Source organism: Scyliorhinus torazame, chromosome 14, assembly GCF_047496885.1.
Source record: "Scyliorhinus torazame isolate Kashiwa2021f chromosome 14, sScyTor2.1, whole genome shotgun sequence".
NCBI classification, from domain to species: Eukaryota; Metazoa; Chordata; class Chondrichthyes; order Carcharhiniformes; family Scyliorhinidae; genus Scyliorhinus; species Scyliorhinus torazame.
Window position 1 is genome coordinate 77,383,299 of NC_092720.1, and position 1,007,988 is coordinate 78,391,286.

Sequence of the window (1,007,988 nt, forward strand, 5' to 3'; positions counted from 1 at the left end):
TTACAAGTTTGGGAGAGTATTATTTGATAAAGTTTTCCAGGAAAAAATGCAGAACTTTGGACAGATGGAGCCTCCATACTTTCCGACTCCGGAAGGCTTCACCTTCGTCGAACAGGTTCCACTGGAGGAGCGTGTACGAGGGCCAAAGGGACCCAAAACCATTTCCTCCATTTTTGTCAGCAGCAAACAAGGTAAGAGAAAATGGTGGGTCGCACAGGTCGACCGGCGTGGGTCACAAAGGTCGGCCGGTGTGGGTCGCGAGGGTTGGCCGGGTTGGGTCCCAAAGGTTGGCCGGTTGGTAAAATGGGTCCCCGGAAAAAAAGTTTGAAGAACACTGATCTAGACCCACGCCCCGACCCTATCCCCGTAACCCAGTAACCCACCTAACCTTTTGGACACCAAGGGCAATTTAGCATGGCCAATCCACCTAACCTGCACATCTTTAGACTAGGAGGAAACTGAAGCACCCGGAGGAAACCCATGCAGATACGGGGACAAAATGGAAAATCCACACAGTCACCCGAGGCCAGAATTGTACCTGGGTCCCTGGCGCTGTGAGGCAGCAGTGCTAACGACTGTGTCACCAATGTGTAAATCCTGAAATCCTCGCCCTTGTTTCCCATATATTTCCACCCGCTTTTGACGTAGAATTATAACGGAATATGTCCATCATTTCATAATTTCATTCCTGATGGATGAGGCTCTCAGCTGGGAGCGCAGGGTGAAAAGCCAAACTGGTTTATATCAGACTGAAAATAAAGCTGCTACTTTGGCACACAAAACAAACATCCCAGCCCAGGACTACTGGGAACTGCCAGTCTGGGTCTTGGAGCTACATTTAGGTCCCGTTAATGAGCCCCATCTCTGCCCACTCACCACGGGAACTCGTATTCTACGAAGCCCACGGGGAGATGAACCAGCGATCCCTCTTGATCCTCGTGAGGGTTATCGCACTCTTCCCCCCTCAAGTCTGAATCATCCCCCTCACTCCCATGGCAATAAGGCCTCTTTCATCATTTGGCAAAAGGCCTTGAGTTGATGGCAGATGGAGTCAGATCAGGGAGCGTGAAGCGGACTGGGGATTGGCGCTCCAGTGTTGAGTGCCGAAGGGCCACAGACAGAGGCTCACTTTCGGTGCTGACCTCCACAGGAGGATCAATCTCCTCAGTCTCCATTTCAGACTCCAAATCTTCAGCGTTGGGGGGGATTGACTCTCGGGTCCCCCCATAGGCTGAAAGCTCTTGCCGGAGATCGTCGCAACAGGCATCAAGGATGTTGTCTCTGCTGAAATCGTCTCCACTGGAGTTCCCTGCTTCTCAGGTGGTTCAGGCATTTTTTTCACGGCCTTCCCTTGAACTTTCACTTTGTAAGAAACTGGACCGGTCTTTTCCCGCGTGACTTCTGGGATCCACTGGGAGTTATCTCCAAAGTTCCGCACAAAGATGGCACCTGCTGTTCTGAGGTCCTTTCGGGTATTCTGGTGTCGCAGTTCCTTCTTTGGGGCTCCTGCTTTGATTCCACCTTACCCCCCCAAGTTGGGAAACAGCAGGCTGACCCTGGTGCACAGTCGTCTTTCGATTAACAATTCCACTGGTGCGACTCATGTGGTCGTGTGCAGCACGGTTCCATAATCAAAGAACCAGGAAATTTCGTATCCAGGGAAACAGCAGGCTGTTTCTTCATTCTGGTTTTGAATGTTTGACTGACCATTTGGTCAGGCCATTAGATGATAAACGGTATGAAGTCATTCATATGTGCTTGAAGTCAATCAACTTCATGAAGGCTGATATTCTCCACTGGTAAGGGGGTACCATTATCCGAAACAAGGAACACTGGTATGCCGTGGGGACAGCAACCTTACCACAATTTTTTGACTGTTGCACGAGAAGTCATGGAGGGCATACAATGTACTTCTAACCATCTTGAGCTGTGCAATGACCATAATAAGGAACATCGATCCCAAGAGCAGGTCGGCGAATCCCACGTTCCCCCACTATCCTGGTCGTTCCCATGGGCGCAAAGAGGTCGAAGGTGGGAGCTTCTGTTTTGTTTTGTTTTTGTTTTGTTTTGTTTATTGTCACATGTACCGAGGTACAGTGAAAAGTATTTTTCTCTGAGCAGCTCAACAGATCATTAAGTACATGAAAAGAAAATATAAGAAAATACATTATAGGGCATTCTGGTTCTCCAAGCACAGGGAGCTCTGCTTTACCAGATTCTCAATGTCTGCATCAAGTGGGGGCCACCAGATGTAGCTCCTCATGATACCCCGGGGCATCCATTGTGTAATTGAGTCAGGATTGGGTTCCGACCTGGGCGGAGAACGACTACTCCGGCTTCCCACAAGATGATGCCATCTTCTACACTCAGCTCTTCTTGCATAGTGAGGAAGGGCTTCATATCACCATAGGATGTCCTCAAATTCCGCCACTGAAGATCATATAGTGGAATTTTACAAGTGTGGGGTCCTTCTGGGTCCTCACTTGAATCGGTTTCCCAGCTACTGGCAAGGTATCCAAGAAGTTAAAGGTCATGATGATTTCTTCCACTGCCGGCAGAGGGGCCAAGCTTGTGGCCAGTGGGAAGTGACTTAAGGCATCTGCGTTGAAAATGTGTGTTCCTTGGTGGTGCTCAAGAGAGCATTCATAGGCCATTAACAATAAACCCAACTTTAGATCCAAGCCGAGGTGATGGGGGCATTTACTTTATCCTCTTTGTAAAGGCCCAGCAGGGGATTAATATCTGTTACGATTGTGACAAATTGGCCGTAAACATATGGGTGAAATTCCATCCAACAGCCCATCCTTCCTTTTTTGGATCTCTATGCTATAGGTGTCTCTGTTCCATCATCGCAGTGATAGGAAAGGATGCCCCTAGTCCATTTGGAGAAGCATCACATGTTAACACCAGTTCTCCCTTGGGGTCGTAATGAGCCAGGGTATTTGAATATAGTAACTGCTGCTTCACCTTTGCGAAGGCTTCATCCTGTGGCGCCTGCCAGAACCACTTCTGATGTTTTTTTCACATATGTGCAGAGGTGACAATAAAGTGGGCAAGTTTGGCATAAATTTTCCATACTAGTTTACGAGGGATCAGAAGTTTTTTAATTCTGTCATATTTTGCAGGGTCAGTGCTTCTCTGATGGCCTATTTTATCATTTTGATCAGTACCCCATGCCATGCGTAGAAGTTCTCTATGCCAAACTGGCAGGGGTAAACCTTCACCAAACTAGATAGGCGCTATGCCTAGCTCCAGCTAGCATTGGATGAGTCATTCAGGAAGTACGTGACAATCAACACCCATATAAGGGTTTATATGAATATACCCACCTGCCCTTTGGAATCTCGTTGGCATGCGCCATTTTTCAACATGTGATGGAGAACATTGTCCAAAGGCTACCTAAGGTGGCAGTATACTTAGACAACGTACTAATCACAGGAGTGATGGAAAAGGAGAAACTAAAGGAAGAGGATTTGAGATGATTTCTTGAAGCAGGTGTCCATCTCAAATGGGAAAAATGGGTTCCGGGCAGGCAAAGTGAACTACTTAGGGTACCAAGATGATAAAATGGCCTTGGTATCTCGCTGGCCTAGGGACAAGATGGTCAGTTCCCCGATGATGGAGACGGCAGCTTCCTAATCCACCTCCATTTCGAAGGAATGGCTGTGGACCAAGTGTAATCTTTATCAGGGCCAACTTAGGGGTAATGATGCAGTTTAGTTACATTGTTTCTTTCTCTATGGCCTGAAAGACTTACAAGGCCCGAGCTGGAGGTGGCTTTGACTTCTGGCCTGGGTGGCACAATTACTGCTGATTCTGGCAGTCTTGTCTGAATCGTGTTCTTTGGCCACTCTTACAGCAGCCGTGCGGCTGACACTTGTAGTCCTCCGGGGAGTCCTCCCTGGTGCTTCTAAGGTTATCCGGCCGTCTTTTGAGATGCCAGAATTTCTGGCTGAATGTTGAGTTGCTGGTGGGTGAGGCAGGTGGGAGCCTTCACTGGGAATGCTGGCTTTTCTGTATGAGGGTTGTACCCTTCCCCATCTGCCGGAGAACACAACTGTCCATCATCCCTTGGAGTTCTTGGGACCCTTTACCAGCATCCTCCAAGGATATTGCTAATTCCATAGCTTACAGAGTTCTAGGGTGGGTTCTGCCATATATTTTTTGATATCGTGACATTATTGATCCCACACATTAGCTGGTCGGGTCGCATCTTGGTCATTGTTTAAATTCATTTTCGGGATGTGGGCGTCGCTGCTTAGGTCAGCATTTATTGCCCAACCCTAGTTGCTCTTCAGGTGAGTTGCCTTCTTGAACCACTCCAATTCTTGAGGTGTAGGTACACCCACTGTGCTGTTAGGGAGGGAGTTCCAGGATGTTGCCCCAGCGACAGTGAAGGAATGGCAATATATTTCCAAGTCAGGGTAGTGAATGACTTGGAGGGGAATCTCCAGGCAGTGGGTTCCCAGGTATCTGCTGCTCTTGTTCTTCTAGATTGTAATGGTCGTGGGTTTGGAAGGTGTTGTTTAAGGAACCTTGGTGAGTTGCTGCAATGCATCTTGTAGATGGTACACACAGCTGCCACTGTTCGTGGTGGAGGGTTTGAATGTTTGTGAAAGAGTGGGGCAATCAAGCGGGCTACTTTGACCTGGACGGTGTCAAACTTGAGTATTGTTGGAGCTGCACTCATCCAGGCAAGTGGAGAGTATTTCATTACACTCCTGACTGGTGCCTTGTAAATGGTGGACAGGCTTTGGGTCAGCAGGTGAGTTACTTGCCAGAGGATTCCTAGCCTTTGACCTGCCCTGGTAGCCACAGTATTTATATGGCTAGTCCAGTTCAGTTTCTGATCAATGGTAACCTCGAGGATGTTGATTCTGGGGGATTCAACGATGGTAAGGCCATTGAATGTCAAGGGGCGGTGGTTAGATTCTCTCTTGTAGGGGATGGCCATTGCCTGGCACTTGTGTGGCATGAATGTATCTTGCCACTTGTCAGCCCAAGCCTGGATATTGTCCAGGTCTTACTGCATTTGAACATGGACTGCTTTATTATCTGAGGAGTTGCGAATGGTGCTGAACATTGTCCAGTCATCAGCAAACATTCCCATTTCTGACCTTATGATGGAAAGGAGGTTGTTGATGAAGCAGCTGAAGATGGTTGGGCCTAGGACACTACCCTGAGGAACTCCTGCAATGATGTCCTGGAGTTGAGATGATTGACTTCCAACCACCACAACCATCTTCCTTTGTGCCAGGTATGACTCCAACCAGCGGAGAGTTTCCCCACTGATTCCCATTGACTCCAGTTGAGCAGGTTATTGCTGAGTAAGTGCCACTTGATAGCACTGTTGATTACTCCTTCCTTCACTTTGCTAATTATTATAACCTGCCTACTTACCATTGGCTGGGGACTAATGACTATCCCACAATCCTATGGGAGTATGAGGTTCCCCAATGAGGGGGGCGGAGAAACCACTAGTAAACTCCTAGTATAAATAAAGCTGGCCAGTTCAGGAACCAGCAGGAAGGAATATGTAGCAAGGGAAGTTACTGCCACTGTTATGTATATATGTTATAGTAAATAAATGTTATTACTTTGTATCCTTAAAACTCGTGCTGGATTCTTCGTGGCCCTTACAAAACTGGTGACGAAGGTTAAAGTGAATAGCTGCCTACACTGCTGAAGCCACCTCCCTGGATTTTTGTTGGATACAGGTTGGAAGTTGTTTTCTATGATACCATGCGTCTGTACGGACGTTTGGATGTTTTTGATGCTGCGCTGGAAAGCTGGAACCAGTACACACAACGGATGCGTTACTATTTCCGGGCAAACAATATCACCGAAAACGAGCGCCAGGTGGTCATATTGCTCACCGCCTGCGGCCCGCATACGTTTGGGGTAATTAGAAGCCTTACGTACCCAGCTGCGCCGGACACCAAAACGTTTGATGAACTTATGAATATAGTGGGGCAACATTTTAACCCAACCCCGTCCACGATAGTCCAGCGTTACTGGTTTAATACCGCTGAGAGGACCCCTGGAGAATCCCTTGCCGATTTTCTATCCAGGCTACGCAGGATTGTGGAGTACTGTGACTATGGTGAGACCTTGTCAGAAATGTTACGTGACCGTTTGGTTTGCGGTATTAACAATGCGGCCACCCAGAGAAAGTTGTTAGCGGAACCAACATTGACTTTTCAACAGGCCATTCAAATAGTATTGTCCCACGAGAGCGTAGAGCGAGGAGTACAGGAGCTCCAGGGAATGGAAGTGCATGCCTTGGGGCGCAACCCCTTCCGTCCGAAAACGTCCCCCCCGCACTCCTGCGGTACCTTGGGCGAGGCAACTTCCAGAACGACGCCAGTGGCCGTCGGACATTCCTCCCCGAAGGGAGCCTTCTCCAGAGCCAATGGATGAGGAGCCATGTCCGTGTCAGACTTGTAGGCACCGACCCCATCGCGGACGGCGGACCTGGGGGCGCCAGAGGCGCCGTCGTTCCGACCGAAACTGGGACCAGCCCAGGGGCCGTAACTGGGACCAGCCCAGAGGCCGTACCTTCCATGTGGATGAACCTGCGGCGACTACTCCTGAGGACATGGAGACGGAGGACGACTGCCTGCAGCTGCATTGTGTGGCAGCTCCCTGTGTGGCCCCCATTAAGGTGACAGTACGGGTCAATGGCCACCCGCTTGAGATGGAGTTGGATACTGGCGCAGCGGTCTCCGTGATCGCCCAGAGGACATTCGACCGCATCAAGCAGGGTATACAGACCCTTACATTAACCGACTCACAGGCCAAGTTGGCCACCTACACGGGGGAACCACTGGACATTGCAGGAACTACAATGACGCCTGTTGTCTATTAATGCCAGGAGGGGCGTTTCCCACTTATCGTGGTGCGCGGCCATGGGCCCAGCCTGTTGGGTCGGGACTGGTTGCGCCATTTGCGGTTGCAATGGCAGCACATCCTCCAAACAGTTTCTGAAGGGTTGACTGAGGTGCTAGGACCATACCCAGATGTATTCCAGCCTGGTTTGGGGAGAATAAAAGGGGCCGTAGCCCGTATCCAAGTTGAACCAGGAGCCACGCCACGCTATTTCCGGGCACGCCCAGTGCCTTACGCCTTGCTCGAAGGTAGAAGGGGAGCTCACTCGTTTGGAGAGTTTGGGTATTATCAGGCCCGTCCGTTTTGCTGACTGGGCAGCACCAATTGTACCTGTAATGAAGCCAGATGCCACAGTTCGCTTGTGTGGCGACTATAAACTTACAGTGAATACGGTTTCCCGACTCGACAGATATCCAATGCTTCGCATAGAGGATCTCTACGCGAAACTTGCAGGTGGACTCTCGTTCACAAAATTAGATATGAGTCACACCTACCTGCAGTTGGAGCTGGACCCTGCCTCCCGACCATACGTAACGATTAATACACACCGCCTGTATGAATATACACGGTTGTCCTTTGGAGTATCCTCTGCCTGCGCAATTTTTCAACTTGTTATGGAGGGCATTCTAAGAGGTTTACCACGTGTGGCTGTCTACCTAGATGACGTTTTGATTACAGAGATGTCGGAGCAGGAACATTTGGAAAATCTGGAGGCTGTCCTTGGACGCCTTTTGGAGGCTGGAGTCCGTTTACGTCGCACAAAGTGCGTATTTCAGGCAAAGGAAGTAGTCTACCTAGGTTATCGGGTGGACCGCGAAGGTCTGCACCCCGTCGCAGAGCAGGTGCGTGCAATTCAACCTGCCCCTGCCCCGACTGACACTTCGCATCTTCGTTCTTTTCTCGGTCTCGTAAACTATTACGGGAAGTTCCTCCCCAATCTGGCAACTACGCTGGCCCCTTTGCACCTTCTGCTAAAGAAAAATCACACCTGGGTTTGGGGTCAGCCGCAAGAAACCGCTTTCCGGCGGGTAAAGCAACAATTGTCGTCGTCTGGGTTACTAACCCACTATGATCCTGGAAAGCCTTTGCTCGTCACATGTGATGCATCCCCGTATGGTATTGGGGCCGTCCTGTCCCACAAGATGGAGAACGGGGCCGAGCGACCGATAGCTTTCGCCTCCCGCACATTGACTGCAGCGGAGAAAAAGTATGCGCAGATCAAGAAGGAGGGCCTGGCAGTGGTTTTTGCGGTGAAACGCTTCCACCAGTACGTGTACGGCCACCATTTCACTATCGTGACTGATCATAAGCCCCTGCTGGGACTTTTCAGAGAGGATAAGCCAATACCGCCCATTGCTTCTGCACGGATCCAGCGCTGGGCTTTGTTGCTTGCTGCATACAAGTATTCTCTGGAGCACAAACCAGGTACGCAGATAGCAAATGCCGACGCACTGAGCCGATTGCCTTTGTCGACCGGCCCCCTGTCGACCCCCGCGACCGGTGAGGTGGTTGCAACCCTAGATTTTATGGACACCTTGCCTGTCACGGCATCACAGATCCGTGAGTGGACCCAGACGGAGCCAGTCCTGTCAAAGGTTCGGCACATAGTCCTGTATGGTGGGCAGCATAGACAGCTCCCAGGCGAGTTGCGGGCATTTTCCTCCAAGCTGTCAGAATTCAGCGTGGAAGACGGCATCCTCTTGTGGGGGACGCGTGTGATTGTCCCGGAAAAAGGCCAGGAGCTGATACTAACAGACTTGCACAATGGGCATCCGGGCGTGACCAAGATGAAAATGTTGGCCCGGAGTTATGTCTGGTGGCCAGGCCTCGACACCGACATTGAGAAGGTGGCCCAAAACTGCTCCATTTGCCAGGAGCATCAGAAGCTTCCGCCGGCCACGCCCCTACATCACTGCGAATGGCCAGGGCGGCCTTGGGCACGCTTGCATGCAGATTTCGCAGACCCTTTTCAATGATCCATGTTCCTTCTACTAATTGACGCTCAGTCCAAATGACTAGAGGTGCATAAGATGCAGGGGACAACGTCCTGCGCAACAACTGAAAAGATGCGTTTATCGTTTAGTACGCATGGCCTCCCCAAGGTGCTGGTCACGGATAACGGCACTCCATTCACGAGTGAGGAGTTTGCGAGGTTCACGAAGATGAAGGGCATCTGCCATATCCGCACTGCCCCTTACCACCCGGCTTCAAATGGGTTGGCAGAGGGCGCAGGGCAGACATTCAAAAGAGGCCTAAAGAAGCAGTCTTCCGGATCAATGGACACGAGACTGGCTCGCTTTTTGTTTACGTACAGGACCACCCCCCATGCAGTGACTGGGGTTTCCCGGACATTGGCGCAAAAGTACGCCGTACACAAGAACGGCAGGGACAGGGATTTTCTCGGCATCGGCCGATTCGGCAGTTTGCGCCCGGTGACCCAGTGTTCGTTCGGAATTTTGCTGGTGGTGCCCAATGGGTTCCTGGTGTAATCTTTTGCCAAACGGGCCCTATATCTTACCAAGTGCAAGCCCAGGGTCGTCTCCAGCGAAAACATGTAGACCACGTTCGGTCCAGAAGACTATCCCCTCAAAAGATTCCCCGCCCCCGGAGCTCATTTCTACAGCCGCAGAGACAAGGGAAGGTAGTCTTCACAATCTTCTCCTGGTGCCTCACTCGAAGCCTGCGCAGGTCGTTACGGGACCGAATGGAGATAGAGACGCTGACATGACGGAGGCAGCAGACTCTGACTCCAAGATGGAGGCACAGGATGCATTCGAGGGGGAATCCTCGGGTCCACGGGCCGTGGATGTACAACCGTTGCGCCGTTCAACATGGAAGCGCCGGTCTCCATCTCGTTACACGCCGCCTGATCCAGCGCCGCGTTCAAATGGTGTCCGGCCTGCGGCCAAACGAGTCCGACGCCCTCGTTCGCCAGGGTCTTCGGTGGATTCCTTGGACTTTGCGGGGGAGCGATGTTATAACTTGCCTACTTACCATTGGCTGGGGACTAATGACTATCCCACAATCCTGTGGGAGTATGAGCTTCCCCAATGAGGGGGGCGGAGAAACCACTAGTAAACCCCTAGTATAAATAAAGCTGGCCAGTTCAGGAACCAGCAGGAAGGAGTATGTAGCAAGGGAAGTTACTGCTACTGTTATGTATATATGTTATAGTAAATAAATGTTATTACTTTGTATCCTTCAAACTCGTGCTGGATTCTTCGTGGCCCTTACAAAACTAATGATGGAGAGTAGACTGATAGGGTGGTAATTGGCTCGGTTGGTTTTGCCTATTTCTTGAGTACAGGACACACCTGGGCAATTTTCCACATTGCCAGGTAGATGCCAGTGTTGTAGCTGTCTTGGAACAGCTTGGCCAGGGGTGCGGCAAATTCTGGAATACACATCTTCAGTACTATTGCTGGGATATTGTCAGGGCCCATAGCCTTTGCAGTATCCAGTACCTTCAGCCGTTTATTGAAATCACATGGAGTGAATCGTATTGGCTGAAGACTGACATCTGTGATTCTGGGGACCTCCGGAGGAGACCGAGATGGATCATACACTTGGCACTTCTGGCTGAAGATTGCTGCGAAATCCTCAGCCTTGTCTTTTGCATATCTGTGCTGGGCTCCTCCATCATTGAGGATGGGGCAATTTGTGGAGCCTCCTCCAGTGAGTTGTTTAATTGTCCACCACCATTCACGGCTGGATGTGACAGGACTGCAGAGCTTAGATCTGATGTGTTTGTTGTGGAATCGCTCCGCTCTGTCTATTACTTGCTGCTTATGCTGTTTAGAAGTAGTCCTGTGTTGTAGCTTCACCAGGTCGACTTGTCATTTTTAGGTATGCCTGATGTTGCTCCTGGCATGCTCTCCTACACCCTTCATTGAACCAAGGTTGATCCCCTGGCTTGGTGTTAATGTTGGAGTGGGGGATATGCAGATTGTGGTTGAATACAATTGCTGCTGCTGATGGCCCACAGTGCCTCATGGATGCCCAGTCTTGAGTTGGTAGATCTTTTCGAAGTCTATCCCATTTAGCACGGTAGTAGTGCCACACAACATGATGGAGGGTATCCTTAAAGTGAAGACGGAACTGTGAGGTGGTCACTTCTATCGATACTGTAATGGACAGATGCATCTGCAGCAGGCAGTTTGGTGAGGATGAGGTCAAGTATGTTGTTCCCTCACCTGACCACCTGCTGCAGTCCCAGACCAGCAGATATGTCCTTTAGGACCCAGCCAGCTTGGTCTGTGGTGGTACTACCGAGCCACTCTTGGAGATGGACACTGAAGTCCCACATCCAGAGCATGTTCTGTGCCTTCGACACCCTCAGTACTTCATCCAAGTGGTTTTCAACATGGAGGAGTGCTGATTCGGCAGCTGATGGTGGCAGTACATGGTAATCAGCAAGAGGTTTCCTTGCCCATGTTTAACCTGAAGCCAAGAGACTTCATGGGGCCCAGAGTCAATGTTGAGGACTCCTAGGACAACTGACTATATATTACTGTGCCGCCACCTCTACTGGGTCTGTCCTGCCGATGAAACAGGGCATACCCAGGAATGGTGGGCGAGATTCTCTACTCCCGCGCTGAAGTGGGCGCGCCGTCGTGAATGACAATGGGCTAGGATCGGGGCCACGTCATCTACACGCACCAGGCCTTGTCGCCCGCGTAAAGGCGGCGCCGCATAGATGACATGGCTGGCGCCGCATAACTGGCATCATCCGCGCATGCGTGGTTGCCGTCCTCTCTAAGTCCGCCCTGCAAGAAGATGGCGGACGGATCTTGCGGGGCCGCGGAAGGAAGGAGGTCCTCCTTCAGAGAGGACGGCCCGACGATCGGTGGGCACCGATCGCGGGCCACCCCACATTTGAGGTACCCCCCCGGTGCAGGGCCCCCCCGCAGGCCGCCCCCCCCCCAGCGTTTGCGCGCTGTTCCCGACGGCAGCGACCAGGTGTGGACGGCGCCGGGGGGAACCCGCCGTTTTGGCCTGGCCGCTCGGCCCATTGGGCCTGAGAATAGCGGGGGTGCCGGAGAATCGCCATTTTGGGTGTCTCCCGCGATTCTCCGGCCTGCGACCCGCGAACTCGACTGGGCCGTCCCCACCGCTTGGGAGAATCGCGGGAGGGCGTCGGACCGGCGTCCCGGGAAACTTTGGCGGCCCAGGCGATTCTCCCAACCGGCGGGGGAGTGGAGAATCTCGCCCGGTGATAATGGTGTCTGGGACATTGTCTGTAAGGTATGATTCTGTGAGTATGACTCGATCAGGCTGTTGCTTAACTAGTCTGAGATGGGCCAGGATGATCAGGATACGCCAAACTCATAATATTTGGCCAGCTTTCTTAATCGAGCCAGGAATTCTTTCATGGGTTCTCCAAACCGCATTGAATTGGTAACACTGGAGGATTACGGGTGGCTTTGGCTCGTAATGGTTCTTTACTCGATTCACAAGCTCGTTGAAAGTTTTACTGTTGGGAGCTGCCACAAAAGTTAATAATGCTGAATGTCAGAGCCCCGCATGCTATCAAAAGGGTTACTTTATGTCTGTCATCACCTGCTGTGCCATTGATGTGAAAGAAATAGCACAGGCGTCCTCCATGTCCAACATCATATGGCTTGAGATTCCCAAACGAGGGTATTTCCCGTTTTTTCTGTTTGTCTTGTTTCCTACTGGAGTTATCATCGGGGATTTCGGAAAGTCTGTGCAGAATCTCGTGTTTCATCCTCGTCGCCAATGTAATATTTCTGGGAGGCACGGAGTGAAAGGCCAAACTGGTTTATTATAAACTGAAACTAAAGCAGCTATCGGGAACTGTCGGTCTGGGTCTGGGAACTACATTTAAATGGTCCCGCTACTGAGCCCCAGTTGGGTGAGCCTCCGCCCACTCACCACAGGAACCCTTATTCTATGAAGCCCACGGGGAGTTCAATCAGCAATCCCCCATTGTCCATGTGAGAGTTATCGCAGTTGGGAATAAGCGTGAGGTCTTATCGGTTAGAATATCTGAAGCAAGGGACTTCCGGTGGCGGCCATGGTGTGCGTGGTCACACATTTGGTAGCTACCCTCGTGGCGGTGTTTTTGGACTTTTTCCCCGGCTAACGGTGGATGTGTTGAGGAAAAAGGTGCAGGAGTGGTGGAAGGAGAGCCTGTCCCACCGGTAGATGGATTCGTGGACCAGGAGGGGTTTTAAAAGGAAGGGGCAGTTGCGAGAAGTTGTACCAGCGACACAGATGAAGATGGAGGAGGGTAAGGGTCCGGCCCTAACATCTCAGTGGTCGATGGAGCAGCCAGTGGACTTCTTCAACGAGAAGTTCACCCAGCAGAGGAAGGAGACTTTGGCAAGGACGGTAGGCCGCATTAAGGCAGGATTTGACTGCATGGAGATGAGGCTGGAGGCTCAGAGCCAGGTGATCCAGAAAGTGGAGGAGACGGTGGGGGAGCATGAGGAGCAGCTTACTTCAGGGGTGGCCGAGTTGGAGGTGATGCGCGATACTCAGATGATTTGGAGAACCGGTCTCGGAGGCAGAATCTGAGGATCGTGGGGCTGCCAGGGGGCAGCGAGGAAGCAGACGCTGGCTCATACTTTGCTCGGATGTTTGAGATGTTGCTGGGTGAGGGGACCTTTGAACAGTCCTTGGAGGTGGACCGGGGACACAGTGCGCTGGTGAGGAATCCGCAGGGTAACGAGCCGAAGAGGGCGATAGTGGTGTGGCTGCAACAGTTTTTGGATAAGGAGTGGATCCTGAGGTGGGCCAGGCAGACAAGGTGATGTACTTGGGAGGGCAGTGAACTTTGTGTGTACCAGGATTGGGTGCTGAGCTGGCCAGGAAGAGAGCGGGGTTCAATAAGGTGAAGGCTGCCCTCTTTAATAAGGGGGTGAAGTTTGGAATGCTGTACCTGGCTTGCCTCTGTTGCTCTTTTTAGCCTTTGTTTATTAGCTCTGATTACGTCACCTTTGCTCATGAGTCGCCAGGTATCTTTCTGATACCGCCACGTGGTTCAAGTTCAAGTTATGATTAATAAGTCAGCGCACCGCTTAGTAAGATTGAAATCAACGGTCATTTATTATATACAACAAGTAATGTTTACACAATAATCCTACTATCTATATAATAAACCTATCACTACTGGCCAATACTTAACTTTAGGAAGAGCCCACCAGGTCAGGGAAACGAAAGGCTTATCCAATCGGATCTGGCCCGCGGGATTCAAAAGGCTGCTACAGGTCGGTGGCTAGGTGTCTCTATCAGATAGCGATCGCTGGATTCAAACTTACACTTGCCGGTTGCTGTTCTTCCAAAGGTCTCGAGCAGGCGAAGAGGAGAGAGAGAGAGAGGTCTGAACTTGGACCCTCACTTTTATAGGGCCCAGGGGCTTCCCGCCTCCCGGGGCAGCCCTTGACCCTGAGTCCCAAGTGATTGGATCTGGCCCCAATCTCTGGGGTCGATGTGTCTAATGGTGAGGCGATTCCTCGATCGGGGGGTGTTCGCTCACCTGTCTTTGTTTCGGCCACTGCAGGCGCCGACAGGTCTGGCCTGGTATTCAATTGCTAATATGTTGCAATTGTTCCCGGGGATAGCCGATTTAACTGTGGATGTCTGAATAGATGGGCTGCAAACAGTCCTGAATGCAACTGCAAATACCTGGGTTGATGGGCTGTTGATAGCCCTGAGTATCGATCTGGGCTAACTTCCCAGAGCCAAATATGCAATACTGTCTGCAGCTGCCTGCTTGTGTCTTCTTAGCTGCTTTTCCCAGCAGTCTTTCGGGTTAGCCATTTTAAACTGGGTTTTGGCCAGATTAATCGGAACGCAGCCATTTTACGTGGCTACAAATCCAGCACTTGATCTGTAACATTATAGGTAGCAGATGAGGAACATACCAGCCATGATAGGATGGCGGAACAGACTCGATGGGCCGAATGGCCTATTTCTGCTCCTGTATCTTATGAACTTATGAACGTATTCTTAGTGCTTCTTCAGCAATGCATGTAGTGATGCGAGAGTGGTCACCAGATTAGGAATAAATTACCCATAATAGTTTACAAGACCTAGGAATGACCACAACTCTGTCGGGTTTCAGGAGTGGGGCCTTGTCTTATTACTCACAACTTCATCCTTGGCACCCCCTGGAGTTCCTGGACTCCCTTCTCTGTGCTCTCCCATGAGAGGGAGATCTCAACGTGCTGGTACTGCCATTGAATGTCAAGGGGCAATGATTGGATCCACTCTTGTTGGAGATGGCCGTTGTCTGGAACTTGTGTGGCATGAATGTTACTGTCCACTTTTCAGCCCAAGTGTGAATATTGTACAGGCCTTGATGTTGATGGACATGGACTATATCTGTATCTGAGGAACAACGAATGATATGAACATTGTGCAATCATCAGCGAACATCTCCATTTCTGGAGGTGGCAGTGGCGCAGTTGTATTGTCGCTGGACTAGTAACCCAGAGACCTCAGGGCAACATCTGGGGACCTGGGTTCAAATCCCACCATGGCAGAGGGTGACATTTGAATTCAATAAAAGTCAGGAATTAAAAGTCTAATGGTGACCATGAAACAATTGTCTTAAAAATCCATCTGATTCACAAGTGTCCTTTAGGAAAGGAAATCTGCCATCCTTACCTGACATGGCTGACATGTGACGCCAGACCCACACCAATGTGGTTGACTCTCAAATGCCCTCTGAAATTGAGGGCAGTTAGAGACAGACAATAATTGCTGGCCCAGTCAGTGTCGCTCACGTCCCGTAATATTAATTCTTTTGAAAAAGTTATTACGGAGGGAAGTTACTGGATGCAGAAGTTGAAGATGGTTCAGCCAAGGACACTCCCCTGAGGAGCTCACACTGTGATGTTACAGGACTGAGATTATTGTTCTCGAACAACCACAACCATCTTCCTTTGTGCCAGGTATGACTCCAACCAGCAGAGATTTTCTCCTGATTCCCATTGACTCCAGTTTTTCAACTGATGCCACCTTTGGTCAAACGCTGCCTTGATGTCAAGTGCAGTCACTCTCACCTCACCTCTGGAGTTCAACTCTTTTGTGCATGTTTGTACAAAGGTTGTAACGAAGAGCCAAGTGATCCTGAACGACCAAAATCTGAGCATCAGTGAGCAGGTTATTGCTGAGTAAGACAACGCTTTCCTTTACTTTGCTGATGATCGAGAGTAAACTGATCGACTGGTAGCTGGCCGAATCAGATTTGTCCCAGGATATACCAAAGCAATTTTCCACATTGCTGGGTAGATGCCAGTGTTATAAACTGTTCTGGAACAGTTTGGCTTGGGGTGCGGCTGGTTCTGGAGCACAAGTCTTCAGTACACTTGCCAGAATATTATCAGGGCCCATTGCGTTTGCCGTATCCAGTGCCTTCAGCCATTTCTTGGTATCACGTGGAATGAACAAATCGGCTGAAGACTGACATTTGTGATGCGGGTGTTATGGGCCAGGGTTTAGAGAACCCCAAAGTGTATCATGGAGTGCACCTGACCCACAGCTTTTTCTAGATTGTGGTATGGGGAGCACACGGCCCACTCTACAGGTGTGGTACAGCAGAAATGGAAAAGTATTTTTTAAAGCAAAACAATGTTTATTCTATGAACTCAAGTTAACCTTTTTAAAACATACATTGAACATCTTAGCAACCATTAATTCAAATACAACCCCCAAAGAATACAACACTAAGTTAACTTTTAAGCTTTCCTTTTTAACATCCATACGACTTAAAAACAAAACCTTTATCAGAAGCACATCAGGTTAAAGCCACTGCTGAAAACATTTATAATTCTGAATTGACCAAATGATCAAGAGATAGTCTTTTGATGGCAGAGAGAACAGCAGTGCACCTGCTTGGTCTGGCTTCAGCTCCATCACTGAAAACGAAACTAAAGCACACCCTGCAGCCTGCTCAGAAACGAAAGTATAAAGCTGACAGACAGCCCAGCTCCACCCACTCTCTTGGGCAGGGTGCTGTTTCCAAGAGCCGGTGCAGACTCGATGGGCCGAATGGCCTCCTTATGCACTGTAAATTCTATGATAATCACTGCAGTAGTAAACACCCATTTCTTAAAGGTATTCTCACAACAGATATTTATATACACACCCATTTATAAACACCCATTTCTTAAAGGTACTCTCACATGGCACTGGGGACCTCAGGAAGAGGCTGAAATGAAACATCCACTCGGCATTTCTGGCTGAAGGTGGCTGCAAATACTTTAGCTTTGCTTTTTGCACTGACATACAGGACTCCCCATTATTGAGGATGGGGATATTTGTTGAGTCTCCTCCGCCTGTCGGTTGCTTAATTATCCACCACCATTCATGACTGGATGTGGCAGGACTGCAGAACTAAGGTCTAATCAGTTGGTTGTGGGATTGTTCCGTGCTATATATATCACATGATGTTTGGTATGCAGATAATCAATCCTGTGCTGTAGCTTCACCAGGTTGATACGTCATTTTTAGGTTTGCCTGGTGCTGCTCCAGTAAGTGGATCCAAAGTGTTAAAATTGAGCAATGGGTGTTGGTGAGAGGTTTGATTGTCAACTTTGGGAATATTTTATGTTGGGGCTGGGTGGGGTGGATACACAGTGGGTTTAAAATGTGTAAGATGGTTACATTTCCTCAAGTGAAACATGTCTGAATCAATTTATCCCAGCATCCCCAACAGAGGCTGCTGGTATCCTCACTGCGTCAGCCCTTCCTCTCCCATCTTCCTTCTGTAGGTGTCGGGCACTTATGACCTTCCTCCACCTGGCCTCGCTGCTGCACAGTCTTGTGAAAGACACACCAGACTACTATCATTCTGGAAACTGTGTCCAATGAAATGCTGGCCCTCAGATCTGCCCATGTACCTGAATTACATCTTTAGAATCGTGACTACTTGCGCCCATGTTCGCTGCAAGAGCAAATGGCGATGCGAGTGCAAAATCCCGAGAGGGTCCGGAAACGAGATTCGCACCGGAAACTTTGCACACGTGTGGTGATTATTCAGTGATTGCTGATCATCTGCATATTGATGGAGTGTATTTTATTCACAAGGATATCAGTTTTCTTCAGTACCTGTCTCAGTAAGAGGCTTTATTTAACTGATCAGAAATGGCATCTTACAGTGCTTGCCTCATAGCAGAGTCACATGATGAAGGCAAGCCAGATTGTAGTAATACTGAGTCAGCCAACCCCAGGACCACCACATGTGAGGCACCTACCATGCCCAGCACACCACGGTATGTATGATCATCATTGAGATGGTGGTGTGGTATTATCATAAATGTAAGCCATGATGTGGAGATGCCGGCGTTGGACTGGGGTGAACACAGTAAGACGTCTTACAACACCAGGTTAAAGTCCAACAGGCTTGTTTCGATGTCACTAGCTTTCGGAGCACTGCTCCTTCCTCAGGTGAGGAAGGAGCAGTGCTCCGAAAGCTAGTGACATCGAAACAAACCAGTTGGACTTTAACCTGGTGTTGTAAGACTTCTTGCCATAAATGCAAGAACTGCAAGGGTTAATGAAATGTCTAGAATAGCCACTGGAGGGAGCTACAGCAACAAGTATATAAAGCCTTGTGGTGGTGGTGCGGGGGGCGCGGGGAGAGTGGGCAGGAGTTCGCTCGAGACAGTCAGAAGTAAAGATAGTGTGAGTAAGAGCAGATCATAGTTTATAACAATGTATCGATTAGTTGTAGATTATATGCTAATAATCAATAATAATAATCACAAGTAGGCTTACATTAACACTGCAATGAAGTTACTGTGAAAAGCCCCGAGTCACCACATTCTGGCGCCTGTTCGGGTACACTGAGGGAGAATTCAGAATGTCCAAATTACCAAATTACAGCACGCCTTTCAGGACTTGTGGGAGGAAACAGGAGCACCCGGAGGAAACCCACACAGACACGGGGAGAACGTGCAGACTCCACACAGACAGTGTCCCAAGCTGGGAATCAAACCTGGGACCCTGGAGCTGTGAAGCAACAGTGCTACTCAATGTGCTACCGTGCTGCCCCTGCGAATTCTTTAGGTGAATCCAAATTAGTAGTGTTAATAAATTTATAGCTTTGTTGGAGTTCAAGCGATTTTGTGGTCTACGTGAACACTATGCCTACCATCCCGAATTTAGCACCACAAAGAACACCACAGGCAGTAGTTGTCCCTTCCTGGATCAAGACCACAATGCGAGTACCATGCAGAGCCCTGGAGTAAGGCCCATAAAAACTCTTCTTTTTCCTTCATCCTCATGTTTCTGCCTAACCCACACCCAAAGTCACCCCCAATGCTGGTCTCTGATGGCAGAGTACAGACCAGCCGGACCCTCACAGCACCCAGTGTGAATAGCCCAGTCTGAACCCCCACAGCATCCAGTGTGAACAGCCCACTTTAAGCCCCACAACATCCAGTGTGGACAGCCTAGTCTGAGCTTCACAGCATCCAGTGTGAACAAGGCAGTCTGAGCCCCACAGCATCCAGTGTGGAGAACCCAGTCTGAGCCCCACAGCATCCAATGTGGACAACCCAGTCTGAGCATCGCAGCATCCAGTGTGAACAAGCCAGTCTGATCCCCACAGCATCCAGTGTGGAGAACCCAGTCTGAGCCCCACAGCATACAGCGTGGACAACCCAGTCTGAGCATCGCAGCATCCAGTGTGAACAGCTCAGTCTGAGGTTCGCAGCATCCAGTGTGAACAGCTCATCCTGAACCCCACAGCATCCAGTGTGAACAACCCAGTCTGAGCCCCACAGCATCCAGTGTGAACAGCCCAGTCTGAGCATCACAGCATCCAATGTGAACAGCCCAGTCTGATCCCCACAGCATCCAGTGTGGACAACCCAGTCTGAGCGCCACAGCACCAGTGTGGAACCCAGTCTGAGCCTCACAGCATCCAGTGTGAACAGCCCAGTCTGAGCATCACAGCATCCAGTGTGGACAACACAGTCTGAGCATTACAGCATCCAGTGTGGACAACTCAGTCTGAGCGCCACAGCACCAGTGTGGAACCCAGTCTGAGCTTCACAGCATCCAGTGTGGACAACCCAGTCTGAACCACACAGCATCCAGTGTGAACGGCCCAGTCTGAGCATCGCAGCATCGAGTGTGAACAGCCCAGTCTGAGCATCACAGCATCCCATGTGGACAACCCAGTCTGAGCGCCACAGCACCCAGTGTGGGACCCAGTCTGAGCCCCACAGCATCCAGTGTGGACAACCCTCTCTGAGCTTCACAGCATCCAGTGTGAACAGCCCAGTCTGAGCATCACAGCATCCAGTGTGGACAACCCAGTCTGAGCTTAGCAGCATCAAGTGTGGACAACCCAGTCTGAGCCCCGCAGCATCCAGTGTGGACAACCCAGTCTGAACTTCGCAGCATCCAGTGTGGACAACCCAGTCTGAGCTACACAGCATCCAGTGTGGACAGCCCAGTCTGAGACCCACTGCATCCAGTGTGGACAGCCCAGTCTGAGACCCACTGCATCCAGTGTGGACAACCCAGTCTGAGCTTCACATCATCCAGTGTGGAGAACCCAGTCTGAATCCCACGGCATTCAGTGTGGACAAACCAGCCTGAGCTCCAGTGCATCCAGTGTGGACATCCCAGTCTGAGTTTCACATCATCCAGTGTGGACAACCCAGTCTGAACCCCACAGAGTCCAGTGTGGACAACCCAGTCTGAGCAACACAGCATCCAGTGTGAACAGCCCAGTCTGAGCATCGCAGCATCCAGTGTGAACAGCCCAGTCTGAGCATCACAGCATCCAATGTGGACAACCCAGTCTGAGCGCCACAGCACCCAGTGTGGAACCCAGTCTGAGCCCCACAGCATCCAGTGTGGACAACCCTCTCTGAGCTTCACAGCATCCAGTGTGAACAGCCCACTCTGAGCATCACAGCATCCAGTGTGGACAACCCAGTCTGAGCCCTACAGCATCCAGTGTGAACGACGCAGTCTGAGCATTACAGCATCCAGTGTGATCAGCCCAGTCTGAGATTCACAGCATCCAGTGTGGACAACACAGTCTGAGCATTACAGCATCCAGTGTGGACAACCCAGTCTGAGCGCCAAAGCACCAGTGTGGAACCCAGTCTGAGCCCCACAGCATCCAGTGTGGACAACCCAGTCTGAGCTTCACAGCATCCAGTGTGGACAACCCAGTCTGAACCACACAGCATCCAGTGTGAACGGCCCAGTCTGAGCATCGCAGCATCGAGTGTGAACAGCCCAGTCTGAGCATCACTGCATCCCATGTGGACAACCCTCTCTGAGCTTCACAGCATCCAGTGTGAACAGCCCAGTCTGAGCATCACAGCATCCAGTGTGGACAACCCAGTCTGAGCTTAGCAGCATCAAGTGTGGACAACCCAGTCTGAGCCCCACAGCATCCAGCGTGGACAACCCAGTCTGAACTTCGCAGCATCCAGTGTGGACAACCCAGTCTGAGCCCGACTACATCCAGTGTGGACAACCCAGTCTGAGCTTCACATCATCCAGTGTGGACAACCCAGTCTGAGCTTCACAGCATCCAGTGTGGACAACCCAGTCTGAACCACACAGCATCCAGTGTGAACGGCCCAGTCTGAGCATCGCAGCATCGAGTGTGATCAGCCCAGTCTGAGATTCACAGCATCCAGTGTTGACAACACAGTCTGAGCATTACAGCATCCAGTGTGGACAACCCAGTCTGAGCGCCAAAGCACCAGTGTGGAACCCAGTCTGAGCCCCACAGCATCCAGTGTGGACAACCCAGTCTGAGCTTCACAGCATCCAGTGTGGACAACCCAGTCTGAACCACACAGCATCCAGTGTGAACGGCCCAGTCTGAGCATCGCAGCATCGAGTGTGAACAGCACAGTCTGAGCTTCACAGCATCCCATGTGGACAACCCAGTCTGAGCCCCACAGCATCCAGTGTGGACAACCCTCTCTGAGCTTCACAGCATCCAGTGTGAACAGCCCAGTCTGAGCATCACAGCATCCAGTGTGGACAACCCAGTCTGAACTTCGCAGCATCCAGTGTGGACAACCCAGTCTGAACTTCGCAGCATCCAGTGTGGACAACCCAGTCTGAGCTACACAGCATCCAGTGTGGACAACCCAGTCTGAGCCCCACAGCATCCAGTGTAGACAACCCAGTCTGAGCCCCACAGCATCCAGCGTGGACAACCCAGTCTGAACTTCGCAGCATCCAGTGTGGACAACCCAGTCTGAGCCCGGCTACATCCAGTGTGGACAACCCAGTCTGAGCTTCACATCATCCAGTGTGGACAACCCAGTCTGAACTCCGCAGCATCCAGTGTGGACAACCCAGCCTGAACCCCGCAGCATCCAGTGTGAACAGCCCAATCTGAGCCCTACAGCATCCAGTGTGAACGACGCAGTCTGAGCATTACAGCATCCAGTGTGATCAGCCCAGTCTGAGATTCACAGCATCCAGTGTGGACAACCCAGTCTGAGCGCCAAAGCACCAGTGTGGAACCCAGTCTGAGCCCCACAGCATCCAGTGTGGACAACCCAGTCTGAGCTTCACAGCATCCAGTGTGGACAACCCAGTCTGAACCACACAGCATCCAGTGTGAACGGCCCAGTCTGAGCATCGCAGCATCGAGTGTGAACAGCCCAGTCTGAGCATCACAGCATCCAGTGTGGACAACCCAGTCTGAGCTTAGCAGCATCAAGTGTGGACAACCCAGTCTGAGCCCCACAGCATCCAGCGTGGACAACCCAGTCTGAACTTCGCAGCATCCAGTGTGGACAACCCAGTCTGAGCCCGACTACATCCAGTGTGGACAACCCAGTCTGAGCCCCACAGCATCCAGCGTGGACAACCCAGTCTGAGCTTCACATCATCCAGTGTTGACAACCCAGTCTGAACCCCGCAGCATCCAGTGTGGACAACCCAGTCTGAACCCCGCAGCATCCAGTGTGAACAGCCCAATCTGAGCCCTACAGCATCCAGTGTGAACGACGCAGTCTGAGCATTACAGCATCCAGTGTGATCAGCCCAGTCTGAGATTCACAGCATCCAGTGTGGACAACCCAGTCTGAACCACACAGCATCCAGTGTGAACGGCCCAGTCTGAGCATCGCAGCATCGAGTGTGAACAGCCCAGTCTGAGCATCACAGCATCCAGTGTGGACAACCCAGTCTGAGCGCCAAAGCACCAGTGTGGAACCCAGTCTGAGCCCCACAGCATCCAGTGTGAACAGCCCAGTCTGAGCATCACAGCATCCAGTGTGGACAACCCAGTCTGAGCTTAGCAGCATCAAGTGTGGACAACCCAGTCTGAGCCCCACAGCATCCAGTGTGGACAACCCAGTCTGAACTTCGCAGCATCCAGTGTGGACAACCCAGTCTGAGCTACACAGCATCCAGTGTGGACAACCCAGTCTGAGCCCCACAGCATCCAGTGTGGACAGCCCAGTCTGAGCCCCACTGCATCCAGTGTGGACAACCCAGTCTGAGCTTCACATCATCCAGTGTGGAGAACCCAGTCTGAATCCCACGGCATTCAGTGTGGACAACCCAGCCTGAGCCCCAGTGCATCCAGTGTGGACATCCCAGTCTGAGCTTCACATCATCCAGTGTGGACAACCCAGTCTGATCCCCACAGCATCCAGTGTGGACAACCCAGTCTGAGCAACACAGCATCCAGTGTGAACGGCGCAGTCTGAGCCCCACAGCATCCAGTGTGAACAGCGCAGTCTGAGCTCCGCAGCATCCAGTGGGAACAGCCAAGTCTGAGCCCTACAGCATCCAGTGTGAACAGCCCAGTCTGAGCCCCACAGAGTCCAGTCTGGACAGCCTAGTCTGAGCATCACAGCATCCAGTGTGAACAGCGCAGTCTGAGCTCTGCAGCATCCAGTGTGAACAACCCAGTCTGAGCCCCACAGCATCCAGTGTGGACAGCCTAGTCTGAGCGTCACAGCATCCAGTGTGAACAGCACAGTCTGAGGTTCGCAGCATCCAGTGTGAACAGCCCAGTCTGAGCCCTACAGCATCCAGTGTGGACAACCCAGTCTGAGCCTCACAGCATCCAGTGTGGACAACCCAGCCTGAGCCCCACAGCATCCAGCGTGAACAACCCAATCTGAGCATCACCGCATCCAGTGAGAACAGCCCAGTCTGAGCCCCACAGCATCCAGTGTGGACAGCCCAGTCTGAGCCCCACTGCATCCAGTGTGGACAACCCAGTCTGAGCTTCACAGCATCCAGTGAGAACAGCCCAGTCTGAGCCCCACAGCATCCAGTGTGGACAGCCCAGTCTGAGCCCCACTGCATCCAGTATGGACAACCCAGTCTGAACCCCAAAGCATGCAGTGTGGACAACCCACTCTGAGCTTCACAACATTCAGTGTGGACAACCCAGTCGGAACCCCAAAGCATGCAGTGTGGACAACCCACTCTGAGCTTCACAACATGCAGTGTGGACAACCCACTCTGAGCATCACAGCACCCAATGTGGTCAACCCAGTCTGAGCTTCGCAGCATCCAGTGTGGACAACCCAGTCTGAGCCCCGCAGCATCCAGTGTGGAACCCAGTCTTAGCCCCACAGCATCCAGTGTGGACAACCCTCTCTGAGCTTCACAGCATCCAGTGTGAACAGCCCAGTCTGAGCATCACAGCATCCAGTGTGGACAACCCAGTCTGAGCTTAGCAGCATCAAGTGTGGACAACACAGTCTGAGCCCCACAGCATCCAGTTTGGACAACCCAGTCTGAACTTCGCAGCATCCAGTGTGGACAACCCAGTCTGAGCCCGACTACATCCAGTGTGGACAACCCAGTCTGAGCTTCACATCATCCAGTGTGGACAACCCAGTCTGAACCCCGCAGCATCCAGTGTGGACAACCCAGTCTGAACCCCGCAGCATCCAGTGTGAACAGCCCAATCTGAGCCCTACAGCATCCAGTGTGAACGACGCAGTCTGAGCATTACAGCATCCAGTGTGATCAGCCCAGTCTGAGATTCACAGCATCCAGTGTGGATAACACAGTCTGAGCATTACAGCATCCAGTGTGGACAACCCAGTCTGAGCGCCAAAGCTCCAGTGTAGAACCCAGTCTGAGCCCCACAACATCCAGTGTGGAGAACCCAGTCTGAGCTTCACAGCATCCAGTGTGGACAACCCAGTCTGAACCACACAGCATCCAGTGTGAACGGCCCAGTCTGAGCATCGCAGCATCGAGTGTGAACAGCCCAGTCTGAGCATCACAGCATCCCATGTGGACAACCCAGTCTGAGCCCCACAGCATCCAGTGTGGACAACCCTCTCTGAGCTTCACAGCATCCAGTGTGAACAGCCCAGTCTGAGCATCACAGCATCCAGTGTGGACAACCCAGTCTGAGCTTCGCAGCATCCAGTGTGGACAACCCAGTCTGAGCTACACAGCATCCAGTGTGGACAACCCAGTCTGAGCCCCACAGCATCCAGTGTGGACAGCCCAGTCTGAGCCCCACTGCATCCAGTGTGGACAACCCAGTCTGAGCTTCACATCATCCAGTGTGGAGAACCCAGTCTGAATCCCACGGCATTCAGTGTGGACAACCCAGCCTGAGCCCCACTGCATCCAGTGTGGACATCCCAGTCTGAGCTTCACATCATCCAGTGTGGACAACCCAGTCTGAACCCCACAGCATCCAGTGTGGACAACCCAGTCTGAGCAACACAGCATCCAGTGTGAACAGCCCAGTCTGAGCCCCACAGAGTCCAGTGTGAACGGCGCAGTCTGAGCCCCACAGCATCCAGTGTGAACAGCGCAGTCTGAGCTCCGCAGCATCCAGTGGGAACAGCCCAGTCTGAGCCCTACAGCATCCAGTGTGAACAGCCCAGTCTGAGCCCCACAGAGTCCAGTCTGGACAGCCTAGTCTGAGCATCACAGCATCCAGTGTGAACAGCGCAGTCTGAGCTCTGCAGCATCCAGTGTGAACAGCCCAGTCTGAGCTTCGCAGCATCCAGTGTGAACAACCCAGTCTGAGCCCCACAGCATCCAGTGTGGACAACCCAGTCTGAGCCTCACAGCATCCAGTGTGGACAGCCCAGTCTGAGCCCCACAGCATCCAGCGTGAACAACCCAATCTGAGCCCCACTGCATCCAGTGTGGACAACCCAGTCTGAGCCCCACTGCATCCAGTGTGGACAACCCAGTCTGAGCTTCACAGCATCCAGTATGGACAACCCAGTCTGATCCCCACAGCATGCAGTGTGGACAACCCACTCTGAGCTTCACAACATTCAGTGTGGACAACCCAGTCTGAACGCCACAGCATGCAGTGTGGACAACCCACTGTGAGCATCACAGCACCCAGTGTGGTCAACCCAGTCTGAGCTTCGCAGCATCCAGTGTTGTCAACCCAGTCTGAGCCCCGCAGCATCCAGTGTGGACAACCGAGTCTGAACTTCGCAGCATCCAGTGTGGACAGCCCAGTTTGAGCTACGCAGCATCCAGTGTGGACAATCCAGTCTGAACTTCGCAGCATCCAGTGTGGACAACCCACTCTGAGCTTCACCGCATCCAGTGTGGACAACCCAGTCTGAACTTCGCAGAATCCAGTGTGGACAACCCAGTCTGAGCCCCGCAGCATCCACTGTGGACAACCCAGTCTGAACTTCGCAGCATCCAGTGTGGACAACCCAGTCTGAACCCCACAGCATCTAGTGTGGACAACCCACTCCGAGCTTCACAGCATCCAGTGAGGACAACCCAGTCTGAACCCCACAGCATCCAGTGTGGACAACCTAATCTGAGCATCACAGCATCCAGTGTGGACAACCCAGTCTGAGCTTCACAGCATCCAGTGTGGACAACCCAGTCTGAGCCCCACAGCATCCAGTGTGGACAACCCAGTCTGAACTTCGCAGCATCCAGTGTGGACATCCCAGTCTGAGCAATACAGCATCCAGTGTGGACAACCCAGTTTGAACCCCACAGCCTCCAGTGTGGACAGCCCAGTCTGAGCCCCACTACATCCAGTGTGGACAACCCAGTCTGAGCATCACAGCATCCAGTGTGAACAGCCCAATCTGAGCATCACAGCATCCAATGTGGACAGCCCAGCCTGAGCATCACAGCATCCAGTGTGGACAACCCAGTCTGAGCATCACAGCATCCAGTGTGAACGACGCAGTCTGAGCATCACAGCATCCAGTGTGGACAACCCAGTCTGAGCTTCGCAGCATCAAGTGTGGACAACCCAGTCTGAGCATCACAGCATCCAGTGTGAACGACGCAGTCTGAGCCCCACAGCATCCAGTGTGGACAACCCAGTCTCAGCCCCACAGCATTCAGTGTGGACAACCCAGTCTGAGCTTCACAGCATCCAGTGTGAACAGCTCAGCCTGAACCCCACAGTATCCAGTGTGAACAGCTCAGCCTGAACCTCACAGCATCCAGTGTGGACAACCCAGTCTGAGCCCCACAGCATCCAGTGTGGACAACCCAGTCTGAGCATCACAGCATCCAGTCTGGACAACCCAGTCTGAGCATCACAGCATCCAGTGTGAACAGCTCAGCCTGAACCCCACAGCATCCCGTGTGGACAACCCAGTCTGAGCGTCACAGCATCCAGTGTGGACATCCCAGTCTGAGCATCACAGCATCCAGTGTGGACAACCCAGTCTGAGCATCACACCATCAAGTGTGAACAGCCCAGTCTGAGCATCACAGCATCCAGTGTGAACAGCCCAGTCTGAGCTTTGCAGCATCCAGTGTGAACAGCTCAGCCTGAACCCCACAGCATCCAGTGTGGACAGCCCAGTCTGAGCCCCACAGCATCCAATGTGTACAACCCTGTCTGAGCCCCACCAACATCATAGTTTTGACAGCGGTGATGAGTCAGAATAGCAGTGTTGTAGGTGAGATTTCAATGTTGTCAATACCTTGTCAGGTGAGAGTGCCTTTAAGAATTGGATGTTTGAGTAATGTACTGTTGTACCCTCAATAACGACGCTTAGAAAGTAAAACGGTAAAGAAGGCTTTAATAAGCTAAGAACTAGCCTGGTGCCGAGACAGGTGCTAACTGAGGTGTCGTCCACAAGGCGACCCCTTATATACGGCTCCCAGGTGGGCGGAGCCCCCCAGGGTTCCAAGTCCGGTGTTAAAGGGGACATCACCTTACATGATGACAAGGGTACAGTATCACAGTAACCGTTCATCACATTCACCCCCTGTTTTTAAAAAAAGTCCGGCGGGGTGAAATGCCATCATAACTCCATTCATCTCGGTGGCCTGATCGTCCTTATCGACCTCCTCAGCTCGGGCGGTGGTGCGGCGGACACGGACATCTTGGTTGAGGGTACGTCCGGAAGCACGGTAGTCGGAGCCTTGGTCCGGGTCGGGGTAGGGGATCGGGGCGCAGGGGGAATAGGTGGAGCCAGGGGTAGCGGTGCCGGCGGATTGTGTAGAGGGGGGGCGCTAGGGGCCGCGCACGGTAGGTGCCCACCAGCCGGAAGTCGGTGCATTGTAGTGGGTGTCGGGTCCTGCAAGGGAGCTGCGTGGGAAGGGGCGTCTATAGTGGGGGAACCAGTGGGTGCCAGATCCTGGAGGGAAACCGTATCTTGCCTGCCGTCGGGGTACTCGAGGTAAGCGTAACTGAGGTTTGCGTGTAGTAATCGGACCTTCTCGACCAGGGGGTCCGTTTAATGGCTCCTCGTGTGCCTCCGGAGGAGAACAGGTCCCGGAGCCGTCAGCCAAGGTAGAAGCGAGACCCCGGAGGTAGACTTCCTGGGGAAGACAAACAACCGGTTGTGAGGGGTCTCATTCGTGGCCGTGCAGAGGAGCGACCTAATGGAGTGTAGGGCGTCGGACAGGACCTCCTGCCAGCGGGTAGTTGGGAGACTTCTCGACCGTAGGGCCAGAAGGACAGCCTTCCAAATTGTCGAATTCCCCCTCTCCACCTGCCCGTTTCCCCGCGGGTTATAACTTGTCGTTCTGCTCGAGGCCATGCCTTTGCTGAGCAGATGCTGATGCAGTTCATCGCTCATGAACGATGTACCCCGGTCGCTGTGGATACAGCGGGGAAACCGAACAGGGTGAAGATGCTGTGCAGTGCCTTTATCATGTCGGGGCAGGGAATGGCAAATGGGAAGCGGGAGAACTCATCGATAACGGTGAGGAAATAGGCATTGCGGTTGGTGGACGGGAGGGGCCCCTTGAAGTCCACGCTCAGTCACTCAAAGGGCCCAGAAGCCTTCACAAGCTGAGCCTTGTCTGGCCGGTAGAAGTGCGGTTTGCACTCCGAGAGTTCGATCCTCCCCCTCAAAATGTTATCGTTCTTTATTTTGCCCCGTTGCGTGTTATCGAACACATAGGCGAGCGACCGTTGGTCGGTGACGAGGGGGAACCTCCTACCGGCTAGGTAATGCCTCCAGTGCTGTACAGCCTTCACAATGGCTTGTGCCTCCTTCTCGACTGCAGAGTGTCGAATCTCGGAGGCGGTGAGGGTTCGGGAGAAGAACGCTACTAATCTGCCTGCCTGGTTGAGGGTAGCAGTCAGGGCGATGTCTGACGCATCGCTCTCTACCTGGAAGGGGATAGTTTTGTCCACCGCGCACATAGTGGCCTTGGTGATATCGGCCTTGATGCGGTTGAAGGCCAATCGAGCCTCAGCCGAGGGGGGAAATATGGTGGTCTATATAAGTGGGCGGGCTGTGTCCGCATATTTGGGGACCCACTGGGCATAATAGGAAAGGAGCCCCAAGCACCGTTTGAGGGCCTTGAGGCAGCAGAGAAGGGGGAATTCCTTTAGGGGGCGCATGCGATCGGGGTCGGGACCTAGGACCCCGTTTTTCACGACATAGCCGAGGACGGCTAGCCGGGTTGTGTGGAAAACGCATTTTTCCTCGTTATAGGTTAGGTTAAGGGCTCGGGCGGTCTGGAGGAACTTTTCGAGGTTTGCGTCATGGTCCTGCTGGTCATGGCCGCAGATGGTAACATTGTCCAAGTACGGGTATGTAGCCCGCAAACCGTACTGGTCCACCATTTGGTCCATCGCCCTTTGAAAGACGGAGACCACATTTGTGATGAGGAAGGGGACCCTGAGGAAGTGGAAGTGCCGGCCGGCTGCTTTGAAGACAGTATAGGGGCGGTCTTTTGGTCGGATGGGGAGCTGGTGGTAGGCGGATTTGAGGTCGACCAAGAAAAATACTCGGTATTGGGCGATCCGATTGACCATTTCTGCTCTGCGAGGAAGCGGGTACGCATCAAGCTGCGTGAAGCGGTTTATGGTCTGGCTGTAATCCACGACCATCCGTTTCTTATCCCTGGACCGTACTACCACCACATGTGCTCTCCAAGGGCTGTTGCTAGCCTCGATGACCCCCTCTCCCAGTAAATGCTGGACCTCTGACTTGAGAAAAGTCATGTCTTGGGCACTGTACCACCGGCTCCTGGTGGCGACGGGCTTACAGTCGGGTGTGAGGTTCGCGAATAGCGAGGGGGGTGCGACTTTCAGTGTCGCAAGGCTGCATACCGTGAGGGGGGCAAGGCTTCAGTGGCTCACTTCCGCCGAACTTCAGTGTCAGGCTTCGATGGCTGCACTGGAAATCCAGTCCGAGCAGCAAAGGTGGGGGAGGATATAAAATTTGAAACGGGTGTATTTGGCGCCCTGGATCGAGAGATCCACGATACAGTACTCCTTGATTTGTACCGAGTGGGACCCGGATGCGAGGGCTATGGTTTGGGATGCGGGATGGGTGTGCAAGGATTAGCGCCTTACCGTTTCTGGATGAATATAGCTCTCCGTGCTCCCGGAGTCGAAGAGGCATGCAGTGTCGCGCCCGTTGACTTGGACCTTCCATCATTGAGTTTTGCAGATGTTTTGGCCGCGTTTGGTCGAGGGTGATTGCTCCCACTCACGGGTAGTCCGTGTCCTCAGCCGAGTCGGACTCGTAAAATGGCCGCCACCGTCGGTTGCATGTGTCGGGTCGAGAAGATGGCCGCCGATAAGTTGACCGCTCCCATGATTCGCACAAGGCGGATGATGCGCCAGAAGGGGGCGTGTCGGTTCAGTGCGCAGCCGCATTGCGAGGCCTGTGGGCCTGAGAGTCTGATTTTCGGGCTGGCTGTTCTTGGTTTTTCTGGCCCCTGGGCCTGGCCAGGCAGACCCTCACAAAATGCCCCTTCTTCCCGCAGTCGCTGCAGATCACGGAGCGGGCTGGGCAGCGTGGCGTGGATGCTGGCCCTGCCTGCAGAAGTAGCACGGTGTGCCCCCAGGATGAGCAGGTTGCCGCGCGGCGCAGGCCCGTAACATGGCTGAGTCTGAGGAACTCCGAGGGGGGCTCACAGAGTTCGCGGGGTACGTACCCAAATTATGTCGGGCCACCTCCAGCGAGGAGGCAAGCGTTACCGTGTCCTGGAGTCTTTTGCCCCGTTTTCGAATAGCCGCTGCCGGATGTAGGTCGAGCAGATGCCGGACACGAACGCGTCTCTGATGTGCAGGTTCATATGGGTTTCTCCTGTCACATCCTGCTGGTCACAGTCCCTGGCAAGCGAGGTGAGTTTTTCAAAGAATTTGTCTTGCGACTCCCCCGAGCACTGCCGGCAGGTAGAGAGCAGATGCCTGGCCTGTACCTCGTTGATGGGTTTGACGAACCGCTTGCAGAGTAACTTGACCGCCTCTTCATAAGGAGTCGCCTTTTCGAGCGTGGCGGAGATTCTGTGACTCACCCGGGCGTGGAGTACATACAGTTTGTGTGGCCCCAGGATGGAGGTCTCTGAGGAATCCAGATAGGCCTCGAAACATCGGAGCCAGTATTTAAAAATTTATTTTGCCTCCGGTGTCCATGCTTCCAGGTTGAGCTTCTCTGGTTTTAGGTCTGCGTCCATCCTGATGTGGTTTAGCTTGTTAAATTGTTGTACCCTCAATGACGACGCTTAGAGAGTAAAACGGTAAAGAAGGCTTTAATAAGCTAAGAACTAGCCTGGTGCCGAGATGGGTGCTAACTGAGGTGCCGCCCGCAAGGCAGCCCCTTATATATGGCTCCCAGGTGAGCGGAGTCGGAGTTGGAGTCCCCCAGGGTTCCAAGCCCGGTCTTAAAGGGGACATCACCTTACATGATGACATGGGTACAGTATTACAGTAACAGTTCATCACATGTATCTTTAAGAAATGCAGTGATGTCAGAGTGTGGGTGGAGCTGGGCTTTAGATCAGCCATTTTGAAGTTTTTTTAGTTTCAGTTTTGGGAGAGAGCAGCTAAAAGGTGCCTGGCTGGTTTGCTGTGAGATGCTTGAAAGGAGAAAGCCAGTTTGAGGAGAAAGCTGGGAGTAGCTGTGTGTTTTGCTGAGAGCTTCAAGAAGAAAACACAGAACTGGTCTGTGGATGTCTGCAAATCCAAAGACTATAAATATATTGAATGTAACCTCATGTCTCTTGTTACAGGTGAAGTCTTTTGGATGTTTGAAGGAACATTTTGAGGGATTATTTAGGGTTGTATTATATTTGGGGTTATCTTTGAAGTAAGGGGTGTTAAGTGATCCAATGTTTATTTAAAAGGTTCAGATGTGTTCATGGAATAAACATTGTTTGTGTTAAAAACCACGTGTCCATAATTGTAATACCACATCTGGGGAACATGCTGTGTGCTTCAAAAGCAACAATCCATTAAAGGGGGAGGTTGGTTGAACTCCATGATCCATTTTGGGGTTCTGAAAACACCTCTTCCATAATAATTGGGGGCTCGTCCGGGATAAAAGTCTATCTATTGCATTGACTTTTGTGAACTTAAAGACAGTGAAGGATTGTTGCTTTTCCCGTGTGGTATTTTAGTTTAAGTGGGGAGAGTGTTGTGAACAATGGCTCCTTCAGAGGCTCAGAAGTTTTTGGGGTGAACACAGTGACACGTGATACCTCACTGACAGAGACTAAAAACAGACCGTTAGGTTTGGCAAAAGCATTGCAGTTAACACTGCCCAGCAAAATACAAAAATGTGAGGAACTGAATGCGGTATCTGCGCATTTATGTTTGCCTGTGATACATTCTGACTCATTAGATATGGCAAAGCTCCAGTTGCAGGTTAAGCAATTTGAACATGAAAAAGAATTAAAGCAACTTGAACATGAAAAAGAATTAAAGCGGTTTGAATATGCAATGAAAGAAAAAGAAAGAGATTGAGATAGAACATAGAACAGTACAGCACAGAACAGGCCCTTCAGCCCTTTATGTTGTGCCGAGCATTGTCCGAAACCAAGATCAAGCTTTCCCACTCCCTGTCATTCTGATGTGCTCCATGTGCCTATCCAATAACCGCTTGAAAGTTCCTAAAGTGTCCGACTCCACTATCACAGCAGGCAGTCCATTCCACTCTCTGAGTAAAGAACCTACCTCGGACATCCCTCTTATATCTCCCACCCTAAATCTTATAGTTATGCCCCCTTGTAACAGCTACATCCACCCGAGGAAATAGTCTCTGAACATCCACTCTATCTATCCCCCTCATTTTCTTATAAACCTCTATTTAAAGTCGCCTCTCATCCTCCTCCGCTCCAAAGAGAAAAGCCCTAGCTCCCTCAACCTTTCCTCATAAGACCTATCCTGCAAACCTGGCAGCTTCCTGGTAAATCTCCTTTGCACCCTTTCCAATGCTTCCACATCCTTCCTATAATGAGGTGACCAGAACTGCACACAATACTCCAAATGTGGTCTCACCAGGGTCATATATAGTTGCAGCATAACCCCGCGACTCTTAAACTCAAGCCCCCTGTTAATAAATGCTATCACAATATAAGCCTCCTTCACGGCTCTATCCACTTGAGTGGCAAACTTCAGAGATCTGTGGACATGAACCCAAGATCTCTCTGTTCCTCCACATTCCTCAGAACCTTGCCGTAAACCTGTAATCCGCATTCAAATTTTTTCTACCAAAATGAATCACCTCACGCTTATCAGGGTTAAACTCCATCTGCCCTTTTTCGGCCGATAGAGAGGAAAAAGAAAAGGAGAGAGAAGAAAGAAACAAAGAAAGAGATGGAGAGGAAAGGGAAAAAGAGAGAGAGTTTGAACTTCGGAAAATGGCTCTGAGACATGAAAATCAGTTAAAATTGGCAGACGCAAAGGGACAGGTACAGTTGGAGGAGATGGATGAGGATAAGGAGACAGAGCGTCATAGTCGAAGATGTGGTGGGGATCTATTTAAATATGCCCAAGCATTGCCAAGGTTTGATGAGAAGGAGGTAGAAGTATTTTTCATTTCATTTGAGAAGGTAGCTAAACAAATGCAATGGCCACAGGACATGTGGGTATTACTGATTCAAACAAAGCTGGTAGGTAGGGCCAGTGAAGTGTTTGCATCACTACCGGAGGAGGTATTTGGAACGTATGAGGAGGTGAAGAACTCCATCTTAAGTGCATATGAGCTAGTGCCTGAAGCTTACAGACAAAGGTTTAGAAACTTAAGGAAAGAATTTGGTCAAACATACATGGAGTTTGAAAGGCTCAAACAGAGTAATTTTGATAGGTGGATAAGGGCTTTGAAAATAGACCAAACGTATGAAGCTCTCAGAGAAATTATACTTTTGGAGGAGTTTAAAATTCAATTCCTGGTGTAGTGAGGACTCATGTGGAAGAACAGAGGGTTAAAACTGCGAGATTAGCAGCAGAAATGGCAGATGATTATGAATTAGTTCATAAATCAAAGATTGGTTTGCGACATCAGTTTCAGCCGGTGAGGGATAGAAACTGGGGACATGAGAAATACTCAAGTGGTAAAGGTAAAGGTGATCTAATGGGAGACAATAAAGAGAGTGTATCTCAGATTAAAAAAGAAATCCAGGAGGGTGGAAAAGAGATGAAGAGTTTCAGATGTTTTCACTGTAATAAACTAGGCCATGTAAAGTCACAGTGTTGGTGGTTGAAGAAAAGCACTGGGAAGGCTGATGTGGTAAAACAGGATAAGACAATGGGATTTGTTAGAGTGATAAAGGAAAGCCTAAGGGAAGCGAAGGAGGTGCAAATGATTGTACAGCCTGTTCAAGAAGTAATTGTTACGAAGGTGCCAGATGTCTTAAAAAAATTTACTTGTGTGGGTAAAGTTTACACATGTGTATCAGGAGGAGCAGGTAAAGAAGTCACAATTTTAAGTGATACAGGGGCTAGTCAATCTTTAATGGTAAGAGATGAGGAATTATGTAGTTTGGGAAGAACGTTGCCAGAAAAGGTTGTGATATGTGGAATTCAGGGTGAGAGGAGTAGCATTCCATTATATAAGGTAAGGTTGGGAAGTCCAGTGAAGAGTGGTGAAGTGGTAGTAGGAGTAATAGATAAACTATCTTGTCCAGGAATACAGTTTATCTTGGGTAATGATATAGCTGGATCGCAAGTGGGAGTGATGCCTACTGTGGTTGATAAGCCAGTGGAAAATCAGACAACTGAAGTGTTGAAGGACAAATATCCTGGGTTTTTTCCGGATTGTGTAGTAACAAGGTCGCAAAGTCACAGGTTAAGACAAGAGGAGAAATAAAAGAGTGAAGATGAAGTTGAAGTTCAATTATCAGAAATGACTTTTGATCAGATGGCTAAAAAAGAACAAGAACAGGTGAAGGATGAGGCAGATATTTTTAGTTCATGAAAATCGGCGGAGTTACAACATAAAGATGTAGAAATAAAACGGATATATCTGAAAGCATATACGGAAGAGGAATCTGAGAGTATACCAGAGTGTTATTATCGTAAATGTGATGGCTTGGTGAGAAAATGGAGACCTGCACGTATGCAGGCGGATGAAAAGTGGGCAGAAGTTCATCAAGTAGTATTGCCGGTAGGGTATAGAAAGGAGGTGTTGGGAGTTGCACATGCGGTACCAGTGGGGATGTCATTTGGGAATAAGGAAAACTCGAGCTAAAATCCAGAAACATTTTATTGGCCTGGACTACTTAAAGATGTAGTTAAATGTTGTCAATCATGTCACACATGTCAAGTGATAGGGAAACCTCAAGCAGTGATAAAACCAGCGCCCTTAATACCCATTCCAGCATTTGAGGCACCTTTTACGAGGGTCCTAATTGATTGTGTAGGACCGCTTCCTAAAACAAAAAGTGGGAATCAATATCTTTTGACTATAATGGAAGTGTCTACTAGGTTCCCAGAGGCCATTTCAGTACGTAATATTACAGCTAAAAGGATTGTGGAGGAGTTACTTAAATTCTTTACTGGATATGGACTACCCACAAAAATTCAATTGGATCAAGGATCGAATTTTACTTCAAAGTTATTCAAAGAAGTTATGGATAGCTTAGAAATAAAACAATTTAAATCAATTGCGTACCATCCAGAATCGCAGGGAGCGTTAGAAAGGTGGCATCAGACATTAAAGACAATGTTGAGGGCGTATTGTCAAGATTATCCAGAGGATTGTGATAAAGGAATTCCATTCGTATTGTTTGCAATTAGGGATTCACCTAATGAGTCTACCAAATTTAGTCCTTTTGAACTAATTTTTGGTCATGAGGTAAGAGGACCACTTAAATTGATTCAGGAAAAATTGGTGGGTGAGAAATCGGAATTTACACTATTGGATCACGTGTCAAATGGAAAATGGAAATCGCTTCTTGTCACAAGTAGGCTTCAAATGAAGTTACTGTGAAAAGCCCCGAGTCGCCACATTCCGACGCCTGTTCGGGGAGGCTGGTACGGGAATTGAACCGTGCTGCTGGCCTGCCTTGGTTTGCTTTAAAAGCCAGCGATTTAGCCCAGTGAGCTAAACCAGCCCCTGGAATGTCAGGGAACGATTAAATCGAGCAGGTGAATTGGCTAGACAACATTTGAAAGTTGCACAAAATGTGATGAAACGGGTCGCGGACAAGAAATCCAAAGTTCGTAGTTTTACCAGTGGGGAGAAAGTTTTAATGTTGTTACCAGTGGTAGGTGAGCCTTTGAAAGCTAGGTTTTGTGGACCGTATCAGATTGAAAGGAAATTAAGTGAGGTGAATTATGTGGTAAAAAACACCAGAGAGAAGGAAGACTCACCGAGTGTGTCATGTGAATATGCTTAAAAGGTACTTTGAAAGGGAAGGAGAGAAAAGGGAGGTTTTAATGATTCTAACTCAAAGTGACGAACCAAATCCAGATGACTGTGAATTTGACATACCTCAAATTAAATTGGAAAATGTGGATGTTCTTAAAAATTGGGATGAATTGTTAAGTTACCTTCCAGAGGAAAAACAAACTGACCTGAAAGAATTATTGATATCACATGGGCAAGTTTGTAGGGATAAATTGGGAAGTACTAACATGATGTAGATGTGGGAAATGCTGTTCCTATCAAACAACATCCATATAGACTTAATCCTTTAAAATTGGCACAGGTTAACAGGGAGATTGAGAGTATGGCATAATTGAAGTGGGGCGCAGTCAATGGAGCTCACCCATAGTGATGGTACCTAAACCAGACGGTACCCAACGGTTGTGTGTGGACTATCGAAAGGTGAATGCAGTTACAAGAACGGACTCTTGCCCTATCCCACGTTTGAAGGATTGCATTGAGAAAGTGGGACACTCTGCTTTTCTTTCCAACTTCCAGACATGGAAAGAACATTTAAAACATCGTATGGAGTTCTTCAATCAACTTCAGGCGGCGGGTTTGGTGATGAACCTAGCCAAAAGTGAATTTGGAGAAGCCCGAATCACTTTCCTTGCGGAGTTTCCGATACCCTCAAGATGAAGCAGAATAATGCGATCTCTTAGCATGAATGAATTTGTGTAAAGGTTTTGTGGCGTGATTACTTCACCAATGGACTTGCTAAAGAAACGTCAAAAATGTCAATGGACAGCGGACCTTCAACAGGCATTTGACTGCCTGAAAGCTGTGGCAACCAATGCTCCTGTATTGGAGAATTTCAAGGGACTCTGTGGTCAGATTGAACTAAAGTATCTGACTTTAAAGAGAAATGCCGAGGAGTAGAAGAATGGATGGATCGTGCAGAGACTTTCTTGTTCAAAGAGACTGTCAATCGGGAAGGTTTTCGGTTGGAGGAAGAAGAACTGGAAAAATGGACTTTATTATTATCCCTGTTTGCGTGTGTTGTTTTATTTGAAACGGAAAAGTATTTTACTGTGTGCATTTCTTAGTAGATGGTGCAAAACTGAAAAATGAAACCATCTTGAAGTTGATGGGTTTTTTTTTCTTGGTGGGAGGTGTCATGTGAGAGTGCCTTTAAGAATTGGATGTTTGAGAAATGTACCTTTAAGAAATGCAGTGATGTCAGAGTGTGGGTGGAGCTGGGCTTTAGATCAGCCATTTTGAAGTTTTTTAAATTTCAGTTTTGGGAGAGGGCAGTTAAAAGGTGCCTGGCGGGTTTGCTGTGAGATGCTTGAAAGGAGAAAGCCAGTTTGAGGAGAAAACTGGGAGTGTCTGTGTGTTTTGCTGAGAGCTGCAAGAAGAAAACACAACTGGTCTGTGGATGTCAGCAAATCCAAAGACTATAAATATATTGAATGTAACCTCGTGTCTGTTTTTACAGGTGAAGTCTTTTGGATGTTTGAAGGGACATTTTGAGGGATTTTTAGGGTTGTATTATTTTCGGGGTTACCTTTGAAGTAAGGGGTGTTAAGTGATCCAATGTTTATTTGAAAGGTTAAGTTGAGTTCATGGAATAAACATTGTTTTGTGTTAAAATCCACATGCCCATAATTGTAATACCACACCTGGGGAATAAGCCGTGTGCTTCAAAAGCAACAATCCATTAAAGGGGGAGGTTGGTTGAACTCCAAGATACATTTTGGGGTTCTAAAAACACCTCTCCCATCACAACCTTGAAGTCATGAGTGAAGTGAAGACAGATAGACGCAGGTCACTTATATCCGATCGTTTATCAGACTGTCTAATTTCCGGTCAGTGAGATACGTGATTAGGAGGGAAAACGTTATTCCCGGGAAATGCGTTTTTAAAGAATGTTCATGACATCTTAATGCATTGAAATAGAGTTTCCCAACAAGGATTATTGGGAATGCCGACCCGCCATGAAAGTGCAGAGCAGAAAATTCCAAATTGATTTCCTGCTGGCAGAAATCAAACTTTTGGCCTCTGAATTTTCGACACTGGGCCGCCATATCTCCCACCATCGGTGGAACCAGAAAATTCCATCCCTAGCCTTTTTGGAGACTTTTTGGCTGAAGAGGAATATTCTATCGGATGGACGATTTTGCACTAATTGGCTCCAACAACACCCAAGAAAACGATACCATCCAGGACAAAGTAGCCCGCTTGATTCGCACCCCATCCACTACCTTCAACATCCACTCCCTCCACCCCGACGCGCACTGACAGCATCAAAAGGTGCATTGCAGGAACTCACCAAGGCTCCTTTGACAACACCTTACTAATCGACGATACCTAATATCTGGAAGAACAAGAGTAGCAAATGCATGAGAACGTCACCATCTGCAAGTTCCCCTCCTTGGGTCCTGACATGGTTGCCTTGGAAATATATCAGCGTTCCTACACTGTCGCTGGGTCAAAATCATGGAACTCCCTCCCTTACGGCACACTAGATCGGGCTAATCCAGTGCAGTAATCTAAGAAGTCAAAAAAATCATATCAGATATACCAAGGTCGGGAACCTTATGTTGATCTGTCATTGCTTCAACTGTAAGCTACATGACCTATGTCTTTCCTTACCCCTAACCTACCAGTTCTTTGAATGATTTCTACAGTCAAGCAACGGAGAATTCATTCCAGATTCCTTGTGCTTTTCCCCACACTCTGAAATACTGCCGCACTTGACAACTATTTCTACCAATTGCAATAGCATGATTCATCTTCCTGTCACCACAAATAATATGGACCCACGACAACACAGAATCGCCGAGCAGAAACTTATAGCCAAGTTCCGCACACATGAGTGCGGCCTCAACCGGGACCTGGGATTCATGTCGCATTACATTCATCCCCCACCATCTGGCCTGCGAAATCCTACCAACTGTCCTGGCTTGAGACAATTCACACCTCTTTAACCTGGGGTTACCCCATCTCTGGATCTGTAAAGATTTAATCACCTGCTAATGCTCGCATTCCTAGCATTGTTTGGCATCTTTGAATTTGTCTATATATGTGTTTCTGGAACAGACCTCTTCATTCACCTGAGGAAGGAGCAGCGCTCCGAAAGCTAGTGACATCGAAACAAACCTGTTGGACTTTAACCTGGTGTTGTAAGACTTCGTACTGTGCTCACCCCAGTCCAACGCTGGCATCTCCACATCACAAATAATATGGGCAGCAGGCTGATCCATGTCAAAGGATGAAAATGATTTTGCCTCTGGCAAAATCCCTTCTACTATTATTTCAAGTCAGGATCACCTTTCACAAGATGTAGAAAACTCACACTGGAGTATGCACACTGCGTCCGCTCGTTCCTTTCAATAAGGTAAGCCAAGGAACCGGAGATGGAGAACCGTAGAATTGCTACAGTGCAGAAGGAGGCCATTTGACCCATCTAGTCTGCACCGGCCCTCTGAGACATTACCCTACGTAGGCCCGCTCCCCCGACCTAATCCCGTAACCCCACCTAACCTGCATACCTTTGGAAACTGAGGGGTAATTTTAACCTGGCCAATCTACCTAACCTGCACATTTTTGGAGTGGGAGAAAACCGGAGCACCTGAAGAAAGCCCACGCAGTCACAGGGAAAGTGTAAACTCCACACAGTCACCCAAGGCCAGAATTGAACCCGGGTCCCTGGTGCTGCGAGCCAGCAGTGGGTTCCACTGTGTCGCTCCCAGAAACCCGAGGCCTGATTCAATGTGAGTATTTGTTCCCAACCTTTCTGCATTAGATGCTCCTCCGCTTACTGCCTCACTTTGTGGAACCAGAACTAAACGTTAAAGTGTTATTTTGACTTTATTGGCTGGTCGCCTCACCTTTTAAGTCTCAAAATTGAGGGTTCAAATTCCAATCCAGCACTTAATCACATAATCAAGACTGGCTTGAGTGCAGTACTGGTAGAGAGTGGTTTGTTGGAGGTACCAACATTTAAATCAAGTCATAAACCAAGACAGATGCCCATTTGTGTGGATGTAAAACATATCTACATATATCTTTTCTCAAGAACTTCCGGTCAATCTGAGGAGGTAACACTATGTAAATCATACAACAAGGTAGCACTGAACAAAGCCATTCAAGTCCATTTTGCCTGTGCCTGCTCTTTGATAGAGCAAAGCAAATTGTACCAGTGTCCTGTTCTTTCTCCATCTTCCTAATCCTCATCTTCTTTGATTCAATATGTACAACACAATTTCAGGCCAAAACTGATCTTGTGGGACTCTGATATTAAATGGGCATGAATGCACCAGAGCTTACATTTGCTGCCATCATAGCAGACATGTCAGTCAAAGTTTCTCTTGAGAGATGCGGTGTTCGGTGATACTATTGTTCCAACATCCTTTGTCTGTAAACCTGGGCCACGGGGTTTCTCCAGACTTATGCCTGCTTTCAGTCCCTTTGTGGCCTGCTGCTTCCTCGCCCTGAGGCTGCATCTACAGGTGGCCAGGAATTTGTTGCTGTACCCATCCATTTACCTGCATATTCCTCCCCTCCCCCCCGGCCCCCACCCCCCCTCACCCCCACTCCCACTCCTAGGTTCTCCCCTTTTCTGGAGGACCCTCCTGAGCAATGTTTGCACCAAATGGATACTGCTGGTCTGACTGGGACACACTACCAGTAGCTGCTACAATGCTGCCCAGCCTGTCATAATCTCCTCAAAGGGCCCTCAACTCCAAATCACTGGTGGCTCTACTCCTTTCAAGAAAGAAAATGTAGCAAAACAAACAGCTACAGCCCGGTTGCTGCCCTTTAAAAGCTGCTGAGCCTCTGGCACCCATGTGTTTATCAAGAATTTTGGAGGAGCCTGTAAATTCGGCCTACATTGGCTCTTTAAATACCTGAATTGGCTCTGAATTGCTCGTTCCGAAATCACAAAAGGTGTCCCATTGTGATTTGTCACACACTGCTTGTAAAATTGTGCCCCAGTGTGGTGAAGTTGGGGGTCCCAACCTGACATCATCCCATGCAATTTTACCTGCCGCCATTGCCATCCGTTTCAGAGCCAGGAAAGAAACAGAGAACAAAATGAGATAAGAGGTTAAGATCTGAATTAACTGAACACAATATTGAATCCAGAGTAATGTAAAGTTTCCAATCGAAAGATGGGGTATTGTTCCTCAAGCCTGCAGTGAGCTTGAGAGGACAGAAAGGTCAGCATGAGAACAAGATGCAGAATTAAAATGCCAGGTGACTGGAAGCTTGGGGTTATGAATGGGGGTGTTTCACAAAATCATCGCTCAATCTGTGTTTGGTGAACCCAGAAGGTCACTGAAATAAATGGCAAAGGGAAGTCTGAAGAATTTAAAGAAAGACCTTTATTCAGTATAATAGTATATACACAGGACCCGGTTACACATCTCAGGGTCCTCAGTCCTCTACAGAAACTGACCTGCTATACTAGTGTTTGTTAACTCACAGTCTAATATGCACAAGAGAACAACTGACCCCAGCTGGATGATCCTATGCAGGTTATAACACCCTTGACACCCAAAGCCCGAAAGCTTGCTCAAAAACAAACATGGAGGAGAGGACAGAAAGAAAATTGAGGAGAACAAAAAAAAAACAGTACACAAACCGCAATGGCCAGACGACAATAAAACAATAAACAGCGTTTCAGGCCGAACAAGGAGCCACAAAAATGGGAGAAAACAGGGTTCACCAGCGTCCGCCCCACCGAACATTACATCCGGCCCAACACACCGACCAACAGCCAAGCTTGGGGATGGTGCGCGCCATAGCTCCTGACCAATCGACCCAAAGCCTTACCGGCACAGCGTAACTTCCAGCCACAGTGGGGTAGGGGGGAATCATCAGACAATAACCAACTCTACACCCCATAAACCCCACAAATGCTTGCCACAGCATCAGTGTACAAAAAATGGAATTAACTGTGCCCACCGAACGCTCAGGGAGCTGTTGCCCCAGAATATATACAGTAGCGATTCATTGAAGCACATCACAAAAAAAAAACACAGGGTCCGCGCACCCCAGCGCCAGACCAGCATTCTCATCCACAACACTGGTCAACATAAAGACAATAGAGTCGGCAACATGCACAGTATCCCAACAGTGTCTGTGGGCACAAAACCTGCAACTGTGTGGCAAACATCAGTACCCATGTAAAATACCGCTGGAGTACATCTCACAGTCCGAACCATCGTGGAACAGTCTTTCAAAATCAATGCTGCACCCACAAACCCAAATGACATTCCAAAAGGGTGGCAGCCAACTCCAGTCAGGACTCCCCAGTAAATCATTCTGCCACAGTAAGTTGGCATCGCAAAAGGACCGCAAATGAAAATGGCAAAAACGTTGCACGGCCATTACCAGTGGTCGCTCCGATGACGTTGCTTCCGATACTGCCTCATACATCAGACCCCGGAACTCTCCCAGCACACGTGCTCCACAAGCCGGCATCAATCCTTTGCCCAACACTTACCTGCCGTTTCAAAACAGGTTCTGAAAACGAGTCTCGCAGCAACGAAAAGTCCGCATCCTTAAAACAAAATTGTTAAGCGGGGAAGTAGGCGGACCGCTCCAATTCCATCCTCGCCGCCAATGTAGTAAAAGCAAAGGGGAGTCCAAAGAGTTCAAAGAAAGGCGTTTATTCAGAATTATTTACACAGGATCCAGCTACAGTCTTCAAGGTCCTCACTCCCTTCTGTCAGCTGCTACCTATTATACTAATGCTGATTCACGCGAACTCCAATTAGCACTGGGGAACAATAATACTGTAGCCACCTGAGTTGGCCAAGTCCCGATTTAAAATGGTGAACGGCAAAGGCTGAAGGGAAATTCAGCCAACACAGGCAGAAACCAGCAGGTGCAGGTTTGCTGTGTATTTAACTCTGCAAAAGCCCAGACAACATCGATACCAGTGACCATCAGCATAATAATGTAGCAGCCATCTACATACTAATGAGCAATCCCCGGGAACAATAGCAACATTTGGGACACACAAAACTAAGCCAGACTCCCCGGCGCCAGCAGGAGCCAACACAAAAGAGGTTAACGAACACCTCAAGACCGCCCATCAATCAGGGAACCACTCCAGTATTGGAGAAATCGAACCAAGCGATTGGAACAAAGTCCAATCACCTAGAACAAGGTACAGGGTCCGCCCAGAAAGGCGGGAAGCCCCTGGGGACTATAAAAGTTAAGCCCCAAGTTCAAATCGTTCTCCTTGACCGGGTCACTCAGCAACGCGAAGCAACCCCTGAGAGTGAATGGTCCAAGTTGCCGCATCCCTGAAGTAAGTCTCAAGTCAACGCTCGCTACGAGATAGGCGCTGCTAGCTACCAGTCCATACCGGCTTTGAATCCCGCATTTTCAGATTCCGAACGAAAGGCCATTTGTTCCCCTGACCTGGTGGGCCAGTCCGAAGTTAAGTATAGGCCTGTTAGTTGTAGAAGTAGCTTAGACGTAGAATTTGTGCATGAGTAGCGATTACTGTGTATAATAAATGTGCTTTGATTTGAATCTTACTAATTGGTCTGTTGAGTTATTGATCATTACTTGAACTTTAACCTCGTGGCGGTATCATAAAGATACCTGGCGACTCGAGAGCAAAGGTTATAAAACAGAGCCAATTGAACCAACCAAAAGTTAGCAACAATACCCAGCTGGATAAGTCCCATGCAGATTATAACAGCTGCATTGTGAGTATTAAGTACACTCAATTGAAAGAAGTACAAGTAAATCACAGCTTCGCTTGGAACCAGTGCTTGGGACCTTGGATGGTGAGAAAGGAGGAGGAAAATGTACAGGCATTTCATCTGCTGGGTTTGCATGCAAAGGTACCGCAAGAATGCGAGTTGGTTGGGGAGGTGATTGAAGAATGGACCAAGGTGCCCCAGAGGGAACTGTCCCTTCAGAATGCTAAGAGAGGAGAGAAGGGGAAGATGTGTTTGGTGGTGGGATCATGTTGGCAGTGGCAGAAATGGCAGTGTTTGATCTTTTGAAAATGAAGGCGGGTGAGATTTAATATAGGTGCACATAACAACCTGTAAAACATAGTCCAGCAAACAGCAATGAGATAAATGACCAGATAAGTGAGTTGTATAATCAGAGCTGGAAGATTTTTCTATTCTTTCAAGGAATATGAGAAACACTGGAAAGGTCAGCATTTGTTACTCATCCCTAACTGCCCTTGAGAAGGTAGTGGTGAGCTACCTTCTTGGGCTATTGCAGGTCATACAGTGTAGATACATCCACAGTGCTGTTAGGAAGGGAGTTCCAGGTGTTTGACCCAAGACATTGGCCCAATCAACATCTGAACCCTTGTGTCCGATGCTGACCAGACAGAAAACTACCCACTTATCTGCATACATCTGTCCAAACATTTGATGGAAGATCTTGCAGAACTCCCTCAGTGCAAAAATCCAGAGAGAGAGAGCAGTGAAGGGACTCTGCAGGGAAGTCATGCGTTATGCTACACTCGCTGCTGTATTCCACTGTTTAACTGTCCCCAAACTTCTCAGTCTGTCAGTGAATGAATGTATTAGTGAATGAATGTATTAGTGAATGAATGTATTAGTGAATGAGTGTATTAGTGAATGAGTGCATTAGTGAATGAGTGCGTAGATGTGAAAGTGAGTAGGTGGGAGAGGTAGATGGGTAGGGTGATAGCTAACTGTGGTGGTAGGTGGGTAGAGTGGTAGCTGAGTTGGTGGGTAGTGAGTTGTGATATAGGGCAGGGGGTTGTCAGGGGTCAAGGGAGGAGTCGGAGAGAAGGTCAGTGTGAGTGATTTGGGGGCCAGTTGTACAGTTGCCCAGGGGTTTTACGAGGCAGCACGGTAGCACAGTGGTTAGCACAGTTGCTTCACAGCTCCAGTGTCCCAGGTTTGATTCTTGGCTTGGGTCACTGTCTGTGCGGAGTCTGCACATTCTCCCCGTGTTGCATTGGTTTCCTCCGGGTACTCCGGGTTTCCTCCCACAGTCCAAAGATATGCAGGTTAGGTCGATTGGCTATGCTAAATTGCCCATAATGTCCAAAGAAAGGTTAGGTGGGGTTACGGGGATAAGGTGGAGGTGTGGGCTTGTGTCGTGTGCTCTTTCCAAGGGCCGGTGCAGACTCGATGGGCCAAATGGCCTCCTTCTGCACTGTAAATTCTATGATTTTTCTGCCTCATATGTAACTATTAGGGTAAGTAAACAGGAAACATCTGAGATCTCTGACTCTAACCAGAATTGGAGACTTCTTTGGAGGGTCCTGGAGAACATGGGAATTGCCATAGGATGTTCAACCTTCCTGGACACTTCCATTAAATAAGTGCATCAAAACCTCTGCAGAATCCTGATGTGCATCTTGGTTATATGCTAGACTCCAATGATCCAGAGATTGGAAGATCGTGGCCAATGAAAAAACGGGATACAGATCCAAGTCAGAATGGTGTGTGGCTTGGAGGGGAACTTGCAGGTTGTAGTGTTCCCATCCATCTGCTGCCCTTGTCCTTCTAGGTGGTAGAAGTGATGGGCTTGGAAGATGCTGTGGAAAAAGCCTTGACAAGTTGCCACAGTGCATCTTGTAGATTGTAGACACACACTATCCATGCCCTTGCTGACTTATGTTAGCTCAAGATCGCAACATCTTTGTGTTACATTTAAATCTCTCCATTTCTGTACAACGCCCGGGGGCGCTGGGCTTACTGCCTCTGTGCTCAGAAGGGGGTGGGGGAAACTGGAGGGGGATTTTCACCCTTGCCTGGGGTGGCCCGCCATAGGGGGGAAGGAGGTACTCCACTGGGGGAGGGGAAGGAGGTGCTGCGCTGGGGGGGCTCTGCCATGCCAACCCCTGGATTGTGTGTACACATTCTGGTCCCTGCCTGTCTGCCCCAATGGCCACCCATAACCCCCACTGACCGTGGAGGTCTCTGGCCATGCGGCTAAAGACTATTGCCAATTGGGAATTGGCAATCATAGTTAAGTGAGTGATTCACACAGCCCAAGGGGATTCCCGTGTGTGGTAGTCACCACTGGCAGTATTGTATGTATTACGGTAAGACACGTATAATAGAGGTACATGGGTAAATCCCTGCCTGCTGGCTCTGCCCAGTAGGCGGCGTATAAATGTGTGTGCTCGCTGGTGATGCAGCTACAGGAGGCACAACATCTTTGCTCAATAAAGCTTCTATAATTCCACTACTCTTGTCTTTATGGGAATTGAAAGTGCATCAATTTATTGAACAAAGATTTTTAAAAGGATGGATCTTCGCATCAAGTCTGATCGACTGCAGCTGAGCCCTCAAGCAGCCAACGCTCTGTCCGCGATTGATCACTGGCTAGCCTGCTTTGACAGCTACCTCCGAACATCCGCTGAGGAACCCTTGGAAGCGCAGAAGCTCCAAGTCCTTTATTCACAGGTGAGCCCTGACATTTTTCCTCTCATCCGGGATGTGCCCACTTACTCCGAAGCGATGGAGCTCTTGATGGGATATTACGTTCAGCCAGTCAACCAACTATATGCCAGGCACCTCCTGTCCAAGAGACAGCAACTCCCTGGTGAGTCTCTCGATGCCCTGCACATCCTGGGGAGGACCTGTGACTGCTAGGCAGTTTCGGCAGTCCAGCACACAGAACATTTAATCCGAGACGCCTTCGTTACGGGCATGAGGTCTGCATACGTCCGCCAGCGCCTACTGGAAGGGGTACGCTTGATCTTGCGGGAACTAGGCAGCTCGCGAACTCGTTAGAAGTGGCTTCCCGTAACGTCCAGTCATACACCCTCGACTGCGCGGCATTGTCGTGGGCCCCACCAGCTGCCGACCCCAGCTCACCGCACGCCTGCGCCGCGCGGCAGCCAGCCAACCCTGGGGGGACCAAGTTCTATTTTTGCGGGCAGAACAAACACCCCCGGCAGCACTGCCCAGCGTGGAGCGCGACCTGCAACGGATATGGAAAGAAGGGACACTTTGTTTCTGTTTGCCAGGCCCGCCGCTGTTTCCATGCCCGACGTTCCTGCACCCCCATGTGCCACCAGGGGCACCGCCATTTTCCTCCTCGCAAGCCACGTGTGGCCTGTGGGCGCCGCCATCTTCTTCTCCGCAGGCCACTTGCGGTCCGTGGCCGCCGCCATCTTTGATACCGCCCGCCATGTGTGCCCCGTGGGCGCCGCCATCTTCGGTGCCATTTTGGACGGCGCGTCAGGACCCCTACTCGTCTGGCCGTTCATCGCCTGCCGCTACCTCCACCACTGCTGACCAGCCCAGGACCTCCCAGCATCTGCCACAGCTCGCCTCGATCACCTTGGATCAGTTTCGGCCCCGCAACCTCGCGACCGCAACAACGACGGTGAAAATCGATGGGCACGAGACGACCTGCCTTTTTGACGCCAGGAGCACAGAGAGCTTCATCCACCCCACGATGGTAAGGCGCTGCTCCCTCGCGGTTCACCCCGTTAACCAGAAAATCTCCCTGGCCTCCGGATCCCATTCCGTGGAAATCCAGGGGTACTGCATCGCGACCCTCACTGTCCAAGGCGTAGAGTTTTTTTAACTTCCGGCTCTACGTCCTCCCCCACGTCAACGCTGCCCTGTTACTCGGCCTGAACTTCCAGTGCCACCTCCAAAGCTTCACCTTAAAATTCGGCGGACCCCTACCCCCTCACCGTATGCGGCCTCATGACCCTTAAGGTCGATCCACCTTCCTTGTTTGCGAACCTCACCCCAGATTGCAAACCCGTCGCCACCAGGAGTAGACGGTACAGTGCCCAGGACAGGACCTTCATCAGGTCGGAGGTCCAACGGCTTCTGCGGGAAGGGGTCATTGAGGCCAGCAACAGCCCCTGGAGAGCTCAAGTGTAGTAGTAAAGACTGAGGAGAAGCACAGGATGGTCATTGACTACAGTCAGACCATCAATCAGTTCACGCAGCTCAACGCGTACCCTCTCCCATGCATATCTGACATGGTCAATCAGATTGCGCAGTATCGGGTCTTTTCCACAGTGGACCTGAAGTCCGCCTTTCACCAGCTCCCCATCCACCCGGAGGACCGCCAATACTCTGCATTCGAAGCAGATGGCCGCCTCTATCACTTCCTTAGGGTTCCCTTCGGCGTCACTAATGGGGTCTCGGCCTTCCAACGTGAGATGGACCGAATGGTTCACCGGTACGGACTACGGGCCACCTTCCCATACTGCGGCCACGATCAGCAGGACCACAACGCTAACCTCCAAAAATTCCTCCAGATCGCCAAACTAACAGCCTCCCCAAACAGGCGCCGGAATGTGGCGACTAGGGGCTTTTCACAGTAACTTCATTTGAAGCCTACTTGTGACAATAAGCGATTTTCATTTTCATTTTCAACTCCTTAACCTCATGTACAATAAGGAGAAATGTGTGTTCCGCACCAACCGCTTAGCCATCCTTGGCTATGTCGTGGAAAATGGAGTTCTAGGGCCCGACCCCGACTGCATGCACCCCCTCATGGAACTCCCCAATCCCCACTGCCCCAAGGCCCTGAAACGATGCCTTGGGTTTTTCTCCTACTATGTGTGGTGAACCACGGTACACCTATATTAGGGGATGTAAGTAAGGACCTGTACTACAGGTTCGCCGGTAGCCCCTGCCTGTTGGCTCCGCCCAGGAGGAGGAGTATAAATATGCGTGTCCTCCATTCAGCTGCCATTTCGCCAGCTGCTGTAGGAGGCCACGCATCTTACTGCAATAAAGCCACAGTTGTACCCAATCTGAGTCTTTGTAAAATTGATCGTGCATCAATTCATTACAGTAAGATTTTCTACAAGATGGACATCCGAATCAAACCAGATCGCCTGCAGCTGGATCCGCAATTGACCGATGCCAGAAAAGACTTTAATCACTGGCTAGCTTGCTTCGAGGCTTACATAAACTCAGCGAACACCCCACCGATGGGGGCTCAGAAGATACAGGTCCTATACTCTAGGTTGAACTCAAGCATGTTTCCGCTGATCCAGGACGCCCCCACCTATGCGGACGCCATGGTACCCCTCAAAGTGAACTACACGCAAAAAGCGAACATGCTCTTCGCCAGGCACGTACTCGCCACTCGCTCTCAACTCCTTGGTGAGTCCAGTGAAGACTTCTGGCGGGCCCTAATCCCACTCGTCCGGGACTGTGACTGTCAGGCCGTTACGGCCACCGAACATTCTAATCTCCTCATGCGCGATGCTTTTGTAACGGGGATTGGGTCGGACCTCATCCGACAAAGACTGCTTGAAGGGGCCACGCTCGACCTAGCGGAGACAAAAAAACTAGCGCTCTCCATAACGGTCGCCTCTCGTAATGTTCAGGCCTACTCCTCCAGCCGCGCAGCCCACCTCTCCTATCCCTCCTGGACCCCGCAAACGGCTACCGCAGCCAATACGCCTGCGCCACGTGCCAATCCGCGCACCCCGGGGGTCCCGATGTTACTTTTGCGGCCAGCAGAAGCACCCTCGCCAATGCTGCTCAGCTCGCACTGCCATTTGCAACGCTTGCAGAAAAAGGGCCACCCACTTCGCCGCAGTGTGCCAGGCCCGCGCAGTTGCCGCTATCGCCCCCTCCCCCCTGACACACGCACAATGAGCGCTGCCATCTTCACCTCCCCGGACCACGTGCAGACGGTACAGCACCCAGGACGAGACCTTCATCAGGTCCGAAGTCCAGCGGCTGCTTCGGGAGGATATCATCGAGGCCAGCAACAGCCCCTGGAGAGCTCAAGTGTAGTAGTAAAGACTGGGGAGAAGCATAGAATGGTCGTGGGCTATAGCCAGACCATCAAGCAGTACACGCTTCTCGACACGTACCCACTCCCGCGCATATCTGGTATGGTCAATCATATTGTACAGTACCGGGTCTTCTCAACGGTAGACCTAAAATCTGCCAACCACCAGCTCCCCATCCGTAAATCCGACCATCCATACACTGCCTTCGAGGCGGACGGTCATCTTTATCACTTTCTTAGGGTTTCCTTTGGCGTCACTAATGGGGTCTCGGTCTTCCAAAGGGAGATGGACCGAATGGTCGACCGTTACGGTTTGCGGACCACGTTTCCGTACCTAGACAATGTCACCATCTGCGGCCATGACCAGCAGGACCACGATGCCAACCTTGCTAAATCCCTCCACACCGCCACTCTCCTCAACCTTACTTATAACAAGAAGTGTGTGTTCAGCATGACCCGCTTAGCCATCCTCGGCTATGTGGTCCAGAACGGAGTTCTGGGGCCCAATCCCGACCGCATGCGCCCCCTCATGGTGCTTCCCCTCCCCCACTACCCCAAGGCCCTCAAATGCTGCCTGGGGTTCTTTTCGTACTACGCTCAGTGGGTCCCAAACTACGCGGACAAGGCTCGCCCACTCATTCAGTCCACCCAGTTTCCCCTTACGGCCGAGGCACAACAGGCCTTCGCCCGTATCAGAGCAGACATAGCCAAGGCCGTGATGCACGCAGTAGACGAGACACTGCCCTTCCAAGTAGAAAGCAATGCATCAGACGTCGCCCTTGCCGCCACTCTCAATCAGGCAGGCAGATCCGTGGCATTCTTTTCCCGCACCCTTCATGCCTCAGAAATTCGGCACTCGTCCGTCAAAAAAGAGGCCCAAGCTATCGTTGAAGCTTTGCGGTCGGTAGCCTTCATGTTCAACAACACAAAGCGGGGCAAGATCAAAAATGATAAAATCTTGCGGTGGAGAATCGAGCTCGCCACCTATAATTATGAGATTTTGTATCGCCCCGGCAAACTCAAGAGCCCCCAGATGCCCAATCCCGAGGTACATGTGCCAGCGCACAAGTAGACCAACTCCGGGCCCTACACGACAGCCGTTGTCACCCGGGGGTCACACGATTGTACCATCTTGTCAAGGCTCGCTATCTGTTGAGGAAGTACGGACAGTCACCAGGGACTGACAGGTCTGCGCGGAGTGCAAGCCGCACTTCTACCGGCCGGACCGTGCGCGTCTGGTGAAGGCCTCCTGCCCATTTGAACGCCTCAGCGTGGATTTCAAAGGGCCCCTCCCCTCCACCAACCGAAACACGTATATCCTCAATATGGTCGATGAGTGCTCCAGGTTCCCCTTAGCCGTCCCATGCCCAGATATGACGTCTGCCACCGTCATCAAGGCCCTCAACACAATCTTCACTCTGTTCGGTTTCCCCGCCTACATCCACAGCGACAGGGGATCCTCATTCATGAGTGATGAGCTGCGCCAGTTCCTGCTTAGCAGGGGTAACGCCTCCAGCAGAACGACCAGCTAGAACCCCCGGAGAAACGGGTAGGTAGAGAGGGAGAACGGGACGGTTTAGAGGGCCGTCCAGCTGGCCCTCCGGTCCAGGAACCTCCCAGCCTCTCCCTGGCAGGCGGTCCTCCCTGATGCACTACACTCCATCCGGTCACTACTGTGCACCGCTACGAATAGCACACCCCATGCACGTCTCTTTACCTTCCCCAGGAAGCCCACATCCGGGGTGTCGCTCCCGACTTGGCTCGCAGCTCGAGGACCGGTCCTGCTCCGAAGGCACGTCCGACTCCACAAGGCGCACCCGTTGGTGGATAGGGTACACTTGCTTCATGCCAACCCCCAGTATGCCATGTGGCATACCCCGACGGCCGCCAAGATACTGTCTCCCTCAGGGACCTAGCACCAGCAGGTTCCACCCATACACACTTCCCCGTCCAGGCGCCATCCTCCCCTTCCCTGGCGCTTCCAACATTAACCCCACCAGGTCCATCCCTCCTTCCCCTGCCCACACAAGAGGATGAAGAGGATTTTGGCACGCTCCCGGAGTCATCCAACATCAGGCCGGCACCGACGTCGCCAGCATCGACATCTCCGCCACCGTTACGTCGCTCCCTGCGGAACGTCAAGGCACCAGACCGGTTGTACCTCTAACTGGCACCGGACGTTCAAGAGGACATTTTTTTTCCTCACTCCATTTTAATAAAACGCTGTACATAATTTTCAATACTGTATATAGATCTACACCTCCCCCGCCGGACTCATTTTTAACAGGGGGTGAATGTGGTGAACCACGATACACCTGTATTAGGGGATGTAAGGTAGGACCTGTACTACAGGTTCGCCGGTAGCCCCTGCCTCCTGGCTCCACCCAGGAGGAGGAGTATAAATATGTGTGTCCTCCATTCAGCTGCCATTTCGCCAGCTGCTGTAGGAGGCCACGCATCTGACTGCAATAAAGCCATAGTTGTACCCAATCTGAGTCTTTGTACAATTGATCGTGCATCACTATGCCCAGTGGATCCCTAATTATGCAGATAAGGCCCGCCCACTCATTCAGTCCACAGTTTTTCCCCTGACGGCTGAGGCCCGCCAGGCCTTCAACTGCATCAAGGCAGACATCGCCAAGGCCACGATGCACGTGGTCGACGAGTCCCTCCCCTTTCAGGTCGAGAGCAATGCATCGGACGTAGCTCTGGCCGCCACCCTCAACCAGGTGGGCAGGCCCGTGGCCTTCTTTTCCCGGACCCTCCATGCTTCTGAAATTCGGCACTCTGTCGAAAAGGAGGCCCAAGCCATTGTGGAAACTGTGCGACACTGGAGGCATTACCTGGCTGGCAGGAGATTCACTCACTGACCAACGGTCGGTTACCTTCATGTTCGATAATGCACAGCGGGGCAAGATCAAAAACGACAAGATCTTGAGGTGGAGGATCGAGCTCTCCACCTATAATTACGAGATTTTGTATCGCCCGGGGAAGCTCAATGAGCCCGCTGATGCCCTATCCCGCGGTACATGTGCCAGCGCACAAGTGGACCGACTCCGGGCTCTCCACTATGACCTCTGCCACCCGGGGGTCACCCGGTTATTCCATTTCATCAAGGCCCGCAACCTGCCCTACTCAATTAAGGAGGTGAGGGCTGTCACCAGAGACTGCCAGGTCTGCGCGGAGTGCAAGCCGCACTTCTACCGGCCAGGTCGAGCGCACCTGGTGAAGGCCTCCCGCCCCTTTGAGCGCCTCAGAATGGACTTCAAAGGGCCCCTCCCCTCCACCGACCGCAACACGTACTTTCTGAACGTGGTCTATGAGTACTCCCGGTTCCTCTTCGCCATCCCATGCCCCGATATGACTTCTGCCACGGTAATTAAAGCCCTCCACAGCATCTTCACACTGTTCGGTTTCCCCACCTACGTCCACAGCGATCGAGGATCCTCTTTTATGAGTGATGAGCTGCGTCAGTTAGAGAATTAGAATTAGAATTAGAACATACAGTACAGAAGGGCCCCCCCCCCGCCCCCGGTTGCCTCATTCATCCCTGCGCCACTCACCCTGCCCGAGCGAACCTCACCGCAGCCCCTGTCCCAGGAGGATCCGTCCTCCCACTGGTTCCACTCAGGGGTGACGAAGATGAGGACACCACGCTCCCGGAGTCACAGGTGCCAAGTCGGCGCCCACAGCACCACCAGGACTGAGGCGATCGCAGAGGAGGGTCAAGGCCCCCGGGTGGCAGAGGTCATAGTGGAGAGCCCGGAGTCGGTCCACTTGTGCGCTGGCACATGTACCGCGGGATAGGGCATCAGAGGGCTCGTTGAGCTTCCCAGGGCGATACAAAATCTCGTAATTATAGGTGGAGAGTTCCTGCTCAGCAAGGGCATCGCCTCGAGCAGGATGACCAGCTATAATCCCCGGGGAAATGGACAGGTGGAGAGGGAGAACGGGACCGCCGTCCTGCTGGCCCTGCAGTCTAAAAATCTCCCGGTCTCCCGCTGGCAGGAGGTCCCCGACGCGCTCCACTCCATCCGATCGCTCCTCTGCACCGCGACTGATGGGACCCCTCATGAACGTCTCTTTGCCTTCCCCAGGAAGTCCACCTCCGGGGTCTCGCTCCCAACATGGCTGACAGTTCCTGGACCCGTCTTCCTTCGCAAGCATGTGCAGACCCATAAGTCGGACCCTTTGGTCGAAAGGGTCCATCTCCTACACGCGAACCCGCAGTACGCCTACGTGGCACACCCCGACGGGCGCCAGGATACAGTCTCCCTTCGGGACCTGGCACCCGCTGGATCCCCACCCGCGGTCCCTGACCTGGCACCGCCCCCCGCCCCCGGTGCCTCATTCATCCCTGCGCCACTCCCCCTCCCCCCCCCCCAAGCGAACCTCACCGTAGCCCCGCCCCAGGAGGATCCGTCCTCCCACTGGTTCCACTCAGGGGTGACGAAGACGAGGACAACACGCTCCTGGAGTCACAGGTGACCAAGTCGGCGCCGACATCACCACCAGGACTGAGGCGATCGCAGAGGAGGGTCAAGGCCCCCGACAGACTGAACTTGTAATTCTTCTTTTTCCACCACCCCCGCCGGACTCTTTTTTTTAACAGGGGGTGAATGTGGTAGTCACCACTAACAGTATTATATGTATTACGGTAAGACACATATAATAGAGGTACATGGGTAAATCCCTGCCTGCTGGTTCCGGTGCTCGCCGGTGCTGCAGCCATTCTGGTGGCAGCTACAGGAGGCACAACATCTTTGCTCAATAAAGCCTCGATTATTCTACTACTCTTGTCTTTGTGGTAATTGATAGTGCATCACCGTGGATGGGCATGACATTTAGTATATGGGATTTATTGCCTAGCGTCCCAATCAGTCAGTGGCGACTGGACGCCGAGCCTCAACACTGCGGGAGGCAACATCACAGATGCAGCAGCCAACATCCGAACACCCAGGGGATGAACCCCAGCCCGGGGGGCATGTCCACGGCCCCTTTAGGGTAGATGAGTGCATCGGGAAGGGGACCAGCTCCTGTCCAGGTAATGTTATGTGAGGGGAGAGGGGTCAGGGTCTGCGGTCCGGTGAGTGGGAGCCTCCACACTGGCCAGGTATGCATGGGAAGGGCATACAGTTTGTGAGGGAGAGGGGAATAAAGGGGGAAATGGAGGCCCTGAGGTGGAAGACATCTGTTTGTCAGTCCAACACCCTCTCCCAATTCCTTACTAATATTGAATGGTATGGACAATATTTTGGACCCCGCGAAACAGTGATGCTGCTGGCAGGGCGGGCGGCTAGGCGCCAGGTACAGCGACAGCAGCAACAGTGTCGACAGAAGCTCGAGGTGGCGGTCCATGTGCAGGACCTTGCCCTACGCTCTGAGAATTTGGTCGCCGATCAGGCTAGGTTGAGACCCAAAGGGGGAGGCCCGTGACAGCCCAGTGTGTACAAGTGTTGATGGTTCTACGAGCAAATGACGGACAGTGCGTGTTGTAGAATACTCCACCTCAACAAGCAGATGTTGCGGCACCTGTGCCATGTCCTCGCAGACTTGGCACCGTGTGGATGAGGACACTCGATCTCCATGGCCATAAAGGTCACCGCAGCCCTGAACATCTACGCCTCGGGATCATTCCAAGGCTCGAGAGGGGACCTGTGCAGCTTCACTCAGGCTACAGTCCACAGGTGCATCCAAAAGGTCACGGATGCCCTGTTTGCCCAGGCAGAAAATTATATAAACTTTGACACAGACCAAGCCCAATATGATGCCGGGCAGTAGGATTCTCTGCCATCGCCAGGATGCTCCAGATCGAGAGGCTGATGGACAGCACGTATATCGCCTTATGCCCATCGGGCCATCTAGGATTGCCCTACGTAAACAGAAAGGGGTTCCACTCCCTGAATATCCAGCTCATGTGCGACCACAACCTTTGGATCATGCACGTATGTGAACGGCTGCGACATTCTGGGGCAGGCAGACATCCCTGGCCTCTTCGAGGACCACCCCAGGCTGGCTGGCTGGCTCTTGGGGGATAAGGGATATCTGCTTAGGACGTGGCCAATGACGACCGTACAGAGGCTAGAGACTGACGCGGAGACCTGATATTGACTGGTGCGTCAGACTGCTCAAAATGCGGTTCCGATCCCACGACCACTCCGGTGGTGCTCTGCACGGAGGATCGCCCACTTCATGGTGGTCTGCTGTGGCATCCACAACCCGGCATAGCAGCGGGGTGATGTGCTGGAGGTCAAAGACGAGGAACATGTGGCCACCTCTGAGGGTGAGGAGGAAGAGCCGGACCAGTATGCGCTGGAGGACGGTCCCAGGGAGGAACTGGAAGACCAGCTGGAGGCTACAGGACAGGCAGTAGCGGTGAGGGTTGGCAAACCCGGAGGGATCGGGAGGCCCCCACACTCGCCTGATTCACTTAGAATGTAGCCTGGTCCGCCAACGTTACCCTAACCCCCATTTCCCACACTCCCAGTGTCTGTGTTACGTCACTCCAGGGTGCTGGAACTATATCAGCACTGTCAGCGGGTCACTGTCAAGAGCAGGGTGTGGGGGGTGATGACAACCAGCAGAGAGCTGAGCGCTGGTGCTTCTCAATCTATGCAATAGTCTGACCCCTGTCTGTCTGCTGAGTATTCGCTGACACCCATCACCTGCACGGGGTGTGCTGGGAGGGGCTGGGGGGGGTGGGGGAGGGGTGTGAGGCAGGGCCCCCATATCGGGGGCGATGGGGCAAGGGTTTGGAAGTCAACCCGCATTGCGGAGGAAAGTGACAGAAGCGCCGTACTGGTTGTGGTGAAGGATTTTTAATTTATCCTACAAATGTCCACCACTGCCCCACTCCCCCAATGCCACTCCACTCTCCCCACCACTCCCTCACCCTTCATCCCCTCCTTCCCAAAGCAATATCTCCCCCCTTACCCACACCTCTTTTCCTCCCCCAGTGGCCTCTCAGTGATCCTCAATGTGCTTGGCCTTCCTTGCTCTGCCGCTGCCTCTCGGTGGTCCCCAAGGATGCACAGCCCCAGGTTCAGGCAGCCAGCTGCTTACCATGTCCCGTGGCCTTAGAGCCCCCAAAGGAAGCCTGCCAGGGGCATCAGGGGGCCCGAGGACCCTGGTGCACTTGGTGGAATGTGGATAGCTGGTGGCCACCATTGCCACTCCATGGGACAGGTCCGGGTTGGGGCCCAGCGCCCCCTCCACCCGGTCGGTGTCCATAGGTCCTGGAATTCACCTCGTGACAGCAGGCCAGCTGCATTGAGCCCCAGCTGCCCCTGCGTCATCTGGGTCTGCCAGCCCTTGTGGCTCCCCAATGCCTGTAGCATGTTGTCGACACACTCGGCAAAGCTCCTCAGTGGGCGACAGGGTCGCACAATGGTTCACACTATTGCTTCACATCTCCAGGGTCCCAGGTTCGAATCCCAGCTTGGGTCACTGTTTGTGCGGAATTTGCACGTTCTCACCGTGTGTGCGTGGGTTTCCTCCGGGTGCTCTGGTTTCCTCCCATAGTCCAAAGATGTGCAGGTAAGGTGGATTAGCCATGATACATTTCCCTCAGTGTCCAAAAAGGGTGGGTGGGGTTGCTGAGTTATGGGGACAGGTTGGGTGTGTGGGTTTCGGTAGGGTGCTCTTTCCAAGGGTCGGTGCAGACTTGATGGGCCGCATGGCCTCCTTCTGCACTGTAAATTCTATGATCCTGCACTGTAGATTTTATTATTCTATGACTGGGACATGCTCTGCAGTGCCTCAGCAATGCCCTCCTGCGACAGGGACAAGCTCCGCAGTGCCTCAGCCATTCCCATCTGAGACTGGGACATGACCCGCAGAACCTCATCATGGTCTGCCTGGTACTGGGACACAACCCCTGCGAGTCGGCAGTATACCGAAGGTCTCAACTATGGCCGTAACCAACTATGTCACGCCTTGGACATCTCCACTCATGCTGCTGACGTTGTGAACCAGACTCCCCACTGCGGTCGCCAGCCTAGTAGTGTTGGCCTCGATGCCACGCATTGCCGGCACCATCTCCTGTGCCCGTAACCTCTGGGACTCCTCCAAACGGTTATGGACCTGCTGGAGTGTAAACCTGTTCCAGAGGCTCAGCATCTGACTGGGACTCAGCTGGGTCCTGCAATCCAACAGACCTCTTACTGCTGTCGCGCCGGCGCGTTCCTGCCTCCACCTGATGTACATCAGCAACTGTGAGGTGTTCACCAGAGTATGCCCCAGAAGCCTAACCACTAACATTGCCCAATGAGGTGCGCATGTGTTGGTGGAGGGTGAGAGTAACAGCTGCCATGCATCTATGGTGGCATCCTCCTCTCACCCGAGGGAAGTGGGGGGGAGGGGGTTGGGTTAACAACCCCAGACGGGCCTACACCATTGGCTGGAGGTCCTGCGGCAGAATGGACATGTGGTCAGTGGGAGGGATGGGTCATTCAGTATGGCAATAACGACTCACGTTGACATCCATCTGTGGGATGCTTGGTAGATCCCCACCGCTGCAGTGTGGCCGACCTCTGCTTTCGTGACCACTCTGTCCTCGGCCATCCCCATGTCCTCCAGGGCCCGTTCCTCAAAGGTGGTAAGGATTCTGATGTCCAGCACCCCGTCGGCAGTCTGGCCCTCTCCCAACGGTTGTGGGACAACTTCTCCTGCGGAGACACAGAGAGGTCATCATTAGCCGCACGTGTGGTTCAGCGTGGCAAAGTGGGGGGAGGTTCCGGGGGTGTGGTTCGGGAGGGTGCTTGGGGTGGGGTGTAAGAAGGTTTCGGAGAGGGGTTTCGGGAGGGGTGGCGTGGGCCAAGGCACAGTACGGTGTTAGGCGGGGGTGGTGCCAGGTACCATTTCGTGGGGGAGTGGTCCGGTGCCAACTCACCCATGCAACCCGATGTAGGTCGGTGTCCTTCTTTGGGTGCCAGTCCTCCTACTGATGTTGCCCAAGCTGACAGCCGCTGAGACTTCCTCCCAGTCAGCAATGGCTGCCCTGTGGCTTACCCTCCAGGACCCCCGGGGGAACAGGACATCCCTCCTGGCCTCGACCGCTTGTAGGAGCCTCCCCAGGTCTGCATCCCGAATCGTGGAGCCGGTCGTCTCAGCGCCATGGCTGCTAGCTGAATGGGGTTGGTTGCGCAAGAGCAGTTTATGTGCTGCGCCACCCTGTTAGTGGGAGGCTGTCAAGTGCGATCCCGGCAAATTGGCTGGCGAGCCTTCATTTGGGGAGTGAAGCCTGTGGGGTCTCTTTAAGCGGAACAATTAACGTTGTATTGCAGTGATTGTCTCGCCGGGCCGAGCAGCTGGAAGCTTGCGGCTGTTCCCGCTCGCTAACCATGCTTAGAAACATTTCGAAAGAATCGCACTCGCCAACTCTGTAATCTACTGCAATTCTATTGGCCTTCCTCAGAACTTTCTATTCTTCTGACTAGCAGCTGTTTTCAACTACTCAGACTCCGTGATCTGGATTATATGCCTCAGCCAATCTGTTTTTCTATTTATCTCTCTTTCCTTTCGATCCTTTTTAAACCCACCTCATCTTTTCTTTGTCGTCTCAGAATCCGAGAGCGCAATTCTCCCATTGGGGGACTAGGCCGCTCCCAGCCCATTTTCTCGGCCCCGGGGGGCTAGGAGCAGCGGCGCATCATTTACGCCGCGTAAAAGCGGCGCCGCGTAAATTACGCAGCTGGCCCCGCGTAAATTACGTCACCCGCGCATGCGCGGTTGTCGTCCTCCCCGCAAGGAGATGTCGGATGGGCCTTGCGGGGCGGCGGAGGAAAGGAGGTCCTCTTTCAGAGAGGCCGACCTGCCGATTGGTGGGTACCGATCACAGGCCAGACCCCTTTTGAAGCCCCCCTCCAGTGCAGGAACCCCCCCCCCCCCCCCCCCCAGCGTTCCCGCGCTGTTCCCACCGGCAGCGATCAGGTGTGGATGGCGCCAGCGGGAACCTGTCGAGTTGGGCAGGCTGCTCGGCCCATCTGGGCTGGAGAATCGCCGCTCGCCATTCACAAACGGCAAGCGGCGATTCTCCCAGCGGCCAGCCGTGATTCTTGCCGCGCTGGTTTGGGGGGGGGGGGGGGGGGGGGAATCGCGTGCGGGTGCCGGGGCGGTGTGGTGGGACTCGCGCGGCGCCCGGGCAATTCTCTCACCCGGCGTGGGGGGGAGGGAGAATTCCGCCCCATGTTTTCTTTACACCTCAGAAGCACCTTGGAATGTTTGTATATGTTAAACATTTCATGAATAAAGAATTATCGTTGAGTTGCATCAAGGGAATTCACCCCTACTGTAATGAGGAATTAAGACCGAATGAAAACCCAATCTAGCATCATGTCCTTCCATCAGCACAAGTAAGCATCCTGTATTAATAAGGTAACCAGTATGTAAACGTTTGCCATAAAGGCTTATAGTTAATGGGTGTAATCTACTGACCACGTTGTGCCCGAAAGGCAGCGCAGCGCAGCTGGTAGATTCCTCTTCTGGGATCGACCCGACTCGCCACGCCTCGCGAGATCTAATGTGATCTCTTGAAACATCGCAATGTGAATCCCGCCCATTGTGGGCAGGATCACTTTTTTGCAAATCTGCATACTGGAGTGAGACAGCTAGATCTAACCCCCCCTCACCTTGAAGATCTCAGGTGAGATAGGGGCACTGCCGGTGCCAAGGTGCCACACTGGCATTTTTGCCATGCTGTGGATTGGACCTGGGGGTGCTCTGCGAGGGTGTAGTGGGAGCCTGAGGACCACCTTATAGGCTGGTTGGGGCTTTGGGGGTCGCAACGGGGAGGGTGGAGAGATCGTGACGCCATTTTCGGAACTCCTCAGTGCAAAAAACGGGACGAAGTGTGGCCTCGTCGGGGCGTATCTACCTGAATGAGCATTCAATAACATGCCGTTTCTCGGCGCAGCAAGCGACAGGAAACACTCGGCTAAACGTGCTCGCTACCAGACTCTGTTCCCATTTGGATAGATTGCACCCAATAACTAACAAGAATTCTTTATGGTGCAAAACTGTATCAAAGAGGGAAGCTTAAAATGATTGTTTTTAGAAATTTTATTTGTACAATAATAAAACTATATACAGATATAAACACTGTAAACTGACAGTATAATACGGTACAGAGTTTTAAACTGCACTGATCATCAGGTTTGGCAGCATCAGCAAAGACATCAACATGTAGGACCACTGGCTACACAGTAACTTTATTTTTGTAAAAACGTTTTAGGTTTTGATGTGCTCTTAAAGAGTCATGTTGATTCTTGGGATTCTGATTTTTTGCATTTCCTATCTGTTGTTTTGATCCAGTGTCAGTCAAGATTCTAGATCAGAAATACAATGGGCCGAACTTCAATCAACTTCAACATAAAGGAAAATCAGTCGAGGTTTAGAACGGATGACGAATCTGACAAGTCTTATTCCCCCCATCAAGGTTGAAAGTTCGATATTGAATAGAATTTCTGTTACATTGTTCCAAGGGGGCATTTTAACCCCACTCCGAAGAACATTCCTGTGTGTTTTTTCCCATTTCTCCAACATCGATCCTCAATAGATTCTCTGAGTAATACTGGCAGTCAGTCCAAAGGTGAATGCCCAAAAGCAAATAAAGTTGAAACTGCCTAAACTAATTCCATGTTTCATAGAATTTACAGTTAACATGTGGGAGAGAGAGAGAGAATTTCATCTTGCCAGTTTGGGAAGAATTCAAATCCAGCTGTGGATGTAAGTGAGCAGGGTTCTCATTGCCCACACTGTACAATTTCTGTAAAATAACAACTCTTAAGATAACAACCATCTGTTATATCTTGGGCTGCTATAATGGATTACTGGTCAACCATTCAGACAAGGAGGTGTGTAGTTTCGATCCATGGTCTAAGCTGGGCTGGTAGTTGGAGTGTTGCAAAATTAACTATTGTTCTTTTTCTGGATAGCTATCCAGTGACTCCTGGAAAATGTGTGTGTGTACACGTGGGGATGACAACCAGGAGGAGACTCAATTGCGATGTATCCCAATATTGCACACACACTGAAACTTGCTGTGTCTGGCCCTACACATGAAAGACTCCCACTTTGGCAAAATACCTAAAGTTTGTGAGAATCTGTTGAACAATGCTTCAACATAAGCCACTATATCCTTGTGAGAGGCAGAAAGAAGGTTGGACAAATATATTATGTTCCAGGTAGAAAATTAAGACATTTTAATGGTATGCCTGGTAACGATTTTAGCGTGGTAAAGCAGAGACTCCAGTCACAAAGTGGCAAGTGACTAATGAAGAATGAGGAACAGACTGGACAAGTTAAAAAATATGACCATATTTATTAATGATATTAAAAAAAAATCTTGAAAGTCATGGTTGTTTAAACACAGTTCATATAGTCACTTGAGGCTATCAAGCCTTTACAAATAAAATGAAATGGTTGCCAAATGGCAGGGAAATATTTAATAAGTACAAATGACAAAATCATTGGATGTGTTATGCCAAATACCTAAAGGCTGCGCATTATACTGTGAACTCTGGCTGTGAAAAGATCCTGAACAAATGATTTTTGTGCACGTTAATAATCAAATATTTTTGGCAAGTGTTCCACAAGAAGAGCCACTCAGTCAAATTATCTAATGCCACTTAATGGCAATATTCAAACACAACTTATCACTGAAAAATGAAAAAGCCAAATTGCCTCAAACAAACAGCACAGGAGAAACAATTTACAAGCGACAATAAAGTGTCAGGGTACTTTTGACGGTCTTATATTTTAATTTTCCTAGTTGTGTCATAATATCTATGTGAAATACACACAACAAACCTCAGTACCGTCTTCTTACAACAATCAAAGCTGCAATATGCCATAGGTTAAGTCTGAATTTACGATAACACATTGTAATTTAAATGCAAAAATAACATTTCCAAATCAACATAAATGATGAAATCATAATATTGCAGGGAAAAGTTTCAAAAGGTGACAGCATTCATTCAGACTAAACCTTCTCGCAAGAGCTTGTGTCATTGTATGATTTCATAAATAGCACGTTCAAACTGAAAGTAAAGGGGATTTCAGCTGGTGCTATACTGCATGCCCTCAACTATGAACATCTTTAAACGTTCTACATACATTTTACGGATAACATCACTGATGGCTGTCAGAGCAGAGGGCTCATCTTCTAATATTTACAAAATATTCTCACACAGTTTGTTTCTTCTCAAGGAACCTCAGAGAAAGCCTTTTATGAACAAAATATTTTTAAAATGTTATTTGCAATAGGGTAATTAGAGTTTCCATGATGCCAGCTATCAAGTAGCTTTTGTATTCCACCTTTTTAATGTTAAACACAATGAAAGCGTATGCTATAAAATTACATCAGTTCCAAGGTAATCAATTTACAGAAGCACACTATATTTTGTTATTTATATATATTATATATATAATATATATTAACTAAACAATATTACAGAGGACAGAAATTACTGCCTCCTAATTTTAAATGAATTTCAGATTATCAAAGCATGTTGTTAGCAAAAGGAAGCTTCTGCAAAAAAATGTCCAAGGTCACCTTTTTTTTGACAATGGATGATAACAATTAAACAATTGCTTTTCATATCACAACCTATTATATGAGTTAATTAACTGTGTTAAGAACCAGAGAAACCATAAAACTCAAAAACTTTCTTTTAATTTTTAACATTGAATCTAATTAGCGAGTGTTATCCCTTCCCTTTACAAATTGTCTCACAAATCCCAAGGGTGTTTGGTGGAGTTTCTTCCAATTGCTTATTTTTTCAGGCTAATCATGAAAAACATTAGTCAGAAAAGCAATTCCAAATCAGTTTTGATTCTTACAGTTATGAGAAAATACTTTCAATGAACAGCAAATATGTATGCAGCACTAAATTATTTAATTTAATTGGTGTATCTGACATTTATATGATTCATGGTGAACCACATAGAGCCTATTACATTCTGATTCTAAGTGTGGAGCAGATGTTCAGGAGAAGTCCTTAAATGACTGAAAGACAAAAATGCTAGCAATTAATATTTGAAAAGGGGCAAAAGATGAATTTTGCTGAAACATGCTTTTAGTTAAATAAAAGAGTTTTAAGGCATGCGCAACAAATCAAACAAATGTTGTAAGCTATTCATATCACAAAAACTAAAAATAATTTGGCAAAAGTACTTCTGGCAACATTAATAAACTCTTAAAAAATGGCAGTGGTGTTACATCCAATCAATGCTACATGGTAACATTATATTGAGCAAGTTGTAACCTCTCAATTCATATAAGTAATCGAAACACAAATGATTAACAATAATAATTTTCTGCCATTTTTCCATATTTCATATGTCAATATTGGTACAAGATGACTGACCTCACCTTCATAGTTCTGAATTATCAGAAAGACAAATGTCCTTCTGACTGCATATGCAGCCTTATAAAATCCTATCAAATTGTCCATTAATAAAACTTATTCTGAAACAACCTTTATTGAAACTTCCATTTATATTGGCATAGGGTCTGGTTCTACATTAGCCTCTGCACAAACTTATAGGGCAAGCATACTCCCATCAACCACTTCAAGAATATCTATAGATAAATTACAGAAATTAAGATTTCCCTTACTGCATGGTCTGTTTGATAAATTGGCACCAAATAAAGCTAGAAAAGGAAGGGATTTGATGAAGATAAATTACAACACTGAAAGTTCCCTTTTCTAGAATTTATGAACGCGAGTGTCCACTTTACAATTATTCTAGCACACATTTATACAAAACTACTTTCTTTGATCTTTTTCATTGAAACTACTAAGAACTTATTGTATTGGATTTGCAACAAACTCTTCCTCAGTTTGTGCCATTCGATGAAGGAAGTATTTTTTTAATAAGAATTTGAGTGGGTTTGCAAAGTATGTTCTTATCACAGCTTATTGAGCAGCACAGTCGCCAAGCAGATAAATAATCATGCGTATCGTGCTAAAAATGTCCTGTTCCCATGTTTGCCAAAATTGTGTTATCGCACTTTGCAAAAAGCTGTTCATGGCAGTAACTGGTTTATTCTTCTGTCTTACTGATAGAGAGCAGTCATATCCTTGTGCATGAATACTCTACCCAGAACCTAATATCATGTACTTCATGTACATTTCATATGTAAATTTGTACAATGGCACTGTTCCAAAAATAAAATAAACAGAATTTGTGTCATCTTATGAATCTGCTCCTTGTGCATTTGTGTAGTCTTCAAAGTTTGTTTGTTAATCCTTCTTCATTTATGTCACACATGACTAATGGTACACCATTGCTTTTGGCACCAAAGTAGAACATAGAGTTCCAAATCTTCAGAGAAAAATACTTTTCCGTTTCCAACAGAATTGTGAAAGATTGCCATCTATGAGAATTTATTTTTAAATTGATCTGATGGATCCAAACTTATATGTCTCTCAGGAATATTCCACCTACCAGTATTGGATATGCTTACCAACAGATTGATTTCTCTTGTTATTTAGTAATGGTCATGCACCATGAACACCAATTTAAATATGATCTTCACTAGCAATCTCACACCTCTTTGATTTCTTGTTTTCTTAAAATCTTTGCCTGGCTATACCCTGGTTGTTGAATGTGAATGAGGGTGAGGATGTGGAAGGGTGTTGTTTTGTCCTCCAGTAAATGTGTTGAATGTATGGAGAGGCTGCATTCCAGGTATGGTATTTGGAATCATTGTAATGGTGTTGGGGGTCATTAAAGGTATGTCATCTGGAGATCGCCTCATTGCTAATGTATAATCCGGAGGAGAGGCTGTCCGCAGAACAACCTCATGTGGATGGAAAGAATCACAATCATGATCAAGATCAGTGTGCTTCATCTGTAGGGACATAATCTCTTCTTCTTGTGCATGGGTCAGGTCATTGGCGGTATTGCGTTGAGGGCTGCATCTTCGATGCACATCATGCCTCCTCTTATCCTTCTTATAATACAATGCTGCAAAGGCAAGGATGTTCAAAAACAGTAAGGAGGCTCCAACAGCAATAGTAACACTTAACTCTGTTGAGTAGTCTCTTTGATCAACCAAGAAAGGACCTGCTGAATGCTTCTGGTCATCCTGCTTGACAGTAGGAAAGACTGATGTCACAGGGCGTTTGGTGGTAACAGACCACTTCTTTGATGGTCTATGCGTAATTTCGGAAGGGACCTTTGTTGTTGTAGAAGTATACTGAGAAATGTCATTCAGACTGTGTAAGTGAGGAACCAACTCCAACCATAAGTTGACTTTATTAGCTCTATAATGCTCTTTAACACGTGGTTTCAGTCCAATGTGAAGATAGAGCTGATCTTTCTGAGAATATCTTGACCAGGCAACCTCTTCGAAACGGTTCGGCTTGGTGTGGATAAATTTAGTATCCTGAGGAACAGGCTGATTTGGGTCACTGTGGGGGATAAATTTGGAATTTATGGATTATGAAGAAATCACAATTTAAAAAAATTAATTATTATTTTCCCTAGGCATTCCATTGTATGTTTAATAACTAAACATTTCTATTTGGACTAGGCAATAAATGCTGCTTAATTTTTTAAAGCAATTATTCTTGTGCCATATATAGTAAAACTAAAATGAATTTTACTCTGCAATACAAACCCTCATTATCTTAAGGTGAATGACACAAATGTTGTCTTTTTTGGAAATTATTTGGCTTACTTTTATTCAATCCACATATGTGAACTTGGTTCAATACTTAAAGGTAGAATTCGACTTTTTATATGTATTTGGAAGGGATCAGATGCAGGACAGTCTAAGATAGGGTTGGAGTTTGTGTATATAAACCTACAGAGCATGGTAAATAATCTTGATTCGTGGCAGGTACAACTGGCCACATGAGAAATCGATTTGGTGAAAAATAGAGAGGTCTGCCTGAAAAAAGGATTGAGAATTTTCCTGGCCACAAGGAATTCATGAAGGATACCGAAGGATTAAAAAGAAGGGTAGGGATGGGGGGCAGTGTCAGGTGTTGATCAAAGATAACATTATAGCACTGGAGAAGGATGATGTACTTAAGGGGCTAAGGACAGAATCTATTTGGTTGGAATTAAGAAACAATCGTGGAGATATGACACTATGGCTTAGATCGCACCTCCCCCACCACCACCACCACCCCTGTTTTCTGTCAGCCCAGGCGGCTTGCTATAGGCCACCAATTGGATCCTCCGGTCCTACTGGAATCAATGGCCACTTGCATTGCTTGTTGGCTGAACCACCAGGGAATCTGCCGTAGGGGGCCGCCTTCGGCGGCACTGGAAGATCCAACCAGGGGAAGGGCAAGAACATTCCGCCCTATGCATATACACGCCGATGCATACTGTAGGCCACCAAATAGTGAAAAGGAGATAGAGGAGAAAATTTGCACACAACATATAAAAAGGTGCAAGAAATGCAGAGTAGTGATAATGGGAACTGCAATTATACTAATTAGGGCAAAATTTTACATTCCCTTCAAGGCGGGTTCTGAGGCCGTGGGTAGCGTAAATTGCATGGATGGGATTCCCCCCGGGACCCCACCCCCATTGACCCAGACATGCAGGCAGGGCCTTGGGCCCAAAACCTGCCCTTCCAACTGTTAAGGCTCTTAAGTGCCATTTAAAGGCCTTTTCCCACACAGCCTCAATTTTTAGGCTGATGAGTGGGAAACAGAAATGAACTTTTCTCCATCTCGGGCAGGAAGGGGATGTTGTGCCTCAATCTGAAGGTCTCTTCAGACTTAGGGCCCTACTCCCCTCAGGGTTCTTGGAGCTTTGATGCCCCCGCCCCCAGCCTACCCCATGACATCAGGATGGCCCCCTTCCTGACCACCCAGGGCATCCCCTACCCTCCTGCTCCCAAGACCCCTAAGACCTGCCTTCGGAAGGGTCCCAGACAGTTCCAGGCAGAACACTACAGTATCTATTCTGGCCACTGAAGCATTGAGCCTGGAAAGGTTGGAGGTCTGTTGGCTAATCAAATTGGCAGACAGCTCTCACAGGCTGGACTTCTTCCCAAGGGCAGGCGGAAGCCCAGCCCACTGCCAATCAATGCTCACGTGAGTGTCAAATGACAGTGGGCCTTCACGAGTCGGTTGCAGTGCAATACCCAATTCTTTTTGTTTCACTTAAGGGGCAATTTAGTGTGGCCAATCCACCTACACTACACATCTTTGGGTGTGGGGGTGAGACCCACGCTGATATGGGGAGAATGTGTAAACTGCATACGGACAGTGACCAAGGTCCTCGGCGCTGTGAGGCAGCAGTGCTAACCACTGCACCACCGTTCTACCCATAGGCTGCAATAGTAATACTTCAAAGAGCAAAGAAGGGGAGCAACTCCTGCAATACGTGTTTCCAGCCCAATAAAGAGGAAGCAGTTTGGATGTTGTTCTGGGGAACAAAGATTTTCTGGAGAATGATGTGAAGCATGTTTCAGTGTCAAGTAATGCAGTTTCAGTGTTAAGAGACATTGCAGTTAGTTGTCTCATTTATGTTAAGTATCCATTAATTGACACTGATATGTAGAGGGGCTTCAGGTGGCCTCTGTCAGGTGGCGTGTTGTTAAGAGTTTTGTGCAGAGGCTGTGGAAGTGAAATAAATGGTGTTTGGTGAAAATGAAAAAGAACTCTAGACTCTTCATTTCACAGCAACTAAAACGTCTAACAATGGTAGCAGAGGATGGTGGCTGTGCAAATGTGAAGGTTTGAAAGATACAACTTTCCCTGATCAAACCAAGGAGTGAGTGAGAAGGAAAAAAAAAGAAAGATACATGGCTGAACCCGGGATAAAGATGGCTGGATATGACTATCCCCCCTTATTTTCTGAAAGGGAATCGTACGACCAATGGAGAAGTGCAGTAGTTATGTGGTCTAAAGTAACTGCTTTGGGAAAGAGAAAACAAGGTATGGCATTGGCTCTTTCTCTACCATATGGCAGTAAAATCCGAAACAAAGTGCTTTCTGAGCTGGAATTAGAAGAGTTAGACACAGAAGAAGGTCTGGAGACTTTATTACATTATATGGATAAGATTTATAAGAAAGATCACTTATTAAGTGCGTATGAAGCATGGTCGGATTATGATAAGTTCCGGAAAATGGAGGATATCTCCATGGAAGACTATATAATGGAAATTGGCAGACTATATAAAAGGCTGCAAAAACACAATCTGGAATTTCCACAGTCTGTGTTGGCCTTTAAATTGCTTGACTGTGCTAGAGTGAGCAACGTGGATAGGCTCCTGGTTTTGACAGGAGTCCAGTTTACTGATAAGGATACCTTATTTGAACAGATGACAAAAGCTTTACAAAAGTTTCTGGGGAAACATTCGATTCCGATGGCTCTGATGACCCAAATAGGTCAGCCTGCAATAAGGCAGAATATGGAAGATACACTAGTAACAGGATGGCGAAATCGTATGGCTACGAACAGGGCTCAAGACTACAGACGGAGACCGAGACAAGGAAATTATGAAGACAGAAACCCAGTTAGAACCTATAATAGGAAGATGAACCCCAGAAATGCATGGGGCATGATAAATCGATGTTTCCCATGTGACTCTCAATACCATTATGCTTTCAACTGTCCAACTCGTTATGATAGAGTGTTTGAAGCGACATATGACACGGAAGAGTCAGAAGAGGAAAAAGATAGTGACCAGAAAGAAGGCATTGTCCTATTGACAAGCAGTTTTATGCTGGTAATGAGCGTGTTGGTTGCAGAATCCTTCAACTGTGCTGTATTGGACAGTGGCTGCACATCTACTGTGTGTGGAATTGACTGGTTAAAATGTTACCTGGACTCTTTGAATGCTGAAAATCATAACAAGGTTAAGGAATTTGAAAGTTCCGCAAGTTTCAGGTTTGGGGATGATAATACTCTGAAGTCGCTGAAAAGAGTGGTGATCCCTTGCAATATTGCCGGAGTGAATCATTTCATTAGCACGGATGTTGTATCAAGTGAGATACCTTTGCTTCTGAGCAGACCATCGTTGAAGAAAGCACACATGAAACTGGATATGGAACAGGATAAGGCAACAGTTTTTGGAAAGACGGTGGACTTACAATTTACACAATCGGGAGACTATTGTATTGCATTGCTGACAAATAATTTTTCAAGTAGAGTGGTTAAGGATGTGTTAATGGCAGTTGAAAATGGGACTTTAGCTGATAAAAAGCTTGTGGTATTAAAACTGCATAGGCAATTTGCACATCCGTCTCCTCGGAGGCTGAAAAATGTATTAAAGGATGCAGGGGTAAGGGATGATGACTATACTAAACTGATAGAACAGGTTAGTGACCGCTGTGAAGTTTGTAGGAAGTACAGAAGGACAGCAGCACGACCGATAGTAACCCTACCTTTGGCCAGGGATTTTAACAACATTGTGGCCATGGACCTTAAGATCTGGGATAAAGCAAATAATATATTTATTTTGCATTTTGTAGATTTAGCAACCAGATTTAGTCAATCAACGATTGTACGAAGTAAAGAAAAGAGTAATTCTGGATCAAATCGTGGAAAAATGGATAGGGACAGGAATGGGTCCACCGGCAAAATCCCTTACGGACAATGGGGGAGAATTTGCTAATGATGAGTTTAGGGATATGTGTGAAAACATGAATATCAGAGTTATGAATACGGCTGCAGAAAGCCCATTTAGTAATGGTGCCTGTGAAAGAAATCATGCTGTCATCGATGACATGCTTCGGAAAATTTTGGAAGATCGACCAAATTGCAGGCTAAATTCAGCTTTAGCATGGGTAGTACATGCAAAGAATTCATTGCAGATGGTTGGGGGCTATAGTCCTTATCAATTTGTGTTTGGTAGAAATCCTAAAATTCCATCCATTTTGGATGACCAGCCTCCAATTAGCTACAATTAGCTCTGTTTTGCTGAACATTTAAATGCATTACCTCAAGAGTATTGAAAGTCAAAGAGATCTAGGAGTACAGGTCCACAGGTCATTGAAAGGGGCAACACAGGTGGAGAAGGTAGTCAAGAAGGCATACGGCATGCTTGCCTTCATTGACCGGGGCATTGAGTATAAGAATTGGCAAGTCATGTTGCAGCTGTATAGAACCTTAGTTAGGCCACACTTGGAGTATAGTGTTCAATTCTGGTCGCCACACTACCAGAAGGATGTGGAGGCTTTAGAGAGGGTGCAGAAGAGAGTTACCAGAATGTTGCCTGGTATGGAGGGCATTAGCTATGAGGAGCGGTTGAATAAACGCGGTTTGTTCTCACTGGAACGAAGGAGGTTGAGGGGAGACCTGATAGAGGTCTACAAAATTATGAGGGGCATAGACAGAGTGGATAGTCAGAGGCTTTTCCCCAGGGTAGAGGGGTCAATTACTAGGGGGCATAGGTTTAAGGTGAGAGGGGCAAGGTTTAGAGTAGATGTACGAGGCAAGTTTTTTACGCAGAGGGTAGTGGGTGCCTGGAACTCGCTACCGGAGGAGGTGGTGGAAGCAGGGACGATAGTGACATTTAAGGGGCATCTTGACAAATACATGAATAGGATGGGAATAGAGGGATACGGACCCAGGAAGTGTAGAAGATTGTAGTTTAGTCGGGCAGCATGGTCGGCATGGGCTTGGAGGGCCGAAGGACCTGTTCCTGTGCTGTACATTTCTTTGTTCTTTGTTTTATTACATAGCAGAAGAAAAGCTTTTTTGGAAGCAGAAGTCTCTGAAAGAATTCGCAGAGCTTTAAGACATAACGTACGGCCATCAGATGCCGTTTTTCAGCAAGGAGGCATGGTATACTATAAGAGAGACAATTCTAATGAATGGAAAGGCCCAGGGAAGATCATAGGCATAGATGGCAAAACAATTATTTTGCAACATGGTAATCAAACTGTTAGGGTCCATTCATCAAGGATAATGGGTACAGATTACAAATTTTCAAATTTAGACAGAGCAGACAGACGTGACGAGGAACCAGAGTCATCTGGTACGCATGTGTTACAGAACTATGAGGACCAATTAACTGATATAGACAGGGTTTCTGTGGAGGAACACAATACTTCTGGTGAATTAAAACAGGCCATTTTTACGAAAGGGCAACTGCCAAAAGTTGGTACAAAAGTGACATACTTGCCTGAAGGGTCTAGTCAATGGAAGGATGCAACTGTTATTAGTAGAGCAGGGAAGGCCACTGGAAAGTATAAACATTGGTTCAATGTACAGCATTCAGGGGACGGAGTCAAGACAATGGATTGGGAAAACGAAGTTAAAAAAATGAAGGTCACAGAAACGCAGTGCCAGTTCAGATAGTACATCGGATAGTGAACAGGTCCGCAGGAAAAGGTCGAGAACTAGTGAAAGGACATCCCACAGCAGAAGGGAAAGATCAAGCAGTAGCAGTACAGAACGAGATACCAGGCGGGAGAGGGGACGTAGTTTGTCAAGATCTCGGAACATGAGTAAGACTACGAATACTAATAGGAGTAGAAGCCCACATGCACGTGAGATTTTGGTGGCTTCAAATAAATTAGATGAAAAAGTTATTAAAGAAGCTAAACAGCAAGAATTGCATAGTTGGAGTGAATTTGGGGTATACACGGAAGTACCGGATAGGGGACAAAGAGCTCTATCCCACAGATGGATTTGCACGGAAAAGGTTCTTCCGGATGGAACTTGTAAGGCAAAGGCCAGGCTCGTGGCAAGGGGATTTGAAGAAAACTTAGATCAGGATTTAAGGGTAGATTCACCTACAGCAGGAAAGGTTATTTTAAAGATCTTCTTGGCTCTATTAGCCACAAAGGCATGGGAATGCAAATCTATAGATATAAAAGCTGCCTTTTTGCAGGGGCATCAGCTCCAGAGAGACATTTTTCTCTGTCCTCCTAAAGAAGCAGCTAACACAGAAGGGGTACTCTGGAAGTTGAACAAATGTGTATATGGATTAAATGATGCATCTAGAGTCTGGTATTCTTCGGTAAGGTCAGTTTTGTTAAAGTTAGGCTGTTGCCAGTTGAAAGCAGATCCTGCAATGTTTTACTGGCACTATAAAGGAAATCTTTCTGGCATTTTTATGATGCATGTCGATGATTTTTTGTGGGGTGGGACTAGTGATTTTGAAGCTATTGTAATCTCTGGTTTGAGGAAAGAATTCATGGTTGGAAGTCAGGCTTCCGGTGCATTTAACTATATTGGACTGGAAATTGGACAGACTGAATTAGGGGCAACTTTACGTCAGCAATCTTATTTGGAAAGCATCACCCCAATAGCAATTAGTCGTGGCCGAGTTTCACAAAAAGACGCAATGGTTTCAAAGATAGAAAAAGAGCCACTACGAAGTTTAATTGGGCAACTGAACTGGTTAGGTAGACAGACTAGGCCGGACGTGAGTTTTGATGTCTTAAGAGTTGAGTACAAAAATGAATGGTCCCAAAGTGGAAGACATAATAAGAGCAAATAAAGCATTGGCCAAACTAAAAATGCAGGAGTGTGTTTTGAAGTTCCCGGTTTTAGGTGACCGTAAGCACTTGAAACTCATAGTTTATAGTGATGCGTCCTACGCAAATTTATGTGATGGGGTTTCAAGCACAGGAGGTTTTATAATTTTTCTTTTGGGGAACAATGGTAAATGTTGCCACTTGTGTGGGAAACAAAGAAAATAAGGATAGTGGTAAAAAGCACTTTGGCTGCTGAGACGTTAAGCCTTGTAGAGGCGGTGGATATGGCTTTTTATATAAGTATGATATTGACAGAAAGTTTGGGATTAGGGGATTTGGGTAATATACCCATTGCCTGTCACATTGACAATAAATCCCTGTGGGAAAATGTGCACTCTACAAAAAGTGTAAATGAAAAGAGGTTACGGATAGACATTGCAAGTTTGAAGCAGATGTTGGACAGCGGGGAAATAACAAAGATTAAATGGGTCGACAGGAGCTATCAACTGTCAGACTGTTTTATGAAAAGAGGGGCGAGTTCACAGAACCTTTTAGATATTGTTAATGAATGGCGCTTGTTTCTGTGACTATTTTTTTTCTTTCTCGTCCAAACAAAAAAAAAGAAAAGGGGGGGGACATCCATGTGTGTTTTTGAGTTTCTTGAAATTTTGTCTTCACCTAATTATTTTTTTTCTGCAAGGAAGGGGAGACTGTTAAGTAATGGGTTAAGAGACATTGCAATTAGTTGTCTCATTTATGTTAAGTATCCATTAATTGACACTGATATGAAAAAGGGCTTCAGGTGGCCTCTGTCAGATGGTGTGTTGTTAAGAGTTTTGTGTAGAGGCTGTGGAAGTGAAATAAATGGTGTTTGGTGAAAAGGAAAAAGAACTCCAGACTCTTCATTTCACAGCAACTAAAACGTCTAACATTCAGTGAGAGTATTTTGAGAATAATGATCAGAAAATCACTGGGTTAGAATATTATGAAAAAAGACCAGGCACAATCAAGCACAAAATGCATAGAGGGCTAACTTTAATGTATTAAAAACAAGGATCTAGAGCAGGTGGATGTGAATCAAAAATTGGTAGGCAAAACAATAATTGAACAAATGGGGGGGGGGACTTTAAAGAGCAGATGGTTTGGGTACAGATTACAGGGGCAAGGAAGGGTATCCACAGCTAGAGCTCCCCAGATGACTAAAGTTTAAAATGAGACAGATAAAGGAGACTTATGAAAATTACAAGGTTCAATAGGGAACAAAACTGAATGTGGAAAATACAAAGATCTAGAAACATGAATAGAAAGAGAATATAGAAACAAATATGTCTTTTGTAATCAAATAAATAGGAAATGAGTAGTCAAAGGAAGCTGATTAGGGACCAAAAATGAGATCATCCTGTGCAGTCAGTGATCATTAGGTTCTAAATAAGTGCTTTACATCTGTCTTTACTAGAAAACAGGATTCTGTAAATGTGGCAGTAAGGAAAGAAGCAATAATGATATTTGACAAAATAAAAATACAGAATGTATTTAAAAAGGTTGAAAACGTCCTCAAACTAAAAAGCCACCTGGTCCTGATGTGATGCATCCTATGTGACTCAGGACAGGGGCAGCACGTTGGCACAGTGGTTAGCACTTGTGACTCAGAGCGCAAGGGACCTGGGTTTAATTCTGGCCTTGGACGACTGTGTGTGTGGAATTTCCACTTTCTCCCCATGTCTGTATGGGTTTCTTTCAGGTATTCCAGATGGTCCAAATATATGCAGGTTAGGTGGATTTTCGATGCTAAAAAATTGCCTCTTAGGAGGAGGCATTGTATTGCTAGTTAAGGAGGAAGTTACTGCGGTAAGGCGAGATTATATCTTGGAGGGGGCATCAAATGAAGCTTGTGGGTAGAGGTCAGGAATAAAAAAGGGGCAGCTACATTGCTAGGTGTTTATTATAGACTCCCAGATAGTCAGCAGGAAATTGAGGAGCAAATATGTGCTCAATTTGCGGAGAGGGGTAAAAATAATAAAAGGGTAATTATATTACGTGGTTTCAACTTTCCCAAAATTATTTGGGATAGCCATCATGGAGGTTTAGATGGAGTAGAGTTCTTAAAATGTATACAGAAGAACCTTTTAGCTGAATATGTGGAGGAGCCAACAAGGGATGGTGCAGTGCTGGACCTAATTCTGGGGAATGAAGCTCAACAGTTGGTTGATGTGTTGGTGGGGAGCATTTTAGTGATAGCGACCACAACATGGTGCAATTTAAATTTGTCATAGACAAAGAAATAGACAAGTTGCAAAAAAACGCTTTGGATTGGTTGAGAGTAGATTTTAACAAAATAAGGTAGTATCTGACCAAGGTAGACTGAAAGAGAAACTTGTGGGGAAACCTACAGAAGAGCAGTGGTGGGCGTTCAAAGATGAAATGGGGAGGGTACAGGCCCAATATGTTCCCTCAAGGGTAAGATGAAGGTGTAACAAACCCAGAGAACCATGGATGACCAGAGACATTTGAGATACAATGAGAAGGAAAAGAGAAGCGTTTAACAAATATAAGGGGAGCAAGTCTGCAGAGGCATTAGTGGAGTACATAAAGTGCAGGATGGAATTTAAGAAGTTAATTAGGAGAGCAAAGAGGGAATATGAGAAAGCTCTGGCTGGCAAAAGTAGGAAAAATCCCAAGATATTCTATAAGAATATCAATGAGAAGAGGATAACCAGGGAAAGGAGAGGGCCCATTAAGGACCAAAAGGGAAATCTGTGGGTGGAGCCAGAGGACAATGGTAGGGTTTTGAACGAATATTTCACATCTGTCTTCACCCAAGAGAACGAGGAGGTAGTTATAGATCTCGGGGAAAGAGATTGTGAGATTCTTGAGCAAATTGTCATCGGAATTGGAGGTATTGGCGGGCTTAAAAATGGACAAATCTCCAGGTCCGGATGAATTGTGTCCCAGGCTGCTGTAAGAGATCAGTACGAAGTCTTACAACACCAGGTTAAAGTCCAACAGGTTTGTTTCAATGTCACTAGCTTTCGGAGCGCTGCTCCTTCCTCAGGTGAATGAAGAGGTATGTTCCAGAAACAGCGTGGTACATTGGCGAGACCATGCAGATGCTGCGACAACGAATGAACGGACATCGCACGACAATCACCAGGCAGGAATGTTCCCTTCCAGTCGGGGAACAAGGGCATTCAGCCTCTGATCTCCGGGTAAGCGTTCTCCAAGGCGGCCTTCAGGACGCGCGACAACGCAGAATCGCTGAGCAGAAACTTATAGCCAAGTTCCGGACACATGCGTGTGACCTCAACCAGGACCTGGGATTCATGTCGCATTACATTCATCCCCCACCATCTGGCCTGCGAAATCCTACCAACTGTCCTGGCTTGACGCAATTCACACCTCTTTAACCTGGGGTTACCCCATCTCTGGATCTGTAAAAATGTAATCACCTGCTAATGCTCGCATTCCAAGCATTGTCTGGCATCTTAGAATTTGTCGATATATATGTTTCTGGAACATACCTCTTCATTCACCTGAGGAAGGAGCAGCGCTCCGAAAGCTAGTGACATCGAAACAAACCTGTTGGACTTTAACCTGGTGTTGTAAGACTTCGTACTGTGCTCACCCCAGTCCAACGCCGGCATATCCACATCATGGCTGTAGGAGATGAGGGAGGAGGTTGCCGGGGCTCTGACCCAAATTTTTAATTCCTCTATGGCCACTGGGGAATTGCCAGAGGACTGGAGAATAGCTAATGTGGTACCACTATTTAATAAAGGTTGTAGAGACAAGCCAAGTATCTACAGACCCGTGAGTCTCACACATCAGTGGTTGGGGAACTACTGGAGAAGATTCTGAAGGAGAGAATCTATCTCCACTTGGAGAGGAAAAGTTTGATCAGGGATAGTCAGCATGGCTTTGTCAGGGGGAGGTCATGCCTAACAAATTTGACTGAATGTTTTGAGCATGTAACCAAGTGTATAGATGAGGGTAGTACAGTTGATGTAGTTTACATAGATTTCAGCAAAGCCTTTGATAAGGTCCCACATGGGAGACCTATTAAGAAAGCAAATGCATGTGGGATACAGGGTGATTTGATAAGGTGGATTCATAATTGGCATAGCAGTCAGAGACAGAGGTGATGATAGACAGCTGCTTTAGTATCTGGAAGCCAGTGACCAATGGAGTACCACAAGGATCTGTGCAGGGTCCCCTATTGTTGTCATTTATATAAATGACATATATGACTCTGTGGAGGGTAGGATCAGTAAGTTTGCGGACGACACAAAGATTAGCCGGGTGGTTAACAGTGATGTTGAGTGTCTGGGATTACAGGAAGATATAGACGGGATGTTCAAATGGGTGGATAAGTGGTTGATGGAATTTAACCCTGAAAAGTGTGGGGTGGTACACTTTGGAAGGAGCAATTTAACAAGGAAGTATTTTATGAAAGGTGTGACATTGGGACGTTCCAAAGAACAAAGGGACCTTGGAGTGTTTGACCATGAATCTCTAAAGGCAGAAGGGCAGGTTAATAGGATGATGAAAAAGGCACGAGACACTCACTTTTATCAATCGGGGCACAGATTACAAAAGCAGAGAAGTCATGATGGAGCTGTACAGAACTTTGGTGAGGCCACAGCTGGAGTACTGTGTGCAATTCTGGCTGCCACATTATAGGAAGGATGAAATTGCACTGGAGGGGGTGCAGAGAAGATTCATCAGAATGTTGCCGAGGTGGAACATTTAAGCTATAAAGAGAGGTTGGATAGACTTGGGTTGTTTCCTCTGGAGCAGAGAAGACTGAGGGGTAACCTGATTGAAATGTCCAAGATTTTGAGGGGCATGAACAGGGTGGATAGGGAACAGTTGTTCCCCGTAGTCGAAGGGTCAGTTACGAGGGACACAAGTTCAAAGTGAGGGCTGGCAGGTTTAGAGGGGATTTGAGGAAAACCTTTTTCCCCCAGAGTGGTGACAGTCTGGAATGCACTGCCTGGGAGGATGGTAGAGGCAGGATGCTTCACATCCTTAAAAAGTACCTGATAGCGCGTAATTCACAAGGGCGAGGATGACCTGACTTTTTGATGGGGTGGAGAATGTTTGTGAATGCTGTGTGTGGGTCGCTGATTGCCCGAAGGCGGATTCTGTTGGGGTGGAGGTCAGCTTCTCCACCCTGTGCCTCGGCATGGTGGGGGGATCTGCTGGAGTTCCGAACACTCGATTAGTAAAGTTCGAGTTGAGGGGGAGGATGGAAGGGTTCTCCAACTCATGGGCCTTGTTCATCATGCATTTTCATGAATTGGACGACATCGAACATTAGGAGGGGGCATTGGAACTTATAAATGAATGATGATTCTTATTCATTGGTGTTTTGTATTCAAAATGTTGGGAGCTGTTTGAGGGTGGGTGGGATGAGGGAATTGTGGGCTAGGGGATTGTCGTTGTATTTGTTGTTATTGTTAATTGTAAATATGATGAAAAGTGAAAAGGAGGAGAATAAAAATATTTATTTTAACAAAGTACCTGGATGAGTACTTGGCACATCATAACATTCAAGGCTATGGGCCAAGTGCTGGCAAGTGGGATTATGTGGGCAGATCAGGGCCTTTTATGTGTCGGTGTAGTCTCGATTGGCCGAAGGGCCTCTTCTGCACTGTAGTATTTTGTGTTTCTGTGATAGTGTCCAAAGATGTGCAGGCTAGGTGGGGTTACGGCGATAGGGCTAGGGAGTGGGCCAGGGAGGGTACACTTTCAGAAGCTCGGCGCAGAACTCGATGGGCCAAATGGCCTCCTGCTGCACTGTAAGGATTCTATGATCAGCATGGAAATTGGTGCAGCTTTTCCAACAATCTTAGGTATGCTAAAATGCCAGAGGACAGGCAGCTCATGTGAGGGGGTTTCAAATGTTACATCCCTATTCAAAAACTGAAAATACGTATACCCTGCAATAGAACAATAGAACATTACAGCGCAGTACAGGCCCTTCGGCCCATCGATGTTGCGCCGACCTGTGAAACCAATCTAAAGCCCATCTACACTATTCCCTTATCATCCATATGTTTTTCCAATGACCATTTAAATGCCCTTAATGTTGGCGAGTCCACTACTGTTGCAGGCAGGTCATTCCACACCCTTACTACTCTGAGTAAAGAACCTACCTCTGACATCTGTCCTATATCTATCTCCCCTCAAATTAAAGCTAGGTCCCCTCATGCTAGCCATCACCATCCGAAGAAAAAGGCTCTCACTGTCCACCCTATCTAATCCTCTGATCATCTTGTATGCCTCTATTAAGTCACCTCTTAACCTTCTTCTCTCGAACGAAAACAGCCTCTAGTCCCTCAGCCTTTCCTCATAAGATCTTCCCTCCATACCAAGCAACATCCTGGTAAATCTCCTCTGTACCCTTTCCAACGCTTCCACATCCTTCCGAGAATGCGGCGACCAGAACTGCACACAATACTCCAAATGCGGCCGCACCAGAGTTTTGTACAGCTGCAACATGACCTCATGGCTCCGAAACTCAATCCCTCTACCAATAAAAGCTAACTCACCGTACGCCTTCTTAACAACCCTATCAACCTGGGTGGCAACTTTCAGGGATCTATGTACATGGACACCGAGATCTCTCTGCTCATCCACACTACCAGGAATCTTACCATTAGCCCAGTACTCTGTATTCCTGTTACTCCTTCCAAAATTAATCACCTCACACTTTTCTGCATTAAATTCCATTTGCCACTTCTCAGCCCAGCTCTGCAGCTTATCTATGTCCCTCTGTTACCTGCAACATCCTTCCGCCACCTCCTTTAGTGTCATCCGCAAATGTACTCACCCATCCTTCTACACCCTCCTGCAGGTCATTTATAAAAATAACAAACAGCAGTGGCCCCAAAACAGATCCTTGTGGTACACCACTAGTAATTGAACTCCAGGGTGAACATTTCCCATCAACCACCACCCTCTGTCTTCTTACAGCTAGCCAATTTCTGATCCAAACCACTAAATCACCCTCAACCTCATGCCACCCTCAATCCCAATTGCAGGTCAAAGCCTAATGTGAGTGCTGGGGAACATTTTGAGACAATAAAATGGCATAAACAACAAGGTGGATACATTCAAGGGGACATAGATAGTCTCGTAAAGTAGGTAATGTGGCAGGTGAAATTTAACAAATAGAAATGTTAAGCCATACATTCCAGTAGGAAGGATGAATAGAAGCAATATGAACTAAATTATATAATTTTAAAATGAATACATTGAGTCCTGGGCGTGTATGCACACAAATCTTTAAAAGTAGCATGACCATTAGTTAAAATTCATGTGGGATGCTTGGTGTTCTTAATAGAGCTGTACAAAAGCTAGGAAATTAGAATAAACCTTTAGAAATCACTGGTTAGATCTTAACTCGGATACTGTGTTCAGTTTTGCTACCACATTTTAGGAAGGATATAAAGGCCTTGGAAAGGGTGTAGAGAAATTTACGAGAATGATATCAGAAACGAGGAACTTCAGTTTCATGGAAAGACTGGTGGAGTTGAGACTATTCTGCTTGGGGCAGAGAAGGTGAAAGGAGATTTCATAAAAGTGTTCTAAAATCATGAATACTTTTGACAGAGTAAAAACGTTTAAAAATATCTCCACTGGTAGAAGGATAAGTAACAAGAGGACACAGATTTAAAGTGATTGGCAAAAGTACCAGAGGCAACATGTGGAAACACTTTTTATTACACAGCAAATTGTTGTGATTTGGAATTCATTACCTGAAACCATGGTAGGAGTAGGTTCAATAATAACATTTGAGAGAAAATTAGATATATACTTGATGGGAAAAAATACAGGGCTATGAGGGAAGAGCAGAGGAGTCGGGCTATTTTGGTAGTCCGATCAAAGAACTGGCTCAAGTACACTGGACTAAATAGCCTGTTTCTGGATTGTATTTTTCCATGATTTGGAATAAATAATAATCACAAGAAATAATAAACTGGGTCTGATAAAAATTCCCACTTCAACTTTGTTGTATTTTTGATAGATTCACATAAAATATTTGCTTATTTAATTTAATTAATTCATGTTCTTATGCTACAATCTGCCAATTACAATTTCAATATGCTGTACATCTTGATCAAATCTAATATAGTTATTGTTTATCATGTTATATTGTAAATTTCTTCTGGAATTGCTGAGAGTGTATTCAACATCTGTGGTGAGAACTTCAATTTGAGAGAAAATACGTTTTATTGAAATATTTATGTACTTGCTTGAACTTACTATTAGCAGGTTATTTTAGTTAAGTAGATCATTTCAGCCGCAGCCAGCAAATGAGATCAGAAATATTTAGCTTAATCCAAATGAAATCAAACTATAACTGCATTGGTCTCCAGCTTTAAAAAATGGCAATGAGGCAAGGGATTGCAAGCTGACAATAGACCAGATTAGGAATACTTCCAGTATAGTAACAACATTTGTGAGTGAGCAATTTTGTTTGTAGACTTGAATTATCATTACCGCCCCTACCTTTACTTACCCTGTTTTTGCAAAGTTAGTCCAGTACGTCATCACAACGGCGCTTAGCATGACATCATTTTTGGAGAAATTACAAGGGAATAGTTCAGTAGCACCTATCATTGGGACCCCAAACACATAAGGGATTTCATCTCCATGAGAAGCATCAGCCCAAGCTGGCATCATGTCACTCTGGCAGTGATGATAAAAGGCATAGAAGAAAGTAGGTGAACCAAAGCCTGAGTGAAGGTCAGCTGTAGCGACTGCTGGCGCCACCCATTGATGGTCAGTAAACAAAGCCAACAACGTTTTCCGCCTTGTTTCTGGATTATGTCGATCTGCCCAATCTGTGTACATGAATTTGATGGTCTCCCTTAGGACATCCTTGCCTTCAGGGTAACCGTATAGGTTATCCACAAAATTAGACACAGCAAAGTCAAAATCGCTGGCTGAAACTCCATCCTCATTGTCCACTATGCTTTCGACAAATTTATATCCCTCACCTTGATTCACTCCCAGCATGATGTCATAGTTAAGGAATTCACCCTGTTCCATTAGAATCTGAGGGTCATCAGGTATAACATCTCCATCAATGACTGGTCCAAAGGCAATATGGTATCTTGCAGGCTGGATGTCTTGTTCAACAAGTTCTTTGTACTGTTTAGTACGTAAGCATTCTATCAAGTCAATGGTATCTATCATGTTGCAGCCAACCTTAGTGGCCAACTGCCTTGCGAACTTTGCTGGCTGATAGCTGACTGCCCAGCTGGACAAAGCGGTGCCACTTTGTGCTATTGCTCTCTGAAAAAGTCCTGTGGACAGATATCATAAAGGGTACTAAGACAGTGATCAAAGCTGATTATAACATGTAATTGTTAGAAAATTATGAGAACTAGTGGTGGCACTTGGTCATCAAAGTGGTTCAAAATTAATATTATGCATAAATAATTCTCAGTAAAACTCTTAAAAAGCAGTTCAGAACTCTACACCATCTAAATTGACTGGAAATAGTCTGAGAAAGTACCTAAAACTTAGGCTCATCGAGAAAACTAACTTTCCTTAGATTATCTATATATTTTGCAATCCTCTCCTCTTTATTTTTCGTCCACCTTTTGGATCATTTAATGCATTAATTTATATTTGATGAACTCTTAACAGCTCTGTAGCTGACTGGCAAATGCACCAACATTTCAATGGTAATGTTACACATACCAGGAACTTGCTAGCAGGAAATCCTTGATACAACACTATTCAAAAATATGCTCTCATTTAATGTATAAGAATCAAATTCAAAATCATTACATATGATTTGTTAAACTTCTTGTTTCACCAGAAAATGCAGCTCCCATTTGTAAATTATAATTTATTTAAAGATATGTCAAATTTCTGTTCTAACAGTTCTGATCAAGTGCCTGCACTAAAGACATTAACATGCCTTTTCTCTTTACAGGTGCTGATGTATTTTCAGCATTTTCAGTTTCTATTTTGGGTTTAGGTAGGATTCTAATGTATCAGTTTATTAAGAACTGATAAGGCCAATCACATACTACAATAAATATCAAGTCCATAACCTAATGTATTGTGGAAAAAGTTATGGGGATGTTCTGTAGGGGTTCTAGAGTATGTAACTATGCTGTTTTTTTGCTATAAATATTAGAAGTTATGAATGGTGATAAAATATTGAAAAGCGAAAAAGACTCAATATATTTGGTCATTAAACAGCTCCAACAACTAATAAAGAACCCAGAGGGAAAAAAATTGGTAAGTCATATGACTAACAGTTAGGATAAATTTAGTATGAAATATAAAATATTTCATTATACTTTGGAGCAATCAATGGTAAAAAGAAATAATATTTCATTTTAGTCTGCAGTTGATTACAAATATATCTTAAAATTCAGGGCTGAGGCAAATTGTCTTAAAGTTGGTTTGTTGATGTATATTCTATAAGAGAACATCTTCTCCCTTAAAGTTTACAGTTTGGTTAAAATAAGTCTCCATAGGATGACAACTGGATAACCCAATTCTACAGGAAAACCTAAACATCAACTCAATGGATTTCCATGAAACTCACTGAAATTCTATTTAACACATAACGTATTTCAAGTGTAAAAACATATTTGTGGATTGAGTTAAAATATGAGGAAAATCCCTTGTACTTTAAAGAATATTACATTTCTTTCCACAAAGATTACGTTAGAAAATACAGAAAACCAAGAGAATCAGTTTGAGTCCTGTGAGCCACCACCAAGTTTAACCACAAGAGAACATTTCAGAATTTCTTGCATTTTTTATGTTTGACTTTCAACCACAAAATAATTTAATTACATTTGCTAGTTTGTTTGCAAAATATTTGAAGTCAAGAGCAAATATAGGATATAAAAAAGTTTCATTCCAGAAAAATATTAAATACTAAACAGCGACCTACACTTTAGGAAAAATAAGTGACAGTAAGGCAACTTCAACTCTTTAATCAAATTATTGCACCATATGAGAATGGTTCTATGCGCCAGCATGACAGATGATAATTGAAGGAAGATGAAGTATTCAAAACTTAAAGTACACACATTGATCAGTATATCAATGAATTCTCTTTGAAATGTTCCAAGTTGGAGTTCAATTCATTAATCAGCTTCACATAAATCATCAATACTTTAAAAAGTGATCATGTCAAATCTGGTCATTTTTGCAACACTGTGCAGGCATAAAATATATTTAAGATCTTTGAAACAGACAGCAAAGATCCTGAGACAAAATAATCTATGTGCTTAATATTTCAAAGTTTCCCTTCAGTATGATTAGTGAAATCCCACGTTATTTGTAAGCCCTGATATAACAGGCTTACATCTCTCTTCTTTTCAGAGTCCCTTCCATAAATAAGGAAATGGGAGGAAAATATCGATGCAATTTTGCCAGATAGTCATTGGTGAAAGACACAAATTTTCATTTGCAGTACTCTTTCAGGAGATGTTCTCCCGATTCAGTTAGTTTTTCAAAAGGAAAAAATAAATAAAGAAATCACACAAGAATGATAGTGGACAAACAGAACATAACTGATAGGCAGGCAATGGTCATGCAAAAGGGTGAATGATAATGGCTGGTGCAAGATGCAGAAAATAAATATGATGGACTAATGGACGACAAAGTTTGCCTTCTACCTAAAATCTAATCTACTCTTTTAGTGATAGGTATGTGGGGTAAACAGATACTCACGCACATAAACATCTGCTTGTGACCTCGATGCTTTGACAATTTTGGATCATGCATGCAAAACATTCAAACGTTTTTCAGATGACAGCAAGCGGCTCATGCATTCTCAAACAAAAGATTTCTGAACCAGGCACAAATTTTTTTCCTTCATTTTATTTGAAATTCTACAAATCCAGTGACATCAATGGTGCCAGAATGAAAGTGCAGTGGCATGACAAAAGGACTTTAATATGTCTGCCCGTCATTAGTAAAATAATTTGGCAGCATATATTTCAAGAAGTGGCTTCATTTTGGCAGACAACCACTTTTGTAAGAAGGGGAAAGAACCAAAAGCGTCAGCGACATTGATGTGCTGGTGTGCTGTTCAGAAGTCCACTAGAATTTGTGTTTTGCTGTTGTTTATAAAGATCAACAGGATAGAGAAAGTGTGTCACTCAAAATGTGAGCATGCACATAAGAGTTGACTCAGTAAAAAAAGCATATAGTACAGCCAAAGAGGTTGCTCTTTTCTGAGTTTTAGTCAACAATTATCTAGAAATATATACATAGCATCACATGATACTAATGGCGGTGACATGCAGACACCAAAATTGTCAAAATTTTCAACCTGCTTAATACCTTTGGTTGAATTGCTCCAACGGTTACCTTCAGAATAATGGGATAAAGTCAACAAATTGACGCAAGAGGCACCAGCGCCTGATCCAAAAACAGTTATTCGTAATGGATCGCCACTGAAGAAAGCTATATTTTCACTAATCCAGCGTAATGCTTGTATTTGATCAAGAAGCCCATAATTTCCTTTAGCAGCTTGGTCACCTGTGCTTAAAAATCCTGTGGCAATAAAAAATAAGGAAAGAAATTTAGTCTAATTAAACATCAGATTAAAAGAAGTAAACATACTGAATATTTCTCAGCTATATTTTAACTATTTGTGTCACAACAGCTACATGATGAGATCTGTTTTCATGGTGTCATGTGAAGTTTGGATTTTCAATAAATCAGTAAATTACAACAATATTTCCAAATAAAGTCAATGGGGAAGAAATGTATCCATATGCAGATCCCGCTGATTCCCCGGAGACCAGACAGTGCCATGAGTTGATACCTATGTAACTCATGTGGCATTCCTCATTGATATCACTGAATAGCAGATCGTGGCCAAAGCACTGCCTGCTCCAGATAATTGACATAAGCTCCACTACATGAACAAATTTCTCCCCCAGAGCTATCAACCTGAGCGACTTTAAAATGGTTCTAATTATTTGTTTTCATACCATAGATAATTTTTCTCATTGATGTTACAGACCTTACCCTCTGTTGGACTCCCACAAATCCCCAGGTTGCTCAGTTCATACCAGTATTATGGGCAAGGACCTACGGTGTGTTTATACTTATTTGATCTAATTGATCGTGTGGTGCTTTTATTATCACTGCTTTTGCACCAAATTATCATTAGCTATATTTCCAATTCCATTATTTATCAGGTTGTAAAATGTGGGGCGTTTTCAGCAGAACAAAATCTGTAGCTACCGTCAAAGAGCTGAAGCCCTTTGGCCCACCACCTCTATTTTCAAACTAAAATAACATGGGCAGAATAATACGGGAGGAGAGGAGATGCTCTCCCCCCAAAAACCAAATCGGTGTGGAGCCACCAAGCTCCATACCAACCCATCACACAGCCATAAAATGCTTCAAGGCCGAGTGGAACATCCAGCCCACATTGGCGAATTGGCCAGCAGATCCTTCAGTTTCGGCAGCTCCAGGAGGTCGCCATTGGCAACAGTTGAGACAGTTGCTGAAGACAGGACCCCAAGGCCTTGTATTCCTGGAGCAGTGCAGGGTCTTGGATAGGGAGGGCTTGGGAAATTTAGGGAGAAGGGCATTGTGGGAGATGGCAGGGTTTTTCAAAGTGCAGGTCATAACCCATGGGTAGGTCATGGACAGGTGTCAGAAGGGTCATGGAGGCAGGATCAAATTACTTCTCGTTGTGTCCATCAGCTGCTAATGCAGTTTCCCAATGGCAGCATTCAAAAGCCTGCAGGGCAATTCCTGCCTAAAATGTCAGTTCAGTCCTCTCCTTAAACAACGGATTACAATAAGGACATATTTGACAATTAAGCACTCTGGCTTATTGCAACAGATTCAGGTTTATCAATATTTCTCCTTTAATTATTTTAAATAAATAATTTCAGTGGACTGTATTGGTTTTGGGGACATTGGAGCTGATGGATGAACATTATAAGGAAGGTCGCGGGTGAATGCAACTTGGGGGAAGTGATTGTGTGTGCACCACTGTAGGTCAGAACAGAACTGTGCTTCATATCTCAAAATCCTCCCCTAATTTGTGCTCAGTATTTCTGCCTGGAAATGTAATAAAGCTGGGCGCTGATGAATGAAGGGTGTTTAAGGTGGTACATGGTTAACCTACCAAATTGTTAAAAGCGTGGGTGGCAACTTCTCTATTGAAGGGAAGGATTGGCAAGATCATAAACATTACAGCTAATCGATTTATCAATTGACAAAGGGAGCGAGTCACCTACTCTCATTAAATGATCAAGGTGAAATTGCACATTGGCTTGGAGGCAAATTTATATGGCACTATCCAAAATTCAGTTCTAATTATAATTGAGCATTGGGCGTGTTTAGAAAGACCTGCAAATGGGATTCAGACTGTTTTGTGACTGTGCACATATTTGTTTTTCACCCTTCCACAGTGTTACATTCTGGTGCTCGTAGACGGAACTAGAGAACGTCTCGTTCGTGACTCGCTGAATGTTTATTGTTAAACAATAACGTGGGTCAAATAACAATTTGAAAACTACTAAAATCTACTAACTACTATATTACTATTAAAAATTATCTAAGAGCTACTACAAATGCGACTATCCACTACGGCGACTATCTCCAGACTCCCCGAGGTAACAATGTCCCGTGGTTTACTGCCACCTGCTGGTTGGAGGTTGTATCTGTTAATATTTACATAACTGCTTATGCATATCGTCACACACAGCACTGACCACAAAATCTGTCAATCCCTTCTGTCCTATTTCATTAAATTTTTGCCCACTTGTGCTGATTTCACATGCCTGTGAGCACGGATGTATTCGATCATACAACTCATCCAGTCAACGTAAATCTCAGCAGTTTCCACACTTGGAATGTGGAAGACGCCATGTCACTGAGAAAGGGGAAATGGGATATCTGAAAAAGGATACGCCTTTCACTTTCTCCTGCCATGAATTTTAGCTTTGAGCTGCATTTCTGTGAGCATTAATTAAAACGACAAAATATTATCTCAGAATGTGTGTTTCATAACACAAAAGTAGAACCCTATAAATACTCAGCCAGCCAGGCAGCATGTTCAATGGTAAAAAGGAAATGGCTGAAAGTTTCAGGTTGATGCCCTTCCATCAAGGCCATCAGGATAGACTGGGTTAGCAAATGAGGCATGGGTCCCAAAGGTTGGCCAGCATGGGCCCCGAAGGCAGGCCAGTTGGCAAAAGTGGGTCCTGGGAAAACAAGTTTGAAAAACACTGGGAGAGAGGATGAGTTTAAGGAATGGAGCAGGTAGGAAGGAAGGGATGTTTCAGCTTAAGGGAAGGCTGCTCTGAGTTTAGCAAAAGGCAGCCCCTGAAGAATGATCTCCCCATTCCTATCAATCCTTTAAACATTTCAGTTTAAAAATAGGGTTTCCAGCACCCGCCCTGCTACCCAAACCTTCTCCCCCATACTATGGGGGTGAGCTTCTCCCACTGTGGGAAACACACACCTACTCCGGACATGTAAAATTTAACTCCATTGGAGTGATTTTGAGCCCTCTCTCTATCCATAAGAAACTTGGCGAAGGCTCAAAATCTGGAGAGAACTGAAAAAGGTGATACCCTCTGGTGTGATTGGTTTTCAGGTATTTGAGGGGATCCCTCTGGGGGAACAGACGTAACCATAGCCTCCCGGGGGTGGCCGGGGGGGTCGAGGGATATGCCCGGGCAATGTACTGCTCCCTGTCATAGGGAGCAGGGACAGGTATTTCTCGGCACTACAAGTGCTGGGAAACGTGCGACAAAACGCGCTCGCAATGGGATTTTGTTACCATTTGTTGAATCGAACCCTATAATTCTTTTTGATCAATATCTTGAGATTGAACTTGGTCAAAAACCGTAGGGTGGAATGGGCTCATAGCAAATCATCAGCCATCTTATACTGCACCATAATGTCTTTTGCACAAGTTTTAATAGGTAGAGAAATTCAGGAATTGTGCAGAACACGCTGTCAATTAGTTATGTTACTCGTGTATGCATCTGAAGAACACCAGATTCATCCCTTACAATCCTGGTGCTCCACTGTTTACGCAAAAATCTGCTCATTCTCTCAAAGAAGAGGCATCATGACTTCTTATTCAGAATGCATTATTGCCAAGACCATAAGGCTTTTAAATTCCAGTTGGGGCACATTTGGCAGGGCCTGTCCCATCAGAGACATGTCCCCACAGTTTTAGCTGAATTTTCACTCTCTGGGGTATTTGAAAGAGGAAGTGGAAGTAGATATAATGGGTACGATTCTCTGGCCGGGTTGCGCTCGAACGAGAGCACAACTCGGCCAGAGAATTCCAGGAGAGGCCTCTTGCGGATTCACCCAAGTCCTGTGAGGCGTCGGATTCAGAACTCCTAGAGAACCGAGTGGAGTGGTGCAGCGACAACAATCTCTCCCTCAATGCCAGCAAAACTAAAGAGCTGGTCATCGGCTTCAGGAAGCAAAGTATTGTACACAACCCTGTCAGCATCAACGGGGCCGAGGTGGAGATGATTAGCAGTTTCAAATTCCTAGGGGTACACATCGCCAAAAATCTGTCCTGGTCCACCCATGTCGACGCTACCACCAAGACAACATAACAGCCCCAATACTTCCTCAGGAAACTAAGGGGATTCAGCATGTCCACATTAACTCTTACCAACTTTTCAGATGCACCATAGAAAGCATCCTAACTGGCTGCATCACAGCCTGGTATGGCAACTGCTCGGCCCAGGACCGCAAGAAACTTCAGCGTCATGAACACAACCCAGTCCATCACACGAACCTGCCTCCCATCCATTGACTCCATCTACACCTCCCGCTGCCTGGGGAAAGCGAGCAGTATAATCAAAGACCCCTCCCACCCGGCTTACTCACTCTTCCAACTTCTTCCATCGGGCAGGAGATACAGAAGTTTGAGAACAGAATCAAAAACAGCTTCTTCCCCACTGTTACCAGACTCCTAAATGACCCTCTTACGGACTGACCTGATTAACAGTACACCCCTGTATGCGTCATCCGATGCATTGTGTGCCTTGTGTTGCCCTATTATGTATTTTCTTTTATTCCCTTTTCTTCCCATGTACTTAATGATCTGTTGAGCTGCTCGCAGAAAAATACATTTGTTTATTGTCACAGTACACGTGACAATAAACAAATCCAATCCACCCAAAAGGGGCGGGACCAAACCTACTGAAGACCTACTCACCCGGGACACACCAGCCTCCACAGGGAGGCTGCAGCCAGGCACTGATCAGTGCTGGTCCACACAAACGTGGACGAGGTGTAATGGCACCCGGGAAATGGCACCCGGCCATTGTAGACTCAGGTGGTCAGTGCAGGGTGGCCCCCTGGCTCTCCCTCTAGATTGTGGGCACCTTGGCACTGCCCAGCTGACACCCTGGCACTGCCACTGCCAAGGTGCCTGGGTGGCACTGCCAAGCTGACACTCTGGCACTGCTACTGGCACTGCCAAGGTGCCTGGGTAGCACTGCCAAGCTGTCTGGAGCACTGCCTCGGTGCCAGTGCAAGAGTCCCCAGGTACCAGGGTGGCATTACCAAGGTGCAGGGCCCAAGGGGGCCATGCCAAAGAAAGAAGGGTGGAGGGGAGTTTGAAGCGGGGGGGGGGGGATGTGCAGGGCAGATAACTGGGAGGTTTGGGGGGGACGGGTGGGGAGTGCTGGAAGGGGGCTGGGGGCCCCATAGCGTGGTGTCCTCACTTGGGTGGTGTGGCGTAGTGTCCATGTGTGTTTGCGTGTGTGTGGGGGGTGATGGGTAGGGGATGTGAGGGACCCACAAGCTGACTCTTCAAAATGACGGTCCGATCTCTGACTTCAGCTCCCCAGCGCGAAAAACAAATCGAAGGGCGTGATTTTTTGTAAAGTTTTCTCAGTACGGTAACGAGTGGAAATTGCTGCGAGCTTCCCGGCCCTCGGCCCAGTGAGGACGGCGACGCCATTCACCGTTAATTGGTCCACTGAATGAGGTGAGACCCCCATTTTGCCTACTGGAGCAGGCCAGTTGCATCGCAAACTGTTTGGCACCTGGCGCGGTTCTCATTGTTGGCCTCTCCCGCTATTCACCGGCCTTGTTTCACTTGAGCGAGAGCGCAACGAGGCCTGTGAATCGCATCCTAAGTGTGGGCTAAACCGGTGAGAAACTGCCCAGGGTCCAAAAAAGTGCCTAAGTGTCATTGAATAGTGGTGGGGAACTCACCGGCAGGACACTCCCTGAAAAACCTGTCACAAATGAACTTAGAAATGTTTTAGGAGAATCGTGGCCATGGGCTGGATTCTCCAGTTTCATCTCCAGCAGGACCTATTGCAAACAAGAAAGGAAAATTTGGCGTTCCATCCAAAACTCCACACACCCTCAGCAGCACCAGAAAATCGCAGCTGCAAATGAGGACAGAAGATTTCGGTCCATAGCTTCTGCCAGTGAAGTTGGAACAGAACTAAGGCTACTTACAGTGGCAGATCTTCGGGTGCAGCAGCAGGACAACTAAGGCAGCCACTAAGCTGGCTTAGGTTATGAAAGGTGCTATAGAAATTCATTTCTTTTTTCCAGTTGAAGAAAATACTTTTTCTGCTCAAGGATTTTTCTCCTGGTGACAAGACCCTGTGTGTGGCCATGATTTAAGCCCACTTGAACAGATCCCATTCAGCCAAAGCTCTGAGGGTCTTTCCATTGACCACTTAATGGTGGGACTGGGGCCTAACAGATGGTTCCTGTGTCCAGTGCTCAAACTGGGCAAATAGCAGCAAAGGCCATGGTTCCCTAAATTTTTTGTGTTTATTCATCATGTAAGTGTGGGAGAATGCATTTTAGAAACAGGGTGAGAATAATGTTGCTTCTGGTTCTGTACATCAGAAATGTGGAATGGGGCTAGGAAGCATTTATACTTTCCAATTTTTGACAGTGAAATTATTAGGAGAGGAAACTTCCCTCTATCCACACCAGATTGAAAATATAAATTTGATACAGACAAAAGTTACTTTTGGCTCCGCATGCTGAATCCAGATGATTAAATCAAGTAAAAATATTTTAAAATGTCCTGAGGAGCAGTGTCATTTTTTCCTGGTCCTAATAAATCCAGTGTAATGTAAAAACATACAGAGAAAAGTAATATTAAGTACAAAAAATGTAACTGCCAAAGGCAATATCTATGTTTTATAAGAATATACACATTATCGAAGAACAATTTACCTACTAATACTGAACGCAATCTTAAAAGAAACAATCATTCTCCAAGGAGACTAATAATTCCTTAAAAATATAGGGTACAAACACCAAACTATTACCAAGAACGAAGTAGTTAAAAAATAGTGGTCTGGATTCTCCGTTTCAGCGGCTAAGTGCCGGCTCGAACGGGCATATCCGCAAAAACAATCGGCGCGAACCCCTCACCGATTCCAGTATCGGTGGGAGGCTAGCGGCGGTGCCGGGTGAAATTCACAGCTCCCGCGCCGAAAACGGCCGGAGAATGGCCAGGTCCCTGACCGCTCATGAGCACGGCTGACGACCTGCAGCGGTCGTGCCGTATAACATGGAGGTAGCCGTGCGCGGACCCGACCTGCCATCTGCGACCCCACAGGCCACCCCCTGGCCACACCCCACCAGTGCCCCCAGCCCTCGTGGAAACCCCCAGTCCAGCAGCACGGATCCTGGCCGAGTGTGGCGGTGCTGGACACGGTCGGTCTCCCGACCATTTAGACCACATGTGTCCCTCGCTGTCAGGAACATTGGCCCATTGGGGATGAAGCATCACGTGGCGCGCAACACGATGGTGCCATTTCCAAGGGGCGGAGCATGGCTGACCGACGTCAAACCAGCGCCGGCCCCGATTCGGGCGTTGGAGTCGATTCTCCGCCCGATTACGATATCGGTGTAGGGCAACAGAGAATCCCGCCCAGTGTGTTTTTTTGGGATCAATATAATATCGTACAAATCAATAATCAGGAATTGTGGTTTCCTGAAAATATTGTGCAGAGAAATAATAATCACTTCAAAATTGCAGGAAAACTGACAATATTCCCTCTGCAAGGAGGCGAAACAATAACTTTTCCTAAATATTTGTATATAGGCGATACATTTAAGTCAGTTCAAGATGGCAAATTGGATGGCATTCCAAAAGTCAAGTATCTAAAATTAAAATCGATACTAACAGCAGTCCTGGGACCTTCTTGCAGAATTCATACCGTCTGAACTGTTGGCTTTATTTGTGAAAAATAACTGAATGTAATACAGGTAATGGGAAGTGCCACATTGGGACTGAACTGAAATGGAATATATAAATCTGTTTGATGTAATTCATACCACAAAATATCCAAAACCTCATTTAAGGCAGTTGCAACATAACATTTACAACAGAATTAATTTCTCTTCTCATCTGAAGATTATTCACTACATCATTCCTTCACCCAAGCTTGTGTTTGTGGCAAAAAAAAAGCAGCGATGGTACTTGAACACAGCTTTAGTCAAAAGACCTGCAAGTACAATTTTCAAATAAATCACTTTAATGATTCTAGTTCATGTCACAGCCAGGAATAAAAATGGACCATTCTGAGAAATCTACATTTTATCTAAATCTGATCTCCGCATAAAAGGCCTACAGGCATGGATATTCCGATGGTGAGACAGATAGTACCACAGACCTAGAACAGTCAAGTCAGATACTCCTAGTAATAGATGATAGCAACACATCTAAATCTTTAGATTTCTGCAAATGAATTTTGTGTCCATTCTCTTTTGTAAGGGGCAGAGAATCAAAAGAAAGAATAATCTCTGAAAATGTCACTTCCTTGGTCCATAAATATCATAACAAGAATTAACTTTATTTACTCTAAAGTATTGCCATCACTCAATATTAAAAAAAACTTACTGTCAAGAATCTATTTGATTGAAACATTTTCATCACTTGCATTCATAAATGTGCTGCTTGGCAATTGATCCACCATTTTCCAATTATAAGTTATATTAATTTAATCTAAATTAGTGTCTGGACTATGAAGATATGAAAAAGCTAAAATGCAGTATAAATGGAATCAGACAGAAAAGTTGAGAGTCAATGGGATGAATTTTCCAGTGGGTGTCAGGAACCCAACATCAGGGGGTCATTTCTTGGTCTCGACCTTGCACATTTTGAACGTGCTCCCACCACGGCCTCGTTTTTTGAGAGTCAGCCAATTATCAAGCTGCCTCCATGTTTGCCATCCAATTAGCAGAGGAGGGCAAGTTCTTGAGGCAGGAATGCAAGCCCTCATGCCCGCAACAAAGCAGGCCACTGTGAGATCACTAAGATTGCTGCTGATGGCCAGGCTGATGGAATGGCAGAGAGGCACTGCATTTGCTATTAACATCTGCGGAGTGGCTGGACAGGAACATGTAACTGGTCATCAGAGCCAGCTGTCGCTGCTATTTAAGAGCTTAATGGCAAGTGTGTGATGTGAGCTGACAGCAACTCTGCCATTTACTGCTGATGAGCTCATTAGCAGTCTTAGGAGGTCTGAGGTTCCTACCTCCTGCTGGAAAGCAGACACAGTGGTAAGGGGGATGGAGTGCACAAGGACATACGCTGCTCATGAAATCTATACTCTTGAAAAACATGGCTTAATTGCTCTTTTTAAGTGTCTTAGGTGGCTACGTGCTGCTCCAATACAGGTAGTTACTGCCACTCGAAGCCCGTATCCAGGAAAAGTGCTTGGGAGGTGGGAAGATGTCATGGAGCCAACGCATCGCACTGCGCAACAAATTTCCACCCCTAGCCCAGTCCTAAACCCATTTTCACAGGGCTAGGAAAATTTAATCAAATTAGTTAATCTAAACATTCATTTCAGGAATTTACCATCTACCTGAAAATAAGGGCAGTAATTAAATAGGTGGTCTGAAACATACTAATAACCTCTGTAAAACACTTTTTTGTAAGCTAAAAACATTTTTAAAATGTATTAGAAACCTAGAGACTGTAAACTCAAAATATCTTATTTCTAAAGAAAGTCAAGCACAATTATAAATTCCTCAAATTAACTAACGATAGAACTGTTCATCTACATTTTCTGTAATTCCATATTGGTGTAGTTCAATTAAGGAATAAATGGCCCGTGAAGTAATTTATATTCATAGATTAGGTGTCAACTGTGAAGAATTACTATTTAAATTATAATGGGCTTCTGGAGAAAAGGCTGATTCTTTAATTGTGGCCTCCTTTCCTTGCCTGATTTTCATGTATAACAAACACTGCTCAAGGATTTTAATCCAACTTGCTATGCTTTATACAGCAACAAATTGCATTTAATAGTGCCTTTAATGGAGCAAGGTGCATAAGCAAGGGCAGCACAGTGGTGCAGTGGTTAGCACTGCTGTCTCACAGCACCTGGGTTCCAGGTTCAATTCCTGCTTGGGTCACTGTCTGTGCGGAGTCTGCACATTCTTCCCGTGTCTGCGTGGGCTTCCTCCGGGTGCTCCAGTTTCCTCCCACAAGTCCCGAAAGACGTGCCGTTAGGTCATTTGGACATTCTGAATTCTCCCTCTGTGTACCCAAACAGGTGCCGGAGCGTGGCGATTAGGGGATTTTCACAGTAACTTCATTGCAGTGTTAATGTAAGCCTACTTGTGACAAAAATAAAGATTTTTTTAAACAAAAAACAAAAAGCTCAGTCGATGAGGTAGGTTTTAAGGAACATTTTAAAGGAGGAGAGTGAAGTGGAGAGAGTTAGGAAAGGAATTCAAGAGCTTGAGGCCCAGGCATTGAAGATATAGCACCAAGGGTTGGGGAAAGGAAATGGGAACGCACAAGAGGCCAGAGTTGGAGGAACACAGAACTGAATTTTGCCACTTAGCAGCTAGTCTTGTTACAGGAGATGACCCCACTTCGGCAGGCAGCGAATCTAGTGTGGCATATTACTGTCACAGCCAATTAAAAGGCTGCTGCCCCCAAGAGCTACTGGTTCATTCAGAGGGCCAGTAGATTAGCAGCATCACCAATGTCAGTAGTCAATGGTGAGATTGCAGCTTCAGGGAGGCGGCATCACACGAGCCAGGCACACTCGAAGAGAGGCTAGTAAGGTTGGGGAAGCTAGGATCTGACAATCAAGCCCTGGTCATTGTGTAGTGAGGGGTGGGCTGTGAAACAATGTTGGTGCTGTTGCCGCAAGTGCAGCCATTGCCTCTGGGAGGGCCCTCCATGAAGCCATAGTATACTCATCAAAAAGGACGCCCCACTGAAATCCGTTGGGATGCCATTTGCTTTCACTCAGCAGTCTCCCAATTCGGCAGTGGGCCCTCCTGACATGGACAAAATGCCCTTGGGGGCAGGAAGTCACCCTTAATTGGCAGAGCCATTGGGCGGAATTCTCCCCCCTCACGCCGGGTGGGAGAATCACCGGGGCACCGCGCATGTCCCGCCACGCCGCCCCGACACCCGCACGCAATTCTCCCACCACCCCCAAACCAGCGCGGCGAGAATCACGGCTGGCCGCTCGGAGAATCGCCGCTTGCCTGTTGCAAATTGGATGGGCGGTGCAGCCTGCCCAATACGACGGGTTCCCGCCGGCGCCATCCACACCTGGTCGCTGCCGGTGGGAACTGCGCGGGAACGCTGGGGGGGGGGGGATTCCTGCACCGGGAGGCGCCTCAAATGGGGTCTGGGCCGCGATCGATGCTCACCGATCGGCGGGCCGGCCTCTCTGAAGGAGGACCTCCTTTCCTCCGCCGCCCCGCAAGATCCATCCGACATCTTCTTGCGGGCCGGTCTTGGGAGGACGGCAACCGCGCATGTGCAGGTTGGCGCCGGCCAACTCGCGCATGCGCGGGTGACGTCATTTACGCGGTGCCGGCTGCGTCATATACGCGGCGCCGCGGCGTACGTAAATGACACGACGCCGCTCCGAGCCCCCTGGGGCGGGAGAATGGGAGCTGGGGGCAGGAGAATGGGGGCTGGGGCGGGAGAATGGGGTCTGGAGAATGGGGGCTGGGGGCGGGAGAACGGGGGCTGGACGTGGGAGAATGGGGGCTGGGAGCGGGCTCCGACGCCGGAGTGAAACACTCCGGTTTTCACTCCGGCGTCGGGACTTGGTCTCCCGTTGGGAGAATTGCGCCCATTATGTTTCCTGCCTATGACAATTTGCCACGGCAGCAGGAAGAAATCTGGCACCGTTATCGTACAATTCACCTTGCCAATTTTGCCAGTTCTCCTGGTTCCCAGACCATCTTCAATGGACTAGTAAGTTATTACAGGGTAGTAAAGCTGAACAAAGTTACAGAGATAAGGAGGTGAATGCAAAATGAGATAATCCCCTCAGCTCTCTTAAATGGCTTGTTTCTAAAGAGTGAAACATTTTTGTAAATTGGGATAACGGTGGACTTTGGTCATAATTTTACAGATTCAATTATCAAATATTCCCTTAGCTACAAACACACCATTGCCTTAATTGACAACATTTTGCTTTGAAACAGAGATAGTTGGCCACTTCATGTTAATTTATGTTCAACTCTGATGTAATGTAGGATATTGATATTTCTATTAATTTTCAGCATTTGTAAAATGTATAGATTTTATTCTTCAACCATAGTTTAAAATTAAGTGTTTCATTTTTGATTCTCTGTTGGACAATTAACGGGCGAGGGGCGAGATTCTCCGGAAAACCTTCTAAGTGTGGTAGTGAAGGTGAATTGCCGCAGGCTTCCCAGCGCTTGGCCCAGCGAGGCCGGCAACGCAATTCGACGTTAATGAGGCCTCGGGGGCTTCTCGCCACAAATGAAGGCTCGCCAGCTGATTCACTGGGACCACGCTCACCAGCCCCCCCGCTAACAAGATCGAGCAGCACTTGAGGTGCACTTGCTTCGCCAACACCAGCCAGCTCGCAATAATTGCGCCGAAGAGCCTGGCCCCAAGATTCGTAGATGCTGACCTGAGTAGGTTGGTAGACACCGTGGAGGCCAGGAGGGATGTCCTGTTCGCCTGAGTCAGCCACAAGGTAGACAGTGCTGTCTGGGTTGAGGTGGCATCAGCTCAGGGAGTGTGACCAGGAGTACTAGTCTCCAGTGCAGGAAGAAGGTCAATGACCTACACCGGCAGCACGTGTGGATGCTCCCCCGCCTCCCCCCCCCCCCCCCCACCAAAGGGAACATCCACCCCCAATTCCCCAGGCGACCCCAACCCTTCGTCCTACCCCATCCCCTTCAACTCCCCCAACCCTCCCTCGACACCCCCCTCCCGCCACTGTGAACCACGTGTGTGGCTAACGATGCCCATCTGTGTCTCGTCAGGAAAAGCTCTCCCATAATTGTCGGGAGAGGGCCCAGACTGCGGCGGGGTGCCAGACTTAAGAATCCTCACCTCCTTTGAGGAGTAGGCCCTGGAGGTGACAGGGGTGGCTGAGGACAGATCGCAGAGGTTGGCGAACGCCGCAGAGGTGAGGAACTACCGGGCTCCACGCAGAGGACCTGTCAAATATGAGTTGTTATTGCCTGACAGACTGTCCATTCTCCTGCAGGTACTCCAGCCGACTGCGGTGGCCCATCCCAGGCAACACCCTCGCCTGAGTCCGAGGAGAACATCTTGGAGGAGAGCTCTGAGGATGCAACTGTTATAGTTGCGACACAGCTATTATTCCCAACCTCCAGCAGTGCAGATACACACACCACGGTGGGACATGTTAGCAGACAGGCTTCTCAGGCGCAATCTTGGGAGCACCACATTACTGATAATGCACATCAGGTGGAGACAGGAACCCCCAGGCGAGACAGCAGTTGGAGGTGTGCTGCATCACAGGATATAGCAGGATCCCAACCTAATGCTGAGCCTGTGACACATAGGAACTCGGAGCTTATTGAGATGATAGGGAGCAGCCAGGACATTCAGAGAGAGAGGTCAGTATCACTCCAGCAGATCCATAGCCGATTGGAGGAGTCCCAGAGGCTATGGGCACAGGAGATGGTGCTAGCAATGCGTGGCACCAAGGCCAACACTGCCAGGGTCGCAAACTCAGTGGAAAGCCTGGTGCACAACGTCAGCACCATGGTGAAGATGTACAAGGTGTCACGTAGTTGATGATGGCCATGGCTGAGGGTCTCGGCAGAATATCCAACTCGCTGGGGAATGTCACCCAGAACGAGGCTGACCTTGATGAGGTTCCGTGGGACATAAGAATAATAATCGCTTGTCACAAGAAGGCTTCAGTGAAGTTACTGTGAAAAAACCCCAGTCGCCACATTCCGGCGCCTGTTCGCAGAGGCCGGTACGGGAATTGAACCCGCGCTGCTGCCTTGTTCTGCATTACAAGCCAGCTGTTTAGCCCACTGTGCAACCAGCCCCTGTTCTCAGATGTGAATGGCTGAGGTGCCACGGAGCTTGTCCCAGTCGCTGGTGGGCATTGCCGAGGCACTGCAGAGCATGTCCCAGTCACTGAGGAGCATCGCCGAAGGTGTTGACACAATGGTACGGACCATGAGGAACCACCAGGGCTGGCAGAGCCAGATGATTCAGGGGCATTTGGGACTTGAACAAACTGCCCCTCCGCCCTAGGGTGAACCCCAGGGCCCTAAACACCAACCGGGAGGAGGGAGTGCCTAGTGCCAACCCGGACCCATCCCACTGAGTGGCGACAGTGGCCACCAGCTCCCCCGAGTTCCACCCCTCTGATGACGCTGCGTATCAAAGTCAGCACACGGGACAGGGCAACACAGCTCTGCATGTGACAAGTAAGCTGTGGCCCTCTGACCTCAGAGCCTCCAGAGGACGCCCGCCAGGGGCATCAAAGGCCACGGGCCGAGGTAAGCAGCTGGCTGCCTCCACCTCAGATGTGCATCCTGGGGAAACACCTAGACATAGTGGTCGAGCTAGGAGGGCCAAGCACATTGAGGATCACTGAGGGCAACTGGGGAGGGGGTGGGTAGGTAGGGGGTGGGAGGGGGGTGGGGTTTGCAGAGGTTGTTGGTGGTGGCACCATTGGTAGTGGGGATTGTATAACACATTAAACACCTTTTTGCACAACCATTATGATGCCTCTGTCACTTTGTTCCACAATGCGAGCTGACCTCCGAACCCTTTGCCCATCTCTCCAGGCATCGCAACCCCCCACCTGCCCGCCCTCACCGTGGCACTCACCCACCATCTGGCCCTGGACATGACCCCGGAGCTGTGTCCATCCCCTGCGGGTTCAGATGTTGGCTGCTGCTTGTATGGTGTTGCCTCCCGCAGTGTATTGGCACAGGCTCCAGACATCAAGGCGTGATTGGGATGCTAGGCAATGACTCCCACATGCTACATGGTCCATCCACCCATGGGGATTCATTTGGGATGTGTGAAGTGCTCACTTAACCATGATTGCCAATTCCCCATCAGCAATAGCCTTCAGCCGCAAGGCCGGAAGCCTCAGCCATCGGTGGGGGTTATAGGTGGTTGTTGGGGTAGAAGGGAAGGGACATGGGTTTCCCCCGGTACAAGTACACACAATCCAGGAATTGATATGGTGGTGCCGCGAGCGGTTGCCCGCAGATTGCCTCCCCCCCAATGATGCCCCATCTTCCTATGATGGCCCACCCCTGCAGAAATTGGGCTTAACTGGTTATAATTGGTTTCTCGCTTTTACACCTTCTGCCTCTTATCTTGAATCTATGTCTCCTGGTTCTAGAATTCTCCACCAAGAGAACTAGTTTTATCTTGTCCGCTCTTCCTCTTTCCCTCATAATTTTGTTCACCTCCATTAAGTTGTTTTGTTATGTTTCCTTTGTAACATAAGCGGCTTCCTTGTGTTGCATTTGTCAAGGAAGGTCGAGACGTGTAAATAACTTCAACTCATTTATTTACACTATGTACACTTTTATAACTTGAGTTCGACACTACTGCTAATCCTATTGTAGCTACCTAAACTGACTGACCAGCTGCTGTCTTCCACGTGGTGGGTGTGATAATGAATCAACCCTGTGCCTCTCCTCACTGACTGTCTCCACTGGCCGAAGGGGGCTGATCATGTGTGTGGTGTCCTTTATGTATGGGTTGGTGTAATGCCCCCCTGTGGTCGTGTAATCTCCGTGTGTATCGTGAATGTCCATTGGTCGAGTGTGTGTGTGTGATGTTTCTGGTGCTCCCTCTAGTGTCTGTCTAGCTTACATGTATTTACAGTGATGCACATCACCACATCCTCCCCTTTTTATATGTTCATATTTTCTGTATACTTTAAGAAAAACTGAACAAAGAACAGGTAGAGAAGGTAAGGTATATACAAGTCATGGGAACGGTGATTAAACAATAAGTCCAAATCATTCATGTGAGTCCATAAACCATCAATCATCATGGTCAAATGTCTCTCTTGGTTATGAACGCCATCAACAGGAACCAAGAAGTGGTCGAAATCTGCGCTGTCCGCTTTGGAGTCTTTTTCTTTTTTTCTTTTTATGTTTGTGATGATGCTGTCGGATGGCATCTTGTAGCTGATAGGTCGTTGACATTGAAGAGGTACCATCAACAGTATCATTCGAGGTCATGGATGTGCCAGATGTTGAAGTCGGATGAGACTGTGCATACTGGTTCTGGCCACATGCTGTGCTGGAAGGGTGATTCTGCTGAGAAGCATTGAAGCATGTTGATTTGGAGACAGAATTGCTGTTCGCATCAATGTCTGGTGATGGTCTGAAACTAGAACCTTGCATCTGATAGGAATATGCTGTCTGGCCAGGCTGTGGTGCAACAAATCCTGGGCAGTAACTAAGGCATCCAGTCTGTAGTGCAGATTGCGCTGGCGGTAGTCCTCCTTCGGTCTTGATTCCATTAGTGGGCAATGCGTAGTGCTGGCCTGTTTGAGAATATGCTGCATAGACTGCTGGCTGCTGCAGGCTTGAATACTGGGTTTGTCCAGCATGAGCTGTCATTGGCCGCACTGTCGGTGTGGAACAAATGTGTGGACATAGCTGGGGTGAAAATTGGTGTATTCCTCTTGGACTATAGCTGCTGCTTGTTATTGCTGAACCCAGTGTGATTGTCACGTGATCCATCTCCTGTCGTTGTGGCATCTGCTGTCACCCTGAGCGTGCCATCACCGAGATTGCGACACTGCCTGTCTGGAGTAAAGTCTGGCTTACGTGAATCAGAGTCGGCGTTTGGTTGCTCCCCATCTGGAGTCTGGTCTGTTTTTTGTTGATGCTCCCCCTCCGGAGTCTTAGCAGGTTCACTGGAGTCAGCTGAGATTTCTTGAAGCTGCACGTCTGGAGTCGGAACATGCAGGAATGCATTGACTAGTGGAGAGGTTCGAGCAATTGAGGGTGGAAGTAGTGTGGTGTCACCGGAGTCACCAGTGGTCTCACAGTGATCGTCGAGTGCCTCTGTACGCACTAGCTGAGGTCTGTCACTTTGCACCTTTTGCATGGGAAGTGGGATGCTGTCGTCACTCGTTTCACATACCGTGGGTAGATCCTCAGTAGCTGCTTGCTGTTCACTAGGGTTGGGTAAATTGTCAGAGTTTTCATCTGGTGGTGCACACAATATGGGTGGACTGTCATTGTCTTGCCGTTGTCCTTCATTTGGGCTTTTCCTCTTTGGAATTTTAAATCTTCCCCCAGACATGACAGAACCTTGTTCATTTCCCTCAATTTCTCCCATATGTAGGGCATCAAATGTTAGATCCAATGTTTCTTTCGTCATTGTACTAGTTTCCAAAGAACAGTCCGTTTCAATTTTCTTCTCAGTTACTTCAGATACATCCTTTTCTAATGTACATGCCTTCATAGTCTCTGGCTCTGATTTTGCTGGGACTGGCACAGTCACAGTCTCTCTTTTACTGTTCTCAATTGCCCACATTCTACTCCCCAGACATAAATGCTTAATCTCTGGAGTTAATGTGGTACAATGGATAATCGGGTCGACCTTATCTGCATCTTCACCATCACTGGAAAGCACAATTGGTTCACTTGAAACTGCTGTGGGTTTTAAGTGCTTTATCTGGCTACTCGATGTCAGTGTCCTCAGGATTCTTGCTCCAATGTTCTGCTCATTTATCAGTGGAGTGTGCAGAGGTTCAATGTGATTAATATTCCCATCAGGGGTTGAAGAGTCATTACTGACTAACTGCTGGTCTCTGAAGTTGGGACTTTGCGGTTTTGTGTTGAAGGGAGACAGTTGTCCCTGCTGTAGATATGATTCAGGTTGTGTTATTTCCATTAAATGAGGATCAATGGCTTGTCCATTTTTTCGATCCGTACTAAAGCAATGGCAATTTTCAGTCTGCTCCTTGCAAGTTAAACATACAAGCAATTTCTTTAGCAAATCCTCAGCATCCTTCTGTGACTGTGCAGCATTCTTAATATCTCTTCGGCTAGAATAATCCTGAAGGTCAGCGCATAATCCTTTTTTCTTCGGGCTTGGAAGAGGCGATTCCTTTGGCTTGTCTTCATTTGGGCTTGAACAGTCATCAGCGCTGTGCCCTACATTGTAGCATGATAGACCGTCATGGTTGTCCTGCTGTGCAGTGGAGTGTGGTAGACTGTTAAAGCCTTCTTGCTGTTTACCTGAGCATGGCAGACTTGCATCGTCTGCCGCTAGTTGGTCAGAGGAGGTTGCTAGACCCTCATGGTCTTGTTCCTGCAAGGATTGCGCATTGGAGTCTTGCGTTGCTTCTATCGTGGAGGCTGTCCACGAGCTCTCTGTGGAGGCTTCTGACACTGGAGTCACTTCTTGTTCATGCACGGACTGCGCTCTGGCGTCTTGCGTTTCTGCAATTGTGGAGTCTGTCCACGAGCTTGCTGTGGAGGCTTGTGACTCTGGAGTCACTTCTTGATCGTGCAAGGACTGCGCTTTGGAGTCTTGCGTTCCTTCTATCATGGAGTCTGTCCACGAGCTCGCTGTGGAGGCTTGTGACTCTGGAGTCACGTCTTGTTCCTGCAAGGACTGCAGTGTGGAGTCTTGCATGTCTTCTTTCGAAGAGTCGGGAACCCTGAGCGGGGCGTGGACCATGCTCTGTGTGGCAGCAGGCCGCTCTCTGTGGGCTTGTACCGCTTTCTGTCTCTTAATTTCAGGCTGCAGCATTATCCTGCATTGGTGAGTTGGGACGTTATATCTGCTGGATTGAAGATCCTCAAATCCGAAAAATGAATCCGCATCTGCGTCGGATTCAATGCAGGGGTCACCAATGTGCAACATGAAAGGTTCGTCCAAGTCGTAGTCGTATAGGACCATGGAGCTGTCATTGGGCTCGCGAGGTCCAGAAAAAAATGTAAAGGTCGGTATCATCGGTTTGTGCGTAGGTAACTGCTTGTTGCAGGGTTCTTCGTAGGTTAAATTCATTTCCTGGTTCAATTTGAGGCATTGTGCTGTCATTCCAGGTGAAGGAAGGTTGTTTTACAGCTTTAAAAGATTTTGTCTTTGATTTGGGACGTTTCGCCTTTAAATTGGTGCGGTCTGGGGCCACTGACGTCATGACGCGCGTGACGTAGCACGTAGGAAGCGATTGTGCATGCGCAGATCGCTGTTCCTTTACCGATGGCCGTTTTCTTGATTGCGCATGCACGGCATCTCGTGCATACGTGAACGAACCTTCCGGTTCTGCGCACTTCTCGCGCAACTGCGCTAGTGTAGTCCCTTTAGCAAGATGGCCGCCGACCTCGACCCAAATCACTCTCTGGTCCAGGCCTCAGCCTCGAGGTGAGTACTGGCGCTTCTCTTACCTTTCCTTGCCGATTGGAGCGTGTTTTCCTCACAGTATTTGCCGAATTTGTCCAGGACTGCCTGGAAGTCGTACCTGTTTTGCCCCTTGGAGAACTTGAATTTTAAAAAGATTTCTTCTGCTCTTGCACCGGCGATGGCGAGGAGAAACTCTACTTTTTCATTATCGGCCAGGTCTTTAAGTTCGGCTGCCACCAGGTAGAATTCAAACGCCTGCCGGAATCGCTGCCAGTTCTCGCGGAGATCGCCGTGGCACCGGAGCGGCTGCGGATCGGGAGCCCGTACATCTTGCCTGGGTATTGCTGGTTGTCACTGTACGCTGAGATATGGCTATCTGGATTTAAGCAGTTCACTACTGGTACCATGTTTTGTTATATTTCCTTTGTAACATAAGCGGCTTCTTTGTGTTGCATTTGTCAAGGAAGGTCGAGACGTGTAAATAACTTCAACTCATTTATTTACACTATGTACACTTTTATAACTTGAGTTCGACACTACTGCTAATCCTATTGTAGCTACCTAAACTGACTAACCAGCTGCTGTCTTCCACGTGGTGGGTGTGATAATGAATCAACCCTGTGCCTCTCCTCACTGACTGTCTCCACTGGCCGAAGGGGGCTGATCATGTGTGTGGTGTCCTTTATGTATGGGTTGGTGTAATGCCCCCCTGTGGTCGTGTAATCTCCTTGTGTATCGTGAATGTCCATTGGTCGAGTGTGTGTGTGATGTTTCTGGTGCTCCCTCTAGTATCTGTCTAGCTTACATGTATTTACAGTGATGCACATCACCACATAAGTCACCCCTCAGCCTTCTTTATTCCAGTGAAAATAATCCCAACCTATCTAATCTCTCCTCATAGCTACACTTTTCTGGCCTAGCAACATTCTTGTAAACCTTCTCTGCACTCTCTCCAGAGCAATTACATCCTTCCTGTAATGTGATGACCATACTGTTCCTTATTCTGCCATTCGCTCTCTCTCGACAATTATTTTGTTTCTTACAACTGTTCCCATCCTGTTTGCCTTTTGTTCCGTGACATCTTTGTTATTAATCTCTCCCGTCCTTTCCCCTGTCCCAGGCCATCAATGTAGTTCTTCCTCCCCCTCCCCCTTTCAATGTCATAAATGACCCATCATATTGCTACCTTCCTACAGTTCTATTCAACTCACAATGTTTCTCTTTCCACAGATACTGCCGCCAGACCTACCGGGTATTTCCAGCACCTTCTGTTTTTGTTTTAGTTTTCCTAGGTCTACAGCAGCTTAAGCAGTGATCCTGAAGTCACTTTTTTATTATTTTGTTCCTGTTCCACCAGAAGGAGCAGAAGTTGGAGCTGAACAAATTTCCCAAGGCCCCAACAGGTCAGTTTCATTGGGTTCTCTGACTGGCATTCACAGCTCACCAATTTTATGCAGAGAAGACCCAAAGCCCAATCCCAGATCAAGCTTCAAGCGTATCACCCATTTCATATCAGTTTCTGGCATTACACTAATTTCTCTCCAACAGTCTTGGTGCAAACAGCAACTCCTGGTCATCAGTACAAATTGGAAAACAGCCACCAAATTTCCATTCTCGTTGTTTGCCACTGGGAACTTAGGATGCAATCAATAAGAATACGTTTCATCTTATATTAACACTGGTTTCATATAATTCCCTATAGAAGTGGTAAAAATAAAAAGTAACAGTATTTCACCAAATTTTGACTATTCTAAAAGCTGCACATTACAAGAAAGATGCTAATGGATAGATCATTGTCTTTGGAGTTTTACAATTACACTGACCAGAATAGACTCAATGGTGAAGAAAATCAGGATAATGGTTCTTATCGAAATGCCATTTACTGCAAAATTGTGGGGTATGAGTGAGAAGACTGGACAGGCTAAGCTTGTATACGCTGGAGTTTAGGGGAGTAAGAGGTGACTTGATTGAAACAAATAAGATCCTGAGGGGACTTGACAAGGTGGATTCGCCTGAAAATCCGGGCGAAAGACGGGACGAACGGCTGAAGCGGAGATGAACGCGAGATGACAACGGCAGCGAAATCCGTCCGGGAGAAGCAAGTGACAACACCAATACCAGATCCATTTGCGTATTGCCCTCTGTAATTGTTTCTCCGGCACCCAAATGTATATGTACTTTCCCAGTTTCCCCGCCCCCCCCACAAACAGATGCCTACTTATGTATTAAATTAATATTGCCAATTGTACAAAGTTGCTGCTGTTGAGCTAGTACATAATACCCTACCAGTTATTTTATTTTATTTGGTTTGTTTGTGTGCTCTTCTCTTCTATATATATATATATATTTTATTCTGTGTACATAACGGTAAATGTACTAGGTTCAAAAACCCAATAAAAAACATTTATTAAAAAAAAACAGATCCAGCATCTCAAACATCTCCTTAGAACAAAAGATATTTCTTCTCAAGCATCATTGGATGCCTTATCTTGCGAAAAAGCTCTTTCTCTAATGGTAATCCAGAAGTGTACATAGCTCATTCTAACTGTGGACTCACCGACATTTTGCATAAATTATCATGACTTGTTTCTCTTCTATTCTAAACTCCAGTTTAGAAAATCCAAAATTCTATTGACTTTTCATTTGAGGCTGAATTTTATGGGGTCCCAACTCTCATGGCAAAAAAGTTGGTGGGAAGCCCAGCCAGGGGAAGAATGGGTGCCCCATTGTCATTTTACTGTCAGTCGGTCGTTAATAGGTGGGACCTCCGTCCCTTGGGAGAGAAAGTCCTATCTCAGAGAGTTGCTGGCCACTCAGATACCTTGCAGCTCGATGGTCCCAGTAGCGTCATGTGGGAGCAATGACCATTGTTAGGATGACAGTTAGTCCCCAATGGAGATCAGTTCTGGAGTAGGACACCAAGTTATAAGTCAGACAGGCAGCCTGTGAAAGGGAAGGATAGCTGGGTTTGAGAGGCCATGGGTGAGGATAAAAGGCGAAGTGTGATCTTGGGGGAGGTGCTTCCCATTGGCATAGGGGACCTGTAAAAGAAAGTTGTCCCCCCTTGCTCGACTCTCGCCCATGTAGCTAAAGCTACTGGACTTCCCATATGGTTATGCAAGTATATTACAAGGTATAGAACCAAGGCAAGTAGATGGATACAAGGTACAAGATATTGAATGGCAGAATGGGCTCAAGGGGTTGAATGGCTTCTCATGTTCTGATATTCCTGTTAATGAAGAATGGTGAAAGAACAGAGTGATTTAGGGTAGACCTCCATCCTATGTGGGTAAAATAGCGTCAGGAGTGGGATGAGGCTCTTAAATAGCTCAAGGGGGTGTGTGCTGTCCGACGCCTCCACCAAACCCGCTACAATTTCATACAGGTTGGGGGCTGGTGAGTAGGCAGCGAGAAAGCCATGTGCCGCCGAAAATCAAACTTGCTAGTGGGGAAATGTAAAATCCACCTGTGGGTTTAGCTACTTTACCTGACATTGTCTAATTCTGCCCCTTCTTCAGCCTATGTTACGCTCCCTCCAAGGCCAAGATATAAGCAGGTGTGATACGCATAACTGAAGATCAGATTTAAATAAGTTCCAGACAGAATTCGATATAACTGTAACAAAATGTCCACCCTTTTCTCCCTTGAGAGGAAGACAACATTTCATTAACGGTTTAAAATACATTTTCATAATGATCCAGTAACTTTCAACGATTCCAGTACTTAGGCCTCTAAATCTCCCCGTTCTTTCACCATTCCTCTTTCAAAGGAATGTCAGAACATGAATAGGACATTCATCCCCTTGATCTTGCTTTCCTATTCAATTAGATATGTACCTTAACTCCATCTACCAGTCTTGGCTCCATTCTCTTCAGCATACTTGCGGGATAAAAATTTACCAATTTTGTTTTTGAAATTTACAATTTGCCCTGGGGGAAGATCGACCGGCAGCACTGCACCCGAAAAGCAGAACGGCACAGCCAGTAGATGCTAGGAGATCCCTCTTCCGAGATCTACCCAACTCCATTTTACAAATCTGCATATTAGAGTGCAGTGAGTTTCACTCTAATATGCTTTCTCGAGATCTAACAAAGGCATGGGATCTAACCCCTCGCCTTGGAGATCTCGGGCAAGTGCCGTTCAGTGCTGGTCTTCACAAATGGGGGCCAGACAGAATGGCACTTGTAGGGGTCTCCCAAAGAATTGAAGGCCCCCAATTGCTTGGCCTTTTTTCATGCAATGGGGAGTGGGTGTGCGAGTATTCCGTGTAGGTGCGGGGGGGGGGGGGGGCGGGGTGAGGACCCCCCTTATAGGTAAGTTGGGCTTTGGGGGGGTCGAGAGATTGTGACGCCATTTCTACAGCCTAAGTGCGGCATCAGCGTGAATTGCCTGCTGAGGCCCCTGATCTACCCGAATGGCTGTTCGATAGGGTGGTGTTTCTTGGCGCTCCGAGCTCCGGAAAACACCCGGCTAATTGCGCGCTATGGGGCTCTATTCCCATTCGGGTTAATTGCTCCCCTAGTCTTAACAGCTTTTTGTGAGAGGGAGTCCCAGATTTACAAAGCCTTTTGTGTGAATAAATTACTCGAGTGCCTTGCTCTAATTTTAAGGTTACTCCCCTTTGTTCTGGACTGCCCCACCAGAGGAGACATTGAGCGTGAACAAACGGCCATTTCGCGCCCCATGTGGCTGGTAGATCCCGGGTGAAGCCTCCTGCGGGCTTCCCAAAAGCCACAATGCCCACAATGCGTCGGGATGAGAAACCCACCCACAATGGGCGTAAGTAGGCCTAACCCGGTATCTACTGGCTTCTTGAGATCTCCTGGGGAGATTTCAGCCCGGCAGCATTCAGTATTGGTCCACACAAATGTGGACCAGTCAAACTGCACCCTGGGGGTCTCCCAGGTCATCAGAGGTTCCTGGGTGACCAGGGATAGCGTGGGTTGGCTCCTTGGCCCTCTCCTGGGAAGCGAGCACCCTGGCACTGCCAGACGTGCACCTTGGTACTGCTACGCTGGCACTGCCAAGGTGCCTATGTGGCACTGCCAGACCTGTAGGAGCACTGCCAAAAGGGTGCGCGGGTGACACTGCCAAAGGTCAGGGCCTGAGGGGGCCCATGCCCATGAAAGGAGGGTGGAGGGAGCTTATGAAGGGTGGGGAATTAGGGTAGGTACGAACGGGTCTTTGGGAGGCTGGGTGGGGATTCTGGAAGGAGGGGGCCTCTAAGGGGTATTGGTAGCCTGAAGAGGGAACACCCCCCAGGAACACCATAGCGGGGTGTCCTCACTTGGGGGGGATGTTGCGGGTGACATTGTCTATGGGTTGGGGGCAAGCTCACTTCGAGATCGGGGCACCCTTTCAAAATGGCGGTCCAATCTCAGAGTTCAGCTCCCCAATGACATAAAATATTCTATGGGTGGGATTTACCAGCAATCCGCCGCCTGTTTTTTGGCAGGGGATGTGCCCCTCCAGTGGGATTTACCAGTCCCGCTGTTGTCAACAAGATTTCCCATTGACAACACCCCTCGTCACTGGGAAACCCGTGCGTCGGCGTGGGACCAGAATTTCTGCCAGTGTGAACAGCTGGTAAATCCCGCCTGAAGTGTGGGCTAAACCGGTGAGAAACTCCCCAGTGACTAAGTGTCATTAGATCGTGGTGTTAAACCTGATGGCATATCTGGCAGGAAAATCCCAGCAAAACACTTCCGTTAAATTGTGCCCATTTTCTGTATCTACCCTATCAAATCCTTTAATCATATTTAACATCTCAATTGGATCACCACTCAATCTTCTATATTCAAGGGAATAAAATCCTCATCTAACTTCATAATTCAACCCTGGTCCATGCCGGTGTATCTCCTTCTAAGGCCAAGATGTCCTTCCTGAGATGTGGTGCCCAGTACTGAACAAAATGCTTCAAATGGCATCTAGACAGAATGTTATACTTCTCCCCTTTGTTCTCCAGGAACTTGAGGTAATGGCCAGAATTCCATTACCTTTTAAATTAATTTTCATAGTGGTCAAGTGGTTAATTTTTGTACTTTGGTACTTTCTGTACTTAATCAACTGTTCCTCGCTATTACTAGCTTCTCACAATTTAGAAAATACTCATTTATCTTTCTTTGATGGATGACATCCTATTTCCTTATAATGAACTCCATCTACCACACTTAACTTCCACTCATTTAATCTGTCAATAACCCTTTGTAACCTTCTGCTCCCATTGGCATACTTACTGAGCTCCCTCGGATCATATCACCAGAACACAGGGATATATGGTTCTCTATTCTTTCATCCAAGTCATTTGTAAATATATTTAAAAGCTGAGGCCCCAGTACATATCTCTGGGGACACCACTATTCAGCCCCCATTATTTTTTTATGCTGCGTTCCCAGCTTCGGTAAGACATTCAGCTTGGAGCTCAGAAAAAATTCAGGGTGGGGGATAGGAAACTACAGACTCATCAAACAAAAAAAGATGTGCTTGTTATGTTAATTGGACATTCTAAATTCTCCCTCAGTGTATCCGAACAAGTGTCGGAGTGTGGCGACTAGGGGATTTTCACAGTAACTTCATTGCAGTGTTAACGTAAGCCTACTAGTGACAATAATAAAGATTATTAGTATTATTATTACCCTCAAAACCCAAAAATGTGCTGGGTAGGTAGATTGGCCACGCTAAATTGCCCCTTAATTGGAAAATTTTTTTTTTAATGGTTTTATTTAATTTTAAACAGTTCTAGTTCTGGATTCTCTCACAAGCGGAAACATCCTTTCCATATCCACCTTCCTGTCAAGACTCCTCAGGATCTGAGATGTATATATATATTTTTTCTTCACCTTTTATTGTCACAAGTATGAAGTTACTGCGAAAAGCCATTAGTCGCCACATTCCGGCACCTGTTCGGGTAAGCTGGTACGGGAATTGAACCCGCGCTGCTGGCCTTGTTCTGCATCACAAACCAGCTATCCAGCCCACTGAGCTAAACCAGCCCCTATTTCAATCAAGTTGCCTTTTACCCTTCTAAACTAAACACTCTTTCTTTTCTTCTTGTGGATACACAAACTCCAGCATTGAAGCAATTGTCAAGCTCGCCACAGACAAAATAGTTTCTATATTTACGTTATTCCAATAAAATTTCGACTTCTGCACTTCTGTTTTCATGTACCCAAGAACTTCTGCCTGGCCATCCACTACAATCTTTTGAGAAAGGGTGAGAACTGCTACAGAGCTCTGAAGAAGAAACACAAATACTTAATCTGACTACTGCAGCCACCAGCTCCAATACCAGCACTGCACATTCCTGAGAGGGCAGCCTTGAGGGGGGATGTGTGTGTGGTGAATCATTGGCACAAGTGGCACGGGGGAAAGGACAATTTGCATGTCAGCTCCTTGGGGGATAAGGTCACCGACGAATTCTGTGGCAAGCACCCGGATAGAAACTTTGATGGGCAGCAGGAGAATGCGATGAGTGTGCACATCGATTTGACTGCTGCACCGGATGGCCTGATTGACAATTTGTTTTCTCCATCGAGGAAAATTGTAGAGTCTGGCTCCAACTTGACACAGGGCTTCACAGAGTGCTTGGAGTCCAACCAGTCCAGTATGAAAGTGGTGGGCAGCTCCGTGACAAGACTTTCAGACGGATTCATGGTGTAGCATCTGATGGCTGCTCTCTCAGCTTTCATTGCATCACAGACAGAAGCCACCCAACACCTCTGTGCTCTGCTGTAATCTCAGAGAGACAACATGACATCCTTGCTTGCTGCCCTGCTGTCTCAGACTGCTGCCATTGTGACTGCGAATACCAATACTCAAAAAGGTATACAGACTCTTAAAACAGTTCAGCGTCTGCCCTCCAACAGATGACTAGGATTTCTGAGGCATTGCCCTGGGGAATGATCGTGACTTTGTAGTGAATAAACCGCTTATGTCTTAGGATGACAAGACTGTTGCTCCCAGCACTGCCATTCTGCCAGTGTCTTTGCTGTTGTCTCATGACCAGCCAACCCAGGCTGCTGCTGCTCATGCCAAGGTGCTGCATTCTGAGATGGGGCCCTCGAGCCCCAGAGCTGCTTGAGGTCATCTTGTGAGGTCATCTGCCACCTTCCTCAGTGAAACTCAGCAGTCTTCCACCAGCCACGTTGCAGCTATTGGGTAGCATTGCATAAGAACACACAGAACTGGCAAAGGCAATCAAAGGGCATATATTAAGGGAAGGCACAAGGGTGAATACTCAGCTCTATAAGTACTATTGAATATGTTGTTGGATAAAATTGATGTGGAATGATGTTTGTGGCTTTTATTTCTGGATCCCCACCTCCACAACATCACTCAATTTTACCTCTGCCTCAGTTTATCTGCTGTGAAAACCTCAGTCATGCCTTTTTGTTACCTTGAGACTTGACTATTCCTGGCTCAACTCCTACATTCTACTCTCAATAAACTTGAGGTTATGTAAAACTCTGCTGACATTGTCTTAACTCTCACTAAGTCCCATTCATCTATTATCCCTGTGCTTGCTGACCTCCAGGATGGAAAAAATCAGTAAAAGCTGGGTAACAAGAATACTGGTCCGAACTGTTTCCCTTCCTATTGGGCTATAATGGCTCCAAGTCAAACAACATCTTGATTTTAAAATTCTCATCCTTGTTTGCAAATCCGTCAATAGCCTTGCCCCTTCCTACCTCTGTTATATCCTACTAATTCACAATCTTCCAAGATATTGGTGCTCTTCTAATTCAGGCCTCCAACTCACCCCTGAGTTTAATTGCTTCACCTTTAGTGGCTGCATCTTCAGGTGTCTCGGCCCGAAGATCTGGAATACCCTTCTTACACCTCTCTACCTCACTTTACTCGTCTAAGACATTCCTTCAAACTTAACCAACCTTTTGGTTATATGACCTCATATCTCCTTATGTTTCTCAGTGTCATATTTGCTTTATAGTACCCCTGTGAAACACATTGGGGTGATTTATTATGTTAAAGGTGCTATATAAATATAACTTATTCCTGACTTTGAGCAAGGAGTCCTCTGATAGTACATAGCAGATGCCGACTGATCAGGGCAAGGTTTAACTATGGCAGGTTTATCAGATGGAGAAGGATACTGCTTGCATTTTAATCTCTTTCCTTCTCACCATGAAAAATGTTTAGCACAATAACTTTTCGAAACAGAGATACTTAACAAATGCCTATCATGCCAATCCGTCAAATAACCTGGTTGTAATTTAAAATAGCAGGCATGAATGTAAAATGACAAACATTACAAGTTATTTTTCTTTCATTCAAGTATTGCTCCCAATGCAAATCTACTTATGAAAAGTCTCTACATTAAATTTAAACCATTGACCCAATCTAAGCAAGCTTTAATAATAATTAATGAAGTTCCAGAACATGATCAGGCTCAGTCCAATCAATGAAGGCAAGGCTCCTGGGGGTGCGGGGAAGAGGAGAGACATTGATGACTGAAATATATATACTTTTAAACTTTTATATTTAATTTACTAATTAATTGACGCAATGTCAATTAGAGAGGTGCAGTGGTCTGACTGTGAGATGTGGCAGGTCCGGGAGGCTTCCAGCAGTTGGATGCACTTAGGAGCATGCAGGTGGCGGAAAGCGTCATAGATAGCAGTTATATAAATGTGGTCACACCCAAGGTACAGGCAGAGAAATGGGTGACCACCAGAAAGGGCAGGCAGTCAGTGCAGGAATCCCCTGTGGTTGTCCCCCTCTCAAACAGGTATACCCCTTTGGATACTGTCGGGGGGGATAGCCTATCAGGGGAAAACAGCAGCAGTCAGAGCAGTGGCACCACGGCTGGCTCTGATGTTCAGAAGGGAGGGTCAAAGCGCAGAAGAGCAATAGTCATAGGGGACTCTATAGTCAGGGGCACAGATAGGCGCTTCTGTGGACGTGAAAGAGACTCCAGGATGGTATGTTGCCTCCCTGGTGCCAGGGTCCAGGATGTCTCCGAACGGGTAGAGGGCATCCTGAAGGGGGAGGGCAAACAGGCAGAGGTCGTTGTACATATTGGTACTAACGACATAGGCAGGAAGGGGCATGAGGTCCTGTAGCAGGAGTTCAGGGAGCTAGGCAGAAAATTAAAAGACAGGGGGTGCGATTCTCCGCTCCCGCGCCGGTTTGGAGAATCGCCTGGCGTGCCATTTTTCCCCGCGACGCCAGTCCGATGTCCTCCCGCGATGCACCCAAGCGGCGGGAACCCATTTTTGGGCCCTGAATCGGTCGAGATCGGGGCCGTTTCGCGCCGTCGTGAACCTCTACAGCGTTCACGACGGCGTGGGCACTTAGTCGCGGGAGAGGAGAATCACGCCCAGGACCTCTAGGGTTGTAATCTCGGGATTACTCCCTGTGCCACGTGCCAGTGAGGCTAGAAATAGGAAGATAGAGCAGCTAAACACGTGGCTAAACAGCTGGTGTAGGAGGGAGGGATTCCGTTATCTGGACCACTGGGAGCTATTCCGGGGCAGGTGTGACCTATATAAGAAGGACGGGTTGCATCTAAACTGGAGAGGCATAAATATCCTGGCCGCGAGATTTGCTAGTGTCACACGGGAGGGTTTCAACTAGTATGGCGGGGGGTGGGCACAGGAGCAATAGGTCAGAAGGTGAGAGCATTGAGGGAGAACTAGGGAATAGGGCCAGTATGGTTCTGAGGCAGAGCAGACATGGAGAAGTTGCTGAACACAGTGGGTCTGGTGGCCTGAAGTGCATATGTTTTAATGCAAAATGTATTACGGGTAAGGCAGATGAACTTAGAGCTTGGATTAGTACTTTGAACTATGATGTTGTTGCTATTACAGAGACCTGGTTTAGGGAAGGGCAGGGTTGGCAGCTAAACGTTCCAGGATTGAGATTTTTCAGGTGGGATAGAGGGGGATGTAAAAGGGGTGGCGGAGTTGCGCGACTGGTTCGGGAGAATATCATAGCTGTACTACGGGAGGACACCTCAGAGGGCAGTGAGGCTATATGGGTAGAGATCAGGAATAAGAAGGGTGCAGTCACAATGTTGGGGGTTTACTACAGGCCTCCCAACAGCCAGCGGGAGATAGAGGAGCAGACAGGTAGACAGATTTTGGAAAAGAGTAAAAACAACAGGGTTGTGGTGATGGGAGACCTCAACTTCCCCAATATTGACTGGGACTCACTTAGTGCCAGGGGCTTAGACGGGGCAGAGTTTGTGAGGAGCATCCAGGAGGGCTTCTTAAAACAATATGTAGACAGTCCAACCAGGGAAGGGGCTGTACTGGTCCTGGTATAGGGGAATGAGCCCGGCCAGGTGGTAGAAGTTTCAGTAGATGAGCATTTCGGGAACAGTGACCACAATTCAGCAAGTTTTAAAGTGCTGGTGGACAAGGATAAGAGTGGTCCTAGGGTGAATGTGCTAAATTGGGGGAAGGCTAATTATAAAAATATTAGGCGGGAATTGAAGAACCTAGATTGGGGGGGGATGATTGAGGGCAAATCAACATCTGACATGTGGGAGGCTTTCAAGTGCCAGTTGAAAGGAATTCAGGACTGGCATGTTCCTGTGAGGAAGAAGGAAAAATACGGCAATTTTCGGGAACCTTGGATAACGAGAGATATTGTAGGCCTCGTCAAAAAGAAAAAGGAGGCATTTGTCAGGGCTAAAAGGCTGGGAACAGACGAAGCCTGTGTGGAATATAAGGAAAGTAGGAAGGAACTTAAGCAAGGAGTCAGGAGGACTAGAAGGGGTCACGAAAAGTCATTGGCAAATAGGGTTAAGGAAAATCCCAAGGCTTTTTACACGTAAATAAAAAGCAAGAGGGTAGCCAGGGAAAGGGTTGGCCCACTGAAGGATAGGCAAGGGAATCTATGTGTGGAGCCAGAGGAAATGGGTGAGGTACTAAATGAATACTTTGCATCAGTATTCACCAAAGAGAAGGAATTGGTGGATGTTGAGCCTGGAGAAGGGTGTGTAGATAGCCTGGGTCACATTGAGATCCAAAAAGACGAGGTGTTTGACGTCTTGAAAAATATTAAGGTAGATAAGTCCCCAGGGCCTGATGGGATCTACCCCAGACTACTGAAGGAGGCTAGAGAGGAAATTGCTGAGGCCTTGACAGAAATCTTTGGATCCTCACTGTCTTCAGGTGATGTCCCAGAGGACTGGAGAATAGCCAATGTATTCCTCTGTTTAAGAAGGGTGTCAAGGATAATCAAACAAACAAAGAACAAAGAAATGTACAGCACAGGAACAGGCCCTTCGGCCCTCCAAGCCCGTGCCGACCATACTGCCCGACTAAACTACAATCTTCTACACTTCCTGGGTCCGTATCCTTCTATTCCCATCCTATTCATATATTTGTCAAGATGCCCCTTAAATGTCCCTATCGTCCCTGCCTCCACTACCTCCTCCGGTAGTGAGTTCCAGGCACCCACTACCCTCTGCGTAAAAAACTTGCCTCGTACATCTACTCTAAACTTTGCCCCTCTCACCTTAAACCTATGCCCCCTAGTAATTGACCCCTCTACCCTGGGGAAAAGCCTCTGACTATCCACTCTGTCTATGCCCCTCATAATTTTGTATACCTCTATCAGGTCGCCCCTCAACCTCCTTCGTTCCAGTGAGAACAAACCGAGTTTATTCAATCGCTCCTCATAGCTTATGCCCTCCATACCAGGCAACATTCTGGTAAATCTCTTCTGCACCCTCTCTAAAGCCTCCACATCCTTCTGGTAGTGTGGCGACCAGAATTGAACACTATACTCCAAGTGTGGCCTAACTAAGGTTCTATACAGCTGCAACATGACTTGCCAATTCTTATACTCAATGCCCCGGCCAATGAAGGCAAGCATGCCGTATGCCTTCTTGACTACCTTCTCCACCTGTGTAGCCCCTTTCAGTGATCTGTGGACCTGTACTCCTAGATCTCTTTGACTTTCAATACTCTTGAGGGTTCTACCATTCACTGTATATTCCCTACCTGCATTAGCCCTTCCAAAATGCATTACCTCACATTTGTCCAGGTTAAACTCCATCTGCCATCTCTCCGCCCAAGTCTCCAGACAATCTAAATCCTGCTGTATCCTCAGACAGTCCTCATCGCTATCCGCAATTCCACCAACCTTTGTGTCGTCTGCAAACTTACTAATCAGACCAGTTACATTTTCCTCCAAATCATTTATATATACTACAAAGAGCAAAGGTCCCAGCACTGATCCCTGTGGAACACCACTGGTCACAGCCCTCCAATTAGAAAAGCATCCCTCCATTGCTACCCTCTGCCTTCTATGGCCTAGCCAGTTCTGTATCCACCTTGCCAGTTCACCCCTGATCCCGTGTGACTTCACCTTTTGTACTAGTCTACCATGAGGGACCTTGTCAAAGGCCTTACTGAAGTCCATATAGACAACATCTACTGCCCTACCTGCATCAATCATCTTAGTGACCTCCTCGAAAAACTCTATCAAGTTAGTGAGACACGACCTCCCCTTCACAAAACCGTGCTGCCTCTCACTAATACGTCCATTTGCTTCCAAATGGGAGTAGATCCTGTCTCGAAGAATTCTCTCCAGTAATTTCCCTACCACTGAAGTAAGGCTCACCGGCCTGTAGTTCCCGGGATTATCCCTGCCACCCTTCTTAAACAGAGGAACAACATTGGCTATTCTCCAGTCCTCCGGGACATCCCCTGAAGACAGCGAGGATCCAAAGATTTCTGTCAAGGCCTCAGCAATTTCCTCTCCAGCCTCCTTCAGTATTCTGGGGTAGATCCCATCCGGCCCTGGGGACTTATCTACCTTAATATTTTTTAAGACACCCAACACCTCGTCTTTTTGGATCACAATGTGACCCAGGCTATCTACACCCCCTTCTCCAGACTCAACATCTACCAATTCCTTCTCTTTGGTGAATACTGATGCAAAGTATTCATTTAGTACCTCGCCCATTTCCTCTGGCTCCACACATAGATTCCCTTGCCTATCCTTCAGTGGGCCAACCCTTTCCCTGGCTACCCTCTTGCTTTTTATGTAAGTGTAAAAAGCCTTGGGATTTTCCTTAACCCTATTTGCCAATGACTTTTCATGACCCCTTCTAGCCCTCCTGACTCCCTGCTTAAGTTCCTTCCTACTTTCCTTATATGCCACACAGGCTTCGTCTGTTCCCAGCCTTTTAGCCCTGACAAATGCCTCCTTTTTCTTTTTGACGAGGCCTACAATATCATTCGTCATCCAAGGTTCCCGAAAATTGCCGTATTTGTCTTTCTTCCTCACAGGAACATGCCTGTCCTGTATTCCTATCAACTGACACTTGAAAGCCTCCCACATGTCAGATGTTGATTTGCCCTCAAACATCCGCCCCCAATCTATGCTCTTCAGTTCCCGCCTAATATTGTTATAATTAGCCTTCCCCCAATTTAGCACATTCATCCTCGGACCACTCTTATCCTTGTCCACCAGTACTTTAAAACTTACTGAATTGTGGTCACTGTTACCGAAATGCTCCCCTACTGAAACATCTACCACCTGGCCGGGCTCATTCCCCAATACCAGGTCCAGTACCGCCTCTTCCCTAGTTGGACTGTTTACATATTGTTTTAAGAAGCCCTCCTGGATGCTCCTTACAAATTCTGCCCCGTCTAAGCCCCTGGCACTAAGTGAGTCCCAGTCAATATTGGGGAAGTTGAAGTCTCCCATCACCACAACCCTGTTGTTTTTACTCTTTTCCAAAATCTGTCTACCTATCTGCTCCTCTATCTCCCGCTGGCTGTTGGGAGGCCTGTAGTATACCCCCAACATTGTGACTGCACCCTTCTTATTCCTGATCTCTACCCATATAGCCTCACTGCCCTCCAGGGAACTACAGGCCGGTGAGCCTTACATCAGTGGTAGGGAAATTACTGGAGAGAATTCTTCGAGACAGGATCTACTCCCATTTGGAAGCAAATGGACGTATTAGTGAGAGGCAGCATGGTTTTGAGAAGGGACGGTCGTGTCTCACTAACTTGATTGAGTTTTTCGAAGCGGTCACAAAGATGATTGACGCAGGTAGGGCAGTGGATGTTCTCTATATGGACTTCAGTAAGGCCTTTGACAAGGTCCCTCATGGTAGACTAGTACAAAAGGTGAAGTCACACGGGATCAGGGGTGAGCTGGCAAGGTAGATACAGAACTGGCTAGGTCATAGAAGGCAGAGAGTAGCAATGGAAGGATGCTTTTCTAATTGGAGGGCTGTGACTAGTGGTGTTCCGCAGGGATCAGTGCTGGGACCTTTGCTGTTTGTAGTATGTATAAATGATTTGGAGGAAAATGTAACTGGTCTGATTAGTAAGTTTGCAGATGACACAAAGGTTGGTGGAATTGCGGATAGCGATGAGGACTGTCAGAGGATACAGCAGGATTTAGATTGTTTGGAGACTTGGGCGGAGAGATGGCAGATGGAGTTTAATCCGGACAAATGTGAGGTAATGCATTTTGGAAGGTCTAATGCAGGTAGGGAATATACAGTGAATGGTAGAACCCTCAAGAGTATTGAAAGTCAGAGAGATCTAGGTGTACAGGTCCACAGGTCACTGAAAGGGGCAACACAGGTGGAGAAGGTAGTCAAGAAGGCATACGGCATGCTTGCCTTCATTGGCCGGGGCATTGAGTATAAGAATTGGCAAGTCATGTTGCAGCTGTATAGAACTTTAGTTAGGCCACACTTGGAGTATAGTGTTCAATTCTGGTCGCCACACTACCACAAGGATGTGGAGGCTTTGGAGAGTGTGCAGAAGAGATTTACCAGAACGTTGCCTGGTATGGAGGGCATTAGCTATGAGGAGCGGTTGAATAAACTCGGTTCTTTCTCACTGCAACGACGGAGGTTGAGGGGCGACCTGATAGAGGTCTACAAAATTATGAGGGGCATAGACAGAGTGGATAGTCAGAGGCTTTTCCTCAGGGTAGAGGGGTAAATTACTAGGGGGTATAGGTTTAAGGTGCGAGGGGCAAGATTTAGAGTAGATGTACGAGGCAAGTTTTTTGCACCGAGGACCCAGGAAGATTGTAGTTTAGTCGGGCAGCATGGTCGGCACAGGCTTGGAGGGCCGAAGGGCCTGTTCCTGTGCTGTACATTTCTTTGTTCTTGTTCTTTGTAACATCCTTACTCCAATTATTATTTTATACGGATGGATTTTGTCATGCAGAAACCCACAGTTAATTAGTAAGAAACAGTAGTCAGCATGATTTTTATGTTGAGGTTGCATGTAAACTAAGCAGATGTAGGTGGAATAGACTGCATATTTCGGACCATTAATTGGTGCAAGCTGCAGCTAATTTGGTTGCTAACCTAAAATTAATCCAACACGGTATTTGGCATATTGAATTCAATACAATTTTCAGGATAAATAATCCAAAAGAACAACCAGTTGCATAAAATTGTTGTCAACTATAACTATATTCAACTATATTCAATTGATTTAAAACAAATCAAAAACAAGGGAAGTGATTTGAGCCCTCCCCATCAACATCATGCTCCCTTCTTCCAGCCCAACAATTTAACTTGTTTTACTGAGCGGGCTCTCAGAATACTTGTCAGAATCGGTTGCAGTTCTTCTATGTTTGTACACTGGGCCCCAGTGTCATCATTGGGGCCTGACTTTTCTCTGAAAAATTGGTCTGAACAGTGAAGCAGTTGTGTCTTTCCCACCAGCTTATTCCAGCGAGAAGGAGGAGGTAGGATCTGAGCAGCCCAAAATGATCAATCTTTTTCATAGTATATGTCTGGCACATATGGGGTTAATGTAGGATTGAGTACAGTGCCGCATACATAATGATGTAAGAAGGTACATTGTCCCAAACCCAGGGGTCAGTGTGGTGTTGAATAAAGATGGGCAAAGACCTAAGCAATGAGATAGCTCCTCAGCTGCACCATTTACTGTACATGTGTAAATAGTTCTAGTTGTTAATAAAGACTTACAGTTAACCTACAGAAGACTTTTTTAAGAGACTATGTTCTGTACACAACACCCTTCCAACATGGTGCCAAGCTGGGGATCAATGCAGCCAACCTCATAAAAATGCTGAAGCAAGCCGAAATGATGGAAACCAAAGAAAATATTTCAACATAAATTCTGACCTGAAAGAAGCCCCTAACAGAAGCTGAAGGCGCAGAGAAACGTGCCAGAAAATAGTCCAGAGAAAAGGGCATGGAAACTGAAAGCAGAGATTTTTACTGCAGCAGCAGACTCTATTGAATCTCCCTTCAAAGTTCAGCTTCAGCGGCATGGGGTGCATGGTGGCACATTCATTAGCACTGCTGTCTCGCAGCGCCAGAGATCTGGGTTCGATTCCGACCTCGCATGACTGTCTGTGTGGTGTTATGGGCCAGGGTTTAGAAAACTCCAAAGTATATCATGGAGTTTACCCTGACCTACAACTTTTAATAGATTTTGGTTATGAGGAGCACAAGGGCCTACTTTCCAGGTCTTATGCAGCAGAGAACTTTTAAACAAAACAATGTTTATTCTATGAATTCAGTTACCACTTTATAAACATACAGTGAACATTTTATCAACTACCAACGCAACTACCCCTCACAGATACGGTACTCTATATGTAACCCTTAATAACTTTCCTAACAACATCCATAAGCCAAATCCCCTTTTTAACACTGCGCGCAGTAGGTATACATTCTTTACACAAGACAGTTATCACTTTTAAATTATCAAGTGATCTGGACACCTTTTAACATACAGAGAGACAAAATGACCCTTCTCTGTCTGAATTCAGCTTTCAACTGCCTAAAACGAAAGTGAAATACAAAGGCACAAACAGCTTCCAGCTGAAAACAAAAGTAAAAAAGAGACACAACCCAGCTCCACCCACACAATGACATCTCTGTAGCAATTTGATAAACACCCATTTCTTAAAGGTACACTCCCATGACGGTGGAGTCTGCACATCTTTCTGTGTCTGAGAGGGTTTCCTCCGGGTGTTCTGGTTTCCTCCCACAGACTAAAAGATGTGCAGATTAGGTGGATTGGCTATGCTAAATTGTCCCTAGGTGGGGTTGTGGAGATTGGGCCTCAGTAGGGTGCTCTTTCAGAGGGTCGGTGCATACTCACTCGATGGACTGAATGGCCTCCCTCTGCACTGCAGGGATTCTATGGGTGCAATCCTCCAGTCACGCCACGCCGGGTAAGCAGCCTGCCGTGGCACAGCATGATCGATGAAAGCCAGGAGACTCCGCTCCCAGGATCTACCCAGCTCGCAACACCTTGTGAGATTCAGTGCAATTTTGCAAGACGTTGCAAGGGGAATTCTGACCACAATGGGCGGGATCACCTTTTAGCAAATCTGCATATTAGAGCGAGGCAGTGAGCCTTACCTGAGGCATTGCAATTCAATCCCTTTGCTTCGGGACCTCGGGCGAGCGCCCACAAATGGGGACCAGATGGAACGGCACTCGTGGGAGTCTCCAAGGTGATCAGAGGCACCTAGCTGCATGCCCTTTGGGAAGAGTGGTGCCTGGCACTGCTGGTGCCACCTGAATATCCTGGCAGTACCAGCCTGGCACCCTAGCAGTGCCACCTGGGTGCCAGATGGGCACTGCCAAGGTGCCCATGTAGCACTGCCAGCTGACAGGGACACTGCCAGGTACCTAGCTGGCATTGTTTTGCGCATGTTTGGTCCGGGGTGCCCGGTGTGGGTGTTGGAAGAGTGCGGGGGGAGGGGATTGCTGGGTGGGCTGAGGGGGGCGACTCTGCTTGGTTGGCTGACTTAATGTCATTCCCGTACTTGGAGAAAATCAAATTCACCATCAGGGGATCAGTGGAAGGGTTTTACGTAAGGTGATGACCATTTATTTTATTTTTTAGGGATCCAGGGACCGTCAGCTGCTGGAGAATTTAGTTTAGTTTAGTTTTAATACATACGTTTTTAATGTGTTTTTTTTAACTTTTAGATTTGCTTGAGCTTTTTTCCATTCTTTTATTGAACAGAGATGGATAAAGACCTAAGCAATGAGATTGCTCCTTGTCTGTAACCTTTACCATATGTGTAAATTGTTCTATCTGTTAATAAGGACTTACAGAGGACTCTGCAAACTTCTTTAAGAGACACCATTCCTGCATTTTAAACTTATTTTTGCTATCCTTGTGGAGCAAATAAGAGCAGGATTGTTCCTCTGAGCACAACATTAAGCTTAGGCCTGCCTTGGATTTCCCCCTGCCGCCTCTCTGATTGCAAACTGCCAAAAGGTCTTCCTCCGACTTGAGTGCTAAAGACCATTTAATTCTATGGATGCTGGCACAGGGCTACTCTTGCTGTCAGTTTTAGACACTCAACTGACTTATGTGATAAGCATATAATTGAGTCGCAGGAGTTCAAAATGTCTGGGTCCCATGCTACCAAGATCAGGACAGATTGTCCTCAGCCCAAATTAAAATCGGGGTTTATGATTCAAACTCTGTTTCTGTCTTCTGAGGTGCATTGGGCGGGATTCTCTCATTCTGCGGCAGAGCGTCCACGTGTTTTACGACGGAGTGAACGGGCCGCTTCCAGGATTAATTCTGGCCCCTACAGGGGGCCAGCAGGGCGCTGGAGTGGTTCACGCCACTCCAGCTGTCGATCCCGGCGTGAACTGGACGGCGCGGGATCTGCACATGCGGGCCAGGCCGCATCGGAGGCCCCACCTGGTCGGAGCCCCCCCCCCCCCCTCACCCCCCGACCCCCCGCAGACCGCCACCTGAGCCTTCCACGCTGAGTTCCCGCCAGCTGAGAGCAGGTGTGGTCGGCATTGGCGGGACTCAGCATTTCCACGATGGCCGCTCGGCCCATCCCAGCCCGAGAATCAGCGGGTTGGCCGCGTAGAGCGGCCCGCGACCAGCGCCGTGCCAACCACGCCGCCGCTGATTCTCCGCAGAGCTTGCCAGCGTCGGGGCAGCCTGGCCCGGTCGCAGGGATTCTCCGGCCCGGCCCACGGCTGAGAGGATCCCGCCCATTGAATCCATCTCGCAATTTTATGCACAGCACATTTTAAAATTGCTAGAAACATTCACATCAACGGATTTACTAGAATAAGAATACCGTCTAACAGTTACACTGATAAACATCTGACATCTGCATCTACTTTTCAATTCTTTACATGTGAAATTTGTCACAAATAGCAATAATGAGGCGTTATTACCGTAATTTTCTTCTGGTTGATTTTTTGCAATTAAACATTTTTAAAAACGTGTCTATGCTACTGCAATGCCGATTAGGTGATTGAACAAGCTTCCTCCTGATTTAATTGGATTTCCCTTAGCTCTGTTTGACCCAGAGGGATCCTTGACTGATAATTCTCCTTCCTTATACACATTCATTCCACATGGGTGACTCTATATAATGGAATTATCTGTTTAAAAAAAAGGATTGTAATGCTTAACCATTGTAGTGCTCCAGGAGCAAGATTATACAACACTTTTGGGACCAGAGTAGCTTTTTTAACAAGTAATTAATACAGTAGAACTTATTTGTAAATACCGCCTCCAGCAATAGGAATTATTCATTTCCTACAGCAAGGATGGAAAGGAAACTTAATAGAAACAATTCGACATTTCAATATAATGCAAGCACTTTCTGGACTTTGGCTATCTCATCTAACACTCATCTTGATCGGTTCTATTCCCAGCGCCGTTTCTTGCTTTCAGGTTTTACATAATGCATGGTCTTTTGAAATGATCGTTTTTTCTAAATCTTGGTACACCCAAGATGTAGTATATATTCATTTTATGAATAAATGCCCACCCCTTAACTGGATGCAGAGGGGTAGAAATTCACTCAGGTGGTGGCTCAAAATGGGCGACACTGCAGTGAAAAACACGGAATATCAGGTGCTGTGTGTAACAGGTAGCTGATCTAATACCACCTTGTTTTGCAACATCTCCCGAGACCATTTTATACCTAAGAATCTCTCATACAAATAACTTGTATTACTTTGTAGGATTTTAGAACCAACATTATTGCATTGAGTATAAATCTTGTCGAGTATTTCCTGTCTGAGTGATGTGGATAGATGTGTCTAATTTCTCATTCTTCCTTTAACTATATGCTGGCGTGATGCTATACAAGTTAAATTGGTGACTGGAGGATATTTAATTCCCTTCTGCTCTTTTAGTTTAGTTTGCATTAAACGACTACAGTTAAACTGGGGGAGGCGATAGCATTGTGGTAATTAGTAATTGAATCTGGAATTTAAAAAAAAGGTAGTCCTGGTAATGGTGACCAAGAAGCCATTGTTGATTGTTATAAAATCCCATTTGGTTCGCGATTGCCCTTTAGGGAAGGAAATCTGCTGTCGTTACCTGGTCTGGCCTGACTCCAGACCTTCAGGCACGTGGTTGATTCTCAACTGCCCTCTGAAATGGCCGAGCAAACCACTCAGTTTTATCAAACCATTACAAAGTGAAAACGGAATGAAACCAGATAGACCACCCAGCATCAACCTAGGCACAAGAAATGATAATGGCAGACACAATCTTGTAAACCCTGCAAAGTCCTCCTTGCTGACATCTGGAAGGTTATGGGAAAATTGGGAGAACTGTCACACAGACCGGTTAAGCAATAGCCTGACATAGTCATAGTCACGGAATTATACCTCACAGACTACATCCAAGACATCATCATCACCATCCCTGGGTATGTTCTGTCTCACCAGTAGCACAGATTCACCAGGGGTGGTGCCACAATGCTATACAGTCAGGGGGGAGTTGCCCTTGGGAGTCCTCCACATTGACTCTGGACCCCATGAAGGCTCATGGCATGAGGTCAAATACAGACAAGGAAATCTCATGCTGATTACCACCTATCAACACTGCCACCACTGCCTCCTCCCTCAACTGACGATTCAATAGTCCACCATGTTGAACACCACTTGGAAGGAGAACCTAGCAAGAGCATGGGTGGGGGACTTCAATGTCCACCATCAAGAGTGGTTCAGTCACACCTCTACTGATTGGCCTGGCCGAGTCCCGGAGGACATAGCTGCTAGACTGCAGCAGGTGATAAGGGAACCAAAAAGCGGGAAAAACCTACTTGACCTCATCCTCGCCAATCTACCTGTTACTGGTGCATTTGTCGATAATGATATTAGTAGGAATTACCACTGCACAGCCTTTTAGGTCATGAAGTCCCATCTTCACATTGAAGATGTCCTCCATTGTTTTACGTGACACTATCACCATACTAAACGGGATGGATTTCAAATAGATCTAGCAACTCAAGGTTAGTAATCCATGAAGTGCTGAAATTGTACTCAACCACAATCTGTAATGTATTGACCTGCATATGTCCCACTTTACCATTACCATCAAGCCAGGGGATGAACACTCTTTAATGAGGAGTGCAAGAAGGCGCGTCAAGTGCAGTATCAGGCATACTTAAAAATTAGGTGCCAACCTGGTGAAGTACAATACAGGAATAATTACTTGTTGAAGAGCGGATGCAGTATGCGATAGACAGAACTATGCAATCCCATAACCAAAGGATCAGTGCTGTCACAGCCAGTCTTGAATGGTTGTGGATAATTACAAACTATATATGGTTGAAGAGGCTCCACAAATATCCCATGCACAATGATAGATGAGCCCAGCACAACAGTGCAAAAGGCAAGGCTGAAGCACTTGCAACCATTTACAATCAGAAGTGACAAATGGGCAACCCATCTCAGCCTCTTCCTATGGTCTCCAGCATCACAGATGCCACCCTTCAATCAACTCGATTCACTCCACTCGATCAGGAAATGGCTGAAGGCACTGGATACTGCAAAGGCTATGGGCCGTGACAATGTTCCAGCAATAGTACTGAAGACATGTTCCAGAACTAGCCACACCCCTAGCCAAGCTGTTCCAGTACACATACAACACTGGCATCCACCCAGCAATATGGAAAATTGCCCAGGTATGTCCTGTATACAAAAACAAGGACAAATCCAACCCGGCCAATTACCACCCAATGAACCCATTCTCAATCATCAGGAACGTGATGGAAGGGGTTGTCGACAGAGCTATCAAGTGGCACTTGTTCAGCAATAGCCTGCTCACTGACGCTCAGTTTGGGTTCGGCCAGGGTAATCAGTTCCTGACCTCATTACAGCCTTGTTGCAAACATGGGCAAAGTAGCTGAACACAAGAGGTGAGGAGAGAATTACTGCTCTTATCATCAAATGTTGCATTAAAGAGCCTTCGCAAAATTGGAGTCAATGGGAATCAGGGGCAAAAGTCCCCATTGGTTGGAGTCATACCAAGCATAGAGGAAGATGGTTGTGATTGTTGGATGTCAATTATCTCATTCGCAGCACATTGCTGCGGAGTTTCTCAAGGGCATATCCTAGGTGCAACCATCTTCAGCTGCTTCATCAATGACATTCCCTCCATCACAGAGTCAGAAGTGGGGATGTTTGCTGGTGACTGCACAATGTTCTGCACTATTCATGACCTCTTAAATACTGAAGCAGTTTGTGTCCACATGAAGCCAAACCTGGACAGCAGGCTTGGGCTGACAAGTGGTGAGCAACATTTGCGTCACATATGTGCCAGACAATGACCAACTTCAACAAGAGAGAATCTAGCCATCTCTACTTTGCCATTCAGTTACATTACCATCGCTGAATCCCCCACTATCATCATCCTGGGGGTCACCATTAACTGGGAACTGACTGGACAAGCCATATAAATACTTTGGCGAAAAGAGCAGGTCAGAAATTGGGAATTCAGCCTGAGTAATTCATCTCCTGGCTCCTCAGAGACTGTGCACCACTTACAAGGCCCAAGCAAGGAGTGTGATGGAATACTGAATGCCTGCAGCTCCAACAACACTTCAGAATCTCGACAGTATCCAAGACAAAGCAGCCCGCTTGATTAGCACCCAGCTACCACCTTAATCATGTGCTCCCTTTAACACCAATGCAGGGTGGCAGCAGTGTGCACCATCTATAAGATGCATTGCAGCAACTCACCAAGGCTCATTCAACAGCATTTTGCAAACCTGTAACCTCTACAAATTAGAAAGACAAGGGCAGTGAGTGCATGGGAAAACTACGACCTTCAAGTTTTTCTCCAAGCCATTCACCATCCTCACTTGGAACTATATTTTCACTGTTGCTGGGTCAAAATCCTGGTACCCCCTCCCCAACAGCACTGTGGCTGTATCCACACCACATAGGCTGCAGCTGTTCAAGAAGGCCACACATCATTAACTTCTCAAGGGCAATTAGGGATGGAAATTAGGCATGGAAATAAATGCTGGCCTCGCCAGTAATGCCCACATCTACTGTAAGAATTGAAAAAATTTGGAACCACTGCAGCTAAGATAAATATCAGATCAGACATTGAAACTTCACAACTCTCTTATATTTTCATAAAATATTAGGAGTGCCAGACATCATTATCTTTTCAAAAATAAATCACAATTACTGAAAATCTTTTCAGGTCAATCTCAATCATTTCATATTTGGAGCAAAACAATGTTCATATGAATAAGTGTATTCCTCGTCTGTACTGGGTGGCAGGATAGCACAGTGGTTAGCACTGTTGCTTCACAGCGGCAGGGACCTGGATTCGATTTCCGACTTGGGTAACTGTGCAGAGTCTGCACATCCTTCCCGTGTCTGCGTGAGTTTCCCCCGGGTGCTCCGTTCCTCCCGCAAGTCCCAAAAGGCGTGCTTGTTAGGTGAGTTGGACATTTTGAATTCTCCCTCTGTGTATCCGAACAGGCGCCGGAGTGTGGCGACTATGGGATTTTCACAGTAACTACATTGCAGTGGGTTTTTTTTTCTCTTTTTTTTATAAATTTAGAGTACCCAATTCATTTTTTCCAATTAAGGGGCAATTTAGGGTGGCCAATCCACCTACCCTGCACATCTTTGGGTTATGGAGGCGAAACTCACGCAAACACGGGGAGAATGTGCAAACTCCACAAGGAAAGTGACCCAGAGCCGGGATTGAACCTCGGACCTCGGCGCCGTGAGGCAACAGGGCTAATCCACTGCGCCACCGTGCTGCCCTTCATTGCAGTGTTAATGTAAGCCTATTTGTGGCACTTATTATTATTCAACATTAATTTATTGGATTCAAACTATTTGAAAAATATCACGCCAGGAATATAAAGAGAAAATGCTGGAAAATCTCAGCAGGTCTGGCAGCATCTGTAGGGAGAGAAAGGAGTCAACGTTGCCAAAGCTTTGACAAAGGGTCATCTGGACTCGAAACATAATCTCTTTTCTCTCCTTACAGATGCTGCCAGACCCGTTGAGAATTTCCTGCATTTTCTCTTTTGGTTTCAGATTCCAGCATCCGCAGTAATGTGCTTTTACGCCAGGAATATATGTGGCCTATATTTCCCCAAACTAGAGATTTATGAACTTAACCAAATAATGTTTGCACTTGTGCCAGCATTATTTCTGCTTTACAATAAACAATCTTCTGAGGCAGGCAATTAGAAATTGACAAAACTAATCCAGATGCATGAGCAAGCACCAAATTGAAGTGGATTTGGTCTGCATATCAATTTTTTTATGGAAAATGCTGCAACAAAAGTCAAGGACAGTTTATGAGTTAAGATATGAATTGTTAACATGTTTCATATTGCACTATAACCGCATATCAGAATTATACCACTGATATAATAATCAAGGTAACGCCAACAGATTTACAATATTTAGCAACTTCATTGTGAATTGGCAGGTAAAAAAATGGCAGAAATCCAACCTAATTCTTTGCAGAATTAGGACAGAAATGTGCAAAAGCTGCATTTGACAGTAACTGATTAATGTTGCAGTTCACATTTTGTGCTCATATGAATCTAAGCTGTTCAAAATCCTAGCCAGGTTCTATCATTGGCATCAATTTCCTTGCAGCATATTAGCAAAACTATGCTCCAGTCACAGGGATGTGCCGATGAATTCAGATAAATAACACCTGACATATAACTTGATATTCACCGTTGTGAAGATAGCAAATCACAATCAAGATGTGCTATGTAAGGTCAACAGTAAACAAGTTAAGGCTCAGGCAGTCTTTCCTCTCAGACAAGATCATATCAATGGTACTCAAATGACTAGGAATTAAGGATCGTTCTACCGGTGGTTGAAACAGCCATCAGTTTCCATTACTGATGTCTTCAGACAAAAACATCCAAAAATTTGTTGAATCTTAATCGTATTTAACAGCACCTAGTTCTGCAAATTAACCCACACGAGCTTCTTGCCATTGTTGACGACTGCAGTGGAAAGCCTGGAGCATGACATCCGTGTCTTGACTGGTGGTGCACAAGGCATGGCTCAGTCAATGACGACCATGGCTGAGAGCATCGCGATCACGTCCCAGTCGCTGAGGGACATGTCCCAGATGCAGGTTGACGTTGCCACGGCACTGCAGAGCATGGCCCAGTCAATGAGGATCATTGCTGATGGAGTAGACACCAGGGTGCAGACAATAGGGAGTTGCCAGGACTGGCTGAGCCAGGTGACTCAGAGTCCGCTCGAGCTCACTCCAGCTGCCTCTCCATCCCATGGAGTCCCCCAGGGTCTAAGGGCACCATCAGGGTGGAGGAAGCACTGGAGGCCAATCCAGGGCCTCCCAACCACAAGATAATGGCAGCAGGCAGAACAGGATGCCACAGTGACGCCTGTGGCACCGATAAGTTGGCCAGAGCACTCCGATTCCAGGCCTTCCAGAGGACGTTTGCCAAGGGCATCAAAGACCACAGAGCATGGAAAGCAGCAAGCTGCCTTCACCTCTGGAGTGCATCATGGGACACATCTAGACGTAGCAGTAGACCACAAAAGATCAACAAGATGGAAGTGCACTGTGTGGGTACGGGGGGGCGTCACTATCTGTAGCTGGGGAAAATGGAAATGTCAATAGTTCATTATTAAAACATGTTACACCTGATGTGAAGCCTCTGCCATTTTAATCTTCACAGCGGGTCTGCCTGCACCCCCACCACCTATTGCCCTTCATTCCCCTGTGCCCCTGGGCACAATGGTCAATGATCAAACACCCCCGATGCATACCCTGTTCATGGGATGGGTGTGAATATGCTGTCAGCAGAAATACAGGAGTCAGACTTGGTAAAAACTGAGGAGCACCAGAGTTACCCTCACAGCGCGTGATCATCACTCTCCTGCCTTGTATATCAATCCGCTAACAGTGCCGACAAAGGCCCATCGCCCTGGGGTGATGTTACACAGACTCTTGGAGGGTGGAATAAGGTGGTTGGTGCGTGTGTGTGCGTGTGTAGGTGGGTGTTTGGGGAGGGTGACGGTTGGAAATGGAGGAGGGGGTGAGGGAAATGCGGGGATTGGGGGAGGGGGAAGGAGGGACATGGGGAGGAGGGAAGGAGGGAAATTGGGAGAGGAGGAATGAAGTAATTGTGGAGATGGGACTGAGGGAATAGAGGTGAGGGTGGAAGTGGGGGGAGAGGGGATTAGGAGGGGAAGGAAGGAATTGGGGTAAGGAGGGATTGTGCGGGATGGTATGGAGTGAGATGACGGACAAAGCCTTGTCCTATGAGAATCTTGTGAGGATGAGGGCCTCCTTGATCCTCTGGACATGCCGGACCCTTGCTGACGTGGTCTTCCATTCTCCGGGTCTTCCCCGGTCTGGTGCTCCATTCCCTCCTGGTCTGCCTCCTCCTTCTCCTCAGGCGAGGTCCCATGACCATCCTCCTCCTCCTCCAACATGCCGCACGCTGCTGTGCCAGGCTGTGGAGGGCACAGCAGACCACCACAAAGCGGGAAACCCTCTGGGGGTGTTCTACAGGGCACCACCAAGTGGTACAGATATCGGAACCATTTTGAGAAGTCCGATGCACCGCTCAATGACAGCACAGATGGCACCTTGGGCCTCATTATATTGGGTCTCTGCCTCTGTCTCCGTCCTCCACAATGGCGTCATTGGTCATCTCAGCAGGTACCCCTTGTCCCTCAAGAGACAATCCGTCACCCTGGGTGGTGCTTGAAGGCACCGGGGATCTCAGAGTCTCCCAGCATGTAGCTGTCATGCATGTTCCCTGCGAAGCGGGCACACATGTGCATGATCGTTAGGCGGTGGTCGCACAAAATCTGAACATTCAGGGAGTGGAACTCCTTCCTGTTAATGAAGGGCACTCCCTGATGTCTGGCTATGCACAAGGCAACATGCATGCCATCAATTACCCCCTGGACCTGGGGAATCCCGGCGATGACAGAAAATTCTGTAGCTCGGGCATCTTGGTGGGCTTGGTCCAAGTTGAAGTTGATGTAGTTGGATACACGGGCATATAGGACATCCGTGACCTCACAGATGCTCTTGTGGACTGTAGCTTGTGAGATGCCACACAAGTTACCTCTCGAGCCCTGGAATGATCTGGTTGCATAAAAGATCAATACTTCAGTGACCGTCAAGGCCACTAGGAGTGGGTGTCCTCCTCCTAAACGGGGTGCAACGTCTGCGAGGATGTGGCACAGGTGCAGCAGTGTCTCTTTGTGGAGGCGGAGTCTCCTGTGGCACATGATATCCGTCATCTCATTAAAAGACCAACGACCTGTACAACTTGGGCCATTGCTGGAATCTTCCTCTGGGTTCATCTTGGGTTTGATGGGCGACTGGATCTCCAGGGTGTGCAGTGGCCTAGACTTGGGGTGCCGCCTCCAGCCTGCGATGACGCTGATGCGCTCTCTGGCGTCTGGCTGCCTGGGCTGTCATCAGTAACGTGAGGGCAGCATCTGTGGCATCGACAACAACAGCAAACTTGGCATCTGAATTGGAGAAGGAGCGAGACCATCAATCCATTAGGAATCCATCCCAGGATCTTCCAATGCCCCAAGCCTTCTACACCCTTACAAGTCCCACTTTCTCTGAGTGCCATCCATTGAGCCAATAGTGCTGGAAAACCTTGCTCTGCATACTCACTCCTGGCCACATCACGAGCCCCTAGAACCCAGACCTCTGCCGGGCGAATTAGGGAGACCGTGCTCAGGTGCCCTCTGCTGATCCACACACTCATCCTTTGGCCGTGGAAAGATCTCCAGTGTTGAAGCCCTGCTCTTTAGTGTTTGATTGTTAGCTGCTGCTTCTATGGTGCTGATGCTCCTGGAGTTGAGCCACAGTGTTCAGGCATCACAGTCTGATTGAAATGCAATGCACTAATCATTCTCTGAGACATGTCACATGTACCCATGAGAAGCCATTTGAGAGTTGAGAATATTTTGTTAAACAGTAACGAGGATTTGAAAAACTACGTAACATTCCACCTATCACACTAGCCATTAAACAAGGAAAAGTCCATATTGGCATCAATACAAAACTATACCAGCTAATTTTCACACAAAAAAGCAAACACACGGTATCACTCCTCGCAGGTTCCTCAACAGAAACGGAGGATAAACCTGAGAATGTGTTATCATGTCCAGACCTTTCTCGTAGAAATGATCCATCCATCAATGTGTTACTTGTTCCACATATCAGAGCAGTTCTCCATCCAGGAGCCGCAGCTGTGTCGGCCCTCACACATGGCCCAATAGTACCGGAACCAAATGCTGGCATCGAGATATTTCACTGGCGCTCAAGGTGCAGTTGAACAATCTTGACTTCCAGTGTGTTTAACCCACGGTGACATTCCAGTTACATGCAGTGATAACCACACCAGCAACAATTTGCAAAATCATTTTTTTAACGGCGTTAGCAGGTGGCCCATTTAAAACAGTGTCACACATCAGGTCCCGTAGTGTCTTGTTGTTTCAAACAAGATTGCCTTCTGGACTCATATGTTCTCCCCGAGCTCGGTGTTCCAGGAGCCCAGATACTTTGGAAAAAATTGTCCTACTTTCCAGCTACAGAAAAGGAAAGAAACAGCAACAGCAGCCTCCAGGCACCTGCAGCCACCAGCAGGAGCAAACACAATCTGTAGCTCTGAAGTGCTCTCACAATTAACAAGGCTAACTTCTCATTTGCAATAGCATTCAGCTGTGTGCTCACAGTCAAAGGAAGTTAAAGAGAGCCTCAACATAGAGGCCAGAACAAGGATCTGTCCTGGAAATGTTTGTTAGGGCAGACTGGCTGCAGCTGCCCCTGTTAAGAGTCTCTAAAATAATTAAAGATGGCTCGAAGCCTCTCAGCTACAAAGCCCCTCAGCCCCACCGGTTCAGGGGCGACCCCTGACCTAGAATAGTTCAAACCCCCACCGACCAACCAAACCCATATTTGGGCATGATCTGGAACATCGGGAGCAGGCTGGTTAAATTGTAAACTGATTCTCGCCTGTCCTGAATCTCGATTTTGGCCTTTCCCGCTATTTATCCGGTGCTCACCCAAATCCATGCTGGGCACAACACGGTGGTTAAATCATGCCACATATTTTAAAAAAATATATACTTATATTAAAGTTTTGTCATTTTATACCCAAAAAATAGAAAAAGTACAAAATAGCCAAACAACAATAAACTCAAAGAACAGAAACACTAATCCAGTAAACCAAGCCCCCCATGCCCCCTTCCCCCCTAACAGATTACAGTGACCAATTGCAACCCACATTTTTGCTAAAATGCACTAAATATACAGGACCTGTTTGTGTGTTTGAGCATGAATTGCTCAATTGCTCACGGCCATTTATTTTCTTGAATTGTAACCCTCACAATTAACATCTGTAATTGAAAACAAACTGTTCCAGGATACAATAATGGGCGGAATTATCCCTTTGAGAGACTATTGGCGCGATTCAACTAATTGGGAACAAAGTTTCATAGCGAGTGCGTTTAGTCACGTATTTCCCAGCACTCGCAACTGTACAGGGATGTCAGCAGGGAAAGCGCGGCCGAGGCCGCACGTAATCCCATTTTGCACATTGAGGTACTCCGCTCGCCAGAGCACCCCAGTGTAGTGAAAGGCCCCCAAAGCGACCCCCACCACCCCCAGCCCGAATGCACTATGGGAGGGTCCCCAGCACCCCCCCACCACCACTCCCAACACCCATGCAGGGCACCCTGGCCTGATGACGTGCGCACGCTAAATATGCCAACTTGGCACCTTTTTAATGGCCATGCCAGCTGTTGGTGCCACCTGGGCACCTTGGCAGTGCCAGGCTGGTACCCAGGTGGCACTGTCAGGGTGCCAGTATGGCATGCCAGAGTGCCAGGGCCACACCCTGCCCAATGGACATGCAGCTTGGGGCCTCCGATCCCTTGGGAGACTCCCACGAGTGACGTTCCATCTGCTCCCGTTTGTGGAGACCAGTGCCAAACTGTACTCGTCCGAGGTCTCCAAGGCAAAGGAGATAAATCCCAAAACCTCAATTACCTCGGGAATCTGCACATTTAAGTGAGACTAGCTGTCTCACTTTAATATGCAGATTTGCCAAAAAGGTACCCTGCCCACAATGGGCAGGATTTACATCGCAACATCTCGTGAGATCTCGCTAGATCTTGCGGGGCGTGGCGAGCTGTGTAGATGCCGGGAGTGAGGTCACCCGGCTTTTCTCAGCCATGCTGTGCCATAGCGAGCTGCTTTTCAGGCGCAGCTTAGCCATTAGATATCACCCAAAGTATTGAAGCATGGATTGAATTGCAGGAATTTTGCGTTCTTTTTGGGGGCGCCATGTCCAGTGCAATTCAGCACATGCTGATGGGCCAGCACTCTGCCCACGGGAAATGAGTGCAATTCTTATTGGTGCCAAAATTGGCACTGAGAGCTTGACAAGCTGGAGCTGCTGATAAGCACTCCACTCCCCACACACTCTCATTCCAGCCAACAAGATGGCACCGAGGAAAGCAGCTCCGAGGACAGCGAATGCAGAGCTCAAACGGATGTTGGATGGAGTGGAAGGGACGTGGGGTACCTTCTTCCCCAGAGTGGGCAGGAGGCTATCACCCGCCGATGTTAACCTGACCTGGGTGGAGGTGGCAGAGACAGCGAGCGCTGTGGGCCTCACCAGGCACATGGGTATACAATGCTGCAAAAAAGTGAACAACCTCCTTAGGTAAGCTGGGGTGAGTCACCACTTCTGCGCCCCTGGCGTCACTCCCATGCCTCACTCCTCACACCGCCTTCCACCCCCCCTAGAGGCCAATCACAACCAATCTGCTGGTATCCCCCTTACATCACACCCTGCATCAAACCCCAACATCTGAATTGTCCTCTTTGGCCAGGTGCCTTGTACAAACAGGTCACCAGTTAAAGATCCCCCATTAGATTGGATTGGATTGGATGTTTATTGTCACGTGTACCGAGGTACAGTGAAAAGTATTTTTCTGCGAGCAGCTCAACAAGAAAAGGGAACAAAAGAAAATACATAATAGGGCAATGCAACATATACAATGTAACTACATAAGCACTGGCATTGGATGAAGCATACATGTAACTCACGTCCAAATGTTTCACAATGTCCATTACGTGTCCCCCAGGGGAATATGGCCAATGACAGCGGGAGCATGAGAATACCAGAGGGGGACGGCCGGACATATGGATCCTGACCGCAGCCAAGCCGAGGGTGTTGGGAGTTAACCGGGGAGGTGAGAGAGAGGGCTACCTCCCAGGCAGAGGTCGGCATGGGACAACGAAGTGAGCCCATAATGTATAGTGATGTCCCTACAGCAAGTGAGTCACTCCTCTCCCCCACACCACTCCTCCTGAGATCTCACCATGTGTCGTGTCCTTTGTCTTGCAAGATTACCTTCAGATGAGGCCGGCCTGTCTGGGGTACCCTGCCCCCAGCCACCAACCCAGCATACCCCGGAGGACCAGAATGGGGATAACACTGACGTTTTGGCAGTACATTCATCTACACCCTCGATCATTCCAGAGACTACCACCTCAGTGGGCCATAGTAGTGCACTTTCTGGTGTGCACGTCACACATGCTGTGGCACATGAGGTGGAGTTAAAACTCACGAGAGCGCAGGCAGTCAGAGGAATTAGCTGTAGTCCAGGCAGGTATTGCACTTCTAGAAAGACCAATCCCACCACTGGTGCAGAAGCAGACGCAGAGCGAGGTTCTACAGGAGGGGGTGTCAGCAACTTTCCAACGCCTGCAGTTGCAGGAGTTCAACTGCCTTCAGGTGCAGGAGATCGGACCGGCAATGCATAGTACCAAGGCCAACTCTGAGAGATGGTGGAAGCATTGGGTGGGAGGGTCACAGCCATGGGTTAAGATGCGCAAGGCTTGCTGGTCGCTGGCTGAGGCTGGGATAGGGGAGCCCAGTCACAGGCAGCCATGTACCAGGTCCACATGGACATTGCTGCGGAGCTCCAGGGCTTGGCCCAGTCACAAACAGTCTTGGCTGAGGGCGTCAACAGCATTGGCCAGGTGGTGGCTGACCTGGGCCAGTCACAAAAGGACGTATCGCACTCGTTGAGGAACGTATTCCAGCCTGTGAAATGCGAGAAATGCAGCATGCCGCCCCTCACGCCTGATGTGCTGTTTGGGGAAACACGTAGAAGGAACTGTAGGCCAAGTAAGTTTAAGAAGTTATACATTAGTTAAGTTGACATGGATGCAGCACATAGGTCAGAGTTAGGGGGTCATCGCACAATGATGTATATAGACACAATAAAACACATTTACATTAAAATTTTGAGCTGCCTCAATCCTCTGTCCGAAGGGTGTGAGGATGTAGAGGGGGTGCCGGATTGAGGCGTGTGGGTGTTGGAGAATGGCACAGTCCCCAGGACAATCTGACATTCCACCTGGGGTCACCCTCATGGAATGGGGCCAGGAGTGTGAGGACGCCAAGTAGGACAGCTTACCCAGTGAGTCACCCGTCATTGCTCACCATCCCACCATCCCCCCCCCCCCCCCACCCCACCAGAGGATATACAGGTCCATGAGATGGAATGGCCAGCAGACATGGAGGGATGATCTGGGCGGATGTTGGAATGTGATCCTGAAGGCAGAAGTCAGACTTTGAGGAGCACCAAAGCTTATCTCACAGCAAGTCGTCATCATCCTCCGTCCCGTGGACAAGACCTGCTGAGATTACCAACCCAGGGCCACACCCTGTTTTGATACTGGTAGGACCCTCGGACGGGGTGGGGTAGCTGGGGTTGGGGGTTGGAGTGAAGGGAGGAGGAACAGGGGAGGATGTGAGTGACTATGGGGGAATATGGTACCTGGTTGCGCAGTGGAGAGAGTCATGGTGTGCCACCAACCGCCTCCATACTTAGAGGATTGTGTGTAGGCAGGACCTACAGATAGGGTTGAGTGAGGGGGGTGGGCGTCTGCTGTACTGTGATGTGGGTTTTGGTTGTGACACACATGTTGTGATAACCTATCCAAGGACAGGATGGATGCCAGCAGGGGCGCAGTGATGAGGCAGGGCTTGGAGACAGTGAGTGGCCCTGCGGAGTGGGCTTGCTGATAGTGTGACTGGTGAGGCCTCTGCCCTGAGATGGGCTGTGCACCAGGGAGGCTGCCAAAGCCACTGTGCATGTATTCTTTGTTTGTGGTGAGCTCTGCTATTGCCCTGCTTCCCTGTAGTGGGGCTGCACTTCTGATGAGTGCACTGAGGAGTGGCAGCACCCAGTGTGCCACTGATTGAGCTTGGCTGCGTACATCCCTAATGGGTCAGCTGGGTTCTGAGGGTTTCCAGAGGGGCGGCCTGGGCGGGCTCCCAAATGAACAGAGACTCTGTGAACATTTCCAGGACAGTGAGCAGTCTGCAGAGTGAGCAGCCAGGGGCCTGCACTTTGTACTGAATGGTTGATTTTAAAACAAATTCTGCAGCAATGGTGGTCAGTGGCCGTCCACCCCGATCCCGAGGGGAACACCCCAAATCCACGGATACGTCAGCAAGTCACTCCCCACTACTCCATCCAGCCCTGGCAGCCACGAATCAGCAAGCGCAGTGGTTTTTAACAATTTTACATACATTTCTTACCTTCTGTCCCCCTCAGCAGCCATGGTGCCCAGTCCCCGTTTGTAAATACCTGTAGTATGCCGTGCCCGCATAACGTCCGCCTGACAGGGGTGGGGCCTTGCGGAAGCATGGAGCATACTGGGTCACGCCGGTAATGATATGTTAACGCATGCAAATTTTGCATGCCGCCTCTGGCCGTGTCGCCATTAACAGCGGGGCCCCGGAGCATGGCTTTCGGTTTGGCGCTGGGCGCAAACCTCGATTTCCGTCGAATGCCGATACTCCGCCCAATCGCAATTTGGATTTCTGGCATCGCGGGGTGGAGAATCCAGGCCAATATGTATTTTTTAATGGCAGATATTAAAATGTCTCAGCTTTGGTATCTATTTATTGTATGATTATGGCATTCTTGTTTAACTCAACTTCCATTTCTCTGCAGCAAACATTGTTTAGTCCTAAAGTACGCTGTTTTGGAATTCATATAGAACACTGATATCCTATTCAGGGTATAAGTACAAAAGTAGTTGTGGACTGAATTACAACAATATAATTGGAAATACACATCTTAGATGGGATTCTCCGTTCCTGAAACTAAGTGTTGATGCCAACGCAGAATTCGTGGACTTTCATGACAGAAAAACTGCCACCACACCTGGACCGATTCCGCCACTATTAAGGGGCCTAACACCGGTGCCTCGTGGAACACAATCGATGAGAAACAGTACGGGATTCGTCGGGTCCGTTATTAACGCTCGGGAATCTGACAAGCTGCCGCACATACATATTATACACCCCACACAGTCATCCAAGCAAACAAGATAGTACTGGTTGTGCTGGAGCGCACCCATACAGCTGATGGGTTGGTGGGGCCAGACGACACCCAGGAGGATGCCTCGCCGGGACAACTACAAGACCTGTGGCACTAAGTTCAAAGTGGGTGTGCGCAGCTGCCTGGGGTCTTGCTGGCTGCAGCAATGGTGTTCCATGCCCGTCCACCCCGACTCCACAACCCATCTCCTGGCCACACCCCACTATTTCCCCTGGACCTGTCAGAAGCCCTCCAGCCAGTGACACAAATGTCAGCACACTATGCCAATGTTGGACACTTTCTGTACCCCCTCTCTCTCGCTCAGCAGCCGCCACGCCAGTGTCATGATTTTTTTTTTTAAATTTAGAGTGCCCAGTTATTTTTTCCCCCTCAATTACAGGGCAATTTAGCGTGGCCAATCCATCTATCCTGCACATCTTTGGGTTGTGGGGGGAAACCCACGCAGACATACGGACAGTGACCCAGAGCCGGGATTCAAACCCGGGTCCTCAGCGTCATAGGCGGCAGTGCTAACCACTGTGCCACATGCCGCCCTCCAGTTTCACGATTTTTTAAAGTACAAGTGAACCATGCCATCGGGAACCCGGCCCATCCAAGGCGGAGTATCGCGGGTGCCCTGGAGAATGCCGGTCATGCCCACTAATGACGTGCAAATGGTGTCTACTGTATGTGCGTTCCGGAACGCATTGACGCCGCTGTCGAGGTGATGGTGAATTGCGATTTGGCGTCAATTCAGGAATTCAAAAAATATTTGCCAGTATTTAATAGAGGCAATGGGGGTTTCTCCCACTGACTGGAGAACCAGTCAGAGCCCAGAATCAACTTTTTTGGGAAGGCCCACCGCCTCAAGTGCCACTCAGGCACTTGTCAGGTCAGTGGTGTGCCTTCCCGTAGTATCAAAGACACTGGGGGCTGAAGTTCCGTCTGCCGAGAACTGCTGGCCAATCAGAGGTTGGCAGCTCTATTGAGTGTCAGTGCCACCGCGATCCCCACCTGAGAGCCAGTATTGTTCTGTCACCTGGGCCACAGGTAAGTCATGGGAGGGGGGCAGTCACGGGGTAGAGGGAAGGGAGGCCAACAAGGTTGGTATTCCCACATGCCTTGATCGGGCACTGAATGCCTTTGAACAAGGAATCCCCTGGGAGCTCAGATGTAAACCCACATGGGCGTTAATTGATCACTCTTGGGCCATAACTGGTGGTGGAGTAGAAATATTATCCATAGACCTTTCTACTATGGACCTAATCTGGCAGGAGGCTGTAAGGTAGCGTGTCCCCACCTGCCAACCTCTCAGCTGATTAAATGACCCCCATCACCAAATTGTCCATGGGGGAGAACATAAATGCTCCCTATTGTTTCTAAAACATTTGGATATTATATGAAAAACTAAAACTGCTTTGCTCAAACTGTATCTTTCCCATAAATGTTAAAATACAGTGATCACCACAGATGGTCCAAGAGTGAAACACTGGAAATCATGTAACACTACTTCAGAGGCTCACTGACTTGGCATCTAAAAATCCAACACCACCTAGACAGAAATAAAAATTTGCACGCTTGCTGGGAAACAGAAATTGCTGCCAAATAATGGTGAGGTAATGTTATTCACCATTATTTATGTGTAAATGGTACAGCAACTTCAGATGCAGGGTAGATGTGCAGTTAAACATGAACATCCAAAGATTGCTCTCTGAGATGCATCACTCTGCCATTAGCTCGACAAAACAGCATCACACTGTAACCTCATCATTGACATGTATTGAATATCAATGGAGGGGTTGCGCTATTTATAATAGATGTGATATAAACCTATCAATGATATAAATCTATCACAGATGTTTAGGACTGGTAATCAATAGCTGAAGTATCCTTGTAACAATATGACAATTGGTACTTACTGCCAATTAACTCTTCTGGCACAGATTATTAACTCTTACAAATGCGGAGTCTTATTACTTCAAGGTTGGCCTTTCCTGGGGCGTTATTTAAAAAATATTAAATTCTAAATTAAAAGTGTTACTTACTTTTTTAAATTTGTCTTTTAATCTTGTCTTTCTTTCCCTCTTAGTTATTTTCCTGTATCTGATTTGAAATTGAGTTTCCCCCCCTTTAATTCAGCCACCCTCTCAGTCCTACCGGTGTTTATTTCTCAATCCTTAAATCTTATTATATAAGGTGATATACAGCTGCTTGCTCTGTTCACCTCAGGTTCCAGGTGCCTTTTCCCTTTCTGCTCTAATATTAACTCAGACTTTCAGTAATGTAGGTGTGGGCAAACACCTTTTTGAGCTAAAATCTACAATGGTAAGCCTAACTAACTGCAGAGTGTGTTAGACACCCTGCTACAGCAGAATCAGACCCCTAATGTTTCTGCATTAATAAAATCTTATTCCATATCTCAAAGTCAATTCCTTGAGTAAATTGATTTTTGTTACATTGATAGTGCAGTTTTCAGTGCTGATATATTATAAAGTAGCATTTCTGCTGCACAAATATGTTTACCCTCCATTGGCTTTATATGATAAGCATGGAAATTATTTTAGTGAAATTACATGATTTAACAGTATTTCACATCATAAAAAAACCTTTGTCTGTAGATAACTTAAAATAAATTGTAGAACGGAAAATGTTATGAAATAAAACTCAGAAGGTAATAAGTTCAATCAAGAAAGAATTGCTCACATTGCATCCAGCACTTGTTAATGCTAAGGAACATTTTGTTATATTTTTTAACTAGTATTGAAGCAGAACGAGAGGTCATAATCTAAGGATAAGAGGTAGCAAATATAAAACAGATTTGAGGAAAAACTACTTCTCCCAAAGGGTTGTGAATCTGTGCAATTCACTTCGCCAGAGTGCGGTGGATGCTTGGACATTGAGTAAATTTAAGGAGGAGTTAGACAGATTTTTCATTGGTAAAGGGTATGGAGAATAGGCAGGACGGTGGAATTAAGGCCAGGATGAGATCAGCCAATAGCGGAGCAGACTCGATGAGCCAAATAGCCTAATTCTGCTCCTTTGTTTTATGAACGTATGAAAAACAAACCAAGTGAACCATTACAACCATGCTGAGCATGAAAATATTAAAAGGCAGCTGCTATCATAACTTAACAGTATGCCTAATTTTAACACTCCTAAATCATACCAGGTAAGACTTTTGCCTTTTGCCTGTTAAAGTTCCGAGTTCAGATCCAAGTTTCGATGGCACTTTAACCTGCCAAGTTCACAATGTAGATTTAAATAATCATCTGTCTGTCTCAGCTCATTGAAAGTGACAACGCTTCAAACGAGAGAAAACATCAGCATTGTAGTTACTTAGTCTTCTGTTTGACCATATCACCGCAGGCTGTTGGAGTGCTGAACAGAACAATTAAAATGGAGTTGAATAAGTGAGTAGAGAGGACTAGATTTTATAAATTAGCATTCCCGGCACAGAATTTCACATGATGTGAATACATATTGGGCATTTGGGTGCTGAGGTCAGCATGTTCCTTATGATTTCCCATCCATTCATTTTAATTTTAGCAGATGGAAAATTGTGCAGGGCACACTGACCTCCATGTTCAAATCCCAATATTTACTGCTGTCACTCAAAACTGTGAACTCCGAGTGCAAATTCATTAATAACTATCAGGAATTGAAGCAGCTGGGAATTAAAGAAGCTTTAGGGAGGAAAATATGAGAGACATCATAAATCTGGCTTGTAATCCAGTGTCACATGTATGGAAATCTTTTTTCTGTCTATATTTCTGATATCACACAATTATTTCTGATTGGAAAGTGAGCAATAGTAGAGAAATGGCCAATATCCTTCCATGGATTCATGTTTCCCAGAAATTAAACTGAAAGTCCTGAAACTCAATTGACTCCCATCTCTTTAGGGCTATTAAATATATCTTAGAATAGAGACTTAGATCAACATACAATAACATTTGCATTGCAGACCATCCAAAATTGCAAAAGGTTTTGAAAGAATCAGATGGTTTTGAAAAAGAAACTGCACTAACCCTGAAATGAAAATAGGAACTTCTTCAAAGGCAGACAGCATGTCAGGCGATGCAAAACGAAAACATTGTTTTGATATTTTTTGCCTTATGATGTGTTGATTTTCTCTTGATGATCAATGCCTTAACACCAAACACCTTGTATTGAACACTGATATAATAATATTTTTGGTGGATCAGAGAGGATTAATATTTGGTGCTTAAGTTCTGTAAGAACTTATTTCATAATGGTTACTTATTTCATTAACAGAATGCCTGCAACATGAGAATCTCTTTGCATGTCATTTATCATTGTCAATTTGTAAAAACTGAATAATAATGAAGTTATTAGGTAATAACACTGCAAAAAATACATTAAAAATTGAACAAACTGCAATATGGTGATCAGCGAGTTCTGTCTCACATTCGATTCATTCCTCATTTGCAAAATCCCAGTGGCGCTTAACTCACCAGTTTGCAAATTGGTCTATCCCACAACCTAATAAATTAGGGAGGCTGTAATAGAACTACGGTTATATTAAGCATAAGAGAGCTGACCAAAATGACCCCAGAGAACATGCCTGCAATCTCCCGAGTTATGGCTTTCTTCTTCCCTCATTTGTTACATTTGGAACATCAATTTTTTTTATCGTCACCGTTTTGTTCTGTACGAACAGTCACTGCATTCTAATGAATTCTTTGTTTTGAGAAATGAGCTTTTACCAATATTTTGCCTTTGGGCTGTAGAATACATTAGATATATGTGAAGTCAGAATTTGAAATTCAGGATCCACCAGGTACATCAACAGCATCAGACTGAATTCATGATCTATATAATATAAAACAGTTTTTTTCTTAAATGTTTGTTTCAAAATGTCCATAAACTAAATTAAGTGAAATTTGGATTTTATCAAATACTATAATAAGCCCAATTAAATATGAAATCCTTTTTAAAGTTAATTATAGTAATGAGGCTGTTATCTAATTGTATATTTTGCAGAAAAATGTCCTCACTGAACAAAGAAGTCTAAAAGACTCTGCCAACATATGAGATGGGGAAAGCGGAAAGTAGATTTTCCTAAATTACGGTGCTTTTTTAACACTAGAAAATCTTACCATGTTATAGTTATGCCTCGATGATGAACAACATCTAGACATGGTAGTTGGCATCGCCTTTGGCTGAAACATTTGATCCAGATAAAAGTGAAAGAATTGTTATTTTGTAAGAACTAGGAGCAGGAGTAGGCCATCTCCCCCCTCGAGGGTGCTGTGCCATTCAATGAGATCATAGCTGATCTTTTTGTGGACTCAGCTCCACTTTACACCCACTCACCATAATCCTTAATTCCTTTACTGTTCAAGCAGCTATTGGATAGGTACATGGATTACAGTAAAATGATATAGTGTAGATTTATTTGTTCTTAAGGGCAGCACGGTAGCATTGTGAATAGCACAAATGCTTCACAGCTCCAGGGTCCCAGGTTCGATTCCGACTTGGGTCACTGTCTGTGCGGAGTCTGCACATCCTCCCCGTGTGTGCGTGGGTTTCCTCCGGGTGCTCCGGTTTCCTCCCACAGTCCAAAGATGTGCGGGTTAGGTGGATTGGCCATGATAAATTGCCCATAGTGTCCAAAATTGCCCTTAGTGTAGGGTGGGGTTACTGGGTTGTGGGGATAGGGTGGAGGTGTAGACCTTGGGTAGCGTGCTCTTTCCAAGAGCCGGTGCAGACTCGATGGGCCGAATGGCCTCCTTCTGCACTGTAAATTCTATGATTCTATGAAAATCGATCTATCATTGCCCTAAAAACATTCAACGAGGTAACCTCAACTGTTTCACTGGGCAGGGAATTCCACAGATTTACAACCCTTTGGGTGAAGAAGATCCTCCTCAACTCAGTCCTAAATCTGCTCTCCCTTAGTCTGAGGCTATGCCCCCCAGTTGGAGTTTCACCCACCAGTGGAAACAACCTCCCTGCTTCTATCTTATCTAGTCCCTGTCATAATATACACATCAGTATATGATGGTGCAGAGACACACACTGACTGACACACTGCAAGACCAATCAACACACACAACACAGCAGTAAGAGCACGGTCACTATAAAGATAGAGGGCACTAGTTTTCCCGCTCATTCGGGATGCAGCCTCTGAGACAGACAGAGCCCGCAGTCAGTAGCACAAACATCCACCATGTGCTAGCAGTATAGGCTGGTCAGGTTATGCATCGGTCTTCAGTCAATCTAACATAGTGTCGACCCACAGTGCAAGTATGTTTAACAATTCTTAGTTAAATAAAATAGAGTTGTACTCTTACAAGTGTTGGTAGCCTGTCTATGTTACTGCTAAGGTGAACACAGTCTCCACAGATCCAGAGTACCCAACACATCATGGTACCAGTATGTGATGTTAGAGTTTAATAGACCTACCTTCAAGTGATCTGCCTTCGACCAGCAATCACCCATCCGGTAGTATGGACAGCGTCCGCCCTCCCCCGCCGCTCCGCAACACCGGCAACCTCGGTGCGAACTGGAAAATCTTTAAACAACGATTCCAGCTATACCTCGAAGCTACAGACCTGGAAGCTGCTTCAGACGTCAGGAAGATTGCTCTCTTCCTTTCCACGGCCGGGGACCACGCCACCCATATCTTCAACTCTCTCACTTTCGCTGAGGGTGAAATCTAAGTTCAAGACAGTCCTGCTCAAATTCGACAGTCACTGTGACATTGAGGTAAATGAAAGTTTTGAGCGCTATGTCTTTCAACAGCATCTGCAGGGTAAGGATGAACCTTTTCAATCTTTCCTTACCCACCTTCGTATCCTCGCGCAGTCCTGCAATTACGGCTCCACCTCCGACTCGATGATCCATGACCAGATTGTTTTCGGTGTGCAATCAGACCCCCTATGCCAGCAGCTCCTCAAGGTTAAACAGCTCACCCTTGCGATAGCCATCGAGACCTGCGTTCTGCATGAACACGCCACTGACCGATACTCGCACATTCAAGCGGCTGAAACGGTCCCCACGAGGCAGAGCGGGTGCAAGCCATTAAACAACTCCAGGGCCTAAGCCTGGATGAGGGCGGCCATTTTGCGCGCTTTTTGCGGGCTCCCGCGCATGCGCGCACTGACCGAGGGGACGGCGAGGCCGAAGACCACACTGCGCAGGCGCGCACTACGTACGACCGCACCGCGCATGTGCGGTGGCGTACCGAACGTTCTGACGTCACGACGTGCGGCAACTGTGGCTCCGCCCACTTAAAGCGGCAATGTCCTGCAAAATCCCGACGCTGTCTCCAATGTGGCAAGCTTGGCCACTATGCAGCCCTATGGAGGTCTGCTCAACTTACTACCTCTCATCGCTCCAAACAGCCACGCAGGGATGTCCAAACCATCCAGTCACCGGTTCCGACTTGATTCCGGACCTTAACACCGAGGACCCTAAAGCACCATTTCGGGTGGGCATCATTACCAAACACAAGATGCACCAGAAGACAAAAGCCAAGTCTCTCCCAATATTCCGCATTGATCCGGATGACGAGTGGTGTGCCACCCTCACGGTCAACCGATCCCGCATCCGATTCCACCTGGACACCGTGCGCTTCAGCCAACCTCATTGTGCGGTCTGACCTCGTAAGCCTCCATGTCAAGCCTACCGTCCTGCCATCTGCCTGCCAGCTTCTGGACTATAATGGTAACGCCATTGCTGCCAGTGGCTCTTGCCAGCTTGAAGTGTCGCACCGGTCATTAAAGGCTAACCTGCCATTTGAAATAGTGGGATCTACTAAAGCCTCCCTGCTTGGTGCTCAGATGTGCAAACTTCTAAACCTTGTCCAAAGGGTTCACTCCCTATCACCCGCTGACGCTTCCGCATCTCAGGACGCTGACTTTCGGACACAGCTGAACGCCATCATCACCCGATACCACAGTGTATTCGAGGGCATGGGCACACTCCCATACACTTATAAAATCTTGTTAAAACCAAATGCCACGACTGTGGTGCACGCACCTCGCATGGTACCAGCACCCCTCTTGGACCGCCTCAAGCAGCAGCTGCAGGACCTCCAGGACCAGGGCATACTTTCGAAAGTTACAGAACTGACTGACTGGGTCAGCTCTATGGTGTGCGTGAAAAAACCATCCAGCGAATTACGCATATGTATTGATCCCAAGGACCTCAACCACAATATTATGAGAGAACACTATCCCATTCCAAAGCGCGAAGAACTCACCTGCGAGATGGCTCGCGCCAAATTTTTCACCAAGCTAGACGCATCCAAGGGGTTCTGGCAGATCCAACTCGACGCATCCAGTCGGAAGCTCTGCACCTTTAACACCCCATTTGGCCGGTATTGCTACAACCGGATGCTGTTTGGCATCATCTCTGCATCGGAAGTGTTCCACAGAATAATGGAGCAGATGATGGAAGGTATCAAAGGGGTTCGCGTATATGTGGACGGCATTATCGTCTGGTCTACCACCCCACAGGAGCACATTGATCGCCTCCAACGCATCTTCCGACGAATCCATGAGCATGGCCTCCGCCTCAACAGGGCCAAATGCTCCTTTGGTCAAACAGAACTTAAATTCCTCAGAGACCACATTTCACAGTTTGGCGTGCAGCCGGATGCTGACAAGGCATCTGCCATTAAGGCCATGAAGACACCGGAGGACAAGAAGGCGGTCCTCCGCTTCCTGGGCATGGTCAATTTCCTGGGGAAATTCATCCCTAACCTCGCCTGCCACACCATGGCTCTCAGGAACCTGGTTAAGAAGACGACTGAGTTCCAATGGTTCCCGGCCCACGAACAAGAATGGCGGGAACTCAGGGCGAAGCTGACCAAGCTGACAAAATGCTGACCGGTGTTGGCATTTTTCGATCCGGCCAAAGAAACAAAGATCTCCACGGATGCCAGTCAGTCCGGCATTGGAGCAGTGCTCCTTCAACGTGACAACGCCTCCTCATGGGCTCCTGTCGCATATGCGTCACGTGCAATGACGCCCACCGAACAGCGCTATGCGCAAATTGAAAAAGAGTGCCTGGGCCTTCTTACCGGAGTCGTCAAATTCCATGACTATGTCTATGGACTCCCAAAGTTCACAGCCGAGACAGACCACAGGCCACTGGTCAATATCATTCAAAAGGACCTTAACGACATGATGCCGCCCCTGCAGCGCATTCCCCTTAAACTCAGGCGGTACGACTTTGAACTCGTCTACACCCTGGGTAAGGAGCTCATCGTCGCCGATGCACTCTCCCGATCTGTCACCACACCCTGCGACCCAGCAGGCTTCGTGTGCCAAATTGATGCTCAGGTGGCATTCGTCGCATCCAATCTGCCCGCCACGGATGAACGACTCATCCACATTCGTTGTGAGTCGGCCAACGATCCCCTGCTCCAACGTGTCATGCGCCACCTGACAGACGGGTTGCTCAAGGGCCAATGCCCTCAATTCTATAACATTAAAGATGACCTGGCAGTGGTAGATGGAATTCTACTAAAGCTGGACAGGATCATCATTCCGCACAGCATGCGGAACCCCGTCCTTGAGCAGCCCCATGAGGGCCACCTGGGAGCGGAGAAATGCCGCCGACGGGCCCGTGAGGCAGTGTACTGGCCTGGAATCAACGAGGACATTGCCAATGCCATTCTTAACTGCCCAACATGCCAGCGTTTCCAGCCTGCTCAGCCAAGGGAGACCTTGCAACCCCATGAGTTGGTCATGTCCCCCTGGACCAAAGTGGGCATCGACCTGTTCCATGCACTTGGCCGGGACTACGTCCTCATAGTGGACTATTTCGCAAACTACCCAGAGGTAGTTAGGCTACATGACCTCACCTCAACTGCGGTTATCCGTGCGTGCAAGGAAACCTTCGCTCGCCATGGCATCCCGATAGCGGTCATGTCCGTCAATGGCCCGTGTTTTGCCAGTCAGGAGTGGTCCAATTTTGCCAAACGCTATAACTTCACACATGTCACGTCCAGTCCCCATTACCCCCAATCCAATGGCAAAGCTGAAAAGGGGGTGCACATTGTCAAACGACTCCTGTGCAATGATGCAGGATCCGATTTTTACCTCGCCCTGCTTGCTTACAGATCAGCTCCATTGTCCACCGGCCTGTCACCGGTTTAATTGTTGATGAATTGCACGCTGCGGACAATGGTGCCGGCCATTCATGTCCCGGACTTGGACAACCTTCCGGTCCTTCGTCGAATGCAGTTGTCTCGGGCCCAACACAAATCGGCATACGACGCCCGTGCCACGGATCTCCCTGCTCTGGCTCCTGATGACGAGGTCCGTGTCCAACTTCCCGATGGTGGTTGGTCCGCCACCGCTGTGGTGCTCACACAAGTGGCCCCCAGGTCATTTTTGGTTCGTCTGCATGACGGCTCTCTTCCTAGCCGAAATAGGTGGGCACTACGACTCCTTCCTCGCTCGCCACCAGATCATCATGTCCTGCCTCAACGAACCCGTCACGGACTATGCAGATCCCCTTTCGCTCTGCCACCCTCTGAGTCTGACACAGTCCTGCCCATTCCAGAACAGGCGGCCCCTGACCCGCACTTGAGGCGGTCAACCAGAATTCGTCGCCCACCTCAGAGACTGAATTTATGAACTGCCTGAATTCATGGACTCTTTGAACCCATGAACTGATTGTTTTGTTACCCTATTTGATTAACTTACTGGTTTGTACATACTGTTGTTCTAGTTATATTTTGTGTTACATACTGTCCATCTGCACTGGACATCTTCCAATGTAAATATCTTAGAGTTTCTATACATAGTCCTGTAAATATGCTCGCATGTGGCACACATAGTTAGGAACATTCGCATACTACATTATTTGTTGCCATGAACACACATTTTTTTTAGAGAAGGGGGGATGTCATAATATACACATCAGCATATGATGGTGCAGAGACACACACTGACTGACACACTGCAAGACCAATCAACACACACAACACAGCAGCCAATTACCAGTTAGGGCACGGTCACTATAAAGACAGAGGGCACTAGTTTTCCCGCTCATTCGGGATGCAGCCTCTGAGACAGACAGAGCCCGCAGTCAATAGCATAAACATCCACCATGTGCTAGCAGTATAGGCTGGTCAGGTTAGGTATAGGTCTTCAGCCAATCTAACATAGTGTCAACCCACAGTGCAAGTATGTTTAACAGCTTAGTTAAATAAAATAGAGTTATACTATTACAAGTGTTGGTAGCCTGTCTATGTTACTGCTAAGGTAAACGCAGTCTCCACAGATCCAGAGTACCCAACACATCAGTCCCTTCATAATTTTACATGTTTTTATAAAATCCTCCCTCATTCATCTAAATTCCAATGAGTATAGTCCCAGTCTACTCAGTCTCTCCTCATAAGCAAATTCTCTCAACTCCGGAATCAACCTAGTGAATCTCCTCTGCACCCCCTCCAGTGCCAGTACATCCTTTTAAAATAAGGAGACCAAAACTGTACACAGCACCCTATAAAGAAAGGGGTCGGGATTTTCTGTTCCCACCCCAAAATTCCCATTTGAAGCTGATGGACTGTTTGCCGGTTTCCCAACTTTCCTGTCGCAGCCGCAAAGGTTCTCTGGGATCGGGAAATCCTGGCCAGGACCTCTAGCCTCCCATTGATGTCAGAATGATGGATATGCTGATGAGAAATTGAATCTTGGTGCATCCATTTTGTGGGCATGGAATATTAAGTGATCATATATTCTAAATCAAATCCAGGTAGACATAGGGTGGGAGCACTGAAATGTAGCCCGGATGGAAAAAGAAGATTGTGCCGCCCAGTGAGGCAAAAAATTGTTAGAGCCTAAGAACAGAAGAAGTAGGTGTAGATGTAGACCATACTGCTCCTTGAGCCTGTTCTGCCATTCAATTTGATCCTGACTGATCTTTGGACTCAAAGGTTTCCTGGCTGCTCCAAATATCCCTTGATTCTCTATGAGACAAAAAATATGTTTATATCAGCCTTAAATATATTCAGTAAAGTGTTACAGTTTAATTCAGTAGGCTGAACAGCTAGTTTGTGAGGCAGAGCAAGGCCAACAGAGCGGGCTTAATTCCCGAACTGGCTGAGAGTATTCATGAAGGCCAACTTTCTCAACCTTGCACTCGTCTGAGGTGTGGTGATCCTCAGGATAAATCACCATCAGTCAGCTCTCCCCTTCAAAGGGGAAAGCAACTTATTGTTATCTGGGACTATGGTGACTACATTCTTACTTACTTCTAGATCTGACTATTTTAATGCATTCCCAGATACACCACACTCCAAAGTAACTGGCACATGCAATTAAAGCAGATTCTAAACACCCACCCAGACATTCATTATATTGTGAGCAAACCAGTCTCCACATCTCACTTTAGCTGTCATTGTTCTTCTATTCTTGAGGTAACACATGTTTCAGCACTTTACAACAAGGCCAATCTGGAACTGTATGTCGACAAAGCTTTTCACCTTGCACTCATCAAGATGAATGCAAGAATGCAAAATTTCAAGGAATCACAATTTATACTAGAGGTGTGCTTATTGGTTGGCAAGCCAAATCTGATTGGCCGATATGTTGTCATAGAGAAAAAAAACAGGTAACTATAGGCTCCCCATGCTTCTGGGCAACTTAAAACAAAAGCTCAATGCTTTAACATATTCCGTTTGTTTGCAGATAACAGGTTCCTACATATGAATGTATGTCATACCAACAAGCATAAATTAGCTCCATTGCAAGCATGAGAGATTGTCTGAAATTGGTTGTCAGTGTAGCTATTATCACACTCAGGATTGGTCAGCAAGTGCTGTTCAATTGTAGAATCACATCTAACAGTAGATGTTTTATCTTGTGTTGGTCAAGTATGCCTATTATAACCATCCAGAACATGTTGTTTGATTCAATCAGCCAATTGTTGGGACGTACAGTCTCTATACCTGGCATCGCACATGCAATGAAATTAATAAACAACTTTGCTCAATTGTGTGCTGGGCAGAAAATCTTTTTGGACTAACAGCAGTATCTAATTAATGGAAAATACCACTGTCCATTAGTCACTTTCTTTTAGATCCTCCATTTCATATCCAGTAATATTTTTCTATCACATAACACGCCACTGCACTTCTTCCGACTCTAGCCAGAGAAAATCTTTTGCTTAATTTCCACTTCCATACTTTCAGCTTCTGCCTCCATTGGCCCCAGAAGCTTGCAATTACTCACTTTCTCAAACTTTTCACTCAATCTTTACACCTTCACTCTGATCCTTTTCCCTATGCTCAAATTGACAGTCCATATATTAGATCATTGGTCCACTGATCTTCATATCCCTGTTATCCAGAGCTTTTCTCAGGACATGGACTGCATATTCACCTATGTAGGTTCATACTTCCACTGGTATCTCGTCTGGTCCTACTGCTTTGCTGTTTTATATTCCTTTCAGTGCTGTTTTGATTTCTTTCAGTTGATGTTCGTGGTCATTCCTTGATTTTTAGCTACCTCTTCTGTCTTTGTTCTTGGGTTTTCTTCAATCATATAAAAGCCAGTTAAAGTATTGATTTCTCTCTTTGATTTCATCCTTTTTCACCCAGGTTACTCCACCTGTATCCTTGATCGGATGTACGTATCCCACATCTTTTGTTAATCTATCATTAGCAGCTGCTATTCTGAAGATTTTTTTAAGTCTATTTCGTAGCAAGACTTTCACCGATTTCTTCCATGGCCAGATATCTGGCTCTCGCAATTCCCTTATTTGCATTCCTTTTTTACTATTGTTTTCTGGGCTGTGACTGTTCTTTGAACCCTGACTGTTTTCATTTCTCTAATATATTTTCTTAAACGTACTTTCTGTGTTTTTATTCCACCGCCAAGTTTCTTTTCAAGCCTTTCGCCTCCCTGATGATCTTTCACACACATCTTGCTAGTTTTCCCAATCAATTCTGCCAACGGACTCCACCAGTTTTCCATCTTGTCTGTCGTATCTTTTCTACTCTTTTTTAAAAATAAATTTAGAGTACCCAATTCATTTTTTCCAATTAAGGGGCAATTTTGCGTGGCCAATCCTGCATAAATTTTGGGTTGTGGGGGAGAAACCCACGCAAACACGGGGAGAATGTGCAAACTCCACACGGACAGTGACCCAGAACCGGGATTGAACCTGGGACCTCGATTCCGTGAGGCAGCAGTGCTAACCACTGCGCCACCGTGCTGCCCTTTTTCTACTTCTCTTAATCTGCTCTCTGAATTCCCTCTTCACTTGCAAATCTTTGAGCTTCCACCATCTGATGTTCTGTTCACCTCTTGTCTACTGTTGTTTTGTTTTCTTTGCAACTCTACCATCAACACTCTATTTTGGGGGGGTCAGTGCCTTGCCTTGGACGTCTTTGCAGTTCTTTGCTTCCTTTGCATGTTCTTTTCCAACCATGATATGCGGCAGATGTGTTTCTCTATCACCGTTAATCACATTTTGGCAAATCTGACCACAAGGCTGTGCTCATGCTCCCGGCTTATAAGCAAAAACTGAAGCGGGAGAATCCGTCAAAGGAAGTTGTGCATTGTTGGTCTGAGGAATCGGATGATCTCCTACGGGACTGCTTAAGAATCAGTGGACTTGTCAGTATTTAAAAACTCTGCGACCAGCCTGAACGAGTACGCCACTACATTAACTGACTTCATTAGTAAGTGTGTAGAAGTGTGCCAAAGAAACAAATCCGCGTGTTTTCCAACTGGAAACCCTGGATGAACAGGGATATCCACTGCTTGCTGAAGTCTAGGTCTGAGTCGTTCAACTCAGGCGACCCTGACCTATACAAGAAAGCCAGATATGATCTAAGGAGATCCATCAAAAATGCCAAAAGACAGTACCGGACCAAGCTCGAGTCCCAGGCTAGCCACACGGACCCCCAAGACCATGGCAAGGTCTGCAAGACATAATGGGCTACAAGATGAAGCCATGTAAAATCACCGGTTCCAATGCACCCCTCCCTGATAAACTCAATGCATTCTATACATGCTTTGAACAAGAGTTCAGCGAGAGCAAGCCCTCCACCCCAGAAGCCTCGGATGAACTTGTATCTGAGATCACCATTGCAGATGTCAGACCAGCCTTCACGAAGGTCAACCCTCGGAAAGCCACCGGCCTGGATGGGCACTCAGGTCTTGTGCGGATCAACTGGCGGGGGTATTCGCAGACATCTTCAACCTCTCTACAACAATCTGAGGTCCCTCTCTGCTTCAAGAAGACGACCACCATCCCTGTACCAAAAAAAAGCCAAGCAGCGTGCCTTAATGACTATTGTCCAGTGGCTCTGACATCCATCATCATGAAGTGCTTCAAAAGGTTAGTCATGGCACGAATCAACTCCAGCCTTCCGGATTGCCTTGATCCACTACAGTTCGCCTACCGCTGCAACAGGTCCTTGTACACCTATGACTGTGTAGCCAAATTCCCTCCAATTCGATTTTCAAATTTGCTGATGACAGCACAGTAGTGGGTCGGATTTCAAACAATGACGAGACAGAGTACAGGAATGAGATAGAGAATCTGGTAAATGGTGCGACGACAATAATCTCTCCCTGAATGTCAACAAAACGAAGGAGATTGTCATAGACTTCAGGAAGCGTAGTGGAGAACATGCCCTTGTCTACATCAATGGGAACGAAGTAGAAAGGGTCGAGAGCTTCAAGTTTTTAGGTGGCTAGATCACCAACAGCCTGTCCTGGTCCCCCCATGCCGACATTGTAGTTAAGAAAGCCCACCAACGACTCTACGTTCTCAGAAGACTAAGGAAATTTGGCATGTCACCTATGACTCTCACCAACTTCTACAGATGCACCATAGAACGCATTCTTTCTGGTTGTATCACAGCTTGGTATGGAGCCTGCTCTGCCCAAGGCTGCAGGAAACTACAAAAGGTCGTGAATGTAGCCCAGTCCATCACGCAAACCAGCCTCCCATCCATTGACTCTGTCTACAATTCCCGCTGCCTCGGAAAGGCAGCCAGCATAATTAAGGACCCCACGTACCCAGGACGTACTCTCTGCCACCTTCTTCCGTCAGGAAAAAGATACCAAAGTTTGAGGTCACGTACCAACCGACTCAAGAACAGCTTCTTCCCTACTGCCATTAGTTTTAAATGGACCTACCTCGTATTAAGTTCATCTTTTCTCTATACTTTGCTATAACTGTAACATTATATTCTGCAGTCTCTCCTTCCTTCCCTATGTACAGGATGCATTGTTTGTACAGTATGCAGGAAACAATACTTTTCACTGTATACTAATACATGTGACAATAATAAATCAAATCAAATCAAAGAATCACAGAATACGACAAATGGAAGAGGCCCTTTGGCCCATCGAGTCTGCATCGAAGCATGAAAGGTCCTGACCTGCCCACCTAATCTCACTTGCCAGCACGTGGCACATAGCCTTGAATATTATAGCTTGCCAAGTACTCATCCAGGTACTTTTTATAATGTAGATTTCAAGGTGGCTTCTGTGTTTTTGGTATCAGGTATTTATTATTACCATTTAGTATGATATGGCAACTCGAGGATCTTGACTCGTTCTTCATTTGCTTCTCCAAAACTGTGTCTGTCATGGTTAACCTTGTATCCTGCTCTTTCTCTCTCCACGTGTCCATTTAGGTCACCTGCTTCAACTGATCTGTCACTGTTTGGTATTGTTTGAATTGTATTGTTCATTTTGTTCCCAGGATTCTTCTTTCTCCTCTCGTCCACACTCACTCTGTGGTGCATAACAACTCACGATGTCCCACATTTCACTCTCAATTTCCAACTAATTCTGCCACTAATTCTGTCCACGGCCAGAATCTTCTCCTTCATTTCCTCAATTAGTACTATTCCAACAGCATTTCCTTTTCCATTCTGTCCATGGTAGTAAAGTTTATATCCACTACCAATGTCCCTTGCTTTGCTGCCCTTCCATTTTGTTTCCTGGAGAACTATGGGCCGGGATTCTCCAATCCCGCGGCCAACTACTGACGCGGCGCCAACCACTCCGGCGTCAATGGTCCTGGATCATCAGGTATGTTCCCCTTCAGAAGGGGCTAGGTCGGCGCCGGAGTGGTCTCTGCAGCTCCAGCCGGCGCAGGTTCGTGCATGAGCGCTACGGCCACTGTGATTCCACGCATGCACGCCACAGCTGGCGTGATTCTGCGCATGTGCGTGGGCTCCCATCACTGTGCCGGCCCCGGGCAATATGGCAGAGTCCTACAGGGCCCCGGCGCGGAGGAACATAGGCCCCCACAGAACCAGCCCGCCCACAGATCGGTAGGCCCCGATCGCGGGCCAGGCCACCGTGGAGGTCCCCTCTGGGGTCGGATCACCTCGCTCCCCCCCACCAGGAGGGCCCCCGCACACAGAACATCCAGGACCCGCCGTGTGGGACCATACGTGATCCACGCCGGCGGGACTGGCCGAGCTCAGCGGCCACTCTGCCTGTCGGGGCCCAGAGATTCGCCGGGGGGGTCCGCTTTCAACGGCGTCCGACTGGCACGGCGGCAATCCCGCAGGCATCCGAGAATCGGCGCCGGAGAATGTGCGAGCTGGCATAGGGATGGCGTGACGCGATTCTTGTGCCCCTCGGGCATTCTCCGACCCGGTGCAGGCAAATGGACCCGCTGCTTCTGCCTGTCAGGCTAACAATATTTACTTGTTTTTTTGAGTTTTGTCATCTTTTCACATCTTCTTCGGACTTTCTTCTTCAGCCAAACTTGTTCCTTGGATGGTAATTCTTGCCATGGCTCAGGCCAGGATCCTGTGCTTCGCTTCAGGAGTACGTTCTGGCATGCACGCGATATCCAATTACAACAACCATCATTTGGATTTCGCAAGTGGCTTTTCAGGCAGATGCCATTAACCCTCCCCATTTGTGTATTTTGTTCATCTGACCTAATATCTCCTTATGTGGCTCGGTGCTACGTTTTGGATTGTAATGCTTCTGTGAAGCATCTTGGGGTATTTTACTACGTTAAAGACACAATATAAATTGTTCTAATTTTTAGCCACAGGAACCAGCAGAATCGCTGCAGATGGATGCTAAACCAGATGTTCAGGTGCCTGGATCAGTTGTTGAGATCTCTACAATATATATCCCAAATAAAACCTCCATTGTGTTCTGTGATATGGCCGTTGTTATGATTTACATAGAACATCAAGTTGTTTAACTAGAAAGATGTTTATTAACAAACATGTGGAAAGATAACTAACAGATTACTATACAGACAAAGGCAACTACATGAATTCTTCGGGGACTACTCGAATTGTGACTATCCTCTCGTATGTCTTACTACCAACTGGCGGGAATCTCAAGTCATGTGATGGATGTCTGACGCCACCAAGTGATTGGAGGTCGCATTGCTAACTATACACAGAACTGTGCAGTGGCATATCACCACAACCTCCTGCATCATTGCAGTGTGTTGTCTAACATTGCCTTCCAGTCAGGGGTGCAATACCGAAGTCTTGATTGGGCAGGGAATATTGATATCTAATGGCAGGAAGAGAGCCATTTCAACATTTTATAACAAAAAATGTGAGGGATAAGTGGTGACTCCACAATCCTGTTCATTCTCCTGACCTCAAAACTTAGAAAGAGCTCAACAGTCGTTGTTACATCCTTCACTGCTTAATTGATTTTGCTTTAGGAAGCATTTAAGTCAATCTCTATATTAATGACATTGTGACAATGCAGATGTATATGCAGATCTGTGGTAGTACCAGGTATTGCGGTACCTAAGAGGTGGATGACCATTGGCTAGACCCAGGAGTCAACCATTGGCTGTTGTACATAGCTCCGCCCTGGGAGGCAGAGTATAAGAACCGGTGCCGTCCCAGCAGCCTTCACTTTCTGTATCGAAGCTGCTGGGGAAGAGTTCTAGCAGATTAAAGCCTTCAGTTATGAATCACTTCGTCTTGAGAGTAATTGATTGCGCATCAAGATCAAAGAATCAAAGTGATCAAAGCACAGGGCTTTTCTTCATGTTGGGGCCCTTGAGTTTTTAGTGACCATTGATTTCTATGTGCATGAGCTTGTGAAGGCCTGCTTGCAGACTGCTGCTTCTGGGGCAATCTGGGTCAGATGGCTTGCCAGCATCATGGTGGCTACTGGTTGAGAGGGTGTTAAGAAAGCATGAGCGGCCAATGCCTGTTGCTGCCAACACAAAATTGGCCCTCATTTGCAGTTGGGGCTCATCATTTTCACTATTCTGAAAGAACGCAAACTGTAGAAAACAAATGACATTTTGAAGTGCCGACCAATTCACTCCACAAATCAGCACAAGACCAGAAACAGCCTTGCCAACATGGAGAAAAAGCAAAGATTTGAACTCAGTCTCTGCATAGGAGCCATGTGAGCTTCCACAAAACTAAGCTAAGAAGTGTGGCAGCAGTGATTCCTGCTGTGGTGACCAAAGTCTCCAGAGTTGACAGCAAGGTGTTGGTGTCATTCGAGGTGAAATTACAGACGCTATCAACCACAGTGCTGACACATTTTGGCAGACCTTCCAAGACCTTATTTGACTGCCACGTGATAGCGAGGCTAGGAATAGGGAGAGAGTGCAGTTGAACACGTGGCTGCAGGAATGGTGTAGGAGGGAGGGCTTCAGGTATTTGGATAATTGGAGCGCATTCTGGGGAAGGTGGGACCTGTGCAAGCAGGACGGGTTGCATCTGAACCAGAGGGGCACCAATATCCTGGGAGGGAGGTTTTCTAGTACTCTTCGGGAGGGTTTAAACTAATTTGGCAGGGGAATGGGAACCGGATTTGTAGTCCAGCAACTAAGGTAGCCGATATTCAGGACGCCAAAGCGTGTAATGAGGCAGTGGGGAAGGGAACACTGACAAAGGAGAGTACTTGCGGGCACGGAGAGGGGTTGAAGTGTGTATACTTCAACGCAAGAAGCATCAGGAATAAGGTGGGTGAACTTAAGGCATGGATCTGTACTTGGGACTACGATGTGGTGGCCATCACGGAAACTTGGATAGAAGAGGGGCAGAAATGGTTGTTGGAGGTCCCTGGTTATAGATGTTTCAATAAGATTAGGGAGGGTGGTAAAAGAGGTGGGGGGGTGGCATTATTAATTAGAGATAGTATAACAGCTGCAGAAAGGCAGTTTGAGGAGTATCAGCCTACTGAGGTAGTATGGGTTGAAGTCAGAAATAGGAAAGGAGCAGTCACCTTGTTAGGAGTTTTCTATAGGCCCCCCAATAGTAGCAGAGATGTGGAGGAACAGATTGGGAAACAGATTTTGGAAAGGTGCAGAAGTCATAGGGTAGTAGTCATGGGCGACTTTAACTTCCCAAATATTGAGTGGAAACTCTTTAGATCAAATAGTTTGGATGGGGTGGTGTTTGTGCAGTGTGTCCAGGAAGCTTTTCTAACGCAGTATGTAGATTGTCCGACCAGAGGAGGGGCAATATTGGATTTAGTACTGGGTAATGAGCCAGGGCAAGTGATAGATTTGTTAGTGGGGGAGCATTTTGGAGATAGTGACCACAATTCTGTGACTTTCACTTTAGTAATGGAGAGGGATAGGTACGTGCAACAGGGCAAGGTTTACAATTGGGGGAAGGGTAAATACGATGTTGTCAGACAAGAATTGAAGTGCATAAGTTGGGAACATAGGCTGGCAGGGAAGGACACAAGTGAAATGTGGAACTTGTTCAAGGAACAGGTGCTACGTGTCCTTGATATGTATGTCCCTGTCAGGCAGGGAAGAGATGGTCGAGTGAGGGAACCATGGTTGACAAGAGAGGTTGAATGTCTTGTTAAGAGGAAAAAGGTGACTTATGTAAGGCTGAGGAAACAAGGTTCAGACAGGGCATTGGAGGGATACAAGATAGCCAGGAGGGAACTGAAGAAAGGGATTAGGAGAGCTAAGAGAGGGCATGAACAATCTTTGGCGGGTAGGATCAAGGAAAACCCCAAGGCCTTTTACACATATGTGAGAAATATGAGAATGACTAGAGCGAGGGTAGGTCCGATCAAGGACAGTAGCGGGAGATTGTGTATTGAGTCTGAAGAGATAGGAGAGGTCTTGAACGAGTACTTTTCTTCTGTATTTACAAATGAGAGGGGCGATATTGTTGGAGAGGACAGTGTGAAACAGATTGGTAAGCTCGAGGAAATACTTGTTAGGAAGGAAGATGTGTTGGGCATTTTGAAAAACTTGAGGATAGACAAGTCCCCCGGGCCTGACGGGATATATCCAAGGATTCTATGGGAAGCAAGAGATGAAATTGCAGAGCCGTTGGCAATGATCTTTTCGTCCTCACTCTCAACAGGGGTGGTACCAGGGGATTGGAGAGTGGCGAATGTCGTGCCCCTGTTCAAAAAAGGGACTCGGGATAACCCTGGGAATTACAGGCCAGTTAGTCTTACTTCGGTGGTAGGCAAAGTAATGGAAAGGGTACTGAAGGATAGGATTTCCGAGCATCTGGAAAGACACTGCTTGATTAGGGATAGTCAGCACGGATTTGTGAGGGGTAGGTCTTGCCTTACAAATCTTATTGAATTCTTTGAGGAGGTGACCAAGCATGTGGATGAAGGTAAAGCAGTGGATGTAGTGTACATGGATTTTAGTAAGGCATTTGATAAAGTTCCCCATGGTAGGCTTATGCAGAAAGTAAGGAGGCATGGGATAGTGGGAAATTTGGCCAGTTGGATAACGAACTGGCTAACCGATAGAAGTCAGAGAGTGGTGGTGGATGGCAAATATTCAGCCTGGATCCCAGTTACCAGTGGCGTACCGCAGGGATCAGTTCTGGGTCCTCTGCTGTTTGTGATTTATATTAATGACTTGGATGAGGGAGTTGAAGGGTGGGTCAGTAAATTTGCAGACGATACGAAGATTGGTGGAGTTGTGAATAGTAAGGAGGGCTGTTGTCGGCTGCAAAGAGACATAGATAGGATGCAGAGCTGGGCTGAGAAGTGGCAGATGGAGTTTAACCCTGAAAAGTGTGAGGTTGTCCATTTTGGAAGGACAAATATGAATGCGGAATACAGGGTTAACGGTAGAGTTCTTGGCAATGTGGAGGAGCAGAGAGATCTTGGGGTCTATGTTCATACATCTTTGAAAGTTGCCACTCAAGTGGATAGAGCTGTGAAGAAGGCCTATGGTGTGCTCGCATTCATTAACAGAGGGATTGAATTTAAGAGCCGTGAGGTGATGATGCAGCTGTACAAAACTTTGGTAAGGCCACATTTGGAGTACTGTGTACAGTTCTGGTCGCCTCATTTTAGGAAGGATGTGGAAGCTTTGGAAAAGGTGCAAAGAAGATTTACCAGGATGTTGCCTGGAATGGAGAGTAGGTCTTACGAGGAAAGGTTGAGGGTGCTAGGCCTTTTCTCATTAGAACGGAGAAGGATGAGGGGCGACTTGATAGAGGTTTATAAGATGATCAGGGGAATAGATAGAGTAGACAGTCAGAGACTTTTTCCCCCGGTGGAACAAACCATTACAAGGGGACATAAATTTAAGGTGAAAGGTGGAAGATATAGGAGGGATATCAGAGGTAGGTTCTTTACCCAGAGAGTAGTGGGGGCATGGAATGCACTGCCTGTGGAAGTAGTTGAGTCGGAAACATTAGCTTCAAGCAGCTATTGGATAGGTACATGGATTACGGTTAAATGATATAGTGTAGATTTATTTGTTCTCAAGGGCAGCACGGTAGCATTGTGGATAGCACAATTGCTTCACATCGCCAGGGTCCCAGGTTCGATTCCGGCTTGGGTCACTGACTGTGCGGAGTCTGCACGTCCTCCCCGTGTCTGCGTGGGTTTCCTCCGGGTGCTCCGGTTTCCTCCCACAATCCAAAGATGTGCGGGTTAGGTGAATTGGCCAATGATAAATTGCCCTTAATGTCCAAATTGCCCTTGGTGTTGGGTGAAGGTGTTGAGTTTGGGTAGGGTGCTCTTTCCAAGAGCCGGTGCAGACTCAAAGGGCCGAATGGCCTCCTTCTGCACTGTAAATTCAATGATAATCTATGATTAATCTAGGACAAAGGTTCGGCACAACATCGTGGGCCGAAGGGCCTGTTCTGTGCTGTATTTTCTATGTTCTATATGTGATTCAACCATCTTTTTTTTTAATGCTTGGGCCATAAAGCCCTCACTTCTATGATGATGATACCTGTCCTCCTCAAGAGACCTGGAAAAAGACCTTGCTCTACGGTGAGTAGTCTCCTAGACTGTCGCTACCACCTGTACCTGCTGCTAATCCTTTCACTGATTGTTTCAGCACTTTCAGATCATTCTGGCTCACCAACTATCCCACAAGGAGTGCCTTTGCCTTTGCTGTGGTGTCGAGGAGGGATGGAGTGAGTGCAAAAGCTTTTGCAGGAGGTTTGTCCTCCTCTGAACATTATTCAGAAGGACCCAGAACAGTGGGACACTTGCAGATGAGAGTCTTGAGAATAGAGCTTAAAGCTGTGAAATTTGCTGCATATTTACTGAGGTAGGGGAAGAGTTAGAGTTATTTGCAGATAACCTGTTGATATCTATTCTAGTAGCCTGAGCATAGTGACAATGCAGTGATCAAATCTTGTGTCCAAATCTGCTTGGGTGAGTGTGATGATGTTGCCGACTCTTCACTGAGTTTTCTTTCATTCCTGCAGATTTTGTGTTGCCTTGTCCTGCAGAAAAGATTTGTTATGAGTGACTGTTGAAAAGGTAAGTGGAGCTGTGCAAGTCTTGTTCATATTGTGCAAGTGTGAAGAGATGGAGAATATTAAGATGGAAATGAAGCAAGATTGATCAAGTGTGAAATTATGATTGCATGTTAAATTATGTGACAGAGAAATAAACAGTTGAGAGTGGTATAGGGTGGGGTGTAAAGAGGGTTAAATTATGCTTTTGACAGAGGTGAAGAAATTAAAAGCTATACTTACACTCGGTGCTCGCGAGGCCATTGAATTTCTTTCTGAGTTAAACTCAAGTCTTGGAATTATGCAAGAATGACAATCTTACTGGCATCATTGTTCTCACTGTACTGTTACCTTCTCTCAGGATTTGAATGCAAACTCTAGGGTAATCATGTGGGAGTGACAGCATCAGTCAGGTGATGATCCACATTCCCTGCATTGTGCACTGGCTCTTTAAGCTATATCTGTCCAGACCAATTTCATTGTGGCCTGATACATACATTTGTGGCTTCACTTTGCCCTCACCTCCTCCACTATGACTTCCACTGAGGCATCTGAAAAGTGTGGGACAGTCCTTTGATTAATCAATCTTGCCAAAAATCCTTCTCGAGTTGTACAGACAAAAAACATAAGTGGGAGGTGTTGCCTCACTTTAAGAGGATATCCGCATGGGTGGGCTACTTATTTTGTGACATGCTTGCAAGGGCAATCTGTCAACTCTATTAAAACAAAGGCAGGCCATTAAAATAGCAGGGACCTCATGTTAAAAATAAGAAGGGGCTGAGGGAAGGGGTGGGGGGGCTTGCGACCTACCTCCACCTCGCCTACATGCCTGATTTGTGACCCAACTAATATGTGCAACTGAACATAGAACATAACAGTGCAGTACAGGCCCTTCGGCCCTCGATGTTGCGGCGACCTGTGAAACCACTCTAAAGCCCATCTACACTATTCCCTTATCGTCCATATGTCTATCCAATGACCATTTGAATGCCCTTAGTGTTGGCGAGTCCACTACTGTTGCAGGCAGGCATTCCACACCCTTACTACTCTCTGAGTAAAGAACCTACCTCTGACATCTGTCTTATATCTATCTCCCCTCAATTTAAAGCTATGTCCCCTCGTGCTAAACATCACCATCCGAGGAAGAAGGCTCTCACTGTCCACCCTATCCAATCCTCTGATCATCTTGTATGCCTCAATATGAATGTAGTGAATTTGAAATTTGATCCACTAACAAGAAAATCAGGCTCTTTTATACTTGTCACATACTTTCCATTCAATAAATTAGTGCAATCACAATGGCTTACATGGTAAAATGCGGTAAGATTGGTAGGTGGTCCTACGGCCTACTGGCAAGGAGTCAACCACATACACATTGGTAAACAAAAAAAAATATGCTTGTGACTTTTCTCTTGGCACTGTGTGTGCATCAGTTTACTCATAGCCATCAAACTATTTAAAATTTAGCTTTGTGATTCCCAAGCACTCTTACAATTTCTCAATATTTGTAAAATATAATCAATGCTAAGGAGCATGGAATGACAATTTTACTTGCATCATTGTCTCACTCTACTGTTACCTGATATCTCAGGATTTGAATGTTTTGGGTAATCATGTGGGACTGACAGCATTAGTCAGGTGATGATCCACGATCCGTATATTATCAAACAATTTAACAACTAAAAATTTAATCATTTCTATGGCATTCTGGTGAAGTCGAACGTGACTGGGACTTATCTGCTTCCAATATATTTTTCCTTAACCTTTCCCAGTCAAGTTATTTTTAATGAGAGTTACTTGTAACTGGGTATTGGTTGAAGAAATATTGAGTAATGTATATGAATTAATAATCATCACCATTGCAAATATAAAAAGTTAAATCATTTAAAAATAATGCTGCTCCTATGCAGTGGCTACGTAAAACCTTCCACAGGATGTTACTGCCACCTGTCCAAAAGGACATTTTGAATACCATACAATTGAGCAATGTTATGTGTGAGGTGTTCGGCGTGCAATTTACTGAAAATGCAAGTGCAGAGGAATATGCTCATCAAAAGTTCAACAAATCTATGGGTTTTACAAGAAGAGGCATAGAGAAGGTGAAGAAAGTAAAACAATTAACTTGTACGAAATTCCTGCAGGTTACAGTTGAAACCACAGAAATAAATACAATGCAGATACACAAGGGTGACGACAAGAGTGGGAAACTATGGGCGCGATTTAACTAAATTGGAACAAAGTCCCATAGCAAGAGCGGTTAGCTGCGTGTTTCCCGGTGCTCGCTGCGCTAAGAAACACAATGTTATCAAATGTCACTTGGGGTAGATACGGGGCCTCGGCGGGAAATGTACGGTTGAGACCGCACATAGCCCCATTTTCTGCACTGAAGAGCTCCGCTTGCCGGAACTTCTCGGTGTAGTGAAAGTTCGGGACTTCATTTTTAAATCAGTGACAATGATCTTTGGTTTAAAATTATTTAACAAAAGATTACTTTGGACAATATTTTGACTCATATTTTTTAAATATGAATTACTAACATGGTGCCTCATCTACTTCGAATACTTGTGGAAAGAATACCAATGGTTTCCCCAATAAGTTTATGTGCATCAATATAAATATTTTTAAAATGATGGTGTGTACCTTTCTGAGCTCCCAATAGAAATTGTATTTTTCACTTCTTAGTCCCAGTGCACAGAATTCACCGAAAGATTACATATTGAAAATGTTGATGCTCCGTATACTAAGTTTTAATCAGATGGTCAAGATATTAATTGCAACAACTGATACTTTGAATATGTGTTTTTGTGGACAAGACTCTCAACTGGAATCATGAAGTTGAATAGCTGCTGCAAAAATATGCTCAGAACAGTTGAATTTCTACATTCGGAGACACATCAGAAAATGTTGGCTTTATATTTATTGAACCTAACAGCGCCGCTCCCGATAGCCCCGGGGAAGTACTCAGGGAGCCTGGTAATAATAGCTTAATTGAGAATTTGGAGGCAGTTTCGCCAACACTTCGGGTTGGGGGCAGGGTCTAGGGAAATGCCGATTCGGGGGAACCACAGATTTGAGCCAGGGAGGTGGGATGGAAATTTTCGGAAATGGGAGGAGAAGGGGATTAAGACACTGAAGGATTTGTTTCTTTGGGGTCAATTTGCAGGATTGAAGGAGCTGGAAGCGAAGTATGGGCTGGAGCAGGGGGAATGTTTAGATACATAGGTTCGAGATTTTGCCAGAAAGGAGATACAGAACTTCCCGGAGGAGCCAGCCTCCACATTGCTGGAGGAGGTGCTGACGACAGGGGGACTGGAGAAGGGGGTAGTGTTAACGGTCTACGGAGCTATTTTGGAGGAGGAGAAGGTGCCGCTGGAAGGGATCAAAGCAAAGTGGGAGGAAGAGTTGGGAGAGGATATGGAGGAGGGGTTCTGGTGTGAGGTGCTCTGGAGAGTGAATGCCTCCACCTCATGTGCGAGATTGGGGCTGATACAGCTGAAGGTGGTACACAGAGCACACCTCACGAGGGTGAGGATGAGCCGATTCTTTGAAGGAGTAGAAGATGTGTGTGAACATTGCAGGGGGGGCCCTGCTAACCACGTTTATATATTTTGGTCCTGTCCAAAGCTAGAGGATTACTGGAAGGAGGTTTTTAGGATAATTTCTAAAGTGGTGCACGTGAAACTGGACCCGGGCCCCCGGGAGGCCATATTCGGGGTGTCGGACCAGCCAGGGTTGGAAACGGGTGCGGAGGCAGATGTTGTAGTCTTCGCCTCGTTGATCGCCCAAAGGCGGATCCTGATGAGTTGGAGGGCAGCCTCTCCACCCTGTGCCCTGGCGTGGCGGGGGAATCTGTTGGAATTCTTGACTCTTGAGAAGGTTAAGTTTGAACTGAGGGGAAGGATGGAGGGGTTCTACAATTCATGGGCATTATTCATTATGCACTTTCAAGAACTGGATAACATCTACCATTAGTTGGGGGGGTGGGTTGGGGGAGGGGGGCGGTGGGTGTTAATGGTGGCCATGGGTGATTCCTGATTCCTTTTTGTCAGTTGCTTATGTGAACATGTGGACGAATGTTTTGGGTTTGGTGGGAGGATGGGATCGTTGTTATCGATATGGAGATTGACATTTTTGTTACTGATTATTGTTTATCACTGATTATTGTTTACTGTTGGTGGGTGTAAATTTGGGAGAAAATGCGAAAAGGAGAATAAAGAAATATATTGAAAATATTTATTGAACCTTTTGATTAACTTTGTGAATCATTTGGCAACTCTGCATTTAAAAGAACCTTACCTGTCTCAATTTTTCATTTATTCCCCCAAAATGACATGCTGCGACATCAATAAGCATGAATTTAAGATACCAAGAAGAATGATTGTAGATGTTCGACCCATTGGTACTTGGCTTTGAGCAGCAGAGCCAGTCATAAAAAAACCACAAAATATATATTTTTTAAAAAGATGTTGGTTATTGATTTTAATGCTCTTACTTGCCCCACAAAAATGAACCCTTACCACAATATCCAACCCTGCCATTTCCCCACTAGATCTTCCTCCCACCACCCCCCCACCCTCACACTGGGGGGCTGTGATGAAGCCATCAGATCTCCCGCCTCTGATCAACAAGCTGCTGTAGAAGCCCCAAAAGCTCACCATGGAATACTAATGAGGCACAAACATGAAAATGGGTCAGGCTGAAGGTTCATCTGCCTGCCTCTGGCCCAATGGATAAGCAACCACAGGGAATTCTACCACAGTGATTTAGTAACAAAACCATTAGCAATGATTTCATGTTAATATTTGTAACATTGAATCAAACTTTTGTACATGTCTGCTATCCTGTAACATGAAGTCTTACAGCATTATTAACGTGAAGCAGTTTGATCAGAGGCATTTTCAGCCAAAGCACTCCTTATGTCACATAATTAGGCAGTACTGTCACTGTCTAAAACAGACCTCCAGTGTGACAGTGACATCATTACACAACCAGCATCCAAATGCTCAGGTCTGTATTTCCCATTCATTTCAATGAAATCTAAGATGGAGCAGTTTTGATTCATTCGTTATGTTGTTGCTCTACTGATTCTGTGGAGAATGCAGAAAGGAGGAACTAGCCCCTGAATGGAATATTAAATCCATTTGCTTTTAAATGACAATAACTAGTAAAGAGATTTTGTAAATTTCAAAATGCTATGGCTTTTCAACAATCCTAACACTTTAAAGACATAGGTGGAAGCTTTAGTCAGGCAGTTATCACCTGCTGCTGGCAAGGTAATTTGAAATCACAGGGTATGGCGATGCATTACCAAGAAGAGCTATAATACCATGTTGAATGATAGGGACTGCGCATGATTCTGCTATAGCTGCAGTTCTATCCGCAGTAATAGGAAAACAGCAATCAAAATGATCTATTGCTCCAACCCTTAAACAGATTTCTGTCTTAAATAAATCACTGAAGTTATTAAGTTAAGAACATTTTCTCGGCAAGAGTGCAAAAATTGATGCACCAGACTACAAATAGAAAAACCAGGAAAAAATTAGACGGCAGTATAAAATGGAACTAGATTATTGCTGGAAATTAATTTGCAGTAGCTTCCTTTAGAATCTTTAATTGATCAGAACAATCTTTATGAGTGAATCCATACATACTTTCACAAGGTACTTTTAAAACATGAGGAATCACAATTAACCATTACTGTCTGTCAAATACATTTTGAGACAAACAATTGCTCAATGAATAAGTACTTTTTAACCTCCCATTTGTTCTTGTTGCCATGTTTTTCTAAAAGCATAGGAACAAGAACAAAGTTTTAACCCAATAAGCTTGTCTCTTTTCATAGAATAGCCACATCTGACTCCTTCATCACCATATCTTTCAATCTCTCCTCGACAGAAATGCATTGAATAGGTTTTTTAAAAATCAATACATACTGTGTCTTTAAATAGTCTTCCTTGCCAATTTATTTCAAAACTCCTTTCCCCTTTGATAAAGCTAGACCGGACTTGACTTCTTCCTGCAAGCTGTTAACTTGCATCTAAAGGTATTTGTGTTGAAATATGTACGCCCTTGGCCACAGTAACCAATTTATCTGGACTAAAATTGTCAATTCCCTTCAGTCTTTAAAATGTCAACTAGACCACCTCAAAGTATCTCTGCTTTTCCAAAGAGAAATGGTTCCAACTTTTTAACCTCCTCATAGCTTAAGTTCCATGCCCATTCAATTGACATAGCAAGTGCAGAGAGTAGAGCTGCAAGGATTACTAGGTATACTGTGTAAAAGATGAGTTTATGAGACTAATTCTCTCGGACTAAAGTCATGGGATTGATTTTTACATGGGTAAACCTTTTGAAGAATTCGCACACATGCTTGACTTGGATCCAGAATAGGCCGTCACATTTAAATAAAGTAAAAATCAACAACACAAAATAATACATATTATTTCTCTCACATTGTATAACATTACAAATTATGTGCATTTGATCCAACCCAATATAAATATATGTCACAACAAATTAACTACAATATTTCACATTGAAATTCTTTGAGACCACTCTGATCACCATCTAAATCACATGGTGGTTTCACATCATCATATGGATCTCCCTGGTCTTCATCATCATCATTGGTAGTACCTGTAACTTCGGCATCACCATCTCACAAGCAAGCTTCTTTGGTACTGTTGCATGTATTTGAAATTCCACATATTACAAAAGATGTTTTGATAAAATGGGATCATTATTCCACTCATCTGTGATGCATTGAAAAAATGTTCCTCGTGACGGTGCATGCATAGTCCACCCTTCGTGAATGCATCTTCACCTTCCAACTTACAATTGTTCTACATCTTTCAGAAATTTAGGATGTTTATTAAACACATATCCAAGGATTGGAAAAAAATTGTTGGATTACCAGGAATAACTGCCTCGTTGGTATTGATTGATCTCACATTCTACGTCATCAACAAAGCTGGCATTCAAACATGTCCCAAACAAGCAAACATTTTCTTTGTTGATCTCAACTTTCCACATTTCTTTGATCCACTTCTTGTAACCACCTTCATCCATCAGCCTTTCTCATAAACATGGCCAACAATGGATTTCAATGATTTCTCTTTGCCGAACATCAGGCTGTGTTCAGGAGAGCAGGCTGGAGTGTGTGGCCCACCCTGGGGACTGGCATGGAGCTGTGGGTCCACATTAGACTCCTGACCTTGGGGGGGGGGGGGGGGGGGGGGGGGCAGGTATTCTATGGGCCATCTTGGTGGCTGCAGTGAATGTGTGCTAAGTGGAGTGCTAAAAATCAGCTCCAGCTGCCAGGTTCTTTAGCGCCATCTCTGGTGACAGTTGTTAGAACACCCACTGGGCTGGGAATTGCTCTGAATTCATGCAGATAGAATGCTGGTCTATTTGCATGTGCCGGTTCTCTTACCGAATAGCGCCCTCAAAGGGAACGCAATTCAGTCCCGGTGTCAACACTTAGTCTCCCACATGGAGAATCCAGCCCCATGCCTTTTCTTAAATTTTGTGCAACACCTGGGCACTGGCTTTACTCCAGATGAAGCCATGTGCTTGGCCTTCCTCTGCTGGAGCATTTATTCTTTAGCATCTTTTCTAGTTTATTGGATATATTTTCCCAGTGAGGGGAGAAGGTGACATAATGGTAATGTCACTTAGCGAATCATTCAAAAGCCTACGCTAATGCCTGGGGACATGGGTTCAAATCCTACCATGGCAGCTACCGGAAGTTAAATTCAATTAAGTAATTCATAGAATTCCTACAGTGCAGAAGGAAGTCCATTGAGTTTATACCAACCATCCAAAAGAGCTCCCTACGTAGGCCCATGCCCCCCCCCCCCCCCTCCCCGTAACCCCACCTAACCTTTGGACTCTATGGGGCAATTTAGCATGGCCAATCCACCTAACCTGCACATCTTTGGCCTGAAAAACATGAAATTGAAATCTAGCCTCAGCAATGGTTGGAAAAACTATCTGGTTCACTAATGTCCTAAAAGGAAATCTGTTGTCATTACCTTGTATGGGATACATGTGACTCCAGACCCACAGCAATGTGGTTGACTCTTAAATGCTTACAAGGATAATTAGGGGTGGCTAACAAATTCTGGCCTTGTTAGCGATGCCCATAACCCATGAAAGAGATTTTTTTAAAATTCAGAAATATTAAACTCAATTGTTAATCTTCTCAGCGAATGCTGCCACATGGTAGCACATTGGTTAGCACTGTTGCTTCACAGTGCCAGGAACCCGGGTTCAATTCCTGGCTTCGATCATTGTCTGTGTAGACATGATGTGGAGATGCCGGCGTTGGACTGGGGTGCGCACAGTAAGAAGTCTTACAACACTAGGTTAAAGTCCAACAGGTTTGTTTCGATATCACTAGCTTTCGGAGCGCTGCTCCTTTCTCACCTGAGGAAGGAGCAGCCCTTCGAAAGCTAGTGATATCGAAACAAACCTGTTGGACTTTAACCTGGTGTTGTAAGACTTCTTACTGTCTGTGTGGAGTCTGCACGTTCTCCCCATGCCTGCATGGATTTCTTCCAGGCGCTCCCACAAGTCCCACAAGTCATACTTGTCAGGTGAATTGGACATTCTGAATTCTCCCTCAGTGTACACGAACAGGTGATTATAGAATTTTCACTGTAACTTCATTGCAGTGTTAATGCATAGCTACTTGTGACACTAATAAAGATTATTATAAATGTCATTTTAAATTGAGCTGCATACCATTAATCTTTCTCCAAGTTATCATGTTATTTTGTGCGGTCTTGTCAATTAGTTCGGAGAGTGTCACTATAATTTGTGGAGGCTAATACGTTGGCCTAAATCTTCTGGTCAGCATATATGCTGAGCGCATGGACGATGCCCGTGAAGATTTGCACAACCCAACTCTTTTATGATTTTTCAGCCACCTCTTCCGATTCCATCTGAAGCATTGTAGGGTCAACACAGTGTGGTAGTCACCACTGTTGTATTATATTGTATATATGGGTATTATGGCAAGGCCCCTGTACTACAGGTACGGGGATAGATCCCTGCCTGTGGGCTCCGCCCAGTAGGCGGAATATAAATGTGTGTGTTCTCCAACCAGCAGCCATTTCGTAAGCTGCTGTAGGAGGCCACACATAAGACCATAAGACATAGGAGTGGAAGTAAGGCCATTCGGCCCATCGAGTCCACTCCACCATTCAATCATGGCTGATTTCAACTCCATTTACCCGCTCTCTCTCCATAGCCCTTAATTTCTCGAGAAATCAAGAATTTATCAACTTCTGTCTTAAAGACACTCAACGTCCCGGCCTCCACCGCCCTCTGTGGCAATGAATTCCACAGACCCACCACTCTCTGGCTGAAGAAATTTCTCCTCATCTCTGTTCTAAAGTGACTCCCTTTTATTCTAAGGCTGTGCCCCCGGATCCTAGTCTCCCCTGCTAATGGAAACAACTTCCCTACATCCACCCTATCTAAGCCATTTATTATCTTGTAAGTTTCTATTAGATCTCCCCTCAACCTCCTAAACTCCAATGGATATAATCCCAGGATCCTCAGACGTTCATCGTATGTTAGGCCTACCATTCCTGGGATCATCCGTGTGAATCTCCGCTGGACCCGCTCCAGTGCCAGTATGTCCTTCCTGAGGTGTGGGGCCCAAAATTGCTCACAGTATTCTGAATGGGGCCTAACTAATGCTTTATAAAGCTTCAGAAGTACATCCCTGCTTTTATATTCCAAGCCTCTTGAGATGAATGACAACATTGCATTTGCTTTCTTAATTATGGACTCAACCTGCAAGTTTACCTTTAGAGAATCCTGGACTAGGACTCCCAAGTCCCTTTGCACTTCAGCATTATGAATTTTGTCACCGTTTAGAAAATTGTCCACGTCTCTATTCTTTTTTCCAAAGTGCAAGACCTCGCACTTGCCCACGTTGAATTTCATCAGCCATTTCTTGGACCACTCTCCTAAACTGTCTAAATCTTTCTGAAGCCTCCCCACCTCCTCCATACTACCTGCCCCTCCACCTATCTTCGTATCATCGGCAAACTTAGCCAGAATGCCCTCAGTCCCGTCATCTAGATCATTAATATATAAAGAGAACAGCTGTGGCACCAACACTGAACCCTGCGGGACACCACTCGTCACCGGTTGCCATTCCGAAAAAGAACCTTTTATCCCAACTCTCTGCCTTCTGCCTGACAGCCAATCGTCAATCCATGTTAGTACCTTGCCTCGAATACCATGGGCCCTTATTTTACTCAGCAGTCTCCCGTGAGGCACCTTATCAAAGGCCTTTTGGAAGTCAAGATAGATAACATCCATTGGCTCTCCTTGGTCTAACCTATTTGTTATCTCTTCAAAGAACTCTAACAGGTTTGTCAGGCATGACCTCCCCTTACTAAATCCATGCTGACTTGTCCTAATCCGACCCTGCACTTCCAAGAATTTAGAAATCTCATCCTTAACAATGGATTCTAGAATCTTGCCAACAACCGAGGTTAGGCTAATTGGCCTATAATTTTCCATCTTTTTCCTTGTTCCCTTCTTGAACAGGGGGGTTACAACAGCGATTTTCCAATCCTCTGGTACTTTCCCTGACTCCAGTGACTGTTGAAACATCATCACCAACGCCTCCACTATTTCTTCAGCTATCTCCTTTAGAACTCTAGGATGTAGTCCATCTGGGCCCGGAGATTTGTCAATTTTTAGACCTCTTAGTTTCTCTAGCACTTTCTCCTTTGTGATGGCTACCATATTCAACTCTGTCCCCTGACTCTCCGGAATTGGTGGGATATTACTCATGTCTTCTACTGTGAAGACTGACGCAAAGTACTTATTCAGTTCCTCGGCTATTTCCTTGTCTCCCATCACAAAATTACCAGCGTCATTTTGGAGCGGCCCAATGTCAACTTTTGCCTCCCGTTTGTTTTTAATGTATTTAAAGAAACTTTGACTATCATTCCTAATGTTACTGGCTAGCCTACCTTCAAATTTAATCCTCTCTTTCCTTATCTCTCTCTTTGTTATCCTCTGTTTGTTTTTGTAGCCTTCCCAATCTTCTGACTTCCCACTACTCTTTGCCACATTATAGGCTTTCTCTTTTGCTCTGATGCATTCCCTAACTTCCTTTGTCAGCCATGGCTGCCTCATCCCCCCTCTGATAACCTTTCTTTTCTTTGGGATGAACCTCTGTACTGTGTCCTCAATTACTCCCAGAAACTCCTGCCATTGCTGTTCTACTGTCTTTCCCACTAGGGTCTGCTCCCAGTCGATTTTCGTCAGTTCCGCTCTATGTAATCTCTATGTAATAAAGCCTTGATTACATTCTACTCTCGTCTCGTCATAATTGATAGTGGATCAATTTATTACACAGAGATTTTTCAGAGATGGACCTCCGCATCTCCTGCAGCTGCATCCTCAAGCAGACAATGCCAAAAAGGACTTCCAACATTGGCTAGCTTGCATTCAGGCATACACATCGGGTCTGCGCCAGACCCAATCTCAGAAGGACAGAAGCTCCAGATTCTGTACACGCGGCTGAGCTCCAACGTTTTTCCCCTCGTCCAGGACTCGCCTACCTACGCAGAGGCCATGGCGCTACTGAAGGAGAATTACGCTCAACAGACCAACAAGATCTACGCCAGGCACCTCCTATCCACACGGCACCAACTTCCCTGTGAGTTTGTAGAAGATTTCTGGCATGCCCTGCTCGCCCTGGTGAGAGACTGCCAGGCCGTTTCGGCCACTGAACATTCGAACCTGCTAATGAGAGACACGTTCATTATGGGCATAGGGTCTCACTACATCCGCCAGCGCCTCTTAGAAGGGGCCATGCTTGACCTCGCGGCGACCAAGAAACTAGCGCTCTCGCTCACGGTCACCTCACGCAATGTACAGGCTTACGCCCCCAACCACACGGCCCCCCCCCCGTGCATCGTGGACCCCGCCAGCGGCCACCCCATCGTGGACCCCATCAGCGACCGCCCTCAGCCAACCCCATGCCTGCGCCGCGCGGCAGCCAACCAACCCCGGGGGACTCAAGTGCTACTTCTACGGACAGACAAAACACCCCCGGCAGCGCTGCCTGACCTGTGGCAAGAAGGGACATTTCGCTGCAGTGTGCCAGGCCCGCTCAATCGGCGTTATTGTCCCAGAACCCCCCACTTGTGGCCAGTGGGCGCTGCCATCTTCCTCTCCTCAGACCACGTGCGTCCCGTGGGCACCGCCATCTTGCTTGCCTCAAAACCAATGGGCACCGCCATCGTGTCTGCCCCAGGACATGTGCGGCCCTTGGGCGCCGCCATCTTACCCGCCTCAGGACCCCTGCCCGTCGGGCACTTCATCAGGCCGCTCATCGCCTGCAACCGCCGCCGACCAGCCACGCGCGTTGCCTCGGTCACAATCGACCAGTCTCGACCGCGCAACCGCTTCGACAAAGGTGAAGGTCGACGGGCACAGGATATCCTGCCTTCTGGACTCCGGGAGCACTGAGAGCTTCATCCACCCCGATACGGTAAGGCGCAGCTCCCTCGCGGTGCACCCCGCTAACCAAAGAATCTCCCTGGCCTCCGGGTTACACTCCGTGGCGATCCGGGGGTACTGCATCACCACCCTCACCGTCCAGGGCGTAGAGTTCAGCGGCTTCCGGCTCTACGTCCTCCCCAACCTCTGCGCTGCCTTGCTACTTGGCCTGGGCTTCCAATGCAACCTCCAGAGCCTAACCCTGAAATTTGGCGGGCCCCTACCACCCCTTACTGTTTGCGGCCTCGCGACCCTTAAGGTCGACCCACCTTCCCTGTTTGCAAACCTCAGCCCGGATTGCAAACCCTCACCACCAGGAGCAGACGGTACAGCGCCATGACAGGACCTTTATCTGGTCTGAGGTCCAGCGGCTGCTGCGGGAAGGTATCATCGAGGCCAGCAACAGCCCCTGGAGAGCCCAAGTGGTAGTGGTGAAAACCGGGGAGAAAAACAGGATGGTCGTTGACTACAGTCAGACCATCAATCGGTACACGCAGCTCGACGCGTACCCCCTCCCACGCATATCTGATATGGTCAATCAGACTGCACAGTACCGCGTCTTCTCGACAGTGGACCTGAAATCTGCCTACCACCAGCTCCCCATCCGTAAGGCGGACCACCTATACACTGCGTTTGAAGCAGACGGCCGCCTTTACCATTTCCTTAGGGTTCCCTTCGGCGTCACCAATGGGGTCTCGGTCTTCCAACGGGAGATGGACCAAATGTTTCACCGGTATGGGCTGCGAGCCACTTTCCCATACCTGGACAACGTCACCATCTGCGGCCACGACCAACAGGACCACGACGCTAACCTTTCCAAATTTCTCCACACTGACACACTCCTCAACCTAACTTACAACAAGGAGAAGTGTGTGTTCAGCACGAACCGATTAGCCATCCTCGGCTATGAGGTTCAGAACGGAGTTCTAGGGCCCGACCCCGATCGCATGCGCCCCCTCAAAGAACTCCCCCTCTCCCACTGCCCCAAAGCCCTCAAACGATGCCTGGGGTTCTTTTCGTATTACGCCCAGTGGGTCCCAAACTATGCAGACAAGGCCCGCCCACTCATTCAATCCACCGCTTTCCCACTGACGGCCGAGGTTCACCAGGCTTCAACCGTATCAAGGCCGGCATCGCCAAGGCCGCGATGCAGGCGGTCGACGAGACGCTCCCCTTCCAAGTCAAGAGCGATGCATCAGACAGGCAGGCCCGTGGCATTCTTTTCCCGCACCCTCCATTCCTCCAAATTTCGGCACTCCTCCGTCGAAAAGGAGGCCCAAGCGAACGTTGAAGCTGTGCGACATTGGAGGCATTACCTGGCCGGCAGGAGATTCACTCTCCTCACTAACCAACAGTCGGTTGCCTTCATGTTTAACACACAGCGGGGTAAGATCAAAAATGATAAAATCTTGAGGTGGAGGATTGAGCTCTCCACCTACAATTACGAGATTTTGTATCGCCCCGGTAAGCTCAACGAGCCCCCCGATGCCCTGTCCCGAGGTACATGTGTCAGCGCACAAGTGGACCAACTCCGGACCCTGCACGACGATCTCTGTCACCCACTTTTACCACTTCATTGAGGCCCGCAATCTGCCCTACTCCATTGAGGAAGTCAGGACTATCACCAGAGATTGCCAGGTCTGCGCGGAGTGTAAACCGCACTTCTACCGGCCAGACAGTGCGTGCCTGGTGAGCGCCTCTCGCCCCTTTGAATGCCTCAGCGTGGACTTCAAAGGGCCCCTCCCATCCACCGACCTCAACAAGTACTTTCTCAGTGTGGTCGACGAGTATTCCCGATTCCCCTTTGCCGTCCCATGGATATGACGTCTGCCACCGTCATCAAAGCCCTCAACACCATCTTCGCTCTGTTCGGTTTCCCCGCCTACGTCCACAGTGACCGGGGATCCTCATTTCTGAGCGAGGAGCTTTGCCAGTACCTGCACAACAGGGGCATTGCCTCGAGCAGGATGACCAGCTACAACCCCCGGGGAAACGGGCAGGTGGAGCGGGAGAATGGGACGGTCTGGAGGGCTGTCCAGCTGGCCCTACGGTCCAGAAATCTCCCGGCCTCCCACTGGCAGGAGGTCCTCCCCGACGCACTTCACTCCATTCGGTCGCTCCTGTGCAGCGCGACTAACGAAACCCCCCATGAATGTCTCTTTGCCTTCCTCAGGAAGTCCACCTCCGGTGTTTCGCTCCCAACATGGCTGGCAGCTTCAGGACCCATTCTCCTCCGCAAGTACGTGCGTCTCCACAAGGCGGAACTTGTTGGTTGAGAGAGTACAGCTACTCTATGCGAACCCGCAGTACGCCTATGTAGCGTACCCTGACGGCCGCCAAGACCCAGTCTCCCTCAGGGATCTGGCACCAGCTGGGTCCCCGCACCCCCCCCCCTCTGCCCCAGCAGCCACCCTCCCCTCCCCCGGTGCACCCCACGGCAGCCCCCGCTCCAGGACAATCCGTCCTCCCCTTGCTCCCACCCGACTGAAGAGGATTCTGACACGCTCCCGGAGTCACCGAAGACCAAGCCGCGCCTGAGTCGCCACCAGCACTGCGGCACTCTCAACGACAGATCAAGGTGCCCGATCGTCTAAATTTGTAACCTTCTCTGTAATTTTAAAACCAATCTGTATGTATATAGTTTTCCACCACCCCCGCTGGACTCATTTTTAACAGGGGGTGAATGTGGTAGTCACCACTGGTGTATTATATTGTATATATGGGTTTTACGGTAAGGCACCTGTAGAAAACCAGGAAAATTTAGAAATATAATTAATTTTAAGCAAGTGAAAGGGAGAGGGGTCAGAAAAAAACCAAAAGTGAACGTGGTAGGGCGGAAGAAATAAAATTACAAAAGTATTAGTGGTGCACACCTAAAGGGAGTAGTAATGGAACAAATAAAGAAACAAAATATGTGTCTCTCTTCTTCGTAGGCAGTGTTATGGACAAGGTAACATGGTTTCCCCCTTTTTTCCACTTCTTGACAAATCACATAATGTGCTTTAAACAAGTGCACCTTATCTGCAACTCTCAAGGGCAGAAACAAGATAGGTTTGCTCGTACTTATTTTTTCAATGAGAAAGAATAAATGTTTATTTTCAACACCTGAAAATGTAACAGTACTGAATCACTCATTCACAGAAGATACACAAACCAGAATAGGCGATTGCTATAGATGTAGCATGCACTGAGGCTTTTAGAAAATTATGCTTGTCTTTCGAAATGGAAAATGGAAATGTTGCGCGCCTAATGATTTCCTTTTGGTTCACTGAAGAAAAATGTTGTTGGAAGATTCTGGCAATGAATTCACTGCTTACTCCTGACAACAGTATGTTTCTGGCTTTGCTCCAGTTGAAAGTGTTGTCAAGCTCCTGTAGCAAAGACCTGGCTTGGTTCTGTAAATAGGCAGGTAAAATGATAACAAAGAGAAAATGCTGGAAAATCTCAGCAGGTCTGGCAGCATCTGTAGGGAGAAAAAAGAGCTAACGTTTTGAGTCCAGATGACCCTTTGTCAAAGCTAAAGACAGAAGAGAAAGTGGGAAATATTTATACTGTGGAGTGAGAATGAAAGATGAGTCATAGCCACAGAAACCCAGGGAAACTGGGTGCTAATAGCCACAGAAACCAAGGGGAAGGAGTGCTAAAGGCAATCCCCAGAGAGAACAAAAGGTGTGAAAAGCCAAACTGCAGAGAAACGAACATCAGAGGGTAATCTCTGACAGTTGTAGATGTGGGGGAGGGGAAGGGGAAGCAATGGGGAGAAAGGGTAAGGAAAGGTGAATAAGATGGGGGGGGGGGGGTAAATATATATAAAGAAAGACAAGAGAGAAAGAAATGGTAAAGGACAATTAAAATGAAATGGGATGAAAACAAATGGGTCGAGGTGGGGTAGAGCTAATCATCTGAAGTTGTTGAATTCGATGTTGAGATTGGAAGGCTGTAGCGTGCCTAATCGGAAGATGAGATGTTGTTCTTCCAGTTAGTGTTGAGCTTCATTGGAACATTGCAGCAGGTGTTAAAATGGCAAGCAACGGGAAGGTCAGGGTCCTGAATGCGCATAGACCGAAAGTGCTCAGCAAAGCGATCACCCAGTCTGCATTCGATCTCTCCGATATAGAGGATACCACGTTGGGAGCAGCGAATGCAATAGACCAAATTGGAAGAGGTGCAAATGAAACGCTGCTTAACCTGGAATGAGTGTTTTGGGCCTGGGATGTTAAGCATGGAAGAGGTAAAAGGGCAGGTGACACACCTTCTGCGGTTAAATGGGAAGGTCCCATGGGTGATGGGAGAGATGTTGGGTGTGGTGGAGGAGTGGACTAGATTATCTCGGAGGGGACGGTCTCTGCAGAATACTGATAGCCTCATTTCTCTGCGTATTAGGGGATTCTAGGCAAGGTTCTCCCTTTGCTGGGTGAGATCTCTTCCCTCTATGGTCTCTTTTTGTCTCCCAGACTGACTGACTCCTTCTGGCCGCTTTCAAGATATCTGTTAATAAATGTTCATCACAAGTTCATTTCAGTATCAGTGTTCCTAATGTTCATACGAATGATCCCTGATAACGTTAGCATTGACATTGGGGTTTGAATCTTCTTCTGATAGATTGGTTTTCCTTCACACCCATTCTGTAGAATTTTATTCTGCAGCCACTAAGTCTGTTTGGTCACCATCTTTCAGTTCCTCGAGACATTTAGATAAAGTAGCTGTTAATTCTGCAGGAGAAATCGGTTACATTTTTAAGGAGTGTGATTTAATGCGCAAAAAAAGTCCCATTCTGTGCACGTGTCGCGGGGTGTTTCTCGGTGCTTGTAGTGCCAAGAACAACCCTCATCGCAAGGGATTCTGCCAATTTCTTTGGGCCTCGATCAGCTCAGCTCGCCAGTGCAGGAAGATGACGTGTAAATTGGGGCACCATTTGTAAACGCCTCCCCGATCCGTTGGCCCCCCCCTCTCCTGCACCATAGCTTCCATGCACCCCCCCCCCCCAACTTACCTCTTCCTCTTAGTCGGTCCCTGGACCTCCCTCACACCCCTCTTAAGAGCAGGGTCTCAGGTCTCTGGCATGGACAATCTGACACCCGGGCACTTTGACACAGCCAGCCTGGCACCCTGGCAGCACCCTGCCAGCCTGGCAGTGCCAAGGTTCCAGTCTGGAAGTGCCAACGGTATCAGTCTGGCAGTGCCAAGGTGCCTGTGTGCCAGCAAGAATACCAGGGTGCCACCCTGCCCACAGGCCGACCAACCAGGGGCCTCGAATGGCCTGGGAGACACACCCCCAGGAGCTGCTAGGCCTGGTCTATGTTTGTGTGTACCAGTGTTAAACGGTGTCCTGGCGAGATATTGCAGGCGAGGTTGTTAGTTCCCGGGCCTTGGGAGAATCCAGCGTAGACACAGTAAAATTAGTCTAATGGCTCACTTAAATACGTTAATCTGGATCTGGCCCAGTGAGGGCAAATTCTAGATCATGAGATCTCGTGAGGCATTCCAAGCATAGTAAATCCCATGAGAAGCCGCTCCCAAGATTTAACTGCCTCGTCGCATCACCGGGTCCAGCGCGTTGAGGCTATTAGATCACGCCCAACGACTTCTCAAAAGAATATCCAAAAGATTGTTTACATTCTAATGTCCTGACCAGACAAGCAGACTACTTCCAACCTTTGGCAGTTTCATGTATAGTTTGATGGGTTCAGAGATGGCTAATAGGTATAGCGTACGATTTGCAGATTCTGCCACACATTGGGTACCTGGTACTTGAAGGATTGAGCAAAAGAGGTGTTTCGAGCTTTGTGCACTTTCTCTGATGTCGCCACTTCACCTTGGCTCCTGAGAAATCTCAACGTATTCAATGCCTTCCTGAATTAACCATCTACATTTTGGTCGAGGACTCCCATTAGTTGGTGGGATCTTTGATCTCTTCAGGGATGATTTGAGGATATCCCAAAAACATTCCTGAAGTTCCCTTAGGAGTCTTCATGAATAATCTATTCATGAGTGATTAATGCCACAATGCTGGATTTATTAGCTTGGAAGAAGGTGCTGCTGTTGGTTCACCTTTCTTGCCCCTGGATTTTTAGGATGTTGCGAAGGCATCGCTGGTGATACTTCTCCAGTGTTTTGAGATACCTGCTGTAGGTTATCCAAATCTCTGATGCATATAGGAGTGTGGGGATCATTGTTGCCGGCAAGCTTTAGTCTTAAGATAGAGCTCCTGATTCTCAAATACACTATTCCTAAAATATGTGCCTGGTGGAGCTCTGAATAGCAGAAAGGTGGGCAAATGGCAGAAAAGTTGCAGGTTGTCAGAGAGTTCTGCCTTTATTTTAGGTTCCCGGCATCTGCAATATTTTGTTTTTGTATTTCTCATACATTTCCAGAACAATTAAAACATATAATTGTTCAAAAAGGTAATTAAGTATAATTTGTGAGTTTCTCGGCAACATACAATTTGCAATGTATTTTTAGAACATTGTTGTAGATAACCAGGAAAGAAATTGCACATTCACATTTTTCCCATGGGTACTGAACAGTTACCAAGGACACGATAATCCCATTTTGTGGTGACATTCATATTTGAGAGCGACAATGTGAGTCCTCCCTTTCTCCTACACTGCAAATCTTGCTGACACTCAAGAAAGTCTAAGCATGAACAGAATTTAAATTCAAATTTCCTGGTCCATAGATGCCTCACAGTGTCTGGAACCCAGGTTTAATTCTGGTCTTGGGTGCCTGTCTGTATGGAGTTTGCATGTTCTCTCCGTTTGCTCTGGGTGCTCTGGTTTCCTTGTACAGTCCAAAGATTTGCAGGTTATGTGGATTGGTCATGCTAAATTGCCCCTTAGTGTCCAAAGATGTGCTGGTTAACTGGGATTTGGGGGTAGGGCGGGGGAGAGGGCCCTAGGTGGGCTGCTCTTTCAGAGGGTCGATGCAATCTTGATGGGTTGAATGGTCTTCTGCAGCTTCAGGGAATCTATAGAGGCCAATGGTCCATAACAAACTGAAGAACTATGCTCTCCTGCATGATTCATTAAACAATGTTCAACCATCTATTTATTTTATTAGGTCAAATATTTAAATTTGTGAAATCAAAATGTTTGATTGTATTTAATACATTTTTTGTGGCTAACTGAAGGAGAACAATATGGTTCAGTAAGTATATTCAATGCAAAGTACTATTTCCTGAATGAACATTACTTGAGAAAAATGTTTTTATAATTTCCCTTACCTGGAGGACAAAATTCAAAATCCACTCTGGCTATAATGGAATTAGAGGTTTGGAATAACACTTTTAGCACGGAAAACATCCCAGTGTGCTTCAGCTTTCAGGTGGACACATCATTCCAATCGTCTACCTCCCATTATAATTAATTGAGACTCTAGTATGTCTTTTTAAAATGTTAATCTGAGTGAAAGTGTCACGTGAGAGAATTGATATTAGGAAATTGGGTCCAAAAATAAGACCCCAATGCAAGCAAATTAGGCATTAAACAGACTGAGGGAAAACAAAGCCTGCCAGCACAGAGTCAGAGGGAGAGGCCCACACCTGGCAAAGTTACATTGTCCCAGTCACACTTAACCTTTGTTACATTGTCCCCGTTAGTGGGAATACACAGGATTCCCCAGATCCATTGTTCTTCAAGACACTCCTGTCTCACCAGCTATTAGCCCATTGCAAAGTCTTATGGCCTCTTTATCCGTCAATGAGAGATTAGTTGCATATCAATAGCATGACTGTTCTTTTGTATAAACGGGAGTGGGCAATCAAACAACCAAGATAACGCAGATGGATTCAAGCCTGGAAAACCCAGTAGGGAACCTTTGTTTGAGGGGCTGGGGGGCAGCTCAGAGACAGAGAGGTAATAATTCTGTTTGAACAGGTACACGGGACAAGACTTTCGAAATCGACTGAGGTCATCAAAGTTTCCACCGAGGTAGGCTTTGGAAAAAGGGTTCAGAACAAATCTCAACCAGTGGAAAAATTGCTTCATAAATGCAAGTATTGCTTTTGTCTGCCTGTTAAAGTGGCATGAGAGCGGCATGTTCTGTTACAGTGTTTTTAGTGGGAACTTAGTGAAGTGTGTTCAGGTTAAGAAACTGTATATAATCTGAAGTTTAAAAGTTTAAATATTGTTTTCATTTCTTTTAATAAAGGTTCTTTATAAAATAACCAAGCCATTTTACATATTATCGCTCTTGGAATGAATTGATCTTTCTGCACCATCTTAAAACTTGAAAAAGTTATGGTCTTGGTCGAGTCTCTTCACCACTGTTGAGAACTGACCAGGCGTCCGTAACACCAGGGATGAAAAAATACGAAATCGCTTTTGCTGACTGATGCACGATCAATGACTACTAAAGCGAGGTTGTAGTCCAACTGAAGGCTTTAATAAGCTAGATGTTTCCCCCAGCAGCTCAGGTACAGAAAGAAGGCTGCTGGGGCGGCACGGGCTCTTATTCCCCGCCTTGCAGGGTGGAGCTACCATACAGCTTGACCAATGGGAAACATACAATATCTACCAATGGTAATCCAGCATTACTAGGTACCGTAATACCTCTACACAGACTACCACATTCACCCCCTGTTAAAAAAGAGTCCGGCGGGGGTGGTGGCTTGGTATTACAACATGGTAGCGTGGGAGAAGTTATGGTTATGGAGGTACCGTAATCCCTCCGTACAGCGTTTTGTTTTATTGTCGTAACTATTTACAATTTCACAATTAACTATATACACTTTAAGATGAAGCAATCAGTCGATCGGGGGCCCTGGTCGTCCTCTGTGATCGTCGGAGCATTGGTGGTGATGCCGGTGGAGCTTGGGCTTGTGTGACTCCGGGAGCGTGGCCTCGATCTCTGTGGCAGCTTCAACACCCCTCGACGGTGCTGGTGGGGAAGCCGATTCACCTGGGAAGGGAGCATCTGCGGGGTGCGTCGGTGGGCGGGGGGGCCTAGACGGGGCCAGCAGAAGAACCGATCCTCCTGGGAATGGAGCAGCTGTAAGGTGCACCGGTGGGAGGGAGGGTGGGACTGGTGGCCGGGGTGTGCGTGGGGATCCGGTGGGTCTCGTAGAGAGACCGTATCTTGTCGGCCGTCGGGGTACGTCACATAGGCGTACTGGGGATTAGCGTGGAGAAGATGGACCCTCTCGACTATCGGGTCCGACTTGTGCGCCCGCAAGTGTTTGCAGGGCAGGATGGGTCCGGGAACTGCAAGCTAGGTCAGGAGCGAGGTCCCAGAGGAGGACTTCCTGGGGAAGACAAGGAGATGTTCGTGAGGTGTTTGGTTGGTCGTGGTACAAAGCAGTGACCGGATGGAGTGGAGGGCATCCGGGAGGACTTCCTGCCAGCGGGAGACTGGGAGATTCCTGGACCGTAGGGCCAGTAGGACGGTCTTCCAGACCATTCCGTTCTCCCTCTTTACCTGTCCGTTACCCCGGGGGTTGTAACTGGTTGTCCTGCTTGAGGCAATGCCCTTGCTGAGCAGGAATTGACGCAGTTCGTCGCTCATAAAGGAGGACACCCTATCACTATGTATGTAAGCGGGGAACCCGAACAGCGTAAAGGTGCTATGGAGGGCCTTGATGACGGTGGTTGCGGTCATGTCGGGGCAGGGGATGGTGAATGGGAACCGGGAGCACTCGTCAATCACATTCAGGAAGTACGTGTTGCGGTCGGTGGAGGGGAGGGGGCCTTTGAAAACAATACTGAGGCGTTCAAAGGGACGGGAAGCCTTTATCAGGTGCACTTTCTCTGGCCTGTAGAAATGCGGTTTGCACTCCGCGCAGATTTGGCAATTCCTGGTGGCTGTCCTGACCTCCTCGATGGAGTAGGGCAGGTTGCGGGTCTTGATAAAGTGGAAGAAGCGAGTGACCCCCGGGTGACAGAGGTCCTCGTGGAGGGCTCGGAGGCGGTCCACTTGTGCATTGGCACAAGTGCCGCGGGACAGGGCATCAGGAGGCTCGTTTAGCTTCCCGGGACAATACAAGATCTCGTAATTATAGGTGGAGAGTTCGATCCTCCACCGCAAGATCTTATCGTTTTTTATCATGCCCCGCTGTGCATTATCGAACATGAATGTGACCGACCATTGGCCAGTGAGGAGAGTGAATCTCCTGCCGGCCAGGTAATGCCTCCAATGTCGCACAGCTTCTACTATGGCCTGGGCCTCCTTTTCAACTGAGGAGTGAGGATTTCGGAAGCATGGAGGGTACGTGAGAAGAAGGCCACGGGTCTACCCGCTTGGTTGAGGGTGGCCGCCAGAGCTACATCGTACGCGTCGCTCTCGACCTGGAAGGGGAGGGACTCATCAATGGCATGCATCGTGGCCTTTGCAAAGTCTGCTTTGATGCGGCTGAAGGCAAGGCGGGCCTCTATCGACAGGGGAAAAACTGTGGATTGGATCAGGGGACGGGCCTTGTCCGCATAGTTGGGGACCCACTGGGCGTAGTAAGAGAAAAACCCTAGGCAGAGCTTCAGGGCCTTGGAGTAGTGAGGGAGGGGAACTCCATAAGGGGTCGCATGCATTCAGGGTCGGGGCCTATAACTTCATTTCGCACTACGTAGCCGAGGATGGCGAGGCGGTCAGTGCTAAACATGCATTTATCATTGTTATATGTAAGGTTAAGGATCTTTGCGGTCTGGAGGAATTTTCGGAGTTTGGTATCGTGGTCCTGCTGGTCATGGCCGCAGATGGTAACATTATCGAGATACGGGAATGTTGCCCGTAAACCGTACCGGTCAACCATTCGGTCCATCTCTCGTTGGAAGACCGAGACCCCGTTAGTGACACTGAAGGGAACCCTTAAGAAGTGGTAGAGCCGCCCAGCTACCTCGAAGGCAGTGTACTTGCGGTCACTAGTGTGGATGGGGAGCTGGTGGTAGGCGGACTTAAGATCCACCGTGGAGAAGACCTTGTAATGCGCGATCCTGTTTACCAGGTCGGATATGCGGGGGAGAGGGTACGCGTCCAGCAGCGTAAACCTGTTGATGGTCTGACTGTAGTTGATGACCATCCTATGCTTCTCCCCGATCTTTACCACCACTACTTGAGCTCTCCAGGGACTGTTGCTAGCTTCAATGACTCCTTCCCTCAGTAGCCGTTGGACCTCTGACCAAATAAAGATCCGATCCTGGGTACTGTACCTGCTGCTCCTGGTGGCGACGGGCTTGCAATCTGGGGTGAGGTTCGCAAACAGGGAAGGCGGATCGACCTTGAGGGTCGCGAGGCTGCAGACAGTAAGAGGGGTATAGGGCCGCCGAATTTTTAAGTTAGACTTTGGAGGTTGCACTGGAAGTCTAACCCGAGGAGTGTGGCCGCGCAGAGGTGGGGAAGGACGTAGAGCCGGTAATTTTAAACTCCCTTCCCTGGACCGTGAGGTTTGCTACACAAAACCCCTTTATCTCTATTGAGTGGGAACCGGAGGCCAGGGAGATTTTTGATTAACGAGGTGGACGGGGAGAGAACAGTGCCTTACCATGTCAGGGTGTATGAAGCTCTCCGTGCTCCCAGAGTTGATTAAGCAGGACGTCTCGTGCCCGTTGATTAGTACCGTTGTTGTAGCATTTGAGAGTGTTCGAGGCCTGGACTGGTCCAGGGTCACCGAGGCTAATCGCGGCAGCAGTTGAATGTTCTCTTCGGGCGGTGTGTGGTCAGCTGAGCTGGGGTCCTGGGAGTCCATCCAAGATGGCGGTGCCCATTGGTCGCACATGGCTGGGGGTGGACAAAATGGCGGCGCCCATCCATCAACCATGGCGTCCGCGGGACAAGATGGCGGCGCCCGGAGGCCGCACGTGGCCCTGGAGGAGGAGGATGGCGGCGTCCGCTGGCCACACGGGGACCGTGGAGAGGATTGTGGTGGTGGTCCGCATTCGCCACCGGAGACCGCAGCGACCGCCCGGGCCTGGCATACCGCCACAAAGTGAATCTTTTTACCACATCCCTTGCAGGACAGCGCTGCCGAGGGTGCTTGGCCTGCCCGCAAAAATAGCAGCGGGGCCCCCCGGGGTTGCCAGGCCGTCTTGCAGCACAAGCTTGTGGGGGGGATGGGTAATGTCTCGGGGTCGGCCGCGGGGGGGTTCCACGCTGCCCAGGGGGCTGCCGCGCGGTCGGGGACGTAAGCGCAGGCGTTTCGGGAGGCCACATCCAGGGAGCCGGCAAGGGCCAGTGCTTCCTTGAGGCCTAGGGTGTCTTTCTCCAGCAATTGCTGGCGGATTTGGGAGGACAGCATACCTGCAACGAAAGCGGCCCGGATCAAAAGTTCTGTGTGGTCGCTTGCCGAAACTTGCGGGCAGCTGCAGTTTCTCCCCAACACCAGGAGCGCACGGTAGAATTTTTCTAGCGATTCCCCAGCGATTTGTCGCCTTGTCGTTAGCAGATGTCGGGCGTAGACCTAGTTTACCGGGCGAATATAATGTCCTTTTAGCAGCTCTATTGCTGCATCAAAGTCGTCCGCGTCTTCGATGAGGGTGTAAATTTCTGGGCTCACCCTCGAGTGCAGGACTTGCAATTTCTGTTCTCCCATGGGTGTGTTTTCGGCCGTTCCGAGATATCTGTTAAAACACGCCAGCTAGTGATTGAAGGTTGCCACTGAGTTTGCCGCATGGGGGCTGAGTTGCAGACACTCCGGCTTGATTCGGAGCTCCATCCTTTTAAATCTAGCTTATTAAATTGATGCACGATCAATGACTACTAAAGCGAGGTTGTAGTCCAACTGAAGGCTTTAATAAGCTAGATGTTTCCCCCAGCAGCTCAGGTCAGAAAGAAGGCTGCTGGGGCAGCAGGGGCTCTTATACCACACCTTGCAGGGCGGAGCTACCATACAGCTTGACCAATGGGAAACATACATTATCTACCAATGGTGTTCCAGCATTACTAGGTACCGTAATACCTCTACACAGACTACCACACTGACCACGTTATTCAGGCCCAATATTCAGTTCTATTTAGTCGGATTGAGTAATGGAAGAGCATATAATGGGCAACCACAGTAATACCACCTGTTTTGCACTCCCGTCACATATCCAATTCATAAAGTCATAGAATGGTACAGCATGCAATGTCACTCAGCTTATCGTGCCTGAGTTGGCTCTTTAAAAGAACTATCCAACTTGACCCACTCGCCTGCTCTTTTCCATTAGCTCTGAAATGTTTTCCCTCTGAATGATTCATCAAATTCCTTTCTGAAGTGTATATTGAACCTGCTGTCATCACCTTTTCAGGCACGTATTCCAGATTATAACAACTCTGTCCATATAAACATTTCTTTTCATCTCACCTCTGGTTCTTTGGTCAAACCCCTTAATAAAGGCAAAGTTCTGTGAATATTGGAAATCTGAACTAAAAACAGAAAATGCTGGAAAAATTCAGCACATCTGGCAACATTTAGAACAAAGAACAATACAGCACAGTGTTATGGGCCAGGGTTTAGAGAATCCCAAAGTGTATCATGGAGTTCACCTGACCCACAACCTTTAATAGATTGTGGTTATGGGGAGCACACGGGCCTACCTTACAGGTGTGGTGCAAAAGTACTTTTAAATTAAAACAATGTTTATTTATGAAACCAGTTAACATTTTATAAACCCACAGTAAACATCTTAACAACTATCAACATTAATCATCCCCACAGATACAATATTCTATAAGTAACCCTTAATCTTTCCTTGCAACATCCATAAGACAAAATACCCTTTTTAACAGAGATCAGGTTTAAATTCTTTACTGAGAGCAGTTATCACTTTGAAATCACCCAAATGATCTGGAGACAGCCCTTAGATTGCAGAGAGATCTTTATACAGCTGCTTGCTTTTCCTGCAGCTATCCAGCTCTCAAAACGAAACTAAAAACCAACAGACACACACCAGCTTTTGTTCAAAGCAAAAGTGAAAGACAGCCAGCCCAGCTCCACCCACACTCTGACATCACTACAGCTGATTGATAAATACCCTTTTTTTTTTTATAAAGGTACAGCCACTACAGCTATTTAATAAACACCCATTTCTTAAAGGTACTCTCACATGAGGAGAGATTGAATAAACTGGGATTATTCTCCCGAGAGAGATGGAGGCTGAGGGGCGACCTGATTGAAGTTTATAAAATTATTAGGGGTATAGATAGAGTGAACAGTTGGAGGCTTTTTCCCAGGGCGGAAATGTCAATTACACGAACAGGGCCTGTTCTATAACCCTTCTTTTCATGCGCCTATCTAAATAAGTCTTAAAGGTCGCGAACGCATCTGACTCAATCACCTCGCTTGGTAGTGCATTTCAGGCCACCACCACCCTCTGTGTAAAAAACGTACCTCGCACATCTCTGCTGAACCTTTCCACCCTCTCCTTGAACTTGTGCTCTCTTGTAATTGCCATTTCCGCCATTGGGAAAATGCCTCCAACTGTTCACCCTATCTATACCCTAATAATTTTATAAACTTCAATCAGGGCGCCCCTCAGCCTCCATCTCTCTCGGGAGAACAATCCCAGTTTATTCAATCTCTCCTCATAGCTAATACCCTCCATATCAAGCAACACCCTGGTAAACCTTTTCTGTACTCTCTCCAAAGCCTTCACGTTCTCCTAGTAGTGCAGTGACCAGAATTGGACACAGTGGCCTAACCAACATTCTGCATAACTGTAACATAATTTTCAAGGTTTTATACTCGATACCCTGTCCTATGAAGTAAGCATGCCATATGCTTCCTTAACCACCATTTCCACCTGTGCTGCCACTTTTAAGGATCTGTGGACCTGCACACCCAGATCTCTCTGTGTCTATGCTCCTGATGGTTCTGCCATTTATTTTATAGCTCCCACCTGAGATGGAACTACCAAAATTCATCACCTCGCATTTGTTCCGGTTAAATTCCATCTGCCATTTCTCTGTCCAATGTTGCAGCCTATCTATATCCTGTTGTATTCTCTGACAATCTTCACCACTATCCGCAACTTCTGCAATCTTAGTGTCATCCGCAAACTTGCCAATCAGACTTGTTATGTTTTCTTCCAAGTCATTTATATATAATACAAAGAGCAGAGGTCCCAGTATTGATGCCTGCGGAACACCACTCATTACAGGCCTCCATTCGGAAAAGTACTCTTCCACTGCTACCCTCTGTCTTCTATGGCTGATGTGTTGGGTGTTCTGGATCACAAACAGGACACCAACACTGGAAGTGGTGCAACTCTGTTTTATTATAAGGTTAACTATATTAACATACTTGAACTGTGGGTAAATGCAATACCAGCTTTAACTGTTGACCCTTGCCTAGTCCTAACCAGGTGTTGCACTCAGCACATGGTGAATGTCTGTGTTGCAGGCTGTGAGCTCTGTGATCCGAGCTGGCTGCTACTAGAATGAGCGGGAACTCTCCTGTCCCCTGTCTTTATAGTGCGTGGTGCTCTCACTGGTGATTGGCTGCGGTGTTGTGTATGTTGATTGGTCCCACTGCATGCCCACTGTGTGTGTATGTCTGCACCATAATATACTGGTGTATATTATGACAATGGCCAAGCCAGTTCTGAGTTCATCTAGTTAGTTCACCCCTGACCCCAGGTGATTTAATCTTTTGCACAAGCCTGCCATGAGGACCTTATCAAATGCTTTACTCAAGTCCATGTAGACAACATCCACAGCCCTTCCCTCGTCAATCATTTTTGTCACCTCCTCAAAAAGTGTAATTAAATTAGTGAGACGTGACCTCCCTCGTTCAAAATCATGCTGTCTGTTGCTAATAAGAGCATTCACTTCCAAATGTGCATAGATCCTATCTCTGAGAATCTTTTCCAACAATTTCACTATCACTGACGTCAAGCTCACTGGCCTATAATTACCCAGATTATCCTTGTAACCCTTCTTAAATAACGGTACAACATTGACTTTCCTCCAATTCTCTGGGATTTTACCAGGTGGTTGGCCTCTGGGCAAGATGGCACACTGGCACTGCTGATGCCCCCGTGCACTTTGGCTCTGCCAGCCTGCCACACTGGCACCACCACCTGGATGCCAGACTGGCATTGCCAAAGTGCCCAGGTTACATTGGTAAGAAAAGTGCCAGGGCTCCAGGCTGGAGGTGCCAAGGTGACATTTTGCTCTCGCTGGGTTCAGCCCTGGGGGTGCCTGCACCAGTGAGGAGGAGTATCGGGGGCTTACGGAGCCCCCCCAACAGGTAGGTTGGGGCTTTGGGGGCCCAGAGTTCACTTTGGAAGATCGAGAAATCAGGGCAGCATTTTTAAATGGAGCGGAGCTCCTCAGTTCAGGAAACGAAGGTAAGTGCAGCCTCAATGAGACCTCCCCACCTAGGCCCGAAAAAATAACAGAGTCTCATTTGATAGCGGGGTCGTTCCCAGCGCTTGAAACCCCCTCGGTAAACCCGCCCACAACATGACTCTGCCTTTCCCCCCGTTAAATTGCAGCCATTGTTCCACCCTTTAATGACAGTGCATTACAAAATACTTGAATTGTTGTTATGGAGATTTAGGGAAAACAGTGATTTCAATACTGTATAATGATGACATAAGACCTCGTGATCACTATCAGCAGTATTGTAAAATTGTTCTCAGAATTCTTTATTTAATGATTAACATCTAACCATTTTACTCAAATATAACCATTGTTTACAACACTTAGGTCCAAAACGCCAGCTGAAGGTCTGACTGTAAGCATCATGCGTCCCGGAATCAAAAAGGATTTAAGTGTCCACTCATCCATTTCCTTGCTTTTGAATAGAAGATATGGAAGCATACAATTGTAAACTAGGGAAGATACTTAACAACCATTTTAATAGTCTGCTCTCAGCTAATTGTAATTCATCACATCACCGACATGCCAAACAGTGTTCTGTGCACATAAAGGAGACGTATATCCTTTATGCTGTATTTTCATTCCCCAGGCAGAGGGAACTTTTTAAAAATGAATGAAATACAGGGAGTTGTGAGAAATCATTGCTTGCAACTCTTCATTTAGTGGTAAAGTAAACTGTTGCAATTCAGAATGAAAATTATTAATCCATTGCTTCGGCTCAATTGATTTTAAATGTTTTAAAGCAACGAGGAGAAAAGAAAATAAGCCTTTGCCTCAAATGAGGACCACTTGAAAACTTATAACATCTAGGCCAATTGAAATTTAAACAGCTGAAACAGTCTTTTGAGACCAGCTGCCAAACAAATCTCAACACAGGAAGGCAAATAATTTCTATGCTTGCGTATGCAAACTCCAGCTCCTAACTATCAACACCAAATTAAGGGGCAGTTGAATTAGCCATAAAACTGCGTTTGTTTCAAAAGAAAAAACGTTTACTGAGGCTAATTTTCACATGTATGCATTTTGGTACCATTTCCTTCTAAATAGAAATATTCCCATTAACACCTTTTGAAAAATAGAATTGCATAATCTAATTTTTTTTAAAAAGATTAACCATTTTAAGTAAAGTTTATACGTCATTTGTCATTGGTTTAAAATGTCTCAGGCAAATATCCCGAACATTTAGACAATATTCACTGAAGAAAAAAGTGGGCTTTTCGTTTGTTTATCCAATATAGCATGTATCATATCAATAGTCAGTATCGTGTTACACTAAAGTTAAAATATGATGCCAGTGTAAAGACAATGCCCTGACATTATATTCATCCACATTTGTCCACTCTATTTTCCTCTTTTCCGACCTGCATATCACAATATGCACTCCTCTAGCATGAAGGACAGGATGCCATTGTTCAGCTTAATTCTTTCAGTGCTGGTTGACTGCAAGTTCTATAGGGCATTTTGTCAATTTAGAACAGTTTACATTGATGGAACGGAATTGAGTTGTTGCTTTCAGCTACAATATTTGTGACTTGTGGGTCAGACTATAATTTGAACGTTTTCACAAAAGTACATGGTGGAAGGATAGGAAGATAAAATGCTTTAAAAAAAAATCTTTTGACAGATGAAAAGAAACTAAATACTGTCCACTGATAAGACATACAAATCCAACCTTTCATCTTTTTGCAGGGGCGGTAGGCCAGGGATAAAAGAATAGCACATTATTCTCAGCTGAAATGCTGTCTGGCCTTGTGGAGATTTGTTAAAGGGACACTGTGACTTTGCTGGAAAGTCATGTCAGATAATTACTCAGTTTAAAAATGCATTCAACCTATTGCAGCAACCACCATGTATGCTATGATTCAATAGAACTGTTCTTATTAATTGTAATTATTCTATTAAAACTGGATAATGGGGAAAGCAGCTTGAAGTAATAATGTACATTATTATATTATTCTAATGTTGCTTGAGTGAACTGGTTAGTACGATAATAGGCTGCATTTAGGGCAGCACGGTAGCATTGTGGATAGCACAATTGCTTCACAGCTCCAGGGTCCCAGGTTCGATTCTGGCTTGGGTCGCTGTCTGTGCGGAGTCTGCACGTCCTCCCCGTGTGTGCGTGGGTTTCCTCCGGGTGCTCCGGTTTCCTCCCACAGTCCAAAGATGTGCAGGTTAGGTGGATTGGCCATGATAAATTGCCCTCAGTGTCCAAAATTGCCCTTAGTGTTGGGTGGGGTTACTGGGTTATGGGGATAGGGTGGAGGTGTTGACTTAGGGTAGGATGCTCTTTCCAAGAGCCGGTGCAGACTCGCTGGGCCGAATGGCCTCCTTCTGCACTGTAAATTCTATGATAATCTATGATTAATCTAGGACAAAGCTTCGGCACAACATCGTGGGCCGAAGGGCCTGTTCTGTGCTGTATTTTTCTATGTTCTATGTTCTATTTTCCTGGGGGAGGGGAGCTTGGAGGGAGAACATGGCTCAACCCTCACCCCAGAAGGAAAGTCAGCTGGAAGCCAACTCCTACCATGCCAGCCTACCCCGCAACCAAAACACACTGCAGACAAGCTAAATTAGTGGAGAGTGGAACTTCTGCCATTCACTGAAGAGGATGTCCCTCATGCTTTAGACATGTCCACCGGGATTTTGAGGTCAGGGAGTAGGTTCTACAGCACTCAGGCAATGCCATGTTTGCCTGGACATGGTGTGGGAACCATTTAGTGAAAATAATTGCCCTCAATTGGCTGACCGCCAGGAAGTGTTGAACAGATGGCCCCAACACACCCTCATGGAAAATGATACTTCGCATCGAGATCGTGGCAGGATCTGGCATGGAGGCTGGTGTGCCTGCCTACTTCCGAACTGAATCCCACACAAATACTTTTTAAAACATGCTCACTTTGGGGGATCACGTAGTGTGAGTGTGGGAGTGGCTGCGTTTTTAAAAGCTCCAGCTCTGTTCATCTTTCAATCTTTGTTTGTAACCTTGTGCACATCTCTTTTTTATGTCTTTTTTTTGTTTGCATGGCTTTTATTATGTGCCAATATTTGTTGGTCACTGTTTTAGCATTTTTAAGTGAAGACAATATGATTTAATCATCATAGAATTTATCATAGAATTTACAGTGCAGAAGGAGGCCATTCGGCCCATCGAGTCTGTACCGGCTCTTGGAAAGAGCACCCTACCCAAGGTCAACACCGCCACCCTATCCCCATAACCCAGTAACCCCACCCAACACTAAGGGAAATTTTGGACACTGAGGGCAATTTAGCATGGCCAATCCACCTAACCTGCACATCTTTGGACTGTGGGGGGAAACCGGAGCACCCGGAGGAAACCCACGCACACACGGGGAGGATGTGCAGACTCCGCACAGACAGTGACCCAAGCCAGAATCGAACCTGGGACCCTGGAGCTGTAAAGCAATTGTGCTATCCACAAGGCTACCGTGCTGCCCTCGTTAATTTGCTGGAGGAGGTAGGAGTGGGGCCTGGTCCTTGGTGGCGCAGCTGTCTTTGAGAGGTTTCCAGCCCTGACGATATGGTGCTAGTGACAGATGATGGCTGCTAGTGATGATGGTGATCCGTCTGATAGTCTTGGCTACTTAACGTCCAGGACGTTAAAGTCCAATTTTAAGAGTTGCGAGGCGTCTTTATGGAGGTGGTGGCAGCGTATGACGAGGTTCTTGTAGCAGCGAGAGAACTGTCTCTGGTGTAGACTCCCGCCTCCACATGGTTGAGTTCCTGTTGCATGGCCTGCCGCCTATCCTAAGGGGTTCGGGTGCGGACGAAGGGGAATTGATGAGGAGCCCGGTTGTGCCTCATGTCTCTGGTGCGGTGGTGCAGAAGTTCCCAGCCGGATTTGAGAACAGGCTGCCATGTTTCGGAAATCTTGATCTGGAGGTCGGGCAGTTCAAATTCGATGAAGCACATTTAATCCTGTCTCTGAGGCCTGGGGTGGGTTGGCCTTCCAACCTCTGGGTCTGAGTGGTCTTGTTCTTGTTGTTGGTCGAAAGGAGGCCGTCCCCCCTTGCTGGAGCCTGGGTAGTTGACCACCTAGGTTTGGTCAAGTCATCAAGTTGGAAGTAATGAGGTTTGTGTTCTAACCATTGGAATCCTTGGACGATCCTCATGAGTGATCTCTGTTTCAGATCTTGCTTTATCCTGGATGTCACCTTCCCCTTTCCTCAGATGCTATCCTGGACTTTATTCCTTGATAACCATGTAATTGTCTGTTAATGTTGTCAATTTATCGGTTTGCAGGGAAGTAAATATTTTGGGTGTGATGTCCAGCATTGTTGGTTATCCTAATTTAATAAGGTTTCATCATGTTAAGCTGAATATTGATTTTGGGATTTGTGCAGTTCCTTGGGGGGTTAGGATGAGCAGGGCTAGACTTGGGGGGAGGATGGAGATTGTGGGTGGTAAGGTTGGGTCCGTCCTCACCACGTCTGAGGAAGGCTCCCCGTGTCAGAGTTTATTTTATCTTCTGGCTCTGCCTTTTCTTCTTCAAGCCCAGGCGGACTGTGTATTATCCTGTTGGACTCGCTTTAGGGAGAAGTTGGTCTTTTCTCCTGATGTGGATCTCCCTCTTTGACTGTTATTGGTATCTGTGAGGGCTGGCTATGGTGGTGATGTGGTGAGCTTGGTTGTCATGGACACTCAGATAAGGCCTACGTTGGCATTTGGGTGGCATAATCTTTTCCTTTGAGTGGCCCTGGTTGTGGGGGGGGAGGGGGGTGGTCCCACAGTTCAGGGCAGCATAGGGGTGGGTGAGCCCTCCAGGAGATCTCATATCCACCAGTATTTTTACTGAACTTTCTGTGGCATGATTATATCAAAATAAAATATGCATAATGTTATCGGGTGCTACATACAGAGATTCTAATTTTCAGATAATTTATTAATATGGCAAGGGGCTTCAAAACAAAAATAAACTCCTTCGGCAATAATGAAATGTTGGCTGGAAGATCATAGCATAGCATTTACAGTGCAGAAGGAGGCCATTCGGCCCATCGGGTCTGCACCGGCTCTTGGAAAGAGCACCCTACCCAAGGTCAACACTTCCACCCTATCCCCATAACCCAGTAACCCCACCCAATACTAAGGGCAATTTTGGATACTAAGGGCAATTTTGGACACTAAGTGCAATTTATCATGGCCAATCCACCTAACCTGCACATCTTTGGACTGTGGGAGGAAACCGGAGCACCCGGAGGAAACCCACGCACACACGGGGAGGATGTGCAGACTCCGCACAGACAGTGACCCAAGCCGGGAATCGAACCTGGGACCCTGGAGCTGTGAAGCAATTGTGCTATCCACAATGCTACTGTGCTGCCCTGTATCAAAAGTTATTTCCCTTTGGTTCAGTTGCATGGTCCCAATGAAGTAGTTTGGTTCATGGAACAGCAATGTATATCAGCCAGAAAGAACGTAATTTACTTTCACATTTTCTTATTTTTAGAGAATGTATAGATCTAACAGGACTGGAGTGTAAGATTGCATGGATGGGATTCCATCCACGATCACCCCCCATTACGACCTGGTCGTAATTATACACCAAGGTGTACAAGGTCTCACAAGGGAAGCTCTCCCTTGCCACAAATAAAGTACTACACAAAAGGCTACTTAATAACGTATGCGCTCACGGTGTTTGGGGGTAATATATTTACATAACTGATAGAAGACAGAGAGTTGGGATAAGAGGAACATTTTCAAGACGGCAATCTGTAACTAGTGGAGTCAGTGCTGGGGTCAGTGCTGGGGCCACAATGCGGATGACACAAAAATAGGTGGGAAGATAAGTGGTGAGGATGACACAAAGAGCATACAGAGGGATACAGACCGGTTAAGTAAGTGGGCAAAACTTGGTAGATGGAATACAATACAGAAAAATGTGAATGTGAAGTTACGCACTTTGGTAGGAAGAATAAAGCAGCTGAATATTATTTAAATGGAGAAAGACTGCAGAAATCTGCAGTACAAAGGGATTTGGGGGTCCTCGTGCATAAATCATAAAAAGCTAGCATGCAAGTTCAGCAGGTAATTGGAAAGGCAAATGGAATGTTGGCCTTTGTTTCAAAGGGAATGGAGTAAAAAAATAGGCAAGTCCTGCTAAAACTATACAAGATACTAGTTAGACCACACCTGGAATACTGTCCTTATTGAAATAAAGATATACGGGCTATGGAGGCAATCCAGAGTAGATTCATTCGGGTGATCCTGGGTTTGGAGGGATATACTTATGATGAGAGGTTGAGTAGATTGGGACTGTACTCATTGGAGTTTACACAAATGAGGGGTGACCTTATTGAAACATAGAGAATTCTCAAGAGGCTTGACAAGGTAGATACTAAGAGTATGTTTCCTCTTGTAGGAGAGTCTAGGATCAGAGGGCATAATCTCAGAGTAAGGGGCCGCAAATTTAAGACCAAGATGAGAAGGAATTTCTTCTCTCAGAAGGTAGTGAACCTGTGGAATTCTTTACTGCAGAAAGCCTTACAGGCTGGGCCGTTAAGTATGTTCAATTCTGAAATAGACATTTTTAATCAGTAAGGGAATCAAGGGGCCCTCCTTCTCCCCGACCATGCCAATTAGCTTTCTTCCAATTTCCGGCACTCAGATCCAGGCAGCTTCCTGCAATGCCTCTTTCGGCGACTGCCGTGCTGTTCCTGGAATGACCTGAAAGCTGCCAGCCAATCAGGTTGGCCTGAAGCTCTCGAAGGTGGGACTTCCTCTAGTGACGGCCGGAAGGCCCGCTTACTGACAATCAATGCTCGTTAGAGCCACCTCCAACTTGAAAATTGTGGTCCACATTGCATCTAGTGTACTATTACAAGCTATTGAAGAGAACAGATTGGAGGTTTTGAATTGTAACTTAAATTTCTATTTTTACTTACTAATCCCAACATGCAATGGCCAAAACAAATTGTCAACATGACTGAAATGGTAGGCTCAAGACCCATACACAACTGGGTCTAGAGTCTCATCTAAATAATCTGGGCAAACTGCAGGTGCCTCTTTTTTCTCCTAGATCAGTTATTTCAAACTTTTTTTTCTAAGACCCATTTTTACCACCTGCCCATCCTTCGGGACCCACACTTCGTTACTTATTGTGGCCAACCTTCACGACCCACGAAGGCCAACCTTCGCGACCAACCATTTGAAATGAAATGAAATGAAAATCGCTTATTGTCACAAGTAGGCTTCAATGAAGTTACTGTGAAAAGCCCCTAGTCGTCACATTCCGGCGCCTGTTCGGGGAGGCTGGTACGGGAATTGAACCGTGCTGCTGGCCTGCCTGGGTCTGCTTTAAAAGCCAGCGATTTAGCCCAGTGAGCTAAACCAGCCCCTTTACCTTGCCTTTAATGTGATAGGTGAACCTGCTTGGTCCTCACAATCTCACTTGCTTTGTTTTTTAATGTTACATTTCTGACAATGACTTCAACTGATGATTTAAGATCTCACTGCATATACATTGAAAAAAATAAAGTAGATTGTCCTCGAACTTGCCAAGCTTATTCTTCAAATTTCTTTGAAGTTTTGAGGGTTTTAAACTTTCATTTGCCAGTGCTTCCCTGCATATAACACACATGAACTTTATATCCGGATTTGCAATGGCACAATTAATAACCCACACCTCAACTAATCACCTTGATGCAGTTTTGTTCCCTTTTTCAGCTTCTTCTTCATGGATTGTTCACCAGAGTCCCTGGGGTTCACACCAACACTGCTAGCAACTGCAAAATGGATGAATCGCTCTTATGCCCAGAACACATTACATCAGTATACGGGGCCGTGTTCCCGATCGCAGGAAGATGTGCTTAATGGCGCAACCGGCTTTTAAAAATACCGCCGCTTCAAGCAGGAAGACTCCAGCGATTAAAAAAAAATCTGCTCCTGGGTCAGCACGCTGACATCAGGAGGAGGCGTTCTGCTCCGCTGGGTTCATGGCCTGCGCATTGCTGAAGGGACACGCATGCGTGGAACAGCCAGTATTCTGAAAGCCAGTCACGGCCAGCACTTTTAAAAGCCGATTGCTCCACTGGGCACTTCTTCCTGCGATCGGGAATGCCGTGCCGATTGGCTCGCCACCCTCCCCCGACCCACCCGCAGATCGCAACCTTGGGTTTGAAAATCACTGCTCTAGATGTAGTACATGTTTTAAAATGAAGTAATTTAGGACTGACAGTCTGGCCAGTTTCTTATGGTTTGTTATAAAAAAACTTAAAAATGTATAAACTCACCTCTTTGGTGGCAGGCAATTTCCTGACTGCACCAATATCAGATGAAGCAAAGTGATTCAGGCCCACTGGTTGTTCTACTTCTCAGGTCACCTATTTTCTGAGATGTCCTAAAACAAATGTTAGGCCACCCATATACATATGCAAAGGGCATAACTGCTGCTTTATCCAACTGCCAGAGACACCGAACAAATTGTTTGACCCAATTTCGGCTTAGACATCTTTCAGACATCCTTGGGAGTCAGGATAGGATGTTGGTCCACAAATTAGTGTTCTTACTTCTATTTTTGTCTTTTTCTTTAAAAAAAAATGAATTGAGAGTACCCAATTCATTTTTTCCAGTTAAGGGCAATTTAGCGTGGCCAATCCACCTAGCCTGCACATCTTTTGAGTTATGGGGCCGAAACCCACACAAACACGGGGAGAGTGTGCAAACTCCACACGGACAGTGACCCAGAGTCGGGATCGAACCTGGGACCTTGGCGCCGTGAGGCAGCAGGGCTAACCCACTGTGCCACCGTGTTGCCTGTGTTCTTATTTCTAAAAATAAATGGAGCTTTATATGTTTAATTGGTTTTGAAACACGGTGGCTGGGATTTTTCAACCCCCAACATGGCGCATTTTCCCACGGTGGAGGCGGTTCGTTATTGCCCACCGGCAAGATCTTCCAGTCCCACCAAAGTCGCCGTCCATTTGCGTTGCTCGTGGCCACGCTGCTAGGGAACTGATGCGGGAAGTGTGTCACCTTCGGCGAGACCAGGAGATCGGGAAAAGTTGGAAAATCCTGCTCGTTAACTTATTTTTGATAATTAATCTCATTTTTAACATTTCTCTGAGGTCCACAGCTCTGGTTATATGGCTTAAAATCAAATATTGAAATGTTTCTTTGCAAACATTTTTGCTGTTTTCAATATTTTCAAAGTAAAATATCATGCTTTGGGGAATGCAGTCAGTGCACTGCCTGATGTGTTACTGAGCTGTTCAGAGCTGAAAAGCTCTGTGGGGGACAGCAGCTTAATGTTACTGGACCAGTAGTTCAGAGGCCTGGCCTAATGTTTAGAGGACATGAGTTGAAATCCCACTATGACAGCTGGAAGAACTTAAATGTAATTAATAAATCTGAAATAAAATGCGAGTCTCCATTACTAGAACGGACTGGATTATCGTAAAAATAAATTACTGGGAATCAGAAATTAAAAACAGAAAATGCGAGGTGACACAATGGTTAGCACTGTTGCCTCACAGTGATAGGGATCCAGGTTCGATTCTGACCCCTGGGTGACTGTCTGTGTAGAGTCTGCACTTTCTCCCTGCGTCTCTCCATAACTATCAAGGCTATGGGCCAAGTGCTGGCAAGTGGGATTGGATGGGATGGTCGGTTTCATGCGTCAGTGCAGATTCAGTGGGCCGAAGGGCCACTTCTGCACTATAGTGTTCTGTGACTCTGTCTGCGTGGGGTTCCTCCGACTGCTCCGGTTTCCTCCCACGGTCCAAAGATGTGCAGGTTAGGTGAATTGGCCATGCTAAATTTTCCCTTTGTGTCCAAACGATGTGCCGCTTAGGTGGATTGGCCATGCTAAAAATTGCCCCTCAGTGTCCAAAGGTTAGGTGGGGTTACGGGAATGGGGCAGGGGAGTGGATCTGGGGAGGGTGATCCTTCAGAGGGTCGGTGCAGACGTGATGGGCTGAATAGCTTCCTTCTGCATTGTAAGGCATCTATGAAATGCTCAGCAGGGTAGGCTGTGGATAGAAACAGGGGTGAATGTTTAGCTGTCTCCCAGTGTATTTGAAGGTGGGGGATGGCGGGGGGTGGGGGGGGGGGGGGGGGGACGTAAAATAAAGCAGCCTACCTACCAGCCAGCCTACCAGCCTCTTGCCCTCTGCTCACTGTCCCTCATATTATGGAGATGGGGGGTGGGTAAGACATCAGGCAGAATGCCCATCAATAGCCCTATTGAGACCCTTAAATGGACAATTAAGGGTCTCATTTCAGCTATGTCTCAACCTAGGGTTTGTAATGGAAAGAGAGGGGGGTAATCCAACATTTAACACAGGTAGAACATGAGAGGGAACAAAATCTGAAAATCTGTTCTGCTGGATTGCTACATCAATTTCTTGATGGGTGTGGGATGGGATTTTGAAGCTTCAGTCCAATGTCGACAAGAGCTTCAATAATATGTTCAAAAGAGATGGCTACTGTTCCAGTTTTGAGGCTCTGGCCTCTAAGTTTGTTGTCTTGTCAGGAGGCCAGTAAGGAATGGAGGGTTTGGATAGCCTACAAATTGAAAGGTAATTGTTTTTTAGGCTTTTAGTGCAGATGTTATCTTTTTTCCCTGATAGCACATAGGTTTTGATTAGTCTTTCCACCAAATGTCATTAATTATGTGGGGCATGATTATCCCAAAACAATTCTAAGTGTGGTAGCAAGCGGGAATTGCCATGGGCTTCCCGGCGTTCGGCGCAGGGAGGCCAGCAATGCTATTCAACATTAATTGCTCCACTTAACGAGGCCCCACGGGCTTTTCACCTCAAATGTAGGCTCGCCAGCTGATTTGCTGGGACTGTGCTTGCCAGCTCCCCTCTAACAAGGCCAAGTAGCATTTAAGCCGCACTTGCGCAGTCAACCCCAGCCAGCTCGCAACAATGGCGCCAAGGAGACCAGCCCCAAGATTCAAGGAAGCTTGACCGGGTAAGGCTCCTAGATGCAGTGGAGGCCAGGAGGAATGTCCTATTCCCCCGAGGGTGAGCCATAGGGCAGTCAGTGCTGCCTGGGACGAGGTGGTGGCAGCTGTGAGCTCAGGGAGTGTGATCAGGAGGACTGGCCTCCAGTGCCGAAAAGAAAAGGTCAACAACCTACATCGTGCAGCAAGAGTGAGTAGACACCAACATCCCCCCCTCAAGGTAGCATCCACGTAAAACTCCCCATGTGACCCCCAATCCTCCCTCCACCCCAACCCTCCCATGATTGTGAACCACGCGTGTGGCTAACGATGCCCTCTGTGTCTCCTCAGGAAAAGCTCTCCCATAATGGTTGGGAGAGGACCCAGACTGGCGGAGGAGTGCGGGACTTAAGAATCCTCACCTCTTTTGAGGAGCTTGCCCAGGAGGTGGCTGGGGTGGATGAGGACAGATTGGTCACCCACGCGGAGGCCGGTGGACGCCATGATGAACCACCAGGTTCCATCCGGGAAACTGTCACACGTGAGTTGTTATTGCCTTACTGGCTCACCCATCCCTCCCACTGACCACATGTCCATTCTCCTCCAGGTCTTCCAGCCTATAGCCATGTCCATCTCGGACAGCACACTCTCCTACCTCCCAGGAGACCACTTCGGAGGGGATCACCTAGGATGCAACTGTTATAGTCATGGTACAGCTGTCATCCCCTCCCTCCACCAGTGCAGATATACGCACCTCATGGGACATGTTAGTGGACAAGCTTCTTGGCCACAATCTGGTAAGCACCACACTGCTGCTGATATACATCAGGTAGAGGCAGGAACCCCCAGGTGAGGCAGCAGTCGGAGGGCTGCTGGATCCCAGGACACAGCTTGGTCCCAGCCTGATGCTGAGCTTGTGGTACAGAGGTACCCGAAGCTGATGGAGGCGATAGGGAGAAGCCGGGACGTTCAGAGGGAGATGTCAGTGTCACTCCAGCAGACCCATAGCTGCTTGAAGGAGTCGTAGAGGCTACGTGCACAGGAGGTGTTGCTGGCAATGCGTGGCACTGAGACCAACACTGCTAGGGTGGCGGCCACGGTGGAAAGCCAGGTGCACAACATCAGCACCATGAGTCAAGGTGACCAAGGTGTCACGTAGTCAGTGACGGCCATGGTTGAGGGTCTCGGCAGAATGTCTGACTCGCTGGGGGATATTATCCAGTGCCAGGCTGACCTTGATGACATTCTGTGGGACATGTCCGCTCTCAGATGGGAATGGCTGTGGCGCTGCAGAGCGTGGCCCAATCACTGAGGAGCGTTGTCCAGCTAGCAGCTTTCACTGCACAGACTGCTCGCAGGTAGGAAGAGGAGGGGGTTACCTCCTTTGTGGAGAGGGCCCCCAGTGCCATTTGGGGGCACTCCACTTACCCAATGAATCAACCCCCCGCAACTGGTAGGATTGGAAGATTGCTGCTGAGAATGGCTGTCAAGTCCCCCTCATCATTTCATATATTGAAGAAAGATTAACAAGGTTTTGAGTGTAAACACAGAAGAAAGAAAACTATTACCAGAAAATTTACACACTAAAGCAAATTATAACTACAGCAGGTGGCTAGCATTCAATAATTGCAGTGGAGTGACTATGGAGCATCTAAAAATAAAAACACCAATGGGAATAAAATTAGCTATGTTTAAACTGCAGTGTACCTTCCGAACATCTCTTTGGAAGCATATTCACAGTGAGATAGAACAAGCAGTGCAGAACTGTTTCTAGAGACTAAACGGCACAAGAGAGGCATCTTTATGTTGACAGGTTACATTGCACTTGAATTCATAAATCCAAAGTGAAGCTAAAATTGAAGGAGAGTCATTAATGCTCACTCAAATGATTTAATTTGAAAACCTAAAGGACTATTCACTTGAGCTTCTTACATCACCCAATCTTTTGCACCAAATCCCCAATTTCTCCACCTCAGAATAATGCAAGTTCATGGGAACAACTCTCCATATAATCAGAGCCCCTGCAAGACGCAGTATTACTCAAAGGGCCACAAATTCTCTTTGTATACTAGAGAACAGTTAGTGGCAGTAGTTGGAGTGCTTGCATTTTGAACTATTAAGAAAATCAAACTCTTTGGGTCTATTTTACAAGTCTCTTGTAATCCAACATTTAACACAGGTAGAACATGAGAGGGAACAAAATCTGAAAATCTGTTCTGCTGGATTGCTACATCAATTTCTTGATGGGTGTGGGATGGGATTTTGAAGCTTCAGTCCAATGTAGACAAGAGCTTCAATAATATGTTCAAAAGAGATGGCTACTGTTCCAGTTTTGAGGCTCTGGCCTCTACGTTTGTTGTCTTGTCAGGAGGCCAGTAAGGAATGGAGGGTTTGGATAGCCTACAAATTGAAAGGTAATTGTTTTTTAGGCTTTTAGTGCAGATGTTATCTTTTTTCCCTGATAGCACATAGGTTTTGATTAGTCTTTCCACCAAATGTCATTAATTATGTGGGGCATGATTATCCCAAAACAATTCTAAGTGTGGTAGCAAGCGGGAATTGCCATGGGCTTCCCGGCGTTCGGCGTAGGGAGGCCAGCAATGCTATTCAACATTAATTGCTCCACTTAACGAGGCCCCACGGGCTTTTCACCTCAAATGTAGGCTCGCCAGCTGATTTGCTGGGACTGTGCTTGCCAGCTCCCCTCTAACAAGGCCAAGTAGCATTTAAGCCGCACTTGCGCAGTCAACCCCAGCCAGCTCGCAACAATGGCGCCAAGGAGACCAGCCCCAAGATTCAAGGAAGCTTGACTGGGTAAGGCTCCTAGATGCAGTGGAGGCCAGGAGGGATGTCCTATTCCCCCGAGAGTGAGCCATAGGGCAGTCAGTGCTGCCTGGGACGAGGTGGCGGCAGCTGTGAGCTCAGGGAGTGTGATCAGGAGGACTGGCCTCCAGTGCCGAAAAGAAAAGGTCAACAACCTACATCGTGCAGCAAGAGTGAGTAGACACCAACATCCCCCCCTCAAGGGAGCATCCACGTAAAACTCCCCATGTGACCCCCAATCCTCCCTCCACCCCAACCCTCCCATGATTGTGAACCACGCGTGTGGCTAACGATGCCTTCTGTGTCTCCTCAGGAAAAGCTCTCCCATAATGGTTGGGAGAGGACCCAGACTGGCGGAGCAGTGCGGGACTTAAGAATCCTCACCTCTTTTGAGGAGCTTGCCCAGGAGGTAACTGGGGTGGATGAGGACAGATTGATCACCCACGCGGAGGCCGGTGGACGCCATGATGAACCACCAGGTTCCATCCGGGAAACTGTCACACGTGAGTTGTCATTGCCTTACTGGCTCACCCATCCCTCCCACTGACCACATGTCCATTCTCCTCCAGGTCTTCCAGCCGATAGCCATGTCCATCTCGGACGGCACACTCTCCTACCTCCCAGGAGACCACTTCGGAGGGGATCACCTAGGCTGCAACTGTTATAGTCATGGTACAGCTGTCATCCCCTCCCTCCACCAGTGCAGATATACGCACCTCATGGGACATGTTAGTGGACAAGCGTCTTGGCCACAATCTGGTAAGCACCACACTGCTGCTGATATACATCAGGTAGAGGCAGGAACCCCCAGGTGAGGCAGCAGTCGGAGGGCTGCTGGATCCCAGGACACAGCTTGGTCCCAGCCTGATGCTGAGCTTGTGGTACAGAGGTACCCGAAGCTGATGGAGGCGATAGGGAGAAGCCGGGACGTTCAGAGGGAGATGTCAGTGTCACTCCAGCAGACCCATAGCTGCTTGAAGGAGTCGTAGAGGCTACGTGCACAGGAAGGAGGTGTTGCTGGCAATGCGTGGCACTGAGACCAACACTGCTAGGGTGGCGGCCATGGTGGAAAGCCAGGTGCACAACATCAGCACCATGAGTCAAGGTGACCAAGGTGTCACGTAGTCAGTGACGGCCATGGTTGAGGGTCTCGGCAGAATGTCCGACTCGCTGGGGGATATTATTCAGTGCCAGGCTGACCTTGATGACATTCTGTGGGACATGTCCGCTCTCAGATGGGAATGGCTGTGGCGCTGCAGAGCATGGCCCAATCACTGAGGAGCATTGTTGAGGCCATCGACACGATGGTGCAGACCATGGGGAACCGACAGGGCTGGCAGAGTCGGATGATACAGGGGCAGCTGGTGCTCGAACCAGTTGTCCCTCCAGGGCCCCATGAACACCGACTGGGAGGCACTAGTTGCCAACCTGGAATGGTCCCATGCAAACACCCATTATGGTGGCTCTGTCACTCTCTTCCGCAATGCAGGTTGATAGCCGATCCCTTGGCCCCTCTCTCCAGGCCTCTCCCCTTCCCCGTGGCATCCACCCACACTTTGGTTGTGGACATGTACCCGGTGCTGTGTCCCATCCCCTGGGTGATTGGATAATGGCTACTGACTATGTGATGTTGCCTCCCGCAGTGTTCAAACACAGTATCCAGGTATCAAGTGATTGGGATTTGGAATGCTATGCAATGACTCCCAAATGCTACATGACCTGCCCACCCACGGGAATCCACTTGGTATGTGTGAAGTGCTCCCTCAACCAATTCCTTATAACCAATTGTCAATTCCTTATAACCAATAGCCTTCAGCCGCACGGTCAGAGGCCTCAGCAGTCGCAGAGGGTATTGGGTGGCTGTTGGGGCAGACAGGCAGGGTCAAGGGTTGCCCCCAGAATAGGTAAACGATCGAGGAGTTGGCATGGTGGTGCCATGAGCAGTTGCTCCCCCCAGCACTTCCCTCCCTCCCTCCTATGGCAGCCCACCTCTGCAGAGGGTTCCCCCACCCCCACCCAAGATTCCGCCACCCCCCATTGAACAATGGGGTGGCAAGCCCAGCACCCCTGGGCTCTTTGCCTGTGACCAAAGATGGCTACTCACCTCCTCGGCTCCCCACAGAACCCCTGCCGCCAGCGTGACCACATGCTGGGGAGGCCGCCGAATGACAGGAGGCAGTTGGATATGGGGAGGCTCCCATTAATTGTATGGAAATGGGGCTTAAGTGGTGATAATTGGTTTCTCGCCACGCTATGGCAGCAGGCCGGTTGCATCGCAAACTGTTTGGCACTTGGCGCTGAAGGCCACAGGGCATGGTAAGCAGCTGGCTGCATCCACCTCAGATGCATCCTGGGGAGACACCTAGAGCTAGCGGTAGTGCTAGAATTGCCAAGCCTATTGAGGATCACTGAGGGCACCAGGGGAGGGGGTTGTTTTTGACCCCTTCCGTTAGTCATCGGCCTCGTTTCGCTTGAGCGAGAGCTTAACGAGGCCGGAGAATTGCGCCCGTGTTCTTTGCCTCTCGCTCCATTTACTCATGTTTTTTATTTTGGGGATCTTCTTAAGTGGTATATTTGGAGGAAAAGACAAGGCCGCAGGTCAAGTTGCCTGTAAGATGTTCCTTGTCCACATAGACAGATCAAAATAACTTGTTTTGGCAGACGTTCAACTTATGGAGGTCCTTATTTTCTCCCAGCTGCTGACTACCCTCAGAGATTTCAGTGAAAGGCCCCAAACTGCTCACAATATTCCAAATGGGGTCTGACCAGAGCCTTACACAGCCTCAGCAGTACATCCCTTCTCTTGTACTCTCACCCTCTCGCCATGAATGCTAACATTAAATTTGCCTTCTCAACTGCCAACTGATCCTGCATGTTAAGCTTAATAGAATCCTGAACTAGGACTCCTAAATCCCTTTGTGTTTCAGATTCCTGAAACCCTTCCCAATTTAGAAAATAGTCTATGCCTCTATTCTTCCTACCAAAGTGCATAACCTCACACTTTTCCACATTGTATTCCATCTGCCACTTCTTTGCCCACTCTCCTAGCCTCTCCAAGTCCTTCTGAATTCTTCCTGCTTCCTCAATACTACCAGTCCCTCTGCATATCCTTGTATCATCTGCAAACTTAGCAAAAATGCCCTCAGTTCCTTCTTCCAGATCATTAATGTACTTCATGAATTGTTGTGGTCCCAACATTGACCCCTGCAGAACGACACTAATCACCTGCTACCATCCTGAAAAATACCCTTTTAACCCCCTCTCTGCCAGTCAGCCAATCCCCTATCCATGTCAGTACCTTGCCAATAATATCATGGGCTTTTATCTTATTTAACAGCCTCCTGTATGGCACCTTGTCAAAGTCCTTCTGGAAATCCAAACAGATCACATCCACTGGCTCTCCTTTGTCTATCGTCCTTGTTGACTCCTCAAAGAATTCTAACAGATTTGTCAGGCACGACCTCCCCTTGTTGAAGCCGTGCTGACTCAGCCCTGTTTCATATGTACTTCCGAGTACTACACAATCTCATCCTTAATAATGGACTCTAAAATCTTACCAACAACCAAAGTCAGCCTAAGCAAACTCCTATTTTTATCGTGGTCCTGCCTTGTACCCCTTTCTTTCCCTTATCCCTTTTTTATCGCATGAGCGTTGTAATATTCTTGTCGGATGGCCTGATTTATATTACAATAAAACTTGTAGCTAAAACTATAAACCATTTATTAACATTAACTGTGGGTAAACTATATACAAAACAACAGATAAATAACAGGAAAGATTAAGCAAAAGCAACCTCTCTCCAGCTTCCTATAGCCAGTCTGAGGATTCACCTGATTCTAACATTCACTTATATACCAGTGAGATTCCTAGTGGTCAGTCAGTGAATTACAACACAACCATGCTATCACCACAAGCGCAAAAATGGCTGGACGCAGTGAAAGCCCTTTTTATACATTTTGTGTGTATGTGTGTGTGTGTGTGTGTGTAAATTAAACCAACCCTCTGATTTTAATCTTATCTCGAGTTTGCTGTGGGATTATTAACAGGTTTGGAACACTCCAAACTGAAGGGTTGGGTAAAGTACATCACCACTTACGAAGGGAAATTCAGGATTCAAAAATACCTTTATGTTTGTGGACGGGTAGCAAGAGGAGAAATCGGGGCTGTTTAAATTTATCCCCTCCTGTCTTTTCTAGCATTCTATTTAAATAAGAACAACTTGAAAGATTGAGACTTTTGTCCTAATTTTCACTTCAAAATATTTCCATTGATTTTTTTGCCCCGTCTTTGTTCTCTTCAATTTGAAATAAACAAAGGTACGTTGTTAACTCACTCAAAACCCATTCACTTTCTCAGTTAACATCAGGCCCAAAATGTCAATATCAGAATAACCTTATACTGTAATGAAACTTCTGACTTTGGTGTTGATTTAGTTTGAAAGTGAGAAATGCATGAAAATGGGCATGCAACATTATCCTATATAACCACAGTGACAAATCAAAGGCTTCAGTAAAATTCTAAATTAGGTCACTTATTTAAGCAAATTTAGTTACCAAGAAACAAGGGGTCTGGAAGAAGACACAAAAAACATAGTCACTTGGAAATGCAATCTTAAATTAGAAGCAAATTTCACACTTAACAACATTTGATTATAAAGTTTGCAGGTTTATTAGTTAGCTTTCAGTTCAGCCATTCTTTCACAAATCAAATGTTTGAAATCTGGTGGTAAGAGGTACATTTATGCAATGATTTCTCAATCACTGTTATTTACTTTTATTTTTGAGCAATACATTTACTTTGGTTGATATGACTTAATACAGATTGAATGATGCTTTCAGCACAAAATACTTTTAATTAAAGTGAATTTTAAAAGTACATCAGGCTTTAATTAATTACAAGCATCTAAGTAATCAAGTACTTTTCCAATATTCTAAAAAGGAAAAATGTATTTCTATAGTACCTTACACAACCACCAGATGCTCCAAAGTCAATTAAGTGCTTTTGAACTATGGTCTATGTAGTTTACATAGACTTCAGTAAGGCTTTTTTGACAGAGTCGTGAATGGGAGAATGGTCAGGAGAGTAAGAGCCCATGGGGTTGAGGGTAATATGGCAAGTTGAATTGAAAATTGGCTTAGTGGCAGGAGACAGAAGGTAAAGGTCTAAGGTTGTTTTTGTGACTGACAGCCTGTGTCCAGTAGTGTTCCGCAGGGATCAGTGTTGGGTCCCTTTCTGTTTGTATACACATTATCTAGACATGGATGTGGGAGACATGATCAGTAAATTTGCAGATGACACAAAAATTGGTGGTGTGGTAAATGGTGACAAGGAAAACCTTAGATTACAGGTTGACATCGACAAGCTGGTCAGATGGGCAGAACTGTGGCAAATGAAATTAAACCCTGAAAAGTATGAGGTAATGCATTTTTGGAGGACTAATAAGGCAAGGGAATGTACAATAGGCCAAAGGGTCTCTTTCCGTGCTGTAAGAACTCTTATGACTCTATGGCTGCTGCCAGGAGAATGGGCATTCACTAAGAGGATGCTCTGGGCATGGTTGCACACCAATTAGTGGTAGCCTTATAGTTAGGCGAAATCTCCACATTAATATTGGCGCTCGCAAAGTCATGTGCATCCAATTGATTGCATCAGTGGGAATCTGACCTTTCTGGCATATTTATGCACTCCTCCCAGTCAGTGAGAAGGTCCCTTCACCTTTTACACAGGAACTCTGTCACATCCCAGATGCAGTAATCCACTGGCATATAGGCGAGTGTCCTCCCAAACTGTGAGACTGCATGTCAGGTTGTAGGAGGTGGAAGAGTTCAATGACCATCGCTGTTGAAAAACAGGTGTAGGTAGGTGGTGTTCCCTAAAGACCCCTGGCAGTTATGGACTTCCAATGAGAGCCCTCCTCCTCTTCTTCACTTTGGAAGCTTCTTTGCCTCTCTGCTTCCTGTGTTCCTTTCCAAATTAGGTTGCAGCCCAAGATGGACTACAAGTATAGCATAATTACTGAAGCAAGCTTCCTCCTGATGTGTCAACCAACTCCTCTGAGCTCCTTCTTAAGATCCAGCACAATTCGCCTGTAAATCCAAAGAGTGTGCAAAATCCTTCACTCGCAAAAGTAAGTCAAAAGTACTTTACCTAGAAGATGGATGATTAGCTCCTGAAATGAAGCTAGTGCAGGTCTGTAGCGCAGTTGAATGTATGTTCAGCTTAGAATGATTGAGAGGGTATTAATAGAACTTGTGCAGCCCAAAAGGGCAAATCATGTGGCTAATCGCTTCATGTGGCTAATGGCTTTATGTCACAATCGGCCCATTCTGCATGATTCCAGGGTCTGCACAATATTAGAACTGGGCTGTCTTTTAATAGCAAGGAGAACAAAGGACAAGCACAAGTATAAATTCAACAATTTTTATTCAACGCACAATTAACCCAAAATATATAATACCAGAAACACCCAAGATTCGGTTATATTACCCACAAAGATGGCAATTGAGACACCTGAGAACGAAGGAAGAAAGCTGCCAGCGAGACCCACTTTAGGGGCTGGATTCTCCATTTATGCCTTTTCCCGCCAGCGGGATTCTCCATTATGCCGGCCGGTCAATGGGGTTTCCCATTGTGGGGCAGCCCCACGCCCTCGGGAAAACTCCCGGGCGCCGGCAAAACGGAGAATCTCGCCCGAGATGTCTCAATTGTTTCTGCCTGGAGTCTTTGCTGCTGATGTGCCCAAGGTGTCTATCTTTATCCTCCCTTCCTTCGTACCCTTTTGCCATTTCCTCTCGCATTCTGCCAATGAGGCCCAATGGTCCAGTTGATGACAGTTTGACAGGGCACCCAAGCCCACCCCAGGTGTCCATTGCTGTGGTGTAGTCTGCACAAAACCTGTTCCCATACTTTTTTATTTTAAAATAAATAAATTAAGGGACAATTTAGCATGTTCAATCCACCTACCTTGCACATCTTTGGGTTGTGGGGGCGAAACCACCGCAAACACGGGGAGAATGTGCAAACACCTGTTCCCATATAAGGTAACAGCAGAAACTCTGGGTGCCCGAGAGTCTGGCTTGATCTGGGCTAATAACAATAGAACAGTGCATATCAATAGGGTGCGACGATCTCCTGATGATTGATTGACAGGTGTGTTCCAGACAAGTTTCTGGCAGTTGGTTTGTGGGTTGTGTCAAGTCGGTCTTTGGTCAAGTCTGAATTCCCTATGGCCTGCCTGAGGTTTGACTGAAGTTTGATTTAACGTGCCCAATTTATTGTTTTAAAATATCCAATTTAATCGGGCTCCAAACTAGGCCCCGTCAGGTTACCACAATATTCGTTCTTCAGATATTTATAAAGATTACAAAATGATTTCTGACTAAACTTCTCCCCTTCCAGTTCACAGGTCAGAAAATAAAACTGAGTAAATATTATCAGTTAAGTCAATGCCATAGGTACCACACAAGAATCAAGCAGTATAGTCCCCTGAACAATTGGAAAGACGAAACCATTTGTAATTGCCAATATTATGGAGAATTCAGAAAACATCATGAATCTTGGATCTCTTGCTGTATTGTACCAGGATCCTGCGGGTCTATTATCCTTGTAATAGTCAATCCTTCATTGTACCTGTTTTCGTCTTATGCATTCAGATGATGGATATTACATTCTTCATACATAAGGATTGTGGAAACAATAACGTCGGTTATTTATTTGAAAATAAAACTATGTATGGATATTATTCACTGGGAGGCTAGGTACATCTAATCTCGACCCTGCTACTTGTTGACTACTTACTATCCATGGGACTAATACATCATATCCAGTGGAGATGGTAATGCTTGACAGCAGTAGGAGGACTTCCAGCGGTGGCATAAGAACAAAGAAAAGTACAGCACAGGCTCTCCAAGCCTGCGCCGACCATGCTGCCAGTCTAAACTAAAATCTTCTACACTTCCGGGGTTCGTATCCCTTTATTCCCATTCTATTCATGTATTTATGATTTATTATGTATTTATTCATGGCATGTAGGGGACGGTCGCACATACGGTAGCTCCCGCCAAGTTCCTTGTTTTTTGCTCTTTTTGTCCAGTTCCCAGGGGAAGTTTGGAGCCAAACCTGATCCGCCTAATTGTATTTGCTGAAAGGATGTTGATATCCACGAGAAAGACTGTTGAAAAGAAGGGTATGAGTGGCAGCCACAGTGCAAAGCTTATTGGGAGTAAAGATGGTGGAGGTGACCTCAGTGGGTGTGGCAGCTCCTATCACAGTGGAAAAGCTGACCCGAATTCAAAAAGCAATTTGGCAAACACTTTGAAAGGCAAGGAAGGGAGGTGATGGAGACCCTCAAACCGTCGATTGACGAGGCGCTCGGCCCGATAAGAGAGAAGTTGGGAAGGACTTCGGATATCTTCAAGTTCGCAACTTTGCGAAACGGATTTTCCCACATTCCCCGTGGCGATGCCAACATCTCTAATGGGGAGGGTTGTTTCACTCACAGGGTCGAAGGTCGGGAGCACTTATGGTATTTATGGATGGATTTTGTCAGAAGATTTATTGTCAGTGGAGCGGGTTTAGGCTAGGTGCAATGAGGAGTTGGGGCCCATATTAGATGATGAGATATGGAGTTGAGGCCTTTTGCAGGGTGAACTCCACGTCCTTGTGCACGAACCTTGGTTCATGGTGGTTTTTAGGGGACAGCTGATCAAGTCCAGAATAAGTGGTTTCTTTGTCGGGGTGAAGAACAGGTGCAATCGCTGTTCAAGAGGTCTGGCTAACCACATGCACAGGTTCTGGTCTTGTCCCAAGCATGTAGGTTTTTGGGTCTCCTTCTTTAGAACCATGTCGGTGATTCTGAAGACTGAGCTGGTGCCCAGTCTTTTCGTGCCACATTTTGGGTGTCAGACTCACTGCAGCTGCAGGCGGGCATGGGGGCTGTGTTCTGGCCTTCGCCTTGCGGAATGCCACGAGGCAAGTACTTCTGAGATGCAGGTCTCCATCTCCACCCATGAACCAAGGTTTGCACACAAGGATGTGGAGTTCACCCTGCAAAGGGACTCACTCCATATCTCATCATCTAATATGGGCCCCAACTCCTCATTGCACCTAGCCTTGGTGTGGCTAGGGAACCTGATGGAATTCCTATATCTCGAGAAAGTCAAGGACACCGTTTGGGGAGCAGTCGATGGGTTTTACTCGAGATGGCAGCCTTTTATTGTTTATTTCAAGAATTGATCACCTTTAGTTGTTAAGGGGGGAGGGGGAGAAAGGGTGGTTAGGGTTTGAGAGGGGATTTTATATGTGTTTGGTCTTTTATGTCTGTAACTGTAACTCTTTTTTGTTATTTTGTACTGTATAAAGTGAAAAATGTGAATAAAAATATATTTTTAGATATTTGACAGCATTAAGATATGCTTCCTTAAAGGTGCATGCACATCATATCAAAATAGAAGGGTGTCATTAACTATGGGGTTTAGCAGGTACCATTGGCATCTCCTCAGTTCTCTGCCTGAGCAGTGCAAGTACCTGAGATTGCCTGAGAACAAATAAATCCTGACTATTCCCCGGGTAGCATAAATTGACATGGAGAATGAGGTGGCTTACATTACTTACAATCTGCTGTCAGAGAATGAAATCCATTCCCAAAGATCAAATTGATAGTTCTTTCACATAGGCTTCATTCCTAGATGGGGGATTTAGCCATTCTGAAATATTGATTGATGTCTCAGCCGAGCGGGTCCTTGGAGAAGATAAACTGAGGTGCTTGCCTGAATTGGAAGTCTGTGGCCTGTCTAATCCACCAGATGACTCCAGCTATGAAATCCAGTTTTACCTTGCTCTCAGATCTCTCAACCCCTCCAACTGAAGTACAGTGAAAAGTATTTTTCTGTGTACGTTCCTCGGCCGCAGAAAAATACTTTTCACTGTACTTCAGTACATGCGACAATAAATCAAATCAAATCAAATCAAATATTTCTAATTTGTTACATTGTTTGTCTGACATCCAATACTGGTTGAAAATAAATTTCCGCCAATTAATTGTAGTCTCCAGCCCCCATCACAAACTCTGTACCCTCGCCATTTATTCCCTCTCTCTCCCTGACAACTGTCTGAACTGTTGAACCAAACTGTTGGCAACCACAACGAGTGTGTTTGGCCCAGAGATGAGCTGCCAAACAGATAACCACTTCACCACCATGATTGCCATCTCTACAATATTACCAGACTTCAAGCCTGCCTCAGTTCTTCTGCTGCTGAAACTCTTCATTCATAGCTTTGTTAATTCTAGTCATCACTCTCTTGGCTGGCCTGCAATCTTCCACCCTCCGTAAACTTTGCTAAAAATACATTTTCATTGAAAGTTTTTCATTACAAACAAAATAATATAAAACAGTTAATTCAGCTTACAATGCAAAAAGAACACATTAAACAATCGAGAACCGCAATTAACTTAACCCCCAACGTTAAATTAAACCCCTTAACAATGGACGGTCACTAACTCTTTGAAAAAGGAAATGAAAGGCTGCCATCTTAGGTAGACCCTTCAACCATCCTCTAATGGCGCACTTGATGTTCTTCAAATGTAATAACAACATGACGTTACTGAACTAAACTGAGGGACTGGCAGAGCAGGTGATCTCCACCCAAGCAGATCTCATCTCTGGGCTATTAATGAGGCAAAGTCGAGGACATCCACCTTCACCCCCACCTGCAGCAACGGCGAGTCTGACACCCAGAAAATGGTCACTAATGGACATGGCTCCAGATCGCATTAAGAACCTCTGACATGCAGCTAAAGGAGACCCAGAAACTCAATAATTGGAGACAAGACCAGAACATATCAGTGTGGTTAGTCAGCCCCTGAGAACAATGGTCTCACCTGTCCTCCACCCCAGAGCAAAAAATGTTCATTCTCACCTTCGCACCACCCTGACCTGCTAAGAGCTTCACTCCACACTTCTTCATAGAATAGGACCTAATTCACCCTCCCACTTCACCTTTACCTCATCCAACAGAGCCAACTCCGCTGATAAATACTCAAAATGCTCCCCCACCAGACCCGGCCGAAGACAAAATCTTCTTCAACAGAGAGGAGGGTGGTGCCAAGAGAAGAGAGAGAAAAGCCTTATGTGAAAAATCGTGAATCTGAAAACATCTAAACAGATTGGAACCAGGGAGTTGAAATTTTTCTGACAACTCTACAAAGCTGGCAAACCCTCCTTCCATGAACAAGAACCCAAACCTCTTCAAACACTTCCCCTCCCATGACCTAAACGTCAAGCCTAAACCTGCTGGTAAAAAGAGGTGGTTACAGCAGATAGGGATCAGCAAAGACATGGAGCTAAATTTCAAATGCTGTCTGAACTGCAAGATCAGATTCGAGACAAATCGTGCCAGGGAGAACGGTAACAATGCTGTTACTAATTCCCTGAAGCTGGAACTCTTACAAGAACTCACCTCGATGTGCCTCCATACGGAGTCCGGGGAACCAAACCACCCCAGTACTTTCTCAATATTGGCTGCCAATAATAAAATAATAAATTGGGTGAAGCTAAACCTCCTGACTGACTTTCTGGAGGAACGGCCGATGGATCCTTTGGGTCTTACCCACCCAAATGAAAGAGGACACTAATTTGTTAATTCCGACAAAGAAGGACTTGGGGAGACACGAACAAAGAAATAAAAATCTTAGGAACACATTCATTTTAATAGTCTGAACTCTGCCCACCAAGGACAGGGGGAGGTTATCCTACCTCTGCAAGTCAGATTTGACCTCATTGATCAGACTAGTATAATTTAATTTATGAGGCGAAGCCCAATCGTGGGCCACCCAGCTACCCAGAAACGAAAGCTATATCTGCAAGGCGAAAAGTTAGCATCCCCAGATGGGGTCCCCTCCCCAGGGAGTTAACCAGGAAATATTCACTCTTATCCAAATTCAACTTATATGTGGAAAAGGAGTCAAAACTCCTAAGTAGCTTTTTATCTCATCCATAATGGATACTGGGTCCGTAATATAAAGAAGATCATCTGCGTACAAGGACACCCTATGCTCTGCTCCTCCCCGATTTACCCCCTCCACTTACTGGAAGACCTCAATGCTATGGCAAGCAGTTCTATTGCTAAAGCAAATAGGAGCAGAATAATGGACATCCCAGCCTCGTGCCCCTATTCAGAAGAAAGCAGCCAGAGTTCAAAGCATTTGTGCGAACACTAGCAGTGAGAGCCCTAAACAGTAAACAAATCAAGGTTATATACTTTTGCCAAATCCAAACCTTCCAAGAATCTCAAAGAAATATCCCCACTGCACCCTATCAAATGCCTTTTCCACATCCAGGGAAACAGTTACCTCCAGCTCAGATACTGAAGAGGGGGGAAGAGGACAACATTTAATAGCCGATGTAAATTGTCCGGCAATTGCTAACCCTTGGCGAAGCCTGTCTGGTCTTCCGAGATCACCTCTGGGAGGTAGAACTCCAACCACGGTGTCAGTAATTTTGAGAGTAACTTATCGTCCGTGATACGACCCACAATCTGTAAGGTCCTTGTCCTTCTTATGGAGCAGTGACATAGAAGTCTGCGCAAGTGTAACAGGAAATGAACCCCGGGACAATGAGTCATTTAACATATCTAGAATTAAAGGGATCAATTGTTCCACAAATTTCCACTAAAATTCAATGGGGAAGCCATCAGAGCCAGGAGCTTCACCCGTCAGCATCAACCCTATACATTTCCGAAGTTTCTCTGGGCTCAACAGGGATTCCAACTCTTCCTCTCCACCACCGGGATGGATAACCTATCCAAAAAAAACGTCATGGCCGAACGCTCCACGAGGGCCTCTGATCAATAGAGATCCCGATAAAATGTTTCAAAAGCCACATTGACCTTAAGCAGTGCGCAAACCTGACTGTCACTCCTCCCTTATCGGCACAATCTCCCAGGATGCTGCCTGCCACCTCAGCCGATGAGCTGAAAGACGACTGGCTTTCTCCCCATGTTCATAAAATACACCCTTGAACGTCGCAGCTGGCCTTACCCGTTGATAGTAATTCGAATTGTGTCTGTAGCTTCTTCACCTTCCATGAACTTGAGCTCATTCAAAAGTTTATACCCAACTCACAACAAGTCCTGTTCACCCATCATTCCTGTGCTCCTCATCTCTTCTGGTTTCAGGTGCGGAAACATCATCATTTTAAAATGTTCATCCTGTTTTCAAATCCCCCCATGACTTTGCCCCACCCCATCGCTGTAAGCTCCTTCAGCCCCACAAAATCTCTGCATTCCTCCAATTCATGATGCCTTCAGATACCTATCCCTAAGCTCTAGAATTTGCTCCCCAAGCCTCTTTCCCTTTTTCTCTTCGTTTAAGGCACTTCCAAAAAAATCTATTGACCAAACCTTTGGTCATATGCTTTAATATTTCCCGTGGCAGATTGGTGTCACATTCTGTGGATAATGGTCCTGTGAAGTGCCTTGGGATGTTGTTAAGATGCTTTATAAATGCAAGTTGTTTTTGCTCTTAATGGTGACAGTGCTTTCTAGTGTTGGCAAGTAGTAGAAAGTAAAGATGGCATGGTGGCACAGTGGTTAGCACTGCTGCCTCACAGCACCAGGCACCCGGGTTTAATTCTAGCTGTGGGTGACGGTGTAGAGTTTGCACTTTCTCCCTCGGTCTGCGTGGGTTTCCTCCGGATGCTCCAGTTTCCTCCCACAGTCCAAAGATGTGCAGATTAGGTGAATTAGCCATGCTAAAATTGCCCCCTAGTGTCTATAAAAAAAAAGGTTAGGTGGAGTTACTGGGTTATGGGGCTAGGGTAAGGGTTTGGGCTTAGGTAGGGTGCTATTTCAGAAGATTGGGCAGACTTGATAGGCCGAATGGCCTCCTTCTCCACTGTAGGGATTCTATGACTGCGAAATCTCAGGGATTACTAAGGCACACAGCTCTGCTTCGAGGATCACAAGCAGAAAATTGTGGTAACGGTTTCCTGGTAGCAGATCTTTCTTGGAAGATTTGTCAGCAGTTTTCCTTCCCAAAATGCTCCTCTGCCCTGCCCAAAAAGTAGACAATTTCAACAAGGAAGAGGCAGAACTTCACGTTGCCCATACAGGTAAATTTCACAGAAATTATTGAGGCACTCTACCAGCCATGAAGATGCAACAGCCCCAATTGGTTTTAAATTGCAGCCTGGTCTGGAGAGAGCTAGCTAAATTGCACCAATCTCCTGAATTTATTGCATCCAATTTATACAGCTGGTCTCCATGTGAACTAGCTTTCAAGTGGCTCCTAATATTATTGCATGTACAGATTGGTGGTAATAATTTGGCCACTGATCGCGTGGGAAGTCCTCCTCATGACATCAGCAACAAGTGACAACGAGATGCCCAACATTTCCACATAAACATATGATGGAGCATGTTGATGTCATTACTTACAGGGAACATACGATCATTGCAGTACTATGTTTACACAGCCAGTTAAACAAGGGGCATACAGGAGAACTTACTGAGGCAGGGTGCTGGAACTTAAGACTAGTAGGTTGTCCTTGATGCTGAGCCTCTTGTACCTTACCTTCACAATAAGGGCTGAATGTTATCCCCCTCCCCTGCCCCCAATTCCCTGGGCAGGATGGCAGAGGGGTAGGATGTTGGAGCATAACGTTGGGTGCAATGCCAAGGGTGCCATTTCCTATAATTTTACCTGCATCAAGGTATGTCCATCTGTGCCATTAAATGGCCAATGAATGTTCACTTAAGGGTCTATTCACACCACCGCTGGTATTTAACACACAATGGGCAGAGGCCGGCACAACTGTGAAGGTCAGCAGCTTTTACTGCTTGGGCTGTGGCAGGCAGGAATGGAAGTACCACTTTTATGGTCTTCATGGATCCAAGGGAGGCTTCCCAAGGTATTCCCCCACCCAGAGTTGCACCAACCAGGCCCTTCCCCCTTAAGCTTCCACCCCAGCCCCACCCCACCCTGCCTGACAACTTTGCCTCAATGATACAATAGCCTCCCACAACACCAACCCCCCACCCCACCTGCCTGGCCTCAGCAATATCAGGCTTGCTTCAGCGATACCAACTTTCTACAGCTCCAGCATTGATCACCATCAGGCCCTGGACACCATGGTTACCACTACCAGTGGTGCTCATGCGGCAAGGAAGCTCCCAGCCATTTGCTCACAGAAATGCATCTTCCTCCCCAGATGGGAACAGCAAAGGCCACTTAATGGCCCTCCAACTGTTAAATAGCTATGCACATGCCAGCTGAGTGACAGCAGTCTTGACCATGACATTTATGCAAGAGGTTATACCCTGCCTACTTACCACTGGCTGGGGACTAATGGCAATCCCACAATCCTTAGGGAATATGAGCTTTCCCAATGAGATGGGCGGAGAAATCATGAGCAGGTCCCTGCATAAATAAAGCTGGCCAGTTTGGAACCAGCTAAGAGAGGAGTGAGCAGCAAGGGAGTTACTGCTGCTGTTGTGTATATATATATATATATATACACACATGTTATTGTAAATAAAGTTCTCTTTCTGTTCGACAAACTCTTGCTGGATTCTTTGTGGTCCTCACAAAACCAGCCTAAAGTAAAATCCTGGCCTAATGTTGTAGATGTTCCACCATTCTCATTTTGCCTCCAATATTGCACAGGTCCTCCTGTTTTTCATCTTTTGAATGTTCGTCATATATTTTTTCACTTGAATAGCTAAAGGAAGCATTTTTCACCCTTTTAAATCTGCTATCTGTGGAGTCTTCTTACAATTAAATTGAAGTAAATTTCACTGAAGAATTGAACACCTTTAATTATTTCACTCCTTTTGGCTAAACAGAATATTTTGCACCTTGCTAAGCAAGCCATTCTGTGGAGTGTACTCCATTCAGTCTGGTATTGATCATTTTCAACACGGAAATAAGTGTGAATGAATTAACCACCATAGAATGAACTGAGCGTTTGCCATCTTGTTAAATTATTCAAAGAAGTGAATGTTATTGAGCAACAGAATTAGATTCAATTAATGAATCTGCTGGGTCATTTATACCATGATGCACGATCAATCACTACTGAAGCGAGATTGTAGTCCAATTGAAGGCTTTAATGAACAAGTAGTTACCCCAGCAGCTCCGGTACAGAATGACTGCTGTGGGTGAAACACAGACTCTTATGCTCCGCCTGCTGGGCGGAACAAGCAGGCAGGTTCTATCACTCATACTACAGTATATATATTTTTAAAAATATATTTATTAAAGTTTTTTAACACAATTTTTCTCCCTTACAAACAATAACCCCCCCCCCCGCCCCCGTAACAAAAAAAACGAGAAATCGCGCAGAGCAAGATATATACATGGCAAAATGATATATTTACACAGCTTTGTACGCTGGCCCTCACCCGTACGTGCCAGTTTCCCCAACCCTTCATGTTATCTCTTGCTCATCCACCCTCCCAGGCAGTCTCCCCCCCCCCCCCCCCCCCCCCACCGCCCCCAAGGTTGCTGCTGCTGCTGACCGACCTTCCTCTAACGCTCTGCGAGATAGTCTAGGAACGGTTGCCACCGCCTGTAGAACCCCTGCGCAGACCCTCTCAAGGCAAACTTAATCCTCTCCAACTTTATGAACCCAGCCATATCATTTATCCAGGCCTCCAGGCTGGGGGGCTTCGCCTCCTTCCACATTAGCAAGATTCTTCGCCGGGCTACTAGGGACGCAAAGGCCAGAATGCCGGCCTCTTTCACCTCCCGGTTCGTCCACTACTCCAAATATTACTAGCCCCCAGCTTGGCTTGACCCGGACTGTCACCACCTGAGATATTGCTCCCGCCACTCCTCTCCAGAACCCCTCCAGTGGCGGGCATGACCAAAACAAATGGACATGGTTCGCCGGGCTCCCTGAGCACCTTCTATCCTCTACCCCAAAGAACCTACTCAACCTCGCCCCCGTCAAGTGCGCTCTGTGGACCACCTTCAATTGTATCAGGCTGAGCCTGGCACACGAGGAGGAGGAATTAACCCTACCTAGGGCATCAGCCCACAGACCATCCTCGATCTCCTCCCCCAGCTCCTCCTCCCATTTACCCTTCAACTCTTCTACCAGCGCTTCCCTCTCTTCTTTCAACTCCTGGTGTATTTCCGACACCTTGCCCTCCCCGTCCCATACACCCGAGATCACTCTATCTTGAACTTCTTGTGCCGGGAGCAACGGGAATTCCCTCACCTGTCGCCTCACAAAAGCCTTCACGTTTTAGCATATATCTAAAGGCATTTCCCGGGGGTAACTCAAACTTCTCCTCCAGTGCCCCTAGGCTCGCGAACGTCCCGTCGATGAACAGGTCCCCCATTCTTCCAATCCCCGCCCGATGCCAGCACTGGAACCCCCCGTCCATCTTCCCCGGGACAAACCGGTGGTTAACCCTGATCGGGGACCACACCGATGCTCCCATTGCAACCCGGTGCCGTCTCCACTGGCCCCAGATCCTTAGCGTTGCCGCCACCACCGGGCCCGTGGTATACTTTGTCGGCGAGAGCGGCAGCGGTGCCGTCACCAATGCCCCCAGGCTCGTTCCTTTACAGGACGCCATCTCCATCCTCTTCCATGCTGCCCCCTCTCCCACATAACCCACTTGCGGATCATCGTCACATTTGCTGCCCAGTAGTAGCTCCCCAGGTTTGGCAGCGCCAACCCTCCTCGGTCCCTACTGCGTTCCAGGAACCCTCTCCTTACTCTTGGGGTCTTATTCGCCCACACAAACCCCATAATACCCCTGCCTACTCTCTTAGAAAAGGCCTTAGTGATCACGATGGGAAGGCACTTAAACACAAACAGAAACCTCGGAAGAACCACCATTTTAACCGACTGCACTCTACCCGCCAGCGAGAGCGGTAACACGTCCCATCTTTTGAAATCCTCCTCCATTTGCTCCATCAACCTCGTCAGATACAGTTTATGGAGGGTCCCCCAACTCCTGGCTATCTGGATCCCCAGATACCGAAAGCTCCCCTCTGCCCTCCTCAGCGGTAGGTCCCCTATCCCTCTTTCTTGGTCCCCCGCCTGTAATACAAAGAGCTCACTCTTCCCTACATTGAGCTTATAGCCCGAAAGCTCCCCAAACTTCCTTAAGAGTCTGCATGACCTCCACCATCCCCTCCATTGGATCCGCCACGTACAGCAACAGGTCATCCGCATATAGCGACACCCGATGCTCTTCTCCCCCTCGGACCATCCCCTTCCATTTATTAGACTCCCTCAATGACATGGCCAATGGTTCGATCGCCAATGCGAACAACAGGGGGAACAGGGGGCACCCCTGCCTCGTCCCTCGGTACAGTCGAAAGTACTCCGACCTCCGCCGGTTCATCACTACACTCGCCATCGGGGCTCTGTAAAGGAGCTTAACCCAATTGATAAACCCTACCCCGAACCCAAACCTACGCAGCACCTTCCAGAGGTACTCCCACTCTACTCGGTCAAAGGCCTTCTCCGCGTCCATAGCTGCCACTATCTCCGCCTCTCCCTCCTCCGATGGCATCATTATCACGTTTAAGAGCCGCCGTACATTGGTGTTTAGTTGCCTGCCCTTTACAAATCCCGTTTGGGCCTCGTGGATTACCCCCGGGACACAGTCCTCGATCCTCGTGGCCAGCACTTTTGCCAGCAACTTTGCATCCACATTGAGGAGCGAGATCGGCCTGTATGATCCACATGGCAGTGGGTCCTTGTCCCGCTTTAGGATCAAAGAAATTGTCGCTTCCGACATTGTCGGGGGCAGGGTCCCCTCCTCTCTTGCCTCATTAAAGGTCCTCACTAGTAGCGGGGCCAACAGGCCTACGTACTTCCTGTAGAACTCCACCGGGAATCCGTCCGGTCCCGGGGCCTTCCCCGCCTGCATGCTCCCCAAACCCTTGCTCAGCTCCTCCAACCCAATTGGTGCCCCCAAACCAGCCACCTCTTGCTCCTCCACCCTCGGGAATCTCAGCTGATCTAGGAATCGTCTCATCCCCTCTTCCCCCACTGGGGGCTGGGATCTGTACAGCTCTTCATAAAAGGCCTTGAATACCTCGTTTATTTTCGTCGCACTCCGAACCGTGGCTCCCCTTCCATCTTTGACTCCCCTTGTTTCCCTCGCTGCCATCCTCTTACGGAGCTGGTGTGCCAGCATTCGACTAGCCTTTTCCCCATATTCGTAGGTCGCCCCCTGCGCCTTCCTCCACTGTGCCTCTGCCTTCCCTGTGGTCAACAGGTCAAACTCCGTCTGGAGCCGTCGTCTTTCCCCAAGTAATCTTTCCTCCGGGGCCTCTGCGTATCTCCTGTCCACTCTCAAAATCTCCCCCACTAACCTCTCCCTTTCCATACCCTCTGTCTTCTCCCTATGAGCCCAAATGGAAATTAGCTCTCCCCTGATCACCGCCTTCAATGCCCCCCATACCACCCCCACCCTCACCTCCCCGTTGTCGTTGGCCTCCAAGTACCTTTCGATACACCCCCTCACCTTCCACACACCACCTCGTCCGCCAGCAGTCCCACATCCAGCCGCCACAACGGGCGTTGGTCCCTCTCCTCTCCCAGCTCCAGTTCCACCCAGTGCGGGGCATGATCCGAAACGGCTATAGCCGAATACTCCGTCCCCTCCACCCTCGGGATGAGCGCCCTACGCAGAACAAAGAAATCTATCCGTGAGTAGGCTTTGTGTACGTGGGAGAAGAAAGAAAATTCCCTGGCCTGCGGCCTTGCAAACCGCCATGGGTCCACTCCCCCCATCTAATCCATAAACCCCCTAAGTACTTTGGCTGCCGCCGGCCTCTTTCCAGTCCTCGATTTGGAGTGGTCCAGTGCTGGATCCAACACTGTATTGAAGTCCCCTCCCATTATCAGGCCTCCTATCTCCAGGTCCGGAATGCGCCCCAACATGCGCTTCATGAATCCTGCATCATCCCAGTTCGGGGGGTATACGTTTACCAACACCACCCACGTCCCTTGCAGCCTACCGCTCACCATTACATATCGCCCTCCATTGTCCGCTGCAAGTGTCTTGGCCTCAAATGACACCCGCTTTCCCACCAATATTGCCACCCCTCTATTCTTCGCGTCCAGTCCCGAGTGGAATACCTGTCCTACCCATCCCTTTCTTAGCCTGACCTGGTCCGCCACCTTCAGGTGTGTCTCTTGGAGCATGGCCACGTCCGCCTTCAGTCCCTTTAGGTGCGCGAACACTCGAGCCCTCTTCACCGGCCCATTCAGGCCCCTCACATTCCATGTTATCAGCCGGATTGGAGGGGCTCTCACCCCCACGCCCCGCCGACTAGCCATCTCCTTTTCTGGGCCAGTCCTCTCACCCACCAGTCCCCCGGGGGGGGACCCCCGTCCTGACCACCTCTTCTGTGTCCCATTCCCTTTCGGCCAGTGCAGCAGCAACCCTTTCCCCCCCCTCCCCCCCCCTTCCCCCCCTCCGCTAGACCCCTGTCTAGCTTTTTTGCTCCCCCCATGTCACTCCCGTACGTCAGCTGACGCCTGCTGACCCCGGCTTTCCCCCGCCGTCCCATTGACCTCCCCGCGTGGGAGTCTCCCAATCCATATGCATTCCTTCGTTCCCCTTCCCGCCTTTCTTCCCGCGCGCGGGAAAACACCCCCCCCCCCCGCTTTCCAAAGCCCGCTCCGCCCCCTCTGGCGCAGCTCCTGTCGCGGCCTTGTCTCTCTCCCCCAGCACATGTAACGTTTCCTGCGCGTGATTGACCCCCTATATACAACAACCATCACACATCAAACCCCAAAACATCCCCCCACCGTCACAAACCCTCAGTTAGAGTCCAACTTTTCGGCTTGTACAAAGGTCCACGCCTCTTCAGGCGTTTCAAAGTAATAGTGTTGGCCCTTGTATGTGACCCACAGTCGCGCTGGCTGCAGCATTCCGAATTTCACTTCTTTTCGGTACAACGCCGCTTTGGCCCGGTTGAAACCCGCTCTCCGCTTTACAACCTCCGTGCTCCAGTCCGGGTATATTCGGATCTCTGCATTGTCCCACTTACTGCTCCGCTCCTTCTTGGCCCATCTCAGGACCCACTTTCTGTCCGTGAACCAGTGGAACCTCACCACCATCGCCCTTGGTGGCTCATTTGCCTGGGGCTTCTTCGCCAGCACCCGATGTGCCCCGTCCAACTCCAGCGGCCTCGAAGGGGCCTTCGTGCCCATCATCGCCTCGAGCATCGTGCTCGCGTATGCCCCGGCATCAGCCCCCTCCACTCCCTCAGGGAGACCCAGGATTCGCAGATTCTTTCTCCTCGACCTGTTCTCCAGGTCTTCGAGTCTTTCCGCCCACCTCTTGTGTAGCGTCTCGTTCTGCTCCACTCTCACCGCCAGGCCCACGAGCTCGTCCTCATTCTGACTGACTCTTTTCTGTACTTCCTGGATCTTAGCGTCGTGGGCCTTCTGGGTGATTCAGAGTCCTTCAATTGCCGAAAGCATAGGTGCCAACATCTCTTTGCGCAGCTCCTCGAAGCAGCGCTTGATGAACTCCTGCAGCTCCCCTTTGTCCCTGGCCGCCGCCATTTTGTTTTCTTTCCCTCGCTTCTCCCGTTGCTCCAGTGCCGCTCCTTTGGCCGTTACACTTCTGGTCCGTTTCATAGAATTTGGAGGGGGACCTCTCTCTTCCCTTCCCCACGGGTTGTGTCAAAAAAAAAAAAAAAAAAACTTCCGTTGGGGCTCCTCTAACGAGCCCGAAAGTCCCTGGTAGCGGGAGCTGCCGAATCGTGCGGCTTAGCTCCGCATAGCCGCAACCAGAAGTCGAGAGGGAATCCTTTTGGCAGTGTTCGCTTCACCAGTCTGCCCCAAAAAGTCTATGGAAACTCCTGAAAAAGGTCTGAGAGTTGGTTCCAGACAGGAGCTGCCGAATGCGCGACCTACTCCTTCATGGCCGCCACCGGAAGCCTCGTCCCTGCTTCTTCAATGGCCTTGGTAGATCTTTTCACAGTTGTTTCCTCTGCTGCTAGAATTCACCTTTGACAGAGTCAAGCCAGATTGCAGCCTTAAGCTTGACCTTCCCCCGCCTGCATGCTGGAAGAGGCTTTTGTCTATTCCTATAGCTCAAGCCAAATCTTTTACTGTTTCTGCCGGGTCTGGTAGCCAAAAGACATAACATTCCTGGGGGACACTGTCAGGGGAATGCTGCAGTCTTTTTCCCACACCAGGAAATATCAAACAAATGCTGTGGGGCCCTGTAAAAGAGCCCAAAAGTCCGTTCCAAGCGGGAGCTACCGAATATGCGACCTAGCTCTGCATAGCTGCACCCGGAAGGCCTCATACTACAGTACAAGGTACATCCCACGTGATACCCCTAATATAGCCTACCACATACCAGTTTCTAAATCAGTTTTGCCAACAGCATTTCCCTCATTGCAACTCATAGTACCCATTGAGGCACTCGTTGCCACATCAACCTACCAGTAAATACTCTTGATCTTTCCAACATTCTGGCTGAACAGTCAGAAGATCATTCTCCACAAGTTGCCCAGGCTACAAAAATGGAACAGATGATTCTCCACACAAATCCATTCAAGAATAAGTGTGGCATTGGGAGATCACAGCATATCAAAGGCATCTTGCTATATATATTGCTGACCAGAGATACCAACTTGCCAACAGGAAGTTTAGGCAATAGTTGCTGGTGTGACAAAAGGACTATACTTCAGAAGGATTTGATTTGCTGTGAAGCACATTGGGACACCCTCAGGTTGTGAATGTGTAGATATGCAAATTATTTTCTCATGGCATGTGAGAGTCTCTTAACTATAATCGGTTTCCCAAATCTCCTGCAACTCCTCATTTGAAAATAGAATAGGGAATCATGACAGGACAAAATCCCACATTATTCAAGCTTGGGCTGATAAGTGGCAAGTAATATTTGAGCCACAGAAATGCCAGGCAATGACCAGCTCCAACAGGAGTGAATATCCCCATGACATTCAACAGCAGCATCATAGCCATTGACATCCTGTCGGGTTACTATTGACTACAAACGTAACTGGATCAGTGACCTAAATAATATAGCTACAAGAGCAGGCCAGATGCTGGGAGTCACATGGCAATAATTTACTCCCTGAATCCCCAAAACCTGCCCACCATGTACAAGAATGTCAGGAGTATGGTAGAATATTCTCCACTTGCCTGGATGAGTGCAGCTCCAACAAATCAAGGCATTCAACACCATCCAGTAGTCTGCTGCATCAGAACTTCATCCACCAGTTAAAGCATTCCCTGCATCATCGACGCATAGCGGCAGCTGCATCTTCAACATGGACTGCAGTAATTCAACAAGTCACCTTCAACAGCACCTTCCAAACCAACAACCTCTACCACCTGGAGGGGTAAGGGCAGCTGACTTATGGTTTCCCTTCAAGCCATAAACCCTCTTGACTTGGCACTATATCACCATTATTCACTGTCACTGGGTCAAGGCCGAATGGCCACCTTCTGCACTGCAAATTCTATGATCCCATGATATCCTGGAACTGGCTTCCTAACAGCACTATGGGTATGCTTACACCAGATGGGCTACAGCTCACCACAATCTTCTCAAGGGCAATTAGGGACAAACAACAAATGCTGATCTTGCCATAGATGTTCACAGTCCATGAAATAATTATTTAAAAAAATATTTCCCATTTGATGGGTTTAGCAGAGACTTCATTTTGGCACCATCGCATCAGTTCAAAGTTTAACTTGCAGGTGACATGTTTACAGGCCACTTCAGATATAGGAAATTGCAATATGACCTGTTCAATTAGATGGAATCAGTTTAATTAGTGTTCTCACAACACCTATGTGTACTGTTATAATCCACATTGAAAAGTGTTCGCTTATTTTCATAATGGACACTAATTCTACATATTGTTCTGATCTCGATCGAATTCGTCATTGGAAACTTCACTCCCAATCATTATAGTAACACTGCTTTTGGCCTTTTAAAGTTAACAAGAAAATAATTTTCAACTGGTAAAGAACTAACTTTGTCATATATAAGTGATAAATAATTGATCTCATACACATATAATCAATAACTATCAAATAATTCAGCAATCATTGTGCAAATTTGATTTCCTTCAACCAGATTTATCTTTAAGATGCCATGTGTATGGTAAAATTATATAATTTACTTTAAGAAATGCAGAGGATTTTTTCACCAACTTGAAGAGTTGTAACTAAGAGCTCCCATGTATTATTTACAGATTATAGAAAATAACCCTCAAGAATATAGAATTCTCCCATTTTGAGACTAGGGCACACAACACACAGGACATGTATTTCACCCAACCGCTGCTCCACCCACTCTGATCACATATTTTTTCTTTTGTCTCCTTACAGGCCAAACTTGCACACAATAAGTACGAGTGAGACCAGACCAGGGGAGGGACAGCAAAGATCATTGGCCTCACGAGGTTTGAGGCTATTGCAAAGTTTGCCAATGAAGACCAGGATCGCTCTTGTGGCAACACAGAGCCAAGACTCTGCAACAAGCTGGTATGGATCTCAGCTCCATCACTTCACTTAATCCTGCAATTCAAAGTAAATGAAATGTACTCTGAATTAGCTTCAGCTTATCCACTGTCATAGAATCATACAATCCCTCAGTGCAGGAGGTGGCCCATTTGGTCCATCAGGTCTGCACCGACCCTCGAAGAGCACTGTACCTCGGCCCAATCCCCCACCCTACAAATCCGTAACCCCACCTAACCATTGGACCAGCATGGCCAATCCATCAAACCTGCACATCTTTGGACTGTGGGAGGAAACCCACGCAGACACAGGGAGAATGTGCAAACTCCACATAGATGGTCACCTGAGGTTGGAATTGAACCTGGTCCCGGGTGCTGTGAGGCAGCAGTGCTAATCACTGTGGCAAAATGCCGTTCCTTTTGTCATTTGCAGGAACCAGCAGACTGCAGCCAGCTAGCCAGCCCAGCAGCTCTCGGAGCCCCGGAAGCACGTTTGAGGTGGCTCGGCATGGAGATAGAGGGCAGAAACTGGTTTGTCCCAGCAAAGTGAGTGTATAGCACATCAGCAGCAGTGCAGCGCTCTCGCAGGTAGGCTTTGCATGTTGCACTCACCTCAAAGTCTCTGGTGAACTGATGGCCATTTTGTGCATGCTAACCTTGATCAATCGGGTTTGACACCGACATGATGTCTCGCTGGCGTGGCACGAGATCTGAAGACCTGATGGGATTCTGGCAGCCAGCTGTTTTAATGAGCATTCAGAAGATGCAAATGGCATTTGTCCCATCTGCCTTTGTGAAGAGCGACCCACCATTTGGGAGAATTACAACTTGATTTTCCGACTTTTTGCCTCTCACCAGATTCTTCACACCCATCTGCCACCAAGCCCGCCTCGGGTAGGTTGGGAACATTTCACCCATAGAGAACAAAGAAAAATTACAGCACAGGAACAGGCCCTTCGGCCCTCCAAGCCTGCGCAGATCCAGATTCTCTTTCTAAAACTGTTGCCTATTTTCTAAGGATCTGTATCCCTCTGCTCCCTGCCCATTCATGTATCTGTTTAGATACATCTTAAATGACGCTATCGCGCCCGCCTGTACCACCTTCACTGGCAATGCGTTCCAGGCACCCACCACCCTCTGCGTAAAGCACTTTCCACGTATATCTCCCTGAAACTTTTCCCCTCTCACCTTGAACTCGTGACCCCTAATAATTGAGTCCCCCACTCTGGGAAAAAGCTTCTTGCTATCCACCCTGTCTATACTCCCATGATTTTGTAGACCTCAATGAGGTCCCCCCTCAACCTCCGTCTTTCTAATGAAAATAATCCAAATCTACTCAACCTCTCTTCATAGCTAGCACCCTCCATACCAGGCAACATCCTGCTGAACCTCCTCTGCACCCTCTCCAAAGCATCCACATCCTTTTGGTAATGTGGCGACCAGAACTGTATGCAGTATTCCAAATGTGGCCGAACCAAAGTCTTATACAACTGTAACATGACCTGCCAACTCTTGCACTCAATACCTCTTCCGATGAAGGAAAGCATGCAGTATGCCTTCTTGACCACTCTATCGACCTGCGCAGCCACCTTCAGGGTACAATGGACCTGAACACCCAGATCTCTCTTTACATCAATTTTCCCCAGGACTTTGTCATTTACCGTATAGTTCGCTCTTGAATTGGATCTTCCAAAATGCATCACCTCGCATTTGCCCGGATTGAACTCCATCTGCCATTTCTCCGCCCAACTCTCCAATCTATCTATATTCTGCTGTATTCTCTGACGGTCCCTATCTGCTACTCCACCAATCTTAGTGTCATCTGCAAACATGCTAATCAGACCAACACATCCCCCCTCCTTATGCCGACTTGTCCTAGAGTAATCAAACATCTATCCCTAACCTCAACACCCATCATGTCCCTCTCCTCGGTGAATACCGATGCAAAGTACTCGTTAAGAATCTCACCCATTTTCTCTGACTCCACGCATAACCTTTCCTCCTTGTCCTTGAGTGGGCAAACCCCTTCTCTAGTTACCCTATTGCTCCTTATATATGAATAAAAGGCTTTGGGATTTTCCTTAACCCTGTTTGCTGAAGATATTTCATGATCCCTTTTAGCCCTCTTGATTCCTCGTTTCAGGTGCTCCTACATTCCCGATATTCTTCCAAAGCTTTGTCTGTCTTCAGTCGCCTAGACCTTATGTATGCTTCCTTTTTCCTCTTAGCTAGTCTCACAATTTCACCTGTCATCCATGGTTCCCTAATCTTGCCATTTCTATCCCTCATTTTCACAGGGACATGTCTGTCCTGCGCTCTAATCAACCTCTCTTTAAAAGCCTCCCACATATCAAATGTGGATTTACCTTCAAACAGCTGCTCCCAATCCACATTCCCCAGCTCCTGCCGATTTCTGGTATAGTTGGCCTTCCCCCAATTTAGCACTCTTCCTTTAGGACCACTCTCGTCTTTGGCCACGAGTATTCTAAAACTTACAGAATTGTGATCACTATTCCCAAAGTAATCCCCGACTGAAACTTCAACCACCTGGCCGGGCTCATTCCCCAACACCAGGTCCAGTATGGCCCCTTCCCGAGTAGGACTATTTACATACTGCTCTAGAAAACCCTCCTGGATGCTCCTTACAAATTCTGCTCCATCTCGACCTCTAACACTAAGTGTATCCCAGTCAATGTTGGGAAAATTTAAATCTGCGATCACCACCACCCTGTTGCTCCTACATCATACCATAATCTGTTTACATATTTGAACCTCTATTCACGCTCGCTTTTGGGAGGTCTGTAGTACAGCCCCAACATTGTTACCGCACCCTTCCTATTTCTGAGCTCTGCCCATATCGCCTCACTGCTAGAGTCCTCCATAATGCCCTCCTTTAGCACAGCTGTGATATCCTCTCTGACCAGTAATGCAACTCCTCCACCCCCTTTACCTCCCTCTTTATCCCGCCTGAAGCATCGATATCCTGGGATATTTAGTTGCCAATCATGTCCTTCCTTGGTGCCTATATGCACCACGACAACTGGCTGTTCACCCTCCCCCTTCAGAATGTTCTGCAGCCTATCTGAGACATCCCTGACCCGTGCACCTGGGAGGCAACATACCATTTGGGAGTCTCGTTTTCGACAACAGAATCGCCTATCTACTCCCCTGACAATTGAATCCCCTATGACTATAGCCCTGCCAGTCTTTTTCCCGCCCTTCTGTACAGCAGAGCTAGCCACGGTGCCTTTAACCTGGCTACTGCTGCCTTCCCCTGGTGAGCCATCTCCCCCAACAGTATCCAAAACGGTATACCTGTTTTGGAGGGAGATGACCGCAGGGGACACCTGCACTGCCTTCCTGCTTTTTCTCTGCCTTTTGGTCACCCATTCCCTTTCTCCCTCCGCAATCCTAATCTGCGTGTGACCAACTCACTGAATGTGCTATCCACGACCTCCTCAGCATCGCGGATGCTCCAAAGTGAGTCCATCCGCAGTTCCAGAGCCGTCATGCGGTCTAACAAGAGTTGCAGCTGGACACACTTCCCGCACGTGAAGGAGTCAGGGACATCAGCCACGTCCCTGAGCTCCCACATTGAGCAAGAGGAACATAACACAGGTCTGAGATCTCCTGCCATTTTTAATCTTAAGCTTAACTTAGTCCAACTATAATATCAAATAATAGACAAATGAAAAAGGAAAAAAAAAGAAAAATTGTTACCAATCACACGATAAAAAGAAATAGAAATAGAAAAACTTTACCTTATCAGCACACCACAGTCTTTTTTTTTGGTTAGAGGAGGAGGGCGGGCGGGAGACACTACACGTGTAGTATCTCGGGTTTAGCTGCATCAGTTCACTCACGTTCCATGAGCGCAATTCAACCGCTCCCATGTAAAAACCTATGTAAATTTCTCTTTACTCTGAAGCACATTTGCTACATTTCAATGACAGAGTGACATTACAAAACATCAAAGTACTGACTGAACATGAAAAGATTGATACGATAAAACTTCTTTCTCTTTCTAAATCAATAGTTTTGAGGTTATATACTATATCTTTTCATATATCAGCATAACCTCAAAAAATCCACAAAGGTGCAAACAGAACAGCTATTCTGCAGCATCTCCAAAAGGTGAACTGATCTGATAGGGACTATGGGATATGGTGGAGCTCGTAATTTAGACTTTTTCTTAATATTCTTGCTTTCTGCAAAACTTACCTTCTACAAGCCAACTCACAAATTGCAAGCTGAAATCTACTTTCATACTCCAAAGCATTGTTTTTAAAAATATTTTTATTTCAGGCATTTTGCATATATACATAGAAATGTTAGAACAAAAACCAATAGATACAAAAACACAAGCCAACCGCTGTAACTGATGACAAGCCTGCAATTCACCCCGCCCCCTCACTTCCCCCCCCCATTATCTCTCCACCACCCCCGAAACAAAGGAAGAACATGAAACCCCTTAACCCCACCCACCCCGTTGACCCCTTAATTCACTTTAAATGGCTTCCATCCCAGGGTGAACCACCCCAAAAGCATTTGGTGCAGCACGGTAGCATTGTGGATAGCACAATTGCTTCACAGCTCCAGGGTCCCAGGTTCGATTCCGGCTTGGGTCACTGTCTGTGCGGAGTCTGCACATCCTCCTCGTGTGTGCGTGGGTTTCCTCTGGGTGCTCCGATTTCCTCCCACAGTCCAAAGATGTGCAGCATGGGAGCGTGAGAGACTCACGTTTGGTATGTTGCCTCCCAGGTGCAAGGGTATGTGATGTCTCGGACCGCGTTTTCCGGGTCCTTAGGGGGAGGGGGAGCAGCCCCAAGTCGTGGTCCACATTGGCACTAACGACATAGGTAGGAAAGAGGACAAGGATGTCAGGCAGGCTTTCAGGGAGCTAGGATGGAAGCTCAGAACTAGAACAAACAGAGTTGTTATCTCTGGGTTGTTGCCCGTGCCACGTGATAGTGAGATGAGGAATAGGGAGAGAGAGCATTTAAAAACGTGGCTACAGGGATGGTGCAGGCGGGAGGGATTCAGATTTCTGGATAACTGGGGCTCTTTCTGGGGAAGGTGGGACCTCTACAGACTGGATGGTCTACATCTGAACCCGAGGGGCACAAATATCCTGGGGGGGAGATTTGTTAGTGCTCTTTGGGGGGGTTTAAACTAATGCAGCAGGGGCATGGGAACCTGGATTGTAGTTTTAGGGTAAGGGAGAATGAGAGTATAGAGGTCAGGAGCACAGATTTGACGTCGCAGGAGGGGGCCAGTGTTCAGGTAGGTGGTTTGAAGTGTGTCTACTTCAATGCCAGGAGTATACGAAACAAGGTAGGGGAACTGGCAGCATGGGTTGGTACCTGGGACTTCGATGTTGTGGCCATTTCGGAGACATGGATAGAGCAGGGACAGGAATGGATGTTGCAGGTTCCGGGGTTTAGGTGTTTTAGTAAGCTCAGAGAAGGAGGCAAAAGAGGGGGAGGTGTGGCGCTGCTAGTCAAGAGCAGTATTACGGTGGCGGAGAGGATGCTAGATGGGGACTCATCTTCCGAGGTAGTATGGGCTGAAGTTAGAAACAGGAAAGGAGAGGTCACCCTGTTGGGAGTTTTTTATAGGCCTCCTAATAGTTCTAGGGATGTAGAGGAAAGGATGGCGAAGATGATTCTGGATAAGAGCGAAAGTAACAGGGTAGTTATTATGGGAGACTTTAACTTTCCAAATATTGACTGGAAAAGATATAGTTCGAGTACAATAGATGGTTCATTTTTTGTACAGTGTGTGCAGGAGGGTTTCCTGAAACAATATGTTGACAGGCCAACAAGAGGCGAGGCCACGTTGGATTTGGTTTTGGGTAATGAACCAGGCAGGGAGGAAGGCGTCGAGCGAGGGAACCGTGGTTTACCAAGGAAGTGGAATCTCTTGTTAAGAGGAAGAAGGAGGCCTATGTGAAGATGAGGTGTGAAGTTTCAGTTGGGGCGATGGACAGTTACAAGGTAGCGAGGGAGGATCTAAAGAGAGAGCTAAGACGAGCAAGGAGGGGACATGAGAAGTATTTGGCAGGAAGGATCAAGGAAAACCCAAAAGCTTTCTATAGGTATGTCAGGAATAAGCGAATGACTAGGGAAAGAGTAGGACCAGTCAAGGACAGGGATGGGAAATTGTGTGTGGAGTCTGAAGAGATAGGTGAGATACTAAATGAATATTTTTCGTCAGTATTCACTCAGGAAAAAGATAATGTTGTGGAGGAGAATGCTGAGCCCCAGGCTAATAGAATAGATGGCATTGAGGTACGTAGGGAAGAGGAGTTGGCAATTCTGGACAGGCTGAAAATAGATAAGTCCCCGGGACCTGATGGGATTTATCCTAGGATTCTCTGGGAGGCCAGGGAAGAGATTGCTGGACCTTTGGCTTTGATTTTTATGTCATCATTGGCTACAGGAATAGTGCCAGAGGACTGGAGGACAGCAAATGTGGTCCCTTTGTTCAAAAAGGGGAGCAGAAAAAACCCCGGCAACTATAGACCGGTGAGCCTCACGTCTGTAGTGGGTAAAGTCTTGGAGGGGATTATAAGAGACAAGATTTATAATCATCTAGATAGGAATAATATGATCAGGGATAGTCAGCATGGCTTTGTGAAGGGTAGGTCATGCCTCACAAACCTTATTGAGTTCTTTGAGAAGGTGACTGAACAGGTAGACGAGGGTAGAGCAGTTGATGTGGTGTATATGGATTTCAGCAAAACGTTTGATAAGGTTCCCCACGGTAGGCTATTGCAAAAAATACGGAGGCTGGGGATTGAGGGTGATTTAGAGATGTGGATCAGTAATTGGCTAGCTGAAAGAAGACAGAGGGTGGTGGTTGATGGGAAATGTTCAGAATGGAGTACAGTCACAAGTGGAGTACCACAAGGATCTGTTCTGGGGCCGTTGCTGTTTGTCATTTTTATCAATGACCTAGAGGAAGGCGCAGAAGGGTGGGTGAGTAAATTTGCAGACGATACTAAAGTCGGTGGTGTTGTCGATAGTGTGGAAGGATGTAGCAGGTTACAGAGGGATATAGATAAGCTGCAGAACTGGGCTGAGAGGTGGCAAATGGAGTTTAATGTAGAGAAGTGTGAGGTGATTCACTTTGGAAGGAATAACAGGAATGCGGAATATTTGGCTAATGGTAAAGTTCTTGAAAGTGTGGATGAGCAGAGGGATCTAGGTGTCCATGTACATAGATCCCTGAAAGTTGCCACCCAGGTTGATAGGGTTGTGAAGAAGGCCTATGGAGTGTTGGCCTTTATTGGTAGAGGGATTGAGTTCCGGAGTCGGGAGGTCATGTTGCAGCTGTACAGAACTCTGGTACGGCCGCATTTGGAGTATTGCGTACAGTTCTGGTCACCGCATTATAGGAAGGACGTGGAGGCTTTGGAGCGGGTGCAGAGGAGATTTACCAGGATGTTGCCTGGTATGGAGGGAAAATCTTATGAGGAAAGGCTGATGGACTTGAGGTTGTTTTCGTTGGAGAGAAGAAGGTTAAGAGGAGACTTAATAGAGGCATACAAAATGATCAGGGGGTTGGATAGGGTGGACAGTGAGAGCCTTCTCCCGCGGATGGAAATGGCTGGCACGAGGGGACATAACTTTAAACTGAGGGGTAATAGATATAGGACAGTGGTCAGATGTAGGTTCTTTACGCAAAGAGTAGTGAGGCCGTGGAATGCCCTACCTGCTACAGTAGTGAACTCGCCAACATTGAGGGCATTTAAAAGTTTATTGGATAAACATATGGATGATAATGGCATAGTGTAGGTTAGATGGCTTTTGTTTCGGCGCAACATCGTGGGCCGAAGGGCCTGTACTGCGCTGTATTGTTCTATGTTCTATGTGCAGGTTAGGTGGATTGGCCATGATAAATTGCCCTTAGTGTCCAAAATTGCCCTTGGTGTTGGGTGGGGTTACTGGGTTATGGGGATAGGGTGGAGGAGTTGACCTTGGGTAGGGTGCTCTTTCCAAGAGCCGGTGCAGACTCGATGGGCTGAATGGCCTCCTCTTGCACTGTAAATTCTATGATAATCTATGATGTTAACATTTTATTTTAAAATATGAATGGGAAGCGTTTTCCTCCACATTTCTATCCAAAATCAGATAGGATGCTACTGGAATATAAGCAAAAATTGGGCATTGAAGTCTACCAGTTCCACAACCCCCCCCCCCTTTCCTGAACTTCATTCCCATATTTCTGCCTCGACCGGAATGGGCATAAACCAACAATTCACCACCCACAATATGTGAATGCCAGCAGGACTGGGGCACAATTTCCTGACTCATTTCTCTCTCACCTGCTCCTCTTATTTCTGCTCCTGAGGCAAAGAATACAAAAGAAATGAAGTTATGCTGAACAGCTATTAATCACTGTTTAATCTCAGCTGAAATATTGTGCCAAATTATAGGCACCATATTTTAGGAGGTTTGAAGCCTAGATGCAGAGATGTACCAGAATGATACCAGGATTGAGCAAGTTGAGTTACGTGCAGACTTGGACAGCTGGGATTGTTATGAGAGCAGAGGAAGTTGCAGGGAGATTCAATCTGAGCGTTTCATTTTATGCTGTGTTTCAATGCAATAAATAAAGTGAAACAGTTTCCACTGACATGTGGCCCTGTAACCAGAGGGCACAGATTTAAGATATTTGACAAAAGAACCAGATGAGAGATGAGAATTAATTTAACACACTGAGTTATTATGGTCTGGATTGCACTGCCTAAAGTGGTGGTGGAATTAACAGAGTAGGACTAATTGTACAGGGTCTTTAAAACCGCCAACATAGGCACAATGTTCTTTCTATGTCATCAGGTTCAAGCATTCTCTAATTCTATGTAATCTCAGGATTGATTGATTGATATTTATTGTCACATGTACCGATGTACAGGGAAAAGTATTTTTCTGCGGCCTAAGGGAATGTACATAGAATGTACACAGTACACAAAAGAATTTGATTTGATTTATTGTCACATGTACCGAAGTAGAGTGAAAAGTATTTTTCTGCAGCCAAGGGTACGTACGCAGTACGTACACAGTAGACAAAAAAATAATCGACAGAGTACATTGACACATGGTACATCAACAAATAATGGTTGGTTACAGTGCGGAACAAGGGCCAAAGCAATACATGAGCAAGAGCAGCATAGGGCGTCGTGAATAATGGATTGTGGTGGTAAGGCCCAAGTTTCGTACATGGAGGTAGTGTGTCTAGTTGAAATCTATTTCCTTCCTTAAACCCCTCTGAAACACTTTCTTTGTCGATGAGAGTCTATAAAAGCTGGAGGTCTCACCCATTTTGGGAACTTTCTGGCACAATAACACCTCTCACTGCCTGCTGGAGTGTTGTGGAAAAGATTCCAATGAAGCATTGCTTCATTCTCCTCTTTGGCATTGACAGATTCTACCTTGGTGGTCAAAAACGCACAAGGGCACAGTCAGAATAGCAAACAAAATCCCAACTCAGAAAAATGGGTTGGGCTCAGGATGAAGTAAGAAGGGTAGGCTGGCTTCTCACCCTCCCCAAAGGGAGCCTTCTCCAGAACTGATGGATGAGGAGCCATGTCAGTGTCAGACTTGTGGATTTTCACAACCAAGGTTCATGTTAGGAAATTTTCCAATTCAGCAAACCTGCCTTGGTTTAGAGCCCCCCAGTCATACACAATTTTTGCTCCGGGGAGGGAGGTGCAGGTTGGAGTCGGAGTAATCAATCCCACAAGGAATTTGTTCTGATAAGTGAATGGTTGATTTTGATTAATTGACATCTTTAATTAGTTATAATGGGTGGGATTCTCTGGCCCCTCCCACTGGCAGGACCTTCCAGTCTCGTCGAAGTCAACAGAAGATTGAACGACTCACCAAACCTGTTGTGGGGAAACCTGCTATGGCAGGGTCGGAAAATCCCGGTCAATAAAATGTCCTTTTTGTGATCTCTTTTGTCAACACCTTAATGTTTATTTGGACAGAATTAAGAGGTGTGAAGTGTTTCAAGCCTATGTTTTTAGTAATTTAGTGGTCAGTCTGGTTAATATTTCTGTCAGATTGTACAAACAGCAGCTTTTTTTTCAAAGAATAATTTGGAATGTGTGCTTTTGTTCCACACTTGCCACTGTGCATAAACAACTATCCATAAATAACATGGTACATATCGGGTGAATTGGCATGGAAGAGACACAAGTTGACATGGAGAGTATGAGGGGCCATGGAGGATGGCTGGGGCATAGGTAAGACCTTTTGAAATTATCTTTCCAAGGGTCCTGACTGCTCTGGGAGTCTATGAGCCATGGAGAAGCTGGCCCGATTCGATGTATATTGCAGAGGATGAGGAGATGCCTAACCCCACAATGGAGACAGCCAGGTTTGGAATGCATGATGTGGGCTTGCTACCTGCAGCATTAACCCGTGTTGATGAAAACTGTTAGTGCTGGCAATAGGTGCGGGAATCCCAAGTTCAGGTCCTGTCCATCACTTTAAAATGACTTTGGAGTCTTCCCAACCCTGCCAAAACCCAGGGCATCCTGTTCAAATTTGATGTTTGTTATAACCTGCCTGCCAACCACTGGCTGGGGACTAATGGCAATCCCACAATCCTTAGGGAGTATGAGCTTCCCCAATGAGGGGGGGGCAAAGAAATCATTAGCAGATTCCCTGCATAAATATAACTGGTCAGTATGGAACCGGCTAGAGAGGAGTGAGCAGCAAGTGAGTTACTGCTGTTGTTGTGTATATGTGTTATTGTAAATAAATGTTATTTCTTTCTATTCTACAACTCGTGCTGGATTCTTCATGGCCCTCACAAAACTGGCGACGAGGGTTAAAGTGGATAGCTGTCTACACTGCTGAAGCCACCTCCCTGGATTTTTATTGGATACAGGTTGGAATTTCTTTTTCTGTTACACCATGCCTCTGTACGGACGTTTGGATGTCTTTGATGCTGCGCTGGAAAGTTGGAACCAGTACGCACAACGGATGCGTTACTATTTCCGGGCAAACAACATTACCATAAACAAGCGGCAGGTGGTCATTTTGCTCACCGCCTGCGGCCTGCATACATTTGGGGTGATTAGAAGCCTTACGTATCCAGCTGCGCTGGACACCAAGACGTTTGATGAACTTGTGACTTTAGTAGGGCAACATTTTAAACCAACCCCATCCACGATAGTCCAGCGTTACCGGTTTAATACCGCTGAGAGGACCCCTGGAGAATACCTTGCAGAGTTTCTGTCCAGGCTACGCAGGATTGCGGAATACTGTGACTATGGTGAGGCCTTGTCAGAAATGTTACGCGACCGTTTGGTTTGCGGTTTAACAATGCGGCCACCCAGAGAAAGTTGTTAGCGGCTTCCGGGTGCGGCTATGCAGAGCTAGGTCGCATATTCGGCAGCTCCCGCTTGGAACGGACTTTTGGGCTCTTTTACAGGGCCCCCACGGCATTTGTTTGACATTTCCCGTTGTGGGAAGAAGGCTGCAGCATTCCCCTGACAGTGTCCCCCAGGAGTGTTGTGTCTTTTGGCTACCAGACCCGGCAGAAACAGTAAAAGATTTGGCTTGAGCGATAGGAATAGACAAAAGCCTCTTCCAGCATGCAGGCGGGGGAAGGACAAGCTTAAGGCTGCAATCTGGCTTGACTCTGTCAAAGGTGAATTCTAGCAGCAGAGGGAACAATTGTGAAAAGATCTACCAGGGCCATTGAAGAAGCAGGGACGAGGCTTCTGGTGACAGCCATGGAGGAGTAGGTCGCGCATTCGGCAGCTCCCGTCTGGAACCGACTCTCAGACCTTTTTCAGGAGTTTCCATAGACTTTTTGGGGCAGACTGGTGAAGCAAACACAGCCAACTTCTATGAAACGGACCAGAAGTGTAACGGCCAAAGGAGCGGCTCTGGAGCAACGGGAGAGGCGAGGGAAAGAAAACAAAATGGCGGCAGCCAGGGACAAAGGGAAGCTGCAGGAGTTCATCAAGCGCTGCTTCGAGGAGCAGCACGAGGAGATGCGCAAAGAGATGTTGGCGCCTATGCTTTCGGCAATTGAAGGACTCGGGATCAGGCAGAAGGCCCACGAAGCTAAGATCCAGGAGGTACAAAAAAGAGTCAGTCAGAACGAGGACGAGCTCGTGGGCCTGGCAGTGAGAGTGGAGCAGAACGAGGCGCTACACAAGAGGTGGGCGGAAAGACTCGAAGACCTGGATAACAGGTCGAGGAGAAAGAATCTGCGAATCCTGGGTCTCCCTGAGGGAGTGGAGGGGGCTGATGCCGGGGCATACGCGAGCACGATGCTCGAGGCGATGATGGGCACGAAGGCCCCTTCGAGGCCGCTGGAGTTGGACGGGGCACATCGGGTGCTGGTGAAGAAGCCCCAAGCAAATGAGCCGCCAAGGGCGATAGTGGTGAGGTTCCACCGGTTCACGGACAGAGAGTGGGTCCTGAGATGGGCCAAGAAGGAGCGGAGCAGTAAGTGGGACAATGCAGAGGTCCGAATATACCCGGACCGGAGCATGGAGGTTGCAAAGCGGAGAGCGGGTTTCAACCGGGCCAAAGCGGCGTTGTACCGGAAAGAAGTGAAATTCGGAATGCTGCAGCCAGCGCGACTGTGGGTCACATACAAGGGCCAACACTATTACTTCGAAACGCCTGAAGAGGCGTGGACCTTTGTACAAGCCGAAAAGTTGGACTCTAACTGAGGGTTTGTGAGGGTGGGGGGGGAGGGAGGCTGACTTACGGGAGTGACATGGGGGGAGCAAAAAAGCTAGACAGGTGTCTAGCGGGGGGGGAGGGGAGGGGGGGGGGGGGAGGGGAAAGGGTTGCTGCTGCACTGGCCGAAAGGGAATGGGACACAGAAGAGGTGGTCGGGACGGGGATCCCCCCTCTGGGGGACTGGAGGGTGAGGAAGGCGTGGACACGGGACTGGCCCAGAAAAGGAGATGGCTAGTCGGCGGGGCGTGGGGGGGGGGGGGGGGGGGGAGCCCCTCCAATCCGGCTGATAACGTGGAATGTGAGGGGCCTTAATGGGCCGGTGAAGAGGGCTCGAGTGTTTGCGCACTTAAAGGGATTGAAGGCGGACGTGGCCATGCTCCAAGAGACACATCTGAACGTGGCGGACCAGGTCAGGTTAAGAAAGGGATGGGTAGGACAGGTATTCCACTCGGGACTGGACGCGAAGAATAGTGGGGTGGCAATATTGGTGGGAAAGCGGGTGTTATTTGAGGCCAAGACTATTGTAGCAGACAATGGAGGGCGATATGCAATGGTGAGCAGTAGGCTGCAAGGGACGTGGGTGGTGTTGGTAAACGTATACGCCCCGAACTGGGATGATGCAGGATTCATGAAGCGCATGTTGGGGCGCATTCCGGACCTGGAGATAGGAGGCCTGATAATGGGAGGGGACTTCAATACAGTGTTGGATCCAGCACTGGACCGCTCCAAATCAAGGACTGGAAAGAGGCCGGCGGCGGCCAAGGTACTTAGGGGGTTTATGGATCAGATGGGGGGAGTGGACCCATGGCGGTTTGCAAGGCCGCAGGCCAGGGAATTTTCTTTCTTCTCCCATGTACACAAAGCCTACTCACGGATAGATTTATTTGTTCTGCGTAGGGCGCTCATCCCGAGGGTGGAGGGGACGGAGTATTCGGCAATAGCTGTTTCGGACCATGCCCTGCACTGGGTGGAACTGGAGCTGGGAGAGGAGAGGGACCAACGCCCGTTGTGGCGGCTGGATGTGGGACTGCTGGCGGACGAGGTGGTGTGTGGGAAGGTGAGGGGGTGTATCGAAAGGTACTTGGAGGCCAACGACAATGGCAGGTGCGGGTGGGGGTGGTATGGGAGGCGTTGAAGGCGGTGATCAGGAGAGAGCTAATCTCCATCAGGGCTCATAGGGAGAAGACAGAGGGCATGGAAAGGGAGAGGTTAGTGGGGGAGATTTTGAGAGTGGACAGGAGATATGCAGAGGCCCCGGAGGAAAGATTACTTATAGATTCATAGATTCATAGAATTTTACAGTGCAGAAGGAGGCCATTCGGCCCATCGAGTCTGCACTGGCTCTTGGAAAGAGCACCCTACCCAAGGTCAACACCTCCACCCTATCCCCATAACCCAGTAACCCCACCCAACATTAAGGGCAATTTTGGACACTAAGGACAACTTATCATGGCCAATCCACCTAACCTTGGGGAAAGACGACGGCTCCAGACGGAGTTTGACCTGTTGACCACAGGGAAGGCGGAGGCACAGTGGAGGAAAGCGCAGGGGGCGACCTACGAGTATGGGGAAAAGGCTAGTCGTATGCTGGCACACCAGCTCCGTAAGAGGATGGCAGCGAGGGAAATAGGGGGAGTCAAAGATGGAAGGGGAGCCACGGTTCGGAGTGCAACAAAAATAAACGAGGTATTCAAGGCGTTTTATGAAGAGCTGTACAGATCCCAGCCCCCAGTGGGGGAAGAGGGGATGAGACGATTCCTAGATCAGCTGAGATTCCCGAGGGTGGAGGAGCAAGAGGTGGCTGGTTTGGGGGCACCAATTGGGTTGGAGGAGTTGAGCAAGGGTTTGGGGAGCATGCAGGCGGGGAAGGCCCCGGGACCGGACGGATTCCCGGTGGAGTTCTACAGGAAGCACGCAGACCTGTTGGCCCCGCTACTGGTGAGGACCTCTAATGAGGCAAGAGAGGAGGGTACTCTGCCCCCGACAATGTCAGAAGCGACAATTTCTTTGATCCTAAAGCGGGACAAGGACCCACTGCCATGTGGATCATACAGGCCGATCTCGCTCCTCAATGTGGATGCAAAGTTGCTGGCAAAAGTGCTGGCCACGAGGATCGAGGACTGTGTCCTGGGGGTAATCCACGAGGACCAGACGGGATTGGTAAAGGGCAGGCAACTAAACACCAATGTGCGGCGGCTCTTAAACGTGATAATGATGCCATCGGAGGAGGGAGAGGCGGAGATAGTGGCAGCTATGGACGCGGAGAAGGCCTTTGACCGAGTAGAGTGGGAGTACCTCTGGAAGGTGCTGCGTAGGTTTCGGTTCGGGGTAGGGTTTATCAATTGGGTTAAGCTCCTTTACAGAGCCCCGATGGCGAGTGAAGTGACGAACCGGCGGAGGTCAGAGTACTTTCGACTGTACCGAGGGACGAGGCAGGGGTGCCCCCTGTCCCCCCTGTTGTTCGCATTGGCGATCGAACCATTGGCCATGTCATTGAGGGAGTCTAATAAATGGAGGGGGGTGGTCCGAGGGGGAGAAGAGCATCGGGTGTCGCTATATGCGGATGACCTGTTGCTGTACGTGGCGGATCCAATGGAGGGGATGGTGGAGGTCATGCAGACTCTAAGGGAGTTTGGGGAGCTTTCGGGCTATAAGCTCAATGTAGGGAAGAGTGAGCTCTTTGTATTACAGGCGGGGGACCAAGAAAGAGGGATAGGGGACCTACCACTGAGGAGGGCGGAGGGGAGCTTTCGGTATCTGGGGATCCAGATAGCCAGGATTTGGGGGACCCTACATAAACTGAATCTGACGAGGTTGGTGGAGCAAATGGAGGAGGATTTCAAAAGATGGGACATGTTACCGCTCTCGCTGGCGGGTAGAGTGCAGTCGGTCAAAATGGTGGTCCTCCCGAGGTTTCTGTTTGTGTTTCAGTGCCTCCCCATCGTGATCACCAAGGCCTTTTTTAAGAGAGTAGGTAGGAGTATAATGGGGTTTGTGTGGGCGAATAGGACCCCGAGGGTAAGGAGAGGGTTCCTGGAACGCAGTAGGGACCGAGGAGGGTTGGCGCTGCCAAACCTGGGGAGCTACTACTGGGCAGCAAATGTGGCGATGATCCGCAAGTGGGTTATGGAGGGAGAGGGGGCGGCATGGAAGAGGATGGAGATGGCGTCCTGTAAAGGAACGAGCCTGGGGGCGTTGGTGACGGCACCGCTGCCGCTCTCGCCGACAAAGTATACCACGAGCCCGGTGGTGGCGGCAACGCTAAGGATCTGGGGCCAGTGGAGACGGCACCGGGGTGCAATGGGAGCATCGATGTGGTCCCCGATCGGGGTAACCACCGGTTTGTCCTGGGGAAGATGGACGGGGGGTTCCAGAGCTGGCATCGGGCGGGGATTAGAAGAATGGGGGACCTGTTCATCGACGGGACGTTTGCTAGCCTAGGGGCACTGGAGGAGAAGTTTGAGTTACCCCCGGGAAATGCCTTTAGATATATGCAGGGGAGGGCTTTTGTGAGGCGACAGGTGAGGGAATTCCCGTTGCTCCCGGCACAAGAAGTTCAAGATAGGGTGATCTCGGGTGTATGGGTCGGGGAGGGCAAGGTGTCGGAAATACACCAGGAGTTGAAAGGAGAGGGAAGCGCTGGTAGAAGAGTTGAAGGGTAAATGGGAGGAGGAGCTGGGGGAGGAGATCGAGGAAGGTCTGTGGGCTGATGCCCTTGGTAGGGTTAATTCCTCCTCCTCGTCTGCCAGGCTCAGCCTGATACAATTGAAGGTGGTCCACAGAGCGCACTTGACGGGGGCGAGGTTGAGTAGGTTCTTTGGGGTAGAGGACAGATGTGGAAGGTGCTCAGGGAGCCCGGCGAACCATGTCCATATGTTTTGGTCATGCCCGGCACTGGAGGGGTTCTGGAGAGGAGTGGCGGGAGCAATATCTCAGGTGGTGAAAGTCCGGGTTAAGCCAAGCTGGGGGCGAGCAATATTTGGAGTAGTGGACGAACCGGGAGTGCAGGAGGCGAAAGAGGCCGGCATTCTGGCCTTTGCGTCCCTAGTAGCCCGGCGAAGGATCTTGCTAATGTGGAAGGAGGCGAAGCCCCCCAGCCTGGAGGCCTGGATAAATGATATGGCTGGGTTCATAAAGTTGGAGAGGATTAAGTTTGCCTTAAGGGGGTCTGTGCAGGGGTTCTACAGGCGGTGGCAACCGTTCCTAGACTATCTCGCGGAGCGTTAGAGGAAGGTCGGTCAGCAGCAGCAGCAACCTTGGGTGGGGGGGGGGGGGGGGGGGGGGGCGGTGGACGTCCTGGGAGGGGGGGGAGGGGGGGGTGGGGGGGGGGGGACTGCCTGGGAGGGTGGATGATAACATTAAGGGTTGGGAAATTGGCGCGTACCGGTGAGGGCCAGTGTACAAAGCTGTGTAAATATATCATTTTGCCATGTATATATCTTGCTCTGCGCGATTTTTCGGGTTTTTTTTGTGACGAGGGGGGAGGGGGTGGGAGAGGGTTATTGTTTGTAAGGGAGAAAAATTGTGTTAAAAAACTTTAATAAATATATTTTTTTTTAAAAAGAGAAAGTTGTTAGCTGAGCCAACATTGACTTTTCTACAGGCCATTCAAATAGCATTGTCCTGAGAGTCCGCAGAACGGGGCGTGCAGGAGCTACAGGGAATAGAGGTGCATGCCTTGGGGTACAACCCCTTCCGTCCAAAAGGATCTCCCCGGACCCCTGCGGTACCTTCGGCGGGGCGGCACCCGGATCGACACCAGTGGCCCCCGGACGTTCCTCCCCAAAGGGAGCCTTCTCCAGAACCGATGGATGAGGAGCCATGTCAGTGTCGGACTTGAGGATGCCGCCCCCGTCGTGGATGCCGGTCCTGGGGGCACCAGAGGCACCGTCATTCCGACAGAAATTGGGGCCAGCCCAGGGCAGTACTTTCCATTTGAATGAACCTGCGGCGACTACTCCCGAGGACATGGAGACGGAGGACGACTGCCTGCAGCTGCATTGTGTGGCAGCTCCCCGTGTGGCCACCATTGTGACAGTACGGGTCAATGGTCACCCGCTTGAGATGGAGTTGGACACTGGCGCAGTGGTCTCTGCAATCGCCCAGAGGACATTCAACCGCATCAAGCAGGGTATACAGACCCTTACATTAACCGACACACAGGCCAGGTTGGCCTACACGGGGGAACCACTGGACATTGCAGGAACTACGATGACCCCTGTTGTTTATGGACGCCAGGAGGGGCTTTTCCCACTTATCGTGGTGCGCGGCCAAGGGCCCAGCCTGTTGGGTCGGGACTGGTTGCGCCACTTGTGGCAGCACATCCTCCAAACAGGTTCTGGAGGGTTAATGGAGGGACTAGGACGATACCCAGATGTATTCCAGCCCGGTTTGGGGAAAATAAAAGGGGCCATAGCCCGTATCCAAGTCGAATCAAGAGTCACGCCGTGCTATTTCTGGGAGCGCCTGGTGCCTTACGCCTTGCTCGAGAAAGTAGAAGGGGAGCTCACTCGTTTGGAGTCCTTGGGTATTATCAGGCCCGTCCGTTTCACTGACTGGGCTGCACCAATTGTACCTGTAATGAAGCCAGATGCCACAGTTCGCTTGTGCGCCGACTATAAACTTACAGTGAATACAGCTTCCCGGCTCGACCGATAACCAATGCCTCGCATAGATCTCTACACAAAGATTGCAGGCGGATTCTCGTTCACGAAATTAGATACGAGTCACGCCTATGTACAGTTGGAGCTGGACCCTGCCTCCCGGCCATATGTAGATATTAATACACACAGGAGTCTGTATGAATATACACGGTTGCGCTCTGGGGTATCCGCTGCCTGCGCTATCTTTCAATGCGTCATGGAGGGCATCTTGAGAGGTTTACCGCGTGTCGCTGTCTACTTAGACAACGTTTTGATTATAGGGAGCAGGAACATTTGGAAAATTTGGAGGCTGTCCTTAGATGCTTTTCAGAAGCTGGAGTCAATTTACGTCGTACAAAGTGCGTCTTTCAAGCGAAGGAAGTAGTCTACCTGGGTTATCGGGTGGACTGCGAAGGTTTTCACCCCGTCGCAGAGAAGGTGCGCGCAATTCAACAGGCCCCCGCCCCGACTGACACTTTGCATCTTCGATCTTTTCTCGGCCTCGTAAACTATTACGGGAAGTTCCTCCCCAATCTGGCAACTATGTTGGCTCCGTTGCACCTTCTGCTAAAGAAGAATCACACCTGGGTTTGGGTTCAGCCGCTAGAAACCGCTTACGGCGGGTAAAACAACAATTGTCATCGTCTGGGTTATGAACCCACTATGATCCTGGGAAGCGTTTGCTCATCACGTGTGGTGCATCCCCGTATGATATTGGGGCCGTCCTGTCCCACAAGATGGAGAACGAGGCCAAGCGGCCGATAGCTTTCGCCTCCCGCACATTGACTGCAGCAGAAAAGAAGTACGCGCAGATCGAGAAGGAGGGCCTGGCGGTGGCTTTTGCGGTGAAACGCTTCCACCAGTAGGTGTATGGCCGCCACTTCACTATCGTGACTGATCATAAGCCTCTGCTGGGACTTTTCCGAGAGGATAAGCCAATACCGCCCATTGCTTCCGCACGGATCCAGCGCTGGGCTTTGTTGCTCGCTGCCTACATTATTATTGCTGGAGCATAAACCAGGGACCCAGGGAGCGAATGTCGATGCACTGAGCCGATTGCCTTTGTCGACTGGCCCCATGTCGACCCCCACGACAGGCGAGGTGGTTGCAACCCTAAATTTTATGGACTCGTTGCCTGTTCCGGCATCACAGATCCGTGAGTAGACCCAGACGGAGCCAGTCCTGTCAAAGGTTCGGCACATAGTCCTGTATGGTGGGCAACATAGACAACTCCCAGGCGAATTGCGGGCATTTTCCTCCAAGCTGTCAGAATCTAGCGTGGAAGACAGTATCCTCTTGTGGGGGACGCTTGTGGTCGTCCCGGAAAAAGGACAGGACCTGATACTACAGGACTTGCACAATGGGCATCCGGGTGTGACCAAAATGAAAATGTTGGCCCGGAGTTATGTCTGGTGGCCAGGCCTCGACACCGACATTGTTAAGGTGGCCCAAAACTGCTCTATTAGCCTGGAGCATCAGAAGCTTCCGCCGGCCGCGTCCATACATCAGTGGGAATGGCCAGGGCAGCCTTGGGCGCGCTTGCATGCGGATTTTGCCGGCCGTTTTCAAAGATCCATGTTCCTTCTATTAATCGATGCCCAGTCTAAATGATTAGAGGTGCATAAAATGGTAGGCACAACGTCCTGTGCAACAATCGAGATGCGTTTGTCTTTCAGTCCGCATGGCCTCCCAGAGGTGCCGGCCATGGACAACGGCACTCCGTTCACAAATTAGGTGTTTGCGAGGTCATGAAGATGAACAGCATATGCCATATCCGCACTGCTCCGTACCACCCGGCTTCCAATGAGTTGACGGAGCGCACAGTGCAGACATTCAAACAGGGCCTAAAGAAGCAGTCTTCCGGGTCTATGGACACGAGACTGGCTCATTTTTTGTTTTCATACAGGATCCCTCTACATGCGGTGACTGGGGTAGCTCTCGCGGAACTCCTAATGGCCGGAGACTTTGCACCTGCCTTAGCATGGTTTCCCCGGACATTGGCGCAAAAGTACGCCGCACTCAAGAACGGCAGGGACATGGCCTTTCTTGGCATCGGCCCGGCGATTTGCGCCCGATGACCCAGTGTTCGTTCAAAATTTTGCTGGTGCTGCCCAGTGGGTCCCTGGCGTTATCTTTCGCCGAACGGGCCCTATCTCTTACCGGGTGCAAGCCCAGGGTCGTCTCCAGCGCAAGCATATAGACCACGTTCAGTATAGAAGACCATTTCTTCCAAAGATTCCCCGCCCCGGAGCTCACTTCTACAGCCACAGAGACCAGACACGGTGGAAAATATTCCTCACAATCTTCCTCTGGTGCCGCATTCAAAGCCTGCGCAGGTCGTTACAGAAACCGCGTGGAGATAGGGACGCCAAGATGACGGAGGCAATGGACTCCAACTCCGAGATAGAGACACAAGACGCCTCAGAGGGGAGTCCTCGGGCCCACAGGCCATGCATGTACAACCGTTACGCCGTTCATCACGGAAGCACCGTTCTCCGTCTCATTACACGCCGCCCGATCCAGCTCCTCGTGCAAATGGTGTCCAGCCTGCGGCAAAACGAGTCTGACGCCCTCCTTCGCCAGTGTCTTCGGTGGATTCCTTGGACTTTGGCAGGGGGAGGGATGTTATAACCTGCCTGCTTACCACTGGCTGGGGACTAATGGCAATCCCACAATCCTGAGGGAGTATGAGCTTCCCCAATGAGGGGGGCGGAGAAATCATTAGCAGATCCCCTGCATAAATATAGCTGGCCAGTATGGAACCAGCTAGAGAGGAGTGAGCAGCAAGGGAGTTACTGATGTTGTTGTATATATATGTATATATATATTATTGTAAATAAATGTTACTTTTTTCTATTCTACAACTCGTGCTGGATTTTTCGTGGCCCTCACAAAAATGTTTAAAACACAACAGTTACCATGAAGTTTTTTGTGACATTCAATGTTATAACCTGCCTGAATACTATTGGCTGAGACTATCGGTGGAAAGGCACCCAACAAGCAGCACAGACCACCGGAAAAGGACATCCCAGTGTAGCGCACAGTTTGAGAGAAAGCAAAAGCAAGAGCGAGAAAACACCCCTCCCCATACAATTCAAAACAGTTCCTTTAAACACCAGCTACAAAGCTAGCATACAGCCACTTCTCCACCCCCCCCCCCCCCCCCCCCCCCCCCAAACCCTCCCCAGTGGTAGCCACACATCAGTGGAAAGGCACCCAAATGAGCAGCCCAGACCACCGGAAAAGGACACACCGATACAGGGCATGGCAGGAGAGGGAGAGAGAGAGGGATCTCCCTTTACAAAAACAAATACAAAGCAACCACAAGAAACCCAACAAACAATTAAACACAACTCAAACACTCAACCCAGTGCACGCTCTCCTCCCTCACCCTCCCCCATCTCCAGCAACAGTTGCACTTTGGTAGAGAGGTGCCTGCAAGCAACTCAATTCACCGGAAAGAGACAGGCAGCGCACGGTTGAGGAGAGAGAGAGAAAACATTCCCCCCCCCTCCCTCTCTCACTAGCAAGAAACAGATTCCCCTCCTGAACCTCAGGGCTTGAGCTACTCCAGTGGAGTGTGAGCTCCCCCAATGAGGAGGGCAGGGCATCTGCATAAATAGGACTGGCCAATTTGGTACCAGCTGGAGTAGGAAGCAATGATGAACTACTGCTGGTGTTTATATATTATTGTAAATAAAGCTCTTTTCTTTTTGACTATAAACTCGCACTGGATTCTTTGTGGCCCTCACAAAACATGACAATTTTGTATTTCAGTAGTTTTAATTATATTGTGAAGGTTGCATTTTTTTTAACTGTTGAAAATGATAAACTCAAGCTTCTTAACTATGTTCACTTCTAATCAAGACAAATGAAGTGTGTAAAAGTTTTGGTTTCAGAGTTTTTATTTCATTTACCAGGAAAAACAAAGACCATTTCAATTCTCTGTCATGTTGCTGCCATCTGCCATTTTCCGCCAGAGGCTGGAAATATTGCAAATAAAATAGCATTCACGAACCTTTATAAATATTGATTAAAAATGGTCACATAGATTTATCTGAGAATTTTTAAAGCTTGCATTATTTTTAGTATTTTTTTCAGTATTCACAAAGTGCTAAAATCTGAGATCTTTCATCTGTAGTGTTTATAGAGTGCATAAAAATACATTTACTGGTCTCCCTGATGGTTTAGTTGGTCAGAAATGGAATAGATGAATCACGCTGGGCAGGAATATCCATGGTTCAATGATTTAACTGATTCCAGTTAAGGCAATGACCTGAATATCCCTGGGCTAGAGAGCAGAAAATCAACCAGGATTCGCACTCTTTACTAGCTAGTGATTGTTTGAAGTACACATACAGGTGTCGAATGAGAATAGGAATGGCTTTAGCTGTCATTTCCCCTGTAGTCAAATAGTCTCAACACAATGAAGTATTCCAAGAGAGTGGGACAGGGTGGGGTATGGACCTCTTTGTATTGGTTGGAGGCTATTCCACCAATCCAGGAAGAACAGGTAGATGTTTTATTATTGGCTTTCTTACAAAGTGGTGATTGAAAGAACAAAATAAAAAGTTTGGGAGGTGCTGAGAAAATAACAGATACAATTTCTAAAACTCATTTATGGGATGTGGGTGTCATTGGCTGGGCCAGTATTTATTATTCCTCCCTAATTGTCCTTGAACTGAGTGGCTTGCCATTTCAGAGGGCTTTTAAGAGTCAACCACATGTGGATCTGGACTCACATGTTGATCTGAACTCACAAGTTGATCTGGACTCACATGTTGATCTGGACTCACATGTAGGCCAAATCAGGTAAGGATGACAGATTTCCTGCCCCAAAGGTCATTAGTGATCTAGATGGGTTTTTACAACAATCAAAGATGGTCTCATGGTCATTATGTGACTTAATTCCAGATTTCTATTTCATTCGAATTTCACCAAATGTGTCAATATGCATGTTGACAATTACATTGTTTAGCTAATTGCCTTATAAAAGATAGGGAATGGTTATTGGCTCAACATCCAAAAGAGTATAAATGGACACAGCTGGAACAGTTGCAGGGGGGATTTTATTTGGAGATTATATCTTTGCTGAGTCGTATGCACAATAAACTTGCTGAAGGTAGAAGACAAGCTGTTGTATTATTTCGCCATAATATATTAACAGTTCGGATCAACAAATGACTTGGTGGATTCAAACTCAGGTCCCCAGAGCAATAACCTGGGACTCTGGATTTCTAGTTCAACGACAATGCTACTATGTCACCACCTCTCCAAGATATTTCCAGTGTGTGTGGGTTGGCAAGTGCTGATCAGGCATCCATAATGACATAGGTATTCGCGAGCACAAATCAACTGCGGTGTTTTCAGTAGCTCCACCATGAATGGGTGGATTTTAATTCCTGTCAGGAAATGCCATAAATTGCAGACAGTAGTTTGATAAAGGCAAGTGGAGTCATAAGAGTAACACAAAGAAGGTGCTTATTCATTCTCTCATCCCACATCATGAATATTTCCCACTTTCTATGTCTTTTAGCTTTGACAAAGGGTCATAGAATCATAGAATTTACAGTGCAGAAGGAGGCCATTCGGCCCATCGAGTCTGCACCGGCTCTTGGAAAGAGCACCCTACCCAAGGTCAACACCTCCACCCGATCCCCATAATCCAGTAGCCCCACCCAACACTAAGGGCAATTTTGGACACTAAGGGCAATTAATCATGGCCAATCCACCTAACCTGCACATCTTTGGACTGTGGGAGGAAACCGGAGCACCCGGAGGAAACCCACGCACACACGGGGAGGATGTGCAGACTCCGCACAGACAGTGACCCAAGCCGTAATCGAACCTGGGACCCTGGAGCTGTGAAGCAATTGTGCTATCCACAAGGCTACCGTGCTGCCCACGGTATTTAGGCTCGACATTTGGACTCGAAATGTTAGCTCTTTTCTCTCTCTACAGATGCTGCCAGACGTGCTGAGATTTTCCAGCATTTTCTCTTTGATGTTTATTTATAATATGGACTATTTACAAAGGGGCCAATTCCCTCACCGGGTCCTCTCACTCTATCATCTGTTCCTATCTGACCGACATTTTATACAACATGGTATTAGCCCCATAATTAGCGGGGGAGCTCATACTCCTCGACTCACAAGGGGAAAATAATCGACACTACCATGTATGACCTGTGCAAGGTAAATACACACCCCTCTCCCCATCCAAAGCCCAAAGACCCCCAGACGACATGATGAAGACAAGGAGCAGATGGAACCGGCGTAGCCCCGCCGGGTGGCGGATGCCGCAGACGCTTTGGCTTCGGCACAATCACTGTCTGGCGGTGGGACCTGATCAACCAGTGTATACCGAGCCAGAGAATGAAGCATGTGACTGGACCGTCTGGGCGGAGAACCCTCTGAATGTGGCCAAACAACGACATCCGAATCAGAGACCCTAGAGTTCTGTGTCTCCATATTGTAATCAGATGACCTGACATCAGGCATCTCGAGAGAAAAAAACGACATAACCGGGTGCACTGGCTTTGGAACAAGAGCAATAAGCAGAACAGGCGTGGTGTTCCATTAAGGAGCGACAGGCTGGATGGGGGTAGATGTTCCCTGAGGAGCCTCTTGAACGGCTGATCACCGGGCATGGAGGTTATCTGTGTGACGCTTCATGAGCTGACCTCGAACACGGACCTGGTGCTAAACGACCCCTGGAAGTCAGCGAGGACATTCACCAAAGTCATGGGCGTGGTACCCCCTCTTCAGGTGTGAAGCGTTGTAGAAGGCAACATCTAATTGGGTATCCATCGAACCTGTGGTTTGTTTCTTCAGGCCCCGCTTCACCGTCTGTATGGCGCGTTCTGCCAATCTATTCGACACATGGGGGAAATGCCATTCATCTTTGTGAAAGCAGCGAACTCCTCACTCGGAAATTAGGCCCCTTTTTGTGTAACGAGGAACTCTGATAATCCGTGGACCGAAAAAGAGGTGCGCAACCATTCAAGGGTTGCAGGTGAGATGATGGACCTCCAGCCACTTCGAGTGTCCATCGACCAAGATGATAAACATGGTGTCTACAAACGGGCCAGTGGAATCCGTGTGAACATGAGCCCAAGGACGTCCTGGCAACTGCCATGGGTGCAGAGGCGCCGCTGCCAGAGGCTTCTGATGGACTTGATAAACAGGGCAGCGCTGAACTACGAGCTCAATGCTCGCGACGATGTCTGACCACCAAATGGAACTCCTGACCAGCATTTTCATCTTGGAGACACCCAGATGTGCAACATGAAGGTCTTTCAGAATTAACAGCTAGCCTTTTGCAGGGATGATGACTCACATGCCCCACAGGACGACACCATCGTCAATGGTCATATCCGATATTTTGGTAGAAAAAGCCTTTAATTCCACCAGACAAAACCAAATGTTGCACCTTAGCCAGCACAGAATCATACTGCGTCAACTCGCAAATGCAAACAGTCACGAGCACAGTGTCCATGAAATTTAGCACTGTCTTATCTTCACAAACCAGGCCAGGAAGTGGCTGATGATCAGAAATTATGAAAAAAAGACGGCCGTAAACGTACTGATGAAAATGTTTGTCTCTGAACATGACCGCCAAACCCTTTTTCTCTATGTTTGCATAGTTACGCTCCGTGGCTATCAACCTTCTAGAGGCAAAAACGATCGGACAGTCATGGACATCACCCATGCGGTGGAAAAAGTCAGCGCCGATGCTGTATAGCGTTGCATCGCACTTGAAAAACAGGGGTTTAGCTATGGCAAAATGAGTCAGTAATCTGGAGTAAAACAATGTCCGCTTCACCAACAGGAAAGCAGCCTTCTGTTCATCGGCCCAAATCAGAGGCCGGCATTTCAGGAGAAGTGTAGAGGGGCCAGGATTATCGCTAAATTCAGAATAAAACGGCCGTAATAATTGGTCAGGCCCAAGAAGGAGCAAGGCTCTTGATACACAATCAATACTCTTGAGTCCACGTGGAGTCATATCGATTCAGCTTTAATCAGATAGAACTGTACCCAGCAGCGAAGTTACAGAAGTGAAGGCTGCTGGGACGGCATTGGTTCTTATACCCCGCCTCTCAGGGCGGGGCTATGTACATTGCCCAATAGTAGACCCCGCGGTCTAGCCAATGGTTATTCCTCTCTCTGGTACCGCAATACCTGGTATTACCACAGCTCTGAAATGTCAGGTAGTGCAGGGGTCATCTTTATCACCTATACTTTGTCGGTGACTGGCTGCAGGCCATCTTGGTCAACCTAGTAACCAAAATACACCACCTCTTTAGCATTGAAAATGCACTTCGCGATATGCGTATGGGGCCGCCATACTCTGAAAATCGCTGCAGCACTGCTTCAAGGTTTTTCAGATGTTCAACCTCCATGGCCCCCATGATCAACACACCTTCGAGATAGATGGCAACGTGCAAGGGACCTTATAATATCCCTGAAACACGGCGCATGCCAAAGAGACGCCGAATGAATGCTGGGTGTACTCCAATGGGCCTTTATGGGTATCGATACTAAACATATTTTATTGAGCCTTGTGTAGTTTAAGCTGTGAATAAGCATTGCTCATATCTAACTTGGTGAATGTAGAACCACATGGCATAGAGATCTTCAATTCGAAGTAGCGAGTATTGTTCCAAACATCAAGCCGTATTGACAGTTAATTTGTAATCGCCACAAAGGCGGACTGTCTTATCTGGTTTCATCACCGGAACCAGCGGCGTCGCCCAGTCAGTGAAATGAACTGACACGGTGGCACTTCTAATTATACTGAGGCTCTCCAATCGCAACAGTTTGCCTTTGACCTTACCAACTATCGCATAAGGGATAGATCGAGCATGAAAAAGACAAGAGGGGCCAGCAGATCTATTTGGATTTTTGCCATGGCCCCCTGAACCTTTCCAAGGTCGGGCCTGAAAACATTGGGCTATTTCCACAGCACCGCGTATAAGCCACCCGTTTCCACCTTGAGGATATTGTGCCAGTCGAGCTGCAAATATTGCAGCCAATGCCGATCTAGCAGGTTGGGGCCGTCCCCCTGCACCACAATGAGGGAAAGGCACAAGGACTGATACCTGTAGACCACTGGGGCGATTGTGGAGTCCACAAACATTCCCCGGTATACGTGGTGAGGCGGGCGGCCGAATCAGCCAATGACAATTAACTCACCCAGTGTTGGATTCAGTAGAACACAAGGTGCTGCACCACCGAGACGACAGCACCTGTATCCAACTCCATTTGAATTAAGTGCCCATTGACCCACACAGATTTGTGAATAGGGACCACTCGTGGCGCAGTCATGCAGTTCAGTTACATTTCTGACTCATCTCCAGCTTCTTCTGGGATATCCAAATTTCGGGCCCTAGCACGGGGTCGACTGCTACCTCATTCAGGGCAGTCAGGGCGCTGTCCATCACGCTTCCGGTGGCCTCGGCGACTCCATGTCCTTCTCACAGGGGGTGGAATCAGCACCTCCTGTATCCGGAGAGGGCATGCACGGCGGTCTAGGGCCTCGAGACCTCGGGCCTACTGTATCGCTCTAGTCGCTGAAAGGTGGTGAGGGGTGTGGCGCTGGATGAGATTTACCTCTATTCCCTGATGTTTCTGCACGCCCCTAGCAGCACACTCCTGTGAAAGAGAAATCCTCAAAGTCTGCTGGAATATTGTATGTCAAGATTGCTTATACCTCAAACCAAGCAGTTACAAAGCATATCCACCAACACAGCCCCATACTCGCAATATTCGGTGATTTTTCGTAAACAAGAAATATACTCGGCAACTGACTCCCCTTCCGACTTTTCTACCGTATTGAATCTGTACTGTTGCACAATGATGGACAGTGTCGCGTTGAAATGATTCCCCACCAGCATGATGAGCTGGTCAAATGCTACCGTATCCAGTGTCACCAGAAATGTGAGGCCCCTAAGTATGCCGAATGTGTGCGCGCTGCAGGTTGTCAACAGGATCACAGTCTAGCGTTCATTTTGTTGGCTCAGAAAATGTATTGCAGGCATTTCATATACTGATTCCAGGACTCAACTATAGGGTCAAAAGCGTCCAATTGACCAAATAAAAGCATAGTGAAGTACTTAACACCATACCTTAGTCCCTTGTGAAGCAAAGTCACAGAGAGATGCCGTAGGCGACAGATTGGCACGTCGACAGTTCCAGTTTATCCTTGTTGCCAGTTAATAAAAGGGGAGTCAGAGGAGTAACACAAAGAAGATGTTGATTCATAATACGGACTATTTACCATGTTGATCCTCACCGGGTCCTCTCTCTCTGTCAGTCTGTTCCTATCTGGCCGATCTTTTATACAACATGGTATCAGCCCATAGTTAGCTGGGGAGCTCATACTCTCGAGCCACACGGGGAAAACAATTGACCCCGCCCCGTGTGTTCCATGTAGGTTTTTACAAGTAGAATAAAGCTGATTGAAGTCTTGAAGTAATCTCAGCCCACATCTACAGTCGAGCATTGCACCAAGGAAAATCTATCTCTATTGAAGTCAATGCAAAAAATATTTCTGAGGTGCAATTTGTTTCAGAGACTGGTAAAATTAAATTGTATTAACTGTAATACTGCAGACCAAAAACTGTGGCATTAGCAGAAAATTTGTCCTGAGCTTGGTGATGGCAAGTGGAAATGTGCTGTGAATCAGAACCTGAGAAGGGTGCCAACAGGGAATAACTAAGCCTCGAAGAACTTTGTTTCAACTGCGGAACTTCCCTCTGGGATTAACAATGTTTGCCTTCATAAAAGTATGTTGACTCTTCTGTATAGTGGGAACTTAAAGAAACATTAGCACTTTCTTGAAAGAACTACTGGATCTTTTTTCTGTGCATCTTTAATACAGTGCACTCTCTGTGAATAAAGCTGTTTGAACTTATGCTCTGGTATGAACCTTCATTTAATGATTAAGTTGTGATTAACTGCTGAAATAAAGACAGGAATTTCCTGGGTCTCACTTACGCAGAAATTATGTTGAAGTATACTCTGGTTCTCACATCAATCTTGCCATTGGAAACTAACATCCAAATTTGCTGAGAATTGCATTCGCAAACATTGGAATGTAAATCCTGGCATAAAACAATCAAAATCAGTCGAAACATGTGAGAATTAAATCCACAACATGGACCATATTCCTTCTTTAAATCCCTTTTTTCGAGATTGATACGAGGAACATTAAAGTTTCAAGCCATCAAAGCATCATTTATTCACATTAAGCACAGCATGTTTAAGGAAATCCAATTAAAAATAGGCTCCTCTTTTTAATGTAACAGCATCATGTCATTAAAAATATTCAAAGATTTAGAAAATACGTGCCAGGTCTTTTTATGGGTATATATAAAAAAGTGATCGTTAGAATGTTTTAACATGATTTAAAAATCAATCTATCCCAGCATTCCTTTCTTTTGGCAATATGTAAAGAAAATGTGACAGAGGAAACTTAATCTTAACTCTATACATAAACAGGTCTGGGGAATGAGATTAGAACACAAGAAATAACACAAGAGTAGAGCATGTGGCCCATCACGTCTGCTCCATCATTCAATACAGCCATAGTTGATCTTGGACTTTAACTCGATTTTCCGACCCACTCATCCTATTCCTCGATTCCCTGGGAGACCAAAAATCTGTCCATCCTACCCTTAAATGTATTCACCAACACCCACAACCCTTTTGGATAGAAAATTCCAAAGATTCATAGCCCTTTGAGTGGAGTGAATTCTCCTCATCTCTATCCTAAATGATCAGCCCCTGATGCTGAGACTGTCCCAAAGTTTTGGATTTCTCAATCAGCAGAAACAATCTTTTAGCATCTACCCTATCAAGCTCCTTCAGAATTTTAATAGAATCATAGAATCTCTATAGCGCAGAAGGAGGCCATTTGGTCCATCGAGTCTATACCGACTCTGAAAGAGCACCCTATCTAGGCCCACTCCCCCACCCTATCCCTGTAGCCCCATAAACCCACCTAACCTTTTGGACACTGCAGGCAATTTAGTATGACCAATCCACCTAACCTGCACATCTTTGGACAGTGAGAGGAAACCAGAGCAGACATGGGGAGAACATACAAACTCAACACAGTCACCCAAGGCTGAAATTGATCCCGGGTCCTTGATGCTGTGCTAACCACTGTGCCACCGTCAATGTTTCCAATGCCTCTCATTTGTCTATACTGCAGAAAATGTAGGCCCAATTTAGCCTAAGCACTTATTGTACTATGAATAAAGCTTGTACCTCAGAGGCAAAGGCTGAAAATATCATAAGCTACAGTTACAGCTAAACATTCAAACTATGTATTGCATAAGCACAGGCTAAGGTTATATAATATAATAGAACCAGGTCCCCTTAAACTCCGGCGCATTCTTGAGGGTCAGGAGCAAGGCAGGCAGACTCAGGGTCTGGAGGCGGATGCTGCTCACTTCTGCTGCTGTCCAACATCAGAGAGGGTTGTCAGATTTAATCCGAGGCTGGGAACCAGGTTGTATTATTTGTAGGTAATTTAATAAAAAATGGAAGACCAAACCAGTGACTGTAATAAGGCTCACTATTAAAAAAAACAGTTGTGCACAAATCACAAGCGTAGTTATTGTTGTCGTGCTAACAACTCTTTGTTGCAGTAGTGTCCATTAAGAAACCCATTAATAATTGCTGAAAAGAATTTCTAAAACAAATCCCCAAATAGTTAATTTGGAACTCGCTGTACCTAAAGTTTTGGGACTAAAATGAAATGCCATAGTTATGCCAAAATTCAGGATCAAAGATTCTACTCTGAGTTAGTCACTGATACATAAATTAAATACTGTATTTGGAAAGTGTTTCTGGTATAAGCTACAACTAAACCATTTTACTGAGAGATTAAAAAGATTCTTTTGGTGAAATTATGCTTTTCAATGGGAAATTCTTGTGAATAGAATATTTCTATTTTTAAAATTAGCGTCATATCAATACATCAAATTAGCTGCAGCATGTGCCAGATGCTCTCTCTGTTCGGGCCCAACATTATGCCTTTACCCTTAACCTCAGTAAAGCTTCCCTAGTGCACTAGTTTAACATTTTACGTTAATCACACCAGCCATCCGACAGCATCTCTGAGTATGACTGCCAAGTTAATGCCAATTAGTACTAAATTATGGATAGTACTATGCTGCGGGCTCACACCTAATTGAACTGGTTTGACAATGCCTTTCTCTGAAGTACCATTGCGAACAGCAGAAAAATGTTCTTTTAACCAACAAGCATACAGTTGATTTGAACCTATGTTTCACAAGTGAAAGGATAGTATTTAAACCCATTAGACTAGATATATTTCCATAAGTACAGCTATCCACCAACTGTCACAGATATCAAGTTCCAGCCTTAGATGAGCCTCAATTCCCTCCAGTCAAACACTGGGGAGACTGAAGCCATCATTTTTGGCTCTGCTATAAACTCTGTACTCTCACCTTACCAATTCGATCCCTCTACTCAGCTATGGCCTCCAGTTGAACCAAGCTGCAACCTTGGTGTTGAATTCAGCTCTAAGTTGAGATTCAACCCATATCCTCGTCATCACAAAGTCCTTTCACCTTCACAATATCACCTACTTCTGCCTTATCTCTAGCCATCTACTGCTGAAAATGTCATCTCTGCTTTTGTCAGCTCCAAATACAACTATTTCAATGTTCTCTTGCTTGACCTCCCATCATCCATTAGGTTCAAACTTCAGCTCATCAAAAAGTGCTGACCACATTCTTTCCCGCACCACCAAAATTTAGTTGTGCTTTAACAGCTTTTAGTCCAAGGATAATATTTTACTCGCAATCTTGTTTTTCTTCATAGTTTATTGAACATTCCTTCTTCAACTTAGCTTTTTAGAGTCAAAAATTAACCAGTGGCTGGAAAGGTTGGTTCTGTGTCCCCTTGGAGGTGGAACCACTAACCACATCCCTGCTAATTTTGGAGGGGAAAGGAGTGGGACTAGGCAGAGAGCTCCTAAACATGAAGTTATTCAATTTTTGACTCCAAAGTGATCAGGATGCTGCGATGAATCCAGCGTGCGTGTTTGCTCAGCAGTGGTACAGGAGCTCCAAACCTGCAACCTCAATCAACATGAAGCTAACAAGCAAACCATGTGCTAACTGTATGAAAATGGCACTAACTAGTGGAACTGGTTACGTCACTGGTACCTTGACAGTGTCAATTTTCCTGCCCATCGCCTATTATAGATGCATCCGGATGCCACTATGTAGATGTTTTTAAAAACATTTCGAGTGTCCAATTATTTTTTTACAATTAAGGGGCAATTTAGCATGGCCAATCCACCTATCCTGCACATCGTTGGGTTGTGGGGGCGAAACCCACGCAAACATGGGGAAAATATGCAAACTCCTTATGTAAATATTTTGACTGTGGGCGGAGGATTGGGGAAGAAAGTCAAGTTCGCAGTTAATTTCTCTGCTGCATTTCTGTTAGCAGAGTGACCTGAAGGATTTTTGGTGTAGATGTAACATATCTTTCTTTCAAATTTTTTTCAGAGCACAATAAACTGTGTTTTCCTTCAATTTCAGCACAAGATGGTTTTGTTTTCCTCTGACACAATCTTGTTTCATAAAGTTTAAATTCTTTGTATGTAGAGCTGTTCTTGCCAACACCCGAATAATACATTTTACGTCTGACGCTAGAATCTCATCAGAAAACTCAAAAGGCAGCCAAATGATCAAGCATGGTCAACATCTGATTCAGTAAAAAACTCTTCATAAATATGCTCGATTAAAATGTAAACAGCAAGCCAAATCCATTATGCATACTTTCTTTTGAAATGCAATTAGTAATGTCGAAACATTGCAGACCACATTCAGAAAAGTTGGTTTATTTTTTAACTTTGCTCATTTATGTTAATACATCTTAGTTGTGTAGCTCCGATGCTTCTGCAAAAAATACATGCAAAAAAAAGAAAAAAATATTAATTCTGTAGGGTGACAACAATACAGCTTCATTGTGTCTTTGGAATTCTTGTAGGGAATGATTTTTTCAAAAAATAATGGGAACTGATTTCAAGTCTCACGGTGTTGGAATGCCAGATATTGTGCAATCCTGTTATTGCATCTGTTTCTGTCTGGCAACATTAGATATCCAGGAACTATTTCTTAAATCTAATTGGGAGGTACTTGCACTGTTGCCATGATGAAAGGAAGGCTCAGGTTTTGTCAACAGTATGCTGTTCCTGACATTGTAACTGGAATTGTGTGCCCCATGCCCTCTTTTCCTTTTTCCCACAAAGTGCTGGTGGTGTGCATGCAAAACACATGTGATTCAGCAGGGGGTGAAGCTTTTCATTGGTGAAATCCATAGTCAGCTGACTGTGAAGCAGATAGGGGTGGGCTACAACAGAACCTCCTGGTTTAACAAGGAGACTGTGCGCCACAACCACAATCTTCCTGACCAACTATATTGCAAGTAACAGAATACTTCAGAGCACAAAGGTGGCATGGGTGTTTATCAAAATTAAATTCCACTTGAAATATTTCGCATTAAATTGTGTATCCATCATCATTAGTTGTTGAGACTAGCTTAGTCAGAGAGCTAAGTGATCAGGCATATGTCTCATAGTTGGCACACACTGATAGTCACAGGGAAGATGGGGACATTTCCTTTAGTGTGGAAGGAACAATATGTTTTTTGTTCACTTTGTTGAATTTTCATATTAATGTCTAATATTGTGCTCCCAATTTGCGGGAGGGCTGAATTCACAGGCTCAGCCAGCCATCCCTTCTATGCATTGCAAATTACATTGTGCAAGATCATCCTCAGCGGGGATAACTGAAGTGTTGTAGATGTACTCAAAGCCCTCTCAGGTGCCAGCTAGCCAACACCCCGAGATGGATCTTTCACAATCTTAACACACCCCAAAGCATTTTCCAGCCAAATAAACTCTTTTGATGTGTAGTTACAGTTGTAGGGAACACAGCAGTCAATTTATACATAGCAAGATCTGACAAATAACAATGAAATAAATGACCAGATCCTTTGTTTTGTGCGTTGCTTGAGGAATAAATCTGGGATAAGATGCCACAAGAATTCTGTTTGTTCTCCTTTGAATAATGCTGTGGAGTCTTCTGCATCTATCTCAGGGCAAGTGGGGGTCTCACAAAAAAAAACTTGCATTTACGTAGAACCTCTCATGATGGCTCTCAGGACTGTAAGTGACCCCCATCCAACTCATAAACTCTATGTTAATTGGTGAAGAGGAAATGTTGTACAGTGGTAAGCACAAGTGTCTAGAACTTGAAAGAAGAGGATATGCCAAGTCTGGAATGTGGTGAAACTGTGCTATTAAAAGGGGAAGTAAACATCAAAATATTGTCAAATTATCATTGAATCTGTAACTGGTGCACCACATGGGATCGTTGCTTGGAGACCAAAATGTTGTTGGAAGAACAAGGAGGTGGCAATGCCAGGTGGTCAAAACTTGATGAGGCTGCCGAGAATGATGAGACTGGTGAGAGATCAACCAGCTTTGATGGATGTTACGCATGCATGGCATCTGTCAACAGGCAACTGGCCAATTACTGTGCCTTGAGGGGTTGGCATCAGCCTAGCTGGAGCCCATCAAGGAGGGACCATGCATATAAGAAACTGTGCTCCAGGGTAATAGTTAGCTAGCTCAGGATGAAGTTGTCTGTTCAACTACTTGTAGACTGAAAGGAGAGAACTGATCATTCAACTCTTAGATAAATCCAAGCAGCCTTGTCCACATGGACGTATGAACATAATCCTTATTAAGTGCAAGATTTTGTAATGCCTGAATAAAAGTGCTGTGTGCAAATGATAATTTGGTAATCTTGACTGGTTGATGATACCCAGAGTAAACCTCCAAACCAGAAGTAGAGAGATATCTGACAGGAAATTACAAAGCACTTATATCAAGTGCTTTTGAAGTGCTGAATAATGAAGTATTTCTGAAGCATGGTCACTGTTCTAATGTAGAAAATGTGACAGACAATTTGCGCACAAGTTCCTCAAATAGCAATGTGATAATAACAAAATCATCTGCTGATCTGCGTTTCTGATGTTGATTTGAGAAATAAATATTCACAAGACATTGGGGAGAAGTTCCCTGTTCTTCTTAAAAATTGTGCCCAATCTTTTATGTTCATTTGATAAGACAGGCAGGCCTGTTTAATCTGAAAATAGCCCCTCCGACAGTGCAGCACTCCCTCAGTACTAAGTGTCAGGTTTTTTTTGTGCTCAAGTCTCTGGATTGGATCTTGAACACATAGAACATAGAATGATACAGTGCAGTACAGGCCCTTCGGCCCACGATGTTGCACCAAAACAAAAGCCATCTCACCTACACTATGCCATTATCATCCATATGCTTATCCAATAAACTTTTAAATGCCCTCAATGTTGGCGAGTTCACTACTGTTGCCGGTAGGGCATTCCACGGCCTCACCACTCTTTGCGTAAAGAACCTACCTCTGGCCTCTGTCCTATATCTATTACCCCTCAGTTTAAAGCTATGTCCCCTCGTGCCAGCCATTTCCATCCGCGGGAGAAGGCTCTCACTGTCCACCCTATCTAACCCCCTGATCATTTTGTATGCCTCTATTAAGTCTCCTCTTAACCTTCTTCTCTTCAACGAAAACAACCTCAAGTCCATCAGCCTTTCCTCATAAGATTTTCCCTCCATACCAGGCAATATCCTGGTAAATCTCCTCTGCACCCACTCCAAAGCCTCCACGTCCTTCCTATAATGCGGTGACCAGAACTGTACGCAATACTCCAAATGCGGCCGTACCAGAGTTTTGTACAGCTGCAACATGACCTCCTGACTCCGGAACTCAATCCCTCTACCAATAAAGGCCAACACTCCATAGGCCTTCTTCACAACCCTATCAACCTGGGTGGCAACTTTCAGGGATCTATGTACATGGACACCTAGATCCCTCTGCTCATCCACACTTCCAAGAACTTTACCATTAGCCAAATATTCCGCATTCCTGTTATTCCTTCCAAAGTGAATCACCTCACACTTCTCTACATTAAACTCCATTTGCCACCTCTCAGCCCAGCTCTGCAGCTTATCTATGTCCCTCTGTAACCTGCTACATCCTTCCTCACTGTCGACAACACCACCGACTTTAGTGTCGTCTGCAAATTTACTCACCCACCCTTCTGCGCCTTCCTCTAGGTCATTGATAAAAATGACAAACAGCAACGGCCCCAGAACAGATCCTTGTGGTACGCCACTTGTAACTGAACTCCATTCTGAACATTTCCCATCAACCACCACCCTCTGTCTTCTTTCAGCTAGCCAATTTCTGATCCACATCTCTAAATCACCCTCAATCCCCAGCCTCCGTATTTTCTGCAATAGCCTACCGTGGGGAACCTTATCAAACGCTTTACTGAAATCGATATACACCACATCAACTGCTCTACCCTCGTCTACCTGTTCAGTCACCTTCTCAAAGAACTCGATAAGGTTTGTGAGGCATGACCTACCCTTTACAAAGCCATGCTGACTATCCCTGATCATATGGGGTGCAGTTGTCCATATTTGAGACTAAGTGCAGTGGAGGGCAGCTCCCCCCCCCCCCCCCCCCACCCCGACCAGAATGGTGGAATCCCATGCCAGATTCTGTGCTTGGAAACTAATTAATTATGCTCAGGGAAGTTCTCCTCCAACGCTTGTGGCAGGCTGATAGCTGATTCATCCACCCGCCCTCAGCTAACCGATTTGAAGGACTCGACGCCATATTTAAATACCAGTCCAGCACACTCATTTCACTCTCTCCAGTCCACCTGTCTTCACCAGACCTTGCAGGATGTCAGCAACTCAGAAGGAAAAGGCTAGCAGCCTCAAGAAAAAGTTTGTTCCTTGATTCAACCACTCCCCTCCCCCCTCCCCCTCTCCCCCCCCCCCCCCCCACTGAGTCCATGCCTCACTTGGACCTTTACCCACCGCATCTGGATTCTTCATCCATCCTCTTAAAGTAAACAATGTGGTATGCCATTGACCCCCTTGTTTGTGAGCTTTTCATGTAGGCTCGTCGTAGGGCAGCTTCGCTCGCCTCGGTCTTCCCTCTGCCTTCCATTCATTTCCTTGCCCCTTGCCTGCCATTGCGAGACTCGCCCTATCCCCAACCCTCCTTGCACATCCCTCCTTCCACATTTCCACCATTGTATTTGTTACGCCACCATCCCCGCATCACCTCCCCCCGCCCCACCCCCCCCCCTTCCCCCTCCCCCCTCCTCACCTCACACTCCATCCCAGGTCGAAAATCAGATCTTTGTTGTGGTGGGTGCGTGTGTCCCACAGCACAGTGCTGTCCAGATAGACAATGAGAGGAAGGAGACCCCTGTACTTCCTAACCCCAGGCTCAGTACTGAACTGAGATGGTGACACAGGAGGGTCCACGGGTCCAGTAGCACAGTGCTCGGCATGGAACTGGAGGACAGGAACCAGTATTCCCTGGCAGAGTCTTGAACAGCACCCCATGATCAGCACAGCACTATGACATAAGTGCACTCACCTCAAAGTGTCTTGTCAACTGAGGACCATCTTGTGCATGCCACTCTTAAGCAATCGGATTTGACGTCTACGTGATTTCCCACTGGCATCATGAAAGATTGGAAGGCCTGACGGGACACCAGCAGGCAGCTTTTTTAATGGACATTCACGAGATATAAATAAATGCAAATGCCATTCATGACATCTGCTAGCAGGATAACTGACCCACCATTATTTGAATTGCAACGTAATTTTATGCCAGCGGGTTTCTGTTTCTTTTGGCTCTCGCCACATTCTCTACATCCACCTGCTAACCTAATTCCACCCATAACCTTCGAACTCAGAGGCAAGAACATTAGGAACGGAGTCACAACTGCACAGTCTAATGGCATTTGCAACAGTGAAGAATTCCTCAAGTGTCAGCCTAGATTATGTGCTCAAGTCAGTGGAGTGGGACTTAAACCCATAACTGACTGACTCAAGAGATGAGAGGCGCACCACCGAACCAATTATGACATTTGGGGGAAATTGTAACCTCACCTGCATGCTGGAAACTCACAAAATCAGGTGGACCATTGGTTTTATATTCAACCGCACTTTGGTCCCCACTGAAGTCAAGAGAGACGAATGTTGGATGGGGACTAAGTCCAACTTTTCATCTGATCCTGTGTTTCTGTCTGGCCAGCTAAATTGAAATTACACACAATATTTTTAAGTTTCTTAAAATACAAGAAAAAATTCACAGCAAAATTTATTGTTCAATTCCATTGCTGCATTTGATATTTTTAAAATCCATCATTCAACCAATTAACTCCATAAATAAAGTCAACTGTAGGCAACTAGTATGTGCTCAGAAAATGTTTTAATCTTATAATTATATATTAATGACTGCACATTTATTTCATTAGTTGGGCACTCCAATATGTGCACAAATATACTTCTGGAGTTTAAACAGCTTATAAAACCCCAAGTAGTCTTATTGTTGTAGAGCTAGTAACACTCTACCTGTTAAGTTTGAAAGAATACCAGATTTATCCCTCCAGGTTCCAGCAATAAGTGAGAATGGCTGGTCCTGATGACCTGCATCCTAAGATCTTAAAATAAATGGCTCCAGATTTAGTGGATTATTCCTGGGATCCTGAAAAGGAACTTGGGGGTTGGGTAACTACAAATTGCAAATGTAACATGCCTATTCAAGAAAGGAGAGAGACAAAATACCTAACTATTGACCAGCTATCCTAACATCTGTCAGTGGGAAAATGCTGGAATCCACAATTAAGGAATTAGTAGTAAAAATTTGAAAAATCGTAATACAATCAAGCATGGTTTTATGAAAGGGAAATCATGTTTTACAAATTTATTTGGGTTCTTTGAACATGTAGGAAGAATAGAACAGCAACGCATTATCTAACAGAATGCTGTTGTACAGAAAGATATGGGAGTCCTCATAATAAAATCCTAAAAATGCAGCATGCAGGTATAGCAAGTTATTAGGAAAGTAAATGGTCAGAAATGTAAGAGCCCATGATATCCAAGGGAAAGTGGCAAGTTGGATCCAAAATTGTCAGGAAGCAAAGTTTACAGCTGATTTTGTGTCTTTGTGGCTGCTTCCAGTGGGGTTTCACAGGCTCAATATGCTTATTGTGGTATATATAATCCATATAGGGATAATGATTAGGAGGTTTGCTGACAATGCAAAAATTGCTGCATGGCTGAGAGTGAGGAGGAAGGTTGTGGATTACTGAAAGATGTTAATGGCCCGAACAAGTAGCAGAAAGTGCCGAATGGAATTCAGTCCAGAGGTGAGATAATGAACTAAGAAGGGTGAACAAGTCATGGGAATAGACAATCTCGGCAGGATGCTAAGAAATGTGGAGGAACTAAAGGAGCGTGGAGTGTATGTCCACAGCTCCTTGAAGGCAGTAAGCCAAGTAGGTAAGGTTAAGAAGGTAAACAGGAATGCCTCCTTTATGAGCCAAGACACAGTGTATAAGAACAGAGAGGTTATGTTAGACGTGTGGAAACTACTGATTAGGCTGCAGCTAGAGTATCACCTGAGGTTCTAGTCACTGTGGTACATGAAGGATGAACTCTCACTAACGAGGAACTTTCATTGACGAGGGTAAAGAGGGGATTTACAAGGATGCTGCCAGGAATTGAAAATATTGGTGATGAGAAAAGATTGAATAGGTTGGGGTATATTTCTTTGGAATAGAAGAGGCTGAGGGGATATTTTATTGGGGTATGTAAAATTACGAGTAGTCAAGATAAACTCAATAGACAGGGTTGATTTTCGTTATCACTTGCAGTATCATTTAGAATGACTTATCTCCCTGTTCCCATACTGTTACCTCTGATGCCCCTCAAGGATCAATCCTTGGTGCCCTGCTGTTTCTCTTTTGCTTGATGCCCTACTATTTCTCATTTGCTTGGTCGCCTTGGTGGCATCATTTGAAAGCACAGCATTAGTTTTCTTACATATGTTGCCAACACTCAGTTCTATCTCACTACCTCTCTCTTGACTCTTCCCTGTTGCGAAATTGTAAGAACATATCCAATTACATGAGGTAGAGGGATTATCTAATCAAATATTGCGAAGACTAAAGGCATTGTTTTCAGTTCCCGATCCAAACTCCATTCCCTTGCCATCAATTCCATCACTCTCCTGGCAACAGTCTAAGATTAAATAAGTCTGGTGCAACCTTATGCGTGACCCTGAAATGAGCTTCCAATCACATACATGTGTAATCACTAAGATCACTTATTTCTTCCTCCGTAACATCACACAACTTTGCCCCCATCTCATTTCATCTTGTGGTGAAACTCTCATTCATTCTTTTATCTCCAGATTTTATTCCAATGCACTGCTGGCTGGTCTCTAACGTTCTACCTCCACGGGCTAGAAGTCATCCAAAACTCTGCTGCCCATGTCTTAACTTGCATCAAATCCAATTCACTTAACACTCCTGTGCTATCTGCCATGCAATGGCTCCCAATCAAGCAACATCTCAATTTTAAAATTTCCATCCTTGTTTTAAAGACCCTCCATGGCTTTGTTCCTTCCCTATTTCACAAAACTCCGAAAGCCCCACAACTTTCCAAAATATCTGCACTCATCTAATTTGGACCTCTGAAGCATTCCCAATATTAATCATTCCTGCTTTGATGTCTGTGCTTTCAGTTACCTAGGCCCTAAGCTCTGAAATTCCTTTCTTATCTCTCTGCCTCGCCTTCTTCCTTAAAGACGCTCCTTAAACCATATATCTTTGATCAGGTTTTCGGTCATCTGACCTAATCTCTCTTTATGTGGCTCAGCCACATTATTTTATAATACTCTTGGAGTGCATTCAGATGTTCTATTCTGTTAAAGGTACTTCATAAACAAGTTGTTGTCATTAGCAGAGAGCTCAATAGTCATGAGGCATAATTTTAGCAGAATGAGTAGAGGGGAGTGAGAAGAAATGTTTTCACCCTCAGGATGCAGAGGTTTGGAACTCACTGCTTGAAAGGGTGATAGAAATAGAAGCCCTCACTGCATTAAAAAAATTACCTAGATATGCATTTGAAGTGCTATTACATGCAAGGCTACAGACCAAGAACTGGAGAATGGGATTAGACAGAATCGTTCTTTTTCTGCTGGTACAAAGGCCGGAATGTTTCCATGCTTCACACCAAAAAGATCTTCTGGTCTGATGTGAACGGAGATTTTTATGGCTTGCCTGGCTGGCTGCAGGAGACTTGTGGCGGGGGAGGGCTGGAAAATTCTGGCTAGGTGGTTGGAATGGTCTCTTTCTGTGCCATATATTTTCTATGTCCCAAAATAGTGTCCTGGAATATTGAGGGCCACAGAATACCGAGGGTGTAACAGAGGGTTAAGTTAATTATGAGTTTTTATTGTTAGGCATGTCACCTAGAAGCTACGTAAATTCCAAAGAGATGTTGGCTTAACCTTCACCTGCCACACTGCTACTCATCCACAATGAGGATGCAAAATTATGGTTAATCTACTATGGTGAATGAATGAGAATTAGGTGCTTTTTATATAATTCCATAGGAAAATGATAGCAAGATTTATCTTCTACAGTTCTGTCCCCTTGCAAGGTATCTAAGCCTCATTCATTCACCACAGCATATTAACCATAATTTGCCCTGTAAGGCAGGCGAGTGCCAGAGATAAAAGATTACTATCAACAGGAAAGTAATGCATTTTACATGTGTGAAGGGACCTTTGCTATGGTAGCAAGCAGTGCATCTTACCCATCAAAAAATCAAGGTCATTACTCAGTTTTTCTATCTATAATTGTCCAGATTTTAATCCTCAAACTTGGCAGTACCTAACCACTATATAAACTGGCCTTTGTGTTTATTTGTTCAATACTAATCCTTTGTTTACTGAGTTTTAATTGACAAATACTGTACAGTACTAATTTAAAGAAAAACTAACAGTTGTTTTGCCATTAAATCACAGAAAGTAAATCAACAAGTATATTTAGTTTTGATATATGCAGTAGCCAGCTACACACCCAATGTCTATAATTCCCTTGCAAGGGGTCCCTGAACCCCTCCACATGCGCACAGGGCATCCCTGGCCCAATTATCACAAAAATGCCAGCTTGCCACCTTGGCATTGCCAGCTTGGAACCCTGCCAGTACCCCTGTCAGCACCACCTGGGTACCTTGGCAGTGCCAGGCTGGCACCATCAGTGTCAGGGTACCACCCTGCCCAAAGAACATGCACCAATCTCCTGGAAGACCCCATGAGTGGCCTACCATCTGGTCCCGTTTGTGGAGACGAGTACTGAATGGCGTTTGCCCGAGGTCTCCAAGGCGAACAAGATAGATCCTAACATGTTGGCTACCTCAGGGAACTGCATATTAGAGTGAGTCTAACTGTCTCTAATATGCAGATTTGCTAAAAAGTGATCATGTCCACAATGGGCTGGCTTCACATTGCGACGCCAGCAGCTAGCCGAGTGGATCCCAGGAGTGGAATCGCCCAGCTATTACCAGCCATGTTGTACCATGGCACATTCTAGTTTATTCCTTACACTCCATGCTTGTATATAGAACTCTTACTTGGGCTATACCCTTTAACCTAGCCTTCAGCACTGATGCTTTATTCACTTGTTTATTATTTCTCTCTTCTCGTTTAACCAGTATACTTCTTGTAGTTTTGCCATTACCTGCAGTTCCAAAAATTGGGTTCCTAATTATTTCTTACTCCCTGCCCTGCTACTTGATTTTACAACTGTTTTAACTTCCTCGGAGGCCTCCTCCTTCTCCCCTCCATTTACTAGTTTAAAGTCCTATTGGTTGAACTTCAGCCCCAGGTTCCTAATCTTCGGTCACCTACTGCGGCAGAGCCGAGGAGGGAGGAGGACATTCTTATAAGCCTGCTCCTGGGCCTGGCCACTAACAGGCCCAGGTAGCAGGTAGTCGTCCAACCCAACTGTCTGTCCCTCTACCCGGCTACAATCGCGGCGGGGTGACCTTGGAGAGGGAGCACGTGGTGTCCACCGGCTTCATCACCCCTGGCAATGACACTTTAGTTTAGTTAATTAAGTTTCCTTTGATATCTTTATGTTACTGTGCCCCACCAGGGGCTGCCACCCCTCTCACGTTTGATTAAATAATTTATTATTCTTTCATTAAAAATAGCATAATGCGAGTCAAGTGGGTCACAGAGGTAGTAATTAGAAGCCAGAGATCTGTAAGGCTGCATCCTGTGAATAAACCTACTATCAAGGAAAATAACTATCTTATTTTGTACTTCCCCACCTGGCTTGGCCATGGTAGCAAAGGTTGGCTGTGAATAGAGGAAACGAAGGCCAGATTTTCTGCTCTCATTCGAATCAGGCGGGATTGGCAATGAGAGTGGAAAGTATCACAAGAAGGCCAAAGCCGAGTTTTACAACAACATAAAAATGGAAAGGGATTGTTCCCTCCTGCCACAAGTGGAGGATGCATTTCCTGCTGGTCAGCATCATGAACCTCATTGTAATAAATTAACATATCATTAGGAAGCACATATGCGTGAATCATACCCCATGTCACGGCAACGTGATGTCAAACTGGCGTGAAGCACATTCGGTCCCAGAAGGCAGGCACTTGCAACGTTTGGGGGAAGAGGGGAGGAGGGTAAAGAGAGGGTCATATCAGGGTAATGCCAGGTGGTGCCAGGTTAATGCTAGAGGTGCCAGCTGGATGCCAGAGTAGTACCTTGGTGAAAATTGTTTCTTGGTTTGCTCGCTGTGCACTGGGGCAGCTTTGAAAAATGGTGCCCACGTTATGGAATCGCTGCGTTGATGGTGAGTCAGAGGTCACTCACCAGCAATATAACAAGGAACCCTTGCCTGTCTTCTTTTTCTTCAAAGTCCCATACTGCATGGCAGAAAAAGCCACTACTGCCATCGGCAGCCTCAATGCCTATTTTCCCGCCTAACATTGGCCTTTGCCGATATTGGAGAAAACCTAGTCCCTAAGAGATTAGTGAAAGAGAAGTGTTTTTGAAACCACCTAAAGAGGTCAGTGATGTAGAAGTGAAGCTGTGAAAATTAAATAAATGTCTTTTGGATTAAGTCATGTGGCAAAGGTATGGTATTTCTCAGTTAGGTATGTCTTGCTGGAAGTAGGTTATATTCAGCTGAAAGCAGACCCAGCAAAGTTCTTCTGGCATCACAAAGAGAAACTTGCCGGTATCTTCATGGTGAAAATTGATGATTTTCTACAGGGAGGTTCTGCAGAATTTTGAGTATTTTTCTGCCGATAAAATAAAAGGGGAATTTAAGATTGAAAGCTATCCTTAGGGGATTTAAATATATAGGGTTAGACATTAATCGGGCTAGGTCAGGAGTAACCTTGAATCAACAATCATCTCGGAATACGATTAACACTTTCTACATAAATTAGGCCATGTCATCACAGAAAGATGACCTTGCATCCATGGAAGAAATAGACCAGTCAAATATTTTGATTGGATAATTAAACTGGTTGTGCACTCAGACAAGACCTGATGCCAATTACGATATAATGGAACTGAGTACTATGATGAAACACGCTACAATTAAGGAGGTTCTGAGGGCAAATAAAACATGTTAAAAATTACATTCGGAGAAATACACTCAAATTTGGTGACCCTAAAGGTAGGAAGTTAGTCCCTTTTAGTGCATTTCCATGAAACCTTCCAGATGGATATTTGCGTACAGCTGGATTTATCATATTCTGAGTAGGAGAAAATGGAAAATGTCCTCTAGCTTGGGAAGCCAATAAAATAAAAAGGGGGATTTTCAAACACTCTCACTGCTAAAATATTATTAGAAGGGAGAGATATAGGATAGTATTTATCCAACATTCTGAATGAAATCATATACAAGGAGCATTCGGAGAAAAGCTTACTCATAGATTGAGGATAACTGTTCCCTTTGACAGCATGCTCCTTCAACAAAGTGTGTCACTGCAAAAATATTGAAAGTTGATCTTGGTAGTATAAAGGAACTGTTGCAAGAAGAGATTTTGATAAATAAAATATGTCAAGTCATCAATTATCAGACAGTTTTAGAAAGAGAAATACTTGCTCCAATACTTGGATGTCCTAAGAAAGGGTCATCTTGAGTTCTGATGGATAATGGAAAGTCAATTTTTTTTCTTTGCTTTGTATGTTATAAAGATTTTTGGTTTGTTGGTATGTTGATTATGTTGTTAAAGATACTAAGGTATTGGGCATTGTATGATCAGAGCTATGGGACTAGTAGTTAGGAGGCAGAGATCTGTAGGATGAATCCTCTGATTAAACCTACTGTCAAGGAAAATAACTATGTTATATTTTGTACATCACATCCAGCTTGGATCTCTTTATGGGAAAAATATGGCAATGAGACAACTCATAGTACCTTGTACAATACCACATGTGCTGCTCATTCAAATGAAATATTCAGACAAGCTTAAAGCTCTTTCATTTTCCAATAGTGCACATGTTCAAGCTACAACCTACAGTGGAAAGCCTCACCATACCTCTTCCACAGGTTTCACACATCAAACTACTGCAGTAGAAACCTGATTCCCAGTTTCATGTTGGCTTCTGGCTGCCATCATTGACCTCCTTTACTTTGGGAAATTCAGTACCGCAGTGACTTTGGGCAGTTGTATCAGTGAGATGGAAGTGCAGCATGTGCTGAACAAGCTAAAAGGCACCTGATTTGTGAGATTGCACTGTCAGCCAGTGAATGACAAGCCACAAGTGTAACAGTTGAGCAAAGAGCTGCCCCCTTCTGCAGCAGTTTTCTGTAGATGTGACTTGTTGCAGATGGCAAAGCTGTCCAACGAGCACCCTTTTGACCCACAAAAAATTGAAACAGTTGCTGTCAGTCATTGCCAGGAAAATATATCAAGATCTCTACGTATGTACTTGAGCCTACTATTCTCCAGCGCCCTTCTGTCATCTTGTACCTCAGTATTTGGGACACTTGAAAACAAATTTATCTTGAAACAAATTGACAACCAAAAATTGTTCTAAAGTACAAAAAAATTAAGCTATAGGCAAAAGTTAACAGTCACTCAATGTGCACTATAAATACTGAAATTAAATCTTAATTATTTGCTATTTTAAGAACTCCTATCCACAGAGTGCTTCCTTTGCTTTCATTTCAAACAGGCATGCCAGAAAATACAGCAAACTCAGCACAACTACCATGTCAGGGAACTAAATGGAACTTAAAATATTTCTGTACAATTCCTGAAGGCCTTAATGATGCTTGCTTGTGTATGTAAACCCTCAGCATAACAAGCACTATACTGCTCTGTGCTTGGATTGCAACAACAGTACTAAAGCAGAGGAGCACCTTATCGGTTCCGTTGCTCCAAATAAGAAGTTGATACCTGAAGTGCGCAGGATATTCTGAAAGAAATTGCCATAAAATGATCAAAAAAGTGGAGAACAAATTTAGAGTTCAAATTATGCTACAACACTGTAAGGACTTCCAAATCCATCAGGTTTACAATATGATCAATTTATACATAGATTATTTTCCTATGCAACATCACAATAAAACACTAGTTTGCTTGAAACTGTCCCTCAGAAAACTTACACTATAATTGTAGCATTGGTATGAAGAATTTTCATCTCAATGATCCAATTGGGATGGGAAACCATCACTTCAGGTTTTCACCCAGACTGTAATTGTCCTGATAATTCCTGGGACTTTCTCAAGATATATTGCTGGGATATGTTGCAGGCACTAACCAAGCACTGCAATATCAATAAGATGTAAAGTTGGGTTCCTGGCATCCCAATTCAGGTTGCTCTTCCTACTTTCATTGAGTGTCCAGCAGTGGCGCCTGAAGAAACAAATTAAGGCGACTACGTCCTCATTCCCCCCCGCCCCCCCCCACAAAACAAAATCAGCAGCAGCTTGAAAGCCCTTGTAATGGCAGTTCAGAGTGAAGCTTTCCAATGTTAGGCAAGGGGAGAGCCTGGGAGTATGCTAGACCATGCAAAAGATCATGGAGAGGAAAATTGTAAGTTCCCTGTTAAAATAGGTATCTGGCCACTAAGGAAAATTAGCTCTGCGTGAATGCACTCTCATTAATAAAATGGCAATAATAAAGAGCAAAAGTGGCTAGCCTCAGGACATAAGGGTCGAAAAAAACTGGTGAGGAGAATTTGAAATTCTTCATTCCCACTCAAATTACTTTCTAGTTGTTGTGAAATGTAATCAAAATGCAGCTTACTAGAATCATCATGTTGTTCCCCATCTTGTTTGTGTCTTTGCAATTAAAATGTAGCTCAATTAAATAATCTTGCAACTTCCCAAGATAGTTATTTAATTGGAAGTTCCCACATACAATCATGCAGAAACCAGGCTTTGTAACAACCTCCCAGTCAAGATTTGCAGCAAGAGCAATTGTTCTCACATCTTACTTTGAACAATAGATCTTTTACTCCTATTCAGCATTCAAACAACCAAGCCATTTCCTGAGTTTCCCAATCTGAATCTGATCCATTTAAAACTTTGCCACAAACAAACCCTGACTATATATAGCGTTATCCAATGAAGGCAAATTTGAATATTATTAGTATGCTGTTCAAATTGCACTTTGTGCAAATCATCAGACAAGCAATAATTCTTTACCCTTGGGAGCTATGTTTCTGTGTTTTTTCCATAGAAAACCATAGTTGGGTACTTTTAATTACTTTAAATCATTCATCCTTCAAAGACTACAACATATGTTTGGCATTATTTTCCTACAATGCCTTGAACTATGATTTATCAATAATTCTTGAGTAGCATTGCTCGACTGGGCGTGAGGGTCATGGAACTTGTGATCATCCTGAGATTACAGCAACATGTTGAAAAATTCATTGACCTTCACACATGTATTTCAATCAACATGGTAAAAATAACATGAAGTGCTTCCAATAGCCTCCAGCTGATTAGCCAGGCTTTCTGATATGAAATATGGTTGAAATATTGTTATGCTCAGTCAAAACAATAGAAAAGCCATTCCTGAATCACATTATTTAATTCTGTTATAAAACTCAGGTACCAATTATATGGAAACAATACATTTTTAAAATAAAGCGCAACATCTTCAAAATAAACAAAGTAGGTGAGTTAGCATTGGAGAAAGACAGGTCAATAATTTGGGGCGAAACTCTTGGGGATAATTTTAACCCCCAAGAATGAATGGTTACATTTTAAAATTTCAAACCCAATCTCAACCCACCACTTTCTGTTTTAATAAAGGTGGGCTATGAGTTACAGAGTCATAGATGTTTACAGTATGGAAACAGGCCCTTCGGCCCAGCTAGTACATGCCGCCCAGTTTCTCTCACTAACCTAGTTCCCACTTGCCCACATTTGGCTCAGGGTGGTAGGTTATCAATTCACTTTCTGGACACTGAAGTCTTTTAAGCAGATTGCATGCTTCATTAAAGCTGCTTTTTTATTTTTAACAAATGTCTGCCTGGTTTCTCAGGGTTCAGGAATCAGGTAAGAACAAGACCAGATCCACGATCTAATTGCATTTACAGCACTGTGGGTCAGCCAGGAACACTCTGAAATCCTTCTCCTCCTCACTCGCCAAGGCTCCAATTAAATATTGAGACTGTTGATTCTTATTAAGATGTTGTGTTGTCTTTCTTCTTCAATACCGACTAACAAAGAACAAAGAACAATACAGCACACGAACAGGCCCTTCAGCCCTCCAGGTCTGTGCCGGTCATGAGACCAACCTTTGTCAAAACCCTCAGCACTTCCATGTGCCCTATCCCTCTATACCCATCCTATCTATGTGTTTGTCAAGATGCTTTTTGAACACCATTAATGTATCGGCTTTCACAACCTCCCCTGGCAACACGTTCCAGGCACTCACCACCCTCTGCGTAAAAGACCTGCCTCGCACATCTACTCTAAACTTTACCCCAAGGACCTTAAGCCTATGCCGCTTGGTGACTGATCCCTCCACCCTGGGAAAGAGTGTCTGTCCATCAACTCTATCCTTGCCCCTCATAATCTTGCAGACCCCTCAACCACCGTCTTTCTAATGAAAACAGTCCGAGTCTATTCAGCCTCTCCACACAGCTAACACCCTCCAGACCAGGCAACATCCTGGTAAACCTCCTCTGCACCCTCTCCAAAGCGTCCACATCCTTCTGGTAGTGTGGCGACCAGAATTGTGCACAATATTCCAAGTACAACCTTACCAAGGTTCTATACAACTGTAGCATGACTTGCCAGTTTTTATACTCGATGCGTTGTCCAATGAAGGCAAGCATTCCATATGCTTTCATGAGTAGCTTGTCCATTTGTGTTGCCACCTTCAAAGATCTGCGGTCATGCACGCCCAGATCTCTCTGACTTTCTATATTCCCAAGAGTTTTGCCATTTACGGTATATTTCCCCTCTATGTTAGACCTACCAAAATGCATTACCTCACATTTGTCCAGATTAAACTCCATTTGCCATTTCTCTGCCCAAGTCTCCAACCTATCTATGTCCTGTTGTATCTTCTGACAATCCTCAACACTATCTGCCACTCCACCAACCTTGGCATCATCCGCGAACTTACTAATCAGACCGGCTACATTTTCCTCCAAATCGTTTATGTACACTACAAACAACAGAGGCCCAACCACAGGTCTCTGTGGAACGCCACTAGCCACAACCTTCCATTCAGAAAAACACCCTTCTACTGCTACCCTTTGCCTTCTGTGGCCGAGCCAGTTCTGTACCCATCTTACCACCTCACCTCTGATGCCTTGTGACTTCACCTTGTGTACCAGTCTGCCACGAGGCATCTTGTCAAAGGGTTTACTGAAGTCCATGTAATCAATATTCACCGCCCTCCCCTCATCAATCATCTTTGTCACCTCAAAAACTCGATCAAGTTAGTGAGGCACGACCTCCCCTTCACAAAACCATGATGTCTATAGCTAATTACTCCATTTGTTTCCAAATGGGTATAAATCCTGTCCCTGAGAATTCTCTCCAATAACGTACCTACTATCTATATGTTGAGCCAGAGGAAATGGGCGGATGTACTAAATGAGTACTTTGTATCAGTGTTCACTAAAGAAAGGGACTTTATGGAAGATAATTCTTGGGTAGTGTGTGTGGACAGTCTGGAACATGTTAACATCAAAAAGGAGGAGGTATTGAGGTATTAAGGAGGTAAAAGATATTAAGGTAGCTAAGTCTCCTGGGCTGGATGGGATTTACCCCAGAATACGAAGGGAAGCAAGGGAGGAAATTGCTGGGACTTGACTGACATCTTTGTATCCTCATTGGCTACAGGTGAGATCCCAGAGGACTGGAGAATAGCAAATGTGATACTGCTGTTTAAGAAAGGTAGCAGGGATAATTCTGGAAACTATAGGCCGGTGAGCCTCATGTCGTAGTTGGTAAATTATTGGAGAGAATTCTCAGGGACAGACTACGAATAATTTAATAAGACCTACCAAAGAACAGCCAACACCCTACATCATGGTGGTAGCAAATGGAACAACTCAAAACCTTGCAGAGACTGCAGAAGAAAATTGAAATGCTGGAAAACTGAAGGAAAAATCAAAGAAGCATTCTGACTGGACGTAAATCTCACAGCACAGAAGGAAATCACGAAATAAAAGTTCCAAAGAAAGGCGTGGAAGCTGAAGGCAGAAATTAAATTCCCCACTTCAGCAGAAGACTCCATTGAATCCCATGGAAGTCCTGTTTCAATGTCCAGAGTGTGTAGTTAGCAGAGCTAGCTGGGGTGAGCTAGAAATTTAAAATTCCGAGACAACAAAAATCCTAAAAAAAGGTTAAATACTGCAGTAGCCAGAAATTGTCATTTGAATCGCAATCCGAAAAACTAAATTCTATTCTGAACATACAGCAACTAAGCTCGCTCCGAACAAAGAATTAAGAAAATAATTTTAAAATTAACCGTGACTGAGTAGACAGCTTTAAAAACTTAACAAAAGTCAGGATTCAATGCTTCCAAGAACCACAAAGATTATGCTAAAGCAGTCGACCTAGGCAGCCATTGCAGAAAAAATTTAAACACTAAGATCGCAAATGCCATTACTGTGAGAGCCTGCCAAAACCTTGAAAGTTTTGAGGGCAGCACGGTGGCACAGTGGTTAGCATTGCTGCCTCACGGTGCCGAGGTCCCAGGTTCGATCCCGGCCCTGAGTCACTGTCCGTGTGGAGTTTGCACATTCTCCCCGTGTTTGTGTGGCTTTCGCCCCCACAACCTAAAAATGTGCATGTAGGTGGATTGACCACGCTAAATTGCCCCTTAATTGGAAAAAAATGAATTGGGTACTCTAAATTTATATTTTAAAAAATTGAAAGTTCGAGAAATCCCTTTGTGAATAAGCACACAGTGGTGCCATCTTAGACTTTTGAAACCTCTGAACCTGCAATTTAAATATTTTAGCCATGGATCAGAAATCTACTCTTCCAGATCAATTTGGACTTATCCAATGCCTAAATCAATCACAAAATTGGGAACTCTGCAGGACAAGATTCCTCAGATACATGTTTGCTTCATGTCTGGATGAAAAGGGACAAGCTAAACAAGTTAGCACACTGCTTTATTTGGTGGCCGATAGCTGACAATATATTTCAACAAGGAATCAACATATCTTCTATGAAATCTGATGAAGTTTTTTGATGCGTATTTTAACCTCAGAAGTAACAAAATCCTTGAAAGAGCTGAATTTAATGACTGTGTCCAGCAGCCAGGGGAACTTGTCTGAGGTGTTGGGTGCTCTGAGGTACAGACGAACCAACACGGTTGCGATTGGTACAACGCAGTTTTATTCCAACTAACTATTTACACATCTGACTTGGTACTCAGCACGTTGTGACTGTGTGAGTGTCTTGCTAATGAGGTCCTGGCCCTGTGCTGTCTCCAGATGGACTGGCCAGGAAGTGTCATGTTTCTTGTCTTATACTGTGTCTGCTCTTGTCTGTGATTGGCTGTCATGTTATGTGTGCTAATTGGTCTGTCTATCATTATGTATGTGTTATGATGTATGTTTGAATATCATGACATCCCCCCTTTTTTACAAGATTATGTGCCGACGTGGTTGTAAATATAAATGTTTCCTGAGTGCAGCTAAAGGTGTGTGTGCATAATATTTACATCATGTACAGGGGGCTTAACTATATACAAGGGGCGATGTCAGGTGTGACATGCTAACGAGGTTGTACCATAACAAAAGAAGAACAATGTTGAAATTTGGACCGATGAAACGAGGCCTGGAACGGTAAAACAGTGACATGTTACAAAACAGTAGTTGCTAAAGTTTGACGTGTAAACAGTCTCATAAGTCCAGTCTAGTAGGCGGGCGACAAATTTGGGTTGACCGCCTCAAGGGTGGGTTGAGAACCACCGGCTGAGGTGCGAGCCTGGCCACGGGCGGCGATAGAAGGGGCATGGTATATGGCAGCTCCACGAAGTCGCTATCAGGAACCAGTGGAGGACACGGCGTCTGTGTAGGGTCCCGTTGCGAGCGTGGAAGTAAGCGAAGGGCTCGGCGATTGCGCCTACGCACGGATCCATCCGGCATGCGTACCAGGAACGAGCGGGGAGTCACGCGTCGGAGAACTTCAGCAGGTGCTGACCAGCCACCGTCTGGTAGGTGGATGTGGACGTTGTCTCCAGGGGCCAGGGAGGGAAGATCAGTTGCCCGTATGTCGTACGATCTCTTCTGGCGATCGCGCTGCAGTTGCATCCTATGCAGTACCGGAGCATGGTCTATTGTTGGTGCCAGGATGGAAGGCACAGTGGTTCTGAGGGCGCGACCCATCAGCAGCTGTGCTGGTGAGAGACCAGTGGCTAGTGGGGCCGAGCGATAGGCCAGCAGGGCGAGGTAGAAATCCGACCCGGCAGCAGCAGCCTTGCAGAGGAGCCGCTTGGCAATGTGAACGCCCTTCTCCGCCTTTCCACTGGACTGGGGATGCAGAGGGCTGGACGTCACGTGTGTGAAGCCATACGAAGCAGCAAAGGACGACCATTCATGGCTGGCAAAACAGGGTCCATTGACCGACATGACAGTCAACGGAATGCCGTGGCGAGCAAAGGTGTCTTTGCAGGCCCTGATGACAGCAGACGACATCAAATCGTGCAGGCGTATGACTTCTGGGTAGTTTTAGAAGTAGTCAACTATGATGACATAGTCCATGCCGAGCGCGTGAAATAGGTCGACACCCACCTTCACCCAGGGGGGCGTCACCAGCTCATGGGGCAGAAGCGTCTCGGGAGGTTGAGCGGCTGAAACCTTTGGCAGGTTGTACAGTTGAGCACCATGTTGGCAATATCGTCACTGATGCCCGGCCAGTATACCGCCTCTCGGGCCCTCCGTCTGCACTTCTCGACCCCCAAGTGGCCTTTGTGTAGTTGATCGAGAACCAGCTGGCGCATGCTGTGTGGAATCACAATCCAGTCCAGCTTCAGAAGGACACCATTAATGATGGCTAGGTCGTCTCGTACATTGTAGAACTGCGGGCACTGCCCTTTGAGCCATCCTCTCGTCATGTGGCGCATCACTCGCTGCAGAAGGGGGTTGGCCGCAGTCTCTCGGCGGATACGGGCCAGACTGGAGTCGTCAGCAGGCAGATTTGCCGCTGTAAAAGCCACCTGTGCCTCGACCTGACATACGAACCCCTCTGCATCTGGCGGCGTGCTCACTGCTCTGGATAGGGCATCCGCCACGATGAGATCCTTCCCTGGAGTGTAGACCAGTTGGAAGTCGTACCTCCTGAGTTTAAGTAGGATGCACTGGAGGCGAGGGGTCATCTCATTCAGGTCCTTGTTTATTATGCTGACCAGGGGGCGGTGGTCAGTTTCGACCGTGAACCGTAGAAGACCATAGACGTAATCGTGGAACTTGTCTAAACCGGTTAGCAAGCCCAGGCATTCTTTTTCGATTTGCGCATAGCGCTGCTCTGTGGGGGCCATGGCTCGCGATGCATAGGCCACTGGGGCCCATGATGCCGTGTCATCCCTCTGCAGGAGCACTGCTCCAATGCCGGATTGGCTGGCATCAGTTGAGATTTTGGTGGCACGAGACGTGTCGAAGAACGCCAATACTGGTGCCGTAGTGAGTTTGCGTTTGAGCTCCTCCCATTCCAGCTGGTGTGTGTGTTGCCACTGGAACTCTGTGGATTTTCTGACGAGGTGGCGCAGAGTCGTCGTGTGGGAGGCAAGGTTGGGAATGAACTTCCCTAGGAAGTTGACCATGCCAAGGAAGCATAGGACAGCCTTCTTGTCGGCCGGCTGCGGCATGGCTGTGATGGCACTCACCTTGTCTGCATCCGGACGGACCACTGACCGGGAGATATGGTCCCCCAGGAACTTCAACTCGGTCTGGCCAAAGGAGCACTTGGCTTGGTTGAGGCGCAGGCCGTTTTCCCGTTTGCGGGCAAAAACGCGTTGGAGACGATGTATGTGCTCCTGCGGTGTGGTGGACCAGATGATGACATCGTCCACATATACGCGTACCCCTTCGATGCCTTCCATTATCTGCTCCATGATTCTATGGAAGACCTCGGATGCCGGGATGATGCTAAATGGCATCCGGTTGTAGCAGAATCTGCCGAAAGGGGTGTTGAAGGTACATAGCTTTCGGCTGGACGGGTCCAGTTGGAGCTGCCAAAATTCTTTAGAAGCATCCAGTTTCGTGAATATCTTCGCCTGGGCCATTTCACTGGTGATCTCCTCCCGTTTGGTTATGGGATAATGTTCCCTCATAATATTATTATTGAGGTCTTTGGGGTCTATACAGATGTTGAGCTCGCCAGAGAGCTTCTTGACACATACCATGGAGCTGACCCATGGCGTGGGCTCCGTGACCCTGGATAGGACCCCTTGGTCCTGGAGATCCTGCAGCTGCTGCTTGAGGCGGTCTTTAAGTGGCGCAGGAACCCTGCGAGGTGCGTGAACGACCGGGATGGCGTCCGGTTTGAGGCAAATTCGGTAGGTGTATGGCAGTGGTCCCATGCCTTCGAATGCCTCCTGGTTGTGGGCGAGGAGTGATTGGAGCTGTGCGTAGAACTCTACATCCGGGAAGTCAGATGTGCCGTCTGGAGAGAGAGAGAGAATTTTTTGTACAAGGTGGAGAGCCTTACATGCCTGTGCGCCCAGCAGGGAGCCCATCGATGAGCCAACTATCTCGAACAAGAGTGTGGCCGTGTGTGTTTTGTGTGTCACCTGGAGCTGGCAGGATCCCATGGCCGGGATAACGTTCCCATTGTAGTCGACCATCTTGCACCGGGATGGCTGGATTGGTGGTCTGACCTTCATGGCATAGAAGGTTGACCATGCTATGAGGTTGGCGGAGGCGCCAGTGTCCAGGCGGAACGTGATCGGCGATCGGTTGACCGTTCGGGTGGCACTCCATTCATCGCCCGGATTGATGGTGTTGACCGCAACCCGGAAGGCGTCTTGGTCATCTGTGTCGTCGGTTTGGATGTCGTGATGTGGAGGCTGAATGGTCCGCACGTTCCTGCGAGGTTGTCGGAGATGTGGAAGATCAACAGGTTGAGCCGCTCGACAGTAGGCAGCGTAGTGGCCCATCTTGCCACAGCGCAGGCATTGTCGGGTTTTTGCAGGACATTGCCCTTTTGAATGTGCAGCTCCACAGTTGCCGCACGTCGTGACGTCATGGCGTTCGTTATGCCACTGCGCATTCGCAGTTCGGTCTTGCATCGGGCGCGTCTGCGCAGCACGTCCCTCAGTGTTGCCATAGGTTTTGGCGCGCACAAACGCGGGAGGCCTCAAAAAGCACGCGAAACGGCCGCCCTCGTCCGGGCCGCGGGCCAGGAGAAACTCGATTGCCTGGATGCGTTCGGCCTCGTGGGCGGCCTGGCTTGCCAATTCGATCGCGTGGGACCCCCCTCCGTGCCGATTCGGTCGCCTGAAATTGGGCATAGCGGCTGGTCGCATTTTCATGCAGGACACAGGCTTCAACTGCAGATGCTACGGTCAGGCCTTTAATTTTTAGAAGCTGCTGGCGTAGGCCACTGGAGGCAACGCCAAAAACGATCTGGTCCCGGATCATGGACTCTGAGGTGGTGTCGTAACCGCAGGACTGTGCGAGTATGCGGAGGTGCATCAGGAAGGACTGAAAGAGCTCATCCTTACCTTGCAGGCGCTGCTGAAAGACATAACTCTCAAAGCTCTCATTGACCTCAACGTTGAAGTGCTTGTCGAGCTTCAGGAGGACCGTGTCATACTTAGATTTGTTCTCGCCTTCCGCGAACACCAAGGAGTTGTATACATCGATGGCGTGCTGACCTGCGGTAGTGAGGAGCATGGCAATCTTTGTTTCGTCCGAGGCACCCTATTTTTCATTGGCTTGCATGAACAGTTCGAATCGCTGCTTGAAGAGCTTCCAATTTATGCCCAGGTTCCCAGCGACTTGCAACGGCTGCGGTTTGTTGCGGGTGTCCATGGCTCAGGATGGCAGATTTGCCGGTAGGTATCGATTCACTCACTGGTACCATGAGGTGTTGGGTGCTCTGAGGTACAGACGAACCAACATGGTTGTGATTGGTACAACGCAGTTTTATTCCAACTAACTATTTACACATCTGACTTGGTACTCAGCACGTTGTGACTGTGTGAGTGTCTTGCTAATGAGGTCCTGGCCCTGTGCTGTCTCCAGATGGACTGGCCAGGAAGTGTTGTTTTTCTTGTCTTATACTGTATCTGCTCTTGTCTGTGATTGGCTGTCGTGTTATGTGTGCTAATTGGTCTGTTGGTCTGTCTATCATTATGTATGTATCATTATGTATGTGTTATGATGTATGTTTGAATATCATGACATTGTCGATTCCTATATTAATGAGCTATACAAAAGGGCTGAAGACTATAAGTATGGTGAATGTATATCTGAGGTAATCAGCTATAGAATAGTTGTAGGAGTGGCAGGCACTCTCAGACATGCTTCAAGCAAGTAAGATCTAACCCTTGAGACAGTGATCCAAATTGTCAGGCAATCTCAAATATGTTTTCAACTCAGATGAATATTAAGGAGAGAAAGCAAACTGTGGTTACTAAGTAAACCCCTCTATGCAGCAAGTGAAACATGACAGAAACAGGGACATTCCTTCCCAAGGGAAGAAAAACTTAACCGACAAGTAGAACGACTATGCCAGTGCTGTGGAGCAAAGCAACTTCAGAGGCAACTTCAGTTCAATGCTTTTAATGCAACTAAATCGAACATTTTAGGAAACTGAACAAAGCGAAAACATCCAAAGTCACAAAGGATCCCAAGAGGATTCACGAGATATAGGCAGCACATCAAGAGAATACACAATCATGCTTCTCGGTGAAATCAAATATCCTCGATTTTCATTCTGGAATGCAGACTTCTCAGTTGATGGCCATCTCAAAAACCTTAAATTGAACACTGGAGCTAGTGTTACAGTCCTATCAGACAAAGAAACGTTGTTGAGATATCTCGATCTACAAACACAGATACACCACTTTTTGAGCCTGGAGGAATCGGACTTCCGGTCAGAGTCAAGATTCTAGAACGAGTAGGATATGGTGGGAAACAAATGGTCGAGCTGTTGTAGGTGTGGGGGTTGCCGACAACAGGGTCATTGTGATTACTTAAGTGAATATAGGGAGACATGCCCCTTTAAAATTAAATTCTAAAACCAGAAGGTTCTGGACCTTAAAGGTCAATCACTGTTGGACAATCAGTTGTCAGCAGTCAACAGTCTGTTGTCACCTTTCTCGGAGAGTGAAATATGTCTCTCCCTTTGGAAGGAATCAACCAGCCAATTCCCACCCGAACCGGGGCACAACACGACCGGTAAATCCCGGGAGAGGCCTCCCCCAGGATTCCCGATGAACTTATGCACTCTGAGGTTCATGACTGTTAGGCCTGGCCAGCCTGTTATCGCACGTCTAAGTGAGTTTAAGAACCCACGTACCACTATAGCAGCAGATCCTAGATTATCCTAGAATTTACAGTGCAGAAGGAGGCCATTCGGCCCATCGAGTCTGCACCGGCTCTTGGAAAGAGCACCCTACCCAAGGTCAACACCTCCACCCTATCCCCATAACCCAGTAACCCCACCCAACACTAAGGGCAATTTTGGACACTAAGGGCAATTTATCATGGCCAATCCACCTAACCTGCACATCTTTGGACTGTGGGAGGAAACCGGAGCACCCGGAGGAAACCCACGCACACATGGGGAGGACGTGCAGACTCTGCACAGGCAGTGACCCAAGCCGGAATCGAACCTGGGACCCTGGAGCTGTGAAGCAATTGTGCTAGCCACGTGCCGCCCACAAATGGGAACCAGGCAGAATGGTAATTGAGGGGGTCTCCCAGGCGATTGGAGGCCCCGGTTGGTCAGCCTCCGACAGGGTGGCACCCTGGCACTGCTGGTGCCACCGGACACTTTGGCACTGCAAATCTGGTACCCTGGTAGTCCCACCTGGGCTCACAGGAGCTGCCACCCAGGCACTGTCAGGGTGCCCAGGTGCCTCTGCCAGGCTGACAGGGGGCACTGCCAGGGTGACAGGCTTGCATTTTGTCCATAAGACATTGGAGCGGAAGTAAGGCCATTCGGCCCATCGAGTCCACTCCACCATTCAATCATGGCTGATTTCAACTCCATTTACCCGCTCTCTCTCCATAGCCCTTAATTCCTCGAGAAATCAAGAATTTATCAACTTCTGTCTTAAAGACACTCAACGTCCCGGCCTCCACCGCCCTCTGTGGCAATGAATTCCACAGACCCACCACTCTCTGGCTGAAGAAATTTCTCCTCATCTCTGTTCTAAAGTGACTCCCTTTTATTCTAAGGCTGTGCCCCCGGGTCCTAGTCTCCCCTGCTAATGGAAACAACTTCCCTACGTCCACCCTATCTAAGCCATTCATTATCTGGTAAGTTTCTATTAGATCTCCCCTCAACCTCCTAAACTCCAATGAATATAATCCCAGGATCCTCAGACGTTCATCATATGTTAGGCCTACCATTCCTGGGATCATCCGTGTGAATCTCCGCTGGACCCGCTCCAGTGCCAGTATGTCCTTCCTGAGGTGTGGGGCCCAAAATTGCTCACAGTCCATGTGAGATCAGGCCCAGGGATGCCCAGTCTGTGTGACGTGGGATGTGGCGGGCTTGATGACCCCGAGAGATTGGGACACTATTCTCTCTTCCTGCATGGAGGAGCTCCGTTCACCGGAGCATCTCAGTGCAGGGAATGATGCAGAGTGTGGCCTTGGGTGTGTGTGGGCGTGGCGGGGGGGGGGGGGGGGGTTATCATCACTTGTGGGTAAAATATTTTAAGTCAAAACCAAGGATAAAAATGGAATGGATAGCCCCACTGCTGAACAGGGGCTTATACAGTTAACTACCCAGAAGTTACCACCCACACCAAAGAAAAGAAAGTAGCCTGACTCAACCATGCTGCTGAGGAAAATACTGGTAGTCACAGGTAGATTTGAGCGAGTATGTTGGTTATGTAAATGAGTTTTTCAAAGATATTTTCTTTAATAATTCTCTTCCAATTTGACAAGTTGTCTCACCAATTTCTAACCTCATGCTCTGGTCACCACTATGGGCATTGCTCAGTATCCACTTGTGCTGGTTTACAGTGAAACCCTGGATTGCTCAATATCATTTACTTCAAATCTCTCCATGGTTTCACTCCTCCCTTTCTCTGTCATCTCCTCTAGCTCCACATCTTCTGAGATACCTATGCTTATTTAATCCCGGCCCCATGAACATTCTTGCTTTAATTGATCCACCATTAGTGGCCGTGCCTACAACTGGCTGGGCCTTCAGCTCTGCAATTCCCTCCAGATGCCTCTCTGCTTCTCTACCTTGCTTTCCTCCTCTACAACACTCCTTAAAACATTCTTTGGCAAGCATTTGGTCATCTGATCTAATATCTCCCTATGCAGCTCAGTAACCATGAAGTACCTTGGGATTTTTATTTTGTCATATAAATATAAGTTGTAATTGTTTTTTGTTGTTATTGAATAACTCTATCCATTAATGATTTGTTGCTCAACTGCTAGGTATTCCTGCTTACATTTATGCATGACTATTAAACATTCAGGTGCCAAATACATAACATATAACTATTAAAAAATGCTTTGTGCATAACCTGTGGTCAGACTTCGTCCTTGGTGATTTAGCAAGTAAGACTTAATTCACTCAATGATCAGCTTGAGGGTGGCCTAAATGAGGATTAGTAAATTAAATCTATTTTGCCCTGAACTGTTCTATATGTAAGACATCATCCAACCTTAAGACCTATTTTGGGACTTAAAACCCCAGACAATACCTTAGTAAGATTTCGGGAATGAAATTACACTTGTCTAGTTTCTCAGTTTATATTTGTCAGAATACCAAAATCCGTTTCTTATACTGATCTACAATATACGCATCAAATCTATGCTGCATTTTTACTGCAGATTTTCAACATTCACAGAATGCCAAAATAAGGGGCGAAATTCTCCGTAATCGGCGCGATGTCCGCCGACTGGCGCCAAAAACAGCGCCAATCAGTCCGACATCGCGCCGCCCCAAAGGTGCAGAATGCTCCGCATCTTGAGCGGCCGAGCCCTAACCTTGAGGGGCTAGGCCCGCGCCGGACTGATTTCCGCCCCACCAGCAAAGGCTTTTGGTGCCCCGCCAGCTGGCGCGGAAATGACATTGCCGGGCGGCGAATGCGCGGGAGCGTCAGCGGCCGCTCACGGCATCCCCACGCATGCACAGTGGAGGGGGTCTCTTCCGCCTCCGCCATAGTGGAGACCGTGGCGAAGGCGGAAGGGAAAGAGTGCCCCCATGGCACAGGCCCGCCCGTGGATCGGTGGGCCCCGATCGCGGGCCAGGCCACCGTGGGGGCCCCAACCCGGAGCCAGATCGCCCCGTGCCCCCCCCCCCCCCCCCCCAGGACCCTGGAGCCCGCCCGCGCCGCCTTGTCCCGCTGGTAAGAGAGGTGGTTTAATCCACTATGTCGGGACAGGCATTCAAGCAGCGTGACTTCGGCCCATCCAGGCCGGAGAATCGCCGGGGGGGGGGACCCGCCAACCGGCGTGGCGTGATTCCCGCCCCCGCCGAATCTCTGGTGCCGGAGCATTCGGCAACCGGCGGGGGAGGGATTCACGCCAGCCCCCGGCGATTCTCCGACCCGGTGGGGGGTCGGAGAATCTCGCCCATGGTTTTTAGTTGGATTCAATGAATGCATTTGTTAACCAATAAATAAAAATCCGCAAATCAGACACCTTTGATTAAAAACTGCCTTGTTCATTCAATTTAATAGATTTCAAATTCCAGTAAATTGCATCAAAATCTGGTGGAAAAACTACAAGTCTACTGGCAGACATACAAAGGTAAATTATACAGATTAACAGCAGGTGAATTTATGAATTGTAGCTTGTAGCAATGTCAGTTTGGTTTAGTCAATAATTCTCGTCTCTAAATCAGAAGATTGTGGATTGAAGCTCCAATCCAGAATCACGTAGCACTTAGCATAGCCAATGGGCTAAATATTCAAAGGAGTGGCAATCATCGTCAGATTATGATTCTGTTCTTATGTTATTTACACAAAGGTAGAATTTCATATTTCTGGCCCAGGCTTCCAAACTGGGCCTCTTCTGATAAACAGAGTGTACTTGTTCTTGGAGCCCTCCTTCTTAGTGCGGGATTGTCAGGGACAGCCAAGCCATATTTTAGAAAGTCTTCATTCATGACCAAACTAAAAAGCTTTGGGCCATTTAAATAGCTTTTCAGTGTGTTAGTGGGTGAGGTAAATGAATAATTGGGTATGGTGACTAGGTGGTTGGGTGCCATGGGGGTAAAGTGGTGGATGATAGGTGGGAGGGTGATAGGTAACAGGGCGGATATAGTAGTAAGGTGGTAGGTAACAGGGTGTATACAGTGATAGTGTGGTGAGTAACAGGTGGATACGTTGAAAAGGGGGTAGGATGGCACGCAGTTGGGGTCAGGTCAAATCGGGCCGGGAACTCAGAGGGTTGGGAGAGTTGGAGGGTCGGTGAGTAGTTAGGTGGAGACAGAAGGTCGGCAGGGTCAGAGATGTCAGGAAGTCGGAGGGTTCAGGGAGAATCGGAGCAGCCCAGTCAGAGGGTCAGTGTTGGGGTCAGTGAGCTGGGGGGGGGGGGGGTTACAGGGGGGAGTCGCTGGGGATGGGGGTGGTGAGAAGCAGGGTGGTGGTGGGGGGGGGGGGGGGGGTAGGAGGTCAGCTGTACAGTTAGCCAGGAAGCAGATGTGACTTTTCTCCTGTCTAATATTTCCTGGGTAACTATACAGGTGATTGAGTCAGATCTGTCCAAAGCCCTCAACTCTAACTCAGAGTTGGAAACCTGGAGGGATCTAGGGAATTGGCCATTGGAAATTGAAACTTCCCACGCAATTCTTGCAGTGTCCTTGCATTAGGAGTTCTAGCAGGGCCCGTAGTGCATCCTCCATGACACATCCGGACTCCAACCATCCGGAGACCAGAAGATCTAGGTCTACATTTTCTGTATAGTACAGAGGAATTGGATGCCTTTGGATAAGACATTAGGTTGTCTTTTCTTGTGGTCCAGGTAGAAAGATCTCCCATCATTATTTGAAGATGGGCAGGGAGAAGTTAAGTTCTCCACATCAAAACGGTGATGATAAAAATGTAGGAACAAACAGACACATTGGCCAGAATCTCCGAGGAGAGCCAATCACAACTGGATTACCACTCTACTCCTTTTTACTTTGTGTGGAACTGCACATTTCCTACTCGCAAACAAATGTGCAGTTTATTGGCTCCGGAGATTCTTCTGTGCAAGGCAGCAAAAGCAATGAAGCTACTCCACCATTTCATGCCATCAGCTGCCATAAAGTGGTCAGGTTTAAAGATTCCAGCCCCATTGAGAAGCCAAGGAGGTAGTACATGACTAAGGTAAGTGGTTAATATTGCAAAGTGGAGGGAGGGGGAGGGTTAGGCTGGGTCATGGGTGGGGATAATTAGGAGTAGAGTATTCTGGGATGGAGAGGTAGTCAGGGACGGGGAGTATTTTCGGGCTAGTTAGGGATCGAGAGTATAATTGGTGGTATGGGAGGGTGGTCGGAGGGTGGGTTTGGTCTGTGGGTAGTCATGGGATTCGAAGGGTATTCGGAAGTCAGGAGAGCAGATGGAGAGTTGTTGGAGGGTGAGGTGTCATCAAGAAGGTGGGAGGGTAGTCGGGGGTTAGTCGAGAAGGTGGGAGGGATTTGGAGGCGTAATTGGGAGTTTATTAGGGGGGGGGGTATGTAGGAGGTGTAGTTGGAGGAGGTCAGCACTATAGTTACCCAGGAGTCAGAAATATTTTTACTTCTTCTAACTTTTTCTGGGTAATTATTCTGATAAGAAACTCAGAATCATCCAAAGTGTCTGATTTCAATCAGGGTCTGGATGATTCCCAGTGCAGGGAAATTTTGAATGTCCCTGGCAATACCCATGCAATGCTTGCATGGGGGCTTCTGGGGGGGGGGGGGGGGGGGGTAACCAGTGCATACTTGGGGTACCTCCTTGGTATGCCCTGGGGGAACAGAAGTTCTGGGCCATTTATTAAAACACATAAAAGACACTTATTTACTTTTTTTTAAATTGCATTTCTACAAAGCCCTAATGATTGTCAATGTTCCTCCCTAATGTGGCTACTCACCGGTTTTATGCACTAACAGAATCTCTTCTGATGGACGGACAGTTCTCAAAGAGCACTTAACTGCTCATCCACCATAAGCGAGACATACGTCTCCAAATTGGCCCAAGTTTGAAAACCTGGTCAGCAAGCCATCTCTTGAGGGCGGCATGGTGGCGCAGTGGTTAGCACTGTTGCCTCATGGCGCCGAGGACTTGGGTTTGATCCTGGCTCCGGGTCACTGACTGTGTGAAGTTTGCACATCTCCCAGTGTCTGCATGGGTCCCATCCCCACAACCCAAAGATATGCAGCGTAGGTGAATTGGCCATATCTTTTTATTAAAACAGTAAAAAATATATACAAGGCGAAAAGGTACAAACACTAATTCTGTGTTGGAGAAACAGGGTACCCTCCCCTCAGTACCAATGTACGGGGAGGGGGAGGTGGAGGTGGGGTGGATACTCTGATTATTAAAACAGTTTACAACACGTTTCTGTCGTGTTATTCACCCTGGGGTAACACGGACTGCAACTGGATGCAGTTGTACTGTAAAGTAGATACAAAACTTAGATGTTAGTTCAATACGTTTTATTGAACCTCTGGAGCAGTGCACACAGCTTGCTGTGGGTTGACACTCTACTAATCTAAGTGTGCTAACTATAACTAACTAGACCACACTAGCTCTGAGCCACGTGTAGAAGGTGCTAACTGATATATACACCCTGACTGTCACTACAGTTGTCACCAGTGGAAAGAGACAGAGTGCTGATGCCTCGTGTATTTTATAGTGGGAAAACCCCCTCTAGTGTTCTGCCTGCTGATTGGTTATGTTCTGTCCTGTGTGTTGATTGGCTGTACTGGGTGTCTGTCACTGCCTGTCTGTATCTCATTATGTGCATGAGTGCATATCATGACATCTCCCCTTTAAAAAAAAAATTTGTCGGTTGCTTAGAGCACATGCGACTGTATGTACATGTATAACTATTTACATTAAATGGCGAGTGAATGAATATGTACATAAATGGTGTCTAGCGTGCAGATACAGAACAATATTTACAAGATAAATGTCTAGAAGTCCAATATTTGGGACTGCCGTTGGATCCTTGTCGACCGTCTGAGAGGTTGAGGTGGGGACGACGGCGCCTTGACAGGCGGGATTGCTGCCAGATTGGTGGCCTCATGGTGCGAAGTACCCGGAGGAGGCATAACAACATCTGGAAAGATTTGGTGGTGGGCAGGCAAGTTTGCATAGTGCCCTTCTGTTGCGCCTGACAATGGAGCCATCAGCCATACGAACCACAAAACGATCTGGGAGCAGCCTGTCGAACAACAACAGCTGGGGCTGACCAGCCTCCATCAGGTAGCTTGATGCGAACAGCATCTTCCGGAGATAGCACAGGCAAATTGTTCGTCAGCTTTTGCCGATTCCTGAGTTGCTGCACATTTTGCAGCACTGGGAGGTGATCCAGGTCTGGTAAGTGTATGGCCGGAACAGTCGTCCGCAGGTCTCTATTCATGAGGAGTTGTGCCGAAGACATACTGATGGACAGAGGGATTGCCTTGTACGCCAACAGCGCAAGGTTGAAATCAGAAGTAGAGTCCGCAGCCTTGCAGAGCAGTTGCTTCACTATATGGACCACTTTCTCGACCTTCCCTTTGGCCTGCGTTTTATTGAACTTCTGGAGCAGTGCACACGGCTTGCTGTGGGTTGACACTCTACTAATCTAAGTGTGCTAACTATAACTAACTAGACCACACTAGCTCTGAGCCACTTGTAGAAGATGCTAACTGATATATACACCCTGACTGTCACTACAGTTGTCACCAGTGGAAAGAGGCAGACTGCTAATGCCTCGTGTGTTTTATAGTGGGAGACCACTTTCTGGTGTTCTGCCTGGTGATTGGTTGTGTTCTGTCCTGTGTGTTGATTGGCTGTACTGGGTGTCTGTCACTGCCTGTATCTCATTATGTGCATGAATGCATATCATGACAGTTTCTACAAAAACAAATGGTACAAGCACTAAACTTTGCGCTGGAGAGACCAGATACCCTTGCCTCTGTAATTGGATACTTTTTAAAAAAAAAAAAGTTTTTAATTTAAAAAAAAAAGAGAATAAAAATCAAACCATCTATTGTGATGATTGTATTACAAATGTGAAATCTGTAAGATTGTTGTTTTGTGACTGTATTTTTAATTTTGGATAAAATGTAGGAATGAAGGACATCATGTGGCAAGTTCTGATTGCAGCCTGACAACAAGCTTGGTGGCTTGGTCGTTAAAGGTTAAAGCGGGCCCAGGTTGTTTTACTGGGAAGAAGCTGTAAGATATTCACATTTGTAAACAATGACCAGAGCAGCTGCGCTAATGGTAGATAGACTTTAGTCTCCCAAGGAGGTGTCAGGAATGTCAGGTTTTACACATGCTTATACTTTAACCTGTCTGTTTAATTCCAAACAGAATGGAGTTGGGGATCTGAAGGATGGCAAATTAGCATTTATACCTGGGCACAAGAGAACTGGGTGTGATTCACATTGCTTTAGCGATGGGATTTGAGAGGGGAAGATTCTATAGTGAGTCATTGTACTATCAGCTTAGAAGTTTTGAAGAAATCCCTGAATCTCACAGAGAGATCAGTCTGCCAGCATCTGAGAGAGAGCAGAGATAGAAGTAGGCAGGCTCTATTGCTCACCATGCAGAGTGTGAAGGGAGTTTATGCTCAGATTGAGAGGACCAAATTTGTGAGGATTTAATACAAGCTGGGGGATCCACTTTGTTTTGGCTAGACAGAGGAATCTCCAGGGCCACCGTCACAGTATAAATTTGTTCAGAGATTAAAAGTTATCTGGCTAGAAAAGGAAAAAGGAAGCAAGGCATCAGGGGCTGAAAATAGATTTGGACTGATTCCTGGAGAATTAAGTATCCTGTTAAGAGCACGACTGATGGTAAATGCTGGGTTATTCCAAATCCCAGAACAGAAACATGAAACAACTGCCCTCAACTGTATTTTGCAATCTGACATGGTGTGACAAAAGACTTGGGGCATGATTTATGAATGAATGAAACATTCTCGCGTCAAGCACATTTCGTGCCAGGCTGGCAGTGCCCAGATGCCATTCGGGGTGCCGGGGTACCACTCTGCCCCAGGGCCTACTACCCAGGGGCTCCTAATTGCCTGGGAGACCCCCACTTCCAAAGTGCCGGTATGCCTTGTCCTCGGTTGTGGAAACCAGTGCTAATCGGCACGCGCTGGGGTCTCTGAGGCGAGGCCGTTAGGTCCGGGCGCACGGTAGATTTGGCATAGGCATTTTCAAATGAGGCTAACTGCTTGTTTGAATATGCAAATCTGGGTCCCGACCTCAAAGGCCTCTCGCAGGATTTACAGGCCTCGTCGTGTCCTGTGTCGGGCTCGGCGAGGCCGATAGATCGCGCTTTTAAAGACCCGAGAAAGATGGCCCAGATGTTTTGAAATAATTTTAAATAAAATGTTTATTACACAATAAAATAAACAACAAAGTCAACTAAAGTACATGTAATTATAACAAGAGCTATACATAGTACACAACCTTCACCCGATGCCAAACACCATTATTTCACTAAATCCAGAGCTCTCTACAAACTATCACAACATCTTACAGGTTTTCAAAAAATATAAACAAAATCAAGTAACACACTGGGGTTTGGCGTTGCTCGTGATACAGGATAAAACAACTGGTTATTCAAGGCAGGCTTTATTCACAGACACGGTTTCTGAAAACAACTATTCCTGTTGTGGCTGTGGCCTCAAAACAGCTACCCTTGGAAAGGTTGAATTGCTTCTGATATACAATTTGTTTACAGTTTGATCTTCCCTTATCTGAACTAACCTCTTCAAAAGTTAAAACTTAATTTTGTGGATCTACTGTTTAGAATGTAAATGCAATGTTCATACCTTGTCTCCTCCTTTGAACGTCTGACACCTTTTTCAAATCCTTTAAGTTCTCTTTCCCATTGTTACCAGCTTGCCTATAAAAACAACTATTTATAGTGTTATTAGGCTTATCTAGTTACATTACCCTATCCAAACCATCTCTGTCTTTAAGGTTCTTCTACTTCAAAAAATATATAACAAGCAGAACACATTCCAATTTATTGGATTTCTCTGATATTTTCATGGCATCACGATTTTTCCTGATAATCTACTTAACTCTACTTACAGAGTTATCATAACTGTGGAAGGGGATTTTCAGTTGTTTCAAAAGTTAAATGGGAAAAACCTTGCTATAGTCTAGAGTTTAAGTTGCTGACAAAACAGTTTTTAAGAAATGTTGTTTTAAGTCTGTCTGTGACAGTAAAAGTTTTAAAACTTGAAATCTTGTCATGTGATCATTCCAGTCAGTTACTGGAAATTCAAAGACCATTCTAAAAGTTGTTGGGCACTCCAGGGATCATAATAGTTGACAAATCCATCAGATCCCAACTTTCAAGGAAAGTTCCAGGCTCAGGTGGGATCCAATAAAACATTTACAAATCTGGGGAACCCCAGTTAACTAGCAAACTCACACAATTATATCACAGAAGTCATTCCTCAGGAGTACAAGGATGCCATGATTATTCACTTGTATCACGGAAAAGGACAAAACTATCTGTGAGACAACCACAGATGAATCCTGCTGCTCATGTTAGCTGGTAAGATGCTAGCAAACGTCTTACTCAACAGACTGGTAAGACACATCGCAGAACATTTTGTGCCAGGAAGTAAAATTGAGTTCAGAGAAGGCACTTGCAACAAAATGTTCACCGTTGGTACGTACAATAGAAATGCTATGAACAACAGACATGAGTCTACTATGCCTGAATTGACCTGATGAAGGTCTTTGACATGATAAACAGAGAGACCTTGTGGAAAATCTTAGCCAAGCTTGGATGTTCTGAATAGCTGTAAATCTGATACCGCAGTTTCATAATGGAGTCATAGTCAGAGTCGCTGACTGTGATGAATATATTAATGCCTTGGACATAATAAGTGATGTGGAGTAGGGGTGTGACATGAACATGCTCTTCAGTATATTATTTGCTGCCATGCTTTTCTGGGGCATTTGATGGAAATATTGATGAACATGCATCCAATTCAGAACAGATGGCAATCTCTTCAACCTGAGATGACTGAAATCCTCAATTAAGGAATTAGAGATGATGGTATGGGAATTGCTGCTTGCTGATGAATGTGCCCTTGTGTCACACTGTGAGAATGGTCTTCAATGGATCATGGACTGATTTTCGAAAGTGGTTGATGATTATGCGCTCACCATTAGCTTAAGCAAGACAGAGATACTCCACCAACAACCATCAAATTCTGACTATACCCCGTCCTCTGTGCCTGCAAGACATGGACTACCTGCACATGACATATTAAGCAGTTGGGCATGCCTTAAAGAAGATGCATTTGGAACTCCATGGGTATCAAATAGGAGGGAAAGTGCCCGATGCTAAGGTACTTTAAAGAGCAGAAATGTCTGGAATTGAAGCACTCATCATCAGAGCTCTGCTCAGATGGAGTGAATGTGTAATACATATGATTAATGTTAAAATCGCTAAGACAGTCATGTATTCACCACTTAAACTTGGACATCGAGAGGTAGGATGAGATTAAGGTTGAAGGACTCCTTGGCAACAAACCTCAGAAATTGTACTGTGTCCACCAGAAAAATGCACAAGAACAAACTGGAAAGCAATCTGTGGTAGTGGCATTGCTTCCATTGAGTAGCAAAGAGAGTCAGCTGAGGGAAAAGGCAAACCAGACAGTTCCCCCAAATAAATTACAGACAATTCATCCTTGCCCACACTGCAGGTCTGCAATCAGTTTCCTTTGCCACATTAGATCGTGATGTGTTGGGTGTTCTGGATCACATACAGGTCACCAACACTTGAAATAGTGCAACACTATTTTATTGAATCATTAACTGTTTAAACATACTTAGACTATGGGTTAATACGATACTAGCTTTAACTAACTCTGCCTTGTCCTAACCAATCGATGCACTCAGCACATGGTGAATGTCTGTGTTGCAGGCTGTGAGCTCTGTCCTTCTAGCTAGCTGCAACTCGAATGAGCGGGAACTCTGATGCTTCCTGTCTTTATAGTCCATGTGCTCTCACTGGTGATTGGCTGCGGTGTTGTGTATGTTGATTGGTCCCACTGTGTGTCCATCAGTGTGTGTCTGCACCATGATATACTGGTATATATTATGACAGATCACACAACAGATGACTCGATACATGCAAGAAACTGCCTACTTCATTAATTAAAGGCAATTGATGATGATGAGTTGTGTCTAATCTACTATGACCTAGCACATGTTTAATCAGGAAAAATAGTAGATATTTTAGCTAGGTTTGTTTTAGGAAGCTGAAACAGATTAAATTGCAGGATGTTCTTGATTTTTTCCAGAGCTGATGGCAGGCTACCTTTATCGAAGTAAGAATTGTATGAATTACTGTTATTGTTTTCGTGTTATTCATTAATTTCAATCGACTCTGATCAGAGATCATTACCAATTCATGAGTTTTAATATTACGCATAGGTAGATAAAAAGCGATACTAGGATGGCAACTTTTGCCAAATTTATTTCACCAATCTACAATACACTGCCCAGTTTCTCTTCATATTGTGAAAGTTTTGGGTCGAAGTTAGCAGGTTCTTAATTATTCTGTATTGGGTCGGGCCAGTTTCTTTTCATAGATTCAAAGTATTAAAAATTCCAGAAATGTATCTTGAATATTCCTTGTTGAGCATTTTGAGATGCATAAGTTAGTGTAATGCTGGGTCTTACAATACATTCCTGGGTCGTACAATACATTGCTAAGGAGAGAGTTTGAAAGATTGAATAGGTGTGATTTGGAAAATGAACGTCAAGAATACAGGGAAAATGAAAATACAATATTACTGAGGTACAAAATAGACCTCAGGCTTCCTTTACATTATTTGAATGAGCATCCACCGCCTGCTTCCACAGGCAGCTTACCTTGTTTGTATGGGTGAAATTTGAGCTGCTCGGTTTATCAGCACCCACCCCAAGGAAAATCTGGAAGGAATGGAGTTCTAACAGGTGTCTTGTGAGAGCACTTCTGCTTCTCCTGGCTCCACAGGAATTTTTAAAAACTTTATCTTTCAGATATCCCAAGGGGAGTAGGCCGGGTGCCTGCTGCACTCACCACAATCAAATTTTGTACTGGGCACGCCAAAAACAACCGTTAAATCCCTCATTTATATGTAGAGTTTGAGTATCCTTTATCCAAAACCCTTGGGGCCAATTACGTTTCGGCTTTCAGATGTTTTTATTTTTTGGATGTGACATAGCTACTGAATATACGGTAGGCCTGGTCTACATAATTTACAATTGACTAAGAGTAGGCTAGCTATAATCTACAAACAATAGGTTGTTTACAAAGCCTCACACACCCTATTTATAATCCATTAATAATTACACCTGTAATATAGACCCTATCAGTTATGTCCGTTAGAACTCGGCCATCTCGGTCAGTAGTGGTGCTACGGAGCGACCCTGGATAATGGACATTGATACACCACCCAGAGTACAGTCTGCACCCTTGCCACCTCCAGTGCTTCCTCCAAGTGATGTTCAAACGGAAGAGTAGAGTTTTATCAGCTGACCTGGATGGTGGTGGTGATTGTGTGGTAATCAGCAGGAGGTTTTCTTGCCTATATTCCACCTGATGGCATGGGACTTCTTGGGGCCCAGAATTGACTTGAAGACTCCCATGGCAACTCCCTCCCAACTGTATGTCACTGTGTCACAACCTCTGCTGAGTATGTCAGTGGAACAGGACATATCCATGGATGGTGATGGCGGGGTCCAGGACATTGTCTGTAAGGCCTGAATCCTTGAGTATGACTACATGAGCCTGTTGTTTGACTAGAGTATGAGACAGCTCTTCCACCTTTGGCACAAGCTCCAGATGTTGGTAAGTAGGACTTTGCAGGGTCAACAGGACTGAGTTTGCCGTTGTTGACTCCTGTGTCTCGGTCAGTGCCAGTTGGTCCATCTGGTTTCATTTTCCTTTTCAAAGCTTCTTAGCAATACAGCAACCCCAGGTCAGTTTTACCACGGAATGAAAAAATAGGCTTAAAATAATAGAACCTTTAGAGGTGGCCACAAGCAGGATTTTGCAACACCCTGATTAACTTTCTACAATAGAACTGAAAAAAATGATCGACTGGGAGAAACTAAAAAATATTGTTGTGCATTGATGATTTGCCATATCCTGCTGCATGGAGGTCAGGCCAACAGTTTGGCTTTTGAACCTAGCTTCCATTTTTGAGATGCGCGCATAGGCTAAAAATGTAGTCAATGCAAATATATATTCTGCAGTTATTTTCTGCTCGAAATTATTTACTGCCAAACATTACTCCCATTCAACTGGCCAAGGCGTTTGTGGATTATTTGGCATACAGCTGATGAAGGGCATCAAATAATACATTACATGTTATTACTCTGCAAATTGCTTTTGACCTGCACTACCCAAACAATTTGAAAAACAGCCATAAAGAATTCAAGCATCATATTCTTTTTCTTTCAGAGTTAAGTAAAAGCTTTGTGCAAGTTTGCTAAAAGTGGATAATTCAAACATGAAAGAATAGTTTTGTGGATGGAATTAAGCAGGACAGAATACATTGTAACCGCCTAAAACAGCTGGAAGTGCAAAAGAAAATAAAAGCTGTAACCACTGGCAAATCTGAGCTGGTTCTAAAACATCTTATCATGAACATCACCAGAATAACACAACCTCAGGATCGCACTTCAGAAGAAGAGCCATAATGGACTCGAAACACTATTGTTCAGGTTTCCGGTCCCACTGGCAGCAGACATCATCAGAGGCGGGGCTGAAAAATCCTGCTGTATCTCTCTCTCCAGGTGCTGCCGGACCTGCTGAGTTTTTCTACCACTTTGTTTTTATTGCACTTCTACTCCCCCATTTAATACCCACAGTTGAAACAAAAATAAAACAATTGCAAAACAAGTGTTAGAACTCCTTCCCAATATCAATTGTCCATCAAGAACATCCAAATGTGTTCATGGAGACGAATAGGAGCAGGAGTTGGCCATTTGGTCTCGTGCCAAAATCCAAAAATTAGCCACTCTCCGAGAGGGTAAATTGCCCCTCATCTCCTCCTCTTAAAGGGAAACTGGTTATTTTGAACCTATGATCCCCCCAATTCTAGATTCCCAAGAGGGAACAACCTTTCAGCATCTACACTGTCAAGCCACCTCGGAATCTTATGCAGTTTCAAGAAGTTAACCTCTAATTCTTCTAAACTCCATTAAGTATAGACCCAACCTGCTCAATCTTTCCCCAGGAGACAATCCCCTTTCATTCCAAAAATCAACCTCAAGAATTTTCTCTGAACTGCTTCCAATGCAAGTATATCTCTAGATATTGCAAAGGGGATCAAAGGATATGCGGGAAGGGGGAAGCGGGATTAGGTTCTTGAGTTGGATGATCAGCCATGATCATAATGAATGGCGGAGCAGGCTCAAAGGGATGATTGCCTCCTCGCGCTCCTATTTTCTTTATCTCTACTTAAATGAGATCAAAGCTGTACACAATTCGCTAGGTGTGGTACCCAAAAATGCTATGTACAGTCATAGCAAGACTTTCCTACTTATATATTCCAGCCATCCCCATTGGAATAAAGCCAACACTCAATGGTCTTTAATCACTTAATGTACCCACATGTACAAAGACATCCAGATCCCTCTGTACCACAGCATTCTGCAATCTCTCTCCATTTAAATAATGTTCTGCTTTTCCATTCTTCCCACCAAAGTGGACAACTTCACATTTTTCCATGTCACAATTTTACCTACTCACTTAACCTACTTGTATTCATTTGCAGACTCTTTGATGTCTCCTCACAACTTGCTTTAATAACTACCTTTGTATCGTCAGCAAATTTGCCTACAATAGTCAATCCCTTCAAACAAGTTATTAATATAGATTGTAAATATATGAAGCCCCAGCACTGATCCCTGTGGCACAAGACTACATTTTGCCAACCTGAAAAAGATCTATTTATCCTGACTCTGTTTCCTGTTAATAAGTCCTCTATCCATGTTAATATATTATCTCCAACACAATGAGTTCTTATTTTGTGTAGTGCCCTTTTAAGTGGCACCTTATTGAATGGCTTTTGCAAATCCAAATACATTATACTCCATTGGCTGACGCCAAAATTGTGAAACGCAATTGGGCAGCAATTTGACGCCAAATCGCAATTCTCCATCACCTCGACAGTGGCATCAATGCGGTCCGGAACACATGTACAGTAAACAACATTTGCATGTCATGAGCAGGCGCGACCTGGTGTTCTCGATTGCCTCCGATGGGCCGAGTTCCTGATGGCATGGTTCACTTGTGCTTTTAAAATCGCAAAACCGGCATCGTGGCTGCTGAGGGAGATAAAGGGAGTACGGAAAGATTCAAACATTGCCATAGTTTACTGACAATTGTGCCACTGACCGGAGGGCTCCTGCCAGGGCCGGGGGAGTAGCAAGGGGTGGTCAGGAGGTGGGCTGAGGGGTCGGGGTGGATGGGCACGGAACAACATTGCTGCAGCCGGCAAGGCAGCCATGCAGCTGCGCATACCGCTAACTGTGAACGTAGGAGGCTACTCCCTTAATAATGGATTCCAGTATCCATCCAATGGCAGATATTAGGCGAACTGGCCTATGATTCCTTGCTTTTTATTTCCCTTTTTTCCTGAATAGAGATGTTACATTTCATAGACTTCCTACAGTGCTGAAGACAGCATTCAACCCATTGCATCTGCACTGACCCTCTGAAAGAAAACCCAATCTAAGCCTACGCTACCACTCTATCCCGGTAACCCAGTAACCCCACCAAACATTTTGGACACTAAGGGGCAATTCAGCCCTTAACCCACACATCTTTGGACTGTGGAAGGAAACCAGAGCACCCTGAGGAAACCCACGCAGACATGGGGAGAACATGCAAACTCCACACAATCATCCGAGGTCAGAAATGAACCCAGGTTCCTGGCGCTGTGAGGCAGCAGTGCTAACCACTGTGCCGCTGTGCCACCCTATTCATGATTTTCCTATCCACTGGGACTTTTCCAAATAAAGGAAATTTTGGAAGATTGCAAGCTATACATCCACTATCTCTGCAACCATTTATTTTAAGATGTGGAGATGCCGGCGTTGGACTGGGGTGAGCACAGTAAGAAGTCTTACAACACCAGGTTAAAGTCCAACAGGTTTGTTTCGATGTCACAGCTTTCGGAGCGCTGCTCCTTCCTCAGGTGAATGGAGAGGTATGTTCCAGAAACATATATCATAGATGTATTTTTATCATAGAATTTACAGTGCAGAAGGAGGCCATTTGGCCCATCGAGTCTGCACCTGCTCTTGGAAAGAGCACCCTACCCAAGGTCAACACCGGCACCCTATCCCCATAACCCAGTAACCCCACCCAACACTAAGGGCAATTTTGGACACTAAGGGCAATTTATCACGGCCAATCCACCTAACCTGCACATCTTTGGACTGTGGGAGGAAACCGGAGCACCCGGAGGAAACCCACGCACACACGGGGAGGATGTGCAGACTCCGCACAGACAGTGACCCAAGCTGGAATCGAACCTTGGACCCTGGAGCTGTGAAGCAATTGTGCTATCCACAAGGCTACCATGCTGCCCCCTATATAGACAGATTCAAAGATGCCAGACAATATCTGTCAATATATATGTTTCTGGAACATACCTCTTCATTCACCTGAGGAAGGAGCAGCGCTCCGAAAGCTAGTGACATCGAAACAAACCTGTTGGACTTTAACCTGGTGTTGTAAGATTTATTTTAAGGCCCTAGAATGCAAGCCATCAGATCTTGAAAGACTTGTCAGCCTTTCATCCCATTAGTTTTCCAAGTAGTTTTTTTTGAATGATAGTAATTGTTTTAAGTTCTTTCTTCTTTTTTGTCCTTGATTTTCTACTATTCTTCAGATTTGCTTTGAATCTTCTACTGTGGAGATGGATACAAAGTCCTTATTCAAAGTTTTTTTACATTTCCTCGATTCCCATCATTAATTCCCAGTCTTATCCAAGAAGTATCTAATGCTTATTTAACTATTTTCTGTTCTGATTTATAAATGTATAGGAGTCTTACTGTCTGTTTTTATATTGTTTGTTATTTTACTCTCATATTCTAACTTTTCCCTCTTTATTTTCAGCCATACTTTGCTTGTTTCTAAAGTTTTCCCAATCGTCTGGATTACCACTAATCTTTGCAGAATTGTAGACCTTTTTCTTTCAATTTGATGCCACCTTTACCTTCCTTAGTTAGCCATGGACGTGTATTCTTCTTCAACCATTTTTCTTTTTCAATGCAATATATCTTTGGTGAGAGTTTAATAACAAATTCCTAAATATCTGCCATTGCTTATCTATCATCTTACTGTATAAGCTATTTTCCCAGTCAGTTGTCACCAATTATATCTTCATAGCTTTGTAATTGCCTTTATTTAAGTTTAAGACTCTAGTTTCAAACCCAAGTTTCTCACATTCAAATTGAATATGAAATTCTATCATGTTATGATCACTATTTTATAAAGGATCCTTTACTATGATATAATTAATTAATCCTGCTCATTACACATTGCCTGGTCTAAAATAACTTGTTCCCTGGTTCGTTCCAGAAAGTATTATTCAAAAACACTGTCCTGAATACACTATGAATTTATGCTCAAGGCCACTTTTGCCAATTTAATTGGTACAAGCTGAAATATTAAAATCACCCATGATTATTGTAGTTCCTTTCTGACAAGTCTTCATTATTTCTTGATGTCTACTTTGTACTACAATGTAGCTACTGTTAAGGAGCCTATAAACGACTCATACTGGATGGAATATGGGGAGCCATCATAATGATTTTTCGAAGGAAAAATATTTTCCAATAAGGATTATTGTCTCTAATCAAGTACAGTACCTTTTTTTGGCCCTTTCGCCACTGCAACATGAGGCTACTGGTCCTTTGATGACCTGTCTCCTCTATTCCGCAGGCTCCTTCATAGCTGCCACCTACTTTTGAAAATTGTGCTCAGCAGTCAGCTCCCACATCTTGGCAGCTGAGCTGCTGATGGGTAATCAGTTGAGGACCAGGTTAAGCCTGGTGTTCCCAAACTTAGAGGAGAGGGTGGCGACAAGCCATAGGAACCAGAAGAGGAACATGATTCATTTAAAAGTGCAAGAGCATTTGAGATAGAGGATCCAGCATTTGTGAAGAATTTCAGTAACAAACCAAATTGGGTTCCAGGAGTTGTTGAGGCCAGAACAGGGGTGGTGTCCTATGAGGTTAAAGTACAGGACAAGATTTTAAAGAAGCATATAGATCACTTGCATGGGCGAGAGCTGTCCCAAGAGCCAGTGATATGACCTGATCCAATTGCGCTGGCACGAAGCGTTGTGGGTTGCCCGAGGAATAAACTGTCAGATCAGCCAGTAACAGATCAGTGTTATTCCCCAGAAAACAGTAGAAACAGGAAGGTGAAACATCAGGACAAGGAGCGAGTCCTTGTAAGATAAGGCCAGCAGTATCTACCACAATAGAGGAATCTCAGTCACTTGAGCTACGCCACTCTATGGGAAAGAAGTCATCACTGGATTGATGGGCTGGTGTAAAAATGGTCATTATCATTACTCTTTTGACAATTGTGTAATTTAATTATTCCAATGTGTGAAAAGGGATTTAAAGGGGGAGGGATGTAGTAGCTAGCCCCTTTAAGGGTCTTTGTCTGAGGGAGTCATGTGGATTGCTAGCCAATCAGGAAGAGTTGGAAATTCACTGGGATGTGTCCCAGCAGTTGGATCCTAGAGCTGAATATGTAAAGACTGTTTTAAGCACTCTGTAAATAGTTGTTTATAATTGTAACTGTTGTGTTTTCGAAGTTAACTGGTGGAGCAAATTCTTGAAGTTATTACAGTAGGGTAGGGAAGGGAACCGAGATTTCAATATTTCTCAACTGTCTGTAACGGTTGTAACCAGGGTGAACAACAATTCCACATTTTCTGGGACTGTTTTATAATTTGGCCTTGCGACTTATATTCCAGGTCAGGTCTTCAAAGGACACACTTTGTCCCAGTCTATGTTCAGAATCGTCTTGTTGATGTATGGGGGTTTGGTCAGGCAGGTGGCTGCATCAGAATCAAGGCAGGTTACCCACCTGTGGATCCCACCTCATTCCTATGAGTCATTATGAAATGGACTGGTGGGAAGTATAGAGAGAGAGAGAGGTTCAGTACAGATTAATTCAGATGGCCTTCAACAACCATAATTTGCAATACATATTGCCCCCTCGTCATTATTTGCGATGGTCCTGTCTTGAGTTGTTGCCATAGCTATTTGTTTGAAAACATTTGATTTCATAACTGGCTGAGTATTCAACCATTTAGAAATTCTCATCAGCATTTGTTGCAGTAATCCTGATGGAGCTTTTCATTTAAAACCAGTTCAGGATTTCTGCAGTAGACGCTAAAAGGATTTGGAATGGTTGAAACTAGGCACCAAAGAGAAAATGTTTGAATAGATTGATGTAATTTCTAAAGGCAAAGTAAAAAGAAATCCCAAAAGTCATCATATTGTCTTATCTTTTTTTCTTCTGTGCCCAGCACCACATGAGGTAATGCATTTCATGCCCTGCTTTACCACCAGCTGTTCTGAGGATAGATGGTAGCCTAGTGGTAATGTCACTGGACTAATAATCCATAGACCCAGGTTAATGTTCTGGGCGCATGGGTTCAAATCCTCATCTTAATATTGGCGACCATGAAACATTCATCAATTTCACTAATGTTCTTCATGTGACTCCAGATCCACATCAATAGGCTTACCTGAAGTGGGGCAGTAAGCCAATCAGTTCCAGTGCAATTAGGGATGGGCAACCAATGCTGGCCTTGCCAGTGATGACCAAATGCTATCAAAGAACAAATTTTAATAATGACATCTGTGTCTTTTTTGTAACAAATTCACTTTTTAGGTGGGCAGGTCACTAGCCTGACTCACAGATCCCTGTCAGGTAAACCATCGAGATGTATTTGGAAATGGGTGGGGGTTGGGGAAGAGATGACAGGGAATGGTCGGCTTTTCACGCCCAACAGACATAGTTACTAAGAATATAAGGAACAGGAACAGAAGTCGACCATCCAGACCTTAAAATATGCTCCATCATTCAACAACATCATGGACGATCTTCTACCTGAACTTCACCTTCGGACCAACCCGATATCTCAATTTCCCAGGTATCCAAAAAGCTATCAATTGCGATCTTGAATATATTCAATAACTTTGTATCCAGTGCTCTCTACAGCAGAAAATTCCAAAAACACATATCACTATGTGTGAAGAAATTCCTCCTTATCTCAGGTTGACAAAGTGGTTAAAAAGGCATATGTTTGTTTTTATAAACAGAAGTGTGAAGTACAAAAGCAAGGAAGTTATGATGAACCTTCATAAAACATGGCTTTAGCTTCAACTGGGGTATTGTGTCCAATTTGGGGCACAATACTTTAGAAAATATGTGAAGGTTTCAGAGAGTATGTAGAAGAGATTTACAAGAATAGTTTCAGGGATAAGGAATTTCAGTTATGTGCATAGACTGGAGCAGAGAAGGGCATAATGCTTAGAGAAGGATTGGCTGAGAGGAGATTTGATAGAGGTGTTCAAAGTCATGACGAGTCTAGATAGAGCAGTTGGAGAAAAGCTGTGCCCAATTGGTAGAACCTGTGGACTTCGATGTAATGCGAATGGCACCAACAGTAACATGAGGAAAAATATGTGTATGCAGTGTGTGATTAAGGCTAGAATTTAATGGCCGTTCATGCCGAACCTCTGGTCCCAAGACGGCGCACCCCTGCCTCAAGATTCCCAGCAACGAGGGGTGCATTCAATGGGAAATCCTGTCGACAAAAGCAGGGCCAGAAGATTCCACTGCCGGGTATGAGAAACTAGAGGCGGGTTGCATAGAAAATCCTATCCTGAGTGTGTGGAGTGCACTGCCCGAGTGTGTGAAGGAGGCAGTTTCAATTGTGTCTTTCAAAAGGGAATTTGATATGCATGAATGGAGAAGAATTGCAGGGCAATGGATAAATAGCAGGGGAGTTGGACTATCTGAGTTGCGATTTCAGAGAGCTGGAATGGACATGAAGAGCAAAATGGTGCCCTGCTGTGCTGCCACCACATTCTGAGTGCAATTTAATCAAGCAATGGGAGTCTTGCCTGTTGGCTGAAGAACTGGCGACAGCCCCATTGCGCTCTTTGAGAAAAGCCCACCATATTAAGTACCAATCAGGCACTTAAGTAACCAATGGTAGGCCTTCCCGGGATCAAGGACCCCAAGAGCTGCCAGCTAATCAGGGGCAGGCAGCTCCTTATTGCAGACAGCTCTTCCAGGTGAGCAATGGTTGCTGCTCGTAGTGTAACCACCAGAGGTCTAGGATCAGTGAGAGACCCAGGCCAAAGATGAATGAGGGCAGGATGTGGGTCATGGGGAGGAGGGCTGTTGTGCTCGACAACAATGACCCAAAACCCTAGGTTTTGTATTTGGAGGCGGCAATGGGCATTAAAGAGACTTTTACATTGTTCAATAGTTCTAAAGTGCCAGCTTGGTAATCTGGTAGCACTAGTCTCTAGTTACGAAGTTGTGGATTTAAGTCACCACAAAAATTCACCAAATAATGTAGGCTGAGAATTATGTGCACAGTGCTGAAAGAGAGCTGCACTGTTACAGCCAGGAAAGAAAACAAAAAAGTCCTCCCTTTTTGTGCAGCTGAATATAAAAGTTTCCCTGATGCAATTTGAAAACAGTTGGGGAATTTTCCTGATGCTGGTGGCAAAAATTTAATTTGCACTCATGCTTGTTGAAATATATTAATTGCTTATTTATTTTGTTCTTTGTTTAGGACCTTGCTGAGCACACGTTGATCGTCATGTTTGCCAAATTAATAACAGTACCTAAACCAGTGTTTCTCAAATCTTTTCACGCTATGACTCCATTTTTAAAGCTTGAAAATTGCCATGAACCCAGAGTGGGTGTGGCATGAAGGGGTGGGGTAGAGCTGTGACAGCAGGTGAGAATTGGTAATGGTATGAGAGAGTGAAGGGGAGGGTGGGGGGGGGGGAAGAGTGAAGGGGACGGGGGGGGGGGGAAGAGTGGGGGTAGAGAGTGGGGGGAGAGTAAAGAGGGAAAAGAGTGATTTGAGAGATTTGCTGGAGCAAATTTTGAGACCAAAGGGGGGAGTTGAGACTTAAGCTTGTGAAGCGGGGAGAGATATGGGAGCACGAAAGGTTTTGGGGGGGGGGGGAGACATTTGTGAGCGCGGAAGAGGGGGGGTAAATGATTTGTAAGGCTGCAAGGGATGAAACTTGAGAGAACAAAGTGGGGGGGAGATTGTGAGAATGAGGTGAGGGGTGTCATGATATGCAAACATGCAGCTAATGAACACATAGAATAGGACACGACCAATGAGCAGTCAGGACACTCAGGTGTGGTATCTCACTATAAAAGGGATGAGACACTCACACCGCGCCTCTTTCCACAGACCAACATCTACAGAGTGAGACAGGGTGTATCCTCAGCATCACACCCCAGCACGTGACTTAGAGCAAGGCTGGTTCAGTTAGGCGGAGTTACTACATTTAGATTAGCAAAGAGTGACCACAGCGGGTGATCACGCTTTGGAAATATTCAACTCCTTTCACTTCGCCGAAGACCAGGACAAGACAAAGTTTTAGACCATCCAAAACAGTTTGCCAGCCACTGTGAGGTGGGCACCAATGAAATCTTAAGAGTGCTACATATTCAAGCAGCGATTGCAAGGTAAAGACGAATCCTTCAACTCATATTTAACTAACCTTAGACTGCTAGCGCAATCCTGCAACTTCGATGACTTCATGATCAGAGACCAAATCGTTTTTGGAGTTCACTCTGATCCTGAGAGAGAGCAGTTACTGAAGATCAAGCATATGACCCTGCCAGTCGCGATTGAAACATGCACAGTGCATGAGCACGCTAAAAATCGCTATTCCCAGTACAAAACGGCAGAAAATGATAAACTAGCCTCCCACGAGGTGGAGAGTGTGCAGGCCATCTCCCAGATGCAGCGCCTCAACATTGACGAAAGTGGCCATTTTGTGCGCTCTTCCCGGGGCCCAACGCATTCACGATGCGAACGGGATAACACCACGACATCCTCCCATGTGGATCTTCAGGCCGGCATCGACGACATCCTCGCCCAGTATCCAGATGTGTTCAACGGGATGGGCACGCTGCCATATCGATACAAGATTCTGCTACGGCCTGATGCCAAGCCAGTGGTCCACGCACCACGATGAGTCCCTGCTCCACTGAGAGAGCGCCTGAAGGCACAGCTCAAGGATCTTCAGCAAAAAGGCATCATATCGAAGATCACCGAACCGACTGACTGGGTCAGCTCGATGGTGTGCGTAAAGAAGCCTTCGGGGGATCTGCGCATCTGCATTGATCCCAAGGATCTCAATAAGAATATCACGCGGGAACACTACCCCATCCCGAAGCGGGAGGAACTCACGAGTGAGATGGCATACGCGTGCTTCTTCACCAAACTGGATGCATCACAGGAAGAGTCCAGCAGAAGGCTCTGCACCTTCAACACACCATTTGGCCGATACTATTACAATCGTATGCCATTTGGCATCATCTCGGCATCGGAGATATTCCATCGCATCATGGAGCAGATGATGGAAGGCATTGAAGAGTTTCTTGTGTATGTGGACGACATCACCATGTGGTCCACGACCCCTGAAGAACATGTGTCCCGTCTGCAGATGGTATTCCGCCATGTACATGCCAACGGCCTAAAGTTAAACAGGTCCAAATGTTGTTTTGGCACATCGATGCTCAAGTTCCTAGACGACCAGATCGCACAGTATGGTGTGCGTCCGGACACAGCCAAAATCAAGGCCATTGAGGCGATGAAGGTCCCTGAGGACAAAAAGGCGGTGCTGTGCTTCCAGGGTATGGTCAATTTTCTGGGCAAGTGCATTCCAAACATAGCCACACACACCACAGCCCTACGCAACCTGGTGAAAGAGTCAACTGCCTTTGAGTGCAAGGCAGCACACCAGGCAGAGTGGCTGGAGCTGAAAGCCAAGCTCACCACTGCACCAGTCCTGGCATTCTTCAACCTGGACCCGGAGACAAAGATATCCACAGATGTTGCTTCAACAAGATGACATCACCCTGGGCACCAGTAGCCTACACATCAAGGGCGATGACGCCAGCTGAAACCAGATATGCTCAGATTGAGAAGGAGTGCTTGGGACTTCTCACCGGCATCCTCAAATTTCATGATTACGTCTACGGCCTGCCGACATTCACTGTTGAGACGGATCATAGGCCGCTGGTTCACATCATCCACAAGGGCCTGAACGACATGATGCCTCGGTTGCAGAGAATCCTGCTTAAACTTAGGAGGTATGACTTCAACTTGGTGTACACACCTGGCAAGGAGATCATCATCGCTGATGCATTGTCCCGCTCCGTCACTTCGTCCAGTGAGCTGCTGGAGATCATCCAGCACATCGAATCGCAGGTGCAGCTGTGTGCTCGCACTCTCCCGGCGACAGATGAGAAGGTAGTTCTCATCCGTGATGAGACAGCCAAGGACCTCCTCTTGCAGTGCGTCATCCACAATTTCACCATGGCTGGCAGAAAGGGCAGTGCCCACAATTTTACAATGCGAAGGACGACCTGACGGTGATTGATGGTATCCTCCTCAAGCTGGACAGGATTGTCATTCCGCTCAGTCTCCAGAGCTTGGTGCTGCGCCAGATTCTTGAGGGACACCTGGGCGTCGACAAGTGCAGGCGCAGAGCCTGGCAAGCTGTCTACTGGCCCGGCATCAGCCAGGACATCACGAACATGGTCCTGAACTGTGCTACCTGTCAGTGGTTCCAGTCAGCGCAGAGCAAGGAGACGCTCCAACAGCATGACATAGTGACCTCTCCGTGGTCCAAGGTTGGCATCGACCTCTTTCATGCGAATGGTCGCGACTATGTATTGATCATCGACTATTTCTCGAATTACCCTGAGGTGCTGAAGCTCCTGTACCTCACCTCTCGGACCGTCATCAAAGCCTGTAAGGAGACATTCTCAAGGCATGGCATCCCAATCACCGTCAAGAGCGACAATGACCGGTGCTTTAACAGTCGAGAATGGTCCACGTTTGCCAGGTTATACAATTTACAGCATGTCACCTCCAGTCCGCAGTATCCGCAGTCCAATGGAAAAGTCGAGAAAGGGGTGCACATTGTGAAACAGCTATTCTGCAAGGCCGCGGACTCTGCTTCCGACATACACCTTGCACTGCTCGCTTACATGGCGACTCCATTGTCCACTGGCATGTCGCCGGCTCAACTCCTGATGAACAGGGACCTGCGGACGACGCTTCCAGCCATATACCTGTCCAACCTGGATCACCTCCCGGTGCTGCAGAAAATGCAGCAGCTCAAAGACCGTCAAAAGCAGGGCTATGATGCCCATGCCACCGATTTGGCCGTGCTATCCCCGGCAGACACTGTCAGGATCCAGATACCGGATGGTGGGTGGTAGACCCCGGCTGTCATTGTTCGACAGGCCGCGCCCCACTCTTATGTTGTGCGTATGGCTGATGGCTCCATCGTGTGAAGGAATCGACGGGCACTGTGCAAAGTTGCCTGCCCTAGTTCAGCAGGGGCTTGGGAACCTGAATTGTAGCTCCAGTATACAGGAGGTTGAGAGTAGTGAGATCATGAGTAAAGTTTCAAAGTTGCAGGAGTGTACCAGCAGGCAGGAAGGTGGTTTAAAGTGTGTCTTCTTCAATGCCTGGAGCATCCGGAATAAGGTGGGTGAACTTGCGGCATGGGTTGGTACCTGAGACTTCGATGTTGTGGCCATTTCTGAGACATGGATAGAGCAGGGACAGGAATGGTTGTTGCAGGTGCTGGGGTTTATATTTCAGTAAGCGCAGGGAAGGTGGTAAAAGAAGGGGAGGGGTGGCATTGTTAGTCAAGGAAGGTATTACGGTGGCAGAAAGGACGTTTGAGGAGGACTTGTCTACTGAGGTAGTATGGGCTGAGGTTAGAAACAGGAAAGGGGAGGTCACTCTGTTAGGGGTTTTCTATAGGCCTCCGAAAAGTTCCAGAGATGTAGAGGAAAGGATTGCAAAGATGATTCTGGATAGGAGCGAAAGCAACAGGGTATTTTTTATGGGGGACTTTAACTTTCCAAATATTGACTGGAAACACTATAGTCCGAGTACTTTAGATGGGTCCGTTTTTGTCCAATGTGTGCAGGAGGGTTTCCTGACACAGTATGTAGATAGGCCAACGAGAGGCGAGGCCATATTGGATTTGGTACTGGGTAATGAACCAGGACAGGTGTTAGATTTGGAGGTAGATGAGCACTTTGGTGATAGTGACCACAATTCGATTACGTTTACTTTCGTGATGGAAAGAGATAGGTATATACTGCAGGGCAAGAGTTATATCTGGGGGAAAGGCAATTATGATGCGATGAGGCAAGACTTAGGATGCATCGGATGGAGAGGAAAACTGCAGGGGATGGGCACAATGGGAATGTGGAGCTTGTTCAAGGAACAGCTACTGCGTGTCCTTGATAAGTCTGTACCTGTCAGGCAGGGAGGAAGTGGTCGAGCAAGGGAACCGTGGTTTACTAAAGCAGTCGAAACACTTGTCAAGAGGAAGAAGAAGGCTTATGTAAAGATGAGACATGAAGGTTCAGTTAGGGCGCTCAAGAGTTACAAGTTAGCTAGGAAGGACCTAAAGAGAGAGCTAAGAAGAGCCAGGAGGGGACATGAGAAGTCTTTGGCAGGTAGGATCAAGGATAACCCTAAAGCTTTCTATAGATATGTCAGGAATAAAAGAACGACTAGGGTAAGAGTAGGGCCAGTCAAGGACAGTAGTGGAACGTTGTGCTTGGAGTCCGAGGAGATAGGAGAGGTGCTAAATGAATATTTTTCGTCAGTATTCACACGGGAAAAAGACAATGTTGTCGAGGAGAATACTGAGATTCAGGCTACTAGACTAGAAGGGCTTGAGGTTCATAAGGAGTAGGTGTTAGCAATTCTGGAAAGTGTGAAAATAGATAAGTCCCCTGGGCCGGATGGGATTTATCCTAGGATTCTCTGGGAAGCTAAGGGGGGGGGGGGGGGGGGGGAGATTGCTGAGCGTTTGGCTTTGATCTTTAAGTCATCTTTGTCTCCGTCCGCACTGCATGAGTTCTGGAGTTCTGGGAGGGTGTGGCAAGAGTGGTCTCAAAGGTGGTAGGGGTCCGGGTCAAACCAAGCTGGGGGTTAGCTATATTTCGGGTTGCAGAAGAACCGGGAGTGCAGGAGGCGCAAGAGGCCGACGTTCTGGCCTTTGCGTCCCTAGTAGCCCGGCAAAGGATTCTACTTATGTGGAAAGAAGCGAAGCCCCCGGGCTTTGTGGCCTGGATAAACGACATGGCAGGGTTCATAAGACTGGAGCGAATAAAGTATGCGTTAAGAGGATCGGCTCAGGGGTTCACCAGGCAGTGGCAACCGTTCCTTGACTATCTCGCGGAACGATAATGGAAAAACAGAAAGGACAGCAGCAGCAACCCGGGGGGGGGGGGGGGGGGGGGGGGGTATTATCCCGTGTTTTTGTTTTTTGCCAGTTGTTGATATTTGCTTTTTGTTTATCTCTTTTTTCATTTGTTGTTAGTTTAATATATTATTTAAATAACGTGAAATGCATATTCCTTTATTAAGTTGTAAAAACGGAAAATCTCTGTTTGAAAAATGTCAATAAAATATATATATTTTTTAAAAAGTCATCTTTGTCTCCAGGAATAGTGCCAGAAGACTGGAGGATAGCAAATGTTGTCCCCTTGTTCAAGAAGGGGAGTAGAGACAACCCCGGTAATTATAGACCAGTGAGCCTTACTTCTGTTGTGGGCAAAATCTTGGAAAGGTTTATAAGAGATAGGATGTATAATCATCTGGAAAGGAATAATTTGATTAGAGATAGTCAACATGGTTTTGTGAAAGGTAGGTCGTGCCTCACAAACCTTATTGAGTTCTTTGAGAAGGTGACCAAACAGGTGGATGAGGGTAAAGCTGTTGATGTGGTGTATATGGATTTCAGTAAAGCATTTGATAAGGTTCCCCACGGTAGGCTATTGCAGAAAATACGGAGGCATGGGATTCAGGGTGATTTAGCAGTTTGGATCAGAAATTGGCTAGCTGGAAGAAGACAAAGGGTGGTGGTTGATGGGAAATGTTCAGACTGGAGTCCAGTTACTAGTGGTGTACCACAAGGATCTGTTTTGGGGCCACTGCTGTTTGTCATTTTTATAAATGACCTGGAGGAGGGCGTAGAAGGATGGGTGAGTAAATTTACAGATGACACCAAAGTCAATGGAATTGTGGACAGTGCAGACGGATGTTACAAGTTACAGAGGGACATAGATAAGCTGCAGCGCTGGGCTGAGAGGTGACAAATGGAGTTTAATGCAGAAAAGTGTGAGGTTTTGGAAGGAATAACAGGAAGACAGAGTACTGGGCTAATGGTAAGATTCTTGGCAGTGTGGATGAGCAGAGAGATCTCGGTGTCCATGTACATAGATCCCTGAAAGTTGCCACCCAGATTGAGAGGGTTGTTAAGAAAGCGTACGGGTGTGTTAGCTTTTATTGGTAGAGGGATTGAGTTTCGGACCCTTGAGGTCATGTTGCAGCTGTACAAAACTCTGGTGCGGCCGCATTTGGAGTACTGCGTGCAATTCTGGTCGCCGCATTATAGGAACGATGTGGAAGCATTGGAAAGGGTGCAGAGGAGATTTACCAGAATGTTGCCTGGTATGGAGGGAAGATCTTATGAGGAAAGGCTGAGGGACTTGAGGCTGTTTTCATTAGAGAGAAGAAGGTTAAGAGGTGACTTAATTGAGGCATACAAGATGATCAGAGGATTGGATAGGGTGGACAGTGAGAGCCTTCTTCCTCGGATGGTGATGTCTAGCACGAGGGGACATAGCTTTAAATTGGGGGGAGATAGATATAAGACAGATGTCAGAGGTAGGTTCTTTACTTAGAGAGTAGTAAGGGCGTGGAATTCCCTGCCTGCAACAGTAGTGGACTCGCCAACACTAATGGCATTCAAATGGTCATTGGATAGACATATGGACGATAAGGGAATAGTGTAGATGGGCTTTATAGTGGTTTCACAGGTCGGCGCAACATCAAGGGCCGAAGGGCCTGTACTGCGCTGTAATGTTCTATGTTCTATACCCGCAATCACTTTCTCCTCCATTTCCATATATTGAATTGCCACCTCCTGATACCTTGCTCCACGAGGCCACCAGTCAGGCTTCCACCCCGCCTGTCAAGACGCCGTCGTCCCGTCCGCCACCTCTCCGGTGGTCAACCAGGATCAGATGCAAGCCTCAGAGACTGGACTTGTGAACATTTGTTTTGCTTGCTCTGTTCTGTTGTCCTCCGTCAGTCACGTTAGACAGACTCATTCACATACGCCAACAAAACATTAAAAAAGGGAGATGTCATGATATGCAAACATGCAGCTAATGAACACATAGAATAGGACACGACCAATGAGCAGTCAGGACACTCAGGGGTGGTATTTCACTATAAAAGGGATGAGGCACTCACACCCCGCCGCCTCTATCCACAGACCGACATCTACAGAGTGAGACAGGGTGTATCGCCAGCATCACACCCCAGCATGTGGCTTAGAACAAGGCTGGTTCAGTTAGACTGAGTTCCTACATTTAGATTAGCAGAGAGTCAAACTCGTTGAGAACTGTGCTAATAGTTCAATAAAAGACATTGAATTCACTTCAAAGTCTGGAGCATCTTTTCCTCAAAACTGCATCAAGTGGCAGCTTGTGTTATTTCAAATTACATAACACAAGGAGGAGATTTTAGAGAGCAAAAGGGGGAGATATGTGAGAGTGAATAGTGAGAACAAAGGCTGACAGGAGAGCAATGGGGAGGGATTTGTGAGAGTGAGTGTGGGGGAGAGTGAGGTAGAGTGTGGTTGGGAAGTGTTTAAACTGCAGGGTTTTCGTTTGAAAACACCAACCATTTCATTGGCTTTTTTGGAGCAAGAGTTTGACCTCAAAGACTGGTCAGTGAAGCCACGTCCGACATTAAACAAACAGAAGGATTTAAAGAGGCTTTGCAGCTGTTAGCATTCAGTCTGAACTACATGCCAGCGATTGCTGCCTCAGCGTTCACGACCCCAAAATCTAATTTCATGCCCCACTGGGGGTCACAACCTACACTTTAGGATGCCCTCGCATATACTTCAAAAGGTATTAATTGTTGTAAAGTGCCACAGGATATCCTGAAGGCATACAATGAGTTATATCAATGTAAGTTCTTCATTCTATTTGTAGAATAATTCTGTATTCACCAATTAAATATAGAATATCCTCAATGGGTTGCTGAATAAATGCTACCTCTCGTCCCACCTCTGTAATTGCCACCATTGCTGGCACCATAACAAAGCATTTCAGTTTCTATAGCGACTACTAATTCAAATGCCATATTTGAGAAATATATCTCTTTCAAGATTGCAATACCATTTCAATATCAAAGCAGAACTTTAACCAGATTCCACTTCTATCCCAAGAATGCTTTAAATTAAGTAATATAGATCACTGACATTTATTTCTCAAATTTCAATGAAAGCATTCATCATTGGAAAATGCACATCATCATTTTTACAGATGTACAAAAAAGGTTCTCCACTTGAAAGCTGAAAAGGTGTTTATAGCCTCAGAGAGACATATTATAGTGAGTAAATATACATCTCACTACCATTGTATCTGTAAATTCTAACTTTTAGATGTAACAGTACTTTGTGTGGAGTTTTAGTAGAAGAGGCAATGCTTTAAACGTTTATAAAAGCAGATAGTAATTACCATATCAACGGCAATCAATGAAGTGAATTTAAAATCATAGCATACAAAACAAAGGCACAAGTAAGTTAACAGATACCAGCAAGCTATTCAAATGCTTAACATACAACTCAATAAGACATCAGAAAGTAGAACATCAAATTTTGATTGAACTTGATTTTATTTCGCCTAATATTTATCTTTTACCATGTTTTAAATGTTGCACTATTTTCCTATGAGCACAAGCAACCCCCACTGTTCATCCAAGTTGTCAACTATCATTTATGAACTTTGGCAGACCATAATCAGCAAACAATTTCTGGTGGGGTTTCAGGGCCATTGAATTTCTGGTGGGGTTTCAGGCCATTGACTTGTAAGATTTTGTTAATATTGGCAGTCCTCAACTTTATGATGAATGGCGATTATAGCATTTGTAACTTGATACCCAATTCCGACATTCTCACATTGGTTTCGATACTACATCAGTGGCGACCTCCCAACTCCACGTAATTTGCAACCTCACATGCCACATCAATTGAGGCCTCATGACACCACATTAATGGTGTCCATATTGTACATGTGCATTAATATACAGATGCTGTTCGGTGCAGGTTTGCCATCAATACTTTGGGCCTTTGTTTTTCCAAACTCTTTCTTAAATATCTTGGCTCATAATAATGGCAGAAAACAATAAATTGGAGAAAGAGATGTTTCTTCACCTCAGAAATGTAGAGCAATTACAATGGAAACACAAATGGAAATAATTAAGAGGTCTGAAAAAGGTACACTGAAATTAGTAGAACTTTGGATATCCCCCAAACAACTATCTTGAGTAGCCTGAAAAACAAGCTCAGAATTCAGGAACATGTTAAAGGTTTGACTCCGACACAATCAACTGTAATAACTGAGCAGCATGCTGGACTTAATGCTCAGGTTCAGAAAGTGTTACTAGCTTGGCTGGAGGACCAAACTCAACGCTGCGCTTCTGCAAGTTTAGATATAATTCAGGAAAAGGCTGTTATAAAGAAGTAACGGGGGTGAGCTCAAATGCTGAGCCATTTAATGCAAGTAGAGGGTGGTATATACGTTTTAATTTGTGTAACCAAGGTCTCAGGTGAGATTCCAGTGCTCCTATGGAGGCAGCTCATGTTTTTCCTGAGACATTGGCTGAAATTATGGAAGAGGGTGTGCATTGTGCTTGGTAAGTTTTTAACGCTGAGCTCTTTTGGAAAAAAAATGCCATTGAGAAGCTATATTGCCAAAGAGGAGAAATCCATACCAGGTTACAAAGCTGCTCAAGGTAGGCTCGTTCTTCTACTCGGTGCCGATGCTGTGGGTGGCTTTAAACTTAAATCTGTGATGAATGGGACTTCCGGTGGCGGCCATGGAGGAGTAGGTCACATGTTTGATAGCTCTGCCTGTAATGGACTTTTGGACCTTTTTCCCCTGTTTATTTTTTGATTTTATGGGATAAATCGGTGAAGAGTGAGACAGTAAGGAGAAATCCCCCTCCGGTGTATGGAGAATTGGACCAGAAGTGGCCGTGTGAGACGACAAAGTCCTATAAGGGAGACGCAAGTAGAGCTGGTAACACAGACAGCATGGCGGGCAGCAGAGCCATGGGGAGACGACACAGTGGTGGACGGAGCAGCTGATGAAGTTTTTCGAGGATTGCTTCGCCAAGTGAAGAAGGACCCCCTGGACCCGATTAAGGCATCGATTGATCAAGTGGTTCAGAATCAGGAAATCCACGGGAGAGTGATCCAGGAGGTGGAACAAAAGTTGTCCGAGCACGAGGAGTATATAACCGCGCTGGAAAACAAGGTGGGGATGATGAACGACCATCAAAAAAGAATGCAGTAGAAGCTGGAGGACCTGGAGAATAGGTCCAGGAGGCAGAATCTCAGAATTGTCGGCCTCCCTGAAGGCAGTGAGGGATCGGATGCAAAGGCCTATGTGACGGATATGTTGGAGAAGTTGATGGGAGCTAAGGCGTTCCCTCGGCCCCTGGAATTGGACAGAGCGCACAGAGCCCTCACGAGGAAGCCCCGGGTGAACGAGCCGCCGAGGGCCGTGGTGGTACGTTTTCACTGTTTCCTGGACAAGGAATACGTTTTGAGGTGGGCCAAAAGAAAAATGGAGCAGCAAGTGGGAGAACTGCGAGTTGCGCATCTATCAGGACCTGGGAGCGGATTTGGCCAAGAGGCGGGTTCAACCGGGCAAAAACGATCCTCTTTAGGTAGGGGGTGAATTTCAGGATGCTGTACCCAGCCTGTCTGTGGGTCACATGAGGAACGGGACTTCTACTTTGAAACGCCAGACGAAGTATGGACCTTTATTAAAGAAATGAAGCTGGAAGCAAATTAAAAGACACTTAAGCCTTGGAGAAGTACTGTGGCGGCGATTTGTGGTGCTGGGTTGTATAAATGTAAGTAGCTCTATGTGAAATAATGGGCTGTGTGGATGGTTAAAGGTACCGTTGTCTTGCAGGGACCTTGTTAGACAGGAGGATGGGCTTTGAATTTGGTTCTGCTTTGAATTTGGTTCTGCTTTTTTGGGAGACTATTTTTCTAAAGTGACTGTTTCTTCACTGTTTTTTCTGATGTTTGTTTACTGGGGAACATGATGCTTTTAAAATGTTTATTCATGTGGGGGGAAGAGAGAGGAGAAAACAATAGGGAGACACACTGCTTGGTGCAAGGGGCGGGAGCTACCGAGTCAGCATGGGTCAGCTGACTCTCGGAAGCGCAGTGGGGGGTTAGCAGGTGTTAAACTGGAGCTTGACTTGGGGGATTGGATTTATAGTGTCGTAGCTGGGGGGTTGGGGGGGGGGAGCTGCTTTGCTGACAGGGGAGGAACTGGTACTAGTGGACAAATGGGAGGTCGGGAACGGCGGCAGCCCGAGTGGGGACTCGAGGAAGCGGAGGGTGCGAGCTCGAGGCTGGCCTAAAAAGGGTGATGGCTAGTCGGGAAGGGGGGGGGGGTTGGAAGCCCCCCCATCCAGGCTGATCACATGGAACATGAGAGGACTGAATGGGCCGGTCAAGAGGGCTCGCGTGTTGAAAAATGTAATGAAAATCGCTTTTTGTCACAAGTAGGCTTCAAATGAAGTTACTGTGAAAAGCCCCTAGTCGCCACATTCCGGCGCCTGTTCGGGGAGACTGGTACGGGAATTGAACCGTGCTGCTGGCCTGCCTTGGTCTGCTTTCAAAGCCAGCGATTTAGCCCAGTGCTAAACAGCCCCTGTTCGCGCATTTGAGGGGACTGAAGACGGACGTGGCAATGCTATAACAGACTCACCTAAAGGTTATAGACCAGACGAAATTGAGGAAGGGATGGGTTTGCCAAGTGTTCCACTCGGGACTGGACTCAAAGACCAGGGGGTTAGCGATCTTGATCAGCAAACAAGTGGCATTCGAGGCAGGGAGAATCATGACAGACAAGGGGGTAGGTACATAATGGTGAGTGGGAAGCTGGAGGGGGTGTGAGTGGTACTTGTGAACATATATGCTCTGAATTGGGATGACGTGGAATTTATGAGGCGGGTGTTAGGTAAGATCCCAGGTTTAGAGTCACATAACCTGATCATGGGAGGGGACTTCAACACAGTCATTGATCCGGAAGCGGACCGGTCAAAATCCAGGACAGGGAGAAGGCCGGCTGCAGCAACGGAATTGAAGGGTTTTATGGAAGAGATGAGGGGAGTAGACCCATGGAGGTTTGCACGGCCGAGGACGAAGGAGTTTTCCTTTTTTTCACATGTCCACAAGGTATACTCTCGCATCAACCTTTTTGTTCTGAGCAGGGTGCTAATACCGAAGGTGGTGGATACTGAGTACTCGGCAATTGCAGTGTCGGACCATTCCCCGCATTGGGTGGATCTACAGGTTAGTGTGGAGAGAGGGCCACGCCCGCTGTGGAGACTGGATGTGGGGTTGCTAGCGGATGAAGCGATCTGTGGGCGGGTTAACAAGTCCATCCAGAACTACCTGGAAACAAATGATACGGGGGAGGTTTCTACAGCGACAGTCTGGGAAGCTTTGAAGGCAGTAGTCAGAGGGGAATTAATCTTGATACGGGCCCATAGAGAAAAGGCGGAATGGGCTGAGAGGGAAAGGTTAGTTGAAGTGACACTCCAGGTGGACAGGAGATACTCGGAGGCCCCGGACGCGGGGCTACTGAGGAAACGGCGGAGGTTACAGGTGGAGTTTGGGCTGTTGACCACAAGGAAAGCAGTGGAACAGTTGAGGAAGGCAAGGGGGGTGATCTATGAGAACGGGAAAAAGGCAAGCAGAATGTTGGCGCACCAGCTCAGGAAAAGAGAGGCGGCCAGGGAGATAGGTAAAGTAAAGAGTAGAGACAGTAATACTGTCCTGGACCCAGCGGGCGTGAACGAGGTGTTTAAGGACTTTTATAGTAAATTATATGAGTCGGAGCCCCCGGCTGGGGTGGAGGGGATGAGACAGTTTCTGGATCAGTTGAGGTTCCCGACGGTGGAGGAGGACCTGGTGGAGGGGCTGGGAGGAAATAATCAAGGGGCTGGAGGGCTTGCAGTCGGGCAAGGCCCCAGGTCCTGACGGCTACCCAGTGGAATTCTATAAGAGAATTTCAGAGATATTGACCCCACTGCTTGTGAGGACATTTACCGAAGCAAGAGAGAAGGGAGTCCTCCCCCCAACAATGTCACAGGCCTCGATTTCATTGATCCTGAAACGGGAGACAGATCCGGAGCAATGCAGGTCATAGATGCCGATTTCTTTACTGAATGTGGATGCCAAATTGCTGGGTAAGATACTGGCCACAAGATAGAGGACTGTGTCCCGGGGGTGATAGGGGAAGACCAGACGGGATTTGTTAAGGGCAGGCAACTCGAGGCCAAATTCGATGGCTTTTAAATGTTATTATGATGCCCTCAGAAGGAGAGGAGGTGGAGGTGGTGGTAGCGATGGATGCGGAGAAGGCTTTTGATCGGGTGGAGTGGAATTACCTGTGGGAGGTGCTGGGAAGGTTTGGGTTTGGTGAGGGTTTTATTGACTGGGTGCGGATACTCTATCAGGCACCAGTAGCGAGTGTGCGTACGAACCGGCTGAGGTCGGGGTATTTTAAACTATGCCGAAGGACGAGGCAAGGGTGCCCCCTCTCCCCGTTACTGTTTGCTCTGGCCATAGAGCCATTGGCCATGGCGTTAAGAGCCTCTAGAAACTGGAAAGGGCTGGTTCGGGTGGGTGGGGGGGGGGTTGGTAGAGCACTGGGTCTTGCTCTACGCAGGTGACCTGCTCTTGTACATTTCGGACCCGTTGGAGGGGATGGGGGAAGTAATGCGAATCTTGGGGGAATTTGGCAATTTTCAGGGTATAAGTTGAACATGGGGAAAAGCGAGATGTTTGCGATCCAGGCAAGAGGACAGGAGAAGAGACTGGGAGAGCTGTCGCTTAGAATGGTAGGGAAGAGCTTTCGGTATCTGGGAATCCAGGTGGCCCGGGAATGGGAGGCACTGCACAAGTTAAACCTATCCCGGTTGGTGGAACAAATGGAAGGGGACTTTAAGAGATGGGACATGCTCCCTCTATCACTGGTGGTGAGGATACAGACCAGGAAAATGACGGTCCTCCCTAGATTTCTGTTTGTCTTTCAGTGCCTCCCCATCTTCATCCCCAAGGCCTTTTCCAAGCGGGTGAATAAAATTATTTTGGGCTGTGTGTGGGCGAGTAAAACCCCGTGAGTGAAGAATGTGTTGCTGGAGCGCAGTCGGAGGGAGGGTGGGTTGGTGCTGTCGAACTTCTGCAATTATTACTGGGCAGCTAATTTAGTCATGATTAGGAAGTGAGTAGCGGGGGAGGGGTCGGCATGTGAGCGGATGGAGGCAGCATCATGTAAAGACACCAGTTTGGGAGCACTGGTAACGGCACCTCTGCCGTTCTCGCTGGCCCGATACTCCACAAGTCCAGTGGTAGTGGCAGCTCTGAGGATCTGGGGGCAATGTAGGAGATATAAGAGTGCAGGGAGCATCGATTTGGACCCCGATTTACAATAACCACAGGTTTGTACTGGGTAGGCTAGGTGGCGGTTCCGGAATTGGCAGAGGGCAGGAATTACTAGGATGGAGGATCTATTTATAGACTGGAGCTTTCCCAGTTTGAAAGCTTTGGAGGCTAAATTTAAATTGCCAGCAGGGAATGGTTTTAGGTATTTGCAAGTGCGAGACTTCCTGAAAAAACAGGTGCCGGCCTTTCCGCTGCTGCTGCCATGGGGGATACAGGATAGAGTAGTTTCCAGTACCTGGGTGGGAGAGGGGAAGGTATTGGATATTTACCAGGAGCTTTCGGAGGCGGAGGAAACCCCAGTGGAGGAGCTTAAGGGCAAGTGGGAGGACGAGCTAGGAGGTGAGATTGAGGCGGGTCTATAGACGGATGCCCTAAGCAGGGTTAATACCTCCTCATCATGCGCCAGGCTTAGCCTGATACAATTGAAGGTCGTCCACTGGGCACTTATGACAGCGGCTAGGATGAGTAAGTTCTTCGGGGTTGAGGATAGGTGTGCGAGGCGCACGGGAAGCCCAGCAAATCATGTCCACATGTTTTGGGCATGCCCGTAGCTTAGAGGGTTTTGGCAGGATTTTGCTAAGGCAATGTCCATGGTACTAAAAATACGTGTGGTGCCGAGTCCGGAGGTAGCGATCTTTGGAGTGTCAGAAGATCCGGGAGTTCAGGGGGTGAGAGAGGCCGAAGTCTTGGCCTTTGCCTCCCTGGTAGACCGGAGATGGAACTTGTTAATGTGGAGGGACTCAAAGCCCCCATGTGTAGAGACCTGGGTTAGTGACATGGCTGGGTTTTTCAGTCTCGAGAAAATAAAGTTCGCCTTAAGAGGGTCAATGTTAGGGTTCACCCGGAGGTGGCAGCCATTCATCGACATTCTCGGGGAAAATTAAAATGTCAGCAGATGCAGTACTCCAAGGGGCAGGTTGGGGGGGGGGGGGGGGGGAGAGAGAGAGAGGGTGGGTTGGATTGTTGTTGTATGGTTGAGGTGTGTGAAGATTGGGCGGGGGGGGGGGGGTTATTTTACCATGTTGATGTCATTGTTTATGTTACTGTTATAAAAACTTTCAAATACCTCAATGAAAATATTACAAAAAAAAGTGATGAATGTAAGAAATTGGTATATAGATATTATATGTATCTGGTGCAGTAATGTTTTTAAAAGCCAGGGTTAGGGTGTGTGTATATCTGCTGCAGTAATTTTAAAAGAAAGATGGACACTGTGGCTGCAAAAGGGTGCAATTAAGATGTCGTAAAAGTTAGATTGTTGTTATTTCAAACAGTGCTTATTTTACAAGGAGAGGTTAATGGGTTTTTGTTATGATTTTTGGGGAGTACATAATTGGACACATTGTCTTTCAACGTAAATAATTATGTCATGGGATTTGAGTGGGAAAAAGATGATGTAGTAAAGGGATCAGTCAGGTCTGTACCAGGTCTCTGGCAGGCAGTTGAGTTAATGTTGCTGAAGGCTGTGAGCTGAACAACAGTTTCTACAGAAGGTTGTTAGAGATTCAGCATTAATGTGACAGTATCTCTCCCTATCTCCAAGCAATCTTTTAAAGGAATTCTTTTTCCAGAGGCTGGCAAGTAATTGTGTGTTTACTAACTTTATTTAAAAGTAGGTTTTGACCTATGATGTATTTTGCTTGATTGGAAATAAAGAAGGTAGCAGTTATGAGTTAAGTGTTTCATTTTATTGTTAAGCATTGTTTAACTGGTAATTATAAGCTATATTTCTGTGCTGTTGAAGGTAGTTTAATACTGTGTTCATAATAAAATTTGGTTTAACATATCATATCCCTGTTTTTGAGTGGAATCACTCCTGGAGCGAAGTATCCTTTCCTTACTGTTTTGCAAATTAATAGCAAGTACTGTGGTTTCTGCCCATTATCCTAGCAACTGCTGCGGTCTGGTCTGTGATCGTAGTATACTTTTGCTTGTGTATCATTCAGAAAATCCCAGGCCTTTCAAGGGATAGTCCAAGGCATTTTTCCCAGTAATAAGGAAATCCAATCGTAAGGCATGGGTCAATAGGAACACCTTTGAGGATTGGTTTGACCACCATTTTGTGCCAAGTGGAAGGGATTATTGCAGCAGAAATAATCTTGCATTTATAGCATTGTTACTCCTCAACAATGCGCCTGATCATCCAACCAACCTTGATCACATTCATCCTGACATCAAAATGGTCTTTCTGCCCCCCAACACCAGCTCACTATTGCCAGCAGGGTTTTATTTGCGTCCTTTAAAGCCTCACCTTAGGCATGCACTTTTCCAAGCCATCAGGGCAACTGAGAAAGAAGGTTGACCAACTCTCAAGGAATTCTGGAAAGGCTTCAACATTTACCATGCAGTTAAGAAAAAAAGTGAGGCATGGAATGAAGTCACACAATCAAATTTACATGGTGTTTTGAGAAAATTGCGTCCTGTGTTTATGTGTGACTTCCGAGGCTTTATGGACACTGTTGGAAGAGGTGACCAGAAATGTCGCCGAAATAGGAGAAGAACTCAACTTATAGATATTTCACCAGAGGATGTTGATGAATTGCTAGCATCACATATTGAAGAATTAACAAATAAGGACCACAGAGGAAGAAGATGCAGCCATTGTTGAAGATATTCCTCCTCGTAAAGTCTTAACAGCACAGATGTTGACTGAGGCATTTCAACATGTGGAAGCTGCCATGTCCCTATTTGAGGAACATGTCCCAAACATTGAACGCAATGCATCAGTGAATAGGGGGATATAAGACACGTATAGCTGCTAAGAAATTTACAAGGAAAATAGAACATATGTCCAAACTTCCTTGAACACTTTCTTTAAGAAATAGAGAAGACTCCAGATAAACCTGAAGCCAAGAATCCCAAGACTTCAGCCAAAATCTCCAACCAAAGTTCAGCCTCACCCATGAACCCAGGAATGAAGACGACAAATTACGGAGGCACGCTAGTTACAGTGGTTAGCACTGCTGCCTCACAGCGCCAGGGACCTGGGTCCAATTCCAGCCTTGGGTGACTGTGTGGAGTTTGCACTTTCTCCCCGTGTCTGCGGGGGTTTCCTCTGGGTGCTCTGGTTTCCTCCCACAATCCAAAGGTTTGCAGGTTAGATAGATTGGCCATGCTAAATTAGCCCTTAGTTTCCAAAAGGCTAGGTGGGGCTACTGGGTTATAATGGGGTCATGGGCCCATGTAGGATGCTCTTTCCAAGGGCCGGTGCAGACCTGTTAGGTTAAATGGCCTCCTTATGCACTGTAGAGATTCTATGACATTTTATGACTGTTCGGTTTTAAAAACTTGTCTGTTTTTTTTTATAATTTTCAGGTAATGTGCAGTGGACAGTACTGCATAGTGTTATATAGTATATAACAGTGCATTTATATGATTTTTCAATAAACGTGTTACTTTTGATATATTATTGTAGTACTCATCTATACTGTACATGCTCAGACTCGTAGGGGTTCAAGATTAAACAGGCAACTAACAGTGATCGACAATCCCCATTATATCCCCACATTAAGCAAGGAACTTGTGAAAAGGTGTGCTAGCATCAACAATCGCCAAAGCGACTTGACAGGGCAAGAGTTGTGTGCATTTAACACCACAGGTTGTCTCGTGAAATGATTTCCAGGCTAATTTCCAACCCCCTAATCACAACACTTGGTGGGAGTTTCCAGCCAATCCCGCCAGCAGGATCTTCCGATCCCACCGATGGTGTTGGCACTCGTTGGGTGTTGGGTTCCCGGCAGTGGAGGGTGTGAAAAACAGGAAACCCTGTTGACGGCAGCAGGACCAGAAGATCCCGCCACCAGCTAATGTCGGGTTGGCTCCGCCGCTGTAGCACATGCTGTGGGGGAGGGAGGGGCTGCAGAAAATACCGCCCACTGTTCCAATGGGGAAATCAATGCTCACTTCTGACGTTTTGACTTGCAACACGGTTATCAGGAACCAATTGTGTCAGAAATCTGAGGAATGCCTGAACGAGTACGTTTTATAGCCCTATGTTGGTTTGAACTAATATTTCTGGATTTTGCCTTGTTCAGTTTCAATTCCTGTCTGCTTAGTGAGACAATTAAACATTTAAAAGAAGCTCGAGAACAGGAAAGCTATTGTGGCTGTGTGGAAACTACTCTTCTTGATAACCTAAAGGCCTTAAAGGTACCAACATTTTGAGGAAACATAAAGCCTTCAAGAGACAAACATATTTTGAACTCAAGCATGGCTTCATTATTTTGAAATTTGTTAAACAAAACCCTGTCTTTCAATTAGATTTAGGTTGCTAATGTCTTGATCTATTAATCATATCTACAGCATACAAAACCCTATATTTCATGAAAACATCTTGATAGGGATTACTCCTAATATTTGCTCTTAATTCCTTTGGTGTCTTTGAGAATAGGTTAGCATGTCTATGTGAATTGTCTACAACAGTTTGTATTGTTGATAACAGGATGTAGCATTGTTTGCACAACTGTATTTAGTATCTAAAATTATGAGTCATTTGTTGACAATGGAATGAAATAAGAGATGGATTTTTGTCTCAGGCTGCAATACTGTAGATACAGTGATGGCATGACACTGAATGGCCCTTATTCTTTCCAATGGAAGGTTAATTTGGACTATTTCCTCATTAGGGATGGGGAACCTTTGGAATGAGGGATACATTTGGAAACTCAGAGCCTTCCCCTGCAGAGTTCCACCAGAGCTTCTGTGGTTTCATTTTCCTATGACACCGTTCAATATTACTTCTGAGACAGAAGAAGAAAGAAACACTCCCTGTGTTGTCAGCACTCAAGGCAGCCTGGGTCTTGAGGGATAATAATCTGCAATGCTGTCTTCACAGTTTTTGTTACGTATATATGACATCTTACTAAATAAATTCTACTCGATTCATTATTACTGGTTATTCATACCTGGTTAGATCAAGCATTACTGAGACCCTACTTTATAAATTAAGCATTCAGAACCTAGATATTCAAAGTCCTTACAACTTACAATCTGTAATACATTAAAGTGTTTGTATTTTCTTCTGAATATTTTATAACATTTTTACTCAACTTGGACGAGAGGCAATAAAATATGCCAGAAAATGTGAGTTTTCACATTGTGGCTTACCACAAGAAAGTAATGACAATCGGAGAAAATGTACATATTTCAGTGCATAGGCCAGCGTTGATCCCCAGCGGGGCGGCAGAAAGGGCATTGCAAGCCAGTGATAGCAGTGAGCCTCAATGGCATCCAGACAGGGAAACAGCCTGGACTCTCAAAGAACAAGTTGTTAACTTATAAAAGTAATGCAAGATATTTTTCTAACTTCCCTCAGTGCATTTGTAATTCTTGATGAAGCAACATCAGGGAGTTGTTTTTTCCATCATGCAGAATTATGATGGTCAGTTAACAATTTCAAGGAATCGAAATATTTTGGAAATAAATGATTTGAGATGTAGATACTGCTAGCTAGGCCAGCATTTTTATTGTCCATCCTGAATTGCCCTTGAGAAAGTGGTGGTGATTCACAGCTGAAGTCCATGTGGTGTAGGTACACTCAGTGCCGTTAAGGAGGAGGTTAAATGATTTTGACCAAGCGACAGCAGAAGAAAAGTGATATAGTTCCAAGTCAGGATGGTGTGTGGCTTGAAGGGTAACTTGCAAGCAACGATGTTTCAATGCATCTGCTGCCCTTGTCCTTCGGGGTGGTAGAGGTCGCAGGTTTGGAAGTGCTGTCAAAAGAGCCTTGGTGAGTTCCTGCAGCGCATCTTGTAGATGTACATATTGCTGCTACTGCGCGTCGATGGTGAAGGGAGTGAATGAAAGAGGGCTGTTTTGTGCTGGATGGTAACGAGCTTCTGGAGTGTTGTGGACGCTGCAGTGTATTATAAGTGTATAACATCACACTCCAACTTTTGCCTGTAGACGATGGACTGGCTTTGGGGGGTGGGGGTGTAGTGATCCGTACATCTGTACATACATCTGCACATACACCAGGGACTGCAGCACAGATGTAACAGCCACAGCACCACTAGAGGGCAGCATCAGAGACGGGTATAAAGGGTCGAGCCCAAGGTAGGATCCGCTTCTTTCAGAAGCACAGGGCAAGGGAGCAGCAGCACACAGAGACAGCTCAGCATAGGCAGCTTACCTTAGCTTCACTGGTCATACCTCTTGACTGTATTATATCTAGTTAAGCTCTGGAAACAGAACAAACCTACTGAATAAAGTATTTGTGTTAACTGGAAGTCTACAATCTTTATTCAGACTTAGAGAATAACATATGGTACCTGGAGTGATTTCAGACAGCTAGCTAGACACCAGCAAGAGAAGAAAAACTTAAACCGGATATTCGACTGTGGAAGACTTCGCAGCAAATGGATCCTCGACGACTAACTGATTCGATGAAACTTGTTGCAACTCCATGGCAGCTGGAAACAGGTAATTTAAGTTATAACTGGAAAATGTTTGAACAGCTATTCCAAATATTTATTACAGCTAATGATTTAAGCAGTGCCTCTGACGCAATTAAAATAGCCCTACTACTCTCAACAGGAGGGCATGAAGCTAGAGAAATCTATAATTGCTTTAATTACTGAGGAGGGGAGGACAAATCCAAATTAGAAGTTGTACTCAAAAAATTTGATGAACACTGTAAGAGTCCGTCTGGCGAGATGCTGGAAAGATTTTACTCCTGTCAGAGAAACGGAGGGCCCATCACTGATTTTATTACAAATCTCAAATTAATACCACAGGGCTGTGATTATGCTGATTTCAGAGACACCGTGATAATGCATCAATTAATTTCTGGACTATCTGATAAACATTGAGGGAAGAACTATCACAAAATAAGCATCTAACTCTAGAAACTGCTATACAAAATGCCTTGCTTATGAACAAAAACAAAATCAATACTGTCAGTCTTTACAAACACAGAATCAGTGTCTAGAAAAGAAAATCAGAAAAAACGGCGCCAAAATTTACCACGAGGCAGAAGCAGGATTGAAGGAGGTTCTTAGCGGCAGCCATCTTGAGAAAGGAGCCGCACATGTGCAGTTGCGAAAAGAGCGCACAGTACAGGAAACTCGGAGTGCGCATGGGCAATCGAGTCGTACGCATGACGTCACGAGCGTCATGGTGTCAGAGGACCAGGACCACGCCTACTTAAAAGGGAAATGCACGAAAATGAACAAAAAGAAATTTAAAGCTCAAAACCCAATTTTCTTGCCTCAAAAGACAGAACACTGCCCGAACTTACACCAGCAGTTGAAAATAACTTTCACAACACCCTGGAACAAGCAGTTAGCACCGCCCTAGAAGATGATATGGTCCTTGTAGACTACGACTCAGACGAAGATTTCATCTTGGGAGATGGCTACCCCAGTACCAAATCCGAACCGCAACTAGAGGTGTACCGTGAAGACCCTGACGATGAGTTCTTCGGATTGGGGAATCTTCAGCCCAGCATATACGACATCCCGACTTGTGAGTGCAGGATTATGCTGCGGCCTAACGCCAAGAAACATAGAGTGGTCCACGCACCACGGAGGGTCCCAGCCTCCACACAAGAAGATGATTTGTTCATTGAACATGAAGGGAACGATCACAACTCCGAAACAAAAAGGAATGATTTGTCTGTCGAACAATACACACAATACTGCTCAGACATGGCTGAGATATTCGGAGATCCTGATCACAGCATCAGCAACACTGTTGAAAAGCTCAATACGACTTTTCTCATGGTAGATGAATCCAATACCATGGTGCCATGGCAGATCATCGCTACATTGGATGACAGCAATACCCAAGACGAAGACAACGCCACACAGAGAGCACAGAACAACTCCGTTGAGCGAGCACAGATCGACTCTACAGCAAGAACACTGCACGACTCCACAGAGAGAGCGGTGACAGACTCAAAAATGGAAGCAAGCAAACACTCCATAGCGAACGCCATGCATGTGCAAGACCATGAAGATCTAGCAAGCTTATTTGAGCCACCAGAAGAAGACACTGAATGTCTACCCACTGTATGTGAGACAAGTGACGAAGAAATCACAATTCCCATACAGGATGTGCAGGATCACAGCGAGACTGACATATCTCAGCTTGTCTGCACAGAAGCACTCAATAATCAGAGGATGGCTACCCATGAGTCCAGAGAGACCACGTCAATAGAAATCTTGAAGATTTTGACTCCAGAAGAGGAGCACAAAGAAATCAATGATGATTCAAATGAACCTGAAATGACTCCAAAAGAGGAGCACCAAGAAATCAATGATAATTCAAGTGAACCAGAAATGACTCTAGAAGAGGAGTACCAAGGAAGCAAAGAAGAGGAATCGAATCCACCACAAATGACTGATGTCACCAACATCAATGCAACATCAGATCATTCTCACAATTCTCAAGAAGATACGCTCAATGTAGCAGATACCACAAAGGACACTGACACCAATAACTGTGACAATGACTAAAATCATCCACATGGCACACTCATTGGGCGCAACAAGAACAAAAAACGCAAGAAGCACAGCAGAAACAGCGGCCAATCTAGAAAACACATCAAATCAAAAGGGGGGGATGTAGTGATCTGTACATACATCTGCACATACACCAGGGACTGCAGCACAGATGTAACAGCCACAGCATCACTAGAGGGCAGCATCAGAGACAGGTATAAAAGGGTCCAGCCCAAGGTAGGATCCGCTTCTTTCAGAAGCACGGGGCTAGTGAGCAGCAGCACACAGAGACAGCTCAGCACAGGCAGCTTACCTTAGCTTCACTGGTCATACCTCTTGACTGTATTATATCTAGTTAAGCTCTGGAAACAGAACAAACCTACTGAATAAAGTATTTGTGTTAACCTCTTTATTCAGACTTAGAGAATAACATAGGGGGGCTGTTCAGGAGCGAGTTACTCTAAGCAGAATTTCCAGCCTCTAACTTGCACTTGTTCAGTTCAGTTTCTGGTCAACCCCCAGGATGTTAATAGCAGAAATTCAGCGATAGTGATGCCATTAAATGTCAAAGGGGGGATGGTTGGATTGTCTCTTGTTGGAGATGGTCATTGCATGACATTTCTGTGGCGTGAATGTTACTTTCCACTTTTCAGTCCAGATCTGTAAGTTGTCCAGCTTTTGCTGCAAATGAACAGAGACTGCTTCAGTATCGGAGTCGAGAATGGCGCTGAGCCTTGGGCAATCATTAGCAAACATCCCCGCTTCTGACCGTATGATGGAGGGAAGGTCATTGATGTAGCAGCTGAAGATGGTTGGGCTGTGGACACGACCCTGAGGAATTCCTGCAGTGCTATCTTGGGACTAAGTTGATTGACTTCCAGCAACCAGAATAATCTTCCTTCGTGCGAGTTATGACTCCAACCAGTGGAGAGTTTTCCCACTGACTTCAATTTTGACAGGGCTCCTTGATGCCACGCTCCTCAAATGCTGTCTTGATATCAAGTGCGACCAATCTCTCCTGTTGATTTCAGCTCTTTTGTCCATGTTTTAGCTAAGGCTGTAATGAGGTCAGGAGGTGAATGCCCTGGTGGAACCAGCAGTGGAGATTAGGGCCGGGATTCTCTCGCGCCCGGAGGAGAGGCGCGAATCCCTCCCCGACGCCAGATGCCCTATTCTCCGGCGCCGTTTTCCGGGCAGTGGCGGGATTTCCGCCATGCCGGTCGGGGGCCGTTGACAGCGGCCCCCCCAGCTATTCTCTGGGCCCCGAAGGACAGTTTTGGCCAGTCCCGCCGGCGTGAATTACTTACCTCACGCATGGCGGGACCTAGCAGGTGAGTGTGCGGGGCGGTCCTCGGTTAGAGCGGCGCCAATCCCTCCGTCGTCCACCTAGCCCCCGAAGGTTCGGAGAATTCCTCGCTTTCGGGGGCTGTTGAAGCCGGAGTGGTTGGCACCGGTTTTCCCTCCAGCGTGGGGACTTAGTCCCCAGAAAGGAGAATCCCATCCTAGGTCTTTGAATTTATTCAAGGCTGAGTTATAAGACCATAAGACATTGGAGCGGAAGTAAGGCCATTCGGCCCATCGAGTCCACTCCACCATTCAATCATGGCTGATTTCAACTCCATTTACCCGCTCTCTCTCCATAGCCCTTAATTCCTCGAGAAATCAAGAATTTATCAACTTCTGTCTTAAAGACATTCAACGTCCCGGCCTCCACCGCCCTCTGTGGCAATGAATTCCACAGACCCACCACTCTCTGGCTGAAGAAATTTCTCCTCATCTCTGTTCTAAAGTGACTCCCTTTTATTCTAAGGCTGTGCCCCCGGGTCCTAGTCTCCCCTGTTAATGGAAACAACTTCCCTACGTCCACCCTATCTAAGCCATTCATTATCTTGTAAGTTTATATTAGAACTGCCCTCAACCTCCTAAACTCCAATGAATATAATCCCAGGATCCTCAGACGTTCATCATATGTTAGGCCTATCATTCCGGGGATCATCCGTGTGAATCTCCGCTGGACCCGCTCCAGTGCCAGTATGTCCTTCCTGAGATGTGGGGCCCAACATTGCTCACAGTATTCTAAATGGGGCCTAACTAATGCTTTATAAAGCTTCAGAAGTACATCCCTGCTTTTATATTCCAAGCCTCTTGAGATGAATGACGACATTGCATTTGCTTTCTTAATTACGGACTCAACCTGCAAGTTTACCTTTAGAGAATCCTGGACTAGGATCCCAAGTCCCTTTGCACTTCAGCATTATGAATTTTGTCACCGTTTAGAAAATAGTCCACGCCTCTATTCTTTTTTCCAAAGTGCAAGACCTCGCACTTGCCCACGTTGAATTTCATCAGCCATTTCTTGGACCACTCTCCTAAACTGTCTAAATCCTTCTGCAGCCTCCCCACCTCTTCCATACTACCTGCCCCTCCACCTATCTTTGTAGCATCGGCAAACTTAGCCAGAATGCCCTCAGTCTCGTCATCTAGATCGTTAATATATAAAGAGAACAGCTGTGGCCCCCAACACTGAACCCTGCGATTTTTGATAGACAAGGAAGTCAGGGGTTATAGGGTGCAAACAGCAAAGTGGAGTTGAGGCCACAACCAGATCAGCTATGATCTTATTGAATGGTGGAGCAAGTTCAAAGGGCCAAATGGCCTACTGCTATATTCCTAACATTGGTCAAGCCTTCAGCTGCTGAGGCCCTAAATGCTGTAATACCCTTCCCAGCCCTCTCTGCCTTTCTTCCTCACTTCCTACTTCAAGATGCTCCTTAAAATTGACCTCTTTAACCAAGATTTTGGTCATCTGTGCTAATATCTCTTCATGTGGCACAGCATCAAGTTTTGTTTGATAAAATTCCTTTTTGGAAAGAGAATGTGAATGTCTTGATCACAGATGTATGTGCAGCATTGTGGATCTGTAGGTGCACTCCTACTCTTCATGAGTGCACAGGAGTGTCAAAACAAAACCTCCTATCAAGTACCATCACTGAGGTAGTCAGACAGCTTTAAAGTACCTTTGGGATGCAGGGCACAGCCTTCCTAAATTTTACATTTTTGCCCAAATTTCTATCACTGCACCAATGTCTAATTTCTATCCCCAGGTTGTTGAAGAGAGAAGTTATTACAACAGGGTTAATTTTCTTCAGTTTCGAGAAAATACATTGCACACATTCATAAAAGGATATGGTAATTTCTGCTCCACAGGCACAGATTCCACAAACATCAGTGTAGTATAATACTATCTAGCTTTGAAAATTCAGCACCATTACAAAATTCTACTCTAAAAAAAATGAAAGGGAGATTGAGGTAATCACACAACCTGTAAAAACCAAGGCGACAATACAATATTGTTTAATTCAGTGTCAGTGGCAAAGCTTGATGAACTCCATAAGCTTCAACATATTTATATACGAAAGGTCAGACTGAGTTTTGGAATAAATAGGATCAGACAGTTACTCTAACTGATATATTCATATAGCTAATTCAGCCAGCTAGCAAAAACAATGAAGCAATGTTTTTTGTTCAAATTTAGAGTACCCAATTCATTGTTTCCAATTAAGGGGCAATTTAGCATGGCCAATCCACCTAGCCTGCACACTTTTGGGTTGTGGGGGCGAAACCCACGCAAATACGGGGAGAATGTGTAAACTCCACACGGACAGTGACCCAGCGCTGGGATCGAATCTGGGACCTCGGCACCATGAGGCAGCAGGGCTAACCCACTGCACCACCGTGCTGCCGACAATGAAGCAATGTTGAGGACAGAGATTAATTCAATAATTCAGGCACAGTGGTTAGCACAGTTGCTTCACAGCTCCAGGGTCCCAGGTTCGATTCCCGACTTGGGTAACTGTCTGTGTGGAGTCTGCACGTTCTCCCCGTGTCTGCGCGGGTTTCCTCCGGGTTCTCTGGTTTCCTCCCACAGTCCAAAGATGTGCAGGTTAGGTGGATTGACCATGCTAAATTGCCCTTAGGTTAAGTGGGGTTACTGGTTTACGGGGATATTTGGAGGTGTGGGCTTAAGTGGGGTGTGTCGTGTTGTTCACCCTGGGGTAACACGGATTGCACACGATGCAATTACCTGATCAAGTATACACCAAATGAAGGCGTTGGATCAATAAAAGATTTACTGAACTCTAGCAACAAAACACACAGCTGCCTGTGGGTTGACTCTCTACTACCCTAAGTAAACTAAAGCTAACTATCTAGACCAGGCTAGCTCTGATCCACGTGTTGGAGGTGTTGAATGATTTGTATACCCTGACTCTCATTATAGCTATCACCAGTGGAAAGAGGCAGAGTGCTGATGCCTCGTGTGTTTTATAGGTGTAAGTCCCCCTCTTCGTGTCCTGTCTTGTGATTGGTTCTGTTCTGTACATTGATTGGCTCACCAGCGTGTCTGTCACTGCCTGCTTTTACCTCATGATGTGCATGGGTGCATATTATAACAGGGTGCTCTTTCCAGGAGCCGGTGCAGATTCGATTGGCCAAATGGCGTTCTGCTCTGCAAATTCTATGATTCTATGAATTCGCTGGTGCAAAACGTTTCAGGGACCAACAATCTGAAACAGATTTTGTCTCAGAGAGGAAATTGGAATGGTGAGGGGTGGTGTGGAAGAAAATCTCCATGATGCCACTCAGCTGAAAGTTTTCACCTCCAGTCCATATTTTAATCTGATTGACAGGTTGTTAATCTTGTATTGGGAAGTAGATATCATACAATTTTCTGTTGGCCTTCAAAAGCTTAATTCATGAGGAAATGCACATCAACACTGAGATTTCACTGTTACATTGCTGGAAGAGGGACCAGAATCATAGGGCAAGCCCCAGGTTTTTAAACTTTCCTGGACGACTGCATGTGGATCAGATGAAGAAGATGGCACTGTTACACAGCACCTGAATGAGCATCCTTAGGGCCATCATCCATAGGGCCTGGATGGAACAAGGCTGACAGTATTAATGCAAACATTAATGCAAGCAGCAACACCTGCTGAACCTAGCTTTAGTATAGGAAAAAAATAATTATCTCATTAGAGCAGCAAGGTTGGGTACAACTCTTCATCCCTCAATTTCTCTCAACAACATCCTCTCCCGACCACTGTCAACAATTCCCTATCCATCATCACTGCCTTCAGCATTCAATCACGAGAGCACGCTGTAATACCTTTCTATTTTTTAAATTTTGGCCACACTCATCCTTTGCTCTTTTCAAACTGCACATTATCATCCTCTTCTCACATACTAGCAACTGCACAGTGACCAACTTCTCCTAGCATGTCTTCCTCACTTCACATTTTGCCACACTTGACTTTACCTTCATCACCTCTCAACCTTTGGCCTACCTTGTTTCTTCTCTAGCTTTTATCACAAGCAGAATATGCACAAGACCTACATGTCCCCACTTGCTTTTTTAAAACCACTTGCTAACTTTCCCTTCACCTTAGGTAACCTGAAGACCTGGAAAGAAACCTTCTCTCAAGTAATTTACAACAGTAACTTCAAACTTTCAATTGTGCAACCTTTAGCCTTCCATTTGCCCGATCTAACCAAATGGGAACAGAGTCCCATAGTGAGGGTGTTTAGCTGCGTGTTCCCTGGTGCTCATCCAATTAGATACAGGGCCTCGGCAGGGAACGTGCATGCCCCATTTTCTGCAGTGAGGAGCTCTGCTCACCAGAACTCAGTGCAGCAAGAGATGACTTCCGATCTCCCAAGTTCCCGACATGACCACCAAAACCCCCCAAGCCCCAACACACTAAAGGGGCCACCCAGGCCCTCTCACACCTGCGCATTGCACCCTTTCCAGGCTGATCACCGCCGCATGCAAAATGCCAGCTTGACACCAGTGTGCCAGACTGGCAGTGCCCATGTTCCCAGGTGGCACTAGCAGTGCCAGGTTGGCACAGGCAGTGCCAGAGTGCCACCCTGCACAGAGGGCAAACACCTGGGAGCCTCCGATTCCTAGGGAGAGCCCTGTGAGTGCCATTCTGTCTGGTCCCCGTTTGTGGAGACCAGCACTGAATAGCACTTGCCCAAGGTCTCCAAGGCGAACGGGGTAGATCCCATGGCTTGGATACCTCAGGGAACTGCCTATTCGAGTGAGACTAGCTGACCCGCTCTAATGTGCAGATTTACCAAAGTGATTCCACCCAGAATGGGTGGGCTTCACATTGTGATGTCTCAAGAGATCGCGTTAGATCTCCCGAGGTGTAGCGAGCTGGGTAGTTCCTCGGAGCAGGGTCTCCCGTCATTTACTGGATACGTTGTGGTGTGGCAACGTTTTTGTTCGGGCATAGTGGAGCCGGTAGATTGCGTCCAATATCTCAATAGCTGTTGATTTGTTCAACAAGTTCTGCACCTCTACCTTTGAAACCTTGTTCCAAACAATACCTTTATTCCCTACCATCCTGGTGATTCCCACTGTTCTGGCAGCCATATTTGGGTCATTAAGACCAAGGGGATGCAGACAGCACGGCACGGTAAAGACCAAGGGAATACACACCAAAACATGTATGCCATGAAACTGGTTTAGCCATCATCACATCTGACTGGACCATAGCAAGCACTATTGCACCTCTCTGTTTCTGTCAAAACCACCCACTGCACCGAAATATCCAACTCTAGCTTGTGTTCCTCCACCCCTAATTATCTCCTTAATCCCTCGCATCTGCTCTTCTATCCTCTTTTATGAAGACACGGGGAATCCGCACCGTGATGTAACAAATAAAACAAAGATTTATTTACGATGTTTAAGGTGCACTGCTCTCGGAAGTACCCAACTGGTTCTGAGCAGGTCATTCCTGTACTTTTCACACAAGCATGCGTGAATTCATGTGATTCAGGTCCATGGTGAACGGAATCAGTTAAATGGAAGTGACTAATCCAACTGTAGTTCACAAAACCTACAGAAATATAGGTCTGTGATGTCAGAACTCTGGCAATGTTATGAACATACGAATGAGCACTAGGTCATTCGGCACCTCAATTCTGCTCCACCATTTGAGAAGATCATGGCTGATCGGATTATGATCGCAACTTTAATTACTGTTTACCACCTATATTATTTGACTCTCTTGTCAATCAAGAATTTATTCAGTTCAGTCTTAACGCAATTCAAAGTCCCAGCATCCACTGCTCTTTGGGGAAGAGAATTCCCTCCGAGAAAAAAAAAAATCCTCATCTTAGTCTTAAACTAAGATGCAGCACGGTATCACAAATGGATAGCACTGTGGCTTCACAGCGCCAGGGTCCCAGGATTAATTACCTGCTGGATCATTGTCTGTGCGGAGTCTGCATGTTCTCCCCATGTCTGCGTAGGTTTCCTCCCGGTGCTCCGGTTTCCTCCCACAGTCCAAAGATGTGCAGTTAGGTGGATTGGCCATAATAAATTGCCCTTAGTGATCAAAAAGGTTAGATGGGGTTATTGGGTTACAAGGGATAGGGTGGAAGTGAGGGCTTAAGTGGGTCAGTGCAGACTCGATGGGCCAAATGGCCTCCTTCTGCACTGTATGTTCTATGTTCTAAATGGGAGAATCCAAGGCTGCACGTCAGCAGCTGTACTAGCCATGGGTGCATATCCCGTATTTCAATGAGAAATCATGCCATTCCTGACTTGAGAAACAAATGCCATTGTCAGACATTACGATACTGGGAATACCATGTCTGGCATATATCTCCTTGCATGCCTTTATGACATTGTTGGATGTGATGTCATTCAGTTTCACTAACTCAGGAAAATTGGAAAAATAGTCAACGACTACAAGATAGTCTTTTTCAAAAAAAGTGAGAAAGATCAGCATAAACCTTGATCCATGGTGATGTTACTAGATCATGTGGTTGCAGTGGTTCTTTGCATTGCTGATTTTGATGGGATTGACATGCTGAACACAACGATATCATGTTCACAATATCATTGTTGATACCAGGCCAATAGATAGACTGTCTGGCACATCTTCTACATTTTTCAATGCCTAGATGACCTTCATGTAATCTCGACAGCATTTCAGAACGCATGCTTTGTGGAATTACAATGCGATCTTGTCTCAGCAGTATACCACCTACAACAGTCAGTTCTGACTGAATGGATTGATATTGCAGACAATTACCTTTGGGCCATCCTTCTTGAAGATGTTTCATAGCTTTCATCAACGTGGTATCTTTGTGTTTCAATGCAAATTTGCTGAAATTTGACATCTGATACAGGTAGTAATTCTTTGAATAGTTGCAAATGTGAATCAACAACATTGTTGGATTCTTCTCGGAGAATGTCAGTGTTGACTGACCTAAATAAAGTATCAGCAATTACTAATTCTTTACCTGGTGTATACTTCAGTGTGAAATCGTATCTTCTCAATTTCATCACTAAACTTTGAAGTCTGGGAGTCATGTCATTTAAGTTTTGTTCTATGATGTGTATTAGTCGACGATGGTCAGTTTCTACTGTGAATTTGGGTAGACCATATACATAGTCGTGGAATATGGAAATCCCCGTGACTAACCTTAGACACTCTTTTTCGATTTGATTGTACCTACACTCAGTGTCAGTCATTGATCTTGACGCAAAGGCAATAGGAACCCAATTATCAAACAGTCTTGTTGCAGTAAAACAGCACCTATGCCATTTTTACTTGCATCAGTTGAAATTTTGGTTGGTTTTGTCGGATCAAAAAATGATAAGCATGGAGCAGGTATCAATTGTTGTTTCAAATCAGTCTATTCCGCAGTATGTTTGTCAGTCCAGATGAATTCTGTGTTCTTTCTTATCAATTGACATAGAGCAGTTGTTCTCACGGATAGATTTGAAATGAACTTTCCTGGAAAGTTGACAAATCCGAGAAAGCGTAAAACAGCATTCTTATCTTTAGGAATTTGCAATGCCTTGATAGCTTTCACTTTGTCTTGATCTGGTTTTATGCCTTCAGCCATTATGTTGTCACCTAGGAATCTTAAAGATGAGGTGGCAAACATGCACTTGGCCTTGTTTAACTTTAAACCATTGTTGTCAATTCTCTGGAAAACCTTCTGAAAATGCTTGATATGCTCTTCAGGCGTTGTTGACCAGACGACTATGTCGTCAACATAAACCCAAACTCCTTCTATGTTCTCGGCTATCTGTTCAGAAGCATATACCAAAAGGCATCCTATTGAAACAGTACCTTCCAAAAGGTGTATTAAAAGTACAAAGAAGTTTACTGGAATCTTCTAATTGCATCTGCCAAAATACTTGAGACGCATCAAGCTTGGTAAATAGTTTAGCATTTGCCATCTCAGCAGTGATATCTTCTTTCTTTGGTTTTGGATAACGCTCTCTCTTGATACTTCTATTGAGATCTTTTGGGTCCATACAGACTCTTATTTCACCTGTAGGTTTTTTTTACACAGTTGAGTTTTGTAGTTTTACACAGACTAGGGAGCTCACCCAGTCAGTAGGTTGAGTAACCTTAGAGATTATTCCTCGAGCTTGAAATGTTGACAATTCAGCTTTCAGTCGATCTTTAAATGGAGCAGGAACACGTCTAGGTGGATGGATCACCAATTTGGCATCCTTTTTCAGTTGGATTTTGTACTGAAAAGGTAACGTGCCCAGACCTTGAAAAACATATAGGTATTGTTGTAAGAGTTGCTGAACATCATCAGTGAGTGCACTTGACTGACAGGTATTCATGAAGATTCTCTGCATGAGTCGGAAATCTCGGCATGCTTGCGCTCCATGTAATGATGAACGAGTATCATTGACAATCTCTAACCTCACTTGTTGTTGAATGTCTCTGTTTGTGACACTTAGGTAGCAGGATCCATGTGAAAAAATGGGGTTGCCATTGTAATCACGCAATGAGCATTCTGGAGGAATTATTTCACAATGACTCTTGATCTTGGACAGGTCCTTGGAATTCAAATGATTTGCCGAGGCGCCGGTATCCAATTTAGAAGTGATTGGAATTGTGTTAATATACACAGGAGTCATCCATTCGTTGCTTACTATGTTGACTTTTTGTTCTTTCGTTGCTTGAAGATTTTTTTCATACTCTTGATGAATAACTTCATTGTTTTAAGATGATCCACGCTTGCTTGTAGATCATGCTTGATGGACAAATCAACTACACCAACGAAGAAAGTATCTTCCAATGAGAAAATATTGTCATAGAACATACAGTGCAGAAGGAGGCCATTCGGCCCATCGAGTCTGCACCAACCCACTTAAGCCCTCGCTTCCACCCTATCCCCGTAACCCAATAACCCCTCCTCACCTTTTTTTGGTCACTAAGGGCAATTTATCATTGCCAATCCACCTAACCTGCACGTCTTTGGACTGTGGGAGGAAACCGGAGCACCCAGAGGAAACCCACGCAGGCACGGGGGGAAACGTGCAGACTCTGCACAGACAGTGACCCAGCAGGGAAACGAATCTGGGACCCTGGCACTGTAAAGCCACAGTGCTAGCCACATGTGCTACCGTGCTGTCTGAAATCTGCTGGAGTGTTGATTTCTTCTGGGTTTTTTTTGTAAACATTTTATTGAGGTATTTATGGTTTTATAACAACAACAGAGGAAACAATGTACATACAAATATAAACATAGTGCAAAAGCCTCCCTCACAGGTCCCACCTTTTCAACACCCTATTCTAAGCTAAACTAAACCCCAAGCCCCCCGCCCCCCTTCTGCTGACAGGTAATTTTCCCCAAAGAAGTCGACGAACAGCTGCCACCTCCAGACGAACCCTAACATTGACCCTCTCAGGGCGAACTTGATTTTCTCCAGACAGAGAAAGCTAGCCATGCCAGTTAGCCAGGTCTCCGACTTCGGGGGCTTTGAGTCCCTCCAATCTAACAATATCTGTCTCCAGGCTACCAGGGAGGCAAAGGCCAGAACGTCTGCCTCTTTCCCCTCCAGGATTCCCGGGTCTTCCAACACTCCGAAAATGGCCACCTCTGGACTCGGTGCCACCCTTGTTTTTAACACCTTGGACATGGCATCCACAAACCCCTGCCAGATCCCCTAAGCTTCAGGTATGCCCAGAATATATGGACATGGTTCGCTGGTCCTCCCGCACACCTTGCGCACCTATCATCTACCCCAAAGAACCTGCTCATCCGGTCCACTTTCATGTGGGCCCGGTGAATGACCTTAAACTGTATCAGACTGAACATGTGGACGCGTTGACTCTACTCAACGCGTCCGCCCAGAGACCGTATTCTATCTCTCCTTCTAACTCCTCTTCCCATTTGTGTTTCAGCTCCTCAGTCTGCCTTTCCTCTGACCCCATGATTTCCTTGTAAATGTCTGAGACCCTCCCATCTCCCACCCACATTCTGGAAACTACCATGTCCTGTATCCCCCTTGGCGGTAGGAGTGGGAAGGTTGAGACCTGCCTGCATAGGACGTCCCGCGCCTGTAGGTACCTAAACTCTCTCCCTCCCATCAATTCAAATTTCTCCTCCAACTCCCTCGGGCTGGGAAAATCCCCTCTATAATCATACCTCCCATCCTCTCGATCCCCGCTCTCTGCCATCTCCATCTAGCCTCCCCGGCAAACCGGTGATTATTGCAGATTGGAGACCAGACCGATGCTCCCTCTGCTCACACAAGTCTCCTCCATTGCCCCCAGACTCTCAGGGCCACTACCACCATGGGGCTGGTGGAGAACCGTGCCGGCGGGAACGGCAGAAGCGCCATTACCAATGCCCCAAACTCGTGCCCTTGCATGATGCCGCCTCTACTAGCTCCCACACCGACCACCCCTCCCCCCTCCCACCACCCACTTCCTAATCATGGCTATATTCGTCGCCCAATAATAATTACTAATGTTCGGCAGCGCCAGCCCACCCTCCCCCCGGCTGCGCTCCAGCATCACCTTTTTTACCCGCGGGGTCTTACCCGCCCATACAAAGCCAGAGATCACCTTGTTGACCCGTTTAAAAAAGGACCGTGGAATTAAGATGGGGAGACACAGAAACACAAACAGGAATCTCGGCATTTTCACTGTCTGTACGCTCCCAGCCAGTGACAACGGGACCACGTCCCACCTTCGGAAATCTTCCTTCATTTGGTCTACTAGTCAGGCCATATTTAACTTGTGTAGCCGTTCCCATTCCCATGCCACCTGGATGCCGAGGTACCAAAAGCTTCCCCCTACCACTCTGAGCGGCAGCTCCCCCAATCGCCTATCCTGCCCCCTTGCCTGGATCGCAAACATCTAATTTTTCCCCATGTTACATTTATAACCCAAAAACCAGCCAAATTCTCCCAGAATCCTCATGATTTCTTGCATCCCTTCTAGTGGGTCCGAAACATATAGGAGCAAGTTGTCTGCGTATAGCGAGACTCTGTGTCACTCACCCCCCCCCACCCCCCCCCCCCGACCAGTCCCTTGAGGCTCTCGACGCAATTGCTGGCGGATCTATGGCCAGCGCAAACAGCAGTGGGGAGAGGGGGCATACCTGCCTCGTTCCCCGGAGCAGCCTAAAATATCCCGATGTTAACCTGTTCGTCCGTATACTCGCCATGGGAGCCTGATACAGCAGCCTGACCCAGTCAATGAAGCCCCGTCCAAATCCAAATCGCCCCAGTACCTTCCCCAGATATTCCCATTCCACCCGATCAAATGCCTTCTCTGCATCCATTGCGACCACTACCTCCACGTCCCTACCCTCTGGGGGCATCATGATCACATTCAACAACCTTCTTACGTTGGCCGGCAACTGCCTACCCTGAAAGGATTCCGTCTGGTCCTCCCCAAGCACATCAGGAACGCAGTCTTCAATCCTAGAGGACAAGATTTTGGCCAACAGTTTGGCATCTACATTTAGTAGGGAGATCGGTCTGTAGGACCTGCATAGCTCCGGGTCCTTATCCCGCTTCAGGATCAATGAGATAGTGTCCTGTGACATCGTCGGGGGAAGCACCCCTCTCTCCCTTGCCTCATTAAATGTCCTCATCAGCAGCGACCCCAGTAACCCAGAGAACTTTTTATAAAACTCCACAGGGTACCCGTCCGGTCCCGAGGCTTTACCCGACTGCATGGCCTTCAGCCCATCTGCTATTGCTTACAACCCGATCGGGGCCCCCAGCCCTTCAACCAACTCTTCATCCACCTTCGGGAACCTCAGCCCCCCTAAGAATTGTCTCATCCCCTCCGACCCAGCTGGTGGTTCCGACTCATACAAGTAAAACTCCTTGAATGCCTTATTAACCCCTGCTGAATCTCCGACCAGGTTCCCATCCCTGTCCCTTACTTTCCCAATCTCCCTGGCTGCCTCTCTTTCTAAGCTGCTGCGCAAGCATTCTGCTGGCATTCTCTCCATATTCATAAATCGCCCCCCTTGCCTTCCTCATCTGCTCCACCACTTTCCCTGTAGTTAACAAGCCAAACTCCGCCTGTAGCCTCCATCGTTCCCTTAAAATCCCTGCCTCTGGGGTCTCTGCATAACTCCTGTCGACCTGTCGTATTTCCCTTATCAGTCGGTCCATTTCTGCTCTGTCTACCTTCTCCCTGTGGGCCCATATCGAGATCAGCTCCCCTCTAACCATTGCCTTCAGCGCCTCCCAGACCATTGCAGCCGAGACTTCCTCTGTGTCATTAACTTCCATATAGTTCTTGATACATTTCCTCAGCTGCCCACACACCTCCTCATCCGCTAAAAGTCCAACATCCAGTCTCCAGTGCGGGCTTTGGCCACACCCCTTGCTCACCTGTAGGTCAACCCAGTGCAGGGCATGATCCAAAATCGTGAGCGCTGAATACTCAGTGTCCACTACACCCGTCAGTAAAGCCCTGTTCAGGATAAAAAAGTCAATCTGGGAGTACACCTTATAAGCATGCGAGTAGGAGAACTCCTTCACTCTCGGCCGCCCAAATCTCTATGGGTCCACCCCCCCCCCCCCCCCACACGTCCCGTCCCGTCCCCCCCATCTGCTCCATAGACCCCTTTAGCTCCTTTGCCATTGCTGGCACCCTACCTGTCTTTGAGCTCGACCGGTCTAGCCCTGGGTCAATGACTGTGTTGAAGTCCCCCCGCCCATGACCAACTTATGCGAATCCAGATCCGGGATCTTTCCCAATATCTTCCTTATGAACTCCACATCATCCCAATTTGGCGCGTACACATTCATGAGCACCATTGGCAGCCTGCCAGTTTCCCACTAACTATAATGTAACGGCCTCCCACATCCGCAACTATTCTTTCCGCCTCGAATGAAACTTGCTTGTTAATCTGGATCGCGACCCCTCTCGTCTTAGAATCCAGCCCCGAGTGGAAAACCTGTCCGACCCATCCCTTCCTTAATCTAATCTGGTCAGTTACTCTAAGGTGCATCTCCTGTAACATTCGTTCGCCTTCAGTCTCCTAAAATGCGCAAACACGTGTGCCTTCTTAACTGGCCCATTTATCCCTCTTACGTTCCATGTGATCAGCCTAGTTGGGGGGATTCTCACCCCCACCCCCCTCCCCGATCAGCCATCACCTTTCTTGGGCCAGTCTCCAGTCCCCACGCATCCGCAGACACGCCCCCAGGCAGCCTCCGCCCCCGACCTCCTTTTTGTCCCACAGCAAAAGTCCCTCCCCGTCAGCAGAACATTCCCCCCCCTCCCGCCACCACAGTAACAGCACAATGCAAACCGCCCCCTTCAGCAAGCATAACATCTGCTCACCCCCCACTGCGCTGCCATGAGCTAGCCCACCCAGCTAGCTTGGGAGCCCCCGTCCATGGCACCAGACATTTTCTCACCTGTTGTCCCCCCCCCGGGCTCGGACACACATATGCAAAAGAAAAACAATCCCAACTCAATTGCCCGAAAGAAACACACAGAAAATCAAAAAGATCCAACATCTAACATTCACCATCCCCCATCAGTGCAAATGCAAACTTTAACTCGCACAGCTCTGCAGCAGACCCCAAATCAATACAGTAGGCAATACAGATAACGTCCAAAAACAAAAAACGTTTTAAACATGAGCACTGCGGCAAAGTTCAAAGACCTCAGTCCGCTACCAGCCCTTTCCTTCTAGCGAAGTCCATCACTTCCTCGGGCGACTCAAAGTAAAAATGCTGCTCCTCATAAGTGACCCAAAGAAAGGCCAGATAGAGCAGTCCAAACCTAACCTTCTTCTTGAAAAGGGTCGACTTTATCTGGTTGAACCCTGCTCATCTGGCTACGTTCGCACTCAGATCCTGGTATAAACACAGGACGCTATTCTCCCATTTACAGCTCCGTGTCTGCCTGGTCCACCGTAAAATACACTCCTTGTCCAGGTACCTGCGGAATCTCACCACCATTGCCCTCGGGGGGGTGCCCCACACACGGCTTCCTCGCGACCGCTCTGTGAGCCCTGTCCACCTTCAAGGGTCGGGAGAATGTCCCGTCCCTCATTAGATTCTTGAACATGCCCGCTATGTATGCCCCTGCGTCCGCACATTCGGACCCCTCCAGGAGACCAACGATTCTCACGTTCTGCCGGCGGGACCTATTCTCTAGGTCCTCCACCTTCTCCTGGGGCCTTTTCTGTTGGTCTCTCAACATCCCCACTCCAACTCCACTGCAGTTTGGTGTTCCTCCTGCTCAGTCAGTGCCTTCTCCACTTTCTGAATCGCCCGAGCCTGAGCATCCAGTCTAAGTTCCAGCCTCGCAATCGATTCCTTAATCAGGTCCAAGCATTCCTGTTTCTGCTTGGCGAAACCTTCCTGTATGAACTGTATTAGCTGCTCCATCGACCACTGGGTCGACAAGCCAAGACCCCGTTTGTCCGTCATGCTTTCTCCTGCTGCAGCCTCAGCCCAAGCCTTCTCTGTTCACCTATTTCTTCCTTTGCGAGCACTTCTGGTCCGCCTCTCCATGCACTGATGGAGGATTCCTCTTCACAATTACATCCACCATCAATTTCCCCAGATTCGATCCCGGCGCTGGGTCACTGTCCGTGTGGAGTTTGCACATTCTCCCCGTATTTGCCGAAAGCTGGACAAATCCCCTTTAAGTGGGCATTACCACATCTGTGACATGTAATTATGTTGTTGTCATGACGTAATTATGACATACATGCGCAGACTTCTTCGTGGAAGTCTTGCATTTTGGTGCGTAGTGCGCATGTGCAGAGCTCGAAAATGCTTGCAGAAGATAGCTTCCGTTCCTTACAGATTTCGGCTTTGCTTGCAACACCATTTTAATTTTCTCTGCCTCGTGGTAGAGATTTGCGCTTTTTTCTTTCGGATAAAATGCTAGATACTGGCTCCTGGTCTGTTCTGCTGAAATACATTTGTCAATCGCGATTTGTAGAGTTAAATCATTTTGACGAGTTAACACTTCTCTGACATTATCATCAAGTATACCATATACTATTTGATCTCTGACAAGTGAATCATATAGATTTTCATAGTTACACGTTTTAGCTAAGGGCTTGCGATCGGTGTTGAAAATTATTCCCAGGTTCACCAGTTTTTTGAATTCGCCGATGAAATTTCAGTCGTTCTAAAATCTAATTTGTCTGCATTTTACAATATTCATCAAACTTCGCTATCATTTGATCAAATTTAGTTTTATTTTCACCAGCACTAAAATTAAATGAGTTGACTATTTTGATTGCTTGCTGCCCTGCCAGGGACAGAAGTAACTTGATTCTTCCAGCTTCTGGTGCTGCAGTTTAATCACTAGCTTCTAGGTAAAGTTTAAATTGTTGCTTGAACAACTTCCAATTTAAATTTAAATCACCAGTGGTCTTTAGATGTCTTGGTGCTTGAATTTGGTCCATTGATAGGTTGTTTGCGTCAAAGTTTTCAAAGTTGCGATGATTGCTATTGTCGAATAGTTGTAAAATATTTTTATTTATATTCACATTTTCTTCAGAATTTATACCCCACCAACAAGCAGTAAACGGTAACAAATACAAAGTCAATCCCCTTATCAACAACAACGATCCCATCCTCCCACCACCCCAAACAACGCCCCACCTGACAATATAAGCATCAAATAAAACAAACCCTCCCATGGTGGGAAAAACAAAGGAAAAAAAAAGAAAAAGAAATCAGGAATCGCCTATGGTCACCATTGACCTATAGAGTCCACCCCACCCCCCTCCCCCTAACATTCAATGCCATCCAATCCCCGAAAGAGTACCGTAAATTACACCCATGAATTGTAACCCCCCCCCCGACACCTCCTCTCCACTTGCTCTTATAAAACCCCTCCCCCCCAACCTCTGTTCCTTCCCACCTCGGCTTTGCACCCCGGCTAGACGCATCGGAACTTGTTCTGCCAGGCTCCGGTGGCCGCAGCCCCTCCCCCACCTCACTCCCGTTCACTGGCCAGCTTAAACCGGCCAGCGTGGAGGCCACAGCCCGGGTCTCTTTCCCCCTTGCCTGATCCCAGGAAAACCAAGAAATCGCCTTTAGCACACAAACCCCACATACACACCCAAGCCCCAAAGAACCATCATTGCAAGTGAAAGTCCCATCTCTCCTCTTGTCCAAAAATATACAACGTTGGCTCATTTAGCACGTACACCAGCACTACGTGAAAAAATACAGTTACATGAGGCTACATCGGTACATGACCATTTCTCAATTCAGCCACAGTCCTTCTGCCTTTGCAAACTCCTCCGCTGCTTCTGCCGTCCCAAAATAAAAGTCCTTGGATTTGTAGGTCACTCTCAACTTAGCTGGTTATACAATGCCACACTGGACCTTACAGATGTACAGTGCCTTCTTCACCCGGCTGAAGGCAGCCCACCTCCTCGCCAGCTCCACCGTGAAGTCCTGATATATGTGTATACCAGCTCCAACCCACTGCATCACCCGCTTCCGCTTTGCCCAGCACAGGACCTTCTCCTTCACGCTGTACCTACGAAAACAGAGAGTCACTACTCTTGGCGGCTCACTCTCCTTGGTACAGGCCTCCACGACCGATGAGTCCGATCCAGTTCATATCGGGAGGGATCATCCCCCTCCCCCAATAGCTTCGCCAACATCGTTGCAAAATACTCAGTCAGCCTCGGGCCTTCCACTCCTTCGGGAAGTCCCACAATCCTCAGATTCCGTCGCCTGGATCTGTTTTCCAAGTCGTCCACTTTGGCTTGCAGATCCTTGTTGATCTCTATCACCTTCCGCATCTCCTTCCCCATTGAGGTAAGTTGATCACTGTGCTGTTATAATGTCTCTTCCACTTCCTTCAGCGCCTCACCTTGCTCCCGCACCTCCGCCACTGCGCTCAATACCGCCGCCCTCACCGGGGCAATCGCCTCCTCCACCAGCACTTTCAATATCGCCCCCATCTCTTTCCTCATCGCCTCCATGTGTTTTGTGAACTGCCTTTCGAGTTCCACGGCCATGACCGTAGTCATTTCTTCAGCCGTGGGCAATGCGGCCTCCCTTGGTGCCCCAGCCTCCACTTTTCTTGCTGACCCCGTGGTGACCTTTCCATTCCCTGACGGACTTTCAGCCGCTTTTTTCACGGCCGTTTTTTAAACTTATTTTTGACATTTCCCTTCACTTGCCTTCTCCCTGCTTTTGCCGCCTCCATTGCCCCTGGGACCGGGCGTTAAACCCTGAAAATGCCGTTCCCAAACGGAAGCCTCCAATGTGTGGCTGCCTCCCGCCCCCCGTTACCAGAAGTCCTCAATAGTCGAATAGTTGAATCCGTTTTTTCTTTTTGCTTCCTACATTTCTATACTAAATCTTTGTTAGTCTTTCTTAAAAGATTTGAAACTCGCTGGTACCATGTACATTTTAAATAATGACTTATCTAAAATATATATAATACTCTGGCATCCACCAGGATGATAAAATGACCAATAGTCTTCTTGTTGGAAGATGAAATATTTAATTAGTAATAAAATAATAAACTGTGAGTCCTTCTATTCAATAAACTAACTATAAAGAAATAAAGTACAATACTGATAACTATATAACTATATACTATTATAACAAACTAGTTCTAACTTCTCTCACTCTAGCTATTCTATGTCTTGCTTGTTCACTGTTCTGGATCATGCTCTCTAACTAACTAAAGAGAGCGAGAATCCGGTTTTTATAGTATCTGACTTTGAGACATCTAGTGTTGAAATAACTGTCCTACATTTGCATACATTGATCGTATATATTGATATCTGAATATGACTACAGTCTTCATTTCCCAACTACAGCCAACCAGATTCAGAAGCAAGCTGGTTGTTGGGTGGGTAGATCTTTGATACCAGGCAGCAGCAAGGAAGTGCAAAATAGGGAGGGAGGAATTAGAAATTCCATTGTAGGCCGGAGAAAGAGGGTGATTGGTGTGAAGGGAGATCATTGGTTAGAGGGAATTGAGGTGGGAGATTTCAGGCTAGTGGGGAATGAAGAGAGATCAAAGACTGGGAGGGGGATCAGTGGGGAAGAGGTATTGGAGGCCTGTGGTGGTGGGGAGAGAGATCAGAAGGAAACAGGGAAGAGAAGATCAGAAGGGTCAGAGATGGAGGGGTCAGATACTCTTGGTGCTTCTCCTGGCTCACGAGCAGAAAGACAATTATCTATTGAATCTAATCCTCGTCCTTCTGTACCAATCAGGTTTCCAGAGGCCTGGAAAACACAACTGGCCAGAGTAAAATGGAGGTTAAAATTTGAAACGCACTTCTCCTGAGCATATCGGATTGCTGTGAATGTCACACAGTGTTAGTGGCAATAATCAGTTACAGAGTGAAATTGATAAGACACTTTGAGGAATGTGACTTGCCATCTGCAAAATGTGTATAAATCTAGAAGAACGAAAATAAAATTTGAAACATATATTCTAATTGCAGTAATCAAGCAAATCTGAAGTCAAGGTTAATTGTAATTAGTGAGAGAAGTCCAGGTACTTGTAAATATCTGTTATCAATCTTTCGGCTTTCCTCATCAAGGGCAGCCAACCTTCCATTGGCATCAGCGTGAAATTAGTGAGACTTTGAGGCTTTGAATGAAAGTCCTGATTTTCCAAAAATTAAATGCCCATTTTCTAAGTATTTTCTTGTCAATGAAAGCAGTAAATGTGACAAAGCGATGATCCTCAGGCTCCAGTTAACACTTCTACTTTGCCACCGATGCTGAATATTCCAGTCCAGATTTGTATGGATGTATTCAAATAAATTGCAAATTTTTGAAATATATCTTTCCATCATGAGCTTTTTAGCAACCTTGAATTTCAGGATTTCCATTGCATCCCTGATGCCAGTGTTACTAATACAGAGGGCAATTTAAAATTGAAAGCTTACTCTCCCGAGTGCAATAGATTGCAGAATGGCTGCAGACATAGTAAAGATATTGGTTCTAATCTTCCCAAATTCCTTAGATTCTGGAAGGGTTCAGGAGATTCAAAAAAAGCAAATACAACATCTTTATTCAAAAAAGGAGAGTGACAGAAAGCAGGAAACTATAGGCCTAACATCTGTCAAAGGGAAATTGCTAGCATTCATTATTAAGGTTGTAGCAGGATATTTAGAAAATCACAATGAGAACAGGCAGAAGTCAGGCAGGTGTCATTTCGTGCTACTTTTCAAAAAGGTAAAGTTGGCGCAATGGCTACCAAGGGGAAGTGAGGAGGTGAATAGCCCTTTCCATTTACCGGGATGGGAGGTCCTCCAGGTGGGTTTGGGTTGCTCATGGGGCTGGAGGGGTCCAGATTGGGCATTGTCCCTAGACTGGGGTGGCGAGGGGCTATGCTTCTGTGAGGCCTTTAAGCCATCTTTAAATATTGTGGAGGCTCAGACGAAGGGCAACCACAACTGCAGCCTGTCTGTCCTACCAAACTCTCCCAGAGCCCTGCTGCAGCTTCTCTCATGAAAGTCAATTTCACCCCCTTTGACTGTGAGCAGCCTCTACCTTCACAGCTGAAGCCAATTTCAAATGAGGGATTAGCCTGGTTAGTTGTGAGAGTACTCCATGCTCTCAGGTGCCTCATCAAAGGAACAGGTTCCATGTCTCAGGATGATTAGTGCACTGCATGTCCAACAACCTTTGATGTCTGAACAGTGTGCCTGCAGTCCAGGAGCATTAGCACCATAGAGGCAGCTGCCAACAATCAAACACTAAAGAGCAGAGCTTCACCACAGAGGATCCTCTCGCGGCCAAAGGGTGTGTCTGGATGAGCAGAGGGCAGCAGGGCACGGAATCCCTAATGTTCCTGGCAGAGGTCTGGGATCTCAAGGTTTGTGATGTGGCTGGGGCAATGTGCAGAGCAAGGTTTGCCAGCACAACTGGCTCGCTGGATGGCACTCAGAGAAGGCAGGACAGTCATGGTAAGGGTGGGAGAGGCTTGGGGAATTTCAGGGTCCCGGGATGGGAGCCCTAACTGATTGTCAGCCTCTCTCTTTCTCCAATTCCTTCCAGATAAAAAAATGCTTGCTGATGTGGATCCCGCAGAGGCCCCCCTCGCTATGCTTGTGGTAGCCGAGGCGGGCATAACCCACAGAAAGCAGCAACGTCAAAGCAGGGGCCACTGCGAACCCTGAAGACCTGGTCACAAATCAGGCTGAGGAGGGGCCGGAAGGGGAAGCCAGCGACTGCCCAAGGTGTACAGGCGTCGTTAGTCCTTCCATGAGCTGACGGACATCACATGATGCAAAGACTGGGTCTCAAGTGGGATAAGTGCAGCACCTGTGCCACATCCTAAGAGACATGGCACCCCATGGAGAAGGAGGACACCCACTGCTAGTGGCCGTGAATATCACTGCAGCCGTAAACCTCTATGCCACTGGGTTATTCTACGGCTCGAGTGAGGACCTGCGTGGCACCTCACAGTCATCCACTCACAGGTTCATCCAGGAGATGACAGATACTCTATATGCCTGGGCATCAGACAATATCACCCTCGACATGGATCAGGCCATCGCTGGGATGCCCAAAGTCCAGGGGGATGATCGATGACCGCATGTCACCCTGCAAGCACCAGGGCATTAGGGAGTGCCCCCTATTAACAGGAAGGCTTTCCACTCCTTCACTGTTCAGATTGCGTGCAACCACTGCCTCAGAATCAAGCACGTATGCCTGCTAACCTGGGAGTGTGCATTGCAGATACATCCTGGGGCACTCGGAGGTCCCTAGTGTCTTCGAGGCCCACCCAGGATGGCAGGCTGACAAGGGATACCCACTGAGGACATGGCAGATGACGCCGGTGCAGAGGCCTGAGAATAAGGCAGAGGTACAATGAGGCCCATGTTGCCACCTGTGCTGTCATTGAGTGATCATTGGGCTGCTGAAAATGAGGTTCCAATGACTGGACCATTTTGGTGGTGTCCTACAGTACACCCCGACAGGGTCTCCCGCTTTGTTGTACAGTCCATAATCTGGCACAGTAGTGTAACATGCTGGAGGAGGAGGAGATACAGAGGAATATGCGGCCTCGACTGAGGAGGAGAAGGCGGAATAGGAGGGGTGGGGGAATGACCCAAAGGCGGAGCCGGAGGATGGACGACAAGTTGCGGCGAGGGTCCGACATGCCAGGCAGACTAGGGAGGTGCTCAAAGTCACCAGATTCTCCTTGGACGAGGCTGTGTCCATCAGTACGACACCGCCTCTCCTCCCCTTCCTCCCCAACCACCCATCATACCATCCCCTCTCCTACCACCTTGTTCCCCCTCCAAGAGTCTGTGTAACATCACTTCAGGGTGAAGGGTCTATGTTGGCACTGTCAGTGGGCCACTCTACAAGGCAGGAGAGTGATGATTACTTGCTGGAGGAATGCTCTGGTGCTCCTCAGGATATTACTCCTATCTTTCTGCTCACAGTGGGTGAGGACTCGAATCTCTGGGACCCCCTCCCGTCTTCTTCTTTTCCCTCTTATTATGGGTTATCCTCTGCGGGGACATTGAGAGCCGCAGGCTCGATGGATGGGGCGATCTATAACAGGTGGCATGGTGTGAACACCTAGGCATGAAGGGCTAGTGCTAGTGAGTGTCAGGGGGGTTCTGAGGAACAAGCTTGAAGATTGGATGTTTGGAGCGTGCGAGGTATGAGCCAGTCGATTGGAGCGGAGGAGAGGGAAGAGCTTGGGTATTTGAAGGGCCGCAGGCAGTACTGATCCCAGGAGAAAGGTGCTAACGTACACTTGCAGCTTATTAGAGGTCATTAATCTTTTGCAACATCTCACGGCGGTCCTCTTGACCATGCTTCCTGCACTCACTGTAGCTGCCATTGCCTCCCAGGCAGAACTGCTGACCCTGCTGCTGGTTCTCCGACCCCCTCGGGGGATCAGGCCTCTCATCGGTGGTATCGAGAAGCCTGGTCAGGTCGGCATCCCCAAAGGGAGGACTAGGTGGGGTGCACTTTCCGAGGGTCGCTGCAGACTCCATGGGCCGAATGGCCTCCTTCTGCAATGTAGGGATTCAATGATTCCAGGGGACACTGGTTTAAGCATAACAGCACGGTAGCATAGTGGTTAGCACAATTGCTTCACAGCGCCAGGGTCCCAGGTTCGATTCCTGTCTTGGGTCACTGTCTGTGCGGAGTCTGCACGTTCTCCCCGTGTGTGCGTGGGTTGTCTCCGGGTGCTCCGGTTTCCTCCCACGGTCCAAAGATGTGCAGGTTAGGTGGATTGGCCATTCGAAATTGCCCTTAGTGTCCAAAATTTCCCTTAGTGTTGGGTGGGGTTACTGGGTTATGGGGATAGTGTGGAGGTGTTGACCTTGGGTAGGGTGCTCTTTCAAAGAGCCAGTGCAGACTCGATGGGCCGAATGGCCTCCTTCTGCACTGTAAATTCGATGAGCTCTCCCTTTTAAGATGAGGACAATTATTTCCTCTCAGAGGGTCATTAGACTGGAATTCCCTTCCTTAGAAAGCAGTAGAGGCTGGATCATTGAACTTATTCAAGGCTGAGTTAGATGGATACTCAATAGACAAAGGAGTCAAGGGTTATGGGAGACAAATAGAAAAGTGGAGTTGAGATCTCAACCAGTTCAACCATGATCTCATCAAATGGTAATGCAGACTTGATGGGCCAAATGGCCTACTCCTGCATCTACGTCCTATGCCGATATCAGAAATAAAGGATTTTGGCGTCAGTTAAATAATCAATTTCATCAAAATGATCAATTTCTTCAGAATTATCAATACTGAACAAAATTTGCAGCAAAATTCAAAATTTTGTTCCTTTCTGTGAAGCACTAATGTTTGAAAATATTTCCTATTCAATTGTCCTGGTGGAAATGAAAGCCTACGGTTGGAAAGGGCAAACAGATTGTCACACATTTCAGGATTTCACTTTATTTTACAGCGGTTAAACAAACTTATGATTCAGGAATGAACCTGTATCAAAAAAAGATTTACTTCTCTGACAGCATGCCTTATGTTGCAGGGACTTAATTTATCGGGGCCCAATTCTCATTATCATTTCAATTCTCTCGGCTCCCTTCCATCTCTGGGGTGGTTGGTTAATTAGCATGACCTGACCCAGGCACTGCAGCATTTTTCCTCTGAAGAGTCTAATAAGCTATTGATTTTCTACCTTCAAAGAAATCAGGTTCATTTTTACCACTCAATCATGATATTAGCTGTCTATTATTTTGAACCTTCTGGACTGACAGAATGTCAGCGCCTCTGCCTGCCTGCATGTGTCAGCAAAGCAACATTTGAGGAGTACAAGTGCAATTGTCAATTTTTTGTTTCCTAGATAGATTACAATTAATTTATTTTTACTGTAACACCTGTAATTCCAATAAATTATTTAACTCAACTGAGGCAACTTTCTATCTGTCATGATATCCACATTAACATATCATGGTGCAATCACACATACACACTGATGGACAGGTAATTGGACCAACCAACACACACAACATCGTAGCCAATCACCAGTGAGAGCACACGCACTATAAAACAGGGAACACCACAGTTCCCGCTCATTCTACCAGGAGATAGCTCAGAGCACAGAGCTCACAGCGTGCCACTCAGACATACACCATGTGCTGAGTGCCTCACTAAGATAGTGCTAGGGCTGGGTCCACAGGTTAGCTGATGAAGTACGAACCACAGCCAGAAATTAATAGTTATTATTGTACAGAATAATAAAACAGAGTTGTACCATCTACATCGTTTGTCAGGTCAACGCACAAGTAGCCTTCACATCAGCCAATCTGCCGGCTACTGATGCACGTCTGGCCCACATTCGCCCCGAGACTGCAACTGACCTCCTTCTACAACGTGTGATGCGCCACATAACGGAAGGGTGGCTCAAGGGGCAGTGCCCACAATTCTACAATGTCCGGGATGACTTGGCCGTCATTGATGGTGTCCTCCTAAAGTTGGACCGGATTGTGATCCCACACAGCATGCACCGGCTTGTCCTCGAACAATTGCACGAAGGACATCTCGGAGTTGAAAAGTGCAGGCGGAGGGCCCGAGAAGCTGTGTGCTGGCCGGGCATCAGCGACGACATCGCTAACATGGTGCTCAACTGCCCCACCTGCCAAAGGTTTCAGCCGGCGCAACCCCGAGACACTTCAGCCCCATGAGTTGGTCACGTCCCCCTGGGTAAAGGTGGGTGTGGACCTCTTTCATGCGCTCGGCAGGGACTACGTCATTATAATTGACTATTTTTCAAATTATCCGGAGGGCATACGCCTGCACAACCTGACATCATCAGCTGTCATCAGAGCATGCAAAGAAACCTTCGCTCGCCAAGGAATTCCGCTCACCGTCATGTCTGACAACGGGCCCTGTTTTGGGAGCCAAAAATGGTCTTCTTTTGCCGCTTATTACGACTTCACACACGTGACATCCAGCCCTTTGCATCCCCAGTCAAATGGCAAGGCGAAAAAGGGCGTCCATATCGTGAAGCGGCTCCTCTGCAAGGCTGCTGATGCCGGATCTGACTTCTGTTTAGCTCTGCTGGCCTATCGCTCGGCCCCACTGTCCACGGGCATCTCGCCAGCCCAGCTGTTGATGGGTCGCACCCTCAGGACCACTGTGCCGTCCATTCATGTTCCTAAACCCGACCATGCTCCAGTACTGCAAAGGATGCGACAGCAGCGTGCTCAGCAGAAGGTGGCACATGACGCTCGGGCAACTGATCTTCCTGCCCTGGCGCCTGGAGACAACGTCCGCATATACCTACCAGAGGGTGGCTGGTAGGCAACCGCCGAGGTTCTCCGCCGCGTGCCTCCCCGCTCGTTCCTGGTTCGCCTGCCTGATGGCTCCATTCGCCGGCGTAATCGGTGGGCCCTTTGGCTGCTTCCCCGCTCGCTGCGTGATCATGTGCCGGTGCCACGCCCTCCTGTTGTCCCTGATGTCGACTTCGTTGAGCTTCCTGCCACTCTGCCAATTCCTCTCTCGCCCGTGGCCAGGCCCATTCCTCAGCCGGTGGATCCTGACCCACCCTTGAGGCAGTCAACCCAAATTCGTCGCCCACTTAATAGACTGGACTTATGAGCCTGTTTGCACATTGGACTCACTGAATTGTTTTGCAACACTGTTAACATGTTTCTTTCTTGTCGTTACAGAATTCTCTTTCGATATTTGCTGATTGCATTTGTTTTGTTTATGGTACAACCTCGTTGCTCTGTTGCACCTGACACCTTCCTATGTGTATAGTTTAGCCTCATGTACATGTTGTAAATATTGCACACACATACTCAGATGCACTCAGTACACACCAATATTTATTACCATGTAGGCACATATCCTTGTGAAAAGGGAGGATGTCATGATATCCACATTAACATATCATGGAGCAATCACACACACACACTGATGGACAGGTAGTTGGACCAACCAACACACACACATTGCAGCCAATCACCAGTGAGAGCACACGCACTATAAAACAGGCAACACCACAGGTTTCCTGCCACAGACCAAGATGTGCAGGTTAGGTGAATTGGCCTGCTAAATTGCCCAAAAGTTAAGTGGGATTACAGGACTAGGAGTGGTGGATTTTGCCTAGATACGGTGCTCTATCAGAGCAATGGCCGGTGCAGACTTGATGGGCCGAATGACCTCCTTCTGTACTGTAGGGATTCTATTCTATGATTCTATGAAGACCAGAAATAAAGGTTAACTCAGATGCTAAAAAGAGTGAGGAAATTAAGGAAATTAATTTCAGTCGAGTAAAAGTTCTGGAGAAACTCAAAGGATCAGAGAGTCATAGCGTTTTTACAGCCCATTTTTCTGATGCTTGCAATTTCTAATCTCCCCCATGATTCTGCTTCCTGATTTTCTCTGATGTCCTTTTGTCAAGTTTCACTATCAGGGCCACCTTTCCTCATTTGTCATTCTGCCTGTATTTTCAAAATATTGTGTACCCTGGAACATTTACTTCCCAACCTTGGTCACCGGGTAACGACTCTGTAATGATGATCAGATCTAAAATATTCATCTCAATCTGTGACACTAGTTCATCCATCTCTTCAAAATAATACATGCCCTGTAATTATTTATTTTCCGACTTTGGTCACCATGTAACTGTGTCTCTGTAATGGCGATTGGATCTCAACCATTTACATCTATTTCTGCGACTAGTTCATTTATCTTAATGCGAATGCTTCACGCATTCAGATCAAGAGCCTTTAATTTTATTTTTTAATTACAATTTCCTGAATGGATCTTACACACAGCCACAATTACTATTAAATTCTCTGTCCCTTCCCGTTCCACTCTGTTTGTCCTTACACGCATTGCTACACTGTTATATTGCCTGAAATGTTCTCTTTGGATTTCAAAAGTTCCCTTCACCCGAACCCTTCCTCCGGTCTCTGTCAGTTTAAAGCCCAATCTGTAGTTCTAGTTACACAAATCATCAGGTTTAACTGGAACCCATCTCAACAGAACAGCTCTCTTTTTCCTGAGTACTGGTGTCAGTGCCCAATATACCGAAAGCACGTCTTCCCACACCACTCTTTGAACTATGTGCTTAATTTTCTAAACTGCGTGACTCTATTCTAATTGGTATGTGGCTCAGGTAGCAATCCAGAGATGATTACCTTTGATTTTCTACATTTTAATTTGGACTTTATCTCTTCAAATGCTCTCAGAAAAATATAATTCCTGTGTTGTTTCCGACGTGGACCAAGGCAATTTGATCCTCCCCTCCCACTCCAAGTTCATCTCCAGCTACGATGAGATGTCTTTAACGCTGGCACAGTGCAGGCAACACAACCCTCGGAGCTCCTAACCAGGTCTGTGAAGAGAAATGTCTATCCCCCTCACTGTTGTCCCCTATGACTATCATGTTCCCTTTCACCATCCTTCCCCACCACTTGAATGGCATTCTGTACCATAAACAGTTTGCTAATCCACCCTGCATTCCTGTCCTCATCCACACAGGTTTCAAACATCTTGTACCTGTTTATAAAGTCAAAGGTTGATGCTATGAGATTCCCATACCTGCCTGACTCACAGTCACACTCTCCTGTTCCTGACCATTGACCAACTCTAAAGTTCTGCCTAGTCGAATGGTTGTGACTGCCGTTCAAACAATGTGTCCAGGTAATCTCCTCGTCCCTGCTGCTCTCCAAAATCTGTAACTCAGACTGCAGTTTAGCAACCTTGAGTTGAATTTGCTCAAGCCACAAATATTTACTGCAGACATGGCTGTCCAGGTCTGCAAAGCATTCTACAGACTCCCACATGCTGCAGTCACAGCACACCATCATCCCTGCCATCTATTGGAGGCTGAAAAGGGGCATAAAAAGATCCACCTGTTTCTCCTTCTGCATTGAATTCCTAAATGGACCTAATTCACAACTTAATACTAGTTCTTTGTCACATTCAGTCTTTCCCCCACACAGTCCTCCTTCCACTCTGCGTTCCCACTCCTTTATAATATACTCATTTATATTATTTATTTTGCACACTGAGATTCAGGTGTTTGCTTTCTAACTACAATGACGCAAAGTGCATTTCCATCAATCTGCCAGCTTCCTTTCTCCTTTTTATTGGGAAGAAACTCTTGCCTACATCTTTGAGGTTGTTTATCTTTTAATCATGTTTCTTATTTTGACATCAATAGTTGTTTTCAGTATTATTGAGAGGAACTCAAAAAGCTTCACAAAGGTTTCATGTAGCTTTTTGAGCTACATCATCTGCAAAGATGTCAATGAAAAAGACATGACAAAAAATATCACATTTCTAAACATAAAATAAAATAGTGCAAATAATGTTGATTCATGTATATTGCAGCTATAAACAGAAGTACATATACTCAGCTTGAGGCCACTTACTCTTGCAATGAGGATGCTGAGTTCTGACTACATTGCCGTGTGTGTGGTTAACTCCTCATTTTCCATTTCCTACTAGATGGGAAATAGTGTTACATGACTTCTCGACACAAAGAACCTCCCGCAGCTCCATAATTAACAGAACTGTCCCTTCTATCTGTATACATGCACCCTCATGTTCAAAATTCTATCCTTCTTTTACTCAGCCTCTTGTTTCACAGAATGGGAATGCAGGTAAATGTAAGATTGGAGTTGACTTAGCAGCCCATTTAGACTATTCTATGAACTGGACCCACTTATTTACCTTCCCAAAATGATCCCTCACAATAAAAGTACTGCCATCTTCACCTGCCCATAAATTCAAGTAAGGCATTTCTCATGGGAACATGGAAACAGGCATCAAGCCACTCAATTAGATCATGGTAGAACAGTATCTCAACTCCAATTGCCACCTTTGTTACTTACCCTTTGTTACATATCCTTTAAAATATAAATATTTAATAAAAAATATGTTCACCTCAGTTTTGAAAATTTAATTTTGAATCAGCACCTATGGCCCTTCGGAGAAACAAATCTGAGATTCTCATGACCTACATCTCTTAGATTTAAGAAAATGTTTTGACTTGTCGTTTTCAATTTCGATGACCACACACATCGCTACCTTGAACTCAACCCGCCACAATTTTTCACACTTCCTTAAATCTGTCGACATCAGTTTGTAACTTCCGGCTTCTAATCATGCAACTTGTTTAAATAGTCTACAGAGCTCTGGGCAGGATTCTCCCAATGGCCCGACGCCGGCGTAAAAAAAATGGCGCGAACCACTCCGGCGTTGGGCCAACCGGAAGTTGCGGAATCCTCTGCACTTCCGGGGGCTAGGCCGGCGGCGGAGGGGTTGGCGCCACGCCAACCGGCGCCGAAGGGCTGGCGCGAGTTAGCGCATGCGCAGACCGGCCGGTGTATTCTTGCGCATGCACAGGGGGGTGTCTTCTCCGCGACGGCCATGGCGGAGCCCTACAGAGGCCGGCGCGGTAGGAAGGAGTGCCCCCATGGCACAGGCCCACCCGCAGATCGGTGGGCCCCAATCGTGGGCCAGGCCGCCGTGCCCCCCCCCACCCCCCCCCCCAGGGCCAGGTCCCCCCGCACCCCCCCAAGGACCGCACCAGCCGGCATACCAGCCAGGTCCCGCTGTGTGGGACCATGTCCATTTCACACAGGTGGGACTGGCCAGAAACCAACGGCTGCTCGGCCCATCGGGGCCCGGAGAATTGCAGGGAGGGCACTGCCAACGGCCCCTGACCTGCATGGCGTGATCCCCGCCCCTGCAGAAAATCGGCGCCGGAGAACACGGCAGCCGGCGTCGGAGCGGGATTTATGCTACCCCCGGGGATTGGTTTCTTGATTCTGGTGTGTATGAACCAGACAAGCAAATCATAAAGATTTGACTAGCAATTAGGAATGAAGGTCTACACAGATAGGATGTGACAAGATTAACAGAAAATGAGCTAAAGGATCCCTAAAATATATAGGCTACATTGGAAGACGTCAGTTCATAATCAGGTTAAACTCCCATATGAACTACAATTCATGTTATTTCATCAATGGCCTCCAAACAGCATCCAAAGACCACTTTGCCAGCAGATGCAAAGAGAAGGGTACGTATTGTGATTTTTCAAACGCAGAGCCAGCAGACAGAATTGTTGAGTTGGTGATCAGATCCACTCCATGCAAGCAATCCAGAAAGTCTACTTGACAAATGCAAAATGTATACCAGCACAAAGTTCTCAAAGGTGGGCATAAAAATGAAGCAATCCTCGGAGGTCGACAAAGTTTACAGGTCCTAATTACAACCCCAATTGCTGATGCACTCATTAAAACACCCAAACTTAGCAAGACTTATATAAGGTGTGGGCTTCTACATGCACCAAGGAAATGCTCAGCTTTTTATCAAGTCTGCAAGGCATGTGACAGATAGGGCCATTGGCTGCAGCAGTGCACTAGAATAAAGGTTGATGCAGCTAATAAAAAAGAGCCATGCATTGGTCAAAACAGATGATACACAACTGGTACCTTCAAGCAATAATAACATGGCCATTCATGATTAACAAACTAGAAAATGACGATGATATGCACAACGAGATGAAGAGCGGTATACACATGTTTCACACCATCAATCTCAAGGAAAACACAGATGCCATCAAACCATTCAAAGTGTTTGCCAAGGTTCAAATTATCTGTCCTCAGAAGATTGATAATTATTCATTATTGGCCAAGGTTTCCACAGGGGCCAGTGACAACATTTGACTGTGAATTCTGAAAGGCATGTATCCACAGAAGTAGAAGGCAATAATGAAGCCTACTACTGAGAAACTTTCAGCGTACAATGGCTCACTAATTCCACGTACCCCATTCTTCAACAATGACTGTCGCACATCACACAATTTACTGGGTGTACCTAGAGAGGCTATTACAGATAATGGTCTGCAATTTATTGGGAAGCCATTCCAGAATAGGCATGAGACATGGAACAGCGATCACACTATGTCTTTTCCTCATTACCCTAGATATAATACTCTAGGTGAATGAAGGATTCAGAAGGTAAAATTCCTTATTCTCAAATGTAGACAAAGCAAGATCTGTACATGGCAATATTCCACCTCAAAGCAACATCTTTAAGTAAAATGATTCCATCACTGGCAGAGTTCATGTTTGGGAAATCACTGTGTACGAATACACTGGGTGCTCAGGGTCAGTGCAAGGTGGCTTCCTGGCCCTTCCATCTAAATTTTAAGCACTGTGGAAGACTTGAAAACAAAGGCAAGAATGTTTTGATTCAGTGCTTAAAAAACTCAGGAGATGGATGAGAACAAGGATGATTAATGTATGGAAGATGATTTAAATTGTCGCATTTTCACATTAATCATCTCCACTTATAATGTGTGTCTTCCAACTTCAACACAATGAAAGACTGCGCAAGAAGGCAATTTTTGTGTACAATACTTGAAATGGTACCTGTCAGAACAAGAAGAATTTAATTACCTCGCGGTTTCTGCTTGATGGGCCCTAAGAAGAAGTTATGCGAAGGGAGAAAGAAATTATTTTCACTTTTCTTCTGAAAGAGAGAAACCACTTTGTAGTTTGCAGCCAGGGCAAGGGATCCAAAACTAAAGGTGAATCTCCTACAGGAAGACCCCCAACTCTACAGTGACATTGTGGCCAATTTCTTCACTTTTCTATTCCTGATGCAATGGCGCCTTGCTAGATTTTCTGATATCATTCCAGCAGGATCTGGAACAGATATATCAAAGCCCTTTGGTGACCTGGACTAGATTTAACTTTTACTTCTGTAATCTTTCAATCTCTCTGAAGGTAGAATAAGATTAGATTAGTCAAAGTTTAGTTTGCAATAGCTCCTTTATTCCACTGTAAAGTGAAATGTAAAGAGAACTAGATGTAATTAGTTACGCAGTTCAATTTAGAAGTGTGCAATAATACTAAATAAAGAACATGCAACGCTACCATTTCCTGGAGTCATCCTAAGTAGAACCAGAATAATTCTTCTGTATTCTGTCCTACTGCCCTGTAGAGAACCTTACTACTTTGTGGTTTCCTGCCTCTTAAATTTTAAAAGTACCTCAATGCCTCACAGATATTTTGGTGCCTGATTTTTAAAGAAAGCCAGAATGTAGATTAGGACAGAGAATAGGGGAAGGTCTTTATTCTGTGAAATGTACTACCAGAGCTAGTCTTTGAAACATTTAAACTGGTTGGATGTGTGCTTGAAGGAAAAGGAAATAAAGGGATGAGACAACAGTTCATGGGGTTAAAATTATTGCCATGTGGAGGATATAGAACAATACGGGCAGGTTGGACTAAGTAGTCTGTTGCTGTGTATTAATGCCCAAGTTCATTGGCTTCATCGGAAGAAGATAAATAGGGCATTTCTCTCCAAATAGGGCTATGTTTCTCACCAAAGAATAGGTGCTAGTTGTACGCAACTCAAAACATTTTGTCCCTCACCATCTTGAATGTTTGTGTGGGTATTATAGCCCACTTATGTTTGATTTTCCAAATCATTTTTCACTACCACTCTGTTCATGCAACAAGCAGGTTCTCTGCCAAAACCTCCCAAGCTTCAATGACTCCTGATTCACATGAAACACTTTTCCTTTGAAACAGCTCCCCTTTGAAATGTGATTCTCTAATGTTATTACTCAGTAAGTTATAACTGCCGCCCTGTTTTATTTCTATGGAAGAAAGCAACAAGGATAGAAGAGAAGAAAGTGAGGACTCCATAAGGCAGGCAGTGTCAAACTCAGGGGCGCGAACCGCAGGTGGGTCGTGGGCGGGTGTCGGGAGGGTCGCGGAGCTGACGTCGCAGCGCTCCCGATTGTGCAAATCTGCGTGCTGTTAAGAACGCCGGCTGCAAGCGGCCTTCAAAATGGCCACGAACATGTAAAGAAAATGCGGCCGCACTGCGCATGCGTGCAGTGCGGCCGTTTTTTTTTTGAACGGTCGCAGCTTTTCGTTTTACAAGTCCGGGGAGGGGGTTTATTCATTTTATTCATTTATTTTATTCATTTAATTTTTATTTTTTTCATTTATTTTATTCATTTTCTTTTTTTACAAGTTCGGGGGGGTTTTATTTGACAAAATTTTACAGGACAAAAATGCAAAACTTTGGACAATTGGAGACTCCATACTTTCCGACACCGGAAGGCTTCACCTTCATCCAACAGGTTCCATTGGAGGAGCGTGTACGAGGGCCATAGGGACCCAAAACCATTTCCTCCATTTTTGTCAGCAGCAAACAAGGTAAGAGAAAATGGTGGGTCGCGCAGGTCGACCGGCGTGGATCGCGAAGGTCGGCCGGCGTGGGTTGTGAAGGTCGGCCGGGTTGGGTCCCGAAGGTTGGCCGGTTGGTAAAAATGGGTCCCCGGAAAAAAAGTTTGAAGAACACTGCCATAAGGGACCACATCCATCCAAGAATACCAGATGAAGCCAGTGAGGGGTTAGGTTAATAACAACAATTCCTTCAGAACATATTAAAATAACATCCTTACAGAAAAGCTGTTACACAATCTTACCAGGAGGACCATAATCACTTGAAATTCTATTATTACCACTGTTATGATCCCCATCAAGACCAATAAGTCTAAAAAGATTAATTTGAACTTCCAGTTAATAGCAAAATGGCTAACATAACACAATCTCACCTTTTAAGATGTTTACTGCATTAAAAATGCAAAAAACATTAGTAACTAAACACTACTTTCATAAGCAACTTACACTTTGAAATACAGAACTGTAAAGAAAATTGTTAGAAGGGACATGTCACATTTTCCTATAAGTAAAGATCCAATTTTCCCAAAATTGGTTCAAAATGATACTTGGCTTCTGAAAGCTTACTCCCAATCTTTTCCTTTTCCAGCCTGGATACTTAACTCCAGAGGCTGTATTAAGAAATGACTGGGCAGCATGGTGGCACAGTGGGTTAGCCCTGCTGCCTCATGGCGCTGAGGTCCCAGGTTCGATCCGGGCTCTGGGTCACCCTTTGTGTGGAGTTTGCACATTCTCCCCGTGTTTCCATGGGTTTCGCCCCCACAACCCAAAAGATGTGCAAGGTAGGTGGATTGGCCACTCTAAATTGCCTCTTAATTGGAAAATAATGAATTGGGTACACTAAATTTATTTTAAAAAAGAAATTATTGGCACAAAGGTCCAAAATGTTGAATCGATCTGGGTAGAAATAAAAAACAAGGGAAAAAACTCCTTGGTCGGAACAATTTACAAGCCTCTGAGCAATACGTACACAAAACGGGGCGTAGTATAAACCAAGAAATAATGAGGGCTTGCGTGAAAGGCACAATGGTAATCATGGGCGATTTTAACATGTATATTGACTATATTAATCACATTGGCAAGGGTAGCCTTGAAGGAGATTTCATAGAGTGTATGAGGGACTGTTTCTTAGAGCAATACGTTATGCAGCAAACTAGGGAGCAGTCCATTTTAGATTTAGCATTATGTAATGAAGAAGGGTTGATAAATAGTTTTGTCATTAAGGTCTTGGAAGGAATGATCACAGCAAGCTAGAATTTCAAACTCAGATTGAGCGAGAGAAGATAGAGTGCCATACTAGAGTTTTAGCACTGGGCAGAGGTAATTATACAGGCTTGAGGAAAGAGTTGGCCTAAGTAGACTGGGTACAAATAATTGAGGGTAGGACAGTTGAGGAACAATGGCAGATGTTCAGAAGTGATTTAAATACCTCACAAGTAAAGTATATTCCTGAGAGGAAGAGCAATTATAAAAGGGAGAAAAATGGCTAAAATAGGAAATCAAAGGAGACATAAAGGCAAAATCTAGGGCATACAATACTGCAAAAACTGGTGGTAAACTGGAGGATTTGGAAAACTTTAAGGATCAGAAAAAGGCACCTAAAAATAAAATCAAAAGAGCTAAGGTGAACTGTCTCCTTTTGCATCCAGGGAACTCTGGATTTGTTTGCCTTCCCTTTCCTTTTTGAGGAAACATACCTTATTTGTACCTGAATCGTCCCTTCTTTTGTCGTTGATCAGCTACCATTTTTCTTGCCAACATTTGACTCCATTTTATTCAGCCCAGATTTTTTGTTATTCCATTGAAGTTAGCTTTCTCTCAGTTAATTTGCCTGACTCTGGACTGTTCCTTCAGTGATCACAGACCACTAAATGGTCTCATACTGACACTTGACCCACTTGGCTCATCTTGTTCCTATGAATCAGGTCTAGCAGTGCCTCCTTCCTCGGTGGATTGAAAACATACTGCTGAAGAACATTTCCCAGGAACATTTTTTCATCTCTCTGCCTTTTAAAATACTACTATCCCAGTCTATATTTGGATAATTAAAGCCCCCAATATAATTCTATAAAGTATAATAAATATAATCAATAATAAAACTCCAATTTTTGTATGTCTGTCATTTCTTCACAAATTTGCTCTTCCACATCTGAGTTGATCACCTTTAGCCTACACTTGAGCAATATAATTGCACCTGGTTTGTTCCAGGGCTCTAGCCAAATAGATTCAGTCCTTGATCTCTCTTGAAACATCGTCTTTCTCCAGCACTGCAATGCTCTCCTTTATCAATATGGCCATTTTTCATCCTTTTCTTCATTTCTAATCTTTCCCAAAACCTTGCATCCAGGGATATTTAACACCCAGTCCTGTCCTCCTTTGAGACAAGTCTATATTATAGGCACATTACATTTCCACATGGCAATCTGTGCCTGTGACTCACCAATCTTACTGACAACATTCCGTGCATTCACATGCATACACAGTAACTCTGATTTTAGACTCCAATACTTTCTCCTTTATCATGGCGCCACCAATTAACTTACTATTCCCTACTCTCATGCTATCTATCTCTCTCAGTGTTCTGTGCACCTTGGTACTCCTCTCTGATATTATATCCGTATTCCCATACCCCTGCTGAGTTTGTTTAAACTGTCTCCAACAGCACTAACAAAACACACTGCAAAGGACTTCAGGGACTATTTGGCTGTGAAATGGGAGTGATATTTTAGGAAAGCCTACAATCCTCCATCCTGAAGCCTTTCATCATGGCAAGATGAATAACATGGGCCTTGTATCCAGGTTAAGATGGTGATTGGTATCCTGGAGACCCCTCAAGTCATTTGTATTGGGGAAGTAAATGAATAGTTCAAAGCAGAACTGTATAGAACCTGACATCCTCATTACCTTTCTGGGACTTTGGAGACCATATCCACTGTTAGCACACAGGATCCTGCCATTGTCCCAAAGTGTAAACACCTTGCACCTTCTTCCCAGTAAAATAATCTTGGCCCACTTTAATCTCCAGCAATCAAATCACCAGAACTGGTCACATGACCCCCTTAATCCAAAATTTAAAGACACAGTTCCAAAATATAAGCTTAAAGACCTCATAATAGTAATCATCATTTTAAGTCCCTTTATATTTTCATTTATTTACACGATCTTCTTAGATTTCCAAAGTTTCCTCTTTCCAGGGATTTACTGACAATAGCCAGAGGTGAATTGGAAATAGACAGCGTAACTCATTAACACACTTATCCTGCTTGAAGGGCAGCAGAAGTCATGAGTTATAGAGCAGGAAGAGATCAGACTCAGAGCGAGCTGATGAATAAAAGGGAACAGAAAGCCCAGTGCCTGAAATTGAGGTAGTCTTTCTTCACAGTCATTGAGGTTAGGGAACCAGGTCTCCGTAGATCAATCTTTAAGCAAAGGATGCTTCCTAAACACTACATGACATGGGGGTCAATAATAGAACTGTCAGGATGTTTCCAACAATTGGTAATGTTATGATTCCAATTGATGTTTCAGTGGATGGAAAGATTCCAGAATGGAACCCTGGCTCAAAAGACTGTAACTTTTATTTTATACATATATATATGTATAAAATGTGGAGAGTAACAGGACTGCTAATTAGTTTTAACAAGAAAAACAACATTTATTAAATATGAAAAGGTGGATTATGATACAACACGCCTTTACTTCCCTCTTAGCTTAACAAATACACACAGATTTAAAGATTAACATGGATTACAATGTATCCTTTAAAGTACAATAGTCTCACTAACACAAAAGTCATTTTTAAGCACACAGGATGATAGTGGTAATACATACTCCTCTCTAAACCCCAAGTGAATGTCTGTGGATTTTCTCCTCAAAATCCTCCTTATGATTCTTCTGCCATGAGCCACCTCATCTCACTGAATTCTGGCTTCCACATGAGTGATTTCAAATTCTGCTTTCAAAAGTCACTTTCAAATCTCCTTTTAAATGATACTTTCCCTCCGCTGCTTCCATCCGGGTTTCACTTTCAGGTTCCTTTTATCTAAAAGGTTTTTACACAAAAGCCGAGGTCCAACCACTGATTTCCACAATTATTTCAGTTAATGTCCCCCAAACTGTAGAAATTTCTGTCAAATCTTAGCACTGCAGGAGGTATCTTTCTGGCCTCTCATGATCCAATGCCTTTTCAACTCTGTCACTTTACTGAACAGTAATCTGTTCTGGTTCCCAGCTTCCTCTGTTCCATTAACTCCAGACTTCTTGGAAACTTCTCTCCATTTCTCTAGTTTCCTTAACTAGCAGGATTTTAGGTTTCTAGCTTAGATTTTCTTAACCATTGCTCTGTAGTATGACTTTTCTTCAAGTCTGAGAGAGATTTAGCCTCTTTAGCCTTCTAAAACCAACTGCTTATCACAGAGCTGTGAGAGCTTCCTTCTCTCTCACTGCCCATCATCAACTGCAATAAAATTAGCTAAGTTAAAACTTAAAAGCTTCTCTAACTTACAAGGACCCAGTTGTTAAGAAACCACTGCTGGTTTATTTACTCTTCATAGCGTAGCCCTCTATAAACACAATAGAATCACAGTTGGGTTTGAAACCAAACCACACACACACAAACACCTTTGTCCAGCACAAATCCAACTATAGGTTTTGCTCTTCCAGGCATAGAAACATTACATTAAACACACTTAAAACTATATATTTTTTCTCATCTTTACCAATACAAATATAAATCCTTTAAAACTACTTTTGCTCTCCTCACAGTAAGTAAAAGAGGCACAACAGTTCCCTGAGTAGGTTGCTAAAGGTAAGTTTTCTGAACTTGTAAAAGTCTATGTAATTCCAGGGCCACCTATGGCACGACCCCGGCAAAGGAGGCAATGATCACAGCTCAAACTGCTGCCATCCCAAGTGCTGCTGCAGCATTCAAGCATACTGTAGTGAGAAGAGAAAATACATGCAACTGACATACGAAAGTGTATTTAAAATATTCTGAGCGTTTGAATCCTGATCAATAAAACAGTGGGAAAATTAATTTAAAAGGCAGTGAAGTAGAAAGGTCTGGGGAATTTTGCAAAATTCACTACAAAATTCCCAAGCATAAATTGGGAGGCAGCTGGCCTACTGTGAGTTTAAACTATTTAAACAATCCACAGAATTACGGTTTGTTGATTTGGATGTGTCTGAACCAGAGAAGCAGGATGAAGATTTGTTCAGCCATTGGAAATAACGGTTCACGCAAGTTCACCACATCCCAGCTCATGGAAGAACAACAAAAAGATTTGGATGACTTTGAAAACCAGTTCAGTGTCAAAATAATTTTTGTATTCATCACCTGTAAGTTATGTCACACTACCAACAGTCCAAGGAATCCATCAATCATTTTATCAATCAATGCAGAGAAAAACGTGCCTATTATAAGTCTGCAGGAGAAGAGCAGCAGAAAGAATCACTAAGTTTGTGATTATATCTACTCCAGTAGACACATTTCAAAAATGCCTGTTGGCAAACCCAAAAGCTACAACATCAATGAGTTACTCAAAGACAGATGAAAACATGTCGCAATTCTTGCAGGTTGACAAAGTTTACAGGTTTTATGTGTAACCCCAACCTTCAACATAGGGACTAGAACAGCCAAACATGGGAAGATATATGGGAGATACAGACTTCAACATGCACAAAGTATTTCCCAATATTTAATGATTTCTGCAAGGCATATGGCAAAAGGGATCACTGGCAGTGGCAATACAGAAGGGCAATGGTTGAAGGAGCTATGAAAAGTTGTGCAGAGTTCAAGCAGACCATAAAGAGACAATTCCTTTGAGGAGTAATGACAACCATACAAGATCCCATTGAAAAAGCATGGGTTAATGGATAAAATGGACAAGACATTATGAGGTGAGATGAGCACACATTCCACACCCTCTATGTCACAAAACACAGATGCAATTACACCGTATTTACACCGTATTTGCTGCAATTCAGATAATCATTCTTCAAAGTTGGTAAATACACATTATTGATAAAAATAGACACAGCGGCATGAACCAGCAATCTACCTCTGAAAACCTTTCAATTTACCCACAGAAATGGGAAAACGTGGGAAAAGCCATTGCCGTGAAACTTTCTGCATATAATGACTCAGTAATTCCGTGTAGGATCTATCATACTAGAGTGTAAATACAACCAGCCATCCGTAGATGTTGCACGTAGCAGAAATCAAAGACCAGTAACTGCAGGGCTGCCGGCATGTCAAAACCTCACATTTTAACCATTCGCCAGATACCATAAGGTAGATCAACATCAGGAGGTGCACCCATTAGTTCAGTTAGTCAGATCTGACATCACAATATACAGAGTGTTTGAAAAGGATTGGCAGTTTTTTGGGAGATGCACCATTGCATCGGAGAGAGGATGTCTCTTGATTGATCCACCATGCAAGTGCAGCATCCACATGTCGGCCAAGTTGAAGATTGAGCTGAGAAAATGGAAATGCTTGGGATCATTTGAAAGAACATATGGATTGGTGCAGCTCAATATTCTGTGCCATCAAGAAGGCGAAGTCACTATGGTTCTGCCTCAATCAGAGATGTTTGAATAAAGCTGTAAAATGCTGTCGACAAAGAATCCCAACCTTTGAAGAGCTCAATCTTAAGTTTGTACGAGCAGAGTTCTTTTCAAAACACACATATTGGTCAGTGCAACTAGCTGAGAAGTCCCAGGAGCTAACTTTGTTTTGTTCCCCTTTCAAATGTTAGATAGGTGAAAATCCATTTGCCAAATTAGGCAGCAGAAGACATTCTGATGATTCATAACAGTTTTATTATGATACCATAAGTTTCTGTATACATTTTCTGTATACTTGAAAGGAAATGATGCAATCTATCATGTCTGCCTCAGATTTGTTCCAAGGAAGTTACCAATACAGACCTGTACAAGATGACCAGCTGTGTAATACTGATACTAGCTTCACTGTCATGATATGCAAACATGCAGCTAATGAACACATAGAATAGGATATGACCAATGAGCAGTCAGGACACTCAAGGGTGGTATCTCACTATAAAAGGGATGAGGCACTCACACCCTGCCTCTTCCATAGAGAGACACAGTGTATCCTCAGCATCACACCCCAGCACGTGGCTTAGAGCAAGGCTGGTTCAGTTAGACTGAGTTACTACATTTAGATTAGCAGAGAGTCGAACTCATTGAGAACTGTGCTAATAGTTCAATAAAACACATTGAACTCACTTCAAAGTCTGGAGCATCTTTTACGCAAAACTGCATCAAGTGGCAGCTTGTGTTATTCCAAATTATAGAACACAACATGATACCAGGAGTCTGTTAAACTAGTTAGTTCAACTCAGCAAGATCCGTGACGCCCAGCGAATGTATACCGGCACAATGGAAAAGATTCCGGCTCCTCACCAGCTCAGGACCTCCGGCAATCTCAGTGCCAACTGGAGGACATTCGAGCAGAAATTTCAGCTTTACGTCGAAGCATCAGACCTCAAGAGTGCGTTTGATGCATGGAAGATAGCTCCTTTCCTCACCACAGCGGGTGATCACGCCTTGGAAATATTCAACTCCTTTCACTTCGCCGAAGACCAGGACAAAACAAAGTTTCAGATCATCCTGGACAAGTTTGACAGCCACTGTGAGGTGGACACCAACAAAATCTTTGAGCGCTACATATTCAAGCAGCGATTGAAGGTAAAGACAAATCCTTCAACACATATTTAACTAACCTTAGACTGCTAGCACAATCCTGAAACTTCGGTGATATCACTGACTCCATGATCAGAGACCAAATCATTTTTGGAGTTCACTCTGATCCTCTGAGAGAGCAGTTACTGAAGATCAAGCATATGACCCTGCCAGTCGCGACTGAAACATGCATAGTGCATGCGCACACTGAAAATCGCTATCCCCAGTACAAAACGGCAGAAAATGATAAACTAGCCTCCCACGAGGCATAGTGTGCAGGCCATCTCCCGGATGCAGCGCCTCAACATTGACAAAAGTGGCCATTCTGCGCGCTGTTCCCACGACCGATGCATGAGCGATGCGAATGGAATAATGAAGCGGCCGAAACCCGCACTGCGCAGATGCAGACGTCTGAGAACCGCACTGCGCATGTGCAACGATGCACGGAGCGTCAGGACGCTGACGTCATGACGTGTTCAAACTGTGGCACCGCCCATTTAAAGAAACACTGCCCTGCAAGAGGCAGACGCTGTTTAAACTGCGGGAAGCCAGGCCACTGTGCAGCTCTGTGCAGATCTGCACCACCAGTCAGGAACCAGCGCTCCCAATTCCGACGACGGCACATTCGGAATGTGCAACAACACCTACAGGATTCTGATCCTGGCAGTGCAACGGATCCACATGATGCAAGGCTGGACAACACCTACCGTGTGGGCATTATTACAACGTGTGAATATGCCACACCAGACTCATCGCAAGTCCAGTCAATCCTAGCTGTGGATTCCGAGGACGAATGGCGAACAGTGATAAAGGTCAACCGCTGCCCCATCCAGTTTAAGCTGGATACAGGTGCCTCTGCCAACCTCCTCTCACAGGCAGACTTCAGACGTATTAAGAAGCCCCCCACGGTCCTTCCATCTGCCTGCAAGCTCCTGGATTACAACGGGAATGCCATCACGGTACTGGGATCCTGCCATCTGCACGTATCCAACCGACACACACAAGCACGGTTACGCTTTGAAACTGTTAAGCCGGATAGGGCATCCCTACTAGGTGCGCACGCCTGCAAGCAGCTGAACCTCATTCATAGTGTTTACACCACGACATCCTCCCATGTAGATCTTCAGGCTGGCATCGACGACATCCTTGCCCAGTATCCAGATGTGTTCAACGGGATGGGCACGCTGCCGTATCGATACAAGATTCTGCTACGACCTGATGCCAAGCCAGTGGTCCACGCACCACAACGTGTCCCTGCTCCACTGAGAGAGCGCCTGAAGACACAGCTCAAGGATCTTCAGCAAAAAGGCATCATATCCAAGGTCACCGAACCGACTGACTGGGTCAGCTCGATGGTGTGCGTAAAGAAGCCTTCGGGGGCCTGCGTATCTGCATTGATCCCAAGGAACTCAATAAGAATATCATGTGGGAACACAACCCCATCCCAAAGCGGGAGGAACTCACGAGTGAGATGGCACACGCATGCTTCTTCAAATTGGATGCATCACAGGGATTTTGGCAAATCCAGCTGGAAGAGTCCAGCAGAAGGCTCTGCACGTTCAACACGCCTTTTGGCAGATACTGCCACAATCGCCTGCCATTTGGTATAATCTCGGCATCGGAGATATTCCATTGCACAATGGAGCAGATGATGGAAGGCATTGAAGGGGTTCGTGTGTATGTGGACGACATCATCATATGGTCCACAACCCCTGAAGAACATGTGTCCCATCTCCAAAAGGTATTCCGCCGTGTACATGCCAACTGCCTAAAGTTAAACAGATCCAAATGTTTTTTTGGCACATCGACGCTCAAGTTCCCAGGTGACCAGATCTCACAGCATGGTGTGCGCCCGGACACAGACAAGATCAAGGCCATCGAGGCGATGAAGGTCCCAGAGGACCTTTGCATCAGTATTCACCAAAGAGAAGAAATTGGTAGATGTTGAGTCTGGAGAAGGGTGTGTAGATAGCCTGGGTCACATTGAGATCCAAAAAGAAGAGGTGTTGGGTGTCTTAAAAAATATTAAGGTAGATAAGTCCCCAGGGCCTGATGGGATCTACCCCAGAATATTGAAGGAGGCTGGAGAGGAAATTGCTGAGGCCTTGACAGAAATCTTTGGATCCTCGCTGTCTTCAGGGGATGTCCCGGAGGACTGGAGAATAGCCAATGTTGTTCCTCTGTTTAAGAAGGGTAGCAAGGATAATCCCGGGAACTACAGGCCGGTGAGCCTTACTTCAGTGGTAGGGAAATTACTGGAGAGAATTCTTCGAGACAGGATCTACTCCCATTTGGAAGCAAATGGACGTATTAGTGAGAGGCAGCACGGTTTTGTGAAGGGGATGTCGTGTCTCACTAACTTGATAGAGTTTTTCGAGGAGATCACTAAGATGATTGATGCAGGTAGGGCAGTGGATGTTGTCTATATGGACTTCAGTAAGGCCTTTGACAAGGTCCCTCATGGTAGACTAGTACAAAAGGTGAAGTCACACTGGATCAGGGGTGAGCTGGCAAGGTGGATACAGAACTGGCTAGGCCATAGAAGGCAGAGAGTAGCAATGGAAGGATGCTTTTCTAATTGGAGGGCTGTGACCAGTGGTGTTCCACAGGGATCAGTGCTGGGACCTTTGCTCTTTGTAGTATATATAAATGATTTGGAGGAAAATGTAACTGGTCTGATTAGTAAGTTTGCAGACGACACAAAGGTTGGTGGAATTGCGGATAGCGATGAGGACTGTCGGAGGATACAGCAGGATTTAGATTGTTTGGGGACTTGGGCGGAGAGATGGCAGATGGAGTTTAAACCGGACAAATGTGAGGTAATGCATTTTGGAAGGTCTAATGCAGGTAGGGAATATACAGTGAATGGTAGAGCCCTCAAGAGTATTGAAAGTCAGAGAGATCTAGGTGTACAGGTCCACAGGTCACTGAAAGGGGCAACACAGGTGGAGAAGGTAGTCAAGAAGCATACGGCATGCTTGCCTTCATTGGCCGGGGCATTGAGTACAAGAATTGGCAAGCCATGTTGCAGCTGTATAGAACCTTAGTTAGGCCACACTTGGAGTATAGTGTTCAATTCTGGTCGCCACACTACCAGAAGGATGTGGAGGCTTTAGAGAGGGTGCAGAAGAGATTTACCAGAATTTTGCCTGGTATGGAGGGCATTAGCTACGAGGAGCGGATGAATAAACTCGGTTTGGTCTCACTGGAACGAAGGAGGTTGAGGGGAGACCTGATAGAGGTCTACAAAATTATGAGGGGCATAGACAGAGTGGATAGTCAGAGGCTTTTCCCCAGGGTAGAGGGGTCAATTACTAGGGGGCATAGGTTTAAGGTGAGAGGGGCAAGGTTTAGAGTAGATGTACGAGGCAAGTTTTTTACGCAGAGGGCAGTGGGTGCCTGGAACGCGCTACCGGAGGAGGTGGTGGAAGCAGGGACGATAGTGACATTTAAGGGGCATCGTGACAAATACATGAATAGGATGGGAATAGAGGGATACGGACCCAGGAAGTGTAGAAGATTGTAGTTTCGTCGGGCAGCATGGTCGGCACGGGCTTGGAGGGCCGAAGGGCCTGTTCCTGTGCTGTACATTTCTTTGTTCTTTGAGGACAAAAAGGCGGTGCTACGCTTCTTGGGTATGGTCAATTTTCTGGGCAAGTTCATTCCAAACATGGCCACACACCAAGGCCCTACGCAGCCTGGTGAAAAAGTCAACTGCCTTTGAGTGGAAGGCGCCACACCAGACAGAGTGGCTGGAGCTCAAAGCCAAGCTCACCACTGCACCAGTCCTGGCATTCTTTGACCCGGACCGGGAGACAAAGATGTCCACAGATGCGAGTCAGGATGGCATCGGTGCGGTGTTGCTTCAACGAGATGACACATCACCCTGGGCACCAGTAGCCTACGCATCAAGGCCGATGACGCCCACTGAAACCAGATATGCACAGATTGAGAAGGAGTGCTTGGGTCTTCTCACCGGCATCCTCAAATTTCATGATTATGTCTCCGGCCTGCCGACATTCACTGTCGAGAAGGATCATAGACCTCTGGTCCACATCATCCACAAGGACCTGAACGACAAGACGCCTCGGTTGCAGAGAATCCTGCTTAAACTCAGGAGGTATGATATCAACTTGGTGTACACACCTGGCAAGGAGCTCATCATCGCTGATGCATTGTCCCACTCTATCACTTCGCCCAGTGAACCGCTGGAGATCATCCAACACATCGAATCGCAGGTGCAGCTGTGTGCTAGCACTCTCCCGGTGACAGATGAGAAGGTAGTTCTCATCCGTGATGAGACAGCCAAAGACCCCCTCTTGCAGCGCCCCATCCACAACCTCACCAATGGCTGGCAGAAAGGGCAGTGCCCACAATTTTACAATGTGAAGGATGACCTGACGGTGTTTGATGGTATCCTCTTCAAGCTGGACAGGATTGTCATTCCGCTCAGTCTCCAGAGCTTGGTGCTGCGCCAGATTCATGAGGAACACCTGTGCGTCGAGATGTGCAGTCGCAGAGCCCGGCAGGCTGCCTACTGGCCCGGCATCAAACAGGACATCACGAACATGGTCCTGAACTGTGCTACCTGTCAGTGGTTCCAGCCAGCGCAGAGCAAGGAGATGTTCCAACAGCATGAAATAGTGACCTCTCCATGGTCCAAGGTTGGCATCGACCTCTTTCATGCGAATGGCCGCGATTACGTATTGATCATCGACTATTTATCAAATTACCCTGAGGTGCTGCAGCTCCCGGACATCACCTCTTGGACCGTCATCAAAGCCTGTAAGGAGACGTTCTCAAGGCATGGAATCCCAATCACCGTCATGAGCGACAATGGCCCGTGCTTTACCAGTCGAGAATGGTCCACGTTTGCCAGGTCATACAATTTCCAGCATGTCACCTCCAGTCCGCACTATCCGCAGTCCAATGGAAAAGTCGAGAAAGGGGTGCACATTGTGAAATAGCTCATCTGCAAGGCCGCGGACTCTGCTTCCGACATACACCATGCACTGCTCGCGCACAGGGCGACTCCATTGTCCACTGGCATGTCGCCGGCTAAACTCCTGATGAACAGGGACCTGCGGACGACGCTTCCAGCCATACAGTTGCCCAACCTGGATCACCTCCCGATGCTGCAAAAGATGCAGCAGCTCAGAGACCGTCAAAAGCATGGCTATGATGCCCATGCCACCGATCTGGCCGTGCTATCCCCGGCAGACACTGTCAGGATCAAGATACCGGATGGTGGGTGGTCTGCCCCGGCTGTCGTTGTTCGACAGGCCGCGCACCCCTCTTATGTTGTACGTATGGCTGATGGCTCCATCGTGCGAAGGAATCGACGGACACTGCGCAAAGTTACCTGCCCGCAACCACTTTCTCCTCCATTTCCATATGTTGAATTGCCACCTCCAGATACCTCGCACCACGAGGCCACCAGTCAGACTTCCATCCCGCCTGTCAAAGCACCGTCGTCCCCTCCGCCACCTCTCCGACGGTCGACCAGGATCAGACGCAAGCCTCAGAGGCTGGACTTGTGAATGTTTGTTTTGTTTGCTCTGTTCTGTTGTCCTCCGTCAGTCACGTTCGACAGACTCATTCACATGTAAATACATTCACATACGCCAACAAAACATTTTTTTAAAAGTGGAGATGTCATGATATGCAAACATGCAGCTAATGAACACATACAATAGGACACGACCAATGAGCAGTCAGGACACTCAGGGGTGGTATCTCACTATAAAAGGGATGAGGCACTCACACCCCACCTCTTTCCACAGGCCAACATCTACAGAGTGACACAGGGTGTATCCTCAGCATCACACTCCAGCATGTGGCTTAGAGCAAGGCTGTTTCAGTTAGACTGAGTTACTACATTTAGCAGAGTCGAACTCATTGAGAACTGTGCTAATAGTTCAATAAAACACATTGAACTCGCTTCAAAGTCTGGAGCATCTTTTACTCAAAACTGCAAAAAGTGGCAGCTTGTGTTATTTCTAATTACATAACACAACATTCACAAGCCCTTAATAAATGAACTTATATTTTTTGGAATTAACCAATCTTTTATGTATGGTTGGTGACTTGATGTTTATCTACTAAGTAAGCACAAGAGGAAGGAAAACATGACAGACCAAGTTGTCCCTGCAGCTGTGGATAGTTTAGAGACATTAAGGTGTCCGTGCCTCATTCCCAATATGTACCAGAGATAAGGTTTGACCCTATCTCCCAGTCTACTGTTAGCAGGAGTTCATGAAAAACACACTCAGAAGACTACCATGGGAAAAGCACCTCACTGAAAAAGAGAAGCTATACGTTTATTAAAAACATCCCTGCTGCCATTCAATATTTTATTTCTCCATCTTTTCAACTGTAGATATATTAGACATACCCTCTTCAGGTATAGTCATATGGAACTATCCTAAAAGTTATACAGGAAATTTAGTGCTATTTAGTAGTAGCGCTGCTTTTCAGCTTTGGGTGCTAAATGTGGGACAAAAGTCCATTATTCACGTACCACCATTTAAACCTTTTATGATCACAATCAGTAACTTCATGATGCAGCATATCCCTCATTCAACCGTTAACATAGAGCCAGGTGATCAACACTGTTCAATGAGGAGTGCAGGAGGGCATGACAGGAGCAGCACCATACATACCTAAAAATAAAGTGCCAACCTGGTAAAGCTATACCAATGGGCTACATGCATGCCAAAAAGCAGAAGTCATATACAATAGGCAGCACAAAGCGATCCCACAATCAATGGATCAGATCAAAGCTCTGATGTCCTGCTATCTCCAGTCATGAATGGTAGTGGGAAATTAAACATCTAGCTGGAGGAAGAGACTCTGCAAACATTCCCATCCTCAATGATGGAGGAATCCAATATGCCACTGCAAACAAAGCACTCACAACCACCGTCAGCCAAAATTGCAGAGTGGATTATCCTTTTTGGCCTCCTGAAGTGCCCTGCATCACAGATGTCAGAGTTCAGTCAATTTGATACATTCTAGATGATATCAAGAAGCGCCTAAAGGCACAGGGTGCAGAAAAAGCTTAGGGTCTGGCTACATAAAATAAAATATTTTTATTGTCACAAGTAGGTTTCCATTAACACTGCAATAAAGTTACTGTGAAAAGCCCTGAGTCACCAGATTCCAGCGCCTATTCGGGTACACTGAGGGAGAGAATTCTGAATTCTGGTACGGGAATTGAACCCACGCTGCTGGCCTTGTTCTGCCTTACAAGCAATCTGTCTAGCCCACTGAGCTAAACCAACCTCTTGCCAAGTTGTTTCAATACAGCTGTAATATCTTTGGAATATACCTGACAATGGATGAAAATTGCCCAGCTGTGTTATATTCATAAAAAGGAAGAAAAGTCCAAACTGACCAATTGCTACCCCATCAATCTATTCATAATCATTAGCCAAATGATGGAAGTTGTCATTCACAGTGTCATCAAATGGCACTTACTCAGCAGTAACTCACTCATTGATGCTTATTTTGGGATCCTCCAGGGCCACGCATTTCCAGGCCTCATTACAACCTTGGTCCAAACATGAACAAAATAACTGAATTCAAGAGGTAAGATGGGAATGACTGCCTTTGACATCCAAGGCAGGATTTGAAGGTGGGGCCTCAACAATAATGGAAGTCAACGGGAATCATGGGGAAAACCTTTGCTGGTTGGAGTCATACCTAGTACAAAGGTTGTTGGAAGCCAATAATTTAATTCCAAGGGCATAACTGCTGGAATTTCTCAGGATAGTATCCTAGGTCCAACCATCTTCAGCAGCTTCATCAATAACCTTCTCTCCCTTTAGGAAGTCAGAGGTGAGGATGTTCATTGATGATTACACAGCTGGTGAATCTTTAGAAATTTCTACTCCTATTTTGTTAGCAGCATGCAACAGGTCTGGATAATTTAAAATGGATAATTTTGTAATAAGCAGGAGAGGGACAGTGACACAAACAGGCCAGGATCTCACAAATAAATATGCTGGAGAAAGCTGCTAAGGAGAATCCACAGCAGGACAAAGCAGCCCATTAAGAAGAAGCTGAAATCAGGAACAAAGCGGGATAAAGATTCTTTAAAGGTATGGCTTTATTAATTGTGTCAATGCAAATAAGGAAGTGAAGCCTATGTGTGCCATATGCAAGAGAGTACTGGCAAATGAAAGTTTAAATCCCTCGAAACTTTAAAGGGTCGGGAAAGTCAGCCAGCATGGGTCCCGAAGGATGGCTGGTTGGTAAAAATAGGTCCCTGGTAAAAAAGTCTGAAAACACTGCTCTAAAGGATATGCAGGAACAGAACGTCATCGGTGGACATGTACATAAGTCATTGAAGATGGCAGGGCCTGTTGGCAGAGCAGTTAAAGCATATACTATCTTAGACTTTATTAATAGGGGCATTGAGATCAAGAGTAATGGGGTTATGTTGAATTTATATAAGACACTACATCCAGTTCTGAGCACCATACTTGAGGAAGGATGTGAAGATATTGGAGGAAGATTCACAAGAATGATTCCAAGGAAAAAGAACTGAAGCTATGAGTATAGATTGGAGAAGTTGGGATTGTTTTCCTTGAAGAAAAGACTGTACTCACCTATTACATAAAAGAACATGTAGAATAATATTGTATAACTTGTTAATCATTCTTAGCCAAAATTGAATCAATAATTTCTAGGCTCTGTTGTCTGAATAAACATTTCATTGAAGGATTAAAAAAAGGAATTTATCATCTTTAACATGCAAACTATTTTTAGCAAGGATCTGGCAAAAGAGAGCCCTGTAAAATTTCTTGACCTTTGCAAGTGCACTGTATGCCAACAGTCCAGATTCCGGTGGCTGGGAAGTCAGTCTTTTATCTCCAGTTCAGGAGGGTTATGTCTCAAAACCCTCAGCAGCCATGACACAGGTTTCACGATTTTTAAAAGCACAAATGACTGCACCGTCGGGTACTCGGCCTATCAGAGGCGGAGAATCACGGAGGCCCCGGAGAATACCGGGTCGGGCCCCCTAATGATATGCAAATGGTGTTTATTGTATGTGTGCTCTGGAATGCATTGACGCTACTGAAGAGGTGGTAACCGGTGCAATTTTGCCATCGGAAGCGATTCTCCGTCCAATCGCGTTTCTCGATTTCCATGTCAGCCAACGGAGAATCCCACCCCATATCTTCAATGGCCTTCGATATACCAGGCCATCAGATGGTGTTGTGGGCTCATGCACAGCACTTGTTAATGCCCAGGTGTCCCTGGCATAAACATTGGAGAATTCTCAGCCTGAGGAACCTATGAATAACAATGTGCTGTTATAGATTAACAGATCATTCATAAGGCTAAAATGATGGTGTTGTTCGAAGTATTGCTTTAAAATGCAATTACTGGGAATGTGTGCAGGCCAGCCACTGACACAATACCCATAAATTTGCATGCGTTCAGCGTCGGAACAAGAGAAACTTGATTGACAAAAAGGCATAGAACTCCACATCCATAACAAAGGAGACATAATTCTCAGCAGGCTTTTCCACAGGGATGTGGGATAAAGCATGAGCTGTGGTCTGGAGTTTGTCCTGAATATATGCTGTGGCAATGTCAAAGCACATAAGGCAAAATGGGAACGCATGGATTCAGAGTGGCATCTTTGCCAGCTCCTTGGTATTGAGAAAGATTACTAATGGTTATAATCCCTCTGCATGAACAACTCTCGTCAACAGATGCCATGGGATGAATATTTCTTTCTACCACCTTATTTAATGATGTAAGGTCGACACAACTACCCAAAGAACCATTAGGTTAAGGTACGGGCACCATGCCAGAACACCAAGACATGGGCTGGGTGACAGGTGATCTTGCCCCCTGATGTATCATGACATTTATCTCCTTCCTGATCTTTTATAAGAGAGGCTGCGGAACCTTCTCTGGGGTAAGTAAGCACATTGGCTCAGGAGTTGGTTTCAAGGTGATGTAATATGCTATTTGTAGCTTCCTCACTGAACAATTTAAGGAATTCTCTCTTGAAAATGTCTGGTCTATCTTGAGTGTACCAGCTCATCGATCAATGGATGGACTCCTGATTCTGGATTATGTAAAGGACATCAGTCATTTGTCTTCGTTTATAACAAAGACAGCTGGCAGTCATACGGCCTGTATGTTCAGTGGAGTGTCCCCTGGGCCATGGAGTCAAGTGGTGGATGGCTAGATGAAACAAGATTTCAGACAAGGCATGTTATCAGGCAGAATGGACACACCCTCCTGTATCCAATTTAAAAGTCAACTTGTAGCCATTAACCACTATTTCAATGGTTAATGCCCTTTGAATTCTGTGACCTCAGCTAAACAAGAGTGGGCGATATGCACAAGGGTTTTCTGGTGCTTTAGAAGTTGTCGGGAGCAACGTGCCTTTAAATTTTTAACCTGGAGCGGAAAGCATCTTATCACAGCAGACTGTTTGAGAATGCCTCCTCCTGTGGCAGGAATGGCATTTTGTGTTAATAGTTGGACAGGCATGTTGATGTGTTCTTTTCCTGCCAAAACAGAAACATCTAACAATGGCCATGAACGAGCCATATGGCTTCCCACGCTGCTTGTTGGCAGACATTCTGGGTGCACTGGCATAACCTCTGTGAACTGACAGCCACAACCATTTTGAAAAGATTCAATACTTGCTGCAAAGTTTTGGGAGACTCTCTCAAACGTTTCCTGGTCTGCATTAGGATTGTATTTCAAACAAAGTTAGGACGGCACTGAGGATTTCTGCACATCCATGGTTTCGTAGTTGACTTGTTGCCGTACTAAAATGACATTGGCTCTGCTTTCGATTGCATACAGTAGAACACTGACCTAATCCTTCCCTGGTTTCTTTCAGTGTCTATGCAGAACAGTATCAGAGATTGAAGCGGCGATTCCTACTTTAGTTTGAAAAACAATCCTGGTACAGACCAGGACAAATTCGAGCAAGTCTCCGAAAATTCTGCAGTAAGTATTGATTCCATTTAAAGTGGTTGTTATCGGCTGCCAGTTCGCAGAGGTTATGACAGGGCACCCAGAGTATCTGCAAAAATCTTGTTCATGGCTTACTCTTTTCTTTTAACCTGTAAAACAGTCATACAGGTTGAAGGCACCAAGGCTGCCTCATTAATGCCTAACGTCTATTTAATACCATATCCAGACAGACCAATAAATGGGTGAACCACATGAACAGACGAAAGCTGGACTACAATGGAAATCGGGGGCTACTCAAGTTGCAAAATCTAGATACAAATAGGTGGAGGTTGTGTGCAACATTTGCTTAGTGCCAGTTGCTTGCCAATTCCATTTCAGTGATGAAGTAAAAACAAACTTCTGGCAATACTAAGCGGGTCAGGAAACACCTACTGAGAGGAAAATAGAACTAACTTTACAGATCAACAACAACCTTCAGAAAGTAATGCTGAATTTGGTTTAGGCCTCAGGCTGGCATGGACTTAGACATAGATACATAGAAGATAGGAGCAGGGGGAGGCCTTTTGGCCCTTCAAGCCTGCTCCGCCAATCATCACAGACATGTTTTTTTTCTGCAAACCAAATTTCACTATCAGCATCTTCCAAGGATGCCCACACTAGAGCAGCCATTTGCTACACTTCACAGACCCTGAAGAATCAAATGCATAGGAGTTAAAATAATGTCCTGGACTCTGCTCACCTGTTGATCAGTGGGATTCCTAAGTTATCATTCAATAGAAGATACTGTTAATACCGCATCTCTGTAGCTTTGAGGCCTTCTTAACCAATGCCTGCCCATTAGCAGAAAGCAACATCGCAGACTGCCCCAGAAGATGCCAATTGTTGCAGCCCACAGTTGGGTACAGTCAGAGCTGGTTAAAATAAAAAGGCCTATCTGCACTAAATTCACGTTGGCATACCTTGCTTAATGCCAGTAAAATCATATCTTCAGAGTATTGGTGCATTATGTTCTTCTACTCACATGTGACTTTGGAATATGTTGTCACCTGACAAACAGTTTTGATAACTGGGCAGATGTTATTGCTTGTCACATGGGAGGTCTCCAACAGATGTTTCAAATGACTATCGGAACATGGGAACATCTTTTATTCAATTAATATTCTCCAGAATAAACCCAAAGAACACCTCTGGTGGCAGATGCATGCTGGATCCCGTAGCTTTCTTGGCATCGCTTGGTTATCAGCGTCCCATCTCGCATAAGACTTAAGGCCCTGCTCCAGCAGTAATCCATATTCAATCCTTGTCCTCACAGCAGGTAAGGGACTCGCCTTAGTCCCAGATGACCGTAGGCTGCTTTCCCCTTTGAGCAGGAGAGCTGACTGGTGGTGGTTTAACCAGAGGATCACCACACCTCAGGTGAGGGGCAAGGTTGAGAAGGTGGGCCTTCATGAATAACCTCACAACACAGCATCGTTGTGAAGCATGTAGGACATCACAATGAAAAGTGACACCTCTGTGGGAAGTATTGGAGGAAGCTATCAGATCTGTCCAAGAATCAGAAATCTTTCTTCAGAATGCTAATGACCTGACTGTATCAGAGTGCTGAGCATGAATTTCTAGTTCCTTGAGCCAAAAATGCAAAAGTTAGCCCTGAAGACCTGTGTTCCAGAACTTGCTGCACCCTCAGCCGAGCTGTTCTAGAATCACCACAACACAGATATCTATTTGGTAATGTGTCAAACTGCCCAAGTACGTCCTATACATAAAAAGCAGGAAATATCCAAACTGGACAATTATGGATCCATCACTCTTCCCTCGATCATCAGTAAAGTGATGGAAGGGCAGCACCATCGAACGGCACTTGCTGAACAATAACCTACTTACTGATGCTCAGTTTTGGATCTGCTAGGCCCACTCAGATCCTGACCCCATTTCACCCTTGGTTTCAACATGAACAACAGAGCTGAACTCTGAGGTGAGAGTGACTATCATTGACATCAAGGCAGTATCTGAGTGGATGCGGCATCAAAGAGTCAGAGGAAAACTGGAGGCAATGGGAATTGGGGGGGAAACTCTCTGCTGGTTGGAGTCATACTTCACACAAGAGAAGATGGTTGTGGTTGATGGATGTCAATTATTTCACTTCCAGGACAGTTCCTCAGGGCAGTGATCTAGGCCCGACCATCTGCAGGAGCTTAATCAACGACCTTCCTTCCATCTTAAGGACAGTAGAAGGGATATTCGGTGGCGCAGTGGTTAGCATTGCTGCCTCACGGCGCTGAGGTCCCGGGTTCGATCCCGGCTCTGATTCATTGTCCTTGCGGAGTTTGCACATTCTCCCCATGTTTGTGTGGGTATCGCCCACATAACCCAAAGATGTGCACTTTAGGTGAATTGGCCATGCTAAATTGCCCCTTAAATTGGAAAAAATGAATTGGGTACTCGAAATTTTTTTTAAAAAGGAGGGATGTTCACTGATGATTGCATAATGTTCAGCACATTTACAACTCCTCATATACTGAGGCAGTGCATGTCCAAATGTAACAAAACTTGGACAAAATCCAGGCTTGGGCTGAAAAGTGTCAAGTAACATTTGCACCAGACAAGTACCAGCCAATAGCTATCTCCAACAAAATAATATCTAACTATTGCCCCTTGACATTCAATGGCATTACCAACGCTGAATCCCTCACCATCAACATTGTGGTGGTTACCATTGGCCAAAAACTCAACTGGACTAAGATAAAAAATTTTGCTGCAAGAGCAGTTCAGAGGCTAGGAATCATGCAACGAGTAACGCATCTCCTGATTCCCCAAAGTCTGTCCACCATTTACAAGGCAAAAGTCAGAAGTGTGATGGAATATTCTCCACTTACTTTGCTGAGTGCAGTTCCAAAAAACACTCAAGAAGCTTGACACCATCAGGACAAAGCAGTCCAATTGATTGGCACCCCATCCACAAACATTCATTTCCCGCACCACCGATGCAGAGTGGCAACAGTATGTGCCATCTACAAGATGTACAGGATCTCATCAAGCCTCCTGAGACAGCTTCCAAATCCACAACCACTCCCATTTCAAAGACGAAGGCAGCAAATAAATAGGAACACTACCACCCAGATGTTCCCCTCTAAGCCACTCACCATTCCGACTTGGAAATATATCGGCGTTTCTTCAATTTGGCTGGGCCAAAATCCTGGAACTACCTTCCTAACAGTGCTGAGGGTATACCTACATCAAACAGACTGCAGTAGTTCAAGGAGGCAGCTCACCATTTTCACATGGGCATTTATGGATGGTTAATAAATGCTGGCCTAGCCAGCGATGCCCCTTCCCATAAATTAATAAAAATAAATTGAATATTTATCGAATGAGAACACTTGAAATTTATGAAACTGGTGTGAAAGAAGTTGCAAGGTGAGGTATAGTCAACAACAGTCAACAAACACTAAAGACTTGCCCTGCTGTATCTCGATATCTGTGAGGAAAGTAATGAATAAATGCAATCTAGCTGCTTAAATAAAATGGACCTCAGATTGACGGATGTTTCTAAATATCCCTGAGAATAGCCTGAAAGGAGCCGGAGGCAAAATAGTTCAGTGCTGAGTGACTTTGATTGAAGCAAGCAAGAGCTGCACTAGCTTGGCAGGTGAATGTGATATAATACTGTCACATCCTCCCTCGAGAAAATAAAGCTCCCTAATGCGTAATTCATTAGAATGCGACATGTATGTTCTCCTCAGCCTAGAAATTCAATTGGGAGAGCAAGGATTTCTCCGAACATATATCTTCTACTTAGTCCCAAGCTGCAACTCAGTTTCCTCTTCTTTCTCCTGACAAAGAGGGATTCCAAGAAATACCCCCACGAAGATCATGACTTGGCGATGCAAATTTCTAACATTTAACAACCTGAATACCAAAAGCCCTTTCATAGCCATTTCATCAGATAGTAATCTTTTTTGTAAAAAAATATATTTATTCAAATTTTCCAACAAATTTTCAACAAACCCCCCTCCCCCCAACAAGAAAAAATAAGCAAAAACACAACAATCAGAAATTATACATTGGATTTCCCCCATATACAATAACCCCCCATATAACATTTAAAAGCACAAAATCAGGAGAAAAAAACACATTCACCCAAACGCCACCCCAAAAGAAACTCCCCCTCCCTCCGGGCTGCTGCTGCTGCTGACCTCCTCCTAACGCTCCACGAGATAGTCTCGGAACGGTTGCCACCGCCCAGAGAACCCTTGCACAGACCCTCGCAAGGCAAACTTTATCCTCTCCAGCTTAATGAACCCTGCCCTGTCATTGATCCAAGCTCCCACACTAGGGGGCTTCGCATCTTTCCATAGTAGCAAAATCCACCGCCGGGCTACCAGGGACGCAAAGGCCAGAATACCGGCCTCTTTCGCCTCCTGCACTCCCGGCTCGTCCGATACCCCAAATAATGGCAATCCCCAGCTCGGCTTGACCCGGGCGTTCACCACCTTGGACATAGTCCTCGCAACACCCCTCCAAAACCCATCCAGCGCCGGGCACGACCAGAACATATGGACGTGATTTGCTGGGCTCCTACATCTGTCCTCCACCCAAAAGAACCTACTCAACCTCGCCCCTGTCATATGCGCTCTGTGAGTAACTTTGAACTGTATTAGGCTGAGCCTGGTGCAAGAGGAGGAAGAATTAACCCTAATCAGGGCATCAGCCCACAGACCCTCACCTATCTCCTCCCCAAGCTCCTCCTCCCACTTGCCCTTTAACTCTTCCTCTGAGGCCTCCTCCTCTTCCTTCAGCTCCTGGTAAATCGCCGAAACCTTGCCTTCTCCAACCCATACACCCGAAATCACCCTGTCCTGAATCCCACGTGCCGGAAGCAGCAAGAATTCCCTCACCTGCCGCCTCACAAATGCCCTCACTTGCATGTACCTGAAAGCATTTCCCGGGGGTAGCCCAAACATCTCCTCCTGCGCCCCTGGGCTCGCAAACGTCCCATCGATGAACAGGTCCCCCATTCTTCTAATCCCTGCCCGATGCCAGCTCCGAAACCCCCCATCCATCCTTCCCGGGACGAACCGATGAATCTCCCGAATCGGTGACCAAACCGAGGCTCCCACCTCGCCCCCGTGTCGCCTCCACTGCCCCCAGATCTTCAGCGTCGCCGCCACCACCGGACTCGTGGTGTACCTTGTCGGTGAGAGCGGCAGCGGGGCCGTCACCAGCGCCCTCAGGCTCGTGCCCACACAGGACGCCATCGCTAGCCTCTTCCACGCCGCCCCCTCTCCCTCCATTACCCACTTATGGATAATCGCCACATTGGCAGCCCAATAATAGCCACACAAATTCGGCACACTCTCTTCACCCTCGGGGTCTTATTCGCCCACACAAATCCCATGATGCTCCTGCTTACCCGTTTGAAAAAGGCCTTAGGGATCAAAATGGGAAGGCACTGGAACACAAAGAGGAACCTCGGGAGGACATTTTGACCGACTGCACCCTACCCGCTAGTGAGAGTGGCAGCATATTTCATCTTATAAAATTCTCCTCCATCTGCTCCCCCAACCGCATCAAATTGAGCTTGTGCAGGGCCCACCAGCTCCTAGCTACTTGGATCCCTTGGTCCCGAAATCTCCTTTCCGCCATCTTCAGCGGTAGCTCGTCTATCCCCCTTCCCTGGTCTCCTGAATGCACCACAAAGAGCTCACTCTTTCCTACGTTGAGTTTATACCCCAAAAAGTCCCCAAACTCTCTAAGGATCCGCATGACCTCCGCCATCCCCTCCACTGGATCCGCAACATACAACAACAGGTCATCGGCATACAACGACACCTGGTGTTCCTCTCCCCCCCGGACTAATCCCCTCTATTTCCTAGATTCCCTCAGTGCCATGGCCAGCGGCTCAATTGCCAGTGCAAGCAACAAGGGGGATAGGGGGCATCCCTGCCTCGTCCCCCGGTACAGCCGAAAGTACTCCGATCTCCGCCGGTTCATAGCCACACTCGCCACCGGGGCTTTATATAGCAGCCTGACCCAACTGATGAACCCCTCCCCGAACCCAAACCTCCGCAACACTTCCCAAAGATACTCTCACTCCACCCGATCAAAGGCCTTCTCCGCGTCCATAGCTACCACTACCTCCGCTTCCCCCTCCACCGAGGGCATCATAATCACATTGAGGAGACTCCGCACATTTGTATTTAGCTGCCTTCCCTTCACAAATCCCTTCTGGTCCTCATGAATCACCCCCGGGACACAGTCCTCAATTCTCGAAGCCAGCACCTTCGCCAGCAACTTAGTGTCAACATTGAGGAGTGGGATTGGTCTATACGACCCACATTGCAATGGATCCCTGTCCCGCTTCAAGATCAAAGAAATCAGCGCCCTGGACATTGTCGGGGGCAAGGTACCCCCTCTTATTAAAAGTCCTCACTAGCAACGGGCCCAGCAGGCCCACGTATTTCCTGTAAAATTCAACCGGGAATTCATCCGGCCCCGGCGCCTTCCCCGCCTGCATGCTCCCCAATAGATAGGAGATTCTGTGGGAATGAAAAACTCGCGGTTGGTGTGTTGCGTCCCAGGTGCCAGGGTGCATGATGTCTCGGATTGTGTTTTCTGGATCCTTAAGAGGGAGGGGGAGTAGCCCCATGTCGTGGTCCACATAGGTACCAACAACATAGGTTGGAAAAGGGATAGGGATGTAAGGCAGGAATTCAGGGAGCTCGGGTGGAAACTTAGATCTAGGACAAACAGTTATTATCTCTGGGTTGTTACCCGTGCCACGTGATAGCGAGATGAGGAATAGGGAGAGAGAGGAGTTGAACACGTGGCTACACGGATGGTGCAGGAGGGAGGGTTTCACATTTCTGGATAATTGGGGATCATTCTGGGGTCGGTGGGACCTCTACAAACAGGATGGTCTACACCTGGACCAGAGGGGTACCAATATCCTGGGGGGGAAATTTGCAAATGCTCTTCGGGAGGGTTTAAACTAGTTCAGCAGGGGCTTGGGAACTTGAATTGTAGCTCCAGTATACAGGAGATTGAGAGTAGTGAGGTCATGAGTAAGGTTTCAAAGTTGCAGGAATGTACCGGCAGGCAGGAAGGTGGTTTAAAGTGTGTCTTCTTCAATGCCAGGAGCATCCGGAATAAGGTGGGTGAACTTGCGGCATGGGTTGGTACCTGAGACTTCGATGTTGTGGCCATTTCGGATACATGGATAGAGCAGGAACAGGAATGGTTGTTGCAGGTGCCGGGGTTTAGATATTTCAGTAAGTGCAGGGAAGGTGGTAAAAGAGGGGGAGGGGTGGCATTGTTAGTCAAGGACAGTATTACGGTGGCAGAAAGGACGTTTGATGAGGACCCGTCTACTGAGGTAGTATGGGCTGAGGTTAGAAACAGGAAAGGAGAGGTCACCCTGTTAGGGGTTTTCTATAGGCCTCCGAAAAGTTCCAGAGATGTAGAGGAAAGGATTGCAAAGATGATTCTGGACAGGAGCGAAAGCAACAGGGTAGTTGTTATGAGGGACTTTAACTTTCCAAATATTAACTGGAAACGCTATAGTTCGAGCACTTTAGATGGGTCCGTTTTTGTCCAATGTGTGCAGGAGGGTTTCCTGACACAGTATGTAGATAGGCCAACGAGAGGCGAGGCCATATTGGATTCGGTACTGGGTAATGAACCAGGACAGGTGTTAGATTTGGTGGTAGGTGAGCACTTTGGTGATAGTGACCACAATTCGATTATGTTTACTTTAATGATGGAAAAGGATAGGTATATACCGCAGGGCAAGAGTTATATCTGGGGGAAAGGCAATTATGATGTGATGAGGCAAGACTTAGGATGCATTGGATGGAGAGGAAAACTGCAGGGGATGGGCACAATGGAAATGTGGAGCTTGTTCAAGGAACAGCTGCTGCATGTCCTTGATAAGTATGTACCTGTCAGGCAGGGAGGAAGTGGTTGCGCAAGGGAACCGTGGTTTACTAAAGCAGTCAAAACACTTGTCAAGAGGAAGAAGGAGGCTTATGTAAAGATGAGACATGAAGGTTCAGTTAGGGCGCTCGAGAGTTACAAGTTAGCTGGGAAGGACCTAAAGAAGGAGCTAAGAAGAGCCAGGAGGGGACATGAGAAGTCTTTGGCAGGTAGGATCAAGGATAACCCTAAAGCTTTCTATATATATGTCAGGAATAAACGAATGACTAGGGTAAGCGTAGGGCCAGTCAAGGACAGTAGTGGGAAGTTGTGCTTGGAGTCCGAGGAGATAGGAGAGGTGCTAAATGAATATTTTCATCAGTATTCACACAGGAAAAAGACAATGTTGTCGAGGAGAATACTGAAATTCGGGCTACTAGACGAGAAGGGCTTGAGGTTCATAAGGAGGAGGTGTTAGCAATTCTGGAAAGTGTGAAAATAGATAAGTCCCCTGGGCCAGATGGGATTTATCCTAGGATTCTCTGGGAAGCGAGGGATGAGATTGCTGAGCCTTTGGCTTTGATCTTTAAGTCATCTTTGTCTACAGGAATAGTGCCAGAAGACTGGAGGATAGCAAATGTTGTCCCCTTGTTCAAGAAGGGGAGTAGAGCAACCCCGGTAACTATAGACCAGTGAGCCATAATTCTGTTGTGGGCAAAATCTTGGAAAGCTTTATAAGAGATAGGATGTATAATCATCTGGAAAGGAATAATTTGATTAGAGATAGTCAACACGGTTTTGTGAAGGGTAGGTCGTGCCTCACAAACCTTATTGAGTTCTTTGAGAAGGTGACCAAACAGGTGGATGAGGGTAAAGCTGTTGACGTGGTGTATATGGATTTCAGTAAAGCGTTTGATAAGGTTCCCCACGGTAGGCTACTGCAGAAAATACGGAGGCATGGGATTCAGGGTGATTTAGCAGTTTGGATCAGAAATTGGCTAACTGGAAGAAGACAAAGGGTGGTGGTTGATGGGAAATGTTCAGACTGGAGTCCAGTTACTAGTGGTGGACCACTAGGATCTGTTTTGGGGCCACTACTGTTTGTCATTTTTATAAATGACCTGGAGGAGGGTGTAGAAGGATGGGTGAGTAAATTTGCAGATGACACTAAAGTAGGTGGAGTTGAGGACAGTGCGGGCGGATGTTACAAGTTACAGAGGGACATAGATAAGCTGCAGCGCTGGGCTGAGAGGTGGCAAATGGAGTTTAATGCAGAAAAATGCAGAGTTTAATTCATTTTTGAAGGAATAACAGGAAGATAGAGTACTGGGCTAATGGTAAGATTCTTGGCAGTGTGGATGAGCAGAGAGATCTCGGTGTCCATGTACATAGATCCCTGAAAGTTGCCACCCAGATTGAGAGGGTTGTTAAGGAGGCGTACGGTGTGTTAGCTTTTATTGGTAGAGGGATTGAGTTGCGGAGCCATGAGGTCATGTTGCAGCTGTACAAAACTCTGGTGCGGCCGCATTTGGAGTATTGCGTGCAATTCTGGTCGCCGCATTATAGGAACGATGTGGAAGCATTGGAAAGGGTGCAGAGGAGATTTACCAGAATGTTGCCTGGTATGGAGGGAAGATCTTCTGAGGAAAGGCTGAGGGACTTGTGGCTGTTTTCGTTAGAGAGAAGGTTAAGAGGTGACTTAATTGAGGCATACAAGATGATCAGAGGATTGGATAGGGTGGACAGTTAGAGCCTTTTTCCTCGGATAGTGATGTCTAGCACGAGGGGGCATAGCTTTAAATTGAGGGGAGATAGATATAGGACAGATGTCAGAGGTAGGTTCTTTACTCAGAGAGTAGTAAGGGCATGGAATGCCCTGCCTGCAACAGTAGTGGACTCGCCAACACTAAGGGCATTCAAATGGTCATTGAATAGACATATGGACGATAAGGGAATAGTGTAGATGGGCTTTAGAGTGGTTTCACAGGTCGGCGCAACATCAAGGGCCGAAGGGCCTGTACTGCGCTGTAATGTTCTATGTTCTAATCCTTTAACCAGCTCCTACAGCCCAATCGGCGACCCCAAACCAGCCACCTCCTCCTCCTCCACCCTCGGGAACCTCAGCTGATCCAGGAATCGTCGCATCCCCTCCTCCCCCGCTGGGGGCTCAGACCTGTACAGATCCCCATAGAAGTCCCTAAATACCTTGTTTATTCTCACCGCACGCCGCACCGTATTCCCCCCTCTATCCTTGACTCCACCAATCTCCCTCGCTGCCTCCCTCTTACGAAGCTGATGTGCCAGCATCCGGCTCGCCTTCTTCCCATACTCATACGGCGCCCCCTGCGCTTTCCTCCACTGTGCCTCTGCTTTCCCCGTGGTCAACAGGTCGAATTCCGTCTGGAGGTTCCGTCGCTCCCTAAGTAGCCCCTCCTCGGGGGCCGCTGCATACCTCCTGTCCACCCTTAAAATCTCCCCCACCAACCTCTCCCTCCCCTCTCTCTTCTCCCTGTGGGCCCTAATGGAGATTAGCTCTCCCCTTACCACTGCCTTCAACGCCTCCCAAACTACCCCCACCTGCACCTCCCCGTTGTCGTTGGCCTCCAAGTATCTTTCAATACACCCCCACACCCGCCCGCACACCCCCTCATCCGCCAACAATCCCACATCGAGGCGCCACGGCGGGCGCTGGTCCCTCTCCTCCCCGAACTCCAGCTCCACCCAATGCGGGGCGTGGTCCGAAATGGCTATGACCGAATATTCCGTTCCCTCCACTTTCGGGATCAGCGCCCTACTCAAAATGAAAAAGTCTATCCGGGAGTAGGCTCTATGGACGTGCGAAAAGAAGGAAAATTCCCTGACCTGCGGTCTGGCAAACCTCCATGGATCCACTCCCCCCATCTGGTCCATAAACCCCCTAAGCACCTTGGCCGCAGTCGGCCTCTTACCCGTCCTGGACCTAGAACGGTCCAGTGCTGGGTCCAGCACCGAGTTGAAGTCCCCCCCCATTATCAAGCTTCCTACCTCCAGATCCGAAATCGGACCTAGCATGCGCTTCATAAATCCGGCATCATCCCAATTCGGGGCATACACGTTAACCAGTACCACCCGCACCCCCTGCAAACTGCCACTCACCATCACATATCGACCTCCATTATCCACTACAATATACAGTGCCTCGAAATACACCCGCTTCCCCATCAGTATTGCAACTCCTTTGTTCTTCGCATCCAGCCCTGAATGAAAGACCTGCGCTACCCATCCCTTTCTCAGCCTAACCTGATCTGCCACCTTCAGATGTGTCTCCTGGAGCATAACCATGTCTGCCTTCGGTCCCTTTAAGTGCGCGAACGCCCGGACCCTCTTGACCGGCCTGTTCAGGCCCCTCACATTCCAAGTTATCAGCCGGATCGGGGGGCTATTCACCAGCCCCCCCGGCCGACTAGCCATCTCCTATTCTAGGCCAGCCACGTGCCCGCACCCTCCAGTCCCCCAGGCGGCGGACTCTGCCGCGACTACCTCTCCTACTTCCAGCTCCCCTTTGGCCAATGCAGCAGCAACCCATTCCCCCCCCCCCCCCACCCCCTGCTAGATCATCATCTAGCCATTTTGCTCCCCCCATGACACTCCCGTAAGTCAGATGACTCCTGCTGACCCCGGCCTCTCCCGCCATTCCATCGATCCCCCAGTGAGAGAATCCCCCACCCCTTGGAAGTCAGGGTGCGCCCCTCTCCAGCACCGCCCTTCCCCCCCCCGGCCCCGCCCCCATCCTTCCCTAACGCGGGAAAAAAGCTCGTGCTTTCCTGAGCCGGCCCCGCCCCCTCTGGCGCAGCACCTTTTTGCGGCCTTCCCCCAACTCCCCATCCCCGGGCCTCCACCCACCCTCTTCCTCCGCGGGGCCCTGCCCCTCCAACACCGACGCCCACACTCTCCCACAGCCCCCACATCAAATCCATTCACCCATCCCCACCCAGCACCAAAACAAAAAGAACATTCCCCAAACGCAGTAAAGACAGTAAACATCCCCCCACAACAAACCCTCAGTTTGAGTCCAACTTTTCAGTCTGGATAAATCAGATAGTAATCTTGGATTAACGGTGAGAACGTTGTCCCTTAGCTGTATAAATAACTTCCAGTGATCAGTCCTGATTCCTTCAGATGCTATCTTAAACATCCACTTGTAATCTTCTGTCATTCGTGGTTGGTGGATGTGCCCAAATCCAGCATTAATGGCTCGGACCAAATTCTGTGGATTTCCCTGGGGGTATCTCCTAACTTTTTGGTACAAAACAAAAATTTAAATTGACCCTCCTGAAACATAATTCGGCAAAGTGGGAGAGATTTTCTGAAATTTGCTGTTGTACATGATTGCAAATGTTTGAATTAATTACTGACCGTTTGGAATGGCTCAGAAGGCAAGTACCACTGTGAGGAGTGTCATCTTACAATTCTTTCCTCCAGGTGACAATTATACAGCTCGATGGTGAGGGGGCCTCAAAATGGCACCATTAAATCTGATATCATTAACAATATTTTAAATAATTTATTTGTTTCTTGTGTCGTAATCAGTTTAATAAGTGTGGGGGTGAGTATTTGTTTTCATCATCAGCATGGTAAACTGGCAGAGTGGCTCACCCACCCAATTCTAGCCATGAAAATCAGAGAGTTTTTATAATGAGCAGGCATTTGGCTCTGTTAGAATATCTTCCAGGCGGTGAAGGCAAAATCTTCTGAATGCTTTTTAAGTGTTTAAAACTAGGAAACATACAATGCACCTAATTCTCACACCAAGAATATCAGTATGTTTTATCGAATCATTCTTTGCAAAGTACTCGGTTTGAGAAAAAGGGGTTTCTTTGAGAATCTCATCAACAATTTTCTTTGAAAAAAGGAGATTGTAAAATTTACTTATATTTCTCCTATTACCCAGCTACAGAAATGTGTCCAACACTTTCACTTCAAGATCAAAATTTAATTTCTTTAATTTTCTTTACTTTTTTTTGTACAGTGGCTTTTTGGAAGGAGATTTTGAGAAATCTGTGCTTTCCCCTCACATTTGTCTGCCCCATGATTGATAAGAACAGCAACATCATCTCCACATTCAAAAATCCCTGAAAATTAAAAGGTCCTGGTATATTGCTATAGGGGTGATTGAAATTTATCTTGTTGATTATCTTAGAACTATCAACTTCTATAAACTATTTTCACTAAAGCTACTAACAGAAGGATTTTCATAATTTTGTGTCCACTTAATCGAGAGTTAAAAAAATTGCAAATAGTAAAACAAAACAAAATGGGTCATGTCCAAAAACAAGTTAGATTTAAGTAGAAATATCTTTATAAGCTTAAGGAAAATAACTCTCACGAGAAGACAGATGAGTATCATCATATGACAAATCCACCAGCATCTCAAAAGGACATTGGAGAAGGCTATAATAGTTAGATGAGGTAATAACAGTTTTAATAGAAAGGCCACTAAGGACCGTATTTGCCCATTGAAGATTTTTCATGGCAGATTTGGCTTGACCCCAAGGCAATAGCAAAGGTTTTAAACAGGACTTTGCATCAGTTGTGTCTTGGGAAGATGGTGCCGAGTTACTAATAATACATTTTGGATTTTGTGCTCAAATTGAAAGTGTCAAAGAAGATGAAGATATAGTTCTGGACCTATTGGCATTCGTCCGAGGATTTTAAAGACATGGGAGCTGTGTTCCGAACCCTGAAAGGTCTTTGCATGCATATTTAACAGTTTGTTGGATTCAAGATTGCTTGCAGACTGGAGTAGAGGCCAATGTAAAACTAATAATTGCAGAAGATAGTGGGCTGAATTTAACATTAAAATTCAGACTGGTTTAAGTTGGGTGATTGGGTGGGGGTGTGGTGGAGTTTAAAGCCTCAGGGATATGTCTCCTTCCATAAACCTTCACTGAAGCAGTCCAGTTCTGGCTTTAACTGAGGCCGTAAGATTAGAAGGTGGCCAACATGATCCAAGGAGGTGAACTGCACCTTAAATATGATAATGAGGGGAGGCACAGTGGTTAGCACTGCTGCCTATGGCACTGAGGACCCGGGTTCGATCCCAGCCCCAGCTCACTGTCTTTGTGGAGTTTGCGCATTCTCCCCTTGTCTGTGTGGGTTTCAGCCCCACAACCCAAAGATGTGCAGGTTAGGTGGATTAGCCACACCAATTTGACCCTCAATTTGAAAAAAAAATAATTGGATGCTCTAAATTTATTAAAAAGCATATATATGATAATGAGGCCATGAATGTTCAGGTTTTAAACTTTAATTGCCATTGAACAGGTTTGCTGAAATTCAAGAGGTTGGTGGATTCAGGAGTAAGGTAAGGTAAAGTAGCCATAGTCCCAGATGACCATCGGCTGCTTTTCCCTTTGAGAGGGAGAGCTGACTGGTGTTGGTTTAATCTGAAGAACACCACCTTCGGCGAGGGGAAAGTTTGAGAAGGCGGAAAGGTTGAGAAGGTGTAAACCGATGATTATCACAGATCAGTGCCCACACCGAGGCACCCTCCAGCCTCCACTGCCCCATACCTTCAAGGCCAACACCACCACTGGGCTCACGGAGTACCTGGCCGGCGAGAACGGCAGAGGTACTGTCAACAACGTCCCTAAGCTTGTTCCCCCACAAGAAGCCGACTCCATCCGTCCCCATGCTGACCCCTTCCCAACACCCATTTTCTGACCACAGCGATGTTAGCCGCCCAGCAGTAATTCATTATATCTGGCAATGGCAACAACCATTCATCCCCTTCTCCTCCTCTCCCCCGGCTCCAAAAAACCTCTCTTGACCCGTGGGGTCTTCCCTGCCACACAAACCCCAAGAGCAACACGTTGACCTTTTTAAAGAATTACGACGGGACAAAGATCGAGAGGTTCAGAAATCTAAACAGCAACCTTGGCAGCACTGTCATCTTCACTGTCAGCACCCGTCCCGCCAAAGATATTGGCAGCATGTCCCACTTCTCTGCCCATTCTGCCTTTTCCTTGCGTGCCCGAATCAAAATAAACTCCCCGAACGACCACCTTGAGCACCTCCCCCAGCTTGGCGGCCGTGATATCCCCCAGGAATCTTGCCAAGCACCCGCCTCATAAACTCCACATCGTCCCAATTTGGGGTATAACCATATACCAGGACCACCAGCATCCCCTCCAGCTTACCATCACGAACCTCCCCCCCACCAAATCTGCCACAATGTTCCCCACCTTGAACGCCACCCGCTTGTTCACCAACACCATCACCCCCCTCGTTTTCAAATCTAATCCTGAGTTGAACACCTGCCCGACCCATCCATTCTTCAGCTTTGTCTGATTCCCCATCTTTAAATGCATATCCTGTAGAAAAGCCAAGTCCGCCTTCAGCCTCCTCAGGTGTACGAACTCATGTGACCATTTGGCCGGCCCATTCAACCCCCTCACGTTCCACGTGACCAGCCTGGTTGGGGAACTCCCACCCTCCTCCCCCAATCAAACATATCCCTTTTTGGGCCAGCCCCCGGCCCTTGTCAAGCGACCTTCCAGGCACACCCTTGGATGTCCACCGTCATCACTCCCTTTCAAGCTGCGCCATACCAACCGCACCCTTGTCGGCATCCCCCCCTACCCCCCCAACAAAACAAGATTAGGTGGAAGTCTTCCTCTTAGTCAGTTCTGTGCCCAGGTCTTGGTAAAGCCACAGCTCGTTCCCCTCCCAGGTGCACTTCCTCATCTGCCTCGCCCACCAAAGAATCTTCTATTTGTCCAAGAAGCGGTATAAACGCACCACCATCGCCCTCAGTGGCTTGCCCGGCTGTGGCCTCATCAATGCCCTATGCGCTCAGTCGACATCCAGAGGCCGATCAAAGGCCCCCTCCCCAGTAGCTTTTCCAACATCTTGGCCACATACGTGCAGGAGTCCACTCCTTCGATGCCTTCGGGCATCCCCACGATCCTCAAGTTTTGCCTTTTGGAACAGTTCTCCAGATCCTCCACCTTCTCTTTCATCCTCTTTTTGGTCTCTTGGCATCACCCCCACCTCAGCCACGAACGGGGCCAGCTGCTCCTCGTGCTCCCCCATCGCCTCCTCCACTTTCTGGATCGCCCGGCCCTGGGACTCCAGCCTCCGCTCCACTCGGTCAACCCCTGCTTTGAGTGGCTCTACCACCTTGGTTAGCTTCTCCAGGGATTTCCTTCTCTGCTGGATGTCCTTCTCATTTAAGAAGTCCACCAGCTGCTCCGTTGACCGCTGTAGCACACAAAGATTCTCCTGCTCCGCCAGTTCCCTTCTCCTAGTTCGTGGACCCATCCACCAGCCACACCTAAGGAGTTACACTTTCTCCTGGCACTCCGACATCTCTTTCCATCTAAATTCAAAATTCCATCCCTCAGGCGGGGAAAGGGCCGAAAAAATCCTCTTTGAGAAGGAGCTACCAAATATGCGACCATTCACTCCATGGCTGCCACCGGAAGTTTCCATTCGGGTTTTGATGGTGGGGTGGGGTGGGGTGGGGGGGGCGGTTTTGGGGGAACTGCCATTTTAATTAATAACTAACATCCTTTTTTGGCTACTAAGATCTTGGAGGACTCGAATGGGAGACATGTGATTATCAGAGATTATCATAGAATTTACAGTGCAGAAGGAGGCCATTCGGCCCATCGAGTCTGCACCGGCTCTTGGAAAGAGCACCCTATCCCAGTAACCCCACCCAACACCAAGGGCAATTTTGGACACTAAGGGCAATTTATCATGGCCAATCCACCTAACCTGCACATCTTTGGACTGTGGGAGGAAACCGGAGCACCCGGAGGAAACCCATGCACACACGGGGAGGATGTGCAGACTCCGCACAGACAGTGACCCAAGCCGGAATCGAACCTGGGACCCTGGAGCTGTGAAGCAATTGTGCTATCCACAATGCTACCATGTTGCCCAGTGGGTCTTTGGCCAGCACCTAACTGGTCCTAGTAAATGTGCATGCTCCAATTGGGATCACATAATTTACAGTGCAGAATAAGGCCATTCAGCCCATCAGGTCTGCACCGGCTCTTGGAACGAGCACCCTACTTAAGCCCACGCCTCCATCCTATCCCCGTAACCCAACCTAACCTTTTGGACACTAAGGGGCAATTTAGCATGGCCAATCCACCTGACCTGCACATCTTTGGCTATGGGAGGAAACCGGAGCACCCGGAAGAAATGTACACACAGATATGGGGAGAAAATGCAAACTCCACACAGGCAGTCACCTGAGGCCAGAATTGAAACCGCTGGAGCTCTGAGGCAGCAGTGCTAACCACTGTGCCATCGTGGATGATATGGCTTTTATTAACAAGCTACTGACTTTGACTCATACCAGCTAATTTGGGGGGTGAGAAACTTACATTGTGTTTTAGACCCTCAGTTGGACCGATTGAGACCAAGTTTCTAATTCTATCACGGGTGGCAAAGACTTTTATGGAGTGGGTGGGGGTAAGATACATGTCGGCTTTTGCATCCCAGTGATAAGGACTTTTCTTTTTTTCCCCCAATGTCCATGAGGGTTATTCTCGGATTATGGTGGGTGAAGAGGGTGTGGTGCTCAGCAATTCTTATCTCAGATCATGCTCCACATTTTGTGGATTTGGTGTTGGCAGACAAAGGATTTTGTGAGCACATATCCTCTGCCATTGTGGAGTACATTATGTTTAATAAGAGTAAGTCTATTGCACCCTCTATGTTGTGGGTGGCCCTTAAGGTGATATTTAGGGGGAGATAATTTCCTACAAGTCACACAAGGAAAGGATTGGGAGGGTGGAACAGAAGAGGCAGTGGATTCCATCCTTGAGGTGGACTGCCAGTATCACCTGTCCCTACACTGGAGTTGCTGACGAGTAGGAAAAGGTTGCATACTTAATTCGAGTTATTCTCAAGGGATAAGTCAGTGAATCAGTTACGATGCTCGAGGGAAACATTCTATAACATGGGGAAAAAGTTTATGAGATTCTTAAGAGGTTTGGTTACGGGCAAAAGTTTATATCTTGGATTTGTCTTTTGTCTAGGGATCCCACCACAAGTGTTCACAAAAATGTCTTGAGTTTGGGTTACTTTCAGTCAAATAGGGGTACGGGGCAGGGTTGTCCATTGTCTCCACTTATGTGGGCTCTGGCATTTGAATCACTGGCCATAACATTAAGATCTTCCACTCTGTGGAGGATGCTAAAGTGGAGGGAGGGGGTATAGAGTATCCTTATTTACAGATGATCTGTTTCTTTATATCACGGACCCAGTCTTCACCATGAATGAAACTTCAGAGTTTCGGCTCCTATTCTCGGGTATAAGTTGAATTTGGATAAGAGCGAATACTTTCCGGTGAATCTCCCATGGATGGGAGACAATCTGTGAATGTTGTCTTTTCGTCTTGCCAGATCTAGCTTTCATTATCTGAGAATCAGGCTAGCCCACGAATAGGCCCCACTTCATAAATTATATTACGCTAGTCTGGTGAATGGAATTAAAAATGACTTGCAGAAGTGGGATCACCACTCCCGTCCTTCGCAGGCAAGGTTCAGACTGTTAAAAAATTAATGTCCTCCCGACATTTTTATTTCTTTTTCAGTGTCTCCCCATTTTTCTCCCCAAATCTTTCTTGGCTAGAGTCAACAAAATTATAGCTTCCTTCATTTCGGCAGGCAAGATCCCAAGGACTCGTTGGACATTTCTACAGAGAAAGATAGAGAGAGACAGAGACAGACAGAGAGAGAGAGAGAGAGAGAGAGAGAGCGAGAGAGATAGTCGGGTGGCTTAACTTTACCCAATTAGCTATTTTATCACTGGGCATTTAATATTGAAAAGGTACTGGGGTGGCTCAAGGATCCAAATTCCATATGGAGACAGATGGACACGAGCTATTCTTGTAGTTCTAGTTTGGGGGCTGTGGTAACTGTCTCGCTTCCCTTTTCCCCTGCAGAATTTACCTAGAGTCCAGTAGCGGTGTCCACTCTAAGGCGATGGAGGCAGTTTAGACATTTTAAGCTTAACTCCATGTCGTTGTTAGCCCCTATTCATGGGATTCTTTGTGCCAGCAGGTTTAGACTTGAAGTTCAGGTCAAGGGGGAAAGAGGATCTGGAGAGGTTTGGGGACCTGTTTGTGGACGGCATGTTTGTTGGTTTTGAGGAGCTGTGGGAAAATTCTAACTTCTGAGCACTAATTTGTTCAGGTATTTCCAGGTTCACAATTTCTTGTTTGAGGAAATCTCTTTATTTCCCTTGGCATCTTCGCCCTCTGAAAGGATCTATCACTGGGTGAGGGGAAGATTTTGGACATTTATGGCCAGATCCTGTTGGCAGAGCAGGCTCTGTTAGATGAGGTGAAGAGAAAGTGAGAGGGGAAGCTGAGTCCAGTTTTGTGAGTGAGGCGCTTCACAGGATCAACTCAACCTCCTCATGTGCTAGGCTCAGTTTAATAATAATAATAATTTTTATTAGTGTCACAAGTAGGCTTACATTAACACTGCAATGAAGTTACTGTGAAAATCCGCTACTCGCCACATTCTGGCACCTGTTCAGGTGCACTGAGGGAGAATTCAGAATGTCCAATTCACCTAACAAGCACATCTTTTGGGACTTGTGGGAGGAAACCGGAACACCTGGAGAAAACCCATGCAGACACGGGAGAGAACGTACAGACTCTGCACAGAGTGTAACCTAAGCTAGGAATCAAATCCGGGCCCCTGGCACTGTGGAGCAACAGTGATAACCACTGTGTTACCGTGATTCAGTTCAAGGTAGTGCACAGGGCTCACCTGACCTTGGTAAGGATGAGTGTTTTTTTCCCTGGGGTGGAAGGTAGGTGTGAACGTTGTTCTCAGGGACCAGCGAATCACATCTATACATTCTGGTCTTGTCCTAAACTTGTTAGCTTCTTGGTTTCCTTCTTTAACACCATGTCAGGGATTCTTGACATCGAGCTGAAGCCTTGTCTGCTGGTGCCCATTTTCACGGTTTCGGACTCGCCGGTGCTGCAGTCAGGTATGAAGGCGGATGTCCTTGCCTTTGCCTCATTGATAACCCGGAGGCGAATTCTGCTGGGGTGGGGATCTCCTACTTTGTCCAGTGCCTCAGCCTGGTTGGGTGACCGAATGGATTATACCTAGAGAAGGTCAATTACACCATTAGAGGGTCAGTAGAAGGGTTCTACTCGAGATGGCAGCCATTCATTTCCTTTTTCAGAGAGCTAGTCACTCACTGTCAGCTGCTGGGGAGGGGCGTTTAGATTTTAGTTATATGTTGAAGGGTTGGATTTAGTGGGGTTGTTAATTATTGATTGTGCTAGTCCTGTGTTGTATCTTTATGTATTTGTTGTTTATTGTGCCATTAGTTTATTATAACGATGTCTTCGTTATTATAAGAGATGTCTTCAATGACAATGTACTTTTTTAAATGTCACCAAGGTGTGGAATTTCTACACTGGTGGATCTTTTCAGGCTGCAACCACCATCACACTGCAGTCTTCCATCTATTGATGCTGCAGGAAAGTCACCCAAGGTGTCTGTGCCATGACAGGGATCATCATTGTCTTTTCTTTCAGCAGAGAGAAGTAAGAGGAGCAAACATATATATTTTTTAATTCATTTTTACGGGATGTGGATTTCACTGGCTAGGCCAGCATTTGTTGCCCATCCCAAAAGCAAATTGCCCTTGAGAAGGTAGTGGTGAGTTGCTTTCTTAAACCGCTGAAGCCCCTGAGATGTAGGTACACTTACTGTGCTATTAGGGAGGGAGTTCCAGGATTTTGACCCAGAAACAGGGAAGGAACAATGAAATATTTCCCAAGTCAGGAAGGTGAGTGACTTGGACGGGAACCTCCAGCTGATGATGTTCCCAGGTATCTGCTGCTCGTCTTTCTAGATGGTAGTGATTGTGGGTTTGGAAGGTGCTGCATAAGTATCCTTTGTGAGTTCCTGCAGTGCACCTTATAGATGGCACACACTCCTGCTACTGTGTGTCGGTTGTGGAAGGAGTGAATGCTTGTGGAAGGGATGCCAATCAAGCAAGCTGCTTGGTCCTGGATGATGTCGAGCTTCTTGAATGTTGTTTGAGCCGTATTTATCAAAGCAAGAAGGAAGTGTTCCATCACACTCTTGATTTGTCCCTTGTAGGACAGGCTTTAGGGAGTCAGGAAGTGAGTTACTCGCCACAGAATTCCTAGCCTCTGACCACGCTCTTGTATCCACAGTACATATATGAGTAACCCCCAGGATGTTGACAGTGGGGATCCAGTGATGGTAATGCCATTGAATGTCAAGGGGCGATCATTTGATTCTCTCTTATTGGAGATGGTCATTGTTTGGCACTTTTAGCATGAATGTTACTTGCCACCGTCTTTGCTAGGATAGTATGCTTCCTGAATTGCAGAGATCCATCAGCTGCACACATGTGGATTTGCAGGCGCTGCATCTCAATGGAGAGTTGTTCTGCAGCAGCAAAGGGTTTCACTCCCTGAACATGCAGTTGGTGTGTGACCACCAGTCCATTGTGCTTTCATCCTATGCAAGTCAGCTGTTCCAACCATCTTGGAGCCACAATGTCAAACCTGAGGGTGTCTGCTCGGCGGCACGGGCTGCATGATGTATATATGGCTCCCCTCTTCCATCCAACCGCATGTAAATAGTTCCTAAAATAAGAGTCAGATTCGAGTTGCACCCAAAAACAAGTGTCGCTAGATCACCATTGCTCCATACTCCCCCACCTTACCATCCTCTGATGTAGACCAACATAGAGTCTTCTCAGAATCATAGAATTTACAGTGCAGAAGGAGGCTATTCGGCCCATCAAGTCTGCACTGCACCTTTGAAAGAGCACCCTACTTAAGCCCACACCATCACCCTATCCCACTAACTCCACGTAACATTTTTTTTTGGACACTAAGGGTAATTTAGCATGACCAATCCACCTAACCTGCACTTCTTTTGACTGTGGGAGGAAACCGGAGCACCCGGAGGAAACCCACGCAGACATGGGGGGAACGTGCAGACTCCGCACTGACTGTGACCCAAGCTGGGAATTGAACCCAGGTCCCTGGCACTCTGGAGCAACATTGCTAACCGCTGTGCTACCGTGCCGCCTCACAAGCGGGAAATAAAAGATACCACAAAAACAACCATTCTGAACCGACCCTATACAAACACTTACAATAATAAATACAATACTTTATCATTCACCCTTGTTTTTTCCCTTAGTGCATGACTTGGGGGTGCCTTGCATGGCCTAGTTCTCCTACGTAGTGCTACCTCAGTCACTGCAGAATGGCTGGTGGGAGTTGTTACATTCACTGTGGGAGACTGCAAATGGCCTTGCAGTACACTGAGCAGCTCCTGGTACAGTGGATCTGACTTTGGATTGTACCATTGGTTTTACAAAAGGGAAATCCTGCTTCACAAAGGAAGAGTTTTTTGAGGTTGTAGTTAGTAGGATAAATAGATAGTAGGATACAGTAGACCTGGATTTCCAAAAGGTATAAAATAAGGTGCCCCACAAAAGGTTAATCAGCAAAGAAGGACCCACGGAGATGGAGGTAACACATTAGCACAGATAGAGGATTGGTTAATGGATAGGAAACAGAGGGCAGAATTCACCCATTTTGAGACTCAGTGCTGTGGTGGGGGTGGAACCTTGGACTGTTTTCCCGCTGCAGTGACTGGCGGGAACATCTTCTTAATTATGCGCCCAGGTGTTTCATGCTGTATTCAGTGGCTGGGCAGACCTGGATAGCGCGTAGTCCGACGTTGTGTCTGGGTGCCATATTGAAAAGGTGCCCAATCACTGACTCACTATTGAGGAAAGAAGGTTAACTTCCTGAAAATGAAGATAGATCTCTCAATTCAGGAGAACTCTGAGACAAGAAGGAAAACCTCCTGAGAATGAAGACGGATCTCCAGAAATATTCTGAGGCTGGAAGAGAGACCCCCTCCAGGACACCGAATCTGGAATGTTCACCTGCAGATGCTCCCCTGATCCACTGCTGTGATGTTCCAGGGTGCCTGGTTGCCAAGACCATCCTGAGCTCGGTTTTCCTTCTGGCATCATGGAGAATCTTGTGTGGGGAATCAGATCTTAATCTGCATTTCAGTAATGAGATACAAATAAGGTTCATGCCGGACTCTGGTCAGCTTTCCGACCTGCCAATGCATGCACCTGTGGAAGATCCCGCTGAAATCTCACGTTGGCCTTCCACCGTATTGTCCTCATACCCACCACTGAACCCGCCAGCGGAGCAGGGGAGAATTCTGTAGAGAGAGTAGGCCTAAATGGGGCTTTTCAAGCAGGCAGTGACTGGTGGAGTTCCACAAGAATCAGTTTTTACAATCTATGTTAATCACTTAGATGAAGAGAGAGAGAGTAATGCATCTAATATGGGCTGCAAAGAGAATCAGACAATTTAGCTGAGTGAACAAAGCATGGGGACAAGGGGAGGAGGGAAGGGCCACACAACTCCTCCCCCCCCACCCCCTAACAATAAAAACTAAAAGCCCCAGCAGAAAGAAGCGGAGCACAATACCCAGGGCAGACGGCAACACTAAGAGGGGAACCTCATGTCAAAACCGTTATAAATAAGGCACAAACTTATTTGTAAATAGCAGATGCACACGAGCTGTAAAAACTGAAAAACACCAATAAAAATATTTTTTTAAGAAAGAGATGGAACATAATATAGGAACTGTGAAGTTATTCACTTTGGTCGGATGAATTAAAAAGCAGAATATTTCTTAAAAGGTAAGACACTTGTAAGTGCTGATGTTCAACGAGACTTGGGTGTGTTGGTACAAGGAACGCTGAAAGTTAGTATGCAGGTGCAGCATGCAATGAGGAAGGTAAATGGCATATTGTCAGGGCAGCACGGTGGCGCAGTGGGTTAGCCCTGTTGCCTCACGGCGCCGAGGTCCCAGGTTCGATCCCGGCTCTGGGTCACTTTCCGTGTGGAGTTTGCACATTCTCCCCGTGTTTGCATGGATTTCGCCCCCACAACCCAAAGATGTACAGGCTAGGTGGATTGGCCACGCTAAATTGCCGCTGAGGTACCCTCAATAATGATGCTTAGAGATTAAACTGTAAATAAGGCTTTATTAGACTAATAACTATACTACAGCTAGAGACGAGAGCTGACTGTTACACAGACCATGAGGCAGGCCTTTATGTATGGCTCCCAGATGGGCGGAGCCAGAGGCGGAGTCCCCAGGGTTCCAATCCCGGTCTTAAAGGGGACATCACCTTACATGATGATAAGGCAGTAACCGTTCATCACATTCAACCCCTGTTTAAAAAGGAGTCCGGCGGGGGTGAAGTGCCATCATAGGTCCATCCGTCTCGGTGGCCGGATCGTCCTCCTCAACCTCCTCAATTCGGGCGGTGGTGCGGCAGGCACGGACGGCCTGGTTGAGGGCACATCCGGGAGCACAGCGGTCGGAGCTTCGGTCCGGGTTGGAGCAGGGGAACTAGGCAGGGTCGGGGGTAGCGAGCCGGCGCCGGCAGGGTGTGTAAAGGGGCGCAAGGTAGGAGCTCACCAATGGGTGGTAGGGCCGGAAGGGGGTGTGTTGTAGGGGGTGACGGGTCCTGCAGGGGCGCGGCGCAGGAAGGGGCGTCTGTGGTGAAGGATCCAGCGGGTGCCAGATCCGGGAGGGAAACCGTATCTTGCCTGCCGTCGGAGTACTCCACATAGGCGTAACTGGGGTTGGCGTGGAGCAGTCGGACCTTTTCAACTAGGGGGTCCGTTTTATGGCTCCTCGTGTGCCTCCGGAGAAGAACAGGTCCCGGAGCCATCAGCCAAGGTGGAAGCGAGACCCCGGAGGTAGACTTCCTGGGGAAGAGAAACAATCGGTCGTGAGGGGTCTCATTTGTGGCCGTGCAGAGGAGTAACCTAATGGAGTGTAGGGCATCGGGTAGGACCTCCTGCCAGCGGGTGGTTGGGAGATTTCTCGACCACAGCCTTCCACACGGTCGCGTTCTCCCTCTCCACCTGCCCGTTTCCCCGTGGGTTATAACTGGTCGTTCTGCTCGAGGCGATGCCTTTGCTGAGCAGATACTGACGCAGTTCATCGCTCATGAACGATGTACCCCGGTCGCTGTGGATATAAGCAGGGAAACCGAAAAGGGTGAAGATGCTGTGCAGTGCCTTAATCACCGTGGCTGAGGTCATGTCAGTGCAGGGAATGGCGAATGGGAAACGGGAGAACTCATCGATCACGGTGAGGAAATAGGCATAATGGCTGGTGGATGGGAGGGGTCCCTTGAAGTCCACGCTCAGTCGCTCAAAGGGGCCCCGAGGCCTTCACGAGCCGAACCTTGTCTGGCCGATAGAAGTGCGGTTTGCACTCCGCACAGACTTGGCAGGTCCTGACCATGGCCTTGACCTCCTTGGTTGAGTAAGGTAAGTTGCGGGACTTGATGAAATGGACGAGCCGGGTAACCCCCGGGTGGCAGAAGTCATTGTGGATGGCTTGCAAGCGGTTCTCCTGCGCGTTGGCGCATGTGCCACGGGACAGGGCATCTGGGGGCTCGTTGAGCTCCCCTGGACGATACTTGATATCGTACGAGTAGGTGGAGAGTTCGATCCTCCACCTCAAAATTTTATCGTTTTTTATTTTGCCCCGTTGCGTGTTATCGAACATATAGGCGACCGACCGTTGGTCGGTGACGAGGGTAAACCTCCTACCGGCGAGGTAGTGTCTCCAGCACCGCACAGCCTCCACAATGGCTTGTGCCTCCTTTTCGGCTGCAGAGTGTCGAACCTCGGAGGCAGTGAGGGTTCGGGAGAAGAACGCTACTGGTATGCCTCCTTGATTGAGGGTAGCAGCCAGGGCGATGTCTGATGCATCGCTCTCTACCTGGAAAGGGATGGTTTCGTCCACCGCGTGCATGGCGGCCTTGATGATGTCAGCCTTGATGCGGTTGAAGGCCAATTGAGCCTCAGCCGAGAGGGGAAAAGTGGTGGTCTTTAGGAGTGGGCGGGCTTTGTCCGCATACTTGGGGACCCACTGGGCGTAATAGGAAAAAGCCCCAAGCACCGTTTGAGGGCCTTGAGGCTGTGGGGGAGAGGGAGTTCCTTAAGGGGCCGCATGCGGTCGGGGTCGGGACCTTGGACCCCGTCTTCCACGACATAGCCGAGGATGGCCAGCCGGGTGGTGTGGAAAACGCATTTGCCCTCGTTATAGGTCAGGTTAACGGCTCGGGCAGTCTGGAGGAACTTTTTGAGGTTGGGTCATGGTCCTGCTGATCATGGCCGCAGATGGTGACATTGTCCAAGTACGGGTATGTAGCCCGCAAACCGTACTGGTCCACCATTTGGTCCATCGCCCTTTGAAAGACGGAGACCCCATTTGTGACACCAAAGGGGACCCTGAGGAAGTGGAAGAGCCGGCCGGCTGCTTCGAAGGCAGTATAGGGGCGGTCTTTTGGTCGGATGGGGAGCTGGTGGTAGGCAGATTTGAGGTCGACCGTGGAAAAGACTCGGTATTGGGCGATCCGATTTACCATTTCCGCGATGCGAGGAAGGGGGTACGCATCAAGCTGCGTGAATCGGTTTATGGTCTGGCTATAATCCACGACCATCCGTTTCTTCTCCCCGGACCGGACTACCACCACTTGCGCTCTCCAAGGGTTGTTGCTAGCCTCGATGACCCCCTCTCCCAGTAAACGCTGGACCTCTGACTTGATAAAAGCCATATGTTGGGCACTGTAGCGCCGGCTCCTGGTGGCGACGGGCTTACAGTCAGGAGTGAGGTTAGCGAATAGCGAGGGGGGTGCGACTTTCAGTGTCGCAAAGCAGCACACCGTGAGGGGGGGCAAGGGTCCGCCGAACTTCAGTGTCAGGCTTCGGTGGCTGCACTGGAAATCCAGTCCGAGCAGCAGGGGGGCACAGAGGTGAGGGAGGATATAAAATTTGAAACGGGTGTATTTGGCACCCTGGATCGAGAGATCCGCAATACAGTACCCCGTGATTTGTACCGAGTGGGACCCAGATGCGAGGGCTATGGTTTGGGATGTGGGGTGGGTGCGTAGGGAGCAGCGCCTTACCGTTTCAGGGTGGATAAAGCTCTCCGTGCTCCCGGAGTCGAAGAGGCATGCAGTGTCGTGCCCGTTGACCTGGACCTGCATCATGGAGTTCTGCAGGTGTTTTGACCGAGTTTGATTGAGGGTGATCGCACCCAGTCGCAGGTAGTCGGAGTCTTCAGCCGAGTCGGACTCGTAAAATGGCCGCTGCTATCGGTCGCACGTGTCGGTTTGAGAAGATGGCCGCCGACCAGATGGCCGCTCCCATGATTCGCACGAGGCTGATGACGCATCAGAAGAGGGTGTGTCGGGTCGGTGCGCAGCAGACTGAGAGCCTGATTTTCGGGCCGGCTGTTCTTTGTTTTTCTGGCCCCTGGGTCTGGCCAGGCAGACCCTCGCAAAGTGCCCTTTCTTCCCGCAGTCACTGCAGATCGCGGAGCGGGCTGGGCAGCGTGGGCGTGGGCCCTGCCCGCAGAAGTAGCATGGTGTGCCCCCATGGTGAGCGGGTCGCCGCGTGGCGCAGGCCTGTAATACGGTTGAGTCTGAGCAAGTCCGGGGGGGGGGCTGGCAGAGTCCGCGGGGTACGTACCCAAGTTATGTCGGGCCACCTCCAGCGAGGAGGCGAGCGTTAGCGTCTCCTGGAGGTCTTTTGCCCCGTTTTCGAGCAGCCGCTGCCGGATGTAGGACGAGAGGAAGGCGGACACGAAAGCATCTCTGATATGCAGGTTCATATGGACTTCCCCTGTCACATCCTGATGGTCACAGTCCCTGGCAAGCGCGGTGAGTTTTTCAACAAACTCGTCGAGCGATTCCCCCGAGCACTGCCGGCAGGTAGAGAGCAGATGCCGGGCGTGCACCTCATTGACGGGTTTGACAAACCGCTTGCGGAGCAACTCAATCGCTTCCTCATAAGTCGTCGCCTTTTCGAGCGTGGTGGAGATTCTGTGACTCACCCGGGCGTGGAGTAGACGCAGCTTGCGTGGCCCTAGGATGGGAATCTCTGCGGAGTCCAGGTAGGCCTCGAAGCACCGCAGCCAGTATTTTAAAATTTCCTTTGCCTCCGGCGTTCGTGCTTCCAGATTGAGCTTCTCTGGTTTTAGGCCTGCATCCATCCTGAATCTAGTTTAGTCTAATAAATTGAGGTACCCTCAATAATGATGCTTAGAGATTAAACTGTAAAGAAGGCTTTATTAGACTAATAACTATACTACAGCTAGAGACGAGAGCTGACTGTTACACAGACCATGAGGCAGGCCTTTATGTATGGCTCCCAGATGGGCGGAGCCAGAGGCGGAGTCCCCAGGGTTCCAATCCCGGTCATAAAGGGGACATCACCTTACATGATGATAAGGCAGTAACCGTTCATCACAGCCGCTTAATTGGAAAAAATGAATTGGGTACGCTAAATTTATTAAAATAAAAAAAATGGCATACTGTCCTTTATTGCAAGGGGATTCAAGTAAAAGAACAAAGAAGTCTTGCTGCAGCTGTACAAGGTTTTGGTGAGACTGCCTCTAGAGTAGTGTGCGTAGTTTTGGTTTCCACATTTAAGAACTTGTACTGAAGGCAGAACAGCAAATGTTCAATAAATTGGTCCCTGCGATAAGAGGGCTGTCCTAGGATGAGAGAATGAGTAAATTGCACTTATATACTCTGGCATTAGAAGAACGGGAAGCGGTCTCAGTAAATGCTGAAGGGACTTGAAAGGGTGGATGCCGAGAGATTGTTTCCGTTGGTCGTGGAATCTAAAACTCAAGGGGTACAGTCTCACGATAAGGGGCTGGTCTTTTAGGACAGAGATGAGGAGAAATTACTTCACTCAAAGAGTTGTGAATCTTTGGAATTCTCTGCCCTTGAGGGTTGTGGATGCTCATTTGTTGAATATATTTAAGACTGAGATAAGACAGATTTTAGGTCTCTCTCTGAATCTAGGGATTATGGAGAACAGGCAGGAAAATTGAGTTGAAGCCCAAGATCAGCCATGATCATATTGAATGGGGGAGCAGGCTCAATGGGCCATACTCATGCTCCTATTTCTTATGTTCTTATGTACCGCATTGGCACTGTTGTGTTATGCTTCTTCGTGTGGCATAACATGCTTCCTCGATGTATGCTTTGACAAAGGAAGGTCCAGACTTTGCAATGAGTTCAATATGTTTATTGAACTATTAACACAGTTCTTAAATGAGTTTGACTCTCCTGCTAATCTAACTGTAGTAACTCAGCCTAACTAAACCAGTCTGCTCTAAGCCACGTTCTGGGTATGATGCTGCTGATCAACCCTGATGTACTCTCTAGATGTCGTTCTGTTGAAACGGGCCGAGTGTGAGTGCCTCGTGCCTTTTATAGTGAGATACCACCCCCGAGTGTCCTGCCTGCTCATTGGTCATGTCCTGTTCTCTGTGTTCATTAGCTGCCTGCCTGTGCGGGTCTGTGTATCCTTATCTGCATGTCGACATATCATGACAGGCACTGGCGCCAGCCTTCTGGGCTGGCTGACTGACTGGTAGGTAACAGCAGGCACTGGAGGAGTGGCATTGGTGAAAGTACGAATTATGTCAACCTGAGACTTGGCACTTTCTCAGAGTAGCACCTCAGCAATCCTAGCAATCTGCTGGAGCACAGATGGCTGGACTTCTGAGAGACCTTGTGTGGTAGTATGCATTAGGGGTCATGTGGGACTGTGAAGCCGTGATGTCATTGGCTGACAGATCCCGGGTCCTGGTTGGCTGTTGATCTCTAGCTCCGCCCTGAAGGCGGAGTATAAGAACCAGGAATTCTCCCCGCTGCTCCAGTCTGTTGCTGAACTGCGGGGAACGAGTCACGCTTAATAAAGCCTCATCGACTTCACCTCTATTCGTCTCTCGAGAGTCTTTGTGCGCTACAATTTATTAATCGTGCTTAAAGGACTATGGAGCTCAGGATCGTCCCGGAATGCCTCAGGATCAGCCCCCACGCAGTGAACTCAGCAGCAGTTTTTAAACACTGGCAGACTTGTTTCGAAGCCTACCTCCGAACGGCCCCCGGCCAGGTCACAGAAGACCAGAAACTACAGGTCCTGCACTCGAGGGTAAGCCCGGAAATTTACCCTCTCATAGAAGACGCAGAGGATGTCCAGACGGCGTTCGCAGCACTAAAGAGCATCTATGTTCGCCCAGTGAACCAGATCTACGCACGCTACCAACTCGCAACGAGACGGCAAAGTCCCAGAGAATCGCTAGACGAATTCTACGCCGCGCTGCTAATTTTGGGACGGGCTTGCAGCTGCCTGCCGGTAAACGCGATTGAACACACGGACATGTTAATTCGCGATGCGTTGGTGGCTGGTATGAACTCTCCCCAAATCCGCCAAAGACTTTTAGAAAAAGAGTCGCTAGGACTCTCAGAGGCACGGGCCCTTGCAGCCTCACTAGATGTGGCCGCGCGAAACGCCCGCGCCTACGGCCCTGACCGCGCGGCAGCCCCTTGGGCTCCGTGGACCCCCGTCGCGACAAACGCCCCCCCCCCACAGGCTTGCGCGGTTCACAAGCCAAGTCGTCCCGGGGGAGTCCGCTGCTATTTCTGCGGCCAGGCGAAACACCCCCGGCAGCGCTGCCCGGCCCGCGCAGCGATTTGCAAGAGCTGCGGGAAAAAGGGCCATTTCGCGGCTGTGTGCCGGTCCCGGGGGGCCGCCGCTGTCCCCGGAGAAGAAGGAGTCCTGCGCGTTCCAAACGCTCCCCAACCCCCCCAGCGCCCCATGTGCGACCCGCAGGCGCCGCCATCTTGGGACCCCCCAGCCCTGCGCGACGCATGGGGGCGGCCATTTTGTCCACGCCCGCCGCCATCTTGTGACCCCCCAGCCATGTGCGATGCATGGGGCGGCCATTTTGTTCACCCCCGCCGCCATCTTGGATGGCAACAATGGACCCCAGCATCGACGGCTCCACGGGGTTCGAGGAAGACGCTGAAGCACTACGACCACATCTGGCCTCAATGACGCTGGACCAAGCACGGCCCCGGATGCTCCAGACGACGACAACAACGGTGGTGATCAACGGACACGAGACACATGCCTGGTCGACTCCGGGAGCACAGAAAGCTTCATCCACCCAGACACGGTAAGACGCTGTTTTTTGACCATCCGTCCCAGTGCGCAAAAGATTTCCCTAGCTGCAGGATCCCACTCCGTACAGATCAAAGGCTTCTGCATAGTGACCTTAACGGTGCAAAGGAGGGAGTTTAAAAACTACAGGCTCTACGTCCTTCCCCAACTCTGCGCGCCCACATTACTGGGATTAGACTTCCAGTGCAATCTGCAGAGCCTAACTTTCCAATTCGGCGGCCCAATACCCCCACTCACTATCTGCGGCCTCGCAACCCTCAAGGTTGAGCCCCCATCCTTGTTTGCAAACCTCGCCCCGGATTGCAAACCCGTCGCCACTAGGAGCAGACGGTACAGCGCCCAGGACCGGACATTTATTCGGTCCGAAGTCCAGCGACTACTGAAGGAAGGCATAATCCAGGCCAGCAATAGTCCCTGGAGAGCACAGGTGGTAGTAGTAAAGACAGGGGAGAAGCAAAGGATGGTCATAGACTATAGCCAGACCATCACCAGGTACACACAGCTAGATGCGTACCCTCTCCCCCGCATATCCAACATGGTCAATCGGATTGCCCAATATAAGGTCTTCTCCACCGTGGACCTCAAGTCCGCCTACCATCAGCTCCCCATCCGCCCAAGTGACCGCAAGTACACAGCCTTCGAGGCAGACGGGCGATTATACCACTTCCTAAGGGTCCCATTTGGCGTCACAAACGGGGTCTCGGTCTTCCAACGGGAGATGGACCGAATGGTTGATCAACACGGGTTGCAGGCCATGTTCCCGTATCTCGACAACGTAACCATCTGCGGCCATGATCAGCAGGACCACGACGCCAATCTCCAAAAATTCCTCCAGACCGCTAAAGCCTTGAACCTCACATACAACAAGGACAAGTGCGTTTTTAGCACAAACCGGCGAGCCATCTTGGGATATGTAGTGCGCAATGGGATAATAGGCCCTGACCCCGAACGTATGCGCCCCCTCATGGAATTTCCCCTCTCTCACTGCTCAAATGCCCTAAAACGCTGCCTGGGGTTCTTTTCATATTACGCCCAGTGGGTCCCCCAGTACGCAGACAAGGCCCGCCCCCTAATACAGACCACAACCTTCCCTCTGTCGACAGAGGCTTGCCAGGCCTTCAGCCGCATCAAAGCGGATATCGCAAAGGCCACGATGCGCGCCATCGACGAGTCCCTCCCCTTCCAGGTCGAGAGCGACGCCTCCGATGTAGCTCTAGCGGCCACACTTAACCAAGCGGGCAGACCAGTGGCCTTTTTCTCCCGAACCCTCCACGCCTCAGAAATCCGCCACTCCTCAGTGGAAAAGGAAGCCCAAGCCATAGTGGAAGCTGTGCGACATTGGAGGCATTACCTGGCCGGCAGGAGATTCACTCTCCTCACTGACCAACGGTCGGTAGCTTTCATGTTCGATAATGCACAGCGGGGCAAAATTTAAAATGACAAGTTCTTAAGGTGGAGGATCGAGCTCTCCACCTTCAACTATGAGATCTTGTACCGTCCCGGAAAGCTGAACGAGCCGTCCGATGCCCTATCCCGCGGCACATGTGCCAACGCACAAATTAACCATCTCCAAACCCTCCACGAGGACCTCTGCCAACCGGGGGTCACTCGGTTCTACCATTTTATAAAGTCCCGCAACCTCCCCTACTCCGTGGAGGAGGTCCGTACAGTCACAAGGAACTGCCACATCTGCGCAGAGTGCAAACCGCATTTTTTCAGGCCGGATAGTGCGCACCTGATCAAGGCTTCCCGTCCCTTTGAACGCCTCAGTCTGGATTTCAAAGGGCCCCTCCCCTCCACCGACCGCAACACATACTTCCTGAACGTGGTGGACGAGTACTCCCGTTTCCCCTTCGCCATCCCCTGCCCTGACATGACAGCGGCCACAGTCATTAAAGCCCTTAGCACCATATTCACACTGTTCGGTTGCCCCGCATACGTCCACAGCAACAGGGGGTCCTCCCTCATGAGTGACCAGCTGCACCAGTTCCTGCTCAGCAAGGGTATAGCCTCGAGCAGGACGACCAGCTACAACCCCCGAGGGAAAGGGCAAGTAGAGAGGGAGAACGGCACGGTCTGGAAGACCGTCCTACTGGCCCTACGGTCCAGGGAACTCCCAGTTTCACGGTGGCAGGAGGTCCTCCCGGACGCCCTCCACTCCATCCGGTCGCTACTGTGTACCACCACTAACCAAACACCTCATGAGCGCCTCCTTGTCTTCCCCAGGAAGTCCTCCTCTGGAACGTCACTGCCGACCTGGCTGGCGGCCCCAGGACCCATCTTGCTCCGGAAACATGTGCGGGCGCACAAGTCGGACCCGTTGGTCGAGAGGGTTCACCTCCTCCACGCGAACCTGCAGTATGCCTACGTGGAGTACCCCGACGGCCGACAGGACACGGTCTCCCTGCGAGATCTGGCGCCCGCCGGCAACACACACACCCCCTCGACACCAATCACCCCCTCCCTGCCACCGGCGCACCCCGCGACAGCCCCCTTCCCGGGAGGATCGGTCCTCCTCCCAGGTCCGACCAGAAGTGAAGCTGAAGCAGAAACCGTAAGGCTCCCGGAGGCGACAACACTGGAACAAGCACCACCACCACCGGGGCTGAGGCGATCGACAAGGACGACCAGACCGCCCGCCCGACTCGTGGCATCGGTGTAACACTGGACTTTAACGAGAATGTTTTTTTTCCTTTTCCCTCTTACGAATACTGTAAATAGTTCAAAACAAAAAAACCCTGTACATAGCCCAGTGTAGGGCACTGTAATGACATGCAAAAGTTTTTTTCCTCCCAGGACCAGCCTTGTAAACCCCTACCACCATGCGAAGCACCACCCCGCCGGGTTCATTTTTAACAAGGGGTGAATGTGGTAGTATGCATTAGGGGTCATGTGGGACTGTGAAGCCGTGATGTAATTGGCTGACAGATCCCGGGTCCTGGTTGGCTGTTGATCTCTAGCTCCGCCCTGAAGGCGGAGTATAAGAACCAGGGATTCTCCCCGCAGCTCCAGTCTGTTGCTGAACTGCGGGGAACGAGTCACGCTTAATAAAGCCTCATCGACTTCACCTCTATTCATCTCTCGGGAGTCTTTGTGCGCTACACCTTGCAAGCCCCTGTGAGTACAAATGGTGGCAATAAGCAGAGAATTCATAATCTTAGTCTGAGTTTCCAGTGCAGCAATCTGACATTGCTTGACTTCAGCCTGTTGTGATATTGGCCAGCACAGGCTGCATTACAGCTAAGTCTGCAAGTGGCTTCATGAAGTTGCCCACCATTTGCACATTGGATGAGAAGAGTCCAAGTTCTGCGAGAAGCCCTGTGCAATGCTAGGTCTGGACTCTCAGTAATGGCAGGTTCTATGGAAAGTCTGTCAAAAATGCAACATGGCTTAGGGGTGGTTAGAATTAGATTTACTTCATTTTTAACCTGATACTAACAAATCAATGAAAGTCAATTAATTTAATATTATTGTCTTAAAAGAGGTCGGTAATATAATTGGTTGATTGATTGAATCATGCATGTTTTGATTATGTAGCTTTAATTGTGCAATCTGGGAGGGATTCTCCACCCCGCCCCGCCGCACCAGCACCCCCGCCGGTAGCGGGGTTCTCCGTTCCGCCATCTGACCAATTGGGTTTACCATTGTGGGCGGCTCCACGCCATCGTGAAATCCCCGGGCGTGGCTGTCCTGCCGGCATAACGAAGAATCTCAACAAAGAACCCAGCCCTTGTTTTTTTAATTTGTTGTGATAGCTTCAGTTGCAAGTTTCATACTGCATGTTTCAGAATAAATGAGCTGTGACCTCTGGATCAAAATAACTCGAACCCATTTTCACCAGTTGAATGAATGGGGGTCCTTACAGTTCTCTGTTTCATCAGCTCAAGGTCCCAATTGGAACAAACCAGATACTGACCGTACAGTGTCTAAGGCAACAGCAGGCGAGAGTGGCTCTGAACAAGTGATCCAACTGTAGGAAAGGGTTAAAAAGCCGGAGTTCACCACCCAACTGCGCAAAAACAAAGAATTCCAGAGGTGGAAATTGCAGACTTAGTAAACAGAGAAGCTCCAGCACATGGCATAGCAAGATCAGGAAGCCATTAGAGCAAAAAAATCCTAAGAGGAGTCAAGCATGTGAACTGCTTCCAGAACTCTGATGGAATGTAAAAGCCAAGTGACTGGTCAAGTTACTGCCTTGATTGTTACTCCTGGCGTTGATGTATGTGTCTATCTGCTCAATTGCCTTTGAAGCGTGTGTCTGAAGGGCCTCCTGGCCCCCGGTGGTGGAGCACCTCTCTCTTCCTTTCAACTTCCTGGACTTAAACCTAGAGCACCGCACTGGAGAATGCCCTCTTTCAGACCCGCTCCGCCATTGTTTACATCCGTTCCTGTTCGAATTCCCAGCCAGTTGAATAAACTCAAAACAAATTGTAACATACTTGTTAACATTGTTCTCTGTCTGTTGGAGGACAGGGTGACTTCTAACAGGAAGGAGCAGCAATGAACCAGCAGGGGACAAGCATGGATAAATGACCTCGCCCCTTTTGAGGAAATGGTACTGGGCATTATTGACACAGCCATGAGTGAGGCCATAAGTTGGATAAGCTGCTGCAGCCAGATGTGCCTTCTTCTCGAGATGTGGAGATGCCGGCGTTGGACTGGGGTGAGCACAGTACGAAGTCTTACAACACCAGGTTAAAGTCCAACAGGTTTGTTTCGATGTCACTAGCTTTCGGAGCGCTGCTCCTTCCTCAGGTGAATGAAGAGGTCTGTTCCAGAAACACATATATAGACAAATTCAAAGATGCCAAACAATGCTTGGAATGCGAGCATTAGCAGGTGATTAAATCTTTACAGATCCAGAGATGGGGGTAACCCCAGGTTAAAGAGGTGTGAATTGTACCAAGCCAGGAGAGGCACAGGCTGGCTTTACGTGCAGCCGAGCTTTAACTGATGTGAGTTTTTGTACAAATGTGCACTCCCTGCCTAGTGTGCAGCCACTTGGCAGTGCAGTTAGCACTGGGCTGCATGTCACTATCATGGAAATGAGCAGACAGCATTAAATTTGTATGCTGCCTGCATTACTTGCAATGGCAAAGGCTTCCTGATTCCTGCATCCAGTAATGGGCCTTACCGAATTTCAGCCCCATCACTTTCTGTACAACAGGGGTGTAACAAAGCTTGTGTGAGAATTTTTACAATGGTTTGTTAATTTTTAATTCCACTTATTAGAGCCTCAGCAACACTTAGATGTATTCTCCATGAAAACCAGCTTTTTAAAAATGTGTTCATGGTATGTCGGCATTTATTTATTGGCTATTCCCAATTACTGTTAATAAGGTGTGGTGAGCAGTCTTCTTATACTGCCTCAGTCGACGTAGTTACACCCACAGTACTATTCGGGAAGGAATTTCAGGATTTTGATATGATGACAATGAAGGAATGGTAATATATTTCCAACTCAAGAAAGTGTTATTTGGAAAGAACTCGGAAACCTACAATATACCTGCATATTTATGCATTCAGCACATTTCAATTATGTATTGCAGTCTGAACATTTATTCAGCACATTCATGATCTCTTCTAAAACTATCCTAATATTACTGTAGTATTATAGTCAGGTGCCCTTGCATCTTGTTCTGGAGTATTCTGCTAGGCACATTAAGCAGGCGAATGCCTGTGGAATTATTTCAGTGCTGATCCTATAAGAGAAGAGAAGCATGTTAGATAAAGAATTTACTTGGAAGCTGATGGATTCGAGAACAAGGGGTAGCACTTCGACCGATGGATGTTCATCACTCAACATTTCCAAAGGTTAAAACCATCATCCAAGAGAAAGGCAAGACAGCAGAGCATCTATGTCAGTTTATGAAAGTTCTAAAAGTGTTGCCGATTTTGGGCACATGACCCCTCATTTTACGTGACATGCAAGTGTAGAGTTGGATGGTTTATTTTGAGTACCAGGTCATTTTAATTTCCAAGAGCACCAGGCCTACCTCCTGCTCAATCTTGCCATCACAAAAGTCAGAATTGTGGCTGGGAGTTGGGCAAGCAAGGTTGGAGACCCAGGTGAAAACTGCTGGCTGTCAGAGTAACTACTGGTGCGTTAGGTGGACAATTACAGAGGGATAGGGCAGATTTTGACCCTAAATTTCCTCACGGGGTCTTAAAAATCACCCCAATCCACAAGGAAACCGTATAAAATTAAATGGAAAGAAAATAAATATTTGTAACAAGCAGCTGATCTGCTATCTGCTGAAATCACAAGGCCCATTCATAATTTCTGCTTCAATCACAAGCCTACATAGCTTCACAATCCTCGCTGTGAAAAAAGGTCCCCCTGCTCTCTGTCCTGAATCTGCACTAAATCTTCTATCTATGCCCCATTCTTCTAAACCTTCAACTACTGGAAAAAATCGGTTTCTATCCATTCATTCCATCATAATTTTAAATAGTATTATCTGTGGTAGTTGGTATTAGAGGTATTACGGTACCCTGTAATGCTGTAAGACCATTGGTGTAGGAGGTACTGTTTTCATTGGTTAAGCCTCCCTGCTGGTTCCGCCCAGTAAGGCGGAGTATAAGAGCCCGTGTCTCCCCAGCAGCTGCCTTCTGTACCTGCGCTGCTGGGGGAAACATCTAGTGTAATAAAGCCTTCAATTGTCTCCAATCTCGCTTCTGGAGTTACTGATCGAACATCATTATCAAATCACAAAGAAAGGAAATATTATATTTATTTCGCGCATTTCACAACTCCAGGATGCATCAAAGCACTTTACAGATAACAGGGCGCGATTCTCCAGAAAGATTTCCAAGTGTTGCCGCGAGCTTCCCGGCATTCGTCCCAGGGAGGCTGGCAATGCTATTTTACATTAATTGGTCCACCTAACGAGGCCCCAAGGGCTTCTCGACGCAAATGAAAGCCCACCAGCTGATTTACCGGCACCGTGCTGGCCAGCCCCCTGCTAACAAGGTCGAGCAGCACTTAAGCAGCACTTGCTCAGCCAACCCCAACCAGCTCGCAACAATGGGGCCCAGGAGACTGGCCCCAAGATTCGGGATGCAGATCTGGGGAGGCTGCTAGGCGCAGTGGAGGCTAGGAGGGATGTCCTGTTCCCCAGAGGGTGAGCCAGAGGGCAGCCAGTGCTACCTGGGACAAGGTTGCGGTGACTGAGCGCCGGGGGTGTGACCAGGGGGACTGGCCTCCAATCCCAGAAAAAAGTTAACGACCTACACCAGAAAGCACGAGTGAGTAGACACCAACGCCCACCCCCTCACCTTTCAGCCCACACGCAAGTATCCACCCCCAACACTCCACGCGACCCCAACCCTCCCGCCATTCCTTCTCTCCCTTCAGATCCTCCAACCCTTTCTTCACGTCCCCCTCCCACCGCTGTGGCCCACACGTGTGGCTAATGATGCCCTTTCTGTGTCTCCTCAGGAAAACTCTCCCATAACCATCAGGAGAGGGCCCAGACTGGCAGTAGTGTGCCACACATAAGGATCCTCACCACCTTAGAGGAACGTCCCCTGGAGGTGAAGGTGGTGGCCGAGGACAGAACGGTCACCAACGTGGAGGCTGGCCAACGTCACAGAGGTGAGGAACCACCGGGCCCCACCTGGAGGATCTGTCAAACGTTGAGTTGTTATTGCTTTACTGACTGATCCAGCCCTCCAACTGACCACATGACCACTCTCCCATAGGTCCTCCAGCTGGCGGCAGCGGCCCATCCCAAGTGGCCCCCTCTCCTGACTCCCAGAGAACACCTCGGAGGAGACCTCTGAGGAAGACATGATTGAGTCATCACAGCTGTCATCCCCACCCTCCACCAGTGCAAAGACACACACCTCTGTGTTGGTGGTCAGGCTTCTGGGGCACAATCTGGTGAGCACCACATAGCTGCTGATGTATATCAGATGGAGGCAGGAACTCCCTGGCGAGACAGCAGTCGGAGGTCTGCTGGATCCCAGGACTAAGCTGGTCCCAGCCTGATGCTGAGCCTGTGGTACAGACTATCCCGGAGCTGTAAGAGATGTTAGGGTCTGGCCAAGACATTCAGAGGGAGATGTCAGCAACACTCCAGCAGGTCCACAGCCACTTGGAGGAGTCCCAGAGGCTATGGGCGCAGGAGATGTTGTCAGCAATGCATGGCACTGAGGCCAACACTGCGAGGGTGGCGACCGTAGTGGAGAGGGGCTTCAGTTTAACATCTCATCCAAATGACAGCAACACCGACAGTGCAGCACACCCTATGCACTGCAAGGAAGTATCAGCATAGATTTTTGTGCTCAAGTCCTGAAATGGGATTTGAACCTGGAATATTTTGATTCAGATTTGAGAGTTATTGTTGTACCTCTCAATTCTTTTTCATCCATCACTGTTACATATTACCAGTTATAACCTGCTCGGATCCTATTGGCTGAGGACAATTGTTTACCCCATGGTTTATTTTAGGGTCCAACCTAAAACAATGTAATAGAGGATATTAACTCAGGGACAAAATAAAAGAGGCCGCTCCTGGTAGGGAGATGGAGACTGCCCAAAAATAACAAAGAATGGAAACTTAAAAACATTAAATCATAATGTGAAAATAGGGGTTGATAATGCAATCCAACCCCTGCGATGTCCACTGGGCACGGAAGGTTACCCCATCGTTCTTGGGGAATATGAGCTCCCCCAATGAGGGAGGGGGCGGGGCAATCACTTATAGTTGCAGCTGTATAAATAGAGCTGGCCAGTGTGGTACTGGCTAGAGAAGGAAGCAGTAGTAAACTACTGCTACTGTATACATATCATTGTAAATAAAGTTACTGTCATGATATACACCAGTACATCATGGTGCAGATACACACACTGATGGACACACAGCAAGACCAATCAACACACACAACAACACAGCCAATCACTAGTTAGAGCACTCTCACTGTAAAGATAGGGGGCATCAGAGTTCCCGCTCATTCGGGATGCAGCCTCCTACAAGGACAGAGCTTACAGCTTACAGCACAGATCTTCACCATGTGCTGAGTGCATAGACTGGTTCGGACAGGCATAGGTCTCTAGTTTAATCTAACATTGTGTTAACCCACAGTGAAAGTATGTTCAACAGTTCCTAACTTAATAAAATAGTGTTGCACTATTTTAAGTGTTGGTGGCCTGTATGTGTTCTTACTTTCTGTTTGACTCTATAAACACGTGCTGGATTCTTTGTGGCCCTCACAGAATTACCTGAATAGGTTTTGCACAATTTTTATCCATTATTTTGTGATTTGCACTGTGACAAAAACAGTTTAAAATCTAGTGTCAGATGTGCCCAATTTTGACACCGTTAGTGTTACAAAATCATGCCAAATGGAGATTTAAATGAACAAATATTCACCTTGACCATTCATCCTGCCAAACAAACTAAACTTCTGGCACTCTCATGCTATAATTTATTTGCAGCTCATTATTTCTAAAAATGGGAATTAACACTGATATATAAGATTTTTAAATATACGCAACTTTAAAAAAACAATGCAGGTGATGTTCATTTGTTAATTTTCACTTCATGTGCTAATAATACCACTTCTTTGATTTTTAATCACTTTGAAATACAATATACCTTCAAATCAAATGCGATACGTGTAAGTGCTGAGGAGATTTATATTCTTCCATTAATCAGGTTATTATCTGCCAAATCCCCTATAGCACTCAGAATGAATCCTTCAATCTATAACACATTTTTTTTACCGAACCTCATTGGGTCACAACTTTCTATTTGACCTTTGAAGATCTGTGGTAGAACTTCATTTTAAGCTTCTAATGATGCGTGAATGGCACAAGATATTAAGGTCACTGCATCCCCGAGTGAAACCTCTCAAAACAATGGCATCTATGGCCAGATATGAAATTAAAATGGAGTAGGCAAAATTCCTCAGGTGTTCTGCTAGTCTCCTACCAAAAGTCTGGTGGAAGACTGGCAGACTGAGTCAGCAAACAGTTATGCAATTGTTTTCCCTTACTGTCAAATGAGTATCTTGGAGAGCATTCAGAATTGGGGACTCTCTGGGGGCTCCTTTCTTATTGGCTCAGTTGGTCTAAATGTCCAGTGGGTATTCTGGCATATGTAGACTGCTGAAGAACCTGAGAGTTTGTTTATTAATTTACACTTTTTCAGGTTCAACTTGGTTGTTCAGGGGGCTGAAGAGAATTTGCCCATGCATGGTGCTTCTGTCATTATTTACAATGATATAAAGGCACTAATTACTCAAAACACAGCAGGAAAACTCAGTTCAGACTGGTTCACAGTTGTAACTGGAATAACTGTCATGCACCTGGGGTCAACTGGAACCAACCAGAAATTTCCTCAGGCAACCAGTTTTGTCAGCTGATTTTAGACTCTGTCCAGTTGTGATTTACTAGTAATAGTTAAACTTGAACTGGGGACTAGCTGAAATCGAGCATTCCTCTTGCTCATGTTCATTCAAGCCACACTGGGGGCGCGATTCTCTGCTCCCACGCCGTTTCAGAGAATCGCCTGGGTCACCAAATTTTCCCGCGACGCCGGTCCGACACCCTCCCATGATTTACGAAAGCAGCCAGATCGGCACAATCGCGTTTTGCGCGGTGCACGGTCCAGTGAATCGCCCGAGACAGCCAAAATGGCGATTCACCGGTACCCCCGCGATTCTCAGTGCCGGATGGGCTGAGCGGCCTGGCCAAAACAGCGGGTTCCCCCCGGCGCCGTCCTCACCTGGTCGCTGCCGGCGGGAACGCTGGGGGGGCGGCCTGCGGGGGGCTCAAATGGGGTCTGGTCCGCTATCGGTGCCCACCGATCGTCGGGTCGGCCTCTCTAAAGGAGGACCTCCTTTCTTCCGCAGCCCCGCAAGATCCATCGGACATCTTGCGGGGCGGACTCGGGGAGGACGGCAACCGCGCATGCGCGGGCGATGCCAGTTATGCGCCGCCGGCCGTGTCATGTATGTGTAAATGACGCGGCGCCGTTCCTAGCCCATTTTCGGGCCCTGAATCGGTCGGGATAGGGGCCGTTTCGCGCTGTCGTGAACCTCGACGGCGTTCACAACGGCGCGAACACTCTGTCTCCATTTCAGAGAATCGCCCCCCGGGACTTGATTTGTCCCCATCTCTGAATTTTTGGGGCAGCAAACAATTACCAGCCTTACATGTAATGGGAATAGGACTGGTTTAACCTGCAATAGTGAACAGGCTGAAAAAAATTAGAATCCATTATATACGTGTTCATTGTTCCATCTTTGTTATGCTGGCTTATGTCCAGTACTGCAATTTTCTGTACGATTTTAAAAATTCATTTATGGGGTGTGGGCATCGCTGGTTAGACCAGCATTTATTGCCCAGCCCTAATTGTAAGATATGGAAGTGTACACCTTTGCTTTACAATTGTCAAAACTATGGCTTTCTACTATCCTCAAAATTTGATACTCAAGTCTTATTTTTATTTAGTGTCCTCCTTTTTCTTTATTAATCTTTTCAGCTCCACAATTAGTGGTGCACAAACAAGCTGTTTAAATTCCTATTAAAATGGTGATTAGACTTTAAAAATTACTTAATTGGCTGCAAACTGCTCTGGGATATCCTGAAGTTGTGAAAGGTAATGGAGTATTATAAGTCTCTTTCATTCATATAACTTTTTTCAACCATTTTTTAATTCATTTAAGGGATGTGGGCTTCGCTGGCTAAGCCAGCATTCATCGCCCATCCCTGAAGAAGGTGGTGTTGAGCTGCCTTCTTGAACCACTGCAATCTATGTGGTATGTAGGTACACCCACATTGCTGATAGGGAGGGAGTTCCAGGATTTTACATGCCAGGATGGTGTGCGGCTTGGAGAGGAACTTCCAGGTTGTGGTGTTCCCATACCCTTAAACTTCTAGAATGTAGTGGTTGTGATTTTGGAAGTTCCTGTCTAAGGAGCCTTGATGCTCTCTTGTTGGAGATGGTAATTGCCTGGCACTTGTGTTGCACGCAAATATTATTTGTCGCTTGTCAGCTCAAGACTGGATATTTCCAGGTCTTGCTGCATTTGGACATGGCCTACTTCAGTATTTGAAAAGTCATCAATGAAAAATTGTGCAATCAGCAGCACTGGCTGTTTAGCACAGGGCTAAATCGCTGGCTTTGAAAGCAGACAAAGGCAGGCCAGCAGCATGGTTCAATTCCCGTAACAGTCTCCCCGAACAGGCGCCGGAATGTGGCGACTAGGGGCTTTTCACAGTAACTTCATTTGAAGCCTACTTGTGACAATAAGCGATTTTCATTTTCATTTCATTTCACTTTTGACCTTAAGATGGAAGAAAGGTCATTAATGAAGCAGCTGAAGGTGGCTGGGCCAAGGACACCACCCTGAGGAACTCATGTGGTGATGTTCTGGAGCTGAGATAACTGACCTCCAAATACCACAATCATCTTCCTTTGTGAAGTACGACTCGGTTTCCCCAGATTGACGCAAAACGGCGCCAGTTTTGCTAGGGTTCCATGGTGCCATGCTCTGTCAAATGCGGCAGTCACTTTCACCTCACGGTTATAGACTTTGACCTTCTGTATAATTATTATAATTCTTTTCCTTTTAAAATGAAGCAAATGGAGAAGCAAAATAAATATCAGGTGTATATTTTGCCTAGAACATAATTTGTGGCATATTGCCATGAGAAATATGGCATTAATTATACTGGCAGATGTGAACACTGGCCAAAAACCTGAAAAATCAATATTATACTTAGAAATGTGTAATATATTCATTTAATTTTTGCTTTCTCACTAGTGAAACAACTAACCTAATAATGGTCAATGTTTACTTGTGCAAAAGAGTGATCTTGTTTTATGGTTTTGTCTCCTGAGAAGACATCAAATGAAATGGTTTTGGCACTTCATTGATCAAATACGCACAAAGATAGAAATAACCTGATATCATACGTTACTGATTTGGACGAACAGCTAGTTGTCACAAGGTAAGTACTTATTTTTACTTCCATTCCATGTCCTCTTTTTCCAGTAAGTGGACCTTGTAGCATTATATTACAGAGAGCAGATGTTCTTCCTGAAGCTGTGAAATTATGTCAGTACATTTCCTACACATGACTGCAACTGTGCTGTATTGCATAGCTAAATGAGATAGAAACTGTCTAACACTGGAAATGGCAGGAAAGGTGGCAAACTGGAACAGTGTGAATTAAAATAACTGGTTTCTGATCATTCTTATAATTCCTGCTTTCTTACTGATTGGTTAATGATTTTCAAAAGAATGCTTCAAACGGAGACATACAAGTGCTGAGTAAAAAAGAAGCAGAGTTAAAATAGCAGTGTACTGTACTGCTGAGTTCCCACTTCAATGTCTGTTCCAAAGACCCTGATTGCTGGGCGTTCCAGGTACCTGCCTGAAACAGGTGACAGTCTCGGTACTGTATACAAATCAGTGTCCCTAGGATCTGCATGCAGTTGTCCCAAGTGATAAAATGGGAAATGCCCCAAAAAGGGAAAATTATTCCTGCAGAGTCCAGAACAATAGGATTGTTTTGGTCTTCACAAAAATAATGCAAGCCACTGTCACTCCTTGTATCCCTCAATTCTCCAGAATCATATCTCATTTCCCCAAACCGAGGTGAGGCCAACCTCTGGGCTACCTAAAACTGCACTGGCCTGTAAGTTAGTGAGTTGGAACCAGATGACTATCCTGGGCATCAGTTCTCTTGTGGCACAGCAATAAGACCCAATCCTGAAAATGGACTGGCCCTCCGCATCAGGTGGCAGAACCATGCATTCTGCCAGCCAGCTGCCGGAGAGTTATAATCTACCCTGTTTCGCCCAGATTTTAAGGTAGTAACAACAGAAAAACTGTCAATGTTTACTGTCATAGCATCTTTGAAATTGACAGCAACTTCTGGAGTCTATACATGCAGTCGAACACGGATATGCAGAAATTGTTGTAATTGATGCTATGTTTCTCTACATGAAGCACTTTTGAAGTTTCCACAGAATGCAATCAATTAGAAATCAGTGAACTGATGAGAACTTTCTCTTTTTAATTTCATCTTCCTGTAATAAAAACCCTTGAAAAAGTTACAGCTTGTTGGATGAGGTGTAACTCGTCTTTTAACAGTTTATATATTAAGTCCTTATTACTGCTGAAAAACCTCGCTGTCCTTAATATTCAATCTTATATTTGTGGAATTTCTCCATTATGTTAAATAATACACATGCTGTTAAAATAATATATATTTTTTAAAAATTGATTATAATTCAGTTTCTACCTTAATCCCATGTTTTGTCCAACTCATTTATTATCTTCTTTGTAAAATTAGTTTAATGCAAAATATAATGCATTTTATTTTCTGGTTTGGCATCTGTGAGAATACTTCAATGCAATTGCCTACTTGATGACAACACTGTTTCTGCATGCCTGGAGAGCCTTCTTGATTAATAAGGGGATCAGGGGTTATGGGGAGAAGGCAGGAGAATGGGGATGAGAAAATATCAGCCATGATTGAATGGCGGAGCAGACTCGATGGGCCAAGTGGCCTAATTCTGCTCCCATGTCTTATGGTCTTATGGACTTGGCGCCAGATTTAAATTAATGTTGGAAAAGGGAAAATCCACACCACAGAAATAGCTAGATCTTCATGGGCAGCCTTTTTCCAAGGTCAGCAGCGAGAAATTTGGGCCGTTCGTTAATTCCATTTACGTGGGAAGCTCCTTTTTATAAAATACCTCAAAATGACAAGGGTCTCTACACACTTACCTATGAGAAAAGACAGGCATCAGGATCAACTGTTTCTAAAGCCTGGAAAAGGGAATAACGAAGTAATTGCACAAATATCAAATTTGGATTTTCCAATTAGAAAGATTTTTCAGTTGAAATTATGAATGTATTACATAAACGGTTAAAAACCTGGTTATACCTCATCCAGCAATGTGTAACTTTTTACCTTACTTCATTAAATTAGACTGAAATTTCTAAAGTATATCCAAATGCCAATAAATCCTTTGACAAGTCAAAGTATTATGTTCATTTCAATTTCGTTGAAAATAACAGTGGTGAAACACCATAGAAGGTGCCAAAATTCCAATAGGCCAATTACTGTGGATTAGCTAAACTGACCCAGCTATATGATATAGCAACACTCTGATCCTGCTTGGTGGAGTGCAAGTAACAAAGGCAGATCGCCTCAGACAGGTCCACATAATTCTGACGAGTAAAAGCCCATCTACTTGGGTAAGAGCAGGATATCCCAAACTCTCCCTTATGCAGGCATTATCTGTGCATTCTGGCAGCCCCCTGCATGCCCTCTAGCTCCCTGGAGAGGGAGAAATGTTATGACTCGGTAACTGCTAGAAAATTATAAAAGGAAGAAGGTTGAAAAAAATGCATACGGTAATTACAAATGAGAAAAATCAAACATGGCACTAAACAAAACGCAACAAGAGCAGGCTCGAAGGGCCATATGGTCTACTCCTGTTCCTATTTCTTACAAGCCAATTTGCATTGCACATCTGAATCTGTTACTTATGCAAGTCAAAGGCAGTAGGTGATCCCAACACAGAACACTGGGGGCTCAGTGCTTTTTTTTCACTGACATAACTCTTCCAATGAATATTCATTGTGCTTGCCTTTTGGAAGTTTAGGTACATCAAGTCTAGAGTCTTTTCACCATCCACTTGGCTCGTCACTTTCTCAATGTCAAGGAAGTTGATCAGGCATAGTTTCTCCATTCTTGTTCCATGCTGATTGATATTTAATAGGTTATCTTGTGTAGATAATCCTCAATTTTACTGGTAAGTGATGTCATAGAATTTACAGTGCAGAAGGAGGCCATTTGGCCCATCGAGTCTGCACCGGCTCTTGGAAAGAGCACCCCACCGAAGGTCAACACCTCCACCCTATCCCCGTAACCCAGTAACCCCACCCAACACTAAGGGCAATTTTGGACACTAAGGGCAATTTAGCATGGCCAATCCACCTAACCTGCACATCTTTGGACTGTGGGAGGAAACCGGACCACCCGGAGGAAACCCACGCACACACGGGGAGGATGTGCAGACTCTGCACAGACAGTGACCCAAGCCGGAATCAAACCTGGGACCCTGGAGCTGTGAAGCAATTGTGCTATCCACAATGCTACCGTGCTGCCCTATTTGATTATTTTACATGGACTGAAAGTAAAAACCAATAGTTACATAGCTGTTTGTACTCGAGTGTTGCCCTGTTTTGAACATCGAAAGCATAGCAGTGTATTTCCTATCTGCAGTACCTCTTCAAAGTCCAACGATACGCAGGTAGATTGCCCCTTAGTGTCCAAAAAAGTTTAGGTGGGGTTACCAGATGGGCAGGGATGTGGGCCTGGGTGGGGTGCTCTTTCAGAGGGTCGGTGCTTACTCAATGGGCCGAATGGCCTCCAGCTATACTGTAGGGATTCTATGAATGTCCAGGGATTCCCTCAATGATTATTGGTACTTCTCAGTCTCGGGGAGTGGGGGTGGGGGGGGGGGGGGGGGGGGGGGTTACAGGCCTGTTGTGCCAGAAAAGGAGGCCAGCTATTCAGCAGTCATTGACTTCAACAGGACCAGAAAATCCCGACAGGGGAGGGACCATAAAATTCCACCTGGCCGATCGGAACACCATGGGATAAATACCTGAAGATGTATCTGTTTTCAGCCTATTTAGCTGGTCTAGCACTTCCATCTTGTGTATATCAATGCTATTAGTTTTACTTGGGTTCTCTCTTTTTGTGTGGGCATCCTGTCTGTGATCTGTTGTGAGTACTTGGACGATAGAAACATTCAGAATACTCTTACCATCTTGCACTCATCCTCAGTCTGAAAACCATTTTCATCCTGCAGGACTTTCACTTTTTCTCAGACAGCCTTATTAATGCAGTGAAAATGCAGTAAAATTATTTAATTCCAGTGTTCAGCCTCTCTTTGTGTGCTTAATAGCCTATTTTTGTCTGAATGATCTGACTTGTTACTGTTAAATTGTTTCAGTTTTTAAGGGAAAACCAATTAGGGATGATTTTAAAAATGAATTGTCATGGCACCACCTTGTCAACTGTGATTCAGTTGTAGCACTCTCGTCTCAAGTGGGTTCAAGTTCCACTCCAGGACTTAAGAACATCAAGACTGACACTCCAGTGCATTAATGAGGGCATGCTGCACTTCTGGCAGTGCCATCTTTCAGATAAGACATCAAACTAAGGTCTTGCCAGATCTCTCAGGTGGTACTATTTTGCAGAATGACCAGGAAATTATTCCCCGTCTCTAGGCCAATATTCCTCCCTCAAACAGCGTCTGCAAAATGGGTTATCTGGCCATTATCACATTTTTAAAAATTCGGTGTTGGGATGTGGGCATCGCTGGCTGAGCCAGTATTTGTTGGCTAATTGCCTTGAACCAAGTGGCTTGCTTGGCCATTTAAAGGGGGGGGGGGGGGGGAATTAAAAGTCAACCATGTTGCCTTGTGGATCTGAGTGACATGTACACCAGACCTGGTTACGATGGCAGATTTCCTACCCTGAAGGGCATTATCAGTTTTTAGGACAGTTGACGATGGTTTCATAGTCATCATTAGACTTTTAATTCCACATATTTTATTGAGTTTAAATTCCACCTGCCATGGTGGGATTCGAACCCGGGTCCCCAGATCAGTTTCTTGGGTGTCTGGATTACTAGTAAAGCAACAACCCCACTACGCCACAGCCCTCCCCATAACTGCTTGTGGAGGTTTGCTGTGCATATATTGGCTGTTCTGTTTCCGATATTACAACAGGGTCTGCACTTCAAAAGTATTTCACTGGTTGTGAAGCCCTTTGGGATATCTTGTGGTTCTGTAAAGCACTATATAAATGCAAGCACTTTTTTCTTTGGAATACAGATAGCACTATATTTCCTTTCCATTACTGTCTGTGATCTGAAACCAACATGTTCTGCAGTTTGAAATTGGGATCTGGATATCATTTTGATCTGCTCTTAACCCTGCGTTGCGATGTGGTGTGAATGCATCATAACAGCTCTTTTTTGGACTTGAAGAAACTATAAAAATTGTATTCCCTACAGTCCAAAGTTTTTGTGGCATTCACCATTCCATGTGGCTTTCCACAGGGCTCTTTTGCCTAGCCTGCTTATAACTTCAGAGAATCACCGTGAAAATCATCAAAAGAATGATGGCCAAATATTCGAACTCCAATGGAAATGCAACACCTCTTATTCACGAGCTGTTGTCACCCTACTGAAATAATTAGAAGGTAAAGGAAATGTAACCATGTTTGGGCGGAAAAAAGTGATATTAAGTCAGGTTTCTTCAAAAGCCAAAGGTTTTGCAAAAGACAATGAGTTAAATGGTGGTCTGGTTGCACTGTGAGAATCCAAATATCATCACCTTTTTCTTCATTTAATCAATTAATTGTGACATATAAGAGTGCGTAGTTCAAACAAATCAGAATGCAACACCTTATTGCAAAAATTCAAAATTATTCTTTGGAACAGGCCAGCTCCCTTAAAATGCACCAGCAACTGCATGCTTCAACAATTATACTTCCCCTTCAAACTTTTGCTTCTCTAATATAAATGAAGGGTTGCTGTGTAAAACCAGCACTTAATTTACAATGCCTGTGTAACTATTTGTTTTTGTCTATAGTGAGCTGCTCATAAAATCTGTGAAGGGTATATTATCTACAGTTTACAATATTCAGAGTTTAAGGCACATCTTTTGCTCCCAACAGACCAGAGGGTCGGATTTCTTTTGCCATTTTGCATTGGGGAATAGTAGCTGCCTTCGATATAAAGGAACAAAGATGATGACTGGAATAAAAGTGTAATGCAAATGACAATGTACTTTCAGAATGTCAGATTTATGCACAAATTCAACCCTTGTCTGGGCATTCTTTTTCATGAGTAAGTCCTGCTGCCCAAGTCATTTCTAATTTTGCATTTGAGTGGCGGTTCATTTTTCGTTTGTGTAAGGAAATTCACGGGTGGAGGAATAGGAGGGAAAGTGTTGTAAGAGAGGCTCAGAGTAAACAGAGGTATCTCACTGATAGTGATTATGGAGATGTCATTGACACCATCTGCTGCATTAGATTCTGCATTAGCAAGCCGCTAGAAAAAGCAGTGTGGAAAACGTGTTGGAAAATAAAAACATGAATCACCAGTTTAGGGTAAAATAGATGTGGGTGGATTCTTCTTTGCCAAATGGAGAATAAATTGAATAACTGAATTGAAAAACTAGAAAACAGAACCAAAATTGATTGTGCCTACATTTATACTTGTTGCTATTGATCTGAAATAGCTTTACAGTGAAGCTAATGTTGCACAAAAACTGGAATCTATCAATAATCCAGGCGACCTTAAATGTGTCTTGGTGATGCAGATTTAACCACTGCAATTCAGTTCAATCATAATGAGTTTGACAGTCTCCTTTAAATAAGTGATTTATGCACAAGGGGTAATATCAGTGGGAATCCAGAGGGCCAGGTAATGCTCTGGGGATAAGAGTTCAAATCTCAACATGGCAGCTGTTGGAATTTTAAATCAATTAATTGCTGGAGAAAAACCTCTGGTTCACTAATATCCTTTAAAGAAGGAAATCTGGCATCCTTATCTGTTCTGGCCGACATGTGACTCCAGACCCAAAGCAATGTGTTTGACTCTTAAACCCCTCTGAAATGGCCTAGCAAGCCACTCAGTTGCATCAAACTGCTCTACAAAGTGTAAAAGGAATAAAACTGAAGAACCAGTCAACACGGACTAAGGCATCAGTAATGAAAATGGCAAATGCAGCCTTGTCGATCCTGCAAAGTCCTCCTTAGTAACAGCTGGAGGCTTATGCCAAAGTTGGGAGGGATGCTCCACAGACTAGTCAAGCAACAGCATGACATAATTGTACTCACAGAATCATAACTTAAAGGCAATGTCCCAGGAACCCTATCACCATCCGTGGGTATGTCCTGACGTACCAACAGAACACATCCACCAAATGTGATGGCAGAGTGATTATATAGTCAGGAGGAAGTTTCCCTGGAGTCCTCGCCATCAGCTCTGGACCCCATGAAGCCTCATGGCATCAGGGCAAACATTGGCAAGGAAACTTCCTGCTAATTACAATCTACCGTTCCCAATCAGCTGATCAAAAGTACTGGTCCATATTGAACACCACTAGGAAGAAGCTGAGGGTGACAAGGGTACAGAATGTATTTTAGGTAGGAGATTTCAATGTCCAGCACTAAGAGTGGCTCTGTTGTATCTCAACTGACCAAGTCCTAAAGGACATAGTTGTTAGACTTGGGTTTCAGCAGGTGGTGAGGGAACCAGTAAGAGGGAAAAGCCGACTTGGCACCAATCTATCTGTTACAGATGCATCTGTCCATCACACTGGGATCACTGCAGTCTTTGTGGAGACAAAATCCCATTTTCACATTCACTCCCTCACGTTGTGTTGCACTGCATGTTAAATGGGATAAATTTTAAACTAATCGAGCCACTCAAACCTGGGTATCCACAAGGCGCTTTGGGCCTTCAACCGCAGCAAAACGATATATATCCACAATGTGTAACCTCAAGTCCCAGCATTTTCCACACTCTACCATTACCACCAAACCAGGGGATCAATTCTGGTTCAATGAATAATGCAGGATGGCATGTCAGCAGCAGCACCAGACATACCTAAAAATGAGGTGTCAACCTGGTGAAGTTACAATTCACAACTATTTGCGTGTTAAACACCATAAGCGTGCAATAGAAAGAGCTAGGTGATCCCACCACCAACGGATCAGATCTAAAGCTCTGTAGTCATGCCACACCCAGTCAGAACGGTGGTGGACAATTAAACAATTCATTGGAGGAGGAGGCTCCACAAGTATTCCCATCCTAAATGAGGAGGGAGCCCAGCACATCAGCAAAAAAAAAATAAGGCTGAAGGATTTGCAACTATCTACAGCCAGGCATGCCACCTGGATGATACATTTCATCCGCTTCCAGAGTTCCCCAATATCACAGATGCTAGTATTCAGCCAATTCGATTCACTCCACGTGGCATAAAGAAATAGCCAAAAGCATTGGATACTGCAAAATCTATGGGCCCTGAAAATATACCAAATAAAGGTACTGAATAGGTGTGCTCCAGAACTTGCCGAGCACCTAGCCAAGCTGTTCCAGTGCAGCTGCAACACTGGCATCTACCCAGCAATGTGGAAAATTGCCCAGGTATGTCCTGTGCCCAAAAAGCAGGACAAACCCAATTAGCTCAATTACCACCCTATCAGTTCATTTGCAATCATCAGTAAAGTGATGGAAAGTGCTATCATAGATTACATAGATTACATAGAACATACAGTGCAGAAGGAGGCCATTCGGCCCATCGAGTCTGCACCGACCCACATTAATCCCTCACTTCCACCCAATAACCCCTCCCAACCCTTATGGACACTACGGGTAATTTAGCATGGCCAATCCACCTAACAAGTGGCACTTAGTCAACAATAACCTGCTCACTGTCGCTCAGTTTGAATTCTGCCAGGGCCACTCAGCTCCTAACCTCATTGCAGTTTTGGTCCAAACATGGACAAAAGAGTTTAACTCCAGAGGTGAGGCGAGAGTGGCTGCCCTTGACATCAAGGCAGCATTTGACGAGTGTGACATCAAGGAGCCCCAAAAAACTGGAGTCAATGGGAACTAGGAGGGAAACTCTTCACTGGTGGGAATCATACCCTCACACAAAGGAAGATGTTTGTGCTTGTTGGAGGTCAATCCTCAGTTCCAGGACATCACAGCAGGATTTCCTCAGGGTAATGTCCTAAGCTCAACCATCTCCAGATGCGCCATCAATGACCATCCTTACATCGTAAGGTCAGAAGTGGGATGTTCGCTGATCACACAATGTTCAGCACCATTCATGACTCTGATGCTGAAGCAGTCCATGTTCAAATGCAGCAAGACCTGGGCAATTTCCAGACTTGGGCTGACAAGTGGCTAGCAACATTTTCACCACGCAAGAGAATTAAACCATCACTTGTTGACATTCAAGCATCGCCTCTTGACATTCAAGGGCATTACCATTGCTGAATCTACCACTATCAATATCCTGGCAGTTACCATTGACCAGAAACTGAACATTCAAGGGCATTACCATTGCTGAATCTACCACTATCAATATCCTGGCAGTTACCATTGGCCAGAAACTGAACTGCAACAGCCATATTCATAAATATTTTGGCTACAAGAGCATGTCAGAGGCTAGGAATCCTGCGATGAGTGACTCACCACTGTGTCCCAAAAGCCTGTCCACCATCTACAAGGCACATGTCAATAGTGTGATGAAATACTCTCCACTTTCCTGGATGAGTGGAGTTTCAACAACACTCAATAAGCTTGACACAAAGCAGCCAGCTTGATTGGCACCCCATTCACCACCTTAAACATTCACTCCTTCCACCACTCATGTAAAATGGTAGCAGTGTGTATAGTCTATAAGATGTATTGCAGCACCTCACAAACCCATGATCTCTACCACCTTGAAAGTCAAGGGCAGCAGATGCATGGGAACAACACAACCTGAAAATTCCTCTCAAGTCATACAGCATCCTGGCTTGGGACAACATCATTATTCCTTCACGTTTAAGATCCTGGAATTCGCTAAAAACTGTGTGGGTGTTCCTGCAGTACATGCACTGCAGTTGTTTAGAAGACAACACACCATCACTGTCTCAAATTCAATTAGGAGTGGGCAATAAATGATGGCCTAGCCAACAATACGCACATCCCATTAATTAATTTTTAAAAAATTAATAGTCGACACAAGCGCCTGGCTTTAGAAACATTTAATATAACATTTCTAGACTCGTAATTCAGTCTGCTGTTTAAACACCAGCCTACAAACATCAACGCGGGATTCCAGGCTGATCAATGGCCTGTGTCAAGTGTAAACCTCTTCGAAGCCTGTTTTTCATGAAGATTCTTGCCAGCACCTGCTGAGCAGACCAAGTCTCTGTATATCAACCTCAACTTGCTGCATTCTAGTCAACTTAATAGAATTCTGCAAGTCCTGCTTCAACTAGCTGAACCTACCTGAACTATAGCTTTTCTTTTTTTTTTTAAATATATTTTATTCAAGATTTTTTGGCCAAACATAACAGTACATAGTGTTTCTTTTAAACAACAATAAAGCAATATAAATAACAGTGGCCAGTTTTAAACAAATAAATAAATAATATATGAACAGAAACAAAAACCAAACTAAATGGCAACTGCCTTGTCAAAAATAAATACTCTCCAAAGATACAATCCAACAGTCCAATATACATGACCTAAAACAAGTGCCTATACATATACAATAACATCCCCGAGAGTCCGTCCGATTCCTCCCCCCCCCCCCCCCCCCCCCCCGGGTTGCTGCTGTTGTCTTCTTCTTTTCCATTCCCTCTATCTTTCTGTGAGGTAGTCGACGAACGGTTGCCACCGCCTGGTGAAACCTTGAGCCGAACCCCTTAGTACGAACTTAATCCGTTCTAACTTTATAAACCCTGCCATGTTGTTTATCCAGGTCTCCACACCCGGGGGTTTGGCTTCCTTCCACATTAACAGTATCCTGCGCCGGCGCAAAGGCCAAAACATCAGCCTCTCTCGCCTCCTGCACTCCCAGCTCTTCTGCAACCCCAAATATAGCCAACCCCCAGCTTGGTTCGACCTGGACCCCCACCACCTTCGAAAGCACCTTTGTCACCCCCACCCAAAACCCCTGTAGTGCCAGGCATGACCAGAACATGTGGGTGTGATTCGCTGGGCTTCTCGAGCATCTCGCACATCTATCCTCTACCCCAAAAAATTTACTGAGCCGTGCTCCAGTCATATGCGCCCTGTGTAACACCTTAAATTGTATCAGGCTTAGCCTGGCACACGAGGACGATGAGTTTACCCTACGTAGGGCATCAGCCCACAGCCCCCCTCAATCTCCTCCCCAAGCTCTTCTTCCCATTTCCCTTTCAGCTCATCTACCATGATCACCCCCTCGTCCCTCATTTCCCTATATATGTCCGACACCTTACCATCCCCCACCCATTGAGATCACTCTGTCCTGCACCTCCTGCGTCGGGAGCTGCGGGAATTCCCTCACCTGTCGCCTCGCAAAAGCCCTCAGTTGCATATACCGAAATGCATTCCCTTGGGGCAACCCATATTTTTCCGTCAGTGTTCCCAGACTCGCAAACGTCCCATCTATGAACAGATCTCTCAATTGTGCTACCCCTGCTCTTTGCCATGCTCCAAATCCCCCATCCATTCTCCCCGGAACAAACCTATGGTTATTTCTTATCGGGGACCGCACCGAGGCTCACGTCTTTCCCCTATGCCGTCTCCACTGCCCCCAAATTTTCAATGTAGCCACCACCACCGGGCTTGTGGTGTATTTCTTCGGTGAGAACGGCAACGGCGCCGTCACCATAGCTTGTAGGCTAGTCCCCCTGCAGGACGCCCTCTCCAATCTCTTCCACGCCGCTCCCTCCTCTTCTCCCATCCACTTACACACCATTGAAATATTGGCGGCCCAGTAGTACTCACTTAGGCTCGGTAGTGCCAGCCCCCCCCTGTCCCTACTATGCTGCAAAAAATCCCCTCCTCACTCTCGGGGTCTTCCCGGCCCACACAAAACTCATAATACTCTTCTCGATTCTTTTGAAAAAAGCCTTCGTGACCACCACCGGGAGGCACTGAAACACAAAAAGGAATCTCGGGAGGACCACCATTTTAACCGCCTGCACCCTACCTGCCAGTGACAGGGACACCATGTCCCATCTCTTAAAGTCCTCCTCCATCTGTTTCACCAACCGCATTAAATTAAGCCTATGTAATGTACCCCAATTCTTGGCTATCTGGATCCCCAAGTACCGAAAGTCCCTTGTCACCTTCCTCAACGGTAAATCCTCTATTTCTCTGCTCTGCTCCCCTGGATGCACCACAAACAACTCACTTTTCCCCATGTTCAATTTATACCCTGAAAAATCCCCAAACTCCCCAAGTATCCGCATTATCTCTGGCATCCCCTCCGCCGGGTCCGCCACATAGAGCAACAAATCATCCGCATACAGAGATACTCGGTGTTCTTCTCCTCCCCTGAGTACTCCCCTCCACTTCCTGTAACCCCTCAATGCTATGGCCAGGGGCTCAATCGCCAGTGCAAACAATAACGGGGACAGAGGACATCCCTGCCTCGTCCCTCTATGGAGCCGAAAATAATCAGACCCCCGTCCATTCGTGACCACGCTCGCCATCGGGGCCCTATACAGCAACTGTACCCATCTGATATACCCTTCTCCAAAGCCAAATCTCCTCAGCACCTCCCACAAATAATCCCACTCCACTCTATCAAATGCTTTCTCGGCATCCATCGCCACCACTATCTCCGCTTCCCCCTCTGGTGGGCGCATCATCATTACCCCTAGCAGCCTCCGTATATTTGTATTCAGCTGTCTCCCCTTCACAAACCCAGTTTGGTCCTCATGAACCACCCCCGGGACACAATCCTCTATCCTCGTTGCCATTACCTTGGCCAGAATCTTAGCGTCCACATTCAGGAGGGAAATAGGCCTATAGGACCCGCATTGCAGCGGGTCTTTTTCCCTCTTTAGGAGGAGCGATATTGTTGCCTCTGACATAGTCGGGGGCAGCTGCCCCCTTTCCCTCGCCTCATTAAAGGTTCCCATCAGTAGGGGGGCCAGCAAGTCCATATATGCCCTATAGAATTCAACTGGGAATCCGTCTGGTCCCGGGGCCTTCCCCGCCTGCATGCTCCCAATCCCTTTCACTACTTCCTCCGTCTCAATCTGTGCTCCCAGTCCCGCCCTCTCCTGCTCCTCCACCTTAGGAAATGCCAGCTGATCCAGAAAGCACATCATTCTCTCCTTCCCATCCGGGGGCTGAGCTTCATATAATCTTTCATAAAATGCCTTGAACACTCCATTCACTCTCTCCGCTCCCCGCTCCATCTCTCCCTCCTCGCCTCTCACCCCCCTATCTCCCTCGCTGCTCCCCTTTTCCTCAGTTGGTGGGCCAGCAACCTGCTCGCCTTCTCCCCATATTCGTACTGTACACCCTGTGCCTTCCTCCATTGTGCCTCTGCATTACCCGTAGTCAACAAGTCAAATTCTACATGTAGCCTTTGCCTTTCCCTGTATAGTCCCTCCTCCGGTGCCTCCGCATATTGCCTGTCCACCCTCAGAAGTTCTTTCAACAACCGCTCCCTTTCCCTACCCTCCTGCTTTCCTTTATGTGCCCTAATAGATATCAGCTCCCCTCTAACCACTGCCTTCAGCGCCTCCCAGACCACTCCCACCTGAACCTCCCCATTATCATTGAGTTCCAAGTACCTTTCAATACATCCCCTCACCCTTAAACACACACCCTCATCTGCCAATAATCCCATGTCCATTCTCCAGGGTGGAGGCTGTTCTTTTTCCTCCCCTATCTCCACGTCGACCCAATGTGGAGCGTGATCCGAAATAGCTATAGCCGTGTACTCCGTCACCCTCACCTTCGGGATCAACGCCCTTCCCAAAACAAAAAAGTCTATTCGCGAATAAACTTTGTGGACATAGGAGAAAAACAAAAACTCCTTACTCCTAGGTCTACCAAATCTCCAGGGGTCTACTCCTCCCATCTGCTCCATAAAGTCCTTCAGCACCCTAGCTGCACCGGCCTCCTTCCGGTCCTGGACCTCGATCTGTCCAGCCCTGGGTCCAGCACTGTATTAAAATCTCCACCCACTACCAACTTCCCCACCTCTAGGTCTGGGATACGTCCTAACATACGCCTCAAAGTTGGCATCATCCCAGTTCGGGGCATATACGTTCACTAAGACCACCGCCTCCCCTTGCAATTTGCCACACACCATCACGTATCTGCCCCCACTATCCGCCACTATGTTCTTTGCCTCAAACATTACCCGCTTCCCCACTAGTATAGCCACCCCCCTGTTTTTTGCGTCTAGCCCCGAATGAAACACCTGCCCCACCCATCCTTTGCGTAGTCTGACCTGGTCTATCAGTTTCAGATGCGTCTCCTGCAGCATAACCACATCTGCCTTAAGTTTCTTTAGGTGTGCGAGTACCCGTGCCCTCTTTATCGGCCCGTTCAGCCCCCTCACATTCCACTTGATCAGCCGGGTTGGGGGGCTCTTTACCCCCCCCCCCTTGTCGACTAGCCATCTCCTTTTTCAATCCAGCTCCTCACCCGGTTCCCACGTAGCCGTATCTCCCCCCAACGGCGCCCTCCCGCCCCGACCACCCCACCCCATACCAGCTCCCCCTTCTCCCCAGCAGCAGCAACCCAGTTAACCCCCCCCCCCACCCTCACCGCTAGATCCCTCACTAGTGTAATTGCACCCCCCATGTTGCTCCCAGAAGTCAGCAAACTCTGGCCGACCTCGGCTTCCCCCCGTGACCTCGGCTCCCACTGTGCGAGGCCCCCTCCTTCCTGCTTCCCTGTTCCCGCCATGATTACCATAGCGCGGGAACAAAGCCCGCGCTTCCCATTTGGCCCGCCCCCAATGGCCGGCGCCCCCAGCTCCTCATCCTCCCTCCCCCCCTCCCCCACGACATGGGGAAGAGAGAAAAGTTACAGGGTCGCAGGATTAACAACTTGGGAAATCATCTCTTCCCCCTTTTCCCCCTCTTCATCCCACATATTCGCCCCACCACTTTGTCCCAAACGTTCTTTTTCTAGCCCGCTTATTCCAGTTTCTCCTCGACAATAAATGTCCACGCCTCTTCTGCCGTTTCAAAGTAGTGGTGTTTCCCTTGATGTGTGACCCACAGTCTTGCCGGCTGCAGCATTCCAAATTTAACCTTCCTTTTGTGCAGCACCGCCTTGGCCCGATTAAAGCTTGCCCTCCTTCTCGCCACCTCCGCACTCCAATCTTGATATACGCGGATCACCGCGTTCTCCCACCTACTGCTCCGAGTTTTCTTTGCCCATCTGAGGACCATCTCTCTGTCCTTATATCGGAGAAATCTCACCACTATGGCTCGAGGAATTTCTCCAGCCCTCGGTCTTCGCGCCATAACTCGATAGGCTCCTTCCACCTCCAACGGGCCCGTCGGAGCCTCCTATCCCATTAACGAGTGCAGCATCGTGCTCACATATGCCCCGACGTCCGCCCCTTCTGCACCTTCGGGAAGACCAAGAATCCTTAAATTCTTCCTCCTCGCATTATTCACCAGCCTTTCCACACACCTTTTGTGTTGTGCCTCGTGCATCTCTGTCTTCACCACCAGGCCCTGTATGTCGTCCTCATTCTCAGCAGCCTTTGCCTTCACGACCCGAAGCTCCTGCCCCTGGGTCTTTTGCTCCTCCTTTAGCCCTTCAATCGCCTGTAATATCGGGGCCAACAGCTCCTTCTTCATCTCCTTTTTAAGTTCTTCCATGCAACGCCGCAGGAACTCTTGTTGGTCAGGGCCCCATATTAAACTGCCTCCTTCCGACGCCATCTTGCTTTGTGCCTGCCTTCCTGGCCGCTGCTCTAGAGGATCCACCGCAATCCGGCCACTTTCCTCTCCTTTTTCCATCCGTGTCCAGGGGGGGATTCCCTTCTGGTTTACCGCAGTGTTTTTAGCCGTTAAAATTGCCGTTGGGGCTCCTATTAAGAGACCAAAAGTCCTTTCCACCGGGAGCTGCCGAAACGTGCGACTTAGCTGGTCATCGCCGCACCCGGAAGTCTCTGGTGTAGATCTGAACTATAGCTTTTCAATGAAGGAACACTCACTGGATTCTGACTTTCTGAATTCTGGCTATGATGCCCATATCTATAGTGCTTTTATTTCTTTTAAGTTATTCATGGTTACGAAAATCCCTCTTTCCTATCTTATTATTACATACTCGCATGTGTAATATGAAATTGCAGCCATTTGTCGGGTTTGAATATGTGAATAAATTGTACTTCTAACTCTAAAGGCAGTTTGATATGAGGCAGATTAAAAATTGACCTCGTACAACAGAGGGTTTTAAAAATAAGAACTCCTCTGCTTGTGGTCAGATGACAAGGAAATAAAGGAGTTTAGTTTTGCCGCCCTCTCCTATGCACAACAATGTACTTAGCTCTCTTTCACTAAGGCAAAAATACATATAACTGATGCACAATCAATTACTCTCGAGACAAGGTGAGTCATAACTAATAGGCTTTACTCAGCTAGAACTGTACCCAGCAGCTTCGATACAGAAAGTGAAGGCTGCTGGGACGGCACTGGTTCTTACACCCTGCCTCTCAGGGCGGAGCAATGTACGTTAGCCAATGGTAGACTCCTAGGTCTAGCCAATGGTCATCCACCACTCAGGTACTGCAATACCTGGTATTACTACAATAACCTTCATCATATTGAGACTTATTGCCTCAGTGTCCACCTCACTGATCTGAGCTCCCCCACCTTTTTAAAATTCTTTTAAAAAAAAATATTTTTCTATTTTTTTTAAAGATACAGCCAACGTGTTGTTGGAAAGATAACTTGGCCTGACAAAGATGAAGGAACAGCAATATTTTTCCAAGTCACGATGGTATTTAACTTGTAGAGGAACTTGCAGGTGATGGTGCTTTCATGCACCTGCTGTTCTTTTAGGCAGTAGAAGGGTTTGCCAAGTGCTGTCAAAGAATTATGTTGTCTGCAGACCATTCTACTGCTGATGAATTGTGGCTATAATGCTGATTACCTATCAACTCAACCCCATCTCTTAACCATCTCATTAATTAACTTCAACATTTTGTGATTCCATTCTCTCCACTATCAGGCTTTTGTCTATTTTTGCAACCTCTTCCATCCCATTGTTCCTGTTCACCCCTTCTGCTCTTTCAAAGCCACTGTACAGAGTGTTCTCCACTTGCTCTACATTGGTTGCACAGTTGTCTCGGTGGAAGTTTTCATTTTGTTGCATTTCTCTCGAGCTTGAAATTTCTCCTGGCCATAAATCCCAGGGGCCTGAGAGGATATAAAACTGATGCATCATCATCTAAAGCACCAGACATTGAGCTGGAACCTGATTCTGTGAGTCTTTCATCACATATAATTTGCCCATTAAATTTCAGTTGGCAGGAGAGGCCATATCTAGGTTATTTCTATTCCTTAAAAATTGGAAAACAATTTCAAAATGCAGAAGTCCATTTTACCAAGAAAGCCCATTTCATCGTACCACAAGTGGGTGCATGTCATCCATACATATTAGATAAAAGTGACAGTTAAGCTTATCCATATGGAATCATCTACCATCATCAACGGTAATGGTACAAAACAAAATTTCGAAGTATTGTTCATTTAACCACAATATATATCTAAAGTGCTGTTACTAGGGCTTTTGAAAGTAGCAGCACCAATCACAAGCCCCACCAGTCAGCTATGAATATTGGTTTTGGAGGGTTAAATATTAGAAACAAACCGAGGATATTTAAATCAATAGCTGAACAGGAATGAAACTTTCATTTGTTTGCATTTAATCATTTAGATTCTTCAGTTGACAGTTCCCCCGGTGTCTACTAATACATTTGAACCTATAGAGTTAATGTAAACCCTATAGGATCAAGTCGTTTAAATTTGTTTTGATATAAAAATATTAAAGACATGAAATGCACTACTTCCATCCTTTCATTACAATTTGATTCCAATTTCAAGCCAATTAAGTTCAGAGTTTTTCTTCATTGCTGTTAATAGGATCCAAATTGCAAATGCCTGAGAATGTTTGGTGCATCAATGGATAGTCACAGTGCCTTCAAAACTGTTGTCATCAAATTATGGAAGGAATGGCTATAATTAAGAGAAAAATGGACTTGCCTTTTGATGTCAATCAGTAACAGTTTAATCTCAAAGTGAATTAATGGATGAAAATCAGCCCGTTCTGAATTATGTTCCACAGGAAAATCAACCATTAACAATAATTTTTATAAATGAATTTGGTGAATTGAATTTTAACTTTACATAATAAAACTGTAATATTTATTTTGGATTGGTTTAGAAATTGGAAACATGTTATTCACTCTGTTGAACTGTTACAGTAATTGTGTACACCTTTTTTACTGTCCCCAACTAATATCTAAACCCAAGCTTTAATATTTTTTTCATTGTAATTGCTGATTGCTCATTAACACCAATCACTTCGGAGACAGTGTGACCTTGTCTGAAAACATTTGTGTAAATTTTTGGTACATAGAGAGTGAATTGTTCTCTTGTTACATTGCTTAATTAATAGTCATGAATAACATTGTCGATTCAACTGTGCTGTTCTGAGACATTGCAAAAACATTTCAGATTTTGGAGGTGACAACTTCTACAAGGCTCTTTCAGGATCTAAGCCCATGCTAATAGTACTAGTCTTCTTGTTAGCATCCACTGCATGTAATACTGTCACAAAAATTATAGCTGATGAATTGTGGCTATACATCACAATTAATTTTAGCAAGAGATAATCCTAATCATTTTAGCATCCATTCAAAACTGTCAGCTGCAGTTGATACAGCATCATTACAAAGCTGCTTCAGCTAATCTCTTTTCTTAGCAACAGTCAGGCTTGACCTTGGTGGTACATACTACAGCAGCAAACCAGTTTTGATACATTTCTTTCCTCAAAATTGGTTGCTAATGCGATTATCTCATATAAAGGGCATGTTGTTGACCAAGGATATTATGTGAAAAATGTAATCCTTATACTGCTCAATCATTTGGTTTGTTTTAGAGTTGATGAGTGTACAGCATCATGTTATACCTTCTGCTCAAATAGTCTTTTGGTCACGGAAAGTGGGATGCCGTGACGAGCAAAGGTCTCCTTGCAGGCACGGATGACCGCCGATGATGTGATGTCGTGCAGGCGTACGACCTCCGGGTAGTTCGAAAAATAGTCTACAATCAGAACATAGTCCCTGCCGAGCGCATGGAACAGGTCAACGCCTACCTTAGACAAAGGGGACATGACCAACTCATGGGGCTGTAGGATCTCACGTGATGGGGCCAGCTGGAACCACTGACAGGTGGGGCAGTTGAGCACTGTGTTGGCGATGTCCTCATTGATGCCGGGCCAGTACACAGCCTCTCGAGCCCTCCGTCGGCACTTCTCCAGGCCAGGATGGCCCTCGTGTAGCTGTTCCAAAACGAGCAGGTGCATGCTGTGCGGGATCACGATGCGGTCCAGCTTCAGGAGGACACCATCGACTACTGCCAGATCGTCTCTGATATTGTAGAACTGATGGCATTGGCCCTTGAGCCACCCGTCCATCATGTGGCGCATGACACGCTGTAGTAGGGGGTCAGCCGCAGTCTCGCGGCAAATGTGGATAAGGTGTTCATCCGTGGCCGGCAGATTGGAGGCCGTGAAGGCCACATGGGCGTCAACCTGGCAGACAAACCCCTCTGGATCACACAGGGTGTTAACTGCCCTGGACAGAGCGTCGGCTATGATCAGATCCTTGCCCGGGGTGTATCGGAGCTGGAAATCATACCGCCGGAGTTTAAGCAGAATGCGCTGGAGGTGAGGGGTCATATCATTCAGGTCTTTTTGTATAATGTTGACCAGCGGGCGATGGTCGGTCTCGACAGCGAATTGGGGGAGGCCGTACATGTAATCATGAAATTTGTTGACACCAGTCAACAGGCCCAGGCACTCCTTTTTGATCTACGCGTAGTGCTATTCCGTGGGGGTCATGGCACGTGACGCATATGCAACGGGGGCCCATGATGAGGCCTCATCGTGTTGCAGGAGCACCGCCCCAATGCCGGATTGGCTGGCATCCGTTGAAATTTTTGTTTCCTTCGTGGGATCAAAAAATGCCAATACCGGAGCCGTGGTCAGCTTGGTCTTAAGCTCCTCCCATTCGCGCTCGTGGACGGGAAGCCATTGGAAGTCTGTCGTCTTCCTGACCAGGTTCCGGAGAGCTGTGGTATGGGAGGCGAGGTTGGGGAGGAACTTCCCCAGGAAGTTGACCATCCCCAAAAATCGGAGGACTGCCTTCTTATCCGCTGGTTTCTGCATGGCCATGATGGCTGCCACCTTGTCCGCATCCGGCCGCACACCCAACCTGGAGATGTGGTCCCCTAGGAACTTTGAGTTCCGTCTGGCCGAAGGAACATTTGGCTCTGCTGAGGCGAAGGCCTTGGTCTGTTATTCGTTTGAAAACGCGCTGGAGGCGACTGATATGCTCCTGCGGAGTGGTGGACCAAATTATGATGTCGTCAACATAGACACGCATATCCTCAATGCCCTCCATCTTTTGCTCCATGATCTGGTGGAATATTTCTGATGCCGATATAATCCCAAACGGCATCCTGTTGTAGCAGTATTTGCCAAACGGGGTATTAAAGGTACATAGCTTTCTGCTGGACCTGTCTATTGAATTTGCCAGAATCCTTTCGAGGCGTCAAGTTTGCTGAAGATGTTGGCCCAAGCCATCTCGCACGTGATCTCCTCGTGCTTGGGGATAGGGTAATGCTCCCTCGTTATGTTGCGATTCAGATCCTTTGGGTCAATGTAGATCCGGAGCTCGCCAGAGGGCTTCTTTATGCACACCATGGAACTGACCCAGTCGGTTGGTTCCGTCACTCTGGAGAGCACTCCTTGGTCCTGGAGGTCCTGCAGCTGCTGCTCGAGGCAGTCCTTGAGGGGTGCTGGGACTCTGCAAGGTGCATGAACCACAGGCGTGGAGTCTTGTTTGAGCAGGATTCTGTAAGTGTATGGAAGCGTGCCCATGCCTTCGAAAATGTCGCGGTGCTGGTCGATGATGGCATTGAGTTGCGCCCTTAAGTCCGCATCGTGGAAGGCAGACGTGTCCTCTGGAGAGAGTGTACTCGTTGAACGAGGTTTAGGAGTTTGCACGCCTGTGCGCCTAGCACAGAGTCCTTCGAGGAGCCCACGATCTCGAAGGGAAGGATGGCTTTTCGCGAGTTGTGCGTCACTTCGAGTTGGCATGAACCGGTAGCAGGAATGACGTTGCCATTGTAGTCCACTAGTTGGCAGGTCGACGGAAGAATGGTTGGTTTAACCCCAAGGGTCTGAAAGGTTGACCACGCTAGGAGATTAACGGAAGCACCAGTGTCCAGGCGGAATCGTATCTGGGATCGGTTGACCGTCAGGGTGGCACAGCACTCGTCGTCTGGATCAATGCTGTGCACCGACAGCGGCTGGTGGTTTTGATTCGGCGACAGCCTGTTCTTTATTATAACAGCGACTCAAAAAGGCTCCCTCGGGTCCTCGGTGTCACTGGTCTGCGGGAAGTCAGAATCGGACTCGGTTTGGGGGTAGGTAACTGCTTGTTGCAGGGTTCATCGGAGGTTTATTTCATTTCCTGGTTCAATTTGAAGCATTGTGCTGTCATTCCAGGTGAAGGAAGATTGTTTTACAGCTTTAAAAGATTTTTTCTTTGATTTGGGACGTTTCCCCTTTAAATGGGCGTGGTCCAGGGCCTCTGACGTCATGACGCGCGTGACATAGCACGTAGGAGGCGTTTGCACATGCGCAGATCGCGGTTCCTTTACTGATGGCCGTTTTTGTGATTGCGCATGCATGGTGTCGCGCAACTGCGCAAGTGCAGTCCCTTTAGAAAGATGGCCGCCGACCAAAATCGTTCTCTGCTCCGTGATTTTGGCTTCGTGGTGAGTACTGGCACTTCTCTTACCTTTTCTTGCTGGTTGGAATGTGTTTCCCACACTGTATTTGCCGAATTTTTCCAGGACTGCCTGGAAGTCGCTCCTGTTTTGCCCCTTGGAGAACTTAAATTTTTTAAAGATTTTTTCTGCTTTGGCACCGGCGATGGTGAGGAGATGCTCAGGATTTTTTCAGGATCGGCCAGGTCTTCTAGTTCGGCTGCCAGCAGGAAGATTTCAAACTTTTGCCGGAATGCCCGCCAGTTTTCACGGAGATCGCCGGGGCACTGGAGCTGCTGCGGAACCCGGATCTCGAACATCTTGCCTGGGTATCGTTCCTGGTTGTTACTGTACGCTGAGGTATGGCTCTCTGAACTGAACCAGTTCACTCCTGGTATCATGACGTGTTGGGTGTTCTGGATCACAAACAGGTCACCAACACTGGAAGTGGTGCAACTCTATTTTATTATAAGGTTAACTATATTAACATACTTGAACTGTGGGTAAATGCAATACCAGCTTTAACTGTTGACCCTTGCCTAGTCCTAACCAGGTGTTGCACTCAGCACATGGTGAGTGTCTGTGTTGCAGGCTGTGAGCTCTGTGCTCCGAGCTGGCTGCTATTAGAATGAGCGGGAACTCTCCTGTCCTCTGTCTTTATAGTGCGTGTGCTCTCTCTGGTGATTGGCTGCGGTGTTGTGTATGTTGATTGGTTTCACTGCATGTCCATCAGTGTGTGTGTGTGTGCCTGCACCATGATATACTGGTGTATATTATGACCAGAAGAGCATTTGAATAGAGATCACTGGGATAAAGGTGGAACAAGGCCATAGAAAGTTTTGTGAACAATGAGGAAAAGTTTGAAATCAACATGCCGTAACACATGACACTGCTAGAGCTTTAGTAGCATGGGGTAATATTGAACTTTGTATGGGCAAGGACATAAATCATGGTGTCTTAGCTGCATTGAAGCTTGCACAGAGTTGATGCCAGAAGTTCAACTAAAAGAGCATCGTCAAAGTCAAATTTTGATGTGATGAAGCAGAAGGAATGAGATAAGAACAATATTGCAGAACTGGACCTACGAATTTGGTATTGGACTACAATGGGGATGAAGACAAGCTGGTAGTCAAACTGAATGCCAAGTTTGCACACTTCTCACTCAGCCGGGAATCATAGCCAGGAAAGCTGATAGGCATTTAGAGGCCTGCAGATCAAAGGCGCTGAGGTTCGAGACGATGGACTCGGTTTTGGCAAAATTTAGTTGACTGCAGTAAATGACTGAGAAACTGGTGCATTTTAAGAGATTATTGAGTTTGCATTGGGTAGAATCCAATTCTAATTTGTGTTTTATAAATGCTGAGGGCGGATTTCTTGTGCCCTGTATGAAGATATGCCTTAAGATTTTATACAGGTTCTAGCATTTTCTCACAAGAAACCAGGAATAACATTTATAAGCTAAAATCTGCATTGTAACATAAACTGGAACATATTCCGCCCCACATCGTTAAGCAATTAATTATCAGTACATTTCATACTGGAATTTATCATTTGTTTTGCAGAATAGACAATGTGAAAGTCTTGTTATGTGAAACGAACTACATCAATTCAATATGGATGAATTGGACTTTTTAAAAGTTCTACCCTGGGGTGGAACCATCGTCAAGAAGTCCAACATTTGTTACCCATCCGTTAAAAACCTTGATAACGTGGTGATGAGCTGCCTTTTTGAACCGCTGCAGGTGCACCCACAGTGTTGTCAGGAAGAGTAACAAAACAGCAGACACAATTTTATTTCCTCTAAAGCCAAGACTTTCACTATAGCACAGTTTGCAACGTCTCCAAAACCAATTCTATCCCCAATTTCTCAGAATAACAGGGCTTATTAGCATTACATTTTAAAATACATTATAAAATGTAACTTTGCCTGGAAAATGTATCAAAATATTCAAGAGAAATATATTTTACTTTCATACATATTATTTGCATGTGAACTGCTCCTTGAATCTCACTTGTACTACAAAAGGAAAATCAAAGCAAAATTACATAGGAGAGCAGAAGTGGAGAAAAATGTCAAAGTAATTGAATTCTCTGAATATGATTCTGATGGGTTTGGTTTGAAGTCCTTTCAGTCAATAAGGTAATAGCAAGTATATTAAATTGTTACTTAATGTGTGTATGTGGAATGTAATATATATAAACACACACATACAACAGTCATCAGCACTGTTGCTTCACAGCGCCAGGGTCCCAGGTTCGATTCCCGGCTTGGGTCATTGTCTGTGCGGAGTCTGCATGTTCTCCCCGTGTTTGCGTGGGTTTCCTCCGGGCGCTCTGGTTTCCTCCCACAAATCCCGAAAGACGTGCTTGTTAGGTAAATTTGACATTCCAAATTCGCCCTCAGTGTACCCGAACAGGCGCCGGAGTGTGGTGACTCGGGGATTTTCACAGTAACTTCATTGTAGTGTTAATGTAATCCTGCTTGTTTTTTTTTTAGAAATATTTTAATTCAAATTTTTACATATTTTCAACAAACACCCCCCCTTACAGAAAAAAGAAAAACAAAGAACACATAAATAAACATCTTACAACTACATCACAAATTCCCCCAAGAAACAAACCCCCCATATTAAGCAATAATAAACACAGTAGAAAACACAAAGTACACCCCCCCCCCACACCCCCGCATCCTCACCCCCCCTCTGGGTTGCTGCTGCTGCTGACCACCTCCTAACGCCCCGCTAGAAAGTCTAGGAACAGTTGCCACCGCCTGAAGAACCCTTGCACAGACCCTCTCAAGGCAAATTTTACACTCTCCAATTTAATGAACCCTGCCATGTCGCTGATCCAGGCTTCCACGCTCGGGGGCCTCCCATCCTTCCACTGTAGCAGAATCCTCCGCCGGGCTACCAGGGATGCAAAGGCCAGAATACTGGCCTTTTTTCACCTCCTGCACTCCAGGCTCGTCCGATACCCCAAATAGTGCTAACCCCCAGCTCGGCATAACCTGGGTGTTCACCACCTTAGACATCGTCCTCGCAATAACCTTCCAGAACCCATCCAGCGCCGGGCACGCCCAGAACATATGGGAATGATTTGCTGGGCTCCCCGAGCACCTCCCACACCTGTCTTCCACCCCAAAGAACATGATCAGCCTCGCCCCTGTCATATGCGCTCTGTGAAGAACCTTAAATTGTATCAAGCTAAGCCTGGCACAAGAGGAGGAAGAATCAACCCGACCCAGGGCGTCTGCCCACGTACCCTCGTCTATCTCCTTCCCAAGCTCCTCCTCCCATTTACCCTTTAGCTCCTCCACTGAGGTCTCCTCCTCCTCCTGCATCTCCTGGTAGATCGCCGAGACCCTGCCCTCTCCAACCCCCCCCCCCCCCCCCGAGAGCACCCTATCCTGGATCCTGAGTGCTGGAAGTAGCGGGAACTCCCTCACCTGCCGTCTTACAAACTTTACCTGCATGTACCTGAATGCATTTCCGGGGGGGAGCCCAAATTTTTCCTCCAGCGCCCCAAGGCTCGCAAACGTCCCAACTTAAAACAGGTCCCCCACCCTTCTAATTCCTGCCCTATGCCAGCTCAGGAACCCTCCATCCATTCTCCCTGGGACGAACCGATGGTTCTCCCGGATCGGGGACCAAACCGAAGCCTCTACCTCACCCCTATGGCGCCTCCACTGCCCCCAAATTTTCAGTCGCCACCACCACCGGACTCGTGGTGTACCTTGTCGGCGGGAGCGGCAGCGGTGCTGTCACCAGTGCTCCCAGACTCGTGCCCACACAGGACGCCATCTCCAGCCTCTTCCACGCCGCCCGCTCCCCCTCCATTACCCACTTGCGTATCATCGCCACATTGGTAGCCCAGTAATACCCACACAGATTAGGTAACGCTAACCCTCCTTTGTCCCTACTCCACTCCAGAAACACCCTTCTCACCCTCGGGGTCTTTTTCGCCCACACGAATCCCATGATGCTCCTACTGACCCTCTTGAAAAAAGGCCTTAGGGATCAGGATGGGAAGGCACTGGAATATAAAAAGGAACCTCGGGAGCACAGTCACCGTCACCTTCACCGACTGCACCCTACCCGCCAAGGAGAGTGGCAGCATATCCCACCTTTTAAACTCCTCCTCCATCTGCTCCACCAGCCTTGTCAAGTTGAGCTTGTGTAGGGCCCCCCAGCTCCTGCCCACCTAGATCCCCAGATACCGAAAACTCCTTTCCCCCCTCTTCAGTGGAAGCTCGTCTATCCCCCTTCCCTGGTCCCCTGGGTGTACCACGAAGAGCTCACTCTTCCCCACGTTGAGCTTATACCCGGAAAAGTCCCCAAACTCCCTGAGGATCCGCATCACCTCCGGAATCCCCCCCACTGAGTCCGCCACATACAGTAACAAGTCATCAGCATACAATGAAACCCAGTGTTCCTCCCCCCGCCGGACCAGTCCCCTCCAGTTCCTGGACTCCCTTAGAGCTATAGCCAAAGGCTCAATTGCCAATGCAAATAGCAAGGGGGGATAGGGGGCACGTCTTGCCTCGTCCCCCGGTACAGCCGAAAGTATTCCGACCTCCTCAGATTCGTGGCCACACTCGCCACAGTGGCTTTGTAAAGTAGCCTAACCCAACAAATGAACCCCTCCCCAAACCCAAACCTCCTCAACACTTCCCAGAGGTACCCCCACTCCACCCTATCGAAGGCCTTCTCCGCGTCTATCGCCGCCACTATCTCCGCCTCCCCCTCCACTGTGGGCATCATGATTACGTTAAGGAGCCTCCGCACATTGGTATTCAGCTGCCTTCCCTTAACAAAACCCGTCTGGTCCTCGTGAATCACGCCCGGGACACAGTCCTCAATTCCGGTAGCCAACACCTTTGCTAACAGCTTCGCGTCCACGTTGAGGAGAGAGATTGGCCGATACGACCCACACTGTAATGGGTCCCTGCCCCGCTTCAAGATCAGCGAGATCAGCGCCCTGGGCATCGTCGGGGGGGCCCTCACCTCATTGAAAGAGCTCATTAATAGAGGGCCCAGCAGGTCCATGTACTTCCGGTAAAATTTCACCGGGAACCCATCTGGTTCCGGTGCCTTCCCCGCGTGCATACCCCCCAGCCCCTTAGTCAGCTCCTCCAGCCCTACCGGTGCCCCAAGCCCAGCCACCTGATCCTCCTCCACCCTCGGGAACCTCAGTCGATCCAAAAATTGACGCATCCCCCCCTCCTCCGTCGGGGGCTCAGACCTATACAGCCCCTCATAAAAGTCTCTAAATACCCCATTTATTCCCACCGCACTCCGCACCGTGTTCCCCCTTCATAGATCATAGAATTTACAATGCAGAAGGAGGCCCTTCGGCCCATCGAGTCTGCACCGGCTCTTGGAAAGAGCACCCTACCCAAGGTCAACATCTCCACCCTATCCCCATAAGCCAGCAACCCCACCCAACACTAAGGGCAATTTTGGACACTAAGGGCAATTTATCATGGCCAATCCACCTAACCTGCACATCTTTGGACTGTGGGAGGAAACCAGAGCACCCGGAGTAAACCCATGCACACACGGGGAGGATGTGCAGACTCCGCACAGACAGCGACCCAAGCCGGTATCGAACCTAGGACCCTGGAGCTGTGAAGCAATTGTGCTATCCACAATACTACTGTGCTGCCCTTTATCCCTAACTCCCCCAATCTCCCTCGCTGCCTCCAGCTTCCGAAGCTGGTGTGCCAACATCCGGCTAGCCTTCTCCCTGTACTCACACACTGCCCCTTGCGCTTTCCTCCACTGCACCTCTGCCTTCTTGGTGGTCAACAGGTCGAACTCGGCCTGGAGGCTTTGTCGCTCCTCGGGGACCTCTGCATACCTCCTATCCACCCTTAAAATCTCCCCCACCAATCTCTCCCTCTCTCTCCTCTCCTTCTTCTCCTTGGGCCCTAGTGGAGATTAGCTCTCCCCTAATCACCGCCTTCAGCGCCTCCCAGACCACCCCCACCTGCACCTCCCCGTTATAGTTAGCCTCTAGATAGCTTTCAATACACCCCCGGATCCGCCCGCTCACCTCCTCATCCGCCAGCAAGCCCACATCCAGGCGCCACAGCGGGCGCTGGTCCCTCTCCTCCCCTAGCTCCAGCTCCATCCAATGCGGGGCATGGTCTGAAATGGCTAAGGCCGAATACTCCGTGCCCTCCACCCTCGGAATTAGTGCCCTGCTCATAACTAAGAAGTCTATCCGGGAGCAGGCTTTATGGACGTGGGAAAAAAAAGAAAATTCCCTGGCCCCCGGCCTGACAAACCTCCATGGGTCCACTCCTCCCATCTGGTCCATGAACCCCCTCAGCAGCTTGGCCGCCGCCGGCCTCTTACCCGTCCTGGATCTGGAGCAGTCCAATGCTGGATCCAGTACCGTGTTGAAGTCCCCCACCCCACCCCCACCCCATTATCAAGCTCCCTGCCTCCAGTTCCGGAATCCGGCCCAACATGCGCCGCATATATCCGGCCCCAATTCGGGGCATATACATTCACCAAGACCACCCGCACACCCTGCAGCTTACCACTCACCATCACATACCTACCTCCATTGTCTGCCACGATGTTCAGCGCCTCAAACGACACCCGCTTCCCCACCAAAATCGCCACCCCTCGATTTTTTACGTCCAACCCAGAGTGGAAAACCTGCCCTACCCACCCCTTTCTCAGCCTAACCTGATCTGCCACCCTCAAATGCGTCTCCTGGAGCATAACCACATCTGCCTTCAGGCCCTTCGGGTGCGCGAACACATGGGCCCTCTTGACTGGCCCGTTCAGGCCTCTCACATTCCAAGTTATCAGCCGGATCAGGGGGCTTCCCGCACCCCCCCCCCCTCCCTCCCTGCCGATTAGCCATCCCCTTTTCTAGGCCAGCAATGTGCCCACGCCTCCCGCACACTCCATTCCCCCCAACGGCAGACCCCCGCCCCGGCTCTCTCTCCGAGCTGCAGTTCATCTTTGGCCAACGCAGCAGCAACCCAGTCCCCCCCCAAGCTAGGTCCCCCCCCACAAGCTAGGTCCCCCCCCCCTAGCTGCGTTGCTCCCCCCATAGCACTCCCGTAAGTCAGCTGACTCCTGCTGACCCCGGCCACTCCCGCCACTCCATCGACCCCCCAGTGTGGTAGTCTCTTAACCCCCCCCCTCCTGTCCATCAGTTGGCGCTCCTGCCCCCTTCCTTCCCTAGCACGGGAAAAAGCCCGTGCATTCCATCAGACCGGCCCCGCCCTCTCTGGCGCATCTCCCTTTTGCGGCCTAATCCCAGCTCCCCCACCTCGGGCCTCCCGTCTCCCCTTCCCCCAACGGGGCCCGTCCTTCCAACCAACGACACCTACACTCTCACAAAACCACCCCTTCGAACCAATTCACCCTACCCCACCCAGCACCCAAGGAAACAATACAGAACAGAACATCCCCCAACACCCCCCGAAGCACAGTAACCCCCCGCAACCTCCCCTCACAACCGACCCTCAGTCAGTGTCCAACATTTCGGCCTGAATAAAGGTCCACGCCTCCTCCGGCGTCTCAAAGTAATGGTGCCGGTCCTTAAACGTGACCCACAGTCGCGCCGGCTGCAGCATCCTGAATTTCACCCCCTTCCGATGCAGAACCGCCTTAGTCCGAATGTACCCGGCCCTCTTCTAGACCACCTCCGCGCTCCAGTCCTGGTATATATGGACCTCTGCATTCTCCCACCTGCTGCTCCGCTCCTTTCTTGCCCATCTTAGGACACACTCCCTGTCCACCAAGCGGTTGAACCGCACCAATACCGCCCACGGCAGTTCGTTAGACTTGGGCCTCCTCGCCAGGACTCGGTGGGCCCCATCCAGCTCCATTGGGCCTCGGGAAGGCACCCGCGCCCATCAACGTGTTCAGCATTGTGACCACGTATGCTCCAGCATCCGACCCCTCCACTCCCTCCGGGAGACCCAGAATCCGCAGATTCTTCCTCCTTGACCGATTCTCCATGTCCTCGAACTTCTCCTGCCATTTCTTATGCAGCGCCTCGTGCGCCTCGACCTTCACCGCCAGACCCAATATCTCGTCCTCATTCTCCGAGGCCTTCTGCCACACCTCCCGGATCGCTCCCCCTTGGGCCTTCTGGGTCTCAACCAGCTTGTCGATCGAAGCCTTCATCGGCTCCAGCAGCTCTGCTTTCAATTCCGTTAAGCAGCGCTTGAGAAACTCCTGCTGCTCTTGCGCACACTGCGCCCACGCTGCCTGGTCTCCACCCGCCGCCATCTTGGCTTTCCTCCCTCGCACTTTTTGCTGCACCAGAATTACTTTTTTCACCGCTCCACTCCTGGTCCAATTCATACAGTGCCGGGGAAATCGTACTGTCACCTTCCCACACTGGGAACCATCAAACAAATTCCGCTGGGGGCCCCCAAAAGTCAATTTCTGGCAGGAGCTGCCGAACTTGCGACTTAGCTCAGCATAGCCGCAACCGGAAGTCCATGTAATCCTACTTGTGTCAATAATAAAGATTTTAATTGCTTGAATTTTGACTTAACTGAAACCTGGAATTACACCTGAATATGCATTTTATTCTCCATTTTAATTGACATAGAGGGCGAGATTCTCCGACCCCTCGCCGGGTTGGAGAATCGCCGGGGGTGGCGCGAATACTGCCCCCGTCGGCCACCGAATTCTCCGGCACCGAAAATTCAGCGGGGGCGGGAATCGCGCCGCGCCGGTCGGCTGGCCCCCCCCCCCACCGATTCTCCAGCCCGCAATGGGCCAAAGTCCCGCTGCTGTCATGCCAGTCGCCAGTCCCGCCGGCGTGAATCAAACCACCTACCTTACCGGCGGGACTGGCGGCACGGGCGGGCTCCGGGGTCCTGGGGGGGGGATCTGGCCCCAGGGGGTGCCCCCACGGTGGCCTGGCCCGCGATCGGGGCCCACCGATTCGCGGGCAGGCCTGTGCCATTGGGGCACTCTTTTCGTTCCACATCGGCCATCGCGGAGGCTATGGCCGAGGCGGAAGTGACCCCCCCCCCCTGCGCATGCGTGGGGATGACGTCAGCAGCCACTGACACTCCCGCGCACGCACGGACTTCTGCCGGCCGGCGGAGTCCCTTCGGCCCCGGCTGGCGTGGCACCAAAGGCCTTTCCCGCCGGCCGGCGGCTCGCCAACCATTCCGGCGCGGCCCTAGCCCCTCAAGATGAGGGCTTGGCCCCTAAAGGTGCGGACCGCACCTTTTGGGGCAGCCCAATGCCGGAGTTGTTCCCGCCACTCCATCCCGCCAGGACCTCCCGCCCCGTCGGGTAGGGGAGAATCCCGGCCAGAATATCAAATTTGACCAATGGTGTAATTATTTCATCAATTACAATTCTAATTACTAGATAATAATCCCCAGTAAAGCACATAAAAACAAACACCAGTCATCTGGTATACAAAATTATGAGGGGCATAGACAGAGTGGATAGTCAGAGGCTTTTCCCCAGGGTAGAGGGGTCAATTACTAGGGGGCATAGGTTTAAGGTGAGAGGGGCAAGGTTTAGAGTAGATGTACGAGGCAAGTTTTTTACGCAGAGGGTAGTGGGTGCCTGGAACTCACTACCGGAGGAGGTAGTGGAGGCAGGGACGATAGGGACATTTAAGGGGCATCTTGACAAATATATGAATAGGATGGGAATAGAAGGATACGGACCCAGGAAGTGTAGAAGATTGTAGTTTAGTCGGGCAGTATGGTCGGCACGGGCTTGGAGGGCCGAAGGGCCTGTTCCTGTGCTGTACATTTCTTTGTTCTTTGTTCTTTGTATCTCATATTACGACAAAACCCAGAACATAAATCATATTGGTAAAGAAGAAAATCGCTATTTTCTTCTTTTAAAAAAAAAGATATTTCACTCCAAACATAAGCAACAACACCACATTCCAACAAAACCAAGTTAACAGTTTGTACATTGTTCTCTTTTTAATCCCTTTCCTCCCCATTCCCAACCCCACCCTGTGCAATGAACATCTCCTGAAATATCTTCATGAGCGGCCACCACCATACCTCGAAGCCCTCTTCTGAACCACTTACGGCAAACTTAATCTTTTCCAACTGGAGAAACCCGTACAGGTCTCCCAGCCAAGCCGCAACCCCCGGTGTGGTATCTGACCTCCAAATCAAAAGAATCCGTCGCGGGGCAATCAGAGAGGCGAAGGCCGCGATATTGGCCCTTTCCCCTCCAGCAGCTCTGGCATCTCCGAAACCCCAAAAATCACCACCTCGGCCCCACTATCCTCAATAACGGTCCCAAACACCGCCTCTCTGAAGCACTCCAACTTCTCGCAACCCCAAAACATGTAAACATGATTCGCCGGCCCCTGCCCACACTTCTCACCAATTTTATCCCCAATATCTCAAAATAACAGGGCTTATTAGCGTTACATTCTAAAATACATTAAAAAATCTAACTTTGCCCCTGGAAAGAACTCACTCATCCAAGCCTGAGTCATGTGTACCCTGTGCACCACTTTAAACTGAATCAAGTTCATTCCAGCACAGGAGGAAGTTGAGTTCACTCGCCGCATCGCCTCACACCAGAGACACCATTCCATCTCCCTCCATTTAAATTTTTAAAAAACATTTTGAAATGTTTTATTTAAAACAAATGTGTAACATTTACAGAGAGAAAAAAGGCCCTATGCAAAGAGCCTTAACAGTGAAAGCGAACAGTGGGAAAGAATAAACATGTTAATAAGGCACTTCCCCTGTCAGCTCTGTTTGCCCATGCCACATGTGTTCAACTAAACTAACGTGGCTCTAACCCCCCCCTCGGGTGCTGCTGCTGTTGGTTTCCTGCGCTGTTCCCTGAGAGTCTGCAAGCGACTTTCTCCCCCGGGGGATCCCTGGTCACCCCCCCCTTGCCCACTTAAGTCTCCTCTGCTCTACTTTTCAGCTGCCCGGCCCCCCACCCCTCCGACCCCCCCTGCCCCCCCCCCCCCCCCCCCAGGCCTGACCTGCCAGGTCAGCCCTGCGCTTGGCCCTAGCCCGCCCCTCCTCCTACTCTCCCTGGTGCCCCCTGACCTATGCTAGCTTCGCTGACCCCTGCCCTTGGCGCCTGTCTGTCTCCCGCCCGAGCGTTCGGGCACTCCCCTCACACACCAAGGACCCACTAACCTGATTGTATCTCCCCGTGCCGTTTCAAGTCCCTTAACTAGCCACTAGCCCATCCTCCTATCAGAGGCCCCGATCTCCTGCCGAAAGGTACCAAGTGCAGGCCCCCCTCTCCCCCACACCCCTCTCGTTGCAATCTCCCAAAAACACCCTAAGCAGTGTTAGTTGAAGTCCAGCTTCATCTTTTAATAAAAGTCCACTCCTTGTCAGAGCAAGTTAGGTTAACAGACCGCCGCCCCCATCTCCCTCCATAACTTCCCCTCCCACTTAAGCCTCTCCACCAGCGCCTTAACCTGTTCTGGGAGCTTCTCCAGCAGCATGTACTCTGGTAGTTGGGGGAAACATTGGGAGCTCCTTACATCAAAGTCCCGCACCTGTCACTACCTAAACTCACTCCCCTCCGTAATCAAACCTCTCCTGCAGTTTATCCAACCTAGCAAATATCCCCTCTGAGAACATATCCCTGACCCGCTTCAACCCCTCCTCCTTCGACCACGTATGCATCCCATCCATCTCTCCTGGCTTAAAACTGTGATTCCCATACAGTCGTGTCAGCACCGATTTCTGACCCAATTTAAAGTGTCTCCTTAACTGATTCAAGATCTTAATAGTCGACTGATGCACAATCAATTACTCTCGAGACAAGGTGAGTCATAACTAATCGGCTTTAATCAGCTAGAACTGTACCCAGCAGCTTCGATACAGAAAGTGAAGGCTGCTGGGATGGCATTGGTTCTTATACTCCGCCTCTCAGGGCGGAGCTATGTACGTTAGCCAATGGTAGACTCCTAGGTCTAGCCAATGGGCATCCACCTCTCGGGTACTGCAATACCTGGTATCACCACATTGACTCCATCACCAGACTCTCCATAAACTTCTTCAGAGCCAGCGGCAACGGGACCGTCACCAGAGCCCTACAGGACTCCACCTCCAACATGATCCACTTCACCCCCCATTCCACCGCTGCTTCACATTCTCCACATTCACTGCCCAATTGTAGTGCATCAGGTTCAGTAGCGCCAACCTGCTTCCCTACCTCTGTCTTTGCCGGGAATCGAACCTGGGACCCGGCGCTATGATGCAACAGTGCTAACCACTGTGCTATTGTGTTGCCCATGCCACTCAAACAACAACAGGTTGTCCACATACAATGATACCAGTGCTCCCTACCCCTCCTCACAATCAGTCATCACTCAGCCAATGCCCGAACGGCCCTTACCAAAGGCTCAAACCCAAAGCAAACTCCCCCAATGCAACCCAAAATACCCCAAACACATCTCGTTCATTCGGACACTAGCCATGGGGGATGCATACAACAATCAAACCCACGCCACAAATTTTGGCCCAAACCTTCCAAGAACTTCAAACAGGTACCTCCACTCTACCTGGTTGAATGCCTTCTCCACGGCTATGGACACAATCACTTCTGGTCCCGTCCCGTCCGCTTAACAGAGTCATAAGTACATTCAGAAACTTCTGATACTAGAGAGCTGCCTCCCCGTTACAAAATTTGTTTAGTCCTCAGAAACCACCTCCAGGATGCACCCCTTTGACAGGACTTTCACATCCCTGTTTAGCAACAAAATGGGCTTGAAAATCTCTATTTTCATGGTCACCACTTTGTAACTGTGCAAAATATGGCATGACACATATGCAAAGGTGTCAGGGCATTTCGTTTGGTATGGCATTAAAGGGACAATTCTACATCCACAGAACAAGGTGGCTATGAAGAAGTGCCGTTGCATTCATGTCCTGTTATTTAAAGATGGCACTTTGCTTTTTCTAGACTTGTTGACATGAGGGATGAAAAAAAACATGTGTTCTTTAGTAAAGGAAGATTGAAATCCCTACATGTTGACCAAATTCTACATCAGCATTTGTTAAATGCATTAATGTTAGATGAGATACTACTGAGTTCAAAGATAATGCTCAGTAAATCTAAATGTTAAAAAACACCAAACAAAAGTAATCAAATACAATAAATTGCACCTGCTGTTTACATTTGTTTCAAAAACCATAAATTGTAAAAACAACACATTTTCTTTTAAGTCAATTCATTTTAATATCCTGCACAATTATTATAGTGGTAGATTCTGACCTTCATAATTCTATGCACTTAACTATAATGAAACACTTTGGGGGGAATTTTCCTCGCCAGCGGCAGAATCTTCTGTTTCTGCCACTATCAATACGATTTTCCATTGAATCTGCCCAGGTGGGTTTGCTGTTGTCACGACCAGAACTTCCTGCTATCGGGAACGGTTGGAAATGAACCACCCCCCCCCCCCCCCACCCTGTTCTCCGCATGGCTTTAAAATTTGGCACCTTAGTTTGATGCAACAAGTGCCATTTTGCCTCCAAAATCATGTCCAGGGTGTGCACACTTAGAGTGCTAGCTGCACCAGGTGCCATTTTGGTGAGGACATTAGATTCTATGCAGAAATATATAAAGCAGGCAGATAGTGGTGTCAATTGGCATATAATGCTGATTTGATGCCACACTGCTATTTTGGAGTTCAACACTCCAGGTACCAGGTATCTGTTCATTTCACACAGCTGAATACAACAAGAATGACGTATCCCATGTGTATTGTTTCAACTGCTTTAGATTAGTTGCTGATTTCTATTGGTGTTTCTTATGATGGTAGAAGTGTTTGTCATTTCCAGAGTTGTTTGAAGCTGTACTTGATTTGCTGTAGGACTTGGTTTAGATTTCAAGGATTCCACATAAACAACCTGCTCTCAGACATGGGCACACCAATATGCATCCTCCTTGGCCTATAGCAGAATAGTGAGAATAAGCAAAGGCAACACAGAGCAAAACACGTTGTTCAAAGAGAGAAGAGGGAGAAGGGAGAGAAGAGCTCTTTCAGGGAGAAATATTCACACCTGAGTCTCAGTAAGGAACTGTGACAGATGTCCCCACTTCACTAATCCTCATTGAAATGTGCCACCTTCTGGAACTAGAACATAGCCATAGAGCAGGGTGAGGACAGTATTGGCATTTGCTGTAAAGGTGCCTGATGATTCTTGCAACATTTCCTTCCATTGTCAAGTAAAGGAGGCCACTGAAGCTTTGTATTCCAAAAGAGCTGTCCACATGTCATTCTCTCTCTTGCCAGAGAGAAAAGGCGAGTAAGCGTGCAGTTTTACTAGTATTGCAGGCTTCCCCATAGCACAGGGTGACATTGATTGCAGGTATATCACTGTGGGTGCTGTATGCCAGCTTTGATATGTACTGCAACCAAAAGGAATTACAGTCTCAGCGTCCAGCAGGTATGCAACTGTAATCTGTGTACCATGATGATTCAATACTCAGTATCCTGGTAGCAGTTTTGTTGCCTTCATTTTGTGGGAGGTAAGGGTCATCCTTTGATGACATGGCTCATGACTTGGTGAGCAACACGCAAACATATAAGCAGCATGCTATTAGAAATGAGAAATCTGCTTTGAATAAAAATATATTCAGCAGTCATCTGGAAATAGATAAAGAAGCAGGTTAGTCTTATAAGTTTTGTCTTACCTAAAATTGCTTAATTTCTCTAGAAACAAAAGCAGTTTTATAATTATTTCTTTTATATTTTTTCTCTATTCGTTCTTGGGATGTAGGCGTCGCAGGCAAGTCCAGCATTTGTTGCCCGTGCCTAATTGCCCTCACATTTTGAGAGTCAACCACATTGCTGTGGATCTGAAGTCGCATGTAGACCAGACCAGGAATGGATGGCAGACTCCTTCCCCAAAGGACATTAGCGAACCAGATGGGTTTTTACAACAATTGGCAATGATTTTATGGTCATCATTAGACTTTTAATTCCAGATTTGTTATTTAATTCAAATTTCACCATCTGCCGTGGTGGGATTTGAAGCTAGGTCTCCAGGGCATTACTCTGGGTCTCAAGATTACTAGTCCAGTGACAATATCGCAACACTACCAGCTCCCCAATTATTCTTAGGTGATGACAGCTGTAGCTAGCCAGAAGAGGGGCCATGGTTAGACAAAACCTCTACAATAGTGAGCGAGCAACTGGATAGATGCTTAAAATAAATAAAGATACTTTCCAGCTGAAATAGGATTTCATGTTAACTTTCCTTAATTATGATGCATGCCAAAATGTGAAAGTTAATTAGAGTGTGGAAGTAGAATGGAAGTTCACTCCATGGTTCAATAGTCTGGTAAAGAATTAGAACAATTAGCTGGATGATAAGCTTGGAAACAGTTTACTGGCAGGGATTATGAAAAGCTCTGGAAATAAATAACTGATCACAGGCAAATATGATCTGAATGTTAGGCCAGAGATACGAACATAAGAATTAAGGGCAGGAGAAGACAACTTGACCCCTCCAGCCTGCTCCTGTTCAAAAAGATCATGGCTGATCAAATTTTAACCTCAACTTCACATTCCTGCTGGCCCCTGACAACCTTTCATCCTGTTCCTCATCAAGAATCTATTTACTTCTACCTATGAACCGCCTTTTGACAAAGAGAATTCCAAAGTCTCTCAGCCCTCAGAGAAAGATTTTCTGCATCTCTGTCTTAAATGAGGCCCCTGATTTAGAATTGAATTGGATTTGTTTATTGTCACGTGTACCGAGGTACATTGAAAAGTATTGTTCTGTGTACAGTCAGACAGATAATTCCATACATGAAAAGAAAATACACAGGCCAAACATAAAGTACACAATGTAAACACATAAACATCGGCACCAGGTGAAGCAAACAAGAGTGTAGTACTACTCAGTCGAGAAGATGCGTGAAGAGATCAGATCAGTCCATAAGATCGTTTAGGAGTCTGGTAACAGCGGGGAAGAAGTTGTTTTTGAATTTGTCAGTTCACGTTCTCAGACTTTTATATCTCCTGCCTGATGGAAGTTGGAAGAGTGAATAAGCCGGGTGGGAGGAGTCTTTGATTATGCTGCCCACTTTCCCAAGACAGCGGGAGGTGTAGACAGTCAATGGATGGGAGCTGGGTTTGTGTGATGGACTGGGCAGTGTTCACGACTCTGAAGTTTCTTGAGGTTTTGGGCCGAGCAGTTGCCATACCAGGCTGTGGTGCAGCCAGATAGGATGCTTTCTATGGTGCATCTGTTAAAGTTGGTAAGAGTCAATGTGGACATGCCGAATTTCTATGGTTTCCTGAGAAAGTATAGGCGCTGTTGTGCTTTCTTGGTTGTAGCGTCAATGTGGTGAACCAGGACGGATTGTTGGTGATGTGTACACTTAGGAATTTGACGCTGTCAACCATCTCCACCTCGGCCCCATTGATGCCGACAGGGGTGTGTACGATACTTTGCTTCCTGAAGTCAATGACCAGCTCTTTAGTTTTGCTGACAATGAGGGAGAGATTGTTGTCGTTACACCACTCGGTTCTTTATCTCCTTCCTGTATTCTGACTCATTGTTGTTTGAGATACGAAGCTGACACCCAAGTGGCCACCCAGGGTGCCAGGCTGGCAGTGCCAGAGTCCTCAGGTCACGAGGCGTTGCGAGCTGGGTAGATCCAGGGAGCAGTGTTTCCCGGCTTCTAATGGCTATGTTGCGTTGCTGCGCGCTGCTTTTCAGGCGCAACATGGCATTTCGATCGCGCTCTTCATGTAGCGGATTGCGATGGGAACCGTACCGGAACAGTCGGCATGATTTACACGGGTTTCCCCCAAAATGACCATTTTTTGAAAGGATTCCACCCTTGGTGTTATGGATTACCAATCAGCAACTCCTACTTTGTACCCCAAAATACTTCTCCTGACTGAAAAATGAAGTGGCTTAATTTGTTACATGGGAACCTTAGTGACATATTTCAATACTTCTTTAAAATTTCCCAAGAAAAGCATGTTTATTTGGACCAAAAGCTTGGTATTATTACATTATTTTACAAAGAATATTGAATAGAGAGGTTCGCATTCCCATACTCAGCCTCTGACACATTAATGTAAGTAATGAAACTAATATTTCTGGGGGCAAATGATTTACACAATGCAAATCAGTTGTCAAGTAGATTTTGTTTTCAGCTGTATGACTGGACAGGCACAGCAGGAAAATTGGGTGAGCAAGCATTTGGCATGATTTCAGCACAGTTGTAGCTGTCCACAATTTGCTGATAAGTCTCATTTTGTGCATGAGACTGTTTATGCATCATTTTGATCAGAGTCCAGAATTCTGCAAAACATTGAAATGAATATTTTTCACAATTTTTGGTCTGTTTGAATTTGTCACAAAAAACATTTTGAAAGGATGCAAGGGAAACTCCATGTGCAACATCGCATTTGATGGTTTAAAAGGCATTGTATGCTTTTTCATTATCTTCTCAAAAATATGATTTTTAGAGCAGTGCTTTTATTACAGAATTTTACAATTTAAAAAAAAACCTAGTGCAGAAGGAGGCCATTCGGCCCATCGAGTCTGCACCGACCCACTTAAACCCTCACTTCCACCTTATCCCCGCAATCCAATAACCCCTCCTAACCTTTTTTGGTCACTAAGGGCAATTTATCATGGCCAATCAACCTAACCTGCACCTCTTTGGACTGTGGGAGGAAACCGGAGCACCCGGAGGAAACCCACACAGGCACGGGGAGAATGTGCAGACTCCGCACAGACAGTGACCCAGCAGGGAATCGAACCTGGGACCCTGGCGCTGTGAAGCCACAGTGCTAATCACTTGTGCTACCGTGCTGCCCAATGTTTATGATAATATTAATAATATAATTAGTCATCTTTTGGGGGGATAATTTTTATACACATATTGCACAAAACTTATTTTTAAACGTCCCCTATATTGTCTGCTATGTTACCGGATCATAGAAAGGGAAGCAACAGATGAAAAGAAAACATACAAAAAAAATCATTCATCCAATATCAACTTTATGGAAGCTCAGGGATTTACAAGATATCAAGTTGCATGATGGGGCCCATTGCAGGTTGCATGAGTAGGTAAAATTAACAATGGTAGAAGCAAGACAATGTAAAATGAAAAGGTATGCTAAGTGTGGCAGTCACCACTAGCAGTATTATATGTATTACGGTAAGACACGTATAATAGAGGTACATGGGTAAATCACTGCCGCTAGCTCCGCCCAGTAGGCGGCTTATAAATGTGTGAGCGCGCCAGTGCTGCAGCCATTCTGGTGGCAGCTACAGGAGGCACAACATCTTTGCTCAATAAAGCCTCGATTATTCCACTCCTCTCATCTTTGTGGTAATTGATAGTGCATCAATTTATTGAGCAAAGATTTTTAAAACGATGGATCTTCGCATCAAGCCTGATCGCCTGCAGCTGAGCCCTCAAGCAGCCAATGCTACATCCGCTTTTGACCACTGGCTAGCCTGCTTCGAAAGCTACCTCCGATAATCTACTGAGGAACACTCGGACGCGCAGAAGCTCCACGTCCTTTATTCACGGGTGAGCCCTGACATTTTTCCTCTCATCCGGGATGCGCCCACTTATTCCTAAGCGATGGAGCTCCTGAAGGGACATGACATTCGGCAAGGAAGTGATCGAGGCGGCCATCTGCTTTGAACGCAATGTATTGGCGGTCCTCCGGGCGGATGGGGAGCTGGTGGTAGGCGGACTTCAGGTCCACTGTGGAAAAGACCCGATACTGCGCAATCTGATTGACCATGTCAGATATGTGTGGGGGGGGGGTACACGTCGAGCTGAGTGTACCGATTGATACAGTCGGTGGAGGGCCCCTCTCCTCCACCAACCGCAACACGTACTTTATGAATGTGGTCGATGAGTACTCCCGGTTCCCTATCGCCATCCCATGCCCCAATATGACTTCTGCCACGGTCATTAAAGCCCTCCACAGCATCTTCACACTGTTCGGTTTCCCCACCTACGTCCACAGTGATCGGGGATCCTCTTTTATGAGTGATGAGCTGCGTCAGTTCCTGCTCAGCAAGTGCATCGCCTCGAGCAGGACGACCAGCTACAACCCCGGGGGAAACGTACAGGTGGAGAGGGAGAATGGGATGGTCTGGAAGGCCGTCCTGCTGGCCCTGCAGCATAAAAATCTCACGGTCTCCCGCTGGCAGGAGGTCCTCCCCGAAGCGCTCCACTCCATCTGATCGCTCCTCTGCACCACGACTAACGAGACCTCTCATGAACGTGTCTTACCGTAATACATATAATACTGCCAGTGGTAACTACCACATTCACCCCGTTAAAAAAAAAAAGTCCGGCGGGGGTGGTGGAAAAAAAAGAATTACAAGTTCAGTCTGTCGGGGGCCTTGACCCTCCTCTGCGATCGCCTCAGTCCTGGTGGTGATGTGGGCGCCGACTTGGTCACCTGAGGAAGTCCACCTCCGGGGTCTCGCTCCCAACATGGCTGACAGTTCCGAGACCCGTCCTCCGCACGAATGTGCGGACCCATAAGTCGGACCCTTTGGTCGAAAGGGTCTACCTCCTACACGTGAACCCGCAGTACGCCTACGTGGCACACCCCGACGGGCGTCAGGACACAGTCTCCCTCCGGGACCTGGCACCCGCTGGATCCCCATCCACGGCCCCCGACCTGACACCGCCCCCCGCCTGCCTCATTCACCCCTGCGCCACTCACCCTCCCCCCAGCGAACCTCAGCCCAGCCCCCACCCCAGAAGGATCCATCCTCCCATTGGTTCCACTCAGGGGTGACGAAGACGAGGACAACACGCTCCCGGAGTCACAGGTGACCAAGTCGGCGCCCACATCACCACCAGGACTGAGGCGATCGCAGAGGAGGGTCAAGGCCCTCGACAGACTGAACTTGTAATTCTTTTTTTCCACCACCCCTGCCGGACTCTTTCTTTTTTTTTTAAACAGGGGGTAAATGTGGCAGTCACCACTGGCAATATTATATGTATTACGGTAAGACACGCATAATAGAGGTACATGGGTAAATCCCTGCCTGCTGGCTCCGCCCAGTAGGCGGCGTATAAATGTGTGTGCTCGCTGGTGCTGCAGCCATTCTGGTGGCAGCTACAGGAAGCACAACATCTTTACTCAATAAAGCCTCGATTATTCCACGACTCTCGCCTTTGTGGTAATTGATTGTGCATCACCAAGGAGATCAGCAGACATCAGGGGCAGGATTCTCCGCCGGTGGGATTCTCCATTTTGCCGACGCCCAGGCGTTTCCCGACGGCGTGAGGCTGCCCCACAATGGCAAACCCCACTGACCGGCCGGCATAATGGAAAATCCCGCCGGCAGGTCGAGGCAATAATGTGGCGCGGCGTGGTGGAAATCCAGCCCCAGAGGTGAATTGCCCAGGTCTTTCATATATGCACTGGCATACCAACCTGGAGCATGTAAAATAGATTCTGCAAGTCCCAGCGACAGCATGGATCCATTGCAGATCTGCTGCAAGGATGCCACCAGAGGGAAGGCACTGGCAGTGACAGAAAAGTTTGCTTTCTCCATCAACTTTTTCTGCCCCACTTGGTAATAATAACTTCATTGAGAATTTGGAGTCAGTTTCGCCAACACTTCGGGTTGGGGGCAGGGTCAAGGGAAATGCCGATTCGGGGGAACCACAGATTTGAGCCAGGGAGGTGGGATGGAAATTTTCGGAAATGGGAGGAGAAGGGGATTAAGACACTGAAAGATTTGTTTCTCAGGGATTGGTTTGCAGGGCTGAAGGAGCTAGAAGCGAAGTATGGGCTGGAGCAAGGGGAAATGTTTAGATACATGCAGGTTCAAGATTTTGCCAGAAAGGAGATACAGAGCTTCCCGGTGGAGCTGGCCTCCACATTGCTTGAGGAGGTGCTGGCGACAGGGGCACTGGAGAAGGGGGTAGTGTCAGCGGTTTAGGGAGCTATTTTGGAAGAGGAGTGGGCACCACTGGAAGGGGTCAAAGCAAAGTGGGAGGAAGTGTTGGGAGAGGATATGGAGGACGGGACTTGCTGGAATTCTTGACTTGAGAAGGTTAAGTTTGAACTGAGGGGAAGGATGGAGGGGTTCTACAATTCATGAGCATTATTCATCATACACTTTCAAGAACTGGATAATTTCAAGAACTGGATAACATCGAACATTAATTGGGGGGGTGGGTGGGAGGGTTGGGGGCGGTATGTGTTGATGGTGACTATGGGTGATTCCTAATTCCTTTTTGTCATTTGTTTATGTGAACATGCGGGCTAATGTTTAGGGTTTGGTGGGAGGATGGGATCGTTGTTATTGATATGAGGATTGACATATTTGTTACTGATTATTGTTTGTTGTTGGTGGGTGTAAATTTGGGAGAAAATGTGACAAAGGAGGAGAATAAAAAATATTTTTTTTAAAAAAAAACTTTTTCTGCCCTACTTTCTGGTAAGTAACCCCACCTGCTGACTTTGGAGAGGATCTCCAAAGTATCATGTCCACTTTATGGAGCAATACCACTCTACCACCATTTTACCAGCCATCAAATGTGGTTTGGGTTTTAAATTCCTCCATCAGTTCGAGTTTCTTGTCCTCACATTTAATTGCCAGCAACTGGGATTTGGGCAATAACTTATATGCTCTAAATTGCTAGAAAGTACAATAGAATCATTCATAATTTTGCAATTAATCCTATACAATCCCTCTTTCATAATGTTTGGACACTGATAAACTGATGCCATGTAAGAATACTCAAAGGCAGGTGGGGTTCAATATGCTGCCAGTGAAAAAAAACCAATTGAGACAGCAATTTTAGATTTGTTTCCAACACATCAGTTGTTGGTAATAATTTACCCCTGCTGTAAAAGCAGCAGCCTGGTATTTTTTTTAATATAAATCGAATTTACAGTGCAGAAGGAGGCCATTTGGCCTATTGAGTCTGCACTGGCTCTTGCAAAGAGTAGCCTACTTAAGCCCACGTCTTTGCCCGATCCCCATAACTCCACATAACCTTATTGGACACTCGGGGCAAATTTAGCGTGGCCAATCCACCTAACCTGCACATCTTTGTGGGAGGAAACCCGAGTACCCGGAGGAACCCCATGCAGACATGGGGATAAAGTGCAAACTCCAAACAGACAGTCACCCCAGGCCAGAATTGAACCACTGTGCCATCGTGTTGCCCTTTTGGAGAAGACAACTTTGGTATTATACAAAACTGATACAGAACTCTTATGATAGTTCCAAATCTTCCAGATGTTTGGGCTGAAAATTTAGCAACAGTGATATGTATATGCTTTACCAGAGCATCACACTGAAGATATAGGGATTTTGAACTCTAACAGAAACAAAGGGCAAGATTTATCGAGCAACCTGCCATGTGTTTTGTGATAGCAAGAGGCAGCCCCACCATTGGCCAGCAGCCGGACTTCTGGTCCTGCCATCATCAGTGGGGTTTCCATTGGATGCCCCTGTTCAGCAAGGGTGAGTCACTCGTGATCCATTGTCCTTCGGGACACTCCTGTCTGACTAGCTATTAAGCCCATTACAGAGTTTTTGTGAGGGCCACGAAGAATCCAGCATGAGTTTTAAGGATACAAAGAAATAACATTAATTTACAATAACATATATATACAACAGCAGCAGCAACTTCACTTGCTGCTCACTCCTTCCTGCTGGTTCCAAACTGGCCAGCATTATTTATACAGGGAGTCTGCTAATGATTTCTCCACCCCCCTCATTGGGGAAGTTCATACTCCCACAGGATTGTGGGATTGTCATTAGTCCCCAGCCAATGGTAAGCAGGCAGGTTATAACATCCCTCCCCCCAAAGTCTAAGGAATCCACCGAAGACCCTGGCGAAGAAGGGCGTCGGACTAGTTTTGCCGCAGGCCGGACACCATTTGCACGAGGCGCTGGAGACGGAGAGCGGCGCTTCCGTGATGAACGGCATAACGGTTGTACATCCACGGCCCGTGGTCCCGAGGATTCCCCCTCTAATGCGTCCTGTGTCTCCATCTCGGAGTCAGAGTCTGCTGCCTCCGTCATCTCGGCATCTCTATCTCCACGCGGCTCTGTAACTACCTGCGCAGGCTTTGAGTGAGGCACCAGAGGAAGTTTTGTAAGGACTACTTTCCATTGTCTCTGGTCTCTGTGGCTGTAGAAATGAGCGCCGGGGGCGGGGAATCTTTGGAAGGGATAGTCTTCTGGACCGAACGTGGTCTACATGTTTGCGCTGGAGACAACCCTGGGCTTGCACCTAGTAAGATAAAGGGCCCATTTGGCTAAAGATTACGGCAGGGACCCACTGGGCACCACCAGCAAAATTCCAAATGAACATTGGGTCACCGGGCGCAAACTGCTGAATCGGCCGATGCCGATAAAAACCATGTCCCTGCCGTTCTTGTGTGCGGCGTACTTCTGAGCCAATGTCCGGGAAAACCATACTAAGGCGGGTGCGAAGTCTTCGGCCCATTAGGAGTTCTGTGGGAGCTACCCCAGTCACCGCATGGCGTGTGATCCTATACGAAAACAAAAAGCGAGCCAGTCTCGTGTCCATTGACCCGGATGACTGCTTCTTTAGGCCTCGGTTGAATGTCTGCACTGCGCGCTCCGCCAACCCATTTGAAGCCGGGTGGTAAGGGGCAGTGCGGATATGGCGGATGCCGTTCATCTTTGTAAACCTAGCAAACTCCTCACTCGTGAATGGAGTGCCATTATCCGTGACCAGCACCTCGGGGAGGCAATGCGTACTAAACGATAAACGCATCTTTGCAATTGTTGCGCAGGACGTTGTGCCCAGCATCTTATGCACCTCTAGCCATTTAGACTGGGCGTCGATTAATAAAAGGAACATGGATCCTAGAAAAGGGTCGGCGAAATCCGCATGCAAGCGCGCCCAAGGCCAACCTGGCCATTCCCAGTGATGTAGGGGCGCGGCCGGCAGAAGCTTCTGATGCTCCTGGCAAATGGAGCAGTTTTGGGCCACCTTCTCAATGTCGGTGTTGAGGCCTGGCCACCAGACATAACTCCGGGCCAACATTTTCATTTTGGTCACACCTCGATGCCCATTGTGCAAGTCTGTTAGTATCAGCTCCTGTCCTTTTTCCATGACAATCACACGCGTCCCCCACAAGAGGATGCCATCTTCCACACTGAATTCTGACAGCTTGGAGGAAAATGCCCGCAACTCGCCTGGGAGCTGTCTATGCTGCCCACCATACAGGACTATGTGCCGAACCTTTGACGGGACTGGCTCCGTCTGGGTCCATTCACGGATCGGTGATGCCATGACAGGCAAGGTGTCCATAAAATTTAGGGTTGCAACCACCTCACCGGTCGTGGGGGTCGACATGGGGCCGGTCGATAAAGGCAATCGGCTCAGTGCGTTGACATTCGCTATCTGCGTTCCTGGTTTGTGCTCCAGAGAATACTTGTGTGGAGCGAGCAACAAAGCCCAGCGCTGGATCCGTGCAGAAGCAATGGGCGGTATTGGCTTATCCTCTCTGAAAAGTCCCAGCAGATGCTTATGATCAGTCATGATAGTGAAGTGGCGGCCATACACGTACTGGTGGAAACGTTTCACCGCAAAGACCACTGCCAGGCCCTCCTTCTCAATTTGCGCATACTTTTTTCCGTTGCAGTCAATGTGCGGGAGGCGAAAGCTATCGGCCGCTCGGCCCCGTTCTCCATCTTGTGGAACAGAATGGCCCTAATACCATACGGGGATGCATCACATGTGACGAGCAAAGGCTTTCCAGGATCATAGTGGGTTAGTAACCCAGATGACGACAATTGTTGTTTTACCTGCCGTGAAGCGGTTCCTTGCGGCTGACCCCAAACCCAGGTGTGATTTTTCTTTAGCAGAAGGTGCAACAGGGCCAGCGTAGTTGCCAGATTAGGGAGGAACTTCCCGGAATAGTTTAAGAGGCCGAGAAAAGAACAAAGTGTCAGCCGGGGCGGGGGCCTGTTGAATCGCGCATACCTTCTCTGCGACGGGGTGCAAACCTTCGCGGTCCACCTGATAACCCAGGTAGACTACTTCCTTCGCCTGAAAGACGCACTTTGTGCGACATAAACGGACTCCAGCCTCCGAAAGGCGTCGAAGGACAGCCTCCAGGTTTTCCAAATGTTCCTGCTCCGACGTCCGTGTGATCAAAACGTCATCCAAGTAGACAGCGACACGTGGTAAACCTCTCAAAATGCCCTCCATAACGCGTTGAAAGATAGCGCAGTCAGAGGATACTCCAAAGGGCAAACGTGTATATTCATACAGGTCCCGGTGTGTATTAATCGTTACCATGGTCGGGAGGTCCAGCTCCAACTGTAGGTAGGCGTGACTCATATCTAATTTTGTGAACGAGAGTCCGCCTGCAAGCTTCACGTAGAGATCCTTTATGCGAGGCATTGGATATCGGTCGAGTCGGGAAGCCGTATTCACTAAGTTTATAGTCGCCGCACAAGAGAACTGTGGTATCTGGCTTCATTACAGGTACAATTGATGCTGCCCAGTCAGCGAAACGAATGGGCCTGATAATACCCAAAGACACCAAACGAGTGAGCTCCCCTTCTACCTTCTCGAGCATGGGGTAAGGCACCGGGCGCGCCCGGAGATAGCGCGGCGTGGCTCCTGGTTCGCCTTGGATACGGGCTACAGCCCCTTTTATTTTCCCCAAACCGGGCTGGAATACATCTGGGTATCGTCCTAGCACCTCAGTCAACCCTCCAGAAACTGTTTGGAGGGTGTGCTGCCACCACAACCGCAAATGGCACAACCAGTCCCGACCCAACAGGCTGGGCCCATGGCCGCGCACCACGATAAGTGGGAAACGCCCCTCCTGGCGTCCATAAACAACAGGGGTCATCGTAGTTCCTGCAATGTCCAATGGTTCCCCCGTGTAGGTGGCCAACCTGGCCTGGGTGTCGGTTAAAGTAAGGGTCTGTATACCCTGCTTGATGCGGTCGAATGTCCTCTGGGCGATCACGGAGACCGCTGCGCCAGTGTCCATCTCCATCTCAAGCGGGTGACCATTGACCCGTACCATCACCTTAATGGGGGCCACACAGGGAGCTGCCACACAATGCAGTTGCAGGCAGTCGTCCTCCATCTCCACGTCCTCGGGAGTAGCCGCCACAGGTTCATCCACATGGAAGGTACGGCCCCTGGGCTGGTCCCAGTTTCAGTCGGAACGACGGCACCTCTGGCGCCCCCAGGACCGGCGTCCGCGACGGGGTCGGCGCCTACAAGTCTGACACGGACATGGCTCCTCATCCATTGGTTCTGGAGAAGGCTCCCTTCGGGGAGGAATGTCCGTCGGCCACTGGCGTCGATCCGGACGTCGTCCCACCCAAGATACCGCAGGAATGCGGGGGGGACATTTTTGGACGGAAGGGGTTGCGCCCTAAGGCATGCACCTCCATTCCCTGTAGCTCCTGCACGCTCTCGCGGGACAATACTATTTGAATGGCCTGTTGAAAAGTCAATGTTGGCTCAGCTAACAACTTTCTCTGGGTGGCCGCATTGTTAATACCGCAAACCAAACAGTCGCATAACATTTCCGACAAGGTCTCACCATAGTCACAGTACTCCGCAATCCTGCGTAGCCTGGATAGAAAGTCGGCAAAGGATTCTCCTGGGGTCCTCTCAGCGGTATTAAAGCGGTAACGTTGGACTATCGTGGACGGGGTTGGGTTAAAATGTTGCCCCACTAAATTCACAAGTTCATCAAACGTTTTGGTGCCCGGCGCAGCTGGGTACATAAGGCCCATAGTCACCCCAAACGTATGCGGGCCGCAGGCGGTGAGCAATATGACCACCTGCCGCTCGATTTCGGTGATATTGTTTGCCCGGAAATAGTAGCGCATCTGTGTGCTTACTGGTTCCAGCTTTCCAGCGCAGCATCAAAAACATCCAAACATCCGTACAGAGGCATGGTGTAATAGAAAACAACTTCCAACCTGTATCCAACAAAAATCCAGGGAGGTGGCTTCAGCAGTGTAGACAGCTGTTCACTTTAACCCTCGTCGCCAGTTTTCTGAGGGCCACTAAAAATCCAGCACGATTTTAAGGATACAAAGAAGTAACATTTATTTACAATAACACATATATACAACAGCAGCAGCAACTTTGCTTGCTGCTCACTCCTTCCTGCTGGTTCCAAACTGGCCAGCTTTATTTATACAGGGAGTCTGCTAATGATTTCTCTGCCCCCCTCATTGGGGAAGCTCATACTCCCACAGGATAGTGGGATTGTCATTAGACCCCAGCCAATGGTAAGCAGGCAGGTTATAACAAGAGTCTGATGGCCTCTTTATCCGTCAATGATAGGTTAGTTGCATATCAATGTTATGACTCTGTTCATTTGTATAAACGGAAGTGGGAAATCACACAGCCAGGATAATGCTGAAAGGTTCAAGCCTGGCAAGCCCGGGAACCCCAGGGGAGAATCTTTGTTTGAGGGGCTGGGCGGAGCTTAGAGAGAGGGAGAGAGAAAGAAAGAATCCTGTTTTCAGACAGTGGGGAGAAGGATTTTAAAAGCCATCAAGAGAGATAATGAAAAGGACTGTCCCAGAGACAGGTTTTCAAAAAGGGTTCGAAAGGAACTTGGCTAACAGCAGAAAGTTGCTTCATAAATACAAGTATCATCTTTGCTTGCCTAAGTAAGTGAAACGAGAGCTCTGTGCTAATTTAAGTGATGTTTAATGGGAACTCCTATGTTAAGGTTAAGAAACTGCCTATATAATCTGTTATTGTTAGGGTTGAAGATTAAATGTTGTTTTCCTTTTGTTTTAATAAAGCTTGTTTATAAAATAATCAAGCCATATTTCTTATAATATCACTCCTTGAATGAATCAATCTTTCCGCACCACCTTAAAAACTGAAAACCGTTATGGTTCTGTCCAGTCTCTTAGCCACTGTTGAGAGATAACTAGGCGTCCATAACACATCTTTGTCCTAAATGGTCTCCCCTATATTCCAACCAGGAAAAATATCCTCCCTGCATCTATTCTGTCCAGCCCTGTTAGAATTTTATATGTTTCAATCAGATTTCTTCTCATCTTTATAAACTCGAGTGAATATAGGTCCAGTAAAACCAATCTCTCCTCAGAGAACAGTCCCATCAAACCACCTGGTATCAGCTTAGTGAGCCCCTGCTGCAATCCTTCTATGGCAAGTACATCTTTTCGTAGAATCCTTGCAGTGCAAAAGGAGGCTACCCAGCCCATCAGGTCTGCAACGGCCCTCTGAAAGAGCATCCTACCTAGGCTCATGCCACCAACATATCCCTGTAACCCAGTAACTCCCACCTATCCTTTTGGAAACTGAGGGACAATTTAGCATTTAGTTCTCCCAACTCACTGGACAATATGGGTAGCACGGAGGCATAGTGGTTCGCACTGTGGCTTCACAGCGCCAGGGTCCCAGGTTCGATTCCCTGCTGGGTCACTGTCTGTGCGGAGTCTGCACGTTCTCCCCGTGTTTGCATGGGTTTCCTCCGGGTCCCTCCCACAGTCCAAAGACGTGCAGGTTAGGTGGATTGGCCATGCTAAATTGCCCTTAATGTCCAAAAAGGTTAGGAGGGGTTGTTGGGTTAGGGATAGGGTGAAGTGAGGGCTAAGGTGGGTCGGAGCAGTGGGCCGAACGGCCTCCTTCTGCATTGTATGTTCTATGTTCTAATAAACGATCGTTCTTTGCCTGAGACTCCTCCGATTATTTTGTGAAAAAGAGAAAAACCACAACACGCCCTTCCCATGTACTTTAATTTTGCCTACTAACATCTTATGAGGGACCTTTTCAAAAGCCTTCTGAAAGTCAAAATAAACCACACCCACTAGTTCTCCCTTATCTATTCAACTAGTTACATTCTCAAAAAGCTCCAATAGATTGTTAAATATAATGTTCCTTTCATAAATGCATGCTGGTTTTGTCCAATCCTGTGAATGCTTTCCAAATGGTCTACTATCATGTCTTTCATAATACTCCAGCATCTTCCCCACTACGAATATCAGGCGAACTGATCCATAATTCTCTTTTTTCTCTCTCCCTGCCCTCCCCCGTTTTAAATAGTGGGGTTACATTTGCCATCTTCCAATTTGAACTGCTCCTGTGTCCACAGAAGTTTGGAAGATGACCACTAATGCATCACATTTTTAAGGCAACTTCCTTTAATACTCTGGGATGTAGTTTAAAAAGCCTGAGTGATTTTTCAGCCTTCAACCCCATGAATTTTCCCAACACCATTTTCTTATTCATACTGATTTCCTTCAATTCTGCCCTCTCACTAAACCCTTGGTTCCCTAACATTTCTGGGAGGTTATTTATGCCCTCTTTTGTGCAGACAGAACCAAGGTATGTGTCCAATTCTTCCATTTCTTTGTTCCCATTATAATTTCCCTGGCTTCTGACTGGAAGGGACAACATACATTGATGTTTGCTAATTTTTTTCTCTTCACATATTTAGAGATGTTTTTATGGTTAGTTTCTATATTCCCTGCAATTTTATTCTCATATTCTATTTCCCCCCTTTTGATCAGATTTTTGTCTTATTTTGCCAAATTCTGAAATGTTCCCAATCCTCAGGCTTGCTGCTTTTTCTGGCAATTTCATGTCTCCTCTTTGGATTTAAATTCTCCTTAATTTATTTTGTAAGCCATGGTTGGACCAGTATTAATTTCACTATAACATTCTAGTTAATATCTCAACATCATCTTAATCAAAATCCAATATATTTGTTAGAAATCCATAAACAGATGGAAAATATTGTTAATACATAACAGAATGGAGTGTATGAAAATTAATTCTTAAAAGCACCAAGCCAAGCTTCTAATGTATGACTATGTAGATCAGGTGAGCTGTGAAAATAATGAAGATGCTAATAATCTTCAATAATCTTGACATTTTGTCTCACTTCTCAGAATTATGAATAATTCATTTATAATATCGCTGATATCATCACTGCAAATTTCTCACATTGCTTCTCATATGTATTCAATGGATTTTAGGATTATTCTGAATACTGGTCCGTATTATGTGCACAACAGAATCAATGTTATTGAATCCGAGTACTCAATGACAGACCTTATTCAGTTGTTTTGCTGAATAAATATTGTTTTCAGGACATCATACTTCCTCGCCAATGACACTCGCATCGCAAAGACCAAAAACAAAAAGCGTCTTAAACTGAAGGTCATATGGTCCTCCTTACCTGGCTCAGAAACATGGAAGTTCAGAGTTTCCTTTAACAATCTACTATGCTAATCCTGTGTGTAAGTTTATTTTACATTTATGAATTTTTAAGAAAAACACTGTACAGCATCAATTTCAGAAAAAAACATGCCTCCACACTGAAGGTCACGGTATTTTTCATGGCATTCCAAAAATAGAAAAGGCTCAAAAACTGCATTTTAATAAGAACATAAGACATAGAAGCAGGAGCAAGCCATTCACCCCCTTGAGTCTGTGCCACCACACAAAAAGGTCATGGCTGATCTGATTATGGCATTAGCTCCACTCTCCTGCCTGTTCAGCATAACCCTCAACTCCCTTCTCGTTTAAAACATTAACTAAGCCTTGAATATATTAATTTGACCCAGTCTCCAATGCTTGCTGGGGTAAAGAATTCCAAAGCTCAACAACTCAGAAGAAAAGAAATGGGATCCCCTCACTTAGAAACCATTCCCCCGAGCTCAAGATTTCCCTATAAAACGGGAAAAATTATCTCAGCATGATCAATGTCTCCTCAGAATCTTATTTGTTTCAGAACAATCACCTATCGTTCTTTGAAACTCCAGTTAGTTGAGGCCCAACCTTCTCAACCTTTCCTCATCAGACAAGCCTTTGAACAAGGGAGATCCCCACTCCACACCCAGGTGCCCTCCACAGGCTGAATACAAGCAAAGGCAGGATGAGGCCCTTAAATGGGCATTAACTGCCTATTTGTGGGCCTCAATTAGCATTATGATGGGAAGACCACCCACGAGCCTTCCCACCATGCACTTAATCGGGCAGAAGTAGAAAGATGGGTCAGACCCAACCAGCACCCACCCACCTTATTAAATGTCACCCCACTTGCAAACTCGCCACCATGGGTGGCATTAAACTCACCCAATGTTACCAAGTAAGCGCTGATGCAGCACTGTTTAAACTTCAGACTGCAACTCATTAACTCTGAACCCAAGTCTTCAAGCTGCAACTTTTTAGTGCAGATGTGGTGGCTATGGATCACACTGCTGTCGATCAGCTCCCATATCAGGGCAGCATGGTAGCACTGTGGTTAGCACAATTGCTTCACAGCTCCAGGGTCCCAGGTTCGATTCCCGGCTTGGGTCACTGTCTGTGTGGAGTCTGCACGTTCTCCCCGTGTGTGTGTGGGTTTACTCTGGGTGCTCAGGTTTCCTCCCACAGTCCAAAGATGTGCGGGTTAGGTGGATTGGCCATGCTAAATTGTCCTTAGTGTCCAAAATTGCCCTTAGTGTTGGGTGGGGTTACTGGGTAATGAGGATAGGGAGGTGGTGTGGGCTTGGGTAGGGTGCTCTTTCTAAGAGCCAGTGCAGACTCGATGGGCCTAATGGCCTCCTTCTGCACTGTAAATTCTATGATATGGTACAGCTGAAACATATTCCTTTCCCTGTCATCTGTATTGTATTTTGTCTAACCTGTTATGGTTTCAATTTGTGAAATAACACTGAACGGTTATTTGCAGGTCCATCATGTATTTTCACTTATTAAGCTACAAGTTTAACATAATACTAATATCTCCCCAGTACTACTTTAAACTACCTTTTGTTAGTTCTCTCCTGGTTGAGAAAAAAAAAGAAACACTAAAAATCATCAATTACGTACCTGTTTATCTTAATGCTTCTGGACTTCAGCTCCAGCTCTCACTCACTCAGACCACTCTACTTGTCTGTAAAAGACCAGAATTGCACCTCTTCTCCCAATATAATGATTTCCCTCTCTCAGCAAATTCCCAGAGTTAATTAAGTATTCAATCTAGCAGTACTCCGCTGAGTTGGACTTCACGCTACTTACTAACAAAAGTATAACTTGTTACGAAATTATAGGGAACTTTGGCAATTTTGTTGGTTTAAAGGTGAATGATGCAAGTCAAAAAGGCACTTTCAGTTAACTTTCAAATTTGTGGTTCCTCAAGATGAGAAAAATCCCAATTTCACATATTTTAGCTTCATCCACAACAATCAACACAAACTATATACTTCCTTCAACAGTTTAAAATAATATTGACTTGGGGCTTTTGGTCAGCAATGAAGCAACAGTGTTCGCCATCGACCATGAGTACAACAGATTCAGCAATGGCTGCCGCATGGATTTCCCTTTTCTCAATATCAGTTTGAAACTTCCATTAAGCTCAGGGGGGATTACCAGGTGTCCAGCGTAAGCAGTTGAAAAACGTGCCAGAGGCCAGCGTGAACCTAATTTGCAGGCCATTAATGGGATGCAGATGAAGGCACGTCCCCCCACAATAGATTCTCCATGATGCTGGTGGGTTCATTAGCGAGTGTGTGGAGAGAGTATGGTGGGAGGACTAGAAATTAGTTCCATGCCGATGTGGATTTACAGTGGGTTCTTCCACTGGTGCCCACCATTGTGAGTTGGAAAATCTGCCAGAGGCTGGTCTGAACCTCATTTAAATCCTGTTAATGGGATGCAGATAAAGGCCTGGCCCTCTCCATGCCAGATTATTTGAAATGTCGGCAGGACACACATTTGGGGCATGCAGACACACCTCAATAATGCCTGGGGTTTGGAATGAAGGCAGCCCACAACCATGGAACACCACAGCAGTGGGTAAGGGGTGCATCTGCAAGTGGACCTTCCAGATTAGCTGTCCTTGAGGAGGTCCATCTTCCAGCCTCAAAGTTCATGGAGACCTAACTTCTTTCTCAGAAAATCCATTTTCATGTTCAGGAGGTCCACTTTGCACTGATGTTTTCAAAATGGGACCTGTACATGACGGCAGACTATGCCTAATCCAGGACTGCCCCAGTAATTATGTACCCTGTAAAACACCTGGGTGCATAATTAATGAGGTTTGGCCAGAGGATTTGGTGTGTTTTCCTGCCAGCCTCTACAGCAGGAAACACTCCACATTCCCACCCCCGCCACAGCACGAGTCTCAAAATGGGAGAATTCTACCCATAGTGTCCAACTGCTCCATGAAACACAGAAAACAGGAGAAAATAATTCACTGGGTCAGGAAAATTTGAATATTACTGGGATGTGTCTAAATTTTCTTGTCAAAAGTACAATGTTGTGGCAATAGAACTGTTTACCCAACAGCAATGGAGTACATTTTAAAAACAAATTGTTAATGGGGTGTGGGTGTCACCGGCAGGGCCTACCCATTCCTCATTTACCTTAAGAGCAGTTAACAATATTTCTATGTGTCCAGAGTCACTAGAATCTTATTTTAAGCCTTTACTAGCCCAGTGACATTACCACTAGGTCACCATCTCTCCACAATTAAATTGAACACAAAGTAAAATACCTGTACCTAGGTTTTACTCTAAAATTTTCCCAAACCCATTCCCATTGTAACATGAACGCGCACAGAAATAATTACACGTGATTACAACGCTGTTCCTTCTACCCCTACAATAAAAGTAAAAACAATAACTGTTTGGGCCTCTTTTAGCCCAAGATCCTCATCTTATTTTCAATAGGCAGGAAACCACAAGAGCTTTTCATTTAGACTACCAGTTAGTTACAGTCAGCACCCAATTACATCAATAAACCACAATGCCATATTTAAATAATAATCCTGACAGCCAGTTTCAAGCAGTGTACTTATTCAGAAAAGCAAGTTAAAATTTAAGATAGTTGGATTGATAGAAGGCATTGGCAGGCTGTTAGCTAATTTTAACTGCCCACCACACCCATTGGTTTTAGCCTTAGGTTCTCTAAACACATTTTGAAACCAATAATCTAAGGCTTGTAATACTTTCCCTCCTCTTGCCTCAGCATTCTTCTCTCGTGTAACAATAGCCTAGACCAGTGGCTATAATTATCTATTTATTTTATGAGCCCAAATTAGTTCTTTATTCTTCTGTGAACATACCTGGTTTGAGCAAATTACCCTCAAATACATAAAATTATCGTTCCAATGAATTTTGTCAGTTACTTTTTTTAATTCAGAAGCTGTTCTGCAGCTATGTGGCGAAGGTGTTACACTTTAATGTTCAATTAAATGCAATTATGTTGAGCATTCAAGTAAGAATGCACAATATATACAAATTGAAAGCCAAAGGGTATTTATTAAGTACCACAGGTAGACAATCCAATCTGTAGTTAAAAAAGAATTTTTACACCAGCATGTAGTAAAATGCATTCCCTTGAATATGGCAAGGTCAATAAACCTATCCACACAATATTTAACATGTTGCTTGTGAAATAATCTTTAGTATTCAAATATTCTGTTTTTTGCAATGAAAGGTTAATGAATACAGTTGAACCATAGCTTTAGAAAAATAATTTTAAAGACTTAAATGTCATTAACAATGACAAACAGCATTCTACTTATGTAGCAGATTCTGTGCTTAAATGTTTATTGCAGAAATGAACTAATTAAATAGACTGTGGCGCAATTTAACTAAATGGGGAAAAAAGTCCCACAGCAAGCATGTTTAGCCGCAGCGCCGGGAAACACAATGCGATCAAAGATCACTCGGGTTAGATACGGGGCCTCGGCAGGGAAAGCACGGCTGAGGACGCACATAGCCCTATTTTCTGCACTGAGGATCTCCGCTCGCCAGAACTCATCAGTCCCCAACATGACCCCCAACAACCCCAAGCCCAAACTCACAATAAGGGGGTCCCAGGCCACACACACCATCCAGTTACCTGGTACCCTGGCAGTGCTCCTGCCAGCTGGCTAGGTGGAACTACCAGGGCACCAGGCTGGCACTGCCAGGGTGCACGGGTGACACCCAGCAGTGCCAGGGTACTACTCTGCCTAAAGGGCATGCACGTGGCTGCCTCTAATCCCCTGGGAGACCCCCACAAGTGGCGTTCGGTCTGGTCCCCATTTGTGGAAACCAGTACTGAGCGGCGCTCACCAAGGTCTCCAAGGCAAAGGGGATAGACCCCAACGTCTTGGGTGCACTGCTTTTCGGGTGTAACATGGCCATTCGATCGCGCCTTGTGTTGCCCTTGTTTCATGTGTGAATATAGATCACAGTGGAGCTTTGTGTTACTACAGCTTCCAACAAAAATGTCATGTTACCTTACAATACTTTTTGTTTTCCATTGAGTCCATATATATCACAACCATTGTTAAATTAAAATAATGCCAAACACAAGACAGTCCTGTTTCAATTATAGTAGTCCCATTTAACCTCGAGTGTTATATTTGTTAACTGAAAACCTTTATCAAAAAGTAACTGTTTTCCTTTAATTTCCCTTAGCTTTTATTTCCTATTTAAAGGAAAAAAATCCCTAACAAACGGATTTAAATTAAATTATATTGAAATCCAACACAAGTTTCAAAATATCGAATGGCTTTATGATGAAGACCTCATGAACCTACTTATGGTAAATTAGTTTGTGATCCTGTGCTCCAACACAATTAAAATGTTCAGGATTGTTTCGTGCCTCAGTCCAAACCAGGAATTCATTCAAAATGTCAGGATCCATATCAGGAATCAAGAAGGACATTTTTCAGCATCCTTGCAACTGAAGATTGGTCAACTGCAGAAAACAATACTGCATAAAGCAGGGGTTTCCAAACTCTGTCGTGACCCGGGAGTGGGTCGCGGACATGTTTCGGGAGAGTCGGGTCACGGTGTTCCCGATCACAGGAGGAACGCCCAGCGGTGGCGACCGGCTTTTTAAAATGCTGGCTGCGATGCACTTTTGAGATTGCCGGCCATCCCGCGCATGAGTGTTGAATCAAGCAGTGCACAGGCCTGGAGCCCAGCAGGGTGGACAGCCTCCTCCGCACATCAGCACTCTGTTCAGGGCCAGTTTTATTTCAGCAAACGATGGAGTCCTCCCACCGGAAACGGTGGCAGAGAACAGGTCGTGCACCATGTAGGTTGACATCATGTGTTCTGGGCACAAGAGAGATTCCTCCATTTTGCAGCTGCCCGCAATGCTGGTGTGAACTCCAGGGCCTCTGGTGAACAACCCATGAAGAAGCTGAAAACAGGAACAAAGCAGCATAAAGATGATTACCTGAGTTATGGGTAATTAATTGTGCCAATGCAAATCAGGATTTAAAGTTCGTGTGTGTTACATGCAGGGAAGCACTGATAAATGAAAACTTAAAACCCTCAAAACTTCAAATTCATTTGAAGACTAAATGTTGCGAGTTTGAGGACAAACCTCTTTTTTTTTTCAACGGATGCAGTGAGATCTTAAATCATCAGCTGAAGTCATTATCAGAAATGTAATATTGAATAACAAAGCAAGTGAGATTGTGAGGACCAAGCAGGTTAGTTAACCTCTCACATTAAAGGTAAGTGAAAATGGTCACAAAGATTCGCCTTCGGCTGGCGTGGGTCCTAAAGGATGGCCAGTTGGTAAAAATGGGCCCCGGGCAAAAAAGTTTGAAAAATACTGGCGTAAAGCATCATGACCATATGGGACAGGCCTGATGGATTATCTGATCTTTTTCAGTCTGATCTTTCCACAATTTTGTATGTACAGCTACTGTTAATTTGCTCTACCCAAGCAGTTAATTTGGCTGAACTGAAATAATAGGTCTACAGCACACTGCTTTCTCATCGAGTAAATTGAGAATTTTTCCTCTTACGTGTGGTGCTTAATTAAGTATTATTCTAAATTTAAAATCCTTCTCAGAGCAATATTTTTCTTTAGGTCACAAGAGAGTAATTGGAGAGTTTAGATACGATTTAAAGCCTCAATAAAATGAAAAATCCAAATTGATTTTCAACAATTTAAAGAAAATTCTCGTTCAAGTACCAGTGAAGTCAGAACGCAAGTTAATTAAGGTAAATAATTAAGAGTTTGTGAAATGATTTTGTCTAATACCCAACATCTTGGATAAATTATATGAAACTTCTATTCATTGAACAACACATTGTGTAGTCCACATCCATAAATCTTTTCACAAATTAGAGATGTGCAAGAGTAAGCATCCCATTCCAAATGCATTTTAAAAAAGCGAACAAATGTTAACATTATAAATAAAGATGAACACTTCTCATTTTCAGAATGCTTTACATCAAAAAAGCAGAAATTTGAACAAAATCAATGTGGGCTAACATTTCTGTTTCTAAAGGTTTGGAACTTGTCACAATGACCGATGGAAAATTGGCCTCAAGCATCTTCCCATGCTTGCTAATGCCCAGAGCAACATTTCCTCATGACAACTATAAAAAGATTCCTATGTATTATCAACATGGCACCTTCTGAGCTCAGTGGTGCATTCAGTTGGAGTACCTCATACTGTTGATACCACTGTGCCAACAATCCTTATGCAACAGTATCTTATTCTACTGTCAGAATACAAGGCCTTCTCTAACCTCTTGAAGGGCTTTATTTAACATCCGCAACAAGTTACAAATTGAATTTGGAAAGGTCCAACGTTTTAAATTTCATACAATATTTAATTAGGATCATGAAGTTTGCATTATTCATATATATTGGGTAATAATTTACTCAAATTGCATACATCTGTTTGCTCACCATCTGGAGCATCCTTGTTATTTGCTAAGAATGCTCTTGCTGAAGGAATGAAAACAGGACATTTTTCAACTCTTTCCATGGACAATTTAATATGATGCAAAAAGACTCCATTGAAAGGGAATAAAAATATGAAGAACTGAAACAATGCGCGATAGCAATAAAGAGATAGCTTCAATCTATTGACTGAACTGGAACTTGTCAACATCTAACCTTATGTTTAGGATTCGCTTATACGTAAGCTTTTTAAAATTATTGTTCTATTTGTGAAGGAGCACATAATAATTCACATTATATCCGAGATTGTGGTACCTCGTTGAATCTTACGTGGAAAAGGTACTGCACCTTTTCGATGATAGTGGTAGGTTCGGATTAAAAAGATTCTTACAGAATTCAATATAAAGAGGTCAGCTAGAAACTTGTAAAATCCTTCTCACATCAATCTGTGACAGGATCAAACTTGGGCTCACTGCCAAATTTCCTTTCTGCAAGTTTTTTTTCAAATAATAAACCCTGAAACCATCAAAGTTCTTTTTTATTATTTCATTCTCTTCTTCAAGCTTCAATATGCTAATACTTTAGCTTTGAAGCCATGCTCTTCCTTAACTGACAAGTTCAATATTGACCTACTGGTACATGAAACAATATTTACCTGACATGTGGTGTAAAGCATATGGAACCAAAGTATATGAAACAGAATTGGGCCCGATTTTCCATTTTTACAACTCAAGCAGTAAATACTATTTATTTCTTATTCTGTATATTAGGTAGCAGCTGTAAATCATTACTAACTTGAGAAAAATCTATAATCACAGAATGTTGTTTTAATTATCAGAAGTGCAGAGACCAACATGGGAAAGCTGCATTGTTTTAGTATTGGGTTAGCATTGTTCTGATAGTGCAAGAGTCTCTCAGAATGGAGGGTTGTTTTCCCAAGCACCATTGCTAGCAATCTGGGATAATAGTATTTCCCTGCTAAAATTAAAACCAGCCTCATATATTTGAGTGACTTTGCAACTGGCCATCACATTTTTTCAAACAATACTATAGTTAAACAAAGATCACCAGGTACAGATGAGCCAATTTACCTTGGTTTGCTTGCCGCATCTATAGAAATCTACATTTCATCCATCACAATCTCTGAACATCTACTGAATGACTCGGATTTTTCCACTTATTACCTACATGAAAAACCATTCGACATATGGCTTGGATCTATATTTGAATCTGGGACAATGGGAGTGATGGAGCTGATTAAACTTAATATTGGTCTAAATTTAGCTTCTCTTTGGTCATCTGCAGAACTGCCAAAACCAAAAATCTTCTGGATTCTTTGTCCAGTTTATTGAGGTTGTGATAGTATCCTCAAGGGCCTGTCGAAAAGACATTTCTCTGATAATGCAATCTGCTGAGGCAGCAGTTAAACATTAGCACTGCGAAATATCATATTTACTCACCTGGGCACATTCAAATTTATCCTCCTTCTTTACAGCTAAATGATCAAACCTCCAGGAAATTATCCAACAGAATTGGCAACCTTATTCCAATAGCTGCTTGAAAATGAACATTAGATGGTACATCTTTTCAATTGGACAGTTGACCAATTCCCTTGCCATCCTGACACAATCCCAATAGGCTATCATGCAAGTTGTATGTTCTCTCTCCAGCAAGCGAATGACAGGACAAAAAGCCGTCAGACAGTGTACGACAATTGGTCCCTAAAGGGGCCAGCACAAGCATTTGTGAAGCTGTCGGACAATACAGAATAAAAAGAGAAAGTACAAAGTAACAGTGTATAAAAGAGCAATTCTGGCCACAGAGACTTCAGCAACAGGAAAATAGATTTTTCCAATGCTACAATCTGAATAGTTTTAGATTTGATTTTTTTTTTAAAGTTAAAGCAAAACCCAAGTAAAGTAGTCCGTTCAATCGCATTTAACCTATCAGCTTCTGTCAGTGTGCAAAGAAAAACACCATACTGATCATCTAAAATTGTGATCTATTCTTAACTAAATGTTTAACATATTTAAAAGAGGAAATAAAAATCAAATAATAATGTAAAAAAACACAAATCTATATGGTTGTCGTTAAACACAATTGGTTCACTATAGTCCTTTTGGGTTAAAAACCTGCAGCTCAATACCATTCAATCTCTTCTTGGATATTTTCTTCGATGCTCCCATAATCTTCTCTAAACTGCTGATTTGCTCATTCCTGATTTGTCCTTTCTCAACACGCCACACATCCATTTAAGTATCCACATATGAATATACAAAATATGAGATTAGTCCATTTGATCCCTCAAGCCTGCTCTGCCATTCAATAAGATCATGGCTAATGTTTGTGTTTCAAGTTCTACATTTCCATCACCCCCCCATATACCTTTGGTTCCCTTGCCCAACAAAAATCTATTTAACCCCATCAATAACCCCACTTCCACCATCTACTAAGGCAGAGAGTTCCAAAGAGATTCAACCCTCAGAAAATAATTCTCCTCATCTCTGTTCTGTAAAACAACCGTTTATTTTTACAACAGTGCCCCCTAGTTCTGGACTTACCCACTAGAAGATAGCATTCCATTATCTTCTTGAATATGTGCTTTACCTGCAGACATTTTGTGGCTCATGCACAAGAACACCTAGATCCCTCTGCAACTCAGAATTCTGCAGTCGCTCTCAGTTCAGGTCATACTTTGTTTTCTTATTCTTCCAGCCAAAGTGAACAACTTCACGTTTTCCTACATTTTACTCTATCTGCCAAATTATTTTCCACTCACTCCATCCCATCTATGTCTGCCTGCAAACCGAACATACTTTCCTACCCCTCTTTGTGCTGTCTGCCAATTTAGCTATGATACCTTCGCTCCCCTCATTAAGTCATTGATGTAAATTATTAAAACATTAACGCCACAGCACGGGCCCCTGCAGGACTCCTCATCCCATCCTGCCAATCAGACAAAGAATAATTTATGCATACACTGTTTTTGGCCAGCCCGCCAATCTTCTATCTATGCTAATGTGCTACCCCCTGCACCATGAGCTTTTATTTTCCACAATAACTTTTAATGTGGCATGTTATCAAATGCCTTCTGGAAATCCAAGTACAGCACGTCTACAGGTTCTGTTTTACCCGCAACACATGTTACTCATTCAAAGAACTGTAATTAATTGGTTAAACAGGATTTCCCTTTCAGAAAACCATGCTGAGTCTTCTCAACTACCTTGAATTTTTCTAAGTGCCCAGATATATTTTCCTTAATGATCAATTCTAACATTTTCTCATCAAGCTATCTGGCCTATAGCTTCCTGTTTTCTGCCTCCCTCCATTCTTGAATAGAGATTATATTTTCTGCTTTCCAGTCTGATGTAACTTTTTCCAGAGTCTAGCAAATTTTGGGAAATTAACACCAAAGCATCTACTACCTCTTAGCCAACTCTTTTACCACCCAAGGACAAACTGCATTTGGATCTGGAGACTTGGCAGCCCACAGCTCCATTTGTTGCTGAGTACCACTTCCCTAGTGATTGTAATTTCACCAAGTTTGTCTCTCCCTTCCATCTCCTGATTTGCAGCTATTATGGAAATGCTTTCATAGCCTCTCTCAAGCAAAATATTTGTCCATTTCATCTGCCATTTCCTTATCATCTACTGTTAGCTGCACATTGTCACTTTACAGAGGACCAACATGCACTTTAATTACTCTTTTCATTTTTAAATGCCTGCTCAAAGAACAAAAACTCTTGCTATCTGTTTTTACACTTGTAGCTAGCTTCCTCTCATACTCTCATTTATTTATCTTGATTAACCTTTACATCATTCTCGGCTCTCCTTATATTGTGACAAATCATCTGACCCACCACTCATTATGTTATGGTACTGGACCAGACCCTAATTTATATTAGGAAACCGAACAAAACCCCAATATTTTTTTCTACTGGTAAAACTGTGAGGAAAGGATACCGTGCCAGGAGTAATTCCACTGACAATTAGGGATGTCTTATATTAAAGCAAACTTTATTACTTCAGGAGTAACCATATTAACATCACAGAAAATAGCTTTACAATTAACAGTTGAACAAGTCTTTAAATAAAAGGAAACATTTTCACTACTGACTTATACCTTCTCTATTTCCAATTCAGCAAGTGGAAAACCACTGGTAAATAAAGTTAGCAAACACAGGGATACTTGCTGCACTCTTGTGCAGAGCTTTCTTGGAAAGTCATGCTTGGAGTGAGCGAGAGCGGGAGAGAGAAAGCAAGAGAGAGAGAGAGAGAGCTAGAGAGAGAGCTAGAGAGAGAGCTAGAGTGAGCGAGAGCAAGAGCGCGGGAGCGAGAGACAGACACTCAGTGGACCCATGACCGGCTTACCAAAGTCTAAACACAATGTCCCAAATTATCTACTCTCCAGGGGATCTCCAGTTATCATAACAAAGTCTGCATATCTTTGTAAGCAAGTAAATGGTAAAAATTCAGCATGACCTCACCTTTTGAAACCTCTGAACTAAAGTTTGAGCAGGCAGAGAGTCTGGATACTGTAACCTAGGATCTTTAATAATATTACTGCAACAGAGATATACATATATATATGTATATAAAATACAATTGTTACAAAAATGTCCTCCTTACATTTGGTCCTTTCCCCAAGGTCTTTAGCTAACCATAGACAGCGGATCCTCCCTTTAGAATTTTTCTTTCTAGTCGCAATATACTTACTGAAACATTCCTCTAAATAAGCATAAAAAGGCTTCAAGAGGCATGCTTAAAAATGAGCTCTCAATCTGGTGAAGCTACAACACAGGATTACTATAGCAACAAGTAATGGACAGAGCTAAGCTACAAACAATGGATCTGATCTAAGCTCTGCAGTCCTGTCACATCCAGCAGTGAATGGTAGTGGACAATTAAACAACTCACTCGAGGAACAGGCTCCACAAATATCTCCATCCTCAATGATGCAGGAGCCCAGCAAATCAGTGCAAAAGCCAAGGCTGATGCATTCACAACAATCTTCAGCCAGAGTGCTGAGTGGGTGATCTCCAGCATCACAGATGTCAGTCTTCATCCAATTTGATTCCATGTGATATTAAGAAACAGCTGAAGGCACTGGATACTTCAACGTTTATGAACCCAGACAATATTCCAGAAAAAGTACTGAAGACGTGTGCTCTTAAACGTGCCGTGTCCAGAGTCAAACTGTTCAAGTACAGCTACAACACTGACATCTACCCAGCAATGTTGAAAATTGCCCAGATATGCCCAATACACATGGAACAGGACAAATCTAACCCATCATCTTACCATCACATCAATCTACTCTCATCGTCAGTAAAATGATAAAAGGGTTAATCCTGGACTCCTGCCCTCTTGGTCCCCTTACCTGCCTCACTCGCAGTTGCAGTCTCCTGTCCCTGACCACTGCCAAAATCAGAAGAGCCTATCCTAATTGGCAGGCAGTAACTAGTGGGGTGCCACAGGGATCGGTGCTGGGACCCCAGCTATTCACAATATATATTAATGATTTGGATGACGGAACAAAATGTAACATCTCAAAGTTTGAAGATGATACCAAGTTGGGTGGGAGGGAGAACTGTGACAAGGATGCAGAGATCCTACAGCATGATCTGGACAGGTTGGGCTAGTGGGCAAATCAATGGCAGATGCAGTATAATTTGGATAAGTGTGAGGTTATTCATTTTGGAAGCAAAAAGAGGAAGGCAGATTATTACCTGAATGGTTGTAAATTGGGAGAGGGGAGTGTGCAGCGGGACCTGGGTGTCCTTGTGCACGTTCTTCCCGTGTCTGCGTGGGTTTCCTCTGGATGCTCCGGTTTCCTCCCACAGCCCAAAGACGGCAGGTTAGGTGGATTGGCGATGCTAAATTGCCCTTCGTGTCCAAAAAGGTTAGGAGGGGTTATTGGTTTACGGGGATAGGGTGGAAGTGAGGGCTTAAGTGGATCGGTGCAGACTCGATGGGCTGAATGGCCTCCTTCTGCACTGTTGGCCTTCATTGTGAGAGATTTACAGTACAGAAGCAGGGATGTGTTGCTGCAATTATACAGGGTCTTGGTGAGGCCACATCTAGAATAGTGTGTGCAGTTTTGGTCTCCTTTTCTGAGGAAGGATGTTCTTGCTCTCGAGGGAGTGCAGCAAAGGTCAACCAGACGGATTCCAGGGATGGCGGGACTGTCATACGAGGAGAGATTGACTAGGTTAGGATTGTTCTCGCTGGAGTTCAGAAGAATGGGCGGGGGGGGAATCTCAGAGACTTATAAAATTCTTACAGGACTAGACAGGGTAGATGTAGGGAACGTGTTCCCAATGGTGGATGTGTCCAGACCAGGAGTTATAGTCTGAGGATTCAGGTAAACCATTTGGACAGAGATGAGGAGACATTTCTTCACCCAAAGAGTGGTGAGCCTGTGGAATTCATTACCACAGGAAGTAGTTGATGCTAAAACATTGAATATTTTCAAGAGGCAGTTAGATATAGCACTTGGGGCGAATGGGATCAAAGACTATAGGGAGAAAGCAGGACTAGGCTATTGAGTTGGATGATCAGCCATGATCGTGATAAATGTGCGGAGTCTGCACGTTCTCCCTGTGTCTGCGTGGGTTTCCTCTGGATGCTCCAATTTCCTCCCACAGTCCAAAGACGTGCAGGTTAGGTGGATTGGCCATGCTAAATTGCTCTTAGTGTCCAAATAGTTAAGAGGGATTATTGGGTTATAGGGATAGGGTGGAAGTGAGGGCTTAAGTGGGTCGGTGCAGACTCGATGGGCTGAATGGCCTCCTTCTGCACGGTATATTCTATGTAACGGTAGAGCAGGCTCGAAGGGCCAAAAGGCCATGTCCTGCTCCTATCTTCAATGTATTTATGTAAGTGGTGTGAATTATCATCTGGTAAAATGTATCCAGCTCCCCCCCTCCCCCCCCCCCCTCCTCCCTCCCTCCCTCACTGATGTGTCACAGAGTTTGCAGCTCAGTGTCCAGCTTAATGACTCCGAGCTGTAAATTAACTGCAGACATGCTTGCCCTGGATCACAATAGTATCGTAAAACTGCAGACATGCTGCACAGACTTGACACATCACCTGTCTGCCATCCTTCATGTGTTTTAATGAATTACTTAATTATATTATTTGCTTATTTATGTTGATTTTTTATATATTTTATTGACTTTACCACCAATTTGTATACCAATTTAAACCTTGGGAATAGAAATACCTGATCCACTTACCTGATACTCACCAAACAGCTAGGTCTTTCCCTGTAGTAGAGCAAGAGGCTGTAGCATAGTGGCATTGTCACTGGATTAGTAATCCGGAGACCCAGCGTAATGATTTGGGGACCCAAGTTCGAATCACACCATGGCAGATGGTGAAATTTAAATTCAATTTTTTAAAACCTGGAATGAAAAGCCTGAAGTTGACCATGAAACCATGTTGTAAAAACCCACCTGGTCCTTTAGGGAAGGAAATGTGCTGCCCTTACCTAGTCTGGCATACATGTGACTTCAGAGCCACAGCAATGTGGTTGACTCTGAAATGGCCGAGCAAGCCACTTAGGGCCATTAGGGTTGGGCAATAAATTCTGGCACAGCCATGACACCCATATGCAATGAATATTAAAACAAAATCCTACACCGTGAGAAAGGTAGAAAAACAAAAGGAACAACACCACCTTCTCCCCACTCACCTAACTCTCAGGTTTGTATTCAGTTTCTTCAGCTGCATCTCATTATCATCTAATCATTGTTTCTTTCTTCTGGACATTGTCCAAGCTTCTGCAGTGTAGAACAGGGCTGGTCTCACAACTCTCATGTAGATTTCTCCCTTCAGTTCCACCTCTTCCAATTACAATGTGTGCTGTCTGTTCCAATGACTGCAACCAAAACTTATGTAAATACACACACACACCAAGAATTCAGGTTTGAGTTTGCTTTTATAATGAAGTGTCATCAATGAGGGAGTAGGAATGAGGAACCATTTCTTTGGGCATATCACACAATTATCTTTGGAAAAATGCAGTTCTCTCCCATTGGGGCCTTCAGTGTTTTCAATTTGTTATCCTTCAGAAAACACTGATAATTTTCCCAAAGTAGGGAGGCAGACTAATCCAGGAGCCAGCACATTCCTCAGTGTTCCTCTGAAAATTATAACCAACGGACAATATTTGTGAAAGTATTGTGATGATTTAATGTGGTTGCTTTTTAAATCCGAATTCGGTGGTTTTCACTCATTGTGAGTTGCAGAACCATCTTTAAAATCAGGCAGCACGGTGGTGCAGTGGTTAGCATTACTGCCTCACAGCGCCAATGTCCCAGGTTCAATCTGGCTCTGGTCACTGTCCGTGTGGAGTTTGCACATTCTCCCTGTGTTTGCGTGGGTTTCGCCCCCACAACCCAAAGATGTGCAGGGTAGATGGATTGGCCACTCTAAATTGCCCCTTAATTGGAAAAAATGATTTGAGTACTCTAAATTTATTTTTAAAAAACAGGCCTGCAATTGTTTTGGAGTTCTGGCAGCTGAATGAGAAAGTTGAAAGTTGTTTTGAATTGAATACGAATGATTTGTTTCTCTGCTGATACAACTGAAGAGCATTTCAACCTTGGACAGAGCAATTTCAGAGCAGCTTGGTGGGGGCCTGGAAGCAGTTTGTCTTCTCATCTTTTTTGGTTGGTGAATAATGCTTGGCTTGGGAGACACAGAAACATAGAAAATAGGAACAGGAGTAAGAAAATAGGAACAGGAGTAGGCCATTCGGCCCCTCGAGCCTGCTCTGCCATTCAATATGATCATGGCTGATTCTTTACCTCAGTGCCATCCTCCCGCTCTCTCCCCATACCTGAGACACCCTTAGGGTCTAAACGTAAAGTCACCTAGTCCCAGATTTGTTTTTAGTTTAGAGTACCCAATTCTTTTTTCCAATTAAGGGGCAATTTAGTGTGTCCAATCCACCTAACTTGTACATCTTTTTTGGGTTGTGGGGGTGAGATCCACACAGGCACGGGAAGAATGTGCAAACTCCACACAGACAGTGACCCGGGGCCGGGATCGAACCCGGGTCCTTGGATTCATGAGGCAGCAGTGCTAACCACTGCGACATGCAGCCCGCCATAATACCAGATTACCATAGGCTGCTTTCCCATTTGAGGAGGAGAGCTGACTGGTGGTGATTTAACCTGAGGATCACCACACCTCAGGCAACGAGCAAGATTGAGAAGGCAGGGCCTTCATGGATAATCTCAGCTGGTACGGGAATTGAACCTCGCTCTGCATCACAAACCAGTTATCTAGCCAGCTGAGCTAAAGAGGCCGCTGGGGTCTAGAAATCTATCGATTCCATTCTTAAATAGATTCAGTGACTTGGGCCTCCACAGTCTTGTGTGGTGGAGAACTCCACAGGTTCACCACACTGAGTGAAGACATTTCTCCTCATCTCAGTTCTAAATGGCCTATTCTGTATCCTGAGACTGTGACCCTTTGTTCTCAAAGTCCCAGCCACAGGGAACATTATCCCTTCATCCAGTCTGTCCAGCCCTGTCAGAATTGTATATGTTTCAACGAGATCCTCTCATTCTTTAAAACTCCAGTGAACGGAGGCTTAGTTGACTCAAATCTTTCCTCGTATGGCAACCACCCATCCCAGGAATTAGTCTAATAAACCTTGCTGCACTCCCTCTCTGGCAAAAATATCCTTTCTTAGGTAAGGAGACCAAAACTGCGCACAATGCTTCAGGTGTGGTCTCAGCAAGGCCCTGCACAGCTGCAGTCAGACACTTTTGCTTCTGCACTCAAATCCTCTTGCAATTAAGTCTAGCATGTGGTAACATGTGGTTACCAGTTCTAGCAGTGAGGTGGCTTCTTCGTGGAGACTGCAGATATCTGCTACTATCTGATGTTACAATCTCAGTCTTTCGAAGAACTGCACTTCTGAGAGGTCAAGTAATCGGAGTCTCTGCACATTTTACTACATGGCTTGTGCTTTCAGTTACACTTCTGCTGCTCCCCCTCTCCTGACCACCTTCAAGTCTCTCCACTAGAGGCTGTTGCTCCTGTTCATGGCCATTTTGTTCCACATATTGGAACCAAGCTAATGCAACCTTGGATCTCCCATCCTGATATGGGGTTTGTCAATACCTCCAAAGTTCATTCGTCACTCAACAAAAACACTCACAGGAGCTGGAGCTTCGGGTGGCAAAGGCTGCTGAAAATGAAGATGAAATTCAGGGCCTGGTGGTGAAGACAGAGACGCACGAGGCGCAGCACAAGAGGTGTGTGGAGAGGTTGGAAGTCTGGAGAATAATTCGAGGAGGAAGAATCTAAGAGTCTTGGGTCTTCCCGAGGGCGCAGAGGGGGCGGACGTCGGGGCATATGTGAGCACGATGCTTTACTCGCTAATGGGATCGGAGGCCCCGACGGGCCCTTTGGAGGTGGAGGGAGCTTATCGAGTTATGGCGCGAAGACCAAGGGCAGGAGAAATACCTCGAGCCATAGTGGTGAGGTTTCACCGCTATAATGACAGAGAGACGGTCCTAAGATGGGCGAAGAAAACTCGGAGCTGCAGGTGGGAGAACGCGGTGATCCGCGTCTACCAGGATTGGAGTGCGGAGGTGGCGAGAAGGGGGGCAAGTTTCAATCGGGCTAAGGCGGTGCTTCACAAAAAGGTGAAATTTGGAATGCTGCAACCGGCGAGACTGTGGGTCACATACCAAGGGAAGCACCACTACTTTGAGATGGCAGAAGAGGCGTGGACATTCATAGTGGGCGAGAAGCTGGAATAGTCTGGCAAGAGAAAGTGCTTCTGGGACAAAGTGGTGGGGTGACTATGTGGGACGAGGAGGGGGGGGGGGGGGGGAGATGATTTTTCAATTGTTAACTCTTTAATCCTGTAAATTTTCTCTCTTCCCCTCGTTTGGGGGGGTGGGGGAGTATGAGGAACTGTGGGCGCCGGTGGGTAGGAAAGCGGGGCTGAGTGGGAAACGCGGGCCTCGTTCCCGCGCTATGGTAATTATGGCGCGAACAGGGACGCAGGAAGGTGGGGGCCTCGCACAGTGAGAGGCCGAGGGCAAACGGGGAAGCCGAGGTCAGCCAGAGTTCGCTGACTTCTGGGAGCAACATGGGGGGTGTAATTACGCTAGAGGGGGATCTAGCGTGGGGGGGGGGGGGGGGAAGCTAACTGGGTTGCTGCTGCTAAGGGGAAAGGGGAGCTGTTATGGGGCGGGGTGGTCGAGGCGGGAGGGCACTGTCGGTGGGATATACGGGTACGTGGGAACCGGGTGAGGAGCTGGGTTAAAAAAGAGGATGGCTAGTCGACAATGGGGGGGGGGTAAAGAGCCCCCCAACCCGGTTGATCACGTGGAACGTGAGAGGGCTGAATGGGCCGATTAAAAGGGCGCGGGTACTCGCACACCTAAAGAAATTAAAGGCAGATGTGGTTATGTTGCAGGAGACGCACCTGAAATTGACAGATCAGGTCAGACTACGTAAAGGATGGGTGGGACAGGTGTTTCATTCGGGTTTGGCTGCAAAGAATAGGGGGGTGGCTATTTTAGTGGGGAAACGGGTACTGGTTGAGGCAAAGAGCATAGTGGCGGACAGTGGGGGTAGATACGTGATGGTGAGTGGCAGACTGCAAGGGGAGGCGGTGGTTCTGGTGAACGTGTACGCCCCGAACTGGGATGATGCAAACTTCATGAGGCGTATGTTGGGGCGTATCCCGGACCTGGAGGCGGGAAAGTTGGTAATGGGGGGAGATTTCAATACAGTGCTTGATCCAGGGCTAGACCGGTCGAGGTCCAGGACCGGGAGGAGGCCGGCAGCGGCCAAGGTGCTTAAGGACTTCATGGAGCAGATGGGAGGAGTAGACCCTTGGAGATTTATCAGACCTAGGAGTAAGGAGTTCTCATTCTTCTCCCATGTTCACAAGGTATATTCACGGATAGACTTTTTTGTCCTGGGAAGGGCACTGATTCCGAAGGTGACAGGGACGGAGTACACGGCCATAGCCATCTCAGACCATGCTCCACACTGGGTAGATCTGGAGGTAGGAGAGGAAAAGGAACAGCACCCACTCTGGAGAATGGATATGGGCCTGTTGGCGGATGAGGGGATATGTCTAAGGGTGAGGGGGTGTATCGAAAGGTACTTGGAGCTTAATGACAATGGAGAGGTTCAGGTGGGAGTGGTCTGGGAGGCATTGAAGGCGGTGGTCAGAGGGGAACTGATATCCATAAGGCACATAAAGGGAAGCAAGAGAGTAAAGAAAGGGAGCGATTGCTGAGAGAACTTCTGAGGGTGGACAGGCAATATGCAGAGGCACCGGAGGAGGGACTGTACAGGGAAAGACAAAGGTTACATGTGGAATTTGACCTGCTGACCACAGGTAAGGCAGAGGCACAGTGGAGGAGGGCACAGGGAGTGCAGTATGCGTATGGAGAGAAGGCGAGTCGGTTACTGGCCCAACAATTGAGGAAGAGGGGAGCGGCAAGGGAGATAGGTGGGGTGAGGGATGAGGAGGGAGAGATGGAACGGGGAGCGGAGAGAGTGAATGGCTCAGCCCCCGGAAGGGAAGGAGGGAATGATGCATTTCCTGGATCAGCTGGAATTCCCGAAGGTGGAGGAGCAGGAGAGGGCGGGACTGGGAGCATCAGATTGATGTGGAGGAGGTGGTAAAGGGGATTGGGAGCATGCAGGCGGGGAAGGCCCCGGGACCGGATGGGTTCCCGGTGGAATTTTATAAGAAATATATAGACCTACTGGCCCCGCTTTTGACGAGAACCTTTAATGAGGCCAGGGAAAGGGGGAAGTTGCCCCCGACTATGTCGGAGGCGACAATATCGTTACTTTTGAAGAAGGATAAAGACCCGCTGCAGTGTGGGTCCTACAGGCCCATTTCCCTTTTGGATGTAGATGCCAAGCTCCTGGCCAAGGTAATGGCGACAAGGATAGAGGATTGTGTCCCGGGGGTGGATCAAACTGGGTTAAGGGGAGACAGCTGAACACGAACATACGGAGGCTGCTAGGGTTGATGATGATGCCCCCACCAGAGGGGGAGGCGGAGATAGTGGTGGCGATGGATGCCGAGAAAGCATTTGACAGGGTCGAGTGGGACTACCTGTGGGAAGTGTTGAGGAGATTTGGTTTCGGTGAAGGGTTCATTGGATGGGTATAGCTGCTATATAGGGCCCCGGTGGCAAGTGTGATCACGAACAGGCAGAGGTCTGACTACTTCCGTCTTTATAGAGGGACGAGGCAGGGGTGTCCCCTGTCTCCGTTACTGTTTGCATTGGTAATTGAGCCCCTGGCCATAGCACTGAGGGGCTCCAGGAAGTGGAGGGGAGTACTCAGGGGAGGAGAAGAACACCGGGTATCATTGTATGCAGATGATTTACTGCTGTATGTTGCGGACCCGGTGGAGGGGATGCCGGAGATAATGCAGACGCTCGGGGAGTTTGGGGAATTCCCGGGGTACAAATTGAACATGGGGAAGAGTGAGTTGTTTGTGGTACATCCGGGGGAGCAGAGCAGGGGAATAGAGGATTTACCGCTGAGGAGGGTAACAAGGGATTTCCGGTACTTGGGGATCCAGATAGCCAGGAGTTGGGGAACCTTACATAGGCTTAATTTAATGCGGTTGGTGGAACAGATGGAGGAGGATTTTCAGAGATGGGACATGGTGCCCCTGTCACTGGTGGGGAGGGTGCAGGCGGTCAAAATGGTAGTCCTCCCGAGATTCCTTTTTGTGTTTCAGTGCCTCCCGGTGGTGGTCACGAAGGCTTTTTTCAAGAAGATCGAGAAAAGCGTTATGAGTTTTGTGTGGGCTGGGAAGACCCAGAGAGTGAGGAGGGGGTTCTTGCAGCGTAGCAGGGAGAGGGGGGGACTGGCACTACCGAGCTTAAGTGAGTACTATTGGGCCGCCAATATTTCAATGGTGTGTAAGTGGATGGGAGAAGGGGAGGGAGCGGCGTGGAAGAGATTGGAGATGGCGTCCTGCAAAGGAACCAGCCTACAAGCACTGGCGACGACGCCGTTGACGTTCTCCCCGAAGAAATACACCACAAGTCCAGTGGTGGTGGCAACACTGAAAATTTGGGGGCAGTGGAGACGGCATAGGGGAATGACGGGAGCCTCGGTGCGGTCCCCGATAAGAAATAATCATAGGTTTGTCCCGGGGAGAATAGATGGGGGATTTGGAGCATGGCAGAGAGCTGGGATTGTGCAACTGAGGGATCTGTTCTTGGACAGGACGTTTGCGAGTCTGGGAGCGCTGACGGAAAAATATGCGTTGCCCCAAGGGAATGAATTTCGATACATGCAACTGAGGGCTTTTGCGAGGCAACAGGCGAGGGAATTCCCGCAGCTCCCGACGCAGGAGATTCAGGATAGAGTGATCTCAGGGACATGGGTGGGGGGATGGTAGGGTGTCAGATATATACAGGAAAATGAGAGACGAGGGGGAGAACATGGTGGATGAGCTGAAGGGAAAATGGGATGAAGAGCTGGGGGAAGAGATTGAAGAGGGGCTGTGGGCAGATGCCCTACGTAGGGTAAACTCTTCGTCCTCGTGCGCCAGGCTTAGCCTGATACAATTTAAGGTTTTGCACAGGGCACATATGACTGGAGCAAGGCTCAGTAAATTTTTCGGGGTAGAGGATAGGTGTGGGAGATGCTCGAGAAGCCCAGCAAACCACACCCACATGTTTTGGTCATGCCCGGCACTGCAGGGGTTCTGGGTGGGGGTGGCGAAGGTGCTTTCAAAGGTAGTGGGGGTCCGGGTCGAGCCAGGCTGGGTGCTGGCTATATTTGAGGTTGCAGAAGAGCCGGGAGTGCAGGAGGCGAGAGAGGCTGATGTTTTGGCCTTTGCGTCCCTAGTAGCCCGGCAAAGGATACTGCTTATGTGGAAGGAAGCCAAGCCTCCGGGCGTGGAGACCTGGATAAACGACATGGCAGGGTTTATAAAACTGGAACGGATAAAGTTTGCACTAAGGGGTTCGGCTCAGGGGTTCACCAGGCGGTGGCAACCGTTCATTAACTACCTCGCAGAACGATAAAGGAAATGGGAAGGTAATAGCAGCAACCCAGGGGAGAGGGTAGGGCTCAGGTGGAACCTCAGGGCTGTTTTTGTAAAGATATCGGTACTTGGTTATGTATGTTGAATTGCTGATTTTATTATTTGGGAGAGCTATTATTTTTGTTATGGCAGTTGCCATTTAGTTTATATATTATTTATTAAAATACGGTCACTGTTATTTATATTGTTTTGCTGTTGTAAAAAGGGGAAAAACCTTTGTACTGTTTTGTATGGCCGAAAAAGTTGAATAAAATATATTTTTTTTAAAAAACAAAAAAAACAAAAACACTCCCATTAAACTCTTTCCCGATGGAGGTAAGAAAGCAATTTGTAACACTCAGTATCTATCAATGTCTGTATCCAAGATTCCTAATTTCCCCAGAAATTGCAGTGTAATCTTTTGGCTTTTCTTTCAATGCTGAGTTTCAAGAAATCCGAGAAACGCATGCACAAGATGTTAAAATTAAATGTTGATTAAAATATTTCAAGAGTCCTAATTTGGAACAAGTAGCTTAGACCACTGACATTTCTGGCAATTTTAATAACCCTATTGAAAGCCACCCCATATGGTCTTTAGTATTTAAAAAAACCCTGTGGTAATCTTAGAGGGCTCAGAGATCTTAATACTCAACAAAACTATTCAAATTAATTAGTAGTCCCATACCACTGGTTTTGATTTTTTTTCCTGGCTAGTGGTCCAAATATTGTCAACTTAGCTATCATCCAATCTGAATGGCAATTGTTTCTTAACCAAGAGCTTCAGCGTATCAACTAAAATATATTTAAATGGTCACCAGGGTAGTAAGAATGTCACTTTCTTTTTTCCTTAAGATGGTTTTAATTGTTTGATGGCTGGTGCTGAACTTTGCACGCAACAATGCAAAAAAGGTGTGCTTTTAATAACTGATTCCATAACAGTGCCAAGAAAGATTCTGGTGGAAATTTTAACTCTACGTTGACAAGCGGAAGACAGTTGGAGTGGGGGCACAGTAACATCACTTGACTACAGGATTAAGATGCCTTACTTTTCTGTTTATGAAGCTTCTGGTTGACTTCGATGGGTGCCTTATAATTTATGCAAATTGGAGTCTGGTTACATTTGTGCTCTGCATAATCTCCATTTAAAATGTAGCACACAGCAACGGTCTTGGTTGCTGAAATCGCAGCAGCTGACCAAAGAGGCCCTTCTAGGTAAACGTTAAACTTTCTTCTGTGTGGCAAGGAGAAGAAGGAACATTAGATGGAATCAAAGATGGAATAGGCCATTTGACCCATCAAGGTTGCTCCATTTTTCAGTAAGTTTATGGCTGATTTTCAATTTGGATTCAACCTTCCTGCACAAATCCAATTCCTTTAGTACTCAAACATCTATTGATCTCTGGTGTGCATATACGCAATGACTAAGTATCCACGGCTCACTGGGATAGATAATCCCAAAGATTCAAACCCTTTGAATGAAGAAATTTCTCCTCATCTCAATCTGAAATAGCCAACCTCTTATTCTGACATTGTGATCCATGTTCTAAATCCCCTATCACAGGGGAAAATAAGTTTCTCAGCAACTCCCCTGTCAAGCACCCAAGATTGTTTTGTGTTCTGATTAGATCACTGTTCATTCTTTTAAATCCCAGGGAATATAAACCTAATTCATTCATTCTTCATATGACAATCCTCTCATTGCAATAATCAGTCTATTCATGTTCATTGTACTCTTTCTTGTTCTAATGTCTTCTCTCAAGTTGTAAGGCCAAAACTACATACAGGACTCCAGGAGTACTCTTTCAGGCCCAGTCATTTGTGAAGCACCCAGAACCTCCATTTCCCTATTTCTGGATTTATTTTGTGCGTTTCTCAGGACATCAAATATAGTATAAGATGTATCAAAAGTAAATGAGGCATATGGTTAGTTGGACAAAAAGAAATTCAGTTGCTCTCTGTGGGTCTTTAAACAACTATAGCTTTGGTGCAGAGCAGTCTAGAATAATGAAATTCACTTTCAATTAAAACCACTTTACTGGCATGTAAATCTATTCTACCAAATTTGTTCTTTCATTTTGGATTACATCACAAGTAAACCACTTTCCTCCATTGGCTACTGCATTACTAGTATAGTATGATCAGGATAGTATGATCGAGACTTTTCAAACGTTGAAGCCGATTAAAAAAGCAATGATGAAATACGACTGAAAATATTGTTTAACCGTTATACTTCATAAACGCTCACATCTGAGTTTTGTTATATCAACACCATGGGCAAATGATTTCAGTCGTTCCAATCATACCATTTCAGATTAATTTATCAAAAGAAGCAGTAATCATAAGTAACAAGTGATATATCAAATATCAATAGTGTATATTTGGATTGCTGGCAGACAAATTACACCCCATCTCACCTGATTATTGGCTGCCATTTGGGATTTTTCAACAGTGATAATAAATAATGCACAGAAGCCTCAATTTTTCTTGCAATTTCTGTTTATTCAGTTATTGTCCTAAAAGATTTATTCCTGGTAATTCTCAATATGAATAAACCAAAGCAAATTAAAATGCTAAAAAGTACTCTTGCGTATGAGCATTGGAAAGGATCAACTAGGTTCCCTAATTGGCAAAAGAGGGTTGTTGTAAATTATCCTTTAAAAAAATCTGCTTCCTTCAGAATCTGTCATTATTCATGGCTGAACTGCACCAAAGCAATAGTTGTCTAGAGACACACAGAGAGCAACTGAAAATAAATTCAACTGGTATTGTGAGCATTGCTCACACAAATTCTCACAATAGGTGTCAGTGGAGGAGGATGTGTGAATTATATAAAAATAGTTAGAATGTCAGGGGAAAGAATCACATACACACATGCAGTCAGTCCTGCAGTGCAAATGGTCCAAATTTAAAACTGTAATCCTATTTTGCAGTGCTAGAAACATTCCTGTTGGTTTTTAAAAATGCAACCTGTGCAAGCACTGTTTAAAAAAAACGACATGGAAGAATGTAACTGCGAGCAGGAAAACTGAATAATTTAGTTTTTTATACAAATGTAAACACATGGGGCGAGATTCTCCGATATTGAGGCCAAGTGTTCGCACCGTCGTGAACGCCGTCGCGTTTCACAACGGCGTGAACAGGGCCCAGGCACGACCTATTCTGGCCCCCACAGGGGGCCAGCACGGTGCTCCAGCCTCCTTAGGTGGCAACAAATGGGCGCCGCGCCAATCCGCACATGCATAGTTGGGGCAGCTCAATCCTGCGCATGCGCAGTTGGGCCGCGCCATCATCCTGCGCATGCACGGGGAACTTCTGACGCGTGCCGGCCCCGACCCAACATGGGGTCAGTGTTCAGGGGCCGGCCGCGCCAGAAAGTAGGCCCGGGGGTGGGGGAGAGAGGCAGGCCCGCCGATCGGTGGGCCAGACTCCATCGGAGCCCCCCCCCCCCCACAGGCAGCCCCCCCAGCTTTCCTGCAGAGTTCCCGCCGGCAGCGACCAGGGGTGAACGGCGCCGGCGGGACTGTCATTTTATTCGCCGGCCGCCATCCGGGCCGGAGAATCGCCGCTCACCGTTTGCGGCGATTCTCCGAGCGGCCTGGAGCGATTCTCGCGCCGCTAGTTTCGGGGGGGCGTGGCGTAACTCGCGCAGCACCCCGGCGATTCTCCCACCCGGCGTGGGGGGGGGGGGGGGCGCGGGAAGAATACCGCCCAAGAAATTTTGAGATGGATTCTAATTTTTGGAAAGATTTCAAAGCGTTAGGGAAATCACCAAGATATGATATATTTTAAAATTGCTTTTTGAACTTAGAAAAAACAACAGCTAGGAATTTGTAGTGGTAATAATGACAATACTGCAAGTGCTCATGATTATTACGTGTAAAACTGACTGGTATTTAGCAGGAAAAGGCAGAAATCTGGAATTTGGGCAGCTAGACTTTCATGGTCAAGGTGCGAATTGGGAGACAGTACTAGTCCGCCGTCACAATTGCAATTCTGTCTCGAGACTGCTGGGAGGTAGGATCTTCCCGGGGCCCAGGCCATGAGTAGAGGAAATGGAGTTGGGTTAAGTCCAGAGCAGGCAGATTAAAAGACTCATCTCCGTTCCCAAAAAAACTCAGCTCAGCACTCCTGATGCAATCAACACCTCATCTATATATGGTTGAACATTCTGATCACTTTAGATCCTCCTCATTCACCCTCACCCCCATCCATTATATCTTATGTATGAACAGAACACATTATAACTGTTATAAACTGTTAAATAGCCCATAAAACTCCCTGAATAACCAGACTTTTCAAAGCAGCTCTGTAAACAGAGGCAGGCACTTGTAAAATGTTGGGTTTCAGACAAGAGCACATACAGTTCTCTGAGTAAATACATAAGAGCTATACATTTACCAATTTTTAATCAGAATAAAATATATTTTTGGCATTCACACCAGCGGATGTTCCAGTCGCACCAACAGTGCATCCCCGCTATGAATTTCCTGGCGGCATTCAATGGGAAACTCCATTGACAATGGCGGGATCAGAGATCCAGCCACTGGCCAATGGAGGGCTGCCATTGTGAGCTTTACGAGCAGTGGGAGAGACTACATCCGGAGTGAGTCACAGCCAGAGTGAATGCAGTTGTTGGGAATTTGAAACGGAATGGGAATTCAGTGCAGAGTGGGAAGAGGTGCTATTTGCTTTTTCTCCTTGCTTGTTACTTTTTAAATCTTCAGTGAGTGATTTTGCCCTGCTGCAGCAGTTGATGCTACAAGGGAAAGGGCTGATTGGTAAGTAATAGGCAAGGTCAGTAATTCTTTACTACTCTTATCACTTATCACGTGGAAATTTAAAAAGAGCGGGAGTTGAGAAGGACATCTCTGGGCAACGGGCTGAATTTGAACAACAATCCAGGAGAGACATCATAGGAAAACGGAAAGTTCATTGGCTGCTTAAGATTAAAAGGTAAAAAGTGAAATATTTTACATATTAGAACGTCTAAAAACCAGCTGTAAATTTTTTAAAACTCAAAAATGAATTAAATAAAATAGAGATGCAAGGCCAGGCAATGTGTTGTATTTGCATGATGTGGGAGCTGGTGGCCCCCATTGTGGTTACTCGTGTACACATCTGTAGCAAGTGTTGGTTGCTTGAGGAACTTCAGCTCAGGATTGGTGAGCTGGAGTCTGAGCTTCAGATGCTGCGACACACCAGGGAGGGGGAAAGTTGCCTGGATGCTATGTTTCAAGAGGCAGTCACACTCCTCAGATTAACTACCTTGAATTCGGCCAGTGGTTAGGGACAGGAGGGTGTGACTATAAGTAAGGTAGATAGATGGACCCAGGAGGTAAGGTTCTAGGAGTCTCAGCCCTTGCGGTGAATTCTGAGTCTCCCCGCCGCGTGTTCCTTGGCGGCCTGTTGTTACCGGCAGCGGGATTCTCCACTGCCTCTGCCGTCCAATGAGAGGACGCCGGGCAACATGTGGGCGGAACTGAGAATACCGCCGGCAGAGAATTCACCTACCTGTCCTTGCCGAACAGGTTCAAGATTCTTGCTCCCTTTGTGGATGAGATTGTGGAAGGATGAGCAAACTGAGGATGGACAGGGAGTCATTCAAGCATGGGGGGTGGAGAAAAGGGGAAGAGAAAAAAAATGTAATCGTAATTGGGGATAGTATAGTTCAGTGCATAGACACTTTTCTCTGTAACCGGGATCGAGAGTCCCGAAGGCTGTGTTACCTAACTTCTGTTTAGATTCGGGATATCTCACCTGGGCTGCAAAAGAACCTGCAGTGGGAAGGTAAAGATCCAATTGGCATGGTCCATGTAGATACCAACAACATAAGCAGAACAGTTCTGCTGAAGGAATATGAGCAGCTAAGGGCTAAACGAATAAAACAGAACCAAAAAGATAATAATCTCTGAATTGTTGCCTGAGCCATGAGCAAATTGGCACAGGGTCAGTGAGATTAAAGAGGTAAATGCGTGGCTCAAAGATTGGTATGGGAGCAATGGGTTTGAATTCATGGGACATTGGCACCAGTACTGGGGAAGGAGGGAGCTGTTCTGATGGGATGGTCTTCACCTGAATCATGCCGGGACCATGGACCTGGTGAATCGCACAACTGGGACTGTAGATAGGGCTTGAAACTAAATAGAGGAAGGATTCAGTTGAATGGAAAATTAGAAAATCAAAGTTAAAGGAGAAGGCAGAATTGCAGGTTACTAATGAGGACTCTAAAGCAGGCATTGTCAAGCCCGTGGGCAGGTGTTGGGAGGGTCGCGGAGACGTCCGTTGCGGCGCTCCAATCATGCAAATCTGCGCGCAACAGCCGCAGTAACCAGCTGTTAATTAGGGCGGCTGCAAGAGGCCTTGAAAATGGCCACGAACATGAAAAAAAAATGGGGCCGCACTGCGCATGCGGGCCAGATCATCGGCACGCATGCGTAAAACTATGCGCATGTGCGGCGATGATCGGGCACGCATGCGCAGAGCGGCCGCTTTTTTTTTTTTTAAACGGTCGCAGATTTTTTTTTTAACAAGTCCGGGGGGGTTTTACTTGATAAAAATTTTACTGGAAAAAAATGCAGAACTTTGGACAGATGGAAACTCCATACTTTCCGACACCGGAAGGCATCACCTTCATCCAACAGGTTCCATTGGAGGAGCGTGTACGAGGGCCAAAGGAACCCAAAACCATTTCCTCCATTTTTGTCAGCAACAAACATACAAGAGAAAATGGTGGGTCGAGCAGGTCAGCCGGCGTAGGCCGCGAAAGTCGGCTGGTGTGGGTCCCAAAGGTCAGCCGGCGTAGGCCGCGAAGGCCAGCCGGCGTGGGTCGTGAAGGTCGATCGGGTTGGGGCCCGAAGGTTGGCCGGTTGGTAAAAATGGGTCCCCGGAAAAAGAGTTTGAAAAACACTGCTCTAAACTCATTAAAGGGTGGGGAGGGGTGGTCTCAGGGGCCTTAGTAAAGTCTCCAGATCAAGCAATGGAACAGAGAGTATGAAAAGTGGTAGTAATCTAAAGGCAGGCACAGTAGATCATAGAATTTACAGCGCTGAAGGAGGTCATTCGGCCATTCGAGTCTGCACCGGATCTTGGAAAGAGCACTCTACCACGCCTCCACCCTATCCCGTAACCCGAATTAACATTTTTATTGGACACGAAGGGCAATTTAACATGGCCAATCCACCTAACCCGCACATCTTTGGAGTGTGGGAGGAAACCGGTGCACCCGGAGGAAACACACGCAGACGCGGGGAGAACATGCAGACTCCACACAGACAGTGACCCAAGCCGGAAATCGAACCTGGGATACTGGAGCTGTGAAGCAACTGTGCTACCATGCTGCCCACTACAGATAAGAGGACAACTATGAGAAGGGGGGCAATCAACAGAGGACTGAGGGTGTTGTTGTACTAAATGCGTGCAGTATACGAAACAAGGTAAACGAGCTTGTAGTGCATATTGGAATGGAATATAGAATTTACAGTGCAGAAGGAGGCCATTCGGCCCATCGAATCTGCACCGACCCACTTAAGCCCTCACTTCCACCCCATCCCCGTAACCCAATAACCCCTCCTAACCATTTTTGGTCAGTAAGGGCAATTTATCCAAGGCCAATCCACCTAACCTGCACATCTTTGGACTGTGGGAGGAAACCGGAACACCCGGAGGAAACCCATGCAAACACGGGGAGAACGTGCAGACTCCACACAGTCGGTGACCCAGCGGGGAATCGAACCTGGGACCCTGTCGCTGTGAAGCCACAGTGCTGAACACTTGTGCTACCGTGCTGCCCTTGGCAGGTACAATGTTGTAGGCATCCAATAAATATCCAAGGATATGTGTTCTATTGAAAGAATAACCAGATGTGCAGAGGGGGCAGGGCTGCCTTCTTAGCAAGAAATTAAATTAAATTGATAGCAAGAAGCAAGGTAGGGTCGGAAGGCTGAAAATCTGCATGGGTAGAGTTGAGGAATCACAAAGGAAAAAAAGACCCTGATGGGAGTTATGTACAGGCTCCCTAGCAGTAGTCAGGATGTGGGGTAGAAAATAAATTGGGAGATAGAAAAAGCAATATTACAATAATTGTGGGGGACTTCAATATGCAGATGGACTGGGTAAATCAGGTTGGTAGTGGTTCCCAAGAAAAGGAATTTGTGGAATGTCTAGGAGATGATTTTTTGGAGCAGCTTGTGGCACAGCCCATCTGGATTTGGTGATGTATAATGAGGCAGACTTGATTCGGGAACTTAAAGTGAAGGAACCCTGAGGGGGCAGTGACCACAATGTGATAGAATTCACCCTGCCATTTGAGGGGGAGAAGCTAGAATCAGATGAAACATTACTACAATTGACTAAGGTAACTATAAAGACATGAGGAAGGCACTGACCAGAGTTGATTGGAAGGGGAGCCTAGCAGGGAAGATGGTGGAACAGCAATGGCAGGAGTCTTGGGAGGTTATTCGGGAGGCACACAGAAATTCATCCCAAGGGGGAATAAACATACTAAGGGATGGACGAGTCAACCATGGAAGAAGACAGAGACTTTTGGCCGGTTAGCCTGATTTCGGTTGTTGCCAAGATTTTAGAGTCCATAATTAAGTCTGAGATTGCAGGGTACTTGGAAGTACATGGTAAAATGGGGCTGGGTCAGCACAGCTTTGTCCAGGGGAGGTCTTGCCGGATAAATCTGTTAGAATTCTTTAAGGTGGTAACAAGGAAGTTAGACAAAGATGTGCAAGCGGACGTGATCTATTTGGACTTCCAGAAGGCCTTTGACAAGGTGCCAAACATGCTGCTAAGTAAGGTGAGCCCATGGTTATGGGGCAAGGTACTGGCATGGTTAGAGGATTGGCTGACTGGCAGAAGGCAGAGAGTGGGGACAAAGGGGTCTTTTTCAGGATGACAGCCAGTCACTAGTGGTGTTCTGAAGAGGTCAGTGTTGCGACCATAACTATTCATGATACACATTAATGATCTGGAAGAAGGAACTGAGGGCATTGTTGCTATGTTTGCAGATGATACAAAGATATATAGAGGGACAGGTAGTATTGAGGAAGCGGGGAGAATGCAGAAGGATTTGGACAGGCTAGGAGAGTGGGCAATGAAGTGGCAGATGAAATACAGTGTGGAAAAGTGTAAAGTTATGCACTTTGGGCGGAAGAATAGAGGCATAGACTATTTTCTAAATGGGGAAATGCTTTGGAAATCTGAAGCACAAAAGGATTTGGGAGTCCCTGTTCAGGATTCTTTTAAGGTTAGCATGCAGATTCAATTGGCAGTTAGGAAAGCAAATGCAATGTTGGCATTCATTTCGAGAAGGCTAGAATACAAGATCAGGAATGTACTTCTGAGTCTGTATGAGGCTCTGGGCAGACTCCATTTGGAATATCGAGCACTGTTTGGGCCCGTATCCAAGGAAGGATGTGTTTCCTTGGGGAGGGTCCAGAGGACGTTCACAGTAATGATCCCAGGAATTAAGGGCTTGTCATAGGAGGAGCAGTTGAGAATTCTGGGTCCGTACTCGATGGAGTTCAGAAGGATGAGGAGGTAATAGCTTTAATAGCTGTAATAAACCTTACTTAAAGCACCTCTTTCCCCTGTGAACCAAATTCCCACAAGAACCTAATTCCTACTCACTTGGTTTATGTCTCACTCATGTTCCCAACCCTGCGTCCATCACGAACCCATGTTTCTGCCACAAATTGGAAAATGTGGTGATCTTTAATGGAGTTTCATGGCAATTCACCAAAACCAAGATAGGATACATCAGAAAGAGAACTAATTTAATGAAGCTACATTGATATTTGTTACTTTCAGGTCTTGCTGTATATGCCCAAAAATGGTACTTGAAAACAAAGTGGCAGATTTAGAGCCCAATAAGATTTTATTCGCTGAAGTTCAGAGGAATGAGGGTGGATCTCATCAAAACCTGTAAAATTCTAACAGGATTAGACAGGGTAGATGCAGCAAGGATATTCCCGATGGTGGAGTCCAGAATTGTGGGTCACAGTCTAATGGAAACTATTTAGGACTGAGGGGAGAAGAAACTTCTTCACCCAGAATGTACTGAGCCTATGGAATTCTCTGCCACAAGAAGCAGTTGAAGCCAAACATTGCATGTTTTCAAGAAGGAGTTGGATATACCTCTTGTGGCTAAAGGGATCAAAGGATATGGGGGTAAAGTGGAAGCAGATTGGACGATCAGCCATGATCATAATGCATGGCAGAGCAAGCCCTATTTTCTATGCTTGTTACTGATGGTCATTGTCTGACACTTCTTTGGCACAAATTTCTCTTGCCACCTAACAGCCAAACCCGAATAGTTTTCAGGTCTTTCTGCACTTGGACACAGATTGCTTCAGTGGAGAGTTTTCTTGCCAATTCCCAATGACTACAGTTTTGCTGGGGGCCCTTGATGCCACACCCATTAAAATGCTGCCTTGAAGTCAAGGGCAGCCACTCTAGCATTTTCCCTTTGACAGACGTTAGGCTAACCGGCCTATAGTTTCTTGATTTCTGTCTCCCTCCTTTCATGAATAGAGATGTTACATTTGCAATTTTCCAAGCTGTTAGGATCATTCCAGAATCTTGGGAATTTTGAAAAATCGCAACCAATGCATCTACTATCTCTGCAGCCATTTCTTTTCAGACCATATGATACAAGCCATCAGGTCCAACACAAGCCATCAGGTCCAACGGTCTTATCAGACTTTAGTTGGAATCGTTTTAGCAGAACCTTTTCCCCAATTGTTATTTTCAGTTCCTCCCCCCCTTTTACCTCTTGATTTTCAACTTTTCTTGGGATGTTCTTTGCGTCTTCTGCAGTGAAGATAGACAGAAAATACATGTTCAATGCTTCTGCCATTTTCTTATTTCCCATTATTAATTCCCTAGTCTCACCTTCGAAGGGACCAATGCTCACTTTAGTTACTTTTTCCTTTTAAATACTTATACGTACTCTTGCTATGTGCTTTTACATTTCGAGCTAGTCTTATCTCGTATGCTCATTTTTCCCTTAGTACTTGTGCGTTATTCTTTCTGGTTTCTAAAACCATCCAAACTTCTGACCTACCACTAACATTCATTATATTGTGTGTTTTTACTTTCAATTTCATATCATTCTCAATATTTTGCGTCAGCCATGTATGGTGCATTCTTCTCATAAGTCTTTATTTTTCAATGTTGCTTTGTAAAAGGATATTGGAATTTCAAGCCGGCCATATTTAACAATAGTTCCAAATACATGTTTCAACTAAACTGACCTCAAAACAACAGCAATGATACTTGATAAGTGACTGTTTACATGTTGCTGTCGGAAACAGTGCTTCGTTGGTAGCTCCCATTTTTTTCTTGGGAATAAAACTAAACTTATTAATAATTAAAGATGTATTTTTTGTATATAACGCCGGATTATAAATGAGACGAATGATTTATAACATTACTATTGTCATAAGAACTAGAAGATTTAAATGCAATGAACAGCAACACAGCACTGAAGACCAGCGTATAAAATGTGAATCACCTTGACTGTGGTAACTCTCAATTCAATATTAAATGCAAATCGCAGTTTAGTAGTACTTGAGTATTGCTGAAAAAGGAAGAGAAATGCTGTTGAATCTTTTCACCTTGAACTCAGCAGGACAGATTCACAATAACCAAAAGTAAAGGGAACAATTTATACTACAGGAGAAGAAAGTGTTGGCTGGTTGACAAGTGGACTCTAGAGGCATTGCCATGGGGAATACATCAGGGATCAGTTAACTGTCAAAACTTTTGTTTAAACTCAAACTAGGCAATTCGGCTCTGATTGATTCATTCCCTAAGCAATGCTTTGACCAATAAATGGCTGTCTCCAAGCTTTTGTTTAGTTGAAAAAGGTGCAGCGCATGGACATATGCCTCCAGTCTGCAAAAAGCAAGGTCTTGCATGAGAATATATGTGGCTCCTTGCACTTGTAAGTGCCTTCTGATCACTGATGGGGCCAGGGGTGCAGGGTCTGCAGTGCCAACCGGGTCCACCGTGTAGTCCGTTGGTTCTGGGGGTACACACCATGCTAACATGTCGGCCCTTTCACCCCGCTGCAGATAATGGATATTGGAATTCAACCAGCAATGGTGGCCTTCCTCCTAGTCGCCGCAGCCCTGGGGGCACGCACTAAGGCTGGACAAGCTGGAGCTGCTCAAGGAGGAGGAAGCTGCAATAGTGGAAATTGCCCCAGAGGAACAGGAGGCAGCCACTGAGGATTGGGAGCCAGCTGCCCAACAGGCCAAGAAGAAAAGACAAGGAGGTGCAAAGGAGGCTTCACATATACCTGCAGCACCTGTTATTCGAGGACCTGCCGGACTGAGCATGCCATCGAAGACTCCGGCTGAGCAGAGGGATATATTTGCCAGATCATGGTGCACCTGGCACTGCGGAGAAATGGGAGAGGACACCTGCACCTGGTGGCCATCAAGGTAACAGTCACCCTGAACATTTACACCATGGGATCCTTCCATGCGCCGAGTGGGGACCTGTCACGGATCTCACAGAGCTCTGTGCCCACGCTGTCATGGAGGCCCTATGTGCCCAGTCAGCACAATATATCCATTACAATGTGGACCGAGCCCACCAGGATTCCTGGGCAGCAGGTTTCGCCGCCATCGGCGAGATATCCTGGGTCCAGGGGGTGATTGGCGGGATGCATGGCGCCCTACGAGCATCTGCAGATGACAGGCTACAACGATGGCCACATATTAACCAAGATCGTGATTAAGCGGTACTTCGGTCTCCTGAAGATGCGGTTCAGGTGCCTGGACCGCACTGAAGGGGCCTTCCAGTATGGCGCTGGGAGGATTGCCTGCAGTGTGGTGGCCTGCTGTATCCTTCACAACATCGCACAGCCGAAAAACAACAAACTGGAGGAGGAGGATAAACCCCGGCTTCGTCTGACGAGGAGGATGTTTGGCAGGGAGAGGACGGACAGGATAAACGGCACCGATTGATGGTGTTCGGACTCCCCAACTTGGGTCTGTGACACACTTTGGGATAAGTCCGGAAGACCGGTAGTTGCAGGCACAGTCCGGGGACACCCCGTAGAGTTCCTTTGGGACACAGGAGGGTCCCGAACCACGTTAAACTTCTCCATGATGTACCAGCGAGATATATGGCCCACTACAGACACCATCACCCTTAGTGGCTTTACAGGGCACCTCCAGCATGGACACATTACAACCCCTGTGGATATCCAGATCGGTAACATTAAAGCTAAGCACTCAGTCGTTTTGGTAGATTTACCCCAGACAGCAGAACACATCTTGGGAATAGATTTTATGAGCTCACACTACCTTTCCTTCGACCCCGCAAATAAATGTGAGAAAAATGGCCAGAGCAGCACGAGCCCCCGCCGCACTCACAGTAGGAGACTACGCACACAGGATTAGCTCAGTGGGAGAGTACTGGTTTGATCCACAAACCATTACCACGGACAAAACAGTTAGAGAAGTCTTGGAGACATAAAGCATCGTTTGCCAAGCGCAAGCACGATTGCGGTAAAATTCCAGGAATGGTCAACATTACAGGTCCCGATCCTAAGCCCCAGAAACAATACGGTTTTCCACAGCAAGCCGAGGGAGAGATAGCTGAAGTAATCCAGAGTTTATTGGGCCAAGGAGTAATTCGGCCTGTAGCCTCAGTGAACAATGCCCCGATTTGACCTGTAAGAAAACCAGATGGTTCATGGCGACTGACCATCGATTACAGGGAATTAAACAAAGTAACTCCGTTTGCAGCCTCCACCGTTGCCACGAGTCCCGAGACCATGTTAAAACAGGGACTTCAGTCAAAACCTTTCACGGTTTTGGACATTAGCAATGGCTTTTGGTCCATTCCATTGGACAAAACGTGCCAGTACAAATGTGCATTCACTTTCCAGGGACAGCAGTACACGTGGACGTGCCTTCCACAACTCCCCATTCATTTTTCACAGACAATTGGTGAAGGGATTAGCAAACTTTTCCCGACCTGAATGCCTCATTCAATATGTGGACGACTTGCTCCTACAGACTGACACCAAGGAAGAGCACATTTCGCTTCTTTCAGAACTATTAGGACTCCTCAAAGAAATTGGATGCAAAATTAAAAGCAAAAAAGCCCAAATTTTCCAGGAAAAGGTCACTTATTTAGGTACGGTCATCACGCATGGTAAGCGTGAGATAGAACAGAAATTGATAGATTCAATTGTAAAATTGCCCTTGCCCCAAAATGATACAGCACTCCGGTCATTCTTAGGACTGGTAGGTTACTGCAGGGACCACAGACGGTTTCGCCACAAAAGTGGCCCCACTTTCCGAGCTCCTTAAAAAACAGGCCCCATGGAAATGGCTTCCACAGCACACAGAGGCCGCAGATGCATTGAAATGCACCCAAAGCACAGCCCCCGCTTTGCAGGCCCCAGATCCACACTCCCCATACGTGATAGAGGTAGCGACCACCTACCGAACCCTTTCAGCCATACTTCGACAGGAAAGGCACGATCGTTTCGGATCCGTAGCCTATGCCTCACAAGTTTTAGATCCCGTAGAGCAGGGATTTTCAGCCTGCGAAAGGCACTTGCTCGCAGATTTTGGGCTGTACAATATTTCTCATACATAACAGGACTCAACCCCGTAACCATTTTGACTGAGTACACCCCGACACAGCTACTATTAGACGGTAGGCTAAAAGGTGGCTCAGTAAGCCAAATTCGCGCAGCGTGCTGGACCCTACTCCTACAAGGACGCGGCATTACGGTAAAGAGGACAAAGACGAACAGGCCCCTTTGGTCCCACATCGGTGCCGAAAAAGACAGGCATCCGACCACAGACGACCCAGCACACAGACAAAGCTCTAAAAATTTATGTAGATGGCTCCTCCACAGTTCTAGATGGAAAAAGGATCACAGGATGTGGAATTTATGTAGAGGACGCGCAGGGACGCGCTTTAGAGGAAATCTCATTAAAGTTGCCTGGACATTTAGGTTCGCAGGCAGCCGAGTTAGCAGCCATCGCTTACATTGTCCAGCACCCAGATTACCCCAGTAGACATATATTCGAACAGTTTGTACATCTGCAACAGCCTGACAGAATTCCTGCCCCTGTGGGAATCTAGAAGATTGATATCCGCCGACGGAAAACCCCTGCCCTCAGCGCCATTACTGAAACACATCCTCCAGGCTGCGAATGGTAGAAAATACTGAATCATAAAAGTTAGAAGCCACCATCGTTCCTCCCCACCCAGTACGTGAAAGCAGATACCCTAGCAAAAACAGGCTCACGACACGGCCACTTTTGGCAAACCCCCCCCCCCCCCCCCCCCCCGGAGAGTGCCCCAGTACACGCGGTTCAGGTCTTCAGGTCTCACAGACCAATATTCAAGATTTAGCCCAGGCACAAAAAGAAGATGACACGCTAAAGGAAATTTTAAAAGGAGACTTCCCAGCTCCCTATGATAAGTTTAAAGACACGTTAACGATTCATGAGGGAATCGTTTTAAAGGATGATATTTATGTGGTCCCCACCCACGATAGGAACCAGATTATTTGCCAATTCCATGACGGACACGGACACGGACACCAAGGGATATAATCTGCCCTTGCCCACCTCAGACACCTCTGCTGGTGGCCCGATTTAAAAACTGACGTAAACCATTACATTGAGAATTGTTTGATTTGAGCCCAGAACAACCTGGACAGATATGCAAAGAACGGTCAGCTAAGACACACTCACCCTGTTAATGGCCCATGGACAAACTTGCAGTTAGACTATATTGGTCCCCTCCCCCCCTACAGAAATGGTTACAAATATGTGTCGACACCTTCACAAAATGGGTAGAAGCATTCCCTTCAAGGACAAACACGGCCAAAGCGACGGCAAAAATTCTAACCGAGCACATTTTTACTAGATGGGGACTCCCCCGTAGTATTGAGTCGGACCAAGGTTCACACTTCACAGGCATAGTCATGGAAAATGTCCTGACGATGTTCGGCATAAAACAGAAGTTTCACATTGCCTATCACCCGCAGTCCAGCACCAGTGTGGAACGCATGAATCGCACCCTAAAGACAACTCTTAGGAAGATGGTGCAGCAGCATAATACGACCTGGGACACAGTGCTCCCATTCGCACTAATATTTATTAGAAACACGGAGTCGAGTTTGACAGGATACACCCCCCATACCATGACCGGACGACCCATGAAGGGTACCGAGTATTTATTTGGATTTGATTTGGCCAGCCCCGCAGTCACCACCTTTACCCACGAAAAAGCGGTCCAAAACATAATGCTCGCTGCAGCTGTTCGACTAGGCGCTAGAAGAAAGCAGAGTAAGGCCTGCTTTGATAAGACAGTACACCCGATAGAGTACACAGTCGGACAGTAAGTCATGATCTCCCTGTACAATCCTAGTTCATTCCTCTCCCCAAATTTGCAGGACCCTACTCAATTTCCGACAAAGTAAGCCCCTCAGTTTATAAGATTACATATCCTAATGGAAAATCAGGATGGTTCCATGTAAACCAGCTTAAGGTTTATGGAACGCAGTGCAGCCACTCACACACCTCTCACTGGCAATGGCAGACAACGAAGACCCGCCCACTGACAACCCAATCCAGCCCTACCCCAGCCGAGACAGCACGTCCACAGACACGACCTTGACTCCGCCCCCAGAGTCCAATTTCACCTTCACACTTGATTTGGCCGCTAGCGACAACGATAGCGACAGCGAAAGCACAACAGATGCCCCTGATACTCCCGACCAATTGAAAAACAGAACAGGCTCCAGTCACTACGGCCCCAGTGACACCGACCATATGTTCGGCCCCTCAGAGACAATTTATTTGCCGTTACCAGAACCAGGCCCACCACCCGACGATAGCGACAACCCCCTTGCCCCTATCGTCCTACAGGACAAGAAACAATGGCACCACGACAATTCTTATCGACTGATAAGAAACAACGAAAAGGATCCCACATCGGCCCACGTCGCTTTGGCACAGAAATTCCAGTCACGATTTTGGCAACCGGGAGATGGTGACGACTCAGAGTCTGACTCCCACCATGCTAACCTCTTTGAGAACCTTTTTGGAATGGAACCTTGAGGTGTCCAGATGAAGAGAGAACGGAACCAATTGAGATTTACGGTGTCTTACTCCCTGATGGAACCTGCCCCCTTTCTTCTTTAGTTTGTTTTTTTAATGTTGAATGTTCCCTATCTTGTATGACTTTGTGTGTTGATCTCATGCAAAATTTCTTGACACAGTTATGACTACTCCTTTGATGCCACATGGTAGTTAAAGGCACAGGTTTGTCGAAAGTCCACAGCAATTCAAGTTCCTACCGTTCTTGTAAGGTCACTCAGGCAGTGGAGTAATGGCATTTATCCCCGCCCTGCCTGAGGACCCCCGATGTATTTGGTCAGCCAAGTTCAGTTAATGGAGCAACGGCACTGGTCACCACCCTGTCATATGATATTCAGGTAAACATCATAGTACATACATACATACTGATGGACAGATCAACGGACCAATCAACACACACAACACGACAGCCAATCACAGGCAAGAGCATACACAGTACAAAACAGGGAACACAACACTTCCTGGGCACTCGAGCAGGAGACGGCTCAGGGCACAGAGCTCATTACAAGCCACTCAGACATCCACCATGTGCTGAGTGCCACTACACAATAGAATTAGGAATAGGTCCACAGAATCAAGGGTCATGATTGAACCTCAGTAAACAGTTTACCAGTGTAAATAGATGTTTGAAATAAAACTGCGTTGTACCATTCGCAACCGTGTTGGTCCGTCTGTGTAGCAGAGTACCCAACACTTCACACCCCACCCGGGGATTCCACCCATTCTTGCCCTACCGCGGCTCATACATACCCCATTCGGAAAATTCTTTTCGAAACTCTTTTGCTCTTCTTTTAAAAATGTGGTTCAAAGAATGAACTTTGCCACAACTTTTGTTTCCTTTCCGGCGACCCTTCGGTTGCTATCCCCCACCTGCTATTTACATGTTAAAACACTTGGTTGAAATGATTTTGCACTGGACGGAGAAATTGTCCGCCCGCTCAGCCCATCAAACACAGGCTGCGAGAGCGAATCATAAAATCATAGAATTTACAGTGCAGAAGGAGGCCATTCAGCCCACTGAGTCTGCACCGGCTCTTTGAAAGAGCACCCTACCCACTGTGACAGAATATTTTTTTCGGATGTCTTGTCTCCCAAATGGTTGTTTTAAAAAAAAAGTGAGTCACATATTGACGATTCTAAATGGGAAATTGACGTGAAGGAGAAACAGACAGACAAACGAGATATTAAACAAGATAATAACAGATATTATGCTTGTACCCCCAGGAAGATCCGGATATACCAGAAGACAGAGGAAGATACAGACAAGGTGAAGACGGACCTGATGATCTGCATCATGATCGTCGTTGAATCAATACAGTTGCGCACATTACCCACCCTTACACCCCTCACCACACAGGCCCTAAACATGACCATGCAACACGATACCCCTAGCCCAGACACTACACCAGACATAGACACAGCCACTGATACCCCCACATGGTGTGACAATATCATAAAGTGGTATTCCCTTTCGTACACAGTAGAAGCCCTATTGATTATAGCTATACTTTGCAGTGTCATCCAGACGATCAGACTTTGGAAATGGCGAAGGAGAGCCTCCCGCCCTCCAGTATATACACTCAGAGCCCCTTTCTCGGACTTCAGCAAACCCCACACTCTTTCTGAACTTTTCCTCCCTAATAAATTCCGCGGTTTGTTTTTTTAATAAAGTTACTTTCTCTGTAAATTGACATTAGTGTTAAGTAGGAATGTGATGCTGCTATTGTTTATTTTGTACTGTAATATAAGTTCTTTGGTTATTAGATAGCAGCACGAGTGTAGTTTAGTTAAGGACAGTTAGAGGTTCTCCTTTTTGTGTATGTTCGAATATTACAGCGCCCCTTAGAATTTTTAGAAATGTGTGTTCTATTAGGGAAAACTTAGGTAAATGTTTCGACCCATAGAACAGAGTAGGGTAGAACCCGTCCTTGATTGAGGGTACCCGGCATATCAGAGAACAGGAGAAGATTCAGTAGTGTGATCCTTCACGCTTCGCGTGAGGATCATGAGGATGGACTGTAGCCATCTGGGATGGCCACTTACAATAAGAAACATGGACGGTCGCAAAGCATAATGGGAAAAATGGACAACGTAAGGTTCAGGCAGGCACAGAGCCTGAAAGTACATTTGTGAGCGAAGAATCCAGACGGTATCGAAACCCCCAACCAATTAGCATTTTGATGGCCCATCTCCGTCAGACAAAAAACTGATACTTGAGCAACCGACACAATCCCAGACATTTCAGCGCCACTCCCTGTACCCAGGAAGCATCAACAACAGGCTCAATGACTGCTTACGACACGCCCGGCCACCAAGGCACCCGCCCCTTTATTGGCTCAAATCAAATACAGCGATCAAGAACTGCCCAATTAATGGGGTCCAAACCGAAGGACCACCCAAAAGAGCGCAAAACTCCCCAAGGATAGAGAGAGAAACCGCCATGCGATCGATCTCTCTCGGACCTGGCACTCCGGCAACGTCTACTTCCAATTGCAGCAAGTTCAAGTTCAATGCCCGCTACCAGACGGATGAGCCCAACTAAGCAGCAGTTACTTCTACAGACCCGATAGATCCAGATTCGAACAACGGCCACTGTTCCTCTTGACCTAAGCCTGAAGTTACGTACACGTTGTCTTAGTTGATAGGTGTAGTTTAACTAGTAGTGTCTATGTTGCATGATTAATTGTGTGTGTAAATAAAGTATCCTTGATTTTGAACTAACTAACTGGTGTTTGGCTCTTTGATTGATACCCGGTTGAACCTTGTGGTGGTAACATTTGACTCTGAGCAATATAATATCGATATCCAAAGAAAGAAGGGCAACCTTATTGATGGCCTTATTTACAGTAGGTAAAAGGAGGCAACACCAATCCTGGAGGCCCACTGCCGTCTCGGCCAGGGTCTGCATGCTCACGGCCATGGAGCACACACAGGGAGTGAACCACCTCCGTCTGGGACTGCACCACATCACCCATTAACTCTGCCACCAACTTATGGGCGTGTATCACATCAGCCAGTGACTGGCACCTCCCTCTGTGCTACATTGGCCAGAGCCTGGGCAATGCCCCCGACGTACTCAGCCATGGCTCGCTGTGATTGGGCCACGCTCAGGAGCGCCGCTGTCCAGGTGGGTCTGGCATATGGCAGCCCTATGCTGAGCCTCGGCCACTGTCTACATAGATTGCCACAGGCCTTGGACATGCTGATCCAAAACTGAAACCCTCGCCTCCAAGGCATCCACCTTGTGAATGCCACATGTATGTTGTTGGCCTGAGTGGAAGCATGATTGGCACCACTTTCTGCTCCTGCATGCAGTTGGACTCCTCCACCTGTGCCTGCAGGTGTTGGATGCTCGCCAACAATCCCTCATGCAGTCCCTGGCTCTGTGACTGCAACTCCATGATCGATGGGACTGGCTGTTCCAGAAGCTCAAAACCCAGCTGGATGGCAACTATTCCCTGCGGTCAGCCCACTCACCAACTGTCCACCCCCTCGGGAATTCCTATCTCGACCTGCTGTATGGAGCATGTGTGTGGTGCACACCAGATAATTTCTCAGGAGCCTCTGCACTAAAGTGCCCAATCGAGGTGGGTGTCTCCGGGATGGTGGAGGGTGTTGGAGACAGCTGAGACTAGAATCCATGCCATCTTAAGACTTGGCCTTCAGAGGGTCCTGGGTCTTGGATCTATGGCTCGCGTCCATGTCAGTGCCCTCGACGCTGGTCGAATGGCAGAAGCTGGCAGCCTCCTTCCCGGGCTAGAGTACAGGGTCCCCCTCCTCTCCTCCATGTCGTCTAGCAGGGTGTCAATCTCGGCATATGTAAAACCGGGTGCCGCTCTCCTCGCTGCCATCTTGTTGGCTGGTATGGTACGTGCGAGGAGTGTAGTGTGTTTATGCAGCTGACGCTCGTCAGCCTCCTGAGTGTCAATCAACCAGTTGCGAACCCGGTGAATCCCACACCTTTTCTCATTGGGATCGATTGTGCGCTGGTGCTAGCCCCTTAACGGTTATTTAATCGGTCCAGGGTCGGTGCCAATTTTGCTGTCGTACAAGTTCACGAATCCTGCCCAGGGTCAACACTTCCAGGGTAATCCACGATAGACTGGGCATTTTCCAGGACCAAAAGTGGCAGCCTTCAGTCCATTCATGAGTTTGTGTAAAACACAAGGAACAATGAAAGCATACCTTGCTGATGAAGCACATGCACATTATGGGATGTTGACTGATTTTCACATGCAATATTAATACCTGGTAGCATTAAGAGGCCTCAAGGGTAACCCAAATATATGTATCTGTAAACCCAATAAAGAGACTGAAATGGTCAGCCTTAACAATACTATATCAACAAAAAGCAACCATTCTTAAAGACAGGTCCAAATTCCTAACCATTGGATCTGCCACTAAACCTGGCTGGACAGCCCTGCTTGTTGGACTTGTATAAAAGTAACAAACTGCTGGGTGATAAACATGATATGGATGCATGGCTCACTGCATCCACATATTTATGAGCTTCCCAAGGCACACAAAGGTGATGTCCCTTTATGCCCTATCTTACCTATGACTGGCTATGCACAACATGAGTTGGCCAAATGGTTGGGCGAATTGTCACAACCAGTTTTGAGCAAGTTATTCACATACACTGTAAATCCTTCACATTTGTGAAGAACATACAAGAATTGCTACTTACAGCAATGCCGCGTGCATATGCTATTGAAAATTGCTAGCCTTTTCACCAATGTACTGCTCAACTAAGCCCAAAACATTTACACGGAATCACTTTGTCATGGCTCCACCATTGTCTGAATCTGCATTTATTGAACTCAGCAACCCGTGTTGTTGAGTTCAGTTTTAAGGAGACCATCTATGGCCAAAAAGATAGCGTTGGCATGGAATCCAGTCAAGGCCCAGCTCTCGCAAGCATCTTTGTCGGTTTCCATGAGAAACGCATCTTTGATGGAATAACTCCTGACCTCCTACACCTTTCATATTTCCGAAACATAAATTATGCATTTGCTATATTTGAATCCACAGCTGCATGTAAGAATTTCCTCACCCTGATTGGGCTCCATTCTGTGCTCAGATTCACCTTTGAAAGGAATAGTCAAATTAACTCCCTTTTCTTGACATGCTAGTTGAGAAATCTGCCAATAGATTCTCTACTACTGGCTACAGCAAACCACCAGTCAATATATGTATTGGGATTCCTACAGTTCCATGTGTCATAAGACTGGCTTTATCATCAACCTTGTAAATAGGGCTCGTGCCATTTGTTCACTGTGCAAACTTGATGCTGAAATAAGACGCATCAAAGCCATTGTGTGGGATAATGGCTACCCGGTGAAGATCATTGCTTGCTTTATATCACGCAAATTCATGGCCTAAGCCCACCACGTTTGGCCAGAAAATTGCCCAGTCTACCTCAGATTACCCTGGAAGGTGTCTCAAAAATGTGAGCAACAAGTTGGCTGCCTCACGCTGCTGCTATGCAGCAGCAACACAAGTGGTATTCATCACGAACAGGATGCTGAGTCAAGCATTGGGCTAGATTCTCCATTTGGGAGACGAAGTGTTGACGCCAGTGTTGACGCCAGTGTTGACAACTGAAAAATCAGGGCGAAATCCTCATCAATTCCGATACTGGTGAGGGGCTAGCACCGAGTGAAACTCCAGAGGATCGCGCCAAAAGCGGCTAGAAAATGGCCGGGTCCCGGGCCATGCATGCTCACGGCTGACGACCTGCACCACTCATGCCATAAAAGATGGCGTTGGCCATGCACGAACCCAACCCGCCAACCGCAACCCCACAGCCCACCCCTTGGCCACCCCCCACCAGTTCTCCCAGTCCTAGCAGAAGCCTTCCTGGGCAGCAGCACGGATTCCGGCCAATGTGGCGGCGCTCAACACTGTCCGCAGCCAGCACGCAGGGTTTCTGCATGCTCGGGACCCACACGTGGCCCACACCTTCGGGAACTCTGCCCATCGGGGGCGGAGCATCACGGGTGGGCCGGCCGATGATGCGTCAACAGCATTGAAACGGCGCACGGCATGATGACACTGGTTTGGCGAGGGTGGAGCATAGCCCCGATTCTGGCATCGGAATCCATTCTCCGCCCGATTGCCTATTAGTATTTCAGCGTCGGGCTATCGAGAGTCCAGCCCATTGTCGATCACACAAATGAGTAATCAGGTATATGAATTTCAGTGCCAGTGTGATGCCAGGTATATGGGCCAAACATCCCAATCACTGGTACATCATACCAAACAGCACATCCTTTTGGCTGTTCACAACAGACTCACTGTACCTGAGAAGCTTGTGGTTGCAAAACTCAAAAACATAATGTCCAATGTTAGGTGTGATTTCACAGTTGGACAGCACTTGCAAAAATATCCTGATAGTGCTAAGAATTACGTTGACAACCAATTTAAGATTATCAGTCGGGCTTGAAGTGTGGCTCACTCAGGTGTGCTAGGAGCTTCATAAATTCACACATGGCCCTGCTCTTTGCAGACAGAACGTGCATGTTCATGCACTGTGCCTTTTTTGATTAAACAAAAGCTTGGGGCTCGCCCTTCCCTGGTCATCCCCCAAGGGAATGCCTTGACCAGAGCTGACTGGCCCAGGTTTGAATTTAAACAAAAGCTTGGCAGTAAAGTATCCCTGGTGTATTCTCCATGGCAACGCCTCTCCATGGCAACACCTCCACCAGAGTCCACTTGCCAACCAGTCTGCACTCCCTTTTCATAGAGTATAAAAATTGTTATTCCCTTTACAACTAATATTCTTCCTAATTTGTCTTGATGAGTGCAAGACAAGAAGCTTCGACAACATGTCTCATTATCAGTAGTAAGTGCAAAACTCATATTTTGTCTATTCTCAGAATGATGGCAATAGAAGACTCTATTTTTTCTGACAATGAAATACGTTGGGTTAACTGAAACATAAAAATTGCTTTCTTTTATCCTTTGTGGTGCATATAGTCTTTTATGCAGTCCTTAATGATGGTATGGTGCTGTTAATAAGAATTCCGATTTTTGTAGTCCTTAAACAATGCCAATACCAAGCAAATTTAGTTGTATTGTGGGTTTTATGAAGATATTTTATAACAAACATTGTTTCACATTATTTGTCTTGATTTATTTAAAGACAAATACAAGTCAACAAACAATGAGATAATGGTTTAACAGCGTTTCCAATGGCAACCAGATGCCCTTCAGTTCCCTCTGCTTTTGTGATTATGCTGAAGCAGCTGTTGGCATTCACAAATTTCCTTTGTTTATCCTTAATCAAAGATTTACATTATTTCATATTAAAGATAAATTGGGAAGAAATTGAAAGCAAGGAGAAAACTTTGATGGAGCAGATGGGACAAGCCACAGTCTTGCTCCTGTGACTCAATATATAACTGTATGCCATTCCTTATATTCAGTACCCATTGTGTTCCATTATGTTTTCCCTGTTCATTCATGGGGTGTAGGTGTTGTTGGGAAGGCCACCATTTATTGCCCTTGAGAATGTAACAGCGTAGGTACCCCCCCAGTGTTGTTAGGCTCCGGGTTTCAGGATTTTGACACTACAACGATGAACAAACAGCAAAATATTTCTAAGTCAGGATGGTGGGTGAAACATAGAGAATAGGAGAAATAGGACATTCAGCCTTTCAGGCTTGTTCTACCATTCATTATGATCATGGCTGATCATCCAACTCAGTAATCTCCACAGCCCCAAGAGCAATATCTAATTCCTCCTTGAAAATATACGATCTTTTGGCCTCATCTACTTCGTTTGGTAGAGAATTCCACAGGCTCACCACTCTCTTGGAGAAGAAATTTCTTCTTAACTGTCCTAAATGGTTTAGCCAATATTCTTAGACTGTGACTCTTGGTTCTGGACTCACTCGCCATCAGGAATATCCTTCCTACACCTAGTCCTGTTAGAATTTTATAGGTTTCTATTAGATTTACCCTCATTCTTCCAAATTCCAGCGAATATACTAGCCAACTCAACCTCTCCCATATCAGTCCCACCATCACAGGAATCAGTCTGGTAAACCTTTGCTGCACTCCCTCCGTTGCAAGAACATCCTTCCTCAGATAAGGAGACTAAAACTGCACACAATTTTCCAAGTGTGCTCTCACAAAGGCCCTACAGAACTGTAGCAAAACATCCCAGCTCTTGTACTCGAACCCTCTCGCTACGAAGGCCAACATACCATTTGCCTTGCCGGCTGCACCTACATGCTTACTTTCAGCGACTGGTGTGCAAGGACACCTTTGTTGAACATTCCCCTCTCCCAATCCATAGCCATTCAGATAATAGTCTGCCTTCCTGTTTTGCTACCAAAATGGATAACCTCACAATAATCCACATTATACTGCATCTGCCATCCATTTGCCTACTCACTCAACTTGCCTAAATCACACTGAAGCATCTTTGCATCCTCTTCACAGCTACCCCTCCCACCCAGCTTTGTGTCATCTGCAAATTTGGAGGTATTACATTACATGCTGACTCTGTCCGATCCTGCCACTGTTTTCCAAGTGTCTGCTATAAAATCTTTGATAATGGATTCTAGAATTTTTCCCACTACCGAGGTTAGACTGACTGGTCTATAATTCACCGTCTTCTCTCTACCTTACTTTTTAAATAGTGGAGTTACATTACCTACCCTCCAATCCATAGGAACTGTTTCAGAGTCTATAGAACCTTGGAAGATGACCACCAATGCAACCATTATTTCTTGGGCCACTTCCTTAAGTAATCTGGGATGTAGATTATCAGGGCCCGAGGATTTCTCGGCCTCCAATCCCAACAATTTCCCCAAGATCATTTCCCTTCCAATACTGATTTCCTTCAGTTCCTCCCTCTCACTAAATCTTGTGTTCCCCAATATTTCTAGCACACTTTGTGTCCTCCTTTGTGAAGACAGAACCAAAAAAGTATTTAGTTGGTCAGCCATTTCTTTCTACTTCATTATTAATTTCCCTGTTTCTAACTGAAAGGGACATTTGCCTTCACCAATCTTTTTCTCTTTACATACCTATAGAAACTTTTTATGTTTTTATGTTTACCGCAAGCTTCCTCTCTCATACTCTATGTTCCCCATCTTAAACAATCCCTCGGTCCTTCTTCGCTAAATTCTGAACTGCTCCCAATCCTCAGGGCTGCTGTTTTTTCGAGCCAATTTGTATGCATCTTCTAAAGATCTAATACCAGCTCTAATTTCTCTTGTAAGCCATGGTTTGGCCACCTTTCTCGATTTACTTTTGCGCCAGATAGAGAATAAACAATTGTTGCAGTTCACTCTTGCATGTTAGCCCTTGCCCATCCACTGTTATTCCTTTAAGTAACTTTCCCCCACTCATAGTATCATAGTTTCCTTTATTCAGATTCAGGACCCTCGTCTCAGAGTCTGCTACATCACTCTGCATCTTGATGAAGAATTCTATGATATTATAGTCGCTCATCACCAAGGGGCCTTGCACAACTAGATTGCCAATTGTTACTTTCTTATTACACAATACCCAGTCATGGATGGCCTATTCTCCAGTTGGTTCCTCAACATATTGGTCCAGAAAACCATCCCATATACGCTCCAGGAATTCCTCCTCTATGATATTCTGACTAATTTGATTTGCCAATCTATATACAGATTTACGTCATCCATACCGAAAGACAATTCTGGCAAATATATGGCTAATCTGAAGGCCAACAATTGTGTAGACAGGTTATGTTCAAGAGGGGCCTCTTTATGAGCTTTATTATTCTATAAAATCTTGTAAATGACCTGCATTCCAATACAATTCCCTGCAGTATTTTATGTCATGTCCGTACAGACTTTTGTGAAATGTGCCTAACTCCAAAAATACTTCTTAATGTTGTCTTGGTCTCTCAAATGTCTTATTAATGCAGTTCTGTTCAATTATGTGTCCAAAAGTAGCAAATATGCTTTTCATAATTCTCATTTTTAATATATTGTATAACCCACCACACATCTCTTATGAAGGACCACATCCAAAATTTAAAAATGGTAATGCAATGATCTGCTTTTTCATTCAGAAGATAAAGAGACCTTGCAGTTGTGAGTTCACTTTAAAATTCATTGAGAAATGACTGATTAGTAAGAGAGTCAACAGCAACATTTTTCTTTTGGAGTCTGTTTACTTACACCTGAAACAAAAGCCTTCTCTCCCCCTTCCAACTGGAATGTAATCAGGTGGATACGGTCCACCTGATTACATTCCAATTGGCCTCCAAATATACACTGAGCTTCAACAAGACCAGGTACACACAATGTCGGGAGTCCCCACCTTCAACACTGCCACCTCTGCATCAGTGTTCACACTTGGGATGTGCAGTCATTGTGTCCCTAAACAAGGTCGCTGGAAACTTCTATGCACAGTATACCTTAGTCTCAGGAGTTTGCAGGCACTCCACCGGCCTCCTGCTAGAGTTCACAAGATTGACTAACATACATTTTTTTAGCTTTTAACTGTTTCAGATTTCTGAAATATGGCAACTGATGATACAATCGAGAAGCATACACATTGATGTCAACTCTATGTCGCAAATGAATAGTTGATCAAATATTGCCAATTTCTCATTTTGGTGGGTTTCATCTTGTTTTCTATTTTTGACAGAAAGCAACTTCACTTTTCAAAAAGATATTTGGTGCCCATGGCAACAGAGCATTTTAAAACTATTGAGAAAGGTTCTCTGTTTTTTTATATTTTTCATCATAAACAAAAAATAAAATCCTTTGGGAAACACATCAGAAAAAAATACTTGAAATGCTTCAATGAATTTTTCATGTAAAAAAAGCCCTTGAAGGCCCAGAATGAAAGCAGCTCATTATATTCTTGCACTCTTCAACAACACAACCCCAGCTGAAATATATTTCAAATGAGATGATTGAACAATGTCAGATTCTCTTTATTTCCAACCTAAAGCAAATTTATAATCCAAAGTTTCATTTTTAAAAATGCATAGCTAAGTAGCAGAAGCATCAGATCACATAATACATCATAATTTTCCAGATAAAAAGGATAAGTGAACAGCCAATGTTCATCAACAACAGGAGCTGCAATTTATTGAAACCGACCTTCAATGATGCAGTAATTGATGCAACAATCCAAGACATTACTAATGGTAATTGGTTAATTCGAGATTTATTTAGCAGTCAGAATGAGGAAAAAATGTCTTTTGTTTTAACTGTCAAATGTTATGGCACTGAATAGATTTCAGCATATGAATGGAATATTAATAAATTCTCATCCCCGGTGCAATTTACTGTCAGGTGCTAGTCCTAATTTTCAGAGGATATTACAAATCAAAACGTCAATCATGAAGATATATTAGCATTAATGGCTCAAATCTGATCGTAGAAGGTGGGATATCTTGTTTGCATGTGAATGATAGAAGTTTTTTTTAAATCCAAATATTTTAAAGGCACAATTTTAATAATTTCTAATTTTTGTCTGAATTTGTTATTTACCATTCTGATAAAATGGCATTTATTTTTTGATAGGCAACACCCCTAACTTTGCCTAAGTTAATTTTAAAAATACTCCGGTAATTATACAGAGAGGCCAGGTAGATGCATGAATGTGAATGGCGTGACAGGCAAGAATGGAACTGCAGGCAAGTGCAAAGCTTTTAAGCTAGCATCATCTGAAACACAATCATGCCCAAAGTATTGATCAGGCTCCAGGTGAACCCAGCGAGTATCACTGCCTAACATGAAGAATGGAGTAGGAATTTGGATGGCAGAAGGTCATTGCTCCTCATGTCTCACAAGGAAACGTTTCAAAAGTTAAAAAATTAAATCTAGCTGGGTCCCTTCTGCACCCCCCCCCCCCCCCCCCCCCCCTCACCGAGTCAATTCCCAGCAGGTTTGGCATGGTGGACATCACATAACTGCTGTCCTGTTCAGGACTCAGATTTATATTGTAACCAAGCCACAGTGACATCATCAGAGCCCCATCTGCATATGTGTAGAAGAACCTGCTGGCTTTGTTCGTGCCTTTTGCTACCTGCAATTTAGCATTGCAATTTTGATTGGAGGTCTTCACTCCTTTTTAGCACAGTAAGGAGTCTTACAACACCAGGTTAAAGTCCAACAGGTTTGTTTCGAATCACTAGTTTTCGGAGCACTGCTCCTTCCTCAGGTGAATGCCATTCACCTAAGAAAGGAGCAGCGCTCCGAAAGCTAGTGATTCGAAACAAACCTGTTGGACTTTAACCTGGTGTTGTAAGACTTCTTACTGTGCTCACCCCAGTCCAACGCCGGCATCTCCACATCATGGCTCCTTTTTAGCTGCACCCAAAAAACCCTTTTCCCCTGGTAGGAGGCTGGGGAGGCGTGACAATTATCCCAAATGTGTCCCAGTAAGCCAGAAAATGGAAATAGGTTTATAAAAGTGATAGCTGCATGAGATTGGTTAAATTTAATGTGGAAATTGTTCTGAAGTATAGGTCCGTTTTTGAGCTGTCAGCTGATGTGAAGTACTGACATCAGCAGTCAATATGCTACTCATGTCACTGAAGTATGATGACATTACAGCGTTAATGATTCCACGTCAGTTATAAATATTTTAAAAGAAATATTCTACAGTTTATTACCAAGTTATTGTATGTTCAATATTTGTCCCGATTATTTATTATGTACTTCAAGGGTAGAGTAATTATTGCAAATCAAAATAAATGATAAAGATGTCAAGCATTGAAATTTATAAACCAGAATGTATTTTTTTTTAATGAATTTGTCAAAAACATTAGATGGTCCAATGTTAATTCATAATAAGGCAGGCAATAAGGTATGAATAACCTATTGCTGCTATTTGATGAGATTGAACTTTTGTACTCCAGAGAAAATGAAGTGTATTTTATGAGTTATACTTCCCAGCGCAGGGCCCTGCCCAACTGAAAGGTAGATCCGATAACTGGGTGTAGAGGTCAGTGTAACCAATTCATGGCTCTCCTATCATCTCATCAAGAGATCAGTGAATTACGTGCACTATTATCTATATCTGATCATCCTCTTGTTGAATGACATTTTGTACCAACTGAGAAAATGGATCTCACAATTCGCTTTTCTGGATTGCAAAGCAAATAGTGACAAAAAACATTCAATTTTCAATTTATCATAAAGAGTATAATGTAAAGTATCTGTACAGTAAATATTTTGAATATTAATATTCGCAAATGATAAAATCAGCATGATATGAAATTTTATGTGCTGGTGCAATACCTTTTCGGGGTAGAATTCATTTGTTTCCATATGTGAAAATAACAAGATAAGTTTGTCAGGAATCAAGTATTCCGATTCCTGTCAGAGCCACCAAAATAAGCATGTACATGTATCATTGACATATGGATGAAGTGTACGTAATTTGAATGTAGCCCAAGAAACCCTGGATTTTCATCCTCTACCAGGGACAGATACAGAGGTGAATGGGTGCAAAGATTAGCCATTGTACTGTTTTACTGTTGCTGCTCTGACCCCTGATGACTTTGTTCAGGGTGAGTAGGAAGAAGGAGACCCTGCAACCCATCAGATACAGATAATAGGCCAGTATTGTCAGCTCATTAAACACCAGTTTGGAAGTTTTCTGGGAATATGTGGTTACAATATAGGTCGGGAGAGGAATGAGTGGCAGGAAGGTAGTGGAGGCCATCCTTTCAGCATTGAGTGTATTGCCGAAGAAGTTCCCTTGATTTAATAAAGAATCAGTGCCAGGAAGACTGTGCCTATCGAGGACGCAGCACATTGAAATTTGTTCCCTTGCCTCAGACATTGCAGTACTGTTCGCCATGCTCTGCAATATCATGAAAGTAACTGTGGCCTTGAACCTCTTCCCGTCTGGTTCCTTTTAAGGATCAACAGCAGACCTTGGTGACAACTCTCAAGTGGCAGCTCACCATTCCACGTTGCAAGTCATTGATGTCCCATTAGCAAGAGGTGGGCAGTACATACAATTTCAAACAGGTAGGGCCTCGTAGACACAAAAGGCAGTGCTGGGTTCTTGCAGATTCAGGGCACACCATTGATTATACCCTTATGGTCACAATGGCATCAATTGACAGGCCAGTGGGTGATTTGTTATGTTCGAGGTGTAACATAAGCGGCTTCCTTGTGGTGCACTTGACAAAGGAAGGTTCAGACGTGGAGATAACTTCAACACGTTTATTAAACTATTTATACTTCTATTACTCGGGTTCGACACTACTGCTAATCCTACTATAGCTACCCAGACTGACTAACCAGTTGCTGCAATCCACGTGGTGGGTATAATATTGAATAAACCCTGTATCTCTACTCACTGACTGTCTCCCCTGGAAAGAGGCAGATCATATGGGTTGGTGTAATGCCCCCCTGTGGTTGTGTCACCTCCGTGTGTATCGTGAATGTCCATTGGTCGTGTCCTATCTACCTGATCTATTGGTTGAGTGTGCTCCCTCTAGTGTCTAGCTATCCTACATGTATTTACATTGATGCACATCACCACAGTGAGATTTATCAACAGGAATACCACTCCCTCATCATTCAACAGGTACATAAACACAATAAGAGCTTCATGCGTGTTAAGCACTCGCTTTCCTGGTAGTTGCCGTGATACTTCCATCCTCGCCAGTCCTGGGTGCTGCAGCACTTCTTACCACCACACAAACTCCGTGGATGGTATTTATGGACAAGGGATAATCATTGAAGATCCGACAACCACATAATGCGGTCCCGAAGAAGCACAGGGGCTCTGTAAGCAAAGTCATCTACTTACAAGAATCACCAGTGAGCAGGCCATTGATCTTCATAAGATTCAGTTTGATTGCCTGGAGTGGTTGGTTGTTGGCCTGAAGTGCACTCCTGCAATATAGTGGTCTGCTGCAATCTCCATAACATGGCCCTCCAGAAAATTGTGGACCTTGGAGAGGGTGAGGTGCTGGATCAACACAATTCATTAGAGAACAAGAGGAGATGGAAGCGGAGTAGGAGGAAGATTCAGTAAGAGAGATGCCCATGCTGAGCAGGAAGGTGGCCAGGCCAGGCCATGCTCTTGGTCTTCTTTTCTAGTTTTGGAAGACACAACACATCTGGGATCATGCCTCAGCCTTTATCACTGTCCAACAGGTTTGAGATATTTGCTCCCTGTGTGGATGGGAGTGAAGACTGCAGGAAGATGAACAAACTGACCACAGCACCCTGGAATAGGGAGCCATTCAAGTGGAGGGGGGGGGCGGGGTCAGTCGGAATCAGATAGTATAGTTAGGGACACTATTCTCGGTGTCCAGGATCGAGAACCCCGAAGGTTGTGTTGCCTACCTGGTGCTCGGGTTCAGGATATCTCATCTGGGCTGCAGAGGGACTTGGAGTGGGAGGGTAAAGATCCAGTTGTCGTGGTTCACATTGGTACCAACGACATAGGTAGAATAAGGACAGAGATTCGGCTATCCAGGTATGAACAGCTGGGAGCGAAATTAAAAAGCAGAACCAAAAAGGTAATAATCTCTGAATTACTACCTGAGCCATGAGCTAATCAGCACAGGATCAATAAGGTTAAGGAGGGAAATGAGTGGATCAAAGATTGGTGTGGGAGAAATGGGTTTTAATTCGTGGAACACTGGCACTGGGGAAGAGGGGGCCTGTTCCAAAGGGACGGTCTTCATCTGAATCATGCTGGGACCAGAGTCCTAGTGAATCAAGTAACTAGGGCTGTAGATAGGGCTTTAAACTAAATAGTGGGGGAGGGGTTTCAGTTGTAGGTGAAACTAGAAAACCCAATTTAAAGGAGGAGGTAAGAGTGCAGGTTAGCAATGTGGTGGGTGGTTTCGAGAAAATAAAAGTGAGGGACAGAACAGGTAAATGTCTTTATGCATCAAGGAATTATAGAAGAGTAGAAACAAAAGGTTATGACTTGGTGGGGATTGCTGAATCGTGGTTACAGGGAGACCAGGTCTGGGAATGGAATGAAAATCCAAAGGTACGCAGTATTTCGGAAAGATAGGGTGAAAGGAAAAGGAGGTGGCGTAGCCTTATTGGTAAGGAAAGGGATCAGTGCTGTAATGAGAAATTACATAAGCACTGGAGATCAAGATGGTGAATCAGTCTGGAGAGAAAGAAGAAATAACAAAGGGAAGAAGCCCTTGGTACGAGTAATCTCTAGGTCCCCAACAGCAGTTCCACAGTAGGGCATAGTATAAATCAGGAAATACTGAGGACTTGCAAGAAAGGTACGGCAATCATATTGGGTGATTTTAATACGCACAGACTGGAGGAATCAAATTGGCAAGGGTCGCCTGGAGGCAGAGCTCATTGAATGCATTAGAGATTGTTTCCTGGAACAATATGCTGGGGAACCAACCAGGGAGGAGGCTACTCTTGGTTTGGTGTTCTGTAATGAGGAGGTATTAATTAATGACCTCATAGTTAAGGATCCACTAGGGAAGAGTGACCACAATATAGTAGAATTCAAGATTCAGTTTTGGGGCAAGAAGGTGAGTCCCACACTAGTGTCCTGGAATTAAACAAAGGAAATTACATAGGCTTGAGGACAGATTTGGCCCGTGTAGACTGGGCAGGAAGGCTAAAAGGTAGGGCAGCTGATGAGCAGTGACAGTTGTTTAAGGATATACTCAATTCCTCAGAACTAAAATATATCCCAATGAGGAAGAAAGATGGGAAGAGGGGTAAAAAACATCCATGGCTAAACAAGGAGGTCACAGACATTATAAAGACAAAAACTAAGTTTTATTATATTGCAAAGACCAGTGGCAGGCTGGAAGATTGGGAAACTTTCAAACATAAAACAAAGGGATGCTAAAAAAGTACTAAAAAGAGCCAAGGTAAATTACAAAACAAACCAAGCACAGAATATCAAAAAGGGTAGCCAAAGCTTCTACAGGTACATAAAAGGGAAGAGAGTAGCTAAAGTGAATGTTGGCCCCTTGGAAGATTAAACTGGTGAGTTAATAGTGAGAAAGATGGTTCTGAAGGTACTGAAGGCACTGTTGCTAAGTTTGCAGATGATACAAAGATCTGTAGAGGGACAGGTAGTATTGAGGAAGCAAGGGGGCTGCAGAAGGACTTGGACAAGCTAGGAGAGTGGGCAATAAAGTGGCAAATGAAATACAATGTGGAAAAGTGTGAGGTTATGCACTTTGGAAGGAGGAATTTAGGCATAGACTATTTTCTAATGGGGAAATGCTTCGGAAAGCAGAAGCACAAAGGGACTTGGGAGTCCTTGTTCACGATTCTCTTAAGGTTAATGTGCAGGTTCAGTTGGCAGTCAAGAAGGCAAATGCAATGTTAGCATTCATGTCAAGAGGGCTAGAATACAAGACCAGGGAGGTACATCTGAGGCTGTATAAGGTTCTGGTCAGACCCCATTTGGAGTATTGTGAGCAGTTTTGGGCTCCATATCTAAGGAAGGGTGTGTTGGCCTTGGAAAGGGTTCAGAGGAGGTCACAAGAATGATCCCTAGAATGAAGAACTTGTCGTCTGAGGAACGTTTGAGGACTCTGGGTCTGTACTCACTGGAGCTTAGAAGGATGAGAGGGGATCTTATTGATACGTACAAGATACTGCGAGGCCTGGATAGAGTGGACGTGGAGAGGATGTTTCCACTTGTAGGAAAAACTAGAACCAGAGGACACCATCTCAGATTAAAGGGACGATCCTTTAAAACCGAGATGAGGAGAGATTTTTTCAGCCAGAGGGTGGTGAATCTGTGGAACTCTTTGCCGCAGAAGGCTGTGGAGGCCAATTCACTGAGTGCCTTAAAGACAGAGATAGATAGGTTCTTGATTAATAAGGTGATCAGGGGTTATGGGGAGAAGGCAGGAGAATGGGGATGAGAAAATATCAGCCTTGATTGAATGGCGGAGCAGACTCAATCGGCCAAGTGGCCTAATTCTGCTTCTATGTCTTATGGTCTTATGAACGTAGAAATGGCAGAGATGCCAAATCAATACTTGCTTCAGTTTTCATGGTGGAGGACACTAGTACCATTCTTATAGGAATGGGCAATTCAGGGGTAATAGAAAGTGTGGAACTTGGAACAATCAGCATCACTTGGGAAATGATACTCCACAAATTCTTGGGATTGAGGGCAGACAGGTCCTCCGGGTCTGATGGCCTACATCCTAGGGTGTTAAAGGAAGTGGCAGCAGAGACAGTGGATCCATTGGCTATAATATTCCAAAATTCCCTGGACACGGGAAAGGTTCCAATGGATTGGAAAAATCCTAACGTAAAACTCCCTTATTCAAAAAGGGAGGGAGGCAGAATGTGGGAAATTACAGACCAGTTAGTTTAACATCTGTTGTTGGAAAATTGTTAGAATCAATTATCAAGGATGTAATATCAGGACATTTGGAAAGCCAAAGCTCTATCCATTAGAGTCAGCATGGTTTTATGGAGGGCAAATCATGTTTGACCAATTTGCGAGAGTTCTTCCAAGATGTAACAAGCAAAGTGGATAATGGGGATCCTGTGGTATAATCTGGACTTCCAGAAGGCATTTGATAAGGTGCCACACAGAAGGTTAACTCACAAGGTGAGATCACATGGGATTAGGGGTAATTTATTAGCTTGGCTAGAAGACTGGCTGATGGACAGAAGACAGAGTCGGGATAAATGGGTCTTTTTCTGGATGGCAAGATGAAACTAGCAAGGTGCCACAGAGTTCAGTCCTTGGCTCCCAGCTATTTACAATCTATATTAACGACTTAGATACTGGGATAGAAGGTTTTACAGCCAAATTTGCAGATGATACAAAAATAGGTGGGACAGTGAGTTGCAATGAGTCATAGAATCATAGAATTTACAGTGCGGAAGGATGCCTTTCGAAACATCAAACATCAAGCCCTTGGAAAGAGCACTCTACTTAAGCCCACAACTCCACCTCATCCTCGTAACCCAGTAACCCCACCTAACCTTAAATTGGTAAGGAAATAAGAACCTTACAAATGGATAGAATAGGTTAGGGGCCAAAATGTGGCAGATGGGAGTTTAACGTGGATAAGTATGAGGTCATGCAGTTTGATCGAAGATATGGAAAGGCAAATTATCTAAATGGGGAGAGATTTTGGGGTGCTCCGATGCAGAGGGATCTGGGTGGCCTCGTGCATGAGTCACAGAAAACATGCATGCAGGTGCAGCAGATAATAAAGAAAGCAAATGGAATGTTGGCATTTATAGCAAAAGGAATTGAGCATAAAAGGTAAGGAAGTGTTGTTGCAACTGTACAAGGCATTGGTAAGACCGCACCTGGAATACTGTGCAGTTTCAGAAAATTAAAAACAGATTTGAGGAGAAACTACTTCTCCAAGAGGGTTGTGAATCTGTGGAATTCGCTACCCAGAGTGCGGTGGATGCAAGGACTCCTTAAGAAGGGGTTATGCAGATTTTTAATTACTAATGGGTTGAAGGGTTATGGAGAACTGGCAGGACAGTAGAGTCGAGGCTAGGATGGGATCAGCAATGATCACGTTGAAGGGGTTTAGGCTCGCGAGGCTAAATTGCCTACTCCTAAGTCATGTGTTCTAGGGAGGAGATGCTTTGGCTGATTTTGCAATCCAGCTCTTGGTCTGTAGCACTGTAGGTAACAGATGAGGAACATATCAGTCATGATAGAATGGTGGAGCAGACTCGATGGGCCAAATGGCCTAATTCTGCTTCTATATCTTATGAACTTATTTACGTTAAAAGTGCATATTTATAAGCAAAATAGACCTCAGTGAATCACAGTGTTCTGACTGACGTGGTAGCCTCTGCTCTCAGCCATTTCTATGTGTGTGCCATTTCCATAGAATCCCCAGAGCACCAGGAGGCCATTTGGCCCATCAAGTCTGCACCTACCCTCTGAAAGAGCACCCCAACCAGGCCCACTCCCCCACGCCATCCCATCAACTCCACCCAACCATCACATCTTGGGACACTGAGGGACAATTTTAGCATGGCCAACCCACCTAACCTGCGCATCGTTGGACTGTGGAAGGAAACCCATGCAGACAGGGGGAGAATGTGCAAACTCTACACAGTCACCCAAGGCCAAAATTGAACCCAGGTTCCTGGTGCTGTGAGGCAGCAATGCTATCTGTGCCACTGAGCCACCCACTTCCAATGAGATTGATGCAGTCTGCTTACCATTGTCTGCTTGTAGCAGAGATGCCCATGGTAGTTGTTCTTGTCATACAGATTTTAAGGGACACATCCATAGACTGCTGCACTGGAGTCAATGCATGACTGGATTCCATCACAGGGACCAGTGACATAAATGACCCTTCAGCCATGGGGACCAAGGAGGAGGGGAAAATAATGGTGCCCTACGAGAGATGGCACTCTTATCCACACAGCGAACGTCTCGACCTTGGGCTGGTGCTCAGGATCATAATATTGACTGTCAAATTCTTTAACGCCTTCTTAAAAATGTAATAGTGTCATCAATTTTAATTGTATCACCCTCAAAAATGAATAATACAGACACAAGGGTTAAAAGGTTACAGTGCTTGGACACTTTAAAAAAAAAAATTCAACACATTGATACCGGCCTTGATTCTGTGAAACACATCTCAGAGTCAGGAAGGTTGTATCCACTTCAGAGACTCAAGCAGATAAACCAGGCTGATGCTCCAATGCAGTCAGCAGTGCACTGCATTGTCAAAGGTTGCTTTTCTCAAAACACTAAATTGCGACCCTACCTGAACTTTCTAAATTCCATGACATTTTTCGAAGTGCAGAGGAGTTCATCTAGTGTTCTCCTCAATACACACTGTTGAAACAAACCAATCATTTATCTCATTCCTATTTGTGTAACCATGCTGTGCACAAACTTACTTATTTCTATATTGCAACCATAATTACAGTACAAAAGTAATCTATTCACTATTAAGCACTTCATCGTGTCCTGAGGTCATGACATCCACCATATGAATGAGGCTTCTTTGTTTCCTCTTCCACATTGGTAACTAATTTAGCTATGAAATTCACCTTTTTAAATAATTTTATAGAACAACATTTTAGATCAAAAAATTACAAAACCAAACCAACGTGTCAAAAAATTACAACCGACAACAGTAACAGTAACACTAGTAACAGAAATGCAACCCAAACACCAGCCCCCACTAACAGCTAACAGTGACCAATTCCTTAAAGTACAATATGAAAATCCACCATCTACTGTAGAACCTGACCTTCTTGTGGTACAAAAACTCCATCAAGTCACCTCGCCACACTGAGGCACTAGGTGGTGTTGTCAGTCTCCAGCTCAGCAGAATTCACCTCCGAGCAATCAATAAGGCGAATGCCAGGGCATCCGTTCCCACACCCTTCCTCAACTCCAGCTGGTCCGGCACTCCAAATATAGCTGCTAACAGACGATCGCCAATGCAAATAGAAGAAGAGACATACGTCACTCTTGCCTTGTCCCTCTGTGCAGCCGAAACGACCCCGAACCCGTGGTGTTAGTGCGCACACTAGCAGATGAAGCTTCGTACAACAGCCACACCCAGCCCAAACTTCTCGAGAACCGCAAAAAGATAGCTCCATTCAACTCTATCAAATGCTTCTTTTGCATCCAGAGACACAGTTATCTCCTGCTCCGGCCCTATCACCGAGGTAAGAATTATGTTGAGTAGTCGCCTTACGTGGGATGACAGTTTTCTGCCCTTCACAAAGCCTGCCTGATCCTACCCCACTACCTCCGTGAGACAGGGCTCCAACCTCAATGCTAAAATCTTAGTCAAAAGCTTTGCATCCACACTGAACAGGGCGGAAAAGGGGAAATGTCTGTACAGACTGTATGATTGATTGTTGGGAAGTATGTTTTCCAGGGTGTTTATTTGCTGTAACCTGTTTTGATACATGTTTGTAATAAAATACATTTTTAAAAAAATACTGCTGAAACAGCCTTGTCAATCTGAAAGTGTTGTAGGAAATCTTTGTCTCTCCTGATTTGAAATCTCATCCTTCAGTATTTTTATCTGCATTTTAATCTTTGCAAATGTATTTTAGTTAACATCACTTTTATCGAAAAAACTTCCAGCAATGGTTTTGTAATAAATTCATCTTTATCCTGTTTAAGATGAAAGCTTGTCTACTGTAAATTGTATCCCTCAAATTACAAGGGAGATGGGGGTTGCATATACACACAAATTATGTGCTCATGGACCATTTTATTGAAACACCTTTTTTGTGGTTGTAACACAGTTCACCTAGTCATCATCACATGTTTGTTTGTGGAAGATTGCTGTGTTCAAACTGATTGCCAGGTTTCCTGCAGTGCAACAATCACTCCACTTCTAAGAATGCTTCATTGGCGGTAAAGCACTGTGGGATGAATGAAGTGGTAATCTGGACCAGAATATTCAGGAATATACTAATAATCATTTTCATTGATTAGTGTTAAGAATTGGGGAAAATTAAGGTTAAAAAAAAAATTGTGATGTAATAAAAAGGGAAATTGATAAAGGCAGCTGCCTGAAGGGGGTTTTCACATGCAAATTAGCATACTAGTGAGAAAAGCAAGTGTTTACCTATGTGACTAGGGGAAAACAATGGGGTATAGAAGAGGTAACTTCAAAGTGGAGAGATAAGGGATTTGGCACTTGTGTGCTAAAAAAAAACCTGGAAGAACAGGGTGCATAACATCAAAGGGAAAGAATGATATAGATATGGCACAATCACTGGAGAAAGGGACACAGTAGAGGCAGCTACCATTGCAGCCACACCCAGCTGCAGAAAACAGTCCCCTCCGTAAACAAGTTATTGCTAAAAGTGCATGTGGTTTAAATCAAAAACTCGAACCGAGGATTGTACCTTTGCTGAAACTGAAGACGTTTTTTCCCCAAAAGTGGACAAAAAAAAAGTCTGCGTGTAGTAATTATCTGCTGGATATATATTGCATGTTGTTTGGGAATAAGGTGTGTTTTAGAGTTCATAAAACGTAGGTAATTAGGGACAAAGGGGTAATTTCATGTAATACTGTGTGTGTATAGCCATTGGTGCAGATAAGTATACTGTTGTAGTGTATTAGAATCCTTCTTGTCGTGGGCTTTTCTTTTAGGTTAATAAATATTCTTTATTGGACGTCCGATGGCGGCACGTAGAGAGCAATCGCACACGAGGATGCTTCCACCAATGGCGCTGTGATACAGGATGTGGAGGAGGTCCTCGTGAGGCAGGGTGATCAGATTGTCACCCTGGAAGTGAAATGGCAAGGTTGGCCAGGATAATAAGGTTGAGGTCCAAGGTGGATGATCTGGAGTTGTTCCAGAAGAAGAATCTGAGAATCGTGGGGTTGCCAGAGGGTCTGGAATGCCTGAATCCAATGGACTACATGTCACAGATGTTTGGGAGATGGTGGGGGAGGGTGGAAATACAGGCCACTCCAGCAAAAGCCCCTGATGAAATATCGCAAGCGATCATCATGCGGTTCCTAATTACCAGGAGAAGGAGCGAGTCCTGCGGTGGAGTGAAGAACCATCAGGACAATAAATGAAAGGGCGATGCCATTCAGCTCTATCAGGATGTGGAGCTAAGAGACGTTCAGCATTCAGCAAGGCTGCGTTGTACAGGAATAATGTTCGATTTGGTGTAGTATACCCCGCACTCAACCGAGTGACTTACAACTCGAAGGACTACTACTCTGATGCGCCGGAGGAGGCAGATATGTTTCTGAAGAAGCATGGTATGGGGTTAGGTTAACTGTAAATTGCATTTATTGTGAGATCTCTGTTTGGGGAGAGGCCTGTGATTTGGGGGATTTTCTGGGGTGTTTGCTGGGCATTTCGCAGTTTGGCTTTGTATTTTTTCTGCATAGTTTATGGTATGGGTATTGTTCTTTTATCTTTGGCTATTAAAGTTGGACATGTATGGGGGCTGGGTGGTGGTATAGATATCTGTTCAGTTTTTCCTCTGAGCTCCGACATCCTGCTCGCTGTAGAGGAGCGGAAGGGTAACTGCAGCTCATTACCTTAGGGGAGTTTTAATGATGAGTTTAGGATATTTGTTTATGTTTTGTTGGAGGTTAGAGGTAGGGGGACTGGGGGTGCCTTTGTTTGCCTTGTTGATGTTTACTGATTTATTTGGGTGGTAAGAGGTGATGGAGTGGGAGGCGGGGGGGGGGGGGCGGTGGAGTGTTAGTTCTCTGACGTGACTACAGCTTTTTGTTTGTTCTGTTCAGATGGCGGGTTTGGTGGCAATCTTGGGTGGGCCCGGTGTCGGCTCTCTCTGGGTAGTTGCTAGGTTACTCCACTTGGTGGGAATGGCTGACTCTAGATTGGGGGGCAGATGGCCCCCTATCCGACTGGTCACTTGGAATGTAAGGAGGTTGAACAGCCTAGTAAAAAGATCCAGGGTGTTTGCACACCGTAAGAATTTGAATGCTGGTGTGGCGTTTTTGTCGGAGACCCATTTGCGGGCTTCAATTCCCAAACTGGACTTGCACCAGTTAATTCTGGTGAGACTATCTTGCCGTCCATTTTGTGGGAAGCTCTGAAGGTTGTTATTAGGACAAGGGAATAATCTCCTACAATGCACATAAGGAGAAGAATGAAATGTTGGACAGGCAGCGGTTGGTGGACTCCATCCTTGAAGTGAACTGCCAGAACTCCCTTTCCCTGAAGCTGGAGTTGTTGGCGAGTAGGAAGAAGTTACAGATGGAATTTGAGCTGCTGTCAACTGGCGAGGCGGTGCAATAGCTGTGACGCTGGAGGGGGGCTTTTTATGAATATGGAGAGAAGGCCAGTCGCCTGATAGCCAAACAGCGGAGGCGGCGGGTGAAGAACCTGTGTGGCAGGTGGGTTTCCGCTCCAGCAAAGGTCAATGTTGCTTTTGAGGCCCTTACCGAAGCCTCTATAAATTGGAGCTCCCAGAGGAGAGGTTGCCCAAGATGGAATTTTTGAAGGTTGTGCCTCACTAACTTGATTGAGTTTTTCAAGGAAGTGACAAAGATGATTGATGAAGGACTTCAGTAAAGGCTTTGACAAGGTCCCCATGACAGACTGGCACAGAAAGTGAAGTCACAAGGGATCTTGAGCTGGCAAGGTTGATACAGAACTGACTCATCACAGAAGACAGAGGGTAGCAGTGGAAGGGCTTTCTGAATGGAGGGCTTGACAAGTGATGATCCACATGGATCAGTGCTGGGGCCTTTGCTGTTTGTAGTATATATAAATGATTTAGATGAAAACGCAACTGGTCTGATTAGTTTGCGGACGCCACAAAAGTTGGTGAAATTGCGGATAGCAATGAGGACTGTCAGAGGATATAGCAGGATATAGATCGGTTAGAGACTTGGGCATAGAGATGGCAGGTGGAGTTTAATCCGGACAAATGCAAGGTACTGTATTTTGGAAGGGATAATACAAGTGGGAAATACACAGTAAATGTCAGAAACCTTGAGTATTGACAGGCAGAGGGTGTCCAGTCCACAGGTCACTGAAAGTGTCAACGCAGGTGAAGAAGGTAGTCAAGAAAGCACATGACCTTCCGGTTGCGGCGATGACCAGCTAAGCCGCACGTTTCGGCGGCTCCAGCTCGAACGGACCTTCGGGCTCTTTTAAGAGCGCCAACGGGGAATTTTTTCGGGACAAAACCCGGTGTGGGGTGAGACAACAGGGAGTCCCCCCCCCCCCCCCCCCCCCCCAGTGAAAAAGAAAAATATCGGCGGCGGCGGCCAGATCTCGGAGAATCCTCGAGGGCAGTGGCAGAAGGAAGAAAGGAGCAAGATGGCGTCGGAGGGAGCCCAGGCGACATGGGGACCGGACCAAGATGAATTTTTAAGACGGTGTGTGGAGCTGCTAAAAAAGGAGGTGCTGGCCCCGATGCTACAAGCAATTGAGGGGCTTAAGGAGACCCAGAAGATAGAGCTCAGTGTGGTGGAGCAGAAGGTGACTGACAACGAGGACGAGATCCTGGGCCTGGCGGTCAAAATGCAGACGCACGAGGCGCTCCATAAGAAGTGCATCGAAAGGATTGAAGTCCTAGAAAACAGATCACAGAGAAAGAACCTCCGGATGCTGGGTCTCCCCGAGGGAGTGGAAGGAGCTGACGGCGGGGCTTACGTGAGTACAATGCTACGCTCGCTAATAGTACAGGCCCCCTCAGAAGTGGAAGGGGCCCATCGGGTCCCTGCGAGGAGACCAAAGGCGGGAGAACCACCTAGGGCGATGATCGTGCGATTTCACCGCTTCAATGATAGAGAGGCGGTTCTGAGATGGGCCAAGAAGGTACGGAGTAGTAGATGGGAGAATCCGGTGGTAAGAGTGTATCAGGATTGGAGTGCGGAGGTGGCGAGAAGGAGGGCGAGCTTCAATCGAGCCAAGGAGGTGCTGCACAAGAAGAAAGTGAAGTTTGGGATGTTGCAGCCGGCGCGGCTGTGGGTCACGCACCAGGAGAGGCATCACTACTTCGAAACGGCGGAAGAAGCATCGACCTTCATTAACAACGAGAAACTGGATCAGAACTGAGGGACTGATGTTGGAGGGGAAACGACAATGCTGATGTATATAGAAATGTAAATTGGGGAGGGGGGGACATTGAGAATTGTGGGCGCCGGTGGGGGGGGGAAAGAAGAGACTCAGGCGGGGGATGGGGAATGGGAGTGGGGCGGCAGAGGGAGCTGCGCCACGAGGGGCGGGACGGCTCTAGAGAACGCGAGGTTTCTTTTTCTTGTTCCCGCGTCAGAAAGATGATGGCGGGAAGATAGGTGCAAGGTGGATGGGAGTTCGTCACACGGGGGGGGTAAAGGAGAGAGCGGGAGAAGCCGGGGTCAGTTGAAGTCAGCTGACTTTCAGAAGCAATATGGGGGGAGTAACCGGGTTGCTGCTGTGGAGATCGAGAAGGAACGGGTAAAAGAAAAGGTGGTCGGGGCGGGAATGCGCCGCCTGGGGGACGGGTGGGTGCGCGGAACTGGGACGTGGGACTGGCCCAGAGAGGGTGATGGCTAGTCGACAGGGGAGGGGGGCGGGTAGCCCCCCAGTCCGGCTGATCACGTGGAAAGTGAGGCCTAAATGGGCCGATTAAGAGGGCCCGTGTGTTCACGCACTTAAAAGGACTGAAGGCAGACGTGGCCATGCTTCAGGAGACGCACCTGAAGGTGGCGGACCAGGTTAGGTTAAGGAAAGGATGGGTGGGACAGGTGTTCCTCTCGGGGCTGGACGCAAAGAATAGGGGGGTGGCCATATTGGTGGGGAAACGGGTGTCATCGAGGCTAGGAACATTGTAGCGGACAGCGGTGGGAGATATGTGATGGTGAGCGGCAGACTGCAGGGAATGGAAGTCTTGTTGGTTAATGTATATGCCCCGAATTGGGATGATGCGGGATTTATGAAGCGGATGCTGGGACGTGTCCCGGACCTGGAGGTAGGAAACCTGATAATGGGGGGGGGGGGGGGGACTTCAACACCGTGCTGGACCCAGGGTTAGATAGATCTAGATCTAGGACCGGAGGAAGGCCGGCAGCGGCCAAGGTGCTTAGGGGGTTTATGGACCAAATGGGGGGAGTGGATCCGTGGCGATGTGTTAGGCCTATGGCAAAAGAGTTCTCCTTTTTCTCCCATGTCCATAAGGTGTACTCCCGGATAGATTTCTTTGTTTTGGGAAGGTCACTGATTTCGAGGGTGGAAGGAACTGAGTACTCAGCCATAGCTGTTTCAGATCATGCCCCACACTGGGTGGACCTGGAACTAGGAGAGGAGAGGGAGCAGCGTCCACTCTGGCGACTGAATGTGGGATTATTGGCGGATGAGGGAGTCTGCGGAAGGGTGCGGTGATGTATCGAAAGATACCTGGAGGCCAACGATGATGGGGAGGTCCGAGTAGGAGTAGTATGGGAAGCACTAAAAGCGGTGGTCAGGGGAGAGTTGATCTCCATCAGGGATCACAAGGGGAAAACAGAGGCCAAAGAAAGGGAAAGACTACTGGGGGAGATTTTGAGGGTAGATAAAAAATATGCGGAGGCCCCGGATGAAGGACAATACCTGCTCACCACAGGGAGGGCAGAGGCACAGTGGAGGAAGGCACAGGGGATGAGATATGAATATGGGGAAAAGGCGAGTCGCCTGTTGGCCCACCAGCTGCGAAAGAGGACAGCGGCGAAGGAGATAGGGGGAGTTAGTGATGAAACGGGAGCCACGGTGCGGAGAGCAGGGAAGATAAACTAGGTGTTTAAGACCTTTTACGAGAGGCTATATAGGTCCCAACCCCGGAGGGAAAAGAGGGGATGCAGCAGTTTCTGGACCAACTGAGGTTCCCGAAGGTGGAGGAGCAGGAGGTGGCAGGCCTGGGGGCGCCCATTGGGGTGGACGAGGTGACCAAAGGGCTGGGGAACATGCAGGCAGGGAAGGCCCCGGGACCAGATGGGTTCCCGGTGAAATTCTATAGAAAATATGTGGACTTGTTGGCCCCGCTGCTGGCAAGAACCTTTAACGAGGCCAAAGAAGGGGGGACCCTACCCCCGACAATGTCAGAGGCGACGATATCACTAATCTTGAAGCGAGATAAAGATCCGCTGCAGTGCGGGTCCTATAGGCCTATCTCATTGCCAAATGTGGACGCCGAGTTGCTGTCAAAGGTGCTGGCAACGAGGATTGTGTCCCGGGGTGGTGCACGAAGACCAGACAGGGTTCGTAAAGGGGAGACAATTGAATGTCAACGTGCGACGGCTATTAGGGGTGATAATGATGCCCCCAGTAGAGGGGGAGGCAGAGATAGTGGCGGCAATGGATGCAGAGAAGGCATTTGATAGGGTTGAGTGGGAGTATCTATGGGATGTGCTGAGGAGGTTCGGGGAGGGGTTTGTCAGCTGGGTTAAACTCCTCTATGGGGCAAAAACAGCAAGTGTGGTCACAAATCGGCAAAGGTCGGAGTATTTTCGACTACACAGGGGAACAAGACAGGGATGCCCGCTGTCCCCATTACTGTTCGCGCTGGCAATTGAACCACTGGCCATAGCACTGAGAGACTCCAGAAAATGGAGAGGGGTGATTAGAGGGGGGAGAGGAACACCGAGTGTCACTCTATGCGGATGACCTCCTGCTGTATGTGATGGATCCAGTGGGGGGGGATGGGGGATGACAGAGGTCATGCAGATATTGAGGGAGTTTGGACATTTCTCGGGATATAGGCTTAATATGGGAAAGAGTGAGCTTTTTGTGATCCACCCTGGGGACCAGAGTAGAGGGATAGATGGCCTGCCACTAAGGAGAGTGGAAAGAAACTTCCGATACCTGGGGATTCAGATAGCCAGGAGCTGGGGAACCTTACACAGATTCAATCTGACACGGCTGGTGGAACAAATGGAAGAGGATTTCAAAAGGTGGGACATTCAGCCGCTGTCACTAGCGGGCAGAGTGCAGGCAATTAAGATGGTTGTCCTCCCGAGGTTCCTATTTGTGTTCCAATGTCTCCCTATACTGATCACCAAGGCCTTCTTAAAAAAAATAGATAGGAGCATCACGAGCTTCGTGTGGGCAGGGAAGGCCCCGAGGGTAAGGAGGGGGTTCCTACAACGTAGCAGAGACAGAGGGGGACTGGCGTTGCCGAATTTGGGTGACTACTATTGGGCCGCCAACGTGGCGATGATTCGTAAATGGATGATAGAGGGAGAGGGAGCGGCGTGGAAAAGGTTGGAGAAGAAGTCCTGCAAAGGGACGAGCTTGAAGGCGCTGGTGACGGCGCCATTACCGCTCTCCCCGAAAAAGTTTACCACGAACCCAGTGGTGGCGGCAACATTAAGTATCTGGGGGCAATGGAGGCGACAGAGGGGTGTGCTGGGAGCCTCGGTGTGGTCCCCGATCAGGAACAACCATAGGTTTGCCCCAGGGAGGCTGGACGGAGGATTCCAGAGCTGGCACCGGGCAGGAATCAGGAGAGTGGGAGACTTATTTATAGATGGGACGTTTGAGAGTTTGGGAGCGCTTGAGGAAATGTATGAGCTGCCCCTGGGAAATACCTTTAGGTATCTGCAGGTAAGAGCGTTCACGAGACAACTGGTGAGGGAATTTCCGCTGCTCCCGACACAAGGGATCCAGGACAGGGTGCTTTCGGGGGTGTGGGTCGGGGAGGGCAAAGTGTCCGAGATATACCGGGAGATGAGAGAAGAGGGGGAGGAGCTGGTGGACGAACTGAAGGGAAAATGGGAAGAGCAGCTCGGGGAGGAGATTGAGGAGGGTTTGTGGGCTGATGCCCTAAGCAGGGTAAATTCCTCTTCCTCATGTGCCAGGCTTAGCCTGATCCAATTTAAGGTGCTGCATAGAGCACACATAACGGGAGCAAGGTTGAGCAGGTTCTTCGGAGTGGAGGACAAGTGTGGGAGGTGCAGGGGAAGCCCGGCGAACCACACACATATGTTTTGGTTGTGTCCGGCACTGGAGGGGTATTGGAGGGGAGTGGCGGGAGTGATCTCGAAGGTGGTAAAGGTCCGGGTCAAGCCAGGCTGGGGGTTAGCTATATTTGGAGTAGCGGATGAGCCAGGAGTGAAGGAAGCGAAACCCCCCGGCCTGGAGACCTGGATAAACGATATGGTGGGGTTCATAAAACTGGAGCGGATGAAGTTTGCGCTGAGAGAATTGGGTTCACCAGGCGGTGGGAACCGTTCCTCGACTATCTCGCGGAACGTTAGGTGGAAGATATATAGCCAGCAGCAGCATCCGGGGGGGGTAAATTGTTTGTGTTCTAGATGGGGTGAGGGGGTGGGGGGGGAGCATTACTTCGTATTATTTGGTTAGTTTACTCTATTATTTAAACAATGTTATATAGCAGGTATCATGCTACCATTTTGTGTTGCTTTGTAAGGGAAAAAATTGTGTTTGAAAACTTTAATCAAATATATTTTTTTTAAAAAGAAAGCACATGACATGCTTGCCTTCATCGGCCGGGCACGGAGTATAAAAATTAGCAAGTCATGCTGCAGCTGTATAGAACTCGAGTTAGGCTACACTTGGAATATAGTATTCAATTCTAGTCGCCATACTACCAGAAGGATGTGAAGGTTTTGGAGAGGGTACAGAAGAGGTTTACCAGGATGTTGCCTGGTATGAAGGACATTAGCTATGAGGAGCGGTAGGATAAATCCGGTTTCTTCTCACTGGAACAATAAAGTTGAGGGGCGACCTGATAGAAGTCTACAAAATTATGAGGGCCATGAACAGATTGGATAATCAGAAGCTTTTTCCCAGGGTGGAAGAACCAATTACTCGGGGTCATAGGTTTAAGGTGCGAGGGGCAAAGATTAGAGGGTAGTGGATGCCTGGAACTTGCTGCCAGAGGAGGTGGTGGATGCAGGTACAATAGTGACATTTAAGGGACGCCTTGACAAATACATGAATAGCATGGGAATAGAGGGATACGGGCCCCAGAGGTGTAAAAGGTTTGGGTTAGACTGGCAACATGGTCAGCGCAGGCTTGGAAGGCTGAAGGGCCTGTTTCTGTGCTGTACTTGTTTTGTTCTTTGAAGCCTTGTGTTATGGCTGTTTCAATGTGATTTCCCAATAAAGTGAATCCAGAAGGGAGGAAATGCTGTATATTGAGGTAAAAGTGTTCAGAGCTCCAATTCAAACATTCATGAGAAATATTCAGCATAAAATTTAAACCAAGGTGGTTCATTGCAGAGGATCATGGAATCGCTGAATTCCCATTGTGCTTTGTAGCTTGGTCAATTCATTATGCCATGATGTGGAGATGCCGGCGCTGGACTGGAGTGAGCACAGTAAGAAGTCTTACAACACCAGGTTAAAGATGCAAGAAAGCAGCATTGTTTGGCATCTTTGAATTTGTCTATATGTGTTTTTCTGGAACATACCTCTTCATTCACCTGAGGAAGGAGCAGCGCTCCGAAAGCTAGTGACATCGAAACAAACCTGTTGGACTTTAACCTGGTGTTGTAAGACTTCTTACTGTGCTCACCCCAGTCCAACGCCGGCATCTCCACATCATGGCTACCATCGACACCGCAAACTGCCGGCTCAAAGTGGAGAGGATCTCCAGGAAGATCGCGCATATAGACACTGACATTAAGTTTCTACAAAGATGCAAGAAAGCAGCATTGTTTGGCATCTTTGAATTTGTCTATATATGTGTTTCTGGAACATACCTCTTCATTCACCTGAGGAAGGAGCAGCGCTCCGAAAGCTAGTGACATCGAAACAAACCTGTTGGACTTTAACCTGGTGTTGTAAGACTTCTTACTGAATTCATTATGCAGTATTGCATAAATGAAGGTGCCTATTTCTCAGTGGATGCTTTCCAAACAGTGTTACATAATTTCAATAACACCTTGAAATACTATTATTGAGATTCACAAGCGTGTTTGTGGCTGGGCTCATGAGTTAAGTCATTTAGTATAGCAGCTGAAGTACACCTTCAGTTGGTTCCATTGTAACTAATAGCTCCCCTTAAAGGTGCACCTATTTTATGATGTTGGCACAGGGCACACTATAACATGTCCCATAACGTACTGTATATTGTGGCTGTTGAGAAAGTATATTAATGAGCTCATCTTGCACTAATCAGGCGAGGTAAGCCTCTGAGCATGAAAGGATCCAGAGTGCTATATTCCTGGGCCGGGTTTTTCCGACACCCCGCCGGGTCGGAGAATCCCTGGGAGGAGGCGCGAATCCCTCCCTGCCGCTGGATGCCCTATTCTCCGGCGCTGTTTATCGGGCGGCGGCGGGATTCCTGGCACGCCGGTCAGGGGCTGCTAGCGATTCGCCGGGCCCCGATGGGCCGAGCAGCCGTCTAGTTTTCGCCAGTCCTGCCGGCGTGAATTACTCACCTCACGCACAGCGGGACCTGGCAGGTGAGTATGCAGGGTGCGGTCCTTGGGGGGACACGGGGAGATCCGACCCCGGGGGGCCCCCACACTGGACTGGCCCGTGATCGAGGCTTACCGATCTGCGGGCGGGCTTGTTCCATGGGGGGGGACTTCTTTCCTCTGTGCCGGGCCCCTGTAGGGCTCCGCCATATTGCCCGGGGCTGGCACGGAGAAGAGAACCCTCGCGCATGCGCGGAAATACACCGGCCGGTCCACGCATGCTTGAAATCGAGCCGGCCATTCCGTGCATGCGCGAACTCGCGCTGTCCCTTCGGTGCCGGCCGGAGCGGCGCCAACCCCTCTGGCGTCCACCTAACCCCCGAAAGTTCAGAGAATTCCTTACTTTTGGGGGCTGTTGGCGCCGGAGTGGTTGGCGACAATTTTCCCGCCGGCATGGGGACTTAGTCCCCAGAATGGAGAATCCCAGCCCTGGACTCTATCATCATCCCCATCATACAAATTTTCAAAATTATGTTTAGATGGTACTAAATTCTTAGATCATCCAAATGCATTATGTCTCTGCAGTGTCGGTGCAATATACGTTGTGCACAACAGTAGGACTAATTATTGCTATATGAGTCTTTGAAAAAATATATATTTTATCTTTCTCCTGCTCGCATCGTGACTGCAGTCTAGCTACTGACCGTGAGGCAAATCATGTGATGAAGTGGCAAGAAAATGGAAATAAGAAGAATGCTCCCTTGTTTGCTGCAGATGTCTTAATCTTAATATTTAAATACTAATGCTGGGATCGATTTTAGCTCAAGAGTTTATTTCTGGCTGACGACCAATTAGACAGACAAGGAGGAGGCCACAGCTATTTTAACCAGCATTATTCAAATAGCATCAATTCAGTTCCCACCCAGAGCAAGTATGAAAGTGGCGCAATATTGATGTAGGCAGATGAAAACCGAATGGCACTAGGACGCCCTTCCAGTTAAGTTGTGCGCAGGGTGTTTTTGAAGAGCCTTGCAGGAAAGGTACACGACTTTTGTTAAAGCGCGCAGAGAAGCATTTCTACTTTTCCTTCTCGCACAAAGGAAAGATTAGCTTCGATCTTCAGATCAGCTGTAGACCTGCTTCTGCCCAATAGGAAATCTCCGCTCAAGTCCCATTTAAATGTTGCATCAGGTTCCATGGATGAATTAGTGCCCATATTTCCATAAAATTAAGAATGTTCCATCTGCTTTAAGCAAACTTCTTCACCATCCTGCAAGTTAAAATCACGAACTGTCAGAAATAGTCAGGATCTGAGCAGCTAAGTAATCTGCTTATTTTTAAACTGTCCACCTATCCACTTTCTGCCAGGTATTTCGGGTTATAACTAACCCAACTGAAAATTCAGTGCACTTTCAGGAGAGGAATTGATTCAAAAGGCCAATTGTAAACATTTTAATATTTCTCAACGGTCAAGTTAGATTTTCTGGTAGAGACGGAGCACAGATTTAATCCCCAAAAAGGTGCTTTTGCTCGTTGAGAAGGAAATAATTAAAGCTTGAAATATTTTGAAGCACTTCAACAACATAATACTGAGACCAGTGCACATGCACAAATGTGGTCTGCAAAACACAGCAATTCAGATAAATGGAAGACATATTGCTTGGTCTTTTGTAGCTTGGTTACTATGGTAACCAGAGCACTATAATAATCACAAAATAGTTACAAGAATGATGGATGGTGTAATAAATTCAAAAGGCAAAGGCTAAGGATATTAATGCATTGTCAACATCATTTCTTAATTTTGAGAGAAACATTGGCACCAGTTATAGAAAACTCCATCAAAGCAAAAAACATTGGCCCTGATCTTCCGGCCTCCAAATGGTCAAGCCTGAGAAGTTGCATTGAGGGAAGCCTTAGGTGTCCCAATGCATGGACTCCCTGGGAATAGCCTGGGAAGTTTCAATTTCCAATGTGTAATTACCCTGCATCCGGAACCCTCCAAAGCTCTGATTTAAAGGCAGAGACTTTGGATGGCTGTGACTTACTTAGCAGAATAGTTGCCCAGGAATAATTAGGCGGGTTAAAACCGGTTCTAACTCCTTGGCCACCCCGCACCCTGATTGCACCAACCTGCCGGACTACCCCCCCCCCCCCCCCCCCCCCCTACCTTCCCCGACTCCCAACACCCGCGACCATCTGACTATCCCCTCAACCACCCGACTAACCTTCCAACAGTCCCCATCCCATGGTAGCCATCTAACCACCCACCTGCTGTATCTCCTCACCCACTTACCTTACACATTTAACCTTCTCTCCATTGTGTGGCTTTGGGGCATTTAAACTTAACAGAATATGGCAGCGAGTGCCATATAAAAGGAGGTATGGCTTGATTTCCCCCCAATGCTCCTGGACTATGCGGAAAGGATTCCAGGAGCAGGTATGCTCCACATTTCTCAAGAACCTGCTTCAGTCCAGGTGAGAAGTGTGGAGCTCCGGTGCAAAGAAAGTAGTCGAAATTCAATGGCGATTGCCTCTCCTCAGAGGATTTAGTGCATTGTATCAGAACTTCTGGATTTTACATTAGATCTCTTGGTTTGGTATTATCAGTCACTCCTGTAAGATTGCATGTGTTCTTTAAAATCCAGAATATACCTTATTCAGCCCAGTATCGCGATAGATAATAACATGATCCTGAGACTATAACATAGAACCTTTGTTGCATATGCAGGCTCACATGTATTACTGGTATATTGTGTCTTTACAAAGGGGAGGTGAAAAATAATCTACCAAGAGAAGAGAAAATTGCAAACCAACAAATATGTATTACAGAAAATATATTTTCCTGTGCTCTTCTTTTCATGAAACAATACCAACTTTACTGATATCCTTAGGCAATAGACTGACTATGATACATCGCAATGTTACGACACCATGGGCAAGTGCGCGGTCAATTCCAGCCACACACGCCCCAGAGTCACAACAGAAGTGAATTAAGCTATAATTCTTATTAAATTTCCTAGGTCTTTGGCCCCTAGCTGCCCAATAATTACAGACAGCAGGTTTGTAAGTTGGAACACAAATGCTGTTTATTTATAACAAGGATAGTGATGAAATGTGTAGTAAATACAGCTGGATAACAAGCTATCCTAGGACCTCCTTTAACGGTCTCACTCTCTTCCCACACACAAGACAGACAAACACAGAGGGGGGGGAGGGGTGAAAATAATAAGGGTGAAGGTCAAAATATAAGAGTCTTTGCTCCCAATGGTGGTTCCCTCGCACGCTTTCCTCACAGCACGCTGTTTAATCAAAGTCCTTGGTTTGCAGCCCGTAATGATCTTCTCTGTAGTTTAGAAATGTATTACTCACAGCTTTTCCTTGAGGGGCCCCTTTGCTTCACATCAAACTTTGCTTTCAGTTCATAGTTTACTTCCAGGCCTCTGCCTTTTCTGGAGAGAGAGTTGGTTGGTTTACATTAGCCTTTTCTGCAGAGAGAATTGGCCGGTTCTCACCCGTTTGCACAACCTGTAATGGTTTTCCTGTATATAGATTCATCCAGGCTCACTGCCAGTTCAGAAACACAGCCTTTCTGGAGAGGATTAGTTAGATATTTTTGAAGAGAGATAGCAACAGCTTTCTGGAGAGGTTTTAGCTGGAACTCACCCCCATGTTGCCATAACGGAACTGAAAGCTCCTTAGGTCTCTGAACAATTTCAGTGGGAAAAGATCCAATCACCACCCATTACCAGGCAGAGCACAACCTTTTGGGTTAATTAATTGGCCACCAGCCAAATCAATCAAATGGAGGCAGCACTGATGTCAGCCAATCTATAACTGCACAGCATTCTGGATTCTTCGGTTTGAATTAAAGGCACAGGTTGCCTTAAAGACACATGTCCACAAATCATCCATGGATTAAAATGTAATGGCAAAAATAAAAGAAAGGCAAAATAAAGGAATAGGAACAAACAGGAAGGACCATTACAAAAATGCCAATGGAAAGAAAAATCCAGGAAAAAAATGTATAAAAGACAACGGATTTTCCACAAAACATGCATTCAAGGCATAAGGCCCTGCAAGGTCATGCTAACATTGCTTTTTTGACAGAAGCATCTTGATTTTATTCAAATTGGGATACTAATACAGCAGGGGACCCTTTTGATTTTGGAAACAAAATTTAAAGTAGAACAAACAGAACATGGAAATGTGTTAATCATCACTTCATGAGGGACAGTTTGCGATTATTGACAGGAGACATGGGGCCATTAAGGGTTTCAATCATGTCCATGTGGGTCAGGCAGCAATGTACCAGGGGACCAGTTGTGGGTGTGGGAGATAATCATAATGTAGCAAAAACTCGGATAGACCGTCATGCCTTGGTACATGGTTGAGCAAAACTCTCTGAACACTGGAGAAATTATGGGGGCCATGCTCCTTCAGAAATCACAGGGGCATAAAATGTAGAGGTGGTGTGGGTCCAGGATGCCTTGCTAGTCGAGATGGGAATAAGTTACTCCGAGATATGACGAGGAGCAGCACCTACAGTAGCAAACACATCCCCTGGGCATAAGGAGTGCAGAGGTAAGGAATGAGAGGCAGGAAGGCAATGAAAGTGATACCTTCAGCATAGGATGCATAGCCAAAGGATAAGATACCTCAGTTGCTTTGAACTTCCTCGAATCATTGTAATGATTGGTAGTGGTCCTTAGCGATATTCCTCAAGTGGTAACACATCACTTCATTGGGAAGATCACAGACGCCCTGTTCAAAATGGCAGGCGAGTAGATAGAGTTCCAAACAGATGGGGCAATGCAGGCACAGAAGGCAGTGCGAGCTGCCTCCATTACTGGATTTCCGCAGGTGCAGTGTGCTCATTGATTGAACTCATGTGGCAATCAAGGCACTGAATGTGCAGTCAGTTAAATTTATCAATAAGGCTTCCACTCCCTGAAACATTCAACAACAACATGCTTTCTTCAGGCATATGCAAGCTACCCTGGAGCTGCCATGACACCTTCATGCTTTTACAATCACAGGTGCCACAGCTCACCATGGCACCAATGGGAATCTCACTGCTCGGGGATATGGGGTATCCATGGATAAGGTGGCTTCTAACAACATTGTGGGGCTCTGCAATGGAGGCAAAGAGATGCTACAATTGATGCCATCTGCCCACAAGGATCACAATCGAGCAATGCATTACACTTTTGAAGATGCCTTAACTGGTCTAATATCACCATATAATACATCCCCTCAAGAGTGTTACATACTGTGGTGATCTGCTGAGTCTTCATAACATGCCTATCCAGAGTGATGTGGACCTTGAAGAGAAGCACTGCAACAGGTCCAGGGATAAAGAGGAGGAGAAGGAAAATACTGTATAGAATGGCAGCATGCTTTGCGGGGGTTCACTACCAATACTTCAGGAATCAAGGAATTCATCAGAATGGCAGGGTCATGAGGGCCACTCTATTTAGACATTTCTCCAGTGCTCAACTCATCCTTTAGGACAGCTGGCTCTGTGAGTCAAAAGGATTCATGGCACAAAAGACAAAAGGAGTGGCAATCAGTGAAGAAACAAAAGATATGGTCGGGTGAGGCATATCAACCTTTTCATTTTTTAATACATTTAGTGTACCCATTCATTTTTTCCAATTAAGGGGCAATTTAGCGTGGCCAATCCACCTAGCCTGCACATCTTTGGGTTGTGGGGGTGAAACCCACGCAAACACAGGGAGAATGTGCAAACTCCACACGGACAGTGACCCAGAGCCGGGATCAAACCTGGGACCTTGGCGCCATGAGGCTGCAGGGCTAACCCACTGCGCCACCGTGCTGCCCCATATCAACCTTTTCGTATTCAATCTCTCCTGCCTTCACCCTACCACAAACGGTTCTTTTTGTTCATTGTGGCTGTTGCCCGTCACTTGTTCAAAACCTATTACATTTTAATTTTTCCTCAGTTCTGCACGAACTTGCAGCTCACGGAAGAAATCTACAGTGCTCCTCATGAAAACTTGTGACAGAATGTAGTCACCAGAGTTAACTTGGAAAGCTGTGGAATGGCAGTGAGATATCTGCTGGCAACCTGAACAAGGTACTGAGACATCCACAGTGGTGACAACAAGAGGTGGAGGGCTGCCTCGCCAAAAGTTAATGGAAACATCCCCATAAAATCTTGCTTCACAGGAGCTGCTGGAATACTAAGGAGAAAAAAAAAAAATTCTGAGGGGCTCGAGGATAACCAGGAGAAGTGAAGGAACTTTTAAGAAACTCGTGGGTGGGAATAAAAACGGAGTTTATCGCATAAATTTTTATAATCTAGAATCCTAGAAATGATAGAATCATAGAAAAGTTACAGCACAGGAAGCCATTCAGCCCATTTTGTTCATGCAAGCCCGAAAACACCCAGCGGTCCTTTCTAATCCCACCTTTCTGCACCCGGTCCATAGCCCTGTAGCTCAGAGCATGCAAGGTGCATGTCCAAGTACTTAGTTTAGGGTCTCTGCCTCCATCATCATCGCAGGCAGCAAATTCCGACATCCACTATCCTCTATTATTCCTCATGTCCCCTCTATACCTTCTGCCTCTTATTGTGAATCTATATCCCCTGGTTCTAGAATTCTCCACCAAGTGAAACAATTTTATCCTGTCCACTCTATCTCTTCCCCTCATATATCTATGGTGTTTAGTTTGTGGTGCATGCTTACTTTGTTCCATTTATATATCCATCTATCTATATATAATTTTTTTGTTTAAAAGTGTGAAATCTTGTACCATAGTTCTATCAGTTAATTACTGATGTCTATATTTTGTCTTTATCTGTTAACAGTCTCTACAGCTGTTAACAACTGTGACTGGCTGAAATTATTTTTACTTCATGCTGACCAGCTATGATAGAGATGTTAAATTTACTGATATGCATTGCATTTAACTCTTCGTTGAACATTAATACCCGGCATCAACCTGGACACCAGAGACAACAACGGCAAACAGACGACAGCCCTGTTGACCCTGCATAGTTCATTTTACCTGTTGTTCTCAATTCCTTCCACTAATGGAATCAGTTTTTCCCCATCTACTCTGTCCAGACTCATCATTTGTATACCGCTATCAAACCTGCTCTTAATCGAATCTTCTTCAAGGAAAACAGTCTCAACTTCTCCAATCTATCTGAAATGAAGCTCTTCATCAACTGGACCATTCTCATGAATCTTTTCTGCACATCTTTCCTCAAGTATGGCATTCAGAACTAGAAGCAATGCTCCAGTTGAGGCCGAACCAGTGTACTTTAAAAGTTTGGTTGCTGTATGCTTTATTGACTGTCCTCTCCACCTGTCCTGCCAACTTTAATGAACATATCCCTCTGCCCAAGCACTTCCTTCAGAATTGTTCCCTTTAGTTTATATTGCTTCTCCCCATTCCTCCCTCCAAAATGAATTATTCATTCCACAATTCTCTGCATTAAATTTTATCTGCCACTTGTCTGCCCATTCCACCAACCTATGTCTTTCGACACTATCCTCTTCACAATGCTTCCAAGTTTCATATCGACTGCAAACTTTTAAATTGTGCTGTGTACAGCAAATTCTGGTCATTAATATGTGTGTACATTTGGGCCTGCAAATGCCATCACAACCAAGTTGGGATCAGGCTTATTTTGACAATGCCTTCTTTAATCAAATGTTTCCAAAACTGTTCAGATTCACACATAAATAGTAGTCATTTGTGTGGCACTCCAACATCATGTGGCTGTTATGCCTGAATAAACACTAACATTTCTGTGATGATAACTTGCTGGTTTTATTTCCAAACCATTTGGAATATTATATTAAAGAATAATGAAGTAATATAAGACGGGCATAACTATTACAAAGTTCTTACTCCCATGCCGTTGACAACCATGGAATGGGAGCCAAGAAAGGAACAATTGACATCAGAAGAAGAAGGAAAGAGAAAATTGGAGCAGGAAGTGAACAGAAAAAATGGTTAGGATAAAAACAAATCAAAAAAATGACTTCATCTATGCCCATCAGTCTGTAAAGCAGTGCATATGCTGTGCCACTGATGATCGAGAAAATGTACATTTTGTCGCTCACAAAGGGAGCAGAAATTGCAAGAAAAGGCTAGGACGAGTTACTCTCTGAATTCCCACATGGTAAATGCTCACTCTTCGCTCTGGCTATCAATGGTCCAATGGAAGAGAAGAATCAATAGAAGTTGCGTTAACACAAGATATTTAAAATGGTTCTGAGGTCTGCAATGAGTTATCCTGACAATTTTAAATTAAACGATTGCAGGTTCTCAAGGGAAATAAATGATTAAAACATTCAAAAATTCCATTTCTATCAAAATAAACCAAAACATTTCTGTTAAATCAGTCAGGATTCTAAATTCAGCTGTACAGCAAAAACAAGACATTCAGCCACGACATCATTGCAGACTATTTTCTAAAACGACCTTCAACCAAGAAAAAAGAGTATCCCCAAAATAAATATTAAAGAGCAGCCACACTTGGTTCAAAATACTGAAGACATTTTATATTTCAAATTTAGTGCTGATAATGGAGCTTTGTATTCTAAAACCTGGATTATCTGAATACATTGCCTAGTATTCCTAGTAGATATAAATTCCATTCCATTGTAGACATCAAGACTTTCCTTGTGAAGCTCTCTGGGACTTCTCATTTTTTATTCCAACCAAAAGGGATGGCTTGCCGTCTTCTGTTGATCATATTGGAGAGTCACTACGGAACATTTTCTATTGACCGGTTGAGGGTTCCACATGGCCTCATTGTATACTTACACTGGCTAATTATGTGTGAGAGAATTACCTAAACTTTATAAACATGCAGAAGGTACTCAGATTCTTGGAGATTTGATTAAATCCTTTTAATGTGAACTTTACTTGGATTTGACATTTATCTATGTAAGCTTAGTTCCTTACCAGTTGATATTTTGTGCAGTAAGACACAATCTCCTTGCTGCCTGCACTAAATTGATGCTGGATATTAGAAATGGCATGGTATTTTTTTTCGTAAGAGATTTATCCACCCCCACCCATTTTAAGACTTTATTTAACCCTCTTCTTCAGATAATTTCTGAACCAAGAGAATGAGCATGTGGTCACTTTTGAGGCAGCTACCAATTTAATATGATCTGCCAACTGATATTCTTTCCTTCACATAAGGGAAATGCGTTGTCTGTGATTCTTACACTGACTGTACAAGTATGGGAGTGTACTATTATGCAAATGCTGAAAGAACCCCATGCTCTATCATGCTATGACACAATACGTTGTTCTACAAACAAAATATCAAATATGCCCACAAAATAGCATAGATTAAATTCACCTCTTTCTGCTTCAGCCGTGCTGGATATTTCCCATTATAACAAATTTAGTTCCAATGCATAGTCAGGTTTTGCATTTTGAACTGACATGTGGATTCCCAAATCAAAGCCCAAAAGGGAACATCAGTAAAATTTGGAAATGGAGGGTACCAGTAAATTTTGTCTGAACTGCCACCTTAAAATGGAACCCAAGTATTCCTGGTCCCAGTATTGTTGATTGGTACCAGGAATTAAACATTTTGAACAGTTTTTCCTTCTGGGAGGACACATATCTAGCCTAGCTCAGATAGAATCCAGGCCCTGGGACTGAAATGACAGTGTTGCAAATAGGTTTACAACCCAGTTCCTGTAGTATTGACATTTTGAAGTCGATCCTCATTTAGATGAGGTTTGTATTTTTTTGTCGACCATCAATGGAAGTTGCAGAACAAGGGGGAGGCATTACATTGAAGGGAAAAGTAAAAAAATTGAAAAATGAAGGGAAATTATTTCATGTGACTTGAAAATGGTACTTGGTGCAGTAGGATGTAAAAGTGAAAAGTGAAGGGAGGGAAAATATATTTCAAGAAATAAAAATACTTTCTAATTTTGCCAATCAGCTTTCTTTTTCTGCATTCATCATCGCCTAAAATCTCTGGTCACAAGTAGTCTATCAATATCTGACCTAAAAAGTCTATTTTCCCTCCAGCCTTGAGAATGAAAGGTAGATACCTCATGGAAAAGCTATCTCCTGGAAATCATTTTTGACCATCTTTGGGCATTTGAGAGGAACTTTGGGCACGCGCCACGCCGCCCCGCACACACGGTTCTCCCACCCCCCCCGAAACCAGCGGCACACTAATCGCGCCGGCCGCTTGGAGAATCGCCGCAAACAGCGAGCGGCGATCCTCCGGCCCGGATGGACCGAGCTGCCGCGCGTAAACGGCCTAGTCCCACCGGCGCCGGCCACACCTGGTCGCTGTCGGCAGGTACTCGTTGTGAAGGCTTGGGGGGGGCGGCCTGTGGTGGGGGGGGGGGGCTCCGTTCCGGGGGAGGGGCCTCCGATGGGGTCTGCCCGCGATCGGGGCTCACCGATCGGCGGGCCGGCCTCTTCCCCCCCCCCCCCCCCCCGGGGCCTATTTCCTTGCGCGACCGGCCCCAGAATTGGCACTGGCGCCACTGCGCATGTCATCGTTGGCGCCTGCGTAACTCCACATGCGCTGATCCCGCTGCGCCCAGTTCACGCCGGGATCTGCGACTGGAGTAACCACTGCAGCGCCGTGCTGGCCTCCTGTGGGGGCCAGAATTCGACGTGGGAGCGGCCTGTCCACGCCATCGTAAAACGAGACGCCGTTTGCGACGTCGTGGACACTCGGCCTCATTTCGGAGAATCCCACCCATAATTCCCGTGAATTGTTCCAAGATTTCTTTACTCATCTGCTTTTTCTCAGAAATTACTGCTGGAAGGTGCTGAGCATTGAAGGTTATGTTGCTCATTTGTGACATGACTGAATGGTTCAGTCATCGGTTATGAAGGCAAATGCAATGTTAGCAGTCATGTCAAGAGGGCTAGAAAACAAGAGCAGGGATGTACTTCTGAGGCAGTATAAGGCTCTGGTCATACCTCATTTGGAATATTCTGCACAGTTTTGGTCCCCATATCGAAGGAAGGATGTGCTGACCTTGGAAATGGTCCAAAGGTGGTTCACAAGAATGATCCCTGGAATTAAGAACTTGTCATATGAGGAGTGGGTGAGGACTCTGGTCTGTACTCAGAGTTTAGAAGGATGAGGAGGGATCTTATTGAAACTTACATGATACTGAGAAGTCTAGATAGAGTGAACATGGAGAGGATGTTTGCACTAGTAGGAAAAACTAGAACCCGAGGGCACCGCCTCAGACTGAAGCGACTATTCTTTAAAACAGAGATGAGGACAAATTTCTTCAGGTGAATCTTTGGAACTCCTTGCCGCAGAAGACTATGGTGGCCAAATCACTGAGTGGCTTTAGGACAGATAGATAGGTTCTTGCTTAATAAGGGAATCAGGGGTTATGGGGAGAAGGCAGAAGTATGGGGATGAGAAACATATCAGCCATGATTGAATGGTGGAGCAGAATGGATGGGACGAATGGTCTAATTCTGCTCCTCTAAAGAACAAAGAACAATACAGCCCTCCAAGCCTATGCTGAGTACGTGCCCTGTCTAGAACAACCGCCTGTATCCTTCTATACCCCGTCTGTTCATGTGCCTATCCAGATAAGTCTTAAAGATCGCTAATGTATCTGTCTCAACCTCCTCACTTGGCAGTGCATTCCAGGCCACCACCACCCTCTGTGTAAAAAAACTTCCCCCGCACATCTCCACTGAACCTTTCCCCCCTCACCTTGAACTTGTGCCCCCTTATAATTATCATTTCCACCCTGGGAAAAAGCCTCCAACTGTTCACCATATCTATACCCCTAATAATTTTATAAACTTCTATCAGGTCGCCCCGCAGCCTCCGTCTCTCTAGGGAGAACAATCCCAGTTTATTCAATCTCTCCTCATAGCTAATACCCTCCATACCAGGCAATATGAACATAAGAACATATGTCTTATGTTCTTTTGGACATACTTATTGGACCAGCTGGTCTTATTCTTATCCACCTGTGTGTTGATAGGTTTAGATGTTTAGATCAAAATTTAGCTGCAGGAGATCTGACTACTCAGCCCAATTCCTACCTGCATCGAATGTCCATACGCCTGCATATTCCAATGAGGCTAGTTTTCAGGAACTGGAGCCCTGGCCTAAGATCAACAGTAATGCACCTATGAACCAGTTGGGTTCAATGAGCTCAGTATAGATCAGAAATCTGAAACTAATCAGTTCTGAATTATTTAGTAATTCAGGTTTATCAATGAACCATCAAGGCAGCTCCAGATTTTATTCTTTAGAAACAATAAAGCATAGTTCTTTCCTGTTTCTGTTAAAAAAACTGTATAATTATAAAAAGGAAAATACTTACATTACTAATCTAATGCAGCTCTATTAAAAATTGTCAGTGTAACACTGACTTGTTCATTAATACATTTTTCCCAGTAAACATATGAACCTAGAGCTAATAAATGGGCAAATTACAGGAATACACTATGTTGAAAATTAGGGGTTTTCGATTGCTGAATGGAAACAAATGTCATTCAATGAGCGGTGCTTTCATAACTGCGGAGGCACTCTATTGTGCCTTTCAACAGTCACCAACACATACTCCTTCAGTAGCAAAACACTAGGCCTTTGCTGAGGAGAAATCAGTCAGAACCAGTCAACAGAAACATCCTCAGGTCACATGATCTCCAAGAACTCATGTTGCCTTGGCAACCGTACTATGATGAATTACCCAGTTTCTGTTAAATATTCTGTTCACGTAGGTGGCCTGCAAGGTGCTTGCTTGAAGCGCTTTCATTTGTAGCCAATTCCTAATGGAACTTATTTGTTTGCTGCTATGACACTTGTGTCTTGCCATGATACTAGGAGCGTTTTATTTTCCCATATAGAAATGTTTGACTCCTTTAGGCAAATTAATTAAGAAACATTTATGTGTCTCAAAGCCTTGCATTTGCTTTTCAGCAGCCATCATAGATCGTAATAAGGCACAACCTCCACATGTGAGCTAACAACCCAGAAAAAAAAGAATGGCATTTCTTTGACAGGCTACTGGCCTTTCTTTGACAGGCGACTGCTTCCTGCAGTTAATGATCAGACCAAGACCAATGTTGGCATTGCTGAGTGAGAGAGAGAGAGAGAGAGACAGAGAAAGAGAGAGACTGAGACATTCTAACAGCAATATTTGTTAAATGCACTGGTCCTAAAACAGGAAAATTGAGGGTCAGCATTGTGATGCTTCAGGATCTATAAAGATTTGGAGTGATCTGGTGACAAGAAATAACACAAGATTCTTTGCAAACAAGAATGGAATTCTTATAAACTTTAAAAATATACCACATGATTAACTCATATTCAGAAAACCACTGACAATAAAAATATGATTTTACAATTCAAATGTAATCATCATGGATCTCTGGAAAGGCTGCATTTTGATGCCACTGTCGTCTAACTGCAACTGACTTCGAGAAAATAAGGCTACTGGGTTGGCTTGAGCATACCATGATGCTCGCAGCAAGGTCAGATGAAGAAATTGACAGGAAGGGTAGGTGATGCACCTGACAGCAGTACACAATCTATTTTCACAACAGTCCCTTGTCATTCTGTCAGTGGGCAGAATTCCCTTACCAATTGTGTACAATAAAAATTTATGCTAATGTCAAAACAGTTTCGGATTATTCTTCTCTCCCAACAGGAAATTTCTTTAAAATAATTTGAAAATATAACTTTTAAATAGAAGGTGTTTTGATGCGTGTGTTTGCAAACATAAATTTTAAGTACTTTATTAAAATCTACTTGATTGCTCAGTCAATAAAAGAGGGATAATTTTAATCTAATTTGACCCATGTTTTTCAGTCTGAATGGGGCTATAACAAGATGAAAATCATAGAATCATAGAACAGGTATAGAAAAGGAGATCATTTGGCCAATGTATCTATGTTGGTTCTTTGCATAAACAGCTCAGGTAGTCTCGCCCCTCCGCCTTTTCCCTGCATATTATTTTCTCTTCAGATACCACTGATAAACTTTGAAAGCCACAATTTAACCTTCCTCCATCGCATTCTCAGGCAGTGCCTTCCAGATCCTAAACACTTGCGGTGCAAAACGGTTTTCCCTCATGTCATCTTTGGTCCTTTTGCCATTCGCCTTTAATTGATAACCTTTGGTTCTCATCCCTTTCTACTCTGACCAGTCCCCTCATAATTTTGTCCGCTTCTATCACATTTCCTTTCAATCTTCTCTACCCTATGGTGAAGAGCCCACTTTCGCTAATCAATTCTCATAAGTAAAGACCTTCATCCCTGGAAAATTCTTGTAAATCTTTTCTGTCCACTCTCAAATGCTTTCCATCCTAAGTTGTGGTGCCCAGAATTGCGCACACAATATTCCAGTTGAGGTTGAAATACTGCTTTTTAAGGGCTCGCCACAACCTCCTCGCTTATGTAATCTATGCCCCTATTCACAAGAACACAAAAAAAGGAGCAACAGTAGACAATTTGGGCTGTCGAGCCTACACCACCATTCAAGATGATCATGACAAACCTTGAGCTTCAGCCCCATTTTCCTGCCTGCTCCTCATATCCTTTAATTCCCTGAGAAACCTATCACAGCCTTAAATATATTCATCAACGGAGCATCCACATTTATGACAGAGAATCCCAAAGATTCAGAATCCTTTGAGTGAAGGAATTTCTCCTCATCTCGGTCCTAAATGATCGGCCCCTTATCTCGAGACTGCCGTGTTTAAGATTCCCTGACCAGCAGGGAAAAAAATCTCCATGTCTCCCCTATCAAAATGTTGTAGGTTCTAATGAGATTGTCTCTCATTCTTCTAAACTCTGGAGAATAAAAGCCCAATTACTTATCCTATCATACGACAACCCCTTCATTCCAAGGATCAATTTAGTGAACTTTCTTCGCTGTGCGACCTCCAAATGTGAATATCCCTTTCTTAAATGTGGGACCAAATTTACACAGAGTATTACATATGAAAATACAATGCAGGAGCATTCTTATAAAGGGCTTCTTGGCCCTTTTAGCCTGTTCTGCCATTTAATAGGGGCTGGTTTAGCGCAGTGGGCTAAACAGATGGCTTGTAATGCAGAACAATGCCAGCAGCGCGTGTTCAATTCCCGTACCGGCCTCACTGAACAGGCGCCGGAATGTGGCGATTAGGTGTTTTTCCACAGTAACTTCATTGAAGCCTACTTGTGACAATAAGCGATTATTATTATTATAAGATCATGGCTGATTGATTGTAACCTTCCCCCACATTGTTGCCTACCCCGATAACCTTTCACCCCCTCGTTAACTTAAGAATCTAAGCAGCTTGGCCTTAAAAATAGGCTCTATTTCCACCACCTTTTGAGGAAACAAATTCCAATGACTCACAACGCTCAGAGAAAATATTTCTCCTCAACGCTGTCTTAAATAAGTGACCCGTTATTTTTAAACAGTGGCTGCTAGTTTTAGTTTCTCCCACAAGGTACATCTTTCAGGTGGATTTTCCAGCTTCAGCGTCATTGAAGAGGTCCAATTTCAAGCCTCAAGAGCTTTTCTGAAGATTCATCTTTTTCAGGAAGTCCATTTTCTTTCTTCAATAGTGGGTCAGTGATGTTGGGTGTCTTTTAAATATGGCACCCTGATATGATGGTGCGATGCATGCCATAATGCATGTTCAGCCATGGAATACAGTGCTAAAACCCTGGATGCATAATGAATTAGGTCAAGGCTGCAAGATATGGCAAGGCTTTCCACTAGCCTCCACAATGGGAAACACTTCCAGTCTCTGCCTCTTTCTTGGTGATTGCAATTTTTGAGTTCCTTCCTCCCTTCCATTTTGATTTACAGCTATTTCTGGGATGTTACTTGTATCCTCTATTGAGAAGACATTCCAGATATTGTCTCGCCAAAGTGGTGTTCAATTGTAGCAAGACTTAATTTTTAGACTCCAAACCTCTTGCAACAAAAGGTCAACATGACATTTGCCTTCCTAATTGCTTTCTGCACTGCACAAGCATGCCCAAGTCTCTTACCAGTTTTACACTGTTTCAAAAATATTCTGTTTTTATATTCTTATGGTCAAAGTGACTAACTTCACACATCCCTACATTGCAATCCATCTGTCAACTTGTTGCCCAGTCACAACCTGCCTACATCTCTTTGCAGCCTCTCTGTGTTCTTGCCACAGATTACCTTCCCACCTAGTTTGATATCATTAGCAAACTTTGATTACTCTGTCTCTTCATCCAAGTCATTAATATGTAGTGAATAACTACAGCCCCAGCATTTATCCTTGTGCACTCCACTATTCACTGCCTGCCAACTGAAAAAAAATTGCTCATATCCACTTTCTATTCATCAACCAATGCACTATCCATGCTAAAATATTACCCCAATCTCCATGAGAAACTATCTTGCCTATTAACCTTTTGCGTGGCACCTTATTAAATACCTTTTAGAAATCCAGGTATACGTCATCTTCTGGTTCCCTTTATTTATCCCATTAGTTATATCCTCAAAAAACTCAAATATATTTGTTAAACAGGATGGTACGTATTCCCAACCCACAAAAAAATTACAGGAAAATGGACCAGAGCTGAGAATACAAGGAAACATCAGGGGCGCAATTCTCTACTCCCGCACCGGTTGGGAGAATCGCCTGGGCCGCCAAAATTTCCTGGGACGCCGATCCGACGCCCTCCCGCGATTCTCCCAAGCGGCGGGGACGGCCCAGTCGAGTTCCGCGGACCGCAGGCCAGAGAATCGCCAGAGACACCCAAAATGGCGATTCTCCGGCACCCCCGCTATTCTCAGGCCCGGATGGGCCGAGCAGCGAGGCCAAAACGGCGGGTTCCCCCAACGCCGTCCACACCTGGTCGCTGTCATCGGGATCAGCGCGGGAACGCTGGGGGCGTGGCCTGTGGGGGGGGGGGGGGGGGGGAGAGAAGAGGGAGGGGGATCCTGCACCGGGGGTACCTTAAATGTGGCATGGCCCGCGATCGGTGCCCACCGATCGTCGGGCCGTCCTCTCTGAAGGAGGACCTCCTTCCTTCCGCAGCCCCGCAAGATCCGTCCGCCACCTTCTTGTGGGGCGGACTCAGAGAGTACAGCAACCACGCATGCGCAGGTTGGCACCGGCCAACCCGCGCATGCGCGGGTGACGCCAGTTATGCGGCGCCGGCCGCGTTATCTATGCGGCGCCGCCTTTACGCGGCGACAAGGCCTGGCGCGTGTAGATGATGCGGCCCCGATCCTAGCCCATTGTCGGGGCCTGAATCCTTCGGGATGGGGGCCGTTTCGCGCCGTCGTGAACCTCAACGCCATTCACGACAGCGTTGGCATGTCGGCGTGGGAGTGGAGAATCCCACCCATGATTTCCTCAAATTAAAAGTCTAACGCTGTTCACATACCAAAGCACGCCTCCAAACCCAGACTAGAATCCAGATTATTATCCCATTTGGCTATCTGCGTCTGTCTCAGAATCATAGAATTTACAGTACAGTAGGAGGCCATTCGGTCCATCGAGTCTGCACCGGCCCTTGGAAAGAGCACCCTACCCAAGCCCACACCTCCACCCTATTCCCTAACCCAGTAACCCCACCCAACCTTTTTGGGCAATTTAGCATGGCCAATCAACCTGACCTGCACATCTTTGGTCTGTGGGAGGAAACCAGAGCACCTGAAGGAAACCCATGCAGACACGGGGAGAATGTGCAAACTCCACACAGACAGTGACCCTAGCCAGGAATTAAACCTGGGACCTTGGAGCTGTGACACAACTGTGTTAAACACTGTGCTACCGTGCCGCCCATGTAATTGGCCAAATGGGCAGATGGATGATCTAATAATACTCTTGTATGCATCCTAGCCAACGGCATATTGGCATGAATTTAGGAGTGGTTGAGGAAATACACCAGTTGCAATGGAAGTAGACTAAGTGAAAAAGAAAAAGAAATGTAAATGCAGAAAAAAAATCCATTACTTTTGAAATTACACTAAAACAATTTTTAAGTTCATGAACGGCCCTTGCAAGCCCATCCACTTTTTGCATAATAAACTCTCCCAATCTTCTAACTACTGGTAAAATTTACCTGTCATGCATTCAAGGATATTGTCAATCAGAACCTCATCAGAGACAACACATACAATTTGTATATAAAAAGTGAAATAAAAATTAATAGTTCAAATTACGTGGTTAGATTGAAGAAAGGTGACGTCTGTGGTATGGTGTTATGTCTGAGAATAGTATTGGATGCAGTTAGCAATGCGACCTCCAACCAGTTGGTGGCGTCAGACCTTGGTTACATAACGTGGGAGAGTTGGTAGTAAGGCGTACAATAGGACAGTCACACATGGGGTAGTTCCAAAGTAACCTAGTCGCTATGTTATTCTGTATGTTACCCTTCCACATGTTCATCAGTGAACATCATTCTAGTTCAGTCACCAGCAGTTCTGTGAGCATCATTGCTACGAAAAGCCAACAGAACACAACATGGTACCAGGCATGTTGAACATTTAAAGGTAACAGGAGAAAAGACAAAGTTTAACCAGCCGAAGAACAGAAAAAGGAAAGATTCTTCAACTAACCTGGTAAACTGCGGCCTGTGGTGACTCAATGCAATAAATGACAGTGAAGCTCAAGATAGAAGGTTTAAAGGCACCCCACGAGCTTCAAGTATCGGGTAACGTTGACAAAAATTGGCGGATTTTCAAATAGCAGTTTAAGCTCTATGTTTCAGCTCTTGACCTGCAGGCACAGCTTGGCGATTTGCATGGGACGAGAGTTCCACCGAAAGTCGTAAATCAACCAAGACGGCTGATAGATTACAGTGGGAATGAGATTGAGACGCTGAGGGAATGTGAACTCAAAGCATGGTTACATAATAAAAGGCATATCGTACCATTTTCTATTGTGGACAAGAGACGCGAGTCCATCCAAGGGGCGGATGCGTGTGGGGCCCTGGACCTAGTTGCGAGGCTGTACGCCCCAGTCTGCAAGGCAGCAGAAGATTACGGCAACTCGCAGCTCGATACAGTGGCAAAATTATCCAATGAAATGCGAGCCATAGTGAACGTCGATGGAGATCAACCAGAGACAGAGATGGAGGATCCAAAGGACACTTCCCAGTTCTGGTTAGCGGTCTTCGAAAATGAGGATATGCTCAGTGGCATGATAAGCCCATCCTGCAGCATCTGCAAGATGTCGCCATAAAGTTCTCAGATTTGGGACAGCCAATGAGATTTTCTCTGGATTTCAAGTTTGAATTTAATGCGTACTTCACAAATGAGGCGCTCGTAAAATTTTAAGATGGAATTGCAGCCTGATGGGTCAGGTTTCTTCATATTTGTAATGAGGGGATGGCACAGGTTGCCACATCAACTGGAAGAAAGGAAAACATGTCAAAATGAAAACCATTAAAATGAAGTTTTTGCACAAGGGTCGGCCCACTCATAAAACAGTTCCAAAAACTGTTTCAAATGACTTTTTTCTACAACTTCTTCACTCCTCCGGAGGTTCCAAACATAGAGTGTCAGATGAAAGACTCACTGCTGATTTGAAACTAGGTAAATTCCTGCATGAACATACAATTCCACGAGCAGTGTTATACTTCACGGAAGACGATGATGACGAGAATGAGGATGGCGACTCCGATGTTGAGGACGATGATGAGTATGAGGACATTGACTCCGTTGAGGAGGACTAGGATGCCATTTACGAAGACCATGAATACGATAATGAAAGTGAAGTCTTGGGAGGGTGAGCCAGATGGGGATGACCATGAAACGCCTGTACGGTGCTTTGGCAGGAATGACGAGGTGATCATAATGGACGCTCAGCCTGTGCTGGACACCGAGTTGTGCGAAAGCTCTGAGACGGCGCACGTAGAGATGGACAAGAAGATTGCAGTCACAGATACCTCCGAGGAGAATGATGGAGCTCCGAACAAACTAAAAACAGAAGACATAGTACCCATTCTGGAGAAACTAGCTCCAGAAAAATACAGGGAATTATCGCAGCCCTATGAAAAAGTTCCGGTAGTGGATTCCCCGATACTCGAGGCCACTCCATCGAAGGATGCGTTAGAGGAGCAAAAAACGGCATCCATATGCAGTTGCACGGCGTTGGATTATACGTACATACTATCACAAGATCAGGATGAGTCACTAACTGGTCTCTCTGGAAAAGATAATTTGTGCATATTAATTTCAATGCTGGGGATGCTAATCCAACCCAGACACCAATCCAACCCAGATACCAGAGTGTGAGTCAACTCAGACACTAGAGTGCAATTCAACCCAGATGCCAGAGTGTGAGCTGGCCGTTGAATGTGCTGACTTAGCCAGAACCGCACAATCCCTCAGAAGCATGCCAACATGAGACTTCTCTGCAGACGGCCCACAAGCGTCCATGGCGCAGGCCAACGGCAAGATGGGTGCTACCAGGGCCAGACGAAAAAAAGAGAAGTGGTTACAAAATCGCTCTCAAGAAAGACAAGAGGAGCAGTCATAGCATCAGTCACAAAATCGCACTCAAAACAAAAAAGAGTAAGAAAAGGAGAGTGGGGGATACCGCGAGTCCCACCGGGAACACCAAGCAAAAAGACATCGGCAATGTAGCTGACAGGCCAGAAACCACACAACAATGCAGGAGCAAACATTGTGAGATCACACAACAATGCAGCAGGATAAAGTATCGCGTAAAGAAACGGAAGAAGCTGTAGATGCAGGGATGGCCAACAAGGATACCAGGTTTCAAGGCACATCGTCTCAAAAGGCTAAAGCTCAAACAACCGGCACGGAAATCAGTCTTCCAGAAAGCTGCCAAGACCCCAGACGAGATCCCGTCAGAGATGCACAATGAGCTGTGCACAAAGGACGCATTTAGCAGGCAAATGTAAATTAAAGCTCAGTTAAATCTGTACATATACATGCCGTATGTGTTAAGAGATAATACAAATAATGTTTCTGTATATAAAAGTTAACATCTCTAAAGGAAGGGAGATGTGGTGATATGTCTGTGAATAGTATTCTATGCAACTAAAAATGCGACCTCCGACCAGCTGGTGGCGTCAGACCTTGGTCACGTGACGTGGGAGAATCATGAGTTGGTAGTAAGGTGTACAATAGGACAGTCGCACATCGGGTAGTTCGGAGTAATCTAGCCCGTGTAGTATTCTGTATGTTACCCTTCCACATGTTCATCAATAAATTAACATTTTAGTTAAGTCACCAGCAGCTCTGTGAGCATCATTGCAATGGCAAGACAACGGTACACCACATGTGATACTCACACAAGTAAAATGTCCATGAAATGGAATGAATCACTCATTCCAAATACATTTATCGCGTAGGGAATAAGAGACATTTTTCATGCCATGTGATCAGCAACATAGTTGAGTTGAAACAATATTGAGACACCACAAAGTTTTATGCTCAAGGTTTCATATTTACATTGACCACACTCAGTTCTATCTCACCCCACCATCTATCTTGATCTCGCCACAGTTTCTGATTTGTCACATTTCTTGTCCAACACTCAGGGTCAGGGCAAAAATGATAGAACCTGGTTCTTCTCTATTTTAAGATGCCATAATCCCCTCCCAACCCATTTAACCCCCCCCCCCCACCCCCTTAATTATAGATGATACTTTTCCCCTTTTAAGATTCCCCAAATAATTCACCAATCACAGAAATCCTACTAAAATGATTCTGCTCATTGTTGCCACCCGGTTACAGATATCATCCAATATATATGCAGCATGCCCCAGAGGTGATCCCACCACGGCAATTAAACAAACCAGAGAGTATAAATTTTACTTTAATAGCATTGGACAATATTGTTAATTTGACAGGAAAATATCTAATTTGAAATACCGTGCAGACAATAACACCGAATTTGGTGATTGCCTCAGCCCTCGCGGACATGTTTTGCGCATTGCATTCCACCTTGTGGACAGAGTGACACTAAATTCATATTTGGGAAAAAGGTCCAATACTTGCAACCCAAATAACTGCACAAGATTTTTTCCATTCTGTAGAAGGAGGAGATGCCTTTCTCCTGCCTGTACATGCAATATCATTCAATATAATTATTCCATACAAGGGGTGCAGTGGATTCCTTTTATCAGTAATCCCACAGGGTAGAAAGATCAACTGACACCTGAGCAACAAAGTGGAATAACTGAACCATCAGTGAGAAGCATTGGAGCCCCTCAGGTGACTGTGTAACACAACATTTAAGAGGCCAGAGTTCAAAGACTGAATAGTTTAAAATTGGATCGGTGTTTCTTTGATCAGCAAAGACTGCTGATTGTTGTTTCCCAGTACAGTATATTTTCAGTATCTATTTCTCACAATATTTCATCACCTCAAAAATCTTATAAAACCGTGAAGATAGAATGCGGTAATAGGTAAGACGACAAAAGCACAAGATTGAAGTCAATAGATAAGATCTTGAGAATCATGTACATGTAATCATGTAAAACAGGTTATTGATTCACCAGAATCATAGGAGTTTACAGCCTGAAATCAGGACCTTCGGCCCAACCTGTCTTTGACACCACTTCTTCAGCTACCCACAGTACAGTCGAGGTGACCAAGTTGACTTCTCCCAGAATCCTCATGGGCCACCTCTACTGGACAATGAACTTCCTCCTGTTTGTCACTTGAGGGGTTCTTCGGCTACCCACAGTGCAGTTGAGGGGACTGAGTTAACTTTCCCCAGAATCCCCTTCGGCTGCCTCTCCTGGACGATTATGAGCCCATTACCCAATTCTATCTGAGCAATCTCACCCTACAAATCCCACTCACAGTAAATTTCATCAGCAACAAAATAAACATAATTCCAGCTATAGTACTACCCTCTACTTGCAAGATATTTATGAGTGACAAAGACCAGCGAACCCAATTCTTCTTATCCATCTCAGAATGGCATAGGAACATATATATTATGAGCAGCAATGGGGCATTTTGCCCCTTGAGCCTGCTCCATTATTTGATAAGATTATCAACATTATACCAGTGACTACAACTCAAAAATATTTAATTGGCTTTAAAGCAATTTAGGACATGGCGAAAGTTGCTGTATTAATGTAAGTTTTGCCTCTCTCTTAATGGGTCTGCATGCAGTAAGCTGAGTGACTGAAACAATGGTGAAATTGCAGTTCGAATATGAATTCTCTAAGGTTAATTAATCATAGAACAATGAACTGATGTTAGGAAAGTGACTACAAGAAATTTACAAAACAATTCAACTCTGTAGCTAATACAACCTCACTATTCTGACTTCTCTGGTGCCAACTCACATTATACTATAAATAGCACGTGTCCCTTTTACATAAATGACACAATCCAAAGGATTTCTCAATCAGACATCAACCAACATCTCAGGAAAAATGTAGATTTAATCACTGATCTAAGTCTTTCAGAGAAGAATGACAGATGGTACAAAAATACTGTCCGGACTTAACTTGAGGGCTAGATTGCTTCTCCTTCCATCAAAAGCGGGCACACAATTTTGAGAGGTGTAACAGAGAATTTTGGTTGTAACAGTATTTAATTTTGTGGTACTAAGCCTAAAAAGAGAGCCCCCCACCCCTACAGAATCCAATTGGCTCAAAAATGATTACAGAGATTTCACTTACCTTTTATCAAACAGGTTTTCAACCAAAATGATTCACGTGACAGTTCCTGAGAATGGGAACCATTGCTTCTCACATTCAGGTAACCACGAGGTGGGGCTTTTCAAATAAAAAGCGGAACTACAAAGCAGCCCAAAGGTCGGAAGCAGTAGTGCAGCAACTATCAGTGAAACAGACCAGAAAGACCAGCTTAAACATTTCAGAAGCTCTGGCTGCTCAGTCTGAACACCAAGCCTGATCTGCCCTATTACCTGGCCCCCCGAGATTTACACCATCTCCTTCACCTTGACTTTGTCAACATCAACTAAACATCGAGAAGATCAAAATCATTGGCGGGATTCTCCCATTCGGCGGCAGAGTGTCACGACGGTGTGAGCGGGCCGCTGGTTGTACCGATTCTGGTCCCTACAGGGGGCCAGCACGGCGCTGGAGCGGTTCACGCCGCTCCAGCCTCCCATCCCTGCACGAACTGTGCGCTGCGCCAACCCGCGCATGCGCGGTGGTCTCCCTCAACATGCCGGCCCCGACGGAGAATCGCGTGCCGGCGTCAGGGCGGCGTGGTGCGGTTGCGGGGATTCTCCGGCCCAGCACGGGGCGGGGAGAATCCCGCCTATTATCTTTGGTCTACCACAATATCCTTTCCCTGACCATCATTTCCATCCCTGGTAACTGACTGAAGGTGAACTTGACCATTCAGAATCTTGGTGCCCTTTTTAATTCTTATATAAATCTTGTACTCATCCACAACTCTGTTGCCCATATCTTAACTTCCACAAAAAGTCTGATTCAGCGTTCACCCTCTGTTTGCTGCCCAATTTTACTGGTTCCTGTTCTGACAATGCCTCAATTTAAAAGGTCTCATCCTTGGTTTCAAATCCTTCCATTTGCTTACCCCGCCCCTACTTTTATAACGGACTCCAGTTCTGCAAGTTTGAGATCTTTGTGTTCCTCCAATTCTGGCCTTTCATCCATCCCGGATTATAAATTGATCCACCATTGGTGGCTGTGCTTGCAACTCCTTGGGCCTAAACTACAGAATTCCCTCCCTAAATCGCTCTACCTCTTTATCTCTCCTAATTTAAGATGCTCCTTAAAACTTACATCTTTGGGCATATGTTTGGTCTTGTCCCCTGATATCGTCTGTGGCTTTGTTTGTCACAAATTCTTTTTTATTTACAATACTTGTTTTTGTTGAATCCTTCACGTCATAAAATCGTACTCTTCAAAATGCATCTGTCTTGTAAACTGCAACAATTTGTGTACTGTCCTATGCTTAAGTAGCTACACCCTGGGTTACATTCATTTTTGTGATTGACACTATTACATGCAACTGAAAGCAGAAGTCATTCTATGAATATTTGAGAGCACCAGTTTGAAGAGTGCTCTCGTAACATCAAGGGAACTTCAGTCAACCATGTGTATTTCAAAAGTTGAAGCTAGAAGGCAAATGCTGACGCATTGTAGTAAGGACATTTTGACAAACCTTTTAGAGGCCTATTTTTACACTGTTGAACAACAATGCATGTCGATTAAGTGAGAGAGAAAAGAAAGCATATGGGTGAATAGTTTTTGTGCCTCAGATTATTCTATGATTGAATAAGAAATATATCACATGTGCAGCAAAATTCTGATTTACTTAAAATCTTTTCTTACCCACAGGGGAAGCCTACTGACAAAGTTTTATAGGCCAAGAAGGGAAGCTTCTGCCCATCAAGTCTATGCCAGCCATGAAGCACCTATCTATTCTAATCCCATTTTCCAGCGCTTGAAACAACACAGAATACAAGACTATGGACCAAGTGCTCATCTAAATACTTCTTCAATGTTGTGAGGGTTCCCATTTCTGCCATCCTTTCAGGTAATGAGTTCCAGGTTCCCACAATCCTCTGGGTGAAAAAACAAATCCCCTCAATCTCCTGCTCCTTACCTTAAATCTTTGCCCCCCCCCCCCCCCCTGGTTATTGACCCCCCTACTAAGGGGAAAAGGTTCTTCCTATCGACCATATCTATATCCCTCGGTTTTGTCCACCTCAATGAGGTACCCTCTCAGCCTTCTCTTTTCTAAGGAAAACAATCCCAGCCAATCCAGCCTCTCATGTCTGAAACTCTTCGGCCCAGGCAACATCCTGGTTAATCTCCTCTTTACCCTTTCCAGTGCAATCACATCCTTTTTATAGTGTGACAACCAGAACTTCACACAGTACTCTAGCTGTTGCCTAACGAACATTTTATACAACTCCATCATAACCTCCTTGCTCTTATACTCTATGCCTTGGTGAGTAAAGGCAATATCCCATATGCCTTCTTAGCTACCTGTCCTGCAACGTTCAGGGATCTGGTCACTTGATGTTCCTGCTGATAGGGGGCATCTTAGTAATGATCCACAGAGAACAATGGGGTTGTGACTTTAGACTCCTCCAAGAGCCATTCCAGAGCTTTTGCACTCCAATTCTGTGTTTAGAAACATAGGGCACGATCTTCCGGCCACGTTACGCTCTCACTCAAGTAGAGTGAGACTGGTGAATAGTGGGAGGGGACAGCGTTAGGCGCCAAACAGTTTGCGATGCAACCGGCCGACTCTCGTAGGCGAAATCGTGATCTCGCCATAGTGTGGCGAGAAACCAATTATCACCACTTAAGCGCCGATTAGTACCCCTTTTGCAAAACATGAACAGGCAGAAGGGCTTCTGTGGGCACTGGCATGGCGCAACCGTGGAGGAACCGCTGGATCGTTTACACGTTCCGGGATCAATCCTTGTCCCTGTCCGTCTGCCCCACCGACCACCCATAACCTCCACCAACTGCCGAGGCTTCTGCCGTGCAGCTGAAGCCTATTGCTGATAGGAATTTGTGGTTAAGTGAGTACTTCACACAACCTAAGTGGATTCTTGTGAGTAGGCAGGCCATGTAACATGTAGGAGTCATTGCCCAGCATTCCAACCACACCTTGATGCCTGGACACTGTGCTCGAACACTGCAGGAGGCAACAGCATACACGCAGCAGCCAACATCCGAACCCAAAGGATGGGACACAGCTCCGTGGACATGTCCACGGTCGGAGGATGGGTGAGTACCACTCAGAGGGAGAGATGCCTGGTGAGATGGGCCAAGGGTACAGAGGTCAGCCCGCATTGTGGAAAAAAGTGACAGAGACATCATAATGGTTCTGCACAAAGGCGTTTAATGGTGTTTTTCAATCCCTCATGCACACCCCTCCCTCCCCCCGGCCCGGTGCCCTCGGTGATCCTCAACGTGCTTGGGCCTCCTAGCTCCAGCAATACGTCTAGGTGTCCTCAGGATGCACGTCTGAGGCCTTCGATGCCCCTGGCAGGCGTCCTCAGGAGGGCCCTGGCGCACTTGTGGGCGGCACATGCACGCTGTGCCGCCCAGTCCGGTGTGCTGACTTTGAGACGCAGCTTCATCAGAGGGGTGGAACTCATGGGAGCTGGTGTCCACCATTGTCACTCCATGGGACCCCAGCGCCCCCTCCTCCCGGTCGGTGTCCATCGGGCCCTGGGATTCACCCTGGGACGGAGGAGCAGTTGGTTCGAGCCCCGCTGCCCCTGCATTATCTGGCTCTGCCAGCCCTGTCTGCTAACAAGGTCGAGCAGCACATGGTGTCGATGCCCTCGGCAATGCTCCTCAGTGACTAGGACATGCTCTGCAGTTCCTTGGCAATGCCCATCTGCGACTGGAACAAGCTCTGCAGCGCCTCGGCCATGCCTATCTGAGAGCGTGACGTCGTACAGAACCTCATCAAGGTCAGGCTCGTACTGGGTCACATCTCACAGCGAGTCGTACATTCTACCAAGACCCTCAGCCATGGCCATCACTGACTGCACAACGCCTTGGGCATCTTCACACATGATGCCAATGTCACCCTAGCAGTGTTGACCTCTGTGCCATGCATTGCCGGCACCATCTCCTGTGCCCGTGTCCTCTGGGACTCCTCCAAGCGGCTATGGATCCGCTGGAGTAATGCGGACATCTCCCTCTGAATGTCCCGGCTGTACCTTATCACCTCAAGCAGGTCCGTGTTTCTCTGTACCACAGGCTCAGCATCAGGCTGGGACCCAACTAGGTCCTGGGATCCAGCATACCTCGCCTGAGGGTTTCTGCCTCCACCTGATGTCCATCTGACTGGTGTTCACCAGATTGTACCCCAGAAGCCTGTCCAATAACATGTCCCACGGAGGTATATGTATCTGTGCTGGTATTCCACTGAAGTACGTGTATCTGCGCTGGTGGAGGGTGGGGCTGACAGCTGTGCCATGACTATAACGGGTGCATCCTCAGAGCTCTCCTCCGAGGTGTTCTCCTGGGAGTCAGGAGAGGGTACCGCCCGGGATGGGCCGGCGTCGGCGGCTGGAGGACCTGCGGGAGAACGGACATGATGACAGTGAAAGGGATGGGTCAGTCAGTAAAGCAATAAAAATTCACGTTTGACAGGTCCTCCGGGGGAACCCAGTGGTTCTTCACCTCTGCAGCGTTCATCAAACTCCGTGTGGGTGACTGCCCTGTCCTTGGCCACCCCAGTCACCTCCAGGGCATGCCCATCAAAGGAGGTGAGGATTATTAAGTCCGGCACCCCTCCTCCAGTCTCGGACCTCTCCCGACGATTATGGGAGAGCTATTCCTGGGGAGACACAGAGGGGGCTTCAAAAGGCACACGCGTGCTTCACAGTGGTGAGATCAGGGGTGTGAATGGAGGGTTGGGGCTCGTATGGGGAGTTGGAGGGTGGATGCTCCCTTGGGGTGGGGGTTGAGTGGGGCATTGGTGTCTCCTCACTCGTGCTGCGGTGCAGGCGGTTGACCTTCTTAATGGCACTGGAGGCTAGACCTGGCCACACTCCCCAAGCTCACAGCTGCAACCACCTCATCCCAGGCTTCTATGGCATCTCACAGCCTCCCTTAATCTGCGTCCCTGAATCTTGGGGCTGGTCTCCTCAGCGCCATTATTGTGAGCTGGCTGGGGTTGGCTGAGCAAGTGCAGCTCTATCCCGTTAGCAGGGGGCTGGCGAGCGCGGTCCCGGCGAATCAGCTGGCGAGCCTTCATTTGCAGCAAGAAGCCCGTGAGGCCACGTTAAATGGACCAATTAACGTTGAATTGCATTGCTGGCCGAGCACCGGGAAGCTCGCGGCAATTCCCACTTGCTCCCACACTTGGGAAATTTTCCAGAGAATCGTTCCCGTAGAAAGCAGGAGCAGGAGGAGGCTATTCAAGCCTGCTCCACCATTCATTATGATCATGGCTGATCATCTAACAAATAGTCTAAAATCACCCATACCCTATAGAAATATCCATCCTATTTCTCAAGTTCCTACATCTCTGGGGGTGTCTACATGGAAAAACAGCAATCAAAATTCCAAAGTGTACTTTATAAGGTAAAGAGCAAGACCACAGTGTAGAAGATTTTTGTTCAGACGGGCAGAATGGTCAGCACAGGCTTGGAGGGCCAAAGAGCCTGTCCTGTGCTGTACTTTTCTTTGTTCTTTGTTCACACCAATGTTGAGGTACCTTGTTCCGTACCAACACATGTTCTGGATTTCTGGTGTACTATCTGTAATTTTTTTGAAATACACAGTGATGGTTTGGTTTGCAAGGCAAGTTAAACTACTTAACCTGTCAAACCAGCAAATGGTTGACTTCATAAGATTTAAATGTCCATAAGTTGTGTCTGAAATTGCAACTTTAACTGAAGATATTAAATAAATCTTTTTACCAATTGAAGCATAGATCCACAAATGAATCATGGGTAGCATCCCCTGGTGGTCCAGAGTACAGTTTATTTGCATTTCGACTGGACGAATTTCAGCACAAGCCCTGTACATCAGGAATAAAGTGTAGGTTGGGGAGAAGGGGCTAGGAAATGAGAGTGCAGCTTTAAAAAAAAAAAATGTCTGGCTGAAGATTACTGCAGCAGATTAGGGAAGTAGCAGAAGAGTTTGAAATTGTTTGGTTTATAGTCAGATAGTTGCACTAGATAGCTACTGTGTCCTTTTGGTCAACTATTCAACAATGCCTCCTGCTGGAGGATATGGTATAGATGGCCATGAAAAGAACAAAGGCATTGCAAGGAGAGAAAAAACAAACAGCATATAATTTCAATGAGTCCAACTTTCAAACCTTCCTCATGGACAGTGTTCAGGGGAAAGAGAGGCTGCTGAGTTTCCATAGGAAGAAAAGTGTATCTTGATTTTATGTGGTGGGAGGAGGCACTATTACACAGTACCAACTCTTAGAATTACAAACCAGTGCCGGAACAGATCAAACACACTTGCTCTATCTTGTGTATCCTGATATACATTCCGAAAATAAATGACACACAGCTAACCCTTCACGATACACTTCAGGTCAAGAGGATCCTAATTCAGGGTCCCCTCTATTGTCATAACTCTGTTTCCATTTACTTCAAAGCCTGAAAATCCTTTCCTTTGCTTCAACAAATGCTAAATACCACTCCGTCATCCAAGATTTCTTTTGCAAATCAATTATTGAACTTCAAAAATATATATTTTTTTTTAATTATTGAATTTTTAAAGAAAACCAAAATGAATTGACTCTTAAGTAGGTTACGTAATTTGGCAGATAAATATTACATATACAAGACCATTATCTTTCGATATCAGTAACGTTTGCAATATTCTATGTGATAAATTGCTGCTAGTAATTCACTGCATTATAGTGATAAATGAACCACTTTTAGCAATTAGTCTGTCGTGGTTTTGTCGAAACAGAAAACTGCACTACAAATCCTGAATACCTGTGAGCAACGTCAAGGAGAATCAATGAGTATTAACTGAAGTCTTTCAATGAAGCTATTATTAAAGAAGCTACAGCAGGACATTCGGATAAGCTGAAGGTAATCAGGCAGAGTCAACATGATTTTATGAAAGGGAAATCATGTTTAACCAATTTATTGGATTTCTTTGAATACATGTGCTGTGGATAAAGGGGAACCAATGGATGTCCTGTACATAGATTTGCTGAAAGTTTGATAAAGTGGCACATCAAAGGTTATTGCAGAAAATAAAAATTCATGGTGTAGATGTAACATATTGTCATGGACAGAAGATTAGCTAGCTAATAATATTATAATCTTTATTATCACAAGTAGACTTACATTAACACTGCAATGAAGTTACTGTGAAAATCCCCTAGTCGCCACATTCCCATGCCTATTCGGGTACACAGAGGGAGAATTCAGAAGGTGCAATTCACTTAACAAGCACATCTTTCGGGACTTATGGTTGGAAACCGAAGCACCCGGAGGAAACCCACGCAGATACGGGGGGAACACAGGCAGTGACCCAAGCCGGGAATCGAACCTGGGACCCTGGAGCTGTGAAGCAACAGTGCTCATCACTGTGCTACTGTGCCGCACATGCAACAGAAATTAATAGGCATGGGGGCACAGTGGCTAGCACTGCTGCCTTACAGCACCAGGGACCTGCGTCCAATTCTGACTTTGCGTGACTGTCTGTGTGGAATTTGCATTTTCTCCCAGTGCCGGTGTGGGTTTCCTTTGGGGACTCCGGTTTCCTGCACAGTCCAAACTGTACAGGTTAGGTGGTGTTACATGGATGGGGAAGGGTAGTGAGCCGAGGGTGTTCTTTCGGAGGATTGATGTAGACTTGATGGACCAAATGGCCTCCTTCTGTAATGTAGGGATTCTATGTCTATGTTCTATGTCTAAATGGGTATTTTTCTGGTTAGCAAGATGTAACACGTGGTGTGCCACAGGGTCAGTGCTGGGACCACAATATTTTACAATTTATACAAATGTCTTGGATGATTGGATTGAAGGAGTGGTTGTCAAATTTGACGATGACAAAGGTAGTTTGGAAGTTGTGAAGAGGACCTAAGGAGGCTATAAAATAGAAATGGATAGGTTAAATGAGTGGGAAAAGATCTGGCAAATGGAGTACAATGTAGGAAAATTTGAAATCATCCATTTGGCAGCAAAACCTTTTTATCTAAATGGTGAATTGCAGAGATCTGAGGTGCAGAGGGATCGATGTGTCCTAGTGCATGAATGACAAAAGACAAGTACAGCAAGTAATTAGGAAATGAAAGGTAATCGAATGTTATCCTTTATTTTGAGGGGAATTGAATACAAAAGTAGGGAGGTCATGCTTCAGCTGTACAGGCCACACATGAGACCGTATTTGTATTTCTATGTACAATATTGGTCACCTTATTTAAGGAAGGACGTAAATGCATTGGAAGAAGTTCAGAGAAGGTTCTCGTATTCTTAATGCCTGGAATGGGCTGGGTGCCTCATCAGGGGTGGACAGGGAAGGCTTATATCAGTTGGAATTTAGAAGAGTAAGAGGCATAAAAAATCCGAAGGGATCTTGACAGGAAGGAAGTGGAGAGGATGTTTCCTCTTGTTGGAGAATCTAGAACTAGGGGTCACTGTTTCAAAATAAGGGGTTGTTCATTTAAGACAGGGATTAAGACAGCAGGTTGAGTGCCTTTAGAACTCACTTCTTCAAAAGTTGATGGAAGTAGTCTTTGAATATTTTTAAAGGCAAAGCTAGATAGATTCTTGACTAACAAGGGGTGAAAGGTCGGGGATAGGGAGGACTGTGGGTTGAGGTTACAATCAAATCAGCCATGATTTTATTGGATGGCAAAACAGGTGTGGCAGCTTTGAATATTCGCTTACAAAGACAGATAGGAATGCAAGAATTACTGATAGTCTTAAAGTAGCACATTAATTCAATCACATCCTTTCTTTACATCTCATTCAAGCAAATGAATGGATCATTGCACTGAAAGGATTATTGGTGGGATTATTTAACTCAGCAGAAAGATTTGCAATAAGTAACTCATGTCTCTATGGGCTAAATGTACTTATTTAAAAGATCCCTTTGGGTACAATATATATGTATAAGTAAGCTAATCTAAAGCAATTCAGAATATGCTTTAAAGTGGGTGTTGAAGAGGGCGTCATTTTTGCGAACATGTGAGAGGGTTAACAGCTAATAGCAATGGGGCATCTGTATCACAAGATTGAAGAGCTTTCTTTGAAATGCACCACCATTGCTTCCCAACCTGAAAATTATTCAACAGGACAAACATTTTTGTTAATCAAAAAGGAAAAGAGCATTTTTACAATTTTTTAGATCAGCTCATGAATGAAAAGCTAAGAATATAAATGCTTAAAGTAAAAGCAACTGATACCGAAATACAACTTAAAAGCCTTTACAAAAGTTTTGTTTGAAGAGCATATTTTAGGTCATAATAAAAGACTGAAGCAATTTGAGAAATCTATGAAATATTTTTCTTTAGACATCAACAAAAAGTGCAACGAAAATGCATAGGCTAAACCAAGATCACACTCATCAATTCCCTCTCGTATGCCTCACCCACCCCCCACACAACCCGGAGTTTGCGGAGTCAATGGGAGGATATCTAAAGTGCATGGGGACTGTTGGGGTACCTCAGCTCCAGCACACAATGTCCGATGCAGCTAGAAAACTTTCTGCCTGAAATAGCTGGGGGTTTACGGGGTGGGGAGGAGGTTGCCCAAGACTTTCAACATCCCTGACCCCGAATTTCAGCCACATCCTCTTCAGCTCTCTATGCAAGAAGGGGTAGTCTAAAAAGTAAAACTTTCTCTGAGATTGCAAGCTTCTCCCTCGACTGGATCTCACCCAAACAAGTCACAGATGGAATACAATGTGGAAAAGTGTGACGCTATGCACTTTTGGTAGGAAGAATGGAGACAAATACTGTGAGCAATTTTGGGCCCCACACCTCAGGAAGGACATACTGGCACTGGAGCGGGTCCAGCGGAGATTCACACGGATGATCCCAGGAATGGTAGGCCTAACATACGATGAACGTCTGAGGATCCTGGGATTATATTCATTGGAGTTTAGGAGGTTGAGGGGAGATCTAATAGAAACTTATAAGATAATGAATGGCTTAGATAGGGTGGATGTAGGGAAGTTGTTTCCATTAGCAGGGGAGACTAGGACCCGGGGGCACAGCCTTAGAATAAAAGGGAGTCACTTTAGAACAGAGATGTGGAGAAATTTCTTCAGCCAGAGAGTGGTGGGTCTGTGGAATTCATTGCCACAGAGGGCGGTGGAGGCCGGGACATTGAGTGTCTTTAAGACAGAAGTTGATAAATTCTTGATTTCTCGAGGAATTAAGGGCTATGGAGAGAGAGCGGGTAAATGGAGTTGAAATCAGCCATGATTGAATGGTGGAGTGGACTCGATGGGCCAAATGGCCTTACTTCCATTCCTATATCTTATGGTCCTATGGTCGATAGACTGTTTTCAAAATGGGAAAAGGCTTAAGAAATCTGAAGCACAAAGTGACTGAGGAGTCAGAGTTCAAGATTCTCTTAAGGTTAACGTGTGGGCTCAGTTGACAGTTCGGAAGGCAAATGCAACGTTAGCATTCTTGTCGAGAGGGCTAGAATGCAAGAGCAGGGATGTACTTCTCAGATTGTACAAGGCTCTGGTCAGGCCCCATTTGGAGTATTCTGAGCAGTTTTGGGCCCCGTATCTGAGGAAGGATGTGCTGGCCTTGGAAAGGATCCAGAGGACGTTCACAGAATGATCCCTGGAATGAAGAGCTTGTCATATGAGAAGCAGTTGAGGACTCTCGGTCTGTACTCGTTGGAGTTTAGAAGGATGAGGGGGGGATCTTATTGAAGCTTACAGCATGCTGAGAGTCCTAGATAGAGTGGACATGGAGAAGATATTTCCACCAGCAGCAAAAACTTGAACTTGAGGGCACAATCTCAGACTAAAGGGCAATCATTTAAAACGGAGATGAGGAGGAATTTCTTCAGCCAGTGGGTGATGAATCTTTGGAACACTTTGCTGCAGAAGGCTTCGGGGGCCAAGTCACTAGTGTCTTTCAGACAGAGATAAATAGGTTCTTGATTAATAAGGGGATTAGGGGGAGAAGGCAGAAGAATGGGGATGGTCCCGAATGTGTCCCCATCCCTGACTATGTTCCACGATCACCTCCTTGGTATAATTTGTAATTAAAACATTTTTTTTTTTTTTTTAAAGTAGTTAATTTTTATTAGGGTTTTCTCAAAATATCAACAACAGAATGAAAAAGAAACCCAATAAAATTAAATACAGAACAAATTAAAACAACCCCCGTGCCCCCCTCCCCCCGATACATAAATAATAAATTAACACCTCGAGTTTAACACAAAGCAAACATAGCAAATATATAAACTCCCTCAGATCCCCCAGGGTAAATAAACAAAAATAAAATAGAACCCCCCCCCCCCCCTCCTTGTTGCTGCTGCTGCTGACCATTGTCTACCATTCTGCCAGGAAGTCCAAGTACGGTTGCCACCGCCTAAAGAACCCTTGTACCGATCCCCTTAAGGCGAATTTCACCCTCTCCAATTTAATGAACCCTGCCATATCGTTGATCCAGGATTCCACGCTTGGGGGCCTCGCATCCCTCCACTGAAGAAGAATCCTTCGCTGGGCTACCAGGGATGCAAAGGCCAGAATACCGGCCTCTTTCGTCTCCTGCACTCCCGGTTCCCCTGCCACCCCAAATATTGCGAGCCCCCAGCCCGGTTTGACCCTGGATCCTACCACCCTCGACACCATCCTCGCTACGCCCTTCCAAAATTCCTCCAGCGCTGGGCATGCCCAGAACATATGGGTGTGATTTGCTGGGCTCCCTGAGCACCTAACACACCTGTCCCCTCCCCCAAAGAACCGGCTCATCCTTGTCCCGGTCATGTGTGCCCTGTGCAGTACCTTAAACTGTATGTGGCTGAGTCTCGCACATGAAGAGGAAGAATTCACCCTCCCTAGGGCATTTGCCCACGTCCCCTCTTCAATCTCCTCTCCCAACTCCTCCTCCCACTTACCTTTCAACTCCACCACCGAGACCTCCTCCTCCTGCATCACCTGGTAAGTTTCCGAGACCTTCCCCACTCCAACCCACCTCCCCGAGAGCACCCTGTCCTGTACTGTGCGTGGCAGCAGCCGTGGGAATTCCACCACTTGCCGCCTGGCAAACGCCCTTACCTGTAGATATCTGAAGGCGTTCCCCGGGGGGGAGCCCATACTTCTCCTCCAGTTCACCCAGGCTCGCGAACTTCCCACAAACAGGTCCCCCAACCTTCTCATCCCTGCCCTGTGCCACCCCAAAAACCCTCCATCGGTTCTCACTGGTGGTTCCCCCGTATTGGGGTCCACACCGAGGCCCCAACTTCCCCCCTGTGCCGCCTCCACTGCCCCCAGATTGAGGGTAGCCGCCACCACCGGGCTTGTGGTATACCTCATTGGAGGGAGCAGCGCCGTTGCCAGCGCCTCCAGAGTCGTACCCTCACAAGACACCATCTCCAGCCTCTTCCATGCAGCCCTCTCCATCACCCACTTACGCACCATCACCGCATTGGCGGCCCATTAGTACCCACAGAGGTTGGGCAGTGCCAGCCCCCCCCCCCCCTCCCCCATCCCTACTCCGCTCCAGGAACACCCTTCTCACCCTCCGAGTCCCTCGCGCCCACACAAACCCCGTTATGCTCCTGTTGACCCGCCCAAAGAAGGCCCTCGGGATAAAAGTGGGGAGGCACTGGAACAGGAACAAAAAACCTTGGGAACACCGACAACTTAACTGACTGCACCCTCCCCGCTAGGGACAGTGGCAACGTGTCCCACCTCTTAAACTCCTCCTCCATTTGCTCCACCAGCCTCGCAAAATTAAGTCTATGCAGGGCCCCCCAGCTCCTGGCCACCTGGATCCCCAAGTACCTGAAGCTCCTCTCCGCCCTTTCTAGTGGGAGCTCGCCAATCCCCCTCTCCTGGTCCCCTGGGTGAACCACGAACAACTCGCTCTTCCTCATGTTGAGCTTGTACCCTGAGAAATCTCCGAACTCCGCGAGGATCCTCATTACCTCCGGCATTTCCCCCATCGGGTCCGCCACATACAGCAGCAAGTTGTCCGAATAGAGCGACACCCTATGCTCCTCCCCGCCCCGCACCTACCACCTCCAGTTCCTCGACTCCCTCAGTGCCATAGCCAGGGGTTCAATCGCCAGTGCGAAGAGCAGGGGGGACAGGGGACACCCCTGATCGTCCCTCGATACAACCGAAAGTACTCAGACCTCCTCTTGTTAGTGGCCACACTCGCCATCGGGACCTCGTACAACAACCTAACCCACCTAACAAACCCCTCCCCAAACCCGAACCTCTTCAGCACCTCCCACAAGTACCCCCACTCTACCCTATCGAAGGTCTTCTCAGCATCCATCGCCACCACTATCTCCACCTCCCCCTCCCTCGCCGGCATCATAATCACGTTCAGGAGCCTCCGCACATTCGCAATCAACTGCCTCCCCTTCACGAATTCCGCCTGGTCTTCATGGATTACCTGCGGCACACAATCCTCAATTCTCTTGGCTAAGACCTTCGCCAGCACCTTGGCATCTACATTTAACAGCGAAATCGGCCTACAAGACCCACACTGCAGGGGATCCTTGTCCCGCTTCAGGATCAAGGAGATCAGTGCCCGGGGCATCATCGGGGGCAAAGCCCCCCCCTCCCTTGCCTCACTGAAGGTCCTAACTAGCAACGGGCCCAACGGGTCCACATATTGCTTGTAGAATTCGACCGGGAAACCATCCGGCCCCGGTGCCTTCCCCGCCTGCATGCTCCGTATCCCCTTGGCCAGCTCCTCCAGACCAATCGGGTCCCCAATCCCACTACCAGTCCCTCCTCCACCTTCGGAAACCTCACTTGGTCCAGAAAGCGGCCCATCCCTCCCTCCTCCCGTGGGGGCTCGGATCGATACAATTCCTCAAAAAAGTCCCTGAAGACCCCATTGATGTCAACCCCACTCCATACCACACTACCCCCCCTGTCCTTAACTCCCCTGATCTCCCTAGCTGCGTCCCGCTTCCGAAGCTGATGTGCCAGCATCCGACTTGCCTTTGCCCCATACTCATAAAACGCCCCCTCTGGGACTTCCTCCACTGCACCGCTGCCTTCCTGGTGGTCAACAGGTCGAATTTGGCCTGGAGGCTACGCCTCTTCCTCAGCAGTCCCTCCTACGGCAGCACCGCATACCTGCTGTCTACCCTCACCATCTCCCCCACCAGCCTCTCCCTCTGCTCTCTCCTCGCCTTGTGGGCCCTAATGGAAATCAGCTCTCCCCTAACCACCGCCTTCAGTGCCTCCCATACCATCCCCACTTGGACCTCCCCGTTATCATTGGCCTCCAGGTATCTATGCTTCTTCGGACCCGCTCACTCACCTCCTCGTCCGCCAACAGCCCCACCTCCAAGCGCCACAACGGCCGCTGGTCCCTCTCCTCCCCCAGCTCTCGGTCTACCCAGTGCGGGGCATGATCCAAAATGGCTATCGCCGAGTACTCTGTATCCTCTACTCTCGCTATCAGCACCCTACTCATAATGAAGAAGTCGATCCGAGAGTAAGCCTTATGGACATGGGAGAAGAATGAAAATTCCCTAGCCCCTGGCCTTGCAAATCTCCAAGGGTCCACCCCTCCCATCTGGTCCATAAACCCCCTCAGCACCTTAGCCGCCGCCGGCTTCCTACTCTTCCTAGACCTGGAGCGATCCAGTGCCGGATCCAACACCGTGTTAAAGTCCCCCCCCGCCCCCCCCCCCCCCCCCCCCATTATCAGGCCCCCCACTTCCAAGTCCAGGATCCGACCCAACATGCGCCGCATAAAACCCGCATCATCCCAGTTCGGGGCGTACACGTTGACCAGCACCACCCTCTCCCCTTGCAGCTTACCACTTACCATTACGTACCTGCCGCCATTGTCTGTCACAATGCTCGACGCCTCAAACGACACCCTCTTTCCCACCAAGATCGCCACCGCCCCCCCCCCCCCCCCCCCCCCGATTTTTGACATCCAACCCTGAGTGAAACACCTGACCTACCCACCCCTTCCTCAATCTTACCTGGTCTGCCACCTTCAGGTGTGTCTCCTGGAGCATGACCACATCCGCCTTTAGCCCCTTCAGGTGCGCAAACACCCGGGCCCGCTTGATCGGCCCGTTCTGTCCCCTTACATTTCAGGTCATCAGCCGGATCGGGGGGCCACCCGCCCCCCCCCCCCCCCCCCTCCCCCGCCGACTAGCCATAACCCCTTCTTGACCAATCACGCGCCCGCACCCCGCACCCGGCCCGTTCCCCACGGCAGCAGTCCCCCGTCCCAACCCCCTCTACTCGCTCCAGCGCCCCCTTGACCATAGCAGCAGTAACCCAGAAGTCCGTTTTTAACGGGAGCTGCCGAATGTGCGACTTAGCTCCGCATAGCCGCAACCGGAAGTGTAATTTGTAATTTAAAGGGTAGACAGCTACAGCGAGTTTGGTATAGGAATTTCATTGTTTCCACTCTCCCAGATGCTTTGCAATTCTACCATGCTGAATCGAAGCGTGTCTCTTTACTTCACTGCAAAATAAATTAAAATATTTCCCACATTGAAATGAAGTGATCCAACAAAATGATTGCACCTATCACGATGTAACTGTTTGCACATTGTTTGAAATGTTATCATGCCAAGTTGAATCCTTTTAGAAGGTCACGTAAAAAAAAATGAAAAAGAGCAATTGACAAGGGTGAGTGACTGGAGTGATAAAATAGTGATGGAAAAGTCATTGAATTTTAACACCGTTAGAATATTCATGAGTTTATATCATCCACGTTTGGCAGACGCTATTTAAAAAATACTTTGATGCAGATTCTAATTATGTATAGAATACACAACAGAGTGATCCAGCCACCAACTCTAATTAGTGAAATTGTTATACAGAATAGATACAGTTGGGACAAGGAGAGATGGTCCCATAAGTGATGTTCTAAACCTAATCATCAGTATTTAATTTTTTGGAAAATAATTCATTATTTAATGTACAAAACTTCACATTAGAGAAAATGGATTCCATTTTAAACCTGAGAATACAAGCCCCGAAACATACCCCAAAACTCATTCTAGTATGCGTTTAACACGAGCATTTACTCTAAATGACAATGAACAGCTTGGATGGAGTACTTGCATTTTCCAATGTTGTCCATTTGAAAGCAACCGTTGTAAACAGTTCCTCAAGAAGTACATACTTGCAGTATTTTTCCTTCTCAGTAGGCCAAGCATCTATGTACTTTCACTTCACAGGTCACGTTAAAATCCCTGGGCTGGATTCTCTGCACCCTCGCGCCGAAATTGCGGCCGGCGTGGGGCCGGAGAATCCTAGATCCCGCAAGAAATCGGACCGGCGCCGGTTCCCTGATTCTGCGGGCCCTGAAAAGCGGTGTACACCACCGCCTGGGACCTACCTGGGGCCATTGACAGAGGCCTGCTCAGCCATTCTCCATGTCCCTTTGATGCCAGTTTTTCTGCCGTAAATCTCTACCGTTTTGACACCGGCATGGGGCCAGAATCCCAATAATGGAGAATCCAGTCTCCATAAGATCCATGCAGTGCAGAAAGAGGCCACACGGCCAATTGAGTCTGCACCACCCCTCCAAAAGAGCACCCCTCCGAGGCCCACTCCCCCATCCTATCTCCGTAATCCCACCTAACCTCCGTAATCCCATCTTTGGACACTAAGGGAAAATTTAACATGACCAATCCCTCTAGCCTGCACATCTTTGGACTTTGGGAGGAAACAGGAGCACCCAGAGGAAACCCAGGCAGACACAGGGAGAGCATGCAAACTCCACATATTCAGCCAAGGCCTGAATCGAACCAGAGTTTGAATCGATCCAGACATTTAAACCCTTGGCAATTAGTGCTGTAAAAAAAAAAAGGGGTTCCATTGGATTCCCACAGCACTACCAAGGAGTTTTCCAAGGGGCACTGTGTTCCGCATTTCTATTGAATCCAGGCTAAGAAGTCCCTGGCAAGAAATGCGGAGCAGTGATGCATGGAAAATGTTGAGTGGAGGGGCATTTCAACGATGATATCAGCTTTGCAGAGGATCCAGACCAATATCTTGGGAGCTTATCCCATAACCTTTGTAATCTCATTAGTGTAATTTACTGGATATCATGTTTCTATATGACATCTGTAAACTATGGTGATGTTGCAAGAGGCTGGGGATTGTGATAGACAGGATGGAGTTCACTCCGTTCAATAGCTCACTCTGTCCAAATGCCAAAAAAGGAATGTTTACTTAAAGGTCTTCAGGTACTCAGCTAAACTGAAAAGAAAGGAAACAAACAACTATCTCTTCTTTGAGCATAGTTTTATACACTATATATTCAAATCTGAATGGCTAAACTGTTCCCAGGAAAAACTCAACACAGTACATTACAGCGACAGTCCCTCAGGAAGGCAAGGCCAAAACATGTATGAAGGCGGTCTGATTACCAGAACCGCTTCCCATACAGGCCCACGTTCAATCCAAATCATGATGTGCGTCGAGTCCGACGTCAGCCACAAATGCACAGTATGCATACAGCAATTTCTTCACCTCCCTCGCCTTCGCCAAGTCGGCTTTGGTGCCTAACAGGAGTCAGTGCTCTGCTTATATAGTCGGATAATGCTACACAGCTGTTCCTCTTTGCACTGAAACCTGATAGGGGTTTTCCCCTTAGTCTGCCATGTGACTTCCAGGTTGACTACTGTGGCCATCTTGGTACGGAGAAATACTATCAAGAAACTGTAGAGTATTACGAGAGATGTTCTGCCCTTCCAGCACACAGCCCTTAATGATGCCAAAGCCACCCAATTTAATTTTCCCTTTGAAAGCTGTAAACGCTACAGGTATGCCCATCTTACTACCATCCAATTATCTTAGTACTCAAAAGCAAGTTTCACTTGAACCGGCACCAAACATGTAATATGTACATGCAGCACAATGATTAGCACTGTTGCTTTACAGCGTCAGGGTCCCGGGTTCAATTCCCGGCTTGGGTCACTGTCTCGTGAGGAGTCTGCACATCCTCCCCATGTCTTCGCGGGTTTCCTCCGGGTGCTCCAGTTTGCTCCCACAAGTCCCTAAAGGCGTGCTGATCAGGTGAATTGGGCATTCTGAATTCTCCCTTAGTGTACCCGAGCAGGGGTCGGAATGTGGCGACTAGGAGGTTTTCACAGTAACTTCATTCCAGTGTTAAAGTAAGCCTACTTGTGACACGAATAAAGATTATTATTATACGGTCTGCCCAAAACTGTATGTGTACTTCACCCTCTCCTTTCATTTAATTTTCAGATTTTTAAAATAAAAAGCATTGTGCCACTTTGAATCTGCTAAATCCCGATTATTTTGAATTGATAAAAGGAAGAACCCAGTTACATTTCTTCGGGACCATCATGTCCTCAGGATGTCTCAAAAATTTCACAGCTAATCAAGTAAATCAGATGTGTATAGTTACTGTTATAATTCAGGAAAAAGCAGCAGCTAATTTATGCAGAGTAAAGTCAAACAGACTGCCACATGACAACTACATAATCTGTTTCGGTGACATGGCTCAGGGAGAAAAGGTAGCCAGGATAGGAGGCAAAATCTCCTGACCTTCAAAGAGTGTCATGATTTATAAAAAGGATGGTTTGCAAAAGGGATTGTTTATCATCTTATTCAAACATCCGCACCTTTGACAGCACTCCTTCAGTATTTCTCTGGAACAAACACTGAACTGGAGCTTTCTGGTTCAAGTGAGGCCTTTGGGCCAAGGTTGACAATCATTGATCCCCAAATTTTTCTGATCTTAAGTTCAATAAATGCAAGCACACATTAGTATAGAACTTTTCATGGCTTCTAGGAATGGCATAAACATGGCTGAGCAAACATTATCTACAATGAAAATCAGGGTATAGTTGGCTAATAGCTGGGGCTGGGAAAGCTGTAAGCTTCTTTGTGAGGCCTTGGGGAATAAATAGAGTTGCCAACCCTCTTGAATTGGCCCAGAATCTGAAGGAATTGAAGATTAATCTCCAGAACACTGCTGTGTGCAATCCTGGAGAAAAATCATCAGGATATTAAAAATGATAGTACTTTTGCCATTTTCTTTAACCATTTCTCTTTAACAAACATAAAAATATTGACAATGGGGGGGGGGGGGGGGGGGGGGGGGGGGGGGAGTTTGTTTGGTTGACAATCAAGCATCACTGAATAGGGTAATGAGTACTTTTGTTTTCCAATTGCCATAGAAAGGCAGTGTGTCAAATTTATTTAATCACAATTGGCAACCCTCTTTGGGGAATGTCTGCTCCTGTTGGCTGCACGGAACTTAAAACAATCAAATACATCAAACGTACCTAGGCATCTAGTATCCAGTTAGCTCCTCACACCGTCTACTCGGAAGCAGACTGTATTGTTATAACACCCTGCGCAAGTGCACAATCAAGTCCAGCCCCACCTGCCTTGGAGTCATAATACAAGTGAATTAACCAATAATTCTTATAAAATTTCCTGAAATAGTTTGCCCTTGGCTGCCCAATAATTACAGTCGCCAGTTTTGTAAGTTGAAACGTAATTACTGTTCATTCATAACAAGGATAATGCTTAATATTGTAGTAAATGCAACTGAATAACAAGCTAACCTACTACTCCTTTAACTGTCCAACCTTCTCTCCTGTGCTCAAGACATCATCAGCCCATGACTTCTAGGTAGGCCCTTATCCAGAGCTTAAATCATATTAGGAAATATTAAAGTGGCCGAAAATGCAATCGTTTGGGGTCAGTTGTATAATCAATGCTTTTATCTGAAACCAAAACCCTGAGACACATAGCACTTCAAATATAATTACTGTCTGCACCAAAAAGCATCTCTGAATACATGTATATATTTTACAAAGTGATATCCACAAACATGTACAATTATATTCAAAACAATTCCCCTATGACATGCACCCTTTTAAGTGAACGCTGATGTTATTATGGCTGTCATACTTCTGTATCATTCTATAATGACCTACCAGGAGGTTAACATGAGTTCTGAAGTTTTAGTTATCTTTTTCATTCACTGTTTTATAATTGTTGCTGAATAATAAAATACCTGCCTCCCAATGAGCATGCTAGTAAAACTGGAAAATGTTGTTCTCCAGAAAACTGGAGAAAGTTTCCTTTCCTAACTAATGGGTGGAGCATTGCATTAGTGAAACCAGATCAAGCACTGTTTGACCCGCTTTTTTAAAATTCATTTACGGGATGTGGACATCGGTAGCTAGGCCAGCATTTATTGCCCATCCCTATCCCTCCATTTCAGAGGGGCATTTCAGAGTCAACCCTATTGTTGTGAATCCGGAGTCACATATAGGCCAGACCAGGTAAGGATGGCAATTCCTTCCCGAGAGGACATTAGTGAACCAGATGGACAATGGTTTCATTGTCATCGTTAGACTTTTCTTTCATTGAATTCTAATCTCACCATCTGCAGTGGTGGAATTTGAACCAGGGTTCCAAGGTCTTTCCCTGGGTCTCTGGATTGTTATCCGTAATGATGAATTAAAATATTCATATAAAGTTCCATTCTGGTTGTGCTTTTGATTTTAAAAGTGACTCTTACCGTATCATGAAACTAGCATTCCTTAGAAATAGGAATTGGAAAGAAATATCAATTCCAAAGGGGCAAAAAAATGTTTTTATTCATTAGTACCAAAAAACATGAGAACTAGAGGTCTCAAAAATACTGCACAAATATGAATAATGGAATGTTCCCATGGCAGAAGAGAACTTGAATATTGCTGAAAATAAAGAAGCATGTTACCAAAGCTTTTCAATTTGCACATCAGGACAAGCAAAGAATGCCAAATTTAGAACAATTTATACTACAGGAGAGCACGTGGTGGATCTTTAGCATGAGCCTTTGGTCAAAGAGAGTGATAGGCCCAGTCTAATTCAGGTGAAGTCAGACCGGACTCCAGCACGGCAATCCGACCACTGTGGTCTGATAAAGCCACCTCCGTACTCTTGATCATGACTCCATGGATTTCAACGGTCTCGCTAGTTTTTCCCAGAACCACTCGAATGGGGGCCAAGGCTTCTTCAATTGATCTTTTAAGCTCCTCCGACATGATTTCTGGTGCTCCTGGAAAATTCTTCTGCAAAGATACTAGTGAGAACCTCGGCTGTTAGTGAAGCGGATGGAGAGAAATAAACCGATTCCGCCACCTTACTCTCTATTGAGCCCCAAGAGACTTCGGACTCCATCGACAACAACTATCTTAAGTTTTCAAGAAATAAACCATCCAGGACGCCAAAACAAAGGAGAAAAAGATCGGTTTTCCAGCGGAGCCAACTCGTGTGTGACTTACCCCTACATTAAGCCACCAGAAGTCCTCTCAATTTAAGCTAACGATCGAGCTTGTAAAGTGGTTCATTTCCACTAATATAAGCAACATATCTTCATACATTCAAAGATACTTATACTATATCTGAGAAGGAATTTGCTGTTCCTGAGGTTGTGAAAGGTGGAACATATAGGAATGTAACAGTTAGTAAAGGCCAACGCTGCGCTGGTGTCAATTTATAAACATCATAAATGACATTCGCCATACAAAGAATGTTGTAAAGTAGAGAGCTGCCTGCAAATGTAAATTGTAACTCCAGTCCAGTGCAAAGCCAATCTAAAAAATCTTCTGACCTCTCAGACTCTTTAGAAATTTACTATGAAGTTTTGTTAATGTTTTGAAAGCGGAAAGTGCCGATCACATTCTCCTGATATTCGAAAATTGTCACTGTGGTATCTGGTCATTTTATGCACAGAGATCTTTCTTGCAGAGATGCCATTAGTACCATGTAATTGCATTGGGTGGAACCCATTGTGGGGTCTAGAGCAAATCGAGTGATAAGTTTAATATTGAGACAAATTAAACTCAACTTTGTTTGTTCTCAAGTCACTTCTAAAACCCGAAGCTGTTATTTGGTTGTGACAACTGTCACGATGAAAAAGAATAAATGTCTATTCAATCAGCTTCCTCAATGAACAAGGTTTTGTCTGTTTCTGCTCACTGACATTATTAGATACTCTTCAAACCCATGTAATGGTGATAATAAGTCTATATTCCATGCAATTTCTTCTGGTGAAGGATGAAGCATAAACTACATACTAAGTTAATCATAGGCACACAAGAAAAATATGTTTAAAAGATAAACACTCATAACCAGGCTCATACCATTTGTTGCACCACAGTCTGGTTGCAATGAAGACTCCTCCAAGTCTGCAGATGTGGAAAATGTACCCAAAGCAAACAAAATATTAAACTGCAATCTGACACCATCTCTAAAATATGGGCAGCATGATGGCACAGTGGTTAGCACTGCTTCTTCACATTGCCAGGGACTCGGGTTTAATTCCACCCTTGGCTGACTGTGTGGAGTTTGCACGTTCTCTCAGTGTCTGCGTGGATTTATTCCGAATGCTCCAATTTCCTCCCATATCCAAAGACGTGCAGGTTAGGTGGATTGGCCATTATAAAATTGCCCCTTGGTGTTCAGGGATGTACAGGTTAGGTGAGATTACAGGGATCAGGCAGATGGGTGGGCCTGGGTGGGGTGCTCTTTCAGGGGGTCAATGCAAACTTTATGGGCTGAATGGCCTACTTTTGTACTGTAGGAATACTATGAAACTCACGATGCTGTTACATCTTCAGCAGTAACTTCATATGTTGTTATACAATTTGATGGTCTAGCATTATATGCAGAAAAGATATTGCAAGATTGTAACAAGAGGCCTGAAACAGAGTACAGATGGAGTCTTTGCACAAAATAATTGAAAAACCAGTGTGTCACTTCACAAAGGAAAATTATTATATCCATATGAAGAATGGAAAAATGATCCTTCGCATGGTTTGTTAAGAATATTTCCTCAGGCTTTTGCTTTTGTTGCACTCTGCAGAACATGATAGTGTAATCTTAAAACAATGGTTTCAATATTGAGAACCAAATTTTGCAACAGTACAAGACATGAACATTCAGTACGATACATGTGAGATATGGAACTATAGCGGAACTTGAAGTTGGCAATAAGCAGCCAAACTATTATGGATCTGGCTAGTGTGGAGCGGATTTTGTTAGAACAATAGCATTAGAGTATATTGTGATATCATTTTATACTTTTTTTGTCACGTTGCTGAAGAAAGCTAGCTTTCCATGGGGAAACAGCTTGATCCTCATAACAGAAATGTATTGGCCTTATTGAATTGCTGGCAAGATTTCATCAAATAATGGCACAAAAAGGATGGAGATATCTGGCCATTATTTGAGCAAGGATATCAGAACAAATTGAATGAGCTGATTTGATTATAGCCTGAAGGGTGTGATTTCCAAACAAGTTCATACTACAGGATATTTTGCTGTGATCACGGACTGCATCCAGATGTTACTCACACTGAACAGCTGCTTCGGACTTTGTAAACAGTTTAGTACGAGATATCCGTTCGCACTTTCTCACTGTTCATGGACACGTTTGGGTCCACTAGGTCAGTTCAACAAGCTGGCTAATATCAAAGATACGGATATCAGACTGTAGAGGATCATCAAACTATCAACAGGAATAATACAGAAGGAAACTGTAGTGATCTCTGTATGTGCATGTACATAAGGGGTTAATGTGTAATCAGTAGCACCACATGATCACTAGAGGGCCAGACCAACAGGGGCATAAAAAGCAACCACATGGTGTCTCTCCCTCTCTCTTGGGTGCACTATCACCAGGGCAATATCAGATTAGTTCAGATGGCTACTGGAGTTACATATAGTTACTGTAGTTAGATCTGGTTAACCTCATCATGAGCATCAAAGTTAAAGTAAAGAACTCATGCAATTATTGTTATAGTTACTCAATAATACTGGACGAGTTTGAGTTTATCGAGATTCAGAAGACCTCATCATTAGCCAAGGATTGAGGAACACATGTTACCTACCACACAGGTAACAAAACATGGTACCAGGCGTGTTGGCTTTAACAGAACTAGTTAGATTAGGTTAGACAAAAAAAAGAGAAGAAAATTCAGACCGGATATTCGGCTGTGGAAGACTTTGCAGCAGATGGATCCTCAACAACTAAACGATTCGATGGGTCACATTCAAGTATCAATGCAGCTGAAAACTGACGGGAACTTGGACTGGGAAACGTTCATATAAAAGTTCCAAGTATATATGGCAGCTAATAATTTAAACACTGTCTCTGAAGAAAGGAAAATAGCAATACTACTCGGAAGAGCAGGACATGAAGCTACAGAAATCTATAACTCCTTTAATTTCTTAGAAGGTGAAGACAAAACTAAAATTAAAGTGATTATCGCAAAGTTTGAAGAACACTGTAAAAGTCAATCTGGAGGGATGCTGGAAAGATTGATCTTTTGTCATACATGCCAGAGAAATAGTGAGCCCATCACTGATTTTATTACAGACCTCCAGGTACTAGCACAAGGCTGTAATTATGCTGATTTCAGATATTGGATCAATTAATTTATGGACTATCTGCAAAAGATTTGAAGGAAGAACTTTCACAAAAAACATATTTAACATTAGAATTCGCTATACAAAAATGCCTTGCTTATGAAAAAAACAAAATCAATACTTTTGAGTCTTTACAAAGACAGAATCATTATCTAGAAAACAAAATCCGTAAAATTGGTGCAAATACTCACCACGAGGCAGAGGCAGAATCTCACTCGATGCAACAGCACTTTTGATTGGCAGCAATCTTGAGCGAGAGCATTCCGGCCAGTACGCGCATGCGCACTACCCTAAAAGACGCAAACCGGCGAAACAGTGTTCTGCCCAAGCGCAAGAAGCCGCACATGCGCAGTTGCGAAAAGAGCGCACAGTAAATGAAACTAGGATTGCGCATGCGCAATCGAGCCCTGCGCATGATGTCACGAGCGGCATGACGTCAGAGGACCTGGACCACATCCACTTAAAAAGGAAATGCACGAAAATTGAAAAAAAGAAATTTAAAGCTGCAAAACCCAATTTTCTTACCTCAAAAGACAGAACAATGCCTGAACTTACACCAGCATTTGTAAATAACTTTCACAACACCCTAGCACAAGCAGTCTGCACCACCCAAAGTGAAGAGCACAATGCCAACTCCGAAACAAAAAGTGATGATTTGTCTATCGAACAATACACACAATACTACTCAGACATGGCTGTGTTATTCGGATCTACTGCTCACAGCATCAGCTCAACACGACTCTACTCATGGTAAGACCATAAGACATAGGAGCGGAAGTAAGGCCATTCGGCCCATCGAGTCCACTCCACCATTCAATCATGGCTGATTTCAACTTAATTTACCCACTCTCTCTCCATAGCCCTTAATTCCTCGAGAAATCAAGAATTTATCAACTTCTGTCTTAAAGACACTCAACGTCCCGGCCTCCACCGCCCTCTGTAGCAATGAATTCCACAGACCCACCACTCTCTGGCTGAAGGAATTTCTCCTCATCTCTGTTCTAAAGTGACTCCCTTTTATTCTAAGGCTGTGCCCCCAGGTCCTAGTCTCCAGTGCTAATAGAAACAACTTCCCTACATCCACCCTATCTAAGCCATTCATTATCTTCTAAGTTTCTATTAGATCTCCCCTCAACCTCCTAAACTCCAATGAATATAATCCCAGGATCCTCAGACGTTCATCGTATGTTAGGCCTACCATTCCTGGGATCATCCGTGTGAATCTCCGCTGGACCCGCTCCAGTGCCAGTATGTCCTTCCTGAGGTGTGGGGCCCAAAATTGCTCACAGTATTCTAAATGGGGCCTAACTAATGCTTTATAAAGCTTCAGAAGTACATCCCTGCTTTTATATTCCAAGCCTCTTGAGATGAATGACAACATTGCATTTGCTTTCTTAATTACGGACTCAACCTGCAAGTTTACCTTTAGAGAATCCTGGACTAGGACTCCCAAGTCCCTTTGCACTTCAGCATTATGAATTTTGTCACCGTTTAGAAAATAGTCCATGCCTCTATTCTTTTTTCCAAAGTGCAAGACCTCGCACTTGCCGACGTTGAATTTCACCAGCCATTTCTTGGACCACTCTCCTAAACTGTCTAAATCTTTCTGCAGCCTCCCCACCTCGTCCATACTACCTGCCCCTCCACCTATCTTTGTATTATCGGCAAACATAGCCAGAATGCCCCCAGTCCCATCATCTAGATCGTTAATATATAAAGAGAACAGCTGTGGCCCCAACACTGAACACTGCGGGACACCACTCGTCACCGGTTGCCATTCCGAAAAAGAACCTTTTATCCCAACTCTCTGCCTTCTGCCTGACAGCCAATCGTCAATCCATGTTAGTACCTTGCCTCGAATACCATGGGCCCTTACTTTACTCAGCAGTCTCCCGTGAGGCACCTTATCAAAGGCTTTTTGGAAGTCAAGATAGATAACATCCATTGGCTCTCCTTAGTCTAACCTATTTGTTCTCTCTTCAAAGAACTCTAACAGGTTTGTCAGGCGCGACCTCCCCTTACTAAATCCATGCTGACTTGTCCTAATCCGACCCTGCACTTCCAAGAATTTAGAAATCTCATCCTTAACAATGGATTCTAGAATCTTGCCAACAACCGAGGCTAGGCTAATTGGCCTATAATTTTCCATCTTTTTCATTGTTCCCTTCTTGAACAGGGGGGTTACAACAGCGATTTTCCAATCCTCTGGGACTTTCCCTGACTCCAGTGACTTTTGAAAGATCATAACTAACTCCTCCACTATTTCTTCAGCTATCTCCTTTAGAACTCTAGGATGTAGCCCATCTGGGCCCGGAGATTTATCAATTTTTAGACCTCTTAGTTTCTCTAGCACTTTCTCCTTTGTGATGGCTACCATATTCAACTCTGCCCCCTGACTCTCCGGAATTGTTGGGATATTACTCATGTCTTCTACTGTGAAGACTGACGCAAAGTACTTATTTAGTTCGTCAGCTATTTCCTTGTCTCCCATCACTAGATTACCAGCGCCATTTTGGAGCGGCCCAATGTCAACTTTTGCCTCCCGTTTGTTTTTAATGTATTTAAATAAACTTTTACTATCATTCCTAATGTTACTGGCTCGCCTACCTTCATATTTGATCCTCTCTTTCCTTATTTTTCTCTTTGTTATTCTCTGTTTGTTTTTGTAGCCTTCCCAATCTTCTGACTTCCCACTACTCTTTGCCACATTATAGGCTTTCTCTTTTGCTTTGATGCATTCCCTAACTTCCTTTGTCAGCCATGGCTGCCGAATCCCCCCTCTGATAACCTTTCTTTTCTTTGGGATGAACCTCCGTACTGTGTCCTCAATTACTCCCAGAAACTCCTGCCATTGCTGTTCTACTGTCTTTCCCACTAGGCTCTGCTCCCAGTCAATTTTCATCAGTTCCTCCCTCATGCCCCTGTAGTTACCTTTATTTAACTGTAACACCTTTACATCTGATTCTACCTTCTTTCTTTCAAATTGGAGATTGAATTCTACCATATTATGATCACTGCCTCCTAAGTGCTCCCTTACTTTAAGATCTTTAATCAAGTCTGGCTCATTACATAACACTAAGTCCAGAATGGCCTGTTCCCTCGTGGGCTCCATCACAAGCTGTTCCAAAAAGCCCTCCTGTAAACATTCAATGAATTCCCTTTCCTTGGGTCCACTGGCAGCATAATTTACCCAGTCCACCTGCATTTTGAAGTCCCCCATGATCACTGTGACCTTGCCTTTCTGACATGCACTTTCTATTTCTTGGTGCATTTTGTGCCCCGGTCCTGACCACTGTTAGGAGGCCTGTACATAACACCCATTATGGTTTTTTTGCCTTTGTGGTTCCTCAACTCTACCCACACAGACTCCACATCATCTGACCCTATGTCGTTTAGTGCTATTGATTAATTGCATTCCTAATTAACAAGGCAACCCCGCCCCCTCTGCCCACCTCTCTGTCTTTTCGATAGGTTGTGAATCCCTGGATGTTTAAATGCCAGTCCTGAACCCCCTGCAACCGCAACCATGTCTCTGTGATGCCTACCACATCATAACTGCCAATCACAATCTGGGCCACAAGCTCATCTACCTTGTTCCGTACACTGCGCGCATTTAAATATAGCACCTTTAATTCTCTATTGACCGTCCCTTTTTGTTTTCTTAGTGTGGTGGACCTTGGTTTACTGAGCCTTTCCATACACTGTGTCATATTTTGTGGGATGGGGACTATCGTAACCTCTCCTGAGTTTTGTCTTTTCGTGCTTTTTTTGTATTCCTAAGCAGCTACGCTTCCCACTGATTACTTCACCTCTTGGTTCCCTGACTTTCCCTTCCCCCCCAATCTTTAGTTTAAAATCCTATTGACCACCCTATTTACTCTTTTCGCCAGAACACTGGTCCCAGCTCGGTTCAGGTGGAGACCATCCCAACGGTATAAGTCCCCACTGTCCCAAAACTGATGCCAGTGTCCCATGAAAAGGAACCCCTCTTTCCCACACCACTCTTTCAGCCACGTGTTAACTTCCCTTATTCTTGCCTCCCTTTGCCAATTTGCACGTGGCTCGGGCAGTAATCCGGAGATTATGACCCTTGAGCAACTGTTTTTTAATTTGAATCCTAGCTCTTTATAATCTCTAAACTGGTCCTCTTTCCTAGACTTGCCTATGTTGTTGGTACCGACATGGACCACAACAACTGGATCCTCCCCCTCCCTCTCCAGTACCCTTTCAAGCCGGTCAGAGATGTCCCGCACCCTAGCACCAGGCAGGCAACATACCATGCGGGACTCTTTATCCTGCTCACAAAGGATACTATCTATCCCCGTGATAATAGAATCCCCAACAACTACAACTTGCCTATTTACTCCCTCCCCTTGAATGGCCTGCTGAACCATGGTGCCTTGGTCAGCTGACTCATCCTTCCTGCAGCCCTGTTCGCTATCCACACAGGGAGCAAGTGCCTCATACCTGTTGGACAGGGTCAAGGGCTGAGGCTCCTGAGTTCCTGACTGCTGGTTCCCTTTACCTGCCTGACTTGCAGTCACACCCTGCTGTCCCTGGCCACTGGCAGGATTTAAACTACTTACTCTGACAGGTGTGACTGCCTCCTGAAACACAGTATCCAGGTAAGTCTCCCCCTCCCGGATGTGCCTCAGTGTTTGAAGCTCAGACTCCAGCTCATCAACTCTGAGCCGGAGCTCTTCGAACAGCCAAAACTTTACTGCAGATGTGGTCGCTGCAGCTTGCAATGGGATCTGCCAGCTCCCACATCAAGCAGCTCAAGCACATCACCTGACCAGCCATCACTAATTAATTCATTAGTTTAATTTATGTTTACGAGTTTAGCTGTGTTTTTTCTTTTTAAATTTGGGGCAGATTTGCTATCAACCAATCAGATCACAGCTTCCCTCTGATGTCACTTTTGGAAAAAAAAAACTGGAAAACAGGAAGTTACCGTTAGGTTTTTATACTCACACAGAGACTGCTCCTCCTCCTCCGAACGGCTCCCGAAATTAGGCCCGAAGAAAGAGAGAGAACAAAACAGTAGGGAAAAAGCACCTTCTCCCACTCGTCACCATATTACCTCACTGCACCAAATTACCAAATTCTCACTCTGTCTGTGTCTCACTCACTCAGGCTGTGTCTCCTTGACCTGCGCAATGCTTACTAATGTGCGCTTTCTGTCTGTCTTTTATACAGACTTTAGGATGACTCACACTAAAACTTCAAAGATGAATCCAATACCATGATGCCATGGCAAATCGTCGATACATTGGATGACAGCAACCTTTCAAATACCCAAGAAGATGACGCCAAAGAGAGAGCACAGAACGACTCCGTTGAGAGAGCACAGATAGACTCCAAAGCGAGAACACTGCACGACTCGAGCGAGAGAAAGCGATGAAAGACCACAGACAACTCGTTGACGGACTCCAAAATGGAAGAAAGCAAACACTCCATAGCGAACGCCATGCATGAACAAAACTATGAAGGTCTATCCACCTTATCTGAGCAATCAGCAGCAGACTATGAAAGTCTACCCAGCTCATTTAACCAACAAAAAGACACTGAATGTCTACCCACTGTATGTGAGAATAGTGACAAAGTGATCACAATCGACATACAGGATGTGCAGGATCACAGCTCGTCTGTACAGAAGCACTCAATAATCAAAGGAGGGCTACTCATGAGTCCAGAGAGACCACGTCAAATGAAATTGCGAAGATTTTGACTCCAGAAGAGGAACACCAAGACCCACAAGAGAATGAAATATTGATGATTTTGACTGCAGAAGAGGAGCACCAAGAAACCACAGGTGATTCAAATGAACCAGAAATAACTCCAGAAGAGGAGCACAAAGAAATCAATGATGATTTAAGTGAACCTGAAATGACTCCAAAAGAGGAGCACCACAAAATCAATGATGATTAAAGTGAACCAGAAATTACTCTAGAAGAGTACCACCAAGGAAGCAAAGAAGAGGAATCAAATCCACCACAAATGACTGATGTCACCAACATCAAATCATTCTCACAATTCTCAAGAAGGAACGCTCAATGTAACAGATATCACAACGGACACTGACACCAATAACTGTGACAATGACTCAAATCATCCACACGGAACACTCATTGAGCGCAACAAGAACCAAGAACAAAGACACCAAGAACCATAACAGAAACAACAAGCACGACAAGAAAAATGACAAGAACAGCGACGAAAACAACAAAAACAGAAACAACAAGCACAACAAAAACAACAACAAGAACGACAAGAACAAGAATGACAACGAAAACAATAGACATTAATGACAGAAACAACAACAATGAAACAACGACCTGTACAACATGGTACAACTCTGCACATGAAGGACAATGCCACAGCACACTGCAAAACAATGACAAGACTACAAACATGCCATGGCATGACAAAAAATCTCACAAATTCACATCTGCCCCAGAACAAGCAAGCACACCAGCATTCAAGGCAGATGACACACTAGGTCAATACCGCAAGCACAGGAAAAGGTCCAGGCCAGCCAAAGATGACATACAGTATCAATACCGCAAGCACAGGAAAAAGTCCAGGTCAGACAACAGTGCAACACAACCACAAGCATAGAGAAAAAAGAAAGTCTAAATCAGACAACAAAGTGATTCGACCATTCAAACACCTCATGATAACTTGGTCACTCAAACGCAAGAACACTGACGACGCTCACAAATAAATGACGACATCAACATCACCACTCCGACACCAGAAGAAGAAAGAAACTCAACCGAACAAATTCATAAAGTTTGTACTCATAATTTATTTTATTAAGATTGGACTCAAATATTAATTGGCTTTGCATAATCATCAATATCATCACAACTTGTACATAACATCATTTGTCTACTTGTTTCAAGCAAACGAGAAGAAAAACCCAAGAGACTAACTGTATTAACATTTGACTGATTAACTCATTGATTTTACGTAATGCAGTTGCAAACTGCATCCATTAGGTTTGGTCAATTTTCTTTACCACATACAGAAAATATGTAAGGGGGATGTAGTGATCTCTGTATGTGCATGTACATAAGGGATTAATGTGTAATCAGTAGCACCACATGATCAGTAGAGGGCCGGACCAAGAGAGGTATAAAAAGCAACCACATTGTGTCTCTCCCTCTCTCTTGGGTGCACTATGACCAGGGCAGTATCAGATTAGTTCAGATGGCTACTGGAGTTACATATAGTTACTGTAGTTAGATCTAGTTAATCTTATCATTAGTATGAAAGTTAGAGTAAATAACTCATGCAATTATTGTTATAGTTACTCAATAAACCTTGTGTTACTACTGGACGAGTTTGGGTCTTCTTCATCGAGATTCAGAAGACCTCATGATTAACCAAGGATTGAGTAGCACATGTTGCCCACCACACAGTTAACAAAACTGAAACCAGCAAGCGACACACAATAAAAGTTCTGGATAACAGCTGTCAGGAAGCAGAGATAGTTTAAAGTGATCTATAATTGTATCGTTACACATTTGAAATAAAGCATAGATTTAAGTGAGTTTAATTTAATGTTTTTATGCAGGAAAGGGTACAACTCTAATTAGACTCATTTTAAACAAAGGTGTTTGCATGTATGGGGTTTTTGGTTTCAGTTCAAACTGTGATTGTATTGTGCTGAGTTTACAATGGGAAAAGTAAACATGATCTTGGGGAAAGAATAAAATGTTGCTCAGCAACCGTGGGTCACTTTAGGAGAGACAGATCTTGTAATTGCGGTTTAACTGAATTCATAGCAAATGCAACTTGGAAGCTAGAGAGAGAACAACTTTCTCAGTTCTGCTAGAAGCAGGAAAGGCATACAATGGAGTAATAGGCACTAATGTTAATTCCAGAGGAACTACAGGACAGTTCGTTAAGGAAACTAAATAATGAAAAGAGATGTTCCAAGGAGTTTGAAGTGAAAGGAGCAAACAGAAACTGGAACTGGAACAGTGTACTGTTCATTGAAGTCACAGTCAGAGCTGAGAAGTAGTTGACTAGTGAGAAGCCAGATCCTAAGGTTTATGAACAGGTTCAATAGTTGAAGCAATTGTGAAGCAATTAGTGGCTGGATCTCAGTTTGTGTGAGACCTGAAAACATTCAAGACAAAGGAAAACTGAAAGGAGAGTTGTAAACCTTGAATGGGAATCCTTGTTGGGAACTGCTGAATGAAAGCATTGCTTGAAAGAAGAGTGAAGAATGTCTTCTTGAGAGTGGAGTTTGGACTCATTCATGTAGAAGCCAGAGCCCAGCGAGGAAAGGTTGACTTATGAGTAGGAAATATTTGGGTGATTTTGAGGAGAAATCCACAGACGTTCACTTGGTTTTAGAGTGGAGCGTGCCTGACCACAGTCAGGCATGGGTTTAGAGGGACTGTGTCTCTACCGGGAACATTATAACATAAAATGTATCTTGTAACTGGTGTTATCTTTAAAATCGGCCTACATTTGCAAAGTGGGAATGAAGGAGCATTGTATTATAGTCAAACTTTTCTTGTTTATTAAATGTTTTCTTTTGTTGTTCAAACTAAATTGGTAGCCCTGTGCCATTGTTTATTTATATTTTAAAAAAATAAATAAAGGTCTTTTGAGCCAGGGTTCCATTCTGGGATCTTCCAGTCCAGTAGTAACATCAATTGGGATCAAAACATAAGGTATTATTCATGCCTTTGGGGCAGCCAAAATCTAAAACTGGTTCTTCTGGTTAGTGAAAAAAGCACTACCTTTCTCAGTGATACCTTTTAACATCCTACAGCACAACAAGGCACCGTTACATCTCTTTTTGTTGCTCACCTATGTTAATGAGGCAAGTAAAATAATTTCTCCTGAAAGATACTCAGTGGGGAAGCTGCAGCGAGTGCAGAGGTGCTTTGTTGTCAGGTAAATCAAGTGGTGAGTGCCCTACATACCCTTGCCATTTATTCAGTCAAGAAGATAGACAGTATGACTGCACAGCAAGAGAGAGTGTTGTAAAAGAAATTAGTTTGTACCACTTATGCCACAAGGCATTTATTTTTAGATTTGCAAATATGATTTTTCAACATTCAACTGACTGGAAATTTTGCAATTTGAACTCATACAGAGCAAAATGCGGAATATTGTTTGGCCACATTCCAAGGGGAAGGTGAGAAACAAACAAATCACCCTCAGGGGAGTGTGAAAAGAGAGTCACTTCCTATAATGCAGACACTGATCAAAATGTGTTCTAAGGAAGAGACATTAAAAATGCAAAGTACTGGATATTGAAACGATGACTGCCACACCCAGAATATATTGGATACACACAATGGGTGAAACACTTCAAGGAAAAACTGCTCCGCCTCTAGAGAGAAATTGCAAATGGCACAGATGGTGTCAAGAAAGTCCTCAGCAGAAGAAACCGGCTGCTGGTCACCCTCACTCTTTTGAAATAAGCGTGCCGCCCGATTTGAGACGTTAACTCGACCAGAAATCTACCAGCAAACTGAGATCTCATAATAGTTGCAACATCTTCTTCATCTGATTGCATCCGAGAAACCAACCACCTTAAATCAGCCACAGGGATAATCAAAGGACAACTAATCTTTTTTTAAACCTTTTTTTGTTAGACCCCCAAGTCCCCTTATTTCTAATACCTGTCTGTAGGTGCATGTGTGGGCCCAAATGACTGCATTAGGGACAGATGGTTGGCGTTGTCTTTTTATTTTTCTTGGGTTTAATGGTTAATAAATTTACTCTTTCTTTGACTCACAAAACCTTGTTTGATTGGCTCCATATTGCCCACAACTTAAATAGTTTGATGTATTTTGATTTGGAAAAGGCGTATTGTTGTGATAAATAAACTTAAAACACCAGCGCGACCAGCCAAGGAAGTTAAATGGAGGAGAGCCATATCACCTTCCCACCACGTAATAACAATTATATTGTATGACATTTTTTTCCAGATTAATCGTGCAAGTAAGGTCCTTCAAAGCATTACCAATATTATCAGGAATGAGGCAGAAGTAGTATGAAATTAAATGCTAGCACTTAAAGAAAAACAAATTCACATCCATAAAGGTCGATGTGCAAGAAATATTAGAATGGATAAGAGCAGTAATACAAGTCCCACAAAAGGGATAAAGACATTAGGGGTGCAGTTTCAACTACAAAGCACAAGACTCCACAAAGACACCCAAAATGTTTTGAAAATACTTCTTTCTTGTATTCGAAATAACGTTAACTTACCTCATTGAATGGTTCAAGTCCAATTAGATGTTTTAATGCTCTATTTGATATTATGTATTTTACAGAAAATACATACGTACCCTCGAAGAATGATACAATAATATGGTGCTTGAAGTAAATGATACTTATCCATTGGGCATTTAAATTCACCCAGCCATCGATATTTTTCTCATGCCACTTGAGATGCTTCATCATGCTTAAAACAAAAGACTCCTAGGCTATCCTGAACTGCATTGTGTTCAGACAAATCAGACTGGATTTTGTGAGCAAGCTGGGATGGGAAAGGAGATAAGTGGACCTGTAAAATGAGGTGCTGTTGCATCAGTAGCATGTCCGGCTGCAGATTGCCCACTCCCATCCTGCCATGATTTTAGGAGTGATGGACTGCCCACCCATGAGCCAATTGAAGCTCTTAAGTGGGCAACTAATGCCCAATTCAGGGCCTCATCGCATCACCACTCAGGAGTAATGGCATAAAGCTGGGTGGTCTAAGTCCATGAGGCAAAGTCTTCTCCTTAGCTTAGTTGCAGTATTAACAGTGGCCACCAAGTCTTGAGGCATTGTTGATATTGCAGAGCTGCCAGTCTCCGATTAGCTGACAGTTCTATGAGTCAGGACTTGAGAGCCTATCCTCAGCACATAATCTAGCCCTGCTTGTGGCTGTTGCATCAGGTGAAAGAGTCTGAAATTGATAATGTACTATTTTAGTTTAATTACATCACAAGAGCATTTAAATGGCTAAACAGAGAGCTTTTGAGATCTGTTAGAAGCTCAAGTATTTAAGATATTCAAGATGTTTTGCAGTTAAAATGCAAAATGTGGTAGATTCAGAGTTGTTCTGCAATGAGATATTATTGGGCTGAATTCTCCGGTCCCCCAGCCTTACGTTTCTTGTCAGCGGGATTCACTAATCCAACTGCTTGTCAATGGGATATCCCATTCAAGCCACCCCACGCTGCCGGGAAACCTGCGGGTGGCAATGCACTACTGGCGGGAACAGTGAATTGCAACATCCGGAGAATTTCGGCCATTGTGTTTCAAGATCTTTACGATTAATGCAATTCACTTGTGGTCATTTTGTCAAGTATTTGTATATTCTTTTTGAAAACATGCTCGTTCACAATTGTGTACAGATTGGACATTAGATTGGTGAAAACCTGCATAATAAAATGCAGGGACCCCAAACTGAAATTCTTCATGCGTCCTTAATTAAAGAGACTAGTTAAAATATTGGGGAATGAATCACCATGGGATTGTCACTCCGCTCTTACTTAGTTACATCGGACCAGAGGTGCACAATTCTCGTCCAGACTTCGAACCGGGCCTCCTGGAAAATTTTCCTGTAGCACAGGAGTGCCAGGGACAACCGAGCCACGCTCCGTTTTTACAGCACAAGCTGCCATATACGAATACGTTTAAATGTCCCAAAGCCACTTTAACAAACTATAGAGAGAAGGTTGTCTGTAAGTGGGTGAGGGGGTAAGGTATCAGGTGATAGGTGAGGCTGGCAGGTAGGTAGATGAGTGGATAGGGTGAGAGATCAGTTCAGTTCATAAGAGTGCCATTCAGGAGTCTGGAAGCAGCGGGGAAGAAGCTGTTTTAGAATCTGTTAGTGCGTGTTCTCAGACTTTTGCATCTTCTGCCTGATGGAAGAGGTTGGAAGAGAAAATACCCCGGATAGGAGGGGTCTTTGATTATGTTGCCTGCTTTCCCAAGGTAGCAGGAGATATAGACAGAGTCAATGGATGAGAGGCAGGTTGCACGATGGACTGGGCTGTGTTCACGACTCTCTGTAGTTGTCATGCTGTCTAGCTGTTATGCAGCTATATAGGATGCTTTTCAGTGGGTCAGGGATCAGAAGAGGGGTTGGGAGGTCCGTTGGGAGGTTCAGTGGGAGGGGGAAGTTATCAGGGTCCAGTAGAAAGTCAGGGATTCAATATTATAGTTACCCAGAGGTTAGAACTGGTTTTAATTCTTCTATATCTGGGTAACAGTTCTGATAAGCAAGTTGGAACCATCCAAAGTCTCAGAGCTATCTCAGAGTTTTGGAAGGTTCCTGACACAGGGTAATTGCCCAACAGAAGTCTTGCATTAGGACTTCAGAGGGGTCCCCAAACACATGTTCTGGGATATGGCCATCTAGAGGCCAGAGGGGGCGATTCTCCAATATGGAGCCCAAGTGTTCGCGCCGTCGTGAACGCCATCGTGTTTCACGACGGCGGGAACCAGGCCCAGGTACGACTGATTCCACAGGGGGCCAGCACGGTGCGGAAGCGGTTCACGCCGCCCCAGCCTCCTTTCGCGGCGCCAAATGGGCGCAGCGCAACCCGCGCCTGCGCAGTTGGGCCGCGGCAACCTGCACATGCGCGGGGGACTTCTTTAGCACTCCGGCCCTGACTCAACATGGCGTCGGTGTTCAGCGGCCGGCCACGCCAGAAGGTAGGCCCAGGAGTGGTGGGCGGTGGAAAGAGGCCGGCCCGCCGATCGGTGAGCCCCAATCGAGGGCCAGACCCCATCGGAGGCCCCCCCGCCCCCCCCCCCGGCCCGGTGAAGGAGCACCCCATCCCCCTCACAGGCCACTCCCCCGACCATTCGCGCAGAGTTCCTGCCGGCAGCGACCAGGGGTGAACGCCCCAGGCGGAACTCTGTCGTATCGGCGCGGCCGCTCGGCCCATCCAGGCCGGAGAATCGGCGGCCCCACCGATTCCAGCGGCCTGCGACCGGTGCCACGCCTAACGCACCAGCGCAAATGGCGTAGAATACACCTCGGAGAATCGCGCGCCGGCGTCGGGGCGTGGTTGCGGCGATTCTCCGGCCCCGCGCGGGGCTCGGAGAATCGCCCCCCCAGAAGGTGTGGGCCAATGTGTGATGAAGCTCCAGGATCTAGATTTTAAGATGGGCATTAATAGCCATATAAAGAATGATATTCAGTGATTATTAATTTAATTCTCAATACTGACTTGTTTTGTCAATATTGGTAAATACAAATTGTATTCTGGTCTAAAGCTAGAATTTGGGGCATTCTTTAAAATGTTATCAAATCTAGATATTGCAGAGCAGCAAACTATGTCAATTTGCTAAATCACTACATTTGAGGTCTGAGGTCATCATGCTAAAACAACATTACATTTTTCTCAAGCCTGACCTCGAATACTGTGTTCAGTGCTATTCACAAAGGTATAAGATAAATATCCCAAGCCTTGGAAATGGTGAAGAGAAGGGGGCTACTCTCTGGTGTTGGAGAACTGAGTATTGAGGACTGAATGAGAACGTTTTTTGGCCTCGATCACTGACAGGAAACATTACAGATTTTTTTTTAAAAACATTTATTTTCCACAGGATATGGGTGGCACTGGCTATGATCCCTAATTTCCCTTGAGAAGGTGGTGATGAGTATGAAAAGTAGAGTAGAAAAGATCAGTCCTAAGTATTGTTTTAAGTTATGCCACAACTATAGACAAGGAGATAGAGATAAAGGCAATTTCAGAACTGATGCTAGAAAGTACTTCTTCATGACAGTTGGATACTGGGGGAGTTATAGGTTTCCATTGAAGGAGGTGTTCAATAGGCTAAATTGCCTTTCATCTGTAGTTCAATTAAACCTTATTCTTTTGACACACTGAAGTGTGAAATCTAAAAGGTGTTGGGACTCAACATTTTAATTTTCTAGACATCAGAAGTCTCAAATCATTATCTTTCTGGTGTAATGGGACCTCAGTTACCTGCTTTAATGGATGACATGCATTTGGAGGAAAATAGAAATGGTGAGAAAAATCAAAGCTCTGCAAGAATGTGAGGGCATTAATCAGCTTCTATACAAATACATTTTTTTTGTTTTCATTGGGGTGCGCGATAGAGTTGCCAACTAAAATTAAACATGTTCCTGGAGGTTTCATCACATGCCTCACACACTCCAGCTATTTGTTGGCCAACACCTTGTGATGCACCGTCTTCCAATGCCAATTGGAAGGGAGAAAGATTTATTACCCAATTGGATGATGCCCAAATGTCAGCCAAGCAGCCCTTTTTCTCATTACCAATACTTTTTTTTTATCTTGTAAAGAGAAATGTCCATTTAAAATGAAAACATTTGAAAATAAATTTTCTGATGCTATTTCTCAAGGGTTACGCACAGCAGTATCCTGGAAACTGAGCTTCAATTCCAGGAGACCCCAGGCTTATCCTGGAGGATTGGCATCCCTTGAGCGATCTTGCTTCTCGCAATTCTTCCTGACATGGGAGCGAGAACAGGCAAATAATTTTATGCCACTCCCAAACCATGTTCTTGGAGTCAGATCAGAGACCAAAGGATGGATAGCTTTTTTAGGATCACTAAGAGGCCAACTGAGGCGACAGATCAGGGCCTTCCCCCTCTGCCATAATGGGAGGATGGCATAAAGACATTAGTGACAAAGGTTCGTGGCTCTGAAGATCAGGACATAGAATCAACAAGGGTAGATGTCAAGTTGCTGGCCAAAATTTTGTCCTCCAGGATTGAGGACTGTGTTCCGGATGTTATTGGGGAAGACCAGACGGGATTGGTTAAGGGTAGGCAGTTGGTGGCCAATGTAAGAAGGCTGTTAAATGTGATCATGATGCCCCCGGTAGGTAGGGAGATTGAGGTAGTGATTGCAATGGATGCAGAAAAGGTTTTTGATCGGGTAGAATGGGACTATCTGTGGGAGGTACTGGGACGGTTCGGATTTGGGCGGGGCTTTATTGACTGGGTCAGGTTACAGTTTCAGGCTCCGGTGGCAAGTGTGCGGACGAACAGGACAACTTTGGACTACTTTAGATTGCACCGGGGGACGAGACAGGGGTGCCCCTCTCCCCACTGTTGTTTGCGCTGGCTATAGAGCCATTGGCAATCGCTCGGAGATCTTCAAGGGGCTGGAGGGGACTGGTCCGGGTGGGGATGGAGCACAGGGTTTCGCTCTATGCGGATGATCTGCTTCTGTACGTTTCGAACCCAGTAGAGGGGATGGAGGAAATTTGAAGATTTTAGGGGAATTCGGACGGTTTTCGGGGTATAAGCTAAACATGGATAAGAGTGAGATGTCTGTGGTTCAGGCGAGGGGACAGGAGGGGCGACTTGGGGAGCTGCCGTTTAGGTCAGTACGGGGTAGTTTTAGGTACCTGGGCATCCAAGTTGCGCGGGAATGGGACCGGCTGCATAAATTGATTCTGGCCCGGCTAGTGGACCAAATGAAGGACAATTTCCTGCGATGGGACGCGCTCCCGTTGTCGCTGGCCGTGAGGGTACAAACGGTGAAAATGACGGTCCTCCCGAGATTCCTATTTGTATTTCAGTTTCTCCCCATTTTTATTCCGCGGTCCTTTTTTAAGCGGGTCAACAGGGTGATCACGGGCTTCGTTTGGGCGGGCAAGACCCCCGCAGGTAAGGAAGGTAATGCTCAAGCTGAGCCGGGGAGAGGACAGGCTGGCGCTGCCAAATTTTAGTAATTATTACTGGGCGGCTAACATAGCCATGATCAGGAAGTGCGTGATGGGGGAAGAGGTCGGCGTTGGTGCATATGGAGACTGCTTCTTGTAAGGGCACCAGTCTGGGGGCATTGGTAACTGTGCCTCTGCCGCTTCCGCCGGCGCGGTACTCCACCAGCGACCCGTGGTGGTGGCGGCCCTGAGAGTTTGGGGCCAGTGGAGGTGGCATGTGGGAGCATCAGCCTGGGCCCCAATTTGTGCTAACCACCGGTTTGCCCCGGGGAATATGGATAGGGGGTTCAGGGTATGGTGGAGAGCGGGGATTGAGAGGATGGGGGATGTGTTCATAGAGGGGAGCTTTCCGAGTATGAGGGCGCTGGAGGAAAAGTTTGGGCTGGCGAGGGGAAACAAATTCAGAGACTTGCAGGGACGGGACTTCCTTCGTAAACAGGTGGCAACCTTCTCGCTCCTACCGCTGAGGGGGATTCAGGACAGGGTAATTTCCAGAGGGTGGGTAGGGGAGGGGAGTGTACGGACATCTAGAAGGAGCTTATGGGGTCGGAGGAGACGCAGACCGAGGAGCTGAAGCATAAGTGGGAGGAGGAGCTGGGACGTGAGATCGAGGATGGTTTATGGGCAGACGCACTGAGTACAGTCAACGCGTCTGCAACATGTGCCAGACTCAGCCTGATCCAATTTGAGGTTGTTCACCGGGCTCACATGACAGTGGCCCGGATGAGCAGATTCTTTGGAGTGGAGGACCAGCGAACCATGTCCATATGTTCTGGACATGTCCAAAGCTTCGGGGATTTTGGCAGGGGTTTGCAGACGTCATGTCCAAGGTTTTAAAAACAAGGGTGGCGCTGGGTCCAGAGGTGGCGATTTTCGGGGTGTCGGAAGATCCGTGAATCCAGGAGGAGAAAGAGACAGATGTTCTGGCCTTTGCTTCCCTGGTAGCCCGGAGACGGATACTATTGGCATGGAGGGACCAAAGCCCCCGAAGTCGGAGACCTGGCTATCGTACATGGCTAGCTTTCTCTGTATGGAGAAAATTAAGTTTGCCTTGAGAAGTTCACTGTTAGGGTTCACCCGGAGGTGGCAACCGTTCGTCGACTTCCTTGCGGAAAATTAATCGTCAGCAGACGGGGTGGGGGGGTAGTAGTTTCGGTTAGAGCAGGGGGTCAATAGGGTGGGACCTGTACGAAAGGTAAACGGTTTTTGCACTATGTTTATGGTTTCATGTATATTGTTTATTTTGTTGTTGTTTCTATACCAAAAATACCTCAATAAAACATTTATTTTTAAAAAAACAAGGGTAGAGACTAGGAAAAGCAAGAGTCAGAAAACGATGGTGGGAGCAGTAAATATTTGGGAGTGGTAGATATTAAGAGCATTAAACAAGAAACTATTGGAGCTTGTAACAATGTAATAAATATGAGTGACATCAATTTTCATATTGACTGAACCAATCAAATTGGAAAGATAAGTTTGGCAAGATAACTTTGTAGAATGCTTTTGTGACAAGTTCATGGAGTAATGGCCCAACGAGAGATAAACCTATTTTAGATCCACTACTGTATAATGAGGAGAGTTAAATAATAGTAATGTCATGTGAACGATCCGCTGGAATATTGTGCTCATAATACAATGGAATTCCACAATAAGTTTGAAAATGACATACTCCAATCACAATTCTCAAAATTAAACGAAGCTAATTATGTCTGTATAATAAGTGGGGAGTACTAGCTATGATTAATTGGGTAAATAAACTAAAGGGATAGCAGGAAATAAACAGTGGGGAAACATTTGAAGAAACAATTCAAAATGTTCGATAAAAACAATTCAAAAGAATGTCCATCCATGGCTTAACAAGGAAATTAAGGAAAGCTTTAAATTAAAAGAACCAAGCTTATAATGATGCAAAGAATAGTTTTAAATCTGAGAATTGAGTGTTTTAAGACCAGCAAAGGGCCATCAATAAGTTAATGAAAAGAGAATAGTTTTAGCATTTTGGAAGTTAATAAATGTAACACCATTATTTACGAAAGGAGGGACAGGAAAACAAAGAACGACTGTCCGGTTAACTTGACATCAGTCATCAGGAAAGTGCTGAAATCTATTAAGGAAATCTTAACAATGCACTTAATGTTATGGGAGTGTCCCTTTAAGAAAGGTTGTCTTATCACATAGCTTCAGTGATGTCATGTGTGTGGGTGGAGCTGAGCTGAGAGTTTTTTGGTTTTGCCTACAAAGGTTTAGAAATTTAAGGAAATAACCTGGTCAAACATACATGGAGTTTGAAAGATGAAACAGAGTAATTTTGATGGGTGGATAAGGGCATTGAAAATAGACCAAATGTATCACGCTCTTAGAGAAATTATAATTTTGGAGGAGTTTAATTCCTGATGTAGTGAGAACTCAAGTGGAAGAGCAGAGGGTTAAAACTGTGAGATTAGCAGCAGAACTGGTAGATGATTATTAATTAGTTCATAAATCAAAGTTTGGTTTCTGACAGTTTCAGCCTGTGAGGGATAGAAACTGGGAAAAGGAGAAATACTCAGGTGGTAAAGGTAAAGGAGATCTGATGGGAGATAATAAGGAGTGTGTACCTCAGATTAAAAAAGGAATCCAGGAGGGTGGAAGAGAAATGAAAAGTTGCAGATGTTTTTACTGTAATAAATGAGGCCATGTAAAGTCACGGTGTTGGGGTTGAAGAAAAGCACAGGAAAGGCTGATGTGGTAAAACAGGAAAAGCCAATGGAGTTTTTTAAAGCCCAATTGAAGCGAAGGAGGTGCAATTGAATGTAAAACTTGATTCGCGGGAGATTGATAAGGTGTCAGATTTCTTTAAAGAATTTACTTGGGTGGGTAAAGTTTACTCATGTGTACCAGGAGGAGTAAAGAAGTCAGAATTTTAAGAGATACGGGAGCTAGTCAGTCTTTGATGGGAAGAGATGAGGAGTTATGTAGTTTGGGAGGAATATTGCCAGAAAAGGTGGTAATCTGTGGAATTCAGGGTGAGACGAGTAGTTCCATTACATAATGTGAGGTTGGAGCTCCCAGTGAAGAGTGGTGAAGTGGTAGTAGGAGTAATAGAGAAACTATCTTGTCCAGGAATACAGTTTATCTTGGGTAATGCTATAGCTGGATCACAGATGGGAGTGATGCCTACTGTGGTTGATAAGCCAGTGGAAAATCAAACATGAATTGTTGAAGGATGAATATCCTGGGATTTTTCCTGATTGTGTAGTAACAAGGTCGCAAAGTCACAGGTTAAGACCAGAGGAGAAATCAAAGAGTGAAGATAAAGTTGAAGTTCAATTATCAGAAACGATTTTTGATCAGATGGTTGGAAAAGAACAAGAACAGGTGGAGTATGAGGCGGATATTTTTTGTTCAGGAAAGTTGGCGGAGTTACAACAGAAATATACAGAAATAAAACGGATACATCTGAAAGCATACAGGAATCTGAGTGTATACCAGAATGTTATTACCTTAAAAATGTCTTAATGAGAAAATGGAGACCTTTACATATGCAGGCGGATGAAAAGTGGGCAGAAGTTTATCAAGTGGTATTGCCGGTAGGGCTTAGAAAGGAGGTGTTGCGAGTAGCACATGAGATACCAGTAGGAGGACATTAAGGAATAAGGAAAAACTCAAGCTCAATTACAAAAACATTTTTATTAGCCTGGACTCCATAAAGATGTGGTTAAATTTTGTTGATCATGCCACACATGTCAAGTGATAGGGAAACCTCAAGTGGCGATACCAGCGCCCTTAATACCCAATACAGTATTTGAGGAACCTTTTACAAGGGTCTTAATAGACCGCTTCCTAAAATGAAAATCAATAGCCGGGATTCTCCGAGCATCCGCACCGCAATCGCGCTCGGCGCGGGGGTGGAGAATGGCGTCAGACCAGAGAATCACCGCTAATCACACGCGCGCGGTCGACGCGGCGCTAGTCGGGGGGCCTTTGAAAGAGGCCCCCGCAGCGATTCTCTGCCGATAACTGGCTGAGTTCCCGCCAGCATGGTTCACACATGGTTCCACCCGGCGGGAGCACGTAGCGGCGGCTGTGGACTCAGTCTGCAGCTGCCCTGGTGGGGGGCGGGGGAATCCGTCAGGACGGCCAGACTCACGATCGGGGTCCACCGATTGGCAGATGCGCGCGATCTGGGGATATGGGGGGGGGGGGGGGGGGGGGGAAGGGAGAAAAGAGGGCCGGCCTATGGTGTGGATCTGCCATGTTGCGCAGGGCCACCTCCGCCATGAGCATGCGCGGACCCGCGGCCAGAAATGCAGGGCCCCGTATCGGTAGCCGGAGCTGCGAGCTCCTGCTAGCCCCCTGCAAAATGGAGAATCACTCTGGATTTTCTCAAAGAAAGTCCAGAGTGATTCGCGCCCGTTTTCTCGTGGGTGTGGGGACATTGCCCCATTATCAGATAATTCCGCCCAATAGCTTTTGACTATAATGGATGTGTCTACTAGGTTTCCAGAGGCCATTCCAGTATGCAATATTATAGCTAAAACGATTCTGGAGGAGTGACTTAAATGTTTTTACTAGATATGGACTACCCACAGAAATACAATCGTATCAAGGATCAAATTCTTCCTCGAGGTTATTCAAGGAGATTATGGATATCTTAGGAATAAAACAATTTAAACAACTGCGTACCATCCAGAATTGCAGGGAGCGTTAGAAAGGTGGCATTGGACGTTAAAGACAATGTTGAGGGCTTATTGTCAAGATTATCCAGAGGATTGGGATAAAGGAATTCCACTCATACTGTTTGCAATTAGGGATGCACCTAATGAGTCAACCAAATTCAGTCCTTTTGAAGTAATTTTTGGCCATGAGGTAAGAGGACCACTTAAATTGATTGTACCAGTCACAGGTGGACATTGCCGAGGCACTGCAGAGCATGTCCCAATCACGGAGGAGCATCACCGCGGGAGTTGACGCGATAGTACGGGTCATGGGGAACCTCCAGAGCTGGCAGATGCAGATGATGCAGAGGCAGCTGGTGCTCGGACCAGCTGCCCCTCCATCCCAAGGTGAATCCCAGGGCCCGATGGGCGCCGACCAGGAGGAGTGGGACCCATCCCATGGAGTGGGGATGAGGGCCACCAGTTCCCCCGGGGTTCCACCCCTCTGACAAGGCTGCACAAAGTCAGCACACAGGACAGGGCAGCGTGGCTGTGCATGTGCCACCAAGTGAGCCAGGACCCTCCGGCCTCAGAGCCCTTAAAGGATGCCCGCCAGGGGCAGCAAAGGCCAGGGGATGAGGCCTCCACATTAGATGTGCATCCTGGGGAGACACCTAGACGTAGCGGTAGAGCCCAGAGGGCAAAGCGTGATCACTGGGCGCACCGGTGGAGAGGATGGGGAGGAGGAGTGAGAGGCGGCACCATCGGGAGAGTGGGGATTTGTGTACATTAAACACCCTTGTGCACAGCCAGTATGATGCCTCTGACACTTTGTTCCGCAATGAGGGCTGACCTGCAAACCCTTGGCCCATCTCTCCTGGCATCTCCCCCTACCTGTGGCACCCACCCACCCTTCCCAGAGTTGCATCTCATCCCCTGAGTGTTCAAATGTTGGCTGCTACATGTGTAGTCTGCCTTCCTGTAGTGTTTAGGCAGAGTGTCCAGGCATCAAGGTGTGATTGGGATGCTAGGCAATGACTCCCACAATCTACATGGCCCGCCCACCGACTTGGGTTGTGTGAACTGCTCACTTAACCACGATTGCCAATTCCCTGTTAGCGAAAGCCTTCAGCTGCATGGTTGTTGGGGCAGACAGACATAGACAAGGGTTGCCCTCGGAAAGGGTAAACATGATCCAGGGGTTGGCATAGTGGTACCGCAAGCTATTGCCCCCTGGTTGTCGCTCCCAGCGCTTCCTCCCCCCCCCCCCCCCCCCCCCCCCCCCCCCCCCCCCCGACGGGGGCTCACCCATGAGGCAGGTCCCCCACCCCCATCTCCGGCACTGGGGCAGCAATCCCAGTGTTCCTGGACTCTTAGCCTGTGAGCAAAGATGGCTACTCACCTCCTCGGCTCCCCACAGAAGCCCTTCCTCCAGGTTTACGTTTTTCCAAAAAGAGACTAATCGGTGCCAGGTTGCATCGCAAATTGTTTGGCGTCTGGTGCAGTTCTTGCTTTTGGCCACCCCCGCTATTCACCGGCCTCATTTCACTTGAGCGAGAGTGCAACAAGCCCAGAGAATCACGCCCCAAATGTCATTGGCTAGAAGTGGGGAACTCTCCTGCAGGGCCAGCGGGAAACCCCTCGAAAAGCCCCCACAAATGAACTTAGGAATTTTTCCATTGAATCGCGCCCAAAGTTTTAAAAACTCTGTCTTCCTCAATAAGAATTTCAGTTCCTCACCTTCTAGGAGCTCATCTAATCCCCAGCCAACAGCAGCTTTACTCCATCCAAGTACAACCCTCACCATTCCAGACCTTTCAGTTCTGCTCCCAGATCGAGCCTCCAGGTCTTCTTTTCTAGCAGTGCCTATCTTTTTCCAAGACTGTGGCAGTATTTTCCAGACAACCCACCATGAATGGAGACAGCTCGCCACTGGCCCGCAGTAGGATATTCTGGTCCCACCATTGTCAACAGAGTTTCCCATTGAATGCACCCTCACCACCGGGAAACCCACGGCGGGGGTGCACTTGTCGGCTGGAGCGGAAGATCCTACCGGCCTGAATGACTGGAAATTTCTGACCCATATCCCAATGTGTTGGGCCAGGCTGCACTCCAGCCTCTATACGCAGACACAGTCCCAGCTCTCCACCTGAGCTGCTGCCAATGACTGCTGCTTGCACTGCCCCATGTCCTGTTGTATCTTTCAAAAGTGTTTCAGCTTTTGCCTTGAGGCAAGGTCTGATATATCAAAACTTGATACGTTCTGCCACGATTTCCAGTCAACCGATCATCACTCCCACAGGTGCTAAATTACAATGGCTGAATATCCTTTGGTACAGTGGGCAACAAGGTGACAGGTGAGAGTATAATACAGGGAAGATTGAGGTTATTCACTTTGGTCACAAGAATAGAAAAGCCAAACATTTTTTTAAAGGCATGAAACTTGAGGGACTTGGGTGTACTTGTACAAGGAACACAAATTTAGCACGGAGATACAGAAAGGTATTATGAAGATGAAGAGCACATTGGCCTTTATTGCAGGGGGTACTGGAGTACACAAATAAGGAAGTCTTGCTATAATTGTACAGGGCTTTGGTCACATCTAAATACACTTGTGCAGTTCTTGTTTCCATATTTAAGGGATATATTTAAAATGGAGGAAGTACAACGAAGGTCCACTAGATTCATCCCAAGGATGAATGAGTTATCCTATGATGAGAGACTGAGTAAATTGGGCCTATATTCTTCTTGGTATGGCTCCCATTCACCCATCTCTTTTGCCCTTTTCTTACCTGGAATTTTGCTTTTCCTGCAGTGATATTGTTTCTCATCAAAATCTGAGAATCCAACTCCCATTATCAGCTGCCTTCCTCGTGCTCATATTGACTTTCAATAATGACTGAAGCCCTTACCCTCTCCTTTTATGTCCCTCTGCCAGAGGATGACAACCTTCTGCTCTGCTCGAGTGTGATTTGACCGCTCTGCCTACAACCTGTCCACAACCGATGGCACCTGTGTGCCAATGGCTGAATGCCCTTTCAGCTCAGCTTACTTTTCTGAGCCCAACTAATTTCAAGGGGCAGCTATAACTAGCTCCTTGTTGAGAGGCCATTTCCATGCACCTGGTCTGCGCTTGGCCTATTGCGCACCGCCACCAAATCCTAAACTGGTCCTCTACAAGCTTGCAACGAATTCCTTCAGTGAAATGTTATGGTCCCTCCCGCAGGTGGGATTTTATGGACTCACCGGAGTTAATGCACTTTTGACTGGCTCACCGCAGTTTCCAGCCCAGCCCCTGCTACAATGGGGCTGTAAAATTCCATCCCTTAACGAGCTTAAATTAGCTTTATTGAGAATCCAACAGGTTTCCAGAGGTGACTTTCCATTAACCTGAAAAAAACTACCAGCGATAGAATGGCAGTGGGAAATCAGCAAGCCAGTGCTGCTATTTTCAGCAATTGCCCGCTTCTGTTCCCAATATCTGCGAGACCTACAATCCTTGTAGCTTCACAGCGCCAGGGTCCCAGGTTCAATTCCCGGCTTGGGTCACTGTCTGTGCGGAACCTGCACCTTCTCCACGTGTCAACGTGGATTTCCTCTGGGTGCTCCAGTTTCCTCCCACAAGTCCCCAAAGATGTGCTGTTAGGTCATTTGGACACTCTGAATTCTCCCTCTGTGCACCCGAACAGGTGCCGGAATGTGGCGACTAGGGGTTTTTCACAGTAACTTCATTGCAATGTTAATGTAAGCCTACTTGTGACGATAAAGATTATTTTTATTATTTTATTTTATTCCAGATTTACAACATCAACAGATTTTTGCTTTTGCCCCAGTTTATCATCTCACCTGAAGTCATTTCTAACAATGCAACACTCACTCAGTATTGCACTGGGCATTAGCCAAGTGATGTGCTCAATTCCTTGAGGTAAGGCTGCTGTTGAATGCACATTCATTTGACTCGAGGTAAAAATGAAATGCTGATACTAAATAGTTTTAATTAGAAAGCTGCTGATGATCTGTGCTGTAAAGGAGATGAATGATCAATGGTTTTAGTTAAAGAACTGCTGAAAGATATGTACTATATGACCTGTAAGATTAAAAGGTCAAATCAATAGATTTTTTTCATTAACCAGACCTTGAACTGAAAACCATTGCTCATTAGCAACCCTTTAGCCATTGATGATCCTGTAAATAAAGCCTCCATAATCCTTTTGTCATTTATTTTCTCCTACCTTTGACCTTTCCTTTTATTCTTCCCCATCCAATCATCATCCTACCTCTGTACATGTCTGAAACCTGCACTGTAAATTCGATGAAAAATCACTAACATTTTCCAGTTCTGCTGAAAGCTCATTAACTTGAAATGTTAACGTTATTGTAGTGATATGTATATACATATATAGGTATATCACAATATTCATAGAACAGGGATCTGAGAACGACATTACCATCAATACAACTTCCAAATCCAGATCATCTGGCAGTGCTACAGAAAATGAAACCGCAATCGTCAACAAATGTACTATGACATGCATGCAACTCAGCTGGAAACATTAATTCCAGGTGACACCGTCAGGATCAAGATACCCAATGGAGGATGGTCGTCTCCTTCCAGAATCATAAGACAAGCAGCACCACGCTCGTACGTCATTAAGACGGCTGAAGGAAACATTCTTCAACAAAATCGTCGAGCATTTCAAAACATTAGGCTACACAATAAATTTTTTCCGAACTTACAACTAAATGAAACAATATTTCAAGATACTTTAACCAACAAAGTTGTGATGACATGCAAAGAACTGTAAAAATATCACCGTCACCTCCTCGTCAATTAAGGTCAACGAGAAGAAAACCTAATAGACTGAATTTGTAAATATTAGAGCAAATTGTGTGATCGTTACTCATTTTGTCTTGTATAGAGATATACACATCAAGTTTAGTTACATTATGATACATTTTTCCTTTTGTTACACACAAGAAGTGTTATAAAAGGGGGGTGTAGTGATGTGTATATATAGGAGATATGTAAAGGGTTAATGATTACATATTAGTGTAACACAACCACGAGATGTCAACACTAGATTCCATTATAAATAAGAAAACTCAAAGGGTCTTGGGTCTCTTCCAACCAGGAGTGACTAGACAGCAGTGTTAGAGAGATAGATCACAGCATAGTTAGCACGTGTAGTTTAAATTAGTTAAACTTTAATATAGATTACTTGATTACTAGTTTTAGTTCTGTAGAGTATGCAAACTCAATATTAATCAATTTGTTATTCATTAAATCGGTTTTGTTTTAAGTTGAAGATTGGTGGTTTCTTCAGAATCACACCATCAGACCATTCTGGATATAGAAAGCAAAGAGTAATATAACAGTTATTTCTCCACGGATGTTGCCTGGCCCGCTGAGTATTCCCAGAATCATCTCTTTTTACCTCAAGATTTCCAGCATCGACAGAATTGTGCTTTGCTTTAATTAAAACCATTGTTACACCTGCACGACAATTTAATCTGTGCATGCAAATAAGCAATGCCTTGGATTAAACTATTTTCTCTTAACTGCAGAATTATCAAATCTAATTAGAGTTGGGTGGGGTTACTGAGTTATGGGGATAGGGTGGAGGTGTGGGCTTGGGTAGGGTGCTCTTTCAAAGAGCCGGTGCAGACTCGATGGGCCGAATGGCCTCCTTCTGCATTGTAAATTCTATGATTCTATGATAATTCACTAATGATTTAAATCACTTAACAGTGCCTACTGACTACTAAAGATTTTCACTGATTTGAGGGAACAGATGATCAAAGTTCTACTTCACTATCATTTGTTATTATTTAAATCAATTGGCTACATTTTGTCAGTATCAAAGAAATCCTCTCACCGAGACCAATTGTAGGAGCTGACCCTGTACCAGCAGGCCTTGTGGTGGCATTTTGTCAACAGCGTTCAATTAACTGGTCACCATGGACCAAAGCCCAGTTAAGGATGATGCCCCACCTCCTATTGCTAGTCCAATCAGAGGGCTGGCAGCCAAGGCATGCTTGGAGACCAGGTAAATTCCGTTGAGGAGGCCAAAGTTTGTCATGGGAGGGATCATATCACAGAGCAGGTCTTTGCTCATGGGGGCAGCAATCGTCACTGAAGCCATTGTCTGTGGACGATGGAAAAGCCATAAAAGGAGGGCCTCTCAAACCTGCAACCCACTAAGAGAACACTCAGGTTTACCAGACTGTCTCTTCACATGGTGGTCGACCCTCTTGGTGCAGGAAAAGTGCCAGCAGAGGTGGGAACTAACCTTTATTTGGGTACTCAGGTGATTCAGGTGGCCACTTAAATCATGCCGCTGAGCTGACTGCTGCTCGTAATGTGCCATGGCAGCGGGAAAATGGGGGGCTCCCCCTGCCATATTACAGCCCTCTGTCTCCCAGACCATCACCATAGGGCTAGCAAAATTCCTAAATAGTTATTCTGTTCTCTCCTGCAACCTTTTTTCCTGTTCGAAAAACAATAACTTGTATTTTTATTGCTCCTGTAACTTGATAATCTAGCCCATGGAAATTCAGAGGACATTATTAAAAACAAAATATGACCTTGAGCTGTGAGAGATATTAGGGCCAAAATTCCAGGTTTCCTGGCATCATCTTCATTTGTGTGCTGGAGCTGGATCCCAGTACAAAGAACAAAGGAAAGTACAGCACAGGAACAGGCCCATTGGCCCTCCAAGCCTGTGCCGACCATGCTGCCTGTCAAAACTAAAATCTTCTATACCTCCGGGGTCCGTACCCCTCTATTCCCATCCTACTCATGTATTTGCCAAGATGCCCTGAAAATGTCACTATCGTCCCTGCTTCCACCACCTCCTCCGGCAGCGAGTTCCAGGCACCCACTACCCTCTCTGTAAAAAAAAAAAAAAAAAAAACTTTCCTCGTACATCTCCTCTAAACCTTGCCCCTCGCACCTTAAACCTATGCCCCCGAGTAATTGACCCCTCTACCCTGGGAAAAAAGCCTCTGACTATCCACTCTGTCTCTGCCCCTCATAATTTTGTAGACCTCTATCTGGTCGCCCTTCAACCTCCGTCATTCCAGTGAGAACAAACCGAGTTTATTCAACCGCTCCTCATAGCTAATGCCCTCCATACCAGGCAACATCCTGGTAAATCTCTTCTGCACCCGCTCTAAAGCCTCCACATCCTTCTGGTAGTGTGGTGACCAGAATTGAACACTATACTCCAAGTGTGGCCTAACTAAGGTTCTATACAGCTGCAACATGACTTGCCAATTCTTGTACTCAATGCCCCGGCCAATGAAGGCAAGCATGCCGTATGCCTTCTTGACTACCTTGCCACCTGTGTTGCCCCTTTCAATGACCTGTGGACCTGTACTCCTAGATCTCTTTGACTTTCAATACTCTTGAGGGTTCTACCATTCACTGTATATTCCCTACCTGCATTAGACCTTCCAAAATGCATTAACTTACATTTGTCCGGATTAAACTCCATCTGCCAACTCTCCGCCCAAGTCTCCAAACAATCTAAATCCTGCTGTATCCTCCGACAGTCCTCATCGCTATCCGCAATTTCACCAACCTTTGTGTCGTCTGCAAACTTACTAATCAGACCAGTTACATTTTCCTCCAAATCAGTTATATACACTACGAACAGCAAAGGTCCCAGCACTGATCCCTGCGGAACACCACTAGTCACAGCCCTCCAATCAGAAAAGCACCCTTCCATTGCTACTCTCTGCCTTCTATGACCTAGCCAGTTCTGTATCCATCTTGCCAGCTCACCCCTGATCCCGTGTGACTTCACCTTTTGTACCAGTCTGCCATGAGGGACCTTGTCAAAGGCCTTACTGAAGTCCATATAGACAACATCCACTGTCCTACCTGCATCAATCATCTTTGTGACCTCTTCAAAAAACTCTATCAAGTTAGTGAGACACGACCTCCCCTTCACAAAACCGTGCTGCCTCTCGCTAATACAGCGTCCTTGTTAGAAATAAAAAACATGGAAATGTTTTTTGTATAAAGCAGGTTCATGAGCATCTGCAAAGAGAGTCATATTGATATTTTAGTGATAGATTTACATTTTGGGTACCTGCTTTCGTCAATTTGAATGAAAGGCATCTTTTCTCTTTATAAATGCTCATGCACAGATTACTCATTTCCAGCGCTTACAAATGTGCCTTTTGTTCTCTACTACTAAGTACTATTAGGGACAATAGTATAGTGGTAATGTCACTGCACCAGGCCTAGACTAATATTCTGGACATCCCAACATGGCAGCAAATTTAAATTCAACAAATTAATAAATCTGAAATAAAATGCTAGATTCATCAATAACGATAATGACAACTGGATCATCATACAAAGCCTTCTGGTTTACTCATATCCTTCAGGGAAGGAAACAGCCAGTTTGGCCTACATGTGGCTTCAGATACACAACAATGTGGTTGATTCTTAGGAAGGCATTCAGTTGTTTCACCAGCCTAAAGGAAAAAAGTAGTGTAGGTCTACCTATTGCTGGTTACGATCCCAGCTGATGTTATAACTGGACAGGAAAATCCCAAAATGGAACTCTGGCTCAAAAAACATAACTTTTACTTTTTATTTTATAAAATGTGGAGGAACATTATTGCTTTCATGCCATTCCGTGGGTGTGAGATTAGAGGAGCAGTGACACTCTGTGCTCCCGGACTCCTCTTTGGATATCCTTCCAGTTTTTCACATCCCGCAGAGCGATTGCACGTCGTTCGATTGCCACAGCGAACAAGATCGGGGACAGCGGGCATCCATGTCTTGTGCCTCTATGCAACTGGAAGTATTCAGAGCTGGTGGCGTTGGTACGAACACTCACTTTTGGGGTGCCATACAGGAGTTTTACCATGAGGTGAATTCTGTACGCACCCCAAACCGCTCTAGTATCTCAATGAGGTACATCCATTCAACTCTATTAAAGACCTTTTCTGCATCCAAGGAGATGATCTTTTTTACATTTAACAGTCATCTTATGTTTGCAGTTAGCTGTTACCCTAGGCAAAGCCCGTCTAGTCCTCTGCGACCAGCTGTGGTATGCAATTCTCCAGTCTCTTGGCCAGGACCGCAAGTATCTTTGCATCTACATTAAGCAGCGAAATGGGTCTATATGATCTACATCCCGTTGGATCCTTGTCTTTTTTGGGTATAAGCGATATCGTGGCCTGTGTTAGCGTAGGAGGCAGGGTGCCCCTCACCAACAAATCTGCGAACATGTTCCTTAGGTGTGGGGGCCAGTGCTGGTGCAAATTTCTCTTAGACGTCCACCAGGAACCCATCAGGTCCTGGCGCCTTCCCCACCTGCATGGAACTAATGGTCTCCATGATCTCGCCCAGTCCTATGGGCTTCCAGCTCCCCTCGCCCACTGTCCCTCACGACTGGCATGTCCAGTCCATCGAGGAACCATTTCACCTCCACATCCCCGTCGGGGGGTTTGGAGGTGTCCTGGCCTGGTAGAAGGCCTCAAACGCTTGGTTGACCTCTTTCTGCCCTATTACGAGTCTGCCTCCGCTATCCTTCACCTGCGCCATCTCCCTCGTGGCTGCCTGCTTTCTCAGCTGGTGAGCCAGGAGGCGGCCAGCCTTTTCCCCATGTTCGTGGAAGGTCCCCAGTGTCTGGCGAAGTTGATGCACTGCTTTCTTGATGGATAGCAAGCTAAAGTCCATTTGCAGCTTTTTCCTCTGCCAGAAGCTCTACGGTCAGGGCCTCGGAGTATTTTCTGTCAACCTCCAAAATGGAATTGATCAGTTGTTGCCTGGCCACCCTCTCTTCCCCATCTCTACATTATAGACTATAATCTTCCCCGTAGTCACCGCCTTCAGTGCCTCCCAGAACATGGAAGGTGAGACTTTCCCGTTCTGGTTATTTGTAACATACTTGCCTATGGCTTGTAATATTTTTTGGCAGAAGACCTCGTCAGCCAGCAAGTCCGTGTCCAACCTCCATGTAGGGTGCTGGGCCCAGCCCATCTCAAACCTTCAACGTAATGTGGAGTGTGGTCGGAGATGACTATTGCGGAATATTCCGCTCTTACTATTCAGAGAAGCACCGCTTTTCCCATTGCAAAGAAGTCTATCCGTGAGTATGCCTTGGTCTATAAGGTATGATTCTGTGAGAATGACTATGTTAGGCTGTTGCTCAACTAGTCTGTGAGACAGCTCTCCCAACTTTGACACAAGCCCCCAGATGAGGCAGTGTGGGCGATCAGCAGCAGCAGAATTGTATTCAACCACAGATGGCAATCTCATGGCCTGGCCTTGGTGTACTGACCCCACTCTACAATTAGCACCAAGCCAGAGGATCAACCATGATTTAATGAAGAGGGCTAATGCATGCAAATTTTGTTTCTAACATGGATCAGCAGCTAAGTCAAGGCTGCCATGAATGTGTTGAGGAGAAAATTCTCACTCGGTTTCCCTCCGGTAGAAATCTGACTTTTGGCTTTACTCCGGATTTTCGCCCAACACGACTCCCACCACTGACAGGACTTGAATATTCCGCACATTGCAACTGTAATATTATGATGAAAAGTCTGAAACATTGGGTGGAATTTAATTCCCACCCCCTAGCCAAACGATCAGCTTGGAAGACATGGGTACAATAGAATGGAGAAGGAAGACAGGAGGAGGAGTATGTCATCTTCCCAACACCTTCTGATTCAAAGGGTGGGGAAGGTGGAGGGTGGCTTAGATGGTGAAGGGCCACTGAAGGGCCTTATCCCACAACTGCTTGTATTTGGATTGTTATATCGCTGACCTGTAGCCCACAAAACACCCCCTGCGCCCCTCTCTCCAGCAGCAAGACCAGCCCTTACTGAAAGAGTCCGGTCTGCTCACTACAATAATACCACCCACCTGTCCCTCCCTAGGGCTTGCCTGACTGGTCCAATGAGCCCAACCCACTCATTTGTGCTCTGGGGCCTGCTCCAGCATCATTGGTCCAGAGCCTGCTGCATTGTTAGCAGTGGCTAATGCTCCCAGTGGTGTGGCTGGTACTAAGAGCTATTGCACCTCTGATTGTTCAACAGCTCTTGGAAGCAGAAGCTTTGCCTCGAAAGACATCGAGAACCCAAAGATACCAAATTAATATTGAATTATGTCAGGCTACAGTGGGGTTGCCACTGGAGAGGGCTACTACCGTAGCCATTAAACTCATGTGTTGACTGTTTTCCTCTCCACAGATGCTACAGACCTGCTGAGAAGTTCCGGTATTTTCTGTTTATTTCCAGCATCCAAATTATTTTGCTTCCGTGTAACTATGATAGAGTTTTGAGCATTTTGTATGATTGAAATTCTCCAGCTACTCTGATTTTCTCACTTGAGTATATCGGTAACTTCAGTATGTAAACACGACAAATATGCCAGCTCTTCATTTCAGACAAGAGGTTGAATTATTTAAATGAAACATCTGGTTGCTTTGGTCTGAGATAAAGTGTATATAGCTCAACTCCAAATGAACCTATGTTTTGTGAGGGCCATGAAGAATCCAGCACAAGTTTGTATAGTCATACAGAAAGTAACTTTATTTACAACAATATGTACACAGCGTCAATAGTTCACTGCTGGTTCCCTCACCAACTGGTACCACACTGACCAGCTCTATTTATACAACTGCACTGCTAATGATTGCCTCACCCTCCGTCATTCGGGGAGCTCCTATTATGCAAGTAGGTCAGGTGTAATGCCTGGATTTGGTATGTTCGTCTTGTGGGGACCATGAATTGGATTCAATTTGAATTGTTTTTTGGAGCTGGCAAGGAGTTGGATTAGGTGTTTGCCCCTGTCCACACTCTGAGCTCTGACTTTGCAACTCTGATAAAGTAATAAAAAAGAAACATGGGGTAACCAATTGACCCAGCCAATAGGATGTAAATAGCATGTAAAACTACTATGGATACTCAATGTTCAATGGCACGAAGCAGTCGATTTCAAATGAATAGGAAAAAAATAAGTATTGCAGGTAATTGCTCTAGTGGCTAAAAATAAACTCTCTTACTCAGAGTATTGTAGAATTAATCTAAAAGCTCTGTACAGTAATAGAAGAACCTGGAGATAAATCTGAAGCAGTGGACTGGAAGACATTGGCCTTGCGGTTCAAAACTAAACTGGTTTGATGGGTCATTGCAAAACCTTAACAACGTGTTAAAGCTTCTATTTATACTCAACTTTGCTCTGTGTGCACAGACCACTATAAGATATAATGTAATTTTATCAAGGAAAATGGCATTTAAAATCTGCCAACAGCGTGCTAAAACAATGCAAGCAGCCATAATATTTATAATTAGAATACTGTTCAGAGGGTTCAACTAATAGCTGAGCTGAGCTTTGGTGTAAGGTGCTTAAAAGTACAGCTTTAAAATTAATGCTAATTCTTTTTTTATTCTTTATTTCTTAAGTGCCCTAAAAGGACAATCATTTAAAATTAGTTCTATTTAGTAGATCGAAAAATGCATTATGAAACGACAACACACTGAAGGGATGATAATTAGAAGGAGTGAAGTTTGAGCTGCTTTCCTTTGATGTTTGCCCAATCATCACAGTATGTTATACTCTTGAATGTATCCTCCACTATTTTAAAGTGCAAAATATGTTAGATATTCACCATTTGAGGTCTTGTTACTCTACTGGCCATTTTACATTTCTTCTACCATCATCATTACCTGGTTCTATAGTATTTTATGCCCTCGCCATTAAAGCAAGGAGTTTCCTCGGGAGTTCTACCAATCAGCCACCACAACTTCAGTGGATGGGATGGAGCTTCAAACCACAATATCCATGCCAACGCAAAGAACATCACCCAGGCCGACCCCGGCCATATCCTCATCTTTGTTACCTCTAAACTTGGTTATTTCAATGCACTGCTGGCTGACCTCCCACCGTCTACCCGCTGTAAACTTGGTCATCCAAAACACTGCTTCCCATGCCATAACTCGCACAAAAGATCCAATCACCAATATGTTTCATCGTTCACAGAGGCTTCAAGTTAAACAATGCTTTCATTTTAAAGTTCTCATCCTGGTTGTTAAATACTTCAATGACAATGCTCCTCCTGATCGCTGTAATCTTCTCCAGCCCCACAATCCTTTTGAGATATCTGCACTTCCCGAGAAACCTAGACTTTAATTGCTTTACCAATGTTAACTGCATCTTCAGCAACCTTCAGGCCCTAAGCTCTCGAACTGCACCACAAAAATGTCTCTGCCTCCATTTCCTCCTTTGAAGCACTCTTTAAAACTATCTTTTCACATGTCCTAATATCTCCTTGGGTGGCTTGATGTCAAATTGTGCTTTATAAATGCTCATGTGAAGCAATTTGGGACATTTTATTGCATGAAAAGTGCTGTTCAAACATAAATTCTTGTTGTTTGATGATCAGCAGAATCCCTTTTTACACAATTTACTCAGGTTTCCGACCAAGGTATTTGCAGGCATTTAAGACTAAGGATCCCCCACATCAAATGTCTTTAGTGAAAGACAGCTTGCCAATGCAGCCAGAATGGTGCACCTGACTGAAAATTAACCAAATTTTTGGGGGTCCTAGAATTGCATTCACATTGTGAAAAAGTCCAGTGTTAGTTCGGACAGACAGACCTTTTTCACAAAATCCCAAAGTTGCATGTACCGAAACCCTCCCCTCGCGGCACCCCATACTTCACCCCAACTCCCTCAGACTCACAAACTGCTTCTAGGAACAGATCCTTTATTTTTATCATCCCTTGCTCCTCCCCTCCCTGAAACCTCGTATCCATCCTCCCAGGCTCAAACCTATGGTTCCCAGTGATGACCGCCCCCAACCAAGTGTTGCCGAAACTGCCTCCATATTTTCAGCGTGGCCACTACCACCGGATCCTCGAATACCTCCCTGGGGCAAACGGAAATGGCACCATTGCCAACGCCCGCAACCCCGACCTCTTACAAAACCTGCCTCCATCTTCACCCACAAAGTCTCTGCCTTCCTACTTCAACCCTGTACCTTCTCAGCATTCGCCGCCCAGTAATAGCATAAAGTTCGGAAGGGCCAAGCCCCCCCAACTGTCGCCATCTCTGGAGTACCGTCCTCCTAATCCTTGCTACCTTACCTGCCCCACAAACAACAAAGTCAGCCTCACCACTCCCATAAAAAACATTTTTGGCAAAAAGACCGACAGGCACTGGAAGAAGAATAAAAACCGTGGCAAAATGCTCATCTTAACTGCCTGCACCCGGCCTGCCCACCGGTTCGATCCCAGCCCTGGGTCACTGTCCGTGTGTAGTTTGCACACACACGCACACTCCTTGCCTGTGTGGGTCTCACCCCCACAACCCAAAGATGTATGTGGATTGGCCACAGTAAATTTCCCCTGAATTGAAAGAAAAAGAATTGGCCACTTTAAATTTATCCCCCCAAATAAGATGTGACTGGTCCAGAATGAAGGCATCACAGCAGTTTCAAGGATGTTTTGCAGGACAGCCATGAAAAGCTTTTGCTGGTGATCTTTCAGCTTGAGGTTGATGATGGAGTGGAATCCCTCCCAATTGACAACGGCTGCTGGTTGAATGTATGGGGGTGTTGATTGCCACATATGTATAATCTATGACTTCCTCTACCTGTGGGAATTCAGCCACTGCGACAAATGTGAGGATTGAATTGGCTTCATTCGTATTAAATTGGGCTTAAAGTGATGACCTTAGCATCAGTCGCCTAGGAGATGCACTGTGGGCAGCCAATTATAAAATCCAGCAGATGTCTGAATCCCTGAGAAATTGGTGGGATTGTCTTCCTAGCAGCACATTTAGCAAGTCCACCTATTCCAAAACCAGTTTCCCGAATTATGGTTCATTAAAGAATTTGGTGACTGCCAAGAAGGAGCTCACATAATTCTAATTTCACAGCACTGGAGGAAGCATCTTGAACATTACATTTTTGTCCACTCCTATGAGGAGCACGCCATGGAGTTACTGGGGTGTCACTTTGATTCTAGCTGTGGTAATTGCAAAGATTAATGCCAGTGCCAAACTAGAGAAGGCAACACATGTACACAGTCTTTTATTTTACTTTTATTTTAATAAATTTAGAGTACCCAATTCATTTTTTCCAATTAAGGGGCAATTTAGCATGGCCAATCCACCTAGCCTGCACATCTTTGGGTTGTGGGGGCGAAACCCACGCAAACACAGGGAGAATGTACAAACTCCACACAGATAGTGACCCAGAGCCGGGATCGAACCTGGGACCTCGGCGCCGTGAGGCAGCAGGGCTAACCCACTGCGACATGTACACAATCTTAACCGTAGCCCAGTAAAGCAACCCATAGCTTCTTGGTCTTCTTAATCCCACTGTGTTAATGTTCACCCATCCGTAGCTCATACCCTCCTTTCCTGTGCAATCATCATTGTAAAAGCAGACAGATGTTTAAAAAGAGAAGGAACACAATTATGAGAAAGGACAAAAGGAATTGGAACAGGGAGCATCCTCAGTGACCATGTTACAGCCACGTGAGGAGAGGAAAATATTACTCCTCTATCCTACCACTCCAAGTCTGACCACAACAGTGTGCTTTTTATGAATTGATACCTACCCAGATAAAGATATAAATATTTTTAAAAAGGTAAATCCACGTCCAACCTTCACAACACACACAAGCATGCAAAATTAAAATTTATAGAGCAGGTAGTTGCTTAACTGATGTCTGAACAGACTGTAGCTGTTGTCCCATGGCCTAAAATGTCCTGTTAGACAATGAATCATTCAGAAGTTATCTTGAAGTGATGGGAAAAACAGCTTTCCATATTGCTATTGGTATACGTTCTGTCTCTGCTTGAGAGGTAACCTGATAGAAATGCAAATAGGAGATCCAGGTCAGTTTTAGAAAATCTTTTTAAGTAGTTCTAGACATCTGCAGGTGTGAACTTCTGTGAGGGCACTTTGGTATGTCTTTATTGTCATCTACAGGATGGCATGGTTGCACAGTGGTCAGTGCTGTTGCTTCACAGCGCCAGAGTCCCAGGTTCAACTCCTGCTTGGGGCACGGTCTGTGCGGAGTCTGCACGTTCCCCCAGTGTCTGCGTGGATTTCCTCCAGGTGCTCCAGTTTCCTGCCACAAGTGCCGAAAGACGTGCTTGTTAGGTGAATTGGACATTCTGAATTCTCCCTTTGTGTTCTCGAACATGCACCGGAGTGTGGCGTCTCGGGTCTTTTCACAATAACTTTATTGCAGTGTTAATGTAAGCCTACATGTGACTATGAAGATTATTCAATTTACGTTGGAATCTTCCAGGAAACTCAGTGACAGCCATCGCAAACTTGTGGCAGCCATCGCAAGTCAGTGTCTTTGATTGTCCTTTTTAAAAATGTCCTAAATAGTTCAAAAGATGGATGATCAGCTAATAAAAATAGATTAATACCACTCATACACAAGTCACAGTATCCCGACAACTATAATGATGGCAATGCCAAGGAGGAAGAGGTGAATGATGAGAACATACAAAGCAGCCCACCCTTGGACCCAGATTGTGTTCTATGTTCTACTGTCATAAACTGCTACATCCACACATCATCCTGAATTGGAAAATTGGAACTTTATTGCCATTCCTTCACTGTCTCTGGGTCAAAATCCTGGAACTCCCTCCCTTACAGCACTATGGATCTACCTACAGCACATGGACCGCAGTGGTTCAAAACGGCAGCTCACCACCACCTTCCCAAGAGCAATTAGGAATGGTAACAAAATTCCTGGCCTAACCAGCGACTCATGTCCCACAAGAGATTTTTGAAAAGCTCCTACGTGACTTCATTTTTACTTTCCTGCACCATTTCTGATATTTTACGCACTGCCCCCAATCCCCCCACCCCCTCCACCCCAGAGGAAACCAGATAGTGTTGTGAGGATGAGGCAATGGGTGATTTTCAGAGCAGAAGGGATTCAGAGGAATGGGTGAACATGTGCCGTTTTTCTGACATATGCTGAGAAGGCTACCTGTGCTTTGAATTTGAGCAACCCATAAGGGCATATCTGAAAATAAGGATATTCAGGGTCTATAAAGTTGAATTTCAATTTTCGAGATAAGTCACTGGGAATGTCCGACAACTGACAATTATGACTTTGGAATTTATAAATCTCATCAGTGTCAACTTCAGGGAGGATTTTTATTATTCTAGGCATTTTTGCAGCCGACAGCAGCTTCGCAGAAATCTGCAGCAGCATTACAATTCTCCCAGTCCTTTCCTCCACAGAAGATTATGGCTGTGATGAGGGTAGGGGAGATATTACAGAGTACCCTGCACAGCACCTTTCAGACCCTGGGACTGGAATGTAGGGTGCTATTTGATAGACCCAAGATCCAGTGAAGTGGTTACAGCTCGAATAAATCTGCCCAAGGCAGGAGAGCAGCACATACAAAGATTACTGCTTTCCTCTGAAGAGCATTGTATCAGTGTGTGTCCATACGAGGCGAGACGTAGCTGCCAAAAAATAAACGCCAGAGATTCAGTGGTTCCCTCCCTGCAAGCTCAGACTGCATCTCAAAATACTGGAACAGAAGAAAGAAAGGCATTTCCAGAAACCCAAGAGAAAAACACGAACAGGAATGTGTATTTCTATCCATGTTGACAAAACAAACTTGTATCTCTAGAGCATCGTTCATAACCCCAGTTTATCTCAAAATGCTTGACAGCCAATGTACTGAATAGTCCAAGAAAAACATACATTAGTTTGTTATTCATGGTGCTTTTTATGCAAAAACGGGTACCTATTCAAGTCTTATTGCAAGACACTTCTGAATGAAGCAAAGCATATGACCCGTCTGAATTCATCCATTTCGAAGAATCTCACATCTACTTTGTTGCTGCATTTGTTTCTTAAATTATTCCAAAATGTTCTGAATTAATTTCACATCTTCCTTTTTCTGAATCTTGATATGGACGTGTACTCATAGCATGGTCTGATCTAAACACTATACAGTTGGATTAAAACTTCCCCGAATTGTGTTGTATTGCTTTAAATATCTAACTCAACATTCTATTCATTTTGTTGACTGCTGCTCTGCAGTGGCAAGGTAGATTGAGCACAGAGTTTATCAAAAACGTTTCAGCTTCATCCTTGGCTGTTTCAATTTCAGCTGTCTCACCTTGTTTTCTTTCCTATGTGCAGTATTTTATACGTTTAGTCTGGCATTTTGGCCTACTCATATTTTCTTTAGTTAATCCTATAATGTTTGGGGCACCTCTTTTGATTCAACAACACCTCCTACTTTGATATAACCTATAAATACATTTTGAAGTACACAATGTTGTAAGGGCGCAGTCGGCTTCAGTTGTCACTTAAAGAAATCAAGGACATAATTAGATAGATCTCTACTGTCTAAAGTCACCTTAATTATTATGCAGAATTATATCCAAAACAAGCCACAGTTCAAGACTATTCGGCCCAATCAGCTTCTATGGTCTACTCAAACCTCCTACTTTTATCCCCATTTAGACTTATTAGCATAACCTTCTATTCCCTTAATTTTTCTTTGTATGCTTGTCTAGCTTCACTTAAATGCATCCATACTATTTGCTTCAACCACTCAGTTTTTTATTCTCCTTGTCAAAGTGAGCAAGTTCATATTTTCTTGCATTATATTTCATTTGTCAAATTTTTGCCCACTCACTTAACCTCTCTATATCCCTTTTTGCAGACTCCTTCTGTCCTTTTCATAATTTACTTTTCTACATATCTTATCTTTGTGCCATCAGAAAATTTAGCAACCATGTATTGAATCCCATCATCCCAGTCATTAATATATATTGTAAATAGTGGATGCCCTGGCACAAATCCCTATGGCACGCCACATTATATTTTACCAACTCGAAAATGTCCCATTCATGCCCACGCTCTGCTTCCTGTTATTTAACCAATCTTCTATCCATGCTAATATTTTACCCTTATACCATGATCTCTTAATTTGCATAGTTACCTTTGCTGTGGCACCTTGTGCTGTACTTAGATTTCTGAATATCTAAGTACACCACATCCACAGGTTCCCTTTTATCCATGTTGCTTGTTACTTCCTCAAAGAACTCCAATAAATTAGTCAAACTTGACTTTGCTTGATTGCATTTAGATTTTCTCGTGCCCTGCTATAACGTTCTTAATAATAGATCCCTGCATTTTCCTGATAATAGATGTTAAGCTAACTGGCCTTTAGGTTTCCTGCCTTTCCTCTCCCTTGTATCTGGAGTAGAGGAATTACATTCACTATTTTCCAATCTGATGCGAATTTTGGAAAATTCAAACCAATGCATCTACCGTCTCAGCAACTACATCTTTTAAGAATCAAGGATGAGGTCCATCAGAATCTGCATGAGGGCAGATTTTAGTTTTAATAATTTTTGCAGTACTCTTCCCCTGATGATTGTAATTGTTTTTAAGCTCTTTTTTAAAATATTAATTTAGAGTACAAAATTGTTTCCAATTCAAAGGCAATTTGGCGTTGCTAATCCACCTACCCTGCACATCTTTGGCTTCTGGGGGCGAAATCCGCGCAGACGCAGGGAGAATGAGCAAACTCCGCACCAATAGTGACCCGGGGCCAGGATTGAACTCGGGTCCTCAGCGCTGTAGGCAGCAGTGCTAATCACTGTGCTACCGTGCCGCCAATTGTTTTTAAGTTCTTGCATTAATGCGCAGGATCCTTAATGTTGTAATTCCCAATCTGGACTTCAAGTGGGCGGCAGTCCTTTCTGTTGAGGAGGTTCAAGAGGTCAATGATGGGAAGTTGCAAAGCAATGTGGATGCTGTGTTTTCCATCTCATACATTAGAGACGCAAACACCCCCTGTACAACTGACTGCCCATATTTCAAAGCTGCCATGCTCTGATTCTAAACAGAAAAGCTTCCTGGCTTTATCGATGATAAATGCATACCCAGTGCACAGTGGCTGATATTACTCAAATCTGCTAAGCCCATAAAAATTGAGCATGATTGCAATCTTCATATAGAGAGAGTGTAGGGGAAGCAGATGATCACTGCTGTAGATACAGTAACTATAATAATTCTCTTGAAGCCTCTCACTTCTCATGTACATTTGTGCTCATGTGTTCACAGGACTATTAATTGCATGGGTATATTCTTCTGATAGGTAATATCTTGTGCTGTAAATCCTGTTCACTGTCCTTTACTATGTTCCCTCCTACCCATCATCAATGTCATACAACAATGCGCCAAAGAGAATGCACCTACTGCTCCAGAGAATCTCTCACTGAGGGAGATGCGTTAAAATATTCCAATGATCCCAGATTCACACAGAAGCAAATCCAAGGCGATAAAAGAAAAAGAATCCCAAAGTCATTTCTAGTTGTAGTAAGTGCCACTCAAACATCGGCAATGCTCAGGTTCAAAAAACCCTTTCTCTCAGTATTGGCAATGGATTCCAACAGATTGCCTTGTATTTCTAAACCTAATTCACACAGTTCACTGTGGAATAAATACAACAAATTTTCAAATGCAGTGACCCTCATAGTAATATATTGAAATCAGTTTCATAAGGACTCAGTGGATATATCACCAGAAGCAGTGAATTTGTTTCAAAATCCGGGGACGTTATTTTAGGGCAAAATACACATGCAAAATGCTTTCGCCCCAACTTTCTGACCAGCAAAATACCTAATTTCTAGACGTTAGAGACACTGAAAATGGAGTGTGTGGATAAATTGTGAGAGATTCTACAATCAATTCTGAAACATGCGTTGTCAGTATGCATGATTTACAGTACTCCTGATGTTCCAATGATTCATTTCAATCAACCAATAATTGGAAGTACCATGAATTGGTAGGTCACGTTCCATGCCTTATTCTCCAATTCACACTCCAATCAAGTGAAGCTCAACACATTACCCTCTAAAGATCCACTGTCCATAGTGGGATATTTGATGCTATGGATGGGAGAAGCATTTAACATGACTATGCAATAATTGTATCATTGCCAGTGAGATGGCACGCTTTGTAAAAGTACTTAGATTGGAAATTAACTTTTGTGGTTAGTTTATTCGATCTGCAGTGCAATTACAGGAATTACAGGGGGGGGGGCACGGTTGAACAGTGGTTAGCACAGTTGCTTCACAGCTCTAGGGTCCCAGGTTCGATTCCCGGCTTGGATCACTGTCTGTGCGGAGTTTGCACTTTCTCCCAGTGTCTGCGTGGGTTTTCTCCGGGTGCTCCGGTTTCCTCCCACAGTCCAAAGATGCGCACGTTAGGTGGATTGGCCATGCTAATTTGTCCTCAGTGCCCAAAAAAGGTTAGGTGGGGTTACTAGGTTACAGGGATAGGGTGAAGGTGTGAGCCTATGTAGGGGGCTCTTTCCAAGGGCTGGTGCAGACTCGATGGGCCGAATGGCCTTCTTCTGCACTGTAAATTCTGTGAAATTCTATGAATTTTAAATGGTTCAATGCATTGGAATAGGACACTCGACTGTTAGATGCGATCTTTGTGATGCCAACACTGGAGCGGAGCGCCGCCCCCCCCCCCCACGGAGAGCATGTTTTCTTTCTCCCTTCCCCTGGATTTCCCCTTTACCTGACCTCTCAGGCTGTCTCACCCTTTTCAGAATTTTGGTTCACTTCATTTTGTTTAACTTGAGAACAAGCTTGACTTTGTTGTAGCTGCAAGGCATGGATTTTGAACCATACGTGTCTTGCTGTGAGCTGAGAAATCTATCTTAGAATGTTTATCTCAGAATCTTTATTATCTAATTTCATGTCCCTTTCCGACAGAAAAACATATACAGGATAGCAGTAGTATAACATAGATATCTTGGTTTCTTTCAAACATATAATCATTGAGTAGCTACAGGGTTTACAACATTGTTTTGCTTGTTTATTTCAATTTTTACCAGGAAATATTTGTGCTTTGTAACATAAAATGTTTTTGTGCAGTGAGCTGTTGCTGCTATTGACTTTGTGTTGCTGTAGGCTGATAAATAAGCTGCTTTCTATAATATTTTTGTGGGTGTGTCAAATTACATTTTAGATTCTTGTGACTTGAGTATTTCTGGATCTACCATAACTGGATTTTGTTATTTAAGGGTTGATGTTTTACCTGCCCACCCAGCTGAGGATGGTGGACAATAGCTACAATTTATGTGCTACCTTCCCGCAGTTTGCACTTTTAATCAGCTCTTTTGAGTAGGGAAGAGATACATAGGCTGATTAGCAGCATAGGCTGCTCAACAGGTAAAAACGGGCTAGTCATGCCTAAAATTATGAGAAAAGCTTAGTTAGTGCATTCCCAGTGACAGACACAATCTTCCCAATGACCTTTCAAGCTGGAACGTCTGCACAAGTGAGGTGGTAGGCCCTTAATGCGTAAATCAGATTCTTAGGTCCACAGGACGATAGCTGACATTATAGAACTCAAACGGTGCCATGAATCAGTGGAGGAACCCAGAAGTTTTAATTTATTTATGAGGAAACAAGAGTGTTGTTTCCAACACTCAGTGTTCCACTGAGCTGCATAAATATAATTTAGGCTACTGCCACAGCAGTCCTCGCTCTGAGAAACCCCCAACCTATTTCTTTCTGGACCTGGAGGTCAGCCAAGCAACCTGAAATTGGAGGACAGTTTGGAGGTTTTCATTCTCAAATGATCTCCTGTTAATAAAGTTTAACTCTCAAAATGTACATGCTCTCCTGTTTTTCCTACTTTAAGTGGAATTAAAATGATCAAGTGAAAATGCTGTTGCAAGTAGTGGTGGCTGGAGGCTTGCCATGTTTGACATTTCCAAGGCTCTCTTCTCTAGTAGGCAGCAGTGTCAGTTAGGAGGTGGCATCAAAATATTTAAGGATGAACAGGATTGTCATGAACACAAGTTGGCCACAGCTAAAGGAGATTGCAAATATGTTCAACTGCCAACAAAGGGGCAGTACGGTAGCATTGTGGATAGCACAATTGCTTCACAGCTCCAGGGTCCCAGGTTCGATTCCGGCTTGGGTCACTGTCTGTGCGGAGTCTGCACATCCTCCCAGTGTGTGCGTGGGTTTCCTCCGGGTGCTCCGGTTTCCTCCCACAGTCCAAAGATGTGCAGGTTAAGTGGATTGGCCATAATAAATTGCCCTTAGTGTCCAAAATTGCCCTTAGTGTTGGGTGGGGTTACTGGGTTATGGGGTTAGGGTGCTCTTTCCAAGAGCCGGTGCAGACTCGATGGGCCGAATGACCTCCTTCTGCACTGTAAATTCTATGATATGATAAAGATGGGTTTGGGCAGTCTAACTCTGGTGTTTACAGATGTCCATTATTTTCTTTTTAATTGTCTTTTCACATTCACTCTTGTTGCAGTTTTTGTTATGTTAAGCTTTGTAATTTCTTTCATTGCAATCTTCTTTCTATGAATTGTCAGATAATATTGAGAAAGTTTAATTCCCATGCCAACAGTGTTTTGGTAAAAAAGGTGACAAATTCCCAAAACAGAACTTTTTTAAAAAATGACAGTTTGTTCGTAACAATGCCACACAAAAAAACTGAAGGGTGTATTCAAAATGTACTGTAAAACAAAATGTTAAAAAGTATCAGATCCTTTTATGGCCTTCATCATTCACAAAGCCTCCCTTAGGCCCACTCCTATTACATAACACCAACACTAGCTCCATTGGGGCCCAACAATGGGAAAATTGTACTCATCTCCATTTAAGTGTATCATAATATTTAAATAAACCAATGGCTATTTTTCAGGGAAATCTAATATGCTGGACATAAAATTGTATTTGACATATTTGTAGTTTCAGCTATATTTGACACAGCCAGATTTTTCTGTCCACAGCATCCATTCTGTCTACATGTCACTTGTCTCTGTGACCAGAAACTGCAAACAATAATGACCTAACAAGTCACAAATATTCAATACACAAGAACATCTTGTGTACATTAGAATGAGACAACTATTAATATTAACGTACAAAAGACTTAACAGATCCTACTGAGCTCTTAATGATTCAACAGCAAGACAAAATTGCTATTAAAATATTTCAATGCCAAAATCAATAAATATCATGTTACTTCATTTTTACTTCTTCATTTGTATTTTATTTTCTCGAAGAAAATAGATTACTTAGTAGTAAATCTGACACCCCCAGAGAAAGCCTTCATTACCTCTTAACTGATTCTCTGTGAAAAGTCTTAATTATCTCTACATAAGACATTGTTACCTAAAAACCTGAGTTTTAAATGCAAAGTATTCCAGACGTATTTGACACAGAAATGGACCATTCATCCCATTCAGTCCATGTCAATGTTTCTGCTCCACTCCAGCCTCCTCCCATCTTTCCTCATCCAAATCTACCATCATACCCTCGCTTCCTTTCTCCCCAAATGCTTATCTAGTTTTCTTAAATGCATCGAGAGAATTCATTTCAACCATTCATTGTATTAGCAAGTTCCACATTTTCACCACTCTTTGGGTGAAGTGGTTTCTTCTGATTTTTCTGTGGACTGTTTGGTGGCTATCTTATATTGATGGTCACTAGTCATGTTCTTCTCCAAGGAGGAAACATTCTCTCTACATCTACTCCATAAAAATTCTTTCATAATTTTAAAAATCTTTATTAGATCACCCTTATCCTTATTTTTCAAAAGAAAAGAGACCCATTCTTTAGTGATATGTATACCCATGCATTTCTGGTATAATTCTTGCAAATTCTCTTTGAAGCCTCTACCTCCTTTCTGTAATATGGCGACTGCATTAATTACTTAAGTGTGGTCTAACTAAAGCTTGATATAGGCTTCCCTCCTTGTCAATTCTATCCCTCTAGAAACAAAGTGCGTGAAGAAGCAGTTCGCCATGACTCAATTGTGGCAGATAAACCCGGACATCCCGCTCTCAGGTAGAACCCGGCTCGCAAAGTCGAGTGAGGTCTAACATGATCTCATGAGACGTTGCAATGTGAATTCCTCCCATTGTGGGCGGGATAAAGTTTTGACAAATCTGCATATTCGAGCGAGACAGCTAGTCTCACTCTACTGATTGATTGATTTATTGTCGCATGTACAACGAAAAGTATTTTTATGCGGCCAATGGAACATAATCAGTACGTACATAATAGATAAAAGAATAATTGGCAGAGTACATGGACAAATAGTGATTGGTTACAATGCAGAACAAGGGCCAAACAAAGCAAATGCATGAATGAGCAAGAGCAGCATAGGGCATCACAAATAGTGTTCTTACAGGGAACAGATCAGTCCGAGGGAGTGTTGTTGAGGAGTCTGGTAGATCTCGGGAAGAAGCTGTTCCTATGTCTGGATGTGCGGGTCTTCAGATTTCTGTATCTTCTGCCTGGTGAAGGGTCTGGAAGAGGGCAAAGCCTGGGTGTGAGGGGTCTCTAACAATGCTGTCTGTCTTCCTGAGGCAGCAGAAGGTGCAGACAGAATCAATGCGAGGATGGCAAGCTTGTGCGATGTGTAGGGCTGAGTTCACTATACTCTGCAGTTTCTAGCGATCTTGGGCCAAGCAGTTGCCATTCCAAGCTGTAATGCAGCTGGATAGGATGCTCTCTATGGCACATCTGTAGAGGTTTGAGAGAGTCGAGGCAGACTGCCAAATTTCTTTAGCTTCCATAGGAAGTAGAGACGTTGTTGGGCTTTCCTGACTGCTGCAGCAACGCGAGTGGACCAGGACAGACTGTTGATGATGGTGACCCACAGGAACTTAAAGCTATTGACCATCTCCACTTTGGAGCCATTGATGTGTTGTGCTACGCTTCCTGAAGTCGATGATCAGCTCCTTGGTCTTGCCGACATTGGAGAGAGATTGTTTTCGGTCCATCATGCAACCAAGTGATTTATCTCCCTCCTGTAGTCTCATTCGTCGTTGTTTAAGATACATCCCACCACAGTCGTAAGCAGTTTCTCGAGATACACGAGGCGTTAGGATCTGTCCCCTTTGCCTCAGAGACCTCTGGCGAGCGTTGTTCAACAATGGTCTCCACAAACTGGACCATGCACTCGTGGGTGTCTCCCAGGGGATCAGAGGCCCCCAGGCGTATGCCCTTTGGGTAGGGTGGCATCTTGGCACTGCTGGTGCCACCTGATACCCTGGCAGTGCCAGGCTGAGTGCCATCTCGGTGCCAGCCTGGCACTGCCAATGTGCCCAGGTGGCACTGCCAGCTGGCAGGATCACTGCCACGATGCCAGGTTGGCACTGTCAAGCTAGCATTTTTTGTGTGCTGGCAATCGGGCTGGGGGTTACCTCTGCAGGTGCGCTGTGTGGGTATTGGGGAGGTGCGGGGACATTCTCATAGTCCGCTGGGACTTGGGTTGGGGGGGGGGGGGGGGTCAGATGTCTTGTTGGGGGCCTCGGAGATTAGGTCGGAGCTCCTCGATGTAGAAAACGGGGCTATATGCGGCCTTGGCCGTATGTTCCCCGCAGAGGCCCCTTATTTAACACGAGTGGTGCTGTAGCTCCATGGGCGGGATTCTCTGGTCCCGGGCCGGGTTGGAGAATTGACCGGGGGGGGGGGGGGGGGGGGGGGGGGGGATTCACACGGTGCCGCTCCGATGCCGGTCCGCTGATTCTCCGGTCACCGGAGAATCGGCGGCATTGGCGCCGGCGCGGTGACTGTAAAGCGCCCCCCCTCCCCCCCCCGGCGATTTTCCACGCACGATGGGCCGAGTGGCCGCTGAGATAGGCCAAGTCCTATCCAGCGGGACCTCGCCGTTCATCCTGCTGGGGGGGGAAAGAGTGGGGATCCGACCCCGGGTGGAGCCTTCCCTGTGGCCTGGCCCATGATCGGGGCCTACCGATCGGCGGGCTGGCCTCTCCTGGTGGAGCTGCGCAAGTCGCTGACCGTGCTGGCCCCCAGTAGGGCGCTGGATCGCTGATCCTGGGGGCCTGTTGACGCCGTCGTAAAATGCGACGCGTTTACGACGGCGTCAACACTTAGCCTCAGGATCAGAGAATCCCACCCCATGTGTTTCTCGCCACTGTGACTGCCGGGAAACACATGTCTAACCGTGCTCGCTCTGGAACTTTGGTCCCATTTAGTTGAATCGCGTCCAAAAGAATTGGGTTTACTTTTTTTGCTTTTTTTTTGTAGTTGAAGATGTATTTTTTTTTAAACCTCTAAGACAATATAATTGTGATTGAATCCCTCTGTTTAAAAAAATAAATAAATGCTGGAAATATTCAGCAAATCGGGAAGCACCTGTGGAGAGTGAGAGTTAACATTTCAGGCCTGTGCGTTTCGTCAAATAATCTCTCACATACCTTCAGACTATTTTTTTTTAAACCATCTTTAAATTACTGAACAATAATTGAAGTACAATTTATTCTTTTTGCCTCTTGAAGTCATTCATGTTTTGCAACCCAAATACTATCCAAATTTCAATCTCAAAACCTAGTCTAAAAGAAAAAATATCCAATCTTCGGCTGCTCATGAGCAAACTAAATTACTGTTTCTGTTTAAAAAAAAATCCCTGATTTTCTCTCTTAGGATAGCTTAAAAAAAGGAGTTGAAGACAAATTGGGCAGCCAGTTAAACACTGCACACAAGAAAATCAGTCATTCAAAATCTGTCTCTTTTTCTAGAATTGCCTGCTGTGGAAAGGGAAAGAATAAGAGCAAAATGATTCATTCAATCAACTTATGGCAAGAGTCAAAGCGTTTGCCTGAACAGAAAGCTTACATTCCATCTCGTGGTCCCTGTACTTTCGGTCCACTTCTTTTTCCCGTTCATGAATTTTGCTATCCCCAATTAATATAAAAATATTCGACTTTTTCAGTTTTATACAAACAGTAAAACAATAACCCCCCCCCCCCCCCCCCCAATCGCAAAAAAAGACACCCACCAACTCCGCCCTCCCTACCCAACAATTAACCGTGATCAGCTCTTTAAAAGTGCAGAATAAACTGCTGCCATCTCTGGTGGAACCCCTCAGACTGTACTTAACTTTCTCGAGGCACAAAAGCTCCATACGATCCCTCAGCCACACTGAGGCACTGGGTGGAGAAGCTGACCTCCAGCCCAGCAGCACCCACCTTCAAGCAATCAGCGAGGAGGCGAAGGCCAGAAGGTCTACCCCGCCGCTGTCTGCAGCTCCAAAACTCCAAATATGGCCCCTGAGGGACAGGGCTTCAGTTCAATTTGTAGAATCGCCGACATGGTGTGAAAGGAGACCCAGAACCCCAAGAGCTTAGGACACGACCAGAACCTGTGCACACGAATGGCTGGGCCCCTCCCACAATGTTCACACTTATCCTTCACTCCCGTAAAACAACCTGCTCATCCTAGATTTGGTCAAATGGGCCCTATACGCTACCTTCAACTGTATCAACACTAACGTCACACAGTAATGTTGCATTCGCCCTATGCAGAGCCTCACATCACACCCCATCTTCCAGCACCAACGCCTCCTACCACTTAGCCTTAACCCCCTCCACAGACACTACATCGTCTGCCATAATCCTACCATAGATCCCCAAACTAGTCCCCTCCTCCATCCCTGCCAGCGACAAAACCCTTGCCAACAACAAGGACAGCGGCACCAACAGGAATATGGGAAAGACCTTTTTCACAGAAGTGTGAACCTGTAGGTACCCAAAAATATACACCTGTGAAAGCCAAAATTTCTCTTAGGAACTCCTCTAAGCTCACAAATTGCCCCTCCAAAAACAAGTCCTTCATCACTTCCACCCCCTTCTCCCCCTCCCACCCCCTAACCCTAGGATCCAACCCTGCCGGCTCGAACATGTGGTTCAGACAGATCAGCCCCTGCTTCAATATCACCAACAATTTAAAGTGCTGCTAAAACTGTCTCCATACCTTCAGTGTAGCGACCACACCGGATTCACTGAATACTTTCCCATAGAAAATGGCTGGTGGCCGTCACTAACGGCCTTAACCCCGACCTCCTGCACAGTCCCCTCTCCATCTGCACCCATACAGCCTCCGGATTTCCACACCACCCCAACACCTTCTCAGCATTCACCACTGAGTAACAATATATCAAGCTCAGTAACGCCAAGCCCCCAGACAACCGGTCCCTCTGAAGGGCCGTCTTCCGAATCCTGGCCACTAACCCACCCGGATAAAGGACAAAATCAATTTCTCCGCTCTCCCAAAAAAGGCAAACGCTGGGACAGAAAGTGAAACAGTGGTAAAACATTCATCTTTACCGACTAAATTCTGTCCGCCAAGACAGGAGGGAGACTATCCCATCCCTGCAAGTCAGAGAAAAAGGGGAATTCCCTGTCCCTTGGGTGCAAAAACTGCTACGGATCTGCTGTACCCATCTCCTTCATGAACGCCATCAATATCTTCACTAACCCCGAAGGGCTAAGACCGATTCAACCTAGGGTTCAGAACGTAATTCAAATCTCCAAAATCAAGTGGTGCATATCCATGTCTGGTAAGGCAGTCAGCATCCTTTTCCTGAACGCTACATCTGCCCAATATGGAGCGTACACACTCACTAAAACGACTGATTTACCTTCCAACATCCTTCCCTAATCTGAAACTGAACCCTTTTATTAATTAGTATTGCCACACCCTGGGCCCTGCTATCAAAACCAGAGTCTAATCTGGTCCCTAACCTGCAGGTGGGACTTCTGCAAAAGCACCACATCGACCCTCAAACTCTTAAAATGAGAGTAAACTCTTGTTTTCCACCCAAACCCCGCACATACCATAGAACAATCAAATCGGGTTTCTCTCTCCAGTCAAGTCAGCCACTTCCATCGTGAGGAATTATCCCCAACATCCCTCATATTCTTGAAACCAGAGCCCACCCAAGATGGCAGTCAGCCCTACCCACCAAATAGAACAACCCCAAGTCACGGACAGAAATCTACCCCCCTCCGCTCCCAGTCTTCTATCCCAGAAATCCCCCAGCCACTTCCTCTCGATTGAACACCTCTCTCCTCCATCCCCTACCCCAACCATTCAAACCTTCAAGGCTCATAGAAACCTGCCTAAACAGGTCTAGCAAGCCCCATCCCCTCTCCCCCCCCGCCTCGCTCTTGTGCGCTAGCCGACCTCGGCCTGCTAGTGCCCCCCCCACCAGAGCCCACAACACCCAATTAACCAACCACAGAGAGAAACCTAAACCACCACACCCAAGAGCTAAAACTCCCCCACACCCTCCTTGGACTCTGAACCTGCTCACCACTCCTCCCCTTCCCCCAGCCAAATACTCCCTTCCAAACCACAAGCACCCACCAAAATAAGAAAACACAACAAAAAGAATAAGCCCTGAACAAAATGCATCAATTTCAATTAACAGCAACTTTGTACAAAAAAAAGGGAGAAAGGGAACAGCAAAATTTCCTTCCTCTTTCCCAATGCTTCAAGCTTCACATGCATAACTCATTACTAATCAGATATAACAATTTAGTACATGGATTCATGTTTCAAGCTAATATGTTTCTTAAAATGCTGCTTCCCAATCCCTTTTTAGTTTCAGTACTGCTTTTGACATCAGGTGCTACCATGGGTGAAATTCAACTTTGGCAGGGTGAATAAAAGGGTTGTTCGATTTATTTCTGACACTTCAGGGGTGAAATTGTTTACTGAAAGGTAGAAAGGTTGGAAGGCCTGTCCCCGGACACTGCAATGAAATGACTTTTATGCTTTCACACTTGCATCCCTTTTGGATAATTTCTAAATTATCATGGCTGTTAACTTTTATGAACTTAACAATTTTGCCAGGCATTATTAAACCTAGTAGGACCTGTAGCTTCACTTATAATAAGCCTATCTCCAGATTAATGTTCTGTGAAACTTCTTGCCTTCCCTTACTATTAGATTGATATTTGGTCTATTTTTCAGCTTCTTATTCGAATTGTGCCAATGATTTTGAAAGTTGTTGGCTTGCTGTTAGTTGCTAGGTTGGCATGTTTGTGCACTTTGCAGTTTGTAGAATAGATTTTTGCTCAGATTGAGGAGAGCACTGCCACTCTGCTATATGGACTCCACAGTTCTTAAGTATCAGTGTGTATCCAGGATGGCACAATATCAATAGTAGAAGCTGATCTGTATGCTGGAAACCTCATGTGCTACAACCTGTTTCTCCTCTCTTCAAAACGGAGTTGTATATCTTATCTTACTAGACAGATGTGCAGGATTTTACGCAGCATCTATGATTTTATTTATATTTGGTAAATGATAACTATTAAATATAGGCTTTTCTCCCTTTTCAGTACTTAAAAATTAAAACACATTGTTAAAAGATGTTATAAATTTGTGTGTTGTTTGCTGCTATAAACAAGACAAACTAAAATTGCACACATAATTCGATCTTCCAGAATGCACATAATAAGGTCTCACATTAGAGATTATTGGCTCAAATTAAAGCTCATGAAATTGAAGACAAGTTATCGACCTGTTCAGGAGATTATAGTGGTAGAAGGCAGAGAGTAGGAAATAATGGTTATGTTCTCAAATTGGAAGGAAGTAACCAGTGCTATCCTACAAGTTACAGTTCACTCTATTTCATAACAACTTAACGATCACTTAAAGAAACCTAGTTTGTCAATCACACAAAGATTGGTGGCACTGTTAGTGGTGTAGATGGGTGCATAAAATTATAAGACCAGAAAATGACAGACGCATGGACAGATTAAATGAGTAATCAAAATTGTGATTGAGATATTTTAATATAGATAAATGTGAACTCAGTCATTTTGGATGAAAAAGGGATATGTCTGTTTTAGATGATGGAAAGCTAGAAACAGTGATGATCCAGAGATTCCAGATTCGAAGATCACTGATCAGTAATATGGTGGTCAAGTACAGAAAAATTCTAAAAGATTAATGGAATGTTAGCCTTTTTTCTCGAGGGATAGAATACAAAGGGAAGTAAATTCTGCTATAGCTATAGAAATCTGTGGCTAGATAAATCTGGAATACTGTGTTCGGAGTATCGCTTGGGAGGGTATATTGGCCTTGGAAAGAGCACAGCACAGATTTACTAGAATGTTACCAAGGCTCCAAGGGCCAGATAATAAAGAGAGATTGCATAAACGAGGCTGTATTCCTGTAATATAGAAGGCATGAGGATGACTTGATTTAGCTTTTAGGATTTTCAAAGGAATTACTAGCATGGGTAGAGAGAAACTTTCTTCCACTGCTGGGATAAGCACAAGCTTAAAAATCAGAGCTGGTCTTCTTCAGGAAACACTTCTTTACACCAAGGGATAAAGAACTCTTATCCTACAGAGAGTAGTATATCCTACTTCAATTAATAATTTTAAATTCAAGACCAATAGATTTTGCTAACTAAGTATAGTCCATGTCCTTAACTACTCAAAATGCCAATTTAAGAATTAATTCCCATCCATTCCAATTTCCAGCATATCTTAATTCTGATGCATGATGCTCCCACATGAAACAAGTCAGAGGTTCATACATATATGCTGATCAAGGTCAGGTTAGGAATTCAGATGCTCATGGTGTCTCTGGCCATCAGAATACGAGTTTGTGCACCCACCAGCCTAACCTTGGCACTGCATATCGAGAGACTGTCATTTCCAGCAAATATTAAAAGAATCCTCAGCTGCAGTGGGGGGTACAGAGTTTTATGGCAAACCATCTGGGTATAGAGCTTTAATAGCTTCTGAACAGAATAGATTTTCTGCTGTAAGTTCCCTACACAAGATTCCTTCTGCTCTACAGTGCTGTTTGTTTTCATTCTTGATGTTCACTGGTTAGATTTTCTTGATGCTGTGTAACCACCTTAAATTGTGTTTAATTATTTAAACATTCAATCTGCAGTTTTAGTATAACCACCACCTTTTTTCTAGCATGTATAAAGTGTAAGCTACAGGGTGATAATGTTGCAGCAATAATTAGTAACCACTTGTTCCCTATACGATTCTTTTATGCACTGAGTTAAATAATAATTTGTGCCTGAGGTTATTCATTTAATTAATGGTTTCTGGCCTTGCAGTAATTGCTAATACTATGATGTATTTGAGCAGAAACAATTTTGATTATTGGGGTGTGCCAGCACAGAATACACACCAGCAATTAAACTGTTGGTAAATGAAAAGAAATGGCACACAGTGTTAATCTGTGCATTCAAAAATAATTTTATCTCAGTATATACAAGATAATTTTATAATTTTCTTTGGAACTACAATTAAAGGGCTACTACATCCAAAAGGAGAACACTGCAACAATGTTTTGCTAAAACTTCATTTCATAATCATTTTGCAAAATGAACAAATTGGGTTGGTAGGTAGGAAGCCCTCTATTTAGCAACACACACTGCAAAATTCCATAAAAGACGTGGAGCAGCATGAACTGCTGCATCACACAATTTGCAAGTGACTTTATGACACAATTTAGGAAATGACCTTTAAAGCACGAGCATGTGCTCTCTCTGTGGGCAGAGGTCAGAACAGCGCAACAACAGAAAAGAGGCGCCTTCGGTTGTGTATGTATCAGTAACCTCTGGAAGTAAAAGAATAAACTCAAAGTCCCATTCATCTGAAGATTCACAATGTAAGAAATAGATTTTATATAAATGAATGGGGCTAAGAAATTATGTTCATAAGAGTTAAGATGAATGGAATGGAATTGATGAGCAAATAACAAAGTTTGGCCAGAGCAAGGCAGAATCAATTGACCAGTTGCAATAAAAGTTGCCACCCCAGATTTTTATTTCACTGAAACTATTAAACTTTACCCCAATAAGATCAAACAATTCAAGAAATCACCCATTCCCTCGGTTTGCAAACCCTTTCATTGCAGGCTGACCACATCTACCTGCTAGCATCAAAGCTTTCGACCTTGCAGATGCACCACAGTGGCATCAGCTGCTGCAGAGGCTCTGAAATCCAGAGCCAGTAGGCTCTCATCCAAGACCACAGTCAGAATGAGGCTCAAACTATTATCCGATCCAGACCCAATTTAGATTTTACCAGCAAGCTGCAAAGGGTCCCCTTTAGTGCAGCAGAAAATCTCTTGATTTCAGCATGACATTGAGATAATTGGAGGCTATCTTTTGTGGGTGGCAGGAAAGGGGGAGCAGGGAGTGAAAGGGAAGAAAAGACCACAGATGCAGGTGGTGGTGGAAATGAACAGGCCAGATGAAGGATGTAATATTGTTATGGGGTCAGGTGGAGCACAAAACATTATTTGTAAAAGTAAACAAAAAAAGCTTTTTCTGCAGAACTTCTACTGGTCCCTTTTAAGGACAACTGGTAAGACCATAAGAAGTAGGAACAGGAGTAGGCTATTCGGCCTCTCAAGCCTGCTCCACCATTCAATAGGATCATCGCTGATCAGACATGCCTCACATCCAGTTTCATGCCCTTTCTCAGTAACCCTTGATTCTCGTACTGATCAAGAATCTATCTCGGCCTTAAATATGCACAAAGACTCCGTCCCCACAGCTCTCTGTGGCAAAGAATTTCAAAGACTCACGACCCTCAGATAAAATTCCTCCTTATCTCAAATTGGCACCCCTTTATTCTGAGACTGTGCCCTCTGGTCCTGAATTCTCCCATGAGGCGAAACATCCTCTCAGACTATAACATGTCAAGCCCTTTAAGAATCCTACATGTTTCAATGAGATAACATCTCATTCTTCTAAATTCAAATGCGTAGGGTCCCAACCTGTTTAACCTTTGCTCATAAGTCCTAATGAACCTTCTCTGAACCGCCTCCAATGAAATAATATCTTTCCTTAAATAAGGGGAACAAAACTGCGCACTATAGTGCAGATGTGGTCTCACCAGTACCTTGCATAGTTGCAGCAAGACTTCTCTACTCTTATACTCGAACCTCCTTGGATTGGGTCAACATTCCATTCGCCTTTCTGATTACCTGCTGCACCTCTGCACTAGCTTAGTGTTTCGTGCACAAGTACTCCCAAGTCCCTTTGTGTTGCAGCATTCTGCAGTTTTTCTCCATTTAAATCATAGAATCTTAGAATTTACAGTGCAGAAGGAGGCCATTTTGCCCATTGAGTCTGCACTGGCCCCTGGAAAGAACGCCCTACCTAAGCCCATACCTCCACCCTATCCCCTCTCACAACTTGCATTTCCACCTATTTTTGTGTCATCTGCAAATTTGGCTAAAATGCATTCCCTTTTTTTCCTCCAAGTCATTAATATATATTGTAAGCCACTCAATGTCTGGAAAAAACTGGAACAAGTTATTCACTTTGCCTATTTTGCCCATTTCATTAAAATTCAACTAGGGTCCCACAATCGGCTTCAGATCTCAATGAAGCAGGTGTTTTGGAACGCTTATTTAAAGGCCTCCATAATAATTGAAACAGGCGGGCAAATTACTCAGCTGATTTTCCTCGAGTAACCTGGTTTTCCATGTGAAAAATGGCATGATAGTTGAAATTGACCCCCAATATCTCAAAGAGGAATCAAAATAGTCCCTTATCATGAAAACTTAATGCATTCTTCCTGATTAGCTTAAGCTTTCAACACTTCAAGTAAGATAGTGATTGAAAACCCTTAACCATTTGAATCATTTCCATTGCAAATCAAGGACGTTAAGCCATAGTCTTAATTGAAAGAGGTTAAGTCATCAACATCAATTAAGCCATAGGCTGTGGCACAGTGCCAGAATACTCAAAAACCTCTGTAATTAAAGGCATATGCTCAGGCAAGATATTTGAATTTAGAGTCATTATCATTGTGTGAACACATTAATTTTTATCCTGCTCCTTGTTCTATTATTAATTTAAAAACTCTGGTGTTCTACTTCGTATGTGGGTACTCTGCTGCTGATAATTGCTGGCACAATTAAAACAATGAATGTTGACCAAGCTGGATAACAGGCAGCATCATTGACTTGTATGCAGCTGAAAAGGACTAAAAAAATGTAGTTCTAGCAAATCTTTTATGCTCAAAACAAACCACAAAGAGGTACTACATAGAACGGACCATTTATAAAGTGCAACAGAGCAATTGGATGGTACAGGTTCTTTTCTTTTCATTCTACCTTTAGTCTATTTCCAAAACATCATGGGGCAACAGTATATATTTGGATTCATAATGACAATTTCAGACTAATTCTTTTCACACAAAAACATTTTTAATCAAATATTTTTAAAATGTACTTTTAAAACTCATGACAGCAGCCATATCAATACCTGCCATTTAAATTCTCAAACTAAGCACAGGGCAACTTCACGAACATCAGCTACAAATCTGGTGAAATGAACCACAAGATCTAATAGCCATCAATGTGATCTTCAGTGTTCTTGATTTTGACCCATCCAAAACAGCAACATTTTTAGGACTCTTTGGTAGAAACTATATCATGCTAGAAAACTTAACTACCAAACAAAGTTGGAGTTTGAAAAAAAATCTAAAAGGTTATAAAAATGAAAAGAAAAACACCTGTAATTACTCAGGATTTCATGGCTATGGCAGAAATGGAAAACATCATGAAGCTTGACAGACCAGTTCAATCAGGTAGACATATGCTTGAAGTGCCCTACACACCAGAAAATATTTCAGCTCCAATTTAAGAAAGATGTCCTTGTCCAACTGCGTTCAGTAATTAAAAGTTTTCTACAAGATCTGCTACTGAAATACACACATTTTCTTTGCAGGCACATGTTTGGCATTGAAAGATAACACTTCTGTGATCACTGATGGACAGGAGAGCAGAAACGTGATCGTTTAAAGCCAGGTTTTGCCATTTGCCAACTTCTGAAGCCCCCTATACCCCTTTCAATAGCAATATTGTTGAAATATTTTACTGCAGCTCCTTCACCTAACAGGTGCTGCTGAAAGTTGAAGTTCATGCCCGGAAATCCTAAGCAATGTATTTCTTTATATATTTCTGTTAACTTCAGACAAAAGGAGCACTGTATTTCAAAAATATTGTCATGTGAGAGTACCTTTAAGACATGGATGTTTAAGCAATGTATCTTTAAGAAAACAGTGATGTCAGAGAGTGGGTGGGGCTGAGTTCAGGTCAGCCATTTTGCAGTTTGTTTTGCAGTTTTGAAAAGAGTTGTGAGTGTCGGTGTTTTGCAGTGAGCTGGATTTGCTGTGATGTCTGCCATAAAAGACCATCTCTGGATCATTTGGGTGATTTAAAGTAAAGCCTTTAACCTGATGTGATTTTGTTCAAAGGTGTTAAGTCTCTTGGAAGTTTGAAGGAACATTTTAAGGAATTATTTACTGTTGCAATATTTTCTGAGTTATCTTTGAAGTAAGAGGTGTTAAGAGATCTAATGTTAATTTAAGATGTTAAGTGGAGTTCATGAAATAAACAGTGTTTTGTGTTTAAAAACCCACGTGTCCATAATTGTAATCCCACACCTAGGGGAAAAGCAGTGTGCAAGGAAAAGCAGCAAATCCATGAAAGGGAGAGGTTGGTTGAACTCCATGATACATTTTGGGGTTCTGAAAAGGCCTCGCCCATAACAATTGGGTGCTCGAGGGGGATAAAAGTCTATCTATTAGATTGGCTTTTGTGAACTTAAAGACAGTGAAGGATTGTTGCTTTTCCAGTGTGGTATTTTAGTTTAAGTGGGGAGAGTGTTGTGAACAATGGCTCTTTCAGAGGCTCAGGAGTTTTTGGGTGTGGAGAATGTCACGCGTAGTATTTTACGGACAGAAACGAAAAGCAGACTGTTAGATTTGGCAAGAACATTGCAGTTAACATTACCTGACAAAATGCGAAAAGCTGAGGTAATTATGGCAGTGGTTAAGCATTTAAAGTTGCCTGAGATAGAGTTTGACTCATTGGAAATGGCAAAAATTCAGTTGCAAATTAAACAAATGGAACATGAGAAAGAATTAAAGCGGCTGGCATACGAGAGTGAGAGAGAGGAAAAAGAAAGAGAGCGAGAAGAAAAAAAGAAAGAGAAAGAGAGAGAGGAAAAAGAAAGAAAGAGAGAGAGAGGAAAAAGAAAAGGAGAGAGAAGAAAGTAGAAAAGAAAGAATAGCCCTAGCAGAACAAAAAGAAAAAGGGAGATGCAGATCAGGGAAAAGATAAAGAGAGGGAGTTTGAACTTCAGAAAATGGCAATGAAACATGACAATCAGTTAAAATTGGCAGACGTAAAGGGAAACGTACAGTTGGTGGATAGTGATGAGCATAATGAGAAAGAGCGTCATAGTCGAAGGCTTGGTGGGAATCTATTTAAATATGTCCAAGCATTGCCAAGGTTTGACGAGAAGGAAGTGGAAGCCTTTTTCATTTCATTTGAGAAGGTAGCTAAACAAATGAAATGGCCACAGGATATGTGGATGTTACTGATTCAAACAAAACTGGTCGGTAGAGCTAGTGAAGTGTTTGCATCACTACCGGAGGAGGTATCTGGAACGTATGAAGAGGTGAAGAAATCCATCTTAAGTGCATATGAGCTAGTGCCTGAAGCTTACGGACAAAGGTTCAGAAATTTAAGGAAAAAATTTGGTCAAACATACATGGAGTTTGAAAGGCTCAAACGGAGTCATTTTGATAGGTGGATAAGGGCTTTGAAAATAGACCCAACGTATGAAGCTCTCAGAGAAATTATACTTTTGGAGGAGTTTGAAAATTCAATTCCTGATGTAGTGAGAACTCTCATGTGGAAGAACAGAGGGTTAAAACTGCGAGATTAGCAGCAGAAATGGCAGATGATTTTTTAAAAATATATATATTTTATTGAAGTTTTTCAAACAAAGATTTTCCGTTTTTACAACTTAATAAAGGAATATACATTAAACGTTATTTAGATAATATATTAAACTAACAACAGGTGGAAAAAGAAATAAACAAAAAGTAAATATCAACAACTAAGAAAAACAAGAACAAGGAATAATCCTCCCCCCCCCTCCCCCCTGGGTTGCTGCTGCTGTCTTTTCTGTTTTTCCATTATCGTTCCACGAGATAGTCAAGGAACGGTTGCCACCGCATGGTGAACCCCTGAGCCGATCCTCTTAACGCATATTTTATTCGTTCCAGTCTTATGAACCCTGCCATGTCGTTTATCCAGGCCTCCACGCCCGGGGACTTCGCTTCTATCCTCATAAGTAGAATCCTTCTCCGGGCTACTAGGGACGCAAAGGCCAGAACGTCAGCCTCTTTCGCCTTCTGCAACCCCAAATATAGCCAACCCCCAGCTTGGTTTGACCCGGACCCCCACCACCTTTGAGATCACTCTTGTCACACCCTCCCAGAACTCATGCAGTGCCGGACACGACCAGAACAAGAGTGTCGTTCGCCGAGCTTCCCGAGCACCTCCCACACCTGTCCTCCACCCCAAAAAACCTGCTCAGTCTTGCTCCCGTCATATGCGCTCTATGTAGAACCTTAAATTGAATCAGGCCAAGCCTGGCACACGAGGACGAGGAATTGACCCTACTGAGGGCATCTGCCCACAGCCCCTCCTCAGTCTCTTCCCCCAGCTCCTCTTCCCATTTTCCCTTCAGCTCCTCTACCATCGCCTCCCCCTCGTCTCTCATCTCCCTGTGTATTTCGGACACTTTACCTTCTCCAACCCATGCCCCCGAAATCACTCTATCCTGGACCCCTTGTGTCGGGAGCCGCGGAAACTCCCTCACCTGTTGCCTCGTAAATGCCCTCACTTGCATGTATCGGAAGGCATTCCCTGGTGGCAACTTATATTTTTCTTCCAATTCTCCCAAACTCGCAAACGTCCCGTCCACAAACAAGTCCTTCAGCTTCCTAATTCCTGCTCGCTGCCAACATTGAAATCCCCCATCTATCCTCCCCGGGACGAACCTGTGGTTATTCCTTATCGGGGACCACACCGAGGCACTCGTCACTCCCCTATGTCGTCTCCACTGCCCCCAGATCTTCAAGGTCGCCACCACTACTGGGTTTGTGGTGTACCTTTTCGGGGAGAATGGTAGCAGCGCCGTCGCCAGCGCTTTTAGGCTCGTTCCCTTACAGGACGCCATCTCCAACCTTTTCTACGCCGCACCTTCTTCTTCCCTCATCCACTTACAGACCATCGACACATTGGCGGCCCAATAGTAGTCACTCAGACTCGGCAGTGCCAATCCCCCTCTGTCCCTACTGCGCTGCAGGAACCCCCTCTTTAGCCTCGGGGTCTTTCCCGCCCACACAAAGCTCATACTGCTCCTGTCTATTTTTTTGAAGAAGGCCTTTGTAATCAGAATGGGGAGGCACTGAAACACGAAAAGTAACCTCGGGAGGACCACCATTTTAAACGCCTGTACTCTGCCCGCCAATGACAGGGGCACCATATCCCACCTCCTAAAGTCCTCCTCCATCTGCTCTACCAATTGCATCAGGTTAAGTTTATGTAGGGTTCCCCAGTTCCTGGCCACCTGTATCCCCAGGTATCGAAAATTCCTTGCTACTCTCCTCAGCGGCAGAGCATCTATCCCCCTGCCCTGTTCCCCGGGGTGCATCACAAAAAGTTCGCTCTTTCCCATATTTAATTTGTATCCCGAGAACTCTCCAAACTCCCTAAGTATCTGCATTACCTCTGGCATCCCCTCTACTGGGTCCGCCACAAAAGCAGTAAATCGTCTGCATATAGTGATACTCGATGTTCCTCTCCCCCCTCTAAGCACCCCCCTCCACTTCTTCCGAGTCCCTCAGTGCTATGGCCAATGGTTCAATTGCCAACGCGAACAGTAACGGGGACAGGGGGCACCCTAGTCTTGTATCCCTGTGTAGTCGAAAGTATCCCGATCTTTGCCCATTTGTAACGACGCTTGCCACCGGGGCCGCGTACAAGAGTCGAACCCATCTAATGAACCCCTCCCCGAACCCAAATCTCTTCAGCACCTCCCACAAATAGTCCCACTCCACCCTATCGAATGCCTTCTCTGCATCCATCGCCACCACTATCTCTGCCTCCCCCTCCGGTGGGGGCATCATCATCACCCCCAGCAACCTTCGTACATTGGCATTCAATTGTCTCCCCTGCCTGGTCGGACATGTACCAGCCCTGGGGCACAATCCTCTATCCTTGTCGCCATCACTTTGGCCAGCAGTTTGGCGCCTAAGTTTAGGAGGGAGATGGGCCTGTATGACCCGCACTGCAGCGGGTCTTTGTCTCATTTCAGAATTAGCGATATCGTCGCCTCCGACATTGTCGGGGGTAATAGCCCCCTTTCCTTAGCCTCATTAAAGGTTCTCGCCAAAAGCAGGGCCAACAGCAGGGCCAACAGGTCCATATACTTCCTATAAAATTCCACCGGGAACCCATCTGGTCCGGGGCCTTCCCTGCTTGCATGTTCCCAATTCCTTTGATCACCTCATCCACCTCAATCTGCGCCCCCAGACCTGACACCTCCTGCCCCTCCACCCTCGGGAACTCTAGCTGGTCCAAAAAGTGTATTATTCCCTCTTTCCCCTCTGGGGGTTGGGACTTGTACAGCCTCTCAGAATGTCTTGAACACCTCGTTCACTTTCCCTGCCCTCTGCTCCATCTTTCCCGTTTCGTCCCTAACTCCACCAATCTCTCTCTTGGGGGAGAAAAACCCCTCTTCCGAAGTTGTTGGGCCAGCAGCCGGCTCGCCTTTTCCCCATATTCATATTGCATCCCCTGAGCCTTCCTCCACTGTGCCTCTGCCTTTCCCGTGGTCAGCAGGTCAAACTCCGTCTTTAATCTTCGTCTTTCCCTGTATAGCCCTTCGTCTGGGGCCTCCGCATACTTCCTATCCACACTCAAAATTTCCCCTACTAATCTCTCTCTCTTTCTTTACCCTCTTGTTTCCCCTTGTGGGCCCTGATGGAAATCAGCTCTCCTCTAACAACCGCCTTCAGCGCTTCCCATACTACTCCCACTTGGACCTCCCCATCGTCATTGACCTCCAGATATCTTTCGATACATTCCCTCACCCTTCCGCATACCCCCTCGTCCGCCAATAGCCCCATGTCTAATCGCCAGAGTGGGCGCTGCTCCCTTTCCTCTCCCAGTTCCAGATCCACCCAATGCGGGGCGTGATCTGACACGGCTATAGCAGAGTACTCCGTTCGTACCACCCTCGGGATCAGTGCCCTTCCCAAAACAGAAAAGTCTATCCGGGAATATACCTTATGGACGTGGGAGAAAAAGGAAAACTCTTTACCCATCGGTCTGGCAAATCTCCACGGATCTACTCCCCCCCCCCCCCCATTTGCTCCATGAATCCCTGAAGCACCTTGGCCGCAGCCGGCCTTCTCCCGGTCCTGGATCTGGACCGGTCCAGCCCTGGGTCAAGCACTGTGGTAAAGTCCCTCCCCATGAACAAGTTTCCCACCTCCAGGTCCGGGATACGTCCCAGCATTCGCTTCATGAATTCCGCATCATCCCAGTTCGGGGCATATACGTTCACCAGCACAACCGCCTCACCCTGCAATCTGCCACTCACCATCACGTACCTGCCCCCACTATCCACCACTATGGTCTTAGCCTCGAACGATACACGTTTCCCCACCAGTATTGCCACCCCTTTGATTTTCGCGTCCAACCCTGAGTGGAATACCTGTCCCACCCATCCTTTCCTTAGTCTAACCTGATCCGCCAACTTCAGGTGCGTCTCCTGGAGCATAACTACGTCCGCCTTCAGTCTCTAAGTGCGCAAACAACCTTGCCCTCTTAATCGGCCCATTTAAACCTCTCACATTCCACGTGATCAGCCGGGTTGGGGGGCCAATTCCCCCCCCCCCCCCCCCCCCCCCCTCGTCGACTAGCCATCCCCTTTTTTAAACCATCTCCTTACCCAGGTCTCACGCACCAGTCTGTCCCCCAGACAGCGCTCTCCCGTCCCGACCACCCCGTCTCATATCAGCTCCCCCTTACTCTCAGCAGCAGCAACCCAGTTAGTCCCCCTCCCGCCCCCAGATCCACCTCTAGCTTGATTACTCCCCCCATTATGCTTCCGGAAGTCAGCTAACTCTGGCTGACCTCAGCTTCCCCCGTTCATCCTTTGACCTCCCTGCGTGTGAGGCTCCCTTCCTTCCTGCGCCCTTTTTTCCCGCCAGTTTCCATAGCGCGGGAAAATACCCGCGCGTTCCCCTCGGCCCTGCCCCTAATGGCGCAGTTCCCTCATTCCCCTTTTCCACCGGCGCCCACATTTCTTCATGTCCCCCACATCGGGGGGGGGGGGGGGGGGAGAAAAAAAAATCCCCGTCCAACATTATTACACATTAGCCCTCCCCTCTCCCCACTTTATATTTCTGTGCCACCACCTCGCTACCCCTCTCCGGGCATCAATTTCTCAAGTCTAGTCCAATTTCTCTTCCTGAATGAATGTCCATGCCTCCTCCGCCGTCTCGAAGTAGTGGTGTTTGCCCTGATGTGTGACCCTCAATCTCGCCGGCTGCAGCATCCCAAACTTGACTTTCTTCCTATGGAGCACCGCCTTGGCCCGGTTGAAACTCGCCCTCCTTCTCGCCACCTCCGCACTCCAGTCTTGATACACGCGTATCACCGCGTTCTCCCACTTGCTACTCCGTGTCTTCGTAGCCCAGTTCAGGATCATCACTCTGTCCGTGTAGCGATGGAACTTCACCACTATTGCTCTTGGTGTTTCCCCTGCCTTTGGTCTTCTCACGAGGACCCGGTACACTCCCTCCACTTGCAGAGGGCCCGTTGGGGCCTCAGCTCCCATTAGCGTATGGAGCATCGTACTCACATACGCTCCAGCATCCGCTCCCTCTGTTCCTTCGGGGAGACCTAAATTCCGTAGGTCCTTCCTCCTCGAGCTGTTCTCCAGGGCTTCCAGCCTTTCTATGCACCTCTTATGTAGTACCTCGTGCGTCTCCGTTTTTACCACCAGGCCCTGTATCTCATCTTCGTTCTCGGATGCCTTTGCCTTCACTCCACAGAGCTCCATCGCCTAGACCTTTTGTGTTTCTTTTAATCCCTCGATTGCCAGTAACATCGGCGCCAGCACCTCTTTCTTGAGCTCCTCCACACATCGTCGGAGGAACTCCTGCTGTTCCGGGCCCCATACCATCTGGGCTCCCTCGGCCGCCATCTTGCTTCTCCATTCTCTTCTCTGCCGCTGCTCCAAAGGATCCTCCGCAATCCGGCCACTACTGTCGCTCCTTTCCATCCACACCCGGGGGGACTCCTTCCTTTGTCACCTCACACTGGGTTTGGCCGCAAAAAATTTCCGTTGGGGCTCCCGATAAGAGCCCAAAAGTCCACTGAAATGGGAGGTGCCGAAACGTGCGGCTTAGCTGGTCATCGCCGCAACCGGAAGTCTGGCAGATGATTATTAATTAGTTCATAAATCAAACATCGGTTTCCGACATCAGTTTCAGCCGGTAAGGGATAGAAACTGGGGACATGAGAAATACTCGAGTGGGAAAGGTAAAGGTGATCTGATAGGTGATCTGATGGGAGACAATAAAGAGAGTGTACCTCAGATTAAAAAAGAAATCCAGGAGAATGGAAAAGAAATGAAAAGTTTCAAATGTTTTCACTGTAATAAACTCGACCATGTAAAGTCACAGTGTTGGTGGTTGAAGAAAAGCACTGGGAAGGCTGATGTGGTAACACAGGATAAGACAGTGGGATTTGTTAGAGTGGTAAAGGAAAGCCCAAGGGAAGGGAAGGAGGTGCAAACGATTGTACGGCCTGTTCAAGAAGTAATTGTTAAGGTGCCAGATGTCTTTAAAGAATTTACTTGTGTGGGTAAAGTTTACTCATGTGTATTAGGAGGAGCAGGTAAAGAAGTCACAATTTTAAGAGATACAGGGGCTAGTCAATCTTTAATGGTAAGAGATGAGGAATTATGTAGTTTGGGAAGAATGTTGCCAGAAAAGGTGGTGATATGTGGAATTCAGGGTGAGAGGAGTAGCGTTCCATTATATAAGGTAAGGTTAGAAGAGTGGTGAAGTGGTAGTAGGAGTTTTAGATAAACTATCTTGTCCAGGAATACAGTTTATCTTGGGTAATGATATAGCTGGATCGCAGGTGGGAGTGATGCCTACTGTGGTTGATAAGCCAGTGGAAAATCAGTCAACTGAAGTGTTGAAGGACGAATATCCTGGGATTTTTCCGGATTGTGTAGTAACAAGGTCACAAAGTCACAGGTTAAGGCAAGAGGAGAAATCAAAGAGTGAAGATGAAGTTGAAGTGCAATTATCAGAAACGATTTTTGATCAGATGGTTGAAAAAGAACAAGAACAGGTGGAGGATGATCGCGGATATTTTTAGTTTAGGAAAATTGGCGGAGTTACAACAGAAAGATGAGGAAATAAAACGGATATATCAGAAAGTATATACGGAAGAGGAACCTGAGAGTATACCAGAGTGTTATTACCGTAAAAATGATGTCTTGACGAGAAAATGGAGACCTGTACATATGCAGGCGGATGAAAAGTGGGCAGAAGTTCATCAAGTAGTATTGCCGGTAGGGTATAGAAAGGAGGTGTTGCGAGTTGCACATGAGGTACCAGTGGGAGGTCATTTGGGAATAAGGAAAACTCAAGCTAAAATCCAGAAACATTTTTATTGGCCTGGACTACATAAAGATGTAATCAAATTTTGTCAATCATGTCACACATGTCAAGTGATAGGGAAACCTCAAGCAGTGATAAAACCAGCTCCCTTAATACCCATTCCAGCATTTGAGGAACCTTTTACAAGGATCCTAATCGATTGTGCTTCCTAAAACAAAATGTGGGAATCAATATCTTTTGACTATAATGGATGTGTCTACTAGGTTTCCAGAGACCATTCCAGTATGTAATATTACAGCAAAAAGGATAGTGGAGGAGTTACTTAAATTCTTTACTAGATATGGACTACCCACAGAAATTCAATCGGACCAAGGAACGAATTTTACTTCAATGTTATTCAAAGAAGTTATGGATAGCTTAGGAATAAAACAATTTAAATTAACTGCGTACCATCCAGAATCGCAGGGAGCATTAGAAAGGTGGCATCAGACATTAAAGACAATGTTGAGGGCGTATCGTCAAGATTATCCAGAGGATTGGGATAAAAGAATCCCATTTGTATTGTTTGCAATTACGGATGCACCTATTGAGTCTACCAAATTTAGTCCTTTTGAACTAAATTTTGGTTATGAGGTAAGAGGACCACTTAAATTGATTAAGGAAAAATTGGTGGGTGAGAAATCGGAAATTACACTCTTGGATTACGTGTCAAATTTTAGGGAACGATTAAATAGAGCAGGTGAATTGCTCAGGATGTTTGAGGTGAGGGATGCAGTTAGTGTCCCTGCTGATTTTACCTGCAGGAAGTGCTGCCATCTCCAGCTCCTCCAAGACCGAGTTAGGGAACTGGAGCTGGAGTTGGAAGAACTTCGGATCATTCGGGAGGCAGAAGGGGTCATAGATAGCAGCTTCAGGGAATTAGTTACACCAAAGATTGGAGATAGGTGGGTAACTGTAAGAGGGACTGGGAAAAAGCAGTCAGTGCAGGGATCCCCTGCGGTCGTTCCCCTGAGAAACAAGTATACCGCTTTGGATACTTGTGGGGGGGACGACTTACCAGGGGTAAGCCATGGGGTACGGGCCTCTGGCACGGAGTCTGTCCCTGTTGCTCAGAAGGGAAGGGGGGAGAGGAGCAGAGCATTAGTAATTGGGGACTCTATAGTCAGGGGCACAGATAGGAGATTTTGTGGGAGCGTGAGAGACTCACGTTTGGTATGTTGCCTCCCAGGTGCAAGGGTACGTGATGTCTCGGATCGTGTTTTCCGGGTCCTTAGGGGGGAGGGGGAGCAGCCCCAAGTCGTGGTCCACATTGGCACCAACGACATAGGTAGGAAAGGGGACAAGGATGTCAGGCAGGCTTTCAGGGAGCTAGGATGGAAGCTCAGAACTAGAACAAACAGAGTTGTTATCTCTGGGTTGTTGCCCGTGCCACGTGATAGTGAGATGAGGAATCGGGAGAGAGAGCATTTAAACACGTGGCTACAGGGATGGTGCAGGCGGGAGGGTTTCAGATTTTTGGATAACTTGGGCTCTTTCTGGGGAAGGTGGGACCTCTACAGACAGGATGGTCTACATCTGAACCTGAGGGGCACAAATATCCTGGGGGGGAGATTTGTTAGTGCTCTTTGGGGGGGTTTAAACTAATGCAGCAGGGGCATGGGAACCTGGATTGTAGTTTTAGGGTAAGGGAGAATGAGAGTATAGAGGTCAGGAGCACAGATTTGACGTCGCAGGAGGGGGCCAGCGTTCAGGTAGGTGGTTTGAAGTGTGTCTACTTCAATGCCAGGAGTATACGAAACAAGGTAGGGGAATTGGCAGCGTGGGTTGGTACCTGGGACTTCGATGTTGTGGCCATTTCGGAGACATGGATAGAGCAGGGACAGGAATGGATGTTGCAGGTTCCGGGGTTTAGGTGTTTTAGTAAGCTCAGAGAAGGAGGCAAAAGAGGGGGAGGTGTGGCGCTGCTAGTCAAGAGCAGTATTACGGTGGCGGAGAGGATGCTAGATGGGGACTCTTCTTCCGAGGTAGTATTGGCTGAAGTTAGAAACAGGAAAGGAGAGGTCACCCTGTTGGGAGTTTTTTTATAGGCCTCCTAATAGTTCTAGGGATGTAGAGGAAAGGATGGCGAAGATGATTCTGGATATGAGCGAAAGTAACAGGGTAGTTATTATGGGAGACTTTAACTTTCCAAATATTGACTGGAAAATATATAGTTCGAGTACAATAGATGGGTTGTTTTTTGTACAGTGTGTGCAGGAGGGTTTCCTGAAACAATATGTTGACAGGCCAACAAGAGGCGAGGCCACGTTGGATTTGGTTTTGGGTAATGAACCAGGCCAGGTGTTGGATTTGGAGGTAGGAGAGCACTTTGGGGACAGTGACCACAATTCGGTGACGTTTACGTTAATGATGGAAAGGGATAAGTATACACCGCAGGGCAAGAGTTATAGCTGGGGGAAGGGCAATTATGATGCCATTAGACGTGACTTGGGGGGGATAAGGTGGAGAAGTAGGCTGCAAGTGTTGGGCACACTGGATAAGTGGGGCTTGTTCAAGGATCAGCTACTGCGTGTTCTTGATAAGTATGTACCGGTCAGACAGGGAGGAAGGCGTCGAGCGAGGGAACCGTGGTTTACCAAGGAAGTGGAATCTCTTGTTAAGAGGAAGAAGAAGGCCTATGTGAAGATGAAGTGTGAAGTTTCGGTTGGGGCGATGGATAGTTACAAGGTAGCGAGGAAGGATCTAAAGAGAGAGCTAAGACGAGCAAGGAGGGGACATGAGAAGTATTTGGCAGGAAGGATCAAGGAAAACCCAAAAGCTTTCTATAGGTATGTCAGGAATAAGCGAATGACTAGGGAAAGAGTAGGACCAGTCAAGGACAGGGATGGGAAATTGTGTGTGGAGTCTGAAGAGATAGGCGAGATACTAAATGAATATTTTACGTCAGTATTCACTCAGGAAAAAGATAATGTTGTGGAGGAGAATGCTGAGCCCCAGGCTAATAGAATATATGGCATTGAGGTACGTAGGGAAGAGGTGTTGGCAATTCTGGACAGGCTGAAAATAGATAAGTCCCCGGGACCTGATGGGATTTATCCTAGGATTCTCTGGGAGGCCAGGGAAGAGATTGCTGGACCTTTGGCTTTGATTTTTATGTCATCATTGGCTACAGGAATAGTGCCAGAGGACTGGAGGACAGCAAATGTGGTCCCTTTGTTCAAAAAGGGGAGCAGAGACAACCCCGGCAACTATAGACCGGTGAGCCTCACGTCTGTAGTGGGTAAAGTCTTGGAGGGGATTATAAGGGACAAGATTTATAATCATCTAGATAGGAATAATATGATCAGGGATAGTCAGCATGGCTTTGTGAAGGGTAGGTCATGCCTCACAAACCTTATTGAGTTCTTTGAGAAGGTGACTGAACAGGTAGACGAGGGTAGAGCAGTTGATGTGGTGTATATGGATTTCAGCAAAGCGTTTGATAAGGTTCCCCACGGTAGGCTATTGCAAAAAATACGGAGGCTGGGGATTGAGGGTGATTTAGAGATGTGGATCAGAAATTGGCTAGCTGAAAGAAGACAGAGGGTGGTGGTTGATGGGAAATGTTCAGAATGGAGTACAGTCACAAGTGGAGTACCACAAGGATCTGTTCTGGGGCCGTTGCTGTTTGTTGTCATTTTTATCAATGACCTAGAGGAAGGCGCAGAAGGGTGGGTGAGTAAATTTGCAGACGATACTAAAGTCGGTGGTGTTGTCGATAGTGTGGAAGGATGTAGCAGGTTACAGAGGGATATAGATAAGCTGCAGAGCTGGGCTGAGAGGTGGCAAATGGAGTTTAATGTAGAGAAGTGTGAGGTGATTCACTTTGGAAGGAATAACAGGAATGCGGAATATTTGGCTAATGGTAAAGTTCTTGAAAGTGTGGAGGAGCAGAGGGATCTAGGTGTCCATGTACATAGATCCCTGAAAGTTGCCACCCAGGTTGATAGGGTTGTGAAGAAGGCCTATGGAGTGTTGGCCTTTATTGGTAGAGGGATTGAGTTCCGGAGTCGGGAGGTCATGTTGCAGCTGTACAGAACTCTGGTCCGGCCGCATTTGGAGTATTGCGTACAGTTCTGGTCACCGCATTATAGGAAGGACGTGGAGGCTTTGGACCGGTGCAGAGGAGATTTACCAGGATGTTGCCTGGTATGGAGGGAAAATCTTATGAGGAAAGGCTGATGGACTTGAGGTTGTTGTCGTTGGAGAGAAGAAGGTTAAGAGGAGACTTAATAGAGGCATACAAAATGATCAGGGGGTTGGATAGGGTGGACAGTGAGAGCCTTCTCCCGCGGATGGATATGGCTGGCACGAGGGGACATAACTTTAAACTGAGGGGTAATAGATATAGGACAGAGGTCAGAGGTAGATTCTTTACGCAAAGAGTAGTGAGGCCGTGGAATGCCCTACCTGCTACAGTAGTGAACTCGCCAACATTGAGGGCATTTAAAAGTTTATTGGATAAACATATGGATGATAATGGCATAGTGTAGGTTAGATGGCTTTTGTTTCGGTGCAACATCGTGGGTCGAAGGGCCTGTACTGCGCTGTATTGTTCTATGTTCTATGTTCTATGAATTGGCTAGACAACATTTGAAAATTGCACAAAATGTGATGAAACGGGTAGCGGACAAGAAATCCAAAGTTCGTAGTTCTACCAATGGGGAGAAAGTTTTAGTGTTGTTACCAGTGGTAGGGGAGCCTTTAAAAGCTAGGTTTTGCGGACCGTATCAGATTGAAAGGAAATTAAGTGAGGTGAATTATGTGATAAAAACACCAGATAGAAGGAAGACTCACCGAGTGTGTCATGTGAATATGCTTAAAAGGTACTTTGAAAGGGAAGGAGAGAAAAGGGAGGTTTTAATGATTCTAACACAAAGTGACAAACCAAATCCAGATGACTGTGAATTTGACATACCTCAAATTAAATTGGAAAATGTGGATGTTCTTAAAAATTGGGATGAATTGTCAAGTTACCTTCCAGAGGAAAAACGAACTGACCTGAAAGAGTTATTGATATCACATGGGCAAGTTTGTAGAGATAAATTGGGAAGTACTAAAATGGCTATACATGATGTAGATGTGGGAAATGCTGTTCCTATCAAACAACATCCATATAGACGTAATCCTTTAAAATTTGCACAGGTTAACAGAGAGATTGAGAGTATGCTGAAGAATGGCATAATTGAAGTGGGTTGCAGCCAATGAAGCTCACTGGAGTGATGGTACCTAGACCAGATGGCACCCAACGGTTGTGTGTGGACTATCGAAAGGTGAATGCAGTTACAAGAACTCTTATCCTATCCCACGTTTGAAGGATTGCATTGAGAAAGTGGGACAATCTGCTTTTATTTCTAACTTCCAGCCATGGAAAGAGCACTTAAAACATCGTATGGAGTTCTTCGATCGACTTCAGGAGCCGGGTTTGTGATGAACCTAGCCGAAAGTGAATTTGGAGAAGCCCAAATCACTTTCCTGGTGGAGTTTCCAATACCCTCAAGACGAAGGGAAATAATGCGATCTCCTAGCATGAATGAATTTGATCGAACAGTTGTGCAAAAGTTTTGTGGCATGATTACTCCACTGATGGACTTGCTAAAGAAACGTCAAAAATTTCAATGGACAGTGGACTTTCAACAGGCATTTGACTGCCTGAAAGCTGTGATCACCAATGTTCTTGTATTGGAGAATTGCAAGGGGCTCTGTGGTCAGATTGAACTAAATTATCTGATTCTGAAGAGAAATGCCGAGGAGTAGAGGAATGGATGGATCATGCAGAGACTTTGTTCAAAGAGACTGTCAATCGAGAAGGATTTTGGTTGGAGGAAGAAGAACAAAGAAAAATGGACTATATTATTATACCCGTTTGCATGCGTTGTTTTTTTTTTTAAAAACGAAAAGGTATATTTACTGTGTACATTTCTTAGTGGATGGTGCAAACGTGAAAAATGAAACCATCTTGAAGTTGATGGTTTATTTTTTTTTCCTGGGGGAATGTGTCATGTGAGAACACCTTTAAGACATGGATGTTTAAGCAATGTACCTTTAAGAAAACAGTGATGTCAGAGAGTGGGGGGGGCTGAGTTCAGGTCAGCCATTTTGCAGTTTAGCTTTGCAGTTTTGAAAAGAGTTGTGAGTGTCGGTGTTTTGCAGTGAGCTGGATTTGCTGTGATGTCTGCCATAAAAGACCATCTCTGGATCGTTTGGGTGATTTAAAGTAAAGCCTTTAACCTGATGTGATTTTGTTTAAAGGTGTTAAGTCTCTTGGAAGTTTGAAGGAACATTTTAAGGAATTATTTACTGTTGCAATATTTTCTGATTTATCTTTGAAGTAAGGGGAGTTAAGAAGGTCCAATGTTTATTTAAGATGTTAAGTTGAGTTCATGGAATAAACAGTGTTTTGTGTTTAAAAACCCACGTGTCCATAATCGTAATCCCACACCTAGGGAAAAAGCCGTGTGTTAGGAAAAGCAACAAATCCATTAAAGGGAGAGGTTGGTTGAACTCCATGATACATTTTGGGGTTCTGAAAACACCTCACCCATAACAATACAGACAACAAAATATTATTGCTAATAACGGATGCCACTTCAGGCAGATTATGGAAAAGGCTCAGCAAATAATACATTGCTGCACACTTCCAGTCAGCACAGCGTGTATTGCCAATCTAAAAAATTGCCTTCTTGGCAAATGGCATCATTTCTTAAATCTACAAAATCATGAAACAAAAGAATCAAATTTCACTCATAGTTGTGTCCATCTTTTGATGATGTCATTGCTGCTGTGAACCCAACATCTGCAAAATAGCCTGGCCCCAAAATTCCTGGTGAGAGGAGTTTGGAAAGCCCACTTTCCACTTGGGAATGCCAAACACCTTCTGCGGTATCCAATTATACTGGGGCTCTGACTTATTAAATATGACCTTTAAATCCCAATGAGAGGGGGTCTAGGGCAGCACAGTAGTACAGTGGGTAGCACTGTTGCCTCACAGCTCCAGAGTCCCAGGTTCGATTTGCAGCTTGGGTCACTGTCTGTGTGGAGTCTGCACGTTCCCCTCGTCTGCGTGGGTTTCCTTCGGGTGCTCCGGTTTCCTCCCACAAGTCCCGAAAGATACGCTGTTAGGTCATTTGGACATTCTGAATTCTCCCTCTGGGTACCTGAACAGGCGGCAGAATGTGGCAACTAGGGGCTTTTCACAGCAACTTCATTGCAGTGTTAATGTAAGCCTACTTGTGACAATAAAGATGATTATTAATGTGATGGGAGTTTTCTACCTGCACTCAGCAACCCTCTTCACATCAAACAAGTTATGTCTGCTGAGAAATATTGGAGCAAGAGTAGGCCATTCAGCTACTCAAACCTGCTCTGTCAAGGACTTCCTGTGACGGTGATGTGTTGAGCAGACACATATCAGGTGATTCTCCTCTAGAGCATAGCCAAATAGGCACCTTTAAATCAAAATTAGCCTGAAAATCCGGTAGCATCTCACCCACAATTAAGAAAGGGCAAGAACATACCAGCAAACGGGAGTTCGAGAGGCCGCAGATATTTCAGGAGCGGAGGAAAAGGCCCTGAACAACGGGTGGACAAGTCAGTGGACCACGAGGCGATAGGTCCCCGGCCATCCTGGAGAGAGGGAGACTGACGACCTGAGCAAAGGCCTCCGCACCCCCAAAACCTGGAGATGGATGGAAGACGTTCCTGACGAAGGAACTGATCACGATGAGGGAGGCAGTAAAGGTGGAAATCCCGGTGGCGGTCAAGGTGGCAGTAACAGAAGCATTGGTCACCATGCAGGTAGCAATCGATGGACTGGGGAAGAAGGTGGAGGCGTAGGGGAAGACCATCTTTGAGCTGGAGAAAGCATCGACGGACCAGAGCAAGAGGATTGTCACTCTGGACGCTGAGATCAAAAGGTTGGTAGCAACCTAGGGGAGATTGAAGGGAAAGGAAAAGTCAAGGACCAGGAGAACAGGTCCCCAAGCCATTATATCCGCATCGTGGGCCTGCCAAAGGGGATAGAGGGCAGAGACCCGATGGGCTATGTGGCTCAAATGCTAGTCTGGAGGGACAGCTTGCCCAACCCGACGGATACTGATAGAGTGCACAGGAGCGCACAGATCACTCTGGCCGAAGGCCAAAGCGGGGGGGACAACCAAGAGTGATAATTGCGAAACTGCATAGTTACCAGGGTCGTAAGAGGATCCGGAGGTGGGTGAGGCAGACGAAGGCGAGCAACTGGGAAGGACATAGAATCCAGGTCCCTCAAGGTATTGGGTAGACTTGGCAAAACACAGACCCAAGTTCAATCAGGCGTAATCGGTCCTTTACAAGAACGGAGTGAAATTTGGAATGCAGTTTCTTGCCAGGCTCTGGGTCACATGCCAAAATAAGGAACATTACTTCAACACCCCAGCAGAGGCGGACCAGTTTGTTTGGAAGAACAGCCTGGCAGGGGCAGGAAAGGCAATGCTGAAGACGAAGCAAAGGAGAAAAGAGGGGAAAAGAACTATGATGGAGACACGTTATGTTTGCGCGGGACTATACTGCCTCGCTTTGATCAGAAAGATAAGTTCACAGGGAAGGGCAAGGACAGCAGAACACAGGAGAGGGCGAGGCAGAGACAGAGGGAACAGATAATTAGCGGGCATGGGATAGGGGTAAGATCAGCCCGGGAGGGGGGGGTGCTAGCACAGGAAGTATGATAGCAAGGGGGGCTGCAGCGCACATCCTGGCAGGGAGGGAGCATCTGGCACCGGATGGGGGACACAGGGAGGGGGAGGGGGAGGGAGAATGTAAGGGGGGGGGTGGAGAGATGGGGGGGTGGAGAGATGGGGAGGGGGAACACAAGGTGAATATGAGAAGAAGAAAGGGATGGGTCTCAGATTAGTTTCAACAGGTAAGGTGCAGGTTGTGGGTACAAGATGGCAAAGGGAAGCTCCGGAGCACAGGAGCTCACCCACATGGCGTACACAGTTGGCAGCCATGTTGAGTGCCCCCTGGGCAAAGGGAAACCCTGGAGAGCAGGGGCCTGGGCTCATGGTGAGAACGGTAACCCTGGCCATTTTCGATGGTCCCCTAACAAAGGGAAACCTCGAAGTTGAGGGGCATGCCCACCAGGTAAGTATGGTTGATCCTGTAGGAATGGGGGACAAAACCCCCCATCGGGATTGTCACCTGGAATGTTAGGGGACTCAACGGCCCAGTGAAAAGATTCAGAGTCTTCACCCATTTGAGAAGTTTGAAAGCCAACAGTCTTCCTTCAAGAGACGCTCCTGAGGGAGAAGGACTGACTGCGGGTAAGGAAGGGCTGGGTGGGACAGACGTACCATTCATGTTAGGGGACGAGGGCTAGGGGGTTAGCAGTGCTGATTACTAAGAGGATGGTGTTTATGGCGACAAGGACGGTCAAGGACCCAGGGGGTCGGTACGTCATTCTCAGCGGTGCCCTAGACGAGGCACCAGTAGTCCTGGCAAACGTGTACGCGCCCAACTGGGACGTCACGGATTTCATAAACAAGACCATAGTGGAAATCTCCGACAGCGACACACACCGACTGATCATGGGAGGCAACCTTTTACTGTGTACAGGACCCATTGACGGACCGATCAAGCCCCAAAACAGGGAAAAAGACAGGCATGGCCAGGGAACTGGGAGAATTAATGGAGCAGATGGGGGCAATGGACCCATGGCAGTTCCTACACCCTGGTGAGAAGGAATTCTCGTTCTTCTCACCGATGCATAAGGTATACACCAGTATCGACTTATTTGCAGTGGGGAAATCGGTGCTTCCAGAAATAGTAAGAGTTGAATACTCTGCGATGGTCATCTCCGACCATGCTCCACATTACATGGATGTGAGGTTGGAGACGGGCCGTGCCCGACACCCCGCTTGGAGGTTGGACACGTACCTCTTGGCCGACAAGGCCTTCTGCTAGAAAACATCGCAGGCTATAGGCGAGTGCATGATAACAACTAGAATCCGGAAGTCTCACCTCCCACTTTCTGGAAGGCACAGAAGTCAAGTGATTAGGGGAGAGATTATAGCCTACAAGGCTCTTACCGAGACAGGGCTGGCTGCTAAGCAACAACTGATCAACTCCATTCTGGAGGTCGACAGAAAATACGCTGAGGCTCTGACTGTAGAGCTTCTGGCGGAGAGGAAAAAGCGGCAAATGGACTTTAACCTGCTATCCACCAGAAAAGCAGTGCGCCAACTCTGCCTCTATGCCCCTCGACGGGGACGAAACAGTTCCCCCATAGACTGGATTTTGCCAGTCGTGCGGGACAATAGGCGGAGGAAACTAGTAGCATCAATAGGACTGGGAGAGATTATTGTGAGCATCGACTCCAACCAATGGGTCCCCGGCGGACTTCTATAAAAAATTTGCACCAGCTCTGGCCCCACACCTACGGGAGATGTTCGCAGGTTCACTAGTGAAGGGCTCCTCGTCTCCTATGCTAACATGGCCACCATATCGTTGATACCCAAAAAAGACAAAGACCCGACGGAATGCATACAGACCCATTTCGCTGCTTAACGTAGATGCAAAAATATTTGCGAAAGTCCTAGCCAAGAGATTGGAGAACTGTGTACCAGAAGTGGTCACAGAGGACTAGACAGGCTTTGTCAAGAGTAGACAGCTAACTGCGAACATCAGACTGCTGTTGAATGTGTTACTAACCCCATTCAGGGAGAGAACACCAGAGGTGATCGTCTGCCTGCACGCAGAAAAAGCTTTCGACAGAGTCGAATCGAAGTACCTTATTGAGGTACTGGAGCAGTTTGGGCTAGGGACGGTGTTCAACTCATGGGTGAAACCCCTGTACAACGCTCCCAAGGCGAACGTCCGGCCCAACACCACCAGCTCTGAATACCTCCAGTTACACAGAGGCACCAGGCAGAGATGTCCACTGCCCCTGCTCCTGTTTGCCCTGGCAATTGAACCTCTGGCAATCACGCTGTGCGACACAAAAGGTTGGAAGGGTATCCGGAGAGGAGTCAGTCAGCACAGAGTCTAATGCTATGCGGATGACCTGCTCCTCTACATCTAAGCTCCGTGGAACAGCTTGAAGAAGATCATGAAGCTCCTGGAAGAGTTTGGGGCCTTCTCGGGCTACAAATACAACCTGGGCAAGAGCGAGATATTCCTGATGAACCTGAACTGGGGAGAGATGGAGCTGGAAGGTCTACCATTTAAACTAGCCCAAAACAAATTCCGCTACCTGGAGATCAGATAAATGGAATCTGACCAGTCTGGTGGAATCACTGACCAGTCACCAAAAAAAAGGACTTCGTGGAAGATGATTCTTGGATAGGGTGTGTGGATAGTCTGGGTCATGTTGACATCCAAAAAGAGCAGGTATTGGGAGTTTGAAAGACATTAAGATCGATAAGTCTCCTAAAAAAACTCAATCAAGTTAGTGAGGCATGACCTCCACTTCACAAAATCATGTTGTCTATCGCTAATGAATCCATTTGTTTCCAAATGGGTATAAATCCTGACCCTGAGAATTCTCTCCAATAATTTACCTACTACCGATGTGAGGCCTATAGTTTCCTGGATTATCCCTGCTACCTTTCTTAAACAGCGATACCACATTAACTATTCTGCAGTCCTCTGGGATCTCACCTGCAGCCAATGAGGATACAAAGATGTCAGTCAAGGCCCCAGCAATTTCCTCCCTCGTTTCCCTCAGTATTTTGGGGTAACTCCCATCCGACCCAGGAGACTTATCCATCTTAATGTCTTTTAAAACACCCAATACCTCCTCCTTTTGGATGTCAATATGACGCAGGCTAGCTACACACCCTACCCAAGAATTATCTTCCACAAAGTCTTTTTCTATGGTGAACACTCATACAAAGTACTCATTTAGTACCTCACACATTTCCTCTGGTTCAACACATAGATTTCCCCCCACTGTCTTTAACTTGTCCAATAATTTCCCTGGCCACCCTCTTGCTTTTTACATATGAATGAAAAGCTTTGGGATTCACCTCAATTCTACCAGCCAAGGACTTTTCATGACCCCCTCCTAATTTCCCACTCAAGTACCTTCCTACTTACTTTATACTCCTCAAGGGTTTTGACTGTCCCCACCCTTCTAGACCATACAAAAGCCTCCTATTCCTTTTTGACGAGATTCACAATATCCCTCATTATCCAAGGCTCCCTAAACTTCCCACACTTATCCTTTATTCTCTCAGGCACGTGACTTTCCTGAATCCTAATCAACTGTCGTTTGAAAGACTCCCACATGTCTGATGTTGATTTACCCTCCAACTGACGCACCCAATCCAAATTCCTGTCTAATGTTATTTGCCTTTCCCCAGTTTAGCACCTTAACCAGAGGGTCATCCTCAGCCTTATCCAAAAGTACCCTAAAACGCAAGTGGTCACTACTCCCAAAACATTCCCCTCCTGAAACCTCAACCACCTGTCTAGGTTCATTCCATACCATGTCCAGTACTGCCCTTCCCTAGTTGGACTATCTGCATAAGAACCATCGCATTCTGTAAATGCTGTGTTTTATATGTCTAATGGTTAAATTGTTAAAACTGGAAAATTCTAATAAAAATATTTATTTTTTAAAAGCAACAATTGCCACTTTGCCACGCTACCACCATACCCCTTGATGCAGTTGGTACTTAGAGATCTATCGACGTCGGTCTTGAACATGCTCAATGACCGAGCTTCCACAGTCCTCTGGGTTAGAGAATTCCAAAGATTCATTAGCCTTTTGAGTGATGGAATTCCTCTTCAATTAGTCCTAAATAGCTTGCCCCTTATTCAGAGACTGTGTCCACTGACTGTACAACCCCGCGCAGGGATTTTTGCATCTACCTTGTCTGGCTCTTTTAAGAATTGATTAAGTTTCAATTAGATCACACCTCATTCTTCAAAACTCTAGAGAATACACACCCAGTCTCCTCGGTCTCTCATCATGGGACAGTCCCAAAATCCCAGGTATTTGTCCGATGAACTTCTGCTGCACTCCCTCTTATGGGAGCAATATATATATATATATATATATATATATATATATATATATATCGGTGAGAAGAACGAGAATTCCTTCTCACCAGGGTGTAGGAACTGCCATGGGTCCATTGCCCCCATCTGCTCTTATAAATAAGTATATATATCTTTAAGTGAGGGACAAAAACTACACAATACTCCAGGTGCAATCTAACCAAGGTTCTGTATGATTGAAGCAAGATATTTTTACTCCTGTACCCTCTTGTGATAAAGGGCAACATACCATTTGCCTTCTTAATTACTTGCTGCACCTGCTTGTTTCCTATGAGTGACTCATGAACAAGGACACACAGGTTCTTTTGCTCATCAACACTTCTCAATTTCTCACCATTTAGATACTTTACGCCTCCTTTCCTCCTAGAAAAGCAAAAAGCCTCACACTTTTCCACATTGTATACCATCTGCCATGTTGTGGCCTACTCACTGAGCCTGTCCAGATCCTCTTGAAGCCTCTTTGCATTCACTTCACGACTTATATTCCCACCCTAGTTTTGTCACAAACTTGAAAATTTTATATTCAGTCTCCACATTCAAAGTATTGATATTGATTGTAAACTGCTGGGGCCTCAAGTACTGATTCTTGCAATAACCCACTAGTCACAGCCTGCCGACCTGAGAATGACCCATTTATTCCTACTTTTCTGTCTATTCCCGTACCGGCCTCCCCGAACAGGCGCCAGAATGTGACGACTAGGGTGTTTTCACAGGAACTTCATTGAAGCCTACTCGTGACAATAATCAATTATTATTATTATTAGCCAATCCTCAATGCATGCCAGAATATGAAAGAAGGAATGGGACTTCCGGTGATGAGGATGTGCTGAGCAGTCGCACGGAATGTGGCTCTTCTCCCAAGAATCCAAAATTAGGCTCTTTTACCCAAAATAGCCTTCCAGAACATGGATAAAAAGTATCCCCTCACCCTATCCAACAGCATTTTAAGATACGATGCCCAACAACAGTAGCTCCAGAGATTACAAAGAGACAAAATGCGGCAGAAGCCAAAAGAGGCAAGTGATTGAGATGGTGGACGTACAAGGCAAAGGAACGCCGGCCACACCAGAGCGAGGGGGACCAACAAGCTGCACGGTGCTCTCCTTCACTGGAGGGTGGATGGAGGAAGTTCCTCACAAGGGAGCTGAAGGAGCTCAAGGAAAGAGATAAAGACAGATATTAAAGCGGTCAGGTTGGCGGTCACGGAGACCCTGGCCACCATGCAGGTGAGCATGGACAAGGCAGAGAAACAACTGGAGGCCTAGGGGAACACTATCAAGGAATTTGAAAGAGCCTCAATGGATCATAGCGACAGGATTATCACCCTGGACATGGAAATAGTGAGATTGGTGACGACACAAGCAAGTCTAAAGGGGAAAATAGAGGACCAGAACAGGTCACGGCGCAAAATCTAAGAATAGTGGGCCTGGCAGAGGGAACCAAAGGCAGGGACTCCACAGAATATTCGGCCCAGATGCTGAGAAACCTGTTGGGAAGGGACAAGTTCTCCAATCTACCAGAGATAGGCAGAACCATCAGGTCGATATGGTCAAAACCCAAGGCCAGGATGCAGCCGAGGGTGATAATTCCAAAAAAGCACGGGTCCCAGGACCGGGAAATAAACCTGCGCTGGTCCAGACAAACAAAGTCCTGCAACTGGGAAGGGCACCAGATCTGGATTTACCAGGACATTGGGGCAGACCTTGCCAAACTCTGAGCGGAATTCAACAGAGCCAAGGCAGCTCTGTACAAAAGCAAGGTGACTATGGGTTTGGACAGGGAGCATTATTTCACGACCCCTGCGGATGTGGACAAATTTGTCCGGGAGAACAGGCTGGGAATACAGCAAGCAAGGCAGCGGTGAAAAGGTCACCCAAAAGCACTAAAATGATCTGAGAGACACTTTGCGCAAGACTGTACTGCCTCGCTCTGAATCTGGGAGCCAAACAGAGGAAAGAAGGGGAAAGGGCAGTGGAGCGCAGGAGAGGGCGTGGAAGATAAAAAGAGAGGAAACTATGTAGCGGGTGAAGGGTAGGCTTAAAACCGAAACCAGGAGGGGCTGGTTTGGCACAGTGGGCTAAGTAGCTGGCTTGTAGTGTAGAACAAGGCAGCAGCGCGGGTTGAATTCCCGTACCGGCCTCCCCGAACAGGCACCGGAATGTGGTGACTAGAGGCTTTTTACAGTAACTTCATTGAAGCCTACTTGTGACAATATGCGATTATTATATTATTATTAGGAGGGGGGCCACTTCACTAGCGGGAAAGCTAGTGCAAGGAGGCCTGGGTGAGGTGGGGGGGGGGGGGCAGCACATCTCCCACAGGGGGCCCTGGAGGTGAGGGGGATACATACCACCAGCGGGGGGTTAACAAGGGAGGTAAATGGGGTGGGGATGGGGCTCTAGGCTGGCTACAACAGGCTATATGTGGTGACAGGAAACAAAATGGCATCACAGATAATCACTATGGAGGGAAAACCAGAGTGCAGGGGCTCACCCGCATGGCATACACATAGTTGGTGGCCATGTTGGATAGCCCCTGGACAAAGTGAAACCCCGGAGCACAGCCACAAGGTGAGTATGGTACCCACAGTCTTTTTGGATGGCCCCCTAACAAAGGGAAACCCCGGGGTGCTGTGGTGTATCCTCAAGTCAAGTATAGTTGATTCCATAGGAAAGTGAGGTCAAAAAACCCCTGATGTGTTAGGTACTCTGCTACACAGACGAACCAACACGGTTGCGAATGGTACAACTCAGTTTTATTACAAACATTTATTTACAGTGGTAAACTGGTTACTGAGGTTCGATCATAACCCTAGAAACTGTGAACCTATTCCTAATACTATCTTGTAGTGGCACTCATCGGTGGATGTCGGAGTGGCTTGCTATGAGCTCTGTGCCCTGAGCTGTCTCCTGCTGGAATGCCCAGGAAGTGTTGTGTTCCCTGTTTTGTACTGTGTATGCTCTTGCCTGTGATTGGCTGTGTTGCTGTGTGTGTTGATTGGTCCGTTGATCTGTCCATCCGTACGTATGTATGTTTGTGCTATGATGTTTACCTGAATATCTTGACATCCCCCCCTTTTTTTTTTTACAAGAACATGTGCCTATGTGGTTTATAAATAGAGATGTGTACTGAGTGCAGCTGAATGTGTATGTGTGCGCAATATCTACAGCATGTACATGGGGCTAAATTATAAACAAGGGGCGATGTCGGGTGCGACATAACAACGAGGTTGTACCATAAACAAAGAACGGGGAAATGTTGAACGACAAAACAAACTCCTGTAACAACAAGGAAGAACAGAAACATATTAACACAGTGGTATTATGAGTTCAATGTACAAACAGGCTCATAAGTCCAGTCTGGTAGGTGGGCGACGAATTCGGGTTGACCGCCTCAAGGGTGGGTCTGAATCCACCACTGAGGAATGGGCCTGGCCACGGGCGACGATGGAAGGGGCATGGTGGCAGGAAGCTCCACGAAGTCGATATCAGGAACAACAGGAGGGCGCGGTGTCGGTGTAAGTTCCCGTAGCGAGCGTGGAAGTAGGCGAAGAGCCCGGCGATTGCGCCTACGAATGGATCCATCAGGCACGCGAATCAGGAACGAGCGGGGAGCCATGCGTCGGAGAACTTCGGCAGGTACTGACCAGCCACCTTCGGATAGGTGAATGTGGACGTCGTCTCTAGGCGCCAGGGCGGTAAGATCAGTTGCCCGTGTGTCATATGCCCTCTTCTGGAGAACGGGCTGCTGTTGCATTCTGTGTAGTACCGGAGCATGGTTGGTTGTGGGTACCAGAATAGATGGCACAGTGGTCCTGAGGGCGCGACCCACCAACAGCTGGGCGGGTGAGAGGCCAGTGGCTAGTGGGGCCGAGCGATAGGCCAGCAGGGCTAGGTAGAAATCCGATCCGGCAGCAGCAGCCTTGCAGAGGAGCCGCTTGACGATGTGAACGCCCTTCTCCGCCTTTCCATTGGACTGGGGATGCAGAGGGCTGGACGTCACGTGTGTGAAGCCATACAAAGCAGCAAAGGACGACCATTCCTGGCTGGCAAAACAGGGCCCATTGTCAGACATGACAGTAATCGGAATGCCGTGGTGAGTGAAGGTGTCTTTGCAGGCCCTTGTGACAGCGGACGATGTCAAATCGCGCAAGCGTATGACCTCTGGATAGTTGGAAATTGGAAAAGTAATCAATGACGATTACATAATCCCTGCCAAGTGCGTGAAAAAGGTCCACACCCACCTTCGCCCAGGGGGACGTCACCAGCTCATGGGGCTGAAGCGTCTCAGGAAGTTGCGCCGGTTGAAACCTTTGGCAGGTGGGGCAGTTGAGCACCATATTGGCAATGTCATCACTGATGCCCGGGCAGTATACAGCCTCCCGGGCCCTCCGTCTGCATTTCTCGACCCCCAGATGGCCTTCGTGTAGTTGGTCTAGGACCAGCTTGTGCATGCTGTGCGGAATTACAATCCGGTCCAGCTTTAGAAGGACACCATCAATGACGGCCAAGTCGTCTTGGACATTGTAGAACTGGGGGCACTGTCCTTTGAGCCACCCCCCCCCCGTCATGTGGCGCATCACCCGTTGTAGAAGGGGGTCAGCCGCAGTCTCCCGGCGAATACGGGCCAGACTGGAGTAGTCAGCTGGCAGATTTGCCGATGTGAAGGCCACCTGCGCTTCAACCTGACAGGCGAACCCCTCCGAATCGGGCGGTGTGCTCACTGCTCTAGATAGGGCATCCGCAATGATAAGGTCCTTCCCAGGGGTGAAGACCAGTTGGAAGTCATACCTCCTGAGTTTAAGTAGGATTCGCTGGAGGCGAGGGGTTATCTCGTTCAGGTCCTTATTTATGATGCTGACCAGGGGGCGATGGTCAGTCTCAACGGTAAACTGGGGGAGACCATACACGTAGTCATGGAACTTGTCTATTCCGGTCAGCAAACCCAGGCACTCCTTTTCGATCTGCGCGTAGCGCTGTTCTGTGGGGGTCATGGCCCGCGAGGCATAGGCGACCGGGGTCCATGACGCAGTGTCATCCCACTGTAGGAGTACCGCCCTAATGCCGGACTGGCTGGCATCAGTTGAAATTTTAGTGTCATGAGATTTGTCGAAAAACGGCAATACCGGGGCTGTGGTGAGTTTAATTTTGAGCTCCTTCCATTCCTTCTGGTGTATGGGCAGCCACTGGAACTCCGTGGACTTCTTGACGAGGTGGCGCAGAGCCGTCGTGTGGGAGGCAAGGTTGGGAATGAACTTCTCCAGGAAGTTGACCATGCCTAGGAAGCGTAGCACTGCTTTCTTGTCTGCCGGCTACGGCATGGCTGTAATGGCGCTCACCTTGTCTGCATCTGGACGGACCCCTGACCGAGAAATTTGGTCCCCCAGAAACCTCAGCTCGGTTTGGCTGAAAGAACACTTGGCTCGGTTGAGGCGCAGGCCGTTTTCGCGTATGCGTGCAAAGACGCGCTGGAGACGATTGATGTGCTCCTGCGGTGTGGTGGGCCAGATAATGACGTCGTCCACGAAGACGCGCACCCCTTCGATGCCCTCCATCATCTGCTCCATGATCCTGTTAAAGACCTCGGATGCCGAGATGATGCCAAATGGCATTGCGTTATAGCAGAACCTGCCAAAAGGGGTGTTGAAGGTGCACAGCTTTCGGCTGGACTGATCCAGTTGGATCTGCCAAAAACCCTTCGAGGCATCCAGGTTTGTGAAGATTTTAGCCCGGGCCATTTCGCTCGTGATCTCTTCCCGTTTGGGTATGAGGTAGTGTTCCCCTCATTATGTTGTTGTTGAGGTCTTTTGGATCAATGCAGATCCGGAGCTCGCCGGAGGGCTTCTTAACACACACCATGGAGCTGACCCATGGCGTGGGCTCTGTGACTCGGGATAGCACCCCTTGGTCCTGGAGATCCTGCAGCTGCTGCTTGAGGTGGTCTTTGAGTGGCGCTGGGACCCTGCGAGGTGCGTGAATGACCGGGGTGGCATCCGGTTTGAGCCGGATTCTGTAGGTGTAGGGCAGTGTTCCCATGCCCTCGAATGCCTCCTGGTTGTGGGCGAGGAGCAATTGGAGCTGTGCCCTGAATTCTGCATCCGGGAAGTCCGATGTGCCTTCTGGAGACAGAGCGTGGACTCGTTGCACGAGGTGGAGAACCTTGCATGCCTGTGCGCCTAGCAGGGAGTCCTCTGATGATCCAACTATTTCGAATGAGAGTGTGGCCGTGTGTGTGTTGTGTGTCACCTGGAGCTGGCAGGATCCCATAGCCGGGATAACGTTCCCATTGTAGTCGACCATCTTGCAACGGGATGGCCGAATTGGTGGTCTGACCTTCATGTCGTAGAAGGCTGACCATGCTATGAGGTTGTCGGAGGTGCCAGTGTCCAGACAGAATGTTATCAGTGATCGGTTGACCGTTAGGGTGGCACACCATTCATCACCCGGATTGACAGTGTTCACTTGCACCGGCTGGTGGGTCCTGGCTGGAGACATCCGGTTCACATCAATGACCGCAACACGGAAGGCGTCCCGGTCGTCTGTGTCACTGGTCTGGATATCGTCTGGGCACGACTCGTAGTAAGGAGGCTGAATGGTCCGCACGTCCCTGCGAGGTTGTCGGAATTGGGGAACATTGGCAGGTTGAGCTACTCGACAGCAGGCAGCGTAGTGGCCCAGCTTGCCACAGCGGAGGCATTGTCGGTTTCTTGCGGGACATTGCCGCTTTAAATGTGTGGCTCCGCAGTCGCCGCAAGTCGTGACGTCATGCCGTTCGTTGCGCCACCGCGCATGTGCAGTCCGGTCTTGCGTCGAGCGCGCCTGCACATCACGTCCCTCTGTGTCGACGTCGTTTTTGGCGCGCACTTACGCGGGAGGCCTCGAAAAGTGCACGAAATTGCTGCCCTCGTCTGGGCTGTGGGCCGGGAGGAACTCGATCGCCTGGACCTGTTCGGCCTCGTAGGACGCCTGCCTCACCGATCCGGCCGCGTAGGACCCTTGCAGCACCGATTCGGCCGCTTGAAATTGGGAGTAGCGGCTAGTCGCGTTTTCATGCAGGACACAGGCTTCGATTGCGGAGGCTAGGGTGAGGCCGTTAATTTTTAAGAGCTGCTGGCATAGGGTGCCCGAGGTGACCCCAAAAGCGATCTGGTCCCGAATCATGGAATCGGAGGTGGTGTCCTAACTGCAGGACTGCGCGAGGATACGGAGATGCACAAGGAAGGATTGAAAGGGCTGATCCTTACCCTGCAGGCGCTGCTGGAAGAGATACCTCTCGAAACTCTCGTTGACCTCGACGTTGAAGTGTTGGTCGAGTTTGAGAAGGACCGTCTTCTACTTTGTCTTGTCCTCACCTTGCGCGAACACCAGGGAGTTATAGACATGGATGGCGTGTTGACCTGCCGTGGAGAGGAGGATGGCGATCTTTCTGGTGTCCAAAGCGCGCTCCTTTTCGTTGGCTTCCAGGAAGAGCTGGAAGCGCTGTTTGAACAGCTTCCAATTAATGCCGAGGTTTCCAGCGACTTGTAGCGGCTGCGGTGTGCTGACGGTGTCCATGGCGCAGGATGGCGGATCCCGGAGGATTCGTAGGTAGGTCCCACAGTTAGTCCTGGTACTATGATGTGTTGGGTACTCTGCTACACAGACGAACCAACACAGTTGCGAATGGTACAACTCAGTTTTATTACTAACATTTATTTACAGTGGTAAACTGTTTACTGAGGTTCGATCATAACCCTAGAATCTGTGGACCTATTCCTAATACTATCTTGTAGTGGCACTCCGCACGTGCTGGATGTCTGAGTGGCTTCCTATGAGCTCTGTGCCCTGAGCGGTCTCCTGCTGGAATGCCCAGGAAGTGTTGTGTTCCCTGTTTTGTAGTGTGTATGCTCTTGCCTGTGGTGTTGTGTGTGTGTTGATTGGTCCGTTGATCTGTCCATCAGTATGTATGTATGTTTGTGCTATGATGTTTCCCTGAATATCATGACACCCCCCCCATCAGAATATTCACCTGGAACGTCAGGGGACTTAACGGCCCAGGTGAAAAGATCCACCGTCTTCCTCCCAGAGATGCATCTGAGGGAGAAAGGCTGACTGTGGGTAAGAAAGTGCAGGGTGGAATAGCCAGGGGGTTAGGGGGTAGCCATAGTACTAAGTAAGAGGACAATGTTCACAGCGACAAGGACGGATATGGACCCAGGGGGATGGTACGCCAAGATCAACAGTGTCCTAGATGGGGCATCAGTGGTCCTGGTCAACGTGTATGCTCCCAACTGGGCTGTCTTGTAGTTTATAAAGAAGATCATGGTGGAAATCCCTGACATAGATACCCACTGACTAATCATGGGAGGGGCGGGTTTCTCCTTCTCCCAGGTACACTCGCTCACTGACTTCTTTGTAGTGAGGAAAACGGTGCTTCCAGGGATAGTAGGAGTGGAATACTTTGCAATTTTAATTTCTGATCACGCTCCACACTACATTGACAAAGTCGAATGGAAGTACCTTATAGAGGTACTGGAACGCTTTGGACTCAGAGCAGGCTTCACCACCTGGGTGAAACCCCTATATACCGCTCCCACGGCGAGCAGGAGGACCAACACCACCAACTCTAAATACTTGCAGTTGCACCGGAGTACAAGGTAGGGATGCCCACTGTCCCCGCTCCTATTCGCCCTGGCATTCAAACCACTGGCGATTGCCCTCAGAACGACGCACAAGTTGGAAGGGGATCCAGAGAGTGGATAGAGAGCACAGAGTCTCACTCTATCGGGTTGACCTGCTCTTCTACGTCTCGGACCCCCAAAGCAGCATGGAGGAGGTCATGAAGTTCCCCAAAGAATTTGGAGCCTTCTCGGGCTACAAACTGAAGATGATCAAAAGTGAAATCTTTCCAGTGAATGTGCAGGGGAGGGGGGGGGGGTTAATCTGGAGAGACTGCTGTTTAAACAAGCCCAAAACACGGCCGCCACCTGGGGATCGAAAGTTGGAACCCGACAAGTCTGGTGTAGGAAGTACAGGAGGATCTGCAGAGGCGGGACACATGCGCACTCCCCGCTGGCAGGAAGAGGGGCGACAATCAAGATGAACGTACTGCCCAGGTTCCATTCATGTGTGTACGTGCACATGTGTGCGTGCATACGTGTGCAAGTACATGTGTGTGTGCGTACGTGTGTGTGTGCATACGTGTGTGTGTGCATACGTGTGTGTGTGTGTGTACGTACGTGTGTGTGTACGTACGTGTTGTGTGTGTACGTGTGTGTATGTGTATGTGTATGTGTATGTGTGTGTGTGTATACGTGTGTGTACATGTGTGTGTGGGGGGCGGGGGGGATAGAATCCAAGTATCCCCAAAAAAGTCCTGCAGATGAAGAGAAGCATATGAGGCCTGGCCCTCCCCACTCGAACCTGCAATATTACCACTGGGCGGCCACAGCAGAAAGAGTGAGGGGATGGGTAAGGGAGCTGGAAATAGAGTGATTAAGGATGGAGGAGAGTTTCTGCATAGGGACATCCCTCCGGACCCTTGCCACAGCAACACTCCCATCCTTGCCAACCAAACACTCTACAAGCCTAGTGATAATAGCCACACTCTGGGCATGGAACCAGCTATGGCAACACTTTGGCCTGACCTAAATGTCCACCATGGTCTACATCTGCAACAACCACAGGTTCACACCAGCCACAATGGATGTCACCTTTAAGAGGTAGAGATAGAATGAGGGAACACTTCTACACAGATGACAAACTAGCAACGTTAGAGTTGACAGAGAGGCTGGAACTTCTCAAAGGGAACGAATTGCGACATTTACAAATCAAAAACGGCTTCCGTAAGGGGACAACATCATGCCCATAGACGCTGAGACACTCAATGGTAGAGGAACTGTTGAGCACAGGTGACCTCGGAAGGGGGAACTGCGGAGACCTGTATGGGCAACTTTTAGAGGAGGCATGTTCCCTGCTGGATGAGACACGGAAAAAAATGGAAGGAAGAGCCAAATATAGAATTAGGGTGGGAACTCTGGAGCGAAGCACTGAACAAGGCAAACACCACATGCACAAGGCTAGCCTAATGCAGCTGAAAGTAGTGCATAAAGCTCACCTAACCAGAACCCAAATGAGCAGGTTCTTCCTGGAGGTGGAGGACAAATGTGAACGGTGCTAAGGCCAACCACACCAACATGTTCTGGGCAGAGAATGAGGGGGGCATAAAAACCCACAAAAGGACTGCAAGACGCAAGGGGGAAAGCTGCAGGGGGATAAATCCAAAGGCAAAAGGAGGACCAGAGGGAATGGAAACATGCGGAGAAGCACAAGCCAAGGCCAACAATAGGCAGGACAGCAGAGGCAAACCAACCAAATAAGGCCCCCAGCCACCGAAGAGAGACAAAGCAGGCAATTGTGAATATGTACAGCGAGCCTAGCCTGTTCGCACCTTGGTTGACTTTTTAAATCTTTTTTTTTTTTTTAAGTGTCTCTTTCTTTTTCTCTTGTATAAACCAGACCACACGCCGATTGCCTTTGTAAAGTACAACTCGCTGGCAAGACATCTGTAAGCCAAGGTTTATTAAATGATTTATTAAATAGAAGATATGAAAATCTAATAAAAACTTAAGAAAAAAAACGGGTGATTAAAGAAGAAATAAAAATATACAGAAGGAAATCATGCATTTATTTTATGAAGCAACAGTTCCAACTAGGTAGAAGTGTTTAGAATTCTGGCTCCCCTCTCAATTATTGAATAAAAGCGAAAATGGGTAGGTAAATTGAGAATCCTACTAACTACAGTGGACGTTTAGGTCCATGTGAGGTAAGCTGAAGTGTTAAGCCGAGAAAATAGTGCTTTGTTGAACAAAACACTGTGACAGAAGAGCCTGCATTGCTCCTAATCAACAATAACTAAGGGCTGCATTTTCGCTACTTGAAGCGGGTAGCTCAAGACAGGAAATTTCTTGACTCAGCAGACCTGCCTCAAAGGTACCTGTTATACCCAAGTTTTGCTCTGGGGAGGCTGAATTGAGTCTTAAGCGCCAACCCCAGAAGCAGATCATCAGTAGTCATGCGGGCGAGCGAGTCCCAAGGAGGGCTGGTTGGAAGGCCTGCCTTGAATTTCTGGGATTTTGACCAGTTGTTTTAGAAAGTTTTAGACCCTGTAGTCCTCACCCCTTCACAAAACTATCCGCTCCCCAAGCTCCCTCTATGCCAACTCACGTCCTGTTACCATTTCCCAATGTCCTCTTATATCCCATATGTCCTCATACCCCCATACAACCTCCACAATCACTTACCTAGTATCCATCATGGGAGGACATCAGCAGCCATGTGCAGAATAACAAAAAGATAAACTCCTGACAATCTAATAAGACTCTCACTCATACACACATGATCCTGAAAAAAACTCCCATTCATGAAACATATTCAAATATTTCAAATCCTCTTAAGTGTTCAATCTGCTATAATAGCAAACTTTTTTCAGTAACCATATTAAAGACATCTAACCTCTTAATAGCCTCCTTAAACAATCAATCAAAATGTGAACTCACCCCTACCCCAACTGATAAAAATGCTTTTGTAGCTATGGCAATTCATGATTTGATCTGTAGTAATAGTCATTTGTAGATGTCAACAAAGAACTCTATTGAAACTACAGAAGTAGATTATAATTTTTCCTAAGCTGCAACATATGGCATGTCAACCAAAGCAGCCCAGAATAGTTTTTTTGGGCAGCTTCAGTCTGCCTTTTGTCATGTCTAAAGTCCTAGATATTTAAAACATTTCAGATTATGGACACTTAACAAGGCCGTTTCTATCCTTATGTATACAGTGTCTATATATAGTAGATATAGTGTCTATATCTACTCCATAAATTTATGACTCACAGTGGCGCAGGCCCTTGCAAAAACGAAAATGGAGTCTGTTTGAAGTTGGCACCAATTTCAAATGGCCCTGCTGAGGTTGGGTTTCCAATCGGTGAGAGTCACAGCATGCTTCTTCTACCCCAAAGGCAAAAATGGGACCTGCTGGAAATGAAGGTGGCACCCACATTCGGGTTCTGCCCATAATCTTTTAAGTGGTCTCCGAAGACAGCCTTATTCTGCAAAACTCAACATTTCTGGTTCTATACAAATTAAGCCTATATACACACATGTGCGTGTGTGTATATATACACATACACTTGCACATATATTTTATACATTTACATATTGTTATATATTTACATATATATGTACTGCTTCCTTCGTATAATATATTACTGATGGAAGTATCTATTTGATTCCATAAAATGTCTGATTATTTTACATTAACACTGCTACAAGAGATATTATACTGCTACTGGAGATATTACAGTTTAAAGCAAAGGGTGTAAAACTGTTTCTTTGTCATAAGGAGACAGCAAAGTTAAAGACTTGAGAATGTTCATTTTGCTGTTAATATCAAACAAAGAAATCATCTCTATGCTCATCCTTTACCTGCTGCTATTGTTTTCACGTCATTTTTTAACACCAGTTTTGTTCTGAATGGTACAAAGATGTTAGAATTGCTAGATAACAAATCCAGGCATTTAACTGTACACCACATACCGCTGCATATTATACTACTGAGAAACGGTTTGCAATCTGTGACAAAGGTTTGTTCTCAAGTCAGAGCAATCAAATTTCTATCCACACGAAATTACTTGTTCAAATTATGATCAGATCTGTACAACCAAATTTGTTGCAGTTCCAGTACAAATACAAATTACGGCTACTGTTATAATAAACCACAGGTCCATTACTTAATTGCTGACCTTTGTAGGCTGGAAATATCAAGAGTTCAGATATTGTAAGTTTCACATATATAACATGTTCAAATCCCAAGCTCAAAACAGTAGTCCCTTTGCGCTACGGAGTTGCCTATTTATTACTACTCAGAGTTTGATAGGTGAGGCAGAGCCAACTCTGGCAATTTTAAAACTTAAACGTTCAGTCAACTTGTCTCCAATAGGAACCAACAACTTTACTTTGGAGGACTGTTACAACCTTCAGAAAAAACCTCAACCCACCCAACTAGTGTGGATTGAAACCTAGATTTTTAGAGAAAAGAGTAAGGTATTTGAGTGCATTACACTGCTCAGTAACTACGGCTGTCACTTCATCGATGTGAATTATTAACTTTACTGTTGTGACATCAAAGTTGATCTTACTGAAAATCCAGGCATTATGACCACAAGTCTCACATTTCATCATGTCGATAATATATTTTAGATATAGTTTAAATACAGAAATCATATGCTCAACAGAGAATAGAAATGCCATTTACCAAAGAATTTGAACAAATGATGGACCTGAATTACAAAAGAAGCATGGTCTTACCTAAAACACCAAGCCGGTAGTTGACAGTGATGACTATAACATTGCCGTAACTTGCCAGCACACTTCCATCAAGTATATTTCCTGTGCCTTCCATGTATGATCCACCATGGATGAAGACCATAACAGGTTTGGGTCCACTATCTCGAATATCTGAAAAATAACAGTGCAGTTGAAAAGGTCTGGAGCCAGCAATGATGGCAATGCTGTTTGTTAACAATAAATTTGAGTTATCGGATTTTTTTTAAATGATGCATTAAGTTTCTCAAGCAAACGTTTGTAGTTAATTGCTTCATTGCAATAATCTGTTCAATTTGTTTTTGAGCAGTGGAATACAGTAGATTTTCGGCGCTGGCGAAATGATTCAAAATGCCCCTAGTGAGCATGCAGTCCAATCAGGCTATAGTCTTCACCAAAATAACTCTATTAAAAAATATTTTTTATTTGTTTATTTTATTTTCAGCAATAATGCTCCAACCAAATTAGATGACAATCTACTAAAATAATGCTTGTAATTAAGGCAAGGTAAAGTCGCCATAGTCCCAGATGACCATAGGCTGCTTTCCCCTTCGAGGGGGAGAGCAGACTGGTGGTGATTTAATCAGAGCATCACCACACCTCAGGTGAGGGGAAAGGTTGAGAAGGCAGGGCCTTCATGAATAACCTCAGCCAGTACAGGAATTGAACCCACGCTGCTGGCCTTAGAACATAGAACATACAGTGCAGAAGGAGGCCATTCGGCCCATCACGAACCAGCTGTCTAGCCAAGTGAGCTAGGCCAGCCTCCACGATTGGTGTAAACCAGTTGGATGGTTCCCAGTGCAGGGAAATTGCCCAAAGTTAAGTTTACACTTCTGGGAAATTGCCATGCAAACTTACATGGGAACTTCCAACAGGTATTCCCCAGCACATCTTTGGGGTGTGTCCCCTCCCAATATAACACTGGGGAACTTATGACCTATTCATTTTGTACATTTTTGTGGTCTGATTTATTCTGGATTGTGGAAAGCTAATTGGTGTTGTGTGTGAAAGGGTTTGATTTCTCTGTAAATGCAACCATTTCTCTACCTAGATTGCAGAGCTTTTGTCATCAGCATCAGGAACAGTTGCACTTGCAACCACAGTGTGGGTCAAGTGCACATGCGCTACTGTTTATAACTCACTTCCAGCTGGTGAAAGAAGTTAAAGTGATAGAGAAAAGGGAAAATCAAGAACAGACTTGGTACAACAGAGAAGATTATTCAGATAAGAAATAAACCATTATATTGTCCACATTGCAACAGTTATGAAGGAATCAGGAAAGAGTAGTGTCTTCAAGCTGGATGGCAAAGGAAGGTTTATACTCCTACATGGTATCTCCTTTGAATAGCCATTCACGTACGAGTCCCGATAGTGGAAATATTTTTTCACCACATGGACCATCACAACTGAAATCTAATATTAGGTTTATTATAGTAAAACCTAGTGTGATCTATATAGTGTTCCTGATCTTCATGTATATGTGTCTTGTAAGGGCACAATGCTAGAAGCCAGAACTACAATTACATTGGAATTTACATATCTGAAAGCTATTGCAAAGACAGACTGCAACATTTATTATGTTAACACCATGGCACAAAATCTAAAAACTTCTTAGTGTTATGTATGTAGTACATGTAACATTCCAAATACACATTCCAATCTTTCCAGCAAATGGACAGCATGGTAGCACAGTGGTTAGCACAGTTACTTCACAGCCCCAGGTTCGATTCCTGGCTTGGGTCACTACCTGTGCGGAGTCTGCACGTTCTCCGTGTCTGTGTGGGTTTCCTCCGCGTGCTCCGGTTTCCTCCCACAGTCCAAAGATGTGCAGATTAGGTGGATTAGTCATGCTAAATTGCCCTTAGTGTCCAAAAAGGTTAGGTGAGGTTACTGGGTTACAGGGATAGGTTGGAAGTGTGGGCTTAAATGGGGTGCTCTTTCCGAGGGCCGGTGCAGACTCGATGGGCCGAATGGCCTCTTCATGCACTGTAAATTCTATGATTCTACGATATGCAAAAAACATTTGCTTGAGAAGCATTTAAATTTGAAACTATTAGGCCTTTGTGAAGACGAGTGTGGCACAGATATGTTGATCGATATGCGACAGTGACATAATTTAAGGAATGACCAAATGCACCTGGTTTGCTATGTGGTATCTGCAAAATGCAAATAAATAATTTGAAGGCATGCATTGACATTAATGGAAAGATAATTTCTCTTCAATATATTAGGTCATATTATTTCTGAACTGATACCATGTTTAAAACACCTGCAATTATGTCAACATAAACATGAGCTTAAAAAAGACTTTTGACAAGGCTTTGTAGAGGCATTATTTTTCTAACTTGCTACAGTCAAGTACTGAGGAATAATTTTAAAGCATTCAAGTAAAAAATGATAAAATATCAATAATAAACAATAAGACGAAAAGGCTGAAAACTAAGTGCTAAAAATATGCACTTCAAAAATGCATTAAAAATGTACTTCAGGAGGGACAAAAAATTTAGACAGTCATTGTCATGCATATTGGTTTGGCGGCAAAAAAATACCTTCATCTTCTGCGCCATCATTATCACCTAAATCATCAGCCTGTTTCTTTGCAAGGGGACCTAGGATTAAAAATGAAGAAAATGGAGGAAAAAAGAGAATTCAAGAACATACATGACTTCAGAAAATCTAGAAAATATTGTTTCAAAACATTTCTTGAAAAATTGAAATGTAAAATGCATTTGTTTAAAAAAAAAGGCAACAGCACAAAGTATCTAAAAATGCATAAAAAGATGAAAATCCTAAAACACATTTTATATTTAAGAACAACATAAGCTTTTCAATCATGTTGTGTAGGAAGAATTATGCACCAATTATAAAAAGTAACACCGTCAGTATACCCATCATTTCAAAAGAGAAAAAAAAAACTTTAAACTCTTTTGTTAATAATTCGACTGATCAACCCATTACACAGGTTGCAATATTCAAAAGTGTCAAATCTCTTTTACATTGGAAAACATTTCCAGAGATCTCATTCTGAAATAATGGATTTTGCTCTTGAATAGCTTTTGAATGCAGATCAGAGTACAAAAAAAAAATGCAAAAATTGCTGTTCCAAAGATTTTAAAAATGTGGGACATAATGCAAATAAGGGTTTTTTAAGTCATTAACTTGAATGAATTCTGCTTTTGGTCGGCAATTATCATAAATGAACTTGGGCAGGAGTCTTTTCCAAAGTCATTATCCCCATTTGACATATCTTAACACCATAAACTTACACTGCAACAATTCTGATTTAACTAGGAGTGAAATGATTGAAAAGTTTTATCTACAGTAAAGTACAAGGAGGCAATATATTAGAATAGACCTGGCATGAATAAAATGTCAACCAAAATTCGTAAAACAAAATAATTTATATATCTTCGAGAGGTATACAAGTACCAGCTTTATAAAAGAGATAACAATATATATAATACCTATTTATAGAGTGTACGAGTTGAAGCTGTTATTCTGAATTTTAAATCATGATGGCTCAAACCAAAATATTATTAATGTCATCCCTTTACATCAAATGTATTTTTAGATTATGCGGAGTGGAAAGCTGAAACTGATGATGAAAAATAATTTATTACTGTAGAAGTGCACACGTATTGCAATATTTAGAGATACAAGAAAAACATTTTGTAAACTTTTAGTAGCCAGAACAGGATACAGTACTAGACATCACTAACAAGCATTTCAGTGTCATGCAAACTCTAATGGGAACAATCACCATGTTCCCAGAATTATAGTACAGTAGTACCAATCATACACAAATCCTTCTAATAACAAAGAACTTTACTGCTCATGCTGGGAAGTGTCAATGGTTTCTGCATGCATTGAAAAGTAGCACAATTAGGGGTAATGAACATGGATGATAAGATCATTCATATCTTAAAGACTCGGGCTGTGAATTTTGTATTTTCTTCTTAACAAAGCCTTTCACAGATGTTTAATTTTTTTGTAATTATAGAATCTGAACTTTGACCCTTGCATGGTACCCATAAGAAAAGTGCCTCCTTTTTGTCAAAACAGTTTACAATCAATTAATTTGAGCACCTGCGAACGCTTAAAAGAATGCATCAAGTTCAAGATCCTGAATAAAGATCGTCACTTTTTGAAGTGCCATGTGCAGTGGCTCAATTGTTTGTTTTACCTAAAAACAAGATTTTCTGCCAAAAGATCATTTGGATACTTTTCACAATACAAAGTTAAAGCAATCAATATTCTTCATTCAACAAATCAAAAGAACATTTCTTGCTGCTAATGTTAATGAGATCAATGATGAAAAATGCCAAAAGCTATGGAGGTGGGGGGGGGGGGGGGGGGGGGGGGGGAAGAGAAAGAGTCACATTGTCGTCAGAAAATGCTTCAAACATTACAACACAAGTATGCAACACAAGTGACTAGCCCATCATTTTTCCCCAAAGACCTTTTCGGAGCATCATCTTCAAACCATTAGGGCCTTCCTCGCACTGGCTTGAATTTAAAATCACAGTTGACTTGCTGAAGGAATACATGTACAATTGAAAGCTCAATTTATTGATCATGCAAAATGCTTTCTTTTTTGTATAAGTATTTAAGGTACCAAAATTTTGAGTACTGTGCATAGAACAATTTCAGCTCAACTTACTCTGCAGTCATAATTAAGATGCATCTATGATGGGCACACAATACTGCCAGTCCATATCAGGGCAGGTGTCACATTTATTACCCTATGTGTTATGTAACTACGAATAATTATCAACAACTCAGCAACATATCTGGCATGCAATGGCTCAGGTCTTCCAGTCAGAGAGGAAGCGCTCAACACTGACTGCAAATTATCTGCCCAATTACCATCTTACACTGGAGCTTTTGCAGCTTCTGATGCCAGCTCCTTTCTATTCATGATGAACTGAAGACTTTAATGTCTATCTTTTGATCATTTGACAAAACAAACATTGCACAATCTCCCCTCACTGCCCCCCCCCCCCCCCCCGACAATGACCAAATCCCACCACAATGCTCAAATTGCTCCCTCACTCCCGACTGCGTTCACCCAACTTCCTGACAATATTCACACCCTCCCTCAACTCCAACAATGTTGACCCCCACCCCCTCACCTCTTGTCAATGCTTCTTCCTCGCCCCCTTTACCCCCCTTCTAACATTGGGCAGTCAGGAGCCAGTGATTCCAGAAGGAGGGTGCGGAAGGGGAAGGACACTGTCTGAGGAGCTGGGGGTGAGCCAGGAGGGTGGTGAACACTGTTACACCAGCTACGAAACCCTCCAATTAAATTTTTGTAAAAACCAGGGTAAGTATTGGGCAACAGCCCAAGTCCCCATGGTTCTGGCCTACTGTTCCGGCTGTCGGAGGAATCGTGGAGCAGTCTCGGCAGCATTTAACCCGGAAATTTAAACTTCCCACATAAGTACATTGATGTATACATTAGGATTTCTTCAGGATTCCAAGGTGCATCAACAAAGGAAGTTGAACTAAAGGCCTCTCCCTGTACCTATTAGGGCCATTAATATATCTGTTGCACAGACTCCACAACATTTTCCCATTCTTGTTCAAGAGAGTTTTGGACAGAATTACTGAGACTGCTCCTGAACTCAGCCCAAAGTTCAACAACATTTAAAGTGATGGGGGAAAAAGCACCCATTTCTATTACCCAAGTGAAAACACTACCATTCACATTCTTGGACTTCTCACTGTGATATATCAGTATTTATAGGATACAGTTATTGAGGCCAGCACTTATTCCCATCCCCAATTCTCCTCCCGATACCCTGGTGAGCCATCTTGAACTGCTGCAGTTCAAATGGTTAGATATACTGAAGTGCTGTTCAAGAGGGAGTTGCAGAGTTTTGACCCAATGGCAATGTATTTCTTTTTTTCAATTTTCCCAATTAAGGAGCAATTTAGCATGGCCAATCTACCCATCTCCCCTGCACATCTTTGGGTTGTGGGGGTGAGACACCCGCAGACACGAGGAGAATGTGCAAACTTCAAACGAACAGTGACCCAGGGCCAGAATTTAACCTGGGTCCTCAGTACCGTGAGGCAGCAGTGCTAACTACTGCACCACCGTGCCACCCCGGCAATGTATTTCTAAGCGGAAGTGATATGTGAATTATAGAATTCCTACAGAGCAGGTGGTGGTAATTCGGCCCATCAAGTCTGCGCCAGCCCTCTGAAAGAGCACCATACCTAGGCCCACTCCCCCACCCTGTGCCCATAACCCCACCTAATGTACACATCCTTGGACAAATTAAGGGCCAAATAGCATGACCAATCCACCTATCCTGCACATCTTTGGGCTGTGGGAGGAGACCGGAGCACCGGCGGAAACCCATGAACACACAATGAGAAATTGCAAACTCCACACAGTTACCCAACGCCGGAATTGAACCCAGATGTCTGGTGCTGAGGCAGAAGTGTTAACCACTGTGCCATCGTGCTGCCCAAGTGGCTTTGCAAGTGGTGGCGTTTACATATACATTCTGCCGGCTAGGTGAGTTACTGCAGTATATACCACGTAGATTGCACTCACTACTGCTACTGTGTGCCTCAGGTGAAGAATTTGATTGAATCGGACTCCTCTACTCTCTCAGGCAATGAATTCCACATCATAGCAACTCGCTGCAGAAAACATTTTTCATGTTGCTTCTTTTATTAATCATTTTAAATTAACATCCTCTGGAGCTCTATCCTTCCACTAACAGGAACAGTGTCTCCCTATCAACTCTGTTGAGGGCCCTGAAGACTTTGAATACCTCTATCAAATCTTCGCTTAGTCTTCTCTTCTCCAAGGTGAGCAGCGCCAGCTTCTCCAAACTATCCACAGAGCTGAAATTGTTCATTAGAATTATCCTTGTAAATCTTTTCTGCCCCTCTCCAATGCTTTCATTTCCTGCCTAATAAGTGCCCAGAATGAACACAATATGTCAGTTCAGGCCAAATTAGTATGCAGGGTCATCATAACCTACTTGGGCAGCACAGTAGCACAGTGGATAGCACTGTTGCTTCACAGCTCCAGGGTCCCAGGTTCACTTTCCAGCTTCGGTCACTGTCTGAATAGAGTCGGCATGTTCTTCCCCTTTCTGCGTGGGTTTCCTCCGGGTGCTCCGGCTTCCTCCACAAGTCCTGAAAGATGTGCTGTTAGGTGAACTGGATATTCTGAATTCTCCCTGGGGTACCCGAACAAGCGCCGGAATGAGGCGACTAGGGGCTTTTCACAGTAACTTCATTGCAGTGTTAATGTATGCCTACATGTGACAATAAAGATTATTAAATTATTACTGTTATACTGTGTACACCAATTTTAAAGCCCAGGATTCCATATACTTTAATTGTTTTTTCAACCCACCCAGTCACCTTAAATTATTTGTGCACAAGATCCCTCTGTTTCCCCTTTTGAACTGTACCGTTATTGCGCATTGCTTCTTCTTTCTACCAAAATTAATCTCTTCTCCCAAAATTAATCTCTCTGCCATGTGTCCAACCATTCCACCAGCCCATCTATGTCCTTCTCAAGTCTAATATTATCCTCCTCACAGTTCACAATAATTCCAGATTTCTTGAGTCATATAGGTCTACAGCACAGAATAGGCCTTTCACCCCATCGTGTCTGTGTCGGTCAAAAACAACCACCTAACTATTCTAATCCCATTTTCTAGAACAGCCCATAAGTGCACAGCTAAATATTTCTTAAATGTTATGAAGGTCTCTACTTCTACCACCATCTCAGGCAGTGAGTTCCTGACTCCACCACCCTTTGGGTGAAAACGTTTTTCCTCACCTCCCCTATCGATGTCCCCTGGTCATTGATTCATCCACCAAGGGAACAAGTTTCTTCCTGTTTACTCTATCTATGCCCCTCATAATTTTATACATCTGAATCACATGCCACCTTTGTCTCCTCTGCTCCAAGGAAAACAATGCTAGCTGACCTAATCTCTCGAAAACGCTCCAACCCAAGCAATATCCTGGTAAATCTCTTCTGCACCCTTTCCAGCACCATCGTATCCCTCCTATAATATGGATTCCAGAATTGCACACAATAATCTAGCTGTGGCCTAAATAATGTTTCATACAGTTCTAGCATAACCTCCCTGCTCTTAAGCTTTATGCCTTGGCTAATAAAGGCAAGTATACTATATGTCTTTTTAACCACTGCATCCACCTGTCCTGCTACTTAAGGGACCAGTGTCCATGCACTTAAAGGACCCACTGATCCTTGGTGTTTCCCAGGGTCCTGCCATTTATCATGTATTCCCTTGCCTTGTTTGTGCACCCAAATGCATCACCTCATACTTATCCAGATTGAATTCCATTGCCCACTGATCAGTTTGCCTATATCCTCCTGTAATCTAAGGCTGTAATCTAGTCTAAGACTCTGTACCACCTCACCAATTTTCGTATCATCCGTGAGCCTACTGATCAATCTGCCTATATTCAAATCTAAATTATTCATAGAAACCACAAACAGCAAGGGCCCAATACTGATGCCTGCAGGACCCCACTGGGCACAGGTTCCCAGTTAGAGAAACACTCCCTCAACCATCACCCTCTGCTTCTTGCCACTCAGCCAATTTTTGGTCCAAGTTGCCAAATTTCCTTGGATCTGTTGGGCTCTTACCTTCGCTATCAGTGTCCCCTGTGGGCCCTTATCAAAAGCCTTGTTGAAGTCCCAAGTTGACTATGTCAAATGCATTGCCCTCATGTACACACCTGATCACCTCTTGAAAAATTCAATCCATTTTGTCAGACATGACCTCCCCTTAACAAAACTATGCAGCCTGCTCTTAATTAATCCCTGCCTCTCCAAATGCAAATTAATTCCGTCTCTCAGAATTACTTCCAATAGTTTAGGTCAGTCCACCACTTAGGTTAGACCAACTGGCCAGTACTTCCCTGCTTGAATAATGGTGCCACATTGGCTATCCTAAAGCCAACCGGCACCTCTCCTGCTGTCAGAGAGGAATGGAAAATTATTGCCAGCGCCCCTGCTATTTCCTTCCTTGCCTCACTCAACAGCCTGGGTATATGTCATCTGGCCCAGGAGATTTATCTGCTTTTATTCGTGCCAAACCATTCAGAAGGTCTTCTCTGCCTATGTCAATTTCTTTAATTTTATCACAGTCCTTCTCCCTGATCGCTTAACCCACATCACTGCTCTCACTAGTGAACACTGACACAAAGTATTCATTTAGAATCCTATCTACAGCATCTGTTTCCACACACAAATTACTACAGTGGTCCTTAATGGGCGCTACTCTTCCTCCAGTTATCTTTTTAACATTAAAACGTGTAAAACATAGGATTTTCCTTTATATTGCCGGTTAGCATTGTTTCATGTCCCCTTTTGGCTCTCCTAATTTCCTTTTAAAGTTTCCTCTTGCACATTGTATATTCGTCTAACACTCGAATTTTAAGCCCTCGATATCTGCCATAAGCATCCCTTTTTCTCTTTATCCAATGCTGTACATCCATCAATATCCAGGGTTCACTGGATTTGTTGGTTTTATTCTTTTTCTTTACAGGAACATGTTGGCCCTGTATTCTATCCATTTCCTTCCTGAATGTGTCCCACTGCTCAGTCACAGATTTACCTTGAATGCGTCCCACTGCTCCATCACAGATTTACCTTAAAGTGGCTGCTCTCAGTCCACTCTGGCCAAAAGTTATATGATTCTAGAATTTCTACAGTGCAGGAGGCCATTTGGCCCAATCAAATCTGCACTGGCCCTCTGAAAGAGCACACTACCTACACCCCACCCAATCCCCATAACCCCACCCAACGTTGGGACTAATCTGCAATTTTAGCATGGCCAATACACATATCCTGCACATCTTTGGACTATGGGAGGAAATTGGAGCAGCCAGAGGGAACCCACACAGACACAGGGATGATGTGCAAACTCCACACAGACAGTCACCCAAGGGCTGGAATTGAACCCGGGCCCCTGGTTCTGTGAGACAGCAGTGCTAACAGCTGTGCAACCGTGTCGCTAATTGTCTTCTTAAAATCAGCTTTCCCCGATTTCAGGCTCATCCTTGTCTGCAACAATCTTGAATCTAATGGAGTTATGATCGCTGTCTGCAAAATGCTCCCCCACTGATACTTCAACCACTTGCTTGTCTTTGTTACATAAAATTAAAGCCAGGACCGCCCTCACTCTTCTACGTACTGGCTTGAAAAGCTCTCCTGGGCGCATTTTAAGAACTCAATTTCTTCTTAATCTTTTACACTATGACTACCCGTTACCTGGCATTGTCATCTGCAAATTTTGAAATTGTGCCCTGTACCAAAGTCTCGATATTAGCATACATCAATAAAAGCGAAGATCCAGGCACCAATTCTTGGAGAACCTGAAACATTCCTCCAATTAGAAACCAGGTTAAAGTCCAACAGGTTTGTTTCAAATCACTAGCTTTCGGAGCGCAGCTCCTTCCTCATTTACCGGAAGGAAGGAGCAGTGCTCTGAAAGCTAGTGATTCAAAACAAACCTGTTGGATTTTAACCTGCCGTTGTAAGACTTCTTACTGTGCACACCCCAGTCCAACGCCGGCATCTCCACATCATCCGATTAGAAAAACAGCCATTCACCACTTTCCTGTTACTCTCTTGTTTTCTGTTACACAACCAATTTTATAACCATAATGTTACAGTCCTGTTTTTTCCATGGACTCTAACATTGTTGAAAACCCGTTATGTGGCACTTCATCAAATGCTTTTGGACCTCTATGTACACATTACACCAACCCTCTGTTGTTTCATTAAAACGTCAAGCAAATTAAACACAATTTTCCCTTAAATCCACAATGCTTTTTCTGAATTAATCTATATTTGTCGAAGTGACTTTAATTTTGTCCTGAATTATTATTTCTATTATCTTTTGAAGATGTTCGAGAGCAGACTGATGGAATGGTAATTGACTGGATTGGATTTGTTCTGCTTTTTGTAAACTGAACATGCCTTGGTGATATTTCACTTTATTCATCACGAATTCCCCTCAAAAAAATAGTCATGTGCCACCTTCTTAAGCCACAGCATGTCATGTGGGGTATGTAAGAATGCAGCATTCTTAGGTTGGGAGAGCCAGGATTTTGAGATGGTGAAAGTGAAGGAACAAAGTTATATTTTGAAGTCAAGATTTGTTTAGGATGCGAAGGGGAATTTACAGGCTGCATTTCCATGAGCTTGGTTCTTTTGGTGGTAGAGATAATGGGTTTGAAAGGTAATGGCAAAAGAGCCTTGGCGAGTTGAAGTGCACCTTTTACATGGTACACAATGCAGCCATGGTGTGCCAGTGATGGAGGGAATGAATGTTTTAGGTGATGAATTGTGTGTCAATCAAATAGTTTGCTTTGTCCTGGATCATTAAGCTTTTTGAATGTGGTTCAAGTTGCACTCATCAAGGTGACTGGGGAGTATTCCTTCACAGTTGTACATAATATGTATTTGATCCATATATAGGTGTGTGTGTGGGGGGGGGGGGTGCAAGTGCCCTCCCTGTTTCCCTTATTTCCCATTTATTTTATTTTGCCATTATAATTTTTGATCCATAGATCTTTAATGGACTTATGCCAAGTCAAGCAGAGGAAGTGAGGAACTCAAAAGTTACAAAATAGTACACTGTGCTAGCTTTTGAACAGCAGAATTCAATTTTTTTGAGAGTGACTCGGTTCAATTGGTTGGCTGGTTGCCAATGATTGAGACAAAAGTCCACATCCTACCAGGCAACAGGCGATGGGTGATTGGGTCCGACCCAAGTGGAATGGTTATCAGAGCACCAAGGAAAAGACAGTCGGGTCCTGGACTCAGAAAAGAAGCTGTGCGTCTCTCTCTAAAGCTGTATAGCTGCATATTTTGAACCTGCAAAGAACCTGGATGAATCTACAATGAAAACCATAACAGACTGAATGCAGAAATCTCGAACTGAAAGCCTAGACTGAAGGAAGGTATGCTAGAAGACAACCATTGGAAACAAAGACAATTATCCTCTTACTTTCATTCTTATACACACAAGGCGGACAGGGAGGGGAAAAGAGGGGTGTAAAATAGAGAAAGGGGGCGAGTTAAAGAGGGAGGGTTAGGATTCAATGATAGTTAAGCAGTTGAAAAAAATGCCAAAAACACTTGGCGTGGGCCACGGCCACTATCAGCCGAATTAGTTAAAATCCAGCAAATGGGAAAAGTGAAAATGAGCAAAAATAAAAATAACTTTTCCAATGCTGAAATGAGGAGGTTGGAGTTAGTGAGGGAGAGAAAAAAAGCAAAAAGAGAGTTCCAATTTAAGGCACTGGAAATTAAAAGGGACCTGCCAGGGGCTAGAGGGGAGCTTAATCCTGGAACGGAACCCAGTGGCAAATACAGGCCTTCCCAAAATTTGAAGAAAGGAAGTAGAAACCTTTACCCAAAATAGCAACCCAAATGGAGTGGCCAAAAGAAAAGTGGACATTACCTATGCAAAGTAAATTGGCGAGGCGGGCACAGGGAGATTATGCTTCGGTGTCAGAGTGGGTGTCTCAGAATTATGACAAGATAAAAAAGGTTATTTTGGGTCCCTATGAATTGGTTCTCGAGGTATTTAGGCAAAAGGTTTGGAATTTAAGGAGACAGTGAAGACATACTTATGCCGAATTTGAAAAGGTTAAGCAAAATAATTTATTTTTTTAATTTAGAGTACCCAATTCATTTTCCAATTAAGGGGCAATTTAGCGTGGCCAATCTACCTTGCCTGCGCATCTTTTGGGTTGTGGAGGTTGAAACCAAGGCAAACACGGGGAGAATGTGCAAACTCCACACGGACAGTGACCAGAGCCGGGATCGAACCTGGGACCTTGGCGGCGTGAGGCAGCAGGGCTATCCCACTGCGTCACCGTACTGCCTAGCAAAATAATTTTAATAGATGGGTACAAGGATTGGGAGTTCAAGCTGCCTATGAGGCCCTGAGAGGGGTCATTTTCTTAGGAGACTTTAAGAATTCGCTACCTTCTCTGATAAAAACCCATGTTAAAGACCAACGGGTGAAGACCGCTAGACAAGCAGCAATAATGGCTGACAGTTATGAGTTGACCCATAAACTTAAATCTTTGTTCCATTAGCCCCATAATTTTGAAACGGATAGGAAATGGGAGAGTGAAAGGAAGGCATGTAGCCAAGGTAAAGAAGTGATAACTGGAAATGCTCAGAGATCCTCTCCTCTGACCAGGAAGGAAGGTACTGAAGGTGAAGGTGAGATTCGAAGGCCTCTGGGATCTTTGGAATGATAGACAATGATGTCTGGGTTACAGTATAAGTATAGTAAGGTATAGTATAGAACAAGTATAGTCGAGATGGTGTTACCATTGTAATAAAATGGGACATGTTCGTTCAGCATGCTGGAAGTTGAGAGGAAAGCCCATGGGATTTGTTGGAACTCATAAGGAGGATTCTGAAAAGGGAATAAAAGTGGAAAAAAGTACACGCAGAATGTGGTTTTAACTGGACTTAGGAGACCTGAGGTAAGCACTGCTGTGGGAGCAGGTGTGATAAAGGAGGTAGATGAGAGATATGCAGGGTTTTGTCTAAAGGGAAGAGCATCTCATTTTTATCAACTGCTATCGCCAAACTCATAGCTCTTTTAAGGGACACAGGTGCTTTGCAAACTCTTGCTAAAGAGGGATTTGGTTTTCCCTCCAGAGAGTTCAATGAAAGCTAAGGTATTCGTGAATGGGATAAGTGCAGATTATATCCTGGTTCCATTGCATAAAGGACAATTGGAGTGTGATTTATTGTCAGGTCCAGTAGCTGTTGGAGTGGTTAAGAAATTTCAAGTGTATGGGGAATGATTTGGCAGGAGTTGTAGCTTCACCCATGATTACAGGCTGAGGGAAGATAAGGAGACACAACAGTTACACAAATAAATTTCCAGATATTTTTCCATTGCGTGTAGTGAGCAGGGCAATGGCGAAACGAAGTTCACCATCAGAGATTAAATTCACACAGTACTCAGATGATAGAGTACCCAAAACTATCCTTGAGAATAAGGTTAATTCCAAATGAAATGTTTGGTAGGACTTCATTAATTGATGCCCTGGAAGTGGATCCAAAGATACATAGATTAGCACAGTCAGTTCTCACAGAAGTTGCGGCTGAGGGGGTTCCAGAGTACTATTACATTAAAAGTACAGTTCTGATGAGGAAGTGGAGACAACCTTATGAACCTGCGGATGAGGAATGGATGGTTGTTCAGCAGACGGTGGTACCACCCAAATATTCTCGGGAAGTACTGCAGATAGCACATGAGATACCAATGGTAAGACATCTGGAAATTCAGGCATCAGTCATGAGGGGAAGCAGTGTCGTTGTGGTATTGTCAATGGACTAGTGATCCAGAAACCCAGGGTAATGCCCTGGGGACCTGGGTTTGAATCCTACTAGGGCAGATGTTGGAATTTGAATTTGATAAAAAAATCTGGAATTAAAAGTCTAATACGACCATGAAACCATTGTCGATTGTTGTAAAAACCCATCATATGGTTCACTCATGTCCTTTAGAGAAGGAAATCTGTCACCCTTACCTGGTCTGGCCTACATGTGACTCCAGACAGCACTGCGTTTGACCCTTAAATGCCCTTTGGCTGGGCCAGCATTTACTGGCCACCCCTGCGACACCTACATCCCATAAACAACAAAAAAAAATACATTTTTCCTGGCCAGTACTGCACAAGGATGCTGTGCAATTCTGTAGAACCTGTCACAGTTATCACGTAATAGGTTAACCATATCATGTGATTAAACCGAGACATTTAATAGCCATACCAGTGTTTGAAGAATTATTTAGTCGGGTATTAGTAAATTACGTAGGACTGTTGCCTAAAACGAAGACAGTGCATCAGTACCTCCTCATGGTTATGGATATGACTGCTCAATTTCAGAAGCCAAATCTTTGAGAATAATTACAGCTAAGATAGTGGAAAAATTAACTCTGTTTTTCCACACATTATGGCACTTAAAAGTACATTTTCACTTCTAACTTCATGCCTAAAATTTGAGGACCTAATTTGTGGTTTAGGTTGCAAACAATTAAAATCAACTGCTTATTATCCACAATCTCAGGGCGTTTTGGAGAGCTATCACCACACTCAAAACCACGATTAGGGCCGATTGTCATTAATATCCAAGAGATTGGGACAAAGGATCAGATCTTTTACTATTTGTCACCAGCGATTCTCCAAACAAATCTACTGGGTTTAGCCCATTTGAATAAGTAGATGGCCATGAGATACAGGGTCCATTAAAATGGATTTAAAAAATAATCCTATTGCCTATTGGGGTTGGGGAGCATTTCAAATATTTTTGGGCAGATTATGTCAATGGACACAATCTCACTGGTTCGGGTGAGGGGGGGAAGTAGGAGGGGGAGCTAGGACCTTTTTTGGGTGAGGTTGTGGTGAGGCTCTTCATAGGGTGAACTCCACTTCCCCCTTCGCATGCTCAACCTGATTCAGTTTACGGTGGTACATAGGGCTCACCTAACTAAAGCTAGGATGAATGAAATGAAAATCGCTGGTCACAAGTAGGCTTCAATGAAGTTACTGTGAAAAGCCCCTAGTCGCCACATTCCGGCACCTGTTCGGGGAGGCTGGTACGGGAATTGAACCGTGCTGCTGGCCTGCCTTGGTCTGCTTTAAAAGCCAGCGATTTAGCCCAGTGAGCTAAGAGCTAAACCAGCCCAGTGGGTTCTTCACGGGAGTGGAGGACAAGTGTGAGGGGTACTTCCGTGGGCCCCCTAACCACACCCACATGTTTTGGTTGTGTCCAACGATGGTAAGATTTTGGGTCTCCCTCTTTAGGACATGTCAGCAATTTGTAACACTGATATGAAGCCTCGCCCGTTGGTGGTCATTTCCGGGTGCCGTCTCGCCAGGGCTGCAGACCGGGGTGAAGATTAGTGTTTCTGCCTTTGCCCCGTTGATAGCCTGAAGGCAAGTTCTGCTGGGATGGAGATTTTCTGCTCCACCCAGTGCCTCAACTTGGTATGGGGACCTCATGGAATTTTTATATCTGGAAAAGTCAAGTACAATGTCAGGGAGTCAGTGGATGGGTTCTACCTGAGGTGGTAGCCATTTATTTCCGATATTAACAAGGTTAATCACCATCAGGTGTTAAGGAGGGCAGGAAGAGGGTAGTTATTATTGTTGGAGGTGGGTTATTTTGGTCTTTCTTTGGATGGAATGTATATATTCGGTTAGGTGCTTTTTTCTTTTTTGACTCGTTTTATACGATATTGTATTATTTGATCATCGTTTTCTGGGCTGTTTGATGTTAATGTCACGTTTGTTATAAATGAAACATTTTCAATAAAGTTATATATTTTTTAAATTAGTGAAAGAGAAGTTTCTAAAACCAAAGGACAAATCCTCAATGTGTGATTACGTCCATGTTTCTGGAAAGACTCACAGGAACTTGTCAGGTATCCGGGAGCATTTAAAAGGTTTCTGGAGCAAAACTGTGGGTAGACAAACATGCTAGGGTTCAGTACCTTCCAGGCTGGAGATAAGGTATTAGTATTGTTGCCGTTGCAGGGTGAATCTCTGAAACACAATTCAGTGACCTTTTAAGGTGATTAGGGGAGTGAGTAAGGAGACTTACTCAATCAATACTCCAGACCTTAGGAAGAAGGCCTGCTTGTGCCATATAAATATGTTAAAGGAATACTATTGTAGGAGTGTAAAGGGACAAGGGTGTGAGGTTGTACAAGCAGTGGAAGAAGACAGTGATGGGAAGAGTGAGATAGGAGAAGAGGTAGATTGTACAGAAAATGATCCCCCAATAGTACAACTAACAAATACAGACATCTTAGGACAATTAGAGGCTCAGTTTGCCAATTTAGAAGAACAATGGAAAGATCCAATAAAGCTACTGAGATTTGTAGGGAAATACCAGGGTGCACTAAATTAACTAATCATGATGAAGGCATAGGAAACTCCAATCAAATAAAGCAACACCCTTTATCAGCTGAAGCCAGAGAGGCTGGCTCAGTTAGAGGTGGAAATGCAGTGAAGGCTGGATATGTTGCGGAAATAAGCTAAAATGCTGTGGTCCACAGAACGCCAAAGTAAGAGTTTGGGAGACTGAGAGCCATGTTAGTGGGTGAACAGGAGCTGACTGCCCTGGATATTTACCAGACCATTTAAAATGGCCACAGATGCCAGTGACCTGGGGGTAGAAGCAGTGCTACTACAAGACACTGATGCAGGAATAGAGAGGTTTATCCGATATATTTTTTTAAAAACTAATTCCATGGCAAATAAAGTATTCCACCATTGAAAAGAAAGCTTAGCATTGCTACTAACCCTTCAGGCTTTTGAAGAACATGTATGGCATAACAAAAAAAATAATTAATTCATAGAGACTATAAATCGCTTGCGCTTATAAATAAGTTTAAAATCCAGAATGCAGGATTCTTCTATTGTACGTCGTTATTACAATTCATTGTTAAAATTGTACACATCCCCGGAAAGGATAATGTGATAGAGGATGCTTTGTCACGGGTTTAAGGGCTGGCTAGTTACTAATGTAGAGGCTGGGAAGAACACTTCTATAATGAGGATGAATGAATGGTGTGTTTGTGATTTATGTCTTGCATACCTCATAATAAAACATCCTTGCCTGACGTTTCATTTCCTTTAGTGAGGGAGGTACGCAAGGGCCCTTTCGGTTGATTCCCTTATTTCCCAATTTTTCTATTTTGCCTTCATCATTTTTGATCCATGGATGTTTAATAGACATACGTTGAGCAGAGGAAGTGAGGAACTCAAATGTTACAGAAGAGAACACGGTGCTAGCTTTCAAACAGCAGGATCAAACCTTTTGGCACCAGAGAGGTCAGAGGGACTCTGCTCAAATGATTGGCTGGTGGCCAATGAATTAGCCAAAAGGCTATATCCTGCCCGGCAACAGGTGGTGATAGGGTCCTACCCAAGTGGGATGGTTTTCAGAGAACCAAGGAAAGGACAGTCGGGTCCTGGATGTGCAGGGAAGCTGCGAATCTCTCTCGTTTCTCCAGAAAAGCTGTATGTTTGCTGCATTTCTGAACCTGCAGAAAATCTGAATGAATCTATAGTGAAAACCATTCCGGACTGAAAGCAGAAACCTCAAAAGCCCAGGCTGAAGGAAGGTGTGCTGGAAGACAACAATCTAAAACAAAGACTCTTATCCTTTTACATTCATTATTAGTGTTGCACTGTTCTTTTCCCTCTGTGCTAGTTTGTCGGTCTTGTGTGTGTATATATATATTATATATATATATTTTGTTATGGGCAAGGGTATAAAAAACTCCAATATCATGGAGTTCACCTGACCTACAACCGTTTGTTGAATTTGGCTAGGATGAGCAAAGAGCCTGTCTTTCAGGTGTTATTCAACAGTTCTTAGGCGCTTTTAATCAAAAAAACAAGCTTTATTAACATTTGTGTAAACACACAGTCAGAATTTTATCAACTGCCAACATAAAGACCCACACAATTCTGTATAACCCTTAATGAATTCCCCTTAACTGTTCCAATTCAATAACAACATCCAAGTAAAACCAGAAGCCCATTTTCAAAGGTGTGGCCCAGCACATAGCATTCTTACTGGTATAAGACTGTTAGTCATACTCTATTCCCCTTTTCAAACAGCAGGTTTTAATTCTTCCAGAAAGCAATTATCTCTTTAAGTTATCAAGCAGTCTGGAAACAGCTTTTAAAATGAAGATAGAGAGACACTTCTTTCACCCTGTGCAGTTCAAAACCAGTCCAAACACAAAGCGAAAGTAAAACTCAGAGCGACAGCCCAGCTCCACCCACCGAATGACACCACTGAAGTCATGTGATAAGACAAAACCATTTCTTAAAGGGACACTCTCATGACAAGATATATATGGCAAGTTAAAGGAGGGGTAGTTAAAGGAGGGAAAGGAATTATGTAATAGTTAACCAGTTGTATTTTCTACATATTTAATTATAGTTATTAATGGAAATTAATTGTTTCAAATCTACAAACCTGGTGACTGTTAGTTATTGGGCTGCCAAGGACCAAAGGCTTAGACTATTTTTCTGAGAATTATTTGTTAATTTCAATTGTATTGCGACTCTGGGTCAAGTGGGGCTAGTACTGACCGCACATTAGCCCAGGGTCATAACACCCGGGGTTCACTTCTGTGCCAATAAAATAGGGACAGACTGCAACAGCAGTTGGTGGATTAAGAGAGATTTGTAATGCATATCTCTGTAAATAAATATGTATAGTAGTGTAAATGTTGGCTGCAAATGTTTCACCACCTGACCTTCTGTAATATAAGAGTGCAACGTGCATGGTGGAAAGGCTTTAGAATGGTGGAAAGGCTTTAGAAAGTCAGAAGGTAAAATATTCACCACATAATCTGACCTGCTGTTGTAAGGAAATATTTATGTGGATAGTCCAGTTAAATTACATAGAACATACAGTGCAGAAGGAGGCCATTCGGCCCATCAAGTCTGCACCGACCAACTTAAGCCCTTACTTCCACCCTTTCCCCGTAACTCAATAACCCCTCCTAACCTTTTTTGGTCACTAAGGGCAATTTATCATGGCCAATCCACCTAATCTGCACGTCTTTGGACTGTGGTTAGACACCTACTATAATACACTTTTGACTATTAAATCTCTACCATACAAAATTGGAACCTCGAGGCATTCCTGGGATGAAAACAGGAAACAAAATGCCAGCACACTAAGGATGTTCTTCTGAAACTGGATGAAGTGGCGGGTGGGGGTATTGTCACCAAACTCAGACATACTAATATAAAGTCAAACGGCTGACTGTCACTGTTTCACAATGATATTTTGCATCTGTGCATAACTGAAAGGAGGGTATTCTTCAGGAAGCTATTAAATTTATTGACAAGAAACTATCTGAATAATGCAAATGAACTGACAACATGCAGATATGCTTGCATGAATTAAATGGATGATTTCAAGAAACTGCAAATTAATTTTACGGTGGATAAATGTGGAGTAGTCCATACTTCACTATTAAATATGAAACATATGAATAGCCATTAACAAAATTGAAAAAAGATAGATGAATCAAGTGTGATAATTCACTATTCATGAAAACAACCACGTACATCAATTAAAAATTTATACATGTCACCTGTCTAATGAAAACAAGTCGAGTTCACTACGGTCTTCGTAATTTCACATTTTAATTCCATGAAGTTCTGAACTATCCAAATCCTTTGAAAGGTGGAACACCCAAAACGTCTCACAATTGTTCAATTTACACTCCTCATTGGTTTAAGGTTCAAAAAACTTAGTTTGACTTATGGCCATGATTAATAAGTTCAGTCATCAGATGGTTTTCTCTCTTCTGTACTTTCAAGCATTAAGGTGTTAATGTTAACAATGCAGAGAGACAAAACCAGTTTTACAACACACCATGTGATTATGCATTATATCCATCTCGTCACGTTTTGGTTTTATTATTACTGCAGATATTTGCAAAGTTGGTAAAGAACAGAAATGGACCATTATGAATGCAATAAATTCAAGTAACTGGGGGAACTCAAAACAAACCAAACCCGTATTTTGTGAACTAAAGCTGTTCTTTTCCAGTGTGCCGAGTTCCTTGATGTATTTCTACTCATAATGGGAACATTTCCCGTTCCCATCCAAAGTAGTTTTGTGAGTTTAACATAATAGAAACAAAAAATGCTGGAAATACTCAACCGATCTGTCAGCATCTGTTGAGGGAACACCAGGGTTAATGTTTCAGTATTGTTAGATTTGGAGGTAGGTGAGCACTTTGTTGATTGTGACCACAATTCGATTACATTTACTTTAGTGATGGAAAGGGATAGGTATATACCGCAGGGCAAGAGGTATATCTGGGGGAAAGGCAATTATGATGCGATGAGGCAAGACTTAGGATGCATTGGATGGAGAGGAAAACTGCAGGGGATGGGCACAATGGAAATGTGGAGCTTGTTCAAGGAACAGCAACTGCATGTCCTTGATAAGTATGTACCTGTCAGGCAAGGAAGAAGTGGTCGAGCGAGGGAACCGTGGTTTGCAAAAGCAGCCGAAACACTTGTCAAGAGGAAGAAGGAGGCTGATGTAAAGATGAGACATGAAGGTTCAGTTAGGGCGTACGAGAGTAACAAGTTAGCTAGGAAGGACCCAAAGAGAGAGCTAAGAAGAGCCAGGAGGGGACATGAGAAGTCTTTGGCAGGTAGGATCAAGGATAACCCTAAAGCTTTCTATAGATATGTCAGGAATAAAAGAATGACTAGGGTAAGAGTAGGGCCAGTCAAGGACAGCAGTGGGAAGTTGTGCGTGGAATCCGAGGCGATAGGAGAGGTGCTAAATGAATATTTTTCATCAGTATTCACACAGGAAAAAGACAATGTTGTCGAGGAGAATACTGAGATTTAGGCTACTAGACTAGAAGGGCTTGAGGTTCATAAGGAGGAGGTGTTAGCAATTCTGGAAAGTGTGAAAATAGATAAGTCCCCTGGACCGGATGGGATTTATCCTAGGATTCTCTGGGAAGCTAGGGAGGATATTGCTGAGCCTTTGGCTTTGATCTTTAAGTCATCTTTGCCTACAGGAATAGTGCCAGAAGACTGGAGGATAGCAAATGTTGTCCCCTTGTTCAAGAAGGGGAGTAGAGACAACGCCGGTAACTATAGACCAGTGAGCCTTACTTCTGTTGTGGGCAAGGTCTTGGAAAGGTTTATAAATGTAGGATGCATAATCATCTGGAAAGGAATAATTTGATTAGAGATAGTCAACACGGTTTTGTGAAGTGTAGGTCGCACCTCACAAACCTTATTGAGTACTTTGAGAAGGTGACCAAACAGGTGGATGAGGGTAAAGCAGTTGATGTGGTGTATATGGATTTCAGTAAAGCATTTGATAAGGTTCCCCACGGTAGGCTATTGCAGAAAATACGGAGGCATGGGATTCAGGGTGATTTAGCAGTTTGGATCAGAAATTGGCTAGCTGGAAGAAGACAAAGGGTGGTGGTTGATGGGAAATGTTCAGACTGGAGTCCAGTTACTAGTGGTGTACCACAAGGATCTGTTTCGGGCCACTGCTGTTTGTTGTTTTTATAAATGACCTGGGCGAGGGCATAGAAGGATGGGTGAGTAAATTTGCAGATGACACTAAAGTAGGTGGAGTTGTGGACAGTGCGGAAGGATGTTACAAGTTACAGAGGGGCATAGATAAGCTGCAGCGCTGGGCTGAGAGGTGGCAAATGGAGTTTAATGCAGAAAAGTGTGAGGTGATTCATTTTGGAAGGAATAACAGGAAGACAGAGTACTGGGCTAATGGTAAGATTCTTGGTAGTGTGGATGAGCAGAGAGATCTCAGTGTCCACGGTGTCCATGTACATAGATCCCTAAAAGTTGCCACCCAGGTGAGAGGGCCTTGTTAAGAAGGCGTACGGTGTGTTAGCTTTTATTGGTAGAGGGATTGAGTTTCGGAGCCATGATGTCATGGTGCAGCTGTACTAAACTCTGGTGTGGCCGCATTTGGAGTATTGCGTGCAATTCTGGTCGCCGCATTATAGGAAGGATGTGGATGCATTGGAAAGGGTGCAGAGGAGATTTACCACAATGTTGCCTGGTATGGAGGGAAGATCTTATGAGGGAAGGCTGAGGTATTTGAGGCTGTTTTCGTTAGAGAGAAGAAGGTTAAGAGGTAACTTAATTGAGGCATACAAGATGATCAGAGGATTGGATAGGGTGGACAGTGAGAGCCGTTTTCCTCGGATGGTTATGTCTAGCACGAGGGGACATAGCTTTAAATTGAGGGGAGATAGATATAGACAGATGTCAGAGGTAGGTTCTTTACTCAGAGAGTAGTAAGGGCGTGGAATGTCCTGTCTACAACAGTAGTGGACTCGCCAACACTAAGGGCATTCAAGTGGTCATTGGATAGACATATGGCCAACAAGGAAATAGTGTAGATATGCTTTAGAGTGGTTTCACAGGTCGGCGCAACATCGAGGGCTGAAGGGCCTGTACTGCGCTGTAATGTTCTATGTTCTACGTACACCTGTGACTTCAATATTTTGAACAAAACAATTGAATTAATTCCCAGAATAAAGTACAATTCACAGAACAGGTGCTGATGCAGATATTGTATAAAACTAAAGTTAGAATTATGTATTAATTATATATTCTATTGAGTAGAGTGACCATCTTTTCCCCACAACAATGACAAGTTTACTGATGAAAATATCGACTTTCTAAGACCAAGAACTTCAACTTTGGAACATTTAACTTGCCATCAGGAAATTGGAATTTTAATCCAAATTTCAATGAAATTCATATCTAGAGAGTTGTTAGAGCAGGTACAAAGTATTGCTAGAAGCTTTAGATAAAGGAAGAGGAGAGAGAATTTTGGCAAGGACAGGATCTTCTCCTCTACCATCTTTGCTAAGTAGGTCTCCCAGTAGGGTGATCAATCATTGTCAGTGTCTTCAAAGATAACCATGGGCTAAACTGTTTAATTGTCCCACTGAGAAAGATAGGATTTTAAAATTTTTCAGAGGAATGAAATATGGAAGAAATGTTTGCAAATAACATTTTGGTTTGTTCACCTTTTGTAAAAATCATCGGTAAAACAATTCTGTTTGTGATTGGAGTAAATACATGGCAGCAATTAATGTGTTAACAATAAAAACTGCATTTACATTGTAAGATGACTACATGAATTTTAAATAATATGTGGCACAAAACAGAAGGAAAATATTTCTCTTGGATTACCAAGTCAACCTTTTAAGACCCAATTTAGTCACAACTGCTTTGACAATCATTCTTCTTTTGAAGGATTTTTAGATGTGTTCATTGTCTTTTTCATGAAATATGAAAGTCGCAAAATTTAAGATACCACAGTGATTTTAACTGGTAGTTTGCTATGAACAATTAACAATGTTCCATTTAATCAAATAATCAAAAGCTGACTAAAAGGAACAAAGAGGAGTAGGCAATTCAGCCCCTCGAGCCTGATCTGCCATTCAATACAATTATGGCTGAACTCCTCGCGGCCTCAACTCCACAACCTTTCAAACCATTATTAATTCAAAATCTATCTCCTTCTTAATGTCCAGCATCCACTGCACTCTGGGGTGGTGAAGTCCACAGGTTCACGACTCTTTGACAGAAGTAATTTCTCCTCATCTGTTTTAAATCTGCTACCCCTTATCTTAAAACTATGACCTCTCATTCCAGACTGCCCCACAAGAGGAAGCATCCGCTCTCCGTTGACTTTGTCAATACCCTATCATCTTATATATCTCAATTAGATCTCCTCATATTCTTCAAAACGTGAGAGTGTATCGGCCTTCCCTGCCCAATGTCTCTTCAGAAGGCAAATCCCTCATCTCTGGAATCAATCCAGTTTCACTTTGAAAGCCATCCATACCAGGAACTTTGCCAGATCGCATCAACCCAACACATTTTAAATTTTGGTTAGGGAGTAATGGGGATTCCAACTCACTACTACTATCCACCTCCTACCCATGGAATGGTTGGACCGTCCAGAAAGTAATCATGACCGACCCATCTGCAGGAGGCTCCAATCTATAAAGATTGCGATAAAAATATTCAAAAGCCACATTAAAGAGAGGGGGGGGGGAAACAAAGTTGCTGCCCGAATTGTGTATGTGTGTGATATCCAAGAGGCCTTCTCTCCATATTCATAAGAAGTTCCCTTGAAGCATTGTAACGGACTTACCATCCTGGTCATTGACAAGAGCTCGAACTGGGTCTGTAGTTTTCTTCTACTTGCTAATAACTCCAGAAGAGGATCAAGCAAATACTGGTGATCCACCTCCAAAATGGAATCCACCTGCTATTGACTCGGATTTGTTAGATAATATATAGTCCTCTATGGCAGTGGGCATCTGCTCACAAAACATTTTAGCTGCTAACAATGTTATATCTAATCTCCAGGCTGGATATTGGGTGGGGTCAGACTCTAGCAACAAATCAATGCTGAGCATGATCCAAAATAACAATTGTGGAGTACTTAGCCGCCACCACTGAAGGGAGGAAAGCCCCGTCTAAAAGAAGGAAAATAAATCAATACGTGAATATGCTTGGTGGACATGTGAAAAACAAGTCTTTATCATTTGGGTGCAAATGAACCAAGGATCTACCCTCTCCCCATCTGTGTCATGAAAGACTACAAAGCCCTGGCCATCCCCATAAAGCTAGAGATTTAGGCTTGGAATGATCCAAACTAGGGTCCAAGATACAATTCGGGACACCACCTAAAATAAGCTGATATGAGTCTAGATTAGGGAGGGAAGCCAGCAGGGAGTTAATAAAATTTGTATCATCCCAGTTGGGGGTGTAAATGTTAACCATGACAACAAGGGTGCTCACCAAGGAGCCATAGACAATGACATATCGACCGTTGGGGTCGGTTATAATCGGAGAGGTGGAAAACTGAACCCTTTTGCTATTTAGAATAGGAATACGTCTGGCCCTGCCGTTAAAACTAGAATGAAAAACCTGTCCAACCAACCCTTGAGCAGTCTAGTCTGATCTCTAACTCGAAAGTGGGTCCCTTGCAAAAACACGACATTGGAGTTTAAGCTCGAGATGAGCAAATGCCTTTTCACTGGGCCATTCAAACCCCTGATGTTCCAGGTAACCAAACAAATGGGAGTGTTCTCTCTCTCTCTCCTCTCCACACTGCCCCCCCCCCTCCATGTGACTGCACCCAAATACAAATAGGAGCGAGGCAACAAATTTTTACCCTAATGCTTAAACCTATGTTTACCAAAAACTAGTTAATTATCTAAAAACCACTGTAATGAACTGCAGCGAAATCTCCAAAACCACTCCCATTACCTAGCTCCCTAGTCAGCAGGGAGACTCTAAACTGGACAAACAGATATAATACCAAAATACCAAAACCCCATTTAACCTGCGCACCAAAAGGAAGTTATACAGTAATACAAAGAACAGAACCCCACATAGTGGGAGGCAGTGGCGTAGTGGTATTGTCACTGGACTAGTAATCCAGAGACCCAAGGGTCCCGGGTTCGAATCCCACCACAGCAGATGGTGAAGAATTTTAATCCAATAAAAATCTGGAATTAAGAGTATAATAATGACCATGAAACCATTGTGAATTGTCAGGAACCCCATCTATGGTTCTATATTTATTCTTTAGGGAAGGAAATCTACCATCCTTACCTCGTCTGGCCTACATGTGACTCCATGTCAACACAGCAATGCGGTGACTTAACAGCCCACTCTGAAATGGCTTCGCAAGCCACTCAGTTCAAAGGCAACAAATGCTGACCCAGCTAGCGACACCCACAACCCAAGACTGAATATTAAAAAGTATAAAACCCCAATTCTAATCAAGTCTAACAACAACAAGAAAAGATATGAAACACCAATAATACAATATGCCCCTCGAAAGAGCCAAAAACCAAATTACAAAGCACCCAATTTGTGCTTTTTAACAGAGTCCGCATCATATCGAAGAAATAGTTCTTTCCCTCAAAATTTACTCGGAAACGAGGAGGAATATTGGAGCTACTGCGGGTATTTGGGTCTTTCTTGGGGTACAAGTTGAACCTGGACAAGAGTGAGTATTTTGTGGTGTCTCGGCCGGGGGTGGGGGGACTGCCATTCCACAGAGCAGGGACTCATTTTAGGTATCTGGGGGTGCAGGTTGCCCAGGGGTGGGGGAGGCTTCGCAGGTACAACATCACTAGTTTGGTGGGGAGAGTGAAAGCCGATCTGGCAAGGTGGGATGGTCTTCCTCTGTCACTGGCGGGTCGGGTACAGGCAGTTAAAATGAATGTGTTGCTGCGATTCCTGTTTATTTTTCAATGCCTACCGATTTTCCTGCCAAAATCTTTTTTCAGGGAGATTGAGGGAAGGATTACCTTATTCATATGGGGAGGGAAGGTGGCCAGAGTGAGAAAGGTGCTGCGACAGAGGGGAAGGCAGGCAGGGGGTTTGGGTCTCCCGAACCTGTTGTACTACGACTGGGCGGCGAACGTGGAGAAAGTGCGGAGCTCGATCAGAGGGGTTGATTCTCAGTGGGTCAGAATGGAGGAGAGTTTGTGCAGGGGGTCGGGGCTGAAGGCATTTGCAACAGCGCCGCTCCCGATAGCTCCGAGGAAATATTCAGAGAGTCCGGTAATAATAGCTTCATTGAAAATCTGGAGGCAGTTTCGCCAACACTTCGGGTTGGGTTTAGGGTCAAGGGTATGCCGATTCGGGGGAACCACAGATTTGAGCCAGGGAGGTGGGATGGAAGTTTTCGGAAATGGGAAGAGAAGGGGATTAAGACGTTAAAGATTTGTTTCTTCGGGGTCGGTTTGCAGGATTGAGGGAGCTGGAAGCGGAAGTATGGGCTAGAGCAGGGAGAAGTGTTTAGGTACATGCAGGTTTGGGATTTTGCCAGGAAGGAGATACAGAGCTTCCCAGTGGAACCGGCCTCCACATTGCTGGAGGAGGTGTTGACGACAAGGGGACTGGAGAAGCGGGCAGTGTCAGCGGTGTACGGAGCTATTCTGGAAGAGGATGAGGCACCATTGGAAGGGATCAAAGCAAAGTGGGAGGAAGAGCTGGGAGAGGTTATAGAGGAGGGGGTCTGGTGTGAGGTGCTCCGGAGAGTGAATGCCTCCACCTCATGTGCGAAGTTGGGGGCTGATGCAGCTGAAGGTGGTATATAGAGCACGCCTCACGAGGGCGGGGATAAACCGATTTTTTGAAGGAGTAGAGGATGTGTGTGAGCGTTGTGGGGGGGGGGGGGGGGGGGGGGGGGGCGCGAATCACGTTCATATGTTTTGGTCCTGTCCAAAGCTAGGGGAGTACTGGAAGGAGGTGTTTAGGGTAATTTCCAAGGTGGTGCGTGTGAAACTGGACCCGGGTCCCCAGGAGGCCATATTCGGGGTGTCGGACCAGCCAGGGTTGGAAACGGGAGCGGAGGCAGATATCATAGCCTTCGCCTCGTTGATCGCCCGAAGGCGGATCCTGCTGGGATGGAGAGCAGCCTCTCCACCCAGTGCCCTGGCGTGGCGGGGGGGACCTATTGGAATTCTTGACCCTTGAGAAGGTTAAGTTCGAACTGAGGGGCAGCTCGGAGGGGTTCTACAAGTCATGGGCACTATTTATTATGCACTTTCAAGAACTGGATAACATCAAACATTAGTTGGGGGGGGCTGTGTAGATTAAGGGTGACTACGGGTAATCCCGGATTCCTTTTTGTCATTTGTTTATGTAAACATGCAGGCTGATGTTTGGGGGTTGGTGGGCGGATCGGATCGTTGTTATTATGGGGATTGACATATCTTGCTGATTATTGTTGATGGGTGTAAATGCGGGAGAAAATGTGAAAAAGGAGAATAAAAATATATATATTTTTTTAAATTGTATTATTGATTTATATTGTCTCTCTGCATATATCCTACCAAAATGAATCATTTCACACTTCCCAGCATTTAATTTAATCTGCTACTTGTCCGCCCATTCCACCAACCTTTCCATGTCCTTCTAAAGTTCTACACCATCCTCCTCATGGACCACAATATAGTGTCATATAATCTGCAAATTGTGAAATTGTGTCCTGTACACCAAGGTTATTATTACAAATCAAGCGAGGGGGTCCGAACACCGATCCCTGGGGAATTTCATTATAAACTTTCCTACAGTCAGAAAATATATTTATTCACCACAATTTGGTCTCCTGCCATTCAGCCAATTTTACATCAATGTTGCCACTGTTCCTTTCATCCCATGAACTCCATTATCTCAAGTCCATTGTGCAGCACCTTATCAAATAACTTTTGGAAGTCCATGTACACCATATCCAGAAGACTATCCTCATCAGCTGTCTCGGTTACCTCAAACTCAAGAAAGTTAGTTAAAACATGAAAAAAAGCAAAAATACTAACATGCTGGATGTCTGAAATAAAATGAATGCTGGAAAATTGCAGCAGGTCTGCAGCATCTATGAAGAGAGAAATAGAGTTAAATTTTCAAATCCGATATGAATCTTCTTTCAAGTCACATCAGACTTAAACCGTTAATACGGTTTCTCTTCAAAAATGCTGTCAGACCGGTTTAGGTTTTCCAGTACTTTGTTTTTAGTTAAACATAAATTTGCCCTCAATGCATAATTAACACATTACATAAAATGTTTCTGGATTCTCACTTCTGAGGAAATCTCACAACTGAAATGCTCGACTGAATCATCAATGAGGTGTTCTGATGTTTTGGCACTCGCAGGGGCACAATAATCAGGAACTAGAAGTTCACAAATCACCCCCCCCCCCCCCCCCCACCCCCCAATCATTGCTCGCTAAAAACTCCCCCCCTTGGCGTATTTTTTCAATGAGCCTTCATCTATCTTTATGTCAGGTAGTGCATATTTGCAGCTTACAGCAATTTGGGGGGGAATTTACAAAGTTATAAGGCTACCAACACTCATGGTTAGTGGAGTGCAAATTGGACAGCAACTTCAAGCAACTACACATGAGCAATTAAACACAGAAATCAGGAAGAAGTCACTCTGGTTCCCATTGCACCAGAAGCTGTGCCATAATATTATTTCACTGGGTAGACTTTGCATTGGAGAACATGGAATGCTACAATGTTGCTATAGTTCTGATATACGTATGTAGCAAGTAAATGCTACATGCTAAACTTAATTATTGCCAACCCCATTGGCACTGAAAATCTACTTTCAAAAATTGGAGGTTTGCTCCTTCACATTTTAATTATTATTGGATAGATAAGCAATCTCTTATCTCTCTCCTCATCTTATTTTTCTACTTCATTTTCTGTATATGATTTGACATCAAATTAAATATTCTTGGATTTATAGGCAGTCATATTTGTAAAAAATAAAATAAAATCACATTGACTTTTTGGTAACTCAATTACAGTTTGTTGCTTCCACCCATTCATTAGACCGCATTGTATTCTTGGGGTGTTTATCATTAGTGAAAACGATCAGGCTATTTCTCAGTTAAATATGTTCACCTAGGGTTGGATGAATTTAAAACAACACATAAAAGCTATAATTCTGGTTCTTTGTCAGAATGATTTTTCAGTGTTCCCTAACCGCTTTGATGAGTGAGGGTATTAATTACAGCTGACTGCACTCTATTATTGTTTGTTTTTGTCATGCATGCACACTGGCAAATGTCACAGATGTGTTTTTAAAGCACAGAGGTCAACAGTGGCCCATTTTATTTCATGGATAAAAGACAACAGTATTGTCATCAACCATCTGCCACATAATTTACGAAACAAATGTAATGTACAGAGATCCCTGAAAGTTGCCACTCAGGTTGAGAGGGTTGTTAAGAAGGTGTACGGTGTGTTAGCTTTTATTGGTAGAGGGATTGAGTTTCGGAGCCATGAGGTCATGTTGCAGCTGTACAAAACTCTGGTGCGGCCGCATTTAGAGTATTGCGTGCAATTCTGGTCACTGCATTATAGGAAGGATATGGAAGCATTGGAAAGGGTTTACCAGAATGAGATTTACCAGAATGTTGCCTGGTATGGAGGGAAGATCTTATGAGGAAAGGCTGAGGGACTTGAGGCTGTTTTCGTTAGAGAGAAGAAGGTTAAGAGGTAACTTAATTGAGGCATACAAGATGATCAGAGGATTGGATAGGGTGGACAGTGTGAGCCTTTTTCCTCGGATGGTGATGTCTAGCACGAGGGGACATAGCTTTAAATTGAGGGGAGATAGATATAGGACCGATGTCAGAGGTAGGTTCTTTACTCAGAGAGTAGCAAGGGCGTGGAATGCCCTGTCTGCAACAGTAGTGGACTCGCCAACACTAAGGGCATTCAAGGGGTCATTGGATAGACATATGAACGACAAGGAAATAGTGTAGATATGCTTTAGAGTGGTTTCACAGGTCGGCGCAACATCGAGGGCTGAAGGGCCTGTACTGCGCTTTAATGTTCTATGTTCTATGTTCTATAATTTTCAGAACCTTCGCTGGCCTTCAATAAAGCTATAGTTAGACATATATAATGCATATTTGCTTGTGGTAGACTGACACAGGTTTACCAACCAACATTGCATTTAATCACGTAAAAGCTTGCCAGGTAGGCTGCAGCCATTGTCAAAGGAACATTTGACCTTGGTAATGAGCATGTAGTACTGATCTGGCCATTTGGTCTGGGAAGAAGCTGCGTGAGTTTTTTGTTAAACACTCTGGCCACGAGGTTGATGGAAACAGAGAAAATCAATGACTTCAAAAGGAAATTGGATGGACGCTTGGGAAAAAAAAGTGAGCTTGCAGGGTTATGGGAACAGAATGGGGGAAATAGGGCTGACTGGATTGCCAGCTTAAACTCAGTGGGCCTTCTTCTGTGCTGTAAATTGCTCTGTGGTAAGGTTTGTAGAAAAATTTGCACAACTTAATTTTTAAATCTAAACTTAGGAGTCCACATTCTGAGCAACAAATACAGTATACTAAATTGTTAGTATCAGTAAACCACTGCTTCACCTGGAAGGAGTATCTGGGGACATGAACAGTGAGGAGAAAGGATGTGGTGATTGGTGCGGTCTCCTCTACATTGTGACAACCAAATGCAGTTTGGGTGATCACTTTGCTGAGCACATGGTGAGGGTGGATGTAATGAGGAGCAAGCAACCAGTAGAGATCAAATGGGTGGAACAAAAAGGGATCTAAAACTGTAATGGGTGTATCGACCCCTTGGCATCAGTTCTGGGATGCTAGGTTGTATAAAGGCAGAAATTAGGCAAGTGTGCAGCAAAGGCAGAGTAGTATTAACTTGGGATCAATATTAGATTTAGTTATGAATAATGTGCGTAATTCAATTAGTAGCCTAACTGTACATGAACATTTATCAAATAGTGGTCACAACTTGATTGAATTCAGTGTCGCATTTGAAAGCACGTTTCAGATATTAGAATTTTAGACTGGAGTGTGGCAGACATTAACGGGATGAAGCGGAGACTGTCCATGGTAAACTGGGAAGATCTGTTAATGGGTCAACGACTGAAGATCAGTGGGGAATATTTAAAGGAACATTTAACAAGATACAGAGCAAGTACATACCCCTGAGGAAAAGGCTCCGCTTCACAAAAAAAAACAGCGATGGACAACTAAAGAGGTTAGGGATAGCATAAAACTAAAAAAAAGGGCTTACAAAAATGCAAAGCATTGCACAAATCCGGACGAATGGAATAGGTACAAAGACCAGCAAAGGGTCACAAAGCAGCTTACAAGAGCTACTAAAAGGGATTGTGAAGGGCAACTCGAAAGGGACATCAAAAGCAATAGAAGAAATTTCATAAAGAGAAAGCGGGTGAAGAGCAATGTAGACCCACTTAAAACTGAAAATGGAGATATTGTCAATGATAATGCGAAAATGGCAGACATGTAGAACACATACTCCTCCTCAGTATTTACAGTAGAAAAGGAGGATAACTTGCCAGAAGTTGCAAAAAAAATAAGTCAATAGAGGATGACTTCATACAATTAATGTAATTACAGCATCACTAAGTAGGAAATTAATGGAACTAAAGAATGACAAATCCTCAGGACCCAACGGTTTTCACCAGAGGGTGTTAAAGGAGGTAGGGGAGCACACAGTAGATGTCCAAATGTTCCAGAGTTCCCTAGATTCAGGAGTAGTCCCTCTGGATTGGAAAATTGCATATGTCACTCCTTTTAAGAAGGGTGAAAGGGGGGGGGGGGGGGGAGAAAACCACTGTCCAGTTAACCTATCCACAACCAGGGGGTTTACCATTGACCAGTAACTGAACTGGATTATAAAAATACTATGGCTACAACAGCAGGTCCGAAACTGGGAATTCTGAGTTGAGTAATTCACCTCCTGACTCTCCAAAGTCTCTCTGGATACAAGTCAAGGAAAAATAATAGAATATTCTCCACTTGCTTGGATGGGACCAGCTCCAACAATACTCAAGAAACTCAAAACCATTGAGGAAAAAGCAGTCTGCTTGATTGAGATCCCATCCCCAACTCCTTTAATGTTCACTCCCTCCACGAATGACGCACAATGCAACAATGTTTACCATTTACAGGATGCACTGCAGCAACTCGTCAAGCCTCCTACAACAGCACCTTTCAAACCCACAACATCTACCACATGGAAGAACAAGGGCAGCAGATGTATGGGGATACTGTCATCTGCACAATCACCCCCCCAAGCAACACATCATCTTTACTTGGAACTATATTGCTACTCATTCACGGTGTCAAAATCCTGGAACTGCCTTTCTAACAGCACTGTGGGTGTACCTACATCGCATGAACTTTAGCAATCCAAGGCAGTGGCTCACCATACATCGCTCTCCGTATGGTGAATACAGTATGGGATAGAAATAGGACCTTGTTGAACCAATTTTCGAGGCAGAAAACATGGGTAAAAAGGACCAATTACAAGGCACAAATATCCCCCGATTTGCAACTGCATTAGAATTCTACCATATTGACAAAGGTGATGTTACTGAGCCACTCGAAAATGATAAGAAAGGCCTATGCTTGTCCAAGGATTCTTCCAGAAAGTGTGTCAACACTGAGCAGAACAACATTTCTCAATATCTGTATTCAAGAAAGCTCTTCTGTAATTTATTATAAAGCTAATTTTTTTTATTCAAAGATCAGACACTATATACATTACAAAGCAAATATCTGAACAGAACAAGGATATCACATTTGATTGGATTGAATGGAAACAAATCCATCCATTCAATTATAATGCTAGACTTGCTCAATATTTCTATGATGGAAAGTCTACGATCAGAAAATGGTTAAAAAAAAAAGAGGCGGGGGGGTAAAGAGGGACATGCCTGGGCACTGCCCCTGGACCCGCCCCATTTTTCTGAAATGCAGCCAACAATGCAATGAGGAAAGCCACCTTTGGTGCCGACTGCTTCCTCGCCACCTTTCCCACCCGCTGCGTCAGTCTGCCTATGTTTGAGAAAATTCTGCCCCTTAGCAAAGACCCGGAATAAGTAAAGCAGAAATGTACAAACATTTGCAAAGAAGTTCCTTATATCCAAATAATAGATAGAAGTGTAATCCTTGTGTAATTATTTGACGCTCTGCATAAAGGTCGAAACGCAATTGTGACTTCAAACAAAAACATGTGAAGCATAAATGCATTAAAACCCATTACTGAGACTGTATGAAAATACCTTGGCAGTCTCTGGAAAGATAAAAAGCAACAGAGTTGTTCATGCTATGGCTTTTGTGCAATATTATCTGCAGTCTTTGGACAACCGGGAATGACTTGCAACAAAATCACATCATTGCAATACATTCAAAGCATCTTCCTGGAGCAATTTTGCTGGAGTTTACAAGGATGGGGGTTATTCAGAATGTCTACAATAAGAACATGAAGTAGGCAAATGCCAAGTAAGGAAAGAAAGACATTAAAATACCACCTTAGAATGGAATTTATTTGTTCAGATTCCAAGCATAAAATAACCTACTCAACTAAACAAGGGATTCATTTGGCAACACAAAATATCCACCACGGACTCGTGTTACAATAGGTGACCTGAAGCTGCATGCATACAAGTTCAAATCTTATTTATTAATGTCAATGAGAAGACAGACAAATAGGACGTGATCTGCCCGAATGGGAACAGAGTCCCCTAGTACGTGATTAGATGGCAGTTTCCCAGCGCTCAAAACGGCAAGAAACAGCCTGCAATCTAATGCCATCTGGGTACATTGGGGGCCACAGCAGGAAACTCCCCGAGTTCACACTTGAGCCCATTTTCTGCATGGAGGAGCTCCGCTCGCCAGAACTCAGAGCAGCGAGTGATCGGGATGCCCTTTGCAAATAGCATCCTGATCTCTCGAGCTACCAAAGTGACCACCCAACCCACTTTAAGGGGGTCTCTAGGACCCCCCCACACCTGCGCAGGGCCCACTCTGGCCCAATCCGTGCCACCCAAATGCCAGCTTATCACATTGGCAGTGCAGCATGGCACCCTGGCACTGCCAGGCTGGTATCCAGGTGGTGCTGCTAAGGTGCCAGGCTGGTACTGCCAGGGTGCCCATGCAGCACCAGCAGTGTCAGGGTATCATCCTGCCCAGAGGGCATGCACCCATTTGTCTCCAATCGCCTTCAAGACACCCACGAGTGCCATTCCGTCTGGTCCCTGCTTGTGGAGACCCACACTTAATGGTACTTGTCTGAAGTCCCCAAGGCGAGGGAGGTAGATCCCAAGCCTTGGGTAGATCTCAGTACGCATAGTAGAGCGAGACAAGCTCTTTCACTAATATGCAGATTTGCCACAATAGGCAGGGTTCACATTGCCACGTCTCGTGAGATTGCGTTAGATTTTGCAAGGCGTGGCAAGCCGGTTAGATCGCGGAAGTGGGATCTCCTGGCATCTACCAGTCAGTTATGCCGCACTGCTTTTCTGCCGCTAAGCAATAGGTTGATCCCGCCTATTCTGTCCGAGGTGACAACCTTCGACTTTTCATCTCTCCCACAATAGATTGTTACCTTTTGTGGCCATACGTAATGGCAAGCACAAACCTCCCTCCAGAAGAGCTGGAAACCCACTTTGCACAATTCCATAAAAGTGGACGAAAAGTAATCTTTCAGAGGTAGGGTGCTGACGAGATGGGCTGAATGGACTCCTTCCATTAAACACAGGAATTAGTGTTCCCTGCTCTTTCGCTCAGTGCATTGAAGTCAACATAGATGGAAACCCTCCACGAATCACTGAATGGATGAAAGTTTAACCTTTTACAGTGCAAATATCACGAGTATAAAAGAGCAAAATAAGTTGTGCCTTGTTAATAATACGTAGCAGTGTTTTTAATGGCAAAGTAAGCCATAACTCATATTGAAGAATCCTCTGGCCCTGGGAACAAATTGGATTTATTTTCCATTATGATAAATTTCCATAGATTTATAATAGAACTAAAAGGAGATTTTAAAGTTAGCTTAGGTTTATTCAGCTTCTATAACGTGTCCCCCATTTTTTTTACCTTGCTATTGTGACGAATGGAAGATTTTAAGAAAATTGGATTATCAAAGTATTGAGAAATTTACAGGTTAAAAGCCTGAGGTTATAATTCATTTTATGGCAATGCACATGTTTTGTTTTAAGGAGAGTTCTATTCTACAGGGATTGGGGAGTTTTAGCAGGCAGCATGTGAAATTGACCAAGGAGTATGTTTTTCAGTCAGGCCTAATGCCCAATGGCTTGCCTGGGGAGTTAAATTGCTTTGCAGCCTGCAGAGATAATGGTTACTTTTTTTAAGATTGGGGAGATCAAACTCCCCCTCCCGCCTCTGTTTGAAGGACAGCAACCCTAACCTATCTAATCTTTCCTCATAGCTGCAAATTTCCAGTCCTGGAAGCATCCTCCTCAATCTTCTATCTACCCTCCAGTGCAATTACATCCTTTCTGTAATGACATGACCAGAACTGCACACAGTACTCGGGTTGTGGCCACATTTGTTTTATGTAGTTCCAGCATAACTTCCCTGTTCCTATAATTTATGCCTCAGCTAATAAAAGGAAAGGATTCCATATGCCCTCTTAACCACCTTATCGATCTGTCCGGTTACCTTCAGGGACCTGTGGACATTCACTCCAAGGTTCCTCACTTCCTCTACAACTCAGTATCTTCCCATTTATTGTGTACTCCTTTGAATTGTTTGACCTCCCCAAAGCAATACTTCACACTTCTCTGGATCAAACTCTATTTGTCATTTCTCTGCCCATATGAGTGCACCGTGATACCTTCCTGCAATCTACAGCTATTCTCCACACTATCAACTAATGGTATCTAAAAACTTCTGTATTAATTCCCCTACATTTACATCAAAATCATTAATGTATACCACAAAAAGCAGAGGACCCATTACCGAGCCCCATAGAATCCCATTGGAAACAACCTTCCTGTTGTAAAAACACCCGTCAACAATTGTTCTTTGTTTCCTGCTACTCAGCCAATTATGTATCCTGCTTGTTGTATTCCCCTGTATCTCATGGGCTTTTAGTTTTTTTTAACCTATCCTCCATGTGGGACCGTGCCAAAATCCACATAGACCACATCAATTACAATGCCCTCATCAATCCTCCTGGTTACTTCCTTAAAACATCCCCCCACACACAAACAGTTGCCTACTTATTTGTTAAACATAATATTGCTAACTGTACAGAGATGCTGTTTTTGAGCTAGTGCCCAATATCCTATCAGTTTTTTTCTCTTCTATATATATATATATATATATTATATATATAGATTTTAAGCTGTGTACATACTATGTTCAAAAACCCAATAAAAAACATGTATAAAAAAAAAATTCCAGCTAAGTCAGAAGGACACAACCTTCCCTTAACATATCCATGCCGACTATCCTTCATTAATCCATACCCAAGTGACAGTACATCCCGTTTCTCAGAATTGATTCCAATAATTTTCCCATTAACGAGATCAAACTGACTGGCCTGTAATTATTGGGTTTATCCCTCACCACCTTTTTAAACAAAAGGTGCAACATGTACAGTCTTACGATCCTCCTGCACCACACCTGTATCTAGTAAGGACTAGAAAATGATGGTCAGACCTTGCGCTATTTCCCCCCTTCCTTCTTTTATGGTATATTTCATCTGGCACTGGTTATTTATTCACTTTCAAAGATGTTAATCAACGTAATACTTCTTCCCTCCCTATCTTACCACATCCTTCATACTCCTCGACTGCAAGGTCTTGCATCAACCCCCTTTTTTGTGAAAACGTATGCTAAGTATTTGAGCTATACCCACATCTTGTATCTCCATGTATAGATTACCCTTTTAGTCTTTTATGGACCCTACTCTTTCCTTCGTTATCTTATTCATGTACTGATTATACATCTTTGGGCTCACCTTGATTTTACTTGCTAATATTCTATCATGCCCTCGGTTTATTTTCCTAATTTCCTTTTTGATTCCACCCCTTCACTTTCTATATTCATCTTGGCTTTCTGTAATATTGCGTTCTCTGTGCCTGACATAAGCTCTCCCCCTTTTCTGTCTGATGCTGCCTATAAGCTCCTCAACGTCTAGGGGTTTTTATATTTGTCCATCCACTCTTTTTATTTGCAGGTACATGTTTATTCTGAACCCCTTGCAATTTCTCTTTAAATGCCTCCCACTGCTCTGATACTGATTTACGTACAATCAGCAGCTTCCTGCTCACTTTTGCTAAATGACTCATCAGCTTAATAAAATTGGCCCTGTCCCAATTTAAGAACTTTGACTCCTGTTTTATCTTTGTCCTTTTCCATAATGATGCTGCTAAACTAACTGAATTATAATCACTACCATTGCCCCTCCTTCCACCTCTCAAAACTAAGTCCAGAACCACATCATTTCTTGTCAGACTTGCTACATACTGGCCAAAGAAGTTCTTCTGAATTCAGTTCAAGAGTTCTATTCCCTCCATTCCGTTCACGCAAACTATCCCAGTTTATATTGTTTTTTTTTTTAATCCCCTGCTGTTATTGTTCTTGCACTTCTCGGAGTTGCCTACATATTTAGAACATAGAACATTACAGCGCAGTACAGGCCCTTCGGCCCTCGATGTTGCGCCGACTTGTGAAACCACTCTGAAGCCCATCTACACTATTTCCTTATTGTCCATATGTCTATCCAATCACCATTTGAATGTCCTTAGTGTTGGCGAGTCCACTACTGTTGCAGGCAGGGCATTCCACGCCCTTAGTACTCTCTGAGTAAAGAACCTACCTCTGACATCTGTCTTATATCTATCTCCCCTCAATTTAAAGCTATGTCCCCTCGTGCTAGACATCACCATCTGAGGAAAACGGCTCTCACTGTCCACCCTATCCAATCCTCTGATCATCTTGTATGCCTCAATTAAGTCACCTCTTAACCTTCTTCTCTCTAACGAAAACAGCCTCAAGTCCCTCAGCCTTTCCTCATAAGATCTTCCCTCCATACCAGGCAACATTCTGGTAAATCTCCTCTGCACACTTTCCAATGCTTCCACATCCTTCCTATAATGCGGCGACCAGAATTGCACGCAATACTCCAAATGCGGCCACACCAGAGTGTTGTTTGGCTGCGACATGACCTCATGGCTCCTAAACTCAATCCCTCTACCAATAAAAGCTAACACACCGTACGCCTTCTTAACAGCCCTCTCAACCTGAGTGGCAACTTTCAGGGATCTATGTACATGGACACCGAGATCTCTCTGCTCATCCACACTGCCAAGAATCTTACCATTAGCCCAGTACTCTGTCTTCCTGTTATTCCTTCCAAAATGAATCACCTCACACCTTTCTGCATTAGACTCCATTTGCCACCTCTCAGCCCAGCGCTGCAGCTTATCTATGTCCCTCTGTAACTTGTAACATCCTTCCACACTGTCCACAACTCCACCGAGTGTCATCTTCTATCTCCCTGTGACTGCGGTTCCATAGTGCACTCCCAGTACTGTGACTTTATTTGTTCCTCAGCTCAATCTATGTGGCCTCAACTGATGATCTTTCTATCATATCATCCCTTCTCACAGCTGCAATTGCTTCTCGAACGATCTGTGGAACGGCAAGGTCGTTCGCACTGCTGCCTCACAGCGCCAGGATTTGGCTGCCTTGGGTGACATTTCTCCCGTGTCTGTGTGGGTTCCCTCCAAATGCTCCGATTTCCTCGCACACGCCAAAGATGTGCAGATTCGGCGGATTGGCCATAATTAATGCATGGAGTTACGGGGACAAGGTGGGGAAGTGAACCAAGTTAGAATGCTTTTTCAGAGGATCGGTGCAAAGTCAATGGGCCAGATGGCCTCCTTCTGCACTTAGGGATTCTATATTCTATTAATCCCCACATCCAAAAAACAAAATTACCAATCTCTCTTTTCATCGCGCCACCACCGTCTAGTTCATCTGAAAACCCTGTAACCAGGAATGTTGAGTTGCCATTCCAGTCCCTCTTTAAGCCATGTTTCAGTAATAGCTATGAAATCATACTGCCACATTTTTATGTGCCCTCAGCTCATCTGCTTCATTTGCTATACTCCTTGCATTAAAATATAGTACTGCTGAACACTTTCGATCCTTTGTTTCCTCTTCCATCTAGTTTCAATCACCATTTTTTTGCTTTCCATTTCCAATGTTGCCCTCAGGTTTCCATTCTACTGCCAAACTAGTTTAAACCGTGCTGAACAGCACTCAAGTCTCCTGGCAGGATGTTGTTCCCAGTTCTATTTAGGTGAAAACTATGCGGCTTGTATTGGTCTCACCTCCCCCAGAATTGGTCCCAATGCCCCAGGAATCTGAAGCCCTCCCAACGGCATCATCTCTCCAACCATGCATTCATCAGCTCTAACCTCCTGTTTTCATGCTCACTAGCATGTAGCACAGACGCAGTAATCTCCGGATTACTCCCAGAGATCCTGTTTTTTAATGCCTTACCTAGATCTCCAAAATCTGCTTTCAGGATCACATCCCGTTTTTAACCTATGTCGTTGGTACCAATGTGAACCACAACCTCTGGCAGTCACCCTCCCCCTTAAGAATCTCTTGGACCTGGTCGGGGATATCCTTGACTTGGCACCAGGGAGGTAACATACCATCCTGGAGTCAAATCTCTAACCACAGCAACACCTGTCTAATCCCTTAGCTATTAAAACACCGACCGCTTCTTCCTTCCTACTCATGCAGCTGAGCCATCCATGGAGCCCCAAAATCGGCTGTTGTTACATGTCTCCAAGGTACCATCACCCTCACCAGAATCTAAAATGGAAATCTGGTTGGTGAGTAGACAGACTGAGGGGACTCCAGCACTACCTTCCTGGCCCTCCTAAGACTTTCTGGTAGTCATCCATTCACTTTCTGTCTGCATGCTCCTAACTTGTGGTATGATCACCTATCCATACATGCGCTACCCGCATAGTCCTCAAAATTGGATGACATCGAACGTGTGTGTGTGTGTGTGGTGGGGGGGGCGGGGGGGGGGGGGGAAATGTATAAATTAATTATGATTCCTTTTCATTGGCGATTTGTATTCAAAATGTTGGGACCTGTTTGAGGGTGGGAGGGATGAGGGGATTATTCACTAGGGGAATGCCTGTATTTGTTGTTATTGTTAATTATTTGTTGTTGTAAATATGCTAAATGTGAACGAGGAGGAGAATTTAAAAAATGTTTTTAATGAATTGCGGATGTACCAGATGACTCCAGCCGCCTCTTAACTTTAGAAATCTGGAGCTCATGTTTCCGCAGCTGGTGACTCTTCTTGCAGAAGTATTTGCCTTGGTCACATGAAGTGCCCATGACATTCCACATACCACAGGAGGGACATTCCAATTGGCCGAGATGCCCTGCCATATTTTAACTTTGTAAAGTAATTGTTAGTAGAATGTAGAATTACTGACCTTCACTCACAATCAGGTCTTTCTCCTATTCTCAAGAGTACCTCTGCTTCCAAAGTGTCTGGCTTTCACATGCAATGCTGTGTGCAATCAACTTGCACTTTACTTCACTTGCCCTTGCTTTACGTGCGTATCATTTCAGTCATACGGTAGGAAATAAAAATTACGTTGATGGAAATCAATGGAATGTGGCAATCCTGCACCTGGGCAACGATCAGCAAATGTCTCATGGGCGCATTCAGAACCCAAATGGGCTGCAGATTGCCTACCACTGCTTCAAAAACTTTGTATATTTGGACACCTAGGCCTCTGCTCATCTACACTGTTCAAAATTGTGCCACTTACACTACATTATCCTTCAATAGAAGTGCCCCTCTTGTCACGGAATTGATCTCTATGGGCAGAAATGCCCAGAATGCTTCTGCCCATTTCACCATCATGTGTGTCATCCTGAAGCTTGTAACTACCTTCATCATGAATTATTACTTTGCCAAATTTTGCACCATCTGCAACTTTATAATATTGTTCTCTGCACCAAAGATTAATAAGTAAAACATAATGGACTCAATGCTGGTCCTTGAGGAACACTATTTCAAACAGCGTTCACATCGACTGTTAGACAGGCACAATTTGACAAATCATGTTATTTCCCCGATTCATCAATGATTTTCCAAATGAAAGCTTATTTTGTCCCCAATAATGGTTTCCAATAACTTTGATATCACTGATGTAAACTGTGTCCTGGTTTACCCCACTTGCAGTAACTGTACAGAATCATAAAAGTAATAAAGCTGCTGCACTTGTAAAAATGTTCAAAGTTATTTTAAAGCACTGCAATTATAGCTAAAACTGGCTGAATAAATCTGAAATGACGAACTTGTCATAATGCTGGTGAAGATCTCTTTAAATAGTAATTGTAAGCATTGCTACTTGACTGTTTCTTCTGTGTTCACTGGGTGGAATTAAAACTGACTAACCAGATGCTAGTACAAGATAATTTCCCAAATGTGTCCAAAATGAAAATAAGAATCCTTAGTATAATGCTTTAATTGCCTCGATGCTTGAATTTAGACATGGACCTGGGTAAAGGATAGCACAGCAATATGGCAACTGATGTACTTGGGGCAAGTTTCAGTCATATGCGATCTAACCATGGAGTGTGTTGCGAATTCATTTTGAACCTGTAGAACAGTCAAAGCAAGCTCCATTCTGCCCACTTGTACTTTTACCGTGTATTAAAGATCACTGGTACTAAAACTGGTTCATTAGTAAAGAATGACTCAAAGTATTTTATACAGCGGCTAATGAAAAGTACTATGGTCTATCGTTCTTTAGCCCTCATACTCTTTCCAAATCTAGTTAACGACATTTTCCTATAAATGCTGCTCAGAGAAATTGCAGCATACTATGTTTCTGCAATATCGGTCACAACCTTCCACATATTTATTCAATTGCAGCTTGGAACAAATGAGGGTAGACTTTTATGTCATTACTGTGACAGGCCCACTAAACAATATGTTATCAAATCTACTATGAAAAACCGATAAGATACTGAATAGTTGCTTGAAAGTATGGAACGTTCCTTTTAGGTTAATGTACTTAATTGCATGCATTCCATAAAATGCTGTTGATTACAAATTTGTTACACGTACTAAACAAATATTTTGGCAGAATTTGTATATACTGTTTCATGCATATTTCTGGATAATTTCTGATACAATCTCAAAATCTATTTTGACACAAGCAATGAATCTCAGGCAATTTATCATCTCTAATGCATATCCACAGTTACAAGATTAAAGTAGTTTTCTCGTAAAGACAGAATATCACAATACATTTTAATGCACTAGTGATGCAATATTCATTTGATTATAGTGTTATTTTCTCTAGGCAAGTTTTAATTGATTATCAAAACTCTGAAAATACTCAACTTCCATTGACACTAGAAAAGTCCTCACGTTCATAGGAATTGCCCGTAAAGTTTAAAATTCTGATGGGGAATTCTGTTGCCCGGAACCCTGTACAAATGTCACCAACCCTGAGCTTCAGGCAGAGATTTGGGCTACAAACTCACAACTTAGTTACCCACAAAATTTTAGATAGTTTAAAACCTGGTCTAAAAGCTGGGCAAATCCACAACTAATCCTCCCTCAATCAACACCTCTTCATCACCTGACCGGACTACACCCTGGCCATGCAACCTGTTTTGACCGGACTCTACCCAACTACCGATTCACTCACTCACCCATTTTATTGTCCCTATTTATTAAAAGGCTGGGCTTTCAAATACTACCCAGGATACAGCAGCTACTGTCATCTCCTTTCACCGACTCAACTGCGCTCACTGGAGTTAGACAGAGGACATTGTGCTACCCATTTCTGTGCCAGCCAGTACGAGAAGATACCAGAAAAACTTGACAGTAGCATCAGGCCAGGAAATTCTTCATGGCTGACTAAGAGATTTAGGCTGAAAAATAGTTTCTCGCCACAGATGCTGCTGAGATTCCCAGCATTTTCTATTTTTAGCAGTTCCTTTCTCACTCAGATTCCAGACACTCAGTTGCCCATCCTGATTCCCTCTTCCTTCTTCTCCATCTGCTAACCGATGCACTATATATAGAAGACATGAACACATCCATTTTCCTCTTCAAAATCCACTCACTCACTCTCGTTCTGGTTCTGAAGGACAAGATAGCACACAGTGTAGAACAACATCAAATTTAAGGGAAGCACACCTGACATCATAAACCTTCTCAAGGCAGAAAGCCCTAGAAATTAGAGCCTCAGTAAAAGCTGCAAGCATCCTGGAAGATGAGGTTGGTGGTTTGTCAGAGCAGGATGTCTGCATATTATTGCAACCTGTCATTCACCGCAGCCAATCGCACAGCCAGTTGAGCGGGATTCTCCAATAATGGGGCTATGGCCTCATGCCGGTGTGAAAAGCGGCGCCAACCACTCCAGCGCCAACGGTCCCTGATAATGGGGAATGCTCCCCTTCCTAGGGGGCTAGGCCAGCGCCGGAGTGGTCCCCGCAGCTCCAGCTGGCACAAGTTTGCGAATGCGCGCTACGGCTGGGGTATTTCCACACATGCACCGGCCGGCGGGATTCCGCGCATGCGCGGGGGTTCCCTTCGCCGCGCCGCCCCCTGGGAAATATGGCGGAGCCCTACAGGGGCCTGGCGTGGAGGAAAATAGGCCCCCATGGAACCAGCCCGCCCGCCGATCGGTAGGCCCCGATCGCGGGCCAGGCCACCGTGAGGGCTCCCCCCGCAAGGGTCGGATTCCCCCCCCTCCGGGACGGCCCCCGCAGACACCTTCCAGGTCATGCCGTGTGGAACCCGAGTAACCCACGCCGGCGAGACTCGGCCGAACTCGGCCAGTCGTGGCCCGGAGAATCACTGGAGGGGGGGGGGCCATTTTCAACGGCCCCCGATCGGCACTGCGGGAATCCCGCGAGTGCCCGGGAATCGGCGGGGAAGAATCGGGAAGCCGGCATCAGGGCGCGATTCTCCCATCCCCCCCCCCCCCCGAGGATTCTCTGGCCTGGCACGGGGTCGGAGAATCTCGGCCTTCAAGTTCCATTCTCGTCAGTTGCTAATGTCAGTATATGAGTGCAGTGACCACTCTTGCTCATTTCTCTTGTGTAAGCCCTCAGCTGCAAGAGCCTCAGAGGAGATACACCAAATACTGCCAGCAGATATCAGCACATGCATGAGAATTTTTCTTTTTTTTTTTTAAATATTCCTTTATTCTCCTATTTCGCATTTTCTCCTAAATTTACACCCATCAACAATAAACAATAATCAGGAACAAATATGTCAATCCCCATATCAATAACAACGATCCCACCCTCCCACTAAACCCAAAACATTCCCCCACATGTTCACATAAACAACTGCCAAAAAGGAGTCAGGAATCACCCATTGCAACCATTAACACCCACCGCCCCGCCACGCCAGGGCACAGGGTGGAGAGGCTGCTCTCCAACCCGTCAGGATCCGTCTTCGGGCGATCAACGAGGCGAAGGCTACATCTGCCTCCGCACCCGTTTCGACAATGGCTGGTCCGACACCCCGAATATGGCCTCCCGGGGGCCCGGGTCCATGCATAAGAAACAATGAGACAGAGGTCAATAATCTGGGTCATAGATTTAATGTAATTATAGAAGGATTAGAGGGAAGTTGAACATTTTGTTTCACCCAAAATGTTGGTGTAGGAGGTGGGGGCTATCGGAACTCACTGATTCAAAGGTGGTAGAGGTGGAAATCTTCAACTCTTTCAAAAGGTACTTTGATATGTGCTTCAAATGCCATATCCTATAATGCTTCAGACTAAGAGCTAGAACAGTGGGATTAGGCTGGCTTGCTCTGTTCAGCTACGCAGGCACAATGGGCCAAATTGCCTCGGGTCTGCGCAGTAAATTTTCATTAATGAGCAGACATTTATTTTGGATAGTAATAGGTACTGGTATCATCTCGCTGTCTCTTTTGTTGCCACAGCAGCACAATACAAAATATTTGTTCATTCCCAGCTGGAGTATGGTGTCCAATTCTGGGATATGCGAAAGGCGTAGAGGTTTTGGAGGGGGTTGAGATCTCTAGTTCCAGAGATGAGGGATTAGTTAAGTAGGATAGATCAGATAATCTGAGGCTGTTCTCCTCAGAAAGAAGGGAAGACAAGAATGTTTGATGGAAACATTAAAAATAATATAGGGGCTATACAAGAGTGAGGGGGTAAACATTGATGAGTAGCTTTTGAATAATGAATTAGATTAATTTTTAAAAATTTAATTTAGAGTACTCAATTCATTTGTTCCAATTAAGGGGCAATTTAGCATAGCCAATCCACCTAATCAGCACATCTTTGGGTTGTGGGGGTGAAACCCACACCGTGAGGCAACAGGGCTAAACTACTGTGCCATGAATTAGATTAATAAAAAGGAAACAGTGGCAGGGATCTCGGAAAAAGAGCCGGAAAGTGGGACTAACAATTGTTGTTCAAAAGAGCCAATGCAAACTAGATTGGTTGAATGGCTTGCTTCTGTGCTCTCCTATTCAATGATTCTATGACATTATGCAGGTCTCTGCCTGCTTCCTGTTGCAACCAGCACACCTTCACATGACAAGAATCCACCACCCTGCCCTCCATTCTTTGCTGCTGCACAGCAAGAGAAACATTGATTTTTTTTTCAAAAATGCATTCATGGGATGTGGGCATCTCTGACCAGGCCAGCATTTTCTGTGTATGCCTAATTACGCCCAAGTACTCTAGTACAAGTACGGACGCAGTAGTCTGAATGAAAAAAAAGCTACAGTTAGATCTCATCTATTCATGGGATAATGCTGGGTGGGTGGGCCAGCATTGCCCATCCCTAATTGCCCTTGAGAAGGTGGTCGTGAGCTGCCTTCTTGAATCACGGTAATCCATATGGTGTAGGTACAACCACAATGGTGGATTGCTTGGGCACGAGGGCTATGTCATGTAAATGTGGCTCATGACTCCTTTCAGAAATCTGTATTTGGTCACTACAATGAGATCTATGTCTCAACAAGAACCCTCATCAAGCAGATGAGATTTCAGGAAACAATCTCACTCCTTAAACAATTCTGGTGGGTTTCTGCAAAATATCTCACCAAGCGGGTCTCGTATGGTTATGGATAACAGTATGCGTTGTAATGGGACAATAGATGAAGGCACTATTGGATGAGGCTTTCAGCATAACAAGGGAGATATGATTGATGGCACAGAAGAGGGGGAGGAAACGGGAGAGCCCCAACAGTTTCTTGCAGCCAAAGCACTTTAACAACAGCTCAATGGATAGTACTGTAGTGGAATAATGTCTGCTTCCCTGCAAATCACAGATCAAAAAACTACTTCCACTCGATAAATTTGGTTATTCATGTTAACTAAAATTACAGGATCAACTACTTCTGCACAAAGATTTCAAATAATTCCTAACACTGATTATCACTTGATGTGAACCTCTAAATGCTGCTCTCTTGATCACTTGGCATTTCCATGAAGACCACAGTGACAGCAGCATACGAGGTAGAAGGCTCCGGAGGTGCTTGCAGTGGGTGAGCTCCAGGAATTTTGGAGCCCAGCCAGAAAACTGGCAACTCACCAGTTGCCAAGCCAATGTGGCCCAGCAGCGTCTCCAGCACTAGCATAGGCCTTGGTTGCGACGATGGTGAGGATCCAGTTATCCTCGCAGATGGGGAGGTGTTCTCTTCCCACAGTTCGGGGTCAGTGAATTATGGCTCAGCTCTCAAACTGATATCCGGTAGGGCAGCCAGTAGACCTGTGGTCCCAGTCAGTTTCTTAGTCTGTTCAAGCCATAGAAAATAGTGAAGCTCAGAACCTGTGTGGCCTCATTGTGAGTATCCCTGTTAATGATGTCAAAGATTCATGCATGGAATGTCTTGCTGCAATGGTGTGGTAGCTCCATACCCTACACAAGTTGAGAATGGAAGATATTTGCCAGACAGTCCAATGCATTGAGCAATTGATGGTGCACAGAAAGCATCCAGCAGGCTACATCTTTGTCCTCTTCATCAGAGCTCAGAGAAAAGTCCTCTGGTGAGATGGTGGCAAGGCTGTCTGTTTGACTTGCACTTTTCCTGCTCTTCTGATCTCAATGGATCACCTACAGCAGACTCCACCAACTCTCAACACGAGTATTCATTTTTGTGTAGGAGCTTGGAAGGATGGGAATGAAAGGTGACACAACTTCAGGAGCATTCTCAGTCATAGCATTTGCTACAGCAAGCTGCGTGATGGATCCAAAAAGTAGATAGGCAACAGTTAGCCTGCAATGGCAACAGTAAGCTGTCGCAGAAGGCAGATAATACAATGCATCTCTAAGCTCTCTACGATTTTGGCGATTTGTGAGCACTCTGCCTTCTGTATGAAACTTTTCCTGCAAGAGTCCAAGTGGATTACTTTGTACCATGTTAGTCTGAGGTAGTTTAGCATAGTATGCATGATAAAACAAAACAATAGAGTAGTAGTTTTGAGAGCTTCTGAGTCAGAAAAAAGCAAGCTAAAAATGATGCAGTGAATCATAGATTGGTTACAGCACAAGAAGCTGCCACTTGTTCATTCATGTCCATAGGGCAAATGAAAAGAAACTGCTACTCCCCTCTAATAGACACCAGATCCCAAGGTAAATCTACTCTGCAAGAACAATTTAGCTCGTGTTACTTCCCTGCCTTTTTCCCCATCGCTCTCCAAATATTTTCTCTTCTGATCCATTCTATTCTGAAAACCATGACTTAATCTGCCTCTGAAAGCCATGATTAGAGTGCAGCAGAGGCAGATTTAAAGGTAATGCATTCCATTTTGCTGCATAAATGTTTTTCTCATGTCACCATTGTTCATGTTACCATTGCTTCTTTTGCCAGTCACCTGAAATCAGTGTTCTCTGGTTCCCAGATCTTCCATGAATGGGAACAGTTTCTCTTTAACTCGTCCACCCATGTTGATTAGAGTAATCAGAGTGGGCTGAGAAAAGCCAATGTTGAGGATAGGGAGTGAGAGATGGAGAAGAGCGAGGGAGAGAGATGGAGGGAGGGAGGGGAAGAGATAGAGGGAGTGAGGGAGAGGATTGGAGGGAGCGAGGGACAGGGATATGGGAACGAGGGAGAGACCCAAAATTTAAGAAATATCACATTCACATTAGTTTTTTTGTGGGAAGATGAAAATAAGTTGCATCATGCATTAATTTCACTTTATAGTCTCATTAAACAGCTTAAGGAAGAACATTCAAAAATAAACTATTTCCAAAGCTAGTGGTTTTTAATTAAATGTTTTTTTCAAATTAATTATGTAAAATTAAAAACTAAAAAAGGTGGCTAACTGGTAGCGCATTTGATCAAGTGTTACCACAGGAAATGATTTATAGTTAGCAGACATTACTCTGAATAATTGGAATCTAAATTCAATATATTAAAATGAGAAAGGCCATATTTATTCTAAAGTACTAGTAATCCTATTAAAAGATAAATCTAATTAAGCTTCAGAGACCAAAAGAATTACGATACCATATAAAATACAGGAGCTTCCTGTGGTATTATCATAAATGTAAGAACTGCAAGGGTTAATGAAATGTCCAGAACAGCCACTAGAGAGAGCTAGAGTTACAAGTATATAAGACAGTGATGCTAAGCCTGGTGGGGAAGAGGAGTGAAGGAGTTAGCTAGAGACAGACTGAGGTAGAGAGTGTGAGTAAGAGATCATAATTTATAATAGTACAGAGATTAGTTGTAGATGAGTGTAGTTTTTATGTTAATAATCAACTGTGTATTGTTTAAGAGCATGTGACAAATCCAAATTCGAGACGGAGACCGGCGCTTCCGTGATGAATGGCGTAACGGTTGTACATCCACGACCCGTGGACCCGAGGATTCCCCCTCTGATGCGTCCTGTGTCTCCATCTCGGAGTCAGAGTCTGTTGCCTCCGTCATGTCAGCGTCTCCATCTCCATTTGGTTCTGTAACGACCTGCGCAGGCTTTGAGTGAGGCACCAGTGGAAGATTGTGAGGACTACCTTCCCTTGTCTCTGGTCTCTGCGGCTGTAGAAATGAACTCCGGGGGCGGGGAATCTTTTGAGGGGACAGTCTTCTGGACCGAACGTGGTCTACATGTTTGCGCTGGAGACAACCCTGGGCTTGCACCTGGTAAGATATAGGGCCCGTTTGGCAAAGGATTACGCCAGGAACCCACTGGGCACCACCAGCAAAATTCCGAACGAACACTGGGTCACCGGGCACAAACTGCCGAATCGGCCGATGCTGAGAAAATCCCTGTCCCTGCCGTTCTTGTGTGCGGCGTACTTTTGCGCCAATGTCCGGGAAAACCATACTAAGGCGGGTGCGAAGTCTCCGGCCCATTAGGAGTTCTGCAGGAGCTACCCCAGTCACCGCATGGGGGGTGGTCCGATACGTAAACAAAAAGCGAGCCAGTCTCGTGTCCATTGATCCGGAAGACTGCTTCTTTAGTCCTCTTTTGAATGTCTGCACATGGGGCTGGTCGATAAAGGCAATTGGCTCAGTGCATCGGCATTTGCTATCTGCGTTCCTGGTTTGTGCTCCAGAGAATACTCGAATGCAGCAAGCAACAAAGCCCAGCGCTGGATCCTTGCGGAAGCAATGGGCGGTATTGGCTTATCCTCTCTGAAAAGTCCCAGCAGAGGCTTATGATCAGTCACGATAGTGAAATGGCGGCCATACACATACTGGTGGAAGCGTTTCACCGCAAAAACCACTGCCAGGCCCTCCTTCTCGATCTGCGCATACTTTTTCTCCGCTGCGGGAGGCGAAAGCTATCGGTCGCTCGGCCCCGTTCTCCATCTTGTGGGACAGGACGGCCCTAATACCATACGGGGATGCATCACATGTGACGAGCAAAGGCTTTCCAGGATCATAGTGGGTTAGTAACCCAGACGATGACAATTGTTGCTTTACCCGCCGGAAAGCGGTTTCTTGCGGCTGACCCCAAACCCAGGTGTGATTTTCTTTAGCAGAAGGTGCAAAGGGGCCAGCGTAGTTGCCAGGTTGTGGAGGAACTTCCCGTAATAGTTTACGAGACCGAGAAAAGAACGAAGATGCGAAGTGTCAGTTGGGGCGGGGGCCTGTTGAATCGCACGCACCATCGCTGCGACGGGGTGCAAACCTTCGCGGTCCACCCGATAACCTTGGTAGACTACTTCCTTTGCCTGAAATACGCACGTAAACTGACTCCAGCCTCCGAAAAGCGTCTAAGGACAGCCTCCAGATTTTCGAAATGTTCCTGCTCCAACGTCCCTGTAATCAAAACGTCATCTAAGTGGACAGCAACACGTGGTAAACCTCTCAAAATGCCCTCCACAACACGTTGAAAAATAACACAGGCAGAGGATACTCCAAAGGGCAACCATGTATATTCATACAGGCCCCGGTGTGTATTAATCGTTACATATGGTCGGGAGGCAGGGTCCAGCTCCAACTGCAGGTAGGCGTGACTCATATCTAATTTTGTGAATGAGAGTCCACCTGCAAGCTTCGCGTAGAGATCCTCTATGCGAGGCATTGGATATCGGTCGAGTCGGGAAGCCGTATTCACGAAGTTTATAGTCGCCACACAAGCGAACTGTGGCATCTGGCTTCATTACAGGTACAATTGGTGCTGCCCAGTCAGCAAAACGGACGGGCCTGATAATACCCAAACTCTCCAAACGAGTGAGCTCCCCTTCTACCTTCTCGAGCAAGGCGTAAGGCACCGGGCGCGCCCGGAAATAGCGCGGCGTGGCTCCTGGTTCGACTTGGATATGGGCTACAGCCCCTTTTATTTTCCCCAAACCAGGCTGGAATACATCTGGGTATCGTCCGAGCACCTCAGTCAACCCTTCTGAAACTGTTTGGAGGATGTGCTGCCACCACAACCGCAAATGTCGCAACCAGTCCCGACCCAACAGGCTGGGCCCATGGCCGCACACCACGATAAGTGGGAAACGCGCCTTCTGGCGTCCATAAACAACAGGGGTCATTGTAGTTCCTGCAATGTCCAGTGGTTCCCCCGTGTAGGTGGCCAACCTGGCCTGTGAGTCAGTTAATGTAAGGGTCTGTATACCCTGCTTGATTCGGTCGAATGTCCTCTGGGCGATCACAGAGACCGCTGCGACAGTGTCCAACTCCATCTCAAGCAGGTGACCATTGACCCGTACTGTCACCTTAATGGGGGCCACACGGGGAGCTGTCACACAATGCAACTGCAGGCAGTCGTCCTCCGTCTCCACGTCCTCAGGAGTAGTCGCCGCAGGATCATCCACATGGAACGTACGGCCCCTGGGCTGGTCCCAGTTACGGCCACTGGGCTGGTCCCAGTTTAGGTCGCAACGATGGCGCCTCTGGCGCCCCCAGGACCGGCGTCCGCGACGGGGTCGGCGCCTACAAGTTTGACACGGACATGGCTCCTCATCCATTGGTTCTGGAGAAGGCTCCCTTCGGGGAGGAATGTCCGACGGCCACTGGCGTCAGTCTGGACGTCGCCTCGTCCAAGGTACCGCAGGAGCGCGGGGGGACGTTTTCGGACGGAAGGGGTTGCACCCCAAGGTATGCACTTCCACTCCCTGTAGCTCCTGCACTCCTCGTTCTGCGCTCCCTCGGGATAATACTATTTGAATTGCCTGTTGAAAAGTCAATGTTGGCTCAGCTAACAACTTTCTCTGGGTGGCCACATTGTCAATACCGCAAACCAAACGGCCGCGTAACATTTCTGACAAGGTCTCACCATAGTCACCGTATTCCGCAATCCTGCATAGCCTGGATAGAACATCGGCAAGGGATTCTCCCGGGGTCCTCTCAGCGGTATTAAACCGGTAACGCTGGACTATCGTGGACGGGTTGCGTTAAAATGTTGCCCCACTATATTCACCACAAGTTCATCAACGTTTTGGTGTCCGGCGCAGCTGGGTACGTAAGGCTCCTAATCACCCCAAACGTATGCGGGCCGCAGGTGGTGAGCAATATGACCACCTGGCGCTCGTTTTCGGTGATATTGTTTGCCCGGAAATAGTAACGCATCCGTTGTGCGTACTGGTTCCAGCTTTCCAGCGCAGCATCAAAAACATCCAAACGTCCGTACAGAGGCATGGTATAATAGAAAACAACTTCCAACCTGTATCCAACAAAAATCCAGGGAGGTGGCTTCAGCAGTGTAGACAGCTATTCACTTTAACCCTCGTCGCCAGTTTCGTAAGGGCCACGAAGAATCCAGCACGAGTTTAAGGATACAAAGTAATAACATTTATTTACAATAACATATATATATATATATATATAACAGCAGCAGCAACTTCCCTTGCTGCACACTCCTTCCTGCTGGTTCCTAAACTGGCCAGCTTTATTTATACTTGGAGTTTACTAATGGTTTTTCCCCCCCCCCTCATTGGGGAAGCTCATACTCCCACAGGATTGTGGGATTGTCATTAGTCCCTAGCCAATGGTAAGCAGGCAGGTTATAACAGATTTAGTCCACTGTCCATAAACATATGTAAGAAGTCTTACAACACCAGGCTAAAGTCCAACAGATTGGTTTCAAAGCACTAGCTTTCGGAGTACAGCTCCTTCCTCAGGTGAATGAAGAGGTGGGTTCCAGAAACACACACATATATAGATATATATATATATATATATATACACACACACACATACACACACACACACACATATATATATATTGACAAAGATGCAAGACGATACTTTGAATGCAACTCCCCAAATCATGTCAAAGGCACAAGTCAAGAATGTGATGGAATACTCACCACTTAGCAGGATGAATGCAGCTCAACACAAGAAACTTGACAACATCCAGAACAAAGCAGCCTGCTGTATTCACTCGCTCCACCACTGCCGCAGTGGCAGTAGTGTGTACCATCTACAAGATGCAGTGCAGGAACTCACCAAGGCTCCTTAGACAGCACCTTCCAAACTCACACCTGCTACCATCTACAAGGACAAGGGCAGCAGACACATGGAAATCACTTGCCATCCTGACTTGGAAATATGTTGCTTCACTATCGTTAGGTCAAAATTCTATAACTCACTCACTAATAATGCCACATAGACTGTAGCGGTTCAAGAAAGCAGTTCACAACCACTACTTTCTCAAGAGCAATTCGGGATGGGTGATAAATCTGGCCTCGCTAGGTATGAATTTTAGAAATACCAGTTTTTCTTTTTAGTCAACCAGTTGGCCTCATTGGAGGATTGCATCTAACAGCTGGATAGCAGCTGGGTACCACACAATGTTCTATGAGAACAGATACTGCAAAAAAAGAGTATACAGGGGTCTACTTATGACAAAGGCAATGAATTAGTAGTGGTCCAATCAGCGGAGGGCCCTATCAATTCCCACAGCTAAATTCTACCTCTAGCTGATATGCAGTGCTCTGTACCAATCACACTTTAAAGTAGATCAAATACAACATGTTGAGGAATCGTGAAGGTCATCTGCTTGGACAACAGAATTCCTTACTTAATGATGGTTCAGTCAATGCTGCTTTATTATAACGTCACTGATCCAATAAGGAACACATCCTTTTTACATCGAGACATTCACGATTATATCATTAATTTTTCGTTTGCACGGATATTCCAACTTTCTCGATTTTATTACAGTACTTAGTGAAAATAAACAGATCTCCTATATGGCTGGAAAAAATTAGTGGATGCAGTTCCGTTCACAAAGGTTTAGTTATAAATATTACCCCACGAGTCCATTAAAATTTTATCACATTGGAAATTGGAGCATAGCACATGTAACACAGCTCTATCACTCACTCAAACCTGTGGTTACCCAGGGCTTCTCCACAACAATTGTGGAGAGAATCCCCAACTCTACCACACCAGTGTCCAGAGAACATGGAGGGCTTTTGGGGAGACGGATTTTAATAAGCACTGCAGTGGACTCAGGTCGTGTGTGTGCACAACTCTCAAACTCTCATCGATTCTGTCCTCCAGGAACAGAATTGCCTGCGAATGCCCATTTCCTCAGTGCCAGGAGCGGTGCCCTAATCTTCCATGAAGAAAATGTAAACCATTTATTATCAATTTAGTTCATCAACTCCAAAGCTCTTCATATAGTTATCATCACATTAACAAATCGGAAAGAATGGCACCGAGGTCCCAGGCTCAATCCCGGCTCTGTCAGTGTGGAGTTTGCACATTCTCCCCATGTTTAGGTGGGTTTCACCCCCACAACCAAATAGCTTCTTTTATGTTTTGCAATTTATCATCATAGTTTATGGACAGTCATGGATATATAAATTGGTTGTATGAATGACTCAAAAAAGCACAAGTAAATTTGGGATAGCATTAAAAGTGTTCTTGATTAATAAGGGGATTTCTTGATTAATAAGGGGATCAGAGGTTATGGGGAGAAGGCAGAAGAATGGGGATGAGGAACATATCAGCCAAAGATGTGCAGGGTAGGTGAATTGGCCACACTAAATTGCCCCTTAATTGGAAAAAAAGAATCGGGCACTCTAAATTTATTTAAAAAAAACAATCGGAAATAGGTCTACTGTTAAATAACTTGATTTCAAACTCCTTCAACATTACCCAGCTCTTTCACAAATCATTTGTATGGTTGAAAAAGAACCAAATGTAAGTTTATGCATTAATTCTGATAAAATCTGACTTGCTTCTTGTTGTTTTGATTAAACACGTAATTTTCAAACACATAACTACAATGTTAAGTGAGGAATTGCTGTACGAAAGCTTGATATAGATTACATTTGGGAGTAAATTCTCTAGGGTGACTTTAGACCATTAGATATAGGAGCAGAATTAGGCCATTCGGCCCATCGACTTCCATCGCCATTCGATCATGGCTGATATGTTCCTCATCCCCATTCTTCTGCCTTCTCCCCATAACCTCTAATCCCCTTATTAATCAAGAACACTTTTAATGCTATCCCAAATTTACTTGTGCTTCTTCAGTCCCCGTAACAGCCTCCCCGAACAGGCACCGGAATGTAGCGACTAGGGGCTTTTCACAGTAACTTCATTTGAAGCCTACTTGTGACAATGAGCGATTTACAAAAAAATTTACATTTTTTACGAGTCATTCATACAACCAATTTATATATCCATGACGGTCCATAAATGATGCTACGATGTTAAATAACATAACATAAAAGAAGCTAACTTTATTAAATAAATTACTTACACTCTTCCTAAAAAGCTATACAAAAATGATCTTAAAACATTTGGTGACAATATTTCTCGAAACCTTGCTAACTTCAGTAAAATACTAGATTCGGATCACAAACTCCATTTTCTACTAAGTTGCCCAAAACTCCACTGTTGTATTCTACTGCTTTGACGGAGCCTTGTTCACGTTTTATGCACTTATATTTACAACTACCCATGCTCATTCTCCATTGCATTGCTATCAAAAACAGGTTTATAAATGTCCCACTGGCCCCACCTCTGCATCTATGTACCATAGCTTGTGCACTCTGCTCTTCCAATTCCAGTCAATGCTACATTTCCCCCAATTCCTCAATCCATTTCCAGTGAATGATTCATCTCTAGCATCTGATGTCAGTCTTCAACATTTCGATTGACTCCACGGGACATCAATATTTCCTGTTAATATTTTGGAAGACTTCGACCGGATCACCTCTTAACCTTCTAAATTCAAGCGAGAACAGGCCTAATTTGTATAATCTCATAACTTAACCAGTCTTCAGTGCTGCTCCTGGAATGTTGTAAGGGTCCATAGCCTTTGTAGTTTACAGTGCCTTCCTGTAATTTACCAGCCATGTCAGCAATTTGTTCCAATTCCATAGGTTTCAACTAGTTAAAGTCTCTTATGTGGGACTTCATCAACTGCTTTCTGGAAGTCCATAAAAACATCTATAGACATTCCCCTGTCCACTACCTTAGTCGCCTCATCAAAAATTTGAATGAGATTTGCCAAGCATGATCTACCTGCCATGAACCATACTGGCTCTCCCTCATTAACTGAAAATTTGAGCTGTCCAGTTACCCCATCCTTCATTACAGGCTGAAACAATTTCCCCACCACAGATATTAGGCTAACCTGGCCTGTAATTCCCTGGTTTTCCTATTTTGTTCATCTTAAAAAGCAGAGTGACATGAGCAATTTTCTAATCTAGTGGGACAACTCCTGAATCTAGGGAACCTTTAGTTAGGGCATCTACAATGTGCTCCCCTACCTCGCTTAACACCCTTGGATGGAAACCATCAGGTTCTGGGGTTTGTCACTTCAGTTCCTCCCACAGTCCAAAGATGTGCAGGTTAGGTGGATTGGTCATGCTAAATTGCCCTTCGTGTCCAAAAAGGTTAAGAGGGGTTATTGGGTTACGGGGATAGGGTGGAAGTGAGGGCTTAAGTGGGGCGGTGCTGACTCGATGGGCCAAATGGCCTCCTTCTGCACTGTATGTTCTATGTCTATGTCAGGTATCCACTCTTAAATGTCCTTGGGAGTTCCGATGAGCTCTGCTCCTTTTCTTCTGCAAATACTGAGACCAAGTAATTATTCAACATCTCTGCCATTTCTCCATAGACATTGACAATAACCCCATATTGCTCCTGACCACTTGTTTTCCCTTCATGCAAAACCTCTTTTTGATTTTGATGTCCCTTGCAAGTTTCCTATCATTATCTCAGCAGGCCTGGCAGCATCTGTAGGGTGAGACAAGAGCTAACGTTTTGAATCCAGATGAGCCTTTGTCCAAAGCTTTGACAAAGGGTCATCTGTTCTCGAAATGTTAGCTTTTTTTTCTCTCCCTGCAGATGCTGCCAGACCTGCTGGGATTTTCCAGCATTTTCTCTTTTGGTTTCAGATTATCTCTTTTAATAGCTATCATAAGCTGCTTTGTGTCCTTTGCTGGTCTTTGTAGCTTTCCCATTCAGTAGGATCTTTGCAGTTTTTTGCATTTTTAGAAGTCCTTACTTTTAGTTTTATGCTGTCCCTTATCTCTTCAGTTATTCGTGTCTGTTTTTTTCTGTGAAGTGGAGCTTTCCCTCTTAGGGGTATAAACTGGTTCTGTATTGCATTGAATATTTCTTTAAACATCTTCCACTGTTCTTCAGTTGCTTTACCCATTAGCAGATTTTCCCAGTTTTCTGTGGACAGTCTCATCGCATTAAATAAAAGCAAATTATTGCAGATGCTGGAATCTGAAACCAAAAGAGAAAGTGCTGGAAAATCTCAGCAGGTCTGGCAGCATCTGTAAGGAGAGAAAAGAGCCAACGTTGTCAAAGCTTTGACAAAGGGTCATCTGGACTCTAAACGTTAGCTCTTTTCTCTCCTTAGATTGCTGAGATTTTCCAGCATTTTTTCTTTTGGTCTCACCTTATTAAAGTCGGCCTTATCTAAACCTAAAATTCTGGTAGCTGATTTGTGCTTTACACTTTCAAACATTACATTGAACTCAAAACTCAATCATGTTATAATCACTATTTGATAAATGTTTATGTGCATTTAGGTTACTAATTACATCCAGCTCATTACTCATTACTAAATCCCAATATTGCTCATCCCCTTGTTGCATCCAGAACATATTGCTGTAGGAAATTGTCCCTGACACACTCCAGAAATTCACTACTTTTCTGTCAGGTGCTTGACTGCCTCACCCAATTTATGTTAAAGTTAAAATCCCCCATTAAAACTGCCTTGCCTTTGAGACACACTTGCCTAATTTCTGCATTTATACATTCAAGCATTTACGAGTTGTACACACACCTATTACAGTTTTCGAATCTTCACTGTTCCATAGTTCCACCCACAAGGTCTCCACTGGATGTTTTCCCCTCATTAAATTAATTGGTGAGAGAGTAAATTAATTGTTGAGAGAGGATGTATTCTGTTTCTAATCAGTAAGGCTACTCCCCCCTCGCTCCCTGCCATTTTCCCTATCCCGCCTTAAACCTTATAATCTGGTATATTAAATTCCTAGATCTGACCGTCCCGCAGCCATCTCTCAGTAATGGCTACTGTATCATAATCTCCAATTTGAATTTGTGCTGGCAGCTCATTTAATTTATTCTTTACAGTACATGCATTTGTATGTAGAACTGTGGATCATAGTGCTATCGCTCAGCACTGATGCTTTATTCACCGGTTTATTATTTCTCTCTTCTGGTTTAATCAATATACTTCTTATAGTTTTGCTATAACCAGCTGTCCCTGAAGTAGGATTCCAGACTGTTTCTTTACTCTGTCCGGCGATCGGTTTTTGAAACTGTATTAACTGCCCACGGAGGACCCCCACCCTCCTCCGTTCCCCTCCCCATGTACGAGTTTAAAGTCGTTGTGAGCACCCTATTAAATCTTTCTGCTAGGTCACTGGTCCCAGACCGGTCAGGTGGAGCCCGTCCCAACGGTACAGTTCCTTTCTGTCCGAATACAGATACCAGCGCAGCACAAAATGGGAACCTCTGTCCCTTAACACTCCTTTAGCCATATGTTCACTTCCCTGATTTTCTCATCTCGCTGCCAATTTGCACATAACTCGGGTAATAATCCAGAGATTATAATCCTTGAGGTCCTGTTCTTTAATGTTGTTCCTAATTCCTGATACTCCCCAAAAGGGATCTCTGTTGTTGGTCCCAGCATGGACCACAACAATTCAATCTTCCCCCTCCCTCTCCAAAAATCCTTGCAATCCAATTTGAGATGTTCCTCCCCCTGGCACCAAGTAGGCAATACCATGCGCGAATCTCGATCCTGTACACAACGATGTTGTTACGGAATAGATAATAGCATCCTGACCCTCATTGATCCAAACATGGACTTAAGAGCTGAACTCAAAAAGGTGAGGTGGGAGTGTCTGCCCTTGACATCAAGGCAGCATTTGACTGAATGTGGCATCAAGGAGCCTTGGCAAAACTGGTTAGTGGGAATTGGGGGGGGGGGGAGAGAAAAAGAGAGAGACCCTCCACTGGGCACAAAGAAAGATGGTTGTGGTTGCTGGAGGTCAACCATCTTTGTCCCAGTACATCGCTACTGGAGTTCCTCAACTAGTGGTCGTAAGCCCAACCATGCAGCTACTTTATCAATGACCTTCCATCCATCATGAGGTCAGAAGTGGGGATGTTCACTGTTCAGCACCATTCACAACTTCACAGATACTGAAGCAGTCCATGCCCATATACAGCAAGCGCTGATAACATTCAAGCTTGGGCTGACAAGTGGCAAAGGGTTAATGACTGCATCATAAGAGTAAGACAACCACTAGATGACAGCACTAGATTCATGTATAAACATGTGATCTCAAAGGATCTCGGTCCTCTTCGATCACGAGTGTCTAGGCAGCAGTTGTGTTAGAGAGAGAGATTATAGCAAGAGTTAACATGTGGAGTTAAATATTGCTAATAATTTATTCTGAATTACTTTATCACCAATTATAGTTCTGGAAGAGTGAATGAACTCATTAATATTTAATTCGTTATTCATTAAATCAATTTTGTTTTGAATTGAGATTGGTAGTTTCTTTAGAATCTAACCATCAGACCATTCTGGAAGGATGAAGCAAAGAGTAACAACATATTACAAACAAATAATATAACATGGTATCAGGATTTGGCTTCAGTAAACTAGCTAGAGTAATATAGTAAGCTCAGAAAAAGACGAAAATCTTAGCAGCTATTCAACTCGAGAGGTATCGCAGCAAACAAAACCTTCAAAGACAAACGGCTCGATGGACAAAGCTCAAGCTCCTCGACACCCAAGGATAACCGATAATTTGAAAGCTGTTTAAACAGCAATTTCAAATTTATCTGGAAGCATCAGATTTAACTAATGCAGCAAATGCTCAGAAAATTGCACTGCTATTGACTGGGGCTGATCAACACGCAATAGACATTTACAACTCTTTTCATACTCTGCTGGTCAGGACAAAGTTAAGTTTGATGTTATACTAAACAAATTTGACGACCACTGTAAGATCCAGACAAATGAGACATTTGAATGCTTAATTCTTCATAAAAGATTGCAAAACAAAGGGGAATCATTTATTAGCTTTGTGACAGACTTAAGACTGCTAGCACAATCCTGTAATTTTTCAGCACTGCATGATTCTTTAATTTGGGACCAAATAGTGTTTGGTATCATGATGAGCACCTCAGGGAAAGATTACTGAGACAAAAGGATTTAACATTAGAATTAGTGATCGAAAATGCCTTGCTCATCAGCAATGCGAGAATCAGTACAACGAGTATTACCTCCGTGAAAAGGGCGCGAAAAACAAAAATAGGTAGGTGAATAGCTGTATATTTTTCTAAGGAAAGTCTGGAGTAGAACGCCAACGTTTTTACGCTGGCATATATCCCCATTTTTGGAGAATCCAGCCCGTGATTTCAAAGGATCTTGGTCCTCTTTGATCCAGGAGTGACTAGGATAGATGTATCTGTCTTGTGACAATATTTTTGTTGGAGACTTTTAAATGGCAGGACCCAATCGAAGAAATTGAATTTCCGTTGTAGTCCTTCAGTCTACAGGCTGCTGGAAGAATTTCAGGTGCGCATTTAAACTTGTTGAGATCCAGCTTTGAGAGCAAGTTGGCTGAAGTGCCAGTATCCAATTTAAATTGATTTGGACAGTTGTTAACTTTTACAACTGTGTTCCATTCATTATCAGAATCTACAGAATTAACTTATTGAGGATTTTTTGTGACTTCATTGGATTCTTCACATTTTTTTAAAATCCCAACAAAGAACATGTTTTTCAATGAATATGGTTCTGTATCGGATCAAAAATCCTCTTCTTTTTTCTTTTGATTACACACTGCGAACATTAATCTGTCTATAATCCTGTTTAGCAGATTTAAATGCAAGTGAAGATCTGCACTGAGCAGCAAAATGGTTTAATTTGCCACATTGTGAGCATTGTGTTAGATAGAGAGATTATAGCAAGAGTTGGCACGTGTAGTTAAATATAGTTAATACTTTATTCTGAATTATTTTATCACCAATTATGGTTCTGTAAGAGTGAACAAACTGGTTATTATTTAATTCATTATTCATTAAGTCTATTTTGCTTTGAATTGAAAATTGGTAGTCTTTTTAGAATCTAACCATCAGACCATTCTGAAAGGATAAAGCAAAGAATGACGACATATTACAAACAAGTAATATAACAACATTCATGCCAATCAAGTGCCTCGTAACATCCATCTCCAAAAAGCGAGAATCTAGCCATCGCCCCTTGATATTCAATGGAATTACCATCCCTGAACCCCCCACTATCAACAATCTTGGGGTTATCTATGACCAGGAACTGAACTGGATAAATAGCGTGGCTACAAGAGCAGGTCAGAGGCAGTAAAGTAGAGCATTTCACCCAACTCCGCAAAGCCGGTCTACCATCTACAAGGCATAAGTCACGAGTGACAGGATACACTCTACTTGTTTGGATGAATGCAGCTCAAACAAAATCAAGCAGCTCAGCATGATCTAGGACAAATCAACCCATTTGACTGACATCCCATGGACTCAGTATTGCCAGCAGTGTCTACTATTTACAAGACGCAATACAGCAACTAACCAAGGGTATTTTGACAGCACATCGCAAACTCACAACCACTACTACCGAGAAGGACAGGACAGCAGATGCATGGAAACACTGCCAACTGCAAGTTCCTGTCCAAGCGACACACCAGTCCTACGTGGAATTATATCACCATTCCTTCACTATTGATGAGTCAAAAATCTTCATCACTAACAGCACTGTGGGTGTACCTAGGCCACATGGCCTGCAAACGTTCAAGACAACAGGGTTAGGCAATAAATGCTGGCCTAGCCAGAGACTTCCACATTGTGAAAGAATATTTTAAAAATCATTGATGAGCCTTCAGGCATCAGGGCCCTGCATTCTGCAATCTCATTGTGAATCCCCCTGACTTGTCTCATCTCTCTCCACCCTCAAACTTCATTCACTTATTTGGTAATCTTCAACTCTAACTCCTGCTCAATGACTGCCTCCCTTGCTTTGTGGTATACTTTGCTAGGTTAAATATGCAGGACAGCACGGTGGCGGTGGTTAGCACTGCTGCCTCATAGCGCCGAGGTCTCAGGTTCGACCCCGGCCCACTGTCCTTGTGGAGTTTGCACATTCTCCCCGTGTTTCCGTGGGTTTCGCCACCACAACCCAAAGATGTGCAGGGTAGGTGGATTGGCCACGCTAAATTCCCCTTAATTGGAAAAATGAATTGTGTACAATTTTTAAAACAAATATGCAAATTATCATAACTAACTCCAATATGGCATTCTTATTCCTGAATGTTCAGCCATAGCTATCTGTTCTATTATCTTTACATACAACTCACTGGCAAAGAATTTTCGTAGAAATACTTTTCACTGGAAGGGAAACTCCACTTCCAGAAAAGCTGTGGCAGTGGAGTAGATGAAACATCCAAGGAAATTCTTTGCTGATGTGTTTGAGTTTGTAGCCATCTGGGATGGCCACTTCCCGATTACAAAATGGACACTTTGCAAAGATTGCAGGGAAATTGGACAATACTGAGAAAGCAAGCAGGTGCAGGGTTTGTCTGTTGATTGGAGCCGTAGCTCCCAGACAAGACCGATACTGCAAAACCATTACCATACTAATGAGCCATCCCCGGGGACAAAAGAGTAACAGTTAAGTAAACGATACCAAGGCAGACATCCAGGCGCCAGAGGAGACCAGAACAAAACAGGCCAATGGCCACCTAGGACATGCCCAGCCATCAGGGCCCCCACCCCTCTATTGGAGGAAATAGATAGGAACGATTGGGAAACGGCCCAATTAATTGGGGCCAAGTTCAAGGCCCGCCCAAAAGTGCGTGAAGCCCCTTTTGGGTGTGAGAATGATCCCCCAAGAGAGAATCGCTCTCTTGTGGCTCCGGCTCTCACCAAGGAGAGATCTGCCCAACAGCAACATCAGAACAGGTAAGTCCAAGGTCAACGCACGCTACGAGACAGACGCTCTTAGCTGTTATTCCATACCAGTTCGACCCCAGCAGCCTCAGAACCGAACAACGGCCATTGTTCCTCTGACTGAGTGAGCGCCCGAAGCGAAGTATAGGCTTTAGCAATAGTTTAGTTTGTAGAGTTTTATGCATGAGTATATTTGACTGTGTGTGTAAATAAATGAGCATAGAGTTTGAACTTACTAACTGGTGTATCGAGTCTTTGATCAGCATTCGGTTTTTAACCTTGTGGCGGTATCCAAAGATACCTGGCGACTCTAGAGCAAACGTAATTAGAATTAAGGAATGCGACCATATTGGCCGCCATCTTCAGAGCCAAATTAAGAGAAACACAATTAGCAACAAGTTGCAGGTTTCTATTTTGTTGATAACAAACAGATCATTTGTACAGCATCTTTTGAGTTTTGTCTGTATGTTTGTTTGCTTTTTGATAACCTCTGAGCTCAATAAGGCAAGGTATGTTGGCACCAGGAATTGAAACATTGGGAAACAAAGCATTCTTAGTGTGACATCTTCACCTTTTCCCCATTTCAGAATTAGTGACACATGCATTCCAAGAATGAAAGAAAAAAGCCTAGGTTAGCTCGGATACCAAACCGAAATCTAGTATAATCAACGCACATTTACTCCTTATTCATATACTAAAGGTAGTTGTAAGAGGCATGTTTTAATTAGAATCGACTTATTGAAACAATTTCACTGTGACTAACGTCAGATAGTTTAATTGAAGAATGATACTTGCCATACATGCTCAAATAATTAAAAGAATTCTCCATAAATGCAGAGAAATAAACTTACATTGTGATGATATTTGACCCAGGTGCAGTGAAGAAAAATTATAATTTATTTAGAGTATCTAGGGAACTTGTAATTAAGAATGTTTAAAAAGAAGTTTTAAGCATTTGCTTCAATCGTAAAGGAATCAGCCTTAATTTTCTTATAAAAAGAAATGTGTGATCTGGTAACCCTTGGCCTGGAAGCAGTGTCAACAAGAAGGAAGTTAAATTCTGATGCTGTGTGGTCAGGGTCATTAAAGCTGCAACAGGGGAGAACATAGAAGGCCCATTTACAAGGAATTTCCGTGTAATATCATCAAAAGTGAAAGCAAGCGATGACAGCATTAGAGCAGCGATTGTGAATTGAGCACACTACTATGTTTCAGTTTTGCTCGAGCCTACCAGACTGTTTAACTACGTCAGCTGAAGGAGTCTCTGTGCTATCAAGACTGTCACAATCCAAGCTCAGTGTGTCGTTTGAGTAACAACTGCTTCTGGGCACAGGAGTGAATCTACTGTGCTCATGATTTGAGCACCAAATCCATTGAGAGATCGACATACGGAGTCCAAGTTGCAATGACGAGAAGATTACAGTGCACAACATTTGTACAGGATGTGATGCGAATGTGTGTAATCTCGTGAGATAGTCTTTACTGTATCAGCTATTCATGACTATTTATAGTTCATAATTTGCCTGTCCATTCATGTTTAAGTGATTCTGATTAATGTTACAAAAGTGGAATCTTGTTGGGGGGGCATTTGGTAATCTGGTTATTTTGTTTTATGGTTCTCCTCCAGAGAATAAAACAAAATTGAGAGTGCAAGTCCAGAAAATGAGCCGAGGGACTGAAATGGGTCCACATAAACTTTCCTACATCTAAACAAACGAAATGTCATGTTTGAGTTTGCTATATTTTCTTGGCAAATCAACAAGGATATATTTGATGCTTGAGGCTTTGTTGAGAGACTATCTGACTCTCAAGAGACTTGAAACAGTTGCTAAAAGGCAATTTGCAAGCTGTTGCAGTGCACATGATGATTTATACAAAATGGGGTTACAAAAAGATTAATCTTGTTGTTAATCACTTTATTTAGGGGGCAGCACAGTAGCGCAGTGATTAGCACTGCTGCCTCACGGCGCCGAGGTCTCCGGTTCGATCCAGACTCTGGATCACTGCCCATGTGGAGTTTGCGCAATCTCGCTGTGTCTGCATGCATTTCGCTCCCACAACCCAAAGATGTGCAGGGTAGGTGGATTGGCCACGCTAAATTGCCCCTTAATTGGAAAAAATGAATTGTGTACTCTAAATTTAAAAAAGAAGAAAAAGAAAAAAATCTCTTTATTTGAGGGTCATTTGTTAAATTTGATCATTCTTGTATAAGATTTCCTCATGGGGATCATAATAGTATAGATGACATATACATTACAGGTATATATTTCACTTAAGTATGCATGGTACTTTAAATATTTGCATTTCATGTTTGTATACTTCAATATAATCTGATCCAGTTAGAGTGCAGTTAATGAAGTTGCTGACGTAATTGTCTATTTTGGTTTAGATGTTAAAAACTATTACAGTACCAGCATTTCACACTGCTGTTGACTCCCCCTATTGAAAAAACCTACTGTTTTTCCCCCCATTAAATGGTTATAATTAATTCTCAACTGGATTTCACTGCCATCAAATTAAATTCAAGGAGCTCCTTTGACTAAAAACATACAAACTTAGAAGTGTGCACTTTAAATGTAGTTTATTCTGACAAAAATAGAATTGATCTTCGAGCCAAGCACCCATAGAAGCCAATAGCTGATGTGTTTTTGACATGGTGGTAGCAATTTGAGACTGCAAAAGAGATGGTGCAGACAAAGGTTTGTAACTTTAATTGTCATTGGAGAGCATAGTTTGTAGTTTGTAAATTTTTTAAATGAAATTTATAGTAGAATGAGATGATATATTGGATTAAGATAATTTGCAACTTTTTCTTAAAAACTAATCCACACGGCTTCTCATTTAAATAGTGGAATTTTTGTTTTAGGGAGAGCCACAGTGATTTTGCTGTTAAAAATCTCTTCCACTGAATATATTTGAGATTGATCTGCAAGAACCCAAAACGAAAAAAGTCCTGGTCCATAATTAATATTGCCAATATTCAAGCTTCCATGCTGTACAATCTTTTCATCTATCATTTGGTTTCAACATGGTATTCAAGTCTTCCTCCCAGGTCTCTTTCACTTTTCTGTGCTACTTTCAATATCAGTCATAGCTATGTGGAGCAACATTTGGGGATGTTTTTTCAGCATTTCAGGAACTGCCCCGGGTAGATAGAACGGATAGGATCTCCAGACTGTAAATTCTTTTTTTTCTGGTTCTCTTTGTTAATACTACTATGACCAGTGCTTATCTGAATTTTCCTTTAGTGCCCCTTTGGAGCTTCATCTTGAAATGCACTATGTTCTAGGCCTTGGTTCAGGAGGTAGAAAGGTGGCAAGTGATCATATTCTTTCAGGGAGCCAGGAAGTCCTCCAGGCATACACTATGAAAAGAATGAGAGCATGGAGCCACAGGGGTCACTTGAGTCTGGCCATCAGAACTTGGCTGAAGTGTTACAAAAAATTCACAGGAGGATGCATCTTCAAATATCATCGCCCTTCCATCACACTGTCAACCACTCATATTGCTCATTGCAGCACATGCCCATCACTTACCCAATAGCCTCTTGCAATCAGAACTCATACCGAATATTCAGATGCTCCACCTCACCCTATTATTATTGGTGCAAGCCCCTCACCCACATCTCAGATTCTACATACTTGCATCTATTCAAACCCATCCTATTATCCAGCATGAAGTGCAAGCTGTAGGTGGTGAGATCATGGACCATCTTCCATCCACCAAACCCTTCCTCCATCACCTTCTGCATTTATGCTTTCAATACCCAATAACTGCAACCTGGCCATTGCAGCCTCGCAATGCAAGGAACAACCAAGACCACACACCTGACACAGGAGCAGCGACACATGATCTGAAACTGCCAGCCACCAGCTCAAATACTGGCACTGCGTGCACTTTGGACATTAAAGGCAGGATTTACTCATGGTGAGTCACTGGGAATGAGTTGGCTATAGACAGCTGGAAGAAAGGATAGCTCCCAGGAGGACAATGAAAGTTCTGCTGCAGAGGAAACAAATGAGGACGTTCATGGGCTGACATGGACTTCCAAGGGATAGTGTAAAGGAGAAAGCTGATGGGCATGCACAACTGAGATAGCTGGCACATTGGCATATCTGCCAGACATGAACATGAAGGAGTCTGCTCCAACTTCTCAGAGCTGGAGGCTCCACTTGCACCCTTTTAGGAGGCCAATGTAGCTCATTTCACTGGGAATGTCAGCCTGTAACCACATGTTAGATCCCAATGAGGTTGAGAAAGCAGAATGACCAGGCATAGAATATTCTCATCCCAGTGCTGCACTTTACACACAAAAAAAGACAGCCATTTGGCTCCTTGAGCCTGCTCCAGAATTCAATATGATCATGGCTGATAGTCTATCTCAACACCATACACACCCGATCTCTCCCCATATCTTGACAACTTTAGTATCTAGAACTCTATTTCCTTCTTAAAAATATTCAGTGACTTTACCTTCACAGCCTTTCACTCCCCTCACCTCAGTCCTAAATGGCCTACCCCATAACCTGAAACGATGACACCTTGCTTTAGACCCCCCACCCTCCCAAGCCAGGAGGAACATATACCTTGCAGCCAGTCTGTCAAAATGTTACATGTTTCAACTGGATTCCCCCATCATTCTTCAAAACTCCAGCCAATACAGGCGCGGTCAACCCAATCTCTCCACACACATCAATCTTCCTATCCCAGGAATCAGTCTGGCGACCCTTTGCTACACTTCTATGGCAAGTATATCCTCTCTTAGGTAAGGAGACCAAAACTGCCAACACTCCAAGTGTGGTCTCACCAAGCCCCTGCACAGCTGTAGTGAGGCATCCTTGCTCCTATACTCAAGTCCTCTTACAATGAAGGCCAGCATAGCATTTGTCTTCCTAATTGCCTTCTATTCTTGCATGCTTGCCTTCTATTCTTGCAGTGACTGGTGACCAAAATTAAAATGAAGTTTCAATGAGTCCAACTTTTAAAAAAAATTTTTTTTAGAGTACCCAAATCATTTTTTCCAATTAAGGGGCAATTTAGCGTGGCCAATCCACCTACACTGCACATCTTTGGGTTGTGGGGGCGAAACCCACGCAAACACAGGGAGAATGTGCAAACTCCACACGGACAGTGACCCAGAGCCGGGATCAAACCTGGGACCTCGGCGCCGTGAGACTGCAGTGCTACCACTGCGCCACCGTGCTGCCCCCACAATGAGTCCAACTTGACATGAAAGTTTAACTGTAAGCTTCCAGACAGGCTACTGCAAAAGAAAGCAACAGCTCCACGGGTAAAATTTGTCACTTTACTAGTCATTTGCATTATTCTTTCTTTACCAACTACTCAGACTCCTGTTAATTCAAAATCTCCAGTTCAACTTGAATTTCACATTTTATTCCAACAGCTCAACCCAAATTAATGGATTTTTTAAAAAAAATGAAAGAAGTAGACAATGCTAGATTTCTACCTGTTTTGCTGAGAATAACAGCATGAGCAACTATGGACATGAACCCCATTTTCTATCAAAGATAAAAGTAGTGGGTTTCTTTGCATCTACATTCAAATCCTTTGCTGCATTGTATCCAACTACACTTTGTATGAGGTTAACCGTCAAATATTTCAGAACAAACTATGTCATATTGTAATAATAAGCGAACACAATCCACACTTGGCGGGAGTGCTCAAACTGCAATTTTGCCACTTGGCTGCCATAACCTCATTAGAAGTGTGACAGAAACTCTTTTTATACATGTAAACAGGGTTAGAAACTATGATATCGTTGTGCAGAAAAATCCAATATTTCTCTTCATCACCAGTCTTCTTGACCAAGTCACTACCAATAATCACCGAAATAGTACAAGCAATTTACAAAACTCAAATACTAAGAAATAAGACAAAATTGGAGATGTTTAAAGGTAACACAAACTACTGTTGATGGAAGACTTCATCACCATGGAATAGTTTGCTACAGTAACATGGAGATACTTTTGCCTTTTTTAGCACATTTAGCCATTTAAAAATTAAACATAACCATTTGAAATCTTCAAGTCTCTAAATAATAACAAACAGCAGATCAAATACATGAAAGGTCTAGTGTAAATATAACTTTTCTTATTGTCCAGGTAGCAAAATGAAAGGCAAGATAGATAAAAGTTAGGTTCTGCTTTATTTGTGCTGTCCTTCAAGCAAGTTTTAAATCCATGCTTTTTGATGTGTGGACTAATGTCATAAATTACATGACATTTGCTGACCTTTGCCTCAAAGTATCAGTGATGGTCTCTGGGCGAGAAGTACAACCTCTTCTGCTCCAAGCTTTATACATACCTCCTTTTCTACATATTTTCTTGCCGGGTTTTCTGGCACATTCCTTCGATATTCTTTTTACTGAAAAATGAATAAAAGACTAAAAAATAACATGAGCTCCGTCACAAACAGTAGGAGCATGCAACACCACCAACTGACTTAAAATTGTCCTTTCTACAAAGACAGGTTTCCAACTCATTGTGTCTGCACACACAATGGGCAAATTATGCACCTTTTCTTAAGTCAGTGAGGGGGGGGATCGAAAACCAATATCCACCTCGATGGTCGTGCCATGGGGGATGGGGGGGCAGTGGGAGAAGATGAATGGGGACAGAATACATATCTGATGCATCGGGAAAGCTTCATGCATATGCAAGCATAGATACGCACACGCGCACACACATACACACACACACACACACACCACAGCATGCAAACATTATGTCATGCTTCCTAAACAAAGTAAGATACATGTAGTAAAGATTAAAATTTGATTTCCCTGTTCCTTATGGCTTACACTCACCATCTTCAGTAGGCACGTATATGTTTAGAAAGAGGCAATCTTCATTCTGTTCTTGGACATAAGAGGCAATTACTTCCAAGTTGGCAGTAAACCACACTGGAAGCATAACATCTGGCAACATACCATGTATATTCTGGGGACAAACTGGTGCAAAATGGGTGGCATTTCGTATTTCAGACCAAGAAGAAGGGGGTTCAGGGGGTTGAAAGCGGCGATCTCCCGTTGGTGAAGCAGCATATGGTACGCCAAAATACTGGATCACCGGACCCAAGATTTCATTACTCAATTCTTTTTTAACCCCCCTCAGTCTGCCATAATTGGTGTTCACAACCGGGTAGGTATCGTCTAGTTTCTGGCAGAGCACCAGATTGCCCTTTAATGTAAATCCAAGAATCCAAAGAAGGAAAGTTATATCAAATCCCATTCGCACCGGATGCACCTTCACCATCCTTAATATGCAGCTAAGCCATTGCGGCCTTTCCTGGTGAAGTGGCATGGTCTACAATGCTTCTCCACAAATATAGAAACAAAACTCCTGCTTGGTATCCAGATGAAATCGCAGCAAACTACAAATAGTTGTTTACACAGAGTCCTAAGGGAAATCTCAAACTTTTAATGTCAGCAATATTTCCCAATGGATTTCATAATTGACGATAGTTGCTATTTTTCAGTCAACATCGTAAAATCTCTTTTTTGCACCAACATGAAGATATTGATTGACTTCGGAGGATTTTCTTTGATAAATCAACTATAGGTACCAGGATATTTGTGACCTGTAAAATAGAAATAATACAGTAAATATCAAAATAAATTCAAAGCTATTAACATTTTATATCTTATGAAGTTTTATACATGCCTTTATATGCAAAAGATAATAATTTTAAAGAACTCTTCCTTTCACTTTATATTTTTAGTCAAATTATTGTTAGTGATATCAGCAGAAATATAAGTGTGTCCCCACTATTTTGAAAGCGATATCATGCATTACAAAAGCACCTGTATTACAATAGCAGCAAAATGAATGTAATTTTTCAAATATTCACCCATTAATATTAACAAGAATTATTGCCTGCTTTTGCAATCTTGTTTGACTGGTAGGATTAGAGAGATTTGCCATATTCAATTATTCCACAGTATACATGATCTATGCATGCAGTCGAACATAACACAAACATAACCATTAATTCGTCTCAACCACAAAAAAAAACAGGAGCAATCTGCTCGTGTAAATGTCCGACTATTTACATGGCTGAAAGTTGCCAAAGCTTTTGCCCAGCTGCACCAAGTGGGCATCGATCACTCAATCCCTGATTATTTGGATGCAATGGCAGAAATAATGGTTTGCTTTGCACGGCGTGGAGGTTTAAATGAAATACAAATATCTTATCTAGAAATAACACAAAAGTATTTTTTCACTGGAATAAAATACACACAATTTATTTTCTAGATCTTTAAAATTTTAGTGAACTATATCAATATACATTTCAGCACAACATTTAACCAGCTGCAATGAAATAATTTACATAGAATTGTTTCAAAACAATACTTTCCCAAATACAAGTTAATAAGCAAAAAATTACAGAAAGTGAGGCTGCACCAAAAAGTGACTTCTTTTATTACGCTTCTTCTGGTCATTTAGAACAGAAGTTTTTAGCCATTTTGTAAATCTCTGGCAATACAGAAAATTGAGCAACATAGTTAATCCACTGCACATAGCTGGTGAAATTCTGCAATGCAATTCTAAAAGAAAAATGGTGTACTAATAGGAATTGCCAGTTGAATTTTTGAGAAAGGGCAAGGCTCTTTTTGTTGGTGGCTTGCCTTTCAGGACTTTGGCTATATAGCAGATGGATTGAAAGGTAGGGGGATCGGTGGAGAATTCATGATGTTGAGATGACACCTTAGGGTCTGGAACAAAGAGTTCCGATGCCTCTGCCCTTCCTCCTCCTCTCTGTAAACCGCGTTCCCCTCTGCTGCCTATGATCCCAACTACAGCTCCTACTCGTACAATAAACTTTCTCCCAGCAGTACACCAGACTCCTCCAACCTCCTCCTCATGATCTGGCATCACTCCCTTGAAAATCCAAACATTTTTCCAACAACAATCAGCACAGTATTTCTACTAATTCGGCACCAGAATAAGTCAAAAGCATCTCACCTGGATGTTGGATGGGTGACCCTATGCATAATGTTGAGAGTGTGGGTCCCTCATGCAGCTGAGCACACATTCAGCTGGGAGTGCTTACAAGATCATGCATCAAATAAGTGTTTGATGTTATTTGCATCATGATCTATCTACTCTACTTGCTTCCAGTGCACACATGACATACCTGCACTGGCACCCTGTCAGGTCATGTCATATCTTCATCATCCCAATGTGGGGCCCCACAACTCGTTTGGCCCAAGATACTCTTTTGGATACAGTACTTCAGGAGTAGTGATATTATATTTGTAAGCTGTACCTATTATCCGGCCATTATAACTTTATAGAATTTACAGTGCAGGAGGCCATTCAGCCCATCGAGTCTGCACCAGCCCTTGGAAAGAGCACCCTACCCATGCCCACACTTCCACCCTACCCCCGTAACACAACCCACCTTTTTTTGGACAGTAAGGGCAATTTATCATGGCCAACCCACCTAACCTGCACATCTTTGGACTGTGGGAGGAAACCGGAGCACCCGAAGGAAACCCACGCAGGCACGGGGAGAACACGCAGACTCCGCACAGACAGTGACAAGCCAGGAATCGAACCTGGGACCCTGGAGCGGTGAAGCAACTGTGCTAACCACTGTGCTACCTTGCTACCTACTACACTACACTTGAAGAAAAAGAATACATTTACTTTTATTGTTTACTTCCCCATGATGCCCAGAGTGCTTTAGTACCAATTAATTTATTTTAAAGTGTGGCAAATTTCTGTACTTCAAGGTTCCACAAACACTAATGAGATAAATGACACAATCAAACTATTATTAAGGACACAGTCTATCCTTCTGCACTGTAGGGATTCTATGATTCTCTTTAAAATGGTGAAAACAGAGGAATGAAGGGGTTCACGAAGGGGATTGAGGATTGGCTGACTGACAGAATGCAAAGAGTCGGGATAAATGGGTCCTTCTCTGGCTGGCAAACTGTAACTAGTGGGGTACTGCAGGGATCTGTCCTTGGACCTCAACCGTTCACAATCTATATAAATGTTCTGCAAGTAGGGACAGAGTGTAACAGAGGAGATGGATATAGATAGGTGAAAAGATTGGGCCAAAATTTGGCAGATGGAGTTTAATGTTATCCATTTTGGCCAAAACTTCAGAGGCAAATTAGTATTTAAATGGTAAGCAGGTTCAAAATGCACCTGGCAGAGGGATCTGGGTGGCCTTGTTCATGAATCGCAGAAAATTGGTATGCAGGTACAGCATGTAATTAAAAAGGCAAATAGAATATTAGCGTTTATTGCAAAAGGACTGGAGTACAAAAGTAGAAAAGTGTTGTTGCAATTGTATAGGGTGTTGGTGAGAACACATCTGGAGTATTGTGTCCAGTTTTGGTTTCCTTATTTGAGGAAGGATGTGGTGGCATTGGAGGCAGTTCACCAGATTGATTCCAGGGATAAAAGGGTTGACGATTGAGGAGAGATTAAAGAGTTTCGGCTCAAACCCGCTGGAGTTTAGAAGAATGAGAGAGGATCTGATCAAGGTACACAAGATAGTAAAAGGGATTGATAAAGTAAACATACACCAAAAACAGTTACCCCTTGTAGAGCAATCTAGAACAAGAGGTCACAGATATAGGTTTGAGAGGTAGTAAACTGAGATGAGGAACTACTTCTCGCAAAGGGTGGTAAATTTATGGAATCCGCTGCCCCATAGTGCGCTGAAATCGGAGTTGAAAATGAAACGAAAATCGCTTGTCACAAGTAGGCTTCAAATTAAATTACTGTGAAAAGCCCCTAGTCACCACATTCCGGCGCCTGTTCGGGGAGGCTGGTACGGAAATTGAACCGTGCTGCTGGCCTGCCTGGGTCTGCTTTAAAAGCCAGCTCTTTAGCCCTGTGCTAAACCAGCCCCTCCAGTTATTAATAACCAGTTATTCAGTGGTTTCAAGATTAGTAAATTTCAGATAAAAAATGGGTGAAAGGGATATGGGGAATAGGTGGGGTGGTGGATTTAAGACCCGGAAGAGATCAGCTATGATCTGATTGAATGGCGGAGCAGGCTCGAAGGGCTGAACTGCCTACTTCTGCTCCTAATTCCTACGTTCCTATGTGACCTGTTCAGAATTCCACCCAAGATGGGCCAGTGTGACTTGGTTATTAAAGGCTAAAGGAAAAAAGGGAGGGGGGTTGCAGTTTGACTGACTGGGAAGATGTTCACACCGCTAGACCATGGCAAGAGCAGCTTATACTTATTGAGATTTGGAGACCAGCAGTCAATCCACATAGGGAGGCGTTAGGAATATACACAGTTATACATTAGGATGTTTGTGTAATCCCAAGAAATTAAGGGTCTAGAAGATAAATATTAGTCATTTCCATCTGGATACAAGGTCCATATGATTCATGTTGTCATAGACTTTGACCTTTTGCCCAAAGTCCATAGAAAGTTATTGCAGTGTCAGGTTACAGGGTTTGAAGATATCACTGGACCTCACTGGCAAGCAAATTCAGTCTGCAGCTATCTGAGAAAGAGAGCAGGACAAAGAGAGCAGGAGACAGAGCCAAACAGTCATTCACCTAATGCAAAACAAATTCAGACTATTGGTCACCATGCAGAATGTGGGTTGAAGTTCATGCTCAGTTAATGAGGATTTAAAAGCAGGCTGGAAGATTTGCCTAGCTTGAAAGAGGGAAGATATCTCTGGTGTAACCCTCAGAAAGACAGGTCTGAGTTTGTGGTTACCTGGCTGGCTATGTAAATGAAAGCAGGGCACTGGAGTGGAGAATAGATTTGGACTGGTTCTGAGAAAACAAAGGGACAGCATAAAGTATAACTATGGCTGACTTCAGGTGGTGGCCATGGAATGAGTGTTTGCACGTTTGGTAGCTCCCACTCAAGGTTGAATTGTTCGGTCCTTTCCTGTCTGATGGTTGAAATGTTTGGATGGAAAGAGGTAGGAGTGCCAGGAAAAGGTGCAACTCCTCTGCTGTGACTGGTGGATGGATCCAAGAACTAGGAGTAAGTTGAGAAGAAGGGAGCTGTTTGAGCAGGAGAGTCTTCGAAATCCGCCATAGGTTAATATGGGGGAGGACAAAAGGCCTGTTCTGCCCACCCAGTGGTCAACGTAGCAGCTGGTGGATTTTTTAAATGATAAGTTCAGTCAGCAGAAGAGGGAGGCCCTAGACAAGGTGGTGGAGCCAGTCAAAGCGGGTATTGAGTGAGTGGAATAGAGGCTGGAGAACCTGGGCCGGGCGATCTGGAAAGTGGCGGAGGCGGTGGGGAAGCACGAGGAACAGCTGAAATCATTGGTGCCCAGATAGGGGTGATGCGGAAGACCCTCATGAGACTGAAGAAGAATGTTCCAAAAGGTAAAATTTGTGGATCGTGGGGATGCCCAAAGGTATCAAAGGAGCGGGGCCAACACAAATGTGGCCAAAATGTTAGAGAAGCAGATGGGGAAGGGGGCCTTCATCCAGCCTCTGGAGGTCAACCAAGCACACAGGGCACTGATGAGGAGGCCGCAGGCAGATGTGCCGCCAAGGGCGATGGTGGTGCGGTTGCACTGCTTCTTGGACAACGGTTCTTCGGTCGGCGAGGCAGACGAGGAGGTGCACCTGGGAAGGGGACAAGCTGCGGGTGTATTAACAGCTGGGCACAGATCGGGCGGAGAGGAGTGCCAGGTTTAACCGGGTCAAGGTTGTTGTCTTCAAGAAGGGTTGAAGTTTGTAGTGTTGTACCCGGCCTGCCTCTGGATGACTTTCCAGAATCAAGAATATTATTTTAGTACCCCACAGGAGGCAATGAAGTTTCTGAGGAACAATGGACTGGCAGAAGGAGGAGGACATTGAACTTTTAAGGAGATGGGAGAAGGCTTCTTTTGTTGTTCTTGGAAAACTTTTTCCCTTTTGAAATGTTTTGTTGGGTTTGGTGGCGGGGTGCTGGGGGAGCAGCAATGGCGAGTACACCTTTTTCTGTTTCTTTGATTTTTGGGGGAGTGTTGACGGGGGTGGGGGGGAGAAGGAGGTTTGGAGGTCTAGTGTAGCCAGCTGGGATGGCCACTTCCAGAATACAAAATGGATGCTCGCAAAGAATGTAGGGAACTGTGGACAATGTTAGGAAAACAAGCAGGCACAGAGCCTGTATGCATATTGGAGAGGCAGCTCCTAGACGGAATTGAAACTATAGGTCAATTAACATATTGATGGCCCATCTCCAGGAACAAAGGAAAGACACGCAAGCAACCGATACCGAAAGCACAAACAAAGCCAGGCCAACGGCCACCAAAGACACGCCCAGCCATCAGGGCACCCAACCCATTATTGGTCAAGATCAATGCCAGTGATCGAGAAGCAGCCCTGTTAATTGGGGCCAAGTTTAAGGCCCGCCTAAAAGCACGCAAAGCCCCTCCAGGTATAAGAAGGAACCCCCATGAGAGAATCACTCTCTTGGACATGGCTCTCAAAGCGGAGAGACCCGTTCACCAGCTGCACCAGAAGCAAGTAAGTCCAAGGTCAACGCTCGCTACCAGACGGACGACCTTAGCTGTTCTCCTGTACCACTTCGAACCCAACAATCTCAGATCTGAACAACGGCCTTTGTTCCTCTGACTGAGTGGGCACCCGAAGCTAAGTATAGGCATTAGCATTAGAGATAGTTTAGTTTGTAGTACTTTGTGCATGAGTAGACATTACTGTGTGTGTAAATAAATAGTATTGACTTTGAACTAACTAACTGGTGTATTGGCTATTTGATCAGTATTCGGGTTTGAACCTTGTGGCGGTATCGAGGGATACCTGGCGACTCTAAAGCAAACATAATTAGGATTAAGGAAGGCGACCACATTGACCGGCATATTCATAACCAGAGAAACAGAGCAACACTTGGTTGGGGGCTGCCATGCTAGTTGGGCAGGCTAGTTAATGGGAGCACAGTGGGGGGTGGTCAGGAGGTAGGTGCAGGTGAGGGGGATGGGGCTATTGAGGAGCAGTTGGAAAAGGAGTGATAGCGGTGGACATCTAAAGGTGGGCAGGAGGGTCCTGTGGTACGTGGCGGGCCCAAAAAGGGATATGGGTGATTGGCAGGGGAGGGGGGTGGGGAGCCGCCCCAACCAGGCTGGTCACGTGGAACGCGAGGGGGCTGAATGGGCCGGTCAAAGGGTCACGCATGGTCGCGCACCTGAGGAATCTGAAGGCGGACGTGGTGTTCTTTTTTTTATACAAGCGACGCATTTAAAGATTGGGGACAAGACGAGGAAAAGATGGAAAGGGCAGGTGTTCCATTCGGGACTGGACATGAAAATGAGGGGGGTGCTGGAGCTGGTGAATAAGCGGGTAGCGTTCGAGGTGGGGAATATTGTGGCAGATTCGGGGTGGGGTAGGTTTATGATGGTTAGTGGGAAGCTGGAGGGGCTGCTGGTGGTCCTGGTAAATGTTTATGCCGTTGATTGGGATGATGAGGATTTTATGAGACAGGTGCCGAGTGCGAAGGAATTTTCGTATGTCTCCCATGCGCATAGGGTGTACTCCCGGATTGGCTTTTTTGTGATGGACAAGGCGTTGCTGGAGGGGGTGAAGGATGGAACGCGAAGGATAATGCTGGACTCCCATGGGGGTGAATGGGATGTTTGAGGAATTTTATACAAGGTTGTATGAGTCGGAGACCTCGGCCCGTGTGTGCAAAGGTTTCTTCTGCGAGTTGGAGGTGGACGAGGAGCTGCTGCAGAGATTGGGGGCCCCTATCGGTTTGAGGGAGGTGATGGAGAGTATGGGGCGATGCAGGCAGGGAAGACCCTGGGTGCGGATGGGTTCCTGGTGGAGTTTAATAAAAGGTTTGTGGGGGGGGGGGACCTGGGGCCGTTGCTGGTGAGGGCGTACAATGAGGCTAGGGAGAGGGGGGGAACTCCCCTCTACACTATCGCAGGCATCCATCGCCCTGATGCTGAAAAAAGATAAGGATCCAGAGCAGTGTGGATGTGGACGCATTAGAGCATCGAGGGGTGGGGGTGGGGGGTGGGGGGGGGGGGGGGGCTCGAGCACAGGGCTTCGCTGTACGTCGACGAACTGTTGTTATATATTTCGGACCCACTGGGTGGCATTGGGAGCTTACTGGGGGTTTGAAGGACTTTGGCCAGTTCTCCGAAACAAGTTGAACATGGGAAAGAGCGAGGTGTTCCCGATTGAGGCCAGAGGGCAGGAGAGGAGGTAGGGGAGCTGCCATTCAAGGTGATGGGGGCAAGCTTTAGATACTTGGGCATTCAGGTGACAAGGGGTTGGGTGCAGTTAATGGAGCAGACGAAGGGGGATTTTAAGAGGTGGGATGTGCTGCCGCTGTCGTTGACGGGACGGGTGCAGACAGTGAAGGTGGCGGTGCTGCCAAGATTCTTGTTCATATTTCAGAGCCTCCTGATCTTTGTCCCAAAGTCATTCATTCAGAAGGTTAATGCGCTGATCTCGGGGTTTGTATGGGCCAGGGTGGGGGGGTGGGGGGGCTGGCATTGCCGAATATAATAAATTACTACTGGGTGGCAAATATCACTGTGGTTAGAAAATGGGTAGTGAGGGAGGGGTCGGTATGGGAGCACATGGAGGGAGCCTCTTGCAGGGGAACGATTGCTAATGGTGCCTCTGCCATTCCCGCTCACCGGGTACTCGGTGAGCCCAGTGGTGGTGTCGGCCCGGAGGGTATGGGGGAAGTGGAGGCTGGAGGGTGCCTCGGTGTGGGCACTGCTCTGTGATAATCATTGGTTTGCACCGGAGGGATGCATACGAGGTTTCAGGGGTGGCAGCAGGCAGGGATTGAGCAATTCAGGGACCTGTTCGTATAGGGCATCTTTGCGAAATTAGAGAACCGGGAGGAAGAGTATGGCTGTCCAGAGGGAATGACTACAGTTCCTTGCAGGTCCAGGATTTTGAGAGGAGAAAGGTGCAGTCCTTTCCTGAGTTGCCGCCCTTGAGGCTGCAAGATAATGTGTTGTCAAGGGAGGGGAAGGTGCACAAGGTCTACAGCGAGCTGATGGATGGGGGGGGGGGGGGGGGGGGGGGAGAGGCCCCGGTGGGGGACATTAAGCGGAAGTTGGAGGAGTAGCTTGGGTGGGGACCGGGACATGGGAGGAAACTCGCCGGAGGGTGAATGTGTCCTCGTCATGTGCGAGGCTCAGTCTTAATCAGTTTCAAGTAGTCCACAGGGAGCATATGACAGTGACAAGGATGAGTAGATTCTTTGAGAGTGTAGAGGACAGGTATGGGCGGTGCACGGAGTGGTCCGTGAATAATGTTCACATGTTCTGAGCATGTCCAAAGCTAAAGGGGTTCAGGCAGGGGTTTGCGGAGGTAATGCCAGAGGTGTTGGGGGTAAAGGTGGCCCAGAGTCCAGCGGTAGCGATATTTGGGGTGTCAGAAGAACCGGGAGTCCAGGGGGTGAGAGAGGCCGATGTCTTGGCCTTTGCCTCCCTGATAGCCCGGTGACAGATTTTGTTTGGCTGGAGGAACTCGGAGCCGTCGAAAGTGGGGGTAATGGGTGAGTGACCTGGTGGAATTTCTGAGGCTGGAGGAGGTCAAGTTTGTCCTGAGGGGGTCAGTTAATGAGGTGGAAGCAGTTAATTGACTTCTTTAAGGAGGATTGAAGAGTCAGCAGAGGGGGGGGGGGGGGGGGAGATGGTGTGGAGGGAGGGGGGGGGGGGTGTTGGTTATTTATTATGCTGTTTAATTTTACTTCTGCTTTCATTTGTTGTTTGCTTATGCAAATGCATGAATAAAATATATTTTTTTAAAGTATAACTACGGCGTGGGATTGTCAGTTGTGTCAAAAGTGGGGAATGTATTTTCTGTAGCTTCAGTTGCCTACTGAATAGTCTTTAGTCAATGTTGCCAAACGGGCTCCAAAATATCAACTGTTTTCACTCCCTACAGATGCTGCCAGACCTGCTGAGTTTTTCCAGCAGTCTCGATTATTGCTTTTAGTTTCTTACAGTAATCAGTCAGTCATTGGAAATTCAAGTGTATTTTTAAAAATGTAAAAATGATTGATCTTGAAGGGGGTCTTAACACTATTTCTGGATTGAGGGATAACTAGGTCAAAACAGTCCTTTGGAATTATTTTAAAATATCTATCTGAACAGGTTGATGGTGCCTCAGTCCAAAAGGTGACAACTAGAATAATGTTGCCCTTCCTCAGGGCTGCACTAGATACTAAGTTGAAGTCTTGGATTGCCTTTTCACTCAATAGTGAATAACACAATGGAGGCAGGTGTAGCCAAGGAACTCATCCCACACCTTAACAAAAATATCAAAGTTATATATGCCACAAACAAACATGATGTGACATGTGCAACTCATCCAATGACCATGATCTCATACAACTGGGACCCAGTAAACACTGGGAACTCATGGGCTTCCAGCATGTAAAAGCACCAGGTACTACTCCCAGTTTGAAAGTCATGAGGTACATACTAATATTAGGTCATCAGATACATACTAGCTACTGTCAGAGCATTTGATTTCCTTCAATCTGTTCAGAACTATGCAAAATAAAAAAGATTTGTATTTATATAACACCTTTCAGTACATCAGAATGTCACAAAATGCTCAATGACTTTTTAAAAGAAGCGTAATCATTTTTGAAACATGGAATATGGCAGCCAATTTGTGAACAGCAAGCTCCCACAAACAGAAATGTAATGATGACCAGATAACCATTTTTAAATGAAATATTCTGATTGAAAATGTTTAATTTATAACAAACACAACATCAAACAGCCAGAACACTAATATCAATAGTACAATATCGTTCAAAAGGAAACAAGAAAATATACACCCAACCGAACTTAGAAATCCCACCCAAAAGGACCAAATAACCCACCCCCAATAATAATAACTACCCCCCCCCCCCTCTCCACCCCTTCACAGTGGATGGTGATTAACTCTTTAAAGTAGGAAATGAATGGCTGCCATCTCAGGTAGAACCCCTCCACTGACCCCCTAACGGTGTACTTTACCATCTCCAGGAAAGCAATTCCACGAGGCCACGCAATCAGGCCGAGGTACTGGGTGGAGCAGAATATCAACGAGGCAAAGGCAAGAACACCTGTCTTCACCCAGTTTGCAGCCCTGGCGAGTCCAACAGCATGAAAACAGCCACCAATCAATACGGCTCCAATCAATGTTAAGAATTACTGACATGGTGCGAAAGGAGATTCAAAAGCTTATCATCCTTGGGTGTGGTTAGCAACCACCCACCTCCCACTCTCTCCAAGATCCTGCCAGCAATAGGATTCTCCCCAGCAGGGAGAGTTGCAGTGCCAAGGGAAATGAAGGACAGACCTTCCAAACAAAATCAGATAATCACTTCTCCGGATGTTGATTCAGGAATAAATACTGGCCACGGGTCTTAGCCTTCTTGGGTATTAGCAATACTGGGAACACTTGGGGATTTTCTGAAGTAATAGAATGTTCAGCGGATTTTAATGTCAGACACTATACTTAGATTTTCAACGGTCCTGTAGCATAATACAGGCTCCTGTCCAAAAATCTTTTTTGGATTTCGGCGGCAGCGGTGCGCAGGGGCCTTCTTGGAGGTGAGTAGTGAATTTAAAAACCTTACCTTTACAGGAGCAGCCCTTTGGATTTCGGCGGCAGCGGTGCGCAGGGGCCTTCTTGGAGGTGAGTAGTTAGTTTAAAAGCACTTACCTTTACAGGAGCAGCCCTTTGGATTTCGGCGGCAGCGGTGCGCAGGGGCCTTCTTGGAGGTGAGTAGTGAATTTAAAAGCACTTACCTTTGCAGGAGCAGCCCTTTGGATTTCGGCGGCAGCGGTGCGCAGGGGCCTTCTGGGAGGTGAGTAGTTAGTTTAAAAGCACTTACCTTTGCAGGAGCAGCCCTTTGGATTTCGGCGGCAGCGGTGCGCAGGGGCCTTCTGGGAGGTGAGTAGTTAGTTTAAAAACCTTACCTTTACAGGAGCAGCCCTTTGGATTTCGGCGGCAGCGGTGCGCAGGGGCCTTCTTGGAGGTGAGTAGTTAGTTTAAAAGCACTTACCTTTACAGGAGCAGCCCTTTGGATTTCGGCGGCAGCGGTGCGCAGGGGCCTTCTGGGAGGTGAGTAGTGAATTTAAAAGCACTTACCTTTGCAGGAGCAGCCCTTTGGATTTCGGCGGCAGCGGTGCGCAGGGGCCTTCTGGGAGGTGAGTAGTTAGTTTAAAAGCACTTACCTTTGCAGGAGCAGCCCTTTGGATTTCGGCGGCAGCGGTGCGCAGGGGCCTTCTTGGAGGTGAGTAGTGAATTTAAAAACCTTACCTTTACAGGAGCAGCCCTTTGGATTTCGGCGGCAGCGGTGCGCAGGGGCCTTCTTGGAGGTGAGTAGTTAGTTTAAAAGCACTTACCTTTACAGGAGCAGCCCTTTGGATTTCGGCGGCAGCGGTGCGCAGGGGCCTTCTTGGAGGTGAGTAGTGAATTTAAAAGCACTTACCTTTGCAGGAGCAGCCCTTTGGATTTCGGCGGCAGCGGTGCGCAGGGGCCTTCTGGGAGGTGAGTAGTTAGTTTAAAAGCACTTACCTTTGCAGGAGCAGCCCTTTGGATTTCGGCGGCAGCGGTGCGCAGGGGCCTTCTTGGAGGTGAGTAGTGAATTTAAAAACCTTACCTTTACAGGAGCAGCCCTTTGGATTTCGGCGGCAGCGGTGCGCAGGGGCCTTCTTGGAGGTGAGTAGTTAGTTTAAAAGCACTTACCTTTACAGGAGCAGCCCTTTGGATTTCGGCGGCAGCGGTGCGCAGGGGCCTTCTTGGAGGTGAGTAGTGAATTTAAAAGCACTTACCTTTGCAGGAGCAGCCCTTTGGATTTCGGCGGCAGCGGTGCGCAGGGGCCTTCTGGGAGGTGAGTAGTTAGTTTAAAAGCACTTACCTTTGCAGGAGCAGCCCTTTGGATTTCGGCGGCAGCGGTGCGCAGGGGCCTTCTTGGAGGTGAGTAGTGAATTTAAAAACCTTACCTTTACAGGAGCAGCCCTTTGGATTTCGGCGGCAGCGGTGCGCAGGGGCCTTCTTGGAGGTGAGTAGTTAGTTTAAAAGCACTTACCTTTACAGGAGCAGCCCTTTGGATTTCGGCGGCAGCGGTGCGCAGGGGCCTTCTTGGAGGTGAGTAGTGAATTTAAAAGCACTTACCTTTGCAGGAGCAGCCCTTTGGATTTCGGCGGCAGCGGTGCGCAGGGGCCTTCTGGGAGGTGAGTAGTTAGTTTAAAAGCACTTACCTTTGCAGGAGCAGCCCTTTGGATTTCGGCGGCAGCGGTGCGCAGGGGCCTTCTTGGAGGTGAGTAGTGAATTTAAAAACCTTACCTTTACAGGAGCAGCCCTTTGGATTTCGGCGGCAGCGGTGCGCAGGGGCCTTCTTGGAGGTGAGTAGTTAGTTTAAAAGCACTTACCTTTACAGGAGCAGCCCTTTGGATTTCGGCGGCAGCGGTGCGCAGGGGCCTTCTTGGAGGTGAGTAGTGAATTTAAAAGCACTTACCTTTGCAGGAGCAGCCCTTTGGATTTCGGCGGCAGCGGTGCGCAGGGGCCTTCTGGGAGGTGAGTAGTTAGTTTAAAAGCACTTACCTTTGCAGGAGCAGCCCTTTGGATTTCGGCGGCAGCGGTGCGCAGGGGCCTTCTTGGAGGTGAGTAGTGAATTTAAAAACCTTACCTTTACAGGAGCAGCCCTTTGGATTTCGGCGGCAGCGGTGCGCAGGGGCCTTCTTGGAGGTGAGTAGTTAGTTTAAAAGCACTTACCTTTACAGGAGCAGCCCTTTGGATTTCGGCGGCAGCGGTGCGCAGGGGCCTTCTTGGAGGTGAGTAGTGAATTTAAAAGCACTTACCTTTGCAGGAGCAGCCCTTTGGATTTCGGCGGCAGCGGTGCGCAGGGGCCTTCTGGGAGGTGAGTAGTTAGTTTAAAAGCACTTACCTTTGCAGGAGCAGCCCTTTGGATTTCGGCGGCAGCGGTGCGCAGGGGCCTTCTTGGAGGTGAGTAGTGAATTTAAAAACCTTACCTTTACAGGAGCAGCCCTTTGGATTTCGGCGGGAACCGGAAGTTCGACCTCTGGCAAGTGCCCCCCCCCCCCCCCAATAAATTCTGGTGGAGAGGAAACCCGAGACACTACACGTGTAGTGTCTCCCACCCGCCCTCCTCCTCTAACCTAATAATAAGACCCATTGGTGTAAGGTAAGTGCCATATTATATTATTAGCATTGTGCAGGTCAAGGATTGGAGGTGGAGGAGCAGTCTCTGTCAGCGAGGGAACCTGAGAACATCTCAGAAGGTAAGCAAGTGATTTTTACTTTTATACCTGTTTTTCAAATTGTGTGTGTCGGGGGGAAACTGAAGTGACATCACAGAAAAGCTGTGACCTGAGTGGCTGGTTGGGATTCTAACCTAAATTTTTTTGAGTATTTGGGATCTAATTAAACATAATAACTTAATTATAATTTAGAGGATATCTAAGCCAGAGATCGGAGAATATTATAGTTAGCTATCGCATTTCTATTAGAAATCTAGTGCTAGGAAACAGATAGTTGACAGTAACTTTGAAATTTAAAAAAAGTATTTAAAAAAAAAAAAAGACAAATTTTAATTTTAATTAATTGACGCAATGTCAGTTAGAGGGGTGCTGTGCTCTGACTGTGAGATGTGGCAGGTCCGGGAGGCTTCCAGTGTCCCGGATGGCTTCATCTGCAGAAAGTGCACCCAACTGCAGCTCCTCACAGACCGCATGGTTCGGTTGGAGCAGCAATTGGATGCACTTAGGAGCATGCAGGTGGCGGAAAGCGTCATAGATCGCAGTTATGTAAGTGTGGTCACACCCAAGGTGCAGGCAGAGAAATGGGTGACCACCAGAAAGGGCAGGCAGTCAGTGCAGGAATCCCCTGTGGTTGTCCCCCTCTCGAACAGATATACCCCTTTGGATACTGTCGGGGGGGATAGCCTATCAGGGGAAAACAGCAGCAGCCAGAGCAGTGGCACCACGGCTGGCTCTGATGTTCAGAAGGGAGGGTCAAAGCGCAGAAGAGTAATAGTTATAGGGGACTCTATAGTCAGGGGCACAGATAGGCGCTTCTGTGGACGTGAAAGAGACTCCAGGATGGTATGTTGCCTCCCTGGTGCCAGGGTCCAGGATGTCTCCGAACGGGTAGAGGGAATCCTGAAGGGGGAGGGCAAACAGGCAGAGGTCGTTGTACATATTGGTACTAACGACATAGGCAGGAAGGGGCATGAGGTCCTGCAGCAGGAGTTCAGGGAGCTAGGCAGAAAGTTAAAAGACAGGACCTCGAGGGTTGTAATCTCGGGATTACTCCCTGTGCCACGTGCCAGTGAGGCTAGAAATAGGAAGATAGAGCAGACAAACACGTGGCTAAACAGCTGGTGTAGGAGGGAGGGTTTCTGTTATCTGGACCACTGGGAGCTCTTCCGGGGCAGGTGTGACCTGTATAAGATGGACGGGTTGCATCTAAACCGGAGAGGCATAAATATCCTGGCCGCGAGGTTTGCTAGTGTCACACGGGAGGGTTTAAACTAGTATGGCAGGGGGGTGGGCACGGGAGCAATAGGTCAGAAGGTGAGAGCATTGAGGGAGAACTAGGGAATAGGGACAGTGTGGCTCTGAGGCAGCGCAGACGGGGAGAAGTTGCTGAACACAGCGGGTCTGGTGGCCTGAAGTGCATATGTTTTAATGCAAGGAGCATTACGGGTAAGGCAGATGAACTTAGAGCTTGGATTACTACTTGGAACTATGATGTTGTTGCCATTACAGAGACCTGGTTGAGGGAAGGGCAGGATTGGCAGCTAAACGTTCCAGGATTTAGATGTTTCAGGCGGGATAGAGGGGGATGTAAAAGGGGAGGCGGAGTTGCGCTACTTGTTCAGGAGAGTATCACAGCTATACAGCGAGAGGACACCTCAGAGGGCAGTGAGGCTATATGGGTAGAGATCAGGAATAAGAAGGGTGCAGTCACAATGTTGGGGGTATACTACAGGCCTCCCAACAGCCAGCGGGAGATAGAGGAGCAGATAGGTAGACAGATTTTGGAAAAGAGTAAAAACAACAGGGTTGTGGTGATGGGAGACTTCAACTTCCCCAATATTGACTGGGACTCACTTAGTGCCAGGGGCTTAGACGGGGCAGAGTTTGTAAGGAGCATCCAGGAGGGCTTCTTAAAACAATATGTAAACAGTCCAACTAGGGAAGGGGCGGTACTGGACCTGGTATTGGGGAATGAGCCCGGCCAGGTGGTAGATGTTTCAGTAGGGGAGCATTTCGGTAACAGTGACCACAATTCAGTAAGTTTTAAAGTACTGGTGGACAAGGATAAGAGTGGTCCGAGGATGAATGTGCTAAATTGGGGGAAGGCTAATTATAACAATATTAGGCGGGAACTGAAGAACATAGATTGGGGGCGGATGTTTGAGGGCAAATCAACATCTGACATGTGGGAGGCTTTCAAGTGTCAGTTGAAAGGAATACAGGACAGGCATGTTCCTGTGAGGAAGAAAGATAAATACGGCAATTTTCGGGAACCTTGGATGACGAGTGATATTGTAGGCCTCGTCAAAAAGAAAAAGGAGGCATTTGTCAGGGCTAAAAGGCTGGGAACAGACGAAGCCTGTGTGGCATATAAGGAAAGTAGGAAGGAACTTAAGCAAGGAGTCAGGAGGGCTAGAAGGGGTCATGAAAAGGCATTGGCAAATAGGGTTAAGGAAAATCCCAAGGCTTTTTACACTTACATAAAAAGTAAGAGGGTAGCCAGGGAAAGGGTTGGCCCACTGAAGGATAGGCAAGGGAATCTATGTGTGGAGCCAGAGGAAATGGGCGAGGTACTAAATGAATACTTTGCATCAGTATTCACCAAAGAGAAGGAATTGGTAGATGTTGAGTCTGGAGAAGGGGGTGTAGATAGCCTGGGTCACATTGTGATCCAAAAAGACGAGGTGTTGGGTGTCTTAAAAAATATTAAGGTAGATAAGTCCCCAGGGCCGGATGGGATCTACCCCAGAATACTGAAGGAGGCTGGAGAGGAAATTGCTGAGGCCTTGACAGAAATCTTTGGATCCTCGCTGTCTTCAGGGGATGTCCCGGAGGACTGGAGAATAGCCAATGTTGTTCCTCTGTTTAAGAAGGGTGGCAGGGATAATCCCGGGAACTACAGGCCGGTGAGCCTTACTTCAGTGGTAGGGAAATTACTGGAGAGAATTCTTCGAGACAGGATCTACTCCCATTTGGAAGCAAATGGACGTATTAGTGAGAGGCAGCACGGTTTTGTGAAGGGGAGGTCGTGTCTCACTAACTTGATAGAGTTTTTCGAGGAGGTCACTAAGATGATTGATGCAGGTAGGGCAGTAGATGTGGTCTATATGGACTTCAGTAAGGCCTTTGACAAGGTCCCTCATGGTAGACTGGTACTAAAGGTGAAGTCACACGGGATCAGGGGTGAACTGGCAAGGTGGATACAGAACTGGCTAGGCCATAGAAGGCAGAGGGTAGCAATGGAGGGATGCTTTTCTAATTGGAGGGCTGTGACCAGTGGTGTTCCACAGGGATCAGTGCTGGGACCTTTGCTCTTTGTAGTATATATAAATGATTTGGAGGAAAATGTAACTGGTCTGATTAGTAAGTTTGCAGACGACACAAAGGTTGGTGGAATTGCGGATAGCGATGAGGACTGTCTGAGGATACAGCAGGATTTAGATTGTCTGGAGACTTGGGCGGAGAGATGGCAGATGGAGTTTAACCTGGACAAATGTGAGGTAATGCATTTTGGAAGGGCTAATGCAGGTAGGGAATATACAGTGAATGGTAGAACCCTCAAGAGTATTGAAAGTCAAAGAGATCTAGGAGTACAGGTCCACAGATCACTGAAAGGGGCTACACAGGTGGAGAAGGTAGTCAAGAAGGCATACGGCATGCTTGCCTTCATTGGCCGGGGCATTGAGTATAAGAATTGGCAAGTCATGTTGCAGCTGTATAGAACCTTAGTTAGGCCACACTTGGAGTATAGTGTTCAATTCTGGTCGCCACACTACCAGAAGGATGTGGAGGCTTTAGAGAGGGTGCAGAAGAGATTTACCAGAATGTTGCCTGGTATGGAGGGCATAAGCTATGAGGAGCGATTGAATAAACTCGGTTTGTTCTCACTGGAACGAAGGAGGTTGAGGGGCGACCTGATAGAGGTATACAAAATTATGAGGGGCATAGACAGAGTGGATAGTCAGAGGCTTTTCCCCAGGGTAGAGGGGTCAATTACTAGGGGGCATAGGTTTAAGGTGAGAGGGGCAAAGTTTAGAGTAGATGTACGAGGCAAGTTTTTTACGCAGAGGGTAGTGGGTGCCTGGAACTCACTACCGGAGGAGGTAGTGGAGGCAGGGACGATAGGGACATTTAAGGGGCATCTTGACAAATATATGAATAGGATGGGAATAGAAGGATACGGACCCAGGAAGTGTAGAAGATTGTAGTTTAGTCGGGCAGTATGGTCGGCACGGGCTTGGAGGGCCGAAGGGCCTGTTCCTGTGCTGTACATTTCTTTGTTCTTTGTTCTTTGTTCTTTGTCAAAGCATATTGAATCAGAGGGGACGATAGCACAATGGATAGCAAGGTGGCTACGGAAAGCAGAGGTTAATGGTATTTATTCAGATTGGCAGAAGGTGGGGTGTGGTATTCCACAGGTTTCATGCTGTCACCATCATCCACCATTTAAATCAACAATCTAAACTCAGGCATCAGATATACAATTTAAATAAAATCCCGGACTTAGACTCACATAATTTGATCATGGGGGGTGACTTTAACACCGTCATTGACCCTGTATTTGACCGGTCAAAGTCCAGGTCAGGAAAGCAACCGGCAGCGGCTAAGGAACTGAGTGGTTTCATGGAACAGGTGGGGGGGGGGCGTAGACCCATGGAGGTTCGCTCGGCTAAGGGCGAAGGAGTTCTCTTTTTTTTCTCCCACGTTCATAAAGTTTATTCTTGTATAGATTTTTTTGTTGTGAGCAGGGCATTAATCCCAAGGGTGGAGGGGACGGAATACTCGACCATTGCCACCTCTGATCATGTTCCGCACTGGGTGGACTTGCGACTTGGTGAAGAGAGGGCAGCGCCCACTCTGGAGGCTAGATGTGGGACTGCTAGCGGATGACGAGGTTTGTGGGTGGATAAATAGGAACATCCAAAACTACTTGGAAACAAACGATATGGGAGAGGTAACAGCGACTACAGTTTGGGAGGCTTTGAAGGCAGTTATTAGAGGGGAGTTAATTTCTATCAGATCCCAAAGGGAGAAGAAAGAAAGAGCGGAGAGAAAGAGGCTAGTACAGGAGACACTCAGAGTAGACAGGAGTTACGCGGAGACCCCCGAGACGGGGTTACTGAAGGTGCGGCGGAGATGCAGGCGGAGTTTGATCTGCTGACCACTGGGCAAGCGGTAGCACAGCTGAGGAAGGTAAAAGGGGCAGTCTATGAGTATGGGGAGAAAGCGAGTAGAATGCTGGCGCACCAACTTCGTAGGAGAGAGGCGGCCAGGGAAATGGGAGAGTTAGGGATAAGGAAGGTAACACGGTCTTGGACCCAGAGGAGGTGAACAAAGTCTTTAAGGAGTTTTATGGTAAACTGTACGAGTCAGAACCCCCGGCGGGAGGGGAAGGGATGAAGCAATTCATGGACCAATTGAGGTTTCCAAAGGTGGAAGTGGATCGGGTGGAGGGACTGGGGGCCCTGAGTTGGAGGAGATTGTTAAGGGCCTAGAGAGTATGCAGTCGGGCAAGGCCCCGGGGCCGGACGGCTATCCTGTAGAATTCTACAAGACATTTTCGGAACTGTCGAGTCCACTCCTGCTAAGGACCTTTAACGAGGCAACAATGTCACAGGCCTCGATCTCACTCAATCTCAAACGGGAGAAAGATCCACTACAATGTGGGTCCCACAGACCGATATCGCGATTGAACGTAGATGCCAAATTGCTGGCCAAGATTTTGGCCGCTAGAATAGAGGACTGTGTCCCAGGGGTGATGGGGGAGGATCAGACAGGCTACGTTAAGGGTAGGCAACTGAACTCCAATGTACGGAGGCTCCTAAACATTATTATGATGACCTCAGAAGGAGCATCGGGTCTCGCTCTATGCGGATGATCTGCTCCTGTATATTTCGGACCCACGAGAGGGGATGGGGGAGGTAATGCAGATTCTGAGGGACTTCGGTAACTTTTCGGGGTACAAATTAAACGAGAGGAAAAGCGAGATGTTCGTGATCCAAGCTACAGGGCAGGAGAAAAGACTGGGAGAGCTTCCGCTTAAGATGGTAGAGAAGAGCTTACGGTACCTAGGCATACAGGTGGCTCGAAACTGGGATGCCCTCCATAAGCTTAACTTATCCCGGCTGGTAGAGCAGATGGAGGGGAACTTTAAAAGGTGGGTCATGCTCCCGCTTTCTCGAGCTGGGAGGGTGCAGACCGTTAAGATGATGGTCCTCCCCAGATTTTTGTTTTGTCTTCCAGTGTCTTCCCATCTTCATCCCCAAGTCCTTCTTCAAGCAGGTGAACAAGATCATTTTGGGATTTGTATGGGCGAATAAAGAGACTGTATCTAAAGCACGGGGGGGGGGGGGGGGGGGGGGGGGGGGGGCTCTCTCTCTGCCGAATTTTTGCAGCTACTACTGGGTGGCTAATATAGCCATGATTAGGAAATGGGTATTGGGGGTGCTGATCATAGAATAATACAGTGGTTAAAACGCATTTGGCCATTTCTGTTCATGCGTGCTCCCTGAAAGAGTAACTTAGCTAGTCCCACCTCCCTGCCCATTCCCCATAGCCCTGCAATTTCTTTCACTTCAAGTGCTCAACCAAATCCCTTATAGTTATTTTGACAGCCACTTGAAGGTGGTTCTGGACCCTTAAACCATGGAACAGTTTCTTCTATCTACTCTGTCTCTCATGATTTTGAGCACCGTTATCATGTCTCCTCTCAACATAAGAACATAAGAACTAGGAACAGGAGTAGGCCATCTAGCCCCTCGAGCCTGCTCCGCCATTTAATGAGATCATGGCTGATCTTTGTGGACTCAGCTCCACTCTACGGCCCGTACACCATATCCCCAAATCCCTTTATTCTTTAGAAAGGCATCTATCTTTTTCTTAAAAACGTTTAAAGAAGGAGCCTCAACTGCTTCACTGGGCAAGGAATTCCAGAGATTCACAACCCTTTGGGTGAAGAAGTTCCTCCTACACTCCGTCCTAAATCTACCTCCCCTTATTTTGAGGCTATGCCCCCTAGTTCTGCTTTCCCCGACCAGTGGAAACAACCTGCCCGCATCTATCCTATCTATTCCCTTCATAATTTTATAGGTCTCAATAAGATCCCCCTGCATCCTTCTAAACTCCAATGAGTACAGTCCCAGTCTACTCAACCTCTCGTCATAATCTAATCCCCTCAACTCTGGGATCAACCTAGTGAATCTCCTCTACACTCCCTCCAGTGCCAATATGTCCTTTCTCAGGTAAGGAGACCAAAACTGAACACAATACTCCAGATGCGGCCTCACCAACACCCTATACAATTGCAGCATAACCTCACTAGTCTTGAACTCCATCCCTCGAGCAATGAAAGACAAAACTCGATTAGCCTTCTTAATCACCTGTTGTACCTGCACACCAACTTTTTGCGACTCGTGCACCAGCACACCCAGGTCCCTCTGCACAGCAGCATGTTTTAACATCTTACCATTTAAATAATAATCCATTCTGCTGTTATTCCTCCCAAAATGGATAGCCTCACACTTGGCAACATTGAATTCCATCTGCCAGACCCTAGCCCATTCACCTAACCTATCCAAATTCTTCTGCAGACCTCCGGTATCCTTTGCCCTTTTTGCTTTACCACTCGTCTTAGTGTCGTCTGCAAACTTTGACACATTGCACTTGGTCCCCAACTCCAAATCGTCTACGTAAATTGTGAACAACTGCGGGCCCAACACTGATCCTTGAGGGACCCCACTAGTTACAGGTTGCCAACCAGAGAAACACCCATGTATCCCCACTCTCTGCTTTCTGTTAGTTAACCAATCCTCTACCCATGCTACCACTTTACCCTCAATGCCATGCATCTTTAGTTTATGCAGCAACCTTTTGTGTGGCACCTTGTCAAAAGCTTTCTGGAAATCCAGATATACCACATCCATTGGCTCCCCATTAACTACTGCACTGGTAATGTCCTCAAACAATTCTACCAAATTAGTCAGACACGACCTACCCTTTGTGAACCCATGCTGCGTCTGCCCAATGGGGCAATTTCCCTGCAGGTGCCCCGCTATTACCTCCTTAAATGATAGATTCCAGCACTTTCCCTACAACCGAAGTTCAGCTTACCGGCCTATAATTACCCGCTTTCTGCCGACCTCTTTTTTTTTTAAAAAGTATTTTATTGAAAATTTTTGGCCAACCATCACAGTACATTGTGTATCCTTTACACAGTAATATAACAATATAAATAACAATGGCCAGTTTTATAAACAAGAAATAAATAACATAAACAAAAACAAAACTAAATGGCAACTGCATTGTCCCAGATAAATATTCTCCAAAAATATGTTTTAGCAGTCCAATATACAATTATCTATAACAACAACCTATACATATTATACTTCTATATTAACATCCCTGAGAATCCCTCTGGTTCCTCCCCCACCCACTGGGCTGCTGCTGCTGTCTTCTTCTTTTCCATTCCCTCTATCTTTCTGTGAGGTATTCGACGAACGGTTGCCACCGCCTGGTGAACCCTTGAGCCGATCCCCTTAGGACGAACTTAATCCGTTCCAGCTTTATAAACCCTGCCATGTCATTTATCCAGGTCTCCACATCCGGGGGCTTGGCTTCCTTCCACATCAACAGTATACTGCCCCGGGCTACTAGGGACGCAAAGGCCAAAACATCAGCCTCTCTCGCCTCCTGCACTCCCGGCTCTTCTGCAACCCCAAATATAGCCAACCCCCAGCTTGGTTCGACCTGGACCCCCACTACCTTCGAAAGCACCTTTGTCACCCCCGCCCAAAACCCCTGTAGTGCCGGACATGACCAGAACATGTGATTCGCTGGGCTTTTCGAGCATCTCGCACACCTATCCTCTACTCCAAAAAATTTGCTAAGCCGTGTTCCAGTCATATGCGCCCTGTGTAACACCTTAAATTGTATCAGGCTTAGCCTGGCACACGAGGACGATGAGTTTACCCTACTTAGGGCATCAGCCCACAGCCCCTCCTTTATCTCCTCCCCCAGCTCTTCTTCCCATTTCCCTTTCAGCTCATCTACCATAAGCTCCCCCTCGTCCCTCATTTCCCTATATATGTCTGATACCTTACCGTCCCCCACCCATGTCTTTGAGATCACTCTGTCCTGCACCTCCTGCGTCGGGAGCTGCGGGAATTCCCTCACCTGTTGCCTCGCAAAAGCCCTCAGTTGCATATACCGGAATGCATTCCCTTGGGGCAACCCATATTTTTCGGTCAGCGCTCCCAGACTTGCAAACGTCCCATCTACAAACAGATCTCTCAATTGTGTTACTCCTACTCTTTGCCATGTTCCAAATCCCCCATCCATTCTCCCCGGAGCAAACCTATGGTTATTTCTTATCGGGGACCACACCAAGGCTCCAGTCTTTCCCCTATGCCGTCTCCATTGCCCCCAAATTTTCAGAGTAGCCACCACCACCGGGCTTGTGGTGTATTTCTTCGGTGAGAACGGCAACGGCGCCGTCACCATGGCTTGTAGGCAAGTCCCCATACAGGACGCCTTCTCCAATCTCTTCCACGCCGCTCCCTCCTCTTCTCCCATCCACTTACATACCATTGAGATGTTGGCGGCCCAGTAGTACTCACTCAGGGTCGGTAGCACCAGCCCCCCCCCCCTATCCCTACTACGCTGCAAAAATCCCTTCCTCACTCTTGGGGTCTTCCCGGCCCACACAAAACTCATGATACTCTTCTCAATCCTTTTGAAAAAAGCCTTCGTGATCACCACCGGGAGGCACTGAAACACAAAGAGGAATCTCGGGAGGACCACCATTTTAACCGCTTGTACCCTCCCTGCCAGTGACAGGGATACCATGTCCCATCTCTTGAAGTCCTCCTCCATCTGTTCCACCAACCACGTTAAGTTTAACCTCTGCAATGTACCCCAATTCTTGGTTATCTGGATCCCCAAGTAGCGAAAGTCCCTTGTTACCTTCCTCAGCGGTAAGTCCTCTATTTCTCTGCTCTGCTCCCCTGGATGCACCACAAACAGCTCACTTTTCCCCATGTTCAGCTTATATCCTGAAAATTCTCCAAACTCCAAGTATCCGCATTATCTCTGGCATCCCCTCCGCCGGGTCCGCCACATACACCAATAAATCGTCCGCGTAAAGAGATACCCGGTGTTCCTCTCCTCCCCTGAGTACTCCCCTCCACTTCCTGGAACCCCTCAATGCTATTGCCAGGGGCTCAATCGCCAGTGCAAACAATAATGGGGACAGAGGACATCCCTGCCTCGTCCCTCTATGGAGCCGAAAATACGCAGACCCCCGTCCATTCGTGACCACGCTCGCCATCGGGGCCCTATACAGCAGCTGAACCCATCTAATATACTCATCTCCAAAGCCAAATCTCCTCAACACCTCCCACAGATAATCCCACTCCACGCTATCAAATGCTTTCTCGGCATCCATCGCCACCACTATCTCCGCTTCCCCCTCTGGTGGGGGCATCATCATTACCCCTAGCAGCCTCCGTATATTCGTATTCAGCTGTCTCCCCTTCACAAACCCAGTTTGGTCCTCATGGACTACCCCCGGGACACAATCCTCTATCCTCATTGCCATTACCCTGGCCAGAATCTTAGCGTCTACATTTAGGAGGGAAATAGGTCTGTAGGACCTGCATTGCAGCGGGTCTTTTTCCTTCTTTAGGAGAAGCGATATCGTTGCCTCTGACATAGTCGGGGGCAGCTGTCCCCTTTCCTTCGCCTCATGAAAGGTTCTCATCAGTAGCGGGGCAAGCAAGTCCACATATTTCCTATAAAATTTGACTGGAAATCCATCCAGTCCCGGAGCCTTCCCCGCCTGCATACTCCTAATTCCTTTCACTACTTCCTCTATCTTGATCTGTGCTCCCAGTCCCACCCTCTCCTGCTCCTCCTCCTCAGGAAATTCTAGCCGGTCCAGGAAGCACATCATTCTCTCCTTCCCATCCAGGGGCTGAGCTTCGTATAATCTTTTATAGAATGTCTTGAACACTCCATTCACTCTCTCCGCTCCCCGCTCTATCTCTCCTTCCTCATCCCTCACTCGCCCTATTTCCCTCGCTGCTCCCCTTTGCCTCAATTGATGGGCCAGCAACCTGCTCGCCTTCTCCCCATACTCATACTGTACACCCTGTGCCTTCCTCCACTGTGCTTCTGCAGTACCCGTTGTCAGCAAATCAAATTCTACGTGTAACCTTTGCCTTTCCCTGTACAGTCCCTCCTCCGGTGCCTCCGCATATTGCCTGTCCACCCTCAGAAGTTCTTGCAGCAACCGCTCCCGTTCCCTACTCTCCTGCTTTCCTTTATGTGCCCTTATTGATATCAGCTCCCCTCTAACCACCGCCTTCAGCGCCTCCCAGACCACTCCCACCTGGACCTCCCCGTTATCATTGAGTTCCAAGTACTTTTCAATGCACCCCCTCACCCTTAGACACACCCCTTCATCTGCCATTAGTCCCATGCCCATTCTCCAGGGTGGACGCCCTTCTGTTTCCTCCCCTATCTCCAAGTCTACCCAATGTGGAGCGTGATCCGAAATGGCTATAGCCGTATACTCCATCCCCCTCACCTTCGGGATCAACGCCCTTCCCAAAACAAAAAAGTCTATTCGCGAATAAACTTTGTGGACATAGGAGAAAAACGAAAACTCCTTACTCCTAGGTCTACCAAATCTCCACGGGTCTACTCCTCCCATCTGCTCCATAAAATCTTTAAGCACCTTGGCTGCAGCCGGCCTCCTTCCAGTCCTGGACCTCGACCTGTCCAGCCCTGGCTCCAGCACCGTATTAAAATCTCCCCCCATTACCAACTTTCCCACCTCTAGGTCCGGGATGCGTCCTAGCATGCACCTCATAAAATTGGCATCATCCCAGTTCGGGGCATATACGTTTACCAAGACCACCGCCTCCCCCTCTAATTTGCCACTCACCATCATGTATCTGCCCCCGCTATCCACCACTATGGTCTTTGCCTCAAACATAACCCGCTTCCCCACTAGTATAGCCACCCCCCTGTTTTTCGCATCTAGCCCCGAATGAAACACCTGTCCCACCCATCCTTTGCGTAGTCTAACCTGGTCTATAAGTTTCAAGTGCGTCTCTTGTAACATAACCACGTCTGCCTTAAGTTTCTTAAGGTGTGCGAGTACTCGTGCCCTCTTTATCGGCCCGTTCAGCCCTCTCACATTCCACGTGATCAACCGGGTTGGGGGGCTTTTTACCACCCCCCCCTTGTCGATTAGCCATCCCCTTTTTCCAGCTCCTCACCCGGTTCCCACGCAGCGGTGTCCCCCCCAGGCGGTGCCCCCCCCCCGCCCACCCCACCCCATTCCGGCTCCCCCCTCTCCCCAGCAGCAGCAACCCAGTAACTCCCCCCTCCCACCCCACTAGATCCCCCACTAGCGTAGTTACACCCCCCATGTTGCTCCCAGAAGTCAGCAAACTCTGGCCGACCTCGGCTTCCCCCCGTGACCTCGGCTCGCACCGTGCGACGCCCCCTCCTTCCTGCTTCCCTATTCCCGCCATGATTATCATAGTGCGGGAACAAAGCCCGCGCTTCCCTTTTGGCCCCGCCCCCCATGGCCAACGCCCCATCTCCTCCACCTCCCTTCCTCCCTCCACCACCACCTGTGGAAGAGAGAAAAGTTACCGCATCGCAGGATTAATAACATAAAACTCATCTTTCCCCCCCCTTTTTCCCCCCTCTTCGCCCCCCATACTCGCCCAACCACTTTGTTTCAAACATTCTTTTTTAATAACTCGCTTATTCCAGTTTTTCTTCCACAATAAAAGTCCACGCCTCATCCGCCGTCTCAAAGTAGTGGTGCCTCCCTTGATATGTGACCCACAGTCTTGCCGGTTGCAGCATTCCAAATTTTATCTTCTTTTTGTGAAGCACCGCCTTGGCCCGATTAAAGCTCGCCCTCCTTCTCGCCACCTCCGCACTCCAGTCTTGATAAACGCGGATCACCGCGTTCTCCCATTTACTGCTCCGAGTTTTCTTCGCCCATCTAAGGACCATTTCTCTATCCTTAAAACGGAGGAATCTCACCACTATGGCTCTGGGAATTTCTCCTGCTCTCGGTCCTCGCGCCATCACTCGGTATGCTCCCTCCACCTCCAACAGACCCGCCGGGGCCTCCGCTCCCATTAACGAGTGCAGCATCGTGCTCACAAATGCCCCGACGTCCGCTCCCTCCACACCTTCAGGAAGACCAAGAATCCTCAGGTTGTTCCTCCTTGCATTGTTCTCCAGTGCCTCCAACCTTTCCACACATCGTTTCTGATGTGCCTCATGCATCTCCGTCTTCACCACCAGGCCCTGTATGTCGTCCTCATTCTCGGCTGCCTTTGCCTTCACGACCCGAAGCTCCCGCTCCTGGGTCTTCTGCTCATCCTTTAGCCCTTCGATCGCCTGTAGTATCGGGGCCAACAGCTCTTTCTTCATTTCCTTTTTGAGCTCTTCCACACAGCATTTCAAGAACTCTTGTTGTTCAGGGCCCCATGTTAAACTGCCACCTTCCGTCGCCATATTGGTTCTTGCTTGCCTTCCTTGCCGCTGCTCCAAAGGATCCACTGCAATCTGGCCACTTCCCTCTCCTTTTTCCATCCGTTTCCAGGGGGGATTCCCTTCTGGTTTACCACAGTGCTTCTAGCCGTTAAAATTGCCGTTGGGGCTCCTATCAAGAGCCCAAAAGTCCGTTCCACCGGGAGCTGCCGAAACGTGCGACTTAGCTGGTCATTGCCGCACCCGGAAGTCGCCGACCTCCTTTTTTAAACAGTGGTGTCACGTTTGCTACTTTCCAATCCTCTGGGACCACACCAGAGTCTAGTGAATTTTGAGAAATTATCACTAGTGCGTTTGCAATTTCCCTAGCCATCTCTTTTAACACTCTGGGATGCATCCCATCAGGGCCAGGAGACTGGTCTACCTTTAGCTTGCCCAATACTGCCTCCTTAGTGATTACAATCATCTCAAGGTCCTCACCTATCATATCCTTATTTCCATCAGTCACTGGCATGTTATTAGTGTCCTCCACTGTGAAGACTGTCCCAAAAAACCTGTTCAGCTCCTCAGCCATTTCCCAGTCTCCTATTATTAAATCTCCCTTCTCATCTTCCAAAGGACCAATATTTACCTTAGCCACCCTTTTTTGTCTTATATATTTGTAGAAGCTTTTACTATCTGCTTTTATGTTCTAAGCCAGTTTAATTTCATAGTCTACCTTACTCTTCTTTATGGCTTTTTTAGTAGCTTTCTGTTGTCTCCTAAAGACTTCCCAGCCCTCTAGTCTCCCACTAATTTTTGCCACTTTGTATGTTTTTTCCTTCAATTTGATACTCTCCCTCACCTCCTTAGATATCCACGGTCGATTTTTCCCCTTTCTACCGTCTTTCTTTTTTGTCGGTATGAACCTTTTCTGAACACTGTGAAAGATCGCTCGGAAGGTTCTCCACTGTTCCTCAACTGCTTCACCATGAAGTCTTTGCTCCCAGTCTACCTTAGCTAGTTCTTCTCTCATCCCATTGTAATCGCCTTTGTTTAAGCACAAAACACTAGTGTTTGATTTTACCTTGTCATCCTCCAACTGTATTTTAAATTCCACCATATTGTGGTCGCTCCTTCCAAGAGGATCCCGAACTATGAGATCATTAATCAATCCTGCCTCATTACACAGGACCAGATCTAGGACCGCTTGTTCCCTTGTAGGTTCCATTACATATTGTTCCAGGAAATTATCCCGGGCACATTCTATAAACTCCTCCTCAAGGCTGCCTTTACCAACCTGGTTAAACCAATCAATATGCAGATTAAAATCTCCCATGATAACCGCTGTACCATTTCTACATGCATCCGTTATTTCTTTGCTTATTGCCTGCCCTACCATCCTGTTACGATTTGGTGGCCTATAGACTACTCCTATCAGTGACCTTTTCGCCTTACTATTCCTGATTTCCACCCAAATTGATTCAACCTTGTCCTCCATAGCACCAATATCATCCCTTACTATTGCCCGGATGCCATCCTTAAACAACAAAGCTACACCACCGCCCTTACCGTCCATTCTATCCTTTCGTATAGTCCGATACCCTTGGATATTTAACTCCCAGTCGTGACCATCTTTTAACCATGTTTCAGTAATGGCCACTAAATCATAGTCATTCACGATGAGTTGCGCCATCAACTCATTTACCTTATTTCGTATACTACGAGCATTCAGGTAAAGTATACTTATGCTGTTTTTTATGTCTTTGTTATGAATCCTAACACCTTGATCAGTAACTTTTCGCAATTTATTTTTCCTCTTACCCTTTCTCCTAATTTTCCTTGTCTTTGAACCCATATCTCTACATAATAACCTGTCACGTAACCTGCTGCCTTGATCTCCATTAACCATTATACTGTCCATAGCTTTACACTTCCCTTCCCCCCCCAACTTGCTAGTTTAACCGTCGTAATGTAATGGAACCGTCAACCGTCTCTTCTTTGAACAACTCTATCTTCTCCAGTCTGTTCAAGTAACTGAAGTCCCTCATTTCTAAAATCAGTCTCCTAAAATCTTTTCTGCATAGTCTCTAAGGTGCTGACATCCTTCCTAAACAGTGCCCAGAAATGGACACAGAACACCAGTCGAGGACAAACCAGTGTTTTATACAGTTTCATTATAACTTGCTTCCTTTTGTCCCCCTTTTGATGAAGCTCAGGGGCGGGATTCTCCGCAATCGGCGCGATGTCCGCCGATCGGCACCAAAAACGGCGCGAGTCAGTCCGGCATCGCGCCGCCCCAAAGGTGCGGAATCCTCCGCATCGAGGGGCCGAGCCCCAACCTGGAGGGGCTAGGCCCGCGCTGGACTGATTTCCGCCCCGCCAGCTGGCGGGAAAGGCCTTTGGTGCCCCGCCAGCTGGCGCGAAACTGGCTTTGCCATGCGGCCCATGCGCGGGAGCGTCAGCGGCCGCTCATGGCATCCCCGTGCATGCACAGTGGAGGGGGTCTCTTCCGCCTCCGCCATAGTGGAGACCATGGTGAAGGCGGAAGGAAAAGAGTGCCCCCATGGCACAAGCCCGCCCGCAGATCGGTGGGACCCGATCGCGGGCCAGGCCACCGTGGGGGCACCCCCCCCCCGGGGCCAGATCGCCCCGCGCCCCCCCCCCAGGACCGCGGAGCCCGCCCGGCCTTGTCCCGCCAGTAAGAGAGGTGGTTTGATTCTCGCCGGCGGGACAGGCATTCCAGCAGCAGGACTTCAGCCCATCGCGGGCCGGAGAATCGCCGGGGGGGGGGGGGGGGGGAGACCCGCCAACCGCGATTCCCACCCCCGCCGAATATCCGGTGCCCGGCGGGGGGTCGGAGAATCCCGCCCCAGGATCCTGTACACTTTATGAAACCACTTTTTCCAATCCGCCCTGCCTCCTCTAATAATTTGTACACATATACCCCTAGGCCTGTAGGTTCCCACATTCCCTTTAAAATTATATCCTTTATTTTCAATTGGGTGGCAGGTTGCAGAATGGTTAGCACTGTTGCTTCACAGCATCAGGGACCCAGGTTCAATTAATAAACTGGATAAAAGCAAATTACTGCGGATGCTGGAATCTGAAACAAGAGAGAAAATGCTGGGAAATCTAAGCAGGTCTGGCAGCATCTGTAGGCGAGAAAGTAGCTAACGTTTCGAGTCCAATAACTTTGACAGAGTCATAGGACTCCATAAGACCATAAGACATAGGAGCAGAATTAGGCCACTCGGCCCATCGAGTCTGCTCCACCATTCAATCATGGCTGATATGTTTCTCATCCCCATTCTCCTGCCTTCTCCCCAGTGGACGTGATTTATTTAGATTTCAAGAAGGCCTTTGACAAGGCGCCACATAGGAGACTGTTAAATAAGTGGTGTTAAGGGTAAGATCCTGGCATGGATAGAGGATTGGCTGACTGGCAGAATCCCCTTTTTTTTTTTTAATTAAATATTTTATTGAAAATTTTTGGTCAACCAACACAGTACATTGTGCATCCTTTATACAATATTATAACAACACAAATAACAATGACCTATTTTATAAACAAAAAATGAATAAATAATAAATAACAAAAATGAAAACTAGCCCTAATTGGCAACTGCCTTGTCACAAGTAACACTCTCCAAAAATATAATTTAACAGTCCAATATATAATTATCTGTAGCAACGACCTATACATACTATACAGTATATATTAACAACCCTGAGAGTCCTTCTGGTTCCTCCTCCCCCCCCCCCCCCCCCACCAATCCTGGGCTGCTGCTGCTGCCTTCTTTTTCCCATTCCGTCTATCTTTCTGCGAGGTATTCGACGAACGGTTGCCACCGCCTGGTGAACCCTTGAGCCGACCCCCTTAGGACGAACTTAATCCGCTCTAGCTTTATAAACCCCGCCATGTCATTTATCCAGGTCTCCACCCCCGGGGGCTTGGCTTCTTTCCACATTAGCAATATCCTGCGCCGGGCTACTAGGGACGCAATGGCCAAAACATCGGCCTCTCTCGCCTCCTGCACTCCCGGCTCTTGTGCAACCCCAAATATAGCCAACCCCCAGCTTGGTTCGACCCGGACCCCTACTACTTTTGAAAGCACCTTTGTCACCCCTATCCAAAACCCCTGTAATGCCGGACATGACCAAAACATATGGGTATGATTCGCTGGGCTTCTCGAGCACCTCGCACACCTATCCTCCACCCCAAAAAATTTACAGAGCCGTGCTCCAGTCATATGCGCCCTGTGTGATACCTTAAACTGAATCAGGCTTAGCCTGGCACACGAGGACGACGAGTTTACCCTGCTTAGGGCATCTGCCCACAGCCCCTCCTCGATCTCCTCCCCCAGCTCTTCTTCCCATTTCCCTTTTAGTTCATCTACCATAGTCTCCCCTTCGTCCCTCATTTCCCTATATATATCTGACACCTTACCATCCCCCACCCATGTCTTTGAGATCACTCTGTCCTGCACCTCCTGCGTCGGGAGCTGCGGGAATTCCCTCACCTGTTGCCTCGCAAAAGCCCTCAGTTGCATATACCTGAATGCATTCCCTTGGGGCAACCCATATTTCTCGGTCAGCGCTCCCAGACTCGCGAACTTCCATCCACAAACAGATCTTTCAGTTGCGTTATTCCTGCTCTTTGCCACATTCCATATCCCCCATCCATTCCCCCCGGGGCAAACCTATGGTTGTTTCTTATCGGGGACCCCCCCCAAGGCTCCAGTCTTTCCCCTATGCCGTCTCCACTGTCCCCAAATCTTCAGGTAGCCACCACCACCGGGCTTGTGGTGTAGTTCCTCGGTGAGAACGGCAATGGGGCTGTCACCATAGCCTGTAGGCTAGTCCCCCTACAGGACGCCCTCTCTAATCTCTTCCACGCCGCTCCCTCCTCCTCTCCCAAACACTTACTCACCATTGAAATATTAGCGGCCCAATAATACTCACTTAGGCTCGGTAGTGCCAGCCCCCCCCCTATCCCTGCTACGCTGTAAGAATCCCTTCCTCACTCTCGGGGTCTTCCCGGCCCACACAAAACCCATGATGCTCTTTTCAATCCTTTTAAAAAAGCCTTCGTGATCACCACCGGGAGGCGCTGAAACACAAAGAGGAATCTCGGGAGGACCACCATCTTAACCGCCTGCACCCTCCCTGCCATTGACAGGGATACCATATCCCATCTCTTGAAATCCTCCTCCATCTGTTCCACCAACAGAGTTAAATTTAACCTATGCAATGTGCCCCAATTCTTAGCTATCTGGATCCCCAGGTAACGAAAGTCCCTTGTTACCTTCCTCAACGGTAGGTCCTCTATTTCTCTACTCTGCTCCCCTGGATGCACCACAAACAACTCACTTTTCCCCATGTTCAATTTATACCCTGAAAAATCCCCAAACTCCCCAAGTATCCGCATTATTTCTGGCATCCCCTCCGCCGGGTCCGCCACGTATAGTAGCAAATCGTCCGCATACAAAGATACCCGGTGCTCTTCTCCTCCCCTAAGTACTCCCCTCCACTTCTTGGAACCCCTCAACGCGATCGTCAGGGGCTCAATCGCCAGTGCAAACAATAATGGGGACAGAGGGCATCCCTGCCTTGTCCCTCTATGGAGCCGAAAATATGCAGATCCCCGTCCATTCGTGACCACGCTCGCCACTGGGGCCCTATACAACAGCTGCACCCATCTAACATACCCCTCTCCAAAACCAAATCTCCTCAACACCTCCCTCAAATAATCCCACTCCACTCTATCAAATGCTTTCTCGGCATCCATCACCACTACCATCTCCGTTTCTCCCTCTGGTGGGGCCATCATCATTACCCCTAACAACCTCCGTATATTCATGTTCAGCTGTCTCCCCTTCACAAACCCAGTTTGGTCCTCGTGGACCACCCCCGGGACACATTCCTCTATTCTCATTGCCATTACCTTGGCCAGGACCTTGGCATCTACATTTAGGAGGGAAATAGGTCTATAGGACCCGCATTGTAGCGGGTCCTTTTCCTTCTTTAAGAGAAGCGATATAGTTGCTTCAGACATAGTCGGGGGCAGTTGTCCCCTTTCCTTTGCCTCATTAAAGGTCCTCGTCAGTACCGGGGCGAGCAAGTCCACATATTTTCTATAGAATTCGACTGGGAATCCATCCGGTCCCGGGGCCTTTCCCGCCTGCATGCTCCTATTTCCTTTCACCACTTCTTCTACCTCGATCTGTGCTCCCAGTCCTACCCTTTCCTGCTCTTCCACCTTGGGAAATTCCAGCCGATCCAAGAAGCCCATCATTCTCTCCCTCCCATCCGGGGGTTGAGCTTCATATAATTTTTTATAAAATGTCTTGAACACTCCATTCACTCTCTCCGCTCCCCGCCCCATCTCTCCTTCCTCATCCCTCACTCCCCCTATTTCCCTCGCTGCTCCCCTTTTCCTCAATTGGTGTGCCAGCAACCTGCTCGCCTTCTCCCCATATTCGTACTGTACACCTTGTGCCTTCCTCCATTGTGCCTCTGCAGTGCCTGTAGTCAGCAAGTCAAATTCTACACGTAGCCTTTGCCTTTCCCTGTACAGTCCCTCCTCCGTGGCTTCCGCATATTGTCTGTCCACCCTCAAAAGTTCTTGCAGCAACCGCTCCCGTTCCTTACTCTCCTGCTTCCCTTTATGTGCCCTTATTGATATCAGCTCCCCTCTAACCACCGCCTTCAACGCCTCCCAGACCACTCCCACCTGGACCTCCCCATTATCATTGAGTTCCAAGTACTTTTCAATGCACCCCCTCACCCTTAGACACACACCCTCATCTGCCATTAGTCCCATGTCCATTCTCCAGGGTGGGCGCCCTCCTGTTTCCTCCCCTATCTCCAAGTCCACCCAGTGTGGAGCGTGATCCGAAATGGCTATAGCCGTATACTCCGTTCCCCTCACCTTCGGGATCAATGCCCTACCCAGCACAAAAAGGTCTATTCGCGAGTAGACTTTATGGACATAGGAGAAAAACGAGAACTCCTTACTCCTAGGTCTGCTAAATCTCCACGGGTCTACACCTCCCATCTGCTCCATAAAATCTTTAAGTACCTTGGCTGCTGCCGGCCTCCTTCCAGTCCTGGACTTCGACCTATCCAGCCCTGGTTCCAGCACCGTATTAAAATCTCCCCCCATTATCAGCTTTCCCATCTCTAGGTCCGGAATGCGTCCTAGCATCCGCCTCATAAAATTGGCATCATCCCAGTTCGGGGCATATACTTTTACCAAAACCACCGTCTCCCCCTGTAGTTTGCCACTCACCATCACGTATCTGCCCCCGTTATCCGCCACTATAGTCTTTGCCTCGAACATTACCCGCTTCCCCACTAATATAGCCACCCCCCTGTTTTTCGCATCTAGCCCAGAATGGAACACCTGCCCCACCCATCCTTTGCGTAGCCTAACCTGGTCTATCAGTTTCAGGTGCGTTTCCTGTAACATAACCACATCTGCCTTAAGTTTCTTAAGGTGTGCGAGTACCCGTGCCCTCTTTATCGGCCCGTTCAGCCCTCTCACGTTCCACGTGATCAGCCGAGTTGGGGGGCTTCCTAGCCCCCCTTGTCGATTAGCCATCACCTTTTTCCAGCTCCTCACCCGGTTCCCACAAAGCTGTATCTCCCCCAGGCGGTGCCCCCCCGCCTATCCTCTCCCATACCAGCTCCCCCCTCTCCCCAGCAGCTGCAACCCAGTAATTCCCCCCTCCCACTCCCCCCCCCCGCTAGCGTAATTACTCCCCCCATGTTGCTCCCAGAAGTCAGCAAACTCTGGCTGACCTCGGCTTCCCCCCGTGACCTCGGCTCGCACCGTGCGACGCCCCCTCCTTCCTGCTTCTCTATTCCCGCCATGATTATCATAGCGCGGGAACCAAGCCCGCGCTTCTCCCTTGGCCCCGCCCCCAATGGCCAACGCCCCATCTCCTCCACCTCCCCTCCTCCCCCCATCACCACCTGTGGGAGAAAAGTTACCACATCGCAGGATTAGTACATAAAACCCCTCTTTGCCCCCCACATTCGCCCCACCACTTTGTTCGAACGTTCTTTTTAATAACACGCTCATTCCAGTTTTTCTTCCACAATAAAAGTCCACGCTTCAACCGCCGTCTCAAAGTAGTGGTGCCTCCCTCGATATGTGACCCACAGTCTTGCCGGTTGCAGCATTCCAAATGTTATCTTCTTTTTATGAAGCACCGCCTTGGCCCGGTTAAAACTCGCCCTCCTTCTCGCCACCTCCGCACTCCAGTCTTGATAAACGCGGATCACCGCGTTCTCCCATTTACTGCTCCGAGTTTTCTTCGCCCATCTAAGGACCATTTCTCTATCCTTAAAACGGAGGAATCTCACCACTATGGCTCTGGGAATTTCTCCTGCTCTCGGTCCTCACGCCATCACTCGGTATGCTCCCTCCACCTCCAACGGACCCGCCGGGGCCTCCGCTCCCATTAACGAGTGCAGCATCGTGCTCACATATGCCCCGACGTCCGCTCCCTCCACACCTTCAGGAAGACCAAGAATCCTCAGGTTGTTCCTCCTTGCGTTGTTTTCCAGTGCCTCCAACCTTTCCACACATCGTTTCTGATGTGCCTCCTGCGTCTCCGTCTTCACCACCAGGCCCTGTATATCGTCCTCATTCTCGGCTGCCTTTGCCTTCACGACCCGAAGCTCCCACTCCTGGGTCTTCTGCTCATCCTTTAGCCCTTCGATCGCCTGTAGTATCGGGGCCAACAGCTCTTTCTTCATTTCCTTTTTGAGCTCTTCCACACAGCATTTCAAGAACTCTTGTTGTTCAGGGCCCCATGTTAAACTGCCACCTTCCGACGCCATCTTGGTTTTTGCTTGCCTTCCTTGCCGCTGTTCTAAAGGATCCACTGCAATCTGGCCACTCTCTCCTCCTTTTTCCATCCGTATCCAGGGGGGATTCCCTTCTGGTTTACCGCACAGTGTTTTTAGCCGTCAAAATTGCCGTTGGGGCTCCTATCAAGAGCCCAAAAGTCCGTTTCACAGGGAGCTGCCGAAACGTGCGACTCAGCTGGTCATCGCCGCACCCGGAAGTCCCCCTAATCCCCTTATTAATCAAGAACCTATCGAACTCTGTCTTAAAGGCACTCAATGATTTGGCCTCCACAGCCTTCTGTGGTAAAGGGTTCCACAGATTCACCACCCTCTGGCTGAAGAAATTCCTCCTCATCTCGGTTTTAAAGGATCGTCCCTTTAATCTGAGATGGTGTCCTCTGGTTCTAGTTTTTCCTGCAAGTGGAAACATCCTCTCCACGTCCACTCTATCTAGGCCTCGCAGTATCTTGTACGTATCAATAAGATCCCCTCTCATCCTTCTAAGCTCCAGTGAGTACAGACCCAGAGTCCTCAACCGTTCCTCATACGATAAGTTCTTCATTCCAGGGATCATTCTGGTGAACCTCCTCTGGACCCTTTCCAAGGCCAGCACATCCTTCCTTAGATATGGGGCCCAAAACTGCTCACAATACTCCAAATGGGGTCTGACCAGAACCTTATACAGCCTCAAATGTACCTCCCTGGTCTTGTATTCTAGCCCTCTTGACATGAATGCTAACATTGCATTTGCCTTCTTAACTGCCAACTGAACCTGCACATTAACCTTAAGAGAATCGTGAACAAGGACTCCCAAGTCCCTTTGTGCTTCTGATTTCAGTATTTCCCCATTTAGAAAATAGTCTATGCCTAAATTCCTCCTTCCAAAGTGCATAACCTCACACTTTTCCACATTGTATTTCATTTGCCACTTCATTGCCCACTCTCCTAGCTTGTCCAAATCCTTCTGCAGCCCCCTTGCTTCCTCAATACTACCTGTCCCTCTGCAGATCTTTGGACCATCTGCAAACTTAGCAACAGTGCCTTCAGTTCCTTGTTCCAGATCATTTATGTATACTGTGAAAAGTTGTGGTCCCAGCACAGACCCCTGAGGCACACAACTAGTCACCGGTTGCCATCCTGAAAAAGACCCTTTATCCCCACTCTCTGCCTTCTGCCAGGCAGCCAATCCTCTATCCATGCCAGGATCTTACCCTTAACACCATGGACTTATTTAACAGTCTCCTACACGGCACCTTGTCAAAGGCCTTCTGGAAATCTAAATAAATCACGTCCATTGGTTCTCCTTTGTCTAACTTTCTTGTGACCTCCTCAAAGAACTCGAACAGATTTGTCAGACACGACCTCCCTTTGACAAAGCCGTGCTGACTCAGTCCTATTTTACCATGCACTGCTGAGAACTTTGCGATCTCATCTTTAATAACAGACTCTAAAATCTTACCAATGACCGAAGTCAGGCTCACTGGCCTATAATTTCCCGTCTTCTGCCTCCCTCCCTTCTTAAACAAGGGTGTTACATTAGCCACTTTCCAGTCTTCCGGGACCCTTCCTGCCTCCAGTGATTCCTGGAAGATCATCACCAATGCCTCCACAATTTCCTCAGCTATCTCATTTAGGACCCTGGGGTGTAGTCCATCCGGTTCAGTTGACTTATCCACCTTCAGACCTTTCAGTTTCCCCAGAACCTTCTCCTTGGTAATGGTCACTGCACTCACCTCTGCCCCCTGTGGTTCTCCTGGAGCTCGGGCATCCCACTGGTGTCTTCCACTGTGAAGACTGATGCAAAGTAACTATTCAGTTCGTCTGCCATTTCTTTGTTTCCTCTTATTACTTCTCCAGCCACATTTTCCAGTGGTCCAATGTCTATTTTTGCCTCTCTCTTACCTTTGATATCTTGAAAAAACCTCTTCCTATCTTCCTTTATATTACTAGATAGCTTGCACTCATACTTCATCTTCTCCCCCCTTATTGCTTTTTTAGTTGTCCTCTGCTCGCTTTTAAAGGCTTCCCAATGCTCTAGCTTCCCACAAATGCTCGCCACTTTGTATTCTTTTTCTTTAGCCTTTATGCGGTCTTTGACATCTCTTGTCAGCCATGGATGCCTTGTCCTCCCTTAGCACGTTTCCTCCTCCTTGGGATGAATTTCTGTTGTGCCTCCCAAATAACCCCCCAAAACCCTTGCTATTGCTGTTCCACTGTCTTCCCTGCTATGCTCCTTTTCCAATCAACTCTGGCCAGCTCCTCCCTCAGGTCTTTCTAGTTGCCCTTATTTAATTGTAGTACCGTTACATCTGATTGCAGCTTCTCCCTCTCAAACTGCAGGGTAAATTCTATCATATTGTGGTCACTGCTCCCCAAGGGTTCCTTCACCTTAAGTTCCCTAATCAAGTCTGCCTCATTACACATCACCAAATCCAGAATTGCCGGTTCCCTAGTAGGCTCTGTCACAAGCTGCTTGAAAAAAAACATCTTAGACATTCCACAAATTCCTTTTCTTGGGACCCACTACCAACCTGATTTTCCCAGTCTATCTGCATATTGAAGTCCCCCATGATTATTGTAAAGTTGCCTTTTTTACATGCCTTTTCTATCGCCTGATTTATTTTCTGCCCCACATCCTGACTACTGCTAGGTGGCCTGTACATAATTCCCATCAGGATCTTTTTACCTTTGCGATTCCTCAACTCTACCCACAGAGATTCTATGCCTTCTGATCCTATACCGCTCCTTGCTAGCGATTTAACTTCATTCCTTACTAACAATGCAACCCAGCCCCCTTTTGCCCATCTGCCTGCCCTTTCAATAGGACATATATCCTTGGATATTTAGATCCCAGCCCTGATCCCCTTGCAGTACGTCTCTGTGATACCCGCAACAAGTACCAGCCAATTTCAATGTGCGCAACAAGGTCATTTACCTCGTTCCGTATGCTGCACGCATTTAGTTGCAACACCCTCAATCCTGCATTGGCCACCTCCCTTTTCACACTGTACCCTGTACTGTGGCCCTTTTTGATTTTTGACTATGGCTTCTCTGCCTTACACTTTCCCCCTTACTGCTTTTTGTTTCTGGCCCTGTTTTACTTCCCTCCGACTTCCTGCATCGGTTCCCATCCCCCTGCCACATTCGTTTAAACCCTCCCCAACAGCACTAGCAAACAGACTCTAAACATTAGCTCTTTTCTCCCCCTACAGAAGCTGCTAGACCTGATGAGATTTTCCAGCATTTTCTCTTTCGTCCCAGGTTCAATTGCCAGCTTGAGTCACTGTCTGTGCAGAGACTGCATGTTCTCCCCGGGTTTTCTGGTTTCCTCCCACAAGTCCAGAAAGATGTGCTTGTTAGGCAAATTGGACATTCAGAATTCTCCCTCAGTGTACCCGAACGGGCACCATAGTGTGGCGACTAGGGGGTTTTGATAGTAACTTCATTGCAGTGTCAGTCTACTTGTAAACTGATAAAGATTACTATTAAATTGCCTCTTCTTGCCCTTCCTACCAAAATATCTTGATGAATTTTAAATAACTCCAATCACCTCCATTCTAATGGAAAGTCATAGTTTTTCAAAATCATTATTTATATTTGCATTTCCTCATGCCAAGCAGCAAACTAGTGAATCTGAGCTGTAGCCTCAATTGCATCAACACCCTTCATATATTGTGGATTCCAAAACTGCACACCTTACTATGATGTTACTGTTATAGCCTGCCTGCTTACCATTGGCTGGGAACTAATGACAATCCCACATTCCTGTGGGAGTATGAGCTTCCCAATGAGGGGGAGGGGTGGAGAAATTAGCAGACTCCCTGTATAAATAAAGCTGGCCAGTTTACATAAATTCACCACATCATCTCAACTCATATTCTACATCTTGCCACAGAGTCCGCCATTCCGCTCACTATTTTTAAATTACCTTTGCAAATGCTGTTTTAAATTTGTGGACACCCTATAAATCTACTCTTCCACATCACCCAAACTTCTTCCATTAAAAGGATTACTTCATAATTTTGCAAAAATATAGCATTTCACATTTACGGACATTCTTGTAATACTCCTCACCTTTAAACATGGCATCATTTTACCATATCTTGATTATTTTCTGACATTACACTTTCCGTACTATTTTAGGTCTGTTTTATTATTTTTAGAATCTGTCTATCTTTAAGCACCTGATCCCAAAAATGCTGCCTTTCTGTCCTATAATCAAGATGTCTTTCTGTATTGTGCTCCTTGAGAACTATCCAACTATTACCCATTTTCAGAAATCTGCTTATTGCATATAACGCAACAATGTCTTTATCTTTGAAACATTAGTTATTAAAAAGAGATTTGCAAACTAAAATCACTCAAATTTATAAACAATATGAAGCATGAAAAAATAAAATGGCACTGTCATTATATAAATAAGCACAGTGGTAATACCCACAATAGGTTACAAAAAGGGCAGGTAACACCTGCAGAAGGAAAGTGTTAGCATTTCAGGTCAGTGATGACACCTTATCAGAATGGTTCTGGTTGGTTCTGCCTGATCTGCTGAATACTTTCAGCATTTTTATTTTTATTCTGATATTAAATATCCTTAGTAGGCAAGCTTTCTTTTCTGTCTTTTTGGACAGGCTATACTACAAATTTTCTTGTAAAATTCAAGATCTCTCAATTCACCAGCTTTTAAAAGGAAAGAATTTAATTTTTAAATCGCACCTTTCATGACATCAGATGCCATAAGTGTTTTACAGTGTTGGTTACAGCTTGGTTGGGTCTGAGGTAGTTTGCATAATCATTGGTGAGTTGACCAAGTCTTTATAGAGTAAAAGGTACGAGCTAGGAGTTGTCTCTAGGTTTGCTGGTACGCACTGCATTGTACAACACCACAATGACCTTGGGTGCAGATCATATGCTCTTATATCAGTGTGGGCGGTACTGTACCCGTCCCACATTAACCCTATAGTCACACCGACACCTCCGAAAGTCTTTATCTAATGTATTTTTAAGGGATTGTAGTTTACCTAGTATTTCACTTTGTCATTACTATATTATCACAACCCCAGCACCCCCTTCAAGGCCTAGACTTCAAAAGGTCCTGTTGTGCTAGGAGTTCACTTGGTATCTCATTGATGAGATCTTGAGATTTATTCTTAAACATGAACATGTATTGGTGGTCTTTAACTATATAGAAATCCTAGATACTGCCATGCATGGTGTTGCCGTAATGCAGATTGGTTCCTTCTCGTTTGTTCACTATTACCATGTGAATGGATACATCATACACAGTGTTTAGGGGGAGAAATGCTGACAGCAAAGAGGAACTTTGATAGACTAGGGAGGTCACAAATCATTGCTCAAGGTAACGGTCAAGGACCACAAATACATGGTTCGCTAATGATTGGATAGTATAAATACACGTGCTTTGTTAGTGATTAGATATTATAATTAGTCAAGTAATTGGTCAAATATAAATCTAGGTTGTGAGGGCCCTTCCTGGTGATTCCCTTTTTATTTACTTTGTCACTATCGTCTCGGTCAATGGACCTTTAATGGAAACGTATCTGAAGTCGAGCAAGGGAAGTGAGGAACTCAAGTTGCAAAGTAGTACACCCTGCAAAGATTATTTAGATTTTGAACTCGTACATTCGTGGGCACATTCACGGTACGCTCACACTTCCGGTATTTTTAAAATTAAGAGTTAATTTCAATAGACTCTGGGTCAAGTGGGGCTCGCAACTGCCCACACACGAGCCCAGGGTGTTGTAACAATGTATATCGAATGTTGTAATTAAGACCACAAGACATAGGAGCAGAATTAGGCCACTTGATCGTCATTCAATCATGCTGATATTTTTCTCATCCCCATTCTCCTGCCTTCTATGCCAATTGTAATAGGTTAATGATGATAGTACATTTTGAGTGTTCATCTTGGATTGGTAAATGTAAATTCCTTGTAAGATAACGTCGGCGATGTAGGATAAAGGCATAAAATCTGACACAATGTATTGTTCGACGTGTTTATACGCCAGTTTATACTGCACCCCTGCAGCCTGAATAAACCAATGAAAAGAATACTCAGTGTGTGTCATTTGGTCAGTCACGTGAATGGAGAGTTAGACAACAGTAGGTTCTCTCAACACCGTGGGTAATGCAATTCTCCAGTCCCATGTTAACGCTTGTTCTGCAGTGTACCGTTGCATTACAATGACATGCAGGCACACAGAACATCCCCCTTGTTAAAACATTTTCCTCTCCTCTCTTCTAACAAGAGTGTAGCTTATTTTTAATATAATCTTTACTTGCTATTCCTTCTCCCCCACCTCAAGTCTCTGAATGTCAGATGATCTTGAGGCTCGACAGTTCTTCCACATCTCGCTCTACTACATTTGGAGGAACGGCAATAGTATTCTATCCCCATTTGATTCACTTTTTGCACTCCTTTGAGTTATGTTTCTTTTTATTGTTTCGGACACAGTGGGATTCATCCAATTCCTACCAAAAGGAATGTGCTCTCCACTCATTCCCAAAATGGACTTCAATTTTCTTTTTCTGTGCTGCCTGCCATATTCTTGCTCAATGTTGATATTCCACAAATGACATCTTCAGCAAAATATTTGTTCGCGATTTTAGCTTCAATTCTTTTGCAAGCTTATGAATCCTTTCATTCGGAGCAGCACCGAGTTCAGTTGATCTGCGAGATCCTTCTACACTAACTCCAGTTCCTTTTGGAGTCTTTATTCCATGGTCTCGGACTGCTCCTTAGATTGTTCCAATTCACTCGCAAGATCGGTTTATTAGGATTTTCCTTTTCTGCTTGTCTAGATTGTCTCTTCCGATCTTATTTCAGTCTTTTCTTTCTCCGACTGCAGCAGAACTTTGTTCGTGTTTGGTTTGACTATGGGCCAGGTCTGTCTCCGGTGAAATCTCAACTTGTTTCAGTTCTGTAATTGTGTTACTCCTGGCTTCATTATCCACTTGCAGCTCGGAAAGTTCCACGGCTTTCCCTTCCAATGCCTCTTCATTTTCATTCAGCTGGTTCTTCAACTCTCGTCTTTTTCTTGTTGCTTTCAGCTTCCTCCTGGAATATGGAACATTGCCGAGTCTGCTTTGTCTTTGCCAACTAGTTCTTGTTCTGAGTGACGGTAAATTTAATTTGCTTCTCTTTGAAACTTTCCAGTGGAAAAAAACTCTGTCTTAGGGAATCCTTGTAAAATGTGAAGATTCTCAACAGGTATTTATTTTATTTGTGAAACTCGCTTCCTTCACCTCAAATTTTTTTTATAATTCAGCAGAGTCTCCTCAAGTTCCTTTTGCTGTTTAAGACAGCCTTCATTTCTTCAAGCTGCTGAATGGTTATGCATTCTTTTTTGTATTTGATCTTGAAGGAGAATCATCTGTACTTTCAACGGTTTTATTTTCTTGCTGACCTCTTGTCAATTCATTGTGCCCTTCAGCACATCATTTCGTTGGTATCAATAGTTCCAACGCAGATTTTTCTGAAGTAATATTCAACATCCTTTTTAGCTTTCCACAACTATATTTGATTCTTCATGGAGTCTTTCAGGTTTGCAACTTCATCGAGTGCCTTTTCTGGCTGGTTGTATATCTGGCTGAGTTTTCACAACTCCAGTGTTGATTGTCCAACTGTGAAATTGAGGATTATTTCCTGCTACTACCTTTGTGACATCTCAGATTTGACTTTTCTGGTCTCGAACAGCTTTGTTTATTGAAGACTTCAGTGTACTGCGTTTTCAAAAGGTATATACTCAGCTTGAATCTTGCACTTCAGATCTTTAAGCTCAGCTCTGATCCAAAACATTTTCCTGTAGACCAGCTTAATTTACTTTTTGCAAATGTTGCTTCTTTTGAGTTACCTTAAATAGCCTTCCTTCATTGACAGCCATCTGATCACTCCACACTGCCATCTGCTGTTGCAGTGTGGGTAGGATTAGCATTTTCAAAATGCTCTATTTTTAAGCCTTTCAGGTGCTTCTCTTTCTTCTACACCTAACTCTTCATGCTTTCCATTGCACTGACATGATCAGAACCATCTTGTGATTTACTTGAATATTAGCTCCTTTCCTCTGGGATCTTTTGATGCCCATTGCACGTTATTGGGCTCGTCCTTGACCTGAGAGGGTCTGTGCTCTTCACAATTTGGAGTTTGAAATATTTTTCAAAGCCTTTAATATCTCACAAAATATTGCTGAGTATTGAGCCATACCGTGGTTGTGGAGTACTTCACCCATAAATGAATCAAACACAAATAAAAATGAGTCAATTGCTCTTCTTCAGGTTCCTTATTTAATCCTCAAATTCTCCTGTAAACTAAAATTTTGCTTCTCTAAAACTGCGACTCTTGGGTCTGGTTTAGCTATTTCCATATCCAAAATGGATCTGGCTTATCTAATTTCCTGTCCATGGCTATGGTTTTTTTTTAAAAAATGGTTGCAACTTTAAATATTATTGCCCTTTTTAAGGTAGTAACCATTTTCTCCCCACTCCAGCTGTCTGCAGCCCATTGATTCTCGGATTCCCACATGTTTTTACAATTTTGCCAGGCTCCCTAGCAATTGTGGCATTACAGCAGCAATTGGTTCCTCTTTGAAAACAACTGCAGGAACTTCTCTCCACTCTGCCAATTTTCTTTAAAAAAGGCATTTGAAAATTTATGCAATCTGCTAAACCCCTGGGATTCCGATCTATTTAAAATTGCAAGTACAGCTGTTCTGTAATTTTGCGCACCCATCCTGTGATCTGACCAGGTTCTTTCACTCTGCATCACATAAGGTTTTGCAATGGACCTTCACTCATTCTGATGGATTCCTCAACTTCCAAGTCAGTAGTAAAGCTGGTGGATTCCTCAACTTCCGAATCGGTGGTGAAGCTTCTTCAAATATTTCTTCAATTCTTTTTCTTAGAAGAATGTTTCTCTGGTCAGTCTTCAGTTCCTTTTAGTTTTTTGCACCTTGGTATTCTGCTCTGGGGTAATCAATTAAATGTCACCTTTCATGCCACTGCTGATCACCATGCTGTGTCACAGGTTTGTTTGGTGTCTCATGACTTATTTAAACATAAATACTTTATTAGTAGTTTTTAAACTATGTACAACCCCCAGTTACTACTCCTTCCCTGCAGCTTGGTTTCTTCCAGATGGTTCCCAGAGTCTATTACCATGTGGCTCTATACATCATGCCACAGACAGTGTTATTCGCCAGTCCCACATTAACCCTTGCTCAGTCAAACACCTTTCCATTACAATGGCATGCAAGCACACACACAACAGATTCAGATTGTCTGGAGGCCTTATAGCCCTTTCATATCTTGTTCATATTACTGTCAGCGAAGCGGTGGGCTCTGTCACTGTTGATTTTCTTCCTGGAGATTTGGAGGCTATCCTGCCACCTGCTACATTTTCATCCCTTCCTTCCATTGACACCGAGAGGAAACCCAGGCAAACATGGGAAGAAAGTGCAAACTCCACACAGACAGTCACCCAGGGCCGGAATTGGAGCTGTGAGGCAGTAGTGCGAACCACTGTGCCACCGTACAGCACTCCATCTCTGGAATCAATCGAAGAACTACGTCTAATGCAATTACATCCCTCAACTAAGGGGACCAAAACTGTGCACAGTACTCCAGGTACAGTCTCACTAATGCCTTGTACAGTTGCAGTAAACTTCCCTACTTTTATACTCTATTCCTTTAGCTATAAAAGACGAAATTCCATTTGCCTTCCATATTACCTGTTATATCTGCATGCTAGATTTATGCGATTCATGCACAAGGATACCCAAATCCCTCTGCAACTAAGCATTTTGAAGTTTCTCTCTATTTTAGATAAGTTGCCTTTCTATTTTCCGACCAAAATGGATAATCTCACACTTATCCATGTCAAACTCCAGCTGCCAAATTTTGTTCCATTCACCTAACCCATCTATAATCTAATTGTAAATTTCTTACTTTCTCATTGCAACTTACTATCCCATCTATGATGGTGTCATCTGCAAATTTGGCTATAGTACCTTTTATCTCTACATCCAAGTCATTGATATATATTGTAAATAGCTGAGGCCCAAGAAACTGAACACTGTGCACCCAAGTTCCATCTTGCCATCCAAAAGAAGATCCATTTATACAAACTCTCTGCGGTCATCTTCTATCCAAAGATCCCATGTGATCTTACCTTGTCTATTAATATTGTATGGCACCTTATCAAATGCCTTCTGGAAGTCCAGTTTTACTACATCTACAGGATCCCCATTATCCACTTGTCTTGTTACATCTTGTAAGAACACTACCTAATTTGCCAAACACGATTTAGCCTTCATAAAACCATGGCGACTCTTTATAGATTGCGTTTAAACTTTCCAAACATTGTTATTACTTCCTTAATAATGGATTCCGCCAATTTCTCAACAAATGTTAAATTAACTGGTCTATAGTTTCCTATTTTCTGCCTCCCTCCATTTTTGAATGAGGACATATTATAAGCATTTTTCCAACCCACTGGAACCTTTCCCACATCAGGGAATTGTGGAATATTATAACCAATGATCCACTCCACTGCCACTTCTTTTGAGACCTAGGATGTAGGCCATCAGGCCTTGAGGAGTTGCCTGCCTTCAATCCCAATGTTTGTTTCGTACTGTTTCCAGATTGATTATTGTGCCAATTTTCACCCTTTCTATTACTTCTGCACAAACTGTCACTAATTGGATGGAACTAGTGTCCTCCACCATGCAAACTGAGACAAAGGGTGTGATTTTCCCACCCCATCAAGCACCATTTTGCCATTCACCTGGCCCAGTCCTGGTGGCGAGATCTGGATCTCGCCCCAAAAGGTGTGAAGCTCATTAAGTCTGATTTGCATTACTTTCAATCTCATTCGCGAGATTGAAGTCAAATGCAGCAGACGAGTCACCCGACACTCCAGACGAGAAGTCGCATGGGCGTCGTTTAGTCCTCTCTTCAAAAACTGGCGCAATCGCTACTGAGTGGAAGAGAGATGAGATGAGTAGCCCTCTCCATTTACCTGTATGCAGCAAGGGTGACAACCTCTGATGTAGCACTGTAACTAAAAAAAAGTCAAAGGAAATGTAACTGAGCCAAAATATCATTTCAAGGGGTGATGATTCAACCCAGACCCTGTGGCACAACCAGTCGTGGAAGATCTAGAGTGGTAAGGGGCAGACAGTCAGTTCAAGTGACCCTCGCGGCCTCAGCCTGTTGATGGCCACCTTGGCCAGACCCAGGTGCTGTCAGAGTGGACTGTCCTCCGATCTGACCACGCCACTCCATGGGACTTAGGGCAACCAAAATTTAAGCAGCAGGTCTCGTTTTTACTATTTTTGATTCAAATGAATAAATCAGGAAAATAAACAAATTAAATAACCCCTGGTGGTACACTGTAACCAAAATATCAAAGGAAACTTAAAACCCAAAATGTCATTCCCGGCAGTGATGATGCACCCCAGCCACCATGGGGCCCACCAGTCGCAGGCAGCTTGAAGCATACTGGTGCAAACCAACAGCTACCTCGCCAAGCCACCTGGTTGAGAATGTAGCCGCAGTAGAGGGGCAGACAGTGGGGTCAGACTTCCCCCCTCGACAGGCTGCCCGGACTGGTTGATGGCCACCTTAACCAGGCACAGGAACAAATCCAGATGAGGCCCTCCAATTTGACCTTCCCTCATTAGGTGGCCAAAGATCAGGTGGGTGAGGGCTGAAGTGCTACCAAATCATGAACAGCAAGTCTCTCTTTATAATCTTTTAATCACAAACAATAATTACTAAATTTTTTTTAAATGACAAGAGTGGCTACCCCTGGTGGTGCATCATAACAAAAATAAAACATCAATTAACTAATTAACTAAAAATGTCATTCCAGAGGGTGAAGATATACCCCGCCCTCACAGTTCCCACTGGTCACGGAAGGCCTGAAGCATGTCGGTGGTCCCCACGGTCACCAGGCTGCAAATGCAGCCACAGTAAAAGGGGCAGACAGTTGGGCTGGTCAACCACCTGTTACCTGATAACAGCCACCTTGGTCAAGCTCAGGAGAAGGCTTACTAGGAGGTCCTCTGATCTGCCCACCCCACATTGGGTGGCAAAAGATCAGGAGATGGGGCTGAACTGCAAGCCAAATATGAGCAGGAAGTCTTTCTTCCTGTGCTCAAGATACCCAATCAATGTCCTCAATCTGTATATCCTTAACCTTAATAATACTATTAATTATACCATTAACAGAGCACCCTTTTTTCTTTAAATCAAAATAAACATATCATACAAACAAACAAGATTTTCCATCTCTGTACACCAGTGTAATAGAGCACATCCCTCTTCCGGAGTCTCCAAAGTCTTTGTGCAAGCATTCATTTTTGAAAAGCAACCTGACAATTGATAACGTACATCGACCTACTTAATCTTCGTAGATTTATTTTCTTCCTCGAATCTCTACATTAGCAAGGTCAATCCTCAACCTTTTCACTCACACAATGTCCAATGTACATTATCCCACAGGAAACAGTTGATGCATAATTTGCCCATCAATGGGCAAATTCTTTTCAAAACCCCCCCTTATTAAATATTTCAAGGGAAATCCTATACAAGTAAAACCAAAATCTATTGCTTTGATGAAAGTGCATGTTTCCACAGCAAAAGTGCTTTTAATTACCCTTTTAATTGTCTTAGCTTCACAGACCACGATACAACATCGTCCATTTTCATCCATTAAGAATTTTCTAAAGCTAGCTGTACTCTTTTTTTTTTATAAATTAAAATAATTTTTATTAAGGTTTTCATAAAATGTCAATAACAAAATGAAAAAGGTTAAGTACAAAACACCAGTCTAGAAAAGCAACCCTCCATACCCCCCTCCCCCTGTACATCAATAATAAATTAACATTAACACCCCGACTTAACACAACATGTATATACACCCCCTCAGACCCTCCAGTGTAAATAACAAAAACAAAAATAAAGTAACCCCCCCCCGAGTTGCTGCTGCCATTGACCAATGTCTACCGTTCTGCCAGGAAGTCTAAGAACGGTTGCCACCGCCCTTGTACCAACGCTCTCAAGACGAATTTCACCCTCTCCAACATAATAAACTCCGCCATATCGTTGATCCAGGATTCCATGTTTGGGGGCCTCCCATCCTTCCACTGAAGATGAATCCTTCGCTGGGCTACCAGGGACGCAAAGGCCAGAATTCCGGCCTCTTTCGCCTCCGGTACTCCCGGCTCCTCTGCGACCCCAAATATTGCGAGCACCCAGCCCGGTTTGACCCTGGATCCTACCACCCTCGACACCGTCCTCGCTACGCCCTTCCAAAATTCCTCCAGCGCTGGGTACGCCCAGAACATATGGGTGCGATTTGCTGGGCTCCCTGAGCACCTAACACACCTGTCCACACCCACAAAAAAAGGCTCATCCTTGTCCCGGTCATGTGTGCCCTGTGCAGCATCTTAAACTGTATGAGCCGGAGCCTCGCGCACGATGAGGAAGAGTTCACCCTCCCTAGGGCATCACCCACGTCCCTTCCTCAATCTCCTCTCCCAACTCCTCCTCCCACTTACCTTTCACCTCCACCACCGAGGCCTCCTCCTCCTCCCGCATCACCTGGTAAGTTCCCAAGATCTTCCCCACTCTCTTCCCCCCACCCTGTCCTGTACTGTGCGTGGCACCAGCCGCGGGAATTCCACCTCCTGCCACCTGGCAAACGCCCTTACCTGTAAGTACCTGAAGGTGTTCCCCAGTGGGAGCCCGTACTTCTCCTCCAGCCCACCCAGGATCGCGAATTTCCCATCCACAAACAGGTCCCCCAACCTTCGTATCCCTGCCCTGTGCCACCCCTTAACCCTCCATCTGTTCTCCCTGGGACGAACCGGTGGTTCCCCCGCATTGGGGTCCACACCGATGCCCCAACTTCCCCCCCTGTGCCGCCTCCACTGCCCCCAGATTTTGAGGGCAGCCGCCACCACCGGGCTGGCGGTATACCTCCTTGGAGGGAACGGCAGCGGCGCCGTTGCCAGCGCCCCCAGACTCGTACCCACACAGGACGCCGTCTCCAGCCTCTTCCATGCAGCCCCCTCCCCCTCAATCACCCACTTGCGCACCATCGTCGCATTGGCATCCCAGTAGTACCCACAGAGATTGGGCAGCGCCAGCTCCCCCCCCCCCCTATCTCTACTCTGCTCCAGGAACACCCTTCTCACCCTCGGAGTCCCTCGCGCCCACACAAACCCCATTATACTCCTGTTGACCCCCCTAAAGAAGGCCTTCGGGATAAACACGGGGAAGCACTGGAACAGGAACAAAAACCTTGGGAGCACCGTCATTTTGACTGACTGCACCCTACCCGCCAAGGACAGCGGCAACGCATCCCACCTGTCCTCCTCCATTTGCTCCACCAGCCTTGTGAAATTAAGTCTATGCAGGGCCCCCCAGCTCCTGGCCACCTGGACCCCCAAATACCTTAAGCTCCTCTCCGCCCTTTTTAGCGAGGGCTCGCCAAACCCCATCTCCTGGTCACCTGGGTGAACCACGGACAGCTCGCTCTTCTCCATGTTGAGCTTGTACCCCGAAAAATCCCCGAATTCCCCAAGGATCCTCATTACCTGCGGCATTCTCCCCACCGGGTCCGCCGCATATAGCAGCAAGTCGTCCGCATAGAGCGACACCCTATGCTCCTCCCCACCCCGCACCAACCCCCTCCAGTTCCTCGACCCTCTCAGTGCCATAGCCAGGGGTTCAATCGCCAGTGTGAATAGCAGGGAGGACAGGGGACAGCCCTGTCTCGTCCCTCGGTGCAACCGAAAGTACTCGGACCTCCTCCTGTTTGTGGCAACACTAGCCATCGGGACCTCATACAACAGCCTAACCCACCTGACAAACCCCTCTCCAAACCCAAACCTCTTCAGCATCTCCCACAGGTACCCCCAATCTACCCTATCGAAGGCTTTCTCAGCGTCCATCCGCCTCCCCCTCCCTCGCCGGCATCATGATAACGTTCAAAAGCCTCCGCACATTCGCGTTCAACTGTCTCCCCTTCACAAACCCCGTCTGGTCTTCATGGATGATCTGGGCACACAATCCTCAATCCTCGTGGCTAAAACCTTCGCCAGCACCTTGGCATCTACATTTAGCAATGAAATCGGTCTGTAAGACCCACACTGCAGGGGATCCTTGTCCCGCTTCAGGATCAAGGAGATCAGTGCCCAGGACATCGTCGGAGGCAAAGCCCCCCCCTCCCTTGCCTCATTGAAGGTCCTAACTAGCAACGGGCCCAACAGGTCCATATATCTTTTATGAATTCAACCGGGAAACCATCCGGCCCCAGTGCCTTCCCTGCCTGCATGCTTCCTATCCCTTTGGTCAGCTCCTCCAGCCCAATCGGGGCCCCCAATCCCGCCACCAGTCCCTCCTCCACCTTCGGAAACCTCAATTGGTCAGGAAGCTGCCCGTCCCTCACTCCTCCCGTGGGGGCTCGGACTGGTACAATTTCCTCATAAAAGTCCCTGAAGACCCTATTGATGCCAACCCCACTCCGCACCACACTCCCTCCCGTCCTCAACTCCCCCGATCTCCCTAGCTGCGTCCCGCTTCCGAAGCTGATGCACTGTCATCCGGCTTGCCTTTTCCCCATACTCGTAAATCGCCCCCTGGGCCTTCCTCCACTGCACCTCCGCGTTCTTGGTGGTCACCAAGTCGAATTTGGCCTGGAGGCTATGCCTCTTCCTCAGCAATCCTTCCTCGGGCTACTCCGCATACCTCCTGTCTACCCTCACCATCTCCCCCACCAGCCTCTCCCTCTGCTCGCTCCTCTTCTTGTGGGCCCTAATGGAGATCAGCTCTCCCCTCACCACCGCCTTCAGTGCCTCCCATACCATCCCTACTCGGACCTCCCCGTTGTCGCTGGTCTCCAAGTACCTCTCTATATTTCCTCGGACCCGCTCTCACCTCCTCGTCCGCCAACAGCCCCACCTCCAAGCCCCACAACGGGCGCTGGTCCCTCTCCTCCCCAGCTCTAGGTCTACCCAATGCTGGGAGTGGTCCGAAATGGCTATCGCTGAATACTCGGTATCCTCTACTCTCGCTATCAGCGCCCTGCTCAAAATAAAAAAGTCGATTCGGGAATAAGCCTTATGGACATGTGAGAAGAATGAAAATTCCCTAGCCCCCGGCCTTGCAAATCTCCAAGGGTCCACACCTCCCATTTGGTCCATAAACCCCTCAGCACTCTAGCCGCCGCCGACTTCCTACCCATCCTAGACCTGAAGCGATCCAGTGCCGGATCCAGCACCGTGTTAAAGTCTCCCCCCATTATCAGGCCCCCCACTTCCAAGTCTGGGATCCGACGCAACATGCGCCGCATAAAACCCGCATCGTCCCAATTCGGGGCATACACATTGACCAGTACCACCCCCTCTCCCTGCAGCTTACCACTTACCATTATGTACCTACCGTCATTGTCTGCCACAATGCTCGACGCCTTGAACGACACCTTCTTTCCCACCAAGACCGCCACCCCTCGATTTTTGGCATCCAGCACCGAATGAAACGCCTGACCTACCCACCCTTTCCTCAATCTTACCTGGTCTGCCACCTTCAGGTGTGTCTCCTGGAGCACAACCACATCCGCCTTCAGCCCCTTCAGGTGCACGAACACGCGGGCCCGCTTGACCAGCCCATTCAGTCCCCTTACATTCCAGGTTATCAGCCGGATCAGGGGGCTATCCGCTCCCCTCCCCCGCCAACTAGTCATAATCCTTCCTCGGCCAGCCACGCGTCCACACCCCACGCCCGGCCCGATCCCCACGGCGGCAGACCCATGTCTCAACCCCCCCCCCAACTCGCTCCAGCTCCCCCTTGACCATAGCAGCAGCAACTCTATTTCTCCCCCCCACCCAGCGAGGACCCATCCTAGCTGTTTTACACCCCCCCCCCCCCCATATTGCACTTCCGCAAGTCAGCTGACTCATGCTGACCCCGGACACTCCCGCCTCTCCTTCGACTCCTCCCATTGTGTGACACACCCTCCTCTTCCCATCCACAGGCTCTCCCCCCCACCCCGCCCCCTCCAGTCTTCAGCGCGGGAAAAAGCCTGCGCTTTCCACCTACCCGGCCCCGCCACCTCTTATGCAGCTCCTTTTACAGACCCGGTCCCCTCACCCCCGACTCGGGGCCCTCGCTCCCCTACCGGCCATCCACCCCTACTCCATTTGCTTACCCCCCTCCAACAGCCCCCCCAACCAAAACAGTGCCCAACCCACCCTAACCGACCAGAAAGAGAAAAACACAAAGAAAAAGAAACCAAAAGCAAAGGACCCCCCCTCAAAAAGTAACACATCAACCGCAGTCCCCAAACGCCCATCCCGACCCTCAATCTGTGTCCAACTTCTCGGCCTGAATAAAGGCCCACGCCTCCTCCGGAGACGCAAAATAATGGTGCCAGTCCTTGTAGGTAACCCACAGTCGCGCCGGCTGCAACATGCCAAACTTCACCCCCTTCCTGTGCAGCATCGCCTTCGCTCGATTGGACCCGGCCCTCCTCTTTGCCACCTCCGCATTCCAGTCCTGGTACAGTCGAACCTCCGCGTTCTCCCACCTGCTGCTCCTCTCCTTCTTGGCCCACCTGAGCACACACTCCCGATCGACGAACCGATGGAACCGCACCAGCACCGCCTGCGGAGTCTCGTTAGCCTTGGGCCTCCTCGCCAACACTCTATGGGCCCCTTCCAGCTCCAGGGGCCCCTGGAAGGGCCCCTCTCCCATCAGCGAGTTCAACATGGTGACCACATAGGCCCCCACGTCCGCTCCCTCTAGCCCCTCCGGGAGACCCAGAATCCACAGATTCTTCCGCCCTCGACAGATTCTCCATCTCTTCGAACTGCTCCTGCCATTTCTTGTGGAGCGCCTCATGCGCCTCCACCTTTACCGCCAGGCCTAAGATCTCGCCCTCGTTGTTGGAGATCTTTTCTCGGGCCTCGCGGATCGCCACCCTCTGGGCCGTCTGTGTCTCCAGCAGCTTATCAATAGATGCCTTCATCGGCTCAAGCAGGTCCGCTTTAATCTCTCTGAAGCAGCGCTGGTTACCCTCCTGTTGCTCCTGTGCCCACTGCATCCACGCTGCCTGGTCTCCGCCTGCCACCATTTTGTTCTTCTTCCCTCGCACCTTCTTCGGGTCCACCACCACCTTTTTAGTCACCCCGCTCCTGGTAAAAGCCATATACTATCGGGGAATCTTTGTAATCTCCTTCCCACACCGGGAGACGTCGAAAAAGTGCCATTGGGGGGCCGTGAAAAGAGCCCAAAAGTCCGTTTTTGCGGGAGCCGCCGAATGTGCGATTTAGCTCCGCATAGCTGCAACCGGAAGTCATCAGCTAGCTGTACTCTAATACACATCCAAGATTGTCAGAGGGAGGACAAATTTCATGTCGTTTGGGGTCACCCAAGGCTATTTCATGTTGTTTCGGTCACCCAAGGCTGGAATCTAGAGTACAGATTTATCCATATTAATTATGTATTTGCCCTAAAAACATCCTCAGTTGTAATGGGCTTCATTCATCATAGTACTTGGTTCCAATATATCAAAACTAGCATCTAGTCTTGTCAGAGAACAAAGCCAATTTAACGGTCTAATTAAGTTTCTCAACTGCTCTGTAGCTTCTTTAAATGCAAGATCATTTTTTGTGACAAATGTTTACACTTTTCAATTAAGATTGTTGATTCAAGGTTACTTACTCCCAACCTATTCTGCTTAATGCCTAAACCTTTATATTTCAAGTGACCCAAAGGCTGGAGTTGAATCTTAAAATTCCCCTTTAATCTTATAAAAAGTTGATCCAATTCCCTAGAACCACCCCACAGAAAATCATCGATATGCATCATAAAGATGCCTGAACATTTCTCTTTGTGGTACCAGTAGGCTGCTTTGGGGGTCGGTTTAGCTCACTTGGCTGGTTCGTGATGCAGAGCAAAGCCAAGCGCGTGGGTTCAATTTCCGTATTGGCTGACGTTATTCATGAAGGCCCGCCTTCTCAACCTTGCCCCTCGCCTGAGGTGTGGTGATCCTCAGGTTAAATCACCACCAGTCAGCGCTCCCCTCAAAAGGCGAAGCAACTTATGGTCCTCTGTGATTACGGCAACTTACTTACCATTAGGACATTGCTGGATCTGCTGTCAATGGAGTACAGTTTATATTCAGTAATACAGACTTGATCAAGAAATACCATACCCATGATGTATTATCCAATCCCATTTGCCACAGCCGCCTTCCTACATCACTTGCCTCTTTGGTTGAAGCAGTTTCAAAAACCATCTCTCAAAAATATTTTACCCGGGGCAGCAAGGTGGCACGGTGGTTAGCACTGCTGCCTCACGGTGCCGAGGTCCCAGATTAGATCCTGGCTCTGTGTAACTGTCCATGTAAAGTTTGCACATTCTCCCCATGTTTGCGTGAGTTTCGCCCCCATGACCCAAAGATGTGCAGGTTAAGTGGATTGGCCACACTAAATTGCCCCTTAATTGGAAAAAATGAATTGGGCACTCAATTTTATTATTTTTTTTTTTTTTTAATGTAAAAATATTTTACCCAGCAAAAATGCATCTTTTATATCAATTAACCTACATTCTGTGTGGTCAACAGAGCAAGAGAAATTTCAGGATTAAGTTTCCCACCATATTACATGGTGATTTCCAATCCCTCTTCGAAACTCCAAACTACTAGTTTTGTTTAGCCTTGTACGTCCCATCAGACAGTTCTTTTCCTGTAGTAATAATAATAATAATAATAATCTTTACTAGCGTCACAAGTAGGCTTACATTAACACTGCAATGAAGTTACTGTGAAAAGCCCTAGTTGCCAAATTCCAGCACCTGTTCAAGAACACTGATGGAGAATTCAGAATGTCCAACTGGCCTAACAGCACGTCTTTCGGGAGTTGAGAGAGGAAACCAGAGCATCCGGAGGAAACCCACGCAGACACAGGGAGAATGTGAAGACTCCGCACAGTGGCCCAAGTGGGAATCGAACCTGTGTCCCTGGTATGTCTACTTGTGTGATAAGGCTGAATGTCCCCAATTTGTCATTTTTCAGTGTGGACACCAAATTCCTTCCAACTATCCAATTATTTGTTTTGCCTCATTAATTTATTTTCCAATTTGTTGGTAATCAAAACATCCCAGTCATGAGGTCTTCTACCTCTAGTAGCATTTCTAGATGGTACTGTAATCCTTGTTCTGTTGCTTGACTCAGTCAAGATACAGATTTTACTTGCCCTCCATCTCTTTCCAGATGACTGTTACAGGATCTTGCCCTCCCACATTAGGGGTTTTGTCACCAGTACATAATTCTTTGCTAGTGTAAGAGTCACTCCCTGGTCCATCAGGAGAATGTGCCCTGCATTTTCTTGCTTTCCATTGTTTCACCCCATTTTGCCCGTCTATAGGTCTTGCCTATAGTCCATCATCTTGGACATTTGGTAGGGCAGCACGGTGGCGCAGTGGTTAGCACTGCTGCCTCACGGCGCCGAGGTCCCAGGTGCGATCCCAGCTCTGGGCCACTGTTTGTGTGGAGCTTGCACATTCTCCCTGTATTTGCGTGGGTTCCGCCCCCACAACCCAAAGATGTGCAGGGTAGGTGGATTGGCCACACTAAATTGCCCCTTAATTCGGAAAAATAAATCGGGCACTCTAATTTTTTAAATCTTGGACATTTAGTCGATGTTTGAGCTTGCTGGTAGCTTTCCCTGCTCTCCCAACAATAATTGCATCCCCCCCTTTACTGCACCCTTCCGGTTATGCACATCACCCGAATGCTCACTCCAGGCAGTCATCCTTGGATTTGACCCATCATCCCCTTAGAAGAACTTTCAAACTCCCTGACCTTATTTCAATCCTTACTAGATTTAGATTTTAACCAATCTGTTCCACATGCTGCTGAGGTGCAACCACCAACATGGAACAATTAAATGAATCCACAACTAGAACACAATACTGGACTTTAGCTTCTTGTGACCAGTACATTCTCTCCGACTGATCAATATCATCAACTTCCAAATTTTGTATTGTGCGTCGCTTCAAAAACCTTGCTGTTCCACTTGGGCTGTTCATCATATAATATTTTAAGTCACATTTGAACACTTCTGGAGTTCATTCAACTATTATTGCTACTCTTATCCTGTCATCTGCCAGCTCTGCTAAAAATGATCCTTCATCCTCATTGCAACTCAGTAATGCCCGAATTCTGTATTTGAAAGATCGCGAAAGGTCACGATCATAGAATCCTCCATCCTGACACTGTAGAATGTCCTGCTTGTACAAAAGCTACTGAAAATGATTGCTTATCAAAGGTTTGTCCCCCAAAAGCAGTAGACATTTATCTAAAACGGTGCATTTTTCGGAGGACCAGTTGAGACTAAGAGTCTATCCATATGACACATCAGCACAATCTAGCAATTTAAATGCAAGCACTGAATAAGGAATCTAGAAGATGTTTTACACAATCTGTTAAAATCCGTTATGTATTCCTCTATAGAATGACCGTTAGTCTTTCAAATCCATCAAAGTCTGGCCATGCCGCCTAGAAATCAAATAGACCGGTCTTGTAAATTTCATCCATAAATTGTAATAGAAGAGACAAACCATCATTGGTATCCAACTGACTGGTATTCAGCTCACAAATATATTGTTTCTGATTTTATAGTTAGGAAGCAAAAATGCCAAGGCCATATCTTGTTTTTCTTCGATAAGGACATAACCTGTGCCCACATAGGGTTAGTATTCACAGAATACCCATCAGTGGGTAATTACGCTCAATTACAATATGCTGTCTGAAAAAGATCTTACCCTTTGTAAACCATTCTCTGCTGCAATGTTTTTTTTTAAATATATTTATTAAAGTTTTTTAACACAATTTTTCTCCCTTACAAACAATAACCCCCCCTCGTAACAAAAAAAAAAACGAGAAATCGCGCAGAGCAAGATATATACATGGCAAAGTGATATATTTACACAGCTTTGTACACTGGCCCTCACCCGTACGTGCCAGTTTCCCCAACCCTTCATGTTATCTCTTGCTCATCCACCCTCCCAGGTAGTCCCCCCCTTTCGCCCCCCATCCTCCCAGGACGTCCCCTCCACCCCACCCCCCCACAAGGTTGCTGCTGCTGCTGACCGACCTTCCTCTAACGCTCCGCGAGATAGCCTAGGAACGGTTGCCACCGCCTGTAGAACCCCTGCGCAGACCCTCTCAAGGCGAACTTAATCCTCTCCAACTTTGTGAACCCAGCCATATCATTTATCCAGGCCTCCAGGCTGGGGGGCTTTGCCTCCTTCCACATTAGCAAGATCCTTCGCCGGGCTACTAGGGACGCAAAGGCCAGAATGCCGGCCTCTTTCGCCTCCTGCACTCCCGGTTCATCCACTACTCCAAATATTGCTAGCCCCCAGCTTGGCTTGACCCGGACTTTCACCACCTGAGATATTGCTCCCGCCACTCATCTCCAGAACCCCTCCAGTGCCGGGCATGACCAAAACATATGGACATGGTTCGCCGGGCTCCCTGAGCACCTTCCACATCTGTCCTCTACCCCAAAGAACCTACTCAACCTCGCCCCAGTCTAGTGCGCTCTGTGGACCACCTTAAATTGTATCAGGCGGAGCCTGGCACACGAGGAGGAGGAATTAACCCTACCGAGGGCATCAGCCCACAGACCTTCCTCGATCTCCTCCCCCAGCTCCTCCTCCCATTTACCCTTCAACTCTTCTACCAGCGCTTCCCTCTCTTCTTTCAACTCCTGGTGTATTTCCGACACCTTGCCCTCCCCGACCCATACACCCGAGATCACCCTATCTTGAACTTCTTGTGCCGGGAGCAACGGGAATTCCCTCACCTGTCGCCTCACAAAAGCCCTCACCTGCATATATCTAAAGGCATTTCCCGGGGTGCTGCAAAGTTTTTAAAAAAAATATTTTTACTCTCCACCTTTTTCACATTTACATCAAAATTTACACCCACCAACAAACAATCAACGGTAACAAATACAATGTCAATCCACTGGACAACAATTCCTCCCTCCCACCAAACCTCAACATTTTAAATACAAATATCAAAGGAATCCACCATCCAACACTCCTTCCTCCACCCCCGAATGTTAAATGACATCCAATTCTTGAAAGTACATAATAAACAAAGCCCATGATTTGTAGAACCCTTCCAACCTTCCCCTCAACTCAAACTTCACCTTCTCGAGTGTTAAAAAACTCCAACAGATCCCCCCGTCACACCAGGGCACATGGTGGAGAAACTGACCTCCACCCCAACTGGACTCTGCTGCAATGTTAATTCAAACTCCACAGCCGGTTGAATTTGAAAATTGGATACCAATCTTTTAATACTAGATTTATTTACAGAATGCACCATGATAAATAATTGCTTGCTTCTTCCTTAACCAATGCTGATATGGGCTTTATACTCGTGAGTACCAATAAAATTAAACCAATGGACAAATTAATTAATGCATTGTCAGCCTCTTAAGAGGGGCACTACAAATGAAAGACAAAACTTTAAAAGAAAACTTGGCAAATCAAATAAAAATGTTGTTTTGCGGGCTGAGGATGCACTGCAGCCCCTGTGGTCACGGAAAGCCTTGACATGCCAGAGGACATCACAAACATAGCTGCAGAAGAGGGGCAGACAGTTGGGTCAGCCAGCTCCCTGAATTGCCTGGACGGATTAATGACCACTTCAGCCAAGCCCAGTGTAGTGATATCATGGTTGTGTTGTAATTCACTGACTGCCACTAGGAGTCTCACTAATATATAAGTGAATGTTGAAGTCAGCTGACCCCCGCAGACTGGCTGGAGGAAGTCAAAGGGAGAGGCTGCTTGTGCATGATTTTACTGTTTTTTCATCTGTTCTCTTGTATATAGTTTACCCATACTTAATGTTAATTAATCGATTATAGCTTTAACTACAAATGTTCTTGTAATAAATCAGGTCATCCGACAAGAACATTACACCCAGGAACAAGCTAACCAGGAGCTCCACTGCCCTGCCCGCTTCCCCTCTGCACTGGGAAGCCAAGAGCATGTGGCTGAAGTGCAACAAAGATTTGAGAGCAGCCCCTTCAACTCACTCTATATACACATGGAAAACTACCTCATCAAGACGACAGAAAACATAGGCGGCCTGCGAGTCTGTGAACCAGCTTAACTTTTTGTTTAACAGGACTGTTGCATGCAACATCCTCCATGCCAAATCCCCAATAGTATCATGAAATATCTTTGGCTAACAGGTTTAAGGAAAATCCCAAAGCCTTTTATTTGTATACAAGGAGCAAGAGGGTAACTGGAGAAAGGATTGGCCTACTCAAAGACAAAAGAAGGAATTTATGCGTGAAGTCAGAGGAAATGGGAGAGATTCTTAATGAGTACTTTTCATCGGTATTCACCAAGGAGAGGGACAAGACGGATGTTGAGGTTAGGGATAGATGGTTAAATACTCTAGGTCAAGTCGGCAGAAGGAAGGGGGAAGTTTTGGGTATTCTAAAAGGCATTAAGGTGGACAAGTCCCCAGGTCCAGATGGGATCTATCCCAGATTACTGAGGGAAGCAAGGGACGAAATAGCTGGGGCCTTAACAGATATCTTTGCAGCATCCTTGAGCATGGGTGAGGTCCCGGAGGACTGGAGAATTGCTAATTTGTCCCTTTGTTTAAGAAGGGTAGCACGGATAATCCAGGGAATTATAGACCTGTGAACTTGACGTCAGTGGTAGGCAAACTGTTGGAGAAGTTACTGAAGGATAGGATCGATTCACATTTGGAAGAAAATAGACTTATCAGCGATAGGCAGCATGGTTTTGTGCAGGGAAGGTCATGTCTTACAAACCTAATAGAGTTCTTCGAGGAAGTGACAAAGTTAATTGATGAGGGAAGGGCTGTAGATGTCATATACATGGACTTCAGTAAGGCTTTTGATAAAGTTTCCCATGGCAGGTTGATGGAAAAAGTGAAGTCGTGTGGGGTTCAGGGCGTATTAGCTAGATGGATAAAGAACTGGCTGGGCAACAGGAGACATAGATTAGTAGTGGAAGGGAGTGTCTCAAAATGGAGAAAGGTGACTAGTGGTGTTCCACAGGGATCTGTGCTCAGACCACTGTTGTTTGTGATATACATAAATGATCTGGACGAAGGTATAGGTGCTCTGATTAGCAAGTTTGCAGATGATACTAAGATTGGTGGAGTTGCAGATAGCGAGGGGGGCTGTCAGAGAATACAACAAAATATAGATAGATTCGAGAGTTGGGCAGAGAAATGGTAGATGGAGTTCAATCCAGGCAAATGCGAGGTGATGCATTTTGGAATATCTAATTCAAGAGCGGACTATACGGTCAACGGAAGAGTCCTGGGGAAAATTGATGTACAGAGAGATCTGGGAGTTCAGGTCCATTGTACCCTGAAGGTGGCAACGCAGGTTGATAGAGTGGTCAAGAAGGCATACAGGATGCTTGCCTTCATCGGACGGGGTATTAAGTACAAGAGTCGGCAGGTCATGTTACAGTTGTATAGGACTTTGGTTAGGCCACATTTGGAATACTGCATGCAGTTCTGGTCGCCACATTACCAGAAGGATGTGGATGCTTTAGAGGGTGCAGAGGAGGTTCATCAGGATGTTGCCTGGCATGGAGGGTACTAGCTATGAAGAAAGGTTGAGTAGATTAGGATTGTTTTCGTTGGAAAGACGGAGGTTGAGGGGGGACCTGATTGAGGTCTACAAAATTATGAGAGGTATGGACAGGGTGGATAGCAACAAGCTTTTTCAAGAGTGGGGGTATCAATTACAAGGGGTCACGATTTCAAGGTGAGAGGGGGAAAGTTTAAGGGAGATGTGCGTGGAAGGTTTTTTTTAAAACGCAGAGGGTGATGGGTGCCTGGAACACCTTGCCAGCGGAGGTGGTAGAGGCGGGCACGATAGCATCATTTAAGATGCATCTAGACAGATATATGAACGGGCGGGGAACAGAGGGAAGTAGAGCCTTGGAAAATAGGCGACAGGTTTAGATAAAGGATCTGGTTCGGCATAGGCTGGGAGGGCCGAAGGTCCTGTTCCTGTACTGTAATTTTCTTTGTTCTTTGTTCTAAAGGGAAGGACTTCCATATCGAAAACCCTCCACTAGGGGCCCCACTACCTCCAGATGGCAGGATAGAATCTCATGGTGTCCAGACGGTTGACGAGGGAGAGAAATATGGGTTTTATGTGCTCTTTGAGAGAAAACAATAATCAGTCAAATAAATTAACACTTAAAAGGGGTGACAGCCCTCCACAATGCCAAATGCCCAGTGAGATAAAGTAATATTCCCAGGGCTGAAGATAAACGTCAGCTCCCACAATGCCCACCAGTCACAGAAGACCTCAAGCATGCCAGTGTACACCATGTGTTCCCTCTCCAGGGACACCTGGCCAGAAACATAGCCATGGAGGCAGAAATCAGGTTGGACTGCCTGCTGCCTGGACCTGTTAATAGCCACCTTGGCCAGGCTTACAAATAGGACCTCCTCATTCCTTGCCACCGCCACCACCCTGCGTGCAGTCCCCTACCCCCCCACCACCACCCCACAGTCCATGTGATGAAAGATCAGAAGTGTGTGGTTGAAATGCAACCAAAGTTTGAGGAGCAGCCCTTTCAAATATTCCAAAAGGGGAAGCAACCTCCCGACACAACCTCCGACATAAACATCGCATGGACTCAAGTCTACAGAAAATACAGATTCCCTAAAAGTCCAAGTACCACCTTAATCACCTATTGCACAGGACTACTGCATGCATCACCCTCCATGTAAAATTCTTAGGCGGAGGATTCTCATGTAGAGAGTCCTCCACTGGGGACCCCCGTTACCTCTGGCTGATGGGACAGACTGCCACAATGCACCTGGAAAGTTGATAGAATGAGAAATATGGTCTGCATGTGTGAAGATATTTAACCAGTGCCATCCACCTGCACATCCTTAACCTACCTAACAATAAACCTACCATAATCAAGGTGTCCTCAGATCAACCAGGGGATAGAAGACTGTCATTGCAAGCTTTGGCATTGCTATTTCTATGGTTAGTGTTACTTGTCTTATTCCTGATCCGAGGTTGATGTTAGCTGCCCTTATGCTAAGCTGACAACAAGGAGATGCAAAGTAAAGTAGACAAATTCCAAGATAGCTGAAATAACTTCCATAAAATTGTAATGTACAAAGCGGTGAAAGCACGCTCCTAAAACCAAGTCCTCTGAGCATTAGCTTTCACATCAAAGAGATAGGTCGCAAATTGAAGGAGTTGGAAGATAATTCCAAAGTTCAGTCCAGATAGATGGGTTGGGAACATTGTTCGGATGCACAGAGACAGGAGTCAGAGGAACACAGCACCAAAGAAGGTCATTCAGCCCATCGTGTCCAGCTTGCGTGACTCAGTGGTTAGCGCTTCTGCCTCACAGTGCCAGGGACCCGGGTTTGATTCCAGCCTTGGTTGACTGCACCTGTAGAGTTTGCACAATCTCCCCAGATGTGTGGGTTATCTACAGGTGCTCCGGTTTCCTCCCAAAATCCAAAGATGTGCAGGTTAGGTGGATTGGTTATGCTAAATTGCCTCTCACGTGCAGGCTAGGTGTGATTATGGGTTTGTGAAGATAGGGTGGGGAGTGGGCGTATGTAGCGTGCTCTTTCAGAGGGTCAGTGCAGACTCGATTTCCCGAATGGCCTCCTTCCGCACTGTAGGTATTCTATGGCATCATGTAGCCATCTAGTCTAATCTCACTTTCAAACTCTTGATCTGCCTCGTCAGCCACAGCACTTCATTTGTATCTCAAATAGATAGTTTATGCCTCTGTCAGCCTTTCAAGAAATTAGTTCTAGATACCCATCCTCTCTGGGTGAAAGATTCACCACATCCACTTCTTACCCTAAATCTATGCCCCTTGGTTTATGGACCCTTCAACAAATGGACATAGGGTCTTCTTAGCCACACATCTCCTCAATTTTATACGCCACTCTCTCCTGTTCTAAAGGAAACAGCTCTACCCCATTCAATCTCTTAACTACATTTTCCAGTCCAGGTAACATCCTTGCAATTCTCTTCTGTACCCATTACTGCTCTATCTTATCTGTGGTCTAACAAGTAAACATTTTCAGTATAACTTTCCCAGCTCTTATATTCTATGCCTCAGCAAATAATGGCAAGTATTCAGTGTACCTCCTAGACCAGCCTGTTCAACCATCAGAGATCTTGCACTCTTACATCCCTATACACTACCCAGCACCTCATCATTTATTGTGTATTCCCTTGCTTCGCTAGCCTACGTCAAACAGATTACCTTATGCTTCTCTGGAGTGATCTCCATTTTTTACTGTCCTGCTCATTTCCAGCTTTCTTCTTAATTGTCAACCACACATCCAATTTTTGTATCACCTGCAAACTTTTTAATCATGCCCCCTACACTGAAATGCAAATTATTGATATGTACAATAAAAAGGGACCACATGTCGAGCCTCGTGGAACCCAACTGAAAATAATTCGTGGTGTTGTGATTGGAAGGCTATTAGCTTTTGCTCCCTGCCTTTGAACCAATGTTGAACCAAACTAGTCACTTTGGAGGTGAATGTGCAGGATTTCAGAATGGGACATGTGCGCTGGAGACATTATGGATGTGCGCTGGAGACATTATCCAAGTTGGATGCAAGAATCAAAATCGAAAATGGAGAGTTTTGAAATAATCAATTCTGGAATTGAGAAGGGAATGTATTAACGTTTAGCAGTGATAAGACAATTGGAAACCAACAACCTCATGGGCGAGGAAGTAAGCAGTCTTTGTATTGAAGAGGATATTGGTTTGAAGGTGAACTTAAGGTTGCAGTCTTTCTTACCCTTCAATATTGGTTGGGGAGGGATGGGTGGTGGCATTTGGATGAGACACAAAGGGGGGGGAGGAATGGTGGCCGTCATCATGAACTATTAAACAACAGAAGGCTTGTGGCTGCCCCATGGATGATGGATATTTCTATAATCAGATATTTCTGTAATGAGAAACAATTTTGTCTCATGCTTGAATTTATATTAATGTACGGCCAAATGGATTCCACTTATAACTTTTTCAAAACCTCCCAACTAGAGAAGGTTCCAAGCTTTCAAGTCCTCCACAGGAAAGTGACAAAAAGTGTTGCCCTTGCTTCATTTAAATGCAACTGCAAACTGGTAAATCTGGCAAGTTTTTTTACGTGGAGGCATAGAAAGTTCACAAATACAGACGCTTAATGCCATTGTGAGTTTTACATAAATCAGACAGCTACCCTGGTCAAGTCAAAGCCAACAGCTGGCATAGCTACCCCTGTATGGTCAGTAAATGTGGATCATGGATATTGATGGGAGAAACAAGAACATCCAAGTGCCATTGAAAGTGGATTTTGTCCCTTCACATACGGATCCTGCTCATCTAATTATTGCAGCACCCTTATGGGATTTCTACCCTCCCAAAATGTGTTAAGTTGCATTTTGCTATTATACTGCAGGAAATGTCCAGTCTTAAAAAAGGCAGAACAAGTAAATAATACTACAGAGATGACCAATGCAGATGATAAAATATTTCCAACCAAAAGTTGCTGCAAACAGTATAACACAAAACTGTCTTTAAAACATTCTCAAAAATCCGAGTAGTGCAGTGGGTTATGTACTGACCCATAATTTCTGGAACACCCACTGAAAACTATTTCAGACTGATCAAATGATTAACTCCTCTCTCATGCTCATGCATTGCTTCTTTGGCCCTTGTTCTGCACTGTAACCAATCACTATTTGCTGATGTACCATTTGTCAATGCACTCTGTCGATTATTCTTTTGTCTACTATGTATGGACTGTGTACGTTCCCTTGGCCGCAGGAAAATACTTTTCAGTCTACTTCGGTACATGTGACAATAAATATCAATCAATTAATCGTGCTGGCTAGAAGGATTTATTTTGAAATGTGTATTTGCAGTTTCAATTTAGCTTCTAGGGCACAAAATTGTCCTTAATTAAGCAAATATCTTATTCAGAGACATCACTTTGGATGGGAAATGGAAATAAATGTCAGAAGTAATCTAAGCTTTGGGTTGGGACATAATTGAGGGAGCTTTATGCTGCATCTAAGAATGCATTATCTGACCTCAAGTATGACTACAAGGAACAGGTCATTTGGCATTTATCAATGCAGCTGTTATGCTTTACAGAAATCTCACAGCCCTGTTCATCTAACCCCATCAACATTTCCCTTCTTTCCTTTCCCCCTCGTGTACTTATCTGGCTTCTCCATTCGGTGATGAATGTAGGATTTTAGATATATTGGATAATAAGTATTTGGTGAAGTAAGGGTTAAAAGCCTTGGTTAGCGTGTGTTTGACTGCTGCAGTCATATGTTTTATAAAAAATAAACTTGGTTTGAGAGACAAAGCTTTTCGAGCCTGAGATACAATAAACCATTGTAAAACTTTGGGCTCATGCAATTTTTTTTTGGTTAAGGGGATTCCCTGGGGAGCTAATTAGTTTTCAGCTTGGTGAGATGATGTCATTGCTGGGTGGAGCTAAGGCATCAGGTTTTTTTGAGAAAGTATTTTTCAGTTTCAGTTCTGATTGAAGCTGATACCAAGTAAGTGGGCTTTGCTCTCACTGCAAGTTAGTTAAAAGATTAACTACTTAAAGCAGTGCAGACTTGTCAGAGGACAAGTGGGAGCTGAAACAAGCCAATTGAAAACAGCTTTTGAAGACATCCAGCCAGAGTTTAGGCAGGGGTTGGGACTGGAGTCAGATCTGTTCTGTTAAGAGGTCTCTTTCTCAAAGAACAACTCTGTTGCAAGATAGCAAGTAAGGGTATTGTATTCACTTTGTTAAGTAGTATTGTTTAAAGGGATAATTGTATGCTATTGCTGGGTGTGATGTTAAAGGTTTAATACTGCCTTAGTAATAAAGTTTTGTTTTAAAGAACAAAGAAAAGTACAGCACAGGAACAGGCCCTTCGGCCCTCCAAGCCTGTGCCGACCATGCTGCCCGTCTAAACTAAAATCTTCTATACCTCTGGGGTTTGTACCCCTCTATTCCCATCCTACTCCTGTATTTGCCAAGATGCCCCTTAAATGTCACTATCGTCCCTGCTTCCACCACCTCCTCCGGCAGCGAGTTCCAGGCACCCACTACCCTCTCTGTAAAAAAACTTGCTTCGAACATCTACTCTCAACCTTGCCCCTCGCACCTTAAACCTATGCCCCCTAGTAATTGACCCCTCTACCCTAAGAAAAAGCTCTGATTATCCACTCTGTCTATGCCCCTCATAATTTTGTAGACCTCTATCAGGTCGCCCTTCAACCTCCGTCATTCCAGTGAGAACAAACCGAGTTTATTCAACCGCTCCTCAAAGCTAATGCCCTCCATACCAGGCCACATTCTGGTAAATCTCTTCTGCACCCTCTCTAAAGCCTCCACATCCTTCTGGTAGTGTGGCGACCAGAATTGAACACTATACTCCAAGTGTGGCCTAACTAAGGTTCTATACAGCTGCAACATGGCTTGCCAATTCTTGTACTCAATGCTCCGGCCAATGAAGGCAAGTATGCCGTATGCTTCTTGACTACCTTCTCCACCTGTGTTGCCCCTTTCAGTGACCTGTGGACCTGTACACCTAGATCTCTCTGACTTTCAATACTCGAGGGTTCTACCATTCACTGTATATTCCCTCCCTGCATTAGACCTTCCAAAATGTATTACCTCACATTTGTCCGGATTAAACTCCATCCGCCATCTCTCCGCCCAAGTCTCCAAACAATCTAAATCCTGCTGTATCCTCTGACAGTCCTCATCGCTATCCGTAATTCAATCAACCTTTGTGTCGTCGGCAAACTTACTAATCAGACCACTTACATTTTACTCCAAATCATTTATATATATACTACGAACAGCAAAGGTCCCAGCACTGATCCCTGTGGAACACCACTGGTCACAGCCCTCCAATCAGAAAAGCACCCTTCCATTGCTACTCTCTACCTTCTATGACCTAGCCAGTTCTGTATCCATCTTGCCAGCTCACCCCTGATCCTGTGTGACTTCATCTTCTGTACCAGTCTGCCATGAGGGACCTTGTCAATGGCCTTACTGAAGTCCATATAGACAACATCCACTGCCCTACCTGAATTAATCATCTTTTGACCTCTTCGCAAAATTCTTATCAAGTTAGTGAGACACGACCTCCCCTTCACAAAACTGTGCTGCCTCTCGCTAATAAGTCCATTTGCTTCCAAATGGGAGTAGATCCTGTCTCGAAGAATTCTCTCCAGTAATTTTCCTACCACGGACGTAAGGCTCACCTGCCTGTAGTTCCCTGGTTATCCTTGCTACCCTTCTTAAACAGAGGAACAACATTGGCTATTCTCCAGTCCTCCGGGACATCCCCTGAAGACAGCGAGGATCCAAATATTTCTGTCAAGGCCTCAGCAATTTCCTCTCCAGCCTCCTTCAGTATTCTGGGGTAGATCCCATCAGGCCCTGGGAACCTGGCTACCTTAATATTTTTCAAGACACCCAACACCTCGTCTTTTTGGATCGCAATGTTTCTCAAGACTCAACATCCACCAATTCCTTCTCTTTGGTGAATACTGATGCAAAGTATTCATTTAGTACCTCCACACATAGATTCCCTTGCCTGTCCTTCAGTGGACCAACCCTTTCCCTGGATACCCTCTTGCTTTTTATTTACGTGTGTAAAAAGCCTTGGGATGTTCCTTAACCCTATTTGCCAATGACTTTTCGTGACCCCTTTTAGCCCTCCTGATTCCTTGTTTTAAGTTCCTTCCTACTTTCCTTATATTCCACACAGGCTTCGTTTGTTCCCAGCCTTCTAGCCCTGACAAATGCCTCCTTTTTCTTTTTGACGAGGCCTACAATATCTCTCGATATCCAAGGTTCCCGAAATTTGCTGTATTTATCCTTCTTCCGCACAGGAACATGCCGGTCCTGAATTCCTTTCAACTGACATTTGAAAGCCTCCCACATGTCAGATGTTGATTTACTTAAACATCCGCCCCCAATCTATGTTCTTCAGTTCCCGCCTAATATTGTTGTAATTAGCCTTCCCCCGATTTAGCACATTCACTCTAGGACCACTCTTATCGTAGTCCACCAGCACTTAAAACTTACTGAATTGTCGTCACTGTTCCCGAAATGCTCCCCTACTGAAACTTCTACCACCTGGCCAGGCTCATTCCCCAATACCAGATCCAGTACAGCCCCCTTCCCTAGTTGGACTATCTACATATTGTTTTAAGAAGCCCTCCTGGACGCTCCTTACAAACTCTGCCCTGTCCAAGCCCTAGCACTAAGTGAGTCCCAGTCAATATTGGGGAAGTTGAAGTCTCCCATCACAACAACCCTGTTGCTTTTTCTTTTAATAAACAATTTTATTGACGTATTTCTGGCATATAGAACAACGACATTGTATAGTACTGTACAAAAAGGAAACCCTGTTGCTTTTACCCTTTTCCAAAATCTGTCTCCCTATCTGCTCCTCTATCTCCCGCTGGCTGTTGGGAGGCCTGTAGTAAACCCCCAACATTGTGACTGCACCCTTCTTATTCCTGATCTCTACCCATATAGCCTTGCTGCCCTCCGAGGTGTCCTCCCGTAGTTCAGCTCTAATATTCTCCCTAACCAGTAGCGCAACTCCGCCACCCCTTTTACATCCCCCTCCATCCCGCCTGAAACATCTAAATCATGGAACGTTTAGCTGCCAATCCGTTCCTTCCAGGTCTCTGTAATGGCAAGAACATCATAGTTCCAAGTACTAATCCAAGCTCTAAGTTCATCTGCCTTACCCGTTATACTTCTTGCATTAAAACATACGCACTTCAGGCCACCAGACGCGCTGTTTTCTGCAACATCTCCCGGTCTGCTCATCCTCAGAGCCATACTGGCCCTATTCCCTAGTTCCCCCTCAATGTTTAAATACCATATCCCTATTTATTCATGCAATCAATCGTGTAGTGAAGTATCCTTTCCACACAGTCTTATAAAATTAAAGTAAAATATTGGGGTTTCGGCCAGAACCCAGCTACTGTTGGGGTCTGGTCTGGGATTGTAATAATTCTACCTGTGATATTCTATCATTTCTCTTCAGTTCCCTATTGGATCTTTAGCAACTAAATTATATTTATGGCTACTAGTTCTGGTCTCACTCGTAAGAAACATGTCTTTACATTGACCCAAGCAAACCCTTTCATAAGTTTGAAGGTCAATCCTCAGTCATTTCCGGAGAAAAAGCCTGAGCATATTCAATATTTCCTAGTTCTTGGTTTATTTCAATAACCTTTTTAACCACTACTTTTAATGATTTTTGTATTTATACCCAGTTCTTTTGCTCCTTCTACCCCATTTTAGGAAAATTTTCCAAACAAGCGCAGCCTCTTTCTTTTCCTACCAAAAGGTATTACTGCGCATCACACTATATTGAAGTTAATTTTTCAGTTACACACCCATCATAAAAGTTTGTTCATGCCTTCCTGAATTTTGTCACAGTCCTCCATGGTATAATTTGCACAATTTTAAACTATACTTCCAAATATTTATGTTATTGATAAACCACAGCAGTTCCAGTTTGGATCCTTGTGGACTCGATTCTATATAAAAGAGTACCTCTGCTACTTCTTCCCCAACTTATTTTAAGGTGCATAGGTACAATCCATCTGGACCAGAGGTGTTCTCTTCTCTAAGCTATATGAACAGGAAATAAGCCTTTCAGTCCCTTGAACCTGTTCCACTTTGAGATCATGGCCAAGTGCCAGCTATGGTTCAGTGATAGCACTCTTGCCTCTCACTCAATAGGTTGTAAGTTCAAGTTGCAAACTTGAGCACAAATATCAAGGCCGACACTCCAATGCAGTACAGTGAAAAGGGTACAATCATTTGGATGAGATGCCAAACAGAAGCCCCATCTTCCCTCATCGGTGGACATTCTCAATCTCATCATATTGAAGTTAACCTGGGGTGGCACGCTGGCGCAGTGGTTAACCCTGCTGCCTCATGGCACCAAGGACCTGGGTTCAAACCGGGCCACTGTCTTTGTGGAGTTTGCACATTCTCCCAGTGTCTGCGTGGGTCTCACCTCCACAACCCAAAGATGTGCATGGTAGGTGGATTGGCCATGCTAAATTGCCCCTTAATTGGAAAAAAAAAAAAATTGGACACTTTAAATTTGAAAAAATATTGAAGTTAACCTGACTGAAATTTGGACTCTTCCATGTTTCACTTTCAAACATAAAACTTTAAACTCGATCATATCAAGACCATCATTAGCTAAATGTTCACCCACCATTAGGATGTTAATTACCCAACACCAGTCATGACGTCCTATGCTGCTCTTGCTCATGTATTTGACTCCAGAAGAGGAGCACCAAGACCAACAAGAAAATGAAATCGGGAAGATTTTGACTCCAGAAGAGGAGCACGAACAAAGCAACGAAGAGGAATCAAATCCACCACAAATGACTGATGTCACCAACATCAATGCAACATCAGACTATTCTCGAGATGAAACGCTCAAGGTAACAGATACCACAAAGGACACTCGCACCAATTACACAAATTATCCACACGGAACACTCATTGAGCGCAACAAGAAAAATAAAAACCACAACAGAAACGAGAACAACAGCGAACGAAAACAACATGAAGCAAAACAAGAACAAAAACCACAAGAAGCACAGCAGAAGCGAGAACAACAGCAAGCACAACATGCACAAAAACCACAAGAAACACTGCAGAAACAAGAACTGCAAGCACAACACAAATTACAAGAACAACAACAAGAAGCATAACAAAGACAACAAGCACGACAAGAACGATGAAAAACAACAAAAACAGAAGCAACAAGCACAACAAGAAAAACGACAAGAACGACAAAAACAACAAAAACAGAAACAAGAATGACAACGAAAACAGCAAAGACAGATACGACAAAAACAACAACAATCTGTACAAAATGGTACAACGCTGCACGTGAAGGGCAATGCCACAGCACACTGCAAAACAATGACAAGACTACAAACATGCTGTGACATGACAATGAATCGCACAATTTCACATCTGCTCCAGAATAAGCAAGCACACCAGCTTTCAAGGCAGATGACACACTAAATCAACACCACAAGCACAGAAAAAAGTCCATGTCAGTCAACATCAGTGGTTCGACCAGTCAAACACCTCAGGATGACTGGTTGGTTACTTAAAAAACAAGAACACCGACAACATTCAGAACAGAGTTGCAATGTCAATATCACGTCAACAACGAAAAAGAAAAAACTCAACGAACAAATTAATCAGGTTTGGACCCATGAATGTTTTTATTAAGATTGGACTCATAAATCTTAATTGGCTTTGTAAAATATCCAACATCATCACCACTTGTAAAGGTACACATGTAAGTAATCTAACTGTTTTGTACAATTTTCTTTAACACTGTACAGAAAATATGTAAAGAAAAAAGGGGGATGTGGTGATTGTATATCTGTGTAGATGCAATACAACTGAGCAAGCACTAGAGGGAGCACGGGAGAGGTACATATACACATGAACAGGAAGTCAGGCCACACTTCACAGGAACGGGAGCTGGTAGCAAGACACAGGCAGGCAGCTCAAATGTAACTTAGTTAAGCACTGAAGAGAAAACAAACTCACAATAAAGCATCTACTTAAACTTCAAGACTACGAGTGTTATTAAGACACAAGGAACAACACAAAAATGAGAGAAACATTTACCACAATTCTGATGTGAAACTAGTTTCAAAACCCATTGTGCAATCCACACCTCCATTTAGTCTTACCCGTCTTCAGGCACACCTTCTTGCAGTCACATTAGAATAAAGCAAAATTACTTCTAAGCTCATAATTAGAAGGCACTCAATTTCTTTGGGAATTAATTAACTTAGGAGTGTACAATACTTTGCTCTTGCAGATAAGGAACTACAGTATTCTAATAACTGTACATCACAAAACTATCTTTTTGCATCAGTAACTGACCGTTTTTGTTAATTTTCTCCTCTCTTGCACATCAAAGAATCCGAGCTGCCAAACAGTTCCACATGCACCTGGCATCTTCCAGAATCTCATCCAAGAGTTGTTCTTTTGCATTAGTCTAATGAATGCTGACAGATTATTCAACTATGGGACTGGTCAACGCCAAGCCCAATCTAAATCTCCATCTTCAAACACACCATCTACTTTCCAACAGCTTCTTCAAAAACAGCTTCTTACCAGACTCCTAAATGACCCTCTTATGGACTGACCCGATTAACACTGCACCCCTGTATGCTTCACCCGGTGTTATCTAGTTACATTGTGTACCTTGTGTTGCCCTATTATGTATTTTCTTTTCTTTTACTTAATGATCTGTTGAGCTGCTCGCAGAAAAATACTTTTCACTGTACCTTGGTACCCATGACAATAAACAAATCCAATCCAACAGGGGCATCAAGAGTTCCAGTAATGTCACCATTAATAGCCAAGAGCAGCATTTTACCATCACCCAGCTAATAATCAACTAATTCTGCACAGCCAAGGAATTTAAGATAGAAAGCTATACTTTATACTTAACTATCCCTTGTCCAAACCAATGGAGCCAGAGGAATACCAATAATTTTTACATTTCCCATTCACTTTCTAGACCTTTCCTATTAGTTTACAGACTCCGACTCATTTAAAAAAAATAATGCTACTGTTATAACCTGTCTGAATACTGTTGGCTGGGGATTATTGGGTATCCCATGATGTTGTATTTTAGGGATAAGTAAAGTTATTTTCTTTGACTCTACAAACTCATGCTGGATTGTTCGTACCTCACAAAAGGTACACTTTGAAGTCAATCTGGGTAGAATTTAATTATATGCATAACAATCTAGCAATGATAAGGTCACTGGAGTTTTATCTCCCAATAATAATGCAACATGGATCACAGACTCACCTCATACTTTGAAAGATATCAGCTACCTTTTTTCCCCCATAATGGATATCAATAATAATAATAATCTATATTATTGTCACAAGTAGGCTTACATTAACACTGCAATAAAGTTACTGTGAAAATCCTCTAGCCGCCACGCTACGGCGCCTGTTCGGGTACGTTTATAGGCACTGAAGGGAGAATTCAGAATGTCCAATTCACCTAACAAGCAAGTCTTTCAGGACTTTTGGGAGGAAACCAGAGTACCCAGAGGAAATCCACGCAGACACAGGAAGAACATGCAGACTCCACACAGACAGTGACCCAAGCCAGGAATCGAACCTGGGTCCCTGGTGCTGTGAAGCAACCGTGCTAACCATTGTGCTATATGCCACCCAAGTTAGTACAGTCATGTACAGAGTACCGCTAGTATTCCAGAACTCAGTTATAGAACTTTAGGGGTCAAAGGGATAATGTTCATCTTCTGCTCACAAGAATAACATTTTTCTGTTTAGTCAGTTCTTTGCATATCATTGGAATCAAAGAAGAAAACATGAAGTATATTAGTAGTTAGTTTACCTTCATCTATTCATGTCCATGAGGTCATTTTCTCTGACTCTTTCTTCTTTGTTGCTCAAGCTGCCACAGTCAACATCTGAATTCATGCCAAAAACCTTCCCCCACCCAACAACATAGCTTTCGAAAGCCAAGCGTGCCTCAGATTTCAATACTATTTCTGCGTTTAAATCATAACCATTCCAAACGGTTTTTCCTGCACTCCTGCTGAACAAAAGGAAAAATCTTACAAGTGAACTCTATCTCATGGCTAGCTTTCATCTCTCTTTCAAAGGATCAAGGCATTATAAAGGTGCAAAGATCAAAAGTTTCAACAACCCGTGGATAACAACCTTCCAGATTCCTTGTACTCTTCACTTTTTCATGACTCCTGCCCATCTTTCTAATCTCTGCCGTGTTTTAACTCATCCTGAAAAATCAATCTAAAGTAAGCCCCTCAAGTTTAAGAACATAATAAATAGGAGAAGGTCATTTCATCTTTTCAGCCTGCTCCATCATTCAATATGATCACGGTTGATCTTAAGCCTAAATTCCACCTTCCCACACTATCCCCATATCCCTCAACTTCTTTAACATCCTGAAAGTTATGGACTGCTGTCTGGAATATACCCAGAAAGTGAGCACCCAGTGTCTTCTGGCTTGGAGACGTTTATCTTTCTAAAGTATTTCCCAGACTTTTTGCAATGGAAAAGGCGCTGATGGCTGGGGTGGAGCAGGCAGAGTATTCGGTGATTGTTATCTCGGACCATGCTCCGCATTAGGTGAATGTGGTCTTGGAGAAGGAGCCAGCACAGAAATAGCTATACATGAGATTGTTGGCAAACCCAAACTTTTTGCACCAAAATGGGCAGGGTTATTAAGAATTATGTTGGGTTTAACATGACTCGGGAGGTGTTGCCATCGGTGGTGTGGGAAGCATTGAAAGCGGTAGTGAGGGGGAGGTTATCTCGTTCACGGCGCAGGTGGATAGGGAGGTGAGACAGGCGGAGTATTTGGCGATTGTTATCTCAGACCATGCTCTGCATTGGGTGGATGTAGTCCTGGAGAAGGGGCTGGTGTAGAGGCCAGACTGGGAGCTGGATGTGAGATTGTTAGCGTACCCAAACTTTAGCACCAAAGGGTAATTGAGGATTATGTTGGATTTAACAACAGGGTGGTGTCACCATCAGTGTGTGGGAAGCATTGAAAGCAGTAGTGAGGGGGAAGATTATCTCATTCAAGGCGCAGGTGGATAGGGAAGCAAGAGAGGAATGGAAATGGTTGACAGGGTGATGCTCGATCAATAACTCCAGAAGCAAGATTGGATGACAATTGAAGGCTTTATTGGACTAGATGTTTCCCTCAGCAGCGCAGGTACAGAATGCGGCTGCTAGGGAGACACAGACTCTTATACTTCGCCTTACTGGGCAGAACCAGCAGGCAGGCTTCACCAATGATCTTGATGTCTCAGATACCTCCCACACCAATGGTCTACAGCCACAACCTAGATACCGTAATACCCCTAATACAGACTACCACATTCACCCACTGTTAAAAAAAGAGAGTCCGGCGGGGGTGGTGGTTTTGCATCATAGTGGTAGAGGTTATGGTGATACCAGTCGGTGGTACAGTGTTTTGCCTTATTACGTCACAACTATTTACAGTATTCATTTTACATGTACATGTCAGAATGAAGCAATTAGTCGATCGGGGCCCTGGTCATCCTGTGTGATCGTCACAGTTTTGGCGGTGATGCAGGCGCCGGCTCGGGCATCCGTGACTCCGGGAGCGTGACTTCGGCTTCTTCGGTAGCTTCATCACCCCTGGGTGGGGCCAGTGGAAGACCCGATCCACCTGGAAAGGGGGCAGCCGTGGGGTGCGGCAGTGGGAGTGAGGGTGGAGTGTGGGTGGGAATCCAGCAGGCGCCAGGTCCCGTAGGGAGACCGTATCCTGCCGGCCGTCGGGGTATGCCACGTAGGCGTACTGAGGGTTAGCGTGAAGGAGGTGGACCCTCTCTACCAATGGGTCCGCACGTCTTTGCGGAGCAGAATGGGTCCAGGAGTTGCCAGCCATGTTGGGAGCAAGGTCCCGGAGGAGGACATCCTAGGAAAGACAAGGAGGCATTCATGGAGGTGTTACGTTTGTCGTGGTACACAGCAGTGATCGGATGGAGTGGAGTGCATTGGGAAGGACCTCCTGCCAGCGGGAGACAGAGATTTCTGGACCGTAGGGCCAGTAGGACGGTCTTCCAGACCGTTCCGTTCTCCCTCTCTACCTGTCCGTTTCCCCGGGGGTTATAACTGGTCGTCCTGCTCGAGGTGATGCCCTTGCTGAGCAGGAATTGACGCAGTTAGTCGCTCATGAAGGAGGACCCCTATCGCTGTGTATGTAGGCGGGAAAACCGAGCAGTATAAAGATACGGTGAAGGGCTTTTATGACGGTGGCTGGGGTCATGTCGGAGCAGGGGATGGCTAATGGGAACCGGGAGTATTCGTCAATCACGTTCAGGAAGTACGTGTTGCAGTCAGTGGAGGGGAGGGGCCCTTTCAAGTCCATACTGAGGCGTTCAAAGGGACGGGAAGCCTTTATCAGATGCGCTTTCTCTGGCCTGTAGAAGGGCGGCTTGCACTCAGTGCAGATTTGGCAATTCCTGGTGGCGGTCCTGACCTCCGAGGGAGTAGGGCAGGTTGCGGGTCTTGATAAAATGGAAGAATCGAGTGACCCCTGGGTGGCAGAGATCCTCATGGAGGGCCTGGAGTCAGTCCACTTGTGCGTTGGCACTTGTGCTGTGGGACAGGGAATCAGGAGGCTCGTTTAGCTTCCCGGGACGATACAAGATCTCATAGTTGTAGGTGGAGAGCTCGATCCTCCACCATAAGATCTTATCGTTCTTTATCTTGCCCCGCTGTGCCCCGCTGTGCATTATCGAACATGAAAGCTACCGACCGTTGGTCAGTGAGGAGCGTGAATCTCCTGCCGGCCAGGTAATGCATCCAGTGCTGCACAGCTTCTACTATGGCCTGGGCCTCCTTTTCAACGGAGAAATGACAGATTTCTGAAGCATGGAGTGTGCGTGAGAAGGCGGCCACGGGCCTGCCCTCTTGGTTGAGGGTGGCCGCCAGAGCTACGTCAGACGCGTCGCTCTCGACTCGGAAGGGAAGGGATTCATCGACTGCGTGCATCATGGCCTTTGCGATGTCCGCCTTTATGTGGCTGACGGCCTGGCGGGCCGCTGCCGACAGGGGGAAAACAGAGGATTGGATTAGTGGGCGGGCCTTGCATAATTGGGGACCCACTGGGCGTAATATGAAAAAAATCCCAGGGAGCGTTTCAGGGCCCTGGAGCAGTGGGGGAGGGGAAACTCCATGAGGGGGTGCATGCATTCGGAATCTGGGCCTATGACTCCATCATGCACTACGTAGCCGAGGATGGCGAGACGGTCGTTGCTGAACACGCATTTGTCCTTGTTGTCGGTCAAGTTAAGGGTTTTTGCGGTATGGAGAAATTTGCGGAGGTTGGTGTCGTGGTCCTGCTGGTCGTGGCCGCCGATGGTGACATTGTCGAGGTACGGAAACGTGGCCCGCAAACCGTACCGGTCAACCATTCGGTGCATCTCCCATTGGAAGACCGAGACTCCATTTGTGACACCGAAGAGAACCCTTAGGAAGTGGTAGAGCCGCCCATCTGCTCTGAATGCAGTGTACTTGCGGTCGTCCGGGCGAATGGGGAGTTGGTGGTAGGTGGATTTGAGGTCCACCGTGGAAAAGACCTTGTGTTGCGCAATCCGATTGACCAGATCAGATATGCGGGGGAGACGGTACGCATCAAGCTGCGTATACCTGTTGATGGTCTGACTATAATTGATGACCATTCTGTGATTCTCCCCAGTCTTTACAACCACTACTCGAGCTCTCCAGGGGCTGTTGCTAGCCTCGATAACACCTTCCTTCAGTAGCTGCTGGACTTCCGACCTAATGAAGGTCTGGTCCTGGGCACTGTACCGTCTGCTCCTGATGGCGACGGGTTTGCAATGCAGGGTGAGGTTCGCAAAAAAGGAAGGCGGGTCGACCTGGAGGGCCGCGAGGCTGCAGACAGTGAGGCGGGGTATAGGGTCACCGAATTTAAAAGTTAAGCTCTGGAGGGTGCATTGGAAGTCCAACCCCAGGAGTGTGGCAGCGCAGAGGTGAGGGAGGACGTAAAGTTGGAAATTTTTAAATTCTCGTCCCTGGATCGTGAGGTTCGCTCCGCAGAACCCCTTGATCTCTACAGTGAGACCCAGAGGCCAGGGAGATTTTTTGGTTAACTGGGTGTATGGGAAGAGAACAGCGTGTTGGGGTATATGAAGCTCTCTGTGCTTCCAGAGTCAATCAGGCAGGATGCTTTGCGTCCGTTGAGGAGTATGGTCGTCGTCGCGGTCGAGAGTGTTCTGGGCCGAGACTGGTCCAGGGTCACAGAGGTGAGTCGTGGTACAAATTGGCGATTTTCCTCGGGCAATGTGTGGTCATCCGAATCGGGGTCCTGAGACTCCAGCCAAGATGCCGGCGCCCACAGGTCGCACATGGCTGGGGGTGGGCAAGATGGCAGCACCCACGCATCGCACGTGGTACCTGGGGAACAAGATAGCGGCGCCTGCGGCCCGCACATGGCCCGTGGAGTTGTGGTGGCAGCCCCGGTTCGCACCGGGAGACAGCGGCGACCACCCGGGCCTGGCATACTGCCACGAAATGGCCCTTTTTGCCACAACCTTTACAGGTGGAGGAGCGGGCTGGGCAGCGCCACCAGGGGTGCTTGGCTTGCTCACAAAAATAACAACGGGGCCCCCCGGGGTTGCCTGGTAACTGCATCGGGGTTGGCCGCGGGTGGGTTCCACGCTGCCCAAGGGGCTGCCGCGCAGCCGAGAACGTACGCACGGGCGTTTCGGGAGGCCACGTTCAGGGAGCTAGCAAGTCCCATGCCTCCTCGAGGCCTAGTGTCACTTTCTCCAGCAGCGCTGACGGATTTGGGAGGACAGCATACCTGCAACAAATGCGTCCTGGATTAAAAATTCTGTGTTGTCGCTGGCTGAAACTTGCGGGTAGTCACAGCTCCTACCCAGTACCAGGAGCGCGCGGTAGAATTCATCCAGCGATTCCCCCGGGATTTGTCGCTAACAGATGCCGGGCGTAAACCTGGTTTACTGGGCGAATGTAGTGTCCTTTCAACAGGGCCATCGCGGCCTTGAAATCATCCGCATACTCGGTGAGGGTGTAGATCACTGGGCTCAACCTCGAGGGGAGAACTTGCAGTTTCTGGTCCTCCGTGGGTGCAGTCGTGGCCGTACTGGAGGTACCCTTTGAAGCACGCCAGCCAGTGTTTGAAAGTTGCCGCTGAGTTTGCCGCATGGGGGGGGGGGGTGAGTTGCAGACACTCCGGCTTGATTCGGAGCTCCATTCTTTAAAATCTAGTCCAATAAATTGATGCTCGATCAATAACTCCAGAAGCGAGATTGGATGACAATTGAAGGACTAGATGTTTCCCCCAGCAGCGCAGGTACAGAATGAGGCTGCGAGGAAGACACATACTCTTATACTCCGCCTCACTGGGCGGAACCAGCAGGCAGGCTTCACCAATGATCTTCATGTCTCAGGTACCTCCCACACCAATGGTCTTACAGCCTCAACCTAGATACTGTAATACCCCTAATACAGACTGCCACACAGGGGAAATTTGGGAGGTGGATGGAAGGCATGCGGAGGATCCAACGCAGGAGCTTTTAGTTAGGAGGAAGGAGCTGCAGGTGAGGTTTGACTTGTTGTCCATGGGAAAGATAATTCACAGTTGAGGTGGGCGAAGAGGGTTGTATATATGAGTATGGGAAAAAGGCCAGTCACTTGTTAGCGGGCAAGTTCCACCGGCAGGCGGCCACGAGATTGTTCAGGTGAGGACTGGTTGCACCGGAGCAAGTGAATAAGGTTTTTGAGACATTTTACAGGAGTTGTACAAGTCGGAGCCGCTGGAGGATAAACCAGCCTCGAGGGAGTTTCTGGGACAGTTGGAGTGTCCCATAGTGGGAGGAGGAGAGAGCAGGGCTGGAGGAGCCAATGGTGGTTGTGGAAGTGTGATTGGCAATCGGAAAGGCACTGGGGCCGGGTGGTTTCCAGCTGGATTTTTATAAGGAGTTCTTGGATAAGTTGGTGCCGCTGTCGGTTGAGATGTTTGAGGACGCAATGGCGAAGGGGGTACTGCCGGTGATGGGACAGACATCCAACTCTTCGCTGCTAAAAACAGACAAGGATCCAGTAGAATGTGGTTCATATAGGTCGATTTTATTATTAAACGTGATTGCCAAGATTTTAGCAAAGGTGTTAGCGGTTAGGTTGGAGGGATGCCTCCCGAAGGCGTTTGGCGAGGAGCAGATGTGGTTTGTGAAGGGAAGACAGTTGTCATCTAATGTGCGGCACCTATTGAATGTGGTGTTCTCTTCAGCAGAAGGGTAAGAGGTGGAGGTGGCATCAGATGCAGAGAAGTTATTTGGACTTTATGGAGTGGAGCTATTTCTTTGCGGTAATGGAGAGGTATGTGATTGGGCCTGAGTTTGTGGCTTGGGTGAAGTTGATGTACAAGGTCCGAGAGCGAGTGTGTGTATGAACGAGATGAACTAAGGTTACTTTCCTCTTCATAGTGGAATGAGGAAGGGGCGCCCTATGTCCCCCCCCCCCACTTCTGGTTGTGCTGGCAACAGAGCTCTTGGCCAAAGCACGGAGGTGCTCATAAAAATGGAAAGGGATGGGGTTGCCATTTCGGTGGCGCCAACCCACTTTAGGTATTTGAGAGGTGGCATGGGACTGGACTTGGCTTCACAAACTGAACTTTAGATTTAGTCAGCAGGGTTAAGGAGGATTTGCAGGGATGGTCTACCCCTATTGTTGGCTTACAAGATTCAGGCGGTCAAGATGAACATTTTGCCACGGTTCTTATTCTTGTTCCAGTGCCTGCTGATCTTTTGACCAAAATCATTTTTTATGGGGGTGGAGGGGTTGATTTTGTCATTTATATGGGCGGGTAAAGGGGCAACGATTAGGAGGACAGTGCTCCAGAGAGGTTTGGCCCTTCCAAATTTGCTATATTATTGGGCGATAAATGACAAAAAGGTACGGGGTTAGAGTAGGGAGTCGGAGACGTCATGGGTGAAGTTGGATTTTGTAAGGGGTTGGGGTTGTGAGCACTGGCATGGCACAGCTCCAGTTTACCCCAGGGAGGTATACATGTAGCCAGGTGGTGGTAGCCACGTTGAAAATTTGGAGTCAGTTTCAGCAGCACTTTAAATTGGGTGTGGGGTCGAAATGATGCCGATCAGAGGGAACCATGGGTTCAAACCTGGGAGGATGGATGCAAGGTTCAGGGTTTGGAGGAACGAGGGCTAGCGGAAGTAAAGAATTTGTTTTTAAGAAGGTAGATTTGAGAAGTTGGAGGAACTGGGGGCGAAGTATGGGGTCCCCTGATATATGCAGATGCAGGGTTTGTAAAAATGGCCTTCCTGGTGGCACTGTGTCATGATATGCAAACATGCAACCAATGAACACTCAGAATAGGACACAATCAATGGGCAGTCAGAACACTCAGGTGGCATCACCACAAGGGGGCATGACATAAACACTATAAAAGGGATGAGGCACTCACACCCTGCCTCTTTCCAGACAGACATCTAGAGAGTTAGACAGGGTTGATCAGCAGCATCACACCCCAGCACGTGGCTTAGAGCAAGCTGGTACAGTTAGACCGAGTTACTACAGTTAGATTAGCAGAGAGTCAAACTCATTTGAGAACGGTGTTAATAGTTCAATAAACACATTGAACTCATTTCAGAGTCTGGAGCATCCTTTACTTAAGACTGCATCAAGTAGCAGCCTGTGTTATCCGCAGCAGCATAACACAACATGATACCAGGAGTGACTGTTCAATCTATTTAGTTCAACTCCACAAGATCCGTGACAACAGCTACTGAATACAGGCACAATGGACAAGATTCAGGCTCCTCATCAGCTCAGGACCATCGGCAATCTTCGTGCCAACTGCCGATCATTCAGGCAGAAATTTCAACTGTACGTGAAAGCATCCAACTTCAATGGCGCGACCGATGCGCAGAAGATAGCTCTTCTACTCACCACTGCAGGTGACCATGCAAAGAGATCTTCAACTCCTTTCACTTTTCCGAAGGGCAGGACAAAACGAAGTACCAAACCATCCTGGACAAATTTGACAGCCACTGAGAGGTGGACACCAACAAAATCTTCGAGCGCTACATCTTCAAGCAGAGGATGCAAGGTAAAGCCTAATCCTTCACCTCATATCTAACGAACCTTAGACTGCTAGCGCAATCCTGCAACTTCTGTGATATGACTGACTCCATGATCAGAGACCAAATCGCTTTTGGAGTCCACTCTGATCCCCTGCGAGACAATTGTTGAAAATCAAGCACATGACCCTGCCAGTCACGATTGAAGCGTGTACTGTGCATGAGCACTCTAAAAAAAAAAAAAATCGCTATTCACAGTAGAAAACGGCAGAAAGTGAAAAACAAGCCTCCCACGAGGTTGTGTGTGTTCAGGCCATCTCCTGGATGCAGCGCCTCCACATTGGCGAAAGTGACCATTGTGTGCACTCTTCCCGGGGCCCGACGCATGCGCAACGCGATCGGGAACAACGGCCGAAAACCGCACTGCGCAGGTGCAGACGTCAGAGAACCACACCGCGCATGCGCAACAACGCACGGAGCGTCATGACGTCGGCGTCATGACGTGTGCGAACTGCAGCACCGCCCACTTTTTAAAAAAACTGCCCTGCAAGAGGCAAACGCTGTTTAAACTGTGGGAAACCAAACCACTATGCAGATCTGCACCAGCAGTCAGGAGCCAGCGCTCCCAATTCCGACAGCGGCGCATCAGAAGTGTGCAACACCAAATGCATGACTCTGATCCAGGCAGTGCGATGGATCCAGATGATGAATACCTGGACAACACTTATCGAGTGGGCATTATTACGAAGTGTGAATACGCCACACCAGACACATCGCAAGTCCAATCAATCCTGGCCCGGGATACCGAGAACGAATGGCATGCAGTGATGCAGGTCAAGCACTGCCCCATCCAGTTCAAACTGGACACAGCTGCCTCTGCCAACCTGATTTCACAGTTGGACTTCAAGAGAATCAAGAAATCCCCCACAATCCTTCCAGCTGCCTGCAAACTCCTGGACTACAATGGAAATGCAATCAAGGCACTGGGGTCCTGCCATCTGCAGGTGTCCAGCCGACACAGGCAAGCAAGCTTACGCTTCGAGATTATTAAACCAGACAGGGCATCCCTGCTAGGTGCGCACGCCAGCAAGCAACTGAACCTCATTCAAAGGGTCTACACCACGACGCCCTCCCATTCGGATCTTCAGGCCAGCATCGACGACATCCTAACCCAGTACCCAGATGTATTTAGCGGGATGGGCACGCTGCCGTACGAGTACAAGATTCTACTGCGGCCTGATGCCAAGCCAGTGGTCCACACACCACGACGAACCCCTGCTCCACTGAGAGAGCGCCTGAAGGTAGAGCACACAAGTCTACAACAAAAAGGCATAATCTCCAAGATCACTGAACCAACCGACGGGTCATCTCGATGATGTTCGTAAAGAAGCCTTCGGGGGACCTACGCATCTGCATTGACCCCAAGGATCTAAACAAAAACATTATGCAGGAACATTACCCCCTCCCGAAGAGGGAAGAAATCACGAGTGAGATGGCACACGCGCGCTTCTTCACAAAATTGGACGCATCCCAAGGATTTTGGCAAATCCAACTTGAAGAATCCAGCAGAAGGCCCTGCACCTTCAACATGCCTTTTGGCAGGTTCTACTACAACCGAATGACATTTGACATCATCTCGGCATCAGAGATTTTCCATCGCATCATGGAACAGATGATGGAGGGAATAGAAGTGGTTTGTGTCTATGTTGACGATATCATAATCCGGCCCACAACCCCAGAGGAACATGTGTCGCGACTCAAGAAAGTATTCCAACGTATACATGAACATGGCCTCAAGCTAAACAGGTCAAAGTGCTGTTTTGGGACATCCACGCTGAAGTTCCTGGGCGATCAGATTTCGCGACACGGTGTGCGCCCGGACACAGACAAAATTAAAGCCATCGAGGTAATGAAAGTCCCCGAGGACAAGAAGGCAGTACTGTGCTTCCTGGGAATGGTCAACTTCCTTGGCAAGTTCATCCCGAATTTGGCCACACACACCACGGCACTACACAACCTGGTGAAAAAAAAAATCAACCACCTTTGAGTAGAAGGCGGAGCACCACACAGAGTGGCTGGAGCTGAAAGCCAAGCTCACCACTGCACCCGTCCTTATATTCTTTGACCCAGACCGAGAGACCAAGATATCCACAGATGCGAGTCAGGATCGCATTGGGGCGTTGTTGCTTCAAAGAGACGACACATCATCCTGGGTACCAGTAGCATAAGCGTCACAGGCAATGACACCCACTGAGACCAGATATGCACAGATTGAGAAGGAGTATTTAGGTCTTCTCACCGGCATCCTCAAATTACATGATTATGTCTACGGCTTGCCAACATTTACTTTTGAGACGGATCATAGGCCTCTGGTCCACTTCATCCAAAAGGACCTGAACGACATGAAGCCTCGTTTGCAGAGAATTCAGCTCAAACTCCGGAGGTATGATTTCAATTTGGGTGTACACACCTGGCAAGGAGCTCATCAGCTGATGCATTGTCCCGCTCCGTCAACTCACCCAGTGAACCACTGGAGATCATCCAGCACATCGAATTGCAGGTACAACTGTGTGCAAGCACTCTCCCGGCATCAGATGAGAAGATCGTTCTCATCTGAGTAGAGAAGGCCAAAGACCCCCTGCTTGCAGCGAGTCCTCCACAACCTCAGCAATGGCTGGAAGAGCAATGCCCTCAATTCTACAACGTCAAGGACGACCGGACGCTGATTGACGGCATCCTGCTCAAGCTGGACAGGATAGTCATCCCGCTACGTCTGCAGAGCATGGTGCTGCGGCAGATTCATGAGGCACACCTGGGGTGTAGAAAAGTGCAGACGCAGGGCCCGGCAAGCTGTTTACTGGCCGGGCATCAACCAGGACATCACGGACATGGTCCTGAACTGCGAAACCTGTCAGGAGGTTCCAACCAGCGCAGAGCAAGGAGACGCTCCAACCACATGACCGAGAGACCTGTCCGTGGTCCAAGGTTGGCATTGACCTATTCCATGCGAATGGTCGCGACTATATCTTATCATCGATTACGGTTCGAATTATCCTGAGGTGCTGAAGCTGCCAGACCTCACCTCACGGACCGTCATCAAAGCGTGTAAAGAGACATTCTCACGGCATGGCATCCCGAACACCATCATGAGCGACAATGGCCCGTGCTTCCACAGTCGAGAATGGTCTACGCTTGCCCAGAGCTACAATTTCAGACATGTCACCTCCAGTCCGCAGTCCACTGGCAAAGTCGGAAAAGGGATGCACATCGTTAAGCAGCTCATCCGCAAGGCCTCGGACTCCGCTTCCGACATACACCTTGCACTATTTGCGTACCGGGCGATTCCCTTGTCCACTAGCATGTCGCCAGCTCAACTCCTGATGAACAGGAACCTGCGGACGACGCTTCAAGCCGTACACCTGCCCAAACTGGATCACCTCCCGGTGCTGCAAAAGATGCAGCAGCTTCGCGACAGCCAGAAGCAGGGCTATGACGCACATGCCACCGATCTGGACATGCTATTCCCGGCAGACACGGTCAGGATCAAGATACCGGATGGTGGGTGGTCTGCTCCGGCTGTCGTTGTTCGACAGGCCGCGCCCAGATCCTATGTCAAACATATGGCTGGTGGCGCCATTGTGCGAAGGAATTGAAGGGCGCTGTGAAACGTTGCTTGCCCACAAACACTTTCCCCTCCATTTCCACATGTCGAATTCCCACCTCCAGACACCTCGAACCACGAGGCCACCAGTCGTACCTCGCACTCGCCTGTCAAAACACCGTCATCCCCTCCACCACCTCTCCGGCGGTCGACGAGGATCAGACGCAAGCCTCAGAGACTGGACTTATGAGCATTTGTTTTGTTTGTTCTGTATTCCTCAGTCAGTCACATTAGACAGACACATTCACATGTATATACATCTAAAAAAAAAAGGGAGATGTCATGATATGCAAACATGCAACCAATGAACACACAGAAAAGGACACAACCAATGGGCAGTCAGAATACTCAGGTGGCATCACCACAAGGGGGCATGACATAAACACTATAAAAGGGATGAGGCACTCTCACCCTGCCTCTTTCCAGACAGACCTCTAGAGAGTTAGACAGGGTTCAGCAGCAGCATCACACCCCAGCACGTGGCTTACAGCAAGCTGGTACAGTTAGACTGAGTACAGTTAGATTAGCAGAGAGTCAAACTCATTTGAGAACTGTGTTAATAGTTCAATAAACATGTTGAACTCATTTCAGAGTCTGGAGCATTCTTTAGTTAAGACTGCATCAAGTAGCAGCCTGTGTTATCCAAAGCAGCATAACACAACATGATACCAGGAGTGATATCCAGCCAATCATGTGCACATGTTCTGGTCCTGCCCGAAGTTGGAGAGGTTTTGGGGGTCGTTCTTTAGCACCATGTCAGCGATCCTACAAAGTGGACTTGGAGCCAAATCCTTTGGGGGCTACATTCAGGCTGTCGGACTTGCGACAGGTGTCGGGGCAGTAGTGTTCGCCTTCGCCTCGCTGACCAGTCACAGATGAGTCTTATTGGGGTGGAGGTCAGCTTCTCCACCCTCTGCCTTGGGTGTGACTGGGGATTTAATGGAGTTCCTGTGATTGGAAAAGGTGAAATTCGCTTTGAGGGGGACCACAAGAGATGGGGTCTGCTAATATTACATTTTGGAGAGCTAGTTGTCACGAACGGGTAGGGGTGGGTGTTTTTTTTAAGTTTAGAGTACCCAATTCATTTTTTCCAATTAAAGGAGCAATTTAGCGTTGCTAATCAACCTAACCTACACATCTTTGGGTTGTGGGGGCGAAACCCACGCAAACACGGGGAGAATGTGCAAACTCCACACGGACAATGACCCAGAATCGAACCTGGGACCTCAGCGCCGTGAGGCAGCAATGCTAACCACTACGCCACCGTGCTGCCCCGAGTGGGGAGTGGTTTTGTGAGGTTGCCAGTTGTAAATGCTGTGTTGTGTGATTGTTAAAAAGTTAAAATTAAAGTTAAAATATTTTTTAAAAATCAAGCATTCCCCCAATCCCAAACCTAAAATGGCCAATTCTTTATTGAGATTGTGACCTTACTTCTAGAACCCTCAATACTACCTCACTGCCCCCCACTGCCCAACCACCTGTCCAGGCGAAACATTTCCCAGCAAAGTCGAAAAAGGGGTGCACATCGTTACGCAGCTCATCCGCAAGGCCTCGGACTCCCTATCAAGCTCCTGAAAAATCTTTTCTGATGTTTCAATGAGGTCATCGCTAATTCTTCAATTCCAGGAAATACAAGCCGAGTCTACTCAATCTCGCCCAAAAGAATCCCAGGAAATCATCCAAGATATATTCTTCCTTGGGTAAGGAAATCAGAATCAGTACACAGTAAAACATTTGGTCTCTCAAGACCCTATTTAATTGTAGAAAGATGTCTCCACTCTCGTACTCCAATTCCTTTTTTTTTTGTAAAGTATTTTTATTAACATTTTACAAAACAAATAAACCAACCTGTCCATCCCCTTTAAAAAAAACGACTTCAATAAAGAGACAGGCAGGCACTGAAATAAGAATAAAAACCATAGCAAAGTGTTCATCTTAACTGCCTGCACCCAACCTGCCAGCGACAGGGGAAGACGGTCCTACCTCAACAAATCCACTTCTCACCCTCCCAACCAGGCTCGTAAAGTTCAGCTTACGAAGCCACGCTCAAACCTGGCCACCTGCACCCCCAAATACCTGGGATGGGTTTTTGCCACCAGAAACAGCAACCCCCACTTCAACCTCACGCCTGGAGAAGACGCCACAAAATATTTGTTTTTCCCCCAAATTCAACTTGTATCCCAAAAACGCCCAAATCTCTTAAGCAGACCCATAATGTCCCTCACCAAGAGCTTGGATCCGAAACAGATCATCTGCGTACAAAGGCACCCTGTGCCAATCCCTTCTTAATAAAGGCTGCATGCCATTTTCCCCCCGACAAGCAGGGATAAAGAAGGATATCGTGTCCAGCAGATTGATTCTGCGAGAAGTCAACTCAGTGACCTCGACTGTACGGTGGGTAATCGAAGAACCCCTCCACTGACCAGGAAAATCATCGTCCAGCAGAGGTATCAGAAGAGGATTCTGGGAGAAGTCAACTCAAGTCACCTCGACCAACAGGTAAGTGATTGACTGGTGACTGGTAAGAGGTTTTTCTTTTTTTCTCTTGGAATTGTAGTTGTTATAATTTAACTTGAGTGTTAAGTCATGGCAGGAGATCCCAGACCCTTGTCATGGTCCCATTGTGCGATGTGGGAATTTAGGGACCCTTCCGGTGTCCCTGGCTCCTTCATGTGCAAGAAGTGTGTCCAACTACAGCTCCTGTTAGACCACTTGATGGCTCTGGAGCTACAGATGGATTCACTAGAACATCCACAATGCTGAGGAAGTCATGGATAGCACGTTCAGCGAGTTGTGAAATGCATGAAAGTTAGGGAAATTGGGGAAATAAATAGTGATGGTATAAATAGTACACTCTTGAAGAGACCGGACCTGATGAAATGTATCTCAGGACGTTGTGGGAGGCTAGGGAGTAAATTGCAGGTCCCCTAGCAGAGATATTTGATTTGCAACAGCCACAGATGAGGTGCCTGAAGATTGGGGGATAGCAAATGTTGTTCCTTTGTTCAAGAAGGGCCGCAGGGAAAAGCCTGGGAACTACAGACCGGTGAGCCTAACATCTGTGGTGAGTAAGTTGTTCAAAGGTATTCCGGGGAACAGGATCTACAGGCAAGGACTGATTAGGGACAGTTGGTATGTCTTTGAGAGTTGAAAATCATGTCTCAGGAATTCGATTGAGATTTTTGAAGGGGTAACCAAGAAGGTAGATGAGGGCAGTGCGTTCGATGTTGTCTACATGGACTTTAGCAAAGCCTTTTAACAAGTTACCGTATGGTCGGTTGTTGCACAAGGTTAAATCTCATGGGATCCAGGGTGAGGTAGCCAATTGAATACAAAATTGGCTTGACGACAGAAGGCAAAGGGTGGCTGTAGAGGGTTGTTTTTCCAAACTGGAGGCCTGTGACCAGCGGTGTGTCTCAGTGCTGTGTCCACTGTTATTTATATTAATGATTTAGATGAGAATTTAGGAGGCATGGTTAGTAAGTTTGCAAATGACACCAAGATTGGTGGCATAGTGGATAGTGAAAAAGGTTATCTAGGATTGCAATGGGAATCTTGATCAATTGGGCCAGTGAACCGATGAAAGACAGATGGAGTTGAATTTAGATAAATGTGAGGTTGTGCATTTTGGTAGATCGAATCGGGGCAGGACCGACTCAGTTAATGGTAGGGTGTTGGAGAGAGTTATGGAACTGTTATGTGCCAGAGTTTAGAGAACCCCAAAGTGTATCATGGAGTTCACCTGACCCACAACTTTTACTAGATTGTGGTTTGGGGAGCACATGGCCCACTCTACAGGTAGAACAGAAATGGAAAAGTATTTTTTAAAGCAAAACAATGTTTATTCTATGAACTCAAGTTAACCTTTTTAAAACATAGTGAACATCTTAGCAACCATTAATTCAAATACAACCCCCAAAGACTACAACACTAAGTAAACCTTTAAGCGTTCCTTTTTAACATCCATACGACTGAAAAAAACAAAACCTTTATCAGAAGCACATCAGGTTAAAGTCACTATAAAAAACATTTATAATTCTGAATTCACCAAATGGTCAAGAGATAGTCTTTTGATGGCAGAGAAACCGAAACACTGAAACCGAAACTAACACACCCTGCAGACTGCTTAAAAACGAAAGTAAAATGCTGACAGACAGCCCAGCTCCACCCACTCTGACATCACTGCAGTAATAAACACCCATTTCTTAAAGGTACTCTCACTACAGACATTAATGTACATACCCATTTATAAACACACATTTCTTAAAGGTACTCTCACATGACACCCCAAGAAAACAAAATAAACCATCAACTTCAAGCTGGTTTCATTTTTCACCATCCTTTAATAAATGCACATAGTAAATATACTTTATCATTTTTTTAAAAAAAATACGCTAATAATATAGTCCATTATTTTTCGTTCTTCTTCCTCCAACTGAAATCCTTGTTGATTGACAGTCTCTTTGAACAAGAAGGTTTCTGCACGATCGGTTCATTTCTCTACGCCTTGGCATTTCTCTTTAAAGTCAGATACTTTAGTTCAATCTGATCACAGAAGCATTGGTTATCACAGCTTTCAGGCAGTCAAATGCCTGTTGAAAGTCCACTGTCCATTGACATTTTCAACGTTTCTTCAGCAAGTCCATCAGTGGAGCAATCACGCTACAAAACCTTTGCACAAATGTTCGATCAAATCCACTCATGCCTAGAAATCGCATTATTTCCCTTTGTCTCGAGGGTATTGAAAACTCCTCAATAACTGTTGGTTTCACATCCCGGGTGACCATTTGACCCTGTCCAATTATATGGCCATGGAAAGTGACTTGGGCTTTTCCAAATTCACTTTTGGCTAGGTTTACCTCCAAACCCGCCTCCTGAAGTCGATCGAATAACTCCCATCAGATATTTTAAATGTTCTTTCCATGTCTGGCTGAAAATTACCAGATCGTCAATGTATACCGCACAATTGAGTAATCCTGAAACAACTGTTAGTTAACCGTTGAAATGTGGCTGGGGCGTTTTTCATGCCAAATGGCATAACTTTGAATTGGTATATACCATCTGGAGTCACAAAAGCTGAAATCTCCTTCGCCCTTTCGGATAAAAGGTACCTGCCAGTCACCTTTAAGTAAATCCAGTTTGGAAATAAAAACTGATTGTCCCACTTTCGCAATGCAATCCTCCAAATGTGGGATAGGATAAGAGTCCGTTCTTGTAACTGCATTAACCTTTCTATAGTCCACACACATGTTGGGTACCGTCTGGTTTAGGTACCATCACTATGGGTGAGCTCCATTGGCTGTAACCCACTTCAATTATGCCATTTTTAAGCATACGCTCTTTCTTTGTTAACCTGTGGCAATTTTAAAGTGTCAAGTCTGTATGGATGTTGTTTGATTGGAACAGCATTTCCCACATCCACATCATGTACAGACATTTTAGTACTTCCCAATTTATCTCCACAAATATGCTCATGTGATATCAATATCTCTTTCAGGTCAGGAAAGGTAACAACAATTTATCCCAATTTTTAAAGAACATCCCCATTTTCCAATTTAATTTGAGGTATGTCAAATTCGCAGTCATCTGGATTTGGTTCATCACTGAGTTAGAAACATTAAAACCTCCTCCTTTTTTTCTCCTTCCCTTTCAAAGTACCTTTTAAGCATATTCACATGACACACGGTGAGTCTTCCTTCTATCCGGCGTTTTACCACATAATTCACCTCACTTAATTTCCTTTCAATCTGATAAGATCCACAAAACCTTGCTTTTAAAGGTTCACCTACTACTGGTAACAACACTAAAATTTTATCTCCACTGGCAAAACTATGAACTTTGGATTTCTTGTCCGCGACCCGTTTCATCACATTTTGTGCAACTTTCAAATGTTGTCTAGCCAATTCACCTGCTCTATTTAATCATTCCCTAAAATTTGGCACGTAATCCAATAATGTAATTTCCGATTTCTCACTCACCAATTTTTCCTTAATCAATTTAAGTGGTCCTCTTACCCCATGACCAAAAATTAGTTCAAAAGAACTAAATTTGGTTGACTCATTAGGTGCATCCCTAATTGCAAACAGTATGAATGGGATTCCTTTATCCCAATCCTCTGGATAATCTTGACAATAAGCCCTCAACGTTGTCTTTAATGGCTGATGCCACCTTTCTAACGCACTCTGCGATTCTGGATGGTACGCAGTTGATTTAAATTGTTTTATTCCAAAGCTATCCATAACTTCTTTGAATAACCTGGAGGTAAAATTCGATCCTTGATCTGATTGTATTTCTGTGGGTAGTCCAGGTAGTCCATATTACATAGATTACATAGAACATACAGTGCAGAAGGAGGCCATTCGGCCCATCGAGTCTGCACCGACCCACATTAATCCCTCACTTCCACCTTATCCCCGCAACCCAATAACCCCTCCCAACCCTTATGGACACTACGGGTAATTTAGCATGGCCAATCCACCTAACCTGCACGTCTTTGGACTGTGGGAGGAAACCGGAGCACCCGGAGGAAACCCACGCACACACGGGGAGAACGTGCAAACTCCGCACAGACAGTGACCCAGCGGGGAATCGAACCTGGGACCCTGGCGCTGTGAAGCCACAGTGCTAATCACTTGTGCTACCGTGCTGCCTTTTTTTAAAATGGTACGAAAGAATCCAATTAATGGAAATGAATAATGTTTGTACAATGCACTACAGATATGAGCCATTGTAACCGCCATGTTACATAGAAAAGTAAAGAATTTAAGTAATTCCGCCACAATCTTTTTAGCTGTAATATTACTTACTGGAATGGCCTCTGGAAACGTAGTAGACACATCCATTATAGTCAAAAGATAATGAGAGAGTGCGAGAGAGAGAGAGTGCGAGAGAGAGAGAGTGCGATAGAGAGAGAGTGCGAGAGAGAGAGAGTGCGAGAGAGAGAGAGTGCGAGAGAGAGAGAGAGTGCGAGAGAGAGAGTGAGTGCGAGAGAGAGAGTGAGTGCGAGAGAGAGAGTGAGTGCGAGAGTGAGAGAGAGAGACTCGGTCCTTGGGCCTCAGCTATTTACAATCTATATTAACGACTTGGATACATGAAAATGAAATGAAATGAAAATCGCTCATTGTCACAAGTAGGCTTCAAGTGAAGTTACTGTGAAAAGCCCCTAGTCGCCACATTCCGGAGCCTGTTCGGGGAGGCTGTTACGGGAATTGAACCGTGCTGCCGGCCTGCCTTGGTCTGCTTTCAAAGCCAGCAATATAGCCCTGTGCTAAACAGCCCCTACAGGTTCTATAGCCAAATTTGCAGACGACACAAAAATAGGTGGGACAGTAACTTGCATTGAGGAAATAAGAACCTTACACAGATAGGTTAGGAGAGTAGGGCCAAAATGTGGCAGATGGAGTTTAACGTGGATAAGCGGGAGGTCATGCATTTTGATCGAAAAAATGGAGACACACTTTGGGGTGCTCCAATGCAGAGGGATCTGGGTGACCTCGTACCTGAGTCACAGAAAACTAGCATGCAGGTGCAGCAGATAATAAGGAAAGCAAATGGAACGTTGGCATTTATAGCAAAAAGAATAGAGTATAAAAGGAAATGTTGTTGCAATGACACAAGGCACTGGTACGACCGCACCTGGAGTATTGTGCACAGTTTTTGATCCCTTATTTGAGGAACAATATAATGACATTGGAGGCAGTTCAGAGGAGGTTCTCTACATTGATTCCAGAGATGAGGGGTTTGTATGAGGAGAGATTGATCAGTTTAGGCCTATACTCTCTAGAGTTTAGAAGAATGAGCGGAGATCAAATTGAGGTGTACAAGATGCTAAAAGGTATGGAGAAAGTAGACGTGGAGCAGATGCTTCCTCTTGTGGGGCATTCAAAACAAGAGGTCATAATCTTAGAAAAAGAGGTAGAAATTTTAAAACAGATTTGAGGAGAAAATACTTCTCCCAAAGGGTTGTGAATCCGTGGAATTCGCTACCCGAGTGCGGTGGATGCAGGGACAGTGAGTAAATGTAAGGAGGAATTAGACTGATTTTTAATTGGTAATGGGTTGAAGGGTTATGGAGAATGGGCAGGACAGTGGAGTTGAGACCAGGATGGGATCAGCCATGATCACATTGAAGGTGTTTAGGCTTGGGGGGCTAAATTACCTACTCCTGCTCCCAGGTCATGTGTTCTAGGGAGGAGATGCTCTGGCTGATTTTGCAATCCAGCTCTTGGTCTGTAGCATTGTAGGTAACAGATGAAGAACAGATCAGCTATGATAGAATGGTGGAGCAGCCTCAATGGGCCGAATGGCCTTATTTTGCTCCGATATCTTATGAATTTATGAGCTGCACAAGTTGAACCTGGCTCGGCTGGTGGAGCATATAATGCAGATTCCAAGCTATGGGATGTGCTAAAGCTGGCAGGGCTGGAGCAGACAGTAAAAATGACAGTGCTATCAAGGTTTCTGTTTGTGTTTCAAAACCTCCCAATCTTCGTCCCCAAGTCATTAAAAACATTTTTTTTTTTTTTTTAAATTTAAAAAAAAGGTCAATGGGTTGATATCAGGATGTGTGGGCAAGGAGAACCGTGCGATTAGTACTTTTTTGGAGGGGGACGTGGGGAGGGTCTGGCATTGCCGAATATTATGAATTATTACTGGGTGGCGAATATTGCTACGGTTAGGAAATGGGTCATGAGGGAGTAGTCGAATGGAGTCGGCCTCATGTAGGACAACATGCTCAAGGGGTTTGTTGTCAGCGCCTCTACCGCCCGTGCCAGCAGCTACTGTGAGCCCAGTTTAAAGTGATACATAGGGCGCATAGAGGCAGTATTTGGGGCTGGAGGGTGCCTCAATGTGGGCACCGATCTGCGACAACCAACAGTTTCCGCTGGGGGGATTGGACACAAGGTTTCGGGGATGGCGGTAGGGATAAAGCAATTCAGCAATCTCTGTATAGGGGCACATTTACGAAGCTGCAGGAAGTGTACAGGCTGCCCAGGGGGAATGGCTTTAGGATCCTGCAGGTACTTTGTAAGGAGAGGTGCTGTCCTTTCCTGGGCTGATGCCCCTAGGGTTGCAAGTCATGGTGCTGTCAAGGGACGAGATAGGGGAGGGGAACGTGATTGATGATGGAGTGTGAGGGAGACCTGGTTGGGGACATAAGCATAAATGGGAGGAGAAACTGGGAGGGGAGGTGGGCGACGAGACGTGGGAAGAGGCCTAGTGGTGGGTGAAGTGTCCAAGCCTCATCCAGTTTAAAGTGATACATAGGGCACATATGACGATGGCAAGGATGAGTAGGTCTTTTGAGGGGGTAGAGGATAGGTGTAGGTGGTCCATGGGAGGGGTGGGGGATGGTGCACATCACGTCCACATGTTTTGGGCATGTCCAAGATCGAGGGGGTTCTTGGATGTAATGTCCAAGGTGCTGGATGTGGAGGCGGTCCCAAGTCCAGACGCAATATTTGGAGTTTTGGAAGATCCGGGAGTCCAGGGGGTGAGAGATGGATTTTGCTCGGGTAACGGGACTCTGAGCGGGGGTGTGGGCGAGTGACCTGGCAGGATTCCGGAGGCTGGAGAAGGTGGTTAAGTTAGTCTTGAGGGTCGGTCGATGTGTTCACCTGGAGGTGGAAGCCGTTTATTGATTTATCCAAGGAGGTTTATTCTGCTTTTGCTTCTTTTATGAAAATGCCTCAAATAAAATATTTTTGTTTTTTTTAAATGGGGATGTTTGAATGTTTACAATGCTTGGTTTCATTCGGCAATCAGAATAATAATAATAAATCTATATTGTCACAAGTCGGCTTACATTAACACTGCAATGAAAAGCCCCTAATCGCCACATTCCAGCACCTCTTCAGGTACACCGAGGGAGAATTCAGGAATGTCCAAATTATCCAATGGTGAACATGCGCAAAAGGAGTATGCCGGCCTGCATCAGCCTCGGTCCTGGCCACGGCGGACCTTGCCACCCATGTCTGGGATGACCAAACAACCAGATGCAGAGGCAGTGACCAGTCAGCAATTCAGCCGGAGTGCCCCCTGTGGTTGCATGCGGCGACATTCAGTAGCAAACTAAGAGACGTGCCAATCGAGTCACCCAGGGTCCGGCTGTCTATTTCTTCATGCCAAGTGTAAAGGTCTGGACTGCCCACTCCACTAATCTATTTGAGGCCGTGTAGTAAGGAGCGGTACGCACATGGCGAATTCATTTTGCGGCCATAAATGCCCCAAACTCCGCACTTACAAACGCCATTGTGTAATCAGAAACCAGGACCGAGTATTCCGTGCGTGCTGAATGGATGTCACAGCCGCTTAATGGTAGCATAAACAGTCATCACCTGCATCTTGTGGACCACCATCCACTTTGAGTGGGCATCCACAACGAGGAACATCACATCCTGAAATGGCCCCGCAATGTCTATGTGGAAGCGGGAGCAAAGATGGCCCGACCATTCCCATGAGTCGACCAGTGCAGACTGTGCACTCCCTGGTGCACAGTGCGCAAGGCTGGGCCAACTTCTCGGTCTGCATCAATCACTGGCCACTAACTATAGCTACGGGCCAGCATCTTCATTTTGGACACCCTGGGTGTTCATGATGGAGGTCCAGTAAGTAATAAACTCACGTCCCCGCTCGGGAACCACCATGCACGTTCCCACAAGATGAAACAGTCCTCAATGCTCAACTCCGGTACCTTGATGGTGTAGGCCTTCAAGTCACCCAGCCAGACACAGTGCTGGACTCCATACAGGATGCGGTGTTGCACCCGAGACAGGATCTGTCTGGTTCCAACCGCAGATGCCCCGGCCACTTATGGTGCCCAATCCCTCCTGGAATACAGACCTTGCCAGAATTCAGTCGGGGCCATGTGGATACAACAGCAAACTCTCTGCTAGTCCAAAACGGGGTGAAGCAACCAATCCCACCTCGGTTTGCTGCCATTGACAACTACCAAAAGGCAAGATTATTGCTGTCCCGCAATCACCAATGGTTCTCCAGTGTATATTGCAAGGTGGGCTTAGAGTGTCCCGAAGGGTCAGAGTTTGGAGGCCGGACCAGATCCAAAGATAGGACCGCTGACCACAGATACCGCTGGTCGAGTGTCTAGTTCCATGTGGATGGGATGTCCATTTGTAGTGAAAGCTGGATCGGGCAACCCGCAGTGACGCTAGGCAGTAAAGCTGATAATAGGATCCGCCGTCTTCCTCCACGTAATGGGCCTGGTCCAGGGGAATTTGGCCCTCGCTGGTCTGACTTCTTTATTGCACTTTATTCTCATTGCCAATGTAGAATCTGTCAAAGTAGCAGGCATGAATCAGCAGGTAGTAAACAATAACAATGCAAGTCTCCACTTCCCGAAGGGTCTGACCTGCACCCAGGTCAGGGTGTATATACACAAGTGAGGGTTCCTCTCATTAAGGGGAAGTCCCGTCCCCATATACAGGGAACTTTATATTCCATGGGGGTCACAGGGAAATCGGATTGCCCTTATACTGTGACCTCCATGGGGGTTATAACACTACCACGGACCAGAAACTTAACTGAACCTTCCAAATAAATACTATGGCTACTACAGCAGGTCAAGGGTTAGGGATTCTATAGCAAGTAACTTATTCCCGGACTCGTCAAAGCCCATCATTCATCTACAAGATGCAATTCAGGAGTACAGTGAAACACTTCCCACTAGTCAGATCAGTGCAGCTCCAACAACATTCAAGTTTCATAACCATCTAAGACAATGCAGCCTGCTTGATCCATGCCCCAACCATCACACTAAACACTCACTCAATCACTGGCACACCATGACTGAACTATGTACCATTACAAGATGCACTACAAGACCTATCTTCCTTATTCAGCACCTTCCCAATGAAGAATGCCCACCATCCAGAAGTGGGCAGCAGCCACACAGGAAGACCACCACCTGTGCTACGCATTATCCAGACTTGGAATTTTATCATTGTTCTTTCATTGTCACTAGGACTGCAGTAGTTAGTGAAAGTGACTCACTGTAGCACTGGTCAAGTTTAATGTTTTTCTCATTTTTAATTGGTTATTTTCTACTGGTTATTTGCAACTCATACTTCCCCAAAATCTGTCCTACACTATAATCTTGTAGGAGTATTTTTTCTGTAATGCTACCATCGTGAAAAATTTCCAAAATTACAAAATGTAAAAAACAGATTGGTGTAGTTACTGGAAAAGGACATCCAACATTAAGATACAGAAGTTTGAAAACACTCACCAAATCACAGAACAAGAACAAAGAACAAAGAAATGTACAGCACAGGAACAGGCCCTTCGGCCCTCCAAGTCTGTGCGGACCATGCTACCCGACTAAACTACAATCTTCTACACTTCCTGGGTCCATATCCCACTATTCCCATCCTATAAGATAGCATTAAATTTTCACCTCAATGACCTTTGGGCAGAATCAGTACTAACCTGAAATATTAACCTACATTTGTCTCTTTACAGCTATCCCTAGCTGTTGTGCGTTCCGCGTATTCCCCAAACTGTTTCGCACATCACTTTTTATTCTCAAAAATAATTGATGACATAAACACCATTTAAAATCAAATCACAAATTTGCATTAAATTCCCCAACCCAATTTCTCCATTCCCACAATTACATGAAAACACAAGTTCAATCCCAGATGCACTCTGCTCTGCCAGTTTATATGCTCACATGCCTTTATACTCAACGTCCAATGGTCCAATGTAAAAGAACATTCATATATGCAGTCACATACATACCCCCTTACTTTCACCTGGTGCCTGACCTTCCTCTCATGGATGAATTGAAAGCAGCTAGTGAAATCTAGATTACCGCTTCTGTTATACCAACAATTAAATAAAAAGAGGGATGGTTGGAGACAAAATGGGATAAGTGACAGAAAACAGGAGGAGTGTAATTAGCACAAGACTGCCAGTACAGGTAAACAGATCCAGCAAAACAAATACAATGCTAAAATAAGTGAGACACAGGTGTCTTCAACCCAGTTCTTCCGGAAATCCCAAATCTGTAGATCCACAGAAGTAGTCACATAAAGGCCATGCCGTGACTTTGTGCCTGCTTCAACCCCAACAGATAAATGAAGCTCTTGCACAACTAGAACAGCTCAATGAGAAATCAACCAACCACATCAGTTCACTCTAAGCAACATATACAGAACACAGCACCCCATGCACCAACTAGCCATGAGTAACACTGGAGATCTACTAGCTACTAAAATATGTTTTGTGATTACTGAACCTATTTCCATAGATTGAGTTGTATATGTGGGTTCAGTACAATAATTTAAAATACTTTAAAGATTGCTACAAGAAGCAGAACAGCACTTTTTTTTTTTTTTAATTCCCAAGAATGAAAACGGTAAATGAGAAAAATATTTTCCAAGTTCTCTTCATTACAACTGCAAAAAGAGCCGTGCTAAAATCTCATTTTTGTTGCCTTCAATTAAGCAGCGTTGCTCAGTAGGCAGCAATCGTTGAACTATCCTGAGCCCGAACGCAAATGCACTGGAATAAATACATGCAAAGATCCGTGACACAATAAAGCTTTTAAGTACGAGCAACGCTTTTGTCGAACTAAAAGACTGCCTCCGATTATCAAATCGCGCAATGCAAGCGTTTCTCACACGTAAAGGCATCAGTGACCAATTCCACCTGAAGAATATTTTACACTTGACTTTTTTTGGGGAAATAACTATCAGGTGCTCCAATTAATTAATTAACGTTGGGTTATCGGCTAAAACGCCTGCAATGTAATTCACTTTGTGGCAGCACAGATTGATATTACCCTAGAATTTTATAGCAGTATATTTGTGATACATTCAAAAGGAATTTCATGTTTGTTTCAACAACTGAAAACATATTTAATGCGATTTTCAGTTGCATTTTAAAAACAAGATGCACGTTCAGCTGTATAACCAGTGCCCTCAGATGTCTATTGCTTGCAAAAATTCAATGCTGCACATCAATCAGAACATCAGGTGCGTTTGATTTGCTGGCATGTTTCTGTAGCTTGCCAAAAATCTTTTGCAAGCTATATAAACTTTTGTTATGAGCAACCCCGAGATGCGGAATAGATTAGGAATTAATATCGCATAATAAATGCAAATCTATAATTAGGCAGAAATAAAACTGAACTGTCAGTAATTTCATTTTGTATAATTATTCTGGAGACCATATGCATTTTTGTGACATCATGCCCTACTAGGATGGGTGATGAAAACTCAACTCCTCTTAATTATAAGTCAATTAATATAAGCAATTTGTACGGTTCATTTTAATTAAAGCGGTTGGAAATTGATTTCGTTCTGCCAATGAGACTCAGGTTTTCTGCAATTTATACTTAAATATAATAAAATAATTTGGTAAAACAACTGCGACCGCGACAACACCACGTTATGTAGACAGTAAACGCACAAAAAAAAATTTGGACTTCCACATTTTTGATTTGAAAATGCGTTTTTGGCAGCAATCGTTTTGGCAAATTGGACTATTTCCGATACCCGTATAGTCGGATTACAGCGACTGACATACATACAACGTGTTTTACCCACTGGACATTATACGTATATGTCACGTATACTTAAAAATAATAAACCAAAATTCTTTACCAGTACCAGAGCTCCTAGCTACAATCTGTGGGCTTGCCAAACGGTTGGTATTTATTAGCTATTCACGTACATCATGTGAAAAAACATGCGACTTGAAGAATCTTCCTTGTTTTTCCCCTTCTCACTCTTATCGACGGCACGATGCACTCGGCACTTCTACAGCTGCGAAAGGATTCGAGCTCGCTGCTATTCAGAGACTACATACCAACATTTGTCGAATTTGTAATAGTTTCCCCATTCACCACCATTAAAACCCAGCAACCGTACAACTCTTATCTCGTCGGGGTAATCCTAATCAGTGCGTTTTTCATTTCAATTCCTGTAAACCTAATTTTTGCCGACTTCCTCTGAGGTTTGCATGAGAGATCCGAAGGAATTTAAGGTCTTTGCGCTATAAACCTTTCGCAGACCGGATGCATTTCGCGAAGAGCCACGAGATGTGTTTTCGGTGATGAGCTTTTTCACACAGGTTTTACCGTTCAGCTGTACTTCAAAACGGCGCACAGATACACCTAGCGGCCACTGGATGACTGACACCTCCCGGCTCTGCCATTTTCTGGAATTACCTTCACTTATTTGCAGCACAGTGCTGGAATCCTGGCACTTGCTTTGAATCGTTGAATCCAACACATTTAAAAAGTGTCGTTCATGGTGGAGGTTTTTTAAGCCTTCTAGATACAGTCCGCTCTGAAAACTGCAAAACTTTATTTCAAGAAACAATTAATTTGTGACATAGTATATATAGTGTAGGAGTTTATGGGGAAATGGGTAAATCAAATATTCTCGATGACAGGTAGGAAGAAGCCATTTAGGCAAAACTGCCTGATTTAGCGAGTGGAATGAATTTGGGGACAAGCTTTGTCGATGCGATGAGCTGCACTTAAATGAAGGAGGATTAAGGGGATAATTTTAACATAATTGTGTAAATTAGGTTGATTTCAGCAAAATTGGGCGGTATCTGAAAGCATTGGCTAATCTAATCCGGTGAATTTATTAGTGTTAATTAAAGTGTTTGTGGAGTAGGAAAATGATGGGAAAAAAGAAGGAAAGAGAACATGGCAAGATTGCAGTGTTCATATCAAATGTGCAAAGTATTGGAAATGTAGTCAGGAAAGTAGAAGCGTTGTGACATTTCGAAATTTTTGACCTTTTTCATTGAAAGATGACATTTACCCATTGATTGTTTTACAAAATGTATATTCACACAGTTTTTCAAAAATCGCTGCGATTAAATATTGTTAAAATAGCGGTGAGCTAATCAGTGAAATTGTTTCCCCACGCATAAATATAATGTTTGCATACCTGGTGTGCAGGAAATCCTTGGTGCTATGCACGCAACAGAGGTTCTCAGCCCTCTCATCTGCGAATAGGGTACGTCAAAAAGTAGGTAAGGGATGGAAACAGGGTAAACGCATTCCAAATAAAGAGTGAAGGGGGTACATCAAAGGTAGGGGTTTCATGAATAAGAAAAAAAAAGAACAAAAATAAAACTTTAAAAAGCCATGTTATAAATATGGATGAGAGGGGACAGACCACTACTGTATGTAGAAAGGTTACAGAAAGAGCCGAAGAGCGAGAATGAAATACTGACAGCCCAGATGGGAAACATTTTTATAAGTCTATAAAATTTTAAAAGGAAAGTCAAAGAAAATATGAAACCATTTGGAGACAAAGGGAAGCATTATGTACTTGACAATGAGGAAATGGTAGTGATTCTTAAGTATTTCATGTCAAGTTTTAACCAACTGCTTTGGGAGTAACTGAGAAGGATGTAAGAGAGTCACCACTGGAGATAAGTATTCAAATAGGAATTGCATTTTTTTTAAAACAAGAAATTATAGACCAATTAGTCTTATTTCTGTTATGGTAAATGTCAAAGGGGTACTTTCCTCAACCCAAAGAAGGGCAGGAATATGAGAAATGTAGACATATGTTGTCTGTAACTTTGTGACCAGGAGTGCCCAATTGGTAATCTGTTTCTTGTACAATTATTCCTATTACAGTCCACAATACAAGTTCAAATTACAGTACGATTAGAAATCCATGAGCTATTCAGAGACAATCATCATTAATTTTTAAAAATGTGGTAGATGTTATAGAGGTAGATTTTCAGAAGACATTTCATAAGATTCCACGTGAGAAACTGGTTATGAAAATGTAGCTACATAATGTTTGGGATTACGTTTGTTTTTAATTTAGACAAATATGAAAGGAATTATTTTGGGTTGTCTATGCTTCAAATTAATAGCATGGCAAACTGTAAGGTAAAAATGAGATTGCAGGAAGACCGAGAAAGGTTAATAAAGTGGGCAACTGTAGGGATCTATTCAGAAAATGACAAAATAGTAGGTTTGTGGAACAGTGAAAAGAATCAAAAATATAAATATTGTAAAATAAAATGAGAGGGTGAGGGAGATATAGTAATGCAAATAAATAAATATTTGAAGGTAGGAAGAAAATGCCCCAAAAACCTTGTTTATATATTAATGTTCCTTTGTATAAAACCCAAAAGATGATGTCAAATTTGTACAAGATATTGATTTGTTAGGCTACAGTTTGAATATTGAATGCAGTGTTGGACATCCTATTATACGAAAGATATCAAAGTTTTTTTTAAAGTGCAGCAGTCATTCACAAAAATGACACCAAGACCAATGAGTAACAGCTTAAAATGTTCTGGAAATAAAAGCAGAAAATCAATAAATACTGGAAATCAAATGAAACTAGAAAATGATTGGTACATGCCTAAAAAAAACAGAATCTGTCTTTTTAATTCATTTTTACGGGATGTGAGCTTCGTTGACAAGGCCAGCATTTGTTGCCCGTCCCTATTTGCCCTTGAAAAGGTGGTGGTCAGCTGACTGCTTGAACCGCTGCCGTTTATATGGTGCAGACACATCCACTGTGCTGTTCGGGAGAGAGTTCCAGGATTTTGACCCAGTGACATTGAAGGAACGGTGATATATTTACAAGTCAAGTTGGTGAGTGACTTGGGGGGGGGGGGGGGGGGGGACGTTCAGGTAGTGATGTTCCCATGTAATTGCTGCCCTTGTTCTTCTAGATGGCAGTGGTTGTGGGTTCGGAAGGTGCTGCCGAAGGAGTCTTGCCCTTTACAGATGCTAACTGAACATTTGTATGTTTTCCAGCATGTTCTCCTTTAATTTTTGATAGAAAATTGCACCTTAATCATATGTTGCTATTAAGACATGGACTAAAACATTATTAAAAAGCAAATTGGCAAAGTGTTAGGAAAGGAAATGTTTGGGAGAAACAAAGGAAAAACAAGGCAAATTGGATTTATGTAAATAGAGCCAGCTAAATGAGTTTGCACTGGCACAGATATGATGGGATGAATTGTCTCCATTTTATATATTCTATGACCTATTTATTCTTTCAGTCCTCATATCATTGCACATACCTTAATTCATTTTGTCTTGAAATACAATGTGATATCACACTAGCATATAGTCATGAAAACAAGTCTGTGGCACAAAGTTCTGAAGCATCAAAACGACATGCAACAACATGACAGGACATGGGTCCATGCTTATCTGTGAAGGTTTGCAGTTACGATCGAAATCTTTCAATGAGAACCAATAGATGAGTACATTAATTAAATGATGAAATGCATGAACATTGCCCTAAAGTAGGGTGACAAACCTAACCAGGTGAATAAGGAAGTTTAACTTGTTGATGAAGTGGAGATGATGAAGTTCAGAATAGTTTAGATGAAGCATGTTATATGGTATGTAAGCTTCCTCATATGATTAAATTCCACCAATCCAGTTTTAACTCTTAGATCCATGTGTGTATAAAAATATGCAGTGACAATCAAGCTTGTAATTGTGACAGTTGGCCTATGTAGTACATTGCAGTACATGCCCATGGGCAAATATGATCCTTATGTATTGCTGTACATAAACTCTTGAACAACAAGATTTTGTAATACTTTTTGGGAAAGTTTTATTCCAATCCCGTTGGAAATATGATCTATGAATGCAAATGCAAAAAGAAGAGAGGATATAATATTTGATTGATATTCTGTGGGCTTTGTTTAATTACGTCTGGGAGCACAGAAATCTTTTTGCAAAATTTGAAGATGCATCTGTGGTTATTCATCTCCCTCTAGAGGTTAAACAAAGTTGGAGGGAGTCTTTTGACAACACAGCTTGTATGATCTATTGGAAGAGTAAACTCAGGTGGCTATTGTTATGTATCAGGGAATACACCCTGCTGGTAAAGAGTCATATGATCTGCAGTGTGTCATGTGATCTGCAGTGCTAGCAGCAGTGTTTTATGCAGGCTTCCAGTTCTTCACCTTAAGATTGTATAGGCAACACCTCTTAATAATGTTTGAAGGAATCCAGAGTGTGGGCACTTCCATACCTTTTCTCTTTGTGGCTAACTAAGATATAATAAAAGAGAAAACTGGCGATGAGGATTGAGTCAAGAAAATAAGTTGCTGAAAGAAGAAAATGGTTGCAGAAAACAGTGGAGACAGTATTGAGAGCAGAGGAAGATTCTCAGGCATGAACTCACACACATACGTTGAGCAAAGTAAGCCATCAATGTTGAAGGTTTTTTTAAAAAATATTGATTACACCAATGAGTAAAGAGGACAGTTTGAAAATGTGCTTGTCGTTGAAGTGGATAGAGTTTGCACTAGTTATGTTTGTGCACAGAACCTTATCAGGCTCCGAATTCAGAAGTCTTCCCACTCTGTACAGGACACTACACAGGAAAAAGTCAAATCACAATCGTGCATAAAGAAAAACATTTCTAATTTGCATTGTGAATAATGGGATAGTTTGTGCCATACATTTAAAAGAATTGGAAGGGAGGAAGTTGGTTGATGTATGGACCCTAGGAACCGGTATCTGGAATGGCGCGAAAAATGGGCATTATGGATGCATTTGATCGATTTCCAGTGGCGGCATGTAGGTGGAAGTCGCACATTGGGTAGCTCTTGCTCGAGGCTCTAGTTTTTGGATTTTAATGCCCTTTTCCAGGGGCATGTTTTGAACAAGCTGGTGCAGGAAGGCATAAGGAAGGTGGGGAATGTCTAAGACCCAGAAAAAAGCCACTGGGAAAAAGTGGGTGAGTGAAGGTTCGCCATCGAATGAACGGGTCAGCCCGGCAGCAGGAAAGCTGGCGGAGGCTGGGTCACTAGGTGGGGCTGCACTCTTCACAGTGGAGACTTTGAGTGAGGTTTGGCCGGAGAATTTGAGAGGCAGTTCGCCAAGCACATGAAGGTGATACAAAATGAGATGATGGCTGCGATGAAGGAGTGGGTGGAGGAGGCGATGGCACCGGTGAGGGCAGCGGTGCTGAAGACATCAACCGAGGTACGGGAGCAAGGAGAGAATTTGAAGGGGATGAAGGAAGCTCTGTCGCACCATTGCGACCAGTTCACCTCGATGTGTGAGGTGCTGCAGAGGGTGATGGAGGCCAACAAAGAGAGAGTCAAGGTGGAGGACCTGGAGAATAGGTCGAGGTGGCAGAGTTTATGAATTGTGGGCTTGCCTGAGGGGGTGGAGAGCCCAAGGCCAACTGAGTACTTCAGAAAGATGTTGGCCGAGTTGTTGGGGGAGGGTGAAGAACCCTTCCGGTACGAGCTAGATAGGGCTCATCGGTCGCTCTGCCCAAGCAAACGAGTCGCCAAGGAAGGTCATAATTTGCTTTCACAAGTTTCATGTTAAAGCGAACGTCCTGAGTTGGGCGTAAGGTGAAGTGGGAAGGAGTTGGTATTCAAAGATACCAGGACCTAACTGTGGAGCTAGCAAGAAGGCGGGCAGCCTGCGCTCGGGTGAAGGCGCACTCTACGGTAATGGTGCGAGATCCGGAGAAGCTGAGGGTGACCTACAACTTGAAAGACCTCTACTTTGAGACGGTGGAGGCAGCGGAGGTGTTTGTGAAGGCCGAAGGACTGGGGTTGAAATGAGAGATGGGACTGAGGTTTGGCTTTGGACTGAGTGGAAGGGGGTTAAATGTTGTGTACAGCCTTTATTTCTCATTTCAGGTTGTTTATTTGTTTTCTATTTGTGGGGGAAACAGTCGGGCTTTTCAAGAGAGTTGATGGGAAAGGGTAATTTACCAATCGTTATGGGCTACAGTTGGGTATGAATATATTGAGCTTTGGGGTTATGGCGGTTTTCTGGGGAGCGTTTTGTTTGTTGCACTAGTTATGTTTGTTTGTCTTTGGTTTCAGGGACCAGGTCATGGGGAGATGACTTGGGGGGGAGGGGGCCTGGGCAGGGGCCTCCACACAGGCAAATGAAGGTTGGCTAGTGAACGGGAGTGTGGTGGGGGAGAGGGGGCCGCGGTCATTGGAACCCGGTCGAACAGGTTTTGATGGGCCTGGGAAGTGTGAAAGGTTGGGGGATGGGATCGATACTGGGAGAGGTGTTTTCAAGAGGAAGTGAATGGGGGGATTCTGGGATGGGAGAGGGGTTCGACGGCAACTAAGGGACTGGGTGTGTCAGGCCCGAAGGGCAGGGCCCGGGTTTATGATGATGGTGGATAGGAAATGCGGGGGAGTGAGAGACCCCCCCCGGTCAGACTAGTAACGTGGAACATGAGGTGGTTAGGGGGCCGGTGAAGAGGTTGAGGGTTTTTACACATTTAAAGCGCTTAAAGGCTGACATGGTGATGCTGCAGGAGAATCACCTGAGGGTGAAAGATCAGGCGAGGTTTCAGAAGGGTTGGATGAGTCAAGTTTTCCATTTGGGGTTCGATAGCTGGGCTCTGGGGTAGAGGTATTGATGGGCAAGAGAGTGAGGTTTCAGATGGAGAAGGTGGTGACGGACCATGGAGCACGTACAATATAGTGACGGAGGTGTTAGAGGGGAGGTTGGTGGCGCTGGCGAGGGTATATTGCCCCAACTGGGATGAAGTGTGGTTTGTGAAGAGATGCTGGGTGTCATTTTGGATTTGGATACCCACAGGTTAATGGTGCGGGGGGAATTGGAATATGGTGCAGGAGCCGAAGGTGGATAGGTCTTGATGTGACCATCAATTAACTCGAAGACACGTGGAGAAGTAAACCGTGATTTTAATCAGCTTAGAACTGTGCCTACCTGCGACCGGTACAATACTGAAGGCGGCCCCGCAGGTCAGCTGCTCTTATACTTCCTCTAAAGGGGTGGAGCCATGGGCAGAGCCAGTACATGCCCCAACATATCCCCCTGTGGGTGAAGCCACACAATGGCCCACAGGTGGAGCCCACAGGGTTAATAACATAACACAACATAATACAGTGCACTGATGAATTATCAGTAATTGTACATTCACCACATTGACCCCTTGTTTAAAAAATGAAGTCCGGCAGGGTTGACGGGCTCATAGATTCAGTCGGTCCGGTGCCCGGATCATACGTTGCGACCGCCGAAGCACTGGTGTTGCAGCCGCTTCGGGTGGCTGTAGAAGTGGGTCCATAGCAGGCACAGGCGTGGACTCCGGGAGCGGCTCTTCCGGAGCTTCATTCCTGTGGACCGGTGCGGCGGGTGGGAGAGAGCGTGGGAACCATATAGGGGTGGAGGCGCTGAACATGGGAGGTTGGACGGGACATAGTGTGGGGGATGCAGTAGTGGTAGTGGTAGTGGTGGTGGAGCCTGCGGGCGCCAGGTCCCGGAGGGAGACGGTATCTTGCCGGCCATCGGGGTGTTCGACGTACGCATAGTGTGGGTTGGAGTGCAGGAGCTGGACCCTCTCTACCAGGGGGTCAGTCTTATGGCTCCAAACGTGTTTTCGGAGGAGAACTGGATCCGGTGTCATCAGCCAGGGCGGAAGCGAGGCCCCTGAGGTAGCTCCCCTAGGGAAAAGAAACAAGCGGTCATGAGGAGTCTGATTTGTGGCCGTGCAAAGGAGGGACCTAATAGCGTGGAGCGCATCGGGGAGGACCTCCTGCCAGTGAGAAACTGGGAGATTCCTGGACCGTAGGGTCAGTAGGACTGTCTTCCAGACTGTCGCATTCTCCCTCTTCACCTGCCTGTTTCCCCTGGGGTTATAACTGGTAGTCCTGCTCGAGGCGATGCCCTTACTGAGCAGGTACTGACGCAGTTCGTCACTCATGAACGACGAGCCCCTGTCGCTGTAGACATAATTGGGGAAACCAACAGGGTGAAGACACTATGCAGGGCTCTACTGATAGTGGGGGTGGTCATATCAGGGCAGGGGATGGCAAACGGGAAGCGGGAGAACTCATCTATGATGTTAAGGAAGTACGTGTTGCGGTTATTGGAGGGGAGGGGCGCTTTGAGATCGATACTGAGGTGTTCAAAGGGCTGGGATGCCTTTACCGCCTTGATGCAGTTGAAGACCTGGAGGGCCTCGGCTGCCAGTGGAAAGAGGGTGGCATTAAATAGTGGGCAGGCTTTGTTCGCATACTGGGGGACCCACTGGGCGTAATAGGAGAAAAATCAAGGCACCTCTACAGGGCCTTGGGACAGTGATGGAGAGGGAGTTGTAGGAGGGGTCAGGGTCGGGCCCTAGGACCCCGTTTTCCATGACGTAGCCGAGGATGGCTAGCCTGGTTGTGCGGAAAACGCATTTCTCCTTGTTGTAGGTGAGGTTGAGTTTTTGGGCGGATTGGAGAAATCGGTGGAGGTTGGCGTTGTGGTCCTGCTGATCATGGCCGCAGATGGTGACATTGTCCAAGTACGGAAACGTGGCCCGCAGCCCGTACTGGTCCACCATTTGGTCCATCACTCGTTGGAACACCGAAACCCCGTTCGTGAAGCCAAAGGGGACCCGGAGGAAATGGAAAAGGCGGCCGTCTGCCTCAAACGCCGTGTAGTGGCAGTCCTCTGGGCGGATTGGGAGCTGGTGGTATGCAGACTTAAGATCCACCGTGGAGAACACGCAGTAGTGCGTGATCTGATTTACCATGTCTGCAATCCGGGGAAGGGGGTACGCATCGAGTTGCGTAAACTGGTTAATGGTCTGGCTGTAATCAACCACCATCCGGAACTTTTCCCCGGTCTTGATGACCACCACCTGAGCTCTCCAGGGGCTATTGCTGGCCTCTATGACTCTGTCCCGCAAGAGACGCTGGACCTCGGACCTAATGAACGTCCTGTCCTGCATGCTTTACCGCCTGCTTCTGGTGGCTTTGGGCTTGCAATCGGCGGTGAGGTTTGTGAAGGGGGGTTGGGGGGGGGGGGGGGAAGAGTCGATTTTTAGGGTCGCGAGGCTGCATATGGTGAACGGGGGCAGGGGCCCCCCGAACTTAAGAGTTAGGCTCCTGTGGTTGCACTGGAAGTCGAGTCCCAAAAGGTGATGAGCACAGAGGTCTGGGAGCACATATAGTTGAAAATTAGCGTACTCAGTGCCCTGTATCGCTAGGGTTGCAGTAGTGTACCCTTGAATTTGCACCGAGTGCGACCCAGAGGTGAGGGAGATGGTTTGTTGCATCGGGAATGTTGTCCGGGTGAATGAAGCTCTCTGTGCTCCCGGAGTCGAAGAGGCAAGGTGTCTCGTACCCGTTAACCTGGGCGGCCATCATGGCGCTCCAGAGGTGCTTAGGTCGTGACTGGTCCAGGGTGACCGCGCTGAGTTGTGGGTAGCCGGCGGTGTGATCGGAGGTGCTGGGGAGGCCCCGCGATGGCTGTCCGTGTAGGTCGTACGCGTCGAGCGGCGTAGCAGATGCCGGCCAAGATGGCGGCCCCCATGGATCGCACGTGGCCGGCCGCATGGGGGAGGATGGCCAAGATGGTGGCCCCCATGAGTCGCACGTGTTGTGCAGAGGCGGAGGCGGCAGACACGTTGCCACCTTGCGGGGTCTGCGGGCCTGTGAGTCTGTGGATCGGGTCTGTGAGTTTGAGTTCTTAGACCTGGCCAGGCAGACCTTGGCGAAGTGTCCTTTTCGCCCGCAGCTGCTGCAGTTTGCGATGCGGGCCGGGCAGTGCTGCCGGGGGTGTTGAGACTGGCTGCAAAAAAAGCAGGGTAGCCCCCCCATGATGGGCGGGCAGCTGCGCGGCACAGGCCTGGGGTAGTCTCTGGTCGGTGGCCCACGAGGGGGTTGCGTGGTCGGCCGGGAACGCAGTAAGGCTCTGAGAAGCGACCTCCAGAGAGGTAGCCAGTTTTACCATGTCGTCCAGGTCCTGGGCCCCTTTTTCGAGCAGGCGCTGTCTCACATAGTTCGATCAGACCCCTGCCACGTAAACGTTTCGCATGGCGAGCTCGATGTGCTGAATGGCCGTAACGGCCTGGTAGTTACAGTTGCGCGCGAGGGCTTTGAGGTTGCCTAGGTAATCATCTAGCGACTCCCCGGGGCGCTGGCGGCGAGTGGTGAAGACGTGTCACGCGTAGACTTCGTTCACAGGCCGCACGTAGAGGCGTTCGAGTAGTGCGAGGGCCTCTGTATAGGAAGCGGCTTCGTCGAGCAGGACAGAAATGCAATGGTTCACCCGTGCATGGAGGAGGCTCAGCTTCTGTTCATCACTGCAGCCTTGATCAAAGGGGCTGGGATCCTCTGAGCCTGCTCAGGTCGGAGAATCGGCGGTGACGCCGGAAATTCCCGCAGGGCGCTCCGACGCCGGGACGTGATTCTCTAGCGACCAAAGAATCGGCCCCCACGGCGATTCTCCGCGATCGACCGGCCGAGTTCCACCGGCATGGTTCCATTCTGGTTCCACCCAGCGGGAGCTCGGACCGCGGCCGCGTTGGCTGTCCTGGTGGGGGAGGCGGAGGGATCAGACTCCAGGGGGGCCTCCACGACGGCCAGGCCCACGATCGGCGGCTACCGATCAGCGTGTGTGCGCGATCCAGGGGGGGGGCTACTTTCTTCCGGGCCGGGCTGCTGTGTCGCTACGCCATGTCGCACGCTGCCGTTGCGGAAACGGCCACCATGCGTCGGTGCGGAACCGGTCGCCACGCACATGCATCGGTGCGTAAATGGTCGCCGCGCGCATGCATGGATCCGCGCCGGCAGTGCAGGGCTGCGTATCGCTGCCGGAGCTGCACCCCGGCGCCGTGCTGGTCCCCTGAATCGCTGGGCCAAGAGGTCCGTTGACGCGAGTGTGGAACATCCCGGTGTTTACGCCGGTGTCAACACTTAGCCGGGGTTTTGGAGAATCCCGGTCATGATACTTTAACAGCAACAATGTCAACTTGGATTTGAATATCATCCACAATGTAGTGAAATATCCCAAAGTTCTTTTCACAGTAGAGTTACCAGACCAAGTTTGACACTGAGCTTCTTATTTCTTGTAAGGAATGCTTTGTTCACAGAAGTATTCGCGCATTTAGTTAACATTAGGCATTTTGTCATTTATTGTTAATTCTATTGACTCTGCCAATTTTTCTCTGAAGTGAATATTAATGACAAAACAATAGTAAGGGGCTGATTTAAAGGCATTTACATTTTAAGTGTAGTTCATATTTGTGATGTAAGTTTGTGCCAAAACTGGCACATGTGCTATTTTAGCCCAGTTCTGTAAAAAGACAAGTTTAATATTATTTTTGCAGTTTAATTATGTAAAATGTATTTGAGGTATGGAAAGTGGGAAAAAAGTATTCTAATGTACAGGAGTATAGGATCAGCTCTGAAATAATTCCACAGGCATTCGTCTGCTTAATGTGCCTAGCAGAATACTCCAGAACAAGATGCAAGGGCACCTGACTATAATACTACAGTAATATTAGGATAGTTTTAGAAGAGATCATGAATGTGCTGAATAAATGTTCAGACTGCAATACATAATTGAAATGTGCTGAATGCATAAATATGCAGGTACATTGTAGGTTTCCGAGTTCTTTCCAAATAACACTTTCTTGAGTTGGAAATATATTACCATTCCTTCATTGTCATCATATCAAAATCCTGGAATTCCTTCCCGAATAGTACTGTGGGTGTAACTACGTCGACTGAGGCAGTATAAGAAGACTGCTCACCACACCTTATTAACAGTAATTGGGAATAGCCAATAAATAAATGTCGACATCCCATGAACAAATTTTTTTAAAAGCTGGTTTACATGGAGAATACATCTAAGTGTTGCTGAGGCTCTAAAAAGTGGAATTAAAAATTAACAAACCATTGTAAAAATTCTCACACAAACTTTGTTACACCCCTGCTGTACGGAAAGTGATGGGGCTGAAATTCAGTAAGGCCCATTACTGGATGCAGGAATCAGGAAGCCTTTGCCATTGCAAGTAATGCAGGCAGCATACAAATTTAATGCTGCCTGCTCATTTCCATGATAGTGACATGCAGCACAGTGCTAACTGCACTGCCAAGTGGCTGCATGCTAGGCAGGGAGTGCACATTTGTACAAAAACTAACATCAGTTAAAGCTAGGCTGCACGTAAAGCCAGCCTGTGCCTCTCGAGAAGAAGGCACATCTGGCTGCAGCAGCTTATCCAACTTATGGCCTCACTCATGGCTGTGTCAATAATGCCCAGTACCATTTCCTCAAAAGGGGCGAGGTCATTTATCCATGCTTGTCCCCTGCTGGTTCATTGCTGCTCCTTCCTGTTAGAAGTCACCCTGTCCTCCAACAGACGGAGAACAATGTTAACAAGTATGTTACAATTTGTTTTGAGTTTATTCAACTGGCTGGGAATTCGAACAGGAACGGATGTAAACAATGGCGGAGCGGGCCTGAAAGAGGGCATTCTCCAGTGCAGTGCTCTAGGTTTAAGTCCAGGAAGTTGAAAGGAAGAGAGAGGTGCTCCACCAACGGGGGCCAGGAGGCCCTTCAGACACACGCTTCAAAGGCAATTGAGCAGATAGACACATACATCAACGCCAGGAGTAACAATCAAGGCAGTAACTTGACCAGTCACTTGGCTTTTACATTCCATCAGAGTTCTGGAAGCAGTTCACATGCTTGACTCCTCTTAGGATTTTTTTGCTCTAATGGCTTCCTGATCTTGCTATGCCATGTGCTGGAGCTTCTCTGTTTACTAAGTCTGCAATTTCCACCTCTGGAATTCTTTGTTTTTGCGCAGTTGGGTGGTGAACTCCGGCTTTTTAACCCTTTCCTACAGTTGGATCACTTGTTCAGAGCCACTCTCGCCTGCTGTTGCCTTAGACACTGTACGGTCAGTATTTGGTTTGTTCTAATTGGGACCTTGAGCTGATGAAACAGAGAACTGTAAGGACCCCCATTCATTCAACTGGTGAAAATGGGTTCGAGTTATTTTGATCCAGTTCTCGGTTCCATGCTGTGTGAGATTACCAGAGGTCACAGCTCATTTATTCTGAAACATGCAGTATGAAACTTGCAACTGAAGCTATCACAACAAATTAAAAAAACAAGGGCTGGGTTCTTTGTTGAGATTCTTCGTTATGCCGGCAGGACAGCCACGCCCGGGGATTTCACGATGGCGTGGAGCTGCCCACAATGGTAAATCCAATTGGTCAGCTGGCGGAACGGAGAACCCCGCTACCGGCGGGGGTGCTGGTGCGGCGGGGTGGAGAATCCCTCCCAGATTGCACAATTAAAGCTACATAATCAAAACATGCATGATTCAATCAATCAACCAATTATATTACCGACCTCTTTTAAGACAATAATATTAAATTAATTGACTTTCATTGATTTGTTAGTATCAGGTTAAAAATGAAGTAAATCTAATTCTAACCACCCCTAAGCCACCTACAGCATGCAAACAGAAATGCATGTTGCATTTTTGACAGACTTTCCATAGAACCTGCCATTACTGAGAGTCCAGACCTAGCATTGCACAGGGCTTCTCGCAGAACTTGGACTCTTCTCATCCAATGTGCAAATGGTGGGCAACTTCATGAAGCCACTTGCAGACTTAGCTGTAATGCAGCCTGTGCTGGCCAATATCACAACAGGCTGAAGTCAAGCAATGTCAGATTGCTGCACTGGAAACTCAGACTAAGATTATGAATTCTCTGCTTATTGCCACCATTTGTACTCACAGGGGCTTGCAGGGTCTCTCAGAAGTCCAGCCATCTGTGCTCCAGCAGATTGCTAGGATTGCTGAGGCGCTACTCTGAGAAAGTGCCAAGTCTCAGGATGACATAATGCGTACTTTCACCAATGCCACTCCTCCAGTGCCTGTTGTTACCTACCAGTCAGTCAGCCCAGAAGGCTGCTGCCAGTGCCTGTCATGATATGTCGACATGCAGATAATGATACACAGACAGGCACAGGCAGGCAGCTAATGAACACAGAGAACAGGACATGACCAATGAGCAGGCGGGACACTCGGGGGTGGTAAAATTGATCTTTCACAGGTAGATTTACAAACGAATATGGCTGCAAAGTCATCGTTGCTACTCACCATTGTGATGTATAAAGGTCTGTTTCATTAGAGAAGACTTGTTTATGGAATAACATCTGGTCCTGCTCTTTTTCAGAGGTCCATGGATCAAATTCCACATTTGGATAAATGGAATGTAATATTATTTAGATGACATCCTCATCACCGTTTGAGGTTAGCAGGAAAACTTGAAGAACTTGGAAGCTACTCTGAAGCATCTACAGAGCCATAATCTTCGAGTTAAGAGAAAAAGTGTGGCTTTTTCAAGATATCCAAAAATTACCTGGGTCATATCATCGATAAAGTTGCTTACATAAGGAGCTGATGAAGATGGCAGCAATCTGAGAAGCACCATGTCCTCAAAATGTAACACAATTAAGGTTGATTTTGGATTGATAATGCATTATGGGCAATTTCTTGCCGAACTTAGCAACACGATTGAAGCCTATACGCACCTTGTTATACACCAAACAGGTATGGCAGAAGAATGCAAAAGTACATACAATGAGGTAAAAGATGCCTTACAGAAGCCAGCTACTGGTTCATTAGAATCCCAAATTGAAGTTACAACTTGCTTGCAATGTGTCACACTGTGGGGTTGGAGCAGTTGTCTCAGACTGAATGCCTTCATAGAACATAGAACATTACAGCGCAGTACAGGCCCTTCAGCCCTCGATGTTGCGCCGACCTGTGAAACCACTCTAAAGCCCATCTACACTATTCCCTTATCGTCCATATGTCTATCCAATGACCATTTGAATGCCCTTAGTGTTGGCGAGTCCACGACCGTTGCAGGCAGGGCATTCCACGCCCTTAGTACTCTCTGAGTAAAGAACCTGCCTCTGACATCTGTCTTATATCTATCTCCAGTCAATTTGAAGGTATGCCCCCTCATGCTACGCATCACCATCCGAGGAAACAGGCTCTCACTGTCCACCCTATCCAATCCTCTGATCATCTTGTATACCTCAATTAAGTCACCTCTTAACCTTCTTCTCTCGAATGAAAACAGCCTCAAGTCCCTCAGCCTTTCCTCATAAGATCTTCCCTCCATACCAGGCAACATTCTGGTAAATCTCCTCTGCACCCTTTCCAATGCTTCCTCATCCTTCCTATAATGCGGCGACCAGAATTGCACGCAATACTCCAAATGCGGCCGCACCAGAGTTTTGTACTGCTGCAACATGACCTCATGGCTCCGAAACTCAATCTCTCTACCAATAAAAGCTAACACAGCGTACGCCTTCTTAACAACCCTCTCAACCTGGGTGACAACTTTCAGGGATCCATGTACATGGACACCGAGATCTCTTTGCTCATCCATACTGCCAAGAATCTTACCATTAGCCCAGTACTCTGTCTTCCTGTTATTCCTTCCAAAATGAATCAACGCACACTTTTCTGCATTAAACTCCATTTGCCACCTCTCAGCCCAGCTCTGCAGTTTACCTATATCCCTCTGTAACTTGTAACATCCTTCTGCACTGTCCTCAACTGCACCGACTTTAGTGTCATCTGCAAATTTACTCACCCATCCTTATAAGCCCTCCTCCAGGTCATTTATAAAAATGACAAACAGCAGTGGCCCCAAAACAGATCCTTGTGGTACACCACTAGTAACTGGACTCCAGTCTGAACATTTCCCATCAACCACCACCCTTTGTCTTCTTCCAGCTAGCCAATTTCTGATCCAAACTGCTAAATGACCCTGAATCCCATGCCTCCGTATTTTCTGCAGTAGCCTACCGTGGGGAACCTTATCAAACGCTTTACTGAAATCCATATACACCACATCAACTGCTTTACCCTCATCCACCTGTTTGGTCACCTTCTCAAAGAACGCAATAAGATTTGTGAGGCACGACCTACCCTTCACAAAACCGTGTTGACTATCTCTAATCAAATTATTCCTTTCCAGATGATTATACATCCTATCTCTTATAAACCTTTCCAAGATTTTGCCCACAACAGAAGTAAGGCCCACTGGTCTATAGTTACCGGGGTTGTCTCTACTCCCCTTCTTGAACAAGGGCACAACATTTACTATCTTCCAGTCTTCTGGCATGATTACTGTAGACAAAGATGACTTAAAGATCAAAGCCAAAGGCTCAGCAATTTCCTCGCTAGCTTCCCAGAGAATCCTAGGATAAATCCCATCTGGCCCAGGGGACTTATCTATTTTCACACTTTCCAGAATTGCTAACACCTCCTTCTTATGAACATCAAGCCCTTCTAGTCTACTAGCCTGAATCTCAGTATTCTCCTCGACAACATTGTCTTTTTCCTGTGTGAAAATTGACGAAAAATATTAATTTAGCACCTCTCCTATCCCCTCGGACTCCAAGCACAACTTCCCGCTACTGTCCTTGACTGGCCCTACTCTTACCCTAGTCATTCGTTTATTCCTGACATATCTATAGAAAGCTTTCGGGTTATCCTTGATCCTACCTGCCAAAGACTTCTAATGTCCCCTCCTGGCTCTTCTTAGCTCTCTCTTTAGGTCCTTCCGAGCTAACTTGTAACTCTCGAGCACCCTAACTGAACCTTCATGTCTCATCTTTACATAAGCCTCCTTCTTCCTCTTGACAAGTGTTTTGACTGCTTTAGTAAACCACGGTTCCCTTGCTCGACCACTTCCTCCCTGCCTGACAGGTACATATTATCAAGGACACGCAGTAGCTGTTCCTTGAACAAGCTCCACATTTCCATTGTGCCCATCCCCTGCAGTTCTCCTCTCCATCCGATGCATCCTAGGTCTTGCCTCATCGCATCATAATTGCCTTTCCCCCAGATATAACTCTTGCCCTACGGTATATACCTATCCCTTTCCATCACTAAAGTAAACGCAATGGAATTGTGGTCACTATCACCAAAATGCTCACCTACTTCCAAATCTAACACCTGTCCTGGTTCATTACCCAGTACCAAATCCAATATGGCCTCGCCTCTCGTTGGCCTATCTACATACTGTGTCAGGAAACCCTCCTGCACACATTGGACAAAAACCAACCCATCTAAAGTACTCGAACTATCGCGTTTCCAGTCAATATTTGGAAAGTTAAAGTCCCCATAACAACAACCCTGTTGCTTTCGCTCCTATCCAGAATCATTGCAATCCTTTCCTCTACATCTCTGGAACTTTTCGGAGGCCTATAGAAATCCCCGAACAGGGTGACATCTCCTTTCCTGTTTCTCACCTCAGCCCATACTACCTCAGTAGACGAGTCCTCATCAAACGTCCTTTCTGCCACCGTAATACTGTCCTTGACTAACAATGCCACCTCTCCCCCGCTTTTACCACCTTCCCTGAGCTTACTGAAATATCTAAACCCCGGCACCTGCAACAACCATTCCTGTCCCTGCTCTATCCATGTCTCCGAAATGGCCACAACATCGAAGTCCCAGGTACCAACCCATGCCGCAAGTTCACCCACCTTATTCCGGATACTCCTGGCATTGAAGAAGACACACTTTAAACCACCTTCCTGCCTGCCAGTACACTCCTGCAACTTTAAAACCTTATTCATGACTTCACGACTCTCAACCTCCTGTATACTGGAGCTACAATTCAGGTTCCCAAGCCCCTGCTGTACTAGTTTGAACCCTCCTGAAGAGCATTAGTAAATTTCCCCCCCAGGATATTTGTACCCCTCTGGTCCAGGTGTAGACCATCCTGTTTGTAGAGGTCCCACCGACCCCAGAATGAGCCCCAATTATCCAGAAATCTGAAACCCTCCCTCCTGCACCATCCCTGTAGCCACGTGTTCAACTCCTCGCTGTCCCTATTCCTCATCTCGCTGTCACGTGGCACAGGTAACAACCCAGAGATAATAACTCTGTTGTCCTAGATCTAAGTTTCCACCCTAACTCCCTGAATTCCTGCCTTACATCCCTATCCCTTTTCCTACCAGCTCCCTACCATCCCACAACAAATGGATTGGTCAAAAATGCTGTTCAATCATTGGAGCACTCCATCAAGGCATTGAAGGACCAACGTACATTGGCAAGAAGAGTGAACAAATTCTTAATGTCTTACCAGAACACTGCACCCGCAATGATACAGAGTTCACTGGCGATGCTGCTGTTCAAAAAGAAAATGTGAACACAATTCGATTTGTTAATTCCGCCTGATGCTTCAGAGATTGTCAAATGACAATAACAAGCACAAATTACTAGGAGGGAGAAAATCTCTAAAAAGCGAGTATTCAATCAGGGAGATCTAGTGCTAGCCAGAAGCTACACCATCAGCGAGAAATGGGTACCTGCTGCGATCCTAGCAAAGACAGGTCCAATATCATACACGATACAGATGTCATGCTGATCAGCTCCCAGCTTCACAAAGTAAAGAAGTACTTATCTTGGAATATTTAAACAGCTATTCTTCGGAACAATGATCAAATACAGAGAGAAGTTCAGATTCTATTTCATTGGGCTTTCTAATACTTATAGTGATGAATACTGGAGTAACTTCCCAGGAAGTACCACCGACTGAAGGAATAGAGGATACTTCCAAGGTCTCAAAAAGCCAAGTTCCAGAAAGTCGAATTCAGCCAAAAAGGGATAGACATCCACTTGAGAGACTGTCTTATTGAGTTGTGTGTGTGTATATATATAAGTGGGTCTGTTGTATAAATGTTAGTTGTTGTCATTTCATTTCATTCATTATACTAAAGAAGTAAAGGGGGAGGGGTGTTATCTATCAGAGAATACATCCCTGCTGGTGAAGTATCATGTGATGTGTACATAGAACATAGAACATAGAAAATACAGCACAGAACAGGCCCTTCGGCCCACGATGTTGTGCCGAACCTTTGTCCTAGATTAATCATAGATTATCATTGAATTTACAGTGCAGAAGGAGGCCATTCGGCCCTTTGAGTCTGCACCAGCTCTTGGAAAGAGCACCCTACCCAAACTCAACACCTCCACCCAACACCAAGGGCAATTTGGACATTAAGGGCAATTTATCATTAGCCAATTCACCCAACCCGCACATCTTTGGACTGTGGGAGGAAACCGGAGCACCCGGAGGAAACCCACGCAGACACGGGGAGGACGTGCAGACTCCGCACAGACAATGACCCAAGCCGGAATCGAACCTGGGACCATGGATCTGTGAAGCAATTGTGCTATCCACAATGCTACCGTGCTGCCCTTAAGAACAAATAAATCTACACTATATCATTTTCCCGTAATCCATGTACCTATCCAACAGCTGCTTGAAGGTCCCTAATGTTTCCGACTCAACTACTTCCACAGGCAGTGCATTCCATGCCCCCACCACTCTCTGGGTAAAGAACCGACCTCTGATATCCCTCCTATATCTTCCACCTTTCACCTTAAATTTATGTCCCTTTGTAATGGTGTGTTCCACCTGGGGAAAAAGTCTCTGACTGTCTACTCTATCTATTCCCCTGATCATCTTATAAACCTCTATCAAGTCGCCTCTCATCCTTCTCCGCTCTAATGAGAAAAGGCCTAGCACCCTCAACCTTTCCTCGTAAGACCTACTCTCCATTCCAGGCAACATCCTGGTAAATCTTCTTTGCACCTTTTCCAGAGCTTCCACATCCTTCCTAAAATGAGGCGACCAGAACTGTACACAGTACTCCAAATGTGGCCTTACCAAAGTTTTGTACAGCTGCATCATCACCTCACGGCTCTTAAATTCAATCCCTCTGTTAATGAACGCGAGCACACCATAGGCCTTCTTCACAGCTCTATCCACTTGAGTGGCAACTTTCAAAGATGTATGAACATAGACCCCAAGGTCTCTCTGCTCCTCCACAATGCCAAGAACTCTACCGTTAACCCTGTATTCCGCATTCATATTTGTCCTTCCAAAATGGACAACCTCACACTTTTCAGGGTTAAACTCCATCTGCCACTTCTCAGCCCAGCTCTGCATCCTATCTATGTCTCTTTGCAGCCGACAACAGCCCTCCTTACTATCCACAACTCCACCAATCTTCGTATCGTCTGCAAATTTACTGATCCACCCTTCAACTCCCTCATCCAAGTCATTAATGAAAATCACAAACAGCAGAGGACCCAGAACTGATCCCTGCGGTACACCACTGGTAACTGGGATCCAGGCTGAATATTTGCCATCCACCACCACTCTCTGACTTCTATCGGTTAGCCAGTTCGTTATCCAACTGGTCAAATTTCCCACTATCCCATGCCTCCTTACTTTGTGCATAAGCCTACCATGGGGAACTTTATCAAATGCCTTACTAAAATCCATGTACACTACATCCACTGCTTTACCTTCATCCACATGCTTGGTCACCCAAGTAGTGACGCCAACAGAAGTGTTTTGCTCATGCTTTCAGTTTTCTACCTTGCATTGTATAAGCAACATCTCTAAATAAACCTCTCATCATGTTTGAAAGAATCCAGAGTGTGGGACCTCCATTCCTTTTCTCTTTGCAGTTAACTAAGAGATATAACAGCTAGTAAGCTCTTTTATTTCCAACTGCTGTACGATAGTGTGTGGATATAACGGATGGGTATAACAAGGCCACGGAATTGCTGCCTTATTAACTTTGGACATTCAATATGACTGCAAGTCAAAGAATTCCAGAGCTGACTGACCTTCCAGGTGTTGCGTTCAGTAATGCTGGAGGGAAATAATGCCTCAAGTATTTTTTTTAAAAGTGTGAAAGAAACCTATTACAAAATAAAATTCAATAAAATAAGGATTACTTAAACTGACTATAATATATTATCTTCAAACTCATACTGAAATTATAAGCTTATTCTTCATCCAAGTGGTTATCCCCATAAAACAATGATGAAGTAATGAATCCCTGCACCATGGGCGCAACTCAGCTGACAAAAGTTAAAGTCCATTTTGGGTGCGTTTAGCGAGGTGTTTCACGGTGGTTGCAGCACCGAGATTCACCCCGCTATTCATTGGCTCTGCCGGTTTTCTGGGCCTCGGGGAGTTTCTCCCCGCTGAGGCAGTCATCCTGCACTGGCATGCTGATGTCACCAGCAGAACCAACTCCTCTCAAATTGGGTGCCATTTTGGAAGGCTGCCCTGATCTCTCAACCCTCTCTTCACCCCACCAATCTATTATGGGGCCCTCAAACCACCTCCCCCTCACCCCTGCTCTTATGGACAAAGCCTCCGGAGCCCGACCCCTGGCACTGCCAATGTGGCACCTGAGTACCTTGGCACTGCCGGTCTAGCACCTTGACAGTGCTGGGCTGGCAGTGCCAAGTTTCTCAGGTGCCAGCAGGAATGCCAGGGTACCACCCTGCCCTATTCCCAACCATCTTAGGTCTCTAATGGCCTGTTACACCTGGTACATGTTTGGGAAAACCAATGCTAAACAGCACCCTGGTGTGGTCTAACAGGCACGGCTGTTGACTCCCGGGTGCCTGTACATATGGCACCTGGGAATTTAAATGCGCCTAATGGATCATTTAAATATGCAGATCTAGATCTCGCCCTCACAGGTCGCGCCAGGTGGAGTGAGTTGGGTGACTTCGATCGGCCTGGTGTGGAGACCGATTTGGGGCTCTCATACGTTTCACCCGGATCTGCGCTAGGCGCCACAAGGTCACAGAATTGCTACCCATATTATTTCATTTAAAAATAAAAAAGAGGGATATTCTGTTGTCCAACAGATTGACAGAGTCTTCAACCATAATCCAGCAGGCTCTTCCAGTTGTGATTGCGGCCTAAGTGCAGGTTGGCAGGCTCTGTACGCTCCTGGCTCACCGCTGTTCGTTCACTTTCAGAGTCTCAAGCGAAGAAGTCGATGGATAAGTCGGTCAGGAAGTTACCATGGCATTTAAAGATCCTGGCAAAGCACCTGTCGAACAGGAGGTCGCAATTCACCGAATTAGAATTACCTTGACCAGCCGGAATGTAAAATCACTTGAGAAGGTTTGTGCTGATCTAATTTGTGGTGCCAAAGAGAAGAATCTGAAGGTCAAGGGACCTGTTCGCATGCCCACCAAGACTCTGCGTATCACAACAAGAAAGACTCCTTGTGGTGAAGGTTCCAAAACCTGGGATCGCTTCCAAATGAGGAACCACAAGCATCTGATTGATTTACACAGTCCATCTGAAATTGTGAAACAGATCACCTCCATCAGTATCGAGCCTGGTGTGGAAGTGGAAGTTACAATTGCTGATGCCTAAATGTCTATGGAAATAAGTACAATAAAATAAATTTAAAATCCAAAAAAAAAATCCAGCAGGTCTGGATTAAATTGCCACTGGTGTTATCCATCGTCATTGCTCTATTTAGTATTCCGGTGCAAAAATATAATGTTCAATTTAGTTGGCATGTCTTATCTTTGATGAATTTCTGTCCTGCCTTGTTCCTTAAAGTTTTCATTCAATTACAGAAGCAAAAATATATCTTGTTTAATATCTGAAATAGCATTTCCATTTCCTGGGGGCTATGTCAAGACTAACAGTGCATGTACCTTATAACCTGCATAGCTTTTAGAAGGTTGGCATAATTGACAGTGAGATTCATCCTTAATGTCAAGTTATTAGAGTGGAATTGCTGATCCAAAAACAATAGCAAAAATAATAAAAGGCTTTCAATTTGCATACAGTTTTTCATAATAGTTCCCAATTTTGGCCATGTGTGATTAATGGAAATGTCAGGGGAGGTAGTCTGCCAGCCACTACTGGATGGTAGGAATGGCTGAAAAAATGAAGGGAGTTGACCTCCGGTGGTGGCCATGGTGTGAGTGGTCGCACATCTGGCTGCTCCCGCTTGAAGCAGTTTTGGTGGTCCTTTTCCCCGATTAACGGGCAGATGGTTTGAAGGAAAAAGGTGCAGGAGTGGTGGAGGAAGAGATAAATGGATTCATGGACCAGAAGTGGTTTTAGAAGAAAGGAGCTGCTTGAGCAAGAAAATCTGCTGGTGACACAGGGAAAGATGGCGGAGAGTAAGGGGTCGGCCCGGTTATATTACTTTGATTGTAATACGTTGTTATTCTTTTGCTTACTTCCAGAATGGTCTGTTGATTGTAGTTCACTAAAACTATCAGTCTTCAAATTAAGCAAATAACATTTATTGAATAATGACTATAAATATCTATGAGTTTGTTCACTCTTCTACAACTATAACTGAGAATTAAGTAAATAAGAAGTAGAAATAATGTTTAACTACATGTGCCAACTAAGCTATATCTGTAATACTCTGCTCACTCGTCACTCCTGAGACGAAGAGGCGGGAATCTCCTCTGAGTGCAGTTTATATTCATGGATCTGGTGCTGCCACTAAGTGGTTGTCTAGCACTATAATACAGATGTTAATCCTTTACATACCAGCAGATATACAGATCACTACAGGCCCTACCAGCCCAATGGTCGATGGAGCAGCTGGTGGACGTTTTGAATGAAGAGTTCGGCCAACAGAGATGGGAAGCTCTGGAGAACCTGGCGAAGACAGTAGACCCGCTGAAAGCGGGGATTGACCGGGTAGAACTGAGGTTGGAGGCCCAAAGTCCAGTGATACAGAAGGTGGAGTAGGCAGTGTGGGTGCATGAGGAGCAGCTTACTTCTTTGGCGGCCGAAATCGGGATGTTGAGGGATATCCAGAAGCGTCTCCAGGAGAAAGTGGAAGATCAGGAGAACCGCTCCCGGAGACAGAATTTGTGGATTGTGGGGTTGCCAGAGGGAATCGAGGGAGTGGACGCTGGCTCTTATGTAGCCAAAATACTGGATAAGCTGTTGGGGGAGGGGACCTTCGACTGGCCCCTGGAGGTGGATTGGGTGCACAGGGGGCTGGCTGATGAGGAAGCCACAGGGGAACGAGCCGTCGAGGGCGATGGTGGTGAGGTTACACCGATTCCTTGATAAGGAAAAGATCTTGAGATGGGCCAGACAGACGAGGAGATTTACCTGGGTGGGTAATGAGCTCCAGGCATATCAGGACCTGGGTGCGAAACTGGAGAGCGGGTTTCAACCAGGTTCAGTCTGCCCTCTTTAAGAAAAGGGTGAAGTTCAGAATGTAGTACCCGGCCCGCCTCTGGGTGACCTACAATAGTCGCGAGTATTACTTTGGACCACTCGAGGAGGCGATGGAGTTTGCTAGAGACAATGGACTGGCAGGAGAAGGAGGACATTGAACTTTGGGGAGGTTTTTTTTCTACTATTACTGTTGTTATCTTGCGGTTTCCCTGGGTGGGGGGTGGTGGTGCGGTCGCTGAGATGGTGGAGGGTCATGGTGGGTGAGTGCGCCCATTTTTTCTGTCTGTTATTCTCCATTTTGTCTTTCTTTCTTATTGTGATTGCGGTTGGCGCCATGGGAGACTGTGAGCGGGGGGGGGGGGGGAATCAGCGAGGGGTAGGATGTTCAGCGCCATGGGCGGGGGCTGCCAGGCTAGCTAGGCAGGCTAATTCACAGGAGCGCAATAGGGGGTGAGCAGGTGATTAGTGTGTTAAGGAGGGTTGGGATTGTTGTATTCTTTGGGGGGGGGGGGGTCTGCTGACGGGTGGGGCTGTTGAAGTACGATAGGAGGGGGCCAATGACGGCCATCCAAAGGCGGGCCTGGAGGTTTGAATGACACGGGCTGCTTGATCGGTGAGGGGAGGGGGGGCGGAGTGTTGTTGTCCCCTGACCAGGCTGATCACATGGAATGTGAGAGGATTAAATTGGACGGTCAAGAGATCCTGCGAGTTCGCACATTTGAAGAGCTTAAAGGCAGATGTGGCATTCTTGCAGGAAACACACCTGAAGATAGGGGGTCAAACCAGGCTAAAGAACGGGTGGGTAGGTCAGGTCTTCCTATCAAGATTAGCCTAATAAATAAGCAGATAGCGTTTGAGGTGAGCAATATAGTAGCAGGGGAAGGTTCATGATGGTGTGTCGGAAAGTGGAGGGATGCCGGTGGTCCGAGTGAACGTTTGGGACAATGTTGAATTCATGAGCGGGTGCTAGAGAAGATCCCGTATCTGGATGCACCACAGACTGATAATGGGGGGGATTTTAATACGGTTCTTGAGCCGAAATTGGATCGGTCGAATCCACAGTCAGGGAGGGTATCGGTGGTGGTGATGGAATTGAAAGGGTTTATGGAGCACATGGGAGAAGTGGATCCATGGACGTTTGGAAGGCCGAGGACAAAGGAATTTTCATTCTTCTCCCATGTACATAGGGTATACTCCCAGATTGACTACTTCATGATGTAGAGGACTTTGTTGGTGGGTGGTCGGCTCAGAGTACTCGGCGATAGTGGTCTCGGACCACGCACCGCCTTGAGTGGACCTGCAAGTGAATCGGGGGGGGGGGGGGGGGGGGGGGGGGTCCCAGCGCTCTCAGTGGAGGTTAGATGTGGGATTATTAGCAGATGAGGAGGTTTGTGGGGCTACTATTTGGGGGTATGTGGAGCTGAATGATATGGGTGAGGTCTTGACCGCAATGCTATGGGAGGTGCTGAAGGCAGTGGTCAGGTGAATGTTGTTATCAATAATGGCTCATAAGGACAAGACGGAGCGGGCTGAGATGTTGAGGTTGGTGCACAAGATCGTGCAGGTTGACAGGACATATTCGGAGGCCCCGGAGGCTGAGCTGCTGAAAGAGCGGCAGAAACCACAGATGGAGTTTCGACTGGTGTCTACGGGTAAGGCAGTAGGGCAGCTACGGGTAAGGCAGTAGGGCAGAAGGCTAGGGGAGCAGTCTATGAATATGGGTAAGGGGCTGGTTTAGCACAATGGGCTAAACAGCTGGCTTGTAATGCAGAACAAGACCAGCAACGCGGGTTCTATTCCCGCACCGGCCTCCCCGAATAGGTGCCGGAATGTGGTGACTATGGGCTTTTCACAGTAACTTCACTGAAGCCTACTTGTGACAATAATCGATTATTATTATTATTATTATTATTAAAAGGCAAGTAGGATGTTGGCACACCAATTGAGGAAGCAGGAGGCAGCTAGAGAGAGAGATTGGCAAGGTGAAGGATAGGAGGGGAAATATTGTCTTAGACCCAGTGGGGGTGAATGGGGTATTTGAGGACTTTTACAAGAGGCGATATGATTCACCCCGGCTGTGGTGGAGGCAATGAGGTGTTTTTTGAGATGGAGAGGAGTTCCCCAAGGTGGAGAAGCACCTGGTAGAGGGCTGGAAGCATCCATTGGATTGGTGGAGGTGATGGAGGGTATGAGATGCGCAGGTGGGGAAGGCCCTGAACCCTGATAAGCTTCCTGGCAGGCAGAATTTTACAAAATGTTTTCGGGGACCTGGGCTCTCTGCTGGTAAGGACAATAAACCTCGTGTCCTTACAAGTTGCTACCTCCATCTGCTCCCATGCCGGCCCCTCCCCCACTACCCACTTCCTTATCATGGCTATATTTGCTGTCTAGTAATAATTAATCAAATTTGGCAGGGCAAGCCCCTCCCCCCCATCTCCTTGCTCTAGCAACACCATCTTCATCTGGAGTCTGTGTCTTTCACTGTTGTGACTGATCTGGGGTTGAGCTTAGAGCAACAGTTCTGAGCAAAGTGAATTTTTTCCTTTGCGTCAGGACCAAAACTTGCCAAATGCTGGGCACTACCTTAATATGTGCCTTTGACCACATCTTTTACAGAGAAATGCTTTTTCCTGACCTTTAACCTGTTTGTTGGTGTGTGAGGTATTGAAGGAACTTTCCTGCCGTTTTTGGAAGTTTCCCACCCTTTTGGAAAAGGGCAGCAACCGGAGTGCTTTCCTCCAAAAAGACGCCACCATTACTGAGAAACATTTTAGAATGTTGTGCTGCTAGCTCGTGAGCCTGACAAATCTTATCTGTTTGTTCCAAGGACAGCTCCGATTCCCTCAGCAACCGTTCCCTCAGCTTATTTTCATTCACACCAAACACAATTTAGTCACGAATCATGGAAGATTCCAGCGCAGCAAAATGACAGGTTTTTGCTTTTAACTTTAAATCAGAGATGAAATGATCTATGGCCTCGTCTGTAAATGTGATCTAAACATAGCGTTCATAAATTTCATTCTTTCTGGGGGCGCAATGTGCACCAAATCTTTGAATTGTTGCGTTAAAAGTTCCCACCTTCATCACTTGCAAATTGAAACGCATTAAACACAGCAATTGCTTCGGGCCCTGCCGTTGTTAGGAGTATTGCTACCTTATGTGAATCTGATTAATCTCCTAAATTTACTGAAGAAACAGATTAAATTGTTGTTTAAACACATGCAGCTGCTGTCCACGTTACCATGAAATCTAAGACTCATTGGTGGCTTCAACGACTCCATGTAGTTCATTCTTGCAGTTTGAAAAATCTTCAAATCTCTGTGGATGATGTAATAGTATTTTCGCAGTGTTTAATATCATCCCGTCCTGGTATCATGTAATGTTCTTGTCAGATGGCCTGTTTTATATTACAAGAACACTTATAGCTAAAGCTATAGCTATAAACGATTTATTAACATTAACTGTAGGTCAAATATATATAAACAAGGCAGTGGGTTGGCGCAGTGGGTTAGCGCTGCTGCCTCACGGCGCCGAGGTCCCAAGTTCAATCCCGGCTCTGGGTCACTGGCCGTGTTTGCACATTCTCCCAGTGTTTGCTTGGGTTTTGCCCCCACAATCCAAAGATATGCAAGATAGGTGGATTGGCCATGCTAAATTGCCCCTTAACTAGAAAAAATGAATTGGGTACTCTAAAAAAATTGTTTTAATATATACAAACAGCAGATGAATAATAGTATGATCATGCACAAGCAACCTCTCTCCCAGTTCCCTAGTCAGTCTGAGGTCACCTGACTCAAACATTCACTTATATTCTAATGAGACTCCTAGTGGTCAGTCTGTGAATTACAACACAATCAGGATATCACTGCAAACAGAAAAAAATTGTAATTGTTGCCACATTCTTTAGAATCTCACCTGAAAACTAGCTTTGAAATGGATTATCAAGCTTTTAGCGAAGCTATGTGCTCAAGATCACGATTGCAACAAACAACCTTTTTAGACTTTTGATTCCATGACACTTAAAGCTATATACCCAAGTACCAGCGAAATAACTGATTTTGTAATTCGCAAAAAAGTTTAAACATAAAAATCAGATACAAAGTTTTGGTAATATTATGACACAGCATGCTAGTTGGAGTGATACCTATTGCTGCTCAAGAATGTTATGTATAATCTTGTCAAACAAAACCTCCCAAGCAAATTATCACAAAGGTTAGAAATGTCTTCTTCAAATTCACAGCTGTCACCTCGAAGGATGATGCTACTTCCAGCTCCCTTCTTCCTCACTCAATATCAGCCTTTTGACCACAACCACCACCAAATAAATCATCTTCAATTTACATCACAAAAAAAGTGAAAGGTCTTTATTAGACTCACTCACATAGCTAGCTGTTCTGCAGACATGCAAAAGTTTATACGTGATCCATTTTTTCCTTGGCCATTCCCAACCAAAATGCCATCACTGGGACTAGCAAAAAAAATCAGCTCATGTTAGTATTAATGCCGAATTAAATGTCAAGGTTTCCTTCCAACCAACCACTAGGATTTATTCAAAATGTAATTGTTATAGGGTGTTGGATACCGTTCGGTCGGTCTTAATGAAGCCTCCGTAGGATAACTGTATTTATTAACTACAATAACTATGTAGATTTATGTACTATGTACATTTATGCATTAAAAGGTTCGAGCTGGGATCTGTCTCTATTCTTATGCACACAGCTCTGTCCAACATGAGACATACGTACTGTACTCAGTCCGACATGAACCCTATATGTGCCAGACCCTTACACTACAACTCCCCCAAGAACTTTATCCAATGTATTTCAAGTTATTTTAGTTTACCCCATACATTTACATTGTTGTTACTACCCCATTACCCCCTTTCAAGTCTTTGAGTTCATAGGTATCGGTAGTCTGGAGGCCTTATAACCCTACCATATCTTGTTCGCACTGCTGTTGAAGGAGTGATAGACTCTGCCATTGCAGGTAAACTCTGTTGATTTGGAGGTTGTTCTGGAATTTGTGTATGTTCCTCAATGCCTTTCCACTGTACTGTGGGAACAAGCATTCTAAGGATGAGGAGGAGACTCCTCTTTCTCCTGACTGCACCCTTGGGGTTGCCACCCATGTAGGATTGAGGTCAGTCATTGACCTTCCTGATGATAGTACACTCTCTCTCTTTGTCTTCAATCCAGTACTTGTCATCCTTTCACAGTTGTGGCAGGTGTTTGGTACAATACCTTCTGTAGTAGGAGGAGGCCTGCTTATGTCTTTACGACTGCTCTCTTGCTTGCGTGCCCTGATAATCCGTAGTTACGAACTCTGGTATAAAATCTTTCAGCAGGATTGGAAGTTGTTTCCTGCCCATCAGGAGTTCAGATGGGGCCAGCGGCATTGTAACAGGTGCACATGGAGGTTAGCAGTGATATGGGTAAATCATCATTCTTTTTAAGAGGGTTTTTGCAGTATGGACCCCTCTTTTGATATCCCCATTTGACTGTGGTTTCTCAGGGAGCTGGCACAGTGGTGGAAGCCAGACGTAGTGGCAAAGTGCATTAAGTACTCATTTGAAAATTGTGTGCCATTATCGGACACAATCTCGTCTGTGATCACATGGTTTGTTTACATTTCTTTCAGTGTCGTAATTATTGCATCTGTGATAATCATACATAATTGCTTCACCTCAACCCATCTGGAAAAATAGTCCGTTACTATAAGGAATGATGTTGAAAACAAATATCTCAATGCCCAGCCTCTTCCATGGCCGGTATGGAGCTGTGTGGGATGATGGGCTCTCTTTGGTCCTGCCTGTGCAGCACGCATCTGTCAGTTTGCTATGGATTCCTCAATTGTCCTGAAAATGCCTGTTCAGCAGACAGCAGACAGGCCCCACACCCTGTACTTGGTAATGCTCAAGTGGCGTTGGTGAATCTTTTGAAGGATCTCCAGCGAAGGGAAATTGAGGAACCAAGTCAGTGTAGACCAAAAGATTATCTATAAACACAAAGTGTCTTTGTGGCTTGAAGCAAGTTTTCATAGTACCACCTCTTGGTCTCTATTGTGATAACCCTTGTTGGCAGTAACAGTGAATGCAGACACACTCCTCATTCCGCATTTCTTCCTGGTAAATCTGTTGGAGTTTACTTATGGTCAATTGTCAGTAAACTTCCAGCTCTTCGATGAGATTTACATTCTGTTTTGTTGTAATGCCTATTCTGGCCCTGCAAAGTGTATCTGCTGCTGTTTGATTTTTGCCTTGGACAGGCTAACCGTATGAGGTGTAGACAGAACCTCTGGATTCTGGGAGGCATTTTGCTAGCTCCATCTCATTCAGTAATGAGACTAGTGGCTTATGGTCTGGTTTGGTTGTGACCTTAGAATCATGGAATTCCTACAGTGCAGAAGGAGGCCATTCGGCCCATGGAGTCTGCACTAGCCTTTGGAAAGAGCAGTCTATATAAGCCCACACCTCCACCCTATCCCCATAACCCAGAAACCCTACCTAACCTTCTTGGACACTAAGGGGCAATTTACAATGGCCAATCCACCTTACCTGCACACCTTTGGACTGTGGGAGAAAACCAGAACACCCGGAGGAAACCCATGCAGACATGGGGCAAAAGTGCAAACTCCACACAGTCGCCCAAGGATGGAATTGAACCCAGGTCCCTGGAGCTGTGAGGCAGCAATGCTAACCACTGTGCCACCATGCCACCCCCAGAGTTGGACTCTGGTCCTCCAGGCAAACAAAGCACGGGCTTTGTGTGAATGAAGATTCAGCTTCACACAGACTCAAACTCCAGTCTCTCTCTCTCTCTCTCTCTTAAAGACCAATCCACCTACCCTGCACATCTTTGGGTTGTGGGGTTAAGACCCAGGCAGACATGGGGAGAATGTGCAAACTCATCATGAACAGTGACCTGAGGCCGGGGTCAAACACATGCCCTCAGCGCCATGAGGCAGCAGTGCTAACCACTGCACGACTCCTGCCCATCTTGAGGCCTTTGAAAACATTTCCCTTGCCCACGTGACTGTGAGGGATTCCTTTTCTAATACAGTGCATCCCATCTCACTGTCTGACAGTTCTCGGGAAGCATAGACACTGATTGGTCACTTCCATCCAGTTGATTCTGGAATGGGACTGCTTCAAGGTATGCAAATGAAATATCCACACTTACGGTGGTGGGCCGGGATGAGTCGTAGTGCACCAAAATGCTACTATAGAGAAGGATTGGGTGAATGCTTGCTCTTAATGCGAGTACCAGCACCATGTCTGGCTTTTCCTAAGTAGACACTGTTATGACCCTCTTGGAGGCCATGGACTTTGCACCATTTTTCGCCGTGACAACCTCCGAGTATGAGTTCCGCTGGTAAAATGGGGTGGCTGGTAAAACAGGGAGGGGTTGCCCCTTAACAAGTATAACATTGTATAAAAACCTTGATTTGGGTGCAGGTCGGGGAGAGTGACCCTTTGGGGCGAGAAGTTATTAGTTGTGTTAGCTGTGTTTACCTAAATAACCTGAGTTCATTTTATCCTATCTTACGTTCCTGCGTCTCTTTGTTGGATTCTACAGATACCTCAAAGGGTGTGTGACTTGTCCCAAATTCGGTGAAGAATTTTCTAACTGGTTCACCATCCCCAAGAATTGCTGGAGATCTGAAATCAAGAATGGGAATAGGAGCTTGCTAATACTTTTAGATTTATGTGGGTCTGCCACAATGCACATTGCCTTTATTGTTGATACTGTAGCCTAGGAACCAAATTGATGTTTTGGAGAACTCAATTCGGATTCCGTGTCAGCCCTGTGTTCTATAGGCACTCTAAGACTGCTGCAAGTCTCTTGTCATGTTCCTTCACCATTGTACTCTGGACCAATACACTGATCATGTGGCAAATGACCCTCTGTAGGCCCTGCACATAACTAACATCATATAGTCAAATATGTCTGCACCAAAATGATTCCAAATGGACGACAGTTATAGCAGAATCTGTGAAAAGGGGTAATGAACGTGGTCACGGCCTTCATCAAGGGGAAGTTGTCAAAAGCCGCTGCTGGTGTCCAGGTTTGAAAATTTCATGTTCTTTCAGAGTTTAGTCAGGCTTTCGTCCACTGAGGACATGGGATGCACTTCTCTGGTTACAATTTTATTGAGCTGTGTCAGGTTGATGCAAATATGGATGGACCTGTTCGGTTTTGGGACTAGAGCCATGCCGGAATATCACACAGTTGGTTGTGTGATTAGCGAGATGACTCCCACGTTTGTCATTTCGACCAGCTGCTGCTGTACTTGTTTCATGAGTGGGTGGGGAATCTTTTGTGGTGTGAATAGTCACATAGGATTTGCATCCTCTCTCAATGTTATTGTATGTATTTTTCAGTTGCCCCAGTCCTGTAAAGAGCTTCTGGAACTCACTTTTATACTTGGGACCAGGTCCTTTTTCATTAACCTCATAAATATTTTGTAGAGGGTTAAGTTTGACACAGGCTTTGCGACTTAGTAGTTGTGGACCAAGAACAGGGTTTCTTAAATTTCTTTCTTCTTGTACTTCAGTGTCAACTGCAGGGGGCCTTTCACTACCAGTTTTATGCTTCCTACGCTGTAGGTGTATTGTTGGCATCAACCACTGGATTACCAGCCATGGTTCTCTGTCCGACAGGACCATAACACTGGATCCTGTGTCCTATTTGTGAGATGGCTGTCAACCAAAATATCATGGGATTACTCCAAGAGGAAAATCCAAGATCTTTGAACTCAGCCAAGCAACATGGCCATGTGCCCTCTTGTTGTTCAGTATCAACCTCATGAATCATCTTTGGAGGGCAGCACGGTGGCGCAGTGGTTAGCAATGCTGTCTTACGGCGCCCAAGACCCAGATTCGATCCCGGCTATGGATCACTGTCCATTTGCACATTCTCCCCGTGTGTGCGTGGGTTTCACCTCCACAACCCAAAGATGTGCAGACTCGGTGGATTGGCCACGCTAAATTGCCCCTTAATTGGAAAAAATGAATTGGGTACTCCAAATTTTTTTTAAAAAGAATAATCTTTGGGTCTTCTACGCATTTAGATGTTTTGGCCTTGTACAGTTTGCCGAAGTGTCTAATTCTGTTTCATTGAAAGCATTGAGCTGAAATTGTAGGTTATGAATCTCACCTGTGGCGGGTGCTTTGCTCAGCAGCACTGGCATGGGTTGTATTACTGGCCAGTTAGGTACTGTATCCCTTTGTCTGGAGTGTCCCTGTTCTGTGCTGTTTAACTAGACTGTGGAATTTCCTTTATACCATGGTTTACTTTCTCTTCATAAAATGGATCTGTGTTCCACATAGAGTTCAGACTGTCCAGCAATCTTCAGTTTTCTTGAGAGTTAAATCTTCCTTTGCTTGCAGCCTGTCTGAGAATGCGCCGCCATCTGCTGCTTCTATCCAGTATAAATTTAGATTTTAGGATCCCATGTTCGCAGCTTTCAGTCATCTTGTACAGACCGTTAATGAATGAGTTGTCAGGTTCTCCTGGCTGCTGGACATGCTTATTAAATTTAGCCCATTTGAAGATTTTGTTGCTTTTTAAGTTAAAAAATAAACACTGAATGATTTTAGTACTTCTCCAAATTTAGCAGATGATTTATTGATTCCTTATCTGCCAATAATATTGTCCACTATCAGGCCAATTGAGTAAAGCAATATGTTAACTTGTTCAGCTTCTGTCTTTTTATCCTGACCTGAAGCAATCATGTATCTACGGAATCTTTTTCTCCAAGTCTCCAATTATGTGATTGATCTGGGCCTTAGATAAGTCCAAAGAGTGCCCCAGGCCTTGGACATCCTGATCCATGGCCGATACCTTAGCCTTCCTCCTGTTGGCCTGGGTGGCACGCATGGTCAGTACTGCCTCCTGCCACTGCAGGTGGTCGGATTCATCCAACTACACATGCAGGAGCTAATTGGTTGCTGACAACCCGATCAGCAGTCCCTGGCTCGGTGACTGCATCTCCACTATAGATGAGACTATACCCTTTCCAAAAGGTCGAAACCCATCCGGTCCCTGGGATGGGGCTGCCCTCAGACCGTCCGCCACCTCGGGGGTTTCTACCTCCACCTGATGTACCACAGCACATGTGTGGTGCACACCAGATAGTGTCTCAAGAGCCTCTTTGCCCAACCGAGGCGAGTGTCTCCGAGTTGGTTGAGGGTGTTGGAGACAGGTGTGACGGGAGGTCAGTGTCCTCCCCGGACTGGTGCTCTGGGAGTCTCAGGCTGCAGTTCGAAGGCTCTCATCACTGTCTGTTGCCTCTTCTTGCTGCTATCCGCCTGGGGTTAGGGTCGGGGGACATGAGAAGTGCCCGCCTCATCGCCAGGTGATCCTGCAAGGCTCAAGACATGATGCATGATTGGGTCACAGGTAGGGGTTCGTGGTGGGTGGTGTGAGGGTGGTGGGGTCATGCCACATGTGCCATCGGGAACTGCAACTCAGTGAGTCTCACTTTCTCACCCGATGCCGACCTCCGACACGGTGACTATCCTCTCTCAGTGCTAACCAGCCAGGTCCAGTGCCTGGTGGTCTGCTGCAGTGAGGGGCTACAGATCCGGTGGTCCCCCTCCAGTCTTTTCTCCCAGCGGTTGTGCGCCAACTTCTCCTGGGGCGGGGGAGACAGAAATTGCATAGTGTTAGACAGTCGTAAACATGCAACAAGAGGGTGGGTAGCTGGTGGCCTTCGTGACAAGGGCGCCTGGCCACGGTGGCCAGTATGGGTGCTGGTATGTGGTGCAGGGTGGGGTTTGCACACACTGCTGGCAGGTTGCGTTCAGTCCAGGGGTAGGAAGAAGTATCTGAGAGTTGCCACTCAGCCTCTGCGAGGTAGAGGTCAATACGCCAGTCAACAACAGCCCCACTCTTGTCAGCAGGTTAATGACAATGTCCGGGTTTTACCTGAGAGAGCGGAGTGCAGCAAGTTCAGAAGGAGACAGGCGAGACTAGGTGAGAAGAGCAGAGAAATTAAGATGGTTGATGTCACACCAACAATTCTCAATGAAAAGAGCAAGAGCAGGTAAGCGACCAGAGGTAGAGATCCAGGTGGAGGGAGAATACCAGACGCAGGTGAAAAGGTCTGTAAAATGCAGGGACGGGAAAGTGAGCACATAGACGAAGGCGGTGGAAGAAGAGTTCAATATGTGTCAAGTCAGAAATTCATTGAGGTGGGGGCGTAAGGGTATGAAGCTGAGTGCCTTACTGAGTACAGCATATTCAGCATCAGAGAGGGGAAGGTCAGAGGGTTTGGTGAATACATCGCAAGAGCTGGGGTGACTTGGGGTCCAAGGGGCAGGAAGGTGGCAGGGTCCTGGATGGGTGTTGGTATTAGTGAGTTGTTGGAGCTTGCGATCCTTAACATCTGAAAAGGAACAGAAGAATTTTCTTGTTAAGGTGTCGGTTGAGACGAAGAGTGAAATCAAACTGGAGGTAAGGACAGCTTTGAGATGGGGTCAGTCGGTGCTGTTGGACAGAGATATTGAGTGTGTGCATATGAAAGTGCTTGACACTGCATGTGGATCTCAGGATGCGGCGAGAACAGCAATCCGAGGAACCTTGTATGTCCTGGAGATACCTGTAATCCTGGGTGAATTCAAAACATGAGGGGTGGAACATGAATTGGAATCCACGTGGGGTAAGTTGGAGATGGAGACAGTTGCAGAGGAAGGAAATATGGCTGCGAATGCAAGAGAATAAAGGAGTTGTGCCCCTTCTCCTGTCCATAACATATATACAGTAAAGGGGTTCAAGCTAGGAGCTTTCTCCATGCTTGCTTGTTCAACATGGCTCTGTCCAACACTAGATTGAACCCTAGGTGCGGGTCATGCATTCTCACATCAGTATGTGGGCAGTACTGTACTCAGTCCCACGTTAACCCGATACGTGCCAGACCCTTCTATTACAGTAATTTCATCACCTTAAAAGTTACGTGTTGATCTTAAAATGCACTTAATTGTACGGATCGTGCTAAAAGCTCCATTAACTATACACCAAATAAGTTACTAACCTGCTCCTCTACTGCACCAATAGGGTGCCAATTGGTCTCAACCTAACCCATGCATTTCTTCCCCCTCTCAAAAAAAAACGTCTTCCCACAGGAATGATACATCAACACTATATCCTGAAACCAGCATCCAAGTGCATCCTCTTCCTCATTCGGGCTTTACTGCCTACTCTATGCCACGTACCCAATGTCCTTGAACCAACCAATGCTATAATAGCCTTAAGTCATTAGTCATGCTGATTATAGTGAGCCAGATTCCAAGCACTTTGGAACCACCTATCAAAAGGTTATCTTCCACAAAATTCAGCTTCTAATAAGGTATCCTCCTGGTTGGTGTCCATTTTCTTCTCCCCTCCATAAAACGCTCATATATCTTTTAACTATGAGGAGAATTACAGAAATGTAACTTCTCGTTAGCAAACAACTAGCCCTTGCATTGAATCATACTTGGTTCTGCACACACTCTCTGGTCATTTATTCTATTGTTTTATGCGGGATCTTCAGTGATAAAAACAGATCATATCAGCTGTCCCAAGCAAAAATAGCTCAGAATTTTTCTTTAAAATAATTTAAAGTGCCTAATTCATTTTTTTCCAATTAAGGGGCAATTTAGCATGGCCAATCCATCTACACTGCACACCTTTTGGGTTGTGGGGGCAAAACCAATGCAAACACGGGGAAAATGTGCAAACTCCACACGGACAGTGACCCAGGGCCGGGGTCGAACCTGGGACTGTGAGGCAGCAGAGCTAACCACTGCGCCACCGTGCTGCCCAATTCGGAGAATTTATGACCATCCAGACTACAGATTAACTCTGCAATGGAAATATGAAGGAAGAACATTAAGAACGTGGATTATGATAGAATTCATGGTCTCAAAGCATTCAAGTGTTTCACTGTCAGTGAAATACTTATGAAATGTAGCCATTATGGTAATGTAGAGAAACACTGTAGCCAATTTACACAAAGCAAGCTCCCGAAAATAGGAATAGAATAAATGACCAGAGAGTGTTTTGGATTAAGGATATGGATTAAACTATACATTTTGGCAGGACACCAAATTAACTCAAATGGGATTTACCGTCAACTAACAAAGCAGTTTAGGCCTCAGCTTTAATATCTCATCCAAAAGATCGCATGTCCAACCATGCAACAATCCCAGTGTACTACACTGAAGATCAGTCGAGATTAGATCCTCACATTTCTAGAGTATGACTTGAAACCATGACTTTCTAACTCAGGCAAGAGTGCCGCCACTGAGCTGAAGCAGATACACTCTCTGGATATTTTTCTTATTCAAGGTAATCCTGAGAGCCCTTCTAAAAGTGAGCAGGAGGGCAAAACAGCCCATAAGAACTTGCTGCATGCTGATTGGCACATGTTACATGAGGGCCTTTGCTGCACAAGTCCCTAATTTCCAGGCGAGACAGCTTAGAATGTCTAATGGACATAATTAGTCGGGGTCTCTTGAAGATTATTGATCTACTTTCAACTCATAACACAAAGCAATACTGGTAGGTTATCAGACAATTAAATATCATAAATATCATAATTCACAGAATGAGAATGGCAGAAAACACCAAACAGGTAATTGTGTCCAGGGCCGGGGAGACATAACCTGTGTTAACCTGCCCTGAATTCCTTTAGAAACTTAAGTTTCATCAAATGTGGTTGCAGGTAATCTAGTTTACTTGGATTTTAAAAAGGTGCTTGGTAATGTTCATCATGTGAGACCATCAGGAATGATTAAGGCTCATAGAGAATTGCCGAACAAGAGATTACAGTGTGTAATGAATGGAAAATGTTTTGCCTAGCAAAAATACATCAAATTCGGTGAATTTAATGTTAAAATACACAAACAATTAGCATGTACACTCTGAAAGGATTTTATCTTGAGACAAAAGAAGTAATTTTGGGTAGAAAAGCATGTCTGGCATTCACTAGAGGTTGTATGATGCTCTGCTAGGTGTGATGAATGTAGAAATTGTTATATATATTTCATATTTGTGGCAGTAGTGCTATTAAATATTCTGGTTTATAATACATACAGGCAGCGTGTATACCAATGCTGTAATTAAGAAGTCGTAAAAGACGAGGTAATGATTGATTTTAACCATTTACTTGTTTACAGAGAGGTGGCTAATGGGATATTGTTTTGAATGCTGGAGATTCCCTGAAGAGAAGATCATTTAAGAAGGATTGTATTAAGTCCTAGCTGAGCAGGTAATGTGACATCTTGGTGGGACACAGATCATGTAATGAATGGGAGGAGCCAGGTCTGTCTTAGTTTGTAGTTTTGCCAAATGCTGTTAGGTTGAGCAGAAGGGTCTGACCGAGTTAGAAGGGTACTGGATCTGCTCTTCAAAAGGGTCCCTCTCTCCAAAGGTCTGTACAAATAAACAAATAACCTGTTTTGTTAACTTTATTTATGTGACATTTGAACTGTTTTGGGTTGCTTAATTGGAATGAGTAGGTGTAGGTGGTAAGTCCAAGATTTTCCTTTTATTTAAGAACTGTTTAACTGTTGTAAAGCTATTTTGTGATGTTAATGTGGTTAATTCTGTGTTTAAATTAAAGTTTCCTTTTACATAAAAGATACCTATTGGTCACAGACATCACTCCTGGGGTGAAGTATCCTTTCCTCACAAATTACAAATTGTTTGGGGTTCTCATCTAGTATCCTAACATAGGCAAAATTGTCCACTAATAACTTGAAACTTACACCTGCGAGGCACTCTTTGTAAATCACTTTGTCCAGAAGATTCTAATTGGAGAACAGGGGTGGGATTCTCCGACCCCCCAGCCGGGGGCTGGCGTGAATCCCGCCCCTGCCGGTTGCCAAATTATCCGGCACCGGATATTCGGCGGGGGTGGGAATCGCGCCCCGCCGGTTGGCCCCCCCCCCCCCCCCGCCGAATCTCCGGCCCGTGATGGGCTGAAGTCCTGCTGCTGGAATGCCTGCCCCACCGGCGAGAATCAAACCACCTCTTTTATCGGTGGGACAAGGCGGCGCGGGCGGGCTCCGGGGTCCTGGGGGGGGGCGCGGGGCGATCTGGCCCCGGGGGGTGCCCCCCACGGTGGCCTGGCCCGCGATCGGGGCCCACCGATCGGCCGGCGGGCCTGTGCCGTGGGGGCACTCTTTTCTTTCCGCTTTCGCCATGGTCTCCACCATGGCTGAGGCGGAAGAGACCCCCTCCACTGCGCATGTGCGGGGATGCCGTGAGCGGCCGCTGACGCTCCCGCGCATGCGCCGCCCAGCAAAGTCATTTCCGCGCCAGCTGGCGGGGTACCAAAGGCCTTTCCCGCCAGCTGGCGGGGTGGAAATCGGTCCGGTGCGGGCCTAACCCCTCAAGGTGAGGGCTCGGCCCCTCAAGATGCGGAGACTTGCGCACCTTTGGGGCGACGCGATGCCGGACTGATTTGCGCCGTTTTTGGCGCCGGTCGGCAGACATCGCGCCGATATCGGAGAATCCCGCCCCTGGTTCTTATCTTTTATTTTTGTTACCTATTTTCCCCAGAGCAATTTCAAAGTGTATTGCTGAGGGCCTCCAGCAGTGGCAGAAAAGAAAGAGTAATAACCAATCCAAAAAGCTGTGTGAGGCAGTTAGTTACTGTATTACATTTGGCTTACGATTCAAAATGAGTAAACTGTCATGGTACAGACCAATAATGAGGCCAATTTTAAATTATGGCGTAGTTTTAGACACCTCACTGCCAAACTAAAGACAGAAACATAAAAAAGGATTCTGAGACAATCACAATTATTCGGGGTCTTAAAGGTGGTATAATGGTAAGGTATAAGGGAATGTAACACAACTTCCAGCAGCTAAATTTGTTTTTATTGGAGAAAAAAATGTTACAGGCTTTTATATTAATGAGGCATTTAGAAGTAAACAAGTCACTTCTTTGAGCACTGGAAGAAAGGAGGTCAGCACTTATACACTACTTCACAGCTTCAGTCCATCTAAAAGTGTTTCATATAAAGGGTGGTCACTATTGTCACATACACAAATGCAACAGACAATTCACGAAGAGCAAGGTTTTGCAGAAAAAAATAAATTGGATATTATGAATGAATAATCAGTTAACTTTTTTGATGATATTGACTGAGGGAAGAATGAAGATGAGGGTACTAAAACACTCATCACATTTATTTTCGTAATGCCATGAGATATTTTGGATTCTCCCAAATCACGAGAACAAGCTTTAATGTATTGCATCATCCAAATAATGATAAAATGGACATGGGTTCAAACAACATTAGGAAATCTGCCCACTCTGCATCTAGCATGCTGACATGCCAGACGTGGCCAGAAGTGTTGTGGCTGCCATTATTTCACTTTGGGGCTTCCATAGCACCGGCACCAGCAGCACGATGGAGCCCATTTTTAGGTCCATAATCTCAAGCTTTCTATCATTATTTTTTTAAAAAAATATATTTTATTGACATTTTTCAAACAGAGATTTTCCGTTTTTACAACATAATAAAGGAATATGCATTAAACGTTATTTAAATAATATCCTAAACTACCAACAAATGAAAAAAAAAAATAAACAAAAAGCAAATATCAAATATCAACAACTGGCAAAAAACAAAAACACAGGATAATACCGCTTCTTTCCACATAAGTAGAATCCTACGCCGGGCTACTAGGGACGCAAAGGCCAAGACGTCGGCCTCTTTCGCCTCCTGCACTCCCGGCTCTTCTGCAACCCCAAATATAGCTAACCCCCAGCTTGTTTTGACCCGGACCCCCCACCACCTTTGAGACCACTCTTGCTACACCCTCCCAGAACTCAGGCATTGCCGGACACGACCAGAACATGTGGGTGTGGTTTGCCAAGCTTCCCGAGCACCTCCCACACCTATCCTCCACCCCAAAAAACCTGCTCAATCTTGCTCCCATCATATGCGCCCTGTGTAGAACCTTAAATTGAATCAGGCTAAGCCTGGCACATGAGGACGAGGAATTTACCCTGCTTAGGGCATCTGCCCACAGCCCCTCCTCAATCTCTTCCCCCAGCTCCTCTTCCCATTTTCCCTTCAGTTCCCTACCATCGTCTCCCCCTCGTCTCTCATCTCCCTGTATATTTCCGACACTTTACCTTCTCCAACCCATGCCCCCAAAATCACTCTATCCTGGATCCCTTGCGTCGGGAGTTGCGGAAATTCCCTCACCGGTTGCCTTGTAAATGCGCTCACTTGCATGTATTGGAAAGCATTCCCTGGTGGCAACTTATATTTTTCTTCCAATGCTCCCAAACTCGCAAACGTCCCGTCCACAAACAGGTCCTTCAGCTTCCTAATTCCTGCTCGCTGCCAACATTGAAATCCCCCATCTATCCTCCCCGGGATGAACCTGTGGTTATTCCTTATCGGGGACCACACCGAGGCACCCGTCACTCCCCTGTGTCGTCTCCACTGCCCCCAGATCTTCAAGGTCGCCACCACCACTGGGTTTGTGGTGTACCTTTTCCGGGAGAATGGTAGTGGCGCTGTCGCCAGCGCTTTCAGGCTTGTTCCCTTACAGGACGCCATCTCCAGCCTTTTCCACGCCGCACCTTCCTCTTCCCTCATCCACTTACGGACCATCGACACATTGGCGGCCCAATAGTAGTCACTCAGACTCGGCAGTGCCAATCCCCCTCTGTCCCTACTGCGCTGCAGGAACCCCCTCTTTACCCTCGGGGTCTTTCCTGCCCATACAAAGCTCGTAATGCTCCTATCTATTTTTTTTAAAAAGGCCTTAGTAATCAGGATGGGGAGGCACTGAAACACAAAAAGAAACCTCGGGAGGACCACCATCTAGACCGCCTGTATGCTGCCCGCCAATGACAGGGGCACCACACCTCTTAAAGTCCTCCTCCATCTGCTCTACCAGTCCCTGTCACTCTCCTCAGCGGAAAAGCATCTATCCCCCTGCCCTGTTCCCCGGGGTGCATCACAAAAAGTTTGCTCTTTCCCATATTTAATTTATATCCCGAGAACTCGCCAAACTCCCTAAGTATCTGCATTACCTCTGGCATCCCCTCTACTGGGTCCGCCACAAAAGCAGTAAATCGTCTGCATATAGTGACACTCGATGTTCCTCTCCCCCTCTAAGCACCCCCCTCCACTTCTTAGTGTCCCTCAGCGCTGTGGCCAATGGCTCAATTGCCAACGCGAACAGTAACGGGGACAGGGGGCACCCCTGTATTGTACCCCTATGTAATCGGAAGTACCCCGTTCTTTGCCTATTTGTAACAACGCTTGCCACCGGGGCCCCGTACAGGAGTCTAACCCATCTAATGAACCCCTCCCCGAACCCAAATCTCTTCAGCACCTCCCACAAATAGTCCCACTCCACCCTATCGAATGCCTTCTCTGCATCCATCGCCACCACTATCTCTGCTTCCCCCTCCGGTGGGGGCATCATCATCACCCCCAGCAACCTTCGTATATTGGCGTTCAATTATCTCCCTTTAACAAACCCTGTCTGGTCGTCGTGTACCACCCCTGGGACGCACTCCTCTATCCTTGTCACCATCACTTTGGCCAGCAGCTTGGCATCTACGTTTAGGAGGGAGATGGGCCTGTATGACCCGCACTGCAGCGGGTCTTCGTCTCGTTTCAGAATTAACAATATCGTCGCCTCCGACATTGTCGGGGGTAGTGTCCCCCTTTCCTTAGCTTCATTGAAGGTTCTCGCCAGAAGCGGGGCCAGCAGGTCCATATACTTCCTGTAAAATTCCACCGGGAACCCATCTGGTCCCGGGACCTTCCCTGCTTGCATATTCCCAATTCCTTTGATCACCTCCTCCACCCCAATCTGCGCCCCAAGACCTGCCACCTCCTGCTCCTCCACCCTCGGGAACTCCAGCTGGTCCAAAAAGTGTATCATTCCCTCTTTCCCCTCCAGGGGTTGGGACTTATACAACCTCTCATAAAATGTCTTGAACACCTTGTTCACTTTCCCTGCTCTCTGCTCCATCTTTCCCGTTTCGTCCCTAACTCCTCCAATCTCTCTCGCCGCCCCGCTCTTTCGAAGTTGTTGGGCCAGCAGCCGGCTCGCCTTTTCCCCATATTCATATTGTATTCCCTGTGCCTTCCTCCACTGCGTCTTCGCCTTTCCCATGGTCAGCAGGTCAAACTCCGTCTGTAGTCTTCGTCTTTCCCTGTATAGCCCTACATCCGGGGCCTCCGCATACTGCCTATCCACCCTCAGAATTTCCCCAACCAATCTCTCTCTTTCTTTACCCTCTTGTTTCCCCTTGTGGGCTCTAATGGAAATCAGCTCTCCTCTAACCACCGCCTTCAGCGCTTCCCATATTACCCCCACCTGGACCTCCCCACCATCATTGACCTCCAGGTATCTTTCGATGCATCCCCTCACCCTTCCACATACCCCCTCCCCCTCGTCCGGCAGTAGTCCCATGTCTAATCTCCAAAGTGGGCGCTGCTCCTTTTCCTCTCCTAGATCCAGATCCACCCAGTGTGGGGCGTGATCTGAAACGGCTATAGCCGAGTACTACGTTCCTGCCAGTTTCGGGATCAGCGCCCTTCCCAAGACAAAAAAGTCTATCCGGGAGTATACTTTATGGACGTGGGAGAAGAAGGAAAACTCTTTCCCCATCGGACTAGCAAATCTCCACGGATCTACCCCTCCCATCTGCTCCATAAATCCCTTAAGCACCTTGGCCGCTGCCGGCCTTCTCCCGGTCCTGGATCTGGACCGGTCCAGCCCTGGGTCCAGCACTGTGTTAAAATCCCCCCCCATTACCAAGCATCCCGCCTCCAGGTCCGGGATACGTCCCAGCATTCGCTTCATGAATCCCGCGTCATCCCAGTTCGGGGCATATACGTTCACCAGCACCACCGCCTCACCTTGCAATCTGCCACTCACCATCACGTACCTGCCCCCACTATCCACCACTATGGTCTTAGCCTCGAACGATACCCGTTTCCCCACCAGTATTCCCACCCCTCTGTTTTTCGCATCTAACCCTGAGTGGAACCCGTCTCAATTTCCATAGCGCGGGAAAACCCGCGCTTTCCTCTCGGCCCTGCCCCTGATGGCGCAGTTCCCTCATTCCCCTTCCCTGTCCCCTTTTCCACCGGCGCCCACATTTCTTCGTGTCCCACCCCTTGGGGGGGGGGGGGGGAGAAAAAATTCCCCGTCCAACATTCTTACGTATTAGCCCCCCCCCCTACCCACTTTACATTTCTGTGCCACCACCTCGCTACCTCTCTCCAGACATCAAATTCTCAAGTCTAGTCCAATTTCTCTTCCTGAATGAATGTCCATGCCTCCTCCGCCATCTTGAAGTAGTGGTGTTTGCCCTGGTGTGTGACCCACAATCTTGCCGGCTGCAGCATCCCAAATTTGACTTTCTTCCTATGGAGCACCGCCTTGGCCCGATTGAAGCTCGCCCTCCTTCTCGCCACCTCCGCAGGTCAATCTTGATATACGCGTATCACCGCGTTCTCCCACTTGCTGCTCCGTGTCCTCTTAGCCCAACTCAGGACCATCTCCCTGTCCCTGTAGCGATGGAACCTCCCCACTGTTGCTCGTGGTGTTTCCCCTGCCTTTGCTCTTCTCACGAGGACCCGGTACGCTCCCTCCACTTCCAGGGGGCCCGTTAGGGCCTCAGCTCCCATTAGAGTATGGAGCATCATACTCGCATATGCCCCAGCATCAGCCCCCTCTGTCCCTTCAGGGAGACCTAAAATCCTTAGATTCTTCCTCCTCGAGCTGTTCTCCAGGGCTTCCAGCCTTTCTATGCACCTCTTATGTAGTACCTCGTGCGTCTCCGTTTTTACCACCAGGCCCTGTATCTCGTCTTCGTTCTCGGCTGCCTTTGCCTTCACTCCACGGAGTTCCATCGCCTGGACCTTTTGTGTTTCCTTCAATCCCTCGATTGCCAGTAACATCGGCGCCAGCACCTCTTTCTTGAGCTCCTCCACACATCGGAGGAGGAACTCCTGCTGTTCCGGGCCCCATACCATCTGGGCTCCCTCGGCCGCCATCTTGCTTCTCCCTTCTCTTCCCTGCCGCTGCTCCAGAGGATCCTCCGCAATCTGGACACTGCTGTCACTCCTTTCCATCCACACCCGGGGGGACTTCTTCCTTTGTCACCTCACACTGGGTTTGGCCGTAAAAATTTTCAGTTGGGGCTCCCGATAAGAGCCCAAAAGTCCGTTGAAACGGGAGGTGCTGAAACGTGCGGCTTAGCTGGTCATCGCCGCAACCGGAAGTCGCTTTCTATCATTATTGGTGCTGGGCGATACCATGTAGCTACTAAAGCTACATTAAAATTTAAAGGACTCTAACCTGTGCATATCTAGGAAATTTCTTTCAAGCTTAAAAGACTACAAGACACTCAACTTGGCATACATTCGTTCTGCTTCTGTCAATAATCAAGAGCAAAACAACTAGCAAATGTTTTTCTCCATGTTGAGGCAGTTATACACTTCTCAAATTGTAACTGCTTGCTTCAGCACTCCAGCACAGAAAACATTTGCACTTATGCTGCTGGTATCATTTCTAAAAGGTTCTAAAATGCACTTTCGGTGTGATGCACGATCAATTACACAAAGATGAGAGTTGAATGCAATGAGGCTTTATTACACTAAGATGTGTGGCCTCCTACAGCAGCTGGCGAAATGGCTGCTGTATGGGGAGCACACATATATATACTCCGCCTACTGGGCGGAGCCAGAAGGCAGGGAACTACCCCCGTACCTGTAGTACAGGGCCTTACCACAAATCACCTAATATATACATCAGTGGTGACTACCACATGGAGTTGTTTCCAAATCTATGTGCCACCAGTAAGCCAGTCATTGTGTATACAATGCTATGGCAGAAAGCTGCTGATCATCTCTGAAATTTGGCATAATGCAGCAATGAGCTTTTAGGGGAATAAAATTTCCTAACAGTCTTAATTCTACCTGAATGTAGTTTAACACTGATGAAGTTCTTACATAATTATTCTTTCTCTGTTCAATCTCAGTCTCAATTCCAGAACAGTGTCCAATACAGTTTTCAGATTCGCATTATAGATTGTAACTAAACCTCCAAATACAACAGCTACAATTCCTTCCAATGTTTCTCAGTCCATAAATGTATGCAGCAATGCATAACACACAGGAGTATAACACACATAGACCAACCATACCAGTAGCCATACACGATCACGGAGGAAGAATTAATATTTTCCATTTCACGGATTCATTCCATCTTTTCAGATCCACACCCATCCAGTCCTTTCCATTCATTGTGACAGGCAGAGAAATTATAATACGGTAACTGGATCATAGGCTCAATAGTCCATTCATGTGTATCTGGTGTGTGAGTAGTGGTCCTAATCAAGCAGTGTCCTTAATCCAACATTCTCTTTGTTCTCCCATCCTTCAACCAACTATCTAAGCTATAATTAAATATTGACATGGTCTCTACTTTACTGACTCAAGAGAAAAAACATTCCAAATCGTCAAATCTTTTGTGTAAAAGTGTTTTAACTGCTCACGTCTCTTGTGTTTAATCGTATATCTATGAACCCTCATTCCAGACCCTTCAGCCACTGGGAATAAATGGTCCAAATCTTCTGGTATCTGTATGGTCATAGATTAGATTTAAGTGGGGAGATGCACATGAGGACCCTGTGAAAGTCCTGATGTACCATGAAAATACCCAGGAAGTTCCTGCTGGGGTCCTCTGTGAATATCTCCAACACTGAGCCCGGTTTCAGAGACTTGGGCCACATATAATAATAATCTTTATTATTGCCACAGGTAGGCTTACATTAACACTGCAATGAAGTTACTGTGAAAATCCCCTAGTCGTCACACTCGCCGCCTGTTCGGGTACACTGAGGGAGAATTCAGAATGTCCAATTCACCTAACAGCACATCTTGTGGGAGGAAACCGGGGCACCCATGATCAATCAGTGCAAACCACGGAGAATTAACTGCATACTTACACTGGTTAATAGCTGGCCTAAGATGGTGATTAGCCCACATAACTGGACTGAGCACCATAACCGACACACACCCTTTTAGGAACTCACGGAGAGCCCACACCGAGTTGTATCAAACAAATATAGATTTATTTATAAGGTTATAATACACCGCTCCCAGTAGTTCCCAACCGAGTCTAACGGTCAATGCTGAACTGGCCGACCTGTTTTTTTAATGTATTTGTTTCCAAACTTATATGAAACATTAGAAAACATAAACAATTCGGGGAGCAAACTCCCCAACACACAATTATACAGTTTGTACAAATGTTTCTCTTTTTCACCCCCCTCCTCCCTCCCCACGCGACGAACAGCTCCTCGAATATGCCCACGAACATCCCCCACCTTGACTCGAAGCCATCTGCTGAACCCCTTAATTCGTACTTGACCTTTTCCAGCCAAAGAAATTCATAAACATCCCCCAGCCAGGCCGCCACCCTTGACGACTTTGCTGAATGCCACTCCAACAGAATTCTTCACCGGACAATCAGAGAGGTGAAGGCCACAACATCGGCCTTCCTCCCCTCCATCAGCTCCGGCTTCCCAATTATCCCAAATATCGCCACCAAAGGTCTGGCTCAACCTCCTCCCCCATGATCCTCATTAGTGCCGCAAACACTCCTGCCCAGAATCTCTCCAACATTTTGCAGCCCTAGAACATATGTTTGTGATTTGCTGGTCCCCGCCCACACTTCTCACACTCTGCCACTCCCTGGAAGAACCCACCCATTCTTGCCTGAGTGATATGTACCCTGTGTACAACCTTGAACTGTATCAGGCTCATCCTTGCACACAAGGTCACATTTACCCTTCGTAGTACCTCACTCCATACTCCCTAATTTATCTTCCCTCCCAGCTCCCCCTCCCACTTCCCCTTAATCTTCACCACCTGCTCACCTCCCTGCTCTTCCAGCCACCCAGAGATATCTCTGATCCTTCCCTCCCCTTCCACATCCGGAAGCAGCAGTTGCTCCAACAGGGTGTACCTCGGCAACCTGGGTAACTCTTTCTAAACCTTCCGCGCAAAGTCCATTACCTGCAGGCACCTAAACTCACTTCCTCTCAGGAGCTCTACCCTCTTCTTCCGTTCCTCTATACTGGCAAACCCCTCTTCCAGGTACAGATCCCTCACCTCAACCAGCCCCACTTCCTACATATATACTATCCCCCCCCCCCCCACCCCACCCCCACTCCGGCTCAAAACCGTGGTTTTCGCACAGCGGCACCAGCACCAATATCCATTCTATCCTGAATTGCCTCCTTAGCTGGTTCTAGACCTTCATTGTGGACTGCACCAACATGCATTTCCTTGGCATCATTGGCAATGTCGCCATCACCATCGCCCTCAAGCTGGACCTCTTGAGAATTCTTTGTCCATCCTAACCCATTCTGCCCCCACTCGTTCCCACCAGCACCTCACCTTCTCCACGTTCACCGCCAAGTAATAGTGGCAGGTTCGGCAACGCCAACCCTCCCTTCTGCCTCTGTCTCTATAACATAGTCCTCTTAACCATCGGCACCTTCCATGCCCACACAAAATCTGAGATAATCATATCCAGTTTTCGAAAGAAGGCCTTCGGTACAAAGATCGGAAGTGTCAGGAATATGAACGGGAACCTCGGCACCACTTGGACCCTCCCTGCCAGAGTCAGATGCAATGTGTCCCACCTCTTCAGATCATCCCTAACCTCCTCCAACAGCTTTGTTAGATTCCATTTATGTAGCATTGCCCATTCCCTCACCACCTGAATCCCCACATATCTAAGCCTGTCTCAGGCCACCTTGAATGGCAACCCCCTTAGCTTGGCACGCCAACCTAACTCGTTCACTTTTCCTTATGCCCCAAACACCCCCAACAGGCCTCAGATCCTCTCCATGCTCTCCAGCAGGTCCAAAACATAAAATAATGGGTCGTCCACGTATAGCGACACCCGGTGCTCCCTTTGTCCCTCCGTAATCCATTGCCACTCTGTTGACCCCCTAAGAGCCATTGCCAGAGGCTCTATTGCTAGCACAAACAACAGCAGCGACAGCGGGCACCCTTGCCTTGTTCCCCTATGCAGTTCAAAGTTTTGTGAGCCCATGTCGTTGGTCCGCGCACTCGCCTTCGGTGCCTTGTATAATAGGTGCACCCATGCCACAAACTTCGGCCCAAACTTTCCCAGGACCTCAAACAGGTACCGCCCCTCCACCCGGTCAAATGCCACTTTTCTCCAGTATTCTCCATTATTCCAGAATGCCAGCACTTCAGTCTCCCAAAACTGTGTTCAAAGATCACCCTCTCGATCTCTCGAATCTGCGACCCTGACATTTTTCCATCCTCTCCATTAAGCCCTTCAGGGGTGCCACAGCCCCTTTGATAGCCTTCAATCGATCATCCTGCATCTCCTTCCTCTGCTGGCGGAACTCTTCCTGGATGAAGGCCATCAACTGTTACATCTAGGGCTTTCCAACATGCACTGACCCTTCCCCCACCCCCATCTTTCCATTAGCTGCTGCGCCACAGGTGCCTCCCCACAAAGGACCCAGGGAAGACAATCATTCCCACCCCGCAAGTCCCATGCAGTGGGTTGTGACACCCCCCTCCCCAGAATCGTACCCCGACTTGACCAAACTACCTCCGAGCCAACAACTCCATGGATCCGTCCCAACTAACCCCCATCCAACTTGACTACCTCCAAAATGACCCTGACCTGACCACCACACCCCACCTGACTACTCCCTGACACAACCCAAGCCAAGTTACCTATACCCCACCTGACCAGCCTCCCGAACCAACTACTTCCCGAACATGACGACACTCCCCATCTGACTAAATCCCTCCACCCAATCCCCTGACCCAACCGGACTAAACTCCACACAACCAGACAATCCTCCCACCCAACTAACCCCCCCCCCCCCCCCCCAAGTCAACTACCATCCACTACCCAATTACCCATCAACTACCTCCCCCATCCACAACCTCCCCCATCCACAATGCCTAACCAGACTTGACTAGCCCCCGCATCAGACTACCCCCCACCTGACTACCCCAGTAATCTGACCTGACTTCCCCTCCACCCGCTTACCTGATGACCTGACAACCCCACCTGACTAGACTAGCCAACATCCATACCAATCCATCTACCCTTTCCAAATGATTACCAGTCACATCCAACTGCCCACTCACTCACCCACTCACTAACTTACCGAAAGATTTGGGACCTTTAAAAACTTACCTGAATATGACAACAAATGTCATGAAAAGCGGACATGTCCTCTCTTTATTTGAATTTTCTTATGCTCGACAGTCTGCCCCTTGAAAGGCTTCTGCCGGGATCGGATGTCCCAGATGAAAAATCATAAAATGGTTATGTTGCAGCAATCTTCATAGTCAGCATCTACGTACACACCATCAATGCCAACCAGAAGATGTGGGTCAGTCTGTTCCATCCCCAATGTTCCCTCTAAGCCACACAATCGTGCAGCAATCCAAAGATTCCTGTACAAGAGGTGCACAAATTGGTCTACTGTGCGCATGGCTGTGGAAAAATTTTAAAGTGGTCACACACTTAAAACAAATCAACCACATTTCAAACAAAGGTGCGCTGCCCATTCCTCCATAGGTTTAAACATTTCAGTCAAATTACCCCTTGAGATGATACCAGCTCGTTTAATTCTTTTCCAATTTTGAGTGGAATTATTATATTCCACACTGAGTGCTTTCTTGGCTGAATGAGAGTACTTCTTGGAGTTGGGTGAAAACTGGGAGTTAGGTAGAACTGGGAGGAGGAGAAACTGGCAGCTGAGGCTACAAGGGAGAGAAGTGACTGGTAAGTTTTCAGGGGCAGAGTTGGAGAGAGGAGTTCCAGGAGCAGCCAGGAATTGTCAGAGGGCGGAGCCTAGCAACCAGCTCGCCGGAGTAGATTCTGAGCTGCATTATGTAAGGAGCGGAGTGGAGACGAACGGTTGGACCGACGGCATCTTGGGAAGGTAAGCGGGTAAACGGTGAATCTGAGGTTTAGACTGGGGTGGGGAACTGAAGATGAGATCACAGGAGGGCTGTGATTTGATTGGCCAAGAGGGGACCTGCTAAATTTGAATCTATCTGGTAAGTAGTTTCTCTTTTCTTTTCATTTTGAGCATTGTCGTTGTATAAGTTAACCAAAGGGTCAAGACATGGCAGAAGATCCCAGATTGTGTCATGCTCCTCTTGTGCAATGTGGGAGTTCAGGGACATGTCCGCTGTCCCTGGCTCCTTCACGTGCAAGAGTGTGTCCAGCTGCTGCTCCTGTTAGACTGCTTGATGGCGCTGGAGTTGCGGATGGACTCACTTTGGAGCATCCACGATGCTGAGGAAGTCGTGGATAGCACATTTAGCGAATTGGTCACACCGCAGATAAAGAGTACTGAGCGAGATAGGGAATGGGTGGCCAACAGACAGAGGAAGAGTAGGAAGGCAGTGCAGGAATCCCCTACGGTCAGCTCCCGCCAAAACAGGTATATCGTTTTCGATACTGTTGGGGGAAATGGCTCACCAGGGGAAGGCAGCAGTAGCCAAGTTCATGGCACCATGGCTGGTTCTGCTGCGCAGGAGGGCAGGAAAAAGAGTGGTAGAGCTATAGTAATAGGGAATTCAACTGTAAGGGGAGTAGACAGGCGTTTCTCCGGACGCAAACAAGACTCCAGGAAGGTACGTTGCCTCCCAGGTATAAGGGTTCTGGATGTCTCAGAGCAGCTGCAGGACATTCTAAAGGGGGAGGGTGAACAGCCAGCTGCCGTGGTGCATATAGGCACCAACGATATAGGTAAAAAAATGGGATGAGGTCCTACATGCTGAATTCGAGTTAGCAGCTGAACTAAAAAGTAGGACCTCAAAAGGTAGTAATCTCGGGATTGTGCGCCATGCTATCAGAGTAGGAATGACAGGATAGACAGGATGAATGGTGAGATGGTACAGGAGGGAGGGGTGGGACCATTACAAAGTGGACGGTCACACCTGGGTAGGACTGGAACCAATGTCCATGGGGAGTTTTTTTGCCAGGGGAGGGTTTAAACTAATGTGGCAGGGGGATGGGAATCAAATGCAGGAAGTCAGAGGGTGGTAAAGAGGGGATAGAAACAAAAGCCAGTAAGGAGAAAAGTGGAAGGCAGAGAAACAGATTGAACTGCATTTATTTCAATGCAAGAAGCTGACGGGCAAGGCAAATAAACTCAGGGCATGGATAGGTGCTTGGAACTGAGATATTATAGCTATTACTGAAACATGGCTAAAGGAGGGGTACGATTGGCAGCTCAATGTTCTGGGGTACAGATGCTATAGGAAAGATAGACCAGGAGATAGGAGAGGAGGGGCAATAGCGTTTTTGATTCGGGACAACATCACAGCAGTATAGAGAGAGAATATATCCAAGGGTTCGCCCACTGAGTCTATATGGGTAGAACTGAAAAATAAGAAGGGTGAGATCACTTTGATTGGATTGTACTAAAGGCCCCTAAACAGTCAGCGGAAAATCGAAAAGCAAATATGTAAGGAGATTACAGATAGCTGCCGGAAATATAGGGTGGTAATATTTGTGGACTTTAACTTTCCCAACATTAACTGGGACAGCCATTGCACTAGGGGTTTGGATGGAGAGAAATTTGTTGAGTGTATTCAGGAAGAATTCCTCATTCAATATGTGGATGGCCTGACTAAAGAGGGGGCAAAACCTGACCTCCTCTTGGGGAATAAGGAAGGGCAGGTGATGAAAGTGTTCGTGAAGGATCACTTTGGGACCAGTGAACACCATTCCATTAGTTTTAAGATAGCTACGGAGAATGATAATTCTGGCCCAAAAGTTAAAATTCTAAATTGGGGCAAGACCAATTTCAATGGTATTAGGCAGGAATTTTCAAAAGTTGATTGGGGGAGCCTGTTTACAGGCAAAGGGACAGCTAGTAAGTGGGACTCTTTCAAAAGGGTGTTAGCTAGGTTTCAGGGTGAGCACATTTCTCTTAGAGTGAAAGGTAAGGCTGGTAGAAGTAGGGAACCTTGGATGACTCGGGATAGAGGCCATGGTCAAAAGGAAGGAGGTGGCATATGACATGCAAAAGCAGCTAAGATCAAGTGGTAGAGGTTGTCAGAGTAGGGGTAAGAGAGAAGTCAGGAGGGCAAAAAGGGGACAGGAGATTGTCTTGGCAGATAAGGCAAAGGAAAATCCAAAGAGCTTTTGCAGATACACAAATGGAAAAAAGAGTGACTAGGGAGAGGGTAGGGCCTCTTAATTATAAACAAGGTCATCTATGTGCGGATCCTCAAGGATTGGGAGAGGTTCTAAATGAATATTTCTCGTCAGTATTTACTGTTGGGAAAGGCACAAAAGTTAGGGAAATTAAAAGTGATGTCTTGAGCAGTGTACATATTAGAGAGAAGGAGGTGCTGGAGGTATTAAAGCTCATCAAGATAGATAAATCCCCGGGAGCTGATGAAATGTATCCCAGGACATTATGGGAGGCTAGGACGGAAATTGCCGGCCCCCTAGCTGAAATATTTGAATCAGCGACAGCCTCAGGAGAGGTGCCTAAAGATTGGAGGGTAGCAAATGTTGTGCCCTTGTTTAAGAAGGGCTGTAGGGATAAGCCAGGGAACTACAGACCAGTGAGCCTTACTTCTGTAGTGGGTAAGTTGTTAGAAGGTATTCTGAGGGACAGGATCTACAGGCATTTAGACAGGCAAGGGCTAATTAGGGAAAGCCATGTCTCACAAATTTGATTGAGTTTTTTGAAGGGGTAACCAAGAAGCTAGATGAGGGCAGTGCAGTCGATGTTGTCTACGTGGACTTTAGCAAGGCCTTTGACAAGATACCACATGGTAGGTTGTTGCAAAAGTTTAAATCTCACGGAATCCAGGGTGAGGTAGCCAATTGGATACAAAATTGGCTTGGCAACCGGTGGTTGTTTAGGGTTGTTTTTCAAACTGGAGGCCTGTGACCAGCGGTGTGCCGCAGGGATCAGTACTGGGTCCACTGTTATTTGTTTTAGATATATATATATATATATTCATGATTTGGATGAGAATGGAGGAGGCATGGTTAGCAAGTTTGCAGATGACACCAAGATTGGTGGCAAAGTGGATAATGAAGAGGGTCATATAAGATTGCAACATGATCTTGACCAATTGGGCCAATGGGCCGATGATTAGCAAATGGACTTTGATAAATGTGAGGTGATGCATTTTGGTAGATCAAATCAGGGCAGGACCTACTCAGTTAATGGTAGGGAGTTGGGAAGAGATACAGAAAGAAGAGATCTAGGATTAGAAGGATCATAGCTCCTTGAAGGTGGAGTTGCAGGTGGACAGGGTGGTGAAGAAGGCATTCAGCATGCTAGGTTTTATTGGTCAGAATATTGAATACACGAGTTGGGACATCTTGTTGAAATTGTACAAGACATTGGTACTGTCACACATAGAATACTGTGTTTAGTTCTGGTCACCCTATTATTAGAAGGATATTGTTAAACTAGAAAGAGTGCAGAAGAGATTTACGAGGATGCTACCAGGACTTGATGGTCTGAGTAATAAGGAGAGGCTGGGACTTTTTTCCCTGGAGCGTAGGCGGCTTAGGGGTGAAGTTAGAGGTCTATAAAATAATGAGGAACATAAATAAGGTCGATAGTCAACATCTTTTCCCAAAGGTAGAGGAGTCTAGAACTAGAGGGCATAGGTTTAAGGTGAGAGGGGAGAGATACAAAAGAGACCAGAGGGAAAACTTATTCGCACAGAGGGTGGTGAGCATCTGAACAGGCTGCCAGAGGCAGTGGTAGAGGCGGGTACGATATTGTCTTTTAAAAATAAGTTATACAATTACATGGGCAGGGTGGGTATAGAGGGATATGGGTCAAATACGTGCAAGTGGGACTAGCCTAGTGATGGAAACTGGGCAGCATGGACAAGCTGGGCCGAAGGGCCTGTTTCCATGCTGTAAATATCTAAAGTATTGTGAATGGGGTGTTTTCAGGTTGTGGGGTTTGGCATCATTCTTAAGCACAATCTGAAAACTTTTTCCTTCCACAGACCAATATCAACAAACGCACCCTGATTTAAATTCTCCATTCCGTATCTCAGACCTCATTTGAATGTTGGTCCTGAGTGTTATAGATCATTAACTTGTAACCTACAAACCATAGAAATATTACATTTGCATTCCCCCAAAAGATGCTGGTTGGAATTCTCCGTCGGCCGATGCCGAAATCGGGAAAGGCGATTGGGCGGAGAGTTGGTTTTGACTCCAAAAACTGTGGCAGATTCTGGGTTTACGCCAAGTCGGAATTCTCTGGTGCCTCAACAGCGGCATCTATGCATTCTACTCCACTGTTTGCATATCATTAGCGGGCCGCCATGATTCGCCCTTTCCACTGGGGGGATTTCCTGGCAGCGAGGTTCACTTGTGCTTTTAAAAATCGAGAAACAGGAAATCGAGAAACAGGCGCTGAGGCTGATTAGGGAGAGAGGAAGTGGGACACCGAGAGGCTCGACCGTGGGCTGCCGGTCCTGACACTGAACAAGCTGGCTGGGGTGGAGTGGGGGGCAGGGGGGAACGGGCTACAGGGCCAGGGTGACCCCCTCTTCCCCCCCCCCCGCCCCACCTGGGACTGGGGTGTCCAGGCACTGAACGCCATTGCCAAGGCCTGCAAAGTTACCATTTGCTGCGCACCCCACTGACCATCCACCTTAGCCCCTGGTTCCACAGAGTTCCATCGGTTATATGGGTGCTTACACCACCACCCCCCCCTCTCCACCCAACCACCCCCGCACCCCTCCCTCCACCATACTGCACCACCATTCCCAAACCGGCCACCACCGGGCAACAAGGTATCACACGGCCTGCCCCAGGGCAACGTCTATATCAGCCCGCGAAGGGAGGCGCCAGGCGGGTGCTGCAGAGCATACCACTGGCAAGGGTAGCACCAGCAAATGGTACCCTTGGCAGTGTCCCAGTAAAGCGTTGCGTGGGTCATCCACATTGTGGTGGTCTGCTGCGTCCTCCATAACATCATGCAGCAGAAGGGCAACATGCTGGTAGAGGAGGAATATCAGCCCTCGTCCAACAAGGAGGATGCGGGGGTGGGCGAGGATGGGAAGGACTTGGGGACCCAGGCAGGCACGGGAGTCCGCACAACTTGCGCGCCAGGGCCAATGCGCATGGGACGCTCTGCTCGCCTCCAGGTTCACCAACTAAGGGGGAGGGGAACTGGCCAGGGGCACGGACACTGCATCCCACCCACACTTCCCTCTGACTCACCCCCACTCCCCCACCCACACTCCTGCCTGCAACCCCCTCTGTGATAAATATCTGCCGCACTATGGGGTGTGGGATCTGTGTTGGCAGTTACAGAGGGGATGATCCGTGGGAGGAAGGATGATGACACCCACTCTGGGATGAGCTCTAGTGCTCTGCATCGTGTGCCTGGCAATGCTGCCGACGCTCTCAGCCATGACCCGCTGTTACTGGGCCATGCTCAGGAGCGTCGTTGCAATGTTTCAGGTGGCTCTGGGATATGGCTGCCTCTGAGAGTACCATCTCCTGCCCCTGCATGTGGTTGGACTCCTCCAACTGCAGGTGTAGGATACTCGCCGGCAACTCCTCATGTAGTGCCTGGCTATTTGAGTGCATCTGCACAATTGATTGTATTCCACATGGCACCGGTGTTAGCCCCTCAACGGTCGCTGAATTGGTCCAGGTGCGGCGCTAGTTTTGCTGTCATAGAAGTCCACGATTCCTGCCCCGGCGTGAAGATTTAGTCTCAGGCACATAGAATCCAGCCACCTGTGTGCCCAATGAAGTAAAGTGATGCAGTGTGAGAATTATGCCCATAAATATCCAAAGAGATTGACCCCAACAGAAATCCTGGAATTAAACCACTTTCCTTCTGCTCGGGACGTTTCTGTCCTCCTTGAGCTTGCCTTAAGACACCTGTGTGACAGGTATACTGCCCCAGTCAAATTCCCACCTGCCATTTTCCTTGGAGCCTATTTTGTCAGCAGAAAGGTGAATGTTTTGGGTGGGGTGGTGAAATAGTGGTGAAAGATTCATTAAGAGACTCGATCAATTGAGAAATGTAATCAATTAAATGCACTGTGAAAAGTTAAGAGGCTGAACGGGCGGTCACTTTCAAAAGGGGGTGAAATTACTTTGAAAAGAAAAGGAGAGTGTGTAATTTTTCAGAGTACAATATGAAAGTACCACTATTCCAGATCCATGTCCGCAGGGATATTTGTGGTGAGGGCCAAGAAACCATTATACGCAGCACGATAAGCTACTTGGAAGGAAGTGGCTGTGTATGAGAAGATGTTTATTAATTCCACAAGGTAACCATTGCCAGATGAATAACAGAGCAGCTTAGGTGAGCCACAGAGAAGCAAAGGAGTATTTCTTACAACATCTTGTACAATAATCAAGCAATGCCCTTTGGGCCGTACATGCCATCATGTTCCAAGTCCCTGTCTTTGTCACCTGCAGCACTAATGTCAACCATCTTACATCCTGCAAAGCATGTTAACATATTATAATAGGTCCTTTATCCCTGCAATTAGTACCATCCATTCCATGAATCCTGACAGACTATGATTGCAGGATTTGAATTCTGCAGCGGGTAAATACCAAGTTTTCCTCTTGTTGGAGATCATGACAGACAATGTGAGAGAATGCTATGTTATGAGAAGTACACAAGCCCATTGTTTAATGCAACATGAAGAGGAAACAATGTCACTCATTGGTTTAAATTGTGACCTTGCAGTTAGGGGTGGAGATGTGTCAGACATTGTGCCTTCACTGAAAGAAATGTATACCTTCCCTTGCTTAATGTTTTTAAGTATTCTTCAATATTTCTACCAGCAACCAAATTGTGCATAAGAGATCCACAAAGACACCAATGATAGAATGCTACTCAATCATCTAGAGGTTTAGGGTGGTATTGACTATTGCTGAAAATGGGAATCGTCTTGGCCACTCTCTGTTTATAGCTGAAGGAGGAACAGCAACTACAGGAGATCGGGGTAGGAAGATGGGAGAGGCATGGCGGCGGACCTCTTGGAATTGTAAGATCACAGAAGAGGTGGGTAGCCAACAAACTTTGCCCACAAGTGCTTTTAGCCCTGAGTCACCTACCTTCTGTTTTCTGAGGTAAAGCGTGCATTTCTGCAGGAAGGTTTCCACAGATCAATGAAACCTCTTCCGGGTAAGATCTCCAAGGTTCATAGCTGCATATATAAAATTAAGTTAAAGCCTGGCATCTCTTGTAGTGTCACATATTTGTAGGGATTTTTAAAAAATCACGATTGACTCAAGTAACCATTTGCCGTTAGCCATGCGAATAGATCCAAATATCCAGCTGACTAAATTCAAATCAATTCTAAAAGCAGTTCCATTCATAGAATCTCATGGTACAGCAGCGTGCACTATCGACAAGATACCCTCCAGGAACTCACCGAGACTCCATAAGCAGCATCTTCCTAACCCACGACCACTACCATCTGGAAGGACAAGGGGAGCAGATACCCAGGAGTACCACCAGCTGGAGGTTACCCACCAAGTCACACATCATCCTGACTTATAAATATATTGTTGTTCCTTCATTGTCGCTGGATCAGAATCCTGGAACTCCCTCCCTATCAACACTGTGGCTTTACCTTCACCTCAGCGACTATAACGTTCAATAAGGCAGTTCACCACACCTTCTCAAGGACACCTAGAGATAGGCAATAAATTCTGGCCTAGCCAGCGATTCCCAAATCCCACAAGTCAATTTTGTTTAAATCACACTGTTTTTTTCTTCCCAAGTCCATCATTAACAAGCCAGAAAGTACCAATAAAGCAAACAAGTAAGTCTCAGTTTTGCACCATTTTCTTTAAGTAGTGCACTTCGGTAAATACAAAAGATTCTCAAAGAAAGCACTAAAACGGGACACAATATAGCTATTAAAAATCTTGCTACCAGAATGCCACATTTATAAAGTATCAAATGTCTGTAAGGCAAATAGATCTTGACCAAATATCCCAATGAAATATGTGAATAAATAAAAATATGGTTAAACATGAACAATCAGGAATGAGTAACTGAAACACAACCAAGGGAATCTGTTTTATCCCCAAAGCTAACACTCACTAATCAGCAAAGTGTTGCAAAATTTAAGATTGCTCAAAATTTCTCCAGACAGGTATTTGTCCCTTTCCTTCTTCACCAGGTACCCACTGCAGATAACAGTTACCAAATGCTGAACATTGCAGAATGCTGGAACAAAAATACATTCATTCAAAAAATTTGGAAAAGCCTTCTGGAAGTGTCCTCCAGATGGGTGTGCTCTTCTTTCTGAAATGTGCACGCCAGCACTTCCAGCTTGTACTGAAAAAATATGTGTGGGTGTATTAAATCATAGGCAGGATTTTAAGGAGTGCCGTATTTCCCAACTCCAACTAAAAAGTCAATCAGGAGCCCACCCACCAAAATGCTGGCAACCCCACAGCCATTTTATGCTCAGAGAACCTTTGATTCTTCCCGGATGGGGGCAGACGTCACCCAAAGGAGCTCAATCCCCATTGCCTGACAGCGGTTCATCCAATGAAAGCTACCGGGCTACTCTCTTGGCATAGGCTTTCCCCACCATGGGTAAAATAGCTGTGAGAGTGGAATGAGGCATGTAAGTGGCTATCAATTGGCTTAAGTGCCTCAATAGGCCAAAGGTTGGACTGACCATCCACACCTCCACCACCCCCTGTAAAATAGAAGACAGGTCGTGGCCGGGGGGGAGGGGGTAGGGGGGAGGGGGAGGGGGAGGGGGGGGGGAGGCCACACTCTGCACTTTATGAGCCCCGCTTTCAAACACGCTGCATAATCCAGTTCCATATGTCTGAGAGATTACTCATGGAACTTCAGTTTACATCCTGTTCCTATGAAATGATACAAGTCAAGAGAAAAATAAATCAGGTATCGTAACATGGGAAACAAGAGGAAAAAAGTCAGACAGCTGCACAGAAGCAGAGAGATCGAGATTTGTGTAAACTCCAAATATGCAAACAAAAATGTAGGAGGCAGGGAGAGTAGGGGGACTAAAATCAGTGGGAAGAAAAATAAAACTATTGATGGAGTCAAAATATCTTAAGAGGCCAAGAGTGAGACACATTCAATCGTTTAACAAATCTGATGTGTTGGGTGCTCTGGATCCGTGGAACACATACAGGCCACCCACACTTAAAATAGTGCAACACTCTTTTATTAAGTTAGAAACTGTTGAACATACTTTCACTGTGGGTTAACACGATGTTAGATTAAACTAAAGACCTATGCCTGTCCGAACCAGTCTATGCACTCAGCACATGGTGAGGATCTGTGCTGTAAGCTCTGTCTTTGTAGGAGGCTGCATCCCGAATGAGCTGGAACTCTGATGGCCCCTGTCTTTATCGTGAGTGTGCTCTAACTGGTGGTTGGCTGCGGTGTTGTGTGTGTTCATTGGTCTTCCTGTGTGTCCATCAGTGTGTGTGTATCTGCACCATGATATGCTGGTGTATATTATGACAAAATCGTTGAGCAATGCCATAAGGGATCTATAATAGGTTGCCAACAAATCGCAGTTGAACATGGGCGGTACGTAGGTGCAGTGGTTAGCATTGCTACCTCACAGCACCAGGGACCCGGTTTCAATTCTGGCCTTGGGTGACAGTCTGTGAGGGGTTTGCACTTTCTCCCCGTGTCTAATTGGGTTTCCTCCAGGTGCTCCCGTTTCCTTGCAGAGTCCAAAGGTGTGCAGGTTAGGCAGATTGTCCATGCTAAATGGCCCCTTAGTGTCCAAAAGATGTTTAGGTTGGGTGGGGTTATGGTTTTAAGGGATAGGTGGGGGTAGGTTTCTCTTTCAGAGGATCAGTACAGACTCAATGGGCCGAATGGCCTCATAGAATCATAGAAAAGTTATATAACAGCAGGAGGCCATTTGGCCCATCTTAACCATGTTAGTCTGAAGACACACAGGAGTCCTTTCTAATCTCACCTTCCTGCACCTGGTGCATAGCCTTGTAGCTTGCAACACTTAAGGTGCAGAGCCAGGTACCTTTCAAAGAGTTTAGGGTCTCCTTTTGCACTGTAGCGGTTCTATGGTTATGTGAGAACAAAATTCTAAATGTGTTTCACAATCTGAATAGTATCAATTAGTTGTAGCTACTGGTAACAAATTAGTTTGACTAATCGTAGGAAGCATGCAAAATTAGAAAGTGAAATTGAAAGAGAGAGTATGAGAAGAGAACGGCAAGTGACATACCTAAAGGAGAAACCAAAAATCTTCTATGGCATGTAAATAGTTAAAAAAACAGGAGGAGGAGAGGTGTAGCTGATTATGGACCAAATAGGGTGCGATTCCCCCCCAAAAATGTCATTTTGGGTGGGGTTGGTGGAATGATTCTGTAATGACATAGACCAGGCCTTTGAGATTGGCCAATTAGAATATGAGTTCCCTGATTAATGGCCCAATCAGGGAACCCCTTTCTCTATATATAACAGGGAGTGTCAGATCCTCTGCACTCCCAGTGTAGACAGCAAGCTGAATGCACATGGTTGTTCTGCTGTTGGTTTTTGGCACTTCAGGACGGCACCATACCACCCAGCATCAAATGGGTTGGCGGAGAGAGCCGTCCAGACCCTAAAGGTTGGGTTGAAAAAACAGCATCAATAGGCATTAAACTGTCGCGCTGACTATTCGGCTATAGGACAACCCCACCGTCACAATAGGAATAGCACCGGTGAAACTACTCATGGGCAGACGACTCCGAACCAGGCTGAGCCTACTATTCCCAAATTTAAGCGGAAGAGTGAAAGACACCAAGAGGCCCAATGCAGGGACCACGACAACACTTGCCGAGAAAGGCAGTTCAACGTGGGTGAAAAGGTATCGGTCAGAAATTATGCGAATGGCCCCAGGTAGCAGGAACGGTAAAGGCCAGGACAGGACCTGTGTCGTAGGAGATACGTGTGGGAAAATACGTAGTAAAAAAGCACATGGACCAGGTGCGGGCCTCAGATTTGTTTCCTCACCAGGAGCTGATTCAGACCGGCATACCGAGGACCGTGGAGAGTCCTCCCCGACAGATTATTCACACCCCTCCATCACACTGGTGAAGACATCGGACTCTGATATGGACACCATGGATGACCCCGCGGCTGTGCCCCTGCCGCCGGAGGAAGGGGTCGAACCGCCCCTCAGGCGCTCTCATCGGAAAAGACGGGCGTCTAGCTGTTATTACCCACCCCCCACCACGTCAGAGGCCGAAGTGGAGGATCCGGACCTGCCGCAGAAACAAAGAAGGTGATCCGTGAGTCACGAGGACCATGGGGGCTTCTCAGACTTTTTTGGGGGGGGGGGGGGTGAGAAAGAGGTGTAATGACTTAGGCCAGGCCTTTGAGATTCGTCAATTAGAATAAGAGTTCCCTGATTAGTGGCCCAATCAGGGAAGCCCTTTCTCTGTATCTAACAGGGAGTGTCAGATCCTCTGTGTGGACAGCAAACTGAATGCACCTGGTTGTTCTGCTGTTGGTTTTGTAAATAAAAGGAATTCTGGTGAATGGACTTCTGCCTCCGTGGACATTTATAGATTCCCGCCGGTGTTTGAGTGTATTCCAGACTGGTATTCACCCACACTTAGACATTCTTTGGAGCTTGGGGAGTTTGTCACTGGAAAATCCCACACTTAGAATGTTTTTCTGCAGTGTGAAACTAAAGACGCCGACAAGACCAGCTCCTCAGAGATTGGGGTGCCATTTTTAAACGGTGCCCAGACATTAAAGTTAGGTTGAGGGTCCCCCACACCATCCACTCATACACATCATGACCCCTGCAGACATGGGAAAGAACCCTACCCTCGACCCCAGATGGGCAACCTCTCTCCATCACTAAAGGACGGTGTGGCTGCCCACCCCACCCCCCCCAGCTCCAATCCCACAACACCCACAAGGATGACCCGACCTGACCCATCCATCCTGGTAAGTATCGGGGGATCGTGCCCTCCGCCCCGCAAGTAAGGATATCCCACTTTGGGATTGTTGTTGGCCCCCCACTTTTAACGCCCAACCCTTTTGGGCCCACAACCCCACTTCACCTCCCCACTCCTCCTATCCACTTCACCAGCCCCCCCCCCCCCTCCTCCCTTTCATGGGCATGGCCCCCCCCTAGGCCCTACCCTTTGTCAGTGGCAATCTGGCACCCGGGAATTGCCTTGTCACCCCATGTCATGTCAGGTTTGCACTGCCAGAATGCCAGGAGCACTGCCAGGGCACTGCCCTGCTCTTGACCATCCGGGAGCTCCAATGACCTCTGAGTCACCTGACGTGGCCATCATATCTGGTTTCCATTTTTGCAGTGACTACCGGGAGCCGGGAGAATGTGGCCTCAAATGGGCGAGCATATTCAAATGAGCCTAAGGGCGCCATGGATGTATCGCATATGGCTTGGCGCCCAGCACAAAACCCATTTTTGGCCTCTCCTGCTATGCACCCATTGTAACAGGATCGGCGCTGGGCGCAACGCGATGGGAAAATCGCACCCAGTATTTTGCACCTGTCTTTACGATGGAAGAATAAGATGTCAAAGTAGTAATGAAGAGACAGGTAGTGGAGTTATTTGATGGGCCAAAAATGAAATAAAGGAAGGGATTAGAAAGGCTGGCTTAATTTTAAATTGATAATTCACAGGACAGGATGAGATGCATCCGAGAAACTAGATTAGGAAGGGTGGAAATTATGGTGGTGCTGGCCATTATCATACAATTCTCCATGGATATGTCGGGGGGGGGGGGTGCCAGAGGACTAGAGAATTGTAAATGTTACACCATTTTTCAAATAAATGGTATAAGAATAAGCCTGGCCAGTTTAACCTCAGTGGTGGGAAAGCTTTTGGAAACAATAATGCAGGACAAAATTAACAGTCACTTGAACAAGTGTGGATGAGATAAGGAAAACCAGCATAGATTTGTTATCGGAAATCCATGTTTGAACTAAGCTGATTTCATTTTTGAGGCAACCGAGATGATTGATGAGGGTAATGCAGTTGATGTGTGTATATGAACATCCAAAAGAATGAGATGGCAGACTAGTCATGATGTCACTGGCCTAGTAATCCATGGGTCCAAGCTAAATCTCTTGGGGACAATGGGGGTTTATAAAACTTGGAATATAAAGTAGTTGCAGTAAAGGTGACCAGAATAACTCATCAATTATTGTAAAAACACCACTGGTTCAATAATGCCCTTTAGGGAAGATAATTTGCTGTTCTTACCCAGTCTGGTCTACAGGTGTTCTAGGCCATGGCACGCCTTTATACCATGAAAAATTTTTAAGCACGCCTCCTATTTTCTCCATTTGAACTGACTACCTTCTAGCCGTAGAATCCCTACAGTGCATTGAGTCTGCACCGACCCTCTGAAAGAGCGCTCTATCAAGGCCCACTACCCCAACCTATCCCTATACATTGATCACGGCCAATTCACCTAACCTGCACATCTTTGGGCACTAAGGGTAAATTTAGCATGGCCAATTCACCTAATGTGCTCATCTTTGGACTGTAGGAGGAAACCAGAGCACCCAGTGGAAACCCACGCAGACACGGGGAGAAAGTGCAAACTCTATACTGTAAATGTTACAAGGTCAGAATCTAACCCGGGACCCTGGCGCTGTGAGGAAGCAGTGCTAACTATTGTGCTGCTCCTGGCTAAAGCCTTTTCTCTCAAAAACCTCCTAAAAACATAGTGAGCCACCATCGAGTACAATTTTCACTAATTTAAGAAGTTCACAATGAAAGACTTAGCGCCAATTGTATGTCAAATATAATACATTTTACTGAAAATGTACACAATTTAAAACTTCCCCATTAAAGATTTCAATTGCTGTCAGTTTTTTTTAAAGTCACGTTTCTCAATGTGAAAGTTCATAAATGAAGGAAATATTGAGCAGTATCTTACCAACAATGTCAACATGGCACTTGGGCCTGCCTCTGTGAGCAGAGTGGTTTGATCCGGGGAGGAATTGCTGACAGGGCAACTTGCAGGCCTTGCTCCACTGACAGACGAATCTTCCTTTTGGTTTATACATAAGCCAGTGTTGAGAACGCCATCTCACACAGGTAAGTTGTGGTAACCGGTAATAGTGCGATCTAAAATAGATGGATATTCTTGTCCCGCAAGCAACCAAAACATGTCCAAATCTCTGCAAACTTCAGTTCCATCCTGTGTTCTGTGAATTCCTCTTGTTCTTTTAGTGATAATGTCTTTGATAATTCAAAAGAAAGTGAACAAAATGGATGATATACCCAGTCAAAGTGTTCCATACTCGTGGAGGGGAGGTAGCATTCCAACTTCTCTTGTGGTGTTTTAAGCTGTGTGGATGAGGTTGAATATCATTTTCCCAGCAAGATTTGCTGATGTCAGCTTGAACATCTCAATTGTTCCGTTTGCCACTTTTTCCTATATGGGGCCATAGCTTTGATCTGAGGCTTGACGTTTATCTGTGGCAGTCAGAATGTTCTTGTTTTTTCCCTGAATTTCAACATTCAGCTCATTCAGATGGCTGAAAATATCTGAAAGATATGCAAGCTCACCACACCAAGAATGATATTAAATCTTTGTGTGGTGATTCATACAGAGCCAAAAACTCTTTCAGTGCATTGTGGATCTCTTAAACATAAGAGAGGACCTTTCCCCGACACAGCTATCACACTTCTTCTATGTGCTACTTGGTAAACCCTGGTACTCCCATCTCTTTACAAAGAATAGTAACTAAGCATGATTTTAAAGGAAATGACTTTACATAATTCATGATTTTCACTGTTTGGTCTGATGCTGCAGTTAACTCAGGTGGCACTGTTTTGGCAACAAGGACTTCAAGGTGCTCTGTCAGTGCAGATGCTATTGCACTTGGTCCAGTTAAGATTGTTTTCCTCCAAATAAGAAGTTGTGACATGAAAGATTTCTCCTCCGGTCAAATGACCGGGCAATTATTTACAAAAGAAGAAATTCAAATATACCTGTCATTGGCTAGAGCTGACAGTGTCCCTTAATATCTGTGGATATCAATCAGCAGGGCACATTTTTCACTCATTTCTAATTTCTCCTGAAGCACTGTTCAATATTAACTGACATTTCATCAATACATTGTTCAATTGTATTATCACAAATAGGAACTTTGTCGATATCTTTGGCAGCATCAGCTCCCAACATTACTCTCATGATACATTTGCTTACCAGCAGAATTAGGTTTTTGCAATGATGTGCAGATTCTTCAATTTTTCCATGAGCTCAGCCACCAGGTTACTCACCTCCTGCATAGTACTTGAAACCCATACACACTTCAGCATGTGTTGATTTTGCTTTATATTTTGTTCTCTCAGGCCCTTGAAGTACTGTGTACCTTGCTGAGAGTGAACGGTGTTTTATATTGAAATGACACTTCAACTTACTTGGTACCATTGCAGCATTTGAGATCTTCTTCCTGCAGAATAGGCTCTCTGGGGTAGGGCAACAGCCATTACAAGTCCACGAAAATCCAAAGGCCAGGTACTATCCTGGCACTGGGTTACTGTCCGTGTGAAGTTTGCACATTCTTCCTGTGTCTGCGTGGGTCTCACCCTCATAACCCAAGATGTACCAGGTAGGTGGATTGGCCTCACTAAATTGCCCCTTAATTGGAAAAACATATTTGGGTACTCTAAATTTAAAAAAAAGAAAAAAATCCAAAGGCCAAGTAGCTGTCATTGTGCTGCCTGTGTACAAACATGGCTTTTATCTCCTAAGATTCTGTTCTTTCAGCCACACTTCACTTCGCTCAAAGAACCTATCCATGGAAAACTGGTCAAACACAGCACACTATACAATAAATGCCCTCAAGCATCAACTTACAAGCACAATTTCAGTTCTTCAGCTGTGCCAAGCAGAACACTGTTGCTCCAAAGGTGTGCCCTTGTCCCAATGCCCTGCAGCATGGAGTTACCAACCTTCAATTGCCTTCTAGGATCTTTGGGGCTTCTTTTGGAGACTCTCCAACTACGAGAGATTCTACCAAGATCACTCCACTTAAAGTTTGCTCCTCGCAGCCCTTTCGTTAATTGGAGGCTGTTTTTCTTTTCTGAGCTTTATTGGTTACTGTTTCATGCCTCTGTCTTCTTCCCTTACTGGAAACGTGTTTTTTTTGCTTTCTACTGTTCTCACTCCCAATTTTTTGACCTTGCCTCGCTCGGGGTTTTGGACCCTTTTTGTGCATTTGCTTATCGTTCAGGTGCACGGGGCCTTTGTCTTCAGCTTGGTGGTTGACATCTCCAAGTACTGAAGAACCTTGGGCCTCCTGCGCATGCGCCAGCCAGGAACAGACCACACATGTGTGGCTTGGATTTTTAACATTGATCAGGCTCGACCAGTACAAGAGAGGCCCGAGGTTCATTGGGACTTGGAGATGCCAACCTCGGAGCGGAAGATGAATGCCAGTTTTAGTTTATTTGCATGAATTTTGAATCTTATTTGGTGGCTTAGTTGGTAGCATACACAAATCTAGACCCTCATTGTAACCTGTAATGTGGTTGACTCTTAACTGTCCACTGAAATGACCTGGCAAACAATTCAGTTCAAGGGCAATTAGGGATGGGCAACGAATGCTGGTCTTGCCAGCAACACACACAGCACATGAAAGAATAAAGTGTCACATAAATTTGTCAGCAAAGCTGGAGCCCAAGAGTGAGTGGCAGCATGGATATATGAGTGACTGGAAACAAAAAACAATGAATCATAGAATTTACAGTGCAGAATGAGGCCATTCGGCTCATCGAGTCTGCACCAGCCCTTGGAAAGAGCACCCTACGTAAGCCCATGCCTCCATCCTATCCCCGTAACCCCACATAACCTTTTTGGACATTAAGGGCAATTTATCATGGCCAATCTACCTAACATGCACAGTCTTTGGACTGTGGGTGGAAACTGGAGCACCTGGAACCCACGTAGACACGGGGAGAACGTGCAGACTCCCCACAGTGACCCAAGCCGGGAATAGAACCGGATACCCTGGAGTTGTGAAGCAACTGTGCTAACCACTGTGCTGCCGAATTGCACAGGTTTGTTTCTCAGACTGGAGGAAAGTATACAATGGAGATCCCTAGCAATCAGTACTAGGAGCACCGCTTTTCTTGATTATTTATTAATGACTTTGACTTGGATATGCAGGACACAATTTCAAAATTGGCAGCTGACAAACTTGTAAGTATTATGAACCTTGAAGAGGATAGTGATAAACTTCAAGAGGATATGGTGAAATAGCGGGACACGTGGCAGATGAAATTGAATGCAATCTAATGTGAAGTGATGTGGGAAGTCGTGGAGAGGCAATATAAACTGAAGGAGACTCATTGTGGCTTCAGAGCAGGCAGATCTACAGTACTCAACTTCTCCCTATTTCAGCTTCAAGAGAAATGCAGAGAGCAGCAACACCACTCTACTTTGCCTCTGTGGAACTCACAAAAGCATTTCACACCATAAGCAGGACAGGTCTCCACTGGATACTAGAGAAAATTGGTTGTCCTCCCTAGATTCACAGTCTCATATAGTCCTTCCATGATAGCATGCATTGCACCATTCAGTTTGATGGCTCCATCCCTGACAGTTTTAAGATCAAGAGAGTTTAAACTAGTTCAGCAGGGGCTTGAGAACTTGACTTGTAGCTCCAGTATACAGGAGGTTGAGAGTAGTGAGGTCATGAGTAAGGTTTCAAAGTTGCAGGAGTGTACCGGCAGGCAGGAAGGTGGTTTAAAGTGTGTTTTCTTCAATGCCAGGAGCATCCGGAATAAGGTGCGTAAACTTGCGGCATGGGTTGGTACATGGGACTTAGATGTTGTGGCCATTTCGGAGACATGGATAGAGCAGGGACAGGAATGGTTGTTGCAGGTGCCGGGGTTTAGATATTTCAGTAAGTGCAGGGAAGGTGGTAAAAGAGGGAGAGGGGTGGCATTGTTAGTCAAGGACAGTATTACGGTGGCAGAAAGGACATTTGATGAGGACTCGTCTACTGAGGTAGTATGGGCTGAGGTTAGAACCAGAAAAGGAGAGGTCACCCTGTTAGGGGTTTTCTATAGGCCTCCGAAAAGTTCCAGAGATGTAGAGGAAAGGATTGCAAAGATGATTCTGGATAGGAGCGAAAGCAACAGGGTGGTTGTTATGGGGGACTTTAACTTTCCAAATATTGACTGGAAACGCTATAGTTCAATTACTTTAAATGGGTCCATTTTTGTCCAATGTGTGCAGGAGGGTTTCCTGACACAGTATGTAGATAGGCCAACGAGAGGCGAGGCCGTATTGGATTTGGTACTTGATAATGAACCAGGACAGGTGTTAGATTTGGAGTTGGTGAGCACTTTGGTGATAGTGACCACAATTCGATTACGTTTACTTTAGTGATGGAAAGGGATAGGTATATACCGCAGGGCAAGAGTTATATCTGGGGGGAAGGCTTTGATAAGGTTCCCCACGGTCGGCTATTGCAGAAAATACGGAGGCATGGGATTCAGGGTGATTTAGCAGTTTGGATCAGAAATTGGCTAGCTGGAAGAAGACAAAGGGTGGTGGTTGATGGGAAATGTTCAGACTGGAGTCCAGTTACTAGTGGTGTACCACAAGGATCTGTTTTGGGGCCACTGCTGTTTGTTATTTTTATAAATGACCTGGGCGAGGGCGTAGAAGGATGGGTGAGTAAATTTGCAGATGACACTAAAGTCGGTGGAGTTGTGGACAGTGCAGAAGGATGTTACAAATTACAGAGGGACATAGATAAGCTGCAGCACTGGACTGAGAGGTGGCAAATGGAGTTTAATGCAGAAAAGTGTGAGGTGATTCATTTTTGGAAGGAATAACAGGAAGACAGAGTACTGGGCTAATGGTAAGGTTCTTGACAGTGTGGATGAGCAGAGAAATCTCGCTGTCCATGTGCATAGATCTCTGAAAGTTGCCACCCAGGTTGAGAGGGTTGTTAAGAAGGCATACGGTGTGTTAGCTTTTATTGGTAGAGGGATTGCGTTTCAGAGCCATGAGGTCATGTTGCAGCTGTACAAAACTCTGGTGCAGCCGCATTTGGAGTATTGCTTGCAATTCTGGTCGCCGCATTATAGGAAGGATGTGGAAGCATTGGAAAGGGTGCAGAGGAGATTTACCAGAATGTTGCCTGGTATGGAGGGAAGATCTTATGAGGAAAGGCTGAGGGACTTGAGGCTGTTTTCGTTAGAGAGAAGAAGGTTAAGAGGTGACTTAATTGAGGCATACAAGATGATCAGAGGATTGGATAGGGTGGACAGTGAGAGCCTTCTTCCTCGGATGTTGATGTCTAGCACGAGGGCACATAGCTTTAAATTGAGGGGGATAGATATAGGACAGATGTCAGAGGTAGGTTCTTTACTCAGAGAGTAGTAAGGGCGTGGAATGCCCTGCCTGCAACAGTAGTGGACTCGCCAACACTAAGGGCATTCAAATGGACATTGGATAGACATATGGACGATAAGGGAATAGTGTAGATGGGCTTTAGAGTGGTTTCACAGGTCGGCGCAACATCGAGGGCCGAAAGGCCTGTACTGCGCTGTAATGTTCTATGTGCTATGTTCTATATTCTAAGAGTGGGGTGAAACAGTGCTGCGCCTTAATTCCTCGTAAGAAGTCTTACAACACCAGGTTAAAGTCAAACAGGTTTGTTTCAAATCACTAGCTTTCGGAGCACTGCTCCTTCCTCGGGTGAATGAAGAGGTAGGTTCCAGAAACATATATATAGACAAAGTCAAAGATGCAAGACGATACTCTGAATGCGAGCATTTGCAGGTAATTAAGTCTTTCCAGATCCAGAGGGGTAATCCCAGGTTAAAGAGGTGTGAATTGTCTCAAACCAGGACAGTTGCTAGGATTTTGCATGCCCAGGCCAAATGGTGCGGGGTGAATGTAATGTGACATGAATCCAAGGTCCCGGTTGAGGCCGTACTCATGTGTGCGGAACTTGGTTATAAGTTTCTGCTCGGCGATTCTGCGTTGTTGCGCGTCCTGAAGGCTGCCTTGGAGAAGACTTACCGAAGATCAGCCGCTCAAACACAGTCCACAGTGAAGGACCAGGTGAGACTTAAAAAGGGCTGGGTTAGCCAAGTGTTTCACTCCGGATTTGATGGAAGGGCTCGAGGGGTAGCGGTGCTGGTCAGCAAAAGGGTACGCTTCCAGATGGAGAAGGTGGTGGCAGATCAGGGGGGTAGATATGTGATTGTGACAGGGGCATTGGAGGGGAGATTAGTGGCGCTGTTAAGTGTATACGGTCCCAATTGGGACGATGTGGGATTCGCAAGGAAGGTGTTTGGGGCTATTCCCGACTTGGATACGTATGAGCTGATTGTGGGGGGGGACTGGAACCTGGTGCAGGAGCCAAGGTTGGACAGATCACGGCCGCGCTCACTGGTCCCATCAGGGGGGGGGGCGAAGGCGCTGGCTGGGCTAATGGTGGAAATGGGAGAGGTGGACCCTTGGAGGTTCCTGCACCCAAGGGAACGGGAGTATTCGTTTTTCTCAGTGGTCCATAAGGTATACTCGCGGATCGACTTTTTTGTGGTGGGGAAGGCTTTGCTGGCTGGAGTCAAGGGGTCGGAATACTCTGCAATTGCAGTGTCAGATCACGCTCCACATTGGGTGGATATGGTGCTAGAGAAGGGGGCAGCACAGAGACCGGGGTGGAAACTGGATGTGGGGCTTTTGGGGAACCAAGTATTGTGAGAAAATTGAAAACGTAATTAAGGAATATGTAGGTTTCAATTGTACGGGTGAGGTGTCGAAGGCAGTCGTCTGGGAGGCTCTAAAGGCGGTGGTAAGAGGTGAGGTAATTTTGTTTAAGGCTAGGGTGGATAAGGAGGAGAGGTTGGAGCGGCAAAGGGTAATAGATGAGATGTTGGCGGTAGATAGAAGGTATGCAGAGGATGGGGACCGGCGAAGCTGGAAAAGAGGAAGGAACTACAGGCGAGCTTCGACCGACTGTCCACCAGGAAGGCGGTGCGCCAACTGAGACGAGCAAGGGTAGCAGTTTGTGAACATGGAGATAAGGCGTATGTTAGCAGGTCAGCTTCGGAGGGAGGCAGCGTAAAGGAAAATTCTTCAGGTGAAGGATAGGGCAGGGAAGTTGGTGGTGGCCCTAGTGCTAATTAACAAGGTTTTTGAGGAGTTTTATGAGAGGTTGTACAAGTCAGAGCCACTCGGAGGAGACCGTGAGATGCAGGAATTTCTCGATGGGTTGGAGTACCCGAGGCTAGGGGAGGGGGACAGGGCTACATTAGAAGGAGCAATAGTGGAGCAGGAGATAAAGGATGCGATTGGGAGGATGCAGTCGGGGAAGGTGGCAGGGCCGGATGGGTTTCAGGTGGAATATTATAAAAAATTTAAGGATAGGTTGGCACCCCCGATGGTGGGGATGTTTGAGGAGGCAATAGGGAAGGGGGTGTTGCCGCAAACCTTGGGGCAGGCATCGATTTCCCTGTTACTAAAAAAGGATAAGGATCCGACGGAATGTGGGTCGTATCGGCCCATATCACTTCTGAATGTGGACGTAAAAGTGTTGGCGAAGGTACTGGCGGGTAGGCTGGAGGAGTGCCTCCCGAAGGTGATAGGGGAGGATCAGACGGGGTTAGTGAAAGGGAGGCAGCTGTTTTCGAACATTAGGAGGGTTTTGAACGTTGTTATGGCACCGGCGGAAAGAAAGGAAACAGAGGTAGTTGTGGCATTGGACGCCGAGAAGGCATTTGATCGGGTAGAATGGGGGTACCTGATGACAGTGCTGGAGCGGTTTGGGATTGGACCAAGGTTTGTGAACTGGGTAAAGCTATTATATAAGGAACCGAAGGAGAGTGTCCGCACAAATAATATCAGTTCGAGATATTTCTCTCTCCACCGTGGGACGAGACAGGGATGTCCTATGTCCCCCCTGCTGTTTGCACTTGCGATTGAGCTGTTGGCCATCGCATTGAGAAGTTCGGGAGCATGGAAAGGAATAGTGCAGGGGGGATTAGAGCATAGGGTGTCCTTATATGCCGACGACTTGCTGCTGTATGTGTCGGAGCCGAGTGCGTCGATAGGAGGAATATTGGAGCTACTGCGGGTATTTGGGTCTTTCTCGGGGTACAAGTTGAACCTGGACAAGAGTGAGTACTTTGTGGTGTCTCGGCCGGGGGTGGGGGCAGGGGTGGGGGGCTGCCATTCCGTAGAGCAGGGACTCATTTTAGGTATCTGGGGGTGCAGGTTGCCCGGGAGTGGGGGAGGCTTCGCAGATACAACATCACTAGTTTGGTGGGGAGAGTGAAAGCCAATCAGGCAAGGTGGGATGGCCTTCCTCTGTCACTGGCAGGTCGGGTACAGGCGGTTAAAATGAATGTGTTGCCGCGATTCCTGTTTATTTTTCAATGCCTACCGATTTTCCTGCCAAAGTCTTTTTTCAGGGCGATTGAGGGAAGGATTACCTCATTCATATGGGGAGGGAAGGTGGCCCGAGTGAGACAGGTGCTGCTACAGAGGGGAAGGCAGGCAGGGGGTTTGGGTCTCCCGAACTTGTTGTACTACTACTGGGCGGCGAATGTGGAGAAAGTGCGGAGCTGGGTCAGAGGGGTCGATTCTCAGTGGGTCAGAATGGAGGAGAGTTTGTGCAGGGGGTCGGGGCTGAAGGCACTTGCAACAGTGCCGCTCCCGATCCCGGTTCGGGATTTTGCCAGGAAGGAGATACAGAGCTTCCCAGAGGAACCGGCCTCCACATTGCTGGAGGAGGTGTTGACGACAAGGGGACTGGAGAAGGGGGCAGTGTCAATGGTGTACGGAGCTATTCTGGAAGAGGATAAGGCACCACTGGAAGGGATCAAAGCAAAGTGGGAGGAAGAGCTGGGAGAGGTTATAGAGGAGGGGGTCTGGTGTGAGGTGCTCCGGAGAGTGAATGCCTCCACCTCATGTGCGAGGTTGGGGCTGATACAGCTGAAGGTGGTATATAGAGCGCACCTCACGAGGGCGAGGATGAGCCGATTTTTTGAAGGAGTAGAGGATGTGTGTGAGCGGGGGGCGGGGGGGGGGGGGGGGGGGGGGGCGTGAATCACGTTCATATGTTTTGGTCCTGTCCAAAGCTAGGGGAGTACAGGAAGGAGGTGTTTAGGGTAATTTCCAAGGTGGTGCGTGTGAAACTGGACCCGGGTCCCCAGGAGGCCATATTCGGGGTGTCGGAGCAGCCAGGGTTGGAAACAGGAGCGGAGGCAGATATCATAGTCTTCGCCTCGTTGATCGCCCGAAGGCGGATCCTGCTGGGATGGAGAGCAGCCTCTCCACCCAGTGTCCTATTGGAATACTTGACCCTTGAGAAGGTTAAGTTCGAACTGAGGGGAAGCTCTGAGGGGTTCTACAAGTCATGGTCACTATTTATTATGCACTTTCAAGAACTGGATAACATCGAACATTAGTTGGGGGGGGGGGGGGGGGGCGGCTGTGTAGATTAAGGGTGACTATGGGTAATCCCTGATTCCTTTTTGTCATTTATTTATGTAAACATGTGGGCTGAGGTTTGGGGGTTGGTGGGCGGATGGGATCGTTGTTATTATGGGGATTGACATATCTTGCTGATTAATGTTTATTGTTGATGGGTGTAAATGTGGGAGAAAATGTGAAAAAGGAGAATAAAAAGAAATTTTTAAAAAAAGAATTACCTGCCCCATACATATGTCATGTTTCCCCTCACCATCGAACTATAGTTATGGGAAAGCATGCTGTAATCTGGCTCAACAACCCAATCAGCAAATTCCTTGGATCTACTGTGAGAAACAACATGCCTTTTGACGAAGAGCTCAACAGATGAATTGGAAAGGCAGCCACCATCTTTGTCCAACCAACAAAATGGGCAAGGAAAACAACGAACTGACCCACAAGACCAAGATGCTTATCTACAAGGCCTGCATCCTCAGCACATTGCTGCAGGCAAAGCCTGGACAACTTAGACCTACCAAGGAAAAAGGCTCACTAAACTCTACCTGCAATGCCTACAATGCATTTTCACCATCACATGGAAAGACAAAGTCACCAATGACATAGTCATTTCAAGGGCAAATATGCCGAGCATACAGGCACAAATCAAGCAAAGACGGCTTCGCTATCTTGGACATGCACTCAGGATGGAAAATAGCCACATCACGAGAATATGTTACACAAGGAATAGCCTGTGCCAAGAGACCAGCAGGATAGCCAAAATGTGGTTCAAGGATGCTGTCAAAGGAGACATGAAAGTCCTCAATATCAATCACAATAAGTGGGAAACTGGCTGACAATCGATACAAACGGTAATACCAACTCTGGCAGGAATTCATCATCCTGACGACATATGGTTTTTGGAAGCTCTAAAGCACGCACCACCCTGTAAACAAGGCATCCAGCAGAGATCACCTGCATCACAGGCAAGGGGCAACTTGTATGTTGTACTTGATGACAGACTTGTTTTTCCAGAATTGGCTTGTTCAGCCAACAAAAGAAGTTCAGCAGATTATCTCCCCTGACCGCACCAAAGTCCCGTGGCTGAACTTCCATTGTCTAGTTGCATTTAAGTCATTATCTCACCAAGAAAACATGGATGAAAACTAATACTTAATTGAACATATTTCAATGAGTTTGACCTTAGTGTCAATGAAATAAAATCCTTAGCACCCACCATAAAGTTATGGTGACAAAATTGCTAATAGTTTATTTTAAATCTCTGCAGATTTCTCATATTTTAAATATTTGAACCATAAGGGTTCATTTTCCATTCACAGTAGCCAAGAAAATGCCTGTCATCAGGAGTCCACGAACAAAGTTTCCTAATGTAAAATAGCATGATTCCACTATTTGCGGCACAGGTGATTAACTAAGGAGAAAAACAAGCATACTCACACAAGAGGTATTTCTAGGACTACTGTCTTTGTTCCTTTATTAAACGCAGCAGGTTGCTAAAAGGGTCTCCTGCCAACTACAAAATGTATACTGTACAAATAAACATAACTGCATATCATAGAATCCCTACAGTGCAGTAGGAAGCCATTTGGCCCATCGATTCTGCACTGACCCTCTGAAAGCACACCCTACCTAGGCCCACGCCCCCATCCCATCCCCATAACCCAGTAACCCCACCTAACCTTTGGACACTAAGGGGCAATTTAGCATGGCCAACCACCTAACCTACATATCTTTGGACTGTGGGGGGAAACCAGAGCACCTGGAGGAAACCCATGCACAAAGTGGAGAATGTGCAAACTCCACAACGACAGACACCGAAGGCCGGAACTGAATTTGGGTCCCTGGTGCTGTGAGGCAGCAGTGCTAACTACTGTGCCATGATGCCGCCCTTATACAGCCAGTGACTATTTGTATTGGCTATACTGGTGCCATTTATCAACTCATTAATCAGATAAAAATGTGGCAATAATTGTAACGAAAGGCCAATGTAGAATTTATTTTAAGGTAATGGATTTACAAACCATTGGTACAATAACTATTACGTCCAAATTAAGAAGCAATTCCATATAATTTTGTCATGGTTATTTTAGGTTGGAGGATGTATTCAAAACTGAGTGCAGTATTTTGATGTGAAATTTTGAGAAGGTTGCACTTACATTTTCAAATTATGGCATTAACATATTTAGTAATGGCTTATGTAATAAAATATAAAGTGTTGAATACACGTGACAATATTCTTTGTTGTAGTCTGTCATATGATTTGTGGCATTTTAAACTTGTATAAATCATTAATTCTGTCAAAAACATATTCATGTATCAGCACTGCCACCTATAGATCATTTGAAATGGTTTGCAAGATTTTGGTTTTCCTTATTTCGCGGACACCTTGCTTTCAAAAACTTGGTTTGTGAATTGATGAGGTTAAATCAGAATAATTTACTTCATTAAACAGTAAAATTGTCAGTGATTCTTCTATTTTCTACCATGAATCTATCATAATGCCTTTTAATGATGGTATGGATTTTGGTAGCAGATGTCCAAGGTAATGTATGATTCTACAATATTATATTCGAGAACAAGAAAATAATTCAAGACCACAATTTTCACTTTGTTATAACTGACCTATCAAGCGTGCAAATTTTTTAACTGGAAATTTACAAAGTACATTCCTCTGACCATGATTTCAAAATGACTGCTGGTTGGTTGCTATTCGGGTAGCACGGTACCACAGTGGTTAGTACAGTTGCTTCACAGCTCCAAGGTCCCAGATTCGATTCCCAGCTTGGATCACTGTCTGTGCGGAGTCTGCAAGTTTTCCCTGTGTCTGCTTGGGTTTCCTCCGGGTGCTCCGGTTTCCTCCCACAGTCCAAAGATGTGCAGTTAGGTGGATTGGCCATGCTAAATTACCCTTAGTTTCCAAAAAAAGGTTAGGTGGGGTTACTGGGTTAAGGGGATAGGGTGGAGGCTGCTCTTTCCAAGGGCCGGTGCAGGCTCAATGGGACGAATGGCCTCCTTCTGCACTGTAAATTCTATGATTCTTTCTCTCTGGTCAACTCGCTAAGAAGCTCCTTAAATACATACCTTTATCCTTGGCCATTTTCTGTCATCCTTTGCCATCCCACCCCCCCACCCCCCACCAAAATCTCCTCTCTAAGTTTCCCTGGTTCTAAACGTTGGTGCATTTCAGTCCCCACTATAATTTACTGCGAGTTTAAACTACCACTGCCCATCTCCCAAGAACGCCTGTTCTATGCTTCTCTTCAATGTGCACTGGATATTTTCTAAATTTGTATTCCAAATTCCTGGGCTTTTCTTGACATCAAAACTATGCTTCTGCTAGAGTGCACCACCAGACTCAGCTACTGTTTCTCAGGTGCTGCTCAGTAATTTTTTTCTAATTCTGATAAACTCTTCCTCCTCCTCCTCCTCCTCTCCTCCCCCCCCCCCCCCCCACACAAACACCCCGCTCCAGCTAGGTGCTGCTCATTCCCCCCCCCACCACCAACTATTATTAGGGCTGAGCCTGTGACAGGCCAAATGATTCTACCATTTTTTCAAGTTTGGTTGTTCTATTTCCTGGCTCGAATTGCATGCTCCTGGGCAGAAGCACATTGCTCTATTACTTTTGGGTTTTAAGGTGACCTCCAACTTTGCCACTTTGTTTCTGCTCTTCAGCCAATTTGGTGCACATTCTGGATCTTCATTCCAGTGGAACTGCCTCAGAAAAAGGTATTCCCTCCAATGCTCTGCCCTTCAAATTGCTTCTGGACTCACTCAGTTGTCACATTGTCTCCAAACTTGACCGCAGTTTGATGATGTTCCATGTTGACTCCCAAATTACTGATGTCAACTTTATCCGACAACAGGACCTCCAACATTAATTCTGCACTCCCTTCTATTGTCATTTTATTTCGCACTCCTTTCCATTGCCATTTTATTCCTTGTCCACTACCAGAAATGCCTCATCATTGTTCTATAACAAAGCCCATTTCACTTGAATTCTTTGTGTCCATTTGCTTGTACATTTTGGCCGCTACTCCAGATTGGAGCATGTCATTTGTATTTCCCCTTTTGTTCTTTTTAATTTAAAAAAATCGTTTTTCTATCTATTTTAGACCCCCTCACTCCTGTCTATCATCTTTCCTCCCTACATTTCCCCATTGGTGATTCTGCCCTCCTAGATCTCTACCCTTCACACTCCTTGATCTTCCTACACTCTCCACTAACTCACCAGGCTCAACTCTCTGAAATAAGACTGAAAATGGCCTCCAATCTTGGCATCCTCCAAGTGCCCATCACGACACTTGCTGATGCTTTCTTATGACCCGTACCTAAAGTCCATCCTACTCTCCACAATAACTTTGCCATCTAGTATGTCAAATAGGGTCTAATCTTGCCAATCTCATTCAAAACTCCAAATGTCTAGCCTATCATGCCCTCTCCGTTTTTATCTTGCCCATGAGACTCACTTGTTGCTCCCTCGTCCCTAATTCCGACTGAACTCATGACCACGCAACTTCCCTCCCTGGCTCCCACATTAGCTGATATTGTTAGTGGTTTCTCTCCTCAGGTACCATCTCCAACAAGTCTGTCATCGATACTCCTCTCACCTATTTCCACCTCCATAACATCACCTGTCTCCAATCCTGTTTTAGTTCATCACCTCATCCTTGCTATTATTTGACTATTCCAAAACACTCTTCATCCGCCTCTTATTTTCTTTTATATACTTCAGGTCATGCAAGCTCTGCTGCTCACACCAAGTCCCATTCACCATCATCCCTGTATTCACTGATCTAATTCCCATCGTCCTTTTCAAATCCCTTCAGGGTTTCCCCCTCCCCCATTCCTCCGAATTTGGCGTTTGGGCATCCCTGATTTGAAGATCTGCCCCATTGGAAGCTGTACCTTAAGCTGCCAAGGCCTCAAACTCAGGAATTCCCTAAAATTCTCCCTCTCTATTCCTCCGCTAAGGTCCATAGCATCCGGACAGTGCAGAAGGAGGTAATTCGACTCATCGGGTCTGCACCAACCCTCCAAAAGAGAACTCTTCCTCAGCCCACTCCCCCACCCTATCCCCGTAACCCTGCTGCTCCTTTATAAAACGTTATCTTTTTCCATGCTTTCGATCATCAGCCCCAATATCCATGGTGTCTAATGACGTTTGATAAGGATCATGTGAAGTGCCTTCGAGCGTTTTCGAACCTTGAAAAGGTGCCGAATAAATCACGTTGTGGCTGTTTTTGAAGATGACTTAAGGTCCAACTCGAAAGTAGGTTAATCGCGGTAGTTTGAAAATCTCCCGTTTCGCAAATATTTTTTTTAAAGCTGGCTTTGTTGTACACATCCTCGCCGATATGCAATTATTCCAAAAATCTACAGGCGAAATTCAGGAATTGACCGCTAATCTACGCGCGAAAACTTAATCTTAAAGCAATCGTCTGTCTACATGCTCCGAATTTACTCAAAAATATGGTCAGTTAATTAGGGTCTCGTGCTTTGCGAAAGCAATTAGCCGCATGATCACAAAGTTCATCCTCAGATAGCTACCAGGACGAGCAATTAACTCATTGATATCTGCATCACATGGAAGATTACTCCAGTCGAATAATTAGGCATTTTCTGAAAGGCCAGCACATTTTCGCATGATAAACGTCCCCACATTTTTGCATGCGTTATTGCAACGTCCGCTGATATTTCCGTAGTGTCACAATATGCACAATACCAGTAGTATGTATGGCAGCGCCAGCGTTAAACCATGATCAGCGAGGAAGTGAAGTGAAAAGAAATGCAAAAGGTAAGAAAAACAAAATAAAGCGAAACACTTGAATACTCGACATACGTACGAAGACACATACACGATGTACATACAAGCACACACAAGACCGAAGTTGCAATCGTACACCTTACTGATCCATTCTGACTTCACTATTAAAAATCAATTTCGATTCTCAAGTTTCAATAGTGGTTTTGAACACAGTTTCTGATAAATATTCCCAATCTATATTGGCATCCTCCCTTACAACATCAGGGAATTTGCCAGGAGAAAGTTCCAGACGGAATATGTATTTATATTGTGCATCAATCGACGGTAATTAGCTATTTGGAAATAGTGGCTGCTTTTTCACGTCTTTTAAAAAAATGAAAATTGCACCATTTTCATCAGACGCCTTATAGTGTTCCATCCAAGGATCAATGAACTGTTGGGGCTAATTGAAATGGGCCAAGTTAAAACCTGTAATCCGTGACACTGGAGATTTTCGGTCAGCGGTGCTTACCATAAACAAAGTTTCCTATTTTCCTCGAGCACTGAAACAATTTGATATATATTTTTTTTAATTAACTAATAAAGACACTCACCTTTCAATTCTTTCTCCTGGCACTTAGCGCTCCTCTGCCCATGCGTTAATTAGCTCCTCTCTCAAAATATTGACGGGTATTCCAATAAAATCCACAGAAATCCAGAAACAATATCCTATTGTTAAAACAAAGGTTTTGGATGTTGCTTCTTCAGTTCCCAGCTTGCGTGCATCCCACATCTATCGACATCGGAAAGCCTTAAGAAATCCAATGGCGGACTACAGCTATTCGATTCTGATTTTTCAATCTGGCCCGTAAATGCATTCCTTCCTCGATATTGCTTCCATTTTCAGATATATTTATTGTAGATCCTAAGTCGTTGGCAAATGCAGACAAGGAAATTGTAATACCCTCGCGTACGTATATTCAAAAATACCCCCGAAAGTAAAGGATCCTTTCTTCAAAAAATGTACAGTTATGTTACTGTAGCAGCACCATTTTCTCAACTGAATAGTGTATATCCCAGCCAAGCGCTGCAAATTATGCACCTAACTGAGTTGAATACATTTCAGATCCGATTTGAGTGGAAGCACGAACATTGGGGACACATCAAGGTACTTCGCCAACGTCAGAGCAGACGTCAGCGTCAGATACGTCGCTAAAAAAATCTTTTTATAGATAATTCCAGCATGATTCAGGTTATAACTAAATACCTTTCCTAGTAGCTTTTATTTATTCGACAATCCAGCTTATCTAATGGCATTTGACTTCTCTTAAAAAGTAATTTTCCAAAGTTAATTTCAAGTCAACGGAATGACAAACCGGCTAATGTGACAGAAATGCCGTTTTCTGGGACTTCTCCAGGACAAAGTGGTATGGGCTGGAAAAGACAGCTTCACTCTGAAGAGCCTGGCACTCATTAACATAGAGGCTGAATATAAATGAGGAGATGGTGTGGCGGGAGTATGAACACAATTGATGGAACATTACTAAATCCAGCTTCCAGCAAGACAGTCATCAGTGACATAAGGAGGTACTATGTTTATGCATGAATGTAAGAAACATTTATAATAAAATGACTGATCTCCGGCCACGTTAAGAATTGCATCAAAAAGGAGTAAGGTGGCTTACTCTATCTAGTAAACAGAACGATAGTATAAGAGTACATCATAGAAGGATACCGAAATTGGGATTCTGCTGCATATATTGGAAGCACACACACCACAGGAATAAATCCCGTCGAATATTAAAATAAGTACCCAATAAGTTACTTAAGAATATTCTTTAATGGTATCCGAAACACAAGACCTCCATTCTAAAGTGTTCCAGATTATCAAGGCAAATTAAGGAGAATACGAAAAAAGGAAGTTTACAAAAATGTGAACATTTACCATACTGATAATACATTTGAAATGGCCATGTGGTTTAGAGCCTGACCAGCAAACGTAATGGATGTTTGCTTCAAGACCCTATGCATCCAAGAAGCTACATAAAGCAGCTAGCTCTTCGTTCGAATTTTCAATGGTTAATGATCCTGACAACACAAAATGCTGGCGTCACAGCATTCTTGAGAAATACTTTCGACAATGTGATCAAGTTCAACGTAATATGTGATTTAACACCACTAATTCCCTGGTATATAATTCCAAAAAAGGCCAGCTTCTAGTATGTCATGGTAGACAGAAACCTCAATTAAGGACAAATGGAAACGCATACTAGGAGCCAGCAAGATAAATACAATCACAGACTTAATAAACATGATTCTACATGGATTAACAAGGCAACCTGCAATGAAATAAACAATTCCAAATTTCTGGGGAGAAACTTCCACTTCGATTGTTGAAGGAAATATGATAAGAGTAACAAAAATGTAACAGAGAACCTGGAATTAAGCATTACTGCAGATCGTTTATGCAATATCTAGAACGATTTTCTAGTATTATTATGAATCTGTATCCGAAGGGGGAAGAACCTTAAAAGGATGCTAATGCAAAACAGTCTCTGATATATACTAAATTATATTCTTTATTTATTCATTATAATATGCCCTCTTAATAGGGATACTTCAGCGTTACAGATACAAACAACATCGATTATAAGAAGGCTCTCAACCAATTTAAACATCTGAAAGCAAGCTTGTACCTACCTCAGGGCAAGCAGGCTAGGGAGCATGGTTTGAAATGCTGAATACATGGAAGTCCCACTGAATTGGAAACAAAGTTGTAAGATACACCCATGACATAACACTCATTAATCTAACAGGGTAAAGCCCCATTAATGCCTATTAATAGCTTGAAAATAACTGAATACATGGATGAAATTTGGTAATTTGTTGCATAATAATTTTTAAAACAACCAACGTAGTTTTAGAAGAGAAGATCCTGAATGACTTTTTTTGAGAAAGTAACATCCGAAGTGAACTATCACAAAATCACAACATTTTCAAGAAACTTTTGAAAACTTCCTCATGAAAAGTAATTGCAGAAATTAAAAGTTTTGGGAATTCTCAAACCAAAATGTGTTAATGGGCGTGGAACTAATTGAAAGAAGGAAAAAAATAGTTGTCTGGTATGGCATCGATGTTGGGGGAACAGGGTAATGGAGTATCCCAAAAATTGGCCTGGAACCTCTACTGGATGGATTAAGCTAGTGAATCTGGGAAGGTAGCCAGAAGCATACAAAAACGTTAGATGAAACCCGCGAATAGATGCAGCAGATGACATTTATTACATACACGTATGGGATACTGCGTACAGGTTGAAAGGATGGGCAGAATGTATATATTATATCTGTTATAATAGTGAAATTCAAAGACATTTGGGGTGATATATCTGAAACAATACATAAAAATAAAGACAGATTCGTATTTGTATAGCCAGCTTGTAGTGCCATCAAGACTTTTAAAAGTTATTTACAATCAATAAAAAATGCAGTCAAATATAATATAGGTACCAAGACTTGGCAATATTGTGAGTTCATCCACTATACAAGGTTAACTGACTACGGGCCCTTGGTGGAATCAGCACTAGTCTGGTCGAGCGATCACAAGGCACACCATGCATTCTGCGACAATTGCTTCACAAAAAACATTCGGGTCTCATTTGTCACTTCTCAAATAAGAACGATCATGATCTCCTGTTTGCTAACATCAATTCAATTTACTAATTCCATTTTATCTCACAATCCTTAATCTATCACAACAGTGAGTATACTTCAAAAAAGTACCTTACTGGCAGTAGAGCACTTTGGGACGCCAGAGATTGCGAAAGTTAAGAAATAAATACAAGTATTATACCCCAATTGTCAGAACTGATTTGATCAATAATAATGTTTGGGTAAAGGGTTTCTGTAATTGTTTGCTGAGAATATGTATCCTTCGGAGCGTTAACACTAGAGTTAAGTTGACAGTATAACAGAGGTAATTTTAGATGAATGATATTTGTATTGTTAAATATTAGAAATAAGGCATAATTGTAAGTGGGTTTAATTTAGTGTAAGGAGTTAGATTAATGCCAGACAAAGGAGTTTGTGGGAGGTTGGTCAGCCCAAATTGTGCTTCTATTGTGCTTCGAGAGGGTAAGGGCGTGAAAAGTGAACAAGGTGAGAAATAAAATTTGTTTAGCAACAAGGAGCACCTTTAGGGTTGGGAGAGTTTTTTGAGCATTTTTTTTTCGATGAATTCATAGCAATTGGCTTTAGGAGGTCAGAGATGGAACATCTCTCTCAGCTATACTAGAAGAAAGGCCACACCATGGAGTAATGGTTAAGAAAACAAGTGAAAGAAACTTAAGGAACAGCTGGTTAAGGAAACTAGAGAAATAAAGAGAAGTTTCCAATAAGTCTTAAGTTAAAGGTACAAAATTGAAATGGAACATTTATGTTGGGGAACCAACCAGGGAGGAGGCTACTCTTTGTTTGGTCTTCTGTAATGAGGAGGTATTAATTAATGACCTCATAGTTAAGGATCCACTAGGGAGTAGTGACCATAGTATGATAGAATTCAAGATTCAGTTTGGGGACGTGAAAGTAGAGCCCCACACTAAAATATATCCCAGTGAGGAAGAAAGATGGGAAGGGGGTAAAAAACATTCATGGCTAAACAAGGAGGTCAAGGACATTATAAGGACAAAAACTACGTTATATCATATTGCAAAGGGCGGTGTCATGCTGGAAGATTGGGAAACATTCAAACCGAAACAAAGGGATGCCATAAAAAGAGCTAAGGTAAATTACAAAAACAAACTAGCACAGAATATGAAAAAGGGTAGCAAAAGCTGCTCAAGGTACATAAAAGGGAAGAGAGGAGCTAAGGTGAATGTTGGCCCCTTGGAAGATGAAACTGGTGAGTTAATAGTGGGGAACACATGAATGGCAGAGATGCTAAATCAATACTTTACCTCAGTTTTCACGGTAGAGGACACTAGTACCATTCCAATAGGGTGGAACTTGGAACAATCAGCATCAATAGGGAAACGGTACTCAACAAACTCTTGGGATTGAGGGAAGATAAATCCCCAGGGTCTGATGGCCTACATCCTAGGGTGTTGAAGGAACTGGCAACAAAGATAGTGGATCCATTGGTTATAATATTCCCAAATTCCCTGGACACGGGAAAGGTTCCCGTGGATTGAAGCATGGTAAAATAACACCCTTATTCAAAGAGGGAGGGAGGCAAAATGTGGGAAATTACAGACCAGTTAGTTTAACGTCAGTTAGTTGTTGGAAAATTGTTAGAATCATTTATCAAGGACGTAATATCAGGACATTTGGAAAGCCAAAGCACTATCCATCAGAGTCAGCATGGTTTTATGAAGGGCAAATCATGTTTGACTAATTTTGAGTTCTTTGAAGATGTAACAAGCAAAATGGATAATGGGTTCCTGCAGATGTAGTGTATCTGGACTTCCGGAAGGCATTTGATAAGTGTTGCTCTCTTTGGTTGGCTCTGAATATGGCGGTCAATATGGTCGCCTTCCTTAATCCTAATTGTGTTAGAGTCGCCAGGTATCTTTCGATACCGCCACAAGGTTCAAACCCGAATACTGATCAAATAGTCAGTACACCAGTTAGGTAGTTCAAAGTCAATACTATTTATTTACACACACAGTAATATCTACTCATGCACGAAACGCTACAGACTAAACTATCACTACTGCTAAAGCCTATACTTAGCTCTGGGCACCCACTTAGTCAGAGGAATAATGGCCGTTGTTCGGTTCTGAGGCTGCTGGGGTCGAAGTGGTGAAGGGGAAACAGCTAAGGTCATCCATCTGGTAGCGAGCATTGACTTTGGACTTACTTGCTTCTGGTGCAGCTGGTGGATGGGTCTCTCTGCTGTGAGAGCTGAGTCCAAGAGAGCAATTCTCACTTGGGGCCTTCTTCTTATACCTGAAGGGGCTTTGCGCACTTTTGGGCGGGCCTTGAACTTGGCCCCAATTAATTGGGCCGTATCTTGATCACTTGTGTTGATCCTGACCAATAAAGGGGTGGGTGCCCTGATGGCTGGGTGTGTCTGAGGTGGCCGTTGGCCTGCTTTGTTTTCTGCTTTCGGTTTGGAGAATTGGCGCCGTGCGGTCTGGGGCCAGATCGGTTACTTAAGTATCTTCTTTTGTTCCCGGAGATGGGCCATCCATATGCTAATGGGCCTACAGTTTCAGTCTCATCTGGGAGCTGCGGCTCCAATATGCAGACAGACTCTGTGCTGCTTGCTTTCTTAACATTGTCCATTTTTCCCTGCAATCTTTGCAAATGTCCATTTTGTATTCTGGAAGTTGCCTTCCCAGGTGGCTACACTCCCTCCTTGTGATCCTCAACGCGAAGCGTGAAGGATCAAATAACCACGTCGTCTTCGTTTTCGTCCCAAGTTCGGCACCTGTAAGCATTTCATAGGCTCCACACTGCTCTGTCCTAAGACTTGCAACTTTTACCTAAATTATTTATGTACATACATCATTATAAAATTCTACGGGGTGATATGGCATTCAGGCATGCATTACAAAATAAAAAACTGGAACCCCTAACTATCCTTAACTAAACTAGCCTTACTCAAACAATCAAAAGAATTTACCACATTTTAAACTGTACAAATTGCAGGAACGCAGGTCTCTCTGGCTTGGCAGTCAAGCACAGAGTTATTTACATTTCTTTTTATTGGAACGAACAAAACACACACAAAAGAACGGATGCAGTTTAATTCACTTAAAGGGTTTGGGGGGTTTGTTGAAGTCCGAAAATAGGGGATCTGAGGGTGTATATCGGAGTGCGAGTGCGGGAGGCTTTCCTCCGCCATTTCCTCAGTCTTAGAGTCTGAACGACACTGCAGAGTACCTCAAGTACTAATAGTGATTCCACAACATAGGATAGGGAATACCAGGTGATGAACCGGTCACACCAGGTCGGTGTATCGGTAACTATCTCGGGGTTTAGTGTATGGCAGGGGTGGGAGACATTCACGGCCTGCGTGGTAGAGGTTAGGGGGGTAGCGTCCAAGCGCAACTAGACAGATCCCACTAAGATCCAATTGTAAAGCATGATGGTTGACTTCATCTTTCCTTCTTTCTGTCTTCTTCTTCTGAGGTTCCGAAGTTCTAAGGACACAAGCATAATGTCTGTTATTATCTTGCTTAAGATCTCATATGTCTGTCTGTCTGTCCTCTTATTGCCAATTACCCATTATAATTGGTCACCATCTGTGACTCCCACATTTTTTAAAAAAATGTTTTAAACCAAATATTTTGGACAAGGCATCTGAGAAACAGACATGCGAGCCATCTCGCAGCCTGTGTGATCTACCATCCCAGTGTTTGAGGATGTAAATAGCATTTGGAAGAAACCTAAGGGTTGCCATAAAGAAACAAAAGAGTTTTGAACTTAACGAGCCAAAATGGGATGCGTATGGGCCGCGGCGGGTAAGAATCGGTGGAATCCCCGGGTAAGACGGTGACCAGTGCCCTGTGTGTTCTACCCATGCATAGTTGACCAGAGAGGGGTCCTCAGGCAGGACGGGGACCAGTGCCATTTCTCCACTGCCTGAGCGACCGGCAAGAACGGAATGAATATGTGGTAGTCGTGGGGCTGCCTCTCGTGATTACCTTCAAATCAGGAGAGTAGTTATGAGTGGTTGTCTGCCGACAAACTAGTACCGCTGAACGGCTGTCAGTCGACAAGGGATTTGTTTGGTAGGAGTCAGACTCTATGTCATCATCTTCCCTCGGCTGCCATACTCTTGACTGGAGTAGGTTTGCTAAAGCTGCTTGGGGCGAATTGGGGTCCATCTCATCATTCCGGATGAGCCTGAACGAGTTGTCTAAGTGCCAGAATCTTGTGTCGAGGTTGGAGCTGCAAGGTTTTAATCCATAATCGTCGGGCGGTGGGTCTGGGTCAGGGGCTTTAATGTATGTTATCTCGGAGGAGTCGCTGGAATCATGTTCGGAATCGCTGGGAGTGGGGCCTGGTGCAGGGGTGTAGTCGTAGCGTGGTGTGCTGGGGCTGTCGCTATCGCTGTCGCTGCTGATTAAAAGAAGGGAGAGGGACTTCCGGTGCGGCTATGCAGAGCTAGGTCGCATATTCGGCAGTTCCCACTTGGAATGGACTTTTGGGCTCTTTTACAGGGCCCCCACGGCATTTGTTTGACATTTCCCGGTGTGGGAAGAAGACTGCAGCATTCCCCTGACGGTGTCCCCCAGGAATGTTGTGTCTTTTGGCTGCCAGACCCGGCAGAAACAGTGAAGGATTTGGCTTGAGCTGCAGCAATAGACAGAGGCCTCTTCCAGCATGCAGGTGGGGGAAGGGCAAGCTTAAAGCTGCAATCTGACTTTACTCTATCAAAGGTGAATTCTAGCAGCAGAGGGAACAACTGTGAAAGGATCTACCAAGGCCATTGAAGAGGCGGGGCGAGGCTTCTGGTGGCGGCCATGGAGGAGAAGGTCGCGCATTCGGCAGCTCCCGTCTGGAACCGACTCTCAGACCTTTTTCAGGAGTTTCCATAGACTTTTTGGGGCAGACTGGTGAAGCAAACACTGCCAACTTCTATGAAACGGACCAGAAGTGTAACGGCCAAAGGAGCGGCACTGGAGCAACGGGAGAAGCGAGGGAAAGAAAACAAAATGGCAGCGGCCAGGGACAAAGGGGAGCTGCAGGAGTTCATCAAGCGCTGCTTCGAGGAGCAGCGCGAGGAGATGCGCAAAGAGATGTTGGCGCCTATGCTTTCGGCAATTGAAGGACTTGGGATCATGCAGAAGGCCCATGAAGCTAAGATCTAGGAGGTACAGAAAAGAGTCAGTCAGAACGAGGACGAGCTCGTGGGCCTGGCGGTGAGAGTGGAGCAGAACGAGGCGCTACACAAGAGGTGGGCGGGAAGACTCGAAGACCTGGAGAACAGGTCGAGAAGAAAGAATCTGCGAATCCTGGGTCTCCCTGAGGGAGTGGAGGGGGCTGATGCCGGGGCATACGCGAGCACGATGCTCGAGACGATGATGGGCACTGTGGTGTTGGGTGCTCTGGTGCACAGATGAGCCAACACAGTTGTATGTGGTACAACTCTATTTTATTTTAACTCTTATAATACAGTTCGTTCTGGATACTCTGCACGTGCTGTCTCCCTGAGTGTGTTTGGTGGCAGATGTGTCCTGGTCCTCCTCTGCAGCTAATACTGACCACCGGGGGTCGTGTCTGTGCTTTTATATCTTTCTGTCATTGGTTGTGGTGTTGTGTGTTCTGATTTGTCTGTTGGTGTGTCTATCATGATGTGTGTGTTTGAATATCATGACATCCCCCCTTTTTACAAAGATATATGCCTACGTGGTTATAAATATAATTGTGTCGTGAGTGCATCTAAGAGTGTGTGTGTGTGTTGCGTACAGCGTGTGTATATGACGTAACTATTTACATGGGGCGATGTCGGGTGCGTCACACTAACAAGGTTGTACCATAACAAAACTTGGATGCGAGAGAAAAAAAAACTTGAACATTGGTCCGGTCAGACGATATCTGGAACAATAAACAACAACAGGTTATAATACAGAAGTGTTTGACTTTTTGAACGTATGAACAGCGTTATAAGTCCAGTCTAATGGGTGACCGCCTCAAGAATGGGCTGGTCCTCAAGCCGGTTCAGCTGTGGAGATTTGGGGTCACACTGGTTCACCTTGGACTGTTGGAGGTGATGCTGTTGCCGAAGTCTCTACTTTACCATTTGTTGTACTTCGTGCAGTGCTTGGTTTTTTCATTCGTGCAAATATAACATTCAACATCTTTGTTAGTGGTGCCTTGGCTGTGGTTTGGTTCTGGTGGCGATGGAAGGGGCATGATCCGTGGCATCTCCACGAAGTCATCCTTGGGAACCAGTGGAGGATCCGGCGTGTGCGTACGGTTCAGTTGCGAGCGTGGAAGGCGGCGCAAAGCTCGCTGATTGCGCCTACGACCCAATCCATCCGCCCTGCATGCCAGGAACAAGGTGGAGTCTTTTTTCTTTTTATGTTTGTGGTGGACGGCATCTTGTAGCCGATGGGTCGTTGCCATCGAAGTAGCACCATCACTAATATCATGCAAGGCGATGACTGTGCCAGATGTGGAAGTTGGCCGAGACCGTGCACGCTGGTTCTGGCCACCTGCTGTGCCGGAAGGGCGACTCCGCTGAGAAACGTCGAAGCATGTCGCCTTGGAGAGAGAATTGTTGCTCGCATCAACGTCTGGCGATGGCGCGAATTGGTGTGTCCATCTTGGACCGCCGGTGCTGGTTGCCACTGCCGACCCAGTGGGACTGCCACGCGATCCATTCCCTGTCGCCGTGGCATCCGCCATCACCCTGAGCGTGCCATCACCGAGGCCGCGACACCGCCCATCCGGAGCAAGGTCTGGCGTGCGCAAATCAGAGTCGGCGCTTGGCTGCTCCCCATCTGGAGTCCGGTCTGCCTTCCGTCGATGCCCCCCGTCCGGAGTCCCAACAGGTTCACTGGAGGCAGCCGAGATTCCCTGAAGCTGCACTTCTGGAGTCGGAACATGCAGGAATGCCCCAACGAGTGGAGAGGCTCGAGCCATCGAGGGTGGAAGCGGTGCGCCGCCACCGCAGTCGTCAGTGGTCCCACCGTGATCGTCGAGTGCCTCGGTACGCACTAGGCGAGGTCTGTCACCTTGCACCTTTTGCATGGGAAGTGGGATGCTGTCGTCACTCGTCTCACATCCCGTGGATAGATCCTCGTTAGCAGCTTGCTGTTCACTAGGGTTGGATAAATTGTCAGAGTTTTCATCTGGTGGTGCACACCATGTCGGTGGACTGTCATTGTCTTGCCGTTGTCCTTCATTTGGGCTTTTCTTCTTTGGAATTTTAAATCTTCCCCCAGACATTGCAGAACCTTGTTTATTACCCCCAAATTCTCCCATATGTATGGTCTCGAATATAGGATCCAATGTTTCTATCGACATTGTACTATTTTCCAAAGAACATTCCGTTTCACTTTTCTTCTCAGGTACCTCATATGTATCTTTGTCTAATGTACATGCCTTCATGGTCTCTGGGTCTGATTTTGCTGGGACTGGCATGGTCACAGTCTCTCTTTTACTGTTCTCAATTGCCCACATTATACTCCCCATACATAACTGCTTAATCACTGGGGTTAGTGTGGTACAATGGATAATCGGGTCGACCTTATCTGCATCTTCACCATTAGTGGAAAGCACACTTGGTTCACTTGAAACTGCTGTGGGTTTTAAATTCGTTATCTGGCTACTCGATGTCGGTGTCCTCAGGATTCTTGCTCCAATGTTCTGCTCATTTATCAGTGGAGTGTGTATAGGTTCAATGCAATTAATGTTCCCCTCAAGGTTTGAAGAGTCATTACTGACTAACTGCTGGTCTCCGAAGTTGGGATTTTGCGGTGTTGTGTTGAAGGGAGACATTTGTCCCTGCTGTAGATATGATTCAGGTTGTGTTATTTCCATTACCTGAGGATCAATGTCTTGTCCATTTTTTCGATCCGTACTAAAACACTGGCAATTCTCAGTCTGCTCCTTGCAAGTTAAACATTCAATAAATTTCTTTAGCAAATCCTCAGCATCCTTCTGTGGCCGTGCAGCATTATTAATCTCTGTTCGGCTATAATGATCCTGAAGGTCAGCGCATAAACCTTTTTTCTTCGGGCTTGGACGAGGCGATTCCTTTGGCTTGTCTTCAGTTGGGCTTGAACAGTCATCAGCGCTGTGCCCTTCATTGTAGCATGAGAGACCTTCATGGTCATGCTGCTGTGTAGTGGAGCATGGTAGGCTGTTATAGCCTTCTTGCTGTTCACGTGAGCATGGCAGACTTGCATCATCTGCCGCTGGTTGGTCAGGAGAGGTTGCTAGACCCTCATGGTCTTGTTCCTGCAAGGACTGCACATTGGAGTCTTGCGTTGCTTCTATCGTGGAGGCTGTCCACGAGCTCTCTGTGGAGGCTTGTGACACTGGAGTCACTTCTTGTTCGTGCAAGGACTGCGCTCTGGAGTCTTGCGTTGCTTCTATCGTGGAGGCTGTCCACGAGCTCTCTGTGGAGGCTTGTGACACTGGAGTCACTTCTTGTTCGTGCAAGGACTGCGCTCTGGAGTCTTGCGTTGCTTCTATCGTGGAGGCTGTCCACGAGCTCTCTGTGGAGGCTTGTGACACTGGAGTCACTTCTTGTCCGTGCAAGGACTGCGCTCTGGAGTCTTGCATTTCTGCAATTGTGGAGTCTGTCCACGAGCTTGCTGTGGAGGCTTGTGACACTGGAGTCACTTCTGGTTCATGCGAGGACTGCGCTCTGGAGTCTTGCATGTCTTCTTTCATAGAGTCGGGAACGTTGAGCGGGACGTGGACCACGCTCTGTGTGGCAGCAGGGCGCTCTCCGTGTGCTTGCACCGCTCCCTGTCTGTTAATGTCAGGCTGCAGCATCATCCGGTACTGATAAGTTGGAACGTCATATCTGCTGGATTGAAGATCCTCAAATCCGAAAAATGAATCCGCATCTGCGTCGGATTCAATGTGGGGGCCGCCAATGTGCAACACGAAAGGTTCGTCCGAGTCATAGTCGTATAGGACCACGGAGCTATCATTGGGCTCGCGAGGTCCGGAAACACTGTAAAGATCGTCATCGAAGTATTCGAGGTCGGAATCATCGGCTTGTGCGTAGGTAACTGCTTGTCGGAGGGTTCTTCGGAGGTCAAATTCATCTCCTGGGTCAATTTGCGGCACTGTGCTGTCATTCCAGGTGAGGGAAGGTTGTTTTACAGCTTTAACAGATTTTTGTTTTTTTGATTTGGGACGTTTCCCTTTTAAATTGGATTTGGGACGTTTCCCCTTTAAATTGGTGCAGTCTGGGGCCTCTGACATCCTGACGCTCGGTATGTAGCACGTAGGAAGCGACTGCGCATGCTCAAATCGCTGTTCCTTTACCGATGGCCGTTTTCTTGACTGCGCATGTGCAGCATCTCGCGCATGCGCAAACGATACTTCCGGTTCTGCGCACTGCTCGCGCAACTGTGCTAGCGTGATACCTTTAGCAAGATGGCCGCCGACCTCGACCCAGCCCTCTCTCAGGCCCGGGATTTCGGCCTCTGGGAATTCGGGCTCCGGGATCCCAGCCACGAGGTGAGTACTGCAGCTTTTCTTACCTTTACTTGCCGATTGGATTGCGTTTTCTTCACAGTACTTGGAGAATTTGTCCAGGACTGCCTGGTAATCGTACCTTTGCTGCCTCCTGAAGAACCTGAACCTTGTGAATATTTCTCTTGCCCTTGCACCGGCGATGGTGAGGAGAAATTCAATTTTTTCGCTATCATCCAGGTCTTGGAGTTCAGCTGCCACCAGGAACAATTCGAACCATTGCCGGAATCGCCGCCAGTTTTCGCGGAGGTCGCCGTGGCACTGGAGCGGCTGCAGAACCGGGAGCTCTATCATTTTGCCTGGGCACTGCTGGTTGTCTCTGTACACTGAGGTATGCCGGCAGGTATCGATCCACTCCTGGTACCATGTGGTGTTGGGTGCTCTGGTGCACAGATGAGCCAACACAGTTGTATGTGGTACAACTCTATTTTATTTTAACTCTTATAATACAGTTCGTTCTGGATACTCTGCACGTGCTGTCTCCCTGAGTGTGTTTGGTGGCAGATGTGTCCTGGTCCTCCTCTGGAGCTAATACTGACCACCGGGGGTCGTGTCTGTGCTTTTATATCTTTCTGTCATTGGTTGTGGTGTTGTGTGTTCTGATTTGTCTGTTGGTGTGTCTATCATGATGTGTGTGTTTGAATATCATGACAGGCACGAAGGCCCCTTCGAGGCCGCTGGAGTTGGACGGGGCACATCGGGTGCTGGCGAAGAAGCCCCAGGCAAATGAGCCGCCAAGGGCGATGGTAGTGAGGTTCCACCGGTTCACGGACAGAGAGTGGGTCCTGAGATGGGCCAAGAAGGAGCGGAGCAGTAAGTGGGACAATGCAGAGATTCGAATATACCCGGACTGGAGCACGGAGGTTGCAAAGCGGAGAGCGGGTTTCAACCGGGCCAAAGCGGCGTTGTACCGGAAAGAAGTGAAATTCGGAATGCTGCAGCCAGCGCGACTGTGGGTCACATACAAGGGCCAACACTATTACTTTGAAACGCCTGAAGAGGCGTGGACCTTTGTACAAGCCGAAAAGTTGGACTCTAACTGAGGGTTTGTGAGGGTGGGGGGATGTTTTGGGGTTTGATGTGTGATGGTTCTTGTATATAGGGGGTCAATCACGCGCAGGAAATGTTACATGGGCTGGGGGAGAGAGACAAGGCTACGACAGGAGCTGCGCCAGAGGGGGCGGAGCGGGCTTTGGAAAGCGCGGGGTTTTTTCCCGCGCACGGGATGATAGGCGGGAAGGGGAACGAAGGAATGCATATGGATTGGGAGACTCCCACGCAGGGAGGTCAATGGGACGGCGGGGGAAGCCGGGGTCAGCAGGCGTCAGCTGACTGACGGGAGTGACATGGGGGAGCAAAAAAGCTAGACAGGGGTCTAGCGGGGGGAAGAGGGGAGGGGGGAAGGGGGGGGAAAAAGGGTTGCTGCTGCACTGGCCGAAAGGGAATGGGACACAAGAGGTGGTCGGGACGGGGGTCCCCCCTCTGGGGGACTGGAGGGTGAGGGAGGCGTGGACACGGGACTGGCCCAGAAAAGGAGATGGCTAGTCGGCGGGGCGCGGGGGGGGGGGGGGGAGGGTGAGAGCCCCTCCAATCCGGCTGATAACGTGGAATGTGAGGGGCCTGAATGGGCCGGTGAAGAGGGCTCGAGTGTTTGCGCACTTAAAGGGACTGAAGGCGGACGTGGCCATGCTCCAAGAGACACATCTGAAGGTGGCGGACCAAGTCAGGTTAAGAAAGGGATGGGTAGGACAGGTATTCCACTCGGGACTGGACGCGAAGAACAGAGGGGTGGCAATATTGGTGGGAAAGCGGGTGTCATTTGAGGCCAAGACTATTGTAGCGGACAATGGAGGGCGATATGTAATGGTGAGCGGTAGGCTGCAAGGGACGTGGGTGGTGTTGGTAAACGTATACGCCCCGAACTGGGATGATGCAGGATTCATGAAGCGCATATTGGGGCGCATTCCGGACCTGGAGATAGGAGGCCTGATAATGGGAGGGGACTTCAATACAGTGTTGGATCCAGCACTGGACCGCTCCAAATCAAGGACTGGAAAGAGGCCGGCGGCGGCCAAGGTACTTAGGGGCTTTATGGATCAGATGGGGAGAGTGGACCCATGGCGGTTTGCAAGGCCGCAGGCCAGGGAATTTTCTTTCTTCTCCCATGTACACAAAGCCTACTCCCGGATAGATTTCTTTGTTCTGGGTAGGGCGCTCATCCCGAGGGTGGAGGGGACGAAGTATTCGGCTATAGCCGTTTCGGACCATGCCCCACACTGGGTGGAACTGGAGCTAGGAGAGGAGAGGGACCAACGCCCGTTGTGGCGGCTGGATGTGGGACTGCTGGCGGACGAGTTGGTGTGTGGGAAGGTGAGGGGGTGTATCGAAAGGTACTTGGAGGCCAACGACAACGGGGAGGTGCGGGTGGTGGTGGTATGGGAGGCGTTGAAGGCGGTGATCAGGGGAGAGCTAATCTCCATTAGGGCTCATAGGGAGAAGACAGAGGGTATGGAAAGGGAGAGGTTAGTGGGGGAGATTTTGAGAGTGGACAGGAGATACGCAGAGGCCCCGGAGGAAAGATTACTTGGGGAAAGACGACGGCTCCAGACGGACTTTGACCTGTTGACCACAGGGAAGGCGGAGGCACAGTGGAGGAAAGCGCAGGGGGCGACCTACGAGTATGGGGAAAAGGCTAGTCGGATGCTGGCACACCAGCTCCGTAAGAGGATGGTAGCGAGGGAAATGGGGGGATTAAAAGATGGAAGGGGAGCCACGGTTCGGAGTGCGACGAAAATAAACAAGGTATTCAAGGCCTTTTATTAAAAGCTGTACAGATCCCAGCCCCCAGCGGGGGAAGAGTGGATGAGACGATTCCTAGATCAGCTGAGATTCCCGAGGGTGGAGGAGCAAGAGGTGGCTGGTTTGGGGGCACCAATTGGGTTGGAGGAGCTGGACAAGGGCTTGGGGAGCATGCAGGCGGGCGGGACCGGACGGATTCCCGGTGGAGTTCTACAGGAAGTACGCAGACCTGTTGGCCCCGCTACTGGTGAGGACCTTTAATGAGGCAAGAGAGGAGGGGACCCTGCCCCCGACAATGTCGGAAGCGACAATTTCTTTGATCCTAAAGCGGGACAAGGACCCACTGCAATGTGGATCGTACAGGCCGATCTCGCTCCTCAATGTGGATGCAAAGTTGCTGGCAAAAGTGCTGGCCACGAGGATCGAGGACTGTGTCCCGGGGCTAATCCACGAGGACCAGTCGGGATTTGTAAAGGGCAGGCAACTAAATACCAATGTGCGGCGGCTCTTAAACGTGATAATGATGCCATCGGAGGAGGGAGAGGCGGAGATAGTGGCAGCTATGGACGCAGAGAAGGCCTTTGACCGAGTAGAGTGGGAGTACCTCTGGGAGGTGCTGCATAGGTTTGGGTTCGGGCTAGGGTTTATCAATTGGGTTAAGCTCCTTTACAGAGCCCAGATGGCGAGTGTAGTGACGAACCGGCAGAGGTCGGAGTACTTTCGACTGTACCGACGGACGAGGCAGGGGTGCCCCCTGTCCCCCCTGTTGTTCGCATTGGCGATCGAACCATTGGCCATGTCATTGAGGGAGTCTAATAAATGGAGGGGGGTGGTCCGAGGGGGAGAAGAGCATCGGGTGTCGCTATATGCGGATGACCTGTTGCTGTATGTGGCGGATCCAATGGAGGGGATGGTGGAGGTCATGCAGACTCTAAGGGAGTTTGGGGAGTTTTCGGGCTATAAGCTCAATGTAGGGAATAGTGAGCTCTTTGTATTACAGGCGGGGGACCAAGAAAGAGGGATAGGGGACCTACCGCTGAGGAGAGCGGAGGGGAGCTTTCGGTATCTGGGGATCCAGATAGCCAGGAGTTGGGGGACCCTACATAAACTGAATCTGACGAGGTTGGTGGAGCAAATGGAGGAGGATTTCAAAAGATGGGACATGTTACCGCTCTCACTGGCAGGTAGAGTGCAGTCGGTCAAAATGGTGGTCCTTCCAAGGTTTATGTTTGTGTTTCAGTGCCTTCCCATCGTGATCACTAAGGCCTTTTTTAAGAGAGTAGGCAGGAGTATTATGGGGTTTGTGTGGGCGAATAAGACCCCGAGAGTAAGGAGAGGGTTCCTGGAACGCAGTAGGGACCGAGGAGGGTTGGCACTGCCAAACCTGGGGAGCTACTACTGGGCAGCAAATGTGGCGATGATCCGCAAGTGGGTTATGGAGGGAGAGGGGGCGACATGGAAGAGGATGGAGATGGCGTCCTGTAAAGGAACGAGCCTGGGGACGTTGGTGACGGCACCGCTGCCGCTCTCGCTGACAAAGTATACCACGAGCCCGGTAGTGGCGGCAACGCTAAGGATCTGGGGGCAGTGGAGACGGCACCGGGGTGCAATGGGAGCATCGGTGTGGTCCCCGATCAGGGGTAACCACCGGTTTGTCCCGGGGAAGATGGACAGGGGGGTTCCAGAGCTGGCATCGGGTGGGGATTGGAAGAATGGGGGACCTGTTCATCGACGGGACGTTCGCGAGCCTAGGGGCACTGGAGGAGAAGTTCGAGTTACCCCCAGGAAATGCCTTTAGATATATGCAGGTGAGGGCTTTTGTGAGGCGACAGGTGAGGGAATTCCCGTTGCTCCCGGCACAAGAAGTTCAAGATAGGGTGATCTCGGGTGGATGGGTCGGGGAGGGCAAGGTGTCGGAAATACACCAGGAGTTGAAAGAAGAGGGGGAAGCGCTGGTAGAAGAGTTGAAGGGTAAATGGGAGGAGGAGCTGGGGGAGGAGATCGAGGAAGGTCTGTGGGCTGATGCCCTAGGTAGGGTTAATTCCTCCTCCTCGTGTGCCAGGCTCCGCCTGATACAATTTAAGGTGGTGCACAGAGCGCACTTGACGGGGGCGAGGTTGAGTAGGTTCTTTGGGGTAGAGGACAGATGTGGAAGGTGCTCAGGGAGCCCGGCGAACCATGTCCATATGTTTTGGTCATGTCCGGCACTGGAGGGGTTCTGGAGAGGAGTGGCGGGAGCAATATCTCAGGTGGTGAAAGTCCGGGTCAAGCCAAGCTGGGGGCTAGCAATATTTGGAGTAGTGGATGAACCGGGAGTGCAGGAGGCGAAAGAGGCCGGCATTCTGGCCTTTGCGTCCCTAGTAGCCCGGCGAAGGATCTTGCTAATGTGGAAGGAGGCGAAGCCCCTCAGCCTGGAGGCCTGGATAAATGATATGGCTGGGTTCATAAAGTTGGAGAGGATTAAGTTCGCCTTGAGAGGGTCTGCACAGGGGTCCTACAAGCGGTGGCAACCGTTCCTAGACTATCTCGCGGAGCGTTAGAGGAAGGTCGGTCAGCAGCAGCAGCAACCTTGGGGGGGGGGGTGGAGGGGACGTCCTGGGAGGGGGGGGGAAAGGGGGGACTGCCTGGGAGGGTGGATGAGCAAGAGATAACATCAAGTGTTGGGGAAACTGGCACGTACGGGTGAGGGCCAGTGTACAAAGCTGTGTAAATATATCATTTTGCCATGTATATATCTTGCTCTGCGCGGTTTCTTGTTTTTTTGTTTTTTTTTGTTCCGAGGTGGGGGGGGGGGGGGTTATTGTTTGTAAGGGAGAAAAATTGTGTTAAAAAACTTTAATAAATATATTTTTTTTTTTTAAAAAGAAGGGAGAGGCGGAGTCGTGCCTCTGGGATGGAATCAAAGTCGTGTCTGAGGATGGGCTGGACAGGTTGGGGGAGGGAAGGAATATGTCATTTGTGGGTGGGGCGTGCTCATCTGCTGCTGTAAGCGAGATGTGGTGTGCATGGTTCTGCGAGCCATAAGCCTTAAACTGGTTTATGTGAAACCACGCAGACTTGCCATTGGGATATGTGATCTTGTATACAGAGGGGCTGACTTTGTCAGAGATGGAGTACGGTCCGGAAAATTTTTGGGAAAGGAATGTACTGGGGTTGCATAGGGATAGCATCAATTGCTGCCCTACTGCGAACTCGGTGGCGTGTACTGTTTTATCAAAGCAAGCCTTGCTTTGCTTCTACCATGTCCCAAGCCTGACAGCTGCTGCGAGCTGGGCTGCCTTTACATTAACAATAATCTGCTGTACTGCTTTTTCATGCGTGATGGCAGTGACTGTGGGCCTGGCCAAATGCAGTCCTAATAAATATTCTGTCCCTTTCATGGGGCGTCCAGTTATGAGGGTGTGGGGGGTGTATCCTGTGGACGTTGTTGCTCGTTTTAGCCTTAGTTTAATTGCTCTTATTCTGTCACCTTTGCTCGTGAGTCGCCAGGTATCTTTCTGATACCGCCACGTGGTTCAAGTCCGAGTAATGATTAATAATCCAACACACCGCTTAGTAAGAGTTAAATCAACGCTCATTTATTATATACAGCAATCAATACTTATACATTAATTCTACTTCTAAGCTACTTCCTACAACTAACAAGCCAATACTTAACTTTGGAAATGGCCCACGAGGTCAGGGAAACAAATGGTCTTTCGTATGGGTTCTGAGCCTGCGGGATTCAAAGCTGGTACAGGTCGATAGTCAGGAGTGTCTATCTTGTAGCGATCGTTGGAGTAAGACTTACGATTCTAGCGGCTGTTGTAGAAGGTCAGCAGAAGGGTCTCGAAGGTACGGAGAGGAGAAGAAGGGTGCAGCCGGGAGAAGAAGGGGTCGATTTGAACTTGGCCCCTATTCCAATAGTCCCCAGGGGCTTCCTGCCTCTCGGGGCGGACCTTGTATCTGGTACCAAGTGATTGGACTTGGTCTCAATCACTTGGTTCGATATTCTCCAATGCTGGAGCGATTCCTTGATCGAGGGGTCGTCGTTTACCTCTCTTTATGTCAGCTCCTGCTGGCGCTGAAAGGTCTGGGTCGGCTTTGTGTTACTAATTTGTAGCATATTGTTCCCGGGATTGCTACTTTATATGCAGATGGCTGGGGTGTTGTTATGTTGATGGCTGCAGGTATCGATTCAGTCTGGCTTCCCTAGAGGCGAATACATTGTTTTACCTGCAGCTGTCTGTTTGAGTCCTGTTGGCTGATTTTCCCATCAGCCTCTTCCGTTCGCCATTTTAAATCGGGGTTTGGCCATTCTAATCGGGAGTTAGCCATTTTAAGCGGCTACAACGTGGATACCGTGTTTCTTATGAACATCAGTGCAAAGGGGAGAACTGAGTGCCAGGTGCTATTGTGCTTTTGCACCATTTTCCTGAGGGTGGCTTTTAAAGTTCTGTTCATCCTCTCTACAATGCCGCTTGATTGGGGGTGATATGCTATATGAAACTTTTGCTTTATTCCGAAAATTGTGAGGACGTTTTTCATCACTCGTCCTGTAAAATGGGAGCCTTGATCGGACTCTATACTGCGTGGGAGTCTCCATCTTGTAAAGATGTGCTGGGTTAGGATTTTAGCTGTAGTTTTGGCCATGTTTGTTCTGGATGGAATAGGTTCCACCCACTTTGTGAAGGTGTTGATTACCACCAACACATACTTAAAACCATTTCTGCAGTGAGGTAGGGGTCCTATATAATCTATTTGCAAATTAGTCCAGGGGCCATTAACGGGGCGGGTGTGACTTAGCTGGGCTTTTCTTGCATATCTGTCCGGATTGTTCTGGGCGCAGATTAAACAGTTCTCAATGCAGTGCGTTACATTGGTTTTTAAATCGGGCCACCAGCAGAGAGGTCTGAGGTGGGCTAGGGTAGCTTCTATGCCTTGATGTCCATGGTTGTCATGGAATTGGCAAATAACCTGATTCCTGTCCTGGCTGGGCTACATAAATTCCTTCTTTTAAAATCACACCGTCATGTGTTGTCAAAGCGTTTTTAAACTTATCATAAGGAGCTGGGAAGATGCCTTTTAAAACTTCCCTGAGCTTCTCATCTTTTTTTAGGGCAGCACGGTAGCACAAGTGGATAGCACTGTGGCTTCACAGTGCCAGGGTCCCAGGTTCGATTCCCCGCTGGGTCCCTGTCTGTGCAGAGTCTGCACGTTCTCCCCGTGTCTGCGAGGGTTTCCTCCGGGTGCTCCGGTTTCCTCCCACAGTCCAAAGACGTGCAGGTTAGGTGGATTGGCCGTGATAAATTGTCCTTAGTGACCCAAAATGTTTGGAGGGGTTATTGGGTTACGGGGATAGGGTGGAAGTGAGGGCTTAAGTGGGTCGGTGCAGACTCGCTGGACCAAATGGCCTCCTTCTGCACTGTATGTTCTATGTTCTTTTTGAGCCTTTGCCAAATCTTGAATGTTGGTCTGTGAGACCTGAACCGCGTGTACTGGGGCGCTCTCAGGGGGGGTTCCAAACGTGACCATGTCTGGAACCTGCCTTCGCTAGGGCTTCTGCTTTAACGTTACCAGGGGGGAAGAACGATGATGACTGCGAACTTTAATAATGCCATATTTCCTATCTTTAGCTGTCTCTAGGATATGCCGGAGTAATGGGGCTGAGGGTCGGGGCTTTCCGTCTGCGGAAACAAATCCTCTAGTTTCCCACAGGGATAGGAACTCGGTTAAACTGTTGCAGTCATATAAATTGTCCGAATATATGTCGGCTGGGGTCGGAAACGAGTCGGGGTGATCTACAATGTACACTATGGCTGCTGCTGCCTGCAAGCCTAAGTGTCCTGGCAATTTCAATGAAATCTCTTCTCGGGCGCTTCACTGCGCGTCCTCTACATAAATTCCACAACTGGTAATTCTTTTCCCATTTAAAACTGTGGAGGAGCCATCCACATAGAACATAGAACATAGAAAATACAGCACAGAACAGGCCCTTCGGCCCACGATGTTGTGCCGAACCTTTGTCCTAGATTAATCATAGATTATCATTGAATTTACAGTGCAGAAGGAGGCCATTCGGCCCTTTAAGTCTGCACCGGCTCTTGGAAAGAGCACCCTACCCAAACTCAACACCTCCACCCAACACCAAGGGCAATTTGGACATTAAGGGCAATTTATCATTGGCCAATTGACCTAACCCGCACGTCTTTGGACTGTGGGAGGAAACCAGAGCACCCGGAGGAAACCCACGCAGACACGGAGAGGACGTGCAGACTCCGCACAGATAGTGACCCAAGCCGGAATCGAACCTGGGACCCTGGAGCTGTGAAGCAATTGTGCTATCCACAATGCTACCGTGTTGTCCTTGAGAACAAATAAATCTACACTATATCATTTTACCGTAATCCATGTACCTATCCAATAGCTGCTTGAAGGTCCCTAATGTTTCCGACTCAACTACTTTCACAGGCAGTGCATTCCATGCCCCCACTACTCTCTGGGTAAAGAACCTACCTCTGATATCCCTCCTACATCTTCCACCTTTCACCTTAAATTTATGTCCCCTTGTAATGGTTTGTTCCACCCGGGGAAAAAGTCTCTGACTGTCTACTCTATCTATTCCCCTGATCATCTTATAAACCTCTATCAAGTCACCCCTCATCCTTCTCCGTTCTAATGAGAAAAGGCCTAGCACCCTCAACCTTTCCTCGTAAGACCTACTCTCCATTCCAGGCAACATCCTGCTAAATCTTCTTTGCACCTTTTCCAAAGCTTCCACATCCTTCCTAAAATGAGGCGACCAGAACTGTACACAGTACTCCAAATGTGGCCTTACCAAAGTTTTGTACAGCTGCATCATCACCTCACGGCTCTTAAATTCAATCCCTCTGTTAATGAACGCGAGCACACCATAGGCCTTCACAGCTCTATCCACTTGAGTGGCAACTTTCAAAGATGTATGAACATAGACGCCAAGATCTCTCTGCTTCTCCACATTGCCAAGAACTCTACCGTTAACCCTGTATTCTGCATTCATATTTGTCCTTCCAAAATGGACAACCTCACACTTTTCAGGGTTAAACTCCATCTGCCACTTCTCAGCCCAGCTCTGCATCCTATCTATGTCTCTTTGCAGCCGACTACAGCCCTCCTTACTATCCACAACTCCACCAATCTTCGTATCGTCTGCAAATTTACTGACCCACCCTTCAACTCCCTCATCCAAGTCATTAATGAAAATCACAAACAGCAGAGGACCCAGAACTGATCCCTGCGGTACGCCACTGGTAACTGGGATCCAGGCTGAATATTTGCCATCCACCACCACTCTCTGACTTCTATCGGTTAGCCAGTTCGTTATCCAACTGGCCAAATTTCCCACTATCCCATGCCTCCTTACTTTCTGCATAAGCCTACCATGGGGAACTTTATCAAATGCCTTACTAAAATCCATGTACACTACATCCTCTGCTTTACCTTCATCCACATGCTTGGTCACCTCCTCAAAGAATTCAATAAGACTTGTAAGGCAAGACCTACCACTCACAAATCCGTGCTGACTATCCCTAATCAAGCAGTGTCTTTCCAGATGCTCAGAAATCCTATCCTTCAGTACCCTTTCCATTACTTTGCCTACCACCGAAGTAAGACTAACTGGCCTGTAATTCCCAGGGTTATCCCTAGTCCCTTTTTTGAACAGGGGCACGACATTCGCCACTCTCCAATCCCCTGGTACCACCCCTGTTGACAGTGAGGACGAAAAGATCATTGCCAACGGCTCTGCAATTTCATCTCTTGCTTCCCATAGAATCCTTGGATATATCCCGTCAGGCCCGGGGGACTTGTCTATCCTCAAGTTTTTCAAAATGCCCAACCCATCTTCCTTCCTAACAAGTATTTCCTGGAGCTTACCAATCTGTTTCACACTGTCCTCTCCAACAATATCGCCCCTCTCATTTGTAAATACAGAAGAAAAGTACTCGTTCAAGACCTCTCCTATCTCTTCAGACTCAATACACAATCTCCCGCTACTGTCCTTGATCGGACCTACCCTCGCTCTAGTCATTCTCATCTCATTTCCTTGATCCTACCCACCAAAGATTGTTCATGCCCTCTCTTAGCTCTCCTAATCCCTTTCTTCAGTTCCCTCCTGGCTATCTTGTATCCCTCCAATGCCCTGTCTGAACCTTGTTTTCTCAGCCTTACATAAGTCACCTTTTTCCCCTTAACAAGACATTCAACCTCTCTTGTCAACCATGGTTCCCTCACTTGACCATCTCTTCCCTGCCTGACAGGGACATACATATCAAGGATACGTAGCACCTGTTCCTTGAACAAGTTCCACATTTCACTTGTGTCCTTCCCTGCCAGCCTATGTTCCCAACTTATGCACTTCAATTCTTGTCTGACAACATCGTATTTATCCTTCCCCCAATTGTAAACCTTGCCCTGTTGCACGTACCTATCCCTCTCCATTACTAAAGTGAAAGTCACAGAATTGTGGTCACTATCTCCAAAATGCTCCCCCACTAACAATTCTATCACTTGCCCTGGCTCATTACCCAGTACTAAATCCAATATTGCCCCTCCTCTGGTCGGACAATCTACATACTGTGTTAGAAAAGCTTCCTGGACACACTGCACAAACACCACCCCATCCAAACTATTTGATCTAAAGAGTTTCCACTCAATGTTTGGGAAGTTGAAGTCGCCCATGACTACTACCCTGTGACTTCTGCACCTTTCCAAAATCTGTTTCCCAATCTGTTCCTCCACATCTCTGCTACTATTGGGGGGCCTATAGAAAACTCCTAACAAGGTGACTGCTCCTTTCCTATTTCTGACTTCAACCCATACTACCTCAATAGGGTGATACTCCTCGAACTGCCTTTCTGCAGCTGTTATACTATCTCTAATTAACAATGCCACCCCCCCCCCCCCCGCCTCTTTTACCACCCTCCCTAATCTTATTGAAATATCTATAACCAGGGACCTCCAACAACCATTTCTGCCCCTCTTCTATCCAAGTTTCCGTGATGGCCACCATATCGTAGTCCCAAGTACCGATCCATGCCTTAAGTTCACCCACCTTATTCCTGATGCTTCTTGCGTTGAAGTATACACACTTCAACCCATCTCCGTGCCTGCAAGTACTCTCCTTTGTCAGTGTTCCCTTCCCCACTGCATCATTACACGCTTTGGCGTCCTGAATATCGGCTACCTTAGTTGCTGGACTACAAATCCGGTTCCCATTCCCCTGCCAAATTAGTTTAAACCCTCCCGAAGAGTACTAGAAAACCTCCCAGGATATTGGTGCCCCTCTGGTTCAGATGCAACCCGTCCTGCTTGTACAGGTCCCACCTTCCCCAGAATGCGCTCCAATTATCCAAATACCTGAAGCCCTCCCTCCTACACCATTCCTGCAGCCACGTGTTCAACTGCACTCTCTCCCTATTCCTAGCCTCGCTATCACGTGGCACCGGCAACAAACCAGAGATGACAACTCTGTCTGTCCTGGCTTTTAACTTCCAGCCTAACTCCCTAAACTTGTTTATTACCTCCACACCCCTTTTCCTACCTACGTCGTTGGTACCAATGTGCACCACGACTTCTGGCTGCTCCCCCTCCCCCTTAAGGATCCTGAAGACACGATCCGAGACATCCCTGGCCCTGGCACCCTGGAGGCAACATACCTTCCAGGAATCTCGCTCGCGACCACAGAATCTCCTGTCTATTACCCTAACCATTGAATCTCCTACAACTATTGCTTTTCTATTCTCCCCCCTTCCCTTCTGAGCCCCAGAGCCAGACTCAGTGCCAGAGACCTGGCTGCTAGGGCCTTCCCCCGGTAGGTCATCCCCCCCAACAGCATCCAAAACGGTATACTTGTTTTGAAGGGGAACGGCCACGAGGGATCCCTGCACTTTCTGCCTGTTTGTTTTTTTCCCCCTGACTGTAACCCAGCTATTCTTGTCCTGTACCTTGGGTGTGGTTACCTCCTTGTAACTCTTCTCAATCACCCCCTCTGCCTCCCAGATGATCCGAAGTTCATCCAGCTTCAGCTCCAGTTCCCTAACACGGTCTTTGAGGAGCTGAAGTTGGGTGCACTTCCCGCAGGCATAGTCAGTGGGGACACCGGTGGTATCCCTCACCACCCACATCCTACAGGAGGAGCATGTAACTGGCCTAGCCTCCATCCCCTCTTACCTGTCAGAATATAGCTGCCCTGTGGGCTAACTAGATCTCTGCCCTCCAACCCTGCTCCCAGTCAGCTACACTTTCTGTAAACTCCTGGCTCTCTTCGCACTCTTTGCGGAAATGTCGGAAACAAAATGAAAGGAGCACCTTACTCCCTCCTCACCTAACTCCCTCGGTCACCAAACTCTCACTATCGCACTCAAATGCACCAAATTCAGCACTCCCTCAGTCACCAAACTCTCACTATAGCACTCAAATGCACCAAATTCAGCACTCCCTCAGTCACCAAACTCTCACTATAGCACTCAAATGCACCAAATTCAGCACTCCCTCAGTCACCAAACTCTCACGAAGCACTTAAATGCACCAAATTCAGCACTCAGTGCAAACAAAGTCTGCACTGTAGGGGATCACTTTTATACTGTGAATCTAGCCTCTGAAAACTGGCCTAATCCAATTAACTAATTAACAAGCTCCAGCTGCAAGTGCCTACAAGTAGAAGCCTGTTTAAAGCTTATTGAAAATTCACCTTCTTCTAAACCAAACAGCAACTTTTAAGTTAATTAACTAAATAAAAGAAAGACTAAACTTTAGATAAAAATGAAGCCTTATACTCCCTCGGTCACCAAACTCTCACTATCGCACTCAAATGCACCAAATTCAGCACTCAGTGCAAAATAGATTCTAAGGGGTGCGCATGTGTCTGTGGGCTGGGGTCTCTGGCGTGTAGTACCTGCTTTCTTGGGAGCTCACTTTGGTATAAAGGGTCCTGTATTATGATTTGTGGTGATGATCTCACACTCGTGGGGAACCTGCATATTGTAAGTTATCGGCTAGGAAAGTGTGGGTCTTCGTTCTTTTAACTGTGATGTCCCGTCCCTGTAAAAGAAGGGTCCAACGGGCTGCGCGGATTTGGCTGACTGTGCCATCCTTAAGTCGACCATCTAGTAGTAGCTGTGTTGGGGTGCGTTCAGTGAGAATGATGATGGGGTTGAGTCCTGTAATGTAGGCGAAGTATTGTACTGCCCAAAGAACTGCGAGCAGGTGCCTTTCCCAGGCAGAAAATCCTTGCTCGACAGGATCTAACACGCGTGAGGCATATGCCACGGGGCCTAATCAGTCATGGCGTTCTTAGAGGAGCACGGCCGAAAAGGTTCGGTCGGTGCTTGCAACTTTGATTGCGTACGGGGAAAGTGGATCTGGGACCTGTAACACGGGGGCTGTGCTGAGGGCTCTTTTTAATGCATCCACGGCATCCGTGTGCTGTGGAAGCCATTCCCAAGGGCTTGTTTCTTGAGAAGGTCGGATACGGGCGTTGCTTTTGTGGCAAAACCATCAATGTGGTTTCGGCACTAGCCAACCAGTCCTATAAATGACTGGAGGGCTGTTACATTATGGGGAAGGGGCAATTTGACGATTGAGTCAATTCTCTTTAGCTCGATCTCGCGTTTACCATGTGTAATTACTGTACCCAAGTAAATCACTTTTTCCTGCAAAATCTGGGCCGCCTTGGGGTTCACTTTACATCCAATCTATTGTAGGAGTCCTAAAAGTTCGGCGAGAAGCGAAATGTGCTCTCCGTTTGTTTCCATCTGTAGTAGCAGATCATCTACATATTGGACCAGACAATCGGGTCGGGAAAATGGAGGGGGAGTTGTGGAAGGCACGTCCACGTATATTGTTGTCCCTGGAATGTGAATGCGAATTTATATAGGCACGCTTCATCCAATGGAATGGACCAAAAGCCGTTGCTAATGTCCAAAACCAAAATTTTTTTTTGATTGTAGTCCCTGTTTGAGCATGGTCTCGGGACTCGTGGCTACGGTGGGGGCTGCTACTGGGGTTACTTTGTTCAGTTCTCGGTAATCAATGGTCAGTCGCCATGATCCATCAGGTTTCCTGACGGGCCAAATTGGTGCGTTATTCGTGGGGGCTACTGATCGGAGTACGCCTTGATCAAGCAAACTCTGTATTACCTTTGAGATTTCTCCCTCTGCTTCTTGGGGAAAACCGTACTGCTTTTGGGGTCTGGGGCGGGACCTGTAATGTTCACTAAGCCAGCGATCTTGCCACAGCTGTGCTTGTGCTGTGCAAATGCTGCTTTGTGTTGCTGCAGGACTTTCTAACTTCTTTATTCTGACTAATGGCTCGGGAGTCGAACCAGAAGTCTCCTACTGCGCTGATTCTATTTTCATACTCTCGAACTGTGAGCGTGGCGGGGGCTTGTGCTGCCTTTGCCATTCTCCGTACACATTTATTTACCGGATCAAATGATAGATTGTGGGAGCTCATGAAGTCAATTCCTAAGATGTGTTCAGCTGTCTGGGGTAGATCGACCAGAACTACGGGGTGTTTTGTTTTAATCTCGATTGCTACAGGGGCTGTGATGTGTCCCTGCTGTAAATGGCCTGTAAAACCGCTGAGTGTAATGGTGTCAGTGGTGGGCCACGTGTCTCGCTGAAACATCGTGGAGGAATTGAACGTGGTGCGGGACCCTCCTGTGTCCCAAAGGAATTCTACAGGGTGTCCCCGGACTGTGCCTGCCACTACTGGTCTGCCGGACTTGTTCCAAAGGGTGTCGCAGACCCAAGTTGGGGAGCTTGCACACTGTCAGTCGGTGCCGTTCATATCTACATTCTCAGAACGGGCGCTAACGCTGTGGATTGGCTTTGCCCTATTCTTATTTAGGGTGCCTGGCTGTTGGTTTCTCTGCTGCTTCTGGGGCGCATTGCACTCTTGTGCGTAGTGTCCTAATTGTCCACAATTGTAACACTCCTGGGATTTGGTTGCTGTGGGCTGTTCCTGCCCTCATTTACCCATGCGGGGTTCTAGTGCATCCTAACTGGATGCATGTCTGCCTGTTCTTCCTCGGTTTTAACAAATGCGGTTTTGCCTTGGGGTGGACTGTTCCCAAGTGCGGGACAATCTCTTCAAAACCCATTTCTCGTTGTGGGCCTCGTCTGAGGGGTCATAATTTGCGCAAGCTCTCTGTCCTGCCTCTGTCGCATGAGAGATTAGGATGCAAGTCCATTTGGCCATATAATCTGGGGACAAATGGGAGCGGGCTAACTCTCCAAATACCGCTGTGAAATGAATCCACAAGTGTCCAGCAAATGCTGTGGGGTGCTCTGTCTTTTTCTGCCTACATTTTTTTAGGCATTCTACGGGGTCTCCTTTGTTATAGCCAATCGCATCTAGGATTGCTGTGTGCATTTCTTGGAGTGTGCCTCTGCCTACATTCTGTGGGTCGGGAAGGGCTGCCACTACTGAAGGGCCGAGGCTTAAAACTGTGAGCTTCACTTGCTCCTTTTCATCCAGGCCGTACATGGTCGCCTGCTGTTTTACTCTTGCGAAGTAATGGTGGGGGTCCGATGAGGGTAGGAACGGTGTAATTCTATGACACGCGTGCCGTAATTGGGTTACGGTAAACGGGGTCGTGTACAGGAAATCTGGGTCTCCTTCTGTTGTGGCCCTGCGCTGTGTGGTTATAGGGTTCATAGGGGTATATTCTGCCTGTGCAGTCGGGGGTTGGGGTGCTTTTCTCTTTTGTGGCTTGTCCTGTGTACATATCTGTGGGAAGTCTCATTTAACTCCTGCCAATCGGGGCCGTTTTCCTAGTCTAACTCGGGTCCAAACGTGCTCTGAAACCCATTCTGAACGGAAAGCAGAGATTGCAATTTGCTTCCGGCACTGCGTGATCTACCGAGCTCTGCCTTTGTTCCATCGTGGAAGTGTGGAGTGCTCGTAGGGCTGCTTTTAAATCGCTGCACTGTTTCTGTAACTGCTCAACTTGTTGTTCGGTTTCCTGTCTTACCAAGAATGCGCGTTGCGTGTCTTGGTAGGCCTTATCATATTGGGTCTGAAAACTACTTAAATGGGCGAGACAAGACTGGTGTGCCAGCTAGGCATCAGCCACCTCCTTGTCCCTCACCGCTAACTGCTCTCTCAATTCCCTGTTCTCCTTCTCAAATTCGCTCGCATCTCCTTCACTATTCCTGTCCTCTCCTCAATCTCACTACGGAGCGTCCTAACGACCTCCTATGTGCCTCGCAATTGTGCCAAGCAGGACACGATTGTCATCGACTTGCGAGCTTTCCCTAAGCTCGTCTTATGGATCTCTGTCAGGTTCTCCCACCAAGTATACCCTCTACTCTAGGGACCTGTTTCGTTATTGGCGCAGAATTCACTCCAAAGGGGCGATCCTTTCCCTTTGAGATACTTTCTGATCTCTTCTTCCCGTACGGGACACTGTCCTACTCTACTGGTCGCTGCGACCTCGAATTCCTGGGGGTTCATTTTTTAAAAATATATATTTATTAAAGTTTTTAACACAATTTTTCTCCCTTACAAACAATAACCCCCCCCCCCGTAACAAAAAAAAAAGAAACGAGAAATCGCGCGGAGCAAGATATATACATGGCAAAATAGTATATTTACATAGCGTGTACACTGGCTCTCTCCCATACGTGCCAGTTTCCCCGACTCTTCATGTTATCTCTTGCTCATCCACCCCCCCAGGCAGCTCCCCCCCCCCCCCCCCGGGTTGCTGCTGCTGCTGACCAACCTTTCTCTAATGCTCCGCGAGATAGTCTAGGAACGGTTGCCACTGCCTGTAGAACCCCTGCGCAGACCCTCTCAAGGCGAACTTGATCCTCTCCAACTTTATGAACCCAGCCATATCATTTATCCAGGCCTCCACGCTGGAGGGCTTCGCCTCCTTCACATTAGCAAGATCCTTCGCCGGGCTACTAGGGATGCAAAGGCCAGAATACCGGCCTCATTCGCCTCCTGGACTCCAGGTTCGTCCACTACTCTGAATATTGCTAGCCCCCAGCTTGGCTTGACCCAGACTTTCACCACCTGAGATATTGCTCCCGCCACTCCTCTCCAGAACCCCTCCAGTGCTGGGTATGACCAAAACATATGGACATGGTTCGCCGGGCTCCCTGAGCACCTTCCACATCTGTCCTCTACCCCAAAGAACCTGCTCAACCTCGCCCCCGTCAAGTGAGCTCTGTGAACCACCTTAAATTGTATCAGGCTGAGCGAGGAGGAGGAATTAACCCTACCTAGGTCATCAGCCCACAGACTTGCCATCGGGGCTCTGTAAAGGAGCTTAACCCAACTGATAAACCCTCCCCCAAACCCAAACCTACACAGCACCTCCCAGAGGTACTCCCACTCTACTCGGTCAAAGGCCTCCTCCGCGTCCATAGCTGCCACTACCTCCGCTTCTCCCTCCACCGATGGCATCATTATCACGTTTAAGAGCCGTCGCACATTGGTGTTTAGCTGCCTACCCTTTACAAATCCTGTCTGGTCCTCGTGAATCACCCCCGGGACACAGTCCTCGATCCTCGTGGCCAGCACTTTTGCCAGCAACTTTGCATCCACATTAAGGAGCGAGATCGGCCTATACGATCCACATTGCAATGGGTCCTTGTCCCGCTTTAGGATCAAAGAAATTGTCGCTTCCGACATTGTCGGAGGTAGGGTCCCCTCCTCACTTGCCTCATTAAAGGTGCTCACTAGTAGCGGGGCCAGCAGGTCTACGTATTTCCTGTAGAACTCCACCGGGAACTCGTCCGGTCCCGGGGCCTTCCCCACCTGCATGCTCCCCAAACCCTTGCTCAGCTCCTCCAACCCAATTGGTGCCCCCAGACCAGCCACATCTTGCTCCTCCACCCTCGGGAATCTCAGTTGGTCTAGGTATCGTCTCATACCCTCTTGCCCCGCTGGGGGCTGAGATCTGTACAGCTCTTCATAGAAGGCCTTGAATACCTCGTTTATTTTCGTCGCACTCCGAACCGTGGCTCCCATTCCATCTTTGACTCCCCCTATTTCCCTCGCTGCCATCCTTTTACGGAGCTGGTGTGCCAGCATCCGACTAGCCTTTTCCCCATACTCATAGGTCGCCCCCTGCGCTTTCCTCCACTGTGTCTCCGCCTTCCCTGTGGTCAACAGGTCAAACTCCGTCTGGAGCCGTCGTCTTTTCCCAAGTAATCTTTCCTCCGGGGCCTCTGCGTATCTCCTGTCCACTCTCAAAATCTCCCCCACTAAGCTCTCCCTTTCCATGCCCTCTGTCTTCTCCCTATGAGCCCTAATGGAGATTAGCTCTCCCCTGACCACCGCCTTCAACGCCTCCCATACCACCCCTACCCGCACCTCCCCATTGTCGTTGGCCTCCAAGTACCTTTCGATACACCCCCTCACCTTCCCACACACCACCTCGTCCGCCAGCAGTCCCACATCCAGCCGCCACAGCGGGCGCTGGTCCCTCTCTCCTCTCCCAGCTCCAGTTCCACCCAGTGCGGGGCATGGTCCAAAACGACTATAGCCGAATACTACGTCCCCTCCACCCTCGGGATGAGCGCGCTACGCAGAACAAAGAAATCTATCCGGGAGTAGGCTTTGTGTACGTGGGAGAAGAAAGAAAATTCCCTGGCCTGCGGCCTTGCAAACCGCCATGGGTCAACTCCCCCCATCTGATCCATAAACCCCCTAAGTACCTTGGCCGCCGCCGGCCTCTTTCCAGTCCTTGATTTGGAGCGGTCCAGTGCTGGATCCAACACTGTATTGAAGTCCCCTCCCATTATCAGGCCTCCTTTCTCCAGGTCCGGAATGCGCCCCAATATGCGCTTCATGAATCCTGCATCATCCCAGTTCGGGGCGTATACGTTTACCAACACCACCCACGTCCCTTGCAGCCTACCGCTCACCATTACATATCGCCCTCCATTGTCCACCTCAATAGTCTTGGCCTCAAATGACACCTGCTTTATCACTAATATAGCCACCCCTCTATTCTTCGCGTCCAGTCCCGAGTGGAATACCTTTCCTACCCATCCCTTTCTTAACCTGACCTGGTCCGCCACCTTCAGGTGAGTCTCTTGGAGCATGACCACATCCGCCTTCAGTCCCTTTAAGTGCGCGAACACTCAAGCCCTCTTCACCGGCCCATTCAGCCCCCTAACGTTCCACGTTATCAGCCGGATTGGATTGGAGGGGCACCCCCCCCCCCCCCCCCCCCCCCCGCCGACTAGCCATCTCCTTTTCTGGGCCAGTCCCGTGTCCACGCCTCCCTCACCCTCCAGTCCCCCAGACGGGGGATCCCCGTCCCGACCACCTCTTCTATGTCCCATTCCCTTTCGGCCATTGCAGCAGCAACCCTTCCCCCCCCCCCCTTCCCTCCCCCCGCTAGACCCCTGTCTAGCTTTTTTACTCCCCCCATGTCACTTCCATAAGTCAGCTGACACCTGTTGACCCCGGCTACCCCCGCTATCCCATTGACCTCCCCGTGTGGGAGTTCCCCCTCACACCTTTCTTCCCGCACGCGGGAAAAACAAAAAACCCCGCGCTTTCCAAAGCCTGCTCCGCCCCCTCTGGCGCAGCTCGTGTCGCGGCCTTGTCTCTCTCCCCCATCCCATGTAACATTTCCTGCGCGTGATTGTGATTGACCCCCTATATACAACAACCATCACACATCAAACCTCAAATATCCCCCCCACCCTCACAAACCCTCAGTCAGAGTCCAACTTTTCGGTTTGTATAAATGTCCATGCCTCTTCAGGCGTTTCAAAGTAGTAGTGTTGGCCCTTGTATGTGACCCACAGTCGCGCTGGCTGCAGCATTCCGAATTTCACTTCTTTACGGTGCAACACCGCTTTGGCCCGGTTGAAACCCGCTCTCCGCTTTGTAACCTCCGTGCTCCAGTCCGGGTATATTCGGATCTCTGCATTGTCCCACTTACTGCTCCGCTCCTTCTTGGCCCATCTCAGGACCCACTCTCTGTCCGTGAACCGGTGGAACCTCACCACCATCGCCCTTGGCGGCTCATTTGCCCGGGGCCTCCATGCCATCACCCGGTGTGCCCCGTCCAACTCCAGAGGCCTCGAAGGGGCCTCCTTGCCCATCATCGCCCCGAGCATCGTGTTCGCGTATGCCCCGGCATCGGCCCCCTCCACTCCTTCAGGGAGACCCAGGATCCGCAGATTCTTTCTCCTCGACCTTTCTCCAAGTCTTCGAGTCTTCCCACCCACCTCCTGTGTAGCGCCTCGTTCTGCTCCACTCTCACCACCAGGCCCGAGATCTCGTCCTCGTTCTGACCAACTCTTTTTTGTACCTCCTGGATCTGAACCTCATGGGCCTTCTGGGTGATCCCTTGTCCTTCGATTGCCGAAAGCATAGGCGCCAGCATTTCCTTACGCAGCTCCTCGCGCTGCTCCTCGAAGCAGTACTTAATAAACTCCTGCAGCTCCCCTTTGTCCCTGGCTGCCGCCATTTTGTCTTTTTCCCCCGATTTTTCCCGTTGCTTCAATGCCACTTTTGTGGCCGTTACGCTTCGAGTCTGTTTCATAAATGTTGGAGGGGGACCTCCCTCTTACCTTCCCCACGGGTTAGTGTTGAAAAAAGTTCAGTTGAGGCTCTTCTAGCGAGCCTGAAAGTCCGTGGTAGCGGGAGCTGCCGAATCGTGCGGCTCAGCTCCGCATATCCGCACCCGGAAGTCTTTCCTGGGGGTTCATAAGGCGTTCCATTGCCTTCATTGCCATTTTCTCTATCTCTGGGTTCTCTACTGAATTTGGATTAGGGGGTGATAAAGTGGTGATGTAAACACGGGTATGGCTTACGCTAATTTCCGGCCTACAAAACTCCCGACAGTTTTACCCAACAAAATCTCTCAGGTTTACCTTATATCCCTGTTAGTACGCATGCGTTAACTCAAGGTCAGCTATGCTTGGTGTGCTGTGGCGCCCCATAAGCTATAACTCTCTGGTGACAGGCTAGCAACCTATTGCAGGGATTAGATGAAAGACTGTCTTGTGCACTACTGCAGGAAGGCAAACAACGACAGCTATCCAAATATTTCCAGGATATTCATCTTGAAAAAAATCAGTACTTACAGGGTTTCCCTATGGAACATCGGGGCGGGATACTCTCATTCCGCGGCAGAGTGTCCACGGCATCATAAACGCCGTCGCGTTTTACGACGGCGTGAACGGGCCGACCCGACGACTAATTCTAGCCTCCAAAAGGGGCCGCTGGCACGGTGAGAAGCGCGGGGAGTGTGGCGCCATACCAGCGTCATTCACAGGACGCCCCGATGATGCGGCGCCGCGTCGCATAAAATATGCGCGAGCGTCGCAAAGTCCCGAGATCGGCGAGATGGACGCCCCCCCATCGTGCCGCCCTGAGGTTCAAGGACCATGACCTCGAGACGCTGCTGGACGCGGTAGAGGAGAGGAGGGTGATCCTGTGCGCTACACGTGGCCACGGGCACCCTGCCAGCATAGTCCGGAGGAATTGGCGTGAGATGGGCAATGCTGTAAGCACAGTGGGGCACACCCCACGGACGGGCGAGCAGTGCCGCAAGATGATGCACGACCTGACGAGGGCAGCCACGGTGAGTACACCGAGACGTGCTCCTGGCACCACCAAACCTTTACCACCCACACAGCTTACAGTAACCTACTACCCCCCCCCCCCCCCCCCCCCCCCCCCCAGGATGGGTGCCAAACAGCCTACTCGACCCACAAGGGCTGCACACACCCCTGAGAGCCGCCATGGCCTGGTGCCCAGTGCTCCCATGCCATCATCTAGGCAACATCTGCGTGGGATGCTGTGCACCGCCTAACTCTGATGCTTTGCTGCCACCCCCCCCGGAGAAGACCGCCCACAACCACAGGGAGCGTGCGAGAACTGGAGGAGGTTCACCTGTACTGCACCCCCTCACAGTACACGAGCAGAGGGCACTGGACCTCGTTGCCGGAGCCGGGGACCAGGAGGTTGCCCCTTGCCAGATCAGAGGCACACCAGCAAGTGAGACTCCCCTGCCTGGCTACACCCCCTTTGCGCCATTCCCCCACCCAATACACCCCCTTCCCCCATTCCCCCCCGCCAGTACACCCCCTCACTCCATTCTCTCCCCCCGCCCGCAGAACACCCCGTCGCCACATTCCCACCCCCTCACCCCAGTCCGCGTGTGTAACGATACATGCTGTATTGTGTGTTCCACAACCTGCCACCGATCGTCCCAAACCGTCTGGCACTGCTCGCCCCCAACAAGTGCCAGGTCCAGATGCCCCCAGGGACGCACGCCACGGCGAGTGAGGCAGACAGCAAGGAAGGCCTTTCTCCATCACTGGGGCACAGGAATCGGACGCACAGAGGACTGAGACCCAGGACAGTGATGAACAGAGGACGGACACCCAGAACAGCGACAGCCCCGAAATGGAGATGATAGACACTGACGCACATGACAGTCAGGACAGTGACACACAGAGGATGTCGAGCCAGGACAGTGACACACAGATGACGGACAGACCAGACATTGCCCCTCAGATGGGGGCGACCGAGAGAATACCGGCCCCGGGCTCGACGCAGGAGCCCCCAGACTTTGGGTCCGATGACAATCTAGACTTGGTGTCACTGCACTCAGCCACACCCCCCACCATCGCAGAGACTCTCACCTCGGTTGGGCATTTTAGTGATGAGGCTTCTGGGACACAAATTGGTGCGCACCACACAGCCAAATCGGTACAGCAGACAGCAGATGGAGGTAGGAGCAGCCGGAGTTCCGGACGGTCCGAGGGCAGCCCAGCCCCAGCAACCAGCTGCCGCCCAGACGGTTCCCGGGTTCCTGGACTTTCCAGTCCCACCCATAGACCCGATGCAGTTATAAACCCAGGGACTAGACAACGGGATGACGGCCAGCTTCCAGCAACTGCAGAGGAGGAGCCCATCTGCGTCCAGGAGCAGGGAGTGGTGCCGGCCATGGCTGCCACCCAGGCCGACACTGCACGAGTGGCGTCCGCGGTGGAGGCAATGAGTGCAACAGTTTCGGCCATGGATCAGATTATGCAAGGCATGGGGCTTCATGTGCACGTGTCATCCATGGCCCAGGACAGGGCTGCCCTCTCACAGGCAGCCATGTGCCAGAGCCAGCTGGACATCCCAGCCACACTATGCAGTCTGACTGAGTCTCAGCAGACGATCGCTGAGAGCATCGGCGGCATTGCCCAGGTGATGGCTCAGTCTCAGCAAGTCATCGCTGAGAGCATTGGAGGCCTTGCCCAGATGTTGGATGGTGGCGCAATCCCAGACAGGGATGGCCCACTCCCTGAACTGCATTGCTGCTAACATTCAGACCCAGGTTGATACCACAGCGGGCGTCCAGGACTGGCAGCGCCAGGTGTCGGGGGTGCTTCGGGGCTTGTCTCCGCTCGCACCACCGTCCCATAGAGAGGCCTGGGGGCCACCGGGCACCCCGAGGGAGGAGGAGGTTCTTGGGCCCGTCCCGGTGACTCCTGCAAGGGAGGTCCCAGAACACCGCGGATGCTCGGACTCCCCCCGTTCCGTCCCTGGTGCATCTGGTGGGCAGTGGGCAGAACAGGGTGGCACCAAGTCATCCAGCATGCCCACGGAGCAGTCTGGCCCATCCAAGCTGGGCCGCCCCAGGAAACGCGTGCCAAGTCGCAGGGCAGGAGTCTCAGCAGTCCGCCTCCACTCTTGCTGTACCATCTGGGGAAACACCGAGGCGTAGTGGTAGGGCCCGTAACGCCAAGAAGTTTGACACCTAGTAAGTTGGCACGAGTGCAGGGCACAGTATAGTTATAGGGGCTAGGGCACTTTTATCTTACCGTTACAATTAAACTCACTGTTTCACTAATGCAAGATGCCTCTTCTATGTCCGGTGGCCGTGGGGTCGTGAATGGTACTGATTAGCACTGTGTTCGCAGGGCGGTGGAACGGTGAGCCCATGTGGGTGTAAATATTCCCCCCGCCGTACTCGGCACCCCGCCGCTAGCCACATGTCCATGTGATGGAGTGTCCGTAATGCGTACAGGAACCACCCAGATGGAAGGTGTAGCTGTGGCCATGACATTGGCTAACGATTTGGAGCTCACGGCTCATTGCAGAGTGGGTTGTCATCATTCATCATGGCATTGAAGACACCTGCGCCCACAGGCAATCGTGCGAGACCAGACCGTTGTGCCGCAGTTGGAAGTTGCTGTGCATGTGATGGTGTGGGAGGTAAGGTCATCGGGTGGTGTGGGAGGTGGAGGTGCTGGGTGGTGAGGTGGGGTGGAACGGTGTTGCCAGTGCCGCTGCTCAGAGAGCCCCTACCTTCCTAGTTGGTGAAACATGCGGCGACTAATGCCTCGCGTGCTCGCTGGCCAAGCCGGTGGCGTCGTGCAGCCTCCCGTCCATATCCAGCCCCCATGTCGCGTCTGTTGCTACCCTCGTCCTCATCCTCCTCATCTGGGGAGGTGTCCCCTCCTGTGGGCTCCCCCTCTGCCCTCTCCTCCTCCTCCTTCTCCAGCACATCGCCCCTCTGCTGGGCAATATTGTGGAGGACGCAGCAGACAACGACAATGCGGCTGACCCTCTCCGAATGGTACTGGAGGGCCCCTCCAGAGCGGTCCAGGAACCTGAAGGGCATTTTCAACAGGCCTAAGCACCTCTCGATTACACCCCTGGTTGCTGCATGGACCTCATTGTATCATGTCTCCTCGTCGGTCTGTGGCCTCCGTATAGGCGTCTTCAGCCATGACCGCAACGGGTAACGGGGGTCCTCAAACATGGCAGGGTGAACGACTGTGCCAGGGTAAACGCATCATGTACACTGCCCGGGTACTGTGCGCAGACGTGCATGACCTTCATGCAGTGGTCACAGACCACCTTAATGTTCATGGAGTAGGACCCCTTCCTGTTCATGACCACCTCCCTGTTCTCCGCTGGTGGCTGCATGGCGACGTGCACCCCATCGATCGGCTCCTGTACCATGGGTATCCTAGCCAGGCAACGAATTCCGCTGCCCGGGCATTCTGGTGGGCCCAGTCAACTGTATGTACCGGTCCACGATGTCATACAGGGCGTCAGTCACTGCACGGATGCACATGTGCACCGATGGTTGGGAGATGCCGGACAGGTCCCCATTCGGCGACTGGAACGACCCTGTCGCATAGAAGTTCAGGGCCACTGTAACCTTGACGGCCACCGGGAGAGCATGTCCTCCCCCAGTGCCACGCGGTGCCAGATCTGCCATCAGGTGGGCGGCCATTTCCCGACTCATCCTGAGTCTCCTCCTGCATGCCATGTCCGGCAGGTCCTCTAAGGGCATGCGGCGCCGGTAGACACGTTTCCTCATCGATCGCCTCCAGCGCCTTGGCACCACCACCACCTGCTCTTCCTCCTCCTTCTCCTGCTCCTCATCCACATTGGTATCGTCATCCTGTGCACCCCCTCGTTGTTCTGGTCGTCGTCCGCCTCAGCCTCCTCCTGCGCCCATCGGGCAGGCGGCCCTGCAGCCTGTCCCTCTGCTTCAGGCCATCCCTCTGCTGCAGCCGCCGCTGCCGCTCTGAGCCGCATGCGCTGACGCTGCCACAGGGCCACATGCAGGGCAGCGGCACCCGCCACAGTGGCCAACATCGCTGGCTGGTGCCCAAACATTCTGATCTGCAGGGGGTATACAACATGTTTAGGGATGGCCCATGGCCCCCTCTATAGCCATGTGCCATGGGCTACATGTCTGCCCCGGTTTGCTGATTGCGCCACAGCCATGCATGCACCCAGACCCCTGCCCACACCCTCTGTGCTCCACCCACTACTGCCCGTCCCTCCTGATAGCACCATCGTTGGATGGCTATGCCCTCACTGGGGGCTGCCATGAGTGCGGACCCGCCCCTTCCCACCGATGGTTGCCGGTTGCTGGGAGGTCTGCCCCTTGGGTGTCTCGCATCCATGGGCAAGGCCCGGGGCCATGCCGGCAGACAGCGCCCGGGGTCGGTGCCCACAAACCTGGCCGCCGTACTGGCGGCAGTGGCTCTGGTAACGTCCTGCCCTGGCAGGCCAGCTGGCATGTCGGCGCCACGCTCCCCCCCCCCCCCCCCGAACAAGGAGGATCCCTACCCAACCCCCCTCCTCTCCCCCAACATGGAGGCTCGGCCCCCCCCTCCCAAACATAGAGGCCCCCTACCCAACGCCCCCCCCCCGAACATGGTGGACCCCTACCCAACCCCCCTCCTCCCCCCCCCCAACTTGGAGGCCCAGCCCCCCACCATAGAGGCCCGCCCCCCCTTCCGAACATAGAGGCCCCCTACCCAATGCCCCCCCGAACATGTAGGCCCCCTACCCAACCTTCCCCAACATGGAGGCTCTGCCCCCGCAACATAGAGGCCCGGCCCCGCCCTCCTGAACATTGGGGCCCCGCCCACCCAAACATAGAGGCCCCCTATCCAACACCCCCTCTCCCCGAACATGGAGGCCCCCTACCCAACCCCCCTGAATATGGAGGCCCCGCCCCCCGAACATAGAGGCCCCCTACCCAACACCCCCCCAAACATGGAGAGCCCCTATCCAACACCCCCCCCCGAACATGGAGAGTCCCTACCCAACCCCCCCCGAACATGGAGGCCCACCCCCCCCGAACATGGAGGCCCCAGCCACCGAACATAGAGGCCCCCTACCCAAAACCCCCCCGAACATTGAGGGCCCCTACCCAACCCCCCCCACCCCTCCCAAACATGGAGGCTCCCTTCCCCCTCACCCGCAGCCCTGTCCGTGTCTGTCCCGAGAGTCTCAGAAGCGCAATACACAGGCCGCTCAGCTCCTCTCCCGCATCGTGCTGGCTGACGATTTTTATTTGCAGGTGTGAACGCCGCCGTCGAGACTTCGGCCCATCCAGGCCGCAGGACCCCAGAGAATTGCGGGACTTGCCCCATCGGCTGATTCTCCGGGCGGCACGGCACCGTTCACGATGACGCTGTTCACGCCGGTTTTGGAGAATGTCGGACAGGCATCGCGTAAAAAATCGGCGGGATGCCGATTCTTTGACCCGGATGCAAGCAAAAGACATTCATCTTATGGTCAAGACACAAAATACTAGCTGCTTTGTTAAATGTTGCCACAGTCCCAGAGGACCATAGGCTGCTCTCCCCATTTAAGAGGGGAGGTTGATTAGCTCAATTGGCTGCACAGCTGGTTTGTAATGCAGAGCAACGTCAACAGCATGGGTTCAATTCCTGTACCGGCTGAGGTTACCATGGAGGCCCGCCTTCCCAACCTTGTCCCTCGCCTAAGGTGTGGTGACACACCACCAGATAGCTCTCTCTCTCTCAAAGACAAGAGCAACTTTCATTTCACTTTACTGGTCTCACAGAACCAGTTACATATAGTTTCCCACCCATTTTAGCTGATTCGCTAATTATACCGATGACGTTTTTTGGGAACTGAATATTATCTTAGCTTCCAGTTACAACAAATTAATGCATTAAGCAGTATGGGACATCACACCTTAACTACATGAAGTATCCTGGCTGTCAATATTCTTAACAATAACCTATGTTTGGAAAAAATAGGGACCAAACACAAACGAGTCCTATCACATCCATTTCTTTTATTTTGATAAATCAAGTGATTTTAAGGCAGCAGTTATGCACTTGGGAGGCTTAGGTAAGCGAAATGAACACACTCACAGATATACTGAACTGAAAAAAAACAATTTGTGTAACAACTTTACTTATTTTCTCCACACACAAGATTGTCACAGACTTATAGTTGTTGCACAGTTTTCTTCCTCCTTCTCCTGGAAACACCAACTCATGCTATGGCTCAGTTCCACTTGAATCAACAACCTTCTGGTACTTCATCCAATGGTCATTCTTGATGTATGAATTGGATGGAAAATGCTAATAAATCATTTGATCACAGTGACTCTTAATGTAGAGCCTATCTGCCCTATTTTTAATTTCCATTCATGGAAACCTTTCAGCAGAGGTGGTTGGATAGCTAGCACCAGCTGGAACTCTGGCTGATGTTTTCTTCCTTAATCCAAGCGTACAAAGGCCACGCATAGCACTTGCATGGTTGTCACAGCTAGAAGAAAGTAAAGGTGACACCAGTCATAGTTGGTACTGGAACATACAAACTCTCATGGACAACAGCTGACAGACTTGAGAGAAGGGCTCTTATCGGAGAGAGCTGGCCTTGGTACTTCGTCAAAACCGGCATCTTCAGCAAGACTCGCCCAACTGAGCAATTTTAGTTAAAGAAAATCAAAGCAGTTTACATATTCTTTTAATAATAATAATCTTTGTTGATGTCACCAGCATGCTTACATTGGCACTGCAATGACGTTACTACGAAAGTCCCCAAGACATCACACTTTCAAGGGAACTGAGGGAGAATTGAGAATGTCCAAATCACTTAACAGCACGTCTTTCGGGACTTATGGGAGAAAACCGGAGCACCCAGAGGAAACCCACGCAGACATGGGGAGACGGTGCAGACTCCGTACAGACAGTGACCCAAGCCGAGAATCGACCCAGGTCCCAGGTGCTGTGAAGCAACTGTGCTAACCACTGTGCTACCGTGCCACCCAGTAGTTTGTAGTACTTGTGCAAAAGAAGGATGGAACAAAGCTAACATTGGCTTTGCTGTATTGACCCGTCTCATCAGTAATTTGACTTGCCTTCAAACACAAAGGTGTTAATGGTCATCTGAGGATGCTTAAACTTCATCCTGCATTGCAACAGGCATACAAATCTTGTTAGTGAATATGTTTCTACCGTATGAGGGCGGCACAGTGGTTAGCACTGCTGCCTCACGACGCCAAGGACCTGGGTTCAATCCGGCGCCGGGTCACTGTCCGTGTGGAGCTTGCACATTCTCCCCATGTCTCACCCCAACAACCCAAAGATGTACAGGCTAGGTGGATTGGTCATGCTAAATTGCTCCTTAATTTAAAAAAAAGAATTGGGCATTTTTAAAAAATGTTTCTACCATGTGCTGGGCATGAGCTCTTAATCACCAAGACCGTTTTCCATCTCCCAAATCACAAGAAATCTTGGAAGCATCTCCATTCCATGCATTGGCATTTAATCAACAATGTGGCATCCAGAGAAACAGGCACAATGTGTGTGTAGCTAAAGCAATTTATGGCAGTGACCATTATCTAACATTTCAAACCTGAACATCACGATCCATTATCTTAGATGTCTCCAGAGCGTGAAGGTCTCAATGTCTCAAGGCTCAAACAGGCTTTATGAAAGAATTTTTCTGAGAGAAACATGAGAGTTGCCTGTGTACAGTACAAATGGACACACTGCATTACGGATGACTGGATGACCTTCAGGGATATAGTGTATTCCATGGCTCTTGATGCCTTTGGCACTATCTCTCATAAGCACTGATATTGGTTCACCGAAAATAATAAGGTGATCCAGAAAATATTGGAGAAGAAATATCACCTCTACGGGACTTACTTCAATGGCAAAGTCATCATTAACCAAGCACAGTGTCTGTCAAAACATCCACAGGACCATCCAATGCAGCTCAGAGAGATGCATGACACTTAGCTGAATCAGAAAGCAGAAACACTTCAGTTAAATGCTGACTGCAAAGACTGTAAAAGATTCTACATTGTTCTGAAATCTTTCCATTCTAGTCATCCAGGCATCATCATTAGATACATAGAAACATACATAAAATATAGAAACAAGAGGGGGCCATTCGGCCCTTTGAACCTGCTCCACCATTCATTATGATCCTGTCTGATCATGGGGTTCAATACCCTGATCCTGCCTTCCCCCCATATTCCTTGATCCCTTTAGTCCCAAGACTAAAAATTACACAATGTTTTGGCCTCAACTACTTTTTGTTGTAGTGAGTTCCAGATTCACCACTCTCTGGGTGAAGACATTTCTCTTCACCTCAGTCCTAAAACGTTTACCCCTTCTCCTCAAACTATGACCCCTAGTTCTGGACTCCCCCACCTTTAGGAACATTCTTTCTGAATCTACCCTGTCTAATCCTGTTAAAATTTCATAAAGTTCTATGAGATTCCCCCTCACTCTTCTAAACTCAATGAATATAATCCTAACCGATTTACTCTCTCCTCATATGACAGTCCCGCCATCCCAGGAATCAACCTGGTAAACCTTCATGCATTCCCTCCATAGCAAGAAAATCCTTCCTCAGATCAAGACATAATACTCCAGGTGTGGCTTCACCAATGCTGTATACAATTGCAGTAAAACATCCCTATTCCTACACTAAGGCCAACATGCCATTTTGCCTTCTTTACTGCCTGCTGTACCTGCGTGCTTGCTTTCAGCGACTCATACACAAGGACATCAAGGTCTTGCTGAGTATCCACCTCTCTCAATTTACACCCATTCTAATAATCTGCTTTCCTATTTTTGCTACCAAAGTGGATAACCTCACATTTATCCACATTATACTGCATCTGCCATGCATATGCACACTCACTCAGCCTGTCCAAATCCCGCTGAAGAATCTCTGCATCCTCCTCACAGTTCACCCTCCCACCCAACTTTGTATCATCTGCAAATTTGGAAATACTACATTTAGTTCCCTCATCAAAATCATTAATATATAATGTGAACATTTGGGATCCTAGCAAATATCACTGCGGTACCTCACTAGTCACTGCCTGCCAATCAGAAAACGACACATTTATTCCAACGTTTTGTTCCCTGTCTGCTAACCAGCTTTCTATTGATCTCAAGACACTACCCCTAATCCCATGCACTTTAACTTTACATAGTAATCTGTTATGTGAGACCTTGTTAAAAGCCTTTTGAAAGTCTAAATAAACCATATCCACCAGGTCTCCCTGCATGATGGGAAGCAGTTTGCTGATGACTATACACTAGCTGCTGGATTGTGACTGGACATGTAATGTAGCATGGACCTATTCTCCAATGTGTGTTACAACTTTGACCTTATAATAAATAATAAGAAAACTGATATAATATCCTAGCCTGCTCCAGGAAGGTTCTATTTTGAGCCCAAGGTTTCAGTCTATGACCAAAACCTGACAGCAGTGGGTAAGTTCATTTATCTTGGCAGAACACTATCTCAAGCTATCTATATTGATGAGGAGAAACATGCAAGAATTATTTAGACTTTCAAAAGGCTTTTGAATTAATTCAAAATCAAATGTGCATTATAGGCAGAGAGAAAATGGCAGGAGAGATCCCAAGCCAGCAGCTGATCCAAAACTCACTTGTCTATGGTGCCCTGTCCTGATTACAGCAAAACCTTCCATGCACAGATCAGCCTTAACGGACATGTACGTATCCATGAAACCCAGATAATGGACATGGTCATTTTCACCTGGGCAGACCAACATGACAGCTGGGATTAGTTAACTTCTAGTCAGATAGCTGAATGTTGTGCACCAAGTCACAAAAGGAAATTATATAAAGATATTTGCATGAAAATGAATAAATATTTCACCTTTTCCATGAAATTGTTTGCATTATCTTGAGCTACCTGTGGTATAATTTCTGCTGGGAGTGTTCCAATCTTAGTGTAAAACCAGCAGATGACTAGCAGAAACTGAGGAAATTGCATAAACTCTCAAATTTCCACCACCTCTACTGTATAAATTCATCCTGAGGTAGCGACCAGGGAAGGGCGTATTTCAGTGGCAGGTTTGTACAGGGGCTGGAGACAATTGCTTCGGTATTCACCATATTTAAAACATTTATCTGTCCATAATTTTCTGAGGTTTACAGATTAGATAAACAGGTAGTATACGGTCTCAAAGATATGGAAAGGTCTTCGGCATCGTTGGGATATCTATGAAGCTGGTTTTGCTGATTCAAGATTGTTTTGCAATCTGATTTTTAATATTTTAGTTCTCCTTTGTGCATTTTATTCGTGTATATGTATTTTTTCATTTGGTGTATTTTTTTCGCATCATACCATTGGGAGAGCTTATAATTCATTAAACTCAGTGAAAATTCCTTTGGGAATTCTTCGCCCTTTGGAGTTTTGGGAATGAACCTCTGACAACCTGCTGTTGCCTCTGTCGGGGCATGTCGGAACCCTCAGTTACTTGGGCACTTGGCTTCATCACCATCTTCATTCATCAGGGAAACCTTTCTGCTGGGATTGATATTGTAATGATATATAGTAACATAAGCAGCTAGTTTGCCTTGATATGTTGTGTGGTAAACCACTGTATTGTATTGTTACATGCCTGGGCTTGTCCCTGCTGGCTCCGCCTGTGGCTCCTCCCCTTGGGCTCATGTATAAAGGTGGCTGGTCTCTGCCTCTGATCCAGTTCGGGATCAGAGGCCAGGAGGCTTTCTGTTTAGTGTATTAAAGCCTCAGTTATGTTCACCACTCGTCGTGTGTTAATTGATGGCATACCAATTTAATACACTAAACATCTAATATGAATTCATCACTCAAGCCTGATCGCCTGGAGCTGGACCCGCAGGCAACTTTCAAGCACTGGCTTAGCTGCTTCGAAGCGTACCTCGGATCCTTCACCGAAGACTTCACTGACCTCCAAAAGAAGCAGATCCTCCACGCACGGGTGAGCCCGCAAGTCTTTCTTCTCATCAGGGACGCCCCCTCATATACGGAGGCGATAATGCTGTTGAAGGGTCACTATGTTAAGTCTGTGAACGAGGTGTACGCTGGGCACCTTCTTGCCACGAGACGACAATGCCCTGGGGAGTCACTAGCAGAATTCCTGCGTGCCTTGCGGGTACTCTGCCGGAGCTGTGACTGCCAGGCGGTATCGGCTACCCAACACGCGGAGCTGTTGATCAGGGATGCTTATGTCGCGAGCATGAAATCGAGCTACATCTGCCAGCGATTGCTAGAAGGGGGTACACTCGGCCTCCCAGAGACAGTGCAGCTCTCAAACTCGCTGGTGGTGGCCTACCAGAACATGGAGGCCTACACCTCTGACCGCGCGGCACCCTCATGCACCTCGTGGGCACCCCCATCATCTGACCCGGGTGCGGCGTAAGCCTGTGCCATGCAGCAGCAGCCCGCCAACGCCGGAAGCCCCAAGTGCTACTTTTGCGGCCAGGGTAATCATCCCCCATAATGCTGCCCTGCACAGAACGCGACTTGCAACGGGTGTGGGAGGAAGGGCCACTTTGCGAAAGCCAGCCAGGTCCGATCGCTCCCTAAAGCTTCTAGGCCCAGCAGCGCTGCGTGCTGCCTGTCAGGGCCGCCCCCAGCTGCCACGCCACCCGTCATGTGCGACCCATGGGCACCGCCATCTTCACTGCCATCTTCAATTTTGGCCACCACGTGCGACCCATGGGGGCTGCCATCTTCAACGCCATTTTGTACTTCACCCGCCACACGCAACCCACAGGGGCCGCCATCTTTGACGCCATCTCCGATGCCACCCGCGACCCATGGAGGCCGCCATCTTGGGACCACTCTGCAGCCTTCCGAAGCTCGCCTGCATCACGCTCGACCAGTCCCGGCCTCATCACCTCACAAAATCGACCGTCCGGATCAACGGGCACGAGACGGCCTGCCTTTTCGACTCCGGGAGCACAGACAGCTTCATACACTCAGATATGGTAAGGCGCTGCTCCCTCCCAATCTTACCCGCGACCCAGAAAATCTCCCTGGCTTCCGGATCACATGCAATAGAAATTCGGGGGTACTGTGTCACGACCCTTACTATACAAGGCGTAGAGTACACTAACTTAAAACTCTACGTCCTTCCCCATCTCTGCGCTGCCCTATTACTGGGACTCGACTTCCAGTGCCACCTCCAAAGCCTTACTTTAAAGTTCGGCGGTCCCCTGCCCCCCCTCACTGTCTGTAGCCTAGCGACCCTTAAGGTCGCCCCACTCTCGCTCTTCGCCATCCTCACCCTGGACTGTAAGTCCGTCGCTACTAGGAGCAGATGATACAGTGCCCAGGACAGGGCCTTGATCAGGTCGGAGGTCCAGCGACTCCTACGAGAGTGGATTGTTGAGGCTAGTAACAGCCCCTGGAGAGCCGAAGTGGTGATCGTCAAGACTGGGGAGAAGCACCGGATGGTCATCGACTACAGTCAGACCATCAACCAATACACGCAGCTCGATGCGTACCCCCTCCCCGGCATATCTGACATGGTCAATCAGATTGCGCAGTATCGAGTCTTCTCCACAGTTGACTTGAAGACGGCGTACCACTAGCTCCCTATTCGCCTGGAGAACCACAAATACACTGCCTTCGAGGCAGATGGCCGCCTCTACCACTTCCTCAGGGTTCCCTTCGGCATCACCAATGGAGTCTCGGTCTTCCAACGGGAAATGGACCGAATGGTTGACCAGTAGGGGCTGCGGGCCACGTTCCCGTACTTAGATAATGTCACCATCTGCTGCCATGACCAGCAGGACCATGATGAAAACTTCCTCCACACCGCCAAACTCCTGAACCTCACTTACAATAAGGAAAAATGCGTTTTCCGCACAACCCGCCTAGCCGTCCTTGGCTACGTTGTGGAAAACGGAGTCCTAGGGCCCGACCCCAACCACATGCTCCCCCTCCTGGAACTCCCCCTCCCCCACTGCCCCAAGGCCCTGAAGAGATGCCTGGGGTTCTTCTCCTACTATGCCCAGTGGGTCCCCAATTATGCGGACAAGGCCTTTCCGCTTAATAAATCCACTGTTTTTTCCCTGACGGCTGAGGCCCGCCTGGCCTTCAACCGCATCAAGGCAGATATTGCCAAAGCCGTGATGCACGCTGTGGACGAGTCCATTCCGTTCCAGGTGGAGAGCGATGCGTCGGACTTTGCGCTGGCCGCTACCCTCAACCAGGCGGGCTGGCCTGTGGCTTTCTTCTCCCGTGCCCTCCATGCCTCCGAAATTCAACACTCCTCATCGAAAAGGAAGCCCAAGCCATTGTAGAAGCTGTGCGACATTGGAGTCATTACCTGGCCGGCAGGTGATTCACTCTCCTCACTTACCAACGATCGGTTGCCTTCATGTTCAATGACACACAGCGGGGCAAGATCAAGAATGACAAGGTTCTGAGGTGGAGGGTCGAGCTCTCCACCTACAACTACGATATCTTGTATCGACCTGGGAAGCTCAATGAGCCCCCAGATGCCCTATCCCGCAGTACATGTGCCAGCCCATAAGTTGACCGACTCCGGGCCCTCCACAGTGACCTCTGTCACCCGGGGGTCACCTGTTTTTTTCACTTTATCAAGGCTCACAACCTGCCTTACTCCATCGAGGTGGTCAGGACCGTGACCAGGGACTGCCAGGTCTGCACGGAGTGCAAACCACACTTCTATCAGACAGACAGGGCGCACCTGGGTAAAGGTCTCTCGCCCCTTTGAGCGCCGACTTCAAAGGGCCCTTCCCCTCCACTGATCGTAACGTGTACTTCCTCAACATTGCTGACGAATACTCAAGATTCCCCTTTGCCATCCCATGCCCTGACATGACCTCTGCCACCGTCATCAAGGCCCTGCACAGTCTTTTCACCTTGTTCGGGTTCCCCACCTACATCCATAGCGATCAAGGTTCCTCCTTCATGAGCGACGATTTGTGTCAGTTTCTGTTCAGCAAGGGAATCGCCTCCAGCAGGACGACCAGCTACAACTCCAGGGGCAACGGACAGGTGGAGAGGGAGAATGCAATGGTCTAGAAGTCTCCCAGTCTCCCGCTGGCAGGAGGTCCTCCCCAATGCGCTCCACTCCATCCAGTCGCTCCTGTGTACTGCCACCAACGAGACTCCACACGAGCGTATGTTTGCCTTCCCCAGGAAGTCCACCTCCAGGGTCTCGCTCCCGTCCTGGCTGACAGTCCCAGGGCCCGTCTTCCTCCGGAAGCATGCGAGGAGCCATAAATCAAATCCCCTCGTCGAGAAGGTCCTGCTCCTCCATGCCAATCCACAATATGCCTACGTGACACATCATGACGGGTGACAGGACACAGTCTCCCTCCTGGATTTGGCACCTGCAGGACCAGCACCACCACCCCCGACCCTACACCATCTTCCCCCACCTCTACCCACCTACCCCAAGAACTGGCACCCGCAGGCCCACCGGCGACCATTACCACAACCCCCGCCCATACACCGCCCCCCCGCCTCCACCGACTCAACAACTGGGTGAAGAAGTGGACAACAGGCTCCCGGATGCACAGGTCTCGACACCGGTGCCCACACCACAGCCGGGACTGAGGCGGAAGGTCAAGGCCCCCGACAAACCTGATCTTTAAGCCCACTTCACCCCTGCTGGACTCTTTTTTTTAAAACAGGGGGTGAATGTGGTAAACCACTGTATTGTATTGTATCATATTGTTATTAAAGCCTCAGTTACGTTCACCACTCGTCGTGTGTTCATTGATGGCATAGCATGTTGAAAGTTTAAAGAGTACGTACATAATTTCAGAGTCCACAACACATGCCAAACTAGTTGTCAGTAAGTGACTGTAAGTCACGTCGCTAAGTAAATTGACGTTTGATGGCCCTGGAAGATGCGAGTTTAGCAAAACTTTCAATTTCCCTTGCAATTTGAAGGCACACTCGGCTGAAGCAGGGCTATGCACTGAGATGTGGAAAGTCTTGCCAACATTTTACGAAAATATCATTATTACTTCCTTCCTCTTGTACACCACACCGTTAGTATACGTCGTGACCACAGACGCCTGTGGTAGTCACCACTAGTCGTATATTACATGTATTACGGCATTGCCCGCATAGTAGAGGTACATGGGTAAATCCCTGCCTGCTGGCTCCGCCCAGTAGGCGGCGTATAAATGTGTGTGCTCACCGGTGCTGCAGCCATTCTGGTTCCAGCTACAGGAGGCACAACATCTTTGATCAATAAAGCCTCGATTATTCCACTGCTCTCGTCTTTGTGGTAATTGATAGTGCATCAATTTATTGAGCAAAGATTTTTTTTTAAATGATGGATCTCCGTATCAAGCCTGATCACCTGCAGCTGCGCCCTCAAGCAGCTAACGCTACGTCCGCCTTTGACCACTGTCTAGCCTGCTTCGAAAGCTACCTCCGAACATTCGCTGAGGAACCCTTGGACTAGCAGAAGCTCCAAGTCCTCTATTCACGGGTGAGCCCTCATATTTTTCCTCTCATCCGGCATGCCCCCACTTACTCTGAAGCGATGGAGCTCCTGAAGGTACACTACGTTCGACCAGTCAATCAAGTATACGCCAAGCACCTGCTGGCCACGAGACAGCAACTCCCCGGGAGTCTTTGGACGATTTCTGGCGTGCCCTGCCCATCCTAGGTAGGATCTGTGACTGCCAGGCAGTTCCGGCAGTTCAGGACACCGAACTTTTAATTCGAGACACTTACGTTACGGGCATGAAGTCTGCATACGTCTGCCAGCGGCTACGGGAAGGGGCCATGCTTGATCTTGCGGGTACTGGGCTGTTCGCTAATCCGTTAGAAGTGGCCTCCTGTAATGTCCTGTCCTACGCCCCCGACCGCACGGCACTCTCGTGGGCATCGTGGGCCCCACCAGCTGCCGACTCCAGCTCGCTGCAAGCCTGCGCCGCGTGGCAGCCAGCCAACTCTGTGGGGCCCAAGTGCTATTTTTGCAGGCAAAACAAACACCCCAGGCAGCGCTGCCCGGCGCGGAGCGTGGCCTGCAATGGCTGTGGAAAGAAGGGACACCTTGTTTCTATTTGCTAGGCCCGGTCGGTCGCCGCTGTTTCCAGGCCCAGCGTTCCTACACTCCCCACGGGCACCGCCATTTTCCCTTTCCCAAGCCACGTGTGGCCCATGGGTGCCGCCATCTTCTTCACCGCAAGCCACGTGCGGCCTGTGGGCGCCACCATCTTTGATGTCACTCGCCATGTGCGCCCCGTGGGCGCTGCCATCTTCGGCATCTCAGGAGCCCTGCTCGTCTGGCCGTTCATCGCCTGCCACTACCTCCACCACCGCTGACCAGCCCGGGGCCTCCCAGCATCTGCCGCAGCTCGCCTCTATCACCCTGGATCAGTCCCGGCCCCGCAAACTCGTGACCGCGACAACAACGGTGAAGATCGATGGGCACGAGACGACCTGCCTTTTTGACTCCGGGAGCAGAGTGCTTCATCCACGGCAAGGCGCTGCTCCCTCCCGGTACACCCCGTCACCCAGAAAATCTCCCTGGCCTCCGGATCCCATTCCGTGGAAATCCGGGGGTACTGCATCGCAACCCCCACCGTCCAAGGCGTAGAGTTCAGCAACTTCCGGCTCTACGTCCTCCCTCACCTCTGCGCTGCCCTGTTACTCGGCCTGGATTCTCAGTGCCATTTCCAAAGCCTAACATTAAAATTCAGCAGACCCCTACCCCCCCCTCACCGTATGTGGCCTCACGACCCTTAAGGTCGATCCACCTCCCCTGTTTGCGAACCTCACCCCGGATTGCAAACCCGTCACCACTAGGAGCAGACGGTACAGTGCCCAGGACAGGACCTTCATCAGGTTGGAGGTCCAACGGCTTCTGCGGAAAGGGGTCATTGAGGCCAGCAACAGCCCCTGAAGAGCTCAAGTGGTAGTAGTAAATACTGGGGCGAAGCACAGGATGGTCATTGACTACAGTGAGACCATCAACCGGTACACGCAGCTCAACGCGTACCCTCTCCCATGCATATCTGACATGGTCAATCAGATTGCGCAGTATTGAGTCTTTTCCACAGTGGACCTGAAGTTCGCCTACCACCAGCTCCCCATCCCCCCGGAGGACTGCCAATACACTGCGTTCGAAGCAGATGGCCTCCTCTATCACTTCCTTAGGGTTCCCTTCGGCGTCACTAATGGGGTCTCGGTTTTCCAGCGAGAGATGGACCGAATGGTTGACCGGTACGGCCTGCGGGCCACCTTCCCATACCTATATAACGTCACCATCTGCGGCCACGATCAGCAGGACCATGACGCGAACCTCCAAAAATTCCTCCAGACCGCCAAACTCCTTAATCTCACATACAATAGGGAGAAATGCGTGCTCCGCACCAACCGCTTAGCCATCCTTGGCTATGTCGTGGAAAATAGAGTCCTGGGCCCGACCCCGACCGCATGTGCCCCCTCATGGAAATCCCACTCCCCCACTGCCCCAAGGCCCTGAAACGATGCCTGGGTTTTTCTCCTACTACGCCCAGTGGGTCCCTAATTATGCAGACAAGGCCTGCCCATTCATTCAGTCCAGTTTTTCCTCTGACGGCTGAGGCCCGCCAGGCCTTCAACCGTATCAAGGCAGACATCGCCAAGGCCACGATGCACGCGGTCGACGAGTCCCTCCCCTTCTAGATGGAGAGCGATGCATCGGACGTAGCTCTGGCCTCCACCCTCAACCAGGCGGGCAGGTCCGTGGTCTTCTTTTCCCGCACCCTCCATGCCTCCGATATTCGGCACTCCTCTGTCGAAAAGGAGGCCCAAGCCATAGTGGAAGCTGTACGGCATTGGAGGCATTACCTGGCTGGCAGGAGATTCACTCTCCTCACTGACCAAAGGTCAGTTGCTTTCATGTTTAATAATACATAGCGGGGCAAGATTAAAAAATGACAAGATCTTGAGGTGGAGGATCGAGCTCTCCACCTATAATTATGAGATCTTGTATCGCCCGAGGAAGCTCGACGAGCCCCCTGATGCCCTATCCCGCGGTACATGTGCCAGCGCACACGTGGACCGACTCCAGGCGCTCCACTATGTCCTCTGCCACCCGGGGGTCACCCAGTTCTTCCATTTCATCAAGGCCCGCAACCTGCCCTACTCCATTGAGAAGGTCAGGACCGTCACCAGAGACTGCCAGGTCTGCGCAGAGTGCAAACCGCACTTCTACCGGCCAGATCGAGTGCACCTGGTGGAAGGCCTCCTGCCCTTTTGAGCGCCTCAGCATGGACTTCAAAGGGCCCCTCCCCTCCATCGACCGCAACACATACTTCCTGAACGTGATTGACGAGTAATCCCGGTTCCCTTTCGCCATCCCATGCCCCAATATGACTTCTGCCACGGTAATTAAAGCCCTCCACAGCATCTTCACTCTGTTCGGTTTCCCCACCTATATCCACAGCGATCGGGGATCCTCTTTTATGAGTGATGAGCTGCGTCAGTTCCTGCTCAGCAAGGGCTACAACCCCCGGGGAAATGGGCAGGTGGAGAGGGAGAACGGGACGGTCTGGAAGGCCGTCCTGCTGGCTCTGCGGTCTAAAATTCTCCCGTCTCCTGGCAGGAGGTCCTCCCCGACGCACTCCACTCCATCCGATCGCTCCTCTGCACCGTGACTAACGAGACCCCTCACGAACGTGTGTTTGCCTTCCCCAGGAAGTCCACCTCCCAACATGGCTGACAGTTCCTGGATTCGTACTCCTTCGGAAGCATGTGCGGACCCATAAGTCAGACCCCTTGGTCGAAAAGGTCCACCTCCTACATGTGAAACCCGCAGTACGCCTACGTGGCACACCGCGACAGGCGCCAGGACAGTCTCCCTCCGGGATCTCCACTCACGACCCCCAACCTGACACCGCCCCCCCACCCTCAGGTTGCCTCATTCACCCCTGCGCCACTCACTCTCCTTCCAGCAAACCTCACCGCAGCCCCTGCCCCAGTAGGATCCATCCTCCCACTGGTTCCACTCAGGGGTGACGAAGATGAGGACAACACGCTCCCAGAGTCACAGGTGACCAAGTCGGCGCCCACATCACCACCAGGACTGAGGAGATTGCAGAGGAGGGTCAAGGCCCCCGACAGACTTAACTTGTAATGTTTTCCACCACCCCCGCTGGACTCTTTTTTAACAGGGGGTAAATGTGGTAGTCACCACTAGTCGTATATTACATGTATTACGGCACTGCCCATATAGTAGAGGTACATGGGTAAATCCCTGCCTGCTGGCTCCGCCCAGTAGGCGGCGTATAAATGTGTGTGCTCACCGGTGCTGCAGCCATTCTGGTTCCAGCTACAGGAGGCACAACATCTTTGCTCAATAAAGCCTCGATTATTCCACTGCTCTCGTCTTTGTGGCAATTGATAGTGCATCATACTTCCTTCCTCTTGTACACCACACCATTAGTATATGTTGTGAACACAGACGCCGTCAGAGACATTCCCTTTCCCAGGGTCTGAGCGAATTTTCGTTTGCCAGCCAGATGATAATGCTCAGCTTCTGCTGCCCCAAGTTCTGATGAAAGGTCTGATGTGTTGGGTGCTCTGGATCCGTGGAACACATACAGGCCACCCACACTTAAAATAGTACAACACTATTTTATTAAGTTAGAAACTGTTGAACATACTTTCACTGCGGGTTAACACGATGTTAGATTAAACTAAAGACCTATGCCTGTCCTAACCAGTCTATGCACTCAGCACATGGTGAAGAACTGTGCTGTACGCTGTAAGCTCTGTCCTACTGAGAGGCTGCATCCCGAATGAGTGGGAACTATGATGCCCTCTGTCTATACAGTGTGTGTGCTCTAACTGGTGATTGGCTGCGGTGTTGTGTGTGTTGATTGGTCTTGCTGTGTGTCCATCAGTGTGTGTGTGTCTGCACCATGATATACTGGTGTAGATTATGACATCCCCCCTTTTATAAAAAAATGTATGTGTGTGTCAATCAATAATGCGTGGTGAGAATGTTCCTAACTACTTGTGGGGTGCGAAGACATATTTACAGGACTACGTACATGAGAACTAGTCTATTTACATGGGAAGGTGCCTGGTGCAGAGAAGCAGTATGCAACAAGAGTAACGAGATCAACACTATATACAAACCAGGGAAACGATCAAACAAAGCAACGAAACAATTCAGAGAGTCCATAACTTCGAATAATATATAAATTTAGTCTCTGAGGTGGGCGACGCATTCTGGTTGACCGCCTCAAGGGTAGGTTGAGAGCCGCCGGTTCAGGAGCGGGCTGGACTGCGTCAAAGTCAGGGGGAGGCAGAGTGACAGGGAGCTCTGCATAGTCCGTGGCAGGGTCAGCAGGAGGGCGAGGCGACACTGGAGGATCATGTGGCGAGCGTGGAACGAGACGAAGGGCGCGTCGATTGCGGCGCAGAATAGAGCCATCCGGTAGACGAACCAGGAACGAGCGGGGGGCCACCTGCCAAAGGACAACAGCGGTTGCAGACCAGCCACCATCCGGAAGGTGGACGCGGACGTTGTCATCTGGAACCAGAGCAGGGAGATCAGCTGCACGGGAGTCATGAGCCACCTTGTGCTGTGCATGAGACAGCTGCATCCGGCGAAGTACCGGAACGTGGTCGAGGTCTGGGACATGGATGGACGGCACCGTCGTCCTCAGGGTGCGACTCATGAGTAACTGGGCTGGCGACAGGCCAGTGGACAGTGGGGTGGAGCGATAGGTCAGCAAGGCAAGGTAGAAATCAGACCCAGCATCAGCAGCCTGGCATAGGAGGCGTTTGACGATATGTACTCCCTTCTCTGCTTTGCCGTTGGATTGGGGGTACAGGGGACTGGACATCACATGGGCAAAATTGTACTGCCTGGAAAAGTTGGACGATTCTTGGCTGGCGAAGCAGGGGCCATTGTCTGACATAACCATGAGCGGGATGCCGTGTCGAGCAAAGGTTTCTTTACATGCACGAATGACTGAAGACGAGGTGAGGTCGTGCAACCGTATCACCTCCGGGTAATTCTAAAAGTAGTCCACGATCAGGTCAATGCCCACCTTGGTCCATGGTGACGTGACCAACTCATGGGGCTGCAGGGTCTCACGTGGTTGGGCTGGCTGGAAGCACTGACTAGTGGGGCAGTTGAGCACTGTGTTGGCTATGTCCTCATTAATGCCGGGCTAGTACACTGCCTCTCGGGCCCGTCGGCGGCACGTTTCCACGCCAAGGTGGCCCTCGTGTAGTTGTTCTAGGACAAGCTGGCGCATGCTATGCGGGATGACAATGCGGTCCAGTTTTAGAAGAACCCCGTCTACTACCGCCAGATCATCTCTGACATTGTAGAATTGAGGGCATTGGCCCTTGAGCCACCCTTCTGTTAAGTGGCGCATGACACGCTGTAGCAAGGGGTCAGCCGCCGTCTTGCGGCGAATTTGGACGAGGCGTTCATCCGAGGCAGGTATATCGGAGGCCACGAATGCCACATGGGCGTCAACCTGGCAGACAAATCCCGCTGGGTCACATGGAGTGTTGACTGCCCTGGAGAGAGCGTCAGCAATGATGAGGTCTTTGCCTGGGGTGTATACCAGCTGGAAATCGTATCGCCGGAGCTTGAGAAGAATACGCTGGAGGCGAGGCGTCATGTTGTTCAAGCCTTTCTGTATTATATTGACCAGCGGGCGATGGTCGGTCTCGACGGTGAATTGAGGAAGTCTGTAGACATAATCGTGAAACTTAACAACACCGGTCAGAAGGCCCAGGCACTCCTTTTCTCTCTGCGCGTAGCGCTGCTCCGTGGGGGTCATCGCACGTGACGCATATGCAACGGGGGCCGATGATGAGGCCTCATCACGTTGAAGGAGCACTGCCCCAATGCCGGATTGACTGGCATCGGTCGAAATTTTGGTGTCCTTTGCTGGATCAAAGAAAGCTAAGACCGGGGCCGTGGTCAGTTTTGCCTTGAGTTCTCTCCATTCGCGCTCGTGGGCAGGG

General features: G+C 46.5%; 2 protein-coding genes across 12 annotated transcripts; one reads left to right on the plus strand and one right to left on the minus strand.

The window, feature by feature from the left end:
- Positions 1-61,652: 61,652 nt before the first annotated feature.
- nlgn1 (neuroligin 1) lies at positions 61,653-951,656 on the minus strand. 11 transcript variants are annotated; one of them, XM_072474385.1, is made up of 8 exons: positions 951,103-951,656; positions 768,160-768,932; positions 767,658-767,717; positions 700,007-700,066; positions 697,440-697,589; positions 86,369-86,554; positions 82,536-83,325; positions 61,653-67,027 (listed from the first exon to the last, which is right to left on the minus strand). In XM_072474385.1, the coding sequence occupies exons 2-8, from the start codon at positions 768,653-768,655 to the stop codon at positions 66,202-66,204; spliced, it is 2,568 nt and encodes an 855-aa protein (XP_072330486.1). In that variant the 5' UTR covers positions 768,656-768,932; positions 951,103-951,656; the 3' UTR covers positions 61,653-66,201. The 11 variants fall into 11 exon arrangements, with proteins under 11 accessions (XP_072330486.1, XP_072330480.1, XP_072330485.1 ...); XM_072474379.1 differs by having other exon boundaries at positions 86,342-86,554; XM_072474384.1 differs by lacking the exon at positions 951,103-951,656 and adding an exon at positions 870,245-870,458 and having other exon boundaries at positions 86,342-86,554.
- Positions 891,953-892,486, plus strand: LOC140389825 (small ribosomal subunit protein uS10-like). The gene has a single exon (XM_072474378.1). The coding sequence runs from the start codon at positions 892,076-892,078 to the stop codon at positions 892,433-892,435; it is 360 nt and encodes a 119-aa protein (XP_072330479.1). The 5' UTR covers positions 891,953-892,075; the 3' UTR covers positions 892,436-892,486.
- Positions 951,657-1,007,988: the final 56,332 nt, after the last annotated feature.

What these genes read in the sequence shown, in the direction of transcription:
- nlgn1 (XM_072474379.1), bottom strand. Translation starts at nt 768,655, where the DNA reads ATGCCACTTCACCAGGAAAGGCCGCAATGGCTTAGCTGCATATTAAGG. An exon ending in GAAAATATGTAGAAAAGGAG is followed by an intron (nt 700,067 to 767,657) that starts GTATGTATAAAG and finishes TTTTAATCCTAG; the next exon opens with GTCCCCTTGCAAAGAAACAG. An exon ending in TGATGGCGCAGAAGATGAAG is followed by an intron (nt 697,590 to 700,006) that starts GTATTTTTTTGC and finishes GTTATTTTTCAG; the next exon opens with ATATTCGAGATAGTGGACCC.
- LOC140389825 (XM_072474378.1), top strand. Translation starts at nt 892,076, where the DNA reads ATGGCATTTAAAGATCCTGGCAAAGCACCTGTCGAACAGGAGGTCGCA.